Here is a 1,153,433-nt window from a genome sequence, read left to right as displayed (position 1 = left end):
TATAGCAAATGGAGAAGTTTTGAATGGTAGTAAGTTCACTTACCTTGGCAATATACTTTCCAGAGATGTACACATTGATAATAAGGTTGATGTACTCATTGCCAGAAGTAGCTCAGTGTTTGGAAGTCTTTGGAAAAAAGTGTGGGTAAGAAGAGGTATTAGACTGCCTACCAAACGAAGATTTACAGAATCTACAAAATGCTAACCTCGTTGCTGAATGTTTATGAAACCTGGACAGTATACCAGTATTATGCCAGGAAACTGAATTACTTCCATTTAAATTGCCTTAAGAAGATTCTGAAGATCACCTAGCGGGATTAGTTATCAAACACTGAGGTCCTTTCTTAAACTAATTGTCAAGCATTCAAACTATTGCAGAGAGCAAAATTCTACTGGGCTTGCCACATTGTTCAAATGCCAAATGTATGCCTATAGTGAAGCATGAATTGATTCTCTCCTGCTAATTTTGCCCTAAAAATAATTGCAAAAGAAACTATTAGTGTTTGTTGATAGAGCACTTGTAGTTAATGTTTATTGTTATTGCCTAACAATAATTGCAAAAGAAACCACAGGTGCTCTATCAATAAGCTCCACACTATCCATATATGGAACCATCAGTTACAGTAAATGGAGAAAACTACCCCAAATGTTCACATGGACTATTTGTGTCCAACCTGTGGTAGAGTATTCTGAGCTCGTATTGATCTGATTAACCACAATTGCACATAACATAACTTGACTAACATAGTGATGTCATTTGGTTTTCTTTGAGAATGAAGGACAACAACCAAATGAAATATTATATAGTAAATTTTTTGTAAAATTTACAAGGCTATATAAATGTTAGTTATTAATAGCTATGGTTTGTGTTCCATTTAGAGTTGAGCATCCTTCATGATGGTAGTAAATATACTGGCCAACATATATTTCCATATATTGTCCCATAGTTTAAATTGATGATGAAAATGATTAAGCAGTGATTTCTGTAACATCACTCAAGGAAGATTGTTTGATCTTAATATCAACATGGGAGACACATTTTTGTGTGTGTGGGGAACCCTTATGGTGATATTTTACTATACAATGTCGTGGTAGACTGTTAATATTGTAAGTGAGGAAGCAGCCCTTGGAAACAGATAGGATTTCTTATTCTTTCTTCTTCTTTTTTTTCTTCTTCTTTCTTCTTCTTCCTTCTTTTTCTTTCTTCTCTTCTTTCTTCTTTTTTTTTTTTACTGAGACAATTGGAGTTAAGCATTAAGTGTCTCAGGCCGGATTTTTAATTCAGGTCTTTCTGACTTCAGGGCTGGTACTCTTATCTACTACATCATCTACCTGCCTCAGTAACAGGATTTTAAGGGAGAAATCCCTAGAGTATGGAGCATATAGGCTTATAAATGATATGAAAAATAGGGAATGCTATCACCCAATAGCCCCTGTCTTGTAGGCAGCTAGAATAGAAAAGTTCCTTTGTTTAATGCATAAAGTGGTGATGTGATCCTTGGCATTTTTCTGATCCTTTGAAGAGCCCCCACTGAGGCAGTTTCCTGCCTTCTCCTAGCTGACAGATTCTTCACTCTGTATTAGATTGCATATGCCATCCATGGGAAGAAATTTCTGTAGAGAAAAAGGGAGACAACAAAAGGTCCTGGAACTCAACTGAACTTAATTGGGTCAGAAACTAGGAATATATCTTTGCCCTGGATTTGATAACTAGATGCTTTCAAATTTAGTATCTTTTCTTTTATATTCCTTACCTGTATTAGGTCAGTCATTATACTATCTTTATTCTTGAGACTGGAAACTGTACCAGTGGCCATTTGCAATGAAAATTTGATCAGTTGAAGAAGATAATTTGTTTATTTTTTTTAGTTTAGTTTAGTTTTTCTTAAGTTTTCATTAAGAATATCTTTAATATGTATATAGATAATTCTTATAAAATTTTTAGAAATGAGAAAGAAATCTTGTGAATTGGTAGTTGCAGATATCTTTCTGGTTGCTTTTTTTTTCTTTTAGCAAAAATACCATCTCTTATATTTTCATTCTTTTGGAATTGTCTCCCTTTTTAAGTTATCTTGAAATGCCTCACAATGATGTCATTTATAACATAGATTTCCTTTTGGGTCTACTTAATGAGATTCAACTATACTTCCACACATCATTTTCTTAAGTGATATTGTTAATGCCTCATTTTGTGTATCTGGAGCTGAAATACTGGGTTAGTTCTCTTTTCTTTAGTAAGAAGAGATTGCTATATGAATGCTTGCAAATATTTTCTATTTACTATATGTTGGCCTTCCAGATTAATCCATATATTCTCTGGATGATTGCGTTTAGTTGGATCTAACATGAAGCTTTCTCCAGGCCTGTTTTCTTCCCTTCTACCATTATCTCACTGTTACTTGATATTTTGTTATAATACCTGTAATTGCACTCTTCTAACATCCTTTCTCAAAATGCTTAACTGAGGAGTTTATATCAGAAATAAGTATTGTCTTCATTGCCACACGAAAGACAATACTTATTTCTGATATAAACTTCTTAGTTTGCCACATCTATCCACCTGACTTGGATATTAAATGTTTGCTGAGACAATCTCTGGAGTTGGGGTTTTTTTTTAGCCTGCTCATTATGATAAACATTTTATTTAAAGTTGTAAACTTCCTTAAAAATTATTGATAACTCAATTTAGCCTTTACATTTATTACTTCCCTTTTCCCAGTGTCAGCTCGTTTAAATTGATTGGGATAAATTTGTTTTTATTGCATGTAATGCTTTCTACTCTTCATCCTTTTTCCACTTTGTTTGATTTTTTGGTCTTTGCTCTAACTAGTTAATCATTTGTGCACAGATAGCTGATTTAGTGATGATTCGTATCAGAAATTAGTCATTTATTGTTAGTTAAACTGTAGTCAATTTTATTAGCATCATATAACCAGGGAAATAAGCATTTATTATTTACTATATCTGGAACATTATGTTAAAGGCTGGAAATATGAATGTAAGCAAAAGGAAATCAGTCCTTGTTCTTAAGATATTTATATTCTAGTGAAGGAACATAACATCACAAAAAGGAGATGAAAAGGGGAAAGGGGAAATGTATATCCAGTAAGAAGTGTAGGGGTAAAATGTAGAGAATCACAAGTAGAGCTAGAAGGAAATAAAGTGTCACTAATGTGGATTCCTTCTCAAAATGGAGGCCTGGATAGAACTTAACAATGGAAACCATGTATCAATTTGTATGGAGCTAATTTATCTGTATATATTTCATCATTCCTATAAGACTGTAAGTTTTTCTTTTAATAGTAAGATATCATAAACCTTTTTAATGATAAGAAATATTTTTAAGTTGTCTTTGCCACAAATATAGAAATGTAAGTTCAATACAATTTTCATCATTTGACATAAATACAGGAATATTTTGATCTTCTCATATAGAGATTGGAGCTGTGTTAAGATTCTGATTCTGTCCCTTATTGCCTGGGTGACCTTGAACAAATTTCTTTCCTCACCTGTAAAATGAGGAGACCAAACTAGATAATAATCCCATTAATTGATATTTATATAACACTCTAAGGTTTGCAAAGCACTTTATACATGTTAACTAATTTGGATATTATTATTCCCATTTTACATATGAAGTAACAGAGGCACACAGGATTTGCACAGCATCCACAGCTAGAAAGTATCTGAGGCAGATTTGAAATTAGATCTTCTTTATTATGAATCTCATACTAAATCCACCCTGCCAATTAGCTACTTTCCCTAGATAGTCTCAAAGGTTCATTCTAGTTCTTTGAATTTATGATTGTGGAACAGCCCTGAATTATAGATTTGCTTTTGTTTGAAATTTGTTGTCCCTGGGAACTAGGCAGTTGTGCAACCATCATGTAAAACTAGCTATTTTGCCCCCATTTCCACTGACTCACATATAAATTTGAAATCCCTTCAACCTGAAGACCAGGTAGTTTACATTTTACCTTTCTCCCAGGGCTCTCAGGTACCTTTAATGGGACTGAGGAATGTCTAGGCTCTCAGAAAATAGCTCCATCCCTCACTGATGATGTTTCTTCTAATATAGAGGGATCCCTGAACCCCAATTCCATTTAGTGGCTAACAATTTTTACAAAGAAATATTTACTTCAAAAAGTATTGTCACAAATATACAAATTTACTTCCCTAACACCTGATTGGCAAAATCACCCTTCTCCCACTTTGTAGTACTTCAGTCTCTGGGGAGGAGGAGAGGATTAAGGTCAGCTTTTACCTTAGTTTTAAAGATCCAGGCAGCCAATCAAAGGAGGCTGCATTCACCCATGTGATGTGGGATACAGAAGCTTCCATGTTAGCCAATCTGGACATTTCCAAAAGCCCCTCAAAGTGTCTCCATGTTAGGCTTAGTTGGGCATGCTTTAAAAAACCTAGGTATAATCCTATACTCCCTCTCTATAAAAAGGGTTTAGTCCAGTTCCAGAGGTGAAGCTAAAAGGCACAGCTGGTTCTTTTCTCTTAAGTATGTTATGATACTATTTAATATTTCCACCACCATCCTTGACAGAATAGCAAGGAGGTAAGAAATCAATTCAAGTGAGGTGAGTCTTTATTGCCAAGGATACACTGAAAAGGGGCCACTCTAAGAGACTATGAAAATGTCTCAGCAGTACCAGCACTGTGACTTTCTCTGTCACTGGCACAAAAGAAGCCCTATATAAATGTTAACTATCATCATCGTCACAATCACAAGCTCCAAACAGCTATTTTAGTTCACAGCCAACAACAGAATTCTGTAAGCATTTTTAATGCTGGGATTCCATCTTAATTATCTTTGGATCTTCCTTAGCATCTAGCAATGTGTTCTTCACTAGATACTCAGTAAAAGATTGAATGAATGAGTGACTGCATAAATTTGTTAGAATGATTTTTCAGTTACAATCAAAGTAACTGTTTTCTCATGGAACTCACTGCAACCAAATTATCAATCAATCAACAAGCATATATTAAATATCTCTTATTTGCCAAGCACTGAGATTTGCCTTATATTAATTGTGAGAGATAACATACTCTTTCCTTTATATACCACCTGACTTTTCTTTGGTATGCTAGAGGCTTATTTCACTCCCGCACAGAGCAAGCACCTACTCATTTTCTCACCTCAAGCTCCCAACTGTGTTATTGGACTCCTTAACTGATCTGCACACATATGTAGGCATACAGTCCTTGCAATTTAAAATACTCTCAAATGGAAATTTATGCACCCCTTAAGTATTTATGACGAATATGGACATATCAAGCCTTTACACATACTTATATATATACATATATATAGTGATGAATTTATGACCTCATCAATCTGGGTACTTCTTCCAATGATGCAGATCATGTCCCATCCAAAACTTCTTTTCCTGGGTGTTTCTTGTTTATATGTTCCAGTCAATTCTTCATTATTGGAGGGAAAGGGAAAAGGGGAAGGAGGGAGGTCCATTTGTCATGCTAAGAACCTTCTTCTAGATTTCTTTATATTCTAAATATAGGAGGCTACATAGAAAATCTCACAAAGGAAAAAAAAACACAGCATTTAAAGAAATATGAGGATTGGTCAGGGGGAAATTGGAAGAAGAAAGCTAGGTCTTGAACTCTTTCATCTTATTCACTTCTGGTATTGTATTAAGATACTCCCAAGGGTTCTAGAGATACTTGGATTTCTAAGTAGAGAAGTCCAATGTTGCCTTTCATACATTTCCCTTAGAGCTTTCTGTGACTTTTCTTCTCTCTAAATGGAGATGGAAGAAAGTAATTGATTAAGAATCTAGGAAAGGACATAAGGGACACAGATCAGTAGCATGCTGATCATTTGGGAGAGTATGAGTAGTGTTCAGTTCCTGATTCACTTCCAGGCCTCTGAGTTTTCCATTCTGTTACTTCTCATATTCTGGACAAGTGTTCTTTATCTCTTTGGTTTTTCTGGTGTGGAAAGTTAGTCTAAACTCTCTTAAGAGATTTTGTAATGTTCTAGGCTTGATGTGATCAACACAATGTCATCCACAAAATAGAAGCACCTGAAGCTTCTCGCTATCTCTAATTTCTTTCCCAGTTGGACACCAAACATAACAAGAACAAACACTATTTTTGTAGGCTTAAATTTTTCCTTATTCAGTCCTACACATGAGAGATGTATCATTGAAGAAGAATCTTTAAGTCAGCAATTTCTCCATTGACCCAAATATTTTTTCTATGGTCAGCAAACTATGTGCAGGGAAATCTTGAATTCTTTGTATCTTTAATTCAAAGGTATAATCTTTGTGGTCTGCTATAGACTGTCATTGGTGAACATGTACCTATTCCCTTCTGAACCTCTCCACCAAGGGTACCTTTGACTCATGTATAAATTATTCTCGTAAAAATTTTATAGAGATGCAAAAGCAGGCGTATGTGTTCATAGTTATTAATATTTCCTAATCATTTTTAATAATGAGTTGACTCAAAAATTAATATATGTGTGAAAACAATTAAGCTACTTTGATTATTTCTGTGCCAAATATTGTGTTCTATAAGAGCAAATCATAAAATTTTAGAAACATATTTTACTAGTAAAAGTTGGGCATTGTGGTTTAGGGATCAAATAGTTGAAGTTAGAATTCCATTAGAATGAAGAATGGTTGGTTTTTTCTTCCCAATGCTAAATGCTTCTAATAATGAAGGAAACCCTGGAGTTCTTAAATGTGCATTTAATTAATATTTTCCATGTACATATAATATATAGCATGGATTTCATAAAGCATTAACTTATGATAGGAAAGGACAGTGATAGATTCTGGATTTGTGATTTCACTGACATAGGAAACACCTAGGAGAGGAAATTCCTACCAATACATATTGCCACTTTTCCTGAAACTTGTAATCTTAGAGAGTTGCTTACAGCATTGATAACTGAAATACCTTGTCCAGGATTACACAAACTTTTATTCAAAATGATTTAAAATTCCAGCCTCCATGCATTTGTATTGAAATGACTTTGTCTAGCTTTTCTTTGCCTTTTGGAAGGGCAAAACAAAACAAACAAACCAAAAAACCCCACAACAATCATTGGGCCATAGATGCATGCTCGTGCAAAGCTAAGATTTAAGAACACCTTTGCCTCTAGTTTTTATTATTATTATTAAATGTATATATGCCGTAGGGAATCTTTGAAAAATTTGCTGAAATAGACTATCTTCGTAAAATGTATGTCCCAAGGGCCGATTTAGAATGTTTTTATTGCTTGTTGAATTGTGCCCAATCAAGGCCAAGTGTTTTGATGCTTTTGGTTTGGTTCTTAAATCAAACTGTATCCTGCAAACAAAGTTCACAAATGATTGCCGGCATTTCTGCATAACTTAGAAGCATTACCAAAGGCATATGTACTATTGCCCTGGCAGACATATATAAATGAGCGCAGTATAACACCTCCATCCTTCAGGCTTGGCAACTCAATGTGGATGTTCATTTTTATAGCAGCTAACTTATTAGCTGTGGGATGACGATGTCACTTTGTGTGTTACATTTCCAAGCAGGAGAAGTGTGAGTGAGTTCTAAGACATGTGAAATGAAAGATCAGTTTGCAGAAGCTGGTCTTGAAGGCATCAGAGAGTAAGGATAAGAGCTTTATCATGCCATGTATGAAAGCTGCCAATTTCTTGATTGACAGCTCTCTGTATGGCAAGTCTTGAGGGATTGGGTATTTAAATCTTAATTACAAAAAAGTGTTACAGAATACTAAAAACCAATCAAGGAAACTGGAAAGCATATATTGTAATGTAACATTCTATTATTAACGCCTTATACAGTATGAGTTTGGCTGACATATAGAGCAATCAATGCAGATAGAACAAAAGGAGTCAGAAAATAATATTCAAGTAGAAGGCATGAAGCAATGAAAAGATTCTAGACTTGAAGTCAAGGAGCCTGGAATTGAAATCCTAGCTTGGCTGTTTACTACTTATGTGTTCATTTAAGCTTTTTAGGTCACTATTAACCTGTAAGGTAGCGTTTAGATTTTAAGCTATGATTCAATGATTAAAGTATATGTGCCACTGAAATTATTTTATCTTGTACATTGGTACTGCCCTTGTATACTATATGGAAAATTAGGTCTTTATTACTGATCATTTACAAAAACCAAATACCTAAATATCAATAATAACTCTAGATACCTATATATTATCTTTCCTCCTCTCTATATCATACCTTTCCCTCCTTCAGGATAGGTCCTGGGGAAGTATGTAGGCTACTCAATGGAAAAAGGGATTTTATAAAAATATAATCAGACTCAACAATTAAAAAAAAATGTTGAGAGGAGATAGATAGAACTTCTGTGTAGAAATCTAAGAGTAGAATGGGAAAGCAGATAAACATCTTTCTCCTCTTCATCATGCTCCTTTTTAATGAAGTTATTGTAGCCCAGTTCCTTACTTGCCTTCTTATCTCTCTAAATTGTTTTCCTCTGGGTCAAAGGAGATACTTCGTGAAAGAGAGACTGGCAGAGTGATCTGTTTATCCTAGAATAAGAGGGTGATTACTTTTTCCTCTTTCATCTGGCATCTCAATAGAGGTCATAATGTAAAACTAGCCCAAAGTCTGTGATTATTTTAAAAAATACAACTAATATATTTTTCTCCTTTGTAATTTGTTCTGTGTTCTTTCATTTTATTCATTTTTAAAATTTTATTCATTTAAAATCATTATTCTCATTTTAGGCATCTAGAGATTTCACCAGACTTCCAAAGGAGCTATGATACGATAAGAACCCATGGAATACTAAACAATGGCACCTTCTCTTAATTCCAGTCTTCCTCTGTCCTCATCTCTCTACTTGAACCTTTCCCAAATACTTCAAACCAGGTTCTTGCTTCTATTTAATGAATTTCCTCAGAGGAATAGATCTTCCTCTTATATAATGCTATTCTGCCATTCCTTTTGCATGCAATAATACACCTCCATTGCTAGATTCTAGTCAAGAATTCCAGCAAATCTCAGTGATACCTATAGAGTGAAATTATACTTTTTTGCATTCAGATCTCTATTAACTAGACTGTGCTCACTTAGTCTATTATAAAAACTTTGTATAGCCACTGAAGGGCACAAGTATTATTACTGTTACTTTTCTTGATACTATTTCTTGTGCTTTGTTGGGTTGTTCCACTGCTGTTCTTATCTCTTACCTACTACTACTTTGTGAATTTGGATTAGTAGATATGGATAAACAATTTTCTTCCTCTTTTAGTTTAAATATTGATCAATTTCACAAGTTTCCAGGAAAATGTATTTTTCCTGATACTACTTTTATATATTTCCAGCCAACAGCCTGACATTCTTATATCGTAAGACTTGACCCTGAAATCTAGATCTTCTTTCCAGATACTATCTTTTTTAAAAGCATGTTATTTTCTTTTTTTTTTATTTTTTATTTAATAATTACTTTATATTGACACTCGTTTCTGTTCCGATTTTTTTTTTCCCCTCCCTCCCTCCACCCCCTCCCCTAGATGGCAAGCAGTCCTTTATATGTTGGATATGTTGCAGTATATCCTAGATACAATATATGTTTGCAGAACCGAACAGTTCTCTTGTTGCATAGGGAGAATTGGATTCAGAAGGTATAAATAACCCGGGAAGAAAAACAAAAATGCAGCTAGTTCACATTCGTTTCCCAGTGTTCTTTCTTTGGGTGTAGCTGCTTTTGTTCGCCATTTATCAATTGAAACTCAGGTCTCTTTGTCAAAGAAATCCACTTCCATCAAAATATGTCCTCATACAATATCGTTGTCGAAGTGTATAATGATCTCCTGGTTCTGCTCATTTCACTTAGCATCAGTTCATGTAAGTCTCGCCAGTCCTCTCTGTATTCATCCTGCTGGTCATTTCTTACAGAACAATAATATTCCATAATATTCATATACCACAATTTACCCAGCCATTCTCCAATTGATGGGCATCCATTCATTTTCCAGTTTCTGGCCACTACAAACAGGGCTGCTACAAACATTTTGGCACATACAGGTCCCTTTCCCTTCTTTAGTATTTCTTTGGGATATAAGCCCAATAGAAACACTGCTGGATCAAAGGGTATGCACAATTTGATAATTTTTTGGGCATAATTCCAGATAAGCATGTTATTTTCCCAAATTACTTCTTTCCTCCGAAGCTCCTACCTTCATTTGACAGCAATGATAAAGGTCTTTGGTTTTTTGCCCAGACTACATAATCCCTAGAAATGGTTTCTAGATTCCCTTTGAAGACACGATCTTCTCTTCAAATGAATCAGCAGAATTGACTGTCACATTTGACAAGTCTCAGATGCTTCCTGTCATGTTCAAGATATACACCTGTATATGAAAGAGACAGGAGAGGAAACCTGTCAGTTATTTCCAAGAAATCAACTCCCTAGCAGTTGTACATTCCACAAGGATCTGGCAGTCCCCAGTACTTCTCTCATTTTTGTTATTAGCAGCTTTTTAGACTATTATATTCCACAAGTTTTGGATTACTGTTTGTGGATTGCTGCATGAGCTGTTCCCTCTTTAGTGAGCTCAGCTTTACTCTTCATAGGAAAAACTTCAAATCTCTTTTATTGTTGCTGTTCATTCCTGTCTGACTCTTTGTGACCCCATTTGAGGTTTACTTGGCAAGGAGACTGGAGTAAAAAAATTTCATTCTTCATTTCCTTCTCTAGCTCATTTTACAAATGAGGAAACTGAGGCAAACAGAATCAAATGGCTTGCCTAGTATCATACTGAGACCAAATTTAAAGATGAGTCTTCCGGACTCCAGTCTGAGTTCTCCATCCACTGACTCACCTAGCTGTCCTTTCAAATCTGTTACTTTAAGTGATTGAAGTCTTCTTGCTCTTGTTCTTGTTTTTCTTGTTCTTGTACTTATTCTTAATCTTATTTGTGTTTTTGTTGCTCTTCTTTCTCCTCCTCCTCCTTCTTTTCTCTTTCTCTTTCTCCTCTCTCTCTTCCCCTTTCTCCCTTCCCCACTCTCTTTCTCTTTTCTTCCCTTCTTTCTTCCTCTTCCTTTCCTGTTTCTTTCATCCTCCATCCACTACTTCCCCCCACCCCTTTATCCCACCTTCCAAATGCAGATAGAAATTTTACTCTGTAGTTTTAAATGCCTGTTTGTGTTTATTTACTTCTTGAAACATTTTCCTCTTATTCTCTTCTGGTTCTCTTGGTTAATATGGAGAATATAAAAAAAGCAACCTTCAGATGTAGGCTACTTGTATGTAGCCTATTTGCTGTGTTGCTGTCGCCTATACACTTTAGAACTGACTAGCAAGTCTCTTAAATAGCAATATTCACAACTGGAGAATTTTCAGAAGTGGTAAAAGTCAGAAAAGAGAGAGAAAGAGAATGGGGGAGAGAGAGAAAGAAAGAGAAAGAGAGAGAGAAAGAGAGAGAGAGGGAGAGAGGGAAAAAGAGGGAGAGAAAGAGAATTTGAAGTTGATTGGGAATATTGATGCTGCCTTCCCTATCTCCTAAGTGTAAAAGTCAGACTACTTAGCTTGACATTAAAGGCATATGTCTACAACCTATCTTTCTATCCTTATTTCACACAATTATTTCATGTGCTTTATACTCCAGGCAAACTGGACTTTTTTATTCCTTAAATATGAACCATCCTTTCCTTGAGCTTTATACCCATCATTCACATGCTTTAATTATTATACACATGTTTTAATTGTCCTCCCACTAACTCATTTCTTGAAATCTTGCCCATTTGAGAATCCAAGATCCTTTATAGCCAGAAGATACCTCTGAGATCATCTAGTCCAAATTTCTTCATTTTATACATGAGAAAAATGAGGTTCAGAGAGGTTTAAGGAGTTGTAACCAGGGAAGGTATTCTAGTGGCAAAACCAGTTTCTCTGACTCTAAAACCAACATTCTTTCTATGTCAAACTTTTAGAGCGAAGAATCAAATGCCAACTCCTCTCTTTCTTTACTCAGTATTCTCCTGAGTGGAAGTTATTACTTCCTCTTCACAATTCTTGTAAAACTTTGTGTTTCCCTTGTGTACTTATCATTTTCAATTTGCTTTTGGTGTGTTTTTTTCTTCTTTCTTGGATTGTGAGTTCCTTGAGGAAAAAGATTTCTTTGTAGCTCCCTTAGAGTTCAGGCAATATTTTTCACATAATAGGTATTCAGTAAATACTTGGAACTTGGAAAATGCTTTTAAAAATTGTTCTTTACATGGCTCTTTCAACAATGAGGTGATTGAGGTCAGTTTTAATGGTCTTGTGATGAAGAGCGCCTGTGGGAGGCTGTCCAGAGAGAGGACTATGGGAAATGAGTATGGATCACAACATAGCATTTTCACTCTTTTTATTGTTTATTGCTTGCTTTTTGTTTTCTTTCCTAATTTTTTTTCCTTTTTGATCTGATTTTTCTTGTGCAGCATGATAATTGTATAAATATGTATACATATATTGGATTTAATTATATTTTTAGCATGGTTAATTTACATTGGATTACTTGCCATCTAGGGAGGGAGAGGGGGAAAGGAAGAGAAAAATTTGGAACACAAGGTTTTGCCAGGATCAATTTTGAAAAATTATCCATGCATATGTTTTCAAAATAAAAAACTGTAATAAAAAAAAACTTGTTCTTTATATTAGTAATCTGCAAGTTGGATTTTTTTAATCTGCAAGAATTCTATGTAAGATAAAACTATCATCTAGTTTCTGAAACAGTCTGTGAAATTGCACATGAGAGCTAGTGTGACTGAAAGGCGAATCCTACAGTTTGAATCCAGAAGATATAGATATGAATCTTGCCTCTGACACTTGTGGTTCAACCATGTGCCAATCACTTATCTTTTTGTGCTTCCATTTCATCTGTAAATGGTAATATTAATCTTTAATACTTGTTAATATTCATACGAATTATTTGGACCCAATTTGTGGTGGAGCATTCTGAACTCATATTGGTCTGATATGCCACAGTTGGGTACACTGTACATTGATCCTGACATAGTGATGTCATTTTGATCCTCTTTGCTTACAAAGGACAACAGCTAACTCAATTCACAGGATTGTTATATGGATGAATCCATGGATATGGATAAATGTAAAGTGTTTTACATACCTTAACAGCTATCTAAAGATTAGCTAAAGTTATTTACTGGCATTCAGGCAGAATGAAAAGATTATAAAGTTCAACCAAGAAGTGATGGGGTCAAAATACAAACATATATTTTTAGATGTGAGCAACTTGGGAATTTATTTTTCTTTACTACATATTTATCACAAGAGGTTTTTTTTTTTTTCCTTTAAATTGGAAATAGGTGTTAGGGAAAGAAAATAAATGACTGTTCATAGAAAAACAGAATAAGAGGGAAAAGAAGAGTTTGGCTATTATTCTTCCCCATTCTACTTCCAATTTAACTTTTTTAGCGAATTAGCAAGTAAAACAGTGCATTGTTGATATATGTAGATAACAGAATGAAGTTTCAAAACTGTCTCAATGGACTGGAATTCTAGGTCCTCACCAATAAGATGACATTTAATAGAGAAAAATGCACAATCCTGCACATGACTTCAAAGTTGACATGGTTTATAGAGCACTGCAGTTAGAATAAAAAAGAACATACTTTCAAATCTAGGTAACAACACTTATTAGCTATTTTCCTAGAGGTAATTAAAAAAAATTTCTCTGAGCCTTAATTTTCTCATCTGTAAAACAGATGTTATACTACTTGAACATACTTCAAGACATATTCTTAAACAAAGTGAGACAGAGAGAGAGAGAGAGAGAGAGAGAGAGAGAGAGAGAGAGAGAGAGAAAGTGAGAGAAGGAGGGAAGGAGGGAGAGGTGCAGAAGAACAGAGAAAGGGAATGAAAAGAAAACTTAACATTTCATATTTTAAAAGGATTAAGGATTTTCATTGGCAACCAGTTTGATATAATTCATTGTATTTGTTGTGAAAAAAGCACATATAAAAATGGCTTTTATATAGGAAACAACTTTATACACCGTGTGTGTATGTATATATATACATATATATGTATACACAGAGATTTACTTCTACATAATCTGTATAGTATTTAGAACATAAGAGGCTTAATCCCACTATATTCTGCCATATTCCATTTACATTTGGAATATTTTGTTCAATTTGGAATAAAATTAATTAATTTCTTTAGAAAATATCTCATTGATATGCTTTGTTTTTATATTACAGTCTTTTCTAGATAAATCACCTTCCCTTGAAACAAAGAAGTAATTAAACAAAACTAATCCATGATGACTGTGGTTGAGAGAGACTGAAACATTCTGCATGCACCTGCAGAGGTAATAAGAAATTGAACTAAGATAGTGGCTACAAGTATAGAGAAGGGGGAAAAGGCAAGAAATGTCATATCAAAAAATAAAATTAGTAAAATCTGGTAACTTGTTGAATATGTGAAGTGAAGGAGAATGAGAGGGCAAAGGTGATTCCAAAGTGTAAGTCTGAGTGACTTGAAGAATGGTGGTGTGCTTAATAGAAATAGAGAGGTTCTGAAGAGGGTTGGATTGAGGGAGCAACATAATGAATTCATTTATATACATATTGAGTTCTCTAGAGACCAATGTGAAGAAAAAATCCTAATGCTTCATTTTTTGCCCAGGCATAATGCATACTTTCAGATGTTTATGAGCTTCTTTCACCTTTCACAAATAGCTAGCTGTCCAGAAGAACTGGCCATTATAATCCTCATTACAAAACAGACTTTTTAACAAACTGTCTCTTTCATTACTCAGCATATTTCCACTCATGGACACCCGCCCTACCACTTCTTGGAATTTCTCCTTCCTTATGTTTGCATTCTCCATCTGGTACAGATAAGCCCCCCACCCCAAGGCAGATGGTATTTTTTTGCAGTGCCTACTCTGTCTTAAGAGTGATGGACTATAGTTCTGTAACTTGATTTCCTTAGAACAATATAATCTGACTGGTTTGTTTGAAATACAAGTTCATGTTCTTGTTTTACAAACCCCATTAAAGAATTCTTTAGAATAGTGGTTCTTAGACAATCACTTTTGCTTCAAAGCAAAGTTCTACAAAGGGAATGAGAAGTCAAAACCATTTTCATCATAATACTAAGATGTTTTAATTTTTAATATAAAAATATGGAGAGATATAACTTTCATAAAAGAGAAACTCTTCAGTGTCCTCAATTTTTAAGAGTATAAAAAAGAGACTAAAAAGTTGAGGACTGTTGCTTTAGAAAGTATCTACAATTAGAGTATTTGGTAATGCTTTGCTTTGTAATGACAAAGGGTTAATTGACTCAGAAAAATAATAATGCTAGGCACTCTATTAAAATTATGCACATTAAGCTAACCCTACTGTGGTTTTACCTTGAATAGCAGGTTCTGGAGCTGGATCTAAGTTTAGGGAAGAATGCTTAATGTCACAGGACTCCAGACCAAACTATAATACTGGCTAAAGTTATAGCATGATGTCAGCCTGTTGCTCATTTAATGGAACATTCTGCCACTCTTGGTAAGACTAGGTCCTCTCAATATCAGATACAATGCAAGAACATAGCCCACAGAGTATTAAGGGCATTTCAGAGCAAATAAGACTATTGGTAAAGTGCACAAATCCTGTTGAGTATTCTTGCCAAAAAACAGACTTGATCAACCAACTGGTAAGTCATCTCCTTTTTCACTTCAGACCTGAAACTCAGGTAAAAGCCCTCCGGTAATGTGCCCTGCTGGGTCTGTATGATTGGTACATTGTTCTTATAAGCCAACATAATCAAAGAGCTCTGCAATTTCTCAAATGAAATCTAGTTTGACCCCCACTTTCTATTCAATCTAGTTAATTTTCCATCTCTAGTGGCTGTCCAAAAACAACAAAAAGTACCATTGTTTTTCTCCTTTTATCTCATTTCGTCTACAAATGCTCTCAGGGTTATGTGTTTGAGGTCACATGCCATATTCTTTGTGGGTTTATTTTCCTCTCACTGCTTTTCATTGTTCTATGAAGCCATGTTACTTATAACTCTCTGACTTCTTCCAAAATATTTTGCAGATTAGTTTGTACTTTTGAACAGTTTTGCCTTTGGATAGCATTTCTTTCTCCTTGATAAGAAAGTCAAAAGTAGCCTGGTTCAAGGAGTTTGGGGAATCTTCTGACCTCTTTATTATGGTGACTGTCTCACGGTGAATAATCTTTTAAAATGGTGAAGCAACGTGGCATAAGAGATAGCAGCTCAGGATTGAAGTGGATAGAATGTGGGATTTAGATTGAGGCTTGTTATTGTTTTCATTAAATTATTTTAATCATATCCTGTTCTTTGTGATTCCATTTGGGTTTTCTTGGCAAAGCTGTTTCCGTCTCCAACTCATTTACAAATGAAGAAATTGAGGGACACAGGACTAAATGATTTGTTTGGGTCACTCATTTACTAAGTATCTAAACTCACATTTGAATTCAGGTCTTCTTGAATCCAGGACCAATACTCTATCCATTGAACCAACTAGATACTCAAGAAACCAGGAAGACCTGAATTCAAATCTTGCCTCAGACACTCACTACCTGGTCCAAGTCCCCTACTTCTATAAAATGTATATACACACAGGATTGATGTGAAGATCAAAATAGATAACAAGAGCTTTGCAAACCTTAAGATTTTAAATTGAATAACAATTCATCTGCACAGATAGTAGGAGAATTCTTATCAAGAATTCCCCATATCAACAAATTCCAGATGTTCCAAAAATTTTTTTGCAAGATCTTTTACTGACCTTGAGAAGCCACAGCCCCAAATCAGTCCTTGCTCTTAGAGAGCTTACATTTTATTAAAAGATAACACATGTGCAGAGAAAAAGTAATCTCAGGTAATTTGAATAGGGAGAGAGCATTGAAGGGATGAGGAGGACACAGTAGGGGATTGAGAAGTGAGATAAGGCTTCTTTCTTGGAGCAGATGGCAATTGACCTGAGTTTTTAAGTTACTATACAGTGGTGATTACAAAGGGGTATATGCCAGGGACAGTTTATTCAAATGCAATTCCATTGATTCTGAGTTTATTTGGACTGTGTTCAAACTTGGGCAATTTCTCACATCCCAGCTCTATCAATTAATGGTTTTGAAGGGCAAAACATTAACATCTCTGTCTCCCTTTCCTTATCTAAAAAATGAGAAGGTTGGACTACATTACCTTTCAAAGTTTCTTCCTATTCTATAATTGTAATTTTATACATCTCTCTTTTGGCATTTGCACCAACATGGAGTTTCTTCTGGAAATATCAAAATTTGATTTATGTTTTAATTCTCCACAAAAAGGAGAAAGATTCCTAGGTCTCATGCAAGGTCACAGACCAACAAACAAAATTTTATTTAGGACCCCCTCCCCCCTGAAAAGACAAAGGACTTGCTTTCAAAGGTATAAAAATATAATTAACTCTTTGTCCTATTCTGTGGGTATCTATCTATACTTAAAAGTCCTCCAGATTTTTTATCAGGGAGCTGAACTTTCTACTCTCAGCAAGTAGAAAACGCTTGGGATTTCCAGAAGTCAAGCAACTCCCTTCATCAAGTAAATCATTGCTCCCTATTTAGTTCCCTTAATTCACAGTATTACCCTCAGTGTTGGAATATTTCCATTGAGGAGGAGCATTCAGAATACCTAGAAAGTTGTTTCTCCTATTCTGGACTATACATTCCACAAAACTCATAGTATCAGTGATGGGTTTTCTCCTTGACTTCCTTTTTCTGTCTTTGCTACATTTCTACTCTAGCTCTTCCTTGGTTCAGAAATTCTTCCTCTGGATCTAGAAAGCTTGGTCCTAAATCTCCTCTGTTTCTCTGCCACATTCCTTTGTTGCCAGTCTGTCTTCCCTTTGTCCCTGGTTTCACTCAGAAATTTTTTTTTTCTACTCTATTGCAACCTTCAAGAACTGGAATCATCTCTGGGGCCATGTTGTTTCCTGAATCAGAACATGCAGATGATCAGCTTTCCCCCTCAAGGGAATGAAATCCATATCTTTTTATATTGTATCTCTCTTCTCTAATCCTTTCAGCTCTAATTCTCTATTTTCTTCTTTATGAAGATGATATCAGACAATATTGCTCAGGTATCGACCATATCAGCAATTGCTTATGCAACAAGTATCATTAGTGGGCTTCATCAAAAAAGCTCTAACAGTGACAGCTAGGATAAGGGGAATTCAAATCTTGCCAAATAGATTTCCTCAATGTCAGAATAATGAATTCAACTGAATTAATTATGTCCAGAGAATATCATAAAGCTCTGAGTTCATTCATGCACTAGTAGGAATATGTGCCTGGTTCCTGCTTGATCTTTTCTGGTCCCTTTTCTGTGCTGTGTTGAGACAGGGCTGAAGCTTCACCATCTCTTCTATGGTGAATGATATAGAGCAAGGCTTTTTAAACTGTGGGTCTCCACCCCATGTGAGGTTGCATAACTGAATGAGGGGGTTAAGAAAAATTTGGCAACAATAAAAGGTACCTGACTGATCTGTGTGCTACTATATCAAATATCCAAGATTTAATTCTTTATGTAAAAATAAACAAGCAGTCCATTTCCTTAGTATGCAAATTTGCTTTTGTCTTTAATAAAAGGTAAAATTATATGTATATCAAAGAATTGTTTTAAAATAAATTTCTTGATGAGCAAGCTAATTTCAGAAATGCCTGAAAAGACTTACATGAACTGATGCTGAGTGAAGTGAGTAGAACCAGGACATCATTGTACATAGCACAAGATTATGTGATGATAACTATGATGGACTTGGCTCTTTTCAGCAATGAAGTGATTCAAGGCAATTCTATTACAAATGAAATTTGTAATGAAAAGTGCCATCCACAGCTATTCAGAGAATTATGAATACTGAATGTGAATCAAACCATAGCATTTTTGTCTTTTTGTTGTTGCTTTGCCTTTTTTTTTTCCTTCTTGTGTTTTATCCCCTTTTGATATGATTTGTATGTGTGTGTCTCTGTGTGTGCATATGCAGCATGACAAATATGGAAATATATCTAGAAGAATTGCAGATGTTTAACCTATATCAGTTTGCTTGCTGTCTTGGGGAGGGGGAAAGGGGAAAGTTTTGCTAAAGCGAATGTTGAGAACTATTTTTGCATATATTTGGAAAAATACTATAAAAATAAAGTAAATTTATTTATGATTTATTATCAGTAAATGTTTCATTTGTCTACATATTTTATATACCTATATATCTGGGGTCACATTGTTATGCCACAGTTCTCTTTAACTGTCCTGATTCAGTTTCCTTGTACAAGTTTGCCTTGTCTCAGTCTTCCTAATTACTCCCCTAAGCTGTAAATCTCCCTCTGGTCCATGAAGGCTGAGGACCAATTAGTCTAAGGTTATAAATTGTTAACCCAAGCAAGATAAACAAGAGAGTAGACTTTCTGATTATCTTCTGTCCTTGAGAATTTACAACATCCCTCTAAAACATTCCAAGGTATTTCACTAACATCTTTATCTCTGGGTATTCAGACATCATGTCTCTGGGTTCCTCTTTGATTCACAGCCTTTTCCAGCTGGCTTTCCCGCTCTTTCCTACTCTCTTCTTTGTCTCCAAAAGGTATATAAAGGTTAGAGATTCTCCATTCATTGCTGGAGAATGGTGGCTGGCGGTGGATGCTGGATGCTGGATTCTTTGAGATGATAGTCTCCTCCAGACCTGGGACCAACATGAATTCCTTGGTCCCAGTATATCTTTATCTCTGTCTGACTGGATAATTTGAGACGAGAGTCCTGTCCAGTCAATCTTACTCTCCCATTAATAAAATATTAAAAACTCTCTAATCTCTCTCCTGCCTCAGTTTCTCTGGCATTACAACATAAGAAGCCCTGGTCTAGGGTGTGAGCTTTTCAAAGGAGGGGTTGCAGGTATTTTTTCCCCTAATCTGCTTTCTCTGGAGGTTTATTCCAAAGTACCTTGTTATAACAATGAATTTTCTTTTTAACCTAGAGGTGTGATATGATAGGTGTGAGAGATTTTGCTTATAATGATTTTGATTTGCATTTTTCTAATAAAAGTGATTTAGAGCATTGTTATATAACTATAGGTAATTTTGATTTCTTTATCTAAAACTGTTTGTTTACATCCTTTGACCATTTATCAATTGGGGAAAAAGTTCTTTATATATTTGAGAAATGAGGCCTTTATCAGAGACTTGCTTTAAAAAATATCCATAGTTATGATTACTGTGTATTTCCCTCCATTTCTACTCTTGTTTATCTTTTTCCCCTCCTACTTTTCTGTGGAGTAAACTAATTTTCTGTACACAGTTGAGGCTGTAGGTTATTCTCTCTTTGAATCAATTTCTATGAGAGTAAAGTTCAAGAACTGTCTCCCACATTCCCATTTTCCTCTCTACTAGAAAGGTTTTTTAATACCTCTTTTATGTTAGGTAATTTACCCCATTTTAGCCCTTCCTTTTCCCTTCTCCCAGTTCATTCTTCTTTCTCATCTTTAATTTTATTCTTTATACTTAGATATCATTCCCAGAATATTCTCTATGTATATTCCTTCTAGCTGTTGTAATAGTGAGAAAGCTTTTAGGAATTACAAATATCATCCTCCCATGTAGGAATGTAAAGAGTTTGACCTTATTAAATCCTTTATAATTTCTCTTTCCTGTTTACTTTTTTATGCTTCTCTTGAGTTTTTTATTTGAAAATCAAATTTTCTTTTCAGCTTTGGTCTTCTCATGAGTAATGCTTGAAAATTCTCCATTTCATTGAATAACTATTTTTTTCCTCTGAAGGATTATACTTAGTTCTGCTGGGTAGATGATTCTTGGTTATAATTCTAGCTCCTTTGCCCCCTGGAATATCTTATTCCAAATCTACCAATCTTTTAATGTTGCAAGGTTGAATCTTATAGTATACTGACTGTGACTTTATGATATTTGGAATACTTCCTTTCCACTGTTTGCATTCTTTCCTCTTTATCTTGGAGCTCTGGAATTTGTGTATACTATTCCTAGGGCTTTTCCTTTTGCAATTTCTTTAAAAAAGAGGCAAATCTTTTAATTTGTATTTACCACCTGGTTCTGTGATATCAGGACAATTTTCCTTGATAATTTCTTGAAATATGATGTCTAGACCATTTTTTTCATCACTTTCAGGTAGCCCAAATCACCTGGATCAATTTTTTAGGTCAGTTGTCTTTCCAGTGACATATTTAACATTGTCTTCTATTCTGATATTCTTTTTAAAAATTATAATAAATTTATTTCTTAATATGCATTGCTTTAGGAATCATTTAGGGAGAGAAAAATCGGGGGGGGGGGAAGAAAAAAACATGGAAGAGATTTAAAAACAAACAAACAAAAAAAAGAAGTGAACGTAGCATGTGTTGATTTACATTGTGTCCTTAGTTCTTTTTCTGTATGCAGATGGAATATTCTGTCCAAAGTCTATGGGGTTGCTTTGGATCACTGAATTACTGAAAAGAACCAACCAAGCCTTTCATAGTTGTTTATTGCACATTCTTGCTGTTATTGTGTACAATGTATTCTTGGTTGTGCTTGTTTTGCTCAGCATCTGTTCATGTAAATATTTCCAAGTCTTTTTAAATTCATCTTGTTCATCATTTTTTATAGAACAATAATATTCTATTACATTTGTGTACCATAACTTGTTCAGCCATTCTCCCAATAATGGGCATCCACTCCTTTTCCAATTCTTTGCTACCATAAAAAGAGCTACTACAAATATTTTTGCACATGTGGGTCCTTTTCTCACCTTTATGATTTCCTTGGGGTACAGACCCAGTAATGGCACTGATGGGTCAAAAGGTATACACAGTTTTATAGCCCTTTGGACTATAAAATGCCCTCTGGGCATTCGACAGAATGCTCTCCAGAATGGTTGGATTGTTTCACAAATCCACCAACAATGCATTAGTGTCCCAGTTTTCCCACATCCCCTCCAGCATTTATCATTGTCTTTTTCTGCCATCTTAGCCCATTTGAAAGGTATGAAGTGGTGCTTCAAAGTTGTTTTAACTTGCATTTCTGTAATCAATAGTGACGCATTTTTTCATATAACTATAGATGGCTTTAATTTCACCATCTGAAAATTGTCTATTCATATCCTTTGACTTTTTATCAATTGGGGAATGACTTGTATAGTTATAAATTTGACACACTTCTTTAAATATTTTAGAAATGAAACCTTCAACAGAAATGCTGGTTAAAAAGATTTTTTCCTAGCATTGTATTTCCCCTTTAATCTTGTTTGGGTTGGTTTTGTTTGTGCAAACCTTTTTAATTTAATGTAATCAAAGTTGCCTGTTGTGCCTTTCATATTGTTCTCTAGTTCTTTGATCATAAGTTCCTCCCTTCTCCAAAGATCTTATAAGTAAATTATCCCTTGTTCTCCTAATTTGTTTATGATATCATCCTTTATGCTCAAATCATGTACCCATTTTGACATTATTTTGGTATGGGGTGTGAGATGTAGGTCTATGCTGATTTTCTGACATGTTATTTTCCAGTTTTCACAGCAATTTTTATCAAATAGTGAGTTCTTTTTTCAGAAGCTGGAGTTTGGAGATTTATCAAAGACTAGATTTCTATGGGCCTCAATTATTGTGTCGTGTGTATCTAATCTATTCCATTGATCTATTTCTTAATCGGCACTAAGTGATTTTGATGACTGACACTTTATAATATAGTTTTAGGTTTGGTACTGCTAAGCCACCATTCTTTGTATTTTTTTTCATTAATTCCCTTAATATTTGACCTTTACTTCCTCCAGATGCATTTTGTTATTATTTTTCTAGTTCTATAAAATAATATTTTGGCATTTGAATTTTATGGCACCAATTTAGGTAGAAGTCATTTTTATTGCCATAGCTCAGCCTAGCCATGAACAATTGATATTTTTCCAATTGTTTAGATCTGATTTTATTTGTGTGAGAAGTATTTTACAATTGTGTTCATATAGTTCTTAGATTTTTCTTGGCAGGTAGACCCCCAAGTAGTTATTTTGTCTACTGTAATTTTAAATGGAATTTCTCTTTCTATCTCTTGCTGATGGGCTTTGTCAGTAATATATAGAAATGCTGATTATTTGTGTGAGCTTATTATATATCCTACAACTTTGCTAAAGCTGTGAATTGTTTCCAGTAGGTTTTTGGATGATTTTTTATGATTCTATAAATATATCATCTTATCATCTGCAAAGATAGTTTTATTTCTTCATTGCCTCTTCTAAGTCCTTTAATTACTTTTTCTTTTCTTATTGATAAAGCCAGCATTTCTAATACAATGTTGAATAATTGTAGTGATAATGGGCCAAATGTTTCACTCCTGATCTTATTGGGAATAAACCTAACTTCTCTCCATTATAAATAATGTCTGCTGTAGTTTTAGATAGATACTGCTTATTTTAAGGAAAGCTCCCCTTATTCCTATGTGCTCTGAAGTTTTAAATAGAAATGGATACTGTATTTTGTCAAAGGTTTTTTCTGCATCTATTGAGATAATTATATGATTTCTGTTGGTTTTGTTATTGATAAGGTCGAATATGGTAACAGTTTTCCTAATATTGAACCAGTTTTGCGTTCCTGGTATAAATTCCACTTGGTTATAGTGTATTATCCTGCTGATAAGGTGCTGTAATATCTTTGCTAATATATTTTTAAAAATTTTGTATCAATATTCATTAGGGAGATTGGTCTATAATATTCTTTCTCTGTTTTGGCTCTTTCTGGTTTAGGCAGTACTTCTTCTTTACCCATTTTTTCCAAATAGTTTACATAGTTTTGGAATTAATTGTTCTTTAAATGTTTGGTAAAATTCACTTGTTAATCCATCTGGCCTTGGAGATTTTTTCTTAGAGAGTTCATTAATGATTTGTTCAATTTCTTTTTCTAAAACGGGATTATTCATTTATTTTATTTCCTCTTCTGTTAATCTGGGCAATTTCTATTTTTGTAAATATTCATCCATTTCAGTTAGATTGTCAAACTTGCTGCTATAGAATTGGTCAAAATAGCTCCTAAATATTGCTTTAATTTCTTTTTGATTGATGGTAAGTGTACCCCTTTCATTTTTGATGCTTGTGATTTGGTTTTTTTCTTCCCTTTTTTCTGATCAAATTAATCAGTTAGTTTTTTTTGTTGTTGTTGTTGTTGTTAGCTTTTTCATAAAATCAACTCGTGTATTGTTTATTAGTTCAATAGTTTTCTTAATTTCTATTTTATTAATCTCTCCTTTGAATTTCAAAATTTCTAATTTGGTATTTAATTGGAGGGAGCTTAACTTGTTCTTTTTCTAGCTTTTTTAGTTGCATGACTAATTCATTGATCTCTTCTTTCTCTATTTTATTTATGTAGTTATTTAGAGATATAGAATTTCCCCTAAGAACTGCTTTGGCTGCATCCCATAGGTTTTGATATGTTGTCTCATTATTGTCATTTTCTTAGATGAAATTATGAATTGCTTCTGTATTTGACCCATTCATTTTTTAGAATTAGATTATTTAATTTCCAATTGGTTTTTAGTTATCCTTCCCTGCCCCCTTTATTGAATATAATTTTTATTGCATTGTGGTCTGAAAAGGAAGCATTTACTATTTCAGCCCTTTTACATTTAACTGTGAGGGTTTTATGCCCTAATACATGGTCAATTTTTGTATAGGGCTATATATTTCTGAGAAAAAGACATATTCCTTTCTGTTCCTATTCAATTTTCTCTAGCAATTGATCATATCTGAGTATATTAGGATCCTAATAACCTCTCTAGTTTCTAGTTTATTTTGTGTTTAGATTTGTTTGATTCTAAGAGGGGAAGGTTGAGGTCTCCCACTCGAATAGTCTTACTATCTATTTCTTTTTATAACTTCCTATAAAATCTTCTTTAGGAATTTGCCTGCTCTGCCACTTGCTGCATACATATTTAGTATCATTACTACTTCATTATTTATAGTATCCTTTATCAAGATGTACTTTTTCTTCTTATTTCTATTAATAAGATCTGTTTTTATTTTTGCTTTATCTAAGATCAGAATTGCTACTCTTGTTTTATTTATTTATTTTTTTAACTTTAGCTGAGGCATAATAAATTTGATTCCAGACTTTTACCTTTACTCTGTATATGGCTCTCTGTGTCAAATGTGTTTCTTGTAAATAACCTATTGTAGGATTCCGTTTTTTTTTTTTTTGAATTTGTAATGTTTTTATTGTGTTCAGTTATTCCGTTATGTTCCACTCTTCCAGAGCCCATGGAAATAGAAGATCTACTGTCCTCCATTATTTCTCAAAGTCTGTCAGATTCATACTTGTTTACATGACACAACCTATCCATCTCATTCTCTGCCATCCTCTTTTCCTTTTGCTTTCAGTCTTTCCTAACATCAGGGTCTTTTCCAGTGTTGTTATAACAGGTTAATTCAAAAAACATTAGTATTTTCCAGACACTGTTATTAGGCACTGGGAATAGAAATATAAAAAGAAAATAGCTTTTATTCTCAAGGACCTAGAATTTGCTTTGGGAGGGGAAGGAGCTGCATATTGCAAGTAGGATTCCGTTTTTAAATACATTCTGCTATTCCTTTTCATTTTATGGGAGAGTTCGTTCCATTCACATTCACAGTTATGATTACCAGTTCCGTATTTCCCTCCATCCTATTTTCTCCCCTCTATACACTTTTGTTCTCTCTTTCCACCTGTCCTCAGTCATGGTTTTTTTTTTTAATCCACATTACCCACTACCTTATCTCCTTTCTTCCTTCCCCCTTCTCTTTGTAGTGTTTTTTTAACCAATCCCACCCACTACTTATCTTCTATCACCACTTCCTTCCTTCTCTTACCTTTTTCTTTAGTGTTTCTGCTCCCCATTCTATCCTGCCCCTTCCTTTTTTTTTCCTCTTTCTCTTCCTACTTTTTTATAGGGTTAGATAAATTTCTATGCCCAACTGAATGATTAAATTATTACCTCTTAAAGTCAAAACTGCTTAGATCAAACTTCAGACAATGCTCATCCCCCTCCCTTCTTTTCCTTCATTGTAATAGGTCTTTTGCACCACTTCATGTGAACTAATTATCCCATTATGCCTCCACTTCCCACTTTTTCCAGTACAGACCTTTTTCCATCCCTTAATGTTTTTTTCTTTGATGTCATCAATTTGGGGATTATTCACAACCATAGCCTCAGTCCATTTGATGCCTCCTTCTGTCTGCCTCAGTGACAGATACGGTTCTCAAAAGTTAGTTATTTTCCCATCTAGGAATGTAAATGTTTTAACCTTTAAATATATATTTTCCCCCTGTTTACCTTTCTATGATTCTTAAGAATCTTGTGTTTGTAGATTAAATTTTTTGCTTCGTTCTGTTTTTTTTTTTTTTCAATAGAAATGATTGAAAGTCTCTTACTTCATTGAAGCTCCATCTTCTTCCCTTAATGATGATACTGAGTCTCCCTGGGTAGTAATTTCTTAGTTATAACCTCAGGTCCTTTGCCTTCCAGAACACGGTATTCCACACCCTCTGGTCCTTTATTGTAGAAGCTATCAGATGCTGGGTAATCCTATTACTCCTTGATATTTGAATTGTTTTTGTCTGGCAGCTTGCAATATTTTTGTCTTGAGATTATAGTTTTGGAGTTTTGCAAAAATGGTTCTTAGGATTTTCCTTGTGGGATTTCTTTCCAAAAGTGATATTTGGGGCAGTTTTCCTTAATGACCTCTTATAGAATGCTATCTAAGCTCTAATTTTTGGTTATGGCCTTCAGATAGGCCAATAATTTTTAAATCATTTCTTCTGGATCTATTTTCCAGGTTGATTTTTTTGTCAATGAGGTATTTCACATTTTCTTCCATTTTTTCACTTTTTAGTTTGTTTGACTGATTCTTGCTGTCTCACAGAGTCATTAGCTTCCATTTGTCCTGTTCTAGTTTTTAATGTGTGATTTTCTTCAGCTAGTTTTTGTATCTCTTTTTCCATTTAGTTTATTTTACCATTTAAGGAGCTGTTTTCTTCAGACAATTTTTTCCTTCTTTTTTCAGACTGTTGACTCTCTCATATCTACTTCTCATTTCTTTTCTCATTTTTTCTTCTACCTCTCTGAAGTCTCTTTATGAGCATTTCCAAGAAGCCTCTTTGGACTTGAGACCAATTTATCTCATTTTTTGAGATTTCCTCTGTGAACATTCTGTCCTGGATAAGTTTGTGTTTTGGTCTGTCTTGTCACATAGTAGCTTTCTATGGTCAAGGCTCTTTTCTTTTTCTTGCTTATTTTCTTTCACTTTCTGTTGGTATTTCCTCTTTAAAAAAAAAAAAAAAAAAAAAACTTTTAAGGTAGAGTTCTGCTCCTGGTACATAGAGGGTGCTGTCTCAAGTTTCTTGTGCAGCTCTGAATCTTGACTTTGAGCTCAGGGGCTGCTTGTGTTTGCTGGGGTAGCTTTGCCTGCTCTGTTCAAGAAACAGCCTGGTTTCCCAGAGTTTGCCTGCTGAGCTGGGACTGGAAGCTGCCCTTAATTTGTTCCTCTATTGAGCCAGGACTGAGGGTCTTAGTTGCTGATTAGCTGAGATTAAGACTCTCTCACGGGCTCTCCCAGAATCCATCTGACCTGGGCTTTCTTGAGCTGGAGGAGGTTTTCATTCCATCGGACTCTGTTCAGAGGCTTTGTTTCATGTGGTTTTTGAGGGAAACTGGGAGAGCTGGAGCCACTTCCTGACTTTACTCTGCCATCTTCCTCAAAGTCTTCTTTACACCTCAACCCTGCCCTCATTCTAGGGCTTTAATATACCTTCTATTTTGATATTCTTTTGATTTTGATGTCTCTTGAATTCCCTAGCCTCCATTTGAACAATTTTAACTTTTAAGAAGGTATTTTCTCCTGTGAGTTTTTTTGGCCATCCTTATCCATTTAGTCAATTCTACTTTTCAAGGAGTTCTTTTCATCAGTGAATTTTTGTACATCTTTTTCCCATTTGGCCAATTTTGCCTTTTCTCATCAGTTTACTTTTGTACCTCTTTATCATTTAGCCTCTTCTGTTTCTCAAAGCTGTTATTTTCTTTAGGTTTTTTTTTTTTTTTTTGAACTTTCTTTATCAAGTTATTATCTTTTTTCATGATTTTATCTCTTTTCACTTTCATTTCTTTTTTCCATTTCCCCTCTCTATTTCAGTTCTTTTGTTTTAAACATCCTTTTTGAGCTTTTGGATTTTAGATGTAAATATTTTTATTTTGTTGTCTTCTGAGTTTTGGTTTTGATCTTCCTGTCACCTTAACAACTTTTCTTGTTATATACTAATTTTTTCAACTTATTTCTTGACTTTAAACTTTATGTTAAAGTTGGGTAGTCTTCCCGGGTGGGGGAAAGCCCTGTCCCAAACTTTGATTCTGAGGATTTGTAAGTTTTCACTTCTTTCAAGGAGGTATAGTCTAAATAGAGGTGATCTTCAGGCCTGTGTTCTGTTTTATGAGGGACCACAACTAATCTTTTTTTAAAATTAGAATTCTGACCAGGGTCCCTGCTCCACTTTGGTCTCACATTCTAGTGTGTTAGTGCTCTTCCTCTTCTTGGGGCTGTGATCTGGAGCTAAGTGTGTGTGTGTACAACAATGTCGGGCACAAAGTGCCTGCAAAGGATCCTCTGTAATGTTCTTCTGACTATTCTTTGGACTGAGAGCTCTGGAAACTGCTACTGAGGAATCAATCACCCAAAAGCCTGCAATAGCCTGAGCTGGACTGCATGCCATTCTCACTCTAGTATGACAGACCTTTTCTACCAAATTTCTAATTTTTGTTGGGTTGGAAAATTATTTCAATCTATCCTTCTGTTAGTTCTGCTGCTCCAGAATTCCACTTGAGGCATTATTTGAACACTGTTTGAAGAGAAATTTGGGAGAGCTCAGGAGAGTTCTTACCTTTACCCCACCATCTTCACCATAACTTCTGACTAAGGGAGTTTTTTCATTCAAAATAAATAAGTTTAAAGTTTTGGTTTATTTCCTAATCTAATGGTTTAATGTCTAATCTAGAAATATTACAAGATCAACATTGTGGGTGTCTATTTAATCAATCCAGTGTTGTTTCCTTTGCATCACATTACTTCATTGATTTTTGTCCCCAATATCTGTAAGATCCAGGAGTGCAAGATTATAAGGATTTGGGTTTAATGTCTCTAGGGGAAAGCACAAATGATGGATGCTTATTGAATTGAATGGATTGAATTGGATTGAAAAGAGTTCACATGAAAAGGAAGGAAGGAAGAAAAGAAGGTAAGGGAAGGAAAGGAAGAAGGGAAGCAGAAATGAAAAGAAGATAAAAAGGAGTGAAGAAAGGAAGGAAAGGAAGGAGAGGGGGAAGAATGGAAAGGAGGGAGAGAAAGAAAGAAGAAGAGATAGAAGGTAAGGAGGAAGGAAATTCAGAATATGTTTTCTTTTTTAAATTTTGCTTTTTCCTTTCTTTCTGATCTCATTTCTTCCTCAACTGGTCATTTAGCACACAGCATTATATCTTGGTTCTAGTGAGGAAAAGGCAAGTCAAATTCCACAGATAGTTGGAACATTTGTCAATAATTTTATTTGTGGAGAAATTTGTTCGTTAGCATAAGGGAATTTGCTCCATAAATCAAACATAAGATAACTCTTTAGGTTTCTGATAAGTACACAGCTGTTTAATGGGAGTGTACACGTGTGACAAGTGGGGGATGTTTTCCTTGCAAATAGCATTTGCCTAGTATCTAGATAGAGAGCATTAATTCATAAACAAACTTATGTTACAATTACCAATGAAAATCTAAATGAGAATTTAAACGGGGCAGATGAAGAAATGCTTAGAGTGTGTGATTTGAATGGAGGAAGAAGTGTATTCTTTCAAAAAATTTGGGACTTGAATTGAGGGCAATATCCAAGGAATGGGTCTTTCCATTCTGTTCTATTCTTATCAATCCTTGTAACTTTTCAATGTAGGAAAAGGAATGGAGAAAATACAAGAGAAGAAGAAAAAAGAGGAGAGTAAAAGAGAAAGGAAATAGGGCACTTTATGGAAGTATATATATCATCTCAAAGCTAAATTATAGCAATCAGTTCTCCTATACTTCTTGTATTTCCTTCTCAATCAAAAACACAAAGAAAAACAAATTAAATTAATTTAGCAGAATATGAAGGAAAGGACCTATATAGTACTATAGTTAGTAAGACAATAGAAGAGCCTCTATATTTAATTTTTGTTTAATTTAATTTTAGAGTTTATCACACCACTTCTATTATTTGTCATTAACTTCTTGTTCTTCTTGTTCTCTCTCTCTCTCTCTCTCTCTCTCTCTCTCTCTCTCTCTCTCTCTCTCTCTCTCTTTGTATGTCTCTGTCTCTTTTAAATTTCTTTAGGATACAGCCCCAATAGTGGTATTGCTAAAACCAAGGCTATGCCTAGTATTATAGCCCTTATGTTATATATAATATAATAGCCTAAAATAGATATAGTTCTAATTTGTACAGCATACTGTTCTTGACAAGAATCTTTTAGAGAATTTAGACCAGAAAGTTCATGGAATCAAGGAATATCTTACCATGAAATAGTTCATCAATGTAATTTTTCCATAAGATAAAATCTGTTACTAAAATCTTCAATTCACAGATGAGTAAATGGAGACAGACAAAAGTTTAGGGACTTGCCCAGGATAGCACAACTAGTAAGTGTCTGAGATTGAATTTGAAGTTGGGTTTTCCTGATTTCAGATCAAGCACACTATCTGCTTTGTCTCCTAGGTACCTAAGACAAAATTTGATGGCTCACTGTCTTTCCCCATATTCTGTGATATCAACCACGGTGCTTTTTTTTTTTTTTTTTTCCATATATAGGACTAGATAAAGACAGAAATTAATTGTCTAGCTTCCATTTTCAAGGCTCCTAGCTATTACATACAAAGTCTGGTTTTCATTGTTCCATGATATCCTGTTTTTTCTATTTTCTAATCATGACTTCAAGTCTCTTCTACTTTGCTACAACTGCTTTAGAATCTGCATTGAAGTTAAGGGTCACAGGCAAGGAAGGGAGGGGAGAGGTACACAAGAAATATTACAGGAAATATTTTGATAAACTCTTTTATGATTCCTTTGAGTTTTAATTGGACCTGATCCAGTAAAAGAAAAATAAGGAAAAGGATTGTCAGAGGATTTTTTTTCCCTTAAATTGACATCTTTCAGGGTTTTTAATACCTTTTAATTGCTCAATTTATTTTTATTAGCTCTGACTTACAAATAATAAGAGGGTAACTTGGTTGTAAAAAACTTTGACAAGAATTAATGTTTGTTTTAAGTTAATCTGGCAACAAGATACCAGAAACAATGCATTTTGCAACTTCTGAAACTATTTTGTGAAAAGAAAGTTAATGTTTTGGTGGTCAAAGTACAAATATACATTTAGAAGGTAAGGACATAGAACAAAAGTCTGTCTATAATTTTCACTCTCCAAATACTTTTACTTTAGTGCTAAAAAGAATGAAAAAGATAACATTTTCAAGTATTACTTAGAAATATATTTCATCTTCTTATAGGAGTAAATTTTACCTACATTTAGGACATATATTTATATTAGGCTTATTAATATCACCATTTTAAATAAAAGTTGGCTTAAGGAATATCACTAGATCAGAACAGTGTGGATATCACTAATAGAATCTGGGTTTTTAGTTTGGGCTGGTGATTCTCAAACTTTTTTGTGTGTAAAGGACCCCTTTACACCCTTAAAATTATTGAAATCCATTTTTCTTAAGAGCTATTGTTTGTGAATCATTATTTGTTGCTGTTGCCATATTAAAACCATTTTGAAAATAGTGTAGACATGTGGATTCCCTGAAAGGATCTAGAAATCATACTTTGAGAATTGCTGGATTAAACAATGGTGAGGAGAAAACTTTTTTTTAAATCATGTCACAGGCTCATTGATTTAAAAAAAAAAAAAGGAAAGGGAAATTAGAAGTCATCTAGTTCCATTTCTTCTTCTTTTTTTTTTTGCTGAGACAACTGGGGTTAAGTGACTTACCCAGGGTCATACAGCTAGGACATATTAAGTGTCTGAGGTCAGATGTGAACTCAAGTCCTCCTGACTTCAGGACTGGTGCTCTATCCACTGTGCCACCTAGCTCCCTTATTTCATCATTCCTAATAACATAATAATATTCTGTTATATTCATGTGCCATAATTTGTTCTTCCACTTCCCAACTGATGGAGAACTACTTTACAATTCTTTGATCCTAAAAAGAGCTTCTATCACTATTTTTAAATATATAGATTGTTTTTTCTTTCTTTAGTCTTTTGAGTATAAAGCCCTTGTACTGATATCATTGGGTCAAAGAGTATATGTACAGGTTAGTAACTTTGGGATCAAAATTCCAAATTGCCTTCCAGAATAGCTGGACCAATTTACAGCTCTACCAATAATGTATTATTGTGCTTGTTTTAGTATTCTTTATTATTCTTATTTATTTCTCATAGTCATTTCAGTATTTATCATTTTTGCCAGAATATTATATATATATATATATACATATTATGTTATATTTATTATATAGATTATTAATGATTGGAGTATTTTTAATATGGCTATTCATAGTCAAGATTTTTTTCTTTGACAGCTGCACAGGAACCAGATGTAGTGGTACAGGCCAGTATTCCCTATTACTGAGAGAAGCTGAGGCTTGTAAGAGCCTCAGTAATGATAAAGTCAGTTGGGTGTCTGTACCAAGTTCAGCATCAATATGGTGAGTCTCTAAGAGTGATATTAGGTTTTAAGGAGTGGCAAATCACTCCAAGTCATAAATTGAGCAGGTTAATTTCTATATTCGTTAACAAGTGGTATCTGCCACCTAATGGCTGGAGAAAGAGAGACTTAGTCTCAGAAAAAAAGTGAAAAAAGAAAGGAGAAAAGAAAACGAAGGAGAGGTAGAGTAGAAGGAAGAAGGAAGAAGCAAGCAAATTGTAGAAATATTTTAATGGTAATTTACCTCCTTTGGCTTGCTTGTTCCTATTTAGTTTATAAAATAGGAACTATTTTTTTTAAATAAATTTTATTTTACTCTCAAATGGAGATCTATCTTCTTTCCTTCCCACCTTCCCTTTCCTTTTCCCTTCACCAAGACAACAAGAAAAACAAAGCCTTTGTTACAAACATAGTAAAATTTATTGAAGCTCCATAAGTCTACTGAAGTTTTTTTTTTTCAATATTGTTATTGTTATTCTCCTAGTTGTTCTCCTAGTTCTGCTCACTTTACTTTGCCTCAGTTCATACAAGTATTTCTAGGTTTTTCTGAAAGTGTCCCTATCATCATTTCTATAGCACAATATTTCATCGTAATCATATACTAGAATTTTTTCAGTTGTCCCCTAATGTATGATTTGTGAAGGGCTTTTAAAGCAAAACAGAGGAATTTATGTTTTAACCTATGTGTAATAGAGAGACACTGAAATTTATTGAACAGGGGAATGACATGGTCTGATCTGCACTTAAGAAACATGAATTTGGCATTTGTGTGAAGAATGGATTAAATGGCAGGAGACTTGAGGCAAGGAGAACAATATGAGGCAATTGCAATGAGGTGGTGACATCTAGAGCTAAGGTGGTGGCTCTGTGAGTCGTGAGAAGGGAAGTGTAATATGTAAATAGCAATGTGCTACTGGAGCTCAGAAAGGAGCCTGGGGTTGAATATATAGGTTAGTGGGTCATCTGATTAGAGATGATAAACATAAAAAGCTGACAGGATCACCAAGTGAAAGAGTGTAGAAAGAGAAGCAAAGAATACAGCCATGATTCAGGGTATGGTATGAATGATAAATTAGCTAAGAAGGCTTAAGAGCAGGAGCCAGACAAATAGGAGGAAAATCAGACAAGTAGAGTCATGAAAACTCAGAACAGAGACTAAGCAAAAGGAAAGGGTTGTCAAGCAAAAGCAAGAGAGGTCAAGAAGGCTAAGTAAGGACTGAAAAAAATTAACACATTTTTTTTCAATCTTAGGAGATCATTGGTGAGAAAGTGCAGTCAGAACTAGAGAGGATGGACAGAGATGCAGTTGAGAGAAGCTTGGTCTCTATGAGTTATAGAAGATGGAAGAAGCATGCATGGGTTAATCTATCAGTTTTAGAAGAGATTACTAGTTCCTTATGTAAGAATTTTCCATTTTCCAGAAAAAGAGTTATCTGAGCAGTTGAAATACATCTGAAAGTTTGGGGAGGCTTTTGGTGATAGTTCCTTTTTGTTATTAACTAAAAAAGTTTTTTGCATTGTAGTTTTTTTTTTTTTTTTTTTTAAGAGTAAGGAGGGAAATGACCATGTTTTACTGTTATTTGCATTTCAATTTGAAGTGAGAATTGTGTTGCTGATCAAAAGGAGGAACAAAGAAATTGTTTTCTCAGTAAAACTGTAGGTAATTATACAGTTTAGTTTCAGCACTCATTATTTGATAACCTGTTCAATTTGTGAATCCTTAGGATTTGATTTAATCAAATTTGATTTTTAAAACGTTAAACAACTCAATTAAGAAAAACAGAGAAGATGAGTAGAGACGAGGCCTGGAGCAAAGATGCTGAAACTAAAGCTCTGACTTATAAACATTGATATTGTCCAACATGTTACTTTATATTGATTGCTCTGAGGAATCATCAGGCAAAAATTCTAAAGTACACATTTTAGGAAATTAAGAGATCCCATTTGAACTCTAAGATGTTCTTGGATTAGTTATTTCACAACTACTTTTTTCAAAATCAGAAAATTATCTGTTATTAACGAATAGATTGATCTATTTCAGAAAATATTGAACTGTGAGTCTCAAAACTCTTTCAAAGTACAAATCACCAGAAGTAAAGCTTAAAATAAGATGAACAAATGTCATCTAGTGGTGAAACTGGGCAACTACAGCTTTCTAGTGTAGATTATATAAGAAAAATGTATAATAAAATGATCAGTCATATGTGTACTATAGGTCATTTTGTGATTTTATATGGTAATTGTATTTAGGAAAAACTCAAAGGAAGGAAATTATTTGTTGAGAAAAGAACCAATGAAGCACTTTATACAATGTCATGTGCTTCTCTGTGTATCAGAAAACTATTCATTTTGTCTCATCCATAAAGTGTCTTTGGAAATTTTCAGAACATTGGAAACTAGGGATACCATGAAAATTTTTTTTTACATATGCAGAGTACATCTGTGAAATTCCATCATGACACTGGAGAAGGCTTTAGTATAATACTATACTTAGTGTTGGTTAGTCATCCAAGTGTCCTGGGTTTATGGGTTAATCTCACATTTTTCTGTCCCACCTATTTATTTGAAAGTACCTTGAGGTGAGGGTGGATTAGCAGACAGAAAATGGTGTCAGAGAAGGTTACGTTAGATGTAGCATAGTGTAGGTATCATTGTAGTCAGGACTAATTTGGTTACTTTCTGGACAGGCAAGATTGCTGGCAGAAATAAAACACTTAAACAGGTAGAGTATGAGAGCAGAGTGAGCAAAAAATATCGAGTTAACAGCTTGGTCAATAGGTAAAGAGAAAACTCTCTTTCTTTTGAGATTGGGATCTTAGACCAGCATTAGGGAGGGGGAACAACTTATTAATCTTAATATTTCTTTGAGCACCTAGTCTATTTGTCACATAACATGTACCCAACTTCCTATTATCCCTGCTTTTGTGATCTTTCCAGTTATTAGCATATTCTCCCTCCTAAAGTTACTTTATACAAACTAATGTTTTGTATACAGGAGTACAGTCTGGTGGATAAAGAGCTGGCTTTTGGAGCCAGAAATTTCTGGCTTCAAGTGTTACTTTTGATATATTCTCGCTGTGTGATCAAAGGCAAATCATTTAACCTCTCTTTATACTATGACTATAAGTTATAGAGAAGTTACTCATTTGAATTGATAGTGGGAATTATCTACAGCAATGAAACATCAGGTTTATTCCTCCCAATATTTTGTGTTTTTTTTTAATTTTGAACTTAGTTACCAAAAATTGAGTATTTCCATACATATCACTTACTTTTTTCCCCTGAAAAGAATATAATAAATTCTACGTGTTACTTTCATAAATGTCTTGCTTGTTCTAGCTTCCGTTCTTTCCTCTGCATTTAAAAAAAAAATTGTTTCAATGGCCCCCATTTTTTTCTTTTGGCATTGCTATTACTCTCCCTCCTACATCAAGAAACTATCTTTACCCCAAGAAACATAACTTCAGGCTCCAGAGAATTGGAAAATAATTATAGCCCTTGCTATTTCCTGCCCCTTAGAGGAAACCAAATCTAGATAATTATGAAATCAGCAGAAAGTTTACCTAATAGTATATGGGGAATCCAGGTATTTTGATCATTTATACTAGAGAAGAAAACTATAAGAATGACACTTTTCATTCACTCTTTTTGAGGTATACCTTTGAAAGTTTGTATAACTGCTGCTAATTTGGCAAGCTTGGTTAGGCCTTCACAGTGTGAGTAACAATTATTTTGGTAGAATGTTGGAGAATTTTGCTGCTTCCATCTGCTGGTTATCTTCTAAAATGTAGAGCTGAGAAAATTATATTCTGACTAAATCATAGAATCATACACTTGGAAGGGACCTCGTGAGCTTATCTGGGCCAGCCTCCTAAAGGTCAATGCATAAATCATCTGGTACAGATGGTTGTTTGTCCTATTTTTAAAGATCTCTGAGAATGGAGATTACCCAGCTTCCCTTGGCAGCCTGGTCTTTATGGTCAAGAAGTTCTTCCCTTTATTTAACCAGATTCTTACTGTAGCTTATTTTTCCTTCTGTGGACCCAGAGGACAGGTGGCATTCACTCCATAATTATCCTTTATCTGTTTGTGATAATCCTTAAAACACCCCTTTGCTTCTTGTTTTCTTAGCCAAACCTTCAAAATCCTGATAGCTTTTCTTTAGAGCTCTTATTTTTAATAAAATCTCTTAATTATTTTTTATAATTAAAAGTTGCTCTTCTCGGAAGCCTCAGATTTCTCATGATAATAGACAAAATTGTAGTCAAACAATGACCCTAAGAACTACTTGCTGAAGCTCTTTTACATGTCACACTCAATCTTGCCTTTTAATCCAGGAGCTCCCTGGCTACCTCATGATTAATTCATACTCCACGTGAAATCCAGGCTTTTTATTTGTTTTTCTGCCCAACTATTACTTAGAATTGCTCTTTCTCTTCCTTATACGAGATGTCCTGAAATTCTTAGTGCCGTTTAAAGCTTTAATAGGTCAGTTACTACTAGTTAGTACTAATTAGTAGTGGTTTTGGATCCACACTGACAAAAAACAAAATCTTTGTCAGTCTTGATTAAATTTTTATTTATTTTTTTAGCATCACATTTCATTCCTTTATGAAGATCACTTGCAGTTTAGTGGAAAGAGAGTTGGACTTCTAGTTAAGAAAACCTGGGCTATGACACAGACTAATAGAGTAATTCTGGACAAATCATTTTGCTTTTTGGTGCCTCTGGAAACTTGCCAGCATCTGTCCGAGAGGAAGCATGTTATATCAAATAATACCTAGTCTTGGAGTCAGCAAGATCTAAGTTCAAATTCTATGAGGCCTTAGGTAAGCCCTTTAACCTCTCTGTGCCTTGGTTTCCTCATCTGTAAAACAGATACGTTATTATACTTTAAAGTGGCTCTCGCCTTAATAGACCTCTGATCCTCTGATCTATTAAGTTTCATTCGTATTTATAGAACATAGGAAGCTCCTCTCCTTTAGAAGGCCTCTATCTTGGTAAATATCATAGATATTTTACATAATAAAGGATATCAAACTGAAGGGATATTTCTTTAGGAGCAGCTACAAGGTGCAATGCAGCAAGCACTAGACTTGGATACTGGAAGTCCTGAATTCAAATCTTGCCTTATACACTTATTAGTTGTGTGATCCCAAGCAAGTCATTTAACTTCTTTCTGCCTCAGTTTCCTCATTTGTAAGATGTGCATAAATCATAACAGCAATTATGCCCAGAATTGTGGGGATTTAATGAAATGATTTGCAAAGTGCTAGCTATTATTTTAAGATACCGATATCTTGATATCCTACATTTTTCTAATCAATACTTCAAAACTAAGCTTTAAGTATTCTATATATGTGCTATGCTCATTTTCTCTAACTTGGGTATAAGATTTGGGATGAATATGAAGCATCATGATTTTTAAAAGAAGATGTGTTACTATAAATGCAACTTTCTTGGGAAAAGCAGATTTCCTAGAAATACCATGAATTTTAAGAAGAAAATAGTTCCAGATGTCAGATGGAAATGCTTTCAAGCTGCAAGAACAAAATAGTGATTATTGGAAAACTGGGATATAGCAAGTGATCAGTCAAAGGCAGAAGGAAAGGAAACAGCCATAACAATCTTGGGAGGAGCCTCTGTTTTCCCTCAATAGGTCCTGTTGTCTCTGGGGAGCAGAACTTGAATTTTTTTTCAGTAAAGCTTTAGTTTAAAATATTACACAATTTCCTGCATAAGCCTCTAAAATTCTTTGGTTTTGCAGAGGATTCTTTTTAGCAATGTAATCAAGCACGTGAGCCCTGGAATGGCTGCATATTTCCATAATTTCTGTCCTTCCCCTTTCCACTCAAGTCCTTATCCAGTCAAAAGAGAAGAATGTGCTGAAATTACCTTTTTTTTCCCCTTCCTAACACATCCTAATTCTACTGCCCTCAGTAATATCATTGACTAGAATGAAAAGACCATACTATCATAAAAATTAGAGCTTCAAAGTCAACTAGTTCAATACCCTTAATTTTATAGAGGAAACTGGGACCCAGTTAAATTAACATTAAATAGTTGAATAAAATTATATTGTAGAAAATATGAAATATATTCACACATTTATATGGTGCTTTAAGATTTACAAACATTATCTTAAACATTATCTCATTTGATCTTTGCAACAATTTTGTGAGATAGGTTTTATTGTTATCCCTCCTTCATGGAGAAAAAAAATTGATGGTCAGATAGGTAGTTACTTGATTAAAGTCACCTAGCTTTTTAGTTAGCTACATTTTAAATAGAAAAAAGTACTCCTCACAAATCAGGATTGCTAATCATTCTTAACAAAATTTTTTCCTTATGTAAATATATAATTGAATTGAATTGACATATTATTCACACACATCATTTATTTATTTTAATAATACTTTCTTTTTTAATTACATGTAAAAATAATTTATATTTTTAAAAATTTGATTTCAAATTCTCTCTCTCCCTTCCTCTATTCTCTCTCACTAAGAAGGTAAGCAATTTAATATAGGTTATACATATGCAGTCATGCAAAATTTATTTCCATGATATATCATTTTTATATAGCCTAAATCTTGGCTAATGTTATTAATAATGAATTCCAACACTAACATTTTTTATAGTACTTGCCAACCTAAAATAAAGAAGAACACCAAGGAGGCAAAAATTAAGGTCTTTATCTGAGGTAAGGGAATTGCAATTGCAGACATCATACAGTACCAAAATACTGGGGTATTTATGAGGGGCAGAAGGGACAGGGTTTTAAATACATTTCATCATAGAAGGAATCTCATGGAAGTCACAGCCTTGAGAAGCAGATGGTAACATCTGCTTACAACAGTGCCTCTAGGTGCATCAATGAGGAGTTCCAAAGATGTCACATAACTGGCTCCAACTTATTTAGTCCTGCTTGCACCCAATCAGTGGGGTTAGAGTCAGATAATCCCTTCTGATTCATTTAACACACTTTATAGCATTTTCCCCACAATCTCTCACAAAATTCCCAACAATAAGGAAGGAAGGAAATGAACATTTATTAAGCACCTACTATATGCGAGATATAATGCTAAACACTTGACAAATATTAATCTCATTTGATTCTTACAGCATCTTGGATAGTGAGGAGGGGAGCCCCAAAACTCTCTCTAAAGCTCCTTGAAGGAGAGATTCTCCTTGAACCCTGTCTCTGTGGGACCTGCCCCAGGGAACCAAGATAAAGTGGTTTATCTTGGTGGGACTAGTTGAAGTAATCTCATTTAGCTGGAGATCTAGATTTCTATTGATCCCTGTTGTTGGCTCAAAACCACTCCCGGTAAGTGGTCTTATCTAGGCCTGGGGGCAGTGGCAACATTGAGGGAATCTCATTCAGGTGAAGCTTTTATCTCAGATTCCCTTATAAAAATGGCAACTTGGGGCTCAGTCCTTGCAGAGGACCTAACATGCCATGTCATGTATAGCAGCAAGCCTCTGCCTGCTGAAATGATATTCTCTTTCAGCGTTACCCTCTCTTAACCCACTCACCTAAGACTTTATACCTCTCTGTCAGGATTTCTCTACTAGAAACTATACTTCTCGGTCAGGATCTTGCCACTAAGGAATTCAGTCCTTCTATTCCTGAATAGCAAAGGCTGACTTCCCAATGCCTTTAATAAGCTTCTTTTTATCAGTCCAGCTTTTCGGGTTCATAAATTCCTTTACAAAGAACCTCTGTGCCTCCAGAAGGAGGTTCCCACAACTCCCTACCTTGCGCTGAATCCTAAAGGGGATTTAGGGGAGCCAAACCCCTTCATTTGGTTCCCTGAATCTCAAACCTGCAACTAACCTCTCATCTAACTCCCTGACCACCAGGAACCCTAATCTCATAAGGTAGTATGTGCTTTTATTATTTCCATCTGCTCTTGTAGAAAGTAGGGCAGGGCAGCTATGTGGTGGATAGAGCACCAGCCCTGAAATCAGGAAGACCTGAGTTCAAAACTGGCCTCAAGACACTTTACACTTCCTAGCTATGTGACCCTGGGCAAGTCACTTAACCCCAATTTACTCAGGAAAAAGAAAAAGAAAAAAAAGAAAGAAAGAAAGAAAAAAGAAACTAAGGTAGACAAAGATTAAATGACTTGCTTGGGATTATATGTGCAGTTAGATGGCACAGTAGATAGAGTATGTCAGCCTTGGAAGCAAGAAGATGAGTTCAAATTTGGCATTAGACAATTGGCAGTTGTGTGACTCTGGATAAATGACTTAACTGTCATCTGTAAAATAAGCTGGAGAAGGAAATGGAAATTCATTCCAACATCTTTGCCAATAGAACCCCAAATGGGTCACAAAGAGTTGAACACAACTGAAATGATTGAGCAAGAAGTGTCAGTCATTATTGATCTGAGTATTGGCAATAAAGACAAAAGTTAAACAGACCAAGTACAATATGTACATTTGTAAACCTATTTAACACAGAACAAATATGAATAGCTACATGGAATGACTCTAGGAAAGGAGGGAACTAGCCAGTAGGGATTTGTATAGAAGACAATGCTTGAATTTAATCTGGAAGGAGATATGGGTTTCCACCAAGAAAAGCTGAAGAAGCCTGCATACCCCATATGGAGAATAGGAAGCAGGAAATGGAGTACCATTTGTGAGGAACAATAAAAAAGCCAGTTTGGTCAAACTCTGTGGTCACAAAGATAGTAAAGTATTATATTCTCATTTTCCTAGAAAATAAGATTGATGAGGTTAGAAGACTTACAGAAATTGCCATAACTAGCAAATGGCAGAGCTGGGATTCACATCGATGTCTTCCAACTCCAAATTCAGTGTCCCTTTTCATTAACCTTTACTGCCTCCATGTTAAACAAAAGCAATATCAAGTTAGGCAGATGGTGACCTTACAATACTTGTGGCTGTTTATTTTAATCAATTTTTTTTTTCTCCATACCAAGTGAAAATTGAGTGGTTTATATTTAAAAGGTTGTTGTAAATGTTAGCTGACATCTTAACAAGAGAGGTGAAATATAGTAGTAAGAGGATAATAGATCTTGTAGGCAGAAGGCCTTGGTTTGAATAATGTCCAAATATTTACCATATAACTTTTGTCAAATCACTAGTAAAACTTTAGTTTCCTCATATTAAAATCAGTGTAACCAACCACTACCAATCTCACAGGGTTGCAATGAGACAAGAGACCGTTGTCAGGATTGATACTACATCAATGCCATTCATTTTTATTTAAGGATTTTTAAATATGATTTTTTAACACATATCTCTGTTTTGTCATTTTTCAGTTACATCCGACTCTTTGTGACCCCAATTGGGGTTTTCTTGGGAAAGATACTTTTGATTTGCTGTTTTCTTCTGCAATTCATTTTATACATGAGATAACTGAGGCAAACAAAGGTAAGTTGCTTACCAAGGTTCACATAAATGGTAAGTATTTGAGACCAGATTTGAACTCAGGAAGATGAGTCTTCAGGACTGGCACAGTCTCTATATTTGCCCAACACTCACCTCTATTTTACATTAGTCATGAATATTTTGTATTGCTTCTGACTAGTATCTTCAAAGGGAATCTACAGTCTGTCTCCCTGAGAGGAGGTCCAAAGGCTTGAGTGGATGAGTTCAGGAGAATTCCCAGCTTTCTTATTTAAAATCTGAATTCCAGATTAGACCAGTCATGCTAGCTGGGGATTCAATTGAGTGGGTGTATATACCAGAGGTATTAATTTACATTGAGGGCATCAAAGTAGACATCAAAGAGTTGCCTTCAGGTACTGAGAAGAAAACTATAGACAGATTGATACTTTTATCTTGGCAGGTGGTTATCCTTTTATGAATCATAGACTTGAAGGGAAAGTTCCCCTCTCTCTCTTTTTCTTCCCCGCCAAGTAGATGGAAGGTAACTTTTTTTGCTTTTAAATAGTATTTTATTTTTTCCAATTACATGTAAAGACAATTTAAAACATTCATTTAAAATTTTTTTGAGTTCCGAATTTTCTTCTTCTCCCTCCCTAACAAGGTAAGAATTTTAAAAGAATTTATATATGTGAAACTATGTAAAACCTATTTCCATATTAGTCATGTTGTAGAAGAAAAAGGAGATAAAAACATGAAAAAGATAAAGAAGATGAAAATAATATGCTTGGAACTGCATTCAAACTCCAACAGTTTTTTCTCTGGAGGCAGATAACATTTTTCATCATAAATCCTTTGGAATTATCTTAGATTATTGCATTATTGAGAAGAGCTAAGTCTATCATAGTTGATCATCACAGTGTTGTTGTTGTATACAATGTTCTCCTAGTTCTGCTCACTTCAGTTTTTCATTAATTCATGTAAGTCTTTAGATTTTTTTTTTTTAATCTGCCTGCTTATCACATAGCACAATGGTATTTCATTACATTCATATATCACAACTTGTTCAGCTATTACCCAACTGATAGGAATCCTCTCAATTTCCCATATTTTATCACCACAAAAAGAGCTGCTTTAAATGTTTTTATACATATAGAGCCTTTCCCATTTTTAAATGATTTTTGGAGTACAGTGCTGGTAATGGTATTGCTAGATCAAGGTGTAGGGACAACTTGATTGCCCTTTGGGCATCATCCCAAATTGCTCTTCAGAATGGTTGGATCAGTTCACAACTCCATCAACATTACATTAGTGTCCCAATTATCCCACATCCTCCCTAAACATTTATCATTTCCCCTTTCTGTCATATTAGCTAATCTGACAGACATGAGATGGTACTTCAAAGTTGCTTTTATTTTCATTTTTCTAATCAATAGTGAGTCTGAGCATTTTTTCCATATGACTATAAAGTGCTTTGATTTCTCCATTTGAAAACTGTATGTTCATAATCTTGGATTATTTATCAATTGGAAAATGGCTTGTATTTCTTATAAATTTGATTCATCTCTCTATTTGAGAAATGAGGCCTTTATCAGAGACACTTGCTGTTCTAATCTTGTTTGCAATGGTTTTGTTTGTGTGAGCCTTTTTTTTTTTTAAACAGGATTAAAATTATCCATTTTATATTTTGTAATGTTCTCTATCTCTTATTTAGTCAAAAATTCTTTGAAGGGAAAATTTTTAGCAAGCAAACTTCCCTCACTTAAAATTCCTTGAAGGGAGGGAAACATAGATTTCCTGAGAGTCTGGTGGTTTTACTGTTAGTGCTCTGCTCCTGGAAGAAGTTGGCAGAAATATTTAGACAGTTAGGAGCAGCATTAATTATTTTCAGAGTCTCTATTATAGTAGTAGCCTTAGGGTTCATGCTTCAGGACTGATTATTAATAGGTGAGAACTTGTTGCAACAAGATTAAGGTTATAGATGCAAAGACAAAGATTATTATAACATGTAAAATACCTTTAAAACCCTCTTGTCTATCTGCTGTCTGTTGTAGATGAGGGCATCAATGTTCAGGGAAGAAAAGTGACTTTCTCAAAGTTTCACAACTAGCTGGTAGTGGAGCCTATAGCCTTAGGTAGTTAAGTGATGCTTTGGGTAGAATGTTAGTCTTGGAATCGGAAAAATCTAAATTCAAATAAGATCTCAAACACTTAATACCTATGTGATCCTTGGCAAATCACTTAATCCTATCTATCTCAGTTTCCTCATCTGAAGAAGAAATGGCAAACCACGTTAGTATCTTTGCCAAGAAAACCCCAAACAGGGTCATGAAGAGCTAGGAATGACTGAACAACAACCAGTTAATTTTGGGCCTCAGGGAAATCACAAAATCTACTTTCAAATTAAATCAACCTTTTTCTTCTTTTTTTTTTTTTTTTTTGCTGAGGCAATTGGGGTTAAGTGACTTGCCCAGGATCACACATCAAATTAACTTTTAAAAGTAAATTTGTGAAGTAAATCCTAGAATGCTCCCTTATCAGGGAAGAAATAAATTTCTTCATTGGATATATGTGACTGCCCCACAGTCCTTAGTTGTAGAAGATCTAGAATACCACAAATCTACTTCTGAAAATTAGCTAATAGAGTAAGGAAGAGAAAGCTCAAGCTCAGGAGGTAATAATTTCCTATTTTAACTAATTGAGGGATACTCCAATAAACTCATTTAAACTGTTAATGGAATTTGAGTACTGTTTCTATCCCTTTGAAAATGAGTTTTACCAAAAAAAAAAAAAAAAAAAAAAAAAGAAAATGAGTTTTATCAAACATTTAAAGAACAATTAATTCCAATATTATATAAACTATTTGGGAAAATGGGCAAAAGGAGCCAAAACTATAAAGAAAAACCCCAACTATATTACAATTTGCCTAATAAATAGCAATGCAAAAATTTTAAATAAAATAATAATAAGATTATAGCAATATATCACAATATATCACATATACTATAACCAAGTGGGATTTATGCCAGGAATTTAGAACTGATTCAATTTTAGAAAACCAATTAACAAAATTGATTATATCAACAATAAATCCAAGAGAAATCATAAGATTATCTCAATAGATGCAGAAAAAGCTTTTGACAAAACACTACATTCATTCCTATTAAAAACACTAGAAAGTATAAGGATAAATGGAGTTTTCCTTAAACTGGTAAGTAGTATTTATCTAAAACCATCAACAAGCAAGATCTGTAATAGGGATAAGTTAGAAGCTTTCCTAATAAGATCAGGAATGAAGGATGGATGTCCACTATCACCACTATTATTTGATACTGTATTAGAAATCCTATCTATAGCAATCAGAGAAGAAAAAACAATTGAAGGAATTTGAATAGGCAATAAGGGATCAAAATTATCACTCTTTACAGATGGTATGATGATATACTTAAAGAATTCCTAGAGAATGTACTAAAAAGCTGATTGAAAAAATTACCTTTAGCAGTTTCAGGATATAAAAAGTTGTTGAATCATTTCAGTCATATCCAACTCTTTGTTACCCCATTTGGGATTTTCTTGGCAGAGATATTGGAGTAGTTTGTCATTTCTTTCTTCAGTTCATTTTCTAGATAAGGAACTTTTAAATGACTTTTCCAGTGTTACACAGTTAATAAGTATCTAGGGTCCGATTTGAATTCTGCTCCTCTTGATTTCAAGGCCAGAGTTGTATTTATTGTATTACATAGATGCCCAAGATACATTAAATCTTAATAAATTATCAGCATTTATATATAATACCAATAAAGAAGAAATAGAGGATATATAACTTAACTAAATAATTTGAAATTCTTGAGAATTTATCTGTCAAGACAAATCAGAAATTATATGAACACAATTACAAAATGTTTTCATACTAACGTAAGATCTAAACAACTGAAAAAATATGAATTGATCATGGGTCAGCCAAGACATAAAATAAAACTGACAATTATACCTAAATTAGTTTAGTTTACATTTGTAGCTTTTATGTTGAGGTTGAAGAGGGAGGAGATATAATGACCTGTGAAAGTACTGAAGGGTGGAGGGAACAGGGGATTTAATGAGAGAAAATAATGTTTTAAATATTTGGGCATAAGAAGAGATGGAATTATGAAAGTATTGCCAAATAGGGAATTTCAGTATCTAAACAGGATAGTGAAATACTTGTGAATAATGGATAATGATGAAAGCTAGTATGTGAACATACCAATGTGTGGCTGAAGTAGAATAAAGAAATAGTTCCTGGAATTTAAAACGTTTGAGTGATTGGAAAATTGGGGAGTCTTTGGGAGCATTTTTGTAGATATTAAAGCATAGGAACCTGTTAAGGGACAGGTCAGTTCTCTGAGAGCCTCCACAGCTGTGGATCATAGCATCTGAAGGAGTTGCAAGGCAGCCTTTACTGATAACAGGTGTTGTGGACTAGGAATGAGATAAATTGGAGGCAAAGGGAAGAGGAGAGAGGTTAGAAAACACAAGGGCCTCTCAGTGGAGAGGTCAGAGAAGAGCAATTGCCTCTCAGTCTCCTTGTATCATCCTCTCACAAGAGGAGATCCATTCTGGGTTGGATCTCCAACAGCCACTGTCAGGTGGCTCCTGTGTATTTCAACAGGAACTAGTATTGTAGGAGAGAGGCAGATGGTAATCAAAGTGTTTCATTCCTTGTGATAGCAGTGTGCTGGTATTATTACAGCCACCATAATTTGGATTGGGGAGAAATTTTCAACTGAATGGAATTAGATGGAGGGAATATTTTTGGGAAGAGGAAACAAAGAAAGAATCTAGAAGTGGCAATGGGCAGCAAGGAATATTAAACACTTTTGTTCAATGGGATACTGAACAGACCTATACAATATTCTCCATTGCTATTATGAATAGCACCTATAAAAATTTCATTATATTTGTGATTTTCATGATTTCTATTCATCAATATTTCAAGATCTATGATTTTATTAGCATTTCCCCCCCCCCCCCCAGCTTAGATCAGAAATCCACCCAACACCTTCCTCAATGATCTTTAGCAGTTGGTGGTGGTAATTCAAAACCTGGTGGCCACTTTTCTGGTGATATAGCTTATGTACTTGTAAAGACTGGCTCTTGAATAACAGACATAGAGAGGCTGTCAGCAGGCTGATACTTTAAAGTCTTTCGAAACTTAAGTGGAACAATCTGTGTTCTCAAGAGCTATCCCAGTGGAATGCAGACTCACCTTTATGCCATGATGAGATATCAGAATATAAATTTAGTCGTATTCATTTTATTTAATTTGGGGAAATGTGGGACAGTAAAGAATTTGGCATTTACTAATATCAGACATAAGGAACAGACTTTTAAATTCCATGTAGTTTTGCAACTCACTACACAGGATAATGCAATATTAGCTAACTGCTCTGATGTTGTCTTTTTAAATTCTTTAGACTTTTTAGACTCAGGGAATATCAGTACCAGAAGAGATCTTTATTATATATTATATTTTGATCTTATTTTGCAGGAAGCTTAAAGGATTTGATTGGTTCAAGGGCACACAGTTGTTTAGTGGGGGAATCAAGACTTTCCAACTCCTGGTGCGTTGTTCCTTCTACTTTCAATAATTAGCTAAATTGGAAATTATTTTTGTTAAGTTTTACTGTCAGTCTTTATTTCCAGGGCATAATTTTAAGCTCTAATTTTAATACCATAATACCTTATCATATAATTTATTTCAAAAATTATGTCCATGTGAATAGAACTCTATACAATTAAAGCTGGATTAAACATGTCTATGTCAGTAGTAGCTATTGCCTACAAAATAGCTAGATGATTTCAGAGTCAGGAAGACCTGAGTTTGAATTTGATCTGGCTTTGTGACCAGTTGCTTTTTATTGTCATTTAGTCGCTTTCAGTCATGCTGACTCTTTATGACCCCACTCGGGGTCATGAATGGGTTTGCCATTTTTCTCTAGCACATTTTACAGATGAGTAAACTGAAGCAAACAGGATTAAGTGACTTTTTCAGGGTCACACAGCCAGTATGTGTCTTAGGCTGGATGTGAAATCAGTTAGGGCTTCCTGATTCCAGTCCCAGAGCTCTATCCACTTCACTATCTTGTGACCATGGGAATATCATTTAATCACATAGAAATTCTAACACAAAATTAAAAATTGCAGATCAGAGCATGCTCTGGTTTGGTAGCTGGAGTTTCCTATGGTTAAATAAAATCACAAATATGTACCACAAAACAAATGTGGGGGTGGAGAAATGGTAATAGCAGTAGCTTATATTTTAGGGGCTTTTAAGTTAGTTTTGTTTGTATATTTACTTTGGGACAAAAGGCATTATATATTTATTTCAGAGGATTTTAGAAAAAGACAGCAAGGTTTAGTGGATATAGAGCTGAACGGAAAACCCATGCTCTCTAATTTTTTAGTTACTATTGAAATTTTAAGAAGCAATATGTATGTTAGCCAAAAGACACAAGACTAACTCTTGGTAGCTGTGTGATGCATTGTAACTCTTTTAACCTCTTTGGGGAAATAATTTCTGTAGTACTCATCTCAAAGAGTTGTTATGAACTTCAAGGAAGATAATGCATGTAAGAACTTTGCAAAACCTTAAAATGCTATGTAAATACCAATTACTATTATAATTTCCTTTTTCTATTCCTAAAGGGCACTCAGCAAATCCATTCAATAGAAATTTATTGATATTTTAATATGAGGATTATTTGTTTTCAATAGTAGTACTGGATACATAGGACCAAAGGGGAGGTGTAAAAGGAGTTAGTGGATCATTTGTGTATGTATATAGAGAAACAGACCATAGTAAAGAAGCTTGAAAATTTTTATTTAAGGCTGCTATTTATTATTTTTGAAAGCTGAGCATTTTTATGACAAAGGTTTCAAATGGAAAGTCCTGTTTTTATATTCCCTGTTGTGGTTACCAGTTTCTTTCTCCCTTTCTGATTACTAATGCAGACATTTTGTGATTGGAATCATTTATATGTACAAGCTGATTTTATAGAAAAAATATTTTCATAGCTAAATGTAAACAGGTTGGGATTTTTTTTGCCCAAAATAAGTGGAAAATATGAGGATCTGGCACTTTCATATTTTAAAGCTGTTATTTAAAGAGTCCTTTGACAATAGTTTATTCCAAAAACAATCCTTTGGCTACACAACACTGGAATGAAATTCATTTCTTGGCATGCAAAGCAATAAGGCTTTAGGATATATTCTGTTAATTTACAGAACAGAAATTTTTAAAACATCCCAAGAGGCCAGCAGGTGATGTGGTGGAGATGATCTTCAGTAATTATACACTTAATTCCTAGAGAAATAAAAAAAAAAAAAAAACACCAGTGACTAAGTATTGCTGTAATACCCAGAGAATTTAAACATCCAATTTTGGAACACCTTTTCACGACTTTAGTAGATGTCACTTTTAAAAACCTCTTAATTTTGCAAAACCCTCACACTGGTAGAGGCTGAAAATACTTGTTTCTAATGAAGACTTATCTTAAAAGATTTCCCACAAACCTTTCCCATAAATACTGAGAAGAAAATAATCAATCTCTTAGCTAATTTACAAGCCTTCTTTCAATAATATTTTTTTAAATTTTGAGATTATAACCATTATTTGGATATTTACTGTAGGTTACATGACTGTTAAATATATGATAATATAATATAATATAGTATCAGAAATTCCTTGGAGTCGGGATAATCTGGATTCAAATCCTGTCTTCTCCACATACTAGCTATGTAATCATGAACAAATCATTTCATTTTATTGATGCAAGCTATTTACTGTAACTTCAAGTGTGGTAAAGAGGAATGATAGCTGGATTTAACATCAGAGACATGGGGTTCAAATCTTGATTTTGCACTTGCTACCATTGTCACATTGGGAAAGTCACTTGCCTTCTTTGAGCTTGTTTCTTTACCTATAAAATCGGGAGGTTTGTCTAGATGACTTATATCCCATTCTTATTCTCTTTTTAGCTATAAATTTGTGACTTTATGAAATGATAACAGAATCCAATCTGTATCATGGATTGCATTTCTACACCCAGAGTTTTCCACATAGATGAATCTTAATTCAGATCAAATATCTCTCTTTTGCAATCTAGAAGATATAGGTAAATAACCTAAATTGACTTTTTTTTTCTTTAATGGACAGAGTATTGGATCTGGAGTTAGGAAATTCTGCCAATATTTGACACCACCATGGACAAGCCATTTAATCTTTCTGAGATTTTTGGGAATAATATGACAATTAGGATTCTATAAAACCTACCACTTACATTGCTGTGAGATGCACATACCTTTATTTTTGGCTGCTAAACCTATGATTACATTTGTATAGGGCACTCCTAATAAAGAAACTTTTTGTACTGATGCAGATAGTCACTTGATTCTGCAACTTAAGGTCTTTGCCAAATGAAATACTACATGCAGTGTTCTACAAACTACAAAGTTCTAAAGTATATGTATTTAATATATTGTTATAAATAATAATATAACATATAATAATTTATCTAGATAGATGGATAGGTAATTAAGTAGGTGGATAGGTAGATATATAGGGAATCCCAGAAATTTCAGTGCAATTCTAAGTTAACAGCACTAAGATTTTTGGGACACTCTGTATTTGAACTATTAGTTTCAGCATCTAAAACAATGTCTTAAATGCAGTTAGTTCTTTATAAGATGTTGATGGAATGAAATTGAATCGATTTCTAAAAGTAGGGAATAACAAAATGCTGAGTAACTATTATGTTGAAATGTTAACATTTTGCATTCTTTATTCTAAGGCTGCAGAATAAAAATTTTTAAATTTTTTGATTATATAAATTTAAAAAGTTAAAGTTAAAAAACCCCAAACTATTTTCTTCTAATGTAGAATACCAGCAGTAGCAATATGATGATTGACCATTTTTGGAAAAACTTTTTTTTCAGAATGGAGTGAAATGTAATCACCTGTCAGTAACTTTGGTCTGAAGCAGCCAATTGATGAAATCCCTGGTAGCAATGTTATCCAGAACTGTATTCATCTCATCAGAGAAAGAACCATCAGCATGTCTTCTTCCAAGCTCTTCAACTATAGTGACTTCTTCTGGAAAACTTAAAAAGGAACAAAGGGGAAAAAAAAGACTTTGTATTTAATATATTATTTGATTTTTCAACATATGCTTCATGTATTTATACCTCTGAAAGAAGGTAAAAAAAAATTCTGGAAAATGTTCACCAATTGATAGCAAAGAAATTGCTGTGAAATCTGTCAGGTAGAGTATATATATTAGAGGTGCCAAACAAGTGGTCCGTGGGCTGCTTGTGGCCCACTCCCAAGTGAGACCCAAATCAGATTAAAATGTAATTAGGAAATATTTAATAAAATAAATAAAAATGCAATAAAGCATGGATAATTTATATTTTAAAACCAAGTCATTATGTAATTCACAAGGATTCTTATGTACAGATTATGGCCATGGTTTCTATTTGAATTTGACACCATTGGTGTATTCAGTTGTCCCAAAGACCTCTTTACATTTCCTTTTCCCTTTTTATCCTTTAAACATCAGTTCCAAGAATTAGATGCCATAACTTGAAAACCATGATGCTCTCTAGGATCACTTGGAACTGAGCAAAGTCAAATTAGTCTTTGGAAAGAGTAGACATCCCTTTGATAGCATTTCTTCCATTGGAAATTTCTCAGATATCAGAGATAACATAAAAGGTGTTAGATTATAATAAAGAATATAAATGGAGACTAGAAAAGAAGTTGGGCAATCCACAAAGTGGGAGAAAAAGGAATAAAGGAAGAACTGTTCTTGTGTTCCATCAGTATCTGCCTAATGTCTTAAGGAAAGGACTCAAATGAAGTATCACAGGATGAGCTGACATGGGTGAATTGCAATCTTTGGGGATAGAGATCACATTGATAAAATCACATTCATTCAGGTGTTAAAATACTGAGGGACATAAAGTTTATATGAAATTGTTTTTTATAGTTTGTATTTACTCACCATACTACTTAGTACCATACATAGTGCTTGTTCAATAAACATTTGTTGATTTTGTTGATTTGAGCTATCCTTAAATTATACTACATTATTTCTTCCATTGCCAGATCAGAAACTATTTTACTCAAAACACTTTTTTTTCCAATGATGATAGATGATAGCAATGTTAATGTTCCATTAAATGATTGTATTTTTCTTTCACTTTCTTTTCCCTTTATCTTGTTTTTTCTTGACTGTGAAATACTTCTCTGCTTTATTGTGAAATGGATTGGTAGAAGTTAACTATTTCAAAAATAAAAGAGAATAGAAAAAATATTGGGGCTCTTTTAAAAAAATTCTTCTAATGTGGTGAGCCTATAAATTCTCTTCTTTTTCTCTTTTTTTGAGTATGGAAAACTATTAAATAAGAAAAATAAATATTACAAATATGGGAAAATCTAGGTCTGACATTTGAATCAGAAACAACAAAAAAAGCATTCGATGCAAAAATATGGACTCACGCTCTCCTTCCCCGGCCTTTCACCAACCAGGCAATGAATTCCTTGGCTGCTTGACCTTCCAAATAAGAACTGACATCACTGGTAAAGGTCCCTTCAGCATGTCTCTCAAATTCATCATGGCGTTTGGCAACTTTGTTCCTGAAAGAAACAATTTCATGTTTAAATCATGATTTGTGCTATGAGTATTCTCCTAGTTAGTAGATAGAAGTGCAAATATTATTATTCCATTTTGCAGATGAGAAAAACTTATCTCAGATTAGGTAAAATAAATTGCCCAAAGTTATACAATTAGTAAATAGTCAAAGATTCTTCTAACCTCAAGTCCAGGATCCTATGTATTATATTAGAGTGGCTGTCAGTTTTTTTTTTTTTTTTTGGATTGTGATTTCTTCTCCTGCTGCTGCTTTTGGATCAGACCTGTGATTTCCTGAGTGTAGGAAAGGTAGTAAGAGATTTTCCCTACTAAGTAGATTGCACTTTCTCAAAACCTTAGAATCTTAGAGAGTTACTTGGGACACTGTAAGATTAATTGATTTGAACACACCCAATTAATGATGTCAGAAGGGGGACCTAGACTCAGGCATTCTTAACTATCAGGCCACTTCTCTCTCTTCCACTTCATGTTGTCTGTATAGAGATTAAAATAAAGTGAGCAATCTGATCCCAGAAAGTAGGGCTTGTAACTACCTGGGCCTGATGTCTAGTTTTAGTCTCATTTAACTAATGCTATCAACTGTACTATGACATCATCAGCTATGTACTTGATTTAATAGCAAGTATTAAGCTCCTTAACTGTAATTTTAAAAATTGTTTTCCTAAAAGTTGCTGATGTCCCAGAACAGTCCTAAGCTTGGGTGTTTGTATATACTGGGAACATTTAGAATAAAGTTTCTCAACTTTTGCCAAACTGTGAACCATATTTTTGATCTCTTTAATAGCATCCTTTAAAGAGTGAATGGTTTATAGAAAATTACCTTTGTAACTTATTTTCCATCTGTCACTGTCATTCTAAAGTATATCATTTAGAATAATAGCATTATTTATAACATATGCATATAGAGACAATATATGCATATATTATATATAACAGCATTATATTGTACTTTCAGGTTTACAAAGCACTTTACATACATTAACATATTTGATCCTCAGATCCTCATTTGATCCTATGAAGTAGCTGTTATGATTATCCTCATTTTGCAGATGAACTTGCCCAAAGTCAAATAGCTACGGTCTGAAGCTAGATTTGAATTCAGGAAGATGAGTCTTCCAGATTTCAGTCCCAGCACTCTATCCACTACATCTCTTAGTAGACCAGAAGGATGGGATCAAGGTTTCCCACTTTGACCTAAAATCATGGGATCATAGCTTTTGGATTAATAAGCTTGCCCTGGATCATATAGACCTACATGTCTGAGATAGGATTTGAAGCCAGGTTTTCTTGATCACAAATCTATCTCCATATGCACTATGCTGTATTGCCTTACAGTCTTATTATTGTGTTTTTGCTAAAATAGCCCACTGAATTAGCAAGTATATACATCTAAGTCACACTTGGTATCTTACACAGAATTTATATTAATATTAATAGCTGACATTTGCAAGCATTTACCTATATTATCTCATTTTATACTCTCAGTTCTGTGATTGTTTGCTATGTTTTAATGAAAGGAAACAGGCTGAGTATTTAAAGGCTGTGACTTCCCAAACTCACTAAGCTAGCAAGAGTCAGATATAGGATCAAAACTTAGGTTCTCTTGACTCCCTGTCCAATTCTTTAACCACCATACCACACTGATATTATTGATATAAGAACTTGTCTAGAACTTTGAGGTTACAAAAGACCCTTTTTCCACAATGCTGGAAAACCAAATAATGACCGAGAAGTTCAGTTAAGCATGTAGATATTCCCAAATATCTGGGTTTGGGGTATTGTGTCAATAAGACATTTAGATGTACTCCCACATATTTGATACTACATAAAACAGCCTCAATGCAGAATAAAGGGATAGGAGAAAGATAGAAAGCTAACCACTGTTTTGTAGAAATATATGAGTCTTTACCCATATTCAGAAAAGATCTCCAAGTCCTTCTGGTTGCACCAAAAACATCATTAATGTCTTACTATTAAATCTGAACCATGATTTCACAGTTTACTTGTAAAACTCAAATATGTGACAGGCATTTAATCCCCTTTATCCATCCATCTAAACATTTTAATGAAACATTTCTGATGACACAGCATAACAGCTTAAAGCTCAGGAACTGGAAGATTTAAGTTCATTATAAACTTGTCAGAGGTTGTGTCAAAGTAACAGAGAGGAAAGTAAAGTGAGTTAGTTTTCAAATAGCTGAATGTTTGATTTGCCATTCCACTCCATGGAATATCTAGATGACAGAGACTTTCACTTTTTACCCTAAGCATTGCTGGTAACACAAATACAGCCAAAAGATGGTCTTTCTTCTAGTTTCTATGGCTCAACAGGGACATCAAGTGGTCCAAATCAGCACTGGCCCTTTATGAAAGCTCTGTGGATTTATCAGCTAAGTCTAAGGACTTTCCTCTAAGAGGCCAGAATGACTCAGGTTTTGATAACCTTTCAAGATTTTGATGATTTATTGATATCATTCCTTCTAATGGCCTGTGTATATGTGGGATGTTTTGGATTTGTTGATACTTGAACATAACCTCTCCTTTATACTTCAATCTCCTCATTTTAATACCTTCCACATATCTTAGATAAAAAGTGACATAAGTTATTAAAATGATCTTCCTGAGTCTTTTCTTCAGATCAAAAATTCCCAGTTCCTTTAATAAAACTTTAAATGATCTGGACTCAAGATCCTTCAGCATCTTGATAGCCCTGGCTCTGGACATTCTCTAGCTTATTAATGTCCTTTCTAAATTTTGGTGACCAAAAGTAAATACATTTCAGAAGTGATCTGATTAGGATAGAATATAGTAGGGCTCTCTCGTCCATATTGCTTAAAACTGTATCTCTCTTCATTATACCTGTAAATATGTTTATTTTTTTAAAGTCTTCTCCTCAGTCTTCTGGTTCATAGTGAATCAGAGATTCATCAATGTCTTAAGATCTTTTTCAGCAAACTCTGGTCTAACACTGCCTCTTCCTTTCTCTGCTTGTAAAGTTGATTTTTTGAAGCCAAGTATAAAAATACATTTATATTTGTTGAGTTCTTGTACGTAGTAGATATTCAATAAATGTCAATTAACTAATAATAAATTTAGTTCTAAAACTCTGTGATTCTTCATGGTTCACCGAGTGGACTTCCAGTCCTTAAAAAAGCCATCAGATTCATGTCTGAACTTAGGTGTTTCTAATACATAAGTCCCCTCCCTGTTTTCCTTCCAAATGTCCTTTTTTTCCTTGATGATTTTGTACAATTCCAGATTCCATTCATTTTGTTGATGATTTTCCTTTATTCTCCTGCCTACAGTTCCAACAAGTAATTAACACATATCACAATACTAAGAATGCTAAACATTGAAATTTATGCTTTACTATTAACTTGTATTTTTGCTCAGTTTGGTGTAATGTTGTGCAGCTGGCATGCCATTTTAAATGCATAGCTATGATCTGTGTGGTCTCCTTCAGAAAGCAAGACCCTACAGCGAAAGAACAACAACTTAATAGGCACTTGAAAAATGTTTGTTCTATTCTATGCAATTGAACTAAATTTGCTAATGGCCCTTGAAGAAATTTACTTGAGTAGGGGTGTTATTAAGGAAGCTCACTCAACTTAGATAGATTTGTTCTCTATTTGGCTAAAGTGGCTTTTGTGTTTGTATCCTGAACAGACCAGTTTCTGAGTATCTCTGAGCAGTGGACAAGAAAGTGAAAATCACAGGAAAATCTATTACCCCTAGATCTCCTATTCTAGGAGAAAACACAATTTATGAGAGAGTCCTTATTGAGAGAAGTAGAATACAAAGACAGCACATTACTAAAAAGTGGCATCTTAACACAATGCTGGCACAGGGCCATGAGCATGTGGGCACTTAATACTGTTTGATGACCTACTGGAGAAGGATTGAATTCCAAGTGCTTGTATTTGTATGAGAGTCTGAGGAGAGGGGAGTTCTTTGCCCACACATTCCAGATACTGTTTAGAATTCTTACCCGTTCCGTTTGGTGCTCATCAACCATTGCACAAAATCTTGAGCTCGTCTGGAGTCCAGATACTTGCTGTAGTCACTGGTGAATGTCCCCTGTGAATGACGCTTGTCTTCATTCATCAGATTATCATCCAATGGCTCTGTCTGTGAGTCTGTGTATGGTCTATAAAACAAAATTTTTACTGTCACACACATTTGAACTTAAAGATTTGATACATTCCAAGAGCTTTTTTCCTATCTCCTCTCTAATTTTCCCTACCTTCCCCTTCCCGCTCCATTGAGCATATGAACCCATGATTGTGAATTTAGGTAAATGGAAAGATTTTAGTAGTCATTGAGTAAAAACTGTTGAAACAGAGAGAAACTCAGGGAAAATTGATTCTGTCTACGGAGTTATATAACTTTTTGAAAGATTGAGGACCCCAGGGCCTTTAATTTCCTCAGATTCTAGGCTGCAAGTTCTGGATTTGTTTAGTGAATGAATTTCAATTGGAATCATATCCTTTCAAAAAGTTACATAATTGAGTAGACAGAATCACATTTCCCAACTCAGGTGTGATGTTTAAAGATTGCTATAACTGGAGTTATAGAGACCTAGTTTAAATCATGCCTCTGTCATTTACTAACTGCATGACATCCTCTGAATGACTGTTAAATATATTCTTTCCTTTATGAGCTCCTGCTTTTGCTACCTCAACTGTCTTGGCTTTTCCCCTTCAAAGCAGAATAAAATTCTTTTTCAACTAATCAGACAATTCATAACCATCTATTCTAATGAGAAGGAATAGTGGTGTGATAACACAAAGTGGTTGAAAATCAAATATATATTACATACATATAACATGTAGGTAAATTTAGCTTCCCAACTAATTTTGTTTGCTTATACTGATATTGAAATAATAGTTTCATTATATGAGGCACACTAATAGTGAAAAGTGATGGATGAATGATGAGTGGTAGCAACAAGACAGCCTGATACTTTAAATTAGCAAGTGGATAGAAACATGAGCATTAGACACTACATAAATCTAGGGTCTGTAATCTTACTGGAAAAGGGAACTCCTTAGTAAGGAAACTCTACTGAGGGAGGTCTACAAGTCTCTGAAATTTAATAATTTTTTTTTGAGAGTTACTTAGAGTTAGGTTGAGACTTGTCCAGGAGTAAATCCACCTTCCTGGCTTCAAGACCAATACCTTTTCCCCTACAATATGTTGCCTTTCAAACAATCAGAGCAATTTAAAAGTTGAATGGGTTGCCTAGACTGATGGTGGACTCCCTCACTGTGGAGGTCTTAATGAGAAAATCTAGATGACCACTTGTCACGTATATTATTACAGGGATTCCTTTTAAGCACAGGTAGGACAAGGTGTCTGTTGAGGATCTTCCAGATCTCAAATTCTATTATCAACAGTATTGGACTTAGAGTCAATCTGGAGTTTTGCCCCCATAAACTAACTAATTGTATGGCTTTAGGAAGGGAAGACCTTTCTATGTCTTAATCATCTCATAGTGAACTACTGAGATAATGTACAAAATTATTTCATAATATTGGAGTTCTATATAAGTGTGAGCTATTTTTACTAGATACTCCAATTCCCAATAGTGAATTTTTGCTGGCTAATTCTCTCTCTTCTCATCTCTGCCTCCTGCCTTCTTTGGTTTCTTTTAAGTTTCAGCTAAAAGATTCACCTCCAAGAATTCTTTCCCAGTCCTCCTTAATGTTAGTGCCTTCCTTTTCTTGATTGATTACCTCCAATGGATATATGCACATAAATAGATAGATGGGGCAAGTAGGTAACAATGGATAGAGCACAGCTCTAGGAGTCAGGAAGAGCTAAATTTAAATCTGATCTCAGAGATTAGCTATATATCCCTAGGCAAGTCACTTAACCTGTTTGACTTAGTTTCCTCATCTATAAAATGAGCTTGGAGAAGGAAATGGCAAAGCACTTCAGTATCTCTGCCAGGAAAATCCCAAATAGGTTATCAAGAGTTGGGCACAATTAGAATGATTCAGTAACAATAAAAAAAAGATAAGTAGATAGGTAGATAGATAGTTTTTTGTATGTTGTCTCCTCCATTAGACTGTGAGCTCTTTGAATGCAGGTACTCTTTCTCTCTTTCTTTGTATCCTCAAAGCTTAGCACAGTGTCTGGTGCATATTAAGTACTTAAATACTTGTTCACTGAATGATAATCTATATATTGATAATGTTGAGTAGATTGCTCATGATTAAAATGACTTTATGGAATAATAATCTCTAGATTGCAAATGTTATTCTACTTATACTCTTCAGATTATGAATCAGTACATACTCTGATTTTTTTTTTCCAAAAATATAAACCCAATTATTATCATTTAGCAGCAATGTCAATAGTATTAAGGATGATCTATTGAAAACCAATTCTTTAAACTAGGGCTACATAAGTATCTTGTATCTATGACATACATAAATGATACCGTTAACTATATGAATAGCTGGTGTTCTGTTAGTTGGGTGTCTGGGACTTATTACCTGGGTTTTTCTTCTGTGTCTTGAAGGGAGTGTTGCCAACTGCTTTGTACCAACATGATGAACAATCCAGCCAGAAAGTAAATGTTTTTCATTTTCAATGCCTGTCCGAAGAGAATGAAGAAAGAAAAATGCAACCATATTCAATATATTGGGGCTAAATTTGTTTGGTTGTGTCTAAGTGAATGAATATTCTTGTTAGGGAAAAAATAGCCAACTACGGCCATAGGATGAAATTATATTTTTGTTATATCTATTTCAATTTAATTTTATTCTTAACAAGACAGTATAAGCTGTTTTATAGGGTATCATTGTTGCTTTGAAAGCAAATAAATGTAAAAAAAAAAGTTCCATCATTTCACTCTTTAGTTAAAGTAGGATGCTTCAGTTACTGATTAATAATGTCATTTTCAGACATGAAATTGAAACATTCAAGTAAAAAATTTTAAATATCTAATGTAGCTGATATTCTACATATGGTTAGCCTGAATGGCACCCTATCCATAATGCTCCCCTTAACGATCACTCAGGCTTTCAATTAATAGGCCTTCATTTCCAAGGATTTACATTATACTGCATTTCAACCATCTTAAGCAGCCTCAGGCTAAAACTTGGCATACCAGCTGTCAGTTCAGATGTATTATTCATTTATATTTTAAATAGTGTAACTTGGTCTAGACTTTGTAATTGTAAAGCGGCCAACAGATTTGAGGTATTTTAGGGTTGTTTGACCTGCTCTAAATTAAAAAAAAATATATCATTTTAAAGACAAGAGTAATTTGCACGAAGACCTAATGCTTCTGGCAACTTGAACAATCTTCAACGAATGAAGATATCTGTGTCAAAAAGAAAATTAGTGCCTGTTACAGAAATCTTTAAAGTCATCAAGCTATTATTCTTGCAGTCCCAAGTTCAAACCGTATTGTTAATTGATGGACACAGCCCCAGACCTGCTTTTATGACACAGGCCATGGCTTGCCAGTGTCCCAAGCATATTCCTCCTTGAATTGAATGCAAATCTCATGATAATGGCAATACAATGTGGATAGTGTCCTGCAATGGAGAGTATTTGGTACAGCATAATAGAATGGACTCTCCTATTTCCAGCCAGAAATACCAACACTTGTGTAGAGAAACTGTTCATGTTCTCCTACTCTTGAAAGTCAATCATGATGTTCTTGCTTTCTTTGATGAAAGGTAATCACATCAGCTGGGTAGATTTAAATTTAAGTCTGATCATGCATATCTGTCAATAATTTGAATGAGCATTTTTAGTAACAGACATTTGGTTAGAAATAAGGATTTGAAAGCCATCAATCCTGCAGTTTTCAAACATCTTAACCCATATAAATTGTGTTCACTATGCATTCAAATATGAAGAAATTGAAGTGCTTGCAAATGATTATACTTTTTTTTGAAAAGCCTAGCATGCTCCAGAGAAAAATCAGATGATCTGCACAGAAGACATGGGAACTGAAACTTTTAGCCAGTGATATGCTAGAGATAGTTTGGATCATTCAAGAAAGTCAATTGTTAAATTTTTTATGTGAGCAATTACACCTGGGGAAAGCAGCAAATTATAGCAATCAGGGCTTGACTTATTGTTGTATTGATTTTTCCTCTTGAGAAAATGAAGAAAAAAATTCTCTAATGTAGATTAAACGTAACAGTGTGTCCTGGGTATTAGTTTCCTGCCTTTCCTCCAGACAAGTTGTCAAAGTTACTAGCATATACATATTCTTAGTTATCCATCAACATTGTCCTAACAACTTGGGAATGTTTTTCTATACTTTTTTTTCATTTAGAAGATTTGCTGAACATTATAGTACAAGTCACATGATACTAACTATAGTTTACACTTAGGCTTGTAGTGATTTGAATTAAAGAAGCAATAGTGTTTATGACTAAACAGTGGTTTGGAACATGTCTTAAGAAAGATTGATACTACTAGAGTTAGGGGTAATATTTTTAACCCAAAGACCTTAATGTGATTTCATAGCATTCTTTTATCCTATCAATATTCTTGTAAGATATTATTGCTATCTCAAAAATAATTTTTTTTTTGGATTCTCATAGTACTTTGAGTAAAGATAACTAATTTCTTATTCTGTTACTGGAAATTTGTTACTGGAAAATCTATTTTAAAAAAATAAATTTTAAAAATAAAAACTATCATGGATTACAGATCCTTTAAAAACTTTAAATGACTATCCTCTCAATACTAAAAAGAAAATCAGATGCCTATTTTGTATTGTTATCCAAAACCTCTTTAATGAGGAAAGATGAAAAGCACTTTTCTCTCTAGTTCATAAGCAAACCAGATAATTAGCTAGTTTGGTAAAACTCAAGAATCTCAATTAGAAAGTATGTATGGTTAAAGTTCTATTCTATATGGTAATAAAACAATTATAAAATTTGCCTCTTAGTCCAATTTATGAAAATAGCTTATTAGTCCAGAGTCCAAACTTATTTTGTTTGCCAATTGCACAGCAGCAAACTAGTTCTTACAAATTAGTGAACTCCATTTATTCTATTGGACAATTGTTGCTTTGGGCCTTCATCTTAGCATTTCAAACAAATACTTTAAAAAACACATACCCCTACTTTTAAAAATTGTAGTCAGCATACTTTTTAGAATATAAAAATCTTTGGGTTATTCATTTTTGTGGGTGTTCAATAAATATTCAATTCTTATTAACACTTTCTTGTGAGTTAACAAAGGGAACCCCCAAACTGATAACATCTACTTAGAATGATTAGCATGAAAAATATTTTCACAGAAAATACCAAAGATTTCTTTTCCAGAATCTGACTATTTGATCAACTCAAAAAAAAAAATCTAAACTTTTTACAAAATGGTCATGAATCTGCTCTTTCTGAATAACAGTTCTTCAATTATAAGCAATAAAAATAAAATGACTTCTCTAATGCATATGATTCTAATGCATTTTAATGAATATTTTGTTCTTAAGAGAGTAAATTCAAATAAATCTGTCTTGAATCTTTTTTTTAAGGAAAATTGTTTTAACCCATTTTAAAGATGCATTTTTGTAACAATATAATGATTTCTGTATAGCATAGCTTTTAACATTTTTTCTATTTTACATAAAAATTTAGATTCTCTTAAATAATTTTACTTTCATTTATTCTATTAAAGTAGATGTTAATTTCTTATCCTTTTCCCATTTACAGGCTGAACCTATGTGTAATTAATTAATAACAATAAAATAAAAACCCAAGTTGATCCTTAGTACCTATGTACCTTATGCATATTTAATTGTATAGGAAGAAATGAAGTCAGTTTATCTTACAGACTAAACTTATATATAATTAATAACAATAATAAAAAGATAAAAACCCAACAAGATGATCCTTAGTCTTTACGTGCCTTATGCATGTTTAATTGTATAGGAAGAAACAAAGTCAGTTTATTGTCATCCAACAAGTTTCTTACCTTCTGACCGCAGTCAAAAACAGCAGGTGAGGTAAAAGTGAAGAGTCTTTCTTCTGGACCTTAGAAAGTGTCCTGAGCTCTGGATCTCTGCATCTCTCACCCAGCTTTTATAGACTGTTCAGCTCTGCTTAGTGTCAAAGATATTACGCTGACAATATAAATTTCTCATCTGTAAATAATGGGGTTTTGTTACAAGCGATTTCACTCACCCACTCACTTTGCTCATCTATATTCTATGCGTATCTTGGGTGGGATCATAGAGATCCGGAAACTTTTTTTCTTTTTCTCAATCTACTCATTATTTTTTTTTCTCCTGATATGCGATAGATAGTTTGGAAACATGTTCCCCACTTTTAGTGTAGGGGAAGAAATGGATGCAGAAATGCTCCGAGATGATAGCTGACATTGAAGATAAAGATTTTAAATCCAAATTCTATGCCTCAAATGAAGTTGAGTAAATGCTTCCTTCTGGGAATCAAAATCCCCTGTTTTAGCAACATTATTTAACAATGTTGAATTTCTCATTAGGAAATGTAAAAATACAAACAAGTTATACCACTGTGCTGTATGTATTATGTATACTACATCAATTTGAATTACTTTGCAGTAGTAGCAAGTTGTTTTTTAAAGTTCTTTTTTTCTTTCTTTTATTAAATAGTATTTTATTTCCCCTCAGTTATATATCAAGAAAATTTTTAGCATTCATTTTAACAAGATTTCGAGTTCCAAATTTTTCTCCCTCCTTTCCTCCCCTCCCCTCTTTTGAAGATGGTAGACAGTTTGACATAGTTTATACATGAGATTAGCAAGTTATTTTGAATAAAGCTGGATAGCTTAAAAGAGTGATCAGAAAGGTTAAAGGGTGACCATACAGAATAATGGCAATAGCAAGATATGGTGCTGTGTTCTGTCTTCCCTTTAAAATTTTTATTTAGTCTTTTCTTGAAGACCAGGAATACTAGGCTAGATAGGATGTTGGTTTGGAGATTAGGAAATTAAACTGATACATTTTGGTAGGAGAACATTTATGTAAGATGTACACATCCAGATTGATTAATACAATGTGATCTGAAGTATCAAAAGATATTTACTAAAATAATTAAAGAATAAATGTCTATAATTTTTAAGGAAAATGCTTTTTGAGGAACTTGGGAAATATAGACTAGTATCTACCTAGACATCCTTGATCACTCATCATAAAATGACTTAATTGGATTCTATAGAAATAAATCCTTGAGACAGGGGTATAATCTTTCCAATTCAATCTGAATCTATTGAATTTTATAGCCTAAGTCTAATGTTAGGGAGAACTTGAATCAATTCAATTCAACTCATTGAAAATTTATTCAAGAGAAGTTCACAATTTCAATTTTGAAGGACTAGTTCAAGTCCTTCTGGAAGGACTTGGCAAGTATTATCATGTGAAAATTGATTCTGAACCTGAGATGATACCCAGCTCTCGGGGCTGATTTCTAGTTCTTGGATGAATTATCCCTTTTCTTTGCTTCTTTTTCTTTCTAGTGTTGCTAACATTTTGACCCTTCTGCCCTTCTGAACACCTCCACCAGAGGGTGCAAAGGGGCAGAGAAAAGAGACCTAACTATTATTTTCGGTATTTAATGATAATTCTTACTAATAATTTAATGGATAAAATCAGTGTTTGTATTAACTGGGACATTTCATTCTCCCTTCTCTCTTGTCATTGACCCCCTTTTATTATGAATATAGTGTTTGTTTTTTCCCATTAATTTTTCAACAGACAATATAGGAATCATATTCATTACACTTTTCCCACCCTCTCAACCCCCCCAAGTTGGGGGTGGGTTTTCTGAGAAGAAAAGTTTCCTTCTGCCTTTCTCCATATGTGCTTCCATTTAACTCTTATAGTCTCCTAAGCTCCTCACTCGCTCCAGTCATTAGCAACCTTTGGAGCTGCCAAGAGAGGGGTTTGATTACAGAACTTCAAAAGCGATATGACCAAGCTCCCGTTCACGAGTCCCGTAGCTACAGTGACCATATTTTCTGAACCAAGAATCAGGACACATGGTTTCACAAAGAATATTCCTTTGGCAAAGCTTCATTAAAAGTACACTTTCTTTTCTTGAAATGGGGGCTGTCCCAGAAAACCCAGGACATATGGTCATGGTAAACTATATTTCTCTGTCCAACCCTAACTCCACTTCAAATGCAAGCTCAATCTTGTCCTAACAAAGTCAACAAATAACCTAAGTTCCTGAAGTTAGCTGCTAGAACCATGGGAGCAATTAAAAACCCACTCAAACCAAATGGTCCAGAAAGGAAAATAGTAAGCTGCCCCTAAATAAAAATAATTGACATATAGAATAGCAGTTTCCAAAATACTATACCTACATTTGCTTTTTTGCTTCAACACAAACAATTCTGCTAAGAAGATTGTACAAATATTATTTTTCTCATTTTATAGGTGGGGAAGCTGAAACTCAGCGGAATTAAGCAACTTGATTTAGGTTATTCAGTCTTAGAGCCTGGACTTCAACCTGGATTTTGAATTCCAAATTCAGTACTACTTCTACAGGACATTTAAAAATCTGAACAACCTCATTACTGCACAGTACTTCTCTTCCCACACTCTTACAGTCTAGCCTATTTATTGTCCTTTGAACATGACATTCTGTCTCCTACCTCCATGTCTTTGCCCAAGCTATTCCTCATTCCTGAAGTGTATTTGCACTTCACTTTTGCCTTTTGGAATCCTTAGTTTCCTTTAAGTTTTTAACATGAATGCATTTCCTAGAATGTCCTCTCCCTATTATCCCACATCACGTTGTATGTATTTTATTTAGTTTTATATGAACCATTGCTTTCTTAGAATAGAATGCAAACTCCATAAGGACAGGGACCAATTCATTTTTGTCTTTACATCTCTAAGGATTAGCAGTGTATGCATAATAATGGTTTATTGAATGAATGAGATTTTTTAAAAGTGTGTTTTTAAGTTAACTAAATTAACCCAAGACAAAAGATTTTTTAAAAGGCTAGGGAGAGGGGAGGAAGAGATTTAGCAACATTTTTTAAATGTCAAAAAAAAAGTCCCAGGCGAGATAAAAACCAGCCACTTTTCATATCTCCCTGAGGATAGAGCAAATGGAAATGATTTAATGGATAAGAAGAGGGCTCTAAAGGCAATAAAAGGATGAGTTTCCTGATAATGAATTATGGGTTAGCCAGAGAAGGTGAGAAATCTCCTTCCTGGGAGATATTTAAGAGCCAATTAGACACCCATCCATCTGGAATGATTTCGAGGGAGCCTGTTAAAGGCAGGGGGAAGCATTATGTGATCAGTAGAGGTCCTGTCAGCCTCAGGGCTCTCTAACCCTGGAAAAAGGTTCAGATTTCATTTTGGGAAAGGGGACAGAATAGCGTTCCACTTGGCAGACTTTCATTTTCCTCGGTTGTTCAATGCCACAGTATAATGAGTTGTTTGAGGCTGCTCTTCTAAGTTTCAGTTGTTATTTTTATGTAAAAGGAACAGGAGAGAGAGAAAACAAAATCACATTTGTACAAAAGAATCTTATCTCATAATTTTGAAGTAGAATATATATATGTGTGTACATATATATATACATACATATCATTGAATGCATGTGTTATGCTACTATTTTTCACATATTGTAACTATAAAAAAACAAACCATATGCCATTACATTTATCCAACCTCTTGCTCATCTGGAATGATCCTTTTTTTCCCCCTGGGTTTGCAAGACTTTTCAGATAAAGTACTGCAATTTTTCAAAGTATTTTTTGGAAGGAAACTTTGGCCATTAGAAAATATAAGACTTAAATTCCATACTTTCCTCCAAATGCAGAAAAGTCAAAACAGAACTATTTTGACACTTTATTCTTTGTAACTGCCTTGCTACAAGATATCATACCAGTTAGGTAATATAGTGGTTAGAGTTCCAGAGTCAGGAAAGCCTGACTTTGAATCCTGTCTCAGATAGCTACTATGATAGTCACTTAACCTCTGTTTGCCTCAGTTTCCTCATGTAAAATGAGGATAATAATAATACCTCTATCTCATGAAGTTGTTGCAAGGATCAAATGAGAACATATGTTAAGTACTTTGCAAATCTAAAAAAATAATATAAATACATTTATTACATGTATTCTTATATATCCCTGTCTCTGTGACTTCAGTGGCTTACTATTACCACTAGGATAAAATATGAAATCCTTAACCTGGTATTTAAGGTCCACTACAATTTGACTGCCACCTTTCAGTTCTTTTTATTTATTTTTTTATTTTTTTATTTGTTTGCTGAGGCAATTGGAATTAAGTGACTTGCCCAGGGTCATATGGTTAGGAAGTGTTAAGTGTCTGAGATCAGATTTGAACTCAGGAGGACCTGAGTACTGGTACTCTATTTTTAACATTTTTAATAATAGGTTTTTATTTTCAAAATACTGGCAAAGATAACTTTCAGCATTCACCATTGTGTTCCTTGTGTTCCAAATTTTTCTCCTTCCCTTCTCCCTATCCTACTCCCTATAGCAAGTAATACATCTTACTTAAATTAAATGTATGCTATTCCTCTAAACGCATTTCCACATTTATCATGCTGCACAAGAAAAAACAGATCAAAAAGAAAAAAAATGAGAGAAAAAAGCAAGCAAACAACAACAAAAAGGTAAAAATACCATGTTGTGATTCACATTCAATTCCTATAGTCCTCCTTCCAGATATAGTTGGCTCTCTCCATTGAAAGTCCATTGGAATTGGCCTGAATCACCTCATTTCTGAGAAGAACCAAGTCCATTACAGTTGATCATCACATAATTTTCTTGTTGCTGTGTACAATGTTCTCTTGGTTTTACTCACTTCACTTAGTATCAGTTCATGCAAATCTTCCCATACCTTTCTGAAATTATCCTATTGATCATTTCTTATGGAACAATAATATTCCATAGCATTGATATACCATAACTTATTCAGACATTCCCCAACTGATGGGCATCCACTCAGTTTCCAATTCTTGTCTGGGGTTCTTTATATTTCTCCTTCATGCACTCTTCATTTCAGTCTAAATTTGCCTACAAGGTATTCTAGATCAACATTTATTATCCTACATCAGTAAGCATGTTATTACCTGCTATATATCAGACACTGTGCTCAGAACTGGGCATACAAAGGAAGGCAAAAGTTAATTCCTAACTTTGGGGAGCTCATAATTTAATGGGGTAAACAGAATGAAAGGAAATTAAAAACACTCTAAATAATATTTTATTTTTTCTGATTATATTACATAAATTATTTTTAATACTCATTTAAAAAATAGGGTTTCAAATTCTTCCCCACCAACATAAAACAACAAGCAATTTGATAAAGATTATGCATATGCAATCATGCAAAACACATTTCCACATTAGTCATGTTGTAAAAGAAAAAAGACCCCCCAAAATGAAAAAAAAATGAAGTGAATAATATTATACTTTGATCTGCAGTCAGAATTCCTTAGTTCTTTCTCTGAAGGTGGATAACATTTTTCATCAAAAGTCACTTGGGATTATCCCCATCATTGTATTAGGAGAATCACAGTCATCTACAATTGATCATTATGCAACGTTGCTATTACTGTGCATGTGTTCTCCTGGTTCTGTTCATTTCACTTTGTATTAGTTCATGTAAGTCTTTCCTCATTTTTTGAAAGCATCCTGTTCATCATTTCCAATAAAACAATAGTATTTCATCACTATCACATAGCACAACTTGTTTAGCCATTCCCCAATTGATGTATATCTTCTCAATTACCAATTCTTTACTGCCACAAAAAGAGCTGCTACAAACATTTTTGGTACCAATAGGTTCTCTCCCTTTTAAAAAAAATCTCTTTGAGATGTAGATCTAACAATGGTATTGCTGTATCAAAGAACATTTATAGTTTCATCCCTTTGGGAACAGTTTCAAATTCTCTCTAGAATGGTTGGATAGCTTTACAATTTTAACAACAGTGCATTAATGTCCCAATTTTCCCACATCTCCTCCAACTCTGAAAAACATTTATTAAGTACTACCATGTGCCAGATGCTGTGGTAAGCCCTGAGACTGCAAAGAAAAGCAAAAGAAAGTCCCTGCCCTTGAGGAACTCACTGTCTAACTGTAACACCTGAGTTCTGTTGTTGTTGTTGTTGTTGTTTTTTTAATAAGATTGGTCCCCCGTGCCTGTGATACATTTCTTCAATTTTTCCTCTTAGAATTCCTAACTTCCTTCAAAGTTCATCTCAGGGTCTTCCTTCTCTTTGAGGCTTTTCCTTGTCCTTCAAAGTTCTAAGTATTCTCTCTCTTGAAATTACACTGTATTTGCTTTCCATATATATGCACTTATGTATCTGTGTAGAGATAGTGTAATATAGGAGAAAGAAAACTGGATGTGGGAGTCCAGAGGACCTGTGTTCAGATTTAGGCTACCTTGCTTACTCTCTGAGCAACACAATCAAGGTAAGAATCTGATATTTAACTAGCACTGTGACCTCAGAAAAATGACTTCATCTTTCTTAGAACTAATTTTCTCATCGGTAAAATGGGTTTAAAAATATTTGTACTAACTCACTGAGTCATTGTGAGTCCAGATCATAAGAAGATCAGATGAACAGAAATAGGCAAAGTACAAAACAAGGCTTGATTTATTGTCTTATTTATTGTCTAGGCATATAAAGTAATAGAGAAAAGAGAAATGTAGATGAAATTTAAAACGTGTCATGGGTACAATTTTGTTTTTATTTTTGTCAGGGAATGTTTAGCCAGGAAAAACTGTGAGTTGCCATCCCATATAAGGTCATGTAACTGAATGTGGGGGATCATGAAAAATTTGGCAACAGTAAAAGGTATTAGATATTTCACTAAGATTTAATTTTTATATAAAAACAAACAAATCCATCTAATTAACATGTAAATTTGCTTTCATCTTTGATAAATGGTAAATTATATGTATATCAAATAATTGTTTAAAAATAAATTTCTTTTCGATTTGTTATCAGTAAATGGTTTATTTGCATACCTATATATCTACAAACCTGGAGATGCTTAAACATTTCTTGGATGAAAAGGGGTTGTGAGTGGAAAAAGTTTAGGTCCTGAAATAAAGGATGCCTGTCTTCAAATATTTCCCTGGGAAAGATTCCAGTGCCAAGATGTTAGAGTTGGAAGAATAACTCTCATTTTTAAAAGGTGGAAAGTGAAAACTGAATCCAGGTCTTAATACCCAAACATTTCCTGTCCAAGACAAGCTGATTTTTTAATCACCAAGCATTTATTGAGCACCTACAGTATCCATCCATACTGTACTAAGCACTGGATAAAAAGATAAATGTGAAACAGCATATTCCCTCAGGGAGGTTATAATCTAAAGGAGGAGACAACATGAACCTGTATATGTATATTCATAATAGGAAGTAGTTAAATGACTTGGTTAATAGGGCATTGAGCTTAGAGTCGGGAGGATCCAATTTCAGGTCTGCCCTCAGACAGTCACTGGCTATGTGACCCTAGGCAAGTCATTTGACTTCTGTCTATTTAATCCACTGGAGAAGAAAAATGACAAATTATTTCAGTCTCTTTATCAAGAAAACTCCATAATAGGGTCAAAAAGGGTCATTCCTCCTTCATATCTGTTGTTGTTCAGTCATCCAATAGACACAATTGGATGACTGAACAACAACAGATATGAAGGAGGAATGAGACTTGTTCCTTTTGATCCCAGAAGCCAGGACCAGGAGAAGCTGCAAAGAAGCAAATTTAGGTTCTATTTCAGAAATAACTTCCTAACATTTAAATTTGTCCAAAAGACATCTAGAGAAAAGGGAGATTCCTTTTCCCTAGAGGTTTTCAGGAAAATATTCAGCAGGCATGGGTCGAGTCTGTGATAGTTTGGGCTCAGGTAATACTAAGCCTCTAAAATCCTCCCAATTCTTAAATTCTATGATACTATGAGGAAAGAACTTTGCAAAAATGTATGTGTACATATGTGTGTGCGTATGAGTTATTCTGACCATCATGAGATACCAATGGTACTGGTAATATTTCAGTGATAATATAAAATAGCACATTAAAGATTATCTAGGTAGATCAATGGTGAAAGACTTGGATGCTTTCATTAATACAGTGATATAAGAGAATTCCAAAGGACACATGTTGAAAAATTGCTGATTTCTTCCAGAAAAAGAGCTGTTCAACTCTGAGTGCATATTGAAGTATAATTCTCTCACTTTATTTTTCTTGCTTATTCTTAAAAAAATGCTAATGTGGAAATGTGTTTTGAGTGATTTCTCATGGGTAATTGATAGCATAATAATTTGTCTTCTCAGTGAGCAAGGGAGGGATGATGGAGAGAAAGAAGTTGGAACTTGAAATTTCAATAAAAAGTAATGTTATAAATAAATAATACATTTTTTAAAGATAAAAAGTTAAACATTAGCTAAGCATTGCTCTTGTACCCCATCTTCTCCCTACCATCTTCATTTTAAAAGCAGAGCTATCTAATCTGTCATAGGTAGCTAGCTGGCTAGCCTGTTTTCCAAAGATACATAGAAAATTAATGTCTACAGTTTCACTTGATAATTTGTTGGGGGTCAGGGAAAGAAGTGGAGCCAAGATTATAAAGTGAAGACAGGAACTCATCCAACCTCTCCCCCAAACTTTGATTCCTTTAAATAATGACTAAACAAATTTTAGAACATTAAAACACTCAAAAAAGATGTTGTAGAGCATTTTCCAGCCAAAGACCACTTAGAATGTCAGCAGAAAAGGTCTGTTCCACTAGGGATTGGAATCCAGCATGAAATCCCAGGGCAGGCTACACCAGCCTCAACCCCACCCCTAACCCCATGTCAGTGAAGCAGGAGTGGGTCTAAGGACCTCTGAACCAGGGGCAGTACTGGCGGCTTTCCAACCCAGAGACACCAAAGAGGACTTGGGATTTCAGCAGAAAAATCTGTGGGGGTGAAAGTGCAGTGTGCAATCCCATCACTGATGCAATCCCAGACCCAGCCCAGATCCCAATGCCAGCTTAAACAGGACTCTGTTGCTTTAGCACACTAGATCTTACAACCACTGTGGGGCAAGGACACTCCTACAAAGTCCAGGGCAGAAAAGAGGACTTGTAGTCAGGCTTCCAGAAGGATCTCTAAAAACAATTGCACAAAACTTTTAAAGCTTAGGACAATGAACTCTATCCTGGACACGGATATCTACTTTAATAGAATTAAAAGCTGCATGATGGGCTAGGAAAATGAGCAGACAACAGAAATAGTTTCTGAGCTTTGAAAGTCACTGTGGTGATAAGAAGAATCAAAGCACACACTCAGAAGAGGATAACAAAGTCAAAGCTCTACATCCAAAGGCTCTACGAAAAATAAGAATTGGTCTCAGGTCATGGAAGGTCAAAAAGGATTTTGAAAATCAAATAAGAGAGATAGAGGAAAAATTAGAAAATAATTGAGAGTGGTGCAAAATGAAATACAAAAAGCTAATGAGGAGACTGCCTTATAGAGCAAAATTAGCCAAATGGGAAAGAAGGTACAAAAATTTACTGAGGAAAATAATTTCTTAAAAATTAGGAGTGAGCAAATGAAAATTAATGATTTCATGAGAAATCAAGACACAATAAAGCAAAACCAAAAAAAAAAAAAAAAAAAAAAGAAAAGAAAAGAAAAAAAAATAGAAAAAATTGTGAAATATCTCACTGGAAAAACAATGAGCTGACCTAGTAGCTAGCTGGTTATCTGACCTAGAAAATAGATCCAGGATAGTAATTTAAAAATTATTGGTCCACCTGAAAGTCATGATCAAAAAAGAGCCTGGACATCAATCTTTTAAGAACTTATCAGGAAAATCTGTCCTGATATTCTAGAACCAGAGGATAAAATAGAAATTGAAAGAATACAATGATCACCTCCTGAAAGAAATCCCAAAATGAAAACTCCCAGGAATATTACAGTCAAATTTCAGAACTCCAAGGTCAAGGAGAAAATATTGCAAGCAACCAGAAAGAAACAATTCAAGTACAGTGGAATCACAGTCAAGATAATAACATAAGAGTTAGTAGCTTCTACATTGAAGGATCAAAGGGCATGGAATATGATATTTTGGAGAGTTGGTAGAGCTAGGATTCCAACCAAAAATCATCTACCCAGAAAAACTGAGTATAGTCCAGAGGAAAAGGTGAAAATTCAACGTGATGGAGGATTCCCAAGCATTTATGGTAAAAAGACCAGAGCTGAATAGAAAATGTGATGTTCAAATACAGGACTCAGGACAGAAGCAAAAGGAGGTAACAAGAGAGTGATATCAAAAGGGACTTAATAAGGTTTATCTGTTTACATTCCTATATGAGAGGATGATACTTGTAACTCATTAGAACTTTCTCATTATTATGGCAGTTAGAAGGAGTGTTTATAGAGAGAGAACAGGTTTGAATTGAATATGAAAAGATAAAATCAAAAAGTATGAAATTAAGGAGTTAGAGAGAAATATACTGAAAGAAAGAAAAAAGAAGTGTAATGCTGTAAATTACTTGCCATAAAAACAGGCAAGAAAAAGCTTTTACAGTGGAGGAAAGGAGGGGGAGTAGAGGAGTAGTGAGTGAACTTAACTGTTATCAGAATTGGCTCAAAGAGGAAATAACACACACTCACTATGAGTATAGAAATATGTCTTACTCTTCAGGAAAGTAAGAGGGGAATAGGTTATGGAAAGGGGTAAGCTGGTAAAAAGAAAGGACATATTGGGGGAGAGAGTGTAGCAAAATATTTTTAGCATGTACGAGGTGAAAGGAGAGAGAAAGTAGAATAAATGGGGGAAATAAGTTAACAATAGTAACATAGAGAGAACTAAATCAAATTTATAAAAAATAAGAGCCATGCACCAATTGGTAAGTGATCAAAAGGTATGATCTATGACTAATGGAATATAAATTCATGCATATCCTTTGGCCGAAGAATACCACTACTAGACATGAAGCCTAAAAGATTTTTTAAAAGGAAAAGGACTTATATGTACGAAATATTTATGGTATTTTTCTCCTCGAGGCAAAACAAAAAACAAAAAAGAAAGAAATTGAGGGGATGCTCATGAATTGGGGAATGGGCTAATAAATTGTGGTAATTATGTAATTATGATACAATATTATTGTTCTGTGGGAAATGATGAGAAGGAGCTCTCAGAAAAATGTGGAAAGAACTCAAGCAAAGTGAAATGTGTTGTGTACAAAGTAATAGCAATGTTCTGGGTTGATCAGATATAAATGATTTTGCTATTCTCAGCAGAACAATGATCCCTGACTACTCTGAAAGACTTATGTTTAAAAATTCTTCCCATACCTACAAGGAACTGATTGGGTCTGAATACAGATTGAAGCTCTCTCTCTCTTTCTGTCTCTGTCTCTGTCTGTGTATCTGTCTCTGTCCCCTTTCTCTCTCTCTCTCTCTCTCTCTCTCTCTCTCTCTCTCTCTCTCTCTCTTTCTCTCTCTCTCATTTTTTTGATGGGGAGAGATCTATATTTTCTTTCACAATATGACTTCCATGGAAATGTTTAGCATTTAAAAAAATACAATTTCTAAAAAAAATGAAATAACCAAATTATAATTGTTGTGTAATGTGACTTCAATATCAACATAAATAAATACATGTATATATGTACATTTTTAAAAGATAATTTATTCCAGGGTCTCACAAATTGTATAGTCAAGAATTTCTTCATCTCAAATCTGAATTTCTCTTGCTGAAATATAGCTACTTTCTTTTTTGTCTTGTAGGGAGTGAAAATGAATATTTTGTTTTTTCTAGAGTATCTGGGAGGGTCTCTGTTATGTGTTCTACCTTGTAGCAGAAAGCAGTGACTCACTCCCTCTATTTCTCATAAGTCCTTCTTGTCTCATCACTATTGCCTTCTTCAAATACTCATCACATAAGTTACTTAATGGAAAAAATGGTGATTTCAACACCTTTGCAACTCTCACATAAGTAATTACATTTGACTTAATAATAGCTCATGGTTCCATATTGCTTTGAAGTTTACAAAATACTTACCTCTTAAAAATACTATGAGGTGTTGCAAATATGATTTCTACTTCATAAATAAGAAAACTGAGAATCTTAAGAGCTAAGTTATTTAATCAAGGTTACTTAAGTAATGGAAAGCAAACAGTAAATTGTAATAGGAGTGTTGGATTTAGAGTCAGAAGACCTGAGTTCAAATTGTAATTTTGCTCTATATGACCTTAGACAAGTCACTCAACTTTCCTGGGGCCTCAGTTTTCCCATCTACATATAAAAATTAAGGAATCTGTAGTATATGATAAAATTATAGGAAGGAAGTCCCTAATCTTCTGCATAGAAAATTAGGAAGTTATAATGGATGATCTCCAAGGTTTCTTTTTACTCCAAATCAATGACTCTAATGTATGCCCAAGCTGAAAATTAAATAAATTTAAATACATGTTTTTGTTAACTACTAGTCAGTACTTCTTCTATATCACTGTAGAAATGCCTTCTGATTTGATTATATAACACCTTAATGATATCTAGTGCTATATTAGACAAAGGTATAGCCTTTTCACAATTAAAATTTATATATTAAAGAAGAAGATGCTAATGTACACAGTTGTGTGAAAGCCCATAGAATTTGGTCCCATACAAAGACAAACATCTAGATAAAAAAGAAAAAATATTAATCATTCATCCAGATGGTTGGTCTACAATTATACCAAACATCTGGATGCTTGATTGAACATTTAATTTTTCACTTGGAAATTGTCCATCATATAGATATTGTCTTAGAATCAGAATAAGCAAATTTAAACACATTTTCATATTAAAATATTTATTGCAATCTTTTGTTTTTACATTAACTTTATTTCTGGATATATCCCTCTCTTTCCCCCAACTCACTTAGCAATTCCTTGTAACAAATAATTTAAAAAGAAATAAAAAGATCAATCATACACAATCGAATCTTTACAAAGAAGAGCAAGAAAAATGAATTTTCTCATTTTTTTCTCTAGGTTCATTATTTCTCTCTTGATTATTGTAATTATATAACTAAGCATATATTTTTATAGGCACTAAAGAATATAATCTAAGCTAAAAGGCCCTGTATTCCTGACATTTGGCCAAACAAAAAAGATCACTTATATGTCAAAAGCATACACTGTCCAGTAACTTTTATAGAAGATAACCTTTATTTTCTTTATTGTCTTCCCCTATCTTCTCAAATAAATGCAGAAATAATATTCACTTTTTGAAAGTTTGCCTAGTATAGGGAATAAATAGCTGATCTTGGAGTTAAGGAAGCTTGAGTTCAAGATCTGCCCATGAGAAAATTGTTTAAACCCTCAGTGCACCAGGAACATTTTTAAGACTACAAAATATAATGAGTTGATAATCTACATCACTGTATAGAGGAAGGATAGAGAGTGTTGGTAGACTACAAAGAATTTACTCAAATTTGTGAACAAGGATTATACAAAGTAAGAAAGAATGAAGGAGTCAGCATCTGCACCATCTAGGTTAGTGTCTGTGTTAAGGAAATCACAGGACAATCACAATATTGAAATCTGTTGGGACCCAATATTTCCTGCTCTAAAATTACCATGGAAACCAATAGAAAATTATAATTTGCTATACTTTAAAAAATATCTTTTAGGAATGTATTATATGAACAAAGAAAAACCACACATCTTGTGATTTGCAAAAATAAGATAGTTAAAAGTTATCACACATAATTACTAACTCAAATTCAGTACTTTAATTTTGGGAAAGTTTGGTCTCCCATTCTGTCACAGTGTTATGACTGACTCTTAGTGTTACTAATAAGAACGGAGAATGAATTTAGAATTTACAATATAATTTTGTCTATCACTGTAGTGAATTTTTTTGGGTATGTGAACCTGGAACTAGTGTTACACCAAATGCTGACAACTTCCCATATAATCTCTAGTTCTCTTAAAATGCTATAGAGTCTTTCAAATGGCATTTATCAAATTCTGCATTGGTATTTAAGTTTATTATTTCTGTAGTCATCTTGGGCTCCCTAGGAGATTGTAAACTGCTTGAAAGTAACAATTTTATACCATTAGCTTCTTTCCAAACACCAATCATAGTAAGTCAGTCTTGGTTGGTTCACTATAAGGACTTATTGAACCAAATTGGATACATTTTAAAAAACTATATAATGATGGCAGGAAAACTTCTGGATCATGTAAGCAATGAGATGAAAAACTAAATATTTTCGCTAATGTCCATGACCTCTCATACATCATTTAAACAGAAAGTAACTCCAAATTCAAAGCAATGTCAGTTATTTCCATGGTATAGGACACCTGGAATTCAAAAGAAGTTTTAAAAGCCCCTCAAAACCCAAGAACTGATTCTTTTTTTTATTAAAGATTTTTATTTTCAAAATATATGCATAGATAATTTTCAACATTCACACTCGCAAAACCTTGTGTTCCAATTTTTTTCTCTCTCTTCCTCCCACCCATTCCCCTAGATGGCAAGTAATGCAATATATATTAAACATGTGCAATTCTTCTATATATATTTCTTCAATTTTCACGCTGCACAAGAAAAATAAGATCAAAAAGGAAAAAATAAGAAAAAAACAAAATATAAACAAACAATAATAAAAAAATGAAACTACTATGTTATAACTCACACTGAGTCCCCACAGTCCTCTCTCTGGGTGCAGATGACTTTCTTCATCACAAGACCATTGGCACTGACCTGAATCACTTCACCATTGAAAAAAAGTCATGTCCAGTAGAATTGATCAAAACTGATGCTTTCTGATGAGATATTTCACATTATCTTCCCATTGTAAACTGCTTGTACCATAGAGTCCTGGCCTCCAGGTTATAGAAGCATCCTCAAACCTCAACTGTCAATTGGCTACCTCCCTTCATGAGCAAAAGCCTGTGTGAAATTGAAATCTAAAAGTCCCATAAGTGATGTAGGGAAAGCAGCTTTTAACAGAGCTGGCTCTGAACTGTTGGTGCAAGCAGGATCCACAATTCTAGGACTAGACCAGAGAACCAAGCAAAAGAGAAAGTGGGATAGGACACCAGGACAAGACACTGTACATGTGGGGAGCTATGTAGGTCTGAGGGAAGGACTCAGCATTCAACAAGGGTCAGTTCTCACCACCAAAAGTCAATTGAGACTGAGACCTACACTAGTAAATTATGAATTGCTTATTATGGGAGGAGGCTGAGATGCTTTGAGATCTAATTCCCATGGAAACCACATTCAGAAGGGAAGAGTTAGAAGTGAGCAATAAGGAAAAAAAGAAGGGAGTAGGGAGGTGACAACTGAAAGTACCAAAGATTTGAAGAACAAAATCTCAAAGACCTTTACCACAAACAGTAAATCAATGGGAAAAACAGTAGCATAAGAAAATATCACTTCTAGATTGAGTAAGTTAGTTGAGACATCTATGAATAAATTCTGCAAGGAAAATAATCCAAAACTTGATGAGAAGATGATCTTGTGGAATTTGAGGAAAATGTGGATCTATAATACATTGTTATGAGTTGTTTAAAATAGAAATGGGAATTATGGAAAGAGAATTTATGTCTTGCACAGTACAAAATAATGAATAGAATAGAAAAACTTGAATTTGCAATGGCAAAGAACCAAAGAAACCAAAAAAATTAGAGAAAAATAGATTGAGAATGCAAATACACAGCCATGAAAGACAACTTAGAAAAAGATAAATAAAAACAAAAACATTAAAAGAAAACTTGCTCATTGTGTAAGCAAAATATAGAGATCTAAAAGATTGAATGAGTAAAAAAACCTAAGGATCTTCAGTCTCCCAAAAGAACATGACAGGGCAAAAAAACTTTAACACCATGATGAAAGAAATACTTAAGAGAATTGCCCAGAACAATTTCAATTGAAATAATTCACAGATTACCTTTAAGGGGAAAAAGACTACAAATTCCAAGACACACGGTTAAACAACTTAATTAAAAATCAACAATTCTACAAATCATTAAAAGAAAGACCTTCAAATACAAAAGAAAGGACATTGGAATAATGTAAGCTTTTTCCACATCCAGTAGAAAAAAAGAGGAAGGAATGGAATAAAATATTCCAAAGAACACTAGAGTTCAGGATACAGCCCAGGGTGACCTATACAGCAAATCAGAGCTTAACCATACATAATCAAAAATGGGTGGTCAATAACAAAGAAGAATTTGAAACATTTTTTAGAAAGTAAACCAGAACTGAAAAAAATTGTTTTCCAAACATTAAACAATAGAAATACAAGAACAGTGAATAAATAAATGCAGAGAGCAACAGCAAAAGAGCAACAACAGAAAGGTCAGTAAGATATTTCTTTTTAAATGTCCATAAATAGGGGTGAGTATGGAAATCTGGTAAATGCAACAATGAAGAGATATATGGGAACATTATGGACAGAACCTAATGACAACCTGCCTGAATGTGAATGCTGCTTTTTTGGGAATGGTTTATAACAAAGGAGGGTACATTAAGGAGTAGTGAAATAGGAAATAGAGAGGAGTGAGAGATGGGCTGGATTCAAATCAAAAGATAGCAATGAAGGGAAAGTTACCTCTGTGGTCTCAGAAAAAGGAGAGCCTAAAAGGGGATTAAGAGAGGAGGAAGGGGCAAGGAATTTTTAAAAGGAAAGAAAGAAAGGAAGTCTTTCTTTGGAGGTGGGAGGGAGTTCTACAGATAAAATGAAATGAGGACTGGATTAGATGACACCAGAAGAATTGAATGCATGAAAAATCTATTTATCTTGGGAAAGAGGCAATTGGAACTCCTTGGGGCAATTGATATTTGAAGGAGAGAAAAGCACGGACAGAGGGAAAAGATTTTGGGCTAAATGTAGAAAAATAAAAAGTCAATAAGAGAGGGTATAGTATGGGGTGAGAGGAGTGCTTTACTATGGGGTAGTATTCTCTCTGACACTTTCAACAATACACATTGTTCTAAAAGTGAGGCACAATGGAAAAGGGGAATCAATAGGGTAAGCCTTACAAGATAGTGGCAAAAAGAGTTTAGAGAGCAGTGGTGACAATTGATATTTTGGAGGTTTCGATTGCATGAAGAATATAGAGAAAAGAGATATGATGAAGTGTGGGAATAAGGGGGAGATATCCCCTCTTTTTGGAGATGCAGGTCCAAATGTAAAAGAATTTTCTAACACTGACATCTGTGGCAAAAAGGAATTATTATTTGTTTACTAAGAAGGAATTCTCTTAGCGGGCAAATTCTTAGTGAAGATTTTTGCAAAGAATGTGTTAACAGAAATCTATTTTATGAGCAAATCTTGGCCAGGGGGGCTGGGGACAGTTTGAGCTGATTATCAGACCAAGATCTCCAATTGAATGAAATCATTTTGAAGGCTTCTGGAATTTCCTGAAGAGCAATGGTACTCCTAAGAGATCAATGGAGGGTGATTTGACCAAGATCTCCAATTGAATGATGTCACTTGACTTAGAAAAGGCTTGTCTGGGGAAGTATACTTTTTCCCAGACTTTTTGGAGTCTGAGACCTCGAATCTATTTTCACTCCCATCGGAAAGACTAGGGGTAATGAATCAGAGATGAGAGCCTAGAGTAAATAGAAAGAGAAGCTGAATAATGAAGAGAATGAAAAAAATCCTTTTGGAAAGAAATGCAAAAAATGAAAAAAAAATCTAATGAACAGGACTAGCAGAAGAAGAGGAAAGGAAAAAGAAGGATGAGGAAAGGAAAAAGAAGGATGAGGGAGAAATACATAACCAGATAAATGTAAGAAAGAAGAAATAAACTAAACTGAAAGGGACAGGGATAGCAAATGAGAAGAGGGTTTTGGAGAGAAGCTAAAGGAAATAGTACCCCCTTTTGAAAAAAAAGATTAAAGTAACTAAAGGAACATAACACTGTGTTTATAGCAAAAGAGGGGGAAAATTCATAACCTGAAAAAGAAACATTTTTAGAGATAGAGGAAAATATAAATCTAATTCTTAGAATTGTAAGTGTGAAAAGATTAAACAATCCAATAAAATGAAAAAGAGTAATAAGTTGGACCAGAAAACAAAACCTCCAAATCTGTTGCTTATAAGAAACACTTTTGAATAATAATTCATTCACAAAATAAAACTGAGGGAATAAAAAAATTATTATGCATCAAGTGAATTTTCAAAAAGCAGGTGTTGCCATCAAGTTATCAGACAAAACAAAAACATGATAATGATGAAACAACATACCAACATTTCTGGGATGCAGCTAAAGCTTGAGGGAAAATAATATTCTTACAAACATACATTAATAAAATAGAAAAAGAGAAGATTAGTGAACTGAATATACATTTAAAATATTAGAAGATCAAATAAACATACCTGAAACAAGTATAAAAGAGAAGATATAAAAAATTAGAGGGAAAAAAGAGAAATTAGAAACAAAAGCACCATAGAAATTATAAAGACAATTAAAATTTGGTTCTTTGAAAAAACTAATAAAGTTGTTAGACCCTTGATAATCTAATGAAAAAAGAAGAAAGCAGCAAATCAAATCAATAAAAAACAAATGAGCATGATGAAATCATAGCAAAACCAGAAGAAATAAAAAGAATAATCAAAATATGTGCATAACCATTTGCTAACAAAACTAAAAATGCAATAGAGGAATACTTTCAAAAATATAAAATACTCGAACTATCAAAAAACCAGATTTCCTTAAAAGACCAGCTTTCCTTAAAAAAAAAAACTATCTATAAAGAAATTGTACCTCCCCAAAATCTGGGCCTGATGAATTTACAGGAGAAGTCTATCAAACTTTTAGAGTACAGTTATTATCCATACTTCACAAATTGTTCTCAAAAATTGAGTAAAAAAATTCTGCCATAATTCTTCTGTGAGACAAATGCAGTCCTAACACTTAAGCCAGGGAAAGATAACATAGAAAAAGTAAAACTATCAACCAATGTCATTAATGAACAATGCCTTAAAACTTTTAAACAAATTCCTTTCAAAGAGATGGTAGTTATTTATCCAAGAAATCATTCATTATGATCAAGTGGGATTTATACCAAGAATGCAAGGATAGTTCAATATTAGGAAAACAAAGATCATCATATTAAAATTCAAAACATCCAAACCTACATCATCATCTCAGTAGATGCAGAAAAAGTCTTTGAAAAAGTGCAACACTCTTTTATACTAAAAACAAACCAAAACAACAACAACAACAACAACAACAAACCAAAAGCAATTCTACAAAGTATTGGCAGAGGGATTTTTAAAAAAGCATCTACTTAAAACCAAAAGCAAGTGATAATTTCATTGGGGATACACTAGAACATTTTTCAATAAATGCAAGAGTGAAACAAGGGTATCTACTCTCTCAACTATATAGTTCTGAGAATGCTAGCAATAGCAACAAAGAAAATACAACAATTAAAATGGAGAGGATGACAATTAAACAATTAAAATAAATAAATGAAAGTAAATGTAACACAATTTTAAAAACCAATTAGATTTCAAATAATAGCTTTGAGAAGATGACTCCAATCTATCCCTTCATGGAAGTGGGAGGTCTGCAATATGACCTATGCAATATGACATTGCAAATGTTTTCAGACTTTCTCAATATACCCATCAGTTATGTTAACTTATTTTCGCCTCTCTAAAAACATACTATTTGTCGTATGGAATGATTCTTTTTTTTTTTTTTTTTGCTTTTTGCTGAAGCACTTAGGGTTAAGTGACTTGCCCAGGGTCACACTGCTAGGAAGTGTTAAGTGTCTGAAGTCAAATTTGAACCCAGGTCCTCCTGACTCCAGGACCCATATTTTTTAAAAAAATAATTATAATTTTTTATTGACAGAACCCATGCCTAGGTAATTTTTTAGAGCATTATTCCTTGCACTCACTTCTGTTCTGACTTTTCCCCTCCCTCCCTCCACCCCCTCCCCCAGATGGCAAGCAGTCCTATACATGTTAAATATGGAGGACCCATATTCTATCCAGTATGCCATCTAGCTGCCCCTTTTCAATTCAATTTTACAAACTTTTGCTCATTACTTTAAGACTCAGGAAAACACATAACTGAAAATCAGGAAGACCAGAATTCAAGTTTTTATTTCTGATATATATTAGTCTCAGGACTTTAGGCAAGTTTGCTAACCTCTCAGTGCCCCCAGCAAATCTCTAAAACAATGAATTACAGAAAAGCAATTATTCTGCATCAGTTGAAGTGTTAGGGAGTTACTGGGGGAAAGGGCCTTAAGAAACTAAATTACTTAATCTATGGTTATACCCCAGTATGTTTTAAAGGCAAGAACTACTTTCAAATCTTCCTGGCTCAAAATTTATTTCTCTCTTCTATATATTATTCAGTGTTCCTTAATATAAATTTGAATATGATTACATTTATAGGACAGCTTAAATAGAGTGTCATGATGAATTCTAACAGGGATATGTGTTTTTTTTTTCCTGAAAGATCAGGGAAGGCTTCAAGGATGACACATGACCAGAGTACTGAAGGAAAAAATTATTTCAAAGGGCAGAAAGAAAGCCATCCCACAAAAGATTGATTTGTTGTTGTTGAATCTGGATAATGATCTCTTTCTCCATCCCTAAACCCTACCCACTTTGAAGATCCTAAGATCTCAAAACTCTTCAACTCCCATGAGGCTCTGTCACCATTCTATAATAACCAACTGCAAAAATGTTTCTAACTTAGACTCTATCATACCATCTGAGCTTCATTCACTGAATTCTTAGTTATGAATCTGAATGGAAGAGAAAAGGATTAAGTTAGGAGCAAGTGAACAATTTAATCACCCTGAAAATCACTAAATTTTGTATAAGTTGCTAGATGCTAAGAAAGGCATAGTGTCCCAGACTAAGAGGGTGAGAATCCTCACGTTATTATGCCTTTGTAAGATCAAGACTGAAATATTGTGTTCAGTCCAAGTGTTATATTTTAGGAAAGTAAGGTTGACAATTAGTAAAGTGGAGACTATCCAAAGGCTAGTCAATAGCATGTTGCAAAGTCTTAAAATCATGATAAATGAGATTTGTTTGAAAAAAAAATGGGGTTGGACGAAAAATTGTGATGACAAATTTAGGATTAAAAATCTTCATAATGACTAGAGCTATTTAAAAATGGAATGGGTTCTTTTGGCAGAAATAGGGTCCTTGAGCTAAGATTATCTATCCATTTGTTGGATATTTTGTAGAGGGTAAAAAACCTTCAGATAGGTCTAGATGACCTCTGAAGTTGCTTCTAACTACAAGATTCTGTGATGCTATAAGAAAAGATTTCATGAAAGAGGGTTGTATGAAATAAAATTTAAGGAGGAGAGAGGTATCATATTTCAAAGGCTTTCAAATGCCATGATAAGGGATTTTTTTCCATTTATAGTAGATAACAATAGATAATAATTAATGTTTTTAATCATAGTTATTTCAATAGACCTATGTATGAATAGGAAAGATTACTTTGGCAAAAATATAAAGGATGAATTAGGAAGAGTAGACACTGGAGATAGCTCTGGTAGGAAAATCAGTTGAGTAGTTTATTACAGTATTCTAGGCAAGAAAGGATGGGTTGAGGAAACTATTTCAAAAACCCTAGAGAGGTAGCAACAATACAAATTATTAGCAGATTAGATATGATGGGGGTGTTGGGGAGAAAAGAAGAAGAAGAAGAGAAAAGAAGAAGGAGGAGGAGGAGAATAAGAGGAGGAGGATGAAGAGGAGAAGAAGAAGGTGAAGGTGAAGGAAAAGGAAAAAGGGGAGAGAGAGAGAGAGAGAGAATAAGAGAAATAGAGAGAGAGGAATAATTGGGATTTTGGGGATATTTTAGCCTACACAACTGGAAGAATGGTGGTACCTTCAAAAAAGGAAGTTGGGAAGAGGAGGTATAGGTTTGGGCAAGACAGTAGAATGTAGAATTTTGAAACTGATTTTGACTTTGAAGTATTGGTAGGAAATTCATAAGGGAATCTTCAGCATTTAGGAATCCAGGAATGCAAATGACAATTTAGGAGTAGAGTTGGAGATTTTTGTAGTCTTTTGAGTAAAGTCATGAAAATGGGTTGCATCATAAAGAAGAAAATATGGAGATAAAATAAAAGAAATTCGAGTAAGAGTATTAAGAAATGTCTACCTGTAAGGAATAGAAGGAGGAAGAGGATCCAAAGAAGGTGAAAGAGAAGAGTAGTCAGAGAGGAAAATCAAGATAGAAGAGAATTATAGAATTTCAGAGTAGAAAAGAACCTCAGCATTAATCTGTTTCAATTCATACCTGAGTAGCTATCTCTTTTATAACATCCCTGACAAATGATTAATAGATCTTCTTTGATCCATCTTTCTCAAACAGTTCATTTTACTTTAGGATAGTTCTCATTCTTAGTAAGCTTCCCCTTACTTTGTGCCCTTTTAAAAATCAAAGTCTCTCTATATTGTTGGGGTTGAAATTAATTCTTAGAAAAATCCAGTTGTTCTTTTCTCTTTTTTCTATGCAACACTTAACACTGGGTCCTTGACATCCACATAGTTAAATTGAAGGACATTATCTCACCCCTTCTTTCATTCATATGATCTGCCGTTTTATTTTTTCCACATGTTGAATGTTTCCACTTATTCTTGGGAAAAGAACGAATATTCTGTTATAATATCAAAGCCTTCCTCGAAATCATCCTCCAGGTTCCTTTTCCTGAGAGTTATAGAGGACTGAATTTCCCGTTAGTTCAAGACTGTTTATGTTCACTGGGTTATTCCTGCCCCTTCCTTAGGTGTGAACATTATTTATTATCTAGTTTATGTATGGCTCATAATCTGAGAACTACTCAGTGATTAGAGGAGACCTATAAATTTGGCTAGGAAAAAAATCATCTTTATTTCAATATAGGTGGTTTTCTGTGAAATCTTATATATTTATTTTATTCATTTAAAAAATTCTTTTAGAAATCCATAGGCTTCCTCAGCCTGCCAAAAGGGTCTGATACACCCCTCCCAAAAAAGATAAGAATAATTCATCTAAAATATCTTCTTAGCTTCAGGATATCATCTGCAAGTATCCATTCTGCTCTTTACAACACAAGATCTTTAAAATGAATTAAAACTAATGCATATGATTAACATGAAGAAAAGAAGAATAATTCTCCAGCAATCTAGTGAGGCTGATATTTTGCTAGTAGATAATACTATTATCTCCCAGTATCTCCAAGGGATATTTGGAGGGTTCGATATCAAATGTAGCAATTCAATCACAACATTTAACAAATATGGGAGGAAAAATCTCTTGATGTTTCAGGGATAGAACAAGGATCTAATTCTATGATTTCTAGGAAGCTTTCACATGGAGTACTTCTTTTAGAAGGGGACTCCCAGACTCCTGGAAAAAAAAACCAAACTTGAAGTTCAAGGTCCTTGGGCAAAGGTGGGCAAAGACCAAGACAAGAGATATTGACAATACTTGAGCATCAGTGAGAGCTTATGGAAAAAAGTTTTCAATATTGAAATCTCATGCAAATAGTATTTTAAAATGTTCAATTGTATAATTTTGAAAGACTTGTGAAGTCTCATTAATGCAATGACCAACCACAATTTTAGAAGACTCATGATGAAACATACTGACATATGACATAGAGGGGATGGACTTAAAGAGAGCATGAGACAACTTTTTAGGCATGATTAATGCAATAATTTACTTTACTGAATATAAATATTTCTAACAAGGGTTCTGGAAGGGAAAGTGGGAGAAAGAGAAAACAGAACTTCATCTGAAAATAAAATTTTAATTTGTTAAAATACTGGTTTGCATGATATTATGCATTACTTACATATGCTTTGAAAATATTGAATAACTACTATATAATTTCACAGTTACAGGTGGCTACCTAATTCCATTCATGCTCACCCTACCCCACCTCCAAGAAGTGGTCTCTATCACATGCCCCATAAAGGGTCATCCACCTTCTTCTTGAAGACTTCCACTGAAGTGTACCTCCTAAGATAGCCCATTATACTCTGGGGATGGTTCAATTGTTCGGAAATTTTTTCCTTAATTATCTAACCCAACTTTACCTTGAGAAAAGAGCTTTCTATTGAAATTATGGATTTTTGAAGCACTTGAATCCTGATTACCATTGAATTTCTGAGGCTCTTCCAATAAAAGAACTGAATATCTAGGCATAAAATTTAAAGTACTTGGTAGTGTTTCAAAAGATTTATTGAACTTTTTTGAACCCTCAAAATCTTTGCCAGCCAATTTGCATTTTGAAGTATCATAGTGATTAGTATTTTATTAAATGTTTTCCAATTACATTTTAATCTGATTCAGTCTGCACTCAGGAGTCATATGGACCACATGTTTGACACCTCTGATTTATGTGAAGGCTAATGAATATTTCAGCAACATGCTGAAATCTATAGATTTTTTTTCTTTTTCAATAATTTGAACAATATTTGAACAAAACATATACCTCAAATCATTTTCTATTGTTTTTAGAAACATCTAAAATGTTTACTAATTACAAATTAAGGTGCAGCTGACTTTGCCTGTTAATGTTTAATGTTTTAGTCTGTAAGATTTAAACGTGAAAAAAAGCAATAAATGACCACTGTAGCATTGGTTAAATGATAGTTTTTATTTGTAGTGTTCAAGATCTGTTGGTAAGTCTAGCAAAGTTTGAAAAACTGAAGAATAACATATTCCTGAATACTTTTAAAGTAAGAGTAACTTCTAAGTTAGCTACAGAGCATAGTGAAAATAATTGATATTATTCAATCAGTTCTAACTCTTTATGATCTCATTTGGAGTTTTCTTGTCATTTCTTTCTCTGACTTATTTTACAGGTGAGAAATTTGAGGCAAATAGGATTAAGTGACTTCCCCAGGGTTACACAGCTATTAAGTATCTGAGCTGGATTAGATGAATCTTTCAAGTCCCCTACTCTATCCACTGTCCCATCCAACTGCCAAGTGGAGAAAATGATGGACTTAAACCAAAAAGACCTAGAAGCGAATCACTTATCATATTGGTTATGGTGAAAATCACATGAAGTAACATGTAAAGATTTTTAAGATTTAATGTCATGCAAATTTCAATTATTAATAAGGCAGAAGGTGTTATTAGCAACAGACTAAATATAGTATTATATTCAGTCCCAACCTCCTCAGTGTATAGTTGTAAAAAAAGAAGCCAAAGGAGAAAAATAGCATTGGATCTGGAGTCAGGGTGGTTGTTGTTTGGGATTTTCTTGGCAAAAATAGTAGAATGGTTTGCCATTTCCTTCTCCAGTTCACTTTACAGATAAGAAAACTGAGGAAAACAGGATTAAGAGATTTGCCCAGGTCACATAGCTGGTAAGTCTCTGAAGCTGTTTTGAACTCGGGAAGATGAGTCTTTCTAACTTGGCCTGACATCCTATCCATTTTAGAACCCAGCTGTCCACCCAGATCCCAGTAAGGGTATTTGAGTTCAAATCGTTATTTACTACCTCTGTAACTTTGGTCAAGTCACTTAGAAAACCTTATTTTTCTCACTTGTAAAATAGGATATTAAGATGGCCCCTAAATTTCCTTCTGAATCTAAATATATGATGTTATGAACCTTTATGGGGATGCCCTATTTATATATTTTTAAAACTATTGACTTTTTTCTGAATGTCAAATTCTTTGCTTTTAAAGTAGGAATATTCTGATAAAGCCTACTTTTTCTATCTCCCTAAATTAGATCTTTAGTCCTTTCCTAATCGCCAAATTCATACTACCCATCATGCCCAGGCCTATCTGGCAGCCTACCTCTCACAGTCCCTTGGAAAGTGACTCACACTTTTCCTGAGTTTTATTGGCCATACTCAAGATATCTGACTATAGCTTCTCTTTTTTTACTCGGTAAAATTAAGAGCCTCTCCTCACTTGCAAAATTACAACCTAATTGAAAGTATTGTTCTTCGTTGAATCCTCTCAGAAGGCCACATAATCACCATTTTAATTAGCCCTAATTCATTTTACATTTGCTTATTTTACTGTTAACTTTCCCAGAACTGTAATTTTTTTTTTTACAATTAGAACATCTGAATTTTAATTACATTACCATCAAGAAGCTCATTAAAGTCACTTAATTGGCAACATTTCCAAAAAAACCTTAGCTGAGTTTAATATATTTTAAAGAGTTCCTGTCAAAGTATAATTTAACCATTACAAACAGCTTGGCAACAACATTTGCATAAAGATCTGTCAGTCTCTGAAAAATGCTCAAATGTTGGGAAAATCAGATTCGTTACTCACACATTTCCTTTAATGAAACAGACTAGAAGGGTGGGAGGGGGAGGGAGAGATGTTACATATCATAGGATTTACACTTTGCAATCCTTTTATAGCCATAATTAACCTGAGCCCTCATGTTTGAAAAGTTTCCTATTCAAAAAGCCCCAAAAGGGGCTTCCCTCCCTATGTTACTGCCTCTCTGTGCCAGTCCTTTCGTTCTCATTCAGTATTTTAAAATACTGGATCAAAGGCCCTATGCAATCCTTTGTAGTGTCACAACATAGCAGTGTTGACACCTGAAATCTTTCTCATAACTCAAGAGAGAGCACTACTGTGGGACTCTGGGGATAGTAGGATCTTTTTCTCCCTATCTCATTTAGTGCCTTTCAATGTCCTTCTTTGAACTGCAGGTTATATGGCAAGATGACTTACCTTTCTCACTTCTCAAGGACAGATCCCTTTCCCCCCATATATCACTCTATCCCAGTCTGTTGCCCATAGAAGAGGTATAAAAAGTATTATTGAATGAATGAACAAAATTTGTAGTATTTACAAAGGATAATATTTCCAAAAGTACTAATTGGGTCTCTGAACTCTGCTCCCCCCCCCCCCAAAAAAAAAAAAAAACAACTGAAGGAAAATGTAATGCTGGAGAATTATTCTTATCACTTAACTTGCATATCTATCTTTCCTGAAAATAGAAAATGTGTGAACTTTTTAACCCTCCCTTATTATCATTTGGCACGCTTTTTTTCCTTTGATATTGTTCCAGTTTGTTTGCACTTTAGCTGTGGATTCCAACCCAGAAGGAGAATCCAATAAAGCTAACTACACTAAAGTCCCTTGCTAAACTTGTTAGCCAATTTACTGAATCTCAGTTATGCATATTAGTATAAAACAATCATTTTTTTTTCCTCAAAGGGCATGTTTTTCTCAAATCTGAGAAATCATCATTAGTACATCTTGAGCTTTATTCCTTAGCCATTAGATATTTTGCAGTGTTTTAAAAAACATAATAACATAATAAATGAGGATTTATTATATAGTTGTAGCAATCAAAATATTATGTCTGCTATATATTTTTTAGATACTAACTTGTGGTTTTCTTAGGGTGAGAAAACAAATTGATTTTTCAGAGAGAGGAAACAAATTGACTGAATTCAATAGGTTGTTTGATTGTTTTTCATTTTGGGTGTAGAGAAGATTGAATTGGCTTATTGGGGTCATCTCTGGGTGTTTGTCATCTCTAATGCACCAAAACATTCACTTTGTCTCTAGATTTCTTGGAATTTTCCAGCGAAGCTCTGGTTCTATTCTCCTTGCATTTGGCTGCATCAAAGGTGATGAACTCGCTCAGATGGTTTCTGTTATGAGGGGAAAATTAATGCAGTCTTTCTTGTAAGATTATATGGTAGATAAATTTTAGTTAATACCCCTAGAAAATCTGTTATTTAATCCTATTTCTGATCACCACAGCTCCTGTTCAAGGGATGGATAGGTTTGTAATAATGCCTTAAAGAATTTACATTGGCCTTTTTGGGCTAATTTATATAGGAGATAGTATCTTCTCTGTATTTTCTAGACCTTACAGGATCATCAATCTAGAGCATCAGGGATGGGATTTCAACTCAGGTCCTCTGATTCCAGAATCATTATACTTTCCATGTGAATCTATCTAAATGTGAATCATATTCAGAATTAAAAGGGAAATCTACTCACGTTTGCCTCTTTGGAATGACCTGCACAACTTCCCTGACTTCATGAGAGCTCTTATTTATAGGTAGAAGCTGCTTTCCTGGAAGCTGCTCTATATGTGTGGGTGTAGGTGTGGGTTTGTGGGATAGACCAGATTTCAGCCATTTGGTCTATTCTGGCTTACAACATTTCATGAGGAAGGAGACAAATAGATCTTCCCCTTGCTTCTGTGAATGAGTATTGTCCTTGCCTTCTGAACCTTAAAAGGAAAAATTCAACTGATTACAGTAAAACATGCAGGCCAAATCTGTGACCAAGGCACGAGTGTCAATGCTAAGTCCTCACAGGGGTGGCCTTGTGGTTTCTGGGAAGTTACCTAGTCTTGAATAAATCTTTTTGTTCCTTGAGAATCAGACAGCCCATATGTTTCCAATTGATGGTGTCGACTATTGGCAATAGGGATCATGGTCATTACATTCATTTTTAAAATTTATTCCAGACTACAGAACTTAAAACTCTCAGCACTATCACATAGTCCAATGACATTTTTCTATTCCTGGGATTCAATCACTATTTTCTTGGATTTGGAAATCCAAATCTAGGGACTGTCATAGTAATAATGCTAAACATGGCTATGAATGAGAGGAGCTGCTCTGACAAATCAGAATTATTTCTTAAGCTAGTCTAAGTATAAAATTCAGATATAATTCTTACCTGATAATTTTGATGATCATCAAATATATTATAAATTACTAATATTTTGGAGAGGGTATATGGTTGGAGATATATATATGTGCATATATATATATATCATAGATAAATAATATTGCAGAGTTAGGTTAGTCAGAAACTAGCTATATGACATCTGCCTCATCAGTTTCCTCATCAAAGAAATGGAGATGATAATGACAGAACCTATCTCCAATTGCTATGATGAGGATCAAATAAAATAATGTATGGATACATATATATATGTATATGTATATATATATGTATACACATATACACATATACAAACATACATACACATATATCCTTTTGAAAACCTAAGAACTCTTTTGGCTGTTACTATTGTCATAATTATATTGCTAAGGGAAATCCATTTTGTGGGAATTATATATTCTTAAGAAAAAAATATCAGGTACTAAAGGTAATTTAAATTTCAGGATTCCTTGCTGAACCCATCCTTAAATTTGTGCCCATTTCATGATGAATAGAGGTCTGACTTAGGAGTCAGGAAAAAGGTTCAAGCCATGCCTCCGACAGTTAACTGTGGGATTATGTGGCAAGTTATTCTTAGTGCACTAGCAATTCAACAACATTGTTGGCAATCTGCATCATTGGAAGGAGGTACCATTCTAAGGAACTCCCCACACCAAAAAACAAGGTTCAGACACAAACAACAACAAACTTTTCTTGAATAGTACTTTTATGCCTATTGATGCTTTTCCTGATGTTCAGAGTTTTAATGAGACACCTAGGCCAATTATTCCAGTTTTTCTATCTTCTTGCAGACAACTTGATTTTATTTTTCTCTCCAACCAAGTACTTTTTTCTGACACAGAATCTGGGACTTAAGTGTTATGGAATTTGACACAGGAATAGCATTTTATTTTGAATTCAATTCAACAAACATTTTTTTTATTCTTTTAGAGAACATGTATTAAGACCTAAAAAAAAACCCAAACAGGTTATCAAAATCCTTCATCAATCTGAAGCAAAACTTGGGAATCCATTCTCTCATTCATTATTAAACTATATATGTAAACACAATTTAATTTAACCATGTCAGGCCCCTAATCAGTAACCGTTCTTTAGAATACAATTCGTTGAAGTGGCTACAAGAGCATATCCTTGACATTCTCATAGAAACAAGCAAAGGGGTTAAGAAGTTTACATTAAGATTTTGAAGACATGGTCATGAATTTTCTTCTTCTTTCTACTCTCCCTTCCATCTATTAGTCCGACAAAGAAAAACACTGCTTTAGGAAGTGGGTCATATGAATATAGAGATGATTAGTTGACAGGCCTGACAAGCCATGGTTCTGGTCTGAATACCACTGAAATAGAAAGGAAAGAAATTCATTTATTCCAGGAAAAAAAATGAGCTATGAATTCTTTTTTCTTTTGGTAAATAGAAGCATTTTTATTATTTTTGTAACATTTTGACTATGTACTTTCATAACAATAATAAAACTAATGATATCTCATATTTATGTAACTCGTTTTTCTAAGTGCTTTCCTAAAACAGAAGAAAATATTAACAAATTATTTATAAGTAAGCCATTTAGGCTTGGAAATTTTTCAGTAGCTCTTTTAAACCTTAATAAATGACTTTCATATTCTTTAATGACTATTTTGCTATTTTGAACCTATATATATTAGATTTTTCCTAGTTGAAGGAAATGTAAATTGAATATATATGACAATCATCCTAGAAATTCATGATACTTAAAGAAATTGTCATGAGGGAACTTGATAATTTTAAACTTTAATGTACATGAAATTACATTATATCCATGTTTTCAATGAATGAAGAAAACCAGTTTTTTTTTAATCTGTGCTATGCATATGTTACAGATCCATAACAAGAATGAGATCACTGTGGCTTTGTCCCACTACTTCAAAACTTAGAAGGTGCAAAAAGTTTATACACATACTCTTTCAGCACCTAGAAACTGTTATGGTAATTTCCTTCCTTCCTTTCTCTCTCCCTCCTTCCTTCCTCCCTTCCTCCTTCCTTCTTTTCTTTCTTTCTTTCTTTCTTTCTTTCTTTCTTTCTTTCTTTCTTTCTTTCTTTCTTTCTTTCTTTCTTTCTTTCTTTCTTTCTTTCTTTCTTTCCTTTTCTGAGGTGATTATGGCTAAATGACTTTCCCAGGGTCACACAGCTAGGAGTATTAAGTGTCTGAGACCAAATTTGAACTCAGGTCCTCCTGTCTTCAAGGCCAGCATTCTATCCACTGCACTAGCTGTCCTGTCTTGATTATTTCTTGCATTGTTTTCACATCCTGAATTACAAAGTTGGTTTAAGGGCAATGTTTTTTCCACTTTCTTGGAAACATTTTGTATAGGATACTGAAATCTCTTGGGGGCAGGTTCCCAGGTGATACAAGCTTCCTCCCCACAACAGTTTGAAAACATCCTTCCACATTTTGTACTTTACTGACCTGAGCCACATGGTACATCCCTTTTTGTCACTTTGTACCTAGGCTATCATTCTAAGGATCCTACCACTCCTTTTTTGGAGGCCCAACCAACTATGCTGGGGATCTGAACTAGAATCTCTGGATGATGGCCCTCCCCTCTCCCAGCATAACTGTATCTGTATTGGAATGTTCCCTGCACAACACAATCTGTTTTACTTAGGGTGAAAAAAAATTTATAAAATTTCTGTAGGCTATAATAAAGCATATAATCTTAGGTCTTATTTCTATTATTTTTCTTATATTCTATCTTAAATTTATAGCCAGAAGAGTATAATCCAATAAAAAGAAGATTTTTGTGTGTCTCTCTATAGCTAGATTTGGCTAGACAAGGAAGTAGGAGTCAGAAGATCACAGGATAGATCCATTTAACCTATTTCAGTTTGTAGCTTTCTCATCTGTAAAATGGTGATAATAATTTCTGCCCTACCTAACTAACGTGATCATTGTAAGGGCCAAGTTATGTAACCAAGATAACAGCACTATGAACACTGGTAAGTATAAAACATGATGAAATGGATGATGTATAATGGTTCCAATCAGGAACAAATTAGTTCTCAAAGCATGGAAACATTGTCCTGGGATGTTCCATCCAGCCTTTTCCTGTGTATTCCTTCCTCTCAATACAGACCACACTTCTTATCTGTACCAAATTAAAGGGTAATCTATTTCCAATATTTTTGGAAGCATAGCATTTGGTTCTCTAGTAAGACTGTATGCTTATTGAGAGAAGGGATTAAAAATGTTGCATTAATAGCACAGTAAGATTAAAAGGATATAGTACTAGATGTTAGAAGATCTGGGGTTTGTTTCTAAATTAACCAATCATATGACCATCTTTGAGTCATTGCTTCTCTGAGATAGGGACCAAACCTAAAAATATTATACAAAAATAATAGAAACTTAGCACATTGGTGCTGAAATAGGTCTTAGAAATAATATTATCTGGATTCCTCTTTTTTACAGATCAAGAAACTGAAGCCCAAATAGAAGTGACTCGATCAAATCCTTCAAATTATTTGTTGAAAACTGAATCACAAAATGGAGACTGGAACCTGGTCTCCCAACCCACAATCCCATCCTTTTTCTACCAAGTTTTACTAGATGTTCTGATTTTTGCCTGGGGCGCACAGTCCTGAGAACAAATAAAAAGGAATTATGTACCATTGCTTGGAAATCCACTTGTGCATTCACCAGAGCTTTAGCAATCTGTGCTGAGTTCTGAAAGTGTACATTATCTGCAAGAGAGATATTTGAAGTGCTATTAAAACCTGGTAAATATCAAAAAGCATGGAGTGACAATACACTGACTGGAAATGAACACTAACAATTATCTAGTCATAGAGATGACACCGTCAGCAGTGAGTAAGCGAACTTCTATATGGAAATGTCCTCGACACCTCTGTACTGACCCTGAGCACAGGCATAGGAGGATGCTTAATGTTGCTCAAACAAAGTGATGCTGGCTCAGTATTTTTATGTGTAAGAGTCTTTCTTAAAACCTCACCATCTGCTGTTCCATGGATGAGAAGATAGTCGACATTTTTGAAATATTCTGCCCTTGCCATCACTGTTGAATTCTGAAAAAGAAAGAATATTATCAGCTCAGTAGCTGCAAGCTCTAACACATTGTGTCCATAGAAAACCACCTAAATTAGCAGCCAGAGGATCAGGCACTATTATTGAAATTATTTATTACATTGACTGAAAAATATTTAGGAATTAAAGTATCACATTTTTATCACCTCTTAAATTACCTCAAATAAACAATGAAATCCTAAAAGAATCTTAGCTTGTACAATTACAAGAGTAACAAAGTATAGAATAAAGGATTCCTTTTTGGACATGGCCAAGTCAAAAATTTGCTGCTTGAGTATGTGCATTTATTGTGAAGGTTTTCCTTTTCTTTTTTATTGTTCTTCAGATATGTGGAGAAAGAAGAGGGAGAAAAAATTTATGCTTGTCAAAAAATGCATGAGAATGAAATCAGTAATTCATTCTGAAATCAAGATTTGGTCAAATCATACTTCTACTCAGAATTATTCAATGGATCCCAATTGTTCATGAGTAAATTCAAATTCTTTTGTTCTATGTTCAAGGTCCTCAACAATCTGGCACTTTTATCCTGGAACTCTATTAGAACCTTTTATGTCTCTTCTGGTCCAGGTAACTCCTACAATTCTTCCCTTGATATTCCCATATTTGTGCCTTTCCTCATACTCTAGTCACATTTCATTGACTGGAATGTTATTTCTTCTCTTTTGCTTGTTGAATTTCTACTTATCCTTTATAGTCAAACTCAAGTGCCATGAAGGTTTCCTGGATCACGTTTTGTTTGTTTATGATTCCCCCTGTCATCTCCTTTGAACATTATATAATAGTTTGTCTTATAATTCTCAAATGCATTTTTAATATAATAATCTATATTTTAGCAATCTGTTCTTGTCTTTCCTCTTTAATGGACTAAGTATCATTAGGGTAGCGACTTTTGTTTCTCTTTGTATTTTTCCTTTCTTGCCCAGTGTTTACTCACATGTAGTAGGTAATTAATAAAATTATTTTTGACCAAATGTTAATTGTAGACATAAACAGTGCTTTGACAATTTATGTCTAAAGTAGTGGTGAGGGTAGCATTAAAAAGTAACAATAACTAAATTCCATTTAATTCAACAAATAGTTACATTAAGCATTCATTATGGTCAAGGAATATTGTCTTATTTGGCAACATTCTGCTTTACAAGTTAGGACAAAGAGTTGGGACTTTTGATTAGTTGTCCTGAATCTAAAACATGCATTCTAAATGACCTATTCAAAATTCTCTTGTACAATCAAAATTAAAATCACAGAATGAAGAAAATATAAAATTCTTACTTTATAGTGTTCAAGATTATCTGACTTTGTAGGAAGACCCATGAAGCGCTCAGTGTAAATAGATGCTGAAATACATTTTTGTAAGAAATTATAAGTATACATTCCTTTATTTTCCAAAACACCTATACAAATGCTTTTCCCATCTCATCAAATTAATTTGGTTGAAATTTGTGACTTTTTAAAAACCACGTTCCAATAATCATATATTTATCAGAGCCTCTGTGCAGGAGCTTCCCCTATTGGACCATAGTAAGAAGTGCTTTTTTGATCAAACTAGACCCCAGAAAGGAAGCAATGTGATAAAGAGAAGCAATATATCCAAAATCTTGGGGGCCATTTGTTACTATAGGAAGGAGTGGACTTCAAATTTCAACTTCTCTACCATCATCGGCAAACTTATTTTAAAAAGTGGGGTGCCATAGAGAAGAATTACACTCCAAGATAACATTCTCTAGAAATATATCCAAAGGCATATCTTTCTTATTGTTGTTAAGAGAACAGCTTGAAACTATGGCACCATCTTTTCCTTTCTTACTTTGCCTCTATTCAATACCTCAGTTACCCCCCTTCATCACTCCCACCTCCACTCTCCCCCAGAGAGGGAGATAAGACTGACTGGGGAAAACTCATTTGATCAATTACTAGAATTAATTCAAATCACTTAATCCATCCTACATGAATTTTGACATTAAAAAAAAACTGCACGGGGAAAATGCAAGTCTGAAGTAAAATCAATGTCTTTAATTCCTGGAGCTATTGACTTGGCACCTTCAAATTGTGCAGGGTAGATTCAGTGACATCTCAGCCCCAGGGCTTCATTCACACCAGATGTGCTTGGAAGTCTTATGATTGCAATGTAGTAGCATGTAAAGTTATGGACTTGATTCAGTTTTTAAAGATTAAATTCAAAGGTAGCACAAGGAATTTCAGAGACAATAAGAATTATGAATATATAAGTGAGAATTCGCTCTTAAAACAAAATATTTCTATTGTAATGCAGTTGTAATGACTTAAGTAAACATATCTACTTGTGGATTCTTATCCACATGCTCATGATAGGGGCAAATTTGGCAATATATCTTGCTTTTTTAAAAAAGCAGCTTCATATATAGGGTGATTTTGTGCTAAATGATTTACAACTTAACATTTATGAGATGTTTTCGTACCATAATATTCCCAACTGGAGACTGGAGCCACTGCTATTCCACATTTAAAAAGACCAGTTCCAGATCCAAGGGCCAGTGAAGAAACATATCCACCATAGGACTGGAAAGAAATTAATCAAAATTAGCATATATTTACTTGCATTGACCTTTTTTTTCTTTTTTCACATTTTACTGCTAAAAAGGTGAGGAAGAGTTTGAAATTATGAGTGTGGGTTGATTCAAATAGAACCTCTTAAAACGTGATAGGAGTAATTAAAGAGCTATGAACATTAGTAATAGGAAAAGTCTTGTTTTATCTTCTGAATTGTTCATTTCCATTTCTAACCCTACAATGACCCTGTTACAGGAAAAAATCATTTTTTTGAATAAATTACAAAAAAAATAATGAAAACCATACTCCTAAGGAAAAATGCAAGTGCAATTCCATTGTTTGCAAAAGCCACAAGAGGGACAGTTTAGTCCTTCCTTTGATTCTCTTCAGTTAACAAGCCTGATAAAAAGAAAATAAGGAATGAGGTGAGAAAGTCCTTCTTGATTATGTTACCCTCAAGTACATTTCTGAATGCAATAAGACAAATGTGTTCAAGAGTCTTACTAAATTCAACAATTGACTGAGACACCTTTTGGCCAGTCCATATTGATAGCTCCTGAAAATTGATTTGAAAATTGACCAGAGACTGCAAATGAATGAAAAAAATATTCATTATTATTAAGACCTTTACTTAATTTTCAACTCTTGAAAAATTCCTTTAGTGAGTCGTGGTTATAGAGCATACTCATTAGCAAAAACCATCTTGAATAAAAAGAAACCATCTAAATTATCCTATAACCAGCCTCTACCTAAGAAGCTCTTTAAAATAAATAAGCTTTGATAGAGAAAAATGTATTTTTTGTTGTTTGTGTTTTTTTTTAAGACAGAATGAACTAAATACTTTGGAAATAATTTTTTTAAGTGACAATATTATACCTATTTCAAGCTTTCATTTGAAATGTAAAAATAATTTGTTCTGATTAGTAGACTAACAACAACTATTTTGGGAACTGAAGCTAAATTTCACTCTTAATTTTAGATTCTAATGACTGTAGAATGAGTTTGGGATCTCTGCACATAAAGCCGTCTATAAACCTCACTATTGTTCTTGATTTTATTGAAATAATTCATACTTCCCAATGAGAAATAAGGTACCATCGCATTTCACTTCTATATTTAAAAACTGGCCAGAGATTGCAAAGTAAAGAAATGATACTCATAAAGACATTTATTTCAGACTGTGTGGGACAGGTCCAGGGCAAGACCTCCTTTCCAATCCAATTAATTAATCAGAGACATCATCAGATAGAAAGAGAAATCATTTATTTAATCCCTGCAGGGAGAGGCCCAGACATCCACCTGGGAGCTAGCCCGCGCTCCTGCCATGTGCTCCTGGAATCTGACCTGCTTCTGACTTGTCCAGGGTTCAAAAGCAAGACTCAAGCCTTCTCATTGGATAGACTAGCAGGATGTAACCATCCTTGACCAATGGTCACCAACACTCACAGGTTATGTCACTTCCTGCAACTTCCTGTATCTCAGCTTCAAAGTTCATTCCTCCAGAGATCAAATGGCCTCCTCCCCAGGTCCCAAAGTTCTGGGAACAGGGATCATGTGACAATACTGAGAAATACTTCATCCAATCAATCCCATTCAAGACTTTTGGATCAGAATCTTTTGGAATAATTTATGAACCCTCTCTATGTGAATGATTGCATTGATTTTAGATGAAATTTCCAGATTCCATCTAAGGCGAATTAAATAAGTTGAGTTTATAGAAAGAAAAGTCAAAACTCCCAGAGAGACAGAATGGCCATGGATGCTCATTTTAAATCTCAGCCAGTTTGGAAAAGCAAGTCTACAAGTAGAGATGACTTTTTATTCTCTGAAATGTGGGTGTGCCTCCTAAGCAGAGTGGGTACCGGAGGTGAGAAAGAGCCCACTTAGCAGAGCTGAAATGAGAATTCTAGAATGCTGTCCTTTGCACTTAGAGGCAGCTTGCCATTTTGTTTAAAGTATAATTTAAAACATAGTTTCATTTACATAGGAAATCATGCTGAGATTTACAAAACACTTTAAGTGAACATAGCTTGCACTGGAGCAAACTCAGTTGATTGGGGACAAAGCCAGCAGACAGTCTAGAGGGTGACATGACTGTAGGCACTACCCCAAATGGGGCAGAGGGAGAGATGATGGCCCAGGAAGGAGCAAATAGTCCCCCAAAGAAACTAGGTTCAGAAATGTTTGGGGAAGGGGAATGCAACTCCAGGAGAGAAGTGCCATAACAATAGAACTCACCTTCAGGGAGACTTGTATATTCTATGCTTCTAAAGATCTATAAGGGTTTGTGTGGGCTTTAGGAAGGAAGCACAAGGCCCTCTTTTCCCCAGTGTTAGCACCCTGAAGCAAAAAAATTCAGGTATTCAATGATATTTATGGCTCTGTACTGCTGTAACAGTGGGGCAGCTGAGTGGTACAGAGGACAGAGAGCCAGGCCTGTTGTCAGGAAGATGCGAGCTAAAATGGCGTGTGATGGGCAAGTCACTTAATCCCTATTTGCCCTAGTGAGCTCACACTGGAGAAAGAAATGGCAACTTTGTGAAAGGAAAAAAAATTAGAAAAATTCCATGGAATCACATAGAGTCAGACAGAACTAAATGACTGAACAATAATCACAGCAAAATAACTATGACAAGTATGCTGGAGTCTTTTCCAATGGTCCTCCTTCTAATAGTCTGAAAAATGCAAAAACATATAATCTCTCTTGTTACATAACCCTCATTTTCACTGTTGATGATCTCTATTGATTGAATTTACTTTAGCTATCAGAAGAAAAAGAAACCCATCTTTTGAACTATTGCTTATTCAGTAGCACCTGGTCAGAAAGGCTTCATTATATTAACTATATTAAAGCTGTAACTTGACAGTCTAAGCCTAATAATTTAAATAGACCTTACACTTATATCTTTATCTAAATGACTCAGTTCTCCAATGCATTAAACAAAGAATATGAAATACAATGCTGGGCCCCTACTGAGTAATCAAGAAACATACTAAATTTAATTAAAAACTGAACAGCCTATAGCAATAGGAAAAGGTCAGAACTTGGAACCCTAACTCTGCTCCTTTCTAGTCATTGCCCTTTCTATTTCTGAGTTTTCTCCTCTATAAGTTACATAGATTAATGAATAGAGCACCGGACTTGAAGTCAATTAAACCTGAGTTCAAATCTTTCTTTTGACATTGATCATGAGTAAGTCGATCTAATGAGTATTTTAAAAGCATTTTCTCTATGTCAGGCACTCTGCTAAACGCTGAGTATACAAACAAATAAAAACAAATTCCTATTTTTAAGAAGTTTGTAGTCTAATAGAGGATACTATATGTTAAAAAAAACCTATCTACAAATAAAACATATTCAGGAAAAATTGAAGATTAATTTCAGAGGGAATTTAATCAATGAGATTAAAGAATAGAAAAGGCTTCTTGCAGAAGGTGATACTTTAGCTGAGACTGAAGGAAGCCAAGAAGTTAGATGAGGTAGGAGAGAGCTCTAAGCATGGTGGACAGCCAGTGAAAATCCCCAAAGATGGAGAGTTATATTTGAAGAACTGCAAAGAGGCCAATGTCACAGAGTATGTATGGCATGCTTGGTGTAAAAATGCTAGAATAATAGAAATGGGTATGGTTACATGGGAATCAGAGCAGTCATGTGTATCTGAGTAATATATACAGGGAATGTTGAAAACATTAAAGCACTATTTAAATGTTATCTTTATTATTATTACTGTAAAACTGAAGGAGTTGGGCCAAGATGATCACTGAGATCCCCTCTGTTTCTAGCATTCAATGGACACCTGACAGTTTATATATTAAAGCCAAAAATAATGTGAGAAGTTGGGGATGCACATTATTTCCTTAAAAGATAGAGACCGAGAATGATGACAGCCAATTGATCAATTAGCCACTAAGCATCTTTAAAATGCTTACTATTTGCCAATTACTGTATTATGCACAAAGGTATAACCATAGCTCCGGCCCTCAATAAACTCATATCTTAGTAGGGAGGCAACATGAAAATACTTTAAAAAAATACAAGGGGTGAGTGGAAAGTATTCTCAGAGAGAAAGTATTGGGAGGAAGGAGGGAGAGAGATTGTGAAAGGGTTCCTGCAGAAGGGGATTTTAAGGAAGTCAGGGAAGTTAAGAGACTGCGGTCAGTATAAAAAGCATTCTAGGCAAAAGAGACAATCAATGAAAAAGCACCATAGCAAGTAAGTATGACTCTTTTCCCATAACCCTTACCCTCCAGTGCTAATATCCTGGGGCAAAGCAAATACTGTTCACCTTCCATTTCAATAAAGGAATTTTTTATTTTCTCACTAGTCTAGGTCGTTGAAGAAAATATTTGTATTTTTTTAAAGACCAAATTGCTTAGATAATCACATCTATATAGAAATAAATCTTGAACTGAGAGAAACATAGTTGTTAAAGACTTGGCTTTGAAATAGATATTAAATAAATTCTAGGAATCATGGAAACACACTTTCCTCCATGAAGCTAGAGTTTAAGGATAACACCTTAGTGAGAGTAAGTTTTATTTTGTGCATTGGATGTGCCTTTGGCTCAAGGCCCCTAAGAGACAACAATGATGGCTGGAAAAATGTTCTGTTCCATACTCTTTGAAAGGATCTGGAAAACTGTAACTTTGCTGGCAGAACTGGCCCAAGGCATCATCTATTTTGGTACCCTCTCACCTATTATTTCATTACTCATCACACAGAATTTATGCTATATCTTGGCTGCCCACCCAGACATATCTCTATATTTTCCCCTTCCTTCAATTCCTTCCCAGTTAGGGCTTGACTTCCAGCTGGCTTGGAAATGAATCTTATGAATCAAGCAGAAACTGATACTGTGTTTTCAATCAGTCCATTAATCAACAAGAGTTTATTAAGCACCTATAATGTGCCAGAAACTGTGCTGGAGGGACAAAAACAAAAATGAAACGAGTTTGAATTTTATCAGAAGAGCTATTATGTACATTCATAAGTAAATAAAAGATTAATAAAAGGCAATTTTTGTGGAAGGCAATAGCAGTTGAGGGGATCTAGAGAGGCAACTAGAGAAAGCAACTTTTGAGCTGAGCTTTAAAGGATATTAAGTATTCTAAGTGGCAGAGGCAAAGAGAGAATACAGTACTTGGGCAAAGGTACAGATATGGGAAATGGATTTTGTATGTGAAGAACATGAAAAAGTCCCCTTTAGATGAATGCAGAATGCATAAAGAGCAGTAATGTTTAATAAGTTTGGAAAGGCAGGTTAAGTCCAGGTTGTTAAAATGTTTAAATACCATACAAAGGAATATGTATTTTATAACCAGCATTAATAAAGATGTACTGTAGCTTACTTAGCTACGGGGCTGTTAGACTCGTGCTTTCAGAATATCACTTTGGTAGCTGATTGAAGGAGAAATGGGAAAGACCTGAAGTAGATGATCAGCTAGTGTTGGTGAGAGGAAGTTGGGGGCTGTATGAGTAGAAAGAAGGGAACAGATGTGAGAGATGTTGTGGGAGTAGAATTGACAAGACTTGGCAACTGTCTAGATATGTGGGGTGAGAGAATGAGGAGTTGAGGCTGCAAGTTTGGATGACTAGAAGTATGGCAATTCCCTTGACAGAAATAGGGAAGTTTGGAAGAAGGATGTGCTCTAGAGGAAAGAGAGTTCTGTTTTGGCTATGTTGAGTTTGAGAGGCTCAAAGAATATCCAATTGTGAATGTCTAATAGGCAATTGGTTATTAGATTGGAGGTAAGGAAGACATGTTATAAAGGTATATATATAGTGTATATATGTGTGCACACACATGTATGTATGTATATGTATATGTCATTTGGATTTGATGCGTTTTTTCCTTCCAAGGTTTTTTTTATATCTGGATAGTGGATCAATGTGAATTCTCTATATCTATATGTTCTCTGAGAAAGATAAAGTAATGAAAACACAGAATTTGTAGTTTAAAAACAAGTTTGTTATTATTATTATTATTTTAAAACCTGGATCAACCAAAGAAAAATGACTATGATTTTATGTAATTGTTAGACCTAATAGTTGGGTGCTGAGATCATTTACCTTGGGGATTTTGACATGGATACCAAATAAGACAATTCATTTTTTACATACTTCACTGGAACACTTCATTTATTACTACATTCCACTTGGTGTAGGTAGTTTTCACTTGGCCTATTTTAGGAGGGACCAAATAGCCAATTTCAGGAGATAACTTTCTTTTCATTACATTATGAGTGGTTTGACTGCTCTGTTAAGGGTGGAGATGAATCCTGCATACTCTGTTTCAGGCTTGATTTCACTCATTCCACATTATGGGGGCCCCTTACAGAAAATACAGCCAAGAAAAGCAAGCAGAGCAAAAAGCTATAAAGGCACAGCCATTAGCTGGTCAGGGCATACCTCCAATGGAAAGGGGAAGAAAAATGAAATTTTTCATGAGCAGTAATTACAATAATTTATAATCAGAAAATTGGAGAATATGCCAATATTTTCCATCAATTCTCATTACCTCACCAGCTGTGCCTAACAGGATGCCACTACTTTCAGTCAGTGTGCATTTTTTTAAATAACTGAAACTTTTTCAAATGTAAGAAACTATTTCTATGACATACAAATAAGAAATTGAAAGCTACTTAGTTTTCTCTTTTTCACACAAATGGAAATTAGGACTGGTAAAGGAATTTGCTTGGCAAAGAAAATATAAAAAAGCCAGGAGGTGACCGCATTGACCTGTATATTTTTTGAGGGGAGGAGTAATTTTTTTTCCCCAAGGCATTGGAGTTAAGTGACTTGCCCAGGATCACATAGCTAAGAAATGTTAAATGTCTGAGGACAGATTTGAACTCAGATTATCCTGGGCTGGTGCTCTATCTACTGTCCCATTTAGCTGCTCCCCAGATTGAGCTGTATATTAAGGAACTTACATTTTACAAGTTCATATGACAAAATAGTAGAGGATTAATGAAGCATGAATGGATAGTAAAAAAAAGATGGACACACCAAAAAAAAAAAAAGATTTCTAAAATTTGAAAAGAAAAAAATCTAAATCTTCCAAGTCTTCACAATTTTTATAATCTTGTCCACTCTTCTCTAAAATACAGTAGAGACACAGAAATTAACAGTTAATTTAGATTATTATTACAATAATTATTAGTTAATTTTATCAGTAGAGAGAGACAATTCACAAGAAATTCATTAGAAATAAAAAAGGAGCAGGGGCCTAAATGATCTAAATTTATTGTTCCCCCAAGTCAATCTATCCTCCACAGAGCTATCAAAGTAGTTTTCCTAAAAGGCAATTCCTCTCATGTTCTCAACAAATTCCAGGGACTCCCTACTATCTCTTGGAACAAATATCATTGTTAAGCATTTATCTTGTCCCTAATATAACTTTCCAGTTTTATAACATACCACACCTCATCACCCCCTCGCATGTTACAATCTTGTCAATATAGTTTTATTGTTCCTTAAACAATGGACTCCATTACTCATCTCCATGTTATGTCCTCCATGACTGGAATGTACTGTCCTTCACTTCTACCTCTTGCAATTCTTGGTTTCTTTCAAGACTCCTCTCAAGGGTTACCTTTTACATAAAATCTTTCCTGATTCCCTCAGTTGTGAGTACAACCTCTATCATCTTGTATCTATGTTGTGTCAGTTTTGCACCCATTACATGCCTCTCCTGATAGCATGTAAACTCCTTGAGGACTACTTTACTTTTGCATTTGTATTTCTAGCACCTGGCACAATTCTTGGCACATGGAAACAATAAATTTTTACTGATAGATTAATCAAACAAAAATATTGCTTAACTTTCATTTCACTCTATAGTGGAAAATAGTTTCAAGGAAACCATACAGAACACGTTAGAAAATACATTGACTATCAGGCATAGAAATATACAAAACAACTTACCCAGCCCCATATGGCTATTCTCTTTTCATCAATGAAACCCATTTCTATGAATTTTCTAAAGTAAAGGAAACACATGTTAAAATATATACACACTGCACTTATTATGAATTATATTCATGTAACAGCTAAATAATTTTTTAAAAGTCAACTTTTTCTTTTTTTTAAACTCATCAACTCTGGAGAATTTACATATATAACAGATATTAACTTCACTTTTTACAAAGGGCAAAAGAATTTCAGGCTCCCTAATATCTGTATTTTAACATAATTAATATGATTTCATTATAGTGGTTTCCTTCATAATCCCATGCATTTTATTTTATGCATTTAAAAATATTATTCAGAGTAGAGATTCATAGGATTCAGTGGTCATTGTTAAGAAACAAATATGAAAGGAGTGGATCTTGAGCTTTTTTAAAAGGACCTCATTGCAGAATTGCCAAGTACCTAGTGATGGCATGTGGTCTACACCAACTGTGGTTTAATTCAATGCTGGTTAGGAAGAAACTTGAGAAAATTCCCAAGAAACAGATGCAGTACCAGAATGAACCTGCAGAAAAGCAATGGCACAGTGTCCATATTCCAACAGAAATAGGCAAAAAGACAGAGGTAATGTAGATGGAGCCATAAAATGTTCTTTATTCATGCCGTTCAGGTTTTTGCTCACTGCCATCTGGACTTAGGGGTGAGTAATTGTGATTTGTTGACTCCCTGAGTTTCTTAAAAGGATTTCAGACACATTCTCCCTTGACTCTAATGTTCACACTGTGCAGGTTTCAAAGGTGTGGATGACTGGCAAAGTTATCCAAGCAAAGCTGCCATAATTTCTATGCATAAGCAAACAGGATGAGATACTGTGGGCCACAGCTGTCACCTGGAGCTCTAGGTGCAACTGAGGATTTGGGAGGGAAAAGTAAAGCAACATTGTCCATGCAAATAATGTTGCCAGGAAAGAAAAAAAAAAGAGGCATCAAGTTGCTACCTATTTCAGTCATTCCTCCACGTCCTGCACCAGATTCTGTGTTAAGGTGGAAGATGTTAAATGCCCTTGATGGAGGGGGAAATAATTTAATACCTTAAAAATATGTCTTTTTGCCTCTGATGCTTAATGGCCACTTCTAAGATATAAAATGCTATTTATGGCTTTATGATTATCTAGAAGCTAGCAATGAGACTGCCTTGGATGGATGATATAAAGCAAATAACAGATGCCACTTAGGAACAGAGGAAATTCTTAATGGCCCCCTTCCCTGTTTCATCCTGAAAAAGATGACTTGGACAGGAAATGATCTTGTAATAGTTAACAAGGAAATTAGATGAGAAAACATATTGTAGTAAAACTAAGTCAAAGGGTGATTGCGTAATCTAAAATCATCAAATTCAATAAAATACAGTCCTGAATTCTTTTTTTTAATGCCAAATAGAAGAGTTTATATTTGATTCTAAAAGTAGCCATTGGAAAATATTGCATGGAAGGTTGATGGGGCTGACATGATTAGACCTACACTTTAGGAAAAGCATTTTACAATGGAGGATGGACTTTAAAGGTAGGGAAGTTGAGGCAGGGGATTGTGAGGATATTGTAGGTGAGGTATTAAGAAAAAATACTTAGGGATTAAGGATCACAACTTGGGCAGAGTGTCACTCCCTAGTCCTTCAAATCAATGGCCAAGCATGGGCAGTGGCTTGGGCATATACTAGAAGGTGTTCTTTAATGAAGATCCCAGAACTCTAAATCTCTATCTTTATATCTGACTGCTATTACTACACAGATTTATAGGGACCAAGGAGGAGGGAAATTTTTTTGGCAGCCAATAAAAAGACTGTAAAAATACTTTTGTCATACAAAAGACTGTATGACACACTATCATACTATATGACAGACAGTATGACAAACTATTATACCCTTTTTTATGCCCTCTTTCCTCCCTCTTCATATCTCCTCATACCTTTTGATTAGAAAAATTTGCTAAATTAATTATTATCAGGACAACCTTGCAGATGCTGTCTAATGAAATCGACTTAACCCAGTCAGTGAATAGGTGGATCAATCAGTGGTAAAACATGGAGTCACCTTTGTCATCTAGGGCCTAGCAAAAGACCAATTTTCACAGGGATTATTAAAGTTATTGCAATAATCCCAGTGAGAAGTCATGAATATAAAGCAAAATTTCTGGGTTTAAGTCAAAGCAATCCTCAGAGGAAAAAAATCATATCTCTTTCTATTTTCTCTTTGAAGCTTGTGTTTAAATATCAAATTTTCTATTCTTCATTAGGAATACTTAGAATTCTTTTATTTCATTAAATATTTATTTCCTCCTTGTATGATTATATAGTTTTGCTGGGTAGGTTATTTTTGTTTGTAATTCAAACTTCTTTGCTTTCTGGAATATCATAATTGAAGTCCTCCACTTCTTTATAGTGATGGATACAAAATCTTGTGTGATCCTGACTGTAGTGCCTCAGTATTTGAATGATTTCTTTCTGACTGTTTTAAGTATTTTCTTCTTGATTTTTAAACATTGGAATTAAGTTATAATATTCCTGCAAATGTCAATTTTGGGCTCTCTTGTAGGAGGTGATCAATGGATTCTTTCAATTTCTAATTTGCTTTATGATTCTAAGATATCTCAGTTAATTTCTTGAAAAATAATGTATATTTTCATTTTTTATCATGGCTTTCAGGTGGTCCAATAATTCTTAGATTCTTTCTCCTCAATCTATTTTTCCAGGTCATTTGTTTTTCCTATAAGATATTTCATTCTATTTTTCCATTCTTTTGCAGATTTTGTGGGACGTTTACAAACAGCTGTAATAAGAACCATTGGAGATAATGCAGCAACAGAAATAATGACTAGACATTTGGCTAAGGAAAATGCCAATGAGATTTGCAAGAGAATTATATGGGGGCTAGACAAAAATGCTCCTTTAGAAGAAATCATAAGATGCTGTGCCACAGTGGGCACAAATGCTTATTATGCCCAGACTATGATAAACATGGAAAGACAAGGTCCTTCTTGGCAGAGGAATTCTAGAGAAATTCGTCGATGTTTTCAGTGCGGAAAAGTTGGACATTTGAGAGCTCATTGTAAATATGGAGATAGAGTGAGAAGACAGGGTGAGAGAAAACCTAAAACCCCATGTCCAAAATGTAATCGAGGCTTTCACTGGGCCTCTAAATGTATATTGACCCAGAAGAATGAGAGGCAGGGCCCAGCTCCAAAGTATCAATCAAAGGACAGGTGGGGCATGATAGCAGCTGAGGTTACACCCAGAGAGACTTTAGAAATTCAGAACTCTGATGTCATCAACCAACAGAAAAGCAATCAGGATTACAGTTGGGAAGAATACAGGCCTTTTAAGACAACAAGACAATATCCAATGCAAACAACTCCAATGTAATTACCAGATGATGAGGAGAAATCCCAAATTTGGTAAATAGAAGGGAATTAGGTTAACCGCTTGGGGAAGAGGATCTGCTTATATTTCCACAGATGGAGAAAGAATCAGATGGCTGATAAGGAGACTGTCAAAGAACTTTAAAATCTTCAGCTTTTAGTTCCTGAAAAACCAGCAAGAATCACTGGATTCCCTGAGATGAAAAATTGTTGATGAGACTTTTGCAGTACTTCAGAGCTTACAGGAATTATTAGATTCCTGGCGCATGAACTAATGGACAATGGATTCCTTATGGACTATTTCTAGGACTTATGGACATTTGTAAATTTTCAGGTCGATTTATGTTGTTACATTACTACTAGCCTGTGTTATATTACTATGTGCTTATGTATTTTAAGCAATTGCAAGAATCATTGGATTTCTTGAGATGAAAGATTGTTGATGAGACTTTTGCAGTAGTTAAATTTTCATGTTGATTCATGTTATTTGTTACATTACCACTAGCCTGTGTTATATTGCTGTATGCTTTTGTAAATTATGTATAATGCCTCCCATATTGATGGATTTATGTATACCATGTATATCTGTTACAAAGTTCTGGCCCATATTGATGGATTTATGTGTACCCCCTCAGAAACCCCCTATGTTTTAAAACAAAAGAAAGGGGGAGATGTTGGAATCCTTACTAACTGCTAAGTAATTAGAGTTGATCTAATCTTACAAGAAGATGTTTTGGGCAGAACCTGAAACAAGGTACTAAGTAGAACTAAGTTCAATGAGTTCACACCTCCCTTGAAGCTCGTTGGGCCAGAGAGCACTATGGGAGAAAACCCATAATCCCTCTCTCTCGTATCCCACAATTCCTCCCTCTTGGATAAAAGAAACAGACAGAAGCTCTCGGTCAGATTTCAGTAGAGTTACGCCAGAAGCCCTCTCTCCGAGGCAAGGCAGAATATTTTCCACTTGGCTGGCTGGTGGCAGAAGTGTTCTTCGGAGAGAGGAAGACGCTACAAGTCGAGATTTCACCGGAATGACATGAAGACTGGAGCTGGCTGGAGGCTGAAGACAGCAGAGGCAGAGGCTGAAGGACTAGACCTTTGGATTTAAAGACATTTGGAGAGAGCTCTTGGAACCAAGCAGAGAGATAGGCCTCTAAGCTAACCGGGCTATATTGGAGATCTGAACTTTTATCACCTGGCTGCGTTTTGAGAAGAAAAAGCTCACAACATGCAGTTATTTAAAGATAGAGAATTTCCCCTAAGAACTGCTTTAGCTGCATGCCATAGGTTTTAGTATTGTCTCAGTATTGTCATTTTCTTGCATGAAATTATGGATTGTTTCTGTGATTTGTTGTTTGATCCACTGATTCTTTAGAATTAGATTATTTAATTTCCAATTGGTTTTTAGTCTATCTTTCCCTGCCCCCTTTATTGAATATAATTTTTATTGCATTGTGGTCTGAAAAGAAAGCATTTACTATTTCAGCCTTTTTGCATTTAATTGTGAGGTTTTTATGCCCTAATACATGGTCAATTTTAGTGTAAGTACCATGTATTACTGAGAAAAATGTGTATTCCTTTCTGTCCCTATTCAGTTTTCTCCAGAATTCTATCATATCTGGGTATTTTAGGATCCTATTAATCTCTCTAGTTTCTTGTTTATTTATTGTTATATTTGTCTGATTCTAAGAGGAGAAGGTTAAGGTCCCCACTAGAATAGTCTTACTATCTATTTTTTTCCTGTAACTGGCTAAAAATCTTCTCTAGGAATTTTCTTGCTCTACCACTTGGTGCATACATATTTAGTATTGTTACTACTTCATTATTTATGATATCCTTTATCAAGATGTACTTTCCTTCCTTGTTTCTTTAATAAGATCTATTTTTACTTTTATTTTATCTGAGATTAGAATTGCTACTTCTGCTTTTTTTTTTAACTTCAGCTAATGCATAATAAATTTTGTCCCAGCCTTTTACCTTTACTCTGTATGTGTCTTTCTGTGTCAAATGTGTTTCTTGTAAACAACCTATTGTAGGATTCTGTTTTTTAATCCACTATGCTATTCCCTTTCATTTTATGGGAGGATTCATCCCATTCACATTCACAGTTATGATTACCAGCTTTGTATTTCCCTCCATCGTATTTTCTCCTGTATATACTTTTGTTTTCCCCACCTTTTCCTCAGTCATGCTTTTTTACCCACTCCACTCACTACCTTATCTTTTATCAATACTTTCAACCTTCTCTTACCTTTTTCCCTAGTGTTTCTATCCTGTTCTTCCCTTTTCTTTTCCTCTTTCTCCTCCTACTTCTTTATAGGATTAAATAAATTTCTAAACTTAACTGAATGATTAAATTCCTTTGTAAAGTCAAAACTGATGAGATCAAGTTTCAGATAATGCTAATCCCCTTTCCTTTTCCCCTCAATTGTAATTGTCTATTGCACCTCTTCATGTGAACTAATTGATCCATTATACCTTCCCTTTCTTCTTTTTTTCAGTACAGAGTTTTTCCCATTCCTTAATATTTTTTTCTTTAATGTTATCACATCAGGTACTATTCACAACCACATCCTCAGTCCATGTGTTGACTCCTTCTGTCTGCCAGACAGTTCTCAAGAGTTATTTTTTTCCTGTCTAGGGATGTAAGTAGTTTAATCTTTATATTTATATATATTTCCCTCCTGTTCTCTTGAGTCCTGTGTTTGTAAATTAAATCTTCTGTTTGTTCTGTTTTTTTCAATAGGAATCACTGAAAGTCTCTTATTTCACTGAAGCTCTATCTCCTCCCCTGAAAAATGATACTGACTCTTACTGGGTAGTTATCTTTTGGTTGTACTCCAGGTCCTTTGCCTTTCAGAATATGGTATTTCAGGCCTTCTGATCCTTTACTGGGGAAACTGTGGAATACTGTGAGATTGCTTCTTGATATTTCAATTGTTTTTGTCTGGTAGCTTGCAATATTTTTTCCTTGAGATTATAGTTTTGAAATTTTGTAACAATATTCCTTGGATGGATTCTTTCAATGAGTGTTTCTCCCTCTGTTTCTAGAATATTGGGGCAGTTTTCCTTAATGACCTCTTGTACAATGATATCCAGGATCTTTTTCTGATTATGGCCTGAAGATAAATCAGTAATTTTAAAATTGTCTCTTCTGGATCAATTCTCCAGGCTGACTGTTTTGCCAATGAGGTATTTCACATTTTCTTCCATTTTCATTCTTTTTAGTTTGTTTGACTGATTCTTGTTGTCTCTCAAAGTCCATTTGCTCTGTTCTAATTTTTAATATGTGATTTTCTTCAATTAGCTTTTGTATCTCTTTTTCCATTTAGTTTATTCTACTGTTTAAGAGGTTGTTTTCTTTAGACAATTTTTTCATTCATCTTCCAAGCTGTTGACTCTCTCATGCATACCTTTCATTTCTTTTCTCATTTTTTCTTCTACCTCTCTTATTTGCCTTTTGAAGTTTTTTATGAGCATTTCTAAGAAGCTCTTTGGACTTGAAACAAATTTATCTCACTCTTTCAGATTTCTTCTGTGGACATTCTGTTCTCATCTGAGTTTGGGTTTTGGTTTGCCTTGAGACCATAGTAGCTTTCCATGGTCAAAATTCTTTTCTATTTCTTGTACCTTTCCTTTCCTTTCCTTTTGGTATTTTCTCTTTTTTTACTTTTAGGGTGGAGCTCTGCTCCTGGGGTAAATGGGGTAGAATTGAGATGAAGAAGTAAAGTCAGTAAGCTGCTCGAACTCTCCCAGTTTCCCTTTAAAACCATATGAAACCAAGCCTCTGAACAGTCCAATGGAACAAAATCATTCTCCAGCTTGAGATAGACTGAAAAAACTTCAAGAAAGGTCAGTCTTACTCAGATGAAAAAGGTGTTCAGCCCAGGTGAGACAGACTCTGGGAAAGCTGGGAAGAGGGTCTTGATCACAGCCTGGTACTTAATAAATGATGTTTGGAGTGTATTACATTAATCTGATTACAAGCTTTATGAGGACAGGAAACATGCCTTATCTCAACTTGCTGTCTCAGCATAGTAGCCAGTATAGTGATTCATAGTAAGATGAAAATAGATTAAAATTTTCCCTGGCAGGGGAATCTCTTCACTGACATATTATGTAAAAAACATCTGAAAAAATGTATCTATAATCTGTTTTAAAACATTCATTAAAATTTTGACCTATGGAATTTATCATTTAGAGTTGTTCAGTCCTTTCAGTGGGTTTCTGACTCTTCCTGATCCCATTTGGGGTTTTTGTGGCAAAGATACTAGAGTGATTTGACATTTCCTTCTTCAACTCATTTTACAGACGAGGAATTGAAGCAAAGAGGGTTAAATTTTTTGTCCAGAGTCACACAGCCAGTAAGACTCTTGAGGTCAGATTTGAACTCAGTAAGATTTTCCAGACTCCAGGGCCAACACTTTATCAACTGCGATATCACATTGCCACATTTAGTGTATACCAGGCTCTAATTTCAGATTCTGGTTCTCCATGCCTCTCTTTTTACCCAACCCCATTCCCCACATCCTCTTTAAACCACCTCATACTAGTACTATCCATTATCTGGTAACAATATTTGTTCAGATAAATTTTAAAAGTTATGACTTAAATTCGGATATTGAAAGCCAAAAAAGGCATATAGATTATGTTGTTCTGAAGATTGTAAAACATATCTTGCTTCAGGCCAGATTAATTGCAAATCTATGTACTCTGATGAAAAGTCCTGAAGCAGATGGGTATTAGCTTCTATAATTCTAGTCCTGCCAATCACCTTCTATCCTACTTTGTTTAAGGATATTTTTTGGTGGGGAGGGGTGTAAAAGAATATTTATTATTGGTGGAGTTAATTTTTTTCTTCTATTAAAATAGTGAGAATATATGGCTTAGATCTCATTTTGTACAAGATTCAGCAGGACAAAGTCTATTCTTTGGGGGAATTGTAGGGGAGACAATGGAAGGATTATAGTGCCTGGCTAATTATGAGTTACTTGGTATCCAATTCCCAAACACTCTTCTGGAGACACTGTGGTTTGAATCCTTCCCAGGATTATCACTATAATTCTATTCTTTTTATTTTTCTTGGCTTCTCAAAGCATCATGTTCCTTGACTTACCTTGTAAATTATTGTAGGGTAATAGCTTTCCAGCAAAGCCAGCATACGGCCACCCTACAGTCTTAACTGTTGCATATATGCTCATAGTAGCTAATAAATTTTCTCTACTTCTATAGTCATTTAAGTGCTCAATAAAAACGTCCAATTTAAAGGCTACTGGGAACCAATTCCTGGATTTATTCCCTATGTCCAGTTCTTACCTCTAAGCTCATTGAGGGCTGGATCTCTGTCTGTTGATTCTATATCCTCCACAGTGCCTAGCACAGTGCTTTACAAAAACCTAATGAACAAACGAAATCCAAATCCTAACCTCATTTTAAAGAAATTCAACATATCTGGTTAAAAGTCCCTCAAATACTGTCTTAACCTATTTAACTCTCATGACTTTCTTCTACATGCTACCTCAGCTTCTCACAGGATGGCAATACCCTTTATGTGGCCATTACCCTTAGTGTATCACTTTCATGTTTAAGATCTCTGAATTTCTTTTACTCAATCATAATTTTTTATTTTTTCATTTCTCCTCTGGCTTATTCTTTCCACATCTACTCTTCATCTTCCCTGTGATCTCCCTCAAAGCTGTCCCAAGTCATTACTCTTGCTGGCTACATGTTCCTCCCTTCCTAAATTTTATACTCTTGGAGAATCAGTTCAATGCTATACTATCTTTTATTCTCAAATCCTTCTTTTTTATTTTTCTTTATGCCAGTAGTATTTAACACAGAGCCTTGGCACATGCCAGTGTATTAAGTGATTAAATGAAGGAATGAAAAAATAGAAGTAATGAATGATATTAAGTCTTTCTTTAAACTCTAGATCAATAAGACTGAGGAAAGTAAGGATATGCAATAACTAAGCCCATCCTACCCTCATCTGTATATGCATCTCATTATTTAATTGGTATTGTTATAGTAACCAATGAAATTTGTACTTTCCTGTTTTGTGATGCTAGAAATGAAGGAGATTGGATTGGATAGTTTTAAGGTCCCTGTCAAATCTGTCTATGAACTACTGATCGGAGTTCACATGGAATGCCCATACAAAGGAACACAAGAAGATGCTAAATATTACTCTAGCAATCTCACAAGCATTCATTCTTAAATGTGCACTTTGCACTTATAATAATTAAATATATCTAAAGTAAAATATATAATGACTTATGGTTCAAAGAAGTTTTTTGTATGTAGCTTATATTGTTCATGCAATTGAGTGTGTTTCTTTTTTCTTTTTTTCCCTTTCCTTTTCTTTTTTTTTTAAATACTAGGATCACTGCCAAAACAAGTAAGTTTTTAGCTCTACCAACCTTGGGAAAGATCCTATTGAATTACAAATGAGACATAATGTTCATCCTTGTATTTTAATGTAATCCTCAGGATTACAAGACATTTGGAACTTGTAAACCAAAAGTTGGTTTCCATTGCATGATAGAATACAAAAATGTGAACCACAGTAACAAAAAAGCACACAATGCACCATGGAATAAAGGTTATAACATTGTTAATATTCTTATTAAAGACAAGGTTTTAGAACTGGAAAAGACTGTCATAAAAATTTATATTACATAAGGAATCTGAAATAGTGAAATCCAGGTAAATTTTTACTAGGATTCAATATTATGCCTGTACATTAGCTATATTGGTTTTCTAATATTGTACCTACCATTTTACCATTTGTCATTCAAGCAAATCTTTATTATTTGAGATATGTCATTTATGTGAATGTGAGTATTTTTGAAAGTTCATTTCCACAATAGGCTGAAATAAACGCAAATTAATGAAACAGGATCTTATATACTTTTTAATACTAAAGTTAATACTATTCTGTTTGAAAGTACTTAAAACATAAGTATAATATTATCTAATCTAGGGTTATTTGTATCTAATGCAAACTACATGAAATACATACATAAATGTGTATGTGTGTATTTATTCTTTTCCTGGAAGCTATTAATGACTTTAAGGACTTTTAACTTAAAAAGAGGCAGTGAGGTGGTACAGTGGATAGAGAGCACTGAACTTGGAGTCAAGAAACCTTAAGTTCAAATCCCACCTCAGGTACTACCTAGTTGTATAATACTAGGCAACTAACTTAACCCTGTTTGTTTCAGTTCTCTCATCTATAAAATGAGCTGGAGAATAAAACAGCAAACCACTTCAGTATCTTTATCAAGTGGATTCATGAATAGACAAGCACAAGTGAAAATAAATGCCAACAACTTAAAATTCTTAACAAATCAATGTAAACTAATAATAATAATAATAATAGAAACAGGACTTGCAATTCCATTGTTCCTTTTTAACTCTGAATTAATGAAATGCCCCTCCCAATGGAGACCAGTTAACACCTTTTCTGCAAATTGTAGTCTTAGAGAATTTCCCAGAAACCTTAAAAGCTAAGAGATTTTTGCCCATGGTCTCACAGATAGCATGTGTTTGATTTGAGACCAGAATACAGGTCAGCTCTCTGTCCCCTATGACCTATTGCCTGTGTTAGTAATAATACTAATGATAATGATAATACTATAACAATAGTTAACATTTACAAAACATGGTTTGCAAGTTTGCAAGACACTTTACCAATATTATCTCATTTGAGACAATTTAATTGTTCTTCCTTGCTACAGAATTGCTCTTGATCTTCTAGTGTAATACCTACATGCGTTTTATATGACCAAGACTGAAATTAGCTTAATTTGATTTAATTGACTTTGTGAACTATAATTTATTTTTTCAACAAAGGCATGGACTTTGTAAAAGGCTCTGTGTTGGGCTTTGAGAAGGAAGCAAAAATTTACGTTTTCAATATTATTTACCTACACATGAAACAAGGATATGAGTTCAGAAACTACAGATAAATACTAATGCATATTTATTGATAGTTCTTCTGCATGTTTCTAATGATTATTTTCTTAATATTTCTGACAAAAATGAAGCAGTCACAAATTGTATTTGGGAATGAATATGAGTGAAAATACTGGATTCTGAAATATATTTTAAAAACTTCTGTCTTTTCAAGATTAACTCTTCAGTGATATGTGTTTTCTGAAAACATGCCCTCTGAAAACAAAGAGAGAAGTTCAGAATATATTTTTAAGGTCATGGTTTAATAACACTGTCTTTAAAAGTCTTTAGTAAGGCAGAACTCTGAGCCCAAACTTCTACTCAATATTTATCTATTGTCTATCTAATGTACCTATCTACTTACCTACCTACCTACCTACCTACTTAGGTTCATCTATCTATCTATCTATCTATCTATCTATCTATCTATCTATCATCTTTCAACCAGAGTTAGAAATAACTGAAAAGAAATCAGATGTTCTGGTTTTCTGGGGACCATCTTTTTATAATTATAAATAGTCAAATTATAATGATGACAATTCTGTCATTCATGAGACCACTTTAACAAACTAGATGATAGCTTCTATCAGAATAAGAAATATATAGTTTTTGTCCTTTCACCAATATAAAACAAATGTTAAATACTTTCTATTTTCTCTGATTCTTTTTTCTAATCCTGGCCAATAAATGCTCAGCATCTTTAAAGTCAGTAGCAGTCTGAAATTGAGTCAGAAAAATAGGTACCAGGAAGGTGAAAAAGAGGCATTGAAAAATCAGCAAATAATACTTATTAAATATCTATTAATAGGCATATGGGAAAGCACTCACTTTACAGCAGATATTTGATCTTCAACTTCATAAACTCCCAACTTCCGATACACAGCATACAGCAATTTGTCACCCTGAAAAGCTGTTCCCCTGCCATCCACCAAGGCAACAATGATGTCTTCTTTACTTGCTAGGTATGTTATCCAGCTAACTGCAAATAATGGTCTCACACTCTGACTGCAAGGACCACCATACCTAAAGAACAAGGTAAGACTGATTTTTTCTGTTGATTTTGATATTTATTACTGAAATATACTCCATATATAATGTATATCATAAAGTATACTTTCTTTATAGCAAAAACTATAACAATACTAAAAATAATTAAAAGCAAATTATATTACAAATGAAACAATTACAATGAAGATCATACTTTTGTTAAGGGCCAAAAATGAAAATCTTTGGAGCATACAACTCTCCAAAAAGAATTGTAGAAGTCTATGTATGGGGTATGCATGTCAGGAGAAACATAAAATCTTAGAAATATCCTTTGGCTATCTGTTTCTTTCTCAAATAGCCATTTTAAAATAATGTTTTAAGAACACTAGGTACAGATCAGCAATAATTTGGAGTATGTATGATTCTGTTACGTGTCATCCATTTCTAGTCTCTATAGTTTAATAATTTCATAAGATTTATATATGAAAAACACCCAAGAGGTGCTAGTCCAACTCCTTCATTTTACAGACTTGTGAACTTAATCAGATAATTGCCTGGTTCCCATAGGTAATAATTAACAAGATTAGGATTTGAACCTAGAATTGGAACCCATCTGATTTCAAACCCAGGACTCTTTGAATTAGAAAACACTACTTTTCAAACTATACCATTCAAAAGGCCAATATTTTCAATGAAAACTTTTTATAGTAAAAGTAGTGTGATTTACCCATCAGGTTGTTAACATTAGGATGGTTCAACAGAGAAAATAGAAACAAGTCTATCTAAAAATCACAAATACTACACAATTTATTTTAAATCGCTATCCTTCATTTATAGGGGGCAATGTGAGGGTAATGGATGTAGGCAGCTATGTAACTTTGAGAAGGATATTGTCATTGTTAAGTTGTCTAGTCATATATGATTCCTCATGACCGTATTTGGGATTTTCTTGGCAAAGATACTGGACTGGTCCACCATTTCCTTCTCATCTCATTTTACAGATGAAGAAACTGAGAGAAACAGTATTATGTGACTTTCCCAGGATCACACAGCTAGAAAATGTATGAGGCTGAATTTGAACTCAGAGAAGATGAGTCTTTCTGACTCCAGGCCTGGCACTCTATCCATGGAGTGAACTGCCTCTTTATCTTTAAATGTTCTAGAAGACTTTATACAATAATAAATTATAGAAAAAGTGCAGACCTGTATTGGTATAGGATTGTTTCTTCATTTAGGAGTCCCCTATACCCGTAAAATCACACATCTGCTTCCCATCCCGTAAACTTTATTTGCTCTGATTAGTGGAAAAATCAAGATAAATCTCTGAACACAGGGTGAACACAAATAGCTAACAAGAAGGGGAAAATTTACTTATTTTCATCAAAGAGAAGCATTCAACTAAAAGATTTTCAATACTGAACAAAATGAAGTGCTACATACACTTGAATTAGTAGAGGATATTTCTTTGATCTGTCAAATTGAGGAGGAAGAAGCATCTTGTACCACAAAGCTGAAAAAAGAAGAAAAACTTTACAAATTACTCAAAACATTTTTATGGGATGAGTTATAATAATAGCCTGTATTTATATAGTGCTTTATGCTTTGCAAAGTATGACATGTTATCTCATTTTATTCTTAGAACAACTCTGCGAGGGAGATGTCATTATCTCCATTTCATAGATAAGAACACTGAGGCAGACAGAGGCCCTGAGTCACACAGCTAATTGAGTGTTAGAAGAGTGATCAAAACTCTTGTCTTCCTGCCTGTAGGTCTAGTACTCTATCCACTGTACCACCTAGTTCCTTAATATAGGACACTGGAATTAATACTTACTGTAGCGGTATAGCAAATAAGACGAAAATCAAGGAAACATTAAAATAAGCCAATAAAAAATAGTAACAAAAAGCTAGAGCTATAGAAGACTATACTATCAATTTTTAACTTAAATATTGAATTTGATTTCATTTAATTCATTAATGTTTGGAAATAATTAGTAAATCTATAAAGATTGTGAAATAGTGATTCTTTACAGTGTACTGTGCATCTCTTCTACTGCAGCTAAAAAAAAAAAAGCAAGCAATGACTATGCAAATAATATAGGTGAGTATGTGCATTAACGTTTTTAAAGATCTTACTAATTCCATCCACTTCAAGTTTCTTAATTTCTTCTTTGGGCATTTGGATATCTTGAAGAGCCGTCTCTAAATCTTTATTTTCTTCAAGTATTTTAATTTCTTTGGGAAAAAATAAAAATGTTAATTATGACTAACTTTATCCATGAAGAAAACAATTCACTTTCTTTGAATTCAGGCCCACTCTTTGGATTTACAGTATGCTAAGAAATGAAAGTGGTTGAGGACTTGCATGATGACAAGACAATGCTGAAGAACTCAGATCTCTGCACCTGCCCAACTATTCTAAAATAGACTTTTATTCATTCATTTATGTACATTTCAGGTAGGGAAGGACCAACTGTACTGCTTCTTGGACTTTTTTTTTTCTTGGTGGGCTGTGGGGAGTACAGATTTGCACCTGTTTGTCTGGCATCCTAAGGACATGAACTGACTGTAGTTTCTCCTTCTGTCCACTAAAAAAGAAATGTAAAGGAAATAAAATTCTAGATGTTAATCTTCACAGACTTACAAAAATCCACTCTGTGTTTATCATGAGGTTTAACAGTCAGTCAGTTAGTCAACAAGCATTTATTAAGTATATGATATCATACTATTGCTTTTAAGGATTTTGTGCTTTACTCAATTTTTGTGTGTAGAAGTCACCCTAGGTTCTCAAAAGTTATCCAAGCAAAGATCAGATTTTGACAAGTCTTACAAACAGGAAAAGCTTCAAGTATAAGCCAAGGAGCATATGCGATTGCCTGTACCCTAAGGACCAACTTATTCAAAGACTCAAGAGGAGCCTCAGCATTAGGGTAGTTACTAGTGGATGAATTTTTCCAGCCATAACTATTCAACAAGCTATTTACTAAGATCCAGAGAGATTTGGTCTGACCCAGTGAGAGCAGTATCTGCTTCAGTGAAATCACAGAAGCTTGAAAATTCTACGTTAAAATATTTAAGTAGAACTAACTTCTATCTGCAAGATGTTTCTTTAAAGACATCTTTCTTACAAGTTCTATTTCTTGGCAAAAATTGCTACAGACTTCCTCTCTGTTTTTGATCTTAAAGAATCTAAAAAAGAGGTACTTGTTCCACTAGAGATCATTTATGCTTATCTCTTGATCATTGAACCAGAATAAATCAATTGATCTATTGAAGGTCTGCAAAGTTGTTGGAATATACACCCAGGCACCCAGTAATAGATGGCCCCTTCTGAACTACAACAACCACTCTCGGCTTTCTAGGGAAGCTGTTTATGCAGAGTTAGCCACATTTCTAAATGGGGGTCTGGATGACTCATGGAAAATGGCAATTGACACAAGAGAAGAACATCCTGTAGGCTTTTGTTTTTGTGCTGTTTCTTTTTTTGAAATTCCCTTTGAGGATTAGGAACTGGAGGAGTATTTGCAACTACATCTAAGTTTGCCAGAAGGCTTCCATTATAGCCCTCAGTTTTCGTATATTTCAAACATTCTGATAAAATAGCCCTTTTTGGCTTAAACATGCAATACGTAATCTTACCGCAAATGCGAATATTGTAGGGGTGGTTTGCACAAAAATCCATTGAGATATTTGAAATAAACTTAAGATTTTGGGGGGGGGGTAGAATTGTGGGTAATTTAAAAATAATTAAACTTCTGGAATTTAAACTTCAGACAGTTAAACCAACCAAGAAAATGACATCAGTGTGATTCCAAAAGTTATTATTTGAGAATGGGCTATATAACCTAGAAAGGAGTGTGAATTCACAATTTTAACACACAAGTTATAAATTTTCATTCCCCTCAACATGACTTCTGTACATGGAGTTGCCATTGGCTCAAAAGGCATACTGGGTACAGAAGGCATATGGGATGTTGAAAAGAATGATAATCTCTACAACTTTGGCCTCAAAAACAAACAAGAAAATTATACGCAGACACCTATATTTATGCTCTAACCCACACTGCACATATGTGAAATTTTGAATCACTGGTTAGACTTCAAAATAAGTCCTAAAGTCTTTGGTTTATGCAGTACAGCTTAGTAAATTATGCCACAAAAATTATAACTGAGGCATTATGGAATTTTTATAGTTTAAAGTAAATATTTCAAGCCAGCTTTGAAGTTCATTCTTGCATTTAATAAAATGGAAAAGGTAAAGTCCACATGGTTTTTGTTTCTTTGCTTTCCTCTAAAGAAGAAAACTGGAGTTCAGTTTCCTTTGCATCTGATAAAAGCCTAATAATACAATCTTGAAAATGAGAATGTTTGTCAATCCTCCTAAGTCTTTTTCCTTTTTTGGCATATATTTTAATAGGTAAATGCCAGAGAACACGAACCCTGGAAAACAATAACTTCAATTTCTTTTCAATTAAGAATTATTTAACAGGCACTGTGGTGGGCAATAGGCATATAAAGACAAAGAATGAAATAATCCCTTCTCCTGTGTAGTTTACATTCAAATGAAGACAACAAGTATAAAACAAGTATGTGTGTGCATATATTATATATATGCACATATACTCAATTAAAAATGACTAAACACAAATATCCCTACTAGACATCTCTACCTTCTACTGCCTAATTTTGTGTTAGATTCAATATAATTTAACTTCTAATTTATCTTGTCTAGTTTGAGTTCCATATAAATGCCAACCAGATGAGGTTTCCTTTGTGGGAAGTGAGAGCATCCATGACAGCTGTGAACAACTTTAAGGGATATATATATAATGGAGCTTTTTTATTTGATTGATACTATGATTAGGGCTTATACTTTGGGATTTGGCACAGCATTTAACACAGTACCTGGAACATAATATAGTTATAAATATTTATTGACTGGCTGACTGGTTATATTACCTAATTTTGTTATGTTATGCTCTTGATATTGTGTTTCAGAGTAAATGATTTGGATTATGGTATTTCAAAAATTATATAATAGCTATATAACCAAAAAAAGATTACATTGCAGGCTGATGAATCTTGACAAATGAGATTATTTGGTATTTGAATCAGTTTAATTAAAAACATTTAAGAAGCTCAATACTATATGCCAGGCACTATGCTAGGAATTAAATTAAACCTAATGCTGCTATTTCTTGACCTTCTTTTCCTCATTCCCCTTAAAACCTAGCTTTCACCTCTACAACTATCCCAAAACTATTCCCCCAAAGATAACTAATTACCAAGTCATGGGATTCTGTATTTAGACCTAAGAAGGGAATTTTGAAGCCCTTGATACTATTATTTCTTGACCTTCTCATTCCCCTAAAACCTAGCTTTTCACCTCTATAACTCTCCTAAAACTATTCTCCCTAAAGTAAATAATTACCAGGTGATGGGAAGCTGGTTTTAGACCTAAAAAGGGAACTGTGAAGCCCTTAAGTCCAACTTTATTTTTCAGATGAGTATATTGCAGCCCAGAGAAATTAAATCATTTGACATACAAGTGAGTAAGTGTCAGAGACAGGATTTGAATCTAGGCCTTCCTGACTTGAAAAGGATTTATTTTAATACCTTTTTCTGTCTCCATCTTGATGTCTTTGCAGCATCTGAAACTCCTCCCACCTCTGTCTCTTCTATTTCATAATTAGCTATTCCTTTGCTTTAGAGAGAGCTTTATGATGTTTCTCTTTCTCTTCTCTTCTCTTTCTTTACCTTAGATGAATGTTCACCTCGGGAGTCCTTGGACCTCTTCACTTTCTATACTTTTCCCCTTGCTAATGTCATTCAGTTATTGTTCCCATATCTTTAAGTACCACCTCTAAGCAGATGATTCTTGAATCTACATGAGGGTGGGGGAGGAATCTTTCACTGCAGTTTTAAAGTCTAATAACTTAAAACTATACGAAGATTTTTCAGGACACTCTATATTTCTGCTGCTGTTGGAACATCTTTCTATAGTTACCTGTATGCCCTACCAGCAGCCCAAGCTGTTTACATCTAATCCAATATCTTCTTCAAAAACCGTATCCTCTGTGATCCTTTCCCCTTAGACTTTGCATAGGACTTTGTTTGCAATTCTGTATTTCACTGATCAAGTATCACTGTATATTATAATTACACTGTGTTTGTGCCTTACCCTTTAACCAGATTGTAATTTTTAGGAAACCAGGAATTGTATTTTATCTAAAGGCTGATTCTTCCCCAAGCCCATAGCACAATACTTGGCATAGAAGAGATGCTTAATTAAAACAAAACAAAAAATCTTGGATTATAGCATTTTATAATGGGATGTTTCTATTATAGACTCAAGGGAAAAAGAATATAATATGTAAAATAAAGTACCTTGACCGCTGTAGCCATCATATAAGGTGGAAATAGGAACACCAGGGCCTATAAGCAGAATCAAAACAAAGATATGATTCATATTTAAAGCATTGCTCAATTTTCAACAAAAATTTGACATTTCAAAATAACTTTGATTTGTCTCAGGGTTACATACATCTTTCATTTTGCAGTTATTCTTTTCCTGTAGAGAGGTAAACATCACCTTTAAAAATACATTTAAGCAGCTCATGAAATCAGAACTCAATCAAAGAATAAGATTGAGAGAAAAGTGGCTTTGCATGCACTTCCCAACAATATTTCTGAAGAGTTATGGTGATGTTACTAAGATGACCCCAGAAGTAAAAATGTCAAATGGGCTTCTGGGAAGGTGTCATATCATATTGGTTAAGATGAATGGTTTTTATGTGATGATGCTAGCATCAAATAAGCTTCACAACAGTGCTTGGAGTTAGTTTTCCTTCTGGACCACTTGCTTCTCTGCCTAGTTGGTTAATTTCTGCGAGTTAATTCATCATCTTTTTTCTTTTAATGTAAAGGCAAAATTCATGCAGAAATCTCAACATTTCTCAAATATAACCATTTTTCACACTGAGGTAAAACTCTCCAAACTAGAATATGAGTTTGAAGCTAAGTAAATATTTACAGAAATTTAGCAATTCATTGTGATGTATAAATGTTGATTAGTGATATACCACCTTCATTTATTGTACAATAAAGTATTATATGAGTAATAAGTTAATTGGATAAATATTTTCAGATGGGCATGGGCTAGTGAATGAATTCCTATTCAGCCTTTAAAGTCCAGTTCAAAAGCCACATCTTCCATGATACTTTTGTGGCATCCTTTCCCTTTGGATTTCTTCATAGAACTTTATAATTCTGTATTTCATTGATTAAATATGACTGCATATAATAATTAATCTGTGTTTGCATCTTATCCTTTAACTTGGTTGTAACTTTTAGGGAACCAGGACAACAACTCATGCCCATCTGAAAATATTTATTCAATTAACTACTCACGTGATAGTAATATAGGCAGTGTCTATGAAATATATAGGATTTTCTTGTCAATTAGGTTATAAAGAAGAGGAAGAAAAAAATCAAGAATTCTTAGAATGTATTCTATCATTTTCATTCTGTATGATTTCTATGAGTTGTGTCAGTTAGCATAATATTGCACTCCAGATTATAAGAAAGGGGCAAAACTTCATAAAAGTTCCTATGAGTGAGGACTTTTGAGCCACTAACTCTTTAAGTTCTCCCAGGGTCCTTTAGGACCTTAGGAGAAGAGCAGGACATGGTAATAGTTGACATTTACATAATAAATTAAGATATCTATACATTATTGCACATGATCCTCACAAAAACCATGTGAGGTAATAGCTATTACCATCTCCAAACAACCTTGTTAAGTGGAGCTATTTTATCAATGAGGAAACCAAAACTAAAAGAGAGGGTGAATGATTTATTAGGAAAATATCTAAATCTAAGTCTACTGATGCTCTAGTAAACAGTTATAGAAGCTTCTCCTGATAGACCTCTCACAACTCTTGAAGCAGCTCCCTTTTCAAAATGCACTAGTGTTAGCATCTAATTATTTTCAGTAAATAAGGCAGTCAATTAGCATTTATTATGTGCCTACTACTATGTTATGCTAAGCAGTGGATACAAAGAAAGGGGAAAAAATTTTTTATCAACACTATCTTATTTTATCCTCAAAACAAACTTTAGATATAGGTGGATGCTATTATTAGCTCCATTTTACAGATGAGGAAATTGAGCCTGAAGGAGTTTAAATTACTTAGGTTCACATTGCTAGTAATGTCTAAGACTAAATTTAAACTCTGATCCTTCTACTTCTGGTCCAGAGTGCTAGCCAATGTACCACTGACTTGTCCTAATAGAACAAAATAATAGTGTGATTTGTCAACACACTTAGATCTGTCAACTTGGAATTTTTTCAGTGATCCTTGTGAATAGGTAAAAGTTACAGGTTTAATGATTCTTAGATCTTCCAGTTCTCCATGGGTTTTTCCTACACTGGCACAGTGAATCACTTTACTGTATTTGCAAAAACACCAGATGAGGTGATGCTTTCCACATGGTTCATTTTTTTTTTGCCAAATATAAAATTACCATACTGAACAGGAAGCGTGGGTAGTGGTAAGAGAGCACTAAGCTAGGACCGCTGGGTTCTAGTCCTGGCTTTGTTACTAATTTGCTATGTGGCTTTGTGTTGAAGTTTTTTTAGCTATAAAAAGGTAATTAATGAGACTTACCTTACTTACCCCACAGTGTTTTTCTATTGATAAGAAATAATAAATACAAAGATGCAGTAATATAAAAATGAGTTATGTATGTGTAGATGTATCTATATGTTCCATTTTCGGATGTTTTTCAAACATGGTATAAATGGAAAGATAATTATCCTGGAAGTCAGGAGATCAATCCAATCTGTCACTAACTCGAGTGACTGTGAGCAAGTCAGTTCACTTTCTTTCCTTTATCTCAGAAATGAGGGAGTAGGACTGGTTGCCATGTAAGATTCCTTGTTGCTCTAAAATTCTATGAGTCTGTGAATTATAATAGCTAACATGCAAAGAATTTACAGTTTATATAACACTTATTTGCCTTATCTGATTTGATCTTTCTAAAAATCTTATAGATGAGGACATTAAGGTTCAGCAAGCCTCATGTGACTTCCCCATGGTCCTATTAATAAAGATTTGAACCTAAGCCTTGCTAACTAACACCAAATCTAATACTCTGGACCATTGCCTTCTCTTACTAATTTCCACAAAAGGAGGCATTACTTTCAGAATCTTAGACATAAAGTAGGGCAAATAAATAATGTATACCTTGAGAGATTACAATACTTTGGACATGGTTTTGAAAAGCTGGTCTAATGCCTAAAATATTTTCAAAAATTGCTTTATGAAAATGTTTCATGCAAATTGGCATATTCTGTCATGCTGAAGGGAATATTTTGGGGTAGAATTTTTATTTACTGTCATATAGTCAAAATGGTCTTTTAACTCACTATATGTGACTCTTCTCTGACTTAGCTTTCTGACTAGATAGATCAGCAGTGGCTTTATCACATATTGTGTGATCTAGTTACACTGACCTTTTCTCTCCTCACACATGACTGTCCTCCTATCTCGGTCTTTGTATCAGCCATGTCACATGCCTATTGTCTCAAATTCTGCCTCTCTCTTCTATTAAGACTCAGTTCAAGCAGTATCTTCTATAGAAAGCCTTTCTTGATCTCCTCAACTGCTTCCTAATTTTAACTACATTGCATATGTTTGTATTTATTCCCTTTATATTTTATGCTGCATATATTTTTATATATACTTGTCTTCTTTCATACTAATAAGTATTATTTTATTCTTTTTACTGGTCTCCCCAGCATCTAGCACCTTTTCTGACATACAGTAGGCATTTAGTAGATATTTATTGATTGATTAACCCTGAAAACTAAAGCAAACCTTATGGTCCCTTGAATAAAGGCAAGATTCTCAATCAAGCCTGTGGTTCCATTTTTCAGATCTTTGGGAGAAACTCCCTGTTCTACTCTTTGGTTTCCTTATTAAGGGAAGAGGGGAAAAGGAGTATATATATATGGTGCTTACTGCATGCCGGGTAGTGTGCTAAACGCTTTACAAATATTATTTCATTTGATCCTCACAATTCTGTGAAATAGGTGCTGTTATTATTCTCATTTTACAGTCAGGGAAACTGAGGCAAAAATTGGCTTACTTGCCCAAGGTCATAATCTAGTAAGTGTCTAAGGCTGGATTTGAATTTAGGTTTTCCTGACTCCAGGTGTCAGTATTCTATCTATATTGTATCATTCTTCATGGATTGTGGCAACTTTTAGGTTTACACAAAGAGACATACTATTACATCAATTCAAGGAGAAGTAATTGGATGATTAGAGAATCTCCAGCTATCAGTTTGGGAATTCACTAGAAGCTTGTTGTGTCATGTGAAATTTCTAATCTGCTTTTCAAACCTTGTAGAATCTAACTTTTTAGGGCATCTCTTTATGGGTTTTTTGACATGTTTCTTTGCTTGTCAACCAGGCTATTAGTGATTTGTGAATAAAGTATTGAGGGCCAGAAAATGCTATATGTCAGGAAATATTTCTATCATATAGACACATTCTATATCATTGATTTGTTGTGTGTTGTCTGATTGAAGGGAATAGTTTGTTGGAAATCCAGATAAATAATTTCTTGCAGATACAGTTAAAACACACACACATAAGATTAGAAAGTAAATCTCAAAACTTCCAAGATAATAGTTTTATCTTCTACTTTAGAGCAATCTAGTACTAAAACAATTCAAGATGTTCTAGAGTAGGAGTTCTTAATCTATTCTAGATCCTGGTCTTCAGTGGCAATCTAGTGAAATCTAACAACCTCTTCTGAGAATAATGATTTTAAATGCACAAAATAAAATATAGAAGAAAAGGAAGCCAATTATATGAAAATATAGTTATCAAAATATCTTAAGTTTTAAGTTCAGTTAAGAGATCCTGTCTAGAGGTTTGTGAAGAATTAGGTTAAAGTCTTTCTCTGGATAACCCAAATCCAGTAGCCATTCAATCATCAGGAAACTCTTTTTACACAGGGTCAGTCCCATTGACTTTGCCAGTTACTTTACATACCATAGCACATAAGTGAATAGTACTTAGCGAAGTTGCTGAAACTTGCTGAATAGTATTGGCATCTTTCTTTCCTTAGAACACAAGTGAGGCACTGTTTCGTTGGAGGATAGCTTCCAATGCTAATTCTAGAAGGAAATTAAAATAACATGAAACTAAAGTTTTTCAATTGTTTTTATCCAAATGTATTGCATCATGTAAAGCACCTAATTTAAATATCAAGATACCAAACCCACTCCATTTTCTACTGCCAATATGGCTTTTAGTGATTTCTAAACAATACATTTTTTCTATAACCCGATTTATATCTGGGCCAGTATAAAACTTGACTATCATGGGAATGTGGATTTAATGCTACAAAGGAATACACAAGCCATCTTGTATGAGTGAACTGCGAACCTGGAAAGCTAAATGTTTTGCCTATGGTCACAAAGTAAAGCATCAGATATAGAATATAAACCTAAGTACTCTAAAATCCTTTCATAATTGACATCAGGCTAAGAGAATGTTCAGACACTGTTTTGGGAAATGTAAGTGACTCTCTCCATGGTTTGAGATTTCCTGTAATGTTCAGGCTGCTAAACAATCAAAGAGTGTGATCTCTCCTCTTCAGACAGTTTAAGAATTGGCTAAATTATTTTCTTGTTTGTTCTATATTTGTGCATAGGTACTAAACAGGTTGTAAAATTAGAAAATTATGAGAAAATTCTGCCCTTGCTCTTTCCTCAATCATCCAGAAGTAGGGTGATTTGGCTCATATAATGGCTTATTTGCAATGTGTTTTCCCATCGCTTCTCTTTATTCTTCTTCCAAAGTAAGCTCTGTGCAGTGGACAATAATAGCCTTATACTCTGGCCAAGAAAGGCTTCTGTCCTAGTGGGTTTTGGAAGATAGCAGCAGCAACTTTTTAAAGACAATGACTCAGGACTATAATTGCTTAGACACCTTCCCAACATGAGAAATCACCACTATCCCTGGTTTTAGAATAGGCTATACTCTTGACCTTAGTGGGATGCCATTGGTGTTCCCAAATATACTGTCCACTTTGGGATTTGGGATTTAGATTCTGAAATTTGGCTGCAGTACCTGCCTCCAGGGACCTCACTGACTTTCACTATCTTTCTAGGGCCTTGAACAAGGAAAGAGGCTCTTCATGTTGGAGATCTATGCCTTTCATTCCTGAGAGGGTAGGAGAAATTGTTGGAATGGCCTCTTTAGTCTTCCTGAACCCCTCATAAAGCTACATATTTGAGGACACTAACTCTGGGATCTGTACATTGAAAGCAGGAGCTCTGTTCACCCATGGAGGCAGATCTGAGACCACAGAGCAGCCAATTGTTATCATTCCACATGGGGCTGAGACTAACTAAGCTGGGGCCTCTCAGAGTACCTTGAATTTTAGCCTGCCCACCTTGGACACTTTGAAAAAACATGTAGTTGCACACTGATTAGATAAGGAACAAATATGGAAATACTTCTTCTCAACCTATTATAAATCTGTAATACCTAATGTGGGCCCTTTAATTTTTTAATACATTTTAAAATCAAATTTTTATGTAGAAAGGGATCCTGCAAAAATTATTTACTGCTCTTCCTCATCTCCTTCCTTACTCCCAACATATACACCCCCTAGCTGCAGTCTATGGACCCTTTAAGCATGTACTGACTGCTATAGGCCTAAGAGAAAGAACCAGATAAATAATTAGGCAAGAGCCACAATTCATTATTTTGTATGTTTACATATGCAATTATTGTCTCTTCCATTAGAAACAGGAATTGTTAAAAAACAGGAATACTTTTGTCTCCTCATCTCCAATGCTTAGCTCAATTCTTGACACATTTTGGCACTTAATATGCTTGTTGGTTGATTGAAAATTATTTGTGTTTGAAAATGTACCATTTTGAGCTGAATTACTTTTATTGTTTTTTCCTCTGCATAATGATATGGCACCACTCAACTCTTCTATTTGTTTATTTTTTCTTATTATTTATTTATAATTTTTTAATCATATTATTCTTTAAACTATTGTTTATTGTTCTGGTTTTCTGGTATAGATTTATTAAAACATTTATAATGTAAGTAATAAAAAGAATCAAGCAAATTTTACCTGTAAATATTCCTCCTCCCCGGGTAATTTTCAAATTCATTACTAGAATAGAACCTGTAAATACAGTGATAACATAGTTCAAGTTAATTTTTATCTGGTTTCCTATTAACTAAATTCTTTTTTAAACTTTGTTCCTATATGGTATAATTGGATGGTTATATAATAAGATCATAATGCTACTACTGATTCTAAAGTGCTTCTTGAACTATCAACTTGCTGATTCTAAAGTGCTTGTTGAGCTAGGTGGATTAAGCCTGAAGGCAGATCATCTGAGTTCAAATCCAGTCTCAGATACTCACTAGCTATATAACCCTGAATAAATCACTAGAATTTTGCCTCCATTTCTTTATCTGTAAAATGGATTGCTATGGATATCAAATGAGATAATATTTGTAAGTACCTAGCATAGTGCTTGGTAGATAGTAGCCACTATATAAATATTAGCTGCTATTATTGTTATGATTCTTATTATACACTTTAGGTAACATCTTTGGTTAACACTTATTTGAATATTTAGCTTCAAATAAATTTGCTTCAAATGTTTTAGTATTTTATATTTATGAAATAATCAGTGTCCCAAAAGGCTCTTGGGATACCCTATCTAATAAAGTACTCAATTTCAGGGGACAGATAATAAACAATATAGAAGTTTAAAGAAGACAGAGCTATATGTGGGTTAGAACCTTAGAGAAAGACTTGATGGAGGAGGTGAGGCTTGAGTTTGGACTTAAACAATTGATAGGATTTGTATATATTGTAGGGAAAAAAGCAAGAATATTTCAGATGCAGACAACAACCTGAATAAAGGCACAAGGCATGGCTTATATAAGCAGTGAGAAGACTATTTGGAGTGGAGTAGAGGATAAGTCATGAATAAGTAATATAAGATATATGAGTTGATAAGATAGGACCAATTTGTGGAGGACCCTGAATGCCAAACTTAGGAGTGTGGAGACTTGATTAGATAGACAAGACGATATTATAGGTATTTGATGAAGGGATCATGAAAACCATATGTTATAATGATTGATAGTTCATAGAAAAGATCACAGAAGAAAACCAGTTAGAAAACCATTGTAATTATTTACTTGGGAAATAATAAGGGCCTAAATAAAATAGATGTCAGTGAAAATTGAATGAATATTTCAAAGAACAACCTATTCTCATAATAGTTAAGAAAAACTCTTTCCAAGACCCTTGATATAAAGGGAAAGATGGAGTCAGAGGGTGGTCATGTAGAAAATAGTGTCAGTTTTGGGTTCTCATACAAATGTATTTTTCTCTATAGGTTTACAGTAATTTGGTTCTCTTGTCAGCACCATTAATTATAATGACTAATTAGGCCAGGTTATAAAGAATCAAAAAAGAAACTCAATGTATCAAAAATTCTTTCTGAAAGAGAATATTCCTTGAGCATTTATTTTTAAAATATTCCCTTTTTGAGAGGCAGGTTGGCAAAATGGAGAAAAGACCAGCCTTAGTGCTAAGAAGAAACACATTTGTCCTAAGTGAACTGTGTGTACATGGGTAAGGCATGTAGATTCGCAATGTCCTATGTAATTCTCTAAGACTATAAATCACTAGTGAGTTATTTATCTGCATTGATGAAATGTTTCTAAACCAAGAGGTAAGAATGAACATAACCTTAAAATCAGACATCAAGTCTCAAAACAAAACAAAATAGTAACAGCTAGCATTAAAGTTCTTTAAAATATTATCTTGTTTTATCCTTATAACAACCCTGGGAGGTAGGGGTGATTATCAACAACATTTTACAGATGAAGAAACTGAGGCCTACAGAGACTAAATGATTTCTTCAGGATCACACAGCTAGTGAATGTTAAGAAAAGCTTTTTTAGAAAAAGCTATATGGCTTCAGAGGAGAAAGATATGATCAATATGTAGAATCATGATAAGTAATACTTTAAAAATGCATGTTGATTGATTGAAGTTACAGGAAGTCATATTTTGGTTTGGGAGGGAAGAATTTCCAGATAATTAGCTGTCTAAAAGTAGAATGAGCTGCCACTTGAAGTAATAAGTTCCCTGTTACTAGAAGTGTTCAAGGGGAGATTATATGATCATGTGTCTGAGAGGATTCATATATCAAGTGGAGGAGCTTGTCTCAGTGACCTCCTAGGTTCTTCCAGCTCTGAAATATTTAGACTCCATGGCAGCTGCCCTTAGAATGCTAAACTATGACAAGGAACCAATCAATCTCGAAGGGTAATAGACTAAAAGAAACCAGGCAGTAGCATTTTTAGCTCAGTCTTAACACCAAGAAAAACACAAGCAGCACATCGTGCTATACAGAATACTCACAGTGAATCCTGAGTTACTTTGAATATGTTTATGGCCTCCCATTTGCCACTTGTAATTTGTATTGCATTTTCCTATAAAAAGACAAACATTATGTTCTGTAAATCTCAGTGTTATTTGAGCAGCCTCAAATGAATGCTCTTTGAGAAGCTAGTTCTTGGAAGGAACGTACCACAGTGTCATTGATGTAGTGAATGTGTTTGTAACCGTCCTTATCGCTAAATATTTTGTAGTATGAAATGCTGTCATAAGCAAAAACAGGTGCTGAGACAAAGAACTGAAAGATACGAACAGAGATTGTGGTTAAATCAGAAAAAGCTGGGAATAAATATCATTTCATTAATGGGCACTTAGGTTTACAACCATTAGAATCCATTGCCTTCCCTGGTTACTCATGGTATATATCAGAGATCCTGTCACATAAAAGAGAGTTTTTTGCAAGAGTTTTTCAGCTGTCAGTCACACATGATAGCTAACTTGCTCTTATTTGCTAGTTATTAAACTGTGCTTGTAACACTTCAATTATTTTATTTTATGGTCTCTTTATTTTGGTACTTTGAAATGTGAATTTAAAATTAAAATGCATTTACCTAACAAATATGGTACCTGATCTGCATTAAGGTCTTACAGATTATTTAGTTTGCCAGTCACAAACCTATGACAATCCTTCATAAAATATTTTTGAAACATTAAAATAATCCTAGTCATGGTAGTCTCTATTTTTTGGAGAGACTAAGCTGGTAGATCATTTAAGCTCAAGAATTCTGAACCATAATAGGATTAAACCCAACAGTTCTTCTGCAGTAAATCCATAACCAATATAGTGAACCCCTAGAAATTGAGAGCTACCAAATTTCCAAAGAAGGAGAGGACCAACCAGCCCAGAAAAAAAGAAAGTTAAAAATTCCTCTACTGGGATTAGACTCTTGAATGATGGTTGTACTTCCACCCTGGGTGAGATAGAGACCCAGTCTTACACAAAGCAAAACAAACAAAAACTATAAAAACACTGAAGACAACAGACTTTGTTCTTATAGAGCCATCAGGAAGCTTTTTTTTTCATTTTATTTTTTCCATTCTATTCGGTCTAAAACAACTCTTACTCTACCTTGTGGCTACTGGGATTTTTCTATCCCATAACCCACCCCTGCAGGACATGGAATTCTTAAAGGTTGCTGAAAATTACAGGATAGGGGAGATTAGATATTTTTGGCAACAGAGATATCACATTGGCTAGTAATGTTTGATTGATAGTCACACCTTGGTTGGAAGTAACATAATGGACTCCTTGATCTTCCAATAATGAGGGACAAGAATAACCTAGAAAACTTAGTAAGTCTTTAACATCTATGGGTTGTTTTCTCTTCTGTGAAATGTAATATAAACTATAAAATGGGGTATTTATATTAGTTGATCTCTAAGATAGATTTTAAAGCCAAAACTTTTAGTAAATTCTTAAGGTACATAAACTCAGATCCCTTTTTATTTATAATATGAAATGGTATGAAATATATACACATATAAACACATGCACATATCTAAAACACATATATACATACACACACAAAAATTCAGCCTTATTCTCTGACTGATAAGCAGAAATGATTTTTAAAATTATATTTAAGCTCAGCTAAAAAAAAAATCTTCTCTAGTTAGCTTTTAAAGAAAGGCCCTCCAAGAAACAAAATGGTCTATAAATAATATGGACCTATCTTCTAAATCTACAGCTACAAGGCTAAGAGCAATAAATTTGCCACTTGCTACCTGTTCAGTAGTCGCTGGGGCTGGGGGAGGGGGGGGAAGGGAGGAGCAAGGAGAGGAGGAAAAGTTAGATGGCCCCATAGTGCATAGGGTGCTATACCTGCAGTGAGGAAGACCTGAGTTCAAATCCTGCCTCATTTATAAACTATGTGACCTTTGCAAGTCATTTAATCTTTGTCTGCCTTGGTCTTTTCAACTATAAAATGGAAATAATAATACCTATTTCATATAATTGTTCCAAGGATAAAATGAAATAGTAATTGTAAAGTACTTAGCATGGTACTTGGCACATAGAAGGCAATTATTAATGTTCATTTTTTTTCTTCCTATCTGGCCTTGGACAAATTACTCAAGCTTTCTGAATCTCAACTATACAAATCTAGAAAGTACTAGAGTTGGAGGAGATGACCTCTGAGGTCTTTTCCATCTCTAAATCTATGATTTTATGTCCAGATTACCTGTTCCTTTAATTGACCTCAGAAATGTCTGTTGCAGTTTTGTGGCTATCATTTCATAATTGAAGTCTTCTGATATGATCAGTCTTCATTTGCAATAGACAATCTCCAGTGAGCCAAATCATGGAAATTCCTTAGTTGTAACTTCTTTATAATCAGTATCTTTTCTTTTTTTGCTGAGACAATTGGGGTTAAGTGACTTGCCCAGGGTCATACAAATCAGTATCTTTTAACAGAGATTTTTCAGTTTCAAGAAAAGAGCTCTTTTCAAATTGGCTCCATCATCAAAATCAAGACAAATGGCTTACTACTAAAATCTTTTAAAAGTCAATTGCTATTTTTTGTTTTTTGTTTCTACATTATCTTCATTTACAAATATAATGCTTCCCCTTCACTCCCAAAGAGCTATCCCTTGTAATAAAGAATTAAAAAAGAGAGATAAAGAGAAAAAAAAGCATTGACTTGAATATTAAATGGTCTCAAAATATTTCAGGACATTTGGTGGTAAAGATGAGCAAAAAGTTTTTGTAGTCCTTTCAATGAGTTATTTCTCTGAGGAAGTGAAAAAAGTAATTATAACTTCATAATACTGTTAAATCAAAAATGGTATAGAGCTCAATGCCAAAAATTAAAAATCAGGAAAACAGGAAGAGCATTTGTGTTAAACAAAGATTGTGTTATCTTCTTTACTCTTTCCAATGCACACATCTAAGTAAATAATATTTTAGCCAAGTCTGTAACTCAGGTGCAGTAAAGAGAGTGTGAATTATTTCCGAGTTCACATTTGGAGAGCATGAGCCCATAATGCATTTTGTATTACAGGTGACTACCCAATAATCACACCTGTGCCCTAGATAAGCATCCAGATCAAGATCTTACCCAAAGCAAACCATGACACAGCCTCTTCAGTGGAGTCATTTGTTAGGGTTAAATTTCTTCATAATTTGTGCATCTGGATAGAAAATTTTATGAGCCTTTATTTATGACTTGCTTGCTAAGCAGAAGTGCTTACCCATGGCATGGCTCAAGATTGTAGTTGATAAAAGTGAAGGAAAGAAACAGGAGAAATAAAAAATTCTAGTTTTTTTCCAGTCTAATTAATGGTTATCTAAGTCTACATTCAGTCAAAATGAGGCTTGGAATCATACAGAAAAATATCCACTTTCCTTAAACCCAGAGGTCATGTTGAAAGTAAAAAGCTGGGGCAGCTAGGTGGTGCAGTGGATAGAGCACCAGCCCTGAAGTCAGGAAGACCTGAGTTCAAATCTGACCTCAGACACTTAACACTTCCTAGCTGTGTGACCCTGAGCAAGTCACTTAACCCTGATTGCTTCAGCAAAAAAAAAAAAAAAAAAAAAAAAAAAAAAAAAAAAAAAAAGAAAGTAAAAAGCTAGATAGTATTTTGCTTAAATTATCTAAAGTATTTTGTGGATCTAAACATGTTTAGTTTTGTTGTTATTTTTCAGTCATTTCAGTCTTGTCTAACTCTTCATGACCCCATTTGGGATTTTCTTGGCAAAGATACTGGAATTGTTTGCCATTTTACAGGTGAGGAAACTGAGACAAACAGGGTGAAGTAACTTGCCCAAGTAGTAAAAATCTGAGCCTGGATTTGAATTCTGTTCTTCCTGACTTCAGGCTCAATGCTATAGTGACTTCACCATCTACTTGTCTCTTCTCCAACTTCAAGGGCTAACATTGTAGATAAATTGACTGATCTCACCCTCTTTTTAGAGGGTTGCTATATAACAATAAAACAACCTACAAAAATTTGAGGAAAAAAGTAACAATCTAGGTTTTTGTTTGTTTTCCCTCTAGTACAAGGCCAAGAAAGTAGCTAGTTTGATATTTTTGCTCTGAATTGTTTGCTATCATATTAACCCCAAATAAGACTCATGGATTAGAGCTCTATGGCAAAGTGGAATCAGGAAGACTTAAATTGAAATCTAGTCTTAAACACTTATTATAGCCTTGTGACCTGGGCATATCCCTTGACTTCTATTTTTCTCAGTTTCCTCATCTATAAAATATACCATCTATCTCCCAAGGTTATTATGAGGATAAAATTATATAATATTTTTAAAATGCTTTGTAAAAATAACAGTATGATAGCAGGGAAGCATATAATGATTTTGGAATCAGAAACTTTGTTCTGATTGTCTAGTCAAGTCCTTTTTGAAATTTGTTTCTCTTTTGTAAAATGAGGATGTAGGACTAGGTGATTCATAAGGGATTTTCTAGGTCTAAATCTATGATTTTTTGCATGTTTATTTAAGACAATAAATATAAATAATAGCTTCTTAAATCCAAATCACATCCCCAGTTGATAAATGGTCAAAGGATATTAACAGGTAATTTTCAGAAAAAGAAATTAAAGTTATCTATAGTCATATGGAAAAACCTTGTTCTAAATTACTATGGATGAGAAATGCAAATTAAAAGAACCCTTTGGCACTATCTCATAACTCTCAAATTGTCTAATATGTCAGACAAGGAAAATGACAAATATTGAAGGGGATGTGGAAAAATAGGAACACATTCACTATTGGTGGAGTTCTGAACTGATCCAAACATTCTGGAGAATAATTTGGAATTAGACCTAATAGGCTATAAAACCGCATATTCTTTGACCCAGAAATACTGATTCTAAGTTTGAATCCCAAAGAAAAATTTTTTAAAAAGGAAAAGGACCTATTTGTATAAAAATACTTATGGAATCTCTTTTTGTGGTGGCAAAAAATTGGAAATTGAGAGGATGTCCATAAAATGGGGAATGGAACAAGTTGGGGTAGAGGATTGTAATGAAATATCATTGTGCTACAAGAAATGAAGAGCAAGATGATTTCAGAAAAAAACAACAACATGCAAAAAACATGCATATTTAAAAATCTGGGAAGACATATGGATTTCTACTAAGTGAAATAAGCAGAACCAGGACAGCAATATACACAGCAACAGCAATATTATATAGATAATAAACTGTGGGAGACTTAGTAACTTTGATCAATACAATGATCCACCACAACTCTGAAGAACTCATGATGAAAAACACTGTCTACCTCCACATAGAGGATTGATGAATTCTGATCATATATTGAACCATATTTCCCTCTTTCTTTACTAATTTCATATATATAATATATATTATATTTCTTGCCTTTTTAATGGATGAAGAAAGGATGAATGAAGGAGAGAGTTTGAATCAAAATTAAAAATGCTTTAAAATTATTGATCAACATTAAAAAAATTATATATATTTCAAATTTGCTTAAATGAAGATGACTATTTTCTTCCCTTTGGATTATGGACAGAGTCAAATGTGAGATATTGACATATAGTATACATATGTAAAAATGCAACTTCTTTTAAAACAAATATAGGATTTGTACTTTAAAAATCATCTTTCCTTCAAAGTAGTCTTCTTGCATAGCTATATCCTTATTCCAACAATGTTACTATTTTTCAAGATTTTTTTTTTAATGTAACAGGAATTTGGCATATGCCTAAACCATCTAAAATGAAAGCACCCAATAGAAAACATCAGGGAGTTGCTTTTATGAAACTGGAGACCAGATATATGTGGATATTCTAAAATGACCTTCATTCCTAGAAACCATTAACTATTATGTCTCAATATTTTAATGGTAGCTCAACCTCAAACTGTTTTGTTTTTTAATTTTCAGACCATTTCATGGTATTGGTTTGGAGGCAAAATGCCAGATTATCTGGCTTTAATAGTGAGCTACCATGTTCAGCAGATTTGACGAAGAATGTTTCCAAGAATTAAATCCATACTTAAAGAATGAAATTTGTAATTAATGAAGATATTAAAAAATAACCATCTATCTAGCCCTTTTCATATTTTATCTCATTTCCCTTTCTGATATGCATAAAAGGCATGACTATCTCTATTTAATAATAGAAGAAACTGATCTTCAGATAAAGTGGTTCATCTTGGGAACTTAAACCTGAGTTTCTTAATTTCAAATACAACCATCTTTCTATTCATCCCACTGCCTCTCAATGAATATGCTCTGAAATCCAAAATCTGTTGAATGATTTTCATTCAACAAAGTTTACTATGTTCAAGGCATTACAACACTATGTGTGGGATTGTTTAGATACAAATAAACACAAGAAATAATCTCAAAAAAGGGATTCTAAAACATTTTGAGCAATAGATATACTTGTAATAAGAGCGTATAGTTTATTAAGCTTTGGAGGAGACAACACTCATTTGTGTATATAAACTCTTCTAGTCTGTCCAGTTTTTTAAATAGCTCACCATATTAACCATAAAATGAGGGGATTGACTACTGCATTTTAAGGATTCTTCCAACTCTAAATCCAATGACCTCATGATTTTATTCCATACATATGATTCATATGATTTAATTACAGAAAAAATAAAATAAAGTTTTCAAATGTGTAATAAACTAATATCAGTACAACTCTTTCTTTTTCTATTCTTTGCATAGCAAATTTAAAAAATGGGAATGTGTAAGACAAAGAGCTCCACTTTTTGTTGTCTTTAATAAAGAAACACTCTCATATTCTGAGCATCTGACAGGATTACTTAAGCACATTTTCTATATCTGCCTACTTTAGGAAACCAATTTGAAAGTGACTAAGAATATAAGATTCTTCAAGAAGACCATTCTTTTACTGAGTTCTTCCTATTCAAGGTGACCAGTTTAAGAGTTTTCTGTATGCAAAGCATTGTGCAAGGCACTAGGGATTTAAAAACAAAAGCCTTAGGATCAAAACAACATAGATCTAGAGTTGGTAGATCTCAAAGTCCAGTTAGTCCATCTATCTCATTTTATAGGTGAGGAAACTGAGGTCCAGGCACATTAAATGACTTGTGTAAACTCACACAGTTAGAAAATTTCAGAGGCAGAATTTAAACCTAGCTCTTCTGATTAAAGCCAGGAGTATATGTTATAATGTATAAAAGTATGAATTGAGACAAATAATTTCCTTTTTCTGAATACCTTTCCTAGAGGTTCATTTGGAATATATTGTAAATCTATTAAATGGAATTTATTATGTCTTTATGGATATATATCTATATATATGCACACATATGTATAAATTTAATAAATTTTATGAAAATGTTCTTTTGTGATGGAAAAATGATGGGAAAACTGAATTTAAAGGTATAAATAAGTGATATATTAATTTTGGCAGATCTTCATTTATAATTTAACTGCCACTTTGCCTGTTGTAAATTTCCATGTGTATGAAGCATTTCAGCCTTTGAATGATTTTTAGATCTTTATTATCCATATATTCTGAGTTAATGGGTTAAAAATACTGAGAGTTTCCTTTATACAGCCTAATGTATCCACATAGTAGAGAAGGAGCCTTCCAATCCCTCTATTAACTTGATTATAAGCCCATTTCTGTGAGAACAAGTAACATCATTATCTGACTTTTCAGGTAAATTCAAACCTATCTTGAACTGTTTATCAAAAATAGATGACTTCCAATGGGATACAATGGAGATAATACACAATCCTTCCCCCCCCCTTTTGCCCCCAGTATACTTGGATCTAGTGATAAAAACTATCTAAAGAAATTAGACAAAATAAACACAAAAGCTACTTTTAGAATATTAGAATACTTACCTTCCTTTTGGGCTTTATTTAAAAAAAAACACAAGCATTTCCAGTCCAGGTTGCATGGAATTTAATACAGAAAGGGATATTTTTTAAAAAGAACTTTTTAAAGAAAGAACTATTCTCTATAAACCACTTGTCCAATCACCTTTCTATAAAAACTCTATTTGCTTTTTTATACCTTATTAATCAGTTGAAACTATTTTAAAATATCTCAAATGTCTGATTGATACTAAGGATTTAACAATATTTCAGTTCTGCTAATTTTTCTCTTTTAAAATATTTTTAGGTGGGTTCTGGAAAAAGAGTTTAGAAATGCATGTCCATGTGAAGAAATTAAGTTTAGGGAATGCAACATCTTTCTTACTTCCAATATAGCTCTACAAATGTAGACACTGAAATCTCATTCTGAAAATGCACTTTTCAAATTTTGAAATTATCTGGCACAAAATTACTTAAGGAATTACTTCCTTTGTGCTTTTTACCTTCAAATGTGTCTATGAAAACAAGTAGTGCCAGTTTGGATACATTTCAAAATTCCTTTGATAGCTGTGTATCTGTCAAATTTCATGAAAATATTAATGTAAAGAGCAAAACCATACTCCACCAGCCCATCCAGTTCTGCTTTCTTCAATGTGCTGCCGGCTCTGCATAACAAAATAAGACATTAAGGATTCTATTGTGAAATTGATCACTAGATTTAACTTCTTAAAAATGGAAATTAAATCAGTTTTATTGATTATGTTCAAGGCATGGTATTAGAAGATTAACCTCCAATAAGAATTTGAAGATGATGTAGATGATTATTTAAAAAATCATTTGAAGCACAGTTATATTTGAAATGTTGACTCTTACTATAGATGTTTTGTTACCTTTTTCTTTATTACTGCCAATGTAGTGACATTTTTTCTTCTGGAGATCAAGGAATCATGCTCATTTCAACATCCCATGAAAATCTAATGCAATTTAAGGACTTAATATAGTAGTTAAATAATAGCTGGAGAATAATCATGTCTCACAGTGAGAAACATGCTAGATTGTTTCCTTACTCTGTCTCCGTATTCTGAGTAAGGAAACAGTTTGCAAATCATCCAATTTTTATACATAATCATAGATGGAAGATGTTCCAATTAAATTTTTTTAAAAAAATATAGCAATGATAGGGTCATCTTTAAAGCATATTTGTACATAGTAAGATTGCCATTTCAGTAAGATCACTAACATCAAATTGATCACTTTTAATTTTTGCTGTATGAGTATGATCGCAGTCTGACTTCCAGGATGGAGAACAATTAAAACTTTTAGTAAATACCAGTATTGCCAATTTTGTGATCTGGGTTATCTTGGTGTCTTGCTTTTCTGTCTTGGTCCAAATAGCTCCATAGAATTTTATTGTTATTGGTCATTTAATCCTTAAATTTTTTTTATTGGCCTGATACTCTTTTACATGTTGGATTACTAAAGATCCTTGTGTTCTCAGATCTCTCTAGAGTTGATCACAGAAAATTTACATTTGGAAGATGAATTTCACAATATGAACATTAGTAGGTACTACCTAAACATGGGACCTTTAGTAAATTTTAGTATCTATTTTATGGACATAAAATTAGAATAAATCTTTCAAAATGTTCTTTCCTTATAAAATAAAAGCTTTAAATGTCTTTAAAAATATTTTTTAAAGTTGCTACACATTTTCATAATTTAATAATTACTTTTTTGAGAAAAGTTTTTCCTATTTTAAGGCTTTAAATAAATGTTATACCTAAATGACCACAAACATCTATATGCAAACTCCAAAATGCATTCAAATTTGCAAATGTCTATATTTTTAATATATACTAAGCTCCTTAAAGTAAATCAGAGGTATTTCTGCTAAAGCATAATAGGAGAGATGAATGTTTTCAAAATACGTAGGACTATCAAGAAATTGTACTCTTTCCTTGTTATGTTGAAACAAAGATATATTTCAATTTTGTCATTGTTGTTCATCCTTTCTTCTTAAAGAAGATGGTGACAAGATGGAGAGTGAGATCAGAAAAGAAAACAATTGCTATTTACACTCATTTGAAGATATCAGAACTTAAACATAAATAAACTAGGTTTGGGGGTGTTGTTGGCCATTCAATGAGTGATTTGCTTTTAAAGGCATAGTCAAATAACTATTTAAAACACAATTGGCTTTTTAAACATCTGACTTTTCAGACTTTTCAAGAAATCAAAAATGAAAAAATACACAGGGCAAAAAGTAAATTGTCTCAACTTTTCAAAAAAAAATGAGAAAGGAGAAGAAAGAAATAGCAGCATCCCCCAAATTCTGCTCACACTGACTCAATTTGGGTACTTGGGGTAGCTACTATTACTTTCAGATAATACAGTAAAGACATTTAATACAAAAGTTCTCCTAAGGATCTGGTTCATTCCTTCCCATAAATACCCATACCATCTATGAGAAGCATAAACTTAGGCCATGGTAATGATGAGGGCTCATGGGTAAGAAATATGTGTATTTTATTTAACACTGAGCTTAAAAAAAAAACTTCTAGAAAATTTAAGAAAAAAATTATCTAAGCACCTTGCAAAGTAATGATTTTAAAAAATACTTTTAAACTTGAGTTATTTTGATTTTTTGAGGACCTAAAATATTTTTACATAGAATTCTGTTAACTTTTTCCTTTTAAAACATGTCCAGTTTTCTAGATGGAATTAAATAGTTTACTTTGATTCAAATGTTTTTTTCCCCTCACTTCATAAAAGTTTATTCCATTTGGTTTAATGAAATATTTCTTTCTAATAAAAGATTCCATGAACTATAAACATCCTTCTTCCAGGTTTTCTTATATCCTTGCCATTCCCTTTTTTTTCTCTCTTCTCTCTTGAATCAAACTTATAAACCACTTCATGTCAAAACCTCCTCAATTTTCCTTTTCATTATCATGTATTTAACAAAAAAAAGCTCCTTTGCATATTCTTTCTTACTTCATTCTAATTTCTTTTCTTGTCTTGTACTTTTTCTATCCTTATTCTATAAGATTTCATTTCCAACCTAATTCAGTTTCAGATTCTTGATTATCGAAGTACATTTAATCTTGTTATCCATTATCTTTCTAAATTCTATTTTTTCTATGTATTCCATTTTTAGCTTACTGGATAGCAGCTAGAATAAGTATAGCTATGAACTTGTGTTATATATTATTTCAGAAAATGGTAAATTTTTAATTTGAGACTTTTTGTAGAGTATCAAATAATCATAGCACTAAAACTAATCTTATAATGATCATTAAGTACATAAATCTTTGGGTTTGCATATTCATTTTAAGAAAATACAGCAATGGTTTTGATGTACTATACCTTTGGACACTCCCAGTTTTGTGTGTTTTCTCTGAAGTCACATATAGACAGTACTGTAACATTTTGGACTCGTTTTAACCATTGCAAACATACTCGTTCATCTGTTACCCAGGTGAGCCAACTAAAATAATAGTCACTGTGAATAAAGCAATAGACAGTTATCATCACTCAGTCCAGATTGAGAAATCAGTTATAATCAGAGAGAGCATAAAAACATAACTGTTGTAGGCATAGTCATTTTGAAAAGATGGCATTATGGGACATTTATTAGAGATGATAAGATCAAAGGATCATAAACTAAGAAACAAAAGGAATCTTAGAAGCAGAGTGGAAGAATGAAAAGAGATTTTTTCTGTCTGAGAATTGGGTTCAAAATTTTATTTGGCAACAATTCTGACGTGAGTTTGGGAAAGTGAGCTATTCTTTAAAGTCCTATATTTTATCTCACCTGTAAAAGGAGGTTAGATCATGTGATCTCTAACTTCCTTTTCAGTTTTAAATCTGTTACAATTCAACTTTCTCATTTTACATATGAATGAAGGAAGAGCCAAAGAAGGCTAAATGATTTGTCCACCGTCACACAGAGACTACTTGACAAAGCTGGGAAAATTAATGTCCATAGGAAACTTTTGTCATGTACTGTGCTCTTTGCAATAAAGACAATAACAGCTATCTTCACAACAACTCTGTGAGAAAGATGCTTTTATTATACTCATTTTATAGATGAAGAAACTGAGACTGAGAGCAGTTCAAGTGACTTAGGGATTCAAAGCTAGTAAAGTACAGATTTCAGATTCAGGTCTTCCTCAGTCCAAGTCCAAAATTTTATCCATTATACCAGAAGTATCAAAGTAGGGCAGCAAAACTCCCCAGTGAGTGCCAACCAGATTGAAATGTAATTGTGAAATGTTTAACTAAATAAAAATATACAAGATAGATAATGTTAATTTGTGAATTCTGAATCAATATGCTCCCAGAGGGATTAAGATCCCTTTCTATTAGAAACTGATACCATTATATTGCACCAACTAGTGGTCTTCAAAGAACTGGTTTTTTGGGGAAAAATTTATTCAGTAAGTTAAAAATTCAATCAAACTAGCTGATTTTGGTGTAATAGTAAGGGTCCTGAATTTTCTGCTTTTCAATTTTTTCAAATTTTCCAATTTTCAATTTTGAAATTTCATTTCTCAATTGTTTTGAAATAATGACATTACAATTGTTTCATATGTAGAGAGAACAATAGAGAATATTAATGTGAAGAATCATAATATGTTAGAATCAAAAGGGACCATAAATATCATCTAGTATAACTCTCATTTTAAAGATGAAGAAATTGAGGTCTGCAGAATTTGCAACTTGCCTAAAATCATATAACTAGTTTGTGACAGAACCAGGACTGGAAACTTGGTTTCTTATTTCTTAGTCCAATAATCTTTTTACTTATTATATAAGATGGTTGATATTAATGATCAGGAAGCAATTAATTAATTAATTTCTAATTAATTAGAAATTGAATATTGTTTTATAAGGCATTACCATCTAAATACATAAGCTTAATTTTTAAAAATATAGATCTGATTTTTATACCTGTGGAGAATTCCTAGTATGAAAATTATGCCCTTTGGTCTAGATTGCTAACTTTTCTGAAAGTTATATTTTTGGATAGTTGCCAAACACGACTAAGGGAGCTAAATGATCTGCCCACAGTCACATAATCAATATTACATAGCATATTTAGGTTTGCAAAGTAATTTACAAATCTCATTTTATCCAGTTATTAAATGTCTTATAAGATTTAAACTCAGGTCTTCTTGATTACTAGCACTCTATCTATTGAACCATAATTAGTGTCAGAGAACGTAAGATTTCTGCATTCCCAGGCAAGCTTTCTAAGCTACTCTTAATTTGATTTCCCTTAATTAATTCCAGGTGATAAAATTGCAGACTTTAAGGAGCACAAACCAGAGACAAGAGGAATTAAGGTCTCAAATAAAGGCATTATCTCTTCAAATGATGAAATAAGAGCATAACTTATGTGCTTTTATGGCTAAAAGTTAAGCAACATCTTTAGTTATCTTTTAAAGAGCAAAATATACTTTTCAGAAGTCCAGCAGGGACCACTGGAACAGAAGACAGATATCAGGACTGTGAGCTCTGGTCTTCAAATAGACAGTCAGCTGTGACAGAATTCTACTAGGCAGGAGCAGTTCTTTCTCTTTCTTCCCTCATTGACTACAGAATTTTGCAGAGAATCCACTCCCTAATAAGAGGCCCTATGCCCAACAAGAAGCAGACCCAAAGAGCTTAGATGAGTAGCCTATCCATCAAAACTTCTGTACTCAGGGGGAATAGCATGAAGATTATCACAAGAAATAAAAGATGTAGGGATCCTGTAGTGTCAAATGTGTGAACTGCCTAGTTTGTTTGTATTCCCTGTGTCAATTATCTCTATACTAGTGTAATCTATATATGTGTCCACTTTTCCCACTGATGCTGTGTGTAATTGTTGAAGAAACAAATTTTTGGAGAGAATGTTCATGCAATGTTAATAAGCAAATGTTTTTATTTTAGCTAATTCTGTTCTGTGACTGATTACTAATGGTAAACATACTGATAAGGGCTCATAAACTATACTTCTCAAAAGGCAAACCCACAGAGTATCTTGAACTTGGGAAAGTCTTAACCGTCAATTCAACCAGCAAGTATAAATTAGGGAGGAGTTAACTTAGAGTTATCTTATACTTAGGAAAAGTTTATTGAGTATATATCTAGTATACCTTTAAAAATATATAGTTTCAATATGCACATGTTATAGCCTCTTTGTAGAATTAAAATTCTTTTAGGACATGGACAGTTTCTATTTTGACTTGCTATTCTCATTGCCTAGAATTATATGATAATCAATTATGATAGACTTAGCTCTTCTCGGCAATACCGTAACAATTCCAATAGCTATGGGGTGAAAAATGCAATGTACATCCAAAGAGAAAGCTCCAAACATTGAATGTGGATCAAAGCATAGTATTTTTGTGTTTTTCCCCCCTTTTGGTCTGATTTTTCTTGTAAAACATGACAAATACGGAAATATGTTTTAAATGATTATACATGTTTGACCTATATCAGATTACTTGCTGTTTTGGGGAGGAAAGGTGGTAAGAGAGGGAGGCAGGAAAAAAATTGGAGCACAAAATCTTACAGAAATAAGTGTTGAAAACTATCTTTACATATATTTGGAAAAATAGAATACTATTGAAAAAATGTGTGCTGAAATAATTACAGGGATTTCTCTATGCATTAACATAGACTGATAAACACTGGATTGCAACTTTTTAAAATGAGGTATGAATTCCTCAACAAAATTGAAAGCATAATGATATCAATAAAGATAACAAAAATAAGAGAATACAGTACCTTGATGAAATCATTACTGGAACTGGAACTTCTCTGGGACCCACATATTCAGGATAAGTGGTATCAATAACAAATACCCTGACAATAGGATTTTTAGCCCCAGCCTGTCAAGAAAATGAATAGCAGTTTATAAAATCCTACTTGTCAGCAGTGTTTAAGGATACTAAGAATGTTTCAAAAGGACAGCAAAAATGAAGCACATAATATCATCATCGGAACACTACCTTTTTACCACTGCCACCCCCAACCTCCTCCCAACACTATTCATTTACATTTCATTTGTAAGGGCAATGAGGAATGTTGTATCAAAAAGTGTCTGTGTAGATGATACTTGGGATTCTTAACTTTGAGGGACTTTTTGATACTTTCATACTTAAGCTATTAAAACTGCATTTTGGGGGCTGGTGAGGAAGAAAGATTCTCTTTAGGTATCACCAAAGCAGATATCTTCCTCCCAAAGGACTCTTTCACATCGACTATTATTCTTCCCTACCTGCAAAAGAAAGCATTCCTCCTTAGGGACTAGGGGAAAAGATAGAGATTATGTACAGGAGAGACTAAGATCAGTATGCTTTGTGGTTTGCATGATGAAATTCAGCTTGGGACAGCTCTCAGACAGGATACCTGGTTGGTCCCATTATTATTACTACCCATAAGAGTAGGGGAGAATTGACGCCAAACAAAATATTCAGGAAGAATTTATTTTGTATATGCCTTTTAGAAGACATATGCTTATATATACAACATGCTGATTTTTGATAGAAGGTCAGTTCATTGCAGACAGGAACAATTTTATCTTGGTTTCCTTTGTGCTTAGTACAGTGCCTAGCACGTGACAGATGCTTAATAAATACTTCTTGATTGATTGAAAAGAAAATTGTGGCAATAGTAATATGATTGTCTTTTAATCTTAATATGTTAGTACAGCTTCACAGAACCTAAGCTGCAATTTCCCAAAAAAGAAGTGCAAACTCCTCCTAAATAAAATTCAAAGCATAATAATTTCAGTAAAAGAAAATGGGATAGCCCCAGGACACACAAATTTTTCCTTTTACCCCTCCTGTTGTGTCCTTCCCTCATGTTGCCCACTATTCTTCATACACAGACATTTTTTCAAGTCCTCAAATTATTTTACTTTAGTTAGAGGGAATCTTGGAGGAAAAAACCATATTTGAATCCAATAAACTTCAAATCTAAAGTCTCACATTATACAATTTGGCTTGAATCAGATTCAAACATTGCTCAGCCTGTTTCAGGATTTAGGATTCAGGACTTAGGTCGGCTAAGTCTTCCCACCTCTACATCCTTTGGATCAAGTTGCCCTTCCTTGCAAGTCCAGCCCTTCATACATACAACATCCTCACTTCTGAATTTGAACTTCTTTCAAAGCTCTTCACCCACAAGGAAATAAGGTCCTTATTTGAGCCCCAACTTCTTTGATTTCAGTCCTTTCTTTTTTCTTGGCAAAGCTCAGCTTTCCTGATCTGCTCCTGCTGTCTCAGCTTTTTCAACCCTTCCTGATGTCACGGAAGCCACATGTGCTTCCATATTCAATCCCCTGAAGGCACCATTAGTTTCCAGCCTCCCATCCTGGGTCTCTACGCCTACTCCCAGAGATTTCCCAATCTAGGCACACAGTTTCTAACTGACATCATTTCACAAAACTATTAGGACCTCTTCAACTTCATTATAGTTCAATTACTTTGTCTCAGGATAGAGTGAATTTATTCTTAAATTCACATAAGATTCAGGGGGAAAGGGAAGATTTTTAAAAATATATTTTTTTCCTCCTACTTATACTTAGGGAGACAATGTGGCCTAAAAAAACTTTTTTTTTGGGTAACTCAGGGCAGCCCTGAGTAGGGCATTAACTCCATGATGGTCTTCTTTTAATGCTTAGTTTTTGAAAACAACTAAGATCAGTTCTTCCAAATACATTTCAGTCTCCATATTTAATAGGAAATTGAATTTTTTACTTCCACTTTTCAGGTCTCTTATAAAAGTTAGACATGAAGTCTGAATTCTTTTCTTATCATGGTCTCTAGGTAGCTTAGAATCACAATAAAGGAAATATCACTAGGGATATTGTCAGCATTTGTAATACTTCGGAAGTGTAGAAATAATACACACAGAAGCAGATGGCACAGGATCTGGATAAGTGCCAAAACCGGTGTCACTGGACTTGGGTTCCTATTAAAGCCCTGCCACTTATCACCTGTGCCATATTGGTCAATTCCCTTAACCTTTATGAACTTTAGTTTTCTCATTTGTAAAATGACTTCTATTTGACCTCTACCATCCCTTCCAACTCTAGATCTATAATAATTAGCAAAAATGGGCAAATGAGGGAACAATAAGATGAGAAGAGACAGGTATTTAGTAAACACCTCTTGTGTGACAAATACTAAGCTGGGTGCCAAGGAGCCAAGTAGAGAGAACAAAATAATACACATTCATATTGCAGTTACATTCTAATGGGGGAGACAACAGGTATATATATATATATATATATACATATAGAGTGAATAAATATTGCTACTGCTCAGTCATCTCAGTCATGTCTAACTTTTCATGACCCCATTTGGTGTTTTCTTGGAAAAGATACTAGAGTGTTTTGCGATTTCCTCCTCCTCCACACACACACACACACACACACACACACACACACACACAGCTATTAAATACAAGGTAGTTTGAGAAAAGAGATTCTAAGCACTGGGAGATCAGAAAAGGCTTAATGCAGAAAGTGAGAGACTGTATGACTTAGAGGTTACCTGGGAGAATATTCCAGGAACGGGGGATAGATAATACAAAGGCAAAGAGATGGAACTGCAAATATTGAGTGTGAGGAACAAAGATAAAGTCACAGAACAAAGAAATGGGAATAATAACCAAAGAATCTGGAAAGAAAAATTGCTTCAGATTGTATATAGGTCTTTAAAAGCTAAATGAAGCTGTTTCTATTTATCCTACAAGTTGAACTGGAGATGATTGAGTAGAGGAAAATGCACTCAATAAAAATGACTTCATCCCTTCTCTAATCCATCCAATACACTTCTCTTATATCAGTGTCTGAGTATCTCTGATTTCTTACCCTGTGGTACTTGCCCTGTCAACCTCAACCAAAAATATCTTGTATGCCATTTGCCCCAGATTTGGTTTACAGTGATTGTCCATAAAGGGTAGCTAAGTGGCTCAGTGGGTTCGACAACTCTGAGTTCAAATCTGGTCTCAGACATTTATTAATTGTATGATCTTTCTTAAATCACTTAATCCTATTTGCCTCAGTTTCCTCATCCATAAAATGAGCTGGAGAAGAAAATAACAAACCACTCCAATAATTTTGCCCAGAAAAGGCACAAATGAATTTCTGAAGAGTTGGGCATGACTGAAAAAAATGACTAAACAAAATCAAAGTTCAAAAATTCCTAGTCATATCTTTATTCGATCCGCTATTCAATATTCCTTTCTAAGTCTAGTGAATAGAACATCAAAGCAAAGAATAAATGAACAGAATTTTAAGCTGGAAAGGCTAAAGAGATTATTTAAAGATCACTTGGCTCTCTTTATTCTCTGCCAACCCCAACACACATACTTCATAACTGAAGAAACTGATACTCCTAGGGTCTATAGTACTATATTAGGCAGCATATATGTCCCTATAGCTAGTTAAGCTAATGTCTGTATGAGAGAAGGATCAATGAAGTCAGCATTAATGTTTCCCTCTCCAATTTACATTTATAAGACACTTGAAGAAGGATTAGAAAATGGAAATTTGAATGCTGAGCTTGAAAGTTTAAAAGAACCAAAATGAAATTTAACATTTCCCTTTAGTAATTTATGCTTTCTCAAGATGTATATTGAAAGGCAACCTCATGCAGCACACCCAGATGTTCAAAGTATTAGAAGATTAAACAAAAAAAAATTACTTTTGTTAACACATACAAAAAAGTTTTCCAATTTTATTGATTCCCATCTTTATTCATAGTTATTATTATTCATGTTTACACCAAAGGAATAAAAATATCTGTTAAAAGCATTCAACATACCTTTGGGTAGGGGATATTTATTGTTCTAGGATACTGTTCATCACCATAATAAGAATATGTAATAACTGGTATATCTGTATCATTAAATTCTGCATATGCTAAAAACCTTCCATTTGGAGACCACCAGAGAGCATATTTTATAGCAAGCATTTCCTCTGAAAAATAAGCATCTCTATATTAATTATTGTTACAATTTACTTTTTAAAATAATTACAGTTACTTTCAAATAGTTCTTTGTTGTAAGGATTCTCTTATCAGACTGACATGCTAAATAAAACAGGTTTAATAATTTAAAAAAAACAAATATTTGTGGTAAATAGGAATTTTATTCTTGCATCCTATTCAAAATTTTAATCCAATTATGGCCAAGAAATATAAATTAGCAATCTATTACATAAATTATTTTATATGACTATGATATATTTCTTAAAAATTTCCAAAGTGTTTTACTTAGATTATCTGATGTGAGCCTTACAATCACATGGTAAAGCAGCTTCTATAGATATTGTTTATGCATATTTTAAAACAGAGGTTCAAAGAAGTTGTTACCTTATCCATGATCACACATCTAATAAATACCAGACTATAGGTCCACTGATCTCTCTATTATACCATACCAAAAATAGAAATCTTTTCTTTATTAATAGTGGATCAGCTTCAGCAGCATTGATTTCTCTGTGTGCATTGGTCCTAGTTTTAATAGTCTTCCTGCAGCCAGAACTGAGAGAAACAGGCTTACACTGGAATGTGGGGTCTTAGTAAAAGTGGTAAGAATGGGTCCCAATGGAGGTTGTGGAATTGCTTTGTAAGCTTTCTTTTGACAGCAATAGTTTAGATAGATTTCTCATACAGGAAAGAACTGGATTGAATTACATTTCTACAAGTCCCTTTCAAACTTGAGATTCTTTAATTCTACAACTCAGATTTCAACAGAATTTTCTTGGTGAAAATGTCTCTTTTGGAAGCATTTTCCTTGGAAAAGAGGACAGAATGTGTGAAAACCATGGAAAATAAGGCATGGACTCCCACTCAAAGATTCAGCATGTTAGCACAATCTCTGGCACCTAGTAGGCACTTTATGTTTATTTATTGATTGTTTAGTTGATTTAGACAGATAATAATGGTGATGATGATGATGATGATAATAATAAGCTTTTAGTAGTTGTCATTCACATTGTACTTTAAGACTTGCAAAGTTCTTTTTTATGCATTTATAAGTTCCTCATGGCCACCTTGTGATGTAAGTACTGGAGCTATTATTATGCCCATCCTATAAGTGAGAAAATCTGTATTAAAAGAGGTTCAGTCTGCTCCCATTTTGGAGAAAACAGGAAATGTTTTTCAATATAAATACTTGAAAAATTTACCAAATTTACTTGGTAATATAAATAATCTGTGGCTTCTGCTGCTATGTTAATGATACTAATAATCCATAGAGCTAAATCTCCTTGACTCTCTACTTTGATGTTAGGAAGATGAAATCCAACATGTGTTCATTGATCTGGAGGTTTAAATTTTGACCTGGACCTGTGAGCTCATTGCTGTAGGGAATTTCCAGTGAAGACATCCTCTCTATCACCACAAACCAACAATTTCTTTACAATTTATAGTTTTAGAGTCCAATGAGAAGTTAAGTGGCTTTTCCAGTATGAATCAGAGAGAGGACTTGAATCCCATGTCACCTCAAAGATGGCACTAAGTCATTATGTCAAGTTGCTACATCAAATAATCACCTCTGATTCTCTATATTACTTGGTGCCGTCTTAGCCAAGGACCTGCCTGAATAATGATGGAACCTAATCCTATTAATCTTATGTTGTTGTTGCTGTTGTTTTTTTAAATAAGAGGTAAAACAACACTAACTTACCTTCATAGACCCAATCAGGAATTCCATTAAAAATCTGATTGTCTTTCCCAGTAGATGTTATTTGAATAGGTGGGTGTCTTGGAGTTTGTTTCAAATAGATATTGTTTTGATAGACATATGCCTAGAGAAGAACATGAGCTTTTTAGTAGGTATAATAGCAAGGGAAAAACAAAATTGACTTTTTCTTCAAAAATAATAATTTTTGAAACTCTATCTTAGCTTGCTATTGGTTTATGAGCAAAGAAGCTCACATTTGAAATGCTAACTTAATATATATCTTCCCCAAAATGTTTCCCAATAGGGCTAACTATTATTGTTGTAGAAAAGATTTATTTCAAACCTTTAAAAAATATCTTATGTTCTCATTATCTAACAATTCTGAAAATTTACTTTTTCTCACTAAAACAAGATGTACTGATCTCTAATTATGCATGAATAATCTATAGAATGCTTTATTAATCATTCTAGACACAGTCAGGCTTACTGATTTCTACATTTAATCTAAGAAAGTTGTGAAAATACTATTCTTACTGATGCTTCTTTTAAAAACTCATTTTTCAAAAGATAAAAAATTTTAATGTGTAATTTTGAAATGGAGATTTTTATTGACTTTTCAGATGTCTTTCAAGTTATCAAACCTGGTTTAAAAACAAAAGAAATTATAAATGGATATTCTCTAGTAGAATATATTTCTTGAAGTGAGATTTTTTTTTTCACCCCACTGCCTTGCATATAGTAGGTACCCAGTAAATGTTGAAATGAATTCTCTCCCAGAGAAATAAATTAAAGAAAAAGCAAATTGAAACTCGTTATTTTTGGTGGATTATAGTTGTTAGTTTATATATTAGCAATTACTAACCAATTTACTTCCAACAGGTGACCAGCATAAATACTGAATTGGATGAGGAAGTTCATTTTCTCTTGTAAAATCTCTAGAAAGAAAAGAAACATATTTATTATACAATGAATGGCAAGCTATCTAGAAATAGCAAAACCAAAGTAGAAAAAAATTAAATGTGTGTGTGTGTATAAATACATGCATATATGCGTATATATGAGGAAATATGATGTATTGAAGATTGCTGACTTGAGAATAAAGAGTTATAGACCCAGGTTCTTGCTCTGATTCTAACTAGTTAGGTGACTTTTGGGGCATGTCTTAACATTTTGGGGACTCAGAAATCTTACCTATAAAATATGACAATTAGCTAGACTTTCATAGTCCATAAAATCTCATTAAGCTCTTAAATTCTATTAAATAGTGTAAACCAGCAGTTAAGGTGCAGACATTCAGGATGTACGGCCAAAGATACTTGAAAATATTTTCAGAGACTATGCGTGTCTGTACATGACTGATATTTGTAAAATTACAATAGAATCAACATTCATTCATTTGTAAGTCCCAATCTCTGAGCTATTATATAATTCACGTTTTAAAAAGTATAGATGTGATTTGAAAATTTGTGCAAAAGTTTGCCTTGAATTAAATTTCAAGCAGGAAAAAAGGAAAACAGTTGATTTCTGACTAAACTGAAAACCAGTTTTAATTTTGGGCAATATGCCTTCATATTACAAAGGTCTCCACCCAAAGGAAACTTTCAAACATTCTATGGTCCTAAAAACTCTATTTAGTGATTGATGTCACAGTGTTATTTGAGGAGTGCTAGTTCACTGGTTTTTATTGTACCTTCTCCAGAGAAGCTTTGGCAATAACCTTAATGAATGATGAGAACAGTGAGATGTCTCTGGGTTTACCATGGTCATATTTCTTTCCATTTATCATTCTTGAAGGTTATTAGTAGTGGATGCATTTGGGCTAGTCTGATTGGGAGGCAAAACAGAATGATGCCTTTATAATGTTATTTGAGAGACAAACAGAAAGACCTATCTGTTCAAAAGTGTCTAAATAGAGTAGAGTAGTGGAAAGAAAAGTGGCTTCAGAATAAAGTCCCTCTTCTATTATATACTTGCTGTGTGACTGGGCAAGTCATGTAGTATTTCTGAGTTGCCCACAATTCTCTAGGATGGCAATTTCCTTATACCAATAAGATTACTAGTAGTGTCTAAACTCAGCTACCCCTATCAAAGTGATCCTACTATCGGACCTGAAACTCTGAAATAGTTTGCTCCCTTTGAATTATGGGTCTGAAAAACTATATGAAAATGCAAATCTTACCTGAAAAGAGCAATATATTATCAGTCATTACCACTTTAGTTTAATTAGATTAGTATGAAACTTAGGCTCCCCATATCCTTTTAAAAGGATACATTTTTGACACATTTTTTTTTTCCTTCTTTCGAGTAGGGTCAGAGGAATAATGTAGCTATGTCCCAAAATCTATGGAGGAAAGTAAGTATCATTTCCAAGGCTTATATCAGAAAATATCCTCTGGGATAGTGTTGGTCACTTTGTAAGTTGAAAGAGTAACTAGGTATCTGGGATCGAAGAAGCATAGAAGGAAAACTGATATTTATGGTGACATTCTACTCATTGAGTGTTGTAGGAAGTATGTATATTTCCAGCATGTACCTTATAATAAAGAAGTTTTTAAAATCAAATGAAGGTGGCCTAGCTGTACCAGATCTAAAACTATATTATAAAGCAGCGGTCACCAAAACCATCTTGTGCTGGCTAAGAAATAGATTAGCTGATCAGTGAAATAGTTTAGGTTCAAAGGACAAAACAGTTAATAACTTTAATAATTTAGTGTTTGACAAACCCAAAGACCCCAGTTTTTGGGATAAGAACTCACTGTTTGACAAAAACTGCTGGGAAAATTGAAAATTAGTATGGCAGAAACTAGGCATTGACCCACATTTAATACCATACACCAAGATAAGGTCAAAATGGGTTCATGACCTAGGTATAAAGAATGAAATTATAAATAAATTAGAAGAACACAGGATAGTTTACCTCTCAGATCTGTGGAAGAGGAAGGAATTTATGACAAAAGAACTAGAGATCATTATTGATTACAAAATACAAAATTTTGATTATATCAAATTGAAAAATTTTTGTACAAACAAAACTAATGCAGATAAGATTAGAAGGGAAGCAATAAACTTGAAAAACATCTTTACAGTCAAAGGTTCTGATAAAGGCCTCATTTCCAAAATATATAGAGAATTGACTCTAATTTATAAGAAATCAGGCCATTCTGCAATTGATAAATGGTCAAAGGATAGGAACAGACAATTCTCAGACAAAGAAACTGAAACTATTTCTAGCCATATGAAAAGATGCTCCAAGTCACTATTAATCAGAGAAATGCAAATTAAGACAACTCTGAGATACCAATACATACCTGTCAGATTGACTAGAATGATAAGGAAAGATAATGCAGAATGTGGGAGGGGATGTGGGAAAATAGGGACACTGATACATTGATGGTGGAATTGTGAATGAATCCAACCATTCTGGAGAGCAATTTGGAACGATGCTTAAAAAGTTATCAAACTGTGCATACCCTTTGATCTAGCAGTATTTCTATTGGGCTTATATCCCAAAGAGATCTTAAAGAAGGGCAAGGCTCCTGTGTATGCATGAATGTTTGTGATAGGTCTCTTTGTAGTGGCCAGAAACTGGAAACTGAGTGGATGCCCATCAACTGGAGAATGGCTGACTAAATTGTGGTATATGAATATTATGGAATATTATTGTTTGGTAGGAAACGACCAGCAGGATGATTTCAGAAAGGCCTGGAGAGACTTACAGGAACTGATGCTGAGTGAAATGAGCAGGACCAGGAGATCATTATATATTTCAACAACAATACTATATGATGATCAAATCTTATAGACGTGGCCTTCTTCAACAATGAGATGAACCAAATCAGTTCCAAGGGAGCAGTAATGAACTTAACCAGCTACACCCAGAGAAAGAACTCTGGGAGATGACTATGAACGACTACATAGAATTCCCAATCCCTCTATTTTTGTCCACCTACATTTTTGATTTCCTTAACAGGCTAATTGTACACTATTTCAAAGTCTGACTCTTTTTGTACAGCAAAATAACTGTTTGGACATGTATACATATATTGTATTTAACTTATACTTCAACATATTTAACATGTATTGGTCAATCTGCCATCTGGGGGAAAGGGTGGGGAGAAGGAGGGGAAAAGTTGGAACAAAAGCTTTTGCAATTGTCAATGCTAAAAAATTACCCATGCATATATCTTGTAAATAAAATGCTATAATTAAAAAAAGAAGTTTTTAAAAGTAAAGAACAAAGATTCCTATCAAAACTCCCTATCTAGTATTCCATACCAAAAGTCCCCCACCTCTGCAAAGTAATGGGCAATGCCTTCTCATATTTCTCTTAGCTATTCTAATTTTTTAATATTCAGTTTCAGTTATTTTGTTGTGGATCTTTTCATTTTACACTGATGTAGTCATTGCATATATTGGTTTCCAAATTGTCCTTACTTTACTTTATATTAATTCATGTAAGTTTTCCCTCGCTTTTCTTATATTCATAATTTATAATAGCATTCCCTTATAATAATATTCCATTACATTTGCATCCTATAACTTTTATTCATCCCCTAAACAATGAGTACAGACTTTATTTCTATATGTTTGCTACATAAATAAATCCTCTTATGAATATTTGGGTATACTATTTCTTATTGACCTCTTCAAGTTACATGCCTAGAAGTGGAACATGTGGGTCAAAAATTATGAATATTTTAGCCAATTTCTTCATATAATTGCAAATTACTTTTCAGAATGGTTAAACAATTTCACAATTCCCCCAACGGAGCCATATAACTTAAGAGGGAATATAGAGTAAAGAAAAATTTATACAGTAGACTTCTTCCTATAAGGTGGAAAGCTCAGCATTAAACTCCTGGATATTCATGAGAGGAGAATGTTGCATGGAAATACTGTATAAATTGAGATCAAGTGGATCTTGAAAACAAACTTTTCTTATATTGCACATCCTTTAATAGCCTACTTGTAAGCCTTTTATGAAATTTTATAGCACTTCCTTATTTTTCTGAATATTAAGAATAGTCTATACAATTATTCACATAGACTTTTTTGAAAATATGGATATTTATACCCCCAGGTCTCTTCCAACTGGCAATGATGTCTTTACAGCTCAGTAAATACTCTTGTTTCTGATGTCTATGTATTATTTTAGAACTATGGACATCATTTCAAGAATCCTTTCCTGCGTAAGATGAAATGAGTCATCTTTGTTTTTCAAGGGTTGTTGGAATCACTCACATCTTAATTAGACTCTAATTAAAGATGCCAAGATGATCAATTAATTTGGTTTTGAGGGAAAAAAAAGATTTTGACTGAATTCACTGTGTAGTAGTTAAAAATTAAAGATGATACTGTGATGCATGGCATGTGGGAACTGTGAACCAATCTGCCTTCTACTTTTCTTGAAATCTGAACTCATTTTATAGGTATAATGGTAAAGCACATCATGGAAAATTTTGTTATGGTATAGAGAAAAACAATGAAAATTATTATACATTAGAAAAGCTCTATGAGTAAGAATGTTTATTTTTCTATATCCTGACATGTTGTAAATTCCCTGAGACTGTTTGCTTTCCCCTCTGTTCCTATCGCAGTACTTTCTCTGTATTATGCATTGATTTAATTAATATACAGATAAGGAGGTTATACGACAACTTGATGAGTCTTCAAATATATGTATTGAATAAATGACTATATACATTTATTCCCTAGGAAGAGATAAAGTGAACAAATAGCACCCAATGGATTTTAGATTATATAAAAATAAATTCTTATCTGTAAGACTTTAGTCTACTAAAAGACATCATAATCATTCTCAACATCTCTAAAAAGATATGAGTAATATTGCAATAATTTAATGGATCAATAATTTCATTGCTGTATATACTCCCTCTAACAATGTTGATTGCAACCTATTCATCAATATTTTTCAAGTGAGGCTCTTAGTTATGTTTTCCCATGAAGTCTCCATAAAGGAGTTGCTCAATATATTGGTAGCCTTCTTCTACATTATTTAACTTCATTCTTGTAGACAAATATCTAAGACTATAAAATGCAAAGAAAAGTGCTGGCTTTCAGCAGCAGAGAGAATTTTCTTTCTTATTTGGGAGTTCAGGATATTAATAGTCAAAGATCCAGTATCTATCTTTATTCCACTGTAAATACCATTATAGAACTTAAAGCTATCTCTTCTTTCTCTCTTAATACCACTGGCCTTCTTCAGAAAATCATACATTTATCGGATACTTAATCACACCTAACATATTTTTGCCTTATTCGATTGAGATATTTAGGTTTCTGGGATTGAGAGTAGACAACCCTCTCCTTACATTCATTGTGGATATAATGATGAAAATGGCAACAAAAGCAATAATAAAACAACTGAAACTGAATGTTGTGAAATTGTAATGATGAAACCTGACCTCAAATAAGAGTTATGAGAAAGTACCATATTCCCTTCTTTCCTGAAATGAAGAACTATGAGTATAGAATAATATATATCACACTGGAGTTGGTAGTTAGTTTGCTGAACTGATTTATTGTATTTTGTTGTTGTTATTGTTAAAAGATATGGCTCTCTAGAAAGTAGAAAGATAAAATGGGAAAGATAAATGATAAGAAAACAAAATAAATTTTAGATAGGCTTTGCTCTTTAATTAACAGCATAGATTAATATGTTTATTTATGATTATGGATCAATTTTTATAACTAGTCTCATTTCACTGATTCTCAGAATCTGAAAAATAGTTTGTCTTATTTTCATTTTATAAATGAGAAAACTGAGGTCCAGAAATTTAAATCACTTGCCTGAGGATACATGGTTAGCCAATAAGATAACTGACCTAGGTCTTTGGACTCCAAAGTAGTTCACTGACATTTCCATTCTACTATATTTTGTTTCCTATAGGCAATTAGTTATTTTTGAAGTTGGGTATATTTCTTCCTACAAGAAAGTCCCTTCTAACTGTCCAGTTTTCATTGCTTTAAAAAACAGAGAAATATATCATGTCAAGATAAGCAAATCCTTAGGAATATACAAATTTTATATCCTCTTTCAGGTAAAGCCATTTTAAATGAGAAAAAATCAAATAAATATTCCCTTCCCTTGTATTTTTCTTCTTTGTGGAAACTTAAATATGACAGATCCACTCTCCAGAAGCAATAGGCTAAAAAAAATATGTGCATTGAGAAACAGTTGATGCATATCTTTCCCCCTAAACTGATTTTATCCTCAAAGCATAATTGGCAAGTCATTTCTAATTAGAAGATGCATTTTGGACTGAAATTTCCAATTAAATACCAATGGTTGTCCCCAAATATAGTCCAGTTTTAGAATAGTCTGTTTAAATAAAAAAGATTAGTAAAGGAAGATCCAATTTTGTTGTTCTTCCATGAAACTTTCCCTGATTTCTCCTATCTTCATTTTGTAACCCCAATCTGAATTTTTCTTTCAAATGTGATTTCTTCTTCAAATCTTTCAAAGCCCTTTATTTGGATCAATGCAATGACAATCCTTTTAATTGTAAACTCAAATTATATTACTCATTCCTTTTCCACACTATTTAGCGAATGGAATGTATTTTAGGTTGGTCTCTACTCTGACAGGCATATAATGCCACTTAATGAATTTTTATGGAATGAATAACTGAGACTGTAAATATTCATTCTCCAGCTGCTGATAATGACACATTATCATACACACACACACACACACACACACACACACACACACACATTCACATATATATATATATATATAATGTATATACCCATATAGGTGCTATTTAAATTTGGAATTAAATCACAGAACAGTTAAAATGAAAGAGGTGAAGGCAAAAGGGAAGAGGGGAGAAATTTATTTTTAAAGATCACATGAAGAGAAGAGATTAGAAGAGCACAAAGATGCTAAAATAGAAAGAAATTATAAAATAAAACAATCCCCAAAATTTTAGAATTGGAGTAGATATCATTGCTCTTCCAAAGCCCACCGTATAGATGAAGAAATTGAGGCATACCTTGGAAAAGTTAGGGACTTAGAGAAAGGCATTCATTGATGATTACAACGCAAGACGAAATCTTGATATTCAGGGTTCACAGCATTCAAAAGTAAAGAATATTGTGAAATTGGAAAACATGTGTTTTCTTTTGTTTTCTAATGAAAATTAACACTGCTCTGCCTTTAAAAGCAACAAAATATGGAAGTTCAATATCCTTTAGGATTTCTAGTAGAAATTTCTATGTTAGCTTCTACTATTATATTCTATTATTCTGTCCTATTCCATTCTAACATATTGCATTATACTTTATTATATTATATTATATACCATATCATATTATATTTCAATGTTATAGCATATAATGCATATATAAGTAGAAAAATCTTACCCATTTACAAGGTCAAAAATATAATATGTTGCTGTGTAGGAATACCTCCAAAGCTGTTAGATTGAATAAAAAGACAAAAACAATTATGATGCAAATAGTTATCATGGAAAACCCAATCAGGATTATGAAAGTAACATTTTCATATAGATAGTACAGACTTGAACACAGCTATTCAGCACTGATGTTTTGGAGTTTGTTTGTTTTTTTAACCATAGCTACGCTTCAAAGTTTTAATTCCATAAAAAGCACACAAAATATAAAGTTATTACTTTTACCTGATACTAGCTCAGTCTTTATTCTCAATTTAGATGAAGTCAAAAGTAGCAAATATTCCCTCCTTGGGCAATAGTTGTACTGGTAAATAGACTGGGAAATTTTAAATTATTTATTTTTATAAAAAGTAAGCATTTATTGAATAAGCAATCATAAAGGATGTTTTATTCATTAAAGTAAGAATTAAATTAAGTTTATAATGCCCAAACCATTAAACTCATGCAGATGAATCTTCCTAACTCCATATCAAGCACTTTCTCTACTGTCCCATCTAGATGCTCCCCAAAATCACTAAATACTAGCAAATCTGAAGATAAAGAGTAACTCAGCAAGATTAGCTTCGAATAGAAGGATTTCCACATCCTTTTCTAATTGCTTATATGGACATGATTGTTGGACAAAATTGTTTCTAGAGTTTGTCAAATAATGGGTTTGAGAATATACATGCGCAAACATATATAGGCAGGCAAATTAAGCACTAACATAAGAGAATACCTTTGAATAATCACTTTCTAGATATGCAAACTGCCGATCAGATGATAATCCATAACTTGAAGCATTTACACTCTTCTGAAATTTTAAAGAAGTTGATCAGAGAACAACAAAATTTAATTAAGATTGATATCTTGCATTTGAATAAATTGAAAACCTTTAAATAATTTTATTGAAAAGTATAGATATATGTGATATTTTACCATGGTGCTATTACTCAAGATGATAGATGTTTCTCCTGTTTCAATATTATACAATATAATGTTATCATCTGCAGATTTTCGGAGGTATTCATGTCCTTTAAACAAGAATGGAGAAGAATAATATAACTCAACAATGACCTTGATTTAAAGAAAATGAACATTGTATAGGGAATCAGGAAACAGATTCTAGAACTAACTTGGACAAGTGCTTGAATCTCAGTTTTTTTCATCCTTCTAGTTCTAATCCTTTGTTAGGGTATAAGTATGTACATTATGATCGATACCAAATTTCCCTATTGAAATATTAAAATGTTAATAAGATTTCCTTCTGCAATTGGTATTGGAACTCTAAACTGCATTCGACAGATATATAGATACACTTTTTAATGAAATGTAACATTTTAAAAAGTTCTCTTTTAGGAAGAGAAAACAATCAAAAATGAGTATTTTGAAATTATAATAACCAAGTTTGGTGCCAAAGCAGAGATATGAGAAAGCACTTCCAGGACTTTCACTCTTCAGTTTTGCAGAGGTAAAGAACTCTGGGCATGGAATGTTGTATATGTCAGACTTTTTTTGATAACTTGATTGGTTTTGCTAAATTGTTTTTTTTTTAATTTATAAGTCTTTGCTTTAATGGATAACTCTTGGAGGGAGAGGGGATTGGATATATTAGGAAATCTAGGTTTTATAAAAAATAGCAATAAATGTTTGTGTTTTTTAAAATTCATCTTTAAGGGTAACCCTAGATATCTGAAAAACAAATGCAACGACGATTTTATAAACTTTAAACTCAAGTTATATTCCTCACTCCATTTCCACTGTTTAATACCTGGAATACCATTCTTTTTTTATTCATTTGCTTCATTTCCCTAATTAATTATTGTGGTTTGTCCTTTGTTTCAAAGAGGGCCAGTGCTATCACTGGATGATGTCTTGATTTATACACCTAATGGATTTAAATGAAGCTGAGTTGCACCAAGCCTCACTGTCTTATCCAGAGTCATCAAAATCCACACAAAACAAAAGTCGGATTGACTGATACTGGCTTGGGATACAGAGGATGATCTTGGGTTCTTCTTTGTCTGACCAAACTCAAAGGCTTCTCATTGTCATTGGAACAAATTGTTCTCGTTTGCCATTCCAGCAGGGGAAGTCTTTGCGTGCTTGGAGTTGATATAGCCTTACCTCAGTTTGAAGCCTGTCGGTTACCTTCAACCTGGTTTAGCCTGAATGCCAAGTTGGTTTTTACTAGAGTGTGGCTGCTATGCAGGCTCCAGCTTATTGGAGCCACAGATGAGAGCTGGGTGATAGGTGAACCCCAAAAGGGGATGAGCAGCCCTGAAAAGGGTTTGGCAAACCCTCACACCAGAGGTGTCATTCCTCCCTGAACGCTCCACATATCCCTCCATCATTAATCAAAGTATATCTATATTAACTTTCACTATTCTATTTCCTACACACAAAAAATAAATACCTTGGGTGAACATTGGATACTGCTTTGACTATATCAATGATAAGTCATCACTCTTTGTAGCTTTTAAGCGGGAAAACAAGCTATCACTGATATTAAAAATCACTAAACACTGCTGATTTTGTGGCCTTTTAAAAGCTTGTTAAACCAATTTAGCAAAACTATACAACATATTGAAAAAGTCTGACATTATGCGCATTTAGCTCATTGTTGGTTGGGCTAATTTCTACCCACCAACCCTTCTCAATTCTCATGCATGCATGCACACTTGCACATGTTTATTCCTTCAATAATCTAAACTGGCATTCTGTTCTCCTACTCATAACCCACCTCTATTCCTACCTGAAAATTCATTTCTATAATTCCAGACCAGAAGAGCATATCCCTATCAGTCATTCTCAAAAGCAATTCTTATTATATGTTGTAATTGTTTTATCATGTGTAACCTTATGGAAATGTACTTCAAACATCTACTTTATTTCATATATGTATTCATATTTATGTATATGTTGAATTTTTATATTTAAATAAAAGTGTTCAGGCTTTTTTTTTTAAATTTAGATTTTCCAACTTAATTCAACTTAGTGCAATAAGCATTATTAAATACTCAGTGTATGTAAAACACTCTAAAAGCACATTTACATAGTGAGCACTCTGCTTTCAGGAAGCTAACAGTGTATCTTAGAGGAATATGAGTCATGTAGAGATAACTATAACACGAAATAACATAACTTCTAAGGGCTCTTCCAATTTTAAATTTCTTGTTCAAAGAACCTTACACAGAGCAAGTTCTTACTAAATATTAATTGAAAAAGTTCATTAGAAAGATGTCATTATGAGGTCTAAGATAAAAGACAAATTGTTTTTGTTTTCACTTCAGCTGATATGACTAGGCATTCTAGACAGCTGGAGAACTCACACAGGATTAGAACACTTATTAATAACTGAAAGAAAAAAACACAAACAGGACAATCAACTTGCCTGAAATCCAATTTGGAAAAAAAGTTTTATAATGAAAAGTTCCATTCAAAACATCCTTTAACGTGAGGGGTCTTGTACTTGCTTCTGAATGGTGGACTTTAGAAAGAAAACATCAAAATGAAGATAATATTAATGGCCACATTGTTGAACACCAATTAAAACAAACAAACAAAACATCCCAAGCTCTATTTGCCCTGTTTGTTCTTCAATACTTTGTCTCCTTCCTTATATTTACTGAAATAAGACATACTTTTTCTCTAAATAGGGAAAATTTTACTCAAACTCACAGGCCATTTCAACGTTAAACTATAAACATGCAAAAATATATTTAAATTTTTTTCAATAATCAAAAAATGATTTTATCTGTCTCCCTTCTTCTTTTTCTCCATTGACATAACAGAAAAACAAAAGTCTTGTGTTCATGATTAAGGAAGCAAAACAAATTTCCATAGTAACCATCTTCCAAAAATATATGTCTCCTTGTATCTTATGAGTCTATCACTCCTCTCTCAAGAGGTGGATAATCTTCTTTATCATCTTTCATTTGAATTTATGGTTGTTTATTATGTTGATCAAAGTACAGAAATAAAGTTAATTCTAAATGTAAATTCTCTCAAATTATATTTTTATTTTAAAAATAATGTTATAATTTGGAGCAGTAGTGAGAGAAATAGTTCATCTTTGTAGATCTACAAACTCTTAGATTCAGAGTTGAAAGGGACCTCAGAAATCATTTAATTGAATCAGATTATGTTTATACTTGAAAATGAAGGACCAGAGAATTACTAGCTTTTCCAAGACTGGGCAGGTAAGCCTGCCTTAGGGGCAGGTTCTCAGATTCCCCACCTCTCCTCTTGGATTCAGAAAAAGAAAGACATCCTAGAAGTTTTTCCTCAAAGAATTTTTCCTTATCCCTTCCCTCTTTCCTTTTATTTTTATTTTCTTGCCACCCTAAGTCACAGCACTAAAATATATTAAGTGGGGAAGAAAATGGGACTATAAGGTCTTCTACTTTGACTTATAATAATGACTTTTATTGTCATATGTAAACTTATATGTAGACTTTTATATATAACTTCATATGATATTAACCTGAGTAAAGAAAGCTTTTTCTCTTTTTCACAACTTATGGATGGTCTTGTTGCTAATTAACTGAATAACCTTTGCTAGCAAGTCAACAATCTCTCAGGTCTTCTGTTTCCTCATTCATAAAATGATCTGGTTAAGTTAAATATATTTGAGTTATGTCTACCCAGAACTGAAACTTAGAAACATAAGGATGAAAATTGAAAAATTCAGTCAATCATTTTGATTTTGGGAAGTATTGATATGTGTATATGTGTGCACGTGTATATAAATAATTGACTAAAATTTTCACTTTTCTTTTCAATTTTCCATCCATCATATAAAGACAGTCTCAGATTTCCAGCTCTGATATGCTATAATTCTATGATCCTAAATTTCATTTCAATTAGAATCCCTTGTAGCAAAAGACCTGTGAGATGACAGAATCATAGTTTTAGGTCCAACAGGGACCTTGGAAGCCATTGCATCAAGCTCCCTCATTTTTACAAAGGCTTGTGTATGTATCAGACTAAAATAATTGATTGGATAGTAGCACATTTAGTTGATTACTCCAGCCATTTAACTGGCTGGAGTTAAGACTAATGTAGTTTTGTTCCATTAATCTGTGCAGCTATTAACTCTATATATTTTCCTAAAGAAAGTGATATTAAACAATAGCTATAGTGAGATAAAGGTTATCAACTCCTTTACAAACAGGAAGTGGATCATCAACAACATCACATTTTTCCTTTTTAAAAAATTTCCTATAATCTGCTTTCTCACATTTCCTCTCCATCCTAATTAAGCTTGAATTTGTTCCATGATCATATACTGCAAAAAACTCCTCTGTTTAATTAAACTGTTATACATGAAACTCATACCATTTGTTTTATAAACCCTATTCAACTGATAGTAAACCATTTTACTAAAAACAATAGCATTAGGAAAAATGCTCCATATTTCCGTCATCCAATTTTTCTTAGAAATCATACAAACAAATAGCAATCTGCTCCTAATGTAACGAGGAGGGAAAAAATCACAACACAATTTGCAGTCAAAATGATTTTCCACTTGAAATATATTTGAGCTATGTCTACCCAATGCTGAAATGCTGAAACATATGGATGAAAGTTGAAAAATTCAGTCAAATCATTTTGATGTTGGGAAGTATGGATATGTGTGTATGTGTGTACATGTGTATAAATAATTGACTAAAATTTTCATTTTCCTTTGAATTTTCATCCATCATGTAAAGACAGCCTCAAAGATTTTTTTTAAAACTTAATCTTTCTTTTTAGACTTAAATCTATTCTTAGGTTTATAGTTATAATCTCATATAATGAGCTTTATTTACTTATAAAGAAATTTCTTTAGTTGTAACCTTGCTTAAGTAATGCACAAAAATATTTTAATCTTTACTGAACCATATAATAGAGTTTGAGATATTTCATATATATTAGCATATTAATTTTGTATAAATTAGTACATCAAAACTTTTACTTTGATCACATTTTAATTACAATATGGATTGTGTTTAGGATTGTATATTAGAAACTGCCCAGTGCTTTTAATAATACCAAAGTGATCCCCAGGATAAGAAGTGTTTTGTTTTATTTTGTTTTTAACTTAAATATTCTCATTATGAACTATCTGATTGCAAATCTTGGAATCTTTCAAAAAATCAGTCACAGGTGATTCAAAGGGCAATGCAGAAATACATATTGTGCACATGTAGGCTATACTCAACTTCCATTGATGATCTATGAGTGAGAAGTGGCATATGAGATTTAAGATTTTTTTTCAGGACTTATGATTTCATAGGATGAGTAATTTCTGGTGTAGAACCCCTCTACTAATAATGTTCAGGAATTCATCTCTAACTTAGAGTCTTAGAGAGTTACCTAGGACATTGAGAGGGGAAGTAAATTGCCCAGGGTGACAGAGCTAGTCAAGAAGGACTTGAAGCCCACTCTTGACTTTCAGGCTAGCTCTATACGCACTATGACCTCCTGCCTGTCAAAAAATATAAGACTAAAGGTGATGGGATAGACTCAGCATGTGTTAATACCCATCAAATTTTTAAAAAAATAGATAATTGAGTGAATGAATGAATAAGGAGGATTTGCAATATGTTGAACACATTCTTTGAGGAGAAACTTTAGGAGAATATTTGTCAAGAATCTTAATGGGATGAGAATGTGTTTATGGGTGCTCCAGTGGAGGCAACACTCACCTCATTTAGATCATATCAGTTGAACGTTGAAGAAAGTATCTTGTTTTTTGTTCCCTAAAGTTTTACTCCAATGTCCCATTAAAACATAATAGTGACCCTGGGATCTCCAAATATATAGCAGTAGAATATGGCATTTCAAAAATCTTTCTTTTTTAAAAAAAAGAATATTCTTCCAATTACATATAAATATAATTTTTACCATTCTTTTTCATAAAATTTTGAATTCCGAATTTTCTCCTTCCTTTCTTTTTCTCCCTCTTCCCTAAGATGGTAAGCAATTTGATATAGGTTATATATGTTCAATAATGTAAAATTTAATAAACTTTCAGCATCAAAGAAGCTTCAGGTATAACTTGACAGCTATTTTTTCATCATCTAGGACCAGCCTAGTTAGGTTTAATAATAATAATAATTATATTTATAGAGATCTTTAAAATTTCCAAAATGCTTAACAAATATTGTCTTAATTTTTCCTCAGTAGCTCTGAGAAACAGGTGCTATTTCTTTCTTTTTTTTTTTTTTCCTGAGGCATTTGTGGTTAATTGACTTGCCCAGTTAGGAAGTATTAAGTGTTTGAGATCATATTTGAACTCAGGTCCTCCTGACTTCAGGAGTAGTTCTCTATCCACCTCGCTGCCCATTTTTAGATGAGCAAAATGAAAAGAGGGTTGATTTGCCTAGGGTCACAAAGCAGAAAGTATCTGAGGCCAGATTTGAATTTAGGTCTTCCTGGATCCAAGTGCCACGTTCTTCCTACTGTGCCACCTATCTGCCTAGGTTTGCAGAGTTTCATCATATACAAGTTGATGGTCAAATAATAAAATTTCTACCTATTAAGCTGCAAAAATATTTACAATCTGTGTATGAAGAGAAAGAAACCTATATAGATGAAGTCACAAATTATTGAAATATTAGAATTATATTGCAAAATAAAGTTCTGTTTTTTTCTGGAATATAGATTGTCAACCTATCTTTATAACTGAGACCTTAAAACTATTAGCTTAATGATTATTAATGCTAACTAGTACCCATTTGTTGACCCTCTTTTCTGCTTAATAATAAACATATAATTTTTTGGAGAAACCCAGAGTCCCTAATAGAACTTCAGACTCAGGAACAGGGGTTTTTAATGCCCTAAATTAGAAACTCTCATTTCTCTTACTTGTCCAGGAAAATAATGCATCAGGGCATGTTCCTCCTTCCTTTCTAGCTAGTTCATTTCTTTTTTTGGGTGAGTGTTGTAAGTGCCATTGATCTTCGTGGAGAGCTTAGCATATGTTCTATTCTGACTCAGAAAATTTCTGTAAAGCAATTAATAAAGGACTTTATTGATCCTACTGCCATTTACTTGAATGACCTCAGTCCCCATCATCCCACCATCTTCAGAGGGTATGCTGGGTTCTTAGAAATCATGTTTTGACAAGCCAGCGAATTTTTTATGTCAGCATTAGTAGGTGGGAGAGAAGGGAAAGAAGGACAGATGGATTGTCATCATTCCTCTCCAGGCTGCACTTGCTAATTTATTTCCACAGGACTTTGTGTCTCATGCCACAGAAAGCTCTTCATCCTGGAAGTTTGCTCTGGTTCCACTGGATTAATTACGTTGGAAATATTCTCTGCCTCTTTAGCCTCTGCCCTTGATCAATTCTCATAGAATCTCCAATTTAAGGAGGCCCGGGCCAAGAATGGCTTCGGCCCTCTCCAAGTTATACTCCTGGCTCATCTCCACAGGACTTCCTTTACCATGTCCCTACTCTGGACACCTTTACCAACTTTGATTCTATCCACTGCACTATGTAGCTTTCTCTAACCCCATTAAACTTTAAATTCCTTGAGGGTAATAGCTAATTTTTCTTCTTATATGTGTATTTGCAGGGCTTAACATAATGCCTGACAGGCAGTAAGTGCTTAATAAATCCCTATTGACATGATGTGACTTGATGAGGACCTTCTCCAAATCTATAGCATTACAGTGCCCACAGAGGTACAAAGAAAGAGGTAGAGTAGAGTCACAGGGAGCACAGCATAGCCGATCTTCCTCCAAAGGAAAGAATTTTAGGTCAGTATTTTAAACTTGACAAGTATGTCAAATTTTTGGTATTTCAGTTTGTTAGTGCTAGTTAGAATTTATATAGAGCTAGAAGGTTTGCAATGTGTTTTATGAACATCATCCAATTTGAGCTCCACAACATGAGGGGTAGACACTATTAATATCTACATTTTACAGATTAAAAAAATGAGGCAGGAAGAGATTAACTGTCTCACCTGGGGTCACACAGCTACTCAGTGTATGAATCAAGATTTGAACTCAGATTTTCTAGCCCTCTTGTCATTGCTCCATCTAGCTGCTTCAGTTTGTCAGCTATGATATCTGGTAAATGTGTAAAAGAATGGGGGACGGTGTTGTGAAAGGCTTTGAATTTAGACTCTACCACCAATGGATTCTTCATGAATAGAGAAGGGTACTAAAGACATAGCAATGAAGAATTTATTTTTCTTTAGAATCATAGATCAAAGTGGACAGGATCTGAAAGAAGGCCTAAAATCTTTATTAGTGTTGTTGTTGTTATCACAGATGAGCAAATTGGGGCCCAGAGAAATTAAGTAATTTACCTGACATGATATAGGGAAGAATAATCAGAGGCAAGATTTGAATAAAGGTCCTCTGACTCAGAATCAGTTTTTTCCACTGTTATCTTTGGCAAAGATTATGTGAATTACCTAATGCTTATTGAGGTGGCTATTTTTCTGTGGCAATTTTTTTGGGTGACAAATTTTTAATTCTTCTCAATTTAATTTAATCCCATTCAATAAACATTTACTCAGTACCTATTATGCACAAAACACCTTTGTAAGGCTGAGGATAAAAAGCTAAAAGAAAACATTCCTCCTCTCAAGGGATTCACATTTTCTTGGGAAATAAAAATACTTACTAGTCTTACAATCCTATTTTTCCTCCTTTATATAGTTAAAAGTCTGTTGAAATGTCACCTTATAAAACAGAATTGACTTTCATAAAAGTATTTATGGTATTGCCCCATACAGGCTTATTGCTAATCCAATATTTACCTTGACACAAATTTTCACCTTGAATTAGCATCTATTTTTATTGAACTTGACAGCTTTTTCTGCATTAATGCAGTCAAAGAAATACTATCAACAACCAAGTTGACATGTGTAGTCTTGAGTAAATAAAAGATTCTGAGGAGAAAAATGTTTCATTTTCTTTCATTTTTCCTCCCATCTTTGTCCTTACTCTTTACACTAACTCTTAATTGATATTTTCTGTAAGTATACTGTACTCTTCATTCATGCCTCCATTTATTGCTTTTATTCATCTTTTATACGTGGCTAATACATGTACCAACCCTCGATTGCTAAATTTTAGGAGTAGAGCTAGTGATTGTGTAATGTTGTACAGTCACTAGAGTGCTATATATATTAGGCTCTAATAAATGCTTCCTTAAGACTAATGGTTGATAGGCAGGGTGGAAGGCAGTTAGTATAGTGCTGGATTTGGGTCAGAGGATCTGAGTTTGAATATCACTCTGTCCCTTCCTAACTTTGTGACTCAAATAACTTCTTTGGTCCTCATTTTCCTTATCCGAAAAATAAGTGGAGAGGGACTAGATGATCTTCAATGTCCCCATTAGTTCTAAAACTATTATCCTTTTATGAAAATCACCTATTTATTAAATATCCAATATATATTAGTAGGTGTTGGACTTGATAGAAAGATGAATTAGACATGGTCCCTTTTGTAAGAAACTTAAAATCTGATCAGAAAAATACGTAATTTATATAAACAGATAAATAGAAATTAGAATATGAGAATTTACATAAGAAAAGAATAAAGGACTATGATTTCAAATGAGGGGTGTTTCTGCTCTAAAAGGATACTGCTATTTTCATAGAAAAAGGAAGAATTTGGTGTTTTCCATATTTTCTTTTGTTGACTTTAGATGTAGAATTGGATAACTATGATCCTCTTCTAAGTGAAAGAAAAAAAACATAGATTTAGAGATGAGATATCTTAGGGATCAAGTTTAACCCTTTCATCTTGCATAAGGGGAAACAGACTAAGAAAGGTTGTGACTTACTTAGAACTACATAGTCAAGAAATATGAATAATTCATATTTCAATAATTCAATTCTTCCCAACTTTAAAGCATCATTCTAAACATTATACTACTTAATTATCTCAAATGAGAATATTGAGATACTACATCCTGCTCTTATCTTTACTAAGGATTAGAACACAGTATAGTTGTTCTTGTTATAAGTACTGCTGATTTTTTTCTAATTGTAAACCTGAAGTGAATTAATCACTAGAGGTTATAATACTGTTGTTCAATTGTGTAGTATTATCCAATTCTTTATAATTCTGTGCACCATACAATCTATGGGGTTTTCTTGCCAAAAATTCTGCAGTGGATTGCTATTTCTTTCTTTAATGGATTAAGGCAAAAAGAGATTAAGATCTCCCCAGGGATCACACAGCTAATAAATGTCTGAAACTAGATTTGAATTCTGGTCTTCCTGACCTTCCTGACTCCACTTCTCTATCCATTGAACCACACTGAAACTATGTTGATTGAACAATAATGAAGTTGGCATAGGGCAAACCATGGCCATGGGCAAGAGGAATAGGGGAGGACGAAACCATAAGTAATTAATCCCAAGGAATGTCATTCATTGTAATCCACCAATGACTTTGGTTCAAGAAAGCTAGAAACAGGAAATCTGTTGGGAGGAATACAAGATGGGCCACAGCTAAATTGTCTCCTCTTTCTTTGTGTCAAAGCCAAAAATTTAAAACTGCCACTGCTGATCTTCAGAAGCCCCATTTGCTTCACATTCTCAGTAGCTTTCTCCATTTTCTCCTTCTCATACTCTATCCCTTCCAGCAATTCCCCAATTAGCATTTTAGGGATTTGTACCTGGCAGGAGCTAGAGTTCTATCCTTTAAAGGATCAAAAGAGAAAGGCAGCTGAGGAGAAAACTGCATGTTAGAAGTAAGATGAATAATAGAGAAGAACATATATGACCAAGGAAGCACTTGAATAACTATTCTGGAATAAAACAAGCCAGATCAATTGAGAACAATGAGGTAAGACATCTTTTTTAAGGGTATATTGCAGGCCAGGCTGAAGCAGAATAGTAATATATTTCCTTGGATGCAAGGACCTGTGACATGGATGATCATTTAAAGAGTAAGTACTCTAGTTCCTGCCAGGTACAGATCCCCATGGTGCTGATTGATTAGCATGAGGAATTGCTGGAAGGGATAAAGGAGAAGGAGAAAATGGAGAAAGCTACTGAGTATGTAAAGCAAAATGGGGCTTCTGAAGATGAGCAGTAGAAGAAGCAGTTTTTTTTTTTTTATTTTTGACTTTGACACAGATGAAGAGGAAACATCCTAGCTGTGGAAAAGCTGACTAAGTAAAGGAGACTACAAGCAGTTCCTGAGGTGAGGCAAGCTGTTCAAAAATGGCAGCCACTGAGTATGATGTAGAGATGGAAAAGAGCATTGGTTTTGGAAACAGAGGACATGGACAAAAACTAGCTCTCCTATCTGTACAGCTCTGTAAATATCCTCACTTCTCTGGAGCTCATTTTCCCCAGCTGTAAAAAGATATTATTTTCAAGCCCTAAATCCTATTTTCCTATTCTTTGCTGAGTCAATTTTATTGGCTTCAGACTGAGGTAACATGCAAAATATGGAATAATATTTGAGAAAACAAAAGGGAATTGTCCAGGAAGGAAAGTCTTTCGTTCTCCCAAAGTATGGAGAGAAGGGGAGGATTGACTAGAAAAGCCTCCATAACATGATTACTAAATTCTTATTATTAGACTCATGGAATCACAGATTAGAGGATATCTAATTTAAACCTCTCATTTTATAGATGAGAAAAGTAAGCCCTTAGAGAGGAAAAATAACTTGCCAAGACAGGTCATTCCTCCCCCTTTCTGCCCCCCCAGCTCTGTCCAGGTCTCATGTGATAATAAGGGGTAGAGATGAGTCTTCTAACTCTACTTCTCCACTACACTGAAAGATATGTTGTGTTTTTAGGGACATAAAAGGAGAAGTATGGAGTATAGAGAGCAGCTTGTGTTCTTCACTCCCAGGAACATAAAATGGTTTGAGAAACAGAACATACAAGGTAATAGCAGACAAAATAATATGCTCTAATATACTCTAAAGAGATCAAAGAAAGAGAAAAAGGACCAATATAGATAAAAATGTTTTTGGCTCTGTTTTTTAGTGGCAAAAATTGGAAGCTCTGGGGGGATCCATTATTTGGAGAATGGCTACACAAGTTGTTATATATGATTATGATGGAATAGTATTATACAGTAAGAAATGATGAAGGAGATGATTTCAAAAAAAAAAAAGTTGGGAACCTTATATGAATTGATGCAAAGTAAAGAGTTGAACCAGGAGAAAAATCTACATGGTAACAGTAAAATTATAAAGATAATCATTTTTGAAAAACTAAATAACTGATCAACATGACGAGCCATCACAATTCCAAAGGACTTGTAATGAAATACCCATTACCAGATAGAGAACCGATATACTGAGAATGAATATTGAAACAAATTCTCTCTCTCTCTCTGAATATGTGTGTGATCTCTCTCTTAATTGAGTATGGTTAATGAGAATTTTTTATTTGCATGGCAATGAGTTTTATTGTTCTCACCTTCTCAGTAGATGAAGAGGGAGAAAATTTGAAACTGAAAAAAGACTATTTAAAAAGTTTTTTTTTTTTTTAAAAAGGAAATAGCAGCTAGATATGATTCAAGACTTTTCCTGGTACATGCTAAGTTCTCAATTTGTTGGTGCAAAAGAAAAGGAGCTTTATAAAGATTGATATGGAGTAAAGTCAGCCCAATGCAAAGGTAAGTGGCAAGTAAAAGTGGCAAGAGGGTTATATACCTTGGGCTGAGAAGACAATGGCAGTAAATTCCTTTATTTTAAAGGTCTAACTGAAAGATCCAATGCTGCATGTACCAGGTTACAAAACAAACAGCACAATTCTGGTTAGATTGATACTTTCAGATGCTGTGGAATGTTGTCAGGTGTTTGGTCCAGGAATGGCAGTCTGGAACTTTGCCAACCATGTCCCTTATGCAACATGGTAACTAATTATCTCGTTCAGGCCCTGGCTTTCTGAAAGCATTAGTTAGTAAGGCAGTACTCCTCTGATATAATTCCTCTGGGTAATGATTTTTGACATTTATTTAGCACATGATTTTCAAAGAACTTATACATTATTTCATTTGTTCTTCATATCCTCCTTTGAAATCAGAGAGCTGCTAACTTTTTCAAGTTATATTTCAAAGTAAATATTTGGTTGATGAATTTAACTCACTCTTCATCCCTCTCCTCAAAAGCCCAACTCCCAGTTTTTATGTATAGCTATTTATTGTCTGAGAAAAATAAATTAACTCTAGCCAGGGCATGACTTGAAGAGAATAAGTATGACTGTATTATCAATATCTCCATTTTATAGATAAAGAAACTGAGGCTTAGAGAGCACAAATGACATCTATGTGGTCACACAGCTAATAAACGCAGGGGCAAAATCAAATCCAAGTCTCTCTGGACTTTCCATTCCATCATGCTTCCATCACATATCTCAAAGATTGGAGTTATAGGAAAAAAGTGATTATATATAGTGTACAGTGTAGGTTTAAGTGACTTAATTTCATGGCAAGGAAAACAACTGAACTCAGTATTTTTTCTCATGGTATCCATATTTCATGTTGTTCCCTAATTGTTTCAAATATGTAAGAATTGTCACCCTGAAAATGTTGTAAATGCGTATATTGTGAGGACTATCCTGTTTCCTTTCTAGACAACAATAATACCAAGCCACAAAGGAGGCGTGCAATAAATATGAATGAATTTCAACTTCCCTCTCTTAATATTTCAATATTAAAATGTAATCTTTTGCTTATGCTGGAACCATACTTTTGGCAGCCATCATTTGTGATCTCCAATAGTTGAGCAGAAGTTGAAATGAATTTTAAAAACACATCCTTCTTCTAAATATATCTAGTACTTACTTGATTAACACTTAATTCCTCACAGTGCCCTTATACTCAATTTGCTGGCCCATCTTTTGCATAGTTACTCATAAGCCTCTTAAACGCTAATTAACTGTGTTTTAATTATTTGCAATTTTCTGACTTTTATATGAGTGCAAAGCAGAAAATTGTTTCAATTACGAATCCAAGAAATTACAATTCACAATAATGATTCACAAACAAGTTAATGATGCTTTTATCATCCTTTTTCAACTCTTTCTTGAAATTTTGTAACCAATCTTATTTGGAAAACTGTTGATATTATTGTATTATTCTGGATCCAAAGGTTGAGGGCAAAATCTTTTAAAAAGACTATGATTTTATTAATACATGTGATGTTGTTCTCTATTTTTTACGTTCATCAATAATATAGGACAATATGATTAGTTAGGTTAGTTCCCAAATGCCTGGTACATCAAATTTTGCTGTCCCTTTGACCCTCATACAATGAGGATCACACAATTACCTTGAAGTAAAATTTTCTTATCTTGTTTACAAAATGACACAGAGGAGGGCACAGATGGCACTTATCTCTTACCTTCATAAAACTAACAAAACATCTGTTTTTGCACTGTCATCAACCCCATCCCATAGTCATTTACAGAGTTATCACCTCAGTGATTCCAAAAAAGGAATTACAGATCCAAAGACAGAAGAGATCTCAAAGGTTATCTAGTTCAACCTTCTCATTTTACAGGTGAGGAAACTGAAGGGTTTCTGTAGGTAGGTTATATGATTTGCCCAAGGTGCCACAAATAGTAAGTGTCAGAGTGGGGATTTGGACTCTAATTCTTTGTTCTTTTTTGTTGTACTACATTGTCTAAGATGTGGTCCTATTTCTGAGGCACTGGGTTTTATGGTAAAAGAGATAATAACCACTTGGTTCTTTTACTCCTTGTATTACTCTCCTAGAGAAGCATAGGTTTAAGAAAAATAATCCAAAGAACCTTACCTACTGATAGGTCCTTTCTTGTTAGTTTGGTTCTTTCTTACTAGTTTCTCTACAGTTTTACATTTTCCTAAACCCTGCCATAACTACTACTTCTATTAATCACTTTATGGCCAAAGTTGATCTATTTTCCATATGCTCAATCTCTACCAAAAAAAAAATGGGAGTGGTGAAATTGATTTTTGGGGAAGGGGATTACATTCAATCAACTAACCATTATCTTGACTGATTATGGAAAGTTCCTTTTAATTATCTAAACTTGAGAATTTAAAAAGAATTAGATTTCTGTTTTCCCAGACTTCAAAAAATCTTCACTTAGATTATTAAATGAACTTTTTTTGACGACCTATTTCAAATGCAGATTGATGATCTATTGACTAACTGGAATTTAAGAAAGTTGGGTGTGGTGTGAGTGGTAGATTAGGATTCTTAGAGGATCAGGATTCAAATTCTCATTCTGCTTCTTGTTCACTGTGTAATTTTGGGCAAGTTAAATTCTCTCTGTGCCTTGGTTTACTCATAAATGGGGGCTTTGGATTCCATGACCTCTTTCATCATTCCTTTTAGTTCTAAATTTATGATCCTATAATTTGATTGATAGTAAAAAACAAAACAAAACAAATAACAACCAGTTATTTTCAAGTCAGATTGAATGCATATAAAAATTCATATATTATATATGCTATATTTTTAAAAATATTTTGAACTTCAAGATTATTTGGTAGAAACAATCTCATGAGGGTAAAAAACAAAACAAGAAATAATCCAACTTGAAATAATGAGATATATGAATTTAATAACATTGGAAACCTCTGTTTCCAATCTACTTCAATCAAACTAAATCAAATTTCAGCCTCTTTCCTTAGCTATTTTTTAAGTAGCACAGACAAAACATTTTAGGCAAAGTGAACAAGTGTCCAAAGTCAGAATGATAGAGTGTTGTGAGTAAGCAATGGCAAGAAGAGCTGTTCAGCATGTAGAATGCTGGCGCTTACTATTTATCCAACTCTGGTCAAGTCACTTTACACTCTCATTGACTCACCATGTCCTCATCTTTAAAACAAGCATTTAGCATTGGACTAATAAGTCACTGAAATGGCTTTGGCACTATGGTCTTCTGTCTGTGTTATTAAAATTAATCATGGATGGTCATCTGAGTTTCTAGATCCAAAAGTAAAATAGAGCTGTTAAATCTGACTTTTGGTCTCTTTAAATTAAAATTTTTTTTTCTTATTTCATGTTAGCCTATGATTTAAGTGGATTTTTCAATTTAATTGTAGTAATCTCCATGAATACTGAACTCTCAGGATAGAAGTGAAAAACCTAGTCTTGAATGTATTTTAGTATTAGGATACCAGTGATTATCTGAATAAACATACCAACCTCTATCTTTCACTAATAATGGCTTGGCCCTTTGTTAAGTCTGTTTCTGGGTTCAAATACAGTCTGAGATATGAATAACCTCAGAGATTATTCTCAGAGATTATTAAGATTTCAGAAATTCTGACTTTAATTGCTTTATCCTTGCCTCAGTCAGAGCTGGAGAAAATTTCTTCCTTTTGGAATGAGCCTTCTGTTTCTCTAACTTAAACAACTCACTTATTGACTTGAAAGAAAATCATTATACATTTCTATATTCTTTAACAGTAGGGAGGGAATACGAATTTGTATCCCACTTACTATGCACCAAGCACTATTTTAAAGTGCTTTTACAAATATTACCTTATTTGATCCTGCAACAATCCTGGAGATGTGTTATTTTTATCTACTTTTTACATTTGACAAAACTGAGCTTAAATGATTGGCTCTGGGTTATACAATTGGTGTCTAAAGTCATATTTGAACTTAGGTTTTCCTGATTCACAGGGCCAGTGCTCTATCTACTGTGTTACCAACTGCCTTTGAGAAGAACAATTTCAAATAGCATAGGAACATAAACACTTAGAGTGAGAAAACCAGGAACGAAGTCCTGCCTCTGACCTACTGGTTGTATGATCCTAGGTAATTCACGTAACTTCTCAATGTCCTGGACAACTTTTTAAGTTTCAAAGCAGGTTCCCAACTACATTGGTAAAAGGAGTTTCTTTATTGGAAGTTTCGTATATTAATAAAGTCATGAGTTCAGTTAAAAAAAAGATAGATGTTTAAATTCTAAAATTCAAAAGACAGTCTATTTTTTTGGTGTGAATCTTATAGGTATTCAGGTACATGACTGTGAGTATATGTGCCTAGAATGGAGTTAGAATAAAATATACTGGTTTTGTCTCCAAGTATTTATTGTGAGGGAACCAGTAGTAGAATTGGTCATTTTCGTGTTCTCTTGAGTTATTAAAATCAGGTAATCATGCAACTAGATTAGCACTCAAAGGGGTCAAAATCAGTTTTGAACTACCACCTCACCACTGCAATTGTAAATTGCTACAAAACTGGTTAGGTGAAATCCTAATTTTTAAAAATTTTTCCTCTATAACTCAGTGCCAAAAGGACACCTCAACAGCCTGTGAACATTCATTTGGGACCAGATAGCAGCAAGAAGTGACAAAAAGCATTGAAGACAAGAAACTATTTTTAATAACGACATTCTGAATACTGTTTTTCACCCTCTGTTAAATCCTGTCCCCTTTCTAAATCTGTGAACATTCTGTGGAAGTTTTGCATATTTGCAAGGAATGTATTTTCTGAGGCCCATTTTCATTGTAGTCCTCCTTGAAGCTCATGGAACATTCAGTCTGTGTGTGTTTTCTTAACTTGAAAAATCATACTGTTTCCATTTGATAACCCTATTGCTATCAATTTACTTCCAGCTGAAAACATCTCTTTGCCTGTACAATGCATTATCCATATATTTCCCAAACACCAGATCCTGGAGAGTTTTAGCATTTTTTTTCCTATTGTTCAGAAGTTGAGGCTTTCTTTCCAAAAAGCTTTACATAAGAAAGCTATGTCACCAAATCCATAGGTTATCTTTATCTGGACATTTAATTTAAGATTCAAACCACCCCACAGGGTAAGTGAAAAGTATTTGCTTAACCGTGAAAAGCTAAAATAAATTTTAATCTAAGCTATTCATCTGGTGACACTTTCCTTTTCTGTCTGCCCACCACGATTGGTTGTTACCATAATACAGCTCATTTTTAGAAACTAGTATTCTTTAGTCCAACTTTGATTCTAAGAGCCTACTCTTCTCTGATCTGAATTCAAATTTATGTCTTTCCATAAGAAAGTCAATATTTAGACATTATTGGGCTACTCAATCTTCTGCTGTTTAAATGAATACATTCATTTTCTCTATACTATATATATATATATATATATATATATATATATATATATATATATATACACATGCATACATATATATTCCTGAGACTGAATCCCACTAAGATGATTTTTTTCCTAAGTAAGCTTGAGAACAAGATTGATGAAGTACAAAAATTACTTTTGAACCCATTAAATCCATGTCATTTAGACTATACAAAGTAAATGCACATGGGGTGGATGATACTTAGAGATTTGGAAGGTCTTTGGGAGTTAAAATTTCACCTTAAATATGTCTATTGGTATCTTCATTGGTTTAGTAATCTCCAATCTGTGATACTAATACAATTTTATGAATTTTTAAAACCTTATGAATACCAACGGGCTTTCTTTGACAAAAAAAAAAGCCTCAGAAGATGTTTAAATCTTTTGGAAACATGGGTAGCAAACATTAAAAATTTCTAGATATTATGAGAAAATAGGGTAACCCACAGTAAGGTCTTACCTCTTGGTGGACGTAAAACAATACAGACCACGAGCAAAGCAAGTAGAATACAGGTGACGACTCCAAGGACAATTTTGAGCCACAGCTACACACACACATACACACACACACACATACACAAAAAGTTAGTTATACTCTCAGGGTCTGCTCAAAAGTTGAAACGGTAAAACTGTGTTTGCACCTAAATCCTTCAGCTCCCACCCCACAAAGCATTTGATTGTCTTCTTCCACCGATCTGACTGTAATTGCTGGAACCGACCCAACTCTGAAACTATGTTTCTACAGTATATTTAGTACAATTTCCCATCCCCAGCCCCCTCCAGGAAGTAAATACTAATGGACAAAAGTCTCACCTTCTAAACAGAAAAATCTCCTAACAATAAGTCCAATACTTTTTCTTTAAAAGCCCTATCCTTTCCATATACTAACCTTCATTTTTCCAGATGTTTCTGAAAGAAAGAAAATCCTCTCTTCGGAGTGTGGGTCACTGGATCTATGAGAGCAGTTAAAAAGAAGCAGTCTGTTTTCGCAGTTGGAGGCCAAACCCAAGACCAGATTTTTTTTTTCCGCGTACTTTTGAATGCTGTGCCAAATTTCAAAGGATTTCTGTAAAATTAGAAACAGATTTTGGGGGCATTTTTGGCCTTAAAATGACCTGTGGGTGGCTCTAGGGAGCCTTTATAGCTCCCCCATCCTTGTAAATTGTACACTAACATCTGCTTACGCTGACATATAGTTTTGTTTTGTTTTGTTTTTAAATTCATGTCCAGTTTTATGTTTCATTTTCTCCTGAAAATCACTTGCAGTATGCTTTGGAAAATCACTAGGTTTAAAATAACTTTATTTGCAACCAAATGAAGGATTAAAAGTAAAACATCATTTTCTCTATGAGTGTATTATCTGCTCAACTTTTAACAGATGACAATGAAGATATATAGGATTATAGAAGAATTAAAATTATCCTTGTGTATGCTGCCTCTGTGGAGAGCTTAAGAAATCCTTGAAATAACTACTTCTCTTAATTCAATCCCTTTGTCCACATCGCTTCACAGGCAATTTTATCAAATATAGACATTCTTTAAAAATCAAATACTTGAATTAAAGAATAAAGATTATCTGATGTGACTGAGTATGAATTAGATATGTATGAACATGTCATAAAAACGTAGATACATAAATAATTCAGCAAATACCCACAAATAGAAGGAGAATGACTATTATAAATGTTATATTTTTTTGCTTCTGAAATAAAATGGACATCTAGGTGATTCTGGAATGAGGATCCCAAGAATATGAACAGTATGATAAAGCTGGCTAGTCAGTATTATCGTTTGCTATTTATTTTAAGCTAGTGGTTTGGGTACCAGCTGAGTTCTTCCCCAGCAGAGACTGGGAAACTGACATGAGAGCTTTCATACTCAGACTTTCCCCAGACACACCTCATTGAATTCCAGGATTATGAAAACTTCTGCTGAGGAAAATGAGTCATTAGGCACTTACTAGCACAAAGATGCAGCCACCGCAGGCTGCTGGAAGACATCTCCATTTGCAGATGGCCAATAAATGAGATCAACCTTTCTGGGTCTGTAGCAATCAAGGAAGGTCTTATTATTGTCTTATTATTTATTAGGTAGTGCTTCCTAGTGATCCAAGTGGAATCTTTGATTTCTTTACATCTTAAGTCAAAAGTTAGCAATCTCTTCTTGACATTCAGGAAAATTGTTTGATTGTGGTTCTGCTTGGGATAATTCATTTTAGTTTGGGACTTGTTCAGTGATAATGTTCTGGGCAGTTCTGTTCATTCTCCTGCCTGTTGAAACCACGAATTTCACTCCAGGGAGCTACACGCAATGAGCTTAACAGGGTTTTGTGCTCTGCAGAGAAAATCTCTACAAAACAGCATCCCTTTAATAAACAATTAGAGGACAATTAAAATGAATAAAAATCTATTATTAGCTTTGGGAATGAGAAATTTCATTGTGCTGTGATTGGTCTGGGTTCTACATTGGCAAGTAGGAGCCAACAAAAAAACTCATGTGTCAGGTTCTCTCAAGAGAAAGGCAGTGTTCTGTGATGAAGTACAAACTAATTTAAGTTCAAACTGCTAACATAAAGAAAAACTATGAAGGTGAGAAGTTTCTTCTTTCGTGTTTTTTTTTTTTTTCACTTGATAGTCTAGACCAGCTAAAATTTAAAGCCATGTAGATGATTCAAGTGGTGGCTCCTAACATACACCTCCTTGTAAAATCTGTTTAAAAGAAAATCAGTAAGTTTTTGACAAAAATAAAACTGACATTGTACTTTATATTTTCAGTATATTCTAAAAAATCTGTATATTTTACTTCTATTCCAGTAAGTCAAATATATGTTTTTGTTGGTGCATGTACTCCCTCCATTGAAACATATTGCAATCTCTCTACAATTTAGCAGGTGGGTTATTCTTTCATTCACCCATTATTTATTAAAGGTCTACCATGTACCAAGCATGATGCTTTGCATTAGAGATACAAAAATAAAACAGAATAGTTCTTGCCTTGTAGGAGGTATTAAGGAAAGACAATATGTACAAGAAAATAAAATACAAACTACCAAAAAGTAATTTCTAGGATGAGTGAAGGGCACTAGCAATTGTGGAGATCAGGCTAAGTTTTTAAGAGTTGTAGTGGCTGAAAAAATTACTACACTGGCCATTCTGATGTCAAGCCTGTCTGAACATAACCTGTTCCTCACACAACAAATAGACTATGTGTGGCTAGGCCTAGATCAGCCTTTTCATCTCAGTGGGACCTGATAGAGCTTTTGTGCTGGATCAGTTTAACTTTCTAGAACCCAGGGTTGCCTCAAAACTGATGAAGCAACAGTAGAGAGCTTTAGCAGAAGGATCCTCTTTAGAAATAATTATTAAATATGCCAAATCAATGATTCTCACAGAAACCTACAAAATCATTTAAAACAATGTACCATTTAAAACACAAGTTTAAGTATAACTTTAAGTTTAAAACATAACCTTAACCATTAGTTTATTTATTTATTGGATTTGGGGGGGGGGTGATTAGAAACTCTTATGCTGAGTCTTTCATTCTTTATCAAATGTCAGTTTAAGTCAACAAACAGTTATTAAGTACCTACTATGTGGAAGATACTATGACTGACTAGTTCTCACTCTCAAAGAGCTTACATTCTAATAAAGGGATATAACTAGACAAGTGGAGTAGTGAATAGAGAACTAGTCTTAGAGTCTGGAAAATATGAGTTCAAATCCTATAACAGCAAGCTGTGTGACTCTGGACAAGTAACTTCTGCCATATTTAGTTTCCTCATCTGTAAAATGAGTATAGTAATAGCATCTACCTTATAGAGCTGCTGTCTATAACAATATGGTTGTTGTTTATAACAGAAGCAAGAGATAATATATACGAAGTGCTTTTCTGCAAACCTAATAGCTCTATATTATAGCCATTATTATTATGACAACAAATAAACACATAAATTAATACAAGATGGTTAGAAAAAGGAGAAAATACTGCCAACTGTAAGGGCCAGAGTGACTAGAAAAAGTAACATCAAGGACCAACACCCAATTTCGACACTGAAGAAAAATAAGAATTCTGAAGGCCAGAGATAGAATGAGGGCATTGGGGGTGGGGTGGATGGATTCAATTTTGAGCTAGAGAATGGTTTGGAATAGGAGCTGGAATGTCAGCTTCAGGAAACAACCAGTAGGCCAGTGTAGTTGGAACACAGAATGCATGAAGAGGGATACTGTGTAATATGATTAGAATTGTATTTAAAGGCAGGCTATGAAGTATTGCCTTGAATTCCTGATTGAAGTGTTTATGTTTTCTCCTAGTACAAAGAACAGTTACTGAATATTTTTCTGGGAGGTCAGATCTGTGCCTTAAGAAGGTGAATTAGAGGCAATGGAGAGTGAAAGTAAGGATACCAGTTAGAAGGTTTTCAATATCCAGGAAAGAGGTAAGGGGGGGCCTAAACTAGGGTAATGCAATATAAGTAGAGAGAAAGAGGAAAATAAAAGAGATTTTGTGGAGGTAGAACCAGCTTGACTTGGCAACTGATAAGGAAGTGAGGGAATCAAGTATAACTTGGCAACTAAAAATGTGGATGACTGGGAGGGTGTTAATGCTTTCAACAGAAATAGGGAAGTTTGGAGAAACTACATGTTTAGTGGGAACATGATAAGTTCCATTTTAGACATTTTGAATTTGAGATGCTAACAGGACATCCAGGTGGAGGTATTCAACAGGCAGATGGAGATAGGGGTTTGTTAATTAATATACAGGCCAATTGAATCCCTGTGACCAAAGGAGATTGCCAAAGATAGACTATTTAGAGAAGAAAAAAGCTTTAAAACAGAGTCTTGGAGTCACCACTATTTAAAGAAAAGAGGATAGATTATTATCAAAGGAAATAGAAAAGATTGGGCTCTGGATGCCAAAGCAGGACAGCATAATCAGAAGAAAGGGAGAATGATGGAGGATGCAGAGCTTGATTGGTTGTCTCTCAAATCCCCAAAATGGAGAATTCTAATTAAGTTCTTCCTGTACTAATAGGAAAAATAGTTATGGCTAGGTTAAATTATGGCTAAAATTATCTATCACTATCTAACAATGGTAGTTCAATCCTTGTTATTTAGCCAAAACCATCATATTACATCATTATTTTGCTCTGGAAAATGGTTGCAGCTACCTCTTGGCTGTTTCTAGGGTGAAAGCCAACACTGACTTGAAATAGGGTATGGAAAAGAGAAGTAACTACCTCAGGTTGCCTCTCAGAGCATATTTAAAGCAAAGGCAATAGCAGGACTAAATACCTTCCCCAAGCAAGGCTATCTTGAGGTGGGAACAGAAAAGTAAAAGAAAGGAACTCACTGTTACTATGGCCCAATGCCCCATTTTGAAAATAAATATTTTACCCACATACTTTTACCCATTCCATTTTATCACCATTTAATTTACCACTTTTCTTTATTATCTAATCACTCAACAATAAATGGATAAGCATTTATTAAACACTTATTTCATACCAGGCATTGTGCTAAGTATTGAGATTAATAAGGAAAAAGAAAAAAAAATTATCTGTTCTCAAGAAACTTACAATGTAAATACACAATAACATTGCCACATGCATATATGTAGGTACATAAATGACACATATACAGGAAGGAACAACATTTATTAAGTGCCTACTATGTACTAGGCACTGTGCTAAGTGCTTTACAAATATTAGCTTCCTTGATTCTCACAACAGCCTTGTGAGACTAATGCTATAATTATCTCTATTTAACAGTTGAGGAAAATGAAGCAAGCAGAAATTAAATGACTTGCTCAGACTTATATAGTTAGTCTCTGAGGCCAAATTTTAAATCAGTTATTCCTGACTGGCTCTATCCATTATATCATCTAGCTGCTTATAGAGTAGATATCAGATAATCAAAAAGAAGAAGGCGTTGATATCTGCCATTCTTATATAATCATAGACACACAGATGTTACAAGAAGGATACATGAAAAATTAGGGATTTAGATGACCTCTAGATTTCACCACACTTTACCATTCTATAACAACTTGATTTGATTTCAAAGTCAATAAGTAGAAGATATGCAAGGCAAATATGCAGTAAAATGTTTCACAGTTTGTAAAAATACCTATTCTTCTAATAAACTACATAATCAGATTCATGATGTTTTATTACAGTGAAAACTGTTTTCAACTTTTGTATGGTTCATGGAAGCTTAGGAACTTATTTCACTAGCAAAGTAAATTAAGGAAGAAACATTAGCAGAATAATGTGATTCTCTCTAATGTTAGATCTTAAAAAGCTCATGAATGTAATGATTCTTTCATATATGAAATGCCATATATTTCACATATTACAACTTTAAAAAATAGCAGCTGCTTGGGTGTGGCTAAATACTAGAAGGCAGGAGTAAAATTGTCTAAAGTGTGTTTGCTTTCAGAATTAACAATCTACATTTTATATTTTGATAATGTTCTTTGTGATGATATGTTTCACTAGCTAATTGGAATTTGAATTAATAGAGTTATAGAGACTATAACTATAGAGATTTTGTGTATGATAGGATGGGACTAAATGACTTCTAAGACTGATTAAACCATTCAATTATATGATTATTTATTATTAAGGGCCACTGCAACCATAGCAAGAACTCAGTCTGCTAGAATTTATTAAGCATCTATTATGTACCAGGCTCTGCATTAAGTTTTGGCAATACTAAGAAAGGCAAAAAACAGTTCTTGCTCTCAAGAAGCTCACAATCTATTCGTGATGAAATTAGCATGCAAAAACTATTATAAACAAAACATACAGATATGTAATTAATAAATATAAAACATTATATAAATTGAGGATTATCTCAGAGAGAAAACTCTAAAATTAAGGATGGGAAAAGATTTTTGTACAAATTGCGAATTTAGTTGAGACTAAAAGGGAGCTAGAAAAACCTAGAGGTAGAGATAAGGAGGGAAAACATTATAAATATGAAGGACAACTAGTGAAAATGCTCAGTTAAGAGAGATAGAGTCACATATGTAAGACTTGTCTTTTCAGTGAGGAGGAAAAGGAGTGAGAAAGAAAATTTGTAACTCAAAATTTTTTAAACTGAACGTTAAATTTTTTTACATGTAACTGAAAAAAATAAAATATTTTACAAATCAGTGTCATTAGAACACAGAACATATGGATGGATGTAAAATATTGTAAAGATATTACTTACTTAAGAATACTGTAAAGATAGCAGGGATCAGGTTATGTAAGACTTTAAAAATTCAAGGATTTGATTTTGGAGGTAATAGGGAGCCACTAGAGCTTTTAAATGGAGGGAAGGGTGATAAGGAAAGGCCTGCATTTTAAGATCTTGACAGCTGGAGGACATATTGGAAAGGGCAGAGACTTAAAGCAGAAAGATCAACAAGCAAGCTATCATGATAATACAAGTATGGTTATGAGAGCTTAAAAACAGATTTTTTTTCCTAGAGGAGAGAAGACAGTGAACACAAGAAATGTTATAAAGGCAGAATTGGTAGGACATGGCTAATGATTGGATATGGAGTGGAGAGATGAGAGTCAAGAATGACATCTGTTTTTCAAATCTGGGACCCAGTCAGCAGGATTTTATGATTTTTTTTCAGTTTCAATCAGCAATTATAAGTAGATATCAAAGCAGTGAATAGTGAGGGTAATTCAAGGATGGGCAAATTCTTCAATAAGGACATGAGAGTTGAGGGAACAGTCAAGTTGAAGAAGGGAAGCAAGTGTAGGCCAGTCCAGGGTTGATAGTCTGTGAAAGAAATGAGAGATAGAGAGATTGGTGGTTATGTGAGGATGAAGAACAGGCTTTCACAGTGCTAAACAGAGGAAGAAATGAAATAAAAACAGATGATTAGATAAAGGCATATAGATTTCATGAACATTATTGGGGAATTATTGTGGATGATGGCAAGATCAAGGATATGGCCATCTCTGGGTAGCTGAATAGGTCATGAGCAATAAATAAATTGAGGAACTGGGAGGTAAATGTGATAACTTGGCTAAGTCAAAAGATTGATAATTTCATCAGGCTGTATGATTCTTCCAATGAACCTGGTGATCATCAAGACCAAAAAAAAATAACCATGTGACCAATCATTTGATGATATTCCATTAATTTAGATATCTTAGGTAACAAGCAAGGCAAGCAATCTTTTCTCAGAACCCAACCTGACGGCTTTCATTGTGATAGGCTTCCTAAGAATTGGTGATTGGCTGCCATGGCTTTAATTAGTCCAGGGTGACCTCCAAGAACCATTAGAGTGGCACATGAATGTATTGCAGTGAGAAAAATCTACATGACCCTCAATTATTTTAGTAAATTTGTGACATAATAAGAATTGGGAAGTGATTTTCTAATATACTTTGGGTGGTGGCCTTTCTCATTAAACACTTTGGGGAGCCACAATTTTGCAGACATAGAAAAAATTGAAGAAAATAAATTAGGAATGAATTGTTTTATGGAGAAAGAATCAGGGAATTGAGGTTTTGAGATTATACAAAATAAATTAAAGCGAGAATCATTGAGGATGCACAGTCCTTCAAGATTCTCATCATGTGTCCAAGGTATTGAGTGAGTCATTTCAGTTGTGTCCAATTCTTTGTGACCCCATTTGGAGTTTTCTCATTTTCTTCTCCAGCTCATTTTACAAATGAGGAAATTGAGGCAAATAGAGTTAAGTGATTTTGCCTGGTTCAAACAGTGAGTAAGTATCTCAGGTTAGATTTAAACTCACAAAGATTAGTTTTCCTGATTCTAAGCCCACTGCTTTATCCACTGGGCCACCTAGCTGTCCAAGGTGAAAAGTTCTTTTTTTTTTTTTTTTTTTTAATTTTTTATTTAATAATTACATTATATTGACACTCGTTTCTGTTCCGATTTTTTTTCCCCCTCCCTCCCTCCACCCCCTCCCCTAGATGGCAAGCAGTCCTTTATATGTTGGATATGTTGCAGTATATCCTAGATACAATATATGTTTGCAGAACCGAACAGTTCTCTTGTTGCGTAGGGAGAATTGGATTCAGAAGGTATAAATAATCGGGAAGAAAAACAAAAATGCAGATAGTTTACATTCGTTTCCCAGTGTTCTTTCTTTGGGTGTAGCTGCTTTTGTCCGTCATTTATCAATTGAAACTCAGGTCTCTTTGTCAAAGAAATCCACTTCCATCAAAATATGTCCTCATACAATATCGTTGTCGAAGTGTATAATGATCTCCTGGTTCTGCTCATTTCACTTAGCATCAGTTCATGTAAGTCTCGCCAGTCCTCTCTGTATTCATCCTGCTGGTCATTTCTTACAGAACAATAATATTCCATAACATTCATATACCACAATTTCCCCAGCCATTCTCCAATTGATGGGCATCCATTCATTTTCCAGTTTCTAGCCACTACAAACAGGGCTGCTACAAACATTTTGGCACATACAGGTCCCTTTCCCTTCTTTAGTATTTCTTTGGGATATAAGCCCAATAGAAACACTGCTGGATCAAAGGGTATGCACAATTTGATAATTTTTTGGGCATAATTCCAGATTGCTCTCCAGAATGGTTGGATTCGTTCACAACTCCACCAACAATGCATTAGTGTCCCAGTTTTCCCGCATCCCCTCCAACATTCATCATTATTTTTTCCTGTCATCTTAGCCAATCTGACAGGTGTGTAGTGGTATCTCAGAGTTGTCTTAATTTGCATTTCTCTGATCAATAATGATTTGGAACACTCTTTCATATGAGTGGTAATAGTTTCAATCTCATCCTCTGAAAATTGTCTGTTCATATCCTTTGACCATTTATCAATTGGAGAATGGCTTGATTTCTTATAAATTTGAGTCAGTTCTCTATATATTTTGGAAATGAGGCCTTTATCAGAACCTTTAACTGTGAAAATATTTTCCCAGTTTGTTGCTTCCCTTCTAATCTTGTTTGCATTAGTTTTATTTGTACAAAAGCTTTTTAATTTGATGTAATCGAAATTTTCTATTCTGTGATCAGTAATGGTCTCTAGTTCATCTTTGGTCACAAATTTCTTTCTCCTCCACAAGTCTGAGAGATAAACTATTCTATGTTCCTCTAATTTATTTATAGTCTCGTTCTTTATGCCTAGGTCATAGACCCATTTTGATCTTATCTTGGTATATGGTGTTAAGTGTGGGTCCATGCCTAATTTCCGCCATACTAATTTCCAATTATCCCAGCAGTTTTTATCAAATAATGAATTCTTTTCCCAGAAGTTAGGGGCTTTGGGTTTGTCAAACACTAGATTGCTATAATTGACTATTCTGTCTTGTGAGCCTAGCCTTTTCCACTGATCCACTAATCTATTTCTTAGCCAATACCAAATGGTTTTGGTGACTGCTGCTTTATAATATAATTTTAGATCAGGTACAGCTAGGCCACCTTCATTTGATTTTTTTTTTCATTAATTCCTTGAGATTCTCGACTTTTTATTGTTCCATATGAATTTTGTTGTTATTTTTTCTAGATCAATAAAATATTTTCTTGGAAGTCTGATTGGTATAGCACTAAATAAATAGATTAGTTTAGGGAGTATTGTCATCTTTATTATGTTCGCTCGGCCGATCCAGGAGCACTTAATATTTTTCCAATTATTTAAGTCTGACTTTATTTGTGTGGAGACTTTTTTATAATTTTTCTCATATAATTCCTGACTTTCCTTTGGTAGATAGATTCCCAAATATTTTATGGTATCAACAGTTATTCTGAATGGAATTTCTCTTTGTATCTCTTGCTGTTGGGTTTTGTTGGTGATGTTTAAAAATGCTGAGGATTTATGGGGATTTATTTTGTAGCCAGCTACTTTGCTAAAATTATGAATTATTTCCAATAGCTTTTTGGAAGAATCTCTGGGGTTCTCTAGGTATACCATCATATCATCTGCAAAGAGTGATAGTTTGGTTTCCTCATTGCCTACTCTAATTCCTTTTATATCTTTCTCGACTCTTATTGCCGAGGCTAGTGTTTCTAATACGATATTAAATAATAATGGTGATAGTGGGCAGCCTTGCTTCACTCCAGATCTTACTGGGAAAGGTTCCAGTTTTTCCCCATTGCATATGATGCTTACTGATGGTTTTAAATATATGCTCCTGACTATTTTAAGGAAAAGTCCATTTATTCCTATGCTCTCAAGTGTTTTTATTAGGAATGGATGTTGGATTTTATCAAATGCTTTTTCTGCATCTATTGAGATGATCATGTGGTTTTTGTTTGTTTGGTTATTGAAATAGTCAATTATGCTAATAGTTTTCCTAATATTGAACCAGCCCTGCATTCCTGGTATAAATCCTACTTGGTCATAGTGTATTATCCTGGTGACAATTTTCTGTAATCTTTTTGCTAATATTTTATTTAAGATTTTAGCATCAATATTCATTAGGGAGATTGGTCTATAATTTTCTTTCTCTGTTTTCAGCCTACCTGGTTTAGGTATCAGTACCATATCTGTGTCATAAAAGGAGTTTGGTAGGACTCCTTCAATCCCTATTTTTTCAAATAGTTTATATAACATTGGAGTTAATTGTTCTTTAAATGTTTGGTAGAATTCACATGTAAATCCATCTGGTCCTGGGGATTTTTTCTTAGGGAGTTGACTGATAGTTTGTTCTATTTCTTTTTTTGAGATGGGACTGTTTAGGATATTTACTTCTTCCTCTGTTAGTTTGGGCAAGCTGTATTTTTGGAGGTATTTTTCTATTTCATTTAAGTTGTCGAATTTATTGGCATAAAGTTGGGCAAAGTAACTCCTAATTATTGCTCTAATTTCCTCTTCGTTAGTGGTGAGTTCTCCCTTTTCATTTTTAAGACTAACAATTTGATTTTCCTCTTTCCTTTTTTTAATCAGATTTACTAAGGGTTTGTCTATTTTATTGGTTTTTTCATAGAACCAACTCTTAGTTTTATTAATCAATTCAATAGTTTTTTTACTTTCAATTTTATTGATCTCACCTTTTACTTTTAGAATTTCAAGTTTAGTGTTTGACTGGGGGTTTTTAATTTGTTCCTTTTCTAGCATTTTTAATTGCAAACCCAATTCATTGACCTTCTCTTTCTCTATTTTATACAAATAGGCCTCTAGAGATATGAAATTTCCCCTTATTACCGCTTTGGCTGCATCCCATACATTTTGGTATGATGTCTCATTATTATCGTTTTCTTGGGTGAAGTTATTAATTATGTCTATGATTTGCTGTTTCACCCAATCATTCTTTAGTATGAGATTATTTAGTTTCCAATTATTTTTTGGTCTACTTCCCCTGCTTTTTTGTTGAATGTAATTTTCATTGCATCGTGGTCTGAAAAGGATGCATTTACTATTTCTGCCTTACTACATTTGAGTTTGAGGTTTTTATGTCCTAATATATGGTCAATTTTTGTATAGGTTCCATGAACTGCTGAAAAGAAAGTGTATTCCTTTCTGTCTCCATTACATTTTCTCCAGAGATCTATCATATCTAACTTTTCTAGTATTCTATTTACCTCTTTGACTTCTTTCTTATTTATTTTGTGGTTTGATTTATCTAATTCTGAGAGTGCAAGGTTAAGATCTCCCACTATTATAGTTTTACTGTCTATTTCTTCTTGCAGCTCTCTTTTAAGAATTTAGATGCTACCCCACTTGGTGCATATATGTTTAATATAGATAGTGCTTCATTATCCATGCTACCCTTTAGCAAGATATAGTGTCCTTCCTTATCTCTTTTAATTAGGTCAATTTTTGCTTTAGCTTGATCTGAGATCAGGATGGCTACCCCTGCTTTTTTGACTTCACCTGAAGCATAGTAGATTTTGCTCCAACCTTTTACCTTTAACCTGCATGTATCTCCCCGCTTCAGGTGTGTTTCCTGTAAACAACATATTGTAGGATTCTGGCTTTTAATCCATTCTGCTAACCGCTTCCTCTTTATGGGGGAGTTTACCCCATTCACGTTTATGGTTAGAATGACCAATTCTGTATTACTTGCCATCTTGTTAACCCCGGTTTATGCTTTCCTCCCTTCTTTCTCCTTTCCCCCCTTCCAAGTATTAAGCTTGTGAGCACCCCTTGCTTCTCACAGCCCTCCCTTTTTAGTGTCCCTCCCCCCGCCTTAGAGTTCCTCCCCCTATCTTACCCCTTTCCCTCCCAGTTCCCGTATTCCCTTCCGCTTAGCTTATTCCTTCCCTTTCCACTTTTCCCTTCTCACTTTTCAATGAGATGGGAGAAGTTTCACCATAGATTGAATATGTCTTAAGATTTTTCACTTAAAGCCAATTCTGAAGGCAGTAAGATACCCACTATATTCATCCCCCTCCATTCTTTCTCTCAGATATAATAGGTTTCCTATGCCTCTTCATGAGATGTACTACCCCCACTTTACCCTTTTTCTGGTACAATGTCCTTTCCACATCAATTTCTAGAACAAGGTATACTTGTATTCTTTATACATCTATATAGTCAAAATATAGTTCCCAAGATTAATCTTTACCTTTTTAGATTTCTCTTGAGTTCTATATTTGTAGATCAAACTTTTTGTTAAGTTCTGGTTTTTTCATCAGAAATAGATGAAATTCGCTTACTTCGTTGAATGTCCATCTTCTTCCCTGGAAAAAGATGCTCATTCTCGCTGGGTAAGTTATTTTTGGTTGCATACCAAGTTCCTTAGCCTTTCGGAATATCATATTCCAGGCCCTTCGATCTTTTAATGTGGATGCTGCCAGATCCTGGGTGATCCTTATTGTGGCTCCTTGATACTTGAATTGGGTTTTTCTAGCCGCTTGCAATATTTTTTCTTTCATCTGAGGGTTCTGGCATTTGGCCACTATATTCCTTGGTGTTTTGATTTTAGGATCCCTTTCAGTGAGTGATCGATGAATCCTTTCAATGTTTATTTTTTCCTCTGTTCCTATGACTTCTGGGCAGTTCTCTTTGATAATTTCCTGGAAGACAGTGTCCAGGCTCTTTTTTTCATCATGTTTTTCTGGGAGTCCAATGATTCTCAGATTGTCTCTCCTGGATCTGTTTTCCAGGTCTGTTGTCTTCCCCAGAAGGTATTTCACATTTTTCTCCATTGTTTGATTTTTTTGGATTTGCTTGACTGATTCTTCTTGTCTCCTCGAGTCATTCAATTCCACTTGTTCAATTCTGATTTTCAGTGAAGTATTCTCTTCACTCACTTTTTAAAAATCTTTCTCTAATTGTCCCATTGAGTTCTTTTGTTCTGTGGAATTTTTTTCCATTTCACCAATTTTGTTTTTTAGAGAGCTGTTTTCTGTTTCCAGTTCACTAATCCTATTTTTCAAGGATTTTACTTCTTTATCCACTCTCTCTTTAACTGACTTCTCCAGGCTCTTTTCCCACTTTTCTTCTAGCTCCCTTGTGAGAGCCTTTTTAATTACTTCTATGAGGTTCATCTGTGCTGAGGAACAGATGATTTCCTCCTTTGGGGAATCACCTGGGGACTGCCTGTTTTTAGTCTCCTCAGGATTTAGAGTCTGCTCTCTATCTGTGTAGAAGCTGTCAAGGGTTAAAGTCCTCTTCAGCTTCTTGCTCATTCTGTCTATTAATCAGAGACAAACTACCAAAGAAAAACAGAAAAAACTGGAGTCTTTCTTTGGGGGGGGGGCTGGGTGTGTTATCGAGCTTCCTCTACAGACTGCAGGGGGCAGCAGTGAGGCACTAGCAGGACTGTGCTGCGCCTGCGCTCTGAGATCCCAGAGTGTGCTGAGTCACTGAGGGGGGGGAAAGGGGGGGCGGCCAGGTCCTGAGAGACTCCAGCTGTTTGCGGTTGTATTCTTCAGCCCCGGTGTTTTTAGCTTCTCTGCTGGGCTGTTGACTTGCTGCAGGTTCCAAACCTGTAGCGAAGCTCTCCCCGCAGAGACAGCTGCGATCACTCCCCTCCCCCTCTCCAGTCTGCTCCCGTGCTCTCACTGCCGCTGCCCTCAGCCTGCGCTCGATCTAAAACCGCCCCAGCCCTCCAGTAAAGACAGACCTTTCTTGGCGGATCTCAAGGATGGCTTCTCTTGGTAACTATTTGTGGGTTTTTTTCAGTCAAGCATTGATTCAGAGGCTTGTAATGAAATGGATAGTGAGAGAAAGCGCGGAGCTTATGCAACTGTGAGCCTCCTCTCCGCCATCTTAACCGGAAGTGAGGTGAAAAGTTCTTAATGAAGGCACCCTGTGCCCAGAAATACCTATTATCATATCACTAAAATTAAATCATTACCTAATAATCACATTATTGTGATGACCTTTTAGAGTACCTTTTAAAATGTGCTGTAGTTTATTTTTATAACTTAAGAATTAGTAATGAGACCCCAGTGCAGCTATTCATTTTTTTCCAGTAAAACTTGAAGGTAGTTTACCAGATACTTTTGTGAGAAGTATCAGTTTTATGGATTAGTAAAGTGAGGATTAGCCTTACCCTATATCAATTTCCTTTTGCTTTTGTATTTTATGAGCTTTTAATTAGGATATCAATCAGTTAATATTAATTAAATTATTAATTCATTCAGAGAACCTCAAAGTAACTTGTTCTCTTCCTTTTAAAAAATAATATAAATGCAGTGTTTATGTTTATCAGAATAATCACATGGTTTGGAGATCATAGGGAATATTTGTATCCCTATTTCTTTATGAAATCAATGTGCTAAGACTATTAGGATTGAGATGTGTGGTTTTTAATAGACAATATGCAACTATTTTAGGAATTGATTTTAATATATATGAATATATTTACCATTGTTGATAAATACTCTCTATAATAAATTTTTCTAAGTTAAAACTTCCTCCCAACTTTTATTGGGATCCAGAAATGCCTAGTCTAAAAAGATCTATGCCAGGACACATTTATAAAGAAAAAAAAATCATCCTTGGTGATTTTCTCCAGTCCCTATCTTGTATTTATAAAGCAGAGATTCTCCAAGAGCATAAAATACTTTATAATCATTGGATCATCATCTGTGAGGAAAATTTGCAGCATGATACTCTAGATGCAAAAACAAGTATAGGAAATGCAAATAAGAAGCCTCCTTAGGAAGAGAATCAAAGCTTAAATCATGACTGATCAGTGGGTAATATTATGTGAGGCTGGGATAAAAAGAAAAAGAACAAATATTGAAAAGCAGAAAATGAAGGCTTAGAAAGAGGATGCTTTGGCATTTCCCAGATATGGGGAGTGGAATTACAACCTCTGGAAAGAAATCAGTGAAGGTGAGGAGCTAAGATGTGAAGAAGAGGTAGGAACTCACCTGAACGCTCCCAAATTCAACTCAAAACAATTTTTAATAATGCCTCAAATTAATTTCTAGAATGGTAGAACCAACAAAAAGTTGGAGTGAAACAATTTTCAAACAACTTAGGAGAAAGACAGGGAAGTTCTGTTACAGTTGGGTGGTGATTGGGCCCAGAGTACAATGCAGGCCTTGGGTTTAGAGCCAGCAGGAAGTGCTGGGGTGGCTGCAGCAGCAGAAGCAGCAGCTTTGGGAGTTCTCAGATCACACACAAGAGGGAGATTGGACTAGTGGCTCAACATCCCATCACATACTATATGTGTAGAGGGCCGGAACTCTGGAGAAGAATACTTGAAACAAGGTGTTAACTCAGTGGAATTGATGAAATGATGGTTCTCTAGTTCACATATACACTTCGTACTTAGTATGGTGATGTAATGATTCTCTAGTTCACACATATTCAGTATACTGTAATGATGTAATTGTACTAAGGGAAACAGGACTGAGAAGGACTGGAAAAGAGACATTCCATTTTTGACCATCCTTCTGGTGGCTTTCCTGCCTCCTGCACTCTTCCACTGAGATCAAGATTAGGCCAGAAATAAAGTCTTTAGATTCTATTCCTGACCATTCTGTGATAGGATGATTAAAAAAAATAAAACTAAGGGGTGAAAAAGATATATAATGGGAAAAAGGCAGAGAGGAAGAATGAGGAAGATTATCTTACATAAAAAATAGCTTTTACAAAGGAGGGGAAATGATGTAGGATGTCAGTCAATGCTTGAAACTTATTGTTATTGGAAGTGGGTCAAAGGAGAGAATACTATACATAGTCAATTAAGTAGGAGAGCAAATGAATAAGAGAAAAGGGGAATGATAGAAGGGAGGAATGATTAAGGGAGACAATGGGCAGAAGCAAAAAAGACTTTTTCAGAGAAACAAGGGGAAGAGAAACAAATGGAGAGAGAGACACACAGAGAGATAGAGACAGAGACTGAGAGAGAGGGATAAATAGGGGGGAAAACTAGGATAGAGGGAAATACACAGTAATCACAACTGAATGTAAATGAGATGAAAAATGGAAGTGGATAGCAGAATAAATTAAAAACTAGACTCCAACAATATGTTGTTTACAAGAAACATACTTGAAACATACACAAAGTTAAAAATTAAGGAGTTGAAGCAGAATCTATTATGATTCAGTTGAGGTTAAAAAAAAAGCAGGAATAGCAATCATGATCTCTCAAGAAAAGCAAAAACAAAAATAAATTAAAAGAGATGAGCAAGGAAATTACATTTTGACAAATATGGCAATATTTTGACAATAAAATAATGTCAATACTAAATATATATGCCCCAGATAGCATAGTATCCAAATTCCTAAAGAAAAAGTTAAATGAGTTACAAAAGAAAGTAAACAGCAAAATTATGTGAATACAGAACCTCAATTTCCCCTCTTAGAACTAGATAAATTTAACCATAAAATAAACAAGAAATGAATTAAGGAGATGAATAAGGTTTTAGCAAAGATAGATATGAGAGACTTCTGGAGGAAAATGAATGGAAATAATAAAGGAATACTTTTTCTTGCTATATATGGCACCTTCACATGTCCATTAGGACATAAAAAAACTTACAATGTAATGCAGAAAAGCAGAAATATTAAATGCTTCCCTTTCAGATCATGATTTCATAAAAATTTACATTCAATAAATTGTGATGTATAAATGTTATATAATATTATTGCTCTGTAAGAAATGATCACCAGGATGATTTCAGAGACCTGGAGAGATTTATATGAACTGATGCTAAGTGAAATAAGGAGATTATTATACACAGCAACAAGAAGACTATATGATGATCAATTCTGATGGATGTAGCTCTCTTCAATAATGAGATGATTCAAACCAGCGCCACTTGCTCAGTGACAAAGAGACACATCTACACCCAGAGAGAACTGTGGGAATAGTGTGGAACACAACATAGCATTCTCACTCTCTCTGTTGTTGTAATTTCCTTGCTCATCTCTTTTAATTTATTTTTGCTTTTTGTTTTCTTTCTCAGTTTTTTCCTTCTTCTTGATCTGATTTTTTTTGTGCAGCAAGATAACTGTATAAATATGTATACATATATTTTAACATATTTCACATCTATTGGACTACTTGCCAAGTAGGGGAGGGAGTGGGGGGAAGAAGGGAAAAATTTGGAACAGAAAAAAATCCTAAAGCCAGATGAATTCACAAATGAATACTACTAAATATTTTAATAGTTTGTAATTTTTTCCAAAGACATGCAAAGATAAATGCAACATTCACCTTTGGAAAACCTTGTATTTCAAATTTTTCTCCCTCCTTCCCACTCACCCCCTCTCATAGGCAGCAAGCAATACAATATAGAATGTGCAATACTTCTAAACATATTTCCATATTTGTCATGCTGCACACAAAAAAATCAGATCAAAATGTGGGGAAAAAAGCATGAAGGAAAAAAGCATGAAGAAAAAAAGCAAACAATAACAATATAAAAAGGTGAAAACACTATACTTTGATCCACATTCATTCTCCACAATTATCTCTCTGGATGAGGATGGCTCCATCACAAGTCTATTGGAATTTGCTTGAATCACCTCACTGTTGAAAAGAGCCACATCCATCACAGATAATCATCACATAATGTTGCTGTGTATGTTCTCTTGGTTCTATTCACTTCACTTAGCTTCACTCACTTCACTTAGCATCAGTTCATGTAAGTCTCTCCAGGCCTCTCTAAAATCATCCTGCTCATCACTTCTTTTAGAACAATAATATTCTATTACATTCATATACCATAATGCAGCTATCTGCCAACTGATGGGCATCCACTCAATTTCCAGTTCCTTGCCACTACAAAAAGGGCTGCTATAAACATTTTTGCATATGTGGATCCTTTTCCCTTTTTAATGATCTCTTTGGAATATAGACCTAGATACTAAATATTTTTTAAATAATTCTAATTCTGTATCTGTTATTTGAAAAAACAGACAAAGAAATCCTTTTACAACACAAATATTGCACTGATACCTAAACCAGGAAAGGCAAAAATGAAGAAGGAACACAAAAGACCAATTTCCCTAATGAATATTGAAACAAAAATTTTAAATAAAATATTAGCAAGAGATTACATCAATATATCACAAAGATCATACTTCTTGACCAGGTGAGATTTATACCAGGAATGTAGAACTGGTTCAATATTAGGAAAACTACCAAATTAATCATATTAATAAAAAAAGAAAAATCATATAATTATCTCAATAAATGTCATCAAGCAAATTTCTTTCTTAAAATTTATTTATTTTATTTTATGGAATAAAACAGGTATTTTCATAATATAATATGACAAAAAAGATAATTGCGCATGAAACTAATATGTACAACTTATTTTAAAAATATACATAATGAATGTTGGTGGAGTTGTGAACGAATCCAACCATTCTGGAGAGCAATCTGGAATTATGCCCAAAAAGTTATCAAACTGTGCATACCCTTTGATCCAGCAGTATTACTACTGGGCTTATATCCCAAAGAGATACTAAAGAAGGGAAAGGGACCTGTATGTGCCAAAATGTTTGTGGCAGCCTGTTTGTAGGGGCTAGAAACTGGAAATTGAATGGATATCCATCAATTGGAGAATGGCTGGGTAAATTGTGGTACATGGATGTTATGGAATATTATTGTTCTGTAAGAAATGACCAGCAGGATGAATACAGAGAAGCTTGGAGAGACTTACATGAACTGATGCTAAGTGAAATGAGCAGAACCAGGAGATCATTATACACTTCAACAATGATACTGTATGAGGATGTATTCTGATGGAAGTGGATCTCTTCGATAAAGAGACCTAACTCAGTTTCAATTGATAAATGATGGACAGAAGCAGCTACACCCAAAGAAAGAACACTAGGAAATGAATGTAAACTATTTGCATTTTTGTTTTTCTTCCCGGATTATTTTTACCTTCTGAATCCAACTCTCCCTGTGCAACAAGAGAACTGTTTGGTTCTGCAAACATATATTGTATCTAGGATATATTGCAAAATATTTAACATATATAGGACTGCTTGCCATCTAGGGAAGGGGGTAGAGGGAAGGAGGGGAAAAATCGGAACAGAAGCGAGTGCAAGGGATAATGTTGTAAAAAAAATTACCCTGGAATGGGTTCTGTCAATAAAAAGTTATTATAAAATTATATATCTATATATATGCATATATATATGATGAATTTATCATGCAAATTTCTTTTTTTTCCTTTACATCTTCCCTCTCCCCTCCTACCAGAAAAAAAAACTTTTGAAAAGCTAAAAATAGTCATTCCTATTAAAAACACTAGAAAGCATAGGAATAAATAGTTTTCTTTAAAAGCATAAGTAATATTTATCTAAAGTCATCAGGAAGCATTATCTGTAATGCAGATAAACTAGAACTCTTCACAATAAGATCAGGGGTGAAACAAGGATGCAATTATCACCACTATTATTCAATATTGTACTAGAAATGCTAGGTATAACAATAAGAGAAGAAAAAGAAATTGAAGGAATTAAAAAAGGCAATGACGAAACAAAACTATCACTCTCTATAAGTTATATGATGGTATACATAGATTATTTTAGAATATCAACTGGAAAAATTAGCTGAAACATAAACTTTAGCAAGGCAGAATATAAAATAAATATCTATTACAAACAATGTCCAGCAGCAAAAGACATAGAAATTTCATTTTAAAAGACTGCAGACAATATAAAATACTTGGGTATTTACCTGCCAGGACAAGCTCAAGAACTATGTTGTTTGTCCTTCATTTTCAAAGAGGATAAAGGATATCACAGGGTGATTAATTGGTCTTAAGTGAGGAAGTGTTACAAAAGTTGTCAGTCTCACTCTTTCTTCCAGACTCATCAAAGTCCAATGACTAGAGAAAAATTAGGATGACTGTTAATGTCATAGAATGCAATGGATATATATACATATATGGTATATGATGTATATGTGTGTGTGTGTATGTGTGTGTGTGTGTGTGTGTGTGTGTGTGTGTGTGTTCATAAGGTGTTCAGGGAAGATTAGCATTTTTGGTGTGAGGGCTTGGCAAGTATTTTTCAAGTTTACGTATCTACTTTCAGTGTTCAACTATCACCCAATTCTCACCTGTGGCTCCAAAAAAGCTATAGTATTTGCAGTGGCTACACCCTAGTAAAATCATTTCTGCAGAGGGACTAAACAAGGTTGAGGGTAATTGACAGACCTAGAAACTAAATGAACACAATTACAAAACATTTTTTATACAAATAAAGTCAGATTTAAATAACTGGAGAAATATTAATTGTTCATAGGTAGATCAATCCAACATATAAAAATGGCAATACCACTTTATTTAATACCATACCAAATTACCAAAAATTATTTTTAGAGCTAGGAAAAAAAATAACAAAATTCATCTAGAAGAACAAAAGTTCAGGAATATTGAGGAAATTCATGAAAAAAAATGTGAAGGAAGGTAGAGTAGAGAACCACATCTCAAAATGTATTACAAAGTAGTAATTATTCAAAGAATCTGGTACTAAGAAGTAGTGTGATGGATTAGAGGAATAGGTTAGGCACACAACACACAGTAATAAATGTTCACAGTAAAATCCAAAGATCCAAAGTTTTGAGATAAGTATTCTCTATTTGACAAAAAGGCTGGAAATACGATATAGGCCATCTTACATCATATATAAAGATAAGGACAAAATGGGTACATAATTTAGACATAAAAATGACATCATAAGAAAATTATGGACACACGCAAAATTTTTTTATTTGTCAGATCTATGGACAATTTAAAAATGTATTACTGAGAAATTGATAAAAGATCACTATGGGATGCAATATGAGTAATTTTCATTAGATTAAATTAAAATTTTTTGTACAAACAAAATCATTGTAGCCAAGATTAGAAAGAAACCAAGAAACTAGCGAAGGGAGGCGGGGGGAAAGGAAGGAGAGATTTTAATAGCAAGTTTCTCAAATAAATCCTTATTTCTCAAATTTATAGAGAACTCATCAAATTTATAGGAATGAGTCATTCTCCAACTGATAAATGGTCAAAGGATATGCAATTTTGAGATGAAGTAATCAAATCTATTTATAGTCATATAAAAAGATGCTGAATCACAATAGATTAGGGAACTGCAACTTTAAACAACTCTGAAGTACTACTACCTACCAGTCAGATTGGTTAATATGACAGAAAAGGAATATGACAAATAATGAAAGGGATATAGAAAAATTGGGAAAGTAATGCACTGTTTATGGAGTTGTGGATGGATCCAAACATCTTGGAGATTAATGTGGAACTATGCCCAAAGAGCAATAAAGCTTTGCAGACCTTTTGACTTAGCAATACAATTATTAGGTCTGTACCCTAAAGAGATCACAAAAAAGGAAAAGAAATAATATGTACAAAAATATTTATAGCAGCTCTTTCTTTTGGTGGCAAAGAATGGGAAATTGAGGAGAGGCCCATCAATTAAAGAATGGCTGAACATATTTATGGTGTATGATTATGGTGGAATACCACTATAACATGAGAAATGAGAGGCTTTCAAACAAACTGGGTAAGACATATGAATTGATGCAAAGTGAAATGACTAGAACCAAAGGACTGTGTACAAAGGATTGTACATAGTAATAGCAGCATTGTGCAATGATCAACTATGATAGACTTAGCTCTTCTCAGCAGTACATTGATCCAAGACTATTGTAAAGGACTTAAAGAAGAAAAATTTCTCCTTCAAAGAACTGATGGAACTGATGGAGTCTGAATATAGACAAGCATACTGCTACTACTTCTCTCTCTCTCTCTCTCTCCCTTCCTCCTTCCCTCCCTCCTTTCTTTCTTTTTTCTTTCTTCTCCTCCTCCTCTTTCTCTTCCTCTTCCTCCTCCTCGTCTTCTTCTTCTTCTTCTTCCATTATTGAAGAAAAAATAAAATGAAGGAAAAAAAAGAATTAGTCAATAGTTTATGAAAAACAAGTTCTCACAGCAAATGTACTCTTTAAAAAAAGAAGCAGTGTACAACGTTTGCTTGCTCTGCCTTTCCTGATTCTAACATTGCTCAAAGAGTTACTTTGGCTGGGAAATAGGTACTTTAAAATCCCAGTGCTAATCTTTGTATCAGACGTAGATGTGAGTATGGCCAAAAGATTAAGGGGGATTTGTCATTTATAGTTAGTCCATTAATTCTGAGTTGGAAAATTGGAACTGACTCTTGAATTGAATTTTCTCCATGTCTATACCAAAAGATGAAATGTGTTGGATAATCTTACAGTCTGACAAAGGTACAATTACATCATGCCACAAACTAAAGGCAGGGCAGAAATTGGAAAGGGCCCCAGAACAGGAGAGTTTTGTGACCTGAAACCTTTAAAATCCCATTACTCCATGTTTAGTGTAGCCCATTTTTCTGTTCTTTCTGAAAAAGAAATTCAAGTGCCTCACTTGGTTGTTTCCTCAATGACAAAAATAACAGTTAACTCACTCAAATAGTTAGCTGAACCCTCTTGACTAAGGATGAGAAGGAGTGAGGCTGGCATATAGTATACCTGAAAGGTAAAAAGTTTTACCATTAAAAAGGACTCTGAGTCATTCTAAACCTGATCACTGGAGAATTCTATCAGATATAATTTAGCAACCAATACATGGAAAGTGAAAATAAAAAATAAAAAATGGCTGATTGCTGAACAAAATAGCACCATGTATCAAACACAAAATCCTAAACACCTTTGATAAATATTATCTCCTTTAGCCTCATTTTATAGTTGAAAAAGACTGAGGTACATAGAAGTTAAATGATTTACCTAGGATCAAACAACTAAATGTTTGAAGTCTAGATTTAAACTCAACTGACTCAAGACTCAGCCTTCTTTCCACTCTACCACAACTGTCTATAGACAGTTCATACACACTAATAACACTGATGAAGTTACAAAAGAATAATATGTTAAATTATGAATCATATTTAGTACCAAAATTACTTTTTTCTTGTCTACAATCATATTTTTTAAAAAAATTGTCACCAACTCTACATGGTGGAGTTCCTATTTCTCATTTCTTTTCATTCTGTTGCATGCATTCTTCCTTTTCAGTATCTCTGATGAATTATCTTTATTTTACTTGCCATAATTCTGAGCTAAACCTTCATCAAACTGCATGTAATTAGCATAAGGGCTCCCTCTAAGACAAGCTCTCCAATTTCTTCCTCCCTTTAATCCATCCTATAAATTCCGCTGAAAATATTCTCTTGAATTTTTATCTTCCCTCCCCAAAAACCTACAGTGACTTTTTATCTGCCAAATATACTGTAAACTCCTTAATATGTTGTCTATATTTTCCACCTGATTCTTAGACCAGGATTATCTAACATTCTTCCCCAGTAAGGCATCTATTTAACCCTAATTCTTTCCCCTCTTTTCCTTCTAACCATGACACACTATACTTATGATCACTTTGATTCCACAGAATTCCATGGAATCAAAGTAATCATGAGCATGGTCCCCTCTTTCTCCTTCCCTGTTCATTCCCCAGGTCAACAAGCATTGTCTCCTCTGCCTATTCCAATTTCAACTACTTTTAAAGCCCATCATCCCATTTCTTCCACAAAAATTTCCCCAATCTGATCTCTTCCATCTCTGATAAGTGGGCACACAATTGACATGATGCTTTATATTTTTGTGTAATTCATATTTCCTCAAATTTTTAAAATAAATTCTCCAGGGTCACAAACTTCTCTTTTTTATCCCTTATTTGTCTAGCATAACCCTAGGCATATGACCAATATTTTATAATTATCTCATTTTTTTGCTTTGATTTATTTGAATAAATATATATTAAATGTTTATTATGTGCAGATTAGTATACCAAGTATTAGGAAGAGGATAAAAAGTTTGCCCTATAAAAACCTACAATTTTCTTGTAGATAGCATAGGATAAAGGAAAAAAGGAAGGAAGGAAGAAAGAGAAAGGAAGGAAAGGAGGGAGGGAAGGAGAGAGAAAGATGGCAGGAAGAAGGAAGGAAGGAGAGAGAGAGAAGAAGGAAGGAGAGAGGGAAGAAGGAAAGGTGGGAAAAGGGAGAAAGGGAAGGCAGGCCTGAGGAAAAGAGAAAAGAAGGAAGGATGGGTATCTATGGAAATAGTAGACAAGATTTGTAATGAAAAAAGCATTTCTTCTTAAACCAGAGACATGATCTCCCAGAAACATTCAATGAGTGCAAGAGAGAGGAAGAATGAGCTCTCTTAAAGTACAGTTGATAGTGAAGTTATGTAAGTAGGGCACACAGGTTCTACAGGTTTCTCTGGAGGTCTTTAGACATTCTTTGGAAAGCTTGATATATATGATAAATGAGTTTCTCTAGTGTTCAGGTGAATTAGTTCTTTGAAGGACACAGTGTCTCTGTGGGATTGGTGGCTCAACTGGACTTGCCCTTTTTTACACTTCTATCTTAGTTCTTCTTGGAAAGCTCATGAATACTTCATGTTTTCAAATTTAGACATTCCATGTACCTAAGTACCTAAGTACTAATTACTAAGTACTAAGTACTAAGTACTAAGACCTAAGTACAAATATGGCTTCAAACACTTACTAGCTTATATGACCCTGGATAAGTTATTTATCCTGTCTACCTAACCTGTCTGTAAAATGGCAACAATAATAGCATTTATCTCTCAGGATAAAATGAGAAAATATTTATAAAGGACCTTGTGTATCCTAAAGCAATATATGATTAGTTACTATTATTACAGTATATATGTGTGTGTATGTGTATGTTTGTGTGTGTGTGTGTGTATATATATATATATATATATATATATATATATATATATATATACACACATATATATATATTTAACAGGTATTTTCTATGCTTTGAGTGCATTGACAATAAGGCAATTTAATTGACAATAGTGAGAGAAGTGAATTCAGGCAAAGGATTCAGCTTTTTGAGTGCAAAATTTGTAAGATTTTCTAATGTAAGACTTGCTGTTTGTCTGGATTCAGACCATGAAATGATCTGGCTATCAAAATACATTTTTTAAAACTTTGTGGTTTTGTGTTCTATTCCCAATGTATCTTGTTAGTGAATTGTTCATAAACTCCTGAATCATTTCCGTTGTGGAGTAAGTTTATACATTAGAATAGAGGATTTTTTGAAAATTGCAAATTCTCATGAAATTATTCTTTGTCTTTTGGTGCTATTTCCTTCCTTGACATTTTACTTAATTTTAAAATTAAATTTTATTTTTAAAACTTATTACTGAACATTAATACAATGAGCTGAACTTTTTCAATAACTATTTAAATTTTAATTAATTACTATGAATAAAGTATCATTGTTTTTTGGCATTTTAATAATGTTTTTTCTTCTTAGTTCTTATGTGTTTGATTCTTCAAATTCTGGTTTTTTTTTATATATTTCACTGTTTCATAAAGGTTTTTGAGGATTTTTGGATACTCTTTCTATTTGACAATTTTGATGGAATTATAGTATGGTATTACATTAATACACAGTTACATAATCAATGATTCCCTATTGTCAGATCTTAGGTTGCTTCCAGGTTTTTGCAATTACATATAATAGTTTTATGAAAATCTTTGGATAGAATTTTTAAAAAATAACATTTTTCAGGCTACATTCCCAATTACAGAATTATTGGGTCAAAAGATGCAATTGGTTTTGTAAATTTTATAGTCTAGTGACAGATTGTTTTCCAAAACATTTTATTAGAAAGAGTCCACTTCTTTCTTCATAACCACCCTATATAAACCAAAGTACATGCCAATCTGGGCTCAAGTTTGAATTAAGAATTTAGGAAAGTACTTAATAGTGGTGGATAATCCAGATTTATTGTAATGATAAATAGGAACAGATTTTTTACAGCAGCTTGATCTGTAGTAAATATAATTCAAAGCAGAGCCAAATAGTCACATATCATCCCAGATGCCAGATTCCTGTTTCTGAAGGTATAGTAGACTACATATCTAAAACCTATTAGACATGTACTCTGGCAGTTCAAACTACCATGTCTCTAAGCCTAAACTGTCTGGTATCCACAGAAGGGAGGCTTTTATGTATCTTAGAAACTAGACAGAAAAGTATCTGTTATTTTCATTAAAGCCAGTTCCCACAGGATAGAATATAGCCATGTCTATGTGGTTTAGTTTGCGGCTTTACCACTTTTTCAAGTTCTTTCTAGCTGCCTTTGTACATATATGTGCAAACAAATTAACATGAAGTACGCATTTAAAGTGAGGGATACATAATCTTACTTGAAGCTAGATGGGGAAACCAAGAATCAACTGATTTCTAGAGTTTGGAAGGTAAGCAGAAAAGCAAAACAGAGGAGGAATGTCTGTCACGTGAAACATAGAGTCAGTGGAGACTCAAGACCTTTCAAAACATTACACAACTTAACAATACCACACTGTGGTCCACCACAACCTGCCATTACTGAGTTGGTTTTAATTCACAAGATTAATCATAGCTCTTGAGCTGGAAAAGACTTCAGAAACGATATTTGAACCTAGCTTTTCTGACTCCATTCAGGGCTCTTTGCATACCAGCAAATTTATTGATAATTTGTTGAACGTGAGATGGTACCTCAAAATTGTTTTATTTAAACCCTTTTTGTTTATTAATGAAGCAGAATGTTTTGCCCTGTATCAAACTAATTATGAATGAAAAATAAGCATGGTTAATCGATAATATTTCAAATGGCCATCATTTTGCAGCTAGGAAATTCCGACAATGTACATTGTAATTATTCTTAAAAGATAGCACTGAACTTCTAGAATTTTTGAAGAGGATAAGTTAATTTTTAACTTAGAAATCATGGAAGAACTAATTCAACATCTTCTCTTTGATGATTATTTCCAATTTGTCATGTCTATAGATTGTACATAAGTGGTTGTATGTTGTTTATCCCATTAGACTGAGCAACTCGAGAGGAAGGATTGTTTCTTTCCTTTCTTTAAATTTTAGACCAGTGTCTGGTATATAAGAAGGTGCTTAATAAAGGCAGCTAGGTTGTACAGTAGATAGATCACTAGATATCAAATCAGAGGACTTGAGTTTAAATTCTGCCTTAGATATTTGGAGGCTTTGTGACTCTGAGCAAATCATTTAATCCTCTGCTTCAGTTTCCTCATCTGGGAAATTGGATGGAGAAGGAAATAAACCACCACTTACTCCAATACTTTTGCTCCTATTCTTTGGCCAACATAGGTTCCAGGCTAAGCCCCAGTTGGTCATTGTTTGGGCCCTAATTGACTCAGAGTGAATATAAATAGCAATAATTACTATTTTGGTCAGAAAGTCAGAGGATCTTCATCTCCCAAATTGGATTTCTTTTTGTGACTTTGTAAAAGAAGCCATTCTTTGCCTCAATTCCTACTCAGCCTTAATCACTGCCTGAGCACTGTCTCAAAGTGAAACTTAATAAAAATTTTATTTTAAAAGATTAAAGTCTCCCACTGCATCTGGGGCCATCTCTAATCACCATAATCTATATCTTTCCACTGGAGCTAGATGGCTCTAGTGGAGAAAGTAAGGCTGGTGACTTTGCACAGTCCACCCTCACTTAAATCCAATTCACTTCCATGACATGGAGCCATTTCCCTGATGTCATGGTCCTCTTCAAGAACAAAAGACAAACAACTCCAGTACCTAATTGAGGAATGGAAGAAATTTTGGGTCTCAATAAAAAAGTTGTGGCAGATCCTGTTCAAGTGATAATATCTTCTTTTATGGGACTTTAAGGGAACAATAAAAACTCTACCTTCATCTAGCATTTAACAGTTATAAAGAATGTTAGTATACATTAGTTAATTTCTCTTCATTTATTGGTAACATTTATTAAACAACTTTTTTTCTGCTAAAAGGTATCAATTTAAGTACCAGAGCACATTTGAAAACAAAATAAAACAGAATATTGCTTATTTATTCATTTGTTTCTTTATTCCACAAACATTAAATGTATGAAAATTATCGGAGAAGACACAAAACTTAGATAAAGATACAGGACTAGTTTTTGTAGAACATAAAATCTCTCAGAGGGAAAGATGTGTCAAGCAGAGATAATCACATCAATTAATCAACCAACAAGTACTAATTAATCAATCATGTATCAGAAACTACTAGATGCTAGGGATGGCAAGACTAGGAATGAAAAAATCTATCCTGTCAAAAATTTTACCTTCTAATTACAAATAATATGATATGTGTATGCATATGTTTGTTGAATAAGAAAAATGTACATATAAAAGGCACTATCCAGGATTTAGCTCTGGGTCCCTCCCACTCACCTCCCTTGTGACACTCTCAAGGTCTCTCTTAAGGGCTTCAGAATTGATTGCATGACATGGGACACTTGCACAGGACCATCTAGCATGGCATGTCCTTATCAGAGAAGGTACTGTGCTCTATGAGCAAAGCATATAGTGACATCATTTTGGTCCTCTTTGAGAATGAAGGACAACAACCAACCAACTGGTGTTGGCTAGATGGGGTGAAAAGTGAATGCTGCTACAGCCAGATTCTCCTAATCAACAGAGAGTACATTAAAGTAGTAAAACTAAATCTTACATAAGATTTGGGCAGCATGGTTATTATCACAGAAATTCTGGGGAAAGCAATATATTATAATAGAGTTTTGGACCATGAGTTAAGTGAGGCTTTGAATTTCATTTCCAATCATTGGACCAGTCATATAACCTCTCTCGGGCGATATTCTCAATTATGAAATGAATATGATATCTACAGTACCATGCCTGTTTCATGATGCTATTGTAAAGGTGAAGTGAAATAATGCATATAAAGTACTTTATAAACCTAAAAGTATTTTAATGACTGTAAGCTATCATAATCTTTGTTACTGAAAGAGGAGATGCAAAGCAGGCTTTCTGAAGAAAGTGTTTTTTGAGTTACACTGTAAAGTTGAGTAAAAAATACAATAGGTAAAAAAGAGTATTGGGAATAACACAAGTAAGGCAGAAGTAGAAAAATTTATCATTAAGGGTCAGGAAATAATAGTCCAGTTTGTCTGATATATAGAGTATATAGAAGGAAAAATAAGTTTAGGCTGAAAATAATTCTTTTTGTTACTTTCTGTTCTGGGTTGCATACTACAGAAAGGACTTTTACTTTAACTTAGAGAAAAACTTAAAATTTCTGAGCAGCAAAGTGATATGACTATATATAGGAAAGATTATTCTGGCCAGCCATGGCATGAAGGATAGATGGGAGGACAGGCGGAATTGAAATAGGAATACTTGTTAGGAAGCTATTGCAATAAATAATCCATGAAGGTGGAAATGAAGGTATGTAATAGGGTGGAAGCACATCACTCTTGAGAGCAGGGGATAGAATGAGACTTAGGGATAGCACAGATGGCAAATATTACACATGAGATATGATGGGAGATGTTGGAATCCTTACTAACTGCTAAGTAATTAGAGTTGATCTAATCTTAAAAGAAGTTGTTTTGGCCAGAACCTGAAACAAGGTACTAAGTAGAACTAATCAAGACAAGGCTTGTGTTCCCACCTTTACTCAAAGTCCACACCTTAAAGCTCTTTGGGCCAGAGAGCACTATGGGAGAAAACCCATAATCCCATTCTCTCAGAAGGTTCACATATAAGGCGAGACAGCCATTCCAGAACACATTTTTTCCTCTTGGCTGGCTGATCGCGCTAGACTCGAGAGAAACGACTCTGCTGCAGAGAACACTTTTGACGAATTTCAGTGGAGCTACGCCAGAAGCCCTCTCTCCGCGGCAAGTTGGTGGCTGGGCCCCCCAGAAGGAGATAAGAGAGATCTTCCATCTCTGTTGGAGGCAGAAGAAAGCAGAGGCAGAGGCTGAAGGACAGAACCTTTGGATTTGGAGACATCCGAAGGGCTCTAAGCCTCTAAACTGGCTGTGCCCTGAGAAGAACAAACTCCAACATTTGAACTCTAACATATGACCCCCCCACATTCAGTTACCAGACCCCATGTGGGGTTATGAGACCATTTAGGAAGCAGGAGATTAGAGTAGGCAATAGGGCTTCATGGCAGAAACGGGACTTTATTTAGGCCTTGAAGAATTTGAACAGGCAAAAGGGACAGGAAATAGGTCATGTATTTAAAAAACTTTTCCATGGTATACCCCAAATTGAAATCCTTAAACAGGGTAAGTTTACAAGCATAAAATCTTCCTTATGAAAAAAATAAATTATATCATTGTACAGTCTCTGAATAATTATTAGATTCCTGGCACATGAACTAATGGACAATGGAATCCTATTGGACTGTTTCTAGGACTTATGGACATGTGTAAATTTTCAGATTGATTCTTGTTATTTGTTACATTACTACTAGCCTGTGTTATATTGCTATGTGCTCACGTAAATTATGTATAATGCCTCCCATATTGATGGATTTATGTATACCATGTATATCTGTTACAAAGTTCTGGCCCATATTGATGGATTTATGTGTACCCCCTCAGAAACCCCCTATGTTTTAAAACAAAAGAAAGGGGGAGATGTTGGAATCCTTACTAACTGCTAAGTAATTAGAGTTGATCTAATCTTAAAAGAAGTTGTTTTGGCCAGAACCTGAAACAAGGTACTAAGTAGAACTAATCAAGACAAGGCTTGTGTTCCCACCTTTACTCAAAGTCCACACCTTAAAGCTCTTTGGGCCAGAGAGCACTATGGGAGAAAACCCATAATCCCATTCTCTCAGAAGGTTCACATATAAGGCGAGACAGCCATTCCAGAACACATTTTTTCCTCTTGGCTGGCTGATCGCGCTAGACTCGAGAGAAACGACTCTGCTGCAGAGAACACTTTTGACGAATTTCAGTGGAGCTACGCCAGAAGCCCTCTCTCCGCGGCAAGTTGGTGGCTGGGCCCCCCAGAAGGAGATAAGAGAGATCTTCCATCTCTGTTGGAGGCAGAAGAAAGCAGAGGCAGAGGCTGAAGGACAGAACCTTTGGATTTGGAGACATCCGAAGGGCTCTAAGCCTCTAAACTGGCTGTGCCCTGAGAAGAACAAACTCCAACATTTGAACTCTAACATATGACCCCCCCACATTCAGTTACCAGACCCCATGTGGGGTTATGAGACCATTTAGGAAGCAGGAGATTAGAGTAGGCAATAGGGCTTCATGGCAGAAACGGGACTTTATTTAGGCCTTGAAGAATTTGAACAGGCAAAAGGGACAGGAAATAGGTCATGTATTTAAAAAACTTTTCCATGGTATACCCCAAATTGAAATCCTTAAACAGGGTAAGTTTACAAGCATAAAATCTTCCTTATGAAAAAAATAAATTATATCATTGTACAGTCTCTGAATAATTATTAGATTCCTGGCACATGAACTAATGGACAATGGAATCCTATTGGACTGTTTCTAGGACTTATGGACATGTGTAAATTTTCAGATTGATTCTTGTTATTTGTTACATTACTACTAGCCTGTGTTATATTGCTATGTGCTCACGTAAATTATGTATAATGCCTCCCATATTGATGGATTTATGTATACCATGTATATCTGTTACAAAGTTCTGGCCCATATTGATGGATTTATGTGTACCCCCTCAGAAACCCCCTATGTTTTAAAACAAAAGAAAGGGGGAGATGTTGGAATCCTTACTAACTGCTAAGTAATTAGAGTTGATCTAATCTTAAAAGAAGTTGTTTTGGCCAGAACCTGAAACAAGGTACTAAGTAGAACTAATCAAGACAAGGCTTGTGTTCCCACCTTTACTCAAAGTCCACACCTTAAAGCTCTTTGGGCCAGAGAGCACTATGGGAGAAAACCCATAATCCCATTCTCTCAGAAGGTTCACATATAAGGCGAGACAGCCATTCCAGAACACATTTTTTCCTCTTGGCTGGCTGATCGCGCTAGACTCGAGAGAAACGACTCTGCTGCAGAGAACACTTTTGACGAATTTCAGTGGAGCTACGCCAGAAGCCCTCTCTCCGCGGCAAGTTGGTGCTGGGCTCCCCAGAAGGAGATAAGAGAGATCTTCCATCTCTGTTGGAGGCAGAAGAAAGCAGAGGCAGAGGCTGAAGGACAGAACCTTTGGATTTGGAGACATCCGAAGGGCTCTAAGCCTCTAAACCGGCTGTGCCCTGAGAAGAACAAACTCCAACATTTGAACTCTAACAGGGAGACACATAAGACATAAAGGGAGAAAAGTTAAAAAGGACTCCAAGTTTGTGAACATATGAGTCTGGTAGTCCACAGAGAGAAAAAAATCAGGGGCAAGGTAGAAATAATACAATAATACAGAGCACGGGGGAAGAAAGTAATGAGTTGAACTTTGGACATATTGAGTTTGAGGTAACAATAGGATCCCAAATATGACTTGGAGGCAGGTCTAAAACTTAGAGAGGTAGATGAAAGATATAGATTTAGGTGACATCTGCATGACTTCCATAATCTTCCAGTACACAGAATAAAATGGTAGTTGAAGTCAAGAAAATAAAGAATCTATAGACTAGTTCATAAAATATAAAATAGACAAATACATAAGCTATTTTAAGGCATGTAAGTGGATAAAATATGTACAATGTGTAATAAGTATCCATGGAAGGAAGTTACTACTTCTGGCTGGAAGGGTCAAAGAAGGTTTCATGGAAAAAGGTGACATTTCACCAAATCATCAAAGATAGGTAGAATTTTTTAAAGCAGAGAATATTCTAGGCAAGAACAAAGTATGGGCAGTTTGGGGGATAGGCTGTGATCAGACTTGGGCATTAGGAAGACTAATTTGAGCAGGATGGGCTGAAGGGGAGATTGGCTGGAAATGGGGAAAGCTATTAAAAGCTATTTCAGTAGACAGTTAAGGGATAATAAGGGACTGAGCTAGACTAGATAAAATAGTATAGAAAGGGAGAGAATTAGATGCCAAATCATATGATCATAGGATCAAAGGTTTAAAGCTGAAAGATGTAATGTCCTTTGGTTCGGTTTTCTTGGGGTCTCTGGAAGCAGCCTTCGTTTCAGTTCAGTGATCACCACAAGAGTAGCCAGGTGTTAAAGTCCAAATCCTTTATTGTCTCTTTTAAAGTCTTTCTCCTTTCCTGGGGCCCAGTTAGTTTTCTTAAAGGCTTTCTGGAGTCTTGGTTTCAAAGGAGAAACTGAGGACGAGAGCCTGCCACCAGGAGCTTGACCCAAGATGGAATGAATCTCCTTCAGTCCTTGCTGGCTGTTATATACTCCATTTTCATAGGTGTGACTCTTGTGGAACTATATTAAGTACTAAGTACATGTACTGAAATAGAGAACTATTAAGCACTATGCTAAACTAAATAACCATTGTCTTTATCAATTCCACTGACTTAACACCTTATAGGAATCCTTGTTTCAGAGTTCAGTCCCATAACAGAAAGAGACATTAGATTCCATGGATTCCAACCCCTAAATTTTACAGATGAGGAAACTGAATCACAAGGAGATGATTTATTGCCCAGGATTATTCATTTAGTAAATGTCAGAGGCAGGATATTTATTGTATAGGTGAATTCAGTAGGACTTAAATAAGAGAATCAAAGATAATCAAGATCTCAATATAAGCAAATGGGAGAATATTGTTGGAAGATGAGTAAAACATACATACAAATACATTCCCCCTCTCAAAAGATCAAAAGTAAACAGAACAAAATTATAAAGGTCAAGTGCGATTGAAATGAAGAAATATTAGAAGATACCCCCAAACCACCATTTAATTGAAGTGGAAACATAGGAGTTACACATTGCACATTTTTTTGGTCTTTTTAAGTGAACCATTCAGTTGCACTGATTTTTTTCCTTTTTAAAAAAGTATTATTTGAGATGGCTCAAGACAGTTTTGAAGGATTCATAATGAAAATTGCTATATACCTCCAAAGAGAATTGATGAACTTTATTTTTCTTGTTTTTTCTTTTTGTTTTTCTCTTTGCAACATGGGAATATAGAAATGTTTTGCATGGTTTCATATGTTTAATGGGAATCATATTGCTGGCCTTAAGGTTGGAGAAAGAGCTGGAGGAAGCAAGAGAAATTTAGAACTCATTTCAGAAAATGTAAAAGAATAAATAATTTTTAAAGAAATCTTTAAAAAAAACACTATTTCCTCTCTGGGGGAAGATGGGAGGATTCTGGGGATAACAACAATGTTGTAAAGCATCAAAATATCAATAAAAACTTTTTTTTTTACCAAAAAAAGAGATGGATAAGTAAGAAGATGAGTTCAGTTTCAAATAGGTTGAACTTGGGATGCCTACAAGACTTCTACAAGGCTATGTCAAGGAAGTAATTGTGAAATGGGACTTGGTGCTCAGAAAAGAGTTGTTCTGTAGATGAAGATTTGGCAATCTTCATATTGTGATAATTTTTGAAGCCATGGGAGTTGGTGTTATTTTGAGTCAGAAATATTACTTCATTTTGCACATGAGTAACTTAGGCTTAGAGATGTTTGATCTTACTTAAGGTCCCACTACTAGTTAGAGGTAAATTTAGATTCTAAGCTCAAATCTTCTATTAGACCTTCCCACCGGACCCATTCTCCTTCCATTCCCTACCTGCCTTACCCTACCAGATGAATAAGCTTCTTTATATGATGTTAAGCATATTTGGAAAGTGTTTGGATTGCAATTTAATAGTACCAATAAATATTCCTCTCCCAAGGAATATTTCAGCTTTTTGACATCAAGAACTCTAATATAGAAACCAGTGAATCTGGTTTATAATAGGATTTTGTAAAGTATAAACTAATAGCATTCTACTATGTCCAAATTTCATCTTCAAAGGAGATTTTTTTGAAGACAAATTAATATCATGCAAAAAAGGATTTTATAATATATTAGATAGCAACCATCTAAAAATTTAAAGAACTGCAAATCTCCATCTGGTTTTTATTATTATTCTTTTAAAAAAATAATGACTTGAAAACAATATGAAGCATGGAGTTCAAAAACATATCAAAAACAATGTTAAACCACAAGCATTTATTAACTAAGTCCCAATTAGTATAAACAAATGAATTCCTTGAAGTGGTTACATTAATCAAAGTTACACTATTTCCACTGGGCTAGAACTAATTGCTATATTTTACATAGTTAAAATGAGAGTAGTGCAAATTGAAAAACATGGACTACTTGATATTTGACTACTGTCTTGAAGATTAATGTTTTTTTCATTATTACTAGCTAGATCAACAAAACAGTCATTACAAGTACTGGTAAAGGACAAAAAATTAAAATTCAGAGAATTCCTTATTCTTAAGTAATCAAAATACTGATGATCTGAGCCAGGTGCTAGGTTAAGTAGTGGAGATCCAAAGTCAAAAAGTGAAACAGTTCATTACCTTCAAGGAATTATCAGCCTGGTTAGAGTAGATAGCATATACATAAATAAGTATTTACCAAAGAGATTTTTTTAAATGGGTGTGGGGAGGTGCTAAACTGGGAATAAAGCTCTGACAAGGAAGTTTCCTTACGTTGAGGAAGGAGTAAATTCCAGGCACAACAGACAGCCTATATAAAAACATGTAGATAAAATAAGGAGTATACTGAGAACCAGAAAGGCTGGTTTAACTCTGTGTGTAAAAAAAGCCCCCCCAAAACCTGGAAAGGTAAGTTGGGATGATGTTCTATAAGGGCTTTATATGCACCAAAAAGATGAGTTTTTTTAACTCTTTACCATTTGATATATGACTACTTTTTTGAAGCTTAATTATTTTACATTACTACTGGCTAGATCAACAAAACAATCATTACAAATATCAGTGTAGGACAAGGAATTTGTGTAATTAAAATTTTTGCAAAACTCATACAATTTGTTATGTAACTAAGATTCCCTAAATAAGATTCCCTCCTATGATAGGATAAACATCTGAATAGCTACAATATGTAATGGCTCAAACCAGTGGTTATTAATCCTTTTGTAGATCACAATTCTTTTTTGCAGCATATAAACTCTCAGAAAAAAGAATGTTTTAAAATATTAACATTTAGGATTACAAAGGAAATTAATCATGTTGAAATGTCATTATCAACATATTTTTTAAAACATTCATAAATTCCATGTTTTGTCTATAATTCATTTGAATTATAGAATGATTTGAAAACAGTACCTGAGAATAGGCAACAAAGTAAAGGTGTGGTCAATCAAAAATGCAAGAAGAAAAATGTACACAAATTGTACATCTTATTAGATATTAAGGAATTATTTTCTTTGCTGTAACTTACAGTGGGATGATATGGCTCCGTTATTAAAAATAAAACAAAAATCTGAGATACTCATTCATGCATACTTCCAACTAAGTACTTACCAATCACCCAACCAGTATTATATTAAAGATCTACTATGTGTTAGGCACAGTGCTAGGTTTTATGGCAACAAAAACAAACAATTTATACTCTCTAGGAACTTCTGTTTTAAAGCAATGGTTTATGACATATTTAGGATCATGGACCTTTTTGGCAGTGTAGTGAAGCCAATAGATCTCGTTTCAGAAAGTTTTTAACTGCATAAATTACATAGGATTACAAAGGAAATTATTACAATGAAATGCAGTTATTAAAATGATTTTAAAAGGTCAGGAACCCTAGGTTAAGAATCCTATTCTAAAGCTTTCTTTCTGTGCAATGCACTGTGCCAAAAGGGAGATATAAAGATCTGCACAATTCATACTTACAGGGGAGGAGCTTAATCAATGCTTGTAGAACACTTGAAAAACAGTCTTGGTTCCTGAGAAGCTTAAAATTTAATAAGGATTTACGATATGTAGCAAGATGTAGAAGACAAATAAAAATATATGCATATAAAAATGGTACAAATGCAACAAAGTCAGATATCATATCCTCAAGTCCACCTTTTTTTCCCCCTCTCTTGTGAAAACAAGCTAAAATGACAATGTAGAATTTTATTGTATAAGTATTTCATTGATAACATAAACAATGATAAGAGGACTGCATTTGTAGGCCAAAGATGATACATGCACATGTCTCAATAAGTGTCTAGTATGCTTCTGGGCATTTACAATTCAACAGCATCAGTAATAAATATGAAATTAAAAATTTTTTTATACTTTCTGAATAAAATGTCAGTCACTATCAATTTTCATTTTTAGGTATCATTACATATAAAAGCTTCCAAGATTTGAAACATATATCTTGAGATTTTGTAAAGGGAAAATGATTTTTTGAATTGAAAAAATTACTGAGGAACCTAGATTTTTAAAATCTGATGTTTACTGATGTATCAAAAATTCATACAATTCAGCCATTCTTTGGGTATTCTTATGTAGGAGCAGCTATGTGGTGCAATGGATAGCACACTGGACTTGGGATCAGGAAAATTTGGCTTCCATGAATTCAAATCTGGCCTTCGACATTTTATTAATTGTGTGACCAGGGGAAGTCACTTAACTCTGCATGTCTCAATTCATCATTTGTAAAATGAGCTGGAGAAGGAAATGGCAAAACACTCAAGTCTCTTTGCCAAGAAAATTCCAAATGGAGCCAACAAAGTCATATACAACAGAAACAACTAAACAACAAATTCTTTAGAGTTTCCAGATGCCACTGTAATCTGTAGTTCTTTAAAGGCATTTTTTGCTTTGGTTTGGTTTGATTTTAGGGGAGAGAGAGAAGAGAATAGACTAATTTGTCCTTTTAGCATTTCATATGATGACTCTTAAGTGATCTGGATTATCCACACAGCTCTAGATAGCATTTTTAAAAATCAAAATAGTATGGTACTAATTAAATTTAACTTAATATCTCTGAAATGAAGTAGAGGAAAAGGAAAAATCTTCAATAAGTAACCAAAATGTCTCTTCTTGATAATCAGGAAAGAATAGTACTCCCTTTAAAAAAAAAAAAAAAGGCAATTGGGGTTAAGTGACTTGCCCAGGGTCACACAGCTAGTTAAGTGTTAAGCTAGGAAGTTTGAGATCAGACCAGATTTGAACTCAGATCCTCCTGACTTTAGCGCTAATCTCTGAGAATAGTACTCTTGTAGCAAATCAATTGAAGGAATTTAGTAATTATTCTTCCTTGATAAAGATGGTTTACAGTTCCTGGTCCTTACATTTTTGGGAAAAAGGGAGGAGTATCATAGAAAAGTATTTTAACTAGGGTTATTCTGTCTACTTGGGGAATATTCAGTGACTAATATAACCATACTTGTTTGTTCTTATTGACTTTTATGGGAACTAAGAGAAATAAGAGTGGAATAGTCACAAAAAGGCTGCCACTCCTGAAAAGAAAAAGACGAACAATATTTTTGCTGAAAAAATTAGCAGAGATGAAGAATTGAAAGTTGGAAATAAATAATAACAACGACTGATGTGTAGAAATATTTTATTTATTTAAGTTCTGATTAAATAGGACTTGTCTTTTAAATTTCTTTTTCTTCTGAGTTCCTGTATTTTGGGATAATTTTCCTGTCAATTTTCATGACTCTTCCAGAGAATATTAGGGTAGTGAGTTTTTTAAATGAAATGAAATGAAATTTAAAATTTTAAAAAAATAATATCTTATTTTTCCAAATACATACAAAGATAGTTTTCGACATTTATCTTTGCAAAACCATGTGTTTCCAATTTTTCTCTCTCTTTCTCTTTCCCACTTCCCAAGACAGCAAGCAGTCTGATATAAGTTAAACATATGCAATTCTTCTAAACATATTTTCATATTCATCATTCTGCACAAGGGAAATCAGATCAAAAGGGGAAAAAAACAAGCAAACAAATAACAACAATTGTGAAAACACTATGCTTTGATCCACATTCAGTCTTCATACTTCTCTTTCTGAATGAAGATGGCTCTTTCCATCCCAACTGTATTGGAATTGTCTTAAATCATCTCATTGTTGAAAAGGGCCAAGTACATCACAGTTGATGATTGTTGTTGCTATGTACAATGTTCTCTTCATTTTGCTCACTTTACTTAGCATCAGTTCATTTAAATCTTTCCAGGATTTTCTGACATCAGCCTGCTCATCATTTCTTATAGATCAATATTCCATTACATTCATATACCACAATTTATTCAGCCATTCTGCAACTGATGGGCATCCACTCAATTTCCAGTTCCTTGCCACTACAAAAAAAGGCTGCTGTTTCCTCTTTTATGATAGCCCTTTAAACATAGTTCCAAGTTGCTCTTCAGAATGGTTAGATCAGTTCAAAACTCCAATAACAATGTATTAGTGTCCCAGTTTTCCCACATCCCCTCCAATATTTATCTTTATCTTTCCTGTCATCTTAGCCAATCTGAGAGGTATGAAATGATTCCTCAGAGTTGTCATAATTTGTATTTCTTTATATATTTTAGAAATGAAGTCTTTATCAGAAATGTTGACTGTAAAAATTGTTTCCAATTTTGTTTCCCCTCTAAAATTAGCTGTATTAATTTTGCTTGTGCAAGACCTTTTAAATTTAATGTAATTAAAATTATATATTTTGCATTTCATAACATTCTTTAGGTTTTTTTGGCCATAAATTCCCTCCCTTTTCCACAGAGCTGAGAGGTAAAAGATCTCTTGTTCTCCTAATATGGTTTTAGGATTTTTTATACCTTCTCACTAATAATATCTGATATACTAATTTGTTACTAATTAATACTAAAAACAATCTGATATGGATTAAGCTTGTGCAATTCTAAACATATTTTCATATTCATCATTCTGCACAAGGGAAATCAAATCAAAAGGGGAAAAAAACAAGCAAACAAATAACAACAATTGTGAAAACACTATACTTTGATCCACATTCAGTCTTCATACTTCTCTTTCTGAATGAAGATGGCTCTTTCCATCCCAACTGTATTGGAATTGTCTTAAATCATCTCATTGTTGAAAAGGGCCAAGTACATCACAGTTGATGATTGTTGTTGCTATGTACAATGTTCTCTTCATTTTGCTCACTTTACTTAGCATCAGTTCATTTAAATCTTTCCAGGATTTTCTGACATCAGCCTGCTCATCATTTCTTATAGATCAATATTCCATTACATTCATATACCACAATTTATTCAGCCATTCTGCAACTGATGGGCATCCACTCAATTTCCAGTTCCTTGCCACTACAAAAAAAGGCTGCTGTTTCCTCTTTTATGATAGCCCTTTAAACATAGTTCCAAGTTGCTCTTCAGAATGGTTAGATCAGTTCAAAACTCCAATAACAATGTATTAGTGTCCCAGTTTTCCCACATCCCCTCCAATATTTATCTTTATCTTTCCTGTCATCTTAGCCAATCTGAGAGGTATGAAATGATTCCTCAGAGTTGTCATAATTTGTATTTCTTTATATATTTTAGAAATGAAGTCTTTATCAGAAATGTTGACTGTAAAAATTGTTTCCAATTTTCTTTCCCCTCTAAAATTAGCTATATTAATTTTGCTTGTGCAAGACCTTTTAAATTTAATGTAATTAAAATTATATATTTTGCATTTCATAACATTCTTTAGGTTTTTTTGGCCATAAATTCCCTCCCTTTTCCACAGAGCTGAGAGGTAGAAGATCTCTTGTTCTCCTAATATGGTTTTAGGATTTTTTATACCTTCTCACTAATAATATCTGATATACTAATTTGTTTCTAATTAATACTAAAAACAATCTGATATGGATTAAGCTTGTGCAATTCTAAACATATTTCCATATTTATCATGCTGCACCAAAAAAAATCAGATCAAAAGGGAAAAAACAAAACAAAAGGAGAAAAACCACCAAGCAAACAAATAACAAAACAGCAAAAAAGGTGAAAATACTATGCTCCATAGTTCTCTCTCTGGATGTGGACGGCACTTTCCATCACATCACTGAAATTGCCTTGAATCACATCATTGTTGAAAAGGAGCTCAAAATGATTTAAAGAAATATTCTCATTCATTCTACTAGTGCTCTGGTTTAATTATTACAAAAATATTACTAAAGTATTCCTTGTAAAAATATGACGTTCAAAATTTAGATAATATTAAATCCATATTAATCTTCATCACTAAACATCCAATGTTCTGGATAGTCAAGCTTTGGAAACATTATAGGCAATTCCACCCACTTTTTGTATTGTTTCTTTTGGGGATCATTTTGAAAAGCCACCACGAAATTTTTTATTTTGAGACAAGGTAAATCTAAACCTTTGTTCACCATCATAGTTCCCCAGGACTGGAAAGAAAAGAAAAAAAAAAAAAGAAAAGATATAAATTATATTCATAGTATGTCAAGTCTGATTGTTGGCTGACAATATAAAAAAACAGGCTTACCTGGCCACAATGACTGCAAATGATCTCACCATTTGTTTGATAGTCTGCAAATTTCTTTTGTAGTGCTTTATTTTCTCTTACAGTGTAGAGTTTCCTAAAATTTGACAACAGATATCAATGAAGTACTTTTGTATTTAATTGTCTGAATTGGTAGAAAGAGCTTTGGCCTGCCAAACCAAATATCAGACTATGCGTAATATCCCGGATATTCTTCTTCAATCAAGAAACACAATTTCATGTTCCTTACTATTATCTTTATTTTTACCACATTTACTCAAGTTCTTCTGAATACTTCAAAAGATTGTTTTTCTCCATTCTGCCAAAAGATACCCCTAAATACCAATCTAATAAGATTCCTTGGTATATGACCACTAGACTGGATACTATAAATTTATATTAAATATTACATATGATTGCTTCAGATGGATTCATAATCAAATGTGGAAGATTAAAAATTGAACATGGACTTAGAATTATGAATTGAATTTTAGAGGTGAAAAGATCTTGAAAATTGATGTGGGATAGTGGAAAATCTCGGAGTCAGGGAGACTTGGATTCATTGCTATGTGACGTGAGGAAAGGCACAATCTCCTAGTCTCAATTTTCTCAAATGTAACATGAAAAGAAAATATCTATGTTATCTACTTAACAAAATTGTGAGATCTGCATGAAATTAAGTACAATCAGATTGTACATGGCATGTAGGGCATTTAGGTCCAAAAAAAGTATACTTTTGCTATTTCATTGTTAAATGATTCCATGAAATTAGGATAGCAACTAAAGTGACTTCAAATTTAATTATAGAAAATAAGCAAAGATATCCTAAAGATATGGTGAGTTAAGAAGATACCTCAGCCTTTTTTTTTTTTTTTTTTTGTGAGGGGGGAGGGGTTAGTATCACTGCACTGCTATAATGACTACATCAGTTAGGCATTCACTTATAGAGAAAAAGGAGTGTTTGATTTTTTTTAAAGAGAAATTGTTCATAGTATTTACACTCTTTCTGTTATTGTTTGCTTGCATTTTTGTTTTTTCTTCTCAGGTTATTTTTACCTGCTTTCTAAATCCGATCTTTCTTGTGCAGCAAGATAACTGTATAAATATGTATACACATGTTGTACTTAACATATACTTTAATATATTTAACATGTATGGGACTACCTGTCAGGGAGTGGAGGGAAGGAAGGGAAAAGTTGAAACAAGTTTTTGCAAGGGTCAATGTTGAAAAATTACCCATGCATATGTTTTGTATGTAAAAAGCTATAATTACAAAATGTAAAAAAAAAAAAAGAAATTGTTCTTTAAAAAGGAGGGTGGGAGTAATAGAATAGCAAAATCTTGCAATCAACACAAGCTGAATATATTTTCAAAGCATCAACAATTAAAACTACAATATGTCTTTAAAGAAAAACCTTAAATATTAATTATGATAAGCTTACTTAAATTCCTGTGACATATTGACATGATGCATGTTCTCAATTACTTGGATGTTTTCTCCAGAACAGGCCAGCATACTACAGTTTTTACAGAGGAAGGTTACTAATGATGGATTGTCCTTTAATTGCTTTGCATGACTCTTCTTAGTTTTCATTTTCTTTTCCATTATACTTTGCATTTGTAACTCCAAAATCTGCATACACAAAAATAGAATTGAAAGTTGGATTTTTTAAATCCTGGAATATTTCAAAACTTTTAGACTTTGGGTCACATACATACTAATGATAATACTGACATATCTGTCTTTGCTCTGATGATTGTAAACTTTATAACAATAATAAAACCCATTATAGAAAATATGTGTTAGAATATTCTGTACAGAGTAGGTGTTTCATGAATAAATATTAAAGTTGTTGAAATGAATCTGTGGCCAATAAGCAGGAATGTTGTGGAGGCTCAAATAAGATGATGGATATAAAACACTTTGCAAAGCTTAAAGTGAAATGTAAATATCAGTCATTCTTAGTATTATTAGTCTCTAGATCCAAGCCTCCAGTCTGATTACATTCCCCTAGGCTCCTACTATAATCCTACTAGGACCATATAACAATATAGGGATGTGTAGGTAAATATTTAACAATTGGACCCTTGGGGAAGGGAAATGTATACATACACTCTTCTTAGTTTAATTTCTATTGTTAATATTTTCATAAGTCTAGACCATCAACAGTATCATTAATCAAGCCCAGGTTTGCAGCAATTGCCTATTTCTGAAGTGTAAATATTCATACTGAAAATTTAACAATCAATGAGCTGGCTCCAGTTGTCTATAAATAAAAATGGTCAATCAATAGGCTTAAGCCAGCTAGACACAGTAAGAGAATTATAGGCTTAAAAGTCAGGGAGTCAATAAATATGTATTTCCTATTATTTCTATTATATGACAGGTACCATGTTTGATGAGGGTAAATACTAAGGCAAAAATGGAAAAGTCTCTGACCTTATATTAGGGGAAACCCTATGTGTACACACCCACACAGAGACACACACACACACACACACACACACACACTCCACATACACAGAGACAAAGAAAAAATTTAAGGAAGAACTCCTAATTTGGTAGGAGAGAGTCTCTGAATCTCCCTAAGATATTGGTTATTAATAATCATTTCTTACAAAGATGAATCTTCCAAGACAGGGGTCCTTAATATATTCTTGTGCTATGCACTCATTTGGCAGAGTAGGAAAGCCCATGGAGCAAAGAATAAGGATTCATAATAAAAATCTCAGAATGTTTTAATATGCATAAAATATAATATGTAAGATTACAAAGGGAACAAATAATATTAATTATACTTAGCAAGAATATGCTTGTAAATACAAGTTCACACAACCCAAGTTAGAAATGCTTGTTTTTGGAGAAGGAAAGTTGTACTACACATCCCTAGTCCACAAATATCTCATAACATTTGTGTTCTCCAGGCATAGCCTGCCCACTAGAATCTTCCACTTGAAGCTGTATTGTCCAGTGAAGACTTTGAACTTTCAAGTCAGTATAATATGGGAAGACTTTTCATAAAATAATTCAATTCAACTCATAAACCTCTTTCCTAGTTATTACAAGGCACTAAAGAAACTAAAAAAAAAAAAACAAACAAAAACAAATGATCCTATCTTTGAGATAGCTCTACCTTTGAAGAATTTACAGGAGAAATCCAATAGTATATAAATTGAGTAATTTTATCATAGTTTGAGAGGGGACATTAACCAGGAGTCTAGTGGAAAATTTCAACTAAGGATTTTTTAATGGAGTTGAATCTTGATGCAAGATAAGGATTCTGAAAGATTGGAATGAAGAAGTGTCTTTTAGGCTTAGGGGATAACTAATAAAAAGGTAGAAAAGAAAGCAATGGAAGGTTGAGCTTGCAGAACAGTTTGTTTAGGACAAAGAGTCATGAAGGGGAGCAATGCAAAAACTACTAGAAAAATAGATGATATTCATATTGTGAAAAGTTTTAAAGGCTCCAAACTGAAGTTTTTATTCTAATTGAGAGACAGTAATCTGTCAATGAAGTCTTTTGACCAGGAAAGTGAAATGATCAGACTTGTACACTACAAAGGTAAATTTGGCAATGAGGTGAGGGAGTTGAGATCTGAAACAGTGGGCATTTGATTAGAGGTAAGATAAGGGCAAGAGATATTGAGGCAGAATCAATAGGATTTGGCAACTGATTCACTCAAACAGTATAAGAGGGAAGAGTCAAGGATGACTCAGAAATTATCAACTTAAGTGAGCAGGAAAATAGTAGTGCCCTCAACAGAAGTAGGGGAGTTTGGAGGTTTGGGGAGAATGATGATAAATTCTCTGTATGCCTTGTTAACATCCCCAAATAAACACGTCTTCAGGAGAATTTATCAACATTCTTGCTAAACTTCTAAACTTTCCTAGTTCTAGAAGTTTATAAGTGAAAAAGGAGAAGCTTAATATATGACTTAGGAAAATGGGATGAAAATGTAGAAAATGAATCTTTTTAAGGATGGAGAGAGGCCTGACTATATTTATAGGAAATAAATACAGAGAGACTGAAGATATGAGAGAGAGAGAGAGACAGGGCAGAGAGAGACGGGGGGCAGAAGGGGAGAGGGAGAGAGAGAAAGAAAGAGTGAGCAATGAGAGTTGGGAAAAGCTCTAGGAGAGAAAAAAGGGATACAATGACACAAATAAAGGAGTTAGTCTTGATTAATTGTTAGTACTCTCGTTCTCTTTAAACTAATTGAATTACATTGAATATATTTCATGTTGACTTGTCTATGTACATATTGAATCTTCCCAGCAGAATGTAAGCCTTTTGAGGGTTAGACAATTAAGTTTTTTGTCTTTATATACAGAGAACCAAACACAGTGCCTGGAACATAGTAGGCACTTAATATGTTTGTTGAATTGAATTGAATTGGCAAGGAATTAACTGGCCATGGGGATTTCAATTTTCTGTCACTGATTTATGTATATTTTTAAAAAACTTTCATTGTGCCTCTTCCTGGTATGTTATGCCCTGGGTAGTTGTCTACCTTTGCCTCCCTAGCTATATGAAAGAATATGATTCCACAGTAAAACTGAATCCAGAGGTGGGAGGGGTTTTATAATATTTATAATGTGTTGTTTAAATTGTGTTTTTGCTTTTGGATTATTTCTAGCTTAATGTATATATATATTGAAGTTTCTATCATCATAGTATACGTGTTGTTTATGACTTTTCAATTCAAAGGACATCTTTTTTTTTTTTTTGACAAGTGCCACTTCTTTGAGGGAGTTTCCCTGATCCATCTACACAGAAATGGCCCTACTTACCTTTGAATGCTCATTATACTTTGCACCTCACCTCTTTAAAGGTTTATTATCCATATTATAAAATGCTGAGTTAAATAACATCTTATTCCCTTCTGTTGGACTGTAAGTACTTTTAAGATATTAATCATGTTTCATTCTTCCTTATATTCCCTCACACAATCTACACACACAGACATACACACACACACACACACACACACACACACACACAGAGTATATGTGAATGTGTACATGTATACAGATATATAGGTAGATAGATATTCAATATATTTGTTAAACTGGACTGAATTACAGAGAACTCTAAGCATGTACTGATCACACACAGTTGTAACAACAATGGAACACATGGATCCTGCACTTATATTGTCAATCAGCCGGTCAACAAACATTTATTAAGAATCTCCTATGTGGGACAGCTAAGTGGTACAGTGGATAGAATACCAGCCCTGAAATCAGGAGGACCTGAGTTCAAATCTGGTCTCAGACACTTAACACTTCCTAGCTGTGTGACCCCGAGCAAGTCATTTAATCCCAAATGTTTCAAAAAAAAAAAGAACCTACTATGTGTCAGGCACTGTGCTAAGCTTTGAGGATACAAAGAAAGGTAAAAAATGATCCTCGTTTTCTACGAGCTTACAGTCATATTTTAATGAGCAAATTTTATCTTTCAAAAAAAAGTTTTTTTAAATTAGTTGTTGCATAAATCCCTCTTTTCTGTCATGCTATGAGTGTTTTAACTCATCCTGTTGACTGGTACTTACAGAATGTTGTTAAATGTCCTTCTAAATATTTAAAGCTTTAAACATACTTTTTCTGCATACATGGGCTACCTTGCATTCCTGACAATTATATTATGCCTGGAGGCCATGGATGACAAAGTTAAATTTTAGATGAGTGCAGAGAACCAAAAAAAAAAAAATAATAAACTCCAAAGCACCACATGCACATCATAAGGCTACATGACACAGGCTTAATCAATCAAGTATAAATAACTTTTATATATAAAATATAATAATATGAAGAACTGAAGTATTATGTTCACTAGGATGTTAGCTGGGTTGGTCATGCTAGAAGTGAATATCAAGACATTTACAGTTCAATGAGCTGAAGAGAGGAGGCATTCTAGCATAGCATCATGTTCATGTGGGCGCTTATGAAGTACTATGTGATGAATCACACACAGTAGGCAGAAGAAACTTTTTAGGAATACTCTCAGACTATGTAAGATTTACATAAGAAGCTGAAAGAACAGCCCAGAAATATCATAAGGGTATAAAAAATGAGAACAATAGGGCAATAGACAATGTGAGGAAATGGTGATGATATCAATGATAATGATGACAACAATGAAGATGATAATAATGATAATGGTGGTGGTGGGCATTGTTACAATCAGATTTAAGTAAAGAGAAACTATAAAAATCAAGTGGTAGGTTCTGGGTGGATTCCAGGGAGAAGGAGTAGACTAGCATCCCTTGTCCCTAGAAATTTGATTTGGTTTAGGAAGTTTAAAGTCAAGATCAGAATAGACTAAGTGCTTCAGAGAAACCAGATGGATGCTGCTGGATCAATACTGTATCCACTGTCTAGATTGAGGCTTGGGCCAGGGAAGGCCTAAAGACTTTGGGTTTGACCTAGAAGTTGCTACTCTAGAGTTAATTTGAATAACTCAAGTATTTAGGTATGATTTTTTCATTTCTCATTAAGAACCCAGTTTCTTAATTGTTAATGAACTAGATTATAAAGTCCATAAAGGCAGGGGACATCACTTATCTAAACTTTTACTTCTTCCCATATTTCTCACAGGATCCTGCACACAGTAGAAATATAATATTTGTTAAATATCAGGACATATTGATTGGAATAATAATTTTCCAATAGAATTACTAGTCCTAGGTCTAGCTAATTGATAAAGAAGGTAGAATACTTGGCTTGCAATCATGAAGACTTATCTTCATGAGTTCAAATATGGCTTTGGACATTTACTAGTGACCTTGGACAAATCACTTTATCTTGTTTGCCTCAATTTTTTCATCTGTAAAATGAGCTGGAGAAGAAAATGGTAAATGCCTTCCAGCACCTTTGCCAAGTAAACTTTAAATGGGATCAGAGAGCTAGGCAAGACTGAAGCAACTGAGCAACAACAACACTCAGTCCACAAATATTGAGTAGGTCCTCTGATCTGACTATGGGAATTTGAAGGGTTTAAAGAGCATATTGTAGGGTAGTACTGTATCTGAAGTTAGAAGACTTCTAAGATCCCATTTTAGCTATGGAGCACCCATGGATGTACCCTCTGACAAATCACTTAATGCCTTTTGGTTCTAGTTTCACCAATCTATAAATGAGAGAGTTGGAATAAAATATCTCCAAGATTCCTTACATTTTTAAATCCTCACTCTAGGTCACTATCCTGGACAAGTGCCCTAAATTCTCAGTGCTCTAAACAACTAAGACTCAAATTGAAAAGAAAATATTGATCTTCATGGTAAAAGAGAATTTCTGCATCAGAAAATTCCCAGTATTGGTGGAAATAGGACCAGACTCTTGTTCTATTCCTATGATACTTAAATGGAACTGAAGTTTGATTAAGCAAGTTTGGATACCAAAAAAAGTTCTCTCCATCAGACAACATGTACCAACTTGAAATTCACAAAATATTATTCAGGTTAGTACCAGATTCCATGTTTAAGTAAAATGACATCCTAACACTCTGGTTAATTAATCCCAAAATACAGATTTGCTATTATGTAGATGTGTATATATTTTAATGTAGATGTAGCTTTAGATTGTTTGAAGTGAATTTTCTTAAATTCTCCTGCAACAGTACACCAGTCTTTCATTTTAGTCCCACCTATACCTTAAATGACAATATGCTGGAATGTGAAGATGCTGTTGTTTCATATATGAGATGGTTCACTCTAGTATTACAAATATTAGTTGCACTGATTATTCTTCTTAGGTCAGGGTTAGCAGTAACTAATATAGTAGAGGTCCATCATTGGCACAATATGGTCGATATGATTCATTTTAGATTTCTTGCATTCTACAGAATTTGAAAGTATATTTGTGTGTGAATTTGGATTCAGGAAGTCTGGTATTACTTGCTTTTTCCAACAGAAATATATCTTTTCTCCTCCAGTCATGGAAATAGGTATCACAGCCACATATGGGTAATTTTTCCTTTTGTTTTATTGTTTGGCACAGGACTTTTGAGCTCCTGTGTTTTCAATCTAGGCTGATTTTGACAGTATTTAAATAGCCTAGTGGCCCCCAATTTACATCACCCCACTGCAATTTGTATAAGCATCCAATTGACAGAGCTCAGGCAATCCACCAGCCTCAGCCCTCCCTAGTGTCAGGGATTACATATGCAATACCATGCCTAATGAGAATTCTTTTAAAAGGAAAAGGATATTGTAAAGAGAAAGATTCCTGTACAGGTACAGATTAGACTAGAGATTCTTACCAACTTAAATTCTATGATGCTCTATGAAAACTAATTGCAAAATAAAGATAGCCACTAGCAGTACCTTCTGCGCATACTCCTCTGGCTTCATATTCTGAACCCGGTCAATAGCTTTATGCATCATCTTCTCACGATACAAATTAACACTTTCACGTTCAACAACTCCTGAGCCCCCACTTGCCACCAATACATAAGTACTTTCATCAGCTCGAGCTCGACCTCGGGCCTATAAAACATCAAAGACAATAATTACTTATGAAATATCCTGGCTCTACCCACATCCCTTTAAAATGAAATATGGGGTGATAATATTCTTTGTCTCATGATTATTATGCTAAAAGCAAAATGCCGCAATAAAAACAACAGAAGTCAAATGGGCTACTGCATTTATTCAGCAATCAATCTGATATACTATTAGATACTGAGTATAGAGCAGTAGGCTAGGGAAGACCTAAAAATTAAGTAACCCAGTAGTTGCTTTGATATAGCTTAATTTCTAGTAGGGAGCTAAGACAAATGTTCAAACAACTGAATTTAAATTTGGGCCATCTAGCAAGTCTATATGCATTCCATTATTTGACTCTTTGAATTCATGTTTATTTAAAAAACACCATCAATACAAAATACAATGAAACTAATCTCTTTAGTGTTACTTACAGAATTTTCTTTTTTTGTTTGGTTTTAATTTCAAACATTTAGATTTATTTGTTGTTGTTAATACTGACCAGCCAATACAGATGTATGTTACTGATCCCCCTTCCTTTTTTTTATATTGAGGTTTTTTTTATTTTCAAAACATATGCAAGGATAATTTTTCAGCATTGAAAAACTTTGTGCTCCAATTTCCTTCTCCTTCTCCCCACTCCTTCCCCTAAATGGCAAATAATCCAATATATGTTAAACATGGTAAAAATATGTTAAATCCAATATAAGCATACATATTTATACAATTATCTTGCTGCACAAGAAAAATCAGATCAAAAAAGAAAAAAATGAGAAATAAAATTCAAGCAAATCCCAACAAAAATAGTAAAAATGCTAACTTACAGGATTTTCTTAGCAATGATTTTATGCTTTAATTTTTTATGCTTTATTTTTATACTTTTTTGTATTTTATATTTTTATACTCTGTGTTACAATTCACTTTATTTTGTAGATTTGGTAGATATTTTTCTTGTCAGGTCTTGGTTTGTTGAAAATTTAGCAGTGGCATATGTGATCATCTTATCTTAAAGGTTCTTTCATAAAAGTTAAAATTTAATATATATTCAGATAAAACACTTTGTCTAACAAATTGGTCTTCTTACAATAAGAGAAGACTAAAGAGGAGGGAAAACTGAGTAAAAATCAATAATACAAATCCTGATGACCTTTTTTAAATTTCTAAAAAGAGGTAGGTATAAAAATAGATGATTCTACTAATCCAGTCTAAGTTATGTTTTGATTTAGAAATCCTTCAGTGTCCTAGAAAATTAAGCTGAATTTTTGATTTCCTTTATAGGCTAATAGTACACTATTTCAAAGTCTGATTCTTTTTGCACAGCAAAATAACTGCTTGGACATGTATACTTATATTGTATTTAATTTATACTTTAACATATTTAACATATATTGGTCAAACTGCCATCTGGGGAAGGGGATGAGAAGGGGAGGGGAAAAATTGAAACAAAAGGTTTGGCAATTGTCAATGCTGTAAAATTACCCATGCTGGGCTGAATCTTTTAATATGTTAACTATATTAAACAAAAATAAAGTTGTTGGTGTATGCTTTCTCATCAGAAAAACAAAGTAAAACAACTGTTGAAACCATTATCCTAGAGGATCCCATGAGCTCCCAACTGTTCACTGATCACCTCAAAGCAGTTAAATTTCAGGTCTATTTTTCTCTTCAATTCCAGTCTCACATCACTAACTTCCTATTATTTATCTCCAGATAGATGTCTTGTAAGCATTTCAAACTTAACATATTCTAAACAGAGACCATTATTTCTTAAGTAAATCCCTCCTTCTCCTGACATCTTTATTTTGGTTAAGGAGACTACAATTCTCACCATCACCCAAAATGTCAATTTGGACCATCCTATTTTTGTCTAGTTTTGTCAGTGTTACTTTCATAACATATTTTACTTCTGTCTTCTCTGTACTCAACATCTTAGTTCATCATCCCTTGTTTGAACTTTAGAAACAGCCTCCTTGTCTCTAGCTTCTTTCTTGTCCAAATTATCATCCATATATCTGATAGACTGATTTCCTTAGACCACAAGCCTGACTAGTTTAGTGTGGCTAGAAAAACTGGTGTCAAGGCTAGGAAGATTTGTGTTAAATCAAATGCTTCTTAACACATACTTCGAATGACCCTGGACAAATCACTTAATCTTTCACTTTTCAGTACTCTGAGCTAGCTATTCTTTATTTTATAGTTTTTTATTTACAAGATATATGCATGGATAATTTTTCAGCATTGACCCTTGCAAAACCTTCTGTTCTAACTTTTCCCCTCCTTCCCCCCTGCCATCTAGGGGGGACCAATACATGTTAAATATATTAAAGTATATGTATACGTGTGTGTGTGTGTGTGTGTATACATACACACATATACATACATATACTGTATATATATATATATACAGTATATGTATACATGTCCATACAGTTATTTTGCTGCATAAGAAAAATCAGACTTAGAAATAAGGTAAAAATAACCTGAGAAGGAAATAAAAAATACAAGCAGACAAAAACAGAGGGAGTGGAAATACTTTGTTTTGCTTCACACTCATTTCCCATAGTTCTTTCGCTGGGTGTAGATAGTTCTCTTCATTATTGAACAAATGGAACTGATTTGGTTCATCTCATTGTTGAAGACAGGCATGTCCATCAGGATTGAGCATCATATAGTATTGCTGCTGAAGTGTATAATGATCATTCTGAGCTATTCTTTAAGATTACAAATTGCTGGAAAAGTGCCAACCCTTATTGGTATAGCACATTCCTCATGTGGGAGTTTATTAGGCTGATGGAGTTGCAGATTTGCTCCTACTTTCCATCTTTATTGATCAAGGGAAACAATTTTTGATACGCTACTTTATTGCTTAACTTGGGTTAAAACATTTAACCTTTTTAGGCTTGAGGTTGCTTCATTAGTAAAATGAGACTATATGAATTCTAAGGTAGCTTTCAGCTCTAATGATCTATTCTTCTATAAACATTTTGCACCGTTTGAAGACAAATATCAAAGTAAAATAGACAAAAGGAAAAACGAATAGAGTATGAAAGAAATTAATTTGACTAAATATACCTGTAACATGGCTATTTCATTGGTGACAAGACCATAACGGATAACAATATTACACTCTTTTATATCCAAGCCTTCTTCAGCTACTGTGGTAGCAATAAGTAGATTTATTTTTCCAGTACGAAAATTATTAATTACTTCCTTTTGTTCATTCTGCAGAAAGAGTTCAAAAAGTTAATTTTTTGTTGTTGAGTGTACTTTTGAGTGTATTTTCCTCATTGGAAGAATTATTATAAATTAAAGCTTGGTATAAATCAAATGCTATTATTAGTTTTGGTCTTTGAGCAAATTAACATCTGATTTTCATTTTGATTATATGATACATTAAAAACATTTTCAATTTTTAATCTAGAAATTGAAAAACTATAATTTTAAGCTATGAAGATGAAATGGTAGGTAAATTGGGGGGATGGAAAAAGTGCCTTTCAATGTGAATATTAGATAATTACTAAAATCACTAAAAAAATTGTAAAGGAAATTTACACTGAATTAATTTCAGAATCTTGGACTTTCAAAAAGTCCAAAATATAGTGGAAAAATATTTGTGTAATTTAATTTTCTTTTTGGTATTAATATTTACATTCTGGAGCTCTCAAACTTTTTTCTAATTTCCTTTCCATAACTTCCACAGATTTCCACTGCCTTCAAATTCCAAGGTAGGGTACTATCATGTCCTATCCAAGCCTTTAAGGATTATACTCCACTTCTTGCCATCACTTTCACATACCAAAACTTCCCTTTTTAAGTATTCTATCCATTCAAGAAATATTCTCTTTTAGCTGGCAGCCATTTTAATAAAAATTTCAGGATAAACCTTAAAAAAATGATGTGAGAGCATATTCTCCTGATTTTGTCTGGGAACAAAATCTCACTTCCTTATACTTTCAAAGGCGAGATAATGAAGAAAGAGATGACAAAAATAGGTCACATTTATATTGCACTTTTCAGTTAGTGGTATTTTAATCTAAAAAACACTTTTAATATAAATTATCGATAAGATAATATAGATGAGAAAAATGACATGTCAGAAAGTCTCCTGACTTACTCAAACACATACTTAAAGTAACTGAGAAAGCTGGGGTTCCAACCTACTTCTTTTATTTCAGATTGAAGGCTCTGTGCCTTGATACTTTTCTAGGAGCAGAAAAATTTATGTACATCTGGTTGCTTTTTTCTTTTTGGTTAAACACAGTTATACTACTTTAGCTTCTCGAGGCCAGAGAGACATTTCATTTTTGTCTTTGTGTCTCCACTGCCTACACCCAGCCAGATTTCAAGACCAAAATTTAAAAAAAAAAAAAAAGCACAAATAATTCACATAGAAATACAATTATAGTAGAGTTTTAGTGTAGTTAATATACTCAGCAGGATACCTGTGTCATGGGTTTAAATTCACTACAATTTCCAGCCCCAATTAGATGGTGAGCTTTTACTCCAACTTCTGCAAATTTTTCAATGTCTTTAATCCACTGAGAGAGAGCAAATGCACTTTGCCGAGTCTTTGTGAAGATTATTCCTCGGGCAACAGATCCATCTGTTTTAGTAAACTCTTCTAGTATGGTATTTCGTAATTTGGTCAGTTTTTCATTTTCATGATCTGGAGTCAAGGCCAGTGTTTTCAATTTTTCCTTATTTTCTTTAGGAAGCAATTAATGAGAAGAAAAAGATCAATTCATTATACAAAAGTAACCAAAAAATTCCTGGAATTAGGAACTGAAAAGTGTCTTGAATAGGATATAAGGTCCAATTAATGTAATTTAGATAGGGCAGAAAATCCAGTCAAAATGATGCTGCTAAAAACCAGCCAGTAGCAAATTCCATGGTAGAAATTTTAGTCATACCATTAAGAAAAAGGGTAAAAATGAAAGATCTCCCTATACTTTTCTCTCTATGATTCTTTGAAGAATCCAAGATAAACATAAATATGCAAATAATTTGTGATTTTTATCAGGATGTGGAATTCTTAGAACCTAGGATTTAGTTAATAAGTTAGAGAAAAGCTTCTCATGAAACAAGAAGATAAAATGAATTGTCCAGTACTACAAAGCTAGCTAAGTTTTAGAGGCAAGATTGAATTCTATATAAACTACTCAAAAGTAGATTCTTCTTACCAAAGAGACAAGCATATGTGAATCAAGCATGAATTCAAATTCAAAAAACACTTATTATATATTATTATATGCAGTGTAGGGCAGCTAGGTGACAGAGCAGATAAGAAAACTGGGTATGAAAGCAGGAATTTTCTTGCATTCAAATCTGGCCTCAAGATACTAACTGTGAGACCCTAGACAAGATACTTAACTCTGTCTGCTTCAGTTCTGCATCTCTAAAATGAGCTAGAGAAGTAAATAGCAAAGTACTCCACTATCTTGAAAAGAAAATCCCAAAAGATGAAATGGACATAACTTAAATAGACTGAGCAACAACATATGCAATGTGTTATGCTAGGCCATTAGGAATATAAAGATAAAAAAATGGAGCTTAAGTAACTCCACTATCTTGAAAAGAAAATCCCAAAAGATGAAATGGACATAACTTAAATAGACTGAGCAACAACATATGCAATGTGTTATGCTAGGCCATTAGGAATATAAAGATAAAAAATGGAGCTTACAAACATAGGCAAATAATGTATAATAATATATGTATGTTCACAAATAAATATTATACAAGATTAAGTTATACAAACTCTTGAGTTTGATAAAGGCAAAGAAGAGATTCAAGCTGGAAAATTTAAGGAGATATAACACTTTCAGTTTGGGTGATTAAAGAAAGGTTTTTAAGGGGAAAATGGCATCTGATCTAAGAAAGATTTCAGTAAACAGAGCTGCAGAGTATGCTCCAGGAATAGAGGAACAGCTTGAATGACTGTTCAGAGACAACAAAGTATAAGAAAAGATTGGAGAACAGAAAAAAAGTTTCTTGCAGTTGGAAATTGAGAATGTGTCAAGAAAAGTGATCAGGCTTTGAACTAATCTATATCATTATATGGAGCTATACTATTGGTGAGAGGCAGATTTTTCAAGTTAATGTTAATTTTTTAAAATTTTAACTTAATGTTAATTTTGAATTAGATTTGAATTGGAATTGACTTCAGAGGTCATGTATTCTAAAGTACACTTGCCTCATTTTCCTTCTACAACTTCTTGAACCTAGCCTTCAATGGAAAACATCAAATGAAGAAGAAAAACCATGATCTCCTAAAGTAGCCCATTCCACTTTTTGATCGTTTCAATTGTTAAACCAAGAATGTTTTTCTTAAAACAAATTTAATTCAACTTCTTTGCAATTTAAACAAAAATTGACACTTACTATAAAATAAGTTTAGAAGAAAGATATCTGTTTCATCCAATTTCAATGGTTTCCTTTTACTGTCATCCTCCTCTTCCTCCTCTTCACTGTCAGATTCTTGGGCAGCATTCTTCTTTTCCCTTTCATCATTATAGAAGCTTTTGAGATGGTGGTATGCATCGATCATTCGGATTGTGTCATTGATTTGTAAGGCCTCATTGTATTTCCTCAAATGCTCTGCACAAACACGCTCTTTGCGATTCCCTTCTTTTGCAGCTTTAAAAAGAAATCGTGACATAAAATAAATTATTCCCTAGAGCCATACATGTTATACACATGCCATAAAAAAAAAATGCTAGCTCTTCCCCAAATATGTTCCACTTTGTGGCCAATCCCTCATGCAGCCATATCTGATATAACGAGTTGAAGTTTTCTAGACTCTGTAGGTATTTTAAAAGCATAAATGTGTATTAGTGATGTTTCTAAATCAGTACCAGGCATGGCCTATGGAAAGGGGCAGTGTCGGACATTTCTAAAAAGTCTGACAGAATCTGAGGCTATCATCACTCCCAAATAGGCTTTTTCTGCCAATATGACGACAGACAAAAGGAACAGTGCTCTTGAGCTGATTACTAATGAAGTTGGTGTGCCAATAGGACATCTGATGACCAAAGATGACCACAGCTGTGGGCCTTGCCCCAGCTACAACCCCCTCTACCACCTTCTCCCTCTGCTTTCACACTATAATTCTCTATAACTGAGGCTTGTAAAAAGAAGCTCTCACATACACAAAAATGACTTTCCAACTTATATACATATATATTTTTATGTGGGTACACACATATTTATACAGTTCACATACAGGCAAGGCATATAATTGAGCTATATGTGCATTATATACATATTTGTGTCCACATGCACATATAGCACATATAATTCTGCTACATATGTGCATGTAAATATTTACTATATTTAGGCATATGCTATATATATATATATATATACATATATATATATATATATAGTGCACTAATATACTATACTTAGGTATAAATGGATACACACTTACATATATACACACACAAATATGCATGCATATATACACACTGATGCAACCATGGATATATCTATCTCTATATTTATATCTGTATCTAATCTGTGTAGGCTGCCACACATATATAATGTATATTGTGTGTGTATATACATAATATATATATATATATCATATACATATATATAATATGCATGAATATATATATATATATATACTAGCAAGAAGCTGCCTCTGAATGAATGGAATCATTAAGACACTTTCTCCCAGTGTTATTAGCCCAATTGGTGTTCTTTCTGATTCTATGATTCTGCTGCACTGCTTTTCCTCTTGTGCAAACATTGTGGACCCAGGAAACTATAACAGTGCTGTCTCACTCCACTAGAAACTCTGCATTAGGAGGTGGCCTAGTAACATGGGAAAAGGTGGCTGATTTGGAGTCTGAGACCCTCTGCTGAGCCCCATCTCCACTTCTGCCACTTACTGCCTGTGTGTCATTGGTCAAGTCACAATCTCTTTATGGCTCAAGTTCATCTTTTGAAAAATGAGAGGATAGATGAATTCAGTTCTTCTGGATTTGCAGGGATCGCTTAAGGATTAAAATACCCCTAATACCTACTGAACCCTGGGGTTGTAGTATACTAGCTGATTCCAGAAACTGCTGTAATAACAAGGGCTTGGGCTGCAATGTGTTACCTCTCCTGAAGCAGTTTGGCTACACTGCTTCAAGTAATACCGGGGAAACACAACAAACACTGGGGGAGATGTGCGAGGTCTATTTGTTTTATTATAAACTTGTTATATTTATCTTGAAGGCTTTTAGGGAGAAGCATAACAAGAAGATAATAAGTATTAAATATGAATTTCTGAAACGTTATTATAATAAATCAAATTAAAAGGTAATGAGTAAAAACCCAAATTACCTCTTTTTTCCTGGTGAATGACCCAATGTTCATAGGTTTGTGTCCCAAAATCAGATGTTGGGTTCATTTGACAAAAAGTATGAATATTTGTCATTATTTCTAGAAGTTTCTTTTTAAAGGGATTCTAAAAATAAAATAATAAAACAATCATAACTTTTATATTGATGACTTTCCTGTATTAAAATATCTATATTACCATGAAATATTTACTTAGGAAAAGAAAAGGCCACATTTCTGATGATCTGTGGTAGCAGCAGCAGTAGTAGTAGCAGTAGTAGCAGTAGCAATGGTAGTAATAATAGTAGTAGTAGTAGCAGCAGTAGCAATGGTGGTGGTAGTAGTAGTAGTAGTAGTAGTAGTAGTAGCAATGGTGATAATAGTAGTAGTAGTAGTAGTAGTAGTAGTAGCAGCAGCAATAGTAATAGAAGTAGTAGCAGTAGCAATGGTGGTAGTAGTAGTATTAGTAGCAGCAGCAGTAGTAGTAGCACTAGTAGCAGTAGCAATGGTGATAGTAGCAATAGTAGTAGCAGCAGCAGCAGCAATAGTAGCACTAGTAGCAGTAGCAATGGTGATAGTAGTAGTAGTAGTAGTAGTAGTAGCAGCAGCAGTAGCAATAGTAGTAGAAGTAGTAGCAGTAGCAATGGCGATAGTAGTAGTAGTAGTAGTAGTAGTAACAGCAGCAGTAATAGTAGCAGTAGTAACAGTAGCAATGGTGATAGTAGCAGTAGTAGCAGCAGCAGCAGCAATAGTAGTAGAAGTAGTAGCAGTAGCAATGGTGGTGGTAATAGTAGTAGTAGTATCAGTAGTAGCAGTAGCAATGGTGGTAGTAGTAGTAGTAGTAGTAGTAGTAGCAGCAGCAGTAATAGTAGCAGTAGTAGCAATAGCAATGGTGGTGGTAGTAGTAGTAGCAGAAGCAGTAGTAGTAGCAATAGTAGAAGTAGCAATGGTGGTGGTAGTAGTAGTAGTAGCAGCAGCAGTAATAGTAGCAGTAGCAGTAGCAATGGTGGTAGTAGTAGTATTAGTAGCAGCAGCAGTAGTAGTAGCACTAGTAGCAGTAGCAATGGTGATAGTAGCAATAGTAGTAGCAGCAGCAGCAGTAGTAGTAGCATTAGTAGCAGTAGCAATGGTGATAGTAGTAGTAGTAGTAGCAGTAGCAATGGTGATAGTAGTAGTAGTAGTAGTAGTAGCAGCAGCAGCAGCAATAGTAGTAGAAGTAGTAGCAGTAGCAATGGCGGTAGTAGTAGTAGTAGTAACAGCAGCAGTAATAGTAGCAGTAGCAATGGTGATAGTAGTAGTAGTAGTAGTAGCAGCAGCAGCAGCAATAGTAGTAGAAGTAGTAGCAGTAGCAATGGCGGTAGTAGTAGTAGTAGTAGCAGCAGCAGTAATAGTAGCAGTAGCAATGGTGATAGTAGTAGTAGTAGTAGTAGCAGCAGCAGCAGCAATAGTAGTAGAAGTAGTAGCAGTAGCAATGGTGGTAGTAGTAGTAGTAGTAGTAGCAGCAGTAGTAGTAGAAGTAGTAGCGGTAGCAATGGTGATAGTAGTAGTAGTAGAAAACTAGCATACACACACACACACACACACACACACACACACACACACACACACAGTGCCAGACTTATGTTACAAAGGGCCAGGCATTATACAAAGCACTTTATAATTAGTACCTAATTTTATCCTCACAACAACCCTGTGAGGTAGCTGTTATTATTATTGCCACTCTACAGTTAAGGAAAATGAGGCAGATATCAATTAAGTGACTTGGTCACATAGCTAGAAAGTGTCTGAAGCCAGATTTGAACTTGAGTTTTCCTGATCCCAGATCCAGCTCTCTATATTCAATTAGCTGTCCAATATATGTCTATGTGAATATATGTTCTTTTTCTCTTTTTGTATCCCTCTTATATTCTACTCTCTTTTTCCCTCTTCGTCCTGACTTCCCATTTTTCTGTCACACACAGAATGTATATTGCCCCTGTTGGAATAGGCAATCCAATAGTTTCAAATAGTAGCTAATAAATAACAAATAATTTTCATATTTGGAAGGAAAGACTATAATTATACTTAAGGAAAACATTTCTCTTTAAAGAAATTATTTCACTTTTATTTTTCAGCAACTTAAAGAATTAAAGATTAGTAGAAAAACATTTTTTAACTTCTTAAAAATCAGGAATTATTCTCATACAAGTGAGAAACAGAAACTGGAATTCAATCCATCAGGACTGACAAATGAAACAACCAAAGGAGGGAAGAACAGTAGTGTTAATGAAATTATTATTTAAATTAATGTATCTGTTAAGATATTTTTAAAATATTAAGTAAAATATATAATGATTTTGAATAAAAGAAATTTCAAATAATGATTCTAAGTAGACTTGGAAACAATATAAAAACCTACTAGGTCAAATACATATTGGTCTAAGTTTTTAATCTTATGCATAAAATTATTGACTATCTATGAAATCATAATGGCCCAAACTCAAGTATGTATTTATGGCATCTCAGTGAAGTGAATTAATTGTAAATGTAATGGCTGAAGTTGACTGAATCTATCAGTTATTTACATCCAGCCCAAAAGGAAGTAACTCAAGAAGATGCTATGTGCTTATACCTTATCAGATGAAGAATACCTCTACTGAATTAATCAATCAAGGACATTGGTTGAATGGATTTAGTTGCTACTTGTGGATTTTCTACAAGAGTAAAATCAGTTAGAATTTAGCATTACTATATCTAGAAGCCTAGAGAAAAGAATAGTTCTAGTTTGAGATCAAATCACTTAAGAGAAGAAAAGCCTCTGACTCTGCCTGCTCCACCCCCAATCTGTTTAGACACAAGGTCCTTATGAACGTGAAAGTTTGGAAGAATTAATCTTGGAAAGTTTTGGAAGAATTCTTATAGATATTCTCATATTTTCTTCAGAAAAGCCAATGAAACTGTTTGCATTTGGATTCTAAGACAAATTATACATGATGAGAACTCTACAGAGAGCCCAGAAAAATCTATATCTTAGGATTATAAGGGGAATTTACAGAGGGCCCCATGAAGGAAAGGAAAAGACTTTTAACAAAATAATTTTTAGGAGTTGTAAAGTTAGTCACTTTGCCAAATTGCCAAATTCTTGAAAGCTCACTTTCCTCTGGACTTTGTATATACTTAAAGCTCCAGTTTGGAGGGATGTTTTTATCCAACTAACTCTACTACTCTACTATTTATTACCTTAGTTATTACCCATTTCTAAAAGCCAATTAAGTCTGGCTGGCTAATTGATATTAATGGATAATCAACAAGAAAACCACATTGGTGAGAGCTCATGTACAGCTCTTCAGAGTTCCCTTGAACCCCAAGGCAAAAAGCAATTGATCTACCAGTGCAAATGAAGTTCAGGCACACACTCCACAAATGAATATAAATCCTTTATTTTTCACTGAGTAATGTTTTCTTCAAAAATCTAAAGAAGTTTGCAGATCATTGTATCCCAGGTAGTACAGTGCAAAAGAATACTGGGTCTGAACTAAAATACAAATCCTATCTCAGGCACTTACTAATTGTATGATACTTAGCAAATTTATCTGCTTCACTTTACTCAAATGTAAAATGGGGAAATAATAGCACCTTCTTTCCAGGATTGGATCAAATGACATAATAATTGTAAAGAATTTAGTATGTAGTAAATGCTATATAAATGTTATTTATCACTATTATTGCTATTTTAGAATCTTTGGAAGAGTAAAAATGTTTTAGCTTAACAATAACAATAACAAGGATAAAGTGAATGGTTACCCTAAATTTAGTCTGCCAATAGTCTCTGACAGTCTATTTAGCCAAAAATGAAAAAAAAGAAAAAATTTCCTATAGTTTTTTCCCCCAGCTATCAATGCATAATAGCAAAATGAAGTTTTATTTTCTAATAGTTTTGGGTGATGATGTTTTTGGAGGGAAGGGTAAAACAACCTGTATACTTTTTTAATCTGAAATAATGATTACTTTCAATTTTAAAAATACCATGTGTACAAAGACAGTATAAAAATTTCTAAACCTACTTCTCTGTTGTCATCTGCAATCACAAACTTCTTATAAGGCTCCTTCACTTGTTCTTTTAAAAGGGCAGCATTTTCTTTAACAGTGATAATTGTAGATGCGTCAAGATTTGCACATATCTGTAAAAAAGAAAAATTTTCAATACTTAAATGATTACTCTTCATTCACATATTGGATTCAATTTGGCATAGTTTTTCTCTTCAAGAGCTCGTCAACATTCCTTACTTGCCTTGCTTGCTTCCACGTGCTTCAGGCATGCTCTCCAGCTAAGCAAACGCCCAAACAGTTGCCTCAGTCTGAGTATATATATCCCCCTGCTCACTTCTTCCAGATACACACTGTTGCTTGATGCCCTGGAATAATTCCATTCCCAAGCTGAACCTCTATGGGCAACAATAACCTAACTGAACTCACTCCTCAGTGATTAACAGACTTTCCTCTTCATCCAAGTGATTCGGAAACTTAGACTGCCAATGTTCAAACCCTGCCATTCCTCTCACTTTTTAACCCCCTCAACCAGGATTTGGGGTGGTTGTAGGAGAGGGGTCCTGGAGCAAGCTCCAACCAGCTTGTGAAAACTAACTGTAAAATTTTCAGTGTGAGCATTTACACTTCAGAATCAGCAAATGCTCCAATTCAGAGTTTCATATTTTCTTTTTGTTAATTGTCTAGACTTAACTGATGGAGAAGTTGATAATATAGACTAAACTTAATAATATGCCACATACATATTGTTTTTTTTTCTCAGAAAGCCAGTTGTTATTTATTTACCAACACATTCCTACAATTTCACTCTTAGCTTCCACTTCATCTTCACATTGTAGGAGATGGAATACCCCTTGTGTGTCTCTGCCACTTTAAGGCATCCTCTATCATCCCAACTCAATAACCTCTCCTCCTTTAAGATTCTTTCAATCCACATTTAATGTGCAATTAACTTCCAGCATATTTCCCCCTCCTTCCTCAATGGATTCAGTGCCTGGCTTTTTTCTCTACTCTCCAACTCCTAGGAGATTTCAAGATCCATATTGATTTCTCTTCAAACATCCTAAGCATTCAGTTCAATTTATTCACTTTCTATGAGCCAGTCTTCCATCCCACCATATACACATATACAGAGATGACCATATTCTCAATCTTGCTATCACCCACAAATGTACCACACTCATTTTCACAAACTCTAAAATTTATCAAATCAGAATCTATTGTCATCCCACTTTTTTTTTACATGTAGCTTCAAAACCTGTCCTTCCTTACCAAGATATCTAGTTGGTTCACTGGATCTCTATCAAGGATAGACTTGGAGGGAGGAAGACTTGAATTCAAATCTGGGGTTTGAAACCCTAACTAGGTGTGTGATCCTGGGTAAGTCACTTCATATGTTTTCATCAGTTTCCTCAACTATAAAATGAGGTACCTTCAGGTTGTTGTGAGGAAGAAAAATGACATCATATTTATAAAAGTGCTCTACAAACTTTCAAGTGCCATAATGGAATGCTAACTGGTATTATAATGCTCTCCAATCCTTTTTTTTTTCTGAGACTATCATCCTCTGTGCTAGCTATGTTCTTCTTCCTTCCCCATTTTGACACCATGATGAACTCTTTCAATGCTTCACTATATCTTTCTTCCCCTGAATCTCTCGTCCCCTTATCCTACTGTAGATTTTGCTCTGTCAAGAATCAACCGTGGATGCCCCATCCTCTGCCTTCATTCTAATGCATGTGCTAATGAATGGAGATGGAGAAAATTACAAAACTGTGTTCATTGCATCCACAAATTCTTTAAGCCACTAATAAAAAAAAAAAAAACACCACTAATGTGTTATGGCTTTGGTTTGAGGTTTGTCACATTGCTGGTTTAACACTATAAAAAATAACAACTTGGGTAAGGGAACGAAAATACAGATATAAAAAACAGATTTGTGTTCCACTAAATTTGCTGAATTCAATTTATGATACAAAACTTAATAACTTAATCTATGATTTCTTAATTTAGAGCCTTGTATGGAACAGATTACTGATCAGAGAAGGTCATCAGGTCTGTTTTTCTCTCCATTCTTTTTTTTTCCTTGCAAAACTGATAGGATAGTGCTATTTTTTTTTTTGTTTTATATTCAGAACATTGAAGATCACCTCAAATAGAAAGCAAAACCAAGGGAATATCATGTTTTCAAACATTCATGTGAGTGGGGAATAATATCATCCTTCCAGTATAAAGTGGAAGCTTTCATACTTAATAAAGTGTACCTTTGCTGATGAACGTTTCTATGCATGGCTATGAAGCAAGCTATGGTGGGGTGAAGAAGTAGGTCATGAGAAATGAGTAAATTGAACTGAGAGCTTAGGGTGTTTGAGGAAATACCAGCATAGATCTTGAAGTCCCCTAGTAGGAGGGCGGGAGTTGCAGAGGAGAGAAAGACTATGAACTAGGAATTAATGTTATTAAGTTTACAAAAACATACACTTGAATAGCCTTTCACATTTTGTAAAGCACTTTCAAAGACCATTTGGGCTTCACAAAAACAATATAATCCAGGTAGGGCAGGCATTATTATCCCCTTTTTACAGAGGAGGAAGTGGCAGCTTAAAGAAATTAAGTGTTTTGCTTCAGTTCACACACAAGTCCTACTGAAGCTGTGACTCAAATCTCAAATCTTGCAAGCGGCAAGTCTCAGATTTTAACTTGTCTTTTTATGATAAGTATGGTGCTTTTCCCAATATACCGCAATGCTTTTCTGCTAAAAAAAAAAAAAAAAAAAAAGACATTATTTTTATCCCAGGTTATTATATATGGTAGTCTTCCATAATACATGTGATAAGGTTCTCTTTCAAATACAAATGGGTGGTGCAGCTAGGTGGTGCAGTGGATAGAACACCAGCTCTGAAGTTAGGAGGACTTGAGTTTAAATCTGATCTCAGACACTTGATACTTCTTGGCTGTGTGACCCTGGGCAAGTCACTTAACCCCAATTGCCTCAGAAAAAAAAATAAAATAAAAAACAAATATAAACAGGTGAATCAGTGCTTTGCAGGTTACCTATGCAATTTTTTTCTGTGTATAAATATTAATTTCTCTTAAATATAAATCACTGAACACTTCCTTTATATTTATTATATTAAGCAGTAGGGAATAAAAATTAAAATTTCAAACCAACACATCAGTAAAAATTAAAATGTATAATTTATCTTTGAACTGGACCTATGATTTCATTAACAGGAAAGAACTGGAACAATGCAGCAAAGAAACTTCCTTTGCAATTTATAGCCTAAGAAAATTACTGTGGTCAGTAAGAGCCGAAGTGACTTACTTGACTGACCATTATACCACCAGCCATTAGGTCAAAGGCAGTATTTGAACCCAGGTCTTCCTAATCACAAGGCCAGTTCTCAATCCACTATATGACACTGCTTCTTCTAAAAGTATATAAAATTACTTTTAAATTACTCACTTTCAAAGTCATTACTCACTTTTAAAATATGTTCTTCAGCTTTTGATTGCTTTTTGGCTCCTCCCACACCAGGTGAAGCTGTCAGTCCAAGTATTTGAGGTTGAGGTACCACTGGCTTATTTTCCTTCTTGAATCGACAATTCTTAATCTTTTGTTTCAGATAACGTGTCATTATGTTATTATAAACAGCTTCTTTGTGGGTATGATGGCATTCATCAATAATAATAAGGGAAAAATCTAGAAATAAAATTAAAACTGTTCAAATTATTCTTTCAAATGAACTTCTCTAAATCCAAAATATCATATCACAATTTTTAAACCACATCAAAATGTTTTTAATATATTTTGTGGGGGGATATTTTTGGTTATTAATTAGAGTAGTGACATTTCATTTGTCACAGAATAATAATATGATTTTTCAGATAACAATTATTGTCTTATAGATTTCATAAAATTTAATGCTAGAGGGGACCTTATTGGTCATCAACTCCAGATTACAGATGAGGATATGAGGTTTAGGAAAGTGGCTTAGAAAAAAACATTCAAATCCATTTCTTCTTTACCCCAAATCCAAAAAGTGGCCCAATTGTTTTATTTCCTCAAAATGTTAACACTATTATGAAAAATTAATATTTAACATCTTTTTAAAAAACTTCCATCTTGTTACTTTAGTACAAATTTTGCTTTCTCCCAACAACAGAGTAATTTTGATTCATAGGTAAATCTAACAAAGGGACCTTTTATTGTAAATAAAGAAAAATGCAGCAGTCCATAACAAAAAAGATTGGAAACTGCATGGAAAGAATCATAAAATATCAACCAATTTCCTTATATCAAAGACCTCTAAACTTCTAACCAAAGTAATAAAACTCTCTTAGCTAATAACTACCTGATAACTGGACACCATCATCATCTCCATTCTCTGAATTCAAAAGGGAATTCTCCAAGATTTGAGCTGTACTGATAATAACATCATTGGTAATGACAACTTCTGGGAATGATATTTTCAGTTGGGAATCACCACTTACTCCAATGACGCGATACCAATTCTTCAAGAATGGTTTAAACTCTTTGCGGTAGTGCTGTTCAACTAATGGCACCTAAGTATATACCCAAAGTAGGAAAAAAAAAAGTGTCAAAGTTAACCTTAACATCAATATATAAAAAAAAATCCAAGTTAACCTTAATATCAATCAATATCGGCAATTACTGAGATCCTAATTTGAAAATTCCCTGTTAGAAGGATTCATCTTTTACAAATGCAAACTGTTCTCCCTGAGAAGGCAAATAGGCATTTAACTAAAGGGGTCAAAAGATTCCTAAATGGGATAGAAAACACAGCCAACATAGAGCCTTCAGCAGACACACACTGTTGTCATGTTTGTTATATCCTATAACTGAAAGATTATTGTGGCCAAAAGGGGAAAAGAGTGATCATTTTAGTGGACAGGATATTTGATATCCAAGTCCAGATGATAACCACCGACTGGTCCAATTCAGGTGCCATCTTTTCCATGAATTTTTCTGTGACTCATTTCCTAGTTGATTTCTCCCTCAAACTAAAGAACTTTAAATGAAATTTTCCTTTGTGTTTATCTCACATTCTTTTGTATTATAATTGTGTTCCCTTCTTTCTTTTGTAAGATCCTCAAGAACAATGCTCATGTAATATCTACCAATAGAGCCTATAAAATAGTGTTTGGTGAAATGAATTTATTTGCATTGAGAGTTACAATGTAGGCAAGGGCAAATAAAGTATTCAGTAGATGGTTTGCTCTAATTTGAATAACAATGCTACCTCAACATATACTTTTGAATGAAGCAAAAGACAATTAAAATCATGAATAATGATGAAATGGTACAGTGGAGCAAAAAATTGAATGATGAGGAAACAGATTTTTGACAAAAATACTTGTCTGGAGTATATAGATAGAGAGGTAAAAAGCGTTAGTGAGCTTTTCTTTTGAGGGGGGCACAGAAAGGAAGAAACAAAAAAGAAAGAAGAGGTAGAAACTATAGAATCTGGCAAAAGATAGGATGTGTGCAATGAGATAATGAAGGGAAAGAGTAAAAACTGACTGAGATTTTATAAAAACATGGCTGGGCTTCATGATTGTACCAAATCCATAAATGAAGAAGGTTTGGGATGAACATCTTTGTATGATGTTGAGATTGATATAGGCACCAAATTTGGGGTTCAATCATGTGAAGAATTCACAATGGCCATTCTCTTTGGCAAAAGGTAAGTTTCTTTAGGAGAAGAGGTAATAGACAAAATGAAGAGATACAATAGACACCAGGAATGGTAAATATGAAAGAGTTGGGAGAGCATATAGTTATCAAGAAAGAGGTTTTTAACAATTAATGATGGAAAAGACAAGTTCCCTAGTAGAACTCACAATTAACCAGGAGAAAGAGAAACCCCCATGAGGTTGGAGCACGCCCTTAGCTGGCAGGCTAAATCCAGAGGAATTTAGCATCCTAAGAGTTGGTTAGTATAAGAAGAAAGATTCCATGAGCCATGGTGGGGGAGCAGAGGAGAAATACCTTGAAGTATGGTAGAGGGATCAGAGGAGAGACACCATGGGACATGAGGGGCAGGGAAGGGAAAGACACCAGGAGCCAGAATGCTGTGGGGGGCTATAATCCCAAGATGGATTTAGTAGAGAGTTATAACGGAAATTTAATAATTTGGATTTCTTGACTGGTCACAACAAGGTAGGGCTATACAATTAAACTAATCCCTATCAGTGCCTTTCCTGTTTGCTTCAGGGTGCAATTCCATCAATATTTCATCCTTTTTCTGACAACTACACCCAGTTTTTCCAGACTTCATCAGATGACAAAGATGGAAAGTTCAGTTGTATGTGTGCTGAGTCAGCAATACTGCAATAATAGCAATGTGCCATTGGAAATAGGGAGGGGTAGAGTTTGGGGATAGAGATGTAGATTTAAAGGTGATTGTATCTGAAAGTGGATGAGAGCATCAAAAGAGTTTGCAAAGAAAAGGAGAGAAGAGGGTCAAGGTTAAAACTTTATAGAAGGAAAAGCTAGGTTGCTCAGTGGATAGAGCACCAGCCCTGAAGTCAGGAGGATCTGAATTCAAATCCGGCCTCAGACACTTAATGCTTCCTACCTGTGTGACCCTGAGCAAGACAATTTACTCCAATTGCCTCAGCAAAAAAACCCCAAAAAACAAAAACACTTTATGGAAAATGTAGCTTAAGGAGATTAAAAGAGTCAGCAAAGGAGATGGATAAAGAAAAGGAAATGATGAGTACAGTAAATGATGAGTAAATAATATCTATCAAAGAAAAAACTGAAAAAAAGTACTATGTCATTATAAACATCATAAACACCAAGGAAGAGGAAAAGTAGATTCTTGCAACACCATTTTTTATATTTAGACAAAAGACAGATAGAATCCAATGAGGTTCACTTATGTTCTGTACTTGGTTTTATTCTGTTTTACACCTTACTCAGCTTAAGCCATGTTTACTAACTCTATGACTGATAAAAAACTAAAAAGAAGCTATGGCACAAAAATCAAGATTGTATTTCTAGATCTAGCACAGCCCCTGGCACATAGGACATAATTAATAAATGCTAGGTGCTTGACAATAGCAAGAATGGTAATTTTTGAAAATAACATGATAAATGTAAAGTCTTGCACATTAATTCACCCTCCTATCCATACCCACATGCAAAGTACTAAATAAGCATAGGATAAAGAAAACATAGCTTAGTAGTTATCAATAACAAGTTATGGGTTTTCTTGCGTATGTCCTGTGAATGTGATAGGGTTGTCAAAGAAAGCATAGTCTTAGATGAACAAAAAGTAACAAAAATCAAATTATTATCTCAATAGATACAGAAAAAGCTTTGGACCAAATTCAGCACAAATTCCTTTTAAAAACACTTAAAAGCATAGGTATAAATGGAATTTTTTCTTAAAATCATAAGAAGTATCTATCCAAAATCAGCAGTAAGCAGTATTTGTAATAGGAATAAGCCTTCCCTACAAGATTAGGAATGAACCAAAGATGTCTATTATTAATATTATTTAGTATTGTATTAGAAATGCTAGTAATAGCAATAAGAGAAGAAAAAGAAATTGAAGGAATCACAATAGGCAATAAGGTAAAAAAAAACTGTTTTTACAGATGATATGATGATATACTTGAAAAATCCTAGCGATTCAACTAAAAAAGCTTGCTGAAACAATAATTTTAAAAGAAAAGGGAAAAATGGGGGAGGGGGATTTTATAGATGTTTCTTGGATAAAGGGCTCATATCTCAAACAGAGAACTTTGTCAAATTTATGAGAAAATGAGTCATTTCCCAATTGATAAATGGTTAAAGGATAAGAACACTTTTTTTGATGAAGAAATCAAAGTTATTATATATATATATGTATGTATATAGTATCAAATCATTATTTATTTGATACATGCATATTTAAACAATTTTGAGATGTAATCTTAACAGCTATCAGTTTGGCTAAAGTGATAGAAAGGGGAAATGAGGAATGTTGGAAGAGATGTGGAAAAATTGGAACCCTAATACCCTGTTGGTGAAACCCTGAACTAATCCAAACATTTTGGAAAGCCATATGAAATTGTGCACAAAGAATTATAAAACTACTTATTAGGTCTATTTCCCGAGGTAATCAGAGAAAAAAGAAAAGAACTGGAAATTGAGGGGATCCTCATCAATTGGGGAGGGGCTGAAAATGCTTTCATATATAATTGTGATGGAAAGTTACTGTGCTGTAAAAATGATGAGCTGGTTGATTTTGGAAAAAACAGCTTGACTTGCACAGAATAATGAAGAGTAAAATGTGGAGTACCAAGAAAACATTGAATACAGTATTAGGAATGTTTTTTGAAGAATAGCTAAGTTATTCTGAGTAAGAGAAATACTTAAATCAACTACAAAGGACCTATGAAGGAAGATATTATTCATTTCCAGAGAAAAACTGATAAATATAAGTATTCACAATATGATTTTATATTTATGCTTATCTATGTTAAATAGTAGCCTTCTTGTGTGGAGTGGGAAGGGAGAGAAGAAGGTAACTCGGAACTTAAAATGTGACAAAAAAAATTAAATTTTAAAAAAGAAAATGATGCAGTCTAATTTAGATTGAATGTAGCTTTATTTTCAATGATGTCATGTTGACAGAGTCTGCAGCTTAGCACTACTAAAATATCTCAAAGTAGCAGTTTAAGTTCTAGTTATCTTTTAGCTTTTTTTTTTTTTTAGGTCACAAACTGCACTTTTTGCCCTTCTCATAAGTTATTAATCACAAAGGGAACCAAATGAGAGATTGTGGGCAGGGTAACACAAATGTGCCACTCTTATTGGGAGAAAAACAAAAGCAAAAACAAAAATTAAACCACATGTCTATATGATTCTTTATACAAAGAACTCTGTAAAAAGAAGATATGTACAAAATGCATTATGAGCTACATAATGGAAAAACATAAAAATTTGGATTTTAACTGCATTTTGGGGGACATATGTTTATTTCAGAATTGCAAAGTATTTCTCACGTTAAAATTTTAATTGCAATAGCAATTATTTAAAAGGTTATATAACATTTTTATGTAAGGAAAATGTTGATGCTATATTTCACAGATATCTTTTTAATAATCTCAAAAATGGATAGAAAAATTACAAAAATGCTTCATTTTACAATGGGAATGTAAATGAATTACATTGTACATTTGGGAAATAGAACAGTATTTTTAATGACCTCAAGTGGCTCCCTGACAGAAAGAACCATCTTTTTAACACCAATATTCTACCGAGAATACAATATGGTGGTATCATATGGTTGTGGATAACAGAACACCACAATTTCTAAAGAATTAATATTCTAAGGCACTGGAGATACACATACAGTTGGCATGAACAAGTTGACTTTAACATATTACCAATGAGGCATAGAAGAATAAAAAATATCCAAGGAATAATTGATCAAAAGAACAAGGTGAATCAGTTCCTTAGTGAGAACAAGGCATAACATATGGTTGACCTAAGTGCTGCCTTGGTAATTATGCAATCCTAAAAGACCTAGAGGAAGGAGTTCACAACACTGGAAAACTTCTTTAAGGAAAGCAAGACAGAAAGGCACGGATGAGAACTATACAGTCCCCCATACTGTGTTCACTTGTGAGATCATGGAGCCAACTGAAATACTGATGTCAATATAAGCATCTCCAGTTTACAGAATGGAAAAAAGTCCAATACTGAGAATCTTTGAATTGTTGAATCTAAGATTTGAGAGGGGCCTTAGAAATTACCTAATCCTGTGGTACCACACTCAAATAGAAACAGATTGCTGTGTACTGCATATATGATTTAGAAAACCACAAATTTACATTTTCTCTATGTTGTCATGCAATTTTATTTATTTTGTTAAACATCTCTCAATGACAATTTAATCTAATTTGGGCCATACTCAGGAGTTTTTTGCATGCTCTAGATTTGATATCTTTGACAGTCCAGTCCTTTGAGGGAGGCCATATGCAATAAATTCCAATTAACCTGATAGACATACACAAAAAATTGAAATAATAATGTTTTTCTTTAATATATTTTAATGGATATCCTTTTCTGCCTTCTGAATTATAAAATTATTCAATCATAGTAAACCAATTCAGTTAGTCAGCACACTCTATTACCAAATTATTGCTTATAAATAGGACTTTTTCTATAAACATTGTGCCCAAGGACACACAGTTAATCATTTGTCAAAAAAAAAAAAAATCTAATTCCAGATTTTTGTTTTCCCCATTGGGATCATCTGATAATATGTTATGATAACTTCAACTAGCACAAATTAACCTTAAGTAGTCTCAAAGAAAATACAATGTATATTCATAAGTCATAACTATTAAAATGTGAGATTTTGGCATTAAGAGAAATTTCTTAGAGACAAGTTAGCTGTTACTTATATAATTATATAACTATAGTTATAGCTGTTACAGAGATAAGAGGGGGGAATGAATGATAATATCCCTTTAATTAAACTATTCTTGTGTAATTTATTGTTACAACAATTGTTGTGAGGTTGAAATATGTTAGAATAACAAAACAAAAAAAGAAAAAAATAGTATTTAGATGAGACATATACCTTATTCACAAGGACCATAACTTTTCCAGGCTCTGATGCTTTTTTCTTCTTATCTAAATGGTCCTTGGCAATGTAAACAGCTACTCTTGTCTTTCCACTTCCTGTTGGGAGGCATATAATAATATTCTTCCCTTCTAAAGCTGGTTTGGCCACTTCCATTTGGTAAGATCTGAGGACCAGTTCTGGCTCAGGAGATGCTCTTTTCTTCTCATCATCTTGGTCTAAAGTTAAATTGGGGAAGGGCAGACAAGGTAGAGAAAAAGAGAAGGGTCAAATGAGGTATACCACTAAACACTGAATTAGATATGGGCCATGTTCCCCATATTCCTTTTCTATACAAATCCTTTCTTTCTCTACCACAGATGGAGTTTCTGATCTCAATTTCCATTTATAAGATGGGGTAAAAAAGGAGCTTTAGGTCAAAAAATTATTTCAGTACCAATCATTCCCTTTAGAAAGTTTTAAAGATCATCGTAGTTTAACAATTATTAATACTGAATCTATATATGTACTAATTCTCAAAGAAAATAATAGTCTCATTGAGATCAAGTTAATACTACTCCAAGTAAAATAAAAACTCACCCAAAGTTTTATGAAATCTCTGGAGAAAAATGAAATTTTGGGAAGTAATCAGTATTACATTACATATGCAATAAGCACTCTCTTTCTACTACCAATGATTCCAATAAAACCAAAGAGAATCCATTAGGCGCAAAAAAATAAATAAATAAATAAAGTTGCTGATGGTTCCATTTCAAAATGTATTTTAACTTATTTTGATAATACTATTTGAACGGTAGGAAAATTCACACCAAACAGTGCTTAGTAATAGTCATCTACTAACCCTGCAGGAAGTTTGCCTTCTGTATGAATGAATACAAACAGATGCATTACATTTAAACTAACATTGGATCATCTGTCTGATTCATTTAATTTCAGTATCATCAAATTCTCATTCTAGCCCACCAGACTTTAAAATGCTATATTTTGAGTTCTTTTTATGCTTATTTTACAGTTAGTTAACAATTATTAATAATTCATTTAAATTATTTACATTAGGATGAACCCTTATCCAAGAACACTATTACTTCTTCAAAAAAGACTCTTTATAGATCACTAAAATACTAACATTTCACTTATTTTAACTACATTCATCACTTTTTAAAAATACTTTTTGCATAAGAACTAGTACATTTGTAAGAGAAGATATATTTTAAGCAGTGTTTAACTTCAAGATCAGTGTATTTACTTTTGCTAATTTGCTGTTTGAGCTAGACAGTTTGTTAAAAGGTATCAACAAGATCAGTTCTCTTTTGTTTTATTTCAATCTGCATACATTTTTGCACAGATTAAAAAAATGCTGCTTCCATCAAAATAGTTACATGTATTTTAAAATTTATTTATAAAATTGTTCCTCCTGTTGTCTTCCACTCTTCCTACCCAACTCATGCTACCCTATCTGTGGATATTAAGATTCAAAGAAAGACACAGTGACTTTAAAAGTCTTTTTTCCCAGAAGGGAGCATAGATCATATTGATATAGAATATGAATGGGGAGAGTAGAACTTGGAGAGCATTAAGTTCAAACCCATATATTTTATAGATGAAATTTGATCTCTAATAAAGTTACGTTATGCTACTTGCCCAAGTTCAATTTCTAAGGTCCTTTTCTAATTTTAACATCATATGATCCTTTTTTATTATAAATTTTATAAGTCAGTCAAAGTGGATTTTTTTTATTGCTCAAGTAGTCAGGTCTAAGTGTTATATATGATTTTTATATAACTTTTCCATTTATTACAATTCCTTTGAAGATTATGAAACTTGATGGATAAGTGCAAGTAGAAGACACAGGGATAGAAAACCCCAATAAAAAGCCCTGCTTACCTAGAAATTGCAAACTGGTCAGCTTGATTCTTATATTTTATTTCCTTATATGTACAAGAAAGAATTTCTCTATATAATCAACAGTGGAAGAGTTTTCATCTCTCTGTGGTTAAAAGAAGAGAATTGAACTGATTTTCATTTAACCAAGCTATCAACTAATTTCCTTTAAAAAAAACCAGTTTGAATTTTGGGTAATTTTTTGTGGGTATTTTTAAAAAATTCATTTGATTCCCTTCAAGGAAGTGAAATCCATTAATGAAAATGGCATTTTAAATGGACAAAGATTTTGAAAATATCCTCCTACTATAACAAATATTGAATTTGAAAATATAAAAATTCTCCTTCTTTTTAGAATTCTATAGTTTGTAAATGGCCAAATTAAAATAAAATATTCTTTAAATAATAATATGCGACTGGAACCACACCATGTGGCAAATTTCAGCCTCAAGTTGATTTTGACAGCTGAGTTATTCTTGAAGAAAAAAGGTCTGTCACTGCATGTGTTAGAAATCCAAAAAGCATAAAACTCCACCTAAAATAAGTAATGATGGAAAAGTACACCATTCCAGCTGGACAAGCTGAAATGCATTATCTGCAAATCTATGGGGAATAATAGCTACACATTAAGCAAATATTTAATGCTAAAAATATTAACATTTTGTGAGAGGCATTTTAATCCAATAGGGATGAGTCAGAAAAAATTGTTTTATGTGACTATAAATCTTTGACTTACATTTTATAAAAGAGCAACTGTATACAGTTCTGAGATATAATACACATGGATATGAACAGGCCCTTACTATAAATCCCCCTCTGAAATCTCATCCTGAGGGTGAACTAGGGTTCTCAAAGGTTTCTCAAGAAGTCAAAAGTCTGGTAGCTCCTACCATGTTAGAAAGTCCCAGCAACAATTGAGTCTACTTTTCAAGGCCTATTCCAGCTTAAATATGAAAGGCCCATCACCAGTAGAGCTGACATTTGGTGATTCAATGTTCTGACCATGAACAACTTATGAAATAAAAATATAACTCAGTACTATGCGTTTAATCTTTTGTTTTTTGTAGTAATGATGACACACTGTCAACAAAGTGGGAAAGGATGCTTAAAATCACATTGTATTTATATTATCTAATCTTCTTCCTTCTATGCTGATATTTTAAATATGATATGCTTGAAGAATGCCGGAACTTTTGGGGAAGACCAAGAGACATGAGAATGCTCTCTCAGGGTATGACAGAATTTACTAAAAGAACTAAATTGCACTAATCTTTATAATATAGTTATGAAATAAACTAGAAAAAAAGTGGCAGTTAAATGAAAGTGCAGTTTGTACTTTCTCTTTGGATAGGCAAATAAAGGAATTAGAAAAATTGATTTTACTCTACACCTATATATATATATTTATTTATTTTCATAGATTGTTCAAGGGCAGTATTCTGTCGTCTATGCCATCTAAATTACTTGTTTATGCAAAGTATTTTTAAAAAAATTCACCAACATTGACTTCAGAAGATGAGGATATATCAAATTTATAAGAAAGAACTTAATAAGATGTTTTAAATAATTTCAATATATAATCTGATGCTCAGCAATTTTAATATAAAATGTAGGAATAATCAGATGATATAAAATATATTGGAAAATACAGATTAAAATAAAGAATTAAAGAAGTCTAATCCTTGTAGAAGCCTGAGTGACTGAATATCTTCTTCAAGACAGAATCAGTAGGCACTACATATAGCAAGCACCAATCAAATTGAAAAAAAAAAAGATTATATTTTAAGATACAAAAAATAATTGATATTGGAATCATACTGTATCAACTACGTGTATAATCAAACACTAAATTCTTTTGAAAAAAATCAAAATTAGTATAAAGATGAAACAAAATATAAAAATTTGGGAAAAAAGATGTAGTGTGTAATCAAAATAAATCAGTCCAGATCTATTCAAACTAACTGGGATATTGGAAAAAGGATATGGACATAGAGAATGATATTGTATCTAAATATAATATTTTAAACAATGAAATTGCAAATACCATAAGAATAAAAAAGACCTAAAATTATCTTTATCACCATTAAATATTTCATTTGTCAAGAAGATATGAATACCATAGAAAATATAGGTTAATAATACAAATTCATTCATATAATTTCATAAAGATGACAGATTATGAGCATCATTACTTAATAAAATGAAGAGAAACAGCAAAGGGTAAAATCAATTTGAAGAAAGTTTAGCAACAGATCCAACTAAGAAAAGTCATCTAAGGAAATTTAAGAATGAAAATGTAATAACAACAACCAACAGAAGAAAAATGGAAAAGATCTGTAAAGATTTTTATAACAAATCTTTTTTTAACCATCTAGAACAAGTGAGCCCACAAATCTAGTTTTTAACATCATAATCCCTGACATGCTTGAAGGGGACATGCATCCCCTCCATGCTGGAGGTAGAAATGATACAAATGGAAGAGATGATAGGAAAACCCCCCACAAATATAGGAAAAGCACTTAGATTAGACAAATATATATAGAAGAGATACCTTTGTGAGGCAATATAACTGTGATGATATTAAGAGATTACTTCCCAAGATATCTAAAAGAGGGGAAGATACTAAAAAACATAGAAAAAAATTTCAGATAATATTAATACAAAAAAGCAACTAAGAAAATAATTATTACTGTACTAAAAGTCTAGTTTTTATAACTGTTTTCTAATTGATACATAATTTTTCTCAAAATATCTCAAGGACTTCCTCAGTGTAGATATTATGGGGGCAGATACACATGCACACAATATTCCATTATATGCTGTATCTTTACAATTTGAAACTGAATAGATGATGCCTAAGATATAAGATTTCACTGTGCCATTTTTTGATAATTATAAAAGCATTTTATCCAATACAGAAAAACAGTCTTAAAATTTTTCTTCTAACAAGGTCCGTTTTCTGTTAACACATTAAAATTATTCAAGATTTCTTGAAAGGCAGAGATAAATTTATTTAATGACTGATTGTAAATATTAAGCTATAAAAAAAAAAGAGATTTATGCCTGCTCAATGTGTTTGTCCCTAAAGCTGCTTGCAGTCCAGTGTTCATGTTTAAAAGAGTTTCCTTCTGGACAATGAGGTCTCCCAAATTTTCTTGTTTTTAGATAACATTGCTTTTTGTATCAAGCCCTGGAACACTGTAAAGACCTATAATTATTGAAAGTTTAACCTTATCCATTACATAGAAAAAGTCAATGGGTGATGAATTCTATTGTTTAGATGATGACATGCAGTTTTGGATAAATAGTAAAGTAGATGAATAATAATTAAGTTCAGAATTAAATTAGAGGAGAAAGGGATAGTTTCTTAGTAAACTGCAAAGTTCCTTTTGTATCTCAAGCTTCTCCCCCAAATAAAGATCCGTTTTAAAAAAGCAATATTTTACCAGGTTGCTGTTTGGCTACAGGTCATGAAATTCTAGGGTCCCTTAAGAATTAATCAAGACTGTATATTACCCAGTAGTCAATGGAGAGGTATACGATATGTATAAGCAGGCTACAACATGTAACAAACAAGGAACTCTGAAAATGAACAATAGTCAAGTATTTCACCAAGGAAACATATGCTTGAAAAATAAAGTAGGCTGGGAATGTGACAAATTATTTCTAAAGTTCCTTCTCATTCTAAATCTATGATTCTGTTATCTAAATAAAGACTAAAGTATAATACCTATGAATGTATCTCTATTGAATTGGCTAAAAACTAAACCCCAATTTATATTTGAAATAAGGTGGGGGGAATATCAAATGTAAGAACTCGCAGCTTGTTCTTTCCCAATTCCCACAGTTAGATTGTAAACTTCTTTAGAGCAGCGACTGTTTTTGCCCGTTTTTGTATCCCCAATAGCACAGTGCCTAGCACATAGTAAGTATTTAACAAATGATTATTATCTGACTAATTTGCATTTACAGTTATATTTATGATTGGATTTAACAAGTCTTGTACATCAAAACAAAAAGATTGACAAACACTTCTTAATATCGCTTAAGTCATTTAAGAGACTATCCTGAATACTATAAATGCATAGTAAATATGTGTTGAATAAATAAAGGAAAGTCAAGAGTCCTCACTTAGATAAATAATGAACTTAAGAATTAAAAACCTAATGAAAATCACAATCCACAATATCCTTCACTGTGAAATCTAGTTGGAAATTAATTTGTTGTAAAATATGAATAGCATTTAGTAACAGGACTACTACCTAGTTAGAAAAGTTTACAGGGGCCCATGAAACTCTGAACTAGCTACATAACTCCTCCTAAAATAAATTTTTCTAATTATTGCTCTTTATCTTTATGCTTTTTAGCATAGATATTCTACCTCCCAACAATCTACTTCCTTTACCTTTGTGAATAATCTAACTGACCTAGATAATATCATACTCTAATGAGGGGGGGCCCAAAATTATAGTACAGCTTAAATAGCTTTAAATAGTTGAAATTTTTAAATATTTGAAATCTGCAGGATCTAAAAATTATAGTACAATTTAAACAGTTTTAATAGTTGAAATCTGCAGAAGTTCAGAATACCCTGTATACTTCTTGTACTTCCTTTCCCAATTTAGTCCATCAGGAAACTTCCTCAGATCTACTCCTTATCTCACTATTTCACTTGATGATATTATTTTCCTTGAAATTATTTTCAATGGAAGTGATTCTCCCATCTCCCTTTGTGTTTAAGACCAAGCAATATCTGCATATTCCTTACTCCCAACTAGTAAAGCCAGAGCACTTTTGCCAAAATTACCCTTAAACTCTCCACTTTGGAACACAACACTATCTAATTATATCACTTATTTTCTACCTACCCACTTATTTCTCACTCCCCACCTGAAATAATCTTTTATCCTTTCTCTCTTTTAGCACTTTGACCTTTATTTTATTAGTAGGGTAATCTAGGAAGGACCAACCTTATTTTCTTATGGTAGGTACTTAAAATATATGATTGAAATATCTAATTTCTATGCAATTTCATTGGAATAGAGAGCCCAAAGGTATGGAAACAGTTCTACCAATGCAGGTCAGCACCTTCACTTCAACTTATACTCTTAGAGGGTCGACTAAAGCACTAAAATACTAGGCAGTTTACAAGGTCAGAACCAGTATGTATCAGAGGTGAGCTTTTCTTGGTTCTAAAGTCAGCTCTCCTTCTACAGTAAGATTCTTTTTATCTAATATTTCTGATGTGAAGTAGTTAGTGAAAGTACTTTTATCCCCACTTTATAAATAGCAAAATTGAAGTTATTACTTGCCCAAGTTATAAAAGTATGTATTAAAGCTTGGATTTGATTCCTTCCCAACTCCAAGTTTATTTTATTACCACACTGTCTTCCACAGCTACATAGTAAATATTAAATTAAAAAATACTGAATTGAATTCTTTTTAATTGAAAATAAAGATTTTTTAAAAATCATTATACATAGTTTGATATTTAAAACAACAACTTTTATTTTAGAAGCAGGACTGTGACAAATGAAACATGATCAAAAGAATATGAATAGCCTTTTGAGATCTTTAAAAACAGTGTAGTTATCTTTCCAGGATGATTCCATAGTGTTGCCTCTTCAGTCCAATATTTCTGTGATTTCTCTGAAAATCCCTTCAGTTTTATATTTATGTGATTCTTTTGAGTGCTTGGCAGGGAACTCCCAAATATACACAGATTCTTTATTCTGTTCCTCCACCACTAGGTTATAGCATCAAAAAGAACTGAAATATTTCAAATCTATGTGGCCACTTTCCTAACTGTAAAATAGGAACAGTAGATACCAGTGGTCTTCACAGCTTTTAAATTGTTTTCTCTTAGATTAACTGACCAAATCATTTGTAATTCCTATTTCTTTTCTAGCAATATTTATAAGAAATGAAGTTCTTTTTTCATTTCTACACATTCTTTTTATATTATTATCTAACAAAGTCACATACATTTTAATTCTCATTAGCCAATTCTTTATTAATTCTTGGATTAAAAATATGCCCCTGGGCATTTGGGCACATGTACAAAAAGGAATACAGAATCCAAAAGCATTAAATTAAATTATAACAGATTTCATAAATAAAATAGCCATGACTCTATGGAATTTAGAATGTGCCAGACCAAAAAGACAGGTTCTGAATCTAAATTAGATTATTTAGTTCTGAAAGACTTTTGTAGGTTACACTTCGAAAGAAGGTATATGGCAAAATTCCAAAACAACCTCATAGTGGAAAAGAATTGTTTCATTTCCATAAATACACTAAGTAGGGTATAAGCAGCAGCCCCCACTCTTCCTACTATATGTTGTCTTATTTCACACTTTTTAAGGTTTACACAACAGTTAAGCGGTACCTGAATCACTTCCCATGGTGCCTGAAACACTGCCCATGTTGCTGTTATGTCCAAGACTTTCATCTAAGCAGCTGACACTTCCTTCTGCCAAACTTGTGTCTGATTCTGCAAAGGAAAACATTTTAAAATATTTTAAAAATATTTCCAAGCGTAAATGTATTTTTAACTGCACACCTCTACAATACACAGTACATACAGTTCAGTGTGAGTGGTGAAGGTACACCCAAAGGAGATACTGAATAGGTAAAGTGAGAGTTTCTGGCCAGCTACATTAAAAAAAAATTCATCACAATGGAAAAGTAGCTGCTGGATGGGGAAACAAATATTGACTATCAACTATGAAATAGTGTCTTCTTAGTAAGTGTAACATAATGTGCACTCCCACAGGGAAATAGAGAAGATCTAATGTCATAATACGGGTACTTACTAGGGTTGGGCAACCTTTTCCATCTGTGCAATTTTGCCTCAAAGAGAAAAATTGGATTTGATATCATTATCTTATCTTCCAAAAGATTATCTGAAACTTATTGTATTCTATACATATCATTTTGCAAGGTATTATTCAAGTCCATATATTTGACTACAAAAATACTATAATTAGACAATAAAGATCCAATTTCACATCATCAAAATGAAATTCCATTCGTTTTTCACTGATAAGTTAGAGGACAAGTTGATTTCAAATTCATACCAGAAGGAAGAATTGAAGTTGTAAATCAACCTTGCCTTTTAGTAGCATCAAACTAAATCTCAGTAAAAGAATGATGCCTCATATGAATAGCAGATTAAAGGATTTATTAGCATTATTTTAACTACCTTGATTTTCTCTTTTTTGCTTCTCAAGAAAATTACTCTGTAAAACTTCTTTCATCATCCTTCCAATTATCCTCCCTTTATGTATTTCTCTCCAGGGATTATAGAACACCAAAGAAGAACAGGATCACTAATCAGTATCTCTTAATATACAAACAACTCAGATTCCCTGACTTCCTTCAAGGCTCTGTTAGGGCAAACATCTTCAAGCATCTCTTTCCTAAAGATTTCTCATGGAGATTATGATCTAGAGACTTTGTAAATGATAGGCATTCATTTATCTGTGGACATTCTATTGCCCTTGTAACATCCAAGCTCCTTGAGGGCAGATACTGTTTTAGTTTTGCCTTTATAAACCTAGGATCTGAATTAAGTGACTTGTACATAATAGGCACTTTATAATTGCTTGTTGAATGAATAAATGAAGTCAATCAACTTAAGTGCTGGTATTTTGACAATAAAATAGAAATTATGTAATTTTCACTTCACTATGGAAATTTTTTATCACATGTGGTTTTGGGAGATTAAATAATTTTCCATTTTTATTTCCAGATAGCCGTTATGATCTCTGATTCTCTAGAATGAAATATTAGTCAAAAATAAACTGATTAAAAAGTAAATATAAAATTTATTAAAAAATTTTTCTAGATGAAGAAGTATTCATAGGTTTTTTCCCCTCCATTGCATTTTATTCCTTGTCTTTTCCCACTATATAGCATCTTCCTTTCATTGGTACATCTGCCCATAAAATTCTCTTCCTTGACAACTCTATCCCACACTCTCCTCAGAGCTACTAACAAGACATACCTCTGGGAATTGCAAAGTGCCATATTTAAAATCTCTCAGTGAGATGTATAGGTTTTCCGATGCAATCATAAGGGAGCCTTCAAATCTGAGTTTTGGAGCTAATCTGTGACAACTGATAAGCACAGTATTTTCACATTTGTGTATTTATGTTGCTCTAATATACTTAAACAATATGCATATTAGCAGAGAATTTTTCTATAAAATTCTTATCAGCTCTCTTTAACTTTCAAGAGATGTGATGTGCATATTATATTGAATAAGGCTGGGATTTGCCAAGTTTCATAAGCTAAAAAGAACTCATCCAATACTTGCAAAGGAAAGTTCAACTTAACTTAAACAAATTTAAATGCCTACTATTATGTGCAAGGCTAGGTTCTGGGGACACAATTAATGCCCTTAAGGGACTTATATTGATTCACTTACCTTCCTTACCTCTTTAGTTTGATTGTCACTTCTGTTTTTTGAAGGAAGCATAAAAGTTATTTAGTCTAATCTCTTCATTTTATAGATATGGAAATACTTTGAAGTGACTTGACTTTAATCTAAGTTAGAATCTGAACCTAAAATTTGAGTTCTCTTCCACTGTGTATTTTGTTTCCCTTAGAAAGCCCCAACACTATGCAAAACTCTCACCATATGCCTTGTCCACTTCTACATGTATGCTGCTGATGAATGGTGCTAGAAGGCCATCATAAATTTATCTATTATCCATTCAGTTTTTTGCTCCTTATTGAAATGCAATCATTTTACTTTCCTAATTAATTCCTCACTGTGATTGCTCCAAACCTTTTCGTCTTTGCTCAAGCTTTTCACACACTTTTCCTTTGTCCTTTCTCTCAGCAAAGAACCTCTTTTCATACTTTGCTGAGAAAGAGATTATTATTCCCTATTCTTCACATAAAACTTCTTGATACTGGTTCCCCATTTTTTTCCAATGCTCTAATCTCTGATAAATGACCCTTTTCTATGTGAATCCTAGCCTCACTACTTATGCTTTTTAATCCTCCCCATACAATCTTTTAAAGTTGACTGATCCATTATGATTACCACCTTCCTCAAATCTTCAATTTCACCATATTCAATTCTTCTTTGACTCATCAGAACAGCTCTCCTATTACATGAGACATTTCAAACTAAGTGTTTTGTAAACGTCTCAAATGTAGTATGTCTAAAAGAGAACTTGAAATCCTCACCATCACCACCAAACATACATCAAATCCACTTTGCTTCTGAATTTTCCCATTACTATTGGGGGCACCATATTCTTTTAGTCCCTCAGTTTGCATCTGTAGTTCCATCCTCAGCTTCTTACTCTCACTTACCTTACATATCCAATTAGTTATTTCTGTCTCTACAATATTTCTTTCATGTGTCCTCTATTCTCCACATAGCCAATGTCCTGGTTAACTTTCCTTCTCAATTAGATTGTTGCAGGAGCTTCCTAAATGGTCTCCCTGTCTTAAGTTCCTCCTGACTCCAATCTATCTTCCATGTAGTCAACAAAGTGATTTTCTCAAAATGCAAGTCTGACAATCCCCAAGTTTCACAATGAAGCATGCTCTCTATTTCTACAGAAAGAACTGTTACTGTCTGAATACAGACTGAAGTATATTTCTCTCTCTCTTCCTTTCCTTTTTCTTCCTTTTCTTCCTTCCTTCCTTTTTTTTCTTATTTGAGTCTTATTCTCCAAAATGTCTATTAAAAATGTTTTACATAATTAAACATTTATAAATTATATTGGATTGCTTGTAGTCTGTGGGAGATAAAGAGGTATAGAATTTGGAATTCAAAACTTTCTTTTACAAAAGTTGAAAATTGTTTTAATATGTAATTAAGTAAAATAAAATATAAAAATATGGGGGAAAAACAAAATGCAAGGCTGTATTCGATAAACTCAGATGGCTCCCTGTTGTTTCCAGAGTAAGATATAAACTTTGTTCTTTGACATTAAAAAAAATCTCTTTATATTCTGACCTTTCTTATCTTTCCTGTCTTCTGCAATTATTCCCCATCTAGCATTGAAATATAGCCATACTGTACTACTTAACTCTTCAATATATGACACCATTTCCTATGTCTTTGCCCTGACTCATCTGTGTTTAGAATGCCTTTTTTTTTTCAATCACCCTTCCTCCAAAATCTTGATTTATTTTAAGACTCAGCTCAACTGTCACCATAAACACGAAGCCTTTTTGGACCTTCCAGCTGTTAGTGCACTCACTCCATCCCAGAACTCTGGTATTCTTTTTATATATACTTTCTACACACACACACACACACACACACACACACACACACACACACATTCAGAATGTAAGCTTTCTAAGTTAGTGGCCCTGTATCTTCACCTTTTTAGCACTTATCAAGCACTTAAAAGTGTTGATTGATTGATGGAGTTGTGCCCTTTATCTTCCCTTCCCTTCAAAGAAAAGTTGTCTATACTTCCTCTCCCCTAACTCCTTATCTCACTGAAACCTTGCTTTAGACCAGGTATGAGAAAGCCAAGGGCCATTTGGATATTTATAACATCATTTGTGGGCCATAAGAAATCATCAACTTCCAGAACTTAAGCCTCAAGGGAAGCTGTTGTACCTAACTTTCGGCTCATCATTGCCTGTAGTTGCCTTCGCAAATTATTTTGTGGACTTTATATGACCCACAGAAGTGGGGAATGTCCAGTTTGTATGCTCCACAGGCTGGATACTCCCCATCCCTGTTTTAGACTGAAAAATTGCTTTTTCTAAGGTGACGGATGATCTTAAAATTTTTTTATTTTTCAAGTAACTAGTATTTTTAAAAGTATCTTTTCCTCTCATTAACCACCTTCCTCAGTTGAACAAATCAAAACCATATGTTACATAATTTGGCAAAACAAATTCTATTAGCCATTCTCCGCAAATGTACACTTCTTTCTACATTTTAAGTTCATCACTTCTCTCAGGAAGTGAGAAGTGTGCTACAACTTTATGGACATTGTTCTAAATTGATTTCAAGAATGGCAGAACTATTTCATGGCTCACTTAGCAGTGCGCTAAATGTACTTGTTTTCCCACATCCCCGCCAACATTTATCTTTGTCATCTTTTGTCATCTTTGCCACTTGTATAGTTGTGATTTGGATAACCTCTGACCTCTTAAATGCTATATGCTCTTAGTGCTAAATCTTGTTGAAGCTTTGACACTATTGCCTACCTTTTCCTTTTCCAGTAATCTCCTGTCTGGGTTTTTGGAACACTATTCTTTCCCCTCTCTCTCCTTCCCAATTTCCTTTGCTAGATCCCACCTCAGACACTTAGTATCTGTGTGACTTTGGGTGCATCATTTTGCCTCAGTTTTCTTAACTGTAAAATGGGGATAATAATAGTACCTACCTCCAAGTCTTGTTGTGAAGATCAAATTAGATAATTATAAAGCATTTAGCACTGTGCTTCACAAATAGTAGGCACTATATACTTATTCCCTTCTCTTCATTGTGCCTTAGGTTTCTCTCCTGAGTCCTTTTCTCCTTTTTCACTATATCCTCTGAGTGATGGCATTAGCTCCCAAGAGTCAGCATTTTCTCTGTACTTATTACACTCATATCTAAATATCTGTCCTATTCTCTCCTTGCACAGAGCCATCATCATAGTTCAAGTACAGCCTAACACAGCTGCCAATTCAATATCACTAATATATGGGTCTGATCATGCTACATCTCTGAGCAAAAATCCAGTGGCTTCATTTTTACATCTAGAATGAAATAGGAACTGCTCTAGTTGGCATGAAAGCCAGATACATTTCCAGGATTATTGCACACTATTATTCACAAACTTTACATTTCAGTCAAATTAGCCCACTTGCTATTTCCTAAATATGTCACTCTAGTTCCCCTATCCCCATCTTTGAATAGACTTCATGCCATTCACTTCATCCCTTACCTCTGCTTTCCAGTAGTCCTAGCTCCCTTCAAGCTCAAATGCTACCTCCTACTCAGTGACTATCCTGAGCAGTCTAATCCACCCTATCTACCACTTGGCGTGTGTTCATGTTTCTCCCAATCATATGGAAGTTCTCTGAGGGCAGAGACTGTTTTTGTTTTTGTCCTTATGTCTCCACGGCTTAGCAGAATGATAGGAACATAGTGGGTGCTTAATAAATTTTTACAGAATCAATCAGTAAGCATTTATTAAATATTTACTGTGCCTTAGTCACTCATTTTACTAAGTATCAAGCATACAAACAGAAAAGTAAGTAGTCCCACTACCTGCCATCCAGGGGACAGGGTGGGCGGAAGGGGGGAAAAATTTGGAACAGAATTTTTGCAAGAGTCAGTGTTGAAAAATTACCCGTGCATATATGTTAAATAAAAAGTTTTAATTAAAAAAAAGATTTCTGATCAAAGGCACCCTCTATGTCTACTCTTAGATAATGCTTATTATAATGAACTTTTTCTTTACATGGGAAAAAAAAAGTAAATAGTCCCAGTTCTCAAAGAGACATGTACATGTATAAATATATGGAAGGCTAGGTAGGCTTAGTGGATAGAGTGCCTGGCCGGGAGTCAGGAAGACCTGAGTTCACAGCTAGCCTCACATCCAACTGTGAGACCGTAGACAAATTACTTAACTCTGTTTGCCTCAGTTTCCTCATCTGTAAAATGCACTGGAAAAAGGAAATGGCAAAACATTTTAATGTCTTTGCAAAGACAATTCCAAATGAGGTCACAAAGAGTCAGACATGACTGAAAAACTAAACAACAATGTGTGTGTGCAAAATCAAAATTTATGGATCCAGTAAGAGTCCAATCCTTCAAAATCATATGCAGTCTGATCTACCTGGAAGCAATTCACATGAAAGTTTGATGTGCCTTCTCTATAAGTATATGATGTGGAATGAAAGGTTTTTATTCTCCACTTTCAATCAATCACAAGTATTCTGTGACTACTCTGGTACATACTGAGTGCTGAAGAAAAGCCTATTAATTAAATGATGAACTGGAACTGAATTTATTTATTTATTTTTATTTTCCTGCATCTCATTATGGAGGAGATTGTAAGCTTTTGGGTCAGAAGAGAGAAATTATGCCAGTTATTTAATCCACACCTGACATGAAGCCATGAGTATAAGGCATTATTTCTGGTTGTTTTTTGTTTGTTTGTATGAATAAACATTGGAAATAGATTGGCTTGGACTACAGTAACCTTAAGGACTTTGAAAAGTTGGACAGCTCACCAGAGAGGTCTAGGAATTGGAGACTACATGAGCTTGCTAGTGGTTAAACCTGATAAACCAATGTAGCACTAAAATCCAAACTACTCAATCCAGTCCAGCAGCTAGACCAACCAGCCATCTGAAATACATGTCTTATAAGTAAGGAAATGATGTTATCCATCAGTTATGCTAAAAGTTATGGAAATGAACTTGGTAGAGGTGAATCCTTGGCAACTATCATATTTTCCCTGGGAGATCAGCTCATGGGAGGGCAATCAGGATGGTGAAGGTAATTAAGTCTATGCCATATGAAAAAAGAAAGGGGGATGTTTATCATAGTTTTGAATCCAGATACAGGAGAGAGTGTATTCTGTTAGGGGATTCTTAAAGAGAAAGGACTTAAGTTAGAGCTTGAAGAAAATTAGATCTTAACAGACTTTTAAAAAATTTTCAGACCATTTCTCTGATAGAATGCTCTTAAATATTTTCTCTCTTAAAAAGTCTAAAAGTATAATTGTCATTAAAATGTAAACAATTCAAAATATTTAGAGGCATTTCTATAGCACTTTATAATCTTACCATAATCCTATCAGAAAAGTACTAGAGGTACTTTAAAAAAATTTACTATTACTATTTTTAAAAAGTTGAAGAAACTGAGATTCAGAGAAGTTAAGATCGCAAGTTAGTGTCAAATACTGGATTCAGACATTGAACTCAAAGTCCAATGTGCTTTTTATAACAACAGTTCAAAGATAACAGTTTAAACAGTTGTGGTTCCTGTATAGAATTACAAAATGGCAGGGTTGAAAGGGCATCAGAAGATATTTAATCCAACCTGTACCTGGATAAGAATTCTCACTATAACATCCTCAGCACTACAATACCACTACAACAGCCTTTAAAGATGTTTGGTGAGGAAGAACCCATTACCTCCTGAGACAGCCTATTCCAAACCTGGACAATTCTAAATAATTAGGAATTTTTTCAAGTCTAAATCTACCTTCTGCCATTTCTTCCCATTGCTTTTCATTCTGCCTTCTGGGGCCAAGCAAAACAAGCCAAATACCTTAAATTTCTGAAGACATATATCATGTCCTGCCCTCTCCTCTCCGCTCCATCTCCCTTTTTTGTGCTAAAAATCCCCCATTCCTTCTTTATATGACAAAGACCTCCACCACTCTGATTACTCTCCTATGAACTGATCAATGTCCTCAAACTGTGGCACCCAAAATCAAATATAAAATTCCAGATGTGGTATATACATAAAGCAGAGGTAAGCTACTATAACTTCCTTATTTCTGGAAGCTTTGCCTCTCTTCATCCGGACCAAGATTATCTATATGTATAAATACATGAATACATACATACATACATACATATATTGGAGGAGGAAATAGCAAACCACTCTGTATCTATGCCAAAAAACTCCAAAACTGAGAAAATTCAAAGTCAGATATACCTGAAATGACTCAGTGACATATACATACATATTTTATATAGGTGTATACATACATATGTGTACATGTGTATATACACATATTTTTATGTGTGCACACACATATATAATATGTGTAATATCACATCATTCTGATAATTGATCTTGAGTTTGTAGTCAACTAAAATAAACAAAGAATACATATTCAAAGTTATTTTACATTTTATAGATCTTTTTCAACGTATCTAACTATGCTTGCTCTGCCCCTTATTTGTGAAATGAATTTTTAAAACCCAAATGTAAGATTTTTTGTTTGTACCTAATAAATTTTATCTTACTAGATTCAAGCCAATGCTCTAGTCTGACCTCAAGATCTTTTGAATTCTTGAATCCAGTGGGTCATACCTTCCTACTTAGCATCATCTGAAAATCTAATAATGTACATGCCAACTGTGCCTTATATCATACAAGGATTCTTATACTTGTCATCCTGAAGGATTTGAAATGTTTCAAAAACACAGCATCTAAGATGTCCATTTGATCTGAAACAGTTCCTGATAGATTTGACAATATTATCTGTAAAGAAAGTGTTCTTTAAATTGATATTAAATTGATGTTGGTATAAAAATTCAGTCTGACTAATTTCAAAAAACTATGATACCAGAACACTACTTTTAAAAAATGTCATTTATGTATCTTTCATATTCTTAATATTTTTCAGCTTATTCAATATTCTAGAGAAATATCTAATTCCTAATGAATGAAGACATATATGGAGCGAGAGAAGAAGAAAGACATAAGATCAAAAAGTTAACTGTCTTAATTGGATCACGACATAGTACTACAGAAATTATTTGTCAATATGATTTTCAAATACCTTCCCAAATGGTTTTATTAAGAAATGGTTAATTTTGACCAATACAATGATTCTGTGTTTGCCATTTTTCATAGCCCCAAATTTCTTCTTACTACATGTTTATGGTTTCCAAGAGCAAATTAGTACTCCTACATGTTTGTGAGGCATTATTCATTAACAAAAGATGAAGAGGAGAAACTGCTCAGCAAGACACAGAATATACATTCAAAGTTATTTTATACGGATGTTTTATTGAGTAGAGTAATGACTAAATACAGTTTCTCAGCAGAAGCACTAAAAAATAGCATCAATTTATATTAATTTTTTTAACTGAGCAGATCATGTTGTATTAGATTTTTAAAATCCATATTTGTTACTTCATTGTCAAAGGAAACTCATCAATACAAATCAGCAAATATTCTTTCTCTTTTAAAAAAATCTTTATCTATTTTATTTATTACTTTATCTTTGTTTATTGTCTTCAGCAAGACAGTAACATGCCTAGGATCACAGAATCAGTAATGCTTGAACCTGAACCCAGACTGCCCGGATTCCAAGATCAATTTTCTCTAACCTTTACTCTGTGCTATCTTTCACTGAGCTGAAATAATAGAAATTAAACTTAAGTAATAAGAATTTCTATGATGTTTAATCAAAATAATATACTATATCACACATATGTGGCATGACTATAAAGTAATAAGACTTGTTCTACAAGCCATACACACAAATCAACCTAATCAGTTTAGACTGATAAAAAAAAAAAAAACACATATTAAATGACAACTGACAAATTCAATGTGTGATTTAGTAATAGCTTAAAATACCATATTGATGTATTAAGCCAATTAGAGACCCGAAGTAAAATACAGTGTAGTATAGAAAGTTTTTAAACGCCAAAGTAGTTAACACACACACACACACACACACACACACACACACACACACACACACACACACAATCTTATGGCATGAATTAATTTTAGATTTATCTCAATGTGAAGTGTGCCCTCTGCTGGGCAAAAATAAAATGACAAAAGTTAATAATCCTATATGGCAGAGTTTATATTTATGTTATAATTATAAAGATCAGATATAGTGTATCAAGCAGGAATTTCTCAAATTTCAGCTTTCTGTTATGCCTGGCAATGTAGTCTACCTAAGTATTCTGGATCAGGACATCCTGTTATTTACAGAACCCTCCCAATTCTTCTTCCTTTCCTCTTTTCCTTTCCTTAATCTCTTACCTCCACAAAATCCCTTTCTGCAAAGCACAAGTTTGCATTGTATAAATAAATTTAGGAATGAAGCAGATCTAAATGACTGATATACAAGATGAACTTAAGCTCCAACTCCACTTAAGATTACAAAGCTGAACTAGAGTCCTAAAATAATTTAATTTTCACCCTTCTGGGGAACTTCAATCTCCAACAGATTCTGATGGCTGATTCATTCTTGAAATCCTGCACACTACCTCAGATACATTTGTCTCTCTTCTGGTGCTGTTCACTATCTAGGATGGACCCTCACACTGGAGAGTATGACCACAAGCATATGAGTTGTCCCTTTGTCCTCTGGCATATGAGAAATCTAGCTATTTTTAACAGTATAAATTTTCTTCAGAAAAAAATCCCTGATTTTTCTGACAAACACGCTTAAATGTATTTTGGAGGATATGTATATGTACTTACACACACACACACACACACACACACACACACACACAGTTTGGTCTTTTACATTTTTCCTTCTATTCCAGAGAACATGTGTTCCCTGACTGCAGAAGGGAGAAAAGCCTCCTCCACCCACCTCCCACATTCTCTCCTGGATCCAATTCAATTTTTAAAAAGATTATCAAGTATGCAATACTAGTAAAGGCTCTGTTCTAGGCCCCAAAGATGGAGAAGATTAAAGTAGTGGGGATAAAAGAGAAATAAAAATAATTACAGTACAAAGTAAAGTGATAAATGTATAGTCTTAAGTAAAGGGAAGAAAGAATACTTCCAACAGAGATACTGAAAAAGATTTTATGACGGAAACTACCTGAGCTGTCCCATCGCTGGTCTTTCAAAGGGAAGAAATTAATAGGTATGGGGAAGAGAAAAGACAAAAAAGGATCAGGACATAACTTAAAGCAGAAAGTGACCTTGCAGATCACCTAATAAATTCACTCATATTACAGACAAAAATAAGTAAAGGAGCTCTCAAGAACAATGGACTAGTCAACTAGCATTTATTAAGAATCTATTATGTGGCAGCATTGAGTTAAATGCTGGGGATTCAAAGAAATTCAAAAGGCAATCCCTGTTCTCAGTAAGTTCAAAGTCTAAAAGGAAGGACATTCTTCTGTGGCAGAAGATACCAGGAAGAATTGATGGAAAAGTGAGTAACTCATCTGGGATTCTGGGTATGTAAAGGCAGCTGGAGATAGAATGTGACAGGTCTTGAATATTTCCTGCTCAACAGATTTGGATTTTATTTTATCCAATGATAAGCATTCGTAACTTTTTATTTTTTAAAGCAGAGAACTGACACTGAAAATAGTGTAAGATGAATTAGTGTTGGGAAAATGGAAACAAGAAACTCTGGTTAATTTGTAGATCCATTTGAGTCTCTCTCCTGTCCCTTATTCACATTTTCAGCTACCTATTGGAAAGCTCCAAATAGATATCCCAGATATTAACTTAAATTCAATGTTTAGAATAGTATTTAACATCCTGTTTTTATAAGTAATTCCTAATAATGATCCATGAACTTCTTTGATGATATCACTATCTACAAAATCATCAGTGTTCAAGTCATCACTCTCATCCTCTTATCAGTCTTTATCAGTCCTTCTCAGTCTAACCCTACAATATTTCTCAGCCACCTATCTCCTCAGTTCTAGACTCTGGCACAAGCCTCGCATTACTATCTACATGACTTTGTCTCCAATTTCTTTTCCTTGTAATATATCCTTCAAACCACTGCAAAGTCTGATCATTCTACAGAATCCTTCAATGGCTTATCTGTCAAATACAGCCTACGAGTCTTAGCCTAGAATTCAAGGCCTACCTGATTTATCCAAACTTATTTTATACTGTTCCTTCCATGTATGCTATGTTCTACCCAAATTATACTACATTTGGTGCTATGCACATGCTCATTGTTTTCCCATATCTATGCCTTTGTTCATACTTTTCCCTTTGCCTAGAATGCTCTGCTTGCTGAAAACCTACTCATTCTTAATTTCCTGCCTCCTTCAGGAATCCTTTCCAGATCTCTACCAACAGAAATAGCTTTTTCTTCCTCTAATGTAATACAGTACTTTAACTAGTTCTGTGCTTTTATTATATTCTATTCCAAATTATGCTTGCACATTGTATAATTTTTTTATCTCTGTATGTGTCATATACTCCTTTTAGATCACTTGTTATCTATCTAATGCACACAGTAGGTATTTAGTAAATGGCTGAATGAATGTTTACAATTCAAAAGATAGTAGGGTCTGAACAAAGGTGGAAACAATGTGAGTAAAAAGGCAAGAATGGGTGTGTTAAATATTATGAGGGTAAAAACCACAGATCTTGAGATATTTGGTTGAACTTTCCTTCTTCCTTTCTTCCTTCCTAGTTACTTTCCTTCCTCTCCTACTTCTTTCCCTCTGTCCACATAGGAAATCATACCCTAGCAATCTCTAATTGCCTATTGGACATCTTGAACTGGATGCTTTTTAGAACATCCCCATACTATACAATCTACAACTGAGCTCAGTATCCTTCCCCATATCCAGAGCATCTGCAGATGCTCTGCCCAACTATAAATTTGGATTGCTAAAACTTATAAAGAAATCTTGGGTTTTATGGGCTATTTGTCTTCCTTAAACCCAAATTACTATGGTTCTCACTGACTTGCCAGCAATAGGTCCCAGCCCAAGACTTGAGCTTACAAAGGCCAGTGTCTCCCACTGCATCCAGGAAGGGACATCTTCAGTTGTCTTGATCTATATTTTGCCACTGACCCAGATGACTCCAGAGGAGGAAGTGTGCCTGGTGACATTATACAGTCTTTCCTCACTTAAATCCAATTCACTTGAAAGTCATGGTATCACATCCTTGATTTCATGGTTCTTTTTTTTTTAATCAAAAATGAAAAACAAACAACTTTTTATCCCAAGATAATATGGATATATGACAGATCAGAAGAGCTTTGGAAAAAACTAAACAGTCATTAGGAATAAGGGTACAGGATAAGAAAACAAAACAGAATGTTTCTTTGCCCAGGAGCTGAGATGTGGGGAGATTAAACTTTGGAAAGTTGGCTGAGGGAATCTGGGGTTCAAATTTCACTTCAGCCATATTTGATAGCATAGTGATATTGGGGAATAAGTCACATAAGTTTCTTAGGCTTCAGTTTTCTTATGTACAAAATAATGGGATTTTGACTGGATTACTTCTAAGGTGTCTTCCAGCTCTGAATCTATGATCTTATGAAAAGTACAATCCTACATTTATTACAATCATTAGAAAATAAAATATGTAAAAAGTTATGTAACGTATCTACATTAATTTGGTATTTAGTTATTCAAATGATACAATCTACCTTGCACCAATTTTACCTTAAATTCTGCTATTTAAAGCTTAAATTTTAAAGCTATACTTCCGTAACTGATCATTTCAAAGTTGGCCACTAAATAAAAAATTTAAATGAAACATTAACTTTTTCTTATAGGATTTGAAGAACATTAAAATTCAACTGAATTCAATTCAACTCACATTTCTTAAGAGCTGCCATGTACAGTGAGTGTATATTAATAAACAACTATTATTTAAAATGAAAAAAACCTGAAGGATTTTACCTCAAGGAGCTTACAATCTAGTAGAAAGAAAAGGCATGTACACAAATAATTATAAGTCATAATTACTAAGTGTATAGGAGGCTTAGAGAGCTAGTGAATAGCAGCTGCTGGAATTTAAGGTGCTACCCTTCAATGTTGCTTTGATTTTTTTTGGTAGTTCGTGAGATATGCTGTCCACATTTTCTGGATAAAGTGGGCTAAGGAGGAGAGAAAAAGAGGGATTGGTAAACTAGGTGATGATTTATATGGCTGGATGAGGAAAAAAAAAATTTGGTTTGGAAGAGATAAGGGAGATTTATCCAGAAATAAATACAGACCAGACCCAAGATTGGACTTTGATATATAAAAAATGCAAGGAAAAATGCTACAACAGATGGGGGAGGGGGAAGGTATTTCCATAAAGGTCAATTTTTAAACTCCTCCTACAGAACACGATCTACTCTTTGCAAAATATATCTACGATAACTCCCAGAACATAATGTCACCAGATAAACCTTAGGAATGGAACATATGGGGAAATATGAAAAAGAAGGTAGTGAAGTCTGAAAACAAGCAGGTTGGTGAGCTCATTAGCTGGGGTGGAATTTAAAAATCTTCACGTGAAAGAATATATAAATCAAAATAGACACACGTATTCAGATGCATGCGCACTGGGCATTCACACATACCACTCTCATATAAAAAAACTTAACTTTCTATCACTGCTGAATTATAATGGCTGTTACAATGGAGTTTCACTATGTGTGTGTCTTTGTAAATGCAAAAGCACCCTCTGGTGGAAAATGCAGGGTATTTGTTACAGTGAGGAACTAGAGAAATCATTAACTTTCAGAGACAAAAACAGAGGGAATTTTTGCTTCACTTTGAAAGTGTAAAAAAATTTTTTATTCTAAATCCAAATTTATATTTTTAACTGACTTGACTTTACTCTTATTTTATTACCAATCCACAAGCAAAGCACAAAAAAATATTTAAAACTAAGTAGGTTTTTTTTTGTAAGTAGTCATTTGTTTCAACAAATTTAAGCAGAATTTTTCAGTTTCTTAGATACGTAGATCTTAAATTTATTGTAACAAATGGCTACTTAGTTTTAAATATCCTGGTATAAAGCGTTTGTGTAGTATAGCCCACAGTGAAGCGAGAGTTGGAGTAAAAGACTGCAGTTCAGAACCCACCTCTAATACAATATCTACAGGTAACTGATTTAACCTGAGCCTCAATTTCCTCATCTGTAAAAAGAGGAAAATACTACTAGAAACATTCTCTGTAAACCTTTTAATTTTTTTTTCCTGCTCCCTTCAAGAGAGATAAGATACTGGATAAGAGATTTGCATAGAGTCGATAAGAACTGGATTCAACTACAAACTCTCATGTAACTTCACTGAATCTCTGGTTTCTCATCTATAGAATGGTTATGATCATATCCTTTATTTCTTTCCTTACATCTGTTGTGAAACTCAAATGAAATGATAGAACTAAGACATAAATTCTGTAACAATAATCAGTAACATAGAAAATGTAGAGGAGTTACTCTTGTGTTTCCTCTGAAGGTGACCAGGAATTTTTTTTAAAAAGATCATTAATTCTAGACTTCTTACTGCAATTTCTAAGGGGGGTGAAGGTTTGCTTTCTTTAAAAATTACTTTGTATTTTCTCACTAGATATATGGGGGGAGAGGGAGAGAATTCCAAGATGGTGTCTTCACCACTGTTTTGACATTCAATCTCACATCCCTAATTGCCTATTACATCTTGAACTGGATGTTTTTTAGAACATGCCCATACTACACAATCTACAACTGAGCTCAGTATCCTTCCCCATCAAACCCTGCCCTCTTCTTAACTTTTCTATTACTATTAATGCCACGGTCTTCCCAGTTCTTTAGGCTCACAATTCCCTTGCTATCTCGGACCACTAACTACCTTTCACCTTTTATGTGCAATTTATTGCCAAGGCCTGTCAATTTCACCTGTAAATCTCTTGAATATGCCCCCTTCTAGGCATTTTCACTGGCTATCCCCCCCTTATCTACAGTATTCCCTTTCCTCAGCTCTAACTCTTAGCTTCCTGGGCTTCAAGTTTCAGCTTTAATTGTAACTTCCCTCAGAGGTTCCTCAGTCTCCTCGAATTCTAGTCTCTTTCCTCCCTTGATTATTTCCAATTTATCCTGTATATAATTTGTATAAACAAATTTTGCATGTTTGCCATTAAACAATACTCCTTAAGAGCAGGGACTCTCTTTTGTCTTTCTTTATATCCCTAGAATTTAGTACTATATCTGACACATTGTACAAGCCTTTAATAAAAGTTTACTGACTGACTGATGGGCAAAATACTAAAGAGTTTTGTACCATGTTGCCAACCTTTGTATTAACATTCCAAATACTGGTTCACATTTACTTTTAATGTGAATTGGAAATGTTATCCTAATCCAGTACAATAGTACACAATGCCTTCACAAAAATAAGTATATGTTCAGATTTTTAAATGGGTTCAAAAATAAATATTAGATAGTCCTAAATCTGAAATTGCAGGTCATTTAAAAAAAATTTTGCCAATCCCAGTTTTGTCTTTCTGCAAGTGAATTTAGCACATGTAAATATGCCAGATTGATGATTCTAAAAACTGAGGTCTTCTGTCTACTTACAGAATGGGTGCAGCTTGAGTAACAAGTTTTTTTTATGCTACTTTGCTTTTACTGTTCGTAAAATCTTCATAAAATACATTAGAATCTAAAATGAGGCTTATTCAGTATTGAGAAAATACCTAAGGCAATAAGCAGGCAACAACGCAGAGAAGAGATTCGGGAAAACTTGAGTGTAGTGTAATGGGGCTTTGCAGTAGAGATAAAAGTTTGAATCCAGTTGTGTGATTATGGGTAAGTCACTTGATTTCTCTAAGCCTCAGTTTCCTTACCTGAAAATGAAGCTAAAGATACTTCCATTGCCCACTTTCTATGATTTTCATTGGAAAACCTTTAAGCATTATATATCATGAAGTATTTTTTTACTCATGACTGTCCAATTCTCAGAATTTTTATAGAGGCAAAACATCCTGCAGTGAAATTGTTACAACAAAAAACTCCATGACAAATGGTTTGCCAACTACTACCAAGGGCTTGCTTATTTTAAGTAAATTTGGCACTATAAAATTTTAGTACTATACAACAACAAAAAATATTTTCAGTTCCTTTAGAGGGTTTTTGTGTGTGTGTGTGTGTATGTTCAGATGTGTGTTTGTGAGTATATTCACATATGTTTTCTTTTCCTCCAATGAAATTAGGGTACAGCCTCTGATATAGTCATGCTAAATCATAAGATGAATGGATCAAACATACAATAAAAGCAGGCACACTTTGCACCTGTTCTAGAAAAAGCCAGCGTTTACCTTTGCCTTGGATATATAATTGGACTCACTACAAACATTCCCAAGATGCTTCACAGTTAGAATGACCAGAACCATTCTGGAATGGATGGTATCCTCAGATTACTCAGAAAATGAAGAAATGGTAGATGTTATTTCTGAGCTACTGATCAAAAATCTTCGAAAAACCAAGGATAATGAGAAGGGTTAGTGTGGTGTTCTCTTCTTTTTTATAATATGATCGTTCTCTCTGGGAGCAGGTTTCTTGGGGAGGTTTTCTGGAGGCAGCCTTAGTATCAGTTCAGATCAATAATCACCCCAAATGTAGCCAGGCGTTAAAAGTTCAGAGCTTGTATTGCTTCCTCCAAAATAGCCCGGTTAGTTTTCTTAGTGGCCTATCTCTCTGCTTGGTTCCAAGAGCTCCCACCGAATGTCTTCAAATCCAAAGGTTTGTCCTTCAGCCTCCAGCCAGCACAAAGGTGGAAAATGGAGTGAATCTGACTTCGCTTCCCAGAGTGGGCTTCTTCTGAACTGACTGACTGGCTCACTGAAGCTCTTTTTATGGTCACGGGTGTAAAAGGTTGACTCCTCCTCCCGAGAGAGTGGGATTATGGGATCTGAGAGTGAGATTATGGGTTTTTGGCTTGTGAATCTCATACTGAATACTGAATTGTGAATCTCCCAAAAGTGTGAACTCCAATGAGTACTTAAATACATTAGTGAGCTAGAGAACTTGCTAAGTACCATGCTAAATTAGGCAACTGACTTATCACTTCATAAGGATTCCCTCTAAGGTGTGAACCAATAAGCACTGTATCGATTCCATTGTGTTAACACTAGGATTCTAACATCTCCCTTGAGTTATCATCTTGTTTCAAGTTGAATTAATACTAGGATTCTAACAGGTAAGGGCTAGAAATGGACAAATGCTGGCCTAATTTTCAAAAAAGGGAAGATGGTGAAATTTGGAAAAGAAAAAAATGTTAGTGAGCATGATGTCAATTCACTGGATTGTTCTAGAATTTGTTATTAAAGGAATTATTTATGAACATTTATAGAAAGTGATGACTAAGAGACAAAACAGTTTCATCTAAAAGAGGTTGGTCAATAGGGGTTAACAAACAGCTGGATTAGAAGCATACTACATATGTACCTCCATCGACTGCCATTCACTCTATTCACATACCTGGTGAAATCATATAGCCTCCCAAGTGTCTCTTTCATGACACTAACATAATCTTTTAAGGAAATGAACTAATACAGCAAGAAAAGAACAACCAAGAGAATAACAAACACAATGATGTAATAAAAAATGCTAAAAAGCTATCAAACTCTGATTAACTGCAGCAATCAACTTCAGTTCAAGAAAACAGACGATGAACTCCCCAACTCTTTGATAAAAATAGAGGACTCTAGATGCAGAATATTATTATCTGTAATGGGCTGAGGCTTGAGTTGATGCACTGAGGTCCCAAGCACATGAGGCTAAATAGTAATTGGACCATACTCTATTAATATATAAGCTTGGAGAAAGAATGGCCCCTGCCCACTCTCTGTGCAAGTCCTGATGTGTTGTATAGGAAATGACAATTGTGGTGGGTGGAAGCAGGGGCGTGGAAAAGGAAGGGGAAGGAGAGACTTTTGGAATTGCGATTGTGACGGTTTGCTCAGGTCAGATCGCTCTCTGTTAGCTGGCTTCTTGTCGCAGCTGCCCATATTGCTATAGCAATCTTTCTTGCCCATATTGCTATCGCAATCTTTATTTACCTCTTCACCTTAATAAATATTGAAGATTTTTCCCTTAACCTGAATTCCTGACTCCGGCTGATTTTAAATATGCGGTCATTACAATTATCAAATCATCAAAATCACTCTCAGTTTTGCTTAAATGATTTTCTTTGTTATGAGGAAGAGTTCTATGGGAGAGGGATATTTTGGTAAATAACGTGTGCAAAAAAAACCCATTCACATACACCCAATATACACCCACATACCTCCATAAGATCCCAGAAATAATTTTCAATTTCCTTAACAATGTTTACTTCCTTTTACTTTATCAAAATGCCTTGGAACAGCTTTTACCAGGGGTTATTGGTGTATAATTTTATTAAAGGCAATCATTATTTACATTTAAAATCTCTCTCACCCTGAATTATCCTTTGCACCAGACACAAACTGTAATGGGAATCCCATGAAACAGTATTCTCTAAGTCTGTCATATCTAATGTTCAGATTTGGCAAAGATACTAATGTGGCTTACTATTTTCTCCAGGTCATTTTCCAGATTAAGAATTGAGACAAAGAGGGCAGCTAGATGATGCGATGGATGGAGCACCAACCCTGAAATTAGCAGGATCTGAGTTCAAATCTGACCTCAGATACTTAATATTTTCCAGCTGTATGACCCTGGGCAAGTCACTTAATCCCCCAATTGTCTGGGTGGGGGGAAGAATGGAGACAAACAGGGCGAGTGACTTACCCAGGACCATACAGAATTATCTGAGGCCAGATTTGAATTTTGATTCCAAGCCCAGTACTATATTCATTCTGCAATCTAGCTGCCCAGGTTCTGTTATCCAATGTTAGTTATCCCTTCCACATTAAGGTCATCTGTAAATATGATAAGGATGATAGCATACTATCTGAGCTATCATTCAATTTATTAATAAAAATGTTGAACAGGATGGGATCGAGGTATTCCTGAGTCTTTCTTCAAGTTGACATTGATATGTAAATGATTATTCTTTTGGTCTGGTCACCTAGTCAATTCTAGATCCAGTTCACTGCACTATTGGTATGTAGGTATCCTATAATTTATAATCAATCAACTATAATTTTATATCCAATAATAACATTTCAATATAATTCTCTTTTAGTTATGATGACTTAATCTTTATTTAGCATTTAATAGTTTTAATAGTTTTTTGAGTAAATAAATTATAAATTATAAATAAATGATATAACATAAATATGCAATTATCTGCTAAGACTATTGTGCCCTCTTCTCCTAAATGCATTATTCTGTATAGGATACCATGCACATTATGAGGTACAACAATGGTTTTCAAAATGTTATTTCAAATGAATCAAAATTAATTTGATTTGAATCATCAAATGAATTCATTGATAATGAATTGTAAATCTTAAAATACAAATTAGTGTTACAAGCAGCTTCATAATTACTAATTTTTCTTTACATCAAAAATTGCCAAATTAAATAGCTTAAAAAAATCTTTTCAAATGTCTCCATACTTTTTAAAAAATAACTTAAGATAAAACAGATTATTGCTCAGAAAAAAGAAAGTTTTTTCATTCCTTTAAAGCAGTGGACTCCAAATGAAAAAGAGAGAAAGATGGACAACTAAAAAATGCTTAAGGACCCTTACAAGCCATAGATTGATTTAGAATATTACATATTTTAGTGGTATTTTATTTTTCCAAATACATATTAAGACAGCTTTCAACATTCAGTTCAGTAAAACCTTGTGTTCCAAATTTTTCATCCTCCCTGCCTTATTTTCTCTCCCAAGACAGCAAGCAATCTGACAAAGATTAAATAGGTGCAATCCTTTTAAACATATTTTCATATTTGTTATGTTATAGAACACTACATATTGACACTTTAAAAAATATTTCTCAATTACATTTTAATCTGATTCTAGTCACTAAAGTGTTATCACTGCTTTAAAGTATGATTTTATTTTATTTTTTAATGTTCAGAAAACTATGTATCTTTTTTTATTGATTCTTAGATTTTCTCTATCCCTAATAAAATGGTTATTACTCATTGTGCAAGATTAGACTCTTTAAAAGGTATATTACCTGAAACCACAGAAGAATCTGCAAAAGATGATTCCAATTCATCACTTTCAACAGTTAGGCTATCATTTTCTTGTTCATGTTCAATAAGCTTTTCAATGATGTGATCATCCTTTGGGGATAACTTCTCAATTCCATTTTCCTTTATCTCTGTTTTTTGAACAAAAATATTAAAAATATAAATGATATTTTAAGTAAGTTGCTTTTTGTAGGCACCAAATAAATTTATATTTCTTTGTAATTGAAACATTTCTATTAACATTTCTGTTTAAAACTATAAAAGCTAGGATCCTGTAGTTTAACCTTGTAAAATATTTATCTTCCTTGCAGCATAGATATAATTTGGGATTTTAAAAGGCTCTGTTAGTGGAATAAGATTCTACTAAGTTACTATTAAGCTAGAAAGGTTTTGAAAAACAAAAAGAATCCTTGTATCTTATCTATCAAGAGTAGCATCTCCAAGGAAAGAGTTCAGAAAGCAAGATAACTGAGATATTATATTTGAATTCTAATATTATAATCCATTATAACATCATGAGGTCCTAACTGAGGAAATAGAAATCCCAAAAATGGAATGAGGAGCTGGCTAAACTAAGATATCTCATTTCATAAAGTTCCACTGTGCTAGAAGCAGCATGATTCTGAAAATGCTGGGAAAATGAATTCTCAAAAAACCCAAACAAATAAACCCTATTCTTATCCCTCCAAAAGATGACCAAAGAAATCTTAATAGTCAACCCATATGCTTGAGAAAAATCTACATGGGCCTCAAGTACATTCCTGGTAAAGTAAATAGTAAATTCAAGTTAATTTAACTACCTTTAATTTGTTGAGAAAAAAATATAACAAAATAAAGGTAGTTAAATTCAAGTTAATTTAACTACCTTTATTTAATTTGTTGAATTTATTTTGTTATAAGTTATAAGCACCTTGACAAGAGTGGCTTCTTTCATTTTTATCTGTTAGATTCCACATAAATACAAAGTAGCTAGGGAAGGAGCATGCTGACAAATAAGAGGGTTCAGGAAAGGTTTTTTTTGGTAGTCATTACATTTGAGCTAAGCCTTAAAGGAGAGGGATTCTATTAAATAGAATGAGGAGGAAATATAGTTTAGGAATGGGAAACGGTCAGTGAGAAGGAGATAGGAATTCTATGTGTGAGAAATAGAAAAGACTACTTTGGTTGGATCTTATTGAGTGAGAAGGGGTATATATATAAAGAGACCAGAAAGATAGATAGGATCCAAGCTATCAAGTGTTTTAAGAGCTAAATAGCATATAGTTTGTATTTTCTAATAGATAATAGAGAACCATTAGAACTGATTGATTATGGAAGTGATATAGTTGGATCTGTATTTAAAAAAAATCACTCTGTGGCAAGGAACTAGAAATTGAGTGGATGCCCCATCCAGTGGGGAATGACTGAATAAGTTATGGTTAATATAAATGTACTGGAATATTATTGTTCTATAAAAAATAATAAGCAAGCTGATTTCAGAAAAGACTAGAAAGTCTTTACATGAACTGATGCTAAGTGATGTGAACAGAATCAAGAAAACATTGTACACAGAAACAAAATTACATGATAATCAACTGTGATGGACTTGACTCTTTTCAACAGTGAGGTGATTCAGGCCAATTCCAATAGATTTGTGATGGGACAGAGCCATTTGCATCCATCCAGAGAGAGAACTATGAAACCTGAATATGGGTGGAAGCACAGTATTTTCACTTTGTTTTGTTTTGTTTGCTTTTTTGTTGTGGTAGTTTTTCCCCCTTCTTGCTGTGTCTGGACTAGCTCTCTGGAGAATCTTGGTACCAGCTCAAAATCTTGGTCTTAGAAAGGAGTGAAGAGGCAGGACTCATGTGGAAGGTCAAACATGGGGTCTGTTTATTCCAAATTCTCTCAGCTTTATATACCTTAATATCCTTACATAACCAAAGCAACATTGTGCATGTGCTAACTATATGCTGCACAGAGAGAACCACATAAACAACTTGCTATTGTATGTAGATGACACTTTGCCACCTCCCAAACTGTCTAGGTATATTTCCTTTAAACACACACTACACACACACCTCAATCTTCAGATTGGGTCTTCCATCCCATCCAGGTAGAAAGTTCAAGATCTATTCTAAGGCCACCACTGATTACAAAGATTTCCAACCCCATTACTATTTGACCCTCTTTAGGTAACCCAAACACCTAATTATTGCAACTAACTATTGCAACTCAAAGCTTAAAAGATCAGCCATTCTTCACTTCTCTGGTTTGACATTTTTAGCTGGATGCCCTGGCAACACTCTGAACTTGGAAAAATGCAAGAAGAGTGATGCTTTCAACACAAAGTTGAATCTAGAGAAATTAGATAAAAGAGTAGATATGGATGTGAAAGATAATGAATTTTGTTTGATGTCATTAGCACAATAGCAGCTGAAAACAAAAGAATCAAAATGAGTTTGAGATGTTGCCAGGGCATCCAGCTAAAAATGTCAAACCAGAGAAGTGAAGAATGGCTGATCTTTTAAGCTTTGAGTTGCAATAGTTAGTTGCAATAATTAGGTGTTTGGGTTACCTAAAGAGGGTCAAATAGTAATGGGGTTGGAAATCTTTGTAATCAGTGGTGGCCTTAGAATAGATCTTGAACTTTCTACCTGGATGGGATGGAAGACCCAATCTGAAGATTGAGGGGTGTGTGTGTGTGTGTGTGTGTGTGTGTGTGTGTGTGTGTTTAAAGGAAATATACCTAGACAGTTTAGGAGGCAATATCTGAGTTTAGGAGAGAGAGTAGCAACTCATATTTGTGAGTTACTTGAAAAGAGCAGATAAATAAAACTACAGTAGTTGATGAGATCATCAAGAGAAAAATGTAAATAGGAAAGTGAAGAGGGCCTAGGACAGATCCTTTAGGTATAGCCACTAATAGGAGGAAAGATATGAGAATCCAGCAACGAAGACTGAGAAGAAGCAAGTAGGCAGCTAGAAAATACGACACAAAGTTCCAAAGAGAAGATTCAGTAAGAGAGAACAAGAAACAGTGACCTCACAAATGTAGAGTCAGGAAAGAAAGAACTTAGAAATGAACATTCGATCAGGCAAAAGAGAGATCACAGGCTCTTTAGAGAAACTTGTTTCAATTTAGCAATGAGTGTGGGATAAGACTACAAAGATGTCTCTTGTGACTATAAAATTATATAATATTCCTTGAATTATTTAAGAGCTCTAATAGTGAAAATGTCCACCCTTACAAATTTTTTTCCTTTAGAGAAGAAGAAGGTAATAAGGCAAGGCAATGAGCATTTATCAATCTCTACTACTATGTGCCAAAGGTTATACTGTGTTCTTAGAAGGAACAAGCTTTTTAAAGCATAATAAAAGTTGCTTGGAAAGATCTGACCTGAATAATAGAACCTGTATTTATTTTATAGTAAATGGATATTTAATGTTCACTATATTATGTTTTTACCCAATCTGTTTACTAATGAAGCTTTTGGAGTATTTTATAATGGTGCAAACTAACTTTAAAAATGAGACTTTGCGATTTTGAAATATTAGGAAGTAAGCAATCAATCAGTTCATATCTGAATAAAGTAAAAAATGTCAAACACTTGAGACCATATATCTAACATAAAAAATAATAAATGTGTAGGTTTATCATTAAATAATGTTCGATTCAGCAATTTGAATTTCCAATAAAATGTAACATCTACATGTTTAAAAAAATAGAATTAAACAACTGTGTTAAAAAAACAAACAAACTCAGATATGAATATCAAGCACAATATGAATGGAGAAATAGGCATTCATTGGAAATTTTGAAATTGCTATCAAGAATGTCAGAAGTTGACTCTAAATACAAGTGGGATTCCTTATAGATGGAGAGATCCTTTTATTTTCAGTTGATTTTGTGCTGATGGCACCAAGATCCACAAGACTGTAGGACTGCAGAGCCTCCTAAATGACCTTCATAATCACTCAAAAGAATTGGTCTAGCCATTTATACAGGAAAAACCCGACAGGATAAAAGGAAACTTTTGCCCTGACTAGAAAATGCAACTGAATAGACAACACACAGAATTGGTCCACCAATACAACGTCTTAAAAAAACTATAAATGAAGATTTAAATTGAAATAGAATACTAGGGAAATGATTGTTCAGAATGTCTTTGGAAATTTTTGGAATGCTTTCAATGACCCAATATTCTTTCAATGTTATATGGAGAAAAAAAGTTATAAAAAAAAGTTCCACAGCCTCCAAAAGTTGTTGGTCTCTCAAAATAGACAAAAAAGACAATAATAGACAAAAATAGATTAAAAAATAATAATAGAGTAGGTTGAAACATTTAACCAATAAAAAACTATAGAAGAGAACTGCAAAGGACACCATCAGAAAGATGTTTAACAGAAAATGAGGTGTTATAGATCAAGATCCAGACATACTCAAATGGAAAGCTCATGGAAAGCTCATTTGACCTAATAGTATGCATGCAATGTCAAATAGTATGCATGCAATGTCAAATAATCTGAAGAAAGATGACCCAATATATTGGGTGGTCCATCTGTGGAAGATCTAGGAAAGGAAATGAACAGGATGCAAGTAGTATATAAAATTTTGGTTGGGTTGCAACCTATACGTTGGAAGGAGCATGTATATCAATGCATAAATCTATCCAAGTATATAAGCAACAGTAGGATTTCCTTCATTAATATCTTATTTCACTGTCTCAATAATCTATTTCCTGTGTTCTTAAGGGTATGGCGAACCTCTAGCTCTTGTCTTTTCAAGTCTTATCAAGATGGTAAGGCTTCAAAACACTGGTGAGGAAAAAAGGAGGAAAAGCGAAAGAAAAGTATAACTTGGGAAAAATAGGATGGTGGGAAATACAGAGTTAATAATTTTAATTGTGAAGGTGAATGGGATGAACTCTCCCAAAAAATGGAAACAAATAGCAGACTGGATTAAAAGCCAGAATCCTGCAATATGCTATTTGTAAGAAATACATTTGAAGCAGAGAGATACATAAAGAGTAAAGGTAAAAGGCTGGAGCAGAATCTATTATGCTTTAGCTGAAGTAAAAAAAAAAAAAAAAAAAAGAAAGAAAAAAAGAAAAAAAAAAGCAGTGATAGCGATCCTGATCTCAGACCTAACAAAAGCAAAAATAGATCTAATTAAAAGAAATAAGGAAAGAAACTACATCTTGCTAAAGGGTACTATAGATACTGAAGTAATATTGATTATATATATATATATGTATATATATATATATATATATATATATATATATATGCACTAAGTGGTATAGCATCCAAATTCTCAGAGTTTAAGTGAATTGCAAGAAGAAATAGAAACAAAACCACACTAGTGAGGGATCTCAACCTCCCTCTATCACAACTAGATAAATCTAACCAGAAAAGAAAGTTAAGAAGGTGAATAGAATTTTTAAAAAGTTAGATATGATTGACCTTTAGAGAAAACCAAGTAGAGAGAGAAAGGAATATATGTTTTTCTCAATAGTACATGGCACCTACACAAAAAAATCAATCATAAATTAGGGTACAAAAACAATACAATCAAATGCAGAAAGGTAGAAATAGTAAATGCATCCTTTTCAGATCATGATGCAATAAAAATTACATGTGATAACAGGCCATGAAAAAACAGACCAAAAAATAATTGGAAACTAATCTAATTCTAAAGAATAAGTGGGTCAAAAAACAAATCAAACAAACAATTAATAATGAGACAATACTATGGGATGCAGCCAAAGCAGTTCTTAGGGAATATTTTATATCTCTAGATGCTTACATGAATAAAACAGAGAAAGAGAAGATCAATGAATCGGACATGCAATTCAAAATACTAAAAAAAAAGAACAAATTAAAACCCCCAATTAAATACCAAATTAGAAATTCTGAAAAGCAAAGAAGAGATTAAGAAATTAATTGAAAATTAAGAAATTAAGAAATTTTTGAATCGAAATCAAGAAGACTATTGAACTAACAAATAAAACTATGAGTTGATTTTATAAAAAAATCAACAAAATAAATAAACTTAATTTGATTAGAAAAAGGAATAAAGAAAACCAAATTATCAGCATCAAAAATAAAAAGGGAGAACTTAATATGAATGGAATGAAGATGAAATTAAAGCAATAATTAGCAGCTACTTTGCCCAATTGTATGTCAATAAATCTGATAATCTAAATGAAATGGAAGACTATTTACATAGATTGTCCAAATTAACAGATGAAGAAATAAAATACTTAAATAGTCCCATTTTAGAAAAAAAAAGAGATTGAACAATCCATTAATGAACTCCCTAAGAAAAAATCTCCAGGGTTAGATGGATTTACAAGTGAATTCTATGAAACATTTAAAAACCAATGAATTCCAATACTACATGAAAGTATTTGGAAAAATAGGAGAAGGAATTCTACCAAATTTCTTTTATGACACAAATATGGTGCTGATACCTAAACCAGAAAGAAAATTATACCCCAATTTCTCTAATGCATATTGATGCAAAAATCTTAAATAAAATATTAGCAAAAACATAACATCACCAGAACAATACATTATGAACAAGTTGGATGTATAAGAGGAATGTAGAGTGATTCAATTAAAGGAAAATAAGTATAATTGATCAATTAATAACAAAACTAACAAATCATATGATTATCTCAAGAGATGTGGAAAAAGCATTTGATAAAATATAATGCTTATTCCTAAGAAAAACATTAGAGAGCATAAAAATAAATGGAGTTTTCCTTAAAATGATAAATAGCAACTATCTAAAAACATCAGCAACTATTATATGTAATGGGAATAAGCAAGAAACATTCCTAGTAAGATGATGGGGGAAATAAGGCTGCCTGTTATCACTATGATTATTCAATATTATACTAGAAATGTTAGCTTTAGCAATAAAAGAAGAAAAAGAAATTGAAGGATAGATTATGAGGAAACAGATGACATTATCTTTAGAGAATTAACTAAAAAAACTATTAGAAACAATTAACAACTTTAGCAAAGTTGCAGGACATAAAATAAACCCACACAAATGATTGGCATTTCTATATGTTACCAATAACGTCCAGTGGCAAGAGAGAGAAAGAGAAATCCCATTTAAAATAACCATACCTATCAAACTGCCAAGAAATTACTTTAAAGAGCTAGAAAAAATAGTAACAAAATTCATCTGAAAGAACAAAAGGTCAAAAATTTCAAGGAAATTAATGAGAAGAAAAATGCAAAGGAAGGTAGCCTAGCCGCAGCAAACCTAAACTGTATTATAAAGTAACAGTCATCAAAACCATTTGGTACTGGCTAAGAAATACAGTAGTAGATCAATGGAATAGGTTAGGCTCACAAGACACAATAGTCAACAATGACAGTAATGTAGTGTTTGATAAATCCAAAGACTCCAGTTTCTGGAGCAATTTTGCAAAAATTGCTGGGAAAACTAGAAAATAGTATGGTATTGACTTACATCTAACACCCAATATATACCAAGATAAGGTCGAAATGGGTTCATGATTTTGCCATAAAGAATAACTATAAACAAATTAAGTGAATAGGAATAGGAAAAGAGATATTCTACCTCTCAGATCTGTGGAGAAGGGAAGAATTTATAGCTAAAGAAAAACTAGAGAACATTATGAAATGCAAAATTGATAATTAAATTAAAAAGGTTTCACACAAACAAAGCCAATGTAACCAAGATTGAAAGTGAAGCAGAAAGCTGGGAGAAAAAAATTTACAGCCAGTGTTTCTGAAAAAGGTCTCTCTTCTAAAGTATATAGAGAACTGACTCCAATCTATAAGAATACATGCCATTCCCCAACTGACAAATGGTCAAAGGATACAATTTTCAGATGAAGAAATTAAAGTAATTTCTAGTCATATTTTAAAAAGTTCTCTAAATCATTATTGATTAGAGAAATGAAAATTAATACAACTCTAAGGTATCACTTTATATCTCTCAGATTGGCAAAGGTGACAGGAAAAGATAATGATCAATGTTGGAGGGAATGTAATACATTGTTGATAGAGTTGTGAACTGATCCAACCATGTTGGAGGACAATTTGGAACAATGCCTGAAGAACTTTTATAAAACTCTCTAAACTAGCAGTGTCTCCACTGGGCCAAAGAGATCATAAAAGAGGGAAATGGACCCACATGTGCAAAAATGTTTATAGCAGCCCTTTTTGTAGTGCCAAGGAACTGAAAACTGAGTGGATGCCCATCAGTTGGAGAATGGCTGAATAAGTTATGGTATATGAATGTTATCGAATTTTATCATTCTATAAGAAAAAATGAGCAGTCTGATTTCAAAAAAAAAAAACCTGGAAAAGACTTACATGAACTGAAGTTGAGTAAAGTGAGCAGAATTAAGAGAACATTGTGCATAATAACAGCAATATTATATGATGATTGACTGTGATGGACTTGGCTCTTTTCAACAATGAGGGGATTCAAGGCAATTCTTATAGATTTCAGATGCAAAGTGCCATCTGCATCCAGACAGAGAACTATGGAGATTGAATGTGGATCAAAGCACAATATTTTCACTTTTGTTGTTTAGTTGTTTTTTTCTTTCTCTTGGTTTTTTTTTTCCTTGTGATCTGATTTTTTTTACACAACATGATGAATATGGAAATATGTTTAGAAGAATGGCACACGTTTAATCTATATCAGATTGCTTGTTGTCTGGGGTAGGGGAGAAAAATTCAGAACACAGGGTTTTGCAGAAGTTGAAAACTATCTTAGCACATATATGGAAAAATAAAATATTATTTAAAAAAAATTTAAGACTTTTGTACTGACCTACTGAATACACATCTTGTCCAAGGATCAATATAACTAAGTTTGTAACAGAACATCACCATAAAATTGATCACTTAGTGTTTATTTATCATTTGACTGCTCATTCATGGAAATGTGTTGAAGCTGTGATCAACCTTCACAGAATTAACAAAATTGTGGAATTAAATATATATGTACCTATAGATACATATACACACACATATTTAATTATCAAAATTGACATTTGCATAACCAAAAAGTATACAAGATCATATGAAAAAAAGTTTAAAAGCAAAGCAAATTCTCAATTTTTACCTATATTATTTATCTATAACTCAAAGATTTATTTGTTTTGTATTTGTTTATGTACTACTCACTATTTCTACAAGAAAAAGAGCAAAATTTTTATTTCTAAAAATGTAAATGAATTATAAAAAAAGGAATATCAAAATGGGCCCCAAATACATCTAGAAAGAGTCAAAAAATAAAGGCCAAATTTAAGGCACAGCTCTGCTACTCAATGTTTTTGTAACCTTGACAAAGTTGTTTCTCTTTTATGAACTCTTTTCCTTACTTGTAAACTGTAGATAATAACTTTCTTTGTCTACTTAGCAGGTTTTTCATGAAAATAGAATAAGATGATATATTTATAGTTTTTTAAACTGATGAGGCATTATATAAATGTCATCTATTATTTGTATCATGTGCTTAAATTTACCTTAGTCAATGATTTCTCCCTTATAGTAAATATATTCTCCTTCTCTATCACCTTCATCTTGGGAACATTTTTATAAGTTCAGATCATAATTGAAAGCTCATCAGGCCTCCTTAACCCATGTGATTCTCATACATGTTCTTCCATGAATTCACCAAAGTAGATCCACCCAATGCACTGGAGAGCTTACTGTAAATTTCCAAGGAAAAGGAATGATGGTAACAATTCCCAGAAACTGGAATCATATTCTTGTCATATGACTGACTACTAGCACCCACTTTTCCAGTTATACATAAAAATACATATATATGCATATATACCCACATACATATATATCCTTGATTATAAATTTTTTGTCATTTTTTACAAAAAGGTCACCATTGGCAATAGGAGTACTTATAGCTGCCATATATCCTTTCATGGTCCTTTGTGTCATCTGAAATTTTGGTTTTTCTTACAATGTGGTATCCTATAATTTATACTCACAGAGCCTCACAAATAAAATATTAAGGTTAAAACTATGGACTTGGGAACAAAGAGCAGCTCAAGATAACTCAAAGTAATTCTCAGTTTATCAAATGTAATCCAGCTTGCACTCATCTTCCTTTTCAATCATGGACCAGTTACTGTTCAGTTTAATTGTAATTACTGTGGTTCCAACTCAACAAACATACAGCTCACATACTTGTCAGCCACAATTTAGAAACCAAATCATCTTTATCCATTTTTGTTTTGTTTTGTCTTTTTTACTAGCTCAAATTTCTCTTAATATAGCTAATTGAAAAGGGCCTGTAGTGTTCTACAGTAAACAACACAATGTCATTCATGATAAGCAAGAGTATTCAAAGAACTTCATCATCTATAACAAATTCCCTTTCCATGTGGAGTTTTCACAGGATATCCTCCTTGAAATACATGAATACCTTTGGTAGGCCTCTTACTGCTTCCTACCTTCTTTTAAATGGATCATCTAAAATAAAATTATTTCTGTGGTTTTACCTATCAAGAATTATGTATGATCACAATATGATTATGTGAAATATCTTATTGATAATCAGAGTATTATTGAATAAAGTTATCTCTGTATTTTCAACTTTCAAAGGAGCTTATATTATAATATTTTACACTTGAGAAACACCTTTTTGGAGGAAAGCCTTTAAGATGACATTTTCATTACCAAGTAAAACCTTTTTTTATGGGATAGAGAACTGATCAGTAGTTTCATTGATAAAGGAAACTCTTGGAAGAGAAAACTCACTCAAAGTGCAAAATATTACCTTTTTTGTAATTTATAGTTTTAGATACATGCCTACCCCTGGAGCACTAAGAGGTAATGTGACTTGCCTAGGTCTCACAACTATTATCTCTTAGAAGCAGGTCTGGGGATTTAGGTCTCCCAAGAACCAATGCTCTCTATCCACTATGCCTTAGCTGAGACTGTTTTTTAAAAATCAAAAAAAGTACTATCTTAAACATTCTGCATCTTTCAATAAACTGTGAACTTGTGAAGTAGTCAGCTATAGAATATCATTTATTAAAGTCTACCTATTATCTTCTTAATATCTTCATCTATAATCTATTTGTGGGTCATTCTATCAAGGTTTTTAGAAATGAATAAGTAGGAAAATGAGTGAGCAGTTATAAATGGCCTCACATAACCTTTTTTTTTTTAAATAGTAATAGTATCTGATTTTTTTTTCTCATTGTGTCTTTGCTGTTAGCTACAGCATTAATCTAAGTAATGCCTTCAAACTTGTGCTTTCTTTATCATAGATTTCTTTGTCTTTTTTATCTAGTCTAGCAGCTTTTTCGGGTTTCATCTTCTAAGTCTACTTATCATTAAATGACAGTATTTAAACCAGAAGGAACTTTAAAGATTATCAAGTTCAATGACCTCATTTTGCATATTTAATTTGGTTATACTATTGATTTAGAGGCAGGAAGACCTGAGCACAAAATCTAGCCTAAGATACTTACTAGTTACGTGATTTCTGCCTCAGTATTCTCAATTGTAATATGGGGATTAGAAAAACACCTACCTGGCCTAGCTGTACCAGATCTGAAACTATATTATAAAGCAGCAGTCATCAAAACCATTTGGTATTGGATAAGAAATAGAGAAGTTGGTCAATGGAATAGGTTAGATTCACAGAACAAAATAGTCAATGACTACAGCAATCTAGTATGTGACAAACCTTTTGGGATAACTATCTGACAAAAACTGCTGGGAAAATTGTAAACTAGTATGGCAGAAAGTAGAAATAGACATAAGTAGACATAGACCTACACCTAACACCGTATACCAAGATAAGGTAAAAATGGGTTCATGATCTAGACATAAAGAATGATACTACAGATTTGTGGAAAAGGAAGGACTTTGTGACCAAAGAGTTCATTATTGATCATAAAATAGATAATTTTGATTATATTAAGTTAAAAAGTTTTTGTACAAACAAAACCAATGCAGACAAGATTAGAAGGGAAGCAATAAACTGGGAAAACATTTTTATATCCAAAGAATCTGATAAAGGCCTCATTTCTAAAATATATAGAGAACTGACTCAAATTTATAATAGTTCTTCAAGCCATTCTCCAATTGATAAATAGTCAAAGAATATGAACAATTTTCGATGAAGAAATTGAAACTATTTTTATTCATATGAAAAGATGCTCCAAATCACTATTGATCAGAGAAATGCAAATTAAGACAACTCTGAGATACCACTACACACCTGTCAGACTGGATAAAAGGACAGGTAAATACAAGGATGAATGTTGAAGGGGATGTGGGAAAACTGGAACACTGATACATTATTGGTGGAGTTGTGAATACATCCAGCCATTCTGGAGAGCAATTTGGAACTATGCTCAAAAAGTTTTCAAACTGTGCATACCCTTTGATCCAGCAGTGTTTCTACTGGGCTTATACCCCAAAGAGATCTTAAAGGATGGAAAGGGACCCACATGTGCAACAATGTTTATGGCAGTCCTTTTAGTAGTGGCCAGAAACTGGAAACTGAGTGGATGCCCATCAACTGGAGAATGGTTGAATGAGTTATGGTAAATGAATATTATGGAATATTACTGTTCTGTAAGAAATGACTAGCAGGAAGATTTCAGAAAGGCCTGGAGCAACTTATATGAACTGATGCTGAGTGAAATGAGCAAAAGCAAGAGATCATTATACACAGCAACAATAAGACTACACAACGATCACTTTTGATGGACGTTGCTCTCTTCAACAATGAGATGATTCAAACCAGTTCTACTTGTTCACTGATGAAGAGAGCCATCTACACACACACACACACACACACACACACACATATACAGAGAGAACTGTGGGAACAGTGTGGAACATAACATAGCACTCTTACTCTCTCTGTTGTTATTTGCTTGCATTATTGATGGAATACTGAATTTGTCTACTCATTCTGGAAAGTTCTTTAGCATTATGCCTTAAGAGCTATTAAGAAGGGGGCAGCGAGGTGGTACAGTGGATACAGCACCAGCCCTGAAATCAGGAGGACCTGAGTTCAAATCCGGCCTCAGACACTCTGGTGGTTTCCAGATCTCTCAGCCCAGAGACACCAAAGAGCACTTGGAACGTCAGCAGAAAAGATGTGTGGAACCAGTGATTCCCCAGAGTACAATTGCAGCACAAGCTCAGCCCCAAACCCTAGTCTCTGCCTCAGCAGAGAAGGAGTCTGTTGCTTTAGCATGCTTTATTTTGTAGCTACAGTGGGGAGGGGATACTCCTAAGAGTTCCAGGGCAGAAAAGAACTTATGGTCAGATCCCTAGCAGAAAGATCTGATGACAGTTGCACAAAATGCCTGAAGCATGGGACAATGCAATCTCCACCAGGTAAAATGAGCCCTACGTTAGCAAAGAGATTAAAGCTGAGTAATAAACAGGCCAGGAAATTGAGTAGACAACAGAAAAAAGTTTCTGATTACTAAGTTACTATGGTGAAAAGGAAGCTCAAAACCGCACACTCAGAAGACATCAAAGTCAAAGCTCCTACATTCAAAACTTCCTAGAAAAATGAGAATTGGTCACAGGCTATGAAAGCACTCAAAAGAGATTATAATCACATACCACAATTTATTCATTCCTTCCTCAATTGAGGGTATTCTCTCAATTTCCATTTTTTCATACTGAAACGAGAGCTGCTATAACTATTTTTTGTATATATAGATCCTTTTCCTTTTTCTTTTTTTTTTTTACGTCTCTTTTAGTATTCATACTTAGTAGTGGTATTGTTAGGTCAAAGGATATGCATGAATTATTAGCTCTTTGGATAACTTTTGATCATTTATCATTTGGGACATAACTTATTTTTTATAAATTTGACTCCCTCTGTTTGAGAAATGAGGCCTTATGACAAATTTGCTTCAAAATGCCATTTTGAAATCTCTTTCAGGAGGTGATTGGTGTATTCTTTCAATTTCTATTTTCCCCTCTTGTTTTAGAATATAAGGACAATTTTCTTTGATAATTAATTGAAAGATGCTGTCAGGTTCTTTTTTTGATCATGACTTTCAGATACACCTATAATTTTTAAAATTATATCTCTTGGCTCTATTTTCCAGGTCAGTTGTCTTTCCAATGAGATATTTCACAATTTTTTTGCCATTCCATTTTTCTCTTTCCCTTTCTACCAGTACATTCCTTAATTGTATCCCTTAATTTTATAATTTTAAAACAAAAACTTCCAGAAATATTACGGCCAAATTCTGGAACTCCCAGATCAAGGAAAAAATCCTGTAAGCTTCCCAGAAAGAAACAATTAAAGTATAGCAGAGTCAAAATCAGGACAACACAAGATTTATCAGCATCTCTATTAAAGGATCAGAGGCTTGGAATATGATATTCTGTGAGCAAAGGAGCTAGAATTACAACTAAGAATCACCTACCTAGCAAATCCTTCAGAGGAAAAGGTAAACATTCAATGAAATAGAGGATTTTCAAGTATTTGTGATAAAAAAGGCCAGAGCTGAGTAGAAATTTTGATTTTCAAATTCAAAGCATAAAGAGGTAATCAGGAAAGTGATATTATAAGGGTTTATCTGTTTACATTTCTGCATGGGAGAATGATACTTGTAACTCATTAAAAATTTCTCATTAGTTAGAAACAGTATGTGTAGCTAGAGGGCATAGGTGTGAGTTGAGTATGAAGGGTTAATATCTTGATATCATGATAAATGTGGAAATATGCTTAGAAGAATTGCACATGCTCAACCTATATTAAATTACTAGATATTTAGGGGAAGGAGTGAGGGTAAAGGAGGGAGAAAAATTTGTAATAGGTTTTGCAAAGGTGAAAGTTGAAAACTATCTTTGCATGTATTTTTGAAAATAAAAAGCTATATCATATGTAATGGAGATAAACTGGAACCATTCCCAATAAGTTCAGGAGTGAAACAAGGTTGCCCTCTATCACCATTACTATTCAATATTGTATTAGAAATGCTAGTTTTGGCAATAAGAGTTGAGAAAGAAATTAAAGGAATTAGAGTAGGTAATGAGGAAACCAAATTATCACTCTTTGCTGATGATATGATGGCATACTTAGAGAACCCCAGAGATTCTACCAAAGCTATTAGAAATAATCCACACCTTTAGCAAAGTTGCAGGATACAAAATAAACCCACATAAGTCATCAGCATTCTTATATATCACTAACAAAATCCAACAGTTAGAGTTACAAAGAGAAATTCCATTTAAAGTAACTACTGACAATATAAAATATTTAGGAATCTATCTGCCAAGGGAAAATCAGAAACTATATGAGCAAAACTACAAAACTCTTTCCACACAAATAAAGTCAGATCTAACCAATTGGAAAAATATTAAATGCTCTTGGATTGGGCGAGCAAATATAATAAAGATGACAATATTACCTAAACTAATCTATTTATTTAGCCCTATACCAATCAGACTCCCAAAAAACTATTTTAATGACCTAGAAAAAATAACAAAAAAGTTCATATGGAAGAACAAAAGATCAAGAATTTCAAGGGCATTAATGAAAAAAAAAATCAAATGAGGGTGGTCTAGCCGTACGAGATCTAAAATTATATTATAAAGCAGTAGTTACCAAAACCATTTGGTATTGGCTAAGAAACGGACTAGTTGATCAGTGGAATAGGTTAGGTTCAAAGGACAAAACAGCCAATAACGTTAATAATCTAGTGTTTGACAAACCCAAAGACCCCAGCTTTTGGAATAAGAACTCACTGTTTGACAAAAATTGCTGGGAAAATTGGAAATTAGTATGGCAGAAACTAAGCATTGACTCACACTTAACACTATACACCAAGATAAGGTCAAAATGGGTTCATGATCTAGGCATAAAGAATGAGATTATAAATAAATTGGAAAAGCATAGGATAGTTTACCTCTCAGACCTGTGGAAGAGGAGGAATTTATGACCAAAGAAGAGCTAGAGATCATTATTGATCACAAAATAGAAAAATTTGATTATATTAAATTGAAAAGTTTTTGTACAAACAAAACTAATGAGAACAAGATTAGAAGGGAAGCAATAAACTGGGAAAACATTTTTACAGTCAAAGGTTCTCATAAAGACCTCATTTCCAAAATAGATAGAGAATTGATTCTAATTTATAAGAAATCAAACCATTCTCCAATTTATAAATGGTCAAAGGATATGAACAGACAATTCTCAGATGAAGAAATTGAAACTATTTCTAGCCATATGAAAAGATGCTCCAAGTCATTATAAATCAGAGAAATGCAAATTAAGACAACTCTGAGATACCACTATACACCTGTCAGATTGGCTAGAATGACAGGGAAAGATAATGCGGAATGCTGGAGGGGATGTGGGAAAACAGGGACACTGATACATTGTTGGTGGAATTGTGAACACATCCAGCTATTCTGGAGAGCAATTTGGAACTATGCTCAAAAAGTTATCAAACTGTGCATACCCTTTAATCCTACAATGTTATTACTGGGCTTATACCCCAAAGAGATTTTAAAAAGGGGAAAGGGACCTGTATGTGCATGAATGTTTGTGGCAGGTCTCTTTGTAATGGCCAGAAACTGGAAACTGAGTGGATGCCCATCAATTGGAGAACGGCTGAATAAATTGTGGTATATGAATATTATGGAATATTATTGTTCTGTAAGAAATGGCCAGCAGGATGATTTCAGAAAGGCCTGGAAAGACTTACATGAACTGATGCTGAGTGAAATGAGCAGGACCAGGAGATCATTATATACTTCAACAACAATACTACATGATGATCAATTCTGATGGACGTGGCCCTCTTCAACAATGAGATGAGCCAAATCAGTTCCAATGGAGCAGTGATGAATTGAACCAGTTATACCTAGCGAAAGAACTCTGGGAGATGACTATGAACAACTACATATAATTCCCAATCTCTCTATTTTTGTCCACCTGCATTTTTGATTTCCTTCACAGGCTAATTGTACACTATTTCAAAGTCCGATTCTTTTTGTACGGCAAAATAACTGTTTGGACATGTATACATATATTGTATTTAACTTATACTTTAACATACTTAACATGTAATGGTCAACCTGCCATCTGGGGGAAGGGGTAGGGAGAAGGAGGGAAAAAGTTGGAACAAAAGGATATGCAATTGTTAATGCTAAAAAATTACCTATGCATATATCTTGTAAATAAAAAGCTATAATAATAATAAAAAGAAAAAAAGAAAAGAAAAAGCTATTAACAGGGGCAGCTAGGTGGGCAGTAGATAAAATACCAAGCCCTGAAATCATTTAACCCCAATTGCCTCAGAAAAAACAAAACAAAACAACCCCCCCAAAAAAAAGGTATTAACAATATTTTAAAATTCTCTAAAAAAACTGGTTCAGTCCTTCCAACAAATTTACACAGCATCCATGGAAAAAGTAATCTTAAATTTAGATCATGATAATACTAAGGCATTCATATAAGAAATGTGTGACAAAGATTTCACTCACACCTTTTCTGAAAGTTCTTCTCTCTGTATAGAGATGTCATGCAAAAAATTGTAATTAATTTATCTGTAAACTCAGATTATTATCTACTTTTCCTCCTTTAAGATACAAATTTTTTTGAAAATAAATTATTTTATATTGAATTTACTTTCCATACTTTATAAGTTTTATTAAATTATACAATATATTTCATGTCATATCATTGTTTATGTTATGTTTTGTATGATTATATTTTATAATATATATTTATATGATTATATTTATAATATTTCTATTTTGCATCACATTATATTATATTTAAAATTGCTTTTTGGTTTTTGCATAATGATCACTTGTCAACAATATATTCCTCCACAATATCTTGCTTAGAGGTTATCTAGCCTAGTTGCTTCATTTAAAAGATGAAGCTAAAATCTAGAGAGGTTAAGTGGTGGTATCTGAAATTCTTCAAGCCCTCAAAGACTACTATTCTAATATTATATATGTCTGGCACATGTAAAGACAAATTTCATTAAATGTGAAATGTTTTGGTAAGGCATTCAAATTTGTTTTCATTTGACAGCAAAAGAAAAAGGAAAAAAAAAAAAAAAAAGAAACAACCTTCATTGTCTTCCAAGTAGTTGATGCCTGTGAGGTTTTCAGCAAGTTGACTGTATTCAGTTTCATGAAGAATATTTAGAAATTTAGAAAACCAATCTTCTTTTTGTACTATTCTACTCAGCAGTTCTCTGACAGCACGTTCATTTCCATCATTTTCATTAAGCTGAGCAACCTAGTTCAAAAGGAAAAGTAGAATTAAAGAATCTAATCCAAAATGATGTTAATAAATATCAGAAAAAGTCTGTAATTAGTCACAAATATAAATAATGTCAGATTAGGACAAAGAAACCAGGAATGTTCCTACCTAACAAAGAGACTGCTCTCATTGTCAAAAGCAATTTCCAAACTTTATGGAGCAACACACTTTCTTTTTAAATAAACAAATGAATGAAGAAGTACAGTAAATAAATAAGTCATCACTTATTTTTCTTAAAATAACGTATGTGAATATTTCATTAGTTCATATTTTGCTTAAAAATTAAGAATGTATTGAAATTTTATAATACAAATGATGAACAATAAAACACATAATTCCTGCAATCCACTTATTGTAATATGACCAAAGATTTAAAAAGAAAAGGGACCTTTGAGATCATATAGTTGAACTCCTTCATTGTACTGTTAACTCAGTTGAGGCTCAGTTGTCCAAATCCAGGTAGATAATAGGACGCAGAGCCAAATTTTGAACTCGGGTCTCTTTTTTTCCAAGTCTAGTATGTTTTCTGATGTAGCATGCTGCATGATGCTTTTAAAATTTCTTTCCTATATTACTAACTCCCTGAACCTCTCTCTGTGAATTCCTTGTTCCTTTGTATTTATGCTACATATATTACTATATGCTGAATTAAGAGACAATTAATAAAGATGTTAAATATGACTGAATTGTCCATCTTCTTTTAAACCAAGACATTCTCATTTTTCAATTATACTTCCTTTTAATCAGTTTTCAATCCTTCTGAAGAACTCATACACAAATTAATGAAAAAATATTTCTCTAAAAATAATTAACAAATATAATGAATATTTTATTAAAAGTTTAGATACACTATTACTAGTACTTTTCATTCTACTATTAATCTGCCAATTTGATTTTTTAAAAGCAATCACATTTGTGATTCTTTTATCTTCCCTGAATTCAGGCAGATTGAGCCTCAAAATACTATTATTCCCCAAGGTTTCAAAAAAAATTCATGTGAAATTCTTCAATGTATTTGTAAAACGGGCAGTTTAATCAATATTTTGGTAAATAAATCCTGTACTTTCAGTGTTGGGAAACATCAAATCCTTGGAAATTATTAGTTTTACATAATTATCTACTGCAAAAGGGCCTAAAGAAATCCAATTTTCATATATTCATTTATACATACACATGTGTCTGTATAATTTGTCACTAACTCCTGACAAGTCATTGAAATCTGAAGATATAATGGTTTAAAAAGCAAAAAACAAAAAACAAAAAAGTTTAAAAGTGTGGTCAAAGGAACAAGGTCAAAGAAGGTAATTTTCAAAAAAAGAAATATTTAGCAAGCTACCAACAACCATAGGAAAGAAGCCTCAAACCACTATTTTGAAGATAAATACAAATTAAAATGAATTTGCAATTTTGCCTCACAACTAGCAACCTAGAAAAAATGTGAAAATTATCAATACTGAAGTTTGATTTTATGAGTTGCTGGGAACACTTAAAAAACAAAACAAAACAAAAACTTTCATATGGTGTTCAAATTTTGGGGTAATGAGTTTTTCTATAATTAGCCAGGCTGGTCCTCAAATAATAAGGACTCAGTCCTTTTTAGGATCTATACAAAGCTTCTGTAGGAGGTCTTGCCCTAACACCCCGAGCTAACTAATTTAACATCACTTCCATACTACGATGAGGTATTGAAGTAAGACTTCTATGAAAGAGACGTGGCTAGTGTCAAATAAAACTTTGGTATTTATCAGGATCAAAATTAAGGAAAAACTTAAGGAAGTTTATTTAGCCACAGTTGGGAAAGAATATTCAACAGGGTTACAATACAGCATGTATTCAGCTGGGCACAGCTTCCCTTGTCTCTCTGTTGGCCATCTTGACATTCCCAATTATTCTCCTCAAATTTTGCAGAGATGGGTTGATGGTTAATATCTGGATTGCCTTTTTTCATTAATAATCTGTGATAGTTTTTTAAATTTCTGCCTCACTTCTTTTGTCTAGCTTGGAAACTGATTCCTTGATGAATATAACACTGTATCCCCTCTAGGTCTTGTATTATTCCACGTGGGTTTTCTTTATGTCCTCTCTATTTCCTCATGTAGCACAGTGGGAATGGGGACTGTGATGATGAACAAATGTAGTACTCACTGAAGTAGAAAATGGTTATAGAAAATTTCACACTTCTTTAATAGTTTTTTTCTTTGTTGTCCTTCCAGTCTTATCCTTTAATGGCTAAACCTTAATTAGGTACTTTGCCAAACTTGATATAAACTTGGAATACTTAAAGGATTAGAGTATCATAGAGTTAAGTCAAAAAGGGAGCTCAGAACTCATCTAATAGTCTCTTTTTATTAATAAGGAAAAGTAAGGCCCAAATTACTTATAGATATAGGTAATTAATGTCCAAGGTATAATTTGTACTCAGGTCCTCTGACTCCAGAGTCTTTCCACTATAGTTTGCTTTTTCTATCCAGTGCATTTCATTGTTTTATGATGCAATGCTGCATATAATATTTCACTTTTCTTTTCCATCAGATTTTAAAGGTGAGATTACATTCTAAAGTGGCATTGCCTACTATGTCTGTGCTTGGTTAGAAGTTCCTTGACGTCCTCATTTTTTCCTTTATCTTCAACAAAAGGATGTTGCCCTACCCTAGAGAAATTATTTCTCTTGTATTTAATGTTTTGTTTCATTGTGTTTTGTATTGCTTTTCTGTTTTTCTTTTTTGCTTATTCTGTTTCTTCAAATAAAATAAATTTGGGAGGAAAAAAAAAGATTTAGAACTGAAATGGACCATCATTCATTTTAAGATGAGAACACCAAAGTTGCAAGAAAAGTTCATGAGTTGTCCAACATGAGTAATAGAAAACCAGAAATCAGGATCTAGATTTCTTCAATCTAAGTTCAATGCTCTTTCAAGTTGCTCACTATCAACTCACTTGTTGCTCGAACAGAATCTGACATTTAGGTTACCAGTAATTAAACTCATGCTTCTAGATAGTATAAAAACTATCATTTCTTAACACCATTATGTCACTCTCATTGAAGAAGCAGAATGAAGACTAATAATAGGACTGGTGAACAATATTTTCCCCCATACATTGCTATGGCTAAGGTATTTAGCATATTTAGTTAGCTTACTAATCAACTTATTAGTGATCAGCCTCTCCATGTGTAGCTAGGATGGCCCTCCAAAAGTAGATTCAATCTATCATTGTGAATGTATTCATAGCTTCCTTTGTCATGTGGTAGAATTTAGCAGAGTATTTTGCTAGTAGAGATCTCAAAAGCCAGGGTTACCTTTAAACCATAATGAGACCCTGATGAAAGACTTTTATGGATATAGTACATTTTAACTTAAGAAAACTTACTTTATTTAACTTAATTAATTTAAATTAACTTATTTAATTTAACTTAAAAAATCATGGACCTTTCACAACAAAGTAAATTGGGCGGTTTATATATGTTAAGTAAAGTGTTATTGACAAATTAGTTCAATGGTTTACCCATTATTATCTTTTTAAGCCAGAGGGATGATTTTCTTCTTGAATCATTCAGAAAGATACAGGGAATCTGTAAAGATTCAAAATTCAAGAAAAGTATTTTATCTAAATTTTAAGCCAATTGAAAAGTATGTACATCTTAATCTTTTTTAAAAGGTAACTGGCCTAAAAAGTTTACCTTTAGTAAATTTAAAATTTGCTGATAGTTCCACAGGCTAATTAACATGTAGTCCTTTAGATGTAGACTGCCCCTAACAATGTCAACCAAACCCTTCAGTAGAACTAAAAATATATTATAATGGGCAAAGTTACTTGCTTCAGAAAAATTCCAAAAACTCACATGGAAACTTATCTTCCTTAGAGAGTTTAGGAGATATAGCTCATCATTAGTTATGGTCCCTCTCTTTGGAAAGTTTTATTTGGATGAGGTCATGATTTGTGATTCTCTCTAGTCTTGAGTGCCATCTACACACAATTGCCACCTAACTTGATATTGCCTTTGTGTCAGTCCCCTCGCGTTATTCCCAGCTGTCCTAGGGCTTGCCAGGAATCAGATCTTGGATGAAATCTCACTGGCAGAAATTCAACCCAGGCAAGACAAAAGTGATGCTGATAGGCAGAAGTATTTAGAGTAAATAATGAGAAGTGCCACTTCACTGGCAATTGGAAGAGTATACCCAGCAAATATAAACAACTTTGTGGTGTTACTGGACTCTGTTGCTTCTGGACTCCCTAACAGCTACCGTGGCTGGAAATGCCATCTTCCATCTCCAGCTGGCTTGAAGGCTGTGTACTTTCTTCCAAAATAAGATTCTGCCACAGTGATGTACACATTTGTCATATCCAGCTGGACTACTATAATGTGATCTTTCTGGTTTTCAATACACAAAACAACGTGAAGATTACAGAGGAGTAGAATTAAATAATTTAGTTAAATTGGGCCATCAAATCTATATCTTGGCTTCAGTCTTTGCCAAGACTATAAAAAGTTAAAACTAAACATGATTCATAAGATGACCAAACTGAATTGAGTTGTTACAATGATTAATATATTCCCTTCATCTCAATGGCAGTGATCCAAAAAATTAATTTGCTATTAAAAATTGCTGAATTAGTTATATCTTCGAGACATGACCTCTGACTTAGGTCATAAAAAACATTGCTTAACAAACTCTCAGAATAAGATTTTGACTCTTAGGACTAATTTTTTTTATTAAAGCGTTTTTATTTTCAAACTATATGCACAGATAATTTTTCATCATTGACTCTTGCAAAACTTTGTGTCCCACCTCCTTCCCTAGATAGCAAGTAATCCAATATATGTTAAATACGTGCAATTTTTCTATACATATTTCTATGGTTATCATGCTATACAAGAAAAATCAAATCAAAGCAAAAAAAAAAAAATAAAGAAAACAAAATGCAAACAAACAACAACAAAAAGAATGAAAAAGAATAAGTGATCCACACTCAGTCCCCGCAGTCCTCTCTCTGGGTACAGATGGCTCTCTCCATCACAAGACCATTGGAACTGATCTGAATCACCTTATTGTTGAAAAAAGTCATGTCCATTGTCGAATGAGAAACTCATCAACTCTTTTACCTGTCAAAATATCTACCAAGGGTAAAGATTCTTAATTTTTTTTACATAGATCCCCCCTTTGGTGGTTTGAAGAAATCTATAACCCCTTTTCTTGGAATAATGCGTTTAAATGGACAAAATAAAATACATAGCATTACAAAGATAACTAAATAAATGAAAATACCCTTCTACTTAATAAACTTCAGTGACTATCACTTCCAGAATCAAGTTAAGAAATCTTCTATTTGTTTTTAAATTTTTTTTCATAACCTGGTCCTTTCTGGTCTTTCTATACTTTTAAACATTTTAGTCTCCTCCACATAATCTGTGATCTAATGACACTGACTTCCTTGCTATTCTTCAAACAAATTACTCCACTTCCTGACTCCAGGCATTTTCACTGACTATACCTCCATAACTAAAATATTCCCTTTCCTCATCTCTATCTTCTAGTTTCACTGGCTTCAAGTTTCAAACAAAATTGAACCTTTTACAAAAGAACTTCCCTGATTCTGTCTTAATTCTAGTATTTTCCCTCTTATTTCCCATTTATCCTGCATATAGTTTGTTTATACATAGCTGTTTGCATGTTGTCTCTACTATTAAACTGAGCTCCTTAAAAGTAGGCACTATCTTTTGCCTTTCTTTGTATCCCTAGCATTTGGCAGTTCCTGACACAGTAAAAAAATTAGGAACATTTGGGAAATGGCTAAATAAACTTTGTGATACAAATATAATGGAATATTACTATGATGTAAGAAATGATGAATGTGGTGAATTTAGAGAATATGGCAAGATTTACATGAACATGATACAAAATCAAGTATGAAAAGCCAAGAAAATATACACTATGACAAGGTAAATGGACAAAACCACAAAATAACTAAAAATCAATGTTGTAAAATTACAAAGAACAAGATTGGTTCCAAAGAAGTGTTTTTTTTAAAAAATCTTTCACTCCTTTGCAAAGATGGGAGAAAGATTTATAGCTATGAAGTATTGAATATATTATCAAGTTTTTTTTTGTAATGTCATTGATTAGTTTTCTTGATTTTTTTCTTTGAAAATTTTCCCTTTCTTTCCCAATGATTTTAGTATATAGCTGAATTTTAAAATTCATATTTTAAAATTTTGAGTTCTAAGTTTCTCCCTCTCTCCCTTTCCTCTTCCCTGAGAGGGTAAGCAATTTGATATAGTTATACATATGCAATTATATCAAATATATTTCCATATTAGTTATGTTGTGAAAGAAAACATAGACCCTCCCCCCTCAAAAAATCCAAAAAACATATACAAAAAATAAAGTGAAAATAGAGTATGCTTTTATTTGCATTCAGATTCTATCAAAGTTTTCTCTGAAGATGAATAGCATTTTTCATCTTGAACCCTTTGGAATTGTCTTGGATTACTGTATTTTTGAGAATAGTTATTTACAATTGATCATCATGCAATATTGCAGTTACTCTGTCCAAAGTTCTCCTGGTTCTGATCACTTCACTTTACATCAGTTCATGTAAGTCTTTCCAGGTTTTTCTGAAATTATCCTGCTTGTCCTTGTTCATAGCACAACAGTATTCCACTGTAATTTTGAATCACAATTTGTTCAGTCATTCCTCAATTTCTTCCTTTTTAAAATTGTTATATAAATTAGAGGGGAAGGATTGGGCAAGATAGAAGAGTAAATTTAAGCAACATAAAAATAAAATCTAAATTTAAAAAACTAGTGTATAAAATAACACAGGCCATTGTTTCCATTCCAAACTAAGGAAAGAGGTCAAGTTCTTACCCAAGAGTATGCCAGGAGCCTGTGACACATCTTTGACCTAAAAAGCACTCTAATTCCTGCAATACAGGAACCTCTTCTTTTCAGTTTTTAAAACACAATCCTCAATTAAAATTTTTATACTGTATAAAATTTTCATGAGGGAAGCAGTGGTCTAAACACTATTAGGACGGCAAGATGGGATTTGATTGAATCGACAAAAGATCATGAAACTAACAGTTACACTCTTGAAAGCAACATGACCCCACTCTTAAAAATTGTCTGTCTTAACAGCCCTGTCCGTCCAATCAGTATTTATTTGGCAGGAGGGAGGAGGGGATGGGAAGAAGTAAGACTTGAGAAGTCAGGTTGAGAATTTCTGCGTCGGAGATCAAAGTTCACAGACGTCTCAGAAGCTATCCTATCCAACTCTCCTTTTAAAGAAGAGAAAACTGAGGTCTATAGAAATTAGTTATATGCCCCAAATCATAGACTAAACAGGATTTTTGAATCCGAGTTTTCCAATTCTTCAACTTCTCTTTTCATCTTATCAAGCGAGCTACCATGTTCTCAAAGAACAATTGGGCCAAATATACCCCACAAAGAACACTTGGAATGGAATACAAACATGAACGCACACATAAGTTCACACCAGCACTTACATTCGTACAACTACAAACCAAAGAGGGAAAAGGACTCTGTCTGAAGAGGCACCTACCCGATTTCTATCTTCCTTGGTCAACAGAGCCTTCTCCAAGCACTTGTCCAAAACATCAGTAACCAGAAGGTTATCGACCAGGGTGGGTTGCAAAATGTCCAGCAGTTGGATGCACTGGTCATAAGAGGCCTCTAGCGATGGAGAGGGCAAGTCAGCGAGGTCCGGGTTCATGTAGCGAGCAGCTAAGGTGCAACCCCCATTCATAAGCCCAATTAGAAACTCCCGGGTCCAGCCTGGTCCCCAGGCCCCTTTCTCTAAGGTGCGGAGGAGTAACTCGGCCGCTGTCATGTTTCCCTTAGTAACAGCGGTGCTCTGAATCTCTTCTCTCTCAGCTCTCCCCAAGAAAGTCAGGTAGTCCAGCACGGACTCCACCCGGATGTATTGTTTCAGCCGGGGCCTGAAGCACTGAATCAGATTAAGGAAAGTCTTCTCCGGGGAATACTCGCTCGACATCGCTCACGACTGTGGCCCGGAAGCTGCAGCCGCTCAATGTTCTCGCCTCGGCACAGTCGGCCTTTAAAAAGCCTCAAAGTTCGCTCAAAGCTCCCAGCTCTGCCTACCAATGGGACGCCGAGTACCCTCTTTCCTGGCCCGCCAAAGACTCCGCGCGGATAGAGACAGGTAACTGGGCAGCTCTACCCCGTCACTCCGCGGAATGGGACCCGGTGGTTGCCGCTCGTTGCGGCGCTGGGGGTAGTGACACTATCTGCGCGTCGCTCCGAGTCCAACTTTCTGCTACTTCAGTCACCAGGCTTCTGACAGTCACCCTGCGGTGAAGTTCAGTTCTCAAAGTTTCAATTGGGACAGTTTCTGTTTCGATTCCTTGCTCCTAGAGTTTCCATCTGTAAAAAGCAAGGGGCGGGGATGTTCGTTGAGGGAGGAGTTCTCGCTTGGTTCAGAAGCCAAATAAACTAGGACTTTATTTTGCAAATAAACAAAGGAGAATCTCTGCATTTCAGTAGTTTTCCTTCATTCATTCACTGTTCTTTTCTATAAAATGCAGGAGTTAGACTAAATAATCTCAAAGGATCCTTCAAATTTACTTTGGTAAAACATGAGTGAATTAACTTCATTTGCTTGCTTTAGAGAAGGCTTCACTTTTGTGAAAGATGTATAATCAGCTGTTCTGTTCCTAAATAGATGCTGTAATAGATTCAGGGTAATTTTAAGGAACACTTTCTGACAGTTGACAATGAAAGTTTGTAAAGACTACACAGTAGTTATCAGAGGTAAGTGAATAATTTCGTGTGTATGTAAAAGAAACTAGTACTTTCTTTTTAGACTTCAAGCTTGCCAAGAGACATTTTATTCCTGTATATGGTGGTATAGCGGATAGATTATAGGATTTGGATCAGGAACACCTGTGTTCAAATCCAGCCTCAGACACTTACTAGCTATGTGACGTCAGAAAACCTCTCAGCTCAGTTTCCTTATTCATAAAAATGAGGATAAAAAATACTTCCCTCATCAAGTCGTCATGAGAACCAAATTAGGTAACACACACATATCTAAAGTATTTTGCAAACTTTCAAGCACCTTATAATGTTAGCTATTATAAATGGATGTACACATAATACTATTTCCTTCCCCAGGCAAGGTCTTTAAACATTTTATTGTTTTCAGAAATAAAGACAAAATTCTACAGACAAGATTAAACAAAAATTCAGAATTAGATAACACTCAGATTTGCCAAATTCAATGATATAAGAAATTCAATTCCTCTGTAATCACAGCCAGTAAGCATTCTCTTTTACACATGATTAAAGGTGAGTGAATGAATGAATGAATGAAAACTATTTATTAAAACTCATTGTACACAAAGCACCTAGTTAGGGCTAGGGACACAAATAGAAAATTAAGACAGTTCTAGCTTTCAAGGAGCTCATATTCTAATGGGAGCTCACATTCTAATCATATCTCTAATGAGAACTCATAATCTATGGGTTCCCATGCAAGTCAGATAGAAAAGTCCTTAGATTGCAATAGGGAAGTATATGGTAACATCATATTCAATGTCCTTTTCATTACTTAATTCATATCAATTTGTGATAATGAACAATTTAACATTGTCAAAGACTTTTTAGAAGCAATTGTTTGTTGTTGTTGTTGTTGTTGACCTTCAGGAGCTATGGCTATAGCACCCACAGAAGAATTGCCATCTGTCCAGGAGAGGGAGAGGGAGAAGGGATTCTTGGAATGATGGAGTTGAGTCTGTGCTGAAAACAAGACTGGTGGTATGAGGATGTTGCCATTCCTACGGTTCTTGGACTAAAATACTCAAAAGTGGCAAATGATCAGTTGGTGAACGTAAGAGATATCTATTAATTGAATTAATAAAAAAATGTTCCTTTACATAAATTATAATTACTTCAAGGAGGAATCCTTCCTTGATTGAGCATACCACTTTCTTTAGAAATTAGTTGGATTTTTAATAAAAAATAATATTAAAAGATTTCAGTCTAGAACATCATTTCAGAATGAACACAAAGAAAAAAAAAAACTGGCAAAACTTTCACATATGTTCCTAATACATAGCTTAAAGGTGGGAAGTGAGGAGAATAGAGAGTTCAGTTTCCATGTGTCTAGAACTTTTATCTTTCTATCTGTAATCAGAAGACTGACCAATGTACGTGATTTGGTAGACAAGAGGAAGATAGCATGTATGTGAATTTCTACAGTTTTTTTTTTTCCATTCAAGAATCAGTAATACTTGTAATAGAGTGGAAATAATACTTGATGTGGATTCAGAGGGTTTGGGTTTGAATATTGGCTCTGCTACTTATAACATGTAACCTCAGATAAGGGGAAACAAAGTGGTCCAGTGAATAGAATGCTGGGCCTGCTGTTTGCCTCAGTAAAATGAGCTGGAGAAGGAAATGGCAAGCCATTCCAATGTCAAGAAAATTCCAAAATGGGAATCACAAGGAATTGAACATGACTGAAAACAGCTGAGCAACAACCACCTAGAGAAGTTATAAACACAACAAAATCTCTTAACCTATAAAAATTAGACTAAATTCACTAATGACTCTTCCAAAATGAAATCATTTAATCTATGATCTTAAGTGTCTCATACATTGAAGGCACACTATAAATGTTTGCTATTAATATTGCTCTTATTTGATTCCATAAGCATTTCTTAAATGTCTATTATGGGGGCAGCTAGGTGGAGCAGTGGATAGATCACTGAAGTTTTGAATTCAAATCGGATCTCAGACACTTAAAACTTTCTAACTGTATGACCCTGGGCAAATCACTTAACCCCAATTACCTCAGCAAAAAAACCAAAACAAAACAAAAAATGTCTATTATAAACAAGATACTTTACTGGGAACTGAATAGACAAAGACAATGAATTATTCCTTGCTCCCAAGGGGTTTACTGAGGGGAAGGAGACAAGCATTGATTAGGAGACTAACCCCTGTGCTAAGCCATTTACAAGTATTATCCCATCTATATTCTACAACCTTGCAAATTAGGTGTTATTATTATCCCTATTTTACATATGAGGAAACTGAGGCAGACTGAGGTTAAGTGACTTGTCCAGGTCACGTAGTTAGTAAATGCTTGAGACTAGTTTTGAATGCTTCTTAACTCTAGGTCCAGGGCTCTATCCCTGGTGAAAAACGATTGCCCCATTGAAACCCAGGATGGTAAGGTGAGAAAGACCCTTGGATGCCACTGGAGAGAAAAAGCTTATAATTTTTTCATCTGCATATATATTAAAGAGAAAATAGAGCATATAAAAATGTTTTCTCAGTTTATACAAAAGTCTTCTGTCAGTGGGAATGAAAATGCCAACCCACTCAAGTACACACACAAATTAAAACCCCTAGCTAGATGGGCTTAATCTTGTAATGCAAACCAATAAGACTGATGACTAAACATTTCATGTTTGGGACCAGTTAACAAAATATCTGCAAGCTTTCTGGATCCTTGACTAGTTCTCATCAATAAGGGAACCAGTTTAGGATATGGAAAAGGAAATGTATTTCTCTCTAATCATAATTTCAAATTCCTGCTGGCCCATTCTGTCAGGTAGAAGCTTCTTTTATAATTTCACTGTTGTCAATGGGTTTTTTCAGTTCCTCCATCACACTCTTATATGGATAGAAATCTCTTTTCTGATCATGACATCATTTTTGTAATTGCTTATTTAGAGGAAGACTTACTAAGAAGAGTCTATAAAGAAAGTGAAACTAAGACCCAATACTTGAAGATCTCAGTCCAGGGAAAGTGGATTGTCAATAGTTTTCTTTTCTGTCAATATGAATTAATTTTTTAGTATAACAGAGGTTTATGCTGAACCTAGTCAACCTCTGACATATAGGTTACCCAATTTTATACTTCCACTTGACTCCCTGGTATATACTTAATAAAACCATCCTGAGCTCCTGATAATTTGTTTCACACCAATAGACATAATATCTCAATTAATTAGCTCGAGTCTTCATTCCATGCACTAAATATTAATTATTTAAATGAAATAGAATACATAAAACTTACTTATCTATTATTAAATATTAAAATTCTAAAATGTGCACAATGAATGAAAGAAAAAGTATAAAGACACATATAATTATTTATAATATTCTGACCAGTATTAGAGACCACATCACTTTAAATACTTAATATTACAATAATTGACAATTTTATTCATCTGGTAACTCCTACTCAATTTATTTTATTCCTAGTACGGATTAAAGCCTCTTTTCTTAATATTTCTCTTTAAAATTCATTCCTTTTATCTTTTGTCTTATTTTTAGTAATAACACAAAAAACATTTTTTCCAAAATACAATTTACTTGCTAGTTCTTTATCAATCTTGACCTCTCTGTAGCTCTTCTCCCTGATATTTTCTTTTCCAAGTTTTGTGACACTTCTATCTCCTAGTCTGTCTCCTACCTGCCTGATCATTCCTTTTCATTCTCTTTTGCTGGATCATACTGGTTGGGCCCACTAATCTCTAGTGTCCCCTCATGCTCTGTCTTGCTCCATTTTCTCCTTTCCATCTATACTAAAGTTTCTTTCACCTTTTCCACTCCTTTTGGCAACCTCTTTTCACCTGAGAAATTTTTATGTTACTCCCAGGTATATAAAGGTATGTAAAATAGGGATATAAACCAAATATTTAGTGATAACAAATCATAATTTCCAATACCCAAATTAGGTATGACTTACCAAGTGGTATCACAAACCACAATTTAAGAAGTTGGGTTCTATTCTATTTCATTTGATAATCTCATCAGCTCTCATGGATTCAATTATCTCTAGGCTGATGATTCTCAGCTCTATTTACTTACCCCAATCTCTCCTGATCTCCAGTTTCATATCTCCAAAAGCTTATTAGACATCTTAAATTGGTTGTCCTATTGACATGTAACTCTCCATATCTAAAAAATGAAATCATCATCTTTCCCCCAATCCTCTGTCTTCCTAACTTTCTTATTAAGGTACCACAGTCCTCCCAGTCATGCAAATTTGCAAATAGGTGACATCCTCAATTCCTCAATTTGTCTCAACTTCCATATCTAAATCATTTGTAAGTCCTATAGATTCTACTTCCTAACTATGTTTCATATATGGCCCCTTCTTTCCCTCTGACACCACCACCATCCCAGGCCAATCTCTTAACCACTTACAACTGCATTATTACAATAGCCCTCTGGTTGTACTCCCTGCCTCAAGTTTCTTCCCACTTCGGACCATTCACTAAGCTGTCACAATGATCTTCCTGTGCATTTTTTTTGGTTATGTCTCACACACATACACACATCCCATTTAATTAACTCCTCTGTATATATTTTTAAAATTCTTTATAATCTGGCTCCTTCTTATACTCCAGCTATGTCAATGCTTTGGGATTTATTTATGTTTTACCCTTAAAAATATTTTTTCTTTCAAAATGGGAAATTGAGGTTCCCCATTAACTAATTCTCAAGTTATTTTTTGTAAACCATTAGATGACTTAATAATATCTAACCCCTATATAGTATGTTGAGCTTTGCAAATCATTTTGTGACTATTATTTCATTTGATCCTCATAACAATACTGTAAAAAAAAAGTGCTTTTATTATCCCCATTTTACAGGTGAGGAAACCGAGGCTGAGAGATAAAGAAGTAAATATCTGAAGCAGGATTCGAGCTCTGAGGGCTGCTCATTCACCTGTGGTGGTCACCTGTCACCCAACTCTTACCTGTGGCTCTAAAAAGCTATAGTATGAACAAAGACTATACCTCAGTCAAAATATCTCTGCAAATGAGCTAAAACAGGTTGGGAATAGCCAATAGGGCTCAAACCCATTGCTGAGTTAAGGGATATCTACCCCAAGCATGTAAACACTTCCTCCTCCCCCAGGAATGGGTAGATGAGAACAATTTGGACCCATGACCATGAAGGCAGCTGAATCAAGTGCTGAGGAGTACTTAGAGCTTGGTCAGACATCAAAGACCCGCAAGGTCATCCATTGCATTCAGGGCCATCACTGATTGTATCTAATTTTTGTCTTCCCACTGGATTTTGAGGACTCTGGAAAAGAGGGTAAGGTTGACAATTTTGTGCAACTTTACCTCACTTAAATCCCATTCAAGTATGAGTCAAGACATCACCCTGTGGTGTCATCAGACCTCTTGGAAAAATGAAGGATGAAAAACAGTATCAGATTCCGTGGTCCTTTATGAGAAGGTCCTAAACTCCTCCAGGAGAACAAACATAATCATTTGTCCTCTGGAAGTAAGATATTGTAATGGATATATTTTAGTGTGAATTTGAAGCATTGTGATCTCACATCACAAACTCAGCGAGAGAAAGAGATAGAATTGAAGTGGACTTTAACAGTCATCTAATCCAACTTCCTCATTTTATAGATTACAAAATTAATGCTCATGATGGTTTAATGAACTATCAAGTCATTTAAGTAGTATTCAAAGTAGGACTAGAAACATGGTGCTCTGACTATAGATCGAGTGCTCTTTCCATTGTGGGGCTGCTGTTCAATCTTTTTCAGTTATGTCCAACTCTTCCTGATCCCATTTAGGTTTTCTTGACAGAGATATTGGTCTGGTTTATCATTTTCTTCTCCAGCTTATTTTACATATGAGGAAACTGAAGTAAACAAGGTTAAGTAACTTGCCCAGGGTCACACAACTAGTGTCTGAGGTCAGATTCTTGCCATAACAATAAAAATTCCTACTTCAGGCCCATCTCTATCTATTGCACTATGCAGCTGCTCTCTTTCACTGTAAGAAATGTCAATTTATACAGCTTTTCCTTGGACCTTGATGGCAAAAAAAAATTCTTCCCCTTTATTTGCATAGGGACTTTCAAGTATAAACCTAACAAGGGTAAAGTTGTTTTATGTTTATCAGGATTCCAAATGGGAAGGATTCCTGTCTCCTAGCATGTAGGTTCCCAGTTCTCTTTAATATACAACTTTTCTTTTTTTAAATTTTATTTTTGATAAAGCTGCCATTCTTTTCTTGGATTCAATACAACAAATTTTGGCTGAAGCGACTAGCAACTTAATTAGCAACTAATGTACCAACTTGTAGTAAACATCAACATTTGTCTGTGTCATAAGGGAAAAAAGACACCCACATCAAGAAAATGGCAGCTAAATTACAATATAAAACCCACAAGAAAATAAATTCCTAAAGCTGCTAGCTACTAACCAAGACCTGAAAAAATCACTGATTATTACTGATAGCATTATTGTTGCATCATTTCACTTGTGCCCCATTCTTTATGACCTCATTGGAAGTTTTCTTGGAAAATGCTGGAATAATTATTTCCTTCTCTAGATAATTTTTATAGATGAGGAATTGAGGCAAATAGAGCAAATCAACTTACCCAGGATCACTGTTACTATTATAATTAGAATCACAAAGTTCAGCTTCACAGGAAGGAGTTATCCTGAGGTTAGAGACCCACCCAGGAACTAGACAGAATGATGAGCAAAAAGAACATCAGTCAATATATACTGAGTATATACTACAAGTAAATCACTACATTAAAAACCAAGACACACATAGATAAAATATCTTCCCTGCTTTTGAGGATTACTTACTTAGGGGGCTATAGAAAGGGAACAAGTATTAAATTATATGTCAAATAAATATGACAGTTGTAAGAAGAGATCAAAAAATGTCTTAGGATAGTCGGAGTTTCACAAGGGAGGGGAAGGGAGAGAGGGGAAAGGTAGTTTATATTGATCTTTCCAGGTGGTTAATAGTTAGATGGGAAAAGAAGAGATAGACTTCTAAGAACTCTTCACCTTTGGGAGGAGAGAGAGAGAGAGAGAAAGAGTGAAAGAGAGAGAGTTTGTGTGTGTGTCTGTGTGCCTGTGTGTCTATGTGTCTTACCTCTCTTTGGCCATCTGAAGCCTCCATATCTCTTCTCAAATGTTTTTAAATTATAAAATAAAATACAGAGGACTGTGGCATAAACAGGGCAGATAGGTGGCACAATGTATAGAGTTTAAGGCCTAGAGTCAGGAAGACCTGAACTTATATCTGACCTCAGACACTAGTTGTGTGACCCTGTGCAAGCCATTTAACCCTGTTTGCCTCCGTTTCCTCATCTGTAAAAAGAGCTGGAGAAGGAAATGGCAAATCACTCCAGTATCTTTGCCAAGAAAACTCTAAATGGGGTCACAAAGAATTAGACATGATTGAACAACAATAAAAAAATCATACCAATTTTATTGAAATGCAATTGTTATTCTGAACAGAGTTTGACAGAATGAAAGCTCTCTCCAGGTCAAGATAGACTGAAAAAACTTCGAAAAGGTCAGTCTGACTGGATGAAAAGGGTGTTGAGCCCAGCTCAAACAGACTCTAGGAAAGCCTTGTGAGAGGGTCTTAATTACAGCAAATCAGCAACTAAGGCCTTCAGTTCTGGCTCAGTAGAGGAGAAAGTCAGAAGGGAAACCTTCAGTCCCAGCTCAGAAGGCAAACTGGGAAACCTGGCTGTTTCCTGAACATAACAGGCAAAGCTACCCCCTACAAACACAAGAGGCCCCTGTGCTCAAGGCCAAGGCTCAGAGCTGCAAAGGAAGCTTGAAATAGAGTCCCTTTTAGCCAGGAGCAGAGGACTACTTTAAAGGTAAAAAAAGAGTAAATACCAAAAGGAAATGAAAAAAAAAATAAGTGAGAAACAGAAAAGAGCCTTGACATAGAAAGCTACTATGTTACAGGACAGACCAAAACACAAACTTAACCCAGGACAGAATGTCCGCAGAGGAAATCCCCCAAAGTGAGATAAATTGGTCTCAAGCTCAAAGAGGCTTCTTGGAAATGCTCATAAAAAGACTTCAGAAGGCAAATAAAAGAGGCAGAAGAAAAAATGAAAAAAGAGATCAGAGGTATATATGAGAGAATCAATAGTTTGGAAAAGGAAGGAAAAAATTGTCTGAAGAAAACAATTCTTTAAACAGTAGAATAAACCAAATGGAAAAAAATACAAAAGCTAGCTTAAGAAAATCACACATTAAAAACTAGAATAGGGCAAATGAAAGATAATAACTTTGTGAGATAATAACTTTTTAGCAAGATTGCTAAAAAGAATAAAAAAATGGGAAAAAAAGTGAAATACCTCATCAACAAAACAGCAGATCTGCAAAATAGATGTGGAAGAGACAATTTAAAAATTGTCTACCTGAAGGCCATGACCAAAACAAAAGCTTGGATATCATTGAATAAGAGGTCATTAAGGAAAACTGACCCAATATTCTAGAAACAGAGGGAGAAATACTCATTGAAAGAATCCATAGGTCACCTGTAGAAAAACCCCAAGAAACATTGTCATAACACTCCAAAATTCTAATCTCAAGGGAAAAATACTGCAAATTGCCAGACAATAACAATTCAAATATTAAAAAGCAACAGTCAGGATTACCTAGGATCTGGCAGTTTCTATTATAAAGACTCCGGGGCCTGGACTTACCTGGGGTTATAACCAAGAATTAACTACCCATTAAAATTCAGCATCATCTTCCAGGGGAGGAGATGGAGCTCCAATGAAGTAAGAGACTTTCAATCATTTCTATTAAAAAAACCAGAACTAAACAGAAAATTTAATCTACAAACACAGGGCTCAAGAGAACTATAGAAAGGTTAAAACAGGGGGAAAATGTTCATTTAAAGTTTAAACTGTTTATATATATCCTTAGGTGGGAAAATAATATCTGTAATTCTTGAGAACTGAATCTATCATTGGGACAGACAGGGACTGAGTATGTGGTTGTGAAAGGTCCCTGATGTGATGACATCAAAGAAAAAGACGTTAAGGGGTAGAAAATGTCTGTACTAAAAAAAGGAAAGGAAAGGTATAATGGGACAATTAGTTCACACCGAGAGGCTGAAAAGACCTATTACAATCCAGGGGGAAAAGGAAGAGGGATGAGCATTGTTCAAAACTTGATCTCATCAGTTTTGGCTCTAAGAGGGAATAACTTAATTGGGTTGCTTATAATTGGGTATAAACATTTATTTAACCCTATAAAGAAGTAGGAGGAAAAGAAAAGGAAGGAACAGAATGGAAGGGAGGACAGAAACATTAGGGAAAAAAAGTAAGAGAAGGAGGGAAGGTGTGATAGAAGATAATGTAATGACACTACTAAGAGAAAGGGATAGAGGTGATAAAGAGATAAGGTAGTGGTGGGGTGGGTAAAAAATCACAATTGAGTTCAGGCTGGAAAGAGAGAACAAAAGTATATACAGGGGAGGAAACAGGATGGAGGAAAATACAGAACTGGTAATCATAACTGTTAATGTGAATACATAAATGGAATCTGCCATAAAATGGAATCAAATAGTAGAGTGGGTTAAGAAACAGAATCCTAAAAAAGGAAGAAATGAAAGATATTTTTAAAAGTTCTTAGAATACATCTTGTTCTAAGTGAGTAAAACCTTATTGATCAGAGAAATGCAAATTAAGACAACTCAGAGGTACCACTTCATGCCTTTCAGATTGGCTAAAATGACAGGAAATGATAATGACAAATGTTGGAGAGGATGTGGGAAAACTGGGACACTGATACATTTTTTTGTGTATCACAATAATTGGGATTGTGATCCCAAATCACATCAAAGCGATCATAAAGGAGGGAAAGGGACCCACATGTGTAAAAATGTTTATGGTAGCCCTTTTTGTAGTGGCTAGAAACTGGAAACTGAGTGGATGCCCATCAATTGGAGAATGGCTGAATAAGTTATGGTAGATGAATGTTATGGCATGTTATTTACTCTGATGGACTCTGAATATCAAAAGATACTAAGATACTAAGCTAGAAAGCCTTCAAATACAGGTCTTGTAATAGATTATTACATATTTGCCACTCAAGTGACAACAAAATTAAATTCTGAGAGTCTTATCACATGGCTGACTAAAGAATGATGACATTTTCAATCATATTAACTCTTTAAAAAACATTCACTAAAGAAGAGTTGCAATGTGCTTTGGTGAAGGAAATACCTCTGTCTACAAACCTAGCAAAACCTTCTTGAAAATTAATTCAGTACTTTAAATAATCAGGCTGGAATGTTCAGGACATATTGGAAAGGTCAAAGATTGAACCTGTATTCACTCCCACCTCTCACTCCTTTATCACCACCCTTCCTCACATCCACAACTTCTTGAAACACCATGAGCTATACAGGGAGTAGAATGAAGGCAAGATAATTGTATAAATATGTGTGTGTGTGTGTGTGTGTGTGTGTGTGTGTGTGTATATATTGGATTTAACATGTATTTTAACATGTTTTAACATATATTGGATTATTTGCCATTTAGGGGAGGGGGTAGGAGAAGGAGGTAGAAATTTGGAACACAAAGTTTTGTAAGGGTCAATGTTAAAAAATTATTCATGCATATGTTTAAAATTGTTTAGGTGGTGCAGAGCTGAAGTGAAATGTAGAATCCTTATTCAGTTGGAACCAGAGAATAATTTATGTTTCAGAAGGATTATAACTAGAGTTATAAATTAAGTTACTTAAATCTTATTTTAAGTTTTTTCATCATTGCACTTTGTAGGTTTTCTGTGTCCTTTTACATTTCTTTTGTGTTCCAGACATGTTGCTTAATATACATTGGATAAGTTTTCTATTTCTCTCTTTTGGGGAGATTTAGATATGACTCAGCAACTAAACTTGAAACAAATTTTCCCCATGGCTTTGAAGTGAAGGTTTAAAATGCCAAAGTACATGAGAAAAGGGAACCTAACTGATGGAGTATGGGAGTAAGAAGTGCTGAATTCCCAAAACATATTGAGGTTCTATTACTCTCCCCATACTAGCTACCAAAGGCTAGGGAGCTAGGGTAGAACCCTCAAAATTAATTAGGGTTTTGGGCCTGTAGACTTAGACCATCTCCAAATCAAGCAAAAATTCTATTATTATTTTACTATTGAATGGTGGGCTAAAGACCCAGAAGGAAGGCTAATAGAACGTACCATTTAACAAGGGAGAAAACATCATAACTATAACAAGGAGAAAGATTCATAAGTCAGGCAAAGTTCCTGATGAACTCACTGTTATGATGTGGGAAGTTCCTAAAAGGAGTTAGCTATTATGCGGCTTAAAAAGCAGGCTAACCATAAAAGGAGTTAGCAGGGGATTACACCATTGACTAATGGGGGCTAATGTCCCCAAAAGGGGTTATTAGAAGAATGGAATAGATTCTTTTATAGGAGAAAAATAACCTCAGGGGTTGATGTCTATAGCTTGACCTTCTGATTGGATACAATAACTGTGGGAGTCATGATAATTTTTGTCAATGAAAGGAATCAGCACTGGTACAATTTAAAACTGTGAGAGACCTCTGAACAAGTCCAAATTTCTCATTTTATATAAGAGATCTAGTACTAGTGTGTGACTTGAGTCATATAACTGGTGAGCAGAAGAGTTGGTGGTTGAACCCAAGCCTTCTGAATTTGGATTCATCATTCCCTCTCATTGCTTGGTGAAAATTATATTTTTCATATTCCTTTGTCTTTGTGTCAAAGATCAAAAGGTTCTTTTCAGGTACATGAAAGAAGTGGGTCTTATCTGGGTACTTAAATGATAAGTAGAATTTATATAAGGAAAGAAGAGAACAATTTTTAAAAATAGAAATAAGTACTTCCTGTTTTTTGTTTGTTTTTTAATCTTGGCATTTAATTAGATATATTCACTCCCTTAGGGTTAGGTGGCATAGTAAATAGAGTGCTGGGCCTGAATTCAGGATGATTCATCTTCATGAGTTCAAATCTGGACCCAGACACTTATTAGCTGTGTGACCCTGGGCAAGCCAGTTAACTATTTCCTCATAGGTAAAATGAATCAAAACAATAAAAAACAAAAACAGACCAAAAAAAAAAAATACCAATATGGTATCTTTGTCAAGAAAACCCCACATGGATTCACGAAAAGTTCCCACAACTAAACAACAAAAATTTATTTTGGTAATTCATTGAATATTACCTTCTCTTATCCTCCAATTGTGATGTATTTAAGACTTGTGTCCTCCCACTTCTCTCCTTTTAGCTTCCCTCTTCCTTTTCTCTCACCTTGGGAGTAGGTCTCAATTTATGAAATTCTCTCTCTCTCTCTTTTTTTTTTTTTAATCTTCATAGCACCTGTGACAGTGTGTCAGGCTAAGTCATGGACTGGGAATTTTTGAACCTGAAATAAACAACATAAAAGGTTCCATCAGGTTGTCAGAGAAGAGAGACTCCGCACACTGATCCATAAATGGAAAGAGGGATATCAGTTAGAAGGCCCTTCCTGGGTAAGTTTTCTACTCCTATCATTATCCCAGGAAGTAGGCTATTTGGTAACTGTTTATTTTAACTATGGTCAGTAGCTAGGTGCTTAGATCCATGAAACTATTACTTGAAGGATAGTAGGACCAGTAGTGATTTTTTCAGTAAACAATAGAGACTGAAAGAACTAAATGAGGACATTTTGTTGTTGAAAAAAACTGGCAATTTTCTGATTTGGTTCAGTTTTATAGAAGAAACTGAGACCCCAAAAAGGAGAAATTCATAGAGGAAGTTTATTCAATTTTTATTGGAAATGAAACTGAATGTAGGGAGAGTCAAATACAGCTAACTCTCACAAAGTTACAGGGTTGACACCACGTAGGTCAATCCCTTCATTTTTCAGAGGAAACAGAGTTGGTCTCAGAGTAGGAATACCAGTTTTCCTAATTACCTTTCCCTAGTTCTCCTGGGCATAGAATTATGCAGATGTGGCTTCCTTCAGGGACTCCAGAGCTTCCAGAGTGGTAATTCTTGATCTTGTCACTCATGAAGAGCCGCTGACTGTTTCCAAGTTTACCATCCCATCCCCTGCCCACCATCTTGTCCTAATAACAGGGAAGTTTGAGAGGTTTGGGAGCAAATATCTCAGAAAGAAAGAAAAAGGTTCCCAGAATGGGAGAGTAGGAAGATACAGTCTTTCAGTAGAAATTGAAGGTCTTCCTCTCTTCCTGAGTTTTATTCTGTCTGGAGTTAGGCTCAGGTTCGCCATTCTACTTTGCCCTCCATACTGTGCTGAAATGTGTGGGCTGATCTTTCTGTCCGTGGGCTTCCTGGAGGCCTTTTTTGGGGAGGAGAAATGGAAGAGATTATGCATAACATATAGGGGTAGGGTAGTGTAAAACCCTGAAAAAATGGCCCATTTTGATTATTCTGTCACTAGTTCTTCACCAGCTTTCTCTTAAGAAAAGTAAATGCTGTTAATGGCATTTCAAATGTCTGACCTCATAGCAAAGCCCAAGGGTCCTTGCAGGAAATCTAATACTATGTTGGACAACAAATAGAGATTCAATAAAACTGATTTGAACTGACTCTATGGTCTGATTGATGGAACTGATCTACTCCCATCCCCTGGGTGTCTTCATATAACGCCAGTATGTCTAGCCTTTGATATTTAGCACATTATGTTGCCTTAGTAACCAGGTGTCTCAGAATTCATGCTTTTAATCAGACTGTGTCAAATGATCTCTCTTCCAAAATGATTATAAATTCTTGATTTCTTTTACACTTTTTATTGTTTGTACTCTGGTTATGTTGCTTTGGATTAAAGTGAGGAAGTCAAGTCCAAGAGACAAAATTAATTTAAACCACAATTTTATCCTCTAGTATAAAAAAGTTTTCATTAAGTTTGAGAATAATGGGGAATGGAATGGAATCACTTAAATTTTAGATTGATAGTTTACTTCAAGGAAATATTTGCTCTGATGAGAGAGGTTAAAATACAATAGTTCAAAAGATAGATTTTGTTTTGCTTTTGTAAATTATATTTAACTGAACAAGCAGTACTCTGGATTCAGGTAGTTTACCTAGGATGCAATGGTTTTTTTATAGTTATTTAGTCAGTTCAGTTTGTACATATTTTCTTAGCGTTTATGAGTAAATAAGAATATTATATAATTCATTTTGATAAGGAGTTGTTAAGTGCCTATTATATTTTAGGTACTATACTAAGTGTTAGAAATGGAAAGACAAGAATGAAAACAATCTTTATCCTCCAGAAACTTACAATATATTGATGAATAAAAACTGATTTGATGAGTGTAGTCCAGCCCCCAAGATTATATGTATGCAAAGAATGAAACTGAGAATTATTTCTGTGTCACTCTAACCTTCTTTCTTTTTTCTTTCTTTTCTTCTTTCCTTCCTCTTTTCTTTCTTCTTTACTTCTTTTTTCTCTTTCTTTCTTTCTTTTTTCTCTATCATCCATCATCTCTCACTTATTTATTATTATCTATTAGTTTAGCTGTGACAATTCTTATACAGTTATCTTTTTTACTAAGTTTTAATAAATTTTGTGGCCAATAAAAAATCAATCATCTGGATCTTATGAATGAGACTGATTGAAAGCAAGTGTCCCAGATACAAGGTATGAGTAAGCAAAATCAAGACTTCATAATATTTTAATATTTAAGAATATTTCATTTCTTTTACCTTAGGCTAAATTGTAAATCCAACTAATAATGCCATTACACCTTTCTCAAATGTGCTGGTGGGAGGAGGGGGCAATAGTTTTAAGAGTTTGCAGTTGAGCATTCTTCAGTGAGTAGTAGAGATATCAGTCATTGAGAACACATAGATAAGAGAAAACCAAATGGTAGGTGACTTAAATACAGCACTACCTAGTAATAAACTATATAGTATATTCCTAGATGTAGAATTATTAACTTGACCTATTTATTTATAGATTCCAAAAAACAACAATAAGGTAGATGTAGAGTGTCATTTTTACTGTGTTACCATCAAATGTTATTTGGCTCTTATCAATTATAAAATATACAAAATGATTTGGGGTGGGAGATTTGGGGTGCTAACAATTGTAGAAACAAGAGAAGCCTCGTGTAGAAGGTGGTATTTGAGTAACCTTGAATGAGTCTAGGGATTCCAAAAGGCAAAGGTAAGCAAGGAGAAACAGGGGAAAAGCATGTCATGGCCTGGATAAGGGCTGTCCTATTCATTTACCAGCGAGTAAGCCATCTTGGCTTCAATGTAAAGTAAATGAAGGAGAGAAATGTGGGATAAATCTAGAAAAAAAAAAATCTTCTGGGAAACAGATTTTGAAGGGCTTTAAATATGAAACAGAAGAATTTGTATTATTTCAGAGGCAACAGGGAGTCCGTGAAGTTTATTGAGTAGGTAGAAATGTGCTTTAGGAATATTTGGTAGATCTGTGAAGAATAGAGCAGAAGAGAGAGACTAGTAGCAGGGAGACTAACTAAGAGGCTACTGCAAGGACTTTAGGCAAGAGGAGATAGAGGCCTGAGCTAGGGTGGCAAGGGGAATGCAAAGAAAGAGATTTACTGAAGAGATGTTTCAGATAAACAAAGCTTAGCAAATGTTTGGATATAGGAAATGAAGTAAAGGGAAGAATGAAGCTAGACTCCAAGATTATGTATGAACCTAGGTGACTGAAAGGAAGATGAACCCTTGACAAAAAAAAGAGAGAGAATTAGAAAGAAGTATGTATTTAGGGAGACAAATAATAAGTTCTGTTTTAGACTGCAATTTGATTTGCACTTGGAGATGTCCAGTAGACAGCTGGACCGTAGTACTGGAAGTTGCCAGAGATATAGGGCCATGAAGTAGACATGGAAGGCATCTGCATAGAGATGATGATTAAATCCATGAAAATGATAAGATTGTTGAAAAAGATATGGAAGAAAGATCAGGTTAGAGTCTTAGAATACACACAATACAGAACACAAGATTTACTCTGTTGTTGTTGTTATTCAGTTGTTTTGGTCATGTCCAACTCTTTATGCCTTTTGGGGGTTTTCTTGGCAATGATACTGCAGTGATTTGCTATTTTCTCTTCTAGCTCATTTTCACAGATGAGGAGACAGAGTTAAGTGACTTGCCCAGGGGTCCCACAGCTAACAAGTATCTGAGACCAGATTTGAACTCAGGAAAATGGGTCTTTCTGACTCAGGCCTGTGCTCTATCAAATCCACTTAGCTAGCTAGCCAAGAGTCTCTTACTGATTCTTCAAAGAATTTGTCACTCTGGCTGGGTGGAGAGAAAGCTAAGGTTAGGATATATTGGGAATATACAAAAAATAAGGATGCTGTCTTTTAGAAGGTTCCCAAGGCTGCCTAGTTGCCTCAACTATCATTATGTTAGAATCTCTCAAATTTTTATTTTGTCCATCTTACTGTTTTGCATAATGATTATCTGCATTTTAAAAAAAATTTTCTAGTGGATTGTTCAATTTAGTTTCAATTTCCTTTCTCTGTTATAAAGTTTTCTTCTAATTACTTTCACTTTCATCTTTTCTTCTCTTTAAAAAAAAGTTTCCTTTCCAAGTCTCCAGCTTTATCTTTTAGGTAGAGAAAGCAAATCCTGCTGATTGAATTCTCTTTTTTCAAACTTTACCTATTCTTAGAGCCCAGAAGTAGAATTTTATTCTTAATATGTTTCAAAGGCCACCACCACAAACATTTTGTTCTTTTAAATACCCATAGAGGGAGATAGAAAGCACTCATAGGATACTGCTGTTAACTGACCTTTTATTCTCCAAAGAGCTTTCCACATTTAAAAAACAGAATAGCTTGCAGCTATTATGGCTTTGATGAGATATGACCACTAGGTAAAAACTATTCTTTGAAATTACATAGCCCATTTAGGCAGTAACAACTTGTTCAATTGAAACTACAGTAAATTTAGATTAATACAAATAACTTTCAGATTTTCTCTTTCAGTAGGAAACTAGAATTACTCTACACTTATTCTTGTGACAAATATAGTTAACATCTAAGTTTGGAGCATGTTTTATATCATATCTGCCAGACAGCCTGTCCAGTAGCAGAATGCTCCCAAACTAGAAATTGGCATATTAATCCTATATTGTAGATATAATTGTTTTCCTGTTAGTTAGCTACTTGTTATTTAATTTTATGGATTTTCTATGCTTTTCTTTTTCTGTTATTGTTCAGGGACTGATAAGGGATAGAGAGTTTCCAGAAAGGTTTGGTAGGCTAAGGTTTGTTGCCAAGTCTGGATAAGACTTTGATTAGAAAGGAAGGTAAAGTTACTGTAAGAATAATAATCCTAGATACAAGTAATATAACATTTTACAATTTCAAAGTTTGGAGAAAGGGCCATCAGCATTCCCACTATCACTGTAGACAATAAGCCCAAGGGTTGTGGGAATTGCAATGCCACTCCCTACCACCATTCTGTCCTATTTTGAAACCAAAACCTGAAACTATATTCCAGTAAGAAAACACCCAAGGAGATGCAACCTAGCAACTGAATGTTGTTCAGCTGCTGCAGCTACAGCTATCAAAGGCCCAGAAAGAAAAGTTCTTGCCACCAAAGTCCTTGGAACTTTTAAATAGCTCATCATAAACTGATATGATTTTAGTAGTAGAATTGTGATATTATAATGTAAATTTAAAGTGATATATTATGATATGTTTTTCTCTTGATTCTGAGGATGATGAAACTTATCCATCTATTTAACTAGCAGCAGAAACTTATCTGTGTTGTTTCCCTATTAGAATATAAGCTACTTGAGAGTGATGAGTTTTAGATTTGGGGAACCCAAATGAAATTAGGGTTTCTGGTGGTCAGGGAGTTAAATGAGGTCTAGTGGCAGGGTCAAATGGAGCTCCCCTGCAACCCCTTTGGATTCGGCACAAGGGTAGGGAGTTCTAGGGAACTCTCTTGTGGCGGTGCAGAAGTTCCCTGTAAAGGAATTTACAGACTCCAAAACCTAGATTGATAAAAGAGGGGATTGGAAATAAGGTTAAAGTCTGGTTAAGGAAATAGGTAAGGGTGTGGTGAGCTTTTTCTTCTCAAAACGCAGCCAGGTGATAAAAGTTCAGATCTTTTATTATCTCCAATATAGCCCGGTTAGCTTAGAGGCCTATCTCTCCGCTTGGTTCCAAGAGCTCCCTCTGAAATTCGCCAAATCCAAAGGTCTGGTCCTTCAGCCTCTGCCTCTGCTTTCTTCAGCCTCCAGCCAGCTCCACTCTTCATGTCATTCCGGTGAAATCTGACCGAGAGCCTCCGTCTGTTTCTTTTATCCAAGAGGGAGGAATTGTGGGATATGAGAGAGAAGGATTATGGGTTTTCTCCCATAGTGCTCTCTGGCCCAAAGAGCTTCAAGGGAGGTGTGAACTCATTGAACTCCAATGAGTAAAGGTGTGAACACAAGCCTTGTATTAATTAGTTCTACTTAGTACCTTGTTTCAGGTTCTGGCCAAAACATCTTCTTGTAAGATTAGATCCATAAGCAATCCATTGTCCATTAGTTCATGTGCCAGGAATCAGTATTCCAGTGGGAAGAGACCCTTTGCATGCCAAGCATAGGGCTGGCAAAGAGAGGATTTTAGTTTGGCTCTTTTTATAATGAGAGATTTAGCTAAAGGGGGTGCATGGGGGAGCCCCAAGTTGGCTCAGATCTGGTGGGGACTGGGACAAGCCTGGATCTCCTATTGGAATTCAAAGGGGTGCTTTTGACCAGGGTTTGTGAATCAAAGGGCCTAGTTTCCTGAATTGATAATGCATCAGCCAGGAGGGGCTGGGAATCAGAAAGGAATAAATCAATTGGAAAGAAATCCCAATTGTAGTTTCTTAAAGGGACCACAACCTCTTCATTAGCAGGGCACTTTTCTATTCTATCTCCTTTATTTTTCTATCCATGATCTAGTATTTAACATAGAGCTTTGCAAATAGTAAATATTTAATAAATTGTTTTTATTCATTCATTCACTCATTCCATTTATTCAAAGTGCTGTAAATTCATGATTTTTTAAAATGTCATCCTTCTTGACCACATTTGGATTTTTGCCATTTCCCCCTCTTTTTTTTTTTTTTAAATTTCTGATACTCCTTACTATAGTATTAAAGGCCCTCTGCAAGCTGACCACAACTTATATTTTTAATTTTATCTCTTGTTCTTTTCTTACTTGAACTGTCTGTTCTAGCTAGACTGGTTTATCTGTCAGATTTGGTATTGTTTTTTAAAAACACATTCGGGGACGAAAAAAAAGCACAGCCTATAGGCACAGAAGACAAAAATAAAATTCTCTTGCTCTCATGGGTATTATATTCTACCAGAAGAGTATAAAGTGCATACAAATAAATATAGTACATGGTAATGTGAAGACAGTAGGAGAACTAATAAATGAGACAGAGGACATCAGGGAATACTTCCGGAGGAGTTAAGTTGTGTCTAATCTTTTATGATCCCATTTGGGATTTTCTTATCAGAGATATTGGAGTGGTTTGCCATTTCCTTTTCCAGCTCCTTTTATAGATGAGGAATTGAGGCAAATAGGATTAAGTGATTTATCTAACATCATACAAGTAGTAAGTGTCTGAGGCTAGATTTGAACTCGGGTGTTCCTGATTTAAGATCAGCACTCTATTTACTGTATCACTTAGCGGCTCCAAAGGAGGATGAGTAAAAGATTGCCTCTGTTATATAAATAATTGGAGGTGAGTTCAGAGAATACTAGTAATGTGGTTAATAAAGAGAAGAAGTATGAAATGAAGCTGGAGACGGAGGGGCTATACATCCCCGAGGCTGAACTCAGTGGGGGCTTTCCGAAATTCTCCACAATAATTAGGTTTCTCTGAATTGTACAGGGAAATAGTTGTGGCAAATCCATTAGCCTTGAGGTAGCAAATATTTTTCTGAGATAGCAAGGCCTTGATTTGGTGTCTATAGAAAAATCAACTTTATTCTTGGATTTTCTCTTTTCTACATCAAAATGAATCTTTCACTGCCAAATTTTCATGATACCACAACTTGAAAAGCCAGAGTGAGTGCTGGGACAGCAAACATTACTCTTCTTTTCTGTTTACTCTCATATCTCCTCATATTTTGGCACTTTCAATAGAAAGGTCATCATCATCCCTATATTAATGAAGCTTTGCTCTGCTGTAGCCATGGAGTATGAACAATTATTTTAAAAAGAATCAAACTTATTTGTAGAATATTGGGTCAAGAGCCAAGCCTTGAGTACATTATCTACTGGATTCAATAAATATTATTTTGTTGTAGATGATAGTGGCAAAGGACTTTCTATACTCCAGACAAGATGACTAAAGGAAATGACTATTTCATAGTAAAGTGATCTTTTTGACAAGTAAACTTCAAAGATGCATTATAAATGTAGTATTGAACTATGCCCTTATTGTGACTTGAAAAGTTACAATAACAAGTTGAGCTATAGTTAAAAAGCTGCAGGTGTTCCATTGTCTTGGATGAATGTTTCCCTCCTATTACCCCCACCTTTTAATTAGTATTTAAATACTTGATGGGTAAAGAGTTTGTTGTTAGTATCCTTTTGTTTTGGGGATAGATTTCCATGTTTATTGTGTAAGCCTGGATTCCCTCAGACAAGAGGGGGAAACTTCAGGGAAGTTGAGGGCTTCTGCTTTTAGGGTCTATAAATTTTGTATTTTGTAGTTTGCACTCCTCTACTAAGACTTTGTTAGGAGTTGCCCTTTCTCATGAGATCGTAATAATCCTCTTTTTGCTTTTTACCTTGAAAGTTTTTTCTTTTAATTTAGGTAAGGGTCACTGTCTCACACACTTTGGGGGGCTTGTTCCAGGACATTTCCTGTTTGTGAGGGGTCTCTCTCCTACCGAATCCTTGGGCAAACACCATCCAGAGAGTTCTCCCAAGGTCCTTGGACTTGGCTTGGGATACTCCTACTCTGATTGGGTTAATTCCCAAAGACACTCAGAGAAAGCAAAAACAGAAGTGGATTAACAAAGATAGAGGAATAATTTGACTCAGGAGATAAGCCAGCTGAGAAAAGTTTGAAAAGAGAAGATATTGGGAATCTTGTATGTGGGATAGGCGCTAAGCCTGACTGTTCAGGCAAACTGACTATTCAGAGGCATCTTCAGATACAAACAGGAAGCATTTATTTGGTCCTTGCAAAGAGAGGTCCAAATGTACCAACTGAGCAGCCTAGCCTGGTGTGTGACTGAGAGCTGGAAATGGTGAATTGATCAAATAGTAAAAGACTTAGGTTCATTAGATTTCATTCCTGAAAAGGCAGTAACCATGGACCAATGGTCAACAAGGTTGTCTACTTCCTGTGGGACATGTAACTACCTGCAACTAAGGCCTAAGGTCTGACCTTTTCTGCCCAACAGCCCTCTGAGAATAGGGATTGAAGTACCACCCCAACATTTAAACTATCCCTTGCCTAACCCTAGAACCTTAGATAATTTAAAATACAGCAAAACTCCTGGAGCCTGAAAGGAAAACTGCTATTTCACCATAGCCCCAATATAGTGTTCTTTAGTTCAGTTTTCTTGGGGTCTCTGGGAGCAGCCTTCTTTTCAGTTCAGTAATCACCACAAGGACAACCAGGTGTTAAAGTCCAAATCTTTTATTGTCTCCTTGCCTGGCACTGGGCACCTTTCTTAGAGGCCTTCCAGAGTCTTGGTCTCAGTGGAGAAATGCAGGAGGAGAGCCTGCCACCAGGAGCCTGACCGAAGATTGAATGAATCTCTCTCCTTGGTTACCAGAGCTTGAGCTCCTGCTCCTTGCGCCCCCCCCCCCCCCCCCAGTCCTTTGTCTTCTCTGCCTCTGAATGAATCTAGCTGAGGTTCCTAGCTTCTATGTTCTATATTGAGTATAAAACAATCATTATATCACTAGGAAATCATTATTTGTTGTAGGATTAAATCAATCATACTGAATTTAGAGAACTATTAAGCATCATGCTAAACTAGATAACCATTGTATCATCAATTCCATTTAGTTAGTACCTTGTAAGAATCCTTTGTTTCAAGTTCAGAGTTGTAACACCTCAAGATTTAACTTACCTATAGAGACATCCTTTTGGCCCTGTTCAAAACCCCCTGATAGGTTTCTACTCCCTCCTGCACCCCTCATGCACAGAGGATAAGTGCAAACTCAGCATCCTGTGCCCAGTGTCCCTGCAGGCAGTAAGTTTCCCCTTCTCTTAGGCCTCAAGGAGTTGTTTTTCAATCAGCCCTCTCCTTTGTTAACTTCCTGGAACATCTTAAGGAAGTTCCTTAGCATGAGGCCTAAGGGCATTCTGGTAATCCCTAGATAAGGAACTAATAATTGGCTTTTCTTCTGTACAGCTTTTGCTTATGGTAATAGGGACCCTCTCCCTCAAGGTTCTTGCTCCTTATGAGCTGGGACTTTCCCCCATTAAGACCTGCTTGATCTGGGATTTTAATTCCCCCTGTAGCAATCCAATACAGTAACTCTCCACATCAGATTCCTGTTGGGTTTTATCTCAAATCTATTTTAGCATAACAGAATCATGTGACTTCCTGAAATTCAGGTCTAAGGTCTGACCCACTCCATCTCCTAGACTTTTCTTCACTTGGGAAAAGAACAATCCAGAGAGAGCAAGCAACTGGTGAGGTGGTTAAAAGGATTTTCCCTTTATCAAGAACTGGTGAGCTGCTTTGGTGACTGGAATTGGGATTGGAAGATTTTAGGTGGTTAGTCTGTAAAATGCTCTCATTTCCCTTTGATATTAGGAAATTCTAAGCAGCGGTTTAAGTCTGTCTGACACAGGGACCCTGAAACTCTCTAAAACTACTTGAAGGAGAGATTCTCTTTGAATCCTGTGTCCATGGGACCCCGCCCGAGGGAAACAAGATAAACAGCTTCATTCTGTTATCTAGGTGCGGCTAGTTGAGTCCAGAGCTGGAGAATTCTGACCCTATTGAATTAAAGAGACTCATTCAATTCTATTTAATTCCAGCTCAAACTCCACCCACCAGCCCCCATTAGGAGGAGGAGCAGGCCTTGGCTTGTAGCTAACTAAGACTTCTATTATAAAAGAGCCAATCTTAAATCCTTTCTTTGCAGAGGACCTAACATGCCATGCTATGCTATGCTATGTCATGCTATGCCAAAGAAACTCTTCCTGCTGGAATAATATTCTCTTTCAGCGTTACCCTCTCTTTATCCTAATCTAAGATTTTATACCTCTCTTGTCAGAATTTCTCTACTAGAAATTTCACTTCTCTGTCAGATCTTGCCACTAAGAAATTCAGCTTTTCTTTTTATTCTTGCATAGCAAAGGCTGACTTCCAAATGCTAATAATAAACTTCTTTTTATCAGTCTCGTTTTTCGGGTTCGTAACTTCCTTTACAAAGGACCTCTGCTCTGCTAGAAAGGGGTGTAGGGCGGTTCCCACAGCTCCCTATCTTGCGCAAATCTAAAGAGGATTTAAGGGAGCCAAACCTCTTCAGTTAGTTCCCTGAACCCAGCACCTGTCACTAATCTTATTATTTGCCTGCCTGACTACCAGGAACCCTAATCTCATAATTTGGTTCCCTGAATCTAATCTCATCATGTCCATTTTCCTTTGGTAAGATCTAGTGAGTCCTCCATCACAATCTAAGGTAGCTGGCTCTAAAAACCTATCTAGGAAGATAGAGTTTTAGGAAGAATTGGGATGAAGTACCAAAATGTATAGGGATTAAATACTCTTGTTTGTTTGGGTAAGTGCCCCACTAGGAGAAAGGCTGGATGTAAATTCAAAGGAGCTTTCCTCCAATCCGTAGGTTGCTCCTAAGCAATCTAGCTCCTAAGACTTTGACTCCAGAACTCCCCTTCTTGCTTCCACTCCAGGGAGGGGCCAGAGAAACAGGAGATTGATTTAGAAAATTAGTTTGCGTTTGTGTATGAGCCTGTGTTTTGTCTTCTGTGTTTCCTCAGCCAAATCACAAAGGAAAAGATCTGGCTATTTAGGATTTAAAAACATTTGTTTTGTATATAATTGGATTTATGCAAATAGCTTTTAGTGAGAAAGGAAGGACTAGTTCTGAGATAAGGAAAGTTTTTAACTGCCACATTAAAAAAAGGAAAAAAATCTGACATTTCTGTGGACCTAGAACTGGCCAATTTGGGTTTGCAGAAATAGTAGTTACAGAACTGCTAAAACATGTCAGCAGATTCTGGGTTTTTGGAGACTAAGTTTTAAGTTGCTTGGCACTATCTCTCAGTCAGCTAACTTGAGTTAGTTTATTGTATTTTTAAGTAGGCCTAATTTACATAACTAAAAGCCTTCTGACACCTGAACCAGGCTTACAGGAAAAAGTGCCAAAGGAAAAAACTTCTCTTCAAGGGATTTTCCAAGCCTCTCTCCCTTGGAGAGGCTTGTGAAATCAGTCCTGGCTAGCTGCTATCCCTGCCTGGCCTGGACTCTTTAGGAGTTTGCACTGGTGCCCCAATATCTTGGACATGGGCCAGGGTATTTCTAGCTTGGAGGGTGGGCTAGTCGCTGGGCCACAGTCCTGCTGGTGAATATCAGGGTCCAAATTTCTCCGTCTTTCCTTCAGGATCTAAAGTACGCCCTCTTTTTTTTTTAATTTAATTTTTAAATTATTTTATTTTCAAAACATATACATGAATAATTTTTAAACATTTAACCCTTGAAAAACTTTGTGTTCCAATTTGCCCCCTCCCCTACACTCTCCCTTAAATGGCAAGTAACCCAATATATGTTAAACACAATAGAAATATATGTTAAATCCAATATACACATATATATTTATACAATTATCTTGCTGCACAAGAAAAAGCAAATCAAACAGGAAAAAAATGAGAAAGAAAATAAAATTCAAGCAAACAACAAAAAGAGTGAAAATGCTATGTTGTGTCTCTCTGGATGTAGATGGCTCTCTTCATCACAAGATCATTGGAACTATTAGAATCATCCCATTGTTGAAGAGAGCCACATCCATCAGAATTGATCATTGTATAATCATATAATCTTGTTGCCATGAACAATGATCTCCTGGTTCTGCTCACTTTACTTAGCATCACTTAGTCTCTCCTAGCCTCTCTAAAACCATTCTGCTGATCGTTTCTTACAGAACAATATTCCATAACATTCTTATACCATAACTTATTCAGCCATTTTCCAACTGATGGGCATTCACTCAGTTTCCAGTTTTTTGCCATTATGAAAAGGGCTGCCACAAAAAATTTTGTCCCTTTCCCTTCTTTAAGATCTCTTTGGAGTATAAGCCCAGTAGTAACACTGCTGAATTAAAGGGTATGAACAGTTTGATAACTTTTTGGGCATAGTTCCAAATTGCTCTCCAGAATAGTTGGATCAATTTACAATTCCACCAACAATGTATTAGCGTCCCAGTTTTCCCACATCTCTTCCAACATTCCGTTATCTTTTCCTGACATCTAGCCAATCTGAGAAGTCCACCAATTTCTTAAAGCCTTGTAAAGCTTTTAAAAGGGCAGTTTTCTGTTACCTTAAATTTTGGGGCTGTGTATGTTTAAATTCTGATTCTGAAATTATATGAGATAATTACTATTAACTAGAGCATGCTAAAATTGTGACCTTGTTTATTCTGTTATAAGATTTTAGAAATATGTATATATTGATAATGAAGCATTAATACTAAAAATTTAAATTTGTATTTGATTTGATTTTAAGTTTAAAAAAGTTGGTTCTCTGGTAACTTACCTAAAGAGATCATGTTTGTATCTCCCTCTTAGATGAAATAAATTTAAGCTACTATGTTGCCCGCTAAATTACACATTGGGCAATTTGTAAAAATTGTATGAGCTGTGCTTTAACATTTTGTCAGCCCAACTGCATATGCGGTACAAATTTTGTGAAATATGGTCCAAAGTTATTTAGATATTACCTGTATTCTAAGTCTTAAGGTTTGTCTTTCTTTCTCCCTTTAAAAAAGAAGTAAAAAGTATAGGGATATGTGTAATTGCAGAACAAATTGTATCTTAAAAGTGTGTAATATTATCTAAAGATAAATAAGAAGGTATCCCTCCAAACAGAGGGATACTGGGCTCCAAAATATTCAAGTTAGGTTTTAATTAAGTTGAAGGAGTATAGCTTCTAGGGGATACAATAGTAGGGAGGTCCCCCTGACTTTGGGATGCTTCTGTTCTAACAATCTGTCAGTGATTCTAAAGTCTTCTGGCTTTGGAATTTGTGATCCTGAAGTTTCCTCATCCCCCTCACCCCGCAAGCTTGGAGTGTTATTGTTCTGGCAGTCTGTAAAATTTCTCTGGCCTAGGAATATAATAATATTTCTTCCCTTAGATTTTAGGAAATATATATTAGTGGTCCTGAGGCCCTCTGACCTAAGAATGCTATTGTTCTAATAATCTGTCAATAATTTCAAAGTTTTGTGACCTTAAAATAGTCCTACAAACATTACTGTCAAGAGATAATCTGTTGGTCAGTGATAACCAAGTTCCTGAGACAATAGTGAAAAGACCACCCCTCATACTTACTTGTAAGCCATAAAATTAGCAAATAAATAACATGAAACTCTGATCAACTTTGTTCTTTCTCTCTTGGGTACTTTGCTAATCCCTCTTGGAACTTAGCCTGCTAACAGCATAATAAATCTTTTGCCCTTTAATTTGGAGACTGAATTTGTGAATTCTTTTGCCATACCTGTGACACTGACCTGGGGATTCCAAACATAGGGTGCTTTATCCCTCAACAAAATGACACCAGTGGGGAAACTGATATAGTGAATGGGTGGAAGCTTTCCTCTGAGCTCTGCTGCTTTGATGGGTTAGTGGAATAACATTGGAACAAACTGTACCTAAGCATGGATTGGTAGAGAATACTGAATCTGATGAAGGAACATACTTTACTTCAAAGGTTTTATAAGAAATAATGGGTAGGGATTGCATATACCTGGGCATCTGCCCTCATCAGGGAAAGTGGAAAGAATGAATTTGTTAAAGAATTAGAATTGTCTACGTTTTCCCATGTGAGATTGGTTTATTTTATTTGGGAGGAGAAAGGGAAAGACCCTCTTTTGAAACAAAGAATAAGTTTTTAAGGAATTATATACTAACAGTGTCCTCATCCCTTTCAGCCCTTAGGAAGCAAGGATTGCTGACCCAGACATTTGCAGTTCTAGGAGAGTAGGTGTTTACTAAGTCCTGGAAGAAACAGAGTGAAAAGACCTTATCAGATATCACAGATGACTGAGACTGCAGTTTGAAGACTTAGAACACCAAAATTAAAGGACCTGTGGAGGAACTTCAAGAATGGACTATTAAGGACAATTTATACACTTTAAAATTGATTTTGTAATTAGGAATGTTTTGGTAGAAGAGAAAATTAATTGTGCTTAGAGGGATTTAAACAATATTGATTCTGTACTTGTAATTTCTATTTCCAGAAAAGTTAATAGGGACTCCTCGATTGGAGAAAGTTGAATTAGCATTTTTTAGGATAAAAAATTATTAATGTTAATTCTGATAGTTATTTAATGTGAAATTAGGACAGTATATTCTATATATTATGTGTTTTAATTGGTTGTATGAAGTCATTTTTAAATTGTTCCCATTATTTAGGAAAATTATGAGAACAATGGTCTGTTGTCCCTTTGTCCCTTTGAACATGGTTAATACCTGAATATGTTTTGATATAGATTGGTTATTGTATATTTTAAGTGTAATGTTGAATTTAAAACCCATCTATTTAGACAAGAAGACAAACTATGACTTTTCTAGGATGAATTTCTTACTATCATCAATGGAAGTAGGTATAGTCAATATTTATTTAGGATATGTGATCCTTGAGAGGATCACATCTTTAGTTAACTCTGGTCAGTCTGTCAACAATGGCTTTCTCCTACCTCAAAGAGGAACTTGTCTTCCATATGCCCACCCAACTTCATTTCACACTTACCATTCACAGTGTCCACTGCATTCCCTCATTTTATCTGCAACCTATTCCCCCAAATGAATCTACCTTTTGACAAAGAGAATGGCCATTGTGAGGCCATTGTGAAGCTTCGATTAATGAGACTTGCTATTTGAGATAAATTGCTGATATTATTTAGAATTTTGAATTCAGGTATGATTATCTGATGGATCATCAAGGCAGTAATCCATTATCTGAAAGGAATATGTTATAAGTTACTCAGAGAAATGTGACCCTGAATTGTTACAGGTAGAAGTTAATATCTGGGAAAGAATTGAGAGAACAGCCTTGGCATCTGCTTAAGATGGAATCCTTTTGACTCAGTTTCCCAGTGGTATTCTTTTGAATAAGAACCCACCTAATTATTCCTGAGTTTGACTATAAGGTGGAATTGTTATTGCATGCTATAAGCTAAGGATGATTTATCCTGTCATGTATGTGCTCTTAGATTGAGGCTTAAAGGTCCAGTTTTGATGCAATTATAATCATGTTCCTGCTTTTTCCTGTTATAGCAAGTTTCTATATTGAGGGCAAGTATTCAGTAGAAGCTATGAGCACAATTCAATTATGTAAAATTTTGCAGTTTCTTATCTGAAAATATGTGATCATTATATCCTAAATAAATAGGTAAATGAGCATTTGGCCTAGTCATCTATCTGTTGCTAGATGCATATGTTTGTTTCTTTTAGCATTTCTGTTATTGCTGACTTTCCTGATAGGCATCCTTATTTGTGAAATTACCTACTCTAATTACTGGAGACACAAATGGTTGGAGTAATAGATGGCCCCAGATGGAAGTTGGGGGTACAGAACCACAATTTGTTTGCTGAATCGGCTTTTTAGATTACAGGCCATGGTGGAAATAATTACTAACTAGACGACAAAGGCACTGGATCTATTAGCAGACCCGGCCACATAGACTAGAGAAGCAGTATTCCAACATAGATTAGTATTAGACTACTTGTTGACTGAAGAAGTTAGCTTGTAGGAAATTAAATATGTGAAAATTGGTGGTAATAGAGAGTAGTGAAGGAAATTGCCAAAGACATCAGAAAATTGGCCCATGTCCCATTTCTAGACCTGGTCCTAATTGATGTGATCTATGGTGTGATGTTTGTTACCAAATATTGGCAGGTACCAAAAGTTGGGGTTTGGTCATGTGAAGAATTCACAATGGCCATTCTCTTTGTCAAAAGGTAGATTCATTTGGGGGAATAGGTTGCAGATAAAATGAGGGAATGCAGTGGACACTGTGAATGGTAAGTGTGAAATGAAGTTGGGTGGGCATATGGAAGACAAGTTCCTCTATGAAGTAGGAGAAAGCCATTGTTGACAGACTGACCAGAGTTAACTAAAGAGAAGATACTGTGAGGGAGAGTATTTTATAGTGGACTTAGTTCTGAAGAAAATTTAGCAAAAATTATCAACATAAGCAGATCTTTTATAAGGGAAATGTAGCTTTGGGGGTTGCTAAGTTGCAAACTGAAGAGGGACAGTCAAGGAGCCAGGTGGCTGACCAGGTCCCAGACCTGCCTAAAGATTTGTCATGAAGAGAGTCTGGGAAAGCTTAATTTCTTAATTTATGGTAATAAGATAGTCTGGAAAGCTAAATTCCCATTGAGATTAAGTCAGAGGTGGTTGTATCTGTTTTTGAAGACGCTAACTAGATTAGTGACAGGATGGAGGAATTAACAATGGACTAGACATTATTGGTCAGAATGATAAAAACCTGGAGAGGGAAGTTAGGCGAGGATGGTCCCCAGGAGAGAAAAAGGACAAACCAAGTCCAGAGGGATTGGAGGCTGAGAACAAGATGGTTGGGACTGACAGGATAAATTGAAGGAAGACTTCTCATGGGAATGTGGCCTTGAACTATGCCCTAATTGTGACTTAAGACTTTGCAATAGCCAGTTCAGTTAACAATAATAGCAAGTTAAAAGCTGCAAGTGTTCCATTGTTTTGAATCCTGTTCTCCCCTTTCTCATCCCCCTTAGTTAGCATGTAAGTACTTGATGAATAAAGAGTTGGTTATTTATCTTGTATTTTGCAGTTTGTGCTTTTTACTCCTGTGGAAGTTGCCCTTTCTTATAAAATAGTAAGAAATCTTTTTTTTTTTTTTCTTTTTACCTTGAGAGTGTCTTATTTTAATTTGGGTAAGGGTCACTGTCCCACAGAGACAATTAATCATTTATAGTGCAAAATCTGCACTGAAAGAAACTTCTTTCTTAGGAGAGGTCTGTCTAACTCAGCAGGTTTAACTTCTAAACAAGTCTGACTTTAAGTACAGAGTTATTGCATAAAACATGGGGATTTTCATTTAGATGATCACTGAACAGTGACCTAGCTAAAACTATGTTCTTTGCTCCTTTTGATAAGAGACCATTTTGTTCTTTATTTCTGAAGTTTATTTTCTCTTCATGGTAACTCTATTACCACATTTCTTTTTTTTTATAGTGTTCCTGGGTTCTGGACATTTTCTTTGGCTATTCTCCATGCTTAGAATGCTCTCTCTCCTCTTTTCCTGGCTTCCTTCAAGTCTCAACTAAAATTAGTTATTCTACAGGATGCCTTTGATGTGATCTATGACGTGGGGTTTGGCACCAAATGATGGCAGGCATCAAAAGTGGGGGTTTGGTCATGTGAAGAATTCACAATAGCCGTTCTCTCTGGCAAATAGTCACCAGTGAATGGGACTGACTGGATGAAGTTTTCTTTAAAAGTCTGAAACTAGGCCTAAGTCACGTGATCCCTATTCCCAGAGGTCTGCAGAGCCAGAAGATGAGGCCTTGGGCCCCAGGTTGCAGGAAGTTACATGATCTCAGGGTCTAGAGGTCTCTAAAGGTCAGACCCTAAGTCAGTGACAGGAAGTTGCAGGAAGTGACAGGAAGTAACGTGACTCACAGGAAGCACACAACATCGGTGTCTACCCAATGAAAAGGCTTGGGTCTTTTGCCCAAGGAGCACATGTTGGGAACTGAGATGCCTCCTGGGTGTGTTTGGGCCTCTTCCTGCAGGGACTAAATAAATGCTTTCTCTTTGTACCTGAAGATGTCTCTGATTAGTTAATTTGGGAAAGGGCGTCTAGCACCCATCCCACACACCAGAAATGGTAAATATGGAATAGAGTGGGAGAGCGTATGAAAGAAGTTCCTCAGTGGGAACTCCCAATTACCCAGGAGAAAGGAAGCACCCCATGAGATTGGGGCATGCCCTTAGCTGGCAAGCTAAATCCTGAAAGGGATGTAATGCCGGAGAAACTGAGGCAGGAGAGAGATTAGAGAGTTTTTAATATTTTATTAATTGGAGAGCATAATTGACTGGACGGGACTCTCTTCTCAAATTATCCAGCCCTGAATGGGAGAATCTCAAACTCTTAAATACCTTTTAGAAACAAAGAAGAGGAAAAAGGGTGTGAAAACTATCAGGATGGGGGAGGCCATAAATCCTAAAAACCAGAGACAGGACTCTGAATACACAGAAATAAAGATGTCAGTGAGGTATCTTGGAATATTTTAGAGGGATGTTGTAAATTCTTGAGGACAGAAAAGAGTCTGGAAGTCTGCTCTCTTGTTTATCTTGCTTGCATTAACAATTTATAATCTCAGAGTAAATGGTCCTCAGTCTTAATGGGCTAGAGGGGAAGTTTACAACTAAGGGGAATAGTTAAGGAGACTGAGACAAGGGAAATTTGTACAGGGAAACTGAGGTAGAACAGTTCAAAAGAGACTGTAGCATAACACTAAAAGAGTTAGCTAGCTGTAAGGAGAAGTGGGGTTGGGGAGCATAGTGGAGTAAGGGGAAATATCATGTGGCATGGGGGAAGGGAAAAGACACCACAAGGCTGAGTGCCATGATGGACTGACCCAAAGGAGAGCAATAACTATGGCATGGGCTACAAGTTGTTTTACAGAGAGAATTTAGCCTCAGGGATTTGACATAACTTGTATTTCTGACTGATTACCTTCAGTGGGTGGAATCAAGGATTATCAGAATCTTCTTCCTGCCTGCTCCAGGAAATAACTTTTATTAATTTTTCTGTTTTTCTCTGCCTTCCTCACCCACCATTCAGGACCTCATCACTTTTCCCAATCGCTCTTAATTCTAGTGACTTTCTTTTATTGATTTTCTGTTTCCCTCATTTATAGCTATTTGTACATATTTGTTTAAAGAGCTGAATCTGAAATCAGGTCCAGAGTTCAAATTTGACCTGAGACACTTACTAGCTGTGCGACTAAACAATAACCCTTTTTTGCTTTAGTTTCTGTAAAAGGAACTGAAGAAGGAAAAGGCAAACTACTCTGGTATTTTTGTTAAGAAAACCTCAAATGGGTCCAAGAAGAATTGGATCTGACTAAACACGCTGCTTTTTGCCTTCCCCAATACATTATGAACTCTTTGAGGTTAAGGATTCTCTCTCTCTTTTACCCCATTTTGTATCCCAAGCACTTAAGAGTGCATGACATATAGCAGGCACTTAATAAATGTTACTGAGTGAAATCATGTGTTTTTTCTTTTACACTAATTTCCTGCTCCTCTGCTCCTCAACATCCCCAATTTTTTCTTCCCAGTCTATTACCTTTCTACTTCCTCTACTTTGATTACATTTTCTAATCCTACCAAAGGCTTGCAATTTTCTTTAGCAATTTAGGAGAAAAACAAAAACTAAAACCAAAAAACTCTTGCTTAAAGGTTCTGGTTGCTAGGTAACATATTTTTTCCCTCCCTTTTTCCGCTGGGCAGTTTGGTTACCATAGTGCTTGTATTTAAGGAAGACTCTAGTTATTACTCAGTAATCATGGTTGTTGAAGAAAAAAAGTAGGTTTTCTTTTTATATGTCTGAGTCAGTCTACTGAAATGGCTTAACATGGTATTTGGATCTATTCCAGAAAAGATTCTCTAGTTCATATATTCTGGATTTTGCCTTCTTACTCAATGTAGTTTATTTAGATTATAATTGTACTTCACAGAAGAGCAACATGAAGAGGGTTTTTTAATCAACAAGAAGAGTTGTTCAATACTAAAGTGTATTACAAAGGAATGTTTTAGGTTCTTCTGAGAATTTAAAAAATACATAAAATAGGTTCTCATTTGCTTTTATAAGTTTTTGTATAGTCCTTTTAAAAAATTAGTATTTTTTATTAAATTACTTTTTTGTATTATCATATATTAAGTTTTTTTTTTTTTTTGTTAGGTTCAATTAAACCTAAAAGATATAGTCAGGAAATAAGGATTAAACTTCTAATTACATATAAAAGAGTTGGTTAATTAGCATTTATTAAATATCTACCATGTATCAGGCAATATGCTAAAAGCTAGGCATACAAACTAGGTAAGGTTTTCCCCAAAGATTATATTTGCTTTCTCATCCTGTGCATCTCTGCTTCTTCACAATTTCAAATTGATTCTCTATAAATTCTAATATTTAACAACCAAGTCCTCCTCTTGTTTATTTTATTTTAAAAAAAATTTCAAGACTGCCAAAGTACCAATAAGACCATAAACCTATTCTCTCTCATTTTGGATAGATTATTATAATTAGAAATGAACTTCAAGGTTATATTTTAATCTAAATTCTTTATTATTATTTATTTTTATAGAGGAGAAAACTTTGATACTAGAAAGGTGACTTGTCCAAGTAAGTCATATAGCAAATTAGTTGGAGAACCCTAAATTTCAAAGCATATAGAACAAATTTTAGTGAGGGAAATTTTTTTTAACCTTCAAATATACTTAACAAACATTGAGAGGCATATTATATTGAATGGACATATATTGCTTAGAGATGGCTAGGTGGTTCAGTGGAGATAGCACTGGAACCTGTAGTCCAGAAAACTTGGGCTCAAATCTGTCCTCAGACATTTATTAGATCAGTGATTCTGAGCAAATCACTTGACCTCGTACCTGCTTCAGTTTCCTTATCTGTGAAATAGGGAAAATAATATTTACCTCTCAGGGCTTTTTGAGATTCAGATGTGAAAGTATTTGTAAAATGCTTTGTAAACCTTAAAGCATTATATGTTGTTCAATTCATAATTGACTCTTTGTGGCCCAATTTGGGGTTTTCTTTACAAAGATAATGGAATAGTTTGCCATTTCCTTCCTCAGCTCATTTTACAGATTAGGGAACATATGAGGCAAACAGGATTAAATGACTTGGCCAGTACCAAACAGCTAAGAAATGTCTGAAACCAGATTTGAATTCAGGAAGTCTTCCTGATTTCAGGCCAATTACTTTATCCACTGCACCACTTAGGTGACCACAAAGCACTATATAAATGCTAACTTTTTTTCCTATTGTTTTTGATTGCCAATTAGGGCAAATTTATTTATTTATTTTATTATAGCTTTTTATTTACAAGTTTTATGCACTATAATTTTATAGCATTGACAATTGCCAAACCTTTTGTTCCAATTTTTCCCCTCCTTCCTCCCACCCCCTCCCCAAGATGGCAGCTTGACTAATACATGTTAAATATGTTAAAATATAAATTAAATACAATATAAGTATATATGTCCAAACAATTATTTTGCTGTACAAAAAGAATAGGACTTGAAATAGTGTACAATTAACCTGTGAAGGAAATAAAAAATGCAGGCAGACTGCTGAGTTCTTGTTCTTCTTTAAAATAATAATAATAAAGATGGTTCTCTCTGGGGGAGAGCAGGTTTTTCAGGGGAGGTTTTTCTGGAGGCAGCCTTAGTATCAGTTCAGATCAATAATTACCCCAAATGCAGCCAGCTGGTAAAAATACAAATGTTTATTTCTCCTTCCAAGTCTTGTCTCTTTCCTTGGGCTCGGATAGCTAGATTCTTAGAGGCCTATCTCTCTGCTTGGTTCCAAGAGCTCCCTCTGAATGTCTCCAAATCCAAAGGTTTGTCCTTCTTCAGTTCAGCCTCTGCCTCTGCTTTCTTCGGCCTCCAGAGCCAGCACAAAGATGGAATGAATCTCGTCTCCTTCACTTGGGGCTTGGCTAGCTTTCTGGCGAGTCTTTCAGACCAGCTTGATCTCAGTGGGGGAGGTGCAGGAGCCCAGCCACCACAGTGGTATGAGATGAAGATGAATCTGGTTGTACCTCTGAGAGAGCCTTCTCAGTCTTCAGTTCAGCTCTGACTCGTGGCTTCTTCTGACTTGATGCTTTTCTCTTCATGTAATTTGGCTGAATTCTGACCGAGCCTCTGTCTGTTTTATATGAGAGAGAAGAATTGTGGGATATGAGAGAGAGGGATTATGGGTTTCTTCCCAGAGTGCTCTTTGGCCCTAAGAGCTTCAAGGGAGGTGTGAATTCACAGAGTTACAAAGTTTACTTTGTTCTACTTAGTTCTACTTAGTACCTTGTTTCAGGTTCTGGCCCAAAACATCTTCTTGTAAAATCAGATCAATAATCTATCAACTTTAATGAGTTAGCAGTTTGTAAAGATTCCAACAGTGGACAAAACCAGAGGGATTGGGAATTCTATGCAGTGATTCATAGTCATCTCCCAGAGTTCTTTCCCTGGTGTAGCTGGTTCAATTCATTACTGCTCTATTGGAACTGATTTGGCTCATCTCATTGCTGAAGATGGCCTTGTCCATCAGAATTGATCATCATATAGTATTGTTGTTGAAGTATATTATCATCTCCTGGTCCTGCTCATTTCACTCAGCATCAGTTCATGTAAGTCTCTCCAAGCCTTTCTGAAATCATCCTGTTGGTCATTTCTTAGCGAACAATAATATTCCATAATATGCACATACCACAATTTATTCAGCCATTCTCCAATTGATGGGCATCCACTCGGTTTCCAGTTTCTGGCACTACAGACAGGGCTGCCACAAACATTCTTGCACATGTGGGTCCCTTTCCCTTCTTTAAAATCTCTTTGGGATATAAGCCCAGTAGTAACACTGATGGAACAAAGGATACGCACAGTTTGATAACTTTTTGAGCATAGTTCCAAATTGCTTTCCAGAATGGATGGATGTATTCACAATTCCACCAACAATGCATCAGTGTCCCAGTTTTCCCACATACCCTCCAACATTCATCATTATTTTTTCCTCTCATCTTAGCCAATCTGCAAGGTGTGTAGTGGTATCTCAGAGTGGTCTTAATTTGCATTTCTTTGATTAATATTGACTTGCAGCATCTTTTCATATGGCTAGAAAGTTTCAATTTCTTCATCTGAGAATTGTCTGTTCATATCCTTTGACCATTTATCAATTGGAGAATGGCTTGATTTCTTATAAATTTGAGTCATTCTCTATATATTTTAGAAATAAGGCCTTTATCAGAACTTTTGACTGAAAAAATGTTTTCCCAGTTTATTGCTTCCCTTCTAATCTTGTTCTCATTAGTTTTGTTTGTACAAAAACTTTTAAATTTGATATAATCAAAATTTTCTATTTTGTGATCAATAATGATCTCTAGTTCTTCTTTGGTCATGAATTCCTTCCTCTTCCACAGGTCTGAGAGGTAAACTATCCTATGTTCCTCTAGTTTATTTATAATCTCATTCTTTATGCCTAGGTCATAAACCCATTTTGACCTTATCTTGGTGTATGGTATTAAGTGTGGGTCAATACCTCGTTTCTACCCAGCAATTTTTGTCAAACAGTGCGTTCTTATCCCAAAAGCTGGGGTCTTTGGGTTTGTCAAACACTAGCAAATTTATTTTAAAGGGAGGATATGAAATAAAATCCTAGTTCTTATCTCTATAAACTTAGGTTCTAATTCTACCCCAATACTTACTATGTGATTAAAAGCCAATCACGTGATCTCTCAGTTTTTCATTTTCTTCTTCTGTAACAATACTAGTTATCTTGTAGTAATATTTCACACAGGGATATTGGAAAGAAAGTTCTTTGTAAACTTAAAAGGGCTGTGTAAACATGAATTTTTTGGATTATTTGTTTTCCCAATAATTGTTGTTGTTCTTCCTTCTTCTTCAAAAGAGGACCAATGACATTTTGATTTTTTTGTGAATTAGATTTAATTAAGGCAAAATTACACAAAATTGTTAGCTTTAATATCTTTTCTCCTGTCACTGTAATTCATTGGCAAGAGAAAAGTCAAGATGAATGCTGATGGCCCAGAATGCCATAGACAACCTTGGCATCCTTGATGTTTAACCAAACTTTTAGCAACTCCACGCATGCTTCAGCCATCTTCATCATTACGCCAACAAATTGTTCTCATCCATCCATTCTTACAAGAGAAAGTCTTTACGTGGTTGGGGTATATACTGGGGGCTGGGTTATATATACTGCTGCCATGCACAGCCCCTCAATGGATTTGAGGTCTGTCAGTTACCCTCAACCAAGTTTAAGCATCTGCTGTACAGTTTGAAGGGAAGTGGGTATAAGCTATGGCTTCTTGGAGCCACTGGGGAGAGCTGGGTAACAAGTGGACGCCACAGAAGCATAAGCAGCTTTGAAAAGAGCTTCACAAGTCCTCATACCAGAGGTGTTGGTCTTCTCAAACACCCCATCCACTCCAATAAAAGCAGCACAGTGGACAAAAAACTGGACTGGTAGTCAAGAAGATTTTGTAGTCAGATCCCATCTTTGATATCTAGTTATGTGACACTGAGTAAGTCATTTAATTTTTCTGAACTCCTTTTTTTATCATTCCTACAATGGAAATAATAAGATCTCTCTCACAGAGTTGTGAGACTAAAATGAGAGTATGTGTAAATGTCAGGTTTTTTTTAGAATCAGAAACTATTCATTCTTATTCTTTTAGAAAATAAGAATAATAATTTTTAGACATAACAAAGTAGAATTGACTACTAAGACTGTGAAATTTGATGTGAAACTTTGTATTTTAAAAAAGGCTGATTTATGTTCACCTGTTAGGTGTTAATAACCTATTGTATAAGAAATGAGTTCTATATCCTCCCGAATTAATATGATTACAGAAGGCCCAGACATATAAGTTGAATCAATTATTCTATCAAATATATACATTAGATATTATAAATAAGTAGGTCCTGAATGAATTTGAAAGGATTTTAGGATTTGGGATAGATGAAAGGCAATAAATTGGCCAAAAAGATCAAGTCACATCTCTTGGGCTACCTATAAAAATGGAAAGCCAGCTTGAAATTGATCAGTCAAGTAGTGAACCAGTGTAATGGTCATCTTTAAAAAGCTTGGAGAATTCCATTTCAAGAGGTGTAGTAAAACCCTGAGAAGGAGGTGAGCTTCTTTGTTGTTATTCAGTTATGTCCAACTCTTTGTGATTCCATTGGGGCTTTGTTAGCAAAAATACTTCAGTAGTTCACCATTTCTTTCTCCAGTTCATTTTACAGATGAGGAAACTGAAGCAAACAGTGTTATATTACTTGTCCAGGGTTACACAGATAAGTGACACAGAGAGGCAAGATTTGAATTCAGAAGATGAGTCTTCCTGACTTCAGGTATCCATTGTGCCTAGATTTGATCTTTAAAGATGAGGGAAAATATGGAAATTAGTTAGTTTTCTTCCTATTCCCCACCCTACTGATGACATTGGAGAGACTAGACAAGTAGCAGATAATACATTTAGCTATTGACCGAGAGAATGAACCAATAAACAATAAATACTAAACCTTTATTAAGCATTTGCTCTGAGACAGACATTGTAATAAGATCTGGGGATACAAAATGAGGCAAAAAGCCCTCAAGGAGTTCACAAGGAGGTGACAAGGAAATGAATATGTTCAAACAAGCTATATACAGATACAGGAAAAATAGGAAACACTTAAAGGATGCCAAAGATTTAAGAGGGGTTAGAAAAAGGCTTCCAGTAGAATATAGGATTTTATTTGCAACTTAGAGGAAGCCAGCTTAGTCAGTAGGTGGAGATGAGGAGGGAGAATATTCCAGACAGTGGTGCCAGCCAGAAAAATATGTCTGGAGCCAAGAGATATAATACCTTTTTTGCACAACAGCCAGGAGGCCAGTTTCATTACATTGAATAATATGTACTAGGGAATAAGGTATGCAAAAACTGGAAATGTTCTGTTATTGTTCTTCTTTATTCCAACTTATCAAAATGTCCAGTGCCTCCCCGGACCCTGTCAGAACTGGATTGATAGTCCGTTCCTGCTCTCAGTGTTCTGACTCCGCCCCTGCCTCAGTCTACCCCTGTAGCTGAGCCATATGTGTGTTTGTATATATATACACATATATATGTCATTGAGAACTCACATTGGTTGCTGGATGCTTTGGACGGCAGCATGCCCCCCAGCACAATCTCTGCCTTTCAAATAAAATGTTTATTTATTTATTTTATTATATCTTTTTATCGACAGAACATATGCATGGCTAATTTTTGAACACTGACCTTTGCAAAACCTTCTGTTCCAACTTTTATTGGAACTGAATTGGATCTTTTCATTGCCAAAGATAGCCATTTCCACCAGAATTAATACTCATATAGTATTGTTTTTGAAGTGTATAATGATCTCCTGATTATGCTCATTTCACTCAGCATCAGTTCGTGTAAGTCTCTCCAGGCCTCTCTGTATTCATCCTGCTGGTCATCAAATAAAATATTTAAAACTCTCTAATCTTTATCATGCCTCAGTTTCTCCGGCATTACAGTGGTAGGGCATACCAAGCTTATATTGGTCTGATCAGCTATAGACAAACATATTATAATTTGATTCTAACATAGTGATGTCATTTTAGTCCCCTTTGAGAACAAAAGACAATAACCAATTAGACTATATATTTGACAATATTTGCTGTTCATTTTTTTTTTCTTGGAAAAGATACTGATTTTCCATTTCCTTCCCTGGTTTATTCCCTGTCTAGTCTCTCCAATGTCATATTGTTTATTGGTTCATTCTCTCTGGCATTAGCTAAATGCACGATTTGCTACTTGTCTAGTCTCTCCAATGAAGAACTGAGGCAAATAGGGTTAAGTGACTTTTCCAGGATCATAGAGCTGTTAAGTATCTTGAAACTAGATTTGAACTCCTGAAAAATGAGTCTTCCTGATTCTGAGACCAATGAATGTTCTATCTAGTTTCTCCCAGCTGCCCATCAATAATATACTAGAGTTCAATTATCCCCTGAACCAAAAAGCTGGAGATCCCATGACTAGTCCCAGCTCAGCTGCTGATTATCTATGTGACTTTGGGCAAATTACTTACCATTCCTAAGCTACCATTTCCTCATATGCAAAATGTAAGAACGGGGCTTCATGTTATTTGAGGTCCCTTCTAGTTCTTATGCATTTATGTACATGCCTACCCAAGAATCCTCACCCAGTATCTCTAAGTTGGGTTAGCTGAGGCTACTTTAAATGTGTTGCTAATAGAGCAGATTTCTTTGAGAAGATATCGGTGTCCAAGAAAATCCAGGCTAGAATCCAAAATTGTATTTGTGGTTTCAGCCAGAAACACAACCCCTAGTAATTCAGTCCCTTATCTATGTCTATGAACTTTATTATACATGGAGTTTTCTCTGCTGCCACCTTGTGGGGTTTAACTCATCATTCTTAAAAAGTAATCACATTGAAGTGATTCTGTTGTTCAGTTTTGTCTGATTGAGCAAATTAAAATGATATAGCATAAAATATAGTTTTTCCAAGAATTTCCTCCCTTATTCCCACTCAGTAGAATAATAGATGATACAGATTTTTAAACAAAAGGATAAAAATGCAGTTGCAATTTAGTTTGAATAAACAATATAAAAACAGAAATCTTTGTCTAGCTCTTTCATTATACTAATTTCATACTATATTCCAGCTGTGATACTGACCCAGAATTTTAGAAAGTACTTCATGAAAATTAAATAGATTTCTAATTTTAAAATTAGTTCCTCCTAAGGGAGAAAAATTCCTTCAGTTCAGGGATATGGTGCAGATAATTCTTTACATAATAAATTAGTTGATTAACCAATAAATAAGTATTACATTTCTATAACTAGCATGGCACTTTTCTAGCTGTAAGAAAGCACATAAGACCTTTTCTTTAAGAAGTTTATAATAGTGTCTCTTTTGGGATTGTGTCATTCATAATTTGGTATTTCATAAATACTTTTAGGACTAAGTGACATTCACTGAAAGCTTAGTTTGTTCACATTTGAAAGAAATCAACATATTTCACAAAAAGAATGAACATTTTGTATATGACTTACATTAGAATTTGTTACTAATAATATTAATTAGAATTAATGTCTACTGGACAACCAGTTTGAAATATTTAAAACACAACTGGAGATGTGATATTGGAGATCAACAGAGAGACTGTTATATTTGAGGATAAATAGATTTGAGAATTATCAGCATGGATAATTAATCCATTAATCCAGAGGATTTAATGAAATCATCAAGGAAATTCTCCTTTCTTCCTACCTTTCCTATTACTGTGTAGAGGGCAATACCATCCTCAGGTTCTCATCATTTCTTACCTCTCATACCCAATCTATTGACAAGATCTGTAGATTTTAACTTTGAAACATCTCTCAAATATGCCCCTTTCTCTTCTAACACTGCCACAACTATGGAAAGCCTTCATCACCTAGACTACTGCAATGACTACTGTTAGTTAAATTGGTCTCCCTCAAGTCTCTACCTCTCCACTCCAGCATAAGAATTAGAATTAAAACTGTGTGGTTCAGAAATGGTGAGGGGTCCCCATTTAATAATAGCCCATTTAATAGAGTGCTGGAGAGATCTCTAGAAGCAAAGCAAAGTTTATTATACATTCTCCGAGAAGGGCATCCCAGCTGTCCAGCAGACAATGGAAGGGAGGAAGCCCCTTCTGGGGCAGGGTTAACACTTTTAATCCCTAGCCCAAATATCTCCTCCCACCACTGACTCTCATCCTCATTGGTTGAGGGTCTTACATTCTAAACAGAGGAACTACCCAAGAAATTGAACTTGACCAATAAATACATAGTTGCCCATATTTGATTGAAATAGGGAGAAAATGATGTCATGGGAGGATAGCAGGAAGGGGACTTAAGTATGCCCTTGGATCAATGCTCAGAGTCCTTCAGGCCTACTCAAACTCTGAAGCAGATGAAACCTTACTTGATTTTCACAACTATCTTGAAAGATCTCACCTCATCTCATTCAATATTAATAATGATTATTAATGTGATTAAATTATGGAGCATTTTCTATATACTTAAGACTTTTATTCATCCAGATCTATAATTAGAAATATCTAAATGTCAAGATTCAAATATTAATTTTTTTTCTCTTAAAAAAACTCAAGCAGCACTTTTAACTTCATAGGATTTAGAAATAAAGGGACTTTAGAGATTATTTAGTCTTATCATTTTACAAATGAGAAAATTGAAACTCAAAGATTTGCCTAATATTACATAGTAAGAAGCAGAACTAGAATTCTAACCAGTAAAATGAAACTTCTGTGGAGTTCAGATACAGACTAATTCATTGCTCAGGCCATATTTTAAATTTTAACTTGTGGAATAAGCAAGTAGTTTTATTCACTACCCCGGGGTTTTAAGTGATTCTGAAAATGGAGATTCAGCAACCATGATTTTGCATAGATTTTTAGAAGTTAAAAAGTCAAGTGACACTTGGATTTCATCTCTATTTCATAACTCATCCATGTTCTACATTCAAACTTATTATAAAGATATGCATAGCACTTTTAATGTATGTTGGCTGATTGATTCTATAGTTGAATTGAACTTTAAGATGTGTGCTGCTCATATAAGTTATATCTGTCTAAATGGATTATCAAAATGAATAGACAGGTGATTCAAGGCAAAGCATGGGTATATATCTGGAATCTTGCTCACTTTTATCTAAGGGAAAATGTGACTCCTACTTTGAGAGGAGTAGGAAGGGAAAGGAAGAGATAATGCATTTATTCAGTGTCTGTTATGTGCCAAACAAATATTATTTGCTTGACCCACACAACAACCGTGAGAGAGAGGAGCTATTACTGTCCCCATTTTGCATGAGAAAACTGAGGCAGAAAAAAAGGTAAGTGACTTTCCTAGGGTCACACAATTAGAAAGCATCTGAGACTAGATTGGAATTCAGAATTCCTAACTCCATTCATTGTACCTCTCTCTGCCTAGGGGAAGGAGCCACGAGACTAGCCAACCTGGTCTCCTTTTGGAGAGGGGTACAGGAGTAGAATCATATCTATTGGCTAAGCATCTTTCTCAATCACTCTTAAGGTCAAGGACAGTGTTACTCTAAGCTTATACTTGTAGGCTTAACTCCTTCCTTCTCATCCAACAGTTTGTTATATAAAAAAAATCATAAACAGTGAATATATAGTAAACCCATTTTACCCAAGCAAATAGCAAAAATAAATTAAAGCTCTATAAATTAGAATACAGCGGAAAATACAAAAAAAGTAGATGAGCTTTTTAGATAGAAGCTAGATTGTCTCTGGGGAGGCAAGCTAGAAATCAGGGACATGCTGGGGACCTAATTTTCCTCTATATAAATACAAAATAGTCTTTTTCTTTCTCCTCTCAATTGGTTCTGTAGAGAATCTGGTGCTTTGAATATCTCTATAGAAAAGGATGAAATATACTTCTCCCTTCTTAAAGCTCTTATATCAGCTCTACCTCTGACATAATCATGCTGGGTCTTACTATTTTTCTCTGAGAGTCTCATGCAAAATGAATTATCTGAAAAACCTAGGTTACACAACTTTGAAATTCAGTATGGAAAAATATAAAGTTCTAAACTTGGGTTAAAACAATCAACTTCATGCACAAATAAAGGATGGAAGAGACATAATTAACAAATTATTATTGTGAAGAAAGACATGAGGCTTTTTACCATACTGTAATCTCAGAATGAATCCACATTGTGCTATGGCAATTTAAACAGTTAATGTAATCTTAGGCTGTATTATCATAATTATAGAATGAGAAAAGTGACATTCCTGTTGTGCTGTGCCCTGGGTAGAATACATTTTGGTATATTGTGTGGGATTCCCAGTATTAATGCACTATATTGTACAAAGATGAGATAAAGCAAACTTTAACCCAAAAGGAGAGAGGATTTAGCAAAGTCATGATCTTGATTACTGTTCACAAAATAGGTGAAAATATGTCATGTGAAAGACTTATTCTGCATGGGTCCAGAGGGAACTAGCACATAAATTCATGGGATGCAGATTTTAGCTTGTTATGAGGAAGAGCTTCTTAACAAGTTGAACTGAACAAAAATATAGTAAGTTGCCTCTAGGGGCAGTGAGTTTCCCATCACCAGATGTTATCAAGTAGAGATTGGATTACATTATATCATGAATGCTAAATCCCCTTCCAATTCCAATATATTATTGTTGTCAGTCCTTTTTTAGTCCTATTTGGCTCTTTGTGACCCTATTTGAGGTTTTCTTGGCAATGATACTAGAGTGGCTTTCTAGTTCCTTCTCCAGGTCATTTTGCAGTTGAAAAAACTGAGGCAAATAGGATTAAGAAAGTGTTGTAATGCCAGAGGAACTGAGCAAGACAGAGATTAGAAAACAATTTAATAGTTTATTAAATGGAAAAATATGCTGGGACCAAATGGATTCATGATTGGTCCCAGGGCTGGACGAGACTATCATCTCAAAGAATCCAGCATTGAGCATTAGACAGCAAGATTTTTATAGGATAACAAGAACAATGACATAATGAGGGAAGTACCTGGATGGGGATAACCTAATGGGGGGAGGCACCTAGGATGACACAATGGAGGGAGGTACTGGAGAGGTTACTGATATTCTAATGATGTCTAAAATGGATAGACTTTTATCCTGTCAAACATTAAGAAGGAATGATTATAGCCTAAAGATATAAAAGCTTTATCTCATCAAACATTAAGAGGGAAAGGTTATAACTTGAGCAGAGTAACTAAATAGAACAATTGAAGAAACTGGGTCAGGACATTAAAATGGAATTGTGGCATAACATTCCACACTCTCTCTCTTCTAACTATTCAAATGTTTGAATTACCTTCCTCTAGAAGGTCTTAGCATCATAATTTTGACCAATCCTATGTGAAGTAAATAGACCAAATAAAAATCAAAATAAAGCTAGAACAATGCAAGGACTTATGGCAAGGTCAAGTCTCTTCCTGATAACCCAGAGTTAATCAGCAATACACAAAGCTACTTATTACAATCATGTCAGGTCCTCTGCAGTTGGGGAGCATATGGACAGTTCACTAGGAGTTAGTTCTATGGTCCTTTGTGCATGACTCGTCCTCTGCTTACAGAGCAGCAGGGCTCATGACAGTTGTGCTGCCCATTCAGAGGAGCAACCCGCTCCAGGGGAGAAGGGTGAGGCTTGGAGTAGTCCCTGCCCAGAGGAACAGACAGGGCTGCAGAAAGGATCCAATTTCTGAGCAGATTATGCACAGTTAGACCAAGGCAGGCAAACCCCAAACTTTTAGAGGCCCGATATCAAACTACAAGGTCCTTTTAAGTATACTGAAATACTAATTAAGGACCTGGGATAACAGGAGTGGAGAAACAGAGCAGAGAGACTGCTAGTCCCAAGACAGGTATTCGATTTCTGGTTGTTTCTAAAAAAATAATCCCCAAAACTGAGTCTGCCAGGGCAATTCCAACTGAATAAGGGATTTCAAAGTTAAAGCATAATCAGCTTAAGCAAGGAGTAAAAAATGAAAAGGACTGTTTAAAGGACTTCTAATTAAATCTGAACTAATAATATAGAGGGTAGGGCAGAAGTGCCTAAGAAAATACACCAGTTTCTCCAATTTCCTATTTCTTCCTCCTTTTTTTTTTTTTTCAGAAAGGAATTATCAAATAACCATCCCACATATAAATCATATACATATTCATATACATGACAGACTAAAAGTCCCTCAAACATAACAGCAATAGTTACACAAGTTTAACAATTTCCATCCCAAGTCTGAAACACACAGTAATACAGTTAAAATTCTAACAATTCAACCACTTTCTCACTCCTCCATATTAGTCCAAATTACATCAGGAGAAGGGGCGATGATTTTTCTCAAAAGCTGCTTCCTGCTGAAAATGGGCGAAGATGCTCAGTCCAGGGAGGGAGATGGGTGTGGTGTGGCATTCTGACAATCAAAGCTTGATCTAGGTCACAGAAGCAAGTCAAAATATCTGTAATTTGACCAAATTTAGAAACAAAAACAAATCTAACAAAGAAAAGTTAGAACAGTCTGAGATAGGAAGACTGGTCCATAAGGACTTGTACAAGATATGGCCTCTCATCAGTTATAAAACTTAAAAAAAACTTGAATATCCAGACACAGTATCTAGTGACCAATAGATGACCAGACTAAATATGATTCCAGAGGACAGATGATATTAATAACAATAATTTCTAACATTTGTGTGGAAATATCTATGCACTAATAAGCAATTTACAATGATTATTTCATCTGATTCTCACAACAACCTTGTTAGGTAGGTGCTACTGATGAAGTTTGGCACAGGACAGCGAGCTGTGAGAACCCCTTTCTGGTTGGCGCAGGTCCTTTGTAAATGAATTTACAAACCTGAAAAGTTAAACTGGCAAAAGAAATTTATTTTTACAAGTGAGAGGTAAGCTTTTACAGGCTGATTTTCTTAGTGGCAAGGTCCCAACAGAGAAGTAAAGATCTAGCAGAGAAGAGGTGAATAAGGTCTTGTTAGAGAAATAGGTGAGAGAGATAAAGAGAATAATAATAATAATAATAATAATGCTGAAAAGAGAATGTTTTTTCAGCGGGCAGAGGGTCGAAGCTGTGCCAAGGAGAGAGAGAGGTTCCTTGGCATGATTCCTGCTTTTTGGCCATCTGTAAGGAATTGGGCTGGAGGAAGCTTGTTATATGGGCAGCTCTTGGTGGGGGGTGGGAGCAATTTGAGTTGGAATCAGAATAGAGAATCTTCCACTTGAATGAATGTCCCTGGACTAATCTCCAACTCAATAGAGTTGGATAGAAATCTTGATCTCCAGCTAGTGCTAAAAGTGGTCCTAGACTCAACTAGTCCCACTCAGATAACAGAATGAAACCACTTTATCTTGATTCCCTGGGGCGGGTTCTCAGGGGAGAGCTTCTCTGAGGGAGTTTCCCAAGCTTTCCCCCAAAGTCCAAGAGAGAGAGTGAGAGAGAGTTTGGGGACTCTCTTCTTCAGTGCTGGCTGATGAAGGACTAACTGTCAAGCCAAAATTAGCACAAAATGAAGAATCAATCTATACCTTGTTGTATCTCATTTTCAGAGGCTGCCTTGAGTGCACAATCATCAGCAAACAAAAAATCATGCACTAATACTCCCTTCACTAATGATAAATTCTTCAACTTGAAAAGGCTACAAGCATAATTTTTTTGTCTCCTGTCAGTCAGCATCACACCATCCATATGTGGAATCATCAGTAAATGAAGAAGTGCCAGGATACTTTCCTTAAAATGGAAATTCCAGAATTATATCCAGTTTTGGATCCTATCAGGTCTCAATGATTTTGTGAGGTCAGTTTTGAATTAGGCTCTTTAATGTGCCCTGCTCATTACCCATACTTTGTTCATTGTGAATAGACATTTGGGCCATAGCCTAATGACCATGTCCTTTGGATTTTGTCACTTAATTTTTTTCTCTTTAGTTTTCTTTACTCAACTTTCTCCTTTCTAAATTCATCCTGGAAATTGCTGCCAAAGTAATTTTCAAGTGCTGGGGGTTAATGAATACCCCAGCAAAAATACTCAGGTTATGGGCAGCTAGGTAAATCATGGGAAGAGGCATTAATAAGAAAGGGCCTGAATTACAATAAACAATGGAAAGCCAAGCTACTCCCAGAGGCAAATGGGGAGGATCATTGATAGTATTATTTTGTCCTTACTAGGGCCTTCTCTTATCTTTACTTGGGCCTTTGTTGAAGTGGGCTTTGTTGAATTCCTTGCATAGACAAAATTATCATGACCCCACAGTTAGTGTATCCAATCAGAAGACCAATCTATAGATGTCAATCTGTAGATTATTTTTCTCTTATAAAAAACCTATTAGTACTTTGCTAACTCCTTTCTGGGAATTTGGTCCACCAGTTAATGGCATAATCCTGCTAACTCCTTTAGAAATTTAGCTCACCAGCCCTATTTGTAGTGGCTAGAAACTGGAAAATGAATGGATGCCCATCAATTGGAGAATGGCTGGGTAAATTGTGGTATATGAATGTTATGGAATATTATTGTTCTGTAAGAAATGACCAGCAGGATGAATACAGAGAGGACTGGCGAGACTTACATGAACTGATGCTAAGTGAAATGAGCAGAACCAGGAGATCATTATACACTTCGACAACGATATTGTATGAGGACATATTTTGATGGAAGTGGATTTCTTTGACAAAGAGACCTAACTGAGTTTCAATTGATAAATGACAGACAAAAGCAGCTACACTCAAAGAAAGAACACTGGGAAACGAATGTGAACTATCTGCATTTTTGTTTTTCTTCCCGGGTTATTTATACCTTCTGAATCCAGTTCTCCCCATGCAACAAGAAAACTGTTCGGTTCTGCAAACATATATTGTATCTAGGATATACTGCAACATATCCAACATATGAAGGACTGCTTGCCATCTAGGGGAGGGGGTAGAGGGAGGGAAAAAAAAAAATCGGAACAGAAACGAGTGTCAATATAAAGTAATTATTAAATAAAAATTAAAAAAAAAGAGAGAAAAAAAACAGAATAGAAAAGAAGTTAAAAAAAAAAAAAGAAATTTAGCTCACTTACTAAACACTACAGTGGTGGGAACTTGGCTCTGAGTTTTTCCCTTTGTTAATGGCTAACTTTTCTTTTGGAACTTAGCCCAATAGGAAATGTCATAATAAAATCTTTGCCTCATGATTTGGCGAAGGTATAAGCCTCAACAATTCTTTTGAGGCATCTCATGACACCAGCTTGAAACCCCAGTATATTTTGGGGGTTCAATCCTGCATCATATCATTTGGTGGCCCATCCGGGGAAAGTCCTGAAACTTAACTATAGTTCAGTGTTTTTGTACCCCTATATCTCATCATTAACATAGATTGAGAATTAAAATTTGCTATATACCATTATATATACTATATATATTTGCTATATACCATTATATATACCATTATATTATATACCATTATATATTTGCTATATACCATTATATACTTCAACAAGGATCCTGAATGGGGATGTATTCTGATGGAAGTGGATCTCTTCGATAAAGAGAGCTAATTCAGTTTCAATTGATCAAGGATGGACAGAAGCAGCTACACCCAAAGAAAGAACACTGGGAAATGAATATAAACTGCTTGCATTTTTGCTTTTCTTCCCGGGTTATTTATACCTTCTGAATCCAATTCTCCCTGTGCAACAAGAGATTTGTTTCTGCACACATATATTGTATCTAGGATATACTGCAACATATTTAACATGTAAAGGACTGCTTGCCATCTGGGAGAAGGGGTGGAGGGAGGGAGGGGAAAAATCGGAACAGAAGTGATTGCAAGGGATAATGTTGTAAAAAGTTACCCTGGCATGGGTCCTGTCAATAAAAACTTATTAAAAAAAATGTATGTTCACAAAATATATCTGTATACCAGGTATGATTTGGTTCTTATCTTCTCTTCCCTATTAGCATACAATTAGTTTTTTTTTTCCCTTTCTTAGATATATGTGAACTAATTTTACTACGTTATTCTAAAGCTTTATGTGTTGCCAAAAAAAAATACTTACCATTACCTGAACAGAGACAGAACAATTTATTGTTGGCTACAGGCAGATAAATGGTTCAGTGGATAGAGTGCTAGAGAAGGGAAGACTTGAATTCAAATCTAACCTCAGACACTCACAAATAATTTAATCTATTTGTCTTAATTCACTAGAGAAGGAAATGGCAAACCAATTCAGTATTGAATGAAGTGAACTGTGAAAGCTGTCTCACAACATGGAGACAGTGTTCTGAAGACTGAGAAGGTCGCCTGTACTTCGGGCCAGAAATCATGTGGTTCACAAAAAAGTAGAACCTTTTCTTTGTGAGACTAAGTTGAGACCACCTTGGCATTGAAATTCCCATGTAAAGTAATTTAGTAATCCTAAAGATTGTAATGCTGGAGAAACTGAGGCAAGATAGAGATAAGAGAATTTTTAGTATTTTAATTGAAAGGATAAGATTTACTGGGACCAAATGGATCCATGGTTTGGTCCCAGGGCTGAATGAGACTATCATCTCCAAGAATCCAGCAACGATTGTGTGTTTCCCATGAAGTATATATACACACATGGCTCCAAGGGACTGGGGTAGACTGAGGCAGGGGTGGAGTCAGAGCATTGAGAGCAGGAACTATCAATCTGATTCTGTGACAGGGTGGGTAGAGGCACCAGACATTTGATAAGTAGGGAAGGGCTGGGGTCATGAAGTCTAAGATAGAAGGTCTTTCTCCTTATCTGGATCATGATAATTAGGAGAGAGGGATGGTGTTGCAGGATTGAGCAGAACAATTAGGAACTGATGCAGAAAAATTCAGGGAAACCAAGGCAGGACAATTTAGGGAAACCAAGCTAGGATAATTAGGGAAATTCAGGACAATAAAAGGGAACTGTGGCACAACAAGATGTGGTTAGATTAGAAGATTTTTTTTTTTATTGTTTTTTAAATTAACAGGACATATGCATGGATAATTTTTACAACATTGTCCCTTGCACTCACTTCTGTTCCAACTTTTCCCTTCCCTCCCTCCGCCCCCTCCCCTAGATGGCAGGCAGTCTCATACATGTTAAACATGTTAAAGTATATCCTAGATATAATATATGTGTGCAGAACCAAACAGTTCTCTTGTTGCACAGGGAGAATTGGATTCAGAAGGTATAAATAACCCAGGAAGAAAAACAAAAATGCAAGTAGTCCACATTCATTTTCCAGTGTTCTTCTCTGGGTGTAGCTGATTCTGTCCATCATTAATCATTTGGAACTGAGTTAGATCTTCTCTTTGTCAAAGATATCTACTTCTATCAGAATACATCTTCATACAGTATTGTTGTTGAAGTGTATAATGATCTCCTGGTTCTGCTCATTTCATTTAGCATGTAAGTCTCGCCAGTCCTCTCTGTATTCATCCTGTTGGTCATTTCTTACAGAACAATAATATTCCATAATATTCATATACCACAATTTACTCAACCATTCTCCAATTGATGGGCATCCATTCATTTTCCAGTTTCTAGCCACTACAAACAGGGCTGCCACAAACATTTTGGCACATACAGTTCCCTTTCCCTTCTTTAGTATCTCTTTGGGGTATAAGCCCAATAGTAGCACTGCTGGATCAAAGGGTATGCACAGTTTGATAACTTTTTGAGCAAAATTCCAAATTCCTCTCCAGAATAGCTGGATCCGTTCACAAACTCTACCAACAATGTATTAGTGTCCCAGTTTTCCCACATCCCCTCCAACATTTTTCACTATCTTTTCCTGTCTTCTTAGCCAATCTGACAGGTGTGTAGTGGTAGCTCAGAGTTGTCTTAATTTGCATTTCTGTGATCAATAGTGATTTGGAACAACCTTTCATATGAGTAGAAATAGTTTCAATTTCATCATCTGAAAATTGTCTGACAAACAAATTGTCCTTTGACCATTTATCAATTAGAGAATGGCTTGATTTCTTATAAATTAGAATCAATTCTCTGTATATTTTGGAAATAAGATCTTTATTAGAACCTTTAACTGTAAAAATGTTTTCCCAGTTTATTGCTTCACTAGAAGTTTTTCCTTATTTATGACTTAGAATGTGAGGTCATTTGCCCTTGCTAATCAGGGTACAAATCCAGCCAATAGGGAGTTAGCCCAAGCCCCTATATAATTCTTGTCTGTTAACTGGACTTCCCCTCTCTTTCCCTAACTGCTTGTAGGAAGGAAGATGTCCATCCTCATGAGACCATAATAAAATTCCTTTCTACTTTTGCCTTGAGAAAGCTCCCTAATTAATTTGATTTATTTGAGCCGGTGGTTTTGTCCTACACAGTATCTTTGTCAAGAAAATCCTATATAGAATCATAGAAGATAAGAACATCAAAAGTGAAGAAAACTTTGCTGAGAGAGGTACATTTTATTATCAGTTATTTCTGCCCTTTAAATTATTTGAGTAATATTCATAATTTAACATGCACATATTTTGCTTCAATTTGAGAAGGCTAATTCAATCCCAATGGGGTAGGAAAAATATCACATACATTAATTTGACAAGCTTATATTGATGAATAAGTTCTAATGTCCTATCGTAATAATATAATATTATATTAAGAACAATGCAGAATAATAGAACTAGATAATTCTAGTTCTATTATTCTGTGTGTAATGCCAAAGAAACTGAGGCAAGATAGAGATTAGAGAGTATTTAATATTTTATTTGAAAGAGAGAGATTTACTGGGACCAAATGGATCCATGGTTTGGTCCCTGGGCTGAATGAGACTATCGTCGCCAAGAATCCAGCAAACAATGTGAGTTCTCAATGACATATATACACATGGCTCAGACATAGGAGGTAGACCGAGGCAGGGGTGGAGTCAGGGTACTGAGAGCAGGAATGGGACTCTGACACGGTAGAGGAAGGCACTGGAGATGACATAATGGAGGGAGGCACCCTGGAGATGGAGAGAGGCATTTTAATAAGAAGGCACCTGATATTCTGATAGCTTGCTTGGGATGGGGAGAGGCATTCTGATATTCTAAAATATAAGATCTTTTATCCTTGTCAAATATTCTGATGATTAAGAGGGAGGGGTGGTTTTGCAGGATTGAGCAGAACAATTATAAACTGAGGCAGAACAATTAGGGAAACCAAGCATGACAATTTAGGGAAACTGAGTCAGGATAATGAGGGAAACTGAGTCACGATAATAAAAGAGAACTGTGGCACAATATTCCATACTCTCTCTCTTTTCTGAATATTCAAATCATTGAATTGCTTTCTTCTAGATAGGTCTTAGCACCATAATTTTGACCAACCCTATGTAAAGCAAATAAACCAAAATAAAACTAGAAAAAATGTAAGGACTTATGGCAACAACAAGTTTCTCCCTAATAACCCCAGAGTTATCAACAGGACAAAGGCCCTCTACAGTTGGGGCATCTCAGCCAGAGAATTCAGTTTGAGATGGACAATTCACTCTGAGTTAGGTCTGTGGTCATTTGTGCATTTACCTCAGCCTCTGCTTTAGGGAATAGCAGTGCTCGAGACAGTCCTGCTGCTCACCCTAAGAGGGCCACCCCAGTCTGTCAGGGACTCCAAAAGGGGAAAAAGTGAGGCCTGGTGTAGCTCCAATTGTCCCCTCTCAATAGAACAGGAGCTGTTACTAGGATCCAGATTTCTGAGCAGATTATGCAGTTAGACCAAGGCAGGCAAACCCAAACTATTAGAGGTCTGATACCAAACTGCAAGGTCCTTTGAGAATGCTGAAATACTAATTAAGGAACTGGGGTAACAGGAGTGGAGAAACAGATCAGAGAGATTGCCAGTCCCAAGACAGGTGTCTGATTTCTGGTTTTTTCTTAAAAAATAATCCCAAAAACTGAATAAGGGATTTCAAAGTTAAAACATAACCAGCAAATCATAGTCCAGTAAATTTTAAGAAAGGACCTTTTAAAAGGACCGTTTAAAGGATTTCTAGAAAAATACACCAGTTTCCCCAATTTTCCTATCTCTTCCCTCCCCCCAACCTTTTTTTTTCTCATGGAAAGGAATTATCAAATAACCATACCACATATAAATCCCAAAAGTGAATCAAAATTCCTACATATAATAGACAAGTACAGTAAGATTCCTAAAAGTCCCTCAAACATACAGCAATGGTTATACAGTTTTTTTTTTTTTATAATTATAACTTTTTATTGACAGAACCCATGCCAAGGTAATTTTTTTTTACAACATTATCCCCTGAACTCACTTCTCTTCCGACTTTTCCCCTCCCTCTCTCTACCCCCTCCCCCAGATGTCAAGCAGTCCTATACATGTTAAATATGTCAAAGTATATCCTAGATACAATATATGTTTGCAGAACCGAACAGTTCTCTTGTTGCACAGGGAGAATTGGATTCAGAGGCTAAAAAATAACCCAGGAAGAAAAACAAAAATGCAAATAGTTTACATTCATTTCCTAGTGTTCTGTCTTTGGGTGTAGCTGCTTCTGTCCATCACTGATCAATTGAAACTGAGCTAGATCTTCTCTTTGTCGAAGAAATCCACTTCCATCAGAATACATCCTCATACAATATTGTTGTTGAAGTATATAATGATCTCCTGGTTCTGCTCATTTCACAGCATCAGTTCATATAAGCCTCTCCAAGCCTCTCTGTATTCATCCTGCTGGCCATTCCTTACAGAACAATAATATTCCATAACATTCATATACCACAATTTACCAAACCATTCTTCAGTTGATGGGCATCCATTCATTTTCCAGTTTCTAGCCACTACAAACAGGGCTGCCACAAACATTTTGGCACATACAGGTCCCTTTCCCTTCTTTAGTATTTCTTTGGGATATAAACCCAGAAGTAACACTGCTGGATCAAAGGGTATGCACATTTTGATAACTTTTTGGGCATAATTTTAGATTGCTCTCCAGAGTGGTTGGATTCGTTCACAACTCCACCAACAATGCATCAGTGTCCTAGTTTTCCCACATCCCCTCCAACATTCATCATTATTTTTTCCTATCATCTTAGCCAATCTGACAGGTGTGTAGTGGTATCTCAGAGTTGTCTTAATTTGCATTTCTCTGATCAATAGTGATTTGGACACTCTTTAATATGAGTGAAAATAGTTTCAATTTCATCATCTGAAATTGTCTGTTCATATCCTTTGACCATTTATCAAATGGAGAATGGCTTGATTTCTTATAAATTGGAGTCAATTCTTTATATATTTTGGAAATGAGGCCTTTATCAGAAACTTTAACTGTGAAAATGTTTTCCCAGTTTGTTGCTTCCCTTCTAATCTTGTTTGCCTTAGTTTTGTTTGTACAAAGGCTTTTTAATTTGATATAATCAAAATTTTCTATTTTGTGATCAACAATGATCTCTAGTTCATCTTTGGTCATAAATTTCTTCTTCCTCCACAAGTCTGAGAAGTAAATTATCCTATGTTCCTCTAATTTATTTATAATCTCGTTCTTTAAGCCTAAATCACAGACCCATTTTGATCTTATCTTGGTATACAGTGTTAAGTGTGGGTCCATGCCTAATTTCTGCCATAGTAATTTCTAATTTTCTCAGCAGTTTTTGTCAAATAATGAATTCTTATCCAAAAGTTAGGATCTTTGGGTTTGTCAAACACTAGATTGCTATAGTTGACTATTTTAGTTACACAGTTTTAACAAATCCATCCCAAATTTTAAACATACAGTAATACCTGACCCAATCAGGGTTCCTAAATTCCCCATATCAGTCTATCAAGGGAAGGGACGAAGCCACATTCAAAACTGCTTCAGGCTTGGCACTGGAAGGAGACTCTCAGTCCATGCAGAGGATACATGTGATATGGCCTAGTGTGCTAACAATCAAAGCTGATCTAAGTCCCAGAAGTCAATACCTGTAATTTGACCAAAATCTAGAACAAAAAAAACCATAAATCTAACAAACAAAGCTTAGAATAGACTGATACAAAATATGAAGAGGCCAGTATGAATTGGCCAGCAGCTTAATAGGTTTCCTTCACAGAACAGGCAAACGGCTGTCAGCTATAGTCCCAATAGATAAAATGGCAGTTAGGTTTTTGTTCTTTCATTAGTTAGCAACCTTAAAAAATTTGAATATCCAGTAACAGATTGATGATCAGACTAAATACTTATTTGCCAAGTATTTAGGATAAATTGATTCTTTCATTAATTAGAAACTTTAAAAAACTTGAATATCTAGACACAATATCCAGTAACAGATAGATGATCAGATTAAATACTTATTTGCCAAGTATTTAGGATATAAAGATTACATATGACCAAGTTGGAAACACAAGGTATGACATATAACCAGATTGGAAATAGCAAGGTATGACATAATTGAATTGCATTAACAATTTCTATTGACCAAATTTCTCTGATCGTAGAAATCAGTCACAGGAGGAAAAAATGCAGGGACACAACCAGAACATAAGCAGGTTCTTAACTTTCAGCAAAACAGGATAAAATAGCTTTTATTTATTTTTACTATAGTTAATTGTCCCACTAATTATCAGAGGATGGAGCTTTAAAACTCCTAAATAGCACTAACTATAAGCCCAAGAAATTTTACTTCCAATAACAAATCCCATTAAACAAAATTTCAGATAAATCCTGAACAGATATTTATCATAACCTTATATTTATAACAGTAAGAATTTCTCAGCAAGTGCACTTCTTTCATAGCTAAGTAGTTTCATAAGTGAACATTATACATACAAATCATTTTGCTTTAAAATACCCGATACATAGCCAATACATAGATAAATATCCCAAATTGCATATTGTCCATAACAGAAACATTTTCAAAAGGACAAAAAAGAAGAAAAAACTTATTATTTTCAGAGGCTCTTTAAATGACCTCAGGCTGACCCAATACAATCAATTAAACTTAGAATATCCTAATACCACATAAAAGAATCCAAGAGATTCTCAAAAATATTAAATTTTTAGAAATACCATAACCTCATATTGATAACAGTAAGAAATTTGTTTCAGTAAGTTCATAAATTATCTTTCATATTTAACAGAAACATTTTTAAAAGGACAAAAAAAAACTATTATTTTCAGAAGCCCTTTAAATAAATGATGGGCATAACCTCAGGATATAATCAATTAAACTTATACAGAATACTCAATTCCACTTAAAAAAATCTGAAAGATTCTTTAAAATATCAATTAAACTTTTAGAAATAGCCCTACTAAATTATAGATCACATTTATGACCATATTCTTCAACCAAGGAAACCATTATGTATCAAAAGAAACAAACATTCAGTCAATTAACTTAAAAAAGGCCTATCTCTTGAAATCATTTGCCAAAGCCAAGCCTCTGCAGAAAGCGGCTGGAACACTGATTGGGGGGAGAAGGAGGAAGGATTCCACATGGCTGCCCTCCCCCCTACTCCACCTCCAAAGAAGCAGTGGAGAGGGAAGGCAAGCCTGTTTCTCCCTATCCTATCCAACTTAAAATTCGTAATACAGTGGATAGCTAAATGATTCCATAAAACCCATATGTCTGGCAGAACTGGATTTAAAGCATAATTTACAATGTTATAATATAGGTAACAAACTCTGAACCAAACTAAATACAGCTTTAAATTCCCAATAATACAAAACTGCTTTTGCTATCATATTTCAAATAATGAATTTCACTAAATAGCCTAGTTTCTTTCTCTCCCTCTGGCCCCGCATGACCATTATTCCCAATGGACTTTTCCTAAGCTCCAACTTTGGTCAGTGTTGGAGCCTTCAGAAAAGTCAGACCCTTTTTGCTACATTCTTTACCTAATTAGAGAGAGGCACATGACTCTTTTTAGGCAAGTTAACAGAAGCTCACTTTAACAAGTTCTTAAGATTTTATACTCAAAAATAACTAAATCTAGCCTACATAGGCATTAGTAAAATTATTTCCCTCAATTTCAAAATCATCCTAATATTTCTAATCAAATGTTTTCCCCTCCCTGAGTTTCAATCAGATAAGGTTTTATTGCCCTTTAGTAGGCTTTGAAAATCTGTTCCAAAGGAGAAAACCATCAGCCAGTTTTAAAAATACTTACAAATTAGTGCAACAAGTTAAAAGTTTAAAATCACAAATAAATATTTATACTAAGTATAGTTGCAACATTGAAATAACCAGTTCCCAAATTTCTTAATCATTGTTCTTAAAACTTTAGCAGAGCTCTTAACCAAGAGAACAGATAAGTCACACAGAACACAGAACATACACAGACTGTGCAGTTACAACATTTAACACATAACCAGAGAGGCAGTTACAGCATTTAACACACATAACCAGAGAGTGCCCAAAAAGGCGCTCAGAATCGGATCAGACCAGATGTGTTTTAGGAGACACAAAACCAGAGGGCATTATCCAGCGTCCTGAATGATAGCCTTCTCAGAATTTAATGCCTGTCAACATTTCATTATTCTGAGAACCCAGATGCTAGCACAGACAGACAGAACAAGTAAACAGATAAGACATCCAGACTTACTCTCCCATGGTTGAAATGAAGGTGTTCACCATCGGGTTTCAGGCATGGTTGTGGCTGAAAACCTCTCTCTTTCAAGGAGATTCTGGGAAAAAATCCAGAGAGCCAGCCTCTCTAGGCCAAGAATTCAGATCTCTAGCCACCCTGAAGCCCAAGGGGAGACCCAAATGGCTCTATTCTCTAATCCTGCTCTCATTTTCTAATATCTCAGTGGGAAGCCTCCAAAGTTTAATGCCTGAGAAATTGAAGCAAGATAGAGATTAAAGAGTATTTAATATTTTATTTGAAAGGGAGAGATTTATTGGGACCAAATGGATCCATAGTTTGGTCCCAGGGCTGACCACAGCATCCAACAAACAATGTGAGTTCTCAATGGGACCAAGGCAGGGGTGGAGTGGGGGACTCTGACAGGGTGGGGGGAAGGCACTGGAGAAGACATAAAAGGGGGAGGCACCCTGGAGATGGGGAGAGGCATCTTGATAAGAAGGTACCTGATATTCTGATAGCTTGGGATGGGGAGAGGAATTCTGATATTCTAAAGTATAAGATCTTTTATTCTTATCATCTATTTATTCTGATGATTAAGAGGGAGGGGTGGTATTGCAGGATTAAGCAGAACAATTATAAACTGAGGCAGAACAATTAGGGAAACTGAGTCAGGATAAAAAAGAGAATTGTGGCACATGTGTTATTCTAATTTTCTAAATGAAACTTCCAAGTTATTTTCATTTAAATGTTCCCCTAATTTACAAAACATAGGGAATTTTTTTAAAACACAGGGGAGGGAGAGAGGAGAATGTAATAGGACTTGTCTAGGATCCTAGTCATTTATAATTGTACTAATGCTCAAGGAGGATTGGCACCTCTGATGTCAGCTCTTATTAGGGCCCTCAACTCTCTTCTGTGATTCCAAGAAATTGTATCATGTTTACTAGCCATACCTGGCAAACTGTCTAGGCAGATGGGCTAAAAATTTGAGAGTGACCCATGGATCTCAAACTGTTGGGCGGTGTTTATCTCAAGCATGGGAAGACAAACTTTCCACTCCCTAATAGGCATATGTCAAGGAAGACAGCTGAATCAGGTGCTGAGGAGAAGCTAGAACTGAGACATCAAACACACCAAGGTCATGCTAAGTTCCACGGCATACTGAGCCAAAGACAGTTGTCTTGATTTTTGTCGGGCCAGATGACTTTTTGTTGACTCTAGAAGAAAGGGTGAGGCTTACAGCTTTGGGACATTTTAACTTACTTAATCCAATTCATGTACAAATCAAGATTTCACCTCAGAATATTGATGTGAAGTGATTTGGGGATTCCCTGACCTTAGGGCTTTTGTTCTAATGGGTCAATGGTCCTAGGTCTACTACCTTTGGAATCTGCCTCAGGAAATTGAGCACACCCAATCTGTCTGATTCTGACCACTCCTCAGTCTGATAGCTTCTGGCCTTAGGAAACTTCCACAGATCAAACTTCTGAGACAATAGTGAATAAGACAACTCCTCAATACATTGCTGATGGGTAATCTTGTCAGTAATAATCTGTTCAGTGGAGAATCATTCCTTCTGGAGACTACTCCTTCCTACTTTTTGCCATAGAATTAGCATATCTATGGTAGAAGCTGGATAAAACAACCCTCCTTAGTTCTGTTTCTTTATTGGATTCTCTTAGAATTCAGTCTGCTCAGTAATGGCATCACATTGCTTTTAATACTTTTAATACTTTTAATACTTTAATCCATTTACTAAGAGATGGGTTCAAGCCTGCAAATCCCAGACATCGGTCTGGGACTTTTGGGGTCCCCCCTTCTCAATCTCAATGATGTTAGTGGTTCTTTTCAAATAACAGCTATTTTGAGCAGGTGCAGAGTGCCCATGATACAATTCCCTACAGAGAAGAGGCTTGGAAGTCTACTTTTGAGAGAAGATATGTAATAAAAATGTCTTGGATAGATTTGGAAAAGACTGGAGGAATACACATAGAGTTGGAGAGATCAGTAGTTGATTCTTGTTTGGCCACCACATGGTGAAGATTAGCCTCTTTGTAGTGGTAGAACTAAAACTAGAATTTGAACTGGGGAAAGGCATGGCTTCATCCTTTCCTTTCCCTTTAATTTTACTAAAAGTCGTCTGGCTTCTTCCTGATAGATGACCACTAAGAGACATAAAGGTATAAAAAGATTTTTGCTTTTCCTGCCACCTAAAACTGGAATGTGGTCCCATTAACTGGTATCCTTTGACAGGAGCTCTTCTGAGCTCTTTTGAGAACCTTAATTGAAGAGTCAACCATTTCTTCATTTACCATTGGGTTTCACTCTTCCAGACGATAACTTTTCTCCTTCCCACTTTCTGGCTTTTTTTTTTTTTTTTGGTCTTCTCTCATGGACGCATCTTCCATGAATGCAGGAAGATTGAGGGCTTGTTTTTTTACTTTCTTTGTATCTCTATCCCCAGTTTAGTATAGTGCCTGGCACATAGTAGATGCTTAATTAATGTTCATTTTGACTGAATAGATTTTATAAAATACAATTTTATAAAACAAAATTTCAATTCACATGACTGAATGAACATGGACTTTTGTTTTTTGCCTATCTTTTCATTTCTTTAAGTAAACTAATTTGGAGATTAGAAATTTGTGAATTTAAAAAGGTCAGGAGAACAAGCCATCTGGGAATAAGGGAGTTTGGGAATGGAATATTTGAAAAGCTTTAGCAGCTAGCCTAGCATTAAGACCTTGACATAATAGCTGAGATGAAGACTCATACCATAGCCAAGTTTGGAATTGGTGGGACCAATGTTATATAGAAATTGTGCTATGCCCAGAGTGGTGTAAGTAACACAGAATAATTAAAAAGTATGAACCTTTGTGTTGGGGACATGGCTGCATTTATGTTTTTGGTGTGTCTTTAAAATAAATAGTCCTTTGTAAAAGCTTTAAAAAATGCATTTTTCTTAATGATGGAAGTTTTTCATGGCTGATAATTTTTAAATTTCATCTTATTTTACTTTTATCATTTGAAGCTTTTCATGAACAACATTTTCTTTCTCCTGCTTCAGGACCATCTGTTAAACTGCCACCCCAATTTCTATTAATATTTTAGTTTCATCTAAAAGTATAAACCTTTAATTGGGTGTATTAATCAACCTAGGTTTTACCAGTTGTTTCTAGAGTTTGTTTGGATCATTGCCATGGATCTTTCTGCTTCTTCCTGTTCAAAATGCAACTGTTCCATGTTTTGTAGGGTCTATGTATCTTTTATCTCTCTCCAGGAAGTCTAAAAAACAACGAGATATCTTACTCCATGTAGCTTTTCCTTTAGTTTTATTTAACACATTTCAAGTAGTCTTACTTTTATTTCTCTGATAATTGCCTGATATTATATGATATATGGAACTCTTTCAAATATATAAGACTGAAAACTATTCATTCCTCAATGGATTAATGAACAAATGATATGTACAGGCAGTTTTCAAGGAAAGAAATTTAAGTAACGCATGGAAAAAATTGACTCAAAACATCAATAATTAGATAAATGAAAATTAAAAGCACTGTAAGGTTTCACTTTAAAACTCATCAGATTCTATTCTCCAATTGATAAATGGTCAAATGGATGGACAATTTTCAGATGAGGAAATTGAAATCATTTCTAATCATATGAAAAGTTGCTCAAAATCACTCTTGATCAGAGAACTGCAAATTAAGACAATTCTGGGATATCACTACAAACTTCTCAGGTTGGCTAAAGTGACAGGAAAAAATAATGATAAACTATGGAGGGGCCACGGGAAAACTAGGACACTAATATATAGTTGGTGTTGTGAATGGTTCCAACCATTCTACAGAGCAATGTGGAACGTGCCCAAAGGGGTATCAAACTATACATAACTTTTGATCTAGCAGTTACTACTAGACTTATATCCCAAAGAGATCAGAAAAGAGGGAAAAGGACCCACATGTGCAACAATGTTTGTGGCTGTCCTTTTTGTAGTGGCAAGGAACTGGAAATTGAGTGGATGCCCATCAGTTGGGGAGTGGCTGAATAAGTTATGGTATATGAATGTTATGGAATATTATTCTTCTATAAGAAACGATCAGCAGGATGATTTCAGAGAGGCCTAGAAAACACTTACATGAACTGAAGCCAAGTAAAAGTGAGCAGAACCAATAGAACACTGTGTATAGTAACAAAATTATATGATGATTGACTGTGATAGACTTGGCTCTTTTCAACAATGAGATGATTCAGGCCAGTTCCAATGATCTTGTGATGAAGAGAGCCATCTACATCCAGAGAGAGGACTGTGGGAACTGAGCATGGATCACATCATAGCATTCTCACTCTTTTTTGTTGATGGTTATTTGCATTGGTTTTTTTTTTTTTTTTTCATTTTTTCCTTTTTGATTTTTCTTATGCAACATGATAACTATAAGTATAGAAGAATTGCACATGTTTAACATATATTGGATTACTTGCCATCTAGGAGACAGGGTAGGGGAAAGAAGAGAAAAAAAAATTGGAACACAATGTTTTGCAAGGGTTAATGTTGAAAATTATGCATGTTTTGAAAATAAAAAGCTTTAATAAAAAAAAAAACCTCATCAGATTGGCAAAGATGACAAAAAAAGAAATATTAATTGTTGAAGTGGCTCCAGAAAGACAGCCACAATTATACATTTTAATTGGAGTTGTGAATAGGTTAAGGCCCAGTGGTCCTCAAAGTGTAGTCCAAAGAATTGTTGGGGTCTCTGAAACCCTTTCAGAGGGTCTACAAATTCAAAATTATTTTTTATTTCTAATATAATAAATAGTTATAAATATAACCCATGTGAACAAAAACTCTTTGAACAGATCCTTGATAGTTTTTTAACAACATGAAGATACTGAGAACAAGGTTTGAGAACCACTGGGGTAAGCCATTCTGGAAAGCAATTTGGAATTATGCCCCAGTAGATACTAAACTGTATATATCCTTTAACCCAGTAATATCAATACCAACCTTATAGCAAGAGATTGAAGAAAGAGAAGGAACCATTTGTGCAAAAAACAATTATAGGCATCTCTTTTTGTCTTAACAAAGAACTGGGGACAACAGAGGATATCTGTTAATTTGTGGATGACTGAATAAATTGTCATATGTTGTTGTTCAGTCATTTTTTGTTTTAGTTGTGTTGATGCTTGTTATCCCACTTGGAATTTTCTTGGCAGAGATAGTGGAATGGTTTACTATTAACTTCTCCAAGTTATTTTACAGATGAGGAAATTGAGGCAAATAGGATTAAGTGACTTGCTCAGGGTTTCACAGATATAAGAGTCTGAAGTTGGAGTTGAGCTCAGAACTTTCTGACTCTAGACCTGCCATATATCCATGGTGCCACTTAGTTGCCAATTAAATATGAACTTAATGGAATATTATTGCAGTATAAGAAATACAAAAGAATTAGTTTCAGAGAAATTGTTGGGGTTCAAAGGAGATCACAAAAAGCTTGGAATTTCATGCCAGTATCTCATGGTTTCTCAAAAGAATTTTCAGGTTTAGACCCTCTTCCAAGTCAAGGGGCAAAGTTTATTATAATTGTATCACTAATTAAAACAGTCTAAGTTCCAAAAGAAATCAGCAAAGAACCAGGAGCCAGAAGATAAATTTATAGGAAAAAGAAAGATCAGGCACTTCAAGTTACTCACATGCTTATTTTATGACTTAGGGGTAGAATTGAGGAATGGTTTTAAAGGTGGAATTGAGGAGTACTGAATTCTATGGCTTAGATGCCTCACAAACTTTATTACTGACCAATAGATTGTTATCTTACAGCAGCATTGTTTGTGGATCTATAGCATTCCCAAGACCAGGTAGTCATAGGGTGAAGGGCAGGTAGCCTTAGAGTTAAGGGCAAGTAGCCTTAGAATTAAGCCTATGTAGCCTTAGGATCAAGACCAGATAACCTTGAGGTTATTGCTACATCCTCCCTAGAAGCTACACTACATCAAAACCGTGGAGATACTAGGAACTGTTATACAGTGAACTGAGCAGAACTAGAATAATATTTGATATAGTAACACCATTGTAAAGAAAAAAAAAGGAAACATTTTAAAACTCTGATCATTACAATGACCAATCACAATTCCAAAGGCCTGATGAGAAAGCATAATATTTTACCTCCTACAGATGAATTAAAGGACAGAATTAGACATATATTTGTGAACATGACAATTACAGAGTTATTTTTCCTGAATACGTTCACTTGTACAAAGATTGTAATTTAATTTTAATTTAAACTTTTTTTTTTGGCAATGGGAACCCTAGTTTCAGGTTGCCAATAAAATGAAGAAAAGAAAGAAGGATCACTAACTTAGAAACACAAACTCTCTTGATTTTATTGCTTTCCCTCTTTAAGTATTTATTTATCCTATATATAGCTTGTTTACTTATACATATTTGTTTACTTATTGCCTCATCCTTCTGATTCTTAATTATTAAGAACAGGAATTGCCATCTGCCTCCTTTTGTATACAGCAGCAGTTAGATGAGTGTTTGGCACACTGTAGGTACTTAATCAGTGTTTGTCAAACCAGTAAACTTTAAAAGAAACAAATTGAATTTACTTTATGAGTTTTTAAAAAAGCCACCTGTACCATCCCTATTATTAGGGATGTGCGTTTTCATACAATTCTTTTTCTGTTTCACTTTGTATATAGAAATGTTCTCTTTTGGTGGTTATTAAATTCAAAATAAAAAGTTGTATTTTTTTTTTTTTTCTGAGGCAATTGGGGTTAACTTGCCTAGGGTCACACACAGCTAGGAAGTAGTAAGTGTGTCTGAGACCAAATTTGAACTCAGGTGCTCCTGACTCCAGGGTTGGTATTCTATCCACTGTACCACCTAACTGTCCCTAAAAAGTCTTAAAAATTATCAGTGGGATCTAAACCAGAAGGGAAAGTTAACTGGGGAGTAAATCCTTCAGTTGTTTCCCAGATTATATTTTAAAGGGATACTTGGAGCTTTTCTTGATTCCTCCCTCCCCAATCCCCACAGCTTCTTTAAGTAATAGTCATCACTTATTTTTACTTAAAAAGTAGAAAGCCAGTTCTTTGTCCAGGAGCGTGATAGGAAGTTTACCAAAGTTTATCATACAACAGTATGATAAAGGTTATTGCTTAGGCAGTTCTAAACTCTAACGTCCCTTTCAATTCTAATATTCTAAGATTCTAAGGACGACTAGAAGAGGCCATAAGAGAGGGCTTTTTGAAATCCGTGGACCAGGGTTCCTATTACTGAGACAAAAACTTTATATGATCTGCGGCAAATCATGTAATCTGAGACTTAATTTTTTTTCCTGTAAAACAAAATGGCTGAGTTCTAGTACTCTTAATCTACTTTCCTTCTTATGTTACTTCAGGGAAGATTTTTTTTTTTTTTGTCATTTGGTTAACCTTTTGTGCCCTCCTTCCCAGTATCGATGAAGAAATATTAGGGATCTGCACGAATCCGACTAGCTCACCAGCTTTTCAAGGTAACCGTTTCCCTTCTTATCTAATCCACTTTGTGATTTAAAAACCATGTTCAGCATCACCAGCAACTATAACTTCTCTGTCTGTAGTCAATAAACTCCACTGGTTTCCTATTGGCTTCAGGATTAAATACAGAATTCTATTTGGCATAATTTCTTTTCTTACTTTCTCAACATAAACTCTTCGTTCCAGTCACATTGGCCTCCTTGGCTGTTTCATGAACAAGACACTCCATCTCTCCGTTTCTGGAATTTTCTTTGCTGTCTCCCCATAACTGGAATGTCTCCCTCCTTCACTCTGACTGCTGATCTCTGACTTCAAGTCCTAACTAAAATCCCAACTTTTATTGGAAAGCTTTCTTCCCCAACCTCTCTAAATTTCAGTGCCTCCCCTCTCTGATTACATCTTTTTAATCCTGGTTTGATTTGTTTGCATTTTGTCCACCCTCATTAGATTGCATGCTTCTCGAGGGGTTGTGGCTGTCTTTTGCCATTTTTTGGATTTCCAGATCTTGGCATGCTGCCAAACATGCAGGAGTTGCTTAAGAAATGTTTGACCATTTAAGCCAAACACGTCGAAACTGACAGGGGTTCTGACGGTATCGAGTAGGGCGTCAGGGAGTGCCCATAATTACACAATTAACATTTTTTTAGAGTGCTTTTAAGTATTTTGCAAAACGCTTTACACAGATGGCCCTAATTGAGTATAAACAGGAATCTTGGCATTTCAAATCACAGACCCTTCAATGATATAAAGGATTGATATCTCAGGGCAAGATGTTTCCCACCTGGGCAAAGGCCGGTTTACGGAAGAACTCAGAGGGAGGTTAGGGCTATGCCTCAGTCTCCACTAGGAAGGACGGGGGAACTTATTAAGAGCGACCCAAAAACTAACTCACACTCCAGCGACCCCCGGCGACTGAGAGGAGGTAGAGCGCCCTCGAGTTTAAGGGGCAGGACACACGCGTGTCCTCGCGACTGAGGAAGGAAGTCTCGCGAGATCCTTAGTAGCCAATCAGAAGCTCAGGAGCGGAAGGCGGGGCCGGACGAGGTGAGGGGGGTCCCGGAGCTCAGAGCAGAAGGAAGAAACTCGTTCGTGTTCTTCTGTCTCCACTCACCTCCACTTCGGATTGTGTTCTCCTAGCTCCGTTCGCCATGGCCTATCCGGGATATGGAGGTGGGGTAAGTAGCCAGGGGCGTCGCCCCGCCGTCCTGGACCTCCGCCCCCCTCGGGGTGTGGCTGTCCCCAGCGGGCGGTGCCAGCGCGACTAGGCCCCGCCTCCTGCACCTGCCGGCTGCGGGGCTCCCTGTGGGCGGGGCTGCCGAGGAGCCGGAGCTGAACGCGTGCCTTCTCACCTGGCTCCGGGTGCGGAGACGGTACCTCCCCTCCCCCTCCTCCTTATCCTAGCCTCGTTCCCCATGATCCCCTTTTTCCTCCCACCCCGTGATCGGGGAGGAGGGGGCGACGCTGGGGAAAAGGGGAATTGTGTGTACTTTGCCACTTGGTGCACTCTCCGGGGCAGAAAAAGTGAGACAATAAATGTGTCGTTTTCTGCTTCACCTAAAGTGGAGATTTGTGAAATTCAGTTTCCTAAGATGGAGACTTCCTCAGTCAGTACAAAGGCACAGGAAGAAGAAAACACTGCCCAGGTTCCTGTAAATCTTTCACAAGTCCGCCTAATTTTTTTTTAAGACCTCCCCCGCTCCCCTTTTCGCAAACTACTTCCTCTTCTGACTTTCCAGTATTTATCTCCAGATGTGATACAAATGGGACGCTGTGAATAATTAGTTGCCTACACACACACACACACACACACACGTAAACATGAATATTACCATTACTTAAGGGAAGATTGTCTCCCTAATAACATTTTCTGGCAAAGTAATTTGTTCTATGCTTGCCACATAGCAATTTTGAATTTATTGTCGTGGTAACTGTGTCCTGATAGGCTGTTTTTTGTTTGTTTGTTTTATTATATTTTTAATAGAAAAGTCATTTGAGGAAGCTTCAGTACTTACCTGTTGCTTCCTAAAAACTGATTATTCAGCACATTCTTAGGTCATTTCCAGCAACTAGAATCCCAAGAAAAAAGGGAAGGCAGTATCACCACTTTGTTGCTGGAATAAAATATTTATTTTAAATATTATCAGGCACTATTGTCTCTGAATTGTGGGGAAAAGATTTCCATTTAAAATTTTTTCTCTCTAAATTATTACCACTGTGTAAGGTAGTAACTTCCCTAAATGATTTGTGCATCCTCATCGTCTTGTTCAAAAGCCCTCATATAACTGTCTAGAATACTTTGCTTTTAAAGCAAATCACACTTCTTTTAAACTAGTTTTTCTTGGACTTCTAATGTACTTTTCTCTACTTTTTCATCTCCTCCCAAAGTTAAATTCCGAAGTTGGTCACTATTCCAGGGAACGCTGTTCTGGATGATTCTCAAGTTTAGCTTACTTGATGAATTAAAATTCTAGAAATTTCTTTTTATAAGGCATGATGAAAGAGAATTTCCCCACCATTTGGTCTGTCATAGCTATGTCTGAAGCTTCACTCACCATTTCACTAAATGATCTCATACACAAAAGCACTACTGTATTTTTAATTGCTTCTGTCTCATATATATTTTTTAATATTCCTAAAATGTATTTGAATTATTTTCTCTTTTGACTGTTTCTGAGGAAACGGTACTAAATTTTTTGTACTATTGAACATAGACCTTATGCCTATCCTTGCTTAATATATATTTTTTGAAAGTAATATGCTACGAGGTTGTGCACTGTTTGGATATTTTAATCTAATATTAGGATTAAATTAAGTCATTAGTGAAAGTATTATAGCCTTGGCACAGCTTAATGATTATTGTTTAAAAGAATATTTCAGAGTAGAAGTGATTTATCAGTAGATATAAATATTTTTAATTTCATGAAATGAAATATTTAAGGAGAAGGGGCAAGCATATTTTGTCTTAATTTTTAAAAAAAGATACATCTGTTCAAAAAGTCATAGAAATATTCTAAAGTGATCATAACCTATCATAGGCATGTTAAGCCTTTTAACATACTAACTCTTAAAAAAAACCTTCAAATAAACAGGAAATTCTTGTAGTTAGGGATTAAACCTACAATTGCTCTTCAGTTATGGAAAGTAATGTGTGTGTGTTTGTGTGTGTATGTCTAATCATTTATTTTTAATATTTTATTTTTTCTTCAATGATATGTAAATGCAATTTTTAGCATTCATATTTAGAAGATTTTTAAATTCCACATTTTTCACCTTCCTTCCCCTATTCCCTTGGCCTCCTCCTAAAATAGTAAACAATTTGATATAGGTTACATATGTGCAATTATGTAAAACACATTTCTATATTAGTTGCAATTGTGAAAGAAGAAATAGATGAAAAGGGGGAAAAAAAAACCCAAAAAAGTGAAAAAAGTATGCTTCAATTTGCTTTCAGATTCCATGGAGTTCTTCATCTGGATGTGGATAGCAATTTTTTTTTTTTTTTTGAGTGTCTATCATTGTATTTTTGAGAAGAGTTAAGTCATTTCTAGTTCATCATCAGTATTGCTGATACTGTGTACAATGTTTTCCTGTTCTGCTCATTTCACTGTGCATCAGTTTATACATCTTTACAGATTATTCTGAAATCTGCCTACTTAAAAATTTTTATTGCACTATAGTATTCTATTACATTCATATACCTCAACCAGTCCAGCATTCCCTAATTGATGGACATCCCCTTAATTTTCAATATTTTGCTGTCCCTAAAAGGGCTGCTAGAAATATTTTTGCACACGTTCCTTTTCCCTTTTTATGTGATCTCTTTGAGATATAGACCTAGTAGTAGAATTGCTAGAACAAAGAATATGCACATTTTGGTTTTTTGGGCATAGTTCTGACTTGTTTTCTCAAATGGTTTGATCAGTTTACAACTCCACCAATAGTGCATTAGTGTCCCAATTTAGAACTGTCATTTTAAAAAGTGTTTAACCATTTGGTTAAGTAACCAAACAATTTAGTTAAGTAAACCAAACATTGCTAGATGCTTCACAAAACTTACTGGATCTATTAGAATTTGGTCTCCTGTCTTCTTCCTGCCACAAAACAAAACCACATAGGTTTTTGTTTGTTAAATGATCACCAGTTAGCTGCATATACCTAAATACAAAATTATTTGCTTTATGTTTGTAAATACTAGCACTTATATGATTTGTGTAACAAAAAATTAACATCTAAGCAAGTATATTTTGAAATAGTTTACGAAGTAATACTCATTTAATAGGTTTGTAGAGGATCATTCAACTTAGATTAAATAATTATTATTTTTCTCTTAAGTGATTTTAAATATCAGTATAAGTTAAAAAATATATATCACATGGGAATTTTAAAACATAAACCCAGATAAAGTAGAGGATAATAATATATAGGACTGGCCTCAGGAAGACTTAAGGTTCATGCCCCAATTTTGATGTTAGATGTGTATAATTTTGGTCAAGACATCAGCTCTTATTTGCCTCAGGCAGTTCTCTAAGACTTGAAGTCTGCAACATCTTTCACATTAGTTGTCTTTATTTTTCCCATAGCTACCATCTTATTTCAGACCTTCACCATTTCTCACCCAAACCATTGCATTAGCTTCCTAATTTGTTATCCTGACTCAAGTACCTTTCCCCTTCACTTCCACACAGCTGTCAAAGCGACTTTCCTTAAGTATAGATCTGAAATCACTTCTGTTTTTAGCCTCAGTGGCTTCCTAATTCCTATATGCAAACTCTTCTCTTTGATTTTTAAAGTTGTTAATACCTGGCCCCAACTTGCTTTCCAGTCCCTTATATTACTCCTCTTATTGCACTCTATAGTTTAGATAAACTGGTCTTTTTACTGATCCTCACACATGAAATTCCATCATTAATCTCTGTGGTTTTGCCTTCACTATCCCCTTGTCTGGAATGCATTACCTCTTCACCTTTGCCTCATAGAATGTTATTTGCTTCAAGGTTCAGTTCAGGCCCTCCTTTTATTAATTTATTGAGCAAACATTGAATTCAAGTCATTCATTGTCTTAGGTGCTGGGAGACAGATATAAAGAAAGAAACAATTGCTCTTCTTATGGAGTTTATATTCTAACAGAAGAGTTGGAAAATACATACATACATACATACATATATATATATATTTCTATACAGAATAAATGTCAAGAGAATGAGTATAAGGCAATTTAAGACAAAGTAGGGAGGAAAGATATTAGTAGTGCAGGGATCAGGAAGGGTTTCATGTAGTTGTGGTGCTTGAATTGCACTTTGAAGGATAGGTATTTTGTGACAACAATTGAAGGAGGAGGCCCATTCCAGGTATAGAAATGACCAGTGCAAAAGTAGAAGATGTAACAAGTGAGTGACCATTTGGATAAGGGAGAGTGAGAAGTTGAGCATAACACTGAAATTATGAATTGAGAAGACAAGAGAAGTGATGGTGTATTCTGAAACAGAAATTGTGATGTTTGGAAGGTGGTGGAGTTTGGAGAGAAAAATAAGATCTGTGTTTGTAATAGTTGGTAAACGTGACTGATATTTACTTGAGGACTGGGACTGAATCTGTAGATTTGAATCATCTGCATAAAGCATAATCTCTGGAGAGATGGTATTGAAATTTGTAGGGATTGATATTGTTACCAAGAAATCAGAAATAAAAATGAAGGGAGCATAGAATAGAAATTTGTGGAAAGTCCATAGTTGGGGAGGGGATATGTTGTTCCTGATAGACTAGAAAATAAGGAGAGGTCTAATGGGTAGGAGAACCATGGAAGAGTCACAAACCTAAGCCAGTAGAGTGTATTCCACAAGGAGGTAATGTTTAATAGTAATATTTTAGTTAGTTAATTATAGTTAATAATAGTATTAAATATTTGTTTAATTTAATGTAATTTTAATAATTTAATAATGTTATATTTATAATATATAATATAACAAATTTAATTTATTAAACATAATTTAATAACTACATCTATATATTAATGTATATTTAATAAACACATTTAAATATATTACAAATATATTTTAATAAATATATAATACATATTAATATTAAATATTTAATAGTATTAAATGCAACAGATAGAAACATGAGATTGAGAATGAGAAAAAGCTATTAGATCTTATAATTAAGAGATTTTTGTTAACTTTTCAGTTCAATAATGAGCAGATTCAGAGGAGTAGAAGAATGAGTAAGAAATGGAAACAGTGATATAGATAGCTTTTTCTTGAACTTTGAAAGAGAAGAAATATAGTCTTGTAATTTGAGGGATTGGTAGTATGTAGTGGAGGGTGTTGAATGGGAGAGACTAGGCCATGCTTGAAGGCAGTAAGAAGAGGTGGTGGAGGATAGAGAAAGGTAAAATGATTGAAAAGAATCTTGAAGGTTGGGATCAAGGACACAGAAGATTAGGCCTCTAATTAGGCAAGAAAAAGGGATTTATCAGAGACTTAGGGAAAAGAGGAGAAAGCATATGTGTATAGGTGTGGTGTTATGTCAAAGAATTTTGAAATGAAGAGAAGAGTGAGCTGACGAATGACTTAAATGTTCTTGGGAAAGTTAGAAGTTAGGTCCTCCTCTGAGAGAGTCTAGGAATGGTGATGGAAAGTTTCAGAAAAGGAAAGTTCTTTAGAATCCTTTTACCATATTCAGTTTATGATGCAGTTTTGGCAAATGTTGTTTATTCAGTTAAAAAGCAGTAGGATATTTTAATGCCTTAAAGAAAGTGATGAATAAATCTGATAGGAAAGTATCCACTGCAAGGTATGGGTGATTTGAATATTTATTCAAAAGATTTTGCATCTAGTGTTTTGTTTTGTTTTGAATGAAATGGTGATTTCATTGCTTTATGAAGGTTTTTTAAAGAAATTTTCCCTACTAATTCAAATAACCGGCTTGAGGAGTAAGGAATAAAGGGATTGTTTTGCTTCAGTGAGTACCCAGCTGGAGTTGGACAACATGAATTTATAGTGTCCAATGGTATCAATTGTGACTTCTCTAGTAGAAGAAATAGCAGAGGTGGTGGATGTTGAGAGAATAATTCAGGACAAAAATTAGGCAAAGGATGAGCAGTGATGGGTAACAAAGTGAGGACAAGAAAGATTTGAAAGTTAACTGTGTGAAAGTGATTTGGGGCAAATTTAGAATTAAAATTGCAAAAGAAGGAAAGTAAAGTCGTAACAGGTGATGACCTGAGAAAATTACTGACAGGTAGAGTGATTGGAGGTCCTGATTTGGGTGAAATAGATTTAGGAGGGGAGGAGAGGAAAAGGAAGAGATGGAATTAATATTTCTATTAATTGGTCAAGTAAACAAGCGCTTATCTTAATAAATATCTTGGTAAGATTTACCTCTATCATATATTTAGAATTGTATTAGATGCTGTGAATAAAATCTCTAGTCTCCAGGAGTTTACATTTGGGTAGGGATGGCAGATGTAGATAGGTTTATGTACATACAAAAAGAAAAACAAAATGGTATGTGTATATATGTGCATCCTGTCTTTTATACCTTGTAGGTGCCTTAATAAATGCTTTTTTACAATAAAATAAATGGTTGAGAAGCTAGAGATTTGGATTAGTAGAGAAAGTCCTTAGAAAGACCTTCACATGGCAATCAAGTCACTATTTCATTCAAAACAAAACAAAAAACTAGATGCAACAACTATGCCTTGGTGAGAATTCTTACACATAAAACTTAAACCTTTAAAAAACCTTTAAATATATAAATATAAGATTATTTAATACTAATAATGGAAATACAAAGGAAAACATCTATAAGTCTTTTGTGATAGAATCATCAATGTAAGATGCAAGTAGTATGTTAGTTAAATTGTTGGATAAAGCACTATTAAGTTATCTATTCAATAAATATCAAGTGTATACTTGTCTAGCACACTCTGCTATGACTAAAAAAAGATATAAAAGATATAATTGTTAAGGAACTTTTTATAGTCAGGTCTTGTCCAGTTTTAAAGTAATAGTTAAGGCAATTGATTGGAGTGCTCAAAAATAAGGCAATTGATTGGAGTGCTCAAAAATTATTTAAATATAACTGAGACTAGTTTAATTTATGGAGGAAAAAAGAGAACTAGATTTTAAAATATTACTTCCAAAATGATTAAACATAAGTTGTTAGTATTTTGGAAGATGACTAAGAAAGCTTTGGGTAACTGAATGTTTCTCAGGAATGATTTGTTGGATATTTTTGACCGACATTGACTAAATATTACTCTGACAATAGTCTCACTAACAGTCTTGCTAGTTTTTGACAATGCCTCTGGGCATCCTAAAGATCTAGAAGCCCTGAGGTTAGTGGAAGTTCTGTTTTTGTCTTCCAAATACATCATCATTATTGCAGTCTGCAAGTCAAGGTGCTATTACTATCTTAAAGTATTAGTGTCATAAGGATGCTTTTTGCCAAACTAGTTGAGCTGAAAGAGTTGATGATAGAGACATCAAACAACTTTGGAAAGATTTTAACATTCTAAAGACAGACAGCATCAATATAGAACCTAGAAGGAAGTTTCTTAAAATTGCAGGAATAGTATCAAGTTGACCAGATTGTATTCAGGATTTCAGAGGTTTTTAATAATCTAAAATTACCATCCAAATAGAAGTTATATCCATAGAGCTTTATGAATTAGAGAACAGTGATTTTAAGGTCATAATTAAAGCTCCCAATTAGGAACAATTGGGAATTAAGACCTAATTAAATTGAATAATCAAAATCATGAAGAAGATAAAACAGATATTGGTTTTAATTATTAACTTTATTATAGCAGGTATTGGTTCTGATTATTAACTTGAAAGAATTGAGACACTAACCTGTCTTGAGAATACTAATAAAAAGTTTGAGAAGTGATTCATTGCTAATGAATCGAAATGCTATGGAATTTATACAGGAAGGGAAGGTGATGCTTGGAGTATTATTGCATCACTATTTTGGCCTTAAAAAGTTAGTTGCTGAGGAGAAGTAATATAAGAATAGTAGGACTGCTTGAGGATTACATTAAAAAGAGATTCTTGACACAGTATTACAAGAAATTATGAAGAATTTCCCTGAAGTTTTAGAATATGAGGCAAAAAAAAAAAATCCATTGGTTATCACTTCAAAGAAATTCTAGGAGGAAAACTTAGAGGAATATCAATCACAACCAAATTTCTTTTTTTCTTTTTTCTTTTTTTTCTTTTATTATTATTATTATTTTTATTTTATAATAACTTTTTATTGACAGAACCCATGCCAGGATAATTTTTTACAAGGTTATTCCTTGCACTCACTTCTGTTCCGATTTTTCCCCTCCTTTCCTCCACCCCCTCCCCTAGATCGCAAGCAGTCCTATATATCACAACCAAGTTTCAAAGCTCGCAAGTTTTTTTTTTTAATTTAATTTAATTCAATAATAACTTTATATTGACAGAATCCATGCCAGGGTAATTTTTTTTACAACATTATCCCTTGCACTCGTTTCTGTTCCGATTTTTCCCCTCCCTCTCTCCACCCCCTCCCTTAGATGGCAAGCAGTCCTATATATGTTAGATATGTTGCAGCATATCCTAGATACAATATATGTTTGCAGAACTGAACAGTTCTCTTGTTGCATAGGGAGAATTGGATTCAGAAGGTAAAAATAACCTGGGGAGAAAAATAAAAAGGCAGATAGTTCACATTCGTTTCCCAGTGTTCTTTCTTTGGGTGTAGCTGCTTCTGTCCGTCATTTATCAACTGAAACTCAGTTAGGTCTCTTTGTCAAAGAAATCCACTTCCATCAGAATACATCCTCATACAATATCGTTGTTGATGTGTATACTGATCTTCTGGTTCTGCTCATTTCACTTAGCATCAGTTCATGTAAGTCTCGCCAAGCCTCTCTGTATTCATCCTGCTGGTCATTTCTTACAGAACAATAATATTCCATAACATTCATATACCACAATTTACTCAGCCATTCTCCAATTGATGGGCATCCATTCAATTACCAGTTTCTAGCCACTACAAACAGGGCTGCCACAAACATTTTGGCACATACAGGTTCCTTTCCCTTCTTTAGTATTTCTTTGGGATATAAGCCCAATAGAAACACTGCTGGATCAAAGGGTATGCACAATTTGATAACTTTTGGGGCATAATTCCAGATTGCTCTCCAGAATGGTTGGATTCATTCACAACTCCACCAACAATGCATCAGTGTCCCAGTTTTCCCGCATCCCCTCCAACATTCATCATTATTTTTTCCTGTCATCTTAGCCAATCTGACAGGTGTGTAGTGGTATCTCAGAGTTGTCTTAATTTGCATTTCTCTGATCAATAATGATTTGGAACACTCTTTCATATGAGTGATAATAGTTTCAATTTCATATTGTTCTGTTCATATCCTTTGACCATTTATCAATTGGAGAATGGCTTGATTTCTTATAAATTTGAGTCAGTTCTCTATATATTTTGGAAATGAGGCCTTTATCAGAACCTTTTTAACTGTGAAGATGTTTTCCCAGTTTGTTGCTTCCCTTCTAATCTTGTTTGCATTAGTTTTGTTTGTACAAAGGCTTTTTAATTTGATATAATCAAAATTTTCTATTTTGTGATCAGTAATAGTCTCTAGTTCATCTTTGGTCACAAATTTCTTTCTCCTCCACAAGTCTGAGAGATAAACTATCCTATGTCCTCTAATTTATTTATAATCTCGTTCTTTATGCCTAGGTCATGGACCTATTTTGATCTTATCTTGGTATATGGTGTTAAGTGTGGGTCCATGCCTAATTTCTGCCATACTAATTTCCAGTTATCCCAGCAGTTTTTATCAAATAATGAATTCTTATCCCAGAAGTTAGGGTCTTTGGGTTTGTCAAACATTAGATTGCTATAGTTGACTATTCTGTCTTGTGAACTTAACCTTTTCCACTGATCAACTAACCTATTTCTTAGCCAATACCAAATGGTTTTGGTGACTGCTGCTTTATAATATAATTTTAGATCAGGTACAGCTAGGCCACCTTCATTTGATTTTTTTTTTTTTTTCATTAATTCCCTTGAGATTCTCGACTTTTTATTGTTCCATATGAATTTTGTTGTTATTTTTTCTAGATCATTAAAATATTTTCTTGGAAGTCTGATTGGTATAGCACTAAATAAATAGATTAGTTTTAGGGAGTATTGTCATCTTTATTATATTCGCTCGGCCTATCCAAGAGCACTTAATATTTTTCTAATTATTTAAGTCTGACTTTATTTGTGTGGAGACTTTTTTGTAATTTTGCTCATATAATTCCTGACTTTCCTTTGGTAGATAGATTCCCAAATATTTTATGCTATCAACAGTTATTCTGAATGGAATTTCTCTTTGTATCTCTTGCTGTTGGGTTTTGTTGGTGATGTATAAAAATGCTGAGGATTTATGGGGATTTATTTTGTATCCAGCTACTTTGCTAAAATTATGAACTTTTTCTAATAAATTTTTAGTAGAATATCTGGGGTTCTCTAGGTGTACCATCATATCATCTGCAAAGAGTGATAGTTTAGTTTCCTCATTGCCTACTCTAATTCCTTTAATATCTTTCTCTACTCTTATTGCCGAGGCTAGTGTTTCTAATACGATATTAAATAATAATGGTGATAGTGGGCAACCTTGTCAAAGCTCTCAAGTTAAGGAGAAAATATTGGAAGCAACAAGAAAGACACTAATTATACAATACCTTCAGGGAGGTACAATAAAGATTATACTAGATCCAACAGCTATTACATTGTGAACTCCAGTGTGTGAGCCAATGTGTAAACTCTCTTAAATGTGTGAACGCTAAAGTGTGACCTCTAATGTGTGAATTTTCCCAAAGGTATGAACTCCAAAGGTATAAACCCAAGCACATAAGCACTGTTTCTATCAATTCCATCGAGTTACTACTAGGATTCTAACATCTCTTGCTTTCTTTTGATTTAGAATATAGGTGGTCATGACCTCCCTGACTTCTCAAGGAGGTGAGAACCCCAAAAAGAAAGGTGATTATGCCTTCCCTGACTGCTCAAAAAAGAAGTGAAACCACCACAAAAAGAAGGTGGTCACATCCTCCCTGATATCTCAGGAAGGGAGATGAAAACACCAAAGGAAATGGGAAATCAAATCAGATTAGCGAGTTTCTAAAGGGGTTCACTCTTAAAATAGATATACATAAATCCATCAGTATGGAAGGTATTACACATAATTACATAAGCACATGGCAATATAACACAGGCTAGTAGTGATGTAACAAATAACATGATTCAACATGAGAATTTATACATGTCCATAAGTCCTAAAAATAGTCCAAAACAATCTGTTGTCCATTAGTTCATGTAACAGGAATCCAATAATTCCTGCATGAAGTACTGCAATAGTCTCATCAACAATTTTTCATCACAAGGAATCCAATGATTCCTGCTGGTTTTCAAGTCCTTTAATTTAAAATAACCAAAATTGAGTGTAAAAAGAGTAATGTTGGTTATTTTAAATTAAAAGTTTCTTGTATAAAAAAGTTATATAGCCAAGAACAGAAGAAATGCAGAAAATTGGGGGAGAATTTTTCAGACAGTCTCTAAGATAGAATGTGATTGGGTTAAATTAAAAAAAGAATATTATTATGGGGTAGGAAATGATGAATTATTTAGAAGAATATGGATTTATGAAGAAAGATGTTATCTTCAGAGAAACAGATGATAGGAGGAAATAAAAGCATAGTAAGGTCTCACAAATATGAGTATGAGTATGTGTGTGTGTGTGTGTGTGTGTGTGTGTGTATCTCCATGCTTAATTGTAACCTTCTTTAGAGTGGTGGAGGAAGAGAGGGGAAAAGTTAAGTAAAAACTGCATAGCAGAGAATAAAAGAAAACCAAGAAGGGAGCACAAAAAAAAAAAAAAAAAAAAAAAAAAAGAAAAGAAAAGCTGGATAGTTTTGAGAATAATATGTGGTATTTATTATGTTTTCTTGAAATGGAAATTTACTGTTTTATGTTGAATCCTCTCATGGTGTGTATGTACATGGTAATTTTTTAAAATTTCTCTTGTCATTTTGTATTTAAGTTTAAAATTTACCAAAATTACAAAAAAAAAATGTTTGATGCCAAAGTTCTGAAGTGACTAAGTAGTGATCTCCAAAAAAAAATTAAAGAAGAGGTCTAAAATTATGAAGTTGCTATTTTTATCCCCTCATGATTCAGTACCCACTCATATGCAAAAATTCAGGCTAGTAAACTAATGTTTTGATACATAAAATTATTTTTCTGTAAATTTTAAAATAATACAAGAATAGCCATTGAAGCTATATAAGAATAATACTCATATTTAAGATCTTACAAAGGTCCTTTAAAATTTGATGTTACTTTTATGGCTTGTATTTAATATTTAGGCATTAATGTAATAAAGAGTATATAGTCCCAGAACTCTTTAAAGAACTATTTTAAAACTTTAATGATTTAATTTTTGCCTCTGTGGAATTTATTTCCCATTTATAACACTTTTTTCTTTTTAATATGTTTAGACTATTTGTGGAGTCATTTGAATATTTATATTTAAAATTTGTTTTTAATACACATTGCTTTATGAATCATCTTGGAAGAGGAAAATCAGAACAATAGGGAAAAATCATGAGAGAAAAAAACAGAAACAAAGTGAACATAGTATGTGTTGATTTACATTCAATCTTCATACTTCTTTTTCTGGATGCAGATGACATTTTCTGTCCAAAGTCTATCAGGATTGCTTTGGATCACTGAGCCACTGAGAAAAACCAAGTCTTTTATAGTTAATGATCATACATTCTTGCTATTATTGTGTACAACGTATTCTTGGTTCTGTTTGTTTTGTTCAGCATCAGTTTGTGTAAATGTTTTCAGGCCTTTCTAAAATCAGCCTCTTCGTCATTTTTTATAGAACAATAATATTCTATTAATTTCATGTATTGTAATGGGCTGAGGCTTGAGTTAATGCACTGAGGTGTCCCAAGCATGTGAGACTAAATAGTAATCGGACCATAAATATATATGCTTGGAGAAAGAATGGCCCCCACTCTCTTTGTGCAAGTCCTGATGTGTTGTATAACAAATGACAATTTTGGTGGGTGGAGGCAGGGGAAGTGTTTGGGAAGAGTGAGGTGAGGGGAAAGGGAGTTCAGTCTGTCCCCAACATCCACCACAAGGTCACAAATGTCTCCTGCCTCCATGCACCCCGTCCTGTTTTCTTCCTTCCCCAAGATAAAGTGCCACCAAACTTGGAAAGGAATACCAGGAGGGCACCCCAAGGCCCTGCTCTAGGTCCTCCAAGGCTAATGATTGGGCTTCCCCACAGCCTTGTTCAGCCATTTCCCAATTGATGAACATCTACTCATTTTCCAATTCTTTGCTACCACAGAGCTACTACAAACATTTTTGGACATGTGGGTCCTTTTCCCTCTTTTATGTTTTCCTTGGAATACAGACTTAGTAATGGTACTTCTGGGTCAAAGCATATGCCCAGTTTTATAACCCTTTGGGCATAGTTCCAGATTGCTCTCCAGAATGGTTGGATCATTTCACAACTCCACTAGCAATGCATTACTGTCCGGATTTTCCCACCCCCCCTCTCCAGTTTGAGAGGTGTTAGGTATTACTTCAGAGTTGTTTTAATTTGCATTTCTCTAATCAATAATGATTTAGAACATTTTTTCATAAGATTGTAGATGGGTTTGATTTTGTTATCTGAAAATTATCTGTTCATATTCTTTGATCATTTATCAATTGGTGAATATAACACTTTTCTTAGTAAAGTATTTGACCCTGTAATATTTTTACCAAGCCAATTAATTATATTAGGCAGGGTATGCCTGTATTTCCTTGTTCTTACTACATCTTATTTAATGCTATGTAGGGAGGACTGTATAAAGTTTTCTCATATATATTCCAGGATTTAATGTATAGAAACCTACAAGTTAATGGAGCTAATTCTTAGCTACTACAGGAGATTTCAGATAAACTACTCTTTCCTCTCTTTCTACACCATTTGACAATTAAGGTTAATAGGTAATGCAGCTTTAAAAATTTTTTTTTTCCTTCTTTTCAAGTATGGAGGTTACACTGGTCAAATGCCTGGAATGCAGATGCAAATGGGACAGCCAATGCCAGGAACAGTACCAAATATGCCTCATGGTGGATACTCTGGATACTCAGCATATTCTGGTTATTCATCAAGTGATCCTATGTGGACTTACTTTACTGCTATTGCTGGACAGGTAAAATGCCAAATTTTGTGAATAGTGTTATCGATATTAGAGAATTGGTATGGCAACATTTGTATTAAAAAGAAAACAAACACTTTATCCTAACTTAAATGTAAATTAATCTTAACTTTATTGAAAATAGTTTAATTTAAATTTTATAGGTGAGGACACTTATATCAGTTTTATGTTTGTTGTTGCCACTGTAGAAATTGTTCTGTTTTTGCTCACTTTGCTGTGGATTATTTCATAAGGATCTTTATGATTTCCTCTGAACGTACCCATTTCATCATTTCTTATGGTGCAGTAATATTTCATTACATCATATATCATAATTTGTTAAGCTGTTTCCTAACAGTTGTATTTTCTCTTTAGTTTTTTCCTTTCCTTTTTTCTTCTTCCTTTTCTTTCTTTTCTTCTTTTTTCCTTTTCTTTCTTTCTTTCCTTTCCTCCTTTGTTTTATTTTCCTCCTTTTTTCTTTCCTCCTGTTTCTTTTTCTTTCTCTCTCTTTCCCTTTTTCTCTGTCTCCCTGTCTCTCTCTTCAGAAAGCTGCTACGAGTATTTTTATACTTACTAATTCTTTTCCTTTTTCTTTGAGACATACTACTATTAGTGGTATTACAGGCCACAGTTTAATGACGTTTGAGGCAGTTTTTCAAACTGCTTTCCAGAATAGCTGAATCAATTCATAGTTTCATGAGTATGCATTAATGTATCTGTTTTCCCAGAGCCTCTCCAGCAATTGTCATTTTCCTCTTTTGTCATAATTACCAATTTGAATGGGTATGGTTATTATATTAATTATTTTGTGGAATTGTTTTAATTTGCATTGCTTTTATTAGTAGAGATTTGGGACATTTTTTCTTGTGGTTGGTGATAGCTTGCTTTCTCTCTTTGAAAACTGTCAGTTTGACAATGATTTGGGGGAATGACATTTATTATAAATTTCAATCATTTATGTATGTGTCTTGGATATGAAACATCAGTGAATTTTTTTTCCTCAATCACGTATTTCCCTTAAAATTTTAACTATAGACAATGGAGAATTATAAGGAGGAAAAAAATTGTCCTTCATTTTTTTTCACCTTTTACCTCTGCACTCCAGGAAATCTTTACACAGGACTTTTGTAGATTTATTGTTTGTTGCTCTTAGTTTTGAATGATTGGCACTATAGGTTGATGAATAGAGGGCAGACTATAATTAAGATGGCCTGGGTTCAAGATCACTATACTGTTTGTAGGATTCTGAACAAGTCATTTAACTTTTCAATGTCTTGGGGAACTCTTTAAGATTATTACTTTGAATTTCCTTTGCCAATGAAACCACAGGTCTGTATTTCCCCACCCCTCCCCACCAATACTATAAATACTATGACTTATATGTATTATATGTCATGTTGTTTCCTTATCTTTTTCTTCTATAACTTTGTTTTGGTATCCCTTTCCTTTTTTTGTATTTGAAAGGTAAGAAAATCTTTATCTTGGTGAATGCTTTGGAGTTAGGAATTAAAGCACATTTACTTTTCCCATGTGAGAAAGCTGGTACAAACAAGAGACTTGGACAAGAAGTGGGCTTTTGAATTAATAATTAAAAAAAAATCTTGTATTTAAATGAATAAATTGTGAATAAACATTCATTAAATTAGATCACAATGTAATTGGACATTTCTTATGGGATGCTATGAGTGTTTTTCTTTATAATTTTTCTTAGGAGGCAGATTGGTAATTTTTATTTTTTTCAGGCCAAGGAACATTTATGGGAGATGTTATTTTATAAAGTTAGTGAATTTTAGCATTTATTAAAAAAGTAAGAAACCTAAAATATAAGGACTCAGAGTTGCATTTTTTTTTTTTTTCGGTTTTAATCTTTTGAATACCGATCACAAATAAGGACCATTGATCTAGTTATAAGTTTTACTGGCCAAGTCAAGAAGAATTTATTAAATGTTTGCTTACAGTCTCTTATTTACTTTGAGATATGAGATTTAAGAAGCCCAATTTATCAGTGGATAGAGCACCAGGCTGGGAAATGGGAAGATTAATTGGGAAGACTCATCTTTCTGAGTTGAAATTTGACCTTAGACACTTACTGTGTGACTCTGGGAATGTCACTTAACCCTAAAATGATCTGGAGAAAGAAATGGCAGAGCACTCTAGTATCTTTGTCAAGAAAATCTAAATGGGGTCACAGAGAGTTGTATATGGCTGAAATGACTCAACAAATAAAGAAATGGAACTTCATGGCTCAGATTCAATATTTTATAGATAAGTAACTTACTGTAAGATAAATGGTCAGTTTGCCTCTATGGCTTTAAAAGATTTCCATTATTGAAATAGTAATAATATAAATACAGTAATATCTTAATGCTTTATATTATTAAAAGCACTTTCACATCCATTGTTTCATTTCATCCTCCTTCAATTCATTCTCCCTTTGGAGCAGTTATAGTGTATATAAACAGCAGCTTAACTATTAGTTTTCTTTTTTTATTTAAAAAAAATTTTTATTAAAGCTTTTTATTTTTCAAAACATATGCATGAATAATTGTAAAGACCGCGTATTTAAAATCAGCTGGAGTCAGGAATTCAGATTAAGGAAAAAATCTTCAATATTTATTGAAGTGAAGAGGTGAATAAAGATTGCGATAGCAAATATAGGCAAGAAAGATTGCGATAGCAATATGGGCAGTTGCGACAGGAAGCCAGCTAACAGAGAGAGATGTGAGCTGAGCAAACCGTGGCAATGGCCGTCCCAAAAGTCTCTCCTTCCCCTTCCTTTTCCACTCCCCTGCCTCCACCCACCAAAATCATCATTTCCTATACAACACATCAGGACTTGCACAAAGAGTGGGCGGGGGCCATTCTTTCTCCAAGCTTATATATTAATAGAGTATGGTCCAATTACTATTTAGCCTCATGTGCTTGGGACCTCAGTGCAGTGTTGGGACCCCAACTCAAGCCTCAGCCCATTACAAATAATTGTTCAAAATTAACCCTTGCAAAACCTTGTGTTCCAAGTTTTCTTCCCCTTCCCTCACCCTGTCCCTTAGATGGCAAATAGTCCAATATATGCTAAACATGGTAGAAATAAATATATGTTAAGTCCCATACATATTTATATAATTATCTTGCTGTACAAGAAAAATTAAATTAAACTGGAAAAAAATGGAAAAGAAAATAAAATGCAAGCAAACAACCACAAAAAAAAGTGAAAATGCTATGTTGTAAAACTATACTGAGTTCCTACAGTTGTCTTGCTGGGTGTAAATGGCTTTCTTCATCAAAAGATCATTGGAACTGGTGTGAATCATCTCATTGTTTTTATTTTTTTATTTGTTGTTTTTTATTTTTATTTATTTATTATATCATTTTATTGACAGAATATATGCATGAGTAATTTTTCAACATTACCCTTGCAAACACTTCTGTTCCAACTTTTCCCTTCTTTCCCTCCACCCCCTCCCCAGATGGCAGGTAGTCTCATACATGTTAAACATGTTATAGTATATCTTAAATATAGTATGTGTGTACATATTTATACAGTTCTTTTGTTGCGCAAGAAAAATCGGATTTAGAAAGATAAAAATAACCTGGGAAGAAAAACAAAAATGCAAGCAGTCTATACTCATTTCCCAGTGTTCTTTTGCTGGGTGTAGCTGGTTCTGTTTATCATTGATCAATTGGAACTGAATTGGATCCTCTCATTGCCGAAGATAGCCATTTCCATCAGAGTTGATCCTTATATAGTATTGTTGTTAAAGTGTTTAATATGAATCATCTCATTGTTGAAGAGAATTCCGCCCATCAGAATTGATCATCATCATATAATATTGATGTTACCGTGTACAATGATCTCTTGGTTCTGCTCATTTCACTTAGCATCAGTTCATGTAAGTCTCTCCAGGCCTCTCTGAAATCAATAATATTCCTTAACATTCATATACCATAACTTATTCAGCCATTCTCCAACTGATGCACTCAGTTTCTAGTTTCTTACCACTACAAAGAGGGTTACCAAAAACATTTTTGCAGATGTAGGTCCCATTCCCTCCTTTAAGATCTCTTTGGGATATAGGCCCAGTAGAAACATTGCTGGATCAAAGGATATGCACAGTTTGATAACTCTTAGGACTTAGGACATAGTTCCACATTGTTCTGCAGAGTAGTTGTCTCCATTCACAACTCCACCAACAATATTAGTATCCCAGTTTTCCCACATCCCCTCCGCCATTTATCATAATCTTTTCCTGTCATCTTAGCCAATCTGAGAGATGTGTAGTGATGTCTCAGCATTGTCTTTATTTGCATTTCTCTGATCAAAAATGATTTAGAGTAGCTTTACGTATGATTAGAAATTGTTAGTTTTCTAAATATGAGCTGTGACCTTATCCAGGTAACAAAATTTGGGATGAACTAAATCATATTGATATTTGCATTTTGTTATAAATAAAATCAGAAGACAAAAAAGAAGGAATAAAGTCCATTCTTCTCCACTCTGTCCCTTTTATTGCTCTCTACTCAGTTTTGCTGGGTAGGTTTTATATTGACCATAAGCACTAATACTCTGAATTTTGGAAAATTGTACTCTTTAGTTCTTCCTTCCTTTATAGTGTAGGTAATTGCTAAATTATGGGTGATGCTGACTGAGATTCCTTAATACTTGGATTCTTTTTTAGGGGGCTGCTTGCAGTATTTTTTTGACCTGGGTAACTGATTTTTAGGTATTAGCTTTGTTATGACCATACTGGTTATACCAGTTGAGAATATCTTTTGAAATTTTAACCATTTAAGAGATATCAAGAGATAGATAAGATAGACTTCTTATTTAACCTTATACATAAATAATTTTGTTTTTTAGGATTTGTTCCAATGCTCTTGGTAAATTCAGATGCTTTTTATATTTTCAAGTGTCCAAAATTTTCAAATTTTTATTGTGTTTGGTACATAATGTCTAGTATATTTAAAAAAGTAATATTTTATTTTTTTCCACAATTTAAGTAAAAACAACTTTTGATATTGATTATTTTTCATTGTGAACAGTAATAATGTTGTGGGATTATCAACTGTAAATGACTTAACTATTCTCATCCGTACATATCCAGGACAGCTCTGAAGGATTTATGATGAAAAATGTCCATTCCCAGAGAGAGAACTGATGAAGTCTGAGTACAAATCAAAGCATAATTTTTATAATTTTTTTATTTTTCTTGTGTTTTTATTTTGGCCCATGTTTTCTTTTACAAAATGACTAATATGGAAATATATTTTGTGTTGCTAAAAAAAATAATTTTTTTGGAAATTTTGAGTTTCAGATTCCATCCCTTCTCTCTCTACCCCTTCCCTGAAATGGTAAGTAATCTGATACAGATTATACATGTGCATTCATATAAAACATTTCTATATTTCATTTTGTGGAAGAAAACCAAATAACAAAAAAGTGAAAAACAGCATGCTTCTGTCTTGGTTCTTTCTCTGAAGGCAGAAAACATTTTTCATAATGGTTCTTTTTGGATTGTCATGGATCATTATGTTGCTGAAAATAGCTAAGTCATTCATCATTGACCATCAAACAATATTGCTGTTACTGTATACATTATTCTTTTGTTTCTCCTTCCTTCACTGAATCAGTTCACATTAGTGTTTTTAGGTCTTTCTGAAATCTCCTGTTAGACATTTTTTAAGAGCACAATAGTATTCCATTACATTCATATACTAGAACTTGTTCAACCATTCCCTAATTGATGGACATCCCCTCAATTTCTAATTTTTATATCTAAATGAGGTACCCATTTTGATCTTATCTTGAAGTTTTTTGGCATGAGAAATTGGTCATGCCTAGTTTCTGCTATACTGTATCCCAGTTTCCCATATATCTCCTGTGTTTTTTGTTAAAGTTCTTATTCTTGGAGACAGTCTAGATTTTGGATTTTAAGGTTAATAGTATACTGAGTTTCAGTTTTCTAATTAGAACTAATTAGTAGAAATTTAAAACCCAGATGATGTGCTGGTAGCACTATTTATTTGTTCATGCATTCATTTATTTTTACTGAGGCAATTGGGGGTTGTGTTTAGGGTTACACACCTAGGAAGTAGTAACTGTCTGAAGCTTGATTTGAACTCTGGTCCTCCTGACTTAAAGGGTCAGTGCAGTAGTACAGTTCTAGCCATTCAGGAAGTGTCATCTGACTTTGTTTTTCCAATAATTTTTTTGAAAAATTCCATTTACTTAGCAAAAAAATAATTTTCTAGCCCAGTTAAAAGTGTACATATATATGGTTGACTATATTTCCTTGAGATGTGAAGAAAATGCTTTTTTTTTTTTCTTTCCTTTTTTTTATTTTATAGTTTGGCAAAACAAGATTAGTGATAGAATTATAATAGTGCTTCTATTTATAGTGAATTTTGAAAAATATTGAATTGTTTTATTTAAGAATTAAGGGGGAAATGAAGGTAATATATTAGGAAGACATTTCTCACTGAGCAGTAAATATAAGTTATAGCAAAAGCTTTTCAATCTGTAACTGATCACTAAAGATTATTTTAAAACATAAAAAGTAAAAGCAATATATTTTACTTATTACATGTTTTTTCATTACTTGATTTTGGTGTTCAAATTTAATCTTAATTACAAAGTATTTTATGTTGACCTTTACTTATAAACTAGAATATAACTATGATTGCAACTAATCAAAATGTTATTTTCTATCTGGAGGTACCTAGGAATATCATATTTTTTCTAAAATGACAGTTGGTTATCTAACCACTCTTATGGTATGTTAAAATTAGTATACTTTTTAATGTTCTTGGTAGGGTTCTGGAGGTCTCTGGGACTGCCTTCTTTTCAGCAGATTAATCACCACAAGAATAGCCAGGTGTTAAAGTCCAAATTCTTTATTATCTCCTTCAAAGGCCTATCTCCTATACTTAGGCTCCACCAGTTTTCTGGAGGGCCTTCAGACGGAACTTGGTCTCAGTGGAGGAAATCCAGGAGGCCAGGCCAGCCACTATGAGGCTGATGAAGATGGAATTAAATTTCTGAGTCCCCTGTGTGTCCCCCCTCCCCCCCCCATATACTCTGTTCTAAGTATAAAACAATCATTATATCACTAGGAAACCATTATTTGTTGTATACTGAATTTAGAGAACTATTAATCATGCTAAACTAGTTAACTATTGTCTCATCAATTCCACTGACTTAACACCTTGTAAGAATCCTTGTTTCAGAGTTCTGGCCCATAACAACACATCACTAAATTAAGAATTCTGTTTTAGTCTATCTCCATGATTTATCATTGATCACAATTTGCTGCTCTTTAATTCTGTCTTTAGCTATAAAATAGTGAGATAGGGTTTCTTCCAGTTCTAATTAAAAAAAAATGAATTTTTACATGCTGGAATTATTTAATGCTTGCTTTGACTTCAACTATATCTTAGTATTTTGATCAGAAGTTAGCACTCCCATTCTCTACTTAAGCAATAAGATATATCATTGAGGTTAGCACTTATGTTGAGTCCTTTTGATTTTTTTTAAGTAAGTTTTTTTATTTTTCAAAATAGTAGGGGTTTTTTTTGCTACTTTTAAAAATAATTCATTTATGGTCAAGTGTAACATTCTCTTCTCTAAAATTTAATGTTCTCTGGGGGGCTTCTAAAGTCAGCCTTTGTTTCAGTTTCAAAGTAATCACCCCGAATGCAGCCAGGAGTTAAAAGTCCAAATCCTTTATTGTCTCCTTCCTGGGGCCCGGTTAGCTTTCTTAGAGGCCTGTCTCTCTCCTTGGTTCCAAAAGCTCCTGCTGCTAATCCTTTGCCTCTGCCAGCTTCAGTCTCCAGCCAGCACAAAGGTGGAAGATGGAATGAATTCTGTTTCCACCTCTGAGAGTGGGCTTGTGTGTCTGGCCCGGAGAGCTTCTTATATGCTGTACACTGAGTACAGTACACCAATCATTTTATCACTCGGAAACCATTATTTGTCGTAGGATTAAATCAATTCTAAACTAGATTTAAACATTGTCTCCTCAATTCCACTTAGTTCCTTGTTTCAAGTTCTGGCCCATGACATCTCCTTGTAGGATCAGATCAATCATACTGAACCATGCTAAATTAGATAATCATTGTCTCTATCAATTCCACTGTCTTAGGACCTTATAAGAATCTTAACAGTCAAGATCCATATGAATATATTTTGTAAACGCCTGGATATTTTTCTCCTACATGATATATTTTATCTTATTCTAGCTATTTTCTTCCCTTCCCCAGAAACATAGCATACATATGCATATATTGTGTGCATAACTTCTGCAAGAAGCTATGGGGATTGTGTAGCATGTTTTAGCATTCATTTATTGTGATTCCAGTTTGGCATCTGTTATAGATAGCATACAGATAGATATATAGATAGTATTTATTCAGTGAATTATATTAAATCCAAATTTTTTTTTCCTATGAGGCACTGAAGTTTCATTTTTCCCTTATTTGTCCCAAAGTGTCATCATGCTGTCATTTTGATTTGTCTCTGCTTCTTAGTTTTTTTATTTTTAATATAAATTTATTAACATTAATTAGCATAGTCTGCCTCAGAAACCAGCCTTCACCTCTGGATCCTGATCCATTGTTTTTCTTTGGTAAGAGCCATAGCTCTTTATTATCATTGTTTCTCTTCCCTTTGCTGTCTAATCTATCTTTTTCCTAGACCATTTTTGATTATCTTCTATTTTCAAATTACTCTGTGAAGCACTAGGGTTCCAAAGGAAAATGTGAAATATTCCTTGGTCTCAAGGAGTTTACATTTTTTTGAGATATGTATATATTTAAGTATATACAAAATAAAACCAAGTTTCAATGAGAAAGGCACAACAATGGGGGGAGAAGAGTTTTAGGAAAAGCTTCATGAAGAAAGCATTTGAGCTATATTTTGAAGGAAACAAGGGTTTCTTAGCAGTAGATTTGAGGAGGGAGTACGTAAAAGGCAGAAAATATAACCATTGCAAAAGCACTGAGGTGGAGATGGAGTTTCATTTGAAGAATGAAATCTAGCTATCCTGGCTAGATTGTAGAGAAGAGGAATAGGTAAACTTGTAAAGGACTTGAAAAAAATCAAACAAAAAAAAAATTAAACCATCTTCATATATAACAACAAGAGAATAAAACTTACTATAGAATGTAATGGGCTGAGGCTTGAGTTGATGCACTGAGGTCCCAAGCACATGAGGCTAAATAGTAATTGGACCATAATCTATTAATATATAAGCGTGGAGAAAGCAGGCCCCCACCCACTCTTTGTGCAAGTCCTGATGTGTTGTATAGGAAATGACGATTCTGGTGGGTGGAGGCAGGGGAGTGGTAAAGGAAGGGGAAGGAGAGACTTTGGGCATTGCTATTGCCACGGTTTGCTCAGCTCACATCTCTCTCTGTTAGCTGGCTTCCTGTCGCAGCTGCCCATATTGCTATCGCAATCTTTATTCACCTCTTCACTTCAATAAATATTGAAGATTTTTCCCTTAACCTGAATTCCTGACTCCGGCTGATTTTTAAATACGCGGTCATTACAATAGAAAGGTTAAGAGGTTTTTTACTGTTTCCTTTTGGCTAGTTAAGTATATTATCATTTTTGGAATCTTGGAATTGGATTGATTCTTGTAGATGCACATCTCACATATGAGTTTAATGGGTACTATAATGCAGGGATCCTCAAACTACAGCCAGCGGGCCAGATGCAGCAGCTGAGGATGTTTATCCCTGTGACTCAGGGCTATGAAGTTTCTTTATTTAAAGGCCCACCAAACAAAGTTTTTGTTTTTACTATAGTCCGGCTCTCCTATATAAAAAGTTTGAGGACCCCTGCTATAATATTTAAGGCCTTGAAGACAAACATTTGGAGAAAAATTTGATAATAAAATCGAACCAGCATTATATTTTAGTTTTCTTGTTGATAGTAATATACCTTAACACCTTCTGGAATTTAGTTCTAGTAACAAAGACTCAATGGCAACCAATTTCCTTCTTACTTTTTGAAATAGGTTTTCTCATAGCCCTAAAATTAGAATTTGTAACCTTTTTTGTGACATGGTAGTGACTACCTCTTTGCTTGTGTGGTGAAATCTGCTGTACCATTCTCAGAGTAAATATATAAAATACATAAAACTACAAAGGAAATAAATTAAGTTGAAATGCAGCCATTATAATATTAAAACAGATTTATGGGTATGAACCCTAAGTTGAGAACCTCTGCTCTATGAATTACAAAATTCATAGTCTTTAATCAACCACCAAGAGCAAACATCTTTGACTATAATAGTATTATAAGGAGTATAAATTATGTTATTTTTCAACCTGGTCAAAATGCACTTTTGTACTTAACTGACATTCTTATAAAAATCAGATAGGTTACTTAGAAACAGATGAGCTTACTTTTTAAAAAATAAAAATGTTGCTTTAAAATTAGATACTTAATCTTCAACATAGTTCTTTAAAGATTTTTTGAAAAATTCCTACTTATGGCCTTTTCATGTTATATCTGGATTATAAAGAGAGCAGGTGTTACTAACGTAAGCTACCAAATAATCTTTTCTATTTTGAACATAACTACTCTTTAAATGGTTTTTCTATACTATCTTAAAAACCAAATATTTAAATATTGCCTTTATTTGTATTCCCTAATTTATCACTTCAGATATAATTTTATTTTCCATTTTGCTGAATAACAAAAACAGAAAACTTTAATAACTTGAAAAAAAGCTCTTGATTTTTCATTTGACTCATCAATATAATTTAATACCTGGATTTTTCTCACTAAATTTTCCTCTATTGTCTACTCACCCAACTTTGGAAGCTAGCTCACTAGAAATTCAAGATGTGAGACTAGCAAAGTGATTTTTCTAATCAAATAGGAATGGAAGAAAATCCCATCATTAATATCTAACTCTTGTTCCTTGTTTATTTTTTGTTGTACCTGTTTTCCTGTACTTGTACTTAAGCTTCTGTACTTTACTGGCAAGAGAAACTATCTGTAAAAGAAAGTAACCATTATCCTTATCATCAATCACTATTGGTAACATTTATATAGTTCCTTAAGATTTGGAAAGCACTTTACAATTATTATTTCATTTAGTCCTTATAATAATTTTGTACAGCAATTGCTATAATCATATCCATTTTACAGATGAAACTGAAACAATTAAATTTCTTGTCTGGGTTCACATAATTAGTTAACATTTGATTCTGGATTTGAATTCAGATCTTCTTGACTCCAGGTCCAGCTTTGTGTCAACTTTATCACCCAAAATAAATGAGATTGAATAGCCTTTGTTTTATCAACATTTGTTTGCTTCTGTTTTGTTCTCATGATGAACACACTTAGTAGTTAGAATTTAAGCTATTCCTTTGAAGTAAAGATGCAGTGCTAGTAACTCAAAAGCATTTCTTAGTTTTTAGTTACCTCTACTAACATTAGTCTAGTGAGTATGTTACTCTCTCTTTAAAAAGATTTTGCTGAATAGAAAATATTTAGCTAATTAAAAGTTTTGTTTTTGTTTTTGTTGAGGCAATTGGGGTAAAGTGACTTGCCCAGGGTCGTACAGCAAGGAAGTGTTAAATGTCTGAGGCCAGATCTGAACTCAGGTCTGCCTGACTTCAGGGCTGGTGCTCTATCCACTACATCAACTAGCTGCCCCCTATTTAGCTAATTTTAAAACAACATATTTTCTGTACATAAAATTTAGCTTTCTATTTCTCTTCTATCTCCATACTCTCACTTGGTAGTGGAGATGATAATAGTACCTATCTCCTAGAATTGTTATGTGGATCAAATGAAATGATAATTTTAAAGCACTTAGTAAGTTCTTGGCTATAGAAATGTTAGCTGTTGTTATGGTCACTTTTTTGCCTAACAGTATATGGCATGTAGTTGACATTAGAACATAGACTTTAACATAGAATGTGTGGAGGAACAATATGAAATGTTTATAAAATAGGCTTCATTGAAATTGTAAAGGGATTTAATGCCAAACTTGCATTTTATGTGAAAGGAATTAGAGAGTCATTGAAGATTTTTGAGTTGTGAGAGTAACATGATCCAATTTGTGTCTTTTGAATGTTATTTTAGAAGTAATGTAGACTGAATGATAGAGTCAAAGAGATTGGAAATAAGTAGATACCAATTAGAGGTATTGCAATAAAGAGACTGGAGGAACATCTTTTTGCAGAGTTTTTCTTGAGTTCATTTCTCCATAGAATGAAGAAAACTTGAGTCCAAGGACTTGAACTAGTGTGGTGACAATGATTAGATATTCGATTGGGGTTAATTTTGGGAAAGAATGTAGGGTAACTCATAGTTGTGTATATAGGGCATTAGAAGAATGGTATCCTCCTTAGAAATAGGGAAATTTGGAGGAAAAGGATAAGTTTTGAGTTTAAAGAATTCTATTTAAATATAATCTAGTTGAGATTCATATGAGTCATAAAGTTGAGATATTTAGTATGCAGCTGATTAGCTATTAGGAGAAAGATAGAGCTGGATATGGAAATGGGTCATTTGTATAGAGATGAGTTGAGCCCATAGGAGATGAGAACATTGAAAGAACAGTATGTATACCAAGAAAATGAAAGGACAGAGCCTCTGTAGTACTTCTGATTCAGCTTTTGCTACAACCACATAAATTTTTTTCTTATGCACCAGTTTGACTGTATTATTTATCCCAAACACTTTAATGGTTCCCTAATATCTACTGAATAAAATATAAATTCCTTAGTTTGGAATTCAAGTATTGCCTTAATTTTAGTATCCTTTAATTTTCTTTCCTTGGCTGATATCATACTGATTTATATGTACTCCACTTCAAAGAAACTGTACTATTTGCTGTTGTCTATATATTTCCTTAGCTTTCACAGAATCCCATAATTTCAGAGTTGGAAGCCTCAGCAGTCAGAGGTTCTTAACCTTTTTAATTTCATTATTTCTTTGGCAGAGTCTGGATCCCTTTCTCATTTCTAGTCTTTATAATTTGTTTGTATCAGCTATTTTTTTTTCACCTTCTAAAAATTTTTCCATTTCTTTAATCTTTGGTAATCTGTTAAGTCTATTTATCTTCTAAAACCTAGAAAGAATTCAGATTCCCTCTGAATCCTTTCCTTACTAAAAATGAACTCTCTTGTTTGATCATTTATAGTGTTTATTGTCTATCAGTTATTTAACACTTATTCAGGTAAAATTGCCTCTTTTATGTACCTGGCTTGTTTCCTTTAAGTAAATTTTAAACTTTTTAAAACTAGGGATTACATATCCTGAATTTCTCACAGTGACTAGTACTTTATGAGTGCTTAGTAATTTTTGCCATTCTTATGGATAAATTATAGTAATAATCAAAATGTAGTAAAATTGACTTGTTAAAATCTTTAAATTGCTGAAATTTTTTTAAAGGTATACATAGGCCATTATTTGGAAAATAGGATTTGTAAGGACAAAAGTAAGTGTTCTTTTGGAATAAAGATTGGCAATTCTTTTCAACTGTTATTTTAAGTAGAAATGTTGATTTGTTAAACTGAATAGAATTGGGGACAAAAGTAATATTGTGATCAACTTTCAGTTTATGAATATTTAGGGGTTCTTACAAAAAATAATCCAAAAATCATATATATTAGGCTTTGGAATGATAGACCTTATTCCTTCCCCCCACCACCTCCCAAAATAGAAAGTCATTATCTTGTTTTTCTCTTGTCTGATATAATTGTAACATAATTTTTTAGTGAAAATAGCAAGAAGTCACAGGGGGAAAGCAAGGCAAAAGAAGATATTATGACACAAAAAAGTCAACTTGAGGAAAAAAAAAGGATAATTTTACCTGTGTGTGTTTATCCCCAGGGGGAAAAAAGAAAACAGGAAATATCTGGATTATAAGGTGTCCATAATTCTAGTAAATTGCTAATTGTTTTAAACAAATAAATTCTTTAGTAATAAATATAAAGTTGTAATGTATATGCATCTTGGCCATAGTTTTTAAAATGAACTATTGAAAATAAACAAGAAAAGGTTGTATTAATATATATGTATATATATTTGTATTAATATTTTATACACTATATATACATTATTCACAATATACTGTGTCAGAAATGTCTAGCACACACACACACACAAAAGCCTAGCTTCTTTGTGCATGAATCACTTCGTCCAGAAAGCTAAGATTTAAGTAGGGTTTATTTTTCAGTAAGGGGGTACTACTATCCTTGTTATGCTACTCATATTCATGAGCCATTTCATACATGATTCAATAATTATTATTACATCTGCTTTTACTAATCTTTGTGTAACCTAATTATTACTTATTTAAGAACTAAACTTCTTATTGAAAGGGGACATAGAAATCATAGAAATCAAGGTTTTAATCTTGCTAAGAATGAATCTTTTCCCTTGCCTTTTCTCTAGAGCTTTTTGCTTACCTTATACTTAGTTGTACATCTTGGCTTTGTATTTTCTTAAATATTCCCAATTTTAGGAAATAAGATATATTTGTAACACAACCTGAAAAGCCTTATTCATTGTTGTCTTACCATTTATCCCAGATTTTGTTTTGGAAAGCTACCATGTCTGTGCCCCTGATTAATCCTGTAATACTTCTAACCCTTTTCCAAGGAATGGTGAGGCTTCCTTTTATAATGTTAAAAACAAGCCTAATTTTCTTGGAATTGCCAGTCAATTTAATTTGGTGCCCATTTGACTTAGGAGATGTGGAATCTTCTATATATGTTATATAAATTGCACCTACCTAAGAAACGAGGGTCTATAATTATAGATGTATAATTGTAAAACTTCCAACTTATACTTAATAAAAATACTTTTTTTCTTTGATAATAAATTTGAGAAGTATGAAATAATAAATGTGTGACAAGCTGATATACTTAATGGATGAACATCACTGAAAGCAAGGAATATACTATATATTCCATTTTCTTGCTTTTTAATATTTATTCACACTGGTGGTAGAAGAGCAGATATTTCTGTTTTGCTTTCTAATTTTACTTGTATATAATATTTTCCAAAAAGAGGTGTGTGTGTGTGTGTGTGTGTGTGTGTAAAATTAACATTTTGCAGAATTTTCTAACAGAATTGTACAGCATTGTGAACCTCTATTGAATCTACAATCTGAAAGACAAGTCTGTTTTCTTTTGTTTCTAATTTTTATCTTTTAAAAATTACTTTTTTTTTCTTTTCTGTAACTTTTACAAATCAACTTGTATTTCCATTCTCAAACTCATTCCGATTATATATGGTGATCTTACATTTATAAAATAAAATAAATTAACTAGCACATTTTTCATGTTATAACTGCTCACTTTTTTGAAAAGACATTTCCATACTCAGGATGAGTATACCTTGATTCAGCAGGGTTTTATCTTAAGGTTTTTATATATTTTACATAAATCATAGAAGTTGTATAATAAAGATCTTTGTTTTGGATAGAAGGTTCAATAAAGATCTTTATTATGGGTGAGGTGATAACACTTAAATTGCTAAAGACCTGATGAGAAATACGATAAAAAAATTTCCTGATTTTTGTAGCATTTAATTCTCGACTATGATAATATCATAGTAAATTTAGTTTTTTGTAGGGGGAATACATACTCACTCCTGATGTACGAGGCACATTACCACAGTCTGTCATCTACCATGTAGCAAAGCAGACCAGTGGGGTGATGGAAGCGCTGGCCTTGACTTCCAGAGAACTGAGCAGGTAGAATTTTGACACACAGAGTTTATTCACTTTTTCTCTTCTTGCTTTTTTTGGGGGGTGGGACGGGGGGGGTAAATATTGAAATTGTGTTTTTGAGTTTTCACTCCACTCTTACTGGGATTAGTCAACTAAAGACTCAGAAATGCAATACTATAAGTTTAATTTTTTCTTTTATTTTTGGGTATCTATTAAACCCATAACCTTTTTAAGTTCTCTTCCTTTTCTTTTAAAAACAATCTTACATTATAGATACCTTAGATACCTTTCTAGGCTCCTTCTGTATTCTTGTCAGCATAAAAGTGCTTATGGATACTTCTATGAGGTGAAGGTTTTTTTCCTATTTTCCTTAGCCTTAAGTAAAAGTAATAAAGTAAATTAGAGCCTGACTTCTGATTTACACCATGAGATCACTCCAGATTCATTTTCCTTCATTTTTGCCATTGTAATGAAACAGATTTTGAAAAGTTAAATTCTTCCTTTCCTTATGGTTGAACCTATTTTGTTAGCCTGTGCTTTTCAATAGCGAATATAAAATGAGGAAGGCTAAAAGGCTATGATGAGACCTAAAAAATTCTTTTTAGCTTAATCCTTTCATTAGAGAAGTGTTCCTATTCTTTCCCAATGAACACAGTCATTGATTTCATGTACTCTTCTTCACCCTTTTTACTTTGCATTTAACAATAAGTTAAAAAAAATATAGAAACAGGAACTTTACCCCTTCCCCCTATTCTTGGAGTAATTTTAAAAGATGGCTTTAAAATTTTTCTTTCTTCAGAAAGAAAAAAAACTACTATAGCAATTAAAGTTTATTACAAAGGTAATATTAAGTAATTTTTAATATATTAGACTGCATTGGATTTGTTGTCATTGCTCTTGATAATGGCAATTAAGGTTGCCACACAAATGTGCCCAAGGTTTTTAAAAGGGGGCTTTCAGTATAAATATGTTCTGAAACTGCTGCCCTATGGCCCATATTAGAGATATAACTGTTTCTTCTGATTTTAAAATAGAATGTATCACAAATTCCTTCTGTAAGCCAATTACTGTTATTTTGAGGGAAAACTTTGCATTCTAACAACTTTAATGTGATTTATCTAAAAGGATAGTTTTTATGTTTATAGGACTGGAAATTTTATAGTTAAGAGCAGATAAAAGTATTGTGAGAACTAAGATCTTTCATGGTATCTCTGAACAGGGAAGACCTGTATATATGATCCTTTGGGACTTTGTACAATATTTTCTTATCCCTACTTGATCCATTTGGTATTTGGGGTTCATTACCAGAGACAAAATTATAATATGTTTACATCAGTTAAGGATCAGATTTCTTGAAAGCTTTTTAGTGGTCTTTTCTGATTTAGATATTTGGATCTTTGGAATGTATATCTTTCAGATTTTCCATCTTGTCCTGCTCTCATATCTTCTATTTCTGCTCCAGTGTTTGATGTAATTGTGTGAAATAATTCTTGTATGGTTTTATTTGAATTAATGTCATGTTTTTATCTCTTGAAAATAGGATTGCAGGAATAGAATGAGGCAGTACAAGATTCAAGGGTTTTACTATAGGTTGATATTCTTTTCCTGATTTTGGCTTCCTATTAGTATTGTTAGCTTCTTTGCTACACAAAACTGCTTAGTTCTGATTGAGCATGTTTGGGTAATAATTTGAACAATAGCAACAAAACTACAATAGAGCCCTGAAATTTCAACAAAGGGAATGGTGAATAAAAGTAAATTTTTTTCCTTTGTTTTCTTTTTTGTATAGAAAAAACCCAAAAGAAACAAAAACTTGAATTATGTGGTACTTCAGATTTTTTAGGATAAGTTACTTAATATATTTTTTTATCTGCTATGTAAATGAATATATTGTGACTGCCACAAAATATAATTGTATTATAAGGAGGGCTGCCATGTTTTCTAAATCAATGCAGAAAATTTTATTTAAAAATAGTATTGTAACTAGCATAGAATTACATTGTTATTAGAAAAAATAATTTATGCTGAGCCCACAAAAATCTTTTATTTCCATAATCATTTCTACTGTATTTCCTAATTGTGTATAAAGAAAAACTTTGAGCATTATATGAAAGCATGCTGATTTTATTGATTGTATACCAAATTGATATTTTTTGCATTCTGTGAATATGAACCATAAACTTATTCTGCAGGATGGTGAAGTGGATGCTGAAGAACTTCAAAGATGTTTAACACAGTCTGGGATTAGTGGAACTTATTCTCGTAAGATCTATATTTTTGCTTTTGAAATAGAAAATTAATTCACTTTAAGATTTATTTGGGTCTTCATTCCTTTTTTGCTTAAAGCTTTTGTATACTGTTCTAAAACCCCATACTAAAAATGAAAAAAAAATTATCATTTCTGTTAATGGAAGTTTTATCTTTTTGGGTTTTATTTTTTTCATATTACTAAATACTCTGTAATTTTGAGCTGTGTTAGTCCAACAGAACATTATTTAGTCTGCTAAAAATTTCCAGAAATTTCTGACATACTTAGAAATGACAATCTTACTTAAAGTAACAGGACCCTATACACTAGTCCACTCAAGAGTTACTGCCTTTGTGATTTTGCATAAACCATTCAATCCCCTAGACCTATCCCAAAGTGGAGTGGGGAATGCCAAAGGAAATAATGGTTTGCCCCTTAGTAGAGGTCTTCAAGCAAACCATGGGTTATTTCTTGTCAATTAAATTGTTGAGATTTTTTTCCCTCCCAAATATTAGTTGGATTAGTTCATCTGTCTCATTTCCAGAGTCCTTACATGCCTTTGAAAGTCCATTTAAGTGCTTCATCTTTAGTGATTACCTTGATTTCTTCCCCCTTGTCCACTCTTCCCCCTCTCCAAATTAAGTGTTCTTTTCTCCTGCAATTAACTTGTATGTACTTAATTAGCAATGTTATTCTTCTGTTTCTTAAAAAAATTGCAAGCACTTGACATCAAGGACTATTTCATCTTAAATCTTAAAATCTAAAATAGTGTCATGTAGGCAGCTAATGGTTGTTGAACAAAGATCATTTTTAACTTGAAGTAAATATTAAAATTTATATTCAGAGCATTTTAATTTAAAGTTTTTACCTCAACTCTTATACAGATGTCAGAAGATTAAATAGAACATAAAATTATATTTTCATAATAGTCCCAGTTGATAGAAATATTAAATTGTCAGAATTATTATTTGTGATATATACATGGTTGAAAAATTGGATCATATACAGAGGTTAAAAGGATATTATTTTTCAAAAGTGAAAATTTGAGGAACCTACTAGGAATCCATAAGATTTCTGTTTTTGTGTTTTTGATTCTTGATGTTTAAAAATATATGCTTAGGTATAAGAATTAGTTATTAAAAATGTCACCTGTGATATATTGGGAAATCTCCATTTCAATTTTTCATTATATTTTTCAGCATTCAGCTTGGAAACCTGCAGAATTATGATCTCCATGTTGGATGTATCCTTAAATAAGAAAATGTTTTAAATCGAAAATTGAATGTTCCACTTTGAATATCACTTTAATTCAATTAGTTTAAAACTACAATGGAAAACTTAGTGTTTAAAAATATTTGTGATATCTTTGAGTGCCAATCTTTCTTGAGTTTTGCATAGAAATTATGCAGAATCTGAACTCTTATGGAGTTGAAATATTATGTTTTTCTCTAAATTGATTTAGAATTTGCATTTAGTGAATCCTTCTTGACTGTTATTTTTGTTAAGAAAATAATATCAGAGGGATTTCACAGGAAAAATGGGATTTAATGAATTCAAGGAACTTTGGGCAGTTCTTAATGCCTGGAAGCAGAACTTTATGATGATTGACCAGGACCGAAGTGGGACAGTTGAACTTCATGAATTGAGTCAAGTCATTGCAGCTATGGGTAAGAAACCATGGAAACTTGAGCATTTAATTAAATGGACTTCATTATGTGTAGTACTTTAAAGTATAGGGGGTTTATTTGGCCTCAAAGGTCACACATTTTCTTTCTCAGTTTTTGATTTCCAAATTGTAGATATATTATAGGTGAACATCTTTGACAAAATTATTTGCATATAATTACTACATTCTGAAAATATGTATTTAGGATAGCTAAAAATGTTTACAAAAGAAATTTATAAAAGAATTGTGTTTATTGTTGGAACTATAATTTTATCAAGTTGTATTTAAAAACTGTTGTAATCCATTAAAACCTCATTTAGTTATATTAAATTTAAAGTAAGAAGTCTCAGTTTTAAAGACTTTAAAGTCAATGGCTATCTGTTATACTTCCTTAATTGTTTGCAGAATTGTATTCTGTGGTATTCCTACTGATAGGCATTTAAGTGCTTTCAGAGTAAAAAAAGTACAAACTCCTTAATATTTTCAAAGATATTCAGCTCAATAAATATTTGACAGTAGTCATTATAAGAGGGTTTTTTTTTTTTTTAATATCAGCTTTAATGAAAAGACACATGGATAACTAGCTTCCATTAATTTCCTTTAATATGACTTAAAAGTGCATTACATTTTAATTAAGGAAAATTCTTAAGTCTTTATTATATTCATAATTTGGTTAGCAAACTTCCCTTTTTATATGGAATTTGTTTTGAGTAATAACTTTAGTCCAATCCAATGATAAGAAATTTTAACTCAGTATAGAAAAGCTGATTTTTTTATGATTATCACCAATTTGAATTAAAAATTTTATCAACTCTCATTCATATATAAACATGTATTTTCTTTGGTACATGAAGCTTAAATCCTTTTTTATGATCTATTCAAAATTAAAAGAAAAAAAGAAGCCTCATTATTAATATAATTGTTAGAAAATTGATATACCTTTCAAATTAGGCAAACATTCAATCTGTTCAAAAGGATTTCTTATAGAAGGTAAAATAATTTTATTTTTAAATGAAGCAGATTGAGCTTTATTAATAGAACACATTTATTTCATTGAGACTGGTATTATAGGCAGTTGAGTTGAAAATAGTGGTCTTCATCAGAATTTTTCTGAAGAATCACATCTTAACAATGACTATAAAATTGGGAGAAATTCAAAATGTGTTTACATATGTTTTTTACATTCTTCTTAGTTAACAGTTAATGTTTATTGATGATCTTTTTGCCCCTAGGCAATTATTTAACTTATATTTTATTAAAGTATCATTGTAAAGTATCATAGTGCCATTTATTGGCTTTATTTTTTACCTTTGATTTTTCTTACTCAGTTGTCCCAAGTTTTCTTTATCAGAAGTGTGTGATAGCAGTAAGAATATGACAAAAAAACAAAGCAAATGTAAAAATGCTATAGCTATTGTTAGGATACAGAAAAATAAAAGTGCTTAGTTGCTTACATTCTGAGAAGTAGTGGTGATTCCCTGTTTTTTCCAGAGCTAAGTCTTAAAAGTCACATGTTTCCAAGGCAATTCTTTTAATATTTGAGGAGAATTAGAGAACAGGAAATTTTATGTTAGCAGAAATCCATAAAGTGTAATGTATGTAATTATAGTATTTTGAAATGGAAGATAAAGCTCTACTAAGTGTACAGATCAAAATGACCTCTTCATTCAAGAAACTGGGGGTGTGGGAGACATAATCATTTATATAGAAATATAAGCATAGGAGAAGTCAAATAAAGCTGAATTGGAAAGGGGAGAGTCTAGAGCAGAGTTCTTAATCTTTTTTGTGTCATGAACCTGTTGTTGATCTGGTGAAACCTATGAATCCCTTTTCAGAATAATGTTTTTAAATGAATAAAAGAAAATAGATTTACATAATAAAGACATTTATATTGTAATGTCAGGACAGTGTGTATTTTTAAAAAGTTCAGTACTTCCTGGTTAAAAACATAAATAGATGGCACATAGCAACAGATTTTATATGGGAGATAAGAGGTGCTGTGAAGAGACAGGGATGACTCCAAAGTTATGTGCACGGGCAGATGATTGAGAGAATGGTCCTGCCAATAAAAGTAGTTTTTGTAATACTATGGTATAGCTTTCTATAGAATTGATTTAGAAATATACAAGATGTCTTTTTGGATAGATATTCTAGAAGATGTGACTCAAAGATAAGTGACATCTGTAGGGAGATGATTTTAGAAGAACTGGAAAGTCATGACTCTGGATTAGGTATTTAGCTAGACAACGTTCCAAGACAAATTACAAAATGGTTACTGATGTAATTTGATAGAGAAAAGAATTTCTTCCAAGAATTCTTATGTGGATGAAATGACCTTTGGATTTTTTTTAATATCAGGAATATTCTTACAACTCAAAAGTTTCATACTTGTCATTACTTTATTTCTTTCTTTTTAGGTTACAGGTTAAGTCCTCAGACTTTAACTGCCATCGTAAAGCGTTATAGTAAGAATGGCAGAATCTTCTTTGATGATTATGTTGCTTGCTGTGTGAAGCTCAGAGCATTGACAGGTATTGATTTTAAAAAATTGTATTTCCTCTGTCTGCTTTAAAATATTCAGATTTTTTTCTCCCATTTAAAAATACTTGGTATTAGAATAAATAACAATTTTATTTTTTAAGCACTTCTTTCCTGTGTCATTTTTGATATTTTTTTCTGTTTTGCTTAAGTTTCTTTTTAAGATGCTGAATCTAGTCTGTCCTTCAGTATAGGAAAAAGTCAGATGAAAGATTTATTATTGATGCCTCTTAAGAATTCAGAAGATCTTATTTAATTGCATGTATAACTATTATTTTTTAAAAATTGCACCAAATATTTAAAAAATCAAAATTTTACTAAGATAAGTATAAAAATTTATGATTACTTTTTTTTTTTTGAAGATTTCTTTAGGAGAAGAGACAGCATGCAACAAGGTTTTGTGAACTTTGTATATGATGATGTGAGTACAATGTTTAATATTTAATATTCATTCTTATCACATGCTCACTTTGTTGACAAGTATCCAAAATAATTATGGGCTGTTGGTATCCTTGATATGATATTTACAATTGTCTTATCTCAAAAGTTGCCTCAAAAATAAAAATTAATTTTTACATTGAAAATGGAAAGCATACTTACTGGTTGTCTGAAAATTTTATTTCTGAGTAGTCCTATATCTTCTAAGAGTGAGAGAATATGGTATAATTTCTATGGAATAGATAATAGTAAATTGATAAAGAATCAGGAGGACTTGGATTAAACTATGGCCTCTGACAGATAATAGATTTTTATACCCATGGCAAGTAAATCATCCACTTTTTGTATGCTTTTAAAGTATGCTCTCTAACTCTAAGTTAGGGGAAAAAATATACTTCTGTATTGGTAGTTTTTTCTGTTATCAACGAAGTCACAGGTCTGGTCTAAATTCTGTTCTTTTCTTTTTGAAATCAAATATAGACTAGAATTTGATTTCCTTCTAGGAGAAAAAATGAGAAGACTTTAAATGTTGCTATTAATAATTACTGACAAATTTGGAAACAATCTATTTGTTCCTATTATTGACTTTATTTTTGTAGTTGTGTGTGTGCTCACACATCACACATACGATTAGCATATGTCTTTCTTATGTTTTACTATTTAGGGTATTTTTGTTTATGCTGGCATGATTTACATTTATCAATAGCTAAATACCTCAAAGAAGCTTTTGAAAGTATATTTTCCAAAATACAATTGAATTTTTTACTTTCTGATGGCTATTAACCATGTTGAAAAGTAGAAGTGATAAAGATGTGTTCACTTTTGTTGTTGTTATTGAGATCATGACATAATAATAATGATACATTAGTTATACACATTTTTGGCAACCTGGTGTTTGAACTATTGTTTCATTCAAACTGCTTTGAATGGTCAAGCCTTTGAGATTTCCAAAGGGAAATTATGAAAACACTTCTGTAGAAAACTAGTCAAATGACTTAATTAGAATCAAAATATTAAAACCCTCACAAAAGGACAAGAGGGATTTTGACAAAATGTCAAATGGAAAATAAATGACAGGAATTGAGGTTGTTTTTGTACTTTTATTTTCCTGTTGCCAAGATGGCTAGTGGTAAAAATGATATTATTTAAGAATCATCTTTGAAGATTCTTTTCTTTTTTATGACCTGGTAACTTTGCTTTTTGTTTTAGTTTTTGCAGGGTACTATGGCCATATGAGTGCACAGCTGATTAATGTTAAGGGAGAGAGATTATCCTGTGAATTCTTCCTCTCAGAAAGAACTATAATTGAACCTGTTGTCAACCCAAGCTCTTCTGGACTTCTCTTTGTTCCTGCCTGTTATCTGTATAACTGTTTTAATCTTAGTGCACAGTTCAGAGCAATAAAAATTGTTTTGTTTATGATGTCATAATTTGAGAAAGTATTACTGCATATTTTTCAATCTGTGTAATCTGAAATAATATGATTAATGAAAAGTAAAGACCAGGCATGAAAATTATCTTTTTATCTTTACAGTTTTCGATGAGTTTGGCTTTAGAATATTTAACCAGAATGATAAATTGAAGAATGTTTAAGTAAAAAGTCTAAAACTTAAAATAAACTTTTTTCTTTAGTTTATAAACATTATATGTAAACATTAGCAAATAAATGAAAAGGAACTGAGTTTTTGTACCCATATTTGTTGATCATGTAATTAGGAAACAAAAACCTAATTTTACCTAAAGGGGAAAAAACAGAAGTAATAGTCTGATGATTAATTTCCTAAGAATTACCACCATGTTTTCTTATGTGAACCAAGAGACCTAAGTTTTTTGGATGTTTTTTCTTTCTTTTCTTTTCTTTTTTTTTGGACTGTTTGCTAATATTTTCCCATTTATTTCATTTATTTTAGTAACAAACTATAATTCACAGTTTTATTTGACCTCCTCATTTTTATTAGTGAAAGTAAAACCTTAAAGCTTGAAGTTAAGAGATTGAGGCTTATGTCCCCAGATCTGTAATGAAATTACTTTGAATGGAAATGTCAACATTTATTATTTACTGTAAATTTTACAGTGTGCCAAAATAATGATTGAAAATTTAAAAGAAATCAGCCACCAGTTGTTTTGTTTAAACAATGTTTTTAAAAAGTAACTTTGATTTACTTGAGTGAATTGTTCTGGCATTAGTCTAGCAATAGACATTTTAACTGTTTTGTACTCTGTACAAATCAGTCTGTGAGGCACTATTAAGAACTTAGAACTTCACTTAGAACTCCATATTATTATCATGTTGTAATAACTGAATAATTGACTCCTTTTGGCATACCATAAATAGATAAATTAACTGTGGGGAGATATTTTGTTTTATTTAGCCTTGTATGGTGATAAAAACAAAGTACTAGGAGTCAGGAGACCTGAATTCTAGTCCCATCACTATCAATAGCTAGTCACAGCTTCAGTGGGAGCAGTTTCCTTATTTGTCACCTGAAGGGGTTGAACTATACTACCTTTAAGGTCCCATTTATCTCTTAAGTTTGTAGCCCTTTTATTTCATAGACATTTCCAATTTTATTTTAAATATTTCAAGGAACTTGAAAATAGAAAAAGACTAATATATTACTTGAAAACCTTCTGAAGAGTTAATGGTATTGTATAACATGAGAACATAGTTAACATGTGGTATATGAGCTAAGTGATATGCATTTTTTTCTCTAGTTTTCCAAAAAGTAATTTAACATTTAAAGTTAGAGTAGTTTAGAAGAAATAACAATTATCCATTTAAAGCGTGAGGGCAGATGGCAGCATATTGATAAAAAACTTTCGTAGCACAAATAGACATTTGAATCAACATTCACTTTTATAATTTTTGAAAAGTAAAGTATAGCCAATTTAACATTGCTAGTCTACAGTAACTGGTTGCCTTTAAATTTCAGTAAGTAATATGTATATTTTTAAACATGAATGTTTAAAGAGGACTTATCTGGAAACCATGCACAGTCTGTAAATTCTCTCTACTTCTATAAATACCTTCCCCCTCTTAAATACTGCCTACTCCCTTCAACTGTTCATCTGCTTTCATATGACAACAGTTTGTCAGTGTGGGAAGAAGTTGACTGAGCCGTAGTAAAATATATTTTTTTGGTTTAGACTTTATAGAAAGAATCATAATCTGTAGCTAACAGTAGAGGTAAGGACTAGATCTGTTATTCATTGCTAGAAGGAAGATGAATTTCCCTTTCCCAATGCAGGTATGCATCCTCTCAACAACTGACAGTCTTAAGGAATTGCCAAGATACAGAGAGGTAAGGGACTTAAACAGATATTGTATGTGAAAGGGAGAAATTGAGTCCAAATGTTCTTGGCTTCAAGGCCTACTTTTTACCCACTACTCCAGAATTGCCAAACTGGCAGCCTGAAGACTCAGTAATGCTACCTGAAACAGATTAAAATGTAATTTGGAAATGTTTAATAAAATCAATAAAAATATAGTAACTACAATATATAGATAACATTAGTTTGTGGTTTTCTAAGTCAACATGCGTCCCACAGGAATCATTTCTGTTTGAGTTTGATACAGCTGCACTATACCATGCTGCTTCTCTATTATAGCTAACTATTATTGATAACTAATTTGCTAAATTTAAACTTTTTTTTAATTGAGTATGATAATCTATACCCCTCTTTTTAAAAATCTGTACTTGAAGTCCCAGTACCTTTTGCACATGGTGATCAAAGGTTGAAATAAAAACTTAGAACTACATTAAAATCACCATTTAATTGTTTGGCAAACACTTCATTTGTAGTTTTCATATGTGTTTAATTTTTCTTTTAAATTGATTTTGCTCAGCATTTTTAATATTAAATACAGCCAACTTTTGAAGTTCTTACTCTTTTTGTGTTATAGTAATGGCGAGGTTCTTAACTCTTTTTGTGTTATAGTAATTGCAAGAATATTATAAAATACCCAAATTAGTGACTTAAAAAATTAAATAGTTGTATATAGACCTTGCTATGTGCTCATGACCGGATTATAAGTGTGGTTGATTGTTTGATTTTGTGAAGTCAGTCCTATTATAAGTCTTGTTTGTATTGATATATTGAATAATTTACACTGTCAATGTACAAGTGCTTTTATTTGTACAGTAAACAATGGTCCAAGTCATCTTAAGAATTTTTTTTTTAAGAAATAAACATCCAAATAGCTTTCTGTAAAGTTTTGCATTATACAAAATCTGTTAACATACATATTATGAGATGCTACAGTACATAAAAACAGTGCAGTACTTCATCTAGTACTAAAAAACTGCCAGATTATAAATGTCAGGCATTGCATTCTATGTTAAGGTGACAACATAGATATTTTCAGTTCCAGTGATAAGGAAGTATGGAACCATCTTAATGAGCAGTCTTAATTTTGTCCATCTCAAACTTAATGCCAAGGAATTGGATTGTGCTTTTTCAAACTTTGTAAGCATGCATTCAGCAAGCAAAGTAGCACAAAATCAAAAGTGAATTTATGAACTATGAATATTTGCCCACATGTATTTGTATTTGTAGAAGGCATTTTCTCCATGTAATAAATGGATGGGATTCATTGTGATTTATACTTTGTGCATCATTTAAAAATACTAAAATTAATTTTTGTGATTATTCTTTAAGTGAAATAGAGAAACCAAATGAAATGTAATCTTGCACGTTGTCACTCAGATTAATTAAACTTTAATAAATTACTTGTAAGAAACTAGATTTTTTTGTCTTTGAAAGAAAGTTCTTAAAAGTCATCATCTATAATAATATGTTTTCTCCTATAATAGGATAGCAGTGTTTGGGGAAATTAACAGGATAGCATTTTGGGAAAAAATTCAGGAAATTATGTAAAGGAAATAAAACTGACACTAATGGGAACTCTTTTTCTCTCTCCAGTCATTTGAAAATTCAGCACAAGTTTCTTGAAAGAAATATTAAAAAGTGCTGATTTTTAAAAATTTTGACTAGAGTTTAATATAGAGAGAATGTTATCCAATCTATTTTAGGTTCTTCAAATAAAGGTTTCTTAAAATATATATAGAAGCAGACCAGTGAAGAATAGTCCCTCTTATAATATTGGAAGTATATTGGGCCATTTCACACTTCATTTGGAGCTTTAGTTTAATTATGGCTGAATAATTTTTCATGGTTTCTAAAGCTGAAAGTTCATATTGCCATATATTGGGCTACTGAGCTGTTCTGCACTACATTCAGTAATATTCTAGTGACTTTCAATAGCTTTGAAAATTTCCTTCAGAATCTCCCATTTGCTCTATGTGTGCTTATATATTGCTCTATATTTCTAAACCATCATTTATTCTAACTTTTTCCCAGTTACTTTTCTTGAGGACAAAGGGAAGTTTCTTTCATTGTTATAATATAAATTCATAACTAAATATGACTTCTATTCATATAGTCTGGTCAAGACAACTAGGCTTTTTAATAGTATTTTTGGGAACAAAACTCATTAACATCTATAGTAGGGTTTGGCAACAATTTTATATTTTATTAAGGTATAGGATGTGGTAGCAAATTTACTACATGATTTACTTGGGATAGCTACAGAAGCATTTTCTTTTTCTTTTTCTTTTTTTCCTGAGGCAATTGGAGTTAAGTGACTTGCCCAGGGTCACACAACTAGGAAATGTTAAGTGTCTAAGATCACATTTAAACTCAGGTCCTCCTTCAGGGCTGATGTTCTTTCCATTGCACCACCTAGCTGCCCCTGCAGAAGTATTTTCTGTGGTTCCCATATTACACTTAAGACATACAATTAACAACTTGGGCAACTTGGCAACTTGGGAAACTTTTGAATAATAAAATTATTTTTAGTGGTTGTATTTTTGAGTTTTGTGCCAGACAGAATGATCTGATGACTACCTTTCAATTTTTCCAGGATTGCTAAAGTCTGCCCTGTAACATGTGACTACAAAGACAGCTAGCCATATGCCTTTACAAGCAAATGTAGTTTAATTAGTATTACTTAACTATAAAAATATACATTGCTATAATTACTGTAATTTCAAAGGAGTAACTGAACAGTGCAAGTAAACATGCCCCAGAACTATACAGATTAGAAATCTATTTTCTTTGATATCATGGGTTAATTTTTGATTGCCTTTATCTAAACTGGTATTCTTGTTTGAACATGGGTCTAAATTTTTCCCATAGCACTCATTCCATAACTGTAACCCTATAACAAAAAACAGAAGTTTTAAAATTTGGCTCTCTTAGGCACTCCAGAACCTATTAATTGGTCAGAGTGCACATTGGTGATACTAGCTCAATGCATGCTACTTTAGTATATTTGCTTTTCCCCCCTCAACTTTCATTTAAAAAAAAAAAAAGTTTTCCTTGTGCCATTTTTAGGTTTCTTGTTAATGAAAGTTAGAAATATCAAGCCAAATAAATTACTAACTTTCCTTAATTTCACTTGGTATTTGAAAGTTCTATATTGTCAATAGAAGGGCCAACTATTTCATTATTAGATTTTGTTATATATTAGAAAATAATTCTTGCAAACACAACTCTTTTTTTCCATTAGGGAAGGGACTAAGAAATGCATAGGAATTTAGATAAAAGAAAAAAAAAACATAATTTTCATTTTCCAAACTAAGGAAATGAGAAATAAATACATAGTGTATTAAGTAAAAATTTCAGTTTAAAATTAAGTTGTATGTTTAACAATTAGAAATCTTGCATAAGACAAATGCATTTATAAAGGAAATTGGTATTTTAGTGAGTCCCTTTCAGCTTACAATAACCTGAAAAAAAGACATTTTCTCAATTTTAAATGTAGTAGTTTTTACCATGCATCCATACAGTTCTACTAATCGATGTTCTGATAGAACCCAGTAAAATGCAGCACTGTTCTTATAATTAATGATTTAAAAAAAAAAATGATCACCATCATGCGTCTTATCTGGTGCTGTACCTAAAAAAATGTTGGAAATATAGTAGTCCCTCAAAGAGTTATAAGACAAGCACTTTTGAAGTCTCTAAATGATACGCATTTATGTGTTTTGAATTTGTTCGGTTTTCTCATACAAATAATCCCAAAATTGTTTCCCTTATTCTTGTATTCTCTATGTACATTATGTTATTAATATAACTTTTACCATTTTAAACTCCCAATATGTTTTTTTAGCTACCAAAAATTTGCAATAATTTTTACAATGCAGTTTACATTTTTCTATATACAGTTATTTTTAGAAGGTTATTGCAAAACTAATTGTGCAAATGGTTTATGCTGTCAATATCACATAATTTTTGAAGAAAACATTTGCTAAAAAATAAATATTTCTGTACAATTATTTCAAAGTCACCTTCGTGATTTCATGCTACACAGTATAAGTAAAGATAAAAGGAACAACATATATTTTGGTAAGCTGTTTCATTAGGTTTGAAACATTCCAGGATATTTGCTACTTAAATAAACAAAGGTACAATGAGTGAAATTTTTTTTTCCTTAGTTGTCTTATGTGGTTGAAATCATTTGAGGGATTAAAAAAGTATTTCTTTCAAAATATGCTTTTCATTGGTTTGGTATTTCGAAATATATTATCTAGATATTACAAAACATCCTAACATCTTTTTTTCTTATTACAATACTAATATTTCATATTTTAGTCACAAATATATACCAGATATTATGCCTTCCATTAAAATCAAAGAAAATCATATGGTTGCACCTAGAGATTCTTGAAATGGTTTTCTTAAGGACTTTCTTGAACTCTCTTAGAGGAAAAAATATTTTCCTTAAATCCAAAGTTATAATTGTTTTATGATTACAGAGAAGCTAGTAATTAAAAGTAGGGAATATGGAAATTCTGAAAATAAAAATATTTTTTACAGTGCACTTCAAGAAGATCTAGCAAATGTAACTGTAAAACAAAAACTTTGTTTTTATAACAATTTTGATAAATCGACAAAAAATTAATTAAAAGAATGTAGAAGGAAAGAGTGAGCTGAAATGACAACCACACCATTTCACATGTATACATACATATTCCTGGTTGCTAAGATCATTACATAGAGCTGTAAAGAAACAGGTTTAAACATATATCGACATGCTTTAAAATTGCAGGTTAACCGAATATTTAACAAAAGGTAAATAAAAGAATGGAATTCCCATGCTTACAATCTTGGGACTCATTTAGAGAATTATCATTTTTTCTGGGTTTGGATCTCAGCCAGAGATAATAAAGTTGTTTTCCCTTGACTGTGCAAATCAAAAATATTTCAGAAATTTTACTACTATAGTAACTAATTGTACTCAATGAAAAGTTTGACATTTTGAAGAAGCTATTGTGCTACTAATGTTTAAGTTAATATGCCTTGCTGTATACAAGCATGTATTCCTGAAAAATGGTCTGTATATTAAAGTGTATCATTCTTTAAATTTGTCAAATGTTCAGTGTGTGATAGCATTTTTTGCTTTGCAATTCTGCTTCCAACTAAAATCCTTTATCAGGTAATAAGTGAACTTAATTGTATTTAGGGAGCTTCCTCTTTAAAAAGTGGAAAATGTGCATTTTTCTGTACTACATAATTGATATTTTTATTGGGTAAAAACAAAGTAGTCACTTTTGTTTTAAGTGTACACATTCATTACTCAGATATTTAAATATGTGACATTTTGTAAAAGGACTAGCATTACTCTTCATTTAAGTTCAATATAACTATAAGAAAAAGATACTGAGATACCTGGATGGGAGAAGCTTGTATTAAGTAAAATAACACTTTGATTGCTATTGCTTACACTAGTGTTTTGTGTCAGTGGGAATGAGAGATGAGAATGACTACTTGAAAAAAAATTTTTTTTAAAGTCCTGAGCATTTAGTTTAGGGGACCAAAAAGTCAACATGGATTGCTTCCTGGAGAAAGTACTCCTTAAAATTGATAAAATTGAGTTTTACTCTTCATTGATTGGCCTTAGGTAAGACAATTTATCTGGGCCTTATTTTCCTTGTCTTTAAATATAAATTAGACTTGACAACTTTGAAGTTTGATTTCAGGTGTAACATTCTATGTTAGTAGATATAATTTGAGATCAAACTATTAGAAACCTCAAGAATCCACATTATCATTGCTTTGTCATTTAGTTAGTTGGTTTTTACAAATAATGCATTCTTGTATTGGTTAGCTTTTGAAGACAGTTTTCTCATGGGCCATTAAAATCAGCTACAAAATAGATGTTGAAATCATTGAAGTTATTGAACCAAAGATAGACAATAAGAAATTTTTTTATTCCTTGGTTGTTTTCTCTCAGTGTTGAAATTGCCTTCAAACTTATGAATCCAGTTATTGATTATTAGTAATGTAATTTAAAATCATGGTCTTAATAAGTGTAGGGTACTATGAAACAACAGAATAGCAATGGTGTTGTATTACTAGAAACCACTAAATTGTACCCATGCCAGTTTTCCTGATTTGCATTCAAGTAGAACGGTATGTTGACATGAATTGTATCATATGACTGATAAAATTATGTATAGTGACCCCCATTTTCCTTTTGCTTTTTTTACAAGAAGTCTCTAAAACAAGAGTGTAGGACACAAGCATTTCTGTACATATGATGCATGTTTTTTTTTTAATTAAATAAATGAGGTTTGATGGCATTTTAACATTTTTGTCATTGAGAAAATGCTAAGGGATATCTTAAAAGTATTTGAAATTCAATGATCATTCACTTTTTATTATGGTCATGCAATTTAAGAATCTCCTTTGTTAAGTATACAGTTATTGCTTAAGCATATTATAGTTAAGCAGCATTTATATTGTTACATCACTTTCAGTTTGCACAGAGCATAGTATTCTATGCATACTTATAAATGTGATTAAAATAATTGCTTTTAATGCAATTAGCTCTATAGATTAGATCTCCATTAAATTATTATTATTTTTAAATTTAAAATATCAGTTGGATCAATACATTTTCCTCAGTAACTAGCGCCATCACCTATAGTTGTACAGCTAAAGATAGCTTCCAGCAGAAGTTCTTCCCTTTGCCCCCCAAGTTGACGATTCTTTCACAAAGAGAATCAAATATTAGTCTAAAGATGTAAAAAAATGACTTTTTTTTTTTTTTTTGCTAGTAGCTCTGATGAGTTTACATCAGTGCATCTTAAAAATTTGAAAGCAGCCCTTAATGTCTTGTTGGGTAAGCATTTATTAATTTTAAAATCCTTTAAAAATATTAACAAATGTTCATCCTAGATTCTCAGCTTAAGTGTAGAACATGAAAGGGGGTTCAATAAGGTTATGTAAGATGGCAATCTACTAGCAAGATGAAATGTTAAATGTAAGTATGTGTAGGCCATCTGTCTATCTGGTGATAAAAGGGGGAAAACAGATATAAATGAATTGTGGATATAGATAGATGGAAGAAAGAAAAAAAAATTTAGCTGGATCAGGCACTAAGCAACATTTCTAATGTCAGTCTAAAGGATTCTTAAGACCCATATGTTGACAAAGATTCTCAAAGAACACATCATTTAGACTATTACTAGCTATGCTGGATTTTGCTGAGTTGGTAACCTAGGGCAGAATGATCTATTATCAGCACTTTTCTTGTAAGCCAGAAGAAATTTAAAAACATGATTTTAGGAAAATCAGACCTGAGTATTTTACTCATTCCACATTCCTTGAATTGCTTCACATTCTCAATTAAGTCCTAGATTATTGTGGTAAGTAAATAGGTGGGAGATGTTATCAATACTCATTACTTTCTGTTTGACAAATCATGATACAATATTCCATGCTGTCTTTTATGTCAGAAGGGGTTTTAAATTCCCCTTCTAATTCTAAAAATGCTATAACGGTAAAAAAATAATCCAACCACAATAAGCTGCTATTTTAGTTCAAAGGAATTAAAGTAGAAAAAAAATTTGTGCAAAAAAATTAAATATGGTGAAATTCTTTTACAATCTTTAAAATTGTGCCATTCTTCAATTATATAAAAAATGAGTGTCTACATGGAAGACCAGGTTTTGTGCTTGTCTTTACAATAAACATGATAGAGCATTCCAGAGCCAAACTACTGTATTTAAGTTGCATTACCTGGCAAGGCAATCTTTCTTGTATAGCAACTTTTGTTTTGGGAGGGGGAGGGTGAATATTGTTTAAGGCTCCTTAAATCAAGGATTGTTTTTTGTTTTTTGTTTTTTTTTGACCAATTCATTTGCTGAAAATGTAACAATAAAAGTCTATTATGAAGATTGTCTTCACAAAAACAAAGAGGTGGTGTTGCTTTTTAAGAGAAATTTTGGCATTGTGTAAACCAATCCTAATAATTTGTGCTTCTCTCCTTTTCACAAATTAAGCAGAATAACAAAATATAATCACAATGCAGATTCATTTTCTGCTGCCCAATTAAGTTAGATTATTTTTTAACCTGGTCATATTGTAAAATGTAAGTAGCAGAATAAAGTCTCTCTAACAGTGTTTGAAACAGTCAAATATTTAAGAAATAAGCCGAGATAGTCACAAGATGCTAGCCATGTACAATGTATAAAGAATTTGCAGCTTTAGATATCACTTTTTAGATTTACACGTAGTTGGGTTTGTACAAAGATAATTAACAATACATCGATATTCATGTATTACATGATCAATTTTATAATACACAGAATCCTAACATACTTTCAATTTCTCTTGATGAATGACACAATGGGCTTAAAAATTATTAAAGAAAGTAAATTGAAAAAAAACTTTCTCCCCATCCAGAACTCACCCACTAGGGTTCATCTATACTAGCATTTAAAAAAATTGATGTAAAATGCATTTTTAAATGGAAAAGTTTAGTTAAATGGAACTCAACTTAGAACTCTCCACTAAGTTGGAATATTTTTCTGCCCTCTATTTTTGGAAGAGAATAACATAGGCTGTCATCTTAGTGATATACTAAAAAATAACTTCCAGGTTATGTTTTTGTATCATGGAATCAAAAGTTCTCTACAGTGACCCTGATGTGTGAGATTCTGGCGTATCAAAGATGAAATTACTTTTGGTATATTTAACTTAAGGCAGGAAAATGCACTAATACATTTTAGGAAGTGTTCAATGGTTAAACTAAATCTGCAAAATGAACTTTGACTAGGTGATCTCTAGCTGTCCTACTCCAAAAATCCTAGATTGAAAGTGGATATGAATTGAATCCTTTTCTTCCTAATATATTATATAAATCAGCATACTCCATTCTGTAAACATTCTACTTAACTGAGGTTTTATTATGGTGTTTTAGTCAAATAATGTACATATTCTTTAACCTCTATGGCAAAAAGATAAAATACAGAGAGACTAATTCAAGTGGAATATTTTGGAAAGGATTAGGGGTAAGAGTTAAAATGGCAAAATCTGAAAGGAACAGTGGCATGAAAATTAATGTGGTTCAATATGTCTTCAGGTTGAATAATAGAGCTGTGTGAATCAGTCTGTCAGACAAGTTTTATAAGTTTTGAGGAGGGTCAAGAAAAGAAAAATATGTGTCCTTACATAGTCAAATTACTGTGCCAGTGAGAAATTACTGAATGCATTTTATGAATGCAATTGGTGATAGTTCTTTAAATCAAGTTCAATCTTTTGAAACACCTACACTTACTTGGAAGAAGTTATTTCCTCCTGTTTGTGATTTTATAATCCCTTATTGGAATAAGTGCCATTGAGTATAAAGTATTTCATACAGAAAGATGATTACAGTTTTTCAAAATGAGCATTTCTTTTGGTTCTCTGAACTTCAGATGAGCTAATTTAATAAATTCTGAGTTATGTCCATGAACTAGATTATCCTCTGGTCTCTTACTTACTTGGAAGGCATTTTACAAGGTATTGTTTTAGTGAAAGCAGTAAATGATATTGTCCATGCAACGTGAGTTGGAGTTCCCTAACATGCAGGTGTTGAAAAATAAAAATAAAAAAAAATATAAGGTGCCTTGAGATGCTGGCAGTTTTAACATTTGGAACATATTTAAATATATTTACATCTAACTGCTCAACTTTACCTTACAAGCTTTAATTTAGGAAAATATACAGTACTTTTGCATATAATGGTAATTTGTTAGCCCCTGAGTCAAGTATAGAGGATTTAAATACAAAAAAAAAAAAAAAAAAAAAAAAAGGAAAACAGCCATTAAAAGCACTTACATTTTATATGAAGTAAAGAGTAAAAAAAAATAATGATGATTATTTCCCAGGAAGACCAGGATCAGAAACATGCCTATGAAGACCCAAGATTCCTATATTGCTTAGGGAAGAATCTGGTAAAGAAGGATGATGCCTAATGGGATGAAGGTAAGTTTTACTGTGCTGTGGATGGAGCTCTAAAGAGCGATCAGGTTCTTGTTCTAAGAGTGAAGTCAAGTTGTCTTCTGAGGCTGTGTTCAGATGCACCCCACTGGAGAGCGATTCTTTGGATTTAAGTTTAGATTTTTCAAGGTCTAGGAATTCAGGACACTAATGGGAAGAAGAGAAAACAAGGCATTTTACAAATCTTGATAGCGATCCAAAATATGTTACCATTCCTTCTCACATCATTCATAATATGTTAAAATCTTAAAATGTTTTCTTTCAAAATCAATTGACAATTTCTTCCCCCCTGCAAAAAGTTGCTGCAAGGCAAGGATGAGGAGTGGGAATCCAAGACCTGCTCCCAAAAGGTTTCCATGTAATTTACCAAGCTCTGGAATTTGAGGAATTCTGAGTGTGGGAAGTTAAATTAGAAACCAGTCCTTTAAAAATATTTTATTTCACATTTATTTGAATTTTAAATTCAAGGAAAAGTTGAATGTGGAAGAGCTGAATATTTTAGTAGATGTGAATGAGAACAGAGGACAGGGGTGGGGGGAACAGAAAGGAAGAGAATGGGAATGAAGCCATAATAAGGTAGAATTAAAAGGACCATAATTCTCTGGAAACAAAACCAAAAATACTGAATTGTGTTTTTTTTTAATCCATTAAATCTTCCTATGAAAATATTTTCTACTTTCGTATTTTAGGTTTCTATTATTTTCTTCTAAGCACATCATCACATACTCTAAATATAATTTTTCTGACTAAATCCATGGCATTAACTTTCCCATAATTTTTGCTGAAATTTTTTCTAAGGTAATTCTTAACATTTACTAGAGGTACTTCAAATAGCAATTCTGCTTGTAGTGTTTAAAAAATATAACCTGAACCTTGAAGGAAGCTAAAAATTCTAAGCAGTGAAAGCACGAAGGGAATGCATTCTAGATACTGGAGAGAGATTATGCAAATTGTAGAAGTAGGAATGAAATGCTAAATTTGGGGGAGAGAACAAGAATATTTGAGGAGAGTAATGTGAATTAAGCCTGGAAAAATAGGTAGAATTTTGCCTGACTGAAAGGCTAAGCTGAGAAGTTGGCATTTTATTTTTTGGCAGCAGGGAACCATTGAAAATTATTGACAAAGGTCAATGGGATAGCCAGATTAATTTTTTAAGAAGATTATTTTGGCAGCTATGTTGAGCAGTAGGGAGAGTGGTAGATACCATGAATCTAATTGGGATGGAGTTGCAATAATAGGGATCCATGTAAGAAGGCCAGAGAACTAAGATAAGATATGTTGTAGAAACAGAATATGTAAAATTTGGCAGCTGATGGGATATGGAAGGTAAATCAGAGAAGAGTTGAGAATGGCATCATGAATATGAGTTTGGGAGACTAGGGAGATGAATGTCTCTTTATCCAAAATAAGAAAAGTTGGTGGAAGGGCAGGTTTTGGCAGGATGATAATGATTTCCATTTTGGATTTGTTGAATTTGAGATGCCTATTAGGGACATTCAGTTGGAAATGTTAAGTTGGAGTTCAGGAGAGAGATCAGGGCTACATATATAACAAATATTTATGTATTTAACATTATATAGCTCATTTCCCTTCTCCTCCCATTTGTATATCATTTAAATTTTATTAAGACATGGAGTGGAGAAAGCATTACAATCTTATCTACCTTGGTCATAGTTATTATGGTCAGGTCACTTCATCAGCTTTATATCCTTCCCTCTAATCAACTCAACTGAAGTCACTTAACATGACATTCCTATTAGTTTAGCAACTAGATTCCCCAGGATCTAAGAAATTTAGTCTTCCAAAAAAGCTTTTAGATAATACTAATTGCTTCTAAATGACTTAGAATTAAGTTGTATCTGTACTTACTTGTGAAGAAGGACCGAAACTTCTGTCAGTTTTAATAGATGCTACAGATTGATGAGTTTTCATCACTTTGAGAGTTGGTCTTTGATATTCTGCCCCTGTTGTTACCATACTATAAGCAGGTGGGACCACTGGAGTTTGCCTCTGCAGTAACTGCAGAATAGCTTGAATATCAGCTGTCATTTGAGATTCAAGTCTGTAAGAAAGACAGAAATTAGGTTATGATCTAGCAATAGATAATTATGCTAAAGTAGAAATTCAAAAGTATTTGAGAAAATTCAAATTCTACCCTCAAAACTGATAATGAAATAGTTGTGCTGGAAACTCTTTTTCCCCCCTGCAACTTAAAGAAGATTTAAAAAAAGTATTTCCCAAGAGTCAGACTTTTAAAAAGATACAAATAGGGAATACATTTAGTGGAGGAGACTAGAAGAGCATAACCACAATTCTGTTCTTAACCCCTTTTAATTCAAGAAGTAACATATATCTAGAGGTTCTTTCAACATTGATTTATCCTTTGTCAATGTCAATTATCTTGGAAAAACTTGAAAAAAGGGGAGGTCAATTTAATTCCATAACATGTTTTAAGTCCCTATTATATGGAAAACAGTGTGTTAAAGATACAGTAAAAATCAAGCCAAACCAAACCAAAAAAACCCTTGGGTCTTGCCATCTCCAAGAAGCTAAATTCTTTTGGGGAAATTGTAAAATTCATGAAAGTAAATGCATGCCAAGGATAAGCAAAGTTATATGTACACCCTTTCAAAGACATCTAGGAGCTGTATTTCCTTCTAGTTTGGAAAGAGAGAGACTAATGCCAGATCAGAACTAGGGGGCCAGGTTTCTTCCTTTTTAGCAAGAGTTTTGAGGATCTTTCTAAGGAAGGTGAGGAAAGAAAAGTTAGATGGTGAAATAGCTTGAAAGATTTCATAATTATACATCAAAGAGCAGAATTATTATGAAAGTGGTCCATTTAAAAATCTGCCCCAAATAGTACAGTTTCTTTGAAGTGGAGTACATATAAATCAGTATGATATCAGCCAAGGAAAGAAAATTAAAGGATACTAAAATTAAGGCAATACTTGAATTCCAAACTAAGGAATTTATATTTTATTCACTAGATAACCACCTCATTTGTGGTTTTCTTGGCAAATTGGGTTAAGTGATTTGTCCAGGGCACACAACTAGTAAACTCAATTTCTTCTAACTCCATATCCTGCACCTTATCTACTGCATCTTCCACCTACCTGCTCTTCCACCTACACAGAGAAATATAATTAAATTAATTCATTATTGCTTCTTGAATGGGGTAAATCAATAAACTCCCGTATGTTCCACTTATTATTCCAGGGACTTCTGAAACCAAAACATCTTTCTCTGCCCTGCACATTCTTTTACATGTATGTTTTGTAAATATCTATATTACAATGTAAACTGCTTGAGGGTAGGGACTATCTTGGTTTATATTCCTAGAATTAGTTACAGTACTTGCCATTTAAGTCTGAATTCTTTGAGGGCCCAAACCAATAGTATTTGAAGAACAGACTCATGATCATATTGATGCTTATATTCATGACACCTTTGGTTTGCAACCATTATTCTAATAAATATTTTTTTATTAGAGTTTACAAATAGCCAAATGGACAGCTAATTTAATTTTCCCTTAAAATTGAAATTATAAAAACATCAATCTGATTCCCCATTTTTGAATTTGTTAGCACTAAAAATAAAATAGAATTTTGTGAATATCTGAATAGTAAAATACCTTCTTAGCTTTGTTTTGTGTGTAATAAGAAAATTTTTAAAAAGTTTAAAAGCATAGGACTAAATTTTATCTGTTGTTAATAGAATTCTGGGAAACACAGCTTTTGATTTGATAAAAGAATAGTAGCTCATTGGAGGGAAGGAAAAAGATGAATCTTCATTTTGAGAAGCTTCCATTCAAATAATAATTTTTGAAAAGATTGTGTTTTCTTTTTTTTCTGTCCATGATACCTAATACTTTATCCTCATAAATGCCATATTTCATGTCAATTATGCTTATAGTTGTTTTGAACTATAGTCTATGAAGTTGGGTGTCACTGACCATGCCTGTGTAATATGACAAGTACCCACTAAACAGAAAATTTCAGTTAATTAGCTTTTACTTATCTGTAACATACCAATTAGTAATTTTTAAAAAATGGAATCACTTCTTGTCTGATCAAATTGATCTCTTATGTTATTGTTCTATAGCTATAATCCCAAACTATCATCTTCTTCTTTACTTCTAAAAGATGTTGTATTTACAACAAAATGTTTATCATTCACTAAATATTTTGGAACTTTTAAATCTTTTTTTAAAAAAAGACTATTCAGAATCCAATCACAACTCAAAAATTGTCACATTTGTTGTGCTCTCTATAACTCTGATGGAGGTATCTTGAGCAACCTCTGAAAGAAGGTTATCTGTAGATTAAAAAAAAATCGATTTGAAGGACAGTTTTCAACAAACATACCCAGGAAGTATAGGCAGCAGTTCTATATTGTAGAATCAGATTACTGTGACACTGACACTTGTCATTCTGCCAAAGGACAAATGATCACTTTGCTGATCAGACACAGGATCAGAGTGTGAGGCTTCCCTATGTTTCACATGATATATTTAAATACCTGCAGTCATTACCCAATTTAATTTTTTTGTCATTTTTTTATTATAGCTTTTTATTTACAAGTTATTTGCATGGGTAATTTTACAGCATTGACAATTGCCAAATCTTTTGTTCCAATTCCCCCCCGCCCTTTCCCCCCATCTCTTCCCCGCAATGGCAGGTTGACCAATACATGTTAAATATGTTAAAGTATACCTGTCCTAACAGTTATTTTGCTGTACAAAAAGAATCGGACTTTGAAATTGTATACTATTAGCCTGTGAAGGAAATCAAAAATGCAGGTGGACAAAAATATAGAGACCCAATTTAATTTGAAACAATATCTAGCTGTGACTGTGTCTCAAGTGGAAAGGAAAAGGGCGAAAGAATCTGTAGGATTTTGTTTTTCTTAAAAGAGAAGTAAGTAATCTTATATGTGTTATAGTAATGTAGAATTTGGCATTCAGCATTTTCTTCATTTTTGTGAGTTTGCTGCCTCCTGATTTTCCTCCCACAAGTCTGATTGTTCCTTCTTCGTATCCTTTGAGGAAATCTTTATCCAGTTTTTGCACTACTTAATAAAAATACACTTCAAGGCTTTGTCGTAGGTCCTCTTTTTGTTTCTCTTTATACTATTTCACTTGGTGATCTCAGCAATTCCCAATTATTCTCTTTTGGCAAATAGTACTTAGCTTTATTTGAGCCTTAATCTTTGTCCTGACCCTCTTTCAGAGATACTGAAGTGGTCATAAGTTACTGAAATAAATAAAATAATATGTAGTCTGCCTTTGGCATTATTCAAAGGTACTATGCAGAGCTTCCTGAGATTTACTAAACCTAATTACTACTACCCACTTTTTACAGGGACAAATGTTCCCATTAGAAAGTACTTTTAAGAATGAGGAATCCTTGAAAAAGAAACTAGACATCTTAGAAGCATATGGTGGCATCTTTGTCACTACTGCTATTTGAAGGTAAGGATGAAATGAAAGTCAGAAACCTGAAACATAAGCTAGGTATTGGGGTGTCCATCATTTGAAGAGCAGCTAAATAAATTATAGGATATGAACATAACAGAATGTGATTATGTCATAAGAAATGATGAAAGGTTTGGCTTCAGAGAGTTCTAGGAAAACTTGTATGAATTTGTAGGGTAAAAGGCAAAGAACCCAGAGAAGAATTTACACAATTAACAACATTTTAAAGGAAAACAATTATAACCAACCATGGCTCCAGAGGACCTCCCGAAAGAGGAGTCCTAATTCAAGGTACAAAATTAGACATTACATTATTGAATGTGGCAAATGTGTTGATTTGATTTGCTTGATTATATTCTATTGCCAAGGTTGTGTTTTTTAACTGGGAAAGAAAAGAGGGATGTAGTTTGAAGGAAGTAGTGTTAGGGTTGCAAAAAAAAAAAGATAATGAGAAAAGAAGCAGACAGGGAGGGAGAAAGAGAGGAGGAAAAAGAGAAGGAGAGAAAAGAAGAGAAAGAAGGAGTCATTGTATTTTTTTTAATGCCCAGAAAAGATAGAAATTTAGAAGGAAACACAGAAATACAGGTCTGCCTTGAAAGTAAAATGTTGAATGTAACACAGAAATAAAGGTCTGCCTTGAAAGTAAAATGTTGACTATATTATGTTTTGAAAACTCAAACTGTATATAATAGAGATTTGTGTTTTCATGAATTAAGAAACACATTTTCCCCTGTTCTACTTTGTATATAAAAATGTTCTTTTTTGGGGTGCTCTTTAAATGATAATTAAAATAAAATTTAAAAAATATGATTCTTGATCCAAATAGTATTTGGATTCTAGGACTTCAGTTTAAGATACACAATGGCTCTTGGTTAGAGATGGAATGCATCTAATGAGAGTTATACTTAGCAAAATATATTTGCCTGAAACTCTTGTAAAACTGACCAAGAAGATTTTAGATTAAAAAAGAGGGGAAGGTAAAACATTGCTTATATATATTCACCAAGTCAGAAGCTACAAAAGGTCTAACATATGAAAAATATTATTATTGAAGAGAACTAATAATTTATAGTAAATAATATTCATGAAGAAGTGTTGAAATCCTTACAAACTGCTAACTAATTAGAGTTGATCTAATCTTACAAGAAGATGTTTTGGGCAGAACCTGAAACAAAGTACTAAGTAGGACTAATTAATACAAGGCTTGTGTTCACACCTTTACTCATTGGAGTTCACAAGTTTGCCAGCTTCACAAAGTAAACTTTGTACCTTTATGAGTTCACACCTCCCTTGAAGCTCTTTGGGCCAGAGAGCACTATGGGAGAAAACCCATAATCCCTCTCTCTTGTATCCCACAATTCCTCCCTCTTGGATAAAAGAAACAGACAGAGGCTCTCGGTCAGATTTCACCGGAATGACATGAAGAGTGGAGCTGGCTGGAGGCTGAAGAAAGCAGAGGCAGAGGCTGAAGGACCAGACCTTTGGATTTAAAGACATTCGGAGAGAGCTCTTGGAACCAAGCAGAGAGATAGGCCTCTAAGCTAACCGGGCTATATTGGAGATAATAAAAGATCTGAACTTTTATCACCTGGCTGCGTTTTGAGAAGAAAAAGCTCACCACAAAGAAGAATTATAATGAAACCCCATAGTTTCTGATGTCTGTACATAAAAGCATATGTGTAATAAAGAAGAAAAAATAAAAAGTGTTACACAAGAAGGTGGATTCAACCTCATAATGATATCATAGAAACTTGAGTTAGTAAAGCATATTCTATTCAATAGTTAAAGAGGTGGGGGGGGGAAAAGAAGGGGGAATAGATTTATTAAAAAGTGAAATCAAGAGTTACTTTCTTTTCCTATCAAACCTTTCTAGAGACTGAAAATGAGTTGGAATTACACTCCAAACAGCTATTACTATGACTATCAAAGTGGAAACTCTGGAAGCCAGTATGGACAATCATACCAAGGATCAGATCCTAACACTGTGTATGTAAAAGGTGCCTGCAAAAATAATGGAAGAGAAGGAGCACAAGGAGGTATTGGTACCTACTGGGGACCAAACCATAAATTAAACACAAGTAGTACATATTCTGGACGACAGACAAACCAAAGTGTATCTTTAGAAGCAGCTACAAAAGTGATTGAGCAAGCAAAGGCTCAAAATAAGAACAGAATCACTGTATTCACAGATAACCAACTTGTCACCAAAGGTATGACCGAGTGGATTGACACATGGAAAGCAAATGACTGGAAAACAAGCAAAAATAAAGATGTTGTCCACAAAGATCATTTTGCCAAGTTGGATTCTATGACTCAAGGCATGAATGTTGAGTGGAAACATGTACCTGCTGGTTCTAAAGAAGGAGCAATGCTGAAGCTCGAAGACTAGCAAAAAATGCAACTAGAAAGAAGTGAGAAGACTAGATCAGTACTTAAGACAGTTAAAAAGTTTCTGTGTTTAACACTGCAATACCTTTTCTCTCCCTTATTCCCTTGTTTTGGAATTATACTCCATGGCTATTTTTGCCAGTTTCTTGTTTTTTCTCTCTGTGCTGTTTTAATTTTTTCCCTAATACAAATAAGAAAGAATTGCATATTGTAGAAATTGTTTTAAGAGAAGACATTATTTACCCAGCAGCTACTCCCTCCCCCCTCCCCCATTCCCTCAAGTATGTACTCAAAATGCCAATCATTACTTGGAACTTAGGAATAAAAATTCAATAAGTCTTATTTTCCATTAATTCATAATTTCTGATTTATGCACATCCTAGACTCTTCCATAAAATACTGCTTTTTCCATTTAAGATTAATACCGAGTTGACAAAGGTAAAATTCAATAACAAAGGGAAAGACTCAAAAAAAAATTCTGATCAATAATGTTGATTAGTTCACATCAAAATTTTTTCCTCATTCTTTCTGTGTGTGAAATGTGTTTTATAATTCTTGGATACTGGTTACTTGTATCTATTTCCATTAAACCTCTTTAAGACTTAAAAAAAAAAGTGAAATCAAATAGTATTGTATATTTAGAAAATGTAGATATGGAAAGCCAGGAGCTAGAGAAAGAAAGTATGGTAAGAAGCATCTGATTAACAATAAATGGAGTAAATAAAGTATAAGTAAAAAAAATAGTGTGAAAAAATTTTCCTGTGAGATCTATGGTTAAGAGAGAAGAATTTATCAATAAGCAAGAAAGAGAGGATCATGGGAAATAAAATGGATAATTTTGATTACATGAAATTTTAAAAGTATTTGCATAATCAAAACTAATGCAGACAAAATTAGAAGGAAAGTGGGAATTTTTTTTCTTATATCAGGTTTTTCTAATAAAGGTCTCATTTCTCAAATACATTAAGGAACTGAGTCAACTTTATAAAAATAAGACCCATTTTCTATTGATCAATGTTCAAAGGATATGATAGGCAGTTTTTCAGAAAAAGAAATTAAAGCTATCAATAGTAACATGAAAAAAATCTCTAAAACACTATTAATTAGAGAAATATAAATTCAGACAATTCTGAGATACCATGTTATACTTATCAAATTGGTTAGCATGACATTAAAGGAAAATGACAGATGCTGGAAGGGATATGGAAAAATAGGGATAATAATGCACTATTAATGGAGAAGTGAAGTGGTCCAGCTATTCAGAGGAACAATTTAGAGCTATGTCCAAAGGGTTAGAAAACTATGCTCTACCCTTTGACCCAATATCACTACTAGTTCTATATTTTGAAGAGATTGAAGAAAAGGGAAAATGACCTATATATACAATAATATTTGTGGCAGTTCTTTTATAGTCAAGAATTGGAAATTTGAGGGATGTCCATCAATTGGGGAACGGCCAAACAAATATGTGATATGTGATTGTGAGTAGGGATAGTTAATTATTATTTATTGATTGAACTGATTAATTGAAATGTTTGATAACACAAAATAAGAGTGTTTCTGCTTTAGAAAGAGACATATGTATTTACTGGTTTTGAGTCAAAGTGAGCCTAAACTACATTTCTCTGACTCATCATCTAAGCAGCATACTGTTGACTTTCACTCTACCATGAACGTTTAGTGGAGGCAAAGTAAAATATGCAGATGGACGTAAAAGAAGAAAGAGGAATCAGAAGTAGACTCTATAGAAGTCGAGGGGAAAAAATAAGAATTTCTGATCACACATACAACCAATTCTCATAAGTTACAAAAGGGGGAACTATTAAAGATGTTTTATGTGGCTACACAGAAAACTCACTAAGATACATTTTGAAAAGATATATACAAAGATATACAAAAGAAAACATTGTTAAGGATAAATACAAGAATGACATAGGCCTTTTAAAAAATGTCAAGAACTCTAAAGATCAGAAGGAGAAGAGACTAGTAATGCTTGCTAACATTAGAATGCTAATAACATAAGGATTTAGAATTTTCTGCTTTAGGGGTAAGAGAAAAAAAATCAAAGTAGGCATAAGACCTTAGATATGAAGATGAAGAATGGGAAGTAATAGAGAATAAGCATTTATATATACCCTATTATGTTCCAGGCACTGTACTAAGAGTTTTTTTTTAATACATATTACAATGTATATTTATATGCACACACATATTACAAATATCTCATTTGATGAAAGAAATAAAGACAAAACTTGTTTTTGGTTTCTTTAACAAGGAAAGCGATTTTTGAATTAGAAAAAAGATAAATCTAAGGTAGTTAATGGAGAAACTGAAACTCAAGAAAAAAGGAAATACATAACTTTGCATTTGATTAGGTTTGTCCAAACTGTATCTTATTTTACTGTGGAAATGGTCAATGTGCTTGCTGAACATTTTTAAAATGCTTTGAAAAATTGTGAAGATTGTAAGTTTTGTGGCAGGATTAGAGAACAACAAAGGTTGGATCAATTTTAAGGAAAAAAAGGAGAGGATAGAGTTTTCAGACCAAAGATGACTTCAATTCCTCAAAATAAATTGTAGAATATAATTAAAGAAATGATTTGTGAGGGAAAGGGAAATCGAAACACCACCACTATCAGATATTTTTTAACAACTATGTAGTTTCATTAAGAAAAGTGTTCTTGGCAGATAAATAACTTTTTTTTTATAAAGATGATGTAAAATTTCTCATTCTTTCCTTGTGGATTGGAGGGGGAGATATGGGCCATATGAAAATACATGTAAAAGGATTTAGAATTGAGTGATGTTCCTTAGAAGATAGATCTTCTTCAGTGAAATGTTTCAAGTAAATCTAGATAATTACCTCTCAGTATGTTACAGAAGTGATTCTTATTTAATTATGAGTTGAACTAGATGATCTCTGAGATTTTTTCCAACTTTGGGATTTTGTGTTTTTATGACATACTGATGCCTCTCTCTCTCTCTCTCTCTCTCTCTCTCTCTGTCTGTCTCTCTCTCTCTGTATATGTATACATACATACACACACACACACACACACACACATATTTGTGGGGTATATAAGGAAGATAGTGGGGACCTGAAGTTTAGTTTCAGTAGGGAATTCCCAAATGTGAAAATTTCCTCTGCTGATGCAGATTACTAACATTTTAATTTATTAAATAATTATTTTTAATTGCTATAGATAGCTTTAATTTCTTCTGAAAATTTCTTGTTTATATCTTTTTAAAAACAGATTTTATTGGTATCTTATTTTTCTAATTACATGTAAGATAGCTTTCAATATTTATTTTTGTTAAGATTTTGAGTTTCATATCTTTTCTCCCTTTCTTCCTTATTATCTCCCTTCCCAAGATAGTAAGCAATCCAATGTAGATTATAAATATATAGTCATTTTTAACATATTTCAATATCTGTCAAGTTGTGAAAAAATAATTAGAATGAAAAGGAAAATCAGGAGAAAATAAACCAAGAAAGTGAAAATAGTATGTTTCCACCTATATTCAGTCTCTATAATTTTCCCTCTGGAGGAGGATGGCATTTTCCATTCCAAGTCTATTGGAATTGTCTTGGATTACTGCATTGGTAAGAAGAGCTAAGTATCATAGTTGATCATCACATAATCTTGCTGCTATTGTGTACAAACATTTTAATTTATAATCTGAGAGAACTGTCTGAAGGAACAGGAAAGTTAAATGACTTGTCCATGGTCACAAAACTTGAATCAAAGGCAGAGTTCTTGATTCTAGATCTTCCTAACTGCCTGGCTGGACCTTTATGTCATTCTGCATAGTATTATACTTCCACAGTAGGCACATACAATTTAGTCTTCCTACTTCTTTACTAATAGAACTGTAGTAGAAATAAACATACATTAAAATCACGCATATTTGACTATGAAATATATATTTTTTAATCCATAGATGGATGTACCTGATCTAAGGAGTTATCCAATGAAGAACAAATGACTAGAATGCTTAACAGCTTTCCTTAGCCTGCAAAATTCTAGTTTGATATAAGCTTTTCCTTTTCTAGTTGTCTGGATGTAGATAGATGACCAAGAATTTTGGAATTAACATTGAACATTGAATTAAAACTGAATATTGATGACTGAATAGTCAGAGGACTTGGGTTTAAATATTGCCTCTGATAAATGATCTTATGTAATCTTAGGCTAGCCATGTAACATCCTTGGAGCTCAATTTTGTCATCTATAAATGAAGAGATTAATGTATATGTTTCTGAGGACACTTGCAGTTCTTGATCTATGGCCTTTTGCTTGTTTCTGGCCTTCAATGATTTGTTAGGTTATGAATTGGGCTTAACAGAAAGGAACTATTAAAATGTAGACAAATGTTAAGCAAAATGAGTTGAAGAAATGTAATTTACCTTAAGTGAAGATCTGAGCATGTGACTCAACCAATTCTAATGGCTTTCTATTGCCTCAAGAATAAAGTATAAACTCCTCTGTTTAACTTTTATAGCAGCTGTATAACTTGGCCCCAATCTACCTTTCCATTTTCATTGGCAGTTACTTCTTTTTTTGTACTCTTATGATCTAACCAAATTGTCTTCATCTCTGTTTTTAACATTCCAATCTCCCATACTTGCTGTTGTCCTGGCCATCCCCCATGCTTGGAGTATTCTGCTTCCTTACTTCTACCACATGGAGTCCATCTTTTTCTTTAAGATTTAGATCAGATACCACTGGTGTATGAGACCTTTCTTGGTCCTCCCAAATGATAATACTCTCCTTCCCATACTACTTGTATTTTACTGCTTTCTCTATGTACTTATCCACACATATGTCTTTATTGACTTTATACCTATTTTATATGTATTCATATACATATTTGTTACCTGTTCCATTAGAATGTAAACTTGTGAGTAGGGATAGTTAATGATTACTTATTGATTATACTGATTAATTGAAATGTTTGATAAAACAAAATGAGTGTTTCCATTTTTCTGCTTTAGAAAGAAATATATGTATTTACTGGTTTTGAGTCAAAGTGAGCTTAAATTAAAGATGCTGTATATCAAAGATTTCTCTGGTTTCTCATCTAAGCACCATACTATTTGACTTCCACTCTATCATGAGTTGAGTAGAGACAAGATCAAATTTGCAGATGGACATATAAAAGAAGAAATATGAAATAGAAGTATACTCTCATATTGACTATAGACTACTTGCTCTTCCACCTGATTTAGAACTCTTATTTCTTCTACCTAATATTAAACTTGTAAAACCATCAGAATCTTTTCTGACAAGAGTAATTATTTCTTTTAATGTAAAGTCTACCCATTTTCCTGAAATTAATTTACTGAGTTATCTGCCATGGAATTTCTTGACATTTCAGATTGATTTTTTTGTTTGTTTGTGAATGAGTGTAGAGTTTATCAGGTCAAGTCAACTAGCATTTATTAATGTGCCAGAAAAAGATAACTCTCCCTCCTTCCCCCCACCAAAATACAACCGGTTCTAAAACAGAAACATCCCTAACAAAAACAGGCTTTGCTTTCAAGGAGGTCACAATTTAACAAGTACACAACTATGGACAAAAAACAATACATACAAGATAAATTGGAGGTAATATCATTAGGCTGGAGAATAAGATAGTAAACCACTTCAGTATCTTTTCCAAGAAAATCCCAAAAGGTGTTACAAAAAGTCAAAAGTGACTGAAATGACAATGTATGAAGGAGAGAGGCAAAATTAAGGAAAACTGTAAAAAATCTTCTTATGAAAAGTTTAACATTTTCTTTTTATGACTTAAGAAAAGGCCCACATGACAGATAAACACAAACCCTAGTATCAAAGAATTCAGAGCTGGTAGACACCTTAGTGATCATCCAATTCTGCCTCTCATTTTACAGATGAAGAATCTGAGACCCAGTAAAATTTAATTATTTGTGTAAGGTGACAGAGGTAATAAATAGTAGAGTTAGGAATAGAGGTACTAAATTGACATCAAGAGCCAAAGGTAATACAGGCTTTATCTTTTTCCTCTGGTTAGGATGAATGCAGAATGTTCTTTGCAGCTACTTAGCTGGTATTGTGGATAAAGTTTTCTTCTTGGAGTCAGGAATAACTGAGTTCCAATCCAGCCTCAAGTATTTCCTAATGTAATCCTGGGCACACTACATAACTTATTTTTCTTATCTGGAGTCATGCACCTTAATACAATTTGTTATGGTGATACAGTTTGATCTTTTCTTGGCAAAGACACTGAAGTGGTTTAATATTTCCTCCCTTCGCTTATTTTAAATATGAGAAAAAGGATTAAGTGACTTGCACAGGGCATGTTTTTAGGAAGTGTCTGAGGCAAGATTTGTACTCAGAAAAAATGAGTCTTACTGACTCCATTCTCTCCTACTACCACCTTGATACCATTTAAGGCAGGTGATATTATTTCTCTCATTTTGCAAGTGAAATTGTGAATTACCCAAGATCATACAAAAAATAAATAGAAAAGTCAAGATTTAAATCTTAGTCATGAACAAAATAACACAAGATAGACTATATAACTGAAGATCATGTTTATTTTATGAATAATTTTAAGGTAGCAGCAAATATACAGCTGCATCACCTAAATGCTACAAAAAGATGAGTAACAAGAGAGCTTATTTTTTAGCTTCACTTAGTTATCATTCTAAGCTATAGTGTTCTATTATGTGAAGAAAGACAACACATGTTCTTAGAGTGGAAGAGGGGCAGGATGGATTTTGTTTCTGACAGGAGGCCTAGAAACAGAAAAAAAGATTCATATTATCATTGCCTCACGTCATGAATTTGGTATTTGATACCTGTTAAGTTGTTCTTGGAGCAAATCTAACCGATGTTCCACTTCTCCATATGTGAGATCACTTTCAGTTTCACAGATCCCCCAGGTAACTCGGTGGTATGCTGAGGGACTAGACTCCTCTTGGTGTCCCCGAGAATTTTCTTGTTCCCAATTTCTTGCATCAGTGATATCTATGAAAAATAGCAAGGTTTATATTACACTTATAGTTACACTTGATGTAGCATTTCTTTGCAGGAGAACCTTCCTAAATTTAAGGAATTGAGAATGGTTTATTTTATAGAATCCTCAAATATTATAGCTGGAAGGAAATTTACAGATCAAACATTTAGTGTAACTTCCTTATTTTTAACAAACAAGGAAATGAAACAAAGAAAGGTTAAGTTTAAGTGATTTTCCAAGGCTTTGTGGTGAATTTGTACCATGACCAGAACAATGTACTGCATCTTGACATCTAATCCAGAGCTTGTTACATTAGGCTTGGCAGCTTTTTTATATTCTTTGTGTTTATCTGCATGCTAGTAAAAATGTATATTCTGGCATAGGTAAAAAATGAGATAAGAAATGGTATCCTTTGTCCTCACTTCAGCAGAACATTTACTAAAGTTAGAACAATACAAGGAAGATTAGTATGGCCTCTGTGCAAGGAAGATACTTGAAATGGGGAAGCATTCCTTATTATTATTTTTTTAAAATAAGGAATGTATTTAATATGTAAACATAATAGTTTAAGTATATGAAGTTATAAGTTCCCCAGTTGCTAAATTGTCAATAGGTATGAAAAACAGTTTTTTAAAAAGAAATCTATGTTGTCAACAACCATATAAAAAAGCTCCAAATCAATAATAGAGATATATACATTAAGCAACTCAGTTGATAAAAAGTTGACAAAAAAGGAAAATGACAAATGCTGAAAAGGTTGCAGAAAACAAGAATATTAATGCCAAGTTAGTGGAGGTATGAATTGTTCTAGCCATTTTGGAAAGCAGTTTGGAATTATGCCTGCAAAGTCACCCCAGTAAAATGACAATTAAGGTCATTCCTCCAAAGATATTAAAGAAAGGGGAAAAGGAGCTATATATACAAAATATCTGTAATGGCTTTTTTTTTTTTTTTTTTTTTTTTTTGTAATGGCAAAGAATTCCAGGAGATGGGAGGGAGAGAAAATAAATGTTTGCTAATTGAAAAATCAAAAATTAAAAATAGTACCCTTTTAAAAATGTAGGTTTTCTATCAGTATTAAACAAATCAAAAATGCATAGTGAAAATATGATTAAGGACTAGGTTCATAGGATCATAAATTTAGAGCTAGAAGGGATACCAGAGATCATCTAGTTTAACCCTCCCATTTTACAGATGAAGAAATTGAATCTCATAGGAGTTGTGACTTTCCTGAAATCACTTAGGGGATTTGAACTCTTGGTCTCTTATTGAAAATTCATGGCTGAATTCACAGTAGTTCTTATGTATGTGGACTGAATTGTCTTAATTTGAGGAGTAAGAAAAAATTTCAGTGACTTTCTGCAAAGAACCTACATATAACACTAAGAAAACACAGAAAAAAATTGTTTCTTTAAAAATTATGGGAAGTCAAAGTGGCAAAGATAAGAGAAAGAAATAGTTAATGTTATACAGGCTACCAAATAACACATTCAATAAGTTCAATGTTTGTGAAGCTATGAGTTGGTCCTATCATTATGGAAAACAATTTGTTAAATGTTTATACACTGGGAATAAAAAGGCACCAACATTTTAAATTAATTGTGGCAATATGATAATAATTCTAATAATTTTCATAAGATTTCTTTGGATCAAACTAAGTAACTGATTTAACCTTTCTTTGTAGATATTATTTCATGCACCTTTCATATTTTGCTTTTTTTTTTTTTTTGCTGAGGCAGTTGGCATCAAGTGATTTGCCCAGAATCACACAGCTAGGAAATTTTAAGTGTCTGAGGCCAGATTTGAACTCAGATCCTCCTGACTTCAGGGCTGGTATTCTATCCATTGCACCACCTAGCTGCCCCCATACATTGCTTTTTTAAAAACAACCAAAAAACCCAAACAAAAAACAAAACAAAAAATGATTTCCTGTAATCTTTGTTTTTTTATGCTTTTATATCCAATGTCTTATTTAACTGATATTATTTATTTATCTCAGTTTTTCCATCATTTTTTAGAGCTAAAATATTTTGTGCATGTTTATTTACAAAAGAGAAGCAGAGTAAAAGATATATATTCAAAGAAATGTGTGAAGGGAAAAGATAGGTTGGTTACATGGTGAGAGTGAAAGATGGAGATATTTTCTATATGATGCATCTGTCATCTGTGTAATGTAAGAGAAAAAGAGGAAGGCCTTTAATACGATGAGTAGACTTTCAGTGGTCAATTTGGAGGAGGATAGATGCCAGAATCTTGCAGGTTGGTCAGACATAGATGTGTTGAGATATGTTTTGCTGTTGAGTTTATTCCTGCCAATGAGTTCACAGATCCATTGGACTATTGTTCTTTAAATTTTCCTCTTTTACAAAAGTGCTATTCCAATGCATTATTATGGCATGGAAGTGATTCCATTTTCTTTCACGTTTTCTCAAGGTTTCTTTATACAAGTTTTATTTTTCATTTGTCTTTTTAAGACAAATCCTAATTTTCTTTTATTCAAAGTGTGCATCAATGTGTTGTAATCCATACAAAAATTTCTTCTCTCCCTCTCTCAGATTCATGGAAAAATTAAAAAAATTGACCAACTGGTAAATGATTAGAGCCACTCATAAAATATAGAAGATGTGTATTTGCATTCAGAGAAAGAAGACAATGAGCATTTTTCCTTCTCTTTGGGAAAATTGTCATTATTAAGAGGAAAGACTTCCAAATTTTCCTCATGTTTGTATACAACTGTTTGTATTGCAAAATGATTTCAATCAGCCAAAAAGAGGAATTTTTGATGTCCAATTCAATTCTATAAAAATTAATTGGGACTTGCAGAGAATTGAAGAAAAAACAAATATGAATAAATCTTAGCCCTTGCTCTTAAAAGAATGTACAATCTGATAGAGTTGGTTCATTCTATCTTTTGCTTAAAAGCTTCTTTTGGAATTCTGTGCCATTCGAAGAAACTATGATAAAGAACTAAATGTCACAATCTCCCTTCCTCTCAAATTGTACATACAGAATTCAGGGCTTCTTTTCTGACTAGATTCAAAACCTAATTATTCAGAGGCTGTTGAGTTGAAGGTGAGATTGTCTTAAGTAAATAATAACATGTGCTTCCTTTTTTTCCAATTAGTTAATTATTGTTTTCTAGTGAACAAAAATGTAATTTTTCTTCCTCTCACCTGATTCCCATTGGAAATAAAAAGAAAAACAAATAAAATCTTTGTAACAAATATGCAGTATTGAGCAAAATGAATTGCTGTTCTGGTCATGTAATAAGGTGTACTTCTGAGACAAGGTGTACTTTCTTAATTTTATGGCAAAATAGTACAGTTCTTGGATTTTTTGAGACAGTTGGTATTTTAAAGTATAATATTAGGTATGTTGCTATGGTTCAGCAGTCATAGTAGACTCATGCTTCAATTATCTTAGATCATAGAATTGATAGGACACACTTTATATGATGTTAGATATTATTAGACAGAGTTGAAAAAATGATTTTGGGTGTTCTTTTCTATTCCTATTCCCATAATATAAATTCTATGTCTACTACAAATGATTTTACCTAGAATAAGAAAACCCATATCAGAAAGTGATCAAGAATGTTTGATCTATTCCTAAGACTTTAGTACTACTAGCAAAACAGTGGGGGTGGGGGAGAGATCAAATGAGGATGTAGAAGGGCTTTTTACTTATAACACTCATGCAAGATAAATAGTGTAAATATTATTACCCCCATTTTATAACTAATGAAATGGGCTCTGAAATGTTAAACAAGTTGTTCATGATCATGTAGCTAGTATATATTTAAGGTAGGATTTAAATCTGTATCTCACAATACCAACACTATCTCCATTATGTTGTTTATGCTGCCTACCAAATAATGCTTGAAACAAGAGGCTGGGTTATCTGCCTATTTGAAGTCTTTTCTACCTCTGAAATTCTGTGAATTCTTCTTTCTCCAAAAATACAGGCAACCAACTAAAAAGTTTCTATTTTTTTCAGTGCTATATTAAAATTTTATAACCTTTTTGGGGGCACTTTTCCTCTTGTTATCCTTTTATCATTGAATTTATACAAATTTCTTTAACGAGGGAGCTGCAATTTTGACATTGCATCTATGAAATAATGAGTATATTCATAGTCAGCCTAAAGAAAAAGAAATAGAGAAAAAGAAAGCTTTGTGCTATGAAAGTTATGAATAGATCCCCAGTATAAAGATTCCTAGATTTCAAATAGGTGTTAATTTCTTTAGTTCAATCTTATTTATTTTATGAATTGAAACTGACATTTCTTCTAAAGGTACACTAATATTTTTAAGAGGATATATTTCCAGAGGAAACAAAATGGAAATGAAAATAAGAAAATGGTTTGTATTTGAGTATTAAGTAATTTAATAACAGATTTCTACTAGGAATTATAATTCTTTATTCACATGTCCTCTTTAAATGAACCTATTTAAAATTTAAGTTAACTATTTTACTGAGTTTGTCAACTAGCTGTTCAGCTTCCTGGAGAAGTCAAATTTAAATTCAGGACACAGAAATTATTTGGGTGATATAGCTATGTGAACCATATCAGTAATTACCCTTATTTTAGCAGGCCTTATGGTTGTGATGGGTTGTATTTAAAGATCTGTATAATTGGGCTCCAACTGATCATTCCAGGATTCTTATTACTCCCCTATACACACTATATTTCAGACAATTTAGTCTTCTTGTCATTTCCTAAATTTGACATTTTATTTTCTTTCTCTATATCTTTGTTCTGGCTATATCTCATACCTGGAGTACATTCTCTTATGACTTCTGCCACCTAGAATTCCCAGCTTCCTTCTAAGCTCAGCTCAGATGCCATAAGATATTTCTTATTAATGGAGATATGCCTTCCTCAAATTATCATAAATTATTTATTGTATAAGAATTGCATATAATGTGTTTAATTTTTGAATTTTACTAAATCCAAGAGTGTATTAGAACCAGATCTTACCAGCTTGAGCTCATTGCTAAGTTGTTAGTGTGAATATTGCACACCTTAGGAATTGACAGTTTACCAATAGATGGGTACATAAAAATTAGGATCTGATTTATTGTTTCATTGATTGTCTAGGCTTAAAAAATAATGGAGAAAATGTTAATAATATAAATTGAACTCAAAAGTGTGTTCTGCATTTCTGAGGGCTTGTTCTTAAACATAATTGGCACATATTTGTTTATATCCCACAGTAGCATATAAGTGCTTTGAGGGCAGACACTGTTTAATAAGTGTTTGTTGAATTGGATTGTTTTTTTGAAAAAAATACCAGAATGATAAAAATACCAGAATGGTGATTAGAGATTGTAACAGAGAATATTGAACCAAGATAGAATGCATAATATCTGCCTGTATTTAAACTACTCTTGGTGCTATTATTTCCGGCATTTGCATGTAATCCATTTTTTAAAAATTTGAATTACAGAACAATAAATTTTGGGTGATTACATTTTTAAATACCTCAAGAGAAAATTTTCATCACCAAATGATATTAGAAAAACAAGATACTTCTCAGGAAGTTATCTAGATTTAACTATATAATTTTATTAAAACATGAAGAAAGAAAATTGACTTTTAATAATTGCAATAAAACCCCCCAAAGTTCAAAGGGGAAATGATGGTTTGTGGTCTTAATCAAAATGAACATTTGTAGAGATACTTTTAAAATATAGCTCAAAATAGAATCAGAACTTGGTTGCCTTGGAAAATGTTGCTATAGTTGCAAGGACACATTTCTGGAAATGAGTGAAAAAAAGTAAACTTTCAAATGGCTATGGGAACACAATTTTGATAGACTTAACTTTTGACTTTCCTTTAAAGAGAAGCCAATTGTATTTAACTTTTCTTTTGTGAGGGAGGAGATTAAAGGTGTTATTCTGTTATATTTGTCACGGAAAACCTTTGAGCCAATGTCAGAGATGTGATTGGATGAAGTGCTTTATTGTTGGTGAAACAGCATTATGTGAGAAATGGAACAATAACTAACCACTCTATGAACAGTTTTAACTGCAATTGCTTTAAGTGAATCTTAAAAACTAAAACTTTCATGATATTCAATTTCTTGGGCATTCCATTATATTTCCTCTTTAAAAATTACTAGGAAATTGAGGTTTGTTGCTCTACATTTAGTTAATAATTGCTCCTTAATTTGTTTATTCTGATTGATGCTATGTGACATCACTTATTTTAGCCAATTGATATAACATATATTTTGATATGCATCTCTTAAGGTAATTATTTTTTGAACAGTGATTGATTTATGAAACATTTGAAAAGAAAAAAATTGTGGATGTTAAATTTGTTTGTAGAATAATCATTTAGAACTATGTGGGTGGGATGGGAAAGCTAATACAGTAATTAGAAGAAAAGGACAAAAGAAAATCTGAACTGAAGGACAAGAAAATGTTCTTCATTGGTGAACGCTCTTAGGTATTAAAATTGCTTCCTAAAGAAGTTTTATACTCAAGACATTGAAAATTGAAGAAGAAAAAGCCCTGGAACATATTCTATCAGAATGAAGTTGAACTGACCTTTATAAGAAGACAGAGGTGATGGAGAGGTTTGCAGAATTGCTAACTTACAACCTGCTTCTATTTCTATTCTTGGAGTTCCCAAAATATCCACATAACCGAAATGAAACATTTAGTAGCCACAGCTAATATCCCATGTTTCCATTGTGACAAATGAGGAAATATTTCATTCATTTCCTCAAGATTTTAGATTGACTGAAGAACATTTGCTACATTCTTAGCACATTTCAAAAGAGGTATCAGGGCAAAAGCTAGTTTCTTTGCCATTCAACAGAATTGCTGAGACTGCTACCAACTCTCTGCATGAACTCACGCAAATCTTTTATGTTACTGCTTAGTTTCCATGTCTGTAAAATAATTTGGAATACTTGGACTTAAAGATGACTTGCAGTTCAAAATCTGCATCCCATTATGTGCAAGATACTGGGGATGATATAAAGATGAAGCTATCATCTCTTCTCTTAAACAGCTCACAGTCTAGTACTGTATATGAATATGTGTGGAGAGGAATAAACTATGTACAAAAGTATAGTTCAAGGCGCAATATGATCAGGACTGTGTTCATAAAAGAAATAAAAGCAAAGTGCTATAGAAGTAGAAAGGGAGTCAAGATGTCCTGTTTGTAGAGTTTCATTCATGAAGTATTTCCTTGCCATTTTTTTCTTGCACCACACCTTCTAGCTATCCATCTATCCTACTGTAGAACTTTCTGGACTAGATCATATTTTATAGAATTAACTCTTTTAGTTATAGGACTCCTTCCCTAGGACCTGAATTTTCCCAAATAGTTGTATTCTCAGACTTCATTTGAATCCATCATCCTAAAAATCACATCAACCCTTAAACTCACCTCTTTAGTACTGCCTGTCTCTTAGGCCCTTCTCTCCCTCTGATTTGAGAGAGTGGAGGATGGACATTTGTTGGTTAGGTAGCAAGTGGATAGAGCACTGGACATGGAAAAGACTCTTCATGAGTTCAAATCCAGTCTCAGATCCTTACTAGCTATGTGACCCTAGGCAAGCCACTTAACTCTGCTTCAATTTCCTCCTCTGTAAAACAAACTGGAAAAGGAAATGGCAAACCTCTCAACTATCTTTTCCAAGAAAATCCCAAAGTGGGGTCACAAAGAGCCAAGTATGACTGAAATGTCGATGCAATAAAAAATGAAAGGTGGTCATTGGAGAGCTCCTCCCAGGTCTTTCATTTAAGGGGGAATCCGGGGTTGTTCTTTTATAATTTTCTTCAAATTTCACTTCTGATTTCATTATACTTCCAACCTCTCCTTTTGTTTTTATGTATTGTTTTCCCCTATTAGATTATGATCTTCTTGAGGGAGTGTTTTATCCTTCTTTGTATCCCCTCTACACTGTCTAGTATATTGTAGATGCTTAATAAATGTTTACTGACTTACTGACTGATTTGATTATGTCACATTGCCCTCTAACTTGGCCAGTCCTACAAATTTTCCACATCCTACCCTAGTATTTGCCATCTATTTCAAGCCTTCTCCTTTCGCCGTGCTTTCTAGTTTTGGAACCACAATAAAATAAAAACTTCCATTCTTTCTGGAAAGGGCATGACAATCAGTTCCTGTATGACTTTCTAAATCAACATACCTTTCACTGGCCAACACTTCCTTATGTTGTGGGTGTTTAGTTTTCTTTCATATTGAGTCTCCCTGATCCCATTAGGGATATTCTTGGCAAAGATACTGGCATGGCTTGCCATTTCCTTCTCCAATCCATTTTACTCCTAGCCTCTTCTCATACATTTAGTTAGTATTTGAGGCCATATTTGAATTCATGAACTCATGGTGAGTCATCCTGATTTCAAGTCCTCTATCCACAGTGCCACCTAATTGCCCCTATAATTCCTTATATATGTTGTATGCACAGTGTCTGGCATAATATAGGCACTTAATAAATACTAGTTGACTAATTAACTGCCTGAATTTTCCATTAGAATGTCTGCTTTGTGAGGGTAGGAACTGTCTCATTGTGTGTGTGTGTGTGTGTGTGTGTGTGTGTGTGTGTGTGTCCCTAGAGCTTAGCATAGTGCTTAGAATATAGAAATTGCTTAACAAGTGTTTTTTTCCTTCATTTATTTATTGGAGATGGGGGGGTTGAAGGATGTGTAGTTTTCTAGCAGACCAATAATAGGGAAATGGTGGGGATAGAGTTCATAATACACCAGCACATTCCTCATCTATTCAGGTTTTGATCACTTAAGTTCACATGTTTCTTAGTTTCAATTCATATAACAGCTTCTTTCACATATACTTTATATATCTATATATCTCTAGCTTCCCCCCGATTACTCTATTAGGCATAACAGTACATTAATTTCAAATTATTTGTCTTGCTATTATCATTTTCATCCTCTTTCTGTTTTCCTCATAATAACCACTAAGTAAGTGTTGATGTTTTTGAGGTATTACTGTCCTTAACTCTGATCTTTGTGATTAGGCATAAATGCTAATATTTTATCTAGTGTTGCTATTCTAAATACTATCATTCCACCATATTGTCTTGAACTTATTATAGGAGACATCTATTATTTGTTGAATGACAGCACAGAATGAATAAAGTATCTTCACAGGATTCAAGGTGTCATACAAAATAATAATAATAATAATAATAATGGTAACTAACATTTATTAGCTTTTATTTCATTCCAGGCACTGTGCCAAGCCCTTTACAATTATTATATTATTTGACCTTGAGAGATAGATGCTATTATTATCTTCATTTTACAGATGAGGAAACTGAGACAGAGATTTAAGTGACTTTCCTAGAGTCATTTAGCTAGTAAATGTCTGAAGCTTGATTTTAACTTAGTTCTTATCTATTCTAGGTCAACACTCTATGCACTATCTGGAAATGATTGTTAGTCATTGTGTAGAGGTAGCTAGGTGGCACACTAGACCTGGAGTGAGGAAGACCCAAGTTGAAATGTGACTTTAGACACTTATTACTAGTCCTATGACTGGGCTAATCATTTAATCATTTAACTTCTATTTGCTTCCCCTTCCTCAACTGTAAAATAGGAATAATGGAAGCATCAATCTTGCATGATTATTGTGAAGACCAAATTAAGTAAGTGTCTTGCACAGTGCCTGGCACATACTAAGTACTATATAAACACTTTTCTCCTTCCTTCAATGAGATATTATATATATATTTGTAAGTCAATACCAAAATCCTGAAATCCTCAAAAAATTTAAGTAACATGTTTGATTATGCTAATTGACAAAAATATCCTGCTCCCTACCCTAATAATCAGTATTGAAGAAAGAAAGGTGGTGAGAAAATTAGTTACCTTTGTAAGAATGACTTCTTTTGTCAAGATGGAATCTTTCTGAAGTGGTCATCATTTGTTCTTCAAAATTCAAACTAGTTCTTTTCTCTGTTCCTGGAGCATAATCCATTATTCTGGAGAAGAGAGGTTTTTGTTCATCATCAATGGATGAGATAAATGATGATGATCCACTTTTCTTCTCTTCAAAATGTTTCTTGGAACACTGATAACGTCTTGTGGTATCTATGGAGTCTCCAGGATCATGTGTACTACTTCCTTTGCGATAATCTATCAACAAGAAATCATTTTATGCAAAGTAATCAAATGGATACAGTTTTGTTAGCAGTCTTTGCTTCTACCATGTACTGTGTATTCCTTGGCTAAATCCTTCTTTGCATTTTCTTTAAAGAACTTTAGCAATAATTTTTAAAAGAAATCATCACTATAAGCTATCTTTCTTTTAGTTTTCTGTAGTGTGCATTCTAGAGCCCCCAAGTTGGGATGACAAAACATACCATTGCTTTCTAGAGCCCCCACACCAGGGTGATTAAAATATCCTTTCTAGAGCCTCCAAATTGGGGTGACAAAACGTACTGTTGCTTTCTAGGCCCCCATGCTGGGCTGCCAAAACATACCATTTGGACTAGCTCTCTGGAGGACCTTGGGACCAATCCACAGAGCCAATTGTAGAATCATTACATTACCACACCACCACAGCACACTGAGCATGTGTTATCTATAAGCACCCTGCTATTGAAATGTAAATTCCTCTTACTGTAAGTATCCCTTGCTTCAAGCAGAACACAAATGGTTGCACCTTCCCTGACTTCTCAGGAAGGGTGAGAGCACCAAAGGGAAATGGTCACCCCCCTCCCTGACTTCTCAGAAAGGGTGAGAGCACCAAAGGGAGGTGGAGAGCCAAAGCAGACATTGTCAGCAGGTTCCCTCTGGGCTGAAGGGTCTTATATCTTACCAGAGTTCTCCCACTATCTGCAGTCCTCTACAGTTTTCTTTTAAAAAAATGGAGATTCTATTATTCATTCTATTATTCATGTTCTAGGAACATTTCTATGTTCTTCTCAAAAAATAAAAACTTCAAAAATCGTTAAATCTTGGATCAACGATATTATTGATTTCAAAATCAAAATGTATCTTTGCTAGACATTCTTGAGATACCCATTATTCTGGAGAAGAGAGGTTTTTGTTCATCATCAATGGATGAGATAAATGATGATGATCCACTTTTCTTCTCTTCAAAATGTTTCTTGGAACACTGATAACGTCTTGTGGTATCTATGGAGTCTCCAGGATCATGTGTACTACTTCCTTTGCGATAATCTATCAACAAGAAATCATTTTATGCAAAGTAATCAAATGGATACAGTTTTGTTAGCAGTCTTTGCTTCTACCATGTACTGTGTATTCCTTGGCTAAATCCTTCTTTGCATTTTCTTTAAAGAACTTTAGCAATAATTTTTAAAAGAAATCATCACTATAAGCTATCTTTCTTTTAGTTTTCTGTAGTGTGCATTCTAGAGCCCCCAAGTTGGGATGACAAAACATACCATTGCTTTCTAGAGCCCCCACACCAGGGTGATTAAAATATCCTTTCTAGAGCCTCCAAATTGGGGTGACAAAACGTACTGTTGCTTTCTAGGCCCCCATGCTGGGCTGCCAAAACATACCATTTGGACTAGCTCTCTGGAGGACCTTGGGACCAATCCACAGAGCCAATTGTAGAATCATTACATTACCACACCACCACAGCACACTGAGCATGTATTATCTATAAGCACCCTGCTATTGAAATGTAAATTCCTCTTACTGTAAGTATCCCTTGCTTCAAGCAGAACACAAATGGTTGCACCTTCCCTGACTTCTCAGGAAGGGTGAGAGCACCAAAGGGAAATGGTCACCCCCTCCCTGACTTCTCAGAAAGGGTGAGAGCACCAAAGGGAGGTGGAGAGCCAAAGCAGACATTGTCAGCAGGTTCCCTCTGGGCTGAAGGGTCTTATATCTTACCCAGAGTTCTCCCACTATCTGCAGTCCTCTACAGTTTTCTTTTAAAAAAATGGAGATTCTATTATTCATTCTATTATTCATGTTCTAGGAACATTTCTATGTTCTTCTCAAAAAATAAAAACTTCAAAAATCGTTAAATCTTGGATCAACGATATTATTGATTTCAAAATCAAAATGTATCTTTGCTAGACATTCTTGAGATACCCTTTATTTTTGATAGTAAAATTATAGGAAATTTAAAAATCTGTTAATCTAATTAAAGAAATATTTAAGACCAAAAAATCTGGTTGTGGGAGCTAATTATTTCAGAAAAAAAGAGGAGGAAAAATTGCACCCATTCTCAGAATCTTAATTGCATAAGCTTTCTTTATGCCTGTGGTCTAGCACTTGTGGGAAGTCACCTTTATAAAAAGTCACTATGAGGGTCTCTCTGAAGTGCAGATAGGTTGGATTTCAACTTCAATTACATGTACAAAATCTCCTTTAAGTCCTGGTCTGGTGGACAGTTTGTGTTTCATGATGTGAAGAATATAAAGCTTAAATACAGTAATTAAGGTACTTTAAAAAAACCTAATTACATTAAAGCCACTAGTGCATATTGCCAGTTTTAAAATGAAATGTCAAGATGATACCAACCCTGAAGGTTGAGTTAAAACATATTTTAGCGGGAAAAGCTCCAAGAGACAAATTCTGTGACTTGTTTCCATTAGTGTCCTGGGGAGACAGCATGATTTCCCATCTGGTTTCTGCTAATTACTAATCAACATAATTCCAGAATGCATAGCATTTTCTACAGAAATGGTTAAAACTGTCCCCATATACTCTATGCCTTGTTGTTCCCTAACATTATGCTTAATTGCTTATTCATAGAAGACCAAACTAATTGATTTAGGACCATACCACAAAAACTGTCAACAGAATCTTTAGTTCCCATATGGCAAAAGAAACTGTTAACAGAGCTATTTTTCTCTGTTATTTTAAATATCATAATTTCACCAAGAAAACAGCCCAGAGCAAAAATGGATTTGAGTTAAAATTCTCTACATGAGCAAATTACTGTTATTAAGGAGTTAGTTCATGTTGTGCCACCTCAAGTTAAACATAATGAAAACTGATCTTATTTCCCTACTTAGAGCCTTCTACTTGCCTACCTATTTTATTGTTAAACCCCAGATATTTTCTTCAGTGAAGCTTTCAAAGTCTTTCTGCTCACGAATATTTACTTACCACTATTCTAGTTAATCACTATTTTCTGGTTACCTTTTCTTCAGGTTATCTTTTTTTTAGTTCTATCCCTTATTTTCCAGGTCTAACCTACACCTTCCATCTTTTATAGAATGAGAAATTTTCTTTTCAAAAGTTTGCTTACCTTGCGGTTTAACCTATCCATGTATCACCAATGAGTTTTCCTTAATGAGTATTTATTTTGCCCTCACCATTTCCTGCCTCAAAACCTTACAATGGCTCCCAATTTCTTTCAGAGTTGAACATTTCCCATCATGTGCTTTATTGCAACTTCCTGATTTGTTTTAACTTCTTATTTTCCTCACCTCTGGTTACTGTGCCAGGTACTGTAATAAATGCTTATTGACTGATTGACTTTGACTCATGAATTCTCTGCTCTAAGTGAATGAATAAAAATGTATTTATTTAGCACTTATTATACACCAAGCACTTTGCTAAATTTTGAAGAGAAAAACATAAAAGCAAAGACAGTCTTTGCTATCAAGACATTTAAGAATATAAGCAAAACATATACAGAAATGATGGCCAAGAAGGGAAATTTTGATTTTTGAATATTACAGGAATCATGAGGGGATACTCAGTGGAATAGATTGACACACTTCTTCAACTTCCTATGGCAGTATTAATTTGATTATAGTTCCATAATTGGAAAGGGAAATACATGGGAGTGTTAAGGACCATATCTAAGTGAAGGGTCAGGTCAATTCTCTGAAAGCCTCCACAGCTGTGGATCATAACACTTGAAGGAGTTGCAAAGCAGACTTTACTGACATAGGTATTGCTTGTGGATTGGAAATGAAATAAATTGGAGGCAGAGGGAAGAGAAGTCAGACAACGCAACTGCCTTTCAGTAGGAAGGTCAGAAGACAGCAACTGCCTCTGAGTCTCTTGTATTATTATTATCATCATCTTCTCACATGAAGAGATCTATTCTACAGGTCTGAGTTAGACCTCCAGCAGCTGCTGGCAGGTGGTTCCCATATCACAACAGGAAAGATATAAGGTATGCATTCAGTGATAAGGTGGCAGGTGGAAAGATGGTCTATGGGTTAAGTGAAGCATTCCTAGAACCTGTTTAGACTATGTGGGTCACATAAGTCATTTGCCAAACAGGATGGGATGAACTTTCATATTTTCTACTTCTAACCTTGAGGACCATATAATTAGAGCAACCCCTTTCTTCCCATCCACTAAGTATATTTGAATACCCCTTAAACACTTTCACGAAGCTTTTTTTCCAAAAAAAGTAGAAACTATTCTGAGCATACCATCAATCCCAATCAGTGTGGACACATGCTTAATAGCTGCATGTGTTTTAATTTGCAAGATGTTATACCATCTCATCTATTTAGAGTTTTAAATCTTTGCATAGAGAGTTGCTAGAGCAAAAGATAACAGATGGGCATTCTTGAGTGATGCATGGGTACCCATAGATTGTTAAAGACCTGCAGAAAGGCCTACAGCTTCTGTATGGAATATTTATATGAACAGGGCAAGAAGTATACAGCATGAGAAAATATAGGTAGGTTGTAATCTTAATTATTCTTAGGGAAATGAAACCAGTCAAAGCTTTTCCATCTAATTTTAACTTGCAGCACTCAATGATTATTAAATAAATAGGCTGGGAGGAACTACACTTTCAAAACATTATTTACAAGAATGCTTCCATTGTTAGTTGATTTAAGCAAAGTATCAACCAAATATAGTACAAGAGTAATTCCCATCACTTAACCCAATAGTCATATAGGATTGCTACTAGATCTGTGATTTCTTTGTGACAGAGAAATCCTAGAAGAGGAAATTCCCTTTATCAATGCAGATTGTCACTTTGCTACTTATAAAGAGTTGCCTAAAGCCTTGGGTAGTGAGTTGCCCAGGATTACACTATTGGGCAGGAGTAGGACTAGAATTCAGGTCTTACTGACTCTGAGGCCAAATTTCTCACCACAGCATCAAGCTGCCCTTCAGTCAAATACATGAAGATATATAATCTGACTGAGAATATATATTCAAGCCAAACACAGAGCCTAGATAATTTAAATGTTTTAATACAGTTACCAAAGCAGGAAGTACAGAAAGTAAATAAATCACATGTAATTCTATATTCCTGACCACTGATATAATAATGAAGGTTTTTTTTTAAATAGTATTCTATGTTAATTTCTCTTCTGATGGTAGAACTTTTTTTCATTCCTATTACTGTATTTGATAAAAGAAAGCATCATTTGAAGGTTCTTCTCCTTAAAAAAGAAAATTAAAATAATCCATTTAAATGAATTTAGAAAGATAAAGATTTCTATTTGATTTTTACTGTAGCACTACTGAAAGATATGGAATTGAGCTTTTAGATAACTCCTCAGTCAGGATACACCACCTTCTACACTTTTCTAATTAAACTCTGTGACTGAATCAAAATGAAATTGTTTCAGGTGAGAAGTTAGTTCTTTCCCCTTCTTTGTCTCACTGCCTTCTAAGTGAAAATAGTACTGTGAATTCTCTGACTGTGAAGCTGTGAAGTTGCTTTGTCTTCCCACATTCTATTTTTCTTTCCTTTTGTTTGGAATTGAGTTTGAATAATAACTTCAGATGGCAACACTCCTACAAGATATCTTTTTATCCTTGTTATTCTGATATAGGAATCACTTTGGAATTCAGATAACTGAAAATTCTCCCTTGCTCCCTCCCTTTCTTTCCCTCTCGTCTCTTCCTCTCCAGCTCTCCTTCTCCTTCTCTCCCTCTCTCTCCCCCCTCTCCCTCCTCCTCCCCACCTCCTTACTCTGACTTTGTCTTGGTAAGTTGATTATTTGATCACCTCCTGTTTTCTCAAAGAACCAATTTAAAAGCATTTGTGATTTGTTTACCAGCTGCTTGCTTAGCATCCAAATGAATTAAAGAGCACACACATGCCCTGATTTAACTACCAACTGCATTTGATCCTTCAGTACTAAAAACAATAAAATAAAAATCCCTCCACCTCAAGCAACTGGGGCAAATGCTTTTGTGCTGACTGCTTATTCAAATTTTCTTTAAGTTTCCACACAGTAATTGTCAGGAACCAAGTGCCATTCATATTTAGTAACTCCAGTAGATAGTCATAATGCTTGGTTGATGAATTTTCTGTAATTTGAGTATTTTACTTTTACATTTTATTTTGATAACAATTTTAAGAATGTTTTCTAGGCAGGAATAATTTAAAATAAAATGATTTCATGAAAAAATTATAATAAAGAGTTTTATCACATATTACATTTCTTTGGTCCCATTCAGTTTTACTTATTACTCTATGTAACCTAAGAGATACATTGTGAAGATTCAGCACCTGTGGCTTCAGTGTGTCTTGCTTTCCTTGTGCCTGGTACTTTGAAGTAATTAAATAATGGTAAAGCTGACTTTATTGGTAGGTGGAATAGGTATTCCTCTAATACATACCTTTCCAGTTGCCATGTTAGAGATGTCATCATCTAAGTTAAGTAGCTTCAAAAATTACCTTTAGAATCGAAATGCTCACTTAAGGATTAATATATTGTGGCTAATGCCTATGTATGAACGAATTTTCAAGATTAGAAGGAATAAGGTAGTATCAAGAACAAAGAAGTAAATAACTAGAACTAGAATATAGAATATATACATAAAGTAGGTGGAGGTAATCTTGGTGGGAAAAGGAGAAGAATTAGCAGCTAAAGAACCATAGAAGATGGAGCTACCACTACACATCTCTCTGGCTCAAATGACAGGAGAAGATAATGATGAATGTTGGAGGGGATGTGAGAAAACTAGGACACTAATACATTATTGGTGTTGAAAACTTATCATGCCATTCTAGAGAGCAATTTGGAACTATGACCAAAGGGCTATCAAACTGTGCATACTCTTTGATCCAGCAGTGGCTCTACTGAACCTTTATCCCAAAGAGATAAAAAGGACCCACATGTGCAAAAATGTAATAGTCCTTTTTGTAGGACAAGAAACTGGAAACTGAGTAGATGCCCATCGCTATCAACTTGAATAAGTTATAGTATACGAATGTTATGGAATGTTATGGAATATTATTATTCTGTAAGAAATAATCAGCAAGATGATTCAGATTTGATGCTAAATGGAAATGAACAGAACCAGAAGAACATTGTACACAGCAACAGCAAGATTATATGATAATCAATTTTGACCGATGTGGCTCTTTTCAATAGCGAAGCGATTCAGACCTGTTCCAATGGTCTTGTGAGGCAGAGAGCCAGAAAGAGGACTGTGAGGACTGAGTATGGATCAAAACATAATATTTTCATTTTTGTTGTTGTTGTTTGTTTACATCCTGTTTTTTCTCATTTTTTCCTTTTTGATCTGATTTTTCTTGTGTAGCATAATAATTATAGAAATATGTATAGAAGAATCACACAGGTTTAACATATTGGATTACTTGCTGTCTAGGGGAGGGGAGGGGAAGAGAGAGGGAAAAAATTTGGAACACAAGGTTTTGCAAGGGTGAATGTTGAAAATTATGTATATGTTTTGAAAATAAAAATCTTTAATAAAAAAAGATGGAGCTTGAACTGAACCTTCAATAAATCCGAGATTCTAGGTCAGAAGTTTGAAAGAAGATCATTTTAGGCATGAGAAAATGTTAACACAAAGCAAAGTAGATGAGAGATGTCATGTTCAAGGGATAGTAAGTAGGCTAGTGTGGCTGAATTGTAGAATGTTCATAAAGGAAAAGAATGTAAGAGATTGGGAAGGAGAAAGGGTTAGGTTGTGAGGAGTATTAACTGCTAAAAAAGGATCCATATTTTATTCTGGATGTGTTAGTGAGCCACTAAAATTTATTGGGTATGTGGGTATTACATGGTCAAAATGATTTAGAAAATTTATTTGAATAGCTATGTGGAAGATAAATTGGAGTGAAGAGACTAGAAACATGCAAACCAGTTAAAAGGTTATTGAAAGTCTGTTGCTGAGAACTATTATTCACATAGAAATCTTCATCTTTTTAAATTCACAAATGAACGATCATTTCAACTTTACTTTTAATGCTGCTTTATTTGATCAACTATAGTAAGGGAAAAAAAGTTGTTCTGGTGTCAGAACAATGAGGACATTAACAGGGGTGGAGGGATTTCCCATTATATGGGAAATCTAGAGGGAAATCACAAGGTTTGACAACAGATTCATTATGTAGATTAATATTTACATAATGATAATTAAGAGTGATCAGTGGAGCTCAAGAGACAGGATCTTGATGATGACACTAAGATCTTGGTTGATTGTAAAAGTGGTAGTCTTTCAACAATAACTTCTAAGGAGGGGAAGGTTTCAGAGGAATGATCATCAGTTCTACTTTGGTCATGTTTAGTTTGAGATGTTTGTGGTACAGCACTGAAGCTCAGAATAGAGACTAGAATTATATCTTGGAATCATTTATATAAAGATTATGGTTGAATATTAGCGCTCATGAAATCACCAAGCCAGAGAGTAGATAGTAGTGATTCTTAAGCCTTTTTGTGACATGGGCCCCTTTAATAATCTGGTGAAGCTTATGAATCTCTTCTCAGATCAATGTTTTTAAATGCATTAAATAAGAAACATAGGATTGATTGCAAAAGAAATTAATATTGAAATAGTTATCAAAATATATTTTCAGAAAGTTTATGGACTAAAACCCCCCAGTATGGAGATATAAGACCTAAGAAAGGAGAAGGCAAGGGATAGAGTCTTAGGTAATACTCATACTCAATTAGCATGGTTTGGTGATTTCTTCCAGTTCCATTCAGCAGTATATTGAGTAGGGATGAAGGAGGCAAATAGCCCTGTCAACAGACAAGGAATTTAAGGGTAGAGAGACGATGGTGTGGAATTAAACTGCAGCACCAACAGGTAAAAATTGGGGTTGGAGGAGAGTGCAGATAGAGAGTACGGATGGTACTTGGGATATTATTGAGGAGTAGAGGGATGAGATAAAGAAGGAGAGCATATTATGGAAGAGTGAAGTTCTTGAACATGGAAGTAGAATACATGTGGATGTTAATAGTGTCAAGAGTATGACCTTATGTAGCTGAAATAGACTGAAGGAGTAAGTCAAGAGAAATGGAGTGCTTGGAGGAATGGTTAGAGTTTTTTTTTTAAGGAATAAGAATATATATTTTGAAATCCACTAGAATAAGAGGAGGAATTCTCATGAAAAGGAAGATTATTAGAGAAAGGCAAATTAGGACAACTCTAAGGTAATAAGACACACCTCTCAGATTGGCTAAGATGACAGGAAAAGATAATGACAAATGTTGGAGGAGATTTGGGAAAACTGGGATACTACTACATTGTTGGTGGAGTTGTGAACTATTTCAACCATTCTGGAGAGCAATTTGGAACTATGGCTCTACTGGGCTTGTATCCCAAAGAGATCATAAAGGAGGGAAAGGGACACACAAGTGCAAAAAATGTTTATGGTAGTCCTTTTTGTAGTAGTAAGAAACTAGAAAGTGAGTGGATACCCTTCAGTTGGAGAATGGCTGAATAAATTATTGTATATGAATGTTATGAAATATTATTGTTCTGTAAGAAATGATCAGCAGGATGATTTCACAGAGGTTTGCAGAAACTTACATGAACTGATGCTAAGAGAAATGAGTAGAACCAGGAGCTCATTGTACATGGCAACAATAAGATTATATGATGATCAATTCTGATGGACGTGGCTCTCTTCAACAATGAGGCACTTAACTCATTGAGAAAGGAGGTATAATGTCCCTCAGATTTGTAGATATTAACCTAAAAATTCTGTATTGGGCGATAAATTTGGATTGAATGAATCTCAGGAGAAATTTATAAGTGATTGTGGTAGAGGTAGTATATGGAAATGACTGTATGAGTAGTGAGAGGGGTAGATTTGAGAGGAGTTGTGGAGATCAAAAAGACAAGATTTGACAAGTCACAGGATATATAGATTTAGGGAAGTGTGAGAAGATAAGGATAACATTGGAGTTGTAAATCTGGAAGATTGAAAGGATTGTAGTTTCATTGATAGACATATAGAAGTTCAGAAGAGAGAACTTTTAGAAGAAAGATAAAATCTGTTTTGTAAATGATGAGTTTAAGATGTAAGATGTCACTCAAATATCCAAGTTGAAATGACCAATAAGCAATTGGTTACGTGGTCTGCAGTTTAATAGATTTACTGAAGTTTCATGTACCAGATCACATGATATATACATACATATATATGTGTGTCTATCTGTCTATCTATCTATCTATCTATCCATCCATCTAGCACTGAAAGGGTCTTGGAAGTTATTTACTTCCGTCCCCTTGTTTTCTAATCATTAAAGTGAGGGGATTGAAGTAAATAACTTCCAAGGACCTGCCAAAGTCATATAATGACAAATGACAAAGGTGACATTTGAACCCAGAGATTATGACTTCAAAGGTGTTGCTTTTTTTATTGTTCCATGCAGCCTCTTTGAAAGATCTAGAAATCATGTGTATCTAGCTGATAACTAGGCTTCACTGGTAAGGAAGACATCATCAAGTGAAGACTATGAAGAGAATACAAGAGCATTTAAATCAAGGTTTTGTTGCATTACCATAGTTATAAGCTGTGGTATGATGAACAAGTAAGGGAGATTTAGAGTGGTTATACAGGTAAGAAAACAAGGAGAATGTAGTGTCCTCTTAAAAAAAATTATATACTAAAGCAAGAAGTAAGGAACCACAATCCCAATAAGAAAATCTTTACCTCATCAGGGTGACTTAGAAAATTAATTAGAACAAACAAACAAATAAATAGCAATTTTTTATTCTTTCAGAATTTCAAAATCTTATATATTGTATGTTTTTCTAATTTTTATTTTTCGGAATAGACTTATGACTTCATTGGCATGAAGAACTCCTTATGAAGAACCTTTCTATATCAATGCATATTAGCACTTGTTCTTCATAGCCTTGAAATATTGTCTTGGAAGACGGAGAGACTGACTTGCACAGGGATATTACACAAATACAAACATGCACATATACATGTATATGTACAATCATATAAAATATTTTTGTAAGTCACCCAAAGAGATCACAGGTAATCTTACATATTATATATGTGTGTATATGTATATACATATGTCTCTACATGCATGTGTATATGGGTTTAGATATACACATACATTTAAATATAAATTATCAGTCTCTAAATCAGGAAAATATAGGTTAAAGTCTTGTTTCTGACTCATACTTACTATGTCTAGTACTAAATGAGACTAAACAAATTGACAATCAGTACCATAATAATGAATGATCAGTTATAGAATTCATAGTTATTTTAGATTAAACTGTCTATATTTAAGTAGGCAGATCATTAGCTAATTGTAGCCAATGAAAGTAAATGCTGAACTATAAAAATAAAGAGAAAACATTGCATTTAATCACAAAAACTTCAATCTGATCTGCTCTAGATTCCTGTAAGTAGAAAATAGATAAGAATCAAGCCTTTGATTCTCTAACCATTTCTTAGAGAAGTTTAACTGATACAAAATAGTTGGTACAATAAGGAACCTGGAGGAGGCCAGAAACTATTCAAATTAGCAGAATTTGATTGCTTGACAAACCAAGACCATTGATTTGTTATTCAGTAGCTTTTTTCTTTCTTTAAGGTATGATTTTTTGTGACCTCATTCTGGGTTTTCTCAGCAATGATATAGGAATGCTTGCCATTTGCGTCTTTAGCTCATTTTATAGATGAGAAAACTAAGGCAAACAGAGTTAAGTGACTTGCCCAGGGTCATTCAACTAGTAAATATCTGGGGATAAATTTGAACTTTTTAATTCCAGGTTCAGCACTCTATCCACTGTGCTACCTAGCTGCCAATGCTAATTCATTGCAGCCAAGGACAAAATTTGTTCAGAGCTCAAGGATGATACAAAGCAATGAAAGGCTACTGAGAATATGGTTTAATTCAGCATCCAGCCAAACCAGATTAATCCATCATCCCTATAAATGAAACTGAAAAGAGGAAAGCCAACAAGTTGACATGTTACAGGAGGAACTGAATCATATCCACATTAAATTTCCCTCTCTTAATTAAAACACAAGACTGTACCTCATTAAAAGGCAACTTGAAGGCATCCCTTGGGACTCAAAAATAGCAATTGTTTTGTTTATATTTGTAGTCTTTACTCCTAGTATGTCAACATAGTGAGTGCTTCATAAATGCTTGTTGGTAGAAAAATACAGTTGTTTCCAGGGCTGGCTTCATTGTGTTCATAAAGGCAAGAAGAAATATAATTTCATAGATTATCTTGCCTCAAGAAACTGTTGCATAAGCAAAATAACAACAACCCACCATCTATAGTTATATGAAAAGAGGAGGGAAAAAGACCAATATGTACAGAAATATTTGTAGCAGCTCTTTTTATGGTGGCAAAAAATTGGAAAATAAGAAGATAGATGTCCACCAGTTAAAGAATGGCTGAATAAATTATCTATGAAACTAATGGAATATTATTATTCTGTAGAAAATGATGAACAAGATGATTTTAGAAAAACCTGGCAAGATTTACACAAACTAATGCTGAAAGAAATAAGCAGAACCAGGAATACCTTGTACACTGTAATAGCAAGATTGTGGTTTGACCAACTATGACAGACTTGATTTTTCTGAATGGTTTAGTGATCCAAGGCAATCTCAATAAACTTTGGATAGAAAATCAACACATGCTATGTTCACTTTTTTCTTTTGCTTTTCCTTTTGTTTTTATTTTTCTCTCCCAACATGATTCATAAGGAAATATATTAAAAAAGGTATATTTATAGCCAAAAATAAATACATTTTTAAAAAGAAGAAAAAAGTAGGCTTTTGTTTGGAAAACTCTCATCTAATGGCCATGAAAAATTTTCAGAAACCTAATTACAAAGTAGAAAAAAAAAGTGGACTTTAAGACAGCTGCTCATGTCAGATTATATGTCTGTCACAGTGCTCATTCATCGTCATATATGCAGTCAGTCAATATTATACTGTGTCTTATACTGTGTCAGTGAAGATAAGGAACAATTTTCATCATTTTCCAGATAATGATCTTTCATGTACTTTAATTGCAGCCCAGACATCTGAATATTACCTATGACCCTTTGGCAAGCTATTTACAAGATATCTTGCTCTAATTTCTTTCTTTAATCTCTAAATGTTAGTTAGAGTTTGGTTTCTACCATAGGGAGAGTGACATTTCTCTAGGTAGAGCTCTAATCAAAGAGGGAATGAAAAGGAAGGTAAACTTCATGAAATCACTTTTGAACTATATTTAGATATTTCTTAATTTATAATGGAAATGGTTACTTGAAATTCTGCATGCAATATCAGAGGGGAATGGCTAAACAAATTGTGATACATGAATGTAATGGAATAACATTGTACCACAAGAAACAATTAATGCAAAGGTGCATGGGCAGAATTATATGACCTGCTGCAGAGGTGAGTGAATAAAGCCAAAAAGACAATATACACATTGGCTATGAAAATATAAATGAAAAGAACAAAAAACCAAACCCTGCTAAATTCAATGCCATATAATTATAATAAATAAGATAGGCCCCAGAAAAGAGTTGAGAAAATATACCTCCCTCCTTTTGAAAAGGAGGTAGACAATTGCTATGGAATAGTGCATATATTGTCAGATGTGGTTAATATTTTGGTTTTGCTGAACTGTTTTTTAGCTTTATTTTTATTTTTGTTATAGGAATAGCATACTGGCTTGAAGAGGGGAAAGTATATATTTGGAAATGAAGTTTATCCTTTAACTGATAGTGCCTTCTCCCCTAAACTTTGCTATACCATCTTTTATGTATTTCCTTTGCATATATTTTGCAAATTCTTATATGAGTGTGTGTATACACACACACACACACACACACACATAGTTTCTTCTAATAGAATATAAACTCTACGAAGATGGGGTATGTCTTTTTTTTCTTTATATCCCTGGTTCCTGGCATATAAATATAGTAGGAACTTTATATGTGTTTATTCAATGCAAAACCAAAATATATCAATAAAAGGATATATTTTAAAATTCTGCATGCTAAAGAAATTAGATCTTATGAACTTAGATGTGTTTTATTATGGGAAGGGTATGCAGGCAAGCTACTTTTGAGAAGAGATGAATTTTGAAGTCAGAGACTGAATATTTCAAAAGGCATGTCTTGGCAAATTGTAGTTGCTACTGAAATATTCCCTTCAAAAAGTAGCTTTGTTGCATCAGTAAAATGATTCTTAGATAATCAATACATTTTATAGGAATCTTCCTTTCCCTCTATTTAGGTATACTATGTCAATTAATATTAATTAATCCTTAAATGTGTTCTCTTTGATTCAAATCAATTTTAATGATCTTGTGATGAAGACAGCCATCTACACTCAGAGAGAGTACTATGGAAACTGAATGTGGTTCACAATATAACACTTTCACTCTTTTTGTTGTTGTTTACTTGCTTTTTGTTTTCTTTCTCATTTTTTCCTGTTTGATTTTTCTTGTGCAGCAAAATAATTATATAAATATGTATGCATATATTGGATTTAACATATATTTCTACCATGTTTAACATATATTGAATTCTTTGCCATCTAGGGGAGGAGGTGGGGGAAGGGGAGAAATTGGAACACTAGGTTTTGCAAGGGTTAATGTTGAAAAATTATCCTTGCATATGTTTTGAAAATAAAAAGCTTTAATAAAAAATGTGTTCTCTTTCCCCCCTCACACTATCTGTGAATGCTGATATTGGATACTGATGCTTCCAGCAAGAAGTAGCATTTGAAAGTCAAAAACAGCATCATGAATTGAGTGTCACAAGACTCACAACCTACATATGGAGCATTAGTTAGAGGGCAATGTTGTTAGAATTCTTTCTTAATTGTGCTTGGGAGCCACATGGAGTTTTCTATTGTAGATCCCTGGCATAGCAACTTCTACAAAATTCTGAAATCAGTTAGTCCCTAGATATCTAAAGAGCTGGTATTAATTGACTCTCAAATGAGCCATCTTAAACCTCCAAAAAATCAAAGAATCTTAAAAGGGCTTGTGAAGCAGTCTGCTCAATAGTTAGATTTTGTGTCTCTATAGTGGATTAAATAGACATGGGAGGAAAAGATTTATGGCTAATATCAAATTTCTAAGAATTTGATGATCCAGACAAATAATTAACACTGCATATTGTGACAAGTATCTTTGACATTAATAGTATTTAGAAACATTAGGTGATTGAGAATTAGGGTGATATAGTAGAAAGAGTAATGGACTTAGAGCCAGGAGACATATAAGATCAGAACCACTCTGTATATGAACTTTGTGACTATCAGCAGGTGATTTAATCTCTCTGAGTTCTCAATTTCCACAATGGATTTTTTAAAATGTATTTTATTGATGCCTTTGGGGAAAAAAAATAACTGTCGCTTTTTAGTGACACATGCCCTCTTTCTATAAATCCTTCCTTTACAAAGGAATATATAATTAAGCAATTAAAAAAATAGATATCTCTGTTAATGTATGCCTCATTCTACATTTATAATCTATCACCTTTTGCCAATAGGTATTTCATTATCTGCTCAAAAAAAATAGGGCCAAGGGAGAGGATTCTGGGAAGATGGAGAGTAGGTCAGAGAACTTTTGACTTTCCAAATTTCCTCTACAGAAGAGGACCGAACATCACCTCAGAGCAGCAAAAATAAATACAGGGTAAAGCAGTTGACCTTTTAAGACAATTTGAGAAAATCCCAGGAAAAATCTGACCTCCAGGGGTAGAGATTCAGTTTGAGTGAAGTGTAAATATTTTTTATAGGTTAATTCTGCAGAAACAACAAACAAGCTTTGAGGGTGGTTGGGTTGAGAAGTAGCCTCAACTTTAAAAACTTTCATTTTGAAGATAGTGTGAGGGTTCAACAGTTGAGTAGGAAAAGATTGGAGGACCTTCCACTGTTGAGGGACACCAAACATAGTTGTGCTGACCCAACACATTCTGGATTGTGACTACCAGCAGAAAGAGCCAGCACATATTTTTGTGAGTACAGTAGCAAGGAGCGGCTCCTTCTTGGCTATGAGTACTTGTGGGAGATCAGAGTCCCTGGTTTCAATTCCAGGGCAGAGAAGACAGCTGTAGTTTGCAATCTCTAGAGGAAGCACAACAAGCAAAATCATTTATAGGACAATGAGATTGGGATCCTAGCCATAATTTAGAAGTGGAGAGGAGAGCCAAAAAAAGTTGGGCTGTGAGACAAACCTTAGAAAATAAGAGTAATAAGGTCTGAGGCTTGGGGCATCATTCCCCATAGCTCAGAACTATAACTTGATTACACTAATAACTGCTAAAAACGAAATAAAATAAAAAATAAATACATAAAAATGTGTAGGCAAAGGAGAAAAAGCCCAACCACAGTAGCTATGGGCAAAGAGAAGATTTGGGTTCACATTTAGAAGAAGATGATGGAGCTTAAAAAAAGTCACTCTTTTTTTTCCAATGAGAAACATTAAATGATCCCAGACACAAAAAGAGTTCTCGGAAGAACTTTAAAAGGATTATAAACATCTAATAAGAGAGATTGAGGAAAAATTGCAGACTGCAAGAGCAATCCAAGAAAATCGGGAAAATTATGAAAAGAAAGCAAACCAATTGGAAATACAGAATCAAAAATTAAGGAAGCAAATAATACCTTGAGAACTAGAACTGGGCAAGGAGAAGATAATGACATTCTGAGACACCAAGAAATATAAAATACAAAGAATGGAAAAAAAAAAAAGAAGAGAGTAAACATCTTATCAGAAAAACAATTTATCTGGAAAACAGATAGAGGAGAAAATTATATGAAAAGACAGACTACTGAAAACTATGATTCATAGTTTCAAGATTTAGGAGAAAAATTGGAAAGAACAAGGAAAAAAAACAATTTGAATATCATGGAGCTTTAATAAGGATTATATATGACTTAGCATTGAAGGACTTTAGATTTTGGAATATTGTGTTCTGTAGGGAAAAAAAGCTGGGGTTTTGACCAAGAATAACTTATCTAGCAAAGTTAATTATAATTCTGAATGAAAAACAAAAGGATATTTAATAAATTCAAAAACTTTCAAGTTTTTGTGACAAAAGCCTCAGAACTTTAGGAAAAAATCAACATAAAACATCCAGGAGAAATATAAGATAAACATCAAAGACCAATTGTAAAGTACTCCATAAGGTCATTTTTTTTTAATGTGAAAATATTAGAAATACTCTTTTCATTATCATCATTATTTGGGTAGTTTAAAAGAAAGGCATGGGTGGAGCTGATAATGATGGAGTGATTCTACAAGAAATTGCATAGAGATAAAAAGGGTAATTATCTCTTACATATGAGGTATGAGAGGAGAAATTGAAACAGCAGAAATAAGAGGTCAAGGGGATAAGATCGGGGAAAAGAGGATAAGGGAGGAATGTTTAGAGAAGTGGGTAGACTAAACAATAAGGGAGCAAAGTAGCAAGTAGAAGTAAAGAGAGGAGTGAGGAGGAATAGGATAAATAAGATGAGATGAGTAGTAAGGAAAAACAAGAAGGAGGAAAATAGACAAGTAATTGTAGCTTAGAATATAGATGGGACAAATTTACCCATAAAATGGAAATGGATAGCAGATTAAAAATTTGCCTTCAACATATGTTGCTTTCAGGAAATGTCATAAAAATAAGAGGTATTCACAAAGATTAATTTAAGGACAGGAGTAGAATTAAGTACGTAAAAAAGTACAGATAGTAAATAATAATCTCAATTTTAATTAAAATAAAAAAAGAGAAACTACATTGTCAGCAAAATTATTCAATATTGTTTTAGACAATTTAAAATATTTAGACAGCATAAAATACCTAAGCATATACCTTCCTAGATACAGGAACTATGTTTATATAAACATAAAACACTTTTCATACAAAATACTCAGATCTAAATAACTGAAATAATATTTATTGTTCTTGGGCTAGTCAAGCCAATTAAAAATGACAATTTCACTTAACTAATTTATATATTCAATGCTATCCCAATTAAATTAGTAAAAAAGTATTTTACTGAGTTAGAAAAAAATAATAGTAATATTCATTTGGAAGAACAAAATGTCAAGAACTTCAAAAAAAATGAAAAAAGATGTAAAGGAAATAGATCTAGCTGAATCAGACTTTATGTAATAAGGTGAGAGCATTATTGAAGTATAAAAGAGCTAATTTTAATTATTTTAAATTAAAAGTATCTTGTATGCATAAGTTTTTTATATAAGATACTTTTAATTTAAAATAGTATAGTATAATGTTACATATATGTACAAGTGTATATGTGTATATTTATAGATGTGTATGTGTGTGTGTGTGTGTGTGTGTGTGTGTGTGTATGTGTAATCTCCATACTTAATTGTAGCCTACTTTAGGATGGAGTGGAGAAAGGGGAAAAAATAAAGTAAAAAGTGTACATCAGAGAACAAAAGAAAACCACCAAGAAAGCAAAAAATAAAGTTGGGCAGTTATGAAAACAATATATAGTATTTATTATATAGGAATTGAAATGAAAATTTATTATTTTTATTGACTTCTTTTGTTGTCTGCTGTGTAACTGGAAGTTTGTTAGTTCTTTTCTCATTTTGTATTTAAGTTAAAAAATTATAACAACAATAAAAAGTTAGTTTATCTTTATACTACCCTTTTCTCTTGAGTTAATTACTCCTCCATTCTATTGCTGATCTTGCCCTTCTAAGCATGAATTTTAGATTATTCCAGCCATCTGTTGCCTTCATTCTTACTCATGTGCTTTTGAAGCTGGAAATCACAAACCCATGCTGATTAGATCTACTACAAATTTATGTTACTCAACAGGGCCTTCTCTTAAAGATAGTCCTTTTACACTTGCCTACTTGATTTACTATTTCACTCACTACAATGAATTTTCCTGATCTTTTTATCTTTTCTCAAATTATCATAGATTTCCTAGCTCCATTATCTCAGCTGAAAACTCATTTAATTGAAAACAAATTATAGCCATGTGCTGAGTTCGCCCTTTCCTCCCTCATCATTTTACACCATTCAACTATTTCTGTTATATCTCTTCTTTTACACTATCTAACCTCACTCCAACCACAGATGATCCTATTGTATCTCATCTTCTTCAGTACATTGCCCCTTCTGCTATCCCTACTTAATTTTCATGATCTTTCTATATACTGGCTGTTTTCCTAACTGCCTACAAACATGCTCATGTCTCCCCATCCTCAAAAAATCCTTCAATTGATCAACAATACCTATCTTTATATATTTCTCCTCACTCCCAGTACTCTGGACAATCCACTAATATTGATCTCCTTGTTTTTCTACTCATAAGACACTGACTTCAGGCATTTTCTGCTATGATCACATTTGGAATTCTCTCCTTTTTTATCTCTTTCTTCTGAACTCCATTGCTTCCTGAAAGTTCCAACTAAAATCTCACCCTCTACAAGAAGTTTTTACTGATTGCTTTAAAACTGGTGCCTTCCCTCTGTTGAGTATCTTAAATTTATTCTGTTGATATTTTGTTTGCATTTAATTGTTTGCAGCCCCCCATTAAACAACTTGTTGTTGTTGTTCTTCTTCTTCCTCCTCCTCCTCCTTCTTTTTCTTCTTCTTTCTTCTTTCTTCTTTCTTTTCTTCTTCTTCTTCTTCTTCTTCTTCTTCTTCTTCTTCTTCTTCTTCTTCTTCTTCCTTCCTTCTTCTTCTTCTTCTTCTCCTTCTTTTTCTTCTTCTTTCTTCTTCTTTTTCTTCTTTCTCCTTCTTTCTCCTCCTTTCTTCTTCTTCTTCTTCTTCTCCTTTTCCTCCTCCTCCTTCTCTTTCTTTGCATACTCAACACTTAAAGTTTCATGTCTAGAAGATAGTAAGCACTCAAAAAATCTTTCTTGAGTTAGCTTTATTTGATGACACATAGATTCAGTTCTTGATCCTGACTTTCCAGTTGTTTGACCCTAGACAATGTACTTAACCTCTCTAAGATTTCTTCCAGTTCTAAATTTGTTATCCTATGGTCCTATGACTTACATTAAAGTCAGATGTATCATAAAAGATTTATGAAAGAACATGGAAAAGAGTTGAAAAGGAGAGGGAGGCATGGATAGATTTTTTTGGTGTGTGCCACTGGAAAGAATATTCATATTTTAAAAAATCACAGATTCATTTAAGTATTGGATTGAATTTTATGGTAAGCTATGGCCAGGTTTATATAAATTACAGGGGAGGAAACAGGTCTAGAAGAGCAGCTAAAATTTCAAGGGGGTGAAATTGCTAAGCCATGGTGTCTGTAGAGTTTCAAAGGGGAAATCTCTGGTCTACAGAGCAGATAGTATTACAATCCACTGGAAGTTGGAAACTGCTAATGGACAATTCTTGTTTTCTTCTCTAGCTCTAGTGTGATATAAAAGACTCTTGTCATACAGACAATTAGAAAATAAAATGATTTTAAAAAATTGTTTGTTTCCTGCATAATAGAAGGCTTTGCACTAGTGACATAGTTCCCAGCATCCCATTGACCTCAAACCAGATTCTTGCCTTCTCAGACCTGGAGGACTCTCCATTCTGTACTAACCACATTTGTTTCCATTGAAAGACAAATGGGAATTTTGACACCTGACTAGTCCAAAACCAGATTTATTAATACATAATCTTGTTCTGTGTTTGTCACCTCAATTATAGGATAAAGAAATCAGCTATTTTTAATTCCCTTATAGCTCTGGGTCAATTATTTACATTTGCCATTAAGATGGTTAAACACTTAACTCAGGCTAAGATGGCACTCAGCAGCATGACCTCTCAGGTTGATGAAAATAACAAGGAAGGAGAAATAGAGGAGAACTCCCTGTGCTCAGAGAAGCAGGGACACCAATTAATGGCAACTGGTGCCCACAAAATTGGTAGGTAGTTTTGGAAAATTCCAGCAGAGGAATATGGTCGAGGTAACCTGCTATATCTCACAGAAAGCAGAAGTAAAAGAGGTAAAGAAAGGGAGACTGTAGGCTAGTATCTGAGTTTAGGACAGTTGCTAGCAGTCTACTCAGAAGAATTTCTCACCTCTTGTTATGTTAAAGGAAACATGATAAATTTATATCAGAATAATCTTGTTGATAATTGGAGTAATTGTTATCTATATAAGAGTTAATAAGAAAAGGTTGTGTTAAGTATCCATAAAACAACAAATGGCAAGAGTAGGCTTTTAATATGACTGAAATTAATTTCTAGAAAACTATTTTGATGAGAATTTTATTGAAATTGCTTCAGTATTCAACAATGGAAGTATAAAAAGAAAAATATCTAAAACAACCAAAAGGAATAAAAAAACCCAACAATCTAACACTACCTTGGAATAAAGATATAAGAGGAAATACTAAGTGAAATTGTTTAATATTCTTCTTTGGATATTCTTAAGAAGCAATAAATTCTTTTTAGACTGATATAAATGTAGTCCTGAAAAAGGCAGAAGAACAAATTGAATGATCTAATAATTAATATTCCTTCTACTTGGAAAAGATTCTGTGGCTATAAAGAATCTTAAATTAGAAAATTTGAGACTTCACAAATGAGAATATCTTCTTTAGCATGTGTAATTAGATCATTTGTATGTTAAAAATCAGAAAAGCATCTCAAAGAACAGTAAAATTAATGAGTTGTCTTCCTGAAAGTGTGTGTATACATACATACAGATACATCTATTAGATTTGTTAATAATGTTTTTCCTTTATTTTCCTCTGGTTCAGTGAAAATTTCACCTTTCTAAAATAACACATTTTCTCCTGAGAGACAAAACATCTTATGTGGAATACTGCTGTATTTTTGAATAATGACAAATGTTTCTACATATGCATATCATTCATTGATCTTTTAGGCAGTCACTTGGAAAGAGAACTGTGAACTTGGAAAAAATGAAATTCACTTTGTAAATGAAACAACTTTTTAAAGTTATTTATAGCAAGTGAGAAACTCAATTGTTTTTCCTTCATATATTCTAATTTTAATTTTTGATGAGAGAATAAAATCAGGTTTAAATGATTATAATAATTTATTTAAATATAACTTTCCCCTAAATTTTCTACAAAGGTTTCTGGAGAAAGGAAACAAGCTTAGAATGTTATGTAATATGCTTGTTATTCACAAAAAGAAAAAAATAGCATCAGGAGACTGAATATCTGGATACATTTGTAATTTTTGGGTCAAATGTTACACTGAAGTCAATGATCTGAAAACACCATGATATTTACCTGTCAGAATCAACAACCAAATAAGAATTTCATATATGTGTAGATATGTTTACACACACACACACACACACACACACACACACACATTTATATATAGAGCAGTTAGGTAGTACAGTAAAGAGTACAAGGTCTGAAGTCATGGAGACCTGAGTTCACATCTGGCCTTAGACATTAACTAGCTGTGTGACCCTGGATAAGTCACTTAACCTTACTTGCCTTGATTTCTTTATCTGGAAAATGATCTGGTTAAGGTAATGGCAAGTCATTTCAGTATTTTTGCCAAGAAAACTCCAAATGGGATCATGAAAAGTTGGAAATGATTTTAACAACAATTATATATGTGTATAACACATATACATACACACATGTATATGTATGTGTTACACCATATAAATAAATGCCATCTATTATTAATGTTCCTCTCTAATATCAGATCATGGAACATCATGCTTTGCCAAGGTGGCTCTGCTTTCTTAATAGTTATATTAATGGAATGTAAGCTTTATCAGATCTGCCATTTGAAAAAAGCTTTAAGTATGTGTATTTTCTGAGAACTAGGCCAGCTAAAGTTGGTGAGACTCATCACCAAAAGTTTACCAAGTTTTTCAGGTCATAGGTTCTTTCATTACAACAACTCATATTGCTTTGTCAACTCAAGCAATTTGCTTGGAGTTGAGATTTGCATCAATGAAGATTCCATGAAATGATGGTATTCTAATTGTTCACAGATATGCTAAACTTTTTACCAGAAGTTATTCATCATCAGAATTTGAGTGTGTGTGTGTGTGTGTGTGTGTGTGGTGTGTGTGTGTTTGTATGCACACGTGCGCACTATGAGCAGCCAGCTAACAAGCATAGAATCTACAGAGGACAATTAGAAGCAAAGTAATGGATTACCTTTCTCTATTTCACTTTCAAAAGACAATTTCCTTCTCCGAAGTTTACAGTTTTCTCCATCAGAATCATTTGCAGATTGTGATCTTATTATGAGATCAGCCTTTATTAATAGAACAGAAAGATGGAATAGATTAGATTAATTGAATGTGAATATCACATATTGTTTAATGTATATATTTAAATCATGTTATTGTTTTTGTTTATATCTGTGATTTCATCATTAGGGACCTTCAGTTTGAAATCCCCTTCTACTATCAGAGGCTAGCAAATAGCACATAACTTTTAATAGGAGAGAGTTGCCCAGGACACTAAAAAATTAAGTGGCTTGTCTGTGATCAATTTTATATATGTCAAAGCTCTGGAAGACTGGAGTCAAGTTGTGCTTATTCTGAGGCTAGACTCTTAGTCACTATATCAACATGCCATTCCTTTAAAACAGTATAATACTAATTATTTCATACTAATATTTGGAAGTGACATCCTCAGCTTTGGAAATGATATCCTCATCTTTGGAAACATTCTTTGGTACAAATGAGTTTTATGAAGTAAAGATTGGTTAAATTTAAAAAATCTACAAAGTGTTTTTGGGGAGAATTTACTTTTCATATAGCAGAAATGTATTAACTAATCATAATTAGCTATGATGTTTTGTTGCATGGTAATGATCATAAAGTTAAATTTCACAGTAACAAATATATAGTTGCTAGAAATGAGAATAATAAAGGGTACCAATAAACACTTATGTGAGGTTTCCTACAAAATTTCTCTTAATAATTTGCCAGACACATTTATGTGACTGTAAAACTTTGGTTTGAAAAAATATTTTAGATTTATCTTCACTTTGGCAAAATTCAGAATGGATTTAGTATCATCAAGCAGTGATTAAAATTCTTATAAAGTTCATACACTTTAGTGACTAAATTAAAATTCTTATAAAGTACATACAATTTATGATTTCATCTTTTTACTCCTAAAAATTTTCTTCAACTTTCAATTTCTTAAACAACAAAAATAGGCAGCTTAGTGAATTACTGCCCATGGGTATACTAAAGAGCATTGTGACAGCTTTCAGAATACCATTCACATATCTCTTTGAGCATCTGGCATGGTCAGATAATGACAGTAGTATTAGGGAGAAAAAGTACTCTAATACCTTTAAGCTATGCTTACGGCTTTCTTAGTAGAATTTCTGTTTTTTGACAAGTACTGAAAGCCCATGATTTTCTAAGTGGGGGCAGTTAGTTTCAAAGCTTTCCATGAATTAAAGGGCACTGAGCAAAAAATGATTTCCAACTAATTTCAGAAAGCATCTCATAAGAAAAGATATTCATTTTTTGCTTTATTCAGTTTAAAATGAGAAAGAAGCCCATAAGGCTTCTTTAACAATTAGGAAACAGTGTAGCACAAAGTTGGCAAGAAGTGGAAAGCATGGTATCATGTATCTTATCTCTTCCTTACCCTCTCCCACAAAAGGATATTAAATCAAAGATTGATACTGATATGGAATGAGGACATATGAGCCATATAGGATACAGAATAAATAATATGTAATACAGATAAACACAGCCTATAGTTAAATATAAAATATAGCTAACATTTTATTTCTATTTAGCTGTTTACTTCATAGCATTCATTAATTTAATCTTGTTAATGTGTTCTCTTCACATTTAGAACTTTTGATTATTTGGTTAAGGTTTTATCTGAAGTTTTCCCATAGCACTATATATGGGAAAAGAATGAACACAGTACACACGAACAAGATTCCAGGGAGAATTAAACATATATTTAAGATAAAATGTTTTCAGGCACCCTGCAGTGTTGGGAAAAACATAATTGGCCCAACACAAGTTACCTCAAAGTCATGAAGCTAAATTTCTTGAACACATATAATATAATTCAAACATTTTCCCAATTCAAATAGCCTTTTCCATAAAAAACAATTATGATCAGAAGAAATAAGAAAAAAAAGTCAATTGCATATACCTTTGCATTTTCATGCCTTAGATTAAATGTCAATTCTAGATTTGTCAGAAAGTGATCAGAAAATTCAGGATACATATCCAAAACCTCTAACAAGTCTTCTCGCTGGATTTTATGTAAGTCACAGTATGTTAAAGCTCTTACATCTGCATTCGATTTTCCAGGTTTTGCATAAAGATGAACCATTTCTCCAAATATGTCATTTTTTCCTGTTGAGAAAAACACCACCACAAAATTCAGTGTTTTCTTTAGGAGAAATTACTAAAAACTAAAGGATTGTCATAAATAGCTGTGCACAAAAATGGGACTCTGCTCAATTGCCCACTAGAGTAGCAAAGTGAGGGGACTTGTCTGATATCATTACTCCAAAAGATAAAAGAATAACTGAGATAATTTCATCCCCAAATTCCTCCTTTCCTTCGATTTGTATACTGTATGTTTCAACCATATTGACCTGCTCACCGTTCCAAATGCACTGAGATGCTCTAGATGTCATTTTTGTTGAGTCATTTCAATTATTTTGACTCATTGTGACCCCATTTGAGAGTTTCTTAGCAAACATATGGAGTATTTGCCATTTCTTTTTTCCAGCTCATTTATTTTTTATTTTTTTTTCCAGCTCATTTTTACAGATGAGGAAACTGAAGCAAATAGGAGTAAGTGACCTGCCTTCCTCAGTCTTTACCTTCTCTGTTGCAGCTTAGCCCTACTTTTTCTTTTTTTTCCTTTTAAAAAAATTTTCAATTAATTAATTAATCTACAAAGCATATGCATGGGTAATTTTTCCAACACTGACCTTTGCAAAACCTTTTGTTACAAATTTTTCCCCACCTTCCCCCACCCCTTCCTCTAGCTGGCAGGTAGTCCAATACATGTTAAATATGTTGAAATACATGTTAAATCCAATATATGTATACATATTTATACAGTTATCTTGCTGCACAAGAAAAATCAGAACAAGAAAGAAGGAAAAGAAAAACTGAGAAAGAAAACAAAATGCAAGCAAATAACAACAGAGAGAGTAAGAATGCTACGTTTGTTCCATACTTTGTTCCCATGATTTTCTCTTTGGGTGTAAATGGCTCTCTTTATCACCAAACAAGTGAAACTAATTTGAATCCTCTCATTGTTGAAGAGAGCCACGTCTATCAGAATTGATTGTTATAGTCTTCTTCTTGCCTTGTACAATGATATTCTGGTTCTGCTTATTTCACTTAGCATCAGTTCATGTAGGTCTCTCCAAGCCTCTCTGAAATCATCCTGCTGGTCATTTCTTAAAAAATAATAATATTCCATAACATTCATATACCACAATTTATTCAGCCATTCTCTAATTGATGGGCATCCATCCACTCAGTTTCTAGTTTCTTACCACTATAAAAAGGGCTGCCACAAACATTTTTGTACATGTGGGTCCCTTTCCCTCCTTTAAGATCTCTTTGGGATATAATCTCAATAGAAACACTACTGGATCAAAGGATGCACACAGTTTGATAACTTTTTGAGCATAGTTCCAAACTGTTCTCCAGAATGGTTGGATCCATTCACAGTTCCACCAACAATGTATCACTGTCCCAATTTTCCCGCATCCCCTCCAACATTTGTCATTATCTTTTCCTGTCATCTTAGCCAATCTGATAGGTGTCCTACTTTTTCCTTTCATTACAAGGACTTTGCCTTTGATTTTTGTGGGCCAACTCTTTAGGTCATTCTCCTTCCTCCTAGCCTCTAGTTCTTGTTTCCATATCTGTTTAGATCATGATGTTCTTTATCACTACCTCCTGATAGTTCCTTGCTTCCATCAAGGGTCAGTTCAGATGATACTTTGAATATGAAACCTTCCCTGACCCTTCTCTCTAGTAATTAATGTTCTCCTCTCCCTCTGAAATTGCTTCATACTTACTTTTACATATTTCTATTTATTCAACTATTTATCAGCTAACATATTCTATGCCTGCTATAGAAATAAGCTTCATAAAGACAGCTTAATTTCCTTTTTTTTTTTAAAACTTTGGATCATCAGCATCTAGTTCAATGACCTGCACACAGAGAACCTTTGGTAAACATTCTCAAATAAATGAATATTGGCACACTATGAACTTCAAAAAGTTTTAAAAGGGGACAAAGCAGCTGGGGCCATAAAACAATGTGTATTTCAATTGGTTTACTAAAAGGAAGAAAAAAAGCCAGAGTAGGAGTGATGGACTGGGAGAAAAAGATGGAATGTGTAAGAAATACTGTTTCTCATAAACTTGATGCTGACCAACAAAGAGGAAGTGGTTGTTAAAATTTCAATATCTTGAAGCTTGGGGGAAAGTGGCTATTCTATTATAGAGTGGAGAGGAAAACTACTATGGCACCTACCCTTTATTTTGTGAGAGGATATTCAAAAGGAATTAGAGAATAGAGAAATGCCTTGTTCTAAATTTCTCCAAAAATTGGATCTAGAATGATAGAAAATTCTTAAGAGAATGATAACCTGAAGACAAAAGCAGAAATTATTCTGATGAAGAAAAGTAAATTCAAAAGATAAAAAAATACATATATGGTAGATGAAAACAAAGATGAATTCAATGGTGGTACATAATCTTTAAAGAATAGTACTATAGGAGCAGGTAGATGGTGCAGTGAATGGAGCATTGGCCCTGGAGCCAGGAGGACCTAAGTTCAAATCCAGGTTCAGACACATAACACTTCCTAGCTGTGTGATTCTGGGTAAATCACTTAACCACAATTGCTGCATAAATAATCAAACAAATAAAAAAAACAAGAATAGGACCAGAAGTACTAATGTTCAGAATGAAGTGAGGCTGGTAATGGACATTAAGGATAATTTAAAGCCCTTTTTATTTAGCTATTATTGGAGGGGCACCACTGCTTGGGGCAGAAGGAATAAGGAAAATTATTCTGAGATGGCCAGGAGAGGGCAGATTTTTGGATTAGAAAGGATAGAATAGAAACATGGAGCTGAAATTTAACATAAATGAGGAAATAACAGAGCACCTAGTCGTTCTCAGTTGAGTAAGAAACAGTAGGCTCAAGAAAATCACATCTTAGCATAATTAAAAAACTGAGAAATTGTGATTGTTAGAAATTGTCAGTGATCTTTCAAAAAACTGTTGAAAAAGAGGAATATGCTGTGAGACTTAAATAGGGCAAATTTCTCTCTGATTTTCAAAAAGGTGAAGAAGATAGAGATTGAAAATTATAAGCATGCAAATTTGACTTTAATTCTTCACACGATTCTATACTTTTTATTAGGAAATGGAGTGCCACTATCTCACCCAGAATGGAAGCAAAGTGGATATTTATATGTCTAATTCCACTGAAAATTGTCTTGGGAGCTTTGATCTGCTCTGTTTTAGATATGGGCTGATTCACTCCTTAGGCAGCTTGGCAGTTCATTGAAGTTCATCATACTGGTCTTAGATCTAGTGCAGACATCCAATTGACTTGAATCATTGATGCTCAGAAGTTTCTAGTTCCAGAGATTTCATTAGCCTCATCCTTTGTGGTAGATAATTCTTTCATTGTGAATATTTAGATAGGGAATCACAGAGTCTTAGAGTTAGCAGGGAACTCGGAGACTATCTTGTCCAATATAAAAATGAATAATTTTTTTTTCTAGAAACATCTGAAGTACTCATTTATTCTTTGTTTGAAGACTACCAGTGAAGAAGAATTCACCAAGACTATAGTGACTCTATTAACATATTTCTTCCTTATAGCAAGGCTTTTTGCAACTTTATTTCTACTAGATTTACTATGCCAAGTAGAATCAGTCTATTCCGTCTTCTGTGGGACAATCTTTCAAATGATATCTCCATAAGTGCTAAAGCATGGTGATCATGTTCTCCAAGTATTCTCTTCTCTCGTTTAAATATCTATCATACCTGCAACCCTCTTAAGAAATTATCTCAAGTCCTTTCACTATAATGTTCATTCTCTGAATGCTGTGCAATTTATCAATATCTTTCCTTAAATATAGTACTTTGATTTGAACAGAACTTGAAAAAATGTTTTTATTAGGACAAAATAGGATCACTATCTCCCTGGGCTTCAACACTATGGGTTCATTAATGCAGCCTAAGATGCACACTAGATTGTCTATTCCCAATATTGATTCATAATGAACTCGTAGACTACTAGAACCTTCTAGATCTTTTTCAGATAAATTGCTGTCTATATCTAGCTCCATTTTATTTTTGTGAGGAAGTTATATTTGAACCCAAAATGAAAGTAAGTTTTCACTTTTTATTGAATGTTGACCCCATTTGACTTGGCTTACGGTTCTAGTTCTTTTGGGTTTCTGACTTTGTCATGTAGAGTATTATTCTTTCTAGCTTTATGACATCTACAAATTTAATGGACATGTTTTTAATCCAAATCGTTGATAAAAATGTTAAACAGCAAGGACCATAGACACATATCCTGAGGTACTTCATTAAACACTTCCTTCCTCATTAATACTGAAAAATTAATAATAATTTTTTGGGTGCTACCATTCAACTGATTTTAAATATACCTATCTGTGTTATTGTTTTGCTCATTTCTTTTCATTCTGTCCAAAAAAACAAGCATTAAAGATTTTGTCAAATGCTTGGAAAAAACTAGGTGAACTATATCAATAGCATTCCCTACATCTACTAATTTAGTAATTCTGGCAAAAAAATCGAGAAATCTTTTTTTTTCTATCACAGTTTGTTATTAATGAACTCATATATATCAGTTTCTTTTCTAGATGACCACCAACTCTCCTTTTAATAACATAGTCTAGAATTTTTCCAGGGATCCAAGTTAAACTCAACCTGCAGAATCTGCTCTTTTTCTATTTTTGGAAATTAGGAAAAGATTTGTCCTTTGAATCCTATGTATCTCATCAATTCTCAGTGACTTTGAAAATGATTTATGATACTAATGTTGAGGTACAGAAAAAGACCCCAAGAGATTGGGGTCATAAACTGGTGTTGTGAAGTGTCTCAAAGGAATTTGCAGGCTTGAACTCATCTCCAAGTCAAGGGGCAAAGTTTATGATAATTGTAATGTCAATTGAAGTGAGCTAAATTCCATAGGATTTAGCAGAAAACCAGGAGTAAGAAGATAAATTTATAGGAAAAAGGACAGAGAGATCTGGTGTTTCATGTCAGTGATATGCTAATTTTATTATGCCTCTCAATACTGAATTTTATGGTTTAGAGGTGGAAATGGAAGAGTATCCCACCATTTGTTTGGGAAACCCTGTTATCTCAGACCAACAGATTGGTATCTGCAACCAGTGTTATCTGCGGAACTACAACACTGTCAAGGCCTGGTGGCCTCAGGGTTACTGCCACATTTCCCTTAGAAGTTGTATCCCATCACTAGCAGTGTACATGGACTTTGAGAACTAGAATGTATTTTTAAGTAAAAACACATTCTAGTTCTTATAGTACATGAATATGTATCTCACATGAGGCTGGTGACTCCAATTCATTGATAGCAAATTTGTCCTCTCATTATCTTTTTGCTTATTTTTGGTATCAATGCCCTGTCAGCTTTCTTTTCTTTTTTCTCTTTTATTTATTTTGTCTTTTCCAAACCAGAGATCATTTTCCTTGGCAGAAAAAAAAAAAAAGTTGAGTAGTGATGCCTTTTTTTCTGTCATTTGAATATTCATCTCATTGAACCACAGACCTATTCTGTCTTTGTTCTTATTTTTCTCAACAAAACAAAAACAAACAAACAAACAAAAACCTTTCCCAAACAAACATGGAAAACAAAGGACTCTTTTTTGTTGTAGTCGTGCTTAATTTTCTTGCTAGTCTCAGTTAATTATGAATTATTAGCTTTTCTGATTTTGTTCTTAAAAGACCATGTTCCTCTTTTGTATTTATATAGGAAATTGAAAACTGACAGACATTTTGACATTTGTAGTTAAGAGGAATAAGCATTCTCCTTTCAACCATGAAAGTGATTTATGACTACCTCCATTTTTGAATCTGAAGGCACAAATGGAGTCAAAAATGGAAAGTTCTTAAAGAGATACACTCAATTTCTGAGAAAGAAGAAGGAAAACCTAAAATGCTGAGTCAGAAAGACAGAGTGGTTCAGGGGCAAAAATCCCTTTAAGGAAAAGAGAAAGAAAAAGGAAAGCTTGAGCTGTAATATAGAAGAGAGAGATTGAGGAGGGTTATTGATTCCTATATCTCAGAGGATAAGATTCAGATTGAAATGAAAGGTATAAAGAATGAGAAAAGTTCCAAGAAAAAGTTTGTTTTCTCCAACTTCTCTCCCAATGTCTATTAGCACTCAATATCACATACTGTTTTCTTTAGTCCATTATTTCTGATAATCTTGATTTTTCCTCAGTCTTAAAGAGGCCTAGATTTGGCTACAGTTAAACAAATTTAGATTAGAGTGAAGAATCAAATGTCTGTCAAAATGTTAGGAATTTTTCTTCTTGAAGGCTCTGAGTTATTATGATTGTATTCTTAACTTTTCATTTAATATAAACTCCCATAAAATAGCAGAGGAGGGGACAAAGTTGACCTAAGGGGCCATTCTATGACACTCACCTATGTTAAAAGAACAAAAAACCAACTAATTATTCTAATAGGAGAATGGTTGATAAAATCCCCAGAAACAAAGAGGTTAGGGAATATTTGGTGATGGTACAATACTGGACCAGAAGGTCCTTCACTGCAACAGTCATAACCATAACCATTGATTAATGTTACATTTGCTTTGTCCATATATACATTCATACTTCCATGTATCTATTTTTATGTTATTATGAATACTCCATTTCAATGATGCACATAACAATCTCTCTATTTCTTTTCATATCATGAAACCTTTATCTAAGTCCTCTGCAAAGATTTGCTCAACATACTGGAGGCCTTCCTTTAAATTTCTTGACATATAGATAACCAGAGGAAAATGAGACTATTTATTGGTTATTTCTTGCTTTCACTATCCTTTGTTTCTACCTCCTTTTCTGATCATATATTTCTTTGAAATATTTTTTACTCCATTTCCCCTAAGCAATTTTATACTGGTGAAATGTCATAGTTGACTCATACCCTCAATGAGCTTCTCAACTACATTTTACATGATTCTGAAATTTAATTCTTCAGAGATTGTACTATACAATCATTAATTAAAAACATTATTCACAAGAATAATGCTGATTTTAAAGAAATTTGTTTCAAGAAGAATCTTTAGGTCACAGCTTTCCAAAGACAATCCAACCTAATCTGTTCTTTCTATTAAATTTTTGGTCCAAGTCACTACCAATTTTCAATGTCTGTTCAAAATATACATAATGATGGACCAAATTTTGGGGTTGTCCAACTAGCTGCATATCATAGTTTGGAAGAAGAGACATTATCTATGCACCTTTTTTTTTTCATATGTGGATAATTGGATTGTATTCCTGTAATGACCACGTATTTAAAATCAGCTGGAGTCAGGAATTCAGGTTAAGGGAAAAATTTTCAATATTTATTGAAGTGAAGAGGTGAATAAGGATTGCGATAGCAAATATAGGCAAGAAAGATTGCGATAGCAAATATAGGCAGTTGCGACAGGAAGCCAGCTAACAGAGAGAGACACGAGCTGAGCCAACCGTGGCAATGGCAATCCCAAAAGTCTCTCCTCCCCTTCCTTTTCCACTCCCCCACCTCCACCCACCAAAATCGTCATTTCCTATACAACACATCAGGACTTGCACAAAGAGTGGATGGGGGCCATTCTTTCTCCAAGCTTATATATTAATAGAGTATGGTCCAATTAATATTTAGCCTCATGTGCTTGGGACCTCAGTGCATCAACTCAAGCCTCAGCCCATTACATATTCCTTTGAATGATTATAGATCATTAATTAATTGTACCCATTAAGTAAGTTCTGTCGTGTTCCAGGACTTGATGAGATCAGCATGATATCATTTGAAATCAAGAGCACTGGAGAAACTTACCATCTCTAGAAGAGTTTCTTAACCTAGGGTACATTTTAGAGAATCTATGAATTTGGCTGGAAACATTATGTCTTTAGTTCAATAAGATCGATTTCCTTTGTAATACTATGTATTTTATTTTATGCATTTTAAAATACTATTCTGAAAAAAAAAAACTTTCTATAGATGTCAGCATAATGCCAAAGGAGTCCATGATAAAAAGTTAATAACTCCTGATCTACAGGGAGTTTCTTTTTTATTTGGACCCTGCACTAGACATCCTCCATAGTAGTGATAAACATGAGTATATGTCTCTTTTATTTCTGCTTTTCACAAAAAAGTGCATGTCTCTTTTAAGCTTTAAGTTGCTTGATAAATTCCCAACAAATCTGTATCTACTTCATTGTCTTTAGAAGACACTATTGTTTCTTATACCACTCCTAGAGAAGTGGTAACCATATAGAATCAGCATTTATCAAGAAGAAATTGTGCCAGTTTCACTACTTTTAATTTTTTGATAAATTTTCTAGACTGTAATGTCATTGACAACATTTCTTTTGATTATAGTAAAAGATTGGATCAAGTTTCTTGTAATAAACTTTATTGACAAGACATACAGAGTAGATCACTGATTACAACCTGTGAGTAATGGATCTCTGAAGTATCTTGGTTATTGTTAGGAGACTTTGAAAAGACCTCCTGCCTGTTCCACAGCCCCCTGGCACTACTATTTGATTTTTAATTTCAAGAAATAAAATGCAAAAGGAATCATTTGGGTGATTAATGAATCAAATCAATTAAATAATCATACATTTTGGAGTACTAAATATTTTGCACATATAGTATTATAGTACTAGTTTTCAAATACATACCATTGTGATTAATAAAACAAAATTTTTTTAAAAAGCATTATGAAATTTATCATGTCTCTAGCACATTTTATTAACATTTAGGAATTTGTTAATAATTAGGAGAAATGTTTTTGAGAGTAGAAACTATCCTCAGATTCAAAAAGGTTGAGAAACACGTGATTATAAAATAGTATAGTTAGGTATGTTCAGAATGGGTTAAGTGAGTAGACCCAAAAAGCAGTCTTTGGAAACTTGATGTAAACTTAGGATGTTATCTAAGAAAAGTGTCTTAGGAACTTTCTCTAACTTACTTAATATTTTAAAAAATGAGTTACTTGAATAAACATAGATGATGTATTTATCATGTGTAGAAGGCACAAAGTTGAGAGGAATGGCTAACACAATAGATGCCAGGGCTTTAGGGTTAAAAAATAACAGTTAAATAATGGGTCCAATTTGATAAGATACAATTTAATAAATTTCCTATACTTGGATTAAAAAAATCATCTACAAAGAAACAAACAATTTTAACTGCCTCTTATATGCCAAGTGTTGTGCCAAAAGCTTTAAAGATATTATCTTATTTGATCATTACAATAATTCTGTGAAGTAGGTTATTATTATTTTCATTGTACAGTTGAGGAAATTGAGGTAGATAGAGGTTAAATGACAGTAGCACAGAAGAAGATCTAGGAAGTGTCTGAAGTCAGGTTTGATCTTATGTCTTTGACTCTGCCCACCAACAATACAGGATAAGGGAGTGTATGTGAAAGTATATAAAAAAAAGAGTGGGAGTCTTAGACTCAATGAATTAATAGTGTGACATGGCAACTACATTCCAGACTATATTACATGAGGCTTATTGTGTAGAATAAGAGAAGACATAATCTTACTTTAATCTATCCTAATCGGATCATGTAAGGTATATTGTCTTTAATTTAGGTGCTTTATTTAAGGAGAGTATTCTGAGTGTTGGGCTTAGAATAAGGACAATTTTGGAATTAAGTTGTCATCTAATATAGTTATTATTCCAAATTCTACCACTGATACTTACTAGCTGTGTGACCATGAATAAGATACTTAATTTTTCTGGGTGCTTTTGACAAATCATATGATTAATATTGATGAAAAATATTTCTCTACCTTGGCTATTAAACATACTTCAATACTGATACTTGTATCAGTGATATGAAAGAGTCACAGGATCAGAAAATATTAGATTTAGAAGGGAACTTGGAGATCATGAAATTGTCTTGTCTAATAGTCTCATTCACTGATAATGAAACCAAGGCTTAGAATGATGACCTGGTCTAAAATTATTTGGTCAGTAACTAGTAGAGGGTGAGTTTAGACCCAGGTGTTCTGATTAAAATTGAAATTTTTTTTTTACTTGATAAAATATTTTTTAACTTGAAGACATTGTCTTTTGTGGAACTGTGAATTATTCACTCATAACTGAGGGGAAGTGAATTTATCAATATAATAGATAATAGAAATTTTGAACAATTAAAAGAGGGTGTTTTAAGTATATTTTTAAACTTAATTATTATTATTTCCTTTGGGAAAAATGGCAATAGAAGAAGAACTTTCAGGTATTCTGATTGCTTTCTTCAGCCAGAAAATGAACAAATTTCTTTTTTCTGGGATTTCTACTCCTGAAGCTGGGAGGAAGAGAAAAACCAGTTTCATCTACTTTTCACTACCTTGAATACAATAATTTTTGTTGCTCCAAATGACAGAGCATTTATTAAATACTTAGCTAGATACTGAGGAGATAGCTATATATAGGCCCTGATCTTAAGGAGCTTACAATCTAAGGAGAGGTTTATTGGGGTAGAAAAGGATAAAATTATAGTTTTTGTAAGAAATTCAGATAAAGTGCTAAAATAAAGTCCTCTTAAGTTGTGGTGGTATTGAGGCTTTTCATATAAAAATATATTAAAGTTGCTACTAGTTAAATTAACTTTAGATATACTTCTCATTCAAAACTTAATCAGTTAATGTTTTAATTTTTAAAAAAAAGATCCCTTCATTTTATTGTCCCTTTTCCCCACATATGATGTATATAACCTTATAAAGACACAATCAGCTTTGTCCTGCCCAAGTTATGTAGTCCTTTTCTCCTTTTTGGGGATTGGGGAGATGTGGGATACCACAAGACACCAAGCACATTGAAATCCAAGCCTGTTAAGTCATGGAATGAGCATGATAGTGCCATGCATATATCTTTCACCTTAGTAGTTTAAAGGAACAACTGGGAATACCAAAACTGCCTCATCAAGATAAAAATACTGATGAAAGACCATTCCCATTCTTTGGCCTTACACATATAAATAGCTGTGAAGAACAGGATAAAAGTTTTACATCAATTAAACACAAACAGGAATAAAAGTCTGACATGAGAATCTCGAAAACTCTCAAATGAAATCATCAAAGGATTTAAATTCTTCAGAATTAAAATAGTAATCATAAATGTGGACTCATGTTAAAAATCATGGCCTAGAAATTTTATATACATAAGTTGTGAAATAATTTGGCAAAAATTTAATTTTTTCACACTCTCATTCTAAGGAACTTACCTAGAATAGCCACGACAATGTCATCTTTGAGGATTTCAATAGAACCTCTGGATAGGAAGTAAAGTGCAGTGAGGACATCCCCGCAGTGAACTAGGGTGTCTCCTGGAGGTGCATGTGTTGTTTTAAACTTCATAGCCAAAGCTCGGAGGCAACCTTTACTAGCCCCCCGAAAAGCTTTGCAGTTCTGAAGTAAAGTCTGATTGAGATGCAGGCATATGTCAGCTTGTAGACACTCTGGAAACCCCTTTAGAACCTGAAGGGGGAAAATGTAAATAGTTTCACACTACCAGTATATAGACAATCTTGATCTGCACAAACTATAATCCATGCCCAAGAGGACATATAATTGTAATAATAGTGTCAATTGGGAAGTTGTTGGGAATATTTTTATTTTGTTGTGGTTAAGAAATGTTTAGTTTTCAGAATGTGCAAAATTTTTACTCAAATATTTGTTCTCTGAATTAATTTCGGGCATTCAGACTGAACACAAATGTCTCATTAAATTGTAATGTTTACAAAGTTTTACTGTTCATTTCTTGTCATGCAGCATCATATTCTATACAAATATAATTAAATATAACAATTAATCAGATACAACTAATGAAAGGCAATACAACCAGAAAGGTAATCACCTTTCAGAAGGCATCTTAAGTGTCAATTTGGAACTGCCATTGTTGATCCATATATTAGTTATAATTAACAGAATTTTTGCTCTGGAAATAACCTTGGTATTTGTAAATGTCATATACTGCAGAGAATTCAGAACAGTACCCAGAATATTTATGAATTGGTTTGCACATTTTTAATATTAAGTATTTTGAATTGGCATTAAAAACAGAGAAAGGGAAGGAGAAAAGGAAGCATGCTTTGAAACTCTTGAGTGTGGGTTAGTTTTTAAAAATGGATACTATGTCATCGTTAATAATGCACATATAATGTAGGGTGGGTGCTACAGCTTTGCCATTCACTTTGTAATTAGTCGTGACCAGGAGGGACAGATTAAACATTACATTTGAACAAATATGATTTTATTCATACTGAGTCAAATTTCATATAGTTTACAAAAATAAAGTCAAATTTCTGCAAAATAGAACTAATTTCCAGCCAACTCCTGATTATCTGTTCATGTGTTATTTACCTTGCAGTTTATTGCTGAAAAATTCAATTTGTGTTATTTTTCCTAATACTATGAGATGCTGCCTCCTGTTATCAGCATTTACCTCTCTGTATATACATACACATATGTATGTAAGTACGTACATATATATATGTAATTGTTGATTACAAACTAATATTAAAGCTAGCTTATATAGAACTAGGTTATGAAGTGAAAAATTCTGGAAGAACATGAGTAATCTAATGCAGGAGGAAAAGATTGGCTTTTGGGATTTGAGGGCAAATTACTTGGTTGTTGGTTTTTCTTGTTTTCTTGTTTTTGTTGACACTGTCCCTTGTATCACTGCAGATAATCATGAGTTGACTGTGCAATCAATTCATATGATATGTATGTTTGCCAAACTATCAATAACTATATTTAGATAAATTTTGTATGAGGCACTATTTTAATTAAAATTTAAAGAAATCTTTAAGAAGTAAGTGAGAATACTTTTACATGAAACTATTGAATTGAATAGTTTGAGGATGGTTCCTTTTTGAAGGACGGGGCATCTAATTGGCTGAGCTGAGACTTAGATTGGCCACTCAAGAACTAAAATACTACATCAACTCTTTTTTGATCTGGTAGATTTTCCTTTTCATAGAGGCCTTCTCACAGGCTATCAAAATAGGAAGCATTGGCAAAATGTAGCCCAGATAAGTTGAATATAAAATCTCTGATTGATATTGTTAATATATTCTATTTTCATTATCATTTATTTTCCTAGAAAGAAATTTAAGTTCATAGTTTAACCAGGGCTCTGTGCTTCAGTTTCTCCAGCAGTAAAATGAAAATAAGTCCTAATTTATTTAGCCGATGGTTACTGTGCAGATGACTCTATTTTATATGTTAAATGTGATGGGTTATTCTTGAAAGAAATAGTGGCCTTAAAAGTACAAAATATGTTAAGTATTATGGCTCTAATAATACCTAGAGCCATATGACTATAAGTATAGGTCATTTGGTTATATAAACTCACGAGGGGAGGGTAAAAAATTAGTAGCAATTCGATAATGTGATTTACCCCATTGTAATAAATATAAGAGATTCTGCAGAGGTAAAAATCATATTTCCTTCTTTCAGTCAGTGACAACCCTATTCAAGCTTGGAAAGTAGGTGAAATATGTCTTTGGAGTCCTTGCTAGGTCCCTTTCCCCATCTTGGTAGTATTCCTACAGCAGCTAGTTAAGTTAATTTGTCTCTGGTGTGTCTCTAACAAATTCATTCACAGAAGTATGAATTATAAATAGGTCTAAACTTTTTTTTTAATAACTTTTTATTGATAGAACCCATGCCAGGGTAATTTTTTTTTTACAGCATTATCCCTTGCATTCACTTCTGTTCCGATTTAAACTTTTTTCTTTCTAAGTGTTTGCATATTAAAGGGAAGAAAAGGAGAAACATTGGAATTAAGAATTAGAAATAGAAATAATAGAAATGTAAGCACCCATATGGAGATGGAAACGAATTTTCAAATATATAATCCCATGTAATTCTTTTAGCAGTTTGAATTAGGCAGGACAAATCTTATTATTCTCATTTTACAGATGAGGAAACTGGGTTTTAGGGACTTGTCCAAAGTAATGAAATAGTGGAGCTGGGTTTGGAACCTGTCTCACTTTGTTATTGTCAGTAGTACAATCATCCACACCTACTTTGAAAGAGTTATGAGGAAAAAATCTATCCACATCCAGAGAAGCAACTGACAAATTTGAATGTAGATTGAAGCATTCTCTATTACTCTCTCTCTCTCTCTCTCTCTCTCTCTCTCTCTCTCTCTCTCTCTCTTCTCTCTCTCTCTCTGTCTCTGTCTCTCTTTCTCTTTCACTTAATTTTTTTATTGTAGCTTTTTGTTTACAAGATATATGCATGGGTAAATTTTCAGCATTGACCCTTGCAAAACCTTCTGTTCCAACTTTTCCTCTTCTTCCCTCCACCCCCTCCCCTAGATGGCAGGTAGACCAATACATATTAAATATGTTAAAGTGTATGTTTAACTTAATTTTTCTTGAGAGTTTTTATTTTTATTAGGGTAGGAGATCTATATTTTCTTCACAACTTGATTTTTATGGAAATGTTTTGCTTAACTTCACAAATCGTTTCTTACTTGTGAGTGGGGATAAGGGAAAGAATTTAAAACTCAAAAAATTTAAAAACAAATGTAAGTAAATTGTTTTGAATGTAAACTGGGGGAGATATTAAATAAATACATAAATAACAAAAACAAACAAACAAAAAAAGAACCTGTCTTAGAACAACTCTAGTTCTTTTCCTACCACAACATATTGTAGAAGAAGCAAAGGTGAGAAACTAGTTCTTTATTCTCTAGGAAGGGTTTACCATGTAGGAAAGGGATCAAACAAAATGTTTAAAAACATATCTTGATTTGGGGATTAGATAACTTTTTGAAAAGCTACAGTATGTATGAATCACTTCAGTAGCTTAAATGATATTTCATGAATCCTAGAAAAAGTATTAATGAGATTTGATGGTATGCTTTTTATTATGCAAATGACAGCCCCTAAATTTGTTTTGTAAGTTTGGATTTTCATTTTTTTTTTCTTTATCCTGAGCCCAAGACACTGTGAAAAATAGTTTTAAAATTACTATCAATAATAGTTATAATGACTAAAACCTCAAGAAGGAAGAATAAGAAGGAAGTGTTTTATTTAAGATAAATTACAAGAGAAGAATTCATTCTTTTTTTTTTTTCCTTTAAAAAAAAGTCTCTGGAACTAAATTCTTACATTAAAAGTTCTTACATTATACTAAAAATTTTTTACATTACATTAAATATTGTACCTACAATACCTTTAAACAACTTTAGAAAAAAAATGCAACTAACTCATTTCAAATGCCATTTGGGGGAATCAGGACCCATTTGGACTATATAATTTTTAAAAATTCTATGATGATACCTTTTTAGACTAATAGGGAAAGTGGTCTTGTTCTTCCTAACTGTACTTGCTTGATATCTTTCATACTAAATCTTCTAGAATGCCTATGCCAATCTCACTTTGTTACATCCTTTAAAGAAGATTTTTGTTTCACATCTAATGAGAAGCTGGATATTTTATTGATTGCTTGAGAAGATAGAAGGATTCCCTTGATGTTGATACTGGCCATTTTTACACATGGTAAGTATGTTGTGCCATTTGTTTCAAACAATTTTTTCCTAGTCTTTATCCTTCTTAACATAGCTCAAATGAAGGTTTTTAAAAAAGTACAAGTTATATATTCTAAACTAGTTTATTTGGGCACAATAGCCTAAATGTTTCAAATTGTCAGTTTTAAAATTCTCATCCAGGGTTATCCATTTTTTTCTTTGTGTTTTGTTTGGTTTTTGTTAAGGCAAGTCTGATAAAGCCTATAGACTTCTGCTCAGAATAATGTTTTAAAATAATTTAAGGAAATACTAAATTTCAGAAAAATGTTAGTAAAAAAATTAATTTTTTCCTCATTCAAGTTTATGAACTCCATGTAATCTATTCCTGGAGGGGTCTATCTCTTTTAGACTACTAAAACTTTTCTAAGAAAGAAGTGGGATAAAAAATGAAAGAAAAGTTGGAGCTAAATAGAAAGAAGTAAGGAAATAGGAAGTACATTTAATACTAGGCCCTAACAAAAAACAAAGAAACAAATCAAAACCAAAAACAAAGCAATATTTAAATTAAAACCTTGGAATATTTAATTCGTGTTAGTGACATTTTTTAAAAAAAGATGTCTAATTTCTTTCTTTTTCCTATCCTTCCTATTTTCAGATTCACTTTCTTTGCTGAAATCCCCTGTTTAGTTCTAGTTGTATAGTAAATTTTCTCTAGGGGTTAGTAGTAGAAATTGGATATTTCTTTCAAGGGCAGATTTTTTTTTTTGGCAGAAAAACATATATTAAATAACCTTAATATTGTCACTGCATTTCAATATAAATTAGAAATATGAAACAAAATGATCCCTGGGTCACATATGGGCAGCAACATGCCCATATGGGACTGAACCAGATTACAGAGTAAATGGGAAATACTTAGCAAACTAAATAAAAATATAGTAAAATATGTCACATTTAAAACTAATGGCCTGCAGGGATGCTTATGTATGGATTAATGGCCTCGGTTTCTATTTGGGCTTGCCACCTATGCTCCAAATATCCTTTTTTCTTTTTATTTATTTATTTATTTATTTTCAATCCCAGTCAATTCTATTTAAATGCCTTGCTGGACCAAGGAAAGTTATAGCTACATCTACTTGTCTGTTACATATCCTCAAGTTTTCTTCTATCATCTTTCCTTATTAAAATAAAAAAAAATACATTTATATAAAAAGAAATAACATTCTATTTTTCAAATGGGAAAATTGAACAAAAGCTTCTAATAGCTGCTTTAGAGATCAATAATAAATACCTAATTACCTTTAATTTTTTGTTTTGTTTTGTTTTGTTTGGACATCTCATTTCACTGATATAAGAAATTCCCACTGTAGAAATTCCCTCTAATTAAACAGATAAATTGCTGCTTGATAACTTAGATTTTAAGAAAGCTACCTAAAAGCAAGGAGAGAATAAATAGCTTGCCCATAGTCCCAAAGTGAGGACTTCATGTTTCTATTGCTATCCTTTCTTACTGTGTTATGCTGCCTTTTAATCTTAGAATAACTACAATGAAAACATTTTCAGAGCTATTAAAATGTTCAAAGCAAAGCATCTCATTTTGTAAGATATTGACAAACTCTCCAAAGAGTGAAACTCCCTTAGACTTGATTTACAAAAGTTTTTTTTGGTTCATTTATTTTGTTTGAGGCAGGTGGCTAAACATTATTAAACTCAAGTAAATTTTTAGTGTATATTTATAAGCCTGGCACAAATTTCTCTATGCCTCTATATGTTAAATACACAGACAGATGTGGTAGATTTTTGTACTAATATTTATTATGCTGTGTTAAAGCTATTTTAGCACTTGATATAATTTTAAACTCTTCTGAAGAGGCTACTTTAAATGGTAATCTACAATAACAATGTAGTTTAACCTTTCCTAATCTAATTTCATATTCTCAAATAAATCTACTTGCTACATATATAGCTTTTTCAAGCCACATGCTTTGTTAAATAAAAGAATTGAGTTTTGTGATTTCTAAAGTTTTTCTAGTTCTAATTTGAGGATACTATCATCCTATGGCCTGTGATTGTAGGAACATAGGTATTCTGATGAATGATGATGCTCACAGTCCATGTAGCTTTTAACACCTTGTGAGACTCTCATCTATGCACTCCTATAAATTGGCCATGGAGGATCTGGGGAATGGGGAGAAATTCAAGTTTCTTATTTTCTCTGGATATTTCAGTGGGGCATACTGACACCAATCTAAAATTTTGTAAATGTGAGATTCATTCTCTTTCCCTTTACTTGAAACACATCAAGGTATTTTACTTTTTCAAAATCAAGCTCTGAGTTATAAATTAAATGAGTACTTTAAATTTAATTTGAAATATTTCTATGCTCACAAATAAGAAATCTACCAAGTTTAATAATATATTGGGAAATTACAAAGGCCATAATATTAAAATAAATTTAAGAAAGAAGTCAAATATAACTTCTTAAGATGAGTTTATTGTTCAGTCATTTTTTCAGTCATGTTTGTTTCTTTGTGACCCCATCTCAGGTTTTCTTGGCAAAAATACTAGAATAGGTCCCCATTTTCTTCTCCAATTCATTTTACTGATGAAGAAAATGAGCAAATTGGGTTAAGTGATTTGCCCAGGGTTACATAACTAATAAGTGTCTAAGGCCAAATTTGAACTCAGAAAGATAAGTCTTTTTTACTCAAAGTGTGGCACTTTATCTATTGTATCACCTAGCTGTTTGTTTTATGATGAATACTCTCTCATAAATCTTCAAAGAAGCTATATAAAGAAAATTAAAATATGAAAAATGGATAATGTCTATTAGCTTTTTAGAAGTAAGCATTAATCAAATGTGATGAGGTATCAGTTGTTAGCTTTATTTAATTGATTATCATTAACTTCATGATGACTAAATGTTATTAAATATATACTTATTATGTATTGAATTATGCCATAATTTAAAATGTGATAATTAATATTAATTACTACCTTAAAAAAGAATTCTTTCATCAATAATTTTTAAAAGACCTATGTTAATTTTTATTTTTCTGCAATATATCTGAAACATTTCAGTTACAGTGCCTTTATTATTCATTAATATTCAACTGATAATGTTTTATATGACATATTAAATGTTACTATGTATATTCTTATAGTATAATATATATCATGTAACCTTAAGATACTATTTAAAATAATTCTTTACTGTAGATTTTTAACTGGCCTATTTTAAGGTCCAATGAAATTCTAGAACTGAATTTATAAAGACAAGTTGTAATAATAACCAGGTGTGATAAATTCATTAACTAGATTTTTTTTTTAGCTTGTTAGTATTATGATAACTTTTATATCCCTATTCATGTTATTTTTTATGCCAAACATACCTCATAAATGCATCAATGCTTATTTTAATTTATTATTCAGTTACATATAATCAAATTTTTTTTCCTTATTTACCAGTATTTAATGATCACATTTTAGAACATGGAAGTGGCCAATTGTGATTTTAATTTTTTTGGTATTACTTTCTCTTAATTAAATATACTATGGGATAGACTATATAGAGTGTCTCAAAAGTTTTAGTGCAATTTTAAGCTATTAAAGATGAGCTTGGAATAGTATATGTAGAGTATCCTAAAACTTAGCACAGTTTTAAGTTAATAAAGCATACAAGAAGAAATTAAATATTAGTTTAGAATATACAGGGTGTTTTAAAAGTCTTAGTGAAATTTTAAAGCTTTAGTAGCTTTAAACTACACTAAGACTTTTGAGATACTTTCTATATTAAGAATTCTGTTACTAGATCTTTATTATAGCTTTATTTTAGAGTTCTAAAATATGGGACCTTCTGATAGGTAAAATTTCTTTACAATGAAGTTTCTTTGATATTTCTGGGTCTAAACCACCTTAAAAGGCATAAAGATGGAGAGTGTGAGTAGATCCTATTTTACAGCAAATGCTATTATAATGAGTTTTTTTTTTTTTTTTTTTTAGTGATTGCTACTATTCTTTCCACTTTAGCTATAATTAAATTATAGCTTTTAATCCAAATATCTACTCTTTGCTTAAAGATAATAACTTTACATGGTTATTTATGAAAAAAATATTTTATAAACTGGAAAGTGCTATATAAATGTGAGTTATTATAATCATCACTATCATCTTTATGGTCAGCATGGCAGAGAGAAAATGCAAAGAATTTGAGGACATGAGTTTGAATGCTGACTTTGCTAGCTGAGTGATATTGAACCAAGTTCTTTTATTTGCTTGGGCCTCAATTTATCAAATCTTATTTTATTTATTAAAATTTATACAATTTTAATTTAATTTATTAATTTGTAAAATGAGGGGGTTAGACCAGATTATTTCTAGAGTCCCTGTAAGTTATAGCTTTCTGTGTTTCTGAGGGAAAGCTCTAACATTGAGGGGCATTGAGAAAATCTTCTTATAACAGATGTAATTTTAGTGGGGATTTCAGGGAATGCAGGGACATTAAGAAACAGATAACAGAGGGAGAGAATTCCAGTCATGAGGGAAAACTGGTGAAAATGCACAGAATTGAGAGGAGAGTATCATGTATAAGGATTAGTATGAAGACTAAGAAAGCTAATATTGCTGGATAGTAGAGTATGATAAATGCTGCTAAGTAAAGGACGATCAAAAACAGAGAAGGGACAACAAAAATAACATCAATACTTAACCTCCCTACCTGCCTCACCCCAATAAATATAGAAAAGAAAGGGTTGACAGGAGAATATAAAAATTTTAAAAAGAAGTGAGGCATCAGTAGGTATATATTAAAATGAAATATTTATGGACATGGGTGAGATTCCATAAGTATAAGATAGTTACTTTATTGGGTGGTTTTTTTTTAAAGAATATGGATTGCTATCTATCCATGCTTGCCTATCCTGTATCTAATGTTCTGATTTATGACTTCAATTTCTATTTCTTATCCCCAAGTTACACATTAAAAGGCCTTTCACAATGGATCATCTATGTTCTACTCATGCTATGCTTTCTTTCCATAAATTTTCTGACCATTAAATTTAAGGAAGGGACAGAGAACTGACTGACTCATTTACCGCTATATTCAGGGACTATCTGGAAGGTTTTCTGCATCACATAAAAATACTTCTGCCCTATCAAACTTTGTGTAGTATTTAAAAGATAAAAGGGATCATTTATGGAAAAGAAAGAATATTCAAAGGTCAATTATTTGCAACAAATAACTGACTTGAATATGACAAATAGTCTAGAAAATAGTAGATTAATTCCATGAAAAACTTTTTGATGACTGTGTTAACTAGAATTTCTAGGGAAATATTGTGGTTCAATAAGTACACTTAATTCTTTTGAATTAGGATTAATCAAAATATAAATTAACTTTCTCCATGCAATATTGACCCTTCTTATAATCATGTTTTTCAAATGGTAAATTCACTGACTAGTTCTTAATCTGTGACTGTGTATATGTCATTGTTATATTCTTTGATTAATTTAAAAATAAATTCTCATGTGGAATTTGGGTAGGCTAGAGTTTAATAATAACATTCTGTTCTCAATAAAATTGGCCTTGCTATAATACCAAGTTAGGATTCTCACTCATTTTAGCATCCTCTCTTAACTTAGGTCAATCAAATTACTTATATAACATAATAATTTATTTTTATATATATTATATAATTATATATTTGTTATTTATATAATATAATATAATATTTATATAATAACATAATATAAAATATATAATAATTTATTATGCTGCCTTGTACCTTGGTAAACAGACATTTAATATGTAATGGTTATTTCCTATGTCTTCAAGATAGATGAGCAGCTGTTATACTCTTAAAATATAATTATGTAGCTAAACTCAGAGCATATCCAACAGTGCTTTGGTCACATTTCTCTGTTGTCTCATTTATTTTCTAAAATTTGGGGAATCTTGAATGATCTTGATGGGGTACAGCCTGACCTTAGAATGCTTTTGTTCTAACAATCTGTCTGTCAAAGATTCTAAACTCTTCTAGCCTTAGGATCAGTGATCCTGAGGTCCTCTAACCTTAGAATGCTATTGTTCCAACAATCTATCAATGATTCTAAAGTCTTCTGGCCTTAGGATAGTCCTGCAAACATTGCTGTCAGATAGATAATCTGTTGGTCAATAATAACCAACTTCCTGAGACAGTAGTGAATAGATCAACCCTCAAACCTATTTATAAGCTATAAAATTAGTTCTGATTTCTCTTTGTCCTATAAATTTATCTTTGTTTTCCTGATTCTTTGCTAAATCCTTTTGGAATTTAGCCTAATTCAATTAGCATTATAATTACAATAAACTTTGCCCTTTGATTTGGAGATGGGCTCAAGTCTGCAAATTCTTTTGAGATATTTCATGACACCAGTATGCTCCCCCAACCTCTTGGAGTTTCCCTTTGAATCTCAATAATCTTAATATATGAATTGGAAATACTTTATAGAAAAAAGTGTTTTTCTCTAAATCAATTTAAAAAAATCTACAACTACAGGATCTTATAGTCCACATCTTTCAATACACTGTGAAATGGTAAAGATGTGGTACATTTTTGAATATTACAAATGAAATTCTGGTTTTTCCTTATTATCTAATATGAGCACTCAGGATGACTTCAATACAAGTATAGGTGAAGGATTTTTTATAAATAGGAGTATCCCAAGAAAGACTGGCAGATACTGTTCTTTTTTTACTCACTTTTTTAAATTAATAAGGTCCAGGATTTTATGCCATATCTTTGGCATTCTTCCTTTACTCAGATACCTTTCATATCAATCTCTTGATGACCTCACAATAATATTTGAATTCTAATTCTAATTTGAATTTGAATCTTCTCACTAGTCCTTTTTTTTTTTTTTTTTAACAAACCTATCTTTGTCCCTTTTAGTTCCATTTCTAACCTCTCCTTATAAAGCATATCCAGAAATGTAATATTTGTTTCAAGCATGGCGAATTGTTTTACTGCCCTCAAAGAAGAATCAAATTTTTTATTACAATTTTTGCAAATTGATTTTATTTTTGTTCTTACTTGTTTTCTTTTTCTTTTCTTTTCTTTTTTTTTTTTTTTAACCTCCTTACCTGTTCTTGGAATGACTTTATTTAGCTGAATATTTTGCTAATTCTTTAGCAATTGTTCTTTAAACTGAATTTTCATTCCATTGCTTCTTTCTGTCTTTTGAGATAGTATTCTTTATTATCATCTATCATCTTTCTTCATAATATTTTACAAATGATTTGATGTTATAAAGTGGTATTGTATTAACAGTCATTTTCCCCTTGCAATATCATGTTTTTTTCTGATTTTGTCATTTTATGAATTCCTTTGGTTTCCTTGTAGCAAATAGTATCACTGGTTAACTATCTGAGCAAAGTTGTCACAGCCAGTATTGATTTTATTTTTGTTGTCCCTTCTCTATTTTTGATTGTCAGTCATTTATCAATGTTTTCATGTACTTTCCAATGATACAAACCTTCTTAGCAGCCTTTTGTGTTGTTCCTTGTCAAGACACTCGTAGCATTTCCTATCACTGGCTGATCCTCATGGTGGAATTCTTACCCTGACATCTCTGTCTCTTTACTTCTCTGAATTCCTTGAAATTTCAGCTAAAAGTCTACCTTCTGTAAGGTTTTTTTTCCATTCCCTTCAGAGTCAGAATTCCCTTTACCCAGTGATTATCTCTTTTGCTCAGTATTTTGCATGTTGTTTCCTCCATTAAACTGACTTCCTTGATAATAGGAAGTTAGTGAGATTTTTTTTTTTTTGCCTTTCTTTTTATCCTAATATTGATTACTTTCTATTGCACTGCTAAAAATGCTTCTCAAAATGGCTCTTTTAAATCTCATAACTTTTTAGTAGAGACAAAATGCTCCTCAAGTATTTTGTGATTTTTTTTTTTTCATGTATACACACAAAAATCAGGGAGTGGGAAGGAAAGCCCACTGGTGCCAATTTATATTCATCATGTTGGGAATATTGAGGGATATAAATGCTGGGACATTTCTGAGGAGAGTCAACAAGGCAGTTGTCTTACAAAGATGACTTTGCATCAGCAAGTCATCTAATTCCTAAGAAGAAAACAATGTGAAGTGTTATTTCCTTTTTTAAAGTATAGCATATGATATAAGATACAAATCCATTGCTCAAAATGTTTGTAGCAAAATGTGGCAAGGAGCTGGAAAATAAGTTGCCCATCAGTTGGGGAATGGCTGAATAAGTTATGGCATATGAATATTATGGAATATTATTGTTCTGTAAGAAATGAGTAGAACCAAGAGAACATTATTCACAGCAAGAACAAGATTATATGATCAACTCTGATGGACATGGCTCTTTTCAACATTGAGGTGATTCAAGCCAATTCTAATAGACTTAAGATGAAGAAGCCATCTGCATTCAGATAGAGGACTATGGGGACTGATGTTACAACATAATATTTTTACCTTTTTTTGTTGTTTGCTTACTTTCTTTTTATTTTTTCTCATTTTTTGTAAGCTTAATCTGTATTATTAACATTTTCCATCACTTTCTTAAGTCTAGACAATCAGCAAAACAATAAATTTGATTTGTAGCTTTACAAAGGTACAAAAGGTCATACTGAAAATTTAATAATAATTCTCAGGGGTTCATTTGAGCTGATCATGGCCTACTGCTAGTGTCTCTACAAGAATTTATTGCAGTGACAGCATCTGGAGCTAAGAACAAACTGGAGAAGATGAAGAAATCAGATTCAAGGTGTTGCAAAAAAGTCTAACAGAAGAAAATGACATTATATCCAAGGGGAACATCTTAAAGACTCCTACAAAATAATTTCCAAAAGCTGTGAGTTGACCTTGAGAGGGTCACATAGATCATTTTTGGCATTTTTGATCTGACTTTTCTTGTGTAACATGATAAATATAGAAGCATGTAGGGAAGAATTGCACATATTCAACATATATTGGATTCCTTGCTATCTGGGGTGAGAATAGGGAAAGGGAGGAAGAAAAATTTGGAATACAAAGTTTTATGGGGGTGAATATTGACAACTATCTTTGCATATATTTTGAAAATAAAAAAAAGTTATTATTAAAAAAATAAAAAAAAATAAATCTATTGCTCTATTTGATCCAGAATTTGGTTTATCCTAACACAATAATCATCACCACGATCAAATACATACTTATTGAGTTATGTTGTATTTAATTATATGTTAGTATGTTGTATCTATTAGTAGAAGATAAGCTTCTTGAGGATAAGAACTGGTTTGTTTATGTTTTTTTTTTTTTAGCTTATCTTTAAATTTTTCCAATGACCAGCCCAATACTGAGTCCCAGTAGGTATTTAGCAAATATTTATTGAATACATACTTATTGAGTTATATTGTATTTAATTATCTGTTGATGTGTTGTACCTACTGTTATGCCACAGTTTCTTTTTATTGTTCTGCCTCAGTTTCCCTAAATTGTTCTGCCTCAGTTCCTTGAATTGTTCTGTCTCAATCCTCCTGGTTGCAAATACCCTTCCTGACTATGAGGATGGATATAATTTAGGGCTGGTTGTTTTAAGATTATACATTGTAAATGTTTAATGTCAGATAAGGGGAAGATCTCTAGGTCAGACATCCTGGCTCTTTAGTCCTCCTAAATTATCAGAATTTATGGTCTTACCTCCAATCTGTCAGAACCGAATTAATGGTCCCTTTCTGGAAATTCCCATGCTTACCAGTGTTCAGACTCCACACCTTGCCTTTGTCTTCCATGATCACTTGGAGCCATATAAAAATCATTGGAATCTTACATGGATGCTGAATTCTTTGAGATGCAAGTCCAATTCAGCCCTGTGGGCAATAATGGACTCTGATCTGCCTCCCAGAAAATCTCTCCCTCTCAGAAACTCAAATAAAATATTAAAAACTCTCTAATTTCTATCTTGCCTCAGTTTCTTTGGTATTACATTTTGGAGTCTTCCCAGTGAGAAATGAGAGCAGGATGAGAAATTAGAGACCTTTGGGTCTTCACCTTGGGCTTTGGGATAGCTAAGGTCTGGGCTCTTTGTTTGGAAAGGCTGGCCCTCTGGATTGCTCCAGCATTTCCCAGAAGAGAGAAGTTTTCAGCAACCACAACATTTATTGTGGACACCTCCACCTAGCCAAAGGATAGTCTTTTAAAATCCCTGTAGGGTAAGTGGCTTTCTCTGTCTGTCTGTCTGTCTTTCTGTCTGTCTGTTCTGTCACTAGTGCTTCAGGTCCCCAGACCTTAGGTTGACGAACCAATAATCTGGGAGGTACCAGCTGAATATAGCATGGTGCCATCTGTTCTGAGTGTCTTTTTAAGACATATTGGTCTGGATATTATTTGGATAATAAATCTGGCTGGGTTTTCTGGCACCATATGGTTCTGGATGTTCTAGAACACAACTCTGGGTGTTCTGAAACATTTTGTGTTCTGGGTCTGGTTTTGGGTGCTGCACTGTTGGCACAATCCTGGGTTCTGGGTATTTTTTATATTTGGGTATTCTCTGTGAGGGGAGAGAACACAGCAATTTGGAGTTTGGAAGCCTATTTAAAAAGGCTCAGTTTGGATTTCTGAGGGAAGAATGTTGAGCTGAAAACTCCCCTCAAAGGCATTCCTAAAATTTCTGGAGCATGCCTAGTTTGCATATGTTAAATGTTGTAATTGTGCAGTCTATGTTTGTGGCTTGTCTGTTTTGTTGATTAAAGAGCTCTGTTAACTTTTAAGAACAATAATTAAGAAATTTGGCAATTGGTCATTTCAATGTTGCAAATATTCTTAGCATAAAAAATTGCTTGTGCGTTCTAATTTCTTAACCTGTTTACACTAATTTGTAAGTAAAAGGAACAGGAAAAGTTTAGCTATCTTTAAAACTCTGGCAGAAAAGTTTTTCCCTGAAAAAGTAGCCTGCTAGTTAGAAAAGGAAGAGAGCAATAAAACTTTGCCTGATTCAAATTCAAGCTTTGCCTGGGCTGGGGAAAGATAAACTCAGGCTGGAGAAAACATTTGATTAGGAATTTTAGGAAACTTAAGTGGAGGAAAAAAAAAACATATCCTTTTGGGCATTTTAAAATGGTACTATAATCCTGAAATTTTGGAAAAAAATTTTTACTGTTGCCTTGCACATGCTAGATTTGTTCATTCTGAGTATAAGATTTTAGGAATTTGTTTGAATATTGAAACCTTTACTACTGAAGAGAAAAACTTTTTTAAAGCTGTATTTGATTTGGTTCAGTTTAACAATAGCTTGTTAAAGCAAAGTTCTGATAATTTGCCTGAAGAGGTCACATGCCTCTAATTAGATAAAGTATGTTATCTTCTGAAACTTATCTTGGGTAATTTGTAAACATAATTTATGCTTTAAATTTTGTTAGCTCTGCTGGAAAAGTAGAGGGGGGTAAAACCTGGTCATCTATCTGTTACTGGATATTTATGTCTGTAGATATTCAAGTTTTTAAAGATTTCTAAATAATGGGAAGACAATTAGCATAGTGGTCTGTGAGACCTAATTGCTGTTTTGTTTATTAGCACTACAGCTGTTTGCCTGTCCTGTGAGACAAGCATGTCTCCTTACGTGGGAAACTGCTGGCCAGTCTATACTGGTCTCTCCACATTTTGTAGCAGTCCTTGTGAACCAATCTTTCTATCAAAGGATCTTCTTTAAGTAAAGAGCAATATACAAAGAACTACTGATTGCATGTTGTTCTTCTGGCCACAACATGTGTGCAGTAAGTACCTTAAGGAGCAGCAGACATAGAAGTGACATCTTTAAATAAGAACAAATGCAGAGTTATTTGAATTTTGAAAGAAATTTGTGATTTTATCAATGTGGCCCCTCCCACAGTTGAACTGACAGGATTCATTTAAATAAGCATTTATTAAACACCTATTGTGGGTAAAGCATAGCTCTAAGTATTGAAAACTGAGTCTCTAAAGTCATTGGGGTTTACATTCTACCAAGATTGTTGGAGGTGGAGGATAGGATATAATATGTACATAGATAAATAAAATCAAGAAAATTTTATGAGGAGAGTGAACTAAGAAAACATGTGTCTGTGTGTTTGTGAGAAGGTCATTAGAAAAGTTTCAAGTACGAGGTATTCCTTAAGATGTCTTGAAGGAGACTAGGTATTCCAAGAACTAAAAGGGAAAGGATTGGCATTTGTGCAAAGTTGTACAATGGGAGATAGACTGTTTACTTTAGGCAACAGTTCACTGATTAATTTGGCTAGCACATGAGTGGAAGGAAATGAACATGATCTAAGTCTGACAGACATCACAACCCTTTCACCGCTTCTCACTTATTATGATTTTTTTCATATATTTTTGATGCAGGTGTGGGCTCTTTAAGATTCCTTTCTTTCTGACTCCCAACCCCTCTTAGTTGATGTAATTATCAATCCAGGACCTTTTGATTCACAAATCCTGGTCCCTTTGAATTCCAATAGAAGATGGGGGCCTGTCCCAGCTCCATCCAGATCTGAGCCAACTTGGGACTCCACCCACAGGCCCCTCTAGCTAAATCTCTCATTATAAAAGAGCCAAGCTGGGACCCTCTCTCTTTGCAGAGGTCCCAAACATGCCAGGCTTATACCTGGCATGTCAGGACCCTCTGTCCACTGGAACCCTATTTCTGGTGCCCTTCTTATCTCTACCTTCATCTATTTCCTTTACTATACTTTAATCTACTTCCAAACCCCATAATAAACTTCTTTTATCAATCTAGCTTTTCAGGCCTATAAATTCTTTTATAGGGAACTCTCATGCCATTTCTAGATCTCATTTAACTCCATATCCTTGCGCCGAATCCAAAGGGGTTGGAGGGGAGCGCACTAGACTTCAATTAAACCCTAATTTCATTTAGGTATCCTATATCTAGACCTCATCATTTTCTCCACAGAAGAATTACATTATAATATATATATATATATATATATATATATATATATATATATATATATATATATATATATATATATACTGATTTGAATGCTAAAAAAATATTGAGAAGCACTATGAACTTGGAGAAAGAAAGACCTGCTTCAAATCTCATGTCTAATAATTTTTTAAACTATATGACCTTGGATAAAAAAAGCTGATACCAAAATCTATAGTAAGTACCTGATCTGCAGGATTGTTTTCAGGTTCTAGTGAGATAATATGCATAAAGTGCTTTGGACATAGTGGATAGAGTGTTGGGCCTGGCATCAGGAAGACCCATCTCCATCAATTCAAATAACAGAAAACTATTTATCTTTCTTCTATTTATTTCATTGGGAAAAAAAAGAAAAACAAAGCTAGTTTCTCTACCTTCTATGCCTCTAGCTATAGTTATATTTGTTTACATTTACTTTGATTAGAATGTAATCCTAACTTATTGATTCAATGATTGGTCCCATGTCCCATGACTATAAAATTTAAAGACTCTGGTGTAGTGGAAAGGGAACTGGATTTGGAGTCAGAGGACTTGGGTTCAAATCCTAATTCTCCCACTTACTGTGCCATTTTGGACAAGCCACCAATTCTATCTGAGCCTCAGTTTTCCTCATTTGTAAAGGAGGATGACTTCTGAGATCACTTCTCAGATCCTTACATTTAAAACTTAAATGGTTATTTCTGTGAACAGTTTTGTGGAACTCTGCTGAATATTTTTTTATTTTAAGGAACTTATCAAAACTTTAAAAAATTATTTTAACAGTACTATAGGGACATAATTCTTAATCACAATTTACACACAGAGAAACAAAGCATAGAGACCTGTGGCTATAATGTGAAAACTAAAATTTTCAAGTTATCATTTAATCTTTTTTCTGGTAATAACATTTTAAGTTTCATTTGTTCATCACCAAATTTTTCTTAGCTTGTAAAGAGCATTTGTCATCATTTTATACAGCATGCAGCATAGAGCCAGTTGCAGATGGGCACTGAATATTTTTGACAATGACAATGATGATGATGATGGTGAGAATGATTTATTGAAGGTGACTTAGTGAGTACATCTTTGAGCTAAAAGTGCTCTAGTTGTACAATGTTTTAATTTTTTTTTTACTCAGTGTCAGAATAGTTCCAATTATATTAATTGTTCTCATTTTTAAAATGACTAAGGTGTTTTGGAAAGGTTCAGTGTCAGTTTAGAGTATTCAGGCCAGGAAAATACCACCTTTTTTTTTTTTAAGCAATAAGTGCCCTACTTCAGTCATTCTAGTAAAGGGATACATGAGACTCTGAGTAAATGAAAGCTCTTTGATAAAGGTAGAACTCATGGTAATAATTTGCTGTGTGCTTTTCATAAAGCCAGACAATTCCTCTGAATTTGTATTGGAAAACTGTGACATCTCCTGGAGTGTTGGATAATTAGGATAATAGGCTTGTAATCAGGTAGATGTGGTTTCAAATGCTGCCTCTGGTACTTATTAGTTATGTGATATTACTTAAATTCTGTGTGCTTCTTTGTGCACTCTCCACAAAGTACCCAGATTGGTTGTGATCTGCTTTGGTGAAAAGAGCTAGCACACTTGAAGCCAACAAAATCACAAATTCTTCTCAGTGTATGGTAAAACTATGATTTAATTTTTTTTTTTTTATCCAGCATGTGTTGAGGAAGTAGCTCTTCCTTAGGGAAAAAAAAAAGGAATTGCTGACTCATCTTGACTGGTGAATACAAATTCTGCCCTTTGTTTTTCTTTTCATTTAGTCTGTTACTGATCTGAGGTGAAATGCTTTCAAAGAAGCATTCCATATACGACACAGGATGAAATGATATAATATATAACCATTATTTTAAAAATTCTTTAAAAAAGAAGTGAAAAATTAAAAAAAAATTAAAATTTCTTTAAAAAAGAAAATATTGGCGTAAAATGAACCTACTTCTTTTTACTCCAATATATCAAGGAACTGTGGTTTCACAGGTGTGGGAACTCTCCCCCCAAAGTAGTGGCTATACATCTCTCCATTACTTAGCAGATGATCTTTATGAATTGTTGTGACATACATATTTTCTATTAATTAGGCTCTCTGCCCTAAGCTAGGTGGGATCTCAGATGGCATATATACGTATTGCCAGGCTAACATTCCAAGCTTTTCTGGCATGGTAGAACTAACAAGGACTTGAGTTCTTTCAGCGTAGCTTTTGTGAATCCCAGGTCACTTCCACATCATGGTAAGAAATCAGAGCATAGTTTTAGGAGACAGGATCTTTTTCTATGCTAACTAACTAGCTATGACTGAAAGATTTTTCCATTCTGTCAGCCCACTTACACAGCCCCAGGACCAGACAGAGTAGATGTGGGAATACTCGTGCAGCACACATGAAGTCCTTTTAATGAGTTGTGTGCAGAGAACTGGAATAGACACATCTTTTATTGGATAAAGTTAGACCAACTATGAAAGATAGGGTCAAAGGTATCACTGGATGCCATCCTGATTCAGGAGAAAACAGAAACAGTCATTTAAGTAAAATAGAGTTAGAGGTCTAGTAGATTTTTCTAGAAGATCTCACAAGCCTCAAGAAATCATGAGAAAATTTGAAAAATGAATACCTACCACTTGTAAATTCTTTTCTTTAATTCAAACAGTTTTGCTGGCAAAAAGAAGTAAATTCAAATATAGCTTTTTGGGAAGTTGGCTATAGCTTTATAACAACTGAATTAATTAAAAATACTGTTTCATCCATTTTAAGAAAACTATTATTTTATGAGATAGTATCTACTCAATGTAGCCAACAAAATAATTAGGGAAGGATCTGCTTTTCCTCTTTCTATAATGTATAGCCAGGGCTATACTGTAGCCTAGTCAGACTTCTAATCAGTTGAGGGTAGCTATAAATGATATGGGAATAACCCTGAGTAATTAAGAGTTTCATATAACTAGTAACTAGTGGTCTCCATCCTAGCATGGAGGTGGGTAGCATTAATATCAATCACTAAAGGTTGTCCTTGGAGTTTTTCAGACCAATCCTCTGTGAAGCCATTCTTTGACTTGACTCAGGACAGTTCTTTGAACTGGTCTTAGTTTCAAAGATGTCTTCTAATTTGACAAACTCTCAATTGTTCAGATTACTGGTAGGAAAAAACATCTCAGAATGGATCTGAAGGTATGGCTGATTGGTCATAAATCCTGGGTAACCTTGAGTCACACACAGAAACCCTTATAATCTCTGCCAGAATCCTGATATTATTTTGGAAATGAGCTCTATGTTCTAATCATCTGGCTGTGTTGGCTTTAATGCCTAGATCACAAAAAGGAGCTTATTGAATAACTAATATCCGCTGATTATGGAGTTGGATACTAAAAATTGTTTCCAGGATACCTTTAGTTTGTAGATATCATAGAAATGATCTCTTAAATGGGTAAAGGATCTTTATAGGAGGGAAAAGGAGACTCTTATAGTATTTAATATTCCCTCCATTTTTTTGTTAATTGCTATACAATCAAAAGTTTTGGCATGAAATATTACTTCAGACCAATTAAATATGTATATAGTATGGTTAACAAGCCATAACATATTATAGTTAGAAATCTCGTGCTTCTTATAGATATGAACTAGGAGTAAAACCAGCTTTTCTGAAAGGTTTTATGAGAAATTATGATCAAAGTTATACTTAAATGAAGCAATATGTAATGTCCTTTTAGAAATAAGAATACTTATGTAATATAAAAGTATTAAACCCTTTTAAATTATGTTACTATCTTATTCAATTTAAATGAAGCAATTCTCATAAATCATTGAGGAGTTATTTTAACAGACTACATACTGAAATTTACTCCTTTTATTTCTTTCCAATAAATATAATAATTAATAATAAAGTTTTTAAACAAGTATTTTTGCTTATTATGTTTAATAACCAAGCATATGATATCAGATGTTTCAGATTTGCTAATTAATCTCATATTATTACTTTTACTCACTTGGCAGTCACAAGATGAAAAAGGCAGACACTGTGTACAAATAGGAAATTCATGCAACATCAAGCTCTCAAAAACCACATGCAAATCTCCTAAACACATGGTTTAGAGCTCACACAGCCCACCAGCAGGTTATATAGGCATGCAGATGATAGAAAAGAAAAGTGCCTACATAAGGAAAATACAGGATGACCAGAGAGAGTGACATTTCTTCATGACAGCTATCTAATGCAAACCGTATACACATGATTTTTTGTTGATTGTGGGTATGTGTGTGTGTGTATGTGCATGTGTGCGTGTGTGTATGTGTGTGTGTGTGTTTGTGTGTGTGTGTGTGTGTTAGAGCATGGGAAGAATACAGAAATGTGATATATATTAGGGGATAATAAATTGTATTTTTTTTTGAGCTTAAGAAGTTCTTCACTTTAAATATGTCTATTTTCTACCTTGTCCCCGTGCTTATCTCCCAAAATTTCTATCTTGTATTGCCTACCACTCCATCATGCAAAAAAAGGTTAAAACTGAAATTTGAAAGCATTAAACAAGCTCTAAACCTGACAGATAACATGGATATTCTCCACATTTTACACGAGAATTAAATTATATATATATATATAAATACCTCCTGCTCTTACCGGTGGGTGTTGTGATTCCATGTATTAAGGTGTGAAGCAGACAGGAAAGAGATAAATCTTTCATAAGTACATCATCAATTAGGCAAGTGGTATATTAACCATAGTCATAGGTAATAGATTCAAACAATGAAAAGTAAATAGTCACAAAAGTAGACTTGTTCTCACAAAATGGGTTACAATACTAGAATTATATAGGGAGAAGAAATGATACCATACATAAGTGTTTTTTTTTTTTTTTAAAGTTACTATTCTTTACTAGTTATATACACTAGCAGTATGGAAAGAAATTTTATGATGCAGATTTTAGTTAAAACATATCACCATACTGCTTGATATTACACAACAGAAAGCCCCCAGTACTTTCTTAATGATGAAAACTTGGTTAAATAATAAACTCATCGAAATAGAGTGCATCAGTCAAGAAGGGAGCATTCTTTCAAGTGATATTAAGGTGTTCCCTTAACAGTGAGATTCATTCATCAAAAAGCAAATGAATTCTTCACAGAGAGTTTTGGGATTATTGCAAATAACTCCTAGTTCAATGAATGTTTTAGATGATATATATTAATTAGTATCCATAAGGACAGCCTCAATTAGTTCTAAAATTAAAGTGTTTTATGAACAATGGTGGCCTTATTTCTGGTTAATATAGATTGCATCCAGCTGTGAGGAATTTATTCACACATAAATGGAAGATTCTTGCAAATTAGGCAAAACTTCCAACTGTTTTCTCCACCTTGACTGATAATTATGAATCTTTGCTCTTTCCCTGAAGATTTTTATTTTGATCAAGCTTCCAGATGTTTGAGCAACCAGGCATCCAGAAAGCTTATTGATTTAAATAAGTATGACTGCCTTAGGAAATTCAAGTGATTTCCTTTTTGCAAGGATATTTAGAAATGGTGATTGTCTTTGGAATAGTAGCCACATTGGATAACTTAGATTATTTCATTATAGTTGGATAAGATATTATAGACAATGGCTCATTAGATGAGTTATCTTTGGTGATCAATCAATTCAAATGGCAAAGTCAAATTAATATCACCATCATATCTTACAATGATCTTCAAATAAAAACAAGAGCTTATTGGGATAGCATATATTTAATTGTGTTTCTCTTTGAGTAGTGGTACAATAAGAAGTGAGCTATGGCGAGTTATTATTTTGTGTGCTTTGGTTAAAAGGAATGAAAGAATCCATACTTCTCCTTGAAAGAAAAGATTCATTAAACAAGGTAGATACAATAATAAGGGCACATAAGTTAATTGCTTACCAGCACTGACCAAGAAAAAAAAAAGGAAACTGTACTTAAAAGAAATATTGAACTTTCCATCACAGAATGCATATGAAATGCCTATGGAACCTAATGTTTGGCATGCGTTTCCCAAATATCCTACCTCTTAAAGTTTGGTAACCTTAATTCTTATTGTAATGAAGATTCATTTATTCTAGATTCACCCAAACCTTATAATGTCCGCTTGCCAAATCTTAATTTACATTGGGCCAGGTCTTTCTTGGATTGCTGGATCCTATCTAGAACATTGAAAGTCTGAAGAGGGAGTCCCTAGTACATAAAGTTATATCAGTTTGCATCATGTTATAATGCCTTTGCCACACAATATAACTAGATATAGCACCATGCAATGCCATGAATTGAGAATGAGAGACTATCTCCAGGGAAGAAAAATAAATATTTGAGAGAGGAAAAAACAAAAAGCAGGGAGATTTCAAGCTGGTGAGACTAAAAAAATTTTAGCTGTAGACTGCAATGATGGATGAATCACTTTTGAAAACATAATTACATACCATATTCATGTCAATGCCATTGGTGTAAGTCCAAGCATGTTGGAAATATTCTTCAAGCCGCTGCCGCAGAGGGTTAGGAATTTGGTGAAAGCGAATGAATTCTTTTACTCGCAGCATCTGCATGTGGTACCTGGCAGTTCCTGAGTACAGTCTTTGGATAATTGCAGATACATTCCCAAAAATACTTGCATACATTAGTGCTGAATTAGATAAAAAACAAAGTTAGAGTCAGTGTACTTATGAACCTTCAGATATTACTAGCACACTAAATGATTTAGGCTGTCTTTGGCCTCTTCAGAAGAATGTGGATATTTACTATAGGTTCTGAAGAAAACAATCAAAATATTAATCAATTTTCCTTTAAATGTTAAGATTTGAGCAGTGATCTCTAGAAGAAATGTAGTCAGTCCTCATCAAATTTTTAAATGCAAGTGTTTCCCTTGAATTATGTCTGTTGAAAACCCACCCATATTATTTACAATGTAAAACCTGCCAGCAACAAATACTATAACAATAACAGCAAAATGGAGTTTTAGTGGATATGAATCCAAATACATTACTATGTTTATAACTGCTTTAATTGGATATTTGAGATATGCCATCAGAAAAATATCATTGGGTAAAAATAGTGCCTTGGGACTTTAAACCATAGCTTTCTCCTTAAGGGAAGGAGGTTAAGATGAAACGTGTGAATGAAAAAGCATTGGGCTATAAGGACAAGGCAGCAGAAAAAAACAACTTGCTTTATATCTTAGGAGCCTCTTGTGAACAAAGTATGTTTCTATTAAGTATATGTCCTGAACTTCAAAAGACTTTTAATTCTGCTATAAACACCACCTTACTCTCACTTCCAACATGCCCTCATTAAACAAAATAAAACTCCTAATTTATCCCCTACCCTCCTATCCTTTTCTCTATCTACTCTTTCCCAAAAAATTCTTGTAATCTTAAAAATCTCACAGAAATATTTTGAACTATTTATGACTTGCTATACAATTGATTAGTAATATCTATCTATCTATCTAATTTTTGCTCAATAATTTTGAGAAAGCAGATAGCCTTTTTAAAATATAAATCAACTATTAAATGAGTTTGAAAATGGCTTTTAATTCTATTTAAATGTGGTTTAAAGCACATGCATGAGAAACAAAATTATCTTTAGGACATTAGCCTAATTTTATTCCTGTGAAGAATGAGAATGATGATGGTTTTTCTTTTATTGGAAAAAAAAAGCAAAAAATGTATTTCTTACTCTTATATCTTTAAATTGTAGTGTTCTTTCTTGAACTGCTGTTACTAGTAACTTAACTATATTTCTCCTGTAAAAATAAACCCTATCATGTATTTTGTTAATTTAGTTATTTTTGTAGGCAATGCTAAAACAAAGTTTGGTACTTCAAATTAAAATCCTCCTTATCTTAGTTAGTCAGCCAAATTCCTGACCGTTAGTCTTTTTTTTTTTTTTTTTTTTTTTAAATTAAAAGGCAATTGGGGTTAAGTGACTTGCCCAGGGTTACAGAGCTAGAAGTATTAAGTGTCTGAGGCCAGATTTGAACTCAGGTTCTCTGATTTCAGGGCTGGTGCTCTATTCACTACATCATCTAGCTACCCCAACCATTAGTCTTTAAGAGGAAGTCAGATATATGAGAGAAGAGTTGACCTTTTTCAGGTCAGTTTCTTGACTATAATGGGACAAATAGTATGTATGTAGAAACACTGGTAGGTATGTAAGTTTATATGTATGTAAACATATATGCTGGTGGTGGTAGGAAATCAGTACAGGCATAATAAAATAGTGTAGAATATTTCAAGCATTTATCCAATTAATCAAATTTTCCTTTAAGTCATGTTTTTAAAATTGTGGATTTTAAAAATTATTTTGAGGTCAGTTTTAAACAAAATTAATATTTATATAGGTCAAATAAGACAATGTATATAAAATATTGTGTGTATGTATATATACATATATTATATATATGATTAACTACTATTATTGCTACTACTGCTACTGCTGCTACATCGTAATATTTTTCCTTTTTGAACTTCCATCTCCCTCACTTCAAAGTTGGGTATGACATTTGAATTGCAGCAGTGCTCTTGGTCATAAATAGCAACTACCTGTAACATCTAAAGGAAGACTTTTGTTTGGTTCTACTTGAAGGGTTGAATATTGAAAGAACATTCACATGGGTATGGTGAACAAAGCCCATTTTGGTATTATTAGAAGTCAGAAAAATATGATGACACTGATGGCTGGGACATATCTTTCTCCATAAGGGGAGGAGATTAAGATGAACATATGTGACTAAAAGAAGCATTAGACTATAACGATAAAGCAGCCCAAGAAAACAACTTGTTTTATGTCTGAAGAGCCTCTTGTGAACAAAGTATATTTGTATGAAGTGTATGTTTCTTGAACCCAAAGAAAATATGCTTTTGTATGTGACTCATCTGATAGAATACTTTAGAATAGAGGTGTAAGAATTTACTTAATCAAGATTAAGTAATATTCCAGAAGACCTTAGCCAAGAATTTACTTAATGAAGATTGTTAGGCTGATTCAATTATGTTTCCAATTAAAATGACATAATTATACATCAAAGAAAAATTTGAAAAAAGCTTTTTGTTATTTTTCAAACAAACATTGTATTTGTGACTTTCTACTGCCATCAGATAGAGGCAAACTGCTAAAAATTTAGGTCACAAAAATGTTTTATACACATCAACACCATAGCAAAAACATAAATTAAGGGGAATAAATATATTAATCTCTAAAATAGCTACAAAAGAATCTCTGGAAGTAGAATCAATTTTTTTATGACTTAAAAATACAATAAAACTTCTTACTTAAATAATGTTAATTTCTCTCTTTAGATAGAAAAATAAAGGAACTGTTTAATATTTTAAAGGCTAGAAACTGGAATACATACAATATTTAATTGATATGTTTTAGCCAACTTACAGGTGCAAAGAATATGGCACCATGAAAAGAACAGAACTGAGTTCAAATCCTCACTCTGCCATTTAGTAGCTATGGGACTTTAGACAATTCATTTAATCCTGCTGAGATTTTTTTCCCCACCAAATGGGGAGAATGTTTGATGTGCTATTTATTCTATTACCATTATTATTATATATTAAGAATAAACAAATTGGCATATTGTGTCCATGTTGTTAATGAAAATACATATTTAAAGACTTTGAAGAGTAATTCCTTCCATAGTCTTACAGACAACTTCTATTTGTTTATGTGTCTAAAACCAGAGTTGCTTTCTTATGGATGGTATATGACTTTTTGAATAATTTATGTGGATGTACATCCAGAAAACATCTTACTCTAATGACATATCATACTGTAGTGGTGACCCTAGTTTTTGAAAGCCATGCCAGTGGAGCACAAGTTCTATCACACTTGAGAGGAATTAAACATGATCCCCATTTTTCAAGGACTAGCTTAATCTGATAACAATTATTATCCATAGACTATCTACTAGCTGTTGAATTCTTAGATCATGGCAATACATAAAGGAAAATAAAATACAAAATAATACTCAGCCCTTGCAGATTTTTTCTACTTCTTCAGATCATCATATAGCAAAGTAAAAGGAGATAGAGTGTCAAGAACCACAGTTTTCAGACCATCTCTAAACATTAACTTAACTTGATGCTCTAATTGTGAGCTCCTTAGTTGATGACAAACAATTTGACATATTACTGCAGGAGCTGAATTAAATCAAGTTATAGTCTTGCTTTTAATAAATCAGAAGATATAAGCAAATAGCAGCTAAATGGAATGGTAGTTAACAGGCTATTATTATTTTTTTTATGAAAGATATACGTAGGAGTTGATGGAGTTGGTTTTGTGATCCAAAACCAAGAAAGAAAACTTCATAGTAAAAGTGCCCATCTCACCTACAATGTCCAGAGTGGAAATAAAGAAGATAATTTCAGTTTGTTTGCTGGATTTTGTCACAGTGGATGAAATGATGGAGACAATATAGGAAGAATTTCTAATTAAATCATTATATATGTTAATATATGGTAACTTTGATGCAAAAATGAACATAGGGGAAGAAGATGGAAAAAATGTAGGAAGATGTAGCAACAATCTCTCAATGCCTTCCAAGATTATATTGCTACTAGGCCAGGTATGGGATTGTAGGATTATTGTGGTGATGCATGTGTTGCAAGTGGGTGAAAGTCTCATGAATTCATGGCTTTTTAAAATTTATCTCCAGTGAGCAAAAGTAAGACACCATTGTTACACAATAAGACTATATGATGATCAACTGTGATTGATTTGGCTCTTTTCAGTAATGTGGTGATTCAAGAGAATTTCAATAGATTTGGAACAGAAAATGCCATCTGCATCCAGAGGAGAACTGACTGAATGTGGATCAAAGCATAGTATATTCACTTTTTTTGTTTGTTTTTTTCCTTTTGGTCTGATTTTTCTTGTACAACCTGACAAATATGGACATATGTTTTAAAGGATTTGCACATTTAAACTATATCAGCTTGCTTGATGTTCTGGAGAAGGAGGAAGTAAGGGAAGGAGTGGGAAAAATTCAGTAAATCTTACAAAAATTAATGTTGGAAACTATCTTTATGTGCATTAGGAAAAATAAAGTGATATTGAAGGAAAAATTATCTTCAAAGCCTTCACTAATTTTCAGAAGGAAGGCTTGTGAAATAAAAATTTTTAAAGAATTCTGATGAATGGAATCAATGATCAGCAATAATTTTGTAGGTCTAATAATGAAGAATGCTATCCATTACTTGATAGAAAATTTATGGAGTAAATATACAGAATGAGACAATTTTTTTTTGGTGAAAATGACCAATATGAACATTTTATTTTTTGTCTTGATTATGCAAATTTGTTATAAAGTTTTTTTTCCAGTTCAGGGGAGAGAAATAACTTCTTAAATGAAAAAAATAAAATTCAGTTAACAATTTTAAAGTATTACTCTCTAATTATGGACTTATGCCCCCCAAAAACCCAACCCCCCAAAACAGAAGCCCTAAGGAATATTTATTTTAAAATGAACATGTCCTGAAAGTCTGACTGTAATTTTAAGATACTAAAGTTTTAAGGCACTTGGGATACACTGTTATGTTCTTATTCTAATTTATATCCACATATTAAGAAAGCAAATGACAAATAATTATGGAATCACAGACTATTAGAATTGAAAGGGACCTCAAAGACCATCTAATCCAATTTAACCCTCCTGAAAAAGGAATCTACACTACTGTGTAACTGACAAATAGTGAAACAGAGTTAAACCTTGTTGAAAGTATTTCAAATACTTTCTTCTGAGATTTGGAAATTGTATTTTTTTTCCTTGACCAAGAATTTGTCTCTTCTTTAAGTTTTGTCCTTGGTGGACAAAAGGAGCAAGTTTATATCCTCTTCTCTATGGTATCCCTTCAAATAATTGAAGATTTTTTTTGGGGGGGTTTCTTTCTTAGTTTTTGCATTGTAACCACTTTTTTATTCCTAGAAATTATATTTTTAAAAAATTGACTCAAGATTAAATTAATTTTATTAAATGAGCCACATTACAATGATGAATCCTATTGACTTTTAGGCTTTTAAATCCCCAGATGTTTTTCAGTTAAAGTAAACAGTAAAGTAAAAAGTGAAGTACTTTACTTCCCACATTTTGCACTTGTGGTTTTTTTTTTTGAACCAAAGCTTATGACTTTACATTTATATCTATTTGTTTTAATCTTATAAGATTTAGCCCAATACTTTTATCTGTTAATATTTGAAGATAGAGATGGGATTCTGACTCTGTTATTATATTTTAATTATTCCTTTAAGATTTTTGTTATCTGCAGATTTAATAAACATCCCATCTATGCCCTTTGTCTACATGACTATAGATTTTCAAAGCACTCTTCCAAAGATTTACTGCTAAGCTGATATATCATCATTAGTAATTACTTTTTGGGTTCTGCCACACAACCAGTTTTGAGTTCACATTTTAATTGCTATTGACAATTACTTCCCCATGGAAATAGCATGAACAATTTTGTAAAATGTTTGGCAGAATTTAAGTAATTAAAATCTACAGCATTTCTCTGATACACCAGTTTACAAACCTTCAACAAAAGGTAATAAGTTAGCATTACCTGTTCCTGATGAAAGTATACTGATTCTTTGCAACTACCACTTCTATTCATTATCTTTTTAATGATTCATTTTAGAATCTGTCAGTTAACATTATTTCATCTGCTCTGAGCAGTGGTCTTTTCCCTTCATTGATTCTCCTCCTTTTCCCAATGTATTTCAAACGGTCCATATTTTCTTTTGTTCTTAGCTTTTTAAAACCAGCCTTAGCTTATTCTAAGGTTTAACATTCAACAGTTTTTATATATTTCCATGGCTTTTTTTGTTATTCCTCTCTATTATTTGCACCTCTTTGTACTTTCTATAAAGATCTTTAAAAAACAAACAAAAAACCAATCCAGAAACTAAAGTTGATTGGTGGATTCCTTATGGATCCCTTCTGGAATCACTTTCTTTGTAGAATTTTAATCTACCTTCATCTAGAATCTTTGAAAGATCATTTCAAATATGAAGATCAAGTCTAAGTCCAGCTTTAATCTCCTTTAATCATAAGCTCTAGGAGAGGGTATTTATTCCCTTCTCTCCTCAGTTCCCACCAAAGTTCTTGCCATTTCTTTCCCAGAAACATCTTTGTCCTATTAATAGGAATGAGATCCAAAACAAAATTTCCCTCTATTTGGAAAAGATGAAAATATCAATAAGGCAAGTTAAGGAGTTATTAGTTAATATTCCAGGAGATCAGGAGAAATGAAGACTCCTCTCTCCCTTATATTATATCATCACTTTTTACCAGACTTTGGATCTATTTCCCCTTCCTGTCCATGACATTTATAATACACACCAATTACAAAATAAATTAATATTTTCTATTAAGTTTTACTAAATACTTCTGACCATAATTCCTCACTCTGATTCCTGTATTTCCTTTTTCTGAGTATTTCAATACTGTTTCCTACCCCACTCCCACAATTGTCACTTTTAACCTATTCTATTTCTTTTGAATAAAGCATATCTAGTCATAGTCATTCCAGTAATTTGTTGAATTTTTTTTAAAGCCTCAGTGGTATCTATACAGTCAAATTTACCTTTTCATGTTCTGTATTTCATATTCTTGTTACCTGAAGTTTGGGAACTTGTATATAGATATTATTTTACCATAGCCTTTTGTGAAATTCTGGGTGTTCAACCATTATTTTTCCTTTGGTTAGTGATATCTATCTCAGTGAATATACCTAGACTCTTGTTTCTTTACTTCAAACTTTTTAAGTTTAAGTCCTTTCTAACTAAAATGTGAAGACATCAAGCAAGCATATACTTATTTACCAGTCTTTGTTAAGTGAACTTTATCCTGTTAAGGAATCTGTCTTTACTGTACAGTTTAAAGCCAGGGTTTGGAAATTCAAATCCTATTCTCAGATACCATCTTGGTTGCTAGCTTTTCTTGCACTAATTCAGTTTTCTCTTTCCCTTCCCTTCCCTTTAATAGGCAATAGTGAAAAAAACATTATCTGAGCCATTATGGTCTTTAGTTTCTTAGCCAAAATTTCGTAATCTATGGTAATGCTTTCTGAGTTCCTTCTGACAGTATTGTTTGTGTTCACTGAATCACGAGGACTGCTTTGACAAATCATTGGAGGATTTTTGTTACATCTTGGATATATGACTAAAGAAGATAATCTCTCTCTTCTCTAGTATTATTCCTGAGTCTTCAAATAATATAATATATCTGAAGAGGGATTTTACCAACTGTATCTACTATGTTTCTCTTCTTCCTCTAACCCTTATTAGATGATCTCTTATTTGACAGCTTCTATATTTCTGCTTTGCTACTCTTGGAAAGTCAAGTATCTGCTTCTCTTCAGAGTAGACAGCTCCCTTCCCTTCAAAAACAGACTCAAATTAAATGTTTTAAAAATAAGTTCCAAAGGTATAGTTTTTCTTTTCTTCTTTTTTTGTCCCCTAGGTGACACTTTTCCAAGCTCTTTTTTCAGCCCCTGGAAAAAGTCATATTTGTCCTCAGCCACTTAATGACCTTCAGATTTTCTTTTAGGAATATTTTATTGTTTCTAATTACTTAAAGTTTAAAAAGATTACTTGAGATCCTTCACTTTCTTTTCTAGGATGGAGATCAATCTATACTTTGAATACAGCAGTTACTTGAGACAATGGCAGAAATTTATATATTACACACAAAATGTGACAAAATGCACGATTCTACCTGCTCTCCATATTGATATAAATTCTGAACTTTGTTTTTTGAATTACTTATGAGTATTTATATCTTTTCCTAAATATCTTTTTAATACCTCTGTAGACTTTTGTCACCACTTAACAACTTGATAACCAAAACTAATCATCTTTCTTCCCCTCACTATAGACAACTATATTTATAACTTTTCCCCCTCATTAGCTGTGTATTTAACAATTTGTTTTAATCACCACTTCACCTATTGTTTTATTTACCTTTTTTTTTTTTTTTAACTTTGGTGGGTCAAATGAGTAGGGCAAGTGGGGAAGCATGAGTTACCACTTTTTCCCCTGATCCCCCAGTTCTAGATAGGAATATTGTGAGCAAAGAAATCATGGTGCAATCTTGGAGAGGTTTGAATTGACTTTGCCTCTCAGATGAATCGATCTAGGACCCAACTGTGAATCTTTTAGATAAGAAGAATATAAATATAGTTTCTCATAGGCAATTATAATTAATTTCTTTGCTGAAGGTTTTTTACTTGTTTTCATTTTCATGAACTGCTTACATCTGAGGATGTATTTTCTTGCTGGGAGTTATTATTTTGACTACTCTCTTCACTGCCTGGGGAATTGTTTTTACTTGAGATTATATGATGTTTTTTATGAGATGAATTGTTAGTTTGAACCATTAGCTTCTGGGAGATCAACTGTAGCACAATAACTGCTACACTAAGTTACCTTACCTTGCTTTGCCAATGATATATTCTTCCTTATTGAGTTCTTCTTTTCAGATCTTTACTACTTAGTCTTTTTTTTTCTCTTTCAGGATGAACATTCTTTTATTTTGGTTTCTTTTCCACTTTCAGTTCAGGTTATTCTCCTATAACTTATTCCTAAGTTGAACCAGACTTCTGTTCAAATTCAATATCTGGCCTTTTCCAAAAGAGTTTAAATTCCTCACAATTACTTTTGTAAATTTTTTTCTACTCATTTGGTTTTAGTTCCTATCTCTTTTCTTAAAACCTTTTTCCCATAAAAGTTGGAAGGGGGTGGTTTTTTTTTAAGTTATAGTAGTGAATCTTAGATTTGGAAACAGAGGAATTAAATTTGAATCTTATGTCTGTCACTAGTTTAATGACTTTAGGAAGTCATCTCATCTGTGGGCCTCAGTTTCCTCAACTGAAAATGAAAGATTGGTTTAGATGACCTTAAATTCTCTTCCAGCTCTACATCCATGAACCTGTGATTCACTATATTTGTATTTTATTAATGGTGCCCAAATTGATATATAAAAAAGCAAAATTCAATTCAATGAATACCAGAGGAACAAAGTTGAGATGGGTAGTTAGATGAAAGTAAATATACAGAAAGTAATGAACACAATTTTGAGGGGATTAAAGGAATGACTTTCCTGATTATTTGAAGGAGGGAAACATTCTGAACAAGTTTTTTTTGAAACTATAGATGTTACTATTACTGAAGATTTGATTCATATGCCTATTTTCCTATCTCTACAAAATGTATGAGAACAATTTACATATGTTTCATGAACTCCTTTTAATAGAATGTGAGAAGGGAACACACAGGTTCTCAAAAACCATATCTCATAGCAGACTATAGCTTTATAGTCATATAACTGACAGAAGGGTATATAGATAATATAAAATTCCATTTGGCTTCCTATTTGTTAAAAAAAGATTGACTTGGTAGAACAAAATCAGAGTTAAAGGCTCTTTAACAAGACATTTCTTTTGCTTATATTAGGAAGGACTACAAAAGAATACTTGATATATGTTACAACATAAATAACTTTGGTGATCTTTTGATTATAAATATCAATTGAGGCATAAAAAGGGAAATGTGTATCAGATAATGGTACTTTTTGCTATGTACTATATTTAGAGAAGTATCTAATTGGGATATTCCCTGACATCTGGTCAAATTTTCTAGATGCTACTATTAATGGATGACATTGTGCTAATGCAATCAAGCCTTGGAACACTAGAGAAATACCCTCTATTAACTAGTCAAATAGGAAAACTAATTGGATTAAAGTACAACTCAGTTGGATTTGAAGATTGTAGAATTGATCTAGCAGCATATATAGGTTGGATAATATAAAAGTATAATGAACTAGGCTGAGAATTGAAAAAGAATTTAATCCAGTCAGTGGGCTGGATTATACTTGGAAAATTGCATAGTTTTTAATGACTATAAGATTCTTCATGAGACAAATGCTCATTTTAAAAAATATTAATATTTAGTTGGTGAAGACAACTAGTAATAGAAGATCAGAGTTTCTGTGAGATCAAAATTGTAATTTATTCAAAGGCATTGAAGAGATTCATGGTGGTACAAAAAATATACACACACACACACACACATATAAGATTGTTATAAACAATGAATTGCAAGCAAAAAAAGCAAAGTATATATATATATATATATATATATATATATATATATATATATATATATATATATCACCAAAGGGATGTATAACTGGAAAAGAAGGTGGCCCATTTAGACAATATAGTAAGAGTCAAGGTGAACACATGGATTGTCCATGTGCTGCTCTGGTATCTATGTAATTTCAAGAGATCTAGAGGAGAGTTCAGTGCACTGATAATGGAATATATGTGGGAGGCCTAATATGTAAGAGCACACAAGGTAAGATGATATGGATGATTTGTTTCCTTGTTGTTGGAAAGAATACCCATATTAATAAGATTACAGATCCAGTGGAGTATTTAGCTGAAGAAGAGGAAAGCACTTTGCAAAATCTTTATTAAATGCATGCTAAGCAGCAAAGGGGATATAAAATAAACTGGACACTGCCATTGGCCTTGGAAGCAATTTACAGCCCAGTATGGGAGAGAAAATACCAATAACTATAAAACAAAATAGAATATTGTAGGTCCATTAGGATCTACAATACAAAGTACTACAAGAGTTCAAAAATATTAGATTTCCCAGTTGGATGGAGGGGTAGAATAGGGAAAAGTTCACTGAAGACATCATTTAAATTGAACTTTTAAGGAGAGTTTAGTTTTAGAGGAAATGGAATCTAGGTATCAGAAACAATTTAACCAAGAGTGCTAGCCAGAAAATAGTTATGATGAACTATCCATTTTGGCTTAAGAATAGAACATAATATTGGAAAAGCAATTTAGTATTATATTACAGAAGGCCTTGAATGCTGGAATGAAAAGTTTTGACTTAGTAGATGGTGGGGAATCACAAAAGTTTTTTGGACAGAGATGTAACGTGATCAGATTTGTTTAAGATTAATCTGATGTGTAGAATGAATTACATTTGGGAGAGATTATAGGCAAGGAGATTTATTAGGGAAGAAGTAATCTCAATTCATACTATTCTAAGGTTTTGTTTATCATTAATAAGGATTGAGGAGAGAGGTAGTATACCTTAGTTGATAGAGAATGCAGTGAAGCAAAGAAAACCTGAGGTTGAATTTCACATCTCATCCTGGCTATAGGAAACGAGAAAAATCACTTTATCTAGTCTTCTAGGAAATTTTCTAAGGTAATAAATTACAGAGAAGATGTTGGTCTACATTGATATAAGGAATTTCCTCTCCTGGGATTTCCCTGTACTAATGAAATCACTGGTCTAATCTTTAGATGACTCCAAAGAGTAGAGATCTTAGTTTATCAAAAGTGGTTAAAAAGCACAAATGATTTGCCTTATTAAAAAATATGTCATAAGCCTAATTTATTATTAAGAAAATTATTTATTAAGTCAGCTAAGTGAGCTAAGTGGCAGTGAATAGAGTACCAGATCTAGAGTTAAGAAGATCTGTATATAAATTTGACCTTCGACATTTACTAATTGTGTGATTCTGAGCAAGTAACTTAACCTCTGTTTGCCTCAGTATTCTGAATTATAAAATGGGCACATTGTAAGCACTATAAAATGTTTTCATTTTTAAAATCCCATCATCATCATCATCACCATCATCATCACTTGGCTAACTCCTTAATCCCAAATATTTCTTTTTGATCTAAGTGTTAGTAGTTAATAAGGATAATAACTATTTCTTGTTTGTTTGGCCTACTCCAACATAGCTCATTGATTATATCTTGTTTTGCTTTTCTATTTAGATGATATCCTTTAAAATGTTAAGCTGCTCCTATTACTCTTTGATGGTCTGAAGCAAGGACAAACACTTAGAAAAAACACAGGGATACATACTTCAAACTAGTCAGCATATAAATAAATTATGTTTAACAATTGCTTTTTTATAATGTTTTGAATAAACACATCTTGTTCTTTGTTAATATTGATTTGATTAATGCTTATGTTCCATTGATAACTCTACTTTCTATGACTTTGGAGAAGATGTTATATTTTCTTTACGTCTTTGTTTTAGAAAATTTGGGGTTCTTATTCAAGTACCTGCTCCATTGGGAATTTATTTACAAGGCAGATGTGTAATTGATTGTTTAAAGCCAAACTCCGTAATCTCTCTATCTGTGGGTATTATCATGTATTTTGCATGTGTCATTGCAATTAATAGCTGACATAAGCTTCTGCATATTGATATATTCCATAGAATTGGGGTGGAGGGGAGAATGTTTATTATAAGAGAAGCTATCTCTTTAAGAATGATATTTATACTTCACCCAGCAGGATCCATGCTCACTATACTTTAGAGTGTGATGGAAAATTTGTGTTTAAAATCAAGCCTTTGCTTGGCTTTGGGAGCAGGATCAATAGTTATAGAAAGGCAATTTTATTTAATTCTTCAAATGTTCAGATATGTAGAGCTGAAAGTACTTATATACAGATATGTTCATATATGAAATGTAGCTTAAATTGGTCAACAAACTGAGGAAAACACATTTACAATAAGTTGGATATAGAGAAGCACTTCAAAATTTAGTATTTTTAAAAATTGAAAGTCAATATGTGAACTTAATTGGCAATCTAAAGTTGATATTTTAAAACTATAATCTTATAGCAATCCTCCCCTTTTGTGGTTCTGAATTGTGAACTCATAGGACTTTTCAACTCAAAGGATGCTAAAGTGGTTCAAAACTGATGCCCTCATATTAGCCCACTGTAACTATAGTTCTTCCCACTTTCTCCCACCCCCAATTTCCTAGTGCAATGGTACAGATAGATTCCTTAGTGCAATGCCTAAGGAAAAAATCTTACACCTCTGCAGAAATGGAATCACAAGATTGTTTTTTGCATTCAAACAAGCCTCTACCTGAGAAGAGAATACTTCCTGATAAAAAATCTCTATCAGTACTATAGAACACCATATAAAAATATTTCATTCCAGAACCTTAAGAATAATGTAAATCCAACTTAATTCTGGTGATATGCTTAGGAATAACCTTTGGTTGTTTCTATAGTGTCTGCTCTGGATTAAACCAGAACCCATAGAACAAAATATCTGATAATGACTCATCATGTCCACAATTTTCCTTACTTATCTTTCTCCCCTCCCTTTAACAACAAAAAACTTATCCTGGAGTTATTAATATATTTATTCTATTTGGTAATCAGACAGAAATTTTACTTACAGCCAATCAACATGACACAAATGGAAAAGATTTTCTCCGAATTGGTGTTAGGAGACACATTCCCGAATCCTACACTTGTCAAACTGCTGAAGGTAAAGTAAAGTGCTGTAACGTATTTGTCTTTAATGGATGGTCCAGAGCTTGCATCACTTTGATTGTAACGTTTTCCAATTTGTTGTCCTAAGGTATCCAACCATCCAATTTTGTCAATAAGGTAAGGCCTTTCTACATTGCCAATGGCATACCAAATGCAAGCCAGCCAATGTGCAATTAGCGCAAATATGCACATGAGAAGCATGAGAACAGCAGCACCATATTCAGAATATCGATCCAATTTCCGTGCCACTCTCACCAATCGCAGAAGCCTAGCTGTCTTCAAAAGGCCAATTAATGTTGTGGTCTGCAGAAACAAATATGCAACATCAAAAAGTGTTACTACCCAGGTAGAGGCATGCTTCCAAATGGCGAATCCAAGTTTTTAAAAAAATGCTTTCAAGTGCAAGATCAAAATGTAACAGTGAGTTTTAATTAAATATTCATTTCATTTAAAAAATAAGATCCTCAACTACTGCATTGTGAGATAGGTTGCAAAGAGACAATTTATTGCACAGTAAGGAAAGGACAATTGGTTATATTGCACAGTATGCTTTACATTTTAACCTCAATTGATAAATTTTAGTTATAAGACCAGGAATTTACTGGATAGGTAAGCCTTTGTCTTTATATAAAGATTAAACAATATTATGATGGTAATTTAACACATCAGCTTCTAGGTGTCACAGATAATCATGTATCTCTAATAATAATAATCCTATTATTGACCAATATCTAAGGGTAAGATAGGACCATATAATAAAAGGACACTTAAATGGGTATTTGGTCTTGAAATCTGATAACTACAAAGTATATATTCATTTCCTAAACAATGTCAACCATATAATCCACAGGATATGTAATCATTCTATAGTTACATGGTAGTAAGCAATCAATTATTGAGTGATTTTATTTTTATACTACTGTGAATACTTATTTCACAGAATACCTCTAACTTAATTAAGAATAATAATCACCATGTTTAAAAAAATAAATATAAAGTTGAATGTAAATATTAAAAATAATCTTTTCATAACCATTAAAACTATTAAAAGAAATGCAAAAAAAATATATTTTTGGACATTCTAACTTCACACTGGGCAAAGAGAGTAGAAAGTATCCTTTTTAGGAGTCGCTCTGATAGTCTATTGCAGTTGAGTTGTACTTATTTTAGCTGGCATATATCAATTTTCTTTTTTTAAAGAAATACAAAACATTTAGAAATGTATACTTCTAGGAGCTTTGATTTTTATTACTCTATTTCTTTCATTATGTCAGATTCTAGGGGATAAAGGTGGGAGACAGTAGAAAAGAAGGAAAGAGTTGTGAAAAAGTTTTAAATAAGGACAATCCTTCTCAGTGTATGAAAGGAGAGACTAAGGTAGAATTGGCCTACTTCTTGTTGGAAGGTGCACATCACTTTCATTCCTTGGGCATTTCATTTAGTAAGGTATGGACTCTGAAATTAAATAGAATGCTTGAGTTTTGAAAAGAAGTAATATATCTTCCAATTTATCTAACTTCCCCCCAAGGCTATACCCTTGTAAGAGGAGGTAACACTTGTCTTTTAGTCCCACATAAACCACCAGAGACTTTGAAAGGCAGAAATTTGAACTGGCTACATATACTGTTTATCATGTTGACAGCAGGAATTTCCCTGGCTCACTCAATAGTTTCCCTCTGCTTTTATTTGGAGTATTTCTCTTTACTTGTGCTGTGACCCAATTTTTTGTTTTATAACCAGAGAAATATTTGAGATTTGTTATTTGAAACTGCTATACTTGTATAGTAGCTTGGGGGCAAACTGCTATATTGACCTAAAAATAAATAAAATATAATTTTCAAAAACACTAGGCAAGCAGTTATTTAAAGAAAATGCTTCAAAGCAAATATAAAGTGGTTTTTTTTTTTTTTTTTGGTAACATATTGAGGTGACTAGGTAAAAACAACTCTCATAACTACAAAGATGGTAATGCTAAAAAGATACTTCATTTACAAATGGAAGAAGTTTCTTGCATATGCAAAAATGATAATAAATCATCCACTGTTATTGGCCTGTTCTAAGGTTATTCATAAATTAAAATAATGCTTTTTTTGTTTGGGAGTCATTTGGGGTTGAGTGACTTGGCCAAATTCACACAACTAGTAAGTGTTAAATGTCTGTCACATCTGAACTCAGATCTGACCCTCACTCCAGAACTGGTGCTTATCCCCTGCATTATCTAGTTATACCAAGAAATGATCTTTAAACACTAGATATCATCAAGTGTACCAAGCATGCAAATTGACATGATAAATATCACAAAGAAAATAAGGTAAATATAGAACTTGGAAGAATATGGTTTTTGGGTCATATATCTACATATGATTTTTTAATTATTCATAGAAAATGAATATGTAGAACCAACCAGAGTTTACTCTGAAACCATTACTAAGCAGTTGGTCTAGGTCCCTGTTGAATTATAAGGATGAATGAATATTAACTTCAACAATCAAAAAAGTTCCCTTGTGGTTCAATAATATGTGCTTAAGTGCATTTACTTATACTCCTCTGACAAGGTAAAAAATGATTCTTACTCATATTTATTGTTACCCTGTTACCAACTATTAATGCTGTTACTAACTCATCTGAGCATTCTCTGTTGGTCACTGTTGTATACCCCGGTACCACCAAAAGATAATTACTTTTATATTATAGATGACACTTTGTATTAAAATAGCACCTTTTAATTTCAGTGGCATTAAATACTTAATTCTCATAAAATCTGGCTAAGACTAGAGGTTTATTGTCCCAGTTCACAGATAAGCGTTAAGTGATTGTCTCAAACCTCAGAGGGATAACAAGGGAAGAACAAATTCTCAGATCCTTGCCTCATCACTCTAGCCACTTAACTGTGCCTCTTCCAGCAGACACATTTGGAAAATGAATATCCAGGGAAAATCAACTAATAGTTTTATAAGTCTGCCCTGAACATGTTTTTGAAGCTTCAGTCAATTTACTGGTAAATATTATCTTTCTTGAAATGGTGGAACCCATTTATATTTGTTTGATTTGAAATGTTATAATTAATACCTACTTCTCAGACTAATCATATTCTATCAATCTTTTGCTGAAGGCAGGTTTGTTTTAGGGATATAGTTTATCTCAGAGTATTGAAATTTATGTAGTAATTGGTTGTGTTATAGAGTGGGTCTTCTATATTTGTGACTTACATTTAGAAAACCATTCTTTTAAAATGAAACTATATGGTAACATATCTAATTGATAAAGAAGGTAACTTATTGCAAATGTATATTTCAGATAGTTTTTCACTTCCTTCAAGAATCAGAGTAGGCGCCAAGTCTTCCATGAAATCATCCCCAGCTATGAATAACATCCTATTTACTAATTTCTCATAAAACTTTGAACTTCTCCTTTGTGATTACTAAAATTCTGCTTATATTATGATTTGTATTTCTGCACTATTAGGTTCCTCAATTGAAAGAACTGTCTCCTATTTCATTGCTAGATGTTCAGCATTTGGTTTTGTACACAATGGCATTAAATAAAAATTTATCCAACTGTTGATTTTTCACCTTGAATTAGAATTCATTGTATATTCATTAAGCTCCTACAAGGTACAAGTCATGGTTCCTGGCTATGGTAATTGTAATTGATCTTTGTCAATAGAGATCTTTCTGTAAGGACTATATAGTATAGTAGAAAGTAATAGTTTGAGTATTGGGGAAAATTAAGAAAATTGATTACTACAATGGTATAATATATGAAGAAGTGAATGATTAAGCAGTGGAACAATGCCAAACAAAAGATATCTTTTTAAAACTCTTTGTTCTGTGTAAAAAAAGATATAATGAATATGAACAATTCCCCAAATCCACATGTATTCAGAATGACTATCTAATTTTGAATAGCTCGAAAAGGTTGGAACTAGCAATTTCTCTTAAATAATTGAATAAATTTAATATTTCTCATGTCAGAATGCCAGGGACTTAAAGGCTACTGAGTTGAGTTTTATTTTAATGCATATAACTAGGATTGATTTCTTCTGTGAAATGACTCTTTTTCTAGATGTTCAATTATGTCAATTTTCTGAATGGTATATGAGTTTTAATTCTAACAGTTTTAAATAAAAGTTGTCCATGTCCATATTTTCAAAAATTACAGCTCTTAATATTTGAGATAGAGTTTTTGTGATAGAATAAAATAATCTCAGAATTGGAAGCTAATTTGGAGTTCACCTAGTCCAACTTTTCTTAGTTCCCTTTTTTGCATATCCCAGAAATGGTGATCCAGCTTTTGTTTTATCACCTTTGCATTTCATTTATCAGCCATTGTTTTTAATCTCTTAAGGACATGGACTCCCCTGGAAATCCTGTGAAGTACAAACACACATGCAGGTGCACACACACTCACCTTTTCTCAGAATAAAGTTTCTAAATGATTAAAGTCAAATACATGGAATTCCAAAGGAAATCACTTTGATTGAAACATAATTATAAAGGTTTAAAAAGTGTATAAAAGCATATAAACTGTAGGTTAAGAACTTCTGAATTAGTGCAAACTTTAAGGTATGCTTGTTTCTTTTATAGACATTCTCTCCATTGACATAGATGCCTATAACTGATAATCTTAGAAAATTTCCTAGAGGGAGTGAGAGGTTAAAGGATTTGCCCATGCTCACACATCTGACATGCTGAAAGGAGGACTTGTTCTAGGATCACCCCCTCTTTTACTATACTTTATCTCGAGATTGTATGCTTTAAAAAGTTCCTAAATTAAATCAAATATATTCCAAATCAAACTGGGGAAATTCCACTTATGAGATGGAAATTATGCCCTAAAATTTGCCAATACTCTATACTTTCAATTTGTATTCAATGAACTGTAATGTACAAAAATCTATAAGTGTGACAAATTCTGTGACTACATTAAAAAGTTTCCTAAAGCTTTGTATTTAATTTTTTTGGGGTCTTTGTTCTGTATTGTCCTTAATGTAGATGGAAAATGTAATTAAATGCTTTTTTTGGATTTTATTATTTCTTTATAAAAAAGGTCATAGAAACATTAAGCTATTGGTTATCATGATAAAGGCTAGAAGACTGAAAGACAATGAAAAAATCCAATGTAAGCTAGTCTGTCCTTTCATGATGCTATATATTCAAATTTTTAGTGGGTAGTCAATGGCATAAGTCAATATTTATTGTTTAATTTGTATCTCATTCCAAATTACTCATCAAATCTGTTACTTATTTTAGTTTTCTAGTTAAGGAGCAATAAATAGCCAATATAACAAAATTCATCATTGGCAGTATTAGAATCTGAATTCATTTCTTATTGGTTTTTGGTCCATTGTTTAACCTTAGAAGCCACATCATTTTTCCATTGCCACCACAGAAAAAAATTAAGAGCTTCTAAGGGACTTTGGAAAATCACTATTATGAAATAGTTTAAGGTTCACTGGATTATAAGCCCAAATCTCCTTTTTCATATCCATGTGTGTATGTGATCTAGGACAAATGACTTCAAATAGCCATGCTTCAGTTTCCTCATTTATAAGATGATTTGGTTAGGTAATCCATTCTAACTATAATTTTATGACATACTCTCTATTTCTTCCATTATGTTTACCCACTGGAAAGACATTGAAGATACACGAAAAAAACTATACAATCAAAGATTCCCAGAAAAGGAAATTCTATAACTTCCAGAAACTTATTTCAATGTTTAACAGCCATCAATGTTAGGAAATTCTTTCATATAGCTGACCTCAATCCACTAGGCTAAAATTTAGTCACAATTGTTTTCATTTGCTCTGTTCATAATGGAGATGAAAAACCACTTGTCTTCAATATATTTTCCATATAGCAATAGGTTTACACAATAGCTTATATTTGAAATATTTACCCGATGGTGGATAGAAAGATTATGGGAAGAAATTAAATGGTATATTTGATATATGATTTTTAGCATAGAAACAAGACTTGCTCTGCACAAAGGATATTCTGACATGAAAAGAAAAAAAAACCTTGTGCATGATTACCAATAGATAATATATAAATGATAGACATATGTGTACATAAATATATCCATCTAAAAGCAAACATCACTGGTAAAGTATTTCACCCCAATTTCTATTCAGGAAGCAAACAAATAAAGATTAGCCTGTAATTCAACTGTAATTGTATAGATATGGAGACTTTACTGCTAGCCTCAACATGTATGAACCAAAAGAAAATAGATGCTATAATGTTGATAACAATAGATAACATTTGTATAGCACTTTAAGGTCTATTGAGCACTTTCCTCACAACAAACACTTTCATGAAGTAGCTAGCATAAATATTATTATATCAATTTTACAGTTGAAGTAATTTAGAATATAAGTGACTGGTCCATGGTCACAAAGATATAAAAGTCAGACTTAAGTCAGGGTTTCCTCATTTCAAAGTTAGAGCTTTTTCCATTATACAGTTTTTATAAATTTAGAATATAAAACCTTGGTAGTTAATGTATGGAATTGGTCTATGTGTTTGTCTGTCTATCCATCTGGCTATCTTTGCATTAAAATATTCAAAGGTTCACTACAAAAATAAGCAAATTCTATTATTATGCTTGTATAACCACGAGATGTTTAAGAAATTTTCCCTTTTCCCTTATTGTCTTATGTAATTAAGTATTTTAGCATCAGTTCAAATCTCAATGATCTAGACTAATAGCAGAGCTAAAACATGCATAATTATTTGTTGATATATATGTGTACATTCATTTGCTTTTGAATTATGTTTTGGTAATTTGAATTGAATATAAGTTTGTCAGTTGTACAAAAAGTTCACTTTCAACAAATAAAGGAGACCACATTATAGAGATCCTTCTGAGGAGAAACTGGGAATATGGATAGTTTTCCTAAATTAATGACTGCTAACCAGCTTTTTGTAACACACTTAGTGATATGACTATATCAGTGTAATGCAAAGGATTAGAATAAGTAGAATATGTTCTTAAGCTTTTCCTGGATTGGGGTTGATTAGTATTTGAATTTTCAATATCTTATTGATGGGATGCATGTAGACTACATGTAAAGAAAGTGTAAATAGAAAGGACAGAGATGGTAATAATTTAATAATTAGTAAGTGTGCTAATTATTGATCATGGAAAATATCCTTAAGACAGATATATAAACATAATTCTTTAGTAAGCTCTACTTATTAATAAATAGAGAAGATTGGCCACACATGGGCTAAAATTTGAAAAAATAGCCATAAAAATGAAAAGTTCACTTCTGTAATCATATGCAAGCCAGTCAATCAATAAACATTTTATGATTTGATCCTTACAAGAATCCTGGGAGTTAAGTGCTATTCTCCCCCCTCCCCCCCAATTTGCAAATAGGTAAATTGAGGTTTATAAAGGTTAAATGAATTGCTCAAGATCGAAAAGTTAGTAAGTCTCTAACTTAAATTCTGGATTTTCTGACTCCATGTTTTGTACTCTATACACTGTACTACTTATCTGCACATATATAAGTAAGTATTTATTATGTGCCAAAAACAATGCTAAGTATTGGAGGCAAAGAAAGGTAAAAACAGTTCCTGACATGAAATAGTCCACATTCTAATGAGGAAGACAATAAACAACTTTGTACATACAAACATACATATATACATACATACACATATTTGTAAACATATATATGTATGTGTAACACACACACACATATACATATAGAGATAATCTCAGAGGAAAGGCACTAGCATTAAGGGAAAGTGAGAAAAGCTTCTTGTAGAAGGTGGGATTTTAATTGAATCTTGAAAGAAGCAGAGAAGTTAAGAAGGTAGAAAAAGAGGCAGAGCATTATAGGCAGAGTCAGTGAAAATTCATGGAGATGGGAAATCCAGTGTCTCATATAAGGAATAACATGGTGGCCAGTATTGAACATGGAAAAGAGTAAAGTATAACCCTGAAAAGGTATAAAGGAGCTGGGCCTTTAAAAGACTTTAAAAACTAGATAATTTTATTTTTTATCTTGAATGGGAAGCTATTTGAATTTATTCAGTAGGAAAAAGGAGATGGCATAGACTGACCTAAATTTTAGAGAGGCCACTTTGATAGGTGAGAGGAAGATGGATTGGAATTGGAAGATATAGGGAGACCAGATAAAAGACTATTGCTTTTACAGGTGTGATATGATGATTTGTACAAGTGTTGTGGCAGTTGTCAGAGAAGATAAAGGGAACTATATAATAATTTTTTGATGTTAGAATCAATAGGACTTGGAAATAGATTGTAAGGGTGAGAGAGTGAGTCCACAAAGATACTTTAGGTGACTGGGTAGATGGTGTTCCCTTTGACAAGAATAGGGAAGGCAAGAAAAGGGGGTCATTTTTGAAAAAAAGATAAATTCAGTTTTGGATATATTGAGTTTAAGATGTCTATGGGACATATTTGAAATATTCAATAGGTAGTCAAAGATAGGAGACTAGAGAGACGTTAGGGACAAATTAATAGATTTGAGGATCATCAATACAGGAAGGAGAGAGGTTGGAGCAGATTGGATAGAATGGGATTATACATGTTAGATAATGGGAGTCTACTTTGGAAAGGAGATGATCCACTTCTTTGTGTGAGACTGTCAAAGGAAGAGCTAGTAGGGAATGGTATCTGAGTGATGTGAGAATAGGAAGAGGACTGAGAAGGAGTTTTGACATATGTTTTCATTTGTTTTCTCAGTGAAAAATTTTAATTGAGAAGTTGAGGGAGGAAGAATCTTGGAAAGTTGGAAGAGAGATGAAAATTTTAGAAAAGCTATTGTGGTGAATGTAACAAGGAATTTGTTACAAGGTATGAAAAGATTGCTTTGCTGCAGTGAGGGCTTAGTTGAAATTATGTAATACACATTTGTAGTAGATGCAGCTAGCACAGTTTGTGATTTTCTCTAGTTTTGTTCAACAGCCCAAGAATAGAAGCAAAGGTGGGATGATGGGAGTAATATAAGGCTGGAGCTTAGTGGAGCAAGATGGATGAAAGGGCAAAAAATGGTGTGTGAAATTCAAGAGAAGAAGATAGAGATGAATTGTTTCACCAAGAAGTTAAAATGGGGAAGAGATATACTTTTATCTCTTGTTTAGTCATGTCTGACTCTTTGTGATCCCCTTTGGGATTTTCTTGGCAGAGATACTGGAGTGGTTTGCCATTTTCTTCTCCAGTTCATTTTACAGATAAGGAAATGGAGGCAAAGAGAGTGAAGTGACTTGCTCAGGGTCACATAGCTCTTAAGTATCTGAGGCTGTATTTGAACTCAGGAAGATGAGTTTTCCTAATTTCAGGTCTGGCATTATCCATCTAGTCACCCCAGATGAGAATATAGTCAGTGCATGGATGATAATGTGGGAAAGAACAGGATGGTAGAATAGGTCAGGGTGAAGATAAAGAACAAGGTTAGGGATTTTAAGACAGTGAAAGATGGATTTATAAAATATTATGATCAGATAAAAGAATTTCATAGTTAATGCACATAGAAGGGAAACATATATGAGTAATAGCAAAACTTAAAGATACAACCATCTCATTAGGTCATGGGAAAGGAGCAAATTGGAACTCAGAAATTAGAATATTTAGGTACCAATTTGTATGTTAATATGATATGATATGAGGGCAGGAGTTGGGAAGGAGTGAAGACTATTAACCTGATATTGATCCTTCTTCAGGAAGGAAAGGGAGTATCCTGAGTTTTAGTAAATAGGAGCTACTAAGAAACATGGTTAAGTAATTTAATATGAACTTAATGAATCTGGAAAGAGGAAGTTATTGAGTGATGATAATGGAGGAAGAGTCTGACTATAGTAATGAGGACCAGTGTGTGTGGGGAAGGGAAGTAAGAAATGACTGAAAAATGTTGTTTTGGAAGCTGACCCATCAATATGGAGTTGGGCCTTAGTGAGTTCAAGAGGACTGAAGGAGTAAGAAAGGGAAAGTTTTAAGATGAAAACAAATTCTTAACCGCAGAGTAGACATCTTACAAAATAGAAGGGAAAGAGGTAAGTAGATCTGGAGTGGAACATTGAGAGAATTAGGTTGAAGGGGATAAGAGTAAGGATGTAGGAAGAGAAGAGAAGAGAATGGGATTTGTATTTTGACAGCTAGCAGTTTTGAAACACTGGGATGGGGAGAATAAAAGAATGTAAAAGAATGCTCTCCTTTAAAAATGAGTTCCACAGCAAAATAACTGTTTGGACATGTATACTTATTTTGTATTTAATTTATACTTTAACATATTTAACATGTATTGGTCAACTTGCCATTTGGGGGAGTGGGGTGGGGGAAGGAGGGGAAAAATTGGAACAAAAGGTTTGGCAATTGTCAATGCTATACAATTACCCATGCACATAACTTATAAATAAAAAGCTTTAATAAATTAAAAAAAAGAGAGAGAAAAAAATGAATTCTAGCAGATTATTAATGACAAGTAAACTGACATCTTCGACTCTCAATTTCCATTTTTGTTAAATGGTGACAAGCATATCTGTTACACATAGTTTACAGGGTTGTTGTGAGTTTCAAAGGAGATTATGCATATAGAATACATTACCAAATTTAAGATACTCTACAAATGATAGTTATTTTTGGTGGTTGTATTGCTATTATGTGTCAGTGCTGTTGAAACAAGTTGTCATGGGTAATATAGTTACCGGGGGTGCAATAATTAGAAAAATGGAAAATTTGTTCATGTGTTTGTCTGACTAGCTATTCACCATTAAGGAAATATTAATGCCTAGTTCAGATCTACTTAATGTCAATATTCATTTTCTCCAGCATTTCTTAAGAGTTTCTACTAAGTGGTATGAAGTTCTTCAAGCTGAAAATGAAATAACAAATTTTAAAGAATTCAAACAGCTTTATTCAAATTTCTAAATGCTAGCTTTATTAAAAAATGCTACTTCCATTATATTCATTGTTAAAATAGCAATTATACTTATAAAATAATGTGATTAAAAATTAAAATATTTTTCATTTTATGAGCTGAATTCAAATTATAAAACTTGCTTGAAATAGACTAAAATTGAGGGCAATGTGGACAAGAAAAACATTAATTTTCAATTGGAATTTAACAAAATATCATTTCATGCTGATTATCATTAAATAGAAATTTTCCTATGAGCTAATTCAGAATTCTATGGTGCTTAAAAGGACCATTGTCTTAACTGAGTTGAAATTGAATGTAGATGTTCTCATTTTCTACTGAATGATTTGAACAGTATTTTGAGTTGCAAGTAAGTCTTTAAGGAATTTGTACATTTACATACAGAGAAAGCATTTGCAAAATTTATGGTTAAATAAAAATCTGTAACTGAGAGGGGATACAAAGAAACTAAAATGAATTGCAAAGGAAATTAAACTAGAATTGCCTTTCTCAAAATTCTTTGGGCTGCAAAAAAGATCTAATCATCATCATCATCATCTCTATCAATCTATCTATCTATCTATCTATTTATCTCTCTACTGATGTGGAAGCTAAGTGGCACAGTGGATAGAATATCAGACCTGGATGTGAATTCAAATTTAGCCTTAGAACTTATTAACTCTATGACCTTGAATAAGTCACTTAATCTTTTTTGCCTCAATTTCCTTATCTGTAAATTGAACTGGAAAAGGAAATGGCAAACCACTCCAGTATCTTTGATAAGAAAAAGTTCAAATGGAGTCATGAAGAGTCAAAGAGATCTGAAAATAATTTAACAACAAGAAATTATCTATTTTCTACCCATTTCCATGCCTTTTTACATGGTATCCCCTGTATCTGGGATGTTCTTCACCCTTAACTTTACTTCTTATACCTCCTAGTTTTGCTAAAGTTCAGTTCAGTTCAGTTCAATCTCCTAACATGAAATCTTTCTTGATTTCTCTATTTGTTGATATCTCATCTCTCAAAAGTATCTTGAATTTACTGCATGCACACACACATACATATGCAAGTATATATTCATGTATGCATATCTATGTGTGTATGAGTGTATATGTATATATAAACACACACATATTATTATTTCACTAATAGAATGTAAGGTCCTTCCTGGCAGAAATTCTTTCTTCTTTCTTTTTTATATTCCTAGCCACTTGTATAGTAATTGGGACATAGTAGGTGTTTAATAAAATCTTGTTGATTAGTAATTTTATGAACACTCATTTTATTTTTTTCTATTTTATACAATACTTTTCTCTAACTGCATTATGTTAGAAAATATTGGGGATCAATAATATAATATAGGTTAAATATTTAATTGATGCCACAGTATCTTTCTTTTATAAAGTGAAGCGTGACTGAAAATATTTAGATGGTGGTAGTAGAAGTAGAAGTAGAAAAATAGTGGTAAGAGTAATGATAGGAGAAGGAGAAGGAGAAGGAAGAAGAGAATAAAAAGGAGAAGGAGGAGGAGGAGAAATGGAGGAAGGGGAAAAGTCAACCCTTGGATTTTGTCCCTGATTAAATATTTAGCTTATGGTGTGTTATTGATCCCCAACATTTTTCTGGAACAAATGTGTAATTAGAGACCTGTAGCATATAAAATAGAAGAAAGGAAAATGAGTGTCTATGAAATTACCAATCGACAAGAATTTATTAAATACCTACTATGTCCCAGGCACTATACTAGGTGCTGGGAATATAAAAAAGAAAGAAAAAAGAATTTTTTCCAAGAAAGACCTTACATTCCATCAGGGGAATAATAATTTATACATACACAGTCACACACACAGTCACATACACATAGATACACATATATGCATATATAAATATGTATGTGTGTATGTGTATATATATATAATAAATATATAAATATAAATAATTCAATAAGAAGGAAGACTAGGAATAAGAGAGGAAGAGGAAAAGGAAGAGGAGGGGGAAGAGGAGTAATAGCAATAACAGAAGTTGTATTTTGATGGATCTGTGATCTCATTGATATAGGCTCCCCCTCTTCCTTTAATATATGTAAAATGGTATAGTAATGTCTTTTGATTCTTGCATAAATTGGATTTAAGTGGGCCAGAATTACATGAAATCATTGGTCTCACTCTCTCTTGCAGAGCCAACATTGTCTAGTGGCAGGACAGAGTCAAAGTGACTATTGATGACTTGAGATGCAGTGGATGATCTTAGTGTGTCTTCCATGACTAACCAAGTTCTAAGCACTTCACAACACCTGCTTCACCTGCCTTCGTGGCTGTTGGAACAAATTGTTCTCATCCACCCATTTCACCAGAGGAAGTCTTTATATGCTTTGGGTAGACATCCTCCTAACTCACCATAGGTTTTCAGACCCCTGGGTTACCCTCAACCTGTTTTAGCTTGTCTGCCAAAATGGTTTACCAGGATGTGGCTGCTGTGCATGCTACAATTTCTTGAAACTACAGGTGAGAGGTGGACCAAATAGACATTAAAGATGGATAGTAGCCCTCACCCCAGAGGTATTAGTCTTCCCTGAACACAGCCTACCTAATGTATGTAGATCATAGACAATTGGTCATTTTATATGCTTTTTATTTAAGTCTTTCTATGTAGGTAGCTCTATAGAGGAATGAATGCTATAGGTCTTCCTCTGGCTGCTTAACAATAATGCAGAAGTCAATGCAACATTCAGGTTATTTCTCTGTTATCTTTTGTAATTAGTACATGACTAATTTGCTTCCTTTTCTGTTCTTCCTTGTTCTGGTGATGTATTTCACATTACTTCTCATATATAAGTTTCCATTAGTAATCTATTGTAATTTACTTATACCATTGTACATCTTTCCACTGAAACTTTGGTTCTTTTTCAGTTTTGTTGTCATGCAGTCATTTTTCAGTTGTGTCTCACTCTTCAAAACACATTTGGAGTTTTCATGGGAAAGATACTGGAGTGGTTTGCCATTTCCTTCACCAGCTCATTTTACAGATAAAGAAACTGAGGCACAGTTAAATGACTTGCCCAGGGTCACAGAGCTAGTAAGTGTTTGAGACTAAATTTGAACTTAGAAAGATGCGTTTTCATGATTCCAGACCATGATTCCATTGTGCTATCTAGCTGCTTATTCTTTAGTAGTAAGATTTGCTCATAATAAATCCATCTAAAATCCACTTCGATGCCTTATTATGTAGAGGTGACTTTGACTTCTCAAAGATGAGGCTGTGCAATTTGAGTTAAAGTTCACAAGAATTTGGTTATAAATAGTGAAATATGTTTTGACTATTGCAACTCATAAAACAAAGTAATAGAGAATTTGTTATCTGCCTAATGGAAAGAGGATACTTAATAAGATTATAGTTTTTAAAAAAGAATTTAGCATTAAACTGTTTCATGGTAAATGGAAAAATAGGTGACTTGATGGTACAATGGATAGAGAACTGGACTTGAAGCAGGAAGACCCAAGTTCAAATCTGGTCTCAGGCACTAACTTTGTGACCCTAGACAAGTCACTTAATCCCTTTTGCCTCAATTTCCTAATTTTTTTTTTCTGAGGCAATTGAGGTTAAGTGACTTTCCCAGGGTCACACAGCTAGGAAGTGTTAAGTGTCTGAGGCCAGATTTAATTCAGTCCTCCTGACTTCAGAGCTGGTGCTCTATCCATTGCACCAACTAGCCACCATTAAATTTCTTAATTTGTAAAATGAGCTGGAGAAGGAAATGGCAAAACACTTTAGTATCTTTGCTAAGACAACCCCAAATGGGATCATGAAAAGGCAGATATGGCTGAATTGAATCCACAACAATGATAACCTAATATAAAAACAGCATTCAGAATTGAAAAAGTACTATCTACTTTAAAGAATCATGATGAGATTCATGTTATAGACCTTATATATCAAGATATAAATGTGAAAAATATTAAACTAATTTGGAGTGTCCACTGAAAATCTAAAATAAATAAATACAATTTAAGTGCAGCATGAAGGATTTAAATTATAATAAAGACTGGTGACTATGAATGTTGAAAGTAGACATGGGTTGTAGAGTAAAACTCAAGAGAAACATTTCAAAATAGTATGTATCATCATGTTGTGTAAAATAATGTCTCTAATTCTTAGTTTTCCCATGTGCAACATAGGAATAATAATAATAGTTGACTTGTCTGAATTCAAGAGCTTAGATTAGATGATCTCTTGAAGTTTCTTCTAGTTCTAGCCTTACTTATCATAATTCCAAACATAAAATAATATCAGCATTATAATTAGTCAATCCTGAGGATGACTCTTTAAGAAGGAATTTTAAAAACTGGAGATGGTTCAGAATAGTGCTATTAAAATGAATTTACATCCATTCAGCTTGGAAAGAATATCAGCAATCACTCAGTCCATACCTGAAAAAAGAATGCCCTCTACAACTTTCCAGACAAGTGGTCAGCTAACCTTTGCTTTAGTTATTTTAAGTTCTCTCAAGGTCTTCTTTAAGTCTCCATATAACTTTCTTTAGTTCATATGGTTCTCAATGCTTATAAGACTTAGAGGTGACCCAATTACTGCTTTATATATATTAGTAACTATTATTGATAGAAATGAGGAGATATTATGTATCTGGGTGATGGCCAGATAGATTTTTTGACTTTATTAAGTTTCTAGCAAGATGAAATAGGCATAAAATATGAAAAAAGAATATAAGATTCTATAGATAGAAAAAAAAACAGGCAGAATACAGAAACTTTTCTGAAATTTTTAGAAACAGACAAGTTAAATACTTGGAATAGGTTAAGTCAAATCCTGCTGAGAATTACAAAAGTAGATGAGCTAATCTTTCCAAATCCCTTCTGTCTTGATGATTCTGTGATTTAGTAATTTTATTCTAGACCCAAATATCAAAGAGCTATTCTTTCATGTGATCAAGCTTCCCTGATTAGCCCGTTTGAGCACATAATATCTTTCCACTGGAAGCATTCATTTATTTTTACTTGTTTAGGACCATAGAGGATTGTAATTACATTAATAGTCTTTAGGACTAGTTTAAAGCTCTGTCAAGTTTAGTGGGAGTCTAGGGGCTAGAAAGCCACCAAAATTGATATAGCTTAATGAAATTATGACTTTTGTAAGGCCCAAGAAACATAGTTTTTTGGATAATTAATGCTTATTGTGTTAAGTAGGCTAGGAAATAATCAATTGATGATGAATAGTCTCTCTAGATAACAAAAAAATCCACCTTAGAGCTTCCTGAATGCTTACACCTTTTTATATGCCTGTGACAAGTAAAAGTCAACCTGATTGGTGAACAATTAATGAGATGAACTTTCAATTGAGGGGTTGGCTAAAAGTCTTCATTTCCTCCTTCTGAAAATCTGATTTGATCATGAAACTTAATTGCCTTCAGCAATCTGGACAGAGGAATCTATCTTTATCCAGACCACAGTAGTTGGCTTTCTCCTTCATAAACTGGGTCCCCCTGCACTCAACTAGAGGGCTACAATGACATGGTCCTAATGTTTTGGGGCTGGACTACCCTAACTTAGAGTCTGTTTATATTATAAACAGAAGTGAGATCCTGCAGTTGGGTAGGATCTGCCCAAGATTGAGGAGAAGAGTCCCAGAGAATTAGGCCAATCTCATCTATCAGCCTGTCCTTCAAAGATTGGCTGAATGACTTAGAAGGATTGGTTTCTAAATGAGGAAATGAAGAGGAAAAAAAATCTCTATTCTAATTTAATAATTGGTTATTAAAATAACAGAGAAACAATCATTCATTTTTCTTTCTGCTTATGACACCAATAATCCTAGGGCATCCCCTAACATTTCTATACCTATATTACAGAGCAAATCATGTAAAATTATATATGGAAGAAATATGATATGAAGTTTGCTCACAATAGGTATCATTACTGTCTCTGTGGTTGTGATGAGGTCTTAGGTAGCTAGGTGGATATTAGCAGAGAAAACCTGAAACATGATAGGATTATATACTCTCTCAGGCAAGCAGGAAGGACACTAATGGTATCATCTCAGATTTAAGGGAGCTTTTTATTCTTAAGGAGAGCTTTTGTCCAAGTGGACTTTCCATTACAGTTCCACCTCAGGTGAGGATCTCTAGAAACCCCACTTTTACTTATGCAATCAGAAAGCCAAATTATGATGTCAATCTCTTCTTCCCCCCAAGTTATTTTCTCCTATAAAGAATCCACTCATGGTGTAGATCTGCTCATAGTGTAGATATTTGCTCAATCCCTTTTAGAGTTAGCTCATCATGGTGTCCTACCTCATGGTGTCTTTTTTTTTTACCTCTCCTTCCCCTTCATGTTGCATCATAGTGTCTTTCTCTTTGTTATAGTTATCTCTTCCAGTGTACTAAATCCCTTATGGCATAATCCCCTTCTCTTCTGGGTTTAATCTGCTAGATTTCTCTATGGATTTAGCCTTTTAGTCAATGGCATATTCCCACTTCCTGATATATTCTTTTTAATGGCATCTTCCTTCTGTTTAATTGTGAGTTCCATTAGGGAACTTGTCTTTCCCCTTATTAATTGTTAAAGCCTCTCCTTTGGCTAACTCCTATGTGTTAATTCACATAATAAATAGCATTCCTTTGTATGTGTGATAGATATTTTGTCATGGTTGTTCCATGTTGCAAACTGGATCTCTGTCATGCTATTTTTATATAATTTTTTCCCAATCAATTGCTGTCCTGAACTATTTCTATTTACCACTGCTGGTCCCTATATTATCTCATCAGATGGTCTTAAGTGAAATTATGATAAAGATAAAATTCATCTTTGGTACCCCTCCTATTAAAAAATAAAACAAAGCAAAATAGGTGACATAGTAGATAGAGTATTGATTGTAGATTTTGGGAGATCTATGTTCTAATCCTACTTCAGACAGTAAATATGTGACTTTAGGCAAGCCACTTACACTGTCAGTTTTTTTTTTTTTAATCTGTAAAATGGCATAATAATAGTCCCTAAATCACAGTTTTGTTGTAAGAATCAAATGAGATTATATAGATAAAATATTTTAAGCAAAATACTATATAAGAGTTTATTATTTTTGTTCAATGTCTCAGTCTTTTTCATCTTTGCAATATCTCTAGAACATGTGCTCTTTTCTCATGTGCTCATGCTCTCTCTTTCTCTCTCTCTCTCTCTCTCTCTCTCTCTCTCTTTTTTTTTTTTTTTTTGCCATCACTGGATTATTGAATAGTCTTGGATTATTGAAATATTTTCCTGGTGAGTTTATCTGACTCAAATTTCTTCTCTATCAATTCATCCTCCATTCAGACATTCAAGTAATTTTCCTAAAAGGCAGGTATGAACATGTCTTCTTTCCCTCTCCCTCAATAAATTCCCTATTGCCGCCAAGAACAAATACAAAATGCTCAGTTTTACTTTCAAAGCTCTTCAAAACCTAACCCTTTCCTATATTTCCAGTTTTCTTATACGTTACTCTCTGACATATACTCTTTGACCCATAACACTGGACTCCTGAATCTTCTATGAACAAGATACTTTATCTCTTGGCTCCAGGTATTTTTTCTTCCTATTCCCTATCCAAGGAATATTTTCTCTCTTCATCTCCACCTACTAACTTCCCTGACTTCAAAACCTAGCTAAAATTCCATTTACTAGAAGCCTTTCCCAACCTTTCTCAATGCTAATGATTTCCCATTATTAATTTTATTTTCTATTTATTCCATATATGGCTTGCTTTTTGTATATTTGTTTGCATGTTGTCTCCCCCATTATATTATAAGCTCCTTGAAGTCAAGGACTTCTTTTTGTATCATATTCCTAAGAACAATGCCCTGCACATAGTAGGTACTTGAGAGATGCTTATTGTTTTATTAATGACCTATACTGAACTTTTGGGGGTCACATATAGTTGTGATTCATTAAGGTCTATCTAAGGGAGGTAAGTGGTACACTGGGCCTGGAGTCAGGAAAATTCATATTTCAGAGTTGAAATATGGCCTTAAACTATGAGATCTAGCTGCATGATCTTGGGCAAGTCACTTAGCCCTCTTTGCCTTAATTTCCTCATTAGTAAAATGAACTGAAAAAGGAAATGGCAAACCTCCAGTATTTTTTTCAAGAAAATCCTAAATTGGATAATGAAAAGTCAGATAGGACTGAAAAAACAATTGAACAATTTCTATCTATCCTCCCAAATCCCCCTGCTTTTAAAATTGGTAATCTCATCAATTTTTTCTGTCCTCATTCTTCAGGATTCTAATTTTAAATATGATTTAATGAAATGTTAAAATATTAATAAGCTAAAATATGTTATTTCTCATAAGAAATATGTTTGCATTTTAAAATGAGGTTATTGGACATGGATACTTCAATAGGGAGAGAAATTTTGGAACATCTTTCAGGTCACAGAATATTTAAGTTTCCCTAATGACAACAATATAAATAGATTGTATATCTTTGTTTACCAGAAAGCTTTCATCTTGAGTGACCAAGAGTGAATTAAAAAAAAAAAAACTTTGCTAAGGAAACTTTAGGTGGCTAGATATGTGTTAGAAAACTGGTTTGAGACAGTGGAAGTCTGAATTATAAGTATTGTTAAAAGTTCAAAGATCTATTGTGACAGAGAATCAGATGGACTAGGGATGTACTAGAAGTTCTGTTTTAGTGAATAAATTAGAATGGTGTACATTTTGTCTTATAGCATACAATGTATTCACTAACTTCTCATTTAGCCTTTGTTTCCTAATGAAAATGAATCCACTCCTTCTGAGACAACCCATCCCATTTTTCTTGACATTTCAGTCATGCCTAACTCTTTGTGAACCCAGTTGAGGTTTTCTTGGCAAAGAGAATGGAGTGGTTTGCTATTTCCTTCTCCACTCATTTTACAGATGAGGAAATTGAGGCAAATAGGGTTAAACGACTTGCCCAGGGTCACAGAACTAATAAGTGTCTGAGGACAGATTTGATTTTGATTTTTGATTTCTTGATTCTAGGCTCCATGCTCTATCTAGTATGTCAGCTAGCTGCCCTTTTAGTTTTCCATTCTTAGCACTAATTATTATGAAAGCTATACTTTCATTAAGTCTGCTTTTCCCAATTTTCAACTTCTGTTTATGGCTTCCAATTTTACCATCTAGAGCCAAAATGAAAGAGTTTCTTGTTTAATCCATGTGACAGCCCTTCAAATCTCTGACTTATCAAGCCCCTACCAACCACTACAGTCTTATTGATCAATCTTCATCCCATGACTTTAATGCCCTTCATTGTATTAATCACTTGCTAATATGGTACCAAGAACTAAATATGATAGTTCTGATGTAGTCTGACCTGATTAGAACAGATCTTTTCTTCTTGGACACCATACTTCTCTCAGGATGTTCTAAGATCATAGCTATTTTGACTGATGTTTTATACTTTAGACTCCTCACAATGAACTTGCATTAACCTTTCAGATTATTTTCAGATGGCCTACTGCCTAGCCACATCTTTCCCATCTGATAGTGAAGACTTTATATCTGTTTCCATTAAATTTCATCATTTTAGATGGGGCCTAATCTTTTAGCCTGCTAAGATCTCTTTGAATTCTGACTACCATTCATTGTTAGTTATCTTTCCAGTGCTATGTCTCCTGCAAATTTAAGTATGCCATTTATACATTTGGGATGAACTCAGCACTTAGCCATTAATGACTATTCACATCATGAATCAGTTCAGATTCTAGCCATTTTCTTTATGGCATGGTCATTCTTTCCAACGTGGAGTAACTTCTACTTTAGCCTGGTTGTTTAAAGTGGTAACTACCTCTTTTCAGCTTCTATTTGAATATAAGCTTCAGTCTTGCTTCTTTTCACTTTGCTACCCATTCTCCTATTGAGCCTTTTCTTTCAATAATCATCACCAGGTACCTTTTCTCCTCCCTTCCTCCTTTCTATATTCTCCCCCTTTCTTCAATGTTTCTGGAACTTAGAACTGTGCTGCATTGTTTTTGGATATGGTGTATGTCAATCTAATTCAGCTCTATCAATATCCAGGTAACTTTCTAGACAAAAGTTCCCTTTCCAGTATTTATTAAATAGTTTTTTATTCACTCAGGGCCCCTAGGTGGCACAGTGGATAGAAAGATGGGCCTTGAGTCAGGAAGTCTCATCTTCATGAGTTTAAATTTGGTCTCACACATTTTACTGCGTGAGCCTGAGCAAGTCTATTTGCCTCAATTTCTTCTATAAAACGATCTGAAAAAAAAAAAAAGGCAAACCACTCAACGGTCTTTGTCAAGAAAACCCCAAATAAGATCACAGAGTGTCAGACATGAATGAAAACCAGTAGCTTTTTGTTCATTTGGATCACTCAATTTGCTACCTAACCTACATCTCAGTATCTCATTTAGAAAAATGACAATTAGTTTTTTTTCAAATGTTTTTCTAAAATCTAGGTAAACATTAGTCTTTCAACTGCACAGATTTAGAGCTCTAGTAAATCTGTCAACAAGAATATGAGCTTTTTCTGGCAATACCTGCTTTAGATAAAGTTATCTTGGCTTCTTTATGACCATTGTTTGTATAAATCCATAAAGAAATGCTTAGGACACCATAATATCATTTGAATGAAAGTTAACAGTCATTTATTTTTTTAAATAGATAAACATCCCTAGTGTAATCTCATTTACATTGTTCAATTGTTTGCCAAGCTAAAAAAAACCTCCCAGTTTAAATTATTATAAATCTGAGTTAGAAAGGCTTTATATAATTTTTTAAATAAAGACTTCTTTTTGTGTGTAATGTCTATAATGCAAAGCTTTTAACTGATACAATTACATTGTTTTATAGTTAGAACCTAGAGTAAGGCTTGGGTATTATGCACTCAACCAGTTTCAGATGCAAACCAAGTGAAAGGGTTATAACTTTTCAGGTTGTTACTTCTCTTACTTCACTTTCTCTCCTCTCCCCTAATCTTAATTAGTGAGAGTTCATTAGCTCAGCAGAGTGATTTTTGGCAACATAAATGGTATGGCCTGAGGAGGTCTAAGGGCTCTGTGAATTTCTTGTAATTCAACCTCTACTGTTGTAGTTCCAGATTGGTGATCTCATAGGTATAGGGCACTCTCTGCATTTAGGTAGGTCAAATTTATACAATTTAGAGAGTTACCTCTAGCACTAAGATTAAATGACTTGCTTACAATCACAAAGCTATGACATGTCAGAAGCAGGATCTAAATCCAAGTTGGTCTGGCTTGGATTCCAGCTTGGAGTTCTCTAAATTCAGTATATCCAGAAAGTTCATCAGCCCACTTCATGATTTCATGTAAATGATATTTTTTACAGAGTCACCATTTGGATTTACTATTAAGTCTACTAAATTGATGAGACTTGGTGAAGACAGCTTTTTCCTCTTTAGGGACTCATTTCTTTTCACTTGGACCATTATAACTAGAGAACCATGAATGAGAAAAGGTCAGGACTTTTTTTTTTTCCAGTCTAGTAACTTTTATCTCTAAGGAGGCCTTCTGTCTTTGTCTCCATCAGCACCTTCTAGAACAGTGATAATTAGCCCAAACAGTATTGTGATGATAGATAAATTAGCTTTAAAATTCCCAATTTTCAGGACATTAACTCATTTTAGAAATGGGAATATTACCAGGTCTCAGGACATTAGCTTCCTATATTGACAGAGGCAGCAACAAAGAGCAGCATTCTTTCAGAGCTGCCTGGGGCTCACCTATTCTCTGTCAATATTTCTATGCACAGCAGGGCTCTTGGCTGAGTTGGAGAAGAAAGGGTGGGGGCTACACAGGGTGTTTCCCATCATCCTCCATATTGTTCAAAAGAAAGGATGTCACACAAGGAGAAATTTCAGAGGGGTTTAGTTCTGGTCTTCTTTCTTCCCCCTCTTTCTTCCCTCAAGTTCCCTTGCCTCAACCAAGCCCTTCATGACAGAAAGGAACAAAGATGACTGCTTCATTTTTTGCTTTCAAATATGTTGATGCGGAATTGGAAGTTGAATTGCTTAGACAGAAAAGAAAGAAAATTTTCTTACTATAGATTTAAAAAGCCATCAGTCTTCTAAACAAATCAAAATTATGCTTTTTTTTTTGCCCTAGTTGATAAAAAATAGTTTCATTTTACATTTTACAAGTGAAATAGAAATTTCAGTTAAGTAAAATTAGTTAAAAAAAGTTCTACCTCCCCCCTTTAAAAACGTAGGCTATTATTCTAATAGTACTATTTCTAAATAGAAAGCAAGATTTTAAAAGTGCTTCTTACCTCATCAGAGCCAGATCCAAAAATCAGCAAGTCAAAAGGTATTGCTGCAACCATATCAATCAGGAACCAGCCTTTAAAGTAGTGAATTGCAATTTTGGCTGGATCACTTACCACTTCTTCATTCTGGTTTACATAAGTTGTTCGAAAGTTTATTAGGATATCTATGATAAACATAATATCCACAATCAAGTCTACCACATTGAGGGGGCTGCAAGAATAACCACACTCTCTTCTCTTCTGCTCTTCTCTGTCATTCAGGAGAAAGGCTGCAGAGTAAGGGGTGAATATAGCAGTGTATATGACCAGCAATAGGATAAGCCAGTCCCAGACAGCTTTGAAAGGACTGTAGTGCAATATAGTAAACTTGTTGATCCGAGGTGTCTGTAGTTTATATTCTGGCAAGACATCAGCTCCTAAGGATAGAACCTGTGGACAGAAAAGAAAGAAACATAATCTGCAAATTGTTATTGTTTAGGCTGGGTGTAAAAATCATGTGTTAAATGATTAATAATAAGATTTTTTGTTGTTGTTGTTGATATTTCAGTGGGCAGACCACCTGTTCAGCTCTAGTCTTAGAGTTGTTCTGGGTGCTGAAAAGAAAAGAAGCCTTGTCTATAGGTATACAATCAATCTATGACAGAGAGGATTTTAACTTTTAGGTCTTCTTGACTCCAAGATCTACCCTCTATCCACTAAGTCAAACTATTTGTCAATAAGATCATATATTTAGAATTGGAAGAATTCTTATCACTTAAGAAAATGAGGAAAAACATATTAATAATGCAGTTTAAACTTAAAAGTTTGTTGTGAGTACAATTAAGAGAGCCTACTGTTAAACATTTACCAATATGGTACTGTTCTTAGAGGTCATTTAATTGAATCCTCCCACTTTACAGATGAGGAACATGAAGAACAGGAAGGTTCAGATTCTAATCCCTCTCTCCCCAAGTCATACAGGTAGTAAATGGAAAAAGGCAGCAGATGCTCATATTTCTTAAATATACACACTTTCTAATGAATCAAATTCAGCTTTGAATATCACTTTGAAATACATATGGAAAACCCACACATTTTCAAGACTAACTTAATAAAAACCCAAAAGATTTGCTCTAAATGTAATATTTCATGAGAGAATAAAAGGCAACTTTTTTCAAATGCTCTTTCTATGGCAAAACATAAATAACAACTGTTATCATTCAAATGAGAAGGAACTGTTGGGGCTAATTGCAATTCTGTTAGGTAAACATATTCATTTTTTATAGACAGAAATTGAATCTGATTCATGAGTAAGAAAGGAGAGCCTATAATAGAACAAGAAACAAATTAGAAAAACATCTTGGCATCCAGGATCACAAATTTTAGTTATCTCATAATTAAAACTCAGTGAATCAAATGTATTTGACCAAAGCCTTTGGGTAACCAGATTCTTCCCATCCTCTTCTTCCTTCATACACATATATAATAACATGGAAGAGTTAAATGAAAAGGAAAATTTCATAGTGAGAACTGGTTTCATCTATTTATTTAATAGAGAAGGATGTTGAAAGTTATATACTAAACTCAATATCCATTTAATCTATGTTCTAGACTAAAGAGATACCCATCCACCAAAGTTTTACTCTGACAGCTCATCATGGTGTGCAGGTAAGTAACTTACTGAGGGCTATGCCAGTGGAATACTTGGCAGGCTCTGCTATGCTGAGCAAGTCCCGATGACAGACTGCTTTTTATGAACTAACCTAGCTAAGGTCTGATAGGCTTCTCTTTAGAAGGTTGACTAATGAGTGATGAATTTTTTGGCAATCCACGAAAGAAATACATATCTAATATGATCTACAATCTTTTGTGCTCTCCTACCACTTATGCAATGACAATAGCAGAATGATTTTTGTGGCACTGAGTTAAAAGAGTCACATGCAATTATTAGATTTTCTGAGATTCCCCATCCTCACCCCTTTCACTCCCATTCCTTCAAATAGTCAGCTGGAATGGTTTCCTTGCCATTCCCTTGTCTTGCCCTTTCTCACCAACATACTTTTGTGTTTTCTGTCCCCCATAATAGGAACAGAACCTCCTACGTGTTCAAATCCTTTTGGTCCTTCAGGGCTACCTCTCCTACCACTTCATTCATGCAAGCTTTTTTGATGTCTTCAGCTATAAGTGATCTCTCCCCTTCTTACATTTATCATGTCACTCTACTCTCATAGCTTGTATAGTAGTTATTTGTGAATGTTTTTTCTCTATTAAGATGTAAATTCCATGAAAGTAGGGGAAAATAATATTTGTTATGACAGAAAATTATTGATATGACAAATTATTAATACCAAATGTAAGATAGATTATCACTCCTTTAAACAATTCTTGTAATGTCAGAATTTCAATAATGTACTCATATCCCTACCCTTAAGATATTTATTCTTGATTAGGTTGAGCAAGTGCAAAGAATATAAATGTGTCTCCTCCAAGGAAAGGTGTTACTTCTGTTGTCCTGTTGGATGTTTCTTATGTGCAGAGGTTTTAAATAGGGAAGTTCTTCAAAGAACTTGACAAGATGCTCAAACTAAATCAGCTTATTGCATGATGATAGGTGACTTGAAGATGAAAGTGGGCACAGGAGAACACTATGAAAATTATGTTAGGAAATCATATACTAAGAATAAGAAATCAAAGTGGTCAAAAGCTTTTGGATTGCATAGAAGTTTCTTCCCCATATTGTTAATAATAAAAACATGCTGGACATGGCACAAAACAGTATTAAAAAACAGGAAAGTGTCAATGGATCAGAAATGATTGGTTACACATGAAGTAATTTCAGGATTTTGTATGTAGCAAGATTATTGACTGATTAAATCTTATGTTCTATACTAAAGACAAAAAGACTGTATGTGATTATAGTTGTTCCATTCCAACTTTTTTTTTTTTTAGAGACCAATTCAATAGTTTATTAAATGGAGAGATATACTGGGACCAATGGATCCATATTGGTCCCAGGGCTGGATGAGACTATCATCTCAAAGAGTCCAGCCCATTCCAACTTTTAAAATTCAAATTATCAACTCTGAAAAATGAGAAATGGAGAGAAGTAAAGGCATTGACTCTGACATCATTTTTTAGAGAAGCTGAACTAGTCCAAAACAGTAACCTCCACAAGGAGAAAGAGAACAGAAACTATTAGCCAGAAAATATTTAAGCTATCCTACGGCAGATTTGAAGCAGAAATATTAAACAAAAATAAGGCAGTAGGATCATAAATTTAAAGCTAGAAGGGACTTCAGAGATCATTTAGTTTACCACCTTATTTTACAGATGAATAAACAAAATGGGAAATGTTAAGTGATTTGCCAAGGTCATAGAGATATTAAAAAAAAAAAAAAAGGACCAAAATAGAATGGGGGTATTGTAGAGTGAAATCTTTGAATGAAATAAGTTCATTAACTGGATTGAAACATTGTGAATTTTCAGAGCATCAGACATATGAAAACATATTCCACAGTCAAATACAAATAATTTTTAGATTAAATAGTTTGTGGCTTTAGTTTTTCTGCTCTCCAATCTAATTCAATCCAATCCAAGCAATTTATTAAGAGACAACATGTAACACACTGTCCTACAGGCATAATTGTACCTATAATTAAGTGCATGATGACCAGAACAAATTGTAACATTTCATAAGGTTCTGGAGAGATAAAAGGAGAAATGCCAAAAAGCTGCTCTAACAATGAGGGGTCCAATCCAACATAACTATTGGTAGTACTTTCAGACAATGTCTGAGGAAATGAACTGATTTCAAACAGTGACCAGAAGTCAAATAGTACAATATTCACTGCTGTAAAGACGAATAGCATATTTTGTGGATTACTGACCAACAGAAAATGCTTCATTGGTACGTAGCGAGAGTTATTTTTTTCATGTTGTGGAATAACATATTTTAAAGCAAAAAAAAGTTGATTTGTTTAAAAAAATTATCTCAAGGAGTAAAGAGAAAAGCAAATCTTACTGTACAAATAGAGGAAATATCATAGATCCAAGGGCCATATTGTTATCTCCCTTTTTTATTTCTAAACTAGTAATTAAATCTTAAAGTTTAATATAGACCAAAATATGGCTTCCTTTACCAAATACATTTTTCTTTCTTTCCAACACATGGCTATTTGTTTAACCTGGCAGTTAAGTGTTACATAAAACCTGAATACTTAGTAATCTAAACAGCACTATTTATTCAATGAAGGTCTACTGTGAAAATTTTGTGAGAACACCAGGATTAATAACTACTCTTCTCTTTTGAAAAGTGCAATAGGGAACGATTAAGCCATCCAAAAGATTATACAGTACTTTTGGCAGTTCTTAAACACATGCTGAGGTGTTGGTAGAGAAAGCTCATTTGTTATTTATTCTTTACTTGGGGCTTGCACTTAACTAATGGGCTAGTTGTATTTTTGTATATAAGAAAGATTAGTCAGTAGCAAAGTAAATCAAATAGATTATATAGCATCAGGAACAGATTTAAACTCCTCAGGTTTTCATCATATGATTTGATTAAATACAATAGAAGATGTAAAATTGTCATTTTAAACAGGTATTCTCATTGCTAATCATCCAGTTATTTAGATTGAGTTAAAAGAAAAAAAAATCAAACAAATACCACATGGACAAATTAAGTCTATCCTATCCTAAAAATTTTTTTTTTTTAATTTCATTTGGAAGAAGTTTAATTTTAAGTACAGCATTTATTATACTTTGCTCTGTCAAATACTGTGTTGCTAAATAAAGGCAAAGTAATTATGCAATTTAACAATGTTAAGCTTTATTACAGGTATCCAGAAAGAGGCTCTTTAAGTGATTAAAGGGCTTGGTGATGAATCCCCACGCTGCTTCTCCTCTCTTCCATGTCTATGTCCCTAGCAGAATGTAAACTCCTTAAGAGTAGGAACTGTGTTTTTTTTTTCTTTTTTCTTTTTAATTTTTTGTGTCTCCAATGCAAAGTTTTGTGATACTGTTTTCTGTCCCCAATCTACTAGTACATAGTAGGCATTTAATAAAAGTCTGTTGAATTGAACTAAATTGTATATATGTTCTTTTCCCTCTTAGAATGTAAGCTCTGTAAGGGCAGAAACTGTTTTGTTTTGCTTTTATCAATCAATCAAATTCAGATTTTTCGCTTATATATATGATTTATATGATTTAGAGTAGCCAATCAACATTTCTGGGTCTTGTTTCTTAATCTATAAAATGAGATGCTCTGCAAAGTACCTTCCATTTGAGATCATGGTCCTAAAGTCCTTTTTTTGAGGGAGGTGGTGGTGGAACTAATTGGCATCATGACTGTGGAACACTGGATTTTGGACTCGGATCCATTTTTAAATCCTGACTCTAACACTACCTGTGAAACCATGACAAGTCACTTAGCATTTCTCAGCCTGAATTTCTTATTCTGTAAAATGGGAGAGTTGAAACACTGTAAATTCTCCATCATCTCTGAGTCTATGACCTTGTGATTTAGATACATTTTATCCCACTTGTACTGTAATGTACTACTCTGTTCATGTGCTATAGTCTGATACTGTATTATAAATTCAATGAGGACAAAGATAACTTAATCTTTGTATCTTTATGTTACTTGGCACTGGACATCACAAAACATCTGTTAAAGTTATTGTTGAATACCTAATTGCTTAATAAAAGAATATAGTGGATAGGGGAAAGAGCTCTAATCCTAGGGAAGACCTTGATCCAAATTTTGCCTCTGCCAGACTTAGTGACTAGTGAATTCTGAGTTGTATCCACTGAGTATTAAAGGATTGTACAGTCCTGTCTGAGGGTCCTTATCTGTATTATCCTTGATAGTTATATTTAACTATGTCTGGTCCTTGTTTACTGCAACCTGCTCCCTTTGTTTACTTCTTGGTCTGAAGTAGTGTAAGCAACAATGTCAGGAATGGTGTCTAACTCTAAGAGATCATCACATACCTTGCTGTATTCTAGGATGAGCAAAAAGGATCCCATTGGCCACCTCAAAGCCTGACACATGTAATTATTTTATACTTTATTTTTCCATAAATAAGTTATAACTAGAAATAGTTATGATAAATTATAAATAGAAAGTTTGTAGATATAAAACACCTCATTCATGCATTAAATTATCATTATCAATTATTTTATGTATTAAATTATCAATGATATGTTTATCATTATCATTGTATGCAGATGATTCTCAGATCTATCTGTCTATCTATCTATCTATCTACTATCTACTTATCTATCCATTATCTATCTCCTGGGTATCTCTGTCTCACTTTCTGGTTCTGCAGTTTTGACCTGCTGGCCAGTTTGCCCTTTGATATGTAGTCTGATGGGACTCAGGAGATGTTCATCATATTGGTGCCAGACTAAGCATAGACACCTATATTCAGATATTCTATTGGTTTCAGTCCACTAAAATTCAGAACTCCCAAGCTCAAGTGAATTATCAGGTTCAGTATATCTGATAGCAAGAATGTGTACCTTTATGCCTGGTTTTCAAATCTCTTTATTATTATTACTTTCAATACATGTGCAGATAGTTTTCAACATTCATTTTCAACATTCAACAGACTTTGTATTTCATTTTTTTCTTCCTCTCTCTCTTATCTCCCTTTATCCAAGATATCTGATATAGGTTAAATATTGCAATTCTTGTAAACATTTCTATATTTGTCACATTGTGCAAGAAAAATCAGATCAAAAGGGGGAAAAATCACAAGAAAAAACCAACCAAACAAAAAGCTGAAAGTAATATGCTTCAATCCATATTCAATCTCCATAGTTCTCTCATTCAATGTAGATAGCATTTTCCATCCCAAATTTATTGGAATTGCCTTGAATCAACACATTGTTGAGAAGAGCCAAGTCAATCACAGTTGATCATCACATAATCTTGTTGTTACTGTATATAATATTCTCTTGGTTCAAATAGCTTTTTTTATCTAACCCTAATGAATCTCAGATTTCACCACTTAATTGGCCATCTCAAGCAGAATATCTTATATTTGTTAGCCTATATTTGATAAACTCCATTGCTTCCCTATTTACCTACAGAATCAAATACAAAATTCTGTCTCACTTTTTAAGCTCTTCTTAATCTGTACTTTCTGACCTTTCCAGACTTCTCACATTTTATTCTTCTCCACATACTTTGTAATCCAGTGATGCTGGTGTCCTTTCTGTTCCTCTACAAAAAATTCCATTTCCTGGCTCCAATTCATTTTTACTGGTCATACCCTATACATGGAATGTCATCTTTCCTCATGGCCAAACTTCACTGGCTTTGATCTTAGCTATAATATAATCTTAGCCTTTTGCAAAGCATATTTCTTCTGCTTTACCTCCCCCACTCCTATTCTTACTCCCAAATGTTATTCATTCATGTTTGACTCTTTGTGACCCTCTTTGGAGTTGTCTTAGCAAAGATACTTGAGTAGTTTGCCATTTCTTTCTCCAATTCATTTTACAGATGAACAAACTGAGGCAAACAATGTTAAGTGCTTTGTCTAGGGTCACATAGCTGGGAAGGCCCTGAGACCAGATTTGAACTCAGGAAAATGGCCCTTCCTGACTCCAGGGATAGGACTCTATTTGCTGTGTTACAAATCTGCTCCATTCTTATCCCATCTTCACCTTAATGCTAGTGCCTTCTCTCTGAAATATTTCCAATTTAATCTGTATATGTGTTGTACAGATACAGTTGTTTGTGTGTTGTTTCCCTCATTTGAATATGACCTTCTTGATATTTTGTTTGTTTTGGAATCCTCAACATCCAGCACAGTTATAGCATGTAGCTGATATTTAATAAATGCTTGCTGATTGAATACAGAAGAGAAAATAGCCTATATGGGCAAAATGACTTGTTCAAAGCTGTCACTGAGATAGGGAGTAGAGGAGTGGTGCAGGTCCATTTCCTGCAAACCCAACACTCCGTTCTTTGTATCATGTTGTTCTTGGGTTTTACTGTCAGTCATAGGATGGGTGGGAGAGAAAAATTTCAAATAAAAATATTTTAGATATTAAGCTTTATTTTCAGAAATTGAGATATTCAGCACATTTACAAGTTGCTTCATAATTCTCTGAATTTCTAAAAATTGAGACTTTTGGATGAAAAAACTTCTGATTTCTAAATTTTGTACACAAGGAATAGCTAATACTTGCATACTGCCCTGGACTCATGGTGCCACCTGGTGGTTGACACAGGAAATCACTTGGCTGTACCTCCTTCCTCTTCTAGGTGAAACTGCAAGTTTATTTTCACAATTTCCATTTCATTTGTTTTTCACAGTTCATAGCTTAGTTAACCTTGAATCATCTCTTTCTTATACATATTCATGTACTGATTATTCTGGCCTTTCCCCCCTTCTTTTCACCAACTCTCCCTTTACCTTTAGAAAAATCACTCCCTCCTAGCTTAAATCCGTTTGTGAGTCCCACCCAACGAACTTAATCAGGTCATAAAAGTAGTGCTAATAACATGGCAATATTAAGCAAAAAGAAAACCCACACATTTTGATATGAAATTTAGTAAAGATCTGCATCATCAATCTTGTGAATTTCTGTTTACCTAAAATCACACAATTTCTGTGGGGGAAAGGTCTGCAGAAGTCATTTAGTTCAAAGGGGCACCCAGAAAGATACTACTGATAAATAATCTCTCACAAATAGTCAACCAAGCTTTGCCTCAAGGCATTGTCAGGGGTGTGTGGAGAAGAAGGAATTTCTATCATGATATAGCATTCCCTTTTGGTAGATCTCAGTTTTTAGGAAGTTACTCCTTAGTTGGAAGAAAAATCTGCCTTCATTAACTTTCACATAGCTTTTTGGGATGGCAGGAAGAGGGTAAACTATATATGTCTAATCTCCCATTCCAAATATTTGACAACATCTCTCATATCTTCTCATCAAAGAAGAGAATAAATGCCTCATTCATTCTACTGTTCTTCCTTCCATCATTGTAATTTTTTGAGCCCTTTCATCATTCTGATTGCTTTCCTCTGACTATTCTCCAGTTAGTCAATGTTTTAATGAACATTATACTTTCTCCAAGGTGGGTTGGGAAGGTTTTCCTGTATATATGACTCCTAATTGGTTAAGAAAATGCTGCATTGCATTACTGTGTATTACTTGGGTGTAGAAGGAAGTTTTTGGGATGCTTGCACTTAACAAAGTACTTTGTATATTTTCTTTTTATTGTTGAGTCATTTCATTCATGTCTAACTCTCTGTTACCTCTTTTGGGCTTTTTTGGGCAAAGATATTAGAGTGGTTTGCTTTTTCCTTCTCTAACTCATTTTTACAGGATTAAATGATTTGCTCAGGGTCACATAACTAGTCAATGTCTAAGGCTGGATTTGAACTCAGATCTTGCTAATTGCAGGGCTGGCATTCTATAAAGCTGCCCATAATTAGTGCTTTATAAATGCTTTTCACTCATTCACTCATTTCCATGTATCTGCCCTTCTCTATGTATGTCAGTGTGCTTAGTTGGTATTCCAACACTTCTGGAAAGGCAGTCAATCAATCAATCATCATTTATTAAGAACCTACTATATAACTTACTAAGTCAGAAGACTTTCTGTGTATATACTTTTCAAGGAATCTCCTTTTTGTATTGTCAAGCTGACACATAGCTCCAGAGTTTAGACACAGTTAACACTATTGGAGAATAGTTTGGGATGATTTTGTACTATAATGGATAGGAGCTAGTAACATGCAGCCAGGACAAGAACACAAGTCTCTCAACAACCAGTCCAAGGCACCTTTTACTATACTGTAGGCACAGTATTATATTTTATTATTGTAGGGACTGGAATATAATGCAGAAAGCTTCTCATAATATTCTCCCATGTGAAAGATGGTGGGGAACATGCTTCTTAGAGAGTTGTGATGATGTGCAAGAGAAATGACTAGAAGAGATGGGCTTGTGTAGACATTTGTAACTGGATACAGTTTGCTAATCACATGTTTAGAACTGTTTTTTGTTGGCCATGGAACTAGAAGTGGGAGTGCTCTCAAAAGGCACAAGTAATCAAAGTTTCAATCCTTTTTTCTCTGACTGTTCATTCTTGATTTGACTCTTTAGCTGATGGTGAAGAGTGAGAATCAATGCTGTTAAGAGTAGAGGTAGAGGAGCAGAACATACTAGTTTTGATAATTTCATTGTAAATGAAACTAGAACAAAGAAGGAAGTTATGACTAAATGGAAAGATGACTCAGAAGTACCTGAGCGTTAAAGCAGATGGTAATATTGATTTTATCAAACACCTAAAGGGAACAAGAAATATTATTTCATGAGATTGTTGGTCATTTTGTGAAACAGTATTGGGCAGCTAAATGGTACAATAGCATCAGCCCTGGTGTTCAGGAATACATGAGTTCAAATACGACCTCAGCCACTTAACACTCACTAGGTATGTGAACCTGGGCAAGCCACTTAAAGTTCTCAACACACACACACACACACACACACAAACACACACAGAATCCAGTATATATGATAAATATTTAACAAAACACAATTAAATAATGGTAGTTTAAGTTACAGCTTGAGTTTCTATGATTGTACAGGTAAAGTCATAAAGAACTCTGTAGCACTTTTAAATTAAACCAATATAGAATTTGATATTCCTCGACTTTAATGCAAATATGAGAAAAACAGGTAGTGCAAAAAAAATTGGAAAAGCATCATTTAGGAAGAAGGGATGAGAGAAACCAAAAATTTGAAGATTACATAGAAACCTCTTATTTTTCTATCATGAACACTCTCTTTAAGAAGTGAATTGATAAATGTTGAATATGATGAGCACCAAACAGCATTGCAGAAATGAAATAGATTTTATTAATGGCAAGAAAGGACTTGTTTTTGATGTTGAAATTATTTCTGAAATAGAAGTCTGTTGTATATAGTTAGACTACCAACATGTCAGAATAAAGAAAAACTCTAGTAAACATCAAGAAGAAATTATAATAATGAGGAGGCTATAATAAACAGTTGGAACAATTCTATCATAAACTAGAGTAATTGACAAAGAAAATGGAAAATAGACAAATGAAATATCAACATTGATTATAGTAATAATTTTATATATCAAAGTTATACAGCACTATTTCTTTTTAGCCAATTTAAATGTTTAACTAATGTAAATTAATCACCATAACAAGAAGTCAAAAAAAAAAGCCCTCAAAAAATGTCTTGGCAACATTTGATTTACTTACTAAGTGGGGAGAATGCTAGCCAAAAGGAAGAAGTTTAGAATATAGACTCTTATAAAATCTTTAAAAGGAAAATGATTAATGGTTATGAATAATCTCATCTTCTAAAATCATGAATTGTGAAAAAACTTGGTGAGGAATTCAACCCAGGAATTCAAAGGGCATTAAAAGAATAAAGAGGTAAAATAAAGCAAATGGAAAATAATGAAAAAGATTTATCAAGATTACTGTAACAATCTATTCACTATTGAGTACAGCTGGATCCACTATACATATATTCTAACATTATGTTCTTAGATGTAGGGGAGCTAGAAATAGTACTAATTGATAGGTCTGAGCCTGACTATGTCTTCTTTTTTAGTTTTGTTGGTTCAGTTATGTCCTTTTTTTTCTGTAATCCCATTTGAGTTTTTTTTTTATTTTTTATTTATTTAATTTAATTTAATTTTTTTATTTTTCTTTTTGGCAAAGATGCTGGAGTCTTTTACCATTTTCTACTACAGCTCATTTTATACATTTGGAAACTGAGGCAGAATTAAGTGACTTGGACAGGGTCACGCAGCTAGTAAGTGTCTAATGAGGTATCTGAACTGATGAAGATGAGTCTTCTTGATTCCAAATCTAGCGCTTTCTCTGTTCCACTTAGCTGACTCTTTATTATCAGCTGAGAATTACTGAAAATCCACAATATAGGAAGTTTCGCTTCAGGGCAGCACTATTTTCTTTGGCTTAAATTATCTTTTTAAAATGAGTTAATTTGGGGAATAGCTATACACATTGCAAATCCTCTAATATGTAAGTGTTTTCTTGTCTGGGGCTGGGCAAATTCTCCATAATCAACACTTTTTCTTGTAGTAATTTAGTAGTATATGTCACAATGGGTTTTGTCATGGAGAAGACATTTTCAAATGTTAGAGACAGCAAAACCTGTTCACACAGTGAGAAATGATGCCAGCCATTTACCTTAGCAATAGACTTCTGGAAACTTGCCACTTGTCTATTGGATATCTCTTTACTGAAGTTTGACTGGCATTATTACATCTACCCATAAGAGCAAGTTTACAGAAAATGTCATAATTCTAGCAGTCAGACTAAGTCTAACAGAGCAAAGTTAAAGCAGGAAGGAAGTGGGAACAATATTATTTCAACAAAATCTTGAATTAAACCTAATTCCTTTTTAAAAAGTTAGTCAAGTATTGAATGAGCAATGTGCTTTAATTAAAAAATTATAATGTGTACTGATAGTCTACCCAAATTTTCTTAATTAATGAAATTTTGTTGTATTTACATTCTTAAAGGCTCAAGGCTAAATGATATTTAGAAAGAGAAGTTAGGAATTTTTCACATTTAGAAATATGTCCATATGTGCATAGGGAAAAATTAAAAATTAAAATTAAACCTAATTTCCTTTTAAAAAGTCAAAAGGGATGGCTAAAAAATGAAGTTTTATTAAAGAGTTGGGTATAACTCAGAGCTCATGATAAAGAATAACAAATTTGATCTGAACTCAGTGAAATGCCAACTTCTTGAGAGTCTTCTACTTTTTTTTTGCATCCCTAAACAATATTTAATTTATTGATTCCCACAAAACAGATGTCTAATGAATATTTTCTACTGATTGAGTGTACAGAAATGGAGAGGGGATAAGTCATCAGCATTAAGATAAATATCCTTCAGAGCTACTGCATTAGACTTTTCCTGATATTCCCAGCTGATAGTGCCTCTCTACTTGATATTATGTTGTATAATTACTATAATTTTGTATCTACTGATATATACATGTGATTTCTGATAACAGAACATAATCTACTTGAGGACAGGAACCAAGATTTAAAAATAAAATCTTTGTGTCCCCTGGACTTTAGAGTGGTATCTGATACAGAAGCAGTGCTTAAAACTAAAGCAGAAGTGCAGTCTTAGGATAGGGTGCTGATTCTGTAATTAGGAAAAAGCTCAGTTCATATTTGGTCTCAGACACTTATTAACTGTGTGACCTTGGGCAAGTTATTTAATGAATATTTGCCTCAGTTTTCCAATCTATAAAATGGGAATAATAATAACAGCAAGCTTACAGGGTTATTGTAATTATCAAATGAGATAATATTTGCATAAAATACTTAGCAACAGGCCTGGAACATAGGAGGCATTATACAAAGTATAAGTATAGTTTATTTCCCTTAATCATTGAATTAGGCTTGGCATGGAAAAGGGCAACCACATCTAAAGTGAGAACTATGGAGCATGAATGTGGATTGGCATATAATATTTTCACTTTTTTTGTTGGTTTGTTTGCTTGCTTGCTTTTTCTTTCTTGTGTTTTCTTTTTCCCTTTTGGCCTAATTTTTCTTGGACATCATGACAAATATAGAAATGTCTTTAAAATGATTACATAGGTTGTATAATATATATAATATATACATATATATATATACATATATATATATATAATTGCTCTCTTGGGGAGGTAAGGGAGGAAGCAAGAAAAAAAAACTTGGAACATAAAATCTTATAAAAATGAAAATTGAAAACTGTCTTTACATGTCTTTAGAAAAGTAAAATACTATTGAGAAAAAATATCTCCATGGAATAAAAAAAGTAGCTATTGCAATGAATATTTAACAATATACTATCTGTTTTGCTAAGAATGAAAACAAATCAATGGTTTTCAGTGGTAGCTAGGTCACACATCTTGTATACATTAGAAGATAAATAGTTATGTACACATGCATATACATACATACATATATACACATATATATATATGTATATATATATATATATATACACACACACATCAGGAAATTATTTTTTAAAGAAAGTTTTTTTGATACCCTTCAGTTTTTGATAGGCAAAACCAAAACCTATCAAAAATGTTTCTTAAAAAAAATAGGGCTAGTAATCATTGATCTCAAACAAAGTCAAACAAAGATTTAATCAAGAGAGAAATTATATTATGTCAGACATATTAATATTGTTTTAGATGCATGTCTCCATATGTACAAATGTATATGTATATATAAATATGTATGATGACTGCATTAGCACCCTGGATACCTTAGAATCAGCTGGAGTCAGGATAAGCAAAAGTCCTTGGTCTTTATTCTTGGTCTTTAAAGGTAGGATTGAATTGGATGGAAGCAGAATCTCCGTGACCTTCCTTCTCCCTCATCTACCGCCAAAGTGACCCTGGCTAGTCTTATTCCACCCCCTACAGTTTTCTGTATAACCAATCATCAAGCCAGCACAGGATAGTGGGAAGGGCCATTTTCCAAGCACATGCCCACAGAGTATTGTCCAACAGTAGTTAGTCTTAAGTGCTTGGCTGTCCTGACCTCAGTGCATTGACTCAAGAATTTCAATCCCATTACATCTATGTATGAATGTGTGTGTGTGTGTGTGTGTGTGTGTGGTGTGTGTGTGTGTGTGTGTGAGAGAATATGTATCTCTATATATCCATGCTTAATTGTAGCTTGCTTGGAGGGTGTGGAGGGAGAGAATGAAAAGAAAAAAAAAATAAAATAAAAAAGACATAGCAGAGAACAAAAGAATAACCTACAAGGAAGCAAAGAAAATATGGACAGTCATGAATATAATGTCTTCTATGATTATATATGCTTTCATGACCAAATGGAAATTTGTTGTTATGAATATTGAATCCTCCCTGATGTTCTGTTGGGCACATGACAATGTTTTATTTATTTTCCTTTTTCTGTCTTTTTCTATTTAAAAAAATTATTTGTATTTAGTTTTAAATAAATATTTTAAAATGTCTTTCTTCACATTTCACATAAACTAAAGTGATCTTAAATACACAGATTTAGCACTGGGAAGGATCTTAGAAGTTAAGTAGTTCAACTTCCTTTTTTAATGTGAAGGAAACTGAGGCTCAGTAGAGGTTATGACTTGCTTTTTATTGTATAATTAACAAGTGCCATAGGCAGGATATGAATATAAGTTTAATTGACTCCAAGTTTAACAGTCTATCTACCACATTCATTCATAAGAATCACTTTTAAACTTTTAAAATCACTTTAAAATGGATAGATGAAAAACTCTACAAAGAAAAAACAATTGTGCCATTTGTTCAAACTTAGAAGATTTAATAGAGAAGCGTAATTTTGTGACAGAGATTCATTAGATTCCTATTTTTATGTATCACCACATTAGGTATCTTCCTATGAGATAATTTTTCTTGATTCTTAAAAGTTCTGAATTTCATTTCTGCTGATATTATACACTATCTTTCATAAAGTCTTTTTACCCCTTTGCTAGTCTTTTGAAAAAACAAAAATTCTACACCTGTCCAAGCCTCCTGGAGAGATACATAAATCTTATATCCATTATCTAAAACAATGAAGCCCTATAAAAATGACAATGAACAAATAAAAATTAAGCCAGCTTTTGCCTCCTGATGAAAGGCACAGCTATTTTTCTCTCCAGCCTCTAGACTATTAAAGGGGATAAATTGAAGCTCACACTTCAATCACCTTGATTTTTTCATTCTTAGAGCCTCTATGTCTTCCTAATAAGACTATCCTGGTACTGTAGGAAGACAGACTAAAAATTTCTCACATTACCTGTCTCCTTGGATTCCCTTGCCAAATACACATTTAGAGAAACAAAAGAAACTTGTATTTCAAGTTTAAAAAAGAAAATGGTATGAGGAGGTTTAGTAACATTCTTTCCATAGTTCATTTGAACTGCCCCATTAATTTTAATTGAATATTATACTATACTTTCAAATGCTGCATATATTGTAACTAACTGCATTTCTACCATTTCTTGGTCATCTGTTAATAAAATAAAGGAGTTGACTGATCTCTAAAATCTCTTTTAGCTTTAATAACCCATGACTCCATAATTTGAAGTTACTATATATTTTTTGTTTTATTGTAAAATACAAATGACTATTAATTTCTCTGTCTACGACAGTTTATTTTATGTAGATTTACAAATGGAAATTCTTTACTAAAACAGATAATTATTCCAAAGTTCAAAATATAAAATCACTTCTCCAAAGACACATCAAGAATTTATAATTATACTGATTTTGAGAATCAACAAAACATCTGTGATTTTATCAGTGTGAAGGACTGTCAATATATGATTGCAGATAAATGCTATAATGGTACAAGATTAAAGATTTAGATCTGGAAAAGACTTTGGAGTGTATTTAGTTCAAACCTCTTATTTTGTAGATAAGGAAATTTAGGCCTAGGGATATTAAAGTCCAAGATCAAGTAGGTAGTAAGTAACAGAGCTGGGATTTGAAGCTAGATTTCTGATTAGTATTTGGACCCAACCTCCTTCCCCCCAAACCTTTTCCTTCCTTCCTTCCTTCCTTCCTTCCTTCCTTCCTTCCTTCCTTCCTTCCTTCCTTCCTCCTTCCTTCCTTCCTTCCTTCCTTCCTCCCTTCCTTCCTTCCTCCTTCCTTCCTTCCTCCCTTCCTTCCTTCCTTCCTTCCTTCCTTCCTTCCTTCCTTCCTTCCTTCCTTCCTCCCTCCCTCCCTCTCTTCCTTCCTTTCTTCTTCCTTCCTTCTTTCCTTCCTTCCTCCTCTCCCACTCTCCTTTCTTTTATTTTTTGTTTCTTCTTTCTTTCTTTATCTTTTCTTTTCTCCTTTATTTCTTTTTCCTTCCTTGCTTCCTTCCTCCTTCTTTTCTTTTTCCCTCCCTCCCTCCCTCCTCCCTCCCTTCTTTCTTCCTTTTTTTGTTTCTTCTTTCTTTCTCTCTGTCTCTCCATTCTGTCTTTCACAACATGACTAATATGGAAATATGTTTTTTTTTTCCTGTGTGTATATCTCTATGTATAAAATCTATATCAAATTACTTGTCTTCTCAATGAGGGGAGGGAGGACAGAAAAGGAGAGAATTTAGAACTCAAAATAAAAAATATTAAAAATTGCTTTTATATGTAATTGGGAAAATATTAAATAACTAATTTAAAATATTAGGACCTCAATCTTTTAACTCCAAACTTAGTTCTGTTTTTCACTACATTATATTTAGGGAAATTGAGGTACATAAGAGAGCATTTAGTATTTAGAGATTAACTTTAAGATCATTCCCAGCTTTAAATGTTGTTCAGTTGTTCTTCTTCTTCTTCTTCTTTTTTTTTTTTTGACAAAAATATTGTAGTAGTTTGTTATTTTCTCCTCCATTCAACTTATAGATGAGGAAACTGAGTTAAGAATAGTTAGGGGACTTACTTAGGGTCATACATCTCTCTGGTGTCAGAGTTAAACTCAGGAAGATGAGTCTTGGAGTCGGGGTTGGCAGAAGAAAGAAACCTTGCATGTCCATGTTAACAAAGTCCAGAGAGCCACCTAGCTGTCCCAGCAGCTCTAAATCTAGAGCTAGAAAATTAAAATGATCCTATTAATCTGACACCAAGCTGCTTCATAATGCTTTTATATCATGATTAAATCATGATGAGGTTACTTAACACATCACATTTCCTACCTTTCAGACTCACAAAATACAGAGCTATAAGGGACCGCAGAGATCATGGAATCCATAGCCTTCTACCTCCATTTTACCGAGGCCCAGAAATTTAAATAATTTACTTAAGGTCATACAGATAGTGAGAAAAAGAGGTAGGATTCAAATCTAGGTCTTCTGACTCCATATTTATCTTGTTTTATATTTCTGCTGACTGTCTTTCAGGCTCATTCTAGGAAAAGGCAATAAGCAATTCTCAGAAATAAAAAAGAATGAGTAATATTAGTCCCTGTTTTATTAGTCATAAAAATCAAAGATACCTTTTTTTTGGGGGGGGGGAGAGAAGGAGCATTTCTTCTTGAATCATGTTGTCAGGTATTTAATCTGCCCCAGTGTTTATTTTGGCAAATCTTTCAAGGCTCTAGAGGCCTTTTCAGTACACTGACAATTCAACACAGCTAGCAAAAAAAATGTATATGTCACAGAAGGAAAGTTTGAGATTTATTCTGCTATCTTTATTATTCTATATTAATGCTATAAATCTGCAACTGTAAGAAAAATTCATAGTATGTTATATGTATGAATAGCTTAGTGTTTAATTTATCCTGATTCCTTTCTTATCCTTATTTCTGTACATTAAAAAAATTCAATTTTCTTTTATTTTTAGTTTTAAATTCTCTCATTTCCTTCTTTCTTTCCTTCTTCTTGCTAATCACTATTGAATAGGCCAAAAAAAAAAAACCCATGACAAATCAGTAGAATGATAGAAAACAAAATTTCACATTAGCTGTTTTCAATAAGAAAAGCAAAAAAAAAAAAAAGAAAAACAAATAATATGCTTTAGTCTACACTTTGAGTCCATCAGCTTTCCATCTGGAAAACAGCATTTTTCATCATGAGAATCCTTTGGAATTGTAGTAGGTCTTTGTTCATTATCTTTACAAATTTGCTATTACTATATAAATTGTTTTCTGGTTCTACTCATTTCATTTTGCATCAGTTCCTATATGTCTATCTAGGTTTATCAGAAACTATCTCCTTTATTATTTCTTATAGCACAATAGTATTCCTTCATATTTATATAACATTACTTATTCAGTTATTCCACAATTGATGGATATTACCTCAAAGTTTAATTCTTTGTCACCATAAAAATAGATGCTATTATTATTTTATATGTCTGGCTTCATTTCCTCTTCCTTTAATCTCTCTGGGGTATAAATCTTATAGTGGTATCACTGTGTCAAAGGGTATTACACAGTTTTATAATTTTTCAGAAATACTTCTAAATTGCTTTTCAGAACAGTTGGCCTGGTTCACAGCTCCATCAATACTGCTTCAATGCACCTATTCTTCCATATTTCTCCCAGCAGTTGCCATTTTCCTTTTTTTTTTTTTTTTTTTTTTTTTTTGTCATCTTAGGGATTTTGAGGGGGATGAAATAATATCTCACCTCTGTGCATTTTTAAGTGATCATAGTGCCTGCCTCACATTCTCTGTCAACCTGTCACCAATCATAACACATTTTAAGATTAATTTTTTTCTGTAGAGTTTATTTTGATACATGTTAAATTGCTGTAGTTAATTGGAACCTATTAAATAATATGCAATTGAGCCTGATACCATGTTATCATCATCCTACTTTTCAACTCCACTTAGTATATTTCACTTCTTTGTTCTTGTATGAATCTTTTTCTTCTTTCTCCTTCTTATATATTGATTATAAAACCAGTGTTTAGGTGCTCCATCAAATATTGATTTCTTACAGTATAAGAAAATGTTAGCTACTTATTGTTAGCTACATTCAAAAAAGATGAATTTTTAAAAAAATGAATCAAAACCTTTGCTTGACAACATGTAAAAAGATCACTTGGTGACAAATGAAAATACAATTTTATGTGTAGATATGAGATATGATTTGTCCTATTTGCTCTTTATTACACAATAAATAGTTTTCAAAAATAGCAGACTACAATGAACATGATTAAAGCTTTCATACAGAATAATATTACTTTATTAATAATGATTTCTCCCTCTTTTAAAAATATCTATATACAAGAGACACATGGAGTTCTTGACTCAGGGATGAAGTGAGGGAGAGGCATTGGAGAACATTCAATATGCAGTCAGGAAGAACTGAATTTAAATCTTCTAACATTGAAGACCTGTATAACCTTAGGCAATCACCTAGTTTCTCTGAACCTCAGTGTCTTCACTGATAAAATGAGAATAATGAATGAAGGAGTAAATGAAAAATCATCTATTTAGAACCTACTGTGTGTCAAGCACTATGCTAAATTGTGGATTATAAATAGCCAATAGGAAATTGAGATAATATCTACTTTAAAGGGCCTCACATTTTAATTAGTGACAAACTTTGTATAGAAGCTTTGACAGAAGGTGGATATGAAGGCCTAGGGGATTTAAGGATGTTATAGCAAGGTGGATGGTAAGATCTTGAGACTATGATGTTGGAATGAGCATCAAATGAGATCATAAATAGCTTAGCAAATTTTAAAGTACTATATAAATAGATTATTGTTATTATTATTACTATTACTATTAGTAGTAGTAGTATGTGATGCTTATCATTTTTTTTCCCCAAGAGTTCTTACAGGATCAATCCAGGAACAACTTCTTATTTTCCATTATTTAAGTGTTAGGACAGACTAATCTTTTGTTTCCTTCTACTACTCTTTCTCTTTCTGATTCCCCTTCTCTCATTATTCTTATAGTTTAGACTGATATACTATGGATTTAGAGAAATAATTTAGAATCGGGGAAAGAAGTTGGACTTAAAAGACATGAGTTTATTTCTGGTTCTCTCCTTTTATCAGCTTTGTGACATAGGACAAGCCACTTGCCTGCTCTGAGTCTCAGTCATATGAATAAAATGCCAATGAGGAAACTTGTTTTACCTACTTTCTTGTGAGGATCAAAAAAGATAAAATATGAAACATTTTATATGAGTGAAATGCTATATAAATGAAAGCTGGCATTATTGAAATCACCTCACAGCTAATTGCTCTTAGGTGGAACAGTTTGATCAGGCATTTACAAATTTACTAAATCAATATTTATAAAGAAGTGATTGGGCATTTGTAATATATTAGATGTTAAAAGTGACATTTGAATAATTTTAGAGATGTGAGGGTCACTTTTTAAAATGAGCAGGATCAACTCTTGATTATGTCACCTAATAGGGGAAAGAACTAAATTGCAAGTAGGTGGGACAGTGAACACAGAGCTAAATCAGGAGTCAGAAAGACTTGTGTTCAAATTCTGCCTTAGAGAATTACTTATTAGCTGAATAACTGGGCAGGACATTTAAATGATGTATGCCTCATCTAGAAAACCAGCACACTAATAGAACCTGTTTGTCAAGGCTGTTTGTTGTGAATATAAAATAGATTTATATTGCCAAGAGCTTTGCAAATCTTATTGTGTCATATGAAAACTAGCTATTATTAGCTATAATTGTCTCAGCATTCAAATTCAAATGATTTATAGTTTATTAATTCCCAGGTTTTGGTTTTTGCATCTGAAAATAGGAAGTTCTGGGAATTCACAAGATTTCTCAGAAATCCTATTACCTAATTGTGGAAGCCTTAGAAGCTCTCCAACTTTCCTCTCACTGAAAAGGACTTTATGAAGCAGAAGAAAGTATCATGTCACAGAGATACTGGGAATCAAATTTGTTCTTGATTAAAAAAAAATCAGATGGTTATTCTGTCACTAAGATTTAAATTAAGTTCTGAATGTAATGCACTGCTATCTGATTAGCTCTAGAAACATTTGGTCGATGTGGTGTGTGTATGTATTCCAATATCTAGGGATATTTCTTCAAATTTTTGTTTTGCAGTCTTCCTCCTGTCCCCCAAATTAAGAGTATAAAGTCATTGTTTCATTTACATATGTGAGACTAAATGTTTATTTCTCTTGAATTAAACTTGTTTTTCTCAAACTGCTAATTAAAGTAGGAAAATTCTGAAAAAATATCTAAATAATAGGCAAAATAAATAAATAAGAATTGGAAACTATGCATTTTTGTTTATATAAAACTGGCCTGGAGCAAGAAGGTAGGCAATGAATAATCTAGAGAGAGAAAGACTATGAGTCTCTTCAAATGAGGAGACTTTAGTCCAGATCATAATCAAAGTTTATCTCTCCCTCACCTTCTCCCTCTCTTATTCCTCCTCCCCTTCCTATCTCATTTCCTTTCTCTTTTTATCTCTCCCTCCTTTCTTCCTCCGCTTTACTTTCCCCTCTCTTCTCCATTTCTTTTCTTTTCTTTTCTTTTTTTTAAAAAATAGATCCTGGGAGGAAAGAACATTCTACCTCCTCTCCTATCTTTCTTAGTGCCTTAATTATAGTTTTCTGGAAGTCATTTTGTCCAAGTTTGCCTAATTTCTAGGTTATCGATTTCATGGTTAACTGTTTTGAATTGTATAAGAGTTCTTCTGATGCATCAAGATTGGGAAAAATCGTAAAGAGAGAAAGATTAAAACTGGTATATTGGCTAGGATTTGCTGACTGGACCATAATATTCAGAGGAGAGATAATTTGATTTCTTGCTTTCTTTTTCCTTTCCTTTCCTTTTTCCTTTCCTTTCCTACAAGATAGTATGGATATAAATCTTGGAATAACATGGTTTCTGGTGAATCAATTTTTCCCAGATGACAAAAAATATAATAAAAAGATGTATCATGGACACAAATATGCTGCAGCATATTGTAAATGATCAATTACATGTAAAAAAAGTGCTACAAGAGATATGATTCAAGGAATGTATGGTTAGAAATGGTCATAGAGCTAGAATGGAGTTTAATTAATAACCCACCTGTTTCATTGGTCTTCACAAATTGTTAGAAGACATAGAGGAAGGTCTTTAGTGCACTGGGAAGATCATCTATGAGGGATTTGTAGAATATTGTGTATAAGAACAATAACAATAATGAATAATAATTCAGAAGTTGTTTGTATCCTAAAACTTATTCCACTTCAAAAAGGAGTTATTTTATCTTCTTGTGTAATAGTCTTAGCACATTAAATATAAAACAATGATAGCAAGATAATGAATTATCCTAGTACCATTTCTCTCTGAATTCCATAAGACAAGATAAGAATGAGAGAATAATAACAGTAGTAGCTGTGGTAGCTGACATATACAGGGTATATTAAGGTTTACAAAGTGCTTTTTATACATTATGAAAAGGCATAGATGGGGATGTTATTTATACTTTTGGAAGAAGTATTCACATTGATGCCAACACAGATCCAAGGATGTATTAAATAAGTATTTGTAGATTATGCTAATATGCCATCTGGCCTAATATTTTTATTCCATCATCTGGGTGACCTGTATCTGCGGAAATCTGAGAATTTAAGGTAAACATTTTTATCTTTGAAATGTATGACAGCAAATGTGACAAAACCAAGAAAATTTGTAAAAGACATCAAGCTGACAATAACTAATATGGAAAATGGCAGAACTGGGATCCCCAAAGATCTCAGCAAAAATAATGAGTTTAGTTAAATAATTTAGCATCTCATTGGGCTAAATATAAATTCCTGATTCCAAATATCATCAGCCATTCATATGAAAAAGATCTGTGGCTTAAACAATTGAAAAGTTAACATTAATTGCCTCTATAAAATGGCAACCAGAAAAGCTAGATTGATCTTAGGCTGTTCAAGGAAGAAAAGGTTGTTTTAGCCAGTAGTGAGATAGTATAGTTTAACTGAAAGAATACTGAATCTTGAATGAGGACTTGACCACTTTCTACATGGGTAATCTTTTTCTTCCCTGGGATTCAATTTCCTCATTCATAAAAATGACCTCTAAGGTCCTTTCTAGCTCTAGATCTATAATACAAAGATGATTCCTTTTTCTAGAAATCCTGTAGAAGAGGACTTATTACAACTGGAGATGTTATACAAGGTATTTCTGCTTGGATATATCTTGCAATAGATTCTAACTTAGATATGTTGTATAAATGACTCCTACTTTTGATATTTTTTGGACTAGGCCCCTTTCAACTCTGTATTTCTGTGATTCCAAGTTTGTAGCATGTAGGGATTCTATCTAGGTAGTAGTAGGTGAAAAGTAAAAGGTTTGAAAATACTTGGCTCTTAAGAGTCCAAAAAATGCTTTTTGAGCATGGTATTACTATGTGTTCTTGTATCTTGATTACATTAGTACAGAACATATTTATACAGTTTAAATAATCACCAGTCATTACATAATCTCCCCAAGCAGTTAACAAAGCAGAAGCAAATTAAAAAGCGGTGTTGCGAAGGCCACCCCCACCACCTATGTGTATTTTATCAGGCACTGAGTCATCTGCTTTATGCATACAGTTGGCTACAGATGAGCTGGCACCCTTAAAATTGCAGCAGCTGCACTAAACAATTACTAGGCTCTGACTGAGAAAATTTCCCATGGGTAACAAAGAACCAGCTGGGCATTTCTGGTGCTCACTAGTGGACGTTTGTTCATTTGCCTGAACACTGAAATTCCCAGGGCAGCAATCAATGGATCAGATAATTCAGTCAAAAAAGGGCACCAGCCCAGAAACTGAAGGAAGCAGGTCTTTTTTGGAGGAGTACTTTGGGCCGTCGGTTAAGCAAAGGGACAAGAGTTGTCCTTCACATTTCAAGCCAAATATAAAACTCTTTGAAGTGTGGCAGCTCATTAAATGAGCCTGGCACACTTTAATGAAACTGCTAATCTAAAAATCCCCAGATTGATCAATATAACCAGCTGATATTAAGCACTTGAACTTTCTAGTCAAGGACATTCGGGGAAGATACACATATAACAGAATTTTGTCTCATGTGTCTAACATAAGTTCATTATTAACAGTGGCTGTAAGCAAAATATTAATAATATTATGGGCATTATTGTTGAATCAGAGTGCCTTATTGGCACAATATATCAAGACCTCCTTAATATATTCAGTAATTTAGAAAAGCATTATTAAGTCAACATTATCTTTTACCTAATACAGATAGCAAAATAAAGAATATTTTTATCATATTTTAAAATGAGATACAATTTTTAAAATAAAGTTTAAAGTCCTAAGTTAATTTTCTTGCTTGTTTGAAAGTATACTCACGTTATTAAGAAACACATCATTAATCTAAAACATATCACAAACCTAGAGTCTTTAATTCTCCAGATTTATTGAATAATTTTCAATAGACTCTAAAACTTCTACTAATTTATAGATAACCAAGGCAGTAGAGGTTAATTACTCCACTATCTTTAGTAAGTAGTAATGGGAGAAAAATACAAACCCCAAAGCTGACTCATTTTCTAATGAGTTTAAGGGGAGGAAAAGATGCTTTTCTGAAGGTTATTTTCAAATTTGAAGCTTCAAATTAGAAAAGATAATTTGGGACTATTGATTGCTGTTCAAGAAACACAACCTCTAAGACATAAAGAAGTAAAGATCAATCACCTGAAAAATGATTAACTCCTGTATTTGGAACTGAAATGATTATTATTGTTTGGGGCATGAGCTGAAAAACTATCTATAGAAAGAAACAGCCTTTTATATTTAAGCTATTGCTAGGTAATAAAAACAAAATTTAAATCTATATAAATCTATATCTATTTATGCATCCATCTATCCATCCACCCATCTATATCTATCTATCTATCTATCTATCTATCTATCTATCTATCATCTATCTATCTATCACATCCATATAGCACCTACTACATGCTAGGAACTAGGCTAAGCACTTTACTATAATTATTTCATTTAATCCTCACAACCATCTGGTACTGGAAAGTACATAAGATACATAAGCTCTGTCTTTCATTTGCTCCAAATGAATTGATAATTTTAGCTAGTTTCATAACAGTGAATGGAGAGAAATATAGCAATGACAGTAACAAACAGCATTTATACAGCACCATGTACAAGGCACTGTGCTAAGTGCTTTGTAACTGTTATCTCATTTGATCCTCATTGCAATCCTCCGCAGTAGGTGCTTTTCTTATCCTAATTTTACAGATGAGGAAACTAATGCAAACATGTTAAGGGATTTGCCCATGATCATTCAGCTTGTAAGTGATTAAGACCAGGTTTGAAAGCAGGTCTTCCTGAATCCAGGTGCAGCCCTCTAACCACTCCACTACCCAGCTGACTCCAAAAGAAAGATAAAATTCAAGGACAATTGTGAAAATCTAGGCAAGTATTTGGTGACTTGTGGAGGCAGAAAGATTAAGCTACAAGAACTTAATGGATTCTACTATCATTCTACCACTTTTTAGGACATTAATTTCTTTTAGTTATATAGTTCTAACTTGCAGTCTTCCCAGGGGAAGCTTTAGAAAGAGCACATTACAAACATTTTCTAAGGAAACTAAAAAATAGTGGACTTATTGGCAGGGACGGACAAAGGCCTCAGAAATCTCCCTAGCTTTTCAAATCATAATCTTTTCTTTTATATTCTCCTTTATTTTCAATTCCCTTTCTATCTGGCTGATGGGCTTTAGGGATAAGTTCAAAGGAGGAGACACTTTATTCTCTACTCTCCTGCTACTCTACCTGATTTCAACTCCATAGAACAAGGTAGCCTATTGGGTGCCTCTCAGTGTGCCTCACTCCTTTCTTTTTTCTGCCTCCCTTTGTGTATTGTTTCTCTCATAAACTGCGTATTCCTTGAGGGCAAGGGATGTCTTTCTTTTTATTAATTGCATCACTAGCACTTAGCACAGTGCCTGACACATAGACTCTTTAAAAAAAAATCACTTTTTATTTTCAAAATACATAGATAGTTTTTCAACATCCACCCTTGCAAAACCTTGTGTTTCAATTGTTTTCTCCCTCATTTTTCCCTTTTCCGCTACCTTAGATAGCAAGTTATTCAATATATGTTAAATGTGTGCAATTTTTCTCTATGTATTTTCACATTTATCATGCTGCACAAGAAAAATCAGATCAAAAAGGAAAACAAAATGAGAAAAAAGAAAGCAAAACATCACTATCAACAAAAAAGTGAAAATAACTATGTTGTGATCCATACTCAATTTCCATAATGCTCTCTCTGGAAGCAGATGGCTCTGTTCATCATAAGTCTATTGGAATTGATATGAATCATCTCATGATTCTTGGCTTTTGGCTCTTGAAAAGAGCCAAGTCCATCAGAATTGATCAGTGCAAAATTTTGTTGTTGCCATGTCCAATGTTTTCTTGGTTTTACTCACTTCACTTAGCATCAATTCATACAAGTCATTTCAGGCCTTTCTGAAATCCTCTTGCTGATCATTTCTCATATAACAGTAATATTCCATAACATTCATATACCATAACTTATTCAGCCATTCCCCAATAGATGAACATCCATTCAGATTCCAGTTCCTTGCAACTACAAAAAGGGCTGCCACAAACATTTTTGCACAGGTGGGTCTTTTTCCCTTTTTTATGATCTCTTTGGGATACAGGCCCTGTGAAGGCACTGTTGGATCAAAAGGTATGCACAGTTTGATAGGTCTTTGGGCATAGTTCCATATTGCTCTCCAGAATAATTTGATCATTTCACGACTGCACCAACAATGTATTAGTATTCCAGTTTTATCATATCCCTCCAACATTTATCATTATCTTTTCCTGTCATCTCAGCCAACCTAAGGGATATTTAGCGGTATCTCAGAATTGTCTTATGCATTTTTCTGATCAATAGTTATTTAGATCATTTTTTCATAAGACTAGAAATGATTTTAATTTCTTCATCTGAAAATTGTCTGTTAATATCTTTTAACCATTCATCAATTGAAGAATGGCTTGTATTTTTATAAATTTGAGTCAGTTCTTTATATGTTTTAGAAATGAGGCCTTTATCAGAATCCTTATCACACAGACTTTTGAGAAATGTTTATTGGATTGGATTGGATTGAACAAGTTGAGGCATTAGCCTTGGTAAAGAATAAAGTCTGAGAGTGAGCTCCCAGAGAATGTCCTCTTTTTGCCCATTACCCATCAAGTGAAGAATGGTGACCAAAACTATGGTACATGAATGTAAAGGAATACATTATTGTGGAACATTATTACTGTGATGTGAAAAATGATGAATATGACTACTGAAAAGCATAATCTGAAATATGATAAAGTAAACAGAGACAAGAAAACTATATATATGATTACAATAAGGTAAATGGAAAGAATAACCACATAATAATTAAAAATTAGATGTAACAAATTTACAAAGAACAAGTTTGCTTCCAATGAGAAGATGCCATTCCTCCCATCCCTGCCATCCCTTTGCAGGGAGGTCTATGAATGTAGTACAATGCATGTATTTTCAGACTTTTTAATGTATTGATCAGCTTTGCTGATTTATTTCTCTTGCTTTTCTTTGAAAATATTATTTACTATATGGCATGATGTACTGGAAAAGGGAAAAGCATATGGGAGAAAACAACATATCAATATGATTTATTTTTAAAAAGAATTTTATAAAATACACAGTCATCATCTATATTAAAACTTTACTTATTCATTCTAACAGTAAAGATGAGTTTGAGTTAGTGGAAAGTGCAAGTAAAAGAATATTTCAGAATCTGTCAATAAAGAGTATAGTTTTATTATTTTTGACTAGATATAATAATATTCTGACAGTAGAAAGCTCCAGGAATAAGGTGATCCTCAAACTCTAGATTAATAATAATAAAAAATGATAACTGGCATTTGTAGAATTAGCAATACATAGCGTTTATATTATGAAGTAGTTTCTATTTTATCATAATGCCCCTGCTACATGTTATCTCATTTATCTGCACAATAACATGTAATTATCCCAATTTTAAAGATATAGAAATTGAAACTGTCAGAGAATAAGTGAGTTGTCCAGGGAAAAACAGCTAATAATTTATTGAGGCCACATTTGAACTCAAGTCTTCTTGACTGGACAGCCAGTATTTTGTCCATTATGCTATCTAGCTGCTCCTAGGATAATTTTTTACATAATATTTTATTTTTTCCAATTATATATAAAGATAATTTTCAACACTGATTTTTTGTAAGATTTTGAATTCTAATTTTTTCCTCCTTTCTTTCCTTACCTCCCCTTTCCCCAACATATCAAGCAATCTGACAGGTTATACATGTACAGTCATTTAAACATATTTCCATATTAGTCAAGTTGTGAAAGAAAAATAGAATAATTCTCAGGATGGATTTCCAGCCTTTACTTCTCTTCTAAACTATAGACTTATACTTCCAACTCTCAAATGGCTATCTTTTCAAGATTGCCTTGTTGATACCTCAAAACCAAAGGGTCAAGGGACCATAAACATAGAATTATAAGGGACTTTAGAATTCATCTTGTCCATTCTTCTCATTTTATAGATGACAAAATTGAGGCCCAGAGATCATGTGAAATTTGCTTAAGGTCACACAGCCATTAAGAGCAGAGCTAGAATTTGAACTCAGGTTCTGTGACTCCAATGTCAGGACTCTTCCTACTATAACTACTGCTTACCATCTCAATGACTATTAAGCCTGTTTCCAGTTATATCTAAGATTGTTTGACTCACATTGACTCCAGTATAATTCTTCTTCCATGGGACCAGCTTCTCTTTACAAACTCCATTTTAATTAATGGCATCAGTAATCTGCCAAGCATCTTTACTCAATGCTCAGTGATATCCTTGATTTTTTTCCTTTTCCTTAATACATAGAAAGTAGATGACACAGTGGATAGATAGTAAGGACTTGCTACACTTTGAGTTCATTTCTTTCAGACATTTATTAGCTCTGTGATCCTGTGTAAATCACCTAACAACTTTTTTCTGCCTTGATATCCTAATCTGTAAAATGAGAATGATAGAATTTACACTTCCCTCAAATCATATCCCCACTTTCTGATCAGATTAATTGTGATGCTAAAAGGCGATAGTATCTGTAAGGTGCTTAGAAAACTTTTAAGTACTATAGAAATACTAGCCATAAATAAAACGATCAATTCCAAAGTGCTATTCCATTTTAGCAATCACTTGAACCTCTATGTCTTTCCCCCTATTTTCCCCAATATCATATAACTCAGACCTTTAATAGCTATCATTTGAACAATTCAATTTAATTCAATCAACAAATATTTATTAGGATTTTTGTTAATAATTGGTCTTATGGAATTAGGAAAAAAATTCTCTGGCATTTTCATTTCAATAGAATGTGTTTGTATCTGACTCTTTGACACTATTTGATGTTTTCTTGGCAAAAATACCAGAGTGGTTTTCCATTTCTTTCTGTAGCTCATTTATAGATGAGGAAACTGAGGCAAGTGACTTGCTCAGAGTCCCATAGCTAGTAAGTGTCTGAGGCCAGATTTGAACTCAGGAAGATTAGTTTTTCTGACTCCAGGCCAAGCACTCTATCTACTCTACTACTGAGCTGCTATAATCCATAGATTAGAAATTGGGAATATTGATGAATTCATAGACAAAAGGGCAAATGTCTATGAATTGATACATAGCTTGATAAACAAATCTAGTAATATATAATAGCTACAATTATGATTATAAAAATATTTGGCCTTAATTGGGGGGAAATAAACTGAGAAAGACACACACACAGATAGACAGAAAAAGATACATAGAGACAGAGGCAGAAAAAGAGACACAGAGAGAGAGACAGAAAAAGACATAGAGATAGAGAGATATAGAAACAGAGAGACAGGACAGAGACAGAGATAGAGAGAAAGAGACATCTCCCACATTTTGAGAAAGAAGTGATAAGGGGTCAAATCTGGTATATATCTTTAGACATAATCATTATAAGTTGATTTTTATTTTTTTTAATAGTGAAGAGTTTATTAAGGGAAATAAATGAAGATTTATTTAGAAATGATTGAGTTATAAAAAAGACATAAATTAAACTTATTTGGAAAATAGAAAATTATCTCTTGGTCACTAGGCTAAATATTTTCTTGATTTATATGCTAGCTTGCTGAGTAAATTTTTTTTTCCTCCTAGAAAGTGAATTTTGTTCTAATCCCTATTCAAATTGTCACAAATTCCAAAATAATTGTCTGAATTAATAAGATTTTAAACTATGTTGTTATAATCACTAATTTCCCATCTCTCTAGCTAATACTAAGGCATAAAAGTACGATATAGTGATATATCTGGGACTGATTTAATTTCTAACCTGCTGTCCATTAGGTTAGGATAGGCCCTTGGGCAGTTTCAAGCTTCTGACCTACTTCTATGTTTCTTTTGTACTCCAAAATGTAGCACATTTTATAGACCAGGTTAAATTCTAGAATGGATCATTAATCATTGTGGCTCCCTGCACTTTCCTGGTACTATAGTAGGTGGGAAAGAAATAAAATTGATATAATAAAATATGTGGGAAACTTTTTTTTCAAAAACTTTGGCTCAATTTAGAGAAGTAGTGGGAGAAGATAAGGTGAAATTATTCAAATTGTCTGAAATGTTCCTTAAAAATGTGAGCTCTTTTAATGGAATGGAAGACTCAGAAATGACTAAGACAAGGCATATTTGTAGATAGTGCCTAGAACAAGTAGAACTTGAATCCTTGCCTAAACCTATTTTGCTTTTTTGAAACTTAAGTTTTTTATTCCTGTTAAAATACGATAATAATGTTTACACTCTTTATCTCAAAAGTTTATAAACCTTGAACCTCTTTCTAAATGTGAGCTAAACTCTATTTCCAACTCTTCAGTTATTTGTCATATGTCTCCATTTGGTTGTTTTACTAGTATATCAAATTCAAAATCTCCAAAATTCTATTCTTTATCTTCCTTTCTAAAACTATGCACCCTCCAAACTTCACCATATTATTGAGTGTAACATAATTCTCTCAGTCACTCAGGCTCAAAAACTCGTTTTTTTTTTCCTTGAAACTTCATGTTGCTAGTTCAAGACCCAAAGAACAGAAAAGTAGTGACAAGTTACATTTCAAAGACTTAGATATAAGTAAATGTAATATAGAGTAGGTAGCATAATAGATAAGGAAAACCTGTATTTTAATCCTACCTCAGACATGAATTAGCTATGTCATTTAGCCTCTCCCAGACTCAGTTTCCTCATCTGTAAAATAGAGATGATAACAATAGCACTGATTGTAAAATATTGTGTTTTGTGTAAAATAAAATCATATATATGAAGAGTTTTGAAAACCTTGAAGTGCTAAAAAAGTTATTATTATTAGCAATAATAATAACTACAGTTTATATGAGTCTTTATAGTTTTTGAAATGTTTTTTATGTATTATTTAATTTGTTTTATTTGATTAAGATTTTAACAATCCTGCCTTTTCTATATTCAAATAGTACCAGCCAGAAGCCATGTCACCTTGAGACTAATGGTCACTGTGAGTTCTTTTGAGATGATTAGATGGAGATGTTTTTCCTATTAATCCATGAGTAGAATATAAGTGAAGTTTTTACTATCTTATTTGTCTTTTCTTCTAGTCTACAAGTGAAAGAGAGAGAAAGAGAGAGAAAAAGAGAGAGGGGAGGGAGAGAGAGAGAAAGAGAGAGAGAGAGAGAGAGAGAGAGAGAGAGAGAGAAAGAGAGAAGAGAGAGAGAAAGGGAGAGAGAGAGAAAGAGAAAGAATGAATATTTCTTTCCTATTTCTTTTATACAAGTCTTGGGTGTTTGTGGGTAGAATTTCCTTCAGCCAGACTTAAAGATGGGGGAAGACATATGTGATGAGAATGTGAAGGAGGATGAACATGAATATTATAAATTTTTGGGAAAATATATCTTTTCCCCAGAATGATGGCTTCCAGAAACAAAAAAAAACCCAACAAAAAACAGATGGGGATGTATGAATAGAGATTTTCATTTTTCTCTCATTTAACAATAGGATTAGGAAGAATGATTCTATATTAAGGAGACCTCTACCAATTCCTGCCAACATGGGGGACTTCTGATAAAACTAATGACAGAAGAAAAAGTGTTTTATAATAGGAACAAACCTAACCTTTAGCAACCCTAGTGACCCTAAGACTTTCTAACAAACTTCTTCAATTTCCATTGCTGATAATTGACTGGGGATTCCTAGTGAGCCTAAAAAATATAGAAACTAAATCTGTACCCTAATTTAAGAAGCAGAATACTTCTAGTCTAAGAGACCTTACTTAGTGCTCTAAGAAATTTATTTTCCTTTTGATCTGTCTACTCACTTTTTGATCCCTCAGTCTTACAGATCTCATGGTGAGTGAAATTCTCTCTGGGATTTCATGGAATCCAGGCTGGGAAATTCACATGACCAGGATTAGGAATGATTGGAGGCAACTGTCTCCACATGAGAGAGCCTACTTTCTTGTTCCTTCCTATATACAATAAGCTATATAATTATAACATGCTAAGCCTCTAATTTTTTTAAAATTATGGGTAATGATTTGACATAGTGGAATCCAAATAGAGTAAAGGTGTTGAAGCCAGTATTGAAGATTTTTACCATTTTGACTAATATTCTATTTCATCCCCTAGTTTAATTTAGTCCTTTCCAGTGGGAGGTTAATATGTTATTTAGTGCCCCTACTTTTTTTGGAGCTTAGTAATAAGGGAGTAGTTTGGAAATTTTGGGATTTTATCTTTCTTGTGAGTAGCAGAAATACTACAGTCTCCAAGAGAAGATCTATTTTGTATATGAGCCAAAGAGAAAATAATAAATTGGTTGATAGTTAAAGTAGACTACAATCTGGTAGATAAATATTCTTTTTTCTTAAGTGTGTACTTAAGTAAATAAGTTAATGTTTAAGCCAAGGAACCAAAGCATCTCAATCAGATTTGGATAAGTAGGAGAGAGAAGATTGCAGTCAGGGCAAAAATAATAATTGGGTGAAGACACAAGTTGGTGAGTATGACCTTAATTATCCATTAACATTACACAAATCATCTTGACTAAAACTGAATAAATCTGTAGAGGAGTAAAGGTAAATATTTGTCTATTTAGAGTGGGGAAGCAGAAGCAGAAGCTTTGATATAGTGTAGAGATCATTGGGTTTGGAGTCAGGAAGAACTGAATTCAAATCTGGCCTCAGGTATTTACTAGCTTTGTGACTTTGGGAAAATCACTTAAACATTGTTTGCCTCAGTTTCTTCACCTGTAAAAAATAGTGATAATTAATAGCATCTCTCTCCCAGGGCAATTATGATGATCCAATGAAATAATAATGGTAAAGCACTTAGCACAGTTCCTGGCACATAGTAAGTGCTACATAAATGCTATTGTTATGATTACGATATTTAGGAAAGCACTGATTTTCAAAGGACACATTTGAAAGTTTGTCTTTTTCGTCACTAACACACCAGAAGTGTTAAGTTTTCTAAGTTCTTAATTCTATTGTGTCTTAGAAAGGGCTGTGAAGCATGTGCCCAGGCTCTTATTTCAAACCTCACTTGTCAGTCCTATTTGGTTCAGTGGTTGAAATAGACTCAAAGACTATGGCTTAAGTAGTCTATGTTATGTGCTCCAGCCAAAGCACAGAAGATTTCATTGGTTCTTGCACTTTTTGATAACTAGAACACTTTAGGAAAGTGAAAAAAAAGACAAAATTAGGTCTTCTAACATTTACCGCTTAGTCAAGTAAATTTTTCCAGTATCTAAGCCAAAACAAATCACAGATTTTCCAGGATATAGGAAGGGATTCTGGAATACCTGATTGCCAAATATCAGCAGATTATTATTATGCTAAAGCTATTGGTAGATTGATGTTTACCTGTTGTACCTGAAAATTGCTGGAGTTTAGTGATCTAAGAAACATTCTGTTTTTGAATCCAGCAACTAAAGCTGATGATGACAATTATGTATCTAATTCTAAGTACATTATTAAGTCCTTGGTTGTTAGTACTATTCTCCATTGGCACAACCAGGGGTTAGTTAACTTGCCAGATTGAGAAGATGGAGTTTATGCAGGGAATTTTGCCAGGGGAATATATACATTCATTTATATCCACCCATAGTTGGCATGTAGGTCATGCAGTGGATAGAGCACTGGACTTGGAATCAGGAAGACCTGAGTTCAAATCTAGCCTTAGGAACTTATTAGCTAAATGAACCTGTGCAAATCACTTAATCTCACTTATGTTTGCTATAAAATAGAGATAATAACATCTATCTCCAAAACTATTTAAGGATAAAATTAGGTATTTGTAAATCTCTTTGCAAGCCTTAAAAATATAAATTCTAGTTAACATCATTATCATCATCATTATTATTAATTACTATAGTAAGGCTTCATTTTAAATTGAGTTTTTACCTCTTCACATAAAAATTTTGGGGAGAGTTGCAATAATTAGTAGCTTTGATTAAATCAAGTTTCAAAATAACATCATAGATTCAGGGTTGGAAGGGCCTATGGATATATAAACAGACTCAGAGATGTTAAAGACTCATCATTGTCAAACATCCAGTATATGTCAGAAAGAGGATCTAAATACAGATAGGTCTTCCTCACTTCATATCCAGGCCTTTAACACCTCACTGTCTCTTTCTCTCTTTTAAGCAGGATTTCCACATAATTCTATTATGCCTTTAGTTACATTAGGATTGCTTTTTGCTCTGAATTTACAGTTTTTTGTAGAATATAAAAGAAACTACATAAAATTAAACTGCTAATTCCCATATCTGTTTTCTCCTCTATTTCCACTGTCACTGTCCAAATTTAGGTCCTCAGTAGTACCTGTTTGGACACTACAACAGTCTCCCAATAGGTCTTTGTGCATTACTTTCTTTCAAGCCAAATCTAGCACCTGTGGCAGATCTATCTAGAATATGAAAAGATCTAATTACACAAATCCTCTGTCAAAAACTATTCAGTGGCATATCTGATGGCTAGACTGGAGAAGTTAACCCTCTGCACATATTGGGTTTATACCCTGAGGAAGCCATTGTTGAAGAAGAAAATTGCCCCAATCTAAAACACTGATAGCAGCATTTCTTTGTGATGATAGTTAAGAATTAAAAAGAAATTAAATGTCCAATTGAGAAATAATTAAATAAATTGTGGTACACACACAGAATGCATAAGGAATATTACTGTGTTATTAGAAAAGATGAGCATGATGAATATAGAGAAGCATGGAAACATCTACATGAATTGATGCAGAATGAATGAAGTAAGCAGATAGATCTGCTTTCATTGGTATTCTTTCATTGATAATGGCTTTTTCTCTCTCTAACTTACATATAATAAAACTTAGTGTGAACCTCTTTAATGACTTACAGTAATATAAATTATCATAGTTATTTTGTGCTATAATTCCCTATTAGTCTGCAAGTTGAGAAATAGAGGTAACTACCAATCATTTTCATTTTGGCTCCCAACTTCATTATTTCCACCTCTGTTTCCTACTACTTGTGTGACCTTGGACAAGATTTGTGAGTTCCTGAGCTCTCAGTTTCCTCGTTTGTCTTATAAAGTTATTGGCCTACAAGTTCTTGCCCCTACTAAATCTATGATCCTAAAATCCCAAGAAAGTGATGAAATCAGAATGGTAATTTTAGTGGTTTAGGTAACTCCCGAGTGAGGAAAGAGAATTGCTTTATCAATGTACTTTCTGTATTATAACCTGAATATAATCTGACTTTCAAAAAGCAATTGTAATTGAATGATGAAATTGGGAGCCAATTGACCTGTCCCTTAACATATAGTTATTTATATAATGTCTGTCCCATTTGTATAATGTCTCTCATAAGAGAAGGGACAGTTGTTTTTTTGTTGTTATTGTTTCTATCACCAGCTTTCAGCACAGTGCCCAGAACATAATCATCTCAATAAAAACTTGTTGACTGATTATTCTAATCACACTCAATGAGGAATCCCCACTATAACATACCATGTAATGCCATCTAGCCTTTAATTATATTATATAATAAAAACTATCCAATAAAGGGAGAGGGTGGATCAGGACTAATTATTAGAAGGTTAACATCATGCTTAAATTTATCTCTGACAATTTTTAAATCTATTGCTTCTGATGGTGTTCTCTTGCCTAACAGAAAAAATTAATACCTTTCTTGTATATTAACTCTTCAAATACTTGAAGATATCTATTATGGCTTCTCTGGATTGTCTATTCTGTTAAACACACCCAGTTTCTTCAACCAATCTTCATATAGCATTCACTCAAAGTCATTAACCACTCCAATTGTTTCCTTATACCTCTTCTAGTTTATCAATGGCCTTCTTTTGAGTTCATCATGTAGTCATTCCACCTCTGTTCCCTACTACTTGTGTGACCTTGGACAAGATTTGTAAGTTCCTGAGCTCTTAGTTTCCTCATTTGTCATATAAAGTAATTGGTCTACAAGTTCTTGCCTACACTAAATCTATGATCCTAAAATCCCAAGAAAGTGATGAAATCAGAATGGTAATTTTAGTGATTTAGGTAACTCCTGAGTGAGGAAAGAATGTCGCTTTATCAATGTACTTTCTGTATATTTTGTAATCTGAAGAAAGTCTAAAGAAACTCATACAAAGAAAAAATAACTTAAACTCAGGGAATGTGGATGGGTATTTTATTTAGAGTAATGGAGTAACCAACTTTGACAGAGTCATTTTTAAGTTATTGAAATGAAAAGTCTGACATAACTGCTAAGATGCCTACTGATCATGGGAAGCTTCACAATCTATTAAAGGCAGAAGAATCCAGGGGAAACTACTGTCAGTTCAAGCTTCAATTCATCTACAGATTATATAATCATTCTTTTCTTGGCAGCTTGATGTGCCAGAGTGGTTCACAGAATAGAAATGAAATAGGAATGAAAGCATCTGTTTCCTGGTTTCTCTTAACTAAAAAAAAAAGATCTTTTAAGAATCACAGAATAAAACAAACTGTTTCTAAAAGGAGAGGCAGCCATTCAAGGAATATACAAAAGTTTTTACTCTTTTTACCATAATCTTTTAAACTGAGTGGTAGGCATCCAAACATGGTATTTCTAGAGATGATCCATATGAGAGATGTTCTCAGAAATCCTATCATAACTTAAGTAATGAAGAAACATATGGATCATCTCAGAAATTTAATCTGATGTCTAAAATAGCATGAAATCATCCTTATCCCCAACTTTTTAGTACCCACAATGACCTTGTTGTCATAAGGAACTTCCTTCTACAGTTATTGTTTTTGTGTTTTGTTTTCTGATTGGTCATCCCTCATATCCACATTAAATAAATGCATTTGATGTGTTACAATGTATTTATTAAAAGTCTTTCTATCTGCTAGCACATAAACACTTTAGCCTTAAGGACATAGCCAAGTGTAAAGTATGGGGATATGTTTCAGCAGGTTCAGAAATTTGCTTATTCTTTGACCTTGTCATAAATTGTCTCATACTATCCTCTAAATCTATTGAAAAGTAAATATGTGTAAATAATTATTTAGTTTGACTTTAGTGGCGTAATGAAATACTGCATATTGTCAAAAATTTTAATGTTATATTCATCACCATGAATTATTAGAAATTATTAGAAATAGGAACTAGATCTGTGAATTAATGATACCAGGAATTCCCAGCTGAGGAAACTCTTTCTACAAATGTACCTTTTGTGCAATTTTTTTTTGTTTTAGAGAATTTCTGACATCAGGTTAGTGAATTATTCAGGATCACCACAGCCAGTGTGCTTTGGAAGCAGGACTTGAATTTAATTCTTCTTGACTCTGAGGTCCCTTCTCTATTCACTGGATCATATTACCTTTCCAGTTAATTAGTTATGAAGTCAAATTGATATTAAAGTTCAAATTAAAGTGTTCTTTCACCAATGATCTAATTTACCAATGATCTAATTGCCATATCTATTAGCTTTTTTTCAATCCTTATCCTTGTTGACCTCTCTCATTTGATATTATTGGCCATCCTTTTCTTCTGAACCTTTCTTCTTTCTGGATCTTCCTGACACGATTCTCTCTTTTTCCCCTCCAGACTGGATCTTCATCCATATCCCATGCACTAACTGAAGGTATATGTTGATAGTTTTTTTTTTCCTTGGGTTTTCTTCTCTTTTTCTCTATATCACTTAGTGGCCTCATCATGTCATATTTGGATGCCTACCACTAAGTTGAAAACATTATTGTAAAAAGAGTATACTCTCATCGGTTCAATTTTTACTCTATAAAGTGATTCTCATTTATACATAGTCAGCCATAGTCTCTTTTCTAAGCTTTAATCTTACATAACCAATTGCCTGTAGAAAAACTTGAACTGAAGGTTTCATGAGCAAATCAAACTCAATGTCCAGAACAAAATGTTTTTTCTTTTTCTTCAAATCCTACCCTTTTTCAAACTTTACTTGTCAAGGGAATCACTATATTGTCTGTTACCAGGTTCACATTAGTATCATTCTAGATGCCTCATTGTTAGTTATGCTACATATTAAATTAGTTGCCAAATCTTACTGTATGTAACCTTCACAATATCTGTCTTAGAGTTCCATCTTTTACCCTCCTCACTTCTCATATCTATTCCATTGCAATAGCTTTCTAATTGATCTCATTCCCTCAAATATCTCTATATAGTCCCTCTCATATAGCTACTAAAATCATTTTATTTTTCAAATTCTGTTTTATTGTTTTAAATCAATAAAAATCTTATCTCAGATCATTTTGATAGCTGTGTGTAGGATATAAAGAGACTTGGGGCAGTCAGTGAGAAAGCTGCTGCAATAATAGAAGCAAGAGATGAGGAAGGTTTGAAGTAGAGTGATGTTTGTGTGAGGAGAAATGAACTAAACTGATTGGTTATATGGGGATGAATGATAGTGAGGACTCTAGGATGAGAATTAGATTTCTAACATGGTTCACTGGATGGTAGCATTCTCAATAGTATTAGTAAAATTCTGAAGATGGATGTGTTTTTGGGAAAGATAGCTTCTGTTTTTGATATGATAAATTTAAGATGCCCATGGGACACTTTGGTTTAAAATGAATAATAGGCAGTTGGTGATGAAAGACTGGAACTAAGTAGAGAGACTAGAAATAGATGGATCCTGGACTCATCTGAATAGAGATGATAATTGAACACATTGGTGTTGGTGAGAGAGGATAGAGAAAAAAGAGAAGAGGACATAGAACATGGCTTTGATGTTACCCACAGTAGTTATGACATGAGTAAAGATATATATCTATATCTATAATAATATTTAAATATCAGACTGAAAAGGAGTGATCAAAGATATATAAAAGGAGCCAAGAAAACAGTATCATAGAAACCCTCAAAGAAACCATAGAGAGAGATGATGGTCATATAGTGTTTAATACTTCAGAAGGCTAAAGAAGAATAAAAATTGAGAACAGGGGGAACTTGGTCATGTTTATAGGCAGCATGAAAAAAGTAGAGAGATTCAAAATTAGATAGAGGATGATAGTGAGGGAAATCTGTTAGAAAATACTTTATTGGAGAGGATGGGGTCAAAGGTGTATGTAGGGTAGTCTTAGCAAAGCAAAGGGCTATTTCTTTGTTAGAGAATGGAGTGAAAAAGAGATGGTGGAGTTGATATAAGGGAGAGTATGGAGTAATACTAGGGAAGAAAAACAAATGAACTTGGAAAATGACTGATTTTTTTTGGGGGTGGTAAGGATAAGGAAAGATATTCAGCTGAGAAAGTTGGGTAGGGGGTGTAGTGGGAGACTTGAGAAGACATTTTGGAACAGTCATTGTGATGAGTAGGACAAAAAATCAATTAGGGAGGATAAAGGTTGCCTTGCTGCAGTAAGGAGCCAATTGAAATTAGATAACATAAATTTGTGTTTGAACTAATCAACAGTGTTGTGACTTCTATCAGTTGTGTTTAGTAGTAACAGTGCAAGAGATGCACAGGGTGAATAATCCCTGGTTGAAGTTGAAGAAGATATTATTGTATCTAATCAAGTGAGAAAGGGATTCAGTACATATCCGAAAGATTATCTCCTGGAAGAGCCTCTCCATTTATTTTTTTTTGTAAACAGCGGTTGTTCTCTGCAAGAAAAGAGATAATTCAGGATGTAGCCTGATCTGAGGAGTGAAATACTATAAAGGCCTCTTTAGCCTTTGCATGGGGAGGTGTGAAGATATAACAAACAATTAATTGTGCAGGAAACCCTGGGTAACCCTCTCCTTACCTGGAAATTAAGGTTTATACCTCACTGTATTGATGATAGGTAGAGAAGAAGCTAGGTGATGCAGTGGGTAGAATATAAGACCTGGAATCAGGAAGACCTGAATTCAAATTCTACTTCATATACTTACTAGCTGTGAATTTTTAAAGCCTCATTTTCCTCATTTGTAATATGGGAGATTAATAATTTGGGATAATAATAACATCTACTTCATAAAGTTGTGAGGATACAATGAAATAATATTTGTAAAGTTATTTGGAAACCTTGGAGTACTATATAATGCTAATTATTAATATTGTTATTTTTGTTGTCACAGAGGACTACTCTATTAGCTTATGGTGATATTTGTACATTTCTTAAAATGTTTTGTCATAAGGACTGAACTTGCCTACTTTAAGAGGAAATACACCAAAAACAAAATCAAAATTCCACCACTTCTTCTTCTTCTTCTTTTTTTTTTTTAAAAGATCCTTATATGATAAGATGAAATGAAATTAAAAAAAAACCTTTAAAACTGGGAAAGGGCAAAATTATTTGTTACATAAATAATTATATTCATATATTTCTCTTATTTACAAACCCAAAGGTTAGGCTGATCTATATAAAAAAGTAGGAAACTAGGTAAATATTTAAGTAATTTAAGTCCAAAATATCTGCACACTTTCAGAGAAGAGTTCTTGTTTAAATTAAAAATTATAATTTCCTGGAGATCCTTAACAAGTGTTTATAGAGTGAACAAATTAATGAATTCTCATGTGAGTACTTCACGTAGAAACTGTTTATTCTTGCCTGATTTAGCTTTATAACATGATTTAGTCTTCTATTTTCTTTGTATGTGTAGACAAGAGAGAGAGTTGACCAAGCTTTCTTCTTATATATCAAACACAAAATGCTGGAGAGAATAATTGCACAAAAATTTCTGGTTCACTCAAACCAGTTTGAGGAATTCTACAAATGACAACAAACTAATAGACACAAAAACTAATGTCAAATTAAATTGGAAATGTTCAGGGGCATTTTTAAACTTTAACATTGCATTTCAAATTTAATTTAGAATTTTGTGAACATCACTGTTCCTGGCAGGTCAAGATGATCTGTACTGTTTCAGTTGAAGCTTGCATAATGTTTAAATTGGGTTAGACAACAAAGTAGGTTGATGAAGATTCTACCCATATTGTTGTCATTTTCATTTTCAAATAGAGTATTTTCAAAAAAGTGAAGTTAATGAGAATCAAGTCATTATTCTATAACTTTCTATCAAATCTCATCTATATTGTCCTTGTAATCTCTGTCATATCTGCTCCTCCTTTCCATATCCACTGCCAACATCCTAGTTTATATTCTCATTAATACTCTCCTAAGTTATTGCAATAGTCTAATTGGTTTTCCCCACCTACAGTCTATGCTCTCTTCACTTCGACCTTCCCAATGTTGCTTAACATTATTTTGACACTATTGTAAGCCACCCTCAAAGTTTCTTCTTTCCACCCCCTTTCCTAAACTCCTTGGCATGACATTCAATGTCTTTCATAATTTGGCTCCAACCTACCTTTCCAAATTTATCTCATTATAATCCTTCACATCCTCTTAACTCCAGCCAAATTGGGCTATTCATTATCCCTTAAACAAAGAACATCCCTTTCTGTCTCTTGGGTTTTTTTTTCTCTGCTATTTTTATTATTTGTAATATCTTCTTGAATACACTCCAACGCTTTTCTGCTTGTTTGTATGGGTGCATGCCATATCTCTTCTAGACTGCAATACTACTAGCTGTCACTTATATAATACTTTAGTGGGTGAAAACATTTTATGCACATCATGTCATTTGATCCTCATAATAAACCCCAGCAGGTAGATTCAACATGTATTATTACTTCCAATTTATGAAAAAAAATTTGAAGTCTAGTTACATAGGGAGTAAGTATTATATACTGTAATAGAACTTAAGACCAACTTTTCTAACTCTAGATCCAATAATTTGTCTACTACGTCAGTATGTCTTTTGAGAGACATACTCTGAATGCCAGGCCCTTGTCTCATTTATCCTTGTTTAATCTGCAGGATCTAGCCCAGTTGTTTGCAGATAATATATGATTAATATATTTAGCTATTTAGTGAATAAATATTAACAAATAAAATAAGAAATGACATTTTTAGCATATGACATTCATCTTCAAAGACACGTAGACACATGTTAAATACTGTCAGTTTGAATGTCTAAATATATCTCAAGACATGATACTTTTTATAACTATTACTGTAGATTTTTCTTGAAGAATAAAACTGCCTATTTTGGAGAAATATATTTAAAAAATAACAATGATAAGAAAAGTCTTTAAAAATTTTAATCAGTAGTAGATAAGATGTTATCTAACATGATAAACTCAATGAAATACATCCTAATTTATTAGCAAGTGTAGGCCATCAATAATTTTGAGGAAAAAGGACTGAATAGAATGACAACTTAACAAAGAGATGGTAAGCTGGTATTATGACAAGGCAGGTCAATGGAAGGAGTAAGCCATATTCTGTAAGATCCTCCTTATGCCATTAAAATCTGTTGTATTTTTCCCTAAGAGAAAGAAATAATGTCACTGACAAAAAATGATTTTTTTCAGCTCTTCTAATTTAAAAATGACTCAAGCCACTAGAGAATAGCCTTGAACAGGAAATAAAGTATCCTCTGAAATATGATTTTTAGTAAGGCTTTGAAAAGTAAGTTTTAATCATGGTTGATGAAATTCATCTGAACATGATTCCATACCTATTTTCACACTTACTCATTTTAATTTAACCAAACATTTTGAATATATCCAAAGCACAGGTATTGGTTGTAATTTCTTAGGGCTTGTGAAAGTCATATATAAATTTCAGTGAAGACAATTAGGGACTCTTGGTTCAATGATGATTGGACTAATAAAGGTGAAACTATCAATAACCCTATGTGGTCCCATGGATAGAACATTGGCTCTGAAATCAGGAAGACTCCAAGCCTTAAACACTCACTAGTTGTATGACCCTGGGCAAATCTGTTCACTTATATCTGCTTCAATTTCCTCGTTTGTAATATGGCAATAACAACAGTACCTACCTATCAGGATTGTTGTGAGGATTAAATGAGATAGTAGTTAAAGTGCTTTGCAAATTTTAAAGCATTAATAAATGCTAGCTATTAATAGAACTTAATGATGAAATGAGTCTCAGGAAGATCACCTTGTCTATTTTTCTTCCTTCAAACTGTTATATGTGTAAACCATTCCAAAAGAACAGGAATTGCTTTTAATTTTTAAAGAGTTACATAGAATTAATTTCAGAATTTCTTAGTCCTGTAAACTCTCAAGAAGATCTTGCTTTGGACATTTGTACCACAATGTAAATGCACTTTACTGTCTATTCATTATTTTAAAAAAGTTGTAGAAACTTAGTATTGTTAAAAGACACTCTCTCCTAATATGTTTAAAAGTTCTCTTTAACCCAACTTTGAGTGAAGATCTTGTTACTTTAACTTCTTATGTACATGCTGCTTCCTGGCTTTTAAATTTGTTAATTTTCAATTCTCTCTCTATTCCCCTTCTAGCTTGCCTCTGATTTTTCTAATTTTGCCACCATGATTCAGTTGCAATCTCATCCTGGAATTTTTCTCAGAGTGTTAGGACTCCTCATCGTGACACATCCATATTTCTTCTTTTGAATATCCCACTGTCATGCTGGCCTTCTTCTTTCCCTGGAAAATTCTTATTAGAGTTATCATTTTGGGGAAAGATTCAAACCAGTTAACCTTCACTTCCATTCCCACTTTTTAACTTTCTGAATTTTAATACGATGTTTCCTAATGTGTACCTCTCCCCTCTCCCCATGCTTTTCAGCTCCTTTTAGAAGGTTGTTTTCTCCCATTAAAATGTAAATGACTTAAAAGTGGAATTGTCTTTATTTTTACATATGTGTATGTTCCCAGTATGTAGAAAGGCCTGATAAATAGTAAAAACTTAATAAATATTGTTGTTTGCCTGTTGTTTGTTTCTAAAATGCTTTTAAGTTGTAACAGCTATACCCATACCTAGCAATCCAGTTAAGTTCAACCTTTAATGAGTCTAATAGTCAAGTTCAACCTCTACTGAGTCTTGTAGGAAGACAATAATGTCACTGACAAAAAATGATTTTTTTCAGCTCTTCTAATTTAATTTTTATATGTTCTACTATAAATGATTGTATATACCAGTTATTTGGCATTTATCATATGCTATTTTGTATGGATCTTTATTATTATTTTTTAATGCATGTGATCTTCCCAATGAGATTGTAAACTTCTTAAGGTCAGAGTCCCATGTCTTATACTAGGGCTTCTTAAACTTTTTCCACTTGTGATCTGTTTTTGTCCAAGAAATTTTTACTTGATCCTGGGTATATAGGTATACAAATCAAACATTTAATGATAATAAATCATAATTTCATGGCCTTCACATTCAGTTACATGACCCCAAATGGGGTTGCAACCAAAAGCTGAAGAAGCTTTGTGTTATACTATACTATGTCCAAAGCACTTACTCAAGGGCCAAGCACATAATAGGCATTTTATAAATATGTGTTGCTTATAATGGTTATAATGTTTATAATGATACCCTAATTTTTTATTTACATGCTTCAGTCTTTTTTTCCCTCTAGGCAATTGGGGTTGTTACTTGCCTAGGGTCACACAGCCAGGACGTCTTAAATGACTGAGATCACATTTGAACTCAGATCTTCCTAACTTCAGGGTTGGTGCTCTATCCACTACACCAACTAGCTACCGCTATGCCTCAGTCTTATTCTCTCTCAATTGATAATAATGTTTCATTCCTAACTACTGATAATCTTTATCTATAATTATGTCTTATTGTACTTTGTATGAATTTTTTTATCCATCACAAATCGCTTATTGATTCATTTGTTCAATAACATTTAATTATCTATGTAGCAAACTATACTAGAAAATAGAAAAATAGCTGTGATGAATAGGACATAATTCTGAATTTCAATTCAATTCAGGAGGGAGTATTAAAAAGACATAAGTAACTTGTCATAAGTAAATCATCACCAAGTAGACTGTGTATATATTTTAAATTTTATGTTTACTGACCTTGCATTTTGTATGTTGTATGTTTATTGGATACATAGATACTGATATTTTATAATCACAAAAAGATAGGAGAGACCCTGGAGCTGTGATTTAATCAGATGACTTAATCTGAATGATTCCTTTAAATAAAGGACTCTGGCACTTTCTTTTGAAGTTATGTTCTTTTACTTTTCCATAAAACTCTGATAACTTAAGTGACTTGGCTCAGAATCATATAGCCAAAATATATAAGAGGTGGGTCATGACCTCATCTCTTTCTACCTTCAAAGCCAGTTCTATATCAGTAGAGGATTAGCATGCTATTCGCAGTGGGTAGTGACATCCAATCCCTCTGTCTAGACCTTCTAACTTAGGTTGTTGGCTTAGATTTCCTGCAGAAGGGTTATGAAATAGAGAAGTAAATTTCCAATACATAATTGCTTTTTATTACAAAACTCAAATTTGTAAATGAGAAAATAAACTTTTAGATCAAAACTTTAAAAAAATCCATTCTATTATACTTTCTATAGCAAGACAGATGAATTTTCACCAGATATAAATCACTAGGAGATAACAACTATCTGTTAAATACTAGAAAACACTAAAAAATTCTTGTCATACATTTCAAGTTTCCCACACACCTAAATTCCAGTCTCACATACTTTTACATTTTATAATTTACCACAGATATAATTTAGGGTTATAGAAAGACTAAGGTATAAATAGTATCAGTAAAGGTAACATTTAAAAGCATAGTTTGTAATATTATTATATAATTGCATAATTACTTATGTAATCTAAACATAAAAACTGAAAAAAAATGCACCATAGAAGAGTTGTGATAGTACTAGATCTTATAGACTTGAGCTGATTGTTAAATGTTCAATGTTAGTCATGGGAATTGGTAAATGCTACAAATGAGGGATTGATTTGTGTCTTGTTTATTGTCTTGACTTAAGAAAGTAATGGAGAAAAGTTTACTAATTCAGATTAAATTTGAAAATGTATTCTATGCACACCTCCTCCCATCCCAAGAGCCAATATTAAATATTTACCAGCAAACCTCTAACTATAACTCTATAATGCTCCTATGCTGTTCACTAGAAATGAACCAGCCTCAGAAATTCAGGAGTTCAAGCAGCTATTCAATTTGCTTTTTGCTTTGTTGTGCCATCCCTGGTGAGGTAGCTATAGTTGGGGATTCTTCCCTCCACTGAAGAACTTCAGCACCATAGAGTGGATAGCAAACAAAGTAGCTTTTTTCATTCTTTCAACTCTTTTCTTCCCATATGTTTTTGGTTCTTCTGAACATCAGAGTTAAAAAAATGACAACTAAGGCTCTTTCTATGCAGAGGTGTATGAATGGAATTAAATGTCACTGTGTATCAGCTTCAACATAGCAGAAAAGTGGTTTCACAGAATTGCAAATCTAGAGAAGATTTCTTAGAACCTTTAGAAACTTTCATTTCATAGATGCAGAAATTGAGATTCCAGGTTCTTATATCAGGAAACAGACTTCAGGCTGTTTTGACATTTGCTAGATTTGAAACTCATGGACAGGCTTATCAAACACAGTTTCACTTTCCTCATAAATGAAATGGGAATAATGATCTTTGTTTTGCCTACCTCACAAGTTTGATGTTCAGATGAGAAACTTTTGTAAAAGAAAAATTAATGCTATACAATAGTTAGACAATGATTGTTATTGGACCCTCAAAGAAGATAAAATGAAACCATGATAAGGTGTAAGAAAGCATTTCCAGAATATGCGTTCCAAGATCAAAGAAAAGAACTACACAGAGTAATATTATGGGAAGAAAACTGAAATTGAAGTCAGAGAATCTGGGTTCAAATGATGACTTTGCAATTTATAGCCTGTGTAAGTTTAGAAGTCATATAACTTCACTGATGTTTAGTTTAATCATTTGTAAACTGAAAAGATTAATTGGATTATCTCTAAATACCATGAAGAACTTCTCCTTCACTAAAGAAACATTACGGAAATCGATAGAGTGCATTAAATGTAGAAATTGTAGCTCTACAGATTTGTTTTTGCTTTACTTTGTGATACCTGTAGTACTTCTTCCATTCTTTTTTCCTTTAAATGATCTCTTTTCTCTTATTTTCTGTTCCATTGTTTGCAGTTTGGTAACATTTAAAATTCATTGCAAATCCAATTAATAGATCTTTAAGATTTTTAAAGGAATTGCAATATTTATGTAATAAGAAAACAATGACAATAACATTATTATCTGAAGGCATAATTATTGTTTTTTTGGAGGGGATGAGGCAATTTGGATTAAATGACTTGCCCAGGGTCACACAGTAAAGTAATAATTATTAAATACATCAAATAAATAATGCTCTTATGACAAAATAACACTCTTTATATATATATGTAAAACACACTTAGAAATCTTTGACAAGGGCAAGAAAAGTCTAATAACTGAAAAAAAGATGAGTTCCCTCTAATCTTGAATTCCTTTAGGTCTTGCCTAATTATACTGTACACTGTATACATTCAGGCATTCACCAGTTATATGTGGGTCCTAAAAATGTGGCCCAGTTATTTCACATGACTTTACAGTAGAAATCTAAGAGTTAATTAATAATAGTTAACATTTACATAATGATAGAATAATTTCAAAGCACTTATTTTGTTTTTTGAACTCTATAAATAGCCCTATGATCTCCTTTACACCTAGTTCATATGACTCTATATACTTGGAAATTATAGAACTCTATTTTAAAAGAAATATTATTTAATTTTTTTTTTTTTTACTAAATTATCTAAGACTCATTCTGAATTAATGAAGTCTGACTATCCATAATGTTACAGATACAATAGCAAAAAGCAATATATATATCTCTATATATGTACATATATATATGCATACATATCCACATATGCACATATATATATATATATGTGTATATATATATATATATATATATATATATATATATACTTATTTCTGTGTACATACACACATACACACATATACACACATATGTATGTGTATCTGCATTTGAGAGCCACTATGGAGAAAATAGATGAATGTGGATGAATAGAGAGTGGCCTAAAAATCAGGAGCAGTTGAGTTTAAACCCTCCCCAATATGTGTTGACTGTGTTTCCCAGGGGACATCATTTAACTTTTCAGTGACTCAGGAAACTTTAAGATTACAAGTTCCAATTGCCTATCTGCTTTAGCAGAAGTTCCCTGCCTGGGGGCTTAGTACACCAAAGAATAATTGGTTTGGCCCCAAAACAATTGTCTAATTAGTTAACTAGGATTTTTGTAGAAGAATTTATAACATTAAAACAGAATCCTTCATTAGGATGGTTGGGAATAAAACAACAAATATCAAAGGTTGATAAAAACCATATTAACTACAACAAAATAAATTAAAACACCTCCAGATAATTTCTATTTAACCCATTTTGGCTAAGTTTTATAAACTATCAACTTTCACTATCCAGAATCAATTTTGTGATGTTAAAAGGACTATCCAGTATATTGGGATAAATGGGAGTATAGATAAAAGATAGGCATTTACTACTGATCCTGATTATATTGGAGAGAAATGTATTTCACATATAACAAAGCAATGCACAAAGAGAAAGAACAAAAGACTCAATGGAAGTTGATTATAAAGTATACCTACCTGGGTGACTTTCTCTGTTACATTGTGTGTTCGATCTTTAACCTTGGGTGCAATAATTGTTTTCTCAGAAGAAGGAGGGGATGTGTTCTTTTTTTCAGTTTTGACATCTGAAAAATTCAGAGTGAGCTGAGGAATCTTGTTGATGGTGCTGTATTTGTTGAGATTTGAATCAGATGTGGATCCCAGTAGACTTGACTTGATATGATTAAAAGGTCCTAAAAAATCAGAAAGCATTTATATATAGTAGGTAATATTAGGACAGAATAGAAGAAATGGATAGTCCTAAACACTATTTAGCTGTATTACATATATATTTAACTCAGGTAAGATTAAATTTAATGACTTATTACCCAAATATAGGGTTCTGGGTCACATTTTTGCCATCCTGGATGCTGCATGTACCAGGGACCAGAATTTGGACCTGGCACTGGATTTAGATAGTAGATGGCAGATTTAACTCTTTCTTCTTGTTCAAGATTGAAATAAAATAGAAAAACCCAATTGGCTGTTATTGGTCAAATTCTGAATTCAAATATTCTTCTGAATCTCTCATTATTATCCATTCATATCATGGATATGAATCAAGGAAGAATTTGCTTATGGAGAAAATATACCAAGTATGGAAATTCCAGACATGCTCCAGGCCAGATTTGTATTCCTTTCCTCTTATTATCCTATGGCCTTTGTGCTCTAGATGTTTGTTTGATGTAACTCCCCAATCAGAGTCTAAGGAGAAATAATAAGCTGGCTAGGCACCTTATATATTTTCAGCTCTCCATAGATCAAGGCTTCAAAGTGCTCCTAAAAAGCATATGTCATCCTTTAAAGGATGGGCAAGCTCAAAATAGCCAAGAACAAAGAGTTTGGGTTCACTATTGATGAAGTAGATGATGGGGAGTATATGGAATAATTGATGTCCCCATAGTGGAGAAATCTAATTTTTGTGTAGAATTTTTCTTTTCTTCCCTTTTTGTTATGGCTCTATCTGGATTTAAGATTGAAACTCCTTGAGGAGCCATGAATATGAGAAAACTAGATAGACACTGCTCCCATCCTTAGCTTCTTATCTTGAAGATAAGATGTTATAACCTTGGAGGAAATTCTTGAGGTGAATGCCACATACACCATCACTCTTATCCTTCCAGTGCAATGAGATGTTTTAGAGAACTTTGGCTCATTACTCACTTATTTCTTCCTTTCCAGTGTGTCTAGATATATTTTTCCTTTTTTTTTCCTATATGTTCTGCTGCATACCCAGGGTGTCTATAGGGTTTTCTGATGCAAAAGGCAACTATCTTTGTCCATTGTTATTTTTTTCTAATAGTAAATAGGCAGGAGGATTATTCAAGAGTAATGTCTTATTGGTGTATAGATTCTAACAATGTAACTATAACATATATATCTGAGAATAATTCTGAACTTGAATATCTTAATTTATATTACTAGCTTTTCCTTTAAGAATTATGTCAGAACTTGGGGGATTTTCATGCATTTTACATACATTAGGTATGTAGGTAATAGTAAAAAGACTTTAGGTTTTGATTTGCAGAGAAGTACTATAGATCACAATGAACAAACAATTCTATATTGATGTCATGTAAAAAATAAAAAAAAACTACCTATAAATTACAAGCCTATATAAAATATGTGTTTATAACTTAACTCAGAGGAAATCACAAGATATTAAGCTTACTATGAAAAATCTAGGTAATTTTAACAGAATAGCTGTTTATTAAAATAAAGCAGTGTGTTTCTTCTTAGTTGCATCTCTTCACTTACTGAATTTCATTCATGGTGACAGTCAGGTCTGTCATCATGATGTATTCCATTGCAATATCCTGGCATATATTGCCTAGAATGTTCTAATTTGCATATAGATTCTGACTCTCATTTCCATTCATGTGACAAGGATTGAAACAGGAGGAGAAATGGCCTTAAATTAATCTATTCTTGTGACAAGCTTCAGACAGTAATCTCATTTATGGTCATTAGAGAAGTCCCCATTACATAGTAACAATTTATTTCCGTTTACATATTTATGTGTATATAAATGTATGTATGTATTTTTGTTAGTTTTGTAAGATCAAATTCAAGAACAGGGACAACTTCTATCATGACCCAAGTTGTGACATATGTGGCTTTCATAACATTTTTTTTCTTTGTGGCTAATCTGTTCTAGTTCTCTAAAACTTTTAGTCTATAGCAAAAGAAAAATTTGGCTACTGATAAGGATCTGGATCAGGCTTTATGGGAAGGTGGGTGGTCCAAGAAAAGGTTCTCTTTTTACTAAATAGCTTGAAATTTTTTGATAGAATGTCTATAACTTTAGTTGTCACATTGACTGTCTAGCACCACTCTCTAAGTGAATCAAGACACTGCTATATAGATAGAATTGTCTCATGTGTAATGGATAAAAAGAAGCATGGCACTGCCAATCTTTTCACTTTGTTTCTATAACAGATTCTAGTTCCTAAAATAACATAATTGAATATTTATGATAAGTGAAAAAGGGGGTTGAATTTTTTTTTTGTTTCTCAGACATAGATTATGTTTTTCCCCCCTAATCTATGTCTTTTATGCTAAGGGTGGTTTGGCTTATTTTATTTATGGAAGAGATCTTTTCCTCAGTAGTAAATTCTTTTTGTCTTATAGATTTTATTCTTAGTATCTCACATACAGATTCCTGACAATTGTCACATATATTTAATTTGTTCATCTAAAGTTATAGTAAGGATTCTTTGACTTTTTTGAATGTGTGATGGAGCACTTTGGCAGTCTGGGGAAGCTGATATACTCTTATGGACAATGTTTTTAAATAATTGAAGGAAATGATGAGAGACAAGTGAAAACAATGGTTTTACTTCTTTTCTAATCTATGAACCTCCAAAGTCTATCCATAGAACCCAAATTCAAAAATTCAGATCTAGAAAATGGATTTTAATATTGCTAAAATATTAAGATATTAAGCCTGTTGTTTATACTTAAAGAATTCTTGAGTTAAAGAGATTTGTTGGACCTTGTATCAACCAAAGACATTTTCTATAAACCAAAATTTCATTTAATACTTCACATTACATGCTTACTTTAAAAATTAATTTTGCATTCAAACGTGGCTATTTCAAAGTTTTTGAAAACCTACAAAAGGAAATGAACTGGCTTAAAGGTTATTTAGTCTTAAAACTTTTTAAAAACATTAATTAATTTCTCCAACAAGAACCTGGGTAACTTTATAATCCTCATTTAAGATGTGAGGAATCTGATGCAAAAAACATGTGGCCACAAAGCAATTGAATTCAAAAGCTGGAAATCAGAAGTCGGAGCTTCCTATTTCCTAATTCTGTTTTCAGAAATGACATGGTTGGGTAATGAAAGGTGAAAGGCATTCTTACCACAAGACCTCAGAGTAATCAAGTACCTCAGAATCAAGACCTCAGAGGATTGGATGATAATGAAAGAAAGGAAAGTAACCTGAGTAGCTGAGGGGATGAATTTAAACAAAATGAACTCCTACCAACCCAGGGCAAAAGAAAGATGAGTACATACTAAAAAGACAAAGGAATATCAGAGAGTCTAGTATTCTTTAGAGAAATAATTATCAGTTCAAAAGACCCAGTTGCCTAATGTATTAGGAGATGTTGGAAAACAAGAAACTTAATCAAAAAACCCAATAGCTGAATGGAGGTTTGAAATATGATACAAATGTCTGATGAAGTATAAAACTGGCCAGGTTCAAGGATTTGAATAAAAAATCCATGACACACTTAGAGAAACCAAATCTAAAGGTTTACAGAAAAAAATCTAAAAGGATATTTTACTTAAGGCTATTTAAATGCAATACTAAAATGCTACTTAGATTCACCAGATATTGAAGGAAGACTAAAAACAATATCCTCGTTGTATAAGAAAGGAAACCTAGCTGAGAACATAGTGTTTTTTAAAACTTTTTTTTTCCTTAAAAAATAAGCTATAATCAGAATCAAAGCCTGTGCATGGTGGTGGGATAGAAATAAGTTAAATTAGAACAACTACTCAAATCATCACGTTTAAGGATGAGTCATATTGGGAACACAGGATCCTTTTTTTTTTTCTGAAGTTATCACAGCATTATTTAATTGGATAGCCTTATTATTAGAAAAATAGAAAGAGGGATTTTCTTTAAAAAATTATAGAGAAAGAACACCTATAAGCATACATACCAATCAGGGTAACACTTGGAAAGAGCCTGGAAGAAATTGCTATGTAATTTTGATTGAATTTTATTCAGTGTATATAGTGGGTAATATGTAGTGTAACCAGATGAGATATTGAAGAGCCTAAGTCATCAATTTGCAAGTAGCTAGCAGCCTTTATGAAAAGTCTAAATCAACCTGTTTCTACTGAGGATAGTCATGTCATTCTTAGAAAAGATGAAAACTGTAATAATTAATGAGTATGCCTTTTGTTTTTGTTCTATATTAGAGATTTAGACAAGTTTGGTAAATGGCTATTCCACTGTTAGACACTGCATAACAATTAAGAATAATGGCTTCAAAGGTTAGCAGTGGTTCAATGATAAAAACTCTCAGATCAGATATTTTATCAGTGATTCAAATAACAAATAGCCAACATGACCATTGATGATGCAGTTATATAGAAGGAAACGGATAATTCAAATAGGTTAGAAGTTGAATAGCCTGCGATATGTTCCAAAAATGAATATGTTTATATAGTTATATTCAAAATTAATGAAATAATCCTTCCATTTGTTTTGAGAATGGTGAAATCTTTATAGATTATGGCAAGTTAATTTTGAGGGAATGGTAGCATCAAACACTTCAGTTTATTAAAGAAAATGAATAGATTTTATGAGAAAAAAGTTAAGTTGGAATGAATTAATTTTAGAAGCAAAAGTTGAGCACTGTTTAAATAATTGTATTTAAATTAAAGAGCTATTATAGTAAATAGTAGTGACCACCTAGTATTTGAGTACATTGAAGATACATTAAGAGGAAAGGAAATTAAATTCTGGCAAAAAGGACTTAAGTTAGTTTTGTGGGTCAGAAGATCTTTTAACAAGCTGCAGAAGACAATGGAGTAATTTTCTTTGGATAGCTTTAATAAAAAAAAATATAAACAACCCCTTCATGGTGTTTTGCATATATCTAACAGGTGTATTGCCTGGATAGAAACAAATAAGATTAACCTGGAATTCTTCCAAGCCCTTGCCTGATTGTTGCCAGCAAATAAAGTTTCTTTATGACATTAGTTTTTAAAGTAATATTGTCACACTTCTGGGTTTTATTAATGTATCAATATCAAAATTGATTTGAAGTAATTAAGTTGAACAGAAGGATATAGTGCTGTACATGGAGTCAGGAAGACCAGAGTTGAAATCTAGTCTCAGCCTCCTACTAGTTATGTGACTCCAGGCAAGTCACTGAAGATTTTTCTGCCTCAGTTTCCTCATATGTCAAATGGGGATAATAATAGTATCTACTTCTCAGGTTTGTTATGAGGACAAAATAAGTTTATATTTGGAAAATGCTTTGTAATCCTCAAAGCACTATGAAAATGTCACCTATTAGCTATCATTTAAAATTATTATTAGATCTTGTTTTAAATTATATAATCCTTAAATCCATTTTTGGGAAGCCAGAAATCCTATTTTGCAAATTTTTCTGTGAAGGACAATTGTAGCTAGCTACTTCAGGGAAAACTTAAATAACCACTTAAACCTTACTGAGCAGTTTAAAAACTAATGCTATGATGATTCAACCCAATGAATATTGTATATAATAAGAACCTGTATTTATATTTATCTTTCAATCAATTTTTCATATCTCAAGATAAAAATGTATTCAAATGTTTCAATAAAAGTAACTAAATAAAAATCTCTTACATGATACAGCTGTAGAAAAAGAGAGCCAAAAGCTATATGATAAACTGCCTAATTTATTTGAAATAGGGAATGAAATTAAGTAACACTGAAAAAATTTGTAGAACAAAATGAATTAGTTGGAAAACAGAAACAACATTATGATAGAAGTCTGTGCATATTGACTATCTGAACTATTTATTCTTGAAACAATAATGAAGTTATGTTTCTTTTTATTGAGGAGAAACATGAGCTTATTGCTAATTAATAAAATGCAAAGGAGATACTTGTTTAAATATAGCCCAAATTGGCAGGCACTAAAAGTTAGTCCTATTTGCCAGTATAATGTTGGTTTCAGGGTAATGCCTGAATCATAGTCACAAAAAACTCTTATCCTAATTGACACTAATTGGCCTCCTTGTTGACAGTCATAGTGGATAGGCTGAGGATTGAATTTGCCATAGAGATTGAAACACTATCCCACTATTTCAGGTAATCCTTCCAGTTCAAATTCTAAAGTTTTTGGATAAAATCATAGTGAGGGAGTTCTGTCACATTTTCCATTTGTTCAAAATTAGCCTTTTTGTAGTACAGTCTTTAATCTGCAGTGCTTGTTATCTAAAATCTTCACCAGCATTGAATGCATAAGAGTGAAAAATAAAAAAAGTACACTTTACAGAGCATCACTGATATTCACAAGAAGCCAAAATAGTGATTTTTCAGCAAACCAGGAATGGCTACTTTATAAAATTTTCACATGCAACACACATGCACCAAAGGAAGATTACTTATTACAATACTCACAATATTTAGCTACATGCATAACCTCACAGATAAAATGACAAAACAGTTTTCAATTTGACGATAAGCAATGCTGTTATTATCTTTTGTGACACCTTGTATCTAATGAGATATGATAAAAAATGGAAAAAAAAACTCCAAATTTTTAATCAAATCCAAATTCACTAGGTATGGCAGAATTGCCTTTACCTTATTGTTTTTCCAGTTATTATCAGTGAGTTGAGACTAATTTTGGATGCAATTAAAAACTATTTAAAGATGATTTTGAATATCAAAAAATGAATGTGATGCATGCACATTTTACTACTACATTAAGCTTAAAACCATACCCCCTGCCATCCAGGAACGAGAAACTAGTTTTAAGGAGACAAAAGAGGAATAAATGAAGAGACTACCATGGAGGTCTGTTCCCGCCATTTTTGTCTACTCAACTGTTTCATATGTGAAACAGATCTATGTGCCTCCTTCCCAGTGGAATTAGATTAAATATCTTAACTTTTTCTGATACGCCACTGTCAATTTATTCTCATTCTTCTTCTAATAAGTACTGACTTACAATGACTTAGTGGAGTACATTATAATGTCTCTAGGAAAATCAAGCCAAACTCTAAACTACTTCAATAACATGCCCGGCCCTATAGAGGTCAGCATGAGAATGGGATATTATACAGGTCATATACAGGCAAGGTAACATGCCGAATAACATGGCGCTTTAAGCATCAGATAACAAAATCTATACTTGTACTTTACCTTTGACATGGCGACCATTGTCTGTATTCAGCATTGTAAGAATAAAGAAAAGGAGAGAAAGATAAAAAGGAGACTAAAAGCTGCATTTTGTTTTCAGTATTACCATTGTAAAACATATAAAAAATCCAGAATGCAATAGACTAGAATTGATTGGAATTAGCACAAATTTCTATTCTTCAATCATGCAAAAGGACAATTAATTTAAATTAAATTCATCTGATATTGTAAAATTTTCATTTTAGAGAGCATTCATCTGACTTTATTTTTTCAAAGAAGTCTGATTATGCTAATATGGAGAATGGCTTCCTCAATTGGCAATAGTTTCATTGCAAAAATATTAATCCAGTTATGTGCTAAATTCCAATGTTTCCTGAAACAGCACTTAAAATATATGTAGGAAGAAAGATTATATAGTACTATATTCTTCAAACTAATATTTATTTTTGGCAGCTATACTTTGTAATTAAATGCTTTGAAAACATTTGTCAAATATGGATATACCCATTTCACTCCATATTTGTGTCCATTCATACTGAATTATTCATACTTTAAGGAAATTGCATAGTTCCAATATACTTTAGTAAATGGACTGATGTCAAGTGTTTAATAGGCATTATGTTAATATTAAGGACATATAAAATACTAAGCTATATCAAAATATTTGTCCTTTTTGATTGCTTAATACATTTGATATCTTAATAGTGACTAAGTTCCCACTGTGTCCTAGATGCTCAATTCAGTGTATCAAGACAAGATACATATGGAAAGATTTCAGGCAGCTTTCAAACAGAGAAAATCTTGCACTGATATTGTAACTGTATTTTGCCTGTGTCATTAAATTACACTTGAAATAATTATTTATTTCAATATTAGCAAAATATAGCCAAGATTTTAAAAAATATCAACATTTTGGCAACATCTATATTACTACTAAGCATGTGTAAAACATTGAGATAGATTCTAATTGTTTCAATTCACAAAATTAAAACAATTTCAATAGGAAATGTTCAATTTATTGAATTGTAAAACTAAATATGTCCTTGTACTTCAATGTACAAATGGAATTGAGATATAGCTGCCAACTCTTTTCCTCTCTTTTTGGACCATAAATTGCAAATACATAGAACAGTTAATGGAGGGTGAGTATATGAGTTACAGAGGATGACCACTTCCATTTGAACTATGTTTACTCGAGCTGCTGGTGTATATTTAGCTTTCTATTCTGAAACTGTTTTAAATTATTTGCAAATCATTTATTTTCCCAAACCATTTTGTCACTCTAAAAAGGAGTGAAGAGATGAAAATACCTCACATATAAGCAGAGAAGTTTGGCAAAATTAGTTATCAAAAGTGAAAATCAACTGTACTAGGAGATTCAACATTTTCTACAATTATATTAAAAGGATAAAACATTGATCCACAAAGAAGTCAGTAAAATTTTTTCTATTTCTCTTAGAAATGAAACAGTTTTTAAAAGATTTCAAAGAACATAGTCTTATGAAGGTTGGTCAATCTTATTTTAATCTACTTAGGAGTAGCTACAAATGCTCAATAGTACAAGAGCAGAATAAAATATATTCTTTTTTAAAAAAAATCATTCCATAGCTACAGTAGTGATGACAAAAGAAAGACTCTTGCAAGTGAAAGATGCACTTTTAGGGAATGATTGGGAAGTTCTGGAAGGGAAAAGAGAGGGGAAGAAAAGGGAGGCATGAAAACAAATGGACTATTAGATCTGCTAAATCTGTCTTCAAACAGTGGTAATTACCAGCTTATGCAGAGACACATATAAAATATTAAATAAGTTATTTAAAAAATTTAATCATGTCAATAACTTAACATTAATAGGAACCCCTGCAAATCAAATAAAAATTAGGCTTTAATCAAAATTTTTTAAAAAGTCTGCGGCTATGCAGTGCACTGCTATTGGGAAAAATTGTTTCTAACACTGGGATTCTAGGCTATTTATCTGATTGTTTTTGTTTATTTTGGTCACTTCATTTGATAAAGTGGCAAATTAATCCCTGGTTCTGTGATTGACTTGTAAAGGTTTAATGTGCTAAAGTTTCCAGTTTGTGTATTAACCATGATCTTTTCTTCCTCTTTCACTATTTTATAACTGAGAAGAGTAGTTTCAATGCAGCAAGTATAGCTACTATCTTTTTCTGCAAATCTGCCTTCCCTTGATTCCTGTGTTGTTGAATTTTCTTTACTTCTTATCCTTTGACTAAGAGTCCCATCTCCTCTGATTTCTCTGTTTTCACCAATCTTTTCAAACTTTTACAATTGTTAACCCAGATTTCTTATAAGCCTTTTGCTCTTAAACCGGTACTCCTTGAATCTAATTCACTTAAATGATTTTAATAAAGATTTCAAATGTTGTTTTGCAGATAATTTTTCAAATGGACATGAGTAACTTCAGTTACTCATTTTTTTCCCCCTCTCCAGGATTAGATTTCTAGTTTCTTGGACTTCTTTATATAAATATCTCACTAAAACTCCAAATGTATCTTCTCAAAAACGCTGCAATGATCAATTTTTCCCCTGACCAACATACTTTTCTAATTTCTCTATTACTCAACACCTGTACTCTAAGTAGTACCTCCTCTCCTAAACCTAGGCTTGATTTTGAAACTGATGTCATTTTGGAATCTTCTCTGTCTTCCCCACCCCCACCTGCAATTTATCTCTAAATTTCATTTATTCCTTATAAACTGCACAGCTCCATTTCCCTTTACCTTTCTAATTATTCTCACATAGGTTCCTTTGTCTATCATGTCTGGTTTGCTTTAATACCTTGCTAGATGATCAAACTATCTACAATTATTTGAAAAGAGAGATGTTAGAATAATCTGCCTTCTCTATTCTTTCCAATGTCATTCCCTTGATCAAACAAACCTAAGTTCATCAGCCTAGTATTTATGACTCTAGATCACTCTGAATTAGTGAAGAATTTGAATTTCAAACTATTAAGTTTGAGTTTTCCTAATTATGTTACTAAGTTAATTATCAGAATCAGCCATGTTGCTATTTCTAGAAGAGGTACTATGTAGCTTGCTTTAATTAATATAAAATAATCTTATTTTAACTAATGTAGTAAGTGTATGTAAATGGACAATAATAAAATGGTTTTAGCAGTATTTTAACAAGAATTTAATTATTAAGTATAGTATGTTACTTGCTTACTAATTCTTTTTTAAATCCATTAGTGCAAGTTTTGTCTACATAAGAATTATCATAAAATATTACTTCATTGAATTGGGGTTAAATTAGCTTTTACATTGTTAATTTGAACTTTGGTAAGTTTTTGTTGTTCTTTTGTGGCTATTTGCTCTTATCTATTTGAATTTTTTTCTGATTTTCCAATTATATTATAAGATACTTGGGGGAGAGAGTTGCTGAAGGAAGGGTTGGTTGATTTTTTATTTTTATATCCTCATACAGTAATTAATACAATATCCTGGACCTTAGGAAATATTTCTGTCTGGTCCACATTAACGCTTTTGAAAAAAGATAGAATGTGTCAATAATTTAAAAAATTCATTTTGAAAATACATTTTATCCTACTATGAAATACAGCATAAGTTTTATGGCAGAAGAGTTGATAGGATTGATGTATTTGGGTCATTATGTTATTACAAACCCAGAATTTTGTAATTTGATTAAAGTGTATTAATTGTTTATCATGTACAAAGTGCTGTATTAGATGCCAAGAATATAAAGATGAAAAATGACTCAATTTCTATCATTAAGGGGATTATAAACTAATATGGGAAATATGGTATATATACCATATTCAGAAGGTAAACTAAGAAAGAGTAAAAGAAGAGTTTAAAATAAAGTGTTTCAGAAACATTTGTGGAGGAAGAGATCACTTTTACCCAGGGGTCTGCAGGTTAGTTATCAGGAAGTTTCCTGTAGAGGAAATAACCTAACATGAATTTTCACGGAAGAAATGGATTTAAATTTTAGGGAATGCATTATAGGTATAGAAGGTGACTTTTCTTTTTTCATGGTTTCATCTACTTGATTAGTTCATGGCCCTCTGTATTTACTATTTCTTGTAGAAATAGTTGTTTAATAGAATGTCTGTATTGATACCAAATATCTCTGACCTCTTTCTTTCCACACAGGATATACAATCATTTGCTAAGTGTAATAAAATGAATGATACTGTGCATCACAGTGTTTATCACCTAAAATATCTTGTAATGAACATAAATTAATTAACACCATATGAGGTAGGTAGAATGCTTCTAGTAGTATCAGGAAAATAAAAGCACAGAAGTCATTTTATCACAGTAGAAAGCAGTTATAGTTATGAAAATGCCTTAACACTTTCAAATCTCTTTAACTTTTGTCAAAGTTTCCCCTCCTAGCCCAAGATTTCAACTTAAAATGAACCATAAGAAGGAAATAATATCATGGAATATATCAAAATATACTTATTTTTTCCTGAACATACCTTCACTTGCATGTCGGTCCCTAAAAACATTCTTGGGATGGACACTGAATCCTTCTATATCATGCACTGATGATGCCCTTCGTATACTACAAATACTTTCTTTTGATCTGGAATGTGTCAATTGGGAACTTGACTGCAGCATGTCAGGGTAGAGTCGGTCCCATTGCCGTTTGGGAGAGGAATGATCAAGTGGTCCTGATATATTAACTAAAGGAGAACATTTGCTGGGTTGTATCAGTGCTTTTGTGTCATCTGCTTCAGAGGGGCTGCAGCTTTCTTTTGTAGGGGATTTAAAGTGCTTCATGGCCACTGAGTCATCACTGTGCTTAGACGAGTCAATTACTACCACGTCTGGATCTTCTTGTGGTAAGGATTGCTTTCGGTATGTCAGGAGCCTCAGACCAGGCAACTTGAACCCAAAAAGTTTGCCTACAGGTAAATGCAAAAAAGAAAGGAACAGAACAGAAAAGAAATTCATTGTAAGTTGTTAAAAAAACCACAAACAAACCAAAATATTTCTTTTGCATGTATTTTAGCAAAAAATAGTAAATGAGAATTAGTCATATATATCCATAAGAACAAGATGCATTATCTATTAATGAGCTGCTTGGGGGCTCAGTAGATAGAGTGCCAAGTATGGAGTCACAAAGGCTCATTTTGTTGAGTTTAAATCTTACCTCAGATACTTAATAGCTGTGGGACTAAGGGTAAGTCATTTAACCTTGTTTGCCTCAGTTTCCTCATCTGTAAAATGATCTGGAGAAGGAAATGGCAAACCACTTCAGGATCTTTGACAAAAAACAAAAAAACAAAAAAACAAAAAAGGGCCACAAAGAATTGGACAGTATTGAAAAACAACCAAACAAAACAAATACCTGAGCTATAACTCACTGCTGAAGTATTCTATGAGAATGACAAGAAATATAACTATTCCATGTAAGAGGTAAAAGAATACATATTTTTTTAATATCAGAATTTTCTAGTCACATGAAAGCAAACTATTATTTTTACTATATTAAAACATGCTATATTATTTAAAATGTATACACACATCAATTTTTTATTCTGTATTTACTATAGGCTTTAATGAACTACATGGAGAGGAGAATATTGTAAAAAGTACAGATAAAGGCATAGACAGAGGAATGAACGTGCTGGGAGAAATAGTAAGGAGATAAACCTGATGGAAGTACTGGGGTTGTTGGGGACTACTGGGCAAGGTTTATCTAGTGCATTGGGTCACTATCCCTGTCACTACTTGTGGAATATCTACAAAGGTTTTGGACCTCTTTTTGATATATTTTTTATTGTTAGAGCTGGAGCTTGACTGGAAGTGTAGGATAACTATGGAATAAGATGAGATGCTCATAAGTTATTCAACAGTTCCCATCTATGTTTTTATGGTCCTATAAACATTCAATGCCCATATTTGCCTGAGTGCCTATATGGGAGTTGGTAAACTTGTCTTTTTTTGGAGGGGGACATAGACATGCTTAATTAAATTTTATTTTTGTAACTTTTTTCTTTAAAGCCAGGTGAGAACATTAATCCAAAATATTTCTGACTGCACCCCATGGTCAAGACCCCAGAATCTAATACTGGATATACAATGACTCTTGGAAGTGGATATCAATAATTACTTATTAATAACTATTGGTTAAGAAAATTGATAACAAAAAGGCATCATAAATTAATATTTTTAAATGAATTTATATTTTGTTAATTACAGCAGGACTAATATGTGGTGCCCCATGGTGGTAGTGAATATTTAGTACTGACCTTAGAGTCAGGAAAACCTGGTTTAAATCCTTCTTTTGAGATATACTAGCTACACTATCCAGGCATAAATTATTTATCATTTAAATTCTCTTTGTAGTTCTTTAACACTTAAATAGATACTAATTGTGTTATACTGCTGTGCTTCACCTGGTTCAAGTTATTTCATTTATGCATGATATCCCCAACTATGCTATTATTACTTGAGGTAGAAGCTACATCAACTTTTTTATTTTTTCATTTTTCAAATGTTCTGTGGAATCTAATCTTATGTTGTTTTGGAGTCAATGGATGCTCTGTAAGCATATATTGAATTAGTACAAGATTAAATTTGCTGAGAGCCCATGCAACTCAGTATGTACTCAATTTACATTAGAAAGAACAGATCTTTTCATTTATTCTGATACCGTTTACTTTGAGAAAATTACCTTTCAGGATTGTGAAATTTTTGTGCAAATTTCCCAAGATTAGAAATTAACTCATTTACTAACATATGATATGTAAGTCCAGATAGGTTGTCCAAATGTATAGATGTGGCTTGTGTATGGCCCAGAGAGATATAGCTTCTGACATCTAGCCTGCCTCTTCATAGAAGAGGATAGCTGAGGGCGGTGTTTATACTGCCTGGATGCTAGCTGAAGTAGAAGGGACAGGTAGCCTAAGGAGCACAGATTGGCCAGAGTCTCTTTACTTTTATCTCCTAAAGGATATTGGAGTCGATTTATATGTATTTGCCGTCTTCATGTCTCTGTTCTATGGGTTCAGGTCTGAATTTAGAAGAGAAGCTACTTTTCTTATTATTCTTAAGGGACAAAGTAGATTTTAACTTCTACTTACCAGCTCATTTGCTATCTATAAAACACTGATTACACAAAAGATCATCAAAAATAGACTATCAAGTAAACCTATTTATCCAACCAAAACTCCAAGTAGAAATTGAAGAAGTCCTATTGATTAGAATATGGCAGAAATTATACTGTTTGGCGAGAGACAAGAAAATATCTCAGTTTAAACCAAGAGAGAGGGTCCAATTTCACCCAAGGAAGTTCATGCTAGCAGTTTCTCTAGAGATAAACTAGAAATCAAAGATATGTTGATATGACTGTTGATTCTCCTAAGGGGTTTCTGAAACGATGCATCTCTTTCTTTTTTTTATTTTTAATTAAAGCTTTTATTTTTAAAACATATACATGGATAATTTTTCAACATTGACTTTTTTTAAATTTTAATATCTTTTTATTGATAGAACGCATGCCAGGGTAATTTTTTACAGCATTATCCCTTGCATTCATTTCTGTTCCGATTTTTCCCCTCCCTCCCTCCACCCCTTCCCCCAGATGGCAAGCAGTCCTTTACATGTTGAATAGGTTACAGTATATCCTGGATACAATATATTTGTGCAGAACTGGACAGTTTTCTTGTTGTACAGGGAGAATTGAATTCAGAAGGTATAAATAACCCGGGAAGAAAAACAAAAATGCAAGCAGTTTATATTCATTTCCCAGTGTTCTTTCTCTGGGTGTAGCTGCTTCTGTCCATCTTTGATCAATTAAGGCTCTCTTTATCGAAGAGATCCACTTCCATCAGAATACATCCTCAAACAGTATCATTGTTGAGGTATATAATGATCTCCTGGTTCTGCTCATTTCACTCAGCATCAGTTCATGTAAGTCTTGCCAGTCCTCTCTGTATTCATCCTGCTAGTCATTCCTTACAGAACAATAATATTCCATAACATTCATATACCACAATTTACTCAACCATTCTCTAATTGATGGACATCCTTTCATTTTCCAGCTTCTAGCCACTACAAACAGGGCTGCCACAAACATTTTGGATGCATCTCTTTCAAAAAATAAAAACAAAAACAAAATTCTGGGCCCAATAAAAAAAAACCCCTTTAAATATTGCACTATGATGAAGCATTGCATCCCTCAGCATTTTCTCTGCCATTTGGGAATCACATGTCTCTTCATACTATCATACTCTTCATACCAGCTAGGTAGTGCAGTGGCCCTGGAGATCCTATCTACCTGTGTAATTCTGAACAAATTATATAACCCTGTTTGCCTCAGTTCCTGTCCTATGAAATGAACTATAGAAGGAAATGTCTAACCACTTCAGTATCTCTGCCAAGAAAACCCCAAATAGGATCATGAAGAGTTAATTGTACATGACTGAAAATGACTGAACATCTCTTGTACCCAGCAGGAAGCAAAGGGATGATCTTCTCCCACCTGCTTGGGTAGGAACCTGATTACAAAAAATTCATTGTTCCCTTAGGACTGATGATGAAATGGGTCTGGTAACATCTATATCATAGATCATATACTCGTTCTAAACCAAATTTTTCCTTCCATTATTGCTTTTCTTTTTTTTTTCCTCCTGAGACGGTAGGTTATTCCTGCTCTGATTGAAGATATGGCCTTGGAGTGTTTTGAAACAGAGTACATTTCAGTGAGGTTCCTGTACAATAGGCAATTTGGAATAATAACTCTTTTAAGTAGGCAATTTTATTTTTCTAATCAAATACTACACTTTCATTCCTAACCTTATTTGAGACTTGATAGCTAACAGTGTTGGGCATGGTTGAAATAGAATGTATCTATTTTTATTAAAAAAAAAACAAAAAAAAGTCAAAGGACCCTACCCCCACCCAATCAAGTATATTTACTAATAAGCCATCCATAAATAGGATATAGACAATAGCCGGAGGAGCCCATTTCCAATCTGTATAAACAAGATTAAACAGTAGCATATTATGAAATCTGTTTAGGAAAGTGCTTTTACATATTTCTCCTAACAAATTACATATACTTTAGTCAATTGCCCACAGTTAAAACTTAGTGAACTGCAGCAAAATCATTTGATGAGTTTTTTTTTAAATGCAGATGAAATTGAGTTCTAAAGCAGTTTATAGATCATTTCAGCAAACTTATTACTACATGCCCGTGGTCAGATGCCTGCTTTTATTCATTTGTCATCGAATACATTATACCCCTTTTAAAAGGCATTCAAAACATTTCTTTGAATTAACTGCTTTACAGGGTTCTTAGCCTGCTCCCCTAGTTTAGTCATATTTATGATATTACAGATGGGCTTTTCTGCATCACTGAGCTAATATGACTATGTTAGATGGCATTACTGATTTAGCTGTCTAATTCAGTTCATCTGGAAAGAATACACAGTGAGAATTTTGCTCATTGCTAGCCCTTTTAGGCATGAAATAGAAAACATAAATGAGTATTGTCTTGTTATTCCTTTAAAGTTAAATGGTAAGAAGTAGTGACAAGATAGGTCCTTATATCTCAGAATGGTTTTTTTCTTAAGACCACATATAAAGCATAGAATCATCCCTATTTGGAATACTATGATCAGCACAGCTTTTATTTAAGTATTCAGATTAAGGAAAAAAGAAAATGATCATTTATTAGGCATCTATTATGTAAGAGGCATTGTGTTAAACAGTTTGCAAACATAATCACCTTTGATTTTCATAACCCTCCTGAAAGGTAGGTTTCATAATTATCTTCATTTATAGTTGAGGAAACAGAGACAGACAGAATTAAGTGACTTATCTGGATTCACATAGCTAGTTAGTATTTGGGGTTGGATTTGAATGCAAGCCCAGTCCTTGATCTATCTGGCCCTGTCATTGAATCTGTTGCTGTTCACTTGTTTTCAGGTGTGCTAGACATTTTTGTGACCCCATTTGGGGTTTCCTTGGCAAAGACACTAGAGTGGTTTTCCATTTCTTTTTCCAGTCCATTATATAGATGAAGAACCTAAGGTAAACAGTGTTAAGTGGCTTTCCCAGACTCATAGAATTAGTGTCTGAGCCCAGATTTAAACTCAGAAAGATGAGTCTTCCTGACTCTAGTCTGGTGCTCTAGACACTGTGCCACCATTGAATCTGTAAAGAGAGCAAAAATAGAATTTGGATATTATATGTTTCCACCTTTTTCATGTTAAAAACACTTGCTAGACAACAATATTTTTCAATCATACTATTTTTCTCACATCAGATATACAGGTATTATGGCAAATGGTGTCATTCTTTGAAATTTAGGTACTGATCTATAGAGCCGTTGTGCTGATCTCCTTGTTGTATGCTATGAAACCTGGACAGTATATCAGCATGTCAGGAAACTGAATCACTTCCTTTTGAATTGTTTTAAAAAGATTCTCAAGATCATTTGTCAGTATAAGATACCAGACACTGAGTTCCTCTTTTGAATTAAACTTCTTTTTTTTTTAATTTAAATTTTATTTAATAATAACTTTGTATTGACAAAATCCATGCCAGGGTAATTTTTTACAACATTATCCCTTGCACTGGCTTATGTTTCGTTTTTTCCCCTCCCTCCCTCTACCCCCCCCCCCCCAAGATGGCAAGCAGTCCTATATATGTTAAGTATGTTGCAGTATATCCTAGATATAATACATATTTGCAGAACTGAACAGTTCTCCTGTTGCATAGGGAGAATTGGATTCAGAAGGTAAAAATAACTCGGGAAGAAAATCAAAAATGCAAATAGTTCACATTCGTTTCCCAGTGTTCCTTCTCTGGGTGTAGCTGTCTCTGTCCATCATTTATCCATTGAAACTCAGTTAGGTCTCTGTCATAGAAATCCACTTCCATCAGAATACATCCTCATACAATATCGTTGTCGAAGTGTATAATGATCTCCTGGTTCTGCTCATCTCACTTAGCATCAGTCCATGTAGGTCTCTCCAAGCCTCTCTGTTGAATTAAACTTCTAAGCATTCAAACTCTACTGTAGAGAATACAACTTTGTTGGGCTGGCCACAATGTTTGAATGCCAAATGTACACTTGCCCAAAAGTTTATTTCATGGAGAACTCATACAAGGCAAGTGCTTATGTAGTGATCAGAAAAAAAAGCAATACAAGGACACTGTTAAGGTTATTTTCAAGAACTTTAGAATTGATTGCATGATATGGGAACATTGGCACAGGACCACCCAGTATGGTATGTCCTCATCAGAGAAACTGCTGTGCTCTATGACCAAAACAATTGAATTAGCCTCAAGAAAACACGAGATGCATAAAAATAAAAATAGGCATAAAAGCTGCCCCAAATGTTCATATGGACTATTTGTGCCGGACCTGTGGCAGAGCATTCTGAGCTTGTATTGGTCTGATCAGCCAGACTCGGACACAGTGTAACTTGACTTTAATCTAACATGATGATATCATTTTGGTCTTTAAGAACAAAAGACATCAACCAATCACTACTATTATTTCCTCAAGGTATGAAGTACTTACAACTTGCATCTTTGCATAGCCACATGTTCCTCAATTTTAGCCTTTTTTTATTCTGCCTTCATAAGATTATAGCCTCATTACTGTAAGGGTCTTTGAAGCCATCTAAGTAAAATATTTTTTATTTTGCACAGGAGAACTCTGAAGTCAAGACTCAGTAAGTGATTTGTTTGTAGTAGTATGTTGCAGAAAACTCTTTTCCTATAAATCTTAAGAATCCTGTCCCTCTAATTTCTTTTTTGAAGGGGACAAACAATAAACCCCGCTATGTACACAAGAAGAGTTGGGGCATAAGGAAAGACATAGATTCATAAATTCATAGATAGGCTTTATTTTCCAATTTTCCATCTGGTTCAACACTCCCTCATTTTGAGGATGAGGAAACTGATGCCTAGAGATATGGAGGGCCACATGATCACCAGTTGAATCTGAGCCATGTTCCTTTGACACTAAAATCAATGCTCTTTTTTAATTAAAGCTTTTTTATTTTCAAAACATATGCCTGGATAATTTTTGAACATTGATCTTTGCAAAACCTTGTTTTCCAAATTTCCCTCTCTTCTCCTTACTTCCTCTCCTAGATCGCAAGTAATCCAATATATATTAAACATGTTAAAATATATGTTAAATCCAATATATGTATACATATTTATACAATGTTGCACAAGAAAAATCAGATCAAAAAGAAAAAATTAAGAAAAAACAAAATGCAAACAAACAGCAACAAAAAGAGTGAAAATGCTATGTTGTGATCCACACTAAGTTCCCACAGTCCTCTTTCTGGGTGTAGATGACTCTCTTCATCACAAGATCATTGGAACTGACTTCAGTCATCTCATTCTTGAAAAGAGCCATGTCTATCAGAATTGAGCATAATATTGCTGTTGCCATGGACAATGATCTCCTGGCTCTGATCATTTCACTCAGCATCAGTTCATGTAAGTCTCTCCAGGCCTCTCTGAAATCATCCTGCTGGTCATTTCTTATAGAACAATAATATTCTATAACATTCACATACCATAACTTATTCAGCCATTTCTCCAACTGATGGGTATCCACTCAGCTTCCAGATCCTTGCTACTACAAAAAAAGGCTGTCTTGAACATTTTTGTACATGTGGGTCCTTTCCCCCTTTTTAAGATCTCTTTGGGAAACAGACCCAATAAGAAACACTGCTGGATCAAAGAGTATGCACAGTTTGATAACTTGTTAAGCATAGTTCCAAATTGCTCTCCAGAATGGCTGGATCCATTCCTAATTCCACCAACAATGTATTAGTGTCCCAGTTTTCTCACATATGATTTAGAGCATCTTTTCATATGGCTAGAAATGGTTTCAATTTCTTGATCTGAAAATTGTCTGTTCATATCCTTTGACTATTTATCAGTTGGAGAATGGCTTGAATTCTTATAAATTTCAGTCAATTTTTTATATATTTTAGAAATGAGGCCTTTATCAGAACCCTTAAAGGTAAATATTTTTCTAGGTAATGCTCTTTTCACTGTACCAAGATGAAGTCATATAGCAAACTAAGGATGAAGTCCAAAGCATTCCTAAAATTTCATGATTTTTAAGCCAATGCTTTTGCTTCTAAGACTATGTGCTGCTGTTGTTGCTTAGCTCAGCAATAAAGCATTGACCCTCATATTATTATTATGTCACATTGTCTTATAGATGTACAACCCAAGAGCTGGTGATGATATTTCTGGTGCTCATTAAAATTAAAATTTAAATAAAAATAAAAATGTAAATAATCACAAGAGCCTATCTGCTATGGTAATAGGGCTTTAGAGAATATTTTTACTAATTACTTGCCCAAACTATATAATCTCAGCTAAGTGTTTTGCTCTGATTTCAATAGGTAGGTTTTTAAAGGTTAGTAAAGTTAAATGTTTGGATCTCTGGCTACATGAAATCAAACAAAACCTCCAAAGCAGAACATTCCACCCCCAAAAAATTTATGTGCAAGATTTCAGGTTGAATTTGCATTATTGTTGTTTTCTCTATAATTTTATTATATTTAGATAATCAAAAAAATAACAAATTAAGGCCTCATGTATAAACTTTGCTTATTCCTAAGGAATAGATTTTTTTTATTATATGTTTTATTTTATTTTATTTTATAATAACTTTATATTAACAGAATCCAAGCCAGGGTAATTAGGAATAGATTCTTATACTAAAATTCTAGCCATCTGCTTGAGAGAGCCTCTTCAAGCTGTTTCTAGCACACCTATGTCTTTGTATTCATCATAGCTCTACTGCTCATTTCTAAGCAAGTGAGCACAGAACCATGATTTTGCCAGGCCTCAGTTGGGATTCTTTTCTATAAAATTACCAGGAGCCATCCAAATGGAATGAATACCAATGCTGGGTTCTATTTCTGGCTTCACTGATAACTATTGGTGTATCCTTGGAAAAGCTGTAATTATTTATGATTATGATTATATGGTTGTGAGACTAGGTTATCTCTGGATGTCTATGGTTAATTTACATCAAGTTCAGAAATAGTGGAAAGAAACCAATTTATCCATTGAGAGATATTTATTAAGCACTTACTATGTTCCAGGCTCTTTCCTAAGCAGGTTTAATGACAGGATAATTGTTTATTTTCTTCCTCATTCTGTTGATTATATTCATCTTGAAAACATATATATTGTCAAGGTCTTTAGAAAAGGAATGGTACTTGGATGCGTAGATTATGACCAAACAGTTACTCAAATCATTACAAAAACTTATCTCCTTTCCTCATCTCATTCTACTTTCTTCAGGCTGCTACCATGGATGCCATAAGAGTAACAAAATTTGGGCTTTGTCTAAGAAGGAGTAAGGAAAAGTTTTTTTTCCAAACATGGAATTTCTAGAAACATATGGGTTAATATATGTTAGTATGCATTAACAATCACCTTGTACTTCATCTTACTTGTTGACACTGTGCATAGTAAAAGCATAGCCTGGAATTTTAGAGATGAAAGGGATCTCAGAAGTCATTTGATCCAACTATTTCCCTTTCCTCCTAAAAAGAATTGCATTTACAAAATTCCAATAATTGGCTATCTTGTCTATATTTGAAGACCTGTAATGAAGGGCACCCTACTACTTTTTCAAGGCAGTTCCATTACACTTTTGTATAGATAAAACATGAAATAAGAACTTAATAATTGGTATAGTAGATAAAGTGTTGAATTTGGAGTCAGAAAGATCTGAGTTCAAATCTACCTAAGACATTTATTAGCAATGTAATGTTGGGAAAGTCATTTAACCATATTTGGTTTTAGTTTCCTGATGAAGAAAATGGGGATATAGCACCTACACATTAAAGTTGTGAAAAGAAAATAAATTAATGCATGCTAAAATACTTTGTGAGTTTCAAAGTATTATATAAATGTTAACTATTATTATAAACAAATAAAAATAAGAATAATATCCATATTTTCTAATTGTTCAAGGTTATCTTATAAAGATTGATGATGATGATGATGATGATGATGATAATTATAGCTAAAATTTTAATAATGGTTACTATATGCCAGGCACAATGCTAGGAATCTTACAATTATTATCTCATTAAATCCTTACAACAACCCTGAGAGGAGGTACTATTATTATCTTAATTTTGCAAACTAGGGAATTGAGGCAAACAGAGTCACATAGCATTAAACTCATATCTTCCTGACTCCAGGTTCAGCATTCTATCCATTATGCCACCTAGAAGTCTGTAGCTAGTGACCACCGAATTTATGATTCTAATTTGCATTCTACAGGGATATTTTTGGCTATGCTACCTACTTAGCTGTATAAATGGCAGTTCTTAGACTAAGATTCTTAAACTTCTTTAGGCAGTTTCATGGTAGACACTCACCCAGAACTCAGAAAAAGCAATTGATTTTTTTCTTTATTGTGGATCTAGACACCAAACTAAGCCTTATGAATACCTATCTAATTGTCTATTTGTCTTTCTGCATCATCTGATGAAGATAGAGCTTGGGACATTGATTGTTCTGGACTAATGGGAAGCCTGTACTTTCTTTTTTAAGTATAGGGTATGATTATGGTTGGTGAACCAATAAATACCAACCCTTCTTATGCATTGGGCTATTACATATCTTAGGATCCAGGACGATCCTAAAGACACATTTACACAGGGGTGTGCACACTAACATTTAAAAATTGGTTCTCCCTATTGAAAAAATGTGCAACAAATATTTTTGAATTTGATCTAAATTATTAATCTTTTTCTTCATTACTTTCTAAAGTCTGGGCTATTAAAAACAACAACAAATCAAGCGCCCTGATTTGTAGTGTTTGCTGATTTTCAAAAATGCTCACATTGAAAATTTAACAATTTGTTTATGAGAGCCCCTTTGAGCTAGCTGTAATATACCCCTAGCCCTAATCTTCTTTCTGTCCTTTATTCTCCTGTGCAACAATCTATTTGTAGACACATTAGTTGTAGTTTCTTATAAGCTTACTGAGTTCTCTCAAATGTCAGCTGATCATCTATCTATGATTAATCCATAAACATAATATTTGAGCAAAAGAATTAAGGACAAGTAATAAAAGTCAAATTAGAATTAAAACTCAAAAGATATCATCCTGCCATGAATATCTTCTTTTCCTGAGGATAATATGTGATACTTTTCTTCCTGAAAAGTATCATGACTCCTGTTTCCATGTCAAATTCAATTTTTTACAAAAAACAAAACATGATGGTGGTAAACATTAATTACATGGCAAAACCTTTAATTAAATCTCATCTAAATAATGGATTGTTTCTAAAGTAATGTCCTCTGGGTGGTTAAAAACTCTTCATTAACACTGCAGCTCTTCATCTTTGAATTAAAGAATAACTTTCAGCTCCAGTGGAGAACACTAAAAATATTATGAACACGCTTTCTTTATACTTTTTGTACAGAAAAATCCCTTTTTACCAAATGTGTATGAAACTTTACATTTGAAATAATAATATAGATAATTTAGTTCAAAAATATACTTTAGAAATATTCATATAATTGAGCTTATTAATAACATTAACCATATTATTATTATTATCAGTATTAACTTTTAGCCAGCTAATTGCTACAATTTCAGTTCTACTTACCATTTAGAAAATAGGCTTCAGTTGCATATTTTAGAATGATTGACCAATTAAACACTTATTAAGTACTTACTATGTGTCAGACACTGTCCTAAGCACTGGGGATACAAAGTGAAAAATGACTGATCTCAAGGAACTTATATTCTACTGGGGAAATAACACTTTCACATATAAATGTATTCAAAATGTATGTATAGCAATTGTAAAATAATTCTTTGGGTGGGGAGACAATAGTGGCTGGGAAAGAATCAGAAAGGCCTCAATTAGAAGAAGACATTTAAACTGAGTTTTGAAGGAAGAAGGAAGGGATTTTCTGCAGAAGATAATAATTATTTTAGAAGATAAAAAAATAGAAAGTTTCACCTGGATTCAATGAAATGGTGACTATGGTAAGGAATATTGATTGCTTTTAGAGAATGAGTAATTACACTACAAGCTTAGAGCACTTTAATTTATATCTGGTTATTTAGCTTAAATAAAAATTATTCCTCTGGAAATGTCTAAGAATAAGAAATTAGAAGATACAGTTTTTAATGACATATAATGTTAAATTTTTGCCTTATGTTTTTCATAGTTTTAACTCATTGTCTCCACTTGAATTGTTTATCTCTGGCCTGAAGAGATCAGAAAGAGAAAGGCAGATGGGGTAGATGGGGGTGGAGAAAGAGAGAGAGAGAGAGAAAGTGAGAGAGAGAGAGAGAGAGAGAGAGAGAGAGAGAGAGAGAGAGAGAGAGAGAGAGAGAGAAAGAGAGAGAGAGAAAGAGAGAGAGAGAGTTTGATAGAGTAATTTCTGATAATGCTATTTGAGACCTGTTGTGTGTGACTGAGCCCAAATGGGGTCCTTGTTAGTAGGACTTTATACCTACAGGAAACTAGTCATATCATTCTGTCAATTATATGGTAATTTTTATAACCATTAGCTGATATGATAACTGAATTGGCCACCAGAAGTCTCCTTTCTTGAGCTACCACTTCAAATTTTCCATTTGTGACCTCTTTTTGCTCAAGAAACTTTTATATAACCCCAGGTATATAGGTGTATCAAATAGATGTACAAATCAAACATTTACTAATAATAAATCATAAAATAACTTATTTTAAAATAATTCTTTTATATTATATATATAATTTTACCATTTGTTAAAGGTGAAAATAAATTTGCATACTAATGAGATATATGTGCTTGTTTGTTTTTCTATAAAGATTGAAATCTTTAGGAGAGCTAGGTGGAGCAGTGGATAGACCACCAGTCTTGAAGTCAGGACGACCTGAGTTCAAGTCTGGTCTCAGATACTTAACACTTCCTAGCTGTGTGACCCTGGGCAAGTCACTTAACCCAATTGCCTCAGGGAAAAAAAGAACTAAATCTTAGTGGTATATTTGGTACATTTTACTGTTGCTAAATTTTCCATGGCCCCTACATTCAGTTATGTGACTTCATATGGGATTATAACCTAAAGTTTAAGAAGCTTTGCTTTAGAAGATATTTTAGAGGGATAGCTTAAGCATTTGCACTATTTCCTCAAACCATCAGAGAGTGCTAAGTATGCAAATCTTTAGACCACCAATGCTGGGATGAACCTATGAAACCAAATTCATGCTTGGTATAGCACACATACATTCATCCATGACATATATACATAGGCATCTATACACATGTATATATCTACACACATTTGTATGTGCATATACACACCAAAAAAATTCATAGAGTTTGGGTTAAAAATTTCTGATATAAAACAGGGCTTCTTATGATTTTCCCATTTGTGATTCCTTTTTTATACAAGAAATTTTTATCCATTTTTGGTTATATAGACATATTAAATAGGTATACAAATCAAACATTTATTAATAAGTTAATTTCACAACCTTCACATTCAGTTATGTGACACCCACATAGGGTCATGATCCACAGTTAAAAGGAAAGTAGAAAAGACAATAAGAGACATTCATGTCTTGTCTCAGGAACATAGAGACTAAATAAGGAAAAACAACTAGTTCGAATTTACCAGATAAATGGGATTCATTATAACTAAAAATCTCAGCAGCTCCAGATTTCTTTTTTCTTTATGGCATTTGGTCATAGAATGACTTTGCTCTAACATTAGAAGCTCTCCTAGCTGGGTTAAATTCCCCCTGAAGTCTCCCTGTTCTCATGCTACCATGGCTTCTGGGCAATGAATAAACTGATGTCAGTACCTCTCCATTTGATCCCTGATTCCCCTGACTGCTCATGCCTCTTTTTTCCTGAGTCCAAAGGGCAAAATCAGAGGAAAAAAGACATGAAATGAAAAGAAGGGACAGCAATCCACAAAGCAGATCCCTTTCCCCAAGACCTCAGATGGTGGAGAAAGGGTTAATCTCTAAATTCTATGATATAAATGATCATGCAAAAAACTAATAATCTGTTTGAGTAAGATGATTAGAAATTTCTATGATGTTCAATCCATAATCAATCTCTTTAGATTCAGAAGAAGCAGATCATTGGACTATATGATATTTCATTAAATAATGAAACATTACACTCAACTAATTGGATAATGTGAATAAATAGGGAAACTAGATCTCTGATTACATTGGTAGAAGAACACCCTGTGATTACTTCTTTTACCAGCACAACTTAGAACCTTCTTAAAAAATTATAGTTTTATAGAGCTAGAACACCAAGAAATGAAGTGACTTGCCCAGAGTCATAGGGTTATAATGTGTCAAAGGTGGCATTTGAACCCAGATTTTCCTCACTCCAAGCCTGGCTCTTTATTCTCTGTGCCATGTTCCCTCTATTTATTTAATGGGATTTTGTTTGTAGTTCAGGTGTGAAAAAAAAAAAAAGAAAAAAGAAAGTGATAAATTTAGGGTGGCTAGTGACATTGTAGATAGACTACCAGGGGTTCAATTCTGGCCTCAGGCACTTAGTATCTCTGTGAAGCTGGGCAAGTAGCTTAACTCCATTCGCCTCAATTTCTTCATCTCTAAAATCAACTGGAAAAGAAAATGGAAAACTAGTCTAATATTTTTGCCAAGAAAACCCTAAACGGGGTTACAAAGAGTTGAGCACAACTGCGACCATTGAGCAATAGCAACATCATAAAATTAGATAGCTAGGTGGCACAGAAGATAGTGTTTGGACCTGGTATCAAGAAAACTTTAGCTTAAGCCCTGCCTCAGACACACACTAGGGTGTGTGGGCAATTCATATTTAAGTTGTTTGCTTCAAATTTTCTTAATTGTGAAGTACCTACCTCCAGAGTTGTGAGGATCAAATGAGGGATTTGTCAAGAACTTAATACATGACTAGTACATAGAAAGTTTTATATAAATTCCAGTTATTATTATTATTCTTAATGTAAAATTATTTTTCCTCTGAAAACTAAGCCAGTGATGGAGATTGTACTCCCCTATTAGAAAATGTAAGCAATGTCTATCCTATTCTTGTGAATTCAGGCACTCATTATGTTGATTAAATTGGTTTAAACAAATAATTGCCTTTAATTAACAAGAGAGATGTAATTATGGCCCAATTAAATTGTTAATAACTGTCCTCTGCTTAGGGGTATAGACTCAAATTGAGTCTTTTGGGATAGTTCAAAGAAAAACACAGGGAAAATAGGATCATATATAATAACTTTGCTTCTATGTTTATATTTAAGACAAATTATTTTAGTTGATTTAATTCCATCAAACTCTAGATCTTGACCAAATGATGGCCTATTTATGTATTTGTTAGTTTGAGGTCTCTCTAGTATAAAACACAAGCTAAAACCTATTTGAGATTGTAAAACCATTTCTCTTTACTTTTTAAGGTAGTTCTTCTTAAAGCCAGCAGTTAACTTTATAATTATAAATACAAATGGAAGTATTTTATATTTTTCCCTCAAATTTTTTAATGAACAAATATCTATTTTCTTTTCCTCCCATATCTTCCTCCTCATTGAAAAGAAGAATTTGAAACTCTTTTTAATGAATAAATATTAAAAATTCTTACATTGCTATGTAAAAAACACATTTCTAGCCTTCAGTCTGAGCCCAGTGCTTTTTTCTTAGGAAGTAGATTGCATGTTTTATCATGAGTCTTCTGGAACTATAATTTATTTTTACAATGTTACTATCATTGTATAGATTGCTTTTCTAGTTACTTTTTACAACAGTTCATACTAATCATCTCAGGTCTATCTAAAATCATCCCATTCATCATTTCTTTCTATTTTCTTATTTAAAACTTAAATATAAAATAAACAACAACAATAACAACAACAACAACAATAATAACAACATGGCCATATGCAGACCAGAACACAAGAGGATTCAAAATATAAAGCAATCAGGTTCAATTTCAAGAAAGCATGTATAATAAATACTGCCCATTGCATTCAGATTTGGCCATCAATTTTTATAGTAGAATAGAATTCTAGTACAATAACATGCCATAACATATTCAGCCATTCCCCAGTTTATGGACAATCCCTTAAGTTCTAGTTCTTTGGCTGTAAATATTTTTTGTATATATAGATATTTTCCCCTCTTCTTCTGATCTCTTTATGATATAGACCTGGTAGTGGTATCACAGAATCAAAAGGTATGCAGTTTAGTAAATTTTGGAGTATTAAATTGCTCTCCAGAGTGTCTGGATTAATTTACAATTCAACTTCATGTGCCTGTTTTCCTATAGCCTTTTCAACATTTGACATTTTTCTTTTTAGTCATCTTTGCCAATTTGATGATGGTGATGATGATAGGTAGTGTTTATATGTATAATCCTTTAATACTTGTGAAGTGCTTTTCAAATATTTTCTCATTTGATTCTCACAACAATCCTGGGAATTAGATGTTATTATTATCCCATATTATAGTTGAGGAAAATGAGGCAAATAGTGACTTGTCCATGGTCACATTGCAAATAAGTGTCCAAAGCTGAATTTAAATTCAGTTTTTCCTGAGTTCAAGTTCAAGGCTCCATTCACAGCATCATTCATCTATTTGTGATGGGTGTGATGCAGAATCTCAGTTTGCTTTAATATGAATCTTCCTTATGTTAGAAAAGTATGATATTCTTATACTATGTAGGTTTTGGTTATTCTGATCTATTTCTGGATCCCATTTATAACTCATATAAGGTGTTATATTATGATGAAGTGAAGTCCTACTTTTCTTGCCTTATATCATTGTATTATGATATTCTAATCTATTTTTCCTCATCCAGAAAAACCAAGAGCTTATGCTAGAGTGAATCTACCAATTTGCCTATGATTCCATTTGAATGGTGAAGATACATTACAAAAATAAATGAATTAACAAAATAAATAAAGTTATATTTTTGAAAAGGACTTGTATTTTAGTAAACAAAACAACATGAAGGAGAAATAAAATGGTATTGGAGGTGACCAAACATAATTTGTCTCCATTTTAGTCTTCTATTTGATATGAAATAAAGATGAAAAGGAAGAGCTATCAGCCATTTCTCTAGTATAACAGGATAGTCAAGGGAAATTTTGAATAAATGTAAGCTTCAATCATATTATGATTGAAGGATGTAATCAGAGGCAATGCACTGCTTGTAAATAATAGGGCTTTTATATAATGCTCTGGAAATTGTTATCTCCACATTTGTACTCACTTCTAGCTACTCCTTTACGAAATGTGTGTCCCTGATCAGAATGACAGCTGAAGTATAAGGAAACCTTTTTTGTTCACAAACTAAAGAAAGGAACCTTTATCAAATCTGAAGCCACATAGGCAAAAGATTTTATATTTTTAGCGCTATTTAATTATAACAGAAATGCACAGAAACCAGGCTTTCTATCCTGGAAGACTGCTGTGTAGATTATGCCCCATTCAGAGGTTGAAGTTCCAAGTTTCCATGTCATACTAGGTCTGAAATTAGTACTTTACTAACTAGGAGGCATTTTTCCAAAAGTTGATGGACTGCGCAAGAAGACTGCTCCAGGGGGAGGAGATGAGGATTTTAAAAGAAGAAAACCTCTCTTCCTGACAGCACATGCTGTGCCAAACCAGTAGCTGGCATTACCAGGGCTTTCCTCTGGGGAATCTCACTGGAATGGCTGGATTTGTCTGGGGAGTTTATTACAGTTAAGGAAGGGAAAATAACAAATGAATTAAGGGGGCAAGTTTGGGCTTCAGCACATTTTTCCTTGGTGACTTAATACATTTTCCAAACAATGTCACTTGGAGGATTGATGAGTTAGAGAATGTGATAGACATCAGCCCCAAGTGTGGCATTGTTCAGATGTGAAACAGTCAAAATATTGGAAACCAAGCACATTAGTACATGTGGTCCAAGGCTTTAATAGGCCATTAAGCTGTCGCTTAGATATAACTAAGTGAATGCCTTAGACTAAACTAATATTTCTATTATTGAAAGGTTGATTTCAAGACCTTGCACTTACTCTTAAAAAAGGGCCTTTTGGGACCAGAGTTGCTTTTTATATTTGCAATTTCAAGTTAGACATTTTCATATATAACACAATTTTCTTCTTTAATATATTTAAATGCAAAAGTTGGGATAATACAATTAAGTGAAGAACTTTGCATCTAAATACAGAAAACCTGGGGCCAGTTCTGTCATTTACAGCCTGCTTGAATTGGGCAGTTTAAGCAATCTTTAAGACTCCTTTTCAAAGGAAGGAATTATGACCAAAGAAGTACAGAACATTATGAAAGGCAAAATGGACAACTTTGATTACATTAAATTAAAACGTTTGTGCACAAACAAAACCAATAGAACCAAAATAAAAAAAAAGAGAAGTACAAAACTGGGAAAAAGTCTTTATAGCCAATTTTTCTGATAAAGACCTCATTTCTAAAATTTATAAAGAACTGTGTCAAATTTATAAGAATACAAATCATTCCCCAATTAATACATGGTCAAAGGATATGAACAATTTTCAGATGATGAAATTAAAGCCATCCTGTAGTCATATAAAAATGCTCTAAATCACTATTGATTTAAGTGCAAACTAAAACAACTCTAAATACCATTTCATACCTCCCAGATTGATTAAAATGAAGGGAAAAGATAACAATACATGTTGGAGGGAATGTGGGAAAACTGGGATATTAATGCATTGTTGGTGGAGTTGTGAATGGATCTAACTATTCTGGAGAGCACTTTGGAACTATGCCCAGAGTTATAAAATTACATACCCTTTGACCCAGCAGAGCCATTACTGGGTCTGTATTTCAAGGAAATCATAAAGGAGTAAAAAGGACCCACACATGCAAAAATGTTTGTAGGCTCTCTTTTTATGGTAGCAAAGAACTGGAAAATGAATAGATGCCCATCAATTGGAGAATGGTTGAACCAGTTGTGGTATATGAAGATAATGGGATATTATTGTTTTATAAAAATGATGAACAAGCTGCTTTTAGAAAGTCCTGGAAAGATTTACATGAACTGGATGCTGAGTGAAACAAGCAGAATCAGAAATACATTGTACACAATAACACCAAGAATGTGATGATCAGCTATGAAAGACTTGGTTCTTCTCAGTGGTTCAACGATCCAAAGCAGTCCTAACAGACTTTGGACAGGAGATGCCATCTGCAACCAGAAAAATAACTATGGAGATTGAATGTAAATCAACACATGTTATGTTCACTTCTTTTTTTTTTCTGTTTTTTAAATCTCTCTCATGGTTTTTCCCTTTTGTTCTGATTTTTCTCTTCCAGCATGATTCATAAAGTAATATGTTTTGAAAAAAATTTTTTTTCTTAAAAAGATCCCTTTTTCACATAATCCTATGAACTGAAAATTGAAAAGTGAACATCAAATGAAGTTTCTTTTACATTTCCTTTTCTGACACATCCCAGAAAATTCTTCTTCCTGGAAATACACTCTGGAACTAACACTTTGAAAATATTCTCTCCCTGTGTGGTCTCTTGCTCTGATGGGATAAACCTCCTTTGAGTGAAAAATCATTTTTTCTTCTCTAAACTGTATTGCAGTGAATATTGGACTTCTTCAAAGCAGGGAATGCCTTTTTTATGCTTATATTTGTCTTCCCAGAGTAGGCACAGTCCCTAGTCTATAGAAAACATTTACTAAATGTCTGTTGACTGAATGAAAAAATATAATACTGAGGTATTTACAGTTTTGAGCAATGAAGTGACGTAATAAATATCATTGTTTGACCTGGAATCAGAATGACTAATTTTTCTGAATTCAAATCTAGTCTCAGACACTTATTAACTCTGTGGCCCTGGGCAACTTGCTTAAATTAACTTTGTTTGTCTCCGTTTCCTTATCTGTAAAATGAGTTGGTGAAGAAAATGGCAAATCATTCCAGTATCTTTATCAAGTTAACACCAAATGGGGTCACTAAAAGATGAATGTGACTGAAAAGGACTGACATTGAAAAATTTTCAAATGTCTCTTTTATTTTTGACACCTGTAGTTGGGCACCAGAGTCAAGAAATCCTTCATTATGTAGTCATTCAGTTTTTTTTAAACTGATGTTAACAGGCATCAAAAGCAAAATACAAATTAAGATCCACACAATCCTTGAACCAGTAATTTTTGCCATCTTTTACTTAAGTACTACTCTAATACTTCACTGTAGTATATGGAGGTGACCTATGCACCTTTAAAATTATCTTATTTTTATTGATATCTTTTATTTTTTATATCATATTCATTTTTTACTATATTCCTTTTCTTCCCCTCTGTTACTTCTTGCAGCAAATGTTAACAGTAGCAACAAAGATTTACAAAAAACAAGAAGTTCAACAAAAGTAATCAACTCATAATACATTTGACAGTATAAACAGTATAAAATATGTTTTTCAGTTCTCCTTTGGGGCCAAGCTTTGCACTGACTCTTGAAGGCTTTCGCAGTGAAGTGAAAATTTTGGTAGATCCTATAAAGAACTCAAGCTTTGTAGTGTGTAGCCTAGTACCTTTTTCTTTCCACTTAGATCTTCCTTTTATGTGTAGTCTTCCCCATTTGAATGTAAACTTCTTGAAGGTGTTTCTTATTGATTGTATTTTTATACCAAAATCTTAGCACAGTTCGTGACACATTTTACATACTTAATAAATTCTTTTTAATTGATTAAGTGATTGAAGACAGTCTGAACATTATTTGATCTATCTAGCTAAATTTTAGAAAGATACATTTCCAAGAGATTGCTCATGATTATTTTTGATATGGTAATTGATCCAGACAGTATGCTAGTCTTCATTAGAAGAGAGCATAACTACCCTGATGAAATTCCATGTTTTTAAGGTTCTTTTCCCCTTTTACATCATTTTCTCCATCCCAATCCAGTATAAAGTTTTTTGATAGCAGAGATTATTTCATTTTTATCTTTTTACCCCAGTACTAAGCACCTTTTGTTTTTATTTTTGAGGAAATAGATGCTTGATAAATGTTAGTTGAATTTGGAGCGATTTCTATCCACATGAAATATGGTATCTGCCTTTGATCTTTGATGCGTAGTAGAGTTTTAGACCTGATTAATCTCATTTGGCTATTTAGTATGGGTATACTCATCAAACCTTCAATTTCTTTGGTAGAGGGAACTCCCAGATAAAGAAACTTCCTTGACAAGTTTGAGGCTAGTTTACTTATTTGCACAGTATAAAATTTTAGAGTGGTTCCCGAGTGTTTAGAGAGTTAGTGATTGGTACAAAGTCATTTAGGCAGGAAGTTTCAGAGGTGAGACTTGAATCCAGCTTGGGGTCAGTTCTATACCTAGAAGGTCATGCTGCATTTCATTTAAATATTTTCCTTGATCAAATTACTCATTCAACAACTCTAGTTCAGTTTGAACTATCCAAACATGTATTAAAATGAAATAGATTTGCAAACTGAAAGAAAATCTTATTCTTTCAAGTGTTAAATATAAAAACAGCCATATCCTGGATCAGTGTCTCTAAAAGTTTTTTTTTTTTTTTTTTGGCAGACTGGTGAAGTCCATAGAGCCCGTCTCAGAAGAATGTTCGCTTTTTAATTTTTTTCAAAACCCAATGGAAAAAAAATGCTAAAATGCAGTTAAAGATTTGTAAAAATAAAGATATATTGTTTGTCTTCCAGTTTGTTCAGTCATTTTCTGACTCTTCATGACCCCCTTTGGAGTTTTCTTGGCAAAGATAAGAATGATTTTCTGTGTTCTTCTTCAGCTCTTTTTCCCAGTGAGGAAACTGAGGCACAGTCATTAAATGTCTGAGGCTAGATTTGAACTCAGGTCTTCCTGACTCCATATCCAGTTCTCTATTCACTGAGTCATCTAACTGCCCCAGTTTAAAGACTTCTGTGCTAGTGGTTTCATAAGAAATTCTGTTCCTTCACAAGTTAAAACATAATTTGAAGTTTTACCAGAGATGACAAAGAATAGAACAGACAAACAATGGTAATATTAAGAGTATTGTTTTTCCTCAAACTTACGATTTACAGGTTTTATTGGTAATATTGGATTGAACCTCTCTGGGGAGGCAGCATTCTCTTCATCAGTCACATATTCAAAATTGATGATGAACATCATAGCCACTCCCTCTTGATTTTTCACTGGAATTATGTGGGTATTACAAATGAAGGTTGATCCTAAGGAGAAGAAAAGACAAATTTTAAGTCCCTAAATACTTAGAACTTCAAAGTCATAAGAAATCTCTGTAGATTTTTCTTTCTTAGATAATTACCCCAAACAGAAAAATATTATACAATGTATGCAATTTACCATTAATCTGAATTTCATTTAATAGCATTGTACAAGTGTATATCTGGATAAAAACATTATTTTTGAAATAGTGTGTAAACAAACTTATCATCATATCATGTAGGTAATGAATATAAAATTTCACTTGTCTTCTCTCTTACTAGTTTAATTCATCTTAAGATAGTAGCTAGATTTATATAGTGTTTTAAAGCTTGAGAAACTCTTTATAAATATTATCTTAATTTATCCTCATAACAATCCTGGGAGGTAGGTCCTATTGTTATCATCACTATTTTACAGCTAAGAAAACTGAGGCTGAGGGAGGTTAAAATGACCTCTAAAGTGTCTAAAGCTAGATTTGAATTTAGTTCCAGTGTTTGATATACTGCACCACCTAACCTTTTCTCTCTAAAAACAAAGAGAATCTAAGCTTTTAAAAGCATCTTTATGTATGTGTGTGAGACAATTGGGATTAAGTGACTTGCTCAAGGTCACACACCTAGGAAGTATTAAGTTTGTGAAGTCAGATTTGAACTCAGGTCCTTCTGATTTCAGGGCCAGTGCTCTATCCACTGTGCCATCTAGCTGCCCCTTAAAGTGTCTTTTTAAACCTTAATCTAACAAATACATTTATGAAACCAAAACTCTTAAAGGTAAAATTTCAAGGAGACATCTTCCAAAAGCCAGAATCATCCCAAAGTAGAATGGACTGCCTTGGGAAGTAATGAGTTCCCCCGAAGGAAAATATCTTCAAGGAAAGATTGGATGGCCATTTGTTTTCTAGAGGGCCATGGAGGTCTTTTCCAGCTTTGAAATTCTGTGGTTATGTATTTGGCTTATGTATTTAATGATGTTTGAATTTAGTATCAAATTTATGATCATACCTTTATATGTCACCTTAATAGATTATAAAATGTTTAAATAATTTGTTATGACAATGCTTTTAAGTAGATGTATCATCAGCTCCATTTTTGCAGATGAAATGGTTCTGAGAATTCATAAAACTACTAAAAGATGAAGCAGACTTGACAAATATACTGCCACTCAAAGGCTCCTCAGCAAATCTACCTCATTCTCTTCACCTGATAAAAGTAATAAGGAATTCCAAAGTTCTAATATGCTATCACAATTCTTTCCCATTTTTTTCTCACTCTAAGAAAGCCTGCTAAAGTTACATCATCTAAACTAACGGGTTGAGAGCTGGAAAAGGAATCCTTTATTAAATTAGAAGACTATATTAAATTGTTGATTACACTCACTCTTAATTTAAAATAAAAAAATGTTATTTTGATCTCTTCAATCAACAAGATAATCAGATAGAAATTTTACACCACAAATTGGGAAAACAATATTATTTTTACATCATTACTTACTACAGATTTAATTTTCAGCCAAACCTTTTCACACAAATGAGCACTTTTACCATTGCCTCAGACTAGTTTGCTGGAAGAACCCACTATTAACATTATGGTAGTTCTTGTAGAAAAAGGGGGAAGATACAGGATATCTTTTGGGTCAAAAATGGAGAAAGAGAAGAAGCTTTGGAATACTTGAATACCTAAAGGAATGTATTCATAGAGGAACATCTATATGATTATTCTCTATAAAACTACAACAATAACAACAAAAACCTTTCCTTGAGGCGATAGAGGTTGTTTTTGTTTTATTTTGTTTTGTTTTTGTTTTCCTCTTTCCAGGATTGCTTAAAAATTCAAACAATGAAAGATTCATTTGGCTTAACAAATACTCTCTTTAAAAAAATGCAGATTGCCTCTAGGAAGATTATGGTGCTATCCATCATCCATACATTATTATGTATTAATTCAAACAAATTATACTCTTCCTAACTCTAGCAGAGATCAGTTGTACTAAATGTTTATAGGAGTTTTGACTGAAAGGAAAAGAGAGTTATGCAATGCCCAAATATGAAAATTAAAAATCATATGAGGGTACTTGGGTGCCTGTGGACTTGGAGAAAAGATCACTAAGGATGTTAGAATAGTACAAAAATGTGAGAGAACATGAAAAATAAACTTGATTCATTTCACATTTTTTCTTGGGGAGACTAAGCTCACAAGATAAAAGAAACTCTAGCTCTTATTTCCAGGACCCCAAATGACCGAATCTCATTGTCAGAATAAAAAGAATATAGGATCAATCAATCAAGCTCAACTTGATCCATGAACAACACCTCACCCTACTTTCGTTTCCATTCTTCCAATGTACATAATAGAACAGACAAAGGCCCCTCAAATAAAGTTAACACTATATTTCTTTGGCCTCATGGAGGGACCCATAAGATAATTTAAATTTCTGTGCTTTGAAAGTATAAAAATTCTCTACAAATGTTAGTTACTATAGCCTTATTCAGGTATGTTCTAAAACTCCTTGATCTTGCTAATGGTTCTGTATTACTAATAGGCACTTGTCATTTTAGCCCACGAATTCCATGTTGCGTTGTAGACAATATAAACTGAGTCAGGTTAGTATTACTAGTTTTATACTTTATCTCCATTAACAGAGCGGCATTTTGTGAGCTAACCTAGAAATCTAGCCCTCATTTATAACACTGTCTTCATAAGAAAATGTGTTCTGCATTACAAGTAACTGGTTTAGTAATGAACTTTGGAATGCAGCATCTGTGGAAGTTGAGGATTGCTGTCAATTGAAATTTAGACAGTCAGATACTAGAGCCTTCCAAATTAAAAACGTAGAGTATTTCCCTTATAACTAATTTCATATTTTCTGTAAATGTGACCATGGTATTTATGTAAGATATTTCTACGTGTATTAAAAATGACATTCTACACCTTCAAGTTTTCCAGCTGTATCTTCAATCCACTTAATAAAACAGTTAGCTATGGCACTTGTCATAGTTTCCATGGCAACAAATTGGATGACTTTAGTAAACAGAAAATAAGCAATTTAAGACTGTTCCATTAGAACTAAAAATAGAAATGCTTCAGGCCAAGCATTGCTACACAGTCTGGTTAAACAGAGGGTCTGAGGAGATGCTAGAAATAGCCATTATGTACTTGGCTAATGAACCAAAATATATATTGATTTTACCTCCTAAAATGACATTTCTTGGATCATTTTTAGAAGAGCATTATGAACTCACATATGTTTTGTAGTGGTTTTGATGTTTCTAACATGTGGGACATACTGCTGACTAAACATGAAAACACTAAATAATAGCATTAAGAAAATAGGCCTAGAAATAACTACAGCCCCCTCCCTCCCAATGACAAATGACATTTTTAATGGAATTAGAATGTAAGAAGATATAGTAGCTAAAAGTTTTTTTCTCCCATAGATCCTTAAACAGGAAGTGACTACATAATTTCATAGTTAAAAGCAATTTCAAAGGTTATCAATTCCCGCCCATATCTTGATATGAAATTTACATATAACATTATAGCTTTTAATGAAAGACTTTTTTTGGATATGGAACTCACTGCCTTCTCCAATAGCCTATTTTACTTCTGTGCAGCTCCAATTGTTTTTTAATTAATTTTTTTTTTTTTAGAATACACATATACATTCATTTTTATATATTTTCATATGAGTCATGTTGGGAGAGAAAAGTCAGAACAAAAGAGTAAAAGCATGAAAAAGAAAAAAAAACAAAGAAAAAATAAGTGAAAGCAGTATACGTTGATCTGCATTCAGTCTCCATAGGTCTTTCTTTGGATGTGGATGTCATTTTCTATTCAAAGTTTTTTGGAATTGCCTTGAATCACTGAATTGCTGAGAAGAGCTAAGTCTATCATAACTAATCATCACACAATCTTGCTGTTGCTGTTTATAATGTTTTCTTGGTTCTGTTCTCTTCATTCAGCATCAGTTCATGTTAGCCTTTCCAGGCATTTTCTGAAATTAGTGTCTTCATCATTTCTTATAGAACAATAATATTTTATTATTTTGATATACTATAACTTATTCAACCATTCCCCAATTGATGGGCATTCACTTATTTTCTAATTCTTTGCCACAACAAAGACATCTCTACTTGTTAGGGAAGTTTAGTTTACATTTGCAAATCTGTATATCTGCAACTTTGATTCACTGGCACTAGTGGCTGTCTGGATCCAAGTAAAACCAGTCTAAAACTTTCTCCACATGACTACCCCTCAGAAACGTAATGGCAATCATTTAATTCCAACTTTATTTACTTTTCTGCCCTTCCTTGCTTCACTAATTCTTTTTTTTGGGTTAAATATACAGCCTTAACTAGGCTATAAAACACAATTTTTCTGTACAATTTATGTTAGTAGATCTATTCAGCAATACTAAAGTCAGGATAAAAAATTGAAAGAATCTTAGAGACTATCTAATCCAACTCTTCCCATTGTATAGATTAGGAAACCAAGGTCAAAAGTATTATGGTAAATTGCTCAAGGTCACAATGCAAACTAGTTGTCAGAACTCAAGTTAGAACCCAGATCTCCCAAGTGTCACAGTGTTGCACTATCTCTATTGATATTTACAAATAGTTTACCTGTAAAATGTTTGCAAGATTAAATATGAGAACTACTGCCTAGTCTGCTGAATAATAGAATTAAATGTGATATGTTTTCCTCTCCATATTTACCCTTATTTTTATATGTGTGCAATAAACCCCAGATTAAAGTCATTAGAAAAAATTTAAGTGTTTTCAGTTTTTAGATTTCATACTTAGTCTTTGAGAAAGACGAAATATGAGATTAACAGAATGGAATGAAGAGAATTCTTGCTGGAAATTTATTTCTATGACTCTAAAATCAGCCTTTTTAGTAGGAGCAGAATAATAAATGGTCTTAAGAGTTTTATAACTTCTAGTTGGGTAGCACTGACTAAACTCAGATTACTTCATCATATTGCAAAGAAGATATTTTATATTCCTTCAAGTATTATATAAAATTCCTAGTACTTTCTTCATGGGAGAAGTCCCAGGGTGGAAACTCCTACCACTCTTAGAATGCAGATCTGCAAATGCTCCATAATTCATTTTCTTGGGGGTTGCCTAGAGCAGAATGGCCACATGATTTCTTTATAATCATACAAGTAGTATGGCCCTGAAATTGAACCCGAGTCTTCCTTATTCCAAGACCAGATGCTTTATCTGCTATGCTGCATTGTATTGTTTTGAGAGATTTAAGGAAAAATTTTCCAACAGAGTTATCTAAGAGTACAATGGGCTACCTTAAGAGATCTTTAAGCAAAAATAGGAAAAAGAAAAAATTAGGAAGGACCTTTAAGCCCATATGCTACAGTTGGGATTGTTTTTCAAATATAGGTAGGGCTAGAATTCATGAGTTCTTATCTGGAATCCATGAACTCATGCCTTTTTTTTTTTTTTAACAACTATATTTCAATATAATTTGATCCTTTTATAATTATCTACACTTATTTTATCCATTTAAAATTATTATTCTGATAAAGGGTCTGTGACACCAAAAACCTGTAAGGCCCCTGTACTAGATGACTTGTAAAATCTATTCCAATATTGAAAATTTGTGATTCTGGTACTGAAGTCAATGGACTTGTGTGACTGGAATGTCACAACTACATCACCTTCAATGTTTATCCTGAAAGTAAAATTAGTAAACAATAGAAGTACCCAGAATCCCACTAACAGCTGGAAAATTTTATAAAGAAAAAATATATTGATATGATTAACTAACTTTGAAATAAAGCATAACAGTTGTTAAAATTAATTCAGTATTCAAATGAAGTTAATGGTTTTTAATAAGCCTTAGGCAATAATTTATTTACAATAGCATTATCCCATATTTACAGAATTAGGCAATTAGATTAATATCAGTAAGATTCAGATTCAATTCCATATTGTATTGTCTGAGTGAAAATGTTCTGAAAATGGAGAAGCCTTCTTAAATGTGTCAAATATTTTAATCAAGTTTCTGCATTGTATTATTCTTAACCACAGATAAAATATGCAAAAGAGAAATAATCTGAATAATTATGGAAATTATAACTTATTAGTGAATTGATGAAATATCCATATAACATTTAAAAATAGAATTGTAAACTGAAAGATCCATGCTCATCATGCTGAACTTCTTTTAGAAAAAAACCTTTTCTTTTGGGTCTAATTCTTCTTAGAGTATAGCAATGTGCCTCTGGGGTACCTGCAGGAAAGAAAACTCTCTACTTCTCACACTTTGTTGAGGGAATAAGTAGGATACAGATGCTGATTTCATGCACCCATCTTCTGCCTCGTGTGAAAGATTACCTTTCCTACATAAGCTTATGCCACTCTGTTTAGTACATCCTTGATTTAAGATTTATTTTGTGGTATGAATAATACAAATATAAATATTATTAATACTAGCTAAGATTATAGTAATTTAAGGTTTGCAAATCACTTCATGAATATTAATTATCTCATTTTATTCTCAAGACCACTGTGGGAGATAGGTATGATTGCTATTCTTATTTTATGACTGAGGAAACTATGAGAGATAGTAGGTGATTTTCCCAGAGTTATATAACTAAGTAAGTACATATACAAAGATTTCAATTTAGGTCTTTCAGACTACCAGTTCAGCAATCTATCTACTTCTTTACCTAGTTGCCTCAGTGTGTGTGTATGAATGTTATTACTTTATCATATATACGTGCACGGACATATGTGAATATACATACATTTCTGTATTCATATATGTTTATATACATTCATTATACATATATGCTCATAGGTTTTATTCTAATTTTAATGCATAATAACTTCAGAAAACATAGTTACTATGTCACTGGCTTGCTTAGCTCCTTGTCCTTCCACTGATTCAGCAGATAAGAGAAACAAGATTTCCAAATCTAATAGTTTCATGTCTCAAATTTGTTACCTAGATCTTTGTCTGCTGACTCATTGATATTTACGCTATTTTAGGGGGAAAAAAGTGAACTTGATAGTGAATGAAGATGTTAGTCAATGAGAGCTAATGAGAATCCACTTTGGCCAGGTTATTTTAGATATTGTATTTGGAGAGGGTGAAAAAAGTATGCAACCAAAATCTAGTCAAATCAAATTATCTTTACATATAGATGTCTAGATTTTTTGGGATGGTGGTGGTAATGATTTCATTCTAATTGTTTTCTAGAATGTTTGGATCGGTTCACAATTCTGCCAACAGTACAGTATATAGTATACTTATTTTCTATAATTGCTTCCAGCATTTGTCATTTCTGATAGCTATGAAGTGATACCTCAGAATTGTTTTAATTTATTAATCAATAGCTATTTGTAGTGGTTTTTTTTTTTTTTTTTTTGGGAATATAACTTTAGATAGCTTTGATTTCTGCCAAAAATTACCTTGGCAATTTATCGATTGGGGAATATTCTTATTTGTATAAATTTGACTTCTGTTTCCCATTTATTTGAGAAAAGAGATCTTTATTAGAGACACAGCTATAAACAAATTTGAGATTACTTTATTGTGTAAGGTACCTTTTATCAAAATGTAGTTTCTCTGATATTATCTCTTAATTAAGTCTATTTTTTCTTTTGCTTTGTCTGAGAGCATGATTGCTACCCCTGCCTGTTTTTTTCTTTCTTTCTTTTTTTTTTACTCCAGCTAAAGCATATTAGATCTGCTCTAGCCCTTTATTTTAACTCTGTATATGTCCCTCTGTTTCAAATATGTTTCTTGTAAACAGCATATTGTTGGATTCTGGTTTTTCATCCATTCTGCTATTTTCTACTTTTTGAGGGAGCTCATCCCCTTACATTTGCAGTTTTGATTTTTATATATTTCCCTCCAGCCTATTGTTTTATGTTTTTCCTTCTCTTTCTTTCTTTTTATCCTGTCCATTTCAAAAGTCAGTTTTGCTTTTGATCACTGCCTCCCTTAATCTGTCCTCCCTTTTCTCATCCCCAATGCTTTTCTCTTATCCCCTTTCCTTCACATTGCCCTGTTGGGTAAGATAGATTTCTATACCCAACTGTGTGTATATTTATGTGTATGTGTATATATGTGTATATGTATATGTATATATGTATGTGTATATCTTCAACTTTGCACAAAACATTAAACTGTTAGTGACTGGGCATGTATCTAAAATTCTAACTTGCCAAGCTAATTATGATCTGCATTTGTAGACAGCTTTCAAATGAAATGACCACTATCACCACTCTCCCACAAAATCTAGACATCTATATGTGTAAGTAGTTTGATCTGACTAGATTTTTAGTTTTAATTTTGATTGCATATTCTTTTCATTCTTTCCAAAATACATACAATACCTAAAATTAACTGGCCAAAGTGGATTCTTAATGGCTCTCATTGACTAACATTTTCATTCACTGTCAAGTTAACCTTTTTTTCCTGAAATAGCATGAATATCAATGAAAATGAAGAGTATGCCCAAAAGGCTATAAATCTGTGCATACCTTTTGTTCTAGCAAGACCACTACCAGTTTGATAACCCCCAAAAGATCAAAGAATAAGGAAAAAACTGACATGCACAAAAATACTGCTAACAGTAGTGGGAAAGAATTAGAAATTGAGAGGATGCCTCCAAATTGGGTAATCATAGGACAAGTTGTAGCATATGATTGTGAAGGGGTACTACTGTGCTATAAGAAATGATGAGCGGGATAGTTTCAAAAAAACATGGGAAGGACTATCTGAATTAATGTAAAGTGAAATGAGCAGAACAAGGAGATCGTTGCACATAGTGGTAATTATATTGTAAATATGGAAAGACTTAGTTGCTCAAATCAATACAATGATTCAAGACAATTCCAAAGGAGTCATGAAGAAAAATGCTATCAATCTCCAGGACAAACTGAAATATAGTTTTTTTTTTTTTACTTTATTTATTTATTTTTTTGCAACATAATTAATATGGAAATATATTTGTATGATTTCCCATTTATAATTGATATCCCATTATTTGCCTTTTCAGTGGGCTGGGGGAGGGAGAGATAGGAGGGAGAGAATTTGGAACTAAAAAAAAAATGCTAGAACTTAGACTGAGTATAGGTCTTACATGGTTTCCTGAAAAGCAACTTCATGAATATAAAATAGAGGAAAATGGGGTTAGTAAGTTATTTGTGTGGGAAAAAAAAAAGAAAAGGGAGCGTTTAGTGGATTCTAAGATTGATATGAGTCAATAATGTAATCTGGTTTTCCTCAAAGCTACTAAGTTCTTAGACTGCATCAAGAGAGGCACTGGAAACTAAGCTAGGGAAGTCATAGTCTTAATGTATTCTAGTCTGCCTAAACTGCATTAGGAATAAAGTACTTTGTTGAGTGCTGGTCTAAGACAGTTACTGACTGTATGACTCTGGGCCTCAAATTTCCTCATTTTTAACATAAATTGCAGAAGGAAATAGTAAATCATTTTGTAATCCTTGATCATGGGATCATGAAGGGTCAGACATAATTGAAAAATAACTCAACTGCAACAAGATTCAAAACCCAAGATTCTCTATCTCTAAATCCAGTGCTCCTAATTTTGCAAATGCCTGCTTAATTGTCATTCTTTTGTAATGCCTTAAAGGAGGGAGGGGTGTATAAAGCCTGCAAAATCATTTGCTAAGTCAATAGCAGGTAATGATGAGCTGAAAGCCAGATACAACAACTTCCCACAGATCTCTTAATTGATAATTTTGTATGGTCCACAAATGATGTTATAAATATTCAAATGGCCTTTGGCAGGAAAAGGTTCTCCACCTCTGTCTTAAAGGCTTATGAAATATTCTTCCTATAATACTCTTATGAAGTATGCAGTATAGATATTATTTCTTCCCCTTTGTAGATGAAGAAACTGAAGTTTTGAAATGGTTTGTCCAATATTATGTGGTTAGCATGTGAAAGTCTTAGAAATGGAATTTAGGCTTTCTGACCTCAAGTCTAAGATGTCTGTCTTTCTGTCTGTCTAGATAAAATGTGGCATGGTGGATATGGAGTTGGCTTTTGGGTTAAGAAGATTAGGATTCAAGATGTACCTCTAAAAAATATAATCTGTGTCATCTTGGGCCACTGTTACAGTTATAAGACTCCAATTCCCAGGGTAGTTAACAAGCTGTATTGGAAGATTTCTTATCAGGGTATTTTCTCTATTGATGGAATTGCTCATCATTACAAAAACAAAATTATCTACCCATTTTTATCCTGTTTACCTAGTCTATATAAGTTTGATCTTGGCCATATGAGATGGTTATCAGCCTTCAGTAGAATCTATAGCCATTAGTAGTATCTTCAGCAATCAGTGAAGTCTGCAGGAACTAGTTGAGTCTCCCTACTTCTTAAGAGGCAGATGTGATATAGTTAAAAAATCCCAACAAATCTCAACTGGACTTGGATCTTTTATTTACTATCAATATAATTTTTTAAAAAAAATCACTAATTTTCAGCTTTCTCATCTGCAAAATGGAATTATTTTCACTAATTATCTCATAGTACTATTGTGAGAAAAGCACTCCCTGAATGCTTTTATTATTTCTTTAATCACCTGCATACTGAAGCCTAGTAAGTGCAAATGGGAGGAAATCATGTGAGCTAATGAAAAAAATGCATTATATATAGAAGCATTATAAACACATGGGCTAACTTGGCAAATTCTTGGCAGTATGTCTCAAAAACACATGCGTTATTCTCTCCACATCTCCCCCAAAGCTTACTATGATAATCACCATCCTATCTGGGGATTTAGAGTAGGAGTTTGATAGAGTGGATAGACTAGAGCAGAATTATTCCTTCTTTTTCTAAGGGAAAATATATGCAAGCCATTCTTTTAAAATACAGAGAAAAGAGAGCTGTTTTACAAGCCTGATTGTCATGTTTATTCTCTGTGTGGTAGAGTCAGTATTAGATAGAGATGCCAACATTATGAACAATTTATATAAAATGATATTTAAGTTTTTTTTAATATTCAGAGAAAGAGGAGATAGTATATGCTAGTAAAAAAAAGCATGGGTTATATCATGTGAGCATCTTTCTTAACATGGTGCCTAGTGTATAATTCTTAGAATTTCTGAGCTCTTGGACCTTGTCTCCTTCCTCTCTTATTCTTCCCCCCCCACCAAATCTAACCCCAGGAATGGGAAAGGGATCATGATCACTGAGATTGAATAGGCTCTAAGAGATATTGTCATAAAGTAGAAAAGAGCACTGGCTTTTGGAGTCAGAAGACCTGGGTTTGAATTCTGTCTCTAATGCTTAGCAGCATTTGAGAAACTCTGGGGAAGTCATTTAAATTTCCTAGGTGTTATGCCACAGTTCTCTTTTATTGTCCTGACTCAGTTTCCCTGCTTCTCAGTTCTGCAAAACCTTTCCTCTCTCTTTATCAGAATACTTGATAGAATACCAGAATGCCTCTTCCCTTCCCAAGCTATTAGAATATCAGATAGTGTCTTATCAAGATGCGTCTCCCCATACCGGAATGCCTCCCCCTGATTTTGTTATGTCATCTTATCTCCGGAGGCTCACCCCACCCTGTCAGTCCTTTTTCTGCTCTCAGCACCCTGACTCCGCCCCTGCCTCAGTGTACTCTCTGCATCTGAGCCATGTGTATATATGTCATTGAGAACTCTGATTGTTTGCTGGATTCTTGGAGACAATAGTCTCCTTCAGCCCTGGGACCAAACATGGATCCATTGGTCCCTAATCTCTGTCTTGCTCAGTTTCTCCAGCATAACATAGGCTTCAGTTTTATCATCTGTAAATTAAGGGGTTGTGCTAGATGTTCTTCAATATACTTTCCAAATCAATTTCTCTGATTGTATGATTTTATTAAAAAGGATGATTGCATTTATCCCCATTGTTTTCAGGAAAAAATGATTGTGAAGGATTTCTTTGAGTCATTTGTTGGGAAAAATCTTTTAAATTCAGTGGGTAAATTATAATTTCCCTATTTTGATGTGGCCAAGATGATTTTTTTTTTCATTCTTGGTTATTTTCAATGTTTTTTTCTGGCCCCTGAAACTTTTGATTTACTTTAAAACATAAGCTATTAACCAAACTTTCTGGTATTAGATGGATATGGACTAGATTTTAGGAGTAGTGGATTGTCAGCATCTCTGCCCCCCTAAATACTACCTTACTTTTTATCCTCCTATGATTAAAAAATTAAATTAATTATATTTTGTCAATTAATAAGCATTTATTTTCTTTATTTCCTTTCTCTACACCATCCTCTCATTGAAAGAAAAAGAAAGAAAATACCTCTAATAAATAAATATGAATAGTTGAGAAAAACAATTTTCCATATTGACCATGTCCAAAAATGTTTCATTCTATATCTTGAATGTGTCACCTCTCTGTGAGGAGGTAGGTGTCCCATTTATTATCTGTTCTTTATTTGAACTTTAAGATCAAATAGATCAATCAAACTGAGATTTGTTATAAACCATAGCTTAAAAAGGCCATTGCATCCAGGGCCATCTCCAGCCATCCTGATCTATATTTTGCCACTGGTCCCAGATGGCTCTGGAGGGGAAACTGAGGCTGGTGATCTTGCAAATCTTTCTTCACTGAAATCCAATTCACTTGCATGTCATGGTATCACCTCCCTGATGCCATGGATCTTCTTAAGAAAGATCATCTTTAAAAGTTCCCTATTCCCTATGAAAGGCAAAAAATGATTTATTTTTTGTCTTTGAAGAGTTAGCACATTATGTATTATCAGTATTTTAAAAGTTTCTCTACATGAACAGAAAGGGAGGTAGGTTAAGTACCTAGAATGAGCGAGGTTAGAAAAATAGAAAGGTATATAATTGGACAGGTACATTTCATCAGTTTTATACTTTTCCTAAGGATTATTTTTAGATTAGACTGGTCTGGCATAGCCTTGGTTTTAGGAATTCAATTATTAAGATGTTAGATACAGCAACAAAGATCATCATGAAGTAAGATCTGAGTTTAATTTTAGTTTCTGATATTTGCAAGCTGTGTGACACAGTAAAAATTATTTAATCTCTATTTGCTTCAGTTTTTCATCTATAAACAATAAAAATGATACTTATTACTAAGATTGTTGTTTGGTCATTTTACTTCTTATATGACTCTCCATAACCCCATTTAGGGTTTTCTTGGCAATAGAGTAGTTTGCCATTTTCTTCTCTGGCTCATTTTATAGATGAGAAAACTCAAGCAAACAGGAGCCATTGCTCAGGGTTATACATCTAGTAAGTATTTCAGGCAGGATCATGCTTATTTCTTAAGATTGTTGATGTAAGGTGATAGTGAGCAATAAATAAGTAATATTTGTAAGGTACTTTTAAAACCTGAAAATCCTATTTAATTATTAACTGTCTGATTGCTGTTAAAGCTTTCAACCATGAAGTTAAGCACAATCTTTGGAATGACTAATGTAATTTCCTAATAAATTTGACCACAGATTAAATGTCTGGATAGAATATACTTATTAGAAATCTTCAAATAAAGGCTAGATGAAACCTTGTGAAAAGAGGGATATTGTAGAAGCATCTTTGCCTATATCGGTTTTAATAGATGGCTACTAAGGTCCCTCTCCAAATTTGATTCTGAGTTCTTGAATCACAGCACTGAACATATAAATGTAGAAGTTGTACAGCAAAAATGCCCTAATTCAATAATCACTTTTAAAAATCTGCATTTTTTGAGGAGTATTTTAAAATACCCAGTAACATTATCTCCCCCCTTAAAATGTCTTATTTTGAAAAATGAGATTTTTAGTACCCACTGAGAAGATCATGTACTTATTCATCCTCATGGACACATTTGCTTTATCATTTGTATTTGCCTTCTAAGTTGCCTCCTAAAAACTTAATTACAGAAAGGAATTATTTTAATTTTGCTTTCCACATTTGGAAAGATGTGTATGAGGGTTATTTGTAGATCTTACAGTTCACGAGACAAACAAATCTTAGACCCTCACTGACTCAGAAAAGAGATAATCTCTTTCTGTGTCAGATTGTGATGGGGTTTTTCCATTTAAGGATTCTTGGGACTGAAATCTTGTGCTGGAATAGGTAAGAACATATCTGCATTGTCCATATGTAGGGTTTTGGAAACTTGTGGTACAGTGGATAGAATATTAGGTCTGGAATCAGGAAGACCTGAGCTCAAATCCAGCCTGAGACATTTATTAGTTGTGTGACTGGGCAACTCACTTAACCTGTGTTTTGTCTTAATGTAAAATGAATCTACTTTCCAATGTTGTGAGGATCAAGTGAGATAATACTTATATAGCAATTAGCATAATGACTAGCATGTAATAGATACTATATAAATACTCCCTTCTTGATGAACTTTTACAATTAGGATCCATGGTGTGAGCTTTATTATTTTTATATATTTGCTAATATTAAAATTACTTTTGGTAACTGGTTAGTTGAATCCCTCCATTAAAAATGCATTATATATGTATATATACACATGTATGTTTGTATATATGTTCATATAGACACATATGCACAGATGTGTACAGTTGTGCATGTGTTGTTGTTTTTCAAGTGTTTTCAGTTGTGTCTAACTCTCTGGGTCCCCATTTGGGCTTCTTGGGAAAAATACTGGACTGATTTGTCATGTCCTTCTTCAGATGAGGAAACTGAGGGAAACAGTGTTAAATGACTTGCCCAAAGTCACACAACTTTTAAGTGTCTAAGGCCAGATTTGAATTTAGGAAGACGAATCTTCCTGGCTTCAGGCCTGGTACTGTATTCATTGTGCTACCTAAATCCCCATGTATATGTGTATATATGTGTATGTGTACATGTATATATGTGACTATGTATATGTGTACATAAAGTTAAACCCTCCTTAAAATTAAATTAAACTTACTTCTTAGTGCAGACCAAAGCTAAAACTCTGGTGTAGGGGAAAGAACCTGAATTCTAATTTGGAAGCATTGTGTCCCAACCACTGAGGGTTTCCCCCATCCTAGCCAGGTGAGTTTGGGAAAGGCAAACCCTCTCTTTGGGCTTTCTCCATAATGAGGCAATTGACATAGATGATCTTTGAGTTCTCTTCCATCTTGAATATTTTGAGACTATACAAAATGGGAGGAACATTCACTTGGATAAAATGACAGAAGTAAATATATATATATATATATATAGGCAAGGACCAAGTGTGATTTAATCATGAAGTAAATCAGCTCCAGGCTGATAGAATCAGTGTCTCAATAGTGGTTCTGTACAGACCCACAGATAGCCAGATTTTATTCCTAGCTGAGGCCGGATTGTTGGAAAGTCTTGGCTTTTTGTTCTTATAGTTTTTATAACATTAGAATATTTCATGTATGGCTCTGTACCATTTAACCATTTTATTAATGATTTGAATAAAAGCAGGAATAGCATACTTATAGGTTTGAAGATGAGGCAAAATTTGGAAGGATAACCAAAACATTGGAGAACAGATTTAAGATTCAAAGAAAAAATAAAACAAAAAAAAGCAAAATTAAATAAATTACGATAAGAGATCAGATTCAATAAGGTGAAATTTAAAAGAGAAAAGTCTTGCAATATAGCTTGGAAAAAACAAACAAAGCTTTAACAGCATGAGGGGCTAAGTCTATAAGTATGGCTGAAAAAAATTTGGAGTTTTTAAAGAACTGCAAGCTCAGTATGTCAATAGCAAATAATGAAGCTAACACAATCTGAAGTTTCACTGAAAGAAATTCAATGGTCAAGACTAAGGAGATTATGCTATCATTATATTCTGTTTTGATTGGACCATATTAGAAGTATTGTATTTAATTGTAGGTGTTATTATTGTAGTATGCGCATTGATGGGCTGGAGAGTAGCCAAAAGAGGATAACAGTGATTATAAATGACACAAAGATTGACTGAAGAAATGAGCAAAGGATGACCAGAGAGAAGAGAAAACTTGATAACACAATTATCTCAAGTATTTGAAGTTATCTCAAGTATTATCTCTTATGTTGAGATATGTCCTGTCTGACATTATTGGGCAGAACTAAGGACAATGGGAAGATGTCCATAAAAAGATGTCCAAAAAAAAGTAGACAAGCAAAACTTTTAATAATTAGAACTATTCCAAATTACTTTAGGTTATCTCTGGAGGTAGTGGTTCTTTTCTTTCCTATGCTTCCCAGCCCCTTTCCCCCCTCATTCCCATATTCTTAAAGCAAAAGCTGAATGACCACTTGTTGCATATGTTTTATTCACAATTAAGTACAATCTGTATTAAGATTTTTTCAATTCTATGAACTTTAATTTTGAAAAATTTTGAATGATACAAATTTGTTTCATAAAATAAGATTTTATGTGAATTCCATTTCTGTCCCAGTCATAGGTAGTCATCTATTCACAAATACACACACACACACACACACACACACACACACACGCAGACTATCAAATATACTCATAAGTAACATAACTTTGGATTCCTTAGTAATTAGAATTAAGTATAACCTGATGTAATTAACAGGGACAATACATAATATTGAGTTAAACCAATATAGAAACAGAATTAAATAGTTTATTTATGAAGTTATGATTGTGACATAGCTAAAACAATTTCTATATTCAAAATAATCATTAGTATTTCTATGTTTTATGGATTGCAAAATACTTTTTATATATATCTATATCTATAGATCTATCAACTTACTTGATTCTCACAATACTCCTGTGAAGTAGCAAGGAAAGAAGGAAGGAAATAAGAATTTACTGATCACCTACAATGTGCCAAACACTGTGCTAAGTGTTTTACAAATATTTTTTCACTTTATTCTCATAATAAGTCTGGGAGGTAGATGCTAATTTATTTTCCTTATTTTACAGATGAGGCAATGAAATATTAGTGATTTGTCCAAAGTCACAGAGCTAGGAAGTATCTGAGGCTGGATTTGGATTCAGGTCTTTCTGACTTCTAAGTCTGTCCCATATTGAAATACATTTAAAATGTTAGTCCCTGAATAGAGCAAGCCACACCAATTTCTGGTTAAAGATCAGAGTCCTTCTTGGGGTTGTTTGTCTTCAGAAACCTAGAAGGAAAAAATTTATTTATGTTGGGGCTAGGGTAGAAAACTGAAGAATAGATTTATAATAGTTTTCCATATAACACACACCAAAACAATGCTTCACTCCTATTTGGTATTTGAAATTTAAAGTTTCTATAAGTATAAAGAATTATAGAAAGAGAGAGAGAGAGAGAGAGAGAGAGAGAGAGAGGAGAGAGAGAGAGAAAGAGAGAGAGAGAGAGATACACAGAGAGACACACACAGAGACAGAGAAAGAGAGAGAGATACACATACACACAAACTGAGAGAGACAGAGACAGAGACAGAAAAAGGGAGATAGAGAGAGATAGAGACAGAGACAGAGAAACAGAGACATACAGACTCGCAGAGACAGAGACCGAAAGAGGCACAGACACACACACACACACACAGAGAAAAACAAGGAGAATCAAAAAGACACACAGAGAAAGAGAAAAATAGAGAGACAGAGACAGACAAAGAGAAGAGAGATAGACAGAGAGACAAAGAGATGAGAAGAGAGACAGAAATAGAGAGGGGAGAGGAGAGAGTGACACAGAGAAAGACAGAAAGAGGAGAGATAGGGAAAAGAGAGAGAAGAAGAGACAGATATATCCAAGAAGCCAGTAGTAAGAGGTCATTCATGTCATCAGTAGTTGCAGGGTGAACAGCTGCAATGATAACAGTGACACTCTTAGTGCTCTGGGGGACTTTGTTCCTATAGATATTCTCTGGTTGAATGCAGATGCCTGGCATTTGTTGTGTTGAGTTATGCTGTCAGAGGCCTTCTTTCCTTGCTACTTCACAGGAGTATTGTGAGAATCAAATAAGTTGATATATATAAAGTGTTTTTCAATCCATAAAGCGTTATAGAAATATTAGCTATTATTTTGAATATAGAATATTTTTTAGCAATATCACAATCATAACTTCTATATAGTTTAACTATTTAATTCTGCTTCTATATAAGCAATGGCTTATTTTTATATTCCCTCATTCTATACATTCACATATACAAGCATAGTTGTATAAATAAATAAGATTATAAGTTCAAAGGATTTAAGATTGGTAAGACAGCATGGTACAGTTGAAAGAATAATATATTTGGGATTAGTAAATCCAGTTTAAATTCCTTCTCTGTCACTCTCTAAGTTATGGTGGGCAAATCATTTGCCTTTCTGGGCACTAATTTCCTCATCTGTAAACATTAGGGGATAGATCTAGAAAGTCCCTTCCATCACTAAATCTATGATATATTTCAAACTTCTCTCATTTTCATTTCAAGATAAAGCAGCTCATGTCTTTTAAGACAAAAATGATGAAAAACATACTCTTCAATACTTTGAAAGATCCATTATTTCAATGATATTACCTCCATGTATGCAGACAGCCATCCCTTTATGTCTTTGTAAGTGGTTTTATGAGTTGCTGTAGTCCCCAAAATGTGGGGCAGCTAAATGTTGCAATGGATAGAGTGCTGGGCCTGAAGTCAGAAAGACTCATCTTCCTTAGTTCAAATCCACGCTCAGATATTTACTATATGTATGACCCTGCACAGGTTACTTTAATGCTTTTTGCCTCCGTTTCCTCATAGGTAAAATGAATTGAAGAAGGAAATGATAAACCAGTTCAGTATCTTTGCCAAGAAAACCTCAAATGGAGTCACAAAGAGTTGGATATGACTGAAAATGATTGAACAAAAAACCAGAATATGAACATCATTTTAATGATGGGCTTCTCTAAACTCTGACCAAGGTATCATCCTTGGATTATATTATGTATGATGTGATATTATTATATTATAGTGGGCCCATTCTAGAAGCTTTTTCAGCTTGGTAAGCCTTATTAGCTCTTGTGCTTCACTAGAACTAGTCTTATAAATCAAAAATTTATGAGGATTTCAGTGGAAGAACAATTTGTCATTGAACTTTCTAATAAAAGATCCAATGTTCTATAAACTAAGAATGTAAGTTGAAGACCAACAGCACTAAGCATTATCTAATGTATTGGACTCATCTCTCATTGAAGTTCTCTTCTGGCTCCGAGATGAGCTTTGTTCCTATGGGATTGCAAGGAACAACTAAAAACTCCACTTGATTTCATGTCTGAGAGTAAGGAAATGTAGGATCAACCACAGAAAAAAGTTTGGTTAGAAACGAGTTATCTTTAGTTTTCCACTTTTCCTATATGCAGCCTAATGCCTTCAATACTAACTTCTTCCTCCCAGCAATAATATTGTGAGTTCTTTCTGACCCTCACCTTTCTTATCTTTACCTCACTGACAGATGACAGTGCTGAGTTACAGCTGGGTGAAAACTTGTATCAGAGAAGCCTAATAGAAAGCATCATAGGATCATAAATACAGAACTGGAAGAGTCCTCAGTGGACATTCATTGCAAACATCTAACTTTACAGATGAGGAAATTGAAGTCATTAGAAGTGAAGTGATTTGCTCAAGATCATACAAGTAATACTTATGAGAGACTATTTAAATGATAGCTATCGTTTAAAAAAATTACATTTTAAAGTTTGTAAAGAGTTTACATATGTTAACTCATTCAATCCTCACCAAGGTATTATTATTTTAACCAATTTACAGATTAAAAAAAATTGAGGCTCAGAGAGATTGCTCACAAAGCTAGATTATCAACTACTGACTCTAAAATTAGTTTTTAAACAAAAATTGAGGGAAAGGCAATGAGTATTTAAGAGGACAAGGATAAGATTGGCACACTTTGTCAGAGAATATAATAGCATGTTTAAGGAAAATAGGAGTGATGGTTGACAGGTGTAGGAAGCAGCAGAAAAACCAAATTAGAATATGAAAATGCTTCTATGTTAATGTAAAAACAAGCTGAATGAATTGGAATGCTGAGTGGTATATGAAAACCTTGATATTCTGAGTATCTTAGAGTTGGGCAAAAAGAAAATGAATGGGAGACTTGGTTCTCCCAAGAGGCAATATTAAGAAGAATAATTTAGGGTTAATAATAAATCATTGACTATAAGGGCAAATATAAGAATAATGGTCCAGAAGAAAATTTTATTGGACATAAGTATCACTAGAAAGCCCAGGTTAAAATAAACATAGAAAAATATAATGGAATAAAATTCAATAGCTCTAATGATTTTAGTTATTCATTGAGAGATTTCATTATTATAAAATGTGGCAGTAACAATTTACCTGTAAATCAAATTACCTGAAAATGAGTGATTCCAAATATTTTATTAATAAGTTAGGGAAAAAATATAACCTTTCAGAATTGGAAGGAACTTTGATTACATAATCAACCTCAGTTATTCTATCAAGGAGGACACTAACATGAAGTGATTTGTGCAAGGCCATAGACCCTATGGAACCAGAATGAGGACCCATTTAATTAGGACTTGGAAATTCTAATCCAATGTTTTTAGTATTACTATAGTATGCTATCTCATTTATATTGCAAGAAGAGATACTCACTCAAAGTCCTTCTTGGTTAAATGAAGTAGATAATCACTGAGGAAAAATATTTTAAAATTAAAGGGTTTGACAGCAAAGAATTGGAAATTGCAGGAATGTCCATCAATTAAGGAATGACTGAACAAGTTGTGGTATAAGATTGTGATGAAATAATACCATGATATAAAAGATGATAAGCTTAAGGATTTTGGAAAAATATGCTTGCGTGAAATGATGAACAAAATGAGCAAAACCAAGAGAATATTGTAAATGGTAACAATGATATTTTTAAAGAACAACTGTGAATGACTAAGTTATTTTGATTATTACAAATACCCAAATTAACTACAAAGGACATGAAGAAAAGCACTATCTGCATCCGGAGAAAGAACAAATAGAATTATGTATGGAATGGATTACTAACCCACCCACCCACCTACACACACACACACACACACACACCCCCACCCACACACACACATTTATATTTAATGGTAGCCATCTCTAGGGTGAGGAAGGGACGAGAAAAGAAAAAAGAGAAAAAAGTTATACGATAACTTTATTAGCTATTAGATTTGCAGTTTCCTGTGCAAACATCTTTTTTTTTATTCTGTCATGTTATGGAAATGCTTGTTTTATTTCTTAAACTCAGAAAAAAATAAATAAAACTTAAAAAATATAGAGTTTCACTGTTGAGGCTGAGGAAGAGTAGGTACAAGGTGAAAATTACATGAATCTATAAAAAGAATGTAAAAGAGCACTTTGCATGGAAATATAGAGCTAATAATTAAGAGATTTTTAAATACATCAAAAGCAGGCAGATATCTTGAGGATCTGCTTGACCATATAATGACCATAATAAAACAAGAATGTTCTGAAATGAAAAAGAGATTATCAAGAAACTCTGACAATGCTGAGATTTTTACTGAGAAACGTAGGAATTTTCCACTCCCAAGTTATCTTTTTCAAGAGACAGGTCAGATATGGGGTTAGAACAAACAGTAGTAATTGTACGGGATGTTCTAACCCTAACAAATAAACCAGATATAAAGAAATCAACAGCCTATTATTAGTTGTGACAGACCTAGAGTGAACTCAGGAAACTGTTTTTCAAAATATGTTGTCTGTTGTCAAAAATCAAAGGAGATGCCATATGTAAAGTGCTTGCAAATTTTAAAGAAATATAAATGCATTGGTGAGGATGATAATGAGGATGAAGGTGTCCTCTTTTCCTGAGGACTCTGTTTAGTCAATGCAACTGCCATACTGAAAAATCAGGGGTTCAGAGAGGATAATAGTCAATAGTCTCCTCTCTGTACTTAGCAAGCCTGATGAATATAAAATTTCTTTGATGTGGGGGGTTGGTTGTATTTTCTTCTTTGTATCCTTGGGACTAACAATGGTACTTTGAAAAATATGTTTTTAATAAATGTTTGTCGATTGATTAGAGGTCATTACTAAATCTATTATCATGAATCACGATTGGTCAATAAGAGCACTTCACTGCTACCCTTGAAAAGTTTAAAAAAATCTAGAGAGACGATTTCCAACATGTTTCATAAATCCTCTGAGTGGAAACTGTAGCAGGAAACTAGCACTAAAATGAATTTCAGAGCATGAGAAAGCATTCTTGTGTGTGTGTGTGTGTGTTTGTGTGTGTGTGTGTGTGTGTGTGTTGCTCTGTATTCTTTCTTTAACATTTTTTTTTAGGTTATACATGTACATTTACTTTTTATACATTTCTAAATGCATCATTAGGAGAGAAAAATCAAAACAAAAAGGAAAAACCATAGGAAAGAAAGGAAAAATACAGAAAAAAAAGGTGAAAACAGTATGCTTCAATTTACATTCAATCTCTGTATTTCTCTCTTTGGATGTGGATGTCCTTTGTCATCCAAAATTTATTGGAATTACTTTGGTCACCAAATTGCTGAGGAAAGCTAAAGTTATAATAGTTGATCATTACACAATCTTGCTGTAGCTGTATACAATGTTTTCCTGATTCTGCTCACTTCACTAAGCACCAGTTCATGTAAGTCTTTCCAGGCTTTTCTGAAATCATCATTTCTTATAGAACAATAAAGATCACAAATTCACTGAAATACTGAGATGTTGCTGCCTGTGCAAACAGATGAATATATGCAGAAAAATTCCAACTCATTTGAGGTTCATGTTTTCTGATTCATCATCTGGGGAATAATGGAGCCAGAGTTTATGGAGTATTTATCCAAGACTCTGGAGACAACATAGAACTCATTTAGATTTACTCTTTGACAAGTCTGAACAACATCAATGACAACAAAATTGAAGTAACTGAGTTACAGTGGGATTAAAGAAATATTTTTGTCATGAGCAGGAAGCTGAATCAGAAAAATAAAGTTATGGGTACGAAATAAACAAGCACATATTTTAGTTATAGTGAACAGATTACTGAAATTGGGACCAAAAGATTAAAAGGGGCTACAGAGGCTGTCTAATCCAATTATCTTATTTTATAGGAAAGGATAATCAAGCACAGAGATAGCCAGAGTTATAAAGTGAAAATGCCTGAGATGGAATTTCAACACAGATCTGAATCCAAGCTCAGGCATCTAATCACTGTGTGCTCTTCCAGGAAGAACTGGGTTGAAATTCTACATTTTGTGCTTGTTGTATAACCTTAGGCAAGTCATCACCTAAGTTTCAATTTCTTCAGTAAAATTATTGTTCAATCAGTTTCAATGATTTTGACTCTTTTTCTGAGCAAAGGTACTAGAATGATTGGCCATTTCCTTCTCCAGCTCACTTTACAGGTGAAAAAACTGAGATAAACAGGGTTAAGTGACTTGCCCAGCTAGTCACTGACAGCTAATATCTAATTCTAGATTTGAACTTGGGTCTTTGTGACTCCAGGCCTTGGTACCTCTATTCATAGTACCACCATAATTATGGTATTTATTTCACAGAATAATTATGAGAAGAAAATCTCTCTCTCTATGTCTGTCTCTGTCTCTGTCTCTCTCTCTTTCTGTATATTTTTGAAAGTATGTATGTAGTAGTTTATAACTTTTAAAATATCAAATGAATGTTAAGTGTCTTTATTACTGGAAATATTACAAATAGGAATTCCTACTGAACTCACTCATATTTAATATTTTTATACATAATTTTACACCTCTGTTGTGAGATGTGCAGTGAAATCTCCAAGTTTTCATATACCACTAAGTTCCCCAGGGTGCTGAAATACTAACCCCAAGAGTGATAAAAGTGTAAGAAAGTCTTATGAGGTCCTGTGAAAGAGTAGAACAATTGTAAATGAGTTTCAGTGTGACCTGAAAGAAAGTAATGCATTAAATGAAAATTAATCTGAATTCTGTTTCATGTATGATAAACAGATCCATTAATTAACCCTACCAGCTAAATCTCACTAAAGGTATATGGTAGTCATTGCTCATCATTCCCTGAAGATATAGATACAACATAAGAATGTTAATTAAATAGACCAATAGAATTTTGAATATTTCCAGTAAGGGTACTGGAAACACAACAGAAAATAGTGCAATGCTTACAAAATCATTGGATTATACCTGTAAAATTTCACATAGCATTGTGGTCTCTGCCTACCTTGAGAAAATTATAATAGAGCTCAAGGGGGTCCACAACAGGAGCAAGTGAAGTAACTAAGTTAATTAAAAACTTACACATGAGAATACATTTTAAAAATTAGATTTCTTTAATATGGAAAATCAAGGCCTCAGGAGAATTGGTTCCAAATATATAACATTTTAAAGGATGTGGATATGTCAAATTACTAGTTGTGTGACACTAAACAAGTCCCTTACCATCTATTTTGCCTCAGTTTTCCCATCTTGGAAGTACTAACTACTTATTTTTGTGACAAATAAAGAATATAGAACATAGCATATATATATATATATATATATATATATACATACATACATTTTATGAATATTTATGGCAAATCAAAAAAATACTAGGACTGAGATCTCTCTTCCATATTGAAAGTAAATTATAAAATAAATAAAATTGAATATCATTTTTTCTCAATGGATGATAGTAAACTTCTTACTCTAAAAAATGGTTTAACTAAAATTAAGTGTGATTTTAAAAAGATGCATAATGTTTGGATGCTATATAAAAAAGGTAATATTAGAGATATTTGAAGCTTATCCCCAAACTTTTCAAGTTGTATAGAAGAGGAAAGAATATTGTGTCCTTTTATAAAATGTTCTTTGGTACCACTGAAAAACTGTACTATTTTGCATTACCTTTTTGCTCTATTTGCAACACTGTGTTGTGCAATGAACACTAACTTTGGGTTTAATTCTTGTCTTTAATGTCACTCTCTTTCTCCAGATTTCTATTCCCGCAGCAAAATGAAGAGATTGGACCAGAAGATGTGTAAGATTTCTTCAAGTTCTAAATCCAAGAATGTATAATTCAATTAATTCACTAAACAAATAGTTACTAAAATGTTCAAGGCAATTTTAAATGTTTAAAAAAGATTGAGGAGTTGACTGGGTCATTATTCTCATATACTATATATTTCTAATTTATTAAGTATCTAGTATAGGTCGTGTGCTGCTAAGTATTTTGGTTGCAAAGATAAAAACCCACTCAGAGCTTGCCTAAAGGGAGCTCACATTCTACTGGATAGGAAACAGCAAGCATATTGATAATCTGTGGATATAGTGGAAAAGAAACCTGACTTTGGAGGTAAATGAACTCAGAATTCCCACTGCCACTTACAATTCCCTATGTGACTTTTGGCAAGCAACAGTTTTACTGTCCTCTCTTATCTGTAAAATTATCTGTAAATATAGCAGCTGTGTCTGGAGATTGGAAGACCCATCTTCCTGAGTTCAAATCCATTCTCACTGACTTTCTAGCTGTGTAATCTGAGGAAATCACTTAATTTTCATTCATTTCCTCATTTGCAAAATGAACTGGAGAAGGAAATGTGAAACCATTCCAGTATTTTTGCCAAGACAACTTTAAGTGAGGTCACAAAGAATCAGACAGGACAAATGACTGAGATGACCTTTAAGACTGTTTCCCATCTTTAGACCTATGATTCTATAAGACATTGATAATAATACAATTTATGAAAAGGAAGGAAAAGAAAGAATGCTAAATATATACATATGTATATATGTATACATATATATACACACACATATATATATATAGTGTGTGTGTGTGTGTGTTTGTTTCCATATGCATGCACATACATTCAGTATATATGTGTGTTTGTAAGAAGAATTCCTATAGGAGCTGTTACCTAAATGGAGTTTTGAAGTACTGAGAGACAGTGGGAAATATATCCAAGGAATAGAAAATAGCCTGTGTAATGGTATGAAGAGAAATGCCTGAGGAAGAGTTAGTAGGTGGTTTATTTATAATGTGGGGATGCGTGAGAAGTAATGTGAAAGGCAGGTAAGGGTATGTTGAAGTGAGATTATGGAAGGCTTTCAATAATGGGGCTGTATTTTGCCCTAGAGACATTAGTCAGCTCCTAAAGATTTTTGAGTAGGTTCATTCTATGATCAAAACTGTGTTTTAGGGATAATTAAGATCAAATTAGTATTTGCATAAAAAATGGATTGGAGAAAGGAAAAAAAAAACACTGGAACTAGGGAGGCAAATTAGAAGGCTATTGTAATAATCATGATGATCGCTTGAAGTTGGGTTGTGGTTCTGTGAATGAAGAAAAGTGAACATAAATGGCCTGATATTCCAGTACCATACTGTGGTTTCCCTTATTCATCATTAACCTGATAATGATTCTTTCTAATTACCAAAGGTCTTGATATAGTACATGCTTCTTTGGTTTCAGAATTCTCCTAGGAAATTAACATTAGCACCTTAATTGATTTAAAGATATAAAAAAGGTAATGGTGTTTCTTACTTAAGGAGACCTAACAAGACAGTGACAGAACTAGGTCTAATGTGTGGAAGGTTAATTGACTAATTGACCATGTTACTCTGTAAGAAATCTCACTCACATGCTTGCATGGGCAAATGGAAGGAGAATGAAATAATCTCAATTCTCAGTCCCATTTAGTTTGTTTCATCTTTCAAGTGGATTTAACAGATGGTTATGATTTCTTCCAGCAGGGATTCAGGAATAAAGGTGAATATTGAACAAATCCCACCTGAGTCCAATTATACCTCTACTCTGCATGCCCTCAGAACTTGCAGGTTCAGTTAGTATTTATGTGTTATTTTATACTGATGAGCAGATTGTTTTTTTAAGTTATTGTATTATTATATAGTGTATGATATTTCCCAATGTAGGAAGTTCATTTGGGACAAAGCCCATGACTTGTTATTCTTATAATGTCTATAATGAATTTTATAGAGATTTAGAATTAAGAGATTCACCAAAAGCTTGTTTAAGTTGTAGTTCAAGGTCCTGTGTTCAAACCCTTTTGTTTCTACTTAATACCTTGTGATCTTGAGTCAGTCCAAATGAGTGAGTTCAGGGATATTTTGAGATACCAAAGTTCCCAAATCTTGTCTATATGTTTGTCTAAATTTTTTTGAGCCTATTAAAATATGACTAAGAACAGTTAGGTGGCCCACTGAATAGAGTGCCAGCCCTGAAGTCAGAAACACTTGAATTCAAATATGGTCCTACCAATTTATTAGTTGTGTGGCTGTGATTCTGGAGAGCAATTTGGAACTATGCTCAAAAAGTTATCAACTGTGCATACCCTTTGATCCAGCAGTGTTTCTACTGGGCTTATACCCCAAAGAGATACTAAAGAAGGTAAAGGGACCTGTATGTGCCAAAATGTTTGTGGCAGCCCTGTTTGTAGTGGCTAGAAGCTGGAAAATGAATGGATGCCCATCAATTGGAGAATGGTTGAGTAAATTGTGGTATATGAACGTTATGGAATATGATTGTTCTGTAAGAAATGGCCAGCAGGATGAATACAGAGAGGACTGGTGAGACTTACATGAACTGATGCTAAGTGAAATGAGCAGAACCAGGAGATCATTATATACTTCAACAGTGATACCTTTTGAGGATGTATTCTGATGGAAGTGAATCTCTTCGATAAAGAGAGCTAATTCAGTTTCAATTGATCAAGGATGGACAGAAGCAGCTGCACCCAAAGAAAGAACACTGCAAAATGGATATAAACTGCTTGCATTTTTGTTTTTCTTCCCGGGGTTATTTATACCTTCTGAATTCAATTCTCCCTGTGCAACAAGAAAACTGTTCAGTTCTGTACACATATATTGTATCTAGGATATACTGTAACCTATTTAACATGTAAAGGACTGCTTGCCATCTGGGGGAGGGGGTAGAGGGAGGGAAAGGAAAAATTGGAACAGAAGTGAGTACAAGGAATAATGCTGTAAAAAATTACCCTGGCATGGGTTCTGTCAATAAAAAGTTATTTAAAAAAAAAAAAAGTTGTGTGGCTGTGGGCCTGTCACTTAACTCTACCTTGGGTCTTCATTTGTCTAATGAACTGGAGAAGGAAATGACAAACCACTTCAGTTTCTTTGTCAAGAAAACCCCAAATAGGATCATGTAAAGGTAGATACAACGTAAATAATTCAAGAGCAACAATAAGAAGAAAATTTTCTTTGTAAAACAATTCAAAATGTAGGTGAAATTTTGAAGTTTGATTCCTTTGGCTTACTTATACTATATATTTTGTTTCCATGTGGGACACAAGATTACTTTCAATATATTGTCAAGAAACAAGATTGAATTTCATGTTAGTCTATTTCTTATTGGAAGGTGGGTAGGTGGTGAATAGAGTTCTAGGTGTGAACTCAGTAAGTTCTGAGTTCAAATTTTGTTTCAGACACTCATTAGCTTTCTTACCCTTCTCTAGTTTGTTTCTTAATCTTTAAATGAAGACATCACATCCTTTTGTAAATCTTATAAACTAATTTCACAATATATAGTTTTTCCAAGACTAGATGAAATGTGCCAAGTCATTTAAAACTGTTCAGATTTTATAAAGTAGCTATAAAGTTCACAAAGTTACTGGTGACTTTTAAAGAGATCTGCACACAAAAAATTGCCTTGAGTAGAACTGAATCTACAAATTTCAAGATGACATATGCCAGCAATTTTTTTAAACCACAAATATTTTCATCCAAAATAAAATTTTGATGATGGAATTGAGTTGAACACACCTGTTTGTAATTTACCCAGAATGATAGATTACTTAAAATGAAAAAAAGCTAGCATTTGGAAAATGATTTTAAAATAGATTTTAAAAATCTAAGTCTCTTAAAAAATGGTCAAAGAAAATCAGACAATGCTGTCCTATCTCTTTAGTGTTAGTCCATAGTTTCTGTGTCATCACAAAGACCAGTTCCCATTGTAAGTTGGAGAAGAGATACAATAATTATCAGATTAACTTTTTTTCATTACTCATTTTGTAGAATAATATAAAAAGAAATCTGTAGACCCATTGTAAGGAAATAATCCTATAATTTTGTTCAAAAACCTTCATTCTCTCCAAATTGATTGAAAATGTTCAGAAGGGAAAAGAAGAAATAACTTTTAAAAGCTTTGGGAAAAAATTGACTTGTTAAAGTATACTTCTTCTAGTCAATTTGTTTTATATCCAAAGTTGAGTAGATGAATGGAGAAAGAATAGTGAATTTAAAGATATCAAAGCCTACCTATCATATTCAACCTTTTTATGATCAGAGACTTTTATGAGGCATTCATACTTAATAATTAATTTTGTAATTTTCTGTTAAGTGTTTGTGATTGAGCAGAAGAAGGAGGGAAGAGGCCCAGACCCAATAAGAGACAAAGCCTATGGAAGTTTTCTGCTCTGATTATGGAAACTTTCCCACCCCAAATAACTGATATGTTGTTTCTGCACCACAAGGTTTTGCAGAGATAATTGAGAAATGAAGGAAACAACATTATTACTTCTATTTAAGAAAACAACCTTAAAATGTCAGCATTTGAGCAACAAATCCATTTAGACAACTGAAGGAAAAAAAAACAGAGCCCTGAAGAGACTAGAAGTAACACAGTCTTGTGAAAAATGGAAGTTTTACTGAAACTAGAAAAGAGCTTCTGATCCAAATCCCCATTCATGATTCCATTTCACTGGTACCTCAGGCTCAGTATGTCCTGGACTAAAGATATCATCTTCCAATCCTTACCTGCTTTTTGTTTTAATTTCCCTATTTCTATTAATGGTACTTCCATTCCTTTCTTCACTCCCTCATTCTCTAGTTTCAAAAACTCAATTGCCTTTGATTCATCCTTTGTCTTACCCAAATTACCAAGGAGCAAGTCTCATTTGCTAAAAATCCATCAAAGAATTAAAAATCATCATGAATTCATACTGGGAACTATGCTAGATGTGGAGGAAGATATGAAATAAAAATAAAACAACTCCTGCCTTTGAGAAGCTTATCATTTACCCTGGGGAGACAATTCTAACAACAAATCTAAGTATAAGAAAAACTAACAAGTTATATTCTGTGTGTGTGTGGTGTGAATGTAAATGTGCACACATATTTGCTTGCCCTATGGGATAATTGAGTATGAGCCCGTAGATAGTGGTGATTCCCAAGTGCAAACTTTCAATTCAATTGTTTTTAAGATGTGTCTGACTTTTTGCATCCCTTTTTGGAGTTTTCTTGAAAAGATACTGGAGTAGGTTGCCAAATCCTTCTCTAGCTCATTTTATAGATGAGAAAACTGAGGTAAATGGGCATAGGTGACTTGCCTAGGATCACATAGAGTTAAAGGCTGATTTAAACCCATGAAGATGACTCTGACTCTAGGCTTGGCACTCTATCCACTGTACTCCCTATCTATGTCATATTGCAAAAAATTATTCATGCCCTCCTCAGGCTCATCTCCAATCTACTCTTTCACTCTTGTAGTACATTCCCTCATTGACTCTTTTGAATTGTTCACCACTCCCTAAATTCATCCTTAACTTCTCTGCATTTGCTCATTCTATCCTTTGTGTCATGAATTCACTATTTCCTTCCCTCTTTAGTCTTTGCTTGTTAGAATACTAGCCATGTTTCAAGTCTCAGTTATAGTGTCACCTCCTCCATCATGAACTCACTATTTCCTTCCTTCCTTAGTCTTTGCTTGTTAAAATACTAGCAATGTTTCAAGTCTCAGTTATAGTGACACTTCCTCTATCAAGCTTTCCCTGAAGGCCTTGCTTTCTTTTCTCTCAAATCTCATAAGGTACCAAGATACCTTTCTTAGGCCTTTACATTGTATTTGTTTTATAGTTATTTGTACAAATGCCTAATAATAAATGTTTCTTATTAGAAATTCATTTTTATCTTTATATCACCAGCACCTAATACAGTTTCCTGAATGAAGCAGGTGTTAAATAAGTGTTTATTGAACTGAATTGAAAAAATGGACATTATTTTAAAGAAAACTCCTACTCTCATACCACCAAAATGACGATTTAGAATTTAAAGGAAAGGAAATATATTGTGCATGCTTTGGAAGTAAATCTTGTTATTTATATGATATCATTATTTTCAAAGAATTTTCTTATGTACTATATTATATAAAATAGATATGTAATTATACCTAAGATAAAAATGAATAACTTATTTTCACTTATAAATTTTCTTGTGTATGTGTTTTGACTGAAACTGGGCTGAGAAATGCTAATGACAAAATTACCTTTACTAAATGTAGGTTGGCAATTGGTCTACAACTTAAAGCTTCAAGGAGTTATCTTGGGAAACTAAGAGATTAAAGTAACTTAGAACCAGTACATGTCAGAGCTGAGACTTGTTATCCTCCTGACTACATGGGAAAGAGAAAAATGGGAAGAGAATAAGCATTTATTAAGTGCTTACTATGAGCTAATTACTATGTTGAGACCTTTATAAATATCTCATTTTATCCTCACAACAACCCTAGTAGTTGCTATTTTACTATCCCCATTTTACAGCTGAGTAAATTGAGGAAGACAGAAGTTAACTAACTTGTTGATGTCACACAGTTAGGGAGTAGCAGAGTGTGATCTTCTTGACTTCAGTCTCATATCTCTATTCTTGTGCCACTGAGCCATGGTTGACCTTCTCTATCTATTATACTAATCAGGATGATTTTTGGAGGAAATGCTTTCTAATCATTAAGATTTGTTTCATTTCTACCTGAATGTTTTAGACTTGAAAAATTATCATTCAGTTTTTATGTAAGTTCAATGGGCAGGAAGCAGAAATCAGATATCCTGGGAAAATAGCCACAGAACTGGTTACGCTAGATTTTTGCCCACTGCCCAGTTTAGTCATTTCATGCTGTGATCCTATTAGTCTTTCTTGACCTTGTGTTCTAACTTTGAATATACACCAGTAAAACTATAGAAATAAATGATTCTAGCTCCTTATCTGAACATATGGCTCATAGTCCTTATAGATTTCATTTAGTGCTATTCCAGATTGAATGTACTTAATAGCAGGAAATGTAAAATCGAAAACTACCTGAATCAAACTTACCAGTTCTTTTTTAAGATTTAAGTTGCATTATTTTAGGTAAATATTGGAAATATAAAGCTGAAACCCTCTGAATCAAAATTCCATATGTCTCCTTTGGTATACAGTTTGGGGGTGGGTAGACAGAATGTTCTGAAAATGTAAGGTCCTAGACCTAAAATTGAAAGGTCCAGTAGGTATCAAAAATCATAGCTATATCTCTGAATGCTTGTTATAATAGACAATATTTTGTTTTGAGATATGAGGATAAATATTTGTGTTAATGTTTGCTGATGTTATTTTTTTGGGGGGCGAGCATCTTATTTTAAAAGAACATTACAAGTATGAGTGTGAGATATTTTACCCTCTTGTCTGTTGTTTTAACTTTATGATGATTACTCTTCATCCAGAAATTACTTTGGCTTCCTGAATCCCTCTCATTAAGAGATGCATTGTCATTATTAATTCCTTAGAGAAAGAAAATAAAACTGAACATTTGGGATACAAAGGGAGCAAATGTGTCATTATGGTATTCAGAGAGCCTTTTGCCCATTCTGAGACTCTGTCAGCCTCTATATTCAGTCAAGGACAATAAAACTGCAAGGGACGCTAGTATTTAGTCTAAAACGAAAGAACCAAACCAAAAAAAGTAAAGTGATCTATCAATGGACTTACAGTTCTTACTACCATGTTCTTCTACTTACTTGGAAAAAGCCAGAATTTGAATTCAGAATCTCTGCCTTGAAATGTTAAATGGAGAAAAACAATACTGTAGTTATTTCTGGTATTTGCATAAGCCAGGTCACCAGGAAGGGAGGGATGAAAGTGAGGAAAGGAGAAGATGGGAGGGAAAGGGAATGGAAAGGAAGAGAGGAGAGGAGAAAGATCAGGTAACCAATCACCTGTTGTATCAGCATTGTGGGATCAGTACAATTCTGGTCTAAGGTCTCTTTGATGATGGTTATTGTGCCTTGCTAGTTTATGTTCTAGGACTATGATCTTTGTGTATCTGGAAAAGTCTCATATTTATACTATTATTAATATGTCTTGAGATCTAAGCATGTGGAACACCAATATGGCTATAAAATTATAATGAACTTTTTACTCAAAAGTTAGCAAAAATGGAATCCCTGACTACTTTTTTGGACCACTCCATTTGCTGAAGAGAATGCCTAGTAGGACTTCAGTCATAATGTTTTTGTTGTTGTGCAAACATGTATTTTCATCATTCTTGGAAACTCCCTATGTGAAGATTACTTCCATCAATACAAAGTAGCAGTTGCTCCAGAATTTATAGTTTTAGAGAGTTGATTGTAGGTATTAGCAGGTTAAGTATTCATTTGCCTATTGTCCCACAAATAGTAGTATTAGAAGCTGGATTTAAATCCAAGTCTTCTTGACTCCAAGGCCCACATAGTCATGAAAATGGTTAATAATAATGATATAGCACTTCCTGATTATATAATACTCTATATACCTTCCTTATTCATCCTTCTCCCTGAAGTCTCTGAGGTAGATAGGAATTATTATTCCTCTCACAGATGAGTAAATTAAGACCCAAAGAGATTAAGTGATTCAATTTAGGTTATAATGCTAGTAAGTGGCAGGGCAGAGAATTGAAAGAAACCATTTGGCCAAGACCCTTTCCAAGATTTGATAAAATATAATAATGTCATGTATCTTTTAAATTAAGTCAGTATAAAATAGATGTTATTAACCTTTTTGTGTCATGAACCATCTTTGGTAGTCTAGTGAAACCAAAAAACTCTTTCTCAAAATAATGTTTCCAAATGCGTAAAATTATATGATCATGTGGTTTTTACAAAGAAAACCAATTATATTAAATACAGTTACAGTTACTGCATACACATATACATATCTATGTGTGTGTATGTACATGCATGCACACACACATACACGTATACACTCTTGTTATAAGAATTGAAAAACAACTTTATACCTACTTTGCATTTGCTTATCAATGTACATGTTATCCCCATTAAAATATAATCTCATGCAGGACTGCTTTGTTTTTGCCCTTTGTATTCTCATCATCTGGCCCCATTTTTGGCACATAGTAGGTTCTTTAAAAATGCAGGAAATCCTTATCCATGATTCATTTTATTTCTTATATTGGAGGTATCTCTGATTGGAGAATCAGCCTCTATCTCTATTGCCTGGATCCCTATTTTAGGAAAATCCCATCATGCTTCACTGAATTCCTACGTGAGTCATTTTTTCAACAACCACCTTTCTGCTGGGCCAGTGCCTTTTTTCCCTTGACTCCTAATTTTAGTTATGGATTCATCACGAATCATGATTTAATCAATTCTGCCACTTTTTTGAGTTGTGGTATGTCCCTTGTGACCACTTACCATCTATGTAACTTTCTGACCAAAGTGCCCCTTATTGTCTACTTTTCACTATGTTGTCTCCTTCATTGGAATGTAAGTTCCTCAAGAGCAGAGAATATCTTTGCTTTTGTATTTTTATATCAGCACTTAATATGGGATTTTTACACAGAGTACACCTTAATATTTTTATATTTTCTCAGTTATTCAAATGAACTGAATAATTTCTCTCTGAATTATGATTACTTCATCAATACTTCAACATTTATTTGGGAATTCTCTTAACTTAGATTTCATATTCTCTGTCCTGCAAAAGACTATTAGGTGTAACATCTCCCTCTCCCCTCTCTGCCCCCTCCCCCCCCAAAAAAAATCTGTTAGTTATTGGCCATGCTTTTAGCAGTGAGTCTCTCTGAATGTAGCTGCTTACTCTTACATAATAGACAGACCATCACGGGGCCCCTATTTGAAGCCTTTCCAACTCTCTAAGCCCTGCCAGAGCTTATATACTCCACTGACAAAGCTTTTGAGAGTCCAAGGTCACCTCTATGCAACAATGAGGCTGTGGAAGGATACTTAAATGGTGGCACTTCATCAATTAAATGATCTAAGAGAAGTATTTATTGACTTCAAGGAAAAATATGGTCCATTTTCAAATTCTTTATCAGCAAAGGTCAAATGTCAGTGTACAGTTACTACAGAATGAGATAGCAGATCTAAGTTAATGGACAAGGTAATGTTGTCTTTAAAAAGCTTTTTGATGTAAAACATCTCTTTTCATAGGCTCATACAGACTTATGCTTATTTACTGATTTGATATAATCTATAGAGAAACAACAATTAAAAGTTAAACAAGAAAAAAAACCAATCAGACTTACTTAGAAAAAGGTTTAGAAAAACCTCATTCTCCTCCATATTTAATATTTGCTTAATGCTACAAGTTAAATAAGGAAGTATTGTTTTTTATTTCCTTCTCAGATATCACTCTCTAGCCTCATTAAGCACTGAGCACCTCTTGGGCATACAGCTGAAAGATGTCTTGTTATATTGAGAAAGAGAGAAAAGGAAAGGAAATGGAGAATTGTTGAATATTACATTGCCCCTTTTGGTGAAGAATGAGCAAATAAACATATTGAGAGAAAACAGCTTTCCCCCCTCAAAGGATACATATAATTGACACAAACATAATTCAACATTTACCATGCTCCAGATTGAGTACAAAATGTTTGATGGATGAAATGTTGTGCTAATGTTTCCACAATGTAATCACACAATACTATATATGTGTGTATAGAATAAAGCTTTTCTTATGTAGCTTTCTATATTTTTTGGCAGTTAAATAGCTTAGTATATAGATTTCTGGACTTGGAAGTCAGAAATACCTGTTTAAGTACTGCTTCAGGCCCTTACTATTGTGACCCTGAACAGTTCACTTCATCTCTTTTTTCAGTTTTCCCATATGCAAGATGAGAATTATAACAGCATCTACCTCTCAAAATTGTTGTGAAGATTAAATGAGATAATGTGTAAATAGGCTTTGCAAATTTTAAAGTTTTTTATGTATAAATGTTGACTATTTTTATTATCATTATTATTAGGAATGATGATTGGCCCATGATGGATAAGGAATTATTGCTTGAAAACACTTTATTAGATTAAGATGCTGTTGTTAGTTTGTGAACTCTTGACTTGTTTCTAAACTTGTGTGAACTCTCCTAAGTGAGTGATAATGGGTGAAACTTGGCATCTAATTTTGTTGTAGTCACTGTATCTTAGTCTATAAAATGAAATGACTGCATTTGTAATCTACAAGCTTCTTTCCAGATCTAAATACTGGGATTCTGGGAGAATTTTTTCTATGTGATAAAAGTGTAAGCTCATTGCAAGTGGAATTGTGGTATTCTTTCTACTTGTACCTTTTAATGCCTAGCACAGTGCTGGCATGTTGATCTACATACATGTGGAGCTCTTGTATTAATTCCAATCTTGCGTTGGATTCAAATATGTGGACTCATTGACTTGGATGTTCCTTTGAACATTGAAGATTGCATTCCATAAGGGTCTGCTCATCATGTGTGATTTCTGTCCCATAATTTTGCAACTGAGGCTACAACCAATGCTCTGGAAACCTTCCTCACTTTCTTCTGATTATGTTAAGGATGCAGTAGAATAATTTGTCCCTACCACATAGCCAACCTAACTTCTTTTCTTACTGTTCATTTTCCTAATGCCATCTTTAGAATGGTTCCCTTTCCTCATCTTCCTCTATCCCTGTACTTTTTCCATAAACTTTCTATTCTTTGCGCTATAAACCATAATCAAACCAGAGCTGTCAATTAATGTCTCTACTCTCTATCTCTATGACCTGCTTGACTAAAACTTCCTTTTCTGGCCACAGCTTCTTACACATATTGTCTTTCCTTATTTTAATTTAAACTCTCCAAGGGAAAGAAATACCTTGTTTTTGCCTTTTTCACTTTTAATTCTTACATAGTTTTGACATATACAAAGTGCTTAAAGCATTTTATCCAGTTACTAGTTAAAAATCCGCAGCACTGTATTGGAATATAAAAACAAAGCTTTCTATTGACTTCCTTATGTGTAACTATCTCTACACATTGTTAATGACATATGATAATACATACAAAAGGTCCATGCATTCTTTAGTGTGGGAACTTCCTCCTCCTATGCTGATCACAATCAAGTCCACTCTCTAAGATAGTTTTCTACTATGTCCTATAAACTAAACAAATTGATTGGTAATAGCTTCAACATACAGTTTTGATGTTGATTATAGAAATAGCAGTTTGTTCATTTGCAATTAATAGTTAAAAGATATTGGGGTAAATATTAGTATGGACAAGTTGAATTTTTAACTTCAAATTAATTTATCTTTACTACCTATTTACTTTTTAGTTGCAGAAACAATTATTTACATTTCTACAGACACAAGAAATGTGAAAGCACATAATCTGGCTAGAAGGAGAGAGCTGAGCCCCATGTTATTCTTAGAGAGTATCTATCATTCATCCCTTTACCACTCAAAAAGTGTTTAATAAATGACACCTAGGAACAAATCTCCAAAAATGCTCCATCATGAGGTGTAGATGACTTTGGGCTCTCAAAGGTCACATTAGTAGAATTCAAGCTTTGGCAGGTTCTTCCAAGTTGGAAAGACGTTGAAATTCAGTCCCTAAATCCATATATGTCTACCATCTGAGGTTTAGTCCTGATAAGAAGGAGAGATTAACCAAACGATGATTTTTTTTTGACTACGGAAATTCATAAAATAATAGGAAAAATATTGTACTATCTTGTGTTGATGATTTCTGCTTCACAGCATCAGTAGTGTAAATTGCAGAAAAGGGGTTAAGAGAAGAACCATGCAGTTGCTTCTGTATGTAAAGGATAGTCACACATTCTTGGAAAAATGAATTAAATAGTTCTTTTCATTGTGTATCCCAAATGTTATTCAAAAATAACATTTACTGGATATGTGGTTATCTTAAATTGTGATATTTAAAAAAAGCAAACAGATTATTATGAAGATAATTGCAATTGAATTACTAAAGATGATGGAAAAGCAGAGAAATTCTATAAATAAGGAAATTCTATAAAGAGACTATAGATGTCGTCTCTTTTCTGCCTAACATATCTTCTCTAGACCTGGCATATAGCAAATGTTTAATAAATGATTATTGAATGATTGCCAAAATGATTTTGGAAAGGAACAATTCTGTTAAAAGGCATAAAGGAAAGTATCAAAGACACTGAGGGAGATTTCCAAAGAACATATATAAGTATTACATGGGATGAGAAAGTATATAGAGGTTGATATCAGTACTGTTGGAGAGAATACTTATATTGATGAGATCCCATATCTATTTCAGTATCATCCTGTCAGAAGTCTGATCATATCTCTTATCTTATGAAAAACCTTCAGTAATTCTCTATTGTCTCTGGGTTAAAATTCATTTTGTTTAGTCTGACAGGGCCCTCTACAATCTATCTTTTTAGTCTTTTCTCCTCATCTTGGCATTATCTGCTTTGTAATGATGCTTTCAATTTTCTGATCATTCTCTTAAGTTGTTAACTTTCTTTTCCTTCTCAAATAGTTTTATATTTACTTTTCCATCTACTTCTAATACAGTTCCAACATTTCTGATAGAGTACAAGGGATCTGAAACTTAACTTGTTTTTGTCTCTTTTTAACCCTAGCACAAAGGATAGTGACATAGTCTAGGCTTTAAAAATATGTATTGGGATGAGTTGAATAACCAGACCAGAACCTCCAATTAAAGATAATACAAGCTTTGACGTTTGATGACTACAATGGAAAGATGGATACAGGAAAGAAAGAAAAAACAATTTAAGAAAAATGGCCCAGATTAAAATAAATGAGATTCACTGACTTTACGAAAATTTCAGGCTACAAACTTTTATAAATAAAGTTGAAACATTGTGAACAAAGAAAATAATGAGCATCACACACACACACACACACACACGGAATTGAAACAATAGTTACATGTCTAAAACAGAAAGGAAATAACTTGTTAATGATATGGTAGTCATTTCAGACTAAATGCTTTTAGCATTTAGTAAGATTGCTAATTGATAAGAACAAAGGCTTTCAAAATCAATTCTAGATCAGAAAAAAAGGATAAGCACTCAACTTATTAAAACAAACTATTGGTACTGTTTTCTTAGAGAAATTTAACTAATACCATTAAGCTTACTTTCCTCAATTAGCTTGGCCAGAGTTTCTTGCCAAATGGGTTGAGTGAGCAATCTGGGTTGATACTGATTTAGAATACACATTCCTTTGATGAAAATTGAGGAGGAGAATGATAAAAGAACATTAAAGATCAGTGGGGTCTCAAAAATCAGGAAAGAATTGTGAAGGGGAAAATAAACCTACAGAAAATTTAGTGTGAAATTCAACTGAAACATATCTTAAATATACATGTTGCTGCAAGTGAAAAGGATAACAAATATGAGATCAGCTCTCTTGCTATTTTTAAAATAGTGATTAATCTTAATAGGGAAAGATGGGGGGGGTAGGGGAAGAACCATGGTATTGAGCTAGTACTACCTCAGTATCTGATGTACTTTGTGAGGAAGTATATAATAATGGCATTTAAGGAGATGAAAGATGGAAGAGCAAGTGAGCCTAATATACTCAGAAGACATCCATGATAGATACAGAAAAATTTCAGACATTTGGGGAAGGACATCAGAATTCTAATTAATGCAGTGACTAATCATGGCTTGAGAGAACTGATTGTGAAGCATTCCTTTCTCTTTTCAGCAGAGAAGTGGTGTACTGGTGGGGTAAAATGAGGCATGCATAGTCAACTTGTACATTTGCTCTGCACAAATGTGCTTCTTTTTTTAGGAGAGAGGGATCTAGAGTTGTCTGAAAGTGAAAATGATTCTTAACAAGCATCAGACAAGTGTTCTTTAAAAAACTTCAAAAAAGAGAATATTCCAAAATGATATAAAAAATTAAAAACAAAACTTTTGTCATCTCCCCCAGAAGGAAATTAAGATGCTACCAAGAACTACAATCTTATATGACTATTTTTAATCTTTATAAAATCTTTATGAGAAATCAGTTCAAACAATGATCAATTGCTTGAGAAGGGAAGAAGACTTTTTACAAAAAGACAATTTGCTTTGCCAATATTATCATAGTCCCATAACTGAGAGATATAGAAAATATACAATTTCACTTTCTGCATTATTGTTTTTTTTTTTAAGTATTTGGCTTCATTGAACAAAATGTCACCTTAAAACTTTCTTCAAACAAGCTATTTCCAAATATATATTACTACATTAAACAAAGTAAGATTATATTATAGAACAACCATTGAGCTGTCTTTGAATGATACTATGCTCAATGTCAATATCAAATGAAGCATAAAATAAGAAAACAAATTCTTATCTAAGGATCTGTAAGAATTATCAAGGATATAGGGGCAGTGAGGTGACCCAGTGGAGATAGCACTGTCCCTGTGATCAGGAGGACCTGAGTTTAAATATGAACTCAGACACTTACTAGCTTTGTGATTCTGGGCAAGGATGTCCCACACATAGTCCAGCAGAAGACAATGGTAATATTTGAAGAGTGAGGTTGAGTGAAGGGAAGGTTCTCAAAATCCATGAATCACAGAATTTAATCAGAGACCCTCAGAGACCATTTAATCTAATCCACATGCCAAAGGATCTCAAATATAGCATATATTTTTTTAAAATAACTTTTTATTGACAGAACCCATCCCAGGGTAATTTTTTACAACATTATCCCTTACACTCATTTCTGTTCCGATTTTTCCCCTCCCTCTCTCTACCCCCTCCCCCAGATGGCAAGCTGTCTTTTACATGTAGAATAGGTTACAGTATATCCTAGATACATAATATGTGTACAGAACTGTACAGTTTTCTTATTGCACAGGGAGAATTGGATTCAGAAGATATAAATAACCCAGGAAGAAAAACAAAAATGCAAGCAGTTTATATTCATTTCCCAGTGTTCTTTCTCTGGGTGTAGCTGCTTCTGTCCATCCTTGATCAATTGAAACTGAATTAGCTCTCTTTATCGAAGAGATCCCCTTCCATCAGAATACATCCTCAAACAGTATCATTGTTGAGGTATATAATGATCTCCTGGTTCTGCTCATTTCACTTAGCATCAGTTCATGTAAGTCTCACCAGTCCTCTCTGTATTCATCCTGCTGGTCATTCCTTACAGAACAATAATATTCCATAACGTTCATATACCACAATTTACTCAACCATTCTCCAATTGATGGGCATCCATTCATTTTCCAGCTTCTAGCCACTACAAACAGGGCTGCCACAAACATTCAAATATAGCATATTGACAAGTGGTTATCTAGTGTCTTCTTGAAGATCTCTAATTAAGGTAGCTTGCAGCTCTAATTGATAGAAAAGGTTTTTCCTGGAATTGAGGCTAAAAATCCTTCTTTACTGCTTTAATTGAATACTCCTAATTTTACCTTTGGGGGTGAAAAATAACCAGTTTAAACTTTCCCCAGATGACAGCCCCACAAATTCTTGAAGACAACTAACCTATCCTCTCTGACTCTTTTCCTCAGGCTAAATATCCTCATTTTCTGCAAACAATATTCATATTTTATTGACTCAACAGTAATAAGTTAGCATTTATATAGTGCTTGAAAGTTTACAAAGCACTTTAACTACATTTTCTCACTTGATCCTTATAAAATTTTATAAGATAAGTATAAATATGCATTATTCCCATTTTAAGCTGAGGGTGAGGGAGATTAAGTGACTTGCCTAGGGTCACACAGCTAGTGTTTGAAACTGTATTTGAATTCCAGTCTTCTTGACTTTAATACCAGGAGCTCCACATATTGTGCCATTTAACATGCCTTTTTCACTCTATAGGAATACAAAAAAGAATATGATACATTTCATATTCATTTTATAAGTTAATGGCTATATGGCTCTTGAAGGGAGTAGAGATCAATAACATTTATTGGCCTCTATTCTCTTAAGGAAGTGCTAAAATAAGATAGATCTTGGTGCTTCTAGATTTTCACCTGGAGAAGAAGTTAGCATGAGAGTATAGAAATTTTTAGCAAATTGCATCAACCAATAATGCTTTTTAGTTTGGTATGATTCAGTTGTGATTTATTTCTGCATGACTTGACAATAGGAGAAACTGAAATTTCTAGAAATTTACACATTTAAGGGAAAACAATATTAGCCAAATAATAAATATATCAGATAAGCAAAATTGTTTTAGCCAAGAATCAACATTTTTTTCCCCCTGGAGCACGGCCTCTAACTTACAAGGTCTAATTTCCTGCTTACTATAATTTTATAAGCTTCCTTACCAAAAACCTCATTTTAAGATGCACTCATCTAGAGAAAAACTATTTAAATTGGTAGAATATAATAATTTAAAATATATTAAAACTAAGTTCTAAATGCATAATATAGGCACCAAGGATTAAATGAGAACAGAGCTGAGATAGGCAGATAGCAATACACAGATATTGCTAGATCAGTGTAGGCACCACAGAGGTGTCATTGTCTATTAATATTTATAAAAGTTTCTAGAAACTAAAAATGTTTCCTAACCAGATTTAACATTCCTTCCAATTTTGTATTTATAGTGATGAGTTACTATATTGTTGTTTGTCCTTCATTGTTGAAGAGGACCATGACATCAGGGAGGTGATGCTATCACATGCAAATGAATTGGATTTGAGAAAGGAAGAGCTGTGCAAGGTCACCTGCTTCACTTTCTCCTCCAGAGCCATTTGAGTGGCAAGATATAGATCAAGCTGACTGGAGGTGGTCCTGGGTGTCATCTTGGCCTTTTTAAGCTAACATATTCAAGAGGAGTCAGTTTGATAGAGGTTGTACACTTCAATGATTAAGGCTAGGTAGCGATTGAGGTAAAGAATCTCCTCTTTCATCTAGTCCCCCCCCCCAAAAAAAAAAATCTAAATAAATAAATAAATGAATCTGGTAGGGAAGACTCTCAGAGTTGCTGGCCAAAGCAGAAATGATTGCTATTTACATTCAATCTGAGTCAATCAGGACTCAAACAATGACCAAATGGGGCTTGCCCTAGGACATACTGGTGGTGAAGGCATGGTCCTTAAGAAAGAAATCTAGCCAGTAAACCTCAAGATATTTTGGGAAAGTCCAGAAATGCAAAAGAGAAAAAAACATATGTGGACAGAGAGAGGAAGGCAGGGAAGGAGGGAAAGAAAGAATGAAGGAAAGAAGGAAGGAAGGAAGGAAGGAAGGAAGGAAGGAAAGAAGGAAGGAAAGAAAGAAGGAAGGAAGAAAGGAAGGAAGGAAACAAGATGCAAGGTGATGGGAGGGAGGAAGGAAACAAGGAGGAATTCTTTACTTCAATTGTTACCTAGTCTTAATCCCTGAATGGGTGTGGCTTCAATCAAATTGAGAAATGAGTTACTATAAAGTTTATATTATGTATATAAACATACAAAACATTAAGATTACACAATATATAAGATCACAGATCTGAGAAGCCATTTTGTTTGACCATCTCATTTGGACTTAAAGTACCTATCCCACAGCCATTTTGAAGATTCATATCTTGTTAACTATATAATGAAGTTTTCATTATGGGTAGTGGGAAAGGAGGAAAAAGAACAAATATTTATTAAGCCCCTATAATATGCCAGGGATTGCACTTTACAAAATTTACCTCATTGGCTCATGGGGGAATATGTGTATTAAAGAAATAAAAGGGAGAGAGTTATAGCCTATGATTTTATTGACATAGGGAACCCCAGGATGGGGAACCCCTTCCCAAAATTCCCCAAATCAAAGATAATTTGAAAAATGAAAATTACACCAATTTACTTTTTTCTTCATATTATCAGATTGATAAAGATAATAAAAATAACAATTTTTGGAAGTTTGGGGGAGAACAGACATATCAATATGTTATCGGTACAGTTGTGAATTAGTTCAACTGTTCTGAAAAACAACTTTGAATTAGATTCCCAAAGTCACTAAACTGTACATATCTTTTGACCCAATGGCATTAAATAGCATATCTTCCAAGAAGGTCAAGGATAGAGGAAAAAAGTTTCATTTATATAAGAATATTTGTAGTTGCACTTTTTATAGTAGCAAATAATTGAAAACAAGATAGTAATTTATCAGTTGGGGAATAACCAAACAAATTGTGATTTGTTCAGGTAATAGAATATTATAGAACCTTAAAGAATGATGAATATGATAGATTCAGAGAAACTTGAGATTTGTACCAATTGTTGAATAAAATTGTTGAATTAAGACAACAATGTATGTAATAATAACAAAAATAACATAAAGCAAAATAACCTTGAAAGCCTTAAAGTTCTGATGGAAGCAGCAGGCAAAAGTGAATTTAAAAGAATAATGAAATCTGCCACTTATGGACAAAGAGGTAATGTCTTTGAGATGAAGAATGAGATATGCATGATTTAACATGGCTATATTGAAGACTGTTGACATATTTCTTATAATGGAGGGCTTCTACTTGGTGTGATGGTATTTGAGAGAGCATCTATTAAACTTATATTAAACATTTTTTTAAAGCATAGCACATAAACAGAACAATTTTATTACTATTATGATAAATTGAATGCATGTTTATATATATATTTATTTTTTAAAAAGACTATAATATTCACAGTTTCTTATATAAACCTCTTGTTCTTTTTGTATATTGAAGTATTTGCATTTGTTAAATTTATAGTCAAAATTTTTTTTAAAAAGAAAAAAATTTTAAAAAAGAAAAAAGCTGAAGATTATTTTAGTATATATAATATTTTTATGCAGATAATTTTGATCTGAAGTTTATTTGAGGTCACAGACTATAAAACTTTTTCCTATATACTAACATTTCACAGACTTGGAAACTTCCATGGTAGCTCTCTAAATTCCCTCCCAAAATATAACTTTCTCTCAAGTCTAAACTTGGTCCTGATGTGGTATTGGAAACCATTTTTATTCGTGATGAATAATCCAGCTCAGAGATGGATTAGCAACGGTGTATCCCCTTAACCTTCACAGAAAATCTGTTTTCATGTTCTCAATTTGGAACCATGCCCTCACCATTCATATTTCATACTTAACAAGTAGGGGCCTAGATATTCCCATCTGCTAGACTGGCTCAGTGCCCTTCCACCATTGTATGAACACTTTTCCTAGCAATGAATGGTGACTTTCAACAAGCAGCTCTCTAAACTTGTATTTAAAATTCTTAAAAAGTACTTTTTTGGCAAAAAATTCATTTCCAATAAAATGCACTTTTTATAACTTATAAATCACAGGCTTATTTAAATTGTTAGCATAAAAGAAAATCATGCTGTGACTATCGGTAGGACAAGACCAAAATCATATGTCAAATTTTAAAAATTATTTAAATATAGGTATGTATTCAGTATAGTTCCTTAGTCTTACATGCTGTATTTAATGTGCAGATGTAAAGTAATATCCTACTAAAACCATTTTATTATTCATACTTTTAAGTTTTAAAAAGCATTGAGAATTTGTTTGTTACAAGTATAAAATAAGTTCCAAACACAATGAAATATATTCTTCAAATAAGGCTTAGATTAGAATGTTACAATATTCTAAGATATATCAATATCTACTGTTCCCCACTGAGTAGCAATTTACTATATTTTGGTTTAATTGCTCTTATTCTATCCCACGGAGACTTTAGGGGTAGAGGACTGCTTTCAAGACCTTCCTGTGATGTAACTGCAACCTAAGATCCATAAAATGTTCCTAGACTTATTAACCAAAACAAAAATGCCAAATTCTCTTTCTAAATTTCCCTTCATCTGAAAAGTCTTCTAAAAATATCATGAACTCGATAGTAAAGACTGCTCAGTATTAAATATTGTACATGTTTTTATATTGCCACATATGAAATAATATAATGGAAGACAAGAAAACTTTCGGAGAAAAAGAGCTAAGCAGACCACAGATTCCAGGAGAAGTCAAGCCTTTTATTCCAACTCAGAATATCTGCTTTTCTATGATCCTGTTTCTGTCAGTTATGGGGTTTAGAGAACAAACCTTACATTGGTTTTGTGAATTGACTATGCCTTTGTATAATTCAATTTAATTTTAAAAAATTAGTAAGAACCTCATGATAAAACATTGTGTAAGATATGAAACAACAACAACAAAAAAGATGATGAATAAATTCCCTCAAGGCGCTTGCAAAATTATTGCCATTTTCCCTATCTCTTCCCCACCCTTGCTTCTCTAATAATCTATAATTTATTTGGGCATACACCTTGAATATATTAGAGCCAATAACTGTTGATGGGGATCAATTTCCATGGCCAATTAAAAATACCTCCTTTTTCATGAAGCCTTCCTTCATCCCTTAGCTAGAATTGTTTCTTCCTAGCATAGAATTCTCATAATACTTTGTTAAAGTGCTCTCCTGAAATAATTGGCTTTACTTTATTTTTAAAACCCTCCTTCTTCAGTGGCTTAGAAGGCCTAAAAGACAGAAATTCTGTTTTAGGTAACTGTGTTTCTCTTTCAGATATCATCAGAGAGCTTTATCTATAAATGTTGTTTTTAATTGCTTCCTGACCCAATTTTTGGGTTTACTTGGCAAAGATACTGGAATGGTTTACCATTTCCTTCTTCTGTTTGTTTTAAAGATGAGGAAACTGAGGCAAACAGAGTTAAGTGATTTTCCCAGGATAATCTAGCTACTAAGCATTTGAGGCCCAATTTGAACTTGGATTTTCCTGATTCCAAGACTGGTATTCCATCTACTGTGCCCCTTAGCTGTTCAACAGAGAGGGATCAATAAAAGTTTATGTTATTTCTCAATTTGACCATAACATGATCTAAGTGAGGCTCAACTCAGCTGTCTGACAATATGTCCTTTCATCACAAGGTGGAATTGAAGGTAAATGTAATGGTCAGCAGAGTCCAGTTCCTTTACATAATTCCTAGAAGGTTCCCTCTTGAAGAAACATATGCAATGTTATCTTTGAGATGAAAGAGAGCTTTGATATTCTTAATGTAGTAGGAATACACATAGAATGTATAAGGAAGTGGGAGTAATGAAAAACCAAATAGATTATATAGGAAAACCTCACCAAAGTCAACACACAAATGTAGTCATTCATAGGCTGTTGCTGGTGTTGCTAGTAGCACTTTAACTAAGACTACTGTGTAAATTATATTTTCCTACATATAATCATAGTGCATTAGAAATTAAATTTTCAATTAGTAATTTAGATCAGTGAAGGGTTAAAATTATTCAGACATTATGAATATTCACATGAAATCATGAGTCATCTTTATTTTAGGATACACAAAAAGGTGTTAAATCATATGCTTCAAGTATTTTCCATTTTTAGTTAATCAAAAATTTAAAAAAAAAGCATAACCATGAAGTAAACTTTAATGGAATTTTAGCAAACTCTTTTACTTGGTTTAATATTTTGGGGCAGCATAGTCAAAACTGTATTCACCTAGGGATGCATAAAAAAGTGGAAAAGCAGCAAGCTGTTCATATATCTAAAAATAAAATTAGAACTAAAGATTATATATCAAAGAAAAAAGACCTAGCCATCTTCAGTACAGTACTTAAAATTTAAATTCTTCAGGATATAGTCTTTAGTCTTCAGTAAATAACTACAAATACTTATACCACTAATGGGAGGTCACTAGGTGAGGTCCATTTATGATTCTTGACTTCCCCTAGAGTCCACAAAATTTTATATGGATATTCAGTCCCATTAAATATAAATAAAATTGTAACTGAAACAGAAGCCTTGAGGGTCCATTCTGAAAAGGACTGGAATTATGAAAAACATTAATCTAGGTCAATGACTTTAATAAATGATGTTGATACATAGAGTAGCTCTGATCATCCTAAAATCACATTCTTTTTAAAAATCATGACAACTCACATTTGAATACTACTTCATATTTTAAAAGAACATTCATATGTATTATCTTAGTTGATTTTCACAACAGCCCTCTGAGGTAGGTTCTTATTATTACCATTTGAGGTTCAGAGGAGTTGTGATGCCTAAAACCTTAAAATCAATTAATCAACTACTGGAAGGGACCTCAAAGTTATGTGATTTAAACTTTGAATTTTACAGAAGAGGAAAGTGACCCTAGGTAGGGCAACTAGTAAGGAGCTGAATTTGTATTTGACCCCAAGTTTTTTGACTTTGACTCAAATCAGGAGGAAAGGGGTTAAAGGCAGGTTTATAAAAAAGAAATAGCAATTTGGATTTTGTAACTTCCAAAAAACAGAGAGTTTACATAATTAGAAATTAATGTGATATCAGATAGAATCATTTATAATTAGATTGCTTCAATGCAAATATTGCTTAATGTTAATGATTATGAATTACATCTTGTTAAAAGAAGGTGATGTTATGAAAATACCATTTGACAGTGACTGCAGATTCAATTTCTTTGATTTTGCTGTTTGGTGAATGCCAAAGATCTTTGCCTTGTTTTTATTGTGTAAGATGCCTTTGAATTAAAAGTGTGAAAATCACTTTGGTTCCTGCTTTTGAAGAGTTTTTCTACATGCTACTAGACTAAGCAGAGTCTTTGCACCTACTATTTTATAGCAATATCACTACATATTTTATTGATGGGTTACTTCTATTTTTAAACTGTACAAGAGAAACCTAAAGGGATTTTTGCTTCATAGTTCAATATGGGTGTAAATAATTTGCTTCATATATCCATAAGAAAAAAAAAATGTCCTGTGACAGTGGGTTATTGTATAAAATGTATGTTACATAAATAGCAAAATTGAGATGCTCCTACATGTTATAACTAAATTATGTCTTTGATATTATTGGTTGTCATTGAGATTTCTACTTTTTTGAAGAGTTTTTCTTGTGATATGAATTCAATGTGAAATCTTTGTTTTTTATTAACTTAAATCATGATATGCATTGAATCAATAGACTTATGGTTATGTTCTGCATGCAGAGACATGAAAAGTTGTTTTTTAAAATTTTAAATTGCAAAATAAATATGCTAAGGCATCATAACAGCATCAAAATCTAGCTAAAATACAAAGACAACCAATGTCAGAGTTACTATTCAGATTTCAGATTACTCCTTTATTAAGCTGGTACAACTCTTAATTTTATGACTTTGCTGATTTCTATTGTAATAAGGCTGATCCTGTTAATTTTTTTTTTAACTTAGAGAATCCTGTGTCTTAATTTCTTCTTGTTCAAAAAATTCCAAACAGGAATAAAAACTCAATCATGTAAGTGTTATAGTTGACAGAATAGATCATAAATGTTACTGTATTATAATTTTTTAATGCAGATGTATAAATGGGTTTGAAATGTAAGCTATTTAATAGCTTATAATGGTTTTCTTGGAGATACTGAAGGTCATATTATCTCATTTAAGCATACAGTGCTACAAAATTTTGATGAAAATTAAACTAAAGTAATTTCTGACCAGAGCCATAATTATGCAAAAATAGTACCTGGGGCCAATTCATTTAGGGTAGGGGGAGCAGTATGGAAGTACAAAAGACAATTTGGGGACAGGACAAAAAGATAATCTAATAGGAAAGGGGAAAGTGATAGGATCCATCATACACAGAAAATTTCCAATGCTGAGAGGGAATAATCTGTCCCTAAAAAGTCTTGAGGGATAATTGAAGTAGTAAAATAAAGCACAGGGATGATGGCTGCCTTAGGGATGAAGTGCTATAGCATGTTCTTCTGGGAGGGAAACAACTCTGATCTGTCAGTACTTGGGCCAAAGCCCCATTCCCCTCTGCTAATTCTTTTCTTAAGTTATTCACCCAGAAAGGGGTATGATGTTTCAAATGCTTTTGAAGATGCAATAGCTATTGATCTATAGTTTGCATTCATAGTTTTATAGGTATAAGGAAAGGGTTTGGTGTCTACCATGCCCAAGAGCTTAATTTGAAAGCTGAAGAAAAAAAGACCCAGAGAATTCAGATAATTTGCTGAGATTCACACAGCTAGTTCAATTATTGGCAGACAAGAACTTAAAAAAAAAGTTTCTTGGCAATGTGTTTATTGACACCCCAGAGCTTTTCTTATTTTACTATGTTGTTGGTGTTGTTTTGTAAAATTAAAATGTCATTTCTTATCATCAAGTAATATAATATTGCTTAGGTTAGAAGGGGGATGCTTAGCATTATATATGCTGTCTTCTATACAGAAAACATGAAAGTGATTTGCCCTCAAAAAGGGTCACACATCAATAGTGTAGCAATGATGATTCATCCACATTTTTATCCTATTTTTTTGAGAAAAATGATATGTTAGAGGAGAGAGTCATTTTAGACAGAGGTATAGATCCTGGCCATGGAATTGGGTAAATTGTACCTAAGTGAAGGTCAAATGGGAAAGATGTATATAATAACTTTTAAAAGAAAAAAGAAAAATTTTGATCTAGAAATCTTTAAAGTGCATCACAGAAATATTTGATACATCCTTTCTGTTTTCATACTGAAGTATATAACAAATTTGTTCTAGAAAATTTACATAAAATTTTGTTATATTATATGTAACATGTGTATTACAGACATATATGTGTGTTTGTTTGTACACACATATATATGTTTACACACACATACAAATATTTTTAAAGCATTTCTTGAAGCCTTTTGAATGATCTTCAAGAGAGCTGACTCATTATCAGGAAATAAGATTTTGCCAAGCATAAACAACTCAGAGCACTATCTAATTTGGGTTTGATTTAAAATTGAACCCATCAATATTGGAGGAGGTCTAAACTTGGCAAAAGTGCCTGTCTCTAATAACAACATCCATTCTTGTCTTTAGTCAATAGTATGGCTGCACTCCAAGTAACTTGCAGATTTTATTGATGTGAGGTTCAAAACCTCTTATAGAACTTTGTCCTAAAATTTTTTCCTGTTTAAATTTCTCCTTCTATGGCCCAAACCCATATTTTATGTTAAGGATCAAGAATTCTTGGTGCAATTTAAGAAATACTTTGACTTTTATTATTAATTATTTGTTAGCTTTGTGACCTTGAGCAAATCACTTTGCTTCTTTTTGTCTTAGTTGCCTCATCTAGCACATGATAGGATTGGATCTGATGATATTTAAAATCTTCCAGTTCAAATATTTAAATGACAGTACACATGAATGTGATGATAAATTCATATAATAATAATTAAAGAACACCTTGAGGTTTGCAAAGAAGAATACATATATTATCTCATTTGGTCTTCACAACATGTGTATTAAGTGCTATTATTTTGAGATAAGGAAACTGAGAGATTAAATGACTTGTCCAAGGGTCACACAGTCAGTAATTTTCTAATGGGGATTTCCTAATTCAAGATCCAATAGTCTTAGTCACCATGCCACCTAATTGCCTTAGGATATTACAATAGAGAATGAAGTTTGGATTCTTAGAAATAAACGATCCGTTGAAAGCCCAGGCATTTGGTGAAAGATTTGAACTCAAGATCTTAAGGGAAAATACTAGCATTGCTTTCCAAAGAATAAAATATCAAGGGATTTAAGAAGATTCCTTCTCACCTACTTTTTAATGTTAGGGGACTTCCTTCAAATGTAGAATAAACATAATATGTGATAGTAAATGAAAGAGGAAAGAAGATCCCTTGATTTTCCCCTCACTTTTTCAATCCTACATGTTCTTAAAAAATTTTTTTTTTGATATGTAGGATATAAATTAGATAAGAGGATTGTGCAGGAACTGAAAGGGGTAGAAGTAAAAGAAAAGTATAAGAAGATAATAAGACAAGAAAAGGGTGAAGAATATGGGAATCATAGGGGTATTCCATAATTTACTTAAATTCAAAGTTTAAATCACTACTCTTGACCCTTTCAACCCAACTCTGTTTTCTCTACTCATCTCAGGAGGAACTAGAATTGTAGAAGAGGTAATGATGGTAAACTTAAGTTCTAATCAAAATAAAGTGAATAGTATTATGTATTAGGGCCAGGATCCCAAGTACAGAGTTCAGTGTTGTTGGGAAGTAGATTAGGAGGTTGGGGGGTACAGGCAGCATGATTAAAAAATGATCCAGAAAAAGCTAAATTATCCTGTTGTCCCTGTATCTGGTTGCAATCCACTGACCTTGCCCAATTTCCCATAAATCTATTAAAAAGAAGGATGTGCTAGAAATTTCCCAAAGGAACATATTATATTATTTAGGACAACCCCTATAATATTTACATATTTATTTGCATGAAATTTATATATGATTCCTATATACCTATTTAGATGTGAGTAATATTCATAAAGTAGTTTGAACATTTTGTGACTTCTGTCTGGAGGTGTTGGCAGTTCTTGAATCTTCTTTCTTTTTATTAAAAGAATCAGAGGAAGTTTTTCAGTAAAGTATATTAACATATTAAGTACCTACTATATATCAGGTTCTTTGCTAAGAGTTTTACAAATAAAGTGTCATTTTATCTTCAGAATAAACCTTTAATGTAAGTGTTATTATCCCTATTTTACAGTTGAGGAATTTGAGCAGAGAGATATATATTAAATGATTTGTTTCTCTGGGGCTAGATTTGAATTCAGAACTTCTTGACTGCAGGTCCAGTCCTCTATCTACAATTCCACTAAGCAAGATAATCAGGTATGCAAAAAACACATTTATTAAATACCTACTATTAAAAAAGAGACCCTGAAACTCAAAAACTCCTTGAAGTAGAAAATCTCCTTGTAGAACTCCACGCACTAGCCCCCTTCAGCTTGTAGCCAAAGCTCCTATTATATAAGAGTCAAACTAAAATCCTCTCTTTGCAAAGATTCCAAACATGCCATGCTATGCCATGCTATGCCATGCTAGGGTATGCCCACTGGATAATATTTTTTTTTAGGGTTATCCTCTCTTTATCCTCACTTATTTCCCTAACCAGACTTTGTGCCTCTCTGTCAGGATTTCTAACCTTACTTCCCAATTCCTATAGTAAATCTCTTTTATCAATCTAGGTTTTCAGCTTTATAAATTTCTTTATAGAGAATCTCTGCGCTGCCAGAAGGGAGGTTCCCAAAACTCCCTACCCTTGCGCCAAATCCCAGGGGGGTGCAGAGGAGCCAAACCTCTCCATTTGGTTCCCTGAATCCTGAACCTGCCATTAGACTTTACCATTTAATTCCCTGACAACCAGAAAGCCTAATCTCATTTTGGTTCCCTAAATCTAAACCTTATCATTTGGTTCCCTACTAAAGGGAACCCCAAAACCCAAACCTCATCACTATGTGTCAAGCATTGTGCTAAGTGCTGAGAATATAAAGAAAAGTAAATAAGATAAAACCTGTTCTCAAGGGATTCTCACTTTAATGGAAAGGACAAAAATAAAGAACTATGTCCAAACTAATTCCATATAGGATAAAGTGGCAATAATTTTTTCATAACAAGGTAAGAAGGCTGAGACTATGATCTCCTTTTGAAAAATGAAGAAGTTTATGCAAAGAGGCAATTAATGGATTTCTTGTAGAGCACCTGAGAAGTTACAGACAAGTCTAAAATCTGAGTTCCCTACCTATCAACTTCTTCCCAGAAAGCCATATTGCCTAGGAAATATCAGGGAGTAATTGAAATGGCTTAGAGTAAGGGGCCATAGGTAGATAAAACAAATTTAGACATGCTGCTATAGAGGGAACCCAGAAGATGGCATGAAGGCCTTAGACATTTCTTTGGGGAGAGGACAGAGGGTGAGAAAGTAATGAAAGAAGAGACGTACTGTAATGGGCTGAGGCTTGAGTTGATGCACTGAGGTCCCAAGCACATGAGGCTAACTAGTAATTGGACCATACTCTATTAATATATATGCTTGGAGAAAGAATGGCCCCCGCCCACTCTTTGTACAAGTCCTGATGTGTTGTATAGGAAATGACGATTTTGGTGGGTGGAGGCAGGGGAGTGGAAAAGGAAGGGGAAGGAGAGACTGCTTGCATTTGCCATTGCGACAGCTTTTAAGCTCAGATCCCCCTCTGTTAGCTGGCTTCCTGTCACAGCTGCCCATATTGCTATCGCAATCTTTCTTGCCCACATTGCTATCGCATTCCTTATTTACCTCTTCACTTCAATAAGATTGAAGATTTTTCCCTTAACCTGAATTCCTGACTCTGGCTGATTTTAAATACGCGGTCATTACAACGTACCTAATGTGCCTGTTTCATAATTTCATTTAGACCTGCTCTTCATTTCCCCCCATAAATGTCATATGGCCTGAGTTTAGAGAATATTGGTTTAAATAAAAAGAATGTAGAAAAAGAGAGATCCTAAGATATGCGGGTGGCATTTGCTAGACTGAAAACGAATGTATTTCATAACAAAGATTCATCTGGAATGCAAGAATATTAACATTATATATTTAATTGTTCTCAAATTTGATATGAGTGTCTATCCATGAGTGAGCAGAAGCCCAAAGATATAATCAGTTATATGTCTTGCCTACTGAAAAAAAAATACGCATACCTAAATGTAAATTTACTGGGCTATAACATAATTCTATTTATTAGTAAATCCTTGGAGAGTGTAAAGGAAAATCATTGTCAGTGGGGTTTTCCTAGTGCTCACTTCCCAGGTCCTTGAGGGCTGGGTAAGTCCTTAAGAGTTCTATAAATAAATTGTATGGAACACCATTTCATTTCTCATTTGTGTTGGCTCACTAAGTGAGGGGGTAAGGGAAGAAGAGATTTGACTGTTACAGGATTGGAAACTGCAGATCTCTACCCAGGGGGTGAGGAGCTCATTAAAATGATCACCTAGCTCCCCTGCAGAGTAGACCAACTCCTTCTTCCCTCTGGGGAGGGAACAGGCAGTTTAAAGGTTGGATTAATTTACCCTTGGTGTCTATAGAGGGAGATGTAGCTTTTCTTGGCTGACACAAGCAGCCTATAGGAAGCAACTCAGTGATCACATTTCTAAGGGGTGGTATCTTTCCCTGCTTGAGCCGGGAGAGGTCTGTTTACTTTGAGTTGCTAGGAGAATCTGGCTTGTCCTGACAGTTTCAGAATACAAAGCTGAAGGACTTCTTAACCCTAGAAGGTGAAAAAACTAGGGATGGTGTTCATGGACACCGGCATGGGATCAAATCATAAAAAGCATAAATTTAAATTAAGGAAGGAGCTTAAAGACCATGTAATCTAACTCTCACCTTTCTCAGAAGATAAGAAACGGTCTCAGAGAGGTTGGCAGGTCAAGTTTATAATCCTCCTGGGACTAGAATTTAAGATCAGTGCTTTAATAATAAATGATACTGGGAAAGGGGAAAGGGAAGAAACTCCCACTTATTTCATAGCTAAAAACTACCATTTAATATTTGATCTTTATCTTCATTAAGACGCTCATTAAACTCACCCACACAACCACCTCTTTAAGAGCAAAACAAACAAACAAACAAAAAAACCCCAAAAAACAAACCAAATAGATTTGGGGTGTCTATGCCATAGATATATCCTCATTCTTTTAGAGCAAGGTTTCTTAACCTAAAATGCATAACTTTTTAAACATTTACATTTTAATATAATAATGTTGAATAACATTGGTTTCCTTTATAATCTTCTATATTAAAAAAATACATTCAAGAATATTATCCTAAGAAGCTGTCCATACATTATACCAGACTGCCAAAGAGATAGGAAGCAAACAAAGTTTTAAGAATCTCTGCTTAACCAGTTGAGTAACAACAAGGCTATTTTCTGTACTTAGGCATGCCACTAGACTACTCTGGACCTCAGTTTCCACATTCATAAGAAAAGATAACTACCTGTCAAACTCACAAGATTGTTTTTAAAACAGCAATATAATGTCCATCAAAGTTCTATGAAAACTATAAAATGATATAATGATATTGGTGGGGGGTTATAGTGATAACTCAGGCCATACTGCAAGACACATATACAAAATACTAACTTCTTTATTATAAATTACATAATAGGAAAGGAAAATCAGTAAAACATTCTGAGTTTTATGAATATGAAACCTCTAGCTTCCCAGTATTATTTCCTTTTTGTGGCTTGTTTTATAACCTCAGAGGTAAGATGCTAACAGGAACTCTAGTAGCAATCCCTTTCCTCCCCCTCACCTCCCACACTGGTTCTGGGCAGGGCTCCAGCTAAATCAGACTAGACATACCATTATCCATTTTGTTGTTGTAAATATTCAGATAATGCAGTTCTATAACCTTCATGGATAATGTATTTGAATATCTCACCCATAAAAATTAAAAATTTCCCCTAAGTTATAAGCCAATATAGTCTTATATTGAATAACACATTTGCTTTTTAATTTTCCTATATGTAGAAGAAGTAGAGAATAGTTGCTCATAACTAAAAGAAAATAAAGGATTGTTTACATATTATGCATTTTCAGGCACCATATTAATGGTTTTAGTTAGGGTTGTATAAACAGTATGAAAATTTCTGGTAAATTCTAAATCTATCTAAAAAAGAACTTATTCAAAATCTTTACAACATACAAGTGAATGGAAGTAGAAATTAAAATAAAAGGATGACTAGCAATTATCTACTATCATAGTCTATTGCTTATAAGACAGCTAAGTTTAAGAGTTAGAAAATCTATTACATGTTTTATCAGTAATGTTAAAACTCTAAATTTGGAAGGGATGCTGCTTTTAGGAGTTATTTTCCTGCATTTCTTTTTAGGCATTCACATACTATTTTGTAGGGACTATTAGAGGGTTGGACCTGGAATCATAAAAATTTGAACTCAAATCTAGTCTCAGATACTTACTTAGATGCATAACCCTGCATAGATCACTTAATCTCTATCTACTCATTTCCTCATCTGTTGTCATGAGTATAAGATAAAATAAAATATTTGTTAAATTCTTTGCAAATATTAAATATTACACAAAACCTAGCTATTATTATCATTATATTTGGATATGCCTTATCTAATTTCATTTCCTTCAGAGTGCTGAATATAAGGTCAGCATGCTTAATGAATATTTATTGACTTTAATTCAGTTAACTACTCAATTAAATGGCAAGCTCCTTGAGGCAGTACCATGTTTTACAATGCTTTTTATCCCTTTACCTCCTTCCTAAGTACATAGTCATTGATTGATTGCCTACTGATTTCCTATTACTTTGAATGTCCTTTGAAATGAAATTAGCCTAACCTATTGAGGTTATCTCCAGCTCTGTAAATTATATGTTAGGCATGAGGAATTGACACAATGTTAGAATTAGCTTACCTTCTTTGATTATTAGGGGATACTAGGCAGAGGCCCTAACTACAAATTTCAATGTTTAATATTTATTATTTTAACACTAGATAAATTCCAACTGTACAGAAAACATTGAGGAACAGAGAGATTACAGGTTATGCAAATGGTGAGTGTCTGAACTGCAATTAAACATAGGTCTGTCTTCCAACTTCAAGGACAATAAATTTTCCTTTACAACTTTGTCCTTTTGAGACTGGGAGAACTTTTGGTCAGCAGGAGTTCCCTATTAAAATGGAGACACCCAGTGGGATAGGTCACACCTGAAGTTGTTATCAACTAACACTTTATTTAGCAATTAACACTTTCGTCCTTTTTGCTGATCTGATGGCTATGATGTGGTCTCAGAGCTGCTTTAATATGCATTTCTCTAATTATGAGTGATTTGGAGTATTTTTTTCCCCTTATGGCAGTTGATAGCTTGGATGTCTTTCTAAGAGAATTGCCTTTTCATATATATATATATATATATGTATGTATATATATATATATTTTTGATCTTTTGTCTTTTGGGAAATGGCTCTTGTTTTATAAATTTGAACCAATTCCTATATATATTGGAAATGAGACTTTTATCAGGCAAACTTGCTGCAAAAATTTAACTATTTCCTTTTTAATTTTAGTTGGAGAGAAAACTTTTTAATTGATAAATAAAATATTTTGGGGTGAAGATATGAATGGAAAATTTTGAAAATAAAAAAATTGAAAAATCAACCTTAAAAAAAAAATCCCACACAGTTGGGGCAGCTAGGTGGTGCAGTGGATAGCAAACCAGCCATGAAGTCAGAAGCATCTGAGTTCAAATCTGGCCTCAGACACTTAACATTTCCTAGCTGTGTGACCCTGGGCAAATTGCTTAAACCCAATAGCCTCAGCAAAACAAAACACTATTTTAATCTGAATAGTATGAATGAGACAGGATTGGGGACTAAGAGAGAAAAGGAAGGAAGACAAATGCTAGGAAAAGATGGAAAAGCATCCTTCAATTTTCATTTCTTTTCTGTCCTCTACTTTCTTGTTATTGTCCCAATGTAGTGAGCACATTATAAAAAACTCTGATTGATGTGAAACTTCACTCTCTGTAAGTCAGCTTCTGGTTCTATTCTAAGGGAAAGTGGGCTGACCCACACTCATTAATATCATACATGTTTCTTTTCCCATAGAACATAAGCTTCTTGAGGAAGGAATTCTTTCATTTTTAACTCCAGTCCCTATACTACAGAAATAGACTCATTTATTTGTAGATAAAATCTTTGAATGTTGATGATTGTCAAATTTCTCTCTTTGTTGGTCTCTAGCTTCATATCTCCAACTGTCATTTGAATATCTCAAACTGGACATCTGGTAGACATCTTAAATTCAGTGTGTCCTAAACAGAGCTCATTATCTTTCCTCCTAATCCTTCCCCTGTCCAAACTTCCCTATTACTGTCAAAGATACCACCATATTTCCAGTACCCCAGGCTTACAATCCTTGACTTCTCAGTATCTTTCACCTCCCATTTTGATTCTGCTGTCAAAGTTTGTCAATTTCACCTTTGCCATAACTCTTGAATATGCCCCCATTTTATCCTGTGATATTGCCAGCACACTGCTGCAGATCCTCATTGTCTCATGTTTGAATTATTGCAGTAGCCTGATTGAGGATCAGCCAGACAACCCCAAGTGTTTCCCTGCTCCAATCCGTTCTCCATTCAGCTTCCAAAATGACCTTCCTAAAGTACACTCTGACCGTATCACTCTCAAATCCATAAATTCCAATCGTTCTCTATCACCTCCATATCAAATACACAATTTTGAATTTCTTTTCTGTCCTCTACTTTCTTGTTATTGTCCCAGTGTAGTGAGCACATTATAAAAAATTCTGATTGATGTGAAACCATTTATAACCTCCTTGCATCCTAAACCTTTTCAGTTGATTTAGGTTTTATATCCTACAACTTACTCTTTGATGCAGAGACATTGTTCTTTTTGCTGTTCTACAAATAAGAAGCTCTATACCTCAGCTCTTGACATTTTCTCTGGCTATTCCTTATGCCTGGAATGCTTGATCTCCTCCCCCACATCTCTCTTTCTCTCTTCCTTCTTTCCCTGTTTCTGTCTCTGTCTGTCTGTGTCTCTGTGCCTTTTTCTCTGGGCATTTTGCTAGGTGCTGAAGATACAAAAATAAAAAAATAAAACAAACAAACAAACCAAAAAAAACCACCTCAGAGTAGTTCCTGTTCTCGACAGATTTTACATTCTACTGGGAAGGCAACTTTACCCAGAAAAATTGATACAAAATATCTCTTCAATACAGACTCATGGCTTATTATCATAAAGCCTGCTTAAACTGACAGGTCAGAATCCTGACAATGTGCTACTTTTCAGAGTTCAGGGTTGGGGGTGGTTTCTCTAATAAAAAAGCTTTTGAACTTTCATCAGTGGGCATTCCTTATTATTAGTTAATAGCAATTGTATAACTAAATTTAACTAACTTTTAGAAATGTGTATTTACTAGGGAGATATAAGAACAATTGGCCTAAAACATTCCCCAAAGCAGGAGCACATTCTTCTACAAGTGCAGATACATTTCATTGGAAGGTAAACTAAGATTTAGAGCACATGTAGGGTAACTCACAGCCTTTTATTGCTAGACATTTTTTTCCTTTCTTCCTTTTGAAAAATTCTCCTTAAACATGGGATGACTTTCTTTTGGGGTCTTTGTAGAGTCTTGAAGCTGTCTTCTCTTAACAAGTCTAATTTGCCCCTGTCTTCTCTTAACAGCTCTAATTTATCTCTAATTGTTGAGGCAGTTATTAATGATAGACTTAGTTTTCTAAGGATACTTCTAATGAGGAGTCTAAAACCTTCAAAGTTCTCTGGCCAAGAGAGGAAAGGAAAATGAAAATTCTTTTCTTCTTCTCCTCCCCTCAAAAATTCTTTTTCTGGAAATTGGTGAGAGAACAGGGGCTAGCTCTAGCCAAAATTAAAAAAGAAGTGAAATTTGATTTCCACACCTGGGATAATTAGGCACTTGAATTCTAGAATCCAGACTTATTTGCTATTTATAAAAATTTCACAAAGCATTATTTAGACAATCCCAATATAGTCCCTATGTAATTCTTATTTGATTTCATCTAGTAGCTTTTATTCCCTCTAAATTGACTAATGACTTTTTCAAACCTCGTTGATATGCCTTTTAATTCAACAGAAGTATTCTCAACCAATAAAGATTTTAGGATAGACTATTTTGTTAATTCATTTGAGGGTGAGATTTGATTGGGGAGGAAATACAGTCTCACCCTTGTATCTAGCTACAAAGCAAATACAGCGTATTTTGGGGCTGGGAGAGTACTTTATACTGTTGATCAGAAAAGCTGTAAATGCATTGGAAGTGTTATTTAGAGGTGTCACTAAGAGCTGGAGGTTCTTAGATATTAAGATGAGGATAGTGGGCATTCTGTGCACTGAGGACATTAGCAAAAAGGCACAGGGATGAGATAATCATTAGAGAATCACTGTTCAGAGCTAAGAAGGACCTTAGAAGAATCTCATTTTGTCTATAATGAAACTGAGACCCAAGGAGTTTAAGTGATTTGCTCAGATTTACCCAGGTTTGGTGGCAAAGTTTTGATATCAATCCAAGTATTCTGACTCCAAATTCAGCTCTCTTTCCACTGATCATGCTTTTTGGGAAGAGCAAAGACGGTAAATTTGGCTGCTTTAGGAATATTGATTTGGCAACAATATGGACAATGTATTAGAGAGGTGAAGATTAGAAGAGGAAGACCAATTAGGATGATAAGGTCCTGACTAGAGTGGTAGTCAGGTAATTGGAGAGTACTAGGTAGAAGAGAGAGAGATTTTTTGAGATAGAATTATCAAGAATTGACATTTGGTTGGATATAGTGGTGAGGGCAAGTGACCTGAAGATAGCAATGGGGTTGTGAACCTGCAAAGTTGGAAACCTGATGGTAAACTAAATAGATAGTGCGAAGTTAAGAAAAGGGGTGGGTTTCAATAGAAAGATAAGTTTGATTTTAGATCTGTTGAAATGTACAGTGGATAGTTAGTAAATTGAATCACTTCCATTTGAATTATCTTAAAAAGATTCTGAAGGTCACCTAGCAGGATAAGATACCATATATTGAGGTCCTTTCTCAAATTAAACTGCCAAGCATTCTAACTTTACTACAGAGAGCACAACTCTGTTGAGTTGGTCACACTGTTCAAATGCCAAATGAATACTTACCAAAAATATTGTTTTATGGAGAACTCACACAGAGTAAGTGCTAAAAAGGTGGTCAGAAAAACAGTACAAGGACACTCTCAAGCTCTCTTTTAAGAGCTTTAGAATTTGTTGTATCAGGACCTATCAGCATGGGTTGCTGTGCTCAATGAGAAAAGCAGAATTGAATTAACTCAAAAGAAATGTAAGTTGCACAAAATAAGAGAGTTCACCTCAAATTTCATAGACTATTTATGTCCAATCTGTGGCAGAACATTCCAAGTTCATATTAGTTTGATCAGTACAGTCAGACACATTGTAACTTGACTCTAACAGAGTGATGTCATTTTGGTCTTCTTCAAGAACTAAAGACAACTACCAACCAAGTTGAAATTGTAGTTCAGGAGGGAGGTGAGGGATGAGTTTGCAGAGTTGGGAGTCATTTGTGTAGAGATGATCATTGAACCTATGGGAACAGCTGAGATCTTGTGAAACACACAGAATGGAAAGGCCCAAGACAGAAACCTTGAGGTATACCCAGAGGTAAAACCCCAATAAATAGCAGAAACATAATTAAATTTTATTGCTTTAAAACATGAAAAGTTACATACTTGTGAAGGAAATGCATTTATTTAGAATTGGAGGACCTGGGTTCCAGTACTTGATCAATTACTTACTATCTGTGTAATTGTACAAGTTATCTCAATGGGCCTTTTATAGGCTCATACATTATAAGGAGGAGGTTGGACTGGGTAATCTCTGAGGACTGGTCCAGCTCTAAATCTATGATTTAGATGGAGTTTTTATAGATGAACTAGTTCACGTATACATAGTATTGACAATCAACACATTGACAATGTGTTGACTTTTTTGTTAATCTGAGAACTAAACTCCCTTGTAGAGAGTGTAAGAGCATTTATCTATGTGATGAAGTCATAAAACCATAGAAAATTCCAGATGGGAGAGACTTGAGAGTTATTTCTTTCAACTTTTTTCTCATTTTATAATTGAGAAAGTCAGGTCAGAAGTGATATTCTCAATATTAGATAACTAGCTGGCTGCAGAATTAGAACTGGTTTCTCTGACTTTCTCTCCTCTTACTGACTCCCTTCATTTTATTGATTCCCACCTCTACCCCACTTCTTCCCATGGAAAAGAATTAAACTAGGTGATATTTGCCCTGAAAACTCATACTAGATACATAATTTCATTTCATTTAAATTTAACAAAAAGCAAGAGGCAATTTGTTTTAATTATTCATGATTGTCTTGATACTTTTAATCTGTTCTAAAATGCAGAGCAATGTAGATGAAAGATTATGAAAAACTAAATGAAAAGTAATTAAGACTGATGAGAATTCAAATGTTCTCCCACAGCTTAGTGCTGCCTGTCCTTATAATAGTTTGACACATAATACACATTTTGTTAAATGCACTTTCTTAGAGAATCAGTAAACCTTAGTAAAAATTAGGTTTGGGGATTAAAATCATTGGGTACTATAGTTTCTTCATTTGAACAAATAAGCAGCTATATGGTATGGAGTGGATAAAACATTGGACCCTGGGCTAGTCATTCAAGCTCTGTTTGCATTCATTTCCTTATCTGTAAAAATGGGAATAATAATAGAAACTACCTTCCAGGGTTGTTGTGAAGACAAAAAGAGATAACATTTATAAGGGGTTTTGAAAACTAAAGTACTATATGAAAGTTACCTATTTTTAATAGGAGCATAATTAGATTACTTCTAAGTAGTTTAACAAGAAGACATCCTAAAGGTAATCTAATATTTTGTATAACACCTGTGTCTAGGCACTGATGTAAAATTGCCAGTCTGGAATGTATTTAATACTTATTTGTTTTCTTTTCTCATGTAATAGTATTATTATTTTAAATGTGTGGTAGTTGCTTGGTAAAAGTAAAAATTCTTACCTATTTTGGAGAAAGGATAATTAAGAAACCTTCTGTGACAAATGCTAAAATTCAAATTTTTATACATGGTTTTATTTCTGAAGTTTGAAACATTTCAAACTATTGAAATCATTGTTTGGCTAATAGCTGTAAATTGTAATTAGTTGCTATATGTTTGTAAGATTTTTGTACAACAATAAAGAGTGTGGCAGAAAGTCCTCATTTGACACTACCATCCCCTCAAGCTATCTTATCACTTCTTCCAAACTCCTAGAAAAAAGAAAACACAGCTGTTTATTGTCAAGGCTTCACTTCCTCTCCCCTCATTTGCTTTTCAGTCTCTTGCAATCTGTCTTCCAGGAACATCATTGGTTAATTGAAACATCTCTATTCAAAGTTACCAATTATCAAATAAAAGTTAAGGATTTTAGTGATACTGACCTCTTCCCAGTTCTCTAACTTTCTATCTTAAGGCTTCTTGTCAGTCTGTTTCTCTCTGTCTCTGTTTCTTTTCCTCTGTCTCTCTTCCCCCTTTCCTTGTGTCTGTCTCTTTCAGTCTTTATATCTTCATCTGTCTCTCTCTGTTAGTCTCTATCCCTCTGCCTTTGTATCTCTGTTTCTCTCTCTGTGTGTGTCTTTCTGTCTCTCCCTCTCCCTCTGTCTGTCTCAGTCTTTATCTTTTCACATTTCTCTCAATCTCTGTTTGTCTCTTTGCTATATCATAATTCATATCCATCCACCCAATTGAATATACCTCAAAGTTCTGCCTTTCCCCTTCCCTTTCTCTTTCCCCTTCCCTTCCTCCTTTCTTATTCTCTTCCCTATTCCCTTCCCTATTCCCTTTCCTTCTCTACCCTTTTCTTTCCTTCCCTTCCCTTCCCTTCCCTTCCCTTCCCTTCCCTTCCCTTCCCTTCCTTCCCTTCCCTTCCCTTGCCTTCCCTCTTCTTTCCCCTCTCCTCTCCTCTCCTTTCCTCTCCTCTCCTTTCTTCTCCTCTCCTCTCCTTTTCTCTCCTCTTCCAATATCACTTCCAATGTTCTCATCAACCCTTATTGGTTTTATTATTTCTATGTAGATGAAATAAAAATGTCATTTTCAATATCGGGCTTTTTGGAATTCTTGTCTCTTGGAATACTTGGTGGAAATTTTGAACTGGATCTTCTAGAGGCATCTCAAACACAACTTATCCAATATAGAATTACTTATTTCTCCCTCTCCCCTTCATTTTACTTCCAGACTCCCCCCCTTTTTATTTTTAAGAATAACAGTATTCTTCCAGTTAGGCATGTTAGTAATCTTGAACTTGTCCTTATTTTTCCTTTCTACCATATATTTAAACAGTTTCTTTTGGACATACATTCATTTTTCTCACATATTTTTCTTTTTCTTTTTCTACATGTTTCTTTGTCTCTCTTCTTGGTATTTAAAATTCTTCCCAAATTAACTACTTTCCCAGGCTTATTGTATGCTACTCCTTCCTCTGTTTTCCCCAACATACTTCTTGGTGTAGCTTAAATGTCTTTTTTTGGAGCTACTCTTCACATCTTTGTGTTACTGCACTAACTGTGCACTATACCTTCTCTTCCTGTCTCTAAAAAATTGAAATTCTACCAATTGTTCTAGACCTGACTGTGGTATCACATTTTCCATAGGAACTTCTAATGCCTATAAGTTTAAAATGACCTTTTCTACCAATTTCTTATAGTTCTTTGCTTTATCTTTCTTTTCCTCTATGGGGCCTCCCTAAATGACAGTTCATATATGAAAGATCTTGAATTTTAGAGGACTGCATGCTTAGTATGGCTAACGAAATAAAGGGGCAACCAAAGCTACTAACGCAATCATTTGCGGTCTACATTATTGTTGTAAGGAATTCCCAGAGTGGAAAATTCCTCCATTAATAAAGACAAATAACTTTTCCATATCTTATAATCTTACAGAGCTAGCTGCCTGGAGTATTGAGAAGTTTTTTTATTTATTATTTGATTTATGATTGCATAGCTAGTATATGTCAGAAACGAAACTGTAACACAGGTCTTTCTTATTCCAAAAACTTTCTTCTCTGCAAGAGAGAACAATCTCCTATGTATCCCAGATTCTTGGTAGGGTTTCTTTCTGTAAGGACCTTATTGGTCTCTGTTCTCTGTTAAATGAACAAACTGGGAAGCCCAAATTTCTTCCCCCCATCATATCTTTGGTATTAACCAAAAGCACATTTTCCTAATGGTGGGTAATTTGAATCAGTTACCTTCCAATTATCTAGATGTTTCTTTCTTCCCCATATCCCCATCATGAATGGATCAGCACCAGCTTCCTAATTCTAAAGACCCTTGTTCCCTTCTCCCAATATGTAGTCCTACTTGACCCAGATAAGAATCCTGTACATATTCATCAGGTTTTAGAGATTTTGCTGCCCTTTCTACCAGGCATCCCAGCAGATCTACCTAGACTATCTCTTTTACCCTAACTGCTCCTCTAATTATTTTCCTTTAATTAAAATTTTCTGTTTTATTTTCTGTTGCTTCCTATTTTGTGTTATGTTCTGGCAGCAGTCATAAAAATATCTCAAATAGTCACTAAAGTGTAATCTTTAAGAGCTACAACTTTGCAGATTTCCTTCAATTATTATTCATTCTTAAGATGCAGAGAATTAAAATCATAAAAAAAGAGAGCAATGGAACATATTTTCATTGTCTGAGACCCAACATTCATCTGACAAAGAACTGATTACTAGAAAAAATAATTCATCTGCTTTCATCAAGTCAAAGTAAGATTTCTGAGTCAATCTATTTTGCTTGAAAATGAAGTGATAAGTGCAATGATTTTGTTTGTATATGTATCTCACAATAAGGAAATTCCTCTGATATCTTCTGTGCAACTCAAAATCTTAGAAAGTTGCTTATAGTCCAGAGAGATTAAAGGTCACATAACTAGTACATCAGATTTGTCTTAAAGCCAGGCTTTCCTAGCTCCAAGGTTAGCTCTCTATCTATTATGCCACATACTGCCTTTACAAAAGGAAACCAAATCAAAATTATTACTTGTCCAAAGTAATTTGTATGCTACTATAACTAGTAGTAATCATCCTTTTTTAATACATCATCAAATATAATCATTTTATTTTAGGTCAGTGTATATTTTCTGCATATATTCAAGCTACCCTAATCCACTTCTTGATTTTCACTGTTGTGATGGCTAATTTTATTGTTTGAGATGAGGCTAATTGATTTTGGCCTCCATTTTAGTAGGTTTGATTTTAGAATTATTTAAAGACATCATCATGAAGCAATTTATCTGTGAAATGGACCAATGGCATGATCCCTAAAAACAACCTTATATAATTATAGTTAAGATCCATTGTGTTCCATGAACTGATGCAATTTGTGAAATGGTATCAACAGATCAAGGACTTGCTTTCATTATGGTAAGAACTCCTTCTTTTGATATAGTCCACAACCTATGTCTCAGTGATGCTAAGTGACTTACCCATGTTCATACAACTAGTGTGAGTAAGGGTTTGAATCCAATTCTTTCATAATTTCATCCACAATACTTTGTTATCACTTTATATTTTAGTTGATACTATGATTATGAGTGTTTGCATAAAGGATGCCTTTTGCTGGGTCAGTAAAACTAAGGTCAGAAAAACTTGGTATATTGTAGAGCTTCTTATTCTAGGGCCTATTAAATTGTCTTATAACATTTTGATAATTGTTTTCCAACATTATAATTTTATTTTGTATTTTATTTTGTACCTATAAAACTATTATTCTGGGTAAGGATAGATAGAATTACCAGACTTCATAAAAAAGGATCTGAGGCACAAAAAAGGTAAAAAAAAATTCCTGGGATAATGGGGACACCTACCAACTCTTGTTACTAACTGGCTAGGTGACTCTGGTAACTTATCTGAGCTATCAATTCCTTATGTTTAAAATCAAAATAAAAATTATTTTATTTATTTTACCTAACTCAAAGGATTATTGTAAAAATCAAATGAAATTATGGATATGAAAATGCTTAGAACAATTATAGATACTGTATAAAAGAAAGTTATTAACAATTGAAAGAAAGCCCTATTTTGTTTAAAGAGTTTAGATAAAAGAAGTTTTGCAACAATTATCTCAGATTAAGACCTCATTTCTCTAATATATAGAGAACTGAGTCAAGTTTGTAAAAATACAAGACATTCCCCAATTGATAAATGGTTAAAAAATATGAAGAAGCAGCTTTCAGATATGGAAATCAAAGCGATCTATAGTCATATGAAAAAATACTCTGTTGCTATTAATCAGAGAAATACAAATTAAAACAACTCCGAGGTACAATATTACACCTATCAAAGTGGCTAGTATGATAAAAAAGGAAAATGTATGTTAGAGGGGATGTGGGAAAACCAAGACATTACAGTACTATTGGTTGAGTTGTGTACTGATCCAACCATTCTGGAGAGCAATTTGGAGCTATGTCCAGAAAGCTATAAAACTGTCATACTCTTTGTCCAGAAATACCACATTTAGGTCTGTATCTCAAAGATGTATGTGTGTGTGTATATATAAAATCTATTGGATATATTGATTGAATACAGACTATTATTTTTTCCTATTTTTTCCACTTTCATTTTTTTTCTTTTATTCAAGTCTTCTTGTACAAAATAATAGGGAAATGTTTTACATAATTGCACATGTATAATCTTTATCTGATTAGTTGCCATCTCAAAGAGGGGGAAGGAGAGAGAGAAGAAGAGAAAGATAAAATTTGAAACTCAAAATTTTGAATAAAAATGTTAAAAAAATTAAAAAAGAGTTAAGATGTAAGATATCTACTGGCAAATTTTTCACAATTTGGAATATATCCAATTATAACTCCTAAAGTTCTAACAATTTACAGTTATTTGAAAAAGAAAATGAAGTTTAAATTAATCCCTTAAAATGATGACTATAAAATACCATAGAATTCTTTTAAGATTCAACTGAATCCGAATCTTAACTTTGCATGGGTCTATATAAAATGAAACTAACTGTACTGAGAAAGGGAACATTGATCCATACAGTTTTTTATAGCATGGCTTTAAAGATCCAGACATCCAGGGAAACTTATCATAACACAGACTGATACTTGCTAATTATCTGAAAAAATAGTTTACATTAATTTATTCATTTATTTTCTCATTTTTTATGTATGTGGACATTTACTAATTCATATCAAAGTGATTTCATCAGTGGAGGGAATTCCCAGTGAAAAACTTCCTTCACTTATTGTCATCTTTCTTGCAAATTATAGTTAGAGCAGAGGTGGAGAATCTTTTTTCTACCAAGGGCCATTTGGATATTTATAACATCATTTGAAGCCCATACAAAATTAAAACTTATAGAACTCAAGCAGTGGAGGTTTTCATATCTAGCTTTCAGTTTATTGCCTGTGGGTACCTTAGGACAGGTTGGACATTCTGAGTTGTCCAGGGTTATATGGTCAGTTGATGTTAGAGATGGATCTTTAACCTGTCTTTTTGACTCTAAGACCACCTCTTTATCTCACATTTAAATGCTATTTTAAGATTTTCCAGACATTTTCTCACAAGCCTGTGCAGTAGACAGGGTAACAGCCCTCATATCAATTTTACAGATAAAGAAAATGGTTGATCTGCCCAGATTCTTCCTTCATTTTTGTGGAATTCTATGTTATATAAGGATCAGTATCCTTTATAAAAGTTCTCTCTGTGTTCATTCCTTTGAATTAAACTACAAGATACAGATGGAAATATACTCAGAAAATAATTTCTTGAGCATTTCAAATTATGATTTTTTTGAAGTTTGTTGAAAGCTAAAATAGATTTTCATAAGTCACTTTCTTCTTTAACTTATTTATACTTTTAGAGAGATTTGCTTATATTTTAATTCATTGGTACAGCCCTTCTATGAGTTGTTTAGGGAAACCTCATCTTAGTAAACTAATATCTGTACTAATATAAAGATGCTGAAGTTGAACCTGTTAGTTGGAAGTTATATGGAAAAGAGCACTAGAGAGGGGATTCAAAAGCTTCTATCCTGAATTTATTATTTATTACATTGGATATTTCACTTTGCTTCTCTGAGTCTCAGTTTCCCCATTTGTAAAAAGAATAGGTTGGTCTTCAAAGCTTTCTTTCAGCTTTGACAACCTGAGTTGAACTACTATGATTTGTTGAAATAGAAATTTGGACTTTGGAATCAAATAATACTGAAAAAAAGGTACTTGTCATATAATTTTGTTTCAAATTCAGAAATAAGGCATGTGGATCATAGAAAGCAAAACATGGTTGGGATTTTTGCTTTGTTTCTTTTTGCCATATTTTATACAGATGAGCTATCTGAAAATTATTTTAAATCATGAAATGAAGGTAACCTGAAATTTTTAGTTCTCACAAGTCTATATGAGTATGTTCCTACTCTAAATGCATGTGTCTTCACTGTGACCAAAAGTCAGCCCAGAACTTGAGATGGCCTAGTTTTAAGTTATGGTATATTAGCTAGATCTAGAGCCTCATCTTTATCATTTTCCAGAAGAAACAAGCATAGAGTTCACCCTAACTTGAAACTGTTCTAAATGCAGCGTTAAAAATATGCTCATAAACAATGGTTTTAATTTTGTTTTAAATTTGTGTACATAATTGACAACTGTTCCCATGTAGTCCCATGTAGCCTTTATTTTTTCCTAATGTTACTTGTGTATTTAATTTTCTTCTTTTTTATTGGGCTTTTTTCTTCATGTTTATAAGAGATCAGCTATGTTAGTCATAAAAAACTGATATCTGCTTCTTCAAATGAAGTGTACTGCACTTGCTTTCAGTAGACAGATATTTTTACTGCATAGATCTCATTTTGCTATGAATAGGATTTGCAGCTGAGACATCTGATTCAGGTAAGCCTTTGGAATGAAGGTATAATAAAGTTTCCCTTGAGGGCTATTTTTCTTCTCCTCAGACCTCTATGATAGGCAGGCTAAATATTTTGCCAGAGATGCCATAAACCATTGTAACTTGTGAAGGAACTACTGCAAAGTCTGTGATGAAAAAGGGAGAGTTGGGGGGGGGTATAAAACAAAACACTAATTGCTAAGAATGCTTTAAAAATCCATGGTTTTATTTGGAAGTGTTTGTTCTTACAGTATTTTGGGATGATTTTTGAGATGAAGTAACAGCAAAAGAAAATGTGGTTTATTTTTGGAGGAGACTAAATACTCCTGGTGCTAGTTTCTCTCTCTCTCTCTCTCTCTCTCTCTCTCTCTCTCTCTCTCTCTCTCTCTCTCTCAGTCTATCTGTCCATCTGCCTCTGTCTCTCTCTGAATCTCTCTGTCTCTGTCTGTCTCTATTATTGTCTGTCTGTCTCTCTTACTGTTCCCATAGTTTGTTGATACTTTGCAAACTTATAGTTTTCTCTTCTTCTTTTCCCCAGCTATGTCAAGGAAAGCCATTCATGAGTGTAATAGTAAATTGCAAGTAATAAAGCCATGTACTTGTTGCACAGTCCTGGCTGGCTATCTCTGTGCAGCACTCAGACTAGTGGTTTGAGTATGGCTAGATATCATCATTCATTTGCATCGCCTTGCCTTTTGTTGTCTGCAAAATGCCAAAATCCTCCAGCTTTGTTTTGTGGTTTTTCACACCCTAAGGACACATGAGGATACAGCAATGTAACACAGCCAAGACACATGGAAGGGCTGCCACTTACGCTGAAAAGAGCATTTCCCAAGGAACAGCCTTGCATCTGTAATTGCTGCCAGCATGGGAAACCAGTCATACTATTGAATAGCAACAACGGTTGCACTGGCAATCTGTCCCCTCTTCCTCCCACTGCTGTAGCACTGAGTAAGCTATTAAAAGACCAAGAGACAGAGGCAATTTAAACTAAGGAACATTCAATAGGTACCATATGTAGAAGAGGCAGAAGTGCTGACAACTCAATTCCTAACCATCAATCCTCTGAATCAAACCCAAATTCTGATTCTGAGGAAAAAGTTTGAAATAGAAGAGTAGAAAAATGATAAGAAAATTTGAAGAGAGGGAAAACTGTATTGGAAATAAGCTGATGTTTATGCTATCTATGCTATTAATGATTTGATGTGGAACCTAAAATGCTTGATTTAGAGTGTGTGTGTATGTGTGTGTATTAAGGCAGTGGTGTTAAGTGTTCTGCCCAGAGTCATGCAGCCAGTAAGAATCTGAGAGTGGGGGACACAAACATATATTAAGATATGATTACAGAATTTTTCTATACAAGGGGAAACGTATTATAGATAGGTCAAATTAGTTAGTCATCAAGCATTTATTAAATGCTTTCTATGTGTTAGTCATTTCATTTGCAAAGAAAAACACCCCAAAATGGTTCTGGTCCTCAAGGAGCTCACAATCTGATGGGGGAGAGAGTGACAATGGGTCAATAACTATGTATAAATAGTGTAAATAGAAGTGTAAAATGAGAAGTAATCTCAGAGCAAAGACACTAGGAGACTGGGAAAGGCTTCCAGCAGAAGACAGGATGTGAAACAAATGTAAAGAAAGTCATGGAAACTATGAGGTAGAGCTGAGGAGAGAAAGCATCCAAGTACAGGAGGCAGCTAGTGTAAATGCATGGAGTTAGGAGCTGGGGTGTTGCATGTTTTGGTAAAACTGTCAGGATTTAAACAAAACAGAACCAGAAGCAGAATCAGAGATTTAAGAACCAACTAGAGTTTATTGAGTTGTCCAGCAAGGGAGTCTCAACCACATGAATAGGGACTCTCTTAAGAGCAAAAAGATAATATTATATAGGTTTTGGTTTGGCAGGAGGTAAATAGGGTATGAGCAGCTAAAAAGCATAATAGATAGAGTGACAAACTTTAAGTAAGGAAGACTCATCTTCCTGAGATCATTCCAGCCCCAGATACTTACTAGCTGTGTGACCTTAGGCAAATAATTTACCCTTATTTGTCTCAGTTTCCTAATCTGTAAGATGAGCTGGAGAAGGAATGGAAAACCACTCTAATATCTTTGCCAAGAAAACTCAAAATGGGATTATGAAGAATCCAGCACAACTGAACAGCAACAAATAGGGTACAGGACACTTTTTGATTGAACAGGCTTGTTTCTGGGGGCTTGTGGATAAGATTGGGAATGATTAACAGGGAAGGGGGCATGTAGGCCATTTACAAGGCTATTATAATGGTCCTGTCAAGATGCAATATGGGACTCTACTTGGGTGGTAACTGTCAATGGGATTTATATGGAATAGATGTATAGTAGAAATGACAAGCTTTGACAACAGATTGGATATACGTAGTGAGTAAGAATGAGAAGTCAAAGATGATACAAATGTTGTGAATCTAGGTGACCAGGAATGATTCTGCCCTTGACAATAATGGAGAATTTGGGAAGATAGGAGAATTTTAATAGAAAGATGAGGTGTCTTTTAGACATGTCAAGTTTGAGGTGCCAAACTAGGCAGCACCAGTTTGGAATTTATAAAAAAGTTTTCAAGTTATAGAACTAGAGTCTAAGAAAGAGATTAGGATTGGATATGTAGATCTTAGAGTGTCATTTATAAAGAGATAATTGAATTCTTGGTAGTTGAAGAGATCATCAAATGAGATAATATAAAGTAAGAAAAGAGACTGAGGTCCAGGGCAAAGATGTGGAGGACACCCACAGTTAATGAGTGGCCTTGATCTGAATGAAGATCTAGCAAAGAATATTGCAAAGGACTAGTCAGACCAGTAGAAGGCAGAATAGGAGAGGACAATATTACAACAACCTAGAGAAGAAAGTTATCAAAGAGAAGAGGCTAATTAATAATGTCAAAGGCTGTAGAGAGCTCAAGAACAAGGTGAAATATGAGAAAAAGCCATGAGATTTGTCAGTTAAGTGATTATGGATAACTTTGGATAGATTAGTTGCAGTTGACTCATGAGGAAACTAGATGAAAGAGGTTGTAAAAACAAGTAAGGGGGCAAATAAGGCACCCGTATAAGTAGCTTTCTCAAAGACTTTAGACCAGGATAGAATAGGAAGAAGGCAGAGAATATTACACATAATAGCTTTTAGTGATAACATATATTTGTAGTACAAAGACCCCATCGCTTCAAGACAAATATTCATTTAGTCATTATTTATATTTTCAAATCTTAGAACAACATAATCTTTAACGAAACAGACCCATGAACACTTGAAAGGGTGTGAAGATGTTCATGGTGTGTATATATATGCTGCAGCATATTTCTAGTGAAGACCTATGTTCTCAAGAAATTCAATAAGGTTGTGCACTGATCCACTGTCGTCTGCTGCCTTCTCTCCTACTCACAAACTTCTGAATGAAGATGGACACACACACATACCCTCCTCAATTCATTACCCCCTCCCCCAAACATACTCTGATTAGGCTGCTATAAGTTTGTACTTGTTGTTATTGTTTAGTAGTTTTAGTCACGTCTGATTCTTCATGACCCCGTTTGAGGTTTTCTTAGCAAAGGTACTGGAGTTTTCCATATCCTTCTTCAGTTCATTTTTATAGATAAGGAAACTGAGGCAAACAGGGTTAAGCGACTTGCCCAAGGTCACACAGCTAGTAAGTGTCTGAAACTGGATTTGAACTTAGGTCTTCCTCACTCTTGATTCTTACACTTGACACTTACTTGACTCTATTTGTTGTACTGCCTAGCTGCTCCTATTTTGTATTACATAATCTTCATTTGTCCCCCATTGCAATAATCAATTCACTAATCATATTATTACAGAGGTTTTTCTAAACTTTATCATTCCTACTTAAGCCTTTCATGGTTTCCTTCCCCCAGTCTCTCAAGTAAGAATCTTGCTGCAAATTTCAGTGAAAAAATTGAGATCATTCACTTTAAATCTCTTTGTTCCACATTCTACTTTATTCAGATGCCTTATGCCACCATCTTCTCCTTCACTCCCCTTTTACATGAAAAAGTGACCATTATCCTCGTCAAAGTTAACCCCTTTTCATACAGGAATTATCACATTCTATCCAATGTCCTTCAGCTAATTACCCTCTTTCTCATCCCTATTCTCCACCTAATCTTTAATTGTTACTTGTCTAATGACTGCTTCCTTATATACAAATATGCTCATGTCATCCTCATCTTAGAAAAAAAAAAGCTCCTCATTCAATCCTTCCATATCTGCTAGTTATAATTCTTAGCTCTCTTCCCTTTTGGTGGCTAAATTCCTTAAGAAGGACATTTACAGTTTGACATTTAACTTCTGCCTTCATTATTCAATTGAAAATTATCTTTCCAAAGATACCAATGATTTCTTAATTGCCAAGATGAATGGCCTTTTCTTATTGCCCATCCTGTTTGACCTCTGTGATGTCTTTTCACTGTCAATCATCTTCTTACTCCTTAACACTCTTATTTAGGTTTTGATGTGCCACTCCCCACTTCTCCCATCTTTGCTTCTTTTTATGTCTCCTTTGCTGGATCTTCATTCACTCATTCCTAATAAAAATAGAAATCTGCCAAAGCTCTGTCCTGAGTTCTCTTCTCTTCTTATGAGACTTGAAGGAAAACTTTTGCTAATTATCACCAAAATATTTATTAAAGTTCAAAATTGCCTCTTGAAGTGAGGATGATTCTGAATTGTCTAAAGTATGGTAGTACCGCACAAGCTCTGGCAGTTTCTATCAAGTTAGAAAAAAGTCCAAGTACAGTCCTGGCAGGAGATTGTGTTTTGTTCAAGGACTAACATCGAATAATACAGAGATGCTTATTACAAATACATTGATTTCTAGGTGATACATTCTTTAGTTATGACCATTTTTTTAGTTATAAATATGAACAGATTGGAGAGAGCACCAGTGGAAGAACTACATATGTTGATAAAGTTATGAAGCCTCTGATATATCAAAGAATTCTTCTGAATATTCAGTGAGCACATTTTAAAGAGACTGAGTTATATACAGCTGCCAATATGGCAGCCATACCACAATTAGCAGTTACATTTAGCAAGTTATACTAGCAAAAAATGTTCACAGTGAATCATCATGTTTGACTTTGATATGCAAACTTCAGTGATGGAGATAACACCTTCTATACCATGGAAAATTGTCAATACCTGCTTATACCCTGAAGCATTGAAAATATAATCAGAGATTCCTCTCTTCCTACCCTCAAACCCTCATTACTCAAATAGCTAGAAGTCTTCTTCAAGATATTAAAATTTAGGACACATTTTCAGTAGCCTTTTTTTTCCTTTTGGCCTCTCAGCTGAATTATCATAGGAAGCTTTTTCTTCCTGCAATTCCCTTTCCTCTGCTCTTGTATTCTCCTTCTTCCTCCATGGCAGTGCTTTAATGATACTATAGAAACATATGGTACACATCCAGCTAATAATTTTCAGAGGAACTTGTTTAAAGATCAAAGATGTAAACTAGTTTTTTTTTAAATTTTTTTTGGCTAATCTATTCTCAAAGCAACTGGGAAATTCCTTTGCAGATTTGGTACATGAGACTCAATTTTTAATATTCCTTTGTAATAAAATGACCCCATAAAAGCCAATGGGGAGAGGCGGCCCTCCAATTGTATCCTTTTCTCTTGATTTATTTTTTAATAGTTAAGAATAGCGTGCCAGGGTAGTGAGGTGATTAAAGTTTCCCACAGCTGGAGCTTTGACCAAAATTAATTCATAGCTGTACTGAGTTCAGCGATCTATTCCTAGACTCTTAATAGACAAAAGCTTCACCCACAGTCTGCAATCAACACTAGAATTATATTAAGCTGACACAAGGGTAACACTACCCTGGGTGGGTATGGAACTAAAGCTGATCGTGCCATAGGGTACTGTGCCTCAGTTGAAAGCCAGCCCAGAGAACATTGTCCCTTGCCTGCCTGTAGCAGAATGAAAGGAAGAAGGCAAATGAGGTTTTCCATAGCCTCTCCCTGTCTCCTGTTTCTGTGTAATCCGGGATGCTTATGGAAACAAGAATCTTGGCAAAGGGATGTGAGCAGGCTCAGAAAAGTAACGAGGACAACAGGTGTCAGGAGTTAGGTGATCTTACCAAGTTTGGATAAAGCCTGATAAAACTGCACGATTTGGAACTCATGAATGTATTTAGCCTGTGACTGACTAAAGTGAGCTCCATTTATTTAGCAGAGGTTTCAATTATTCTATAGTATATTCTTTTTCTTATAGAGTTTTATTTTTTAGCACACACTACAATTCTTGTTATTGAATATGCTGGTAAATAGAGTTTTGCTATGCCAACTCATTTCATTTCTGTTGAACTGTATTAAATTTACAAATAAAAATATTTTCTTTTTCTCATTTCAAAATATTGATGTGTTTTTGACATCTCATCTTTTTTAATATTCCCTTAGCACATACAAAGAAAAAAATTATACTTTTAATATCAAACAACTTACAAGATAAATTCAGTACCTTGTGTCTTCTGGTTCTGGATGAGTAATCATTACACATTTGTCTAACAAAGTATATTGTTTAATTCTGCACTTTATCACATTTTTAGGTGACATAAGTGAGGGATTTGATTTTCAAGGACTTGCTTTGTGAACCAAATATATTCTGAGCCCTTCTAGCTCTCAAATTTCATAGTTGTAAAAGACAGGTACCCTAAGTTTTCCTCATCTGTATAATGGGGATAATAATACAAGGAGACAGAACTGACAGGCATATTGTATTATACCAAAGAGATGTCCTCTCTTTGTCAGCATAGGTATTAAATACTCCAAATGTCATAGTAAGTAGAGCTAACAACAGGAAAATGTATTCTAATTTAATATCTGTAAGAATTTTTTCCACTTTTTGAGGAAGCACCTAACTATAGCTTAAAATTCCATCTCTCCTAGAGTTATTTTGTTATTTAGGTTAGAGTAATTATAAAAGAAAAAGACTAAATTCCTGCATTTTCATATAGTTATAATGTAATTATGTGGTTTTTCTTCTTGTCTTCAGGTCAGATACATAATCTGTGTGGCAATATTAATAATGATGATTATACCTTTCATTTTATATACCAAAAATATGTCCAGGATTGGCATAATGTATTCTACTTGGGAAACAATATTCCCCACAAGATTGTGAACTAGTTTTATAATATGTTATCAACTGCTCAGCTATGATAGTGATGCAAATAAATTATAATATAACTGAACCAAAGAATTTCAATTGGAAGGGTCATCATTGGCCATTGTATTAGATTAAATACAAGAGGAATCTCTACATTGTCTAGAGAGAAAAGGCATTTTTTGGTATAATTGAAGGGCATAAGAAATAGAACTGGGTATGGTAATGGTGGCAAAAGGGCAAAGTGATCAAGGCTTAGGTATTAAGCTGAGCAGCCAGAGTTGTAGGCAATAGATCAGTCAGGTGTAATAACTATAGGATGTTTATAATCATTGCTAGAACATACAGAGAAAACCAGTGCTTAAAAAAAACTGCAATACAATTCCTTTCCATCTTCTGTAAGTGACTGAGTTACTCTCTCTCTAATACCCCATAGTGTTTAGGAGGCAGAAGAATTATTGAGAAATAGTGACGTTATCTGTGTGTCTCTCCAGTTGTGATGAAGATAAGTCCCAGAATGTAGATGCAAAAGAATTGTCCACCCTTCTTCAGATTTACAATTTAAAGCAACAGGGATGAGTGAGCCATGGCATCCAGGCTCAGGGAGTTTGAAGGTGGTGGTAAGAGTGTATGGTTTGATTTTATCTATTTATGCAGCATTGTTATAAGTAAATTTCCTTTACCTTACTAAAATGACCCATATTTCATTCTGGTTGGCTAGAAGAGATTGAAAAGACATGAGAGTTGAGAGAAATAAATTGGTGAAAGTGGATACACAGATTTTAGGAATCTGAATACAATGGGGATCTACATACATAATAATTTTCAGAGTATTTACTTGCCTAATCTCATTTTTAATCTTCAAAATTATAAATGTATATATATATATACACACACACATACACACACACACACACACACACACACACACACACACATATATATACCACTTTCCTTATTAATCTCTTTAAATGTCTGACCATTTTTTTTTCAGCTAGAGTTTCATGGAGGCTAATTCTTTCTTACATGGAGAAACTGGATTGCTTAAATATGTACTAAATGGTCAGTTCATAGGTCTTCACAGACTGGCCTGGAAGTGTCTAGGGCATTTGGACATCCAGGGTGTCAACCAGATTAATTTGGACATGGTTAAAAAAAAAACCTGGATTAGTTTCTATGTTTAGAAGTTGGAGATAATGTAAGAAGTTGGAGATAATGTAATACTGGCAGCTGCTCAGGGCACTAATTCTCATAAGACATAGGATTTTATAGGCAATAAAGAAGAAAATTTCCTTCAGCTACTACCCCTATAGTCACCCGAAGGACCCTGGTTTCCACCATATGTGAATTTACAAAGATTGAAAGTCAGAGAATGCCTTAGAATGTTTTTTCAAGGCTGCTTATGGAGAAATGGCTTATTTATATTTGATAAACTGCTACTAAAGTATTGAGTGGCCAATATTTCAAAGATGAATTTTAGGTGTACATAGATTATACATTGGCCTATTTGGTCAGTGAATAAGGATTTTTTTTTTAAAGTGAATTTTCACCCTGGAGATCACTTCTCTAATATTTTCTATTTTGAGTGAAGGTATTAACATCCAAATGCTTACCTTGGAGTTCACAATCTTGGAGTCATCCTTCTGTGAATTTTTCTCTCCCTCTCATCCCATCCATCCTATATACATTTAATCAATTGCCATGCGTGCCATGTTGATTCTACCTCCACAGTACCACTTTAATCCACTATTTCTCCAGATTAGTTCAAACTTTTATTATCTCTTGCCTGGATTATCATAATATTCCCCAAACTGGTTTCCTTGTTCCTAGTCAACAATCCAACTTTCAAATTGGTGCCAAATTGATCTTCCTACAGCATATGTCTGAACATTTCACTCCCTGTTAAAAATTTTCTCTAGAATAAAATTCCTCTAGAATTTTCCAATTTCCTCTAGAATAAAATACAAATTCTTTACTAGACAATTAAATCTAAATTCCTGTGACTTTAGCTAAGTTATTTAGCCTTCCTGGGCCTCAATTTACTCATCTGTAAAATGAAAGGATTGAACTAGATGACCCATAAGTTCTCTCATAATTCTGAATCGATATTATATTTTCAAACTTATATTGTCACTATTTATGAACCTTACAAGAATATTGGAAAAAATCTATGAGTACATCAGTTTGGGAGTTTCCTTCACTGGTACATCTTATAGCCTATCCATGCCAATTCATTCTGTGTGACTGTTGTCCAAGCCCACTTTGTCCATTGTAGTCAAATAGCTCCTGACCCCATACCTACCCATGTACTGTCTCTTTGCTTTGAATGCTTTCCATCTTCATTTCCACCTCTTCTAGGTTCCTCTCTTCAGCATAAGTGGACCTTCCTACAAGAAGCCTTTCCTGAGCTAGTTAGTGCTGTCTCCCTCCTCAAATTATCTTACTTTTACTTATCTGTTTGCATATGTTATAACCCTATATAAATTGTAAACTCACTGAGGGGAGTATTTTATAAACATTATATTCTTTTTGAAGTTAATGGAGTGTATTGTGGATATTATTAGTAGCATATATCCATTCAGAAAATGTTCCATTACTCAACTGATCTTCCCCCTCAAGACTCAGCTCAAATACCATTTTTGGCTGCAGGCCTTTTTTAATAGCCCTCCACCCATCTTTTCTCTTAGATTATCTCCAATTTAGCTTAAATATATCTTGTCTGTATGTAATTGTTTGCATTTATCCTTGTTGCTTATTAGAATGTGAGCTCCTTGAGAACAGGAGCTGTTTTTCCTTTCTTAGTATCTTAAGAGCTTAGTACAAGCTTGACACTTAAAATTGCTAGTTATCTGACTGACTTCTAGGCTCTGGGCATATAAAGACAAAAAGAAAAAAAGAAAAAATAGTTTCTGCTTTCAAGGTATATTGAATCATATATATAAAACTATTCTGGGCAATTGCTTCTTTTGGGAGTATAATCACACCATTCCATTAAATCTTTAATTAATCCTAAAAATTATTTAAAATTTTATTTACCATAATTGTCCTCTTATCCATAGTCCTAAATGACCTATACTTAATTTTAATTTTCTTATTTATATCATAAATTTTAGTTAAAATATATAACATCCAAGTTTTGAAATTTTATGGTCAAAATAAAACACATGCCATATTCTGGTACATTTTGAAAGAAGTATTGTTTTTGTGTTACTAAAGGCATCTCATAAAAAGCTTGTGTTGGTCTTTCAATGAATTGTTGAGAGGATTTTGCTATCTCTGATTATCCAAAACAATTACTAAAATTCACATAACTATGTTCTCAGAAACTATCCTCCTACAAATAAAAATCTAAAACTCTAATTGTTATATCTCTACAGAATCATTGAATTATAGGGATTTTCTTTCAACCTCTTGAATTTAAACAATGATGCCACTTATTTTTTCTAGACAGTATCTCATAGGAATAAATCTGGCTCTGTTAGCTTCATTAATAGCCCATTAAGATATCTTAAGAACTTTGTAGTTTATAAAATTGTTTATTCTTAGCCAAAATCCTTCCTGTTGCAATTTATCTTGTTCTCTCAAGGGGAGGGATTGTGAACAATTTGTCTTCCTCAATAATATAATAAAGATTTCTCTAGCTAAACTATGCCTTTAAATTTTTCTTTTCCCCTTCCCCAATAGGCCCTAATTTCTAACTTTTAAATTTATTTCTTCCTCTGTGGTTTACTAAGTCTCCTACCTCTGTTTTCAATGTTGCAACCTTTTATTCAGTTTAATGGTTCTTTTATACTTTTCTTTGTTCATCCATTCAGGACATGTTATTTATGTTAGATTTGGTTGTATTAGGCTAATTATTATATCACATTACATATATATCATAATGCATATATTATAATATATTAAGCACTATGTTACTTAATACATAATATATGTGTATGTATGGATGGCATAATATAGACCTCTCCTATATTTATACCTAATAACAATAGAAACTAAAGTAAACCCTAGGATGCTATAAAATGGCTATACTATATAATATATATATATATTCTATTTATATATGTATATATATAGGATATATATATACCCATACACATATATAACCTATAATGTAATAGACTATATTATACTTACTCATTTCTGAAAGTCTCTAAAGTATATTATTTAAAAGCTGAACTGATTGCACTTGATTTTCTTTACTTCCAATCATTTTTCAACTTGTCAAGGTCATTCTGAATTCTAATTTTGTTTTCCAAGGTGCTTACCCTTTCTATTATCTTGGCCAACTTAATGAGTCCTCTTAGAGGTCCATCATTAATCACTTAAGAAGATATTACATATTAAGACAGATAAGACTGAACCCTGAAAAATATAAACTATTACATATTTTTTTTATTTCTGTAATGGTGACCTCAGACAAGGCTATGTTAAGATCCATTGCTCTAGTAGGCATGGTTTTTAAGAACCCCTCTCTTCTAAAAATGAAGAAGACTTGAGCCAAGTGAATAACTAAATAAGAAGGCTTTTTAAAAGAGCAAGTAAGGGAATTTCATGTTACCTGATTATCACATCATTGTACAGAGAGAAAAACTAGTATTTCCACTCTGAGTTTACAATCATGAATTGTTTTATCTATTTGATTCAGAATTATGACAGGAAAAGACCTTGACAAATAAGAGTGATTTCTCTTAAAGGTAATTACTCATAATCATAAGAATAGAGACACTGGGATTGTTTACCAATTTGGTCTAAGATTACAAGAAACAGCAACAGGTTCCTACACTGAGATGATCTATGTATAGGGTTTACTGATAATATCCAAACCAATATGTAACCAGGCTTTTGACCTCAAATCACACAATTTTTCATGCTCTTTCTATTGTTAAATCTAATGGACTTTATACAATTCTTATCTGTTTTGATCTTTCTGAAACATTTGAGTCTGTTGAACACCTTCTTATTTTGTATACTCTCCACTCTGCATTTTATGACAGGATGATTGGCTATCATCCTGAATTACTATTTCTTCTCAGTTTCCATTCCTGAGAACCATGTCCCACAATTGTGGATTATCCCAAGGCTCTATCTTGGGCCAATTTTTCCCTCTAAACACTCTTTTGTCATATCTTATTGGCTTCAGCGGATGAGCATTTCAAACTCAATATGTCCAAAACACAATTACATCATGTAGTAGACATTGTAATTACATCATGTAGTAGACATTGTACTACACTGGAATAAAGATCTGTCCCAGACATTTACTATGATTATATGAGAACAGACAAGTCACTTAATATTTCTCAGTCTTAGCTTATTCATCTGCAAAATGGGGATAATAATAGTATCTACTTTACAGGATTGTTGTAAAGACCCAATTGTTAATGATTTAAATCCAATTTTCTCCATTTTTCTTTATTTCTTTATTTTTTGTTGAATACACCATCATCCTTCCATTATCCTGGGTTTTCCACTTAGTATCATTTTTGACTCCATATTCTTACTCACATCACATCATTAATCATTTGCCTAACCTTGTCATTTCTAACTCCACAGTTTAACGTTTCCTTTTATACAGACATTGCCATAGGTCAGGCCTTTATCACTTTTTTACTTAAAGACAATTGTCATTCAGTTATTTCAGTCATTCTCAATTCTCTGGGACCCCACTTTAAAGTTTTCTTAGAAAAGATACTGGAGTGGTTTACCTTTTCTTTCTCCAGCTCATTTTACAGATGAGGAAACTGAGGCAAACTGGGTTAAATAACTTGCCCAGGGTCATACAGCTAATAAATGTCTGAAATCAGATTTGAATTCATGAGGATGAATCTTCCTAATTCCAAGGCCAGAGTTCTATTCTCACCTGAACAGTAGACTTCTACTTAGTCATTGTACCGCAAAGCTCTCTCTACTCTAATGCATACTCTATACAATTGCAAAAGTGGATTTCCTAAAGAATAAAACTAAGCCTGTTATTATTCTATTTAACTAATTCCCCCAGATCCCTATTATCCATAGGACCAAATATAAACTCCTCTTTGGGGGATTTAAAGCTCTTTAAAACGTGGTCCCATTGCACATTTCCAAATTTTTTTATACATTACTGCCTTTTGCAATCTATTGCCAGCAGGGCTAGCCTAATTCCTGTTTCTCTTTACATGACAGTTCATCTCCTATCTCTGTGCTTTCCATAACTTCCATAGTTCCATTAGCTGTCATCTCTTCCTAGGATGTTCTTCCCTAACGCCTTTATTTTCTTTGAATGACTTGTTTCCCTCAAGACTCAACTCAAATGTCACCTTTTATCTTTCTTGGTTCCTTAAATATATATACCACATATCTATATATGTCTATATATTACATACACATATATAATATCCATATACATGTTATCTTCCCTATTAGTATGTAAACTTATTGATGTCAGGGAATGTTATGCTTTGTCTTTATATTTCCAGGACTTATTACAATATCTGGGACATTTTAGGTACTGAATAGACTTTAGCTTGTTTAGTTGAACATTATACACTACAATCAACAAACTTACATAGTTATTTAAGTTTTAAAAAGTGATTTACATATATTAGCTCATTTAAACCTCCCGTAGTATCTAGACCTCTTTGGTTAAATATATCTTAGACTTAGGTTATCTTCACTTCACAGGAAGGAGGTGTGATTTGCCCATGATCATACAGTCAATGATGCCAGAAGTAAAATCAGGATATACAATTCAATATTATAATAAACTCACAGATAGACATAATGATACATATGCCCATCCTTTTTTGATGCTAGTTGAGTCTGAGTGTTGATTCTGATTCTAAGAGATGAAGCAGTGTCTGCTGTTATCCCTGAATACCTACCTGCTCAGAAATTCAGGCTGATCTTGAATGATGCAGGTCAACACTTTTTATAGTTAGATGGACAAAGAATGCTTGAATCTTCTTTTATAAGAATACTGACATAGTTCAGACTCCCATTACTTTTCCCTTCAGTGATTACAGTAGCTGTCTAATTGTTGTCTTTGTTTCCATTCTTTCTTTACTCTATGCCATTCTCTACTGAATGCCACTGAATGTTCAGTGGCGCCTGTCATCCATTCTAGGCTTATTTCATATCATTTATTTCTAAATTTCTAACTACTAACCAACTTAGTCTTTGACCTCAATTAGTTGCAGTTTTCACTTATAATGAATGGGTTTTCAAGATAATTTCATTGATTAAGAGAGTTTTTAACTCTGTACAGTATTCTCTAGGGCAGAACTTCTTAAACTGTGGGTCTTGATTCCATATGTATGGATTATGAAACTGAATGTGGGGATCACAAAATTATGTTCTATTATCAGTAAAATTTGACTTGTATATCTATTTTATATACTTATATACCTGGGGTCATGTAAAATTTTCTTGGATAAAAGGGTTGTGAGTGGAAAAAAGTTTAAAAATCCCTGCTCCACGATTTGGAACTATGCTCAAAAAGTTATCAAACTGGTCATACCCTTTGATCCATCAGTGTTATAAATGGTCAAAGGTTATGAACAGACAATTTTCAGACAAAGAAATTGAAACTATTTCTAGCCATATGAAAAGATGCTCCAAGTCATTATTAATCAGAGAAATGCAAATTAAGATAAGTCTGAGATTCTACTACACACCTGTCAGATTGGCTAGAATGACAGGGAAAGATAATGTGGAATGTTGGAGGGGATGTGAGAAAACTGGGACACCGATACATTGTTGGTGGAATTGTGAATACATCCAGCCATTCTGGAGAGTGATTTGGAACTATGCTCAAAAAGTTGTCAAACTGTGCATACCCTTTGATCCAGCAGTGTTACTACTGGGCTTATACCCCAAAGAGATCTTAAAGAAGGGAAAGGGACCTATATGTGCCAAAAATGTTTGTGGCAGCCCTCTTTGTAGTGGCCAGAAACTGGAAACTGAGTGGATGCCCATCAACTGAAGAATGGCTGAGTAAATTGTGGTATATGAATGTTATGGAATATTATTGTTCTGTAAGAGATGACCAGCAGGATGATTTCAGAAAGGCCTGGAGAGACTTACATTAACTAATGCTGAGTGAAAAGAGCAGGAGTAGAAGATCATTATATACTTCAACAACAATACTATATGATGATCAATTCTGATGGACGTGGCCCTCTTTAACAATGAGATGAATCAAATCAGTTCCAATAGAGCAGTAATGAACTGAAGCAGCTACAGCCAGCAAAAGAACTCTGGGAGATGAGTGTGAACCACTACATAGAATTCCCAGTCCCTCTATTTTTGTCTGCCTGCATTTTTGATTTCCTTCACAGGTTAATTGTTCATTATTTCAAAGTCTGATTCTTCTTGTGCAGCAAAATAACTGTATGGACATGTATACATATATTGTTTTTAACTTATACTTTGACATATTTAACATGTATTGGTCAATCTGCCATCTGGGGGAGGGAGTGGGGGGAAGGAGGGGAAAAAATGGAACAAAAGGTTTTGCAGTTGTCAACGTTGTAAAATTGCCCATGCATATATCTTTTAAATAAAAGGCTATATTAAAAAAAAGAGAAATGGAGGGGGAAAAAAGGAATCCCTGCTCCAAGTCAATGAAATAGCATAGTAGATATAATACCAGACCAGGAGTCAGGAGGATCTGAGTTCAAATCTAGTCATAGACATTTACTAATTATATGGCCAAGTCACTTAACCCTCTTTGCCTCACTTTTTCTATCTGTAAAATGAGCTGAAGAATGAAATGTTGAACTACTCCAGTATATTTATTGGAAAGAAACCCCGAAATGAGATCACAGAGATTGGGACATGACTCAAATGACACAACAATACAGTACTCTTTAATCCTTTATGAGAGGCTTAGTCAAGGATCAAGTGTTCTTTTAAACTTCTTTCCCTATCACAGGCTTTTACATAGTCTAATTGTTCTGATAATTTATAAAAAAAAACAAAAAACAAAACAAAAAAAAAACAGATAAAGTTTTATCTAGCTTCTGAAAGGTTTACTCCCTGTTATATACAGCCACTCTTCAAATGCTGCCTCAAACACCTGTAAGTGACAAGTTCTTTTAGAACAGGTGTTCCTAAATGTTTTTCTGTCTTGGACCTTTTCTAGAAGTTTGGTGAAGCTTATGAACTCCTTAGAATGTTTTTTAATGCATATAATAAAACATATAAGATTATAAAGGAAAGTGATTTTTAAAAATGCATTTTTTATATTTTTTTCCTATACAAGTTCATAGTTCTTTTGAAATCTAACTACAGACACTCAGACTCTAGGTCAGGAATGCCTATTTTAGAAAAAGCACAATTTAGTGAATAGTACATTAGACTTGTCACTTTAGGCAGCTCATTTGTACAGTGGCTAGGATTGTAGACTGAGATTCAGGAGTACCTGAGTTCAAATCTGACCTCATAAATTGTGTAATATTTTAAAAGTACTTTACAAATGTAAAACATTATATAAATTCAAACTATGGTAACATGTAAGTATAATAATATATAATAATTATTATTATTGCTACAAAGAAACAGGAGTTCAAAATTCTACTTCAGATATTTCTTGGCTACATAATGACAAGTAAATTGCCTTTTAGCAACTTAGTTTGCTCACCTGCAACATAGACATAATACTTATATTATATAAACCACAGTGTTACTATGATATAAAAATATTATTAATTTTTGTCCTTCCCGGTAAAGATATCTGCTATAAAAATTTTCTTCTCTTCACCCCCAAAAGCTTCTTATTCCCACAGTCCTTTTAAAAATATATAAATGTGCTGTTTTTCTCCCTTTCTATTTACTATTTTCAAAAGCTGTATTATTGCTTGGGAACTTCTGAGTTTGGTCATCTGAATCCTCTGTTAATATTACCATTAGTCACTCTGTATTTAAATATCACATCAACTAATAAAGTATGTGATAAATTTCTTTAACATTTTATTTGGCTTCTGTACTGAGTCTTTCTTTTGTCTGTTGTGTATGCATGTAATTTATGCACCAACATTTTAGAAAAATAAAAAAGTTTTAGATGTAATCCATTCTGCCTTATAAGAATAAAGAAACAGGCCTATTTTTTTTTTTTTGAGAGACATTTGGGATGAAGTGACATTCCCAGAATTATACAGCTAATAAATGTTAAATATCTGAGGTGAGATTTGAATTCAGGTCCTCCTGACTCCAAAGCCAGTGTTCTATCCACCGCACCATCTAGTTGCTTTTAAGAAACAGATCTATGACACGCATACATTTAATTTTAATTACTCAACATGTGAAGGTATTTTGTTCTAAAGGTTACCTGACAATTCCACTTTCTGTCTCTTTCTCACTCTCTCTGTCTCTATATTTTTGTCTCTCCCTTCCTTCACCCCTCCTCACATATACACACACATTTTTATTCTTGTCATGTGCTCCTCTGGGTCTTTCTTGTTAAATAAATATGTAAATATGTAACCAATTAGTGTATACTGAGAAATGTACTTATTAATATTGTCTGAGGCTCTCTCATCAAAATGATAACTGGAGTGTACCTTAGAGATAATTTAATATATTATATACATAAGGATGACGTAGTCCAGAGTGGTACAATAGTCTGGCCAAAATATATAATTTCTGTTAATAGTTGAAATGTAACTGGACTCTAAACTGTTCTTTTTTTCAAATATTCTAAAAGAACTTGGAGTAATTAATAAACAAAAAGCTTTTCTTTCTTTTAACTAGATGATGAAAAAAAAGTAAAAGTTAGGAATTTCCTTAACTGTAGTAATTTATCTGCACTCTGGGGGTATAATGTCACTCTTTATTGACAATGTTTTTCAAGCATTAGGATCCAGCACCCAACTCTACCTTTTAACCTAGGGGATAAATTAGATAATTCCCATTCTTGCTGGCTACTGTTTGGTAATAGAGATAGAACCAGAACAGGCATAGGATACATGAAATTAAGCCTTACATCCTCTCCCTCCTAGCAGCTTCTCTCCCTCACCTGGCTTAGGGTTGTCTTGTTCCTTGCCCTCAATGTACCAGTGCTAGCTTGATTAGTCCTCACATTTCTTTCTTGTTTTCTCTTACCTCAGGCACTATGCCTTGCACAAAATGGCACTCCTTATTTGTTGGTATGTTTCTTGTCATATGAATAATCCATTCCTACCACCACTTTTGTAATTAACTGAGGTTGCTCTTCAGAGTAAAGATAACAGATTTGTCTAAGAAACAGAATAGAACTGATTTAGTTTCTCTGTACTTTTTAGTCTCTCTTCATTTTAGCTAGGCCAATCAGGAGTCATGCCCAAAGAGTTATTGAATTATTTGCCACTACTTGGTCTGTTTCCAAAAATGATTAGGGAAAAAGAAAAAGAACCCATGTTTTCTAAAATATTATTAGCAGCTCTTTTTGTGATGACAAAGAATTGGAAACTGCAGGATTGCCTATTAATTGTGGAAATACTAAACAAGTTATAGTATATGACTGTGATGAAATGCTACTACGCTATGAGAAATGAAGAGCTCAATGATTTTAGAAAAAACATGGAAAGAGTAGCATGAAATAATGAAGGCTTAAATGAGGAGAACTGAGAAATCATTGTATACAGGAACAGCAATATTGTTTTAAGAATGACTGTGAGTAATTAAGTTATTTTGACAATGACAACTACTCAAATTAACTATAAAGGACAAGTGAAGAAAGATGCTGTCAGCATCTAGAGAGAAAATTGATAAATAAAAGTATGTATAGAATAATTTTACATATATATGTATGTGTGTGTGTTATGGTAGCCATCTCTAGAATGGGGAATATGGAAGAAAAATTGAAAAAAATTTACATTATAATTTTGTTGTATATTTTAAAGGAATAGCAAGTTGTACAGAACAGATTTGCAGTTTCATATACAATCATCTTTTTATTGTACTATATTATGGAAACACTTCTTTTATTCCATGAAATAAAAATAAAATAAATAAATAATCCTCAATGACTTCCTATTACCTTTAAGGAAAAAAAAAATTTCTGTTTAGTTTTTAAAGCCTCTCACAGATTGGTCCCAACCTATCTTTCCTGGTTCATTGTATCTTACTCCCTGTCCTATACCCTGAGATCCAGAAAATTGGAATTCTCTTTCCTTAGTCATGGAACTCTATCTTTCATCTTCTTATCTTCACAATGGTTATCCTCATAACTGGAAAGTACTCTCTCCTTAGTTCTGTCCCATTGAATCTTTCTCTTCCTTCAAGACACAGTTCAAGTGTCACTTTCTACATGAATCCTTTTTTGATCTCTCCAACCATCAGTGTTTTTCCACCAAATTGTTTAGCATTTAAATACTATATCTGTGAGTATGTACATGTATATGTATGTATTTATGGATGAGCATCCATCCATCTATCATCCTTCTCTCTGCCTGTCAAAGTATAAGCTCCTTGAGAATAAGATTGTTTCATTAATGGCATTTATATTTCTAGTATATAGCATGGTACTTGGCACATAGTAAACACATACAAAATGCTTGATTGGTTTATTTTCCATTGAATCCACACTCCTCAACTTTAGCATATCCTAGTCCTAGTACTCTGTTCTTTCTTTCTGTCTTCTAGAATCACTTTCTATTGTTAACAATTGCTTAAAGTTCATCACATTTCTTCCATGTTCTGATGCTAACAGAAACAAAGCTTTCTCCAGAAGACACAATATTTCTTAGTACCCTCTTCAAGGATTATTGTTCTTCCCTTGCTCTCCTGACACAGAGGTGAGGAGGTAGAATTTACCATACCTCTTGCTCATCCCTGCAACATTCTCTCATTCTGCCACTATCACTCACTCAGTAATTATTATCTCCTTTAAAGCTCTCCAGGTCATTCTCCTTTCTCCCCAGTAAGTTTAAGATTTACCTTAGAATGATCTTTATCACTACCAAGCCTTAGATCTTCAAAGATCATGACATCCTTAATCTGAACCATTAACAGACTTAAATCTAACCATACACAATGTGTCCTGAACCCTTTCTAATTCAGCTTAATTTGTTCTATGTGTCAGAATGCCTTGTTGGACCCTTAGGAATGCAAAGGAAGCAGTCTATATGGCCCCTGATTCTGAACAAATTGTAATGTTATATATCAATTTTGTCATATATTCATCCTCTAGACAAGTATATACTTTGAATAAAAGGAACAAAATGTTATGAATACCTCAATAGTTAATGAGTTCCCTACTTGAGATCTCTGCTTGAAAACAAAGTCTTGATGACTATTTGAATGAGAAGATTATCCTATCATTCAAAATATTAACCCAGTTGTGATTATATGCTTTGACATTCGGGATATATCATTTTTAGTGGAAATAATCAGCTCTGAATTACTTTAGTAATATTAATTTATTCCTATCATCACATAGCTGCTGTTTTTCATTGTGTAGATATTATAAAATACATATTTTTTGCTATGGGAACACTATTATGGGATTCTAGAATACATGTGATTGTTACAAAACATTTAGTCTTTCCTCTTGCCTTAAGGAAAGATCACAGAATTATATAGTTTTTGACAGTGAAGAAACATTAGCGATCACATGTAGACCATTTTAGGAATGCCAACCAAGAGAGATGCTAGTTAGCAAGTAGGTCAAATTATACCTGGAAGATTATGTCCAGCCATTGATAGGCTGGAGTAAGTCAAAAGAAGATCAAATAGAATGTTGAGGGAACTTTGACATTATGCCAAACAAGGGTAAACTTGGGTACACTGAGCCTAGAGAAGAGAAGACAGACACGGAGGAAGGCAGAGGAAGAGAGTATGCACACAAAATAAAAATGAACATTCATATAGTGTTTTAACATTTGCAAAATCCTTTTTGCATATTATCTCATTTGATTTTTGTAACAGTTCTGTGATATATATATATATATACATATATATACATATATATGTGTGTGTATATATATATATATATATATATATATACACATATATATATATATATATATATATATATGAAATGATTCCCATTTCACAAGGCAGGTAATTGAGGTTGAGTGAGATTAAATGCCTTATGCAGTCATTCAATTAACAGGTGTCCAAGCCAGCATTTGAAGAGCTGCTACACAGAAAATGAAATTAAGCTTTTTTTTTTAAATCAAAGTTATAGGAGAGTGACTTTAGCTTTATGTAAAATAACACTTTTCTGATAATTTGACCTCTCCTTAAATAGAATGAATGCTCCAAAAGTTAATGATTTCCTACCACTGTAGATCTCTATTTGAAGACAAAGTCTTAATAACCAATTTTTGTGATTAAGTAGATAAGAGGCTCCTGCTTCGAGTAAAAACTTAGACAGATGACTTTGAAGTCTTTCCACTCTTGCATTCTATGTGTTTATGACTCTACATTATTGCTAAAGATACCTAGGGGACATTGAATTACTTCCTTCATCACTGAAGCTCAGGACTCAACATCAAGCAGAGTTCTTAATCAATGGAACATTTTTATCTTGTAGATTTAATCAATTCCTTCTTTTTCCCATTGCATATACAATATTTTTCCATGTATTTGCAATGTGTCCTAAGCCTTCTCTTCATCTATTAAAATAATCACAATTTTAAAGCCTTTATTTAGATTTTATTTGACAATCCTTAATTTTTCCTTAAGTGTAGATCTGACAATGTAATTCCCGCTAAATTAACTCTGGTGGTGTCCATGATAAAATATTAATTCATCTATTTAGCTTTTAAAGCCCTACAAAATTTAGCCCCAACCTATCAGGGTTAAATGATTTGCCCAGGGTCACACAAGTAGGAAGTGTCTGAAGCTGGATTTGAACTCAGGAAGGTGTGTCATCCTTCTGGATTGCAGGCCCTGTACTTTATCCAATCTGGCACATTGCTACACTTGTATGCCCAATGCCTATTACCAGATATGTCAGTCTTTTTAGGGCTAATGTTTACAAGTAATATTTCTCAAGCTTCAGAATACAAAAAGGATATTAAAATTGATTTTTAATAATCCATTTTAAAGAAAACATAATTCATATTATTCAGGATATTTGATAAAGAAGATAATATTTACAAAGTTCTTGACATACCTTAAAGTGCTATATAAGTGCTAGTTGTCATCTTCCTCCTCCTCCTCCTCATTTTATATCTATCCTACAAATATGTGGACAGAAAATATTTTCATTTGGAAGATATTACTCTCAGTGTTAGTGATAGGATATTTATTTAAAAGCAGGAATTCTATTCCAAATTTGATTGTTTCAGGAAGAAAATCAGTAACTTTTCTTTAATTGTAACTACTGGCATAAGTTGCTGTCCCTACATCTTGATGAATTAATTCTTCTTTCTTTCCAACGTTCAGTTTCTATGGATCAGAATATTAGAGGAGGGGAGGAGGTATCAGAATTCTGGTAGAATGTCCTATTGACTATTTATAGAAAGAAAGTAGCTTATCCAGGGTTTGGCTTCAAATTCATAACTTTTAGTCCAATGTTTAGAATTAGATAACATGAGAGTGAAGCAAGCATGGGACATTTGAATGCTAGTCCCAGTTCTTTTACTAACTTAAAAGTGTTACTGTGGACAAGTCACTCCACCAGTTTTGGCTGCTACTTTGTAAAGGAGCAGAATTGAATTTGATTCATTCTTAATCTGGGGGGAAGAAAGAAGAGAGGGAAGGGAGAGGAAGAGGAAAAAGAGGAGAGGGAGAGGAAGAGGGAGAGACACAGATAGAGACAGAGAGAGACAGACAGAGAGAGATGGAGACAGGAGACAGAGACAGAGAAACAGAGAGAGACATACACAGAGAGAGAGAGAGAGACAGAGACAGAGACACAGAGAGAGATACAGAGAGACAGAGACAGAGACACAGAGAGAGAGAGAGAAGAAGAAGAAGGAGGAGGAGGAGGAGGAGAAAGAAGAGGAGGAAGAGGAGGAGGAGGAGAAGGAATAGGAAGAAGGGAGGGAAGGAGGGAGAGAGAGAGAGAAGAATGAATAAGTGTCTACTACATCGATTTGTGATGCTGCTACATAAGCACTGCAATTAGTCCTTTGTTAGTATGTCTTGGGTGTTGCTCTCTATATACCTACAGAAAACTTTCTTAAAGGGAAGTTCTGGAAGGAACTTATCAATTATAAAAGGGAGCTGCCCTAGTAGAGAGATATTCCAGGATGAGAAGGCCACAGGATAGGTGGGAGCTTTGTATTTAGAAACAGGATAGAATTAAAACATATTTAAACTTTTTTTAAAATTATTTCTTGAAACTATATGAAAATATAAAATTGTCCATATTTAAAAATTGCTTAGAACTATTCTTTTGGTTTTACTTGAAAGTTGGAAATCATCACCTATCATTTCTTATTCTATACTGACAAGACAAAAGTACTATAGAATAATAAACAGGAAATATTAGAGTTAAGAGTGTGCAAACATGCCAATCTCCCAAATCCCATGTCTCTATAATAAAATCAAATATAGATCTCTCATATGCTTGAATTATCACCGTTGCTTTCTTGAGCTCTGCTTGACAGTGAAACTAAACCATACTAATTACATCCACAACTTACATGGCAGATCCAGTCTCTCAAAGTTCAGTTCTGGAGAGATAGATAACTTCTACTTTTTAAAATGACTACTCTGTAGCTATGATAAGGTGAATTATTCTAAATGTACTCTCTGAGTCTGGAAAACACAGTGGCCAGCAGGGCAGCAGATGAACATTGCCCCCTAATTTTCCTCAAATTCATCATTCACCAAAGAAAATGGGAGAAACTGGAAACCCATGGGAAAATGAAGAAGAAACCTCTATTTTAGCTTGGGTGTAATTTTAAATTTTACTTGTAGGAAAAAAAGCAACAAATATCTTGCTATACCTCTCTTTGTAAGGAAAACAAATAAAACACGTTGCCATTTTCAGGAATTGGAGAAGTAGTATAAATAAATGTAAGAATTTGAAGTTTGGGTGAATTATTAGAATATCTTTAAATCCATGCATATTTTGGTAAAAATCTCAAATAGACTTGAATAGTTATCTATTTACTACTAATAATCATAATTATAATAGTTAACATTTACATAGTGCTTATGATGTATTAGGGACTGTGCTTTATAAATATTTCATTTGATCCTCACAATTCTGGGAGGGAGGTACTGTTATTAACCTTATTTTGTTGATAAGGAAACCAAAGTAAATTGAGGTTAATTGACTTTTCCACACAAGCTAGTAAATGTCTGAAGCAAGACTTGAACTCATATTGAACTGAAATCCAAGCTGTATCCACTATACCTAGATGAATTAAAAAAATAAAAACAAAAACCCTTTACTCTAAACTACTCAAATTCATGAGACTAAGTTTGATCATTTATTGTCATTGGTAATCTAGGATTATTCAAAGAAGTCAATGCATTTTCTATTACCTCAAAAGATCTAAGATTTCTATTATATTTAAGAAGCATTTAGGAGTTAGAATACTTATCCAAAATTTGTCGAATTATTTAGTCAAATTAATTTGTCAAAATGTTGACCAAGATATATTTTGTGTTTTCCTAAAATAATTTACCATAGTATTTTAAAAGTTTATTTTAATTTATTCCAGAAGACAGATTTTCCCCCATTCCATTGGCAATCATTTATTAAATGCCTATTATATACAAAGTAATGTAAATTGAACTAAGTTGAAGACACTGGGCAAAATAAAGGATATACAAAGATTTTTAGAAAAATTGTTCCTGCCATCAAGAAGCTTACTTTTCAGGAGATAACAGCACTTTCACTGATAATAAAAACAACTAAATACACTATAACTGCTAGTGGGGAGATGGCAAAGAAAAGTGAGAGCAGAAAACATTTTTCATTCAGAGCTTTCCTTACAAGTTATGGCTACCAGCATGGTATAATTTAAAGGATAATAAGAATAAAATCTGTTAAAAAATATATTGACCCATCATACTAAAATGTATCTTAAGAAATTCTATTATATGGGTCTTAATTACTACATGTCCCATAGTTTTTAAGAGTCCCCCAATGAAATGGAAATGGGACCTTTAAGAGAAAGCCACACAGGCAAAGGTGGCCTGAGGGAATAGAGAAGAGGGGTATTGGATATGAGAACTTGGCTTACTTCAGTAACAAAGATTGATTGGGAATTAAAAAAATAAAGTTAATTTTAAAACCTTGGCAGTTGAGTTAAGAAACCATTCTTTTAATTAAGAAGGAACTACATTGAATTAATTGGCATAATTAAAAGACAATAAAAATCTAAACATTTACTTCAAAAACTAATTAATATTTTACTATATTAAATTATTTAAAAATTCATTATTTTCCTCTAGTTCATTTCCCTCCTCATTTCTTCTCTGCTTTGTTTTAGCTGAGTCTTTTCCCTAATTCTTCTACTCCAATCAAATTGACCTCTTCCTTCATTCCTTGTGAAAATTTATATTCTGATGCCTCAGTGACTTCATAGCTATCTTTGAACCTTCTCTCCTATAAATCCTACTTGTTCCTCAAGGACCAATTCAAATCCCACTGTCATATGTGGGAATGCTTTCCTGATATCCATTGCAGTGTTCTTTTTATTCTTTTGAATGCATAACATTTTACTCTATATAAACTAGCCTTTAACCTCATGTGGATTTCTTAAATCTCCTGTATTGAATTTTATTGTATTGTATTGTATTGTATTTTATCTCCTATTATTTAACTCTTGAATTCTTATTTAAGGTTTCATATAGATAGAACAAACTTCTTAAATCAGATAGTGAGCTTATTGAAGGTAGGATTTTCAACCAACATTTTTTTTTTTTTTTTTTTTTGTATCTGCCATAACAGAGTGACTCAAATTTAGTGAATGTTCAGTTAACATTTGCTGACTGATTTTATTTTAAAAGACAGAATCTGGGTTTCCTCTGCATTTTTGCTATCTTAAGGATTCACTGGTATTTCCTTTGGATTTCACTGTGAAGGTATTTTAGGTATTTTGGCCCAGAGGCAAGATAAGCTAGTTAGGAGAGAAGATGCTAACAAGGCACAAGTGCTGATATATATGTCCCTTTGCAGCTTTTCTTATTCCATTTTCTTTTAGAAGTTAGAAATTTGACAGACAATTAGCCTCCCAGCTAAGGCTAGTTTCTGTGGCTCAGGGTGATCCCTATATGGTCTATTGCCAAGGGCACACCATACATATTATGGAATTTTTCCTTCTCCCTGTTCTTTTCAATATGTTTATTTATGTCAAATCATTTTAGAAGAAACATCCATTTGCTTCTGACCCTCACTACCCATGCAGTCATGAGCAAGTCATTTAACTTCATATGCTTTAGTTTTCTCATTTGTAAAATGATAGGATTGTATTAGATTGTCTTTGAGATAATTGCCAGCCTTATATCTATAATTCTAGGATCATAATGAATAACTAAGGGCATTCATGAAGGTTAAAAGAAGTCATAAAAACTTTAGCCCAAGAAAAATGTGAAGTGGGAAGAGGCAGTTTAATTTATCTGACTTGGTATTGGTGGCAAGAGAAGATGAAGGTGTACAATTCAATTTAATTATGTTCATATGCACCAGCTGCTAAAACATACTGGAGATTCAAATACCATTTACAAGCCCTTTTACTTTTATGGCAGCAGATGATGGAGCTCTTCTTACTTCCCTTTCCTGCACCCCACAGTGATGACCTATTTACATCTCTGTCTAGTCATTGTAATGGGGCTCTCCAGAATACATGATCTGGAATCCTTATATCATCTCCTCAGTTCACTATAATTTGCATAAGCTTTGGCTCCTGAATTCATGAAGGGAAACTATATCAAATGGCCAAAACGGTTTTTATCAGGTCTCTACAGATTTACAAGAAAATGGGAGCAATCAACATTATTCACTACAGCCACTGGGATCCATATGAGTGAGAGAATAGTTATGTAGGAGAGATATATAAAGGGGTTAGAAGTTTGGAGAAATAGGCAGAATTCCACAATTCCATTTATTAATTCATTAATTACAGGTGATTTGTAACTTGTAAAAGTAAGCTTCCAAATGGGTAAATCAACAACTTTTTATATCTTGACTTGAATTATTTTATTCTAGCCATTGCTATCTTTGGCAACTTACAAATCAACATGATTCCCCTATACCATGTAGGAAAATCATGTTTGGAGGACAATGATGCTACTGCTGCTGCTGCTGAAAATGATGATGGAAAACATTGTCTGTACCTTTCAACATTCTACCCATTTGGAACAGAATAAATATTATTCTTGAGAAGATTTTAATTTCTGGACCATAGTTTAAGACATAGGCCAAAGATGGAATCAAATGGGATTTAAATGGAAAAAGAGAGGGGATTGAGAAAATTGTTCAGATAAATCAGATTAACCTGGCATAGAAAGTAATTAAGTACAACACAGAAGGAAAGTTAACCAAGGATTGTGCTTTTAGTTTAGGGGAGATAGGTAGAAAGCACAGGGGGATATAATACTGGACTCTAAGTCAAGATATGAATAAAAATCCTATTGCAGAAACTTACTTGGCTATGTGATGTGGAATAAATCATATGATTCTCTGCTTCAATTTACTCATCTGAAATATTGGGATAACAATAACATCTTATAGAGTTATTTGTTTGGACCAAATTTACAGATGTTAAATGATTTGCAAAATTTAAAGCATTAAAACAACATCCCAAAAGAGAACAAGCATTTATCCTTGTTTTAGATGTCTTCATCTGAATGCACAGAGATAGACAATAAACAAACTAATCTAGAAATTGCAACAATAGGAGGCAAATTTGAACTCATCAGTCAGGAATCATGATAAAGGCTGCTGATATAAAGACCAGAGGGAATAAGACCCTGCCCTTGAAGAGACATGTATGAATATATAGAAGACACATAAAACAGACATGAGACTTTGAAAGGCCTACTGCTGATCTTGGCACTTGAGCTGATTTTCAAAGGAAACCAAAAGATTCAAGTGATGGTGGTATGGACAATTTCAGAGTTGGAGTGCAAAGGCATGGCAGATGAAGATTTGTGTGTGAGGATCAACAAGAAGGCAAATATGGTTAGTTTAGGAACATACATTTCATTTAGAGTACATGGAATAATATAAGAAGACTGAAAAGACAGGAATGGAATGGATTGTGAAGACCTTTAAATGCCTTACAGAAAATTATATTTGACCCCAGAAGTAGTAATAAACCACTGAAGTGAGCCACATGGTCAGACCTCAACTAATTTCTGATCAATTATGAAATCTTCCTCTTTTCGCCTTCCTAGTATAACAAATTCTAGTTGTCTCTATTCACACAGCTTCCACCTTAGTCCTGGCTTTTATCGTCTCTTGCCTAGATTACTTACTGTAATAGCTCCTAATTGATTTCCCTGACACAAGTTTTTACCACTCCACTCCTTCCTACATACTTCTGCTGAAATAATTTTCCTTAAGAGCAACGTGACTTCCCTTCCTTCCTTCCTTTAGCAGTATCTGCTGCAAGAAGTCCTTCCATGTCTTCCCAATAGCCAGTAAACACCCCTCTAATATACATAGTATTTAACAATTTTTGCATACATTCTCTTTTTATTTATGCTATACATTTTTATATGTGCTTCTTTCCCCTATTAACATTTAAGCTTCTTTTTAGTAGAAATTATTTTATTCTTTTTATTTGTATATATAATGTCTAGTGTAGTGTTTTGATCATTTGTTAAGTGATCAATCAATACCTGTTGATTAATTACTTGTCTTAGGGAAATCACTGATAGTTGTTTGAAGAATGCATTAAAGTAGGGAGATATTTAAGGCAGGGAAAGGGATACTGCAAAAGTGCACAAGTGAGATGATGAAGCTCTGTATTAGAATGGAGATGCAAAGATAGAAATGATGAGACATGGCAACTGATTGGAGATGTGAAATGGAGGATAGTAAGAAGTCTAGAATGACATTGAGATTTTTAAACTCAATGATAAGGAGGATGGTGGCAAACTTGAAAGTCATAGTTTGAAAGAAAAATCAATTTTGGAGTATTTTAGATATTCATATTGGGGATGCTTGTGGGAAAGTCTTTAAAATATCCAATCACTAATTTTTGATATGGAAATTGAGATCATATGTGCCTTGGTCTGGAAATAAAGATGTAGGAATCATCTGAGTAGAGATAATACTGATCCCACTGTAGCTGATGAAGTCAGAAAATAAAAGACTAAACAGAAAAACAAGAATAGAACCCAAAACAAAGCTTGGGATATTCCAACAGTTAATGGATACTATATAGATGATAATTCAACAAAAAAGACTAAGAAGTAGCACTCCAATAGATAGGAGAAGAATTAAGAGAAAGCCACATCATGAAAACCACGAGAGAAGAGAATATCAAGAGGAGGTGGGCAACAATGTCAAAATATGTTGATAGAGCAAAAAAGACAAGATTTACAAAAAAGCAAGTAGGAGAATATTAGCAATGTCAGAAAGCAATATAGTTGACTGATGGAATCAGTATACTGATATGGAGGGCTTAGAAAAGGGTTAATTAAAAGAATAGTAGAAATTTCTGGTTTTTAAAAAATAATTTTACTGAAAAAAAGGAGCAGAGATATATTGTGCTGGAGCCAGCTTGAATCATATCTGTTGATATCTGACTTAAATTATCAGCAAATGCATTTATACCTCAGAAATCAACAAATGATATGACTGAGCTTGATTTATTAGTTTGCTTATTGTTGAGACTTAATAAAGTGATGGAATGAAGATTAAATTTTCAAGTGTGCTATGCATTTTTTTTTCAGTGAGCTACTTGTTAAACTTAGTACTATATTCCTGGATATAAGGCTAGCTTATATATAATTATATGTTAGCTTACATGGTAGTACCTATTGAGGATTTTTTAAGGCATTGGAGTAGAGAGTCCTGGACATGTTTGTAGGGTAGTAAGGAAAGAGCCTAATAGATAAGAAACAGTATTTTTTGCTACATTAGAATTTGATGGAAGTTAAGTGATAATGTGAGAAAAAGTATACAGAGAGAAAAACATATCAAAGTTTCATGAGACAGAAACAACCCTTTATAAAGTGCTACTTATCAGGATTTATATTAAAGCTAAAGATATAAAATGAAATAGTCCCTGCCTTCATAGAGGTTACATTCTATAAGATGGTGGACGAAGGGGAAAGAGGAAAGTGAAAAGTTGAAGATGAGACTAGAGGCTTCCCCATTTTCACAGTCAGTGCAATTCCAAATTGTTTGCTATTGTCAATAATTGGTTGTAATTGCTATTATACTTTTTGGCATATTGTTATGTCATGTGTAGCTTTTGCCCTATGGAATAAACATGAAAACATTTAATTATAACTATTGCTTTTGCAACTCTATGCAAAGCCCTTTACCAGTTATATACATGGTATAAAGGATCAGTATGCCATCAATGGTAGACTTTTGGAACATTAGACAACTATTAGGTCTCATAGAATTAACATTCACTTTTGTTTTTTACTTCATTTTATCTCATTACCTCAATTCTATAGGGAAAATTCAGTTTCTGGGTTGACACTTCCCAAACTTTCTATATAGATATGTTAATTATAAGCAAATGGGGCAAATATTGTACTTTGTTTTATGTCTGTATAAAAGATATTAAAATATGTAACTCAAACACTTTAACTAAAATCTGAACAACTAAAACAAATGGTCAGGTAGGTTCACAACTTCTTTGGCAATTTGTTCTGTAGCTTAATAATTGATAATGGGCTTCAAGTGCTCAGCAGCAGTATTGTCAAAATTCTATCTTAAGCACCTAGTGACTATTACACGCATAGTTGTATTATTTACTATGATTACCTTTTAATTATAATTACTGTTTATGCAACATAATGCAAAGCACTTTACAATAATTGTATTCATTTTTAAGGTACCGGAACAACAAGGTTATTAAAATCCTTTTAAGTGTTTAATTATATTTGTTTTTTTTTGAAGCACCTCTAATAATCAGCAGGAAAATCTTAGAAGATGATTATGAATATAATTATGATCAGGCATGAATATGGAAAAATTAATAGCAAATTTTTTCCTCCTCCTTCTCCAAGATTTAACCTCCAACCTAACTTTCCAATTTTATGTCCATCTATTTCCTTTCAAACATCTTATACTTTAGTCTAACTAGATTACTAAACATTTCCTGAATATGCCTTGAAATTTCCTGCTTCTATATCTGTTCACACTATAATTTTAATCCAGAATGCTCTCTCTACCCTTCTCCCTTTACCTCTTGCTTCTATTTGTCCAATTGTAACCAATTTTAAAACCAAAGTCAAATGCTTACTCTTCTAGGAAGTTTTCCTTTGTCTTCTGAACTCAACCTGTACCTCTCTTATTATGGTTCAAGTTAATATTTTGTGTTATTTTATCATTGTTCATGTCTCATCTTCTTAACTAAACTTTATTATCAAGACAGAGCCTATCTCCTTCATCTCTGTAAGATTATAGTACCTAGTATAGTGCCTTGCACATAGTAGGAACTCAATAAATGTTTGTTGAAGAGAAAAAAATTGTCAGACACTTTAAAAACACTGTCAAAGATATCTTCAGTTACAGCTGGGGCTGCTTCCTAATAAATTTTCCTATAACTTACAAAATATATTTCTGATTCAAACTAAATTAGAAACTCAGACACCCGATCTGTTTAGAAAGAGAAGGAAAAAGTTGATACAATTTTCAAATTCTGTGATACTTCTGATCCCCAAATATTTCTAGAATAACAATGAGATACATTCTATTCTATTCTAAATGCCAACAATTCCATTCCCTGGCTGTGACAGACCCAGTATATTGCTTTGAATTTTAAAAGAAAAATTCAGTACTGTTTCTATCTTCTAATTTAGCATTTGGCCCACTAAAATGAGGGAGACATAATTCAAGACAACAAATATATAGCAAATACACATCATTTACGCAGTATTCTATTAAATATCCCTGAGGAATCTGGACATGATTCTTGTTCTCAGGGAGCTAATGTAAAGACAAAACTTATACAGTCAAGATATGAAGTACCTATTCTATGCTAAGCACTGTGCTAAGCAATGGGGATGTGAAAGAAGGTAAAAAATGGCCCTTGCTCCCAAGAAATTTACTGTTTGATGATTGTTCATTAATGAACAATCATCAAACAAAGAAGCTATAATTCTGGGTTCACAAATATGATATAGGCCAGAATGCTGAGCAAGAGGAAATATTAGTATGAATTTCATGTAAGTTGTGAATTAGATGACATGAAAAAAAAATTGGATTTAGGTCAAAGGGTTCTATGGTTTTCATCCTGGTTCTACTATTTGCTAAAACTTTTATCCTCCTTAGTTTTCCTCATGAGGGTATTCAAGTATCTAAAATCCTTACTAATTCTCTACCTGTGATCTTGTACTCTGAAGAGAGGGGACAACTAGGTGGTGCAATGAATAGTGCTGGGCCTAGAGTCAGGAAGATTTAACTTCCTGATTTCAAATCTGATCTCAGAGAGTTGCATGATCCCAAGCAAGTCACTTAACTCTGTTTGCCTCTCCTCATCTGTAAAATTACCTGTAAAACCATTCTAATATCTTTGTCAAGAAAACCTGAAATGGGGTCACTCAGACATGACTGAAAAACAACTCCTAAGAGTGGGGCCATGAAAAATCAGTTGGGTTCTCAAAGGAAAGGAAGGAAATTCCTGTCTAGGTCAAGGAAAAAATGAACATGAAAGCACAAGAGTAATACAGTAAAGAGACTTCCATTAATTAGGTCAGAAAATACATGTTAGGGAATAAGGTGAATCAAATCTTTTTCTTTCTATAATACTCCTTTCAATGGCTTTATTAATATCAGAGAATATTGTTTGACTCTTTCTATATTGATGGTTGTAGGGAAAATGGGCAACAAATCTATCTCTTAGTAACTCTGTTTGCTCATCTACAAAGGGGATAATTGGTTACATGATAGGTTAATACACTCAGCATGATTTATCAAACTCTTTTTGAAAGTGTGTATGTGAGAGGATTTGCGATAATCATCTGACAAATATTCCAGTATCCTAGTGTTGGTCGAAAATGATTTTGTGTCCTTTCATTCTTATAAAGCTAAATTACCATTTCCCCCTTTTACAGCTGAAATACTGTGACTTTAGTATAACTACATCACAGGGAAAGACATGGGAAAGCAACTCATAAAATAGAAAAATACTTATAAAAGCTCTGGCTAATTATGAATTTCTCTGAATGACTAATTCTTGGCCTAGGTTTTCTATGTAGATGGGAATGTATCTGAGGATTTGCTAGGCCTATTGCTGATAGACAATTCTAGGATATGAATAAACAATCTTTGTACTTTAGTTTCTCTAGGGGTCCTTGTGTATATTGGAGAGACAACATGGTACATGAATAGATCATTGTACTTGGCTTCCAAAGAGAGCAGCTGAGTATAGTTATGTGACCCTGAGCAAATCTTTGAGTTTCAGTTTCCTGATCTATAAAAATGGGATAATAATCTTTGCCCCACCTACACCATAGTCATAATGGTAATGAAAGAGCCTTGGATACTAAAGTATTATAAAAATCTGTAATGGCTAAGCCATAAATACTATAAACATTCAAATGTTATTATGTGCAAGATATTGTGCCAAATGAGAGTATACAAAGATAATAACAACAAGGGAAGGAGAAGAGAATAGGCATTTATGTAGCCCATACTATATGCCAGGCACTGTGCTAAGTGTTTTTACAAATACAAATATTTCATTTAATCCTCACAAAAATCTTGATATGTAGCTGTTATTATCACTCCTATTTTAGAGTTAAGGAAATTGAAGGAGAGAAATTCAGCAACTTGGCATGGATGACATAGCTAGTGAATATCTGAGGCAAAATTTGAACTCAGATCTGATTCCAAGTCCACAGCTAACTCAATTGTTGCTCAATACAGCAACAACAACAACAACTACCACCCTCACCACCACCACAACAACAACAAACAACAAAATAATGGCTGGTATTTATAGCATTTTAAAGAGGAAAGTCAATAATTTTTTCTTTTTTGAACAGAGCTAGGTCACATAATAAATAGTATGCTGAATTTGGAGTCAGAAAAATATGATTTCCCTTCCTACCTTCAACATTTTTATTTTAGCTGTGTGACCCTAAGAAAGCCACTTATAACCTCTTCCAGACTCAGTTTCCCAATCTAATAATAATGAGAATAATAGTAATAATGATAATAATAAGAACCATCTTACTTGGGCAAGTCACTTGATCTCAATCACTCAGCAACACTCCCCACCCCATTCAAACAAAACAAAAAAATTAAAACTAAAACCCATAATAAGAACTATCTTAAAAAGTTCTTGTGGGGATCAAATGAAAGAACATATAAAACACTTTGCAAATTTTGATGTTATATGAATAATGACAGAAGTGACATAATGGGGAGCAATAAATTAAGAAGATCAGAATTCAGTCAACAATGTGAAAAATGGTCAGAGGAAAAATAGACTGGAAGCATGAAGATAAACTGGGAGATCTTTACAATTGTCCAGGCAAGAGGTGATAAGGGTCTGCACTAGGGTGCTGGCAGCATGTATGAAGAGGAGAGGACAGTAATGAGAGAGGGAAGGTAAAATTGGCATAAATTGGCACAAATTGGCAACTGGTGTAGAGGGTAAGGTTGAAAATGATTCTGAGATGATGAACTTGAGTGCCTGGGTTAGTTATGAACAGAGAAATAAAGAAGCTAGAGAAAGGGGAAGGTTTTTGATTTTCAGATTTTAGATGGGTTGTTTGAGGTGCTTAGTGTGAAGAGAAGCAGCTTTATTACTGAAAAGGGAGAACAAAATGAAATAAAAACTAAAAAACCAACTTTTATGTAAAGAAAAAGAATTAATTAATTTATGATGTAAAGTAAAATCTCTTTAATATATGGTCAGTTTGGTAGCCAAAAATAAAAGTATAGATGATTATTCTGTAGCTGGTATTCCTGGGAAAGTTTTAGTCTGAGTATATAGATGGAGGAGTCATCTGCAAAGGGGATATTCATAGTATATGAGAATGTCAGGGGACACTGTGTAGCCAGTAGTGTCAAGCTCAAATAACAACACAGTCACTAATTCATATTTAAGGATAGCTGAGGATGAAATATCAACTTGATCTTAAAATGGGATATTATATTTTATTTCGTTGCATTTTTATTTATTTTGTTAAGTTAATTCTAATCTGGTTTAGGCCACACTTGGGAATGTTGTGGGTGCAGCTGACCATGTGTTTGACACGTCTGGTGGACACTATTTTGGATTCTCTTTCTCCCTCAAGAAACTTGCTCCCATTTTCAGGAATTCCTTATTTAGAAGCATGAAATCTGTCTCTTTTGGCTTCTCTCCTATCATTTAATATGACCATTTTTTTGGAGGGGTAGGGGGTAGTGTTCTAGAAAATATTTTACTTGATCATACTGCATTTTCATTCTATTTCTTTTTTTTCCTCCATCTTTTATAACCGTATTCTATACCAGCTACCTTTATCACTCTCTACTATCCTTCACAACTCTATAGGGCACCCCACTTCTTCCCTTATTAATCCTTTGAGATCTGATATTATGACACTATGGACAGTGTTTTATTATTTCATTTTCCATAAAAACATCTTTGGTATTTTCTTTCTCTTGTTGTCATATACCCTTGGATCTTAGCTCAGTGTACCCTCCTGGGTTTCTCTATTTCTTACCAATTAATTTTTACTTTCTTCTGTTCACTTTTTTTTTCTTTTATGGGTAAACTCTTGGCTTTCTACTTTCCTTCCATTTACTAATCCTATCAGTAATTTATCCACAAACTAGATTCAATGCCTACCTCAGTTGGGGGAGAAGAAAAGCTGCTGCATTTGATTAGAAGAGTCTTGACCTTCCAGATATTTAGCTTGCTAACTCTCTATTTCTCCTACTTTTTCTATCCTTTTCTATTGAAGAATGTGACTGAGATATAAATTAAAGGAGATATAAAATCTGCCTGAGATATAAAATAAACCATCTGACAAGATATTTCCCCTTGATAAAGTCTCTTTACAACTTTTACTTGCCAAAGACCTTACCTTAACAATGCTAACAAGATAGGAGCTCATTTAATCACATCTCCTTTAGAAGATGACTCCTTTAGAAAGAGAAAGGTGAAAGGAAATTAAAGACCATCAAGTTGGCCCTCAGAAAATATAAGAGAGTATGAGTTTGCCACAGTGAGTGATAATTGGCAGGGCATTTAACTTTTCTAAGCCTTTTCTTCACCGATTACAAGTGAATAACAAAACTCATAATTCAATCCAATACCATTAGGTGCCCACTATGTGCAATACATTAGTGATGGACAAAAATCCCCAAATTTATCCTGAGCCTTATATACTTTACAATCTATTATGTACTTCTTGGGCTTGTAGTGAAAAATGTGCTTTGTAAAATAGTCATAGACAGAGGGTTACTATAATACTAGTACTAAATCTGTTGACCATTTCTAGTCATCATCTTCAACCTCTCTGCAACTTTGTATACTACTGTCAATCTCCTTTATACTGGACCTATCTGCATCATTCCATGACTTCTCTAACAATGCTATCTATTGTTACTTTTCCAACATGCTTGGATATTGCTCATTTTCTTTTGATGGATTATTATTTATTTCTATTCCCTAGATCTGGGGTATTCTTTAGGGTTCTGTTCTAAATTCCTTTATGTTCTATGTCTATATTCCTGTTCTTGGTAATCTAATAATTTCTATAAGTATGAATCTCAAATCCTCCTGAATTGCAGTCATATATTATTAACTTATTGTAGACATCCACATCCACACATGTGTGTTAATTGCACAACACTTTTCACTTGCATCTTTATTCATATAGTAGCCACCATAATTTAAGCTGTCAATATTAATAGGTTAATGAATAGCCTTTCAAGTGATAGATCTTTTCTTAGGTTTCCTTTTCTATAATCTATTCTTTGATCAATCAACCAATCACTAAGTATTTATTAAGTGCCTTTCATGCAACAAATACTGTGCTAAACTTGGAAATACAAGTGCAAAGAAGGAAACAAGCTCTATTTGCAAGGGATATTTATTCTCCAGAAGACAAGGGATTAAGGAAGTCATTTTCATAGTAAAAAATCATTAGTGACTACCTACTGTCTATGTAGTAAGAAATTATTAACATAAACCTCCTTATCCTAAATCCTTTGTGCAAAGAATATAAAATTATTAAAATGGAGCTCTCAGAACCCAGCTTTCAATGAAGCCTGTTTGAAACCAGAAAGTGCTATTTGGCTATATCTTGAGTTCAAATCACTCTGTCTCTTACTGTTTGACTGGTGATGGGGTCCCAAAACCATTGTTTGGATTTTGTTGGCTCAGAGTATGGATAGCAATTGTTTTGTTCTGATTAGAAATCCTGTGAGTCTACTCCTCCCAGATTTTTTTTTTTTAACTCGGTAAAAGAAATAATTTCTTATATAGCTTTAATCACTGAATAACTATTGCCTCAGACAAATTGAGATCTAGAAAAGCTTTAACTTAAAAAAGACTAAGGTCTTCCACTGCATGCAGGGTCATTTCCACTCATATTGAGTCATGTCTTGCCACTAAACCCAAGTGACTCTGAAGAAGAAATTGAGTTTGGAGACTTGGCACCTTCTTTCTTCACTTAAATCCCACTTATTTAGAAGTTAAGATACCACCTTCCTGATATCATTGATTCTCTTCAAGAATCAATGTCAAACAATACTCTTCAAGTTTTAGTTTAGGTAAGACCTCAAAAAGAAAGCCTCCTTAATCCTCTTAGTTATTAGTAATTCTCTTTCTTCATTCTTCCCTGTATTATACTTGCTTATAAACAAATTTTATTTCTCTCTAGTAGAATGTAATTTCTTTGTAGGTAGGGACTATTTTCTTTTTCTATGTTTTATCTCCAGTACCTAGTCTAAGACTTTGCACATAGTAGGTGCTTAATAAATGTTTTGTTTAATTTAATAGAGAGTTGAACTTGGGAAGTGCAGTTATGTAAGAAAGTTGTATCTAAGAATGGGATTTACATTTCTGGATTACTGTTTCAAATATAGGAATGTCAGGCCTTTGGCCAAAGAAGGAGTACATATTACAAACTAAAATTTTATTTGCTCTATAGTCTTAAAAAAGCTAACCAAAAGTATCTTAAGTTGAAAAGAAAGAATGATATATAAAATTACCCACATTTATTCATGAAGTCTAATTCCATACAAAATATAGCTAGAGTAAAGTGTAAGAAAAATAAGTTAAGACATTCCGGAGATAAAGGAGTTCACAATTCAAGTAAAGAGCTAGTTATAACATAGGATTTCTACCTTTGTTGTTGTTGTTGTTTTCTTGCTTGTTTTTTCTTTCATTTTTTTCCCCTTTTTGAGCTTTTTTTCTTGTGTAGAATGAAAAATGTGGAAATATATCTAGAAGAATTGTATATGTCTAACCTATATTGGTTACTTGCTTTCTAGAGGAGTGAGGAGGTGGAGGGGGGAGAAAAAAATATAGAATGCAAGGTTTTATAAGGGCAAATGTTGAAAACTATCTTTGCATGTGTTTTGAAAAAATAAGCTATTATTTTAAAAAATCCAATTATAAAATTTATGAGGTCTCCAATGTTATATAAAGAAGCACAAAGTGGAAGCCATAAAATAAGAACTAGAAATTCTAACATAAGAAGTAACATTTGGCTTCACAGGAGCTATTAATGAGATTAGTGGGATATGTTCCATTACTTAAAGAGGGCTCTAGTTGTGTAAATCTTATTTAAGAGAATTAGATTACATTAAAGTCAAGAAGGGGTGGGTACTGATGTAATGAGAAACATATTAAGTAAACATACTCATGGGGAAATCCAGGAAACATAGAGGGAAAGCACAATGAAGTGGAATAGAATAAACACTAAAAGAAGCAGAAACAAAGTGATTTTGTCACTAAAGTATACCACAAAGTCCCTTAATAGATATACAGAATAGTCAAAAGAGTTGGAAAAATATCATCAACTTGTCACAGTGGCATGATATAGTAGCAACAGGGAGTCCCAATAATCGGGAAATTAGATAGAGTTTACTCACCTCCAAAAGTAAAGAAAGGAAACATTTTCTGACATGACAATGATAATTTCAAGTTCCAAAAATGCAGAAAAATCCACAAGGGGAAAGAATTTTCTCTATTTTCATAGACATACATTAGTATAAACATGCTTATATGCAAATGTTTATACTAATGTAGCAGGAAGATAATAAACTTGGTTTCCAAGTTACTTGCAAGTGTATTGCATGGTCTGGTTGTCAACAATAGGAAAAAATTTGCTTAAGGAAAAGTGATGAGAACCTTGAGGGAGAAATTACTATGTGCAGTTAGAGTCTATAATAAAGGAGAGGAAAGCTAGACAGTTTTTAGCATGAAACCTGAATTTTGGGAGAGCAGATTTCAAAGAATTAAGTGGAAAAATAAGTTGGATCTCTATGTCTCAGGGACACAAATTCTATAGGTAAGTCAGGCCAGGAGGAATGAGAAGTTGTGGGATAGATAAAAAGATAAATTGTCTCAGGGAGAAGGAAAAAAGAGGATTGTGAAAATAGATCAATTTTAGTCTGGCTTGATCCTAAGCCTTTGAATGGGCTATAAGGGGAACTCCATAATCAATTGAAATTTTAAACAGACAAATACAGAAGATGGAAGCAAAAGCAGGGAACAGATGATGGACATAAAAGTGTGTCATGATAATGTAAGAAAAGTATCAGAAGTGTTAAATTTCTGAATGTTAGGGCTGAGATTGGTGAAGCCAGCTAAGATGTGATTAAAAACATACTGGGGAAAAGAAAATGATCAAAGGGAAAAACACCACTGAGGAGGGATGCAGTGATGAAAATTATTAACAAGGAAGGTAGAACCACCACATTATTATTTTATTTCTGGTTTCTTTGTCAAAAATAATGCTCATTGGAATGGAAAACACAGTACAGAGATGGCTAATAGAGGGTTGGCTCCCCCAAAAAGTAAGGAAATAGTAAGAGAACATCTAGTAACTCTTAGAGCAGGAAGAATTAGCAAATGTGAGTTTTGTAGATTGTCAGTGATATCAGAAAGCTTATGGATGGAAGAGCTGCCATAGACTAGAGAAGGGCAAGTGTCACATTGATTTTAAAATAAAACTCAAAAAAGAATGGAATCTGTTGATTGATTTAGAGTAGCGAATTAAAATTTAAGTCCTAGGAAAATTCTAAAATTTATTGTTAAAGTGATCATTAATGGGGCAGTTGACTAGAACACTGATTCTAGAGTTATGAAGATCTGAGTTCAAATCTGATGTCAGACACTTACTAGCTGTATAGTTGCAGGCAAGCCACTTAAACTTTATCTCAATTTCATTATTTGTAAAATTGAAGTAATAATAGCACCTACCTCTTAGGGTTATTGTAAGAATCAAATGAGATAATATGTCAAGTGCTTGACATAGTGCATGGCACATATTAAATAGTATATAAATGTTATTTTATAATTATCATCATTATTTGCTAAGGGATTATTAAAATTAGCTTGAGTAATTTCAAGAACTGATTGTATTTCTTTTTTTTCTTTTCTTGAGGCAATTGGGGTTAAGTGACTTTCCTAGAGTCACAAAACTAGGAAATGTTAAGTGTCTGAGACGAGATTTGAACTCAAGTCCTTCTGACTTCAGGGATGGCGCTCTATTTACTGCACCCTCTAGCTGCTCCATGTGTTTCCCATTTTGAAGAGGGAACTGAAGTGCAATAGATATAGCTTACCTAGGGAAATATTATAGATATGGTTTACTTAGATTTTTGACACAATATTTGCTAATTTCTCCTTCTCTTATTGTATAAAAATGAAAAAAAAATTGGCCTAGATAATAGAAGGCAGTATTAAATACCACATTAATAATTCAATATCAATTTGCAAGGAGATATTCAGTCAAGTACCTTAGAGATCTGTGATTGATTCTGGAATGTTGAATATTTAGTACCAATGACTTACATATAGATAGAAATAGTATAAGGGGTTTGCTGGAGCCAGCTCATATGGCCAATTGCTAAATTCTCCTTGTGAGGTTTTATACCTTAGAAACTGGTAAAAGCTATAAAGAAGGGCTTGATTTATTGATTGCCTAGACTTAAGAATGTGATAGAGGAAATATTAAGGATGTGGATTAAGCTTAAAAGTATTTCTTGCATACTTTTTTTTTTCAGAGAGCTAGTTACTAACCATTTATCAGCACATCCCCTGTAATGGCATCTTTTTAGTCTTACAAATGACACAAAGCTGAAAGATATTGATAACACACTGGATGGTATCCAAGGTCTACAATTAGGGTGACAGGCTAGAACATTGGACTAGGTTATTGAAAGAGCGGCTTTCAGAAGTATTCAGAGAAAGGATGGATAGGATCCCCATGTCCTGTGGAATAAAATTATATAGGGGATATCAACTCAGGAGAGATAGGAAGTTGTCAAGAATGAAAATTCTCAGCTCACCAAGTTCTTGTCTTGTTTTTTCCAGCACAGACATTAGATTCTCAACAAGCAAATCATCTGACAATTTCTCAAACATGTTTAACCCCATACCAGGAAAAGAAGCCATTTTAATGATATTAGTTATACAGGGAACGAGCTCTCAAGAAACTTAGAAACTTCAAATTTATTTTAATTGTGTAAACATGATGTAAGAGTATCTGAAAACAGAAAAAAGGAATGAACCAAAAGCATTTGGCAGTAAAAAAAAATTGATAGAATTCAGTGGTAACATGGAGATGGTTGGATCTGATAATGTGTTAAATGTGGAGGTCTACCTACTCTAATTTCAGTCTGAAAAACTAAAATCCAATGATTTTGTTTTACATCCTGGAAGAGTTTTTTCCCATACAGAAACCAGTTAACAGCATTTATAAGCAAGAACAAAATAATTTACTGTGCTTTTAAAACAGGTCCTTAAAATTAGAAATTGCCCATTATTATTTGAAATCCCCCACTTGAAAAATGTTTCATATCAATTAATATAACTTGATATCTAGAATCCACTTGACACTACTAAAATTTTTAACTCCTCTGTCAATATTTGAGATTACTTATATGTTTTCAGGCACTATCTTGAAAATTAGGTTTCTATTGCTGCTTTGGATAATTGATAGATTTTAAAGTCAGAATTAGTATTGGTTCTTTAGGACTTGTGGAAAATGCTAACTGTAACAGTATGACTTCCAGATTAAACTTTCCAGGCTTGATCTCTCATCATTTTTTAATTCCTATCAATCAAAGTGATTGTGTCAAGTTGATCTTGTGATAGAGGGAGGAAATATGAAGCTAGATCAGGCTAAGTGGGTTGTCCCCCAGAAAGACAATTTAGAGAAGTTTATAGTATTATTTTACAATATGCTTCTTTCCTCTGGCAGCTATACTTTGTTGGCCATTACATTTTCTCAAACATATTGAAATCTCTCCCCCATCACCACATGTGTAATATTTTTTTTTTATCATTTATAGATAATCTCAATTTTCAAAGCTAGATTGTTAGGTGCTTCAAGGCATTAAATACAATAGAAGCTTAATAAATTTTGTTAAATAAGTAGAGGGCAATTAAGCATGCCATAAACTAGTATATTTAATCATGATTCTTTGAAAGATTAAATCTCTAAAATCATGTCAAATCTTAAAATGTTGAAGAGTTTATTCAGCATATAAAATCTTTAAATTTATTTTTTAAAACAAAATCAAATTTGAATTTCTTTATCTTTAAATGGAAACACATTTTATAGTTGTGGAGATCAAACATATGTGCACTATAAATTTGCTTTTTTTTTTGTGATGAAAATTCACAGAAATACCAAAGGATAAAGTTGCTTTGAAAGGGTATTTTTTCTCCTGCCCCTTTTCATGTGTGTCTTTTAAAAGAGTATCCGGTCTAATTTCTCTCTTGAGATAGTTTGCTATTCTATTTCTGCAAAATGAGAACATTCTGTTCTATTCATTCTCCCACTTACTTTTAGAAACTGCAAAAAAGGCTTAAATTAAACTCCTAATGCAATTAACTGTCATTCCTAGGCATAGTGATCAAATATACAATGCTCCTATGTCTGCTGATCCCTGGAATTATGCATTCTGATCACTGCAACCAACTATGCATTCATCTGAAAAATCATGATGGAAGGAATGTGTTTGGAGAAGGTATAGCACTGACTTTATCTGATGAATCAGTGAATAAGAGGAATGGGGATCCAGAATAACATGGAAGAATATGACAGAATGATGTCTGGGCACTTTGTTACTAATTTGCCTTTCTAATCATCACACCTTAAACTTTACTATCACCTGGAACAATTTGACTCCCAAGATCTTTAACTCTGAAATACCTTAATGAATTATAATAATTATCATCTCTGAAAAAGAGCAGTGCTTTAGGACTATCAGTTTGGCAGGCATGTGGAAGTTAGATTGAAAAAAGGAAAGATGAAAGGTAGGAAGAAGAATCAGGGGGCTACTGCAAAGGTCCAGGCAAGAGGTGACCAAGGCCTGAAATAGGGTGATCTTGTGATTGGAAAGAAATGCAATTACTTGCATTTGCTTCGTATATAGTTTGTATTCACTTATTTGGGTTGATATTTTCTCAAATAGATTCAAATTCCTTGAGAGCAAGAGTGGTTTTCTTTTTTTGATTTGTATCTTTATCACCTACTATGGTGGTGGAATATAATAAAAATTTAATAAATTCCTATTGGATTGGGGAATAGATTTTGGGGGTGGGAATAATAATGAGTTGAGGATGATCTGAGGTTGTGAATCTGGGTGACTAGAAGAAATGAAGTACCATCAATGAAATGGGGAAATTAGGAAGATTCTTAATAGTGCCTCTTTCTACTTCACCATCTGTTCTTATTTTGCTCCTGGTATATGCTTTGGAAAGTTGGTTAAAAAATCCTAAAATTAGGTCATGTCCAGTTTCCCCACTCCTCCTAATCTCAGTTATCTCTTCCACTAACAGAATCAGAAGAGTTTTAAAGGAGGTGGTAACTTAGCTAGGTATTGAAGGATGGATGAGTTGAACAAATAACTATGGGAGGACAGGAATAAGGAACAACATGAGAAAACATGTGGGTGGAGGCAATACAGCAATGTATATAATCTCCAATATGGTTCTTGGATAAAAAATGTGTAAGGGACTTCAAAGATATTGGACTTGTCAAGGAGGATGGAAGGAGACAGGATAGAAAAGATTATTAACTAAGTGCTAAAGTTAAGATAAATGAAAAATTATATTAGAGTTGTGTAGTTGTCAACAAATATGATCAGCATGTGGTAGAGTTGCATGGCATAAACTTGAAAGAAGTAAATAATGAATTATACAATAGAAGAATAATAGCCTAGAAGTGTTAGTGAGAACAAGAATTATATCAGCCTTTTTTCCTGGTTTAGTAAGATGAAGGAGAAAAGAGATGGATGGCAAGAATGGTAGGAATACACTGTTAGAATCCTTTGGGATGGTTGCAGTGTCAAGAGAGAAGGAGTACTTGAGGAAAAATTTGGGCATATAGAAGTATAATAAACTAGTTTCCAAAGGATCCAGTAGATGCCTATACTTATTTTTCCCCTTAAAAGTTTATTTTATTCTTGATGTATTCCCTTCCCCTGCAGCTATTTTTTGCTGTCTTTTGGGGTTACACATTTTTCATCTATCTCTTTAACTGCAAGGCTTTTTGCAGTCCAAGCTGGTACTGTTAATACTATAAAATACTATTGCTATTACTACAAAAGCTAGACTACCAACTGTCCTTTCAAAAGGTCACTAATGACCTTTTAATAGTTAAACCAAAGGCTTTTTTCTGAATACTCTTTCTTCTTGACATGTTTGCAGCATTTGGCAGTGTTAATGCCTCCTTAAAGCTCTTTTTTCTTGGCCTATATGACACCATATTATCTTGATTCTTAGTTTACCTCTCTTTCTGCTTCTCCATCTCATTTTCTGATCACCAAATCATCTTCCTGCTATTCCCTAACTGTAGACAGCCCCACTATCCCGGGATAATTTTTTGGTTCTCTTTCTATGCTAAGAGTAGATACAGTCAAAGATGTATATACATATATATATATACACACACATATATACATATATATGTTAATGTGAATGTGTGCATTCATATTTTATCTATCATTCTCTCTCTCTCTCTCTTTCTCTCTCTCACACAGTAAGTTCTAAGATAAATGAAAATATATTAAGATAGCACTAAACTGTTCTCATTAGTTTTGTCACTAAGCCCAGAAAAACTACTGTGATAGTTTGAGAAAGCTGCAATCTTTGTTTTGTTTTGCTTGTTTTACTTTTGAGATACATAAGCAGCCTATAGAGAGGATGTCTATGCTCTAAACCTAAACCCAGCTTCTGTTTGGTAGTCTCCCCTACCTTTGTTCTGGAACCTACCATATCTGGAATTTACATTTGAAAACTTCCATGTCTCATGTTACTAGTCAATTATTGGCATTATTCTGCATATAATGTCAGAGGTAGGAAACAAATCAAAATCAACTGCTGGAGGCTTTAATATTTCCTGGCCTATATCATTAACCTACCAGAAGTATGGTAGGTGAAGGAACAGGCATCCCCATAACCAACTCAAAAGAATGAAAACATTTGGAATGTAATAGAAGTTAGTTTGACTTAGATACTGGGCAAAATTAGAATGTACAATTATAGGAATGATTTATATTGACTTAAAAAAGGGACGTAGCAATCACAAAGAGTCAGTGTGTGTGTGTGTGTGTGTGTGTGTGTGTGTGTGTGTGTATGTTTGTATACATATATAGCCAAATTACTTCTTTGGCAAAAATGACTAAAAATGGATATAATTCATGTTGAAGGTCTTGTGACACACTAGCAAATCATTGATGGAGTTGTAATTTGTATAACTATTTTGGAAAGTAATTTGGAATTTGGAAATAAAGTGAGTAAAATGTGCATGCCCTTTGACCAAGAGATTCTATTACTGGATTTATACCCCAAGGAGGTCACTGATGAGAAGAAAGCTTTTATTTATACCAAAATATTTAGAGCAGTAATTTTGTGATAGCAAATCAGAAACAAAATAGATGCCCATCAGTTGAATAAGTAGATTAGAAGAGTTAATTATACATGAATTTAGTGGAATATTACAGTTATAAAAACGAATGGAAATGATAAATACAGAGAAGCATAGAAAGATCTACATGAATTGATGCTAAATAAAGTAGGCAGAAACGAGAAAACATAAAAAGTGGATATGGAAAAATTACAAAAGTCAAATATGAATTAAATGAAGGAATATGAGATGATACTTTAATTGAGGTGAAAGACTTAGAAGTGTTTTGTGTGCTGTGTACAAAGTTTTTGGAATTTTTTTCATTGTATTGATCACTTCTTCCTTTTTTTTCTTGTCTTAAAACAAAACAAAACAATGCTACATATTATATAGAATGGCTCCATAGGAGCATGGGGAAGAATAATGGGGAGAACTATGATTAAATTTAAAAAAGATATAAAGAAAATTAATAAAATTAAACATTTAAATTGGTCACTATAAAAACATGTCATCAAATTGATCTAATTTCTTTTGTGTTTTTTTCACCCCATTTTCCTAGGTTCATTGCACTAGAAAATTAGGTGAATCCCATGGACAGAATGTAGCTAGATTTGACACAGAAGCTTATAAGACCTTTGTAAAAATGATAGCCAGATACGGGCAAGGTAATATGGAACTGGTAGAATGAGTAGATGAAAAGAGTAGTAATTAAGAAATACATGCCAATTAAGAGAAAAGTCTTATCCCAGTCCTTGCCTTTTATCTATCCCAATGAAATTGTCTGTGACTTGGTTAAGGCAGAAATGACATTTTTATAAAAATTATACATGAAACAAATCTGGGAGAAAGATCTAACACATTAGACAGATGAATCAGAATCCAGAAAAAATTTTTATAAGTAAGAACTTGACTTGGGCCAAACTAAGATAAATTTTAATAAAGATACATTAAAAAATCTATCCATAGGTTCAGAAAAAAATGAGTTGTACAAATAAAGGTTGAGGGAGATTTATCATAGTTCCTGTGGGAAAAAAACTGGGTATTTTAGAGGACTTACAAATTGAATGTGAATCAACAATATTATATGGTAGCCAAAAAAGTTAACTCAATCTTAAGTTGATTTAATAGAGCCACACTGTCCAGAACAAGAAGAATGAGCATTATATTGTACTTTATATCTACTTGAATATATCTGCAGTATTGTGTACAGCAGTCATATTATAGGAGGGATGTTGACAAACAACCATATCTGGAGAAGTGTTTCTGGATGTTAAGAATTGGAAATTATATCATATAAAATTAATTAGGAACAATAATATAATTTTTAAAAATTTAGGGTATTTAACCCAGAGAAGAACAGATTTGGTGCCTTTGTGAAGGGGGAAGAAGGCTAATAGCATGATAGCTATCTTCAAATATTTAAAACATTATTATGTGAAAGATGAATTGGTTTTTTAAAAATCTCCCCAAAGGACAGAATTAAGGTTAATGAGTCACTGGATCATATAATTTGGGGCTGCAAAGAACCTTAGATGTCATTGAGTTTAGTTTATTCATTTTATAGATGAGGATATTGAGTTGCTATGAGGTTACATGCCACAGTTAGAATGACATTTGTTTGGTCAATCAAAAGTAGTTACTATGTATCAGGTAGTCTGCTAAACACAGAGGATAGAATGAAGGATAAAAAGATTAATCCCTGTTCTCAAGGAGCTCTCAATATAATAAGGGAGAAAATATACAGTGAACTATATACTAGAAGACAAATATAGGAGAAATTGGGGTTTATCTCAGAGGAAAAGCACTAAAATCAAATTGTAAATAACATAGGAGGGATTCAAAACCCTTATTTTCAGCAATGAGCAAAATGATGAGGACATAGTAAACATTCAATAAAGGCTTAATAATTAATTAATTGATCAAGAATTGGTCTAAGTGACTTCTGAGGTTCTTTCTAATGTTAAAATTCTATCAACTTTAATGTTTCTTCAAATGAAAAGGTAAATTAAGAATATAAAAATTAATATATGCAATTTATATTTTTGCAAAAAATATTATTACTTTAAGGAATGATAAATAATATAATAAATGATATCACAGTGTTATTTAAATAGTAAGATTCCAAAGATATAGCTTTAACTTTCAAAAATATGATTTGTAATAACCTTTTGGCACATATTTATTAAATAAAATTATTTATCATGTAATGTGGGCCTATCACAGTGAAAGTATTACTTCTTTGCTTTTTATAGATTTTTATATCGATTATAACTATTGAATATAGTTTTCAGAATATAGATTCAGAGCTTTAGAGCCGTCACAGAGGAGTTCAGCTCAGACTTGAATTTTATGTTTTCTATGATGATGTCATTTTTGTTACATGTATATTTTAATATGCTATAATATAATCTCAACTTGGTATAGGTGGTGGGGTGGGTGGGAAGTTGAGAGAACTATTTTGTTGGATTTAGTTATGTGGTCCATTAAGGATTCTACACCTTTTTCTGCAGTATTTGTATATAAGACTATCACTTTCAAACTTGTATTTGTTTAATTCCATTATGTAGAACAATAAATTATTTTTCACAAGTTATCCACGAATTCACTTGAAAAGTTTTCATTTCTTAAACTAATGAAATTTTCATTCATTCAGCAAGAATTTATTGAGCATCTATCATGTTTAAGAGTTTCAAACCTTGTTTCTGCCTATGATATCATTGTAGATAAATGGAGTATGCATAGAAAATGCCACATGAAGTGAATTCAGTGTGTGTGTGTGTGTGTGTGTGTGTGTGTGTGTGTGCTTGACAGAAACAGTTTTATAGGAATACCAAAAAACTCAGTTGCTCATATAACATCTAGAAAGGAAGAAAATGAACTCAGTATCTCTTAATCTGAATACAGAAATAGATTCTTTGAGCAGATGCTTATTTGGGCTAGGTGATCTACCAGCAAGGATGTTTTAAAAGAATAAGAAATCATATTTACATATTTATAACTCAAGCTTCAAAAGAAAATTACCTTCAAATTCCATGGTACCCAGGAACACAATAACAGAAATAGAACACAATGATTCTCTCTCCACATGGGATTGGAAGAAGATGGAAACGAAAGCACAGCATTGAGTTCTCTAATGTGGCAGGCCTATTTGGCTTGAGAAAGAATGATCCAAGTCTGCCTTTGCTCAGTTGTTAAAATGAAATTCCTAAAGTACAGGTTGCATCATATGACCCATGTGCTTAATGATTATCTTCCCTACTTTTGACCTTTTTCATATAATCTATGATCCAGTCATACTGGCCTTCTTTCTATTCCTTACATATGCTAACTCCATTTCCAGATTGTGCTTTTTCTCTGGTTATCTCCCTTTCTGAGAATATTCCTCCTTTTTCTTCTCCCCAGCTTCCCTGGCTTCTTTCAAGACTCAATTAAAACAGGGCTTTCCCATTACTTACTTCCTGTTCCTCCCCTCTGCTCCCTGACCAGTGCCTTTTCTCTCAGATCCTCTCATTTATGTCATATATATCTTATATGTACATTATTGTTTGCATGTTGTCTCTTCCATTAGAATTTGATGTCCTTGCAGGGGGCTACCCCCATCCCCTTTTTCTTTTTGCCTTTCTTGTCATTTCCAACAATTAGTATAGGGCTTAGTACAAAGAAAACACTTTAAGAATGTTAGCTGAAAATGGACCACCAAAAGGATAGGACTTTGGGAGTGGGGATAATGCTCAGGATTGGCTATCACGTTGAGGATGCAGTATGCTTTTCCTAAAATATTGGTACATATTTGTTTTGATTTAATTACACTTCTGGCTTTACTTGCCACTAACTTTGGGAAGTTTCATGCCTGATAGGTCTTTGCTGGTGTTCAGTTATTTCTGATATGCCCTATTTTTTGTGATCCCTTTTGGGGTTTTCTTAGTAAAGATAATGGAGTGGTTTGTCATTTACTTTTCCGGATCATTTTACAGATGAAGAAACTGAGGCAAACAGGGTTAAGTGACTTGTTAAAGGTTACACAGCTAGGAAGGGTCTGAGGTCAGATTTGAATTTAGGAAGATGAGCTTCCCTGACTCCAGGCTCAGCACTCCAAATACTGCACTACCTAGCTGTCCTATGTGGGTTAGTTAATACTGTATAGCCTGTTCCTAATTTTAGGCTTTTACTCAGGCCTCATCTCTTAATTGATATTAGTTAGTTAATTCTTTATCTCTTGGTTTTAACTCTCACAAGGTCATTGATTTAGAGTTGGAAGGGAAGACAGAAGCCATCTGGTTTAGCCCCTTATTTACAGATGAGAAAAAGGAGGTAAGGAGGTTGTGGCTAGTACAAATTCACACAAATAATCACTGTCAGAGGTGGTATTTAAAATCAGGTCCTCTCACTCCAGAGCTAGTGTTCCCAAGTCTGATTATTCATTCAGGCACAGTTGTGATCCATCTTCATAGTGTCTTAGATGATAATCTTTACCAGTTGTAACTGCTTGCTCAGTGACCTAGAATTCATTCTCATCTCTTCATTTCCCTCCCTCCTATGTTGAATTATTTGCCAAATTCTGTTTACTCTGTTTTCTTAATACTATTTTAACTCATCTCTTTTTCTTTACTGATCCCACAACTACCTTGCATTCCAGACAAAATGACCTCCTTGTTATTCTTCATGCACAGATACTGTCAATTTCTACCAGTGTTCCCCGCTCCAACCCCATTTCCAGAATGTTCTTTTTTTCCCCTCAACACTAACTCTTGGAATCTCTAGTTTCTTTCAAACAGCAGCTCAAATTCTAGGTCTTTCAAGTGATGTTTCCTGATTTTTTGATGCCTCTTTGACATTAAACACTTTTTATGTTCTATATCTTAGTCAATATCATCCTCTTTAAAAAGATGCTAGCACCTAGCTTTTATGGTTGTTGTGGGGATCAAATAAAATGATAATTGTAATGTACCTAGCACAATGCCTGGCATATATAGTAACTGCTATTTTATATATATATATATACATATATATTTATATAGCTATATATTTATATATATAATTGTATAGCTATTATTATTATATTATGTATTTCTTATTTGTATACATGCCCCCCTAAAGAGAATAAAAGGCAGAAAATATCTTACTTTTGTCTTTGTATCTCCAAAGCCTAGGACCCTGCCTGCTATGTAGAAAAGGACTTAATAAAGTTTGTTATCTTTTTGATTAATTGCTTATCACCACAGATCTTAGGGCTTGAAGAAATTTCAGATCCTATATAAGTTTCTCTCTCTTTCTTTCTCTCTCTCTCTCTCTCTCTCTCTCTCTCTCTCTCTCTCTCTCTCTCTCTCTCTCCCCCTTCTGTTTCTCTCTCTCTCTCTGCTCTCTGTCTCTCTTTCTCTTTTGTTAATAAATAAGGAAATTGGGTTTCAATGACTTGCCAAAGGATCACAGTCAATAAGTATGTCACAGGTGACTTTTGTACTCAGGTCCTCTGGGTCTAGAACTAGATTTCATTCTATTATATCATATTATCTCCATGGTTACATTTTTAGGAACCAGGGTGACAAGACACAACAACTGATTCAATATTAAACATACTGGCAGTCAAAGGCTTAGGAGAGCAATTGATCAATGGCTTGGGACACAATGGGGTAAGAGTAGGTGTGAAAAGACAAAAGAATGAAATGAGGTAAGCAAGGATCCTTCCAGTCTGCTTGGTCTCAAGTACATGCCAATTCAGCAAGGCTAGAATTGTGTCTGGTCAATTAGAAAATCAAATTACTTCTAAGTGAAGAGATGAATTGTTTACAAACCTCCATATTATATGTCAATGCTATAGATTGCACATTGTTGCAATTTGGTTTTGAAGATGATACAGCAAAGTACTTTGCCCATAGTATCTAATTTGATTATCAAAACAGTCATGTGGGATAGGTATACTTATTTCTCATTATGTTGATAATGAAACTGAATCTGACAGATGTTCAGCTTTGTCAGGATTGCACAGTAGTCATTTGAGGAAAGATTTGAACTCTGGAGTTTTTGACTCCAAGTTCAGTGCTTGCTTTATCCACTTCCCCTGCAATGCATTACTAATACAAACAAAATACAAAACTGTCTCGGTTTCCTTGTGCAATTTTAAATTATCCAAATAAATGCCTTTTGCTTTTATGAAACTTTTTCTATGCAGGTGTATACTATAGGGGAAGAGGAGGATCAAATAACAATAACTTAATGTATGGATTAAATTTTCATTTAGGAGAGAGGAATTTATAAACTCTTATCAATTTCCTGGCAGCTAGTTAGCATAGTGAATAGAGAGCTGGGTCTGGAGTCAGGAAGACATCTTCCTAAGTTCAAATGTAGCTTCAGACACTAGCTATGTGACCCTAGACAAGTCACTTAACCCTGTTTGCCTCAGTTTTCACCTCTGTAAAATAAGCTTAAAAAGGGACATGGAAACCATTCCAATATTTCTGCCAACAAAACCCCAAATGAGGTCACGAGGAGTAAGACACAATTAAAATGAACCAATAATAAAATCCACTCCTTAATTTGGTAAAATGTAGCAAAAGAAATAAGATATATTTCTGTAATGTTTACAAATAAAATTTTTACATAACAAATTTGCAACAAAAAATTCTGAATGTTTAATTTCAAGCATCAATTGTAAAGATGTTGATTAAAAAAAACCTTGGAAAAGTTAACAACTTAAGCCACTTGTATATAATAGAGATCTTAATATTTGGACTCAGAAGACACTTACATACTAGTTTAAAATATCAAAAACTCCTATATAAATACAATATTTTATAATGTTTAAAACATACATGCAAGGGTCTCATAAAGAAAAAAAAAAGAAAACAAAATATAGCCTCTTGAATTGCATTGATGAAGCTTCTGTGAACTCCACTGGGAATTATGGTACTTCAGAATGGGATGGTTAGCATAATGAGGGAAAACAAAACAAGAGTTAGAATTATTATGGTGTGCAAGGCGACCTGTGTGCCTGAGAGCTGGGAACATGAAGCCAGTTTGGTGACTAATGATTGCTATGAGGCACATGTTCAGTCATAAGATCTAGAAACTGCTCTCAGTTCTCAAGGTTGTAGAAGGTGAACAGCCCCATAATTATGTGTAAGTCTTAATCACTATTCTCTTGTGAATAGCCAAGTTTAATCCTCAATTATTTCTGCATCCCTTATTTGCATCTGTATTTATGACTTTTATATTTGCAAGTTTACTATGCAATAATTTTTTGTTTAACCTGCATAATGTGTAACATATAGAATATTCTGGGAGAGGTGACACGTATAATTTTCTTTATATTATATTATATACCTAACAAATATTTCTATATATTATATAAAAACAAATCCAATGTAATTTCAATGGATGAGGTTAGATGACTTTTTTAGTTTTCCTAGGTGAGCTTCATTCCTTTCCTTATTTTCTCTTTCTCTTTCTATACCTGACAAAGTACAAAAAACTGTTGTTTCCAACCTTTCTAGAAAATGCTTTGTAATTATGTGAAAAAAAGTGACTAAAACATTAACTTTTTTTACTTAGGGAATATATTATGGGTATATAATTCAGGAAGGTTAAACAAAGAAAGGTCTAATGTATAACAAAATATTCACAACTCTATTATTTTGTGGTATCAAGGACTAGAAACAAAAGAGATGTCCCTTGATTAGAAAATGGCAGAACAAATTGTAGCTATGTTTTTAACAGAATATTATTGTGCATATAAAGAATTTCATAAATATAAATTTCTGAAGATTTAGAGAAAACGAACCAATGAAGAATAAAATAAGCAGAAACTGAACAATGTACATGATTATACTAATGCAAGGGATAAGATCATTAATGAAAACAAAAAGAAAAATGAAACAAAGGGCAATGATATATAATCACAATGACTAATATTGGTCCTGGAGAAGAGATGGGCAAATGGTTCTCCCTCCCTTCATTAGAGAAATAAGGAACTATAGAGGTACAATGTTGCATTTAGCATTAAATGAGGTTTCTGCATTAGTAATTTATGACTTGGAAAATACATTTAGAGTAGGGCAGTGTGGAGGGATATATATGGAAATGACAGTATTGTAAAAAACCTAAAGCATCAATAAAATTAAAATAAATATCTTTTAAAAGAAAAAAATGGCCACTGCAAATAAGGCAGACTCTAAGTAACTGAAAAACCTACAATGGTCCCTGAAAACTGATGGAATTGATTCTTCTGCCTTTGAACAGAAAGTTGTTGTTTAGCTGTGTCTATCTCTATGTGACTCCATTTTGGGTTTTCTCAGCAATGATCCTGGAATGTTTTGCTATTTTCTTCTCCAGCTCATTGTGCAGATGAGATTCTAAGGGAAACTGTAACAAGTGTAGCAACTTGTTTAGGGTCACACAGCCAGAAAGTGATTGAGAACCTATTTGAACACAGAGAGGTAATTCTTCCTGACTCCAGATATATCACTCTATCCACTGTGCCATCTAATTGTCCATATTGGACAGAAAACACAGTACCATATTGTATTTATTATCAAACTCAGTTATTATTTTTATTATTCATGCTTTACTATTTTTCATTCTTACAAAGGATGATTCACTCCTGAGGACAGAATGGGTGGTGGTGATGGTGGTGACTGTATTTGAAATTAAGTGCTACAAGAATCAAAGGCTTCAATACAATGAATTTTTTTTTTTTTTTTTTTTTATGGATTGCTTCTAGTGTGACCTCTGCAGAGAGATTCCCTTGAGGGCAAATACTCCTGCTTATAGATAACATTGTTCTGATGGAATTGAGCCCTAGAATCCTATGGTACATTTTCAATGACATTTAGAGTTATTTAAGAGATCTTCCACACTAGAAAAACTAGGTAGTTGAAGAATTTTGATTACACAAATTATGACATGCAGTTGGACAAGGAATCCATTGGTTTAAAATTTGTCAGTATATTTATCATGGATATATTATCACTTATCATATATATTTATTAAAAATAATGAACTGGGGCTATAACAGAAAATAAGAGATTAGATTAGACCACATTTATAAAATTATATAGTACTTTTATTAATTCCAAGCTGATTCCTGGTTGAAATTTTAAAAAAAATTTTCTGATACTACATTGATAATAGCTTCCAAACATGGGATTCATACAATAATCTTAGAAAAATTAAAATTGTGCATGACCCAAGGGACAATAGAAAACATCATGGTAGGTGTGATTGACTATTAGCAAAGACAGTTTTCCAAGAAGAAATTGCACCAAGTTCATGATCAGGGACATTTATAATTGAAAAAGAAAATGGGAAAAGCATGTGTGAAGAACGAAGGATATGAACAGATGGATATTCAACAGTATATGGTAACTATGAATTATGAAAAGGACCAGGAGAAGGCTGTCAATGTATTTAGTAGATCCTATATGGAGAATTTATAGAAAGGATATAAAAAGGATTCTCCACACAAGATGAAGAAAATTGGATGAGTTGTGACCTTTATAAGTATACTGGTGACATCATGAATTCATTGAAATATTGAAAGAATTTCTAAAAAATTCATTCCAATTGGAAAATTAATGAATTAGGCACTGAAGAAAGATTTATTGTAAGAAGAGAAAAGGGAAAAAAATGAAAAGAAGTTGAAAGACAAAAAATTCATTCATCTCATCTTAGTCATGGGTACAAGATGCTGAGTCATATTATTTACACTATGTCTATAGGAAAATGTAAATATTTCTCACATCTTTGCTCAAATTTACCCCGGAGGCATATGACACATGAAGCCAAATTCCCTCAGTACTTAAGTGGACTGACTGCCTTAAACATTATATCATTTCATGGGCCTCAGAGCTCAGGTGTCTTATAATCATGGCAAAGATCCGTGATTAGCTAGTTAGTCTATCTGTTTGTGCTGTAATTGCTTTGGCAGGGGAATGTATATACTGAATGAATCAGATTGTCTGGCATGGAAAACACTGGCATATTAGTAAAATTTCTGTAGGTATATCATATGGAGGATATGATAAAAAACTCAAACTATTCATAATGCTGCTGATTTTTTTTTTCTGTTGACTTTTCTCAACAAAATTATCTTTTTATTTACTGATTATAGTAAAAATCTTTGAAACATTCTTTGAACTGAATATGAACTTTGCTTATGAATATTAAGTAATAGAATTTCAAAATTATAGAATTAGTGGCTATTAGTACTTTACAATTTCCTTTTAGTAGACCAAGAAATAGTCATCTTTAGAGATCACTAAAAGTTGCATAGCTTTTCACTGGTTAATGTGGACAATATTTTTATTTCATAGCTATAATTTCAGGGGAATAACATTATCTTGATATATATGTATGTCTGGCTGACTCAGGTTGGGGACCCAACTGCCTGAAGATATAGAACAATGAATAAAAATTGTTTAAAATTCAAACAAACTAGTAAAAATCCAGTAGATGACATGTTTCAAAACTTTTTCTTTCATTAGAGTATTTCATTTCAAAGGAAAATATGTTTATTTCTCCTTGGTTAATTTGGACTATTTAGTATTTAAATCTCACTTTGATCTGAACCTTTCCTATTCTTCAGTTATTCAGTTACACATCTCTTGTACTTTACTGTCTAATCAATAAGTATTTACCACCCAACTTGCTATTCCTCACACAAAACAAATCATTTCCTCTTCCATCACACAGACTATTCTTTCCCTCTTCTCTTATTTCCACTTCTTGGTTTCCTTCAAGGCTCACCTCAAGAATCATCTTTTATGTAAAGTCTTTCCTGATAATTGCAACTGCTATGGCCCTCCTCCTTCCCCCACTACGATGTTTTCCTTTGATCTAGGTTCTTTATTTATTAATACATACACAATCTGTACCTATTCCCCAATGATACAATCCTCTTAAGGGCAGGGCTATTTTAATTTTTGTCTTTGTATCCCCAGAGTTTAGCACTCTAGATTTCATTAGTAGTGTAGTAGTGAGAAAGTAGAGTGAGTTATTCTTCCTTTAAAGTTCAGCATATTATCTACAAATTATAGTGTTGCTAAAGAAGAACTAGAGTATATTATGTAATACAAAATGTGTAATTTTGTTTATATTAAAAAGTTTTTGTACAAACAAAACCAATGCAGTTTAAGATTAGAAAGGCAGCAGAAAGCTAAGAAAAAAATTTTTTTACATCTGATGTTTTTGATAAAGTCTTCATTTCTAACACATATAGAGAATTAAATCAAATTTATAAGAATACCAGTCATTCCCCAGTTGATAAATGATCAAAGGATATGAACAATTTTCAGACAAAGAAATTAAAACCATTTCTAGTCATATGAAAAAATGCTCTAAATCATTATTGATTAGAGAAATGCAAATTAAAACAACTCTGAAGTATCACCTCACACCTCTCAGATTGGTTGTTAGGACAAGATAATCATATATGTTGGAGGAGATGTGGGAAAACTGGAGCACTAATACATTGTTGCTCAAGTTGTAATTGATCCAACCATTCCAGAGAGCAACTTGGAACTATGCCCCAAGTGCTATCAAACTGTGTATACTCTTTGATTCAGCAGTATCTCTACTGGGTCTGTATCTTAAAGTGATCATCAAAGAAGGAAAAGGACCCACACATGCAAAAATGTTTGTAGCAGCTCTTTTTGTATTGTCAAGGAACTAGAAATTGAGTGGATGTCCCTCAATTGGGGAATGGTTGAATAAGTTATGGTATATGTATGTAATGCAATATTATTGTTCTGTAAGAAATAATGAGCAGGCTGATTTAATAAATGCCTGGAAAAATTTACACAAACTGATGCTAAGTGAAGTGAGTAAAACCAAGAGAACATTGTACACAGCAACAAGATTATGTGATGATCAACTATAAGGGACTTGGCTCTTTTCAACAATAAGATGATTCAAGACAATTACAATAGCTTTGGGATAGAAAGAACTGTCTGCATCCAAGCGAGAAAACTGTGGAGATTGAATGTAGATAAAAGCATGGTATTTTCACCTTTTGTTAATGTTGCTGTTGTTTATTTGTTTGATTGTTTTTTCCTTATGCTTTTTCCTCTTTTGATTTAATTTTGCTTGGGCAGTATGATTAATATGGAAATAGATTTAGAAGAATTGTACATGTTTAACCTATATTAGATAGCTTGCTGTCTAGGTGAAAGGGGTAGAAAGGAAGGGAGGAAAAAAATAGGAACACAAGGTTTTGCAAAGGTGAATATTGAAAACTACCTTGGCATGTATTTGGAAAAATTAAAAAAAACTATTATGAAAAAGAAATTTATATAGTGAAAAAAAGGAAAACAAACAAATCTGTCTAGAGTATGGAGAGGTTAAATAACAGAGTAACTAATGGTCAGGGATGAGACCTGAACCCACATCTTCCTGGCTTCTATGCCACATCTCTATCCACTATACCATACTGTCTATTTCTTAGCTTATAGTTGTTATGCAGTTCTCTTTTTGTCCTGACTCAGTTTTCCTAATTATCCTGACCCAGTCCTGACTTAGTTTCTCTGCTTCAGCTCAAAGCTCAGTCTTGCAAAACCTCTCCTCCCTCTTTGTCAGAATATTTGTTAAGGATAAAAGATTTTATGTTTTAGAATATCAGAATGCCTTTCCCCATCCCAAGCTATTGGAATGTCAGATACTGTCTTATCAAGATGCCTCCCCCCATCTCCTGTGAGATGGCTCACCCCACCCTGTGAGAGTCCCATTCCTGCTTTCAGCACCCAGACTCTACTCCTGCCTCAATCTACCCCCTGAGTTTGAGCCATGTGTATGTAGGTCATTGAGAACTCACATTGTTTGCTGGATTCTTGGAGATGATAGTCTTATTCAGCCTTGGGACCAAACTATGGATACATTTGGTCCCAGTAAATCTCTCCCATTTAATAGATTGTTAAATACTCTCTAATCTCTATCTTGCCTCAATTTCTCTTCCATTACATAATAAGATACTTAATAAATACCTACTGATTGATTGAATACCACATGAAGAGGATATTATTGGGACTCTCATGCTTTCAACAATTAAAAGACTAGAAGGAAGGAGAATAATATTTAAAATGAAGTGTTTTCCTAATTTCCATTTTTCAGCCTGGTTTGTAATCTTGGTAATATTAATTCTAGGGCATTTAGTTTCTAGAATCATGGCTATAATTAATGGGATGGGGTAGAGGGCTAAAACAAATTTTTACTTTGAAAAATAACATTTAGAAGGCACTAATAATATTTGTACTTCTTCAAGTAATGGCCAGCAAGAATGAGTGTTTGAACTGGACTCCTGATTGAACATGTAGGATCTTTCCTGCCATGAGGTCTTTTTCCAACTAACCTTGTCTCAAAAATAATTTGAAAACACTTTTCTTCCTGCCTTTTTCTGGCACTCAAATCCTTAATTATATACATCTCTGCCTAGAGTTCATTCACTGGGTTGACGTCTTGCCTTCTTTGAGGGTTGTATAGCCAATACAATTGCTGGATGAAGAGCTTGTTTTAACATCTCTAGTGTTAAAGTGACATTTCTTTTCAAAGGTTTATAGATTTTGAATCTGAAAAAAATCTTCAGATGTCATTTAGTGCAACTTCTCATTTAATAGATAAGGATCAGCAAGATTAAGAGATCTGCCTCCTAGGTGCTGACTCTAAAATGGATTTCAAACCTCAGTCCTCAGATTCATATCCATTTTTCCCTTCATGTTTTCCTGGGGAATTAGATAAAAGCTGGTAACTGAATAATGGAATATGAATTCATTCCAATGGTATCAATCCATAAGTTTTTCAATTCTACATTGTCACTTCCCAAAAGACTTGCAGCTGTGCACAAGGTATGTGGGCAAAGCAAACTTGCATGTTGGGTAAGCAGAACTATTCTTTCCCTTGTAGGACTCATGTGAATAGTTTTTAAATGTCCCTATAAGGATTCATGAGTTAAAAGTACTTGTCCACATTTCTAAATGTTACCTGTTTAAATCAATAATGCACAAATGATGAATTTTTGAGGCAAATATTTTTCGTTTATTCTTTCAGTTTGATTCAATCCCTTAACTTTTTCATTTCTCCTCTTTCATGCTGTCCTATTCACTTTTAGGCTTGATTTCCCACCCCCACGCCCCACCTTCTACCTTTTGTGACATTCTTTCTATGATTCTTTGTGGTTTGGTGTTGTTTCTCATCTATTTTTTTCCCTCAGAGTTTTAGATATTTTTTCTGTTGCTATAGCAATGCCTACCAATGCAGGTGAGCCAGAAATGAATTCAAGCAATTCTATTTCCAGAATAAGCTTTTGCTTTTTCACATTTGCTTTGCAGGGCTCAATGTTTTTAAACAGTAGATCCTTCAAAATAATTATTGAAAAGAAAATTGTGGAATAATATCCCATGCATTCACTTCCTGTATTCACTCACATACAGAAAAGAGTATCTTAGCTTATCATTTGAAATGGACTATTGTCAATTGGCTCTTCAAATTTACAAAAAAAAAATTCAATAATATTTATTGACTTTAATTCTTTCAATTTTCTTTGATGTGGTGACCTCACACTACTTATTGGCTATTTTTCTTTTTGACTTCCTAACAATGTTAGGTGCTTTTTTCATTGTTATTCTTTCCTTTCTTTTTTTTTCTTCAGTTGGATGAACATATCTCTTACACTTTTCCAATTTTAGCATTTTGTGGTTCCATGACCTTAATGTTTGCTTTAAAGTTTGTGCTCTAGGGAATCAAATTTACTTTACATCGAGAATTCATCCTTATCCTTTACTCTTTAAATGCTTCTGCCAGAGTATCTTAACCTTCTAGAATTTTTTCCTCAAATTGGCTAAAACTTTTATCCTAATTAATTCTATAGAATAACTCCTTTTAAATTCTAACTAAGTTTCTGGAGTGGTAAAAACGTTGCCAAGACCAGATATATTTATTGAATTTAAATTTATGTATTTTCTGCACAAACTGAAATTATTCTTTTCTTTCCCCACAAAATAGAATCAATACCACATGTCTTTATTCATTTATCCAATGTATGCCAAGGAGTGCATGCTGCTTAGAGTTGAGAGGAATTATTTATATATTTCTGATATTTTTTCCCCTCAAACTGAGGGAGACCTAGAGGTACAAGTCATGACACTTTTTTAGTACATCTCTTTAGACATAAAAATACTGGGTGGACATTTTCATCACTTCTCAATCTTTTCTGGTTTTCCCCTCTCTATTTGGACTTCTCATCAGGCCCTCAGCTATTCTATTGAGAAAGAGAGGAAGAAAAAGGTAGGACCTGGGAGAGAAAGGAGAAAATTTAAATGTAAAAAGTGTATTGGTCCACTGCCCCAGTAAGAATTCTCAAAGGTGAACTTAGCATGCTTCACCAGAAGTCCTGAGAGCTAAGAGACTAGGCCAAAAGCCACTATTATTTCTGCATTAGAGAACAGGGTGATTAATCATGTTCTTAACCTTCTCATTTGTGAAACTTAAGAATTTCCAGCACTACGATCTCCAATCAAAGTTAGAGAAATTTCCCAAAGGAAGCGTTGGAAAGGGTGGAAGAGAAGGAATGGACAATGAATAAGACCAAAAAGTATAAATATTTTCCTCTATTTACATATTGTTTGATATTGTATTGGGCAGTACCATTGAATGAGAATTTGAGAATTCAGTCAATAAATTAAATCAATTGAGAATTCAACCTCAAAATCTTCCTTGAGTTAAATATATATTATATATCCTCAAGGTCATTCACTTTTTAAAAAATTTGTTTGTTTTTGGCAAAGTAGAGAAACAAATTGTTTTTTGTAATGGATAAATTCCATATTAATGATTACATAAAGCCAAAACAGTGACCAAATAGAATATGTGATATACTTTTAAAATTCTCCCTGATATTTTAATTTCTTAAGTCTCCAATGATAGGACAGTGACCATGAATGTTACATATCTTTTGAGTCTAGCATAGTGCTTAGCACATAGGAGGTGATCAAAAGAAATTTGCTGAATGAAAAAAAGGTTCATGAGAGCTACTTCAAACAACAATGTGAAATAATCTTTAATTTTTGTTAAATTAATATTTTTGACTTTTCTTCAATTTATTATTTTTTTCCTTGAGATTATTGCTAGACAAAAGGGATGATACAAAATATTAGGAAAATGAGACTAGGACAGTTGTTCAGAATATATGCATCCTGCTTTCCTCTCAGAAAACCCGTAGTTAACAGATTGCATTCAGAGCTACATGGGGTATGTGTGTGTGGCGGTTTACACTCAAAATAGTACTTGAGGATTTAAAAGAAATCAGTACCACTGGAATTATTTCTCTTCTTCTGTTCCCTTTTCTTGGGCAGCTATATAATCATTGTCTATTCCAGGTCAGTGTGGGATGCTCTGAGTTCTCAATTACACTGATACTCTGCTGTCATTTTTGGTCTTTAAGTTTTGAGAATTTTTGTTCTGATTTCCCACTCCCCCACACAGGCAGAGAACATCTGCCTTTGCTCTACACATCTGAATCACCATTTCTACTCATTCTTTTTGGATGACTGTGTCTATGGTAATCTTTAAATGCTACATCCATGTGGGTTATTGTTATTGTCATTATATTATCATCATCTTTATCTAATGAAAGTTAGTAAGTCTGGCTCAAGGATGTCCCTGGTTTTATTTCTCTTCACAATTTTATTCATTGACAAATATAATATCACCTATATGATATATTTCTACTCAATGTTTGCTATGATCACATGGATGAAAAATATCTGGAAAATTTCTTGTTGTTCTCTTATTAAAAGACTTTATCTTCCTTATCTTTTTCATCCATAAATCTTAGGTTTTCTGGGAACAATTTTTTTTTTCTATCAGAAAATGCTATCAAATGCGTCTCCTATATACTTCCTTCTTCATTCATTGTTAACAGGAACAATTCTGTTTCCCACATTAAAAAACAAAAACCAAAATTCTCACTTCTATTTTTCCTGTAAAGTCCATTTTCATTTTATTTTAACCTTTTGTTCTCTACTCCTTGGTCCTAGATCTTTTAAAATTCATGGAGGAAAAAATACCTCTTTTTGGAACTGATATTTTTAATAGCATTTTCAGAATTTATATTTTCAACAGCAAATTTTAATAGTTGAGGATCATGGAATTTTAATGGTCTTTATTTTATAGAAAGATTTTAAAAGCTATTATTGTCATTATTATTATTTTAAAGGAGATATTAGAAGCTGTGGTAGATTTAAGCATTGGAAAAGAGTCCATACTCTCTAAATGCTTAGTACAGTGCCTTACATATAATAATCACTTACTTAATGCTTGTTTCCTTCTTTCTAAACATAAGGGAGTGGTTCTTGAAAGCCCAGGATAAAACAATAGAAAAGTGTCTAGAAAATTGGTCTTTAACTAAAAAAATCAGCCATAGGAGGTGATCCTTTTATGACATCTGGATTAATCCTTTGAAAAGAAAAAAAAACCCATAAAACAAAAGGAAGGATAGAGATGCATGACAAAGGAGGAAGCAATTGCTACAAAGAAAACAGAACTCATAGAACAAGGTCACTCCCAGGTAATAGGAATGTAGGGATAGATGCTTTTTTTTAGGGGGGGGGGGAATGAAATACTATTCTATAGATACCTAGGAAGTAATCATGTATCTATTTTCTTCCCTTGTTTTCCCTCATGAAAGCCTGAAACAATTTAGATATTTACTTTATCTTTATAAGCAGCATTAGCCATCAGGCTTTGCTAGACTGAGTATATTTAGTTTGAAGGAGGAAAATTGAGTGAGAAATATACTCAGAGAAGAGATGTAGATCTGGTACTGCTGTGTTTTGCTAGAAGCTTTGTCTTTGGTGGGGAGCTCAGAGCTAGTACAAGGAAAAGAGAATAATAGATTCTTTATTACTATTTCAAAGAATGGAAAAGGAATATTTATGTCAGGCACATCTGAACTATGAGATAATACTAAGGTGAGGGACAAATAAGAATGGTTGAATAAATTTAAAATATTCTATCTCACCTTGACTGTTGGCACACATTTTCCATCATCATCATCATCATCTTCTTCTTTTTTTTTTTTTTTAAAGGAAATAAGAAGCTTAGATTATCTAATTCCTTCATCAGCATAGGAATGGCTCAGCTTCTAGTTTTGGAATTAAGGTTTAAATCTTTTGGACCTCTTAAAATTTTCTCTTGTCTCCTTTAATAAATAACATCAATTGCTACTTTAATTGTTTTCTTCTCCTCAAATCAATTTTAGATCACTGTAATAGGAGACTTGGGTTCTAGCCTTGACTCTGCCACTTCCTAGTCATTTAACAGTGGAAGAATTAAATACCTTCAATATGCTTAAGTTTTCTCATTTGTAAAATATGTAAAAAAAGATCAGTTTCTGAATTGTCTAACTCAGGGCTATTGTAATGATCAAACTAGATATGAAAAAATTTTGAACCCAAATCATACCCCTTTTTATTATCAGTTAGAGTCAATTAATTAATAGATATCTACTTATTTATAGATCTCATGCTTCCTCTATTCTTTGCTGGTGAGCTTAAACAGATGCCAGAATCTCTTCTCCAAAGGAACTTTAAAACAAGTTTGGGGAGAAAAAATTAAAATTCATGAAATAACTAGACAATAATCTAAAGAGGAGTTTATACTTATGAACTATTTGATGTGAGTTGCTTTCAAAGCTCAACTACATAGCTCTCAGACATATGTTTGCTGTCATCTTTTGTTATATTGTCAACTTTTATCCCAGCAGGCATAATACAAAAACACTTTCTAAATCACAAAACATTATATAAACATGAGCTATAACTGGTATTGTATTTTTTTTCCTTTTTTTATCTTTTTTAGTAGGGGAGAGGATATGGACTAGTGATTTTATTCATGTAGAGAACTCCCAATGTGGGGACTTTCCATTCTAATGCAGATCTGCCAATTCCTATAATTTATACTCTTAGAGAATTGCTTGGGGACCAATGTTCACCTAGTCAGACAACTAGGATATATCAGAAACAAGATTTGACTCCAAAGTCTAAAATCTATTCATTCTGTGTCAGGCTGCCTTCCTTATATTAGTATTGTTATTTTCAATCTTATATTTCAATCTAGCCTATTCTTTTAATCACCTTCACATTAAGATCTTTGTCCTCTGCCTATTAAATGAGATCTTACCCTAGACTTAGTATCTGTCCTTCTTGTTCTACCAAGTGATTTACCTCTCTTTTTAAACTGCAGGGAAATTTCTAGCTATTTCAGCAAACTATTGATAAAACTTGTCTACTTCTCAATTCACCAGCATTAATTCCAGCAAAGCCTTGCCTTTTGTCCTCAAAAGATTTTTGTGAAGATTCTTGTTTAATATAAATGTTGTATATCAGTCAGTCAGTTTTATGCTCTGGATCTTTAATTACAAAAAAAAGGGTCCTTAACCCTACTTTAAAGATGTATAGTAGAGAGCAAACCCAAGATGGTAGAATATAGGCAGCAACTCAGCTGAACTCTTTCAACATTCCCTTCCAAACAATTTAAAAAGAGCTTCTCAAATTAAATTTTGGAACAGCAGCATCAACAAGAGATCAGAGTTATTTTTCTACCCTAAGACAACTTAGGTGGTCAGCATGAGAGGTCTGTGACAATGGAGTGGGAGTCAGCCCAGAGTGCAACAATTGTACCATTAATGGATCCTGGAGGTCACAGAAATAGCAGCAGCAGCCTTGGGAGTCATTAGCTCAGAGACAAAAAGGAGTGTGTGTGTGTGTGTGTGTGTGTGTGTGTGTCTGTGTGTGTGTGTGTGTGAGAGAGAGAGAGAGAGAGAGAGACAGAGAGAGACAGAGAGAGAGAGACGAGAAGATACAGAGAGAGAGAGAGAGAAGAGGAGAGGAGAGGAGAGGAGAGGAGAGGAAAAGAGAGGAGGGGAGAGGAGAGAGAGAGAGAGAGAGAGAGAGAGAGAACAACTGGTCAGAAAGAGATTACAGGGGACTCTTTGTTGGCACTAGCTATAAAATTTGGTGCTGAATTGTAATGCCATTCCTTATAAGCATTTTGTGTCACAGGCTCAGGTAAAGAGGAGTGCTTCTCTTTGAACTCAGGTTGCAGTTCCAATGCTGAGAGGAGCACTAGGGATCGTGGTTGCAGAATAGGGGACCAAGTCAGTTTCAGGATCTAGGAGAGTACTAGTGCTTGCAGCTGCAAGAGATTGGAAACTCTCTTAGGTAAAGATAAGAAAACCAGGAGAGCAGTGACCACTCCTTTCCTGGGATTACATCAATTTGAAAACACTGAAAACTTGTAGACCATAAAACTACTTCTGAAAACAGAAGTTCAAAAAAACCTGAACCTTGAGTCAATGCCTCCCTATCTTTAGGTTAGCAAACCCATCTTTAACATAAAGTTCAAAGTCAAGACATAGGCTGGAAAAATGATCAAACCACCACCACAACAAGAATTTGACCACAAAAAGCTACTACAATGGCAGAGAAGAAGAAGACATTAACTCAGAACAAAACATTGCTGTGAAAACAGCTATAAGCAAAATCTCATGAAAATTGTTAATTGATCCCAAGCCCAGAAAGACTTCCTGAAAGAATTAAAGAAAGAGTTGTCAGTGATAGAGAAAAATTGGGAAAAGAAATAAAAACAATACAAGAAAAGTATGAAAAGAAAATGAACAGATTGGTAAAAGAGAAACAAAAAATACTGAAGAAAATAACATCTATTTTAAAAAGCAGAATTGGCCCAGAGAGTAAAAGAGGCATAAACATTCATTGAAGAAAAGAATTCCCTAAAAATTAGAACTAGAAACCTGGAAACTAATGACTCCATAAAATATCAAGAACCAACAGACAAAGTCAAAAGAATGAAAAAAAAATAAAATAAAATGTGAAATATTTGGTCAGAAAATAACTTGCTCAAGAAAATAGATTGAGGAGAGATAATTTAAGAATAATTGGGCTTCCTAAAAATCATACTTAAAAAAGAGCATGGACATCATATTTCAAAAAATTAAAGGAAAAGTGTTCTAGTATCTTAAGCTAAAAAAGATGAAATAGAAATGGAAGGAATCTATTGATTATTTTCTGAAAGAGATATCAAAACAAAAACTCCTAGAAAAGTTATAGCCAAATTTCAGAGCTCCAAGGTCAAGGAGAAAATATTGTACTTAGCCAGAAAAAAGCAATTAAAATATCATGGAACCAGTCAGGATCACACAAAATTTAGCAGTTTTCATGTAAAAGGAATAGAGGGCTTGGAATATTCTGGAAGGCAAAATGACAGTTTTACAACAAGAATAACTTATTCAGGAAAACTCAGTATAATTATTCATGGGAAAATGATATTAAATGAAATAAAGGACTCTTAAGCATTTCCACTAAAAAGTCCAGTGCTGAATAGAAAATTTGATGTGCAAACACGTTTCAAGAAAAGCACAAAAAACGTAAACATGAAAGAATAATTATAAGGGACTCAATAAAGTTAAATGTCTACATTCCTGTTTGGGAAAATGATATATGTAGCTCCTAAGAACTTTTATTATTATTAGGACATTTAAAAGGAGTCTACCTAGATAGATGGCACAAATGTGAGTCAATTATATTTGGATGAGACAAAAAAATGAAGGGATAAGAAAATGAAATACATTGGCAGAAAAGGAAAGAGAAAGGAAGAATATATACATTTTTTTTTCACATAAGAGACATGCAAGGAAGAACTTTTACAAGGAGGAGAAAATGGGATAAGGTGTGGCAGGCAATGTTTGAACTTCACTCCTAAAAATAGGTTCAAAGAGGGAAGATTATATATACACACTCAGTTGGGCATAGAAATCTGATTTACTCAATAGGAAAATAAGAAAGGAAAGTTATAAAAGGTATGGAGGGAAGGAACAAAGGGAGGATGGAAAAAGTAAGACAGTTGACAGAAACAAAACAGACTTTTGAAGAAGGACCAGATTAAAAGAGAGAAATGCATAAACAGAAGAAAATAGGTAGAGATAAATGCACAGTTACTAATCATAACTATGAATATGAATGGCATGAATTCATCCATAAAATGGAAGTCAATAGAGTAATAGATTAGAAACCAGAATCTAACAATATGTTGTTTAGAAAAAATACACTGAAACAGAACACAGAAATTATAATGTAAAGTTCTAATAAAAGAACTGAAGCAGAATCTATTATGTTTTAGCTGAAGTAAAAATTCAGGGGTATCAATCATGCTCTCAGACAAAGCAACAGCAAAAAGAGAACTAATTAACAGAGATAATTAGAGGAACAACATTTTGCTAAAAGGTACCACAGATAATGAAGTAAATATCAACTTTTTAATAGCAAGTTCCTCTGATAAAGGGCTCATTTAAAAAAATATATATATATATAGAATTGAGTAAAACTTTATAAAAACAAGAGCCATTTCCCAATTGGTAAATGATTAAAGATTTTGAACAGGCAATTTTTTATAAGAAGAAATCAAAGTTATCTAGAGATATATGAAAAAATGCTCTAAATTACTGTTATTAGAGAAATATAAATTAAAATAACTCTGAGGTATCATCTTACACCTGTCAGAAATGAAGGGCATGAGAGAAAATAGATCCTCTAACAAACTATTGATACAACCATTCTGGAGAACAATTTGGGACTATTCCCAAAAGGATATAAAACTGTGCATACCCTTTGATCTAGCAATACCAGTATTAGGTCTATACTCCAAACAGATGATAAAAAAGGGGAAAGGATCTATATCTTTTTGTGGTGGCAAAGAATTGGAAATTGAGAGGATGTTTATCAATTGGAGAATGACTGAATAAGTTGTGGCATATGATTATAATGGAATATTATTGTACTATAAGACATGACAAAGGGGTTGGTTTCAGAAAAAAAAGTATGGCAAAAGCTATATGAAATGATGAAAACTGAGAAGAACCAGGAAATTTATTGTACATTGCAATGTTATAATGAAGATCAACTGTGAAAGACTTAGCTACTTTGATCAATTCAGTAATCCAAGATAATTATAAAGGATCCATGGAAAAATGCTATATACCTCCAGAGAGAAAACTGATTAACTCTGGATACAAATTAAAGTATAACTTTGTGATATGGCTAATGTGGAATTGTATTTTGCATAATTTTACATGTATAACTGACATAATTCACTTACTTCTCTGTGGGAGGAAAAGGGGTGAGAGGGAGGGAGAGAACGTGAAACTCAAAATTTAAAGAAAAGAAAGTTACAAATGAATAAATAATAAAAAAGATATGTAATTTATGCCCTTTTTCATTTGGATAAATATATTTTAGGGGTACCTAATAGATATACAATAATAAATACAAGGTTCATATTGACTCTATATAGTTTTCTTTAAGCATCTTCTGTTAAAAATACATTTTGTTAATTGCCTTTTATTTCTGAGTGAACAAATTTATGCCCCCACCATTCTTTTTTTTCCCCCTGAGGCAAATGGGATTAAGTGATTTGGCCAGAGTCACATAGCTAGGAAGTATTAAGTGTCTGAGGTCAGATTTGAACTCAGGTCCTCCTGACTTTAGGGTAGGTCCTCTATGTATGTCTAGAGACTCTTTCTTTTCCAATAGTCTAAATCACTCCTGAATTGTGCCTTGAAAATAATATAAGTATAAAGTGTTTAATCTGCTAGTCCACTTGCTTCTTACTATAAAATATTCTGGGTTCTTCCTTTGTGGCCTCTGTGAGAGTTTAATCTCAATTAACTGTCACATTATAGTGATGGAACTTTCACCTGCTTTGTAGCATTGTTTGCTTGTAGGATATTCATCATAGATCTGGCCAAGTGGTTATCAATTGTGAAACCAATGCTGTATTGATGATTGCCGTCTTTTTTTTTTTTTTTTTTTTTTTTTTGCCATAGTGTTCCATGCTGTATTTGTCTACTCTCTGATTATGTTTCCTAAGCCCTGTAAAAGTAGACTTGGTTGGATTCCCATAGTCTACTTTTCCTGTTGTCTTGATAATTGTTTTCTCATGATGGGGCCTGTATGATTCCAGATACTAGTATATTAATGTCAAAGTAAAACCATAAGAGTTTGACAATTTTCCTTAATAGGAATTTCATAACAGCTAACATTCTTTTCTAAGTTGCCAGGTCAGAGCTCAATTCAATTATAGCTTTAAGGATATTTTACAGGAAGTAGACCAGTGAGAGAATTGTTTGAGGCTCCAGAGTAAAGATTTACATTCCTCACATCGTGTTATGTAGGTCTGTCTGCTTCACATTATGTCAAATAGGGCCACTATGGAGCTAATGCTTATTGCTTCAAGTATATTAATCGTCAATGATATTTGTAGTTGTGTTCAAATGATTCTTGAGCATAGTACTACTGATGGAAGCACAAGCTATTGAATAGTTATACAATGGAAAGAGAATTCCCCTCCCCCTGCACTAAGTTACAGGACCTTAGTTCAAATCCTGCCTCTGAAGCCTACTACCTTTTGTGACTTTACACAAGTCACTTCCCTCAGTTTCTGAGCTCTGAGCTCCTGTTTCTTCATTTGTAAAAATGAAGAAGTTGAACTAGGTAAGCTCTGAGTTTTCTTTCACTTCTAGATCTATGATTTCATGAATTCATTTCACCTCTTTGAGTATCAGTTTCCTTATACATGATTTGAGAAGATTGGAAAAGATCAGGAGTTCTTATTCTAGGATCCACAGATCCTAAGCATATTTACTTCAGTATATTTTCTTTTCTTTTGATCCTACTAATTTTCTGCACTTAAGACCATATCCATAGACTTCTCCAGATGTGTAAAGGGGTCGATGATGCAAAAAGGGTTAAGAACTCCTGGATTAAATAATTTCTGAGGTCCCTTCCAACTCCAGAACTATAAGTTAATCACTCTATAACATTACCAGATCCCATCCACTACTTTGTTTATTTGTTTCAGTTATGTCTAAGTTTCTGTGAATTTGAGGTTTCCTTGGCAAGGATATTACAATGGTTTGCTATTATTTTTCCAACTTATTTTGCAAATGAGGAAACTGGGGGGATTGGGACTGTCTTGCCCAGAATCACATAGCTAGGACAGTGTCAGACCAGTACTTCCTACTCTAGGCCCAGCTTTCTTTTTTTTAAAAATATTTTACTTATTTTTAATATACATTGCTTTTTGAACCATGTTGGGACAGAAAAATCAGAGCAAAAGGGAAAAACCATGGTAGAGATAAAAAAAAAGAAATGAACATAGCATGTGTTGATTTACATTCAGTCTCCTTAGATCTTTTTCTGGCTGCAGATGGCATTTTCAAAATCTATTGGGATTGCTTCGGATCACTGAATGGCTGAGAAGAACCAAGTTTTTCATAGTTGATCATTGCCATATTCTTGTTGTTATTGTGTACAATGTTTTCCTAGTTCTGTTTATTTCACTCAGCATCAGTCTGTAAATCTTTCCAGGCCAGGCCCAACTTTCTTCCTACTGTTACATCTAGCTTGTGCATGTGTATGTATATGTTCTGTCCATAGAGGCCATCCCTATCCCCAATTATTCTGATCTATATCTTGCCACTGAAACTAGATGTTTTTGGAGGGGGAAAGTGAGCCAGATGACCTTGCAAAGCCATCTCTCACTGAAATCCAATTAACTTGCATGTTATGGCATCACCTCCCTGATGTCATGGTTCCTTTGAGAATGAAGGACAAACAACAATAACAACCTCTGTTTCACTGGCATATATGTCAGAGATAAAGGATACACAAATGATAATAAACAATGGTAAGTGCATAAACTTTATTAGATTTGGGAATAATACATGTTAAATATCTTCTTGCTATTTTCTAATTACCAGCATCTTGGCATTCTTGGGACAGTATTTCTGATATTAAATTTGTTTTAAAACAGGTTGTCATATGTAAATGGAAAAAAATGAAGACTATGAAGAATTCAGGAAACCATGGAAAAACATGTATGAATTAATGCTGATTGAAACAAGACTAGGAAAACAATATTCATTTGGAGTACAAGTGGTGTAAATGGTAAGAATTTTTTAAAAGTGAAATATAATCATCAAGTTTGGTTCTGGAGAATTACTGAGAAATGTACCTTTCTCTCTTTGTTGTAAAGGTTTACTATTAGTTAGGAATACTTTGTGGACTATCAGACACTGTTGCTTAATTGGTTAGTATTTTTATATTGCTTTTATTCCTGTTTTCTTTTATATCTTTGTTATCAAGGAATGGTTTGTTGTGGGTAGATGAGAAATATTTTAAGAAATAGTTGTGATGTAAAAACAAAGACATTAATAAACACAAGAGAAACACTGAAAATCAAACTACTCCTTTGAAGTTCCATCTTTTTTTACATAAACATTACATTATTTTTTTCCCCAGATGATTTGGTGAGTTTTTTTTTTTTTTAAAGTAGAGTGAAGGTATGGCAAATGAAAAGTCATGTGGTTTCTGCTGTGTGAGTGTGGACTCACTGTCACTGTGTATTATGTATGCATTACTATCAAACATCCTTTTACTTAAAGGTAAGCACCCTAAAAGTTTTTTTTTCTTTTTCCTTTCATTTCCCTTCCTTCCTTCCTTCCTTCCTTCCTCTTTCCTTCCTTCCTTCCTTCCTTCCTTCCTTCCTTCCTTCCTTCCTTCCTTCCTCTTTCCTTCCTTCCTTCTTTCCTTCCTCTTTCCTTCCTTCCTTCCTCCCTCTTTCCTTCCTTCCTTCCTTCCTTCCTTCCTTCCTTCCTTCCTTCCTTCCTTCCTTCCTTCCTTCCTTCCTTCCTTCCTTCCTTCTTCCTTTCTTTCTTTCTTTCTTCTTTCTTCCTTTCTTTCTTTCTTTCTTTCTTTCTTTCTTCCTTCCTTCCTTCCTTCCTTCCTTCCTTCTTTCTTTCTTTCTTTCTTTCTTTCTTTCTTTCTTTCTTTCTTTCTTTCTTTCTTTCTTTCTTCCTTTCTTTCTTTCTCTCTCTCTCTCTTTCATTTTAACTAAACTTTATTAAATCTCACTACCTTGCATGGCTGTTTTTACATAAACTAAGAACTTGGTTAATGTTTATGGTTATTTGAAGTCATAGTCCAGTAAAAAGGACATCAGTCCAATTACAAATATTGGGGAAAAGAAAATATAACAAATAAGAAAGGCAAATTCCTTCCATACCAAAATCCACTTTCCCAAATCCTATCCATTTTTAATATACAGCTCAAATTCCAATTCTATAATATCCTCTGTGACCATTCTGTCTCTCCTTTTAACTCATATAACACATCATTAATACAACTCTTTGTTCATTACAAATGCCACTGTGAAACAACAATAAATGAAATCAACAATTATTTATCAAATGTCTACTATGTGCAAGAGACTGATTAAGGAACTGTTGTCTCATAGTGTTATCTTGTGTTTTTATTTAATGCTTTTTTATCAAATTTTTCACATAAGGCCTTTTCTTTTCAATTGCATTGAAAATCCTGTGAGGTCAGCAACCTAGTTTATATTTACCAGCATTCTTAGCATGAAGCCTTATATATAGTAGTTGTTAAAAAAATAGTAAATGAATGAAACCTTTATTATAAGAAGTTCTTTGCAATATTGTGACAGCCAGATAATGCTTTTGGAATCCCTGGGATAGAAAGAAAATTGAGCAACATCTTTTTAGAGGTATACTGCTAATTTATAGCAACTGTTGAAAGATTCATGCAGTTTTATTTTGCTACTGGAATCCTAGCTTGATTTGCGTTCCAGTGAGTGGTGGAAGCCAGGAAAACACCTGGGAGCACAGACACCTGCAGAAGTCTTCTGAAAGCCACATATTTGCTTACAGCCACCAAAAGCAGTAATCTCACTTGATATATCATATTAATGTGGTTATCAATTCACAGGTAACTGAATCATATAGGGTATATCAAATAGTCAGCAGAGTGCTAATGGATGTCTTACAGATTTCAGTCCAGGGAGCTATGGTAAGGACATAGTTTTAATACAAAGCTTAGGAGACAAATCATAAATATTTTGAAAAATGTAAAGGACAGATAGATGGAACAGTAGATAAAGCATTTTCCAGAGTTCAAATCTAGTCTCAGATACTTACTAAATGTATGAGCCTGGGCAAGTGATTTAACTCTGCTTCAGTTTCCTCATCTGTAAAAATTAGATGGAGAAGCAAATGCCAAACTACTCAAATATCTTTGCTTAAAAAACCCCAACAACTTCATAATGGGGAAAAGTTGGACATGACTGATACAACTGAACAAAAATGAACAAGGGAAACAGCATTTCATTTGGAAATCCTGGGGGAAGAAATCTTTCTTGAGAATATTGCAATAAAAAAAATTGTGTAATGAATAGACCCATGTAACCAAAACTATTAGAGTGAAATCACTGAGCAAAGGAATTGTTTCCTTTGCAGTGTTTAATATATTGTCCCTAAAGTATTGTATACGAATTTTAAAAAATTAATTAAAAAATTAAAAAGTAATGCTTTATAAATAAAGGAGACACACTGTATTCATGAGGACTAAAGAGTGTCTTTGTTGAACATTCTTGAGAATTAATCAAACTAAGACTTATTAAAGACCCTAGTTTAAAAAGGTCAAGTTCTAGGGCCATCTTCTGTAGTCTAGTTATATGTATCTTCATGGGACCCAGATGGCTCTGGAAGAAAGTAAAGCTAGTAACTTTGTACAGCCCTCCCTCACTGAAATCCAATTCACTTGTATGTTATGGCATCACCTTTCTGACATAATGAAATGAAAATGAAAGAGAAACAACAGCAACTACACATGTGCAATGTCTTTCTAAAGTATATCTCATCAGGCACAATTTAACCATAACATTCTATAAATCAGATGCAAGTCTCAGTGAATGAGCATATAAAATTTAGTAATTACAATGCAACTAAATTTGACATAACAAAACATTCAAAAGGACAAAATTGTATAAAGAAAGTTGTTAGTAAGAAGGAGATTGAACATGGACTGACTATCATAGTTTAATGGTACTTGAACTTTCTCTATCAAAATTTATTGAAGTTAATATATTCACTCCCCAGGGATTCTAGGAAATTTCCAAGGGGAATGAGAGGATCAAAGCAATAGATTCCAAGTAATTCTTCAGGGGGAGCTACAGCATAGCTTATTAATTTCATTCCCACATGATATTCACCACTTACTATCTTTTCCTGTTCTGAGTTTTCTGTAATGCCTGACACTTCCCTCTTCAGCCCTGATCTCATATAGTAAAATTACTTCTTTGGAGTTTATGAGACAGTGATGAAGAAGGATGAATAAAGAATTATCACTCTTAAGCTTTATTTTACTGGGTAAAGGAAAAACAACTTTCAATGGAAAGGATATTTTAATATAATTATCTTTCCAAAAAATACACAAAAATATGCTTTGTGCACTCTACTTCCACCACACTCTCCAATTTTTTAGTAGAAAATAATGGAACATAGAAATCTGTGGGATACTTCAGAAAAGATTTTCAGCAGTTGATAGGTGACCATTAAACTAAAGGTGGAGTGAACACAATGAGAACAAGTGCATGGTATCCAGTAATATAATTTTAAAAACAAATCTCACTCAAAGTCAACCACAGGACCATTTTGAAAGGAAGGCCCATTAAAAGATTGTTAATAAAATAGATATGGTGGCACATGCCTGTAATAACTGCTACTAGGGATTCTAAGGTTGGTGGATCTCTTGAGCTCGGGAAATGGGCTAAATTAAAAAGGTATCTGATTGTTTGGCAGTGGTATAATGAGTTCCTAGGAATGAAGGTTGCCTAATGGGACCTAAGGTCAGAAAATGAAACAGACCTCCCAAGCTGAATTGAGTGGGATCTGGCTGTGAGAGACCCTGGTGCTTTCATGTTGGAGGTAAGGAAAGAAGGGGAGAGAGAGAGAGAGAGAGAGAGAGAGAGAGAGAGAGAGAGAGACAGACAGACAGAGACAGACAGAGACAGACACAGAGATAGACACACAAAGAGAAGAAGGAGACAAGAAGAATAAGAAAGAGAAGGAGGAGGAGGAGGAGGAGAAGAAGAAGGAAAAGGAGAAGGAGAAGGAGAAGGAGAAGGAGAAGGAGAAGGAGAAGGAGAAGGAGAAGGAGAAGGAAAAGGAAGAGGAGGAGGAGGAGGAAGAGGGGAAGAAAGACAAGATGGAGGGAGGAAGGGAAGAAATAAGGATGGAAGAAGGGGTAAAGAAAGAGAGAAGGAAAGAAAGAAAAGGAGTTTAATATCTTTTTAATGAAGCAAATTTATTTTTATTTTTCCAAATGCACAACAAATATATCATTTAATGAATTTAGATGTTTACAACTAATAGTTCAATGGCTGTACATATGCATGCACTCAAAAACATATATATGCCAAAGCATATATGAATCTATACACATGTATTTATATAAACACATACCCCTAAGACATAAATATGCTTACCTAAAACATATATCAAATATATTGATGGAATGGGTTTTGACATATGCTCAGACCACCTAATATGAGGCATTCACATGGGAGATGCCAAGGACTTGTTTCTGGGAGAAGACATACCACGTGAGTAGGAGCAATCTCTTTCTATCCTATGTCTATAAAACTGCTTGACTGATCCAGGCTTTCTTCTAGAGGTGTCTAAAAGTAAAAATTACATAACTCATGGACTGGCTATGGTAATTGGGGATAGACTTGCGAGTGCCTTTTCTACCATTTGACTACATGTCCCTGAGAAATGGACTTGGGATTTAGACTTTGTCCTAGACCCAGAGAGCTGAGCTAAGAGAAACTTGGGGCCCAGGATTCTAGACTAAAAGCCAAAACTAGCTAAGCACAGAAGCCCTCAAAAATTCAAGATATTTTGGATTTGGAACTTGATGGGACTAATGCTGTTTAGATTAAGTAGTTAAATAGTTAAGCAATGAACTTAAACTTCTTCCTTCTCCAAGACTAAAACAAGGCATAAGGGGAACAGGAGGGAAGGTTTAGAGTCCAGCTTCTTAAACTGTGGTTTGCAGCCCCATACAGGGTCTTGTAACTGAATGTGGGGATTTGATTTGTGTATCTATTTTATATATCTATATATCCAAGGGTAATATAAAAATTTCCGGGTGAAAAGGGATCATGAATGGAAAAAGTTTAAGCAGTCCTGGTTTAGGAGATATTATGCCCTTGAAGGGCTGGAAGGTATATTAGTATGTTTTGTTATTGTGATGTCTTGAAGGTAAATATTGCTTTTTAAAAGCAAATCTGATTGTTAAGTAGTTAAGTGGAATTGTAGTGCTTGGACCTACAAAACTGATAGAACATAACCACTAGGGAATTGAGCCAGGTAGAGTTGAGAGACCTTTTCCTCAACTCCCTAAAAGAATTGTCAGGACTAAATTTCTAAATCTCTCTTCTGAAAATGATTTACCATTCTTTCCCAATGAAAAAACAAGTCATGCTACCCTCTTATTAATTCATCCTGAATATGGTAAAAAGGAATTTTGATGGATTAAAATCTTCTCTAATTTTGTGACAATGATAAATGTTTCTTTTGATGACTTTCCTAAATATAGATGGGAGTGATTTGTATAAAAAAAGCTACTTCTATGACAAAGGAAGAAATGTGACTGATTAGGAGCTAGGAGACTTGGGTTCTGGTTCTGGTTGTTCTACTAATTAACTGTGTGACTGGTTGAGTAATAGATCAGTGTCAATCTAGATGGATTTGACTAACAGTGTGCCCTAAAGCCCTGTACTTAGCTTCATCCTGGTCTAAATTTTCTCAATGACTTGGATGACAACATGGCTGTCAAATCTGTACACAATGTAAAGCTGGAAGGAAAAATCAAGGTTTAAAATGATCATGATGGATTAGGCTGAGAAACACAAACTAATAAAACAAAATGAAGCAGAGATAAAAATAAAGCTCCCCTCTAAAGTAAAAACAAAACAAAACAAAACTAAACAACAAACAGCTGCACAAATACATTAAGGGAGAGACCTGATTTAACAGTTCATTAAAAAAAGACAGTATTGTCACTGACTAAAAGTACAAAGTACCTGCTACAAATGTTAATATAATTCTGATGATTCAATGATATCAGCAGTGACTACTACTCTTATGAATGCAGCTCATAAGCCCTCCATTTCTTAATATTCTGTGATTCATTTCTAGTCCCCTTCCCCACAAAACCTCCATGGAGTATCAGGAGGGTATCGGTGTACCACTTATGCTGTCTATTTATTTTCTGCATCTCATGCTTGATACAAGGTCCTTTTTACCTCCTTTTCTTATTATAAACATCCCAAATAATGTCTTTTATGTCAGTCTTTGCTGAAAAATAGCAGCCCATAAAATAATCACTTTAAGCTGAATTAAAGGAAAAAGAATATTCATATCCACGTTCTTCTAATCTGGACATCATATACCTGGGCAGTCATGGATGGGTTTCAGTTTTCTGCCTTGGAGGCAATATTTGCATTGATGATGTTGCAGATATATTGGAGCATTCAGATTCCAAGAAGTAATTGTGTTATTATATTCTATACATATCTGACCACATAAGAACAAATTATGTCTTATAATTATTGATACATTTTTAAGGGAACATAGATAAAAGGTATATCCAAAAGAAGTCAATCAAAGGAATATAATAATTAGTAATAATAATAATAAATGATGATGATAGCTAGGATTTATATAATGCCTTAAGATTTTCAAGATGCTTTACAAATATTATCTCACTTGATCCTCACAGCAACTCTGAGGATAGGTACTATTATTATTATTTTTATCCCTATTTCATCCTTATCCCAGTATAAGAAAACTGAAGCAAAGGTTAATGATTTGCCCAAGATCACAGAACTAGTGTCAGAGACTGTATTTGAACTAAACTCTTCCTGACTGCAGGCCTAGTGCTCTATGAACTAATAATCATCTTTAAATATTTGAATGACAGTCATATGGAACACAGAGAACAGACATTCTATGCAACTATAAAAGGGATAACTAGGGCTTACATACAATTCAGGAAAGCAAATTTTGGTTTGGCAAGGCAAAGTCTTTTTTTTTTTTTTTTTAATAATTAGAACTATCCAACAAAGGCACAGAGACATGAGACAATAAGTTTCCTATTACAAGAAGCAATCACGAGGAGGCTAGATCTGTCAGGGATACTATAAAGGGAATTATGCTATGAGTAGCTGAATGGTATAGTGTAGAGAATGCTAGGTCCAGAGCGAGAAAGATGTGAAATATCTAGCAGCTGTGCAACCTGTAGCAAGTCACTTAACATTTTTGTTTCAGTTTCCTCAACTATAAAATGGAGGTAACAATAGCATTGACTTTTCAGGGTTGTGGTGAGGAATAAATGAGATACTATTTATAAAAGGCTTAGTACATAATAGCTACTTAAAAATGCTTGTTTCCTTCTTTCTTGCCTTTGCTCTATGCCTCTGAAAATTCAATACAATTCAATTTGGTCTATGTCTAGAAAACAAATTTCAGTTCTAAGATGTTCTGATTTTGTGGCTCTCTAACTTAGATCTCGTCATTTTAACTCTGGCTCTTAGTCTTATCTATAAAAATCAGGTGAATAGAATCATGGATAAAACATTATGTGATTTAGATGATTTAGAATTTTATGACCATTTAAGTAAAAATATTGTTTTCTCCCCAATGTGTTTCATTAGTATCTCTAAACTTAACTGATTTCTCACATGTGCTATTGAATATAGACTATTTCTGAGTATATCTATATGAAGAACAGTATCTTTTCATGAATATGGTTTTCTCTCACCAGCGTTGCTTTTTCATTAAAGAATTTTGCCTCCTCTGTGAAGTTTGAAAAAAAATTTCCACATGTAGTTATTACCAATTATGTTTACTAAGAATACATAACCCTGTGAAACATGCTCATCATCACCACTTATAAAATATACCTGTGAGATTAATAGAAGAAAGTGCTAATTTTGTGGAAAAATTTGCATAGCAAAGGCTTCATATTATCAACATGCATTTCAACCAGAGGATTCCAGGAGCACACACAAGTATTGGGGGATAATAAAGGATAATAAATATAAAGTTTGTGTTTCAGGATACTGGAAATTTCATTAGACTCAATTTCCACTATCAATTATTTAATAAACTCACCTGGAGTCTTTTCCTCCCTCCCAACCTATCCAAGACAACCTCTGAGAAAGTACATAACCTTTATTATGCATGAGTGGATTTCACATGAAAAGATCCAGAGTCTCTCTGCCTGCTAAGGATTTCCTAGAGAGTACACCCTAAGAATTATGTCATAAACTTTTTACGTTTTACAGAAAAAAATAATGCTAATCAATGCAAATTTTAAACAGCTAGAGAATAAACTCATACAAGAAGTATTTGAATTTCTAGAAGGGATTAATATGTTCAGCTTTCCAGTAAGAACTGTATGACACAATAGAGCATCCCATGTTCTTTATTTTAATCAGTTACTTCAAAATATTTTATAGCTAATGGAGAGCTATAGTGTCCATGGATTGTAGTCATATTAATATAACTATTTTCTAGTTATGGAAATTGGATTTCAGAAAGAAGAAGGAATTGCTTACAAATACCAAATGAAGAAGTGGCAGAGCTGAGAATAGATTTCATGACTCCTGAATGTACTTCACTGACTCACCACCACCTTTCTATGCTTGGTATATATAGGAGCACTCACATAAACTAGGGGATAAAGGCTTCCTCTATCCTGTGTTGTGTTAGCATCAAATACCTGGACCAAGAAAAAAAAAGCCTTGAGAGTTTTCAGAGGACAATGTCTAAGATCCCTGAGGAGAAAAGATCTATTTCAAGAAATAAGGGATTTTGCTACTTTACTTTTTATCCTCAGTCTACACTTTGCTTTGAGAATGACTCAGTAATGCAGCAAATTGAACAGATTTATATTGGTATCTTTATCTAGACCCATGTTGTGATTTCTATCCATATCTATTTTCATATTTAGAGAGTAACAGATCCCTAGCTACATCTTCCATCCATCCACATCTCTATATCTATGCTAATGAAGTAGTTTTATTTGGCAGTGTGCTTGAACATAAAATTAGGGATTTAATAGGATCCTAACAAATTGGACTTTTAGGCAAAACCAGACAAACTCCAGAACCTTAAAGCCTTTGTCTCCACTGGTGAAATTTTGTGTAAGGCTCTCAGATTTTGCTTCCTCTGTCATCTTTCTAAACTCCCCAGATATGTTTCACAATCTTGCATGAGTTTCAATTCTGTATACCATTGACCCTTATTATGCACAGCTTTAAAATAATAGATTTTGTTATTCTTACATATAAGGAGCCAATTAAAATGAATTTAATTGTGACTTTATTGTCCAAAGTCTTTTCTTTTAAGGTTTTTCTTCATAGCTAAGCATTCAAGTTTTAAATGTCACACTAAAATTGGCATCTGGCATAGAAAGAAAAATGGATTTGGAGGTCAAGGATTTGAGTTTGAATCCTAGCTCACTTAACCTTTCTAGGTTCTAGTCTTCTCAGTTGTAAAAGGAGAATTGAGAACAGATTACCTTTAAGATTCCTTCCAAGATGAAATTCTATAATCCTTAATGGTACTTTTGTTAGACACATTTTAATAAATTAAAATGCTATGATATGGACCAGAACTCGTAACAGCTTCTGGAGCAGAAAAGAAACCAGGGTATTACATTTCAGATATAAAAGGAATTTTAAAAATCTTAATTCATAATTTATCTCTATCTATAAATTATATGTATCCTTTAAAACATACAAAATATATATACTCTATAACACATCAGTTATTTAGAGACACATTCTTTAATCACTTACAGTGTTCTAGGAAGTGTGTACATAAAGTTCTTTTGTATAATCTCTCTCATTCATATACACATATGTGTACATATATTTATATCCATTTTATAGGGTTTAACATAAGACATAAATATATTATACATATTGATTAAATTTATTGCTTTATGCACATAGAAATGTTGGATCCTTGGAAACATTTTATATTGCTGAATATTTGTGAAAGAAAATAGATTTCAATCCCCAAAAGACTAGAAGAACTGAACTTTTAGAAGTTGCACTTTGAGGGATAAGCTTGGAAAGGAATAAGAGAGAGATGGGATAAATATGATAGTTAAGGAAAAAAAAAGATTTAAAAAATTTATGCATGTTAAACAGAAGTACATATATGAGATCTTACTGTAACATATCTATATTCATGGTAAAGTGAAGTCTATTCTGTTGATACTGTATATTTTATAACAAGAAGACTTGACAAAATTTGGATCTACGAATCTATAATCACATACCCACACACACATACAAACACACAAACACTCCTGGGAAAACTTTGGCAATCAAAAATTGGGTTGGTTTGTTCAACATTCTGATTTTAAGGGCTAGCTATAATCATTAATTCTCAATAAATATTGATCATCCTTCATGGATTTTTTTTTATTTTAACCTATCTAAAGTATGTGCCTTATAATGACACACCAAGAAAAGGCTAAAGATTTATTATATGATAGCCTGAGAGTTGGCGGTAACCTTAGAAACTATCTATTTCAAGACTCTCAATTTTTGGAACAGAAAACTGAGTCAAAGAGACATTATGTAACTTCTTAAGGCCATATAGGTATTGAGTGACAGAGGCAAGATTTGAACCCAGGTTTTCTTTTCTCAAATCCAGTGCTCTTTTTATTATATTCTACTGTCTCTCAAAGTTTTTAATAGTCAAAATCAGAAAATTCAAGATCCTCTTTCTTAAAAAAAATATTTTGATTATAAAACAATTAACATAATAAATTATTCCCCCCTGTTTATTCAGCAATGACTACCTTTTGTTCCTATATAAGTCATCATAATATCAAAGCTTCTGTGTCTTTTCTGTACATGCCAATGGTTTAGTGTGAATTAAGAAGTCACATATGGGTTAAATGGTCCTGCTGAGTCACTGCACAATAACTTATTATAGAGTTGTGGCCATTATCCATTTGAGATAAGGACATGAGCTCCAATTTGTTGTTTAGCTACAGATTCAGCAATGAAAGAAAGCTTCCAACATCACATTAAGATCAGGCAAAGATGATAGATAGACAGATAGATAGATCAATGACACAGAAAAAGATTTCTATTTTGCTTTAGTTTCCTATACTAGAAGGCATTTTAGAAGTCACTTAATCTAATACCTTTATTTCATGAATGAGGAAACAGAGTCCCAGAAAGGATAAGTTATATGCCCAATTATACACATTGAGAAAGGGATAGAGACAGCCAGAATCCAGGTTTCTTGAGCACAGTGTTCTCATCATAATACCTTACCACCCTAAGTTCCATTTTACCAACTGTCCTTGATAAATTGGCTGTTCCCTTATCACTATATTTCATTTTATGAAGATCTGCGAGTCTTTTTGTTTCAATCTTTCTTTTATGCTTCCCCCCTATGGGAAGTAGAAACTATCAATTTTCAATCTCACCTGGGCCTTTTCTCTTAATATTCTTCAAAGAAATCTTATAATTGCAAACATTTTGATTGATTGGGGGTCTCATTTTCATCATTTTCCTGACTGTTTTATCTTTACTGTCACTCTGATTCCTGTGTGTGTGTGTGTGTGTGTGTGTGTGTGTGTGTGTATGTCTTTATGATTCATTCAACTTGATTTGAACTTCCATCAACTCCTCTTACTCTCAGCACAACCTGTAACTTTTGACTTTTACTAAATGCAGAGAAGCACTAACTAGTGAGAATGATTCTTTACTATTGTTATTTGGGAAAACTAAGACAACTTTGGATTTTACTAGCTATACTTGATATAATCAGTTAATCTACATTGTGACAAATGGTGAGGGTACAAAGAACAGCAAAGAAAAGAAAGAAAGAAAGAAAGAAAGAAAGAAAGAAAGAAAAGAAAGAAAGAAAGAAAAGAAAGAAAGAAAAGAAAGCAAGAAAGAAAGAAAAGAAAGAAAGAAAGAAAAGAAAGCAAGAAAGAAAGAAAAAAAAGAAAGAAAGAAAGAAAAAAAAGAAAGAAAGAAAGAAAGAAAAGAAAGCAAGAAAGAAAGAAAAAAAAGAAAGAAAGAAAGAAAAAGAAAGAAAGAAAGAAAAGATCTTACATTTCAACAGAGCAGAATATTTAACACCTTTTTTTAACTCCCTCAGCTTTCTTTTCCTTTTGACTGGAGGACAAAGCACTAAACTCCACCCAAATTCTTCCTTCATAGAGAAAAGTCTGGGAACTGTACTTCACTTTCCATAAGCACAGGTCTTCCAGATTCGAAAACCAGCTCTTTTTCCATTATATACTTGCTACCTCTCATGGCATATTATGAGAGTAATTAATTTAATATAACAAAAGATGACAATGTGGAGAATGGCTAGAAAAAATAATTACCAAAAAAATTAAAAATTCAGCATAAAAGGGAGGTGCCACTATTATATGATGGAGAAACTGTAGCTTTTTTTAAACAATTGAGAAACTTTTTTCAGGATAAATGATAATTGAAATATAATACGGAAGTAGTGAATCACATTGATTTTCCAGCTAGAGCTCCCAGCTTCCTTTCAAAGTTGTGCACATTACTGTGAATTATTCTAAATCAGTAATAAATAGCTTCTTTATTTCACTTTGGTCTGACTGGCTCTCCACTGGAAAACTTGAGAACTTATCATAAAAATCCCATTAGCTATCTACTTTTGATTTCTTCCTTACTTGTTTTCATGTATCCAACTACCACCATTCTCATAATACTTGGTTATCCCTTCTAACTACCAGTAAAATTGATCGATACATAGGGAAAAAAACCTGAAAAACACATGTAATTTTCCACATTTATAGATGTTCCACTTCTTCCTAGAACCATCTTTTTAATTTTTTAGTTTCACTTTTTATTGTTTTGTTCTTTTGATTTACATTGCTGAAGTCATTGTGCTTATTGTTTTCTTGTGTCTGCTGGCTTTACTTTGAATCAGATCACATGCATTTTTCTATGCTTCTCTGCATTTATCATATCTGTCATGTCACAATGGTATTCTATTTCTTTCACGTACAAAAATTTATTTAACCATTCCCCAAGTGACAGGCAACAATTGTTCTCATTTTGTTGTCATAAAAATTCTGCTTATTTTATGTTTGTTTTAAATATATTACAGATATTTCTAGGAAGACATTTTCAGAGACTGAGAAAGAGGAACCAGTATCCTGGTCATAATTTTGATACTTGTCTAAGTCTAATCTAGGGAATCTTATCGTGGGATCTGTAAACCTGGATTTTGTTCATTTTTCTTTTTCTTATTTTTGCTATTTTTATAGCTATATTTTAATATCACTTGTGTCCTTTATAATTCTATATATTTTATTATATGCATTTAGAAATGTTTTGACGAGCCCATAAATTAGACCACACTGACAAAGGGTCCATGACACACACAAAAAGTTAAGAAACCTTGATCTAGTTCCACAATTTGCCCTTGTTCATTCCTTAAAAATTGCAGGAATAGTACTCTCTTTTGTAAAGTGCTATTAAATGGTAAAGGAGAACAGCTATTCTCTCTTTTCCTCAGTGCTATGCTTAAATTAAAAACCTCATTACTGTTATGTGTAATTTGAGTAAAGCTACAGTCACAGTGAAGGATTCTGGCTCATTTACACATTAGGAGGATATTACTAACCTTAAGGTATAAATTTTTAAATATCCTTGAGAGAATCTAATGACAAGAACAGAGCATTTGAAGTGCATCTATGCCCTCTAATTGTACTTCATGCCTTGTTACAGTATTTTTCACTGAGGTTTTTCAGTATTTTACTTTTTAAAGCTTTGCTTTTTTCTTTGGGAGAAAAAATATGAAAATTTATAGAAAGAATGAGTTAATTATTTCTAAGAACAAGAATAATCCAGGGTTGGGTTTTTCCTTCCTTCCTTCGTTCCTTCCTTCGTTCCTTCCTTCATTCCTTCCTTCCTTTTTCTTTCCTTCCTTCCTTCTTTCCCATCCATTTTTTCCCTTCCTTCATTTTCTTCTTCTCTCCTTCCATTGCTTTCTTCCTCACAAACAAAAACATCCCAGATCCCTATTGATACCATTTGTAATTTAATCTACCTGGTACTGGGACAAGGACTAGTTAGAAAACTAGGCTAACCCATCCTAGTTGGATTTTTTGGTAACTGAGGAGTTTCTAAGAAATTCTTTTAGCTCTTTCTCCCTTCTGATTTTTATCATCAGATTAGCCAAGAACTTATTGTCCTATGTTTTATAGCATTTCCTTTGATTCATGCTGCCACCAAAGACCACACAAGTTATTGTTTTATGACATTAGAAGGAAATATACACATTCTTTGTCCCCCTTTTTTATTCTTTCTTCCTATTTGATGAGATTTTGAAATCTTTTAGAACTTTGCACTACGTTTACTGTTCTTTGTGCTTTGTTATTATGTTGAAGAGATGAATGATAACATCTTCACCATGGAGATTTTGAAGTATTACAGAATAAACTATTTTCCTTCAATTTGCCTTGGTCTGTCTGATGTCTTTTCCTGATCTGTGCCCTCCTTTACCCTTCCCCAGCCAAGTCTCAAATAAAATTAAATTGAAGGGTTGAAAGTAAGTCGGGACCTGTTTAAATGCATCTCTTATTGAGATTGCTAATGGGAAAGGAGTCAAATGCCATCAAGGCAATTTGATATCACAGACCCTGGTTAAAGAAATTCTTAAAATACAGGAAAATTTTTTCTTTAGGTAAAAAATGAACAGATCAGACAAACTGATTTCTAAGGCCTCTTCCAGTTCTAATAATCTTTGACTATTCTGCTAAGGACAACTGAAAAAAAATACACAAAGATTTCACATGATCAGGAAACTATGTGTCTGCTTCTGAAATTACTCCCAAATCTTTAGTGTTTCCAGGTAGATAACAGTCTTTCCTAAATACCAATTTTAGATTATAATGGAAATTAAAAGTATACTGCAAACATCTCTAGTGAGCATTTTACATTTTGACCTGGAAACCCTAGAAGCCTAAATGCTAGTTAGCTAGGTTATTAACAAATAACTAGTAGTAGTCATTGATATACTTTATAAAAATTTCCTTCATGTTCAAGTTATAATTTATGTGAATACATTGATGTGATTTTGAAGATTACAACTCTCCTATAACTTCAGAGATGTGAAGTGACTATATATTGTCAGTCACATAGTGAGTGACTGTTAGAGGTGGTACTTGAATCCTGTCTTTCTGAATTTAAATTGAATACTCTATAAACTAGATTATATTAAACAATCTTTACCTATGGAATATGGTTCATAATGGAAAGCATGTTTGGAATTTCCACTGACAAAAATGCACTTCTACATTCTGATTGCATTTTTAGGAGATATCCAGCTTCTGTGAGTGGAAACCCCAAAGACTTTGATATAATTTAAAGGAAATTTAGAATGTTGGAAATGTAAGTATGTTTTATCACCCAAATAAGATTCTGGTAGCTGTTACCTATCAACTTTCAGGATTTTCTTTTTTCTTTATCAATGAGTTCAGTCTCTAGAGCACAATCATTATTTCCCCCTAATTCTAGTTTTTCATTCTAGGGGAATTCAGCATACATATTGATATTTCCTCACACAACTTAATTTTCAGTTTCTCAATCTATTGAATTCCTATGATTTACTCCTATGACTTATTCTACCTCAGGAATGCAAAGAGAACTGTATATGTTTGACTAGTGCCATCAACTACACATGGTCTAATTCCATGTCCATAAATATTGAAACCTTTATCTGATCATAATCTTTTGTCATTCCATTTTTCCTCTGTTCTAGACATGGGGATGGCATAAAAGAAATCATGGGATAGGAGAAAGAAGGAGAACAGGGAACACAGACTGTTTGGTACACAGATGGTATCAAGGGAAATATTGTGAAATAATTACAGACAGGTAGGTTGGGGTCAGATTGTTTTGTTTTTCATTATTTTTAAAAAGTTACTTTATTTTTAATTTTTGGCATTTCCATGATATAATATAATAAAAAAGCCATGAGTGTACATGAAAGTACACCACAATTATGTACAATTTGCTATTTCTTTTAAATTTATAGTATAGTTGTCATGTAATTTTTTTTCCTTTTTTAATTTCCCTTTGTCCAGACCTGCTATACAGATGGCTATTATTAGATACAAATAGATATGTATATATGTAAAATTATTCTATACATACTGCTATTTATCAGTTCTTTCTTTGAATGCAAATAATTTCAGGTGAAAATACTATGTTGTAATCCATATTCCATCCCCACAGTCCTCCTTCTGGATGAAGATAGTTCTTTACATCACAAGCCTATGGAATTGCCCTCAATCACCTCTTTGTTGAAAAGACCCATGACATAAATTTGTTATTGCCATGTACAAAGTTTTCTTGGTTCTACTCACTTCACTTAGCATTAGTTCATGCAAGTCTCTCCAGGTCTTTCTGAAATGATTCTGCTGATCATTTATTATAGAACAATAATATTCCATAACATTGATATACCATGACTGATTCAGCCATTTCCCAACTGATTCACTCAATTTCCAGTTCCTTGCCATTACAAAAAAGGCTGCTACAAACACTTTTGCACATGTAGGCCATTTTACATTTTTTATAATTATACTATATAATTTATAATATATTTATAATTTACAATATATTATATTATAATAATTTATAATTTTCTAATGTTTTATGATCCAGTAGAGACATTGTGGACCAAAGGATATGCACTGTTTGATAACTCTTTGGGCATAGTTCCATATTGCTCTCCAGAATGTTCACAACTCCAACAACAATGTATTAGGGCCCCAGTTTTCCTATCTCCCCTTCAACATTTATCATTATCTTTTCCTTTCATCTTAGCCAATATGAAAGGTATGTAGTGGTACCTCAGAATTGTCAATAGTGATTTAGATCATTTTTTCATATGACTAGAAATGGTTTTAATTTCTTCTTCTGAAAATTCTGTTCATATCCTTTGACCACTTATCAACTGGAGAATGGGTTCTATTCTTATAAATTTGAATCAATTCTCTGTATGTTTTAGAAATGAGATCTTTTATCAGTATGCTTGGATATAATTTTTATCCCCTAGTTTTCTGCTTTCCTTCTAATCTTGACGGAAATGGTTTTGTTTGTACAAAAACTTTTTTAACTTAATATAATCAAAATTATTCATTTTGCATTACATAATAAACTGTAGTTCTTCTTTGGCCACAAATTCCCTCCTTCTCCACAGATCTGAGAAGCAGACTATCTTTTGTTCTTCTAATTTGCTGATAGTATCACTCTTTATGTCTAAATAATGAATCTATTTCGATTTTATCTTGTCATAAGTTGTTTGATGTTGGTCAATTCCTAGTTTCTGCCATACTATTTTTCAATTTTCCCAGAATTTTTTTCAAATAGTGAGTTCTTATCTCATAAGCTGGGGACTTTGGATTTATCAAACATTAGATTACTATAGTTATTGACTATTGTGTTTTGTGAAGCTAACTTATTCCATTGATCAACTACTCTGTTTCTTAGATAACACCAAGTGGTTTTGATGATTGCTGCTTTATAAGATAGTTTTAGGTTGGTACAGCTAGGCCACCTTCATTTGCCTTTTTTTCAATTCCCTTGAGATTCTTGACCTTTTTGTTCTTTCAGATGAACTTTGTTATTATGTTTTTCTAGCTTTGTAAAGTAATTTCTTGGCAGTTTGATTGCTATGGCATTGAATAAGTAGATTAATTTAGATAGAATTGTAATTTTTATTATATTAACTTAGTCTATTTGTGAGCACTTGATATCCTTTCAGTTGTTTAGATCTGACTTTATTTGTGTGGAAAGTGTTTTGTAATTGTGTTCATATAGTTCTTGACTTTGTCTTGGCAGGTAGATTACCAAATATTTTATATTATCTACAATTATTTTAATTGTTGATGATGTATGTGGATTTACTAAAGTGGTTAATTTTTTCTAATAATTATTTTAGTTGATTCACTAGAATTCTCTAAGTATATCATTATATCCTCATTACCTACCATAATTTCTTTAATTTTAATTTTTTTCTTCTCTTCTTCATAAAGCCAACACTTCTAATACAATAGGGAATAATAATGGTGATAGTGGGCAACTGTGTTTCATCCCTGATCTTATTGGGGTTGTTTCTAGTTTATACTCATTACATATGATGCTTGATAATGGTTTTAAATAGGTGCTACTGATGGTTTTAAGGAAATCTCCATTTATTCCTATGTCCTCTAGTGTTTTTAAATAGAAATGTGTAAAGGGCTGAAACTCTGAGTAGGTGCACTTGGACAATTGAGCACTTAAGGCTAATTATTTATTGGTCAATACTTAATTAGCTTATGCTTCAAAAAATGGCCCGCCCCACTATTCTGTGCTGACTCGATCTATTGGTGTATATAGGGAATTATAGGAGGGATTAAAGGACAAGGCAGAGTTACTTTTGGGCAGGAGACGAAGAGGAGAGGTGTGGAGACTCCTGTGTCCATTCCCTTAACTTCTACTCCTAAAGAAAGGGGTAGACCACAGGACTTTTGTTTATCCTGACTTCAGCTGATTCTAAGGTACCCAGGGTGCTAACTCGGTTTTCACATTTGGTGCCCAACGTGTGAATTAAAGACCCTACTTTCCCTGAATAAGTCCCCAGTGACCAGGAAATTGGGTGAGTATTTTAATAGACAAATAGGGAACTTACTTTGTTAAGAGTTAAACTAGTGATTTTTTCTAGCTGAAATGGGGCAGATGTTAGGAAAAGATTCTCCCCCATCTCCAGCCCCCCCCCCACCCCACCCCAAAGGGGTGCTAAAGAAAGCATACTTAAGTTGATCAAGGGACAAGGCTTAATTGTAACTTGGGAACAGATTGCTAGACTGTTGGGTACATTAGAATGCACGTCCCTTTGGTTCTTAGAGGAAGAAGAAATAGGGCCAGATAATTGGAAGCTAGTAGGAGATGTGAAAACTACAATGATAAAGGTCCTCAATCAATTTCCAAGGAAGCATTCCATACATACAACATAATTGGTCTAAAGAATCCTTCAAGTTGTAGAAAAAAGAAAACTTTTAGCAACAGCCAGATGAGGAAGAGTGAGGAAAAAAAGGAAAACAAAGAACAGATTAATGACATTATCACCAGAGGGCATGAGGAATTAAGTCAGGTTCAAGAGCATGGTGATTCTCCTCACAAGGCAGCTTCAATTCCACCTATGGAGCAGATCCTTGACACACCCCCATCAACTCCACCTTCTGGGATGGAGGGAGAAGGAGTAGTGGGAGGGGCAGTGATACCCCCAGGATGTCCCCCCCAGCAATCACCCCCTCCTATGATTATATTGCAAAAGGCAGTACTTAAAGCCACAGAAGGACAGGATTTAGCTGATTTGAAAATAGGAATGTTTCCTGTAATTCAACAGTTTAACTCTTCAGGTCAAGAAAGTAGAAAATACACTCCTTTTGATATAGAAATCCTCAAAGACCTGAAGAAGGCTTGCACTCTTTTTAGGAGCCTACATCAGCTTATGTGAAGATGTTATTGCAGAATTTGGCTTATGAAGTCTTAATCCCTAGTGACTGGAAATCTATAGCAAGGACATGCTTGCTGGACAAAACTTGCTCTTGCTTTCTGAATATAGTGAGCTCTGTAGGATACAAGCCCAACAAATAGTCAAAGTGGAGTTAATACTACAATCACCTATGACCAACTAACAGGTGTAGGTTCTTATGCAGGAATTTCAGTGCAGATTGATTACTCCATAACAGCATATGAGCAAGTTGCTGCTGCTGCGATCAAAGCATGGGCTTTTCTCCCCAGTAAAAACGATAAGGAAGAGGCCTTCACAAAAATAGCACAAGGGCCAAGTGAACCCTTTGCTGATTTTGTGGGACGTTTGCAGACAGCTGTCACACAAACTAATAGTGAAAATGCAGTAATAGACATTATGATAAGGGAACTTGCTAAAAAAAAATGCTAATGAGGTTTGTAGAAGAATTATACTAGGACTATGCAAGGATGATCCTTTAGATCATAAGACGCTGTGCTACAGTGGGCACAAATACCTTTTATAGCCAGGCTATGGTGCAGACTTCCCAAGATCCCAACACGGGAAGACAGGGTCCCTTTTGGCAAGGGAATTCCAGAGAGACTCATCAATGCTTTCAATGTGGTAAAGTAGGCCATCTGAAAACCCAATGTTGGCATAGAGACAGAATAAGAAAACAGGGTGGGAGAACAAGACCCAATACCCCATGTTCAAAATGCACAGAGGCTTTCATTGGGTATCAGAATGTAGACTGATTCAGGGAAATGGCATGAGGGACCCAGCTCAAGGGTCCCAGGCAAAAAACACTTGGGGTATGATGGCAGCTGATGCTACACCCAGAGAGTTCCTAGAAGTTCAGTACCCAGATATGACCAATCAGCCAGGAAACAATCTGATGGGAGAAAGGGATTACACAATCAATCAGCTAGGAAGCAACCTGATGGGAGAAAGGGATTACAACTGGGGAGAATAGAATTGTATGCAGCTGGGACAACTGAGATACCCCCTGGAGAGGTGAAATCTGTTCCTCTCCAGCCTATGGATCCCTTGCCTACAGACACAATAGGCTTGACCATTTTATCTCCTGAAAGTACTTATAAAACAGTATCCATCCATACACTGATGAGGGAAACTGGGGAATGTGTAGATAATATCCCAGTCATTAATACAGGTAGACAATGTGTGACTTATCACCCAGGAGAAGTAGTAGCATCAGGTTTACTGATACAGACTCCTAATAAGCAAACTGGTGATAGTCACCCAGATTCTGACTTCAAGCAAAATCCAGGAATATACTGGACAGCAGCTGTGACAGCTGACCGACCTATGCTCACTATCTATATAAATGGCATACAATTAGAAGGATTGGTAGACACTGGTGCAAATTGTACAGTCATAAGAGATGCCAACTGTCCCAGCCACTGGCCAAAGATTAAGGCAGACACTATGTCTGGCGTAGGAGGATCAATAGCAGCTGAAGTTAGTGCTACCCCTCTGAGATGGACATTTGAAGGCGAAACAGGAGTTTTTACTTCTTTTATAGTTAAAAAATCCCCATCAATCTGTGGGGAAGAGACATTTTACAACAATTAGAATTAAAATGAGTACTTCAGTTTTTAGGCAGGGCTGTTGTTGAAGGCCTGCCAACATTTTCACCTGTTCTTATCCAATGGAAAACTGATACACCAGTGGGGCTAGAATAATGGCCCTTAGAAAGTGATAAAATTCAGGCCTTATTAGATATAGTACAGGAGCAATGTGACCAAGGACACTTACAACTTTCTTTAAGTTCTTGGAATTCCCCAGTATTTGTTGTAAGAAAGAAATTTGGAAAATGGAGCATGTTGACTGATTTAAGAAAGATAAATGAACAGATGGAAACTATGGAAACTCTTCAGCCTGGACTTCCATCTCCTACTCAATTGCCTAGAGAATGGCCTCTTTGGGTTATAGATATTAATAATTGTTTCAATTTCTATCCATTCTATTCATATCTATCCATATCTATTCGATATTCTATCCCAATGAGTGCTGGATTTTATCAAATGCTTTTTCTGCCTCTATTGAGATAATCATATGATTTCTGTTAGTTTGGTTATTTATATAATCAATTATGCTAATAGTTTTCCTAATATTGAACCCAGTCCTGCATGCCTAGTATTAAATCCTATTTGGTCATTGTGTAGTATTCTGGTGATAACTTGATGGAATCTCTTTGCTAATATTTTATTTGATTTTTGCATCAATATTCATTAGGGGAATAGTTCTATAATTTTCTTTCTTTGTCTTTATTTTACTGCTTTAAATATCAAAACAATATCTATGTTATAAAAGGAATTTGGTAGTACTCCTTCTTTCCCTATTTTTCCAAATAATTTGTATAGTATTGGAATTAGTTGTTTAAATGTTTGGTAGAATTCACTTGTAAATCCATCTGGCCCTGAAGATTTTTTCCTTAAGGATTTGATTAATAGATTGTTATATTTCCTTTTCTAAAAATGGGACTATTTAAGTAATTTATTTCCTCCTCTGTAAATCTGGACAAATTATATTTTTGTAAATGTTCATCTATTTCACTTAGAATTTTCAGGTTTGTTGCAAATAGTTGGTCAAAATACCTTCTAAGTATTACTCTGATTTCCTCTTCATTGATAGATAGTTCATCTTTTTCATTTTTGATACTAGCAATTTGATTTTCTTCTTTTGTTTTTCTAAACAAATTAATTAAAGGTTTAACTGTTTTGTTGCTTTATTCATATAAGGCAACTCTTAATTTTGTTTATTAGTTCTTATTTTTAATTTTATTAATCTCCCCTTTCATTTTCAGAATTTCAAATTTGGTATTTATTTGGAGTTTTTCTAGTTCTTTTTCTAGTTTTTTACTTGCATGCCCAATTTATTGAACTTCTTTTTCTCTATTTTATTCAAGTAAGCACCTAGAGATATAATATGATATAAGAACTGTTTTGACTGTATTGCATAAATTTTGGTAAGTTGCCTCAACTATCAATTATGTCTATGATTTATTGTTTCACGCATTCATTTAGTTTCCAATTAATTTTGGTCTATCTTTCCCTGATCTTTTATTTCATGTAATTTTTATTGCATCACAATCTATAATATATGCATTTCTTATTTCTGCCTTTCTGCATTTGATTTTTAGGTTTGTATGTCCTAATATATGGTCAATTTTTGTGTAGGTTCCATGTATCACTGAGAAAAAAGTATATTCCTTTCTGTCCCCATTCAATTTTCTCCAAAGGACTATCATATCTGATTTTTCTAAAATTCTATTTACCTCCTTAACTTCTTTCTTATTTATTCTGTGGTTTGTTTTATCTGGTAATGTAGAACAACTATAACTGTTTTGTTTTGTTTTTAATTGTGTTCATATAGTTCCTGACTTTGTCTTGGTAGGCAGACTACTATCTGCCTCTAGTATCTCCCACTTGTATAATTTTACTTTTTCTTCTTTCAATTCTCTTAATTTCTCCTTTAGAAATTTGAATGTCATATCACTTGGTGCATATATGTTTAATATTGATATTACTTCATTACCTATGGTACCTTGTAACAAAATATAGTTTCTTTCCTTCTTTCTTTTAATTGGGTCTATTTTTGTTTTTGCTTAATCTGAAATCAGGATTGCTACCCCCATTTCTTTTTTTACTTGAGCTGAAGCACAATAGATTTTGCTCCAGCCTTTTACCTTTGCTCTGTATGTATCACTTTGCTTTAAATGTATTTCTTGTAAATGACATATTGTAGGATTCTGGCTTTTAATCTAGTCTGATATCCATTTCTGTTTTATGGAAGACTTCATCCCATTCACCTTTATACTTAAAATAACTAACTCTGTATTTCCCACCATCTTATTTTCCCCAAGTTATAATTTTTTCTTTCCTTTCCCCTTTTTCCTCCTTCCCAGTGTTCTTCTTCTGACAACCACCTCTCTTAATCTGTCCTTCATTTTCACAATCTCTTCCCCTTTCTTATCCCTTTATCCTTGCACTTCTGGTTTCCCTTCTATTAACCTCCTTTCCTTTCTCCTTTCCCCTCTTATTTCCCTGTAAGGTGAGATAAATTTCTCTATCAAACAAAATATGTCTGACATTGTCTTTTTGAGCCAAATCCAATAAACTTAAGATTCACACATTGCACACTCCTTCCCTTCTTCCTCTCAATTGTAATAGGTCTTTTTTGCATCTTCATGTGATGTAATTTACCACACTTTACCTCCCCTTTCCTCTTCTTCTGGCACATTCCAATACATCTTCAACCCTTAATTTCTTTTTTATATCACAATAAAGTCAAATCAAACCTACACCCTTTAAGTATTACACCTAACAAAGATACAAGTTAAACATATCATCTTCCCATATATAAATATAAACTTTTTAAGCTTTAAAAACATTGTTTTTTCTTTATTTGTTATACCTTTTTATGCTTTTCTTGAGTTCCGTATTCAAAGATCAAATTTTCTGTTAAGCTTTGGTCTTGTCATCAAAAACAAGTGAAACCCTTATTTCATTGAATATCCATCTTTTCTCCTGAAAGATAATCCTTAATTTTGCTGGACAGGTGATTCTTGGCTGCAGTTCAAGCTCCTTTGACCTCTAGAGTATCATCTTTCAGGCCTTTTGATCCTTTAAACTGGAAGTTGCAAGGTCCTGAGTAATCTTGATTGTGGCTCCTTGATATTTGAATTGTTTCTTCCTGGCTGCTTGCAGTATTTTCTCTTTGATCTGATAATTTTGAAATTTAGCTATGATTTTCCTTGGAATCTTTATTTTGAGGTCTTTTTCAAGAAGTTGTTGGTGGATTCTTTCAATGACTATTTCACCCTCTTGTTCTAGGACATTGGGGCAATTTTCCTTGATGATTTCTTGAAACATGTTGTCTAAGCTCTTTTTTTTTTTTTCACTATGGTTTTCAGGCGGTATAATAATTCTTAGATTGTCTTTCCTGGATTTATTTTCCAAGTCAAATGTTTTTTTGATGAGCTATTTTACATTTTCTTCTATTTTTTTTCATTACTTTGGTTTTGTTTGAGTAATTCTTGATGTTTCATTGAGTTAGTCACTTCCATTTGTTTGATTCTAATTTTTAGTGAATTATTTTCTTCAGATAGCTTTTTTTAACCTTCTATTTTGCATTTGGCCAATTAAACTTTTAAATGAGTTGTTTTGTTCATGATATTTTTTTGCCAAATCTATTTTTAAAGAATGATTTTCTTCAGACAATTTCTGTGTTTCCTTTTCAAAAACTCTCATTTTCTTTCCTCAATTTTCTCTTTTAAACTTTTCAAAAATACTTTTTTTGAATTCTTTCAAGAGGTCTTTTGAGATGGAGAGCAACTCATATCACCCTTCCAGACTTCATCTGGAGATGTTTTTACCATAACTATCCTCAGGGCTTGAGATCTGTTCTTCCTTGTCTCCATAATAGCTATCTATGGTCAAAGCTTTTATTTTTTATTTTTTTATTTTTATTTTTTGCTCATTTTTCAAGGTTGAATTCTACTCTTATGGCAAAGCTTTCTCTACAGACAATAGCAGCTTCATGCTGCCCTGGGACTTGTGATGTCAGCTTCCTTCCATGTTGAGTGGGTGTGGCCAAGTCCCACTTGCTTTACTGGGATTCAGGGGCTCACTATTTGCCTTATGTAGTTGAACTGGAGGTCTCACAGCTAATCTGCTATTCCACTGGCTTCTGAACTAGGACACAGTAAGCAACAGTGTTGTATTTTGGCTAACAGCTTCTCAGTAGATTTCCCAGCACTTGCAGCTTCTCTGCCCTGCTTTTCCTGCACGGTGCCTGCTTTGGGTCATCTTCCCTCCTGCCCAATTGAGATAGACTTTTCCTGGGAAAACATCTTTACAATTAAAGGTTCTTGGAAAATGAATGGATGCCCATCAATTGGAGAATGGCTGGGTAAATTGTGGTATATGAATGTTATGGAATATTATTGTTCTGTAAGAAATGACCAGCAGGATGAATACAGAGAGGACTGGCGAGACTTACATGAACTGATGCTAAGTGAAATGAGCAGAACCAGGAGATCATTATACACTTCGACAACGATATTGTATGAGGACATATTTTGATGGAAGTGGATTTCTTTGACAAAGAGACCTAAGTTTCAATTGATAAATGACGGACATAAGCAGCTACACCCAAAGAACGAACACTGGGAAACAAATGTGAACTATCTGCATTTTTGTTTTTCTTCCCGGGTTATTTATACCTTCTGAATCCATTTCTCCCTATGCAACAAGAGAACTGTTCGGTTCTGCAAACATATATTGTATCTAGGATATATTGCAACATATCCAATATAAAGGACTGCTTGCCATCTAGGGGAGGGGGTAGAGGGAGGGAGGGGGAAAAAATCGGAAAAGAAACGAGTGCAAGGAATAATGTTGTCATTATAAAGTAATCATTAAATAAAAAAAAAAAAGACAAAAAAAAAAGAAAAAAAAGAAATGACCAGCAGGATGAATACAGAGAGGACTGGCGAGACTTACATGAACTGATGCTAAGTGAAATGAGCAGAACCAGGAGATCATAATACACTTCAACAACGATATTATATGAGGACATATTTTGATGGAAGTGGATTTCTTTGACAAAGAGACCTGAGTTTCAATTGATAAATGACGGACAAAAGCAGCTACACCCAAAGAAAGAACACTGGGAAACGAATGTGAACTATCTGCATTTTTGTTTTTCTTCCCGGGTTATTTATACCTTCTGAATCCAATTCTCCCTATGCAACAAGAGAACTGTTCGGTTCTGCAAACATATATTGTATCTAGGATATACTGCAACATATCCAACATATAAAGGACTGCTTGCCATCTAGGGGAGGGGGTGGAGGGAGGGAGGGGGAAAAATCGGAACAGAAACGAGTGTCAATATAAAGTAATTATTAAATAAAAATTAAAAAAAAAACAATTAAAGGTTCTGATAAAGGCCTCATTTCCAAAATATATAGAGAACTGACTCAAATTTATAAAAAATCAAGCCATTCTCCAATTGATAAATGGTCAAAGAATATGAACAGACAATTTTCAGATGAAGAAATTGAAACTATTACCACTCACATGAAAGAGTGTTCCAAATCACTATTGATCAGAGAAATGCAAATTAAGACAACTCTGAGATATCACTACACACCTGTCAGATTGGCTAAGATGACAGGAAAAAATAATGATGAATGTTGGAGGGGATGCGGGAAAAAGGGGACACTGATGCATTGTTGGTGGAGTTGTGAACGAATCCAGCCATTCTGGAGAGCAATCTGGAATTATGCCCCAAAAGTTATCAAACTGTGCATACCCTTTGATCCAGCAGTGTTTCTATTGGGCTTATACCCCAAAGAGATACTTAAAAAGGGAAAGGGACCTGTATGTGCCAAAATGTTTGTAGCAGCCCTGTTTGTAGTGGCTAGAAACTGGAAAATGAATGGATGCCCATCAATTGGAGAATGGCTGGGTAAATTGTGGTATATGAATGTTATGGAATATTATTGCTCTGTAAGGAATGACCAGCAGGATGAATACAGAGAGGCTTGGAGAGACCTACATGGACTGATGCTAAGTGAGATGAGCAGAACCAGGAGATCATTATACACTTCGACAACGATATTGTATGAGGATGTATTCTGATGGAAGTGGATTTCTATGACAAAGAGACTTAACTGAGTTTCAATGGATAAATGATGGACAGAAACAGCTACACCCAAAGAAGGAATACTGGGAAATGAATGTGAATTATTTGCATTTTTGATTTTCTTCCCGAGTTATTTTTACCTTCTGAATCCAATTCTCCCTGTGCAGCGGGAGAACTGTTCGGTTCTGCAAATATGTATTGTATCTAGGATATACTGCAACATATTTAACATATATAGGACTGCTTGCCATCTTGGGGGGGGGAAGTGGAGGGAGGAAGGGGGAAAAACGAAACATAAGCAATTGCAAGGGATAATGTTGTATAAAAATTATCCTGGCATGGATTCTGTCAATACAAAGTTAATATTAAATAAAATAAAATTAAAAAAAAAAGAAAATTAGAAGGGAATGTTCTAATTTCATCTGCATTAGAGAAGTGCAAAATAAAACAACTCTGACGTACCAAAAAAAAAAAAAAGAGATAGACTTTTCCTGAAGTTCTTCCAAAAATCTTCTATTAGAAATTTGTTACACTCCAAATATTTGTGCATTCTTTCACTCTAAAATACATTCAGAGGCTTGATATGGTGTTGATTCTAAAGGAAGCCAGAAAGAGCTCAGATAAAGAACTATCTACTCTCTGCCATCTTTGCTCTGACCCTTGGACTCAGATTGTTGAAGATCTTTAATGCTATAATTAGGATTTTTAAATTTGGTTGGCACTGGAAAAATACCACAGGTTTTTGAATAAAGGAGTAATGGGATAATAGCAATATATTACAAATAAAAAATAGTAATAGATATCTACATAGCAATACATACATTTTCTCTTTGCACTAAACACAGAAGAGATGAAAAGGACCATTGATCTCATGAGAGAAACCCTCTAATTAACCACAGATTTTCATTAGTAATATGTATTTACAAATAGTGACTGAATTCTGTTTCATATTGCAATTTATAGCAATTACACAGAGAAAAAAAATCAATATATCCAAGGGAGTCTTTTGGGATCCTAGCAATCAGGTAATAATAGTTTCATTAGTATTATTTTTGACATCAGAAAAACATGAATGGATATTTCTACTGCAATTTGTTTGACTCAGAGATTTGTATCTCTTTCTTGTCACTCACCTCTTCTCAACCTATCCACTGCACTTCAGAAATCTTTCAAGTAGATACAACATGAGTCAACTATAATATATAATAACCCAGACTCTGAGTTCAAGGCTATTTTTTTCTTTTCAAATTCTTAAGTCATTCTTTAACAAAAAAGAGAATATGAAGAGACATGTGGTGTTTCTTCACCTTCCAATTTAGTGTATGCACACTGGAAATATTCAATGAGTATATAGCAAATCAGTAAACATCTATTAGGTGCCTACTATATGCCAAGAACCATGATAAATGCTGGGGATATAAAAATGAATCTTTTCCCTTAAGGAACAATCTATTTCCTTAGGAACACACATTCTACTGAAAAGTTATGGACCAACAAAGGGTCATAGAATTACATAATCTAAACAGACCTCAGAGGACATCTGGTTCAATCCATAATTGAACAAGAATACCATGTACAAACAGATGTGACAAATGAAACTCCACCTGTAGAATTCTAGTTAAGGAAAGCTGCTGTCTCTTGAGACTGCTCATGATACCTGCAGATTTGTTATGGTTACTCTCTCTGCATTCACCCTAAAGTAATCTTTGCAACTTTCATCAGAATTTTCTCTTTTTGTTCCCTTTGGCCAAACAGAATAAGTCTAATCTTTTTTTCATGGGATAGCCGTTCAAATATCTAATGATAGTTACTGTCTCTTCTCTAGACCAATCATCTTCATTTCTCTTTTGTATCCTCATATGGCATGATCTTGAGGTCATTCTAGTTAATAATTGTTTTCCTTAAATGAGGTGTCCAGAAATGTATGTAATCCTCCAGAAATGTTCTATGGCAAAGTAGAGTGGTGGTGATTATGATGGGGTGATTGAAATTCATAGTATCTAAAACTAGAAAGATAGTGTTACTTAAAATCAAATTAACTTTCTTGACAGCCATATATTCCAGAGTATTTGTATATTCTTGGCTGATCAAATGTTACTTCCCTAATATGTGAAAAAGTATCCTTAATTTTGATTATGATCAATACAGTTCAAATTACTTTACAATTCACTATTTTGGGTTGTGAAGCAATCAGCCTGATATATGAAAGCTTTTCTTTGCCACTGATGCTGTAATTTTACCATCTCCCAATATTCTCTTTACTCTCTGATAACCCCTGGGGTAATAATTAGAAATGGAAAATGGTGAATCAGATGTCGACTCCAAACACTGGCAGATAGTCTGTTAATATAAGCAAAATTAGTTTACTAATGAAATAGCAATGAGTTGTTACTCCAGTAATTCCTGTATTGGTTCATATTCTACTTTATCTCATTTGAGTTTCCTCTTCACATGAACTTAGATCTTTTACAAATGACTTCTTCCAAATGGGGTTTCATAATTAATTTTGACTTAAGGCAAATTTCATAAATGTTTGATTCTTTCCATTTTGCTTTTTTTTTCTATCTTTAATGATTTGCTCCTATTTACTTTGCTTTTTTCACATCTCCTAACTGTTAATATTTTCTTTATTAAGTAATATCCCTCATTTCTTGCTTTCATGTACATTTATTTTTTCCTTCCCATCAAATCTTGAACAAAGCAGATCCTGAATAAATATTTGTTGAACTGAATTCTCTTTGCCAGACTTTCACCCGAAACTCCCCTTTTCATATTGAATACATCACAGATCATCATATATAACATCATATGCCAAAATATCCACTTCCATATTGAATTGTACTTTATTATATAGATATTTATAACTTTTCCACTGCAGTATCCTAACAGATTTTTGATTTATCTTTTCTTTTCTCTAGTTTCTATCCTCTTTAATTCTTTCTCCAAAGGCTGGCAAATAACATATCTAAAGCCTATGTCTGATGATTTCACACCCTTACTTAAGAAGCTCCAATGGCTTTTTATTGGCTTTAATCAAGAGATTCTTAACTTCTTTTTGTGTCATGTAGCCCCCTAGCAATCTGATAAGCCTATATACCACTTCTTAGAATATCATTTAAAAATTATTATTATAGCTTTTTATTGACAAGACATATGAATGGATAATTTTTCAACATTGATCCTTGTAAAAACTTCCGTTCCAACTTTTCCCCTCCTTCCCTCCCCTAGATGGCAGGTAGTCCCATACATGTTATATAGGTTAAAGTATATGTTAAATACAATATGTGTGTGCAGTTGTCTTGCTACACAAGAAAAATTGGATTTAGAAAGAAGGTAAAAATAAGCTGGGAAGAAAAACAAAAATGCAAGCAAACAATAACAGAAAGAGTTTAAATGCTATGTTGTGGTTCACACTCATTGTCCAATGTTCTTTTGCTGGGTGTAGCTGGTTCTGTTCATTACTGATCAATTGGAACTGATTTGGATCCTCTCATTGTTGAAGATAGCCACTTCCATCAGAATTGATCCTCATATAGTATTGTTGTTGAAGTGTATAATGATCTTCTGGTTCTGCTCATTTCACTTAGCATCAGTTCATGTAAATCTCTCCAAGCCTCTTTGTATTCATTATGCTGGTAATTTCTTACAGAACAATAATGTTCCATAATATTCATATACCACAATTTACTCAGCCATTCTGCAATTGATGGGCATCCATTCAATTTCCTGTTTCTTGTCATTACAAAAAGGGCTGCCATAAACATTTTTGCACATACAGGTCCCTTTCCTAGAACATCATTTTTAAACACATAAAATAAAAAGTGTAGAATGGCAAAAGAAATCAATTATATCAAAATAGTTTTAAAACATTAAGAAAAGTTCATAGTTCCTAGGTTAAGAATCTCTTCTCTAGGAGAAACCCCTCTGTTTCTTATTTAAAGGCATTCACAATCTCTGCATCCAGGACTAGATTTATTCTATGTTACTTTCCTTCATAATATTGTACGAGTTTGGCCAATTTTTTTCTACCTATTGTTTTACATCTTGAATCTGGGTTGGTCATTAATATTGGTTGGTTATTAATAAATTAATAAATATTTATTATTTTTTTGTCAAGAACTATGCTGGATGATAGGGATATAAATATAAAGAATTTCTACTCACAAGTATGTTGTAGTCTAATAAGGAAACATGTATACTAATAAGTATACATGTACACATATATATGGACATATATGAAGAATCAATATAAATAGAAAAATATAAATAAATACAAGGATGGGAGCACTAACTTCTCTGTTCAGTGCCATCCAAAAATTTTGGGAGCCTCTGAATTTAAGGCACACAGATCTTTAAAATAACTTTTATTGAAGATTTTCTATATGAATGCAGGAAAAGATAATTAGAATGTAAGGTTACATAGGAGTCCAAGCTAAGTAAGAGTAGAATCCTAAGAAGCTACCTGCTTTTAAGGCTTATTCATCTCACCAAAGCTCTTCCTGGCCCTTAAAGAAGAGGCAGCACAGGATAATGGAGAAAAAAATTGGATTCAAAGGGCCTGGATTAGAAATCTAGCTCTTCTGGATTAAAGTAAAGGGCTTTGGGCAAATTTCTTAATTTTTCTGGGCTTATTTCTTCATCAGCAGAATGAACTATTTGGACCTAAGCTCCCTAAGATCTCTTCCATTTTAAAATCATGAATTGAAAAACTTTTAATGAAGATGTGATCAAGGAAATGCATTTTCTTTTCTTCACTTGCTTTGGTACAATTTTACACAAAATTAAGGTTCTAGTGCTAAGAATTCTTATGAGATATACTAAAACATTATCATTTTATGAAGGCATAGGTCCAACTGGCTTGTCAGCATTAATCTATCATTTTTTGGGGGCCATGATTCAGAGGAGAAGTCATATGACCTTGCAGGACATGACTCAAATAGACTGAGGTTAGGTGAAAGTAGAGATATTAACCTATTTCTTTCTGCAAAGTGCAGGCCTTTCCTTTTTGAGTCTTACAGCTTATTCCTGTCCTTCCTTGAGCTATTTGTGTTTTCATATTTCTGTTTATCAAGTCTGTCAGTTTCTCTATCAGTGCTTTTTCTTCTGGATTCTTAAACTCTATTCTATAATATTATACCAAATATACTTCAAACCATATTGAAGATAAGAGGTAACCAGAAATGCCTTCCATTTCTTATCACCCACATGTGTATCTCAGGTCACTTCTAACAATTCTTTCCTTATGATTTTTGGCCAAAGTTGTATTCCTTAATTGCATCAATTCTAGTGACTTCCTATTGCTCCTACACTCAAGTATAAAATCCTCTGTTTATCTTTTAAAGACCTATACAATATGCACCCAACTTATCTTTACTATCTTCTTGAATATTACTCTTCCTGTTCCAATTCCCAACCTAACCAAACTGGCCTTCTTTTTGCCCTTCCTTATGGGAAGTCTTACTTCCCATAAGGTTCAGAAGTAGCTAGGTGGTACAATGGGTAGAGGAGTTCAACTCCAGCCTCACTCTACATCATCCTGGGCAAGTTACTTGATCTGTTTGCTTGTTTCCACTACTGCAAATTGGGGATAATAATATCCACTACCTGATATAATTGTTGGGATGGTCAAATGGAATATTATTTGTAAACATAGCATAATACCTCCTGGCATATAATAGGTATTATATAATTGTGTATTCTCTTTCCTCCTAACTCTGCTTCACAGAATCCCTTTCTTTCTTCAAAATATGGTCCAACCACCACCTTCATCTATAGGAAACCCAACTACTAATACCCTCACTCTACAACTACCTTGTATGTAACAACTTTGTATATATTAATGTTTACATTCACTGAAATTATTCTTTATAGACTTATGTATGGTCTTCTTTTATCTTAGTTAGAATGTGATCTCCTTACTTGTTGGGGTTGTTACATTCATTGCATTTGTATCCATGGTACCTGGCACCATGTCTGGCACATAATAAGTACCTAGCAAATACTTGTTGATTGAGTAATTCATGTGCTTCATCTTATAAATATCTCCTTTGCATAATGATTTTGTGGGCCATCTGCCCACATCTGATTATGATTTAAAACATATGAATGATTTAAAATGTGGTCCTTGGCTTCCAAGGTCTCCTAAAGGACTATTTTTTGAATTCAGATCTTAGCATATTGTTGACTCCTAGCTCCTAAACAGAATGTCATAGTTCCCTATTATAGAGTATTCATGACAATAGGAGTTGATACATCTATTAATTGATATGCTAAAGCTTGGGATTCTTTAATTTCTCAAAGATTCTCCTAAGATTTTTTTTTTTGCCAGCCCTTGAGTCATTTTTTCTAAACTCACCCTAGTTCCCTTCCCTATCTTCCCTATATTCCTTTCCCTATATCTTCCAAACCTCTCTGATATTTCCAAAGCTACTGTAATTATTTGTTGCCCTTCTAATAAATTATGTATCTCTACTTACTGTTAATGGTTTTCTGCTCAAAGAATGTATGTATCTTTGGATTCAACTGATTAATTTATATATATAACTAAAAAAACTCACCATATATCTCTGTTAAAGTGGACAAATTAGTTTCCACAGTAATGAATTTTGAATTACTACATGGTGATTCAATTTTTCTCTGATTCCAAGTATTAATGTTGTAATGTCAACCACTAAGTGCCCCAATAGTCAAGTATGGTACGTGAGAATAGCATTACATATGCTGGTCTGTCTCTACTTCAGTCTGCCACTATGGCTTCTTTTTCCTCTTTTGTTTCTTTGACCTTCAAAGGGTTTCATTCTCTACTGGGCTGATCTTTTGCTCAATTGTTTTGTAGGTTTCACAGGATTTAGAATTGAGATAGGATCCTAGTTTAATTCCCTATTTTAGATGAAGAAAACTAAGTGCCAGAGAGGTTGTGACTGGTTTAAGTTATACCAGTCACAGAAAAGAATCTTGCTAGGAATCCAGTTCTCTGAAAATAAATCCTAGAGGCAATAAGGTGGATAGAACTTTGGGCCTGGAAGACCTAAGATCAAATGTGGCTTCAGACACTGACTAATCTCTGACCCAAGTCACTTAACCTCTATCTGCCTCAATTTTTTTCATCTGTGAAATGAAGATAATAATTACAATATATCTCTCAGGTTTTCTGTGAGGATAAAATGGGATTAAAATATATAAAGCACTTTGATAAATTTAAAGAGTTATATAAATGGTAGTAATAAATTATTACAACAAAAACAATGAAATTAGAGCATTTTCCTTAGACTTGTGTCTTTCACTTCTTGTTTCATTTGCTGAGCAAAATTCCAACTTTGTACCTAGAAGCTTTTTAACTTTACCTACCTTTTAGTTCTTTCCTCTTTTTTTTTTTCATCTCCTTTTACACAGCCTGGTAGTCCAATCCCAAGAAGTTGTTTAATTTGCACTTCTTTCTTTCTGTTTACCAAGTTAAATATTCAGTTCCATCCCACAATTGGAGAGATGAATTCATCTAGAATCATCATAGTAGAGAGTGGTCCAGAAATCACATACTCAGATCTTTGGTCTCTTCTCCTTAGTGTCCCAGAAATTCTTAACTGGGACCTCTTGGATGCTAGAACTCAATGTCCAGTTTCAGTTTAGGGATTTATAAATGTTTATGTCTATGCTAGAGAAGCAAATCTCACACTATGAAGTAGCAAATCATTTAAGTTTTATCATTAACATACTCAAAGTCACTTCAGTCACCAGGAGAGAACCCATTCTTTTTGTACCAGCTATACTTGAATAGCTGGACTTAATCCAGTTATCCAGACAGTCATCAAATAGAACCAAGGCAAGCTGAACTGACAAAACAAATGGTATATAGATCCTTTAGAGCATAATTTCAAGCAAAAATGCCACAGGTACAAAATTCTGGGGAACAATAACAACAGACAGATTAATCTAAAGGGCATACCTCTGAGACAAGGTGACTATTTTAGCCCAAATTACAAGGAAGAGCTTGATGTGAAAAGGAAAACATACAAACAGCAACATAATTAGAAATAATTTCAAGGAAAGTGATATTTCAGTCACTTGTTCCCTCATAACTGGATTAACTTTTCATTCTCCTTTCCTCTTTATCTGCTGAAGTCATTCAAATTTCCTAAGGTACACCTCAGGTGCCACCTCTTTCAGAAAGCCAAAGTGGACCTCATCTGGTGAAGGTGATAAACTTTCTCTTCATTCTTTTCTTGAATCTCCCTTTTGTATTTATCTCATTCTACCATATATGTGTTTACTATATGTATATCTCTCCATCTTTTACCCCTTCCCCTTAGTCCTTTAAAGTAGTATGGCATCTATATGCCTGGAACATAACAAAATAGCATCTGCTTAATAGAAGATTTTTAATTGAGTCAAAGAGTGATAATATATTCAAAGTTGAAGGACCATAATAATTTAATAATTGTTTAGTAGCAAAAATAGTAATTCACAGAAATGCTTTGTGATATACTTTCAACAACTTTGTGAAGTAGGTAGTATGAGTGATGTTATCTCTAATTATTTTATCCATCATAAATGTATTTATTTTACATAATCTCATTGATTGATACTTTTTCTTGCCTTATTGACACCTATCTCATTCTTCATTCTTGACGTAACTATTCAAAACTTTCTCTTCTCTTCCCTACTTTCCAATTCTACTTTCAAATCTCATCTTGAGAAATATAATCAAGTTGAAAATGGCTATTTCTACTGGGAAGGGAGAATAAACACCTATATAACATTATTATTACTTGCCAGGCACTGTGCTAAGTGTTTTAATGAATGCTCTCTCATTTGATCCTGCCAACAACTTTGTGAGGTAGATGCTGTAGTTTCCCCCATTTTAGAGTTGAAGAAACTGAAGCAAATAGAAATTAAATTACTTGCTCTGGGTTACCCAACTAATATCTAAGACTGGATTTGAGCTTGGAAGTCTTCTTTATTCCAGGTAGCACTCTATCTACTATACCACCAAATGCCTACTAGTAAGAATGGTCAATCAACTTCCCTGTTGTTTCATTTCCCCTACTAAAACAATTTTTTCTGGTCTCCAGTGCCCTTTATATTGTTTATTCAATCAAGCTTTGAAACTCTCAGCACACACTTTGGATCATGGCAAATACTTAGTAAATCTTTTACTTTTCATTTATTAATTCTTCAGTTACCACTTCTTTCTTTTTCTTTCCTTTGGTTTAGAAGAAGAGGTAATTTATTTTTCACTCAGGACAATTTGTGCCACCTCCATTTTACAGTTGAAGGGACTGAAGCACAGAAGGTTTAATTGTCTTGCCCATGATCACATGACTGGCAAAGGTCAGAATTGGGAATGAAACCCATTTTTCTGGATTACAAATAGAGCATGCTCTTAGTTCAAGTAAGATCCTGTTACTTGAGTTTTCAGAATTAAAACTAGTATATATATACAGACAGAAAGAGAGAGAGAAAGAGAAAGAGAGAGAGAGAGGCATGCATTTATTAATATACATATATAAATTTTTCTTCCTCAGTTAAAATAACACAAGGATAGAGGTTTAGGTCTGTAATTTCATTGTTGTGAGAAGCTCCCTTTAGCAATGTGGGTCTGCTCTTTATCTGCAATGCATAAAATGACACAGAGTACCAAGAGCATAAGTGACTTTCCCAGAGTCACATAGTCAATATATATTAGAGGTAAAATTAGAATCCATGTTTTTCTTACTTATTCTCTACTTACCTCTTCAGAGACAATACTACTTTAAAATAATCTATATATAAATTCTGGGGGAAAATCTGAAAGAGTAAGCATTAAGTCTATCTTTCTACATTAACACATCCCTGATGTGGTAATTATTGAAGTACTCAGTGATTTTGTCCTAATAAAGGAATAATTTAGTGAGTTAAGTAAAGAATAAAGAGGCCACAGACTATGCATTTTTCTTTTTTATTTTGCGAATTAAATTCAATTTCCTCCTTTTATCATGATTGTCATTTCGGCCTCATTCAGTAAAAGTCATATGAAAAAATATTTCACTGTGTTGTTTCTAATTATCCTTCTTTTGGGGTGAAAACCAAGACAAAGTTCAGCTTTTAATTAATTAAAGTATTATTCTTTATTCATTCTTCCATCCCACACTTTTCAGTATTAGTGGCCTTTTGACTATCTTTCTGAATTTGATTTAATTTGGTTCATAAAAAGTACTTAGAAAAATTCATTTTGAACTATCTTTGGAATTTAAGAAAATAAACTATTAAAGTTTCTTCATTGAAATAGAAAATATTATTTAGTTGAAACTATCACAAAAAAGTGTTTAGTTTATGACAAAATCAATAAGTAGCTTTGCATTTTTTTTAAGATAAAGCACATTATAGAAAGATAAGACATGATATCTATTTAATAGCTTCTAATATGTCATGTAAAGTTTCTGTGCCTTGAGACAATTTATTCTTAAAAATGAAAATTCAAATGACCTTCCATATTAATAGAATAATAATTAATGTCATCCTCAGAGTGTTTGAAACTGGGGGAAAATTAGTTAGTGAAGAAGAGTATAATAGGAATGTTGAGTGTGACTATAAACTAGCAGGAAAATCTGGATTGTGGGAATATTGCAATATGAAAGTTTCCTCTGCTTATGTAGATTAGTCCCAGAAAGGTACCTGCAACCCCTAAGAAGTTAAATAACTTTCTTGTGGACACGGACTGGTCATTTGGAGGCAATGAGGCACAGTGTGCTGGATTTGATATCCTAGAACCTAGGTTCAGAGTCCAGCTCTCAGTAACTTAGTCCTTGTATGACTTTGGACCAGTTAGAACTTCTCTGTAAAATATGATAGCTGGAATAGGTGATCTTTGTGTTTCCCTTCAGTTCTCCATCTATGTTTCCAACTGCTAAAAACAAGACTTGAAGTCAGGTCTTATGCCGATATGCTGCCTTTCTTACTGATTTAATGTAAATTATTCAGGGGACAGAACATATGTACACACAGAAGCTTGGCAATTCCCCTACCTTTGCTATGCCATAGAAATGGCTCTATCTGGTTAGGAAAAAATTTCTACCACAAAATGCCAAGTGTACTTTCAGGTAGACTATACTTTGGCTGAATCAAATATCCATCCAGTAATTTGGGAAATTACTCTGCTAGGAAGTCCACTAAATTTTTTAAATATAAATTTATTGGGCAACATACCTCGAGGAACTTTATAAACAAATCCCAGACCTCGGGAAGTAATCCCAAAATCCTAAAATCCCCCTACAATCTCCCAGAGTCATAGAACATTCTCTTCCTTTTAGGACCTATTGCAGGACTGATTTTAGTGATAAAAAGCCCAATGCTGCATCTATTCTTCTGAAACACAAATGAATTTTGCTTTAATTCTCTTTGCTCAAAGACCCACCAATTAAATTACTTTGTGTGATTTTATCAATATCCCAGTTAAAAGCATGAATAATATTTTGTGAAATGAGATCTAGAAGGGGTGCCATTTACTCCTCTGTGAAGGGGATGTTTTCTACTTTCCCTTCCCAAAGACAATTCTGACTTCCCATATATTGCCAAGCTTTATTTTTATTTTTATTTTATTTTCTTTCGAGAGTAGTCTTCAGTGGTAGGACTGAAATGGTAAGACAGAATGGGAGTAGTAGAGGGGTCCTTTCTCTGTTCCACATGATGTTTATCACTTATTACTAATCTCTGACTGTTCTCCCAAGGGTCTCTTGAGGGAGTTCCCTCAGCCACCATTTCAACTTCTCAACCCCTTCCCTAGAGACCTGATAAGCTCTCAGAAGTTCTGCTTCAGTCACAGTTCCTAGCAATGAGAAATTAAGCTTTCTTTATTCTGCTATTTGGCTTTATGATATCTTTGGAGCTAGAAGGGCCCTTAGTTCAATCCCTTCACTTTACAGGACAGGAAACTGAGATCCAAACAGGTCATGTGACTTATGGTAGGTCACAGAGAAAGCAAGAGTCAGAGCTGGCACTGAAACCTACTTCCTTTCACTCCAAATCTGATACTTTCCATTTCACCCACACTGCCTTTGTTAAAAAAAATTGCAAAGTACCACTGTTTAGCAGCTATGTTTAACTTCACCTTTCCCTAACAGATCTAAAAAAAGCAATATTGATTATGTTGTGGGACTCTAAAGGAAAGTCTATCTCCCTCTCCCCCTCCCTCCCTCTTCCCTCCTTTTCTCTCACTCTGTCTCTCTGTCTTTGTCTCTGTCTCTCTCTGTCTGTCTCTGTCTCTCCCTCTCTCCCTAGAAGAAAAAGAGGGAAAAACTTCGTTTTCAAGCACTGACCAAGAGAAAGTATGCTTTGCTCTAGAGAAACAATGACAAATTCAGATAGAATTTAATTCCTGTGTGTTGCATATTGACTTACAAAATCACAAATTAACATTGTCCACACTGTATCACACAATTATTTATTTATTAAACATTTTCTCAATTCATTTTAATATAGTTCCCTCTACATTCAGGAGTTTTACAGTTATATTTGGGATTTTGATTTATCACTGGCAACTGTTATTTGGACAGACATATTTTGCTGAGAGAATGAGATTGGCAGGGTAGGGGTGTTAATGATTTTGGTGTTAAGCCATATTGGCTTGATTTGGATTTCCTTTTGGAAACAACTTATTTCCTTTCTCTGGACCTGTGCCCACCAAAATTTTTTTTCTGATCCATAATTTGATTATCACTTTCCTGACAAAGGCCAGTCTACCAGTTGCATTCTAGTTTATTGAGACAACAGGGCATAGGGCAAAAAATATTAAATTTATATTCGTTTTGCTCCATACTGTCTGTGTAGTCCAAGCTTACATTTCCTTATCTATAAAATTGGGATAATCTTTGCTTATCTTGCCACCTCTAGTGTTGTCCTAGACCCTCTATTGTAGTGAAAATCAAAAAAGGATTAAATAAAAATCTGTAGGTTTGAACAGAAAACCAATTCAAATTCTGCTTTATAGAGTTATTAGCTATGTGACCTTGGGCAAGTAATTTATCTTTCTTTGTACCTTTTTTGACCACTTAAGGTAGCCTGTAAGATCCTTCTCAACTTTAAAGCTATGATTTTGTAGTTGTCATTATTGGCAGGCCATACAGCCTTACACATGGATAAAGAGATAACTACTATAGTGATATACACATATACATATATGTTCACATATAATATCTATATATACATACTATCCTATACATATAAGTGTGTTGTATGCATGTTGTAGTAGTCTGTGGACCTGTGGAATTGTGAAATACTTATGTTCATTACCTATTGATGAAATATGTCATACTTGTGAGTAGATAAATAAACTAAAGTGTAGCTGTCCAAAAAAGAGCTTAATGTTATATGATCCTCTCCCCCAACTCTGGTTTTTACCAGCACAAGAAAAAGAAAAGAACCAGAACTTCCATATATTGCAGACTAAATTAGATTTAGTACTGGATTGGAATTCAGAATTTATCTAGTCATAAGATCATAGATTTATAAATGTGAAGGACTTAAGAGACCACTATCTCCTGTACCAGATAAGGAAAGTGAGATATAAAAGAGATTTGGTGCCTTTCTCAGTAATATGCCTGAGCCTTTCCCCTTCTTAAAATACCTTTAACTACCATCCTACTACTATCCTACCATCCAGTCAAGTTATCTTGTTGTATAACTCCTCACTTTATCAACAAAACATTATATATACTTGGCTCCATTTCTTCTCTTCACTACTCAGTCCTTTACAGTCAGGCTTCCAACTTCATCACGCAACTAAAACTATTCTCTCTAAAATTATCTGGATTTTCTTAAACATCTACTTTATCTTTTTTCCTTCCTCCTTATTGACCTCTTTTCTGCATTAGATTTTGTTTACACTTTTTCTCCTGAAAACTCTCTCACCTCTGAATTTTTGTGACACTGCTTTTTCCTAGTTCTTATCTTACCAGTCCTGCTTGCTCCTTTAAATCTTCATTGCTCATCATCTATATTATTTCCTAAATATAAATGCAGGGGCTGCTAGGTGGCTCAGTAGATAGAGTGATGGACTTAGAGTAACAAATACTCTTCTTGAGTTCAAATCCAGCCTCAGACACTTATTGACTTTGTGACCCTGAGCAATCACTTAATCTTGTTTGCTTCAATCCCTCATCTATAAATGAGGTGGAGAAGAAAATGGAAAATCACACCAGTATTTTTGCTAAGAAAATCCCAAAAAGAAACACAAAGGACTGGACACAACTGAAGAATAAGTAAGCAACTATAGATGTTTCCCAAATCTTTATCCCAATTCTTTATTTTTTCTCTCTATGTTCTCTACTTGACCTTCTCAGCTCTCATGAATATGATCATAATTTTTATACATATAATTTCCAAATCTTTATCACTATTCCTACTCTCTCCATTATGTTCATTATCTGTTGCTTAGACGAGGTCAATAGTCTGCTAATTGATCTCTCTACTTCAAGTCTCTCCTCATTCACACTCATTCTTCAGATAGCTGCCAGTGATTTTTCATTAAGTATAGAGTGAATCTCTAAAATAGAAAAAAAACTCTAGAGGCTCTCTGTTGATATTAGAATAACCTGACCCCTAAACTATATTTCAAACTTCAATGTATATTACTTCCCTTTGCATCCTCTGTAATCCAAGTTATGATTTCTAATTGAGAAATAACCAAGGCCATACACATAAACACATATGTAAATAAAATTCATCAAAGGACAAGCTTGACCCTGAACTTTTCTGTTTTGATACCTAAAACTACAGATTTTTATTTATTATATTGCCCAAAGTACCAAATACAGGAGGGGAATGATGATAATAATTGCTCACATTTCTATACCATTTTAAATTTTGCAAAGGATTTCATATACATTGTCTTATTTGATCCCAACAAGTCACTTCTCACTTGGACCATTATAATAGTCTTCTAATTAGTCTTTCTGGCTCCAACTCCTCTCCACTTTAATTTCTTTACTTCTATAAAGCTGTCAAAGTGATTTTCCTGCATGTTTGATTTTGCCATCCCACCAGTGACTCTCTAATAATTTTAGGATTAAAAATAAAATCCTGTGTTTGTCATTTAAAATTCTTCACAATCTGGCCCATTCCAATCATATCCATCCTATTATATATTACTCATTTTCATGCCTTCTATGATGGTCTCCTGTTCTTTCTCACACATACCCCATCTCCTATTGTCTCTACTTTTGTACTGGCTAGTAGTCATCTGTGCCTAGAATATTTGTAAAGTGCTTAACATAGTTCTTGACTCATAGTAGGTGCTTAATAAATGTTTGTTCCCTTTCCCTTCACTGAATGCTCTCCCTTCTTATTGTCTTCTAGAATCCTAGCTTCCTTAAAAATTCAACACATTCAACACATTCTGCTGGCCTTTACTATTGCTAGATCCTTTTTCTCTAAGGCAATTTTCTACCTCCACTGTATGTATTTTGACTATATCTATTTTTGTATGTATTGAAAGTAAGAACTGTTTTTGTTTTTTTCTGTTTATTCTCAGCTCAGCACAATAGGTGAAATATAGTATTTATTTATTAACTTATTAATTAAAAGCATTCTATACAGATGCATCATTCCAAAGCCTATCTTGATATATATTTGAACTGTTAGATCAGCCTTCTACTGATAGTGACTCACAATTACACAATATTTTAAGAATTATAAAGGGATTTCCTTTACATCTCATCATTAAGGTACATAGAGTATGATCATTTTTGTCTCATTTCAAAGATGAGAAAACAGACATAGAAGGGCTTGGTAATTTGCCCATAGTCACACAACTACAAATGGGCTGAGCCTGAATTTGAATTCAAGTATTCTGATTTCAAGTCAATCTTCCACTATTCACTATTCAATTCAATGTTATATTATCTCTAGATTTAACAGGTTAGAGGGAATCTTACTATAAACTAATATAGGCCTGCACAGTTAAATTCTAGGCCTTAGAACATGACATGATGCATAACAACTTTCATTCTGATATTTGCCCTCATTAAAATCAATGGGCCAGTTTTATGCCCTTTGGAAAGAAGTACATTTAAATAAGGGCTTCTAAATAAAAGAACCTTTCTTAAGAGGAAAAAATATATATGTACAATTAATGTTGCATTTTTATTAATTATCAAGAAAATTTAGTGAAAACATTTGACAATGTGGTACAAAAAAACCCCAAAAAATTATTGGATGGAATTTTTCAAATTAATTAATTAATTTTAATTTATTTAAATTTTATTAAATTTATTTATAAATTATATAATAATAATATTATATTATATAATAATATATAATATATAATAAAATATTAAATTTAATTAAATAAAATAATTATTTAATTAATTATTAATTAAATTAATAATAATATTAAAATAATATTTGTGCAATAAGCCATAAGAAGACATACATGTTCTATAAAAGACATGTAACTGCTTTAGATATAAACATTTGGCTAACTCTATTTAGTGGATCCCATTTCAAGTTTATTCAGAATTTTCACAGAGTTTATTGAGCATTTTAACCAAATTCATATTTGCTACTATGAATTTTAATGATGTGGATGAAGTCACCAAAGATATAAAAGACAAACTGCCTTGCCTGTAAGATTCATTTTTGAACACATGTCCTGTTACCATTGTCAAATTCAAATCAAAGGAAGGGTTTTATAGCATCTGATCCCTTTCTAACATGCTTCATCGACAATATGTGTATTATATTGTTCTGTTCCCACTTTTAAATGATTGCTAGATAGCTTTCTAGAAATGCTATATGAAGATCCAAGAATCTTAGTAAATAGGAGATATGAATGATCAAATTATAATAAAATGTCAACTATTTATGAGTAGCTCAATGTTCTATAATTAAATTATCTGCTCTAGGGGTCCAAATACAGGTTAGCTTCCCACTGGGCTGTCAGTAAAAACGAGAAAAGAGTTCTATGAGGAAACTGAAATCATGTTTAGCATAAGGTAATTACAGAGAGAATGATCCAAAATTGGGCAGAGATCATGATCCCAAATGTGAAAAATGTGGAGAATTTCTTTTAGCTTTCATAAAAATAGAAAGACACATACATAGAAGCCTATATATTTTTCCTTATATCTCTAAAAGATCTTCTGCAAACCCTATATTCTCTGAATCTGATCTCAAAATTTATACCCAAAATAGTTTCTACCAAACTTGGATAAAGCTTATAATTTTCATTATTTTCCAGTGTACTTCTTTGATGCTAAATATATAAATATATATTTATAAAACATGAAATCATACTATAACAATGTTCAAGAACACATGACTATGAAAGACAAATAAGATCAATATAACACAGGATAAAACCAGGATTCTTTAGGTATGAGGATGAAATATGCAGCCTACATATTGATAAGAAGGTAGTAGACATAAACATAGACTGAGAAAGACTTTTTAGAACATGTCAAATAGGAGAATTCATTTTGCTTGATTATGCATATTTGTAATCTGGATTTTATTTTTCTTCTTTCTTTTTCAACAGAGGAAAAGGAGAAAAATATTTTTATCATTGAAAAAATGAAATTAAGTGAAAAAGAAGGCTATGCATGGAAAAGGAGACCCAGCTCTGGAAGATTAGCCATAACCTCATTTTGCACTAGCCTTTCTGCTTTGCTTCAACTTAGTGTATACCATGGTTTTCCCCTGGATAAGTTCATCATTTGAAATTTTATCCTTATGGAGAATGATTCAGTCTTGATACTTAATACCTCCTCACCCCCCACCATTGCCTTTCCCCTATGATTAGAAAGCTATGGGTAAAACATTAAACTCTTCCAAAGAGCTCTCTTTACAAGGAATCAGAATTTTTTAGTCAACTCTTCATTTCCCATTAGCTGCTCTGCTTCATTTCAACTACAAAAACATCATGCTCCCAAGCTGTACACCTACTGGTGCTCTTCTCCCTTTCTTATATTATAAACTCCTTGAGAGCAGATATAGACTTTGTTTTTCTTATTTGTATCCCTAGCTTTTGAGCATGGGTAGCCAGATATACGAATTGAATTTAAGTGAGGCAGAGATATACAGTCAGTTTGTAAACTCTTTTAAGAGTTGTTGAAGTTCAGTGGCAATAAAAAAAATTCAAGACAACTGGAGATGGTTTGGAATGCAGTGAATGAAAATAACCTTGGCATCTTCTATGGCTGACCAAGATCTAAGTGTGCCACAATGCCCAGGACCATTGGAACAAGCTGTTGTCATCCACCATTCCATCAAGAGATGCCTTTACATGCTTGAGGAAGAGCTCTCCTTAATTCACCAATATTTATCAATAAAGTTATGAGAACAAAACCCAGAATAAAATTGAACTTATAGAACAGCAACAAAAAAGCACTAGGTGACACATAGAGTGCTGGGCCTGAAATCAGGAAGACTCATCTTCCTAAGTTCAAATCTGGTCTCTGACACTTAGTACCAGTGCAACCCTTGCTAGATCATTTAATCCTGTTTGTCCCAGTTTCCTCAACTGGAAAAGGAGCTGGAGGAAGGAAATAGCAAACCACTCAAGTAGCTTTGCAAACAAAAATGCAAATGGGCTTATGAAGTATCAGACATGAACAACATGAACAGCAAAACAACACCAAAAAGCTTTTGAGCACATTTATGGCGTGTAGTAAGCATTTAATAAATACTTATTGACTATTGAATGTTTACTGACTGAAAAGCCTTCAGATATGAGTCTGGCAATACACTGTAAATGCTTTCAGAGAGCCAACTTAATGAAGCTAGATTTATAAACAGTAGCTCAGTGATTTGGTGATCAATTCTTAAGCCATAGTAATCATGGCATGGAACAAAAATCCACAGTAACCCCCAATCCTATTTACTGTCCTTTTGCAGCCTCTGAAGATATGGGGTCCCCATTTTGCTGTTATGAAGTATCAGAGAATTTTCATGAAAGAATATTTCATTAGGAATAAGAACAGTGTTGTTGTCAAGATGAAGAATCAATTTGGGGTATGGTGCAGAGGAGAGAATACTGGAGGCAGGGAAATTTCTTAAGTAAAAAATAAATAATACAATAAGTAAGCTAAAATGGAAGTTCCAATCAATGGATGGAGAGGAGAAGACAGATGTAAGAGATATTAAAGTGGTGAAGGAATTTGCCAATTAATTGGATGTAAAGAATGAGGGTCTAAAATGATTCTAAGTTTTTGAACTTGGATGATTTTGGAAGGATGTTCATATAATCTCTAAGGATGTTAAGAGGAATAGGCCTTGAAGAGATAGGATAAGCCATATTTGAAAAGGTTGAGTTTGTAGTACCAGGGTGACAACTGGTAGAGACACCTCCAGTCATTTATGTAAAAAAATTCCTTGGAGGACTTCCTTCATTATTTTAGACTATACTGATCTCTCCCTACTCTGACGTCTAAAGCATATTTTTTCTTTCTTATTAATTTTATGAGTTATTCATCTCTTATACTACTATTTATTTCCTTCTAAACCTCTGCTAGCTTCTGAATATTTTTGATTGAATGGTACATTGATAGTTCAGACTCAATAACTTAAAAACCAAACTTACCTCCATATTAAAATCTGTCTGTCCCTAACTTTGTTTTATTAAATGACCCCAAAATTAACTATATAATGATATATTTCTTTCCTTCACATATTCCAGCCAAACTGGATTTCTTTCCAGTATTTTTCTTCTTCTGTCTTGTGCCTTTGGTCTTGCCATTCCCTAGACATTCAGTGAATTCTTCACCCACTTGGTTTACTGAAGTATCTTCTTTCCTTTGGGGCCCTATTATCTCTAAGAATATTCCATGAATTCTGCAAACTTGGTAAAAAGTAATTTCTCACTAATACTCCATATTTATCTCCTTATTTCACTTTTTTAAAACCATATTTTTTGCTGTATTTATTCTTTTACATACATACATATATACATATATATATATGTATATATAAATAAAAACTTCTTGAAGCCAGGACTTGTGTTACATCTGTCTTTGTTATCAACAACTCTTAGCAGTGGTTTACACACTTACTAAATGTTTGTGAAAGGGAATAATACCCAGAGATCACAGATTTATAGCTAGAAGGGACCTCCAAGGTCATCTAACCTTCTTATTTAGTTAATAGAGAAAAATGAACTCAGAATTGACAATTAATCTATAATCTTTCCAGTGAACCCCACTGTCATTCTTATATTATTATTTTAGTTATTTCAAGTGTATATCCTTCCTTCTTGACAAGACTATAGATTTCCCCAGCCCAAAGACTTTTATCTTAAATTTATTTCATATTGTATAGAGTGCCTAAACATATACACATAGTAGGCCTTTAATAAATACTTGGTGAATTTACATGCCAGTTTTGACCCTTTTCCCCATTAAAGTATAGCAATAACCAGGAATAACAAAATAGCTTTTCTTTTGAAAAGATAAGAAAGGTAAAGCAGCAAACTTCCAAAAATACAATAAAACATGTTTATATTGTTCTGACTTGAAATGTTTTCTAATATCTTATAACAATTTTAAAAAGTAGATGAAAAGGTAAGTATGTTTTCTGAATTATGAGAGGTATCTTTTAATCTTAAAAAAGAGAGAAGTCCTAAAATTTCTATGCTTCTTACAGAAGAACAATAAAGGTTTCTTAAAATATCTATTGGGTGAGAAACTGTGGGAAGAGGGAAACGTGACAACATTATTCCTCAGCTGTAGCAGTTTGTACTATCCTTTTGCCCTTTCAGGGGCAGGGATTGGCAGGGTGGGGAGTGCTCTTTCAAGAAGCCGAAGAGTGAAGCTCTCATCTACAGCATAGAAGAGATACTGCAGGATTCAATCAACAGCATGTTCTTACCTAATAGGTATTTTAACAATGCTTTGATTTAGGATGAATTAAGCTTCACTAAAAGATGTAAAGAACCCTGTTTTTCATTCAGCCTTAGTGAGAGTCTGCTACTTTCTGTAAAATTCCCAGACTTGGATTTCCAAAAGTAGTCTTTCATTATATTAGAGTTGAGAATGAAGTTGTGGATTAGAAAGGGAATGAGATCCTTCTTCCTCCCTTCCACCCTAAAAAATTCAGATATAAAAAAAAATCCAGACTTTTTTGAACAGTCAGAAACTGAAAATACTGCACTTGCACAATAAAAAGAATATAGCATTTTTCTAAGGAGGGTTAAATAGGAATTGGCCTCAAAGTCCACTAATAAACATAAACCAAACCAGCTCTTTACTGCTAGCTTCCTAGTTCAGTAATATAGGAAAAATCTTTATACTATTGAGGTTAACTCCCATGCCTCCTATCCTATAAGGCTTCTGTTATGGCTGAATATTAACATATATACTAGAAATATTTTCCTAAACAACTTTCATTAATTTTCTTATTTTATAGACAATGCTTCCCCCCACTTTTCTTTATGGACATTTCAATACCGATTATCCTTTGTGGATTCATATATTGTACAACTCATTTATCTAAACTAATAATTAGGGATAAGATAGATGGGAGTCTATAGTGAATTTGTGAAATAACCAAATGTATGCATACATATAAACATACATATATATCTATACACACATGTATCATATATAAAATTTTACATATGATATGAAATGACATTCTTTAGAAAATTGTTATACAAAATATAAAGCAAAATATAATGTATTGGACATTATATTCATGTATACATATCAAATGGACTTGTGATCTCTTCAGTTTGGAGTTTTGTTCACCTCCCATTTAGAACATTACATTGAATTCTGAAGCCTCTCTGTCTTAAATATCTCACTGTTTTAATTCATCTTCCACAAAGCCTTTAAACTGATTTTTCTTAAATGCCAATCTGATCATGTCATTCCTGTACTGAACCTCTAATTTTGCTTCTAGCATAAAAATATAAACTACTCTTTGTCTTTTGAAGACCTCCACAGCATGACTACAATCTATCTTTTCATTCTCATGTATATTATGTTCCTTCTATGAAATAGCCAAACTGGTCTTTCCTATCTACCCTTTTATACTAGCCTTTGGCTCCTTTTGCAGTGTCTTTGCAGACTCCACAATTCTGATACTGTACCCTCCTCACCTCCACTTCATGGAAACCTTCATGGAAAAGCTGTCACTTTTTTGAATTACCTGCAACTCTATATCAATGGATTCAAATTTTAAAGTTTCACTGTTCTTCATTTTGGTATCATGGCAAGAGAAATGGACTTGGAATCAACAGACTTGGATTTGAACTCTTTTACTATTTACTAGAAATGTAACCTTGAAAAAGTTCCTTAACTTGAGTTTCTTCATTGAAAAAGAGATAATACCATTTGCCATCTATTTGTTGTTTTTAGGAAATACTTTAAGAACTCTGAATGTAAGTTGCCATTTGCCATTACTTTACTACTCTTACTAATCACTCATTTGATGTACAACTTACAATTAGCAATTACATAGTAAGAAATTTTAAAATGCATCTTATTTAAGTTCAAAATTCTTCTACTATCATCTACCATAGGCTTAAAGGTGGAAAGGACTTTAAAGGTTATCTAGTCTAATCCCCTCTTTCTATACATGAGACAGCAGAGTTACAGAGAAGTTGTGTAAATACACATATGTATATATGTTAACCCCTGCACTATACTGAATGCATACTTAATAAATGAATGATAATTTCATTGTTTCAGTAATAAATACTGTACATCTAAACATAGTCTGTCTTGCAAATGTGGTGAGGAGGAAAGAAAATATGGCTTTAATAGCACGATTAAAAAAAGTTATTATATTTTCTTACATCAAGAATACTTCATTGTTGCTACTTCTGCTACCACTACTATCCTGAAATAATGGAAAGAAAAGTAATTTAATTCTGAAAGTCAGCCCCACTATGATTATTATTAGTTTACAATATTACACTTTACTATTTTACTTGTTCCATAATATGTGAATAAAATATACACATCTCACAGGTATCTTTTCCCATAAGCCCTTGTTAATAAAGGCATGATAACCAACCAGGAAGTTCAATTCATGCTTCCATGGAATCTTAAACAAGATTATAGTTATTTCCAACAGTAAATTTTTTAAAAAGAATGAAATCCCTCCCCAAAGGGAACAACATATTTCTCAGAATGTAGTTTAATTTAACTGTATAGTCTGTCTACTTTAGCATGTTTGGGAGTGATATGATTGCTTATACCAATTTTATATATTATATTAACAGCGTGAAGGCTATTCTCCCCATAGTTAGCAGAGTATGCATCTTAAAACTCTATTTTATTAAAGCTAAAAGAAAAGAAAATATCACTTGAGCTGTATGCTTCCTTTCCATCTCTCCCATCTTAGGCCAAAGAAATCCTACTTGTTAAACCTGGGAGAATTTTATGATTTAATTTGATTAGTTTTTGTAAAAATAAGTCCTTTTATTCTGTAATAATGTACCGAGATGACTTCTGACCAAGATGACTACCCTGAAGTCAAACCAAAATAATCAATTATGAAGAAATCCAATGAGAAACCATTCAAAGTGATATCTTCCACCCCAGAAGTTAACAAAAACTCCCTGTCTTCCAAACAAAGTGAGTGCTACAGTGTTAATACAGAGTAGCCTTCCAATAAGACCAGAAATAGCCTCTGATATATGGAGCCTGCATTATTGTGTTTGGAGGAAGCAAGAGCACAGGTCTTCCTTGAGAAAGCAATAGAGTGAAAAGAATTATAACCCCAGAGACAGGCCAATAGTCTGGTACAGACCAGAGCTATCTGGTATTGCACTGTTCAGATCTGGTCAGCCTTGGCCCAGAGGCTGTAAAGAATCTAAAAATGCTGTATTGAGATACTAGAGTGAGCATTGAAAATCTAACATTCTGAACCTTTAATATCCAAGGGATCAAATCTAGGAGATAGAGCTTAGTACAAGAATTCTGGGAATACAGGGTAAGACTCAAAATGGATGATCATACTACCCAAAAGCATAGTATGGGACAAACCTTGACTGATCCAAAGGCCTAATACTAGAACTAATGCTGGAGAAAGGACAGAAAACACTATCCAATATCAACAATTAGAATAAATTTCCTTCATAACAAGTGTAAAAAAAAGTCTAAAAGGGAAAAAAAAGGATTCTCATGGAGAACTTTATGAATATGTAGAAGAAATGAAAAGATAAAAGAAAGGAAATAAAAACTCTTGAGGAAAATTGACAAGAGAATTACAAGTTTAGCAAAAAAGGTGGTAAAACCCATGAAATAGAATCTCAGAAAGACTAGACAAAACAAATCGATGACTCCTTGAGAGCAAAAAATATTAGAACACAATCAAAATAATGAAAAAAAGAAGAAAATATAAGATATTGATATAAAAACTGACCTGAAAAAGGTCAAAGAGAGAAAATTTAAGAATCACTGGGCTACTGAAAAAAAAAAAAAGCCTAGACATAGTTGAAGCATTCATAAATGAAAGCTGCCCAGATCTATTAGAACCAAAGGGCAAAGTAAAAGTAAAGATATAAAGAATCTCCCAATCAATCCCTGAAGGAATATACAAAAAAGAAAGGTCCTAGAAATGTCATAGCCAAAACAGAAAGCTCTAGTCAATGAAAAAAAAAAGTCAAGCATTGTGAAAAAGGTTAAGGCACCAAGAAATTATAGGATTATACTGTTCCTACTAAAACCCAGGAAGTTTAGAATAATAATAATCCAAAAGGCAAAGGATATAAATGTATAAACAACATAATTTACCTTGCCAAGCTGAGTAAAATTCTGTGGGGAAAAATGGATTTTTAATGGAATAGAGAAATTTGAAGTACTTTTTGTGAAAGGACTAGAGCTGAATAGGCATTTTGAAATATATATAGTCTTGAGAAATCTAGAAAGGTAAATTTATTTAAACAATTGGTAGGAACTGAATGATGATATAATGTTAACATGTAATAGGAAAGTATGAACAGGTGTCATTTCAGAACCTTGATTACTTTAAATTGTATCAATGGATTTAAGAGAAACATAAGATGAACGAGGGGATTGGTTCTGTTTGAAGGGTTTTAACAGGGAAAATAAATGGGAGGGTAAAATGAAGAAAATCTTACTATACAAAAGAAGAGAGTAGAATTTGCTGTTTCCCATAATTGAGGCATATGAGAAAAGTAGTAATAGGAGATGAGTGATGAAAGTGGGAATGAATTTCACTCATATGAAAGGGTAAAAAGAAGATTATGAATATGCTAAAAGTTTGATGAAGAAATATCAAGCTTTACTGGTTAAGCAAGGATAAGGTATAGAGTTAAGAAGGAACATAATTCAGGAAGGGAATTGTCAAACAAAATAAGCTTCTTAATAATAAAGCATTGATGGATTAAAAGGTGAGAAAAAATTAAAAAAAAAAAAGAAAGTGAGAGAGCGCCTTGAATTATCTCTGATGTTGGAGGATGGCAGGAAAAAAGTTACATATGAATAAAATGGAATATTCAAAGAAACAAAGAGAATTTCAGAGAATCATGAATAGCATGAATTATACAAAATAAAATAAGCAGAATCAGAACAATTTTTATGAGGAAAAAACAATTGTTAAAAATAACAAAACCACAAAACAACCTTCCCCAAATTTAAGAATTCTGATCAAAAAGCTGACTAAGCAAATCTTCAGAGGAGCTATGTAGCCTATTATCTACCTTCTGAAAGAGAGGTGACTTACACAAAATGCAGTCATAAATTTTTGGTCTTGCAATTGTCAAGATTTATTTGAATTTTCTGTGCTTGTTATAAGGCTTTGCGTCTTTAATCATTAGTGGGAGGAAAGGAGAAGAGAAGAGAAGACAGGCTAGCAGTAATAAGGCCTCCCTTCATATAATCCCCAAGAAGTCAAGTAACTTTTTTTTTTTTTATTGTTGAGGTAATTGGGATTAAGTGACATGCTCAGGGTCACACAGAATAACATTTTAGTATAGTTACAAAAGAAAAAGGAAGTCCAGAGGAAAATATGTATTAGTTTAATTTTGAAAATAAAGTATAGAATTTATAATAACAGTTCAAAAAGCAAATCTGTGTAAAATGGAGATTCATGGTATATAGAACCCTCTTTTTGCTTCTCTGCACACACAAATGCTTTTTTAGTGTTAAAATTTAAAATAAAATGTTAAAATTACTGAGGCTTAAAAAACAGGAAAAAAACTTTCAAAGGGATACCTTTAAAGGATACATTTAATTTTCACTATCAAAAAAGTAAGTTTATTACCATATAAAAGAAAGGATATGTCCTTTCATTTTGACATTATCATACTAATATTGATCATTGTAATCAACTAGAATTTTTTTTTTTTACTTTTCCATGTTGATTTTATACACTTCTTTGTGGTATTGTGGGTTTGTTTTTGTTTGTTTTTGTTTTATTCAATTAAAAAAAGTCATAGGATAACCTAACAATATCTTTTAAAAACTGAACCACTGATTTCATTGGTGTAGTAAAGAAATTCTATCTGAATCTTTCAATTCAAATTGGATTTTGCTTTGAAATTTATAGTTTTAGTGAGTGACCTGGGATACCATGGGCGACTTGCTTAGAGTTATCAAATTCAAAGTAGAACTAGAAACCACGTGTTTCTGACTTTAAGGCTGGCTTTCTACCTGCTGTGATATACATACAGCCTTGCAATTATTTTATACTGTATTTTATACAGATCTTTCAGTAAGGTAAAAAGAAAATTTACATGAATTTTCCCTTATATTCTGCTTACAAGAAAAGAGAGAATTTTTTCTGTCTTCAAATGTCTCCTGATATTTAAGATTAATTTGGCCATTGTAACTAAGGCTGTTCCTTTTTTATTTAATTCCAAAATTTCAATAATCATTCTAGTTATTAGAAGTACAACAAAAACCTTTAAAATGCAAATTAATAGAGTTGTGAAATACAGAATTCACTTAATTTTCTGTTACAATAAAAATTATGGATCATTGAGAACTGTTAAACAAATTATTATATGAATGTGAAGGACACTGTTCTGTCTTTAAGAAAAAACAAACACGAGATATATAATAAGCAGAATCAGAAGAACATCTACAACACCTAATAATGTAAATTGAAAAAGTACATTCATAATCAAGAGAAATTGAAATGTTGTGAAAAATAAAAAATACACACCCTCCTATTTTTTTTTTTTTTTGCAGAGGTAAGTAGTAATGCACAATGTTACAAATATTAGCTTTTTTTTTTTTTCAGTGAACAGAATACAAGGTATGTATAATGTCTAGGAAGACTGGAAGTTAATTCTGGCCTCAGACTGCTTAGCTCAGGAAGTCACTTATCCATTCTGTGCTTTAGTTTCTTCATCTGTAAAATGGTGAGAATAAAAATATCTTCCTCATAGGATTGTGGTGAAAATCACCTATGCATTTTATAAACCTAAAGGCATTATGTACATATTAGTTGTTATTGTTGTTACCATGATTATTATTTATATGTTGATTGGTTTTGCTGATTCTTCCCTCATCCTCTTAAAAAAATTCTTTATTATAAAGAATGGTTTCCTGGGAGAGGAATGGAAAGGGATGGGAAAGGGGGAAGCATGGAATCTAGGCCATGCTGTGCATTAAAAAAAAAAAAAAACACAATTCGAAATCTTTCTTAAACAAAAGCATGTGTTAAATCATTTTTCTCTTTCCCCTTCTCAGAAGGGGGAACCGTTTCCCAACCCCAAACACACACTTACGAAATGTCAGGCCAAGTGTTTGAATGCTTTAATAATATAGTTTCTAAATTTTTTGAAAAGTTGTGGTGACAGTAGAAATGGATTGTTTATCATTTTAGTTTTCTACTGATAAATTCAGGAGGCACAGAGTCTCCGGGTAATTTGATTTTTTTTTCCTGTTGATATCTTACAGGCAACATTGGCATAACTCTGATTAGAACAAAAGCAGTATTTGAGGTGAGCAGCTAAGGATGGAGAAAAGTAGATACTCATGGGTATTATTTTCAGTCATCTATAAAAAAACAAAACAAATACTGGTATTGAAGTATTAAAGAAGGGCTCTATTCCACATGGGAAAACTTGGGAGCAACTTTAGAAATAAATATACTACAATAAAAGTGAACATTGAAAAGCATTCAGTAGGTTGCAAGTATTCTACTAGAACAAAAGTCTGGAAAAACTCCATTGAAATGAAATCAAAAATTGGAAGAAATGTGACAGTCAGACTTTAAATTACTGTGTCTTAGCTATATGACCCTGAACAAGTGACTTTCCTAATTGCCTCAACAACAAAAACAAATAACAACGAAAAGCAAAGCCTTGCTAAGTGGCATTTCCTTTACCTTATACCTATGTGACCTAGAAAAAGTACTTTTCTTTCTTTCTATGCTTCTACTGGAAACAAATGTATGATGTGGGTAGTGTAGATATTCTATAGATAAGAAAAAGAAACCCCCTCATAGTAACTTGCCTACAGTCACAGAGTTGATGAATAAGATGAATAAGGAACTCAAGAAAATCTTAATTCAGAGTCTGGTACTCTTTCCAATATAGATCAAAGATATTTCTCTCACAATAGGATGTTTTCTCTTAGCAATGTTTTTGGGCCCTGGAAAACCTGAATTCAAATTCTGTATCAGACACTTAACAGTTGTGTGATTCTGGGCAAGTCATTTAATCCTGTTTCAGTTTTCTCAGGTGTAAAATGGAGAAAATAATAGAATCTATCTTCTAAAGTCGCTGTCAGTATCAAATTAGATACAGTTTGTAAAGTGCTAAATAAAGTACTCAGCACATAGTAGGTACCTAATAAACTTATTTCCTTCTGTCCTAGACTATATTACCTCCTGAGAGATATTAGAAAAGATAGAAAGGATAGAGCTTATTTAATTTTGTAGTCTAGAAAAAAGGGGTAGGAGGAAGCTGGTGGACTAACTAGTTATTTTTAAACCACTATGGAATGTAATACTTTGTGAAATCTCTAAAAGTTTCTTAAAGACATCAGAAAATGTACAAAATGAATTTATATCTTTTCTAGGTCCACCAGATAGTTCTAATTCTGCACCAGCTAATTCCATTCCTTGGTACACTATAAAAAGATTGTATAAATGTAGAGAGCCGGAACTCTGGAGAAGTATACTTGAAACAAGGTGTTAACTCAGTGGAATTGATGAGATAATGATTCTCTAGTGTATATATATATATGTGTGTATATATATATATATTTAATACTTATTATGGTGATGTAATGGTTCTCTAAGTTCACACATAATCAGTATGCTATAATGATGTAATTACAATAAGGTATATAAAGGCTAAGAAGGACTGGAAGAGAGACATCTTTGACCAGCCTTGTGGTGGCTCTCATGCCTCCTACACTAAGATCAAGACTGGGTCAGAATAAAGAATTTAGACCATTCTTGACCATTCTCATGGTGTCTATCCTGCTGATTATAAGGTCCATGCGAAGGACCTCCAGAAAGCTAGCCTGAACATTACACATAAACTCTATAACTATAAATGTCAGCAAGTTAAAATATCTAGATTTTCCTAAAATGCTTGTTTGACCACATCAACCCAGTACTTCAGTTCAAGTGACCCTTAAATATCCCTAGGATTAAATAGAAATTCATCTATTAGTCTTTCAAGTTTTTTGCAACATGGGCCCTTCCAATCATTCCAATTATTTCATATTGTTCCTACTTTATGCACTCCAGAATTCCTCTTTGCTAGTCTGATGGATGTCCATCCAACACACATCTTATGGCCTTGTCTTTGAGCTGCCCATCTCTCATCTTACCTTCTCATCTACCTCTCTTAAAATCTCTTTCTTCAATTTCAATGGAAGCCTCTCCTAGTCCACCCAGTGGGTTGTGCCTTCTTCTCTGAGGTTACCTTCTAGATTATCCTGTATCTACTTTATATGTGCTAATTGTATTTTTCATTAGAATTAAAACTTCTGTTCTTGGAGGGACAGGACTGTTTTTGTTTTCATATTCCCAGTGATTAGCACAGTGCCTTATAATTAGCAAGTGTTTAGCAGATGTTTGTAAGATTTCCTTTTTAAGAGTGGTAACCTCTTGATAGAATGCCATTTACTTAACAAGCTGTTTCAAAAATCTCATTGTGATTTTAAGCTATTAAATCTTAAATAAAAATTTAATCTTTAAAGTATAATTTTAAGCTACTAAAGTTTAAAATTGCACTAAGACTAATGGGATATTCTGAATGATGATAAAAGTTATAGCTCAAATTGGAATAGTTAAGAACAAGAAAAAATCATAATGGAGGGAAGCAGATCTATCTGCACGACCCTTGATGTGTTAGCAATAGATAGCTTGGTTAGAAAGTTAGCAAAAAAATTGGAACTTATCCAGTGTGTAGGCAGGAAAATATGCCACAAAAGCCTTCAGTGGATGATATTTCTTATTTAGTGAAGAAAGAATAAGGACAATATCCAAATCTCTGGTAAAAAATTAAATCTAACTGAAGAATAAGAAAGCAATACTCTGATTAAACATGAAGAGCAAAATTAATTGATGTCTCAAGACATTGTATCTAATAAGGAACAGGTGAAGATATTAGAAGTAGAAAAAAAAGTTTGGATTAAAAAAAAACTATTGTGAGCAAGCATGCTTTTTTTGCTGAGGCAATTGAGGTTTGTATGTTAGCAAGCATTCTTTTTTTTTTTTTTTTGCTGAGTAAACTATTTAATTTTAAATGGTGAATGATTTTATTATAATTTAATAAAAAGCCTTTGAGAATGAATAAAATACTATTTCCAATGTCCCTCAGATAAAGTGCAATATAAGTATAAAATCTAGGTATTAGCAATTATCTCTATATTTTAAAGATAATGAATGAGAAGAATATTTGACTCGTGATAACTAATTACTACAGTTACATCTCTCTTTTCCTATTTGAGGAACTTCTGGAATATGATAGAATTAGGGAGAGATATTAAGATCCTCTAGCAAACTAGGTAGAAAATACAAATCCATTTCTTCTATATAAAAGTTAGACTGTGCTTTTATAATTTACTTAGAAAATCCAGGTGTAGACTTTAAATGCAAAAGGCATGTATTAATAATGAATTACTTTTCCATGCTTTTAGGCCACAGAATTCATAAGACTTTCATTTCATTCTTTGGCTTTGACTCATTTTTGGTACACTCAGTATTTGTCAAAAAATATATAGGAAACACTGTCAGGTACTTTTCTGATTCTCAACTCATTGAGATACTTTTAGGTACCTTGGTGGATAGATTATTGGACCTGAAGTCAGGAATACATAATTTCTAACCCTATTTGAGTCACTTATTAGCTGCATCATTTCTGTATTCCTCACTTACTTCATTGATCTAAAGAAATAATAATAATACATGCCTCAAAGGATTATTATAAGGAAAAAAAATTAGATAACATTTGTAAGGCAATCTGTAAAACTTAAATTACTATATAAGTATTAGCTATTACCATGGTAGTTCTGCAGTTTTATATTGGTTAATAAATAGATTTATTTATCAGTGGAACAGATTAGGTGCATTAATATATAGAAGAAAATATGCACTGTAGAATCATGTTTGATAAACCCAAGATCTCAGCTTCTGAGGGAAGAACCCACTATTTGACAAAAACTATATATAAACTAAAACAGTCTGGCAGAAACTAGGCACAGACCAACATCTCACACCATATACCAAGACAGGCTCCAGATGGATATGTGACTTAGGCATAAAGTATGATATAATAAACACATTAGAGAAATAAGAACAATAAATAAAAGAAAAAAATTGCCTGTCAGATTAATGAATGAGGAGTTTTCTGAACAAAGCAGAGATAGAGAAGGTAATATAAGATAAAAGAGACAATTTTGATTAAATAAAATAAAAAGCCTTTGCACAAAAAAATGAATGTAGGAGTATCCATAAACTGCTGAATATTCACCTAAATTAAGGAGAAGCAGATAAATGGAAAAATCTTTGCAGAAAATTTTTCTAATAAAGGTCTCATTTCTAAAATATATAGGGGAATTGATTGAAATTTATAAAAATTAAAGTCATTCCTCAATTGATAAATGGCCAAAGTATATAAATAGGCAGTTTTCAGAGAAAGAAGTCCAAACTATAAATACCCATATAAAATGCCCCAAATCACTAATAATTAGAAAATGTAAAGAAAGAAAAACTCTATAGTATACTCCAACATATCAAGGTGGTAAAGTTGACGGAAAAGTCAAATGCATTGTTGATAGAGTTGTGAAGTAGTCCAAATCATTCTGGAAAAAAATTTACAATCAAAAGTTACTTAATATGAAATACTTTTGGGGCCTGTAATACCCCTAATGCTATATATCTTAAAGAGATCAAAGAAAGAGAACAATTAATTATATGTTCAGAAACAATCACAATAATTATTATTAATTTTTTTAGCATCAAAGAACTGGAAATTAAATGGGGCTATCAATTGCAGAATGATTAAGTTGTGATATACAATGTAATGAAATTCTATTGTGTTGTAAAATAATGAAGAAAATGATATCAAAGAAAAATAAGAAGATTCAAGTCAGAGTGAGCAGAATGTAAAGACAAGTATCTTGAAAGACTAAGGAACTCTGGTCAATGCAATGAACAATCACAATTCCAAAACACTAAAAATGAAACAAAGCTAACCCTCTCCTGATAGAGACTTGAGAGATTCAGAGTACAGATTGAGACTTTTTTTTTTTTTTGCTTGATTACATGTTTGTAATAAGGGTTTTATTTTTCTTGCTTTCTCATTTGGAGGTGGAAGTGGTGGATAAGCATTTATTGGCATTAACTATATGACAGGAAGGATTACCTCATTTAATCTACAACAACCTTGTCAGGTAGGTGCTATCCTCATTTTATAGTTAGGGATACTGAGGCAAATAATGTTTAAGTAACTTGCCCAGAATCACACAATTAGTAAGAGAGGTGGGAAACTGCGAATTCCAAAATAAAATAAAATTTAATTTAAAAAATGAAAGAATGGTTTTTGTCTTAAAGCCATGCAGGGAATATCTAACATTTTCTGAGTATTTAAAAAGAATAGATTTGGCTCATTTAGTATTGTAGAAATAATAAAGTACTTGCTTCTAGCTAGATATGTATGTAATGTTACCTTTCTAGACTTCATTTTCCTTATCTTGAAATTGGGTTAAACTTGATTCCTTCTATTATAGTTTCTATCTGTAGTGGCATATGGTTCTATGATTCTCTTCCTTCTATTTTCATAAATGTATATTCCACAGAATGGAGTTGAGACAGACTAAGTAATAAACAGGAAATTATAGAACTATTTGGCCACTTATAGCCACAAAAATCCCTGACTATGACTGAGAATTGATAGAAACCAAAAATTTGAAATGTTTGAAAGACATTTGGTTCTCAATCAAAAAGGAGATTTAAAAAAAAATCTATCTAGTCTTTATTTTTATGTATAATTTTATTTTGAAGTTTTGAAAGTACTTGTCAATAAATAAAATCATGTGTGCCTCAAGTAAAGTATAAAAAAACCTCTAACCTTTGATCTTATATGTGATAGTACATACCTTTCTCTACTATCATTACCTGTTAAAATTTGCTTAATTGTTCCATTGAAAAATGCAGCCCTCATAGACACTAGATAAGGTAATGTATCACTTGATATACAAATATTAAATATTCAGTCTTCCTTCATTAAGGCTCTTTATAATGTATAATACTTGACAGACTATTTATAATGCCTCATTATGGTGTAGAGGTGATTGTAATTTCTTCCAAATCATGCTGGTTGATCATAAGCTGTGGTAAATTCTATCAAGCTGAAAAATATTCCAGTATCGATCCAAGAGTGGACTGATTATGTCATCTGAGGATTAACCTAGCTAAATTTAGAGAGGTTCATGGCTAGTTTGGCCTTAGGGAGAGATTAATTTTTAGACTACATCAAGTCTTGGAGACTATCTCCCTAAGTGCTAGAAAGGTTATGACATGGGCAATTGGAAGAAATACCCATGTCAGTGGATGAAATAATTCATCTTTAATGCATTAATGCAACTGCCGTAATGAAATTTTAGTGGGCAATTGATCTTGGCCTACCTCAGATGTTTAAATTCCCTTGAGTTATTTTAAACTCTGCCTCTGACTTGCTATGTGACCCTGAAAAAACCCAAGTACTTTGTGTTTCAATCTATCTTCTCCAAGAAGTAAAAATTCTGTGGTTTCCACCAGGTTGATATAAAATATTTTTATGAAAAGAATTAGGCTTTTGATTATAATCTGTTTATCCTTAAATATTCAACAAGATTTTTTTGCCACATCCCAAAAAATGGATCCAAATAAAGTACATGGTTTATATCTGGATTTATAATCAAGGGAATATATTCCTAACAACAGTTCTCCTCTCTCTTCCAATGATCTTAAAGCTTCAGAATATAAGCTATGAATTAACAGTACATGATATGGTAGCCAAAAAAAAAAAAAAAATCAAGCTGAACAAATCTCAAAATTCCTCTTTCTTTAGTTTCAAAAGAGACATACAGAATGACTGTTGTCTTAGTTTTGAATCATCCTGACGTGAACAAGTCACGTCTTGATGTAGGGAAAAACTCTCCAGCAACTATGAACTAAAAGTAGACTGTGTTGGAAGGCAGAAGAGGTACCCTTTCCTGGAAGCCTTCAAACAGTAAATAAACTACTACTTGTTTGGCCAGTTTTGAAAAAATATTCAAAGTCATTTGTGCTTTGAATTGCATGGTCTCAGGATTCCCTTCCAATTCTGCATTCATGTTTCTTGTGTCTATTTTTTTCTTCAATCAATTATCCATATATTCCTTATATCATTAAGAAGATACTGACCATTTAGTGAGAGCACATGAATCTGACATTTATTACTTGTGGGACTTAGCAAGTCACTTCATTACTCATGCCTCAATTTCTTCAATTGTTAAATGAAAAGTTTGTGTTCAGTTTCTGAGATCCCTTTTTTCTCTAAATCTCTGTTCTTATGACTAAATCACATTATCAAGTAGAAAGCTGGCATCTTCCGTGCAACTTAATATCTATAAAAAGTTTTTGAATAAAATTACACATGAACAAAAGATGTTAGATAACATTTGAAATAGCCAACATTTAATCCTGGCAAATTAGGTCAATAGTCAGAAAATGATATGTTCTCTAGATTACACATAAACATCTACATAATCACTAAATTGTTCTTAAAAAATTTCCTTCTGTCTCAGACTCTCTTCTCTGGGTCAATCAATATAATTTTTTGTTTCACAGGAGAGTTTTGTTCTGCCTTTTTTCAACTCAAATTGTGTAATTTGTCACTCCTAGACAGAAAGACATCTTAGTAAGAGTTAACAGTCTGCATTTGCTACAATCGGCTTTATATTTCATACATATATTATGTTACTATTCTTTTTTATTTACTTATTTTTTTCCTGAGGCAATTGGGGTTAAGTGATTTGCCCAGGGTCATACAATTAGGAAATGTTAAGTATCTGAGTTCAGATTTAAACTCAGGTCCTACTGACTTCAGGACTAATGCTCTATCTACTGTGCCACCTAATTGCCCCTAATTTTTATTTTTATTATTATTTTTTTATGTTACCATTCTTTTAAAATATATTCTAATCTCAGATTTGTAAGGCCAAATAATACTTTAATCAAGTTCTAGGGAGAAAAAGTACATTAAGAGTTCAAGCTTGCTAAATATGTGCTGTTTCTAACACTTTAATATTATATTTCATATTGTATTCAATTCCATTGTGAACTCATGAAAGTTCAAAATAGTTACTATGGAAGAACATATTCCTTTTGTGACCTAAATTTGCATTTGGAGGCTCTTTGAATTGTCTCCCTCTAACATACTCCCAAATATAATAATTACAGTTAAGAAAAATGATATAAGAAAAGCAAAGTATGTGCTCTAAGAATATTTTTATACTTAGACATTTAATTGATGAATTATATTTCTTGTTAATTTGAATCCCCTTATAAAAGTTAAATTATTCTAATTTGCCAAATGCAATGCCTACTGGAAAGGTGATCATCTTTGAGGCCTAGTGTTAGTTTTTGGGTGTATTCTCCAGTAGAAAGAATACTGGATTGGAATCACGAGTCATGGTTCTTGTCCTAGCTTAGCTACCAAGAATCCTTGAGGTCTTGTATAAGTAATTACCCTTTAGGAGGTGAACAAGATATACTGATCTTTAAGGTAGAGGAGCTGGGTTTGCATTTATTATCTGTGAGATCTAAGATAAGTCACTTAAAACATCTTAGCCCTCAATTTCTTCAAATGTTAAATGACATGTTGAGACTTCTAAGGTCCGTTTTATGTCTAGATCTATGTTTCTATAACTAGATCACATTATGAAGTAGAAATTTGGTTCTTTCTCTGCATTTTAATACCAATTAAAAAATTTCAGGTACCCACACTAGATACTAGATGTAGTCTTATCACTTATGGATTAAGAAAAGATAAAAGATAAATTCAATTACATTTCAAAAGGGATTTATTAGCCAAAATAGTACCTATAAGCATTTGGAAACCAATAGGGCATATATATGTGAGATATTATTTATTCAATCTATAGAAGGCTCTTTAGGGCCCTGCACATTTTGTTTTGAATTAAATAAAGACAGCAACAAAATGTGGCTCATTGGTCTTCAGCTTGGGAACCACTAGACTAGATGATTAACATCTCAAAGGCCTAATAGACAGTAAATAATTATTTCTAATGAGACAAAAGGCAAGTTTTCACCCTGATATTCCTTTTGAATGCCCCATCCCATATGATTTAACATTAGAAAACTATTTGTTATATTTATTTATTATAAAATATTATTATGCACATTATATTATTATTTATTTATTATACTACCTACTTGCAGATTCTGGGGTTTAGAAAATACAGTTAAAATGATAATGTGTATTAATTATCTTTGTTTTTTGAGTCATCTATTAAAATACAAAATGCAAATACCCTTAGTATGGGTTTCATTATAAACTTTAATGGGCTAGCACTTTTGTTGGGATTAGATAACAGCTAGCTGAGAAGGAAAGACTGGTGAGGAAAAGGAGAGAGCATTTTTCAGCTACATAAATAGAAAACAGATTTGTAAAGGAAAGAGAACAGAAGAGCAAGCAAATCAACTCTTGATCCACCTGAAGTTTTTGCTTAGAACCATAGTGAATTAGGAGAATGTGTTCTCAATGTTATACTTATGCAATAAGTCTTTTCATTAATATATTGAACATTTCAAAGCAGGAGTTCATTTGTAAAAGACCAGCAATACATTATTAATCCAGGGAGATATTTATGGATCAATTCCTTGCTTCTCTATCCAACCTGTAATTTTTTTTTTTTTTATGCATGGCTTTGCTACTTGAAATAGATGAATTTTGCATGCAAAGGAAATATGTAAGACTGAAATAAATGCTGATAGAGATACTCTTTTCTGTCATCACCAACTCCCAAGCTAAATATTGCTAGTATTTTGTATGTAAAAATTTAAATGTTTGTGAGAACTTTCCTTTTAAAAAGATCCATTGCTTTCTGACTGTCAGAGTATTTGGAAAAATAACGATCCCTTTCAGCAGCTTCTCTTTGAAGTTAACAGAATCTGTTTCTTAGTGACTGTGTCAGAGGTTTAAAAACTGTTGCTCTCAGTTTTTTTACTTAACATTTAAAAATCTGTTTCTTTTCTGAGTCTGTCAAAGACTTTTAGGAAAAAAATTGAAAAATTTGTTACTCATTCAATTTGATTTTTTTTCTTTGGATGAGCATGTTAAAACAAATCTGTTTTTCCCTCTTTCAAAACAGAGGTTTGGCTTATTAAAATAGTTAAATATTGGTTGCTCTATTTAAGGCTTCAAGAATTATTCTATAAAACCAAAATGTCCTTGTAACTTCCCTGTATAGTAGTAACTTCATTATGTAAATAAACTGGATCAACATGATCTTGGATAATCAGATCCTGGGTTAATGAGGAATGACAAGCAATATTATATTGTCACAATAAGACACTAGCAGAACATAATAGTTTAAATAGTGATAGGAGAGAATTTTTAGATAGAAATAAATGGCATCTTATCAGTTCTTTCAGCTGGTATAATATGCATTTCATCACCTTACTATCCTGTTTGAATTTTATATTGTTAGTGGCATGTAAAATGAAGATTTTGTTAGGTACATCTGATCAATAAGTTACTTAAGGAATCACCTCTTGGCATCAGAACTCAATCTGTAGCTATTTAGGAATGTATCCATTAAGTTATTGACAGTTTTATATCAAATAATTTCAACTAGATATTTAGATTTTGCTCAAAAAAATGCTTGCTTAATGTTTCCCCAAATTCATTCCATATTTAAATTAGCATGATCACTTTCTATATTTCTTGCATTTCTTGTCCCCCACCTCCACTCAAAATGGTCCAATCAATATTGAGACTCAAGAAAGTGGGGCCTAGTTTCAAAAAGACTTGAAAATCTTGAGGGGCATAATGTTTTAGTTTAGTTGGTCCTGATCCTGTATAGAATTGGGTTCTTCATTTGGAATAAGTACACTTAAAATTTCAATATAATTACTTTCCTTTATAATCCTATATTTTTAATTTATACATTTTGTATATGTATATAACTGTACATATACATACAGTTTATTGTGAGAAAAATTTTATAGATTTCACCAGACTTCCAAAAAGGGGATCCAAGATATTTTAAAATGTTAAGAATCTTCTCTACAGCAAATCTAAAATTTCCTAGCAATAAAACAGAAATATCTTTTGCATGATTTCACATCTGAAATGGATATTGCTTGCCTTCTCAATGGGTGGGTGTTTGCTATAGGGAAATGGAGAAAATTTGGAACTCAAAATTAGTGTCAAAAATAAATAAAATGTTCTATCAAGCTAAATATTTTTACCTACATTTATAATTCCAACTTCATAAACATTTTAAATTAATTTGGACTTTTCATATACATTTAAGCTAAGGGATATTCTATTAGCCTTATATTAAGGACACTGTCTAGGGCATAATAGTTTATATAATAATAAGAAAGAGTTTTTAAGGCATCATATTTAAGAATGTTTGGAAATAAATGGGATCTTATTGGTGGAATACACAGGAGAGCTGTTGAAATACACGGAAGCCAGACCTGATAGAGGCTGTTGGAGATCCAACCCAGAATGGATCTCCTCTTGTGAGAGCCTGATACAAGGAGACTGAGAAGCAGTTGCAGTTCTCTGACATCTCTGACTGAGAAGCCATTACGTTGTCTGACCTCTCTCCTCTTTCCTCTGCCTCCAGTTTATCTCATTCCGTCTGCAACACCTGTGTCAGCAAAGGCTGCCCTTCAACTCCTTCAGATGCTATGATCCACAGCTGTGGTGGCTCTCAGAAAATTGACCTGTCCTTTATTATCACTTACTTCAGCTGATATAATATACATTTTATTATCTTACTTTCTTGAATTTTATATAGCTAGCAATATGTAAAATGAAGATTTTGTTGGACATGTATGATCAATGACTTACAGAAATACTTATTGGCATCAGAATTCTTTAATCTATAGGTATGGGATATTATCAGTGCCTTGAGTATAAGAGGCAATGAGTTTCAGTGAAAAATTACGCTGCATTTGGAGTCAGAGAACCTGGTTGCAAATTCTGCCTTTGCTACTTGTATGACCTCAAGCACTTCAATTAACCAGCCACTCAGTTGTTTATCTGTTGAGAGGATTAGACAATAGCAACTCTTAGGATATTTCTTTTTTTTTAAGTAAAGCTTTTTATTTTCAAAACCTACGCACCCCTAATTTGACAACATTAACCCTTGCGTAGCTTTGTGTTGCAGATTTTCTCCTCCTTCCCTCTTCCCCCTCCCTTAGATGGCAAGCAATTCAATATATGTTAAACATGTTAAAATATATGTTAAATCCAATAGGTATAAACATATTTACACAATTCTCTTGCTGCACAAGAGAAATCAGATCAAAAAAAGAAAATAAATGAGTAAAAAAGCAAAATGCAAATGAACAACAACAAAAAGAGTGAGAATATTTTGTTGTGATCTACATTCAGTTCCTACTTTCTAGGTGTAGATGGCTCTTTTCAGCACAGCATCATTGGAACTGGCATCAATTATCTCAATTGTTGGAAAGAGTCACATTCATCAGAATTGATGGTCATATAATATTGATGTTATCATGTACAATGATCTTCTGGTTCTGCTCATTTCACTTAGCATCAGTTCATGTAAGTCTCTCCAGGCATTTCTAAAATAATCCTCCTGATCATTTCTTATGGAACAATAATATTCCATAACATTCATGTAACCATAACTTATTCAGCCATTCTCCAACTGATGGGCCTCTACTCAGTTTCCAGTTTCTTGCCACTACGAAAAGAGCTGCCACAAACATTTTTGCACATGGGGTCCTTTTCCTTCCTTTAAGATCTCTTTGGGATATAGGCCCAATGGAAACACTGCTGGTCTCTCTCTCTGGATGCAGATGCCATTTTCTATTATAAGTCTATTGTGTTGCATCACTGCATTGCTGTTATTATATATAGTTTTCTCTGGTTTCTGCTCACGTCACTCAACATCAGTTCATGTAAGTTTTCCCAGTCCTTTCTGAAATCAGCCTGTTCATCATTTTTATAGAGCAATGATATTCCATTATATTCATATACCATAATTTATTTACCCATTCCTCAACTGATGGCCATTCACTCAGTTTCCAATTTCTTGCCAACAGAAAAATAGTCACTACAAACATTTTCATACATGTGGGTCCTTTCCTCTCTTTTATGATTTTTTTGTAGTGAATCTGCTGGATCGAAGAGTATGCACAGTTTAATATTCCTTTGGGCATAGTTCCAAATTGCTCTCCAGAATGATGAATCATTTCACAACTCCATCAAGAATGCATTAGTGTCTCAGTTTTGCCACATCCCTTTCAAAATTTATCATTATTTTTTCCTGTCATTTTAACCAATCTGAGAGGTATGAGATGGTATCTCAGAGTTATCTTAATTTGTATTTCTCTAATCAATAGTAATTTAGAGCAATAAATACACATATTTATAAAGTCATTTGCTAAACTTAAATGCAATTGTAGTTGTTACTATTATTATATTTGTTCTCAAAAAGAGATGCAGAATGGTAGTATAGATAGAGAGCCAGGAAGAACTGGAAAACAGGAAATGTTATTGTTAGGAAGATATCCATTCAAGTCCTGCCTGAGATCCATGCTGACTGTGTGATTCTGGTAAATCATTTAGCTATTCAGAGTTTTGCTGTTGTTCGATCATTTCAGTAATGTTGAATTCTTTATGATTCTATTTGGGGTTTTCTTAGATACTGGATTGGTTGGCCCTTTCCTTCTCCAGCTCATTTGCAGATGGGGAAACTGAGGCAAATAGGGTTAAATGACTTTCCATGGTTAGTAAGGCCAGATTTGCACTCAGGAACATGAAACTTGCTGATTCTATCTACTGTGGTATCTAGATGCCCCTTGCAGAGTAGGTAACTTAGATTCTTTGGCAGGGGAGGTTTTCTCACTATGAGTTCTGCAAAACAATGTAATCGTAGGTCTGATTTTATCTTTACCTTTGTCTCTAGATAATCAGGAAAAAAAAAAACAATTGTGTTGGTCTTATAGTTGACAAGTAGGCTCTTAGTCATGGATCCATGACATATTAGAAGAATCAGAAGGGTATATTCAAGACATTGTGAGGAAGGTTTAGGGAAGATTAAATGAAAAACATGGACCAGGATCACATGGAATGATAAGTGGAAAGTTGCCAATTGCACTAATGTTGTGACTCTTTCTAGTATATAAAAAAGAAATGTGTTAAAGACAGATTGAACTTGAAATCTATAAAAAAGAAAAAAAAACAACAACATAGGGAGACTAGTGGAAATTTCAACTGGCATCAAACACTCCACTAGTTCTCTGCACTGTCTGGCATAAGTAAACACTAATATGTGACTCAGGGTCTGGAGCTGATTTTCTTAAGGTGATCAAAGAGAAGGTTATTGATATGGAAACTTCAGTTTTGTATCTTAATAGTTTTATTTAACACTTTTATCATCCAGAAATAACTGCAATAATGATGTACAAGGAGGATAAGGGGAAAAGGTTGAGAGAGAAGTTATATTTTTCTAATTTATGTGACAATTTGAGAAACTTGGCAAGTCGATCCCTTGAATTTTCTTCCTTTCATTTTCCAAATGATTTGGACAGCCTTGTTGGAGAAACAAATTAAGTCATTTAGATTTTAATGAAGGCTAGTCTGACTTGGCAACTTTAAGTAAGCAATGGATGGTGGATGGGCAAAGTGGAGCATATTGAATGGTAGAATAATTTATGGGTCCACAATATGACTATAAAACTGCAAATACATTGTATCTACAGAGGCATATATTTTTCTAGCTTATTTGTGATTCATGTTTTCACAAATACATGGTTTCTTACTCTGAATTGGTGGCATATTTACTCTGGAGGATAAAGTAATCTTTTCCCTTCCCTCTTATCTTGTGTTTTGGGAATGCCAATTTAGTCACTATGAGGAGGATGGGTTGAGGAGAACCAAACTGGAAATGAGAATATTAATTACCATAAAACTAAACCAGTACTCTAGATGTGATTTGATGAGAGCAGACAGTGCAAGTGTTATTGCACTGTGTTTTCTTTGCTACTTTTTAGAAACATCAGTTTCCTTCAAAATTCAGTTGGTGCACTTTTCACAGCTTCTATACCTCAGTTGTGACTTACTTATCCTATGCCCTTAAACACACACACACAGATACACAGACACACACACACACATACATACACACACACACACACACATACATGCTCATCATATCTATAAGTAAATGCTGTAATAGCATATCAATCCCTTGAATTATGATATCCCTTTCATTTATGTCTTTATATCCTCCATGGTTAGTTCAGTGTCTGATATATAATAACAATTTTGTTGTCTTGCCAATTTATTCTAAAAAGATAGATCTCAATTCAATTGTTTATTATTCATTTATTTAAAATTTTTTTTTAATTTGAGGTCCAAATTTCCTTTCTTCCTGGTACTCAACTTCCACCACAAATTGTGTGAGCAAGAAATGAGATATCAATTATACATACAAATCTCAACCCACTTATAATTCAATTTTAAAGTTTACATAGAGGAGGTGGAGTCAAGATGGTGAAGTCAAATCCAGCATTTTTGCCTAGCTCATTCCACATACTTCTTTCACAACAAGGTAGAAAATATATCAAATTGAGCTCTGGTAGAGAAATCTGACAAGAAGTAAGAATAAGTCATTTTTCTAGATCAGGGAAGTATAGGGAGACAGAATTCTTTGTGAAAACTTGGTTGGTGGTTGGCCAGGAGGACAATTTAGCAGCACATCCAGTAGCAGAGACAGTTGTGGAAAACATTATGAACAATATGAACAATAAAGGGACTGAGACTAAACCTCAGATCAGGAAACATTGCAGTAGAAAGATAATCCAGGCAATTCATAGGGAACAGTGACAGGTGCTATCTGGTTGCTCTGTTTTATGTTCCATCTATTCTCAGTCATAGTTCTAGGAATGAGAGAAGTTGTTTTGAGTGAGAGGGACTCTAGCTGAATATGGAATAAAGAATAAGCTCCAAAAAATTAGTTATGTGGTTCTAAGCCAGGAGCAAAATGGAATAATACTCAATTTTAACTTTTAGCTTTATATATAAACCTTCAGTGAAATTATTAGGGCAAGAGATCAAATCAAGAGTTAGCCAGCAGTTTAGTTACTCTGAACCTGCAGAACTTCCCATCTGACCACACATAATCCAACAGACCTCAACTTGGGTCAGCAATCAAAGAGGCAGTGAACAAATCTCTGTCTGGAGATCATACCACTTAAAAAGCTTTGAAAAGGCTACAAACTGAGTTATGAAAACATAACACACATACACACACACACACACACACACACACACACTTAAAAGCTCAGGCCATTCATCACCAATTTTCTTGTCCAAGAAGTGATCAGAACCCAACATTAACATAAAGGCCAAAGTCAAGAAGTAGGCTGGAAGACTGAACACACAAAAAGGATTCTGATCATCAAAAACTATTGTGGTGACAAGGAAGCTCAAGTCACAACCATAGAAAGAGACAATGCTTTGAAAATATGTATAAGCAAAGTCTTAAGAAAAAGATATAGATTGAAAATTGAAAAGAAGCTCAACAAGAATTCTTAGAAGTGTTAAAGAAAGGGATAAGAAAGAACAAAAAATGCTTTTGAAAAGCAAATAAGAGTGATAGGAGAAAGAAAAAAAGAGATGAAATCCACTCAAGAAGTTATGAAAAAAGAAGTAAAAGTTTTGTTTTAAAAGGCAGAAAATATAACTTTTAAAATCTAAAATTGGTCATATGGTAAAAGAAGTACAAAGTAGTATTGAGGAAATTATTTGATGAAACAGATTTTCAAGCATGTCTGACAAAATACAAAATTTAATATTCAAACACAGAATGCAAGAAAAGCATAAAAGTTAAACATCAGTAAAAAATTAAGAGACAAAGAAACTTAAATTACATTCTTATATGGGAAAAGTATATATATATATATATATCCCCAAAGAAGTTTATCACTACCAGAGATCTTAGAGTCTAATTAGTTAGGATGTGATTTTATTATGTTGGGATGATTTCAAAAAGAAGAATGAAAAGATGGGGAAGAGGAATACAGTGGGAAAGAAAGGAAATGAGAAGGAGAATGGGGAAAATTATCTCACATAAATGCAGCATGTAAGAAATAAATTGTACAGAGGAGCGGGCAGTAATGGGGAGAAAATTTAAACCTCACTTTTATTTGAATTGGTTTAAGGAGGGAAAAATAAACATTCACACATAGTTTGGTATAGAAATTTATCTTACTGAATTGGAAAGTAGAAGGTAAGGAGTAAAGACAAAAGAAGTAGGTGATAAGCTATACAGTAGATTAGGGGAAGCAGTAGTCCAAAGCAAAATAGATTTTTAAGAAGACAAGGTAAAAATAACAGAAATAAGATGGAGGGGAATATACAGTTAACATTTATACCTGTGAAAATAAATGGAATAAATTTACCCATGAGAAATATCAGATTGAATTAAAACTAGAATGCAATAATGTATTGTTTAACAGGAACACACTTGAAACATAAAGATACACATAGAATTAAAATAAGAAGGTGAGACACAATCTATAAGGTTTCAGCTGAAGTAAAAAAAAAAAGTAGGTATGGAAATCATGACCTCAGGTGAAGCAAAAATAAAAATAGATCTAATTAAAAAATAAATAAATACTTTTTAGAGTTAGAAAAAATAATAAATATATCTGGAATAAGAAAAAATCAAGGGAATCACTATCAAGGGAATCATTTTTTTTTAAAGGGAAAGAGCAAACCCTAGAAATAGCATATCTTATAATATACCCAAACTCAATATACCACTTCTTACTTCCATGCATTTATAAGGGACCATCATGCCTGGCTAGAATGTAATCCCTTTTCATTGCTCCCTCTGAGAAATTTCATCTTCTTTAGAGGTTCAGTTCAAGTACACTGTTTTTCATGTAGCTTTCTCTGAATCTATATAAGCTGATAGTATTCTCTCTTTTTTTTAAACAATAGATTATCTTGTTTGGGCTTCTTCTCTCTCATAGCTTTTTCTTTTTATCTGATATTTAATATTAGTGCAAAAATAAGTACATTCAAATATTGATTTAAATTTTGCTTTTATAAATATGATCTGATTTTATCCTCTCAACAATATTGGGAAGTGTGATTAATAATCTAGTTTTACTGATTAAAAAAAGTGAAGCAAACAGAAATTAAGTGATTTGTTCAGGAATACACAGTTAGTAAGTGGGTGTGAGTTCACATTTGAAATCATTTCTTCTTGACATTAGGTCCAGTGTTCTATCTACTGCTACATATTTCAGTTTTCTCTTTGAATTGCCGCAAATTGCCGAATATATAGCACAGTGTTTTGAAGTAATACATGCTTAACTAGTGTTTATTTATGTTTGGCTTCTCTATTACTTTCCAACAGATCATTAGGTAACCAAAAAAGTTACTTTTTGTTAATTGCTTCACTGAATATAATTCCTTCATAGTGTAAAGATTGCTAGAACTAAGACAAAAAAACTTTTATTCAAATCTAGCCACAATTTTAAAACTCATTCAATAATTTTACCTAACATTAATAATAGAACAGAGATATTTGTGAGTTTTTTTCCCTTTCTTGCACACTTGTAAACTATTCCAGGGGCATAGATTATGTCATGTATAGAGTTCAAAGAAAATAATTCCGTATTGATGTCAAGGTTCTCTAAATATTTATTTGGTAATTATACTGCACTAATTTTATTGAGTCATATGGAGAGCTCTGCACCTCATCAGTAATGTGAAGAAAAGTTTTTTGCATCATGTACATAAAAAATAAAAGAGATAAAAATAATGCTGCCCAAATTGTGGCACAAAATTGTCTTACCTCAGAGTCTGAAAGGACTTCAGGAGATTCTGAAGAAATCTTGTTTCTTGTGGATTTTTCCTATACTATGTGACCTCTGCTTTAAGATTCCAGTAAGGAAGAAGCACTTTAGGTAGTCCTTTACACTTTTGGTTAGGAAAGTTTTCTTTAAATTAAGTATAAATTTATCTCTTGTTAGTATTATGTATTAAAATTACTAAATGGCTTTCAAACCCAAAATCAAGGTTTTCCTGATTAGATCTAGATTTAAGTTATAGAACACTGCAGTCTGAAAGAATCAAAATTATAGATATCTTGATGGGATATGGAAAGAAGTAACATATAAGACTTCAAAAACTGGTACTGAATCTGTTATGTAGTAAGAATGAATGAGAGCAGGTGAATACTTAAAGTTATAAACCAGTATTCCTAACAGAATTAGGGGAATGCCTCTACAATGAGAAAGCTAGATTGGCTATGATGAATTTATGAAAAGATATGGATAATCAGAGTGAAGCAGGAGGAGCATCTTTTCATATGGTTAGAAATAGTTTCAATTTCTTTGTCTGAGAATTCTCTGTTCATAACTTTTGACCATTTATCAATTGGAGAATGGCTTGATTTCTTATAAATTAGAGTCAATTCTCTATACATTTTGGAAATTAGTCCTTTATCAGAACCTTTGACTGTGAAAATATTTTCCTAGTTCATTGTTTCCTTTCTAATCTTGTCTGCATTAGTTTTGTTTGTACAAAAACTTTTCAATTTGATATAATCAAAATTTTCTATTTTGTGATGAATATGATTTCTAGTTCTTCTTTGATCATAAATTGCTTCCTCCTCCACAGGTCTGAGAGGTAAACTGTCCTATGTTCTTCTAATTTATTTATAATCTCATTCTTTATGCCTAGATCATGAACCCATTTTGACCTTATCTTGGTATATGGTGTTAAGTGTGGATTAATGCCTAGTTTCTGCCATACTAATTTCCAATTTTCCCAGCAGTTTTTGTCAAACAGTGAATTATTATCCCAAAAGCTAGGGTCTTTGGGTTTGTCAATTACTACATTATTAAAGTTATTGACTATTTTGTCCTTTGAACCTCACCTACTCCACTGAACAACTAGTCTATTTCTTAGCCAATATCAAATGGTTTTGGTACCCACTGCTTTATAATATAATTTTAGATCTGGTACAGCTAGGCCACCTTCATTTGATTTTTTTTTTCATTAGTTCCCTTGAAATTCTTGACCTTTTCTTTTTCCATATGAACTTTGTTGTTATTTTTTCTAGGTCATTGAAATAGTTTTTTTGGGAATCTGATTGGTATAGTGCTAAACAAATAGATTAGTTTAGGTAGTATTGTCATCTTTATTATATTTGCTCGCCCTGTCCAAGAACACTTAATATTTTTCTAATTGATTAGATCTAACTTTATTTGTGTGGAAAGTATTTTGTAGTTTTGCTCATGTAGTTCCTGATTTTCCCTTGGCAGATAGATTCCCAAATATTTTATACTATCAGTAGTTACTTTAAATGGAATTTCTCTTTGTAACTCTAATTGTCAGATTTTGTTAGTGATATATAAGAATGCTGATCACTTACGTGGGTTTACTTTGTATCCTGCAACTTTGATAAAGGTATTTCTAATAGCTTTTTATTAGAATCTCTGAGGTTCTCTTAAGTATATGATCATATCATGAGCAAAGAGTGATAATTTGGTTTCCTCATTACCTACTCTAATTTCTTTAATCTCTTTCTCAACTCTTATTGCCAAAGCTAGCATTTCTAATACAATATTGAATGGTAATGTTGATAGTGGGGAACCTTTTTTCACTCCTGATCTTATTGGGAATGGTTCCAGTTTATCCCCATTAAATATGATGCTTACTGATAGTTTTAAATAGATGCCACGGAGTCTTTTAAGGAAAAGTCCATTTATTCCTATATTTTCAAGGTTTTTAATAGGAATGGATGTTGGAGTTTATCAAATGCTTTTTCTGCATCTATTGGTTTTTGTTGATTTGGTTATTGATATGGTCAATTATACTAAAAGTTTTCCTAATATTGAACCAGCCCTGCATTCCAGGTATAAAACCTACTTGGTCATGGTGTGTTATTTGAGGATGACTTTCTGTAGTCTTTTTGCTAATATTTTACTTAAGATTTTAGCATCAATAATCATTAGGGAGATTGGTCTCTAATTTTCTTTTTCTGTTTTCAACCTACCTGGTTTAAGTATCAGTACCATGTCTGTGTCATACAAAAATTTTGGTAGGATTCCATTTCCTATTTTTTTCAAGTAGTTTATATAGCATTGGGATTAATTATTCTTTAAATGTTTGGTAAAATTCACATGTAAATACATCTGGCCCTGGGGATTTTTTTTTTTTAGGGAGTTGCTTAATAACTTGTTCTATTTCTTTTTCTGAAATGGGACTATTTAAGCAATTTACATCCTCTGTTAATCTGGGAAGACTATATTTTTGAAGATAGTCATCCATTTCACTTAGGTTATCAGATGTATTGGCATAAAGTTGGGCAAAGAAACTCCTTATTATTGTTTTAATTTCCTCTTCATTGGTGGAAAGTTCTCCCTTTTCATTTTTAAGACTAACAATTTGATTTTCCTTTTTCTAATCAGATTTACCAAAGATTTATCTATTAAAAATATAATATTTTATTATTAAAATAGATAAATTTATCTATTTATTATTATTTATCTTTTTTCTAGCTTTTTAAGTTGCAAGCCCAATTAATTGATCTTCTCTTTCTCTATTTTATTCAAGTAAGCCTCTAAAGATATAAAATTTCCCCTTATTATTGCTTTGGCTGTATACCACAAATTTTGGTATGATGTCTCATCATTGTCATTTTCTTGGGTGAAATTATTGTGTCTATGATTTGCTGTTTCACCCAATCATTCTTTAAGATGAGATTATTTTAACTTCCAAATACAATTTACAATTCTATTTACCCCTAACTTTGTGTTGAATGTAGTTTTTTATTGCATCGTGATCTGAAAAGAAAGCATTTACAATTTCAGCCTCCCTGCATTTAATTTTGAGGTCTTTATGTCTTAATATATGGTCAATTTTTGTATAGGTTCCATGAACTGTTGAGAAGAAAGTATATTCCTTTCTGTCACCATTCAGTTTTCTCCAAAGATCTATCATACCTAATTTTTCTAATATTCTATTCACCTCTTTAAATTCTTTCTTATTTGTTTTGTGGTTGATTTATCTAATTCTGAGAGTGCAAGGTTGAGATCTCCCACTATTATAGTTTTATTATCTATTTCTTCTTGCAACTCTCTTAACTTCTCCCTTAGGAAGTTAGATGCTATACCAATTGGTGCATATATGTTTAGTATTAATATTGCTTCATTGTCTATGCTACCCTTTAACAAGATATAGTTTCCTTCCTTATCTCTTTTAATTAGATCAATTTTTGCTTTTGCTTGATCTGAGATAAGGATGGCTACCCCTGCTTTTTTGACTTCATTTGAAGCATAATACATTCTGCTCTAGTGTTTTACCCTTACTCTGTATGTATCTCCCTGCTTTAAATGTGTTTCCTGTAAACAACATATTGAAGGATTCTGGCTTTTGATCCAGTCTGCTATCCGCCTCCATTTTATGAGAGAGTTCATCCCATTCACATTTATGGTTAAAATGACTAATTCTATATTTCCTGCCATCCTATTATCCCTAGATTATGCTTTTCTTTTTCTTCCCCCTTCTTCCCCTCTTCCTCAATATTAAACTTATGGGCACCACTTGCCTAATGCAGCTCTCCTTCTTTAGAATCCCTCCCATCCCTTTTGAATCCCTTCCCCTTTCTTGCACCTTTCCCTTATTACTCTTTTCCTTTTCCTCTCCCACTTTTTAGTGAGGTGAGAGAAGTTTCTTTGTAAACCAAATATGTTAATTATTTTCTTTTTGAGCCAAATCTGATGAGAGCAAGATTCACACAATGTTGCTACCCCTCTCTAAATTCCCTCAGATATGATAGGTTTCCTTTGCTTCTTTGTGGGATGTAGTTTTTCTCTTTTTATCTTCCCTTTTCCCTTTTTTCAGATACTATCCCCTTTCCATACTTCACTTTTTATGTTATATCAGTAAAATCAAATTATACATGCACTCTTTATGTATATCCATAACAGAAATACAATTCTCAAGAGTTCTTTTTACCTTTTCCTGCTTCTCTTGAGTCTTATAGTTGGAGCTCAAATTTTTTGTTTAGTTCTGGTTTTTTCCTTAGAAACAAATGGAATTCATCTGTTTCATTAAATGTCCATCTTCTTCCCTGGAAGAAAATGCTCAGCTTAGTTGGTATTCTTGGCTGCATTTCAAGTTCTTTTGCCTTTCAGAATATCAGATTCCAGGCCTTTCAATCTTTTCATGTGGAAGCAGTTAGATCCCGAGTGATCCTTATTGTGGCTTCTTAGTATTTGAATTGGTTTTTTTCTGCCTGCTTGTAATATTCAGAAATTTAGCCACAATATTCCTTGGAGTTTTTATTTTAGGGCCTCTTTCAGAAGGTGTTCGATGAATTCTTTCAAAGCCTGTTTTACTTTCTGATTCTATTCATCTGGCCAATTCTCTTTGATGATTTCCTGTAAAATAGTATCTAGGCTCTTTTTTTCATCATAATTTTCAGGAAGTCCAATAATCCTTAGATTATCTCTCCTAGATCTCTTTTCCAGGTTTGTTGTTTTTCCAAGTAGATATTTAATGTTTTTTCTATTTTTTCCTTTTTTTTTTTTTTTTTTTTTGGTTTTGCTTGACTGATTCTTGATATCTCAATGAATCATTCATTTCTATTTGTTCAGTTCTGATTTTTAATGAATTATTTTCTTCATTAGGTTTTTAAACTTCTTTTTTGTATATGTCCAATCGAGTATTTAAATGAATTGTTTTACTCTATGTAATTTTTTTCCAGTTCACTATTTTTAAAATTTTTTTTTTTTTAACTGTGTTATTTTCTTTTTCCAATTCACAAATCCTACTTTCCTGGGAGTTCTTCATCTTTTCCAATTCACATTTCAGGAAGTTGTTTTCTTTTTCTACTTTATCAAATTTTTCTTTAAGTGAGTTATAAGCCTTTTCTGTACTCTCTTACATAGCTTCTCTTTTCTTTCCCCATTTTTCTTCTAGCTCTCTTTTAAGATTTTTTATAATTTCTTCTAGGAGAGCCTTGTGTGATGGGGATTAGGTTACATCCCCCTATGGGGTTTTGTCTGGAGACTGCCTACTATTAATCTCTTCAGGGTTGAACACCTGCTGTCTTTCTGTAGAGAAGCTATGGATGGTCCTTTTGGCTTTTTTACTCATTTTTTAAAAAGACCTTAGGGTCTGCCTTCAGGGCAAGGAGTTTATCAGTGTCCTCTGCAGAGCAGAGATAGATATATGGAAAGTACCTGTACTGCAAACTGGCTGGTAAGAGCAGTGGAGTTGGGGAAGTGCCCTGGGAAGAGCTCCACTGTGCAGATTAGCGACTGCCTTGGGGTTAGAGACTGAGCAGTGAAAGTGTCATTACCGCAGACAAAACCCATCAGTATTAGCAGTTGCCCTGGGAAGAGTCCCACACTGAAGTGTCTCTGCCTTGGGGAGTGCAGTTGCACTGCCTAAGTTCTATTGCCCCAGGCAGAGCCCTCTCCCCCCTGCAGATTAGAGGCTGCCCTAGGCTGATCCCCATCCCCCCCCTTGCCTTGAAGATTTGTGACTGCTCCTGACAAAAGCCCCATGCTGCAGAATGGGGCTGCACAGCTGTGATGTGGTCTGTGCTCAGTCACTCACTTTTGGTTTTGAATGGGTGTAGCCAGATCCTGTTAGATTCTGGCATTTTTTGGAGTACACTCTACATTTGGCTTTAACTTCTCTGCTGATCTACTGCTTAGCAGCCAACCTGTGGTAGAGTCCTACCTATAAATTTTCCAGCCAGGAAGAACCCCCTCTCCACTTGCCCCAGTCTGCTCAGTATGCTAGCCTCTGGTTCTATCTCCCTGCTTGTGCTGGCCTGTTCTCCTCCTTCTTCCCCCCATCAGGAAAAAAGTTTTTCTGGCGATCATCCAGATTATCTTTGGCTGCTAAGTTGTTGTACTTCCAATCTTCATGAATTTTACCAGTCAAACACTATTTTTGAGACCGAATTTGATAATTAGTAGTGAGGATATGAGAGGAGCTTATAATGTCACACGTGTCTTCTCTACCAGTTTGCCTCCCTTTCAAGTGTTATAATTTTATGTTTGTCATCTTTACATGTTTGTCACACCAATTTAATGGATGTGAGATGGAGCTTCAGATTGTCTTCAATTCAGATTTCTTTAATTATTAGTGATATGGAGCATACTTCATTTCATTGTTGACAGGTTTATTTTTCTCTTTGAAAATTACTTGTTTAGCACTTCCGGTTAAGATGGCGGAGAGGAGGCTCACAGCTGCATAAGCTCCGCGCTTTCTCTCACTATCCACTTCATTACAAGCCTCTGAATCAATGCTTGACTGAAAAAAACCTACATATAGTTACCAAGAGAAGCCATCCTTGAGATTCGCCAAGAAAGGTCTGTCTTTACTGGAGGGCTGGGACGGTTTTAGATCGGGCGCAGGCTGAGGGCAGTGGCAGTGAGAGCACGGGAGCAGACGGGAGAGGAGGTGGGGAGTGATCACAGCCGTCTCTGCGGGGAGAGCTTCGCTACAGGACTGGATACTTTGCTCCGGCAGCAAGTCAGCAGCCCAGCAGAGAAGCTAAAAACACAGAGGCTGAAGAATACAACCCCAAACAGCTGGAGCCTCTCGGGACCTGGCCGCCCTCTCCCCCCCCCCCCCCCCCCACACACACACACAGTGACTCAGCACGCTTTGGGATCTCAAAGCGCAGGCTCACACAGTCCTGCTAGTACCTCACTGCTGCCCCCTGCAGTCTGGAGAGGAAGCTCGATAACACACCCAGCCCCTCCCCCAAAGAAAGACTCCAGTTTTTTTCTGTTTTTCTTTGCTAGTTTGTCTCTGATTATTAGACAGAATGAGCAAGAATCTGAAGAGGACTATAATCCTTGACAGCTTCTATACAGATAGAGAGCAGACTCTAAATCCTGAGGAGACTAAAAACAGATAGTCCCTAGGTGAATCCCCAAAGGAGGAGATCATCTGTTCCTCAGCACAGATGAACCTCATAGAAGTAATTAAAAAGGCTCTCACAAGGGAGCTAGAAGAAAAATGGGGAAAGCAGAGTGAGGCTTGGCAAAAGGAGAGGGAAGCTTGGGAAAAGGAGAGGGAGGCTTGGCAAAAGAGCCTGGAGAAGTCAGTTAAAGAGAGAGTGGATAAAGAAGTAAAATCCTTGAAAAATAGGATTGGTGAACTGGAAACAGAAAATAGCTCTCTAAAAAACAAAATTGGCGAAATGGAAAAAAATTCCACAGAACAAAAGAACTCAATTGGACAATTAGAAAAAGATCTTAAAAAAGTGAGCGAAGAAAATACTTCACTGAAAATCAGGGTCGAACAAACGGAATTGAATGACTCGAGGAGACAAGAAGAATCAGTCAAGCAAATCCAAAAAAATCAAACAATGGAAAAGAATGTGAAATACCTTCTGGGGAAGACAACAGACCTGGAAAACAGATCCAGGAGAGACAATCTGAGAATCATTGGACTTCCAGAAAAACATGATGAAAAAAAGAGCCTGGACACTATTTTCCAGGAAATTATCAAAGAGAACTGCCCAGAAGTCATAGGAACAGAGGAAAAAATAAACATTGAAAGGATTCATCGATCACCCACTGAAAGGGATCCTAAAATCAAAACACCAAGGAATATAGTGGCCAAATGCCAGAACCCTCAGATGAAGGAAAAAATATTGCAAGCGGCTAGAAAAACCCAATTCAAGTATCAAGGAGGCACAATAAGGATCACCCAGGATCTGGCAGCATCCACATTGAAAGATTGAAGGGCCTGGAATATGATATTCCGAAAGGCTAAGGAACTTGGTATGCAACCAAAAATAACTTACCCAGCGAGAATGAGCATCTTTTTCCAGGGAAGAAGATGGACATTCAACGAAGTAAGCGAATTTCATCTATTTCTGATGAAAAAGCCAGAACTTAATAAAAAGTTTGATCTACAAATATAGAACTCAAGAGAAATCTAAAAAGGTAAAGATTAATCTTGGGAACTATATTTTGACTATACATATGTATAAAGAATACATGTATACCTTGTTCTAGAAATTGATGTGGAAAGGACATTGTACCAGAAAAAGGGGAGAGTGGGGATAGTACATCTCATGAAGAGGCATATGAAACCTATTATATCTGAGAGAAAGAAGGGAGGGGGATGAATATAGTGGGTATCTTATTGCCTTCAGAATTGGCTTTAAGTGAAAAATCTTAAGACATATTCAATCTATGGTGAAACTTCTCCCACCTCATTGAAAAGTGAGAAGGGAAAAGTGAAAAGGGAAGGAATAAGCTAAGCAGAAGGGAATACGGGAACTGGGAGGGAAAGGGGTAAGATAGGGGGAGGAACTCTAAGGCGGGGGGAGGGATACTAAAAAGGGAAGGCTGTGAGAAGCAAGTGGTGCTCACAGGCTTAATACTGGGAAGGGGGGGAAAGGGGAAAGAAGGGAGAAAAGCATAAACCGGGGTTAACAAGATGGCAAGTAATACAGAATTGGTCATTCTAACCATAAATGTGAACGGGGTAAACTCCCCCATAAAGAGGAAGCAATTAGCAGAATGGATTAAAAGCCAGAATCCTACAATATGTTGTTTACAGGAAACACACCTGAAGCAGGGAGATACATGCAGGTTAAAGGTAAAAGGTTGGAGCAAAATCTACTATGCTTCAGGTGAAGTCAAAAAAGCAGGGGTAGCCATCCTGATCTCAGATCAAGTTAAAGCAAAAATTGATCTAATTAAAAGAGATAAGGAAGGGCACTATATCTTGCTAAAGGGTAGCATGGATAATGAAGCACTATCTATATTAAACATATATGCACCAAGTGGTGTAGCATCTAAATTCTTAAAAGAGAAATTAAGAGAGCTGCAAGAAGAAATAGACAGTAAAACTATAATAGTGGGAGATCTTAACCTTGCACTCTCAGAATTAGATAAATCAAACCACAAAATAAATAAGAAAGACGTCAAAGAGGTAAACAGAATACTAGAAAAGTTAGATATGATAGATCTCTGGAGAAAATGTAATGGAGACAGAAAGGAATACACTTTCTTTTCAGCAGTTCATGGAACCTATACAAAAATTGACCATATATTAGGACATAAAAACCTCAAACTCAAATGCAGTAAGGCAGAAATAGTAAATGCATCCTTTTCAGACCACGATGCAATGAAAATTACATTCAACAAAAAACCAGGGAGAAGTAGACCAAAAAATAATTGGAAACTAAATAATCTCATACTAAAGAATGATTGGGTGAAACAGCAAATCATAGACATAATTAATAACTTCACACAAGAAAACGATAATAATGAGACATCATACCAAAATGTATGGGATGCAGCCAAAGCAGTAATAATGGGAAATTTCATATCTCTAGAGGCCTATTTGTATAAAATAGAGAAAGAGAAGGTCAACGAATTGGGTTTGCAACTAAAAATACTAGAAAAGGAACAAATTAAAAACCCCCAGTCAAACACTAAACTTGAAATTCTAAAAATAAAAGGAGATCAATAAAATTGAAAGTAAAAAAACTATTGAATTGATTAATAAAACTAAGAGTTGGTTCTATGAAAAAACCAACAAAATAGACAAACCCTTAGTAAATCTGATTAAAAAAAGGAAAGAGCAAAATCAAATTGTTAGTCTTAAAAATGAAAAGGGAGAACTCATCAGTAACGAAGAGGAAATTAGAGCAATAATTAGGAGTTACTTTGCTCAACTTTATGCCAATAAATTCAACAACTTAAATGAAATAGAAAAATACCTCCAAAAATATAGCTTGCCCAAACTAACAGAGGAAGAAGTAAATATCCTAAACAGTCCCATCTCAGAAAAAGAAATAGAACAAACTATCAATCAACTCCCTAAGAAAAAATCCCCAGGACCAGATGGATTTACATGTGAATTCTACCAAACTCCAATGCTAAATAAACTATTTGAAAAAATAGGGATGGAAGGAGTCCTACCAAACTCCTTTTATGACACAGACATGGTACTGATACCTAAACCAGGTAGGCTGAAAACAGAGAAAGAAAATTATAGACCAATCTCCCTAATGAATATTGATGCTAAAATCTTAAATAAAATATTAGCAAAAAGATTACAGAAAATTATCCCCAGGATAATACACTATGACCAAGTAGGATTTATACCAGGAATGCAGGGCTGGTTCAATATTAGGAAAACTATTAGCATAATTGACTATATCAATAACCAAACAAACAAAAACCATATGATCATCTCAAAGATGCAGAAAAAGCATTTGATAAAATCCAACATCCATTCCTAATAAAAACACATGAGAGCATAGGAATAAATGGACTTTTCCTTAAAATAGTCAGGAGCATATATTTAAAACCATCAGTAAGCATCATATGCAATGGGGAAAAACTGGAACCTTTCCCAGTAAGATCTGGAGTGAAGCAAGGTTGCCCACTATCACCATTATTATTTAATATCGTATTAGAAACACTAGCCTTGGCAATAAGAGTCGAGAAAGAGATTAAAGGAATTAGAGTAGGCAATGAGGAAACCAAACTATCACTCTTTGCAGATGATATGATGGTATACCTAGAGAAACCCAGAGATTCTACTAAAAAGCTATTAGAAATAATTCATAATTTTAGCAAAGTAGCTGGCTACAAAATAAATCCCCATAAATCCTCAGCATTTTTATACATCTCCAACAAAACTCAACAGCAAGAGATACAAAGAGAAATTCCATTCAGAATAACTGTTGATACCATAAAATATTTGGGAATCTATCTACCAAAGGAAAGGAATTATATGAGCAAAATTATAAAAAAGTCTCCATACAAATATAGTCAGACTTAAATAATTGGAAAAATATTAAGTGATCTTGAATCGGCCGAGCGAACATAATAAAGATGACAATACTCCCTAAACTAATCTATTTATTTAGTGCTATACCAATCAGACTTCCAAGAAAATATTTTAATGACGTAGAAAAAATAACAACAAAATTCATATGGAACAATAAAAAGTCGAGAATCTCAAGGGAATTAATGAAAAGAAAAATCAAATGAAGGTGGCCTAGCTGTACCTGATCTAAAATTATATCATAAAGCAGCAGTCACCAAAACTATTTGGTATTGGCTAAGAAATAGATTAGTGGATCAGTGGAAAAGGTTAGAATAGTCAACTATAGCAATCGAGTGTTTGACAAACCCAAAGCCCCTAACTTCTGGGAAAAGAATTCATTATTTGATAAAAACTGCTGGGATAATTGGAAATTAGTATGGCAGAAATTAGGCATGGACCCACACTTAACACCATATACCAAGATAAGATCAAAATGGGTCCATGACCTAGGCATAAAGAACGAGATTATAAATAAATTAGAGGAACATAGAATAGTTTATCTCTCAGACTTGTGGAGGAGAAAGAAATTTGTGACCAAAGATGAACTAGAGACCATTACTGATCACAAAATAGAAAATTTTGATTACATCAAATTAAAAAGCCTTTGTACAAACAAAACTAATGCAAACAAGATCAGAAGGGAAGCAACATACTGGGAAAACATCTTCACAGTTAAAGGTTCTGATAAAGGCCTCATTTCCAAAATATATAGAGAACTGACTCAAATTTATAAGAAATCAAGCCATTCTCCAATTGATAAATGGTCAAAGGATATGAACAGACAAATTTTCAGAGGATGAAATTGAAACTATTACCACTCATATGAAAGAGTGTTCCAAATCATTATTGATCAGAGAAATGCAAATTAAGACAACTCTGAGATACCACTACACACCTGTCAGATTGGCTAAGATGACAGGAAAAAATAATGATGAATATTGGAGGGGATGCGGGAAAACTGGGACATTAATGCATTGTTGGTGGAGTTGTGAACAAATCCAACCATTCTGGAGAGCAATCTGGAATTATGCCCAAAAAATTATCAAATTGTGCATACCCTTTGATCCAGCAGTGTTTCTATTGGGCTTATATCCCAAAGAAATACTAAAGAAGGGAAAGGGACCTCTATGTGCCAAAATGTTTGTAGCAGCCCTGTTTGTAGTGGCTAGAAACTGGAAAATGAATAGATGCCCATCAATTGGAGAATGGCTGGGTAAATTGTGGTATATGAATGTTATGGAATATTATTGTTCTGTAAGAAATGACCAGCAGGATAAATACAGAGAGGCTTGGAGAGACTTACATGAACTGATGCTAAGTGAAATGAGCAGAACCAGGAGATCATTATACACTTCGACAACGATATTGTATGAGGACATATTTTGATGGAAGTGGATTTCTTTGACAAAGAGACCTAACTGAGTTTCAATTGACAAATGACGGACAAAAGCAGCTACACCCAAAGAAAGAACACTGGGAAACGAATGTGAACTATCTGCATTTTAGTTTTTCTTCCCGGGTTATTTATACTTTCTGAATCCAATTCTCCCTATGCAACAAGAGAACTGTTCGGTTCTGCAAACATATATTGTATCTAGGATATACTGCAACATATCAAACATATAAAGGACTGCTTGCCATCTAGGGGAGGGGGTGGAGGGAGGGAGGGGAAAAAATTGGAACAGAAATGAGTGCAAAGGATAATGTTGTAAAAAAAAAAATTACCCTGGCATGGATTCTGTCAATATAAAGTAATTATTAAATAAAAATTTAAAAAAATGTTATGCAATCAAAATTACTACCTTGAATAGATAAGTAGTCTTAACAGTTGTTGAATTAAAAAAAAAACAATCTTCTGACATTGAAGATAGTATAAACTAAGCTACAGGAATATCTATTACTACAGCATAAGAAAAGAAAAATATAGATGTCAAGGTTAAATTATATTTCATTTTTTTAAAAAAATAACATAGCAAATAAAAAATTCACTTTCTCTAGATTAATATTAAAAGGCACCTGGTTCCATAGTGAATATATAATGAACAGTTAAGATGACTGCTTTTTCATTTATAAAATAGAAATCTTTTTTTTTTCACTCATGAATGATTATTTCTTCAAAGAAAATTAACAAAATATTTTCTAGGTAGCAATTCTAGCTAATTATGCATTTAAAAACAATATTATTTTAAAGAATCCCCAGTGAAAGTTTCCATAGATCATGGTATCATAAAACTAGAGGGACTGTTTTTTCCCCTCATTTCTTGTCCTCCATCATGGCTATATACATTAGCAATACATTTATAAAGAACTTTGAAGTTTGCAAAACATTTTCTTGGGGGTATGTAATGTAGATACTATTTTCTTTGTATATTTGAGGAAATTGAGGCTCAGAGACTTAAATGACTTATCTTTAGTTATATAAGTAGCAGATGTCACATATGTTATTCAAAATCAAACCATCTGCCACTCCGTCCAGGTTCCCACTATTATTCATTTCAGACAGGAGAATATCTAGCCTGGTTTCCAACTATGGAAATTTCTTTTCACATTTGTCCTGCTAACTTCTTTCCATTTTTTCAATGAAGACATTCTTTGTGTTTTAGCTGCATTCCTTATCCTGCAAAATTAGTTTCTTTTCCTCTAGCTCTATCTTAAGGGTAAATGAGAAACAACTAATTGTTCGTCATCCTCCTAGCAAAAATTCTTCAGGGACATACTCTGGGTAAAATTATTAAGTAGATGAAGTTTGACTGCCAAATCTCTAACCTCATCATTCTTTTCCTTTTTTTTTTTTGACTTTGTTAGAAAGCTCCTAGGACACAGAGTTAGTCTCTTCCATTCCCACAACAAGGATTGCTTTAGGGAAAATAACTGAATTTCAGTCACTTTAAAGTGTAAATGACTAGTAATGTCATAAATTACTACTATTCTTAGAGATATTGACATTTTAAACAGACATTAAAATTTCAAACTAAAATAATGAGATCCTAACATCAAAATACCAGGTCTCAACTATTGAGTTCAGGGAGTTTGGGGGACAATGGGACCTCCTAGACTCATACTCTGTATTCAGTTGGCAATGCATAAATATGGCCTGGTCCATTATTATTTTATGCCTGAATCTTCCTATTTCAAGACTAATTATCTCAATTTTTTCAGAGCTTTCCTCTTATTAATCCCTGTGCTCATCCTTCCTAAATGATTTGAAAAAAAAAAGGCTGAATAGTGGGTGAGTTTCCAGTGAAGCCTCAAATTTGACAGATAAGAAAAAAACTTAAACAGATATGGAATAAATTAGAAAATGTCCTTAAGTCATATGGTCCTAGGTTGTCCTTTGGGTTTTTCCAAAGATAAGGAGGAAAAATGGCTTTGTTGTTTGGATGTGAACACTGTCAGGACAATTATGTTCTGTTGAAAGTTATATCAATAGTGAAGGTATAGTTTCATGTGCTCTTAGGAAACAATGTACATCTGTAGAGGCAATGTGGCTTTCAGAAATGGAAAGTTTCCCATGATAATGTTCATTAAAGTTCTTAACAGGACAATATACAAAAAAAGATGGTACTTAAAAATAGTGAGTACTTGTTTAAATACTACCTTCTAGTTCTGATCTTTTCAAATATCATATATAATTTTAAACAGAAATACTGCTAGTCAACAATGTCTATATAGAGGGACAATATTCCTATCCTCTTCTTTCTTAGAGATAAGTATGATTTAGAAATGGATGAAATAACTTTTTTATGCATAAAATTAGCTAAATGGACACCTTGGCAGTGCCTAAGTATAAAAGTATTGTGGTAGGTATTGAGAGAGAAATAAACATCAACAAGAAACAAAATAATTTTCCTTTTAGAATTTATAATTAAGGACAATGAATAAGAATTAGTATAATAATAATGATAGCATTTATATAGCACTTTAAGATTTGGAAAATATTTTACATTTGCTATATGTAGTGCTTTACATATATTTCACATTTGTAAAGTACTTTCATATGTGATATATATTATCTCATTTGTTCCTTACAAGAACCTTGAAAGAAAGGTGCTATTATTTTATAGAAAAGGAAACTGAGTTTGGGAGATAAAAATACTTGTCCAATATCACACAGATAGTATCTGAGACAGAATTTGAATTAAGATCCTCCTGGCTATGAGCCTAGTATTCTATATGCTTAGGTACCACTTACAGATATAAAACAAAAGAGAAATAGACAAAACAGGAGAAATTAAACAAAAGTACTTTTTAAGTTCTGAGAAATGATCATATCTGACTTAGGGAATAAAGAAGGGGTTATTCACAGAGGTGATAGTTGAGTTAGGTCTTGAAGGATCTCTACAGGGAGAAGCTGTGATGGTGGGTGGGAGAGCTGTTGAGAGGTTATTTTATATCATGAACAAATGCGGGAAAGAAGGTAAAGCCACAAAATATCAATTTTATCAAGGACTTTGGAAACCTCTGAGATGGATGGTATTATATGTTTGTCAGGAATTGGGTATAAGGGTACCTATTTCTATCATTTTTGTAACCTATCCTTTCTTGACCCAATAAAAAGTTTGTAATTTATGGCTGTTATACATTAAACAAAAATTATTGATGTCTTAATTTTCCTATTGAGTTAAAAGATAATACAGAATTTAATTAAACTTCCTAAAGTCTTACTGCCTTAGATATTCAGTTAACCAGACTGCCAATGATGTTCTTAAACTTGTCTGATGCTAGGATAATGGGACACAGAAGGTTTCCCGTTTAGCAGAGCACTCTCTAGTGATACTCTCCTGTGCCTCTGTGGGCCCTGTATAGCAGAAATTTAGCTGAAGTATCAGCAAATTTGAGATGTGAAGTTTTGCTTAAATCAAGCATATTCATGTTGAGGGTGTTTTGTTTTTGGCATTCTAATTTTGTCACATCATGAATGTTCCAGCTGGAAGGATTGTCTGACAGTTGGTATGGGATCTTTTAATTTAATTTTTAACTCAAAAACAATTTTAGTTGTAGGTCTTTGCAGATTTGGATTTCATAAAGTTCATTGAAGAGAAAATGGTTTGACTGGTTTCTTTATTATATATCAACATTGTGGTGTGATATGCTTTGAATAGATGAATCTTAATTTAAAATGTCTAAATTATTTGATTTAGGTCTTGATACTCATTCATAATGTAGTTAATTCTGCCTTACCAGATGGATGATAACAATATATTCATTAATTTGATAGTTTTCTGCAGCTCAGCTCAGTGAGCTTTGAACACAATGTATAACATTGAGAAAATACATAAAAGCTGTGTCTATACTTAATTTTCAGCAGTACACCAGACAAATCACATGACTATATAGTCCACATGATTTTAAAGGTAGTAATGAACAAAGACATGTATTATAATAAAGTTCATACAAAGGTGGTAGATCATATCAGAAATGTAAATTTTCTGGCATATTTGAATACCATTAATACAACTTTAATAACAAAATGACATCTATGTCACAGGGCTGTTGTCAGGATCAAATGATTCTAAAGTGTTAAAGTATTAGCACAGTGACAACAACATAGGAGGGGCTTAATAAATTCCTACTCTTTTTTCCACACAGATTCCCATAATAATAGTATGGCAATGTCTCATACTTAAAGATATTTAGGAATTTTTTCAAAGTTATATTTTAAACAAACATTGTCATATTTGATCTTCATAATAACAGATTTTAACCATCATATTCCAAATGATGTAACTGATTCAGGATGAACTTGTTAACTTTCTTGCTTCAATAATATATATTATTGAATACAGTGGGGCTTGTGGAGAATTTCAACTAGTACAAATGCATACCATGCAACTACTTAGCTCATTTTTTAGTTTATTTCTGTTGATATCTATTATAATTCCTAAATGTATCTCAAAAATCTTTCTGTAGTTTTTGGCACAGTTTGGCATTTTGTATTTAACTTGTATTTATTAATGATATGTTTTGTAAAAACAAGCATGAACTGTAATTTAAAAATGTAATCTGACTTAGATTGATAACTTTCTTTTAAATTCTAAAACACTTAATGCAAATATTTTGGGTATAATGTGTCAATTCTAGCATAAAACACTCATGAAACACCTGAATAATTGGATTTGCTTTTACTCTTTTCATAAATTTATTCTCCCGTTCTCATCTTCATTCCTAACTTCTTAAAGAAAAATGTAGACTGGAAAGAAGAGAGGCCCAGTATGACCATTTAACTTTCTTTCATCATGTTTTCTGTTGGCTCTTTTTGGTACCTAATAGGAACATTTTGTATTCTACCAGAGAGAGTATCCATTAGCCATAGTGATTTCAGGTGATAGCTGGGTGAGAGCCTCTTACTGATTGATCAGAAATTACAATATGGCTGGGAACTTGGGCAAGGTTCAGGAGATTGTATCTTTCGTCACAAAGTTTTTTTTCTCCTTTTTTTCCATCTCTTCTCCTTATTTTATTTTATTTTTGTGGTGCCCTTTTAAGTTTGAATGGAAAAAAATGAACTGAATAAGATAATAGAAGTTATAGTTGTATATTAAGTCACACATGATAGCTCTGCCTAGGAACAGAGAAACATGCAATTTTGACATTTCTTTTTATTCTGAATCACATGTAAACTATTGTAAGTAACTTTAAGAAGAGCTTATTAAAGACAAATTGTAATGCCTACACAAATTAATATTGTATTTCAAATTGCTTTAAGACCACAGAAGAAAAAAATAAATCGATTGCTTCTCTAGTTGGTTCATTTCATTCAGATTGGACAAATTAATGCAAGAATAATGAAAATAAAGCTTTGTGATTTGTAGCACTTTTTTTTTCAAACTGTAATTAATTAGATCTTATAACACTTCATGCCATAACCTCACTCCTCCTTACTCCCTTGAAAGGGATAAAAATTTTTATCTCTTAGGAAATCAATGTCCAATTAAAAACTTAAATGCCCTGTTTGATTTCACCTATCATTCCCCTGTTGGAGCTGATACATTTGGATACCAAAAAGATTTCCCTATCTTAGAACATTATCTTTTGCAAATATCTAGCAATGATTTCTCATAGATTGTCATATAACCTTCACTATTACCTAATAGAACATATATGAATATGAATATCACAGTGTTATACAAATAAAAGTGTTATCTGCTTAATTTGGATATTCTTTATTCCTTCTGATGTTGAGCAGTTATAATTCTCTATGATTCTCATCCTTTCTTCATAAATTTTATATGTGTGGCTCATCTAAATACTTTGTCATTTTCTTTACCTCTCAAATGTGGAGAATGATATTTGTGGTATTTACTTCACTGAATCGTTGTAAGGATTTAAATGAGACAAAGGAGCAGATATTTTGTGAACTTTAAAGGGCTATTTAATGTCAATGAAAATAATAGTTATGTTATTGTTAGAATGAGAACCCCAAAAGGAGTGGCTCTGACAGTATTTCTCAAGATATCAATTGCAGGTTCACTCTTAGGAACTTAATTGAAAAAATGTCAAAATGAAATGTTATACCAACAAGGCATTTATGAGGCAGATGACTCCTGAAGTTTTTTTCATGGGATCAATTAAGTGCTTTAGTGTTCTGTATAAAGTAGATACTTATTAATATTAATTAATGTTGATAATTAGTGAAAACTTCAAATTAAAAAATACTTAAGATCACAGACCAATAGTTGGAAGGATCTCAGAGACTATCTAACCCAGTACTTCATGAAGCCCAGTGAGATTACATGATTTGCCCCAAATCATACAGGTGGAATTAGAGTTGACATCTGAACTATAGGCCTTTCACTCCAGAATACTTCAGAGTGCCCTTTCTACTTAGACTAATTGCTTTCTTCTCCTAGGCACTGCAGAAAGTAGGAAGTCAATATAAATGAACCATTGCCTTAAACTGTAAAATATTATTTTGAAATATTTGAGCAGCTTATACTTGAACTGCTTTACAATCAGGCTCATTAAAAATAAATCAGTCTTACTTTGAAAAATTTAAAAATTGACAATAAAAAGTATGGGACAGATATCCCTGAAATGGGTTCAGAGTCACTATTCAACCATATACAAACTAAATAACTTTAATCTCTCTGAGGGTTAGTCACATTTTTAAAATAAAAGGATTGGGCTACAAGATATCTGCTTCTCCCCTAAGACTTCAAGATATTAAAATGATATCACACAACCAGAGATATATGCTTTTTATTAAAATTCTTATTTTAAACAACAAACTAACAAGCAAAAACCTTATAAGATAAAATTTAAGATTAGGGAGGCCATAACTGGTCTAGATTCAGTAAAAAATATTAGTCCACAGACATTTATTTAGCATTAACTGGTTCCTACTCTCAAGGAGTTCACACTTTAATGGGGGGAAACAACATGCATATTAGTGCCTACTGTAAAAGACTCACACTACAGATATACTTCAATGAATTTGTTATTTGTAAGAAGCCAATAATTTGGAATAAGTACTATGACAGATGGATTTGTCTTTTTTTGTGCTTGTGGAGTGGTGATATATTTTATTTTTGGAGTGTTGGGAAACCTGTATTTATTCGTTGTGTAAATCCTTGTTTTTCCTTTGGTTAGGAGGAGGGGGAGTTAAAATCATTATTATTATTTTTAATATACCTTTTTATTTACAAGTTATATGCATAGGTAATTTTACAGCATCGACAATTGCCAGACCTTTTATTCCAATTTTTTCCCTTCTTTCCCCCATCCCCTCCCCCCAATGGCAGGTTGACCAATACATGTTAAGTATGTTAAAGTATAAATTAAATACAATATAAGGATACATGTCCTAACAGTTATTTTGCTGTACAAAAAGAATCAGAGTTTGAAATAGTGTACTATTAGCCTGTGAAGGAAATCAAAAAGGCAGCTGGACAAAAATATAGGGATTGGGGATTCTATGTAATGGTTCATAGTCATCTCCCAGAGTTCTTTTGCTGGGTGTAGCTGGTTCAATTCATTATTGCTCTATTGGAGCTTATTTGCTTCATCTCATTGTTGAAGAGGGCTAAGTCCATCAGAATTGATCATCATATAATATTGTTGTTGAAGTATATAATGATCTCCTGGTCCTGCTCATTTCACTTAATATCAGTTCGTATAAGTCTGGGTGTTAAAATTATTGATCTGTAGGAGTATGAGTAGCAAGAGCCCTCAGTATAATTAGGATGCTTCTGAATTGGCTAAAACTAAATTTGTAATGGAAAAGCTTAGGTCACCATTTTGTGGGTTAGTCCCAATTTAGCAGGTAATGTTCTGGGATAAGATATTTGTCTCCTAAGGCTTCTGAGAGAGCTTTACAGACTCATGGACCAAACTAGATTTAGGGAAATGTAGATGGGTCATTAGAAATATAAAGGGTGGAAAGTACAGGAGGTAAAAGACAAAGTGACAAAAAGGGATGTGGAAAAGCAAGAAGAAGTGTGCTAAGTGGAAACAAAGAGAAAGGATACATAGAAACTCAAATTAACAAGGGTTACCCTTTACTACTGCCATATTATAAACAATTTAATTCCAAATTGAATGGCATGATAAAAATAAAAAGTGGCATCGAAGGATTTGTCCACTGATAATTCTTGATCTTTCCATGTGAATAGTCCCAACAAAGAGAAATTAGTATTTCATAAATACATTAAAAAACACTAATATACTTTTCAAATGATATGTTGAGTGTTTATTGTAAAAACCCATTGTGATCTAATATAATTAATTTTAAATGAATGTTATTGTTAGTAACTAAAAAAAAACTGAAAACATCATTCTTTGTAGAAAAACCCCAAATCATCTTGGGGTTCATATATTTTTGACTTTATTGGTGTATATGAACAACAGAATATAAAAAATGAAAGGGTGGGGGTTTTAAATTTTATTTTTTTATAGGAAATACAAATTGTATTATGTCCTTGCCCCTATTTTATTTGGTGCATGCCCTCAGTGCTGAATATATTTTCTAAAGCAATAATCAAGATGTCATCTCTATGTCTTTTGTATTAGCAGAGATTTAGAAATTGACTGTATTTTTAGAATTTTTTTTTAGTGAAAGCTTCTATTTCCACTATTATTCTGTTGGTCCCTTGTTTTGCTAGAAAATATGAAAACATTCCCACACAGTTGCTTTACAGCACACCTTAAAAAAGTATAAATGGAAGGAATTTAGGGGCTTTTGGGTACCAACTAACATGATAAAATGTTTTTTCAATACTGATAAGTCTGTTAAAGTCACAATATTGCCTTTTTATACCTATAACTTATATTTTTCAGTTACAATTCCCAGAAAGAATCTGGTTTATATTTTTTTCACAATAAAGTTGATGTTTGAGCTATTCTATATTCCTGAAACATCAAAGGAACTTTTCATAAGCTCCTACAGTCATGTTTTCCTTCACTAGCCTATCTACTGAAGTTAGAATGGACAAAACTCAGTTTCTCAACTTACAAATCATAAATAAATTGGAAAACCCTCAAGAAATTTCTTTCCATTCCTATTAAAATATGTTTCACAGAGGCTTTAGTTCTTGCAGTGAAAAGATTTCACCAGTAATTACCTTCCAAAGGTGAAGGAAGAAAACTAAGGAGGTAAAAGGACCAAAATCAGAGTTCTCAAGTGAACAACAATAATCAGCACAAGCACAACCCAAACCACAACTACAAAAGGATTAGAGAATAAAGAATATAAAGATAATCTTTTATATTCCAATATAAAGATTGATCCTTTCCTCTATAATTTGAGGCTCTTTTTTGCCCTCAGATTTATGATGGTTGTCAATCTAGGAAATTCTCTACCATAAATCTCCTCTGACTTGGTAGGTCAATCAATCAATGAATCAATCAATAAATATTTATGAAGTACTTACTATGTCATGGACACTGTTCTAGGTGCTCAAGAGATTAGTCTTAATATGACTATTTAATGGGAGAATTTGAACTGGGTTTTTCTAGTCTAAGGCAAACCATTCTCTCTGTCATACTACATGGCTTATCACTATGATATACTTAGTTCATCTCAGCAATGCAGTAGTCCAAGACAATTTCAAAAGACTTGTGATGGAAAATGCCATCCATATCCAAAGAAAGAACTATAGATAGTGAATGCTGATCAAAGCACACTATTTTCACTTTTTTCTCTCTTTTGTTCTGATTTCTCTCTCATGAGAAGACTAACATGGAAATGTTTTTAAAATGATTGTACATGTATAAGCTATATCAGATTGCTTATTGTCTTGAGGAGACAGGAGGATTGGGGTAAAGGGAGAAAAATTTGGGACTCAAAATCTTATAAAAATGAATGTTGAAAAATATCTTTACATGTATTGGGAAAAATTGAGCTTAGATAGAATGAACCCTTGGTTAATGGGCTACTGGGGTCTGTTAATAAAAGAAATGATATTATGGAGAAGCAAATATCTGTATAAATTAAGGTTGAACTGGTGGGGTCCATAAAATCAATCCAAAATACTGTAGTATTTATTATATTAGATGGAGAGCAGCGACACCTAAAATGTTTTTATTAAATCTTGAGTTTTAACCTTTAAAATATATTATGTCATTCCCAATTATGTGTAAATTTTTTAAACAGTCATTTAAAAAATTTGAATCACAAATTCTTTCTCTCCTTGCTGCTCTTTCCCACTTTATTAGAATACAAGAAATTTGCTATATATCACACGTGATTTCACATATATTTCTATTTTAGTTATGTTACAAAGAGAAAATAGTCAAAAAAAGGAAAAAATATATTCTTCAATTTGCATTCAGAGTTCATCAGTTCTCTTTCTGGAAGTAGATAGCATTTTGCAATTGCCTTGGATCATTCTCATGAACAGAATGTCTAATCATCCTTACAATATTGCTGTTATACACAGTAACACATTACTGTGTATAATGTTTTTAAAGTTCTGTTCACTTCAGTTTATACATATTTCTGCTGTTTTTTCCCCAACAACTATCATACTAATCATTTCTTATAGAACAGTATTCTTTCACAATCATATACCAAAACTTGTTTAACAATTCTCCAATTGGTGTTTGTAATCTCAAGTAAATTTGCTATAAATAATTTTGTACAAATACATCTTTTTTCCTTTTAAAAAAACATCTCTTTGGGATGAAAACATATTGTTAGATTAGTTCACAACTCCCTAAACAGTGTATTAGTATTCCAAGTTTTATACATTTCCACCAACATTTGTCATTTTATTTTCATAGATTTATCTTATTTTCTTAGATTTATCTGCTTCTGAGAGAGGAAATTTGAGAACACTTATTAGTGTACTTTTACTGTCTATTTCTTTAGATAATTAATTTAGCTTTTTTTTTTTTTTAAGAATTTGGATGTTATGCCTTTTGGTGCCTATATGTTTAGTATTTATATTACTTCATTGTCTATGGGGACTTTTAGCACGATGTCTTCCCTGTTTATGCCTTTTAATTAGTTGTATTTTTGCTTCTTCTAAAAGATACATTTTTTTTGGGCTACTTCAGCTGACATATGATGGATTCTGATCTGGCCTCCTATTTTAATATTTTAACTTGGTGTGGGTCTTTGTTTCATGTGTATTTCTTGTAAACAAGATATTTTGGGATTCTGATTTTTAATCCATTCTTCTCTCTGTTAGATAAGTTTATTCCCTTTACATTCATAGTTATGATTCTTAACTGTGCATTTCCTCCATTCTATTTTCTTTTGTTTATCCTTTTTTTTTGTGTGTGTCTATCCTGTTATTCCTCTGAAGTCTGTTTTGCTTCTGATCATTGCATTATTTTCTCTACCCTCCCTTCCTCTTTTCTCTTATCTTTTTATACCTTCCCCTACATTTCTGTTGGTTAAAATAGATTTTTGTTACTAATTTAATATATTTATATCATTTTTCCTTTTTGAATTTAGATTTGAATGAAGTTCAATCATTTACCTGCCACTTCACACTATTTTAAATCAGATTAAAAAGTGGTATCTTTCTTTTAAAACTCAAAGAAACAATAAAAAACAGACTAAAATTAATGGAAATACTGAACTTGCGAGTGGAAAGTATGATGGGGGGATATTGAAGAGCAAGTTCTTGATTGAAATGTACTGAATTCAGTCTATAATAAAATTCCTAGAAAATTCAATCACAGACTAGATATATGAAGCTTCCAAAAAGGAAGTTAGACAGACAAAATCACTGATAAGTTTTTGTCATGTAAGATGCTGATGTAAAATCCTTAATGTCTAAATTCAATGCTAGTATTGAGAACAAACTAGTTCTAAGAAATAGTACATTGTGAAAAAAAGTCTCCCAAAGAGTAAAAAAGTAAAAGAAAAAAATAATATGCCTATTGTGAACAATTCTCCTTTAGCAAGGGAAAAATTTTTATAGTGATGTGGGCAGAGTATAGTCAAAAGTCACTATACCTGCTAAAGCTAGTCATACTACATATATTTTCAGAAACCATTAGATGTGTTTGCTGTTAATAGCAAAGCAGTTCTCCATGGTGTAGTGTTACTAATAAGAAGAAAAATAATTGTTAGTGTACTGAGTTTTTTGGGAATAAATGCCCATGAGAAATGTGAAATAATTAAACCTCAGGTTCTTTGATGTGCTCAACCTTGATTATATTGAGAGATATGTTTCAAAGGGACATACTGAAATTCAGAATCTGGGGAGTTAGATCTCTGAAGAATCTGTATTCTTTGGAAGTTGCCACTGAGGGGATGCACATGTAACTTTGTGTTCTTTGTGTGGGGCCAAATAAAGAATGACATATCTGACATATCATATTTGTTTAAATCCTTTACTTGGAGATGAATTTTTTTTTGGTAATATATATCTTTGAGGACCTAGACATGTGTTTTATATATATATATATTACAATAGGTAATAATAGCATTTATAGCATCCTTTAAAGATTTACAAAGCACTTAATACATTATCTCATTTAATCCTCATTGTCACCTTCTGAAGTATGTGCTATTATTATCCCCATTTTACAAAAGACAAAACTGAGTATAATGGAGGTTAACTTGTAGAGGATCACACAGCTAAGTATATGAGACTGGACTTAAAATTTAGTACTTCCTGACTCTATGCACTATATTACCTAGCTGTCTATATAATAATGTCCCCAAGGGAGGTACTAGTGTGTACAAAATACCTCAAATTATAAAATTCAAAAGGCAGAGTCTTGGTGGGGGCATAAGCCAAAAAGAGTAATTTTTGGAAAACCTTGCCTTCCTTCTCAAACTTTGGAATGGAATCCATTCTTTCAATGTCAGGACTTGAAGTTTGGGACCACAGATTATAGTATGGATTGCCCTCCTACTTCATCTCTGCCTCCTTGAAAACTTAGCTTTTTTTCAAGGAACTCAACCTTTCTTGTGCTCTCTAGTAGTGTTTTTTTCCTCCTTAAAATAGCATGTAATTCCCTATCTATGCTATTGCTGTATCCTTTATAGTAAAAAGTAAATTTCATGTGGTCATGGGCTTTGTTTGTCTTCACATATTCATGTCTTACTATAGTAACTGGCACAGGGAAGACACATTAAATTTTTATTGAATAAATTAGGAATGGAGTTCCAAATATAAATTTCTTTAAGTATTATGGTAGAAGTCAAGGGAACAGAAACTGACATTCTAAAGTTAGCATAATTGGTCAGGGGCTTGAGAATTGGGTTTTGGATAGAATTTGTGAAATTTAAAAGAATGAACTTTCTTTAGAGTTGTAAATCAGCATTTTCTCCTTAGACTTAAGGAGCTACCTTTTCTACTATGCTATAATATCTCTTTCTCCTTTCCTATGGGAAGATAGATCTCAAGGGAACATGTTTTTTTTCTGTTAAGTCAAACAAGGCAAGGAAGACAAAATGAAACAAAACAGAACTCCTACAAGTGGTGAGATAAGTAAATCAATAGGGCAGAACAAAGTTAACTCTGGTGACAAGAATACTGATACAAGTATATTGGGTCTAAACATTTATTTCTTCTGTCTACAAAATATCTATGGCTCTTTATTGTCTTAGAGTAAAAGTCAAGTGCCTGGCATTTGAAGCCCTGTGTAACCTTATTCTATCTTATCTTTCTAGGCTTATTATGAAATATTTCCCAATTTTGCACTCTGTGTTCCATTCAAACTTATCTAATTGCTATTTCCCAAACATTACATTTTTATAACAATCTCTCATGCTTGAAATGGCCTTCCTAACTCACTTCTGCCTCTTGGAATCTTTACTCCCTTTCAAGGATTAAAGTGCCACATTCTTCAGGACATCTTTCCTGATTTTCCCAATTGATTTCTCCTTCCTGTAATCATTTTGAATATATCTTATGTAAATGTGTCTTTGCATCTGTTGTATTTATCCAGAAAAATGAAAGATATTTGATGGTAGCTCTTCCTTTTGGAATTGATTCCAAGGCATAATATACAGCATATGTAGTAGTATTTAATAAATGTTTCTTGATTGATAATATGGGACACATCTAAAAGAATTTATCCAAGAATACTACAATGATATTGAAATATAATCTTTAAGAAGTTACTCATCAGGGTAATTTTTATCAAACAAGAAAGGTTTTGATAAAGATAATATATGCTAAGAAAATAAGAAAGTATCTTTGACAATCTATAATTTACTAGTTATTCTACACACACAAAATATATACCAGTGAGTTAGAATTGTTTTTTCCCCATTGCCCCAAGTTTCACCCTGCTTTGTGAAGGTTATTTAAGGATTACCCAGATAAGAAATGGTGGTTGCTGAATTTTTACTGAATTGTCACAATTGACTCTTATAAGAACTGCAAGTTGTCAAACTTCAGTAAGAAGTGGTTTTCAGGCTAGAATCCAACTGTAATGCTTACCTGCTTCCATTTCTTTAGAAAAGTTTTTCACAGAATATTTTTTACATAGTAAACAAAGATAAAAACGATTCCTTTCCTAGACCTCTTTTCTGGGAAAGAAGTACATTCTTATAGTAGTGAAGTATGCTTTGAGGCACCCAGGAAAATTTACATGAATGTCTAACAATATCTTTATTTTAAACTTTACTTAATGTAGTTTTTTTTTTTTTATAAAAATGTTAGTTCACTTGGACATCATTATAGCCAAATTCGCGCATGTACATGCATGTATGTATATGTGTATGTCTGTGTTCAGAAATGTTACAGTGCCAGTAAAAATAGTATAAGCTATGTGTAGGGTGATTATGTAGAAAACATTTATTTAACCAAAAAGTACAATGTAAATATGGGTTTTTTTAGTGCAAGATAAGTAATATTGAAAATGTTAAGGTCAACATTTATTTATTTATTTTTAAAGGTCAATATTTATTAATGATACTGATACAATGTTTTCTTTGTTTTGTCCTTCCCTGGTTCAGTGTTTTTTGATTTTATTAGTCTTTTCTTTTTTCTTCTTCTTTTTTTTTTAAATAACTTTTTATTGACAGAACCCATGCCAGGGTAATTTTTTACAACATTATCCCTTGCACTCACTTCTGTTCCGATTTTTCCCCTCTCTCCCTCCACTCCCTTCCCCAGATGGCAAGCAGTCCTATACATGTTAAATAGGTTACGATATATGTGTGCAGAACTGAACAGTTCTCTTGTTGCACAGGGAGAATTGAATTCAGAAGGTATAAATAACCCGGGAAGAAAAACAAAAATGCAAGCAGTTTATATTCATTTCCCAGTGTTCTTTCTTTGGGTGTAGCTGCTTCTGTCCATCCTTGATCAATTGAAACTGAATTAGATCTCTTTATCGAAGAGAACCACTTCCATGAGAATATATCCTCATACAGTTATCATTGTTGAGGTATTTTTATTAGTCTTTTCAAAGAACCAGTTTTTATTTTTGTTAATCAGCTTTGTAGTGTTTTTAATCTCCTAATTTATTTATTTCTCTAATTTTCAAATAGAAGTTAAGTTTTTTAGACAGCTTGGCCTTTTTAGTCTTACTTCATATCAACATAATCTATGAAATATTTGTTCTAGAAGAACTGGACTAAAAGTTGTTATACAAAAAAACTCTCCATTTTTACATATGTATGTGTACGTGCATGCAGGAACTCACACTCACACAAACTATCCTCCATGTAGAGAATATACTTTCTTCTCATCTATCAGAAACCTTTTCTCCCTCAAAGGCTCAATTATGTACTTTTTTCTTCCTTGAATTCTTTCCTAGTTCTCTCCAGTTGTTAATGTTCTTTTCATCCTCTATTTAATTAATATTCAATTTCATTAAGATATAAAGTCCTTGAGAAAAAGGACTATTTCATTTTGTCATGAGATTACCTATGCCTAATATGCCATGTTGCATATAGTAGGCACTTAAAAAATGTTTGGGTTTTAGAAAAAAATAGCTTAATATTCATTACGTAAGAGATAAGAGAATTTTCCATTCAGCACTGAATAACTAGGACTTAATCAGAAATATTAATAATATCTCTTTCATGTACCATCTTCTCTACATTATTACTTTGGTTCAGACACTCATTTTCTCTCACTTTGATTATTAAAATAATCTGACCTATCAGTTTCTAATCTCTCCCCTTTCCAATCCTTCCTTTATAATACTACAAAACTGGTCTTCCTACTCAAGTTCCTGACCATTCTCTCTTCTTCCCCAGCCTCTACTGACTTAAGACCTTTCAATGGCCCCATGTTACTGAAAGAATATGCAAGAATTCCTTACCCTGATACATAACATATTCCATGATAGAACTGCAATCTACCTTTCCAATCTTAATCTGCACTGCTCCCCATCAGACACTAAATTCCAATATAAATGGACTCTTATCTTCTGAAATCTTAACAACAACAAAAACAACAACAACAGTTTCCATTTTTCTAGCATTTTAAGGTGGGTAAGGTACTTTATACATTATGAGATCAACACGTGCATTGCCCAAGCTAGTGTTTGGGAGGCTCTAAATGAAACTGTGGGAAAGGAGATGTATTAGATTGGCTATCAAATGGAAGGTCTTCAGAGCTGTTGTGCTGACTTTATTGTTGTATGCCTGTGAAACCTGGACAGTACATCAGCATCATGCCAGAAAACTCAAACTAAGCTGGCAAGAATTCCAACTCTACTGCAGAAGGTACAATTCCCTTGATCTGGCCACATGGTTTGAATGCCAAATGTACATTTGCCAAAAAGAATTACTTTATGGAGAATTCACATAGTTGACCTTGTTACAATCTCATGGTCCCTCTTAAGAGCTTTAGAATCCATTTTATGACATGGGAGACAACTAGCATGGCATGCCCTCATCAGAGAAGGTGCTGTGCCCTATGAACAAAGAATTGAATTATCCCAAAAGAAAAGGAGATGTGAAAAACTAGAGAAGCTATCCTAAAAGTTCATAGAGATTATTTGTGTCTGACTTGTAGCAAAGCATTCTGAGTTCATACTGGTCTGATTAGCCACAGTTATACACACTGTAAATCACCTCTAACACAGTGATGTCATTTTGGTCCTCCAAGTATGAAGGAGATAAACAAAATTATCTCATGTGATCTTCATAATCACCCTATGAAGTACATCCATTTTATGGATAGGAACTAAACTAGAAAGAAGTATGGACAGGGCCCTTTTCAGTGGCCATGCTGATTTCCATCTAAAATATATGTAAGTTGATAAATGTAGAAATATGTTTAGAAGAATTGCACATGTTTAACATATATTATATAATTTGCTGTCTAGGGGAGGGTGGTGGGGGTAAGGGATGGGAAAAAAATTGGAACACAAAGTTTTGCTAGGGTGAATGTTGAAAACTATCTTTGCCAAAACCAGGAACTATATGAATACAATTACAAAATACTTCTCTCACAAATAAAATCCAATCTAAACAAATGAAAAAATATCAATTGCACATGGGTAGAATGAGCTAATATAATAGAAATGACTATTCTACTTAAATTGGTCTACTTGTTCAGTATCATACCAATCAAACTGCCAAAAATTATTTTATAGAATTAGAAAAAAATAACAAAATTTATCTGGAAGAACAAAAGGTCAAGAATATCAAGGGAATTAATGAAAAAAAAAATACTAAGGATGTTGGCTTAGCAGTACCAGGCATAAAACTATATTACAAAACAGCAGTCATCAAAACCATGTGGTACTGCCTAAGAAATAGAGTGATGGATCAGTGGAATAGGTTAGATACATATCAAGTAATCAATGACTATAGGAATGTAGTATTTGATAAACCCCCAAACTCCAGCTGCTGGGATAAGAACTAACTATTTGACAAAAATTGCTGGGAAAATTGGAAAATAATATGTCAGAAACTTGTCATAGATTTACACATCACACCCTATACCAAAATAAGGTCAAAATGAATACATGATTTGATCATAAAGGGTGATACTTTAAGCAAATTAGGAGAACAAGGAATAATTTACCTATCAGAGCTTTGGAGAAGGGAGGAACATTATGAAAGGCAAAATGGACAACTTTGATTATATTAAATTAAAAAAGTTTTTGCACAAACAAAAACAACAGAAACAAAAATATAAAGAAAGTACAAAGCTGGGAAAAAAATTTTACAGACTGTTTCTGATAAAGATCTTATTTCTAAAATACATAAAGCTTGTATCAAATTTATAAGGATAAATTGATAAATTGATAAAAAGTCAAAAGATGTGAACAATTTTCAGATGATAAAATTAAATCCATCTATAGTCATGAAAAAATGCTCTAAATCACTATTTATTAAAGAAATGCAACTCTAAGATACTACATCACCTCTCTCAAATTGGTTACGATGACAGGAAAAGAAAATGATAAATGTTGGAGGGAATGTGGGAAAACTGGAACATTAATGCATTGTCAGTTGTAATGACCGCGTATTTAAAATCAGCCAGAGTCAGGAATTCAGGTTAAGGGAAAAATCTTCAATATTTATTGAAGTGAAGAGGTGAATAAAGATTGCAATAGCAATATGGGCAAGAAAGATTGCTATAGCAATATGGGCAGCTGCGAAGGGAAGCCAGCTAACAGAAAGCGATCTGAGCTGAGCAAACTGTTGCAATAGCAATGCCAAAAGTCTCTCCTTCCCCTTCCTTTTCCACTCCCCTGCCTCCACCCACCAAAATCGTCATTTCCTATACAACACATTAGGACTTGCACAAAGAGTGGGCGGGGGCCATTCTTTCTCCAAGCTTATATCTTAATAGAGTATGGTCCAATTACTATTTAGCCTCATGTGCTTGGGACCTCAGTGCATCAACTCAAGCCTCAGCCCATTACAGTCAGTGAACTTGTGAAATGATCTAACCATTATAAAGAGTAATCTAGAACTTTCCCCAAAGGGCTATAAAGCTGTGCATACCCTTTGCTCCAACAGTGGCAGTACTGGGTCTATATCCCAAGGAAATCATAAAGAAGGGGAAAAGACCCACATGTGTTGCAGTTCTTTTTGTATTAGGAAAGAAAAAGAAAATGAATAGATGCCCATAAATTGGGTGTGGTGTTCTCCTCTTTTTTATAATAATGGTTTTCTCTGGGACCAGGTTTCTTGGGGAGGTTTTCTGGAGGCAGCCTTAGTATCAGTTCAGATCAATAATCACTCCAAATGCAGCCAGGTGTTAAAAGTTCAGATCTTTTATTGCTTCCTCCAAAATAGCCCAGTTAGTTTTCTTGGTGGCCTATCTCTCTGCTTGGTTCCAAGATCTCCCTCCTAATTTCTCCAAATCCAAAGGTTTGTCCTTCAGCCTAGAGCCAGCACAAAGGTGGAAAATGGAGTGAATCTGACTTCACCTCCCAGAGTGGGCTTCTTCTGAACTGACCCTGACTGGCTCACTGAAGCTCTTTTTATGCTCAATATAAAAGGTTGACTATTCCTCCGAGAGAGTGGGATTGTGGGTTTCTGACTTGTGAATCTCATATTGAATACTGACTCGTGAATCTCCCAAAAGTGCTCCTTGGCTCTGAGAGCTTCTTGCTTATATGAGCTCTCTAAAGGTGTGAATACAAGCATTGTTTCTATCAGTTCCACTTAGTACCTTGTTTCAAGTTCTGGCCCATAACATCTCCTTGTAAGACCAGATCAATCATAATGAACCATGCTAAATTAGATAATTATTGTTTCTATCAATTCTAATGACAACACTTTGTAAGCATTCCAACAATTGGGGAAGGACTGAATAAGCTGTGGTATATGAAGGTAATGGGATATTGTTGCTTTATAAAGAATTAGAAACAAGCTGATTTTAGAAAGACCTGGAAAGATTTACATGAACTGATGCTGAATGAAACAAATAGAATCAGGAATACATTGTACACAGAAACAGCAAGAATGTGAGATGATCAACTATGAAAGATTAGGTTCTTCTCAGTTGTTCAGTGATCCAAGACAGTCTCAATAAACTTTGCATAGAAAACACCATCTGCATCCAGAAAAAGAATTATAGATATTGAAGGTAAGTCAACATATGCTATGTTCACATTTTTTTCTGCTTTTCCTCTCTCCTATGGTTTTTCCTTTTGGTTTTGATTTTTCTCTCCCAACATGATTTGTTAAGAAATATGTATTAAAAATAAATAAAGAAAGAAAATAAAAAAAAAAACTATCTTTGCAAGTATTTTGAAAATAAAAGCTATTATTAAAAAAATAGAAGATATATAAGAAAACAAAAGTACAAAGAATCCAAAAGTTCTATTCTGACAGGACAACATATTCTAGATTTTGTAAGATAATGTGACAGATGTTTCTGCTCCTACACAACAGTATATTGGAGAAAAGCTGGATAAGGGCAGAGATAAATTAAAGGTAAGCTTGATGTCTTTAAAAAGTAATAAAGAAATGCAGAATGAGATCTCAGCAATACAGATATTGTTCCAGCCCTTCACATTACAGGATCCAGTTCAGTTGTGAACATTCAGAAAATGAGGAGAAAGAAGAAATGGGCACAGAATAATAGAGTCCAGAACGACAAAATTGTAAGGACAATGGAAATCATTTAGTCTAAACCGATTATTATACATGTGATATTGTAAATGCTAAAAGCACATTTCAAAACTTGCTCATCATTTACAAGATTGAACGTTATGGAGATCAAAGACAAAAGAAAAGATCCAATACCTAATTACTATTTATAATTACACTTTTCTTTTTTAATAGCAAAGAACTCAAAGGAAAGTGGGTGCCAATTAATTAGGGAATGATTGGACAAATTATGGTATATGAATGTAATAGAATATTATCATTGCCCTGCAATTGATGACGTGTTAAGAATTAAGAAAAAATATATTTCCACCTATAATACATGTATATAACACTTTAAGATTCACAAAGCAATTTCCTTATAACCACCCTTCAGGAATTCTATGCACTGTTGCAATTCCTTTTTGGAGATGAGAAAACTGAAGCTCAGAAAGGGATTTACCTCTGATTACTGGCTAAAAGTGTCAGTGTTGGGTTTATATATCTGTTCACATAATGAGTTCACAGATATATTTAGAAAGTAAATGTGATAGACTTCCCTTGGTTGACAATACTATAGGTAAAAGAGATAACCATCCAATTCAATTACCACTTGACAAAGCATTAGATAACATCAGACAAGAGACAGACAAGGTGTTCAACTTTGGGGTTATCACACCTTCAAGTCCCTAGTTACTCTAGTAGTTTTTGCTTCAAAATTAGATAATGCAACTAGATTTTGTGTGTAACATAGAAAATTCAATTTGATAAAAGAGCTGATATGGATTCTTTGCTCAAAATTGAAACATTAATAGATACGTAAAAAGGTTCCTAAAATACTAAAGCTATTATTGATTAATGTAAAAAATATTTTAAAAAATCAAATAACTTTGGACAAGGAATTTAGCTCCAAGCTACATTTTAGATTGTAGACTGAAAATTTCACCTTTCTTATCCAAAAGATTGCTAATAGTTTGATAAGTAGACTTTGAGTAATTATCCTAGGTTATGTATTGAAAACAGCTGAATTAAAGGAATATTTGGAATATGTTAGGTGGGTTAGGAGGGTTTTCTTAGAAACCCTATAAGAAACCCATAAGAAAAATATGAAAAGCTGTTTTTATGGTAAAATGTTTAAAATGTTAACTGGAATTTTCAGGGATGAAATATTTGTGAAAGAAGGTTATAAAATGAATAAATCCTTGATGGGATAAAGCAGATTTTCTGAGATTGTACAGGCCATCCTATTGTACTTTATATCAGATCTTTGAGGGATATTAGCAGTATCTTACAGAAAATGGGTTCATGATTTTGGGATCATTGTAGCTGATGGAGCAGTAGTTAGAATGCTGGATCCGGAGTCAGGAAAATCTAAGTTCAAATCCAACCTCACACACTTATTAGCTGTATGACTTTAGGCAAATTACTTAAACTCTAATTTGCATTGGTTTCAATTATAAATGGGGATGATAGTAGCGCTTATTGTATAGGGTAGTTATGAATATCAAATGAGATATTTGCAAAGAGAAGTGGTTAACACTTTTGGCACACAGTGGGCACTATATAAATGCTTATTCCTTCTCCTCCCTTCTTTCTATTGCCCATGTTCTTTCTGATTTAACTTTATCAATTCTTCTATGTCAGCTGGACCATAGATAGCTAATGAGCTTTAGAAAGGTTAGATCAGATTTTCATTTCTTTCTAGTTTGAGTATCCCAGATTTTCAAAACATCTTTAATCATGGTCCTTGATATATTATATATTGTGTTTTGGTATTTTACAAAGTGGCTACACAATAGCACAATCTCTATATTCTTTTATAGCTCTAAAATCCTAAAACATTAACTCATTGAAAGACAAAATTAAGTCATATATTTAAGTATCAAATTATTTCAGAGAGAAGATTGCTGATCAATCTGCTGATCAAATAATATGTTTGGTAATTAATTAGATGTGGGATTAATATAAACAGTAGATTTGTGGTGAATAATTTAATTCATTTGCTATGTTTAATCCCATGGACAAACATTTAATGAACAAGTTACAAAAATGGCTATGGAAAATTTGGGACTTCTAGATAAGCATTCAATATGCTATTGGAAGAGATAACGTCCTGCTTACTGAGCTTTCTTAATAAAATGATGGGAAAGAATCAAAACCAACCTCTCAGATATATTTTAACTGGGTAAACATTGAACTCTGAAATTATTGAAATAATAGCTATGCTATAGAGAAAGGAAGGTGAGAAAAGATGAAATCATTGAGTATATCTATTTAAAACCCTTTTCAATTTTCATTTTCAATGTTGTTGAAGAGTTCCTTCTGTGGAAGAAGATATAGCCTCTTCAACTAAGAGGGGCTATAAAAGGAGGCATGTGTAATTTGTCCAAAAAGTACTACAAAGAATCCTCATTTATCAATTTAAAGTAATTCCAAGATGAGTTAGAAAGTTGTTTGGGAAGAGGTTCATCTTTATATATTGTTTCTTCCACAAGAAGTTAAATGCCTCAACAGCAGAGATTATTTTTCCTTCCTTACTTGCTTGCTTTTCCCTCCTTCCTTAGTCAGTGAGAATGGATGAGTAAAGAAAACTATTTCCATCACATGAAAAGATAGTTAGAAAAAAAATTGAGCTAGTCCTCAAAGTTCATTTTACAAATAAGGAAACTGAGATGCAAAAAGAGTAAATGATGTGGCTAAGTTCATGCAGTTAATAGCAGAGTCAGAATTAAACTTCAAATCCTAGAGTCCAGACCTAATACTTCTATGCCGTTGTGGTTTCAGTAAGTAAAACTTTGAGTAGTAGGTAGCTGAAACAATCTCACACTTGTTACTGAGAAAAGTTACAGTTCAGACTTCTGAAGTTTAGTTACTTCTAGCTGAATATAAGGTGGAATTTAAAGAAATTTAAGGAAGAGTGAGCTGAGTTTTACACATGGGGGTCTTGCACATGAGCAGGTGCATATCTGTAGGTGCAGAAATCTGAGAATCTTGCTCCTAGGAAAAAATCATGATAATGAATTTCAAGGAATTAATGAAATAAATGTAAAGGGTGGTGGCCTAGTTGTATCAGACTTAAAACTATATTATAAAGTGGCAGTCATCAAAACTATTTAGTATTGGCTAAGAAATAGAGTAATAGATCAGTGGAATAGGTTAAGTATAGAAGACATAATAGCCAAACGCTAGATTACTATAGTGTTTCTAAATTCTTCTGGTTCTTCTAGTATAAGAACTCACAATTTGACAAAAATTGCTAGGAAAACTGGAAGATAGGATGGTAGAAACCAGGCATTGATCAATACCTGACACCCTATACCAAGATAAGGTTGAAATAAGTTCATGATTTAGACATAAAATATCAACAAATTAGGAGAACAAAGAATAGGTTTTCTACCAAATCTGTGGAGAAGGTAGGAATTTATGGTCAAAGAACTAGAGAACACTATGAAATGCAAAAGATAATTTTAATATATTAAATTTAAAAAGTTTTATACTAATAAAACCAATGCAGCCAAAATTAGAAAGAAAGCAGAAAACTGGGGAAAATGTTTTAAATACAAGCATTCTGATAAAGGCCTCATTTCTAAAATATATAGAAATTGATTCAAATTTATAAGAATGCAAGCCATTCTCCAATTGATAAAGGATATGAATAGACAATTTTCAGAAGAAGAAATTAAATCCATTTCTATTCATATGAAAAAAATGCTTTAGATTACCATTGATTAGAGAAACGCAAATTAAGAAAACAGTAGGTACCACTACATACTTCTAAGAATGGCTAAGATGAAAGGAAAAGATAATGATAAATGTTGGAGGAGATGTGAGAAAACTGGGGCACTAACACATTGTTGGTGGAGTTGTGAACTGAATCAAATGTTCTGTAAAGCAACTTAGAACTATGCCCAAATGGCTACCCAACCATGTATATCTTCTGATCCAGCAGTATCTCTAATGGGTCTGTATCCCAAAGAGAGCATAAAAAATGGAAAAGGACCCACAAGTGCAACAATGTTTCTAGCAGCCCTTTTTGTAATGGCAAGCAACTGGAAACTGAGTGGATGCCCATCAGTTGGGGAATGGCTGAATAATTTATAGTGTATGAATGTAATGGAATATTATTGTTTTATAAGAAATGATCAGCAGGATGATTTCAGAAAGGTCTAGAGAAATATATGAACTGATGTTCAGTGAAGTGAATAGAACCAAGAGAACATTTTATACAGCAACAAGATTATGTGATGATCAGTTCTGATGGATTTAGCTCAACTATGAGGTGATTCAGGCCAATTTCAACAAACTTGCCTTGGAGAGAGCCGTCTGCATCCAGAAAGAGGATTATGGGGACTGAACATGGATCACAACATAGTGTTTTCACCTTTTTGTTGTTTGTTTGCTTTTATTTTCTTCCTCATTTTGATCTGATTTTTCTTGTGCAGTGTGAGGAATATGGAAACATGTTTTGAAAAATTGCACCTGTTAGCCTTTATTAGATTACTTGCTGTCTCAGGGAGAGAGGTAGGGGGAAAGGAGGAAGAAAAATTTAGAACACAAGGTTTTGTAAGGTTGAATGTTGAAAACTATCTTTACATGTATTTTGAAAATAAAAAGCTATTATTTTACAAAAAGGTCTATCAGCTTTAGTCAGCTCTTCTTAACTTCATTTGATGACTATTTCACGCAGAACATTCAGTAAGAAACAACACTGTAATTAGAGAAACATTGAGGCAACTTGGTCAGTTAAATGATTTCCATCTTTGGCCTTTGAATTTTGTTTTCTGTTCTAAGTTAAAATAGTGGAGCATCTATGGGTTTGTAAGATTAAAAAATCTGAATGACCTTTCAACATTCTGGCACTCCAGAATCCCCAGATATCGAAGTTGGTGCAGCATCAATGCCCTATGGAGCAAGGAGAGCCTTTTGGTAACCAAGCCCAGTGGAAAATGAGACAAGTATTCATTAGCAATATTGCTACTTTTAACTATGAACCAGGCAGGACTGGTAGTAATTAGGAACAAAACTAAATTTTGAGCTTACACTCCCCTTTCAGACAGAAGAGGGTTGGGGAAAACATCTATACTTTTTTGTTATATCTTTTAAATAGTTATTCTTTTGTAAAAATTAATAAATGTTAAATGGTTATATGGAGCCAAGTAACTAGTAACTGCTCCTTAATCAAGGGAGAATGCTAGGAGAGGGAAGGAAAAAACACATTTATGGAGGCTCAAGCTAGTGGCAAAGAAAAGAGATCTCCCCAAATTTAAAGGTTATTTTTTAATATAGAAGGTCCATCTGTATAAAAGTGAGGGCTAGATTGTTCAAATTACAAACAAATACCTAAAATGTTAGAGTCATATGAATATCAACCACTTCAATGTTATATTTGGGAGGAGGTAAACTATTTCAATGATAGTATCATTGTTCAATAATTTTCATAACCCGTTTGCACATTTTCTTTAATAATGCCAATATTTCTTTATTCTTTGAGTGGATGTGAATTTGAGAATAGCCATAAGGCATTTGGACTTAGCTCATAAATAATTGGAATGAATGAGCTAATTTATACTATTTAATGAAAAATGATATGTGACTTTAAAATGAAGGGTTTGGGAGTGAAGAAGAAAACATAACTATTGAAAACTCAAGCTAAAGATAGAGAAAAGCAATCTCCTAAACTCTCCAGTTTATCCCTTAATGTAGAAGCACAGTCCTGTGAGAATGAGGGCCTGTTAGGAACATAAAATACTAGATATATTAGATCCAGATGAATGTCATTCCCTTCAAAGTCATATTGGAAGGATGCACACTTATTTCAAGGATGTCATCACTGCTCAATCATTTTTCAGAATTCATTTACACCTTTTTCTTAATATTTTCAGCAGTGACAAATTTTTGTTCTATGAGAGTAGATATGAATTTGGAGATAGCCAAAAATCATCTGTAGCTACTTCATAAATAATTGGTCTTATCAATAATTAGCTGTAGAGAGCCACAGACAGTGGCTCAAGATGAGGTATAAGATCCTTCAGTCCAGAGGGAACCTACTGACAATGTCTGGTTCAGCTACCCATCTCTCTTTGGGATGTATCATCCTACCTGAGAAGTCAAGGAGCACATGACTACCTGTGTTGTACTTGGAGCAAGGGATACTTACAGTAAAGAGAAGTATTTACATCTCAATAGCAGGGTGCTTAAAGTTAGCACTTACTGTGCTGTGGTGATTTAATAGTACTATAGTTAGCACATACTCAGTGTGCTGTAGTGAAGTAATAGTACTAAAGTATTTAGCAGCTGAGAGGATTTGAAATAAATGGACTTCATCTTTGACCATCTTCCTGAATCCCTGCTTCATCACTCGTCCACTAAAACCAAGGACTCAGGCTTGTCCTAAAATCCTCCAGAGAGCTAGCCTGGACAGTATATTTTGGCACCCCAACTTGGGAGTTCTAGAAAGCACATTGCAATTAGCTTTACAAGACTTAACCGCCTACCTTAAGTAATCCCATTCCTTTTCATCTCCACCAGAAGCCTCCTTTGTCAACCTCACTCTATCACTTATTTTTAAATTTTCACTGTCTTTTGGGTTCTTTCCAACTGCCATAGTTAAGTGTTTTCTATCTTCAAAAAATCCTCACTTGATCTTTCCATGGCTTTCAAAAAGCCATGTACAATAGTTGCCTCTACATTCTCCCTTCTTACTCCCTTTTTAGAGCCTTTCAATCAGGTTTCTGACCTTATCATTCCACCAGAATTGCTTTCTCTACATTACTAATGATTTCTTAGTTGTCAAATCCAATGGTCTTTTCTCAATCCTCATTTTTCTTGACTTTTGAGGACTTTGACACTGTTGAACACTTTATCTTCTGTTGAAATACATGGGAGAGCGGTTGGAATACACTGGAGCCACCTAACAGGGGGCTGCTTGGGAGATCCTTTTGTGAGAGGATGATACAAGGAGATTGAGAGGCAGTTGATGTTCTCTGACTGACAGGCCGTTGCTTTGTCTGACCTCTCTACTCTTCTCTCTGCTCCAATTTATCTCGTTCCTAGTCCGCAACACCTAGGTCAGCAAAGGCTGCCTTGCAAACCCTTCTGAGGTTATGCTCTACAGCTGTGGAGGGTCTTGGAGAATTGACCTGTCCCTTAACAATCTTCCTTGATTCTCTCTTCTCTTTAGTTTTTTTGGAATACTATCCTCTCCTCATTTTCCTACTAATCCACTCCTTCTCAATGTTCTTTTCTACCTTATCCAGATCATGCATTCTAACTGTAGGTATCCCACTTCATTCTCTTCTGGATCTTCTTATTTTTTTACTATTTCATTTGGTGATCCCATCAGCCACTGTGAATTTAATTACCACCTCTGTGCTGATGATTTTGAAATTCACCAATATTGTCCTATTCTCTTTGCTGGTCTCCAATTTTACATTTTCAACTGTCTTTCATACATCAGGCAATGAATATCTTGTAGACATATTACACTCAAAATGTCCAAAACAAAATTCATTATCCTCCTAAACTGTCCCTTTACCACCTTCCCTCAGGCTTGCTATCTATATATTATCTTCAACTCATCACTATCTCTTATTTCCCCATAGGAAATCTGTTGCCAAGGCCTGTGGATTTCACCTTTGCCATATCTCAAGAATATAATACTTTCTGTCCTCTGATATTGCCAACACTCTGTTGGAGACCTCCAACATTTCATACCTGGATTATTGTAATATGCTGTTGATGGGTCTGCCTGCCTCAAATCTCTCTCCATTCTAATCCATCTTCCAGTCAACCACTAAAGTGATCTTCCAAAAGCTCAGGTTTGACCATGTTACCTCTTACTCAATAAACTTCAGTTTTCCCTGTTGCCTACCAAATGAAATAAAAAATCTGGTGTTCAAAGTCCTTCATAATTTATCTTCCTCCTACCTTTCTATAATATTATTTTACTTTATTATAACCTTTGATCCAGTGACACTGACTTCCTTCCTGTTCTATGAGCAAGATATTCCATCACTTGGCTCTGGGCTGTGTCTCATGTCTGGAATGCTCTACCTCCTCATCTCCACTAACTTTGGAATTGGAAGATTCAGTTGATGTGGTTAATTTTGCTAAAATCCACTTCCTTCATTTTCTTTTTTTCTAAAAGGGGTGACTTTTTGAAATAATATTGATTTAAAACAAAAACAAAATCAATAAAAATTAAATAAAATCATACCTGGTAAGTACTTTGAAATTGAAAACCTTTTTCATAACCTATACTTAGAAAATGCCAAGAAGTCCACTATATTTAATATGGATTTTCTGATTGCTCTAGAGACATTTACTTTATTAGGTAAACAGAAGTATATTTATTAGACATGTTACTGAAACACTGTATGTAAGCCTAATTTGTGTAAACTCAATCTTATTTTTGAAGTAGAATGGGCTAAAGATTCTATAGTAAATCTGTTTATGAAACAAATCATCACTCCCTAATTTATCTTTTTCCTTCAAAATGATCTTTTATGAACAAGGTTTGAATAAAAGAAGATACACATGTAGTTAATTTTCAATGTAAATATATTGCAATTGTAAGCTCTATGGATTTTAAAATAAAAATTAAAACTAAATAACAAAACATAGCTATATCTACGGGAACCTATTTCCTAAACCTTAGAAAAACTGGAAGTTCATTGAGTTATACTAAAAAACCAAACTGAAAATGTTCAAATTTCCTGAGAATAAAGAGTTTCAATGTGAGTGGTACTAAGCAACAATTTCATATATTAAAAAAAAACAACACAACAAAACACTCTGACTATGAAAATACCAGTACCAAGCAGATGGAGCCTAAACCCTAATTTCTGCAACCTTGTTTTAAAATAGGAACGTGTGGGCTAGTCATATATACAAAAACATGAGTCCAGCCTACTCTTGGTCTTAAACTGTTGGCTGTTTTCAACCAGTAGCAATGGGCTCTGTAAAATAACCGAAGACAGAAATTCTTCTACCGGAATTGTGTATCATTGCTCCCCAGGCTTCTCTCCTAAACCCGGATGATGACAAACAATTTCTATTAGTGTTGTTCAGTGCAAGATCATTTTTAAAACAATTTACATTGGTGCATATTTTTAACCACATTTAAAGTATTAAAAGCTGTTGGCTTCTGCCAACAAGATGTAAGCACAGAATCCTGTCACTATATGTTTGCATTGTAAACTATTACTTAGAGAATAGCCAGAAATCACATAGAGTGACATGGTTTTCATTGCTATTTTTTGTTATCTCCTTCAGAAAGGTTGCTTTGAAGTTGAGATTGCTCATAGAAAGAGGGCCCCAGTCAAGGAACTTACTACTTAAAAGCAATTTATTCTAAACAAAAATAGTTTCTTAGGGATATTTCAAAAAGGCCAAAATAGAGTCATGCAATTTCACATTAGGGGAAAAAAATCAAAACAAAAACATAAAAAGAGCTGCTTTCTAACAATTGTGTTTAATAATTCTAAGTATTGAATTTGTATTTTATTCAATTGAAACCAAGAAAAAATATTAAATGCCTATTAGGTGCCAGACAGTTTGCTAAGTGATACAAAACAAACCAAACACAAAAGAAAGAATAAACCCCACCTTAAAGAAGTTTACAATCAACTAGGAGGATATAAAATGTATAATAATAATTTAAACTTTTAAATTAAAAATACTTAACTAAATAGAAGCAATCATATATATTTTTTGAGAGACAACTGGGGTTATGTGACCTGCTCACATTAAGTGAGGACTTAATAATAATAAATAAATAATAAAATAATAATAATAATAAAGGATACATAATAAGTCCATGTTTGAGTTCAAATCTGAACTCAGGTTCTCCTGATTCCAGGACTAATGTTCTATGCCCTACACTACTTAGATGTGATGAATTTAATGAATTAAATGAATTTTAATTATGCAACTTAAATTGCAGGAAATTCATTTAAGTAAATTTAAATAATCTTTTTAGTTCAGAGTTCTTAATCAATTCCCTTACAACTATAAAAATCTAAATGTATGAATGCTTGCTCTCTTTTTCTCTTTCTTAAACTATAATGTTCATGATGTAAATAGTGTTCTTTACGTTCTCAAATGAAACTGTGTAGCCCTAAAGCAAGTTTTTACTCAGTCAACAGTCTTGCCAATATTTCAGAGAAGAGAGATAAGAGAAAACTTTCACTTTGGTCACAGAATAGCAACGAACAAGTATGAGATATCTATAAATGAATAAGGAGAAGCATAAAGACTCTTGGCTGTACTATGTCCTTATTCCACCCTAGTTAGGAACAGGGGAAGTTTGCCATCAACTCTGAGTATTTTGCACCACTAAAATTTTGGCTTCTAACAAGAAAAACTTCAGAAGATTATGAAAACAATAGGAGAGCAATTATCAAAGTGAAATATTGTGCAATCCTATAAATAACAAAAAGCTTTTCCTCTTCAGTTAATTTTCAACTTTTAATTTGTTTCTTGCAAAACCTGGACTCATTTAAGAATCAGTAAATGGATACTCAAAACAACTCTGTGAAATGGCTTCTCCATGCATTTAACATCATAATTTTACAGAAAAGGAAACTAAAGTTCAGAGTAGTTAAATAAATTGTCTACGACACACAATTTTTAATGTTAAGAAGTGAGGAACCCAGGTGCTCTTGAATTCCAGTCCAATAAGCCATCCATTAAACCATATGTTGCAAGTACATCAATTTGAACCTGGATAATGTTAGACCAACCCTTTAGATTCTTTAACAGTTTTCTGACTCTGGCTACACATTTTTGAACTTAAGTCAACATCTCTTAATTCATCTGGAATCCCAAATATAATAAGAAGTGATTTTCTTCCCTTTTAGCAGGTCTATTCTCTGAAAGCAACACAAAGGTTTTTAGACTCGAAAACAGATCCAAGACTTACAAGAAAGAATAATTAACACTATTTAACATGTCAATATCCTTGAATACTTTTATTTGAAAAACTAAATTATGAGAAATAGTTCATATTTCAGTGAATAAAATTTCAATGGAAACAATCTGATTGATAGCATATTTTTTATACTCTGTGCAATTATATGGCAGAATACAAATATAAGGTAAAAATAAGATTGAGAACACAAGTTATAATCTTTCCAGGAAAAAGAATGATTAATAGAACCATTAAACATTATACTTTTTTTTCTGCTGTACATAACATCTACCTATTATTTTGCTTAATGTTGACATTAAGTTATGATGAAATGTCTTTACCAGATAGCAAAAGAAATTTGTGAGTCTACAAGTGATAAAGAAAGATTTTGCAGTTATACAATGAATTTGATTAACACAAACAGAAGAGATCATTCTAGATTCAGAGTTGGATTTTAGATTTGAATGATCTGTTTTGACAGTGACTAGCTATATCACTTTTCTTAATTGTGAAATGGATTAATAATAGTTTCTGTATCACAAGGCTGTCATGCAGAACAAATGAAATATTTGTAATGTAATTAGCAGTGTACCTAGGATAATGTGATCCTACAAAAGCCTGCTTTCCTAGAGTATCTTAAACTACTGATCACCAAACCATAATCAATACAACTTACTGCTTCTACCCCTCTTAATCTAATCAGTAGCCAAATCTCAATTGTTCCTTTCTCTCTCTCATACTTCTCCATATAGCCATCTATCCCAGTACAGGCTCATATCATCTCTTACTTCCACTATTACCCTGGACTCTTATTTTTATCCCCTTATTATTCTAGTCTCTCTCGTGTCCTATTTACCTTTCATATAGCTGCCAAATTGAGATTCTTAAAACACAGATATGACCATGTATTACCCTATTAAAAAAAAAAAAAACAACAACAACAAACCTTCCTGTGGCTCCTCTTTGACTATAGAACATAAATAAGAACTTTACCTGTATTTTCACCAGTGGGTGGGATTATTGGATAAGAAATGCTCTATACTAATAGACATTAGTACCCTCTCTGCAATTTAGAGTCTTACAAAGTTTCCTAGGATTATGAAGTCAACATTCTTTCTTGGTTCCCAGACCAGCTCTCTATTCACTACTTTAAGTTATGCTATATAGCATAACTCACAATATTCTTATTATTTAAAAATCTCCACAATATGACTTCCACTATTATTTATATATTTCTTTCATATTATCCCTACTTCTTAATAGGGATGGGTACTGAACCTGTGCTTTTTTTAAGTTTAAGGAACTCCTTAAAATTGGAGAAGTCCTACTGATGCAGAGCAATACATGCTTTGCCACTTGTATTAGAAAGTTGCTGAGATCAATAAGAGAGGTTCAATGACTTCTCCATGGTTTTATTAACATCAAAACAAACATCAAAAAAAGTTTTTGAACCCAAATTCTATGGGCTTTGAATCCAGGTATCCATTTATTATGTATGCCATGTTACCTCATGTTAATTCCTACACTCTCCTTCATATATTCATTCCAATTAAAGTGATCCAAAAGATATTTCCCATATGTGTCATTCTGTCTTCTATTTGTGTCTTCCTAGGCTATCTCCAATTCCTGGAATACATATCTGCCTCACTTCTACTTTGTAGAATCCCCTGCTTCATTTCAAGTTCAGGCTCACCTCCTGATTCATCCCTCTTCTCTTTCCCCTCCTCTGTTACTGTTTACTGCTGCTCTCTCCATCTTGAAATTATTATTACTTTGATAATACTTTGTACTTTTAAATTTTATAAATTATTTTCCTCTCTCCCTCAACCAGCCTCATATAAATGCTAAGGGAGCAATGAGTATATACCCATATATATACCCAGTATCTGGAACATATGCTTTGAAATGAATGAAATATTAATATTAATTGAGTATTACTTGGGCTATCTATATCCTTCACTATCAAAACTTGATCAGCAGAACTGTTCCCTCCCATTTATACATATGCTAGATGATATATTTTATAAATTTTTTTCTTTTAAAAATTTTATTTAATTTGAAAAAACAGATTAAGAAAAAAAAAACATAAAAGAAGTACAAAACATAATAAAGCAAAACGAAGAGAACATTGTTATATGCCCAGCAGAACATCAGGGAGGATTCAAAATATATAATGACAAATTACCAGATCAAGAAAGTATTTTATATATATATATATATATATATATATATATATATATACACACACACACATATATATATATATATATAAGTAGAAGAAATTATAATCATGAATGTACATTTTTCTTTACTTCTTTGTAAATTGTTCTTTTGTTCTGTTGCATACCTTAGTTCCTCTATTATTTTTCCTGATTTCATCCCTCTCTCCTATCTCCAAGTAAGCTACATAAGAAAAGATATATTTATGTATACATATGTAGATATATACATGCATACATACACTCATACCCACACGCCTCACGTACACATACATTGCTTTCCTATCCTTGATGCCTCTTTTAAATTCTGCTCCATGAGTTGCTTTGCTATTACTTAACCTCACCCCACCTAAGTATCCCTCCCTTGTCTTCTTCCCTCACCCTTTGCTTCTCCATTCACCAATCCCTTCTCCTTTATTTCTTTACAGATTTTGGAGAGTGCTAAACTCTTCATGGTACATAAGTAGTATTATCTACTAAATCCATTCCTGATGTGAGTAGGCTTTCAGAATTATAAACCTTCATCCTCCCTCTAATACCTCTGTTTCTATTCTTCCTCTGTACCTCACTTGTATAACCTGATTACTATTTTTAACTTGACCCTGCTAATCTTTCTTTTGAGTAGTGGTGAATCTTAAACATATAGTATACATTTTCCCATTAAAAATATAAACAATTTCTCTCTGTTTAAACAGTTTTTCTGTTTATCTGTAATTTGTCCCTGTTTTTCTGTTTATCGGTAAAAATTGATCTTTCATATTGGCTCTTATACGCTAAATTTTCTGTTATGTTTGGGTTGGGTTAAATGTTTGTGGCAGCCCTGTTTGTAGTGGCTAGAAGCTGGAAAATGAATGGATGCTCATCAATTGGAGAATGGTGATATATGAATGTTATGGAATATTATTTTTCTATAAGGAATGACCAGCAGGATGAATACAGAGAGGATTGGTGAGACTTACGTGAACTGATGCTAAGTGAAATGAGCAGAACCAGGAGATCATTATATACCTCAACAATGATACTGTTTGAGGATGTATTCTGATGGAAGTGGATTTCTTTGACAAAGAGATCTAACTCAGTTTCAATTGATCAAGGATGGATAGAAGCAGCTACACCCAAAGAAAGAACACTGGGAAATGAATATAAACTGCTTGCATTTTTGTTTTTATTCCCGGGTTATTTATACCTTCTGAATCCAATTCTCCCTGTGCAACAAGAGAACTGTTCGGTTCTGCACACATATATTGTATCTAGGATATACTGTAACCTATTTAACATGTATAGGACTGCTTGCCCTTTGGGGGAGGGGGTGGAGAGAGGCAAGGGAAAAATCGGAACAGAAGTGAGTGCAAGGGATAATGTTGTAAAAAATTACTCTGGCATGGGTCCTGTCAATAAAAACTTATTAAAAAAAAAGTTTGGGTTTGGTTGATAGAAAGTCCTGAAAATCTGCAAGTTTATTGAATGTTAATTTGTTCTCATTAAAAATTATAGATAATTTTGCTGGAAATGATTTTTTTGGCCACAGACCAAGTTCTTTTGATTGTCAGTAGATATGATTCCAAAACCTGCAGTCTTTTATTGTAGCTGCTGCTAAATATTGTACAATTCTAATAGTAGTTCCAGTGTATTTGACATGTTTTTTTCCCTGTTTCTTGCAAACTTTTCCCTTTGATCTGAGGGTTTCTAAATTTGGCAATAATATTCCTCTGTATTTTTCTCTGTGAGGTGGTTATGAGTGGATTTTTTCTATTTCTACTTTCTCCCCATGTTCTATCATTTCAGGACAATTTTCTTGGATTATTTCCTGCATCATTGGGTCAAGTTTCTCTTTTTCATCACAATTTTCAGTGATTCTTATTTTTATGTCCAATTATTCTTATGTTTTTTCTTCTTGATCTCTTCTCCAGAGCTGTTGTTTTTCAGATGTTTCACATTCTGTTCTTTTTTCTCATTCTTTATAATATGTTTTTTTTTTTTTAAATTTCTTGGTCTTTATTTCTTTTTTTATAAAATGTTTTCTTTTCAAAACATATGCATGGGTAATTTGACAGCATTGACCCTTGAATAATTTTGTTTCAGATTTTCTCCTCCTTACTCCCACCCCTTCCCCTAGATGGCAAGCAATTCAATATATGTTAAACATGTTAAAATACATCTTAAATCATATATATATATATATATATATACAATTCTCTTGCTGTACAAGAAAAATCAGATCAAAAAGTAAATGAGTAAGAAAACAAAATGCAAACAAGCAACATTAAAAAGAGTAAGAATGTTATGTTGTGATCCACATTCAGTTCCTACAGTCCTTTCTCTGGGTGTAGATGGTTCTTTTCATCACAAGATCAATGGAACTGGCATCAATCATCTGATTGTTGGAAAGAGTCATGTTCATCAGAATTGATTGTCATATAATATTGATGTTGTTGTGAAAAATGATCTCCTGATTCTGTTCATTTCACTTAGCATCAGTTCATGTTAGTCTCTTCAGGCTTTGCTAAAATCATCCTCCTAATCATCTCTTATAGAACAATAATATTCCATAATATTCATATACCATAACTTATTCAGCCATTCTTCAACTGATGGGCATTCATTCAGTTTCCAATTTCTTGCCACTATGAACAGGGCTGCCACAAACATTTTTGCACATGTGGGTCCCTTTCCTTTCTTTCAGATCTCTTTGGGATATAGGCCCAATGGGATCACTGCTGGGTCAAAGGGTATGCACAGTTTGATAACTTTTTGTACCTAGTTCCAAATTGCTCTCTAGAATTGTTGGACAAGTTCACAACTCCAAAAATGTATTATTGTCCCAATTTTCCCACATCCTCTTCAACATTCATCATTATTTTTCCTGTCATCTTAGCCAATCTGTCAGGTGTGTAGCAGTATCTCAGAGTTGTCTTAATTTGCATTTCTCTGATTAATAATGATTTGGAGCACCTTTTTATGTGGCTACAAATAGTTTCAATTTCTTCATCTGGAAATTGTCTGTACATATCCTTTGACCACTTACCAGTTGGAAAATTGCTTGGATTCTTATAAATTTGAGACAATTCCCGATATATTTTAGAAATGAGGCCTTTATCAGAACCCTTGAATGTAAAAATGATTTCCCAATTTATTGCTTCCCTTCTTATCTTGTCTGCATTAGTTTTATTTGTACAAAAACTTTCTAACTTAATATAATCAAAATTATCTATCTGGTGTTCAGTTATGAGTTCCAGTTCTTCTTTGGACACAAATTCCTTCCTTCTCCACAGATCTGAGAAGTAAACTATCCTATGTTCCTCTAATTTGCTTATAATATAATTCTTTATGTCTAAATCATGAACCCATTTAGATCTTATCTTGGTAGATAGTGTTAGGTGGAGGTTGAGCCCTAATTTCTTTTATACCAGTTTCCAATTTTCCCAGCAGTTTTTATCAAATAGTGAGTTCTTATCCCAAAAGCGGGGGTCTTTGGATTTGTCACATACTAGCTTGCTATAGTTATTGCCTTTTTTCTTCTGTGATCCGAACCTATTTCACTGATTAATTACTCTATTTCTTAGCCAGTACTAAATGTTTTTTGATGACTGCTGCTTTATAATATAGTTTTAAGTCAGGCACAGGTAGACCATATTCATTAACATTATTTTTCATTTAATTCCCTTGAAATTCTTGACCTTTTGTTTTTCCACAAAAACTTTGTTACTAATTTTTTTTCTAGATCTGTATAATAATTTCTTAGGCATTTGATTGGTATGGCACTAAATAAGTAGATTAATTTAGGTAATATTGTCATTTTTATTATATTTGCTTGACCTACCCATGAGCAGGTGATACTTTTCCAACTGATGAAGTCTGACTTTATTTGTGTGGAAAGTTTTTTGTAGTTGTGTTCATATAGTTCCTGACTTTTCCTTGGCAGATAGATTCCCAACGATTTTATACTATCCACAATTATTTTGAATGGAATTTCTTTTTGTATTTCTTGCCGTTGGACTTTGTTGGTAATACATCAAAATGCTGATGATTTATGTGGATTTGTATTGTATCCTACAACTTTGCTAAAGTTGTGAATTGTTTCTAGTAGTTTTTTAGTTGATTCTCTGGGGCTCTATACCCTCATATCATCTGCAAAGAGTGTTAATTTGGTTTCCTCATGACCTACTCTAATCTCTTTAATCTCTTTTTCTTGTTGCCAAAGCTAACAGTTCTAATACAGTATTGAATAGTAATGATGATGGTGGGCAGCCTTTTTTTACTCTTATTGGGAATGGTTCTAGTTTGTCCCCATTACATATGATTCTTGCTGATGGTTTTAAATAGATACTACTGATCATTTTTTTAAAAAGTCCATTTATTGCTATATTCTTTAGTGTTTTTAATAGGAATGGGTGTTAGATTTTAGCAAATGCTTTTTCTGCATCTATTGAGATAATCATATGATTTTTGTTAGTTTGTTTATTGATATAGTTGATAATACTAATAGTTTTCCTAATATTGAAACAGTCCTGCATTCCTGGAATAAATCCTACTTGGTTATAGTCTATTATCCTGGGGATGACTTTCTGTAATCTCATTGCTAATATTTTATTTAAGATTTTTGCATCAATATTCATTAGGGAAATTGTTCCATAATTTTCTTTCTCTGTTTTCACCCTACCTGATTTAGCTATCAATACCATATCTGTGTCATAAAAGGAATTTGTTAGGACTCCTTCTTTCCCAAATAGTTTCAAATTTATAATAATGAAATTAATTGTTCTTTGAATGTTTGATAGCATTCACATGTAAATCCATCTGGCCCTGGAGTTTTTTTCTTAGGGAGTTGATTAATATCTTGTTCAATTTTTTTTTACAAAATGAAAATATTTAAATACCTTATTTCCTCTTCTATTAACCTGGGCAATCTATATTTTTTGTAGATATTTCTCCATTTCATTTAGATTATCAAATTCATAGACATATTATTGGGCAAAATAACTCCTAATTATTGCTCTAATTTCTTCTTCATTGGTGGAAAGTTCTCCCTTTTCATTTTTGAGACTAACAATTTGATTTTCTTCTTTCCTTTTTCTAATCAAATTAACTAAAGGTTTACCTATTTTTTATTTTTTTTTCATAAAACCAACTTTTAGTTTTATTTATTAATTCAATAATTTTCCTACTTTCAATTTTATTAATATTTCCTTTTATTTTCAGAATTTCAAATTTGGTATTTAATTGAGGGTTTTTTAATTTGTTCTTTTTCTAGATTTTTTAGTTATATACTTAATTCGTTGATCTTCTCTTCTCTTTCTCTATTTTATGGAAGTAAGCATCTAGAGATATAAAATTTCCCCTAGTAACTGCTTTGGCTGTATCCCACAAATTTTGGTATGTTATTTCATGATTGTCATTCTCTTGGATGAAATTATTGAGTGTGTCTATGATTTGCTATTTCATCCATTCATTCTTTAGGATTAGATTATTTAATTTCCAATTAACTTTTGGTCTATTTTCTCTGGCCTTATATTGCATGTGATTTTTATTGCATCATGATCTGAAAAAAATGTAATGATTATTTCTGCCTTTCTGCATATGATTTTGAAATTTTTATGCCCCAATACATGGTCAATTTTTGTATAAGTTCCATGAACTGCTGAGAAAAAGTAAACTCCTTTCTGTCTCCATTCAGTTTTCTTCAAAGATCTATCATACCTAACTTTTCTAACATTTTGTTTACCTCCTTAACTTCTTTATTATTTATTTTGTGGTTTGATTTATCTAGTTCTGAGACAGCAACGTTGATCCCCCACTAGTATAGTTTTGCTATTTCTTCTTGCATATCACTTAACTTCTCTAGGAATTTGGATGCTATACCACTTGGTACATACATATTTAGTATTGATATTGCTTCATTATCTATGGTACCCTTTAGTAAAATATAGTTTCCTTTCTTATCTCTTTTAATTAAGTCTATCTTTGCTTTTACTTAATCTGAGATCAGAATTGCAACTCTTGCTTTTTTTTTTTTTTTACTTCACCTGAAGCTAATAGATTCTCCTCTAACCCTTTACCTTTACTCTGTGTATATATCATCCTTCTTTAAATGTGTTTCTTGTAAACAACATATTGTAGGACTGTGGCTTTTAATCCAGTCTTCTATCGGCTTCCAATTTATGGGAGAGTCCATCCATTCACATTCACAGTTAAAATTTAACTAATTCTGTATTTCCTGACATCTTATTTACCCAAAATTATGCTTTTCTCTTTCCTTTCCCTCTTCCCTCCTCCCCAATGTTTTGCTTTTGATGACCATCTCTCTTAAACAGTCCTCTCCCTTTGGAGCCCCTCCCCTTTTTGCATCTTTCCTTTAATTCTTCTGTTTTTCCTTCTATTAGTCTTTCCTTTTTTTTTCCCCCTTTCCCTCCCACTTCCCTATAAGGTGAGACAAATTTCTCTGTGAAATCAAATATGTCTGATATTCTCTTTTTGAGCCAAATCTGATGAGAGTAAGATTCACGCAATGCTCATCCCCCTCCTTTCTTTCCCTCAATTATAATAGGTCTTCTTTGCCTCTTCATGAGATGTAATTTCTCTCATTTTACCTCCTTTCCCTCTTTTTCCAGCATGATCCCCTGAAGTGGAAACCTTTCATTTCTTTTTCATATTATCATAATAAAATCAATTATACTGGCATTTTCTAAGTATACCCATAAGAGCAATATAGTTCTCAGGTGTTCTTTCCTTTTTTATCTTTTTATTCTTCTCTTGAGTTCTGTGTTTGGAGATTAAATTTTTTGTTCAGTTCAGGATTTTTCATTAGAAATAGGTGAAATTCACCTATGTTATTGACTGTCTGTCTTCATCCCTGAAAAATAATACTCATTTTATCTGGATAGCTTGTTCTTAGCTGTAATCCAAGTTCTTTTGCCTTTCAGAATATCAGATTCTAGGCCCTTCCATCCTTTAAGGTGGAAGTTGCTATGTCCTGGGTAATGGTAACTGTGGCTCTTTGGTATTTAAATTGTTTCCTTCTGACTGCTTGCAATATCATTTCCTTGGTGCAACAGTTCTAAAATTTAGCCATGATGCTACTTGGGGATTTCACTTTGAAGTCTCTTTCAGGAAGTGATTGGTGAATTTTCTTGATGGCTTTTTTACCTTCTGATTCTAAAATATCAGGGCAGTTTTCTTTTATGATTTTCTGTAAGATAATATCTAGGTTCTTTTTTCCATCATGACTTTCGAGAAGTTCAATAATCCCTAGATTGTTTCTCCTATATCTATTTTGCAGATCAGTTGTTTTTCTAAGAGATATTTCGTATTCTCTTTTACTTTTTCAACTTTTTTTTGTTTGACTTATTCTTGAAGTCTTATTGTCAATCACTTCCATTTGTTCAATTCTAACTTTTAGTGTATTATTTTTTTCATTTAACCTTTTTTTAAAAAAACTTCTTTTGTAATTGGCCCATTGAATTTTTTTGTTCATTGCATTTTTTTTCGATTTCACAAATTTTGTTTTTCAGTAAATTGGTATCTTTTTCATATCTGTTTTGTAGATCACTATATGCTCTTTTTCATTCCTTCTTGCAATGATCTCATTTCATTTCCCCATTTTTCTTCTAACTCTGTTAAGATCCTTTATGCAATTTTCTAAGGAAGCCTTGTGAAATGGGAACCAGCTCATGTCTCCTTTTGGGGTTTCCTCTGGAGTTGCTTTGCCTTTAGGAAACTCAGAATTTGAGGTTTGTTCCTCTCTCTCTCTCTCTCTCTCTCTCTCTCTCTCTCTCTCTCTCTCTCTCTCTCTCTCTCTCTCTCTCAAAGTGGACTATGGTGATTCCATAGTTTGGTTTTTATCCATATTTTTAAGGCTTGAGGTCTGTTCAATGCAAAAGAGTGACAGCTGCTTTAATTTGCCCTGGTGCAGTTCTGCTGATTGATTTCCAGTGCTAGGTAATGACAGCTAGGCCTGGAGTTCTTCTGGGGATTAGAGAGTTACAATTTGCCTTTTTTTTTTTTTTTAAAGCAAATCTGCCATAACACCTACTTACATCCAAGACAGAGTAGCCTAAGAGATTCACAGAAGATTCTCAGATGCTTGGAAGCTGCAACACTTTTGAGTTCTGCTCTAGCTCCTTGCCCCATCTCCCTGTGCCGTGGTCTGGACTCAGTAGACTGTCCCCCTGCCCATTTGAAACAGACTTGTTCTGAAGTGCTTCCAAGGTAACTTCTAGAAATGTGTTCTACTTCAAATATTTGTGGGTTCTTTTGACATGAGAACCCTGAAACTGAAGGGGGGACCTTGAAACTCTCTCTCTCTGAAACTCCTTCAAGGAGATAGTCTCCTTGAGTTCTTGCCTCTGTAAAAGACTTGCCTGAGGGAAACAAGATAAGTAGCTTTATTGTGTTATGCTGCTGAGAGATCAGAACCACCCCCATTGATAACACTCATTAGTGATTATGCTCTCTATTAAGTTGAAAATTAGTTTAGGACTTCTCATTCAATTCCAAGATTCTCTATTTTGATTTCAACTTAAACTTCTCCCAGCCCCACCAAGAACTGCCCAAATAACAAGTTTCCTTCAATCCAACTCCTTGTAGAGGATTTCAAAGCAGGAATTGTGCCAGGCCAAGGGACCTCCCTTGGCATAGCTACCTGTGAGGGACTCTCTGCTTGCTGAAAGACATTCTCTTTTAGTGTTACTCTCTCTTTATCTCTCTCTCTCTCCCCTTTTCCCTAACAAGACCATCTTCATTTTCTCTGCTAGAAATTCTCTCTCTCTCTCTTTCTCTCTCTCTCTCTCTCTCTCTCTCTCTCTCTCAAAGTGGACTATGGTGATTCCATAGTTTGGTTTTTATCCATATTTTTAAGGCTTGAGGTCTGTTCAATGCAAAAGAGTGACAGCTGCTTTAATTTGCCCTGGTGCAGTTCTGCTGATTGATTTCCAGTGCTAGGTAATGACAGCTAGGCCTGGAGTTCTTCTGGGGATTAGAGAGTTACAATTTGCCTTTTTTTTTTTTTTTTTTTTAAAGCAAATCTGCCATAACACCTACTTACATCCAAGACAGAGTAGCCTAAGAGATTCACAGAAGATTCTCAGATGCTTGGAAGCTGCAACACTTTGAGTTCTGCTCCAGCTACTTGCCCCATCTCCCTGTGCCGTGGTCTGGACTCAGTAGACTGTCCCCCTGCCCATTTGAAACAGACTTGTTCTGAAGTGCTTCCAAGGTAACTTCTAGAAATGTGTTCTACTTCAAATATTTGTGGGTTCTTTTGACATGAGAACCCTGAAACTGAAGGGGGGACCTTGAAACTCTCTCTCTCTGAAACTCCTTCAAGGAGATAGTCTCCTTGAGTTCTTGCCTCTGTAAAAGACTTGCCTGAGGGAAACAAGATAAGTAGCTTTATTGTGTTATGCTGCTGAGAGATCAGAACCACCCCCATTGATAACACTCACTAGTGATTATGCTCTCTATTAAGTTGAAAATTAGTTTAGGACTTCTCATTCAATTCCAAGATTCTCTATTTTGATTTCAACTTAAACTTCTCCCAGCCCCACCAAGAACTGCCCAAATAACAAGTTTCCTTCAATCCAACTCCTTGTAGAGGATTTCAAAGCAGGAATTGTGCCAGGCCAAGGGACCTCCCTTGGCATAGCTACCTGTGAGGGATTCTGCTTGCTGAAAGACATTCTCTTTTAGTGTTACTCTCTCTTTATCTCTCTCTCTCTCCCCTTTTCCCTAACAAGACCATCTTCATTTTCTCTGCTAGAAATTCTCTCTCTCTCTCTCTCTCTCTCTCTCTCTCTCTCTCTCTCCCAGGACTCCTCTGCTAGATCTTTACTCCTCTGTCAGGACCTGCCACCAAGGAAGTCAGCCAACAAAATCTGACCTCTCAGTTGTAATGATAAACTTCTTTTGTCAGTTTAACTTTTCGGGTTTGTAAATTCATTTAAGAAGGCCTGCGCCACCAGAAGGGGGTTACCACAACTCCCTGCCTGTGCTTGAACCTTATCACTTTGACTCCAAAACTATTTTAGAGGCTTAATCTGCTGTTGGTTTGAGAGAAGGTCAGAGGAGGTCACAGAAAGTCATGTCTCCTCTCTGCCATTTTGGCTCAGCCCCCCATTCTAATTTTTAAAGAATTATTTTCATTTTTGAGACTCTGTACCTTCTTTTCTAGTTAGTGAACTTTTTTTTTCATAAAGTTCTTTATTTTGTTTGATGATTTTTATTTAAAAAAAATTCCTCAATGTCTTTCATTTGATTTTTAATTTTTTTTTCTACACATTCTCTCTGGGCAGAGATTCATTTCATGTTACTCTTTGGTATAGAAGCTTCTTTTTACTAAAGTGTCTTACTTTGGAAGATGAACCCTGGTCTTCCCTGTTCCTATAATATGTTTCAATGGTGGGGTTTTTCTTCTTTTCCAATTCATTTTTTTCAAATAAGAGGTATTAGTGTAAACACCTTTAATCATGGAGTGGGGAATGGTACCTCAAGCTCCCTTTCAGCTCTCCATTCAGACCAGGAATGACAACTAAGAGCTCCACCCTTCTGCAAGTGCTCATAGTCAGCAGCATCCCTGCCACACTGCCTCTGTACTCATCTGGTGCTGGTTCCTTCTGGTCCAGGGCTGGGTCTCAACCGAGCAGCTGAGTTTGGCATTCCCAATCATCCCGATTTACTCAGTCTTCTGGGATTGAAACTGCAACTTGATAAACAGTCTGAGAGGTCAAAGTTTCTGTGGTTCCTGCTGAGGCTCCAGCCACACCCAGTTCACTGTAGGATTCCCCATGTGAGGTTTCTGCAGAGGTAGACTGGAAGTGTCTGCATTCAGACAGCTTAATCCCCAGCTCCAGGTCTTTTTTCCTGACTCAAACCTTCGGGATTTTTCACCAGTCTATGTTTGTCCTGAGAAGAAAATTTATTCTATTGTGGAAGAAATCTGGAGAACTTGAAACTTACCAATCTTATCCACCATTTTCACAGAATCTTCCCTATTTTATACATTTTTTCAATGCAGGTCTTCATTGCTGGTCTATATATGCCGTGTAATTCTCTACTGCCTTTTGACTTAATGGAAATACAGAGTTTTTGGAAATAGCAGCATTGTTTGCTTTTTTTTTTTTTTTTCCAATCCATGGCAGAATCAATAATAGATATAGTAGAGGAAATTGCTATTTGCCCTGTATAGAGCTTGTATATACATAACTAATAGTATTATCCCCTCCATTAAAATATAAGCTCTTTAAGGGCAAGTACTACACACACACACACACACACACACACACACACACACACACACACACACACTTTTTCTTTGTTTTAGTAAAGCTCAGAATAGTGCCCTGGTTCATGATAAGAGCTGAATAAATGCTTTTTTCACTTGATTTGAAAAAACTCCCTCTATCAATTCTGGTTAACCTTCACTACATCTTTTGATTTTAAAGAATTACTTGCCTAAAGTGATAACTCACTTACTCAGATCACAAAATTCAGATGTGTAATGGAAAAATTTTTGAACCCAGTTCTTTCTATTTTTGATGCTAGTTCTCTATACATTAAAATAAATTGCTTTTAAGATCAAACAATGCTATGATTAAAATCATATTGATCGACTTATGTTAAAATCATGCAAGATAAATTATTGCCAAGTTTTTCTTTGAAGATAACGCCTTTGATAAAGACCCTAGGTAAAAGCCTGTGTTGAAAAATCATAGTAAAAGATTTGATTCAAATAATCAATTCAAATCACAAACATTAATTGTTTACTGTGGCTAACACTATACTAGTAGAGGTTATAAAGACAAAAACAAGGAAATAGTCTTAGTCCTCAAGGAAGTTACATTCTATTAGAATTTTAAAGATAAATCAACATAAGTAAACTAATTTTACTTTCTCTTAAAGTCATTCATTTTTTTGATGATTCAATATCATATTCATTAGTTTATGGTTTTCTAGCTGAAAAATTTATAATCAGATATCTTGCAATAGCAGGAAAAGTTGAGCACAGAGTAGGAAAACTCTAGGTTCAGATCCTGTCTCTGACACACCCTAGTTATCCATGACATCCAGGAGAAAATTATTTATGCTTTCAGTGCCCCAGATGATATTGAAGAATATAAATGAAAAAGCAGGAATTTCTCTACATTGCAAAAAGAGATTCTTACACCTGGGGCTCCTACAATAAATATCTTCCTCCCTATAATCAACTCCCTAAATAAAAAATCTAATTTATTTGTCAGACTTACTAATTACCGCACATATAAAAAACTTATTTTTAAGACATTAAAACTAAATTAAGCTGAAATTTTAAAATGACAGAGAAAATACTTTGGCTATCAATTGTTTAAAAAGTAAAAAAAAAATTCTTTTCTTAAATCCCATCTCTAAAGGATATATTTTATTTATGACTCATTTGAAATGTGTTTTATTTTTGGCACATTATCTGAGAAGCTAAGGTCATGTTAGCCAACTGCTAGCTGATCAACAATTTGAGAATTTGAAAGAGAAAACTCATAAAACTAATTTTAGTTACAGTTTTCCACTTTAATTGTGCTTTGAAGATTATTAAAATGTTAAAGTTTTTGATAACACATTAAAACTTTAATTTTGCAACTTTGCAATGTGTAAGGCAAATGTTAACTTTCTTATTAGTCACATGAATATATGTGTATGTGTGTGTGTATATATATATATATATATATATATATATATACACATATACATAAATATATACATATGCTTATATGGATATCAATAGATTTGATGGATACAGATGATATTGCTTATTGACTCCAACCTTCAATGTATAGTTCAACTTTTTGCATGTAGAATATGAGTGAAAAACATAGTATCAATGTTTAGATCAGTAGGAGACCTCAGAGATTATCTAAATTTACTTTACAAATTAATAAAGTGAGACATAAGTGACTTGTCTAATGTCTGTGGGCAGTAAAAAGGCTGGAATTTGAACTCAATCCTCTGCCTCCAAATCCAGTTTTCAATTTTATTTAACACTTAAATTTGGACAAAACACATTTAATGCCATGCTTTCCATTCATTTTGCAATGAATACTCTTTAGGGCATTACATTATTTACTTAAAACCCATAATTATGGGATCACCAGTATCATTGTCAGATAAAGTCTTGAAGATGAATTAAAAATGTCTATGGGTCCACATAACTCTCACTAGCCTGTAGCACATGGACTATTATTATAACTGAGTACAAATGCTGTCCAATACCCTCCAGGCTTTGTTCATTATTTTTTATTCCAGTCCTTCCCATTTCACAAGATTGGAAAAAAAAATCTTTCCATAAGTATATACTGCCACAAGAAAAAGGAGATGTTAAGTATATTACATTTCTTAGATCAGCTGTTTTTAGACCTAATTTAATTTTCCATAACCAGTACATATATAAGCACAAGCTAATATAAACATATATACATAAATAAAATCACCATGCTCATATTCTACATCCTCCAACCATTAAATTATGACCAGAATTGCAAAATTATATTGTTAAATTAGTCCCAAGATGGTAGAGTATCAGCATGGTAACTTGGCTTACAAAAATGTTAATTTGTAAAATAGATTTTAAGAAAAACATTTTTTCTGTGATATAGAGAGCATCAGAGCAAAAATCAGAAATGAATCTGAATCTTGAGACACAAAAGTATGGGCTTCCCCTAGGAAGTGGACAACTTGTTGTAATAAATCAGTGGTGGAAGGTTAACACAGTGACCAAGGAATGGTTATAGTTTTCTTTTCAACCACCTTTCCTTCCACTTTCCCCACTGCCATGCCATCTTTTGGCAGAAAGTAATTCAACAGAGAGGTCATTTCACCCAAGTGTTCAGAGAAATCATTCTCAGATAGAGGTTAAAGGCAAGGCAAATCCAATAATAAGGAAGTTTTAGAATATGAAGCTGGTGATTTGTGCTGTTCAGGGACTAGGCCAGAAAGTTTAAAGAAGCACATCAACATAAACTTGGGTAGAAGGAAAAGAAAAATTTTGGACATAGTTCTTCATAAACACAGAATTTGTAAACTATAGCAGTATTAAAATATGCATCCATAGAAAGAAATTCTACACAAATAAAATCACATAGTCTTAAATTATTAAAATTAATATATGTTGGAACTATATACTTGTCCACCAGACATCTAAAATTTTCAGTAGTCAACCTGAGCTAGATTTCTTCAAAAAAAAAAAATCCCAAGGCAATGGATAACTTAACTCTAATTACTCAACTTAAAAAAAAGCCAGCTCTAGGGAGAAAGAGGAGGGAATCTTTTAAAGGGAGTAACAAAGATCTTTATTGGTTGAAAAATTTTAAGTATATAATTTTAAGAGAAAAAGAAACTGGCAGATTAAGAACAATAACATCTTGAAATGAGGTTTCAGGTTGAGTAAATTAAAACAAAAACTTAAAGAAAATATGACATGGAGAAAATGTGTTCTTCAAATGAAACCCAAGGGCAAATGCTATCAAATCTGGATATAAAATAAAGGGTATGCTGAGGATTGCCTAGAATTGTGAAGGGATCATGAAGAGATAGAAATAGTTTGGAGACCATGAAGAAGCTGCTTAGAGTTGTTTAAAATTGTATTTTGGGATATTTTGTAATATTATAATGTTTAAATGAAAAATCTATCCTCTTTAAGACATCTTTTAAAAACAAGCTTTGGTTTAGAAAGCTAAAATGAGGACTGGCAGTTGTCCTCACATTGTTTAAAATGGTTCACAGATTGGGAGTAAAAGGTCTAAGATCAAAGAAGTTAGCATCTTTAATCACTTTATAAAAGTCAATTAGATAAATATGGGAAATGTCTACTTGATTTACTTCATCTGGTTAAATAAGCTATAGCTACATCAAGAAGAGTGAAATGTGATTTGACCAGTATGAAAGGAAACTGAGATAACTTTGATACCTACTCCCAGAGGAAATCATATCAAAAGGGAAGAAGTCAGAAAATGAACAATAGAGAAATATAAAGAACAAAAAGACAATTTACTAAACATGTCTGGAGGGAGAAAACTCAGTTAAAGATATTGAAATTAAGCTGAAAAACTTACAGGAAAATTTCTAGTAAGACAGGAATATATCATCTCTAAATCAAATGAGTCCAGATACGTATGAATAAAATTGTAATACAAAGGAAAATGAATCAACACCTAACAAAGCAGAAAACCCTATGAATTCTCAAGAGAATCTTGAACCATAAAAGTAATGAGATTTGGCCTAGAGCAGAGAGCTGTGGGAACCCCTTCTGGTAGGCACAGGTCCTTCATAAAATAATTTACTAACCTGAAAAGTTAGGCTGGCAAAAAAGAAGTTTATTGGCACTGAGAAGTCAGCCTTTGCTAGGAGACTGACTTCCTCAGTGGCAAGCAAGGTCCCAACAGAAAAGCAAAGGTCTAGCAGAGGAGACCTGGGCAGAAAGATAAACAAGGGGTGTAGAGAAATCCTGGCAGAAAGATAAAAAGGGGTTAACACTGAAAAGAGAATGTCTTCTCAACAGGCAGGAGGTCCTCGCAGGTAGCTATGCCAAAGAGAGAGAGGGACAAGGCATTGTCTTGCTTTGGCCCTCTGCAAAGAATTGAGTGAGCAGGTCCATTTTATCTTGTCTGGAGACTGGGGGCTGGGAGCAGCTGGAGCTGAAATCAGACCTTGAATTGAATAGAAATTTTCCAGTGGAATGAGTAATCCTAATCTTCAGTTCAATAGAGGCTAATCAGTAATGAGTGTTATCAATGGGGAGTGTGCTGGTCTCCTCAAGGATAACAGAATGAAACTACTTATCTTTATTGCTTGGGGCAAGTACCTCCTAGAGGCAAGGGCTCAAGGAGAATCTCTTTCCTTCAAGGAGTTTCCCAAGTGCTCCACTTCATTGCTCCCTCTTCCCCAGTCAGAGAGAGAGAGAGTTTCTGTATTCCTCCATCAACAGGATGTTCCTAATTTGTTTAAAAAAGAAATACAGCATTATACTTTAGTGAAAAGGAGACAAAGAAGGGAGTGAAAAGTAATTTCTCTCTTGTGCATCCAGAATCTAGCCTATATTGGTAATTAATGTTTTAAGAGTAAGACAGACACTGTCTCTCCTCTGTGTTCAGGCAAGGATATTGTCATTTGTTGGTGAAAATGACCATTGGATTATTGGAAATGATAGAATGTAACAAAAATTTAAATCTTTATTAAGAATAATTTTTAAACTATGCTTTAGAAATCTTTTACTAAAATACCTTTACTGAATTATTAAGGACTATATCTTGTTTTATGCTTTGCTTTTTGTGAGAATGAGGTTAAGAGAAAAAATGAAGTAATGATGTTATTCAGTTGAATTTAATTCATTTCCCCTAGTTTCAATTTTCTGATTTTTATAAATTAAATTTTATACAGAACACAAATTATCTTTTGACTATTTTCCACTAAAAATACTAGTGCTTTATTATTAGTATTTGGAGTATAGAAATATGCTTGGGTGTTCCAAACAAAATGTTTCTAGATATTTTGTAAATTGTATCAAGATATGGTACTAGTCTATTAGAAACTGACATTCTCAGAAATGAAAAAAAAATGATAGTTATTTACCAAGTTATTATTTGACAACCTGCCTAATTCTTCCCACTCAAATTTTCCTATTTAGGAAATGGCTCAGATTCTTCATAGCTCATCATAGTTGCTTTCTTCTTTTCCTAGGCTGAGGGTAGAATGAGCAGAAAAGTGGACAGCTGCTACAGAGCTCCAGCTATGCTGTGATGGATGGGCTTGTCTTTCAGTACTTTCAAAGCTATGTTGTATTCTATTTTTAAGGTGACAAGAACACTGTATCTCTCTGTATTTCCTTGTCTTTCCCTGGGTCATGGTAGGGAGGGAAGTTGAAGAATAAGTGATTAAGGAGGAATGTGGGTGGAATACTCTAAAATCTTTCTAGCATTCAGAAAACTTCCTGATGGTCTAAGAGTAATAATGGGATAATAGGATGGACAAAGTGTTTGAGCCAGGAGTAGTCAGGAAGACCACTACCAAAGCAATAGGTAATAGAAATGTTATTCTTTTCTGATGCCAGGAAGCTAAATACTATGGTGTTAGGTGTTCAGGCCAGAGACGATGATGAAGGACAAGCAATGCTTTTTTTTTTTTTTTTTCCATTTAGAAAATATTATCCATTCTAAGGCTATGTAATTTTCTTAACTTTGCCATCATAATATTAAATCTGAATTTGCATTTTCTCTTGTAGATAAAGCTTAGGAAAACTCCTTTGGTTTTGGGAGTTTGTATTAGATAAGAACAAGAAGGGAAAGAAATATATAGATGCCAGATAAAGGAATCCATTTCAATCTGGCAATAGTAGAAAAGTTATAGCAAATCAGTGAATAAAAGGAATGAAAAAGACTCAAGAGTCAAAAATTGTCAGGAGCTATAGTACTTTTAAAGAATATTTAGTCATCACAAAATATTCAGAATTTATTCAGTTCTTCAAGTTCCTGAATTGGCTGCTGGAAGGAAATGAAATTCTCCAGAAGTTAATAAGATTAATAAGATCTAGAGTTAAAGAACAGGTTTTTCCTATATGGTTGGCAGCAATAGGATCTCAATCATTATGCCTGTGAAGCCTAGAAAATGATAGTGATTTTAGAGAAAAAATAGAGATATTTTAAATATATATGTCCCTGAATCCTACTGTTTAGTGATACTACAAAAAGTATGACAAATAATTAGGACCTCTGGTACCCTGGATAGCCTTACCTTAGATTCTCAGTTCAGTAATATGTAGCCATGAAAATTTGCATATATCTTCTATATGAAAATAGTTCATTCTTTGGTATTGTTGTGGAAAGTATATTATACTTATGAAAATAGAGGTTTTTCTGGAAGATTGTTTTAGGAAGCAAATTTCTCTTAATGAAGTAATGTCTTCCAAATGAATCATCAACTTGGATACTTTTCCATGAAAATAAAAATCATTAAATCCAAAGAAATATTACGTTATGTGATAGGTCTAGTTTTGTGCATGCTAGATCACCTAATATGATAGCCTGTTTCTCTGCATCCCCCTTCTATTGATTGTACCTAAAAATACAAGCCTGGGAGAATTGCTTTCTTTCCTGCAGAATCTTGACAATGATCACATACAGTTAACTCACAGCGAAAGTGCCATGAACTGAAGTAGGAGAAAATATTCCCTCCTTCCCTTCCTTCCTTCTCAGTCTCCCTCCCTCCCTCCTTTCTCTCCCTCCCTCCTTTTCCTCCTCCCCTTCCTTTATTCCTCCCCTCCTTCCTCCCTCTCTCCCTCCCTCTCTCCGTTCCTTTCTTTTTCCCTCCCTCCCTCCCTCCCTCCTTCCTTCCTTCCTTCCTTCCTTTCTTCCTTCCTTCCTTCCTTCTTTTCTTCCTCCCTCCCTCTCTTCCTTCCTTCTTTCCTTCCTTCCTTCCTTCCTTCCTTCCTTCCTTCCTTCCTTCCTTCCTTCCTTCCTTCTTCCTTCCTTCCTTCCTTCCTTCCTTCCTTCTTTTCTTCCTCTCTCCCTCCTTTCTTCCTTCCTTCCTTCTTTTCTTCCTCCCTCCCTCCTTCCTTCCTTCCTTCCTCCCTTCCTTCCTTCCTTCCTTCCTTCCTTCCTTCCTTCCTTCCTTCCTTCCTTCCTTCCTTCCTTCCTTCCTTCCTTCCTCCCTTCCTTCCTTCCTTCTTTTCTTCCTCCCTCCCTCCCTCCTTTCCTTTTTTCCTTCCTTCCTTCCTTCTTCCTTCTTTCCTTCCTTCCTCCCTCCTCCCTCCCTTCTTTCTTTCTACCTCCCTCCCTCCTTTCCTTTTTTCCTTCCTTCCTTCTTCCTTCTTTCCTTCCTTCCTTCCTCCCTCCCTCCCTCCCTTCCTTCCTTCCTTCTTTTCTTCCTTCCCTCTCTCCCTCTTTCCCTCCTTCCTTCCTTCCTTCCTTCCTTCCTTCCTTCCTTCCTTCCTTCCTTCCTTCCTTCTTTTCTTCCTTCCCTCTCTCCCTCCCTCCTTCCTTCCTTCCTTCCTTCCTTCCTTCCTTCCTTCCTTCCTTCCTTCCTTCCTTCCTTCCTTCCTTCCTTCCTTCCTTCCTTCCTTCCTTCCTTCCTTCTGCCTAGTTTCATTGGTGAACCTCACTGGATCTAGGCATTCAAGCCATGGTGAGCTTGAAATCAGGATTCCTGACAGAATGACCTTGACAGAGAAGCCTAGAAAAACAGGGTGTCAGTACACAAATCTGAAAAATAGGGTTGAATTATTTTCTATTGGAACTGAGCTAAGCTATAAATTTAATCTTGTTTTCCCACCAAAAAACAAACAAACAAACAAAAACTGAAATGATGCAAAGGAGAAGGGGGTTATGTCTCACATATTGGGGAATAAGTTTGCATTTTTGTGATTATTCTTTTGAGATAAATATTCCTTGGTAAAAACTAATTTGATTGTTTTTTCTATTGGTTAGAACCATTTGATAGAGTTTAAACATTCCTAATATCGGAGCATTTTGGAGGAGGGCTGAAATGTAACATACCTTGACTTCAGGCAGTTGTGGATCAGCTAAATAAATGTTACATTTATACTGTAGAAAATCTTTAATATGACATATTTGAAAGGAAAATTAAATTACTGATAAAACAGGAGTGAATGATATGGAAAAAATACAACTGAATTTATATCATTGGTGAAGCTGATGAAATAGTATAATGGAAACTACATTCTTTTTGCCAAGACTGTAGCAAAGACCCCAGAGTCAACTGATTCTTTCAGTAGTATGGATAATGAGTAGCATTTGTTCACTAGTTCCGTAGTTCCCTTTCTTCCAGATTAAGGCAGAATCAAACATACAGGTAAAACCCCAGGTTTAGATACTACAACTGATAGCAACTATGTCAATGCCTGGATCTTTTATGTAACAAAGGATTTTGAATTGTAACTGTTAGCACATCTCTGAAAAAGCCTGACTTGCTTTTTCCCTTAGTCCCAGGAGTAATACAGTGGAGTTTTGGTTACCCACTAAGTAAATGACTTTCTTAATTTAACATTTTCTGAAGTATATAATCTCATTTGACAGTTTTAATTTAAGCCAGGTACACATGCATTCCCTTCCCCTTTCTCCCCCACAAACCTTGCTATACAAGGCATCCAGATCAAAAGGCAGAAGGTCTCTAGATTGCATGGATGTCCCAAAATCTGACCTAATTTTGACCAATACACTGGGATTTAAAAAAAAATGCTAGAAAGGAAAAGTTGCCAACACAATGTATTGGGCATGAGTTCAAAAATAAGACTCAAGAGATTCATGTTTTCCCTAGCCCAAAGTGCTCTATCTTGGCTTTTGCTAAATATGCTTTTATCAAAGTTGTTCTTTAGTACTGTTGAGATCTTTTAATTTAATATTGACTTGTGAGAGATAGAGCAATATTCAAAAAATATGAAAAGTAATAGTACTTTGATCACTTTAATGCTTTACAATATTGATAGGGATCACTAAATGGTATTCTGTGGTTGTTTCTTTCAAGCAATTTTTGTTGCTTTTAAAATATTTTAGAAGATAGCTTTTAAGGTTGCATTTGTCCTAACTAGTAATTTTTTTGGTAATCAACCAACACATTAGGATCTTGTATTCTCTGTGCCTCTTCACTTGTGTGGCTATGAATTTAGGACACTAATTATCTGAATATCTGCTGCAAGTTTCATCATTTAAAAAAATGTTACTTGGTAAATTCGTGGCTTGTCTTTTGGATAATTTCACCTCTCAGATGGTGGTAGAAGCAAAGAAGTAAACAATTCTTCTATATTTAATTCTGATGATTGAGGAAGAAATAGTTGGTGAAGAAAAAGTGCAAGAAGTGTCTCAAGAAGGTGAATGTATAATCATAGACTTTTTACTATGTAAGGAAGAGAGTAACCTGGCATATTAAAATATATACTTTATGCATAGGACACAACATTTCAAAAACTTGAGTAAAAAAGAGAGAGATGATTTTTTGTATAGTGTTCTAAAAGGGCAGAGTAATCAATTAACAAGAATTAATTAAGTGCCCTTATTATATACTTGGCATTGTGTTAGGTACTGGCTGTGTAAGTACAAATAATGGAACAATCATTATTTTCATGAGTCTTACATTCTAATGATAGCCTAAGAGTTATGAGATGTCCTTATAAAAAGTAAAGAAGAAACAAAGGAAGCTTCAAATGCATCCAATATAGCTCCACAGGAATCTCTCCAATTAATTTAGCTTTTTAAGAGTACAAAAGGTAAGAGAGAACCAATACAAAGGGGCAACCAAGAGCTGAAAGAATAGTGTAGATAAGCCTAAAGCAGATGATAAGTTGTAGCTTGAACATATGAAGAAATGCAAAAAAAAAAAAAAAAAAAGTCAAGATTATACTTGGGGCAAAGAAATGGACAATGGAAGGATAAACCCATTTCATGAGGCTAACATATTCATTAACAGAGGTAAAGTAGAACCTATTTTGACTACATTTTCCCCAAGAGTAATTTCTGAATTGAAAACAAGAATGGTTAAGAAGGAAATTAATTAAAGGACAAGTGATATTATAATATGGAAGAATCTTTTCAATGAGTCTATATATCTATGCAAGATTAATTATATCCCAAGATAGAGAGAACTTTGAAGAATTTGTCCTTGTGATCATATGGTACCTAATTGGAATGTTCAAGGAATTATAGAACTTTTGAAGGCTTTTGAGAAGGAAAATGACATGTTAAGATATGCCTCTGGGAAGGTTATTTTGGCAGCTTTGTGGATGATGGAGAGGAGAGGATATTGCAATAGGTAAGGTAAGAGGTAGTGAGGACCCTCAACTGCTTTGATTGGTTCTGACTCCATGAACATTATATTTCCCCAGGATAAACTCATTACCTGAAATCTCATCATTATGGAGATTGAATCAGCTTTGCCACTCAATACCTTCTTAGCACCTCAGTTGCCTCTTACCTTAGACTGAAGGGAAAGGCTGCAAGACAGAGTTATAAACTCTTCCCATTATAGAATGTTCAGTCCTTTTCAGCTAATTTCCTTTTCCATCAGCTGTTCTGCTTGGTTTCAATTTCATGAATATCATATTGGTTATAATATTGGTTACCTTCTGGTATCCTTATCCTCTTTCAGCTTTTTTTTTTTTTTTTTGTATGTGTTTTGGCTTTCTTCCATTTGATTGTAAATTTATTGAGGTCTAGAGTTGGTTTTTTCTTATTTATATTTTCAATATTTGCACAGTGATTACTAAATGTTTTTTGAACTGGATTGGAGAACCTAAACTAGATTGGTGGCTGTTTGTATGGAGAGAAAGGGACAATTGTTCATCTTTGTATGTATATATTCCAGGTTGTCATAGTCTTTTCTAAAATGTACAGTAGCAGCAGAAAGATATCTACTACTCATGGTTGAGTTATGCAATTATAATGAAAATGACACAATACCTAAAGTGACAATTATATGCCACAATAATAAAATTACCAAAATTACACCATACAGACATAGAGAAAAAAACAAACAAATATTTAATTTAGAATACTAAAGGTTAATAATCACAATAGGAAGAATGAGAAAATGTATGAATGTAGGGAATACATTTTTCACAAAGTTCAAATTACACCATAATGTAGTAGTCACCAAAATAATTTAGAAGATGGGTGTATGAGACTAGATAAATAAGAAATTGATCAAAATCAATAGCCCAGGTGAAAAACCCCAAAATGAATAATATGGGGGGAGGGATGCACTTCCTTTCAACAATAAATATGGAAAAGAATTTGACATAACTGAGTTTCACGAGATTTTTGTACCATGAACCACAATAAATTAAATGCATTTATGACCTGAATATAAAAGAACATATCATCAAATGACAAGAGACAGTTCTTACAAATATGATAAGGGGGGAAGTTTTTTTAAAAATATATTTTCATTATGACAGTGAGAAGTACTAATATATATATATGTTTGCATACATATTTACATATATACATATATATATATGTGTGTATATATATATAGTAAACAGCTTACATATTAAACTGTAGCTTACTATGGGTAACATTTTTTGCTTTTTTATTTTATTTTAATTTTTTTCATTCAATTTTATTTTATTTTTACTTCCATATTTTCTCACTACCCCAACTCTTCCCTTATCTATTATAAAGGTTAGAAGTAAAAACTCATTATAAATAAGAAGTTATGCAAAACAAATTTCTACCAATTAACCATTTCAGCTCATCCCCAAAAATCAACATAAAAAAAAGTAAGTTTCAATTTGTAATCTGAATCCATTAGTTCTCTATCTAAAGGTGAATAGCATTTTTCATCACCAGACCTTTGGAACTATAATGGTTCATTTGTATTAATCAGTCAATAAGTCTTTTACAGTTGATTATTGTTACAATATTGCTGTTACTATGTAAAAGGGAATTTTAAACCAAAGGTAAGCGAGATCATAAAAGAAAAAATAGATGTTTGATTGCATAAAAATTTTAAAAAGCTTTTGCATGAATAAAATCACTGAAATTTGAGTTAGAAGAAAAATTGTAATTGTATTACAGTATTAGAGGACTAAGTGTTACAGACATAAGTATTACAGGCCTAATTATAGGAAATAAAAACTGGTGTTGGACTGTTTATCTGCCTAGCAAGTTGGAACAGGCTCATTACTTGAGGATTGATCATCAAGTGTTAGATTTTTTAACTTGTGGTTAAATTCTACAAACTTAAGGGTTCTAGTGATGATTTCAGGGAGTTGATGAACTTGGACAAATAATAAATTGTACCTCTATTTTAATTAATCTCTAGCTGAGAACTTTTTTTCCAGTTATGCAAAAAAGGCAACAAACAGAGCTTCAGAAGACTTCAAAAGGGATTCATGACATAATACTATTTATAAATCTGTGACCAAGATATAGTGTTCAGGATAATTATGTATATGTTTTGAATTCCACAATTGTTAGGATAAGCAGAAATCTAACAAAACAGAAGGAAAAACCAACAGCAACAACATTGGAGTGGTTATCTTAAGATGGTATTACTGGGTCAATGATTTATCAAGAAAAATACTCTTGTTAAGTAACAGCAACTTGTTTTCCTCCCTGTTTTCGTGGTTTTGTTATTTTCCCCCTTTATCCACTATAATTAAGCTCTCCCCAGGCAGACAAGCTTCCCTACCAGGCAGGTATTCCCAATTCTTCCTAGCTCTAATCAAAACATTCTCTCTATGTCTATCCTGACAACTTTAATTCTACACATTCACTTTTATTCTAATTTACAGAACTTTTAATTACTATTCTAACCTGTGATTCCAAGAATAAGACCAATATGGGACCCCTGCTGATCTTTAGATCATGCTTACCTCTCCCAGATGATTATCAGAACTACTCTTTGCATTAGAAATAGTGCTTATCCCTTTTCAACTATCTTACCTCCTAACTTCAAGCTACTATGAGATTCAAGAAAAATTCCCTTCAAAAAAAGTCTTTTAAAAGTTTTTTTTTTTAAAGTTTCCTTGAATCTGATGATATTCATTGCAGATATGTAATGATAGAACTCTAAATACTGAATTCTAAGAAGACACAAGGAATGATTCCTTTACCTTTTGTGAAATCAACAAATTCATTCTGGTAAAATTCATCAGAAAATCTCTGGTCATTTATAGGTAGAGAAGATATATAGAAATACTTCCAACAGTTATGAAATGTGCAACTCTTCAACATAGAGAATGTCATTTTAATTATAACGCTGCTTTAGGGTTCTCTTGCTTTGAAGAACTTCACTCACTTCTACCCAGGGAACTACACATATTTTATGACTCTTGAACTACAAAATTAATTTGACCCAACTGAGAGTTGGATCTTCATAATTAGGTCCCATGGTTTTGAGAAAAATGAACAGATAATAGTTTTAAATTAGAATCTGCAAGACATGATGTAATATGTACTTAGATTAGGTATTTCCTTTGATTGCAAAAAAAAATCTTCCTGGAAATGAAAATTTTTTGATAACTATCATAAAAATTTTTTTTTGCATATTATTTGACTGGGATTACAATCATTATATTTGTTTATCTAACCCAATGTATTCTGTATATAATATTCCTTATTGTATGTAATATTCTTTCTTGGATATTAACTATAGCATACAGCTTGAAATTTTATTATTCAACCATCATAATTTTAACATCCAATTATCTACTTTCCAGATGTATTTTAATGAAGGTACATTTTTGGGTCACCAAAAGAACAAACTGGATTTTAGGAATGCATACTTGAATTCTACTTTCATCATCAATTCAATATTTTTCTAGATGAATTGATATTTTCTTGATTTTGTTTTTTATAAAAGTTTTTTTTTTAAGTTTTCTCTAATATCTTGAAAAAAAAATGAGGTAACTAGGTTGGTTCAGTGAATAGAGATTGATACTTAGAGTCAGGAAGACCTGAGTTTGAATTCTGTTTCTAACATTTACTAGCTCTATGATGTTGGACAAATCAATTAACCTCTAATCATCTGTAAAATGGGGGAAATTATGGTACTTGTCTCAGTGTTATTAACTCACGTAAGTACTTTATGAGCCTTAAAACACTATATAAATTCTAGCTAGCTATTATTTGAATTTGTAGTTCTTCTTTATTTATTAAAGTCTACAATTCTACATCTTGCTTAACATATTACCTTTTGAATATATCTTGAGTTTATTGGAATATCATTTTCATTTGTCTTGTGAAGAGGAATCCTTCTTTCATAATCTTTCTATGTCCTAAAGTCATAAAGCTAAGCAAATGAGTACTCATCCAATGTTGAAAATTTAATTTTATATCAGATGTCTTTTACAATTAGTACATAAGCAGTATATCCTATTAGATATTTTTTCCCTCTAAGATTTGGTAAGTTTTTCATTACAGAGCTTCAACATAAGTATAGAACCTAATTTTGCTGAAATATATGCTTAATAATTACAAAAATCAGTGCTTTTGGCACTTATTAAAAATTATTAGATGTATAGAAATATTTGCAACAAAACTCCAAGTCCTTGCATTTGCTGTTTGTCATCTTGACCTATGAAAAGACAACTGACTGGGGCAGTCAAGTTATAAGTGCTAATATATAAAAAGGAATCTGAGTGAAAGGTCAGAAGATATTTTTATCTTTAAATTATTTATAGATATTTTTGCTTCAGTTCCTGTGGATTCTTACCCCTTGAGATTTTCCTTGAGTTTCAGGTATAAATGAACCAGAAAACAAACTCAAAACTCATCTCACATTGCCAAGTTTTACATGGTTTCTGCCTGAAATAATAAATCAGATTTGAAATTCGGCCCAGATTTGTTCAAAACTCCAATCTGATTAAATTACTAAGCTTTGGAAACTTTAATGAAAGCTGCAACAAACCTAAACTGAGTTAAAGTGTTTGTGGAAAGCAGAAGTTGGGTAGATTTGCCCAATATTACATAGTATAAACTTGGGGAAATTTTTTGAGTTGTCTTGACTTAGATAAGATAAAACAATGGAGAAGAGAATAACAAGATAGACCAGGACACACAAATGTCAGCAGTTTAAACAATTAATTATAATATCTCCTTCCAATTTTTTGAATCAGAAGAATAAAGAAAGTAGAAGAATACCTGTCTAATCTCTCCTGGAATATCAGAAATTGAGATCATCCTGTAAATCCAAAGTGACAGAGGAAAAAAATCATACTTTGGTATGAACTGAAAACATAAAAATCTTAAATTTTTATAATTGATATAAAATATACATGCATATATATTTGTATATACATATGTATACATACACATATTTTTATTTGTATATATGTACATATATCCATATATATGTATATGTATATATATACATATACATATATATGTATGTATGTATGTATTACTGTTTTAAATCGTATTTAGTCCAGTTTGTTGACTAACTGCTTATTACTAAGGTATTAAGGAGGAGTCAAATGTGTTTAAGAAAAAGTCTAAGGAGAAAATAAAGTAGTATAAAAACATCTTATGCAAGGTAGCAACTGAATGAATAAAAATATAGCAATCTTAACAAAAAGAATCTTTTTCAGAGTGGGAGTTAGAAATAGAGAGAGTTAAAAAATACTAAAGGAAACTATTAAGAAGTTTGCTTAGCTGGTTGCAAATAGGAAAAGAGCCAATAACCTTTTTTTTTTCCTTTTTTTTTTGAGCTATCCCCAAAGTTTACAATAGCAAGCATATGTTCTATGCCTTTTGAGTGGCTGAGAACAAAGTGTTTGTATGGTGAACTGAGTGTTTTTGAAGCTAGTTGCTGATCGGTTTGAAAAGCTTTGTTTGTATATTCTATTTGGGTGTGGGTTGAACAGCTGGGAATGTGTGAGTGATTATAAATGAGTAGATTGAGCAGAGCTACATATACCAGCCAACAGGTGAATTTAAGAAAGAATGGTTTCCTAATCAAAGTGGCACTTCAAAACAAATCCAAGGGCCTCACAGAAATGGAGAGAGAAACTGGATCAATGAGATCAAACTGGAGCTACTAATGATTTCATAACACTTTTCATAAGGAGCTGGATTATTGATATGTAAGCCTACCACAACCACTAATTTCAGTTTTGCAAGGAAACCTCATATATCTCCATTCTAGTTTTTCTAGGAACCTCCATTCCCTAGTTTTTCTAGGAAGGAACCCTATTTTTGGGGAGTGGTAGTAGTCTTCACTGAAAGAAACATGACCTAATATAGGATATGGAATAGCTATTTAGTACAAAGGACAGAATATTGGACTTGGAATGAATCCTCCCACAGACACAATAGCAAAATGGCGCTTGGCAAGATACTTTCTCTGTCCCAGTTTCCTTTTCTGAAAAGTGGAGATGATAATAATGCATATATTACAATGTCAATTTGAGTATCAGTGATTATAATATATGTAAAGTACTTTGCAAGAAAACATATAAAGGCTACTATTTTTGTTGATGATTCTGAATATTGGTCTCCCAGTCCTGAGTTCAAGTCCTGCCCTTGATATATACTGGCAAGTCACTTAACCTCAGTTATCTCAGACAAATCTCTATAAATCAAAGATGTGGGGTTGGTGCTGATCTGCATTAGTAGACTTTCCCCATTGGATTTTCTCCTCCAAAGATATTAGATACATACATATTTGTCAAAAACAAAACAAAACAACAAAAACACTTTGTAATTCTCTCAGCATGAAGCCATGTAAAATTTTCAGGTCTCCTTTGTTATCATCTTCCTTGCTTTCAAACTTCTCTTCTCTCTTTATTGTCTCACCTCCCTCAAATTTTCTTTTTGTATTGTTGGTGTAGAAAATATATGTCAGTGGGTGGGTGAGAAGCAATGCACAACAATTCTAACCTTTTGAAAGGCCACAATATCAATTTAATTTGAAAAATGTTTTCATTTAATTTCTCAGTCTCTTTGGTATGCACAGATTATAAATAAATACACATTTAGCCCAATTATTTTATGAATGTTGCCCTCAAGTAAATCCTAATGGATAATTTTACTCCAAGGACACTAAAAGATTTTTCAGGCAACAGTAACTTAGACAACTTATTTCAGTATTTTAAGTATTTCATAAATATGCCTTTACCAATGTGGAATTGCTTCTTTAAGTGTATTATCTATGATTGCAAGCCATGCAGTATATTAGTACATTCAGGCTCAGCGTAACTGTAAATAGTAATTGTTTTTGTCCTAGCCTGAAACTCAGAAGGTCTCCCTTCTAGACTGATTTTTTGCAAAGACAAAAGGCCATCTTTTGCCTCCATTCTTACTTAGCCTTTAATTACTGAATGGATATTGCCTCAGACAAATAGAGACCAGGGAAAGACCTACCTTAAGAAGGCCAAGGTATTCCACTGCACCCTGGGCCTTTGCCAATTGTCCTGACCTGTCTCTTGCTATATCTGTGATGGCAAGAGTGAAAGTGGAATTGATGACTTTGCACAATTCAGTCTCACTTAAGGTCAATATACTTGCAAATCAAAACATCACTGGGCCTCTTTGAGAACAAAGGACAACAACAGTAATAGTACATTTGAACTCTAAGTATTTTTCATGCAAGCCAATAGTCCTTTTTCCACTCCACAACCCCCTTTCAGTTAGATTCGGCAACTTTATCATATCGCAGGTTCATATCACTCTTCCTTATTCACTCACTAGTGACACAGTTCAGTACATTGATTGAACCTGATATAGGTATGTGAAAATTGAATGTCTGAGTCTCATCTGTTCCCTGATTACTGAACCCTATCTGATTTACAGCTTCATGTGGACAAGGACAATGGCTTATTAAATCTTTAGCTTCTTTTGAACATCATTGTTCTCTGGATAAAGCTCTGTGGTATCAAATATTGGAAATGCAATCACAATAGAATCAAAATTGTAGAGACTGGAGAGATTCATGGCAGACACAAGTAAACTGTAGCATGTTTTCCAATTTTCCTATGCACAGGGTCATTTCTTTTTGGAAATATAAACTTGAAAAAAGAAGTGGTCCCATCATATACAAAGAAGAAGGGATTGAATGCTTTATTTGGTAGCTGTGAAATGTTAAAAACAAGAAAAAAGAGAGACTTTGAGGAAGTCCTCTTCTTATTTGGCAGATTCAGAGCAGGTATGAGAGATTTAAAGAACTTGGGTAAGTGTCACAGAGAATAAAAAGATATAAAATGGTTGTGATCTATACTGATGGGAAAAGTGTCCACATCAATATGATGATATATTAAAATATTTTCCCAGTCCCTTGCAGAGTGTCCTCTCTGCACAAAATAGGTACTTAGTAAATTTTGATGATTTTGACTGAGGTAAACAATTATGACAACATGATTGTATGTTGAGGGATATGGCATTATTAAGGCACATCCAAAATAAAACTTTCATTTTATCAATAATTTCTTAAAGTTTTCTACTGGAAATTATTCTGTAAGCACTTTTTAAATATTTCTTGTACACCACAGACTATGCCAGTTAAAATAGTAAAAAAATAGTGAACAAAGAGTACAAAAGAATGAGAAGACAAAGTGCTTAATTCTAAACTAACACTCTACTTTGAGCAATAACGCAGACACCAGATAATAGAAAGCATTCTCCAGCAATGTAAAACAAAACAAACAACCAAATCAAAAAACTAAGACAAAATCTGGAATAAACCATGGAAGATAGTGGGGATGAAGGGATATAGAACTTAAGAGATATTATTTCTAGACATTGCGTTCTAGACATTGTGTTGAATATTGTTTTAAGAAGGAAATTAAGCTTTCCAAATAAAGGTAGGAGATATGCAAAATCAAAAATCATAAAGGTAAATAGAAGCAAATTATGTGGTATGAATGACTAAGACCTCCCAGTAAGCATATATTGAATAGTGGGAGAGAGCTGTGGTGTCATGGAAAGAATGATGGCTTTGTAGTCAGAGGACATAGTTTCCAATTCTAGCCCTGACCTTTACTCCTTGGGTCACCTGGGAGAAATCATTTAACCTCTCTTGGTTCTCAGTTTTCTTATTTATAAAGTGTGTGTGTGTGTGTGTGTGTGTGTGTGTGTGTAGGGAGGATCATGCTAGATAATATGCCTTAGTCCTTTGTAACGCTAAGGATGTGGACAGACCTCCAAGTAGGGTTTCTTTTATTTCAGGCATGACATTTTCATTTCATTTCCCAGATTCGATAAGGCTAATTATATTAACCAGAAGAGAGGAAAACTTCAGATTAATCAGTGGAGATGGGACAAGAGGAGAGGCTAAATGAGATTACTGATAGGCACATTACCCTAGAATTACTAGAGCAAACTAGATGATACCTTTCAAGGTGATGTACTGAAGAAAGTAGCAGTGTGATTCAAATAAAGACAACAAAAATATATGACTTTCTGAATAGACATGCAAAGAAACTATGAAGGTTGCTTTGAAATTTTGATTAGTCTCTTCAAAAACCCCCCACCATAGTCATATGAATGATGAAAAAAATTGGAAAATCTTTTTTGCTGATTGATGACCCTGTCACTTAGTAATAGAAATGCATTTTGATACTTGCAGCTACAAATAAGCCAGAAAAATGATAAAATATTTTGGGGATCCTATGAGTCGTATAGTGAAATATATGACTTAGAGCATTCAGAGAATTAATGTAGCCCATAAAATGAGCTGTAGGGAATTAATATAATTTATAACATGTAACCTCCAGTTTTATTGTATTCAATGAATGAATTTACACAATGTACCATATACTAAGAATAATTTAAAGAGAAGACAATATTTAATCACTTTTAATGGTAAAGTACAGGTAAACAGATATATTTAACTTAAAAGACAGATTGGTTTATATATTCATCTGGGTTTGTAACATGCTAGTATTAGATTTTGTCAGGAAAAAGAAAAAGTATTTTATCTCCATAACTATCTTTTTCAGGTTTTCTCACACTAACGAATTAGATAATAGGAAAAATGACTAACACATAGAGACAATGACAAATATAAAGGAAAATGGCTAAGGAAAATGCCAATGAGGTTTGCAAAAGAATTACATGGGGACTAGAGAAAGATGCTCCTTTAGAGGAGATCATAAGGCACTGTGCCACAGTGGGCACAAATGCTTATTACGCCCAAGCTATGATGAATATGGAAAGACAGGGTTCCTCTTGGCAAGAGACTTCTAGAGGAACTCGTTGATGTTTTCAGTGTGGAAAAGTTGGACATCTTAGAGAGCATTGTAGATATGGAGATAGAATGAGAAGACAGGATGAGAGAATAAAACTCAAAACCCCATGGGTGGCTGCTTACTTTTGATTCTATAATTTGTTTTCCCAGCTTCATAGAACTGTTGTTGCTTTAGCTAAAAGGAAAATGACCTGATTTGCACACTTGTTTTCTATCTGAACTGAGGAAATAGTTCTTTTTTCCCCCTCAAAATTCAACTTCTTAGCTAACAATAAATAAGTCAGCATTCACTCTAATTGCCACTCCTGTCTTATTATTAGAGAAGGCCCTTGAGCACACTTTGGGAGAATTGTCTTAGATTTCAAACCATTCATCTTTTTTGGTGTTTACTTTCCCCTACATGAGAAAAATAGTCATATTTTCCAAAAATGGTTTCCAATAGAAATGAATATTCATTTCATTTGTATTCTGTTATCTACAAAATGAGAAGTAATTGTGGTATAATAGACAGGGAGCTTGCCTAGGAACCAGAATAACTGAGATCAGATTTTTCCTCTGATATATACTGGTTATATGATTCTGGGTGGGATACTTAACCTCTTGGGGAAATAATTCTAACATTCCAAGTTTCAGGAAAAGTGCTGACCTGCATTAGTAATGAGAATTTCCTTACTAGGGAGTTCTCTGCATCAATGAATTCAAAGATATATTTCTTACCCTATGGATCTTCAAGGAAAACAAGCAACAGGAATTATGAATTCCTTTTGGTTGTACTATACAGCCAACCAAGCTTGTGTGAACCTCTAAGTCATCTTTTATCTTTTGTTTTTCATTCTGCTGATTCCTATTTTCAAATCTCTAACCATATCTGTGTAGAGGCTAAAAAAAAATCACCATTTCCTTTAATGATGAAAAATTAGCCTATTTGAAAGGTTATACTGCACAAAATTCATTATTTGATATTTAACCTCAAAATTTTTACCTAGAAGAAAATGTTTTGTTATAGACTGAAATTTCAGGCAAGGGGCAAAAATGAATACATATTATTTCCCAACACTGAAATAAAATAATCTATTCACAACTTATATCATCAGTATCATTAAATATTATAAGTCCATTGAGGTCACAAAGATTATCCTAAGGGGAAAAAAATTAACCTAGTTTATCCTGTTAAATTGTTATAAAATAGGTTTTTTTTTTTTGAGGGGGGGGAGTGGAGGGACAACACTCTTTCTATTTACAACTCCAACAGCAGACAGTTCACATTTCTTTTTTTAAAATTCCCTATGTTTTTTGCTTCTCAATTGAGTACCTAGGAAGTTGTTGTTAAATTTACTCCTCTGCTTTCAGGAAGGGCCATGCCAAACAATTATGCTGGAGAAATGAGAATAATTTTATTTTTAGACTTCCCTACCAAAGAGGCTCAACAGTTCAATCTATAGGTCAGAGTTGCAATATTTTTCTCTTATCCTAGTTGCACCTTCCTTTTTTCCTTAAGAAAACAGGGGATGCTCAATAGAGGTTTAATATCTTCTTTTTCCTCTCTTGGACTATTGTTACTCTTAATACCTTCTTGAAATTTACTTTTTAAGTTTAAGCTTAATTTTGTTGGTTCTCAAAATCCCTGTCTTCCCTCAAATATACCTGCTTTATAATCCTCTTTTTCTCATCCAAGATGTCAGAGGCAAAAAAAGGCAAGACATAATAAATATCACCAAAATTATTTTAGCTATTGTATTTTGTGGATTGCATAGCCTCTTTTCTTTAAGCCAGGCCAATTTTTCTTCTATGTTAAGAGGAATTCTAAACAGCACAATAGTTTATTCTATGTTATAAAATTTAAAACAATTCTGGAGTAAGTGTTTGCTCAACAAGATTTCTTGCATGTATGGCCATGATTTTAAATATGACATCTCATGCTTGTACTCTTGTCTCTTCTCTTATTATCCTCAATTGGTTCATTTTCTAATATTGGTAAAGAAATCATCAAAAATCATCTTGCTTATTTGTTATAGCAGATTCAGAGAGTAAAAATTCTATAGTTAATAGAAATATTTCATATTTAAATTTATAAAATAAGTCTAAATGTCAGATTAGATACTCATCTGAATGCAATTTAACTGTGCTTAACCATTGAATTTAATGAAAATAATTTAATATTTGTAACTAAAAAATGGAAAGTAGAAAAGACAAAGATATTAACCTTCATTGTTAAAAATTTTTGCAAAGTCTTAATTGTTCTAAAGCAGCCACTACTTAAAAGTAAGATGAAGCAGCCCAGAAAAGAGCCTTAAATAACAAATACTTGATTATCTTTCCCATTGGAGAGACATAACAGTCAATGGCAACATGAGTTTTTTAATATATACTCACTTGCAAAACACTACAAAGGAAAGAAGAAAACAGCAGAAAATTGTGAACAGAATTTCTTGACAAAGCAGGAAGAAGTACTAGAAGGAAAAACATAGATACAGAAAGTTTAAAGAAGGCATCATCTGAGCCACATCATCATATCAAGTTGATAAAACTGGCAGGACAGCAAAGAGACAGAACATGGAATAAATCTGTCAACATGTTTTTAACCTTTTTCATCAGCTGAGATGTACAAGAGAGAGATGAAATAGTAATTGAGAAGTTTAAGTTGGAAATTTAGAAAGTTGGAAGTTTAGAAAAGACAAAGAACACAATGAGTATTTATTTGCATGTGGCAGGTTACTCAGTTTTGAAAGAACTGAGTGATTGTTTTATAACAAGATGTCATGGAAAGAAGAGAAGAATGGGGAAATTATCATGAATGATATATTTAATACTTAAATGGGATCATTTTAATGAAATTTTTATGAAGAATATCTATAGAACAGTATTGCCTGCCAGAGTCAGACTAATTCTACATTGTGCTCATTTTTGATTTTGAAATACTGGAGAATATCTAAGTGTGAGCAACTAGGTTAGTACAGAAGCTTAATGCCATACTATATGAGAAGCAATTGGAAAAATTGATAATTTTAGCTTATAGTAGAGAAGATTCAGGGGATACCATTAAAGTTGTCTTTAAGTATTTGATGTTGAAGAGGAACTAGCCATTTAACATGGCTATTTTGTGTAGGTTATGTGAGAGAACTTGAATAATAGTTCCATGGATGAAAAAGCATAGGTTAGTCACACTCTATATCAAAGAAAGTCATGCCTACATTGATGATTAGGAAAATACAGTGTGTCAATGATTCTGCTATTAAAAAATGTCTACATGGACCAAATGAGATCATTCTTAACCCTAGGCTCCATAAGAGAAAGGACCCTCAGAAAAAATAAAGTGATGTACAAATGAAATAATAAATATTCTTTATTATCCAGTGCTGCCCTTACCCCTGCCTCTATCATGTGTGTGACTGTAGGCAATTTTTTTTTCAAGGCCCATTTTCATAAAAACAATTTAATTAACAATATTTTACAAAATTCATAAACCCATGTAAGTTATGCTGATTTTAAAGATGGATTTAGAATAATTTACCTACAATAATTACCTTTTCATAAAAAAAGCTTTTTGATTTAAAATGTTGAACTGTGAAGATCCAAAATGATAGTTTAATTTTGATTTACTATTATAATCCATGTGACCACTCACAAGACAAAGCCTGAATTAAGCCAAACTAACTCTCAATAATTCCTTTTGTTAAGTTATTTCAATTGAATCTCTTTGTAACTGTATGATGGAATTTTCTTAGTAAATGCCATTTCCTTTACCAATTCATTTTGTAGAGGAGGAAACTGAGGCAAACAGAGTTAAGTGACTTGCGGAAGGTCACGTAGCTAATCTGTATGAGTTATGATTTGAACTTGGGAAGATGAGTCTTGCTGACTTCAGGCCCAGCCCTCTATATTGTGCCATCTAGCTGCCCAAATAGCTAATTCCACTGAGCTGAATTTTGCCTCCTTAAAGATTATACTGACTTCTTCCAGTCTCTACCATCTTTCCCCTGAAGCAAGAAAAAACAAAAATAGTATGTTTCCGAATTTAAATGCACAATTTCTAGAATTTCAAGGACAATAGTTGAAATGTACAGTTTAGATAGCAGAGTGAAGAGAACATGGGACTCAAAATATTTAAGTTCAAATATTGCCTCAGACACTTACTAGCTATATAACTTTTGGCAAGTTATTAATCATTTTCATTCTTAATTCTAAAATGAGTATTAACTTTCATATTGTGGAATCTAATGTGGCCTGAACATTCTTGGGGCACTGTGAGGGTTTCTTCTCAATCCTATCTTTCTAACCTATTAATAATTTTTGGTGCCTATGATAATAAGCAAGATTCTCTAAAATGTGGGGGTAAGGATGGGGCTAAGGCACAGGTCTTGTTCAGGGACTCTGCTTGCCTGGAGTTGCCAAGGACAATAGTATTATTGATGTTATAATAGGTTTTTAAAGTAGGCACTCATTTCTCACAATTAATATTAAGCATCATTATTTTTTTGGGGAAAATATTCAATTCACATATTTTATATTCAATGGCAACTAGGAGGCTCTGTGGAAATAATGCTGGGCCTGGACTCAGTAAAACCTGAGTTCAAATCTGGTCTGAGACACTTACTACTTGTGTGACCTTGGACAAGTCACTTAAACTCTGCTTTATTCCATTGGAGAAGAAAATAACAAATCACTCCAGTGTCTCTAGACAAAAAAAGCTCACGGACAGAATTGGCTTGCTATAGTCTATAGGAAGACCAAGAGTCATGCACTACTGAGTAACAACAACAACCAAAACAATATTTAATGGACGTTTAGAGAGAATAACTGCCAAAAATGACTGGATTGGGATGGTGTTACTACTTATAATAGTGTTTATTTTCTCTCCCCCTTGGCATCACATTTTTCTTAATGGCATACTTCATTTTGGTAATATCTTAAGATCTAATTTGGAGATAAATGAAGAAAAAAAATCAAAGAATAGTTCTAAAACTCTAAGTTTCCTTAAGGTATTACACTAGGTATTACAAAATTGATTTACGTGAATCTTGTGGCTGCCTAGAAGGATTTATTTTAAAATAAAAGCCAAATATTTATTTTAGCTCATATTTAATGAATAGCCTTTCTAAAGCTTAATTTCCTTTTGCTTTTCCTTTTTTGCCAACACTTCTTATTTGGATAAGCAAGACTTACTACTGAAAAAAATTGCCTTTTATAAGAACAGTATCTTTAGAGAAAGTATTCTTTCCTGACAATAAAAATTCAACAAACCCAGCAATTGTTTATTAAGTACTTAACTTTGTAGGAGAGACAACATAGAAAGACTATCAGGAAGACAAGAGTTTGTCTCTTCTTTAATATACACTGGTTATGTGACCTTGGGCAAGCTCATAATGACAATATTTAAGGCTATAATTGTTATGGGCCAGAACGCTGTACTTAAAACTCTCCTGTTTTCTTTTGTTTTAGAACATAGGTGGTCACGTCTTCCCTGGCTTCTCAAGGAGGGAATTGCTTAGAATTTTCTTGTCAGAAGTTCCCTACACATCAATGAAAAGAAAAGTCCAAATAAACAAAAACAAAAAATATGCATAGATAGTCAGGAACACACACACACACACACACACACACACACAACACACACAAATAAAATAATTTCTCCCCTCAGGTAGTTTATAGTTTACTGGATTGCTTCTGTACATTTTAAGTGGCATCTAAAATCTGAAATAAACTAAAGTGATATTTTTGTTTTGCTTTAAACAAAAGAATTTTTCATTATTATCAATTTAATAATTTAAGAAACATTTCTGCAGACAGAGTTAGATGCTTTATGCACATAACTGAATCAGAAAACTTTAGTGACCTAAAAGAAATTCTAATCAATTACTAGTTTCTAAAGCACAATGGACTCCCTTGGGTTCAGAATATTTTCCTTTCCTAACCATCATTACATTTACATATGAAATTTAGTATAATTTCTTTGGTTTTGAATGAGAATTAACCAACAAGTAAAGGCCTTCATTCTAATAATCACACATATCCTCTCCACTATAAAACAACTGTTATATTCATAAAAGCAATTTAATTCAAACAGTAAATGCTTTCTTTGTGTATTTCATTTTGTTGATGCCAGGGCAAAATAAAGTTTAGGTCAAGCCAGGAGGGAGCTTACATTCTAATGAGTCAGTTTGCAGTGTGAAATCTCTGATATAAAATAAGTATAGCATTCATGCTAAAGCTTTCCTATTCTCTCTCTCTCTCTCTCTCTCTCTCTCTCTCTCTCTTTGAGATAATTTTATTTTTATTTTTATTTTTTTACTTTTTTTTCATAATTATAACTTTTTATTCACAGAACCCATGCCTGGGTAATTTTTTTTTACAACATTATCCCTTGCACTCACTTCTGTTTGGACTTTTCCCCTCCCTCCAACCCCTCCCCAAGATGGCAAGCAGTCCTATACAAGTTAAATATGTCACAGTGTATCCTAGATACAATATATGTGTGCAGAACCGGACAGTTCTCTTGTTGCACAGGAAGAATTGGATTCAGAAGGTAAAAATAACCCGGGAATAAAAACAAAAACGCAAACAGTTTACATTCATTTCCCAGTGTTCTTTCTTTGAGTGTAGCTGCTTCTGTCCATCACTGATCAATTGAAACTAAGTTAGATCTTCTCTTTGCCGAAGAAATCCACTTCCATCAGAATACATCCTCATACAGTATCATTGTTGAGGTATATAATGATCTCCTGGTTCTGTTCATTTCACTTAGCATCAGTTCATGTAAGTCTTGCCAGTCCTCTCTGTATTCATCCTGCTGGTCATTCCTTACAGAACAATAATATTCCATAATATTCACATACCATAATTTACCCAACCATTCTCTAATTGATGGGCATCCATTCATTTTCCAGCTTCTAGCCACTACAAACAGGGCTGCCACAAACATTTTGGCACATACAGGTCCCTTTCCCTTCTTTAGTATCTCTTTGGGGTATAAGCCTAGTAGTAGGCTTTCCTATTCTCACACCATTTTTATGGCTTCTCCATAACATGGATTCTCTTATGTACTATAATCATTGATCCACATCTAAAATTTTCCCCCTCTATATATTATGGTAATAAAGTTTCTCTTCAATTTGAATTATCTGATAATAAAGATAGAACTCTGAGTAAAAGCTTTCTCATGCTCAATGCATTCACATTGCTTTTCCCCCAGAGTATATACTCTCTGTTCATTATGGACTGACCTTCCAATTGAAAGCCTTTCTACATTCAATACCTTTAAATGGTTTTTCTTCAGTGAGAGAGAACCTTTCAAACCTTTCAATTCATAACATTCTTTCTCTATAATTATACTCACATAATAGGTTCCTTCAAGAAAGTTCTTCTGAAGAAAAACAAGCCCTTTTTTATTAACACTAATATGGAAATCTACATCTTTTCCATAAGAGTCTATTTTCCACAGACACTTCTTACTTCCTATACAGTTTTATTTGAACACATATTCTCTTCAAAACAAAAACAACCACTAAAGGCCTACAAAGCCTTGCTTTTCTTTCATATCATATAGTTAGACAGGAACAGTTTTTTTTCAGTATTGTTTTCTCTGAATTGCTATATTTAACATTGTTCTTGAGGACTTTTGAATCTTTAGACTTTTCCAAGAATAATAATTTCAGACACAGGAGAGAAAATGACTTCAGAATCAGACTTAAAATGCATTAGAATGAAGGTGGGTTCATTTAAGTGACTTCAAGCAACATTTCATTTATGGAATTATGTATTATTAATTGTTAACTAACATTTTATTACTTATTATTATTGTTTAAATCATTTTATTTCTGCTTTTAGGAGATATAATGTTTATCTTGCCTGAGTGACCTACTTTAACATTTTGAAGAATAGATAATGCAAGCATTTTCTTAGTAAAGGAGTGCCAAGTAAATTCTAGTGATATCTTGAAATAAAGTTTTTAAAAGTCTGTGCTGAAATGAAAACCTTAATAATGTTATTTTGTTATAATAGAGAAACTGAGGTCAAGGTGGAAACAATGCCCTTGTTAAAAAATTAATAAGAGAAAGAAGGCAATTCTTGAAGTTGAAAAGTCTCTACATGTATTGTGTAGTTCTGGTCACATTTTCTTTTAGAACATATGTTCACTTAAAATTATGTTGAATAAAATGAAGAAATCTATTTAATTTTTTATGAATTCATTCATTAGTTTAAAAATAAATTAAATTGCAAGGCAAAATGATTTCATTATTCAACACAGCAATAGGGTGAGATGAATAAAATGTCTTGACTACTTTTAGAGATATAGCACAACCTCACTAATTTGGATTAGAGGGAGGTCCAGTTTGAATGATTAATACTATCATTTTATATTGAGGTAAAACTTACAGTTTTCCAATTGCTTTAATACTTATTATCTCTAATAATTCTTAATAAAATCCTGAGAGTTAGGCAAGAAAAATCTAAGCATTTCCTTTTATAGATAAGGAAACTGATTCTAAAAGTGATTAAATAATCTGCCTTAAGTCATTCAGAACCATAAAACAGGATTTTGAATTATATAATTTTTTGGTAAACAATGATTTATACAAAACATGAAAGAAACAAGAGAATTCACATTGCTAAGGCATAGATTTATTGAAGTACCTAAGGTTATTTATTGGTATCAGGATGGCCATATTAAACTTGGCATGTTTTTAAGGGATTCAACTTTAAAGAAAAATGCATAATTACATATAAAACTTTTAGGCATAAATAATTATTTCTAAAGCATTTCTGGGTTAAAATTATATATAGTTTGTTATGACTGCCAAGAGCCAGCTTAACTATTGAAGCAAGAAAGTTGGACACATGATAGCTTAAGGGATTGGAGAATGCTATGTTCATTGCTCCACCTACTATCCTTTCTCTTAATTTTAATCTCTAGTTAGGGGTAATATTATTATCTTCATCCTCATCCTCACTGTCATTATTACAAAAATTCTCATTTAAACAATATCTTAAGAATAAGTAGAGGTTACGGGCAGCTAAGTGACACATTGGATAGAGTACCAGTCCTGAAGTCAGGAGGACCTGCGTTCAAATCTAGTCTTAGACACTTGAAACTTCCTAGCTATGTGACCCTGGACAAGTCACTTAACCCCAATTGCCTCAGAAAAGAAAAAAAGAATAAGTAGAGGATAGGTGAGAGCAGACATGACTTTCTGTGACCTCCTCTGATCTTCTCTCAAACCAAGAGTAGATTAAGCCTCTAAACTGCTTTTGGACATCTCATGAAGACCAAAGAAGATCTATTATAATTGAGGGAAAAAAAGGAGGGGGATGAGCATTATGTGTATCTTTACCTCATCAGATTTGGCTCAAAGAGGAAATATCATATTGTATCTAGGAAATACTGCAACATATTTAACATATATAGGACTGCTTGCCATCTAGAGGAGGGGGTGGAGGGAGGGAGGGGAAAAAATTGGAACAGAAGTGAGCGCAAGGGATAATGTTGTAAAAAAAATTACCCTGGCATGGATTCTGTCAATAAAAAGTTATTATAAAATAAAATTAAATAAAAAAAAAGAGAGAATATCAGACATAATTGGTTTCACAGAGAAACTTGTCTTACCTTATAAAGAAGTGGGAGGGGGAAAGGGGAAAAGAAAGGGAAAGATTTATAGAAAGGAAAACAAAAGTATTAGGGGAAAGTTATAAAAAAGAGGAAGGAGCTCTAAAAGGGGAGGACTGTTTAAGAGAGACAGGCATCAGAAGCAAAATACTGGGGAGGAGGGAAGAGGGAAAGGAAAGAAAAAAAAGCATAACTTTGGGTAAATTAGATGGCAGGAAATAAAGAATTGGTTATTTTAACTGTGAATGTGAATGGGATGAACTGTCTCATAAAATGAAAGTGGATACCAGATTGGATTAAATGTCAGAATCCTACAATATATTGTTTACAAGAAATACATTTAAAGCAGAGTGATACATACAGATTTTGAAGGTAAAAGGGCTGGAGCAGAATCTATTATGCTTCAGGTGAACTTAAAAACAAACAAACAGGAGTAACAATCATGATCTTAGATCAAGTAAAAGCAAAGATAGATCTAATTTAAAGAGATAGGAAAGAAAACTATATTTTACTAAAGAGTATCTTGGTAATAAAGCAATATCAATACTAAACATCTATGTACTAAGTGGTATAGCATCCAAATTCCTAGAAGAGAAGTTAAGAGATGCAAGAAGAAATAGACAGCAAAATTGTACTAGTGTGGGATCTCAACCTTGCTTTCTCAGAATTAGATAAATTGAACCATAAAATAAATAAGAAAGAAGTTAAGAAAGTAAACAGAATGTTAGAAAAGTTAGGTATGATCTTTGGAGAAAATTGAATGGAGACACAAGGGAGTTTACTTTTTTCTCAGCAATTCATGGAACTTATCCAAAAATTGACCAAGTGTTAGGGCATAAAAACTTCAAAATCAAATGTAGAAAGGCAGGAACAGTAAATGAATTTTTTTCTGATCATGATGCAATAAAAATCACATGCAATTTAAGGCCAGGAGAAAATATACCAAAAGCTAATTGGAAATTAAATAATCTAATCCTAAAGAATAAATGGATGAAACAGCAAATCATAGACACAATCAACAAGTTCATTCAAGAGAGTGATAATAATGAGGCAACATAACGAAATTTGTGGTATAGAGCCAAAGCGGTTATTAGGGAAAATATTAACTTGCATAAAATAGAAAAGGAAAGATCAATGAATTGAGCATACAACTAAAAAAGCTAGAAAAATAACAAATTAAAAAACCCTCAATTAAATACCAAATTTGAAATTCTGAAAATAAGAGATTAATAAAATTGAAAATAAGAAAACTATTGAATTGATAAATAAAACTTAGTTGGTTTTATGAAAAAATCAACAAAATAGATACAACTTAATTTGATTGGAAAAAGGAAAGGAAATCATATTTCTAGTCTCAAAAATGAAAAGGGAAAACTTTCCACCAATGAAGAAGAAATTAGAGCAATAATTAGGAATTACTTTGCCCAACTATATGCCAATAAATTTGATAATCTAAATAAAATGAAGGAATATAGATTGCCCAGATTAACAGAAGAGGAAATAAGATATTTAAATATTCTCATTTTGGAAAAAAAAATAGAACAAGGTATTACTCAACTCCCTAAGAAAAAATCTCCAGGGACAGATGGATTTATATGTGAATTCTCCCAAACATTCAAAGAACAGTTAATTCCAATACTATATAAATGATTTGAAAAAAATAGGGAAAGAAGGAGTTTCATCAAATTCTCTTTATGACACAAATATGGTGTTGATAGCTAAATCAGGTAGGGTGAAAACTAAGAAAGAAAATTATAGAAATCCTAAATAAAATATTAGCAATGAGATTACAGAAATCCCCAGAATAATACACTATGACCAAGTAGGATTTCTATTAGGAATGCAGGGCTGTTTCAGTATTAGAAAAACTATTATCATAATTGACTATATCAATAACCAAACTAACAAAAATCATATGATTATCCCAATAGATCCAGAAAAAAGCATTTGCTAAAATCTAACACCTATTCCTATTAAAAACACTAAAAAGTATAGGAATAAATGGACTTTTCCTTAAAATGATCAGTAACATTTCTTAAAAACCATCAGCAAGCATCATATGTAATAGGGATAAACTAGAACATTCCCAATAAGATCAGGAGTGAAACAAGGCTGCCCACTATCACCATTACTATTCAATATTGTATTAGAAATGTTAACTTTGGCAATAAGAGAAGAAAAAGAGATTAAAGGAATTAGAGCAGGTAATGAGGGAGCCAAATTATCACTCTTTGCAGATGATATGATGGTATACTTAGAGAACCCTAGAGAATCAATTACAAAATTACTATAAACAATTCACAGGACTTCCGGTTAAGATGGCGGAGAGGAGGCTCACAGTTGCATAAGCTCCGCGCTTTCTCTCACTATCCACTTCATTACAAGCCTCTGAATCAATGCTTGACTGAAAAAAACCCACAAATAGTTACCAAGAGAAGCCATCCTTGAGATCCGCCAAGAAAGGTCTGTCTTTACTGGAGGGCTGGGGCGGTTTTAGATCGGGCGCAGGCTGAGGGCAGCGGCAGTGAGAGCACGGGAGCAGAGCTGAGAGGGGGTGGGGAGTGATCGTAGCCGTCTCTGCGGGGAGAGCTTCGCTACAGGTTTGGAACCTGCAGCAAGTCAACAGCCCAGCAGAGAAGCTAAAAACACCGGGGCTGAAGAATACAACCGCAAACAGCTGGACTCTCTCAGGACCTGGCCCCCCCCCCCTTCTCCCCCCTCAGTGACTCAGCACGCTTTGGGATCTCAGAGCGCAGGCGCAGCACAGTCCTGCTAGTGCCTCACTGCTGCCACCTGCAGTCTGTAGAGGAAGCTCGATAACACACCCAGCCCCCCCCCCAAAGAAAGACTCCAGTTTTTTCTGTTTTTCTTTGGTAGTTTATCTCTGATTAATAGACAGAATGAGCAAGAAGCTGAAGAGGACTTTAACCCTTGACAGCTTCTACACAGATAGAGAGCAGACTTTAAATCCTGAGGAGACTAAAAACAGGCAGTCCCCAGGTGATTCCCCAAAGGAGGAAATCATCTGTTCCTCAGCACAGATGAACCTCATAGAAGTGATTAAAAAGGCTCTCACAAGGGAGCTAGAAGAAAAATGGGAAAAGAGCCTGGAGAAGTCAGTTAAAGAGAGAGTGGATAAAGAAGTAAAATCCTTGAAAAATAGGATTAGTGAACTGGAAACAGAAAACAGCTCTCTAAAAAACAAAATTGGCGAAATGGAAAAAAATTCCACAGAACAAAAGAACTCAATTGGACAATTAGAGAAAGATTTTAAAAAAGTGAGTGAAGAGAATACTTCACTGAAAATCAGAATTGAACAAGTGGAATTGAATGACTCGAGGAGACAAGAAGAATCAGTCAAGCAAATCCAAAAAAATCAAACAATGGAGAAAAATGTGAAATACCTTCTGGGGAAGACAACAGACCTGGAAAACAGATCCAGGAGAGACAATCTGAGAATCATTGGACTCCCAGAAAAACATGATGAAAAAAAGAGCCTGGACACTGTCTTCCAGGAAATCATCAAAGAGAACTGCCCAGAAGTCATAGGAACAGAGGAAAAAATAAACATTGAAAGGATTCATCGATCACCCACTGAAAGGGATCCTAAAATCAAAACACCAAGGAATATAGTGGCCAAATGCCAGAACCCTCAGGTGAAAGAAAAAATATTGCAAGCGGCTAGAAAAACCCAATTCAAGTATCAAGGAGCCACAATAAGGATCACCCAGGATCTGGCAGCATCCACATTAAAAGATCGAAGGGCCTGGAATATGATATTCCGAAAGGCTAAGGAACTTGGTATGCAACCAAAAATAACTTACCCAGCAAGAATGAGCATCTTTTTCCAGGGAAGAAGATGGACATTCAACGAAGTAAGCGAATTTCATCTATTTCTGATGAAAAAACCAGAACTTAACAAAAAGTTTGATCTACAAATATAGAACTCAAGAGAAATCTAAAAAGGTAAAGATTAATCTTGGGAACTATATTTTGACTATATAGATGTATAAAGAATACATGTATACCTTGTTCTAGAAATTGATGTGGAAAGGACATTGTACCAGAAAAAGGGTAAAGTGGGGGTAGTACATCTCATGAAGAGGCATAGGAAACCTATTATATCTGAGAGAAAGAATGGAGGGGGATGAATATAGTGGGTATCTTACTGCCTTCAGAATTGGCTTTAAGTGAAAAATCTTAAGACATATTCAATCTATGGTGAAACTTCTCCCATCTCATTGAAAAGTGAGAAGGGAAAAGTGGAAAGGGAAGGAATAAGCTAAGCGGAAGGGAATACGGGAACTGGGAGGGAAAGGGGTAAGATAGGGGGAGGAACTCTAAGGCGGGGGGAGGGACACTAAAAAGGGAGGGCTGTGAGAAGCAAGGGGTGCTCACAAGCTTAATACTTGGAAGGGGGGGAAAGGGGAAAGAAGGGAGGAAAGCATAAACCGGGGTTAACAAGATGGCAAGTAATACAGAATTGGTCATTCTAACCATAAACGTGAACGGGGTAAACTCCCCCATAAAGAGGAAGCGGTTAGCAGAATGGATTAAAAGCCAGAATCCTACAATATGTTGTTTACAGGAAACACACCTGAAGCGGGGAGATACATGCAGGTTAAAGGTAAAAGGTTGGAGCAAAATCTACTATGCTTCAGGTGAAGTCAAAAAAGCAGGGGTAGCCATCCTGATCTCAGATCAAGCTAAAGCAAAAATTGACCTAATTAAAAGAGATAAGGAAGGACACTATATCTTGCTAAAGGGTAGCATGGATAATGAAGCACTATCTATATTAAACATATATGCACCAAGTGGGGTAGCATCTAAATTCTTAAAAGAGAAACTAAGAGAGCTGCAAGAAGAAATAGACAGTAAAACTATAATAGTGGGAGATCTTAACCTTGCACTCTCAGAATTAGATAAATCAAACCAGAAAATAAATAAGAAAGAAGTCAAAGAGGTAAACAGAATACTAGAAAAGCTAGATATGATAGATCTCTGGAGAAAATGTAATGGAGACAGAAGGGAATACACTTTCTTTTCAGCAGTTCATGGAACCTATACAAAAATTGACCATATATTAGGACATAAAAACCTCAAACTCAAATGTAGTAAGGCAGAAATAGTAAATGCATCCTTTTCAGACCACGATGCAATGAAAATTACATTCAACAAAAAAGCAGGGGGAAGTAGACCAAAAAATAATTGGAAACTAAATAATCTCATACTAAAGAATGATTGGGTAAAACAGCAAATCATAGACATAATTAATAACTTCACCCAAGAAAACGATAATAATGAGACATCATACCAAAATGTATGGGATGCAGCCAAAGCGGTAATAAGGGGAAATTTCATATCTCTAGAGGCCTATTTGTATAAAATAGAGAAAGAGAAGGTCAATGAATTGGGTTTGCAATTAAAAATGCTAGAAAAGGAACAAATTAAAAACCCCCAGTCAAACACTAAACTTGAAATTCTAAAAGTAAAAGGTGAGATCAATAAAATTGAAAGTAAAAAAACTATTGAATTGATTAATAAAACTAAGAGTTGGTTCTATGAAAAAACCAACAAAATAGACAAACCCTTAGTAAATCTGATTAAAAAAAGGAAAGAGGAAAATCAAATTGTTAGTCTTAAAAATGAAAAGGGAGAACTCACCACTAACGAAGAGGAAATTAGAGCAATAATTAGGAGTTACTTTGCCCAACTTTATGCCAATAAATTCGACAACTTAAATGAAATAGAAAAATACCTCCAAAAATACAGCTTGCCCAAACTAACAGAGGAAGAAGTAAATATCCTAAACAGTCCCATCTCAGAAAAAGAAATAGAACAAACTATCAATCAACTCCCTAAGAAAAAATCCCCAGGACCAGATGGATTTACATGTGAATTCTACCAAACATTTAAAGAACAATTAACTCCAATGTTATATAAACTATTTGAAAAAATAGGGATTGAAGGAGTCCTACCAAACTCCTTTTATGACACAGATATGGTACTGATACCTAAACCAGGTAGGCTGAAAACAGAGAAAGAAAATTATAGACCAATCTCCCTAATGAATATTGATGCTAAAATCTTAAATAAAATATTAGCAAAAAGATTACAGAAAATTGTCACCAGGATAATACACTATGACCAAGTAGGATTTATACCAGGAATGCAGGGCTGGTTCAATATTAGGAAAACTATTAACATAATTGACTATATCAATAACCAAACAAACAAAAACCACATGATCATCTCAATAGATGCAGAAAAAGCATTTGATAAAATCCAACATCCATTCCTAATAAAAACACTTGAGAGCATAGGAATAAATGGACTTTTCCTTAAAATAGTCAGGAGCATATATTTAAAACCATCAGTAAGCATCATATGCAATGGGGAAAAACTGGAACCTTTCCCAGTAAGATCTGGAGTGAAGCAAGGTTGCCCACTATCACCATTATTATTTAATATCGTATTAGAAACACTAGCCTCGGCAATAAGAGTCGAGAAAGATATAAAAGGAATTAGAGTAGGCAATGAGGAAACCAAACTATCACTCTTTGCAGATGATATGATGGTATACCTAGAGAACCCCAGAGATTCTACCAAAAAGCTATTGGAAATAATTCATAATTTTAGCAAAGTAGCTGGCTACAAAATAAATCCCCATAAATCCTCAGCATTTTTATACATCACCAACAAAACCCAACAGCAAGAGATACAAAGAGAAATTCCATTCAGAATAACTGTTGATACCATAAAATATTTGGGAATCTATCTACCAAAGGAAAGTCAGGAATTATATGAGCAAAATTATAAAAAAGTCTCCACACAAATAAAGTCAGACTTAAATAATTGGAAAAATATTAAGTGCTCTTGGATCGGCCGAGCGAACATAATAAAGATGACAATACTCCCTAAACTAATCTATTTATTTAGTGCTATACCAATCAGACTTCCAAGAAAATATTTTATTGATCTAGAAAAAATAACAACAAAATTCATATGGAACAATAAAAAGTCGAGAATCTCAAGGGAATTAATGAAAAAAAAATCAAATGAAGGTGGCCTAGCTGTACCTGATCTAAAATTATATTATAAAGCAGCAGTCACCAAAACCATTTGGTATTGGCTAAGAAATAGATTAGTGGATCAGTGGAAAAGGCTAGGCTCACAAGACAGAATAGTCAACTATAGCAATCTAGTGTTTGACAAACCCAAAGCCCCTAACTTCTGGGAAAAGAATTCAATATTTGATAAAAACTGCTGGGATAATTGGAAATTAGTATGGCAGAAATTAGGCATGGACCCACACTTAACACCATATACCAAGATAAGATCAAAATGGGTCTATGACCTAGGCATAAAGAACGAGACTATAAATAAATTAGAGGAACATAGAATAGTTTATCTCTCAGACTTGTGGAGGAGAAAGAAATTTGTGACCAAAGATGAACTAGAGACCATTACTGATCACAGAATAGAAAATTTCGATTACATCAAATTAAAAAGCCTTTGTACAAATAAAACTAATGCAAACAAGATTAGAAGGGAAGCAACAAACTGGGAAAACATTTTCACAGTTAAAGGTTCTGATAAAGGCCTCATTTCCAAAATATATAGAGAACTGACTCAAATTTATAAGAAATCAAGCCATTCTCCAATTGATAAATGGTCAAAGGATATGAACAGACAATTTTCAGAGGATGAGATTGAAACTATTACCACTCATATGAAAGAGTGTTCCAAATCATTATTGATCAGAGAAATGCAAATTAAGACAACTCTGAGATACCACTACACACCTGTCAGATTGGCTAAGATGACAGGAAAAAATAATGATGAATGTTGGAGGGGATGCGGGAAAACTGGGACACTAATGCATTGTTGGTGGAGTTGTGAACGAATCCAACCATTCTGGAGAGCAATCTGGAATTATGCCCAAAAAATTATCAAAATGTGCATATCCTTTGATCCAGCAGTGTTTCTATTGGGCTTATATCCCAAAGAAATACTAAAGAAGGGAAAGGGACCTGTATGTGCCAAAATGTTTGTAGCAGCCCTGTTTGTAGTGGCTAGAAACTGGAAAATGAATGGATGCCCATCAATTGGAGAATGGCTGGGTAAATTGTGGTATATGAATGTTATGGAATATTATTGTTCTGTAAGAAATGACCAGCAGGATGAATACAGAGAGGCTTGGAGAGACCTACATGAACTGATGCTAAGTGAAATGAGCAGAACCAGGAGATCATTATACACTTCGACAACGATATTGTATGAGGACATATTTTGATGGAAGTGGATTTCTTTGACAAAGAGACCTGAGTTTCAATTGATAAATGACGGACAAAAGCAGCTACACCCAAAGAAAGAACACTGGGAAACGAATGTGAACTATCTGCATTTTTGTTTCTCTTCCCGGATTATTTATACCTTCTGAATCCAATTCTCCCTACGCAACAAGAGAACTGTTCGGTTCTGCAAACATATATTGTATCTAGGATATACTGCAACATATCCAACATATAAAGGACTGCTTGCCATCTAGGGGAGGGGGTGGAGGGAGGGAGGGGAAAAAAAAATAGGAACAGAAATGAGTGTAAATATAATGTAATTATTAAATAAAAAAATTTATAAAAAAAAAAAAAAAAAAAAAAAAACAATTCACAGCTTTAGCAAGGTTTCAGGATACAAAATAAATCTACATAAATCATCAACATTTTTATATATTACCAACAAAGTCCAGCAGCAAGAGATACACAAAGAAATTCCATTCAAAATAACTTCATAGCATTTAGTATTTGGGAATCTATCTGCCAAGGGAAAGTCAGGAATTATATGAGCACAATTACAAAACATTTTCTAAAAATAAAATCAGATCTAATCAGTTGTAAAAGTTTCAAGTGCTTATGGCTAGGCCAAGAGAATATAATAAAAATGACAACACTACCTAAATTAATCTCCTTATTTAGTTCCATACCATTCAAATTCCTAAGAAATTATTTTACAGACCCCCCAAAAATAATAACAAAGTTCATCTGGAAAAACAAAAGGTCAAGAATTTTTAAGGAATTAATTTAAAAAATTCCAATGAAGGTGGCCTATCTGTGACAGACACAAAACTATATTATAAAGTAGTGGTCATGAAAACCATTTGGTACTGGCTAAGAAATAGAGTAATTGATCAGTAGAATAGGTTAGGTTCACAGGACAAAATATTCAATAACTAAAGCAATCTAGTGTTTGTCAAACTCAAAGACCCCAGTTTTTGGGATAAGAACTCACTATTTAAAAAAAATGCTGGGAAAATTGGAAACAAGTATAAAAGAAATTATGGCTTCACCCACACTTAACACTATCTACCAAGATAAGATCTAAATGGATTCATGATTTAGAAATAAAGAGTGATATTATAAGCAAATTAGAGGTACTTAGGATATTTTACTTCTCAGATCTGTGGAGAAGGAAGGAATATGTGTCCAAAGAAGAATTAAAACTAATAACTGAACACCAAATAGATAGTTTTGATTATATTAAGTTAAATTTTTTTGTACAAACAAAACTAATGTAATAAAGATCAGAAGGGAAGCAAAAAATTGTAAAAAAAACATTTTTACATTTAAGAATTCTGATAAAGGTTTCATTTCTAAAATACATAGAGAATTGACTCAATTTATAAGAATTCAAGCCATTCTCCAATTGATAAATTGTCAAAGGATATGAACAGACAATTTTCAAATGAAAATAAATCCATTTCTAATCATATGATCTAAATCATTATTGATCAGAGAAATGTAAATTAAGACAACTCTGAGATTATGACTAGACACCTCTCAGTTGGCTAAGATGACAGGAAAAGACAAGGATGAATGTGGAGGGGATGTGAGAAAACTGGGACACTAATACATTGTTGGTGGAATTGTGAATGGATCCAGCCATTCTGGAGAGCAATTTGGGATTATGTTCAAAAAGTTATGAAACTGTGCATATCCTTTGAGCCATCAGTGTTTCTGTTGGGCTTATATCCCAAAGAGATCTGAAAGGAAGAAAAGGGAGCCACATGTGCAAAAATGTTTGTGGCAGTCCTTTTTGTAGTGGCAAGAAACTGGAAACTGAGTGGATTCCCATCAGTTGCAGAATGGCTGAATAAGTTATGGTATATGAATGTTATGGAATATTATTGTTCAATAAGAAATAATCAGGAGGATGATTTTAGAGAGGCCTGGAGAGACTTACATGAAATGAGGCTAAGCAAAATGAACAGAGCCAAGAGATCATTGTACATGGCAACAGCAATATTATATGATGATCAATTCTGATAAACATGACTCTTTCCAACAATGACATGATTGATGCCAGTTCCAATGATATTGTGATGAAGAGAGCCATCTATACCCAGAGAGAAGACTGTGGGAACTGAATGTGGATTACAACATAGCATTTTCACTCTTCTTGTTGTTGTTGGCTTACATTTTGTTTTCTTATTTAAGTTCTTTCCTTTTTGATCAGATTTTTCTTGTGCAGCAAGAGAACTGTATAAATATACACATATTGGATTTAACATATATTCTAACATGTATAACATATATTGGATTGCTTGCCATCTAGGGGAGTGGTTGGGAAGAAGAAGGGGAAAATCTGAAGCACAAGGCTATGTAAGGGTCAATGTTGAAAAATTATCCATGCATATGTTTTGAACATAAAATGCTTAAAAAAAGAATAGGTAGATAATATTTCAGAATATTTCAATTTCCCAGGAATCCTCAAGTAATTAACACTAGGGCATTTAGACCTGGTGAAGGAAGGTGATAAAATAAAGGAGGAGAAAGAGACTTTAGAAGTAGGTTATCTTGGAGGATAATATTTTGCTTTTAAGAGATAGAGAGAATATGGGCTTCAGAGATAAAAAGAGGGACATTCTATAAATGATTATGGTGATAATAACTTAATTACAATAAGTAGACTAAATAATTTTAAGGAAGAGGCAGAGTGGATGCTGACAAGGGGACATTAAAAGCAACAAGAACAACCAGAAAAAAAAAAACTCTCCTAAAAATCAGAGGAAAAGAATCTTTTTTGGGGACCTAATGTTTTGTGTTTAGGATTCTCTCAAAAATATAGCTGAGAATAAGAAACAAGATCATAGAATGTAAACAAAGAGGAAATACGTGTGCCTAAGAGGGAAGAACAAACAAAGGGAACCGGAAAAGAATTATGTTAACTTGTCCTAGTTAGGAGATAGGATAAGAGAACAGTGCTTTATAGTAGAAATCTTGATCTGGATAACCCAAGGGCATGATGCCCTGTCCTCATACATCCCTTTTAATGGAGGTTATGGTGAACTTTGGAGATAGTTGGAAATTGAAGAAGTAAGTAGAACAGACAAGGGAAGTAGAATTAGGAAGAAGTGACATGATTATCCTTGAAACTGAAGGAAATTTGCAAAGTGGGCTGCAAAATCTTGTCAAACTTTTGAAGTGAGATAAATCATCCAAGGATATAAGAGGGATTTGCAAAGCTTGAACTGTGCAGCCCTAATAGAGATTCTTATTAGGAGGCAAAGGAAAAGATTATGAAGAAGAATTTCTGTATATCCTTGAAAAGGAAAAAAAAATTAAATAATAGGCAGGTTGTATTTCACTGATTTTAGGAGATTAACATAGTTTTAGAATACATGATTAAATTAATTATCTTAAGGTACTAACTAGGTTTATTCATGTTTGAGAGAAATGACATTTTCTCTCAGGAAAATAGTTACTTTGAAGGTTTTAAGGTTCAATGCTGCAAATATCAAATGTGTAGAAATTTCATTGTTCTACCTATATTCTGTTTTTGTGAAATGGATTTTTTTATTTAGAAATACTTTTGCTAAATTTAATTTTGGCTATATGTGATTCAGAAATGAAAAAGCTGGAGAGATCTCTAGAAGCAAAGCAAAGTTTATTATACATTCTAGAGAGAAGGGAGTCTCACCTCTCGAGCAGACAGTTGAAGGGAGGAAGCACCTTCTGGGGCAAGGTTAACACTTTTAATCCCTAATGCAAATACCCCCTCCCACCATGACCCTCATCTCCATTGGCTGAGGATCTTACATTCTAATCGCGGGAACTACCCAAGAAATTGAACTTGACCAATAAGTACAAAGTTGCCCATATTTGACTGAAATAGGGAGAAACTGATGTCATAGGAGGATAGTAGGAAGGGGACTTAGGTATGCCCTTGACTCAATCTTCAAAGTCCTTCAGGCCTCCGCAAACTCTGAAGTAGATGAAGCCTTACTCAATTTTCACAACTGTCTCGAAAGATCTCACCTTATCTCGTTCATCTTTGAATTCATAAAAGCATTAGCTATTGAGATAAATTCCTATGCATATAATTTTTTTATTGTATCATTTCATGGTGTTGTATGCTATGATTAAAATGTGAATATCCATGGTTGAATATCTGTGGCTTGATTGATTTAGATTCCTTTGAGAAAGGGGCTCCCAAAAAAATCTCTCATAGAGTTTATTCAAAAAGCAGTTGATTATTGATGAATCTTCAATTAATTTAATCTTCAATCTCCAATTAATTTAGAGTATTTTCCCTTTTTCAAAATTTCCAACCTCAGTAGTTTTTTGGAGAAATCTTATGACTTATCTAACATCAATAAATTTTATTTTAACTCACTTAAATGATAGGACCAAAATATGACCATAGACAAGACCTCTACAACCCTTACTTTTATCATCCTTAAAGTGGTGAAAATAATGTTTCCACAATTCATACTTTTGATATGAAGATGGCATTTTGTAAACCTCAGAACAGTATAAAATGCATGTCATTATTTTCCTTTCCTATTTTCACTTTAATCCTCTTCTGAAGTCTAATTCCAATGCTTCACAAGACATAGAGATCATATCTCTAAGCCAAAGTTATAGAAGGTTTTATTTTGTTGAAAAGGCTTTGGGTTTGAATCTACCATTAAAATAAATTTCTGTATCTTGAGCACCAGGCTACATAAATCCAAAAGAATTCATTATTATGCTGGTGGAAATGTGAGATTTTTTGGTGGGATAAAGTACCCAATAGAAGACCAGTTATTAAGGTATACATGGATTAATACATGTATAGGAAATAGCTTTCTATATTATAATATCACAAATCTTGGAGATTTTGCAATATTTTCACTGTGTACATGAAAATATATTGTTACCAAAACATATATATATGTTGCCCTGTCCTTTCATTATATATATATATATATATATATATATATATATATATATATATATACACACACACACACACACACACACACACATATATAAATAAAACTAATCAAGTTTTTTTTTCTTATAGAAACCATATTTCTGCCTTGACTATAACCAGCTATAGAAAAATGACATGATTGATTGAAGTGTTTTTCTTCTTTAAAATAATAATGGTTCTCTCTGGGAGCAGGTTTCTCAGGGAGGGTTTCTGGAGGCAGCCTTAGTTTCAGTTGAAAGTAATAATCACCCAAATGCAGCCAGGTGCTGAAAGTGCAAATCTTTTATTGTGTCCTTCAATATAGCCCGGTTAGTTTTCTTAGAGGCCCCCCTCTCTCTCCTTGGTTCTAAGAGCTCTTACAGTTTTTTCCTTTGCTTCTGCCTCTGCCTCCAGCCAGCACCAAGGTAAAAGTTGTAATGAATCTGTCTTGCCTCTGAGAGAGGGCTTCTGGCTCTCCCAGAGTGCTCTGTGTCTGGCCCAGAGTGCTCTCTGGCCCTAAGATCTTCTTGCTTATATGAGCTCTTTAAAGGTGTGAACACAAGCATTGTTTCTATCAATTCTACTTAGTACCTTGTTTCTTCTGGCCCATAACATTTCCTTGTAAGATCAGATCAATCATACTGAACCTGCTAAATTAGATAATTATTGTCTCTATCAACTCTAATGACTTTACACTTTGTAAAGATTCCAACAATTAATATATTCTAAATCTTTTTTTATGATTCTATAACACCCTATTTTTATAATTTGTGTATGACAAGCACTGTGTTGATTTTGAAAATTTAAATTCTGAACCACATATTAGAATGCACTAGATTAATCACACATTGGTAATCAAGATGATCATCTCTAATGCATATCATTACTAACTCAATATGGTAACATGATTGTTCTAAATAACTTGGTTTTTTAGGTATCCCCATATAACCCTTCAACTATAGCATTTTGATCTTATTTTAACATCAAATGTCCAGGATGTTGATGGCTAAGGATAAGAAATACACATTCAGAATAATCTTTTCTGATTTAGTCAGGAGACATGCGTGTTATGAATGTATTAGCTGTAAATGGTTTATTTACTTGTCTAAATTATTAAAGATGTGTCAATTATTTAATCAAAAACTAAAGGTCCAAAGTCCAGATTTATCCAAGAGATAAATGAAGATAAAGGGGAGAAATGGAAATACTAACCCACTTAAGTTTTTTTCCACATAAATGCTTTTAAGAGTTCAACACATGTAGTGAAAAATACAAATTGCAAAAAGAAAAAAAGAAATACTTTTCCTCATCAGTAAGATGAAGGGAATGAACCAGAAGGTCTCCCAGGGTCCTTCCACCTCAAGATTTATTATCCTACAATCTTTTCAAAACCATATATGTATGGGGCAACCAGATGGTACAGTGGATAAAGCACCAGCCCTGAAGTCAGGAGGACCAAAGTTCAAATCTGGTCTCAGACACTTAACACTTCCTAGCTGTATGACTCTGGGCAAGTCACTTAACCCCAATTGCCTCAGCAAAAAAACCCAAACAAACCATATATATGCATATATATATATATAATTTTATGAATGTATTGTTTTTACAACTTTAAATTGGTTGGTTATACAATGTAGTAAAATTTAAATTTCCATTTTTTGAATGCAAATAATTAGAAATAAAAATACAAAAATAAAAAAAACATGAAGATGAATTTCTAGAAATGATGAAAGATTATAGGAAAATAAAATTAAATAGGAAAAAATTAAAAAGCATTTTATTAGTATGATGATAATGGTTCCTAAATTTCATTAATGATTGGATACATTACTTATAAGCACTTCAAATGGTGTTTGAGAGATTGATAATTCTATTAGAATATTAAAATATGTCATATTCAGTATGATAGGCTTATTGCAACTGGTTACATGCCACTTTCCTACTATGTATAATACAATGCATTACACTATGCAGACAATACTGTAGTTCCTAATTGACATTTTATAAATTTATGTGTGACAGCAAGAGAATATCTCTTCTAGAAGTTATGTTAATTGAATGCCTTTGAATGACTACTATTATACTAGACAAGTAACAAGTTAATTGCATCTATAACAAATGAAATATTACAATTTAGATCATTATAGGATATCTAATATTTTTACATTTCCTTGGTACTATTTTTGGATCATGATACCTTTAGGTTAAGGTTGGAAATAGATGTAACTAAGATAATATACTTTGTGTCATGACTTTGTGACAATCAAATTCATGTTTTGTTGTTTTTTTCATGACAGTGGTATTTCCAAGTCAAAAAGCAGCATTTTAAAACTTGTTCAAATGTAGTGAACTGGAATCTTTAAATCCTTATTATATGATAAATGTTCATGGTCTAGTTTACAAAAAGAAAAACTGCACTTTAGTGTCATGGCCTGTTGAAGCATCTGTTCTGCATGGCTTTCTTCCTTTAAATATATGCTTCCCTGAAGATATAAATAAGGTCTTCCTGAACAGTTTATTTTAAATGTCTCCAGATACACATGCTAATAAAACTTTCTTAGAAACTGTGAAATCAGTGTTAAGAGACTAGAATAATAGCTTAATCTCAATCAGTTGCTATGCTTTACGTAAATTATACATAGCTACTTAGTGAGATAATACTCTATACTGATATTTCTAAGTATTTTACTGAGTTACCTACCTTAGAAATACTTCACGAGGAAAAAAATAACTATTTTGAGACAGAAAAACTAATTTGCTGACTTAAAATGATACCTGATTCTTCCCTGATGGCCAGTCTTCAATAGTATTTTTGTCTTTTTCTCCTTTTAAATTATCCTCTCAAGTAACTTTGCATTAATAATGAAAAATAAGTAAAACTAGATTCACTTAATTAAATGGTAATTATCTCACAAAGGTATGTATATTTTAAATGTAACCAATGTTGGGATTTATTTCTTTGTTTTTTTTTTTTTCTTTGACTGCATATTTATTTCAAGCAGTCTCTTTTTCCCCAGTGGAAGGGAACATGGAATGAAGAGAAAATAGGTTTTTGTTTATTGAAAAAAAATTAATTTAATTTAAAAATAATTTCCCCTTAATGGAATAAAAAGATTGGTGCTAAAAGTTAACAATTATTAAAAGAAAAACCAAAAGGAAGATTTTAGGAAAAGGCCAAATTATAATTTTTGACAATTCTGATCTGTTCAATAATATCAACTGGGGAAATTTTCATGTATAATTATGTTATTGGTTAGAAGGTTATAAAGAAAAAGAAAGAGAAGGAGAAGGAGGAGGAGGAGCACTACTACATCACCATCACTAACCACCACCACCAACCACCAAACTCTCTATGCTGAGTTGGGCAAGGCAAAGAAACACCTAAAATATGAGAGCTGTTTGATTAATCTATGAGCCCCTTGGAATTAATAATGGTCTTCCTGTAATGAATTATATCCTGAGAATCATTTAGGTTCACAGTCCCTATTGTTATACTTTAATGTATTATATAATAACCAGAATACTGTATTGTTGCTGCTGATCATTTTAATAGGCTTAAACTATTGAATGCCTATGCATTACAATCAAGGTTAGAGTGGGGGGAAATGGGCCATGCTCAATAAATAATATAATGAAAATGTGGTTTCATAATAAAAATTTCAACATGTCAAAATTCTGTGACTTCAATACCAAGTCATTAAAAAACAAGAGATTGTAGAAAAAGTATATATTCCATGTTAAGGTTTCTTTTAAGATGTAAAAAGTTGTAAAGCTTATTAAATGCCAATTTATTTTTTATTTTGAGCAAAATAATTTGTATATCACTGTAGGTTGGAACCATGTTCTATCTATCTATATCTATTTTATATACATACATCCGTATGTATGTATATATAGATATATATAAGATTTATCCAAACAGAGGAGCTTATCCTGTTGTTGTTTGTCCTTCATTCTTGAAGAGGATCATGACATCAGGGGTAAAGTCATGTCAGGCAATGAATTGTTTTTAAGTGAGGGAGGGCTGTGCAAGGTCAACTGCCTCACTTTCCCCTCTAGAGCCATCTGGATCCAATGGCCATATATAGTAGGACAAATGGAATTGGTCCTGGATTCAATGAGAGACCATGGTCTTTTTAAGCTAAGGTCTTCAACAGGTCTCAATTTGACTGAGGGTGCACCCATTTAGTGATTAAGGCTAAATAATTGATAAATATCCATTTGGAATATTTTCTAAAGTTTATATTTGTTTAATGTTTGAAGAGATCTAAATGTTGCTCAAGTACTCTTGCTCATTACTGTTGCTGGGTTGAGTTCATTTACAGCTGTGAATAAAGCTAAGGAAAAGGATTAAAGCCCATTTAATTCTATTACATTTAGTTTTCATTATTTGTAGTATATTTCTCTTTCAAGAATATACTGCTGAAATATCAGTATTAAACATATATGCACCAAGTGATATAGCATCTAACTTCCTTAAAGAGAAGTTAAGAGAGTTGCGAGAAGAAATAGACAGCAAAATTATAATAGTGGGAGATCTCAATCTTGCACTCTCAGATTTGGATTAACCAAATCACAAAACAAATAAGAAAGAAATTAAAGAGGTAAATAGAATATTAGAAAAATTAGGTATGATAGTTCTCTGGAGAAAACTGAATGGTGACAGAAAGGAGTATACTTTCTTCTCAGCAGTTCATGGAACCTACACAAAAATTGACCATATATTAGGACATAAAGACCTCAAAATTAAATGCTGGAAGGCAGAAATAGTAAATGCTTTCTTTTCAGATCACAATGCAATAAAAACTACATTCAACAAAAAGTTAGGTGTAAATAGACCAAAAAGTAATTGGAAACTAAATAATCTCATCTTAAAGAATGATTGGGTGAAACAGCAAATTATAGACACAATTAATAATTTCACTCAAGATAATGACAACGGTGAGACATCATATCCATATCAAAATTTATGGGATGCAGCCAAAGCAGTAATAAGGGGAAGTTTTATATCCTTAGAGGCTTACTTGAATAAAATAGAAAAAGAGAAGATCAATGAATTGGGCCGGCAACTTAAAAAGTTAGAAAAAGACCAAATTAAAAACCTCCAATCAATTACGAAACTTGAAATTCTAAAATTAAAAGCAGAAATTAATAATATAGAAAGTAAAAATACTATTGAACTAATAAATAAAACTAAGAGTTGGTTTTATGAAAAAACCAACAAAATCGATAAACCTTTGGTAAATCTGATTAGAAAAAGGAGAGAGGGAAATCAAATTAGCAGTCTTAAAAATGAAAAAGGAGAACTTTCCACTGATGAAGAGGAAATTAAAGAAATAATAAGGGGTTACTTTGCCCAACTTTATGCCAATAAATTTGATAATCTAAGCGAAATGGATGACTACCTCCAAAAATATAGGCTTCCCAGATTATCAGAGGAGGAAGTAAATTGCTTAAATAGTCCCATTTCAGAAAAAGAAATAGAACAAGCTATTAATCAACTCCCTAAGAATATAATGCTGACCTGATCAGCATTATATCTGATAATCTATATTATGACAATAGAGAGCCATTGGAGTTTTTTGAGTGGTTTATTAATCATATCATTATCAGATAGCCAGATTATAACATAATCAGACTATATTTTAGGCAAATCATTTAATCTGCAATATGGAAGATGAACTAGAGTGCAGAGAGAATATAGCTAGGGAGATCAACTAGATTATTATAATAGTTCAATTGAGTGGTAAAGAACACCTTAAATAGTATGGTGGCTGTAGTAGAGAGATGGGACATATATAAGAGATGTTATGGAAGTAGAAACAGTAAAATATATCAACTACCTGGGTATATGAGGATTATGGAAAGTTAAGAACTAGGGAAAATACTAAAATCGAATTATCTGGGTTTCAGTAATAATGGTTATGCCCACAACAAGAACAGGAAAAAGGTATGAATTGGGGTGAGATAAAGAATGAGTTCTGTTTTATAAATATTTAAAATATCCACATAGCATTCAGTCTAAACTATTGAAATATCTGCCAATTGTAGATATGTGACTAGAACTCTGAAGAGGGACTAGATATGGATGAATGATGTTGTCATTCAAACACATGAGAGATGATGAGGTTGCCAAATAGGAAAGCAGAGTGAGAAAAGGGGCCAAGATAGAAGCTTGGATTATACTTACAGATAGGAGGAATTATATGGACTATTACCATATCTCTTCAACCCCCAAATATTTTTTCCTCTAGGTAAAACATCACTGTTTCTTCAACTAATCCTACTATAACATGAGGCTAATTAATTATCTTTGAATTTCTTGGCATTTCCTGGTTTATATCTTTTCTATTCTCCATGGCATGTGTAATCTGTATCACAAATTATTTTTATGTTATTTCATATTTTTTCCTCATTGCTGCATAAATTTCCTCAACTAGATTATAAATAATTTAAGAGAAGTTGCATCTTCTTGATCACTTTTCAACACAACAGTACAATAAGTACTTAAATACTCAGTGATTAATTGACTAAATTGTTAAATGAGTCATTTAAATTGCCAAGAAGTCCCACAAGAATATTCTCTCTTGATCGTCACATTGCAATGTTCTTTTTTTTCATTCATATTATTTTGAATAGACGTCAACACAGCTGTCCATCTTCATTTAAAGCACTGTGCAGGTCCTTGTACAAAGATCTTATCCAACATTCAGAAAATAGTGTTTCACTGATATTTGCACAAACCTTTTTCCCTTTCCAAACCTCTTCCATCATGTTCTTCCATTCTCTTTTGGCCACCTAACCTCCATGTTCCCTGTCTCAATACTGCCATTTTCCTAATAAATATGAAAAACTTGCATAAGTGTAAGAAAATATGGCAAAGAGAGAACAATTCAACAACAGAAAGCTAATGCCCAAATGGCCACTATCCAGGCAGAGAGTTAAAGTCAAGGTAAGTTAGGGCAGAAATGCATGAGTATAAATGAGATTGAATAGTACCAATGATGGTTAATGATTATTTTGAGAGTCATACTTGATTAAGGTGGTAGGAGCAAAAATTATAATAGTGACAAATTAGTGTTTTCTACTACTTGTATGTGTTAGTCAATAAATATCACAGATTTTTTAGCAGAGCCAATAAGCAAAAATATTTGATTTCTCTCTCTCTCTCTTTTTTTTTTTTTTGCTTATATTTTCTATCTCAAAATACTGGGAAAGTATTTCCAGTCAGATATTGCTATTGATACTATTGTCAGAACCCCTTTCATTGTAAATATCAAGTTAGAACACTGATTGAACTAGAATTGGATTATCTAGAATGATCATGAAGCCTCTGAGATGTTCACAAATTACAAACCAAAAGTTATAACAATGCTTTCTTTTTAGGTCATGATTCTAGGTTTTATGATCTTTGTGGCTTCTTGTAGAGGGCCAAAAATGACATTTTAAGTATATGTTTGAAAAAAATGCATTTTAAATCATTATTTTAACCAGGAAATCTTTTGAAGATATCTTTATAACTAAAGATATCATATTTATGTCATTTGTAGCCTAAAAGCAGATAAAATTTAATGCATGCTGGTAATAACTTATGAGATTATTCTAACAATAGTTTTTTTAAAAAGTCTTGTAGCCAATGAAGAAGATATATGTGCATTAAAAAACCTCAAACTATAAAATGAAAACTGGTTGCTGTACAACTATTTACTAAACCTGGAATGCAATGTGAGATAGAGAAAAGAGCATTGAATTTGGAATAAAAACAAAAACCCTGAGCTTGAATGCTGGCTCTGCCACTTATTACTTGTGTAATCTTGGGGGAATCACAACCTTTGGAGATATTAGTTCTGTAATCTGTAAAAATGAAATGATAAGTTAAATCATTCATTGAATATATTATAGTTTGAAACTTTTGTATGTGGAATAAATGTTCATTAAACCTCCTTCCAGTTCTCCAATTCCGTGATTTTGTGATTTAGGTAGCGTTTAATATTTCTTTCAGATCAAAATCTAGGATTTAGTTGTTATTGCAAACAAAATTATTTCTCCTTCAACTACAAATTGATACCTGAAATTTTACAGGGCTGAAGATGCCATTCATAATGTTTAGCATGATGAATAAAGGAAAACTCAATAGGCATTTAACATTAATTGAATTTGTATATGAATAGATCTGAACTGAAATGTTTTGGATAACTAATGCAGAGGTAGAACATCTACCGTTTTTCTCACATTATACATATATCTCTAATCTATTACTAAATACAGATAAATTTATAAATATGTAGTAATATAAAAATGTATTAACACCCACATAAAAATTCATAGCAACTTTATTTTTGGTTCCATGTGATGAGGAGAGGGCTGAAAAAGAATAGTGCAAAAAAAAATGAAAGTAGAAAATAGGACAATCTCCTGCTAATGTCAACGTTATGCTATTCACAGAGAAACAACACTATCAACAACAATCCTGAAGCTGACCAGAGAAAGAAAGTGTGAGAAAAAGGACAAATGAATCCAAGCCATATGAACATGGGCAAGTCCTTTAATATTCCTGAAGCTCACACAGTTACCACTTTAGTGCAAACTCTTATCACCTCTCATATAGATTATTGATATACCATTCTGATTGTTCTCCCTACCTCAAATCTCTCCCTACCCACAGAATTCATCCTGTGTATTATTAATGAAGTGGGTTGTGGTCCCTTTAAGAAACTGTATTTTCTATTGATCTGTGATTACAAGTTGTCTTTCCAGGATGCCAGAGCCTTTGATTCAATTACAAATCCTGGTCAAAAAGCATCCCTTTGAATTCCAATAGGAGATATGGGCTTGTTCCAGCTCCCACTGGGTCTGAGCCAACTTGGGCTCTCCCAGTCCCACACTGGTTCTGATTTACTCTGGATTGTCCCAGCCCCCACCAAGACACCCAGTATAATGATTTTCCATCAACTAAAGTTTTTGCAGATGGACCTTGGCATCTCCCTTTACTGCCAAGACCTTCTGTCCACTGAGAATTGCATTCTCAGTGCAAATCTCCATTTTCCAAAATGTCACTATAAAAGTTAGTCTCTTGGTAAACTGATTTCTATCTAACAATAAACTTTCATTTTGCAACTAATATTCAGGAGTGAGTAAATTCTTTCACTCCTAAAACTTGCAGCTGATTTAATGGGTTATTCTTAATAACTCTCTTATAGTCACTAACCTCTAGACCACCAGGAATCTAGACCACTCAAACAACATTACTGTGATTTTTTTAACACTAGCCTGATCATATCACTACTCTACTCAATCAAGTCCAGTAACTTTCTGCTGTCTCTAAGATTCCTCTGTTTAGCTTTTAAAATTGAAAAATCTTTTAAAATTCTCTAACTGCTAATACTCTCCCTAGGAAATTACCTAGTATTTAAGTACTTTGTGTATAGTTGCATTTATGGTGACTTATATATGTTCTAGTTATGCTAATTTATGTTGCTTATGCTTATCTATGTCCTAATTAACTTCCCTTTTAGAATATGAATTCAACAATCATTTATTAAGGGATTGCTGTTTACCAGACACTGTATTAAGTACTGTGAATACAAATACAAGTAAAAAGACAGTTCTTGTCCTCAAGGAGTTTGAATTCTATTTCAGGGAAGACAACATATTAAAAGAAGATGAAAAGCTGAGAGTAGGGGGAAGTTTAGATAATACCTAGGTAACTATGGAAGTGAAATTCAAGAGGTAATAAATATCAGAAGTCCTGATTATTAGTAACAATAATTCTGAGTAAGTGGGGATAGAATTCTGACTCTGGTGATTTAAATGTGATTGAGAAGTGATCAAAAATTTCACTAAGTATCAACTTACACTGGCAGTAAAACAAAAATCCAGACAGATCTTAAATTAAGCATTAATAGCTAATTTTAAAGTTGTTTTTATGTTTTCTATAGAGCTGTACTGATTTTTCTCATACAAATATTAATTCTAAAAGGATACTTATTTCAGCTTTTCAGTTTTATGTAATTATTTGTATATAATTATTTCTTTCCTGAAATCTACAAAAAAGGTAATTCCTCTACACACAATTATGCACAACTGATTTTAGAATATTTCTAGACCCCTTAATATGATCATATAAGGCAGAATCTTTAAAGCAATTATCCAGTCTAAGGAAAAGAACTGTGACATGATAATTTGCTTACTGGATTTAGATATTAAGCATCCAACCTTTTTTCAGAGTTCTCATCTGAGAATTGTTAATATTGACCAAATGCAGTAAGCAGCGTTGCCATATAAAACATTTACCTGCCAATTCATTCCCAATTCAAAATCCTCTGAACTGTTTTTTTGAACTCTTCTCTTCAGCTGAATGATGAATCATTTATATCACATCCACTGTCTTTAAGTTCTTTCAGGGGGTTAGAGTTCAAACATTTGCAGGAACTGAGAGAATGTCTAACTCTATACATGGTGACTTCGACCAAACTGGGATCACCCAGACATAAAGAAGATAGAAGCTGAGTATGTGCTTTCCATTGATGGACAAACTTTTATACTTAGAGATTTACATTGGATTTCTTTCTTCCTCTCAGGCTTATCAAAATCTACTCTCCAATTTAGGCACTGAAGGTCTATAATTAAAAGAATGCATAATATTTATTTTAAAACACTTATTTTTAGATATTTATATTTAAAATCATTTATTTATCTGAAATTAGAAATTTTAAATGGCTTACTGCTAAAACTTAAATGATATTAAATATAAACATACACTCCCAGATTATGATTATTATTAAGTATAATAGATATTATTTCTTAACATTATTACTAATTAATATACTACCAACAATAGTTACTAATAATAGATATTAATTAAAATACCAATGCTGATAGAATAAAATTATAATTAATAATAATAACTACCTTTAATATAGTACTTTAAGGTTTGCCAAAATTTTTTACACATTATCTCATGTTTTTATTTATAACAACCTTACTAGGTCAGTATTTTTATTTTGCCATTTACAGAAGAGAAAAACCAAGTCTGAGAGAAGTTAAGTAATCTATTTAGAGATACATAGCCAGCCAGTAATTTTTGAGGCAGGATTTAGTATTCCTGACCCCAATTCCATTTAATACTTCCTAATTGTACAACTAATCAACTTGGGAATATCCTGTACATTAAAACAATATAGTGACAGTATTGTATGTTGATTAGAGAATCAAAATCTTGAGTCAAGAAGGCCTGGGTTCAAGTTCTATCTCTGACACAAATTTGGAGGTAATAAGTCACAGAAGTTGCAGATACAGACCAGAGCAAAAAAAAAAAAAAAAAAAGATAATAACACTGAGAAATGGTTCAACAAAAGAAACAGATGTGATTTTATCAATGTAAATAACAGTGAAGAAGATACATTTCTATATGCATTTCTATCACTCTAAGGACCTTGAGACTCAATCTCTGATGTTGGAATATGATCTCTTTAAGAGAAGGTACTTTCTTACTTTCTATTTGTATCACCAGTACTTAGCACAATATTTAATAATGCTCATTCTTTCATTTATTCTTAATTCCCTCATAAGATTACTCAGGCTATAGATTGTCCATCTCCATAGTACAGTGCATATCCTCATGGAAAAGTTCCCTATGCCAATAAAGTCACAAGGCCAAAAGAATAACAGAAAACAAACTAACTGGCTGGTTTTGCAAAGCGGATGGTTCAGTGAGCTCTACTACTAGCCCCCTCCAGGAGAACATGCAGTATCTTCCAAGTCTTATTAAACTCGGGGGCCAATAGTTGGTATAGGATGCAAGAACCAGTACTGTGCTATACCTTACCTTGAATAGCTTCCCTACATGTAGGTTTTATTTGTACCCAGAAAAAAAAAGTAGAAAGGACTAGTTTTTGGAAAAAATTGGGCTTTGGGTGATGCAGTGGATAGAACATTGGGATTAGAGTCAGGAAGACCTGAATTAAATCTGACTTTAGACACTTACTACCTGTATGACCTGGACAAGTCACTGAACCAGTCTGCTCAGTTTTGTCATCTGTAAAATGAGGATGATAATAATAGCACCTCTCTACAAGGCTTGTAAGGTTTAAATGAGTTAACAATCATAAAGTGCTTAGCACAGTGTTTGACACATAATTAGCACTACATAATTTTTTAGCTTTTATTAATTATTATTAGTCAAAACCTTTATTGTGCCTCTCTGTATCATATTCTCCAACAAGTGAAAGATGAAAGCAGAGTGGCATGAAATGGTAGGAATTTACAAGAAACCATGATGAAAGCATTTAGCACCAGTATATGAGAGTTGGGTAGAGGTGAAGAGAATGGAAGGCAGAGAGACATATTGAGACAAAGAAACTTCCAGCCCTGACAAAAAATCAACTCCTGGTAGTGAAGACAGGTATCAACACTAATCAGGGAGGTAAACAACATTTTTATTGAGTGCTATCTATTTTGAAGTTGGAGAAGTCTTCCCTCATCCACATCACTTATCTCCCCTACCCTCCCATTTGCCTCTGTATGTTCTGGTTCCTCACTTCTGGATCAAAACAAGTGTAGAAATAATAGGGAAACACTAAATTCAGGGAGTTTAGGGAAAGCACCTACAGCACCATGGTATTATTCATGTAAATCTTTCTTTCACTATTACATCCCCTTTTTCCTTTTCTTCCTCAGATATTCCTTAATAAGAACTCAGTATTTCTGTTATATTTCAAATCTGTCACTTTTAATTTAAATTTAAGATATTATTGACTTTCAGATTGGGATTGACTGGGACTGCTTATGATCTCCAGAAAATTTTAATAGAAAACCCTATGTAACTGAAGTACTGTGTCTTGTATGTATATTTTCTGTTATTTTCCTGTTGTATATACTATTTTGATTACTTTGTGAATTGAACAAATTTCATGGGATTCCCTGGGATCCAGATTATTATATCATTGTTTCTATAAGAAAATGCTTTTAGAATTGCTGTCTGTCTTTTGGCTTAGATATGAGCTTTTGGAAAACAGTTTATCCTTCAACAAATTGTGGTTGATAGAGCATCTCAGATTCCAGTCAGAAATACTTGGGTTCAAATCCCATCTCAGAAATTTATTAGCTTTATGATTTTATGTAAGTCATTTAACTTGTCTTGGTTTAGTTTTACTGATCTAAAATCCAGATGCTTGATTATGGACTCAAAGATTCTTTCAATTCCCAAATCAATGGTACTATGAAAATAGCAAAATAAAACTTACAATTAAATGAGAATTAAAGACTGTAGGGAAATGATTACAACAATACTGCTGGATGTTTGCTGATTTGAGTTTTTTCCCCTTTCCCTGAATCAGGGTTAAAAGTCAAGAAAAATTGCTACATGGATATGAAAAAAAAATACATCCATATGCTGTAGCAGATGGATCAGAGGGGAGAAAAGGACACTGTATTGCATCACTCAATTACCTCAGAGGTCAAAATCACTCTATCATTTTATCTAGTTAAATAACAACTACAGTATCACCAAAGTACACAGATATTATTCACCAAGGCAGTTTTTGTTCACAGAACAGTAGTAGGGTATGGTGGAAGGAGTTGAAAAAATAAAAAAATGGTAAATCCAGAAAGGGAGGATATAAAAGAGACCAATCATTTAATCAAATGAAGAATGAATAATGTTAGTGCTATTCCTGAGGGTGAAGTAAAGGGAAATTATATAATCAAGCAGACATCAGGTTCCATGGATCCTGACATGCTTGGGCCAAGTACTTGCTGACTTGCAAGGTGTAAATGTATTCAGGCCCAAGCTCACTGTGAAATTTAATTCAACATAGCATCATTTTGGTCCAGGGACAGTCACAAAAAGAAAAGAGGGAAGTGTGGGGAGGACTGAGGAGAGTTGCAGGGAGAGCCTTTTCCACATGGTTCTATGGTTGCTATAGTAACTCCTTCTTTTGTTTGTACATATTCAGAACAGCTGTCTCCTTTGGAGACTGGCAATGATATTGTGGCATTAGAGCTAAAGGTAAGACTCACTAGCTGTTCCATGGCCAGTAGTTTTTATAGATAACATTTCCCCCAATTACTTAACTGTATTCAGTTTTAAAAAGTTTTGTGCTTTTTAAAAAGCAGAAGTCATTTTTGCTAAAAAGAAGGGCAAAGTACAATCAGGAAACTTCAGAAAAAAAACTTCTTTATCTTTGAATAATTAAACTCTGTGGTCAAAAGATTCTGACCTTGAGAAATGGATCCCTAAGTCCATTATATATGAGATAACCAAGCCTATTGTACATTTCCTAAGATGTATCTGTTTCAAAAGGAGAAAAATATATATCCTAAATGCACACAAATCCTTATAAGACTTTCTAAGTCCTGATTAATTCTTCTAATTAGACTGTTCTCAGCTATACTATTCACAAGGTTGAATGGCTGCCTGAAAACAAATTTAATGAATATTCATATCATAAAAATATTCACTGGGTTCCCATTACTTTTGCCTACAAGCTATCATTCTGGAAAGCCTTTATTAGCATAGTAGAAAGAACATATAACTACAAAGCCATTATCTAGGGAGGGAATTTTCACTTAAAAGAGTAAATACCCTATTTTACTATAAATAGGATAAAAGTCTACCTGGGCCATAGGAAATAAACCCAAGGATAAGAGTGACTAAAGCAAAACATGAGCAAATACAGACTGATTAGTCAAATTTTTAAAATATGCAAACTTAGGATGCAAATAAAGAATTCAGAAAACACAGCTGTTCTTAAAAACAAATCATCACACAACATAGATTGTAGTGTTTCTAAACTCTTGGGATGTTCAGGGAAAAATATTCAGAGAATATGAAGTAATGATCTAATATAATCATGTTCCCTCATTGCTCTTGCTGGAGATTCCATCTGATTTTTTTGAGTGAAAACTATAAGGCAGTCAAACTAATTTATCAAGGTATGTAGTATATCCATGGCCACATTTCCCACATATTTATTTGAGTATTCTTCCATCCTCAATCCCTGTTCTTTACTTCTACCCTGGCATTTTCTTCATTCACTAACAAGTTTAAATGACTTGATTTACACAGCTAGTAAGCTTCAAAGCCAGGAATTGAACCTAGCTCTTGTGACTCCAATTCAAATTTGATCTGGATGCTTCCAATAATCTTATTGTGATAATTTTTGCATTTATATCCAACTATAAATATGTGTAGATTTGAATTTTTAAAATATTAAATCCATATTTCTGTTTTTTGTGAAATATATATTTAAGAGAAATAAAAGGTAGTATATTTACTCTCACGAGAGAGAGAGAGAAAGAGGACAGAGAAAGAGAAAAAGAGAGACAAAGAGAAAGAGAGAGAGAAAGAAAAAAAAAGAGAGGAGAGAGAAAGGGGTACAGGAGAAGATAGGGGAGAGAGATAACATCTACTGTCAAAATCAATAACTATATAATCAGAATTTATTTTTAATTATTCTAATTAGGAAAAAAAAGTGATATTTATGGAATCCACAGTTACCAGTTTCTAAGTTGTTTAATTCTATGAGAATTTCTGAGATTTCAACCATGTATATTCTAAACTAAAAAAGTTCAGTTAAGTGCTTCACTCCAAAGTCAGTTGTATTTTTAATATGGTAACTAGTCTAACTTGGGAGGGAGGGGGAGACCTTCTCAAACCTGAAGACAAAAATTTCCATTGAAAAAGTTCTATCACAGCAAAGACAGGTTTTGAATGTTAATATTTGTATAGTATCTGATTAAAACAAATAAAATAGTCATTTAGCCAGGATATTTGCCTCTTCTTTGTGTCTGGGGATTGATTCATTAGTTACATGTGTACATTTGGCCAATAAATTACTTATAATTAAAATTACAGATGGAAGACTTCAGAGTGGCCATGACAATGGCCTTTGGTAGACATGAAGAAGCAGAAGACATAAAAAGGTATGTATTCTCACTAAGAGGATCAGAACATTAAAAAAGAAGCAACATTATACTTTATTTACATTTACATTATACTTCATAATATTGTGAAGTCAAATGAGCCTTGGTACTCAGATCTCATCAGCACTCTCTGTTTCAGATTGAAGGGAAAAGCTCAGAATTCTTCCCAAACCCTTTATTTAAGGAAAATGCCCAAGATAACCATCTCCTCATTGTTCACTTGGATGCATTCCTCTAAGTCTCTCTATCATAGGTCTTGAGTATTCCCCATTCCCCACTCCTCGTTTTTTAGATTCTTTTTTGTGAGTTGTATTCTCCTATTAAAATATAAACTCTTTAATGTCAAGGACTTTATTTCTCCCTATTTGTATCCCCAAGTGCTTACCACAGTGCTTAGCAGTAGGCACTTCACAAATGTGTATTGACTGAGTGACAATTGTACATTCTCTGTCCTTTCTAAGTTGAACTTGAGATATTGGCATATGTTATACAGTTAGTAGGACAAGTGAGATTAGATTATAAAAGAAAACAGGGTTTTTTAAAGGGACTGTTGAGGAGACCCATTTGAATACACATGATTAAAAGAAGTCATGTATTTCTTACTAGAAGTTGGAAGCTAAAAAAAAATAGTACTGAGGTCTGTAGTATGTGTCCCTTAAAAGGAGTCAATAAAAGAAGTATTGATAAAATAGACAGCTTAAGAAGGAAATTAGAAAATTAGAATTCTTTGAAATCCTCTTTTGGAATTTATTAGACAGGCTGAAGGGATAAAAAGGTGAAATTCAGCACCGATCATTTCTGCTCTAGAAATATGAAAGCTAATCTCTTCACATTTATATCTGTAATCATTGTTCCATCCAATTCAGTGGTCATGTCTTGTGGCTAGATACTAGTTAGCTTTCCTTAAAAGTAAAATTTCATCCTCATTGTTGGCTTATTTTCAAAACAATGTTAATTTTTGAAGCAAAATTTAATTTTTATTAGCTGTTTGAAATATTTTAGGGAATTTGTGTTATACTAAATTTCTTTTAAATTTTCTATAGAGTCTGATTCTTAATATACTGTCCCTTCTCATTTAATGATGATTTATTTGCATGTCATCTGTCAAAAGTACTTCTACCACTTATGATTTGGGGGTCCAGATTGGGTCTTATGGCTGAGACAAGAGGAAGAAATAAAAGGTTTATCATGTGGTGACAAAATGAATTTACTCTTAAGTAACTAGAACATTTTACTGACATCCAATATGATGAATGAAAGATAAAAATGTTTGTTTTCATTTCCTTTTTTATTGGGAACTTAATAATCAACAATCATCAACATTTTGATATTAAAAAAGATAGGAAAATTAATTTGCTCCTGGTGATGCTTTTTGGATTTACCAGTCTAAAAATAATTGGGGACTATATACTAGTTACCACATCTTATATATATTCTCTTTAACCCAATGATACTGCAATTAGTATCCCCCAAGAAGGGAGACAGAGGGTAGGAAATTATGGATACAAAAATATTTTTAGAACTTTAGTGTTGTCTTATATTTTACTCCTTGCCATGTATTCTTTGATCAAATAACACTGGACTCTTGGCTGTTTTGTGAACAAGGTACTCCCTCTCTTAGTTACAAGAATTTTCTCTGGTTCTTCTGAGTATCTCTAGACTTAGAGCTGGCACATGATAGAAGCCTAATTAATATTTATTGATTATAGCACCTTTACATTTATTTTAATGTAGTATAAAAGTTAAGGAAGTAGAAAAAAGTGAGTTCAATTATCAGAGGTACTTTTTTTTTTAATAGAGTAGTTGCATATAAATTGGATGATTGAGTCCAAACGCATGGCAAAAATTATATGAAAAGGCAATTAAAAGTAGAAAAAAAAAGGGGGGAAAGGAGAAAACTAAGGATAATTTCTTCATGATGTGAGACTTTCTAGTTAACCAAATAGATATATCTACTATCACTGACATCAGCATAAGATGCTACCATAGCACTATGTGGCAATTTTTTTCTGGTAAACATGGTCAAAGTGATGGTATCAAACAATCAGCAAGCATCTAGGTAAAAAAAAGACAAGTGTCAAATAGTTGCTTCCCTCAAGGATCTTTTATTTGGAATATTAAAGTATATAATACATACAAACATACACACACACATATACACATACTTGCAATCACTTGCTACCTACCAAATAATTACAATCACGAGTTAATATGGAGGAAGGGTGGAACTAATAGCTAGCAGGGGTCCTCAAACTTTTAAATAAGGGGCCAGTTCACTGTCCCTCAGACTGCTGGAGGGCCAGACTATAATAAAACAAAAACTTTGTGGGCCTTTAAATAAAGAAACTTCATAGCCCTGGGTGAGGGGGATAATCGTTCTCAGCTGCTGCATCTGGCCCACGGGCTGTAGTTTGAGAACCCCTGAAAGGCATAGAAAAGGTTTCATATGGCAATACTAGCATTAAGTTTTGATGGAAACAAAGGACTTTAAGAGGTATAGGTTGGGAGGGAATGTTATATAATTGGGGAAAAGCCAATGTTGTCACAGAGATGTGAGATGGTATATCATATGTGGAAGAATACAAGGGTCAGATATTCCCCATAGAATGCAAGAAGGTGAATGTATGATAAAATTGGAAATGGCTGTTGGGACCAGATTGTTGAAAGTTAATCAAAGCTCTTAAATATTTCATCAATTCCAACTGATGAAATTACCAACCACAATTCCAGAGGATTGATAATGAAGCATGCTTCCCACCTCTTACCAGAGAAGTAATGGATTCTGCATGCAGAAAGATAAATATATTTTTGGACATATCCAATTAGGGCATCTGTTTTATTTAGCTATACATATTTATTACAAAGCCTTTACACACCATACATACCCCATTAGTAGGACTGGGGAAAGATAGTAAAGAATGGAACAATTAAATTACAAAAAGTAAAATAAAAAATACATTTTTAAAATTTTGTGAGAAAAATTTTAAAAACTATTATTTGATCCTAAAAAATAACAGGGAACTACTGGAGTTTATTGAAAATTTGAAAGGATCTTATATGTCACTGATTTCAACTTTCTCATTTTATCAATGAAGAAATTGAGGAAAAGACTTGTCTAGAATCACATAGCTATTAAGTGTCTGAGATGATTCAAAACCACTCCTTCCTGACTTCATGTCCAGCATCTTATCTCTCTAGCATTCTGTCTTTCTATGTTATCCTTCACTGAAACTAATCTGTAAACCCACAGTTATCTGTTAAATACCATGAAAAATACAAAGCAGAATAAGAGAAAGCCCTTAGCCTCAATGAACTTGACATCTAATCAGGGAAATAAAACACAAACACATGAAAAGTTATATAAGAGCTCAATACATGAGATGTCACAAAATAGCACAAGATTAATTGTCAAATGGATGGTACAGGCAGTAAATGTCCAGAGGCAGCAAATATATCAAATTAATATGACTTTTATTCCTTTTGAACTTAAATGCATTGTGAATTTATTCAGATATAGGCTTAGGATTTCTAAAATGGGCAAGGAACTGCTTTAGCAAAAATTCATATCTTTAATTTTTTTTTTGTAGGGTCACAATAAATTTTGTACCTTTTAACCAATAGATAATTTAAAAATCCCCAAACAATGTAAACAAAACATTATTATGGCATTAAAGGCAGCATCATAGTTGCATGGGATTTAAAGTATCTATGTAAATATCAAAAATAATGCAAAACTAATTTTTAACCTTTTTTAATATGAACTCAAGGAATTAGGTTGTATGTCACATTTTCACATGATGAAGATGGCTGTTCAATTAAAACCATGTTGCTTAGAATCATAGAATTTTATAGCTGAACAGGGTCTAAGTTAGCCATTATATTATAAATGAGGAAACTGAGTCCCAAGAATTTTTCTAGCTTGCTAAAGATCATACTATTAATAGAAACTTTTCATGTGTTTGTGTTTTATTTCCCTGATTAGATGTCAAGTTCATTGAGGCTAAGGGCTTTCTCTTATTCTGCTTTGTATTTTTCATGGTATTTAACAGATAACTGTGGGTTTACAGATTAGTTTCAGTGAAGGATAACATAGAAAGACAGAATGCTAGAGAGATAATTTATTAATAATAAATAATATTATTAATCACAACCTCCCCCCCCAAAAAAATCACAAACCCCAGTACTCTGACTCTAAATCATTCTACTATATTATATTGCCACTCCCATAATAACAAAGCATCTCTTCTTTCATTGTGAAAATTCTAAGAAAATATAATTTCAATTCTCATTTTTTGAACAAGTCAAAATAAAGTTTGGGGTCTTTTTTTCCTTTTACCGATTTGACTGGAAATCAATATGTTGATCCAGTTTGTGAAAAAAATAATTAAATTATAATCTAGGCATCAGAAACATTGAAAAGGAAAGTATCTTTTTTTTAAATAACTTTTTATTGATAGAACCCATGCCAGGGCAATTTTTTACAGCATTATCCCTTGCACTCACTTCTGTTCGATTTTTCCCCTCTCTCCCTCCACTCCCTCCCTCAAATGGCAAGCAACCCTTTACATATTAAAAAGGTTACAGTATATCCTAAATACAATATATGTGTGCAGAACCGAACAGTTCTCTTGTTGCACAGGGAGAGTTGGATTCAGAAGGTATAAATAACCCGGGAAGAAAAACAAAAATGTAAGCAGTTTATATTCATTTCTCAGTGTTCTTTCTTTGGGTGTAGCTGCTTCTGTCCATCCTTGATCAATTGAAACTGAATTAGCTCTCTTTATCGAAGAGATTCACTTTCATCAGAATACATCCTCAAACAGTATCGTTGTTGAGATATATAATGATCTCCTGGTTCTGCTCATTTCACTTAGCATCAGTTCATGTAAGTCTCGCCAGTCCTCTCTGTATTCATCCTGCTGGTCATTTCTTACAGAACAATAATATTCCATAACATTCATATACCACAATTTATCCAACCATTCTCCAATTGATGGACATCCATTCATTTTCCAGCTTCTAGCCACTACAAACAGGGCTGCCACAAACATTTTGGCACATACAGGTCATTTTCCCTTCTTTGTATCTCTTTGGGGTATAAGCCCAGTAGAAACACTGCTGGATCAAAGGGTATGCACAGTTTGATAACTTTTTGAGCATAGTTGAAAAGGAAAGTATCAAAAGTTAGTGATAAAGAGGTACCAATATTGAGATTTTTTTAAAAACATAGACAAATTTAAATTAGGGCAAATATCTCAGTCTATGTTTCCTAAATGTATCAAGTAGACTAATATTTTACCCCATTATAAAATGAGGCAAGGAGGTGAGAAGAAGAAAGGGAGAAAAATTTTTGGAACACAAGGTTTTTTAAGGGTGAATGTTGAAAACTATCTATGCATATATTTTAAAAATAAAAAAAAATTTTTTTAAAATAAAATGAGGCATTTTCAAAGTTTTTACCCATCAAATTCAGGGAAATGTTGATTTTTCAAATTTAACTTTTAGTTTAAAGTTATATAGCACTCTCTGGTCTCTAAAATATTTTACATATATTGTTTTATTTGATCCTCATACAACCTTAGGGAGTAAGTGCTAATATTATCCCTATTTCATTGATGAGGAACTTGCTCAGCTACACAGACACTATATGTCTGAGTTAGGCAATGAAATGTGACTTCCTTCACTCAAAGCAAAGATCTCTGACCATTATTATCAATAGAAAATTCAAATAGATATTCTGTTGTGTTGTAGGAATATGTATTTCCTATGTATGATAAGATTCTCCAGATATTGCTATTTGCCAGTGACACTGTGTTGGCTGCATAGCTCCAAAGCAATGCACAGGCAGTATGACACCCATGATACCCAAGAACTGGCCTTAGAATCAGAAAGACTTGCAGTTATATCCTGCTTCATACACATACCCCTTGCTTCTCTTTGGGCAAATCACTCAATTCCCAAGTGTTTGAGTATCTGACATAGATCTCTAAAACTATAAATTGCAGAATACTTGTTGCTTTTCATTTATATGTAGAGGGTAAATAGCAGATCCAATTAAAAAGTAACTCAGAAGGGTTGATTTAATTCTCCACAAAGTACAAAACAAATCAATAAAGAATGCTTATTGTTCATACTAAGTTATGCAGTTGGATAGATAGCCTGCACAATTGTTCCAAAGGCATATGCATTTTCTCGTGATATTCATGTATGTGATTACTGTAGCTACTGAAGAATTAAAAGTACAGGTAATTCCAAAAAGCAATGGAGAAGTACATGGTAGGTAGAAGTAGCAATGACATGATTAATGAAGAATTACTTAGAAGACATATAAAGAAAGCTTATCCATACATATTGGCTTTAAAAGCTTTCTCTGCCCTTTCAAACTTTTTTAAAAACTCAAATATCCTAAATTTTGAATAGTTATCTGCTAGGCATTTCTACTTGGTATGTCATTAGCTTCTCAAACTCACTGTGACTCAAACTGTATTTATAATCTCTTGAAATCCTGGCTTTTCCCTTTCTTGCTAACTTATCTATTTCTGTTGATCCTGTCACTATTCACTCAGTAACTCAGGCTTAACCCTGAAGGCATTTTTGATTCTTTCCTTTCTTTCTCTTTCACTTTCAAAATCCAATTAGTTTCCAAGGTCTAGTGATTTTATTAAAACAATACTTCTTGTGACTATACTCTCTTTTCAACTTCTCTACTTTTCTCTCATGAGTCTAGTATAAGTCCTTATCTTTCCTTGCCTAGACTATTATAACAGCACTTAATCTATCTTTCTTTCTTTCTTTCTTTCTTTCTTTCTTTCTTTCTTTCTTTCTTTCTTTCTTTCTTTCTTTCTTTCTCTTTTCAACTTCTCTACTTCTCTCTCATGAGTCTAGTATAAGTCCTTATCTTTCCTTGCCTAGACTATTATAACAGCACTTTCTTTCTTTCTTTCTTTCTTTCTTTCTTTCTTTCTTTCTTTCTTTCTTTCTTTCTTTCTTTCTTTCTTTCTTTCTTTCTTTCTTTCTTCTTTCTTTCTTTCTTTCTTTCTCTCTCTCTCTCTCTCTCTCTCTCTCTCTCTCTCTCTCTCTCTCTCTCTCTCTCTCTCTCTCTCTTTCTCTCTCTCTTTTATGAGACAACTGGGGGTAATTTGCCTAGGGTCACACAGCTAGGAAGTATTAAGTGTTTGAGGCCACATTTGAACTCAGGTCCTCCTGACTTCAGGGTTGGTACTCTATCCACTGCACCATCTAGCTGCTCCCTTAATTAAATCTTGAGCTTACTTCATTTTATATTGAACCTAGTATTTGTATCACTGCCTAAATTTGTCAACTCACAAATGATTACATCACTTCTCCATTCAAAAAACCCTGTCATTTCCCATTGTCTGCTGAATAAAGCATAAACTCTTGATCTTCGCATTCAATGCCCCCTAAAATATGATTCCGACTTTCTTGCCTTATTTCATGCTATCTTCCCTTCCTTATTCACTCTGTGCTGCAGAACAAAGATTGGCAAACTGTGATCTGATGATCAAATTCAGCCTGGGGCCTGTTTTTGTATACCCTCTCCACATCTCCCATAAAAATGATTTTTACAAAAAAAATTCTTAGGTACAAAAAGGTTCTGGTGGACTAGATTTAGCACTTCAGACAATAGTATGCTGATTGCTGCTCTAGATGAAATGTCTTACTTGTTCTTGTCTTGGTCTCTCACATCCCCATACCTTTGTTAACTCTGTCCCTAGACCTCAAATGTAACAACATTATTCCTCACTGCTTCTCCATTTGTCAGTCTCTTCTGCCTGCAGGGTCCAAATTAGAAGCTAAAACTTCCATGAAGTCCTCTACTATTCCTCACTCTTTCAATGAAAGTGATCTTTCTTTCCTTAGATTACTTCCTGGCATTGCGCTGGATTTCTTTATGTTTATCATTATAGCTCATATATTATGATTATAGATGAATGCCTTTCTCTCCTATTAGATTTCAAGCTCCTTGAGAGAATTTTCTTGCATCTATGCTTATGTTCTTTTAGTCTAGTATAGTACTTTGCAAATAAAAGGTGCTTAAATATTTGTTGAATTAAAATTAACAAATTATAATCATATAATACTTCCCAATCTATTTTCTGCCATAACTTGATTCCTAGACTTTAAAAAGTACTCTAGCCCAGCAAAGTTCTTACTTGCTGAGTCTTTAGATATGGGAAAAAATGATACCTTATTTTCTAACTGTGAAAATTGATAATATTTTGAAGTAAAATTTTAAAATATTTAAAATATTTCACAGTGCAAACCAGAAATGTATATAACTACCCTATATAAAAATTCTAGGATTTTTGAAACCCTAGGAAATTTTGAAAAAAACAAACAAACTGTACTTATTCTTTAATTTTCATAGGCTCATGTACTTAGAACTGGAATGACTCTTAGAAGCCATCATTTAACCTTTCCATTTTAGAAATGGGCAACAGACCCAGAGAGGTTAAGTATTGTTACTACTGACTTTATTGAAAAAGGACCACTAGTAGCATAGACCTTGATTACACTATTGCATGGATAATAAAGTGCATTTTTTGTTTCCTAATAAGCCAATAGCAAAATGTTCTTGAACTCTTATGTGCAATATTACACAGCTGACTTGTATTCTGTACAAAAATTAAAAGGAAGCAATATAGACAACAAAAGATATTAAGTACATATTACTTAAGAGGAGAAACAAAGTTATGTCAGCTTCTCACATATGCTTGGATTGTATAATTTCCACATTTTTAATATAGTTGTTTTAGGAAAAACAAGTTTCGTTCCTAACTTGCAAAGTCATAAAAAGAAATATACTGCCCTAAACATAAATATTTTGAATTAAATAAAATTTAAAGATTTGCTCATCCATACTTCAAAAATGTATTCTACATTAAGATGAAATGAATTTAAATGCAGTTTGTTTGGTTCATTGAAAATTATTTGGTTCATTGCAAAACAATTCCCAATGGATTACAAAATTATTTCTTGTTAAGGCTCTATTGTGTTGAGAAAGAACTTTTAAATAATGGGCAGTTCCTGGTTTTGAAGAAATGATATCACAAGGCAATTAGGATTAAAGGGATAAAAGTAGCTCACAAAAATATTCTGTATCATTATTAGAATACTGAGGAGATTACAACAAGGAACTCAATGAAATAAAATAGGAACTGGTACCCTGAGAAACTGTGGGGAAATGGTTATAATCACTTAGTCCTGAAGCACCTACCTACAACCTGGATACAGGGGAGGAACTTGGTATCTGCTATCATAAAACAAGGCAGATAATTTACTTTTGCTTTGGAGGGAAAATAAGGTATGGAGGGGGAATGGGCCATAGGAGAGGAAAGAGCTTTCTTCACAAGTCTAATAGGCTATGGATTTTGTTAGCTGAATTAAATTTGTATACATCAAGTCCCTTTTATCTTCCTTTTCTTTGCTCCCTTTACTCCTCCTACATACCTCTCACACATCCCTGCTAGTCTTTATCCCTATTAGTACACTTCCTGCCTTTCTACCATGGAGCTTCCCTTTCTTTTTTTTTCCTTCCCTTTCTTTTTTTTTTCTCTGACAGTCTTTTCTCTCTTTTTCTCTTTTCCCATCTCCTTTTTTTTTGCTCTCCCAAGCACTAAAGTCTGAATTACTTTCTTGACTGAATTTGAATCATGTTGAGAATCCTAGGAGGAGGTGGTAGGAATCCCAGCAGAGTTGCCTCAGTAAGCTACAGCAGAATTCTAGGGAAGGCTATGATTCTCACTGAATGACCACCAGCATGATAATCTCCCCGGTCATGTTCTTTTCTTTTCTTACTAAGGCATCCACAAAACATAGAAAACCAAAGTGCTTTACCTCTAGCTAAGCCAAAAATGAATGGTCCAAAGATGAAACTCTCAGAGTCTCTGGCTGTTAATGCTATCTTCTATGTGCCAGATCATGCTCAAGTTGAACAATAATAGAGACTGAAAAGGGTAGAGAATTCATCTAAATCAATCCATAGTTTATGAGGTAGTCATGCCAATCTAATTAATGCTATGTGATAGCTGTTGAAAGACAAAGGGCAAGGTCAAAGCAATTATTAAAAGTAAACATAAAGGTGAAGCTAAGATATTAATTTTTAAGTGGAAGAGAATAATTTGATCATGGCACATCATTCCAATACTATTATGCCTGTTATAACAAATAATTTAGTAAAGTTGATGAATCGTTTTAATTTATTTTTCAATGACAAGGAAGTTGATACTATCCTAGGAAGTTCCCTTGAGAAATATCATGACTCATATTGATATAGTGCTTGAAAGCACTATACATGCATTATGTCATTGGAAATCAATAAGGCCAATCTGAGTAGAAAACATCTCTACTATATCTATTTCAAGAAATTTTGAGTTGGGTGGGTCCTCCAAGTTTATATAATCCAAAGCCCTCATTTTACCAAGGCACAAAGAATAAAAGCCATCTCGCTATAATTTCAGCATTAAACTAGGTCATCTTTCTAATTGCCACCCTGATTCAATATAGAAAGGTTTATCATCAGCAACAAACTGGTAAATTGATGAATTGTTTGAACACTCTATAAAACAATCTATACATATTTAAATATGTAAAACAGTTACCATCTAAAAAACAATGTGAATTGCCCAATGGATCTGGGTCTTACAGAGCCCTCTTCTGCCTCTTCAGAAAGAATTATAAGTGGTAGAATGGTAGAAAAGGGAGTGGTAGGTACTGTTAAGGATGATACAATTTTATTCCTTCTATCACTATTAATTTCATTGTTGGTGTATTAAATAATGAGATCTTTGTTCAATGGCCAAATATATGGATGGACAAGATATTAGAGGAATTGAATTAAATCAGTCTAGAGGCATGGTAGACTGGGACAATACATAATTTAAAAAAATCTATTTAACATATTAATAGAAAATAATGATAAAGGTACACCTCATTTATATATATATTCTTCTGATAAATTAGTGACAATGGAAAGGAGAATGGTGGGCAGTAGTAGGCTGCAATAAATTTCCAGAGAGGAATCAGACAAGAGAGGAGGTCTGGAGGATGTCAAAATAGAATAGAAGAATGACTGGTCACAAAGAAGGAAAAAAACCAAAACCAAACAAACAGCTTGCCTATGTGCACCAATGGTAATGGCATAAAGTCAAGAGATTTAGCAAAAAGCCAACAGATTATTGGATAGATCCCCGTTGGAAGACTAAGAGGACAAGGGCCAGAATTGCATTTGGACACAAGGCATGATTGAGATTTAATTTGGCCCACTGGAGGGAGCGCTGCTATTCACACTGATAAAGTCACAGATCCATCAAAAAAGTGGCAGATAACACAGAGCATTATGACTCAGGCTGAATTCTAAAAGAACAGAGTCCTGGGAACTCTTTTATTAGGCCAATGATTTGTTCGTGAATGAAACCCATCTTTCTCCAATCTCCTAAACACATACTCTGAGTATAAAGAAAATTTTATCATGTGATAGTCCTACATTGGGCCAGTGTCAGCATTTCTGACTAAGTATATGTGAATTAGAGGTGCCATGTAAAAAAGCATTAAATTTAGAATAAATAGACTTAAGTTCATATCTTAGCACTGTCACCTACTACCTATGTGATCTTGGACAAGTCACAACTTCTCTTGCCTTCATATTTCTCATTTATAAAATAAAAAGATTGGGTTTATGACCTTTAACCTCCTTTCTGGCTCTAAATCAATGATTATATGTCTTACTGGATCCTAAATGGGTGTGAAAGTAGTGAGTATGCACCAAAGACATGTAGACTTTTAACAGATTCATTTCTTAAGTGGGGTCTAATTTTTAAATTATTAGTCTAAAATTCCAAGGAAATTAAATGTGTTTAGGGAAAGTGATGATGTGGCATCAGGATCACAAAATACAGTGCTAAATTCAGAAGTTCAACAGATTAAGTAGTGTACAATCTAAGTTCAAAGCCAGGAGATAAATAAAAATTTACTAGATCTAGAGACTAGATTGGAAAACAGAATTTTCATTAATAAGCAATAGTTGAAAAACCAAGGGAGATCTACAAAATATAAGGTAAAAAAAAACATGAAAGAGAGACCATTGTATTTTGGTTATGACAATTTTTTCCACTCAAATGTTCAGGACAAGGTAGTGTTACTTCATGGCAGATGGCATCTTAACCATGCCTACGCACTCAACTGAAGATACCAGACACACAGTCTTTCTAATACTAAGGATGTGGGAGTGGATCACTAGACATGTGTGAATAGGATTCCTTATCAAATTGTGTTCTAGAAAGCTAATACCTTTAATGAATACTCACAATATTGCCATTATAAATTCTTAGTCTGCTGAAGAATTAATAAAACAATCAACCCAAAAGTATTCTTTCTCTTGTTGGGTGTTGGTCTGCTTTGGTCTCTGGGAAGGGGGCATTAAGGGATAGGCAGAATGAAGTGCAATTGCTGCTATCTTAGCTACAAGAGTAAGGACAGTTTATTTAATTATAGCAGTCCAAAGCGTATTTCAATACTCAAATAGGTCTTGCTTGCATTAATATGGGTTCAGATATTCCCATACACAGTGCAGATTGCCATTTGATACAATGGAAAGAAAAATCAGAAGGCCATGGTTCAAATGATACCTGTTGTATATATATTGTTATATTGGTGATCTTTGGCAAGTTACTTCACCTCTTTTGGTCAAAGTTTCCTTAATTGAAAAATAAAAGGTTTGGAGTAGGATTAATGGTCTTCAAAGTCTCTTCACCAGGTAGATCTATGATCTCATGAATTCATAACTGCACCATTCAACAGAAACTACTCTTCAATTTTTATTATTGATCTCTTAATTACCAAATCCAAAGGCTTAAAAAAACTTCATCTTTGACTTTTTAGCAGCATTTGATAATTACGGATCACCCTTTTATTCTGGACATTTTTTCCTCTTGGCTTTGTGACCTTTTGCTAACATGGCTTACCTTTAATAGTCTGATCCTTCTTAGTTTCTTTTAGTGAATCATAATATTATGTTCTGCCCAAATGCTTTGCTTTTAGTTCTCTGTATAACTTATTTTTTTGAAACTTTGTAAGTTTCTATGGGTTTAATTATCACTGCTGTATAGATAACCCCAAGATCTATATATTCAGTTTTGCCTCTTTTCTGAACTCTAAATTCATAATTGTGTCATATGGGCATTTGAATGCAGGATCTTCAAAGCATCATTCATTATTCCTCTTCTTCTTCCTTCTTCTTCTTTCTTCTTTTTTTCTCCCTATTTTCTAACTTCCCTATTTTTGCCAAGGGCACTTACATTCTTCCAATTACTCAGATTTTTAACTTGAGTCCTTCTAGACTTTTCATTTTCCTTTATTCTTCTTTTCCTAGGCCAATTTTTAGATAAAATGAAGTATTCCCAAGTCATTGAACATTTACCAATGGAAATTTATTTTGTCCTAACACAGCAAGGATGTGGCCTCCTCTTTTCTATCTAGAATCATGTCTAATCAGCAGGTTTTCAATGTATGGTGATTCATATGGTCTTGGACACCTGCCAAGGCTGATAGGCACATTCTTTACAGGGACAGAGCTTTTTATGCTCTCTAGATGACCAAGAAGCTTCATCAGGAAAGTTAAGTCCAATCAAGTATCAAGACAACTTTATCTTCTTTTAGATAAAGCCTCTTCATTTTGTGGGTGAGAAGGAAAAAAAAAGTTCCATGAGGGAAACTCTGGTCTTGTCATAGAGGCCAACCTATTTTCCAGATCACTCCATGTCATGCTCTTCATCCCACATTCTATCCAATGAACCCTATTTACCTATCTCTGTATTTGTCATTCCAGTTTTACTTTTTTGGCTTTAAACAGGCTGGCCCTCATTTTTATCACTTTCATCTGTTAGTACCACTAAATTCCTTCAAGGAAGACTTATCTCAAGTACTATATTCATCATGAGACTTTCCCCAATTCTTCCAATTATTGGTGTTTTATTAGCTCTGAATATTTTTAAAAATCTACTTATCTGTGTTTGCTGTTTTGTTCTTAATAGAATGTCAGAATCTTTCATTGTTCAATTAATTCATTAAATGTCTACAATGTTCCAGTCACTTTTTTAGGTTTTAGGCCTAAGAGACAAAAATGGAACAATTTCTGCCCTTAAGAAGTTTATATTCATTCAATCAGAGAAATTAATAGGTACACAGAGAAGTAGTGTGTAAAAAACAGGGAGGGATTGTTGAATTTTCTTTCAGTATCTCGAGTACTTAGCACAGTACCAGAAACATAGTGGGCACTTGCTTAACATGTAGTTGTAAATTGATTCATCTAGTCAAATCTTCTCAGTCTATTTAAATCTTGTTTTATATTTTCCCATGAATTCATTCTACCCCCGGAAAGTTCTCCTAGGCCTATTGACATTTCTTGGCAAACAATGAAACATCAGGTCTCCGTAATCCTTGATTTTGTCAAATGACTGAATTATCATTCCTCTCCCACCTCCCCCATTGTTCAACATCATCTTAGTGATATCTTCTATATAACTTCTTGCATGCAAGTCATCATTTGGAACACCACCAAAAAGATCTAGGCTTCAAACAACTGAAGATTATGACAATCTTTGCCTTGGGCATTCATTTATCCTATAACAATCTATGTAGAAAAACTGGACAGGATGGTAGTGAAATATGAGCCTTCTGGTTTTGCTTTTTTAAGTATTACACTTGCTTCAACATCCATGTCAACATCCACTCCTTCATAGAAACTTCCTCCAAAGCTCCAAACCTTTGGTACTGCTGCTCCAATCTGAGATATCGTGCATTAAAATTCCCCAATAGCTACAGTTACAGTCTGAGGTCACAGACAATGTCCCCAATCAGTGTAATCTTAACTTCAATTTAAAAACAAAGCACATCATTAACAACCAAAACATTAGTCAATTGTAAATTTTCTGAGAATGGAAAACTAGAAAACACAAATACAGAATGAATGAGAATTAAAAAAGATAACACCATTCCAAAGTGCTACTTTTCTTCTATAACTTCCTGGCAACGTATTTAACTACAATTTTAGATGGACTCAGGCCAGGGGTTTTTACGTGGCAGCTCCTGCCAATTTGGATTATGGGAGATAGCCACACAGTTTTGGACCCTAATCTCAGCTCCACAAGTACTGTTAATGCGAAGCAAAGGCAGTGATTAAAGTTTGCCCTGAAGTTACTAACTTCTAAGTTTATTTTTAATTAGTCATTTATATTTTATCAGAAAGGATAAAAAAAATCCAACAATAACAACACAAAACTCCTTTCCTCCAATAAGTCTATAGGGAAAAAGATTGATTAGATTTCTTTTCTTTCCCTGCACAAAGAGAAATATCTACTACCAGTACTCTTTTATATCCTCTTCTTGGTGATAAAGATACTCATTCTTTCCTGTGTTGCCACATTACATAGTTAGACAAGACTGAACAGTGGAAAGAGCAGCAGATGGGAGCATAGAAACCCTAGATTTGAGACTGTGCCCTATCTCTAGGTGACTATGGGACTTACAGCAAGTTACCTTACCCTCTGGGCTTTAAATCCCTTATCTGTAGAGTGATACAAAATGAAAAGGTTAGAATAAATGATTACTAAGGTTTCCTGTAACTCTAATGTTATAATTTTAGCCTGTTTTCCCCATTTCTGGCTATGACACCTTATAGGAAAATTAAATGAAATGGTGTATCTTAAAGGCTTTGTGAACACTGACATGCTTCATTATCATTATATTATTGTTATTTTTATCATTTCACTTTATTATGTGAGAGGAGTGAGGAGTTCCTCTAGATCAGAGACTCTATGTATAGATTTCAGGAATGATAATGTTTGTGCTGTTGAAGGTGATGATGATAGCGAGCACTTATATAATGCCTCCTATGTATGAGACACTATGCTAAGTGTTTTATAAATATTATCTTGTTTGAGCCAAACAACAACTCTGAGAATAGAGGTTATTATTATCCTCACTTTCCAGTTAAAGAAAGCTGAAGCTAATAAGTTTAAGTGACTTGTCTAGAATCACACAAATAGTATGTATTGGAGGCTGAATTTGAATTCAGTTCTATATACTGTGACATGTAGCTGCCTATGAATTTAGAAAAAAAATATTTTGATAGCTATTTGAACATACTTAATTTTCTTTGAAATCCTATGTATTTAAAATATTTGAAAATATTGTTCCCAAAACAAATCCAGACATTTCACCAGATTGCCAAATAGGGTCCTTTAGGACTCAGTTAAAATCCTTTCTTCTTCAAAAAGCCTTCCCTGATTCCTGATAGTTCCAGTGCTTTTTTTTCAGAATTCAAATCTAGTTGTATGATTATGACAAATCATTTAACTTTAATTAGCTTCAAGTTGGCTATCTCTAGGGTTGCTATGAGCTAATATTTGACAGTTTTTAGGAGGATATGTAAATGAGGGGAAGTAAGTAATAAATCTTTACAAATGAGGAGAGTCCTATGCAAATGGCATTTTGAACCAAAGGTTATGTTAGCAATATTATCCCCATTTAATCAATTGATGTTAAGCAAAATTCACTTGATCACATAGCCAATATGGTTCTGGGGTAGATGGTATTACAGATGTAGAACTAGAGATGCCTGTCTCACTTCCCTAATTTATAGGTGATATAAAATGTATCTGTTTCATAGATAAGGAAACAGAGGCACAAAGAGGTTAAATGACTTAGAGTCACACAGTTAATAAATGTGTGAGACAGCAGGTCTTCATGATCCTAAGCCCCAGCTCTTTTCAATAAATCAGCTATATTCCTATCTGTTTCCCTTTTTACTCTGTTACCATATTGTTCTTCTTTTTTCAGTATTTAACTCACTGATAGTAATTCATGATGCCATATACAAAGATATGCAGGGGAGGGAAGTAAAGAGCCATATTGATAAAAACACAAAACTGAGTTTTAAAGTAAATATGTAATAGCTTCTAACAAGCAGAGTAAAAATGGTAACAATGACTCTTTCCATATTCTAAGTACTGTAAGATAAAGGGGAAACACTGAAAAGGAGACTAAATAGATACAATGACTAGATATGAAATATATATGATCCATATGCTCAAACCTGCCCATTTGCCATAATATTTGATAAATGTAGCAAATATTGGCATGCTTTTAAAAATAATGAAAAATTAAGATTCTTGTTTGGTTCAGGCCAACAATGTTTTGAGATGTTTTTAGAGTTATTTTTTTGATAGCAGAATGCAGTTTTATATCTTTATCCAAGATTTAAGAATAACATTTAATCCTAACTTTTACTTCTTAATGCTGTCAATTTGGAAAACGAGAGCAGATGTTGACAGAGATGCATTTGCTAGTCTGTTGCTACAGCAAACACTGTTTGAAGAAGACAAAGTGTGACTAGACTGAATAAATATCCTTTTTGTTTTATTTTATTTTTTTTACCAGATCCCTTCAGCAGCATCTCCTATAAATGTCATCTCTGAGCTGATGAATGCAAAAAGGTGTTGTCATTAAAACTCAGCAAAGTTTCATTACTTTATTACTCCCTTGCTCCTAGAATGTTGGGAATACATATAAGAGAAAATCCCTCTGCATATTTGCTTTGGAAATATAAATGAACATCTGCATTACTCATCAATGATTCTTGACAAGTATTTTAGAGATTTTTTTTTCTTCTGAGTTTATTTAGATTGTACTTTACGTGATGTTCAAAGAGTAGCTACTAATAACTAGTAAAGTGAGTAATAAGAATGTTAGAGTCACTTGAAAACCCAATTGAAGAAAGACTATTTCCTCAATCTTCATTCAGGCAAAACCCCCATTCAATTGCAACTCCCCCATTCTATCACATTCTAGTAATGAATTTTGGAAAAGTGAAGGGGGGGAAGTAGGAACAATAGAAAATGTTGTTACTGCACTGTGTGGTGGAAAGAACATTGAATTGGCTGTCAGGACACCTAGGTTCTGCTCTCTACCCTGCCATAAGCTAACTAGACAATGCAAGGGAACATCAATAAATTTCTCTTTCCTTATCCCTTAAATTGGGGGTTTGGACTAGACAATTTCTTAGGTCTTTAGCCAACTCTAAAATTATTATGATTGTATGCAATGATAAAAGAGCATTATTAACCTGAGTTTGACATGTCTTATGTTCTTGATAGGCTTGGAAGATCAGATCACGAACTCTAATATTTGACTAGAATGTCCTTCATTTAATCAACAAGCATTTATCAATAGGCCATTGTGTACTCAAGTAATGAGCAAAAGTGAAACATTTCCTTTCTTTAAGAAGAGTGTGTGTGTGTGTGTGTGTGTGTGTGTGTGTGTGTGTGTGTGTGTGTGAACAGAAAAAGATATATTGGAGTCCATGGGGGTTCCTTACACTGATGCATAGATAAAAATTTTAGCTATAACTATACATAAATAAAGGTTTTTCAACTGATCTTTAATGGTTGGTACATCTTTTCTTCCTTTCTTCCTTCCTTCTTTCTTTCTTTCCTTCCTTCCTTCCTTCCCTTCTTTCTTTCCTTCCCTTCCTTCCCCCCCCCTTTTTTTTTAGCATACCAGAAACATACTATGGGTACACAATAAATTAATTAAATTAATGTCTATAAACATTTCAAACAAAAATATCTCTTCGTGCTCTCTCTCTTTCTCTTTCTCTCCATCTCCTTTTATCTGTAAAATGAACTGCAAGAGGAATGGCAAACTATTCTGATATCTTTGCCAAGAAATTTTTTAGCATCTTGCTTCCAAGGCCAGTGACTTTTTTATTATACCACGTGTCCCTTCCTTCCAATTCCCCCTTCTCTCTTTGACTTTCATTACATTGTACTCGTGATGAAATGGAGGTCCCAGAAATTTAGTCCCAGTGAAAATTATCTGAAATTACATTTAGATTAACTAACTGTAGTATGCTATTAATGTACCTATTTTCTGTTTTACTGCACAAAATGGTACCATAATTCTTTCCAAAATAGGTTGCATTAGAAAGAACACTGACTTTAGAATCAGATGACATGTTATTGAATCTTATCACTAATTATCCATGTGACCTCAGACAAATAAATTGGCTTCTTTGGCCATCATTTTTCTTCATAAATGAGGGGGTTGGACTGTATAATCTCTAAAGCTTCTTCTAGCTATAAATCCCTGACCTGATTTAAACCAGGGTAATATCTTAGACACCATGGCTAAATCATAAATAATTAAAATATATATTTATTAACATTTATGGGGAAAGTCAATTTTGTGGTACACAGTTCTTATTGATAGTTAAATAAGCTTTCTTACAATAATAATAATCATTAACATATACCCAATTCTTTACCAGTTACAAAATTCTTTTCTATACATTTTCACATTTGATTCTCACACACATACTGTGATGCATATAGTGCTATTATTATTGTTATAATTTTTAAAATAAAGTAGGAAACTAAATTCAAAGGAATTTAATTACTTGTTCAAAATCATCCAACCTACATGTAGCATGGCTAGGAGTAGAATTTACATCTATTTCCTAGCCAAATGACTTTCATCATGTATATGAATGAATGCATATGAAATTGTATTTTAAAATCTATAGAAGTAGATTTTTGGCAAACACTTTCTTTTTCTGGTTGACTGAAAATGCAGACACTTTCTTGGGCACTTAGGAATAGAGGGGAGGAACATGAACTAGATCTGTGATTCTATTGATATGAGGGCTGAGCTTATGGTATGAGAGAGTTTCCAAAGCATTGAGAGGTTATGTGACTCACTTTTTTTAAAAAATAGAGAAATTATTAGAGATGGAAATTTAACTCAGGTCTTTCTGGCTTCAAGGCTAGCTCTTTGTCTATTCAACACTGTCTTTTTGTGTTAGTAATGAATAGAATTACATTGAACAATTAAACAATTCAAATTGTGAAATATTTAAATCAGCTTTAGTAAATACAATTCATTAATTAGATGTCTTATTGCAATATGAATAAAGATTTAATGTGTTATAGAATTCAGTAATTTTTTACTGAAGGAAAATTTTTTTTTTTGAAAAAGAAAACCAAGTTATTTTAAATTGTACTTTTTTTTTTTAGAGTTTTATTGGCTTATAGTAAATATATATATTTTCCCCTAGGGGTTAAATGATCCCTTTTCCTATAAATCATGTATCTTAAAATTAATGAGATTAAAGAAACTCGAAGACGTTTTGGAAACTGATCATTGCATTTAGGCATTTAGTGATCAAGTATCCTTAATATCCTTTTGTTTAAATGAAGGAGAAAGAGATCTAAATTCCTTAGAAATCATGGAGTTTTCTGTCCATCTCAAATTGGCTATGTCCCAAATAACATAAATGTGTTCTTTTAGCAGGCTAAAGAAGCATTTTTAGATGATAATAATTTGATTTCCACTATAGTAGAGAAATCTAAGAATGGGGAAATCTAACTTGCTGTTTCATAATTACAGGAAGAGAGGACAACTGTAATTTAGAATATCATTTCTTACAGTTTGTTATAAGAAAGCAATAATGGTTAAAGAGAAGATTGTGGTACAATGCTAACAAATACTTCAAATGTCATTTCTTTGAAGCAGCAGAAAAGAGGAGGAAAGAAAGAAATAAGGAAAATTTGAGAGAATAGATTCAGTTCATGAAGTGTAAAGCTTCCCAGAGAATTTCAAGATGTGATAAACAGTGAAACTGAGGTCTATAACAAGCATTCTCAACATTATTTAGCTATTATAATTTCATGCCTGATAAAGTATTGCCTATATGCTCCCTTACTTGATGCTTACAATAACTCTATTAGGTAAGTGATATAAGTATTATTCATATATTGCAGAGGATAAAATTAAGGATCAGAAAGGGTGTGATGAACCCAAGATTCCAGTTCAGGTGTTCATATTCTACATCTGATGCTCTTTCTATTTTACTATACTACTTTCTTTTTTGTTACATTCATTTTTTTTCCTTTTATGATTTCTCTCCTTTTCACATTCTCTCCTTACTCACTGAATGACAAAACCAATTACAAAGATACAGTTAATTAAAGCACATTTCCATATTAGACATGTTAAAAACCAAAATAAAATATACTTCAGTTTACATTCTTAAGTCCCTCATCTCTCTATCTTAACAATAAAGGAAAAAATAAAATTATTTTTAACCTAAAACAAATTTCTGTTAAACTAGTAAGGTGGCAGGAAGACAACATATTCACAAACCAGTATAATATGAGGTAAACCAAGTGAGGAGAAAGTACTGAAAATTGAGGGATAGTTGTATAAGAAGATGACATCTGATTATGCCCTGAAGAGGTAACATAACATGATGGTAAGTGCTGGATTTGTATTCAGAAGAATACTTTCTATAATATAATAGTACTAGCTATTTGACTGTGATCAAGTCATATAATTCAACTAATTCTCAGTTTTCTCTTATGTAAAATGGGGGTGATATAGTTCATTATTTATTCCTTATGGTGGTGGTGATTAAATACAATAAGGTACACAAATTAAACATTAATTGTATTATTTATAGAATTATTTGTAGAATTTTTAAGTCCATTAATGTTAATTATTGTTTTGAAGAATATAGTCATTGAAGAAGAAGAATTGAAGAACAATAATCTGTTAAGAAAATATTAGTACATTCCAAATCATGGTAGGTAAACTGTGTGAATACATGAAGGCAGGTAGTGGGAACTACTTGAATTACAATTAGACTGGAATGAGAGACTCTGAATGGGTAGTTTGACTAGAAAAATAGGTTAGGATCAGATTGAAAGAGGCTTAAATATATAACTGAAGAATTTGGATTTTATCCTAAAGACAATAGAGAATTACAATTGAAGAGGTTTTTGTTCCCCCAGAAGGGAAAAAAGATGCTCCCAAACTTTTTCTTTGCAGATGTGCAAAAGTTACTAGTGCATATGTTTGTTGCCCACTCCCCCTCCTTGTGATGTTACTGCCATTTCCCGTCATTTTTTTTGTAGCTAAATAGAAAGTAGAGAGATCATAGGCAAGAAGGCCAACAGGAGACTACTGAGCACCCAGGACAAGAGGTAATGAGAGCCTGAAACAATAATTTCTGAGTCATGAGAATGCAGAATGTAAAATCCTTGAGGGCAGAAGGTGTTTCTATTTTGTCTTTGTATTAACAGTGACTTGCAGTTAACAAGTACTTATAAACATACTCTGAATTGAACTCTATAAAGGAGAAAGATGCTATGGATGTTGAACTGATAAGACAACAAAGGGTAGACACATAAATATCTCCTCCATCAGACTTCCTGGAATTCTCTTCATCTGGTCCCAGATAGGAGACAAGAGATGACCATTAAAGTGTTATCCTCTATAAAAAATATACTTGAATAGTATATTATACTAGTACCCATTAATGTGAGTTAGTTCCCCAAAGTAATTCGCTACCACCTAATAGAAAACTGGGTTTTGAACAATTAAGAAGAAGGGCAGGCAAGTACTGATGAATTTGGCATGGGCCAAGTTGTACCAATTATTCTGGGGATGTAAACACTGGGAGAAGGTTATAAGCATATATGTAGTCTTGTTTCATAAATTTGTCTAAGTTGGTTCTAGTCATTTTGAAAGCTTATAAGTGAAGGGTCCCAGAAGCACTGCTAGAAACATGACTAGAAGCTGGACTATATCCCTGGAGAGATGTTATGGAAAGTCCAATTCATTCTGGGAAAGATCTATGATTTTATATGGCTTTGTCAGCAACTGCTCAATGTTGTGTCCAGTTGAGAACAGGATATTTAAACTAAATTTACTTATTTATTGACTTCACTAGCTTTTGTTTGTTGAATTAAGAAGACTATGATAACTTTGTTCTTTCCATTTGTGTGAATAAAAACTGGTAAATTCAGAAATTTTTGTGTTAAGAAAATAATCATTTAAATATGATTTTAGAATAACTTAAAATCCATGGAACTTTTTCTATATTGAGCTAAAAATATTGCCCAACTCTTACTTTTCCTTGTTCTACATACATTTATCATGTAGCACTTTTCAAATTAATAGAATTTGAATATAAAATCCCTAAGTGTAAAGTGGGCAGAATTGATAAGAAAATAATAAAAAAAGCATTGGCCCTCAGATATTACAAAAATCTACAATTCTTTTCCTGTGAATTTGCTCTCCAAGAAAACTGTTGAAAGAAGCACTTCATAGATAGGTTTTCCACAGGTTTCTTCAAAAAGGCTAAATATTTTCCAACTTCTTAACTACATAGCACATGTGAAATTTTTAAACTTTTTAAGGAGGCAGAATTAACAATTAAACACTATCTGTATTGGTAACATACATTTTTATATGCGTATCCAATTTTTTTTATCTTCAATTTATACCATAAAATTTAGGTGGGTCATGTAACATAAACTGATTCTCTTAATACTCATCTTGTAAAACAAGATGTAAACATCTTTTTTTTTTTACTTTCCTAGAGTATAAGAATGGAACTGACTTTATTAATCTAAATATACTATTAAAATGAGAATTTTTTTCTGATCAAAATTTTTGTCAAAAATTTTTATTGAATTCCTTTTTATACCTTATACAATTTATTTTCTTCCTGTTTTTAAGCATACTAAAAAAACAATTTATGAACTTCTATATGATTTTCTGACATTCTCCTCTGAATATTAACACCGTCTCTTAGAAACTTGCAGATTATTGAAAAAAATCTATATTTTTGCTGGCCCCAAAATCATGCTATTGAAATCTTGAGTGTCATACAATGAGTTCACCAAAGAATCAATTGTTTGGGTTTCCTTTATTGAAGAGAACATGCAGAGATTGAATAACAATTTAAGGCACAAAAAAGTATATTTTAACAGTTAATGAAAATTATGTCAAGCATCATTAGAAAGTTTAATAAATGTCCTTGCTAGAATTCCCAAAATTATCCTATTTTAAAATCACTTATTTGCACTCAACTAAAACACACTTACAATCAAATTGATAAATTTGAACTGAATTTTTTATTTTGGTTGTTCCATTGGTATGGACAGTGCAGAAAATTCCCTTTATCAGAGTAAATGGGCCTTTTCTGTGCCACTTACTATATTAGAGCATTACCTGGGGAATGGAAGAGTTAAAATGATTTTCCATATTCACCCAAATAGTGTCAAAGACAGAACTTGAACCCAGGTTTTTCTGACTTCAAAGTCAACTATCAAATATATTAAATTATTTCTCAATAGTTTTTTTAAAAATATAATTATAATACATTTGAAAATTCTGCAGTTAACAGGTTTCAAAATAGGTTCTAGATGTGCAGATAACTGCAAAATATTAATACAACTTGAAACACATGTGAATTCAGAGAGTATTTCAATTTAGGTCACATGATTAGGATATCTGGATTTTATTCTGATTCTAAATGTTTCCAGTTCTGCTTTGTCATTTCTGCATACCATACTACTGATATTTACATGGGAGTCTGAAGCATGAGAAGCTTGAAAGAGCCAAAATAATTGATGGTAAAAATATTAGTGACTAAGATCTGCTTAGAGATCAGGCAAATTTACTTAAATTAACTGGATGCTTGGAATGGCAAAAATATGTATGTGTGTGGGTGTATGTGTTTATACTTATATACACACATATAGACATCTTATCTTCTCAGCTATGACATTTTTACAGTGGAAACAAATCACTAGTCAAGGTGTTGGAGCCACAGATATTGGCTTATAAAAGTGCTGCTCTAGGGCATGGACTAAATCTTACAAGCAAAAAGGCCTGGAACTGAAATAACAAATCTATTTAGAAGAATGACAAAGTGCTATATTGTAATTCAATAGACTAAATAAGGGTGCTGGAGGTATTACTGATTCATGATTCTAAAAGTAAAATACAATATTCATAAGTTTTAATTTCTTCTATATACATTTCCTCTGCTATTCCTTTTGTTTCTTTTAACATGTGGTGGAATATAACCATCTATACCATAAATGATTTTGGGTTTTGTTTTATTTTTGGTGAAAAATACTGTGACTCCTAGTTACCTAAAGGTAAACTTATGTCATTTCCTAACATGCTCTTAGAAGCACATAGCCCAATTGCCAAGGTAAAGAAAATTATTTCTGTATTCTCTAACTATAATTGTAAAGAACAGCATTAGGTCAAATTACCAAGTTTTAAGAAAGCATTAGTCACACATGTGAACAAGAATAGAACCTGCTGTAAATGTTAACTAGGAGAAAATTACCATGGTTATTATTAATCCATTTGCTTTAGGTTATAAAATACAGTAGTCATCAGTGTTGACACAGATAATCAAGAAGGCATTTCCTTATTTAACAGAATTAGACACTACTGTAAAGGAACTGCAAACCTTTTCAAGACAAGAGCTCATCTTTGGATATTGAATACCATAGCAATTCTGTGGTCTTTCACATTAAGCTCTATTAGCACTAGACCTAATTTTTATTAGACTTTGGATTGGAACTGTGATTTCACTGATGTTACAGGGAATTAGGAGATGAGGAAACTTCCTCTATAAATGCAAGTCTGCATCTAATTATCTCAGAGTTGCCATGAGCAAGAGGGTTAGGTGACTTCTTAAGAGTCACACAACACACAACCAGTAATTATCAGAGATTGAACTTGAGTCCAGATCCTCCAGGGACAAACGTTAACACTCACATTAATTACTATACTATATTTCCTTTCAAGTATTATTTTTCTGTGATTGATTTGTTCCTTTGTGACACTATGTTTTTCAAAAGTTCTCTTGTAGTTTTTCCCCCTCTCCTAATAAGAAGGAGAAAGTACTATCAATTGCTATTTGCCCAAATAGCCAAGTAGAATTTCCTATTCTTTCTCAACTTGTTATGACTTTCTGGTCTGACAATTTGGATATTATTTTTGGACATTATACTGAGCTATTTCCTGTTTGACCTTTTATTGCACATCTTCATTTGAAACTCAATGTTTTATTTGTTGCAATCCACCTTTAGGTTTGTAAAATGATAGATGGAGTGGTTGTTACTTTTTATATAAAAGATGGAATTATTTTTGATATATTGGAACTTGGATTTAAAGTGTTAAAAATGTTTGGAAAAAGAAAGATGTAAATATTTTACAGACTGAAGAAATGCATTAAAAATCTATGAATATTTAAGGATAACACATCTGAGAATTTCACAAACTAATAAAAAATTCTGATCAATATTTTTCATTTTTAGCATAAAAATATAGAGCATTTCAATTTATAACTGTGTTGCAAGTTCTCTTCCAAAATAATAATTTATTCTTCAATTTATGCTGTATACATTTGAGATAAAAAAAAATCACAGCAGATTTCTGAACAATTTGTTAGAGTTTTTTCTTTTTACTATACTAAGAAATGCCACATCCAAAAAGATTCTGCCTCTTGAAATGCTGTTAAATGATTCTGACATTCACAAAAGGTAACACTATCATTTTTCATTACAAATGGATTGAGCAGTATAGGATGAATTTAAGTTAACTTATTACACAGATCCACAAGCCCATTGATTCCTTTATGCAAATTATCAAATGTGAACACATATTATAGAATTAGAGTTTCTCATATCACAGTACATCAGGAGTTGTTTAAGCAAGAAACTCTTTTTAATCCCCACTTATTCCAAATAAATGATCTCAAAAAGACTTGCTAGCTGCAACTCTTTCTGAATACAGACAAAGTACCATCTAATGTTACTTTGAAAACAGGCTCTACATCAATATAGAATTTAAGTAGTTAGCTCACAGCTACAGACCCTGTGGTTATTTTGAAAATGCTGATTCTATAATATAATTTATGCATCCACTGGTTATTGTTATTGATTGGTTTCCATCAGTATCACACATATATTTTTGCTCACCCTTGTATAATGAACTAAAGACTCGTAGATTTATTGGTGCTCCCAAGATGCTTTCAGTATTCAAATAATGCTTGAAATATTAAGAAACTCTTCAGTCACAGGCCTCAACTTGGTTCATAATCTTGCCACAACTCCATGAGCCCTCTAGAGGCATTAGCAATATCATCTACAAGGCACCAAAATGTACAGAAGGGAATGAAGTACGTTGATGTAATCACTAAACAGTCTAGCCACTTCAGGAATACACATACACACACACATACACACACACATACACATCTTCGGCAATAAAACAAACAAGTATTCTGGAGATGTACATGTCAATGGACTCTTAATCTGGAAAAGATTTTAGAGAATCATCTAATCAATCTCTGATAAAAATGGAGTCCAGAAAGTTTAGGTGACAGATAATGTATTTCTTCTGACACCTAATTCAGCATATTTTCCTGCTAAACAAATTTCAGAAGACACAAGATAATACAGTACAAACAACAAGTTCAATCTCTTAGCTAATACAACAATCCATTTTATTATCTATCTGACAGAATAGCCTTACCTCAGCATTTTTTATTATATTACATCTACCTGCCCATGAACAATAAATGTTTTTCCAATTATCTAGGGCTTTGTTTCAGTATAAAGTATTTTCTTTGTTTAAATAGTTTCAATAATGGCATTCACTATTTCATGTAACAATCTGTCCCATTATTAGACAAATCTATTAGAAAATTCTTTCTTTTATTCAATAACATTTAAGTTTCATCTGCCTAAACTTTCCATAAGCCAAAATTTCTTCTCTAAATTCTACATGAAAGTTATAGTAAATCTTTAACTGGAGGAACAGTAACTTTTTCAAGAATGACAATAGCAAAAGCAAGCCTTCATCATTAATCATAGTAAGCTTTCACAGGGAAAGATAAGGAGAAGAAAGGTAAAAAAGGAAAGAAATGGAAAGTGAAAGAGCTAAGGAACGGGAAAATGGTACAGTACTATATATATATAGTAAGGAGTGGTAGGATTCCACCATATCCCTTTTCAGCACTTTAGTAGAGATCCAGGCACAATAAAATGCAATTGAGTGGGGTGAGAATTATTCTTATCACTCTGAGTTAAAGATGGCAGATCAGGACTACAGAATCCTGGAGGAAAGTGAAAGTCAAATGAGTTGAAAGACCTATCAACTGACCCCTGCCTAGCCTTATTCATTCTGCTGAAAATGATTACAAGTGATCATTTTGCTGAAATACAAAGACATAGATGAGTTGATAAACCAGGAAAGTCAATCTGTGTGGACATTTTCAGGTGAATGACTTCTAACTTAATTAGGTTATTACCTAGTAAAAATGTTTTTTTTTTTTTTTTACTTTGCTATTTATGCGCATTTGACTTTATTTCCCTTTAGTAGGTGATTATTTCAGAGAAGTTCTTGGATTAATACCCTAGCTCTTTAGAACTATGCTAAACATGACTTTTGGAGAGGCCTCACCAAGTCCCAAGTGATCTAAAAAAGGAAGCTCTTACTGTCACTAAAATTCTGAAATCATTTTTTTGTTTAAAAGCGAAAACAATGGGGCTCAAAAAAGTGAAATAAAGCTTTACCAGGTCATATTTTTTTTCTTTTTTTCTTGTCTTAAAAAACACAATAACTATGAACTTGACACATCAACAAATAAACAATTCCATATGCAAAGAAGAATGAGAGAAAGAGAAAAGAGAGGAGAGAGAGAGAGAGAGAGCACATTGAATATATTGTTTGTGTCATTATTTGTGGCTTTATCATTTAAAAATTTGTTTTTGTTTTTGTTTTGTTTTGCTTAGTGGAAGCAAAATGAATCCCTTTTATGTGTATCATTCTTGTAAAACATTATTTGTATTTGGGAAATGAAGATTTTGAAAAAAATCAAAGATATAAATATTCAAATATGCAAAATGAATCTTTGATTTTTTTGGCAGCTTATTGGCTTTATCTATTTATTTATTTAGTTTTTAATAACTTTTTATTGACAGAACTCATGCCAGGGTAATTTTTTACAGCACTATCCCTTGCACTCACTTCTGTTCCAATTTTTCCCCTCCCTCCCTCCACCCCCTCCCCCAGATGGCAAGGAGTCCTTTATATGTTAAGTAGGTTACAGTATATCCTAGATACAATATATGTGTGCAGAACTGAACAGTTCTCTTGTTGCACAGGGAGAATTGGATTCAGAGGGTGTAAATAACCCAGGAAGAAAAACAAAAATGCAAGCAGTTTACATTCATTTCCCAGTGTTCTTTCTTTGGGTGTAGCTGCTTCTGTTCATCCTTGATCAATTGAAACTGAATTAGCTCTCTTTATCGAAGAGATCTACTTCCATCAGAATACATCCTCATACAGGATCCTTGTTGAGGTATATAATGATCTCCTAGTTCTACTCATTTCACTTAGCATCAGTTCATGCAAGTCTTGCCAGTCCTCTCTATATTCATCCTGCTGGTCATTTCTTACAGAACAATAATAATGAATCTTTGATTTCATGGATTTGGGAGTTTTCTAAGCAACTATCCATACCTACCCATCCTTTGTGACTATCCATATCTTTGCAACAGTTTACCATAGAAAGTCAACCCACTAATGGTTAGATCAATTAAAATGTAAAAACTATTTATGATATTTATCAAATAAAATTATTTGTGCTAATAGCAATTTGGGGATATTTATAACAAATAACAATTGTAGTTTTATATCTGATTTACAATTAAAGCTATTAGAAAATTAAGCAATAAGTTCATTATTACTAGAGATATTGAACTGAATCCTGAGATCTCTTGTGAGATACTGTTAATGGAATTCATGAAATTCCAGTAGGGAATTTATTAGATAATCTCTTGCTTCTCTTCTAACTCTCAGAGTCTGGAATTTTACACTCAAAGTTTATGGATAATATTAGCAATTAAAACTAGCATTTATGTAGTGCTTACTATGTGCCAGATATGCTAGAACTTTATAAATATTATTTCATTTGATCTGCAACACAACTATGAGAAGTAGGTATTATTATTGTCCTCTATTTATGGTTGAGAAAACCCAGGCAGATAGATGTCAAGTGACTTTCCCAGGGACAGAATTTGAACTCAGGTCTGTTACTCCAGAACCAACATTTAATCTATTGTGGCACCTAGCTGTCTCTTACACTCTTAGAAACTCAAACAGATAATCTGAAAAAAAACATTATTTACATACCATTGGACAAGAGATGATTAGCATGTGGTCAATCAGAATATCACTTTGGAAATGCCAGTGTTTACAGATTTGGACTTTGATAGATAACTGATAGTGAAAAAAGTGAAATGATAGTATTTGAAATCACTTACATATGTGAAAGACAACAAGTTTACCAGAATTCTAATGTATGTGATAGCTGAGCCACTGGTCAATATTCATATCTACTACTAATATTTGAAACAATAAAAAGAAGAATTCTCAACTCTGACTTTTCTGAATCTCAATAGTTTCAATAATACCAGCTTGATAGTACAGTAAATAAAGTATTAGAAAATGTTGGGAAAACCTTGATTTAAATTCTGCCTCAAATATTTCCATTAGAATCTCTCAACTTTTTATTACATTTTCTGACTAATGCTTAAAGTTTTAAAATATCTTATAGTACAAGATGCTCTGAATTCATTTTGGTCTACTAATGTGCAGTAGCTGATCTTCTAACATCTCTAGTCTAAGAAAAAATATATATTTGGCACGAGATCTCAGACTGTTTCCTCCATTATAAAATGGAAATAACAATAGTAACTACCTTCCAGATTTGTTGAGATGATCAAATGAAATAATATAATAAAATAATAAAAAAGCACTTTGCTAATCTTAAGGCACTATATAAAACTATAATTGTCTAACAGGATTTCAACTCAAAAAGATTCTTTGATTTAGTTATGCTTTGTTATATTTCATTTTTGCAGAGAAGAAAATCTAAGCTCTGCAAAAGAAAGTATTCTTCCCAAGGTCACATAAACAGTAGGAAGCAGAAATGTGTGAGTGGTCTCCAACTCTAAATCTATGAACATGTAATCATATTATCTAGCACTGGTCAAATATATGACAAAAAATAGTGCTCTTGGAATCATTCTCTAGCTGAATTAGGATGCTGGAAAAATTTCCAATATTCTTCCTTCTTAAAAAAAAACAAAAAAACTTAAGACATAATTATAATTATATATAACATAATTTAATATTATATTTTATATAATCACATATGATTATGTATATTATATAATACAATATAGTAATTATTGTAATTAATTATCTTCTATATTTTAATTATAATTAATTATGTATATTATGTAATTAATTATATGCTTATTAATTACAAATTATTTTACTATATAATTACTATATAATTTACTATATAATTAATTGCAATTTTATTTTTAAAAATTAAAAATCTATTATGGTGCATTTTTAAATCAGGAAAGGAGGACAATTTTTCTTAAAAAGATATTAGATTGCTACAATTCACCAAATTGCCAGTATGTAGAAATTCTAGGAACATTAAACATACTATAAGGGTCTCTTAGAAACTGTGCTTTTCAAGTAAACATTGTCTATTGTATATGATATCTTTAGGATGAGGCATTAGAGATTTTTTTCTTTTGATCCATGAGGCATTTCCTTCAGAATTTCTCAACTTTTTATTCTATTTTCTGACTAATGCTTAAAGTTTTCAAATATTTCATAGTACAAGATGCTCTGAATTCATTTTGGTCTACTAATACATGACAGCTAAACTTCCAATGTCTTTAATCTTAGATAACCAAGTAATAATTATAAAATCAACTGTTTATGGAAAATTAATTTAAAGTAAATGATAATTATTATATGCCTCTCCATATATTGTTTTACATAGAAAAGATTATAGATAAAAATTAGGGATTTCATAGTATTTAATTAACTAATATTTTAACTATTTGGCTTCTATTACTTGTCAGATAATCAGGAAATATTATTGAAATTCAAATTTAACAGAATTTTACATGCATTTATTTGTACCAGTAATTAGAAAAGGAAAAGCAAATAGTTACCAAAATCTACCTTGAATATTAATACTAATTTTTTAAAAGTCAGTGACTTGTTTGTCTGGCTCTCAGTTATCCCAAGGTACTATTTGCAATTTACCATGTGTTTTAGGGCATTTTCTGAAAACAATTAAAGCAATACAATAAAAATCATATTTTCTATCCTGACAATAATAGATTTTGAAGGGATTTTATCAAACAAGTTGTGGTGTGACAGTAAGAGGTTTTTTTTTTTTCTTTGTTTGTTTTAAAGAAACCAAATCAATGAAGGGGAAAAAAAAGATAAATAGAATGACCCTTAAAAGAAACTAAATACTGTATTTAAATTAGCTTTACAGACTATAGGATAGATTTCCATGTACATGATGCAATAGCTAAAATCAAGCATGCAGCCATTAATAAAAGAAATACTATAAATTCATTTACCATATCACTTTTAAATATCAGAAATTTCAATATACATAATTGTTCAAAATAATACAAGATCAGTCAGATTATGAAGCCAGCTTTCTTTCTGTACTACCCCATTCTGTCATACTAATATAGACTAATTCAAAACAAAATTACCTAATACTTTGGGACATCAGAATAAGAGGTGGGTAGATGGAGATGAAACCCTTTGAATTTGTTTATAAGCAATAGTTGAAACTTAAAGTTTTTAGTTTCTTAGATCATAAAATATTAATTTATCAAGAACTAAATTTCTCACGAGAAATTCTCCACACTTCAAATTATAATCATTACATTTTGTACAAAGATTTTATGAATTCAAGTTGTGTTTCTTGGTATAAAAAGTTCAAAGTAAATAGTATTTTTGTAAAAAAAAAATCTAAAAACCTCAATGGAGATTAAAGTTTAATTAACTATTTATGATATTTTTTTTTTATCACGCTTCATTTAGTCAGACACAAATGCTAGATTTGTACAACAAAATTCAAGAATATTTGAGTTGGATCTCTATGAGCACTATAAACATTGAACTGAAAAAAAAAAAGCTAAAGGAAATATCAAAAAGCCTCTCAATGAAAGGGGCAGCTAAGTGGTATCATGAGTATAATATTGGCCCCAGTGTCAAGAGAAGCTGAGTTCAAATCTGACTTCAGATCACTAACTGTGATACTAGCTGTGTCACTTAACCCTGTTTATCTCGGTTTCTTCATCTATAAAATGAGCTAAAAAAGGAATGACAACCACTCCAGTATCTTTACCAAGAGAACTTCACTTGGGATCATGAAGACTAATCAACTAAACAACAACAATAACAAAATCTCCATGAAAGAGAATTCCAAGACTACTTTTTAGTGCTTAAAATGTCTATTGTGAAATTAGCAAAGAAAACATACCTTATTTTAAATTATTTATATTAATGGGAAGGAACACAGAGTATCTAAACCAGGAATAATTAAAAAATTATGTACATGTGAGATAATAATGTCCTATGTCTGACATTAAATATGTAACCAGGAGCAATTCATTTAACTTTTGGGTTGAGCTTTTGCTATTGCCTTTTTCTTTGACTTCGGAATTGAAGTTCTCTCTTCAGTTTCAAACTTAATCAACTTGACCTTGGGTTGCTGATACAGCAGCATGAACTAGCTTCTTACAAAGCAAAATCTTACCTTGGCTCTGCTCTAGTGAATGACTGTCAGGCATTCTCTGTTGTTTTCATAAGAAAATTTAGTCACTTGATTGAATATAAAGGAAAGATAATCAAAGATGACTCAAAGATTTTGAACTGAACTATATGGAAAAGTTGTGGTGGTATTAACTGAGAAAAGGAAGTTCATAGGAGAAAGTATTTTAAGGAAAAATCATTTTTGGTTATCTTGATTTTAGGGTGACAATAAACATTAGGTTTTTTTAAATGAGGATAAAATTCTCTATTTTGCAGGGTTATTGGTAGAGTCCAATAAGAGAATGTATACAAAATACTTTATAAACCTTAGAGTGCTATATAAATGTCATTTATTACTATTATTATAAGAATAGATGAATTATTTGAGAAAGAATCTAAAGGATAAAAAGAATGGTGTGGATTACATTGAAAAGGAAAGGGAGAAGAATAACTGGAAAATGTAACATAGAGGAAGAGCAGAGACAATTTTAAGAAACAGGGAGTAATAAAATATGCTCTGAAAAAAAGGTCTTAGAATGATATAGAAACCCATTGGCTATCTTCAAGAGCATTGTTTTAGTAGAATGATAGGAATAGCAAGCAGATTATAAAGATTTGCTGTTCAATTATTTTCCATGGTGTCTAGCTTTTCACGACCCCCATTTGGGGTTTTCTTAGTAAAGATATTAGAGTAGTTTACCATTTCCTTCTCTAGTTTATTTTATAGATAACTGAGGCAAATAGGATTAAGTGATTTGCCCAGGGTTATACAACTAATAAGTGTTTGAGACCAGATTTGAACTCAGGAAGATGAGTCATCTACACTCTAGGCATGTCACTCTATCCATTGTTGTTACCTAGCTGCCTTTATAAATTTTTAAAGAGGGATAAAAGGAAGAAATCAAAATAGTAGTATTCATAGATCAACAGTCTTAAAAATCTGTGAAGGGAAAAAGATAAATCATAGAGAGGAAGCAGTAATAAGGAATTTTTAAAGATAGAAAATCATTGAGGAAAAGGTAATGAAAAACAAGATAATGAAAAACAAGAGATGTTAGATAATAGAAAGGGACAGAATAAGTGTAAGAGCAAGATTTCTCTCTCTTTCTCTCTCTGTATATATATATATATATATATATATATATATATATATATATATATATATATATACATATATATACACATACAGAGAGATATGTATATATATGAAATCATATATGTATATATATGAAATCATATATTTGTCTGCTGATCCCTGAAGCCAAGGAAATCAAAGGAATCCTTCAAGTTAAAGAAGTAAAATCAAAACACATTTGAAGTCAAGATCAAGGTCAATCTCTTTGCCTTTTCCAAGTCATTACTCCTTATTTTGTACATTGATTTTTTTCTTTTTTAGATCTTCATCAGTAATCTATTCTATATATTTTAGATTGCTAGGTAGAAGAATGAATAGAAGGCTGGACTTGGAGTCAAGAAGACCTGAACTTAATTTCACCATAGACATTTATTAACTATTTGATATGACATAAGTCAATGAACAAGTCAGTCTCAGTTACCTCCAATGGAAAATGGGCATAATAACACCTGCATCAAAGGATTGTTAAGAGAACTAAAGAGAAAATAAATTTAAAACATTTTGCAAACTTTAAAGTGCTACATAAAAGTTAGCTTCTATTAATTTATGAATTTTAAATGAATAAGATGAAAATTTGGTGCATTTTTAGAACAGCAAACTGTTATTAAGGTTGATTAGGAAAGGAACTGCACTCAGAGGATTGTTGCATAATCCAAATTATATTATTTTTTATTATAGCTTGAGTAGTCTTTGAGAAATGTAAGGACTCTGAGGATTCTAATTATTTCCTATCTACTCTCTACCACTGCTTTTAATAAAGTTAAAGGGCTAGGTAGAGTGAAATATAAAACCATCAGCTTCATAAATTAATAAAAAAGAAGAAAGTATCTTTCTAAGTCTATCAATAAGGAATTTAATTCTTGGTATTTATTTTTATATTATTTGTATAATCTCCCATTTATATTACGTGACACAAGAAATTGATATTCCACATGCGTATCACTATACTATCGTGCATTTTGGAATAAATGAAATAAGAATGAATTTCATGCCACAAATAGAAAGACAGATTAATTAGGCTGTAAGTGCAGAAAGGTAATACCTGTTGCCAGTTGTCATAGCAAGGTAATTGGGCTTTCTCTCATTGAAATCAAACCCAAGACTGCATATAAAAACAGAGAAAACCCAGGTTTCTTGGCCTGTTTTTCTGCTCAAGACCCCTTTTCATTCAAGAAATTTTTACATGACTCTAGGCATACAGATATATAAAATATGTATACAAATCAAATAATTACTAATAACCATAAATTTGTGGCCCCCACATAGATTTGCAACCTACAGTTTAAGAAGCTGGGCTCTAAACTGACCCTTCCCTGGTTGTGTTATTAAGAAGAAAAAGTCATATGAAATCTCTCTGTGATAAAGCAATGCAGCTCTTAGGATTTGGATTTTCTGGCTGAATATCCTTATTTATCTAGTGGGGTTCCCCTTTGTAGATCCCTAGGAAAGCCTTGTGTTTGTAGTTGTATATCAGATTCATGAGATTTTAAAAAAAGAGTAGGAACTTTTTAGGAACTTCAAAGGTATGGCTAATAATAATCACAATGTCACAAGATGAGCAATAACTGTAACCTTGTAATTCATTTTGGGCCTTTCTCTTCTTTTTTGGTCATGCCTGTATTAAGAGGTCATGGGATGCTGCTCATAGGTGGCAAAAATACTTTGATAAAAGTGACCTATTTTTTAATACCATTAATTTGATCTAAGAATAATGCTAGCAAATTACAATACTTCTTCCACTAACAAACCTCCTGGGAAAGCATAGAGAAAGAGGATACGAATAGAAAGAGTAACAAAGTTTCTGATTATATTTTTCTCTGAACAGGTGACATTGCTTTGGAAGTCAGACGCACTGTGGTGAATTCAGCTGGAGGGAAAAAAATAGTAAATCACTCTATCAATAACATTATGCCTTTTCATTCATGATAGAGACTCACTTAGTATATAGAAATGTATTATTTTATTTGTAGAAGGTGTAGTCTTCCACTTTCCACTTTCCAGCTTTATCAAACTTGTAACCCCTTTCCACATAATTACTATAGTAAAATTTCTACATCAGAAAAAAAATTATACTAAATGTTAATATAATATTCTTTTTCTCTCTTCTTTCTTCCTTTCTTCTTTCTCCCCTCTTCTCTCTCTCTTGGATACTGGTTGAACTACCTAGCTTACCCAGGTTAGAAGTTCAATGGGCATTTGTGAAACAATGTGACTGCTGATTGGAATGAAATATTTAACCCTTATTTCTGACTTGGATCTATTAGCTCCTTCCTGAGTATCCTGGTGACCACCTGCTTTCAGATACTTATCATGTTAGTGTCATATTTAGTGAAAACAGTAGAGAAGCTTTGCCAGTTCCACAGTTCAGAACTCCTGAGTAATCTACCAGCCTCATTCTCCACAAAAGCAAAGATTAAAAGTGTCTGTCACTGTACCAGGACAAATTAAAGATTCAATGTATTTGTTAGTATATAGAGAGTTTGTTATGCATAAAACTTGTATGAATCATTCTATAAATTGCTTTTGTTTGGTGACTTTGGATGTTTTTTGATGATTAGGAAATTACATTTATTATTTAACTAATTTGACTATGTGAGTTGTTTTCTTCTCAGTATTCTCTTTGGAGAGACAAGATAACTAAATAAGTCAGAAAAGTATCAGTTATCTACAATATATTTGGAATGAACATAAACACCTAAGAGTAAAATGATAAACAATCGATGAGTAATCAAAGGAAAACAAGAATAAATCATTTTCAAAAAAGAGATACAAATATAAATAACCACATAAAAATGATCCATACCCATAAATAAAAATTGGAAGGCAAGTTAAAATAACTTTAAGATTTTACTTTTCCTACCAACTTCAAAAATATGCTACAATATGCAGATCATCACTGAAGAAATATGAGAAGAAAGGCACAAGAATATATTATTGTTAGAGGTGAAAAAATTTGGAATTATAAAAGAAAAATGATTAAATTAGTTCTGCTCTTTAATCCAGAGTTTCCCACTACTCAATATAATCAAAGAGAATAGAAAGGTTGCATATACATACATACATACATATATCTGCATATATATCTCAAAATATTCACTTACATTTCTTCTAGTAGCAAACAGCAACAATACTGAATACAAAATGGATGATGCCTATCAATTGAACATAATTTGATATGTATCTATGTAACTATTTACATAATAGATTATTATGCTTTAAGAAATGTTAAACCATAATATAAGAGAAAAATGAAAAGATGTATTTGAATTGGGGAAGTACAATTAGGAAGTCTCTAATAATATTTTAAAAAATACTAAAAGTGGTTAGTTGTTCTGCCATTTTCTTTACCAGCTTATTTTACAGATGGGGAAACTGAGGCAAACAGGGTTAAAATTCATGCATCTATTAAGTGCCTGGGTCAATTTTTAACTCAGGAAGATGAGTCTGACTTCAGTGCCACCTAGCTGACCTCAAATCAAAAACAAAAAGAAATCTTGAACTGAAGCCAGATACTAAAATATGTTAACATACTCTTGATAAAGTGATAGAGGAATATGGGTGCTTGATAGAGGAATATGAATGTTGTATATACTGTGAGGTGTGGTTATCAACTGACTCGATTTGCTTAACTATTTTTTTCTGTGTTTTAAGGGATACTTATTTTAGGGAGAACATCAGGAAGGGATTGAGGTATTTTTAAAAGCATGAATAAAAGAAAACAAAAAACCAGGATGTAAATTAGCTACTTTATACATTATTTTTTAAAAAAAGATTCCTTATATATGGTTTTAGCTTTTTTTAAAAATTGTATGTGTGTGTATCTCCTTTGATAGAATATAAGTTCTTTGAGGATAAGAGTTGTTTCATATTTTATTTTTGTATCCCTGGTGCTTAAAACAATGTTTGTCATATATTATATAGACTTTATAAATGCTGATTGCTTGACACTTTCTAACACAGTAACTAGATTAATAGAGTACTTAAGAATCATACACATATAAAAGTCACAGTGCATTTTCACAGCAAATACAACTTATTTCTAATATTTTTTCTTGATAAAGATTAATATCATCCTTCTAATTAACTATCATTGTTGTAATTTGTTCCCAAGCAACTGTACATAGTACCAAGAGAATTGGGGAAAAAAAAGTTGATTTCTGAGAGAGAAAAGATGAATTAATCACATCTTCCTCAATTAATTTACATTTTTATATTTTTAACCATACTTCATAAAATCACACATCTAGTGCCAGAAGAGACCTCAGGGCCATTTAGTCCACATTTTACACATGAGAAAACAAAGTCCCAGAGAGATTAAATCATTTGCCTGGTGTTTAGTTGTTCAGTCATTTTTCAGTTATATCTGAGTCCTTATAACCCCTTTAGAGGGATTTCTTGGCAAAGATATAGGAATGGTTTCCCATTTCAATCTCCAGCTCATTTTGCAGATAAGGAAACTGAAGGAAACAGGATTAAGTGATTGCCCAGAGTCATACAGATATTAAGTATCCGAAATCAAATTTGAATTCTGATCTCCTGACTCCAGGTCTTCTACTTACTGCCTCTTGTCCAGTGTTTATTTTAATATAGGTAGCACTCTGACATAAGAATCCAGGTTCATTCTATGATTTCGGGCTGTCTTCCACTTAGGTAACACCAAATGAAATGACAAGGCACTTAAAAACCCTTTTATGTAATAACAAAAGTAACTTAATTTTAGGTTCTAAGAGGTTAAGCATTTTTTCCCAAATTCTAAGTTTCTTAAAATATAGAAGCAAATTGACTTTTGTTCTTTAACTTTTGAACAAATATAGGATGTTACTTAAAGTCCATAAAAACCTATGTATCTTTGTAGGAAAATACATTTATGTAGATATGGCTAATAAATAACACTAATCTATAGAGGGTTTACCTCCTGGGTTGTACTTTAAAGTACTTTCAGCTTCCTTTCAATTTGGGGAGCCTACTTTGTACTAGCCTCAATCTCTGCCACATGAGGGTTTTTTCCTGAGTGACAGGACTGGACCCAGCTGACTTCCAGTCTCCTTTCCTTCATACCTGGTGCAGTTTTAATTTTATGGATGGGATGAGTCATCATCTGGCATTTAATGCCAGCGTGGATAATGGTTGAGTATATAGCTGAATTTCTGCTACATTAGAGTTTCCTCACTTTGTATGATACTGCCCCAGGCAGAGCATTGTATGTTCCTGAACTCCTCTACCTTTCATGATTTCTCTACTTCCACACATGACTGTAAAGAATTAAGTCTTGCTTACTGTAGGAGCTAAAAAGCTATAGTCAAGGATAATGTGTGCCGACAAAGTGTGAAGTAACAGAGAAATTAGTGAGTAGCTCTCTGAGCCCAAACCAATGAATAGGTTTTGTTCATTGCCTAAGTGTGGATGTTGGGGATGAGGAGTATTGAGAGAAAACTAGGAATTCGTAATCTCCATTGTCAATTCACAAGGCTGTTAACTTTGTTAAGACATTTTGCATTCATGAACTATGGTGTGAGCTGAAATTACTCTATCTCTTCGGTTTGTCTTTTATATAAGTGAGGATTTGATAAAATGTCCTCCATTTTATTGTTCATATAATCAAGAACAAGGACAATTTTTCCAGACTAACTTTCTAAATCTTAACTAATGCTTTATATGTTTGAAAATGCTTGACAAATACCATTCTTTCTAATTTTGAACAGGTTGTTGCCTGACTATGAAACATTAATATGGCTGCCCACTCAATGGAAATCCAAGAAAATAAGGACATTTCTCAAACATTAAGCATTACAACACAAATTCCACATTTTGGTAATAATTACAAAAAAATGCTCATAAATTTGGAAATAAAATAATTTGATGTTTTTAATTGTCCATTAAAATTATGCACTAAAAATCAGATTGGAAAAAAATGTTAAAATTATAATTGAAATTTAACTTGACTTTCAATATTATTTTTCAGTTTTATAATTGAGACAGAGTACCTAAGGATATATACAAAATTAATGTCAGAATAAATAAAATTTAACTTAACAAAAATCAAGACAGCAATAAAAGAAGCCATATTTTTTAAAAAAAAATGACATATGGTGTTACTCAATAAGAAGACATTTTCCTGAATTATATTTTCATTAAATGTTTCCTAATTTCATATTAACTTTTTTTTAACAATTAGTATTTTTTTAAATTTTGAATTCCAAATTTTATTTCTTTCTTCCCCTAGGATCCTCCCCCACTAGACAAACATTTGATATTGATTATGCATCTGAAATTATGAAAAAACCATATTTCTATATTAGTCATGTGGCAAAGGAAAATACACAAAAATAATACAATAAAAATAGAATAAAAAGTGGTTTTCATTTTGTTTTCATAGTTCATAAAAGTTTATGGTCTTGATATTCCCTGTCATCATGGTAACTTTTTATGACTAAGTTTTTTGCCGTTTTTTCAGCTTTTTTGGGGGAATCCATTGGTCGTTTTTGCATTCTATTTTTTGATTTGGAACTTTATGCTAATGTTGAGAATTAGATTTGAAGTCAAAGGATGTGACCTATAGTCTAATTCTGCCATTAACTAAGTCTCTGACTTTGGGTTTTAGATCCATGATCAGCTTTCATCACTTAATATGAGAATATAAACATCTATTCTACCTACTAACAAAGCACTACCAAATGACATATTATGTGTAACATGTTCTATAAACCTAAAGTTTTATATAATAATAAGCTATTATTGTCACTGAAAAACAAGATAGTAAAATGAATATAGAGATGTTTTTTAAACCAGAAAGACCTGGGTTCGATTCATGCACAGAGGCAAGAAGGTGTGAGACAAATATAGAAAGCAGTGATCTCTCCCATTTGACTCAACTTGAGAATAATTTATGATGCAAGGCTAAAAAAGGAAAATAGAGTCAGTGATAGAAGGACTTGAATTCTGGATAAGTTACTTGATCTTATGTGATTATCTATCTAGATCTGGAAAGAACTCCATCCACCCCCATTCATTCTGCCTGATGAACAATTAGCAATAGGGAGCAATTGAGGTTTTAAGAAAATACATACATGATTAAAAAAAACCCTTTATCTCTATGTATATATTTATTTACACACACACACACACACACACACACACACACACACACACATATATATACACATGTATATTTATTTTAAGATGAATTTGGCAGTTTTGTGCAGGGTGAATTGGAAGCAAAGAACCAAATTAGGAAGTTGTTTTAAAAGTCCAGGTAAATGATAAAAGTAGTTCAGTGATGGTATACAAATTAAAAAAAAAAAAAAGAGGAAAAGGAAATAGAAGACTAGAGGCAGTGGATTTTGAAAATGATGAAATTTCAGGGGTGAGACATTAAGAATACTCAAATTCTCAGTCCTAACATTGTCATGACTTTACCAAAAATTGTGTACACTAGATTCAGAGAGTTTGCATTGTTCTTTACAACACTCTTTATAATAAGGCTCCTACTCAGCTACTATCAGTTGAGGATTTAAAGATTTTTCAAACAGAATAGCCTATCAGAAGAGTGTAGTATCAGAAGAATGTAGTTCAGCAGTGTTAACTTATCAACTGAAAATAGTCAGTGCAAGCCCCAGCAAATGACATCCACCTCTCACAAATTATTGTCCTCATTGATTATAAGTTTATTTTGCTAAGATCATTCAGTATACTGGAACAGTCTGCTATGTTCAGATCTGACCTTTGATATTTAACCTTGTTTGATTCAGTTTCCTTATTTGTAAAATGAGCTAGGAAAGCATATTCCAATATCATTGCCAAGAAAACCCCAATGGGATGGTTAAGAATCAGACATGACTGAAACAACTGAACAACAAAACCACAACTAATAAGTTTATGAGAGCAGATTTGAACTTAGGTTTTCCTGACTCCAGACCTTTGCTATCTAGTGTAGGACAACACTATAATGGTAATAAGAAATGATAGATTCTAATTTCTGAATCTGCTACTATGTGCCTTTTGTGCTTATTAAAGTTATAATTAATCTCCTTTGAGTCCCACAACAACTCTGTGAGGTGGGTGATTATTGTCACCATTTTATAGAATAGGAAACTGAAATTGAATGAGATTAAGTGACTTGTTCAAGGACACATAGCTAGCTAATATCTGATTATACATCCATCACTACCTACAGTGCCATCTAGCTAACCTCTAGGTTTATGCATTTGTACCTCCTGAAAAAAACATAGTCCCTAGCACATAGTAAACACTTGGCTTATTGATTCTTTGATATTTTGCCTTTAAGAAAATTATTTTTGAACTGATTCATGAAAACAGAGGTGACTCTAATGAATCTCAGAAATTATGGCTGTCCTTTTGATTGGGCATAATGTATTTATTTATAAGTAACAAGAGGAAGAAAGGACAAGTCCTCTATTAGTTTCTACTACCGCAAAACTAAAGCCTTTGGCTGGAACAAAGAAATATTATCGAGAGGATAAAAGTCCTTTTATCTTCCCTCCAGACTATCTTGGTTGCCACACAATTAGGTACAAAGAATCCCAGTGCTCCTGTCACTTCTATAGTGATAGTTATGCTGTATCTGCCATCCATTATTCATCACTCATGCCTCAGTTATAAACAAGACAGCAAATAGATCTTTTAAGGAACATGTACTCTTCACCCTTAAGAATTCATCATTCTAAGTTCAGGGTGTCTGGACTAAGATAACCTCCTCATACTTTTTCTTATTTTGGAGCTCACTTAGGATATTCTTTTTGTCAGGAAGCAAGCAAAAGTATTTATTCTACACTACTGCTCAAGTGCTTTTAGATAATTTTTTCTTCTTATTTTCTACACAATTAACATTTTTTCTTTACTTAAATCTTTTTTCTCTATGTGAATCTTTTCTTTTATTTCTTTCATATTTCTATCAAATCCTTCCTCATAACCAAGAAATTGTTAGAAACTTTTTTCTTCTTTAGAATCTGGGTAATCTTTTTAAAAATAACACCATGTAATTGGAGGAAAAATTGGATTTGAAGTTCAAAGATCTATATTTCATTCCTGGTTCTGTTCTTCCTTGGCTCACTAGTATAAGCAAATGAACTTTTTGGAATTTCAATTTTCTTATCTGAAAGATGAGGACAATAATATTCAACAATCCCCATCATAGTGCTACCAATTCAACAAGTTATTCCTAAAGGATACATTTATTTTGAATACAATTAAGTTCTCTCTGTCTGTCTCTCTGTCTATCTCTCTGTTTCTGTTTCTACCTCTCTTCCCCTCTATATATACACAGTCAATTAAATTTGATAGTTCACTTTTTATGATCTTAAATCTAAAATAAAAGATGAAATAAGGAGGTATGCATGTCTCGACATATTTAGACATACATTTTCTTTCTGTTGACTTTGGTTTAAAAATAAAAATCTACTCTTGTATATCCCTCCCCCAATTCTTTTCAGGTTAAACATATGCAAATCAATATTTATTATGAAAGAACTATAACAAGATCAGGGCTTTGTCCCAAAGCAGATATTTTCCCCCAAGGAAGGATTTTTAAAGGGTCATTGACCTGGTTCTACAAATCTAAAGAAAGAGAGGAGAAACCCATTGGTAGTGCAGGGGAAGGGCTTTAGCCATACTTAGAGGATAAGAGAGATGTGAGTATCAGGACAGGAATGGACTTTGACAGATGTGCTCAACTGATATCTTAAGTATATATAGAATATATATGCTTAATATAGAAATTACAACTATTAGAAGTTTGGGATAAGGAGTTCTGGCTTAGTTTAGAGGTGAGAAAGGAGGTACTGTCAGGTGAATTTAGTTTTGTCATGCCAATAACATTGGTCCTTCAAGGACCAGAAAATTTTACTTCCTGAGGATAGAGGTCATCACTTAGACCTGGCAGCTTAGTGCATAGCAATAAGCCACCTGCTAACAATCATTTTTCCTAAAGTCCTGTCCCCTTCCCTGACCTCATTACCCCAAGTCAAATTTCAGCAACTTGGCCAAAATCATATTCTACCTGGGTACTAGTCAATATATTGTTATAATTTCTGGATGTATGTTTCTTCCTCTGTAATTTGAGGGGGGTTGGACAAAGTGGTATCTTAGATCCTTTATAGCTCTAACAATTTGTCTATCTATTTAGCATCCATTCAACTTCAACTCAGTTCAACCTTAATTTAAGAGTTGAAAGAGTTTTCCACTATGGATTTGGACAAGCCACCAGCATTTATGGTGGTCTCAGCATCCTCCTTTATAAAATAAAGGCATTGGAGGCATTGGACTAGATGATATCTAAAGTCCCTCCTAGTGATAACATAGTACTTAGAAGTTGGTGTTTGTTTGTTTTGATTTTTGAGGGGATTTATTAGTTTGATTTTAAGTCCTTATTCAACCCTCTTCTCAAAAGCTATAAGAGTTACAATTCCAGGCTTCCCCCCATCATCAGATTAAGTTTCTTGAATATAAAATGTAAATAAGTAACTGGCCTAAGCATTTTGTTACCAAAAATAATATGTTAAGATAAGAGTCTACTTCATAGCTGACAGTAGCCTGGTGTTCTATGGTTGCTGTTTCCCCTTACTGGCTATCTTCCCTGTCCATCTCAAATTAATTCTTGGAGTTTACTCCAGATATATAGATTCCTAATTATAACTATGAAAAATATTTCAGGGGTAGGAAGCCATACCTATGTGAGCTATACCCCATAAAGGGTTTTGAATGTTTGAAATTCAATTGGGTCATTTATTTTTATATCCACTGGGATAGTTAACTTTGTCAAAAACTAGCCTGATTTTACACCTTTCTTTTGTTTCATATAAATAATTTCAAAATCTGTAAATCTGTTTCCTAATTGTTATTATTTTCTAATTTTTAAATATAATATATATACACACATGTGTGTATATATATACATACACACACACACACACACACACACACACACACACACACATATATATATATATATATATATTTGGTTTAAGTATATGTATGATTTCACTGACTTATTTCAGGAAAATCCCTTTACCAAAGCAGACTGTCACCAGCTCTGTGCCTTATATAGAAGGTTGCCTATAATACTGAATAGTTTTAATGACTCATCAAGGGTTATTCCACCAGGATAGTTAGAAGCAAGACTTGAACTCACCATGTCTCATGATTAAGAAATGTCTAAGACCATGCTGCCTTTCATTCATTTTCACACATGTGCTTAGATAGAAAATACCAATATCATGTGTATTACTCATTTTAGAGGATGGTTTTATGAATAAAATAATACTTCAAAGTACTTTTAAAAATATAAGTTTTTATTTTAACTCTTGCTATGACTTAAAATGAATTTCCAAACGTTCATTGTGGCATCTCCTAAATTCTACTCTAATATTTTAAAACTAAATGGATAATAGATAACATTTCTATAAGCTTTAAGGTTTGTAGAGTACTTTAACTATATTATCATATTTGATTCTCACAACAACCTCATGAAGTAGGAGGTGTTATTTTCCCCATTTTATACATGTGTAAACAGATTTGGAATCATTAAATAACTTGGATTATGTAGTTAGAATCAGAGATAGGATTTGAAGTAGAATGCCAAGTCCAGTGTTCTATCCAATATGTCATACAGTTTCTTATACATTTCATTTCCTTTGCTTTTTATGTGGAGGTCTTGCAAGAATATGTACTTAGAAATAAAATGCTGATAACAGATGTACTACTTATATCATGAGGATAGCTTAGGTGGCATAATAGATAGCATTGAGGCTGAAGTCAGACAGACCTAAATTCAAATCCCCTGGGACTTAACAGGTGTGTGACCCTGAGCAAGTCACTTAACCCTGTTTACCTCAGTTTTTCTCTTCTATAAAATGAGCTGGAGAAGGAAATAGTAAACCACTCTAGTACCTTTGTCAAGAAAACTTCAAATGGAGTCAGACATGACTGACATGACTAAACAACAATAACAACAAAAGTGATATCACAATTGATTGTGAGAATCAAATAAGAAAATACAAAGAAAACATTTTGTAAGAGTAAAGTACTTTATAAAAGCAAACTCTGAAGCAACTTTGTAGTCAGATGCTTATCAGCTTTGTGACCTCGGACAATTCATTTAAGCTCTGTTTGTTTCAGTTTCTTTAGCTATTAAATGGTCATTATAATAGTACCTACTTCTTTGGGTGACTGTGAGGATCAAATGAGATAATTTTAGTAAAGAGCATGACACAGTACCTGGCATAAAGCAGATGCTATATACATGTTTGTTGTTGTTTTCAAGCCCCTGGTTGTCCATTTCTAAGCCCCTTCCCCCAATTCAACTCTAATATCTTCATAACTGAGTAAGAAGGAAGGAATCGTGACAATGTAATAACCAACTCCAAATCTAAGGATTTCAAATATAATCAACATTTGAGAAATAAAATTCACAATAGATCTTGTATTTGTTTTAATTTCAAGTTGCTATAAAATAATGGGAAAATGACAAATATAATCTCCCCCAATGGAAGTTTTCATCACAAAAGTCAATTGAGATACATTTCAAATTATCATAATGAATATAACTAAATTTATTTTGTTATTCTTAAAATATGTATCATCTCATGATAGAATCTGCAAATGCTTCTTAATCTGATTCAGCTCTACCTCTCTTTACTTGTTTCACATCATTATCCTTCAGTCTGTGTTCTAACAAAACCAATCTACTTGCTATTCTTTGAACTTTTTTTTTTCTCTTTCTAGCCTCTGGACCTTCACAAAGGCTCTCTTCTCTACCCACAAGGCACTCCCTTCTAACTTTTGCTAGATAGAATTCTTCACTTCCTTCAAGGCTCAACACCAATTCTGCCTCCTGGGGGAAACCTTTCCTGATCTTGCAATCATTAGCACACTCCCCTCCTGTCGAAAAAGTGTAATTTTTATATAACCTATTTCAAAATTCTATTATAGCTGCCTTTTAGTTATATTTACAACAAAATTTCCAATTTGTGTCACAGAATAGTTGTTTTGACTGTAGTATATTTAAGAATGTGCTGAAAAAAAAATCTATTGCCATGTGCAAACTAGCAAAGTTGTCAGGATAGGTTTTCTCAGAAGTCCAACACCACTTATTATTTTTCTGTTTTGTGGGCATACCTCAGTGTTGCTTTTAAATATAAGGGACTTTATTTTACAGACATGACTGTCTCCTCCTTCTAATCTATGCAGTTTTACAGGTGTCCTTATCCAGGAGGATGGTAGTAAATATTCGACAACTTGCTCCAGGGACAGGTATGTAGGTATGCTTGACAAATTGTAAAATTAATCATCATTATTGACATTTTCTTCACTACCTCCTTAAATATAGGTGATCAACACAACAATAAACCAATTCCTGATTTGTAGTATTTGCTCATTGCTAAAGTATAAATGTTCATGCTGAGTCTTATCTCATCTGAGCAACTGAATTGTATAATTTATCTTAAGCTCCTATCCTGTTCAATTCATTTCCCCAGGCCTGTGAACCCCATAGTGTACAAAATGTTCTTTGAACACCTTTTCATTTTATTATTCCTTGACTTCACTGATGCCTGTTTATTATTCTTAATGCCCTTACTATTTGTCTTTAATTAAATAAATGTGCCATTAAATTCACTGACATTTTGTGATTCATTATTCTGAAAAGAGGATAAATCCCTTACTCCAGCTGATTTAAATAAATGAATAATTTGCTAGCCACTCAGTGGGTTTTCTTGAAATTCCTTTATATCTTCCACACTTTCTTTTATTTCTGTGTAAATGATGTATCCTTAAAAGGATTGCCCTTCTCTAGGTCAAGAAGTATCTTTCCTATTCTCTCATATCACAGTGGTTAGTGGGAAACCTGGAAACCAACAGATAGTTAATACATCTTTCTTGAAATGAAATTGTAGCCTATCTTGATAGTTTGGCATTCATTTGTAGTCAGAGGGTAGAGCGGATAATATAGTATGAGTATAAGAAACTAAGAAAATAAAAATTTCCACACTAGATTGTTGATCCAGACAAACTTTCCTTAATTGTTCATCAAACAAATTTTTGTGTTCATATGCCCCCTTCGAGAGTCTAGCACAGTTCTTCTCAAAATATTTTTTCCCAAATAAATAGAATAAAATACATAAGATTACAAAAGAAAACAATTGTATTGAAATACAATTATCAAAGTAGCAAAAGAGTAAATTCAACTACTTTGGATTAAGATGGAAAGGTATGATCACTCCCTATCTCAATCTCTAAAGGTTAAGTGCATATTCTAAGCATCCCTCTAACATAATCAAATAATTGTCTTTTTTAACCTATTGATATTTCTAGCCAGTAGTATTTCTTAGGAATATTTTATTATCTACTCTGTACATGGATTTTAAAAAATTTATCCAAAGCAATTTCTTTCAAGCTTTAAGGAATGGAATTTGACCTTCATTCTGATATTTTTTCAATTTGGTGAGATTGATTCTGAGCACACTCTATATACTTCTCATGATTTTACAACTATATTTGCCTGCAATGTAGTTGTATTACAAGTGGGGTAGAGGTTCCCATAGTCAATACCACCTCCTTCAGATCAACAAATAAAAGAAGATGTTGGTGTAGACACAGGGGTCCTCAAACTACAGCCTCTGGGCTAGATGCGGCAGCTGAGGACTTTTATCCCCCTCACCCAGAGCTTTGAAGTTTCTTTATTTAAAGGCCCACAAAACAAAGTTTTTGTTTTTACTATAGTCCAGCCCTTCAACAGTCTGAGGGACAGTGAACTGGTCCCCTATTTTAAAAGTTTGAGGACTCACAGAGGATGTAATGATTTAGAAAAAAGTGTTGTCTTAACACTTTCTCATCTTTGATTTTGTATTTTTTGTACTGGTAGTTTTCTTTCACATTTTGTATTTGTCTGAAAATTCTTTCTGTTTTGCCTTCATTTCACCCAGATCTATTTTTCTTTATCTAGCATGTGCCCTTTTCCTTGTAAACTTGCTTGTAAACTTCCACCATTGTCCTTGATTACTTTCTCAATTGTTTTTTTTTTCATATTTAAATTGAATGTTCTAATAAGCAAGGTTGTTTTCATCAACCCAGTAAATAAACTAATCTCTAAGTAGAGGGCTTGCATTCTGTGTCTTACATCATATTACATGTCTTGTTACCAGGAAAAGACAAGGTTAAAACAAATGGAACTTTAAAGCAATTTTAAATGAATTAGAGAATTTTTCATTTCTTTTGTTGTTGTTGGATTTGTGGGATCAGACGTTCATTAACACAATAAAAAGACATAATAACTTATTGAGAGAGATGGGGCATAAAACAGAGTTGATTTCCAATTAGTACATAAGGGAGTTTATCTTCTGAACCACAAGGTCATGATCTTAGCAAGTATGAGCAGCGTCACAGTTTCCCAAAACATTTTTGGATCTAAAGAATGAAAAAACCCCATGAATCAGAAAGAAATTAGTCATTTAGTGTTTGGCCACTATATTTGAATTTTGTCTACATCTCAAAACTAAAAATATACTCACTCATAGATAAAGAAGAAATTGCCAGGGAATAAAGAAAATATTTAGAGTAATGTGTCCATTTAGCTCTCATTGAAATCAGTATGCAACTTTCATTTTTATTCATAAAATAACATTCCTCTCCAAATGATCTGAGCCTTTTATTTAGAACAGATTATCTGTTTTTTACATGATTTTAATTATTATTTTGATTTGTCAAGTCATATAAAAACTGACATGGAAAGGAAGTAAAATGACATGTTTTCCTACTTCACTTAATAGGAACCTTCCTGATTCCAGTGCCATTTGTGAAAAATAGCAGAAAATGTGACATTTTAGTATAGTTGAGATAAGCTATTTATGTGTCCCAGGCAAGGTTTGCAAATTGTGCCTCCTAGATTTGTATCCCCTTTTGATTATTCTCACCATGGACTTTGTGCCTTTACATAAAAAAATAAAGTCTCTAAGAAGATCAGGACAACAGCAAGCAGAAACTGTCGGCTTACTACCCAAGCTTCCTATAGGCAACAGATAAAAGGAGAGAGGGAAAAAAAAACAAAACAAAACAAAAAACTTTTCCATTGGAACTGGCTTCCTCTACTAATGTTTAACAACTAATCTCTTGGAAAAAGGAATGGGATGTATTTAATAAACATTTACTATGTGCCTTTACTGTGTTAAATTGTAAGAATATCAAAAAAAAAAATCCCCTCCCCCACCCCGGTTTTAAATGAAAGTGTTAAAGGGGAAAAAATTAGCTCTCTATATTCTAGGAATCATCTTCATTAGAAAATATCTTTAAATTTTTTTTCCTATTTAAGAAGTTGAAAAATTAAATTTATTTCCTTAGTTACTTAGTAAAGATCATTCATATATTAATTATAACACAGCAAGAGATCCCATAAACACAAAGCTTTGAGTCAAATGTATGCTGTTTTGACCATTAAAATGCTGAAATATATAGGTATGTACTTCATATACAGGTATGCCACAGTTTCTGACATATAATGTGTCAACTCAGTATTCACATACTTTCCTAAAGACATTAAAAATGAATACTTCCAGTTTTAAAAATATTTGTATATATATATATATATATTTTAGAAGTATTAGTATTTCTCTGATGGAAATTGAAAAATAGGCTGGAGGTCATAGAAATTTATTTTCTATTTTCTCATTGTGATCACAGTACAAAGATATGTGCTCCAAATTATCTTTAAACATTTTGTCCACATGAAAACTTACAATGCATGAGTAAAATAAAACAGTTAAACTCAAAAATGAAAGATGCTATAATAATAAAATGATCCTGTTTTACTGTAGCAATAAAATGACCAAGTTCAGTGACTTGATTTAATAACATCATCCTTCAAAAGCTGCTGCTATAAATATTTTTAACTGTAAAATGTCTTAATTTAATGTATTCCCAACTTTTTGCTTCATTACATATTACACTGAGTTTGATGAGTATTCCAACATTCCAAAATACACTGAGTTCAAAAGTCAGTGCAAACATAGTGTTATATTTACCGATACTGTAAAATACATGTATTCCTTGGAAAGAAAAAAAAAATTAAAAAGAAATTATGCTATCAAGAAAGAATCCCACAAACCCAACAACAACAAAAGAAACAAAAAATTCTCTAATGTCATACATCATCACTACTCCTCTCCACAAATTTCTCTTTTCCAGGCTAAAAAACTCAACTTTTGTTCAGTTGAACCTTAAATGGAAGGAATTCCAGACCTCTCCTCACACTATTTGTCTTCCCATAGACACATTCCAGTTTGAAGGCAATACTTGAGAGGTGGACTGATTAAGGAGTAGTATAACAAAATTAAAGCCATCTTCTGAATGGATTTAGCATTGGAAAAATACACCAAGTGGTCACTTGGCAGGTCTGTTCCTTATTTGAAGTTGCTCTTCTTCCTGAAAGCTCCCTTTGCTGTCCTTGGCATTTGCTGCCAACCTCAATTTATTCTAAGCTTTAGGATTTCCAATAAGATTATGAAAAAAATATTGCAGCCATCCTCAATTGATAATCCTTGTTTCTACCTTCTCTGGATATATCTTTGTGTTTCTTTATACTGTATGTATCTCTGAGTTCATATGATTCAAGATGTCAAAGGTCCTAGACACAGAAGATTTTAAATAATTTGGTGATGAACTTCTTCCATATTATCAGTAACAGCTATATCATTAACAATAAATAATAAATATTTCCTAAGAATATATGTTGTACCAAGCATTATTTTAGTTACTAACAATACAGGAGCTAAAACTTAAAATAGATTTGCACTCAAGAATCTTATATTCAACATATAATAGAAATTCTAAAAATGGAGGATGAGTATGATGATTAGGGAAGTCTTCTTGTAAGAGATGATATCTGATGGCTTAGCTGTACCAGATTTAAAACATAAAGCAGTGATCATCAAAACCATTTGGTATTGACTAAGAAATAGAGTAGTTAATCAATGGAATAAGTTAGGTTCATAAAACACAACAGTGTTTTCCTATAATAATCTAGTATTTTATAAACCCAAAGACCCTCATTATTTGGGGCAGCTATGTGATGCAACGGATAGAGCATCAGCCCTGAAATCAGGAGGATTTGAGTTCAAATATAGTCTCAGATACTGAACACTTCCTAGCTGTGTGACCCTGGACAAGTCAATTAACCACAACTGCTTCAGAAAAAAAGAACTCACTATTTGACAAAAATTGCTGAGAAAATTGGAAATTAGTCTGGCAGAGACTAAGCACTGATCTACATTTAACGTCCTTTACCAAGATGAGATCAAAATAAGTTTATGATTTAGACATAAAGAGTGATATTATAAGCAAATTAGAAGAACAAAGGATAGTCTACCTCTCAAATCTATGGAGAAGGAAGGAATTTGCAGCCAAAGAAGAACAAGAATACATTATGGAATACAAAATGGATGATTTTTATTATATTAAAGTTAAAAGTTTTTGTTCAAATAAACTCAATGCAGATAAGAGTAGAAGCAAAGTAGTAACTGGGGAAAATTTTTTATACTCAAGCATTCTGATAAAGGCCTCATTTCTAAAATATATAGAGAATTGACCTAAATTTATAAGAATATAAGCCATTCCCCAACTGATAAATGGTCAAAGGATATGAACAGACAATTTTCAGATGAAGAAATTAAAATCATTTCTAGTCATATGAAAAAATGCTTTAAATCATTATTGATCAGGGAAATGCAAATTAAGACAACTCTAAAGTACTACTACATACATTTCAGAATTTCAGATTCAAGGATAATGATGAATATTTGAGGCAATGTGGGAAAATTGGGACACTGATACGTTGTTGGTGGAGTTGTGAACTGATCTAGTCATTCTGGAGAGCAATATGGAACTATGCAGAGGGTTATCAAATTGTACTTGCCCTTTGATCCAGCAGTATCTCTACTGGGCCTGTATTCCAAAGAGATCATAAAAAAGGGAAAGGGACCCACAACTGCAAAAATGTTTGTAGCAGTCCTTTTTATAGTGGCAAGGAACTGGAAACTGAATACATGTCCATCAGTTTGGAGAATGACTGAATAAGTTATAGTATATAAATGTGATGGAATATTATTGTTCTATAAGAAAAGATCAGCAGGGTGATTTCAGAAAGGCCTGGAGGGGCTTACATGAATAGTGTTGTGAGTAGAACCAGAAACACATTTTACAGAGCAACAAGATTATATGATGATTAATTCTGATAGACTTGGCTTTTTTCAATAGCAAGGTGATTCAGGCCAATTCCTGGTGATAAAGAGAGCAAATTTCATTCAGAGAAAGAACTGTGGGGACTGAGCGTAGATCACAACATAATATTTTCACCTTTTTTTGTTGTTGTTTGCTTGCATTTTGTTTTATTTCTCATTTTTTATCTGGTTTTTCTTGTATAGCATGATAATTGTGGAATTATGTGTAGAAGACTTGCACATATTTAAGTTATATTGGATTATTTGGCATCTAAGAGAGGGGTTGGGAGTAGGGAAAAGGTAGGGGAAAGGGAGGGAGAAAAAATTGGGAACACAAAATGTTGCAAGGGTGAATATTTAAAACTACCTATGGATACATTTTAAAAATAAAAAAGCTTAAAAAAGATGGTACCTGAGATAAGGCTTGAAGAAAGCTATGGTATCAAAGAAGCAAAAGATTCTAAGAATACATTCAGGCCAAAAGAAAGAGAGAATAAATTCCAAGTAAGAAGAACAAACTTGTTGAGACTGGGAAATAAATTGGGGAGTTTAGAGAATTGCAGGAAGGAAAGTTGGGTTAGAACATGTGTCTATGAAGGGGAGTGATGTTAAATAATAATGGAAAGATAACTTGGAACCAAATTTAAAAGGCATTAAATAATAAGCAGAAGAATAAATATTTTATCCCAGGAATAATAGGGAGCCATTGAATATTGTGTAGCAGGGACAGAGCCAGACTTGTACTTTGGGAAGATTATTTTTAGCAGCTATATGGACAACTGCATTGCGAGAATAGATATTGGAGAATGAGAAATCTGACTTTAAATAGTCCAAGATAAAAGGAAATAAAAGCATTAATTAGGACTCTGACTATGAGAGAAAAGAGAAGGTAGTAGTTGCAAGAGATATGGGGGAAGAATTGTTAAAACAAATCGCAAAACATTTAGAACAATCCAATTTCTTCCCATCAAGTTGTGACCATTTAACTTAATTTAGTATTTATCTGTCTCTGGATTGCAGAGTGGATCAAGTGCTGGACATGGAATCAAGAAAAGCTGAGTAAAGTTTTCTTTACTTTACTTTAGACACTTGCTAGCTATGTGATTTTAGGAAAAAATCCATTAATCTCTCTTTCATTTTCCTAATTTCTAAAAGGAGAATAATCATAATATTTTCAAAGACTTAAAATGTTATGTAAGTGATAACTATTACTAAATAGTATGCAAATAGAGATGAGGCTGAGAAAGGATGGCACAATACATGACCTTTCAGTTTAGTTCCTCAGATTCTTCTGACAATACTTTCATTGTAAGCAATGAATTCAAAAATTTTAAAGCATCAATTTTTAAAGAATAGTTAGTTGGTTCTAGGTTTATAGAAAAAATTTCCAAATTCCAATTACTATAATTCATAGCTATGATTCTGGAGAGTTGGCACTGTACCTACTAAATTTGTTTACGAACCAAATTTTTGCACATGAGGATAATGTTTTTTTCAGTTTGGACTAGAGGGGGAAATTCAGATAATATGAGAGTGCCAGCTATAGTGCTTTCATTTAACCACTTCTAAAATAATTTCAAAAACTCTTTTACTTTTGAATTTTCTTAAATTTGATTTCTCTCATTCTGTCCTCAGATTTAAAACATTATTTTTTATTAAAATATGCTTTATTTAATAATTTTGTATTGCTTAAGGGAGGAGAGGATATTAATGTTTTATTCTAACTTTGATTGCATTGTGTTTCTAATTAGTTTGTCCCAGACTTTTTTCTTGTGTCAGCTTTCCTGCAAAATTTTTTTCTAAAAAAAATTTTGTTTGGGTCATGTAAATTACTACATATAAGAGGCAGAGTAAGAAGTGAAGATGACTAGAATTTATCAAAGAACTCAATCTTTTTACCTTTCATTCAGTGCTATACTCATGACTCATTGTGGTCCACAAAGTGGAAAAGGTTAATTTCCTTTACTGAGAACCTTAGAAAAGGTATTTATAGTTGGAATCATTACTTTCAAGAGATCAGGAAACAAACTGAACTCCTTAGAACAGTTCTGACTCACTCCAAACTTCATGATATGGTTTTTGTTTATAGAATAAACATTTTAGCCACCAATGGTGTATATAACTCATGTTTAAAAAGTATCTATTGTTTGAAAGGTCTATATGGTTGTACTAACACATTTAGAGAACATCATGCTTCTGGTTAAGTAGGGGCTGTCATACACGTGTGTGTGTGGGGATCCCAAATCATTTCCCAAAAAAATACCTTTCATCTTTATCCTCACTAAATTTTTTTTCCTGGATAGCCATTAAATTCAAGAAGTTTCAAATGTGATACTTCATTTTAGCAACTCATAAAATTTTGTTCAAAACACTCATTTCAGGGAAGACACTATATAGACATCAATTTCACATAGCATTTTGAAAATTGCCTTTCAAGTTTTCAGCATAACAAAACTTAAAGGTAATTTCAACATTTTTTATTTGTAGTCCTGAAATATACAAAATCAAAGAATGAATAATTTTGGTGACCCAACTGGGTATTGGAGAAGATGAGGAAGCACTATCCTCCTGCAGTACAGAAATGGAGATCTACATTGTTGACACAATTGTTGGTTGTCTTTGTTGCAAGGGAGGTCTTATTGAAGGTGAAGAAGTTTTTAAATGTCTTACGATATAAAAAGAAAAAAGTATTAATAAAATATATTCTTTTAAGCTTAATAGATGTGGGAAGAAGGAAGAAAGAGCTAAACTTCAGAGAATCTGGTTGGAGTCTCAGAAATATAGGTAAGTCTCCACAGACTAATAAATTTTAAAATTTCTAGAAAAGTTCAATTCTCTTCTTCATTTACTAACTTCAAAATCCAGACACATTCTTTCCTCACCTATCATTCACAGAAATACTAGATGGTTCCTGTGTAGTTATTGTTTTAAGAATAATAATTAACAAGCAGATTCATTTTCAAATGTATTTCTTCAACACATTATCCTTGCAAAGTGGGAAATGGACAACTCCCCCAAAATCCTGTGTTATCAATGAATAAATGAAGACACAAAATATTTAAGGAGTTGACTAAGAGAATGTCAGCATGGTATTGACAGCTGACCTGATTGTTTAATTTCTTGAATATTCCCCAAAGTTCCTGAGGTCTGCAAACATTACAGTCAAATCATTATATATCCTTACAGGTGGATGTTATAATAGGATTGTCTAGTCAGGGCCTACTAATTTACAGATAAGGAAAAAAAAAATGCAACAATTCAATTCACTAGACATTTATGGAATACCTACAGAATTCAGACCTATGAATGGTGAAATGACTTACCCTCAATTACATAGCTAATTAAAGCCATGACTAAGTAAAGACAGAGCCATGAATAAAACCTAAATGTGTCTACTCCCTCTGGTTCCTTCCATCATTTCCTGTAGCTACGGGATGAAGGACATCTTTCATATAAACATAATTTTGAAGAGATGACCTGCTCATCTTTGTGAATGTTGCTTCTTGATTAAAAATAGGACTTAAAAGTTTTCAATATTCAATGGCTTGGGTATTTCTTCAGATGCCATCCTCTGTACTATCTATACCATCTCATTCAGCCATTCAGATGAAGTAAATTTCAAATATAATCTCATAGCAAAGAGTCAAGGAAGATTTTTTTTTAATCAATAGTTGCCTGTCAGATTTGCATTCTTTCCCATGTTTGGTCTGTCAAGGTTTGTCAAAAACTATGTAAAACAGTATTCTCTTAAGAAAAATATTCTTGGGTGCAGGTGACATACAGCAATCTTGAATTTGAATCAAAATTAAAACTGCTCTAGGACATCAGAAAATCTTTTTTCCAGTTCATCATCATTCTTGTTTTTCTTCTAGCATGTTAGAGCTGCTAAGATTATTCGTCCTCCATGGTCTAGAATTTGAGTCAAAATGAAAACTGCTCTAGGACATCAGAAAATCTTTTTTTCCAGCTCATCATCATTCTTGTTTTTCTTCTAGCATGTTAGAGCTGCTAAGATTATTCTGTCCTCCATGGTCTATTTTTGACCAGGAAACACATTGTTAGCAACATTAAATTTGTCTATCTGTCTGACTGACAACTGTGGTACAGAATAAGAACTTACAAGTCTTCTGAGGGCTGGAGAAGAAGACCTCTTTGGCCAAAGACAGATCTATTATTAAAAAAAGCTAGTTCTGGGATAAAGGTACAAAAAGCACAAACTCACTCTCAAAATATTTCTCCTTTTTCTAAGTGAAGAGACTAGCTAATTTTGTTGTAGCAGCTTGAGAAGTTAATCTACTCCTTTATGTCTTTAAACTCCCTTATGCTATTTTGGAACTATAGGTTTTGCAATCATCTTCATGTGCTCTGTAGCCACACTCTTCTTAGAGTACCAGTAACTTTTTGGAGGATTGAAAAGATATTTTCTAACTTTCCTCCAAAGGACTAAACTAGGGAATGAACTCAAGAAGTTCTTAGAGAACAGTGTAAAAATGGTATGTTCTGAAATTTGAATGGGGAATCTATTTGTAGTTAAAGAAACCACATATATTTGGAGTACTGAAGTCTAGCTCCTGTCTATGAAGCAGTTTTTGATTTTACTAAACACCTCAAGTCCAAAAATTATCATACATTTTTACTTAAGCATAGAAATGATTTCTACTTATAAATGCATATGTATATACATTTTTGGTATGGTTTTTTAAGATGGCATCCTCAAACCATAGACTGAATCAAAACTCAAATCCACATATAATTATCCCCTTCCAGAAAGAACTACATTTAATCCATCTCGGAAAGATACAGCCTTACAATCTTTAGGTAAATATACATATATATGTCTCCCTATGTAAATATAAAACTATATATATACATATATATATATACACTAAAATTGAGATTATCAAAATTTAAGAATAAATAAAATATTAGAAGATTGACAATGATGATGAAGCTATCTCTTGACAAGTGATGGGCTAATATGCAGAATGAATTTTGAACATAATGATGGAACTTCTTTTGCTTGACCATGGTTATTTACAATGAGAGTTGAATATTTTGTTTTTATTTTGTGTAAGATGAAAGAAAAAATTCTTGACAATTTAAAAAAGAAAAATTTGAAGAACAAAAGGACGAAAATCTCAGATATTTTTGTTATTGCAAAGATGGTTAGGTTAGGGTTCTATTCCATCCCTCTGAGGATGGTCATAGGGAGAGAATGTAAGAGAATTTGAGCTTCATTATGTCATAGACCCTACTTTTAGCATGACTTAAAAAATCTCTTAGTCTTTTGTAGCCTCTGTGTCATCTGATGACTTATGTTATTATGCAGTCAAAATGAGATCATGTCATCTTCAACAATCTATGTAACTCTTCTAGTCAGAGATAAATTCAGTTGAAATGAAAATTAGATGCCAGGCACAAACTTCTGGCATTCTGTGTTTTTATTTGTAATTATAGGTGTGTCATCCTGAAGTCAAAAGAGTAAAATGATACCATTTCATTTTCATTCTTTATATTAAAAAATTATGTAGTACCAGATTTTCCAACTATAAACCATGTCTTATTTTGCTTTCATGAAATGCAAAAGGAATTTTAGTGATAATTTTTTGAGTGCCACTGAAAAAGTACTTGTAAAATTGAATACTGAATGCTCCTTTTTTCTTTAGGATTAATGTCTGAGGTTTTAGCAAAACCATTAGAGATGCTGTCTTTCATTTTATATTACTGAAGAAAGAAATCAGAAAAGATACAATAATATGTATAGAAGATAATATATGAAGAATATAGCTTAATCAGTGAAGAGTCTAAATCCTTTAAAGTGGTGGAATTGAGATTAGAGTCCAGGAAATGCTTCACTGAATAGTTTGATATTTCCAATTGTCCAATAAATAAAATGGTAAATTCTTTAAGTCCTGCTATATTTCTATTGTTGAGAAAATATTTAAAACAATGAATACTGATGGGTTTGAAATTTCAGGAAGAGATCCACTCATAGGAGAAATATGAACCATGAAGATATAAGCCCTTCTAGTCTTGAATGTAACAATCTACCAAAACAATTGAAATGGTCCATAGTTAGAGAGAAAAGGAAAAACTTGAAAATTAGGTCACAGAGAAAAAGATCAGATTACACAAGGTCTAGACATCTCTATTTAAGTGAAGGAAAGAATGGCAAGAAGAGATTATTTTTCCCTGCAGTTATTTTAGAGAATTGTGTTATACCAAGTTTAGTCTAAATAATATTGTATTGAGTTTGTGTTGTCTATATTCTTTTCCTAATCTTGAAATAGAAAATATTTGATCTTTTGATGTCATTTACTTAGTATAAATACATTTTACCTCTTAGTGATTGTCTTAAAAAAGGCTTTATTGTGTTTTATTATTATTCATATCTCTCACTTTTTATATAGGCAGAGGTACAACAGTTAAAATATGGAATATATGGGTTTTTGAATAAATATATTCTTTTAATCTTTATGCTTTATTTAATGACTAAATCACATTACAGTTTACATAAACAATATAAAATCACTTGGGCATCCTAAGGATCTCAGGGAAGCTCTTAGCAGAACAAAAAGATAAAAATTAAAGGAATTCTGTTCATTATGAAAAAGTGAGTAATAATTATTGAAACAATTATCCTTATTCCTTCCAATGTGGACCATTCAACAAGAAATCCTGTTAGCAACAGCTTGCCTAAAAAGTAACTCGGAGGTGGGATATTTACTAAGCCAAATTGGTGCCTCTGGAGCATCCAAGATCGGTTTTGGATTTGGGTCAAAATGGGCCAGGTCCAGAAAGCCTGCAACCTCCCTGGAATGAGAGTTCTCCAAAAGAATAAAGCTAGGCAATCTGCTCTTTACATGTGAAAACAAAGTGCTTTCTATGTTTTCCAAACAAGTTGGGATTTTTGGAAGGATTTTCTTGGGCCCAAATGGATGTTCTGTTGGTGATAGACAGTGGCAGGAGGTAGTTAAAATTCTGAGATAAAAATTAAGTCCAGTTGGTATAATAGTCTTTCATACGGGTCATATTCCAATGTAAGTAGACTACTATCTAAGATGACCAGATACTGCAATAATATTTAGGAGTTTCGAGGGACTAGATAAGAAGTCTGTTTCTTTGTATCATTATTGTTTACAATAAGAATAATAAATCACATTTATAGTACATTTCAAAATTTTACAAAACATATTTCTAACAAGAACTATGAAGAGGTAAATAGCATGTTTAATTCCAACTTTACAGATTAAGAAACTGAGGCTCAGAAGTTGGAATACCTGGGATAGAGTTCTTATTTTAATTCAAAGATGATGTAACTAAATAATACTGATGCTATGTATTTTGTTTCATGAAAGACTAAAGTATATGCCAAGAATCCCAGAAGAATGTGTGTGTGTGTGTGTGTGTGTGTGTGAGAGAGAGAGAGAGAGAGAGAGACAGAGAGACAGAGAGAGACAGAGAGAGAGACACAGAGAGAGAGACACAGAGAGACAGAGAGAGAGATAAGAAAAGACAGAGACAGACAGAAACACAGAGGTGGGGGGAGACAGAGAGGGAGGAAGAGAGAAAGGGAGAGGGAGAAAGTGGGGGAAGGATAGAAAGAGAAAGGAGGGGGGAAAAGGATGAAGGGAGGGGAGAAGCTTCCCATGAGGAAACTTTCTTTACCCAAGCTGATCTGCAAATAGCCTGAAATTTATCCTCTTGGAGAGCTCTTTAAGGACATCAAGAGGTTAAATGACTTTCACAGTCACACTGACAATATGCATCACAAGCAGAACCTAAAGCCATCAGGACAGAAACCCTGTTTTCCCTTCACAAAATTACATTACCTATCAAATGTAAGCATATTTTCCACCTGATACTTTTGAACAAGTAAAAGATTCATTTGTTTTAATAAACATCTTTCAAAATGTTAAATAAACTTTACAAAAGTGAGCCTTTTTCAATCTAACTTTAAATTTTTTTAGTCTCAGAACCATATCAATAACTCTCACAATTGAATAAGGAAAAGAGAGTGATGTAATAATTTCAAAGTATTAGGTCTGAAGCCCAGGATAGAGTAAAAGCCCTTACAATCTGAAGGATAGGTTGAGGTCACTGACACTTGGAGGCAGGAAAAAGGAAGAAGAAATTAGGGCCAGCATCAAAGACAAAATATGCCAGTTTATCAAGTCTTACTAACGTAGAAATAGGGAGCAATTGGTACAGGAGCAAGAGTGCTGAATTTTAAGTTAGAGAATCTGAGATTCAAATCTTGGTTCTATCAGTTATTTCTTTCCCTTTTTCCAAATCTTGACTTCTGATTTATAAAAGGAGGGGGTGGTAATATCAGATGACCTCTAATGGGCCTTTTTATTCTTAATCTAGAACATAGTATTAGTCAGTGTACTGAAAATGGGCTATCTCTTTGGCACGCATGCTAAAAATTGAAAATGTCCTAGGTAAGACATTAGATTTGGAGAAGAAATGTGAAGTTCAGCCTTACTAAATTCAGTCCAGTTTTCCCAATTATGCTTCCTAGGTTCAACTACTTCAATTGAACCAATTCACTTTGTCTTTTTTTTTTTTGGGGGGGGGCAAGGAGTTAGAAATAGATGGTGAAGAGATATGTTTATTTCCCCTTACACTATTTTTATCTTGCAATGAATTTGAAGATAACTATATTTTTGAGAATTCTAAGGGAATACTCTATAACCAACTCTTGATTATTCAGACACTGATTATATACCATAGAAAAATTTTCAAGTTCCTAATCTATCCTTTATTCCACATGCTCATTTCAACCCATATTAACATTTTCAACAGAGATGTGAGAAACCAATAGGTTTAAAAAAATATCTTGCAGGTTACTTGAAGAAAATTTGTAAAAAAATAAAATAATATAAAATAAAAAATTAAGGAATTTGAAACTAAGGAGGGGAAATTTGAGGGTTATCTATGGAAATTCCTTTATCAAGAAAAGGCTAGTTCAACTTACTCTATGGATATTCTTCAATGAATCTGTGTGCCCATCTTCAATACCTCATAATGTATTCCATAGTTTATCCTATGCACATTTGTCTATATCCTCCCATAAATACTACCTAGTGAGTAAACATAATGGGCTAGTACTCATGTAAGTATAGCACATAAACTATTTGCTATATCTGCCTCCCACCACATAACCAATCCCACCCCCTTTTTCAGTCAGTCAAAACGTTTTTAACAAGTGATTGCCATGCACTGGAAACTGTGATAAGTGCAGGATATATAAAAGAACGTCAGAAAAGTCTAAACTGCTTTTTTCATAAATTTCACCACTAATAATGTGTTGCATATTACTCATGTTCACTATATGTATACTGCACTTTGGACACCTATAAATCTGATTTTTCAGTAAGTGTGTTAATCTATGGTTCATAGACATAAAATACAATGGAAAGAACACCATGTATATACACAAATGTAATGTGTATACACACATCCATAATATATCCGTACACATGTATTTGTTGTTTAGTCATTTTAGTCATGACTGATTCTTTTTTATCTCATTTGGGTTATTCTTGGTTATGTACACATATGTATACATGTATACACACACACAACCTGTTTATTTCAGGGAGAAACGGGGACATTTAAAGTGCTGTACAAATTCTCAAACATAATCCAGCCCACCATTTTGCTGCTATTCAATTTTTTATCTAGTTTATACTGATTATCTGTGATATCTGAGGACATGAGCACTGATGGATCAAATCAATGCACTGCCTAGACAACTGAATAATAGAACCTGTCCAGTAGATGTGATTTGTTCACTTATCTTATTCCTTTGTAGATTGTAAGGTTGACTTCTTCCTACCAGTTGTGGACTGTTAGGGTCTTATATATTCCCTATATATATTTTATATATAGAGATTCTATATATTCCAATGCTTAACATGATCAATATGGTATTATTTATAAACAAGAACATATAAGGAATCTTATTTTATTTGTAGTCTCTACTTAATACCTTCTATGATAAGATAGATACATTTGGTTGGCATACTATCTTCCATCATTAAGCTTCCCTTGATAGAATTACCAAAATCACTTCTGTTATTCCATCTGTTTAGGAGTATTGAATGATTTTGATTTATGCTTGGAGAAGTCCTTTAAGAGTAAATTTTACTCTACAAAGTAAAACATGTTCAATAGTCAATCAATTGCAAACACAGTGGAATCTGGTATTTCTAGCACATCCAGTCATTTGTACTACTAAAAATGTGATCTGCCATAAAATAATTTTTGTGAAAATCTCTCTATTCACTTTGTGAAAATCAAAGCTAATATCTGTATATGGACAAATTATTTTCATTAAGATTTTGTAGAGATGAGAAAGCAGACATTTGGATCAGTAATTATCATGACATCTCAATTGCTTTCAACTTAAGACTATCTATATTTTTTTTTCAGTTTTTTGATATCTTCTTTCAGGCATCTTAAAAACAGTTTTCCTTTGCATCATGCATGTTTTTATGCAACTGCTTTTCTTGATTTTAATTTCCTTAGTGATATAAATTAGCATACAAATGTGATGGCTCTACTATCATCAATGGAGGACAATGTTTGTTAGAGGACTATTGACAAATCTTTTCCAGTTTTTTCCTGCTTCTTCTTTTTCTAATTTATTTATTAAATGCTCATAGGATAATCTTACTTAATTGGCTCTCATACCAAAAATTCTGAATATTCACTATTTCCTAGTACCATTACTGTTTTATGAATTAATATTACTCATTACTGGACACTTGGAAATAAAGGCAGAGTAATGCAATTACATTGAATTACATTATTTAAAAAATACCGAGATTGAGTATAATGACATGTATGATGTAATGAAAAGTACAATGGACTTTGAAATGATCTGAGTTTGTCTCTGCTTTCATCTTTGCTGGTTTTGAGTAACCAACTTGCAACCTCTTTGAGACTTAGGCTTTCATCAATAAATGTAGCTAATATTAGTCAACAATCATTTATGAAGTACATATTATGTCCCAGATACCAATACTAGATAATAGTAATATGAATACAAAGAAGGAAACAATCTCTAATCTATAAATAATAAAGGGAATAATAAAAAAGTAAATAGTAAAGTAGTTAAATTTACTAAAAGTAGTAAATACTAAAGTAAAGAATAATAAAAAAGTCAATATTAAAATAGCAAATACTAAAGTAGTTAAATGTTAAAAGTTAAAATAATATTTTAGACAGGAAGACAATGGCTATCAATGGAATGGAGAAAGTATCAAGAAGAGCTTCAGATGGACAGTGTGGCTTGAGTTGCATCTTGAAGGAAGAGAAGGATTGTATGACATATAAAGTAAGGAGAGAATGCATAAGAACCATAGGGCTGGCTAGTACAGAGACATAGAGACAGGAGATGTTTAATTATAAGTGAGGACCAAAGATTGACAGTTTGTCCTTATCACAGGGTTTGGGAAAGAATGCACTCCTTAAGGGTCCTGAAAAACTATTTGAAGACAAGTTTGAAATGTTTTTAAACCGTTTATTGTGAATAAATTTGTTTTATAAAAGCTATTGTTAATTTACCTCCAGATTGTCAGGAACAACAGTGAAAAAGTTAATCTTGGAATTTATATCAGAGAAAACAAGAATCAACTTGTAGATAAAAACTAATTGATTAATATGATCAAATAAAATGAATGGGGTATAATTTTCATTTAAAATTGTTTTAAATAAAAATTACAGTGGTTTTAAAGCAAAAATAATTAGAAGTCAGTGAAATTGGCTGAAGAACATCAGAGCAGAACATAATGAAAACCTTTCTACAGTATACAAGGCTGAACAACTTTGCTTCATGACATCATGTACTAACATTACTATAGCTAGTTGAAGCAATTCATCTTGGTTTTTAAAAATTGTATCATAAATCTTTTTTTGTTGAGGTGATTGGTGTCAAGTGACTTGACCAGAGTGCTAAGTGTTAAGTGATTGAGATCATATTTGAACTCAGGTCCTCCTAACTTCAGGGCTGGTGCTCTATTCACTGAGCCACCTAGATTCCCCTTTAATACAAAATCTTTAGCAATAAATTTTAAACAGAATTAACAAAGCAATATTTTATATTATTCTGAGCCTCATGACAATCAATTAAATTCAATAAACATTTAATGAGCACTTATTAGAATGAAAAACATGACAACAAATCTTTCTCTCCACTAGGAATTTACATTCTATTTCATATAGAATTTATATGAAAAAAGTTATTAGTACAAACATTATTCTTTTCACATTGTAATCTTGCTGTTATCAAATAATCTCTGATTATTGATTTAAGTTTTATTAAATAAACTAAGGTAGGAAGATAAGAATTTCTTAACTCCTAATTAACATGACTGATTTTTTTACTCCAAGAACTAGTGTAGCACAGTTCACTTGACCAATTGAGATGGTAAAATCAAACCTGCTTTAAGAAAACTTACTAAAGTTATCACCTTTTAAAATTATTTCATCATAAAGGCATTCTGAGACTATATTACTACATGGGATTGACAAACTTGGTCACTGCCTATTTTTCTATAGTTCCATAGCTAATAATTTTTTTTTGCATTTTAAAACAATTTATTTTATTGTCAATTCAAATTATTTAAATACAATTTATTTAAAATAATAAAAATTATTCTTAATCCACTGTCCATACAACTATAGGGGCAGCTGGTTGTGAGTCTAGATTTGGCTTACTAGCCAGTATGGTGATCCTTGTTTAGAGACTAAGAGTTCTTCAAGAGACAATGCTTCACTTCAGAGAATTAAAAAAAGGGTGAATAATCTATGTTGTAAATAGAAGAACTATATGGTTTTCTGAGCTTAATGCAAATGCTAGCATAATCAATACATTACCTAATTCTTTTTGAGATATTGTTGAAAAAAAGATATAGTATTCATGAAAGATTTACCTCATATAAATGGATTTTACATTCTATATTAGTATGAAGGGTCAATCCTTTTATTATATTTTTTAAAAAGAGGTATCATCATTAGAAATTGAGAGAGAATTTTTTTTTTTAACAAAATAGCATTGTGGTTTGAACTTTAATTGGCCTTTGCATTGGAAGTCAAAAAACTGGAATTCTTTTCCTAATTTTTTCACGGTCTGCTTAGAGGGTCTAGTCATTTCATTTCTGTGAGGATGCTACCTCACCTTTAAAATAGAGATACAGGTCAATATAAGAAATATTTATTAAAGATAAGGGATGGAAATATAAAATAATATCAGCTCCACACTTATACATCTTATTGTCTAATTTACCTAGAATACTACAAAGGCTGTTGTGAGGATCCAGTGGGATTATATGGGTTAAAGGATTTTGATAATTATACAGAGTGAAAGCACCTTGAGGACAGATAATATTTTCTCTTTGTCTTTGCAGCACCCAAATCTAGCATTCTGTTATATACACAGTAGACACTTTAATAAATGTTTGCTAAATTGAATTACAGAACTATATAAAGTGGTGCTAAGCTAAGTAAATTTATTATGTGAAAATTTTTCATCATAGTTTTCATATTTCCTCTCTTCCCCGTGATTTATTCCTTGCCCTCTACTTCCTCTTCACTTCCTAACATTCATTTCTTATCCCTTACCTCCACTCACTTCTTTCCTAGGCTTCAGTTCCATTGGGAATCTCTTCACTGGCTGCCTGCCAGCTATTAATGCAGTACTATTTATAGATCAGAAGTTCTCAGAGGTCAAATAGAAATGGGTCCCACCCATTTTAGCCTATCTCTAGGCCTGAAGTGACCCTATTTTCAAACCCCCTGGGTAAGAAAAGAGCTCACAAAATAATAGCGAAGTTCAATATTTTTGAGCAGTACCAGGGGGAATTCAGAAGTAGGGCCACTCCAGGTGTAGAGCAGGAATGACAAAAAGAGCTCATTTACATCTAAGAATTCTTCTTTGGGCTTCACTTGACCCAATCTTAAAATGGAAACTTTATAGCAAGAGAATTTGACAGAATTTTTGTTCAAGGAAATATATTCAATCTAATAAAATCCCTAAATTTTGCCCCATGGGCCATAGTATAAAGAGCAGTGCTTGGTTATAAAATGGCTATAATATTAATAATCTGAACATACATGTTAAAAAGTGATTAAATGGAACATTTCTGTTCTGTGGCATTTTTATTCTAAAGTCTTAATGCTATTATTTGTATCTGCATATTACTACTTGTACTTTCTCTACTATATTTAATATCCAGGAATATGGAAACCTAAGAATTTTATAAAACAACTTTTATAAAATTACCATGCCATATTTTTATATCATCAAAAATACACATAGAAACATACACACATTATTAAATTATAAGGCATACGTATTATGATAAATAATTGACAGAAAGATACATTTATTTAAATTTAGGGTGTTTCAAAAATTTTAGTGTGGTTTTAAGTTTTAATAGCTTAAAATTAGACTTTTAATGGTTTTATATTAAAACAATTTTATAAAAATGAAATATTAATATAGCTATACTAAAACTTCTGCAGACAAATTATATTTTATAATTATACAAATAATTATATATGTTGGTATATGTATACATACACATACACTCCCCTTTTAGAATGGGCACTTATTCTACCAGTATAGATAGCACCTTCTCAGTTGGTTAGGAAATGTCTTCACAAATTTTTATGGCCAAAAACATTTATTACTTGAAGTACTTTTTTTTTTTTTTTTAATGAAAGAGGAGTCAAGGTTAATGACCCAGTGTTTTTCAAAATGGAGAAGATTGAGGCAGAGTGATACTTGTCTTATAAAATGCAGGAAATCTATCTCTTAGGTCAAATTAATACCCCAAATTAATCTTAAATATTTAATATTTAAATAAATACAAATGACAATAATTCTTTACTGTCTTTCCTTTCATTTTAAGTATATGCAAAGTTTGAACAAAGAGAAATATTTGCCATCTTTAGTATTTACCTATCAACTACATCGGCTTTAGGTTCCTTCAAGATTGGAGCCATATCTTGTACTTTTGTAGATTTCCCTCTCTTATATGCCCAAGCTTACTTATTTGTACCTGTAAGGCTTAGTAAATATTTGTTAGTTTATTTTGGTCTCTTTAAAAAAAATTCATGGCAATTTAAACTGTTTTAAACATGGCTGGGTCACAGTCATTTGGTATTTAGAAAGCATTTCAAGTAGTAGATTTAATACTTTGAAACAAAAACTTCAGTGGGCTGAGACAACTTTACAAGTTATTTTCAAACTTTAACTGTTGAAATGTGCAAAGCTCATCAAAAAATCATCTTTAGCAATTAGCTCTCCCTTCTAATTTTCTAATACATGGACTATATTGGAAAAGAATTCCTTTTCATTCCAAGTCCTATATCCTTTTCAATATTTCAACTCTAGCTTAAAGGAAGGGGAATCAGATTCATCTAGTTCTGGCTTGTTAGCTAGTTCCAGTTGCACTATCATTGAAAACATTATGTCCCTGACTTTTTAAAATAATCCCTTTATTAAAGCCTGCTTTCCAAGTGGCATTGATGATTATTTATTTTTTCAGGAGAAAATTATTTGAACATCTAAGGATTTACTATTGGTTATGAATTTTAAGTGCATTCAAATATGTACATCTGAATATATTTGAAGAAGTTTTGCACTTTTTTGTTGCTATTCACATTAACAATGATTTAGCAGACATTACCTCCTTTTCTATATCTAATCACTGAGTGAAAAAATATGTACATTGAAATTCTAAGAGGTCTAAGCTGTGATTTTCTTCATTGAACTCTATGACATCTGAAAATATAAATTTGTTTCTCAGATAGCTTTATCACATGACAAAATTCATATCAGCTAAGTGCCAGATTTGAAAGTTCTTACTAATACAAAAATTACCATAAATAACTCATTTCAATTGGCCTATTATAACTATGACCACCAATACTAACTTCATAATCTCCACTAGGCAGTCTGTAGTGGAATTATTTACTGTTCTCCAAATGGCATAGAGTTGGAGGCTTTTTCCTACTGACCACACAGCATTATGCTATTAATATATAAATCTATTCTGATTTCTAGAATAATTATAATTTTATGTCAAAAGATTTACAGCTTCATCACCCCCAGCAATATTTCACAGCTGTCGAAAATGATTTATGCAATAATGACTTAAACTGTGAAACGAAATCCTCAAAGGAAAGACTGTCATATAGTCCTACTGAAAATAACTTGATTTTTTTCTTTACAAATTGATACTCTACTAAACAATACCTCTAATTTTAGGTAGTAAATTCACAGAAAGAGAGATTTAGTTAGAGTTTGTTTTTTTCTTGGTTAATGTAGATAGAGAAGCATGCAGTTCTGAGAATAAATATAAGCTTTTTGCATATACATATTTGAGTTTACACAACTTTTAATGGCTCTGGGCAACTCTGGTGAAAAGCTCAGAAAAAAATGGTCATGTATTTAATCTTTACCATAGTTTTTGCTCCTCTATTATGACTGAACATGACAATAATACTTTTTTTTCTTTATATGATTTGTTCATTTGGCTTCTTAGACTCACTATTCCTTTTCTTAGATGTTGCTAGCTTTTAGATGAAAATGTCTGGGAAGTAATAAATGGAGAATAAATTAAGGAAACATAGGCTGAATATACTAAAGGAAATAGCCTCAGTAATAATTAAAAAAGCATTAGGAAAGCAAAACTGTTTTCTTTCTACCCTACTGTCAAATGTTAAAATGTCAGGAATTAACCATGATATGCTAACAGATCTACAAGGGGAAAGAATTTCAAAGCATTTTCAAAAGCATTGAGCTTCAGAGCATTCATTGATTTTGGGGGGAACCATGGGGATAAAACCTATATACTTTGAAGAGCCTACCCAAATCTTCTTAACTGGTAGCCAAAACAAGAGCTTAAGGAATAGACATCAAACCAAGTGAACATCATTTCACTCAGTTGGTATATTCTCTATCATAGTTCAGCATGGAGTAAAGTAACTATGTTTGTTCATTCAAGCTATGTAATTAAAAAACTTTTATTCCTCAGGAAAAAAAAAAGATTTCCTTTTATCTCCACCTTACTTGTCAACCAAGACAAAATAGCAAGTGTTTCTCCTTAAACATAAAGCTCCTTAAGTACTGACAACTGAGTTAAAATGGAAAAGGAAACAATCAGAAGAGAAACTATCATTCTATACAGTTATATATTATGAAATAGATAATCTAAAGATTTTATATCTTTAAAAGACACACCACACACACACACACATACACACACACACACACACACACATGCACTAGATTAAATCCACATAGTTAAACAAAGCACCCACATGGATACGTTCCACATTAGCCACATTCCCATTGTAGGCATTTTAATAACCACCTTTGTGGTTACATTTAAAATATCTTATTTGGGTGCTTTTTATTGAAGGAACAATCCTACATTACAGAATGCAGCTACACCCCCTTTCCCTACTCATTAGATGTGCATTCCTGCCTGAAGTATATTACAACTAAACCGCGCAAATACAGGCTATTAAGAGATAGACATTACATAGGTAATCTCAAATCCCAGATGAATTTCCCACTTAAATTCAATAGGTAAAAGAAAAAAAAACATTAATGAGAATAACTAATATATGACTAAGTTGACATAAACTTTTATAGTAGTAATTGACACAGAGCCTGTGTCTACATGATGCCAAATATTCAGGAAAAAAGCAGTAGGAAGCAATGGGGGGAGAATACCATTAGCCAAGAATCCAGATGTTTTCAAATATCCAAATGAAATATAGACAGACAATTTGAGTGATTGATTGAATTTGCCATTTTGAAAAATATAGGTGTTTTGGTCCAGTGTAGATGGAACAATAATCTACCAAGTAATATTTGCAGGAAAGCTCATATTTCCATGACACCAGCAACAACTGACTAAAAACTAATAACATCAATTTTTAAAACAATGGTTTTTGTCTTCATGTCCCAAAATAACCATCAGAATAATACTATCATACAGCAAAGGGACTGGCTATTGGTCAAAACTGTTTAGTTTCAGTGGTCATTTTCAAGAATACCATGTGAATATTGGATATAGATTGACAGTTTGCTAACGCATAAATCAGTGAAGATCAGATGACTCAGATGACAGTTTTACACCACTCAATTTTCTCATTACATTAAGTTAGAAAGAAAAGTTAAAACTTTCTTATTTTATTTCATCCTCTATACTATATCAAGCAATGAGTCACGTATATGAGAGAAGGCTTTAGCACATCAAACATCTTTAAACTTGTTTAGCAATCTTGTTTAAATTTTATTTAACAATTTGTTAATAATCTTAATAGCACTCTCCCAGAGACTTCTCGCAATGGAGCCATCATAAAGTCATATGAATATATATTAGTCAATAATTCTAAACACTATTAATTTTTATGGTATGATTAGTTTCTTAACTTTAATATCTTTAATATCATACTATTATTTTCATTAAATATAATATGGTTTGAAGATATATTATTTGACTTGATTATATCTGAATATTTACTCAGACTTGTATTTATACACACACACATTCTATTAAATATTCATTAAGGAATATATATATATATATATATACAAGTATGAATACATACTATGTATATATTTCATATCAATTAACTAACTAGCAATGGGTGAAAAATGAATTGAATTTAACCTATGACTTTATATTTTGATAGTTCCTTAAATTTTCAGAAATTATAATGTATAAAAAGTAATTTCAAAAGTGCCATGTTCCTAATTCTAATTTAAATACAAAACTTCAGCAAATGATTAGCCTGTGCTCTTTGCACTTAGACTGACTGGGCAGGTTTCAGCACACCCTATTTATATCCTATTCAATCTTGGATATCAAGAAACAAAGATAACAAGAAGTACCTGCTAAAATATACAGTTGAATAATCTAAGAATCTCTTATAGTTAGCTATAAATAGTTTATGGTTCAGAAACATAGTTTCTAGACAAGATTTAATTTTGAATTATTTTCCTGTTGTCTAAGTACCATGGTACTTATAAAATAGTAGATACTCTTAGATTACTAAAAGAGAGAAAAGTGAAAGAGGAAAAACCATTCCTTAGTGTATTCCTTTAGGTTACTCTCCTTACTAAAAGGCTTAGATGCAATAGATTTTCCCACAAGATGAAGTACCTTATATGATTTTAATTTGGTAAGGAAGAGCTCAAAGTCTAAATATCATATACAAAATGGAGCAATCTTGCTGCAAAGTGTCTGCCCATACTTATACAATTGGAATTTGATTATTTGGTGTTTTTTCATACATGTACATAAGAAACCATTTCAATGTCCACACACACACACACACACACACACACACACACACACACACACACACAAATTTAAGGGATCCTCAATAAAGAGACTTTACCATTTTTATGATAATAGGTAACTTCCACTTTTCTTTCCTCTGACCCAAGCAATGCCTGGGCAATTTGGGCAATGTCATGTCTCTTGGTCTCTGGTCCATGAAGAAAATCACAAGTGCATGGTTTCTGCATGACATCTGGCCTGGAGAACCCAGTCATTTCACAGAACCCATCATTGCAGTAAATGATAGCACAGTTCTGCACTCTGGCATTTGCAATGATAAATTTTTTATCTGTAATAGAAAGACAGTGATGCACATTTTAAAAAGCTTCCATAAAACTCCCATAAACATAGGAACAATTTGTTGCATAATAGAACTTTAGAAATGTTGATAATATTTCATAGTGAAACTGATCTAGACTTTTAAAAAAGCTTTAAACAGGACAGCAACATAGTTGGGTTATTTTAAGAAAGTAATGAAAATCATTCCATCAAATTATATGAGAATAACTTAATCTAGTGGCTAGTTCTCACCTCTTGTAACTCTCAGGAGCCCAAAGTATGACATACAAAGAGCAAATGGCTCTATAATATTTTAAGGATACTATTTAGTTTCTAGGTAAATATTTTCAAAATCCAAACATTGAAACACCCTGTAGCAGGAAGATCTCTGTCTCTCTGTTTCTCTGTCTCTGTCTCTGTCTCTCTCTCTGTCTCTGTTTCTCTCTCTCTCTCTCTCTTCTCTCTCTCTCTCTGTGTGTGTGTGTGTCTCTGTCTCTCTGTTTCTCTCTGTTTCTCTCTCTCTCTCTCTCTCTCTCTCTCTCTCTCTCTCTCTTCTCTCTCTCTGTCTCTCTCTCTCTCTGTCTCTCTCTCCTCCCTCTCTTCCTTGATGCCTAGGTAATCTGCTCAACTTTCACATAGTATCTGTTTTTCTTTACTTTTCTCTCTGGACTTATATTATCACACTAATCCCTTTTAAAGTAATGATAATAATAAAAACTGCATCAGTCATGCAATTATCACTTTTCTAACATTTAATAATACTAAGCTCTACCTTTTTAAAACACATGAACTAGAAACATCATAACGTCACATTATTTTTTTCTTTTCTCTTGTTTGATGTTAGATTTTTGTGTAAAGGATGATAATATACATGTTTTATTTTTTTAAAATTTACAGAACTAGATTTTTTATCCCTGGGCAGAATTCACAGCAGCAATCTCAGTGTGCAAGTTTCTTCCTTACATAACTTTACAGGATATCAAGTTATTAGATGCAATTATCAGAATAACTCCAAAATGTATATAACCTTAAATGGGTGTTCAAGATGGTGGTTTTTAAAAAAAAGTATCAAAATTTAAGTTACCAAGTGTAGGTTTTAAAATTAATGCATCTGTGTAACAATGAGAATACCGCCCACAATAGTAATCCCATATGAGACCATTATATTCCCTGTGATTGTGGGTTTTACCTAATACATTTTATTTTCTGGTAAAATGAAAGATGCAAGGAGAATTCAGAGACCAAAGCTGAAATCTTTCAGTAAGTCAATAGTCTGCATTAGAATGCATCATAGATCAGAAATCTACCCACGCAGATTATCATGTTAGGACTATATTTGCATTGATTTAATGCAAAGTTTAGCCATATTAAAAGTAATATCACATTCCAGCCTTGAAATGTATTCAAGTTTAAATACTTTTTGTAGTTATTCACGTTCGGATTATTTCAGTTAATCATAACATATTGTTGCATTCCGGATTTTTGTCTCTAAAATAAAACAATCTCAAAAAATAATAATGCTGTATTATATAGACACGTTCCCTTTAAGATAGTGAAATAGTAGGACATGAAGTAGCAGGCAGAGAATGGGGCAGTGGGAGAGGAGGGATCAAATTGCCTCTTATAACGGAGACAATAAACTAACATGTAAATCAAAATTAATTTCGGAAAGGGTATCCCCTCCGCCACGAAAAGCTTTCTATTTGATTTCACAATCTTAACTTGAAACAGCCCGGAGTTGCTCTTAGAGATCTTACAAAGCACCTAAAACAAAGTACTTCTATCAAAACAGAAAGAGAGGGAGACAGAAGAGGGAACAAATGAACTTACTTTGCCCTTCAAATTTCCGTATGATGGTCCCCAAAAATGTATTTTGTGGTGCCACATGACCTCTGCGAACAGGCATGTTTACACCCGATCTTCGGATCAGTTCTCTCCCTGAACACAAGAGTTCTCCAGTGATCTACACGGCTACAGCCCAGACCACTGAGCGAGCTTCTCTTTGTGACAAATCATCCTCTTTTGAAATACAGAAATCTCTTCCCATTAGCACCACTTCTAGACACACGCTTTTCCCACTGGAGCAAAATCCATTCCCCACACCTTCCTGAGGGGGACCTCGCACCGGACTGTCGTTTGGTGAGATGGTTGGGGGGAGGGGGGAGGGGAGAAGGAAGGAGGACAAGAGGCGGGGGAGGGGGAAAGCGACGGGGTGGCTAGGGGAAGGGAGGGAGTCACAAGTGCAATCGATCTGTTTCTTTACTACCAAACACCGACAATTTCATAGAGCAAATGGACCTAACCTGGCGGTTTCCCCGGACCGGGGTGATGTTTAAGGAGATAGGAGACTTCAAGCTTGTTCTCGATGAAGGGGAAGAGCAAAACGAAGGGGAGTCAGCTAGGTTGATGTCCCCCCCCCCATCCCCCCCCCCCCGCCATACACACACACACACACACACACACACACACACACACACACACACACACACAAGTGCAGACACACTTCCTTTATCCTGGGCTTCACCACCATATAGCTCCGATTACCCAAGCATGGATTAGGAAAAGTCAGCCTAGACACCTTCCAAACTCAGTGACAAACACCTACGTTAGGAAGGTGAGTTCTCCGATTTCCCCAGCCACTTGCTAGATGCCCCATCATAGCTCTTCATTCTGTGGCTGCTGAAAACCCTCAGCTTCAAAGAAGAGACAGAGAGATGAGAAAGTAACCAAGGATGATATCCCTTGTCTCTGGTGGTACTTAAGGGATGGGTTTACGGATTGAGCAAGGAATTGAACAAGGAATGTTTAACCTCAGAGAATGTCAGGGATTCCTGGGGAGCAGTAAAGGGACTTGTTGGGGGTGGGGTGGTAAAGCTCTCTAGCGTATGTATTGTCACCACTGACTGTCCCTGCCCTAGCTCCGGGCTCGGCGCCACGGTATCCTGCAAGGGCTTCCTCTTTGCAAAGCCTGCCCCCGCTACAGAGCATGCCCAGCTTCACTGCTCGAGCCTCCGAGGAGTTGAAATGCGCGGGTTGTTGCACTTGTTCAGGTGTTGGTCTCGGTGGGCACCAGGGAAAGGGAAGAGGCCACCAGAGCTTGCGGTCCAAAACAGAGATGGAGCCTGGAAAGGGTGAGGCAGGACGAAGGAGTGAAGGAACAAAAGGTGGGCGGAGCACAGAATTATCCGCGTTGGCGTGGCTTTTTCAAGGCCATTCCTACTCTGCTGCACTTAATACTTGCATCTTCTCTTTTCCTTCACCTACTCTAAGCCCTGGTTTACCTTGGAGGAAAAGACAGAACAGAGACACGACTACCTTGACCACTTTGAATTCTCCTTCCACCCATAGACAACATTGGAGCAGATTCACTCCCTTCTTCCCGGATTTCTTCTATATGTTCTCTTCCCTTTAAGCCCCCAAGTACACCAACTTCTTTGATTATTTTGAACTTAACTTTTTTTCCCCCTCCAGAAGGAAACTTGGTAGCACTGTTGTGATTTATTTATGAAGAGCCATGCTATAACTATCACTCAGCAAATCAGATCTGTCCACATTTCTCAACAGAGGATTTAGTTTTTTGAGTATACCAGGTCACAGTCCTTTCCATTTTTTTTGTACCCTTCTTCCCTCTTCAGCCTACTCAGATTCGATTTTGATTAAACATGTCTTTCTCTTTATGCCTGCTAGTTTTCTCTTAATGGAATCTACTATCACTAAAACCTGGAGAAGTGGAGCACAAAATCAAAACAAACAATATAAACTGTTGCCTCTAGCAAGGAGAGAAGTCTGTTCAGCAGTCACCAGCAGAAACGAATATTTGTATGTTATAGGGATTTTTTGGGGGAGGGGCAATTTGGCCCTTTATATCCATTTTGCCTGTCTCTGGTGTCACTCCCAGTTTTGCAGTCACACACTCAACTCTGAAGTGAGAAAGAGGAAGGGAGTGTAAGGAGGGTAAGGAGATGGAGTTAGAATGTGAAGGGGAATTTTTGGATGATAATCACTAAAGATGAAGGAATGTTTGGAAAATAAACCCGTTGAAATCTCTTATTTTTGCTTTTCAGAGAAACAAGCCAAATAAGTCAATTCAAACACAAAAGTCCTAAGAGTTTTTATTAGTTTCTATCTAATGTTCAGAAACACACAAATAATTAGTGAACTGCTTCTTGAGGTTTAATTTATATCTTGGAAAGGGTAGAAAGTGATTTCCTGACTTTATGGTTCCCTCCCCCCAACACCCCCTCCTCTCCATGAAATAAAAATTTTGTCACTTCCAACTTGCAGTCTATTTTCTCTGGTTTCTCCTCTCTCCCCCTCCCTCTCCTCCCCCCCATTTCTTACATTCCCTACTTTCCTACCCCCACCTGTCTGTTAGAACTTCAGGGGCTTAGCTGCATCTTGAATAGTAGAGAAGCAGGCGTTCTTTCCCCAGGTGCTGGACCCGAGGAGCTATCCGTGACGCTGGTGCTGACTCCGCTATTAGTAAATTGCAGCTTCAATCCAGCAATAGACAATGGAACTGCAAACTCAGGCAAGCCGAATTGAGAGCTTCACACATCAGCCGCTTTATATGCTTACACTTTCTGCAATACTTTCCATTTCTACCCCACCCAAACAACCCTACCTCTACTCCCCAGTCTCTATCCTGAAATACATTAACAACTTGGGAGGAATACTGGCAAACCAACTATTATGTGTGGATTGTAATTAAAGCTCCATGGACAATAGGAAGACAGAGTAATAAAATAGTAAGTTATGTCGAGGTTAGTCTGATAGTACTGCTTTGGGCGATTAAAGTCTGGCAGTTAAAACTCAATCAGTATATACTGCACTATGTGAAATTAGTATTACCAAATACAGCTTGAGGTAGGTTATTTATACTTGTCTCCTGACATAGTTTCTTAATAGGTAGGAAATGGTAGTAAACGTTTTCTGTAATGATAAGCTTGATACTAACTTTCACAGGCTGCTTGAGCTAGAAACCTTTGCCTTCCACCTGTTCTTCCTCTATCTTATGAGATGTTTTCTTACTCCCTGAGGCTTTCCCTGTCATTCATTTTAACCTTCATTGTTTTATTTGTTTGTTTTTTTTTTTTTGTTAATTATTCACTTTACATTTAAATTCTACCATATCTTTTAAAAATCTATATGGTAGTGTTCTGTAGGTTTCACATTTCCTAACCTCATTTAACTCTCAGATTAGTTCTATTAAGGATTCAATGTAAGATCATAGGACACTTTCTAACCTATGTATTGTAATTGATTGATCTGAGTAGAAGATTAAAGGCATCCTGTTTCTAAATTACCCTAGTAATCGTGTTCATGCATTATACATTAGTGCAGTGGAGACAAGTACATCAATCAATATTCATCCAATAATAGAATCAAACCAAAGGATGGTAATCATATCTGCTTTGCCTGTTGGAAAATTCATTCTCCCACTCAAAGGGGAATCATTTGTAGATTTCTAAATTGTAAAACATTTGTAAGTTACTTACTTCCCTATCTTGAACATGTGGAAAGTCAAGTGAACTAGTTTTAAGCATGTTCATTTATGGGTTTCATAAGGCTATTTGCTAATATCTGGATATTAAGTTCAAAAGAAATTCTTAATTTTCACTTCCTTCCAAACAGATTTCAACAGATGATCAATGCTTGTCAAAATCTCCAGAGAGCCTGTAGTAATTATTGTCACATTGAAAAGAGATGATGACTTATAGGTTGGGAGAAAGGAAAAAAGTTTTGAAAAGAAAAATTAAATTCTATGTAACTTTTTGCGAGCTCAGTATCTTCATCTGTTGAAAAAAAGGGAGAGATGTACTTGATAATCTGTGAGACTCCTTCCAAAGATTCCTTCTAGGTTTAACATGTTATACATTTAAGGAGAGGCTATTTTAAAAAGCTTGCTTCTTTGAGAAAGCAAATAACTTGAATATACTAAGTATATAAAACAGAGAAATTTAGTTCACAAGTACATACAATAAATGTCCTTGAAAATGATGACTTTTTTTAATGATTCTTTATCAATAGGCCCAATATAAATTATGATACACACACATACACAGAGTTTTGCCTTTCGTCAGACTTTTTTTGTGTTTATTTCTTAAGTTGTTCTTATTAGTCTTGAATTTATAAAGCAGTAGACCTTTGGCTTCCTTTTTGAAATAAATAATTTTATTAAAAATTAGATGAAATGATCTACATAGTTTTGTTATATAATATATGCTCAAACATTTTCATAAATATTTATTAAAACAGAATTTCCCAGCATTGATGTTATCTTTGGAAAATGCTTTAACACTTTCAAAAACTTTATTTTAATTTTTGAAATTTTTGACTTGATATCATCCTCATTTCCAAATCTTCCCCAACTAGTATATTTTCCCTCATAACAAGGATTTTTAAAGAAAAAGGGCAAAAAAGAAACTATATTAACTAACACCCCTAGGATATTATTAAAATTTAGCAATTATATAATTTATAGTTTATGCCTATGTATAAATATACATTATACTTTCTTGTCACAAAGACAAAGAACTGGGGCCAGAATTGAATAGGAGGGAAGGAGGGTGAATTACCTTTGGGAAATTGCCCAGTGTTTTTAATGATCCTAAGCATCTTTCTCAGGCCAAGATCCATCTTTTAAACACAATATTCTTTCACTGAAGTGGTATAGCTTTAAGACGTGAAGAATTAAAGCTGAAAGTCACTCAAAAGGCCATGCAGAATCTGCAACACATTACTGATAATGAACTGAACAAGAATAAAAGATATTAGCAGAGAGATGTACGAATGGAAAAATGGGGAAAAAAAGATCATGGGGCAAGGATAAGAGATAATTGAGCTGAATTGGTAGCCACCTAATGTTGACAGGAATGCTTATGGCATATTGGATGGAATTCCTATAGAGAATTTATGAGAGAACATGGACATGGGTCTCTAAGGATGAGAAGGCATGGATGAGTTGTGGTCTACAGCATGGAAAGGGATATCCATTTTGATATCATGAATCTATTGAAATATAAAAATAACCATGCACAAAATAATAAATTACCATGTGGCATTTTCTTCAATCGAGAGGGCATAGTTTGATATAAAGGTTAATTGGAGAACTATGTAATATGTTTTAGTAAGACAGTCTTTCCAGTGTTCTTATTTTCTCTATACTGAGTAATTTTAAAATTTAGTTGCAACTTATCACTTCATTAAATACAGTGGTATCCTAGTAACCTGGCAGATTCAATATAGCTTCCAAAGAAAACTAATTTACCATCATGGAGTGGGTTAGGCACTGGGAAAATGTGGCTCACTAAAAGTCAGTCATGGAAAATAAGTTGAAATCATATATTCATTTTGCAAGCTTACTAAGTAACACAGCATATTTTACAGATTAAAGTCAAAAGCATATATGTGTATATTAGTATTTAAAACAGTATTGTTTTTTGAACAAAGAAAGTACTAAGCCAATATTTGCTGAATGAATAGTGTTTTCCACTACTTTGCCAAATTGAACTACTAGTGAATAATCTCTCAATGCATTATGTCCTATTCTGCCTTTGTGAATTTACTCCTACCATCTCCCTGGAATTCAATCTTCTAACAACTATCAACTCTATTCTTTAAGATCTGTTTCCAGTGCCATTTCCTCTGGGAAGTTTATCATTTATCATTCAGATTAAGGTTTATTCTTTTGGTGCCACAGACTATGCCCTTATCCTGTTTTATATTTCATATCTCAACTCTCTATCTTGTAAACCCCATAAAAGTTCATTCATTTTTGTCTTCCTTAGAGGATAGCATTGTGACTTAATATAATGGGCACAGCATATATATATTGAATTGGATTGTGCTTATATATTTAAACATAATAGGATAATAAACTTAATTATATGTGATTAACAATACAGATTAAATTATTTTATTGACATGCCTGGGAGATGTTACTACTAATAATGAGTTTTAATTTGTCCCCTAAGAAAAAGATCACTAAATATTATTAAAGGAGAAATATTGCAACCAAAAATAAAGATACATTCTTATCTTATTTTTCATGGAAAAAAATATAACATAAATTTTTAATAAATTCATTATTATGATATATTTACTGTGCATGATAATTGTGAAAGTACTGTTCCAAAAGTAACAAAAATAGGTTTTCTTAATTGAAGATCTTAAGGGAAAATAAAGATTTAAAAATATTAATTGCATTGTCAGAATAGCTTTATACCCATTCTCCTTGTTCTTAGTATCTTCCTACTCTCATATTTTGCAATGACTATTAAAATAACCCTGCTAATAAACTTTCCATTGTCTATAGATTAAAAGTCACTAATGTGTATGAAGCCTTCTAAAATCTGGCCATTTTGATCTGTTCAGCCCTATTTCCCTAGTCATTAGTATAATGGTAGTGCTTTTTAAAATGTAAGAACAATTCTTAGCTCACAGGAATTACAAAAATAGGCATTGCTAGTTTTGGTCCTACCTGTCATACTTTGCTGACCACGGCTTCAGTTCCCTGGATTAAAAAAAAATCTATTTGGATGTCATGGACTTCTCTAACAGTCTGGTGACACCTACAGACTTCTCAGAATAACATTTTTAATTCATAAAATACATAGCATTTTATTATTACTTTGTGTTAATCTGTGTTTAGTTAAATTTGTTATCCTATGATGTTTAAACATAAGTGCAGCAAAAATTTAATGCATATTTTCTGTGCCTATTATATGTAAGCCACAGTGCTAGCCACTAGGGGAGATAAATTAATTATATTTAAATAAAGTTATCAAAACATTTTTAAATAAGTTCATGAACACTAGATAAAGATTATTTTAAGATATTACACTAATACAACTAGTTGAGTCTTGCTGCAGTGCTGGTGTTTCATGTTCATTTCTATCTTTGAGACTTTACTATTGTTATTTTGCCTATTTGGAATGTTCCCTCACCTTATATTCACTGATTTAAATTCTAACTACATTTTAAGATTCACTACGAGATCCATCTCTTGTATGATATCTTCCTTCATAATTTTGGTTCTTCCTGCCTACTTTGTTTTTCTACAATATTTATTGCTTATTATGGTCATCTGCACAGTGTGCTGTAATATAAAAGTTTCTCATCAGGAAATTAGAAAACATGGGTTTTAGTGGCAACTTACCTATTTTCTAGCCTTTTAGATAAAAAGGGCAAATTTACAACCTCTCTGAATTTGACTGGACAATATATCCTGTACTTTCCAATTTTGAAAGTCAAAAATTTCACGACATGTTTCTAGAAGGTTGTTAGAAAAATATCAATTGCAAATTCAAAACTTTATTATATTGAGTTCCTGCTAGGTGAAGAGAATCATGAAGGATATTGGCAGAGGTATAAAGTTTAGATAAGACTTCTGGGTTCATGGAATTTAATTTATTAGGGGAACATAATGCATAAAGACATATAAGCATAAATACAATGAATGATGCATATGTTCACAAAATATAATATATTTGGAACTTGAAGGGATCTTGGACTCAAACATTCATTTTACAGGTGAAAAAACTGATGATTAGTATGATTCTGTCTTACAAAAGGACATAGAGGTAATGGTAAGTTGCAGAGGTGGTGTTCCAATCTCTGAAATACTTTGAATCCAAATTCACTTCCTTTTTCAGCACATCCTATTGCTTTTCATGCTATGCTATATGAAATCCTAAGTGGGAAGAGTTATAATTAATTGTTGACATAAGGAATGGGTTGGGCTAAAAAATCAAGAGATAAAATTGAGTTGAGCTTTAAGTGATTGATAGGAATTACATGAGTGAAGGATAGGAATTGTGTATGGTGTATGGTGTATGGTGTATGGTGCATGGTGTATGATGAAGAATGGTCTGACCACTGCTTTAGATTAATATGTGTGTTCAAAAAAAAACTTTTTGGCATCACAGACCCTTCTGAAAGTCTAGTTACACCCATGGATTACTCAGAATAGCATAAAATAAAACACATGGCATTCCAAAAAAATTGCAGTTATATTGAAAGCATGGTAATAAATGGACAGAAAATAATCTGGTTTTCTCAGCACAAAGTGAATGAAAGAGGATTGAAAAGTAGGGTGGTGGCAGATTGTGATGGACTTTGAATACCTGATAATACAGATTGAACTAGTTAGCAAGCAATAAAGGCACACTGAAATTTTTTGAGCAGAGGAAGAAAATTACCAGATCTATTTATTAGGAAGATTAGCTTGGCAATAATATTAAGAGTAAATTGAACTAGGGAAAAAACAGAAGGATGTTCTAAGAACCTAGGCTACTATACTATACCAAGTATGTGCTAATGAGGACTTTATACTAGAGAGAGGGCATGAATAATTAATGACTATCCAAAATAAGCAAAGTTATATACATGAGTTATTCACATTGAATGACTGCATCATAAAAAAAAAAATCCACAGAGACAACATATGCTTTCTCTGCACCCTTCATGACATCATTTTTTCCCCCTTTTCTTTTTTTTAGCACTGATTTTTGCAGGAAACCAATACATTGTACAAAGCAGAAAAGAAAAGAAAGAAATATAACAATATTGGCTCTTGTTTATAATTGGGGGAAAGAATGGGGTGTTATGGAGAGGCAAATACCTTGCATCAGATTCTAAAGCCTGTTCCTTTTTTTAATGGCTGTAAACAACACTCTTAAGTTCTAGGCCCCTGCATAATTGCAAACCCCCTCCACCTGTGAAATTCCTAAATTTGATAATGAATTTAAATGTTGCTGGTTTCCACACTGCATATCTAAGCCATGCTGCATTCAGTAACATTTTGAGAATGATTTGCATAAGTTTGGTACTTTTGTTCCTTTAAGAGACATGGTAGACCATTCCTAAATACTCCTACTGGAGCTGTGTTTGATCTTTCAAGAGAATGATTCCAACTTCTCTTTGTCTAAATTCTGTACTTGAATACTAGTCTTTTAATGGACATAAGGACATCCCATCACTGAATTATGCTAACATTTAATTTCAAACTGGCTATATTTTATTTTTTCTTTTGCTGTAGACTGTTAACATATTTTATAGAGAAAATCTAAATAAAGTAACTGTGGCTTCTGCATTCCATTTAATTAGTCATTGTTATTATTTGGCTTCAATAGAATTGAGATTTGCAAGTCTTTTCCACCAAAATGCAATTTCACCAAAATACTGTAGTTTTTCAAGATTTAATTTCCCTGTAGTTTTTTTTAATCAGAATTATAATTACTTAGTGTAATGTTATATAATATAAAACTATACTGGCTCATTTTCTCTTGCAGATCATTTATCACTGTCATTTCTTATAGTGCTGTCAACCAGAATCAAAGAAAAAAAAAATCAGGTCAGGAATTTCTCATTCAATACTCTTCACTTTTGTTTTATGATATTTTGTCATGCATCATTATAGACCAAAATGGGGTTTCATCTACCTTATCCAGTCAGTCACTACATTAGGAAACATTCTAAAAATAGATCTTTGAAACACAAAGGCATTATCCAGATGGGAATTCTCTAAAGAACTGTTTATATAGTCCACAAGAGAAAGAACATTAACCATGAAGTTTCAAGTGCTTGGAACTTGGCAAGCTGAGAAAGTAATTTTAATGCTCATTTATGATTCAAGTAAAATAAAATTAAGCACCATTATCTGTAAGGAGAGAAATAATATACTATAATGGATAGAAATCCAGCTGAATAGTCAATAATTCCTGGGTTCAATCTTTCCTCTGATATATTCAATATAATTGTAGGCAAATAACCTAACCTCTTAGGATCTTTAAGTAACTTCCTGACACTAGGAGCCAGCTAGGTAGTGCAGTGGATAGACCACTGGCCCTGAAATCAGGAGGACCTGAGGTCAAATTTGATCTTAGACAATTAACACTTCCTAGCTGTGTGAACCTGGGCAAGTCATTTAACTCCAATTGCCTCAGGGGAAACACACACACACACACACACACACACACACACACACACACACACACACTAAAGTATAGACAAAGTCTTTTGGTGGAGAGCTTACACACTGTGATTTTCTGTATATTGATGAGATAGTGGCTCCAGACTTCCCATAAAAAAATAACAACAACAACAACAACAACAACAACAAAAAAAAAAAAAAGCAAAGTAGTGTACTAGAGACTGGATTTATAAAAATATAACAAATAATCACATCCTCACTCCTGATAAATTTATAATCTTGGAGTAGGAGAAGGAGTATAGGCTAGTTTGGTATTCTGGGTTGAACATGGCCAAGCCAATCCTCTGCTAGTTTAGATTCAGCAGTTAGCAAAACAAGTCAACAAAATGCAATTTGGAGATAAGGTAAATATCTGGAGTCAGGAAAACCTGACAGACCTTTATTATCTTTGTCTCAGTTTCCTCATCTGTAAAAGGGGGATAATATAACACTTGCTGATTGTGAGTGGTTGTGTTGGATTGATGAGGTTATAATGACAAAATAAATGTAAATCACTGAATTAGCCTTATAATGCTATAAAAATTAGCTTTTATCATCATCTCTATCATTATTCTTTATTATAGCAGAAGAATATTCAATAAGAATATGCATTGAGGAAGTATTTTAATTTAATTTTGTTGAATGAAATAAAATGAGTTTGGGACTGTTCCTCTATGAAAATGTGAACATCATTGGAATGGGTAGTAAGAATTAATACTTAATATTCACCTAGTGTTTACATTTTGTAAATGTATAGCCATTCCCCCAGACCTTAGTGCAATTTTAAATTATAATTGATTTAAAACTTTTAAGCTTTAATAAATTTAAACTGTACGAGGACTTTAAAAATATTTTATATATTTTATCTCCTTTAAGACTTGCTATAGCCCTATGAATTGGGTATTACAGGTAATATTGCCATTCCAAGTTTTTATATCTTACATTAAATAAGTTTATTGAAGTTTTTGACTAGCTAGACTAGTAAATTCATCATTTATGGGTTTTTTAAATAGATCCAGCAAGAGAAAAGAGTACTTGAAAAAGGAAAATGAAAAGTACTAGAGAGATATGTTGACTATTTGGAATAATAACATAAAAAAATTAAAATGGGAAGACTCTCTTCCGCTTTCTCATTTAATAAGGCATTACAGAATCTCAGAGTTGCACAGGAAGCCAGTGATCATATAATTCAACCCATAACTGATCAAGATTTTTCTCTCTGTAACTGCTTCAAAACTCAAGTAGTCAACCGTATTTTTTTCCAGTGACTTCCAACAAACTTATTACCACTGGAGGTGGCCAACTGAATTTTTAGATACCTGTAATTCGTAGAAAGATTTTCCTAGTATCACTATGAAATTTTCTTTTTTATAACATCTATACATTGCTCCTGTTTTTTGTTTTTATATTCCCTTGCTTTTTGGGGCCAAGAGAAGAAAGTCTCCCTTTTCATAAATACCCACCAAATAATTGAAAATAATCAGCTTATATCCTCTGAAACTTCTCTTATTCAGAGTATTTGATCCTATTTCTTTTGCTCAAGTCACGTAGTCTCTAGTGCCATGATCATTTTTTTTTACTTTCCTTTAATAAAGAAAGATAAATTGTCCAAGTTTACATAAAACAGAACTAAGATTTGAATCCATGTTCTCTCATTCCAGAGTCAGTGCTTTTCCCACTCTACCATAGCACCTCATTTTTCTGCTGAGTATTTCCACTGGAATATCCCACCATTACTTCAAACTTGGATTTAAAATACAATATCATGTGTTGTTTCCCTCTTATTTCAACTAGACTACAATAGTGTCTGTGTCTATAATATCTCAATTATTTCCTTTCTCCACTTACTGACACGATTGCCATTTTATTTCACATTCTAATAACTTGTTTCTTAGAACATTATAATAGCCTCTAGAGTGGTTTCTCTGCCTCTAGTTTCTTTCCTTTTCAATCCATTCTTTACATATCATTTACAATACTTTTCCTAAAGTATGGATCACTTTTAGTATTTAGAAGCATTTAATAGCTCATATTTCTGGGATTAAAAACAAATACCTTAGCTTTGTATTTGTAGACAGTCACTATATTTCCATTTATATTTCACAATATTCACACATTATATTTTAGTCAAACTGAATTAGTATAGGGTTCCCAAACTCAACATGTTATATGTGCATATTCACAGTCTATTGCCTATGGCCAGGATTTGCTTTTTTTATTGTCATCTGTCTGAATTATTTTCCTACATTGAAGCTCAAGTTCCTTCTTAAATTTTCTTATAGTATTTTCTCTAGATTATTTCTTTACCTCATTATATCCCACCAACTATATATGTATCTGCATACAAGTGGTATCTTCCTGAAGTATGTTGTATGGAGGCAGATACTCTGTGATAGAAGCAGTATTTTCTAAGGCTCTATCATGTAGTCTGGGATAGATTTTCCTAGGACCCTACAGAATACCCATAAGCTAATATTTCCTTAAACTATACTGAAACCATCCTTGAGGTAGTTAAGTTGTCCAAGGCATTAAGGTATGAAACTTTAATATACTTTCCTGGTAGACTAAGTATAAAGGTCAGCTCTTAAAGAATCAGTAGCAATTAATTTAGGCTTTTGGTTAATCAAGAGGTAAAACTCTAAATCACTATTGATTAGAGAAATGCAAATTAAGACAACTGTGAAGTATTACTTTACATCTCTTAGATTGTCAAAGATGACAGGAAAAGATAATGATAAATGTAGGAGGGGATGTGAAAAATTATGACATTAATGCATTGTTGGTGGAGTTGTGAAATGATCCAACCATTCTGGAGAGCGATTTGGAACTATGTCCAAAGAATCCAGGAGTATCTCTATTGGGTCTGCATCCCAAAGAGATCATAAAAGAAGGAAAAGGACCTACATGTCCAAAAATGCTTATAGCAACTTGTTAGGAATCCTAGTGAGTAAGGAATCTTAAGTAAGTCTCAGCCATGTATTTTCTGTAACTTTTGCTGTGAACATGACAACATGTTTATAATTATTTCATAGAATTCCAGGAAAAGCATAAAGCTAGGCCTTCCTTTCTTGGCATTAATCAATGAGTATCCTTTATTGAAGGCCTGTGTTTACCCTAGAAACCTGTCCAGTTCCTTGAGTAAATACAGTCTTCTTAAAGGAATGAACAAATATTCTCCTTTATGGGCCCCTTATGATGAAGTATCCTATATCTGAAAGGTCACTATGTCTTAAGAGTCATGTATCAAATGAGAATACTTGGTGTAGCTTTCTGTATTCTCAACCTATAAAAACACCTTAGTGGAAAGAGACTTTGAAGATTTGGGCTAAGAAATCTGATATAAACTTGCCTAACAATGGCTCCCACCTGAGACTAAATAGCTTTGACTATTCTTCCAACTAAGAAATTGGGATGTTAGTGCTTCCTCGGAGTGTTTGTTTGTTTGTTTTTATTATAGTGGCTACCATGTTTATTAATTGTGTATTACTATTGATTGTGCTATGAATTTCCTATTTTCTTATGTTTTATTTGAATCAGTGTTTTGAGCAGTAATAAACTCGTACCCACCCTCTTTAAGACTATGCCTTTGAATGTGAATTGCGAACCTAGATTAATCCTACACAGCTTTATTTATCTTTTTTTTTTTTTTTTGTAGTGGCAAGGAACTGGACATTGAGTGGATGCCTATCAGTTGGGGAATGGCTGAATAAGTTATGGTATATGAATGTAATGGAATATTATTGTTCTATAAAAATGATGAGCATGCTGATTTCAGAAAAGCCTGGAAAGACTTATGTAAAATGAGACTGAGTGAAGTTAGTAAAACCAAGAGAGTATTGTACACAGTAACAAAATTATATACTGATCAACTCGATAGATTTGATTCTTTTCAGCAATGCAGTGATTCAAGGCAATTTCAATAGACTTGTAATGGACAGTGACATCCATATCCAGAGAGAACTTCGGGAGATTCAATATGGATCAAAAATATTTTCACCTTTTTTGCTGTTATTTTTTTCTTGTGTTTTTCCCTTTTGATCTGATTTTTCTTGCACTGCATGATGAATATAGAAATGTATTTTTAAAATTGCACATATTTAACCTGTATCAGATTGCTTGCTGTCTTGGGAGGAAGGAGGTAAGGGAAGGAGAGAGGGAGAAAAAGTTGGAACATAAAGTTTTACAAAAAATGAATGTTGAATAATATGTATTTGGAAAAAAAATTTTATATGTATTTATAAAAAATAAAATATTATTAAAAAGACAAAGGTAGAGATATTCTGGCTATCTAAATAAATGCTACATTCTTCTTGAATATTTTTCCAAATTATTGCTAAGTAAATCTTTTTGCTAACTTAGATGGCGTATGAATATCTAATTTCATTCCATTCTTCAATCTGCACAAGGCCTTTATCAGGCCTAGCATACAGTAGACTATATTTTTTATTATCTTTGGGTTTCTATCATTAATACAATATTTTGCTTTTGAAAGACTCTTGCTAAAAGTCATTTGAATTAAATTTCCAAAGACAAAATGGTAAAAAATACATCATTCTTTAGGTTCCTATAATCCAAACTCACTTCAAAATTTATAGTGCCATCTATAATACTTCCTAGGGTTAATTCTGGTATATTGGTTGTATTCATGCATAATGCTGAGCAAAACTGGAAAGATCATCTTCAGCATCAAAAATTTGTGATTTTTTGCTATTTTTCTCATATTCAGTGTTCCCTTTAGGGTTACAGTTTTCTCATGTTGCTATTATAGCTTTCCATTTAATCAGAAAGAAAAATAATTTAGGAAATGCTTTCAAGTTCATGACCTGCCAAATTCATATATTATCCTTTTAGGAATATAACGAGTGATTGGCATTTATAATTATATTCATTTGGCTTGAATGAAGTAACTTCTCCATGTATTAACCTGAGAACATTCTGTGAAAGTTTTGAAGACATGTAGGGGAGTCTCTTGTAGAGAATGTGATATGCATAGTAGCTGCATGTTTCCATAGCTGGTTTCAATTAGCTAGCCAGTTGGTAAGGTATACTTCTTGATTCTCTATGGAATCCTTCAAAAAGTCTTAGGTGGCTTCTAGTACTCCTTTTGCCTTAGTCTTCTTCATTGTAGGATGACATCAAGTTAGAGACCATGGTGAAGGGGAAAAAGCCAGCAGGAGATCTTCTCTATTTGTAGGCCATACTCTCTCTCTCTCTCTCTCTCTCCTCTCTCTCTCTCTCTCTCTCTCTTTCTCTCTCTTGAATTGAACCTTTTGTTTTTTATTGACAGAACTCATGCCTGAGTAAGTTTTTTTTTTACAACATTATCCTTTGCATTCACTTCTGTTCTGACTTTTCCCCTTCCTCCCTCCACCTTCTCCCCCAGATGGCAAGAAATCCTATACATGTTAATACATATATGTGTTACAGATACAATATATATGTGCAGAACCGAACAGTTCTCTTGTTGCACAGGAAGAATTGGATTCAGAAGGTAAAAATAACCCAGGAAAAAAAATACAAATAGTTTGCATTCATTCCCCAGTATTCTTTCTTTGGGTATAGCTGCTTCTGTCCATCATTAATTAATTGGAACTGAATTAGATCTTCTCTTTGTTGAAGAAATCCACTTGCATCAGAATACATCCTCATACAGTATCATTGTTGAAGTGTATAATGATCTCCTGGTTCTGCTCATTTCACTTAGCATCAGTTCATGTAAATCTCTCCAAGCCTCTCTGTATTCATCTTGCTGGTCATTTCTTACAGAACAATAATATTCCATAACATTCATATACCACAATTTACCCAGCCATTCTCCAATTGATGGGCATCCATTCATTTTCCAGTTTCCAGCCATTACAAACAGGGCTGCCACAAACATTTTGGCACATACAGGTCCCTTTCCCTTCTTTAGTATCTCTTTGGGGTATAAGCCCAGTAGTAACACTGCTGGATCAAAGGGTATGCACAGTTTGATAACTTTTTGAGCATAGTTCCAAATTGCTCTCCAGAATGGCTGGATGTGTTCACAATTAGTTCTGGCCCAAAACATCTTCTTGTAAGATCAGATCAACAATCTATCAACTCTAATGAGTTAGCAGTTTGTAAGGATTCCAACACCTGTCATCTTAGCCAATCTGACAGATGTGTAGTGGTATCTCAGAGTTGTCTTAACTTGTGTTTCTCTGATCAATAGTGATTTGGAACACTTTCATATGAGTGGATATAGTTTCAATTTCATCATCTGAAAATTGTCTGTTCATATCCTTTGATCATTTATCAATTTGAGAATGGCTTGGTTTCTTATAAATTTGAGTCAATTCTCTCTATATTTTGGAAATGAGGCCTTTATCAGAACCTTTAACTGTGAAAATGTTTTCCCAATTTGTTGTTTCCCTTCTAATCTTGTTTGCATTAGTTTTGTTTGTACAAAGGCTTTTTAATTTGATATAATCAAAATTTTCTATTTTGTGGTCAAGTATGATCTCTGCTTCATCTTTGGTCACAAATTTCTTCCTCCTCCACAAGTCTGAGAGATAAACTATCCTATGTTCCTCTAATTTATTTATAATCTTGTTCTTTATGCCTAAATCATGGACCCATTTTGATCTTATCTTGATATACGGTGTTAAGTGTGGGTCCATGCCTAATTTCTGCCAAACTAATTTCCAGTTTTCCCAGCAATTTTTGTCAAATAATGAATTCTTATCCCAAAAGTTAAGATCTTTGGGTTTATAAAACACTAGATTGCTATAGTTCACTATTTTGTCTTGTGAACTTAAGCTATTCCACTGATTAACTAATCTGTTTCTAAGCCAATACCAAATGGTTTTGGTGATTGCTGCTTTTAGACCAGGTACAGCTATTTTCCTTCTTTTGATTTCTTTTTCACTAATTCCCTTGAGATTCTCGACCTTTTGTTCTTCCATATGAATTTTGTTATTATTTTTTCTAGATCATTAAAATATTTTCTTGGGTGTCTGATTGGTATAGCACTAAAGAAATAGATTAGTTTAGGGAATATTGTTATGTTTAGTATATTCACTCAGCCTGTCCAAGAGCACTTAATATTTTTCCAATTATTTAAATCTGACTTTATTTATGTGGAAAGTTTTTTTGTAATTTTGCTCATATAATTCCTGACTTTCCTTTGGTAGATAGATTCCCAAATATTTTATGCTATCAACAGTTATTTTGAATGGAATTTTTCTTTGTATCTCTTGCTGTTGGATTTTGTTGGTGATGTATAAAAATGCTGAGGATTTATGAAGATTTATTTTGTATCCTGCAACTTTGCTAAAGTTATGAATTATTTCTAATAGCTTTTTAGTAGAATCTCTGGGGTTCTCTAAGTATACCATCATATGATCTGCAAAGAGTGATAGTTTGGTTTCCTCATTACCTACTCTAATTCCTTTAATCTCTCTCTCAGCTCTTATTGCTGAGGCTAGCATTTCTAATACAATATTGAATAATAATGGTGATGAGGGCAACCTTGCTTCACTCCAGATCTTACTTGGAAAGGTTCCAGTTTTTCCCCATTGCATATGATGCTTACTGATGGCTTTAAATATATGCTCCTGACTATTTTTAGGAAAAGTCCATTTATTCCGATCCTCTCAAAGTATTTTTATTAGGAATGGATGTTGGATTTTATCAAATGCTTTTTCTGCATCTATTGAGATGATCATATGGTTTTTGTTAATTTGGTTATTGATATAGTCAATGATGCTAATAGTTTTCCTAATATTGAACCAGCCCTGCATTCCTGGTGTAAATCCTACTTGGTCAGAATGTATTATCCTGGGGATGATTTTTTGTAATCTTTTTGCTAATATTTTATTTAAGATTTTAGCATCAATATTCATTACGGATATTGGTCTTTAATTTTCTTTCTCTGTTTTCAACCTACCTGGTTTAGGTATCAGTACCATGTCTGTGTCATAAAAGGAATTTGGTAGGATTCCTTCATTCCCTATTTTTTCAAATAGTTTATATAGCATTGGAGTCAATTTTTTTTAAAATTGTTTCTATTCAGTATCTCTTTTTTTAATTTTTATTTTTTATTTAATGATTACTTTATATTGACAACATTATTCCTTGCACTCATTTCTTTTCCGATTTTTTCCCCCTCCCTCCCTCCACCCCCTCTCCTAGATGGCAAGCAGTCCTTTATATGTTGGATATGTTGCAGTATATCCTAGATACAATATATGTTTGCAGAACCGAACAGTTCTCTTGTTGCATAGGGAGAATTGGATTCAGAAGATATAAATAACCCGGGAAGAAAAACTAAAATGCAGATAGTTCACATTCGTTTCCCAGTGTTCTTTCTTTGGGTGTAGCTGCTTATGTCCGTCATTTATCAATTGAAACTTAGTTAGGTCTCTTTGTCAAAGAAATCCACTTCCATCAAAATATGTCCTCATACAATATCGTTGTCGAAGTGTATAATGATCTCCTGGTTCTGCTCATTTCACTTAGCATCAGTTCATGTAAGTCTCGCCAGTCCTCTCTGTATTCATCTTGCTGGTCATTTCTTACAGAACAATAATATTCCATAACATTCATATACCACAATTTACCCAGCCATTCTCCAATTGATGGGCATCCATTCATTTTCCAGTTTCTAGCCACTACAAATAGGGCTGCTACAAACATTTTGGCACATACAGGTCCCTTTCCCTTCTTTAGTATTTCTTTGGGATATAAGCCCAATAGAAACACTGCTGGATCAAAGGGTATGCACAATTTGATAATTTTTTGGGCATAATTCCAGATTGCTCTCCAGAATGGTTGGATTCGTTCACAACTCCACCAACAATGCATTAGTGTCCCAGTTTTCCCGCATCCCCTCCAACATTCATCATTATTTTTTTCCTGTCATCTTAGCCAATCTGACAGGTGTGTAGTGGTATCTCAGAGTTGTCTTAATTTGCATTTCTCTGATCAATAATGATTTGGAACACTCTTTCATATGAGTGGTAATAGTTTCAATTTCATCCTCTGAAAATTGTCTGTTCATATCCTTTGACCATTTATCAATTGGAGAATGGCTTGATTTCTTATAAATTTGAGTCAGTTCTCTATATATTTTGGAAATGAGGCCTTTATCAGAACCTTTAACTGTGAAGATGTTTTCCCAGTTTGTTGCTTCCCTTCTAATCTTGTTTGCATTAGTTTTATTTGTACAAAGGCTTTTTAATTTGATGTAATCAAAATTTTCTATTTTGTGATCAGTAATGGTCTCTAGTTCATCTTTGGTCACAAATTTCTTCCTCCTCCACAAGTCTGAGAGATAAACTATTCTATGTTCCTCTAATTTATTTATAATCTCGTTCTTTATGCCTAGGTCATAGACCCATTTTGATCTTATCTTGGTATATGGTGTTAAGTGTGGGTCCATGCCTAATTTCTACCATACTAATTTCCAATTATCCCAGCAGTTTTTATCAAATAATGAATTCTTTTCCCAGAAGTTAGGGGCTTTGGGTTTGTCAAACACTAGATTGCTATAGTTGACTATTCTGTCTTGTGAACCTAGCCTTTTCCACTGATCCACTAATCTATTTCTTAGCCAATACCAAATGGTTTTGGTGACTGCTGCTTTATAATATAATTTTAGATCAGGTACAGTTGGGCCACCTTCATTTGATTTTTTTTTTCATTAATTCCCTTGAGATTCTCGACTTTTTATTGTTCCATATGAATTTTATTGTTATTTTTTCTAGATCATTAAAATATTTTCTTGGAAGTCTGATTGGTATAGCACTAAATAAATAGATTAGTTTAGGGAGTATTGTCATCTTTATTATGTTCGCTCGGCCGATCCAAGAGCACTTAATATTTTTCCAATTATTTAAGTCTGACTTTATTTGTGTGGAGACTTTTTTATAATTTTGCTCATATAATTCCTGACTTTCCTTTGGTAGATAGATTCCCAAATATTTTATGGTATCAACAGTTATTCTGAATGGAATTTCTCTTTGTATCTCTTGCTGTTGAGTTTTGTTGGAGATGTATAAAAATGCTGAGGATTTATGGGGATTTATTTTGTAGCCAGCTACTTTGCTAAAATTATAAATTATTTCTAATAGCTTTTTAGTAGAATCTCTGGGTTTCTCTAGGTATACCATCATATCATCTGCAAAGAGTGATAGTTTGGTTTCTTCATTGCCTACTCTAATTCCTTTAATATCTTTCTCGACTCTTATTGCCGAGGCTAGTGTTTCAAATACGATATTAAATAATAATGGTGATAGAGGGCAACCTTGCTTCACTCCAGATCTTACTGGGAAAGGTTCCAGTTTTTCTCCATTGCATATGATGCTTACTGATGGTTTTAAATATATGCTCCTGACTATTTTAAGGAAAAGTCCATTTATTCCTATGCTCTCAAGTGTTTTTATTAGGAATGGATGTTGGATTTTATCAAATGCTTTTTCTGCATCTATTGAGATAATCATATGGTTTTTGTTTGGTTGGTTATTGATATAGTCAATTATGCTAATAGTTTTCCTAATATTGAACCAGCCCTGCATTCCTGGTATAAATCCTACTTGGTCGTAGTGTATTATCCTGGGGATGATTTTCTGTAATCTTTTTGCTAATATTTTATTTAAGATTTTAGCATCAATATTCATTAGGGAGATTGGTCTATAATTTTCTTTCTCTGTTTTCAGCCTACCTGGTTTAGGTATCAATACCATGTCTGTGTCATAAAAGGAGTTTGGTAGGACTCCTTCAATCCCTATTTTTTCAAATAGTTTATATAACATTGGAGTTAATTGTTCTTTAAATGTTTGGTAGAATTCACATGTAAATCCATCTGGTCCTGGGGATTTTTTCTTAGGGAGTTGATTGATAGTTTGTTCTATTTCTTTTTCTGAGATGGGACTGTTTAGGATATTTACTTCTTCCTCTGTTAGTTTGGGCAAGCTATATTTTTGGAGGTATTTTTCTATTTCATTTAAGTTGTCGAATTTATTGGCATAAAGTTGAGCAAAGTAACTCCTAATTATTGCTCTAATTTCCTCTTCGTTACTGGTGAGTTCTCCCTTTTCATTTTTCCCTTCTCACTTTTCAATGAGGTGGGAGAAGTTTCACCATAGATTGAATATGTCTTAAGATTTTTCACTTAAAGCCAATTCTGAAGGCAGTAAGATACCCACTATATTCATCCCCCTCCCTTCTTTCTCTCAGATATAATAGGTTTCCTATGCCTCTTCATGAGATGTACTATCCCCACTTTACCCTTTTTCTGGTACAATGTCCTTTCCACATCAATTTCTAGAACAAGGTATACATGTATTCTTTATACATCTATATAGTCAAAATATAGTTCCCAAGATTAATCTTTACCTTTTTAGATTTCTCTTGAGTTCTATATTTGTAGATCAAACTTTTTATTAAGTTCTGGCTTTTTCATCAGAAATAGATGAAATTCGCTTACTTCGTTGAATGTCCATCTTCTTCCCTGGAAAAAGATGCTCATTCTTGCTGGGTAAGTTATTTTTGGTTGCATACCAAGTTCCTTAGCCTTTCAGAATATCATATTCCAGGCCCTTCGATCTTTTAATGTGGATGCTGCCAGATCCTGGGTGATCCTTATCCTCCTTGATACTTGAATTGAGTTTTTCTAGCCGCTTGCAATATTTTTTCCTTCGTCTGAGGGTTCTGGCATTTGGCCACTATATTCCTTGGTGTTTTGATTTTAGGATCCCTTTCAGTGGGTGATCGATGAATCCTTTCAACGTTTATTTTTTCCTCTTTTCCTATGACTTCTGGGCAGTTCTCTTTGATAATTTCCTGGAAAATAGTGTCCAGGCTCTTTTTTTCATCATGTTTTTCTGGAAGTCCAATGATTCTCAGATTGTCTCTCCTGGATCTGTTTTCCAGGTCTGTTGTCTTCCCCAGAAGGTATTTCACATTCTTTTCCATTGTTTGATTTTTTTGGATTTGCTTGACTGATTCTTCTTGTCTCCTCGAGTCATTCAATTCCAATTGTTCAATTCTGATTTTCAGTGAAGTATTTTCTTCACTCACTTTTTTAAAGTCTTTTTCTAATTGTCCCATTGAGTTCTTTTGTTCTGTGGAATTTTTTTCCATTTCGCCAATTTTGTTCTCCAGTTCACCAATCCTATTTTTCAAGGATTTTACTTCTTTATCCACTCTCTCTTTAACTGACTTCTCCAGGCTCTTTTGCCAAGCCTCCCTCTCCTTTTCCCATTTTTCTTCTAGCTCCCTTGTGAGAGCCTTTTTAATCACTTCTATGAGGTTCATCTGTGCTGAGGAACAGATGATCTCCTCCTTTGGGGATTCACCTGGGGACTGTCTGTTTTTAGTCTCCTCAGGATTTAGAGTCTGCTCTCTATCTGTATAGAAGCTGTCAAGGGTTAAAGTCCTCTTCACTTTCTTGCTCATTCTGTCTAATAAAGACAAACTAGCAAAGAAAAACAGAAAAAACTGGAGTCTTTCTTTGGGGGAGGGGCTGGGTGTGTTACCAAGCTTCCTCTACAGACTGCGGGGGGCAGCAGTGAGGCACTAGCCCGACTGTGCTGCGCTTGCACTGTGAGATCCCAGAGCATGCTGAGTCACTGTGGGGGGGAAAGGGGGGGGCGGCCAGGTCCCGAGAGACTCCAGCTGTTTGGGGTTGTATTCTTCAGCCCCGGTGTTTTTAGCTTCTCTGCTGGGCTGCTGACTTGCTGCCAGAGCAAAGTATCTAATCCTGTAGCGAAGCTCTCCCCGCAGAGACGGCTGCGATCACTCCCCACCCCCTCTCCAGTCTGCTCCCGTGCTCTCACTGCAGCTGCCCACCGCCTGCGCCCGATCTAAAACCGTCCCAGCCCTCCAGTAAAGACAGACCTTTCTTGGCGAATCTCAAGGATGGCTTCTCTTGGTAACTATTTGTGGGTTTTTTTTCAGTCAAGCATTAATTCAGAGTCTTGTAATGAAATGGATAGTGAGAGAAAGCGCGGAGCTTATGCAGCTGTGAGCCTCCTCTCTGCCATCTTAACTGGAAGTCCCAATTGTTTTTTAAATGTTTGGTAGAATTCACATGTAAATCCATCTGGTCCTGGGGATTTTTTTTAGGGAGTTGGTTAATAACTTGTTCTATTTCTTTTTCTAAAATGGGGCTGTTTAGTCTATATACTTCTTCCTCTGTTAACCTGGGCAAGCTATATTTTTGAAGATATTCTTCCATTTCATTTAAGTTGTCAAATTTATTAGCATAAAGTTGGGCAAAATACTCCTAATTATTGCTCTAATTTTCTCTTCATTAGTGTCAAGTTCTCCCTTTTCATTTTTAAGACTAACAATTTGATTTTCCTCTTTCCTTTTTTTAATCAGATTTACTAAGGGTTTGTCTATTTTGTTGTTTTTTTTCATAGAACCAACTCTTAATTTTATTAATTAATTCAATATCTTTTTACTTTCAATTTTATTGATCTCTCCTTTTATTTTTAGAATTTCAAATTTAGTGTTTGACAAGGGGTTTTTAATTTGTTCCTTTTCTAGCATTTTTAGTTGCAAGCCCAATTCATTGACCTCTTTCTCTATTTTATGCAAGTAGACCTCTAGAGATATGAAATTTCCCCTTATTACTGCTTTGTCTGCATCCCACACATTTTGGTATGATGTCTCATTATTGTCATTTTCTTGGGTGAAGTTATTAATTATATCTATGATTTATTTGTTGTTTCACCCAATCATTCTTTAGTATGAGATTATTTAGTTTCCAATTATTTTTTTGGTCTATTTTCCCCTGGCTTTTTGTTGAATGTAATTTTCATTGCATCGTGGTCTGAAAAGGATGTATTTACTATTTCTGCCTTACTGCATTTGAGTTTGAGGTTTTTATGTCCTAATATATGGTCAATTTTTATATAGGTTCCATGAACTGCTGAGAAGAATGTATACTCCTTTCTGTCTTCATTTAGTTTTTTCCAGAGCTCTATCATATCTAACTTTTCCAGTATTCTATTTACCTCTTTGACTTCTTTCTTATTTATTTTGTGGTTTGATTTATCTAATTCTGAGAGAGCAAGGTTGAGATCTCCCATTATTATAGTTTTGCTGTCTATTTCTTCTTGTAGCTCTCTTAATTTCTCTTTTACAAATTTAGATGCTACAGCACTTGGTGCATATATGTTTAATATTGATATTGCTTCATTATCTATGCCACCCTTTAGCAAGATATAGTACCCTTCCTTATCTCTTTTAATTAGATCAATTTTTGCTTTTGCTTGATCTGAGATGAGGATGGCTACCCCTGCTTTTTTGACTTCACCTGAAGCATAATAGATTCTGCTCCAACCTTTTATCTTTACTCTGTATGTATCTCCCTGCTTCAAGTGTGTTTCCTGTAAACAACATATTGTAGGATTCTGGCTTTTAATCCATTCTACTAACTGCTTCCTCTTTATGGGGTAGTTTACCCCATTCACATTTATAATTAAAATTACCAATTCTGTATTACTTGCCATCTTGTTAACCCCTGTTTATGCTTTTCTCTCTTTCTTCTCCCAACCTTCCTCCCCAGTATTAACCTTGTGAGCACCACTTTCTTCTCACAGAACCTCCCTTTTTAGTATTCCTTCCCCCACCTTAGAGTTCCTTCCCCTATCTTACTCCTTTTCTTCACAATTTCTATATTCCCTTCTGCTTAGCTTATTCCTTCCCTTTCCACTTTTCCCTTCCCACTTTTCAATGAGGTGGGAGAAGTTTCACCATAAATCGAATATGTCTAAAATTTTTCTCTTTAAGCCAATTCTAATGGCAGTAAGATATACACTATTTTCATCCCCCTCCATTCTTTTTCTCAGATATAATAGGTTTCCTTTGCCTCTTTGTGAGATATAGTACCTCCACTTTACCCTTTTTCTGGTACAATTTCTTTTCCACCTCTAGTTTCTTGAAAAAGGTATACATGTATTCTTTATATATTTTAATAGCAGAAATATATCTACCAAGATTTCTTTTTGCCTTTTTAGGTTTCTCTTGAGTTCTATATTTGTAGATCAAAATTTTTGTTAAGTTCTGATTTTTTTCATCAAAAATAGGTGAAATTCGCTTATTTCGTTGAATGTCCATCTTCTTCCCTGGAAAAAGATGCTCATTCGGGCTTGGTAAGTTATTTTTAATTGCATACCAAGTTCCTTAGCCTTTTGGAATATTATATTCCAGGCCCTTCAATTCTTTAATGTGGACGCTGCTAGGTCTTGAGTAATCCTTACTCAAGTGGCCAGGTCCCGAGAGACCCTAACTGTTCGGGGTTGTATTTTTCACCCCCTGTGTTTTTAGCTTCTCTGCTTGTCTACTGGCTTGCTGCCAAGGCAAAGCATCAATATTGTAGTAAAGCTCTCCCTGCCGAGTTAGCTGAGATCACACCCCATCCCCCTCAAGTCTGCTCAGCTGTGAGCTGCCTGCCATGTTCTTGCTGCCACTGCCTGCCCTCAGCCTGCTCCTAATCTAAAACTATCCTGCCCTTGAGCAAAAACAGATCTTTCCTGGTGAATTTCAAGGATGTCTTCTCTTGGTAATTATTTGTGTTTTTTTTTTTTTTTCAGTAAAGCACTAATTCCGAGGCTTGTCATGAATCAAATTCTGTGAGAAAACATGAAGCCTAAGCAGAAGTGTGCCTCCTCTCCGCCATCTTGGCCCAGACCATATTCTCTCTCTCTCTCTCTCTCTCTCTCTCTTTTTTAATATATATTTTATTTTATTTTATAATAACTTTATATTGATAGAATCCATGCCAGGGTAATTTTTTTTTACAACATTATCCTTTGCACTCACTTCTATTCTGATTTTCTCCCTCCCTCCCTGCACCCCCTCCCCTAGATGGCTAGCAGTCCTATATACGTTAAATATGTTGAAGTATATCCTAGATACAATATATGTTTGCAGAACCGAACAATTCTCTTGTTGCACAGGGAGAATTGGATTCAGAAGGTAAAAATAACCTGGGAAGAAAAACAAAAATGCAAAAAGTTCACATTCATTTCCCAGTGTTTTTTCTTTGGATGTAGCTGCTTCTGTCCATCATTTATCAATTGAAACTCAGTTAGGTCTCTTTGTCAAAGAAATCCACTTCCATCAGAATACATCGTCATACAATATCATTGTTGAAGTGTATAATGATTTCCTGGTTCTGCTCATTTCATTTAGCATCAGTTCATGTAAGTCTCTCCAAGCCTCTCTGTATTCATCTTGCTGGTCATTTCTTACAGAACAATAATATTCCATAACATTCATATACCCCAATTTACCCAGCCATTCTCCAATTGATGGGCATCCATTCGATTTCCAGTTTCTAGCCACTACAAACAGGGCTGCCACAAACATTTTGGCACATACAGGTCCCTTTCCCTTCTTTAGTATTTCTTTGCGATATAAGCCCAATAGAAACACTGCTGGATCAAAGGGTATGCACAGTTTGATAACTTTTTGGGCATAATTCCAGATTGCTCTCCAGAATGGTTGGATTCGTTCACAACTCCACCAACAATGCATTAGTGTCCCAGTTTTCCTGCATCCCCTCCAACATTCATCATTATTTTTTCCTGTCATCTTAGCCAATCTGACAGGTGTGTAGTGGTATCTCAGAGTTGTCTTAATTTGCATTTCTCTGATCAATAATGATTTGGAACACTCTTTCATATGAGTGGTAATAGTTTCAATTTCATCATCTGAAAATTGTCTGTTCATATCCTTTGACCATTTATCAATTGGAGAATGGCTTGATTTCTTATAAATTTGAGTCAGTTCTCTATATATTTTGGAAATGAGGCCTTTATCAGAACCTTTAACTGTGAAGATGTTTTCCCAGTTTGTTGCTTCCCTTCTAATCTTGTTTGCATTAGTTCTGTTTGTACAAAGGCTTTTTAATTTGATGTAATCAAAATTTTCTATTTTGTGATCAGTAATGGTCTCTAGTTCATCTTTGGTCACAAATTTCTTCCTCCTCCACAAGTCTGAGAGATAAACTATCCTATGGTCCTCTAATTTATTTATAATCTCGTTCTTTATGCCTAGGTCATGGACCCATTTTGATTTTATCTTGGTATATGGTGTTAAGTGTGGGTCCATGCCTAATTTCTGCCACACTAATTTTCAGTTATCCCAGCAGTTTTTATCAAATAGTGAATTCTTATCCCAAAAGTTAGGATCTTTGGGTTTGTCAAACACTAGATTGCTATAGTTGATTATTCTGTCTTGTGAACCTAACCTTTTCCACTGATCAACTAATCTATTTCTTATCCAATACCAAATGGTTTTGGTGACTGCTGCTTTATAATATAATTTTAGATCAGGTACAGCTAGGCCACCTTCATTTGATTTTTTTTTTCATTAATTCCCTTGAGATTCTCGACTTTTTATTGTTCCATATGAATTTTATTGTTATTTTTTCTAGATCATTAAAATATTTTCTTGGAAGTCTGATTGGTATAGCACTAAATAAATAGATTAGTTTAGGGAGTATTGTCATCTTTATTATGTTCGCTCGGCCGATCCAAGAGCACTTAATATTTTTCCAATTATTTAAGTCTGACTATTTGTGTGGAAAGTTTTTTGTAATTTTGCTCATATAATTCCTGATTTTCCTTTTGGCAGACCATATTCTCTCAAGAAATAAACCCTGGTCTGAGTTTTTACTTTTACATTCTAAATGAAATAAGTGAAGATTTCTCAGAAGACTGTAGGGTAAAATAGAACAGATCTTAAGCTTAAGTTTCGAGAAGTCACATGATCTCTATAAAGCAGAATCTGCACTACCACATCAGCACTGTTCATGTCAATTAAGGAAGCATTGTTATACATTGGTCTATAGCCCCTTCTGTATTCTTGAAGAATTCAGTCCATCCAACAAATTTAAAAATTAACAGGATAAGTGGCGGGGTACCCACAGCTTTTTTATCATATAATCCAGCTTTTGCTTCTATAGTGTGCCACACCGTGCTGGACTGTTCAGTTGATATGCTGTCCCACTTCTTGCAAAAAAATGAGTAAAGGCTTTCTTCTTTTACCTGGAGATGACTCCAAAAAGTCACTTTGGGTAAGGAGGATCTAGTACTCCATCTCACACAGTTTTATGGGAGCTCATATAGGATCCTGTGACTTCCCAGAGAGATGTTTGGGGTTCTGATAAGATGACAGGTGACATGAAAGTTTCCTCCAATGGTCCTTGCGATTGGACTTCCAACTTCCTTCTCTGTGAAATATCTGCTTGAGGTAGAGGGATAGATAAAAAGAGAATGTGAAAAGTCTCCAAAGAAGCCCAACTGGTCAGCCAGAAGACAGCACTCATAACTCATAAGCGCTGTGTGTGAGCACTGACTGTGCCCTTGGACTATTCTTAGGCTGAATAGTGACCCTGGGATTGCTGAGATCTCTAAAAACTCTCCTTTATTTGCAAGCTTGCCAGTTTTCTTGAAACTACCAGGGAAGCAAGGTCATCAGATCTGAAAAATGGGCCTATTTAGGATGTATATTTTCTAAACAAGGAATGTGTTTATTAAGCACCTATAATTGTTTAATGATTAATTCTTTGTAATAGAATACGTTTAAACATATAACATGTTAAACAAGATCTCCTATGTGTGTGACCCCTGCTAAAATTTTAAAAATAATGTATCTAGCCCTAAGCCTAAGCAAATTAATAGAATTTGCTATTAGAGATAATATCTCTAATTTTATGTGGAATTGTACGTAATTCTGGAACTGTAACTTATATTCTTTTGAGTTTTGCATTTAATTCCTGATCATTAAATTAGTAACGCAGCATTTGAAAGAAAGGCCACAAGTTACTCAGAGAGGTGCCTTTCTTTGTTGTAGGTGGATGTCTTATCTGGGCAAGAGCTGGGAGACAACCTTAGTATCTGCTCAACATTGTATCCTTCTGACTCAATTTCACAATTCTGTTTCTTTATTTCCCACCTGATTATTCCCAAGTCTGGCTATATGGTGGAATTGTCACTGCGTGATTGGTTGTCAAATAGAGCTATGATTTATCCTGTCATGTATGTACTTTCAAGCTGAAGCCTGAAGGATCTGTTTTGACATTATTAACTTCATGTCCCTGCCCTTTCCTCTTATAGAAAATTTCTATAATCAGAGCAACTGGTCAGTAGAAGCCATGAATCAAATACAAGTGTCTAGGGTATACACAATGATTTTCTATCTTAGATCTTAAAGATGCTTTCTTTTGTATATCATTGCATAAAGACAAAATTTATTTTTGTCTTTGAAAAGGCAAATCCAGGGGAATGTAATATGGACAGTAAGATATACACATTTTATGCCAATGCACAAATTAACGTATGCTGTAAAACCATCCCAGACTGCCAAATTTTATTGGCCATGGCTCCAAATTTTATACACGGGCCTCCTTTAAAGATAACCTGGCTATTACATAATTGGTGATGGATTCTTGAAGAAAATGTTTCTAAGGTCCCTCTTAAAGGACCGACTATCTTTACAGATGCATCCAAACATAACATTTGTGCTATATACTCTCATGACTTAAGTATAAAGAGAGTAGTCAGAACTTCTTTTCAGTCCACTCAGTAGAATGAATAGTATGTAATCATGCTAGCTTTTACCCATTATTCAGGAGATATAAATATAATATCTGATTTGGCCTATTCAGTAAGTGTGGTACAAAGAATTGCCATAGCCCAAATAAAATTTGCAGCTTCTAATATATATCAGCTCTTTAAGGAACTTCAAGAGCAAGTGAGAAAGCATTCAGGTAAGATTTATATCTTGCATGTCCCCTCTCCTAGTGGACTTCCAGATCCTGCTTTTTATGGAAATTCAAAAGCAGATAACCTTTTAACCATGTTAGCCAATACTCTTTTATTTCAGGAAGCCCAAGAATCTCATTCTAAATATCATCAGGCTGCTCAAGCTTTACATTTGCAATTTGGGATAAAAAAAGAGTAAGCTGGGAGCATAGTAAAAAGCTGTACAGCTTGCTTTCCTTTCCACGCTCCTATGCTTCCTCCAGGGAAGAACTCTCATGTTTGAAATCCAATGAAATCTGGCAAATGGATATAACCCATTATAAATCTTTTGGTCATCTGTCTTTTATCCATGTTGTGGTATTTTCAGGATTTATTTTTGCAATATCAGCAGCAAAAGAAACAGCCTGAGTGGTCACTGAATTTCTTATACAAGCTTTTGCAATCATGGGTGTGACACAAGCAGTAAAAACAAACAATGGACCTGCATATACTTCTAAACATTTTGCACACTTTTGTGCAAAATATCAGATTTTACACATCACTGGCTTACCTTTTAATCTTCAAGGACAGGCAATAATAGAGATCAGAAATAGAGATATCAAGATGCTCCTCCAAAAACAAAAGAAAGGGGGAGCCACAGATAACCCTAGAGAACTTCTAAACTTAACCTTTTATTCTATTACTATTAATTTTTTAATTTTTGATGGAGATGCACTGACTCTGGCAGACAAGTTTCATAACTTGAAGGGCAGTGCCCAATGCAAGCAGCTCCAATATCTTTAGATAATCACCAGGTGATGTGGAGAGATCCAGAACATGGTGAATGGAAGGGACCAGACAGGTTAACAGCTTGGGGGAAAAGGTTTACTTATATCTCTACAGATGAAGAAGGAACCCCATGGGTACCAATGAGCCATATCTGCTTTATCCATCAAAGAGAGACAAAAAAAGAGAAGACCCTTGAAATGAAGAAGACCCAAGAAACATCAGGTGGTTCCATTTCTGACTGTCTGTCACTGAAAAAGCATGGCAGTTAACCCAATGTGTATGGCAATTGACTCTTGAACATCAAACATTTTAATGAGACTGCTGCAGGATTTCAAAACCTTCAGGAATCATTGGATTCCCTGACACATGATGAGACTGTTACACAATTTCACAATTTGCAGGAATTGTTGGATTCCCTGATATATGAAGTGATGGACTTTAGATAGGTTTGGACTACCTCGTGGCTGCTGAAGGAGATTGTATATGTGGTTGTGAATTGATAGTTATTTTCTACACCTTCCTTCTAGGACTCACTTTTATAATTCCTGGTTGATTCATATTTGTTACATCACTACTTGCCTGTGTGAGTCCTCATGTTGGTTCATGTTATTTGTTACATCACTATTAACTTGTGTTATATTACTACTTGCTTGCATAATACGTTCCATGCTGATGGATTTATATATAACTGTTTCAATTAAAACAAAAGAAAGTAGGAGATGTAGAGGACCACAGATCATGGGGGAACTCTGGATAAGGTATAAGACCCTTCAGCCCAGGGGAACCTGCTGACAAAGTATGGTTTGGCTCCCCATCTCTTCTAAGAGTTCTCAGCCTTCCTGAGAAATCAGGGAGGGTGTGACTACCCCCCTTGGGTGTTCTCCCCCTTCCTGAGAAGTCAGGAAGAGCATGGCCATCTGTGGTCTACTCTAAGCAAGGGATACTTACAATAAAGAGAGGCATTTACATATCAATAGCAGAGTGTTTATAGTTAGCACTTGTGCAGTGTGATATGGGTTTGCAATGATTCTACAGTTGGCACATATTTAGTGTGCTGTGGTGATGTAATCCTACTAAGGTATTTAAGGGCTGAGAGTTCTTGAAATAAACAGATTCCATCTTTGGCCATCCTTGTGAGTCTCCTGCCTTCATCCCTCCTCCACTAAGACTTGGGGCTGGCCCCAAGGTCCTCCAGAGAGCTAGTCTGAACGGTATATTTGGCACCCCAGTGTGGCAACTCTAGAAAGCAACAGTATGTTTTGTCACCCCAACTTGGGGACTCTAGAAAGCATACTACAGAGAGCCATCTAAACTCAGAGAGAGGACTGTTTATTTCCATGACAATAAAATAGGGCCCCTAATTTTCACTAAAAATTTGGGTGTCTTTGACTTACCAAAGCCGCCTACATGTCAGTTCAATTGACATACATGAACTGAGGGAAATTTTTCTTGATTCTCTTGGTAGTTGATAATCTGTCCCTCTTCTAATTATCATGTACACACACACACACACATTTTGTGTGTGTGTGTGTGTGTGTGTACTTGCTAATATGTTTCCATGTTTTATTTCACCAGTAAAATACAGACTTTTTAATGACAAAAAATGGTTTGTTTCAGGGTTTTTTTGTCTCTATATTCCCATTGTCTAGCAAAGTGCCATGCACATAATAGGTGAAACTAATGCTTGTTGGATTTGGAAGCACCTGTACACAATCTTAATGTGGGAAAAGTTAGACATAAGAATATTCCCTGGTGGAAATGTTGCCAAACACTGAAAGAACATAAAATATTTGCTTGCTCAAACACTGTGAATATTTTAAAGATTTTATCTTTGCAAAGACTGAAGATTCAATTTAAACAAAAAAAAACATGTCTTTTTGTAGTGAATTGATGGAGAAAGTATGACCAGCATGACACTACAATTTTTAAAATGAATTTTTATCTATAATTTTACAAAGGTATGTGTTAAGAAAGAATCATTTCTAACTCCAGCTCATTTCTACAGTTTAATGATATCATAGCTTCTGTTTATGATATTATATCTAGTAGAACTAAATATAATATTGAAATTTTCCTTTTAGTTTGTAGAATCTATGAATTCATGGATAGAATTTAGAATCAGGAACATTTACTTTCAAATCCTGCTTCGGTAAAAGCATAATCTGTCTCTGGTCTAGTTGCTTCATTCCTATGTGCTTGAGATCTCTAAAAAATCTCTAAATTTTAACTCCTTGAAATCTCTAAAATTTAACTCCTAATTCAAGGACTGGTTAAATTGGCATTATTAGCAGGACTTCCCAAATCAAGAGTACTTTGTGGTAATGAAATTCAATTAAATCCAGTTCATGCACTGGTTATGTACTAAGCACCTTGCTGGGTCACTAGGAATGCAAAGCCAACAACAGCAATAACAAGAACAAGAACAAATACATGCAGCCTTTAATGAATTCATATTCCCCTGGTTAGAAACAACATATACACGGATATGCTAGCCACATTAAAATCATTGCAATTCATTCCACAGTGCTTGAGTTATGGCTACCTACAACATCTTGCATAATGTTTATTAGTATATGTTTATTTTTAAAGATTATTGTAAATATAATCCCATCTTTCCTTTGAGAATGAAAATTGACTTGCATTCCTTGCTATGTAATGTATATTTGCATACACACACATAATACAAATACATACACATATATGAAACTATAAATAGCTGAGTCCCCATTCTCCCCTAATTGTAGTTTTTACTTTTAGACATGTTTCTTTAATATAGATCCCTTTATGCTTTCATTTGCAGGTAGAATCATTCTGGAAAAGTTATGAACCCTCCTTATCAAAGATCCTTTGTCTTCTTACTTGGGAACATACCCCAAAGCCATTTACTTGGCCCTAGCTAAGTAATTAAAAACTAAAGAGTATTTCTTTGCACCCATTCTGATGATTAATATTAGTAAAGTTTTGAGGTTTTTTTCTTTCCATTATTTTGGCTTAGACTACCTAAAATATTAGAAGTTGTCTTCTGAAATTATTATTTCATTGATAAGTAATCAGGCATAAATGAAGAAGTATTTTATGGTGATATAGTGGATAAAGGAATGGATGTAGAATCAGAAAGACTCCAGTTCATATATTGCCTCAGCTAGGTATTAGCCATGTGACCCTTTGTGAGATAACTAAACTTTCCAAGTTTTCATTCCCTCCTCTGTAAAATGAAGAGAATGGTAGCACTTACAATACTATTTCTTCATTTCTTCATTTAGTTGCTTGTTTATTCATCTATTACCTATTAATCTGTTTAATTTTTATTCATTAATTAATCTATTGATTTATATATTTAATGATGCATCATACTTGAGATTGCAGATAGATGCCTTCATATCCTCTTATAAAAGAAGATTTTATTTAATTTAGAAAAACATGATATTGAACATTATAATGCTATGGCTTTCTTTCTCCTGAAAAGTCTTTAAAGATCCCAGGACATATCTTTTGGAGTAAAGTAGTACATAATAGCATGTTTCCTTATTAATCACTTGATTAGAATCTTTAGAAGGGAAAAACCTTGTTACATATCAGAAATGAGAATTGTTGAATCATCTTTGCTGCTGCCCTTCTATGAGTTGATTTGACTTCAGAATTGCCCAAAGGGCAATTGAACTAATTCACTGATTACTTCCTGAAAGAAATCCCTAAATACAATTTCTTAAGATTATTATGGCCAAATTCCAGAGCTCCCAAGTCAAGGAAAAAATACTACAAGTAGCCAAAAAAAATAATTAAAATATCATTGAGCCACAGTTAGGATCACACAAAATTTGGAAGCTGCTACCATAAAGGAGCAGATAGTTTACAATATGACATTGCAGAAGGCAATGTAGTGATAATTATAATCAAGAATTACTCAGCCAGCAAAATTTAGTACAATCCTATGGGGAAATGGACATTTAATGGAAAAGAGGACTTTCAGGAATTTCTGACAAAATGACAAGAGTTGAAGAGAAAATTTGACATTTGAACATATGATTCAAGAGAAGAATTAATACTGAATGTGAGTGAGAAATCTTAAGAGACTTAATAAGGTTAAATGGTTCATATTATTATGTGGGAAGATAAGGCATATGACACCTAAGTATTTTATTAAGAGTTGAGCAATTAAAGGAGTCTATTTGGAGAGTATGGATGTGACTCTATTAGGTTTGGATGATCTCAGAAAAAGATTGGAAGGGTGAAGAAGAAGGATACAGTCAGAGAAAGGGGACAAGAGAGAAAGAATAGGGAAAATTATTTCATCTAGAAGAATACACAAGGAAGAATGAATACAATAGAGAAGGAAATGGGGAAGGAGAGTCAGTAATTCTTAAATTTCACTCTTCATCAAATAAAGAAGATATATAGAGTTAAGTATAGAAATTCATCTCACTCAGCAGGAAATTAGAAAGGGAATGGGAAGAAGGAGCGTAGATTAAGGTATACGGGAAGAAGGAGCATAGATTAAGGTATACAGTAATAAGAAGCAAAACTGTCTTTTGAGGAAGGGATAGGGTAAAAAAGAGAAGAATAAATAGAGAAGAATTTGCTGGAAGAAAACACACAGTTAACAATCCTAACTATGAATATGATTGTTGAATTCGCCCATAAAACAGAAGAGGAAAGCTGAATGGATTACAAACCAAAATTCAACAATATGTTATTTACAAGAGATACTTCAAAACAGAAACATATACACAGACTCATGAAGTTAAAGTAAAAGATTAGAGCAGAATCTGTTATGATTAAGCTCTAAAAACACAGTTAGCAATCATAATATAAAACAAAATACAAGAAAAAACAAACCTAACTAAAAGAAACAATCAGGAAAATTGCATTTTGCTAAAATGTACCATAGGCAATGAATTACTATTAGTAGGAAACACATTTGTACCAAATGGCATATCCCCAAATTTTTGAAGTTAAATAAATTACAGGAAAACTACACATAGTAAAACTATATTAGTGGGGAAGCTCAATTTACTCTCTCTCAGATCTAGATAAATCTAACCATAAAATAAACAAGAAAAAAGATAAAGAAATGAATAGAATTTTTGAAAAGTTAGATATGATAGACTTCTGGAGTGAAATGAATAGAAATAGAAAAGAATATAACTTTTTCTCAGCTGTATACCATATATTTGCAAAAATTGAACATGGGGATGTATAAGGAATCATAGTGAGTAAGGAATCTTAAGTGAGTTTTAGCCATGTCTTTTGTGTAATGTTTTGATGAGAACATGGGAATATGCTTGCATAATCTGGTGGAATATCAAGAAAGCACAAAGTTGGAAGGCTATCTTTTCTTGTGCATTAATCAATGAGTATCATTTATTGCAGGCTTCTTTTTACCCCAGAAACCTGGCCATTTCCTTGAGTAAACACAGTCCTCATAAAGGAATGAACAAATATTCTCCTTGGTGGGCCTCTTGTGGCGGAGCATCCTGTACTTTGTCTCAAGAGTCATGTGTCAAATGAGAACACTTCGTGTATGCCTTCTTTGTTCTCAGAGTACAAAAACCTCTTAGTGGAAAAGAGCCTTTGAGGATTTGGGCTAGGAAATATAGCTTGCCTAGCAGTGACTCCCACTTGAGATTCTGAATAGCTGTGACCATTCTCCCAGCTGAGGAATTCAAATGTTGATACTTCCTTGGAATGGTGATGTATGTTGTATGTTTGTTTGTTATAATGACCATTGTGTTTGTTAATTGTGTATTACTTTTGCATTATGAATTTCCTCTTTCCTCATGCCTTATTTAAATCAAGGTTCTGAGCAGTAATAAACTTGTACTCACCCTCTATATGACTATTCCTGTTGAAAACAAATTTCGAACTTAGAATAATCTTACAGGATGACCTCCCCTACGATGTAAAGTTAAATGCATTCTTTTTATGCCAGAATTCAGTAAAAAAAAATGCTTTAACTAAATGGCCTTTCAAGCATAGATTAAAATTAATTGGAATTGAAATAATCTAATCCTAAAGAATAAGTGAGTTAAAGCAAAAATCATACAATCAACATGATAATTTGGCAACTATGTAGAGAATATATTGGAGAGAGAAAAGACTGGTTGCAGAGAGTCCACTTAAGACTATTTTAGAGGTCCTTGTAAGTGATAATAGAGATGAATTAGTATAGTAGACAAGTGAGTGGAAAAAATGGGCAAGAAATGTTATGAGAATAGAATTAGCAAGACTTTCCAACAGATTGATTCTGATGGAGGGAGATTTCTAAGTTATGAATCTGGGTGACTGTGAGCATATTGTTACTCCAAATCAGGCTTGGGGAATCTATCTTCAGCCAAGGGACACTTGGATATTTATAACATTATTTGTGGGTCATATAAAATTATCAGTTTAAAAATTAGCCTGCTATATTTGGTCAAACACTTAATTAATTCACTCCTAATGTCATGGGTGGAATCATTTCTCTTTGATAAAGAATATGATGTTACCTAGTATTGATGATGTTGCTACTCACAATTCCTTTTCCAGAGTTGAGTTGGTCAGTCTAGAGGGTCAGTCTATCAAAATTATGCCTTTCATAATAGTAAGAACTGCTCTCAGCAGTAAGTTATTCCCAACACAGATGCATATTTCAATGCATTTCTCCTCAAAGTGGGAAATACACCATTGCTTATGTAACATTTATATAACTCAAGTAGTGAGAGGTTGTTGTAGCTAGCTTTCAAGTCATTATCACTTTGTAACTGAATGATTTCATGTTGTAGTTTATCAGTCATGTTAGCTGGTTTCACTTTGAATGGTGTAGCAAAGATGTTCAATTCCATTTGTTTACTTTTCACATTCTTGACTCTTTCATTAAATACATCAATAAGTTTCACACATTCACTAGCATATTCAAGTGTGGTAGAAAGCTTTTGTTTTTCTAGAGTGAAAACATTCATCATAGTATTCTTTTCTAGTTGTACTTTCTACTTGTATTAAAATCATTTAGCTTTAAATGATTTCATGTTTGAACGCAATTAGTTAAGAATCTGTTGAGGCACTGAAGCTTAATATTCAGCTCTGAGAGATATTTGGTAATGTAAACTATGTATGCTTGATTAAGTAGTCACTTGCTATCATTGAATTCCTTGAAAGGTTTTCTTTCTATCTCCTTGAACTGTTTGATTTCTTCCCACAGTTTGTAAAAATCTCATGAGCATGTTACCACAACTCAGCCACTACAGTTCAGTGATAAGCAAGATCTTCACCATAGTCAAAGTCAAGGTAATTCAGTAACTCCTTAAACTATTAAACCTTTTGCTTGTGACAAAATTTGTGCATGATACTACTGTTGACATTACATTGTTAAGCCACAACAACTGTGCACAGAGACTTTCTTGGGGCATTATGCCATAGAATATGATTAAATCATTTAGATCAAGACAAATGACTCAATTCTTTCTATTTTATCATCATCAAATTGTTTTAGTTTTACTACAATGTATTAACATTTTTACAATGTGTATGCTCCTAGCCTACCCAGCACTGACTGTCCTCTGAGTCATCACCATATAGGCAGGTGGGCTATGGGCAGCTGAAGAGAAGCATACATGTATATCCTATCATGTATTCACATTTGTCTGGACATTCCTTGCTTGTCCCTCTAAATTTACATTATTTTATGATTCACTTAATATAAATTTATGTTGTTATGAACAAAGCTCCTAGATTTATTGAATTTTGAGTTCCATCTGAGGATGTCTTGGTAGGGTCAGGCCAAATGATCTTATGGGTTTTATGTAGCCTATAGGCTAGATATTCCCCACCTCCTCACTATATAGAGGTAGGGAACTTAGGAAAAGTGATTGGTTTAGGGGAAATGAATAATAAACTGTTTTGGACATGTCAAATTGAGATATCTCCATTGTAGCCAGTTATACATTTCAACAGGCACTTAATGTAGGGATGCAGCTTAGATGAAAAAGATAAATACAGGTATTTATTTGATAGTAATCTGAATAGATGATTATTGAACCCATAAAAAGTTGATGAGATCATCAAGAAAAAGTACAGTGAATGAGGATGTATTCTGATGGAAGTGGATTTCTTCGACAAAGAGATCTAACTCAATTTCAATTGATCAATGATGGACAGAAGCAGCTACACCCAAAGAAAGAACACTGGGAAACGAATGTAAACTGTTTGCATTTTTTTTTTCTTCCTGGGTTATTTTTACCTTCTGAATCCAATTCTTCCTGTGCAGCAAGAGAACTGTTTGGTTCTGCACACATATATTGTATCTAGGATATACTGTGACATATTTAACATGTATAGGACTGCTTGACATCTGGGGGAGGAGGTAGAGGGAGGGAGGGGAAAAGTCGGAACAGAAGTGAGTGCAAGGGATAATGTTGTAAAAAATTGCCCAGGCATGGGTTCTGTCAATAAAAATTATAATTATGAAAAAAAGAAGAAAAAGTACAGTGAGAAAATCATCTGTTCCTACTATGTGTTAAGAACTGTATTAATTGTATTAAGAGTTTTAGAAATGATCATTTCATCTTAGCTTCACAATGATCCTTTAAAGTTGATGCTATTACCAACCTCATTTTACAGTTAAGGAAACTAAGACAAACATAAAGTATGACTTGCTTCCACAACTAGCAAATGACTCAAGTCAAATTTTAACTCAGGTCTTTCTAACTCTAGGAGGTATTGGATATAATATTTCTGTTATACCTTTTCTCCCCAAATATGCCAATATATCTCTTTACAGAATATTTCTTTTATTTGGCTTTTAAGGCTTTTGAGGACCTGATCCCTACCTACCACCCAGGCCTTATCAATCTCCGATAATTACCCAATACTCAGTCCAACTAGAATACACAAATGTATTCATTTCTTTCCAGTTTCTATGCTATCTACCTTAGATACCTGCCTTCTAATCTCTTTCTGTGAATATTCTATTCATGCTTTAATACTCATTTCAAATGGTTCTTTTTCCATGAAGTGTTCCCCCTTTTCCATATGGAGAAATGATCTTACCTTTGAATTTTTTATTGGTCTTGCATTGATTCCTATCTGCCTTTTATTATATAGTTATTTGTTTGCTTGTATTATCACTTCAATTTGACTATAAGGTCCTTGAGAGGAAAGACAATTTCTTATTCATCTTCCTATCTCCTGCAATATATTTGACAATAAATACTTAATAAACCTTTTTTGAATGAACAGGTTTCAAAGCTAGAATTCATGATCCTTATTCCACTTTATTTTTCACAAATCTTCTTGCTCTGAATGTGGTATTCTTAGGAGAAGATGTCAGGGCTCTGACTTTTGGAAAACATACAAAACAGAAAGTTATTGAAAAGTATTTATAAGAACTTCCCTAATTATTTAAATCTCAAATGTGGCACAAAGTATAATGAGCAAATTTAAGTTTAAGGTAAGGTGAATGCATATAATTCTCACATTCATTACAATTCAAACTTTCTGCCAACTTCTGTTGGATCACTTGATCTTAATGAGAGACTCTGTCAAATGGTAAAATTAATTGATAGAGTACATAATTTTTTGGCATGCATATACTTCATTTTAAAATTGATGAACATTGATAATCATTCTCTGAGTGTTGGAGTACATTTCCTCTATGCTAATTCAGTGAAATAAAAATACATCTGTTCATTTGAGCTTTGGAGAATTCTGTTATTCCTTAAACTTCAGCTTCCAATGTAGATAAGTATTCATGTTTTAAGGTAAATGAATGTTAAAATACCCATATTTGAAATCTAAAAATTATTCAATCAATTAATTGATATTTATTTAAATATTCCAGGTACCATATTCCAGGTACTGTGATGAGTGTTGCAGACACTATAACTGTTGTTTTTGTTTTGGGGAGTTTCTTATATTTTACAAACACATTTTAAATTTTTATTATTTATTTTAACATTTTTTAATGGACTTTAAATTCTTTTCCTCTCACTAACCTTTCCTCTATCTATTGAGAAGGCAAGTGATATCTTTATACTTCTGAAACGATAAAAATTATTTCCATATTAGTCATATTGTAAAAAAGCAAGTAAAATAAAAAAATAAAAAAATTATACTTTACTTTGTATTCAGAGTTTATCAGTTTTCTCTTTGAAAGTGTATAGAATTTTCATCATGAATAATTTGAAATTGTCATTATATTCATCAGAAGAGCTAAATTTTTCATAGTTGATTTTTTTTTCCTGAGGCAATTGGGGTTAAGTGATTGGCCCAGGTTCATACAATCAGTAAATGGTAAGGGTTTATTTATTTATTTATTTATTTATTTATTTTTTATTTGCACCTGACTTGAATTCAGATCCTTCTGACTTCAGGGACAGTGTTTGATCCACTGCCCTAATAGTTGATCATCTTTATAAAATTACTATGTACAACAATCTCCGGATTCTTCTCACTACACTTTGTTATCATTTCATATAGGTCTTCCCAGTTTTTTTTTTTTTTTGTCTTAAACCATTTCCCTTGTCATTTCTGATAGCACAATATTCTATCACAATTAGATACCACAATTTGTTCATCTATTCTTTAACTTTTGGGCATTCTGTCAACTTCTAGTTCTTTGCCTCCCATAAAAAGAATTACTATACATGATATTTTTGTACACACTGGTCCTTTTTTTTTTTAACTTTGATCTCTTTGGCATATAGACCTAGAAGTGGTATCTATTGAGTCAAAGATTATGCATAGATTTATACCCCATTTGGCCTTGCTGAAAATAGTGCTCTAGAACAGTTGGACCAGTTCACAATTCCACTAACAGTGAATGTGTTTCTATTTTCCATATCCCCTCCAACACTTGTCATTTTCCTTTTCTGTCATTTTAGCCAATCTTTTAGATGAAAGACAGCATCAGACTTGCTTTAATTTTACTTCTCTAATCAGTAGTGATTTAGTGAAAATTTTTATATATGACCATTGATAGCTTTGGTTTCTTATTTTAAAAAACTGCCTTTTCATATTCTTTAACCATTTATCAAATCAAGTGGTGCTTATTTTTGTAACTTTGATTCAGTTCCCTATCATCTGAGCAACTGTCATAGAAAATTTCTATAAAAACTCTTTCCCCCCCAAACTTTCCTGCTTTATTTCTAATTTTGACTGCATTTGGTTTTATCTTTTATAAAGTTCATGTAATCAAAATTATCTGCAATATTTCCCATCTTTTCTATTTTTTTGGGCCACAAATGTTTCCCTAATCCATATATCTGACAGCTAAAATTTTCCATTATTCCCTAATTTGTTAATGATATTACCTTGTAGGTATAAATCATATACTCATTTTGACCTTATTTTGGTGAGAGAAGTCTGTCTTTACCTTGTTCAGTTGTTCAATTATATGAAACTTTTTTTTTTGGACAAAGATATTGAATCACTTTGCCATTTCCTTCCCAAGAGGATTAAGGAAACAAATGTAAAATGATTTCCCCAATGATATATAGCTAATAAAAGTCTGAGGCAGGATTTGAACTCAGTTCTTCCTGATTCCAGGGCTCATATTCTGTCTACTGAGCCACCTAGTTGTCCAAGACTACCCATATAGTATGTGTCTGAGAGAAGATTTGAATTCAAGTCTTCCTGACTCCAGACCAAACTCTCTATTCACTGAGCAATTTGGCTATCTTTAGTCTTTGCTTAGTTTCTGTCACAGGTTCTCTTTTGCTTTAAAAAAAATGTCCACAGTGCTTAGCACAGTGCCTGACACATTATAGTACCTTAATAAATGTTTTTTGATTGATTAATTGATTGATTGACTCTGAATTTTCCCTGTTCATCCCTTATGCCTGGAATTCTGTTTCTTCATTTCTGCATTTTGCTTTCTCTTGCTTTCTTCAATTCCCAATCAAAATCCCATCTTCTGTTAAAGAAAATTATTTCCCAGCCCTCTTAAGGTATTGTTTTTCCTCTGTAGATTACCTCATTTTTTAATATTTCTTAATTCTATATTGTTTGATTAACATTTTGATATCAAGAACTTTTTTTGGGGGGGGGTTTTCTTTAAATCCTCAGTGCGTTGAAAAATGTATGTGAACTAGTAGGTTCTTAATAAGTGGTTGCTTGAATTTATCACTAGAATAAAACACTATGACCAAGTAGAATCTGCAACAGGAATGCTGGGCTGGTTCAATATTTTAAAAAACCCATCTATAAGTTATTGATGTATCAGTATCAATAACAAAACAAACAGAAGTCACATGATTATATCAGTAGATACAGAAAAAGCATTTGACAAAATACAACACCCATAACTATTAAAAGTAGAGAAAATAGGAATAAATGCTATTTTCCTTAAAATAATAAGTAGTATCTTCTTAAAACCATTGGCAAGCATCATGTATAATGAGGATAAACTAGAAGCTTTCCCAATAAAATCAGGGCTAAAACAAAGTTGCCCGTTATCATCATTACTATTCAATAATGTATTAGAAATGTTGGCTTTAGCAATAAAAGAAGAAAATAAATTGAAGGAATTAGAAAAGGTAATGAGGAAACAAAATTATTACTCTTTGCAGATAATATGATGGTATACTTAGAGAATCCCAGAGAATCAACTAAAAAACTACTGGAAACAATAACTTTAGCAATGTTGCAGGATCCAAAATGAATCTACATAAATCACCTGCATTTTTACATATTATTAACAAAGTACAGTAACAAGAGATACAAAGAGAAATTCCACTTAAAATAATTGTAGATTATTGTAGATAAAAAAATTATCTGAAATAATTGTAAATAATACAAAATATTTGGGAGTCCACCTGCCAAGACAAAGCCAGAAACTATATGAAGCCAATTTCAAAACATTTTCCACACAAATTGGATCTAAAAAAGTGGAAGAATATTAAGTGTCCATGGAGAGGCTGAGCTAATATAATTAAAATGACAATTCCACCTAACATAACCTACTTATTCATTGCCATATCAATCAAACTGCCAAAAAAAAAAGTACTTTAAAGAGATAAAAAAATTAAATTAGAAGAACAAAAGGGCAGGAATACCAAGGGAATTAATGAAAAAAAATTACAAAGGATAGTGGCCTAGCTGTATCAGATCTAAAACTAATTATAAAGCAATGGACATCAAAACCTTTTGGTATTGGCTAAGAAATAGAGTAGTTGATCAGTAGAATAGGTTAGAAATACAAAACACAGTACTCAATGACTATAATAAACTGGTGTTTGATAAATCCAAAGACTCCAGATTCTGGGATAAGATCTGAAAAAAAAATTGCTGGGAGAATTAAAAAAAAATAGTTTAACAGAAACTAGACATTGGCTGACATCTAAAACCCTATACCAAATAAGGTTGAATTGGGTTCATGATTTAGACATAAGGGTGTTAGCACAAGCAAATTAAAAAAAAATAAGGGATAGTTTATCTCTCAGATCTATGGAGAAGGAAGGAATTTATAGCCTTAGAAGAACTAGAAAATAATATGAAATGCAAAATAGATAATTTTGATTATATTAAATTAAAAGATTTTTGATAAAATCAATGCAGCCAAGATTGGAAGAGAAGGAAAAAATTGGGAAGAATTTTTTTTATCCAAGGGTTCTGACAAAGGTCTTATTTCTAAAACATATAAAGAATTGATACAAATTTATAAGAATATAAGCCATCTCCAATTGATAAATGATCAAAGTATATGAATAGACAGTTTTTTAATGTAGAAATTAAAGCCATTTCTAGTCATATTAAAAAAGCTCTAAATCACTAATGATTAAAGAAATGAAAATTAAGACAGCTCTGAGGTAATATTTCATACCTCTCAAATTAACTAAGATGATAGAAAAAGATAATGTTAAATGTTACAGGGGATGTGGGAAAACTGGAACACTAATACATTGTTGATGGAGTTATGAACTGATTCAACCTTTCTGGAGAGCAAATTGCCTAAAGGGTTATCAAATTGTGCATATTCTTTGAGCCAGCAGTTTCTCTACTGGGTCTGTATCCTAAAAAGATCATAAAAAAGAGAAAAGGACCTATATATGCAAAAATGTTTGTAGCAGTCCTTTTTGTAGTGGCAAATAACTGGAAATTGAGTGGATGCCTATCAGTTGGAGAATGGCTGAATAAGTTGTGGTGTATGAATATAATAGATTATTATTGTTGTATAAGAAATGATCAGCAGACTAATTTCAGAAAGGCCTGGAGAGACTTATATGAATTGATGCTAAGTGAAGTGAATAGAACCAAAAGAACATTGTACACAGCAACCACAAGATTATATGATGATAAACTCTGATGGCTCTTTCAACAATGAGGTGATTCAGGGCAATTCCAGTAAACTTGTGATGGAGAGAGTCATCTGCATCCAGAGAGAGGACTATGGGCACTGAATATGGATTACAAAATAGTATTTTCACCTTTTTATTGTTGTTTACATGTGTTTTTTCTTTTTCGTTTTTCTCCCTTTTGATCTGATTTTTCTTATGCGGTATGATAAATGTAGAATTATGTTTATAAAATTTGTACATGTTTAACTAATATTGTATTATTGGCTAGGAGAGAGGGAGGAAAGTGGAGAGTGAGAAAAATTTGGAACACAGGGTTTTGCAAGGTTGAATGTTGAGAACTATCTTTGCATGTATTTTGAAAAATAAAAAAGCAATTAAAGTAATAAAAATTTAAAAATGGTTTGTTGACTTGAAAAATCAGAAAAAAAATCCTTGCCTTTAAAAAACTTACATTATGATAGGGTCACACTTCAGTTGATCATAGTTCTTTATAAGTAGCCCAACTTAGACATCGTTACTATGCTCTAACCACCTTTATTCTATGCTATCATCTACATGTCCTTTCTGTCTTCCCCAATATTCGTGAAAAGTAGGTCAAAGAAACATTTCTATTCCTGAAAACATCATTTCAAAAAATTGTCCTGTGGTTTCACTTAGCAATTTATTTCTTCCAAGTCTAAAACATCCCTCTCTGGCTATTATATATGGGTTATTTTCTTTATTTAGAATATAGGCTCCTTGGGAGCATGGTCTTTCTATTTGCATTTGTATCTCTAGCACTTGGCTCGGTGGCCAGTACACATTAAGTGCTTAACAAATGGTTTATCATTCATTCATTCATTCACTCATGTATCTGTCCATTCATTTATCTATATGAATTATGTTATCAATAAGCATTGATAAAGAACATACTAGATAAATAAAGTACATGCAAATCTTATAAAGAAAAGGCAGGGACATTACAAAGAGACTTCAGCAGGTGGCACTTGAACTAAGAGCTTTCTAGGTATGGGGTGGTGGTAGAACAGAGAGCAGCAGTAAAAGGCATGGAGATTAATTGTGCAATGTTATGTTTGAGAAACAGCAAGTAGATGAGTATGTCTGAGTATATGGAGAATGGAGGAGTAAAGCATTGAAATACTGTAAAGAGAGGAAGGGAACAGAGAGCTTTAAAGGCCAGACAAGTTTATGTTTATGTTCATATTATCCTAGGGGTATTAGGAAATCTTTGGAGTTTATTTAGTAGGGAGATGATTTAGTCGAAATAAGCTTTAGGAAAATCACTTTGGCACTTTTCTGGTGAATAAATTGGAGTGGGGTAAAAGTTCAGGTATGAAATCCAAATGGTTGTTGCAGTAATCTACAGCAGAGGTTATAAGATCATAAGAACTAGGGTGGCATCTATATAAGTGGACAGATAAAGACATATGACAAATGATGTGGAGAAAGAACTTAGTTTTGACCATACATTTGATTGTATGGAGTGTGAAAAAGAGCAGACAAGAAAAATACCAATGTTGTGAACTTCAGCAATAGAGAAATTTGGAGGAAGGTTTTATTTATTTATTTTTTGGGGGTGGGGTGGGGGAGAGAGATAATATTTTATGTTGAGTTTGAGTTTCCTATGGGATATTTACTTCAAGATGTCCAATAGACAGTGGAATTGTAGTTGGGAAGGCATGATTATTGACAGAGAAGGAAAAAAGGTATTCCACAGTAGAAGAAAATGTAAAATTTAACTGGTTCACCATAATCTAGGAATCTCTCCACAGGTCCACCATCTCTCCCCCAATCTATTGAAAAATCTATTGTCAATACGGAGAAAGAAGGAAAAAGGACAGGGGTAATGATTTTGGACAATACTTGAGAATGGAGAGAGTTGAGCCCATTGTGAGGATGAAGAATTAAGTCACTACAAGAGAGCAAGCAATCTGAAAAAGTGATATGAGTATTATCATATTAGACATTCTCACATTCATCATGTGAAAGAAGAATCATTACAAAAGGGAAAAACCACAAGAAAGAAAGAAAAAAAAACAAAAGCAAACAAAAACAAATATAGTATTCTTCTATATGCATTCAGACCCCATAATCCTTTTTAGGATGTGCATAGAATTTTCCATCATGAGTCTTTTGGAATTGCATTGGATCACTGTATTGCTGCTACTGTGTACAATGTTTTCCTAGTTCTACTCATTGAATCAATTCATGTAACTTTATTTTTTTTTCTGAAATCTGCCTGTTCATCATTTCTTATAATACAACATTATTCCTTTACTTTCATATCCCATAACTTGTTCAGGCATTTCCCAATTGATGAACATTCCTTCAGTTTATAATTCTTTGCCACCACAAAAGAGCTGCTAAAAGTATTTTTGTACATGAGGGTCCTTTTCACTTTCTTATGATCTCTTTGAGATACATAGCTAATAATGGTTTTACTGAATCAAAGGGTAAGGACAGTTTGATTACCCTTTGAAGCTAGTTCTAAATGGCGCTCCAGAATAGTTCAATCAGCTTATAAGTACACTAAAAGTGTATTAGTGTGCCAATTTCCCCACATTCCCTCCAACATTTATAATTTTTCTTTTCTGTGACATTAGTCAATCAGTAATTCAGAAAGGTGTTAATTTGTGTTTCTCTAATCAATAGTGATTCAGAACATTTTTATATTACTAGAGATAGCTTTAATTTCTTTATGTTAAAACTGCCTGTTGATATAATTTGACCATTTATCAATTGGGGAATGACTTGTATTCTTACAAATTTGATTCAGTTCTCTATATATTTTAGAAATGAGGCTTTTGTTAGAAACACTGGCTATAAAAATTATTTCCCAGCTTTCTACTTCTCTTCTCATCTTGGTTGCATTGACTCTGTGCAGAATCTTTTTATTTTAGTGGAATCAAAATTATCCATTTTGCATTTTCACAATGTTCTCTATTTCTTGTTTGATCATGAATTTCCCCCTTTTCCATAGATCTGAAATATAAACTTTTTTTTTGCTCTCTTAATATGCTTATAGTATCATCATTTATGTCTAAATCATGTTCCCATTTAAACCATATATTGATATAATACATGCAATGTTGGTCAATGCCTTGTTTTGTTGTGCCACAATTCTTTTACTGTCCTGACCCAGTTTCCCTAATTGTCCTATTCAATTACTCTGCCTCAGGTTATAACCATTCCCTCTTAATGTTAGGATAAAGATCTTATATCTTAGACCTTAGGCTATAATTATTCCCTCTTAATTTTTGATGGGATAAAGGTCTTTATCCATTTTCCACATCATTAGAATATTAGGAGCCTCTCCAATACCTCCCTCCATTATGTCTTGCTCATCCTAGTTTCCTCTCTCTCCCCCCTCTCCACCTTTAGGTCATCCCCATCCAGGTACCTCCCCCATTATGTCAAAATTTTTGTAACCCTATAAAAGAATTTTGTATCTGACATTCACTGATGAATTCTTGGAGACTAGAGTCTCATTCAGCTCTGGGACCAAACCTTGGATCCATTTGGTCCCAGTAAGTTTCTTCCATTTAATAAATTATTAAATACTCTCTAATCTCTATCTTGCTCAGTTTTTCTGGTATGACAGTTTCTGTCATACCATTTTCCAGTTTTTCCAGCGGTTTTTATAAAATAATGAGTTCTTATCCCAGAAACTGGAATCTTTGGATTATCAAGCAACAGATTACTATAGATGTTTACTATTGGTCTAAACTATTCCACTGAGCCACCATTTTATTGCTTAGACAGTATCAAATAGTTTTGATGATTACCAGATCTAAAATTATAAAATGTAAAATGTAAAGAATGTGCAAAGTGGCAAGAAATAGAATGTTATTACCCAAGAGGCTGTTGTATCTCTGAGGGAAAAGAAGCAAGTGTGGTAGTTTTCTGGCCCTTAGAGGTTCTGGGAAGTGAATGGAGGAGGAAACAGATACTTGTTGATGAGATAGGAGATATAGGTCAATAAGGAAAAATATCCAAGACTCTATTTATCTGGATACCTCCTTCTTCCCCTCCCCCCAAATATGAATTTTAACCATTCCAGTACTTCATGAATTTCTGTGACCAACAAACTAAACAAAAAATAAGCCAAAAAGAAAGAAAGAAAACTCTGATCTGACATACAACCTTCTGTGCTAAGTCTTTCCAAATAACTCAAATAAGAGTTTCTTATCTCATGCAAAAACTTTATAGCTTAGTAGGTACTGTAAGAACTTTTGTTGCACTGTCATTGCCTTTAGATAACATGCAAACTCCTTAATTATCATATAAAACCTTCATATATGATTCTAACTTATCTTTTTTTGTTCCCTTAGAGATATTTATTTCACCAAGTCATCTCAGATTCTCCATTGGGGTACCTTTAAACAATAGAGTTTCTATCCCTGACATGGCTCTAACCCACAACATAACTCCTGATTATACATTCTCTTTAGGATATAGACAAGTTGACTATTTGCTGATTACAGAACTATATTTCATTTCTTACCTTGGTATTTTTGTATAGGTTATTTCTGACATCTAAAATTCTCTTCTTCAGTGATGCTTCTTGGAATCCTTAGCTCCTAGACTCAGCTCAAGAACCTCCTCCTTCTAAAGACCTTTCCTACTTCTCCCAGTTTTTGGTGCCTTTTCTCCAAAACAAAACTGATCATAGGATTATAGATTTATAGTTGAATGGGACTTTTGAAGTCACAGAGGCCAACACACTTATTTTTACAAGTGGAGACACTGAGGCCCAGAGTATTTAAATGACTTGTTTGTATATATACTTATTATTATTTTTTTAAATAATGATTTATTTAAAACTAAATACAAAATAGTAAAAGAAACACAGAAAAAAGGAAACAAAACATTATTATGTGCCCAGCAGAATATCAGGGAAGAGTCAAAATGTTTAATAATAAATTTTCATTTCAAAAAAGCATATATAATAATAGAAGATATTATATTCTTGCCTGTCCATCTTTTCTTCACTTTCTTGTTGGTTATTCTTTTGTTTTCTGCTGTGTATTTTAAACTTTATCCTTCTTTTCCCCTTTTGTCCCCTCATCTTCCCAAAGCAGGCTACACTTAAGCATGAATATATATATTTACTCACATATATACCCACACATATATCTATATAAACACATTTAAATACTTACATACATAGATATATACAATGCACACACAGATTACATATATATGTACATATACACACATACACATTTACACTTTGTAGACATGCATTTAAAACAACATTAATGTGACTAACATAATGTAGATTTCTCTCTTTAATGAATCTTTAAGTTTGACTTTGAGATCAGATTACTAGCTCTATATTTTTTCTAATCAATTCTAGTCCTGATCCTTGTTATAATGTTTGTATTTATCTCTTATTTCCTATCCCTGATAACTCTTCTATTTTAATTCTACTCCTTAATTTATTGCTTAACAAGCAATAAGCTTGCTATTATTTAACCTCTCCCATCCATGGATTCCTCCCTTATCTTTCCCCCTACCCTCTTTTTGCATTCCCATTAATCTCCATATTTTTTCCCATTCCCATTAATCACCTTTCTGTACCTCACCTTAACCTATGCCACCTTTTCCCTCCCTCATTATTCCTTTACTATTTATCTACATAATTTTATCCCACTGCCATAAATATATACATCCTTCTATATCCCACCCTGTCCTATTCCTTCCTCAATTATTTCCTTATAGATTTTGGAGGGTGCTATGCTTTTCATGATGTATATATGTATTTTTCCCTATTTGATCCATTTTTGATGAATAAGTTTTCAGAACTACCAGCTCTCCTGCCCCCTTTAATGTCTCCATGTTAGTTCTTCCTCTGCACCTCAGTTGTAGAGCATATACCTTGCTTTATCTTTTCCTAGACAATTTTGCTTTTTTATAAGCAAGTCATGCTCAGCTTTGCTCCAGTCTTTCTTTCGAACTACTCAATAAGTAATGTTAATCTTAAACCTATGATTTACATTTCCACATACAAAAAAGAAACAGTTTATCCCTATTGAATTCTTTGAAATTAGTATTTGATTGTGGCTCTTATATAGGATATTTGCTGTACTATATATTATTACAGAATATTTACTATTGAGTTCAGGTTCGGTTGAGATAGAATCCTGAAAACCTGTGAGTTTATGGAATTCCTATTTTTCCATTCAATATTATGGTTAGTTTTATTGGATATGTTATTTTTAGCTATAGGACTAATTCTTTTGATTATTGATATATAACATTCCAGAACCTATGGCCTTTTATTGTCACTGCTGACAAATTCTGTCCAATTCTAATTGTATGCATTTGGATTTTTTGTTTGTTTGTTTCTTGTAAAATTATCTCTTTAATCTGGGGGTTTTCAAATTTAATGATAATGTTCCTAATGTTTCTTTGTAGGAGCTCTTTAAGGTAGTGATAGAGTTATTCAGTATCCTACTTTCCCCTTGTGTTGTTCTATTACCCCAGGACAATTTTCTTTGATTATTTCCTTTGTAATTGTATCAATATTTTTATTTTTTTATCACAGTTTTCAGATAATCCAATTATTCTTACATTTTCTCTTCATGCTCTGTACTTCAGATCTGTTGTTTTTCTTATAAGATGCTTCACATTTTTAAAAAGATGTTTTGCATTTTGTTCTTTATATTTTCTTTTCTTATTTCTTGGTCTCATTACTTCACTGATTTCCTCTTGCCCAACTCTAATTTTCAAAGAATTATTTTCATCTTTAAAATTTTGGATCTCATTTTCTAGTTGACTTAAAAAAAATCTCTTTTCTTGGATGGTTATTTTTTTAAAAGTTTTTCTTCAATCTCTCATTTAATTTTTAAAGTCTTTTTTGAGTTCTGTAAATTCCATCTGGGAAGGTAGTCATTTAACATTACTTTTGGGATAGGTGAGGCTTTTTTATTTCACTCTCCTCCTCTGAAGATGAATCCATGTACCTTATTCTCATAGTTTCTAGGATTGGGGTATTTTTTTTTTTAAGGAGAGAACATATTCATTCTTTAATCCTTGGTTGGGGGTGTTAAAAGCTTTACCTCACCTTCACTTTAGCTTTCCCTTTTGACCTAGAATCCAGAACCAAGAGCTCCATGGTCCTGTGAATGCCCATATCCAGTAGCATCCCTGCCTCACTGCTTCTCCACTTACAGATGTGCTTGTTCTTTCTCAGGATCCTGTTGGTGTAGCACAGCTGGACCTGAGGTTCCTAATCAGCAGTGCTTTCCTTTGTATTCCTGAACTCAGACCCTCTACTCCTCATGTGTATGGGAAGTTAAAATACCTATGGTTCTGGCCAAGGACACCACCTAGATCAACTAGCCCCAAGGCTTCTCTTTGCTGTTTCTGTAAAGATAATCTGGAGATGTTTACATGTCATACCAATTCACTTTACCTGGTCCTGGAATCCTTCTGGTCTTCTTGGCTTTTCCCAGGAAGACCTTTGTTCTGCATCAAGTTTGATTTGTTTTTCACTGGTGTATGTTCACCTTAAGGGCCAATTTTGTTTTGTTTTGGGGGGATATCTGGAGAACTTGGAATTTTCTAACCTACTCTGCCATCTTCCCAGAATCCTCCCTTGCATATTAAGTAAAGCATCTGCGGCAATATTGAAACCTCGGTTCTCCTAACTCCAAGGTCAGCATTCTGCTATGTCACATTATCAGTTTAACCATTATATATTTATTTTGTATATAGCTTATGTAGCCTTCTGAAGACTGTGAGGTGCTTAAGGCAGGAGTTAATTCACTTTTGTATTTAAAACATCAGAACATATTACACTTCCTGATATCTAGTACATATATAATAAATGTTTGTCTATCAACTGATAGGATATCTTTTGCTTCTTGATCTTGATCTTGATTTTGTATTATTTATTTTTGTGATATTGAGAAAGGTTATTTAACCTTTCTGAGCTTCACTTTTCTAATCTATGTTTGGTTACTTAATTAAGAATCATTAAATTACAGAGATTGTTATTCTTCAAAATACCTTCTCCTGGCAGCTCTGTATACTTTACTGCGATGTCACATTTCATAAAATTAATAAAGAGTGCAATAACAATGCAATGGATATCCAAAATTATATAAATGTATTTATTAAAATTAAATCCTATTATTAATGCAGTCAGAAACCTTTCTGTTTAATTAATTCCTGTGGAGAATCTTTTACAAAAATAAATAATAACCCTTAATTATTATTCTTTCTCTAAAATACTATTGCATGCTTCATGGACTGGATCAGGGAAGAGATTAGAGGCAATAAATTGCAATAAAGAAGCATAATGTAAAGAGGATCAGAATTTAGGTGGTAAGAATATGAGAGGAAATAGAGGAACACATCTTAGTGACATTATGGTAACAGAATCAATTGAATTTGAGGACTGATTGAAGGTAAGGAACAAGGGAGAGCAATAAGATAAAAATATTAAAAAACCCACACATGAGACATTATATATTAGGTAGTATGGAACAGCTAATGAAGAGTAAAAAAATTCAGAGAAATGGGCACATTTATGGGCTGGAATAGGAAAGACTTCTGAGATGAAGACTAAACCTATATCTGAGGCTAAGTAGGACTTAGAGAATCAGAGGAAGAAAAGCACCTTAGCTTGGACAAATAAAAATAAACAACTGAGAGGATGAAATAGATGAATGCAGAGGCTCTACTGCTTTAAGTGGAGCATGGGTTGGGGAGAACTGGGGAATAAAGTTGGAGAAGTTGGTTAAGGCTGATTCTGAAGGTCCTTGAGAAGTAGGCTGAGAAGTATACATTTGGTGGTTAGGAAAAAAAAAAACATCACTTGAAGTTTCTGAGCAAGAGAGTGACATGATAAAAGGAGTGTTAAGGGAAGACTAATCTATGAAAAGCAGGATTATTTGTAGGAAGGCAGAGACTGAATTAGCAAAATCAACTAAAAACATAGGAATCAAGTGTGAAGTAACAAGGGACCAAGGAATGGGGAAGGATAAATGTCAAACATATTTTAAAGAAAGATGTGATAAGACTAGATGAGTATGTTAAAAAAAATCCATGTTTTTGAATTTCAGAAGATGACAATCATTTTCACACATTAGATACAAAAGGAAAGAAGGATTAATCAATTCAGATTTTCTAAGAATGGTACATATATCTAAAAATGTCATAGGCAAAGAATTTATGTATAGTTTTGAGAGTAATAATAATACATATATCTATAGTCTTTTACAACCTACAAAGCACTTGTTTCATAACAACATTGTGAGGTAGGTAGTAAAAATGTTGACCTCATTTTATGAATAAAATATGTGAAGTTCAGAAATTGAGTTGTTGCAAGTTAAGTGGCAGAGTTAAGACCTCTTGGAGTTTGACTCCAAATCTAGGATTTTTCCCCTCATATGCTGAACTATTTCCATGAATATTTTCATAAAGATAATTTAGTACTCTTTAGTATGAAATTTTGACATGCTAATTAATTAACAAGACTAATCTTTTGGGTGATACATGGTATACCAAAATTATTTATGTAATTTTGAACTTTAAGACTTTTGAGACACTGTTATGAGCCAAAACTTGAAACAAGGTGATAACTAAGTGGAATTGATGGAAGCAATGCTTGTGTGCTTGGGTTTGCACTTTTAAGAATTCACACATTAGAGATCACACCTTTAAGAATTCACATATTAGCTCACACATTGGAGTTCACAAGTATGGGAGATTCACAAAGTTAACTTTGTAACTTTGTGAATTCACACCTCCCATAATCCCACTCTCAGAGGAGGAGTCAACCTTTGAGAGAGCATAAAACAGCTGAGCTCAGTCAGCAGAGTCAGTTGAAAAGATTCAGAGTGGAGGAGCATCAGTTCTGAAGAAGCCATGAGTCGGAGTTGAGCTAGAGCCAGAAGTCACTTTGGAAAATTGACAGGATGAGAGTTCAGCTTGGGAGATTGAGAAGCTAATCTGCAGTTGGGCAGAACTAAGATTCATAGAGAGGCTAAAGCTAGCAACAAGATCTCTTGGAACCAAAGAAAGCTAACTGGGCTATTTTGGGAGAAACAATAAAGAACTACTTTAATACCTGGCTGCATTTGAAGTAATTATTGATCTGCACTGAAACTAAGGCTGCCTCCAGGAAAACTCCCCAAGAAACCTGCTCACAGAGAACGATTATATATTATAAAAGAAGAACCCCACAGGACACCCTGTATGCACCTGATGAAAACTTTGTAGAAAATATGGAATCATTAATTCCTGTGCAAAAAGGAACATGTAATTGGTTTTCCAATTTCATACTTTTAAGAAAATGCACATCAAATACTTCCTTAGCTCCTTGAACTTTCAAGCATCAGTCAATTTGACAAACTAAACTAATACTGAGATCATAGAAGTGCAGATAAATTTATGTCCAATGAAAACAGTGAATTTGGAGAGAAAAAAAAGTTTTTTTTAAAAAAAATGAACATCCTCTAAGTTACATATTCTTTTCAATAAATAGAGATTAAAAAATCTGTTCTACAAGGCTTTTATATTTTATATAAAAGGAAAAAGAAACTCATATATCAACAAAATTGTGGCAATTTCTAGAATTTGAAAACAATAAAGCAGTTCACTGAAATAAGAATTTAATTTAGATTTTTCCTTGGGTTGGAAGTATTTTGGATTTTTCCCAGTGACCTGAATGTCTTTGGTTTTCTTGTAGTTTTGTTACTTACTTTCTTATGTAACATGGGTCCAGGAGAAAAGGTCCTATATGTTATGATTTGCACATTACTGAGAAAACCATCTGTCTCTATATCTCCACCTCCCCAGCTAATATTTTGCCTAACATTTCCATCTTTATAGTTGTTGAAGTAAGACATTTTTTTCCCCAGAAAGTAAAATAGAATTTCAAATGTGTCATTTGTACATATTGATAAGTTGGTCCAGTTTCTTGGATATATGGTACAAGATAAATTCCTGAAAAAATGCAATAAAGAAGAAATAAATTTTGAAGATGGAAAGAAAATGTCTAGAATATGGATATTTCATGGAGAATGCAGCAACAGCTGACCCAGGTGTAATATCATAATGGGATTCCTGGGTAATCAAGAAAGAGAAAGAACAAAGGAATATCAGTCGAATGGCATGGGGAAGAAAATGATTTATATGAATAAGAGAAAGGAAACTGTAATTATACAATTAATCTGCCTAATAATTTTGTTTCTCTTGGCCTTTTTCTCAAATAAATCCTCATTTTTAAATTTTTTCTTCAACTTATCATTCTGAACCATAAGCCACAAGGGATTTGGCTAAGAAAGATACTTTTGGAATAATTTCTGTGGTATATTATTTAAATAGGAAGTGTTTACATTAAAAAAATTTTTTTTTGAAGTTTGAGCATGCTTCTTTAGACAAATTTTAGGTCCAAATTAAAAATTCTGGAACCTTGCCATTTGTGAAATTCTAATGTCACTGATACCATCTCTCCCATCCTACTATAAGGGCAATGGCCTTTTCAGGACTAGAAACTTATTTTGTACAACATTTAGAGGAACAGTTGAACTAAAATGAAGAACTGTATGTATCTAAGGTGAAATTTTTCAATACTATTGTTCTAATCTTAAAATAGTGGCAAGTGGGGGAGAAATTCTTACCAATTCTTTTTTCTCCTAGCCAAGACAGCAAAGGAATGAAGGACTAGTGGAGATATACATATGGAATGTGATTTGATTTTTCTTTAATTTCATTATGATAAATGTAATTTGATGATGAGTAGTGCCATCATAGTGCAGATGGTATTAGTCATATCTCATTATCCATAAAAACTGACTTCAACAGTTGTAATTGCTTGCCTTCAAAAATTGTAATTGGCCCTTCCTTTCTCTTTCCAGTTGGGGTAAAACCATTAAGTAGAGTCCTTTGTGAATTAGCAAGATGGGGAGGAACAAAATAGTTTATTTCTCATTTATTTAAAATGACAGGAAATTGAAAAAAAGAATAGCTAGCCAAAAGCCAGGAGAGATGGATATGCTGGAAAAGAGCCTTGGTTCTCAGGAGAATAAGCAGAATTAAAGGTGTCTATAATTCAAGGAGATTTTGTAGTTGTGTCAAATGTTGGCAGGGAACAAAGAATAAAACACTTATAATTGGTCAGTTAAATGACCATATTTACTGTAATTTCCAAAGATTGGAGAAGAGTAGCAGAGATGCAAAAAGATATGAAGGGGCAGAGTAAGCAGTGAATTGCTGTAACTATTCCATATTCTTCTCTGGGGAGTTATAAAATAGCACCCAAGACAGGTCCTATAACAGCAGAACCAGCAAGGAGACAGGGTGAAAAAATCTTTTAGATTAGGAAACTTGGAAACCTAGCTGTAAGAGTCTATTTCATTCAGATGAAAGATGGGAGGGGGGCATGATCCAGGACAGGAAACATCCTAACAAGTCAGCAGCAAACCCCATTTCAGCAAATCAGCAGCAGATCCTGAACTCTTAGGTGAATATCAACACCTAGTCCCTCCACATATCTTACCATAGCCAGGGGAGCTAATGGACTCCAGTTCTGGGAACTATCATGTACTTCAGCTAGGTATCCTCTAGTGGCTAGATGACAACATGCTTCAGAATAGCCTTGGACAAACAAATAGACATCAGTCCTATAAGGACCTAAACAAACGGGTAGTTGCTAGTACAAACTCTGTTAGGCTTCAATGTATCCCTGAGCAAACAGTCAACCTTTATAGACCACCAGGTACTTCAATGAAGCCTCGTGAAACACAGAAATACCCCACCAGGCCTCATCACTGCTCAGCACTAGGTAAACTGCCAAACTCCTCCAGCCTCTTCCAGCCTCTGCAAGCCTTTATCTCATCCTCACCTCATTCCCTCAACACAGCCTCAGGTCTCAGGGCAGCTTCAATACAACATCAAGTAAAGATCCACAGCCTGCAGTCATTCTCACAAAAAGCCTGAGGGAGTAGTCCTTTTATCCTGGGGGAAGAATTCAAATATAAATGAAAAAAGGTAAAGGAAAAAAGATGAGCAAAAAAAAAACAACAAAAAGAATCTTTTGACTTTAGAAAGTTATTATGGCGATAGGGAAAACCAATATAGAAATTCAGAAAAAGTTAACAATGTCAAAATACTTATGGACAAAATAGGGAAAAAAAAACAGGAAGTGGTCTTAAGCCCAGAAAGAAATATGGAAAATATGAAAAGGGAGCTTTAAAATCATGTAAGAGAGGCAGGAGAAAAATTGGGGAAAAATGAGAGTAATACAAAAGAACATTGAAAAAAAAAGTTAACAGCTTCAAAAACTACTTAAAAAGTAGAATTAGCCAAATGGAATAAGAGATATGAAAACCCAGTGAAGAAAACAACTGCTTAAAGCAGTGGTTCTCAAACTTTTGTTTTCAGTATCTTTATCCTATTAAAAATTATTGAGGATATCTCCAAAGCATTTTTGTTTATCTGGATTATATTTATAGACATTTACCATATTGGAAATAAAAACCATTTTTGAATTTGTAGACCCTCTAAAAGAGTTTCAGAGATCCCCAGGATTCTCTAGACCATACTTTGAGAACTTAAAGAGTACAACTGGACAAATAGAAAAGAAAGTATAAAAGCTAATTGAAGAAAATAACACCTTAAAAGTTAGAATTGGGCACGTGCAAGGTAATGACTCTATGCGATCTAGAGTCAATTAAATATATTCAAAAGAACAAAAAAAATGAAAAAAACCCCTATCTGGAAAATTGAGCCAGATCAGAAAAAGAAAAACAATATCAGAATCATTGGACTACTTAAAAGTCATAATCAAAAGGAACACTTACACCACCTCTTTCAAAAATTTATCAAGGAACATTATCTTGATGAACTGGAACTAAATGCAAAATAGGATTGAAAGAATCCACAGATCACCTCAGGAAAGATATGCTCACCAAAAAACTCCAATGAATAGTACAGACAAATTTCAAAACTATTAAGTCAAGAAAAAGATACTGCAAGTGGCCAAAAAAATGCAATTCAAATACTAAGGAGTCACAATCAGGATTACATTAGACTTGGCAGCTGAAACATTAAAAGATTGATGGTCATGGAATATGATATTCTGGAAGGCAAATGAGCTAGGACTACTACCAAGAATCTTACCCAGCTAAATTAAGCATAATATGCCAAATGATTATTCAATGAAATAGAAGGATTTCAAGCTTTCAAAAGAAGATTAGAACTAAATAAAATTGACATTCAATATCAAGATTCAAGAAAAGTATGAACAGATTAAAAAGGGAAAAGAAAACATAAGTGATGCAATAAAGCAAAGCTACTTACATTCTTACAAGGAAATATGGTAATTGTAATTCTTAAAAACTATATCACTAATAATAAACCCAGCAGGAATATACATAGAATGTATGGGTATAAGACAAATTTGAAGGAATGATATTAAAAAAGAATTAAAGAATGAGAAAGAGGAGTAAACTGGATGCAGAATGAAGGCAAAAGTAAAATGGTATAAATTATTTCACATGAAGAAATGTGAAAGATCTATTACAGTAGAAGATGGGAGGGTGGGTGATGAATATCACTTGAACCTTACTCTCATCAGTATTACACAAAGAGGGAATAATATACAAAATGATTTGAAAATAGGAATCTGTTTAATGTGACAAAGAGAAGAGGAGATTAAGTAAAGGTTAGGATGAAAACCTATAGAAGAGAGGGCAGATTGTGCTGTAGTGGACAGAAGAAACACTGATGAGAAGGGGAAAAGTGAAAGGAGAGAGAGGACAAACATGAGAAGAATAGAATGAAGGGAAATACACAGGTGGTAATCATTTAAAATTTTTAACAGTATTTTATTTTTCCAAATACATGCAAAGATAGTTTCCAACATTCACCTTTGTAAAACCTTGTGTTCAATTTTTTTTCTCTTTCCTCAAGACAGCAAACAAGATATGCTCACTTCTTCTAAATATATTTCCATATTCATCATGCTGTGAAAAAAAAATCAGAACAATGGACAAAAAAAATAAACACAATAAAGGAGAACAAAACAAGCAAGCAAAGAACAAAAATTGAAAATATTATGCTTGATCCACATTCAGTCTCTATGATTCTCTCCCTGAAAGCAAATGGATTTTTCCATCACAAGTCTATTAAAATTGCTTTGAATCATCTTACTGTTGAAAAGAGCAAAGTCTATTACAGTTGGCCATAACATAATCTTGTTGTTACATAATCTGTGTATATTATTCTTTTGGTTCTGCTCACTTCACTAAGTATCAGTTCAAGTAAATCTTTCAAGCTTTTCTGAAATCAGCCTATTCATCATTTCTTATACAACAATAATATTTCATTACTTTCTTATACTTCATTCAGACATTCCTCAATTGATGGATATCCACTCAACTTTCATTCCTTGCCATTATAAAAAAGAGCTATTATAAACATTTTTGAACATGGGGTCTTTTCCCTTTTGTGATCTCTTTGGGATACATCCCCAGTAGAGACACTGCTAGAACCTTTGGGCAAATTGCTTTCCAGAATGCTTGGACCAGTTCACAACTCCATCAACATTGAATTAGTGTTCCAGTTTTCCCACATCCCCTCCAACATTCATTATTATCTTTTCCTATCATCTTAGCCAATCTGAGAGGTATAAAGTATACCTCAGAGTTTCTTAATTTGTATTTCTCTAGTCAATAATGATTGAGACCATTTTTTTCATATGGCTAGGAATGTTCTTAATTTCTTCATCTGAAAATTATCTGTTTATATCCCTTGACCATTTATCAATTTGGAAAAGTATTTATATTCTTATAAATTTGAGTCAATTCTCCATATATTTTAGAAACAAGACCTTTATTAAAACACTGTCATAGGTAGTAATCATAACAGTGAATGTTAATAAAAGTATTCTCTCATAAAATGGAATTGGATAAACAGAGTGGATCAAAACCCAGAGTTTTACAATGTGTTGTTCATAATGTGTTGTTCTGTTGAAGCAGAGACACACACACACAGAGTAAAGGTAAAGGACTGAAGCAGAATCTATCATGATTCAGCTGAAGAAAAAAAAATAGGGTTAGCAATCCTGATCTCATACAAAATCAAAATACAAATTGACTTAATAAAAAGAGACAAGGAAGGAAAGTACATTTTGATAAAAATTACCATAGACAATGAAGCATTATCAATGATAAATGTGTGTGTGTGTGCGAATAGCCAAGTGGAATAGCATCCAGACACCTAAAAGAGAATGAGTTACAGAAAGAAATCTATAGTAAAAATATTCTTGTGAGGAACCTCAAAGGTTCCCTCTCAGAACTAAGTAAATCTAATAAAAAAAAAAACAAAAAAAAAGATGAAACAATTTGAATTGCCTAATAATTAAAATAGAATATTAGGAAAGTTAACTATGACAGATATTGGGGAAAAAATGAATAGGAAAAGGAAGGAGTATACTTTTTTTCTCAGCAGTACATGACAGTTACACAAAAAACAAAAATAGACCATGTAATAGAACACAAAAATTTTCAAAATCAAATATAAAAAGATGGAAATATTAAAATATGTTTTCAGGTCGTAATACAACAAAAATTACATTTAACAAAGAGTAGTGAATAGGTAGATTCTTTAAATGATAAACTCAGTGGTAAAAGATAGAAAGAGAAGTTCCATTTAAAATTGTTTATACATGAGAAAATAAAAATGAATACTCTTTAGACATAAAAGGCAATACTATAAGCTCATTAGTAGAGCAAGGAATAATTTATCTGTCAGATGTATGGAGAGGAGAGATTAATGATCAAATAGGAGATAAAGAATATTATGAAATTCAAAATTGATAATTCTAATTATATTAAAGCAAAATACAAGCAAAATCAAGGCAACTAAAATTAAAAGGAAAGCAGAAAGCTGAGAAACACTTTTTACAATCAGTGTTTCTGATTATGACCTCATTTCTAAAATATATAGGGAACTGAACCAATTTTCTAAGAATACAAGTTATTTCTTAAATGATAAGAAATAAAATAATATAGTCAGACAATTGTAAGATGAAGAAATTAAAGTTATATATACTTGGATAATGTAAGAATAAATGAAAATGATAAATGTTGGAGAAGATTTGGACAATTGGAATTGTAATGCATTGTTGGTAGAGTTGTGAACATTGAAACATTTTGGAAAGCAATTTGGAACAATGCCAAAAGAAAACCAAATTGTATAACTTTTTTTTTTAAAGCTTTTTATATTACAAATATAAATATTATAAGTTTGAGTCAATTCTCTATTTAGAAATGAAGTCTTTATCAGATCCTTTGGATGTAAAAACATTTTTTCCAGGTTATTGCTTCCCTTTTAATCTTGTCTGCATTAGTTTTGTTTGTATAAAACCTTTTTAACTTAATATAATCAAAAGTATCTATTTTGTGATCAATAATAATCTCTAGTTCTTCTTTGGTCACAAATTCCTTCCTCCCCCACAAATCTGAGAGGTAAACTATCCTATGTTTTTCTAATTTGTTTATAATATCATTCTTTATGTCTAGGTCATGAACCCATTTTGACCTAATTTTGGTATACGGTGTTAGGTGTGAGTCTATGCCTACTTTATCCAATTTTCCCAGCAGTTTTTGTGAAATAGTGAATTTGTATCCCAAAAAAGTAGGGCCTTTGGGTCTGTCAAATACTAGATTATTATAGTTATTGACTATTTTGTTCTGTGAACCTAATCTATTCCACTGATCAGCTTCTCTATTTCTTAGCCAGTACCAAATGATTTTGATGACTACTGATTTATAATATAGTTTTAGATCTGGTACAGCTAGGCCTTCTTCATTTGCTTTTCTCTTCATTAATTCCTTTGAAATTATTGACCTTTTGTGTCATAATCATGTTAGCACCTTGGATACCTTAGAATCAGCTGAAGTCAGGATAAGCAAAAGTCTTCAGTCTTTTTTCTTGGTCTTTAGAGGTAGGATTGAATTGGATGGAAGCAGAGTCTTTGTGACCTTCCTCCTTCCTCATCTACCGTCAAAGTTATCCTGGCTAGTCTTACTCCACTTCCGAGTCCCTCCTACAATTCTCTATATACACCAATTATCAAGCCAGCAGTGGAAAAGGCCATTTCCCAAGTATATGCTTATAGAGTATTATCCAATTGGTAATTAGCCTTAAGTGCTTGGTTGTCCAGACCTCAGTGCATAAACTCAAGAATTTTAGCCCTCTATACTTTGTTCTTCCAGATGAATTTTGTTGTTATATTTTCTAGGTCAGTAAAATAGTTTCTTGGGAGTTTGATTGGTATAGCATTAAATAAATAGATTAGTTTAGGGAGTATCTTTATTATATTCATTATATATAATATATACCATATATTATTATATGTCATCTGTATTATATTCTGTTGTCCTATCCATGAGCCCTTGATATTTTTCCAATTGCTTAGATCTGACTTTATGTGTGTGGAAAGTGTTTTGTAGTTTTGCTTATATAGTTCTTGACTTTCCCTTGACAGATAAATTCCCAAATATTTTATATTATCAACAGTTATTTTAAATAGTTACTCTTTGTATCTCTTGCTGTAGTCTTTTGTTAGTGATGTGTAATGATGCTAATGATTTAAGTGGATTTATTTTGTATCCTGCAACTTTGCTAAAGTTATGGATTATTTCTAATAGCTTTTTAGTTGATTCTCTGGTGTTCTCTAAGTATACCTTCATATCTGCAAAGATTGATAATTTGGTTTCCTTATTACCTACTCTAATTCCTTTAATCTCTTTTTCTTATTGCCAAAGCTAGCATTTCTAATACAATATTTAATAGTAATGGTGATAGTGGGAAACCTTGTTTCATCCTGATCTTATTTGGAATAGTTCTAGTTTATCCCCTTTACATATGATGCTTGCTGATGATTTTAAATAGATGCTACTGACTTTTTAAAGAAAAAACAGTGTTTTTCTTATGAATGGGTGTTGGAGTTTATCAAGTGCTTTCTCTACATCTATTGAGATAATCATATAGTTTGTAATAATTTGGTTATTGATATAGTCAATTATGCTAATATTTTTCCTAACCCTGCATTCCTGGTATAAATCCTACTTGATTGTGATGTATTTTCCTAGGGATAATTTTCTGTAATCTTTTTGCTAAGATTTTATTTAATATTTTTGCTTCAATATTCATTAGGAAGATTGGTCTATAATTTACTTTCTCTTTTTTCATCCTACCTGGTTTAGGTATCAGTATTATGTTTGTGTCATCAAGGAATTTGGTAGGAGTCCTTCATTCCCTATTTTTTTCAAATAGTTTATGTAGTATTGGAATTAATTGTTCTTTAAATGTTTGGTAGAATTCACATGTAAATACATTTGGTTCTGGGGATTTTTCTTAGGGAGTTGATTAATAGCTTGTTCTATTTATTTTTCTAAAATGGGACTCTTTAAGTAATTTATTTCCTCTTTTTTTTGTAAGTATTCCTCCATTTCACTTAGGTTGTCAAATTTATCAGCATAAAGTTGGGCAAAGTAACTCCTGATAATTGCTCTAATTTCCTCTTCATTCGTGGATAGTTATTCCTCTTCCATTTTTCTAATCAAATTGAATAAAACTTTATCTATTTTTTTTGTTTTTTTTACCCAACTTTTAGTTTTATTTATTAATTCAATAGTTTTTTTTATTTTCAATTTTATTTCTTCCTTTTATTTTTAGAATTTCAAGTTTGATATTTGATTGGGAGGGTTAATTTGTTCTTTTTCTAACTGTTTTAGTTGGGAGCCCAATTTATTGATCTTCTCTTTCTCTATTTTATGCAAGTAAGCATTTAGATAGATAAAATTTCCCCTTATTACTGCTTTGGCTGCATCCCACAAATTTTGGTACGTTGTCTCATTATTGTCATTCTCTTGGATGAAATTATTGATTGTGTCTATGATGTGCTTTTTCACCCATTCATTCTTTAGGATGAGATTATTTATTTTCCAATTTCTTGTTGGTCTATCTTCCCCTAGCCTTTTATTGAATGTAATTTTTATTGCATCATAATCTGCAAAAGAAATACATTTACTATTTCTTCCTTTCTGCATTTGATTTTGAGTTCCTTATTTCCTAATATATGGTCAATTTTTGTATAGGTTCTATGAACTGCCAAGAATAAAGTGTACTCCTTTCTGTCTTAGTTGAATTTTCTCCAAAGATCTATCATATCTAATTTTTTAGTATTCTATTTACATTAACTTCTTTTATATTTATTTTATGGTTTGATTTATCTAATTCTTAGAGAGCAAGGTTGAGATCTCCCACTATTATAGTTTTGCTATCTATTTCTTGTTGTAACTCTCTTAACTTCTCCTTTAGGAATTTAGATGCTACATCACTTGGTGCATATATGTTTAATGTTTATATTGCTTCATTATCTATGGTACCATTTTTTTTATATTTTATTTTATTTTATTTAATAATTACTTTATATTGACAGAATCCATGCCAGGGTAATTTTTTTTTTTTTTTACAACATTATCCCTTGTACTCTTTTTTGTTCCGATTTTTCCCCTCCCTCCCTCCACCCCCTCCCCTAGATGGCAAGCAGTCTTATATATGTTAGATATGTTGCAGTATATCCTAGATACAATATATGTTTGCAGAACTGAACAGTTCTCTTGTTGCACAGGGAGAATTGGATTCAGAAGGTAAAAATAACCCGGGAAGAAAAACAAAAATGCAGATAGTTCACATTCGTTTCCCAGTGTTCTTTCTTTGGGTGTAGCTGCTTCTGTCCATCATTTATCAATTGAAACCAGTTAGGTCTCTTTTTCAAAGAAATCTACTTCCAACAGAAAACGTCCTCATACAACATCGTTGTCGAAGTGTATAATGATCTCCTGGTTCTGCTCATTTCACTTAGCATCAGTTCATGTAAGTCTCACCAGTCCTCTCTGTATTCATCCTGCTGGTCATTTCTTACAGAACAATAATATTCCATAACATTCATATACCACAATTTACCCAGCCATTCTCCGATTGATGGGCATCCATTCATTTTCCAGTTTCTAGCCACTACAAACAGGGCTGCCACAAACATTTTGGCACATACAGGTCCCTTTCCCTTCTTTAGTATTTCTTTGGGATATAAGCCCAATAGAAGCACTGCTGGATCAAAGGGTATGCACAATTTGGTAACTTTTTGGGCATAATTCCAGATTGCTCTCCAGAATGGTTGGATTCATTCACAACTCCACCAACAATGCATTAGTGTCCCAGTTTTCCCGCATCCCCTCCAACATTCATCATTATTTTTTCCTGTCATCTTAACCAACCTGACAGGTGTGTAGTGGTATCTCAGAGTTGTCTTAATTTGCATTTCTCTGATCAATAATGATTTGGAACACTTTCATATGAGTGGTAATAGTTTCAATTTCATCATCTGAAAATTGTCTGTTCATATCCTTTGACTATGGTACCCTTTAACAAGATATGATTTCCTTCCTTATTGCTTTTAATTAGGTCAATTTTTGCTTTTCCTTGATCTGAGATCAGGATGGCTACTCCTGCTTTTTTTTTTTTTTAACTTCACCTGAAGCATAATAGATTCTACTCCAGCCTTTTACCTTTATTCTGTATGTATCACTCTGCTTTAATTGTGTTTCTTGTAAACAACATATTGTAGGATTCTGGCTTTTAATCCAGTCTGCTAACTGCTTATGTTTTATGGGAGAGTTCACCCCATTCACGTTTGCATTTAAAACTACTAATTCTGTATTTCCTGCCATGTTATTAACCCCAAATTGTACTTTTTCTTTCCTTTTCCCCTGTCCCTCCTCCCCAGTATTTTCCTTATGAGAACTACTTGCCTCAAACAGTCCTCCTCCTTTAGAAACCCTCCCCCTTTCTTATACCTTTCTCCTACTATTTCTCTTTTCTCTTCTATTTAGCCTACCCCTTCCCTTTTTCCTTTTCTCCTTCCACTTTTTTTACAAGGTGAAAGATGTTTCTCAATGAAACCAATTATATCTAATATTCTTTCTTTGAGCCAAATCTGACGAGAATAAGATTCACACAATATTTGTCACCCTCTCTTTTATCCCTCAATTATAATATGTTTTCTTTGCCTCTTCCTGAGATGTAATTTCTCTCATTTTACTCCACTTTCCCCCTTTTATTCTGTTATAATCCCCTTTTTATATTACAACAGTAAAATCAGATTATACATGTACTCTCTATGAATACCTGTAACAGAAATATAGTTCTCAAGATTTTTTTTCTTTTTACATTTTTATGCTTCTTTTGAGTTCTATATTTGGAGGTCAATTTTTTTGTTTAGCTCTGGTCTTTTCATCAAAAATGAATGGAATTCATCAGTTTAATTGAATGTCTGTCTTCTTTTCTGAAAGAAAATGCTCCAGTTTAGCTGAGTAATTTATTCTTGGTTGCATTCCAAGTTCCTTCCCTTTTGGAATATCAGGATCCAGGCCCTTAAATCTTTTAAAGGGGAAGCTGGTAGATCCTGTTGTGATTCCTTGGTATTTGAATTGTTTCTTTCTGTCTGCTTGTAATATTTTCTTTTGGTCCAATAGTTCTGAAATTTAGCTACAATATTCCTTGGGTTTCTTTCAATGATCATTTTATCTTCTGATTTGATGCAGTTCTCTTTGATGATTTCCTAAGAGATACTGTTTAGGCTCTTTTTTTTTTTTCCATCATGTATTGTAGGGAGTCCAATAATCTTTAGATTGTCTTTCTTAGATCTTTTTCCAGGTTGGTTGTTTTCTCAATTGGGTATTTCACTTTTTTTTTTTTCATTTTTTCTTTTGGTTTTTCTAGATTGATTCTTCTTGTCTCATTGAGATGTTCATTTCCATTTATTAAGTTCTGAATTTTAGAGAGTTATTTTCTTCATTTACTTCTTTTTTAAACTTCTTTTTATATTTGTCCAATTGAATTTTTAAATGAGTTGTTTTCTTCTATGGAATTTTTTTTTCCATTTTACAAATTCTGTTTTTTTTTTTTTTTTTTTGTTCACTTGTGAATTTTAGTGAATTATTTTCTTCCTTTACTTTTTTTACTTCTTTTTGTATTAGTCCATTTGAATTTTTCAATGAGTTGTTTTGTTCTATGGAATTCTTTCCATTTCACAAATTCTGGTTTTTAAGGAGTTATTTTCTTTTTCTGTTTCACAAATTCTGTTTTTCTGGGAATTGTTTTCTTTTTCCATTTTATCAAATCTATCTTTTAATGAGTTATTATGATTTTTCCAAATCTTGCAAATTTTTCATTTCCTTTCCCTATTTTTCTTCTAGCTCTCTTTTAAGATCCTTTTAAATTTTTTCTAGGAGAACCTTGTGTGATGGGGACCAGATTATATCACCTTTGGGGGCTTCATCTGGAGAAAATTTGACTTTAGTCTTCTCAGAGTTTGAAATCTGTTCTTCTTTTTCACCAGAAAAGCTATCTATTGTCAGAGTCCTCTTTATTTTTTTACTCATTTTTATTTTTTTAAAAAATAATGTATGATTTTAGGACAGGTTTTTCTAAGCTTACTGTATAAGCAGAGACTTCCTCTATAAGCAGTTGTGGCTAAGCTGGGTCAGTGCTGATTCACTCTTGGTGCTGGGTGAGCATGGCCAGGTCCCATGGGATTCTGGCGTTTTGGGGCTCACTATTTATCTTTTATGTTTGTGTTGGATGTTTCATAACTTTTCTGCCGATCTACTGGCTTGCAATTAGGGCAGAGTGGCTAACACTGCTGTAGATTCCTCTCTATAGATTCTCTGCCATAGTCCGCACTGCCCTGCAGTGTTCACATCACCTGCAGAGTTTGCACCTTTCTGGGACTCTATGCTGTCTGTGCTGGCCTTTGTGCTCAGTTTGTGCTGGCTGCCTCCCTCATGTTTCCAATTAAAACATACCTTTTCTGGAAATCTTCAAAATTATCTTCTGCTGATAATTTGTTGCACACCCAATATTTGTGGGTTCTGCTGCTACAGAGCTAATTCAGAAGCTAGAATTGATAATTAGTCTGAGGGTTGTAGGGGAAGTTCAGAAAGAAATGTCCCCTATTTTCAAACTATATAGCTTTTGATCCACTGTTAGGTCTATATCCCAAAGAAATTACAAAAAAAGAGAAAAAGACCTATATGTTCAAAAATATTTATAGTAGTTGTTTTCTTGGTAGCAATACATTGGAAATTTAGAGGATGCCCATCAATTGGGAAATGGCTAAAGAAGCTGTGTCATATGAATGTAATGGAATACTATTCTGTAATAAGAAATAATGAAAAGGCAGATTTTAGAAAAACCTGGAAAGACTTGTATGAACTGATGGGAAGTGAAATGAGCAGAACCAAGAAAATATTGTATTGGCAAAATTGTATGATCTATGAATTCTCAGCTCTTCTCAACAATGCAATCATCTAAGACAAGTATAAAGAACTCATGAAGGAAAATGCAGTTATAAAGAACTGATGGACTCAATGCAGATTGAAGCATATTCATTTTTTCACTTACTTTATTCTTTCTTGTGGTTCCCCCTGCCTTTTGATTTTTTTGAAATATGTTTTACAGTGATATATATACACACACATATATATTACATATATGTACACACACACACACACGTGTGTGTGTGTGTGTGTGTGTGTATCTATCTATATCTCAAAGTGCCTACCACTTTTAGAAGAGGGGAGGGAATAGAAGGAGGGAGAAAAATTGGGAACTCAAAATCCCGTGAAATTGAATGGCAAAAACTATCTGGACACATATTTAGGGAAAAATATTTTTGAAAAAAATGGTATATAGCACCAAAGGCTTCCTCTATGTCCATTGCAACTGGATTAGAAAGAATGTCTTGGTAGTTTTAATACACATCATGGCATTCCACCAGTTCTGTGAGCTGAGACTTTTGACATCAATTTGTAGTCTATTCAGGATGACTCTACATGTTCAAGGGAATTTACTAGATTAGATCAATCACTCTAAATTCAAACTTCACATTGTAAAGGCTTATAAAACCCTATTTAACTCAAATATAAAAAGGTTCATTTTATTTTCATGACACTCCTTTGAGTTTGGCTTTAAGAGAAATTAGGGACATGATGGTGTTTACCCACTGTGAGATACTGATTCTCTTCCAGTTTTTGTTTGACTAGATACAAGAGAACCACAGAAAGCTCTGAACAGAACTCAAAATCTGAAATTGCAATCATGAAGGTTTGGATAGTGCAAATCATGAGTGAAGAGAATTAAATGTTGCAATTCACCCCTCTCCATGGGAGTGGGCACAAACTGCAACATTTTTTTCTCATTTTAAGATTAAAAACAGTGTGATCTAAATTTCCTTTTGATTAAATGTATATCTAATCTTAAATAAGCACAAATTCAGCTCATCAATTGATGACTTTATTTCCATTTCCTTACATATAGTTAATGCTTAATTCTATTAATACTCAATATTGAATAAAAATTCATAAGAACCACGACACTCTTATTCCAGTGAATATTCAAAGTTTAGATTAATTATAAAACTACAACCTTTCAGTAGACAAAAATAGGCTTTAAAGTTATATAAATGAAGCTTTTTTTTTTTCAAGAATACTCAAAATAATCAAATAGATTTTTGATCTCAGTGTTAAGGATATTCCCTTCAATTATTAAAATTTCAATCCAGTCATACTTTATTCCTGTATGTTTACAATAGGATCTAATGTACAAAAGACTTTCTTGTTTTCTGTTATATTGCAAGAATAGTAATGGATCACATACACATACTGATTAGCCATTGCCTTTACCACATGATTAGCTCATGCTCATTTTCACTCATCCATTTCTTGTATGATAACCTTCATTTTTTCCCACAATTCATTGTAATATGTCACACTCTAATCTCAACAACCGTATACCTCTCCATTGTCTTCTGAATGATAACTATCATTTTTAGTTATTTGTTCTATGAATCAAAGAATATTTGTACTCTTAAACTGGGGATTTAAAAATGTTACAGTTCCCCAAAGACAATACACCCTGCTCTCTACCTCTTGTTCCTTTCTGGATCCAACTTATTATTCATTGGTAGTGTCTGTTTAAAATGCATACTCATACAATAAGTCAATCTGGCCAATAAACATTTATTTGGTCAAAAACCATTTATTATGTACCTATCACTGTGCCAGGTTATTGAAATACAAAAGAGAGACAAAAGAGTCTCTGATCCCTAGAAGCTCATATATTATAATAAATGATACCACACAAATATATAAACAAATAAGCTCTATAAAGGATAAATAATTAAAAGAGAGAATGCACTAGAATGAAGTAGAGTGGAAAAATGCTTAGAAGATTAAAATTTATCTGGGCCTTGGAGAAAGCTAAGGAAGCCAGTAGGTACAGATGAGGAAGGAGAATTTTCCAGTCCATGTATGAAGACAGACAAAGTAAATTTTGAGAGGAAAGAAGGAATGTCTTGTTTTTGGAACAGCAAGGAGGCCATACCATTAGATAGAAACCTATGGTGAGGGATATAAGTATAAGAAGACTAGAAAGATTAGTGAGGAGGATAGACCATGAAAGGTTTTAAGCTTATTCAATGATCCTTGGATCAATAAAAATAGGTGACTCATAAAACAGGAAGATGTATATTTGCTATAAGTATTTGTTACTATGATACAAGAGATCTAGTTCAGGGTTGTTCTGATAATTGTGTTCTCTATAAATGGTATCTATTTTTAAGTGCTCTTGTTTGCATATGCCATCATGTTGGTTGTTCAAGTTCAATATATTACAGACTCTCCTGGATTAGTTGATAGCATATAAAAAGACTTGGCTTAACATTCATAAAAGGAAAAAAATAAAAAATATTTGTCTATGAACATAGTTTGGTAGTCCCATTCATGTCATCTAAAATCTAGAAATTAATCATAGGAGAAGACCAGCCAATGAGTGCATAACTCAAAGACATATACAATATTCACTGACAGATTATAATCTAAAATATGGAAGTTCAGAAACCAAGTTCTAGCTTTGAATGACTAAAAGACTAATAGTAAATGATGAAGAAAATCTACTGAATTAATGTCAGTAAATGTCAGTAAAGACTAAGCAAATTATAACTGAGTATTCATACAGAAGATATGAGTGCATGTTCTCTTGTTCTCTTCTCTCTTTGCTTTCTTGTGAGGAAGACTTCTATCTGCTGCTGGATAGAATTATGATAAGCTCATGTATTTTCCCATGTGGTCACTCTAAGTTCTATGAGTCCTCTATTCTGTTCTGTTTCTTCTTTGCTTAGCTTAGGCAAATGGACATCTGTAGATGGAACTGACAAGATAATGTGACCTTAAAAAGATCAGAATTCATTAGAAGTATTTTCATCAATCAGTCAGTAGCAGAGACCATTGGTGCTGACAGCAGATCTGAGTTCAGTGAGGCGTCTACCTGATCAATAAAACACCTCAATCTGCTTGAAGCTACCACAGTGGGGTAAGGGAGAAACTTGTTCATTATCAATGACCTTCCCTTAAGTAAACTGGATAAGGACTCTTAGAAGGATGGACAGAACTTGTAGATTCAGAAGTACTGAGATATTTTATTGCTCCCATACGTTCCCTACAGTGAGTCTCATTATTATTATGCTTCTTCAGGTTTGAGCCCACCCTTTCCAGTGATTTTGTGAGTTTACAGTAAAGAAAGTCTCAGTTTTTTTAAAATACTTTTGTCTTTGCTATACCTTCTTACTAACCTCTCTATAAAGATTAATCATCCCTAACTTGTTAATTGCTATTGGGGAAATACTGACTGGCTAATTGATATAAGAAGGAGCATACAAAGTAGAAGCTGGGTTTAGTGAACAACCTGGAAATTCCAGATATTCAGTGATACCCAATGATGGAAGTAATCAACTTCCTTCTGGATATCTGGAATAACTGTTAAAATAGAAATGGGGAGAGTGAGAACAGAGGGTGTACTATAGTAGTAGTTACTCAACAATCAAGAGATTCTCATCTAAGAATGTTGTGAGAATGCTTACAAAGAAATTATGTTAACTAATCAGTTCTCCAGCTGTCATAAACTCTAAAGCAAAGTTATCAATGGATGACAAGCTAATAAAAACAAACAATACAAAACTCAATTTGTTGAATGGAATTAGTACATAAATAATCCTTGAATATTATCAAGTTCATAAATTCCTCCATGGGTTTCCTGGATCTCTCCAACTAGAATCCTATCAACCCCCCAAGATGACTCAAATTTCATCATTCTCTAACCCATTGTCCACACAATGACAAACTCACATTCCTAAGGAATAGGTCTGGCACTGGCACTGGCATTCTCCTGCTCCAAAAAACTCCAGGAGTTCTCTCCACATTGCTTTTAGGATAAAACAAACTACTTTTGGCATTTAAAGTCCTTCACAATTTAGCTCCAAATAATCTTTTCAAGCTATTTCTATCATTTCTCTTCAAATAGGGCCTTCTAGCCAAATAATTTTACTAGGATTTCTTCACATGTAATAGTCTATCTATATCTTCCATGTTCCCTATAACCAATATATTTTGCCTCTTATTTTTGCTTCTAGAAATTCTTAACTCCCTTTCAAGGATCAGTTAAGGTACTATTTCTGAATATGGGTTTTTGCTCATTTTTATCCCCCCATCTACAAACTGTTCTCCCTCTATTCAAAGTTTATTTATATTTCACATATGTATATATATATTATATATATATACATATGTGAAATATAAATATATACATATATACAAAATATACATAATATATGCAAAAATATACATATATATGAGTTACAGATGTACATTATATACATGCATTTTATTGTTGTTTATATGAATATCATATAAGGACAGACCTGAGTTAGGGTGATTTAGGTTTTTCTGACAGTTATGGGTTGTGTGATGTTAAACTTGTCATTTAATCTCTTGATATCCTATGAAACTCCTTAAAGTGAAAAATTGTTGATTTGCATTAATAGAAGGATTTTATACACTGGAATTCTTTATAGTAATGAAATCCCAGGTCATCACTAAATTAAATTTTTTCTGCATTTACTTATTGGTCTATTTATTGTTTTCCACACCTCTTCCTGGCATAATATTAATTAGTCAGTTATTAAGAATTTATTAAATAGATGGTGCACTGTAGAAGAACACTGTAGAAGAATGAGACAGGGAGAGAGAGAGAGAGAGAGAGAGAGAGAGAGAGAGAGAGAGAGAGAGAGAGAGAGAGAGAGAGAAGGGGGGAAGAGAGAGAGAGAAGAAAAAAGAAAAAAAGGAAAGAAGAAAATAGTGTTTTACAATGCTGTTTCAGAACTAATTCTGGGGAGGAGATTGTGTCTAACCTTCAGAAAATATTAAATAGACAGAATGTAATTATCGGTCATATCCCAATGCACATAGAATAGATATTCAACATGAAGAGTTGGTTGTTTAAACTAGGACAATACAATCACAAGATCCTCTTGGATTGTAGGGATAAAAACTCCACTAAGAATGAATAGAGATGATATCAACTGTCTTGTTAAACTAGATGATTTCTAAAGTCTTCTTTAGCTTTCAATTATAAATTATTAAAACAAGTAAGGTCAATTAAAGAATTCAAAAGCCTGTCATACAAAAATTTCCAATGATTGGAATTAGGATGATTGTTATCTATTTATAATAGAATAACAATAACCCAAATACTAAATAGTTTAAATAATATTCACCAAGTTAGATGTCTGTTTATTATTAAATAGCTCATCTTGGGATTTTAATGAAGCACATGGGTATTTTGGATTTCTCCAAAGATGTCTTTATCCATTTAGTGAAAATCTTATTTCTTTTTTTTCTGCTTAAATATTTTCAATTAATTTAAAAAGAAATTACATGTAACTACATAATGCCCTTATCATTATGAGACCTTTATTATTTCTGACACCAGACATTATTTGGGGCCTAGAGACTTGGCTTTTTTTTTTTTTTTTTTTTAACGGCAGCCATCTTAGCTTAGTTTAGCTATCTTTCCTGTACTTTTTGCCACCAGGTGGCAGTGTGATAACACGTGTACCTAAAATAACTTTCACCTTGGGTGGGTATACTAGAATCCTTAAGAAGAGATTGTGTGGTCAGTTTCAGGATTGTGGTGATCAAAGACTGATTTTAAAATTTCAGACAACACATAAAATGTTTACCTGAAAACAAAAGTTTAAGTGTCTCTTCTCTTCTCTCCAACCTAACTCTCTACTCTTTTCAGGAGTTTTCTCTCAAATGAAATAACATGTCATTGAATCAGTATCTATCTCATTTTAAAAAAAGATATTTTATTATTGCATTTTAACCTTTGTCATTCTCTTCCAAACAGTCCATCTAATATAGTATTCTCTTCAAAAAACAGAAAAAGTTAAGCAAAACTGTCAATTGTCATTGAATATAAATTACAGTTGAAAAAACATGCAATTTTCTATGTCCATAGTCTCCCACTTTTCTATCAATAACAGGGAAGAATATTTCAATCATCTAGAGTCACATATTTAGATATTTTTATTTGTCTTATCTCTTTTGCAAGATTCAATTCTTTCATTCCTTCTATACACAGTTCTTTATAGACTTTAAGTATTTACTAAGCATTTGTTGAATGAATTACTGGATGGAAACATTCATAGTTAATTCAATGTATTATAAGTATTATAATGCATATATTTAAAATTGCTAACAAAGGTACACCCCTTTAGCAATAAAGAAAAATTGTTGATTGTTGAAGACTGAAGGGGTTTGCCGAAGTTCATACAACTAATTAATAGAAAGCCCAGGACTAGAACTCAAGTACCCATACTCTCATCTCAAAGGGGGAAAATTAAATTTAAGAAGCATTTAGTGAATGCTTAACAGAGCTAAGAATTTTTCTCATAGATTCTGGAAAGCAAAAGCAAAAATGAAACAGTTCCTGTTGTCAAGGAGCTTCACTTTTCCTGCAGATTTGCATGTCTATGCAAATGAATAAATACAAACTATATACAAAATAATTTTGGGTAGTGGAGAGAGTTCTAACAACTAGGAAATCATGAAAAGCCATATGGAAGAGGTAACACTTCATCTGAGTCTTGAAGCATTGCAAATAGCCAAAGTGAATAAAAAGAAAATTCCAGGCAAGCAGGAAAAGCCTCTTTAAAAGTAATGGAGATGCGGGATGTAATGGTAAGTATGGAAAACAGTAAAAAAAAAATACTGGTTTCTCTGGAATGTAAAGCAGAATACATCACGGAGAGTAATGTGCAATCTGTCTGGAAAGATAGGTTGGAACCAGATTGTGAAAGGCTTTAACTGTCAAATAGAAGAGTTTATATTTTATCCCCAAGGCAGTCAAGGGATAAACAGACCTCCAAATGGCAATCCTTTCATAGTTGCACAACTATTCTGGGCAAAATCCCATTCCAGAGAACACTGCAACATAGAATATGGACACAGGAACCCAAAGGCAACAAAATATTAATAGATAAAAGAAGTAAAACACTGACATTATGCCACAGCATGCCTTCCCTGGCACATACAACATAGTCTGTGACAATTGAAATTTCTCCTTAATATGATTCAGCATTAAACAAATATTTCCTGAACCACTGTTTTATGCATGACATTAAAAAAAAGATGCTTTCAATAGTTTCACAGACAAAATATTAAAAGGAAACTACATACTACAACAAAATATTAAAAGAAAAAAGATATCTTTTTACTTTAAAAAGAAAAGAGGTAAATCTTTAGCAGTCTAAGTTACATAAAAATTCCAATCTTCATTGGTAGAATTTCTGAATTCCCTCTGACCAAAAAAAAGCATCTCTCTCTCTCTCTCTCTCTCTCTCTCTCTCTCTCTCTCTCTCTCTCTCTCTTTGCCTCTCTGTTTCTGTCTTTCCTACCCCATTCCCTTCTTCCCATCATCCTTGCACCCATGCACCCATGCACCCATACACACACACACACACACACACACACACACACACACAGACAGACAACACAAACACATACACACATACCCTATTTAAAGTTTTCTGGAAAGTTTTTGGCTAATTTTACTGAAGTTTTCATTTTCTCCCCTTTCCCAATCTATGCATATTTAGTATCTATAAAAGCCCTACTCTGCTAAATAGCAGAAACCATTATGGCATGGAATTGTCCTTGGGTTTTTGAAGTAAAAGCTATAACAAGTTTTACATAATATAAAGACTTCTAGTTAGAAGTGACAGTGACAAACAGTGTCTACTGCCTACAATAGCTTACGTATATGTATAAAATTTTTATCACTAATAGCCTGACTTCTAGATGAAGGAATCTTTGTATGTGGAAACTTTTAAAGAACTGACCTATGTAGTATGTATAGCTACCGTTTCACTTTCTTATAGTTTTCACTCTGTAGCTTTATATAGTCAGAACATAGAACTGTAACTAGGGTGGGACTATTAGAACTTTACCAGAAGGAACTGAAATTCTAAATTCTAGCACTTGCAGTCCTGTAACATTATAAATATGATAAAGCTCATCAGTTAGCAAAATAATTAAAACAGGAAGCTATCAGGTACTTCTCTTTCACAACTCATATTCCAGATGGACTCTATCTCCTTCACAACTGAATTTGAGTTAAATTCTTGCTAAAAATAACCCTAAGGGAGTATGCTGAGATCAAATTTACAGGAAAAAAATGTTACCATTTACTTTGCTTCTTCCTCTTAATGTGATCATTCTATTAAATGTTCCATGCATCTAATACTAGATTGGTGGTGATGATAAGATAAGCACAATCCTAATGTTAAACTGATGGGTTTTTAAAAAAAGATGGAAAAGTTTCTTGTTGATTTTCTAACAGTAGGTGGTACTATTATACATTATCTTTATCCTATTCACTAGCAAAAATACAAAATAGGTGGTCTCAAATGAACCTGGCATTTAAGGTCATTCATCTCACTAAACAGTAGTCAAGTAGCCCCAAGCTCCTTAACATAAGCAGAATGAACAGCTTTTTATCTTTGAGCTACACCTCTCCTTTCTGGGAACATAGAATTATTATCTAGATTTAATTGTAGATTGAGGATAATCAGAAATTAGCTCTCAAGATACGACTTCTGTCCATCCTGAACATGTTAAGTGTTCTGAGCTCCAATCATGTGATCTTGGCAAGGCAGGCAAACATTTAACTATATAAAATATTTACTCTTGGCATGAACTCTATAAACAATACCTAACAAGAACAAAACAATATGCAAATACTTACTGAATGGCTATACTAAGCTCTACTGGATCCTGAAATTGCCTAGATAATGCAGAAGTATCTAAGTTCTTGGAAAAGCTGAGTTCTCCTTTGAATGGTAAAGAAATGGATATGGATATAGTTCAAAACTCATTATTTTAACTTACTTTTTCATCAGACCTGGTCATTAAGTGAAAATGCAGAGAACTCTGAACTTCACTCCACTTTAGGAATAGGGATATGAAGTCAAAAGAAGATAGACCTTTTTTTTTTTTAATCTGGCCAATTAGCAGATATCTAACTAATCATCCTCAAATAGGGTTGTTAGACTCATAAAAAAAAAAAGAAGCATGACTTTGCTATGCTACTCTTCCCTTATCCTCATGTGCTACTAAGACACTCATTGGTTACAGTTTTGTAAGTCAAAACTCTACTGCTACTTCTCTCCCCTTGAGCTAAAACAGGGAAAAAAAGTGAGAGGAATGCTACAGATGAATATGGTGTCCTTTGAAATACTGTAATTATTTGTAAAGTCCTTCCCAACTTCAGAATCTCTTGTCATGTGAAATTTCATAGTCCAGGGGATAGAGAGTGGGATGAGGGATTTGAGTGTTACCTGAATAGTCCAGATATATATTGTGAAGCTATATTTATTAGTGCTCCACTAATTTCCCATTTGTAATTATTTAATTAGAATTTCCTTAGATCTCCATTAAAGTTTAGTTTCAAGAAGCTCATTCTTTATGGTTTAAGAAAAGATTGCTAGGGAAATGTTTAAAACACTTAAGAATAAATTTTTCTGACACCTGAAGCACATTAGAAGGATCTATTTACATAGAAAATGATAATCTAATTTTTAATTATTTCTATCATTTCATCAAATTATTCTAATCACTTGTAAAGGCTCCTTGATGAGTCTCCAAAGGACTACTATTACAAAACAAACTTATCAGTCTTTTTTTATCCAAATTATTCTAAATTGCACAGTAATTTATCAGATGAAAGTGTTGTGTTTTTTTTTAAATTGCAAAACTACCTGTTAAGATAATGGCTTTAAGAAGTATAACCCAGGCTAAATCATGAGTTATAGAGTGTTTGATTCTATTGCTTTTTTTTTGCTTCATATTTAAACCCCATTTTGTACTACCACCTTTTAGTACTATCTTAGTTGCCCTGGCTTCAATATGTGCTCCAAAGCTGGAAGAAAATGGATATGATAATTATTTCATATTAATGTGTTAAAGATTTCCTTTACTAACACCTGTAGAGGGCTGAAACTCTAAAAAAAGGTGTGCTTGAATCAGATAAGAGAGCACTTAAGACTAATTACCTATTCTATGTAACATAATGACTCTATTAGCATATATTTAGATGATGCTCAACCTCATGATTGGCACCTGCTGAATGGGTGGTAGTGAGGTAATTGTAGGAAGGATTAGAGAGCTGGAGGAGAGAAGTCAGAAGCACTTGGTGGCAGGAGGAGGGGGAGAGATCCTGGAGACTCCAGACTCCAGGATACATCTTTGGCCAAGCCATGTGGCAGCTTGCTTGCTTCCTTCACTTCTCCCCTTAAAAACCAAGGACTTTGATTTATCCTGCCTCTGGCTGATCCTAAAGCCCTCTAGGGAGATAGTCCAGACATTATAAACACCCTCCCCCCAAGGGTGTTAATTTTAAAAGATAATCATAGGAAGGCAGCAATGCTTAATATAGGGACAGAACTAGACAGTAAAGAAAAGGCAGAAACTCACTTGAGTTCATTCAAATTCTCCAAACAGTTTAAAAACAACACTTCAAGATGAATCTGGGGCAGCAAAACCAACAAAAGGATGAGGTGAAACAATTTTCCAGCACAAGATTACTTAGAAGATCTATCACAATGGAGTGAGAGTGGAGCACAGTCCAACACAGGTTGTGCCATGGCAAGCCAGTAACAGGCTTTGGGGGAAAAAAACCCTCAAAGAATACCTAAGTGCTTTAGGAGTTCCCAGCCCACAAATGGTAAGGAGGTTGGACAACTGATCAGGAGGAGATGACAGAAGTTCCTTTTCTGACACTGTTTATAGGGAGATTTTAGAGAGTGTTTCATGGTATATATGTAGTGTTGCCTATTTAACCCATTCCCCATGTGAATAGGTTTTCAGAATTAAGAAGTTTCCTCCTCTACAAAAAAAAAGAAGAAAAAAAGCAAAATTTTCCCTTTGTTTTGGAAGTTTTGAAATATTCCTATGTGTTGTCCATAAAGAATTTCATTGAGTTGGTGATCGGTGAATTTTTTTCTAGGATGTTGTGATATGGGAGCCACCTGCCAGTGGCTGCTGGAGGTCTAACTCAGACCTGTAAATGGATCTCTTCATGTGTGAGGATGATGATGATACAAGGACACTGAGAGGCAGTTGCTGTTCTCTGATCTCTCCACTGAGAGGCAGTTGCATTGTCTGACCTCTCTTCTCTTCCTTCTGCCTCCAATTTATTTCATTCCCAGTCCACAAACAACACCTGTGTCAGTAAAGGCTGCTTTGCAACTCCTTTAGATGTTATGATCCAAAGCTGTGGCAGCTCTCAGAGAATTGACCTGCCCCCTCACCTAGGCATGGTCCTTAACAATTCCTTGTTTTTTGTTTAATAGATATTCCTGCCTCACAGAATGGTCAGTAAGCTTGTGCGTTTGCTGTTATTTGAGTCTGCACATTGAGGAATGTAAGCAGCACCATCACCCCTGGATGGTTATAGGGTAAAATACTATAGCAGGTGTTAATTTTAGCAGCAATATTCATTTGGGAGATTCATCTATAATTTTCTTTCTCTGTTTTCAACCTACTTGGTTTAGGTATCAGTACCATGTCTGTGTAATAAAAAGGATTTGGTAGGAGTCCTTCATTCCCTATTTTTTCAAATAGTTTATATACCATTGGAGTTAATTGTTCTTTAAATGTTTGGTAAAATTCACATGTAAATCCATCTGGTCTTGGGGATTTTTTCTTAGGGAGTTGATTAATAGCTTGTTCTATTTCTTTTTCTGAAATGGGACTATTGAAGCAATTTACTTCCTCCTCTGTTAATCTGGGAAGTGTATATTTTTGAAGGTAGTCATCCATTTCATTTAGGTTATCAATTTTATTGGCATAAATTTGGGCAAAGTAAATTTTGTTGTTTTTTTTTTCATAAAACCAATTCTTAGTTTTATTTATTAATTCAATAATTTTTTACTTTCAATTTTATCAATTTCAACTTTTAATTTTAGAATTTCAAATTTAGCATTTGGTTGAGGGTTTTTAATTTGCTCTTTTTCTAGCTTTTTAACTTGCAAGCCCAATTCATTGATCTTCTCTTTCTCTATTTTATTCAAGTAAGCCTCTAAAGATATAAAATTTCCCCTTATTACCACTTTGGCTGCATCCCACAAATTTTGGTATGTTGTTTCATTGTTGTCATTCTCTTGAGTGAAATTATTAATTGTGACTATGATTTGCTGTTTCACCCATTCATTCTTTAGGATGAGATTATGTAGTTTCCAATTACTTTTTGTTCTATTTACCTACATTTAATTTTGAGGTCTTTATGTTCTAATATATGGTCGATTTTTGTATAGGTTCCATGAATAACTGAGAAGAAAGTATACTCCTTTCTGTCTCCATTCTGTTTTCTCCAAAGAGCTATCATACCTAACTTTTCTAACATTCTATTTATTTCTTTATCTTATTTCTTATTTGTTTTGTGGTTTGATTTATCTAATTCTGAGAGTTCAAGGTTGAGATTTCCCACTTTAATGGTTGTGCTGTCTATTTCTTCTTGCAACTCTCTTAACTTCTCCTTTAGGAAGTTAGATGATACACCACTTGGTGCATATATGTTTAATATTGACATTGCTTCATTGTCTATGCTACCCTTTAGTAAGATGTAGTTTCCTTCCTTATCTCTTTTAATTAGATCAATTTTTGCTTTTGCTTAATCTGAGATAAGGATGGCTACTCCTGCTTTTTTGACTTCACCTGAAGCATAATAGATTCTGTTCCAGCCTTTTACCTTTACTCTGTATGTATCACCCTGCTTTAAATGTGTTTCCTGTAAACAACATATTATAGGATTCTGGCTTTTGATCCAATCTGCTATCAGCCTCCGCTTTATGGGAGAGTTCATCCCATTCACATTTATAGTTAAAACTACTAATTCTGTACTTCCTGCCATCTTATTATCTCCAGATTATGCTTTTATTTTTCTTCCCTTCCCTTCCCCCCCCTCCCCCCCCCCCCCCCCCCCCCCCCCCCGCTCCAGTATTAAACTCATGGGCACCATTTGCCTCATGGAACTTTCCCTTTAGAATCCCTCCCACCCTCTTTGAGTCCCTTCCCCTTTCTTATACCTTTCCCTTATTACTATTTTTATTTTCCTTTTTCCTCTCCCACTTTTTAATGAGGTGAGGGTTCTGTGTAAACCAAATATGTCTAATATTTTCTTTTTGAGTCAAATCTGATGAGAGTAAGATTCATACAATATTCCTCCCTCTCTCTAAATCCCCTTAGATATGATATGAAGTTTCCTTTGCCTCTTCATAGGATGTAATTTTCCATTTTTTATCTGACCTTTTCCCTTTTTCTGATACTATCTCCTTTCCACTTCTACTTGCTTTTGTGTATTATAATAGTAAAATTAAATTATACACGTGCTCTTTATGTATGGCATCCAATTTCTTAAAGAAGTTAAATGAGATATAGGAAGAAATAGTAAAACTATACTAGTGGGGGACTTCAACTTTCCCTTATCAGAAAATGATAAATCAAACCACAAAACAAATAAGAAAGAAGTTAAAGAGGTGAGTACAATTTTTTAAAATTAGATGTGATAGACATCTGGAAAAAAATGAAAGAGGATAGAAAAGAATGTACATTTATCTCAGCAGTACATAGAACATATACAAAAATTGATAATGTTAAAAAAAACTCACAATTAACTGCAGAAAGACCAAAACATTAAATGCAGCCTTTTCAGATCACAGTACAATAAAATTATATCCAATAAAGGACAGTGAAAAGATAGATTAAAAATTAATAAGAAATTAAATAATCTAATCTTAAAGAATGAATGGGTCAAACAACAAATCATAGGAAAAAATGATACTTTCATCAAAGAGACAACAATGAGACAATATAAAAAAATGAAGCCAAACCAGTATTTACAAGAAAATGAATATCATTAGATGCTTACTTCAATAAAATAGAGAAAGGGAAGATCAATGATTTGGACATGCAAATAAAAATAAAACAAAACTAGAAAAAAGACAAATTAAAAATTTCCATTTTAAGCATCAAATTGGAAATCCTGAAAGACAAAGGAGAGATTAATAAAATTGAAAGAAGAAAAATATTGCTCTAAGAAATAAAATTAGGAGGTGTTTTTATGAAAAAAAAACCCAAAATAACAAATAAAATAGATTAGCATTGTGTTGATTTGATTTAACAAAAAAGAAATAAGATAATCAGATTGCCAACATCAAAACTGCAAAGGATGAATTCATGACTAGTGAAGAGGAAATTATATCAATAATTAGAAGCTATTTGGCCCTATTGTATGCAATAAATAAAATAATCTAAATGAAAAAGATAAAAATTTATGAAAGTATAAACTGCCTGGATTAAGAGAAAAGGAAGTACAATACTTTAGAAAAAGAATTTGAACAAGCCATCAATGATCTCTCTAAGAAAAAGTCCCTAAAGCCAGAGAGATTAACAGGTTAATTCTTTGAAACATTTAAAAATAATTAATTCCAAAACTATAGAAAGTATTTAGACAAAAAAAGGTGAAAGCAACCTAGAATAAAATTCTTTTTATGTCATAAATGTGATGCTGATATCTAAACCAGAAAGAGCTAAAACAGAGAAAGAAAATTACTGACTGGTTTCTCTGATGAACATCAATGCAAAATTTTTATACAAGCAAGGAAATTACAGCAATATATTATAAAGATAAACATTATGACCAGGAAGTCAAGGTTGAATCAATATTATGAAACTACTAGCATAATTGACCATCTCAATAAGAAAATCAACAGAAATCATGATTATTTGAACAAATACAGAAAATCTTTTGATAAAATACAGCACCTATTCATATTAAAAATACTAGAAAGACAGTCACGATAGTGGAGTAAGCAGTGCATTGTTGTAAACCCTCCTATTAACTTCTGGATAACCATAAAATAGTGCCTCCAAACAGGTCTTGAGGGAAGGGAATCAGCAAGGAGACTGGGTAAAAGAAGGTTTTATCCCAGGAAATTTGAAGGATCTATAGGTGGGGTCCCCTCTCACTTGGGTAAAAGGATGGGGCTACATGCAGTCCAAGACAGAAAGTTTTCCAATGATTCAATAGGAAACTCCATATTAACAAATCAGCATGAGATCCTGCATGCAAAAAGTGATAGTATAGGTGATTGCCAATATCATGACTCTCCATGTGCCTTGGCAAAACCATTAAAGTCTGTAGACCAATTCCAGGGAATCATCATATACTCTGGCATAGCCCTGGATATTTTGGCATCCTTCAGCAGCCAGACCTCCTGTGGTTCAGTGTATCTTCAGGAAAACACAGAAACACCCTACTAGGATTCAGAATTCATCAGAAAATATGACTAGGACCCCAACTCAGCACCAAATAAGTTACCAAACAGACCCCTCTAGCAGCACCAGTTATCCTTTGTCCCATTCCCTCAGTCAACACTAGATACCAGGTTCCTCTGTGGGCCTCAAGGCAACATTAGTGCTACATCAGGTAAACAGGGTTTGCAGCCATTGGCAGAAGAAGTGTGAAATATTCATTCCATTCAGAAAACAGAGCTCAAATTTATAAGAAAGGGAAATCCAGTGACAAGGAAAACCAAGACATAAACTCAGAGGAAAACATTAATGTCAAAATACCCATAGATTAAAAAACTCCTAAAAAAGCAGGAAGTGGTCTCAAGCCCAGAAATAACTAACAGAAGTACTAAAAAAGATGAAAATTCATCCAAGAAAGAAAGCAGAAAGGTAGGAAAAGAAATCAGAATGATGGAAAATAATTTATGAAAAAAAGAGTCAACAGCTTGGAAAACTTTTAAAAATAGAAGTGGCCAAATAGAAAAAGAGCTATAGAAATCCGGTGAAGAAAATGGCTCCTCAAAAAGTATAATTGGAGAAATGGAAAAGAAAACACAAAAGCTAATTAGGAAAACAACATCTTAAGAGTTAAACTTGGGCAAGTGAATGTAATGACCCCATGGGATAAAAGAATTAGTCAAATCAAAAAGAATGAAAATCTGGAAGAAACGGTAAAATGCCTAATGGGAACAGCAACTGACTTAGAAAATAGATCCAGGAGAAACAGTATCAGAATCACTGGACTATTTAGAAGTCATAATTAAAAGGGAGACCTGAACAGCATCTTCCAAGAAATTATCAAGAAAACTGTTTTAATGTTCATGGGGCAAAATAGGCATTGAAAGAACCTGATGATCACCTCAAAAAAAAGATCCCAAAACAAAAATTCCAGGGAAATGAATAGCCAAATTTTAAAGCTCCCGGGTCAAAGGTAAAAATTTTACAAGTAGCCAGGAAGAAATAATTCAAATATTTTGGAACCATAGTCAGGATAACACAAGATTTAGCAGTTTCCACATTAAAGAACTGAAGGACTTCAGAATTCATCAGACAAAGCCAGGACCCCAACTCAGCACCAAGTTCATATTCTGCAGGGCAAAGAAAGAATATGTATAACACCAAGAATCACTTACCCTGCAAAAGTGAGCATAATCCTTCAGGGAAAAATGATATGTAATGAAACACAGGACTTTCAAGCATTCTTGATGATGACCAGAAATGAATAAAAAAATTTGACTTTCAAATACAAAAGTCAAGAGACACTTGAAAGGGAAACAGGAAAGGGAAATCATAAGGGACTGAATAATGTTAAATTGTTTACCTTCCTATATAAGCCTTGTTACTTATGAGATTTTTCTCATTATTAGGGCAGCTAGAAGAATTATATATAGGCAGAAGGCACAGGTATGAGTTGAATATGAAGGCATGATATCTAAAAAAAAAACTAAGAAGTAGGAGAGGAATGTTTTAGGAGAAAAGAAATGGGTGAAGTGAAATAGCACAAATTATTCACCAAAAAAAGAGGAAAGAGGACCTTTTTACAATATGGGGAAAACAGGTGTAATCAGAGGAAGTAAGGGAACCTAATTTTCATCGGAATTGGCTTAAAGAGGAAATAACGATTGGATATAGAACTCTATTTTATCCTATTGGAAACTAGGAGGGAAAGAGGTTTAGGGAAGGGGGTTGATAAAAGGGAGGACAGTTTAGAGGGAGTGGTAGTCAGAAGCAAAACATTTTTGAGGAGCAAAAGGTGAAAGGAGAGAGAGAATAGACTACATGAGGAGAAGGGTGCAGAAGAGGATGAATGGAAATATAACTAGAAATAAGTATAAAGAAATTATTTTTAAATTTATTTTTTATTATAGCTTTTTATTGACAAAACATATGCATGGGTAATTTTTCAACATTGACCCTTGCAAAAACTTTTGTTCCAATTTTTCCCCTCCTTCCCCCACCACCTCCCTTAGATGGCAGGTAGTCCCATACATGTTAAATATGTTAAAGTAATATTAAATACAATAAATGTACACATATTTATACAGTTATCTTGTTGCACAGAAAGATCAGATTTAGAAAGAAGGTAAAAATAACCTGAGAAGAAAAAAATGCAAGCAAACAGTAACAGAATGAGTGGAAATGTTATGTTGTGGTTCATACTTATTTCCCAGTGTTCTTTCTCTAGTTGTAGCTGGTTCTGTTCATTACATGTTGGAATCTTTTGTTGGAGTTCTTGTTGTTCTTAAGACACAGCTGGTTTAGCTTAGAGCCTTCCGAATGTCTCCAAATCCAAAGGTTTTGTCCTTCAGCCTCTGCCTCTGCTTTCTTCTGCCTCCAACCAGCACAGAGATGGAATGAATCTCTTGTTTCCTTCACTTGGAGCTCGGCTAGCTTTCTGGTGAGTCTTTCAGACCAGCTTGGTCTCAGTGGGGGGCGTGCAGGAGCCCAGCCACCTACCACAGTGGTGTGAGATGAAGATGAATCTGGTTGTCCACTGAACTCTCGACTCGTAGCTTCTTCCTCTGAAAACTCTTCTTCTGCCACCAGCCAGCCAAGTGGAAAATATTCTGCCTTGCCTTGGAGAGAGGGCTTCTGGCATAATTCCACTGAAATCTTGACTTGTAGCTTCTTCACTCTGAAAAACTTCTTTGACTGGCCCATTGAAGCTTTATTTATGCTCCTTCAAGAGAGGGATTGTGGGTTTCCTCCCATAGTGCTCTCTGGCCCAAAGAGCTTCAAGGGAGGTGTGAACTCATAAAGTTACAAAGTTTACTTTGTAAAACTCCCATACTTGTGAACTCCAATGAGTAAAGGTGTGAACACAAGCCTTGTATTAATTAGTTCTACTTAGTACCTTGTTTCAGGTTCTGGCCCAAAACATCTTCTTGTAAGATTAGATCAACTCTAATTAGTTAGCAGTTTGTAAAGATTCCAACAATTACACATAAATTGGAACTGATTTGGACCTTCTCATTGTTGAAGGGAGCCATGTCCATCAGAATTGATCATCATTTAGTATTGTTGTTGAAGTATATAATGATTTCCTGGTTCTGCTCATTTTACTTAGCATCAGTTCATGTATGTCTCTCCAAGCTTCTCTGTATTCATCCTACTGTCATTTCTTATAGAACAATAATAAACCATAACATTCTTATATCACAATTTATTCAGCCATTCTCTAATTGGTGGGCATCCCTTCAATTTCCAGTTTCTAGCCACTACGAAAAGGTCTACTGAAAAGATTTGCCTTTTCAGTGCCCAGCATTAACTTAGCTGAGTTATGGCTTCCTGGCTGATTGGTCATGTCTGGGTACTGGGCTTCTAGGCACTCTCTGGGTGCACCATTGGCTGCCATCATGCCCCAAGTGTTTTCCCCAAGAGAACCTGGGGCTGAGCCCCTCATCCCATTTCCCTGAATCTGTCTACATTCTGAGGCCCAATGGAAACCTCTGTTGCATTTTGGACACGGGGTATTGGGTCTTGTTCTCCCACTCTGGTTTCTTATTCTGTCTCTGTGCCAACATTGAGCTTTCAGATGCCCTACTTTACCACAATGAAAGCATTGACAAGTCTCTCTGGAAGTCCCTTGCCATAAGGGACCCTGTCTTCCCATGTTGGGATCTTGGGAAATCTGCATCATAGCCTGGCTATAAAAGGCATTTGTGCCCACTGTGGCACAGCATCTTATGAGCTCCTTTAAAGAAACATCTTTGCGCAGTCCTAGTATAATTATTCTGCAAACATCATTAGCATTTTCCTTAACAAGTTGCCTTATCAAAATGTCTGTTACAGCATTTTCACCATTAGTTCTTGTGATAGCTGTCTGCAAACGTCCCACAAAGTCAGCAAAGGGTTCATTTGGCCCTTGTGTTATTTTTGTGAGGGCCTCACCCTTGTCATTTTTATTGTGGAGAGAAGCCCACGCTTTGATAGCATTAGCAGCAATTTGCTCATATGCTGCTATGGAATAATTAATCTGTACTGCGACACCTGCTTAGGAACCTACATCTGTTAGTAGGTCACAGGTGATTGCATCATGAACTGCACTTTGACTATTTTGTGGGTGTGTATCCTGCAGAGCTCACTATAATTCAGAATGCCACAAGTAGTTTTGTCCACCTAGGCATACCCTTGCTATAGATTTCCAGTCATTAGGGGTCAAGATGTCAAAAGCCAAATTCTGTAATAACATCTTAACATAAACTGATGTAGCCTTTTTCAAGTGCAAGCCTTTTTCAGGTCTTTGAGGATTTCTATATCAAAAGGAGCATATTTTCTGCTTTCTTGACCTGAAGAGTTAAACTGTTGAATCACAGAAAAAATGTGATGTTGAAGTTCCGTTATTCTCCCTTCTGCCTTGGTCTTAATTAGTCCCTTTTGCAATCTAGTCATAGGACTGGTTGGATGTTGGGGGTTGGGGGTGGGGGGAGATGGAGAATCTTTAGCTAGCATCTGTCCCATTTCAGCCAAAGAAGGTTACTAGTTTAGTCTTTAAAAAAATAAGTTCCCTGTTTGTCTATTATACTCACTAAGTTCCTGGTCACCAGAGACTTCTTCAGTGAAAGTAGGGTCCTTGGTCCCCACGTTGGGCGCCAAATGTGATGACAGTGTATTTTAAAATCAGCCAGAGTCAGGAATTCAGGTTAAGGGAAAATCTTCAATCTTTATTATTTTTGAGGTGAAGGGGTATTAGCAATGTGAGCAGCTGCAACAAGACACCAGGAAGCAGTCTCTTTCTGCTTTTCCCTTTACCCCTCTGCCTCCACCTACCAAAATTGTCATTTCCTATACAACACATCAGGATTTGCACAAAGAGTGGGCGGGGGGTCATTCTTTCTCCAAGCATATATATTAATAGAGTATGGTCCAATTACTATTTAGCCTCACGTACTTGGGACCGCAGTGCATCAACTCGAGCTTCAGCCCATTACAATCTACCACAAATATTTTTGTACATACAGGTCCCTGTCCCTTTGAAAATATCTCTCTGGGATATAAGCCTAGTAGTAACACTGCTGGATCAAAGGGTATGCACAGTTTGACAACTTTTTGAGCATAGTTCCAAATTGCTCTCCAGAATGGTTGGATCCACCAACTCTACCAACTCCACCAACAATGCATTAGTGTCCCAGTTTTCCCACATCTCCTCCAACATTCATCATTATCTTTTTCTGTCATCTTAACCAATCTCACAGGTGTATAGTGGTATCTCAGAGTTGTCTTAATTTGCATTTCTTTGATCAACAATGATTTGGAACACCTTTTCATATGACTAAAAATAGTTTCAATTTCTTCATCTGGAAATTGTCTGTTCATATCCCTTGACCATTTATCAATTGGACAATGGCTTGATTTCTTATAAATTAGAGTCAATTATCTATATATTATGTAAATGAGGCCTTTATCAGAACCTTTAGCTGTAAAAAAAGTTTCCCTAGTTTATTGCTTCCCTTCTAATCCTGTCCACATTAGTTTTATTTGTACAAAAGCTTTGTAACTTAATATAATCTAAATTTTCTATTTTGTGATCAATAATAACCTCTAGTTCTTCTTTGATTACAAATTCCTTCCTTTTCCATAGGTCTGAGAGGTAAACGATCCTATGTCCTCCTAATTTATTTATAATCTCATTCTTTATGCCTAGATCATGAACCTATTTTGATCTTATCTTGGTATATGATGTTACCTATGGATCAATGCCTAGTTTCTGTCATACTAATTTCCAATCTTCGCCGCAATTTTTGTCAAATAATGAATTCTTATCCTAAAGGCTGGGGTCTTTGGGTTTGTCAAACACTATATTGCTATAATTATTAACTATTTTGTCCTGTGAACCTAACCTATTCCATTGATTAACTAGTCTATTACTTATACAATACCAAATGGCTTTGGTGACTGCTGCTTTGTAATATAGTTTTAGATCAGGTACAGCTAGGCCATCTTCATCTGATTTTTTTTTTTTCATTAGTTCCCTTGAAAATCTTGATCTTTTGTTCTTCCAGATGAATTTTGTTATTTTTTCTAGGTCATTAAAAGTTTCTTGGGAGTTTGATTGGTATAGCACTAAATAAGTAGTTTATGTACTATTGTCATCTTTATTATATTCACTTGACCTATCCAGGAGCACTTAATATTTTTCCAGTTGTTTAGATCTGATTTTATGTGTGTGGAAATATAGTTTTCTTCATATAGTTTTGCTCATATAGTTTCTGATTTTCCCTTGGCAGAAAGATTCCCAAATATTTTATACTATCGACAATTTCTTTAAATGTAATTTCTCTTTATATTTCTTGCTGTTGGATTTTGTTAGTGATCTATAAAAATGCTGATGATTTATGTGATTTATTTTGTATCCTGAAATTTTGCTAAAGTTGTGGATTATTTCTAATAGCTTTTTAGGAGAATCTCTGGAGTTCTCTAAGTATATCATCATATACTGCAAGGAGTGATAATTTGGTTTGCTCATTATTTACTCTAATTTCTTTTTCATCTCTTATTGCCGAAGCTAGCATTTCTAATACAATATTGAATAGCAATGGTGAAAGTGGGCAACCTTGTTTCACTCCTGATTTTACTGGGAATGGTTACAGTTTATCACCATTACATATGATGCTTACTGAAGGTCTTAAATAGATGCTATTCTAAGAAATAGTTCTTATTATTTTAAAGAAATTTTAAGGAAAAAGTCCATTTATTCCTATACTTTCTAGTGTTTTTAATAGGAATGGGTGTTGGGTTTTATCAAATGCTTTTTCTGCATCCATGAGATGATCATATTGTTTTTGTTAATTTGGTTATTGATATAGTCAATTATGCTAATAGTTTTCCTAATATTGAACCATTCCTGAATTCCTGGTATAAATCCTACTTTGTGAACACAAGCATTGTATCAATTAGTTCTGCTTAGTACCTTGTTTCAGCTTCTGGCCCAAAACATCTCCTTGTAAGATCAGATCAATGACACTAAATTAGATAGTTATTGCCTCTATCAACTCTAATGACTTAACAATTTGTAAAGATTCCAACACAATTCTGTATTACTTGGCAGCTTGTTAATCCCTTCTTATACTTTTCTCCTTTCCTTCCCCCTTTCCCTTCTCCTCAGTATTAAACTTGTGAGCACCACTTGCTTTTCACAGCCCTCCCTTTTTAGCAACAGTGGGGCACTAGCAGGATAGCCATGGCTGTGCTGTGTCTGTGCTCTGAGACTCTGAGACTCTAAGAGCATGCTGAGATGGTCCGGGTAGGTGTAGCCAAGTCCTGAAATACCCTAGCTTTTTGGGGTTGTAGTCTTTACCTCCTGTGTTTTTAGCTTCTCTGCTTGTCTACTGGCTTGCTGCCAGGGCAAAGTAGCCAACCCTGTAGTAAAGTCTCCCCAGAGAAACTGTTGAGATCACCCCCCATCCCACTTTGGTCTGCTCAGCTGTGAGCTGCCTGCCTTAATCTCACTGTCTGCTGTGGTGCTGCTGCCTGCCTTCAGTTTGTGCCTGATCTAACCATCTCCACCCATGAGCAAAAACAGACCTTTTCTGGCAAATTTTGAGGATATCTTCTCTTGGTAATTATTTGTGTGTTTTTTTTTTTTTTTTTAGTGAAGCACTAATTCTGAGGCTTGTCATGAAATAAATTATTTTGAGAAAATAGATGGAGCTTAAGTAGATGTCCTATCTGCCATCTTGGCCAGAAGATTTCTTTGGAATATAAGCTCAGTAGTAACAATGCTGGATCAAAGAGTTTGCACAGTTTGATAACTTCTTGAGCATAGTTCCAAATCACTCTCCAAAATGGCTGGATGTATTCATAATTCCACCAATAATGTATCAGTGTCCCAGTTTTCCCACATCCCCTCCAACATTCACCATTATCTTTTCCTGTCATCCTAGCTATCTGACAGGTGTGTAATGGTATCTCAGAGTTGTCTTAATTTGCATTTCTCTGATCAATAATGATTTGGAGCATCTTTTCATATGGCTAGAAATAGTTTCAATTTCTTCATCTGAAAATTGTCTGTTCTTATTCTTTGACCATTTATCAATTGGAAAGTAGCTTGATTTCTTATATATTAGATTCAATTATCTATATATTTTGGAAATGAGGCCTTTCTCAGAATCTTTGACTATAAAAATGTTGTTTACCCAAGTCGGTATTTAACGTTTTTCCTACTTTTTCATTTTTTTGGGCTTGTTTGACTGATTCTTGGTATCTCCTCAAGTCATTCATTTCCATTTGTTCAAGTCTGATTTTTAATGAATTATTTTCTTCATTTACTTTTTAAATTTCTTTTTGTATTTTTCCAATTGATTTTTAAATGAGTTGTTTTGTTCTATGGAATTTTTTTTTTGCCATTTTTTAATAATTATTTTATTTTTCCAATTCACAGATTCTGTTTTCCTTGGAATTGTTTACCTTTTCCAATTCACAAACTCTGTTTTCCTGTGAGTTATTTATCTTTTCCAATTTGCACATTCTGTTTTTCAGGGAGTTCATTTCTTTATCCACTCTATCTTTTAATGACTTATTTAATAAAGCTTTCCTTTTCTTCCCTCATTTTTTATCTAGCTCTCTTTTAAGATCATTTTTAATTTCTTCTATGAGAGCCTTGTGTGATGGGGATCAGTTCATATCCATCTTTGGATCGAGAGACAAACTGTTTTTAGTCTCCTCAGATCTGAAATCTGCTCTCTTTCTGTACAGAAACTATCAATCATTAGAGCGTGCTTTGCTTTTTTGCTCATTTTGAAATGACACTCCCCCCCCAAAAAAAAAAACAAAAACAAAAACAAAAACAAAAACAAAAAACAAACAAAAAACCTATAGTCTTCTTATTTGGAGTAGTAGGGTATTTCCAAAATGCTTCTAAAGAAAACAGAAAGTGGCAGTGAAGGGACAGTGGGACAGTATTCATTGGCTGCTCTGGGACCTGAAATCAGGTCCTAAAATTAGTAGCAGAAAAAAGGCAGTTACTAGGATTACATTGGGCCCAATTACTGCGACTGTGCCTGGATCATGCTGAGTCATTCTGGGTGTTGGGGGAATGTGGCCAAGTTCTGAGAGGCTCTAGCTTTTGGGGTTATAGTCTTTACCCCCTCTGTTTATAGCTTCTCTGTTCATCTACTGGCTCTCTGCCAGGGCAAAGTAGTTCACACTGTGGTAAAGTTCTCCCCACAGATTTTCTGCCAGCAGAGACCATACCCTGCCCCTGACCAGTCTGCTCAGGGTGATGGAGCTCTCACTGCCTTCCTGAGTTTGTGCCTGGCCTAATCCTGTTCCATATCCACACATGAGCAAAACAGGCCTTTTCTGGAGAATTTTGAGAATATTTTCTTTTGGTAATGTGTTGTACTCCCAATATCAGTGAGTTTTGATGGTCAAGCACTAATTCCAAGGCTGAATATTGTTAAAATAGATCAAGGGAAAAGGAGAGTTTAGGAAGATGCATTTGTCCTCTCCACCATCTTGGTTCTTATAAAGAAAATTTTAAAGCAAGTTTCTCTGATAAAGGTCTCATTTCTTAAACATATAGAAAATAGAGTCAAATTTATAAAAAATAAAAGCAATTTCCCAATAGATAAATGATAAAAAGATATGAACAATTTTTATATAAAGTAATCAGACTAAATATAAAAGATATGAAAGAATGTTCTAACACCATTGTTTTGAGAAATGAAAAAAAATATGGGGAAAATGAGACATTACTATATTACAGATGAAGTTGTGAATTGATTCAGCCATTCTTTAGAGCACTTTATAACTGTGCCTAAAGGGCTTATAAAACTCTGCATAAAGGTTTTTTAAACCTTTGACCTAGCAATACCACTACTAAGTCTGTATCATAAAAGGGACAATAAAAGGAAAGGGACCAATATATCTATAAATATTTATAGCAGCTCTTTTCTGGTGGCAAAAATTGGAAGTTGAAGGGATGTCCATCAATTGGGGAATAGTTGAGCAAATTGTTAAGATGTGATTATGATGGAATGCTATTTTATTACAGGAAATGATGAGCTTAATGGTCTCAGAATAAGGCTTGAAATACTTTCATGAGCATCAGGGGATATAAAATGGATAGTTTTTATTATAATAAGAAGTATTTTTTCACAAAAAATGCAATCAAGATTTAAAAGAAAGCAAAAGGCCAAAAAACAAATTTTACAAGAAATATCTTTGATAAAGATCTTATTTTTAAATTATGTAAAAACTGAGTCAAATTTATTAAAAATACAAGTCAAAATCCAATTGATAAATGATCCACAGATATGGACAGGTAGTTTTCATGTAAAGAAATCAAAGCTATCTATAATTATATGACAAAGTGTTCTAAATTAGAGTTGATCAGAACATTGAAAATTACAATAACTCTAGAATATTATCTCATACCTATCAGATCATTAATCAATGACACAGAACACAGAAAAGAAAAAGTGATAAAAATTGGAGGGAAGATCAGGACACTAATTCACTGTTATTCTGGAGAATAATTATCTAAAATGGATAGTTTTTATCATATTAAATTTTTTTTATACAAACAAAACTAGAGAGACCAAGATTTAAAGGGAAACACGAGGATGAGAAACAATTTTTATAGCAAATGCCTGTAATAAAGGCCTCATTTCTAAAATATATAACATTGAGTCAAATTTATTAGAATATGAGCCATTCTCCAATTGATAAATTTGGAGGCAATCAAGTTTTGTATACTCTTTCATCCAGCAATATGACTATTAGTTCTATATCCCAAAGAAATTTTAAAAAGGGAAACATACCTATATATGCTATAAAAGTAATTGCAATTTTTGTATAAATTTTGATTAATGAGGGCTGGCAGAGAAATTTTATGATAATCTATTTTATAAAACTTTAAATCAATGTACATTTTGTTCTTTATTGACCTCAGTTCAACAGTAGACATAGAGGAAGACATTATGCAATATATTAGAAACTATGGTTTAAGAATAATGAGAAAGCCCAAAGCTTGTGAACTTTACATTGGTAATATCTTGCCTGAGAAAATAATCAAAATCTGGACATAATGAACACTAAATAACATCACAAAAAGTCATCATGTTTTAACACATTGAAAATAACTCATAGCTGAGGCAGGAGTCATTCTGTGATCAGTTATCTTTGCATAATTTTTTAAAAGCCCAGCAAATTTTAGAGCAAAAATTATAACTAATATAAAACTAAACAAAGAAAAACAATGTGATAAAACATCTTTTACCCATCCTAATGAAAAACATTTTAAAATTCAAAGGAAAAGGAGAAGCAGGAAAGGACATTGACACAAATTTCAAAAAAAAATTTCTACAAAAGTTTAATCAATATAGTTTTTGATAAATTGGAGAACAAAACATCTAGAAACTTCCTCAATCAAGAAATATTTTTTCATCTCATTAAGTAAGAAGGAATGTTAATCAAGAGTGATGCCATTTTAGAATATAAATTCCTTAATAAAATATTAAGGTTAAAGGTGGTAGAGGACTACATACTCCATCATTTTACATAAATAACAAAATGCAGTAGGAAGAAAATAAGCTTAGAGAAACCTTGGCAAGGGAACCAGGAGTATTTTGAGGCCAGCTTGAACTAGCTTATGAGAGATTATAACTTTTTAGAATATCTACCACTCATAAGTCAACATATGCAAGAAATAACCTGATTTAATGTTTGATTTTTATATTTGAGAAATTGATGACTAAAATTTATAATGCAGATGAAACAATAATACACTCCTACCCATTCCAACTCTTATCCCAGAAAATCAATTATTAATCATTTATTAGTAAACTTCTGAACAAGATTCAACAAAGCAAAATCATTCTAAGACAGTCAAGGATGAAACTAGAAGGATGGTATTAAACAGTGGAAACAGTAAAAGTTATGGAAGTGTTTTTATTAAAAACTCTTTTTACCATCAAGTACAGTGAAATCCTACCACAATTGGTATCTGATATGTCTATATATGTGGCTAGAGAAAGTAGAACGTGCATGAAAGATAATTAAGTAGGCAAAATAGCTATAATAGAAGAAGCAGAGAAACTTCATATTTTAGGGGACAAAGTTTTCAGGGGATTAGAGATTTTGATTCATAATATATATATAAATAATATTGAAAATATAGAAACCCTAAACCTTAACTATTACCACTAAAAGATGAAGAGATGCTATTAATGATTCCAACCCACATACTTATTTCCTCATCTATATACAATTTTCATAAAATTAATCTACTAAAACAATGAGGGTAAACTAAATGATTTTTGTAAGAGATATAACAGGCCATTTAAAAAAAAAATTAGTTGATAGAGTTTACTTGAGTTTACTGTCTGTTAACTTCAAAGTATTTGATTTGCTAGAGCAACATATCACTCTTACATTGAAATGTTCTCCTTATATGTGCCAAAAATTCAGACATATTAAAGATAACTTGAATGAAATAACTACAGAAATAATTTAGCTCAAAAACTCTGAATATTAGTGTCAAGTAAGGTTGTGAGGAATCATGTCTTAGCACCTTTCCCCTATACAAATTAAGCTATTTTTTTCTCTTAAAACTATCCCCAAGGGTTAATTAGCTCTGAGAATTAAAGACTATTGTTATCACTACTAGGTTGCCAGTGTACAAAATATCCCATGAAACATTTTAGATGATCAGTGATGTTTAGCTGGATTATCACTATGGACATTTCAGAATCATGTAAACTTTTCACTCAGCTGGGTCCTTCCATGGTGTCTTCGATACACACACACACACACACACAAACACACACACACACACATACACACATACGTGTTTATATATACATATATATGTTTATATATACTGATATATAAATTTGAATATTTTCATTGAATAGTCCTCTTTCCTCACTAAGGATAGACTGGAATCCTAAAATTACACAGTTCTTTAAATGGCTTTTAATTTCTCCTGAAACAAAGGCCTATCTTCTTCTTCTTTTTTTTTAACACTAGAAATCTCCAATGATTTTCTTTTACTATTATTTGTAGAATAACTTCTGGAGAATAGAAATTGAGAATCACTACAAGGATAATAGAGATACTTGGCGAGTGAAATATTTATTCATTATAAATTAGCAATTTAAACACTAGAGAAGTTGTATGAAATTATTTTTATCAGAGAAATGTATGAATGGGAAAAGTGGGATAGTTATATTGAAAGAGTGAGGGGGACTAAACATTAATAGCTACTTTAACAAAATAAATACTTACAATGTCAATAGAAGGCAATAAACACCATTAGGATTAATTCCCTGTGATGAATTTACAGGATGACAAACTGGGCAGTCACACAGAATGGGCAAATAAGGATATGATGCATTCATCGTTTTTCCTGGGAATGCCCACATTGATATCTTTTGAATTGTCTGAATCAATTCCTTCAAAAGAGGGATGCTTCTGCTTTTAGAACATTATTATAATAGGCTGTTTAAACTGAAAGGTCACTCCAAACCATTCATTTTATATCGGAGGGGGGAAAAACTCTTAAGGGATAGAGAACTGTAGTGATTTGTCTGTAGTCACAAGCTGCTTAGTGAATTTAGCTACTTAGTAAATTCAAGTCTATAATTTAGACCTCCATATCTGTCTACTGAGCCACTCTTCTTTGAGATATCCATGGGATAACTATATTACTGAGACAGCAATGTACTTGTTTGTTCATTTCACATTAAAAATGAAAAAAAATTAGGTAAGTAAATAAGGTAAGAACAGGGTTATCAAACATTTTTCATTTTCACTATTTAATCATCAGTTTTCTTTGGTCTTCCAAACTATCATCATTGAAAGATCAAAACCCAGCAAGTTCTGTGTTGTAATTACATCTCAGAACTACTTAGCAACTTCAATTATAATTACAGGACCAACTAATCTCATGGCTGTAATTACTCTGAGCTCTGTTTTATCTGACATGATCTGGAAGAGCTTGTGGCAGCAGCTGAGGGAAAGGGGGGGTCATTGATTCCCCATTTGGCCAATACATTTGCCTATGTATTTAGCTAATGCTTTCTGGGATACTTCAAGAAAATTTGGAGGAAATATTATATTCCTTACTGTACCCTATTTGATCAATCAAGGGAGCCATGATTGTAACAGTAGTCTTTGGGAGGGACTAAATTAAATTAAGTTAAATAATTTGGTTAAATTAAAAATTTTCCATGATTGACTCTAGATGAAGCATTGCAGAATACATCAGTTCCAAGAACAATTCAGTTTGGAGAAAGCTACATTTTGGTTCACGTTATTCTCTTTCCCAATAAAATGATAAGAACTTCCAGTTGGAACTTGCTTTGTTCACCAAATGCTTTTAGTTCAATAAAGATAAAACCTAATGGAAATTATTATTTAAAGAATCATAGAACCTCAGATGTGGAAAGGTCATAGAATCACAGATTTAAACCAAGAAGTGACCTTAGAGATCATCTTGCTCTCATTTTACAATTGAGGAAACACACCCAAAGAAGTTAAATGATTTGCCCAAGATCACAGAAATGATAAGAAAAGAGTCAGGATCTGAACCCCGCTCCTCTGACTCCATATACACTGTGTTCTCTCTGCTGTACCACACAGATGTAATACAAAACCTTAAATATTATTTTTTGAGATCATTTGTCTAGCCTTTTTATTTATAATTGAGGAATCTGGGATCTGGAGTGTTGAAAGAAATTGATCAAGCTCTCACAGCTTATTTGTGAACTAGTCTCCAGTTTGTGACACCGTTAGTTATTATTCAGTTATTCCAGTCATGTTTGCCTTTTTGTGACCTCATTAGTGATTTTTCAGAAATTTCCTCCTGCAATTTTTTTAAACATTTTTTATGAATGAGGACATTGAAGAAACAGGGTTAAATGATCGTGATTGTCTGAGGCTCGATTTGAACTTATGCATTTCTGAATCTATGCCCAGAACTCTGTTCATTGTGTCATCTAGCTGCATTGTTGTGCTATCTGAAGATAGTTCTTAGCATCTATTTTTATAATGAGGTTAATAAAATATGGTTTCTAATTGAGTCTTGTTAGTGGATAAAAAGCCAATCCTTTAAGAACCATGCTATTTGAGACAAGATAGTCATCATCAACCAAAATATTCATGTAAACTTATTCTAGTTGTTCTTCACCATTATTAAAGCTACATTTTGTCATGTCATTTTAGAGTATGCCGATATTAGAAATGCTGCCATTTTTTTTTCACATATTAAGGGTCAGGAAATAATGTTACTATGTTCAGCACTAATATACTTGTAGAAGCACAACTTAAAATCAAAAGGACTAGTTTTGAATATGCAGTTAAATATGCAGTAGATAGAGCAAGTGTCTGGCTTGAACTCATTTTCCCGAGTTGAAATTTGCCTCAGACATTTTTTAGTTATCTGATTCAGGAAAGTCACTTAACTCTGTTTATCTCATTTTTCATTTGTAAAAATAAACCAGAGAAGGAAATGACAAATCAGTAGAGAGTCAAGAAAACAGAGTTGGATATGTCTGAAAATAACAATAAATTTAGGAACATCTAGATGTCACTATAGATAGTGTTGTTCCTAGAGTTAGGAAGACCTGAGTTCAAATACAATCTCAGACACTCACTTGCTGTGTGACCCTGTGCAAGTTAACCTTGTTTGTCTCAATTCACTGGAAATTGACATAGTAAACAATTCCAGTATCTTTGCCAAGAAAACCTCAAATTAGGTCATAAAGACTCAGATGTGACTGAAATGACTGAACAAAAAGAAACATTTTGAATAATAACTATGGCAGTAACTAGTGAATATAGAAAAGTCATTTAATGGATTGGACTGGAGGCTTGGAGGCTTCCTTTTTTCAATCCTAATATCTGCCTCATGGAGTAGTTGTTAATTTAAGGAGCTATAGATATGAACAAGTCTGAAAATGAACAAGATTTGAGGCTGAGGAAGCATAGATTATAAATGGAAAGAGATAAAAAGAAAATGGTATCTTTCTCCTGAGCAATGATATCTTATCTGGTTTCAATTAAGAAGTTAGTGTATTTAAAATATGCCTGACATTTTGTGATCATCTAGTTCTCATGCATTGAAACCCACTTTCAATAGAGTTGTAGTGAGTTTTCCTAGCTGCTTCTTGGAAAGACATATATCCTTCTTATACTGCACTGGATATAATGTGGTCAATTGAATTTGAGAAAAGCTTTCCTTGGGAAAGAAAACTAGAAGTAGCATTCATTTACAAATGTTTTTTCTATCTTGTTCAGTTTATTTTTGCTTATTTTACTGCATTAGACGCTTTTATTTGGAATTTGTGATCATGTAATTTGATTTTTAGGAAAAGACTGTTGGGGTCCTCAGCTAGTGCAGACCTGCTGACACCAGCTGGTGTCTGAGCACTTACCCACAATTATCATCGCCTCTACAACTTTCTGACGTCTCCGGATATGACAGGGTAGTCTGACACCACTAATGCAGCTAGAGAAGCTTTATTGCTTGGTTACATCATCTTGTCTCTCCTTCTGCTTCCTGCTTCCTTTCTCTCCTTCTGCTGTCCTGTATTTATACTCCTTTCATCTGCCCTTGCCAACATGCCCCAGCAACAAGTATGTGTTTATCCAGGAGCCCAACTCCTGAGACAATAAGGGCGATCTCGATTTGGTGCATGCTCGATGCCTGTCCTGACATGTCTACAAGGTGTGTACCCGGGACCTTTAGCCAGTGAGGCAGAACTCGTACCCGAGGCCTCAACATCCATTCCCAAGAGTGAGTTGACTGAGATCCAACCAGCCAAAGATGACAAGAGTCAAGTTTGCACAAGACTTATCTTTGCACAGACTTGTTGCCTATACAAAATGAGGCATTGTGTGCAAGGTACATGATGAAGGGTCTCAAGATTAATGCAGACTCTTGTTATTCTGTTCCCTAGCATTCTTGTTTCTAGGTTCCCTAGCAAAAGACAATGAGCTATAACATTGAATACACATTCACCTTAAAAATAATATGAGCAATGCTATCACTGGGAAGAGAACTTCACTATAGCCCTTTGGGTGATATATGAGAAAAATGTTTTGTCAGTTGATAAACACAATGCAAATACGAGCTATTATTATTATTATTTCATTAGAGAAAATGAAATTATAATAGTAATGTTGAAGCCAGGCTTTCTGATCCAGGTTAAGAAAAAAACTAAGAATAGTGTGATATAAGGCAGAGTTCTGAATGTAGAAGAGTTGGCCTGAAGTGTTAATCTTACTATTTGCTTTTATTCCTTTTACTTTTGATTACTTTTGAAGATTCCATTAAGTCAATGGTGCTACTTGTACATGGGTAGTTGATTCTGAAATTATGCCAATGCAATAATACAGTTGTTTTTGACTGCTACTTCACAATATATAATTTGATTTTTCTGCTTTTTGTTGTTCATTGTTTCCAGCACTTCCCAGATTACTTTTTGAAAAAAATATATTTCTATAGAAAAGAAGATTTTGTACAGTTTGGGAAACCTTGGCCTTTCTCTTTCATATCTTAATATTCTTTCATATTTTATTGGGAATGCTTGTAGCTTACTCCCATCATACATGATGCTTGGTGATGCTTTTATATAAAAGCTATTTATAATTTTAAGGAAAAAAAACACCATTTATTTCTATACTTACTAGTCTTTTTATTAAGAATAGGGATATATTTTGTCAAATTCTTTTTATTCATCATATTATTTCTGTTAGTTTTGTTAGTGATATGGTCATTGTGGTGATAGTTTCCCTAATATTGAACCAGCCCTGCAGTCCTGGCATGAATTCCACTTGGTCAGAGTGAATTATTAGTGAGACATTGCTATAATTTCTTTGCTAATATTCTATTTAAGATTTTTTGCATCAATATTTATTAGGGAAATTGATATTTATTTTTCTTTCTCTGTTTTGACCCTTCCTGGTTTAGGTATTAGCACCATATCTGTATCATAAAAGTGATTTGGTAGAACTCCTTCACCTATTTTTCCATATAGTTAATATAGTATTGGAACTAATTGTTCTTTGGTAGAATTCACTTGTGAATCTATCTGGCCCTGGAGATTTTTTCTGAGGGAGTTCATTAATGGCTTGTTCAATTATTATTATTTTTTCTAAAATGGGACTATTTAACTATCTTAATTTCCTTTTTTTATTGATCTGGGAAATATGTATACACACATGTGAATATGCATATACATATATATTTATAAATATTCATCCATTTTTATTATATTGTTGCATACAATTGGGCAAAATAGTTCCTAATTATTGCTTTAATTTCCACTTAATTGTTGATAAGTTCACACTTTCATTTTTGATACTAATATTTTGATTTTCTTCCAATCAAATTCACCAAAGGTTTAACTCTTTTTTTCTACAAAAGCAACTCAGTTTTATTCATTAATTCAATAGTTTTCTTACTTTCAATTTTATTAATCTCTCATTTATTTTCAAAATTTCTAATTTGGTATTTAATTGAAGGTTCTTATTTGTTCTTTTTCTAGCTTTTTTAATTGCATGTCCAATTCATTGATTTTCTCTTTCTCTATTTTATTCATGAAGTATCTAGAAATATAAAATTTCCTCTAAAAACCATTTTGGCTGCATCCTGTAAGTTTTGGCATGTTGTCTCATTATTATCATTCACTTGGATTGAATTATTGATTATTTCTGATTTGTTGTTTGACCCATCCATTCTTTAGGATTAGATTATTTAGTTTTCAATTGACTTTTGGTCTATTTTCCATGGTCATATATTATGTGAAATTTTTATTGTATCATGATCTGAAGAGGATACATTTAATATTTCTACCTTTCTGCAGAATTTTATTTTTAAAAATAATGGTGATGTATAAAAATGCTGAACATTTATTTGGATTTATTTTGTATCTTGCAACTTTGCTAAAGTGAATTGTTTCTTATAGCTTTTTAGTACAATCTTTGGGGTTCTCTAAGTATACCATCATATGATCTGAAAAAAGTGATAATTTGGTTCCTCATTGCCTAGTCTAATTCCTTAATCTCTTTCTTGACTCTTATTGCTGAGGCTAGTGTTTCTAATACAATATTGAATAATAATGGTGATAGTGGGCAACCTTGTTTCACTCCTGATCTTACTGGGAAAGGTTCCAGTTTTTCCTCATTGCATATGATGCTTACTGATGATTTTAAATATATGCTCCTGATTATTTTAAGGAAAAGTCCATTTATTGCTATACTCTCAGTGTTTTTTTTAAATAGTCTTTTATTTACAAATTATATGTATGCATAATTTTACAGCATTGACAATTGCCAAACCTTTTGTTCCAACTTTCCCCTCCTTTTCCCCACCCCTTCCCCTAGATGGTAGGATGACCAGTAGATGTTAAATATATTAAAATATAAATTAGATACACAATAAATATACATGATCAAACCTTTATTTTGCTGTACAAAAAGAATCAGACTCTGAAATATTGTACAATTAGCCTGTGAAGGAAATCCAAAATGCTGGCAGGCAAAAATATAGGGATTGGGAATTCAATGTAATCGTTCTTAGTCATCTCCCAGAGTTCTTTCTCTGGGCGTAGCTGGTTCAGTTCATTATTGCTCCATTGGAAGTGGTTTGGTTCATCTCATTGCTGTGGATGGCCAGGTCCATCAGAATTGGTCATCATATAGTATTGTTGTTGAAGTAGATAATGATCTCCTGACCCTGCTTATTTCACTCAGCATCAGTTCGTGTAAGTCTCTCCAGGCCTTTCTGAAATCCTCCTGTTGGTAATTTCTTACCGAACAATAATATTCCATAATATTCACATACCACAATTTATTCAGCCATTTTCCAACAGATGGGCATCTACTCAGTTTCCAGTTTCTGGCCACTACAAAGAGGGCTGCCACAAACATTCGTGCACATACAAATCCCTTTCCCTTCTTTATGATCTCTTTGGGATATAAGCCCAGTAGTAACACTGCTGGATCAAAGGGTACACACAGTTTGAAAACTTTTTGAGCATAGTTCCAAATTGCTCTTTAGAATAGTTGGATGTATTCACAATTCCACCAACAATGTATTAGTGTCCCTGTTTTCCCACATCCCCTCCAACATTCTGCATTATCTTTCCCTGTCATTCTAGCCAGTCTGACAGGTGTGTAGTGGTATCTCAGAGTTATCTTAATTTGCATTTCTCTGATTGATAATGACTTGGAGCATCTTTTCATATGGCTAGAAATAGTTTCAATTTCTTCTTCTGAGAATTGTCTGTTCATATGCTTTGACCATTTATCAATTGGAGAATAGCTTGATATCTTATAAATTAGAGTCAATTCTCTATATATTTTGGAAATGAGACCTTTATCAGAATCTTTGACTGTAAAAATATTTTCCAGTTTATTGCTTCCCTTCTAATCTTGTCTGCTAAGAAAAATCTTAATTTTGTTTGTACAAAAACTTTTCAGTTTAATATAATCAAAATTTTCTATTTTGTGATCAGTAATGATCTCTAATTCCTCTCTGGTCATAAATTCCTTCCTCTTCCACAGGTCTGAGAGGTAAACTATCCTGTATTCCTCTAATTTATTTATAATCTCATTCTTTATGTTTAGGTCATGAACCCATTTTGACCTTAACTTGGTGTATGGTGTTAAGTGTGGTTTAATGCCTAGTTTCTGCCATACTAGTTTCCAATTTTTCCAGCAATTTTTGTCAAACAGTAAGTTCTTATCCCAAAAGCTGGGGTCTTTGGGTTTGTCAAACACTAGGTTGCCATAATTATTGACTGTTTTGCCCTTCTCTCAAGTTTTTAATAGGAATGAATGTTGGATTTTATCAAATGCTTTTTCTGCATCTATTGAGAAGATCATATAGTTTTTGTTAATTTGGTTATTGATATAGCCAAGTATGCTTATAGTTTTCCTAATATTGAATCAGCCTTGCATTCCTGGTATAAAACCTACTTGGTCATAGTATATTATCCTGGGGGTGATTTTCTGCAATCTTTTTGTTAATAACTTATGATTTTAACATCAATATTCATTAGGGAGATTGGTCTATTATTTTCTTTCTTTGTTTTCAACCTACCTGGTTTAGATATCACTACTATGTCTGTGTGATAATAGAAATCTGGTAGGACTCCTTCATTCCCTATTTTTTCAAATAGTTTATCTACTATTGGAGTTAATTGTTCTTTAAATGTTTGGTAGAATTCACATGTAAATCCATCTAGTCCTGGGGAGTTTCTTTAGGGAGTTGGTTAATAGCTTGTTCTATTTCTTTTTCTAAAATGGGACTGTTTAGTTTACTTCTTCCTCTGTTAATCTGAGCAAGCTATATTTTTGAAGGTATTCTTCCATTTCATTTAAGTTGTTGAATTTATTGGCATAAAGTTGGGCAAAGTATTGCCTAATTATTGCTCTAATTTCCTCTTTGTTAGTGGCGAGTTCTCCCTTTTCATTTTTAAGACTAACAATTTGATTTTCCTCTTTCCTTTTTTAAATCAGATTTACTGAGGGTTTGTCTATTTTTTTGTTTTTTTCATAGAGCTAACTCTTAGTTTTATTAATTAATTTAATAGTTTTTTTTTTACTTTCAATTTTATTGATCTCTCCTTTTATGTTTAGAATTTCAAGTTTAGTGTTTTACTGAGGGGTTTTAATTTGTTCCTTTTTTAGCATTCTTACTTGCAAGCCCAATTCATTGACCTTCTCTTTCTTTATTTTATGCAAGTAGGCCTCTAGAGATATGATATTTCCCCTTATTACTGCTTTGGCTGCATCCCACACATTTTGGTATGACATCTCATTATTGTCATTTTCTTGGTTGAAGTTATTAATTATGTCTATGATTTGCTGTTTCACCCAATCATTCTTTAGTATGAGATTATTTAGTTTCCAATGATGTTTTGGTCTATTTTCTCCTGGCTTTTTATTGAATGTAATTTTCATTGCATTGTGGTCTGAAAAGGATGCATTTACTATTTCTGCCTTACTGCCTTTGAGTTTGAAGTTTTTATGTCCTATTATATGGTCAATTTTTGTATAGGTTTCATGAACTACTGAGAAGAAAGTATATTCCTTTCTGTCTCCATTGAGTTTTCTCCAAACATCTATCATATATAACTTTTCTAGTATTCTATTTACCTCTTTGACTTCTTTCTTATTTATTTTGTGGTTTGATTTATCTAATTCTGAGAGTTGAGATCTCCCATTATTATAATTTTGCTATTTCTTTTTGCAGCTTTCTTAATTTAATAGAAGCTTTTGAGCTTGAGACCAGATCATATATCCCTTCACATGTAGACATTTTGCCATTTCTGTCCTTTTCTATGTTTATGTTCTGATTTTCCCTGTCACCATAGTAATTTTCTATGTTAAGGATTCTTTTTGCTTTTTGCTAATTTTAAAAAGTTGAACTCTGCTCCAAGGGCACAGGGTACATCATCCAAAGCTCCTTTGCAGGGGAACAGAGGCTTCTCGCTGACTTTCTTTGATGGAGTTAGCAGTGCTGCCAGCTTTTCCACTTCGCTTGTTTGGTCTGGCCTAGTCTCTTCTGTTATGTCAGAGTTCAGGGGCTCACAATTTACCTTTTCTGCTTAGGATGAAGATGTAACCACTGGCCCTCAGTCAGAGCTGCTAATCTCTACTTTGGCTAAAAGATTCTCACTAGATTCTCTGTGCTGTGTCTGTGCTGGACCACTTTCCCCCCTTAAGCAAGTGAGACAGACCTTTCTTGAAGGTTAAGCTGGAAAATTATTTTACTCTGAATGTCTGTGGGTTCTGTACCACCAGAATCTGTTCACAGAATTGATCTAGCATTGGTTCCAAGGGAAACTGGGGACATCTCAGGCAATGTCCTGGTTTCATTCCATCATTTTGGCTCTGCCCAACCTTCATTCATTTTTTCTAACACAACCTTCACTATTTTCCTGTAATTCTACTTATGCATTTAAATCATGAAATGATAAAAGTAAATGCTGATTTGGTGTGGAGGTTTGCAATTATTTTTGTAATTGTCATTATGTTCTTCTTTTGTTCTCAAAGAGAATCAGTAACACCATGAAGGTAATATCTTGATTTGCACATAGATTGGATTTAATAGAATAGAGCTGTACAAAGTTTTCAGCCTCAATATCTCTTTTAGACTCTTTCCATAGAAAGTCTTATTACCAAGGTTTTTTTTTAATGATGTTTTCATTTTATCCTTTGCATCATGTTGATTCATCAGTTATAATTGTTTTCATCCTAGACTTTTTGCAATATTGGTCATGAGTACTATATTATGTATCTCATTAAATATTGCTTTTTTTTGGCCTTCAGTTATATATTAAATAATTCTTCAAGGAGAATATATGATCCATTCTATTTAGGTAACATTTCCTTTTGTGTTCTGTTTTCATTTATAACAGGAATTATTTTAAATATTTTTTTATTTGTGAATTTTTTTCATGCAAGACTTTTCCATACTAGCCTTGTTATAAATGAGAACACACACACACACACACACACACACACACACACACACACACACACACACACAAACCAAGAAAAATAAAGGAAGCTTTAAAAAAAGTATGCTTCAATCTGTACTCAGAATTCAATAGTTCTCTGGAGGTAGATAGGATTTTTCATTATGGTTATTTTAGAATTGTCTTAGATTATTGTTTTCATAAGAGTAGCTAAGTCTTTCATAGTTGATTATATTATAATATTGCTGTTACTGTGTATAATATTCTTGTTTTCTCACTTCATTTTTCATCAATTCATTTAAGTCTTCTCAGGCCTTTTCTGAAACCATCCTTATGAATCCTTCTTCATCCTTATGAACCTGGGGTTCATGGATCCCCAAAGAATACATGGATAAGTTTCAGAAGGTCTGTAAATTTGAATGGGGAAATGCCTCTTTATTTTCAATGACTTTTAACTTGTCTTTATCAAACTATCAAAGGGAATACATATTTTATTTATTTGTTTGTTTGTTTATTTATTTTATAAAATCTCTAATTTGTAACAAAACTGTCACCCTCAATTACTTTAGTTCTTTTATTAGCTTCCTAATTCTTAGATCACTGGATGAAGGTTTTGTTTTCAGAAAAGCCAAACCCTCATTAAGTTAATGTTTAGGATGTAAGAACTCTTATGTTCTTAGCATCCTATATCTTCCTCCTTTCCTTTCTTTGTTACTGTCAATGCAGAAAAAGATGAAGGCCATATATTGATAGTTATTTTGATGAAATTATAAATTCAAAGGTCTTCAGTGTTTTGCGGTTGACCTCTTCACAACTCAGCTAGCCTAAGTATAATCTGTCAAAACCCTTTTGGCATTGTAGATTAAGATTGTCAAACCTATCACCATCTTCATAACAAAATGTGGCATTGGGTAGGATTTTGTCAGGTTTATGCAGTTAGGGCTTATATCTCAAAAAGATTTTAAAGAAGGGAAAGGGACCTGTATGTGCAAGAATGTTTATGGCAGCCCTCTTTGTAGTGGTCAGAAACTGAAAACTGAGTGGATGCCCATCAGTTGGAGAATGGCTGAATAAATTGTGGTATATGAATATTATGGAATATTATTGTTCTGTAAGAAATGACCGGCAGGATGATTTCAGAAAGACCTGGAGAGACTTACATGAACTGATGCTGAGTGAAATGAGCAGGACCAGAAGATCATTATATACTTCAACAACAATATTATATGATGATCAATTCTGATGGACGTGGCCCTCTTCAACAATGAGAGGAACCAAATCAGTTCCAATAGAGCAGTAATGAACTGAACCAGCTTCACCCAGTGAAAGAACTCTGGGAGATGACTATGAACCACTACATAGAATTCCTAATCCTTCTATTTTTGTCCACTTGCATTTTTGATTTTCTTCACAGGCTAATTGTACACTATTTCAAAGTCTGACTCCTTTTATACAGCAAAATAACTGTTTGGACATGTTTACATATATTGTATTTAACTTATACTTTAACATATTTAACATGTATTGGTCAACCTGCCCTGTGGGGGAGGGGGTGGGAGGAAGGAGGGAAAAAGTTGGAACAAAAGGATTTGCATCTGTCAATGCTGAAAAATTACCTATGCATATATCTTGTAAATAAAAAGGTATAATAATAAAAAAGTTTATGCAGTTAAAGATAATGTCCTTAATCATCTAATTAAACATAGCAATCACAAAAACAAATGTATGTGTTATATATATATATACATATATATATATGTATATATATATATTAAAGATAGAGGAAAAGAAAAAAATGGCTTATAACATCGAGTATATTCATATTTCTACTGTATAAAGTAAGTCAGCATCCACAACTTTTAAAAGTGGAGTGAGCAGATAGTAAATGGGTTTGTGCCACATGGGAGATTTCTCTAGCTTGATCACTTTTTATTTTTTTTTTTTTTGTTCATGGTTTAGTGATAGAAAGATGGTCATGGAGTCATGAAGTAC

The 1,153,433-nt window shown here is 33.5% G+C and overlaps 5 protein-coding genes, 1 long non-coding RNA gene, 1 other non-coding gene and 1 pseudogene across 8 annotated transcripts; 3 read left to right on the top strand and 5 right to left on the bottom strand.

Annotated features, from left to right (window-relative positions):
• Positions 1-48,948: 48,948 nt before the first annotated feature.
• GCG (glucagon) lies at positions 48,949-62,833 on the bottom strand. Of its 2 annotated transcripts, XM_051986263.1 has the most exons (6): positions 62,749-62,833; positions 59,298-59,398; positions 56,786-56,944; positions 52,644-52,781; positions 51,101-51,244; positions 48,949-49,448 (listed from the first exon to the last, which is right to left on the bottom strand). In XM_051986263.1, exons 2-6 carry the CDS (start codon positions 59,387-59,389, stop codon positions 49,442-49,444), a joined length of 540 nt encoding a protein of 179 aa, XP_051842223.1. In that variant the 5' UTR covers positions 59,390-59,398; positions 62,749-62,833; the 3' UTR covers positions 48,949-49,441. The 2 variants fall into 2 exon arrangements, with proteins under 2 accessions (XP_051842223.1, XP_051842224.1); XM_051986264.1 differs by lacking the exon at positions 48,949-49,448 and having other exon boundaries at positions 51,097-51,244.
• A 29,459-nt stretch (positions 62,834-92,292) lies between these two features.
• Positions 92,293-182,802, bottom strand: FAP (fibroblast activation protein alpha). Its single transcript, XM_051986265.1, has 26 exons — positions 182,655-182,802; positions 182,226-182,310; positions 166,122-166,217; positions 163,667-163,761; positions 163,467-163,541; positions 162,699-162,751; positions 155,173-155,245; positions 154,314-154,434; positions 152,447-152,601; positions 148,398-148,501; positions 144,987-145,122; positions 142,241-142,285; positions 133,974-134,078; positions 133,805-133,875; positions 131,483-131,536; positions 129,378-129,502; positions 124,700-124,747; positions 120,449-120,547; positions 119,753-119,822; positions 118,154-118,348; positions 105,972-106,026; positions 97,954-98,053; positions 96,788-96,852; positions 95,424-95,496; positions 95,081-95,154; positions 92,293-92,773 (listed from the first exon to the last, which is right to left on the bottom strand). The coding sequence occupies exons 1-26, from the start codon at positions 182,658-182,660 to the stop codon at positions 92,672-92,674; spliced, it is 2,280 nt and encodes a 759-aa protein (XP_051842225.1). The 5' UTR covers positions 182,661-182,802; the 3' UTR covers positions 92,293-92,671.
• Positions 182,803-221,417: 38,615 nt separating this feature from the next.
• IFIH1 (interferon induced with helicase C domain 1) lies at positions 221,418-311,969 on the bottom strand. The gene is made up of 16 exons (XM_051986260.1): positions 311,038-311,969; positions 303,279-303,450; positions 285,179-285,325; positions 264,057-264,161; positions 255,785-256,005; positions 249,533-249,743; positions 248,663-248,880; positions 245,195-245,311; positions 241,155-241,278; positions 239,202-239,456; positions 237,263-237,525; positions 235,893-236,042; positions 232,662-232,823; positions 225,779-225,969; positions 224,340-224,433; positions 221,418-224,241 (listed from the first exon to the last, which is right to left on the bottom strand). Exons 1-16 carry the CDS (start codon positions 311,488-311,490, stop codon positions 224,062-224,064), a joined length of 3,063 nt encoding a protein of 1,020 aa, XP_051842220.1. The 5' UTR covers positions 311,491-311,969; the 3' UTR covers positions 221,418-224,061.
• A 2,904-nt stretch (positions 311,970-314,873) lies between these two features.
• On the bottom strand, positions 314,874-379,007 carry LOC127557302 (protein mago nashi homolog; annotated as a pseudogene).
• GCA (grancalcin) lies at positions 377,424-420,442 on the top strand. Its single transcript, XM_051986257.1, has 8 exons — positions 377,424-379,032; positions 392,953-393,120; positions 410,999-411,068; positions 412,254-412,297; positions 412,574-412,721; positions 415,138-415,251; positions 415,621-415,679; positions 416,906-420,442. The coding sequence occupies exons 1-8, from the start codon at positions 379,006-379,008 to the stop codon at positions 416,930-416,932; spliced, it is 657 nt and encodes a 218-aa protein (XP_051842217.1). The 5' UTR covers positions 377,424-379,005; the 3' UTR covers positions 416,933-420,442.
• Positions 419,811-1,043,316, bottom strand: KCNH7 (potassium voltage-gated channel subfamily H member 7). The gene is made up of 16 exons (XM_051986258.1): positions 1,043,241-1,043,316; positions 1,041,190-1,041,420; positions 635,160-635,315; positions 612,598-613,026; positions 608,133-608,153; positions 600,728-600,942; positions 551,212-551,637; positions 527,941-528,340; positions 514,120-514,319; positions 490,481-490,733; positions 479,120-479,325; positions 477,137-477,236; positions 453,746-454,012; positions 443,716-443,884; positions 430,898-431,090; positions 419,811-429,175 (listed from the first exon to the last, which is right to left on the bottom strand). The coding sequence occupies exons 1-16, from the start codon at positions 1,043,314-1,043,316 to the stop codon at positions 428,906-428,908; spliced, it is 3,612 nt and encodes a 1,203-aa protein (XP_051842218.1). The 3' UTR covers positions 419,811-428,905.
• LOC127558442 (U6 spliceosomal RNA) lies at positions 444,288-444,394 on the top strand. The gene has a single exon (XR_007952832.1). It is a non-coding gene; the product is annotated as a U6 spliceosomal RNA (small nuclear RNA).
• LOC127554611 (uncharacterized) lies at positions 1,043,254-1,045,087 on the top strand. Its single transcript, XR_007952022.1, has 3 exons — positions 1,043,254-1,043,549; positions 1,044,329-1,044,574; positions 1,044,681-1,045,087. It is a non-coding gene; the product is annotated as an uncharacterized LOC127554611 (long non-coding RNA).
• Positions 1,045,088-1,153,433: the final 108,346 nt, after the last annotated feature.

Source organism: Antechinus flavipes, chromosome 3, assembly GCF_016432865.1.
Source record: "Antechinus flavipes isolate AdamAnt ecotype Samford, QLD, Australia chromosome 3, AdamAnt_v2, whole genome shotgun sequence".
Lineage (NCBI taxonomy): Eukaryota > Metazoa > Chordata > Mammalia > Dasyuromorphia > Dasyuridae > Antechinus > Antechinus flavipes.
This window is presented reverse-complemented; position numbering and strand designations above follow the sequence as displayed.

Coding starts and splice junctions, on each gene's coding strand:
- FAP (XM_051986265.1), bottom strand. Junction 119,823..120,448: donor ACTTGAAGTGGATGGAATTA/GTAAGATCTTTA, acceptor TTCTTTTTTCAG/CTTTGTGGTACAAGATGCTT. Junction 106,027..118,153: donor GATCAAATATCTGCTGTAAA/GTGAGTGCTTTC, acceptor CCTTTACTTTAG/AAAATTCATAGAAATGGGTT.
- GCA (XM_051986257.1), top strand. CDS start 379,006: ATGGCCTATCCGGGATATGGAGGTGGG. Junction 393,121..410,998: donor TTACTGCTATTGCTGGACAG/GTAAAATGCCAA, acceptor CTTATTCTGCAG/GATGGTGAAGTGGATGCTGA. Junction 411,069..412,253: donor GATTAGTGGAACTTATTCTC/GTAAGATCTATA, acceptor TATATTTTTCAG/CATTCAGCTTGGAAACCTGC.
- GCG (XM_051986263.1), bottom strand. CDS start 59,389: ATGAAAAACATTTACTTTCTGGCTGGATTGTTCATCATGTTGGTACAA. Junction 56,945..59,297: donor GACACAGAAGAAAAACCCAG/GTAATAAGTCCC, acceptor TTTGTTTTATAG/ACCATACACAGACTCACAGA. Junction 51,245..52,643: donor AAAGGCCGGGGAAGGAGAGC/GTGAGTCCATAT, acceptor TTCCTTTTTAAG/TTTTCCAGAAGAAGTCACTA.
- KCNH7 (XM_051986258.1), bottom strand. CDS start 1,043,316: ATGCCTGTTCGCAGAGGTCATGTGGCACCACAAAATACATTTTTGGGG. Junction 477,237..479,119: donor TAAGGCATGAAAATGCAAAG/GTATATGCAATT, acceptor CTATTAATAAAG/GCTGATCTCATAATAAGATC. Junction 443,885..453,745: donor AAGAAGTCATTCTTACAAAG/GTAACTAATTTT, acceptor TATTTTTCATAG/ATATCACTGATGCAAGAAAT.
- IFIH1 (XM_051986260.1), bottom strand. CDS start 311,490: ATGTCGAGCGAGTATTCCCCGGAGAAGACTTTCCTTAATCTGATTCAG. Junction 241,279..245,194: donor TTGCAGATGACAACAGAGAA/GTAGGTTTAGAA, acceptor TTTTATTTTTAG/AATCCCTTTAAAAAGAAACT. Junction 237,526..239,201: donor TCTTCTAAACTTATTTTATA/GTAAGTGTCAAT, acceptor TGCTTCCTAAAG/AAAATAAGGAAAAATTGAAA.